This window comes from Chelonia mydas, chromosome 1, assembly GCF_015237465.2.
Source record: "Chelonia mydas isolate rCheMyd1 chromosome 1, rCheMyd1.pri.v2, whole genome shotgun sequence".
Classification (NCBI taxonomy): domain Eukaryota; kingdom Metazoa; phylum Chordata; order Testudines; family Cheloniidae; genus Chelonia; species Chelonia mydas.
This window is the reverse complement of record NC_057849.1, coordinates 119,326,274-120,160,131: the sequence shown is the minus strand read 5'-3', so window position 1 is coordinate 120,160,131 and position 833,858 is coordinate 119,326,274. Positions and strand designations below refer to the sequence as shown.

Genomic DNA, 833,858 nt, shown 5'->3' with positions numbered 1-833,858 from the left:
CAAGTACTCCTTTTCTTTTTGCGAATACAGACTAACACGGCTGCTAATCTGAAACCAATCCTCATCTTCTAAGCCTTTCCTGGGACTGGCCCAAATTACCCAAAGGTCTGTCTCATCCTGTGTAACACTAGAACTGACATGCTGAAGACATGCAAATTACCCAAAGGTCTGTCTCATCCTGTGTAACACTAGAACTGACATGCTGAAGAGTGAAACTCATGCTGAAGAATAGGGGTGAATTTCAGTGAGCGAATGCAGAAGAACAAATGATGTCATTTGCCCCTGTTTCTCGTAAAGTGATCTGGCAAGTGAGAAAGGAAACCAGTAATAGTATCTTTCCCCCGGAGGACTTAATATTAATAATAAAACATATAGCTTGATCCACCCAAGTAGCTGGAGTAGCTGATCATTTGCAGGTTGCATTCCTTGACTAAATGCCTTTGACTTAAAAATCTAATTTAATAAGCATAATTCAAATTAGCTGCAATGTTCCTTCAAAGAATGATTATCCCTCCTCCATGTTGCCTCATCCCAATAATGAGTGCAAACCCCAGAACCCCTTTTCAATATGTTGTTTTATAAATACACAGAACAAATAAACCCAGCCTGAAACACATACTTATGGGACTGAACTGGGCCTAACTCCCATTCAAATCCATAGGAAAACTGCAAAGTTTTTCTTTGGAGGAGTGCTTTACTCTGTAATGAATGAAATTCTGTTAGCATTCTAGAAACGTGTGCACTAATTTGTGTTGATCCATAGTTTTAAAAAATCATGGTAGTTTCAATTGCCCTCCACATTTCTCATGTCATGCTTATGATAGTGAGGTTGAGGGGTTGCCCTTTACATGCTGAATAAAGCAAGCGAGACAGTTGATTCAAAACCCCTTAAATGCATTTTTTGTTACATATTGCCTTTTACTCACCAGTGTATATAATATGTTTCTTTTTCTTAGCTATAAGAATCAGTCTTACCTTTTGAGGGCCAAGCCTTCTACATAACTTTAAAAAAAAATTGTAAGAAAAATAAACCCGTGTTTGAGTTCCTGCAACACAAAACATAGTCAAGCCAATAATGTGATTGCACGACCACACATGAAAATACCTGGCCCCATTTGAAACTTCCTGGAAAGGGATGGTGGGGCATTGGGTCACATTACCACCTACCCATCACATCTACTCATCCAAAATACTGGTGTGAGTAGGAGGTCTCATTGGTTTCTATCTAGGAAGCTCTGCCAGCAGGACTGTTTTGAAATTTTCTTTGTCCTAAACTACTTGATCTGCCAGTGGTGGGTGTATAGTACACAGGGAATAAAATATTATGTTTAAACAGTTATCCCATATTCTGAGGCAACCAAAAGTTTTGGAATAAATTCAGTCTATTTCTAGAAGAAGTTTGCTATGCTGTAATATTTTTCTGATAATTTCCTTGAAATAAAACTGATTTATTACCTGAAGCATCCTTGCTGCTTCATTTGTATTGTGAGACCAGGCTTACTGAGAGCACAGAGGACAAAACAAATGAGGAACATAAGATAATGTTGTTTGTTTGCACAGGGTTTTATGCGATTGTAATCGAGTGCTCAGTAACCAAAGGAAGAATGGTGATACATCAACACGTTTTTCTGCCATATTACTCTTGTTTCTCACTTCAGCAGACAATGTGCTTAAATGAGAATTACACACGTACTTCCGAGCATTTCAAGATAATGCAATAATTTTCATTGACGTCCTTCATAATTATCAGAGTAATCTGCACAGCAGAATGGCTACGTGCTCAACATAACTAGTGCACAGGATTGGTTGGAATACTATTTAGAATGAAAATGAATTTAAAAGTTTGAAAAACAGAGAAGTTTAGTAATACATTATATAATTAGATCATCTCTTGTATGCTTGGGGCTGGTATCTGTGAGGCTGATTCTCATTTTCACGAAGGCCCCTTTACATTACTCTGGCAATGAAATCGGTTTTAGAGTGAATGTAAATTTATGCCTAGTTTGAGGCCCTTTTACCAGAATGGTGTAATGAAAAACTAGACCTTGTATGTACAATTTCCACCCCTTTGGCCTGACGGGAAGTATGCAGTAACCTAAGATTTAAGAGGCATGGATTAAATTCCTGGCTTTGGGGAAGTCACTTGGCCTCTCTCTGTCTCAATTCCCCATCTGTAAAATGGAGATGATAGCACTTCCCTACGTCACAGTTTGTGAGAGGCTCCGATAGTATAGCAATGGGGATTACATTAGTACCGTAGATAGATTCACTGCTACATTACTCTATTGAAACCAGCGTGGACACAGAAAATTTTTAGAACCTACATTGCAAGAGAATTCAGAAATAACTAGCCACCAAAGAGAGGATATCTTACTGTTTGTCCAGAAGACCTGCCTACTTATCTAATTCATTATTATTAATCAAATAATATTTTAATATGTTTATCACCATGGTAACCAAGTGTCTTTGAATGCATCGCTTCAGTTCAACCAAAATAATGTTTAAAATCTATCATAGTTTTTTCAGAGAAGATTCCAGTGTTCTTCCTGAAAGGACAAGTACTATATAATTTACTTTGACTTTTTATGACAAACAGAAAGTATTAAAGCATGGGAGGTTTCAACAGAAGTATCACTCCTCTTGACCTGTAAATTCCTCTAGAATTGTAAACATCAAGGATAATATTATGTAAATTTAAAGAAAGATTATCTTTTGTGAATTTGTTTTTCATTTTTCACCCATTTCAATAGCTTTGTACGTAATTGAAATGTAACAGTAGATCAGGACTTTTTTTTCCTTTCTGCTCATTGTGGGCAATTTTAACATTTAAAAGCAGAAATGCATTTAACTCTTGATTGTAAGCATCTCTCATGAAATCCTAGCCCACTGGGGAATTTTGCCACTAATTTCAATAAAGCAAGGATTTCACCCTTGATTCACAATGACTATAAGAATGAAATGTACTGCAGTATGATATTTGTGATACTAACTTCAGACAATGGAAATCCAGCAGAAGTGAAGCCAATAGAAAGGAATATAAACTATGGCAAGTATTGTGTAAGAAGGAAGGTTAAGATGGAATTTGAAGACCAAATAGTCAAAGAGATAAAAACAAATAACTATATCAAAACTAGGAAGACCAAGGGTGCATTGGACTGCCACTGGATAAGGGGAACAATTAAAGATAGGGGACCATACAAAATAATGAATGGTATAGAACAGGTAGAGTTGGCACGTTTATTGAGCCTTTCTCAAAATACAATACAAGGGGACAGTCAATGAAAATATTAGGCAGAGATTTTCAAATTGATTAAAGGAAATATTTTTCACGTCATGCACAATTTGGAACTCACTGCAATAGGATATCACTAAGGCAAAATTAAACAGAAGTAATTGTCATTGACATGTGAGCATCCAGAGTTACAATAATAAGGATTAGTAAACCTCAGAGGATTTTGAAAGAGATATAATACCTCATGCTTCAGGACATAAGTCAAATTCTAACTCATACATAGGAAGAAAGTTTCCTTGTTGGGTAGGTTATTTCTAGAGCTGGTCAGGAATTCTCCAACAAAAACTGGGTTTTCTTTGGAAAAATGCTGAGTTTGTGTAAAATTTCAAGGTTTTGGAATTTTTCATTCCATCTTGAAACAAAACGGAGACCTTTCCATTTTTTTCATGGAGACAGAGACCCACTGCAGAATACCCCATACCATGGTAGTTAGAGCACTTGTGTGGGATGTGAAAGACCCAGTTTCAGGTCCCTGTTGTGCCTGATTCCATTTCAATCTATATATTGGGGGTAATGACATCTACTTTTGTAAACACTTAGAAATCTTCACACGCTATATAGCTACTAAGTACTTATTTTTATAAATAACATAGGATTAGGATTAGCTGCAAACACCATCTATTATTTTAAAGACCCAGGTGTGGAAAAAATGTGGAAGCGCCCTAGTTGATTCGCTCAGTCTCTTCTCTGCCCGCCTTAGCAGCTCTATCAGTCCATCCAGTGACTGCAGTTACTTCAAACTCCCTTCTGGCCACAAATCAGTTCTCTGTCTCCCCTCCAGCAACTCAATCCTCGGCCTCACCACAGCCTCACTAGCAAAATTCAACCATTAGCTTCCCAGACCTGCACCTTGCGCCTCTGCTTTCTAGCAAAATGAATTCTCTGCCTTCCATCAGATGATGAGATAGGGTGTGAATTGGACAAGGGCCACTCTGCTCACAAATTCCCTGATCCTATATTCCACCCAACCTCCTTCAAATCCAATTTTTTTCACTATAGTTTCTCCATTACAGACACGAGACACCCTATTAAAACATAAATCGTCTAAAAAAGGAGCCACACATTCTGTGCAATTCATGCAAGCCCATAACCTTATTTATATGATCCTCTTGCCCTTGCTACATGTCATCTGGCATTCACGCTGAGGCCTGAAATTAGAAAAAGAATATAGAGAAGCAGGGGGATTGTTGGTTCACGGGATTAATAATAGGCTATTGAGCCTTTCACCTCAAGGGCACTGCTCAAACCTAACTAAGGTAAGTATTCACTGTAAATCATTTCTATTTGATGTTTGGTCTGTATCTTCTGCGAAATGAGTTTGGTGGTCTTGCCCAGGGAACAAGTGCCACATAACACATAGCGCTCACAGATAGCCTGAGAAAAAGGACCAAAGAGCTGACATGGCATCATGGCTGGAGCAATAGACCTGCTACCAGGGCTGGCTCCAGGCCCCTGTGTTCCAAGCAGGTGCTTGGGGCGGCAGAGTTTCCGCTGCGGTGGCAATTCGGAGGCAGCTCCTCTGTCCCTGGCAACTCGGTGGCAGCTTCTCCCTTTTGTTGTCCTCGGCGGCAGTTTTTTTCACTGCTTGGGGCGGCAAAAACTGTAGAGCTGGCCTTGCCTGCTATTAATTCTTCAAGAAAATGGATTTATATTTGTTGATTAGGAGCGTGCAGACCTGGACCAAACTAGGTGAAAAAAAAAGAGGGAAGGGGACTGTGCAGTTCTGTAGGGAGGCAAGGGAACTGTTAGTGGGGATGTCTGGGTGTCTTCAGCCTCCTCATTCAATCCATCTCCCAAGTCAATGGAAATGTTCCCATTAACTTCCCTGGGAATTGGCTCAGGCCCTGTGTGTGGTGCTTCCCTGTCAAGATAGAGAGACATTACTGACGAAGTGTGGAGAAGGTTGAAATGTTGCTGCTTATGTTCTACGTCCTTTGTGACCACATACAGACTTCCAGTCGTCCGGGCTGTTAATCCAGCAACTGTTCAAAACTCTAATAAATCAATACATGGAAATAAAGGAAATTTATTCCTAAATTTGCCAATGCCAGAGGTATGTGTTCAGTTAATCGTTGATCTAGCTAGCCATCTACCATCTCACATATTTAATAGTGTGGTGGGATAGCAAAATGCTCCAGCCATTGAGTTGAAGGTTTAAACCCTCAGCAAGTCGGAGACTGCTTTGGCTTGTGAGGTAAATTGAAAACGAAAGTTTTTTCCAGAATTGACTCAGGAGTGCTTAAGGCTCAGAGTGCTTTTTTTGTTTGTTTTGTTTTCCTCCTCACTGTCCCTCTTGCATTTACTGTTGAGCTCAAAGAGCTAACAGCTACAGCCACCAAAATTGAATTTTTAGCCCCTCAAACAAGCCTGAGAGTGGGAGATCCGCAAACTGAAATTTTTCTTTCTTTGTTTTATATATAAAAAAAACAAGTTATTTGATTTCTTCCTGTGAGGTGGAAGTATTTAAAGCTTTGGGTTGCTGGTTATTTTCTCTGGAACAAGAAGTTTATTAGTAGATGGATGCTGGGAATGAGGCAATGCATTTCAAGTTTGCCTTGAAGGTTCATGCACTTTCATTGAGTCTGGTCAGTACATGTCTAAGCACTGTAACATAAGTGGTAAAAATGACAAACCTGAATGGTATTCCTTCACCTCTCGACCTCATGAGAGTGAGGAAAAAAATTACCCTCTAAGACTACAGAAGTCAGGGGTTTCTGACCCTAAAACTTGAGGTAAGAAAGGAATGGAAAAGTAGTAGATCCAGCTGAGAAAACACCTCTGATAAACCACAATAAATCTTGTACTGTGTTCACATGCGTAATAGATAGCAGTTGCCATTAAAATCTTGACAATTATTGTTTGAAAGTAATGAATATTACTACATACTTGGCAGTATAGGCAACACCACCTATAGCTAAGTTTCCTGGTACTTCCTATTACAAGACTCCTGGGTCCAAAGCCAGTTGCTTATAACTTTGACAAACTTTAACAGTTTGGGTTAAAAATTTCACTGCTGAGTGTTTTCCTCATGCTAAATTTTTGGCAAAACTTGCAGCAAAAATGGTTCAGCTGTTTCCAAGAACAAGATTAGGGGGAAATACATTTTTAAGCCCATACTTAAAAAAATAATCATGCTACCTTTTTAATTGAGATGATTTAGTGCCCCCCAGGCTTTGAAGCAGGGACTTGAAAACTGGCAGGAAGCCACCATGGTGTCAGGGATATGTTTTTTTTCTGGCCCATGAAAAACTGCACAAATTTGGCCATGTTAAAACACTTCGAAAAATCTCAGTTCACACCTGCTCAGTAGACACTGCTTAGACTTTGACAGCTAAATTCTCAGCAGATTCTGCCTGCCTTGAGCATGCTTTATCCTAGGATTGCATGGGATGAACAGAACTTTCCCTGCAATCTCTGGTCCAAGCTGCTGTGGCTCTGGACCCAGGAACTGAGAACAGGCAGACTCTCTCGTGCTTTCAGTGCTGCCCTTGCTATTGACCAGGCAGTGTGGGGGAGGAACAACCTAACTGAAATACAGAGGGGACAGGAGCAACCTTAATGTTGGCATTTCCTAACTTCTACGTGTTTCACTTTGCAACCTTAATGCTCTTTTAATATTTTTTGCATGTAATAAGTGTGTCTATAGTAAGTGTATGGAAATGAATTAAGCTAAAATCAAAAGGAGGCCACTTTAATGCTGAATGAGATTCTTCACACAGGGGTTTAATGCTGTTTAACTAAGCCACTTTAAATTCACATTTTTAGTTCATTCTGATTCAATTTTCCTGAATGTCCCCATGTAGACAAGCCCTTTACGTCTCCCCTGCCCTAAAAATAGGGAAGATGGGTATTGTGTTGGAGGGAGAGCTTTTGACTGTCTGAGAAAGACTGACTGTCTCAAAGCGAGAGAGACCTGCTGAGGATAACAGGTTTTTTGAAACAGACAGTGCCCTTGTTACGTTAATAGGTTTTCTGCTAAAACAAAAGTTCTGCACTAAAGTGTTGGATTTTGTAAACAAGTCGTCAACATCCTTTTTAAATGTATTTACATTACAGTTTTGGCTTATTATTCCTAGTAAAACTGATGCCAACTTGTATTACATTTGATTGTGGAATGATACAGGCATCACAGTGATAAAACATAAAGGAACTCACACATTTCTTCCCACTAACACTGAGCAAAACTCTTGTGTAGCTTAAACACATTTGCCTTGTCAGTGTGCTTAAGAGGAAAACAACTTACCTTGCAGTAGGTGAGCAGCAGTGAATGTAGCCTGTTCTTAAACAGTCTCCAGGAGACATTCTTTTTCAGAAGGGGGGGAGGGGGGCAGTGTGATGGATCTGAAGTCAGGGATTACAATTCCCATCAGCCCACTCCCCCTTCCTCCTGACTAAAGGGGAAAGGCCCTGAGCCGGGAAGTGACTGGGTTTTATTTGGGATATGCAGCCACGTGGCAATGAGGAACTGCGGGGAAGATGAAGCAGGAGCGACATGGTGAATAGGGAGCTGGAGAGAAGACCCAGAAACTGTCTGCAGAGCGGCATGTAGAATAGAATGTGACTGCTGGGCATCACAGCTGGGTGCAGGGCTGGGTGAGGCTTCTGGGGGAGCAGCAGCAGATGGTCAGGAAGCCAATGCATAGGGACCCCAATGGGAGGCATTATCTGAGCCTGGCTTGGAAAACTGTAAGCTCCTATTTGCTTGAATAGAGACTGGACTGGAGAGAAGAGCCCTGATTCATGACTGGACTGCCCTAGGGGCCCAAACAGGGAACAGTGAGGGTTGCCAATTTTGTTTGGATATATTCCTGGAGGTTTCATCAAATGGTATAACCTTTAATATTAAAGATTAATCTTTAATTCCTGGAGACTTCAGGACAATCCTGGAGAGTTGGCAACCTAAAGAACTGCTACTTTCACCTGTAAAGGTTTAGCCTCTGTACATATGGTATCTTCAATCATTCCCTTTCCTGACAGCGCTGGTAAAGCACTCTTTCCTTTAGTCAGGTGTCTGAATGGTTATTGGGACCCACCAGGGCTAGCGTACACCAGGCCTAGAGGCTGTAGCATCTACTGTGGCTGCCTCTGAGCTGCAGTACAGCTGACGTGCAGCGGTCTGGTGAACTGTAGAGCCTCAATAATTACAGGACCCTGGAGAAGAATGGTAAAAAGGGATGATGCTGGTGATAGGAACATGTTTTCAATTTGCAGGTTCAACGCTGTTTAACAGGATGCGTAGCGTTATGTTGGCTTTCTCCTGGCCACCCTTCCAGTCTCTAGTTAGGTGACGCGTAATGGCTATCAAATTCAGTCACAGCAGTTTCAAACAGCGTGATAGTGATACTGATTTGTTACCTGACAATAGCTACATCGCTAAACCGGCAGTGCTAGATCACGCATGAGCTCCCACTTATGTGTTGGCTGTCCTCTTGGCCGACACCCTGGGGATTGAACTGGGGACCTCCAGAGCTAAACGGCAAAATAACTGCAGCTGAGGGGCTGTACAACTTATGCCCTCTGCAGACTGGCACACTCACCCATGGATTACATTGGGACTCTGCAGCAGCAGTGATGTTGTGGAGCAGAAATATCTCACAGCATGACTTCCCTCACTGCTGCAATAGAGACTAAGGGGAGAAGGAAACTGTTAGGGGCTTATTCCTTCAGCCGCTCACTTCCCTGGTCCTTCTTGCATGAACAGAAAGCAACGATACCTGAAGTCCAAAGGTGCAAACAATTCAATGTTTATTGGGGTGAACTTCCAGCAAGGAATAATTCCAATTTCCTTCCTTAGTGTCCCCCTTCCCAGCTCTGACACCACAGAGCCTTACCTGTGTCCCTGTTCCCATTCCCCACCTTAGCAAAACATGATTCCAATTTCCTCTCCCTCATTCCCCATTCCCATTCCCTGCCCCCATTCTTCCTGACTGACTGCAGACTATATAGTAAAACTTGAGTTCTGCTTAGCTATACCTTAACCAATCATTTTACTGAAATTGAACTAACCAATCCTAACATATTGTAACGTGATTATTTAACCAATTATATCCCACCATCTTAATTGGTTTACACCCAACAAAATTAATTATACAGCAGACAGGAACAATCACAGAACCAGACAGAGATTATACAGACAAACAATGGGAAAATGGGGACTACAGTGATAGAACAACAAAGAAATGAGGATTTCACATCCCAGCTATTGAGAAGTGAGTTCTTGCCAGACAGGATGCTAGCAAACTAAGTTTCCTTTTACATCTTCTAGGCTCTTCCCTTTCTCTGGCGGTGATAGGCACTATCAGGACAGGATTGTATTCCTAACAGCCCAATAGCACCTTATTTCAATGTGATCTGTTTGGAATGTGAGGATGTGACTGTTCACTTCCTAGCTTATGGCTGCCTCTGCTGCTTAGCCAGAGGCCTTAGCCTAAGAACAGGGCCTCAGACTGTCACAGTGAGAGAAGGCCTTATACAGGCAGACAGCGATTTTGATTCTCTCTTTCTTTTATACCTCTATAACTAGCTAAATGATAAACATGTACCTACACTCCTAAAGTATAGGCCTTTGCAGACAGGCCTGAATATCTATATCCTAACAGAAACATCTGGTCCGATTGTCCCCAGACCACCATCACAATTGTCTAGCCACTTATACTTTGCAAAATCAGAGTAAAACACTATCCAATCAGGAGGGTAGTTTTCTTACACTGGTTTTTGTACCAGTGTAAATGATTACACAAGGAGTAAAGCAGTAGAGAATCAGACCCATTGTTGCTGGCACTGCTGTAGTGCACAGTTGGCTCCAGTCCCTCTTTGAAACATGGAAGACTCTAGAGAAGGGCCATCCCTGTGTTTGAAACAAAGCCCTAGGGAACTTTGCAGGACAGGAAGATTTTTCCCTTAGCGTGTTTGTTGACTTGTATAGAGATGGCTCAGTGACCTGTGCCTCAAGTTTAGAAACAATTCGATTCCCTGTAGCCCCTAGTTATAATCTCCTGAATGACAGACCTTGATGAATCCAAGCTTAAACAGAGTTCTGCTTGTACGGGGGTGACACAGAGGGCATATACATAGTTCAACAGCTTCTCCTTCATGGACCCTACTCATTTTCTCGTCGGAGAGAAAGGGTTACTCTTTTACAGGACCTTTTTCCCAGCAGGCCCTCTGGGGCTGACCCTTTAAATTGGGCAGATCCAAGCAGCTGAAGATTTTAAGTGGCCATTTTGGAAGCAGTTGTTACTTTTTGCATCTTTCTCTCCTCTAGCTGGTAAGTAGTCCTGTTACGATTCCCTCTGATCATTCTCAAAGTGGGTCTTTCAGAAGAGATGCAAGTATCACAAGTAAATAGAAACACCTGGTACTTTTCCTCAGAGACTGTGTTTGTTGCAGCATTCTTGGAAACAATTTGCTTGCAGTGTTGTACAAAATACTGTGTATTACATTGCTCACAGCCAGCACACCTGAAGGAGTTACATTTCAGTAATACTTGTGCACTATATACAGTTTTCAAAGAGTTGAAAGGGTGGCATAGTAATTATTATTAATAACCATACTTTAATGAAAATTATGAAAAAGAACCTGAAACATGTCAGGAATCTTTTGTATCACCAGAGAACACCACATGGAACATCGTACCTGATGAAAAGAAGGGGATCATTTAAGAGATGGTTGACTTTAATTCAGTGAGGAAAATAACAAAGAAATAAGGTCTATATTGGTATTTTAATTTCCCCATATCCTCCTCCTCCTTCCACTTTATACCAAATAGTTATAAAACTGTGGGTACAGAGAAGCATATATTACAGGCAAACACACAATATTATATTGCTGACTTGTAGTGAGTTGAAAATATGACTTGAGGTCTGTGAAGACGACTACAAGCACAGGTGGATATCTCTTTGAAGTCTTGCATCCTAATGATTTCATCTTCTGACCTGGGAACTTAAGTAAGAATTAGGTTTGTGCTAGTACCAAATAAAATGAGGGTTATGAAGTCAACGCATCCATCTGAACTGGAGCTTTGGTTTGTAGTGTAGTATAACCACAGTGTTTTTAATAAGAGGTTTATGTCACTTAGGCAAACACAAACATAAAAAATTGACAGCACATATTTAGACTCATAGACTTGAAAGTCAGAAGGGACCATCATGGTCATCTAGTCTGACCTCTTACACATTGCAGGCCACAGAACCTCACCCATCCGCTCCTGTAATACATCCTTAACCTCTGGCTGAATGATTTAAACACTTCAAGTTAGAGATAATACACAGTTTCCACTAGTTTAAACCTGCATTTGACCCCTGCCCCATGCTGCAGAAGAAGGTGAACCCTCCCCCCGGGTCTCTGCCAATCTGACCCAGGGGAAAATTCCTTCCCAACCCCAACTATGGTGATCAGTTAGACCCTGAGCATGTGGGCAAGACCCACCAGGCAGACATCTGGGAAAGAATTTTCTGTCATAACTCAGAACCCTCTCCATCCAGTGTCCTGTCTCCAGCTGTTGGGGAGTTTTGCTACTGGCAGTTGCCAATGGGCTACACACCATCATAGGCAGTCCTGTCATACCATACTCTTCATAAACTTATTAAGCTCAGTCTTGAAGCCAGTTAGGATTTTTGCCCCAACTGCTCCCCTTGGAAGGCTGTTCCAGAACTTCACTCCTCTGATGGTTAGAAACCTTTGCTTAATTTTGAGCCTAAACTTGTTGATGGACAGTTTATATCCATTTGTTCTTATGTCTACATTGGCGTTTAACTTAAATAACTCCACTCCCTCCATGGTATTTATCCTATTAATGTATTTATAGAGGGCAAGCATATCTCCCCTCAGTCTTCTTTTGGTTAGGCTAAACAAGCCAAGTTCTTTGAGTTTCCTCTCATAAGATAGGGTTTCCATTCCTTGGATCATCTTAGTAGCCCTTCTCTGCACATGGTCCAGTTTGAATTCATATTTCTTAAACATGGGACACCAGAATTGCACACAATATTCCAGATGAGATCTCACCAGTGCCTTGTATAATGGTACTAACACTTTCCTGTCTCTACTGGAAATACCTCGCCAGATACATTCTAGGACTACACTACCATTTTTCATGGCTGCATCACATTGGCGGCTCATAGTGATCAACTAATATGCCCAGGTCTTTCTCCTCCTCTGTCACTTCCAACTGACACATTCCCAGCTTATAGCAAAAGTTCTTCTTGTTACTCCCTAAGTGCATGACCTTACACTTTTCACTATTAAATTTCATCCCATTTCTATCATTCCAGTTTACAAGGTCATCCTTCTTGTATGATATTGTGGTCCTCCTCCATATTGGCAATACCTCCCAACTTCGTGTCATCTACATATTTTATTAGCACACTCACTTTTTGTCAGTAATAAAAATGTTAAATAAGATTGATCCCAAGACCAATCCCTGAAAAACTCCACTAGTAACCTCCCTCCAACCTCACAGTTCACCTTTCAGTATCAACCATTGTACTCTCCCTTTTAACCAGTTCCTCATCCACCTTTCAGTTTTCATCTTAATCAACATCTTCTGCAAGGTAATTAATAATTTCCCATGTGGAACTGTATAAAACGCCTTACTGAAATCCAGGTAGATTTAGTTCTACTATATTTCCTTTGTCTAAAACATCAGTTATCTCCTCAAAGAAGGATATCGGGTTGGTCTGGCATGATCTACCTTTTGTAAAACCATGTTGTATTTTATCCCAATTACCGTTCACCTGTATGTCCTTAACTATTTTCTATTTCAAAATTTGTTCCAAGACCTTGCATGCAATTAAGATCAAACTAATAGGCATGTAGTTTCCCAGATCACTTTTTCCCCCTTTCTTAAAAATGGGAACTATATTAGCAATTCTCCAGCCACAGGGTACAACCCCCAAGTTTACAGATTCATTAAAAATCCTTGCGATTGGATTTACAATTTCATGTGCCAGTTCCTTTAATATTCTTGGATGGAGATTATTCAGGCCTCCTGATTTAGTCCCATTAAGCTGTTTGAGTTTGACTTCCACCACAGATGTGGTAATTTCTACCTCCGTATCTTCATTGTCATTAGCCACCCTGCCACTACCCCTCATCTCTTCATTAGCCTCATTAAAACCTGAGGCAAAGTATTTATTTAGGTGTTGGGCCATGCCTAGATTATCTTTAACCTCCAACTCATCCACACTGTTTAGTGATCACACATCTTCTTTTCTTGTTTTCTTTTATTTATATGGCTATAGAACCTCTTCTTCTTGGTTTTAATTCCCTTTGCACAGTGCAACTCTGCTTGGCTTTTGGCAGTTTTCACTTTAACCCTACACTTTCTGACTTCCAAGAGGTAGCGTTCCTTGCTTATCCCTCCCATTTTCCATTCCTTGTAGGCTTTCTGCTTTCTCTTAATCACCTGTTTGAGATGCTTGCTCATCCAGCTTAGTCTGCAACCCATTCCTACGCATTTTTTCCCCTTGCTTTGGATGCAGGCTTCAGATAGTTTCTGCAACTTTGACTTAAAGTAATTCCTAGCTTCCTCCACATACAGATCCCTGAGTTCTTCAGTCCAGTCCCCTTCCCTAACTAATTCCCTTATTTTTTTAAAGTTTGCCCTTTTGAAATCAAGGATCCTAGTTGCAGATCTGTTTTTGTTTATCCTTCCATTTAGTTTAAACTGAATTAACTGCTGATCACTTGAACCAAGGTCATTTTCTACAATCAGTTCTTATATGAGGTCTTCACTACTCACCAATACCAAATCTAAAATGGCATCACCTCTTGTTGGTTCAGTGACTATTTGGTGAATAAATCTGTCAGCTATCCCATCCAGAAAAATCTGGGACCTACTATTATTAGTAGCACTTGTCCTCCAATCTATATCTGGGAAGTGAGTCTCCCATAATCACACAAGTCCCAGTAGTATTTATTTAGTTAAAACATTAAAGAGATATCTCTTGATATCCAAATCAGATCCAGGGTCTCTGTAGCACACCCAAAGCACTAGCCTGGGGAACCTCTAGTACCTTTCTTTCCCAAAGTTATTTTCACCCAAAGAGACTCTGTCTTATCCATTCCATCACTTCTAATTTCTTTATAGACTACCTCATCATTAATATTCGGGTGACCATACATCCCATTTTGGCTGGGACAAGTCCCTTTTTAAAGCCCTGTCTCAGCTTTCCTGACTTTTTTCAAAAGGAGGCACTTGTCCTGTCTGCTCTTGTTTACTTGATCAGTTGGCAAGAGCAAGCAGGACAAATGCCCACTGTTGTCAAAAAATGGGGTGCAGTGAGGAGGAATGTGCAGGGGGGCAAGTAGAGATGCCAGCCTCCAGCAGTAGGGAGGCAGGGCTGGGAGGGGAGGCTGCGTTTCAGCATGTGCGGGGGCCAGCGGTGTTCCAGCGATGGGCAACAGCCTCGTGCGCAGGTTGGGTGCGGGGCCGGGCTCAGGCGAGCAGGCTGAGGGTGTCCTGTTTTCTCTTTGGGAAATATGTTCACCCTAATTAATAAAAAATACTACTCCACCCCTTTTTTCCTGAACAGAACATACCCTTCAGTGCCTTTATCCAGTCATGACTACAACTCCACCATGTTTCTGTTATTCCTATAATATCTGGTTACATTTCCTGCACTAATAGGTCCAGTTCTTTTTGTTACCCAGGCTCCTTGCATTGTGGTACAAACACCTTAACCGTTGCTGCTTGGCTTTGCCCACATTCCTCCCCTGATTGGGTACAGTCATTCTACTGCCAGTATAACCTACCTGACTGTTAGCTTCATTGGCATTGGCACTGTCTTTCTTCTTAATGTCCATTCTCCTACCCATGGCTGTTCCTTTCTCCATTGCTGTATCCTTCCTTACTTGATTTCCCTCCCTCTCAATGGTAAAATCAAATAAAGTCACACCTTGCTTACATGAGATCTGAATTTGGTCAATTGTATCCATTTGATATTAAATGAATTATTTCTGTGGAGGCTTATGGAAACTAAGAAAACTGACACACAAAGGTCTGCTGAGAGGCAATTTACTGAAGCTGGTAATGACTGCACTCTTTTCTGACTCAAAAGAGAGAAGGCACAGCCAATCCTTTTTACCAAGAGAAGCCCTGGTTGGCAAATCTATGTATGGTCACATGCATCATACAGGAGGTCAGACTAGATGATTACAGTGGTCCCTTCTGGCTTTGGAATCTAGGAATCGTTTCAAAGTCAGTTGTAAGCCATGTGGTTTGAAATCCAGCATCATCACTGTGAAACCCAGGAGAAAAGCGAATTAGTTTGTAAAGCCACCTTGCTCAGTCAGGCTCTCTTACCTGATAAATATCTGCATTTGAAAATCTGTTCATGGTCTACAAATATTGGGCTAGATTCTCAGCTGGTGTAAATTGGTGTAGTGCAGTGTTTCCCAAACTTTTTCTGCCGCTTGTTCAGGGAAAGCCCCTGGTGGGCCGGGCCGGTTTGTTTACCTGCTGCATCCGCAGGTTCAGCTGATCGCAGCTCCCACTGCCCGCGGTTCTCCGCTCCAGGCCAATGGGGGCTACGGGAAGCGGTGGCCGATACGTCCGTCGGCGTCCCAAATTTGGGAAACACTGGTGTAGTGTTATCAACTTCAATGGAGCTATGTATATTTACACCAACTCAGGATCTGGCCCATATTGCTGTTTTGACTGATGCTCTGAATAAATGACGGAAAAGCAGAAGGGGACAGAGAGCAAATCACATATAACATATACTCTATGCATGCTCTCATTCCATCTATGAAACATACTGGCATGGGACTAGCAAGGATCTTGAGGGGTTCTGACTCTTCTTTTGAAGGATGGACTTGTGTGTGTTATACCATTGGAAGTGGAACCTTGATGCAGGAAATATAAGTGGTGCCTTTTAAAATACAACTCATTTATTATTTCTAAATAGAATGAACACTTCTCTAGCCCATTCACGAGCCTGGCCTTCACTTATTATCTGTATTGCCATCTCTCAAATTCTCTCTCTTAGACCTGGTCTACACACAGTTTTTGTACTGATATAACTACTTTGTATAGGGGTGAGATTTTTTTATTGATATAATTATACAGGCACATGTCTTAGTGTGGATGCAGATATAAAGTTACGTTATAGCTTGTACCCCTTCCCACACAAGAGTAAGAAATACTTTTATAAGCAAATTATTCCAACATAATTTGCCAGAAGCTGGGAATGGGCAACAGGGGATGGATCACTTGATGATTACCTGTTCCGTTCATTCTCTTTGGGGCACCCGGCATTGGACACTGTCGGAAGACAGGATACTGAGCTAGATGGACCTTTGGTCTGACCCAGTATGGCCGTTCTTATGTTCTTATAATTGTGTCTACATTAGATGGTAGTTCTGCTGTAGCTATAGCAATATATATGAAGCAGTACAACTTTTATGTGTGAACAAGCCCTTATTCTTTCCTGTACCTGTTTTGCTTCAGACTCACCATTTATTCACACTTGTAGAGCTGTGCAAATAACAACTGATTTTTTGGTTGGCTGGCAGTTTGGGAAATATTTAGTTATATTATTCTCATAGCAAAATGTCTGACCAAGTATTAGTATTTTATCAATCACAGCTGGTTAATAACATAGTAAAAGCATCCTGATTGGCTAATAACTTTGATTGGTTAATAATTAGATCACACCGTGTTTTAATATCATGTGCTGCAAAGAGCTGCAGGAGATGCATTAAAAAGCCACTTGCGGCTTGCGAACCTCAGTCTGAGTATCACTGGTTTGAGTGATGTGTGAAGGGGGGTTCTGGTGGTGTGTGCATGTGGGTGAGGAGTCAGCAGCAGTGAGTGGTGTGTTTTGAGGAGGTTACCCAGCGAGAATGGTGTGTTTGTGGGGATCTCACAAGTGATGAGCAGCATGTGTTAGTGCTCAGGTTAGGTTGGGAGGGGCAAAAATGGAAGGTGTGAGTGATGGAAAGGTGTGCTGGGCAGGTCTGAAGCAATGGGTGACAGGTTTGAGATCAAGGAGGCTCATGGTTGAGGAAAAGGGTTAATTACACTTGATAAGATTGTATATGTGGGGAATTGGTAACTCCACCCCTTTGGCGATCCTTGTACTTTCTCTGGAAATGATTAGGTCTAGCTCTTAATGCCAGCACGGGAGTATTTAAGAGGTTTATGCATCTCTTCTAAGTACAAAACCTTTTCTTTGTTGAGAAATAAAACAATGTGTAAGGTTTAATTTTTCTTGACTTTTCACTCTATTAATCAGGGGATTCATTAGATAATTCTGTCCAAAGCAGGACTCATGAAATTAGAGAGTCAGATTCAAGTGTAAAATGCATATCTGCAGTACCATATTTGTAAACAGATATTCAGCAATATGATGAAATAAAGTTAATTCCCGGCTAAGTCTATTTTACATATTCATCTTCCTCCATTGTGTTCAAAGTGGAAATCTAGAACAATTTGAAAAGTAAGGTTAGATTAACTAGTAATTTATGAATATTCTCTTTATTAAGAGTTTTTGAGAGAACTGTATTTCTGCTGGAGCAGTACCATGTCAGTGCTATCCATCTGACAATCTGTGCTTTATGGTGATATTTGTCACTCAAGTGTCTGACTTATTGCAGCTGGGGATTTAAATTTACATTTCATTCTGTCTTGAGAGCATTTGTCTTGCTTTCTTGTCTCACTGGTTTCAGATAAGTATTAATAAAAATTTTGCTTTCAGATTTTTGCCACCTTGAAAATCTCTCCTGCAGGGATAGGTCTTCATTTTATGACCTCTCATAGGCACTAGAGCTGGGAGGGACACTGTTTTCCTGTTCTGCATCATGATGAAATTGACACCTTCAAATTTTTTCAGAAAAAAAACAGAGAGAGAGACTCCAGGACAGCCAATAGGCTAGTGATTAGGGCACTCACTTTACATGTGGAAAAGTGGCTGTCCACCATCTTAAGTGAGTACCTTAACCAACAGGCTATTGGCCATTGTGAAGAAAGACTCTCTTTCTTCAGTTGTGACTAGATTTTCCAAATGGATGCTAGAAAGCTTTCCTGACAAACGTTTCATCAAATCTGGTATGTCCTTGTGAAAAGTTTTGGTTTCAATGACTTGGCATTTTCTGATGAACAATCGTTTAGTCAAAAAATTCCTGAATAGCCACCTGGCTACTCAGTTGAGATCAGATTCTTCATCAATTCTTTTATCTATAAGAGAAAACCCACAATGCATGCTGCTGCCATGACACTATAATCAGTCCTCTATTCCCTCTAAAAGAAGAGCTTTTGGCTGTTTCTGGAACTCTGCTATAAAAGTAATAGTTTTCTTTTGATTTCTCTTTAAAAATGTTTTCATGTCATTTTGTGCACAGGGAGTCATATTCACCAGTATATTCCAGCTAGGGTGACCAGATGTCTCAATTTTATAGGGACAGTCCTGATTTTTGGGTCTTTCTTATATAGGCTCCTATTACCCCCCACCCCCGTACTGATTTTTCACACGTGCTGTCTGGTCACCCTAGTTCCAGCTGCTTTGTATTGCTTCTGTCATGCAAAGGAGTCATAAAACCAGTTTAACCAGTCACTTAAATCCAGTTGATGGTAGCTTTGTGTCACAGAAGTGGCTCAAAGGAGCTGAAACATACGGTGAATGTTCTTAAAGGGGAAATAATGTGATGTACTCTGTAAATTTGACTGGTGTTTTTTTATTGGCTATAGCGAGGTCAAGACTCACCAGTGCAGTGCCTTCTGCTGGTTGTCTCAAGAATTAGCTCTCCAGCCTACAGAGTGCCTCCTCCTGGCCAGTGTCCCTCCTGGTACCCCTTTACCTTGGGGTGCTGCACCCTGACAGTGCCCCCACAGTCTGGGTCTCCCGTCCCAGGGGAATCCCCAACCCTCTATCCCCACCTTACCTCAGTGGCTACTGCAGTCAGCATCTAGCCCCTGCTCACTGGGGCGGACTGCAGTCTGTAAACCACTCATCAGCAAGGGGGGTTTGAACCTGCTACCTTTGCCTATTCCCAGGCTGTAACCCCAGTACCTTTCCTGGCCTTTAGCAAGGCCTGCAGCCTGGGGGTTCTCCAGGCTGGAGCTCCCCAGCTCCTCTGGCCTTTCCCCAGCCCTGCTCCACTCCAGGTACCCTTTTCTCCCAGGCAGCCAAGTCCTTCTCTCTCAAGAGCTAGAGAGAGAGTGCCTGAGCTCCTGGCTCACAGCCCTTTTATAGGGCCAGCTGTGGCTCTTTCCCCAATCAGCTTAGCCTTTTCTCTCAGCCTCGACCTTCTCCAAGGGCTGGCTTTTAACCCCTTCTGAGCTGGAGCAGGGTGACCACCCCTCTACACTGGCTTCTTGACTTTTTTGTTTGTTTGTTTGTTTTTTCTTTGGGCAGGGGTAGCTCAGCTAGTTGGATTGGATATTGTCAGACTCTGTCTTTATAGAATGTAGTTGCAAGTACCAATTAGTGGAAGGATGGATAGACTCTCAGAGGCAAATTCAGTAGCAGCAACGGCAAATTCTTGAAACTAATGTATGTTCTAGTTAAGGAGGAACTGGAGAGGGAGCATATAGGTTTAGTGTATCCCCATGGCTGTGCATCCCTCTCTAACATGCTGGGCTACTCAGTCAGTGGGAAGTACTTAAAACTTTGTGCTTTTTAAGGACAGTGAAATCTGGCCTGATTGAAGTCAATGGGAGTTTTGCTATTGGGTTTTTGACAAAACAAAATATATTGTTTCAAAACTGACATATTTTGATTTGACTGTCCAGCTGCGGTGGCTCATGGAAATTGTCATTCAGGTGCCTTAGTTTTTGAGGAAAAGGATTTGGTTATTGATATTTTTTGTGAAAAGTTGAAATTTGTCGAGGAAAATTTTAACAAAAATCATTTTTGTTTCGTCATCTTCCACGGGAAACCCTTCTCTCCCCCACTGCCCATTTTTCAACTAGTTCTACCTACTGTTCAGCCACTATGAGCATAGAACTCTATCATTGCTTGTATGGTACAGTTCATTCTTATTACTTAGCTACTTTGTGTATAATATGCCTCTATTGTGATAAGTGTGTGTGTGTGTTGGGGGATGCAGGGGTAAGATGGGCATTCCCAGTAGATTATTGTCATTTGTGCACATGCACCCTGCGCAAGAAAGACCTGCAGTGTGTGCTTCACAGTCACATTGACTCCTATTAGCACATAGAAATATCCTGACTTCCCAAACAGTCTTTGTATTGAAGCAATTTTAAAAACAGTTAATACCTTACCCTGAGACATCCGGAATACTTTAAAGCCTACCGTAATTTACATCAAGACAAAAAAATGTTGAAGTCAAGCTTTATCATTTCAAGCTGTGCACAGTTGATCATTTGGAGTGGAATGTAATAAGAAGAGCTTTACAACTTACAGAAACTCTTGGGAACGAGAGCTCGATGCTTTGCTTTGAATAAAAGAACAGCTTTTGTCATTAGAAAGAAATAAAACGAAATCAGTGTTTGGAGCTGTGTATCTTCTCTGCTTGCTCAGTGGTATTAATTATTTTCCTGTAATCACTTTTTAAACTCCGAGTAACAATGTCATAAGGACACTGAAATACCTCTCGCCAGCTTCCCTTGAATGACACCTCTCTGCTCAACTGAACTCGTGTATTTTGAGGCATACCAAATAGGATCAATAGATTAAAATGGCTTGAAAACAGCTGTGTGTGCACTTTATTTATGCTTACTGAGCATTTTAAGGAGGCTATGCTACATATCTATTTACTTCAGTCACATTGTTCCAACCTTCCTTTCGGCTTCCTGTTACAAAATCAATCTATTGTAATAGTGAAAAAGTGAGCCATTGTAAGGGGTTACACACTGGGAACTAACCTGTAATACTTGTATGAGGTAATCCTAGGTGCTCTCTAGAGGGCAGAGGAGTAATCCTGGAGGCTTCTCACTCTTCTAAGTGTTTGTGTCCTCTCAGGAAACTCTGTGATTATGCAGTCGCTGCAGTTTTGCAAGACGGAAGCTAGATACTACAATATGGAACATTGCTTAGGTCGATGGATTATGATGCGTGGGGCAGTTACGTGGTTGTAAACCTGGGGAAGGGGAAGAAGAACAATAGAAAGATAGTAAAGGAAGTGATTTTGGTTCTTTGAACTTTAAAGGCTATCCTTGTGTACTGTTTGCAATCTGATTATTCAGCCTGACTTTTCAAACGTTTGCTCTATTTGTTCAGGGTTTTCCTCTCTTTTTTGATTACTGTCACTAGCCACCGTTGACATTGCCATTCTCCAATGTTCTCCTTCCTGTTCAGTTTTCTTCCTCATGTCAAATAATACGCTACCTTTTCTTTTTCTCTTTGTTTTTGCAGCACAAGAAACGTCATAGGAGAAATGTGGATATTAGCAGGTCAGCAAGGCTACCAGTATAGGATTGTGACCTCCTATATATTTTCTAGAGGCAATCGGTACATGGAAATTAGTCTTACCTCTTTTCTTCCAAAGGAAATCCCTCCTCCTTCTTTTGCAGCTCCCTTGAACAAAGCTCCCATGAGGTGGATCCATTCTTCTTTGCCTCTCTCTTTCCCACCTGTTACAAAACACTTTTCACCCAAAAAGGAAGTACAATCCATTTCTTCATATTCTACAGCCAAAAGTTCCCATAGTACCTATGCATAATTAAAAAGTAAAGTCTGCTGGAAAAGCAAAGTCTATTTTTTCCCTAAATAATGCGGAAAAATATTTTTAAAAGCAAACAAATATTTGGAATGAAGTGGAACGTATAAACCTTTCCTTGGAAAGGAGGTATGATTCATAATTGTCTGCAAATTGTCAGAAATATTCTTCTGCACGTTCTTGCTGCAGGTCCTATAATTCATACTCGTTAATGACTTAGGGAGCAAGCTGGAGCTTTTTAAATAATAGTTTGCAAAAATGATAATTGCAGGCCTGTCAGATGGTACATAAAGCTATGGAGACACCCTGTGCATGTGAGAGGCCTACATTATAAGAGGAAAATCATGATTGCCTGATAAAGACAGTTGAATTATACTTAACTATTACGTTAAGTCTCAAAGGAACATGTGGAGGTCAAAATCAGTGGTAGTTAAACTACTTTAAAGGTGAACTGCAAAAAATATTTCTTATTCCTTTACTTCTCCTTTATGGACTTTTGCAGCCTCTGAGCTCTGTCCAATCATGCCTAGGGGTCAAAGGGCCTCCAGCAGTCATCTTATTTGTAGTCTTTTTCTTGACATTGTCTCTGGGTGAGAGAGAAAGCTAGGAGGTTGCATAAGATCAAAACAGTCATTTTCCAATGTAATCAACAGATCAAGAGTAGGCTGCTTCCTTTCTTCATTGTGCCACATTCTAGACTGCACTGACCACAAAACCCCAAAAGGCCAGTGAAATGTTTCAGTTTGCCAAAGAGTATTGCATACGTTTTTTAATTCTGAAATCCTGTGCCATTCCTAGTAAGTAAGCAGTAACTGAGTGAAGCACAAAAACAAAGTGTATGTTTTCAAGAGGCTAAAATGAAATAACTTACACACAGCTGGTTTTAAAAAAGGAGAAACTACACATGCTTCAACTTCTGCAGATGGTAATAATGAGCTATGTACACCATCACCTGCAACGGTAACCAAATGCCAGTTGCCTGATACGGCTAGCATTTCTGAGATCCCTCAAGGACCAGCATTTTAAGTCTTTCCCCGCACGTAACTTTGGCAAATAAGGCCATTATTTCTGTTCATCCTGGTTTGCTGATTTTCAATGGCTCCATTATTCTGAAGCTAATGACAGCATACTTTATTTTTACTGTTGTACTGCTTTTAGGTGCAATCTACTTTTGTCTAAGTTCTCAGCTGAAGCTTTCACACACTCTAACTGGAGAAAGATTTCAGACAGATTTGAGAGGCACCAAGCTTCTTCGTATTATCATGAAGTAGTTGATATTTTTCAAAAGTCCACAAAGAATGTTGGCAACATTCTATCTTTTCAGTACTCTCCAGAAGAGAAAAGAAAACAAGAAGATCCTAGTGAAAATACTAAGTAGGATACTATCTTGCCACACAGACTTCCAATACTGAACAAGCTGAAAATATACCCTAAACTGGAGATGTTGACTGCAGCTTTATTCATCTGCTTTGTCTGCAGGCAGAATATGATCATGATATGTTACAGTAGTTGAAAAAGAATCAAGATAAATTCACTAGTCCAATTATTCAGAATGAGATAATAGAAATCATGGATCTTAAAATCATGAGGGATATTTCTGCAAAAATATCTGGAAACTGGTATACAATTATGGTAGAAGAAACAACAGAGTTCTCTAAAAAATAGCAGAGAATTTGGCACGTGAGAATATTATTAAAAATAAAGAGATCCAAAGAGATACTGCTGAAACTATTTACAAAATCACAAGATTGATATAAAAATCTCCCAAGTGAGACGCTGTATTTCTAGACATAAAATATGAAACATTAAGTATAGAACCAGGCATCTGTGTGCCCCCCAAGATGGGGTTCCTGTACAGAAGCATTGGCTTTAATGTCTGAAAATTACCTTGTAATGTGTAAAATTACCTGCACCTCTACCAATGTGATATATGCCATTATGTGCCAGCAATGCCCCTCTGCCATGTACATTGGCCAAACCGGACAGTCTCTATGCAAAAGAATAAATGGACACAAATCTGACATCAGGAATCATAACATTCAAAAACCAGTAGGAGAACACTTCAACCTCTCCGGCCACTCAGTAAGATTTAAGGGTGGCAATTTTGCAACAGAAAAGCTTCAAAAACAGACTCCAATGAGAAACTGCTGAGCTTGAATTAATATGCAAACTAGATACCATTAGCTTGGGTTTGAATAGAGACTGGGAGCGGCTGGGTCATTACACATATTGAATCTATTTCCCCATGTTAAGTATCCTCACACCTTCTTGTCAACTGTCTAAATGGGCCATCTTGATTATCACTACAAAAGTTTTTTTCTCCTGCTGATAATAGCTCATCTTAATTAATTAGCCTCTTACAGTTTGTATGGCAACTTCCACCTTCTCTGTATGTATATATATCTTCTTACTGTATGTTCCATTCTATACATCCGATGAAGTGGGCTGTAGCCCGTGAAAGCTTATGTTCTAATAAATTTGTTAGTCTGTAAAGTGCCACAAGTACTCCTGTTCTTTTTGTAATATGTGTAGCTTGGAAAGTTGTGAAAGATACAATGAAAAATCTTGAAATGAGACCTTGAATTGGCGGCGTAGCAGCTGAGTTGGAAAAGTTCAACTTGTTGTTTGGTACTGAATTAAGTTAAAAACTCCTAAACATGGTAAAAAGAAAAGGAGTACTTGTGGCACCTTAGAGACTAACCAATTTATTTGAGCATGAGCTTTCGTGAGCTCCAGCTCACGTATGCATCCGATGAAGTGAGCTGGAGCTCATGAAAGCTCATGCTCAAATAAATTGGTTAGTCTCTAAGGTGCCACAAGTACTCCTTTTCTTTTTGCGAATACAGACTAACACGGCTGTTACTCTGAAAACTAAACGTGGTAGGCAGTCTGCCCAAAATTCTGCAAGGGCTGGACATTTCAGCAACAGAAGGCCAATTTCTTATGGGAAAAAAAAACTTCTTAATTCACTTCAGTCCTGGTCAGTGACTGGGATGTGGCAATTGTGCCTAAAGGCTAGAGCAGGAGTCAGTAGTCAGGAATTCTTTGGATTCTTTGACCATGAGATGGTGTTCCAAGAAGGAGGAGTGCTCGGCAGAGATGGGCTCCACCTAACGAAGAGAGGGAAGAACATCTTCACAAGCAGGCTGGCTAACCTAGTAAGAAGGGCTTTAAACTAGGTTCACTGGGAGAAGGAGACCAAAGCCCTGAGGTAAGTGGGGAAGTGGGATCCCAGGAGGAAGCACAAGCAGGAGAGGATGAGTGGGGAGGACTCCTGCCTCATACTGAAAAAGCGGGACGATCAGCGAGTTATCTTAAGTGCCTATACACAAATGCAAGAAGCCTGGGAAACAAGCAGGGAGAACTGGAAGTCCTGGCACACTCAAGGAATTATTACGTGATTGGAATAACAGACTTGGTGGGATAACTCACATGACTGGAGTACTGTCATGGATGGATATAAACTGTTCAGGAAGGACTGGCAGGGCAGAAAAGGTGGGAGTTATACTGTATGTAAGAGAGCAGTATGACTGCTCAGAGCTCTGGTATGAAACTGCAGAAAAACCTGAGAGTCTCTGAATTAAGTTTAGAAGTGTGAGCAACAAGGGTGATGTCATGCTGGGAGTCTGCTATAGACCACCAGACCAGAGGGATGAGGTGGACAAGGCTTTCTTCCAGCAACTACCAGAAGTTACTAGGTCACAGGCCCTGGTTCTCATGGGAGACTTCAATCACCCTGATATCTGCTGGGAGAGCAATAGAACGGTGCACAGACAATCCAGGTTTCAGAGCAGCAGCCGTGTTAAGAATAACAAGAAGGGTTTCTTCAGGTATGTCAGCAACAAGAAGAAAGTAAAGGAAAGTGTGGGCCCCTTACTGAATGAGGGAGGCAACCTAATGACAGATGATGTGGAAAAAGTTAATGTACTCAATGCTTTTTTTGCTTCTGTCTTCATGAACAAGGTCAGCTCCCAAACTGCTACACTGGGCAGTACAGCATGGGGAGGAGGTGACCAGCCTCTGTGGACAAAGAAGTGGTTCAGGACTATTTAGAAAAGCTGGACAAGCACAAGTCCATGGGGCCGGATGCGCTGCATCCAAGGGTGCCAAAGGATTTGGCAGATGTGATTGCAGAGCCATTGGCCATTATTTTTGAAACGATTGGGGGAGGTCCCAGATGACTGGAAAAAGGCTAATGTAGTGCCCATCTTTAAAAAAGGGGAGAAGGAGGATCCGGGGAACTACAGGCCAGTCAGCCTCACCCCAGTTCCTGGAAAAATCATGGAGCATGTCCTCAAGGAATCAATTCTCAAGTGCTTAGAGGAGAGGAAAGTGATCAGGAACAGTCAGCATGGATTCACCAAGGGCAAGTCATGCCTGACTAATCTAATTGCCTTCTATGACAAGATAACTGGCTCTGTGGATGAGGGGAAAGCAGTGGACATGTTGGTCCTTGACTTTAGCAAAGCTTTTGACACAGTCTCCCACAGTATTCTTGCCAGCAAGTTAAAGAAGTATGGGCTGGATGAATGGACTATAAGGTGTATAGAAAATTGACTAGATTGTCGGGTTCAATGGGTGGTGATCAATGGCTCCATGTCTAGTTGGCAGCTGGTACCAAGTGGAGTGCCCCAAGGGTCAGTTCTGGGGCTGGTTTTGTGCAATATCTTCATTAATGATCTGGAGGATGGCGTAGACTGCACTGTCAGCAAGTTTGCAGATGACACTAAACTGGGAGGAGTGGTAGATATGCTGGAGGGTAGGGATAGGATACAGAGGGCCCTAGACAAATTAGAGGATTGGGCCAAAAGACATCTGATGAGGTTCAACAAGGACAAGTGCAGAGTCCTGTACTTAGGACAGAAGAATACCATGCATTGCTACAGACTAGGGACTGAATGGCTAGGCAGCAATTCTGCATAAAAGGACCTAGGGGTTACAGTGGACGAGACGCTGGATATGAATCAACAGTGTGCCCTTGTTGCCAAGAAGGTTAACGGCATTTTGGGCTGTATAAGTAGGGGCATTGCCAGCAGATTGAGGGACATGATCGTTCTCCTCTATTTGATATTGGTGAGGCCTCATCTGGAGTACTGTGTCCAGTTTTGGGCCCCACACTATAAGAAGGATGTGGAAAAATTGGAAAGAGTCCAGCGGAGGGCAACAAAAATGATTAGGGGACGGGAGCATGTGACTTATGAGGAGAGGCTGAGGGAACTGGGATTGTTTAGTCTGCAGAAGAGAAGAATGAAGGGGGGAGGGATTTGATAGCTGCTTTCAACTACCTGAAAGGGGGTTCCAAAGAGGATGGATCTAGACTGTTCTCAGTGGTAGCAGATGACAGAACAAGGAGTAATGGTCTCAAGTTGCAGTGGCGGAGGTTTAGGTTGGATGTTAGGTAAAACTTTTTCACTAGGAGGGTGGTGAAGCACTGGAATGGGTTACCTAGGGAGGTGGTGGAATCTCCTTCCTTAGAGGTTTTTAAGGTCAGGCTTGACAAAACTCTGTCTGGGATGATTTAGTTGGAGATTGGTCCTGCTTTGAGCAGGGGGGTGGACTAGATGACCCCCTGAGATCCCTTTCAACCCTGATATTCTAGGGTTCTATGAGTCTAATTGGATCTCAGTAAAGCCAGAGCTGGAGTCAGAAGCCAGGATCCAGAGCAAAGAGTCAGAGTTGAAGTCAACAATTGGAATTGAGGGTTAGGATTGGGCTACCTGGAGTGAGGCAAGGTCGGGTGCAGAGCAGGAGCATGGCTAGGAACAAACAGGCACAGGAACTATCACTGCTGTGGGTGAATGCTTTGAGTAGATACTGAACTGCTGCTTCTGGGCTTAAGAGCTGGTCTGCTGACTCTTCCACCTAATCAGGTAGTATAGCCAATCAGGCAGCCTAATACAGGCCAGCTGCCCTCATTAGGTTCCCCGGAGACTGGCTCTCTGCAGGCTTTGATTCCTGAGAATCCTGATTCCTACCTCCTTGAGGGCTCTTCACAGGGGCCTCGAGGCCTGGTTTCTCAAGGTCCTTCCAATGGAATTCTTGCAATTAGTCTGGGACATGTATGTTCTCTACCAGTTCCCAAGACTGCTCTTCTGGACTGTAGCCTTCCCAGTCCACCATGTCCTGTAGCCTTCCCAAAACTTGCTAAGACTCAAGGATTTTGTGGACTAAGTACTCCTCTTGTCCATAGACTATGAGTGGCTGGTGGGAACAGTCTGGATATGGGTTCTCAGTGCAGGGCTTTCAAAGTATGATGTGAAAGACAGGGAGGATCTTCAATGACTTGGGTAGCTGTAACCAGAAAGGTGCTGGATTTACCCATTAAAGCACCCCAGGTATTGGTCACCTAGTTGGCGGATGGGTGGCTCAATTTAAAATTCTGGGAAGAGAGCCACACCTTGTCCTTATGGCCAGGCTGGGGCCGTCCCGATGGTTTTGGTTCACATGGTGTTTATAGGCTTCTTGCAAGTGTTCCTTGGGCTCCCGGTGCAGGTGGGGGGCTATATCCATGGCAGTCCGTACTGGGGAACTGACAGGTAAGAACGGGGATTCAAACCTGGGTCTCCCATATACTGGGTGACTATTTTAACCAATGGGCTAAGGTTATAAATGGGGGCACTACCTTTTTCTCCTCCAAAAAAGCACTACACTGTCTTAAGTACCCAACTCCTGGAGAAGATTCACAGCTGTGAATTCCAAGTGGAGTCATGCACCTCCCTCCAGCTGGGATTTAGGTACCTAATTCCATTTGAGGGGCTTAAGTTTTACCCCTTTGCTCAGCATTTACTATTGGCTAGCCTATGTGGCTCCCTGCTTTGCATGCTGGCTTTTATGAATCCCATTCCTATGTGCCAAACTCTCCCCATGCCTTGTATAGGGAGCTTGAGCGCCTGACTCAGGGTGTTGAGCAGTGAATCCTTTTAAGCTGATGCTGTCATTTTAAAATGGAAATTCTTTTCCAGATCAGCTGGCTCAGCTCACTAGATAACCAGTGCTCTGCATATCTTTCATTTCAAGGATGGACGTTCCAGAGGAGAAATGAGTTTGGTTTGATTTACACCCACTGCATCATTGACTGTGTAAGACAGAAAATAACAACCATGATCTGAGCGAGAACTCTGACTGAATTTAAATATGACATGTATTGACTGTGCATAGTGTGAACAGTGGTTGTGGATAGAAAGGTTTTTTGCATTCTTCTTGAAACTCAAGATCTTTCCTAAGTTGCACAAGGGAACATGTCGTTTGCCAGAATCATACAGAAATGCCATTTGATTATCATTATTAAAAGATCTTGGATTTTAAATTCTCAGAAGTGAAATGATTATATTTAGAAGGTTAATTTAATTATGCATTAAATTGGGACTTTTATTCTTTCCCTGCTGTCTTTTCCATACCTTGGCATATAGCCTAGTGTATATTACCAGCATGTTGCATGATATCTCTTCACAAAATGATCCCATGTTAATTAAAAGTATTCTTCAAAGGCACTGTGGTGAAACCCCTTCATTATTAAGTGTGTTAATTTCCATTCAGAAGTATCAAAATACACAAACTACTGCTGAAGATTTAAAATACTGAAACCAAAAATGTAACCAATAAATCTATTTTCAGTCTGAATTAAATAATTAAAAATAACACTGTGCATAGTAAACAAGTCCTAGACTTTGTGCAATTAATTATGATTATTAATAGGTGTAGATTTTGCTTTAATTTTTATTTCTTTCCATGGTGTTGTCCCTTTGAATGGTAGAAGTTTGCAGTAGGAAAAAAAATTGATCTCAAAGACTCAGGGTATTTTACGTTTATTCACAAAATGCACACAAGCCATGTTTACCTTGCACAGAGATGGCAAAAGCAACAAAACTGTACACAGGGTATCCCAGTTCCAGATACACCAGCAGAGCCAGCACTGTGTTCCACTCTGTAAAAAGAAACTCCCGCTATGATCCTTGTTCTCTGTTCTGCACTTAGCATGCTGCCTCTGTTGTGGCTGCCTTTCCTATACCCTCACATGGAAACCCCACTCAGCTCAAAGTCATACAGCTGTCATCATTTTTGTCAAAAACAACGAGGAGTCTGGTGGCACCTTAAAGACTAACAGATTTATTTGTGCATAAGCTTTTGTGGGTAAAAAACCCACTTCTTCAGATGTATTTTTGTCACGTGTCTCAGTTAATTATGACTCACGATTGTCTAATAATAGGCTCATTTGGAATGATTTAATCAAAGATTATCAATCAGAGATCTGTACAGCATTACACAGAAAGAATAGATACATTACCACCCTTTGCTGTCAGCCGAAGAGCTGGATCCGTGTGTCTCCTCCACCGTAGCTGGAGGGACGTGACAGGTTTCATTCCGCAACTAAGTTCCCAGACCAGTGCCATTATAGAGGGTTTCCAAACAACGAAAACCTCTTTTGACAAAACAAACATGTTTTGATGTCATTTCTGTACATTCTCAGTTTGCCTGATTTCATGGAATCATAGAATATTAGCGTTGGAAGAGACCTCAGGAGATCATCCAGTCCAATCCCCTACTAAGAGCAGGACCAATACCAACTAAATCATCCCAGCCAGGGCTTTGTCAGGCCAGGCCTTAAAAACCTCTAAGGATGGAAAGTCCACCACCTCCTTAGGTAACCCATTCCAGTGCTTCACCACCCTCCCAGTGAAATAGTATTTCCTAATATCCAACCTAAACCTCCCCCACTGCAACTTGAGACCATTGCTTCTTGTTCCGTCATCTGCCACCACAGAGAACAGCCTAGCTCCATCTTCTTTGGAACCGCCCTTCAGGTAATTGAAGGCTGCTATCAAATCCCCCCCTCACTCTTCTCTTCTTCTGACTAAATAACCCCAGTTCCCCATTTATATGTGAAGGCATGATTATTTACAGCAAAGAGGACTAACAAGATAATATATTTCAGTGGGTCCTTCCCCCATAAATATTCTTTCTTATCTGCTGTGACAGTTATCCTGTATCTGCTCCCCAGGTTTACATATGCTTATGTAAACAATATATATATCTGGAGTTTTATGGACACAGAGTCCCCAAGATTGTTAAATACAGTCCAACACATAGAATTCCTGAACAGGGTTACTTATCGGTGAAGGACCACTGTTCTGGGCCTTAGAATTCAACATACTCTGTTAATATTCTAAAGAACAGTAAATGTATAAATGAAATGTACAGGAAGTAAAGGACTAAAAGGAATAATATTTACTAACAGGTACTAACATTCTCTGTACTGAACTTAGGCTAGTCCAGATGGGCCTGGCTGTTAACCTACCTTTGGTCAAGATGGTATGCAACAAAAGGAATGCCTCAGACAGATTCAGCTGTAACCATCATCCACTGGAACTAGTTGCTCTGCAAAGCTCCATTCAAACAAATGAGGGTTTAACTCATACAGTTCATTTATGGCTATATGTTCAAAAAAGCTCAGCAGTCAACAGTTCACATGTAGATACCTAAATAGGTGACTGGTCACCCACCAGTTCCCATGATTTCCAGTGGCAGCTACTGGGTGCACAGACCATCTGGAAATCTGCCACTTCATTTTGGTGGCTGAGGGTAATCACAGGAAGGATTGCAGCTCAGGTCGGCATACTGTGGTTTAACTTATATGACTTTCACAGCGATAGAAGCTAAACCAAAAAAGGCACTCTTCCTCCAGAATAAGAGCACCAACATAGGGAGTTATACCAGTATAACTATAGTGGTGCAATGTAGTTATTGTGACAATACCCAGGGTTATGAAGCACCTCACCAACACCTGCGCTTAGTGTGAGGAAGTCTTTTCTGTGTCTCCTCTGGATCAGCTCCCTGAAACCACCAGCCTCTGGCAGTGCAAGCCCTATCTTCCAGGTCATCAATATCCCCCCCTCCCAGACATCACTGTCTCTGTGCAGGTAACAACAGGCACACACCAACCCCCAAATCCTTTGGGGTGTTCCCTGCAGTGTCCAGCTCCTGACCCACTGAACATGCACAGAATTACCAGGCCTGCTGTTCCCAAAGGAACAGTACACACCAGCTTTTAAGATTCAACTCAGGATCATCACTTTGCTTAACACCACAGCACTTACATATATTTATAGTGAAAACAAGAATAAATTTATCATCCAAGAATAGAGATTCAAGTAACAATGAGTAAGAACACTGGAAACAAACGGTTGCATATAAATCAAAATCATAACGTGCTTTCTAGAGACTAAGCTTAACCTCAGCCAAAATTCTCTCTAGCATTTTCAGCCAAGCATGATTGAGATTCCACTTTCATGAAGCAAATTCACTGTCCATTTACTTCCTGGGTGAGTGAAGCCTGCGTGTCTCCTGTAATCCTTATGCATCCCTTTCATGCCCCTTTCCAGTTGGCACTAAGAGATTCCTTGAATCACAGCTATGCTTGTAAATCTTCTCATGGAGACAATCCTGAAGTCGCTCCTCTGCTGCAATACTTTCTCATATACTGCCCTGGCTGCAGATTGGTCAACAATGGTGTTACATCGCGGAGTGGATTATTCTTTCCTTGGGAGAAAGATGAGTGGAGATAAACTCAGGCTAATCTTTCCTAATCGGTGTTCACTAACAATATCTGCATAAACATAGTTCTTTAATCAAGGATGGATGAAACAGGCAAAGCAGCAGCAAAACTGACACAAAAGCAATAGCTGCAGAAGGAGCTTTGTCTGCAAGTTCTAACCAGACTTCTCCAGTACACAAACCTGTCTCCGCTTTCTGTGCGAAACCCGTGTGTCTGAAATTCACTGACAGAGCACTGAAGTGACAACCCCCTTTTATGAAAATATGCTTGGTTGTCGCTTGGACGGTGTGTCTCTCAAAAACACTACGGCCTTGGACTCACTATGTGTGTAGCCCTAGTGTAAACATACAGATATGCTGTAAAAAGGAGAAATAATATCTACCCCAGAGGGCTGTTGAGGCTAAATATATTAATGTCTTGTAAAGCTCTTTGAGAGCCTCAGAAGGAAGTTGCTGTTTAGAGGGACTCCTTAACTGTTCTAATGATAGTAGGTCCTCAGTGGAACTTTTTAAGTGCACATACTGAAACAGCGAAGTATTTTCTAGAAAGTTGTAAGACCAAATGTAGTATTCGCTTTAATGCATGTATGTTGTGAGATCATGTAATGAAAGAGCCTAGAGTAGTCTATAGTCACACTAGGTTTGTGTTAAGATTGTGCAGTTAATGTCTCAGTGTTGAATTTGCAGCAATGTAGTTTTGTATGTGATATAATACAGTTTCCCACTGCAGTAGTGACCACATTTAAATGTAAAGTCAAAGTTTTACCCTGTGTTGAGTTAAGTCAGCACTTTAGAGATATACACTGTACAAGGACAAATGCAGAGCTCCCATCAGTCTTAGCTTATACATTTAGAAATGTATATTTGTTCCCCTCATCAGGCATTGGGCAGCATATGATCATAAAATGTATCATTGACACAAATTCAAAATATAGGCCTTTCAGTCTAAAGCCCCAATAACAGAACTCCCAAAACAAGAACGATTGTTCCCTGTAACAGATTCGGCTGCCAACCGAGTGCCTCAAGGCCAGAGGTCACTCTGTGGCACCCTGCCTCTGTTTTCCCTACTTCCGGGGTTTCTTAAACAAACTTCATACCCCAGTCCAAAGGTAATTTTAAACACTCCCCTTCTGAAGGGCCATTTTATTCAGTCCTCTGAGTAGACACTGGCCCTCCAGGCCCCAAACCCAGTTCAGTGTCTCTATCTTCCTTAAGTAAGGAGTGGCCAGCACTCCTTCCTTGAGCTAGTCACAGTTGCATCTTGGATCTCTTCTTGCATTCATTTATGCTACCAGCTGGCTAATATACTCACACCAGCTAGAGTATTGGTGCATTCTACTAGAGCATAGGCCACTTTGGTGGCTTTCTTGGCACAAGTACCTATTGCAGACATTAGTAAAGTGGCAACTTGGTCATCGGTCCACACTTTTGCCTCTAATGTCATTCCCCATCAGTACAGAGACAATGTCAGTTTCAGATGGGATGTCTTACAATCACTTTTCAGGTAGACTCCTGGCCCACCTCCATGTGTGTTTTTGAGTCATGTACAGTGGAATGGACATGTGCAAGAAGATGAAATAACCTACCTTTCTGTAGCTATTCTTTGAGATGTGATGCACATGTCCATTCCATGACCCTCCCACCTTCCCCTCTCTTTCAAAGTCTATCTGGTGTGAAGGAACTGAAGCGGGTGAAGGATGGCCCCATCCTCTTATACCAACATGCAGCAGTGCATGGAGACATTGGGCACGCAAGTTACCCTGATGGGTACCACTGCAGAAAAGTATCTCTGACAACTATGCATGGGCATGCACATACCTAAAGTGCAGTGGACATGTGCAACACATCTCAAAGAACAACAGTTACAGAAAGGTAGGTAACAGTTTTTCCCCACCTCCAGACCCAACCTCTTGAAGCTAAGCCTTAAGGAGAAATCCATTGCCTGGCTGATTGCCTATTCACAGTCTGCAAATCAAAGATCCAGATTTTATACAAGAGTAGCTCACAGATTCATGGGGATTCATTTTCTAAGCAAAAGATGTTATAAACTTCTGTGTGGGATTTGAAGGACTGTTCACCTGCCAGGGCCCTTGTTGGAGTTGTGGTGAGCTCAGGTAAATTTATTAGCATGCATTTACGCTCTTTTGTTGTTTTTAATATCCTCTCTCTGTAATGCGTTTATCTTAAGAATAAGTGTGCTTGCTTAGAAAAAGCGGTGTGGTAACCTATACCTATAGGCAATTACACGGTTTATAGCCTCACAAGTGAAGGCAACACGGGCCTGCTTAGACTGTCTGACAGGCAGGGGAATTCACAATGTAGGGAGGGAACTCTGCAGCCGGGAAAACCCCCAGTCAGGAGTGAGAGAGATGAGGGTTTCCACTCAGGAGAAGTGACTGCTGTGGAGCCAGAAGCCTGGGAGCGAGTGCCCTTGCTGGACCATGGAGGAATGTAGGTACAGAGGGGAATGCAGGTGCAGGTGCCCTGATCTGTGACTCAGGATATTTTATTTTATGGGTCCTGTTGCTCTGTGTGACACAGTGAACCTTCAGGAACCTCATTTAGCCTTTACTGACATGGTAAATCCTAATAACTCGCCAGTCACAATGGAAAGTATATAATTTAGACACTTTCTGTCTGCAAAGGAACTGTGTTTGCAGCCTACTAAATCTGTGTTTTATAGCAAGTGTCTTTGATGCATAGATTGTTTGCTCCTGACCTTTTCTTTTTGCTTTTATTCTGAAAAATTAACAAAGCAGTACACTAACATTAAATACAATACATGGTCTGTGAGCATAGCATTAAGTATACCTGATAGGATAAGTACAGTATGTATAGCAGAGCTGGTAGAGAATTTTTCAATGCACTGTTTTTTCATCAGAAAATGCCAGTTCAACATCAAAACTCTTTGCAGGAAAGGGTTGGTTTTGACAAATTTCCCATTTCAAATTTTTTTCTGAAAAAAAAAAAAAAACCTGAAGCTGTCAAAATGGCATGTTTTGACATTTTTTTAAATGTAAAAGTTCTGCTTTTTGGGTCAAAATGACTGTTTAGAAATGTAAGTAAATTTATGGTAAAAGTAAAAATAAAAATGGTTGAAACTGAAACAAAATTTTCTGAAATTATCCAAATAAAACATATTGATTGACCTGCTCCATTTTTTCTCCAGAGTTTTGGTTTGGGAAAAAATTGAGGTTTCAGTTTTACATCCCAATTCAGACTGGAACATTTTTCAGAGTCTCAAAAATTCTCATGGGATAGAAAAACCATTTCCCACCCAATTCTGATGGCAAGGCTAAACTTTTTTTTCTCTAACGGTGTTGTAAGAAGCATTGAGGTGAAGAGATGCAGAGCTGTACTGTAGATGTCTAATGTACTATGCCTAAAAGTCTGTCTCCTAGCAACATAAATGTTGCTCTTTTGGCAATTTAATATTAGCTTTGCACTTGACTGAAAACATTCAGTGACAAGCTGAGCTGTAGAATAGGTACCTTGAAGAGAAGGAACAATGGCAACATAGGTGGATGTTGAGTACTGTATTCTGACATCCCAAAGGCATGCAAAAAATTATGGACCTAGTTCTGAGGCTCCACCATGCATCTGGGCTGAGATTTTATTTAAATAGCCTATGGGATTTGGATACACAGTTCCCATTAATTCTGATGGGAATTGGGCATCCAAATCCCTCCGGTAGTTTTGAAAATCCCAGCTGTTAGGTAGTGCTTACTCATGGGAGAACTCAATGGGACTACTCAAATGAATAAGAACTATTCAGCATGCATGGAAGTGGACAAAATCAGGCCCATAATATAGTAGCTCTAACACAGTAGATGAAAGACATGCAGCTGAACAAGCAGGAGTTTCCTTTAAGCTTTCCTCATGTGCAAAGTATTACAGAGGGAACCATATCACAAATTTATTGATTACCATTTGCTTGCAAACAATGGACAGATTATCCTACATGCACTCACATGCAGAATGGAATATATTTCAGAATGGCAATGTGATACACCCTTTTGTGTTTGTGCTAGGTTACTGTCTCTTTAAAAATCCAGGACTCACAGCCTGGGTTCCATTGGCTTCTGCTCACCATCTTTTGACCAAAACCTTCCACCTCCTTGCTCCCTTTGATTCCTTCTCCCATGCTCATCTGCACGCTTTCTTCCCTTCTGCCACCTATTCCTGCAACTCCCTCCTCTCCTTGGGGCCTGAGCTTGAGCGTTTCTGCATTCCCACAACTGCTGTTGACTTGAATGGGGGTTTTCAGTGCTTGGCTACTCTCAGTTTCAGGCCTTTCCTGAGTTAGGTGGCTACTTACTCTCTATTCAAGTTTCACCTTAAAAACTCACTTCATTCCTGGAGTTTGCCAGTATTAACCCACGAGAATCAAAAATGCTGTCACATGCCACATTGTAGGTCACAGAGCTGTCCTCTGCCTTTTGTACTGCGATTTTCTACCAGCCCCAAATGACGCACAGACCTTGCAGGATGAAAAGGGCAGAGCCTCACCATTCCAGAGGGAGCTCTGGGAGGAGTAATAATAATGAATTGTTATTTATTATTTGTGTCACAGCAGCGCCTAGATATTCCTACTCTGACTGGGGCCCCATTGAGTACATCTACACAGCAACACCCTCCGCCCCCCTGGCAGCAGTGAATTTCAGAGCCAGGGTCAACTGCTGGGCTCAAGTAGAAATGTGGGTTTGGGCTGGAGCCCGGGCTCTGAGACCATCCCCCTCACAGGGTCTCAGAGCCCGGGCTCCAGCCTGAGCCCAAACATCTATTTTTAGCCTTTCAGTGCAAGGCCCGCAAGCCTGATTTAGTTAATCCAAGCTCTGAGACTCACGGTTCTGAATCTTTTTATTGCTGTGTAGACATAACCATTGTGGTGAGTGCTGTACACAGACATAATAAGAATCAGTCCTTGCCCTGAAGAGCTTGCAACCTAAATAGACTGGGAAGAGAAAGGAGTTGTGGGTTTGGAGGCACAGAGAGATTAAATAATTTACTCAAGGTCACAGGAATGGTCAAATCCTGGCCCCATTTAAGTAAATGGGAATTTTGTCATCGACTTCAATTGGGGCCATTATTTCACCCAAGGCCTGTGACAGAGCTGGGATTTGATCCCATATCTCCTGGTTCCAGTGCGGTGTTGCAAGAGCAACCTACCTTCTTTTCATTAAGAATTATTATTATATTTTGTATTACTGCCTAAATTTAATTCATTAAAATCAGTGATGCCAGAAAAATACACTGTCAGAAGAAATGTATATTCATTGTATTGTTATAGGATGGGAGATGAAATTACAACAGTTCATTTGCAGATAAAGACCAAGAAATATTGGCATTAACATCTTAGCTGTTGTGACTAATAATATTTTGATTCAATGGCTATAGATTTATTTGGAGAATGTAACATGGGAAGTCAATGGTGGTCTGATGATTTGGACCATCTGAGGATCTTGCCGATGGAGGGGACTGGGCCTGGGGAACAGGAATGTGACTATTTTAAGATGACACTGAAGTTGTGAGCCTGGGAGTTTGGAAAGATAGTTGGGTGGGCAACTATCGCAAGAGAGGAACCAGTGAAAATGTGTTAAGAGAAAGATGACAAGCACTGCTTGTTATTTTTGCAAGCCAACTAACTAAGGATTTAAGAAATGTAAAAGTTCTTCAGTTGAAGCTTAATAACACTTGTTTATGTTCTCCCACTTTAAAATACTTATTTTTTTCCTTTAAAGAACCAGGGAGATTAGCTGCAAAAAACTCCAGTGCTAATACAATTGTAGGTTTAAGAAATCAAGCACTCAAAAATTAAGGTAATACTAAATCATTCATGTTGCACACACATATAATATTTTCTATTTCGGTTTACCTTGTTAACTGGCAATCTTGATGTGTTATTGTTACTTATTAACATACACCACAGAATATAAAAGATGTTGAATGTGGCTGAAATAAAATGGCAATATTACCATTGATTTTAATGGGAACAACATCAGGTTTTTAGAATGTCCTGATTTTGAGCAGCTGATTTCATTCATGCTATTTCCCATCACCCCCAGTAAATAATGTAAATGAATATTCTATGTATGGCAAAATAATCTGGCTTTTGAATTTGGCCTCTGAGAAGTGGTGTTGCTACTATCTAATGTCCAGTGTTCTGTATTTTCTAGCATTGTTGCTCTTCAATGGGGGCAGTGAAGACAGTTCTTGTCCAATTCTCAAGCTTTCTCTATAATTTTTCATTCTTGAGGAACAGAGAAGGAAACAGAATAGTGTTCTTAGTAGTATCACCATTGCATCATGTCTCTCATTCAAAGAATATTGTTTATTCCAGCTCTCAGGAAATTAACAAGGCACCAGGTTGTTTCTATGGCATGCATTATATGCTGTAGAAATAGAAATGAATGAATACCAAGCCTTATCTTTATAAGGCTACAAAAATCAAACAGTGTGTGCTTGAGATCGGTGTTTGAGGTGCTGCTAAAAAATAAGAGATTGGTGTAAAGGTGATGTTCTTTGGAAATAACAAGGAGTCCAGTGGCACCTTAAAGACTAACAGATTTATTTGAGCATAAGCTTTCGTGGGTAAAAACCTGACTTCTTCAGATCACAAAGGCACTGAATTGCTTTCATCTGTGCTGACAAGCCACTTCCTTTGAGAAACCACATATGTTCAAACAAAAACATAGGCCAAATTAGTTTTGTGACAGCCTGTCCCCGACACAAGTAGATCAACTTCAAATATGCATTGGAGAAGAGGGTTTAAATTTTTGTTTGTCTCCTAATCCTCTCAGGATAACATCAGAATTATCCAAACACTGTCACTGCCTGTAGGTTAAGTAACAGCTTCCAAATATGAATACATCTGTCAGTGGCAGATTTCAGCTAATACTTCATAATTGGTACCATAGAGTAGAGAGATTGATTAGAAACAACTAATAATTTCTGCTGCTTAGCCCCATGCTTTTGTTTTTGATTGATTAATTTATGTATGCTTTAAAATTAGTCCTCATAACAAAGATTACTGTAAATTTCCCATTTTAATGGAAATTAGCTGCAAACAGGATAAACACTTTCGAAGCACTTTCTGCAGGTGCTCACCATAATTTGCTTTATCAGTATAATAAGATTACATACAACTCCTTTCCATTCTGCAAATAAAAACAAACTCCCTACAATATTTCTCTTCTTTAGTTGGTATGAGAAGCTTCATAGTACACTTTTTGTTTATAGGACACATTTCTCAATCTCTTGAATTTCTGAGGATAATTACTATCACTGGGTGAAAACCATTTCTGAAGTTTTTTTTGCTTATTTGGCTTTGTCTACACTGCCAATTGAACGACAAAACTTTTGTCGTTCACAGGTGCTTAAACCCTCCCTCCCCCCAACGAAAGACAAAAGTTTTGTCGTGGCAAGAGGCAGTGTAAACGGCTCATTGTCAGCAGGAGCACTCTCTTGTCGACAATGCAAACCCCGCTCATGGGGGGTGGAAGTATTTTGTTGGCAAAAGTGCCGACAAATAGCGTTTACATTGCCCAACTTTTATGGAAATGGCCATGAGCCCTGAAGCTCATGAAGCAGTTGGAGTAGGCGGGATGCAGAAGGGAAAATAAGTTATGCAAAGCTAAGGGTCCTCCCAGAGAGGGGGAAGAAACAACTGGGAACAACTACCATATGTAGCATTGCGACAGAGTTCAGGGAATTAACAGGTGAACCTGCACTCTGAGCACTCTGGCAGTAATTGGCTGCCCCAGAGAGATCTGATAGGGGCATGAAATGGAATGAGCTAATCACGATAGCAGGCTGGGTGAGCTAAAGGATTAATCAGCCCATCAGCTCAAGACTGATAAGAAGAGCACAGGAAGGGAGCGAGGGGGAGAAGAGCTGGACTAGATGAGCCCAGAGTTAGAGCACTCTTCAGGAAGGGAGACCTTGTCTTCTCTTGGGCCCTGGGAAAAGAAGCCCTGAGGCTACAAGAGATGCTGTAAATAGCATTGCTGCGTACAACTGTAAAGGTAGTGGTGGAGAGAACATAAATAAACAGCACAGTGTGGGTATCTAACCAGAGGAGTCTGAGCAGGTTTCTGTAGTTCAAGAAGGCAGGAGTGGACCATGCTCTGCTACAGGCCTTTCAAGCCCATTGCGATTTACTGGGGCTGTTTCAGTTTGGGCAGTAATAGCCCCGGTGGGAATGTTAGTGTAGGCAATATTCCATGGGGATGTTTGTGTTCTAAATACCATGGGCTAAGTCCTTTGCTACTCAGCCTCTGCATGGTGCAGCAGAAGTAGAGGAGAATGATTGTGGTGGTGGCCAGGGGATATTTTTGCCTCTAGCACAGTTTAGAGCAACTTCAGTGCTGCTCCACATCATGTGCAAGCTGTGACTAGGGCTCAACAGGTATACAGAATGGTATGGTCTTGGTTGAGACTCTCAAGCTGAGTATAATACTGTAGTATATATGAAAAATGTGTTAGCCACTGTATTTGGTTCAACAAAATACAATCAGTATTTTATATACTGGACATTTGAATCATAGAATCATTGTAGATTACTGGGTCAGAAATGTTTTCTTCCGCAGGATTGTTCCTCACATATCTATCTTAGGTACTTATATGGGAGGAAGTGATCATGATCTGATAGAATTCAAGATCCTATGGAACAGAGGACATGAGAACAGCAAAACAAGGACACTGGACCTCGGAAAGGTGGAATTCAACCAACTCAGAGAAATAGTAGGCAAGGTTCTGTGAAAAGACCAATTAGGAAGAAAAGGCGTTGAAGGGGGCTTGCAGTTCCTATAAGATGTAAAACTAGAGGCTCAACATCAAGCTATTCCGACGCAGAGGAAAGAGGAGGCCAATGTGCTGCACAAGGAGCTTTTTAGCTATTTAAAAACAAAAAGGGATACATACAGAAAATGGGAGGAGGGGCATGTCACCAAGGAAGTATACAGGGAATAGCACGAGCATGTAGGAATGAAATCAGGAAAGCCACAGCTGGCAAGGAATGTTAGAGACAACAAGAAGAGGTTCTTCAAACATTAGACAAAAAAGGAAGATCAAGGACAGTGTAGGTCATCTGCTCAATGGAGAAGGTGAGCTGGTAACGGAAGATGATAGGCGGGCAGAGCTGCTCAAAGCCTACTTTGCTTCAGTCTTCTCACAAAAATAACATGTTACCAGATGACTACCAAAGTTACCATAGACAATAAAGGGGAAGGGATGCAGAGCGGGATAATTAAAGAACATGTCAGAGATCATCTGATCAATTTGAATGAATTCAGATAAGCAGGGTGGATGCTCGTCACCTGAGGGTACTGAAGGAATTAGCTGAAGAAATCTTGGAGCCATTGGAAATAATATTTGAAAATTCATGGATAAACAGGAGAGGGCCTGAGAGACTGGAGAAGGGCTAACCTAGTGCCCACCTTTAAAAAGGGGGGGAAAAGGAGGAGCCAGGGGACTACAGATCTGTCAGTCTGATTTCGATGCCTGGGAAGCTACTGGAGCAATGCATAAAACATTCAATTGCAAATACCTGCAGGATGAAGGGGTGATCACTCGCAGCCAGCATGGATTTACCAAGAACAAATCATGCCAAACCAGCTTGATTTCCTTCTTTGAGAGGGTAACTGGTTTGGTGGATAGGGGGAATGTGGTGGACATAATATACCTGGACTTCAGCAAGGCTTTTGACACAGTCCCACATGACATTCTGATAAGTAAGCTGGAGAAATGCAGGCTTGGCGGAACTACCATTAAGTGGATACATAATTGGTTAAACAACCACAAACAAAGAGTAACTATTTATGGAATGATGTCAGGTTGGAGGGAGGTCTCAAGTGGGGTTTCACAGGGATCTCTTCTGGGTCCAGTAGTGTTTAACATCTTGATTAATGACCTGGATGTAGGAACAGAGAGCATAGTGATCACATTTGCAGATGACATGAAGCTCGGAGGGGTTGCCAACACTTTTGGAGGATAGAGCTAAGAGTTAGAGGGATCTTGATAAACTGGAGAACTGGGCTATAGACAACAAAATGAAATTCAACAAAGACAAATATAAGGCACCACATGTAGGGAAGGAAAACCAAATGCATGTACAGAATGGGGGATAACTGGTTTGGCAGCAGCACTGCTGAGAAGGATCTGGGAGTTGTGGTGGATCACAACCTCGACATGAGTAAGCAATGCGATGCAGTTTTAGGTTGCATTAACAGAGGGATAGTATGGTCACAGGAGGTGATAGTACTGCTCTACTCGGTGCTCGTTAGGCCTCAGCTGGAGTACTGTGTTCAGTTTTGGTCACCAATGTATAGAAAGGATGTGGAGAAACTGGAAAGGCTCAAAAGGTGAGCGACAAAGATGATCAAAGGGATGGAACACAAGGCATGCAAGCAAAGGCTGAAGGAACTGGGTATGTTTTGTTTGGAAAAGAGGAGATTGAGGGGGGACATGTAAGAGGTCTTCAAATACTTTAAAAGGTTGCCATAAAAAAGATGGAGAAAAATTGTTCTTTCTTGCCACAGAGGGTAGGACAAGAGGCAATGGGTTCAAACTACAGCATAGCAGATTTTGATTAAATCTCAGGAAAAAAATTCCTAATTGTAAGAACAGTAGGACAACGGAACAGACTGCCTAGACAAGTTATGGAAGCTTCTTCATTGGAGGTTTTCAAAAGGAGGCTGGATGGCCATCTGTCTTGGATGGTTTAAACACAACAAATCCCGCATCTTGGCAGAGGTTTAGACTAGATGACCCTTGTTGTCCCTTCTAACCCTTTGGCTCTATGATTCTATACTCACTCATAATATAATAGCACAATTTTTACTGTATTTATCTTCATAATAAGCATTTGAGGTAGGTAAGTGCTAGTATCTCCATTTGACAGGTGGGGCACAAAGAAATGCAGTGACTTGCCCTAGGTCTTACAGAAAGTCTGTGGGAGAGAAGGGAATGGAACTCAGGTTTAAGGAGTCTGAAGCTAGCCCCCTAATTGCTGGCTCACTTGCCTAAACTCCATAGCTTGTGCTAGTTAAAACATTATTACAGACCCTTACTGGCAGTGGATACACTAAGACCACCAGTGCCAAAAAAATTTAAATTCTCATTCAGAAAAGGAGGCTGACAAGACAGAAGGGTTTGTTGACTCCCCTTCTGCTGCAGAGTGCTAAAAACTGGGTAAATATTTAGGCATCAGAAAAATGATTTCCTTCTTTAAACATTTCACAGAAGCTATCTCACAAAGTTTTGCTGGGGGAGGTGGACACTTCTCCTGCAGCTAGGTGCTCTATAATTGGTGGATACATGCTCTTACTGTGTGAGAGGCTTCTTCATAACCATCTGTCTTCTCTTTGTACGAGACACGATAATGCAAAGAGGTTGATACTATGTACTAGCTCATATGATCCAGAAGACTAAATTACAGGAGAATTGCAAAGGTAGAAGCATTGTCTAGATTGCCAGAGTCAGTTGAGGTAAAGAGCAAAAAGGATTCAAGGTACAAACATTTCATTCATATGTTTTTTGTTGGGAAAACACACAGATAGATAGCTTGCTGTCATCCTTCTTTAATTGGCACAGGTGCTCAGCCCTTATGAAACTATAAGCTGCTGGAAAACATTAGCAGGTTGTGTTAGATGGCAAGTTCCACATTTAACTGGAAAAGATATTACTTTGGCAACGAAAAGTGATCCCATCCTATCAAAGGTTTTTCACTGTATACTGTATGGAGCTTTTCTAAACACGCATCTCGTGTTGACATAAAGCCATATTGCAAAAGGTGGCTGGATTTTGTCTGCCAAGATGGATTATGTGCTGTATGGGTTTCACATAATAAACCCTCAGATTTTCCAACTCAGCCTGTTGTCTGAGCCGCAGCATGTGCTCGAACATCTTGGGTCGGGCCAACGTGAGTAGGACGCTACTTTTCAACTTCAGTTAGACAAAGATCTTGTGGACTGTCAACAACTTTACAGATTACCTGCTAAATGAACATCCGAGGGGCTTGAGTCACATTTACATCAAGGCCCATTTACACCACAGTTTACACCCACATTAAGGTCCCTTTACAATTCTGGAGTGGAGTCAAGTGACCTTAGACTGTGTCTATACTATAAGCTAAGAGTATGAGTCCCAACTGGCATACAAATACTTGTACTAGCTCAGCGACAGCTAGTGCAAGTATAAATAGCAGCTTAGCTGTACCAAGTACGTACCCATAATGTTTGGGAGGATTTGTACTTAGCATGGCTAAGCTGTTCTCTTGCTGCTTATGCTCCTGCGGCTACTTGTGCTATTTATACTTGCGCTAACTCTCATCAGGTTAGCGAGAGCAAGTGTAGGAGCTGGGAATCACACCCCACAGCTCATGGTGTAGACGTAACCTTAAGAAATATCTACACTGCAAAGAAAAACCTACTTCTGGCCTGTGCCAGCCGACTCAGGCAGCTCGGGCTGCTGGGCTCCTCCATTACTGAATAGACTTCTGGGCTTGGGCTGGAGCCAAGGCTCTAGGACCCTCCCACCTTGCAAGGTTCTAGGCCCTGGGCTCCAGCCCGATCCTGGAAGTCTACACAGCAATGAAACAGCCCCACAGACTGGACCCTGTTAGTCTGAGTTGGCTGGCACAGGTCAGCCATGGGTGTCCAGTTGCTGTGTAGACATACTATCAGCTTAATTTGTAATGAAAGAGGTGCCAGGGCTCAAGCAATTTTTTTACATTCATAACTGATGCAGCAAGCCCAGAGGTTCTGGGGCTATGAACGGCCGAGCCTAGAGGTTCCAGGGCTCAGCCCTGGGAAGCCCTGGCTCCAATTAAGCACTTCCCTCAGTGGAAATAGTCCGACCTTTTTTCGTTAGTGCCTCAATAAGCAGGGGTTTGCTGTTTCACACCAAAGGTGATGGCATCCATTTGTGCACACAAATGCTGTAAGCCAAATAGCAAGCACTGTCACCTTTATGTGAACACAGCTCATAGATTTGAACATCTCTGCTAATTGACATTCATAACTGTGTGCACAGAATAGATGTTAGTGCTCTAAGGTGCATAGGTACACACAACTTTGCATGAACATCAGTGGAAGCTGAGTTAAGGCCCTTTGAACATCTATGTGTCAGTTATATTTGGAGAGTATAATTCTGTAAAGCATTTGAGTTGATCTATAAATCAATAGGTAATAAAATATTAAGTACTGGCAGAGAATTCACATGCAGCAGGAAGACATGTATTTTCTTGTGGCAGATGCATATTCTTGGTGGCCAGAGGCATATGTGCCAGCATATGAAAGCTGCTATTAATAGAGATATTTAGAGGATTTTAAAGCCCACTGAAATCCTTCACCTAGATGAACTTCTTGGAGGATAATTTTGGGTTATGTCCTTCCTAGGTAGTAGAGAGAATTGACATGTCTTGTTATGGAGTCGTAACCTTTCATAATTATAGCAGAAACCCATTAAATTGGGGTTTCCTTACCAACCTGAATAATCCCCTCTCCAGGTTTCCAGAAGGTCATTGCTGTTATTTTTTATTAGAGTATTAGAAGGCGATATGGGGCTCCTTGTGCTGAGCACTGTCCATTTATATATCAGGAGGCAGATCCTGCTCCAAAGAATTTACAATGCAAATGCATGGAAGATGTATAAAGGGGAGGGGGAGAGAAAGAAAGTATTATTATCTCTATTTTACAGATGGGGAACTGAGTGACAGAGATTCCTTGACTTTGCCAAGGTCACACAGCGAGGCTGTGGCAGTCAGGCACTCAACCCAGATCTTTAAGAGGCAATCCTTAATCACAAGACCATCCTTCGCTAAAAAGAAAGCTCACTGAGGTTTGCAAACCTTTCAGTAAGCTTAACTCCACATTTTAGATTCAGGTTATCCCTTTCAGCCCTTGGGCTCCTCTTTTCCTCCAAAGGGCCTGGTATCATCTTCTTGGGTAGGAAGAATGTGTAAGGGAGGGCAGTGGCCTGTAATCTTTTCCCCTCCACTAACTTTTAGGTAGACTTTCCAGAGGCAGTAAATTGGCTTAGTCCCCGCCTCTTCCATCTTTAATGGAGAAAGGAGTCTTTTCCCTCCTAGCTAGAAGAGATTTTCAGGGAATCAGGCCACGGGTGCTGCAGCAATTTGTATAGTGGGGTGCTGAGAGCCATTGAACCAAATTGTAAACCCTGTATATGATGGAAACCACTTCAAGCCAGGGCGTGCAGTAGTACATCCATTACCCTTAGTTCCAGCACCTATGAATCAGGCTGCCTGACAGGCTCCCCATTCAGCAGCCACAGCAGGACCCCAAGCTCCAATAGATGCCACAGCAACTCCTGCAAAGCCTGCTTACACTAGAGGACTGCTCTAACTTATGCTAAATTACAAACAGCCTCAGTGGGTTGAACACATTAAAGAGGACTGGAAAGATGCCGGGTGTTCAAGCCATACCTCCTGTCCTCCATCCATGCCTCCTTTCCCTGTTATGCTAGCAGCACAAAATCAAGACACATAAAAGCCCTTATGTAGGCTCTATACCACCAAAGGATTATCTTTACAGAGGATGATACTCCTTGGGCCAGCTAAGAGGACTCGAGGACCTGATTATGTCAGCAGTATGATGAAAAGTGGCTACATCAGCCCAGAGAATCTGGACCATTTTGCCCAGGTGTGCATAATTACACATGGTGCAAGGCAACAGGGAATAAAGCCTCTAAAGGTTTTTTTTTTTTAATAGGCTGATGAGAGAGAGTTTCAAAGAGTAGGGATTTATCATTTTTTGACCTAGGCTGATCTTTGCAATGACAAATGACAGGCTGGCTTCCTTTTTTGAAAAGAAATGATTTGGCATCACGAACACTGGTGTACTTGGTCTGAAAAAAAAAGCCTATTTATATTTTTAACTTCTACTTTTTTAATTTTGGGGGCTTTGTTCTCTAGCCCATTAGCAACAGCTTCAAGTCACTTAAAATACTGCTAGCCCGGTCTATCTAATGAAGCGAGCATTTTATAATGAAAAGAAGTGATTTACAGTTAACCTGGTTTCCCTTTCTGCCTCCAGGTCTCTCTCTCTTTCTGTTGTGATGGAATGCGCTCCTTTTTTATTTTTGTAAGTAGTTCTGAAAGCTGAAATATTAAAGCTTTTCCTCCAGAGATGTGTGAATGAGAGCGATTTCCAGCTCTGAAATGCTTGGCATGGCACTTTCAGATTTGGCCAGCAGGAGGCTTCCCTTCAGTGCAGTCGGTTAGAGCTGCTGTGATAACTGTGCTCTGATCACGGGTTGCAGTGCTGTGTTGACCCACACCCACGGTATTTACTTGGATACATGGCTTTTGAACATTATTTAAAGGACCACAGGCAACCATCTTTGATCCTACATTTGACCTATCATAAATTATCTGTCGAGGAAGTGTCCTCAGGGTACCAAAGAGATTATACAAGAACAAATGCAATTCTCTGTTTCCAAATAATAATAGCCGTAGTTTAGATAAGGCCTAGACAATTTATGTATGTGTTCTTCTGCCAGTGCGTAGAAAGAGCATATGTTAACTACAAACCCCTTTTCCCAAATTTGTGCTGATACCCTTAAAGAGGCTGCTATGTGAACAATCAAATAAAAGAAACAGAGCCAAGTTGGCTTGTGATCCACTGGAAACATTAGGAGTGTGGGAGGGGTGTCATTGTTTCCCAAACAGAAAAAGACAAGATCAGTAGGGAAAGAAACTGAATGTTCAGTTATTTATGAGGCGATGGCGTAGCTAGCACAGGACATTTGGGTGGGCCCTGACTTCGGGTGGGCAGGCAACAACTGGAGGGGCAGGCACAAGGGGGCAGGAGGGATCGGGGACTTGCCTCTGCCCACCCCCTCCAGTCCAGCCAGCCTTGGGGTGGGGGGGCGATGGATGCTCTGGCCGGAGTCCCCCCCGAGGCCCTGTGCGTGCGCCCAACTCCGGGAGGAGAGGCCAATCTCCAGCGCACACAGCTCCCACAACCTGTCCCCGTCACACCGTCCCACACTGGGCCTGGCTCCCTGAGGCAGCTGGCCTACTTTTTTATGATGGCTGCTGCTGGGTGGGCCGGCCGGCTGCCCTCCTCCTCCTGGGGCATGCGTGTGCGGCATGCTCATCAGGCGCTCCACTGCTATGCTGCTGCTGTCCCTTGTCCTCTGGTTGGGATGTGTGTGTGCACCCGGTGTGCGGCACCCTCCAGGTCTGGACGGGGCTAGGCCTGGGGCTGGAGCAGAGCCGTGGCTGTGGGGGATGGGCCTGGATGGTAAGAGAGTGGGCCACAGCCCACCCAGGCCCACCCATAGCTACGCCCCTATTAATAGGATTTCATAGACTCCCTGAAGCTAGTTCTCTGTCTCCTCAGTGCTACCAGATCAAGAGTGAAATTCTGGCTCCATTGAAGCCAATGGCAGAACTCCATATAATTTCAATAGAGCCAGGATTTCCTTCAGTAGAGCCAGATTTCACCCCAAGTGTTTAGGCTTAAAGTTAGATACTCTACGTGGGATAGATTCTACCTTAGAATACTTTGTATGGACACAGGTGGGAAAATACTAGGGCTATGACACCTACCAAAGCTGGCATTGATATGTGTGGAAATCTAGCGTCTGTGGTCCTGTTCAGAAACACTATGGTAATACTGAGATTTTCAGTGATTCCTGAATCTAGGATGATCACCTGACTATCATCTGTTGACAAGCAAAGCAATCTGCGTCTGCTAGCTTTGTGCCCCAAAGGGTCAGTCAATGTTTAAAAGTAACCAATTTCAGCCAATTTAAGGCCTCCATTTTGAATCTCTGGGGCAGAGGGAGGAAGAAAGGAAACACTGCTGTGAGAGTTTCTCAGTGAGTCAGACTAACCCTATTTAACCTGACTGAGTTTTGCAAAGTGGAGATGTCTCAAAGGAACGCTATGTCTAGTTGCTTTACATCAACAGTGCAAAAGCTTACTTACATGCAATTTAAAGGGTTAACAAAGAACATTGTGTTTACAGTGTTGGTCCATTAAGAAACAGGGAATTATGGAGGAATTGGAGCCCAGGGGAAGCTAAGGAGAGTGGATTCTCTGGAGGCTGATGTTGCCCTCACAGCTACATGGATTATGAGGGCAACTGATAATCAGTCAATTTCTATTGGGTAAAATTTCATCTTTGCATGACTAATGTGACAGGTGAGACCTTGGTACCGTTTCCCCTCCTGAGAGTATTTTCAAATGCTGGGATCCCTGATACTGTATACAGGGTCTGGGCAAATATGCCTAAAACTGATAATGTTAGAGACAGAAATCAGCTACTCATGTACAAGAGTCATGTGCCTCCAGCATAAAACCACCCCTCTTCCTCTTGGTTTTATGGTTCGCTGCTTACAGTTGAAAAAAAAAGTAGTTCAGTGGCTCTGCCTTATGAGCCCCAGGATCGGATGCTTTCTGGGAATATCTGTTAACTGCCAAATTCCCAGACATAGTAGCCATGTGGTCCCTTTAACAATACCACAACCATGTTGACAGCCCTCAGTTGCTGCAATGTAAACATTCCACAGGGCTTTGCCCACAACCTTCATGGTTTTGTATTAATAAAAGCCGGTCAACAAAATCGAGATGAAAGTTTTTCCCATATGAAAATACGATTTCAATTAAAAAGAAAATGCTATCTTTAAAAGTGAAAAGCTTGGGGTTCCTCCCACTTTCATTTTCCCTTTAGAAAAAGTTAGGGATCAGTAAGAATGTGTGGAGGTGTGATGGGGTGTCAATCCAGACAATCACTGAGTGGGTTAATGTGGGCCAGAAGGGACCAATTAACCTTATACGGTGCGCCTGAAGGGAAGCCAGGGTTTATAAGCATTAATTGCAGATGAAGCCCAACTGGGGGGCAAGGCTGGGCCTGGCCTGAAACAGATGCTGGCTGGCTGTGTAGTCTGAGATAGAGGCTGAGAGTGGGGCTTGGAACTCTTGGGCAGCTAGGGCTGGTAGCTGGCTGACCGGAGCTGTAAATACAGGCTAAGAGGGAAAGGCTGGAAGATATGTTGGAAAATGAGGGAGAAGAAGCAAGGAATGAGGAATGGCTTCAGATTAGGAAGAAGAAAAAAAGAATAGAAGTGTCTGGAACTGAAGAAAAGGGAGCAGACAGGGATGGAAAAAAGCATGAGGAAAAGGATTGACATCTTATAATTATCAAATCACTAACTGAAGATGTAAAGATAAGAGATGTTAATCCCTTGAAAACAGTTGATTTCAACAATTAGATGAAGTATTGGAGATGTATTAAGAACTAAAAGAAGGCAGGCTGGAGATTTGTTAGTAGAATGTACACATAAGGAACAGTCTGAGAAACTTCTTAAAACTACAATTTTAGTGAAAATAAAAATAATTTGCCAGCTACTTACATTTATGACTGGAACAAGAGGGGTAATGAATAAGGTATCACTAGGCATGACTGAGGATGAAATTAAAAGGGGTATAGGTTAGGACCAACTGCTGTTTGTTAAGCGACTGATTAGCGGGAGATGGGGAGAACACAAGTCATCCACTGCCACCCGAGTAACATTTAAAAATGCAACGTTGCCTGATAGGATTCATAGGATATCAACTCTTCTGGGTTAAGCCATATATCCCGGTTCCTTTGGGACATTATACATATCAAAGTTTTGTGCATGTGGCAGCTGTCTGAAGGGGAAATGAGGTGTGGTAAAAGTGAAGAAAAACACCTCTTTGAGAACTGTATGGAAAGAACAGAATTAAAATGCAGCAATTGTAGGGATAAGCAGAGTGCAGCAGATTGAGCTAGAGAGATATAGAAAATTGAAACTATCTGTTAATTTTCCAATGCAGAAACTACCAAAAGATATTCACAGCTGAATGTAGGAAAGGAAGAAAATGCCAGTGAGGGGAAAGAGTGACTGGTACGACAACATGCACGGTGTGACACTGAGCCAGGGAGGATAAAGCAACTATCAGGCTAAATGACCCAAATTCAACCTTTAAAGACATATTGGAAAAGTATATAAATAGTAATTAGGGTCATTCCCTATAAATAGCTAACAAAACCATGTGAAATAGACTAGAGCAGAGGTTCTCAAACTGTGGCCTGTGGACCACCAGTGGTCCATGAGCTCCATTCCGGTGGCCTGCGGATAATTCCCTCTATTGTGCGCACCTAGGCGTCTGCACATGAGAGAATGAAGGGCCACTCACCTAATTAGTGGAGCCATGCAAGCATGGCTCCACTAATTAGGTGCCTGGCCCCTGAGAAGATGCACGTGTAAGGTCAGGTGGTGGCCTTGGGGGAATAGGAGGTGGGTGGGAGGGGCAGTGGGGTGAGAAGAGATTGTGGGGGGAATTTGGGACATTCAGGGCTGCAATGACCAGAGAAAGATGTGACTTTCCCCACCTCCAAGGCTGCGCCTGGCAGGGAGAGACCCTCCTCCTTCCCAGCCCCAGCTCGGGAGCTGCTGTGCCAGAGGAGAGAGGGAGAGACCCACCTCCTTCCGAGCCCCAGCTTGGGGGGTTGCCGCAGTAGGGGAGAGAGGGCACATCCATCACATTAGAAAGGTAAAACTACTGATATTAAAATATGAGTTGTCTGCTTTTATTTGTAGAACAAAAAAAAAAAAACATTAATTATTAAGGGTTTTTTTTATATAGTGCTTTTATCCAAAGCGCTTTACAATAGTTAGCTAATGGTACAAACAACATTTGGAAAGATCATTAAGTGGTCCGCCGAGACCCTCAGCAATTTTCAAGTGGTCTGCAGAAAAAAAGTTTGAGAACCACTGGACTAGAGCTTTCAAATGTAAATTTGTATCGTTAGAGAATTGGAAGAAGATACAGATTGTATTTCTCTATGTTTACCTATATCTTGTTAGATGTTAACCAGATTAGCTTGGAGATGCTAAACTTTTGTTCCTGTCTGTTACTATATTCTATTGATTCAGAGATCAAAAGGGAATATTAACATTTACATGAAATATGTGGCGTAATAATATCATTGTATTCATTTTTCTTTGAAGTTTGTAGTAAACTACCTATGGACTGCTCAAATGAATAATTGTGTTGTGCTAAGCAATGCAACTGATTACCTGCATATACACAGAAAATAGAATTGACTTTAAAGCCACAATATATATATTGCCTAGTCTTCATCCAATGAATGCCTGCTGTGCTGATTACTATAAAGAGGCTAACACAGCCTGCCAGAGATCTATAAAAGAACTCTAGGGCCCCAATCCTGTTATCTCAGATCTGCTTAAAATTGGTCAGGGGAAGCTTGAGTCGCAAGACTGAGGTCTCCAGCGGCAGTCTGGATTACCCTGTTATTTCTCATGGAAGAATTTATACAGACCCTGCACATGGATGGCCTATTAGATTATAATCTCTGGAATTGATTCTGAAAGAACTTTTTGGAACTCAGCAACTCACCATCTCTACTATGAAACTGACCTAAAAACTTCATCTCTTTATGGATAATGAGCTTTTAACCAATTTTCTCTCTCCTTTTTAAAATAAATCCTAGTTTAGCTCATAAGAATTGGCTGTAAAGGTGTATTTGGGTAAGATCTGAAATATTAATTGACCTGTTGGGTAATGTGTCCAAATTCTTGGGACTTGGTAGAACTTTATATATGGTGAATAAGATGTTATATAAGCCTCACCATATTTGACTTGGCTATCTGGGTGGGAGCCAAAGGCTGGAGTGCTTTAAGGGAGCTGTGTTTTTGGCTTGTGGTATCGTAGAAACTATTTTGTTGCTGGCTTGGTGAATCTAATTATTAGAATAACCACCAGTTTGGGTAGGGTGACCAGATGTCCTGTTTTTAAAGGGACAGTCCTGTTTTTTTGGGACTTTTTTCTTACATAGGCACCTATTACCCCCCACCTCCTGTCCCGTTTTTTCACAGTTGCTATCTGGTCACCTTAAATCTGGGGGATCATCTGCCCCATTCTTTGCAGTTAGTCCTGATTGAACAATCTCAGTGTGGCCCCTCCAGCAAACATGGTCACAAAGGAGAACAGAGTGTGGCTTGTAAGCAAAGATAAATGTATAGCATTTATGATAGACATGATCATGTTCACTTTAGAGACAAGAAAGAAGACTGAAAGAATAAAAATTATAATAAAGATGGCAGAAAAATATTTGCATATAAGCAATCTCTTGATAGACCACAGTCATGCAATTTTAAACGAAGAGATATAGTTTAAACAACATGGTTCTAATGATATTTTTGCTGGAATGCACATAGTTTAATAAGACCTAGTCAGGAATTAAAGAACACTGGTTTTGAAATGGAAAAGAAACCTGACATGTATACAAGAAATGTGCTTAGTAAGAGAACTTATGTTTAGACCTCCAGGATGTGGTATAATCAGAGATGACATAAAAAGTAGTGAGGGGGAGTGGTCTATATATTTATAAAGGAAGGTCAAAGTTACATTGACATAGATGTACAGAACTTAAGGTTTGAATCATAGAATCATAGAATATCAGGGTTGGAAGGGACCCCAGAAGGTCATCTAGTCCAACCCCCTGCTCGAAGCAGGACCAATTCCCAGTTAAATCATCCCAGCCAGGGCTTTGTCAAGCCTGACCTTAAAAACCTCTAAGGAAGGAGATTCTACCACCTCCCTAGGTAATGCATTCCAGTGTTTCACCACCCTCTTAGTGAAAAAGTTTTTCCTAATATCCAATCTAAACCTCCCCCATTGCAACTTGAGACCATTACTCCTCGTTCTGTCATCTGCTACCATTGAGAACAGTCTAGAGCCATCCTCTTTGGAACCCCCTTTCAGGTAGTTGAAAGCAGCTATCAAATCCCCCCTCATTCTTCTCTTCTGCAGACTAAACAATCCCAGCTCCCTCAGCCTCTCCTCATAAGTCATGTGCTCTAGACCCCTAATCATTTTTGTTGCCCTTCGCTGGACTCTCTCCAATTTATCCACATCCTTCTTGTAGTGTGGAGTCTTGAGTAAAATACTGTTGAGATTCATCTGCAGAATAATATCTTTATACGAATCTATAATGTTTACAACTTATGTAAAAAAAAATAATCAGAAATTGGAAGAGTTAGTTAAGGGTGTCAAAGGCTCATATATAATTTTGGAGACCTTAATCGCCATAATGAATTAGAGGGAAGCAGGAAAACTGATTATAATGGCAAATGCATGGAACAGTTCACTAATATGCACAAGCTGGTATTGCTCAATACTGGAATACCAACTAGGTTTAATTTGATGGATGGAACCTTTTCATGTTTAGATCTGGGAATTGCAACAACCAATATAGCAAGTACATGCAGCTGGGAAATCTATAAAGAAGATGGAATGGGAAGTTATCACTTCCTTATGCTAAATATATATCAAAGCCAAGGTAATGCTGAAAACACTGAAGGAATTCCTACCTGGAGCCTTGGAAAAGCAAACTGAGGATTTTTTAATAAGTGTAGAGTTTCTAAGTACCAACTGTATAAGTCATAATCTAGAGGAATTTCATGATAATATTATAAAGGGAGTTGTAGCAGTAGCCAGTCTAGCTATATGTAAGACATTGAATTGCGACAAACTCAAAAATCCAATGCCCTGGTGGAATGAAGATTGTAAAGCAGCAAGTAAAGAAAGAAATAAGGCATTCAAACAAGCAAAAAGTATAATCAATAGCAAGGACTTAATGAACTATAAAAGATGTAAAGCAGTGGTACAAAGAATTATTAAAAAAGCAGAGAAAGAGTTGAAGAAAGTATTGAGGGAAAATGAACAAAGATCCCAAGGTTTCAGAGATATATAAACAAGTGAAAATAATGAATCGGATATGGGGTAAAAACAAATTTATACTTGGTCTTATAGTAAATGACAAAGTTAAAAGTTTTACTTAGGAAAAGCAGATATTTTAGCAAAAGAATTCCAAAAAGTTAGCAGGTTTCAGAGTAGCAGCTGTGTTAGTCTGTATCCGCAAAAAGAACAGGATTACTTGTGGCACCTTAGAGACTAACAAATTTATTTGAGCATAAGCTCAAAAGTTAAAAAAAGCATTAAAAAAAGCATAAAAGATAGCAGTGATAGAAATCAAAGTAAAGAGTTTTGTGAACAAAAAAGAATGTTTGCTGAAAAAAATTGAGCTCTTACATGGCTGGTAGAATACAAAGATGATGTACTGAATCAAAATTTCAGCAGACAGGAACTCAATAAAGCTATAGACAAAAATAAAAATACAGCCCCAGGTAAAGATAGCATCTGCAAAGCAATGCTTAAGCACCTGCCGGAAGGGAGTTTGAGAGTTTTATTGAAATTAAATAATTCTATTTGGGGGGAAAGGAATACTGCTGGCAGAACGGAAGAAAGTGGTGGTTATACTGATAGGGAAAACGTGGCAAGTTGCACACAAGACCTGATGCATATAGACCTATTGCCCTCCCATTGTGTGAGGGCAAAATTATGGAAAGAATGATAAGAGATTAGTAACATATCTGGAAAAATGAAATTATAAACTGTGCACAAATTGGTTCCAGGAAGGAAAATGCACAGTTGATCATATTGTAAGATAAAGAGAAACCAACATACAAAAAACCCATGAGAAACAGAGAGGTTTTGATGTCTGTATTTTTGGACAGGGAGAAAGCATATGACATGCTGTGAAAAAAAGACTTGCTCTATCAACTAGCCACAACTGGAATAAGAGGAAGAATGTTCTGGTGGATAAGAGATTTAAGTGATAGAACCATACAAATCAGTGTGGGGGTGGCTTTGTTGAATATTTACAGTAAAGGTTCTTGTATCCAGCACTTCACTAACAGACAAGTTGTATAAACCAGCATTTCTGAGTTGCGCTGAAAGTCCAGTGTAACGTGCGGTTGGTGAGGGCCGACAGAGGGCTGGGGCGTGGGAGGGGTGCGGGGCGTGCTCTGGGAGGAAGTTTGGGTCCAGGAGTGGGCTTGGGGCAGAGGATTGGGGGGTGGGAGGGGCTCGGGGTGTTGGACGTGGTGGTGGGGGGGAGGGCGCTCACCTCCGGCGACTCCCTGCAAGTAGGTCCCTGTCCCTGCAGCTGCTGGCTGAGACGCGCCCAGGCGGCTCTCTGCAGGCACGCTGCCTCGCTGCCCCCTCCCCAAGTACTGACTCCGTGGCTCCCAGCCCATTGGCTGGGAACTGTAACCAATGAGAGCTGTGGGGGGCAGTGCCTGCAGATGGAGGCAGCGTGCCTGGTTGCAGAGCTGCCTGGCTGTGCCTCTGCCAGCAGCAGGAGGGAGGGGGAGATGCTTGCTGGGAGCCACGGGAGATAAGCACCTCTGCATCCCACACCCCAAGCCTCCTCCCATGCCCCTGCCCCAAGCCCCCTCCCAGACCCAAACTCCCTCCCAGGGCCCGTGCCGTGCACCCCCCCCCCCGCACTCCAAACCCCTCCCTCTGAGTTAACTGGCATTTTTAATTTATGGGCACCCCCCATAGCTCCAGCATGCTGGTTAAAAAAGCTTTTACTGTATAAACTTACTAATAAGAAAAGGAGTACTAGTGGCACCTTAGAGACTAACCAATTTATTGGTTAGTCTCTAAGGTGCCACAAGTACTCCTTTTCTTTTTGCAAATACAGACTAACACAGCTGCTACTCTGAAACTTACTAATGGCACTCCAGAGGGTAGTGGCATCAGACCAACCCTGTTTAACATGATTAATGATATTCTGTATGGCAGATGGGCAGGGATAGGTAATTAGTCCATTTGCAGATGACTGTGCTGTATGGGCCAAACACAGAAGACTTAAGATAGCTGTGGAGAGAACCAATGAGGCACTCACGGGTATTTCAGAATGGGGAGATACTTGGGGTTTTAGGTTCTCGCTTGCTAAAACAAAGGGAATGATCTTCACAAAAAGGGATATTGGGGAAGAATGGACCATATCTCTCTATACAGAAAAAAATCAGGTAGTTCAAAATTTTACATTTTTAGGAGTTATGTTTGAGAACAAACTAATTTGAAAAGGTCATATAGATAATATCAAGACTAAATGTAGAGATAGGATGAATGTGCTTTAAAGTATTGTGGGAACAATTGGGGGGCAGATAAGAACACATTGATGCTGTATACAACATTAATAAGACCGGTTATAGATTATGGAAGCCTTTAATTCACCTTTGAAATCAACACTAAAAAATTAAAGCCAATCCAAGCCAAAACTCTGCGAATTTCATGTGATGTGGGTATTACAACTCCATTGTATGTGCTGCAAGTAGCAACCAGAGAAATGCCTATAAATTTAAGGATAAAATTGTTAGATTTAACCTTTTGGGCTAAGGCTAATGGAAATAGTGAAGATAAGAGTATTAAATGAATACATAGGTACTGCTGGGAATTAAGTAGACAAGAAGTAACTTGGCGCCACAAACTCCCACATGCTAAAAAGGTCGGTAAAAGACCTGTGTGAAAAGGAAAGTCTGAAGAAATTAAAATCTTTAGTCATGTGAAAGCAAACCATAGCTGGACGGTTCTCTCTCCCCTTGTGGTTTTGGAATTATATAATAAAACAAAGGGAAGAGCAGGACTACCAAGATGATGACTAAGATTTATGAATTTATTCATGGCAAATGGGGACAGCATTACCAAATCTATACTGATGGCTCTAGAGGTGACAACACAGATAAAGTGAGAACGACCTTTTGTATCCCTGAAGGTGGACTTAAGAGATCTCTGAGACTATCCCATTTGGTGGCCATAGTGACAGCTGAATTGATGGGCATACTGTTGGCAGTGACCTGGATAAGGGATGTACTCTTGACTATGACTGCTATCCTATCTGACTCTTTATCTAGTATAATGACAATTAGAAAGGGAGCTTTGGAAAACAGGAATAACTTAATCAATGAAATATTGTTCTTAACCATGGAAACACACTACTATATCTATACCTAATTGTACTGTCGGGATACCGGGCAATGAAATGGCAGGTAAAGCAGTGAAAAATGCCTTTAAATTAGGAGGTTTATATAAAGATCCCTCTGAGTAAACATGACTTCAAAAGTTTGGTTAAGAAGGTGTAATACCAACAGACACCCCGGTTGTTGGGCAGGATTGAACCTGGGACCTCAATGCATGAGCAGCTGCTGCATGAACTAACAGCCACAGGGCCCTTAGCTAAGGCTGTAGCAGACTCACTAATCTCTAAGTGGTCTCTGTGCCACTAGAGGGGACAGAAAACCAGACCCAGAAGGTGTGTGGGTTACAAAGGCACTTAACAAGGAACGGCAATTACTATGGCCCAAAGATAAAAAGGGATGAAGGTTCTATGAAATATGTCCTAAACTTGAGGAGGATGGTATACTTAATAGCTATGACAGAAGAAGTGAAGTAAGTATATTTAGAGTACTAACAGCTCACTGTGACCTGAATGGTAATTTATCTTCACTAAACAAGTACAGGCTGTGTGACACGTACAAAGTCCAAGAAATAGTTGAGCATCTGCTAAGGCAGTGGTTTTCAAACTTGGGTATGCGTCCCCCTAGGGGTACATGAGCTCTTGTCAGGAGGTACGTGAGAAAAATCCTGTAATGGTGGAAGCAGACCTCCCCCGCCCCCTCTGTTTTCATAGGTATATTATGACCCTATCTCAGATGGGGGTGCACAGTAGATTACATTATTTGGAAAGGGATGGACTTAGCCCAAAAAGTCTGAAAACCCACTGTATTATGGCAATGCAGGAATAATTACATAGAAAGATTTTTTTATAAAGACCTGAGATGCCTCAAGGTGAAAGAATATAGTCTGAAAGGATTAAAGGGAGTACCATGAAAGTGTGGTAGCAATAAAAAAGCATTACTTAGCTTTATTTAAGGATACAGAACTGGGTGAGAGGATGTAGATTTTTGCCTATGTGAAAACTGCGGTAGGTAGCAGTCATAGCCTCACATGCTGAAGCTGCTGGTCATAAAATGGCAGAAAAAGAAAGAAAAGAAAGCCAGTAGTGGGAGAAATGGGATTGGAGTATAAAAGCCAGGAAGTGAGAGCAGGAAGGGGCCTACAGTCGCTCTCTAGAGGGAAAGAAAGTTGGGTAGGGACAAGGAAGAAGTCCAGGGAGAGGGTAGGCCCTGGGATCCTGTCCTGAACTAGGTGGTTCGGCAAGAAGCCAAGAAGGGTGAAGTAGCTGGGGGGAGCAGAGGAATATCCAGTGGCAAATCAGAGATAGGAAAGGAGATAGAGAGCTGAGGTAGGAAGGAGTCCAGGGAAACAGCAACAGGGTGTGAGACTGAGCAGACCTGGCTTGCTTGACACAGGGTCCCTGGGCTGGAGCCCAGAATAGGAGAGGGCCTGTGTTTCCCTACCAGCCACTGGGAAAGTGTCACTGGACCTAGAGTTGGAACAGAATACTGCCTGAGATGGCATATGGACAGCTTGCCTGGTGGGACTGTTACTTCAGAAGGGAGGGACTACATAATGACCTGAGGCTGAGTCATGAAGAGGGAGCACCCTGAGTTGTGGAGAGAGAGAGAGGAGGGGGGCACAGAGTGAGCAACTGACAGAAGGGGGCACCAGACAGGGCAAGAGCTAATTCCCAGACCCTACCACAAAGAGGTGCACCTGTGATGAATGGAAGCCCCTTTATGGGGGAAAATACTTTCCTACATTTTCACGTTTGCGGGAAAAGCAGAATTTTCCCTGTAGATTTTTCACACAGAGATTTTTGTGTGAGAAATACCATTTTTCTGGCAAGCTCTAATATTAATGATTTTTTAAAATAATTATTTATTTATATTACTGTTCCAACTACTAGCCCTAAACCAAACCTCTGTATGAGAGATGGCTGCAGCTAGCCAGAAACTGGGCAGCCACTTTCAAGCGTTCTGCTTCTGTTTCTCATTGAAATGGAACTCTCTGTGAACCAGATGATACAGGATAGCTGAACAAGGTAGGACTACACATGTATGCTGATATCTCTTTTGGAGAACAAATGGCCTTAAACAGTTTTCTGCTTGGTAGAAGTGAAAGACATTGAGGCATTAACTGTGGGGTCTGTGATCCAAGTTCTTATGTCCTTCTGTGGAGTTAATCCACAGAATAAACTCTGGTGATAATTGCTTTGGAGAGGATTTTATGGTGCTAAGGCTGTATGCTTCAATGTCCTTTTGACAAAATATTCAATGATCTACTTACTCATAGACTTTAAGGTCAGAAGGGACCATTATGATCATCTAGTCTGACCTCCTGCACAATGCAGGCCACAGAATCTCACCCACCCACTCCTGTAATAAACCCCTAACCTATGTCTGAGCTATTGAAGTCCTCAAATCATAGTTTAAAGACGTCAAGGTGCAGAGAATCCTCCAGCAAGTGACCCGTGCCCCATGCTGCAGAGGAAGGCGAAAACCCCCCAGGGCCTCTGCCAATCTGCCCTGGGGGAAAATTCCTTCCCGACCCCAAATACGGCAATCAGCTAAACCCTGAGCATGTGGGCAAGATTCACCAGCCAGACACCCAGGAAAGAATTCTCTGTAGTAACTCCGATCCCACCCCATCTAACATCCCATCATAGGCCTTTGGTCATTTTTACCGCTAATAGTTGAAGATCAATTAATTGCCAAAATTAGGCTATCCCATCATACCATCCCCTCTATAAACTTATCAAGCTTAGTCTTTTGCCCCTCTTTAAACACTAAGTAGTTTTTCCATTGGGATCTTATAAACTATCTAGTATTTATCTCAGCAATTCTATGTAATGATGTAGCAACCAAATGTAAGTTAGAGTTACAATTTATCAGGAAAAATCCTATTATGTACAAATTAGGTAATGTGTCTCAATTTACAGTCTTGCTTGAGGAGATGGGCAATAATCATAGCTACATATTTAGGGCTCGTTTCTGCCACCCTGACTGGACCGATATCAGTGGGATTACTTATGGGTAAGGCACTACTCAGCATGAGAAAGGGGTGGAAGAATCAGGCTTGTAGCATCCATCAATTATTTTAAACAGTGTATTAACATTATCCCTGGATCAGGTATTGGGCCAGGTCCCTAGATGGTGTAAATCAGCATAGATCTATTGACTTCTATTGAGCTATGCCAGTTGGGTGACACGCTGGCATCTTGACTTCAATGGGGCCAGGATTTAATCTAGTATTCCTACACTCAACTAGATAAAGACAAACTCCAGCTGAATGAATGGGTGTGGGGAGGCTGGGGCATTTGTTACTTTACATTTCATTTAACATGTTAGAACAAAAAAAGCTTCAAAAGTAGCAAAAAACCACAAGGTCTTTACAGTACAATGGCTTAGTTTATGCTTCATATTAAGGTTGGCTGGTAATTTGTTTAAAAGCTCTACAGACAGGAGTATTTATGTTCTGACAGAAAGTTTATCACACATGTTTGTGCCCTGAAGGTGTCTCCTTTGCATGGGTAATGAAGTTACAGGTTGATTTTAAACTAGATTCACATTAGACTTTAGCAGAGGGAGCTTCCGTGAAGTAAAGTAGGCCCACATCATCCAGACTCCCAGTATCTTAAAGGGAGATTTTTTTACCTCAATGCTTAATTTGTGTCCTTGTGTCAACTAGAACCTAATTCTGCAATTAACAGTTTTCGTCCCTGCCTCCAGTATGTTCAGAACCAAGCTCCTTGTTTTTAGTAGAACATTTGACACAAGGGGGCAAATGTTCAGATCAGTGAATGGGGATTCATCCATGTGCCTCTATTAGCATTAATGGGAATGCCTCAGCTAAATCCCCTGCAGCACCCTGAATATCTCCTCCCATATGTCACTGGGAGCCACATAACTCTTTCTTTCCAGGATGTGTCCTCAGGGGGTTATTTCCATTTTCTATGCCTGCATATTAATATGAAATATGGGGAGATATTTTTGACATCCCCAGCTGGGGCAATTTGTTTTCATGACCCTTTTGAGCTTTAGGATGAGTAATATGTTGCAGTTTCACTTACCACAGAAAATTATTAAAACCTGGAACGTTTTCATGCAGTTTACCAAATGCTGTTTTAACCAAAACAGACACATTGCTCTTCCTCTTTGGTTCCATTGCATCTGTATTGAATCTGACTCTCCCATTGGGGGAAATACTGCTCGTGCCAGGCTGGAAGGCTGTATTATATACTGACCTGTCTTCCCAGCTGGAGGCAGTTATGGAGAATGAGGGGATAAGCTACTGAGTTGCTGAGACAGAGGAAGGAAGGTCAGTGCCATTCCAGTCTAGAGAATGATCGTGGTAACCAAAAGGCAAGAGAAGCGTCTGAAAAGACTGTGCAAACACGAAGAGCTAGATCAGAGGTAAACTTTTCAAAAGTGTCTAAGTGATTTACTAATTAATCCCTTTTCAAAAGTGATGTAAGCACTTAACTTACAATGAGATTTAGGCTGCTAACAGAACTTGGGGCTTGTCTACACTTGAAACGCTACAGCAGCACAGCGCTGCAGCGGCACCACTGTGGTGCTTCAGTGTAGATGCCTTCTGCAAGTGATGGGAGGTGCAATCAATCCACTTCCTTGAGAAGCAGTGGCTAGGCTGATGGAAGAATTCTTCCATCGACCTAGCGCCTTCTACACTGGGGGTTAGATCTAGCCTTTGGGGGCTTTTGAAAATTTTACCCCATGCCCTTAAGGCTTAGCCCACGGCAAGGAGCAATGTCCAGAGGGAGCATGAAGGAGGCATTCTGCATCAGGGAAGAATGTCTCTGAGGGCAGCTTCGTGAGTGTGGGGAGCACACATGCTAGTAAATCTGTTTATGAGATGCAGTTTATTCCTCCACATACAGTGTGCTGATTTTGTTCTGCCTTCTCCCTACCATCTTTGGAATGTAGAATGCCCCAGATCCTGATGTGAATCAAGCATACTCCCACTCTGTCCGTTCGTGTAAAGGCCAGGAAGAATCTGGCTATCTGTGTAATGTATCTGTACTTTATGTAATGTGAGTACTAACTGTATAATGTTCTCTGCTAGTCACACACAAGTTCAAGTCAGGAGGTAAAGAATACTATAGGCAGTTAAAATCCCACCGGGAAATTTAAATAGGCAGAATGGAATTATGTGTAGAAGACAATGAGGTTAACACTCCAACTCTTACAGAAAGTTACAGTGGGTCTCTGATAACCACAAGTGGTCAGAGATCTCAGCTACAGTAATTCTGCCTTTACCTTGCATCTGAAATGCCCCTGGCAACATGCTAGCATATGAGTCAGAAGGAAGAGTCCTGTCACCATCAGAAGCTACATTTTAAATATAAATATCTTGGCTAGTTTGTTTTTTCAAAGCACTCTCCTGTGAATTAATCTCTCTGCAAACTTCCATTTTTAAAATAAATAGAGGTATTGTTTAATGGTGTAAAGATGTGTTCAAAACCCATAAATACCTATCTTTCTTCCAGTTAAAATGTGTCTGAGACATATTTTAAAACAAAAATAAACAAAACTTTGCTTACAAGTGGAGACCACGTAAGTGCAATTTTAGGGCCTGATCCAAAGTCAAAAGAAGACGATCAGGCTCTTAGTTAGGTGGGAATATTTAAGTGCAAGTATAAATCCCCTAAAAAAATAATCAGACTATCTAATGGAAATATGTAGACATAAAGGCCATTCTAGACAAGCATGTAAAGTTGTGGCAATAGTCTTACTGCTGAAATTAACATCGCATATCACTTTTTTCTATTATGATCCAAAATAAAATAGGACCTAGTTAATCTCTATAATTATATTATAGTGTCTGAAGATTGTTGTCTTCTAGTATTTGAGAGCAGAAATGTTATTTACTGCATGCTTCAAAGAATTTGGTATTCAGTTTTTTTGAACCAGTGAGTGAGCTGGCCTTTAGCATGTCAAATGCTGATTAAGAAATGAGTTGTCCTCTCTGGAAATGCTGTGAGCTCCTGTTAGTGATCTGTGTAACCACAGACCAACTGGCTACCTTTTATTCTTTTCATTCAGATTGCTCTTCCTTTTGGGTGTGGTACTCTAATAAATCACATTTTTCAGCTTATTGCAAGTGACTGTTTTAACCCTCAGGTTTCTGTAGGCTACTAGTGACATCATTCTGCTACATTCCTCAAAGCTGACAGCTTGACAGCTTAAAGGTTAACTGTAAATATCATTAAGGAGAGTGATTTGACTAATGATAGCACATTGATAGATCTGAGCTACCAAATATTTCTTCTTTCAAAAGTTGTCGCCTTTGTCCCTGGTAGAATTCTGACTAATGTTGACATGTTGCATATGTTGATATATTGGCCCTTGATTTTGATAGATTAAGGTCAAGAGTTTCAAATGACTGCTGATTTTGAATATCCATTTTAAAGGGGCTTGATTTTTCAGAAAGTGCCAACCATCCATCCTCTGAAAATCAGGTCTTTAATAGCATATTTATAAAGGTGGGTGTTTGTGTTGCAAAGTCTCTATTAAAAGAAGCAGAAATGTTAGGTCACAAACTGCAGCTCATCTTCAACCCGTGCTGCTTCCACATCCTATATCCATGCCGTGGTCAAATTTTTCAGCTTTTTCCTCAGTTCAGTTCAAAAGTCCTTACCTTTTGTTCCATCCAGATGGCCAGTTCAGTCACCGGAAATCTAATCTCATCCTTTCTTGACTACTGTAATTTCCTCCTTTCTTGTCTTTTTATTACTAATATCTCTCCGCTCTAGTCCATCCAAAATGCTGCTGCCAGATTAATCTTTCTCACCCAATACCACGTTTTTATCACAGCACTCCCTTCTTTGACTTCTGACTCCCCACTTTGCACACATCAAGTTTCAACTTTTTGTTCTTGCTTTCAAGGCCCTGCATCACTCAGCTTCTGGCTACATCTCTGATCTTCTTTTCTGTCTTCCCCTTGCCTCCTCCACTCTACTGCTACTTTCAACATCCTCTTCACATTTTCCTCTCACTAGTGCCACTGGGCTTTCTTCCATGCTGTCGCTTATGTTTGGAAAGTCTTTTCAAAATCTCTTGGTTCATCCAGTTCACTCCTAAACCATCACTCCGGCATCATAAATAAACAAGTGCATTTACACTTAAAAACAGAAACCGCAACAGAAACATTTGAAATTAGAGGTGTGGCTAAGTCTAGTAACCATGGAAGTTGATTGCTAGACCCTGTGTCTTTCATCATTCGTCTTCTTGCTGATGTGTGTTTTATCTTTAGCTGTCTGCCAAGCCTATCATTTAGAATACACCTATTCTCTCTGTGTTTCCTGTGAAGTGCCTTGTACGCTTTTGAATGCTGTAAAATAAATAATAAAATAGACTTTGATTGGCTGGCTGTGAAACTTTTGTATTACCCCTTCTTAGATTTTTTTGGGAGGGTTTTTTTGTTTTTGTTTTTTACTTTTTGTGTGGACAAAAAGGAGACGCTTATTTTCTCAGGCTGTCAAACAATTTTTATGAGCATGAAGTGGTATTTTAAGGAACTAACATATTTGAGCTATATCAAGACAGAGGACAATAGAGTACTGTACATAAGACTACTTCCTTTCAGGTTTATAACAGCAAAATGGTTTTGCACAGGAGGTCAGACTTGTGGGAAAAAAGGTTGGATGCTCTTCCAAACTCCACCCACAAAATAAGGTCCGCCCATGTGATTGCCAAAAGCAGATGCTGCTCACAGTAGGTTGTACAGATGTAAAAAATATGAGTGTGCAGCTCGTGGGGCTTCTTGGGCCTTGGCAGGGCTTGAACATGCCCATGGGCTCTGCTAGGCTTCTTTGGCTTGGCGCCTTCCTTAGTGGGGGAAAATAAATGGTGGCATCTCCCACAGAGCACCCACTGGTGACACCAAAAATGAGATGTCACGCTCAGTAAACTGTGCAGCTCCATGACCCTCCCGCTCCTTTCTTGTATAAGGAATGAAACAGTAATCAATATTGACATTCAGATTATCATTGGGCATCTGATAATGGATGAGGCAGTTTGCATCACACATCGCTATGGTTCCAGGCTCTTTGGAAGACTTTCACACACACATAAGTTATGCTTGGTTCACATTTCTGAGTTTTTCTTCACAAACACAATAGCTAGAAATTGACTTTCGGGAAAAAAATGAAAGCTGCAGATCAAGACTGTAGGCTCAGAGAAGTATCAATACAGTGTCTAGGTGTTTACTGGCTGTTTCTGAACCCTGGCTTTGCATGCTCTAGAAAGCACATCTTGTTGCTTCAGTTTTCCTGTCACTGCTGAGATATGTTTTTCAGTTTTCTCCCTGTTGGGGAAAGAAGACAGAAGAGAAAGAGAGGAATCTAATAATCTTTACCAGAGATATTGCAGCTGAACACAGAAAATGTCTGAAACCAGTTCATGTGAAATGCTGAACAATTAAATATTGCTAAATATGTTTAAGCCTAGTAGCATAGCACTTAGACCATCTATCTATTTGTATGACCGTCATCATCATAGTGTATGAGCAGTTCCCAGGTATTAAAAGTGGGAACAAAACCAATGTGGCCTTGGTTCTGGTGGAGTGTGTAAACCTGGTTTAAGCTCATGGAGTCTAGCCTTTGGAAAGCCTTAGGCCATGTCTACACCACAAACTTTCATCGACTTAAATTAGTTCAGAATACAGCTGCCGCAGTTAGAGCATTGGTTGTGCATGTGTATACTTAGCTCCTTGTCACAGCAGTGCATGTACTCACCAGGAGTGCTTGTATTGATGCAGAGTGCAGTACACTATAGGTATCCTATGTGGAACTCGCCAAGGTCCAGCACACTGTCTTTTGGGTGGCAAAGCATGATGGGGCCAAAACAAGGAGTGACTGGGAGCATGGGGTCAACTTCCCAGTCTGCAATGTTTTCTGTTTCCAATAATATCACACCCTTTTTTCAAAATCTCTCCTTGCTGTCCGCCATCTTTGAGAGAATCATGGAGCCTACGCAGCTCTGCGCTATTGTCATGAGCATTGCAAGCACAGAACACACAATCCTGGAGTTCCTGCAGAGCCACAAGTAGAACCAAATGAGTAGGGAACATGACAATTTGAGTACAAGTTGCTGTGGGACACAGCAGGAACCAGTTCAAGGTTGTTGGTAGTAGTCAGAGAAGATAGTGGAGCACCACTTCTGGGCTTAAGAACCAAGCGCTGACCCGTGAGATCACATCGTAATGCAGGTTTGAGCTGATGAGCAGTGGCTGCAGAACTTTCGGATGCTCAAGGCCACATTCCTAGATCTGTGCGCTGAGCTTGCCCAAGCCCTCCAGCACAGGGACACTAAAATGGGAGCTGCACTGACAGTGGAAAAAGTGAGTTGTAATTGCACTATGGAAACTTGCAATGCTGGTAAGTCGGGAATCAATTTGGAGTCAGGAAATCCACCACAGGGGCCATTGTGATGCAAGTGTGCAGGGCCATTAATCACCTCCTGCTACACAGGACTGTGACTCTTGGCAACATGCAGGACATACTCGATGGATTTGCAGCTATGGGGTTCTGGAACTGCGGTGGAGCAATAGACAGCACGCATATCCCTATTTTGGTACCAGAGTACATTGCCACTGAGTACATCACAGACTTCATAGAATCATAGACTTTAAGGTCAGGAGGGACCATTATGATCATCTAGTCTGACCTCCATCAACACAAAGGGCTACTTTTCTATGGTCTCACAAGCATTGGTGGATCACTGGGGATGCTTCACTGACATCAGTGTGGGCTGGTCAGGGAAGGTGCATCGTGCTTGCATCTTAAAGAACAGGAATCTTCAGAAAGCTGCAAGCAGGGACTTTCTTTCCTGACTCACAGGTTACCATTGGGAATATTGAAATGCCAGTAGTGATCCTGGGTGACCCAGCCTACCCCTAGCTCCCTTGGCCCATGAAGCTGTACACCAGCCACCTTGACAGCACCAAGGAAAGATTTAACTACTAGTTCAGCAGGTGCAGAATGATAATTGAATGTGCTTTGGTCATTTGAAGGGATGTTGGTGTTTGTTTACTCACAAGATTGGACCTCAGTGTGAAAAATATCCCAATTGTTATAGCTTCCTGGTGTGTCCTGCATAATATATGTGAAACAAAGTGGCAGCGTGTGTTGTGAACTAATAAAGATGAATTATGTTCAAAATAATATTTTATTCTGTAACAAAATCAGTGCAAAAAAACCCTTTTAAAAAAGACATTAAGAACTTAATAAAACTTAATAGATTAAGAAAAAAGAACTCATGAAGTGGAAAGAAACTTTCCTGTCCATTTCACCTACACATACACCAACTGTGGCTTTCATAGGTCAGTGTATGTGTATGTGAAGCAATGATTGTCTTCAGTGTCCCTGGGTTAGAGTGGTAGGGGTAGTGCAGTAACCTTTGATATCACATGGAATGTTGGGGGCATCCCAATATGGAGGTCTCAATGGGCTGGCGAGGGAGGTGATCCTGGGATTGTTGAACCTTCAGGTTCACCAGAGTCTGCAGCATCTATATTTGCTACTGGAAAACCACCACTGTGTCCTGGTGCATCTCCCTTTCCTTTTCCTGCTGGGACTCCTGGGCCTTTCTCCTCTCCAATCTTTTCTTCTCCAGGCTGTCTGCAGTGTTGATCCTCCAGACCCTGTGCTCACAGTCTGATACAGCACTGGCTTGCAGGGTCTCATTGAATATGTCATCCCAAATCATCTTCTTTCTCCTCCTCATCTGGTTCAGGCATTCCATGGGTGTGGAGGGAAGACCTTGAAGTCTGCAATGGCGGCAGCTGAAGATAAAACACAGAGGTACCATTGTCAGCATATTCACTATAGAAAGTGAAATTTAGTATGCAGAACTTGCTCCCCTAAAGTTTTAAGGACTATTTTGTCACTTCTGCTTAGGATTGCCTGTACATGTTGCCACCCACAGCACCAACCATGGTGAATATGGCCTGCTGAGGATTGGGAAAACGAGGAGCGAATAGGATGGGTCAGTGTCACTGAATACTGGCACTGTTTTCCACAGGCAGTGGTGATTTTAGCTGATATCTCCCTCCAGAGGGTAACACAGCCAGAGAGAGCACAGCTGCTGCTGCCATCCCAAAGCTTCCTGGGCCTGTATGCTGTTAATCTGTGTACTGCAATGATTCCTGCTGAGTGTCATGGGAAATGTTCTACCATGGAGGAAGAAATAAGGCAGCCTTTCTTAGAAACCTTCAGCAGAGGATTGCAGAGAAAGGAAAGTTTCATCAAGATCTCTCAGGAGGATTCAAGGGACATTCCTAAGTAGAGAAACAAATGGCTCTGCATGCCCCCACTTCTTAACTCTAGAGGGGAATGAAAAGTAGATAACAACTCTACCTCTCTTGGTTGTACCGCTAATTCTTCAAGCCAGAGCAATTAATAAAAAGTCAAAGATGTGTCCTATTTTGGGGGCGGAGGGGAGGGAAATCACTGTAATTGAAAATGTATCTACACGCTTATCCGAGGTTCTTTCCCCTGCATCTGCTTTGCCCATGCTCAATTGATGGGACTGGCTGGACTGCGGTGGAGTCTAAAACGGGTCTTGGCTCGCTGCACATTTGGATACCCCGGTCACCTTTCCCCCATACTCTTGCTCCTCCTCCACCACCTCCTCCTCACTGTTTATGGCAGGGGCCTGTGACTCGGGATCCTCTCAGGTATCCACAGTGCTGTGTGGCAGAGGGCAGGTGGTCTCTGCCAAGTATGGCATGTAGCCCTTTGTAAAAGAAGCAGATGTGCAGCTCTGCACTGGATTGATTGTGGGCGTCTCTGGCTTACTGGTATGCCTGCAGCAGCTCCTTGGCTTTCAAGTGGCACTGTTGCTGGTCCCTGTTGTACCCCTTCTCCTGCAGCCTCAGCAATCTGCTCATAGATATCTATGTTTCTATGGCTGGTTTGGAGCTGTTCCTTCACAGCTGCTTCTCCCCACAGGCCCAGAAGATCCAACATCTCTTGTCTACTCCAGGCAGGAGTGGATCTGAAACATGTAGCCGGCATGGTCAGCTGGGCAGTTGCACTCAACAATAGAGAGCTGCTAGGTGTGCATACCAAGCCGGGTATTCAGGAAAAGGAATTTCAAAAATTCACAGGGCTTTAAAGCGGAGGGGAAGCTTCTGGTCTCCTTTACTTCTGGGCAGTGGAGTTCACCATGGTGACTAGAAAAGTCAGTGTGGGGCATTGTGGGACAGCTGCTGGAGGATTGTTAGAGTTGACATAAGTATAGCAGTATCTACACTCACACTGCGTTGTCCTAAGTACATCGACCGTAGCTCTACGCCCTTCAGGGAGGTCTTCTTACTATGTTGTTGTAATGGGGCGCTTACGTCGATAGGAGATAGATTTAAGTATAGAGACATGCACAACTAGGTTGATGTTAGCTGCCTTGCCTTTCCCTGCCCAAACTTTGCAGTGTAGGCCAGGCCATAGAGTGCCTATAGAGTGGGGTGGGATGCAGTGATGTTTCTGGAAGGTGGGGAGTTCAGGTGCTGCTAGGGACTGTTAAATGAACTCTTGGCTCAGGCATGAGGACAATTTCTAGTACTTAAACAAAGCAAGGCAAGGGTTAATGCTTGTTCAGCCTGTTTCTTTTCGGAGTAGGAAGAAAGGAAGCATAGGGCATTGCTACATAATGCATTGCAAATCCTGATTTCTCACTGCTTTTTGTAGTGGTTTACACGTGTGCGAAGTGAGTGAAAAATGCTACCCAATCAGAATGCAGTGTTTTGAGTTGATTTTGTACAGATGTAAATGACTACACAAGATGCCAGGCAGTGGAGAATCAGGCCCGTGATATTTTGGGCGTTAGAGATGAACAAGTTTCAGAGTAACAGCCGTGTTAGTCTGTATTCGTAAAAAGAAAAGGAGTACTTGTGGCACCTTAGAGACTAACCAGTTTATTTGAGCATGAGCTTTCGTGAGCTACAGCTCACTTCATCGGATGCATAGCATATCGTGGAAACTGCAGAAGACATTATATACACACAGAGACCATGAAACAAAACTTCCTCCCACCTCACTCCCCCGCTGGCAACAGCTTATCTAAAGTGATCCTCAAGTAGAGCCATTTCCAGCACAAATCCAGGTTTTCTCACCCTTTCCCCCTCCCCCCCCCCCCACACACACATACAAATTCACTCTCCTGCTGGCAACAGCCCATCCCCCTTTGAAACCCCTCTTTATAATGCGCATGATAATCAAGGTGGGTCACCTCCAGCAGTAATCCAGGTTTTCTCACCCCCCACCCCCCACACCCTCCCCTTTTTCCAAAAACCACACACACAAACTCATTCTCCTGCTGGCAACAGCTCATCTTACAATGTGCACAGCAATAATCCAAGTTTAACCAGAGCGTCAATCCCATCGTTTAGAGAAGACAGCTGTATGTGAAGAATTCACAAGGGGAACCGTAAACTACAGTTGAGCAAAGTCATGCTTTATCCATACAACAAGGTTATTTTTGCTTGATACTAGATCATTTCAGAGGATGATGTGGGGGATAGAAGGGGCATTATTGGGTTGATAGTTCTATTTGTCTCATGCAGTTGTGGAAGCCACAATGCATCATCTTGACATATTTTCATTGTGTTGTTATTCCATAGGAATGACAGAAAATGTATGTGGAGGGGAGTTCTGTGATGCATCAAGATTTTCTAAACATCTGTGGAGACTGGCTGTAGTCATGGAATCTTGTTCTTATGAATTGAACAATTAGAAGAGAGCCTGCAGGATTTCCCTAGTTTATCTTGTGCAAAAGGATGTCACAGAAACCATTAATAATTGTGATATGATGTTTAGTTTGTCGCAGACATTTGCAGAGGGCACCCTGATATGTGCTTCTCTCTTTCGGGCCTACTGAATATTTAATTATTTATCTGAAGGGGAACAGCTCCAGCTGGAGATGGAGAGCACAGGCAGGAGAGATTCTATAGCTCAGTTGTTAGAGTACTCACTTGGGATGCAGAAAACCTAAGCTAATTTAAGTCCCTGCTCTGGATCAGGTTGGGACATGGGAGGCTAGTATAGACTCATCCTTCCTTCACTACTAATTTGGTCATCTAGTTAGTTTATGGGGGGACACTAGTTGGGAGAAGGCTCTAAGCTCCATTTTGAAAAAGGGGTTGAAAAGCCAGAAAGTTTGTGTTTTTTAAAAAGTATTTTTAAAGTTTTATTTTATGGGTTTTTTTTTCCTTTTTCATTTTTATTGGTGGTGGTGGTGGTAGTGGTATTTGTTTTGTTTTAGAAATTCTGGTCTTGTCTACATTGGAAGACTCACTGGTGATTTAAGAACTAGTAGGATTATGACATCACAAGTAACAAGGAAGTGAAACTAGAATAAATGAGAAGCAAAGTGTTTTTTTATTTAGACTGCTTAAATCTTTGCTTTTGTTAATGCAGTAATTTACATGATCAAGAAACATTTGGGAGAAAAGATGTCTTAAAGATTCAATATACCTGGCCCTTCGATTAAGGTCTAAGAAATTCACAGTCCATGTTGCTGAGACCTCCAATAAGTCTCCCAGCAAAGATCAGACTTGATGCTCCTGATAATGGAAGCTGAAGCTAGACGAATTCAGACTGGAAATAAGGTGCATATTTTTAACAGTGAGGGTAATTCATCATTTGAACAATTTACCAAGGATTGTGGTGGATTCTCCATCATTGGCAATTTTAAAATAAAGACTGGCTTTTTAAAAAATATGCTCAAGTTCAAAAGGAATTATTTTGGGGAAGTTCTATGCCCCATGTTATACAGTAGGTCAGCGCAGATGATCACAATGGTCCCTTCTGCCGTTGGAATCTATGAATTGATGTATTTCTAAGATAAAAACAAGCAGAAAAAGAAGGCTTGGAACCACTGCTTTGTCTGGTAGGAATTTCAGGCATCTTTCTTGATGAGCTCTAGCTACTTAAAGGTGACCTCCAAAGGGGCTGGGGGTGGGGGCGCAAGAAAGAAATTGCATCATTTTTGCTTCTTTGGGGTAAAGAAGTTTTTTTTTAAAAGCTATTCAGCAAATATACCAGTTTACCAGAATCAGTGCTGCCCATCTCCCTCCCAGCTGTGCACAGTATAATGACTTTGAAGCTTACCCAGCAGTGCAAACTTTATGTTGGATTTTAGTGTACATGGTTTGATGGAAAGTGGGCAATGATAGTGCCCCTGGTTTCCAGCTGAGTGGCTTGTCACGAAGATAGGGAGTGCACTGAAAGAGCTTTTAATGAGAGCTGGCTGGAAGCCAGAATTTCTGTTCCCCAGGAAATTCTGAAATTTCAAAAATATAACTAAGATAAAAAAATAGATAAAAATCATTCCAAATTGGAAAAGCTGAAAAATTCCCTGAGAACAATTTTTTTTATTTGAAATCCTCAAAACTTTTCATGTTGATAATGTTTGAATATTTCATTCCGGCTTTTAATTTATATAAAAATTTTATATTTTATATTACAGCCATGTTATTAAATATATTACATTTATAATTAATATTTAGTATTTTACAAATGCTAAAGAAATCAAAACAGAAAATTGCATGTTTCTTAAATGTTTCCATTCTGCATCAGAACAAAAACTCAGAAATGAAAAATTTCCCACAGAATGGATTTTCAAACAATAGTTCTGAGAGAACAGAAATAGAATCTTCAAAAATGTCTGGACAGGAAGCTGGACACCTGGTGGGTGATTGTGCTCCCTGGGTTGCCTGGCTACCCAGCAGCCTGCCTGTTTGAATTGCCAGGCTCTTTGGGCTACATAGCTCCCGGGAATCCCCAGCAGTTTCCCAGGTTGCCCAGATCTCTGGCTAGCTGGCCCTCTGACTGCCTGGCTCTGTTCCATCAAAACATTTCAGTCAGCTCTACTTTCAACACTTTCAAATGATATTTTATGTGGATTGTATTTGAAGATTTCTGGTGCCTGGGCCCATAGATCCAATAACAGTATGTAAAACTTTCACCAGGAGTCTGTTTCTGCGTAGTCATGTAGTAGTTTTGGCAAGAAAAATATTTTCCCCTTGCTATTTATCGAGTGAGGTTTGCTTTGGGAGCCAGTGGAGACTGTTGGGCTGGTGGTAATCAGATAAATCACAGTATGAACATGCTGCATTTTGGGGTGAGAATACTGGTGCTGTCAACCTTGGAACTAACATGCTGGTCAAATCGTGGAGTATCACATTCATATCACAAATATCACAATCTTTAGTATGTTCTAATCCCTGGTAGGATTAAATGTACTATGACAGCTTGCTTGGGGGAGCAGGGAATGTTCAGTCGTTCTTTGGATGCTGTTTTTGATGATGCACTGTTTTGGATGTCATAAAGTGAAAATTACACGTTGACACAGTGCAAGAAGTTCATAATGAAGCTCAGTCATGCTAATTCAGCTGGTGGCAGTGATGGCAGTTTGCATCCACAGGATCTTTCAAGAAAGTTAGAGCTAAAAAAACAGTTAGAAACTCAGGAAATACAGATCTAATCACGCACTTCTCAAATAAAATTTCTCCTTCTCCCAAGCTACCTTAACTCTGTCCCATATAGATGCCTGAAGAAAATCTGAAACTTTTCCATCATTGCACATAGTTTGTTTTTTTTTATCCGTAACCACAAACCCCAGTGTTTTAATCTCAATCACACAATGACTGTGCTGCTTTATGGCCTTCAGCATGATAATATATTTCATACATTCCTCACTAGAGAAATAGCATTTTAAGACAGTCATCTTCCTACTCCTTATTGATGGTTTAGACCTGCTGGGTACTGAGGACACTCATCTCCTCATATGAGATGCTGAGTACTTTACAGGGTTGAGTACTATAATTCCATGTGGTAGAGAATTATCCAAGTGGTAGATGTAGGTCTCCACTTACAAACTTAATGGACTAGATTCACTAGTTTGCTCTTGCTTCTTTGTGTGCCTCTGATGATGCAAAATAGGAACAAACCTGGCTTACCTGTGTTTATAGCTGTTCTGTGTTGCCAGAGCAGCACAAAGGAAGATGGTAGAGTGGCTTCTTTATGGGGCAGAGTTAAGGTACTCTAGGGCCTTGTTTGAAGAGTGCAACCTTAACTGCACTCCCTGGATTTCTTTCTAACTTGTTTTGTTTTACATCTGTTGTTCTTGAAAGGTAACATGCACTCAAACCACTGGTATGTGACTGCATCTTGACTTCACCTAAATGAAATTTTCTTTATGGGAATAGACTGGAGCAGGGATGCTTCACAATCCTGACCAATAACACAGCTTTTTTTTTCTGAACCCATAGATGGCAGCTAAAGTAACTATTTTTTTTTAAGTTGCTAAGTCAGCAACTTCAACATGGAGTCTCTGTGAAACAGAGAACCCCTTGATGCCATTTTTACAGTCACTTTCCAGAGTAGAATGGCACTATAAAAATCACAAAAGAAATATTTCAACTCCTCCACTGCTCAAATCAGTCTGTAGGGAGGCAGAAGAAGATGAAACCTACAAAACAGAAGACTGTTAATAATTATTAATGAAGCTTACTGAAATAACTTTCTTCACCGTGAGGTACCAAACTACCTGGGGGTGAGATTCATCGCAGCACAGAGTCCACCACGAGGCCCATGTACCATTTAAGTCAAACTTCAGACCTATTTTGGAGGATCTTAAGTGATGCAAGGGCCTTGTGCTGGCTTTCTTCATGGGATGTTTTGCCATGGGAGAATGTCACTTTGTCTAAGGACTAAAGATGAAAGTTTACTGTTGTCTGTTCATGTTGCTTGTCCAGTGACTTTGTGAATGACCAAAGAAGTTTAGTTCCTTTGATTACAGAATTTGAGTGGAAGTCTGAGGTTCAGAGGTAAGAATAATAATGGTGGCTAAGACTGAATGCATATTTTAATTTACCCTTTCAGTGCAATATATTATGCCTACTTAAATTTTTAATCTCTTTCTCTGTAGTATTCTCCTAAGAAAGGACCTTATTTCTTCCTGACACCTCTCAGGAAAATATGCATTCCTTTTGGGTGTTCAGGAAGAGTTTCCTTCAGATGAATCAGACCTCTCCCATTTGCACTGGCTAAGGAGAGTCGTTCATTCGTCATCAAGAAGAGACAGATTAAACTCATCCGGGCATATAAAATATAATACAGTGAACTAAGGATGAATAGTTCAGATTTGTTTAGACTCTACAAGGATTTAAAAGTAGGTTATACCCAAAGTACCGTATCCAAATGAGAGATGTACCCAGAGTTGATTTAAATGAAATATATAATGTACAGGATTAGCTAGAGACCCACGGATAATACAAGGTCGTCATTTATCTAATGACACAAACCATGAAATCAGTATTTTGAAAGGTTTTTGAAAGCACCAGGCCCCTGGAAGCAGAATCAGTGACAACCATCTACAGTATTAACTATTAGGACATTCAATTTTTAGTACATATTTCATCTTTTTACATTTATCATTTTTAAAAAGCCTTTCAAAGTTATACTGAAGATAACTTTTTCATTCTTAATGCCTGAATTTACCCTCCAACTGAGGTGGGCTAAACAGCAGTAGCACTTCTAGAGATGTTAGTATATTCAACAGCACTATTTTCCCATTCCCAGTGATGTCCGTGAAAAGACGCTTCTGATTTACCATCTTTCTTTTCTTCTTTTCTTTTCTTCCCTGATGCAATGCTGAGCTTGAAGTCCTGTTTTCTTCTTTGATCACTGAAGACCAGCTGTCTCAATTTACCCCTTCATACAGAAACTCAGCATGAGGCCTTTGAACCACTTCAGTCCACCAAATTGATCTTAAGTGAGAGTTAAGTGGTACATAAGCCTTGTGTGTCCCCTCTGCACAGGGATGTCACCCCTAGATAGTTAGGTACTTTATCAGGGAATGTGGCTTCAGAATCAACATCAGAATATGAACAGTGCTGCCTGCACAAGAGAGAGGTTCATAAAAGATGAGGAAGTGAAAGTGCCCTAAAAGTTTCTATTTATTTTTTATTGACTAATCAGGAGGGGATAGACAGTGAAGGAGACATATGATTTGAAAATGATCTTGGCATCTATGCCTCTAGAGGAGAAGTATTAATCTATAATAGAACAAATAATTCTAATAGTTTCCAAAAAGTTACACTTTGAAGAATAAGTGGCAGGGATAGCGGGGGACAGAAGGGGAAGGAAGAAAATAGAATGCAGTGAAAATGGTATAATGGTAATTTGTTAATTTTGATTACTTGTACTAGCTAATTGACCCTATGTATGTTTCCATGCATTAATCACAATGTATTGTGTCTTATAATGCTAAGAAGACCAGAAATCCCTTTGATTGCTAATTTTCGTAGGTTTTGCTGCATAGCTATTTATCTCTGTGCTAACTAGTAGGAAATCTTGCTTTATAGAGGATTTTTGTCCCAATTTTTTCCCCCAAAGGAATGGTCATAGTACAGTTCCTTCATTCAAGGAAAGTAATATTGCTAATAGTCCTAGTCTCTCTGACTCGTGGTGTTACAGCTGACACTAAGAGTATTTAAAAGACGGTTGTGCAAGTATGACATTCAAATCGATGTCTTTACAATGTTACTGTGAATTACTCATAGTTCAGGGAATGCAAGAATAGTTTTCAGGCATATGCAGTAAAAAGGGGATATGTAAATTAATTTAAAAGTACTCTAAATATTCAGTAAAGAATGATCGAGGTCCAATGAAAATCATGTCTCTTGAAAACTGTGAATCTGTTATATAAAACTTTAAATTGGGAACTATCAATTTTTCTTTCTCTCTCCTTTTTGTTTTGTCTTAAGTGAATAGTTTTAGCAAAGCTTTATTGAGAAGAAAGAGGAGATGACATGATTTAAAGTTATCCTAGACCCAGGCCATCCTGTCCTGTTGGATAAGCCAAGGGACTGAACTGGGGAGAAGGTCCCTTATAGAGCCTCCACTGCATTAGTCTGTAAGGGTTGGGTATGCTCTTTTCTCCCTGAACAAGGACGAAGCAGGGGTTTAGGCCAATAAAGCCTTCATGTTTTCTGAGATCCATGCAGAGGATCCCATGTTCAGGCTCTGTGCTGACTGCTGGTCCTCTTAGGGTTGCCAACTTTCTGTTTGCAGAAAACTGAACACCCTTGCCCTGACCCTTCTCAGAGGCCCCGTCCCTCATTCACTCCGTTTCCCCCTCCCTCTGTCACCTGTTCTTCCCCACCCTCACTCACTTGCTCATTTTCACCGGGCTGGGGCAAGGAATGGAGGTGTCAGAGGCGGTGAGGACTCCGGCTGGAGCTGCGGGCTCTGGGTGGGGCTGGAGATGAGGAGTTTGGGGTGTAGGAGAGGGCTGCAGGCTGGGGCAGGGGTTTGGGGTGTGGGAGGAGGTAAGGGCTCTGGGTGTGAGCTCTGGGGTGGGGCATGGGGTGCAGGAGAGGGCTCCTGGCTGGGGCAGGGGGTTGGGGTGCAGGAGGGAGTGAGGGCTGCAGCTGGGGATGTGACTCTGGAGTGGGGCCAGAGATGAGGGGTTTGAGGTATAGGAGGGGACTCTGGGCTGGGGCAAGGGGTTGGAGTGTGAGAAGGGTTGCGGGCTCCAGCTGGGGGTCAGGCTCTGGAGTAAGGCTGGAGATAAGAGGTTTGGCGTGCAGGAATGGGCTCCAGGCTGGGGTAGGGGGTTGGGGTGTGGGATGGGACTCTAGGTTGAGGCAGGGTGTTGGGGTGTGGGAGGGGGGTGAGGGCTCTGGGCTGGTACAGGCTCAGGGGTAGGGCCAATAATGAGGTGTGCAGGGTGCAGGAGGGGGATCCGGGCTGGGGTTGGGGTGTGTGTGTGGGGGAGGAGGGCTCTGTCTGGGGATATGGGCTCTCGGGTGGGGGTGGGGTTTGGGGTGCAGGAGGTGGCTTAGGGCTGGGGTATGGGGTTGGAGCATGGGAGGGGGTGCTGGCTCTGGGGAGCACTTACCACAGGAGGCTCCCGGGAAGCAGCGACATCTCTCTTCAGCTCCTAGGTGCAGGCGTGACTATGTGGCTCTTCACACTGCCCGTGCCTGCAGGCACCGCCCCCCCTCAGCTCCCATTGGCCACAGTTCCTGGCCAATGGAAGCTGCTGAGCTGGCACTGGAGGCGGGAGGAGAACGCAGAACCCCCATGGCCATCCCTCCGCCAAGGATCCAGAGGGAGATGTCGGCAGCTTCCTGGGAGTCACATGGAGCCAGTTAGGGAACCTGCCTGTGCCATCAACTGGACTTTTAATGGCCCGGTCATTGGTGCTGACCGGAGCTGCCAGGGTCCCTTTTCGACCGGGAGTTCCGGTCAAAAACCGACACCTGGCAACCCTACATCCTCTGAGACTCTCTCCAGCTTTCAGTCAATGTTGCTCTGATAGAGACAGATAGACATGGCATCCCCTGCAGACAGCAGAAGGTCTTAGCAGTGGGGGACAGCATGTGTGGGGCGGCATGCGGGGTCACATGCTCTCCCCCCCACATTGCTCAGTCACATGGTGTGGGTGGGCCCCCTGCCTGCAGGACAGCTGAGCCGGTGAGCTGCCCCGAGCAGAGAGTGGCAGAGACAGGAGGGATAGCCAGGAGCTGCAGGCGGGGCCACTGTTTTCTAGGAGGGGACGGCTGCCTGGGGGTGTGTGACTTGAGATATTCCAGGGTTGTGACCTCGCACTATCAGCAGGCACTGGGTATTAGCTTAATAATTAATTCAGAGGTGCATATGTCCCAGCTCCACCTTCATCCTTCTCTATACTCCATACTTTCCTTGCCTTCCTAAAGCCTGGATGCTATAGCATTTGAAATTGCTTTCCAAGTGACTTGTCCAAAGTCACACAGGGTATTGGTGGCAGAACTGAGGATAGGATCCAGGGCTTCAAGACTGATCCTTAAGCCTCAAGAGCAACCTTCCTTTAGTGTCACTTTCAACATGAGTCATTTTGCAATTAGTCAATTCTACTAATTAAGACATCTCCACCTCACAACATAACTAGAATTCATATGCACTTATGGCAATGCCTTAAAGTGGAAGGGGAAAAGGTACTGAATTGACATTTGAAACCATAAATATCAGAAAGATATTTCCAACAAGTTGAGCAAGAGTCAGCGAGTGGGTCTTATTGTTATCAGCTGATAGAAGACTCAGGGCTTGTCTAAAAGGACACTTAGTTTGCAGCAAGCTGTGGTACGAAATCTATGCCGCACTAGACTGCTGCTCACTAAGTGTCTGTATGGACCCTGATGTCATGCAGTAAAAATTGCCTAGTGAACTATCAGTCTTGTGCCAGTTTTTAGCCTTAGAAGGAGTTTACCACCATTCTTCCCTGGTTTCTAAGTGGGGCAAATCAAAGCTCATTGGGCAACTTTCACTGAGCAGCAGCAGAGTCCACACAGCCACTTAGTGCGCAGCAGGCTAGTGCATGGTGGATCTACACTCCATCTTGCCACACACTGAGTGTGTGTATAGACAAGCCCTTAGAGAATCCTCCATTCTTTATGGAAATTATAGCATTAGTGGTGGAGCTGAAAGATAAATTATAGCAATAATAGAAATCGGGCACAAGTGGTTCTCAATTGAGGGTGTTTCATATGCTTTTATCTTTCTGCTAATAGGAATGCTTTGCGGTGTTTAGGACCTTTTTCCTCTGTGTTACATAAGGAAGCCCCACTGCCTAAAATTAAACAGATCTCTTTTAATTGTGTTTCTTTTAAAAGAACACTTATAAAATTAAATGGCTAGGGAGAAAATCTGAATAGCACTCCACAATAATGAAAGGATATTTTTATACAAAGTGCCTCTGAAGAGGCATGCTCTAGGCCAAACAGCTACCAACTCATAACTGGTGTTGCCAAGCAACACTACCTCACATACTTAAAATGAAAATGAAAATTAGCAGTCACTGAGGAACACGACACCATTAAAAGTTGTGGAGAAAGTATAGCCTAGTTAGTGCAAGAAAGAGCTGGGGAACCAAGAGACTTTGCTGAGTCAGTCATTCTCTGTGTGATTGAACACGTCACTGATATTCCTGTTCTGTAGCTTGCAGCTTCTTGTCCATCATTGTGGTGTCTGAGCATCTACTATACTAGATGTGAGTGGTGGATTGCTCTGCCTGGATACAATCATATCAAACTACAAATTCCCATTTTGTTTTGTGAACACCATCTTGATTGCAAACTCCTCTGTGGCTTCACTGATGCTTTTTTACTTCCATCTTGGACTGGGATTCTAAAGGTACCTGTGCACTGCAGCTGGGAGCATGCTTCCCAGTGTGAGTAGACAGAAAAGCACTAGCTTTGCTCAAGCTAGCATGTTAAAATTAACAGTGTAGCTGGGGGTAGCACAGGTAGTGGCTTGGGCTAGCTGCTCAAGCACATAGTGAGGGGGTCTGGATGGGTTTGTACTCAGGCAGATAGCCTGAGTTGCTGGCCAGACTACCCTGGCTACACTGCTATTCATAGTGTGCTAGCTCGAGCAGAGCTAGTTTGTGTCTGTCTACTCATACTGGGAAGCATGTTCCCATCAGCAGTATAGATGTCCCCCAAGAGGTGCTACCGGGGGCTAGGAATGCAGAGCAATCAAGAGTTGTTAACCTGCAGAGTCTCCTGGTCAAATGGAACACCCTAGGACAATGAGCTGGCTGTAGTCCTGAGGCGACAGCTCTCTCAGGTGGGCTTGTGACCAATCAGTGAATCATAGAATCACAGAAATGTAGGGTTGGAAGGGACCTTGAGAAGTCATCAAGTCCAGCCACTTGCACTATTGCAGGGCCAAGTAAACCTAGACCATCCCTGACAGGTGTTTGTCCAGCTTGTTTTTAAAAGCTTCTAATGGTGGAGACTCCATAACCTTCTTTGGAAGCCTGTGCCAGAGCTTAACTACCTTTATAGTTAGAAAGATTTTCCTAATATCTAACTGAAATTTCCCTTGCTGCAGGATAACTTCTTGTCCTACCTTCAGTGGAGATGAAGAACAAATGATCACCTTCCTCTTTATAACAACCCTTAACATATTGGAAGACCGCTATCGGATCCACCCTCAGTCGTCTTTTCTCAAGACTAAGTTTTTTGGAGCATGGGAGGGGGTGCTGGCTCCGGGCAGCGCTTACCACAGGAGGCTCCCGCGAAGCAGCGACATCTCTCTCCAGCTCCTAGGTGGAAGCATGACTATGTGGCTCTTCACACTGCCCGTGCCTGCAGGTACTGCCCCCTCAGCTCCCATTGGCCACAGTTCCTGGCCAATGGAAGCTGCTGAGCTGGCACTGGAGGCGGGAGGAGAGCACAGAATCCCCACAACCATCTCTCCACCTAGGATCCAGAGGGAGATGTTGGCAGCTTCCCAGGAGTCACGTGGAGCCAGTCAGGGAACCTGCCTGTGCCGTCAACTGGAGTTTTAATGGCCCGGTCATTGGTGCTGACCGGAGCTGCTAGGGTCCCTTTTCGACTGGGCGTTCCAGTCAAAAACCAACACCTGGCATCCCTAGGTCCTCTGAGGCGCTCTCCAGCTTTCTGTCAAAGTTGCTCTGATAGAGACAGATAGACATGGCATCCCCTGCAGACAGCAGAAGGTCTTAGCAGAGCGGGACAGCATGTGTGGGGCGGCATGTGGGGTCACATGCTCTCCCCCCCACATTGCTCAGTCACATGGTGTGGGTGGGCCTCCTGCCTGTGGGATAGCTGAGCTGATGATCTGCACCGGGCAGTTTTTTTAATCTTTCCTTATAGGTCAAGTTTTCTAAAACTTTTATCATTTTTTGGCTTTCCTCTGCTCTCTTTCCAATTTGTCCACATCTTTCCTAAATTGTGGTGCCCAGTACTCCAGCTGGGATCTCACAAGTGCTGAGTAGAGTGGGACAATTACCTCTTGTGTCTTACATACAATATGCCTGTTAACAACTCTAGGATCATATTAGCCTTTTTTTTTTTTTGCAGCTGCATCACATTGATGACTCATGTTCAGTCTGTGGTCCACTATAATCCCTGGATCCCTTTCAGAAGTACTATTGCCTAACCAATTATTCCCCTTATCACCTGATAGGGGGCTTGAAACCACTCAAGAATGTCACCTGACAGATTGGACTGGCACATTATAAAATAAAGGTTTCCTCACTGGCCATTTAAGAGGAGACCAAAACCAGGAGGAGAGTAGGGTCCTGGGAACCTGAAAAGACTGAAAAAAATGCAGAGGGGACTTGGAGTGGGCAGGCCACTGTGGAGGGGCTGTGGGAGGTTGCATGCATTTTTTAATTTTTCCATAGACCTATATAGCTCTTGTGCTTTGTTGGTTAGTAAAATGGATTTGGTTTAGAAATTCCTTTGCGAAGTCTGTTTGTGTCCCATAGTCCTGAAAGAGGAAACAGTAACTCAGAGGTTCCCCAGCACTGGTGGAACTCTGAGAATGTGCAATAACTATTGGGGAGGCTTGGGAGAGATGGCACTAGTTTTGGGGTGTAGGCAGTTGGACTGCAAAGTCCCCATCTCTCAGGAAGGTGTGCTGGGACCTGAGGGTATGCCTAAAGGCCCAGCATCAGAGACAGGGCCTAGACTCTATTGAGTCCCTGCCAATCTAATAGCACGTGGGATTCAGTGGTTGAATCCAAGTATAAGAAGCTGGTGAGTGGCCACCAGGATGAGCTCATGCAGGTTTAAAATGTTACGCTTATAAGAAGCACACTGAATCTTTTTCAAGGGGCTAAGGCAATACACCGCATTTATTGAGGGTACAATTTAAGCATTAAAATCAGCATATGCTTCCATTTTCTCTCTCTCACCCCACAAAAGGTTCTGCAGCTGGATCTTATAGTTTCCATTCCTTAGTGTTGCTTGGTCAGTTCCAGTGCCCAGCTGAAACTGCACACGAGGGGCGGAGAGGAGAGGAGCTAAAGCTGGGTCTCTGTTGGATGTGTCCAAAGCTCCCATGTTGATGCAGAATGAAACCAAAATCCATTGCAATACACCCTTCTTTTATAGTAATAAGTTCCCATACACGTCTGTGGACCTTGCTGTGTCACACTGGAGCTGTTAATCACGAGGTAGTCAAGGTTGCTCCCAATCAGCATTATTTTGGGTTGTTACTGGGAGTATCCACAGCTGTTTCTTATTTCGTCCCTCCGGCTCCACTCTTTATCTTGTCTTTGGGGCATATGTCTTTGCTTTAGGGTAACTCTGAAATGTTCATAACTTTGAACAAAATGTTATGGTTGTTCTTTCACAAATTTACAACTGAACATTGACTGAATACAGCTTTGAAACTTGACTATGCAGAAGAAAATGCTGCTTTTAACCCTGTTAATTTAAGTGAAACAAGCACAGAAACAGTTTCCTTACCTTTTCAAATCTTTTTTTAAACTTCCCCTATATTTTTTTAGTGGTTTACATTTAACACAGTACCGTGCTGTATTTGGGGGGTGTGTGTGTGTGTGTCTGTGCTGCTGCCTAATGGCATACTTCCAGTTCCGAAGGAGGTGTGTGGTTGACTGGTCAGTCCATAACTCTGAGGTTCTACTGTAAGTCATTAATGTATATGCACTTTCTTAAAATGAGTACAGAACTTGATGATGATGATGGGAAAAATTCTGCCCTCATTTACACTCATGTAAGGTATGGCCCAAATCACTATGTAGTTGTTTAAAATAAAAAAAAAAGAAGCAAAGAATTGGATCAGTTTACTTTAATAAACAGAATAACAAATATTTAAAAGATAACACTTTAAGCGTCACCTATCATTTTCATGTCCAAAGAAAAGTAATCTTGTATTGACCTATACCCCACACTCAAAGAGGCATACAAAGTGAGCTGATAAATCCTTATAACCAAAAAGAGTGTCATTTCTTATGCTGACAGTACATATCGTCTTTTGATCCTTGACCCACAGTATTGTGTGCACTCTTGATAAAGGTGAAAATTATTACTGACCTCATTAATCTAAAATCATTCCCAGTGCTGGAGTCTAAATATGCTGCATTTCTTTACAGGACCTTACTAATGAGGTGTAAATTACTGAAAGTGTCATGCATTTACTTAACAGATGTCAAGTATATTGATAACTGAGTATGATACTCCCATGCTCCACCTTCACATTGCCTGAGTTGGAGCATTATACTTTACTTCACACATTTCCTACCTCAAAATAATTATCATGTCACTGTAAACTGGGGGAGGGGAGAGTGTCACTTAGCTGAATAACATCCAGCAATGCTCATTAGCATTCTTCAGTAGCAACAAATCTTTATGAGCATAAATCAAAACAAGTCACTATAAATAAAACAATGACAAAAAGATTCCCCAGCCGGGGGATACCCAGACCTGAACACATGGGTATGGAACCTTACCTTTCTATAGATAGTCTTCCCCTTTGCCTGGCCAACAGACATTCCTTAAGCAAAGGGAAGGGCATCCAGAGCTACTGCCTCTCAACCTTGTCATAGTCATTTAAAACATTTCGAAATATGTTAGATCAGGGGTTCTTGTGAACCACACGGACTGTGAACAGGAGTCTAAGGATCATAGTTACTCTGTCTCCCCGTATTGCTAAGGGAGAGGGGATCCCAGTTACAAGGAGAGGCCTGACATGCAAAAGTTAATGGGAGAGGAGTCTTGGTATGGAAAATGTTGAGAACGACTGTAAATAATAATATTGTAATGATTAATTCTACGAAATAATAAAAGAAAAATCTCTTTAGAGGACTTCTGGGTAACCAGAGAAGATCTTTAACCATTACTCTTGACTGATTTCTAATGCAAAAATCTGTTCCCGAGGCAGAACCGTTCTTAGGTTTTTGCATTAGGAATCCTATTTTCAGCAAATAAAGATGTAAAATAGGGTGAAAATCAGTAGCACCACCTTTGTAATGTCTTTTGAATTTGGCTCCCAGAAAGTCAAAGTGAATCTTTAAGAATGGGAGTCTTCAGACTTGTCTGCACAGCAAGTTACTGTGCAGCAAGCCAGGGTGGGAGTCTACAGCGCACAAGGTTGCCACTTCCAAGCAGTACTACACAAAGCCACACACTGGGACTTTCTCTGTGCTGCAGCAGTGTTCACATGGCAAATTACTGTGCGGCAAACTTGCAATAACAACAGAAAACAAGTGATTAGTCAAATTAAAAATACCTCCATGAATAGTAAGAAATTTGAACCCAACTAGTTGCGTGGCTGGCAATCTGGCCAATACTGACACGTGAGCAGCAGAACAATATATATACTTAATACTACAGTTTTACCCAAGGGCTTTACTTTTGCTTCTTTTCCTATTTCCTTCCTCTGCCATTTTTTGCAGGTCAGTGGAAGAGTGAGTGGGGTTTGCTTTTACCCTACCTTTATTTGCTGATTTACCTTTGCATTTACATTAGGCATAGCTTTGTTTAAAGAGATGCTGAACTTTATAAATTAGGGTTTGTGGGCTCAATTTTTTAAATTTATGAAGCCAAATTTAGCTTAAAAGCAGTTTGTTTCCCTTTTCTACAGAGACAGACAGAATTGCCAGGGAAGTCACTTCTCTTGTTTCATAGAAAGGCTCTTCCCTTTTGTCTACAGAAACATGCTGGCTGCTGCCCCAAGAGTTTTAAGAAACATTTCACTGTTCTCAGCCAGCTCACAGGAATTACAAATTAAAGGCACAGCAACAATTAATATAATTAATTTTAAACTTCCTTGATAAATGACTTACATAATACTTTTGCAATTATTTAACTTTTAATTATTAAAGATAAACAGATTTATAGTGGAATATTTTAGAAGCCATGTAATTTATGTTTTACACAAACCTTTCTGCCTCCATTACAGCTGGCAGCCCTCTCCCATGGATTACAAAATTTATGGCTACAAAGCCCCTAAGACTTTATCTTTTGATAAATAGAGCTTCCTCCTTTTATATAATTAATATTTAGCATTGTGCTTAATGGTTAATATTCATAGAATCATAGAATATGAGGGTTGGAAGGGACCTCAGGAGGTCATCTAGTCCAACCCCCTGCTCAAAGCAGGACCAATCCTCAATTTTTGCCCCAGATCCCTAAATGGCCCCCTCAAGGATTGAACTCACAACCCTGGGTTTAGCAGGCCAATGCTCAAACCACTGAGCTATCCCTCCCCCCAAAGTATATTTAATATACTTAATAATCGTTATTATTGAGATGTATAATAAATAATATATATGATTACTATCCAACTCAAAGAATCCTACCTTATTACCACCCCAACTCAAATTTCATATAGCCTTTGAATTGTGTGCAGAGCCTTTGAGAGCTTTAAATTTTGTTACTCAAAATAGTTAGTAGGAGGTGTCCCTCCTTAATTCATACAACATATGAATACACCAATCTCTTTATATCCAGGTCTTTGGTCATTCATGATAGGAATTCTATAAGAAACATATCGGAGAGTCTGAAATGATTGGTTTCAGAGTAGCAGCCGTGTTAGTCTGTATCCGCAAAAAGAAAAGGAGTACTTGTGGCACCTTAGAGACTAACAAATTTATTAGAGCATAAGCTTTCGTGAGCTACAGTTCATTTCATCGGATGCACACAGTGGAAAATATAGTGGGGGCATTGGTCAGAAAGGGGAGAGTGTTCAAAATGATTGTTACCTTTCGCATGTGAGTATCCCTACTGACTGTTACTTCTCACCTCTTCACCTTAGCGAGGCTAATAAATAAATAAATAAAGATAAAAAGTAAGTGGCAGTCTTTCCACCAGGCAAGATAAGAGAAGTAACCACAGTGCAAAGAGACTGCCTCGTACACAGTCAGGAAAACAGAGAAATAGCTTCTATGTTTGGAAAGCCTAAAAAACTCATCCCTTTTGACTTTTGAAACCACAGGGTCTCTGTGATGGGCTATACCAATCCTGTCTGTGATGACACTTGCAGCCTGGAATTCATCGAGGGTGCACAGTGCACCCATCAGAAATAATAGGTTCTTTTTCAGATGGCTACTTGGGGTGAATTAAGAAGATGAAATGGGTGAAGCTTTATGAGCTTTAGTTAATGCAAAGAAATATAATTGAAATATAGGAAAAATCAATATGCATAAGTATAAGGCTAAGTATAGTAAAGTGGTTTCTTGCATTATTCATAATTACAGTCTTACGTTGTACATACTCACAATCTTATGGAGACCATTAGAAACAAAGATGGAAGAAAAAGTAAGTGGAGATCACCCCAAGAGGGAGATGCTGTGCCAGGCTTCCTACCTGGTTGTCCCATGTTGTCAACAGACTGGATAACTATATATTTTATATACCATTTTCCATTCTACTTACACATGTCCAGCACATATCTGATAAAGATTTGGTCCTTGCCCATGTGTGGTAGTCCAGCTAACCATGTACTATATTCTGGCTAACCACAGTTAAACTTCTGACTATTAATGCCTCACTTACGTCAGTTGATATCCTAATAGTTTTGATACGTCAATTCAGTTAGTTCCATGGTTACCTTGTTTCAAAAATACCCTAAGATGCTATTATATGTTTGTGGTTTACCTATATCACAGGCACCAACTTCCTGTCTACCCAGAGGGTGCTCGACCCCACTCTCCACCCCAGGCCCGGCCCCCACTCCACCCCTTCCTCCAACCCCCGCCCCACCTCTTCCTGCTCCCACTCTGCCCCAGGCCCTGCTCCACTCCATCCCTTCCCCCAAGTCCCCACCTCACCCTGCCTCTTCCTGCCCTGCTCCTCCCCTGCCCCCACTTCACCTTTCCCCCCCCAGGCCCCACTCCACCCTGCCTCCTTCCACCCCTCTCCCCCAAATGTGCACCATCCCCGCTCCTTCCCCTCCCTCCCAGTGCCTCCTGCAGGCCGTGGAAGAGCTGATCGCGGAGGGCTGGAGGCCCCTGGAAGGGAGAAGAAGTTGATCAGCAGGACGGCCAGCAGGCAAGAGGCACTGCGGGGAAGGGGAAAGGAGGAAAGCTTGGGTGCTAAGCACCCGCAAATTTTTTCCATGGATGCTCCAGCCCTTTTACTTGCCGCTACAGCTTCAATAACATCCATTCTTATTTCTGAAGGCATACTTAGTAAACAGATTATATTTTACCCCGAACTATGTATCCTCTGAGATCAGGTCAGAGGCCAATGGTCAACTGTGCTGCAGCAGTATCCACATAGTGAGTTATTGGTGCACTGTAGATTCACATCCTGCCTTGCTGTGCAGTAATTCACTGTGTAGACAAGCCCTTAGTAAATTTAAGAGTCCAAAGTCTAAATTGGTATAACATACACATTACAGGAAAGGGGGATAGAAGAAAGCATAAGATATACCCACATAGACTCCCTTAAGACTTCTTTAGACTCACCTCTGAATCTGGTCTGTGTGATGCACAACTTCAATACATTAGTGCTATGGATAATAATGGGACCCTCAGTCTTAATTAATGCTTTTCTTTCAAACGTCCTGGAGAGGATAGACCCTGTTGGTGTTTTATTTATCTGCAGTCTCTCTCTGGACTTGTTTTCATGGCTGAACCCAGCATTCAGGTGCTCATATGCATTACAAATGCTGACATTTGCAAATGTCAGTTTAATAACAAATTCTGGAAACCCTTTGTATTGTCATCTGCTTGATGAAGCATCTGAATAATGAAAAACAACAGGCTCTTGCTAGTGAATGAAGTTGTAATTTATGAACACAGGTACAGTACATTATTGATTGTCAACAAACACATTGTCTTCACAGTGAGTACCTAGATATTCTCCATAATTTGTGGTGATTAATCTCACAGAAGAACACACAATAAAGTTCATTTGTCTTCTGTTGTTGCTTCCAAGTTCTCTAGGCTGTTCTGACTGTAGTCCCTAACTCTTCATCTTACACTCAGGGATTTTTTTCTGGTTTGCAGTTGTTTTTATTTAGGCTGTGTCTACTCTACAAAATACTTTGGTATAAATTATGTAGCTCAGGGCTGTGGAGCAACGTAAATTACACCGACATACCCACCGGTGCGGACAGTGCTGTGTGGCAGGAGAAGCTCTCGCAGAGGCAGGAGTTATTAAGCCCGGGGGGGAACTCTCTCCTGTCAGCTAGTGCATTTTCACCAGGCATGCTATAGCGGTGCAGCTGTGACACTGTAGCTGCTGTAGTGTAGACATTAACCTTGGAAAAAACCTCGCAGCATTTTTAAAGGCTTTTTCTTCTCATTTGGTGTTATATGTGTAACCCTGTAGCAAAATTAGGCTCCCTGGCGAGCCAGCAGCTCCCTGGCTAGAGCTGCAGAGGTAAGCAGTATAGCAGATTTTGCAATCTGTTAGTCAAGGCTCTGCATGCTGAGAGCAGAGAGATCCCATCTAGTGTGCTGTAAAGGTGTCTTGTTTGTGAAATGCTAAGAAGTGGGAAGCCAAACAAAGGTGCTGAAGGAGCTGATCAAACTAAAGAATGAGTGGTAATATATTTAGAAAATTATATTTCAAGTGACAGATAAATATACAGAGGGGAAGTCACTGACTATTTAAAGTCAGGGAATAGATATTTTAGGAGAAGGAAGGAATTTCCCAGGCTTCCCTCCTATGAATAAATCACAGCATCACAATCAGCATGACTTGCTGGAATAAGCTTGGGAGGGGAAACAGAGCTTGTATTGAGGAAGTTACCAGCTACTAAAGATAAGAGTCAATGTGAGTGAAAGAGGTATAGAGCGGAAGTGATGAGGAAAAATGTGGGAACCTGGCATTTGGAAAAAAGGAAGATGAAAGAAAGGAAAAAAATAAAGATGAGACAAGAAATGTAGGAAATAAAGAAAAGAAATTAAGGGAAGTGGAAAGCATAACCAAAACTCAATTGATAATAATGCCTAGTATTATTGAAGTTCATGCTATTTAAAAACATCTAATTAGGCCTCATAGACCCCTCTGAAGTACATAGGGTTGCCAGGCTTCTGGTCGAAAAGGGACTCTGGCGGCTCTGGTCAGTGGCGCAGTGGGGGCCTGGGGCTAAGGCAGGCTCCCTGCCTGCCCTAGCTCCACGCGGCTCCCAGAAGCAGTCGCCAGGTCCTTGCAGCCCCTAGGTGCATGGGTGGCCAGGGAGGCTTCACGTACTGCCCCCACCCCTAGTGCCGGCTCCGCAGCTTCAATTGGCCGGGAACCGCAACCAGTGGGAGCTGTGGGGGTGGCACCTGCAGGCACAAGGGCAGCACACGGAGCCTCCCTGGCCGCCAATGTGTCTAGGGGCTGTAGGGACCTGGCAGCCACTTCCTGGGAACTGCAGCAAACGCCACTGAGAATCCAGAACTCCTGCACCCTAACCCCCTGCTCCAGCCTGGACTCCCCTCCCACACCCAAACTCCCTCCTGGAGCCCACATCCCCCGCAACAACCTAGCCCCCGCCCCAGCCCCCTCCTGCACCTCAAACCCCTCATTCCCACCCCACAGCCCTCTCCCACACCCTGCACCCCTTATCCCCAGCCCCACCCCAGAGCCTGCATCCCCAGCTGGAACCCTTACCCCCTTCTGCACCCCAACCCCCTTCCCCAGCCCGGTGAAAGTGAGTGAGGGTGGAGGAGAGCAAGTGTTTGGAGGGAGGGAGGAAAGAACAAGCGGGGGTGGGGCCTTGGGGAAGGGTGGGGTGGGGCGGGGCGGGGCAGGGCAGGGGTGTTTTGGTTTTGTGCGATTAAAAGTTGGCAATCCTAAAAGTACAATAGGTAAGTAGTATTATCCCTACTTCACCCACAGAGAATAGAGGCAGAAGTGATGCAGCAAAGCTCACAAAGAGCATCAACAGCAGAGCCCAGATTAGAATTTAGAAGTTAGGGGGTCCCAACTGAAAGATCACACTTTCTTCTGTCCAAGGGGAGGAAGAGAATAGAGAATGATTTAAAGAGACAAGCGGAGAAAATGATGAGAGATGTGGAGACAGAACTTGAAGAAACCTGTACCGGAATTAGGAATTGGAGAGGGAACTAAAGTAAAATAAGAGAGAAACACCTTGGATGGTTTAGTGAAAGAAGGGTGAACATGGAGAAGGCTGAAATAACTCTGGAACGCTGGAGTCTGTTAATGGGAACTCATGAGTAACTGGTGGTGGTTCTATTCTGAGGTGTTTGCAAAAGCCCTGTCCCTGACATGTGCTGATTACAGAAGCTCTGCCCTTGAGGGCCTTCTTTCATAAGCTTCAAGGACTGAGAAGCAGAACATTTCAAACAGGGTTAAATAACATTTTGAGTCAGTGTACAATTTTAGAGCTTATTGCAAAAATCCCTTGAACAAAGGATTTGTTCTTTCTATCCATGTGTTTTGTCTTTGGCTTTTTTGTCCAGGTGATACTCATATCCTCTGTCCAGACACTTTCACTTGAAACCTAGTCACTGAGTGATACTGGAAATAATTTTATATGGTCAGATTAAGCAAACTCTGAAATAGTGAAAGAAAGTGTTTGGGGGAGCTGATTCTGATTCCATTACTCATGTTGCTTAGCACCATATTCCAGGAACCATTCCATTAACTTCAGTAGGACTATTTGTGGAGTAAGGTACAGATGCCAAGTTTGCTATTGGCAGAGATGGTAGCATCCCTGTTATTAAGGTTGGCTGGCATGTGCCATTATAAGACCCTATTTTCAATTGTTTATAACTTTGCAGACTAACTGTTGGGGCTGAAATTTTCCATGCTGGGTGTTTGACTTAGTCTGACTTTTTTTGGGAAAAATTTCAACCAAAGGTGTTCCTGAGAAATAGGCTAGTGAAAAAGGCATTTTTTTTTGGTCCATGTTAAAAAATTCTGGTGACCCTTTCCTTTGAAATCCGTTGGAGCAGAGATTCAAAAATTGGCGGGGGGGGGGGGGGGGGGGCGCGGCATTTGTGTCCGAGACGTACCTTTTGCCATCTCCAGGAAAATCCACCCAAATTTGCCCAAGTTATAACCTTTTATAAAATGTCACAGTTCACACATGCTCAGTAGAGACTTCGATTTTTTAGCAGCTACATACCATGAAAATTCCACCCACACTAAGCATGTTCCAGCTCTCAGTTGAGCAGGACGCTCCCTGAAATTGCAGCTCTGCAGACAATCTTAATTCTGATATTTCCTAACTTTTGAGTGCCTGACTTTGCAATGTAAATGTTCTTTCAATATAGTTGTTGTATGCAATTGAATTTAATTTAAACTGGGTGCCGGCTTAAGGGTATGCTAAGGATAAGATGAAGCAGGAAGAGTAGCCAGGCAAGAGGAGGATGTAGATGTGCTTTCAGCGCTTTGTGTGTAGTGTTCTGATTTGTGTATGCAGAGCAATGATGAATAGTCTCAGGCTCACTTGTGTATGGGCCAGATTTATTCATGGCATAAGAGGTTGCACACCATTGACATCAAAGGAGTTGCAGTTGCTTATGCAAGAGCTGAATTTGGCTCTACATCTTCAGGTACCCGAGTGTCTATCAGTCACTATTTTTTTAATAGTGTATCACTCACTTGGAACATGGTAGTACAAATGTTTTGTGAATGATTAGTATCAAATGGGTACTGAAAGCTGATGGGAAAATCTCTCAACCAGAATTCCTAGAAACCTTGCAGCACTGAGTACATTGACAGTGGAGGATATAGAACATACCTTGGTTTTGATGAAGCCTACTTAGTATTCTTTGGACTTAGCAAATTACAGTCTGCGCTACACATGGATTATTTTTTTCACCAAATGAACTGTAATTATGAAGTGTTTTTTGCTGATCATTGTTCATACTTCATTTATCCACAAAGAATTGAAAATAATGTTATGTTTATGTGCAACTAGAAATTTTATGGTCATCTGTTGGGAAAAAAGCACTGTGCTAAATGGAGATGAGCCCAAGCTGTGAACCCAAAGCTTGGGTTCTGGGCCCCAAGTTTCCCCAAATTTGAATCTGTTTGGATTTGGAGGTCTGGTTCCAGGTCATTTCCAGAGCTGAATGTTAAATCATTTTATTGAAATGTAAAGTCCGTTTTAGAATTGTTATGCACCACCAATGAAAATCATCTGCAAGGTGAGTTCCAATTGCAATTAGAGAGAACTTATGGAATAGTTTAAAGGGACTTGTGACTTTACCAGTGGGATGCTTGTGGGAACCATGAAATTCACACAATTTCCCATAAGTTTCTGCTACTTCATGACGACTCCCAGTGGCTACTTTTAGATAGAGATATGTGGTCATATTTTCTGCAGGAGCAACTCCATTGAAGTAATTGCAGTTATGGCAGCAGAGACTTTGGCCCATAAAATGTTGCCATATCAGATCAGACAACTTGCTCATCAGGTCTAGTGTGCAGTATGTGGGAATGCCCACTACCTGATGCTTCAAAGGAACATGACTCTTCCCCTAAATTCCAATTGTTTAATGCTGTAGCTGGTAGAATACTTCTTTTGAACTGGGCTCCTGATCACTTTCAATCTTGACTCATGATCTAGTATGAAATATAGCTTGAATATTTATAGATATTAATTCAGACTGACAATCCCTTTTTAAAAATACAGCCACTGGTTGACTCAAGGGTCTCCCCTTGCAGTGAGTTCCACAGGTTAACAATGCATTTGGTGAGATAACATATCTTTGTGTTCTAGAGTTTGCAGTCGTTAATCTCAAGTGACACCTTGATCTTCTGTAATGGGATAAAGTGAAAAAGTAGAATCAGTTCAGTTTACACTGTCACAGAGGCTTTCCACTGGCAGCGTGTGCATCAAACTTTCTAGGAGTATATGCCATACCTGGTCCATGGGGTCATGACACAGAGGTGGCTGGGCCAAATTTGAGTGAGTGGCATTGCAACTTGGTGCTTGGACCCCTCCAACTTCTTCAGTCCTTCTGGGACTGGTCCTGATTCGACCATCTAAACAAGTAAGGGGTGTCTTTATAGTAGTGTTTGATATCTTCTGGCTATTGTGTGTTTTTTGGTGGGGAGGGGCTGCCCAAGTAAATACTAATATGGGTCACAATTCTAAAAAGGTGGAGAACCGCTGCACTATACGATTCAAAGTTTAGTATCTGATCTACTTCAAATGCTTGTAAAAAAGGACAGTTTAGCTCAAGAGAAGTAAGAATTTCAGTGTTAACTTTTCAAAATGTTAATGGAAATTAGGTGCCCAACTCCTATTCAAAGTCCCACTACCACATGCATTTCATGACTGCTCTATATTCATAGGATGAGATGCTCAGCTAGTTTAAGTCAGTTAACAGAATTACCCCAATCTTCTACAGCTGAGGGTCTGGTTCACAGTGTCTGTTGAAAATGGAAGTTTCACACCTGTGACATACCCAGGAGGCCATCCAGACTAATGAGTAGCTGTGTCACCCCTGCCCTCTAATCTTGGGTGTCCTTTACACTGCTGTGCTGCCCACAAAGCCTCCAGCATGTAAATCACTCCCAGCTCTATCTATGTGTGAGCTGCAGCCAGCCAGCCAGCCAGCCACACCTTGACTCTTACCAGCCATAAATATTTCCACAGAGAGAAACCCAATACACTCCCAATCCTCATATTTCCCCCCAGAAATGTATGTCTTGTACTGCCCAGCTCTCTTCTGACAGCACAAATATATTGTCTGTTATTCCTTTAAGGGAACAATATGCACACAACTTGTTACCCAGACACTTCAACTTGAACACACTGGATTAGATAAAACAACAAAACAAGTTTATTCACTACAGAGAGGTAGGTTTTAAGTGGGTACAAGTAATGAGGCATACAAGTTAGAAAGGGTTACAAGAAAAATAAAGATAAAATGCTTCCTAGTATCTACTTAAGAAACTATCTTTGTTACAAAGCAAACTTTCTCATCACTTGTTCCAGCAGATTACTGACCAAATGTTCAGGTCAGGACCTCTGCTCCAGAGTCCAACCACTGCTTCCTTTGTCTCTTCAGGTGCAGTGAATGTGATGGGCAGGGAGAGAGAGAAGGGAGTCGTTGCAGTGTTTGTCCCTCCTTTTTAGAGTTTCAGTCCCCCACTTGCAAAACATTTCTAGATGAGAACCAGGACCAAAAAGTCTATGTGGAAGGATATACCCTGCTGGTTTTTTTTTTCATGTTTGAACGTCCTTTGTCTTCCCTTTCTGCTTGATGACTCTATTTATTGCTTAAATGCAAATTAAGCAGAGCACACATTCCTTTCTCTAGGCCAGATCTGTTTGCCAACTTCTGTTTGACAGGGCTGTGGGGTTTGGAACATGTGTTAATAACACCATACAGGGGAATCTAAGAAGTTCACATACAATGTTGCCACACATATTCAGGACAATACTGACCAGCAAATTATGAGTTTTCAAATGATACCTTACAAGACATACCTCACACAAACATTATTGCAATAGTGTGTAGGTTATGAACATGGAAATATACTGTTACCTACTCCCCTCAAAAAACCCCATTCATTGGAATTATAAAGCAGCCAAACAAGAAAAAAAAAACAATAAGCAAAATATGTGCAATTTTGATGTTTCCAACATGCCCATCTAATCTCACTGAGCATCTAATCTCACTTGTATTTTTCATCATGTCTTGATTCTCTGGCAAATGTGGAAAAGTGCTGGGCCAAAATCTGACTTGGTGTAAGCAGGTGCAACTCAATCAACAGTCTGTGGTCCCAAGCTTATAACTCCCTGTCTACTAGTGTAAGTTACACTATATTACCGCTTGTGCCTGTTGTCTACCCAGTTACATCCCATATGTAACTTACACTGATGTTGAAGTCACAGTTGAATTGGCTCTGTATGCGCAGCTCAACTTATTTTTGTAAAGTGTTTTGATTTCAGATAAATAATCCCTCCACTGCATGTGTGTGGGTGAGCCAGTTGTGGCTGGTTATGATAGTTACTGGTATATTCCCTGTGGATATTGTATATCCTACACTGTTCTGCATTGGAATCAATTAGAAGATATCCATTATGCTTGATATAAAAAGAAAAATTCAGTCAGTTGATTGGATTTTTGCCAGCATATGACAAATTTTGGTTAATAGATAGTGATACATTACATGACATTGTGATAGCAGATTTCAGGGCCTTGCAGCTGTGTTTTCCATTTGAGAAGAAATCAGTGACATGGAGTTTGGATGTTTTCTTAGTTCAGCTTGTTTATTTGACACTATATACTCCAGTTGTGAAATAGAGATGAAGAACAGCATGCAGGCAATCCTCTCGTTCAGCGATCTCAGCCAGCATATCAATGCCTAGTTCCAGGGGATCAATTTTGCCCCCCAAAATGACTCTAGTGAGATAAATTAAGGCAGAGAGAAAACTTCTTTGCTTCATGCCACTGCTCCCTATTACTCAGGGACTGTATGGTGTATAGTGGGTACATAGAAGTTTACAGGGATCCCCTGGGTCAGATATATGCATAATAGTTCACCAAAGGGTGGCATGTGAGATCTCTACCAACAGCCAGTAGCCCATTGGTTGTCATAATCATTGTGGAATATATGTGTGGATAATAATATTTAAGGAGTCATGTATCTATACTGAAATATTATGTTCTTAAGGGCTTAGAGTTAAGGCAGGTCACCAGGAGGTGACATAACTCCGATATGTTCCTGTTAGGCAAGAGGTAACGGACACCTATCTCCCTGTCTAGTCATTTGGGTATTGTGTATTGGAGGCCTATTTGCATAACAAGCAAACTGTGAAATGAAAGACTGCAAAATCTACAAGAAACGAAATCTACAGGATGAAACAAACAGCAGGGGGTGTCTTGTTTATGAATAGAGACAAATAATGGGACTGGTATATAGGGTTGCCAACGCTTCAGGATTGCCTGGAGTCTCCAGGAATTAAATATTAATCTTTAATTAAAGATTATGTCATGTGATGAAACCTCTAGGAATATGTCAAACCAAAATTGGCAACCCTACTTGTATATCTTGGGGGGTAAAGAAAACACTGAATCCTTTGCCTGGGTGGCAATCTGATTGTGTACTTGTCTCCTGAGAAGAGGGTTACAGCCAACTTGGCTGCAAAATGCTGCAAGAATTTTGGGTGAGCAATATTCTACGAGACATGAGAGTATCTTGTTAGTTAAGGCGAGGCTCTAGAATGAATGTTCTGATTTTGTTTTAAATGTAACCATTTGTTTCTAATACTTCTACTTGCCACTACTTTAATCTCAGTGGCTTGTTAAAATAAACATATATTTGATTTCATTATAAACATATATAAGTGCTGCTTGTGAAGCAGCGTAGTGATCTGAGGTGGAACTGGTAAGCTGAGATGTACTATTAAGCTGTGAATCTGTGAATAGTGAAAATGCCCAGTGGACCAGTGGACACTCCAGGGAGATGTCTTCAGAGCTGGGGCATGCCTATCACAAACCTGTGGAGTAACAGGGGGGCTGCGATGTCTGTAGGGGAGTGCTTGTGTTGCCCATGGTGGGGTGGGGTTCAGGAGCTGACCCATGGCAGGCAGAGGCAAGGCTTCCTCACATTAAGGGCAGGTTGTAGCGAGGTGCCTCACAATCCTGAGTACCCCCAGGAAGTGTCACACTGCCCTTAAAAGAAATATCACAAAACTAACCAACAATGCAGATATTTTTTTCAAAGACTGAACAGTGCTTGCATACTAACAGAAAGACCATGTAAAATTGCCACCTGGTGACTCCCCCATAACAATTTTTAGCATCAGCACTAAGCTTCCACTTAAAATCAATTCCAATTGCCTCTCTCAGATTTGTTTTCCTGCTGTATTTTTTTTTAAAATATGATCTAACTAAGTTGCGATAGTGTCTAGTCACTGTAGTATGTAGGCACCTGATGCAATAATTACAAAGAATTACTTCTGGGTTGTGCACAAAGAGACCAATAACTCCACTCGTGGAACGAGTGGAAGAGAATCTTACGTAATGCAGAAGCTATTGATTTTTTTGGGGGGGGGGGGGGGGGAGAGGGAATGAGTAGCCTGTGTGCTTATTGGGTTGGACTTTTCGAAGATGTGCAACATGCATTGTGAGATGTGGACACAACAACCTTCCCTCTCATGGTAGGAACACCAGAGGGCCTTCTATTGAAAATACTCTCCCCGCATCTCCTGAGAGGATGACCCATAGCCAACCTACTATTTTTTAGCTTCCTCTGGGCTCCCTCCCTTCTCCATAGAAGCGCTCAGTCTTCCTGCCTTCGTATTCTTGCTCAATCCATTTGCTCCCCTACATCTCAGCTCACTCCCAGCTTCCCATTTATCCTCTCTTCTCTGTCCCACCGCTGCTGGAGGTGAATGAAATAATGCAGAGATGATTCAATCATGATTTTAGGGTATCAGGCTTAGGTGAGGCCTTAACTAGTGATCTCCTGATATTTCTAGCTTTGTGTTGGAAGTCTAAGTTGTATTGCGAACCTCAGCCATTCAAAAATCATGAGCCAGGCCCCAAGCCAGAATCTTTAGCCAGGTTCTTTGAATATTGTTTGTCTGAGCGATTGTCTGAACAAGAAGTAGAACTGAGTGGACTTGTAGTATCTAAAGCTTTACACTGTTTTATTTTTGAATGCAGGGGTTTTTTTGTACATAATTCTATATTTGTAAGTTCAACTTTCATGATAAAGAGATTGCACTACAGTACTTGTATTAAGTGAATTGAAAAATACTATTTCTTTGGTTTTTTACAGTGCAAATATTTGTAATAAATATAAAGTGAGTACTGTACACTTTGAATTCCGTGTTTTAATTGAAATCAATATATTTGAAAATGTAGTAAACATCCCAAAATATTTAAATACATGGTCTTCTATTATTTAACAGCTCGATTAATTGCGTGATTCATCACAATTACTTTTTTTATTCGGATGATTGATCATATTTCATTTTTTAATCACTTGACAGTCCTAGGTTGTTTTTTTAATTATGAAATTGAGATTTAATAATAATAATTAATAAGTTTTACTTCCTTTTTATTTGTCTTCTGGGTTCGAATTTTTTTTCTCTAGCTATGACGGCAAGAAACATTTTTTTTTTAAAAAAAAGATGAGACCTCATGTAATCACAGAACTCTAGGAACTGGAGCTTTAAGAAAAAAAATACAGTGAGATTTGCCATGCAATTGTGAGTGCTGGCAATGTTGTATAAGCACTTGAATAACTGTAACTGCTCGTTAGCAGACATGTTTGGTTGGAGGAAAATACAGCATTTCAGAAATTTACAATTAAAACTACTTTTACCACTGTGAAATGTACCTAATCCCTGAGTGCACTGTGAACATCCTGAAAATACCTCCTGAACATGTAGTGACCACTTCTCATGCTGCCTTGTCAATCGGACATAGAAGTAATTATTTCCTTTTGACACGGCAACACTTTTGTAGTTGCCGCATAGAAGATTAAGAATGATCTTTTCTCTGTGAAAGGGACTTTGATGTTGAGCTCTATTTTTGGAATTATTCATCAGCCTCTCTTCACACTGATTACAATTTTTAGTTCATATACAAGAACATTGTTCCTATGGAAGTACTAATTAAAGCTATCTTTATGAACAAATAGGCAAATAGAAAAGCATTTCTGCTACAGATAAATTTAGATTTTAACCATTTCATACACAATTGGGAGGCCATTCGTAAACTCTACACCAGAGACTAATAATCATTCTTAGCACTTCTTTACTGCTTTATTCACTAATTAGATTTTCCAATACCCCTGTGACATAGGTAAGTAAGAATTATTATGCCAGTTTTGCAGTAGAAGAAATGGATATAGAGAGGTCATATAAATTGCCTAAGTCCATAGAACAAATCAATGGGAGCGCTGAGATAAAAGCTCAAGAATCTTCAATTCTAGAATCATTCTCTGTCACTAGACCATGCAGAATGAATGTGCGTACCACCTAATCATGCCTCCATCACAGAAGAATACATTTGTTTATATCAAACCCCCAAATGTCCAAACTCAGGAGCAAGTTCCTACTGCAGTTATAGAACCAGATCCCTAAATCAGCTCAGTTTCATTTACTTCAATGGAGTTCAGTTGAGGCTTTGGATCACTGCTTTTTCTGCTCCAAAACTAGGAGGTTGGCTTGGATCTACCTAGAGGGAAATACTGAATTTCATAGCACAACTTTATTTTTTATAACTTTTTCAAAAAGGAAAAGAAAAACACATTACTGCCCAAGTGAGACCAACACCACTTCTTCACTCAAAAAGAAAGCAAAAGGATAGATATAAATGAACACAGTTAATAGGGCTGCTACAGAGGACATCAAAGTCATGCTGGGTTGTCAAATTACTGTTATACCTAATCAATAGAAAATGCAGAGCGATAAGAAAAATATGCAGCATTTAAGATATTTAGAGGCACATGTGAAAGGCTGGTCTAGTGGAGAAGGCTCTGGACTAGGACTCATAAGAACTTAAGAATGGCCATACTGAGTCAGACCAAAGGTCCATCCAGCCCAGTATCCTGACTACCAACAGTGGCCAATGGCAGGTGCCCCAGAGGGAATGAAACTAACAGGTAATGATCAAGTGATCTCTCTCCTGCCATCCATCTCCACCCTCTGGCAGAGGCTAGGGACACCATTCCTTACCCATCCTGGCTAATAGCCGTTAATGGACTTAACCTCCATGAATGTATCCAGTTCTCTTTTAAACCCTGTTATAGTCCTAGCCTTCACAATCTCTTCAGGCAAGGCGTTCAACAGGTTGACTGTGCGCTGAGTGAAGAAGAACTTCCTTTTATTTGTTTTAAACCTGCTGCCCATTAATTTCATTTGGTGGCCCCTAGTTCTTACATTATGGGAACAAGTAAATAACTTTTCCTTGTTCACTTTCTCCACACCACTGATGATTTTATATACCTCTATCATATCCCCCCTTAGTCCTCTCTTTTCCAAGCTGAAAAGTCCTAGCCTCTTTAATCTCTCCTCATATGGGACCCGTTCCAAACCCCTAATCATTTTAGTTGCCCTTTTCTGAACCTTTTCTAATGCCAGCATATCTCTTTTGAGATGAGGCTACCACATCTGTACGCAGTATTCAAGATGTGGGCATACCATGTGCCATAAATATAAAGGGAAGGGTAAACACCTTTAAAATCCCTCCTGGCCAGAGGAAAAACCCTTTCTCCTGTAAAGGGTTAAGAAGCTAGGATAACCTCGCTGGCACCTGACCAAAATGACCAATGAGGAGACAAGATACTTTCAAAAGCTGGACGGGGGGAGAAACAAAGTTTCTCTCTGTCTGTGTGATGCTTTTTCCGGGAACAGAACAGAAATGGAGTCTTAGAACTTAGTAAGTAATCTAGCTAGATATGTGTTAGATTCTGTTTGTTTAAATGGCTGATAAAATAGCTGTGCTGAATGGAATGTATATTTCTGTTTTTGTGTCTTTTTGTAACTTAAGGTTTTGCCTAGAGGAATTCTCTATGTTTTGAATCTAATTACTCTGTAAAGTATTTACCATCCTGATTTTACAGAAGTGATTCTTTTACTTCTATTAAAATTCTTCTTTTAAGAACCTGATTGCTTTTTCATTGTTCTTAAGATCCAAGGGTTTGGGTCTGTGTTCACCTATGTAAATTGGTGAGGATTTTTATCAAGCCTTCCCCAGGAAAGGGGGTGTAGGGTTTGGTGAGGATTTAGGGGGGGAAGACATTTCCAAGCGGGCTCTTTCCCGGTTATATATCTGTTAGACGCTTGGTGGTGGCAGCAATAAAGTCCAAGGGAAAAAGGAAAATAGTTTGTACCTTGGGGAAGTTTTAACCTAAGCTGGTAAAAATAAGCTTAGGAGGTTTTCATGCAGGTCCCCACATCTGTACCCTAGAGTTCAGAGTGGGGAAGGAACCATGACACCATGGATTTATATAAGGGCAATACGATATTCTCCATCTTATTCTCTATCTCTTTTTTAACGATTCCTAACATCCCGTTTGCTTTTTTGACTGCCGCTGCACACTGCGTGGACGTCTTCAGAGAAGTATCCACAATGACTCCAAGATCTTTCTCCTGATTAGGCTCCAGTGACTTGGGTTTAATTCTTAGTGACAAACTTGTGTTACCTTGGGAAAGTCATTTAATCTTCACTGTTCCTCAGTTCCTTTCCTATAAAATGAGGATAACACTTCACTACCTCACTTGGGTGTTTTAAGGATAAAGCTAATGATGGTGAGGCTGTCAGATACTTTGGTATTGAGGGCCATATAAATATATAGATAATTAGATACTGTTATCCCCATTTTGCAGATTAAGAGTGAAATGCTGGCCCCAGGAAAGTCAATGGGAGTTTTGCTATTGACTTCAATGGGGCCAGGATTTCATCCTAAGAGATGGAGGCTAAGAAAAGGTAAGTGGCTTGTCTGAGAGACACTTCAGATCTAATGGATTGGGCACAGTTCTCGAAAACAGGGATCTGGGTTTAAAATCGTGGTTCATAATGGTAATGAATTTAACATGGGTATATCACTTCAGTTATCAGATCCCCAGTTTACTCATCTGAAAAATGATAAAATAATGAAATTTGTCCATGTCATGAGGCCTAAGTGATGTGTGTAAAGTGCAGAGTGTTACGAAGGCCAATCAGAGGCGAGAATAGATCCCAGGAATTTCTGGTTTCTGGCCCTGTGATTAATTCACTTCAGGCCATGGGAGTTTTTAAGGCTGCTGCTGGTTTCTCCATTTTGAAATTCACAAGTCATCCCTTTTAACAAACCAACTCTACACAGGAAAGGTTTTCTGATTTCATAGAATCCCAGGGTTGGAAGGGACCTCAGGAGGTCATCTAGTCCAACCCCCTGCTCAAAGCAGGACCAATCCCCAATTTTTGCCCCAGATCCCTAAATGGCCCCCTCAAGGATTGAACTCACAACCTTGGGTTTAGCAGGCTAATGCTCAAACCACTGAGCTATCCCCTTAATTTTGTGGGACTGCTCCAAAGTCATGAACAAAATGTTCAGACTAAAGAACCAGGTTTCAGGTTTCTCCCCAGCATGAATAGTTTACTCAGCTCTAATGGAAACCTTCCGCCCAGACTCACTCATTGTTCCACTCAGAGACCTGCCCCAAAAAAAAAAAAAAAAAGGGCGTCACACAGTGTAAGCTTGTTGCCCTAACTAAATGAAAAAAGAGACCAGTTTTCCCCCATTATTGGTATTTATCTCACAGAGATCAAAATTAAACCATTGCTGCTGTTCTGAATTAGTATTGCTATTACCATAGGAGCTAGGATCCCTAGTCATGGACTAGGACCCCATTGTGCTAGGCACTGTACAAACACAGAACAAAAAGACCCGGATTTTGTCTGGTCTCCTTATCTGTTTCTATTACTCAATTTTTAAACAGTCTAAAAGAACCCTAATTCATTTTCTTCAGTGCTGCTGAGAATGAATCTTTTAACCTCTAATCAGCTCCTAAATAAAATGAACGTCCGCCGCTGCCACCATGTCGAAGTTCCTTCCCCACTCTGAACTCTAGGGTACAGATGTGGGGACCTGCATGAAAGATCCCCTAAGCTTATTCTTACCAGCTTAGGTTAAAAACTTCCTCAAGGTACAAACTTTGCCTTTGCCTTGTCCTTGAACTCTATGCTGCCACCACCAAGCATCTAACAGATATATAACCGGGAAAGAGCCCGCTTGGAAACATCTTTCCCCCCCAAATCCTCCCCAAACCCTACACCCCCTTTCCTGGGGAAGGCTTGATTAAAAATCCTCACCAATTTACATAGGTGAACGCAGACCCAAACCCTTGGATCTTAAGAACAATGAAAAAGCAATCAGGTTCTTAAAAGAAGACTTTTAATTAAAGAAAAGGTAAAAGAATCACCTCTGTAAAATCAGGATGGTAAATACCTTACAGGGTAATCAGATTCAAAACATAGAGAATCCCTCTAGGCAAAACCTTAAGTTACAAAAAGACACAAAAACATTCCATTCAGCACAGCTATTTTACCAGCCATTAAACAAAAGAAATCGAACTCATTTCTAGTTAGATTACTTACTAACTTTTTACAGGAGTTCTGAGCTGCATTTCTGATCTGTTCCCAGCAAAAGCATCACACAGACAGACAGACCGACCCTTTGTTTCCCTCCCCCCTCCAGCTTTGAAAGTATCTTCTCTCCTCATTGGTCATTTTGGTCAGATGCCAGCAAGGTTATCTTAGCTTCTTAACCCTTTACAGGTGAAAGGGTTTTGCCTCTGGCCAGGAAGGATTTTATAGCACTGTGGACAGAAAGGTGGTTACCCTTCCCTTTATATTTATGACAAATGTCATGACTTCTCTTACCTATAGCCTCTGTTTCTACTTCATTATATTATCCCTCTGCTGCGGGTTAACTATATGAATATAAATAAGACTCATTTACCATTGTTGGCATCACTTGCAATACTTTGTTCCTTTAGCCAATAACTCTCCCCTTTCCATGAAGTAGATTTGAGCCACTCTTAGCAAAAATTCAGCCGTAATCAGTATTTGCCAAGTAGCAATATATTTTTATTATTATTATTATCCTGAAAATATAATGGCAAATATGAGTGATAGATATATCTGATTTTGGCTGTAGGCGAAGATCCAATTTTTCAGATATACAGAATTATGCAAAAATTTTCGTGCATCAATGTGTTCTGAGTTAAATTCTTCCCTAATTCACCCAGGGTCTTTTGTACTACTTAAGTCCCACTTAACCCTTTAAAACCCTTTAAAATAGGGGTTAAGTGGAATGTAAATTATTCCTGGACTTTGTGCTGGCCCTCTGAACTGGATGAAGTTCTGTCTAAGTGGTGGGAGCCAAGCATCTATGGATCTCCACTTGAATGTGCTATATTGCTAATCCTGAGCATTTCAAAATCACAAACCATCCCGCCCCCCACGCCCGAACCAAAATCATGAGATTGATTTAAAAATCACACAGTGTTAAATGATAAATATTGGGTGCTTTTTATTTGCCTTCTGGTTTTAACCCTTTAGGGTGCACTTGCATCATGTTTTCAACCTTTACCCTTGTCAAGGTTCCTCCCCCACTCTGAACTCTAGGGTACAGATGTGGGGACCTGCATGAAAAACCTCCTAAGCTTATCTTTACCAGCTTAGGTCAAAACTTCCCCAAGGTACAAAATATTCCACCCTTTTGTCCTTGGATTGGCCGCTACCACCACCAAACAAATACTGGTTACTGGGGAAGAGCTGTTTGGACACGTCTTTCCCCCCAAAATACTTCCCACAACCTTGCACCCCACTTCCTGGACAAGGTTTGGTAAAAAGCCTCACCAATTTGCCTAGGTGACTACAGACCCAGACCCTTGGATCTTAAGAACAATGAACAATCCTCCCAACACTTGCACCCCCCCCTTTCCAGGGAAATGTTGGATAAAAAGCCTCACCAATTTGCATAGGTGACCACAGACCCAAACCCTTGGATCTGAGAACAATGAAAAAGCATTCAGTTTTCTTACAAAAAGACTTTTAATAGAAATAGAAGTAAATAGAAATAAAAAAAAAAGATCCCCCCTGTAAAGTCAGGATGGTAGATACCTTACAGGGTAATTAGATTCAAAACATAGAGAATCCCTCTAGGCAAAAAAAACCTTAAGTTACAAAAAAGATACACAGACAGAAATAGTTATTCTATTCAGCACAATTCTTTTCTCAGCCATTTAAAGAAATCATAATCTAACGCATACCTAGCTAGATTACTTACTAAAAGTTCTAAGGCTTCATTCCTGGTCTATCTCCGGCAAAGACAGAATATAGACAGACACACATACCCCCTTTGTTTCTCTCCCTCCTCCCAGCTTTTGAAAGTATCTTGTCTCCCCATTGGTCATTTTGGTCAGGTGCCAGCGAGGTTACCTTTAGCTTCTTAACCCTTTGCAGGTGAGAGGAGATTTCCTCTGGCCAGGAGGGATTTTAAAGGGGTTTACCCTTCCCTTTATATTTATGACAACCCTGCAACCATGAGGGTAGTGACAGATGAACTTTTAAAATAAATGACAGTTGAGAGGTTTCAAGAAAAAAAAATCAAATACTGCCATGTGCATGATAAAATCATGACAGTTGGCAACGCCAAGAGTGGCAGAAATCTCTGCTTTCTTCTTCTGCTCCACCTTCCTCATGTATACAGACCTAAGCCCTTAAGGACTTGGGTGGTGGTGACAGGGTCCCTGGGGTGCAACCTGAACTGTGAGGCTGCTGAGCCCTCTGTCCCACCAACATGTGTTATCCCTCACACTGTGATGCTGATGTCAAGCTGCGAACCTCTGACCGGCACTGCACTTACATAGACATCCACAGACAGGGACACACCCAGTTGAGTTACATGAATGATTTCCAAGTCACTCATGAATCAGAAATAGAGAGACTCCAGCCAATTCCCCCCAGTCTTGCACCCCAGAACTATATTGTCCTCTATTGGTCAGAAGCCTGACCAGTGTAAGTTCATTACCTAGTTTGCCACTCCAACAAAAGGGTAGTGGCCGTGCAACAGCCCTTGTTAACCTCAGCTGAGATTTCCCAAGCACTTCAGCCAAAGTACACTATTTTAGGTAAAATATAAAACAAATGTATTAACTACAGAGAGCTAGAGTTTAAGTGATTATAAGTGGTAGGTATAAAGGTCAGAAATAGTTACCTTAAGAAAACAAAAAGTAAAGACAGGTTTCAGAGTAACAGCCGTGTTAGTCTATTCTAAATCTTAAACCTTTCTCTAAGCAAGAATTGAATCATAGAGATTTTCTCACCCTGACAGATGTTATTAATAGGTTATCATTCCTCAGTACATGGGCTGGACCATCCTTTCCCAGTCCAAATCCAGTCCAAAGTGTTTGTCTTCCAGACATTCTTCCAGGTGTTGAGTTGGTAGGGGGTAGAGGGGGAGGGCGTGCAGGGGGAAGAGTGGCCAAGTGATGATGCCACTGTCTCTCTTCTATACTTTCTTCCAGCTTACTGGAAAGATCTTTGCTGTGACGTGGGTTAATCCATCCCCAAGGCATAGGTGCCTCCTCTGAGAAGTCTCTAGCCTAGTGGATTGCGTGTTGATGAGCCATTAATGCCTTCTGGCTATTGATGGCTACTCCTTTGTTTTAACTGAAAGGCTGGTTGTGGGTGTTCCCTATTTCAGTAACACATACAGTAATACTTCATAACTTCCCATACAATGATAAGCACATACAATCCAACAGGTTATTATTATTCAACAGATCAAGACTTACAAAATGATATCTCTCAAGGCATACTTTGTGTAAAACATTTCATCATAATATCACAGTGGTGAATAGGGGGTGCCTGGGTGCTACTTGGAGGTACAGAGTGTCACAGTGGAGTGATGCTGAGCATCGCAATACCTAACTAGAAAATACCCCTAGAAAATCACAGGAATAACACTGAAACTCACCAATCCAGAGTTAGGTGCTTAGGCTTCCTATAAAGTGAATGAGGAGAGAGAGGTGACTTAGAATGAGATCCACAAAGCCAGCATGCTAGTCAGTGCAATGTCTAAGATAACCAATGGTAGACGCCAACAAGAGATGTGTGTTCAAAGCCTGGCTCTTCTCAAGGAGCTAGGCACTTTCTTGCAGCCTGGATTTAGGAGAATATATCTGCTAATGGTCTACGAACTGAGGGAAGATATGTGTTCCTCCTCTAAGGCCTCTTCTACACTACACAATTAGATTGATGCAAGGCAGCTTATGTCAACCTAGTTGTGCATATGTTTACACTTAAATTGGTCTCTCACCATTGTAAGTGCCCCATTACTCCAACATGGTAAGACCACCTCCCCAAGTGGTGTAGAGCCGCAGTTGATATATTTAGGTCAACACAATGCATGTGTAGACACTGCGTTACTTCTGTTGACCCAAACTGTCCTCCAGCTGCTGTTCCATGATGCCCCACACTGACTGCTGTGGTCACCATTGTGAACTCCACTGCCCAAGGGTTACAGAGAATGGAAGCACCTGGCTTTAAAGCCCAGTGAGTTTTTTTTAATTCCTTTTCCTGATCGCCTGGTTTGGTGAGCACACCTAGCACCTCTCCATTGTTGAGTGCAACTTCCCTGACGTCCACGCTCCAGACACGCTCCTTTCTGGAGTAGAAAGGATATATATTGTGTCTCCTGGGCCTGTGGGGAGAAAAGGCTGTGCAGGCACAGCAGTAGAAACGTTGATATCTATGAGCAGGTTGTTCAGGGGCTGCAGGAGAAGGTGTAGGAGTGGGACCAGCAGCAGTTCCATGTGAAGGCCAGGGAGCTGTGGCAGGCTTACCACAAGCCCAGGAATGCCAACAATCGATCCAGTGCCGAGATACTGACTGGCTGCTTTTACAAAGATCTGTATGCCATATTCAGCAGAGACCCCACCTCCATCGCCCATGAATATGTCCAAGGAACCCAAGTCACAGGCCCCAGCCATGAACAGGGAGGAGGAAGAGGTGGTGGATGAGGAAGAGAAGGAGAAGTATGGGAAATAGGAGACTGTGGGAATCAGCTGCACAATGAACCAAGATCTGTTTTTGACTCTACAGCAGTCCAGCCAGTTGACTGGAGCCTGATGTGGGGGAAGGAACTGGAGCCTGATGTGGGGCAAGTGTGTAGATAAATTTTCAATTACAGGGATTTCCCTCCTCCCCTCCAAATAGCAAGACACATCTTTTGACTTTTCATTAATTTACTCAGGCTAGAAGAGATGGTGGCACAACCAAGAGAGATAGAGTTGTATCTGCTTTTCATTCCCCTCTAGAGTTAGGTGGAGGGGAGGAGGAGATGCGGAGCAGTTTGTTTTTACACACAGGGATGTTCCTTGAATCCTTCTGAGAGATCTTGATGAAACTTTCCTGGAGGTTCTCTGCAATCCTTTGCTGAAGGTTTCTGGGGAGGGCTGCCTTATTTCTTCCGCTGCAGTAGGACACTTTCCCACACCACTCAGTGATAATTTCAGCAGGCACCATTGCAGTCCGCAGGCTGGCAGCATATGGGGGGCCTGGGCTGCTTCAGGATGCCATTGCTGCAAACCCATCGACTATGTCCTGCACATTGCCAATTGTCACAGTCCTGCATAGCAGGAGGTCATTAATGGCCCTGCACACTAGCATCACATTGGCCTGGGGGTGGATTTCCTGACCTCAAAGTGATTCCTGAGTGACCAGCAGCAATCTGACATTGCAAGTTTCCACAGTGCAATCACCACTCACTTCTCTGCTATCAGTGCCGCTCCCATTTTAGTGTCCCTGCGCTGGAGGGCTTGGGCGAGCTCAGCGCACAGATTCAGGAATGTGGCCTTGCGCATCCGAAAGTTCTGCAGCCGCTGCTCGTCATCCCAAACCTGCATTATGATGTGATCCCACTGGTCACCGCTTGTTTCTTGGGCCCAGAAGCATCTGCTCTGTGAATGCTACCACCAACCTTGAACTGGTTCTTGCTATGTCCCACAGCAACCTGTCTTCCAAGGAATTGTCATGTTCCCCATTCACTGGTTTCTTTTTTGTGGCTCTGCAAATACTCCAGGATCATGTGCTCTGTGCTTGCAATGCTCATGACAATAGTGCACAGCTGTACAGGCTCCATGCTTCTGTCAGAGATGGTGGACAGCAAGGAGGGCTGTGCAGGTTTGTGGAATTTTGAAAAAAGGATGAGAAAGTATGGGATACAGATAACATTATGGGATGGAAACAGTTGCATTTTGGGAAGTTGACTCTGTGCTCCCAGTCATCCCCGTGCAACTTGTTTTGGCCCCAACATGCATTGCCAAATCTTCCCAGAAGACAGTGGTGAATTGTACATGGGTGTACCACATTTTGCATCGATACAAGCACTCCTGGTGAGTATGTGCTGTGCTGACACAAGGAGCCAAGTATTCACGTGCACAAGCAATGTACTAATCGCAGCGGCTGTATGCTGATGTAACTTGAGTTGACATAACTTTGTAGTATAGACAGGGCCTAACTTGTACATGGGGGCTGATCTGAGAGGCCATCTCACTCTGTACAGAAGAGGAGGCGTTGTTCTGTTATAACCTTTAGTCTATTGTTTAGCATGCTCATCTGGGATTTGGGAGATCATTGGCTCAAGACTTGCTTCTGCCTGAAAGGAAGAAAGAACTTGAATAAACATCAGACACTTCTCAGGTGAATCCCCTAGCCCCTGGGCTATAGAGTCGTTTTGTGACCTAGTTGATGTTTAATTATTTAAAGTGTAATAACTTCAATTGGAGAGGTAGAGGCAGCCACACATCAGAATATCCCATAGCTCAGTGGTACAAAGATAGCTGCTAAGGGCATTTTTACAGCAAAAACTTATGCACTGAGAAAGTTATGGTCTTACAGGGTTAGGTGACTGCTGAACAGGAATTTTGTGAATCTCATCTAATATTGGGACTTATGTACCCTAGGGATTAGTTGCCTAAGTATCTTTTTTGGATTTGAGCCCAAGTGCTTTTTGAGGCTGAGGGGTCATTGGGAAAACATGGATTTGCTTGAAAATCCTTCATTTGGACAAGTGATGGAAATCTGGAATCAGACTACTCCCATGCATAAAGTTAAGCACACGCTTAAGTGCTTTGCTAAATCAGGATGTCTTTGGATTTAATTAATTAATACTCCATGGGTGATATTGTCTAAAAATGTAGCCTTCCTGTAGTTTGATTGGATTGATATAATGTTAGCATGGAAAATTCTCTAGTCAGAATTATGTGATAACACACACACAAGAGTTCCTTAAAATGGAAAGGACATTTAATGACAATCATTTACTGAAATGAGTGTGGATTTTTGTGTGTACTTGGGCTTAAATGTATGCCTCATTTACTCTAATGATTCTATCATTCAAAAGAAGTTGTTACTGGTATTTTTTCAATGCCCTCTTTGTATTCCTTTTTCTACAAGGTTTTCCTCATTAACCTATACTTCGTGGGTTTTTAAAAAAAATCATGCTAACATTATACTCATGTTAAAACATCACCTCAGCAAGGTTTCTGCTATTCCATTGCGAATTCTCTTTGTTAATGAAGAAGATCACAAACGTGATGCTCTTTCTAATTTGCTATAGGCCTTTTTCCATATGGCTGGAAGATCATATAGGTTGAATTGATGCCAATGTATTTGACCTATCAGGTGGCTGTATTTGTTAAAATCAATCATTTAGTCCCTTTTTGATTCATAGATGGCCGGAAGGTAAAACAGCATGCTAGGTATGAGGTTAAAGAGAATATGATGAACCAATTATCTAAAAGAACCAATTATCTCATGTTTTTCCTATAATGTAACTCTCATGTTCAACTGAGATGTTAAAATGACTTATAATTAAAGGAAGAAAATAATTTTTGTTGCTGGAAACATTAGTCTAATTTTGTGCCATTTTTCTGCCAGGTGATTTATTCTCTGAAGAACAACTAATGTTCCCTTTTAATGTGGATTTGCACATCTTTTCATTAGGGTTGGTGAAAGGAGTATGGCAGTTTGTGTTCTGAAAATTCTACCCTTGTCTTTCCTTGAATTGTCAAGCATTGTACAGTCAGCTCAGAGAAATGAGCTCATAGATACTAATCCTGTTATTAATAAACCTGATTTGATAATGCACTTCCTGTCATGCAAATATATCCGAAAGCTACAATAGAAGCATGTATGTTAGTACTGAGCTAAATATATGATTCTCAAAGAAGTCATAAAGCACTAAAGCACACACCATTGTAAATTTAATTCTAGGATTAGATTTAATATTTAATGTAGAATATATGATCCGATTAGGTGAGACACATGCCTTTACTAAAATATAGCCTGAGCAGTTAGGACTTTAATGTATTCATTTTTTAAACTGATTCCAAAGAGGTAAAGGCACCAGTCTTTAATTCAATATATTTTATTGAGGCTACAATCAGTTTCCAACTGTACTGCATCAGTGTTCTTTTCCCTGCTTAGGTTGCATGCAAGTACCTATTGAATTCTTTTAAAAAGATTATTATATTATTGATATTATTGGGCATATAAAAATAAAATGGCTCTTGGCCTATGTGCAACATTTAAGGAAGATTACGTGCTTTTTCTGTAAGTAAGTATTCCAGTTCCTGTAAAGATCTGCTAGGAGACTTAGGGTGACTATATGTCCTAATATTATCGGGCCCATCTCAATATTAGGGGGTTTGTCTTATATAGGAACCTATTGCCCTCCTCCCCCATTCCAATTTTTCACACTTGCTATCTGGTCACCCTAATGAGAATGAAAGCTGAGTAGTTTATCCCTACAAGGGAAGGATGATTATTGCTGAGGAAATGGAGGGCACTCTAGCTATTCTCTCTGCTCTGGGACTGATCCAACTTCTAATGAAGTCAGTGGAAAGACTCCCATTGACTTCAATGGGGGCTGAATCAGGTGTTATAAGAGGAGTGAATCTGGGAAATGGAATACATCTCCACTTTTTCTCGTGTTGCTTTTGAGCCTGACTACTCCACAAGTGCTGAGTTCTGCTGTCAGTCCCAGTGATCTGCAGCTCAGAAATGTCACCAAAGTAGTAATCATTCTAGCTCCTCCGAGCTGAACACATCCAGTGAAATTGGTGCAAAGCGTGACAGGCCAAATGGGAGAACTAAGAATAGGGTCAGATTTATTGTGTTTCTTAAAATGAGTCATGATCAGGGATCAAGAACTGGAGGCAGGAGGGACAGTGACCTGCAGGAGGGTAAGGGAAAAACTTAGTCTGCGGAATTAAAAGAGAGAGGTGGTGTGGGAATACTAGAAAGGGTGGTCAAAGCTTACTGTTAGAAATTAAGGCTCCAATTCCTCAGAGCATTTAGGCACAAGCTCAACTTTAAGCAGAAGAACCCTCCAATTGAGACTAGTCAGATATTTTAAATTAAGCATGTGCTTAAATGTGTAAGGCTGAATAGGAATCAGAGTCAATGGAACTATTCATTTGCTTAAAGTTAATGTGTTTAAAGAATATGGAAATCTGATAATTATAAGAATAATTAAAATATGAAAGGAGATGAATAAATTGTGGTGATGCTTTTTAATAATGAGACTCTAAAAAACAACCGAAACACCAGCCTGGATCATCAAGTTGGCTTCCTCACATGAAGGGGGCCTCCCATATGTGGCTCTCTCCTGCCTTCATTAAAAAGGGAGAAGTGCTGCTTTCACAGCATTCTCCCCCTGCCTGAATTCCTCGGGGTACCACTCTGTGTGGAATTGGTGAGGTTGGGGAGGGAGAAGACTGCCTGTTCCCCATTGCATCATTCCCTGATAACCAGTGATGAGCTGCCAAATCTTAACAACGGGTTCCCTTCTCACCCCACGAGGGGGTTGTTGCCCACTCCCGCCCTCTGGGACTCCTGCCCCATCCAATCCCCCCACGTTCCTTGATGCCCCTCCCCCAGCCCCATCCACCGTCCTCCCTTATCCCCTGACTGCCCCCAGAACTGGACAGGAGGGTCTTGTGGGCCACCGTAGTGGGTTCCCACCCCACCCCTAAGAGCCAGAGGCACCTGCCAGGAGGCGAGGTGGGGAGTCCCGGAGGTGCTTACCTAGGGCAGCTCCCAGGAAGCATCCGGCAGGTCCCTCTGGCTCCTAGGGGCGGGGGAGCATAGCTGGGGGGGGAGCAGGGGAAGCGGCCGCTCCCCCACTGATCACATCAAAAGTGGCGCCTTAGGCGCTGACTCCCCGGGTGCTCCAGGACTGGAGCACCCATAGGGAGAATTTGGTGGGTGCAGAGCACCCACCAGCAGCTCCCGGCCCCAGCTCACCTCACCTCACCTCCGCTCCGCCTCCTCCCCTGAACGCACCGCCCTGCTCTGCTTCTCCGCCTCCTCCCCCGGCTTCCCACAAATCAGCTGTTCGGCGGGAAGCCAGGGAGGGCAGAGAAGCAGGCGGCAGCTTCCCGCTCAGGCCAAGGGTGACGGAGGTGAGCTGGGGCAGGGAGCGGTTCCCCTGCGTGCGCCCCCCCCCCTCACCCGGGTTACCTGCTGCGGCGCGGGCAGCCCTCCTTGCGCACCCCCCACCCCAGCTCACCTCTGCCTCCCTGGGCCTGAGCAGGAAGCCGCGGCCTGCTTCTCAGCCTGCCCCAGCTTCCTGCATGAACAGCTGATTCGCGGGAAGCCGGGGGCGGGGAGGGGCGGAGAAGGAGAGCGGGGCGGCGCGTTCAGGGGAGGAGGCGGAGTGGAGGTGAGCTGGGGCTGGGGGTGGGGCGGGGAGCTGCCAGTGGGTGCTCTGCACCCACCAAATTTTTCCCTTGGGTGCTCCAGCCCTGAAGCACCCATGGAGTCGGTGCCTAAGGCGCCACTTTTGGCCGGTTAAATTTAGATGCCCTTTTAGAACTGGTTGTCCCTCATGGAACAACCGGTTCTAAAAGGGCTTCTAAATTTAAAAACCGGTTCTAGCGAACCAGTGGGAACCGGCTCCAGCTCACCACCGCTGATAACCCTACAAATAAGAGGCTGTTTAAAGAAGAATATAATACCACAGGGTCAGCTTCATGGCCAATACTGAACTGCCCAGTTCCCGAGGTTCAGGTCCTCTGCTACAGAGCCATGCAGCCTAAGGAGAGCTGCTAGCAGAGTAGAACAGCATGGATGGCTCTGCCTCCAAGGATCTGGGGGTCTGTCCTGTATGATCAAGCGAGGCAGAATCAATTTCTAGTTTCGTATCATTTCAATGGAGAATATCAATGTTTATTTTAAAGCACTTTTTGTTTGTATTGATTTAAATTTTCACAGTTGTGGTTGGCCAATGGGTGTGCGTGTTCAGACAATAATTATTTAGTGACAGTAGATGTTGAGATTCAAAAACTTAAAGCTTTATAATTATTAAAGCACAAATTGTCAACATCACATGTCAAAATATACAAAGAAAATAGCCTTAAATCAAACTCTAATTTGATCTCAAGCAGCATTTGTCTTACTTCGCCTACTGTAAATTTTGATTATCATCCACCGAATTTTTTTTCTTCAATTTTTGTGTGTATGGTGAAATTGATGTTTACCAATATTTATCAATAACGATGTAATCCTTTAAAATCTATCTATAATTCAAAGTGCTGGGAGAGTTTTCCCTCTGTAACTCTACAGTGGTTCAGTCCCACTAGAATGATACTTGGCAGGAAACAATGCAAGGGGAAACTCATGGAAATGCCCTGCTCTTCTAGCCCCTTGCTGCTGGTGATCTGGCTCATTGAATAAATGTCTGACTCTTGGATGACTTAATCCAATTGTATTTTACTTTAATAAAGCAAATGCAAATACTTTTCCTGAGCTCCTTTGAATGAAATAATATACATCTGTGCAGTTCAGGGATCACTCCTTGCTTATAATGCTTCCACGAGACCTTTCTATTCTGTATCTAGTTCCAACTGTCTGTACATAACAAGAGCTTCACAGCACCTCATCCAGACTCTTTGTCTGGGAAGTTCAGCCCTTAAAGGGACAGATCCCCAGTACCACAAACACCACCGTCAGGCTGATTAGCTTTGGTGTCCTGTCTCAGAAAATATTTCTCTCTTTCTAGTATGTTACCCTGCTTCTCTCTCATATTGTTGATCTCATTTAAAGTATCAGACTAATATACTGATAACTGCCCAAGTGAGAGATACACAGACACATCCCTGGTCGAGACAAAAAAAATGCTTTATGCACTGTGGTACTGGAAAAATTGCTAGTATTTTCTTTTGGTGACTGGGGAGAACTGCTTGTCAGAGGCAGGATCTCCACATCTGCTTGATTCAGTCTCTATTTCAGGTGCACACAGAAATCCAGAAAACTAGGACTAGCAAGTGAGTTAACCGATGAAGGGAATCCTCTTTTGTAATGTATGGTTTTCTCTTGTGAAAGGAGCAGCCTAGATTTTTATGCCCACTTGAAATGGATTATAGTTATGCTGCTGAGCCCACAGTTAACTCTACTTTGAGATCGAAGACATCCTGCATGGCTGTTTTAGGGTTGTGTGAATGAGAAACCTTGAACTGGGAATTTGTACAATGACTCTACAGTTCAGGACGCAGTTTAAACGTGGATATTTTCTAAGGTTGTAATTAACTGTGCATATACAGGACAGGTTCAATAAGAATGGCCCTATGGGATAGTAATAAAGTCACTTCCTGCAGAGCACATGTTTTCCCTCATAGTTGCACTAGATTTGGCACTGTTAGGAATATTTTAGATGATCGAAATTCACTCATCTTCAAAAGTTTCTGTTCCACATACTTCACAAAGGAGGTCAGTATCATTATCCCCATTTTATGGACATGAAAACTGAGGCACAGAGAAGTGCCTTACCTAAGGTCACTGGCCAAGCTAGGACAGCTCTTTTGAGTCCCAGCCCAAGGTGCTATTTACTAGGCCCCATCGCCTGTCTTGAAGGCATCTGCTCATTTCCAAAATCCAGTTACGTTAATGGGAATCTTTCCATTAACTTCAATGGGCTTTGGATCAGACCACTGGCTTGTAAAGGGTTCTTCTCAAGGGTTTTGTCAAGTGCCCAAGGGTTAGGATTTAATGCACAGTGGAATGGAGTTAACTGGGAGTGAGGTTGTGGGTGAATTGCTGGCAGGAGGAGGGATGGTAGGGTAAGAACTAGATAGCAACAAGAGCCCTTGGGACTAGAAAAGAATAGAAGGGTATCACAACGGGGTAAATACTGTTTTCTGTCTCCTAGCTTTTTGCTGTAAGTGTCCTGACATTTAATTCTGAAAGGGGGAAGGGATAGGTGGAGGACAAAAGCAGCAGTGTAATATGATCTCAGCAACCACTGATTGCAGTTTGTCAGTGGATTGCCACCTTGAATTTAGTAGTGTTATAAAGCAGAATAAAATTTGTTCTTGGGGCCCAATTTTGTATCTCTTATTCATTCAAGTAGTCCCATTTGTTCCAATAGGACAACTCTCTGAAAAAGTAAGTACTCCTCAGCATCAGGAAGGATTGAAGAATTAGTCCTTGTCTTGTGTTAAAAACTCTTTTTATTTATAGTCATAAGATGGTCAAATAAGCAACCAAGTTTTGAACTGGTAAAAGGAAATAGCAGTCTAGTTTGGCTTTCCAACCGTTAAACAGAGACCGCTCCTTAATGTAGCATAACTTCATTCCAAAAGAATGGCTGCTACAGTACTTCAAAGTAACAAAATTTAAGGAACAGTGATAATTAAAGACAATTAAACTTGTTAACTCTTTATTCTTTTAGATTTTTCAGTCTAAAAATGAAAACACTAAAATCTCCTTTGAGACAGTATAATTCATGTGTATTGGCAAGCAGTGCATGAAGCATCAAAATAAATGTTATTTCCGTATATTTTTTCTTTACTTTTATGCATTTCAATTATTTGTCCTTTTTACTAATGCTATAAGATTAATGTGTGAAGTTATGAGACATTGGCGTAGATGTGCCAAAGAACAAATAATTGAAAATCAGCAAAAGAATTTCAACTGTATCCATTTAAATTGGAAAAACTCTTACAATAGAAACTATTATGAATAACTCCTATTAGTGACAATATGTGCAAAATCCTTCATTAGGATTGTATATTCTAACGTTCATGTTTTGTAACTATTAAAACTAATAAACCGAAAGTTAGGAAAGAGAATGAAACCCCATGAATCATTATGCCTGTTTTCTGATTTGTGCATTCATTTGATGCACTTTTTCAGTCCATAAATTGGAAACAATCCAAGAAAATGAATAAATAGATTGCTTTGATTGCAGTTTCAATTTTTAAAAAATGCATAGTGTAGTCAATCAAGAAATGTTATGGTAATTACTGTAAAGATAACAGCTGCACATATTCTTTAGATTATTAACACCTTCTAAACTCCAGCAGGGGAGTAACTTGGACATTGCTAGACTTCCATGTGAAAACAACTGCTGTTCTTTCACTCAGAAAGGGGTAATACATTCCTCTCTGAGGGCAGGTCTACACTACCGCTTATATCGATATAACTTACGGCACTCAGGGGTGTGAAAAAACCACACACCCCCGTGTGACCCAAGTTACACTGACCTAAGTGGTGGTGTGGACAGTGCTATGTCAGGGGGAGACGCTATTCCCCCGACACAGCTACCGCCTCTTGCAGAGGTGAAGTAATTATGCCGACGGGAGAGCTCTCTCCCATCAGCATAGAGCGTCTTCATCAGATGTGCTGCAGCGCACAGCTGCATTGATGTAACTCCACCAATGTAGGACTTCTAGTGTAGACTAGCCCTGAGAGAACAATCGAGCATCAACTGCAGGCAGAACAGAAGTTTTGTGACCTTAAGGGTTTTTTAATGTCTTTAGTGCCACAAACTGTACAATATATATGTTACCAATAGTGAACAAACACAAATATCCTGTCCAGTCCTTTATATATAACAGATAACGGATTATGCCAGTGTTGGCATTTTTGTTTCTCATTTTTTTCCCTCTGTTTCATATTCTAGTGCGGAGATACAGAACATTATTTCTGAACTGCCGCTGTAAAAATGTCTATTTTTGACCTTGTAAATCAAATCTGTGGTAAATCAATATGATGCTCATTCCTTTTTCTGGGTGATTGAAGGAAACTTTCAGCATTATTACAAAGTTGAATGTTCTGTTCACAGGTAAAAGTGTGTTACATGATAGAAAATATGCCATAAACTAGACGCTCTCTTTTATATTAAAAAGAACCCTTGATGAAAATAATATCGGGCATGACACAGAAAAAAGTGGAACAATATTGCTTCTTAGCAGCTATTTTCAATGTCTAAATAGTTGTGTCCACAGCAAGTTTGACTTAAGACAGCCATATGCACTAAAATGTCACCTTTTTTTCTTCTAAAGCACTGTAACATAAGGATTATGAAATAATGTAATAAGCTTTGTGATAACTCGGGAAAACCCACTTGACAAACTGTTTTTTTCCTTCAAAGGGCTCTTTAAGCTCTTAGGCCTAAAGAGAGCTTAATTGAAGTTAATTGAGAAATTAAAAGTGGGAAAAATATTACAGGGAATAAAAAAAACCTTCCAGCAAATTAGATAATTGTACAATTGAACTGTCCTCCTGTGACTCCTCCTTACATTCTTTTTCTAAACGAACTCACCTGAAAATGTGGGATTCACTTATTGGGGAGGGAGGGAAGTATTCACAAAATCATGAGTTTGCCAGATGTCTTCAATAGTTTGTACAACCGACAAAACCTTACATTGTCTGAGTTCACTCATCCCTACTAGTCAGTCTTCAGTTGAAGGGACTGCTAGCAGGGTGAATCATTCAGAGTTAATCAGACTCTGCACCTCCCAAGAATGTTCAGGTGCATTGCATCTTGTGATGTCTATATTTGTGTATAGCAGAACTCCAGGAAACTCTCCAGCCATCTTCTCTCCAATCTGTCCTTCATCTCCTTCATGTCAGAGTGGCTTCTAGGTGCAGAAAACAACCTGTGTATGAATAGTGAGCTGTTCAACATACATTTCTGAGAATAATTATGTGTAGGGGAGTGAGGCGAATGAATGATAGGATCACAAGATCCAATTAATATTTAAGAACTAGAGCTGGTGGAAAAAATGAAAAATAAATCATGATTTTTTTTTAAAAATTGACCATGTGTTCATTTGGAACACAGATTTTGAAAATGTGAATTTTTTTTACACGTCTTTTTTTTCCCATTTTGTGACTGGAATAAAGGGAGATGAAAGGGGGAGAAAGAGATGAAAGAAGGGGAAAAGAAACTGAAAATCTAAGAAACAACCTCCCTACCAAATTTTTCAATTTTCATCAGGGAAAAAAACCAGAAAATTGAAAAAAAAATCTTTTGCAAAACTATCATCTTTTCATCTTTTGTTAGTGATGGAAAAAAATCAAACATTTCAACTAGCTCTAATAAGAATAATATATTTTTCTGCTTTTCTTCCAAATAAGTGCCTGATCCCAGGTTCCACTAAGCAAATGGAAAAACTCCTATTGACTTCAAAGGGCTTAGATTAGACCTCCAATGATCATTTCCTTATTGTGTGTGTCTGTTTTTTTTTTCCTGTTTCTGTCAGTGTTTTGCTAGGCTGTGTGAAGCTGTCTGACTGTCTTGGGGAGCCTGGGATGGATTCCAGCTGTTGTTTAGAGTTAGGAGCATCTCAGATGGTGATGGCTTTGGGTATTAGTAGAATAGAAGAAAATACAGTTAAAGCTTTGTTATCTGGCATGTTCGGGGAATGGGGGGTGCTGGTTAGTCAAAAATTCCAGTTAACGCAGAGTTATACTTACCAATGGCATACCAATATTCAAAGAATTAGAATACAATAAAATGAATAAAGTATAAATATCTAATGAGACTACATATCACTATGGGCAACACATGTCATACACCCAGATCACTAAAAATACACTTAACGCTAAAACTATACTGACCATAATTTAATCTTTCTTTGATGATTCAGAAGGCACTTCAGGATCTTGCAGCGCTTCAGGGTCATCATTATCAACATCAATTATCACTGTAGATGTAGAAGGTGTAGGAGATTGGGCTGAATCTGTAATGACCCTATGGCACACCCTGGAAGCTGCTTTTTTGAATAAATCCCTGATAACAGCTTGCTTACTTGTCTTCTGCCTCTTTTGCATAAAAGTAGAGTTCAGAATGTGCAATTGCATAACCTTTTGGACAGTACACTAGTCCCAGTTACTAGACTGAAGATTTGTATTGGGAGATATCGGAAATGCTGGTTAATAGAGCTTTCCGGTTGATAAAGTGCCAGATAACACAGCTTTTACTATATTTATTTTTTGTTCTTGTTTCATCAAACAATTTCAGTTAAGTTTTTCGTTCTGCTGTTTCACTTTCTAGTTTTCCCCTTTCTCAAGTCCATTGCTCCCTTCCCCCATTCTTTTCTGCTTCACATGGCAGTTGCGCTGCTTGGTGATGGAATCTGCCAAAGATGGTCACTCCTTATCTATCCAAGGCCAGCAAGCCTGCTGGCCAGGCTAACCCCAGGCCCACTGAATTCCAGAGGAGTCTTTCCACTGACTTCAATAGGCTTTGGATTGGCCTTGGGATGTACTGATGCCCTAGGTGCAGATGGAGTTTGGTTCCCCACCATGGTTACTAACAACTCTAGCTGCATTGGTGATTCAAAAAGAGGCGCTGTGGCAGCCAGAGGAAATGATTCCAGTAATCTTCCACAGTCCTTGTTTGATTAGGACACTCAAGTGAATGAAGCCACAGGCCCATGAATGGATTATAAGTATCAGGCACAACTCTATGAACTTTAATATTAAAGGGAGCAGGGGAGCGGGGGCTAACCTCCCCTCAAGAAAACTACCAGGAACTAATTAGGTCCAAAGTGAAGTGGAAGGCTTCACATAATGCAAACCAGCTGTGAGGGCTGGCTCTGTTACCAACCCTCAGCTACCCACTTCTTGATTCAGCCAAATGCTGAATTGTACCACTGTTTCCTGACGAGAGAGAATGAAGGTACCGGTGAAGGAGAGTTCAATCTGTGAAAGCTAAAAACCTCTGCTTCTCCCACAGGTGAATAGAGTTCACCACTCCCACTTGGGTCTGGTGCTTGGGTTCATCCTGGGAGCTGCAGCGCCCCTTGAGCCCTCTGAGCTGCTCTGGCTGCAAGTTGTGACAATATTTATTGATAGTTTATTACTTCCCCTCCCTTTTTTTTAAAAAAGTTATTCTCTCTCTTATCATTATCCCACCTGCAAGACTTCCTGGATGTTGTGAAGAAGATGAACACCACTGAACACCTTGCCAGTCTTGCCCAGAGGGAAAAACTTTTTGCTCACTCCAAAAGGATTAGATCTCCCCACAAGGCAGGAAACTCATACCTGACAGCTACCCCACATGGAGAGCGGAATGGGCAGGGCAGCTTTCAGCAGCAAGAACGCTGAACCCCCTGGAGAGGGCGGATGTTCTGGAGCCAGTCTGCTCTCTCCCTCCTCCCCTCTGATTGACCAGCTCTGCTCCACTCTTCCCAAGCTCAGTCCCCACATGAACCCCACATCTCTTTTGGGGAGAGCAAAGGAAAACGGCCCTGGAGCCAGAGCAACTGCTCTCTCCTCTCAATCCAAACAGGACCCCAAGGGGTGTCCATTCCGTATCAGTCCAATTAAACACTCGCCCCACAATGGGAAGGAGCAATCTACATCTCTGCTTCCATGTTGCCCCTTCCTTTATCTTCATTTTTGCACCTTGTATTTTCCAGGCTGCAGTCCTTCCATGTCCCTTCAAAGGGAAAATGACTTGGCCTGGGCTTAGTGTGTCTCTTCTGCACCTGCAATGTATTATGGTTTCTTCCCTCACAGCAGAAGGAAAGTGACTAGGATTGCTCAGTTTCCTTCTCCATCAGTCTCTCCACACAGATGTCTGGGCAGCAAAGAGAAATTTACTAGTATTTAAATTAGTTTCCCTTTTCGGGTGGTGTGTGTGTAAAGTGCTTTGGGGGGAAACTCAGAAGTGGCCTAAGCGACTGCTTATGGCTCAGACTGGTCTGTTCGTTTCTGAATAATCTTAAGTGGCTGAGAGGGTTTCAGACACATTTCGATCTAGCTATTCCAAATCACATAATTTTTTTTTAATATAATAGCATGAGCCAGGCAGAGAGATTCATCTCCCTTTCCTCCATTTTATATTCATATTTATATTTATATTTATATTATATTTATATATTTATATACACCTTTTTCAAGGTCTGGTGTTGCTGAATAAAAGACATATCAGGAAACTGTATTGAAATTGTGCACCTTAATCCTCCCTATTGCGTGGTAATCCAAAATCCCTGCTTTTGCTCACAGGAGGATCAGCAACCGTTAGCTGCGCCATCTTCACATTTGTATTTATTCATTTTGAAAACAGTTTCTCCAACTTCTTTAGTAGAAGTTGTAAAGGAATTAAGTTTCAGAGAAAGTGACAATAGTTACAAAGTGCCAAGAGGAGGGGAAAAAAACTGCAAACAAACAAACCGGAAGCCTGCTGTCAGAATGAGCTTTTAAATCTCTTATGTGTGGAGACGAACACAGGGCTGCAGGAGACCTAGTACACAGAAAATTAATCATGCTATCTCCAACTGACAGCTCAAGTGATTAGTGTGCAGAAACCTTCCATATCTCAAACTACCAGCATATAAATTTGATCAACTTTAGGTAGCTGACATCAGTTATGTAGAGCCATATTGCAGCAGAAGCCTCAGCTTTAAAATGCTAGGACTTTGTTAATTTACTGCCAAAGTAACAGTGGCTTAGGAAAAAAACCTCATTTTCTACTTTGCTGGAAAACATATAAGTTCCATTTCTACATAAAAGAACCTCATGTCCACAGCCAACTCATAAACCCGAGCTAATAGTCTATGTACTCCTTCTGGTCCCAATCCTGCTGCCAGTAAGCCAATGGCAAAATCAGCATTTTTGCCCATTATGCTCATGCAGTATCAGCACGTAGGTGATGACTTTCTTGAATTTACAATAATGTTCTAAATATTTTGTTAGGTCAGTGACTGTGAGCAGTTCCCTGCAAGTATTCAAAACTTAATGTTTGAAATCTGAGCTACAGTGGTCAGTTGTGCCTAGTCACATGATCTCACTTCTTCCTGATTGAGTGAGTGTACTGTAGCTATTATGATTGGCAGATGGGAGAAGAGTTGCTTTAAGAAGCCATTGGGGTAAGGATAGAATCTGTCCGGGAGATGTGGCAGTTTAGGAATTTGGGGAATTGAAAGCTTTCCGGGCCTCATCTAAGGTACCACATCGACAAAAAATAGGCTAATGTGGATTTATTGGTTTAAATTTAATTTTTTCTTGTGACCTTTGCTCAAATCAATTGTGCGTGCACATAATAAAAATGGGGGGAGGGGGGTGATGTCCTGGGAAGCCGATGTTTGCCATTGATTACAATGAAGGCAGGATTTCACCCAAGGGCTCAAAGTGTGCCACATACAACTTCCCAAGTGCAATCAGCTGTGTGTACAAGCAATGGATTTGATAGTTATGAATTCCATTAGTTGTGTTTGCAAATGATAGAGGCTGGATTGAGGTCTCTTTGAAATTCTGACCCATTAAATCAAAATTCTGGCACCTGATCAGAGCTGGACTTGACAGTTCCTATGAGAGAGACAGACTTCCATGAATTTGTGGAACATGGTGAAAGGGAATGATAAAAGCAATAGAATTATAATTTCTTTTAGGATCTGTCTGAAAGCAAGACATGTAAAATATTGTCAGTGTGTTGTGCTTCTCTTTCCATCCATGGAGTGAATTACAAAATATCAGAATAAAGTATTGTCTTTGTGATTACACTGGCTTATCTGAGAGATACATACAGTGATTCCATTTAGACTGAAAATATACTGTCCAGCTGCTTCAGAAATTAAATTCAAGAACTGAAAAACACAGACATAAATGAGGTGGTTTAAAAGTGTGAAGGAAGGAAAAGGGTGAGATTGTCCAGTTTTAGAGGATGTAAATACATCAACACAGACTAAATAGACCTATTTCTACATTATTCTGATTGGGTACTTATAAACCACACTCATTAAGTGCTGTAATTCACATCTGTCAAATGTGGTTCTTTCTCCTTTTCTTTTCCCAGAGGAAAAAATGCATATGGATTTTTTTAACCTCTTGTGTCCTATGTGGACATTCAAATCATGTCCAAAGTAGGATCACTTATACGGATTGCTCTATGGATTGGCTCATGTTCCACAGAATTTTCCCATACTGAAAAATTCTCATGGGCCCTGAGGATACATGGTTTTATGTCTCAGGTTACTCAGACTTCCTTAATTCAAAGCACTAAAGCTGAAAAGTGAGATATTTAACTATGAACTTTATTGATCATGTCTGCGCTCTAACAAACAGTTACAAAATATTAGAAACGTCTATCTGATACAAAAGGTTACAGACATTCTTTCTCATGGTGTGTTTTCAGTATTATTCAACTATGGATGTATTGTAGATACTAAACTTGGAAATGTATGATTGACAAGATTGTTTCACTTATTTTATATCACTATAAAATATATGTACTGGAATGACTGTACTCATATGCTTTGGAAGTAGAGAGACCTTTGACAGTTCATGGCTACAATCTTTGTGACCTTTTTATGGTCTAAAAGAAGAATGAGACTTTTCTCATGATCTGGAGACTAGTGTGAAAGGCTCTTCTAGGAGAAACTGAAATACAAAAGAGGCAGCTTTATTAATCAATTTCTGTAAAACACAACTGCAAAATAGATGAATTCTTGAGAAACGGGATTAAGGAATTATTATTCTTGATGGAAAATAAATCTCTGGAATTTCTCGTACTGATAAACGTTGCGTTGATCTTGCAGTAGGCACAATCATAACTATAATTTCAGAAGAAAGATTGTAAGCTGCAGCTCCGAAGGTATAGTTGTTGTTCCGGCTTTTTTGGCCAGTTACTCAAAGACAAATGGCGACAGGGAAGGGCTGTTGATCCCCCTTTGAATTACCTGGTGCTCGTGGGGGAAGACTGAGGGGAGGGGTATTAGCAAATCCAGTCCTGAATACGGAAGAAATGGCTCTAAGTGTGGTGAACCCAGCTTTGTAAAGACCCAGCAGGAAGGAACAATTAACAGGCGGCCCTGTTCACATGTTTAAATTTGTGAGTACTTTTTATACTATAGTTTTTCAGTGAAGGCTTTGAGTTTCCTACTCCTCATCCTCCTTTTTAAGTGGTTCCCCAATATTTTCTCTCTGACTTGGGAGGAATGCTGTGTCCATCTTTGAGTAAGATGGCTATAGCCTAATTTCTCATACCCGCTCTGATCGATCTCAGAGGAATGATTCAGCCTTGTAGCTAAGGACACACTGTGTCAAGTACTTCATGAGTATGAAAGGGTGGTGGGAATTAGAGGACACAAGAAAATTTCCTCACTCCCGGCACTCCCATGCAGAGGTGAAGCACGGTTAAAGTTCTTGCATTGAGTGAAGGCTGTCACAGTGGAGTAGGAAGATTGCTTCCCTCCTCAATTCTGAACCAACAAATGGAACTGACTGGGTGCTGGGGAAGCGAAGCCCAGGCTGCATCCTGTTATGGATTGATGCAATGACTATACTCTTCTTATGCTCCCTGGAGCTACAGAAGATGTGTCTCTGCACCACCCCAATTCAAGGGTTTGCCTTACAGGCACAAACATGTCTTAAGCGTGAAGAGCACTTAACAGGTAGCATTTTCCCATGGTTATTCTTTGTGGAAGTAATTCTAACATCCTTGATTCTGCCAAAATCTGCAGCAATGTCTGGAGGAGTAGAGAAAGGATTAGATATATATGTACAGCTGAGAGGTGGGGTAAATGGTAATTAATAAATGTTATTCATATTCCTTTTTTTCTAGTGATAATTATATTATTGTTTTAACAGAAAATAGGTATTTAATAAAGGTAATATGTGGTGTGATCATGTCTATGCTCTACTATATGTGCACAGAGAAATTTGGTAATTCTAAGAACTATTCACTTTAAGTGGAAACGAGATTTATAAGACTAGGTAACCCATTGGTTTGTTATTTTTAAAAAAAATCTCTCCATTGTCTTTTGACCAGTTTATCCCATAATGCTCAAGACCTTTCTTAGCAATAGAGAAAAGAGCAGTGGTACTGAAGGTCTGAGTGACACCATCCATCTCTGGGATTTGGCAGTGGGGGTTTTGAGCTCATCCTTCCAAGACTGTCATGTTTGTGATCTAAGTTACAAAGCCTGTTCCACATGAGTGAATGATGGGTGTTCTAGCAGTGTCAACCCCACCACAAGGGGCATCCTCATTGTGCAGCGTAACTGGAAGTTGTGGACACTTTCAAACACTGCTGCACATGCTGACTGGTACCTGTGCTGATGGGTAAGAGGGATCAAAATTGCCTTTAGACAAATCCCCATATCACAGAAGCTGGAAAGTAAAGAGCCTTAATTACTGTGGTGCACTTAAATGACCCATTGTTCTACCTGAAAAAAAGTCTCCTAGGACACAGTCTCCCTGGTAACCATGGTACTCAGAACTCAAGAGCTTCTTCAGAAAGCTAGTCCCAGAGTGCACTCATGTTTTTCCTGGTCTTTTATCACTAATTCCACAAGCATTCAAAAAGCAGGTTTGACATTCTTCTTAAAAAATAAAATTGCTACACTAAAATTAACTACTGAAGCTGCCTTTGCTCTTCTGCAAAGCAAAGCTGAGGTGAAATTCCGAGAGGGAGCAAGAAAAGATAGAGCTAAGATGCCTTTGATCTTCTTTCTGCATTCACACCAATTGTATGTGGATTTAAGAACATCACAACAAGAGGCAATGATATCATTCCATTAGGATACAGCAGCATGCCAGGATCCTTTATGGGGGCTGAGTCTTTACAAGGTTCTGTAGTAACAGTCTGCAAGCAGTGTCCTGTATTTTGTCTTGTATGTTCTGCTTGGTGTTGCTAGTAAATCGGAACTGTATACCAGAACCTTCTACAATGGTCACCATTAAAAATTCAGTATTTACCATACAGAGGTATCTGATGTACCATAGTTTTCCTGCTGTATGGAAATGACTGTGATAGCTTTGTAAATATCTGTGGAAAAATGGTGACTTTTTAAAGGGTAACTAATACCATGAAACCTCCTGCTCACTAGCCCTGGATTACTCTGATCCCTGCTATCTCCCTACACCACAGCTGTCACCTCCAGCTAACTTTTTTTGTTCATCTATACTTTTTACTTTTCCCCTAAAATCCCTAATTCTCTTTGTTTCAGGCCACATCAAGCTTGTTGCTGTGATCTTAATATATAAATGTGTACATATATATATATATATATATATATATATATATATATATAGGTTTTTTTTCAAAAAATGTTGGTTTTAGAATTTTTTCATCCTTTTTTATTTATGGTTTATTCATTTCCAAAATAAAAAATATGAAATATTTGAAAAATACTTTAAAAATCTTACCAAGTGACTAGACTGACCAAAATATTCATTTTAAGGTATTTTTTTATTTTGCACACAAAAAATGAAGACTTTTTTTTAAAAATGAAAAATTTCACAAGCCAGTTTGAAAGACATTTTTTTAAAAAAATGTGTAATGGACTGCACACCTGTGTTCACACCCTACACACTATTGTAATAATCTTTGTACACAGTATGTCTTCTGAGGTATCATTTGAAAACTCACAACTTGCTGATCAGTAATATAGTAAAGTGCCTGTAGCAACATTATGTGTAAAGTTATGAGCATAAGCTGAAATCATGACATGAGTGAGGAAAAAAAAAAAAGACTCACCTAACCCTTGTGAAGAAGAGGTAGGGATATGGGCAGCTGGTGAACCAGCTGTTGGGGGAGACTAGCTCCCGGCCCCTCCCCTTCTACCCAAGGCCCCTCTCTTTCCCCTCACCTTCTGCCCCCCCTCCTCCCGCAGGATCCCAGAGTACCCCGCCGCGGCCCCTGGCCCTAGCACTGGGCAGCCAGGTGGCACAGCCGCAGTGGCCCCGGTGTGCCTGGCGGCTTGGCTGCAGCTCCTCTGGCCCCAGTGTGATGCATAAGGGAGCAACCACAAAGTAATTTACAACGGGGAAGACTTTATACCTTGACTAAGGGATGCGGAGAATGGAAAAAAGATTGAAGGAAAGTCTGTTGGGATGCACTGCTTAATGGAGAGAGATCAAGAGAAGCCTCTTTGGAAGAAGCCGAAAGTATATTTGTGCCTGATATAGGAAGTGAAGGGATTATGGTTGAATAAGAGGAAGAAGCATTAAGAAATCTGATTTTTGTGTGTGAGGAGATAACTTACCTTAGGAGGACTGTAGGATATCTCCAGATTTGAATGCTCCATAAAGTGCACTATCCTCCATTTTCCTCTTAAATGCAATCTGAGTTGTTAGTTTTAAACTATAAATCTTTTTAGTGCCCTGTGAATCTAGAATACTGCCTCTGCCTGTGTTATACTACCACCACTGAGAGCAGATGAGGCATATAGGATGACAGTCCATTTCTGTTTGTATGTCTGGGAGTTGACAGCAGGGTATTTGTTGTAGGTGGATAAACCGAGTTCTCTGGAATTTACTTCCTCTTTCAGTTCAACAGCCCAAATTAACTGACCTTTGGGATAAGTTGCAACACCTGTCTCTTCACTAGGCTTTCAAGGCTTAATCCTGTGCCAGTCACGTCAATGGGAGTCTCGTATCTCAATTAATCAGGCAGAAAATTGTGTTTGAGAGGGTAGAAATCGAGACTTTTTGATTTGGGGATTTTTTAAATTAAAGATAAATCTAAGATGATGCAATTTTAAGAATTTTTAAAATATTTTTATGAGCCTGGAAGTATTTTATTTATTAGGCACATTACACAATGAAGAAGAATTACGTAAAATAATGGAGATTTGTGACTCTTTGATTTTTTTCAAGATTTTAATTTTTAGGGTATGTGCATTAGGGTTTGTAATCATCAAGAGATAACACTATTTCATAGCTTCCCTCAAACCTTGTTTTTGCCTAAGAAATTAGGGCTACATCTGTGCTTGGAGGGAGGGGTGTGATTCACAGTTCGCATGGACATACTCACACTAGCTCTCATCAAGAGAGTACACTAAAAATAGTAGTGTAGCCACAGTAGCATGGGCAGTGGGGAGCAGAAGCATGGGATAGCCACCTGAGTACGTACCCCCGGGGTCCAGGAAGGTTTGTTCTCAGAGAGGTGAGCACATGCTGCCTCACTGCTGCCTGGGCTATCCTGGCTACACTGATATTTTTAGCACATTAGCTCGATGAAAGCTAGCTTGAGTATGTCTATGCAAACTGGGGCTCACTCCCTTAGCTCCAAGTGTAGATTTAGCCGAAGAGCAGAGACAGCCCTATCAATATTTCAGTTCAGTTCCATTTGTTTTATAAATAATGCATTTCCTGCAAGCTAACTCCATCTTCCTAGTTTATGTCTTAGCAACTAAAACTAATATGGTTAAAAATCAAAGTGGAAAGATAACAGAAACCAGAACAAACCCTAGGTCCCTTAGCTTTCAACATGGTGAAAAACAAATTAGAACTCTTGTCCTTTCAATCTACTGGTTTGTTAACAAATGAAGGATGATAAAACTGTGAAACAAAGTGTGGAGCAAAGGGTACCCACTCTGAAGAGGATGACACACTTCTTGCCATGTGCATCTTTAAAGTAACTAAACTGATACAACTTTATAGACACAAAAACCAACCAAAGAAAAACCCATATCTGAAAAGAACATTAGGGTTGCAGGGTAAGTACTCATAAGTGTGGATGTGCTGAAATTAAATTTGCATGTGGAAGCTTAACTTGTCCCCTTGTACATTTGCATTAATATGTAATGTTTAATTGCCTCTAACATAGTATTTCTTAAAGGGACATCATCAATTTAAAAATCATGCTGCTTTCTGATTTTTTTAACCTATTATAGTAACAAGTAACACCAGGTTTACTATAATTGAAAGAGATCAGAACATATATTTTTATATTTTTTTCTGAATTTGGTAACATTTAGTATAAGTTTTCCTTTTGTGTTTGCAAGAATGGGACCTTAATAAATTTCTCTGTGTTGACTATGTTTTCCACATAGCAAAAAGGAACACAAGAACACTTTTAAAATAGGCATATGTGATTACGACACCACAACAGTTGCAGAGAGCATATTACTTTTTACACATTTTTTAAAAAGATCAACTTTTCATGTTGCATGAGCATTTAAATACAGCATAATAACTTTTATTCTCTAGTCCTATATACATGCACCATCTTGTTGTATTGTGTCTATGAGACAATAAGAGTACGCTACATGACGTACAATGACAATAGCCCTGCTTAATTCATGGTATGTAATACAAAATGAGCAAATGATTGAGTCAAGGGCTCATTTGGAAAAATGCACGTTTGTGAAGGATATGGGATGCTTGTAATAATTTATGAATACTGTATGTGCCATGGTTATTGGGATAGTTACTGTATGACTAAATTGGGTTAAATATTGTGAGGTTTACCATATCCTTATACTGGATTAGATCAACAAGGCTGTTTGGGAAACACACAGGAAGGCAGAACAGTAACTCAAGATTAGGTACTTCCTGGGGTGGTTAACAGACAATGCCTGTGCTAGTAACTATGAAGAGCTTACCTTTCAGACTCCAGCCACGTTACACAGCTTGTTTTGTCAATGCCAGGTGTGACACTACACCCCATATTCTTCACAGTGATATTACCATGATATGATTATGGCATAATTATGATGCATTTTGTATAAGATAAGTCATGTGAGCTGTCATAGGAAAAGTTGTGATTTGCTGAATATGATTATCCTATTTGTATGCATGTATCATTTTTGTATCTGAAGTTATGAGTATTGACTATGTATCTGTATTTCAAATATAGTTACACCTAGGTAACATACAATAGACAAGATGCTTTCAGTCTAGATAGCTGGCTGGGAAGGGCCTATTCAGATCAATGAGCCAATAGGGAAAACAATAGGCCTTAGAAGAAGCTTATACCCCACCTGGTGAGCCTTCTTGAGAACACTCCAGAGAGCCTGTGAGTGATGGCTACTATGACTCTACAAGGACATGTGACCAGGTCACATGATACTGGACTCCATCTTGGGATGTCAGTATTTTTCCACAGACTGGTCTGGGAGCCAAGCTTTGGAACAAAGTGTTCCCACCATATGCTAAAGCTATATAAGACGGGGAGTGACATCATCTGGGGCTCTTCACTCCCCACACAAGAAGACTCCTAAAAGCACCTGAGGAATGAAGACTGAACTGAGGGAAGTGCTGGATCCAGGCTAAAGGGATTTCTAGACTGTGTATGAAACACTTGGGGATTCCAAACTATAAAGCAAGTGCAGCTTGCCCCTTAAGAAACTGCAGCCTGCTTGTATCATCTCTTAGGGTGAGAATCTGCTAATTCATGGCCAATCTATCTAGTATAATAAGTTTAGTTTGTCTTTTTTGTTTATTTGCTAGATAAGCTGCTTTGATCTGTTTGCCATCACTTATAATCACTTAAAATCTATCTTTGGTAGTTAATAAACGTGGTTTTGTTTTAATCTAAATCAGTGAGCTTTGACTGGAGTGTTGTGGAAAATCTCTGTTTGACTACCACAAATGTACATGGTCCTCTTCACATTCAGGGAGAGGCGGACCAAGTGTTAAACCCATATACTGGCCAGATCTGACCAGGGCAGGATGGTACTGCTCTGGGGTCCTAGGCTGGGAGGCTGGTGGTTAGAAAGCCTGCATGTAACTGTGTGACTGCTGGTGAAAGTGCAAGCTTGGGGGACTTTGCAGCTTGTCACAGCAGCACAGTGTGAGAGGGAGCCCAGGCTGGTGGGTCAGAAGGCTCAGTGCTACCCCAGTTCCAGGTGGCACCCCCGGAGGGGAGGGAACCTGTCACACCAGGAACCAACAGATTAAAAAGACTATTTTTGTTATAGTTAGTTAATTGTTATAATGACTCTAAGAGAACACTTTCTGTTCAGAGGGGGTACTTTATTGGAAATGTATTAAACGGAGGCCTTCTTAGGGTACTGCCAAGACTTTAGGTAAGGTAGAACTACATATAGACTGTTTATTGCTGTAAAGCCAAGTCCTAAATCTCTTATACTATGCTTTGGTTCTTCTGTTAAGATTAATCAGTACTTTGGTTTAAGAAGGCTGTCTGGTCACTGTATTTACTACTGGTTGCAGGTTCCTGAAGGGAAGAAGCACGTGTGCCAAACCCAGTTGGATCTGCTGGGTAAGCACAGTTAATAAACAGAGTACTGTAACCCAGCGACCAGTCTCAGAGTAAGAGAACTGTGGGATTCCACCCTAGGAGAGGTAAAGGCACACCACCTAATACCTGAGGGGCTGTACTCAGAGAGACCAGTAAGGGGACTGAGTGTAGCTAGTCCCATAACCATGACAATCATAACATATTGGATTATTTGAAAAGCAGAATTTGGAACAACGGGGTTACTCATATGAGGAAAGTTACTCATGGACATAAGTCTTCACAGAATCAGGTGCTTTGTCCATACATTTGCCACAGACATGAGGCCCATGACAAAATATTTACTTTGAGGATTTTTTTTCCATACAATGTTATGATATTTGCCACCAGTCTAGCGAGCATCTGAGCAGGGCTTCATTAGTTTTTATAAATTTGGCTCTGCATATGCCCTGTGTAGTGAAGTATGGGAGAGTGACCTGGATTTTTAAATAGTTTTCAAACCATATAGTTTAGGAATGTATGATATATATCTATCAAACCAAGCTATACTAGGTAGTGTCTTATAACCTTTGGCTGAGATTTACAAAGGTACTTCAGTGTGCAAACCCCAAACTTAAATGCCTAAATCTGGGTGTTAAATTTGTAAATCAAAGTTTTAGGCTTCACTGCAATCCACAAAACTCCCACCAGTGCTGTAAGTACCCAAGGTCACTCAGCATCTAACTGTTGAAGTAAAAGTTCCATAGCACCTAAGTTTCTGTCTCTGGGCATACACACTGCTGCCTCCATCTAGGCACCCAGACCTCTATCTCCTGCCTAAGTCCCAGAGTGATCAATGAACTGGGGGAAGGTAGAGGTTCCTAACTCATGGGTGGGGCCCAATCCATTAAGTGTGCTCAGAAGCCCATTCAAAATCGGAACAGAAGTGGAGGTGGTGGCGGTGCTGCCGACCCCACAGCTTTTAGTGATTCAAGCACTCATCTGCACAAGTAGCTTTCAAAATCAACCTGAAATCATGAGTAGGTGTCCTGGGACTTTGCATGAATGTTGGCAGCACTAGCGTGAGGACTTCACTCTAAAGATTAAAAAAAAGTAAAAGCAGGAGAACAAACTAAATATAACACAATTTATAATTGTTAGTTTATAAAAAGCTCATGATTTTTGTGCTTGCAGTCTTTGCAACACTGCATATTAGAAGTTTCTCTCGAAGAATTTTAGATCTCACCAAGCTATCAGTCAATTTGATGTGATTTTATTTTATTTTTAATTGAACAGTAAGTCAGTTGTGATTAGTTTTCTGAACAGAGATTCTTAAAACCTAGAGATGGAAAATGTCTGTTCTGTTATCTATTTCATCTCACTGCTAGGGCAACACTGTTCTCTGCGCACATCTACTAGTGATTTTTCCAGGCTAGTATTCAATGTATCAAGTATCAGGGCTTCCACCACTTCTCTTGGGATATTTGTTTCATGGCCTTCTATGATAGATGTTGCTGGATAAACATGGGTATTCTCTCATTGCATCGAACATTGGAAGTATTGATCATATATTTTCAGTTTAGATGCCAAGAAAAAGCTTGTAGAAGAAAGGATCAGGTTCAAAAAGACGAAGAAAGGGAATGGAAAAATTCACATAATACTGGTGAAAGTGCACAAGTTCACGTTGTTGATATGTTCTTAGGATTACCCATTTTTTATGAGAAGATCATTTATGAAGCTTGATGTTCTGCATATCCATGTAAGAATATTGTGGTACGACAAGGGTGTTTACACCAATGTTCCGGGGATATTTCAGATCAGACACCCAATCTTACCTCACTGAAGTCAACTAGAATTTTTCCATCACTTGCACTGGTAGCAGATACAAGCCCCAAATAGTTACAATCTGCCTACCAACTTCAAACTGAAACCGATTTCTTCCTTTCCTGTTCTGCTGCATTTCAGTGGAAGTGAAGATGAACCCTATATGCCCTTACCTTCCTCTCATGGATGTTGAATGTTAATTTGTTAATATTGGAAGTGCTTTGAGATCCTCAGATGAAAAGCACTACAAAAAGTGCACAGAGAATTTTCATGCTAACATATTTCTCTGACCAACACGTCTGTGATGAGAGATGAATAAAAAAAGATGACATGAAAATCTTGAGATGCTCATGGAGCCCTGCCAAATTGATAATTTTTAGATGCTCATGGGAGACACCTATGTAATTATTCATAATTTGGATTCCTTTCCTCATTTTATAACTTCCATTTAAAAGCCAGTGATGTTTGAAATTGCATACACGTTTCATGACAACATCATCAAAACTTGGTCACAGGTGTGGTTTGCAGAGTATGGCTTGACAAATGTTGTGGCAGCGCAGTTAAAACCATTCATTTCCCATTACCCCAGTAGGTTAAAGCAACCCCAGGGGCTATTCTAATTTATATTAGCTGGCTATTGTGATAAGTGACCATCCATACAGCGGTAGCCAGAGTGGAGCACGCTCCAGCCAGAACCATGCTCTCAAAATACTCCCTTCACCGGAAGCATCAGAGAAGGCAATGTAGGAACAGGTGATGGCTCTATGCCCACTGGAAATTCCTCCATGACAAGGGAAATCCCAGCTGGAAATATCTTACTTGGACCCTGGATTCCACTAGGTCAACACAAAGAAGATTGAGTAAGTCTAAGAATCTGCCCCAATGTGTCCACTAGTTTCAAACTACAATTTTAATGTTGGCAGTGGACATTTCACTCTCCAAGAAACTTCTATAAAAAACTCTACTTGGGAAATAGACTATAAGACAGAATTCTGTTTGTCTTTGCTTTTTTACCTCTTTCTTCACTCTCTAACCAGCTGCTATTTTGTTGCTATTTATTTGACAAACTTTTGTTTCCACCTTACTTTGGAGTACCCCCTACTCATCCATCTTTTCATTAGTTTTGTTTTTCTGCTGTCTAGGATGGGAAAGTTTCATGTATACACGCAGCACAAGGTTACACTTTAATCCTGTGGAACTCTCTAGAACTGATTTACTCTGATAGCATCTTCTTTGCACTTCAGATAGGATTCATTATCACACTTCATTAATTACTTTGCAACAAAGACAAATGTTCTTTGTAAAATGCTCAGTGTCACACATTTATAAACAGCTAACAGCCAATGGTGGATGGACCACAAATACAGGGGAAACTCAAGTAATGACTACAATAAAGTTTCCTGCCAATAGCGGCAGTGAAAAATACAACTTCCCAAGATTAATAAAAAGCTCACTACACAAAAGGCAACTTGTGTATTTGTAGTTTAAATCCTTGTCCTTCATCGAACAGAGAGATGTATAATCAATTTCTTTCACAATAACAGAAGTTGACTTTGTTAAAACTTTTGCTTCCGACAGGCCTTGTGGTCTTGCAGTTTTCTTCAGATTTCCCACTGTTGTACTACCAGAAGGGCAGCTTCAGGAATTATAGCAATGATGTTAGCACCAGTATATACCAGCTACCAACGTTTTAGCCCTTGTGCCATCTAGATGATCTCTGAGATAACATAGATATTAAAAAAACAGTGGCTGGTGCTTCTACTGGTGCTATTTATAAAACTGGTAGTGAAACAATGGGGAATTTGAAGATAAAGCTAGTGTAGACACAGCCAAATGACAAAGTACATAATCCCTCATGGCTATTTCATGATTTGCTCAAATTTCCCCCCACATAGACCATTCTGTCTCCTCTGGTGGAACTCCCTATAGTAGGTAGATAGAAGGTTCCAGGAAACTCCACAAGAGTCACATCACTGAGTCTAGTTCTAGTGCTTTCTTTGGGAGTTCAGGGGAGAGCTGACAGAGGCATGGATCATAGAAATCTATATCTGTGGAGTGTGGGGAATTGTGCTTCTAACTCTGTGGCTTCTGGCGTTTCCACAACAAGGGTTCCTAACCCCATGGAAGTATGGCTCTGTCAAAATATGCTAGGTCTCCTGGCACTGCCAGCCTATAGAAAGAGGAACTGGACTCTAGCCTTCACTAGCATGCCTGGCTGGCCTTGTATTTTAGGCAGCGGGGAGGCCTAAAGCAGGCTCTGATGGTGCCCCCTGGAGGAAGGGGAGGATTTGGACTGTCAGGGTGAGAGAGAACCCTGGAAATGGTGGACTAAATTGTGACCTGGCCAGGGGGCTTAGTTACAGGAAGAGAGATCATTGCATCAATAGACCAAGCGTCAACAGGGGGCACCATACAGGGACACAGTCATTATGCCTTGCCTGGCCACAAGGAGGTGCTCCTGCAGCGAATGAATCCCTTCACATGGTCCCATTGTTGTTAATGTACTAGTTTCTACAAAAATAAATCCTATTGTATCTAGTTCATTGAATGAGAACTGCACTTCAGAATTCAATGGGATTAGTCCCACTGTGAATATTAAGCATGTGCATAGATCTTTTCAGGATTAGGGTTTATATATATGTATTGCAAATACTCCTGGGACATTTTGTGGCAGATGCTGTACAAAAAATGTATCTTGTAAAGCTGTCAAGTTTAGAAGAACATTTTTTAAATGAATAAAACAAATTTTAAGACCGTACATTAGGCCCTGATCCCGCAGAGCTCAGAACTCCCTCCACCCCAGCAAGCCTATCCATCCTATCAGTGGTTCTTTCCTGGCTCTCATCACCACAGGGCTGATCCCACCTAAACAAATTCGAAAATCTGACCCTTGGAATTAATATGCTACATTGAGCCAATGGCTTGCTGCTTTTCCACAACTCTCCCTTGTATGACTGGGCAGCCTACGCTCCCAGGTAAAAAACGTCATAGTTAATTATCAATATTTCTGCTGTAATTCTTTCTGTGGGATGATTCACTCTCTAATTGACAGGCATTTTCAAATCAAATACTCAGGAAAATTATGCTTGAACTTTACTTGAATATGGCTAGTTTGAATTATATGGCTCTGTGCAAGTCAAGTGCACAGGCATGAGTTCTGAAAGTGCCAGATGAGTCACTACCCTCTATACTATGGCATATTCCACAGTAACAGTACTACTATATTAGAGAGGGAAAAGTTGTGCTTAAAACTAAACATGTGTATAAGTGTTTGCAGGATGAGAACCTCATGCCTTTCCTTGGACTCCAGAATTTACTCTTCTCTTCATGGAAATAAATATTTTTTTCAGGTGTCTGACTTGAGCTATCTTAAAGGGACTCAGTTTGACAGAGTGTAGGAATGAAGCACGTTCTAAAAATCAGGCCCCTTTAAGGTGTCTCAAGGTGGGCAACCAAAATCACAAGTCACTTTTGAAAATTGTACACTTATACTTTTATTTTTGAAAGAAAAGTTTACCTAAACTAAGAGAATGAAAAAAACAAGTTAGTTTATAATAAGCTTTTTGTTTTAGATCTCCTTCTCGTCATCATTTTCTTCCACTGAATCAAAAAATGTTTCTCACTCAGTCCAAAATCCCCATGGGTTCCTTTTCAGATACCATAAAAAGAAAATTATCCTTTTAAAAAGAACTCCCTTTTCTTCAGGTTTAAGTAAAGGGTAACAGCCAAACAGCATGCTAAACAAGTTCTCCTACAAAGCCATCAGTACATAAAGAAAGAAACTTTATCCAAGCCATTAAACAAATGGCTCTATTGTGTGCTACAGTCTTTCTAATCAAGGAGAAGGATTTTTGAAGTCAAATAGATTTCCTTTCCTCACACAAATATAGTTTCAGCTGTAGTCTCCACTGTCTCAGTTTGATTTGAATTGAGGTCTAGGTCATCTCTGGCACATGCTTGAGCAGCTGAGACAGTCATGTGGCCTACGGAACACATTTTGGGACGAGAATTAGCTGATGGGATGTTTGAACACAGAGATTTTCGGGAGTTCAGTAAGTTACATGCTTTGCTGTTTAATAACCACCCCTACCCAAAGCAGTAATGAGAATTGTAGATGAAATTCACTGCAGTACAGAGGGCCAACACAGGATCCTATGCACCCCTGGGAGCTGACAATGCTCACAGAACCTTGCAGGATCATTCACAATATCACTGGTGTACAGCAGAGCTCACTGATTGTGTGTGTGTGTGTGGGGAGGGGGGTGTATTTCCCTATTTCCTTGTATTAAGAAGGTGATTTAAAGACCATCCTGAGAAATTAATCTTATACCATGCCCAAAAGATCACTAAACTCTGGCTGGTGCGAGCCTGTCATATGTGAGTGTAGGTATGTGTGTGATGACTGTATGACAACCGTGTAGAATCTGTGTGTGTGCAGGTGTCAGTGGGTCAGAATGCACTGAGGAGCTTTTTAGCAGGTGCCTTTTCACAGATGTGCACAGCTGTGCTGGTGTGAGCATTACTGGGGTAGGGCAGAGGGAGAATGGCTATTGTGGTCGTGGTGCTGTCAAAACAAGCACTAGAGAGAAGATAAATTGTGGAGTTGGAAAGTTGGAAGACCCATTTCAAGTTGTTGCTTGGAGTTCATCTGCAAACTGTTGTTCCACTCTGTAATCAGCTGTGGATATATCTGTGTCCATCACCAGATAACTGCAGATAAAAAAAAACCCTGTTTGTGTGCCAATCCCATGCCTAAAACAAGACTGGTGGGGAGGATGTCTGTGAGATCAAGATGTGCATGAAGCTGCTTCAATCCAATATTAATTATATAATGAAGAGTTTGAAAATGATATGCTGTAATCCATTTTTTTCCAGTTATTTTCAGTCTGATTGTGTTTGTACAAAATAATTAAATAGCTGTATGAGGCTACAGAATTGTGTTTTTATGCACAAACGAACAAATGGAAGCAACAATTGTTTAATTTGGCAACTATTACGTGGCAATAATGAATCTGAAAACAAAGATACAAGAAGAGGCATCATAATGGGAGCTCTCAGTCCGTCTGTTTGCCCGTTTGTTTAAGGGAAGTTGCTACATGGGCATAGGAAACCACAAAAGTTTAGCTGGAATATCTTGAGAAGGAGCAATATAATTTTTATTAGATCATGTGAGGAAGGAGACTTAAGCCTAAACCCTGCAGGTGAATCCATGAAGTAAATCATGTTGTATTAGAATGTAAAAGGGCACATCAGGGATCAGCAACCTTTGGCCCGCAGCCTGCCAGGGTAAGCTCCCTGGTTTGTTTACCTGTCGCATCCACAGGTTCGGCCGATCGCAGCTCCCCCTGGCCACGGTTCGCCGGTCCAGGCCAATGGGGGCTGCGGGAAGCGGCGCGGGCTGAGGGATGTGCTGGCCGCCACTTCCCACAGTCTCCATTGACCTGGAGCGGCGAACCGCAGCCAGTGGGAGCTGCGATCAGCCGAATCTGTGGATGCGGCAGGTAAACAAACCTGCTGTGCCTGCCAGGGAGCTTAACCTGGCAGGCCGCGTGCCAAAGGTTGCCGATCCCTGCGGCACATTTTATTAGTGCGCTCCCCATCAAAATGCCATATTAGCAGATTTCAATCAGCTGTGATGACACGTGTATTGTCTAATTGTTTCCTCATTTCCCCTCTGTCTGTTTGTTGCATCCATCTCTTGTCTTAAAATCTAAGTTTTTCAGTGCAGGGACCATCTATTTGTTACGTGCATGTACAGAGCTTAAGAGAATAGAGGCCCCAGTCAGGGATCAGGAGCCTACGCCCTGCCACAATATAACGAATAATGAAGTGTTACAGTTCAGTACATACAAAGAAAGCATATTAGAGAAGCATTGCTGTTTATAGTTCAGGCTAACTTGTCACATTATTATGGCTGATATGACTCTAAAAGCAGGACTTTTAGGAAAAGTAACCTGCCGTGCACATCATTTTGTAAAGCTGTCAGGAAAAACTGTATCAAATGGGTAAGCCATCATTCATTCCTTCATTTGATCTCGGCTAGACATGAGCAGAACCAATGAAAAATACCTTAATCAGATTTTTAGAATGGCCTCAATTATTTTGCATTTTTTAAAATTTTAAGTTGTCACAAGTACACGGCAGGTATAGCACTAGTAATGGTCTGGGTGTAACGACAGCTATCATGTATGGTCCATTTTTAAAGAGAACCTTTTGGCTTTACTATAGGGTGCACATGGGCAGCATGAAGTTTAGTTAGGAACCTGCCCAAATAGAACTGAGTTCCACTCACAATTTGCTGCTGAAACTTTATTAACAATATGAAGCTGTGTTAGCAACATTGGAGGAACAGAGGCCTCCAGTCCTGGAAACAGATCACCAAGGGTAGACCCTGACATAAGCTTAGAGTCTTCTTGAAGTCAATGGGGCTTTATATGGGTTCAAAGGCCCACCCATATGGATCCAATTGCAGGATTGGGACTTTAATGTCCACTCTCTTTGTATTGTTACTGATGGTATTGTATCTGCATCTCCTCGTCTCACTAGGGATTTGTGTGTGGGAGAAGTCAATGGATATTTTCCACTATGTGCTCTCTGTTTCTTGGTCTATACATTCAATAACTTCTGAGCCAGAGAAAATATATCCTCCCCGATACATTTTTTTCTGTGTCTTGTGCTAACATTAGGAAAATATATTATGTGGTACCTTTTTGGTTCTTTTCTTCCCCATAGTTTATAGCTTCAAAGCCCTTATGTGGTTTCTTTCCTGTTTATTTTTTAATATGGAATTTCTAACATAGGGGCCTCCAAAGTTTCACACCATTCTGAAGTAACGGGTGGGTAGTTTTGTGTGATAGACTAAGTAGCATCCCAGATGAATCATATTTGTTAACCTATAATTATATGGAAATGTACTAGGAATGAAGTTATGACTAATAAAGGAGTGACATCCTGTCGAGCAATCCAGACAAACACAAATCAGGATCGCGTGAGGAAAATGCTAAAATAGTGTGAAAGAAGCTGACACTTCAATGTGGGAAAATACAACCTAAAAGTTTGTTGAACTGTATTTTTGGTGGGGCTGGTGCGGGGGGAGAATACATGTGTGAAAAGGGTTCGATTCTGAAAGGTGCTTGCCCCTATGAAGTGCTGAGCACCCTCAGCTCCCATTGAAGTCAGTGGGAGTTGAAGGCATTCAGCACCAGACCCGGGCAACATTTTTCCTCCAAAATTTTTTTGCTGAAAAATCTGGCTTTGAGTCGACTTAAACACTTCTCGAATTTGTGTCACATTCACCCAATTACTTTGGTCAAAACCAAACAAATTCTGAAGCTGAAACAAAACACAATGTTTTTTTTTTAATTTGTAATGACTTTTTCTTTGTAAGCTTACTTCAGTTTCATTTAAAAAAAAGCTGTTTCAGCACTGCATTTCAGGCTGAAGGCCACGTTTCAGTTGACCCGGAATTACTTTTTTTTTTCAGAATGGAAACTGAATACAAAAATCGGTTATTTGCACAGCTCTGTTCTGCACCTCACAGGACTGAGCCCACATAGCCCACATTTGTCTATAGATCTCAAAGTATTTTAGAATGGAAGACAAGTATCACTGTCTCCAGATGGGGATTCTGTTGCACAGACAGGTGAAGTGACTTTCTCAAAGTCTTCCAGCAGGTCACTGGCAGAGGTAGGGACAAGTTACATCTCTGGTCAGTCCAATGCTATGTCCCCAACTGCACTGTCTCCGAGAATGAATAGTTGCTTTTGTCAAATGTGTGTTCCCAGAAACCCTAAAATAATTATAATGAAATATTAATAGCAATAGCAACTTTTTCCCCTTTAAATGTTTTGTACATAAAAAAACCCAGGAACATAAGAAGGCCATGCTGGGTCAGACCAAAGGTCCATCTAGCCCAGTATCCTGTCTTCCGACAGTGGCCAATGCCAGGTGCCCCAGAGGGAATGAACAGAACAGGTAATCATCAAGTGATCCATCCCATTGCCCAAACCGAGCTTCTGGCAAACAGAAGCTGGAGACACCATCCCTGCCCATCCTGGCGAATAGCCATATCCTCCATGAACTTATCTAGTTCCTTTTTGAACCCTGATAGAGTCTTGGCCTTTACAACAGCCTCTGGCAAGGAATTCCACAGGTTGACTGAGCGTTGTGTGAAAAAATACTTCCTTTTGTTTGTTTTAAACCTGCTGCCTATTAATTTCATTTGGTGACCCCTAGTTCTTGTGTTGTGAAAAGGAGTAAATGACACTTCCTTATTTACTTTTTCCACACCAGTCATGATTTTATAGACCTCTATTATATCCCCCCTTAGCCGTCTCTTTTCCAAGCTGAAAAGTCCAAGTCTTATTAATCACTCCTCATACGGAAGCTGTTCCATACCCTTAATCATTTTTGTTGCCCTTTTCTGAACCTTTTCCAAGTCCAATATATCTTTTTTGAGATGGGGTGACCACATCTGCATGCAGTATTCAAGATGTGGGTGTACCATGGATTTATATAGAGGCAATATCATATTTTCTGTCTTATTATCTATCCCTTTCTTAATGATTCCCAACATTCCGTTCACATTTTTGACTGCTGCTGCACATTGAGTGGGTGTTTTCAGAGAACTATCCACGATGACTCCAAGATCTCTTTCTTGAATGGTAACAGCTAATTTAGATGCCATCATTTATATGGATAGTTGGGATTATGTTTTCCAATGTACATTACTTTGCATTTATCAACATTGAATGCCATCTGCCATTTTGTTGCCCAGTCACCCAGTTTTGTGAGATCCTTCTGTAGTTCTTAGCAGTCTGCTTGGGACTTAACTATCTTGAGGAGTTTTGTATCATCTGCAAATTTTGCCACCTCACTGTTTACCCCTTTTCCCAGATCATTTATGAATATGTTGAATAGGACTGGGCCTAGTACAGACCCCTGGGGGACACCACACTCCATTCTGAAAACTGACCATTTATTCGTACCCTTTGTTTCTTATCTTTTACCAGTTTCTTGTCTTTTACCAGTTACCAATCCATGAGAGGACCTTCTCTCTTATCGCATGACAGCTTAAGAGCCTTTGGTGAGGAACCTTGTCAAAGGCTTTCTGAAAATCTAAGTACTCTATATCCACTGGGTCCCCCTTATCCACATATTTGTTGAGCTCTACAAATAATTCTAGTAGATTGGTGAAACATGATTTCCCTTTACAAAAACCATGTTGACTCTTCTCCAACAAATTATGTTAATCTATGTGTCTGGCTGAAACTATAGTAAAGAACAAAATTGTCAGTTTGCTCGGTACTGAAGTTAAGCATACAAAAAACAAAAATCCCTTCTGTCTTTTGTGATTTCTTCTAATAAAATACTGAAAATAGTAGTGGCAGTGCGACCATGAAAGGCTTCAGCGTTCAGTTAGCAGCCAGCCACCTATTTGCACCTCAGAATTGCTCAGAGTTTAATACTTACATCAGAATTGAGATACAAGTTATTAGCCTGATGGTGAAATTTGATAATTATTGCCATATCTCAAGTACTGCAGTTTTGCTGAGAAACTTCAATTCTCTCCTTTTTCAGGGGACAGCGTGAAGTCTCTTCAGCCAGTGATGAACTTCTTTACTTTCTAAAAATCAGTGTTCATGGTAGCATCAAAGGGGCACATTTTCACAAGGGAAAGCAATAGGATATTTTAAGTTATGCAGATGGTGTTGCAGAACTTCTGAATTGTATAACTTGCACAGTACATTGAATAGCGACACTTTACTATTAGGTTTCACATTAAACTAACCTCAGTATTGACATTTTGTGGTAAGTATAAGCATCTTCAGCTCAAATGATGTAAGTGAAGATGGATCATGTCTTTTTGTCTCTTGTTTATTCTTTTCAAATGCGTGCAGCTTTGGGGACAAGGGACCAGATTTTCAGAGATACTTAGGCACCAAACAATGCAAATAGGTACTTAGTCGGATTTGCAAAAGCACCTAAGTAGATTAGGAACCTAACTCCCAACTAACTTTACATGACAAATTCATACTGATGACTTTTAAAAAAATTATTATCCTCCATTAGTCTGATCAGAAGAGCTGTGAACTCACATTGATTTTAGGGGGAACTGAGGAGACTCAGTATCTCATGGCAGGCACCTGGGCCCACATCCACAAAGGGTCTTAGGGGCCTAGGTCCCAGTTTCAGCTCCAATGTGATCCACCAATCTCCCGCTGAACCAATCATTAAACTTTCTAAGAGGTCTGCATTCATATAGGCTATTTTTCTCACACCTTTTGGTATATGCTGTATCCCTTCCTCTTGCATTTAGCAGAACGGGGCCCAATGATGATTGAGGATTCTGAGTGCTACTGCTACAGTGCCACATCTTCTCTGGGCTTATCTACAATAGTTTCCCTGAAAATACACTGCAAGCTCAATATAGCCACGGTGCAGTGACTGGGTTGCAGTGAAGGCTCATCAAAGCTACCACACTATTGAGTCCAGAAGGCAAGAGAGACAATTACTTTTGATTTGTTTCCTTCTGTGATCGTAGATTGTAGGCTAAAAGTAATTTCAAAACTAAACCAGAATCAAAAGGTAATTTTTTCTACCAGTGGTAATTGAATGACATTTTCCCCCAATACAGATTCCATCTGACATTGTCAGGTCATACATTACACAGTGGAAATTACCTAAATCAAGAGTGAATGATTAGGATTAGCTTGTTTGTTCATTTTATGATGATGACTGACCAATGTTTTCAATCCAAAATAATGATGGTGCTGTGTCACCGGGCTCCACTCCATTCACACTTATATGGATAAACAGGAACAACTGACTCCTGTCATATCAACCAAGGTTGCTGTCTGGAGTTTAAATTGCATTGTCCAGATATTCATTTAAATGCATTTCTTTGTGTGTGTTTGAATCTTGAAAAAAATATCAGAAATTACAGCACAAAGGAAATCACATGCATCACTTATAGAAAAAGTTGAGGCGACTTGATCATAGTCTACAAGTACCTACATGAGGAAGAGATTTCTGATAGTAGATGACTTTTCAGCCTAGCTGGAAAAAAAACATAATGAGAGCCAATGGTTGGAAGCTGAAGTTTGATAAATTCATATTGGAAATCAGATGCAAGTTTTTAATACTGAAGGTAATTAACCATGAGAACAATTTACATAGGAACATAGTATATTCTCTATCACTTGAAGTCTTAAAATCAAGACTGGATGTTTTTCTAAAATATATTCTGTCACTCAAACAGAAGTTATTGGCTTAATGCGGAAATTAGTGGGTGAGGTTGTGTGGCTCTTGCTATGCAGGAGGTCAGAATAGATTGTTGTAATGGCCCCTTCTGGCCTTAAAAATGTATTAATCAAGTTAGACTTTTATTTCAGGCTTTATTTTTATAATTTCCATCCCCACTACAATGACTACCATACCACTAGCAACCCATTAAACAATGCCAGAGAGTTACAGTACTTGAAGCACAATCAAGAGTTGAGAGCAGAATCTGGCCCTTGGTTTGTTTGCTGAAATGCTGCTATGCTTGTTTCCAGCACAAACCCAAGTTGTAGCTGCTGCTACCACTCATTCAGATTCTAGCTAGATCAGGGGTCGGCAACCTTCAGCACGCGGCCCATCAGGTTAATCCGCTGATGGGCCGCGAGACATTTTGTTTACATTGACCGTCCATAGGCACAGCCCTCCGCAGCTTCCAGTGGCTGGGAACGGTGAACCGCTGCCACTGGGAGCTGCGGGGGGTGGGGAGAGGCATGCCTGCGGAAGGTCAATGCAAACAAAATGTCTTACAGCCCGTCAGCAGATGAACCTGATGGGCCATGTGCCAAAGGTTGCCGACCCCTGAGCTAGACTAATGGAGAAAGCATTGCTGGTCTCTTTCAACTTGTTCAGAATTTTGTGGTCTGTCAATAAAGCAAAGTATTAGCCCACAGAATTACCACTATCCACTTATCAGATCCCACCAAATGAAGCTTATAACCAGTTCCTGTTCAATATTCTTAGATCTTTTGGGGCCTGGGCCACAACGAGAAGTGCGCTCTAGCTGCTTTGTTGTTCTGGTAATATGAAACTCTGGTAAACCCAATTTATGGTGGCTTTTGATGACTGGAGTGATGGAAAGGAACCGGAGTTCAGTCCTGATGTAACTTCCTACTCTTCTGGCTTGTGGAATAGAGAAGTTAATTAGTGATTCAGCTACAAGAGAAACAAGTACATGTTGTTGTATACCTGTAGATTCAATATCTGAACTCTTATTATTGTGTTAAACACCATAAGTTGCCCTAGTGTCCTGTATACCAAAGCATCTTATGTTTGCCAGATGTTATTTTGTGGACGGTGCTAGCTATTAGCAGTGGCAATAACTCCAGAAATAATCTGACCACGGAGGAGAAATTATGAATAATTTTATAGAAATGTTCAATGAACAGATTTGGCATAGGATCTAAAATGTTATTAATTAAGGAACTCAATTAGTAGCAATATATACTAATTGCCTGGTTATTATGACTGACGCCTGTAAACAGTATAATCGCTAAGAGTCATGTGCTGTGCCATACTGAGTCATAATATTTAGAAGTATAAATAAAACTAAATACAGGAGCAACATTATTACTGGAAGGGGCCTGGTTAGCTGTAAAGAAGAGGAACCATAATTATTAAGCAGCAGGAACAACAAAAAGGGCTGCAGTTGAGATGGTTGCAAAAGTGTTTCTGCAACAAGACAAGATGTTATCATTCAAATTAATTGACAGCCCCTGCAAGCTAATAACAGGACTTTATTCAAAATTCTAATGCCCTATAGTCAATTTCCTACAGAATGGTTCAGTGGAGGGAAGTTCATTGAATATTGCCCAGTCTTTTTAACCCAGTGACCTTTTAAAGACAGTAGTCCTCTCTGTTATATTGGTGTAACTAACATAATATGGACCTTAATTGGTCTTCATGCAAGTGTCTTTTAGTGATAGGCAAAAGCTATGCTGCAAATTCCTGAATTGGTGCTGGAGCACTAGACAAATGACAATTGTATTGGCAGTTACCTTTGTATTATAGGGTGTAGTATTTAAAACCTCGGGTCAGATCCTGAGTTGATATGTGTCAGTTTAGCTCTGTTGAAGCCAAGAACAGGAAGTGGAGGCTGAAAGTAGCCAACAGAGCTACACTGATTTGCATTATCTGAGGATCTGGGCCTAAATATTCATTGCTTCATGTAGCTGCAGTAATCCATGGTACCTTGCAATACTTAGAATTAGAGGTATCACAATTACTATGGGGAGGCAAAGATGGAGTTTTTAATGGTGCCCACTTTATTTCACTGATGTCAGTGCTACAGATCTAACTTTCCAAGACAAACTAACACGGCAAGATGCGGGAAATTTGTGGGCATTTCTGGGGTTTTGTGTTTATTACAAAAATTATGGAATTTACCATGTTGTGAGACCCCATTACAACCAGGTAGTTCACTTGACAGTCATATTAGGTTTATTACATTTCTAAAACTATTGTCACTATATTTCTATATTTTAACAGTATCCTCTACGTGGTTAATTTGACAGACCTTAGTAGATGTGACTGAGGAGTACTAAATCCAAATGGGTGACCACAGTCCATGCTACTATAACCAGACAATGTCAAAGTTGAAAAACGTTATATTGTTTCATCAAATCTTGATGTGTTTGCATTTTGTTGAACCTTTAATTTGATTCAATAGCAAGTTCAACATACCTGGTTGGGTTCCATGTCACCTGATTGTTCTATAACGCGGATCAATAACCTTCGACACGGGGCCCACCAGCGGTTCGCCACTGGGAGCTGTGCGGGGCCCATGCCTGTGGATGGCCAACGTAAACAAAATGTCTCGCAGCCCGCCAGCGGAATACCCTGATGGGCCACGTGTGGAAGGCTGCCGATCCCTGAATCAGAGTGAATGTTCCATTGATTCCTTCCGTTCCTCCGGTTGCTATGTCCTTGTGGCAGAGCCATGGTGTAAAAGCCTTAGCACACTTTTTTCCTGGCTGCCTGGCCTAGGCTAACACTCATCTCTGCAAAAATAATCTTTTCCCAGCATTCTCTTCTGGGCCTGGCCCTTTACATTTGTCAGAGTCAAGCAACTGCAACCCCACAGTGGCCATTTTGAAGCTGTCTTCTGCCTGGGGTAGCTGCCTATCTTCCAACAGATAAGCACCTGATTTGTTCCCCCAACTTTCCCTTTCTTATTGCTGAAGAGATGGTACATTCCTGTGTCCTCCATTCCTCTACCTCTTTGAACCATCTGCAAATAGCGGTGCATGTTTATTATACACACCCTCTCCCTTGTTCACCTATCATCTTTTTGGCCAAGCAATATTTAGCTTTTAAAAACCTTTCTTCCTAAATCTGTGCTTTCTCTGGGAATCAACAAATATAACTAACCTTAAAACGGAATGACAGTTGAACAAGCAGGAAAGTAAGTATAAGACATCACATTTAGTAGAACTCTGTTGGCCTACTAATCAGCACCTTAGTCTTTTAAAAGATGTAAAAAGGTTGCTTGTGAGGACTGAGGACGCTGAATGACCGATGTTTAACCACTTTATCTAGACTTTGAAGGCATGTCAGCTGCAGTGTGAAATGAACAATATGGGTGTGGTCTCCCCAAATGCAAACTTAATAGAGGAATCTGAGCTTTTTTATTCAGTCTTTGGTTGTGTGGAAATGTTCACATTCGAACCTTTTAGATGTACCTCCAGTCAATGCGATTCTCTTGCTCAAAACTGTGAACACGGGATCATTAATCATATAGAAAAAAGGGTAGCTATCTCATCTGACCTCTGTGGTGCTACTGGAGATGAAATGTGAAGGTAGTAATTCCAGATGCAGCAAGGCAGCTGATTTCATAGCCTTCATGCCTCATATTCATTTTAAGATATGCCATTTATTTTGTTGTTCCTGATAAGTCCTCTGGTACCTGGCTTTTTTTTCCACTTCTGCCTGGCCAGGTCTTTTACTGTTCCAGAGATTCCAGTACATTATAACAAGATTTGAGATCTACAAGTGCATACAAACTCCCTAATACCTAATGGTTTAGAAGATAGCAGGTGACTTTTGCCAACCAAACTTCATGGACATTTGAATCACAGGACAGATTGTGCTTGAATTTAGCCCAGTTTAGTCAAGCAGCAATAATAAAGTGGGAGTGAATAGTTTGCTAATGACTGTTTTATTGATCTCTTGTGTTCCAGCGATTTAGTTATTCACTGTATTTGAAGCTAATTATTTTCCCGTTGCACTTAAAATGTTAATGAAATATGAACAGTTTGCAAGTAAATTGATTGCATGTATCTTGGTGACAGCACAAGACAAAGCACCAATCTGTTTAGCCATCAGTTCCACAGTGCTCTGGCCTGAATTTTGTAAAAACTAATTTGAATGCCTTTTCCCCTGGCTCTATTCACATAAATCATTTTATTCCAATACAATATGCTTGAAGTGTGATGGATATGCCAGGAGGGATACACAGTCATGCAGACTACTGGTGATTTTCAAGTTAACACTGATTTTGATTTTTGCCTTTCTTTTAGTATCCTTGAAGCAGCCAATGAGAAAATGTTTCTTGGAGGTTTACAGAGGTAGTACTATTAAATGAAAAACGTTAATCTTGTGTATGCCTGAAACTCAGCGGTATTACTGCTGTCATTTTGACACAGAATTATACCGATATAATGATGTATGCTGTTACTGTTATCTATTAGATTGCCTTTCAGATTCATTGCCAGCTGTCTTGGACTCTAACCCTTTCTGTGCTTCTAATGATATTTAGCTCAAATGGCTGAAAACCTTCTACATCTTGGAAAGTTTTGGGAAATTAGATGTGTAGCACTAAGGTCAGCACAATTTAAAAACTCAGTCTTTGCCTCTTCATAGTGATTGCGGTACTACTGTTGTAAATATAGAAAGATCCCACTGGTAATTGTACGTATGTGAAGCTGTGAATATTCAGGGCTGGATCCTCAGTTTAAATCAACATAGCTCTAGTAGCTATCTTATATTTTCAAAGGGCTTTACAAGCATTAATGAATTGATTTTAACATAGACAAGCAAGCCTAAATTTCAGAAATGAGCAGTGATTTTAAGTGCTGAACTCTGAGACCTTAAGGGGTCTGATTTTTATAAAGTGCTGAGCACTATGCCTCTGAAAATCAGGCCCCTTTAAGGTGTCTCAAGTTGGACATCCCAAAATCCACCAGTTACTTTTGAAAGTTTAGGTGGCAGTGCATCTTCATGCAACGGGTATTTGTATTTATTTTGCTGAGTCCCAGACAGAAGAAACTGTATTTGTGCATAGCCTTGCCAGTTATTTCGGGTCTGGTGTGGCATGAAAAGTGTTAATAGTACAAGCAAACCCTAAGGCTAAAGTAACTGAACTGAGAAGAGCATTAACTGTACAATGACAAACATCATTTGGAGCCTGTGGTGTTGAGAAGTGGCACTTAGTCATTTATCCAGGAGAACATAGGGAGGGCAGATTGAAAAAGTGTTCAAAATGTATAAAGTTATCACTGTCTATGCTATTTATAAAAAGAAAAGGAGTACTTGTGGCACCTTAGAGACTAACAAATTTATTTGAGCATAAGCTTTCGTGAGCTACAGCTCACTTCATCGGGTACATTCAGCTGTAGCTCACGAAAGCTTATGCTCAAATAAATCTGTTTGTCCTTAAGGTGCCACAAGTACTCCTTTTCTTTTTGCGAATACAGACTAACACGGCTGCTACTCTGAAACCTATGTTATTTTTGATAATCTTGTCCCTTCTAAGATACTGTCAGTGACACTTCATGTATCTTTGTGTCTTAAGTAAGCCAGGCTGGACAATATTGAGCAGTCTTAAAAATGTTTCTTTCTTCCCTTGCTAAAAGCAATCGCAAAAATCCCTGTGAATTCTGTTGTTGAACAAAAAACAAAAAACAAAAAAGTGGGGGAAGAGAAATTCTTACACGAGTGACATCCACTCAAATGCTTTTACTAGCTTCAAGTGATATGCTGTCAAAATAGGAAAATCATATTACTCTAATATAAGAGTTATTTACCTTCAGAGGCTTCCTGAAAATAATATCAATCCTGGCTATGCTATTTTTAACTTCTCTGCCTGGGGTTTTCCTCATCCCGTTCCTCCTCATTCCCGGGAGAGCCCTGGATCTTTGAATTAGTCTCCTCTTAGTGTCCATAAGTGTTTACTAATGCAGGGGCTATGTTACTGTGACTCCAGTAGCAATGCTACTCACATCACAACCTTCGTGAAGAAAGATAATCCTGTAGAGAAGAGTCCTACGTCTATTGAATGTCACTTTCCACATTTGGGGATTTAATAAGCCAAGTGAATCAGCTGGATAAACTCTTCTGCCTCTCTTCATGAATGTTGATGCTGGTGACTTGACTCAATCTGTAATTGGTTGTTAAATGTTAGTGTTTGTTAAAGATTATTCATGCCGGGGGGGAGGGGGGAAAGGAAGGAAATGTGTACTGTTTCTTTAAAACTGTAGTTGGATGCTAGGCAATGAGGAAATGGGAAGGCTCTAGGCAGAGGCTGTAAAGTGAAGCAGACAGAGTGTAAGGGGTAGGTTTAGGGATGATGATTTTCCTTATTCTAATAATTTTCATTGCTCAGTATTAGAAGAAAGTGACTTTCTGTGACTGTTTATGATTATTATTATTCCCCATTAAAAACAATGTGCTAAAGAAACTAGATCCTCTTCTCCTTTGTTTCACCTTGAATCCCAGCGGCTGCTCACATACGGTTGGGATGGGGTGTAATATGAACTTAAATGGAAGAGAAGAAAACTTGCCAATGCTGGAACCTTAGTGAATCTCTTAGTTCTTCGCTGCCAAGGTATTATTTCCAGCTATGAAAAAAAAGTTTTTTGCCCCTCTTATACAAGATCCATCTCTGGAATAACCCAGCCATCTTTCATTGCCCCCCATTCATCTTGCAAAACCTTCTCTGAGAGCAAGTTCACATGGAGTTTACCATCTCCAAGAACATGAAAAAGTCAAAGAAAAACATATCCCTTCACAGGCCCTCCCACTACATAATTATAAATAATTAAGAGAAGGACTGTACCTAGGCCTCAGGGTCTATTTTAACTGCAGAAGCATATAGCATTGTAACCAACATTGCAGCTTGCAGGCTTTTCCCAAGAAACTTTGCAACTTGAATTCCTGTCCTGAGTGTACTAGAACACTAATATTGTTGCAAGTCCCTCACTGAACTGGCATCTCAACTCTTGTTAGGTGGAATCCCAAGTCACTATTGTTATGCCTGAACGTATCAAGTTCTTGATTTCATGTTGAATTCTTTTGGTGGTACGTACCCACAATGGAATAGTTGTACATTGTAGCATGCACTGTAGCAATTATTAATTTATCATCTCTGGCTACTGTGGCATTGTTTATTACCTCTTTTTTTGGAAGACCTGGCTTCATCCCCTTTCTGGAACAAAATAATAAATAAATTGTCCATAGAATTCAAGCACTGCTGTGCAGAATGCAGGTTTGGCTGGATTCAGTGTTAAATTATCACCTGCCAGACAAAGGCTGCTGTGAAACCTTGATTGTGCTCTGTAAGAGTTTGGGCAAAGACTAGAGTGTTATCACTGAAGATGACTGTGTTGCAAATGTGCTGAATTGCTCTTCTGATTATGGAAAATTTTAGAAGCTGAGCATATGGCATTCATTAATCTTTTGCACCATCTCAGGGTTACATATGTTAGCAAGTAGCATGGTTCTGATGTATGTTCTAGCTAAGGGAAGCATATATTATAAAGCCAACTTGGAAAGGGGGCTTTTTTGGTGAATACTGAAAACTGTTTACAATAAAAATCTCTATCTTTCTCTCCACCACTGAATAGGGAAGCTGAATTTTCAATGCATTGTAACCTCTTTCAACACTTCCATTTTAGGAATTAGCAGCTAGATAGTGGGGATGTACCAATATGCAACAGCTTTAAATGACACAGTTGCTACACCACTGCTCATTTGTTATGACAGAGACTGGGTAAATAAAAGACAGGCAACAATCTTGTATGTTCAAAGTTGGAATTACCCAAATCTACAGTTTCTTTCAAAGCCACCACAAAAAAACCTTCATCTCATAATTATACTCATTGCAGAACAAAACACTTGTTAATTTCTGTGGATGCTAAAACAGCAGGCTGTTAATCATACTGCTGTTGGCAAAGGATCATTTGTGTTACTGAATTGTTGTGATGTATTTGATGAAATGCCATTACAGGATGGCTTATATCTTGCCTAAACAGCTGAAGATTAGAATTATGGAGCACAAGAGGTGTATTAGGAGAAATGATAGGAACTCACTTTGGGCTACGCTGAAGTTTTTATAAGATGTATGTGATGTATATTGAACACAAATCCTGTTTTTGCTTTCATGTGCATTGGCGTAAATCAGAAGTAACTCCAATGACTGAATTTAATCAGTGTTTATTGTAACAGAGCAGAGATTGGTCCATGGGCCTTAACTGTATGTAAGACCAAAAATCCTGGGGAAATGTGACAACAAATATTTCTCATTTCCTTCTTTATGAATGTCTTTCCCTCTAATTTGGAGTTTTCTATTGTTTTGTGTTCTCTTGCATTCCCATATTGAAGTTGATTAGGACTGTGTTGGATTTCTCTTTTTTCACATGTTAAAGATTCCATTCTGAGTCAAACCGGTTGCTTTCCACAAACAAACAGGCATTACTTTGCATTGTTATTCTTGACTTTGGTCAGTCCCATTGCTCTAAGCAACATTTTCTTTCAAAAACTGCCAAGAAATCTGTGTCGGAACATTTTCTCCTGTATGTGGAAGAGGAGGAATAAGAGGAGGAAGTGGGTGATATTCTTTATAGTTTAAAAGACCCTTGGGTCACTGATAGGAATTATGGTCCTAAACTGGCTAGAACTCTGATTCATAGATTTTTAAAGCCAGGGGGACCATAACATCATCTAGTCTGATCTGCTGTAGAACACAGACCCTTAAATTTCACTCAGCTACCCCTGTTTTGAGCCTGATAACTGGTGCTTAACTAAAGCCTATCTCCCAGAAAGGCATCTACTCTTGATTTAAAGACATCAGTAGCTGGAGAATACACCACTTCCTTTTGTTTGTGCTAATGGTTAATCACCTTCACTGTTAAAAATACATGACTTATTTCTAATCTAAAACAGTGCATGCTTGTGCAATTTCCTGCCCATTTCACCGAGCTCCTGGATTCTGACCTCTCCCTCTTCTCATTGTGCCGTGGGCTACAACTAGCCCTTGGGGATCCACCTGCATGAGGGAGGCTGGGATGGAGTGGAGACTGGCCAAGTACCTGGGAATTCACTGTGGACTCCAAACCAGGGTTTCTGGGTAGGGGCTTGGGAAGGCTCCTTTATTTAATCTTTTGAATATTATGTAGTGACTGAAAATACAGAGGGATCAGAAGGCTTTGGGGCAGGAGCTGAAAGTGGGGACTGCTTGGAACCTACAGCTTTCAGTCAGTACGGGAGATGTCAACAACTGCTTCCTTTCCTGTTGACACTCCTCCTCCCCCAGTGTTTGCTGGTTAAAGAGGCAGAGCTATAGACCCTGCCTCTTGGAATGGGGCTGAGTGTCTGTGAAGCAGCCTTGCAGCCACAGACCACATAGCCCAGGCTTTGATTAATGCTTAGGGGCTATGGAACATGGCACAGCTCAGTAAGATTGTCCCAAGTCATTGCAAATTTAAGCAATTCTGAAATTGTTCAATTACTATTTTGCTAACTGGTGCAGACCAAAATGTCACCAGCAAAGGTTTGCAACGAAAGTTTGCCCACGTCCAGAGAAGGGGAAAAGAGGTAGGTTTTTCATCTTAGAAAATCTGATTCCATGGCAACCCCCCTTCCTTGCATTTTGTTCAAAAACCTTATATTTGTCCAATAAAATAAATAAATGCACTTTAATAAATAAATAAAACCAAAGTCTGAGATGAAAGCATATACAAAACCAAAAAGCTTTGCTTTTTTTGAAACCATCTGGATTTACCTTAAAAACAAAAACAGCTTTGTTTCCCAATGAACAATCTCAAACGGACAGTTGGCAGAGTTAAACTTTACATAGTAACTTCAATTCATGTGCAACATACTGTCCTAGCATTCATCAATTGGAATATAAATTCACGGAGTCAGAAATTCTTCTTTCCTCCGTGTTGATACGAGTGGTTAGGAGCTCAGTCAGTATTTTCAAGGGCACCCAAAGATATTATCAGTCACACAGTATGTCATCAAGTAGACTGTTTTGATTAGCGTGCAAAATGGATGGTCATATACTACAGCAGGGGATGATCATATAGTACAGCAGTCATATAAGTTAATCATAGTACACTATTAGATGGAGATAATGCATATTACTGCTAACCCAGTTAACATCTATTTCTTTGGAGGATTTTCGGGAACATCCAAAAGCTTTTAATAAATGAGGGAGTCTGTCACTTTATGGATAGCGGTGCCTAAAGGTCGGCCCACCCCATCACATGTTGTGGCCCTTTAAGTTTTTTCCGCAATCTGGTATATAAACAATGGCACAGGAAATATTGGCAGAGAGGAAATGTTCCCAGGAATAGGTAGCATTTGGGAGGAAATCCCAACATTACTGTTTCTTTAAGCACTTGGAACCGGGGCCCAGATCCACAAAAGGGACTTAGATCCCATGATTTTGAGGTACCTAGAAACTCACAGGAACAACCCTGTGATCCTCAAAGCCTGAGTTAGGCACCCAGGCTCCCTATGCAATGCATGGGGAGAGACAGGCACCTTAGAGTGCGCTCCACAAAGATAGCATGCTTGGCATGGAGCTGCCTAAGCAAGTCAATGAGAGATTGTGACCCAAGGACCTCTTCATGCCAAATGGCAGAAGGCTCAGGGTGCATAAGGGATACAGAGATCCCCGGGAGTGGTCGTTACACTCTAGTACACCAAAGGGTGTCATAACATTTCTACTAAAAACCCACTTCACACCATACATTATAATCATTGCAAAATGTATGTGCAGATAAACTATGAGTCAAATACTAATGAAGAGAGAGTGTAGGAACTTCAGACGGAAAAATTAACAGGCAGAGGAAAACGGGGGATGCAGCGTTCTGTTTTACTAGTGAAGAACAAAGGGCTGGTCTAATATATGTAGGGGTGCAGCGACACCAGAGCATCCTGCATCTGAGAACATAAATTGCTAGTAGGTTTGACCTCATGAAAGGAGGGTTGCAATCATCCTGGCTGGAAAAATATTGAGAGAAGGACTTTGAAGTAAGCACGACCTTATTAGACAAGAGGGCATCTTGTTAGATGAGTTTAGTTTCCAGAAGTCATGTTATGATTTTATTTGATATGTAAACCTTTGTTTCCAGTATTTCTGCTGGCCATCATTTGAATCTCTGTTCTTTGTTAAATAAACTTACATTTGCTTTTTCTATAAATAAATCTAGGTGCTGTGTGTTACACAGAAATTGGGTCAAAGGTGTAACTAGTAAGCTGGGGTGTACTGTTCCTTTCGGAACAGGGCCTGGTACGTCCATGGGTGTCCAGTGGCTCTGGGACTGGATGCTGCAGGGGGTTGCTCGAAGGACTTGGGAGTTGGAGTATGCCTATCTGTAGCCTGCATGAGGCACAGTGGAGCCCACATGGGCTGAGAGGGGAGTGTTTTGTCTTGCCTGTTGCTGGGAAAGTCAGGGAGTCAACCCCTGACAGGTACACACAAGGCTTCTTCATGCTAAGGGCAGGTGTTATTGAGGTGCCTCACACCCCTGGTAGCCCTGGGAAGTGAAGGGACAAAATATGGATACCGTGTAGAATCAAGCACGTGGGTTATGCACAGCACTGGCAGAGTGTCACCTTGCTTATTAGGCTCAGAGACACTGCCAAACAATTGATTACAATGGATTATATGGATTTTCCATGGGCGGAGGGAAATGACAGGGTAGGCAGTCCCAAACTCCTGGATAGGTCTAGCAGCAAGACAAGATAAGCACAGTAGCCAATGGTCAAAAGGTTACATAATGTCTCCGCCCATGGTTTCAGGTTAACACATGACACTTAATTAGTACACAGGTGTTTTTCTTTAAACAATATATAGAGTGTGTTAGTATAAAATATATATGTTGAATTCTGATTTGGGATCCATAGGAATGAAGTAGCTCCCCTGATTGTCCGACAGGTCCACACCTAAGAGTTAAAGCAAAAGGACAAATGAAAAATATATAGCAATAAAGATTGTCTTTTAGTTGTTCATTTGTGTTTCTCAGGCAACCACTGGCAATGGCTTGGAGGAGAGGTGCGCATCTGTGAGAGGGAGGATATCGTATCTCATACTGACATGTTTGAAACTCAAGGCTGGTATGTAGGAAGGCACCTCTTCTACAGAAGAAACAGGGCCCCTTTCATTCCTTAGGTCTGTTTGCAACTTTGAGATAAAGCCCCCAATTATAATTTCCACCCGGCTTCTTGCTGAGCAAGCTTATCTTAGCAAAAAGCAAGATTGTCCTTTGTTTGTTCTGCTTCTTAGCTAATATTGTTCACTATTTGCTAGGCCTCTGTCTTCTTGACCAAACTCTGGATTTTGGGCCTGTAAAAGAGGTGACACAGTCTATATATCAGGTTGTAACATAAACAGCATATGGATTTTAGCCCTTCAGAAGCATCACAGAGATACCGACCAGGGGCATATGTCTCAAGTCCCACCCTGCTCTCAGAGTTTGACACCTACCTCTTTTGTGATTCATGAATCAGGGGCAGTTAGGTGTTCGGCTGCTTAAGTCACATGCTGGGCCCAATCCGCTAGGGGTGTTAAGAGGCCACCTACTGAATCAGACCCCTGAGGTGAGTTCACCCAAAGCAGTTGAGGTGGGAAAAGGAGGTGGTGCTCCCTCATAACCTTTAGCCCAGTGGTTAGGGTCCTCACCCAGGATGTGTGAGATCCCTAGTTCAAGTTCTGCTCTCTGCCTGATGAAGAGAAAGGATCCAAACAGGGATCTGCCATCTAGCAAGTGAGTACCCTAAGCATGGGGATATAGAGCCTCTCTAACACTTTCACTGGCCCAATTAATATTTAATTATTCAATTAAAGTGTTAGAACTTCAATAGGAGAGATTAAGGAAGACCCGCATTCCATAGCCTAGTGGTTAGGACACACACCAGAGAGGTAGCAGATCCCTCCTCAAATCACTTCGCATCAGGCACGGGAGAACTAGAAGATAAACTTGAACCAGGGCTCTCTCACATCTTGGGTGAGTACCATAACCACTAGGTTAAAGGCAGCCCTTCCCATTCCTCCAGCTGGTTGTGTGTCTCGCCGGAGCAGCCCGATCTGGTAGGTGGCATCTGATCGTGCTTATGAGATTGAGCTCCACGTGTGACTTAGGTGGCCAAATGTCTGTCTTCCCTGGTTTGCAAATTGGTCTGGGGCTTAGATGGGAGATCAGCACCCAGCCATCTAGAGTGAGGCAGCAGTGTGCATGCTCAGAGGCAAAAACATAGGTACCTAGGGAAGTTTTACTGAAAAACATAGGTGCCTTGTGACTTTAGCCACCTACAGGGTTAGGCAGCAACTGAGTGGGATTTTTGTGGATCACAGTGGGGCATGACAATGGGACTTAGGTGCCTAAATACCTTTGTGGCTCCCACTCCAAGAGCCTTGTCGAGTGTGCAGGACAGGGGTCCCCTCACCCGGCCAAATGTGATGAGCTTTAGGAAGCAGACCAACCTATATGCTCTCTTCTTCCTCATGGAAAGGGAGACACCAACAGTAAAAGGCCTGCTTGCTGAACCCACTAAATTTGAGGACTAATTGGGGAAAAAGGGACCAGCTGAAGGAGAAACTGGCTAAGGCCCTGAAGCCGGGAAAGGTAGAGGCAGTTCAGGGAAATGGTGTGGAATTGCAGGAACAGTCTTTAGCGTCCTAACCTAGAGTTCCTGGGCTGGAACCCAGAGGAGAGGGTGGGCCTGGGTTCCCTTACATCTCCCTGAGCAAGAGACAGATTACAGGTTTCAAAGGTCAAGAGTGATGAGTCACATATAGGAACTGAGGGCCTGGCATAGAGGCCACTAGACTTAGAGTTTTCCTATTTTGGACTTTTCTGATGACCCCAGAAGGGGACTGGACTGAGAAGTGACCTGGCCAGAGGGCTAGGCCATGGAAGCAGCAGACTGTTCTGGAACCAGGAGGATGGACAGGGATCCACGGGAGTGGAAGAACCCTTCAAGCACTGTGTCCTGGCACGAGGGGGTGCTCTAGTGGTGAGTGAGCTAGGAAGTAAGGAATGTTGCAGTTTTAAGTAGGTTTTGGAATAATTGGGTTAACATAAGATATCATTTTAAAAATTAAGTGCGTGCAAAAATGAGTAGGTAATTATACCGTGCATACAAATGGTCATTTAGAGTATAACTGTATGTTATGCATACAGTTCCCCAGTTTGTGTGCACAGTCATGGAGGAACACAGCCCTGTGTTGCCTGTGAGCATTTGAGACCTCAGAATAATAATGGTATATTCCCGCATCATATAAGATAGACAGAATAATGCAAGGGGGCCATAGTCTACTATTGGTTACACCAATGTAAACTGGAAGCAACTCCACTGATTTATGGCATGAACATTGATGTCCCTGCCAGCTGTAAAAAATTAGGTGTATTCTCCATTTCATATCTAATATCATTTTGTGGATTTAATAATCTCACTTCTGTAATTTACATAATAAAGCTAATTTAATTTAACCTGTTTCTCCATTTATCAAATATGTGTTTGCAAAGATCTTGCTATAATCTGTAGTAAAATACTCCCCACCACGCTACCCCTTGTAAAAGTCTCCAGTTTGGTCTTAAAAGCTGTAAGAGAATCATAGTTACTTATAACAAGTAGCAGTGATTTTCTCAAGCAAAAGCTCTGTTCCCCCAGAAGAATAATTTTTTTCCTTTAGTGTGGACTAGCAAGAAGTGTAGCTGCTCTTTTATAAATAAACTGTAATCCACAGAGTGAGTTAGTAGGAAATCCAATAAACAGGGAGTTATAATAATGAAACGTAAATGTTATGAACATGTGAATCAGAAGCACCAAATGATACTTACATAGAAGAGGATGCAGTTTAACAACATCCCTGAGATGGTAAATGGAACATGTAGAGAGATCCTTAGTAAATTCCTGCATACTTAGCCCATAGTGTAATAATGTATTTAAATTCCTAGCTTGGGGATAGGCATAATATTGCCATAGTCATCAAAAGTTAGGGTAAGAAGGTACAAAATGTGATAATAGTATAGGCTCCAGGAGATTTATTCCATTCAACTTTGAAGTGTTCTTCATAATGACAATCAAAAGACACCGCATCACATTCTCCCTCATTGCAGGTGTACTACAGAGAAAAGAAAATGTAGATTTCACTGGGCTACATCACAGTGACATGATAAACCTTAGGGGGCAAAGATCAACATAAACAAGCATGTGCATTCTAATTGCCCTGGAAGAACATCTTGCTGGTTCCTGTTCTGTCAGACATCTTGTCTCCAAAAGATATAAATTGAATAGGGCCATAATAGCAAGATTTAAACAACTAAAAGAGCAGTTCGGCTTCTCACTGTAATGTGATTCCCACGTACTGTAATATTCCATTCAACAATCTCAGAAGTCTAAGGACTGGATTCAACTCCCAATAAAGCCATTGTAAAAGCTTCCTCTTATAGCAGTGAATGATGGATTGGCTTTTTAAAAAAAACAGCATGACAGATGGCAGCCATTGGCACTGAAAAGACCCCTGCAGGCTCTGATCAAAGCCACTTCCATAGTGGGTTCTAAACCTGGTTTTATCAGCACACATTCTTTCTAAGCTAGAACTGAAATGTACATTTGACAAAAAGGGTAAATTAGAGGGAGGTCTGGAGCTAGCAATGTAATGGGGGACAAAGGGGTTTTGTTTTGGTTTTAAATAAAGGCATTAAAATTATGCAACTCTCCCTTTAAACTGAGTGCATAAATTAACAAGTTCATTTTCTGTACTTGTGCTGCAAAATGCTAAACATGAGGTAACTTGTTGCAAAGCCTTCTCCATATTCATAAAATAACCTTGCAACATACTCCTGGCTTTGGATTACAACTGGAGGCAGTAATGCCTGAGAGTATTCTTCAAGATCATAAATTTACCAGGTTTTTGACAGATGCTTGTGTTAAAGTTCTCAGCACTACAGTCCTCATTAAGAGTCCTCTGAGACAGTTCTCGGGGTGCCCCGGACTGTGAGTAACCTTGTTACCCCCTTGCCTCCAGCATGAGAGTGTCTTGCTTGTGCTTCGCTGGGGATCAGCTCCCTGACACCACCAGCCTATTAGCCACCCCAGCACTTGTCACTGGGCTATGCCAGTCCTTACTTTGCCTTGCAGATTAACAATAGGTGCACCTCAGTCCTGGAGTCCCTTTGTAGCATTCCCGTGTTGTGCTCAGCCCCATATCCACTAAACTCTCACAGAAATGCCAGGACTGCCCCACAAGGGAACAATGTTCACATTAGCTTGTATGATTCAACTCAGGATCAGCATTTGGCTTAATAGCACGTCTCTTACATAGATGTAAGCAGAGTCAGGATGAGCTCCACCCTGACATCTGGTGGTGAGGTGTGGCAAGTTGTGGAAAGAACTTCAGGGGCTGATATCATTTGCATAGGCACACCCACCCCGCCTAGAATGAGGCCATAGCTGCCCAAATGGTCACTTTGGCTGCTGTGGGATCCCCAGTGTCTCTGTTATTGGGGCAGGAAGAATAAATTGTTATTACCCTGATTATGAGAACTGTGCTTGGAACTGTACTGGACCTTTTGTTATGATGGAGGGACTCGCCATCAACTAAGTAGCACTCGCTAGGCAAGGGACATGGGTTCCAAAACTCTGTCAATTGAGAGAGGCTGGGGACAGGTATTAATACTTGGTGGTATGGGCCCCCTGGTGAGGGCCGTACATGCTAATTGCGCTTCCTCCTCTCTCCACTGTGGAATATCAGAGCTAACATTGATTCTATTAGGAGTCTAGTTACAGGCTGCTGAGCTGAATTCACTTTGGGCTAATGGTGCACCAGCGCTAAGGCTCACCTACTACAAGCTGAAATCACAAAAGAGCTAAAAACTGATTAAGAGCTGAAATCACTGAGTGTTGTGTTAAGTAGTGGGGGAGCCTGAAGATATATTGTGGAGCAGTTTGCGGGATGGCTGGAGCGGCTTGTGGACTGGCTGGTGGAGCAGTTCATGGGACAGCGGGAGCTGCCTGTGGGACGCGGAGCTGAGCGGAGCAGTTTGTGGACCGGCTGGTGGAGCGGAGCAGAGCGAAGCCCTGTGGAGCTGTGGGGCAGTCAGCTTCAGATCATGTAGGGTGCCCCTTACCTCTTCTCCCCCACCCATCTCCACCCAGGTTGGGAGGTAAAACTCTGCAGATAAACTTTCAAACTCTGGGGCTGCCCTGACCAGGGACAGAGACTTTTGGGCCATTGGACTTTTGGGACTTTGCGTGCTTTCGGGTTGCTGGACTCAAGAACTTAAGGGAAAGGACACACCCCAATTTGCTTGGGGTGGGTTTTTGCTCATGGGTTGTGTTATGAATCCTGTTCGTGGTGTTTCCCCAACATAATGCCACATTGTTTCTCTCTGTTACTAAAAGGCTTTTTGCTACTGTCAGACTATGTGCTTGCGAGAGGGGAAGTATTGCCTCTTGGAGGCGCCCAGCGGGGGTGGTATATATTTGTCCCAGGTCACTGGGTGGGGGCTCGAGCCGGTTTTGCACTGTGTTATTGGAATGGAACCCCTAGATACTGAACCCGGCCCTTGTTGCTGCCAACTCTGATGGGCAGAAGGGTTACATACATTAAAAGTGAAAACAATAATACCTTTATCAGAGAGTCAAGTGATCGTAAGAATATTAGAAATAAATGGTTACATGTAAAACAAAATCATAATATGCTTTCTAGAGACTAAGCTTACAGGTTAAGCGCCTGTCTAAAGAAGTTTCTCTCCCTCCCCCCGGGCCAAGTTCTTTGTGGCATTTTCAATCAAAGTTAGCTGAGATCCCATTTACTTCGTAGACACAGGAAAAAGGGATGTTCTTCTTTCCCTTGTACTGAGATAGTCCCCAAAGTTCATTGTCTGCACTCAGAGACAGTATAACCACCCGTGGCTTGTTTTTCCTGTGTGCTGCTTCCCTGCTGACTTCACATCTCTTTGTCGACTTGGTATGTAAATGGGTATCCATTGCACTAGCTAACGGTGCTTAATTTACATCTGACAGAGAGAAAAGTGAATAAACAACTTTCTGACAGAAAACCTGTTCTTTTCACCTCTGCTGCTGGCTCATACCTGAATCCAGATGCTAACATATGTTCATTGTATACACATAACTCCTAATATGGTACTGTATCTGTACATACATTTCACACTGATATTCATGATGAGTGTGACCCCAGCTTTCACTGAAGACTTTATATGAGATTCTTTGATGAACCATACTGACGATTCTTTGGTACATATCAGAATCAGGACTTTCTTGTAACCCCATTGCCAGTTGGCACTAAGGGGTTTTTTAGGTGACAGACTCTCCGCAGCAAAGACCAGCAACTGGTAGTTATGCAACTAAATACAAACAGTGATGTACAGCAAGCCAGAAATGATGAACTGTAGGCTGCTGTGAGAGACGGTCTTCTTCTTAGCTGGTTTTTAGATGGTCTGTTGCCAGAAACACAAGGTATTTTAATGAAAGATGATGAGGTCATGTCCAAACCGCTGCAGCAGAGAGGGTCACTGATTTCAATTACTGAAGCAAAGCCAGATAATGGGAGAGCAGAAAAAAATAGCCAGATGCACTGTCCATAATGAGTTTGGAAGTGTAAATATTAAAAGTGGATGCTGACCAATTTGATGATGTACAGATGTAGCCAGGAAAGCAGTGTGGCAAGTGGGTTGAAGGGGCTGCAAACAGCAATGTGTCCCCTAATCCACAGATATTTGCAGGGCGTATGATACAACAGGGGCACTGAAGATTGGAGAATGACAATCTGGAAAAGTTAGGCAGGGCTAGTCTCAGCTGCCAGCCATCATCACATTGGTCCCGCAGAATAAATGAGGTAAGTTTAATTATAGTTAAGGAATATGTAAATAACCAAAAAGTATAAAGAAAAGGAGTACTTGTGGCACCTTAGAGACTAACCAATTTATTTGAGCATAAGCTTTCGTGCATCCGATGAAGTGAGCTGTAGCTCACGAAAGCTTATGCTCAAATAAATTGGTTAGTCTCTAAGGTGCCACAAGTACTCCTTTTCTTTTTGCGAATACAGACTAACACGGCTGTTACTCTGAAACCTGTAAAAAGGTATAAGTGCTTCTTAATTCAGGATCTGAACTTTGTCCCACCCAACTGTCCATCCTGTGGTGGAGGGAATCAAATTGCAAATAACTAAGCTGTGATTCAGACTTCAACTGGAAACCTACTGGTATAAAAGTGTGAGGAGGAATGTAGTTGATTCTGTGACTTGGAGGGCTGAATACAGCATACACTTTTGGCTCTGCCAGAGGCTTCTGCACAAATTATTTCAGAAATAGACTCTGCTTGCACACCACACCAAAGCACAGAGAGACAGAAACAATCACCGTGCTCTAGCTGTGCTAAGTTAATACAGCTAGTTCCCAGAAATAGAGGAGAGGGGAAAGAAGGAATATTATGGCCATACGGACAACTGCGATTATCTAGTCTGATCTCCTGCATTACACAGGCAGTAGGCCTTCCCTGAATTCATTCCTATTTGAACTAGAAAATTTCATTTAGGAACATACCTAATCTTCACTTAAAAGATTTCATGGATGGAGAAACTACCACAAACCTTGGTAGATACTTACAAATGAGCTAAACCCAGGGGTGCTTAGACCCATATTGGTCGGTTCCAATGTGGTCAAGCAGGTAATACCAATGAAACCTTTACGAGGTGACTTTTTACACCCTTTAGCAAACAAGTGATGTTATTGCCAGTTACTGATTTCAGCTACAGATCTGTTTGAAACTGTTCACCCTTTTTTCCAGTCGTAATCCAGATAAGATTTACAACCTCCTTTCTTCTCAAGCCCTTCCCTCCTTGTCTCTTCCCCTCCTTCCTACTGACCAAGAGCTTTTTTGTTGCACCTGGATTCGCATCGGAGATAACGCTAGTCTGTGGGATGGGAAGGTCCATGTTGGCTCCTTTTAAGAGAGATTATTTTTGTCTTATTGAAAACCATCTGCCGTCACTCCTAGCAGTCAGAGGCCTTCTTAGAAACTGCCCCTTCCATTAGGTATTCTTCGCAGCAGACATCCTCCCTACTGTGTTCCTTTTGGCCTTATAACTCATTATTTTCAAGGCCTTCCCTCTTGACTTGCTAGTCAAGGCCTGTCTTTGTAACACATATATATTTCCTTACCCAATACGCTAATTTTAATTCTTTACTTATCCTGCAGTAAGCCGAACAAATTGAACTCCTCGAGTCTATTTTTATAAGGCATGATTTTCCAATTCTTTAATCATTCCTGTGGCTCTTCTCTGAACCCTGTCCAGTTTATCAACATCCATCTTGAACTGTGGACACCTGAACTGGACACAGTATTCCAGTAAAGGTCACTCCAGTGACAAATACAAAGGCAGTATATTACCACCTACTCCTAATTGATATTCCCCTGGTCATACATCCAAAGATTGTATTATCCCTTTTGGCCACAGCATTGCACTGGAGCTCATGTTCAGGTGACTATTCTCCATGATCCCCAAGTCCTTTTCAGAGTCACTTATTCCCAGACTAGAAGCCCCCCTTCCTGAAATTGCGGTCTATATTTTTTGCCCTTAGACTTTCCATTTGGTAGTTTTTAATACCAAAACACATATTGTCTGTTTGTGCTCAGCTCTGTATCAGTCAGAGGTGACGAGTGGGGAGGAGGGGCAATGCAAGGTCAAGTCCTGCCCCAGCAGCCGGCCTGGGTGGGGAGCACAAGGGGTGGGACCAGAGCCTCTTCTTACTCCGGCCTCTGGGACGCTGCTCAGTGGAGCTGCTGCAGTGCAGCAGCTGCCTGCAAGACAGCCTAGCTGTGGTGGGCTGCCCCCCACCCAGGCTCAGCTTCTGGGGACAGAAGCCGAACGAACCAAAGTCCTTCCTCCCTCCTGGCATGCTCAGCCCCTGTCCTTGGAAGCCGAGCCCGGGCAGGGAGCAGGCTGTCACCACCCCTCCCCAGCCAGGCTCTCTCACAGGCAGCTGCTATGCTGCACAGAGTGGTGACCAAGAGCAACTCCCCCGCACCTGGGCCTGGCTGCCAGGGAGAGCAGCCGAATGTGCTGGGGAGAGCTGACATAGTGGGAGAAGGACAGAGCCCCACCTCCCTGCAGGCAACCTGAGATGAGGAGGAGGCGGGGAGAGTGCAGCAGCCCTGGGCTGGGAGCAGGGGAGGGGAGGAGACATGTAGGGTGGTCAGATGTCCTCCTCTTTAGATTATGCCCCCCCACTGTATGGGGAGACACTAGTCACCTATGGTATCCACTCCCCCAATCTTTGTGTCATCTGCAGACTTAATCAGTTTTGTGTGTTTTCTTCCAGATCATTGATTAAAATGTTAAATAGTGTGGAGCTGATAACCAGTCTCTGGAAGACCCCAGTAGAAATATACCCACTTGACAAAATGAGAGCTAAGGGGCTGATAGATAGTACTCAACATGCTACGGGGCAAGGATCCAAACCTTCCACTACAAGAGACTGGCAGAGATTTGGACAGCTTGTGGTGTTGTTCATTTACAGATAATCTGTCTGCCAAGAGATTGCAGTCTGGAATCTCTTTAGGAGGTGAGATAAAATGTTCAAGCTTTCCAGGCCTCTCTGAAGCAGCAAATGGACCACAAATATTACAGCAAATTAAACATTAGTGTCAACAGTGTTGATCCGGCACAGAGGCACATCAGAAATATTTGGAATTGATTTATCTGAAATAATAATTCCAGGGCTAGATAGAAGAACTTTGTTCAAATGTAGAGGGGTTTTTTCAGTAAAAGACATTGGAAGGAATTCTGAAGTTCAGACTCACAACAGATTGACGTTTGAGCCTGTTGTTTAAGGTAAGCCATTTAATGCATACCCATCACCTATACATTTACACCTATACACCTCTGTATAGCAGAGAACCAAAGTATTGAAAAGGTGCACTTGTGGAGGAATCTACTTCATCTTGGGCCATATCCTGGGTCATAGTAAGGAACCTAGAAGGTGACATACTGTCAGATCAAAAATGCTCACGAGGTTTGTTTTGCTTTTAGGGTATCATCAGCTCAACCCCCTGGTCTGGCAACAAGCTCCAGAGCCTATGCAGAGCCCCACTGGAGTCAGTTGGGCTCCGTCTGGCAGCCAGGGTCTCTGCCTTCATGGAACTCATTGTGGGGCCAGGGCCCGAGGTCGCACAGACAAAAGTTTACAGAACAGTGATTGATCCTATGGCGATGATGGTGATGATTTAACATACGCATTGTGGTGATGGCTAGAGAACAACCAGAAGAAACTGGAAATGATGAGGTTTTTATTTGTTTGACCAGAAAAACGACAAATCAGAAAAAGATTTGGTCTGGTTCTGAAAATGTTCGAAATTGGTTAGCAAATCGAAGAGGTGCGTTGCATTCCAGTCAGCTTCAGAAAATGTGTGCTGGGTCTCTTGTTATAACTTTTGCCCCATGGCGAGGGCACTTTCCTGGGAGAAAGGAGCAAGAGCTTGAACTCAGATTTTTCTGCCCTCCTCAGTGACCAGCCAAACCAGCATGCTATAGGCTTTTCTGGGGTGGGTGGCTGTCAATCTAGCCTACCCAAGCTGTTCTTTTCTCTGCCTGATTCACAGGCAGAGTTTGAGTCTACATCTGCTACCTCCCAGGTGAGTGCCCTAATCACCAGGCTAGAGAATCATAGGATTGGAAGGGGTCTCGAGAGGTCATCTAGTCCAGTCCCTGCACTCATGGCAGGACTAAGTATTATCTTCTAGACTATTCCTGACAGGTGTTTATCTAACCTGCTCTTAAAAAGCTTCAATGATGGAGATTCCACAACCTCCTTAGGCAATTTATTCCAGTGCTTCACCACCCTGACAGTTATGAAGTTTTTTCCTAATGTCCAACCTAAAGCTCCCTTGCTGCAATTTAAGCCCATTGCTTCTTGTCCCATCCTCAGAGATTAAGAACAACAATTTTTCTCCCTCCTCCTTGTAACAACCTTTTATGTACTTGCAAACTTTTATGATGTCCCCTCTGAGTCTTCTCTTTTCCAGAGTAAACAAACCCAATTTTTTCAATCTTCCCTCATAGGTCATATTTTCTAGACCTTTAATCATTTTTGTTGCTCTTCTGTGGACTTTCTCCAATTTGTCCACATCTTTCCTGCCATGTTGTGCCCTGAACTGGACACAATACTCCAGTTGAGGCCTAATTAGTGCGGAGAAGAGCAGAAGAATTACTTCTCGTGTCTTGCTTACAACACTCCTGCTAATACATCCCAGAATGATGTTCCCTTTTTTTGTAACAATGTTACACTGTTGACTCATATTTAGCTTGTGGTCCACTATGACCCCCAGATCCCTTTCCACAGTACTCCTTCCTAGGCAGTCATTGCCCATTTGTATGTGTGCAACTGATTGTTCCTTCCTAAATGGAGTACTTTGCATTTGTCCTTATTGAATTTCATCCTATTTACTTCAGACCATTTCAAATTTTAATCCTGTTCTCCAAAGCAATTGCAACCCCTCCCAGCTTGGTATCATCCACAAACTTTATAAGTGTACTCTCTATACCATTATCTAAATAAATGATGAAGATATTGAACAGAACTGGACCTAGAACTGATCCCTGCGGGACCCCACTCATTATGTCCTTCCAGCATGACTCTGAGCCACTGATAACTACTCTATGGGAATAGATGAGAATTTGGAAGAAGGAAATTAAATTCCAGAAATACTGAAAATACTGACAAAATTACAATGTCTAACTGTAGTTGGTGCTCCAAAGATATATCAAGCCTGATTATCAGAAGATGTAATTTTGCATGAGCACAAAATGAAACACCTTCTGAAACATGTTGTGACACTGTACCCCCATATTCTTCATAGTGATATTATTATGATATGATTATAGCATAATTATGATGCATTTTAGGCAAGACAGGTCATGTAAGGTGTCATTGGAAAAGTTATGATTTGCTGGATATTATTATCCTATTTGTATGCATGTATCATTTTTGTATCTGAAGTTATAAATACTGACTATTGTACTTCAAATGTAGTTACATCTGGGTAACGCCCACTAGACAAGATGCTTTCAGTCTAGATAGCTGGTTGAAAAGGGCCTATTCAGGGCAATGAACAATTAGGGAAAACAATAGGCCTTAGGAGAAGCTTATCTCCACCTCCTCCGCCCCCTCCCCAACCCCCTCTCCCCCGGTGAGCCTTCCTGAGAGAACTCCAGACAGCCTGTGAGTGATGGCTGCTATGACTCTACAAGGACATGTGACCAGGTCACATTATTCTGGACTCCATCTTGGGATGTTAATATGTTTCTACAAATCAGTCTGTGAACCAAGTTTTGAAAAAAAGGATTCCTGCCCTATGCTAAAGCTATATAAGGAAGGGAGTGACAACATCTGTTGTTCTTCACTCCGCACTCAAGAAGACTCTTGGAAACACTGGAGGAACAAACACTGAACTGGGGGAAGTGCTGGACCCAGGCTAAAGGGATTTCTAGCCTGTGTATGAAGGACCTGGGGATTCCAAGCTGTAAAGCAAGTGCAGCTTGTCCCTTAAGAATCTTCAGCCTGCTTCTACCGTCAGCCGGGGTGAGAATTTGCTAATTCATATCCTATCTTGCTAGTATCTTCGACTCAGTTTGCATTTTTGTTTGTTTACTAGATAATCTGCTTTGATCTGTTTGCCATCACTTATCTATGTTTTATAATTAATAAACTTGTTTTTGCTTTACCTAAACCAGTGAGTTGGAGTGAAGTGCTTGGGACTCTTAGTTCAGAGAAGTTGTTGCATTTCCTCTCCACATTGCGGGGGAGGGGGACTCTATGACCTTACACTGTACAGTTCCCTGTGCAGCGCAAGATGGTATAATTTTGGGTTTATGCTCCAGAAGGGGTGCGTATCTGAGGAGTTGAGAGTTACCTTGGCTTTAGCCTTTCTACTGTTGGTTGGTTCATGCCTGCATGTAAGCCTGCAGCTGGGTGAGTCCCTACCTGTGTGTATGCTGGTGGAAGTGTAAAACCGGGAGCGTCTCTGCAGCTTGTCACAGCAGCACAGTATGAAAGGGAGCCCAGGCTGGTGGATCGGAGGGTTCAGTGTACCTCAGTTCCAGGCAGCACCCCGGGGAGAACCTGTCACACACGTGCCATACATTTTTGAGCACTAATAATTATATGTGCAGTGGAAAGATTTTAATGCCTGTGCAAGTAGGTGATATAATTTAGATAACCCAGAACTGCCTATGTGCACAGGCCTTAGAATCTGCAAACACACACAAATAATTTGACCTAATAGACTTTATACGTGCAAAATCTGTCACTTGAAAAGTGTGGCTGCAGGAAAAGGGGAACAAGCTTGAGTACCTTTTGAAAAATCAGGCTCTTTTAAAAAGAATGAAGCTGGTGCATACTGTCCCAGGTAAAATATAAAATCCATGTGGAAACGTAAGACATTACAGTTTATGAATATTATTGCTAGTCACCAGGTGGTGTTATTTTAAACCATTTTCAAGTTAGGTTGAACTAAATGTATAAGCAGTTAGACCTTGGAGAATTCTTGATTGTGCTGCAGTCTTTTACAAGCTGTGGCATTCACACGTATAGCTTGTTTCCTGACTGGATCGCTGGCTGGATACATTTTTAGATACTGAGCTGCAGTTTACAGATTATAGCCACGCACACAACAAACAAGAATGTTACCTGGTGTCAAAAACAACACAGAAGTCACAAAGAAAGAAAAGGCAAATAAAATATTTTCCCCCAATCTTTAAAGGGATGTTTTCAAACCAGATGGGTCTGAACAAGATTTCTGAGGTTAAGTAGTAGAGAATCTTATTATTCATTTGTATTATCATAGCCTCTATCCATGACCAGAACTCCACTATCTTAGAATATCAGAGTTGGAAGGGACCTCAGAAGGTCATCTAGTCCAACCCCCTGCTCAAAGCAGGGCCAATCCCCAATTTTTGCCTTAGATCCCTAAACGGCCCCCTCAAGAATTGAACTCACAACCCTGGGTTTAGCAGGCCAATGCTCAAACCACTGGGCTATCCTTCCCCCCAATACTTGGTACTGTGCAAACACAGAAGAAAAAAATGGTCCTGCTGCAAAGTAATAATCTTATGTATAATATTTCTCTATTTGTGACTGAAAAGAAGGTTGAAATTCAATGCAATAGTTTGGGGAATCTTTCCAAAAATATTGCTTTCTATAAGAATTTAAGATTTTATCCGTAACCCTGAATGAAGCAGCTGGCCTCTCCCTCTCATGAGAAATTAACAGAGAATAAGGAGCTGTTGCCAAAGATAAACATTTCTTTGTATAACTCAAAGTGGGTTTTAAACTATCATGCCAGACATGGTCCCAATGCCCTGCACTCATGTTTCAGAATTTGACTACTGGCTTTCAAATCCCCAAGTACTGAGGATAAACCAAGGAGCAAACCAGGATTTAATAGTTTTCAGTTGTTATAGGTAGCTTTCCCATCAACAACAAACCTAAGGGGAGTATTAAAAACAATACAGGTTCCTCCATAGATATGGGCACAGGGACCATTAGCTTGAAGTTCACGATCCTAGCACCAGTGGTTTTAACAGATGACAGGGGTGAAAAATTTAATCTAACAAAGGAACTGAAACAAAACTATGTGACGTGGTGACTAGCTTCAAAGCTCAAATGCCAACATCAGGTATTTCTATGAATGCTGCTTAGGTTATTAATTATTTGTTTGGAAATACATCAAATATTTTAGAACACTGGTTGGCAAATGGCTTTGTGAAGCGAAAAAGACTACTATCCACCACATGCAGCATTTGCCAAATACATCTGTAACGTCTACCTCTGGGAGATGAAGAACACACTGTTATACTTTCACCAGTCCCTTCATCTTCCTTCATTTTATTATATCTGTAGACTGTGTCATTTTAATTGCTTTATTTTATATACCTTTTCAGTGCCAGTTAGACAAAGGAGAAGTCCCAATGAGAGCGTATTTTAAGTGGAGGTGAGGGTGGGTGTCTTATCAAGGCTGTAAAAGGCAGAATTAATATGATCCCTTTTGGTCTTTCCAGAGATCCTTTGGTTAATAGACACCCCAGAATTACTGCTGGGCAGATCGATTTTCAGTTCACTGGCAATTTTGAAAATTGTTTCAGGTCAGATTGAAAACAATTTTTTAAAAATATTTTTGGCAAATCAAAAAGTTGAAAAAAATTACATTTTGGGGTTCACAAAACATTTCATTTAGATCCTGCGCATTTTTAAGCATTATCACCTTTTTCAATGGTTGTGACATTTTAAAAATAAAATGAAAGGAAATTGCAAAACAAAAAGTTGTTTAAAAAATCAAAATGTATAATTTAGAAAATTTTGAAATGAAATGTTTCAATTTTATGGATTTTTTTTAAATGGACAATTTGGCAAAATACATGAATTTGTCAAATGTTTTAGTGTTGCTATAACTGCATTTTCACTGAAAAGGCTGCAGTCAAAATGTTTTTCTCAGCTCTACCTAGGATGGCATTTATCTGTATTGCTTCATTGTGAGTTCTTCTCCAGTATACTATCCAGTATAACTCCAGATTTTGTTTTCTGCATTATTGCTTTCTAATAATCTCCAGTTTTGAATCTCTGCCCGTTATTTTTTCTCCCTAGGTACGTTGCTTTACATGTATCTGTTTTAAATCTCATTTATTGTTTATTCATCTCTCTTAGTTTGCTAGACTGCTGTGATGATCTATCCTCTCTGGCATTTCCTAGCAGCTCACATCCCTCACCTTCAGACAAACTCCTTGCTCCAGTTGCCTGTGTCCTTTCTTCACCTGCTCATCCCTGTTCATCCCTCATCCCTGTGCAAATAACACAGTCACTATGTGATGGAGTTTACTCCACCCCCCGTTAGATAAGGGGTTAAGAGCCAGTTGGTGCATCTATGATTGATTGATTGTCTCCTGGCTTGGAGGGGCAGAGTTAGGTAAATATCAGTAGGTACCTGGGCCTTATAAGGAAGCTGAGGGACATAGGGGAAGGAAATTTAAAGAGAATAGCTCAAACTGAGAGGAGTCAGTTCAGCAGCGAAAAAAGAAGCTGGGAGGACCTAAGAAATTAGAGGCCTGCGAACCAAAAGATGGTTGTGTTAAGCACAAGTGGTAGGGAAGCATCACAAGGGGGCTTGGAGGGAGTAAGCGGGCCAGGGAAATAGCAGTATGTCTGAAGAAGCAGTCATATCTCCTTAATGCAGAATCCCTATAAAATAAGGCATAACCTAAGAGGTGGGTAGAAGGCTCTTTGGTGTTGGGATATTTTGTGGACTTTCTAAATGGATTGTTTTGTTATTCCAGAAGGAGATTAAATTTGGTGTGACTTGGCCTGAGGGCTGAGCCATGTCAGACCTGGGGAGAGGCAGATAGCCTACAGGAATTGCTGGAGATAAGAGCCCCTTTGCAGCATTGCACCCTAAGGGGGTGTCACAGGTTGTGAGAACACTACTGTACACACTGTCACTTGATTTGATATTGCCTAGTCTTCACTGCAGAGATTGACATTGACCAGCATTGTATCTTGCTTGAATGTACTTGATTTCATGTAGAAGGGACTTGAGATGCAAAATTTGGATTCAGATCTTAAGCCTCGCAAACTGTAAAAGTGATGATCAGAACTGGGGTTTTGCTTTGCACATCTTTTCTTACTACAAGTAGATTTGGTGAACTGATTGAAATAAAATAAAGACTGGCCTAAGTCTTCACCCATAACTTTGGTGAATTTGTTTGAGGCTCAGAATAAACCAGAAGTTTCCCCCTTTATTTTTCATTTTCTTGGGCATCTTCACTTCATGATTCTGGATGGGATTGGAAGTATCTGGAAAAAGGCTGTTTCATGGGGTATCTTTGGACTGAGAAGAAGCAGGAATTATCAGAGATCTCATGAATTCTTCTTATAGCCAATTTGCAAGATACAGGCTAGCTGAGATAAGTGTTCATAGCTCAGGTTGCAGAATGAATCAACACTGGGCTACACTTCACTTCAGTGTTGAATGCAGGGTAATGAAATGTTGTTATGCTTATTGTATGTGTAAAGGGCAAAAGAACTGAACTTCGTCTGCCCTAAACTGAACCTCACTTGCTAAGTGTAACCCACACACCACCTGGGTGTGGTGCTCTGTCCCATCTTGTGGCACTGAGACCACTTAGAGGGAGATTCATGAGTCTGCTCTACAGCCTTTTAGCTCATGCATTTAGCTCCACAGGTCCAAGGTTCGATCCCGCCCACCGACAACTGGGGTCTGTTGGTGCTACATAAGTATGGGGGAGGGATGCCAAATCTCAGTGCAAAGGAGAGGTGGTTGAAACAGGTGTTCTTACCTGATGGTGTGAACTCTGCCTAAAAAGTCCTAGACACCATTTCACCTTCCGCTCTCCAGAGTTTAAAAACAGAGCTGTTTGTACTCAGTTGAGAGTCCTTGTTTCTGTTCAGTGGTTATTAGAACTGAAATCACTCATGAGCAGGTCTAGGGCTAAGCCTTAGATCTGGTGTGGAGACAGTATTGCAGTGAAAGATGACAAAGGCAGCAACTAAGAGGTGGCCCACAACCCAGTGATGGACCCTCCGAATGCAGCATTGCAGAAGTGGCAGTGAGCGGAAAGCAGCAGCAAAGCTGAATAGCAGCAGAGACAACAGTGGCAGCAAGTGGCCAGAGACGGCCGAGATCACAGTGAGCCAGTCACAGAGGCAGAAGCGGGGGTGGGAGGTGAAACCACATGAATGCACTTCTGAACTCTGGGTCCTCACTGACCTAAGACTACCAACTGTGAGTGGAGTGCAACAGAGGGACAGAGGAGTGGTGTGTTAAAGGTACGTTCGTTCGTTGGACTTTCACACCGCAAGGTGGGAAACTGAGGCAAAGGAAACTTCCCAATGTATTATGGGGTTGGTGTTTGCTTATGGTTATATGCTTTCGAATTTTGATTGTGGTGTTTTCCCAAATTAACGCTAGCTTCGGTTTCCCTTTTTGATAAGTTTATTTTCTTTCTTTTGTTATATACAGACTCAGTACTTGTGAGGGGGGGAAGTATTGCCTCAGAGAGGCAGCCAGGGTGGTGGTCAGTTTTCCCCAATTACTGGGTGGAGGCTCAAATTGATTCTGTTTCTTAAGAGGAACCCCTGGATATTGAACTCAGCCCTCGTGGGGTTGGCAACAACCTGACAGAACTGTTACACACCTATAACTAAATACAATTATTTTATGGGCACATTTATCTTCTTCTGACTGTTTTCACTATTCATTATATTAAACTATCTGCATCTGAAATGTCAAATCATTAAACTGCAGTTATAGAAAAAATTATAAATGCTGAAGAACTGAATAATTTCAAACTTACACCTCTGTTTTGACCTGTGTGCCTTGTTCTGGATCTTTGGACTGTAATCTAAAAGCCAGTGTGACCTACTTGGTTATTAGCATGTTGAGACTGAGCAGTGAAGAGAAATGAGAAATAAATGTAATGAAATTAAAATTAGCAAAACAGCTCTTATCCAGTGCCTCTGAGCTCTGTTTGCTTGTTCACAAGATCCCCAGGGTAAAACCATCTTCTTCGTCATAAGTGACTGCCTCTGCAAACAACCGAAAGTGGTGCTACTTGGTAAACAAACACACTGACTCTCCAAATAATTTACTGTGGGCTTGCGGGTGTGTTTGTGTATTGTTGCCCCAGGGGGCGATTAAGTGTCAATATTTCTGCACTAAATAAGTGCTGGTTGGTCCTGACCAGGTCTGAAATTCCAGACTATTTGCTTGGTTGCATGGAGCAGGAGGGTTCACAAAAATCCTTCCTTTCCTCTTGTGTGGCTGTGCAAGGGCCTCGTGTGAAGTGTTCCTTGCCCCACCACTGCCACGGGGGAAAAAGATGCTGAAAAGGGGTAGGAGTTGTGTCCTTCCCTCCCTCTATTCTAACCTGCAGAGCTGGACGGGCCCCCAGGAATGACTGTGTCTGCCCAAGGCACACTCTCCATAATGCTACCATACCTGCAGTGGGGTAGCTTTGTGTCACCGCCTGAGCAGGGCTATGGACAGATGTAGCCAGATCGGTTTCACCATGGCAATCTGCTGAGGAGCCCAAAGGGAATACATACACTGTGCTGCGAGGGAGTCCTGACCCTCACTGAAAATTCTACCTTAGCTTGAGTAGAAAAAGCCTAGGGTATAGAATGGGAGAATATACCATGCGCTGGATAATAACATGAGAGACTGCTTGCCTGTAAAACTTAAACTAGCTCTTTGTTTGGAGAACTAGTTACAGAAGTGATGCAGCTAGCTTTCAGAATGGCACGGGGCATCATGAATATTGTCCGGCCACTCCTCAGCTCTGTTGTATTTGGTGGGTAAGTTAATACAGGCTGGATCAGTATTAACGTATCCTTCTTCCTCTCCATGGTGCGGGACAATCCAGTAAAAAGGATCTAGGTCCCGTGGCCAGTGGGGCAGCCCCATTTAGCTTGGATCCTGACAGAGGGGCAGAGCATTGCTTAGAGCCATTGCAGAGGCATGGGACTTCCTCATAGGTGGCCAGAGCCCCTGAGGTCTGTTGTGTTGCCAGCTGTCATAATTTCATTGCAAGTCTCATGATATTTGACACTCTTGTTAAAGTCTCAGCTTCTGGAGTCATGAGGATTACATGAGAATCTCAGCATTGTGTCCTTTTTTAAAAGAAGTTTTTAGCTGTCATGTTTGTGGAGGAAAACCCCAAAGGCTCAAAACCCAGACAGCGTATAAAAAAATCCTAAAGTTTATTTTAAAAAAAAAAACCTCATGATCTGCTGGGAGGAGAGGGAGGATAACATGATTTTTTAACACTTGGGCTTGGCAATATTAGATTTGCATAGAGTTTGTGGGGTCCACTAATTTTGTGGACCAAATCACCCATGAAAGAACATGTAGAAAATTCTACAAGAGGAATGTTGTGGGGTTTCCTGTCCCTCTGTATGGACACAGTCACAATAATTCCTATCTGTCATTCCTACATGATGAATAGCTATTCACCAAATACACTCTACCTTTTTATGTTGTTTATAAACCTATACTATGTCCCGTATTATGCAGGAGGTCAGACTAGAGGATCATAGTAGCCATAAATTCTATCACAACTTTGGGTAAACCAACCACTTACAAGAAAACTTTTCCTAACCAGGAACTTTTCACCCCATATACATTTATTTTGTGACACACTGAGAATTAGCTACCCGTTCAAACTGAATAGGAGATCTATATATCGGCCAATAAGTAAATGGGAATTGGGGTAATTTTCTTGGCAGCAGGACTTTGTCTAGGCACTGGTTTCCTTTGAACCTCAATCATGTTAAGTGTAACAAAGAAGACTACACGCTTTTAACCAGCAAGATAACATATGGAGTAGTTAGTTGTGATTTATAGAAAATGAATTTCATTCTCATGAACCTGAATGCTGTAATTACGTACCTCCTCCTTTCATACATGTAGCTTCTGCATCTGTCTTTAATCATCTGACTCAGTTTTCCTTTTCTCTGCCTCCCTCTCAGACTTGGTTTATTCTCTCTCTAGACCTCTGGGCATGTGTCGACAGTACTTTTAAAATGGTCACAATCTGAGAGGAGCTATTCTGAAAAGCCATTCAGCTGATTGTTAATAGTAGTCATCAGAATACTTTGTAATTATTCCTGTAAGAATACTTGTATAGATTACATGATAGGATGATTACAGAGGAAAATAATGGCTGCCTTGAGTGCCCATTATTTATCTGGAAGGCATTTTTTAATAAAGAAAAAGTGACTGCCATACATTATGTAAATGTTGCACTGTTTTTTGTTTTTAAGTTCTTGCTCTTAGCTTCTCTCCTACCTAATTTTCTCAAATACTTGCTTTTCCCTATAGCTCCAGGATATAATGCTGCCTGCTTCTTCTTTACAATGTCACCTGAAAGTGAGAACATGCTTTCTCCTGACACTGTTGTAGCCGGTGTTGCAAGATATTTACATGCCAGATGTGCTAAAGATTCATGTTACTTGATGCCTCAACCACCATTCCAGAGGACATGCGTCCATGCTGATGATGGGTTCTGATCGATAACAGTCCAAAGCAGTGTGGACCGATGCATGTTTGTTTTCATCATCTGAGTCAGATGCCACCAGAAGAAGGCTGATTTTTTTTTTTGGTGGTTTTGGTTCTGTAGTTTCTGCATCAGAGTGTTGCTCTTTTAAGACTTCTGAAAGCATGCTCCATCCCTCTCAGATTTCGGAAGGCACTTCAGATTCTTAAACCTTGGGTCAAGTGCTGTAGATATCTTTAGAAATCTCACATTGGTACCTTCTTTGTATTTTCTCAAATCTGCAGTCAAAGTGTTCTTAAAACAAACAACATGTGCTGGGTCATCATCCAAGACTGCTATAATGTGAACTGTATGGCAGAATGCAGGTAAAACAGAGCCGGAGACATACAATTCTCCTCCAGGGAGTTCAGTCAAAAAATTAATTAACACTTTTTTTTTAATGAGCATCATCATCATGGGCGTATGTCCTCTAGAAAGATGGCTGAAGCATGAAGAGGCATATGAATCTTTAGCACATCTGGCATGTAAATATCTTGCAACACTGGCTACAACAGTGCCATGCGAACGTCTGGTCTCGCTTTCAGGTGACATTGTAAATAAGAAGTGGGCAGCATTATCACCCGTAAATGTAAACAAACTTGATTCTCTTAGTGATTGGCTGAACAAGAAATAGGACTGAGTGGACCTGTAGATGCTAAAGTTTTACATTGTTTTGTTTTTGAGTGCAGTTATGTAACAAAAATATCTACATTTGTAAGTTGCACTTTCATGATAGAGATTGCACTGCAGTACTTGTATGAGGTGAATTGAAAAAATACTATTTCTTTTGTTTATCATTTTTACAGTGCAAATATATGTAATAAAAATAATATAAAGTGAGCACTTTACACTTCATATTCTGTGTTGTAATTGAAATTAATATATTTGAAAATGTAGAAAAACATCCAAAAATATTTAATACATTTCAATTGATACTCTATTGTTTAACAGTGCGATTAATCACGATTAATTTTTTTTAGTTAATCTTGTGAGTTAACTGTGATTAAATGACAGCCCTAGTTTTCACATTTGAAGAGCTTATTCAAACCGATGTTCAAAAATGAAAATACACTTTGACCTCATCCTCCTTCCATTTACATAGTTCTTATGAACTCACCAGACAATATCCAGTCTCTGCTTAAGAAGAGCTCAGGACTGGATCAGTGGAAAACTGCTAATGAATATCCTGCATCACTCCATACCTTCCTCTTTATTGGATGTAGGGCAAGTTTCTGTACTGAGGGGCAACGCAGAAAGCACTATACCTGAAGTGGGACTGGTGTGTAGGTGGGAGAATGGCTTTAACCCACCTGTGGTGTAAGTTATTTCATAGAGATCTGTGCTCTGGAGCTGCTCTAACTTCTGGCAGTCTGACCTGCTCTCTGTGTGCCTTGTGGCCCAGAATTGCTGGAGTGGAAAGTGATCTGGCCACAGCTGTTCTGTTACATGCTCCTGCACTGGAGGAATTCCCCAGGGATCTCCTTGACTCCCCGTTGGCCAATGTATGTCACTGGAATGGCATAAACAGGTTGTTGAAAAGGCTGGAATCTCATGCTGTTTCTTATTACATCACCTCACCTGACCCCACCTACATCCACCCATTAAGTCAGCTTGACAACCCAGCTCTGTGGCCAAGATTTATAATGGTGACTAGTGAACATGGTTATCTCAGTTTTTGGGTGCCCATCGTAAAGGGGATTATCTAGAAAGTGCCAAACACCCTCCCTCTGACAAGCAGCCTCTGTAAATGTGTCTCAAGCTGGGCACCCAAAACTTGAGACCTCCACAGTCATGAGTAATTTTTAGCACTTACATAAGACCATCCTCATCATCACTACCATTTTTCTACTTACCTAAGCTACAGTTACAGGGAGTATATTGCTTCTGGATGTTTATGTTTCTCTACCCTGATCCGTCTCCTTTTTTCCCCTCCTTTCTGTGGGGAGAGAGTGTCAGGGTGACCTGGCCTGAACTGTGAAAGGTCAAAAGCAAAAAACCCATCAAATGAACAATCATTTTAGCTATTTTGACTTCTCAGCTTACTTGACATAGAGTCATTTAGTTTCATGTCATAAGTGCTTGTTGTGACGTGAGCGTGCCATAGTAGATATTACACCTGTCCAATCACCTTCCTGATATTTCACCAAAGGGGAGTATTTGTGGTTATGTGTACAGGAAACAATTTTAGAGTTATGTAATATGTGAAATATTGGTCCCCAAAACTGGTAGAGGCAAAACTTGTCACCTGAGGTGGGTCACAAAGCGGACTCAACACTAAGACCAGTCAACATCTGTCAGCCTGACGCAGTGCTGTATTTACAGTCTGGGGAACATACAAGCTTGAGCACTGACAAAGACAAGGGTCTCACACTGTATATGAGAAAGAAAGAAGTTCAAATGTTATCCATTACAGAGGTGACATTCTTCCATCAGCAGTGTCTCATGAAAAGTGGGCCCCAGCTCTCTGGATGTACAACGCTGTAAAGACTGACCATGAGAGGAGAAATGCCTTATTAGACAAGAAAGTAACTTGTTAATAAATGTAAGCTATAGATTGTGGGGTTTTTTTTACCTGTAAGATTATGTTTTCAAATTCTTTTACTTGTTCTGAGTTGAATCGCTAACTCAAACTTTGTTACATAAACTGCAGTTTGGTTTTACTATAGACATGTCTACATGCTTTGCTCTGAGGAGACTGTTGAACTGAGGTAAAGCTAGTAAAATGAGGCACATTGCTTTCAGGGAGGCAGTGGATCAGTGACCACTGCAGGTGTCCAGAAGACACGGGACTGGGCACTCAGGTGTAACAAAGTGAGTGTATAAATTGCTAGCCTTCAGAGAGGGGGAAAAATAGGGCTTGGGAAGCCCAGAGTGGAGTCCTTGTGCTATCAGGGGCCAGAAGAGTTGAGAAGATTTTCCCCAGTGGACCCAACCAAGGGTCTCTCATGCTGTAAGCAGGTGGTAGCGATTCACCTTAGGTAACCTCCAAAAGTGTCGTGCCTCTATAAAGGTCTCAGCAATAGTTCTCCATCATTCTTCCATTATAGATTTCTGTGGCTAAAGAAAGTTGATCAATCCTCTACTATTCCGAGGAAGAAAGAAAACAAATGTCTTTTCATTAAAATTTCATCAGCACCTCCTTTCCCACCTGGTCGGATTTTATGTACGTGACTCTGCTAGTGTTTTCTTAGCACATAGTTAAAGATTGAAAAGTTTAATAAGGGAATAATTTGATCTGTAATAACCCTGAAATGAAAAGAATTGGGTCACTCCCCAATCTATTTCCCCCTGCCTCAGATGAACGCTGACATTTTAATCAACATATTATTCCTGGGTAAAATAAAATCACATCAGTCATCAAAGACCTCAGAGAGCATTCCTTGAGTTCAGTGCTCAAAGAGAGCAGTTATAGTTTATTGCAAACCTTCTTCACACTGCTCTTTGGTTTAGCTTTATTACACAACTGTGCCCCAGTTACAGGGGAAACACCTTTAGTTTTATATTACTCCTGATCTTACTATAAATTGAATGATGGTTGGGTCTCAGCGAAAGAACTCTGCTTAGTGAATTCAGTGTAATTCCTCCAAATACTGGAAGAATCGAGCAAAGCAATAAGCCCCAACTCTTGGATAATGGGTTCTCTAGCAAAGTGTCAGAGTGCATTACGGCATTATAGGCTTTATTAATAACTGACATTTATATGTAACCATGGTTAATTTCAACCTGTCTCTTTGGGGCTTTTTAAGTCAGCTCAAGGGGATTCCTTGAGTTAAACTAATACATTCAGGAAGGAAAAGGCTGACATGTTTTATAAGTCATTTCATGCCATATAAAAAGTATAGGTAAAAAATGACAGGCTCTCTGTTTTCCTACAACAGATAGCCTATGCCATATGTAGCATCAATGGTCTTATTATTGGAAGTGCAGGTAGCGATGCCTGCAGGTAAGGTTACCTGACACTTTCAGCCACCCTCCTGGTGCTCCGTGACTGGTTTTCAGCACCCTTATGATAAAAATTGATCCAGCACCCCTCTGTGTGACCACTAGCGAACACTCCTCTCAGAACATGCAATAGGACGCAGTATTCCTCAGTCTCCACACTCTTCTGCTGTCAACAAAAAGCCGCAAAGCCCACTAGCAAAATGTGTTCCTCATCTCCCTCTAGTGGCTAGGCCACATAGAGTATAACAACCTACTACTGCTGTCATTAGCTCAGGTGGCTGAGGTCTGTACTATGGATTGTAAGATTCTAACCATACTGACGAACCTTGTGGGAATCCATATGAGTCCACATGATGGAATTTCAGCCCCTCCTCCCCCAGTTTGGTATTTTTAAAAAGCTAGCAAATTATATAAAAATTACATTAGAAGAACTCAGAAGTCAAGCACTCAAAAATTAGGAAAGACCAGAATTAAGGTTGTCTGTGCAATGTTAATTTGGACCCCTTGTATGCGTACACTGGGATACAGTCTTTAATTTGATCACATGCAACTCAATCCCTGCCTCATACAGTGAATAGGATGAATCAGGTTGCAGGGTGAATGAGGCTGTTGGATGTAGGAACCCTGGTTTATTTATTGCAGAAGTTGGAAGATGTCCAGTGAAAGACTCAGGGGACTGCAGGAAAAGAAAGGCTGCTCTGATGGTTTCGGGAGTTGCCATAGCAACCTTATTTCTGGCATTTCTTAACTTTTGAGGGCTTGACTTTGCAACCGTAACTTTCTTTGAGTCTATTTTTATTTAATTATTATTACAGAAGCACCTAGAGACCTAAATGAGATCCAGCTTCAATTGTGCTAGGCACAGTATATGCACAGAGTAAAGCGTTTGCTATCTAATGAGACAAGACAGGAAAGGGCAGTATCTTTATCTTCATTTTACTGAGTGAGAATTGAGCTGCAGAGAAGTGTAATGTCTCGCCCCAGGTCACACAGGAAGTCTGTGGCCGAGCCAGGAATTGAGTCCAGCTGTCCCAAGTCCCACTTGGGTGTCCTGCTCACAAAACCATTCTTCTCTGATTAAAGATGGCTTCCTCAGAGAATTTGTGCTGATGAAGAATGCACTTAACAAATGTCAACAGAATAAGATCCCTTAGAAAGCAAGCAGTTTGTTATGTTCCACCATTGTGCCTGTAATTAAAAACCAGTTAACCGAATACAGCTTTTCCAGCTCACTGGATCTCTTTTGTTTTTTGCTGCAGTTCTAAATGACTGTAGTGTTAGAAAAGACAGCTGACAATTTATTATTTTAATATTTTGAAAGCTTTTTGAAATTTCAAAAGGTGGCTTTTTCTGTGTATCAGAAAAGTAAATATTTTTACTGAAAGTCTGTTCAGAAAACCACAGGGCACTGTTCAGTGTTGTGGATAAGTTTCGTAAGTACTCAGTGCACCTTTATGCAGAATGCCAGCACTAGTTCTTGCCACCATTTAAGTTCGAACTGTGGGGGAATTTTCAAAAAGTGCGTAAGGGCTAGATTTTTAAAGGTATTTAGGTGCCTAAATATGTAAATGGGCACCTAGTAGGATTTTCAAATATTCCTTGGTGCCTAAGTCACTTAGATGCTTTAGAAAATGCTACCCTAGAATCTTAGTTGTATTTCACACAGACCACTGAGCAAACTTAGTATCTGAGGCAAAAAGTGAATAATCCACTCTTTATTTGGCTTTCATTGTGATGGGCATGTGCTGGTCAGAGGAAAGGAAGCCTTTGGAAAAATTCCCAAGCTCGCTGAAATTTGGGATTTCTGATTCCTGCAAAATTTTGATATTTCAAATACTGTTGTGCACAAGAAATCCCTCAAATATTTTGTTTCAGACACACTGACACATGGTATTTCCAGAATGAAATATGCTCCCAGGACTGGCAGCTGCTGATTGAAACTGGCATTCTTGTTACTTTCATCCCTGCTAATAGCAGCAGTGAAAAGGGACAAGAATGTCAATTTCATTCAGCAGTTACTCAGGTGGGGCTCCCAAGGTCTGTGGTTCTGGGGCAGCCCCCTGGTGTGGACTTCCCCAGGGCAGGGACCCCAGGCCTTCCTGACTCCTTGGCCAGCTGACTTCCAGGGCTGCTGGCTCAGGAATCTGCATGGTAGGGGCTGCCCTGGCATCCAAGGCTCAGGGCAGTTTTCATAGTGAGGTACCAGAAAGCTGTGGACCCTGGAAAACAAGGTTTCCCAACCCCAGAACAAATTGCCCTGGAGCTGCAGACCCTGGAAGCCCAGGCTGGCAGGGGGAACCAGACAGATTTCTGATGGAACCTTTTCTGTGATCTGATGACAATTCATCAAAATCAGACTGTTTTGCCAAACACTTTGGGTTGAACAAACTGGTATTTTCTCACAAAAAGTTTTTCTGCTTGCTCTACTGAAGAGAAATATACATTAATCACCCTTTGCCTTCTGCAGGATCAACTGCTTCACACTTCACTGTTCCCCAAAGGTGTTCTAACTAGGGGCTGACTCCCAAGAATAAGAGCCTGTTAAAATGAATAAACTATAGCTATGTTAAAGCAATCTGATGTTTCAGTAATGAGGGTGACAAGGTTAAGGTCACTCAGGAGCAGGTCTAAACTGGGCTCTGAGCTTTCAGTAAGGATTTTTTGTTTTCTAATAATGTACTGATTATCTAGTCCAACCCCCTTTGAGCAGCTTGGCTTAACAGTGAAATCCTTGCTGATTTTAAACACAAAAAAAAAAAATTACAAGAAGTGGACGATTGGACAAATGACCAGGGAAGAGTATAAAAATATTGCTCAGGCATGCAGGAGTGAAATCAGGAAGGCCAAATCACACCTGGAGTTGCTGCTAGGAAGAGATGTTAAGAGTAACAAGAAGGGTTTCTTCCGGTATGTTAGCAACAAGAAGAAAGTCAAGGGAAGTGTGGGCCCCTTACTGAATGAGGGAGGCAACCTAGTGACAGAGGATGTGGAAAAAGCTAATGTACTCAATGCTTTTTGAGTGAAAATGAAAATGACAATGAAAGAAGTGGTTCAGGACTATTTAGAAAAGCTGGACGAGCACAAGTCCATGGGGCCGGATGCACTGCATCTGAGAGTACTAAAGGAGTTGGCGGATGTGATTACAGAGCCATTGGCCATTATCTTTGAAAACTCATGGTGATCGGGGGAAGTCCTAGACGACTGGAAAAAGGCTAATGTAGTGCCCATCTTTAAAAAAGGGAAGAAGGAGGATCCTGGGAACTACAGGCCAGTCAGCCTCACCTCAGTCCCTGGAAAAATCATGGAGCAGGTCCTCAAGGAATCAATTCTGAAGCACTTAGAGGAGAGGAAAGTGATCAGGAACAGTCAGCATGGATTCACCAAGGGCAAGTCATGCCTGACTAATCTAATTGCCTTCTATGACAAGATAACTGGCTCTGTGGATGAGGGGAAAGCAGTGGACATGTTGGTCCTTGACTTTAGCAAAGCTTTTGACACAGTCTCCCACAGTATTCTTGCCAGCAAGTTAAAGAAGTATGGGCTGGATGAATGGACTATAAGGCGGATAGAAAGTTGGCTAGATTGTCGGGCTCAATGGGTAGTGATCAATGGCTCCATGTCCAGTTGGCAGCTGGTATCAAGTGGAGTGCCCCAAGGGTTGGTCCTCAGGCCGGTTTTGTTCAATATCTTCATAAATGATCTGGAGGATGGTGTGGATTGCACCCTCAGCAAGTTTGCAGATGACACTAAACTGGGAGGAGAGGTAGATACACTGGAGGGTAGGGATGGGATACAGAGCGACCCAGACAAATTAGAGGATTGGGCCAAAAGAAATCTGATGAGGTTCAACAAGGACAAGTACAGAGTCCTGCACTTAGGACGGAAGAATCCAATGCACTGCTACAGACTAGGGACTGAATGGCTAGGCAGCAGTTCTGCAGAAAAGGACCTAGGGGTTACAGTGGACGAGAAGCTGGATAGGAGTCAACAGTGTGCCCTTGTTGCCAAGAAGGCCAATGGCATTTTGGGATGTATAAGAAGGGGCATTGCCAGCAGATTGAGGGACGTGATCGTTCCCCTCTATTCGATATTGGTGAAGCCTCATCTGGAGTACTGTATCCAGTTCTGGGCCCCACACTACAAGGGGGATGTGGAAAAATTGGGAAGAGTCCAGTGGAGGGCAACAAAAATGATTAGGGGACTGGAATACATGACTTATGAGGAGAGGCTGAGGGAACTGGGATTGTTTAGTCTGCGGAAGAGAAGAATGAGGGGGGATTTGATAGCTGCTTTCAACTATCTGAAAAGGGGGTTCCAAAGAGGATGGATCTAGACTGTTCTCAGTGGTAGCAGATGACAGAACGAGGAGTAATGGTCTCAAGTTGCAGTGGGGGAGGTTTAGGTTAGATATTAGGAAAAACTTTTTCACTAGGAGGGTGGTGAAACACTGGAATGCGTTACCTAGGAAGGTGGTGGAATCTCCTTCCTTAGAAGTTTTTAAGGTCAGACTTGACAAAGCCCTGTCTGGGATGATTTAGCTGGGGATTGGTCCTGCTTTGAGCAGGGGGTTGGACTAGATGACCTCCTGAGGTCCCTTCCAACCCTGATATTCTATGATTCTATGATTCTATGCACCCCAGGACCACATTAGCCTTTTCACAGCCACATCACACTGATGGCTTATAGTCATCCTGTGACCAGCCAATAACCCCAGCTCTTGCTCCTCAACTCTCACTTCCAACTGATAAATCCCCAGTTTAGAGCAAAAATTCTTGTTGTTAGTGCCTAAATGCATGACCTTGAATTTGTACTATTAAATATCATCTCATTTCTATTACTCCAGTTTACAAGCTCATCCAGATCTTCTTGTATGGTATTCCAGTCCTCCGCCGTATTGGTAATACCTCCCAACTTTGTGTCATCTGCAAATTTTATTAGCACACTCTCACTTTTTGTGCCACAGTCAGTAAAATAAAAATGTTAAATAAAGTTGGTCCCAAGACTGATCCCTGAGGAATTCCACTAGTAACCTCCCTCTAGCCTGAGAGTTCACCTTTCAGTATGACCTGTTGTTGTCTCTCCTTTAACCAGTTCCTTATCCACATAAGAACATAAGAATGGCCATACTCGGTCAGACCAAAGGTCCATCCAGCCCAGTATCCTGTCTGCCGACAGTGGCCAATGCCAGGTGCCCCAGAGGGAGTGAACCTAACAGGTAATGATCAAGTGATCTCTCTTCTGCCATCCATCTCCACCCTCTCACAAACAGTGGCTAGGGACACCATTCCTTACTCATCCTGGCTAATAGCCATTAATGGACTTAACCTCCATGAATTTATCCAGTTCTCTTTTAAACCCTGTTATAGTCCTAGCCTTCACACCCTCCTGAGGCAAGGAGTTCCACAGGTTGACTGTGTGCTGTGTGAAGAAGAACTTCCTTTTATTTGTTTTAAACCTGCTGCCCATTAATTTCATTTGGAGGCTCCTAGTTCTTATATTATGGGAACAAGTAAATAACTTTTCCTTGTTCACTTTCTCCACACCACTGATGATTTTATATACCTCTATCATATCCCCCCTTAGTCCTCTCTTTTCCAAGCTGAAAAGTCCTAGCCTCTTTAATCTCTCCTCATATGGGACCCGTTCCAAACCCCTAATCATTTTAGTTGCCCTTTTTTGAACTTTTTCTAATGCCAGTATATCTTTTTTGAGATGAGGGAACCACATCTGTATGCAGTATTCAAGATGTGGGCGTACCATGGATTTATATAAGGGCAATACAATATTCTCCCTCTTATTTTCTATCCCTTTTTTAATGATTCCTAACATCCCATTTGCTTTTTTGACTGCCGCTGCACACTGTGTGGACGTCTTTAGAGAACTATCCATGATGACTCCAAGATCTTTCTGCTGATTAGTTGTAGCAAATAGCCCCCATCATATTGTATGTATAGTTGGGATTATTTTTTCCAATGTGCATTACTTTACATTTATCCACATTAAATTTCATTTGCCATTTTGTTGCCCAATCACTGAGATCTTTTTGAAGTTCTTCACAGTCTGCTTTGGTCTTAACTATCTTGAACAGTTTAGTATCATCTACAAACTTTGCCACCTCACTGTTTACCCCTTTCTCCAGATCATTTATGAATAAGTTGAATAGGATTGGTCCCAGGACTGGCCCCAGTAAACACTAGTTACCCCTCTCCATTTTGAAAAATTTACCATTTATTCCTACCCTTTGTTCCCTGTCTTTTAACCAGTTCTCAATCCATGAAAGGATCTTCCCTCTTATCCCATGACAACTTAATTTACGTAAGAGCCTTTGGTGAGGGACCTTGACAAAGGCTTTCTGGAAATCTAAGTACACTATGTCCACTGGATCCCCCTTGTCCACATGTTTGTTGACCCCCTCAAAGAACTCTAATAGATTAGTAAGACATGATCTCCCTTTACAGAAACCACATTGACTTTTGCGCAACAATTTATGTTCTTCTATGTGTCTGACAATTTTATTCTGTTTCAACTTATTTGCCCGGTACTGACATTAGACTTACTGGTCTGTAATTGCCAGGATCACCTCTAGAGCCCTTCTTAAATATTGGCGTTACGTTAGCTATTTTCCAGTCATTGGGTACAGAAGCTGGTTTAAAGGACAGGTTACAAACCATAGTTAATAGTGCTGCAATTTCACATTTGAGTTCTTTCAGAACTCTTGGGTGAATGCCATCTGGTCCCGGTGACTTGTTACTGTTAAGTTTCTCAATTAATTCCAAAACCTTCTCTAGTGATACTTCAATCTGTGACAATTCCTCAGATTTGTCACCTTACAGAAGACGGCTCAGGTTTGGGAATCTCCCTAACATCCTCAGCCATGAAGACTGAAGCAAACAATTCATTTAGTTTCCCTGCAATGACTTCATCATCTTTAAGTGCTCCTTTTGTATCTCGATCATCCAGGGTCCCCACTGTTTGTTTAGCAGGCTTCCTGCTTCTGATGTACTTAAAATTTTTTTATTACCTTTTGAGTTTTTGGCTAGCTGTTCTTCAAACTCCTTTTTGGCTTTTCTTATTACATTTTTACATTTAATTTGGCAGTGTTTATGCTCCTTTCTATTTACCTCACTAGGATTTGACTTCCACTTTTTCAAAGATGCTTTTTTATCTCTCACTGCTTCTTTTACATGGTTGTTAAGCTACGGTGGCTCTTTTTTAGTTCTTTTACTGTGTTTTTAAATTTGGGGTATACATTTAAGTTGAGCCTCTATTATGGTGTCTTTGAAAAGTGTCCATGCAGCTTGCAGGGATTTCACTCTAGTCACTGTACCTTTTAATTTCTGTTAACTAACCTCCTCATGTTTGCTTAGTTCTCCTTTCTGAAATTAAATGCCACAGTGTTGGGCTGTTGAGGTTCTTCCCACCACAGGAATGTTAAACGTTAATATATTATGGTCATTATTTCAAGCGGTTCTGTTATAGTTACCTCTTGGACCAGATCCTGTGCTCCGCTCAGGACTAGATCGAGAGTTGCCTCTCCCCTTGTGGGTTCCTGTACCAGCTGCTCCAAGAAGCAGTCATTTAAAGTATCGAGAAATTTTGTCTCTGCATTTCATCCTGAGGTGACATGTACCCAGTCAATATTGTGATAATTGAAATCCCCCACTATTGTTGAGTTTTTTATTTTGATAGCCTCTCTAATCTCCCTTAGCATTTCATCGTCACTATCACTGTCGTGGTCAGGTGGTCGATAACAGATCCCCACCATTCAGGCTCATATTAATCCCCATCTTCTCCAAGTTAACTAATAATTTCCCATGTGGAACTGTATTAAATGCCTTACTGACATCCAGGTAGATTAGATCGTCTGCATTTCCTTTGTCTAAAACATCATTTATCTTCTCAAAGAAAGATATTAGTAACTTTGTTATCACTCCTTGAATACAACAATTGAAATAATTGTAGCAAAATCTACAATTACTTTCTATCATTTAGGCTACTTAATTTTGCAGGTCACCAAGCTTGGAACAGATCATTTAACTTTAGGAAATATCCTAACAACAGCCCCTTCTTACTTAATCACTCTGTTTATAAACAAAATTCTGACTCCCTGCCTCAGGGGCGCAAACTGGGAGCAGCAAGTCTCCTGTCTCCTCTGCAGAACTCATTGCATTGCACACTCCGGCTGCCTGCCCTTGAGGCTTGCAGGTTGTTTATTTTTTTTGGGTGGGGGGGATGCCTTCTCTTGCGCCACCCCTACCCCCCCCCCCCGCAACTCTGCCTATGCTTGTACCCAATCACAAATAAATCCCCAGGGCTGGGCTTGAAGATCTGTGTAAGTTGCACTACCTTTACTTGTGCTGTACCTCTTCTGTAGATAACTCGATGACTTCAGTCCCCTGTCAGCTGGGGACCTTGAACCAGCACTCACTACAATTTGAAAAACCATATAAAAAAGAGGACACACAAACTATTATAGGCTCATTAATTCACAGCTTTTAGACTAGGGCTGACATTTTTTTGCTTAACCACTCACCATTTTCTCCAAATGTGCATCATAAGGAGGGTTAAGGGGTCATCTTGTTTAAGAAACTGGACTGATTTTGTTATTGGTATTTCTGTGTCATTAATGTCCATGGTATCTAAGCACTTCAGAGGCGGAATTGTTTGTGCTGTAGCATCATTTGGCGTGTGGCCCAAGCTACTTACAGTGCATTTATTCCTTTCCACACTATTCAGCACAGAATATGTTGTCTTTAAATTAATGATGGAGCAGAGTTGCACAGTTTCAATCTGAGCATCATTTGCCTTCAAATAACTTTCTACCATTTCTCGGTGCAAAGAGATTTTGTAAATTAAACCATATTAAATGTAAAGATATTATAAAGCTGCTGAGAAGAGCCCTTGCTTGGAAACCATGCCATATCATTTCTTATTTAAGGTGCCCTGGATCTTTTGTGCAATCAGTGATTGATATGATGACACAAATGCACTGTCATTGTGTACAGACCTTTCAGGACTCAAGAAGGGTAAAACCTAACACCGTCTATGGTACTTATATGATCCCTATTACCATGGTACCTGAGTGCCTCACAGTCTTAATGTATTTATCTTCACAAAACCCCTGTGAGGGGGGAAGTGCTACAGATGTGGAACAGAAGCAGAGAAACCCAACCGACTTCCCCAAGCTTATCCAGGAAGTCTATGTCAGAACAGGGAATTGAACCAAACCCCAAGCTAGTGCTCCAATCACTGGAGAAACCTTCCCCTCACCAGGCTTCCTTTCATGAGTCATTTGCCTTGTAATCATTGCAGTGATGTTTTCAGGGTACCAGGGAAAGCAAGGAAATCAATTATTGCTTCCAGGGATCCAGGTGGAAAGGGTGTAACTGCCAGTGCAGCTCTAACTGTGTCTTTTGGGTTTCTGAGAGGAATTACTGCCTAAGTACTTTACAAGTGTTCCATTCTCCTCAGTGTGGCTCATGGATAGCAGCAGGGCTTCTGGTTTAGTTAATCAGGACAAGAAGACTTTATCAGCCTATGAATTGACACATCAGGGTATGTGAATAGCTGGTCTCATCACAGAAAGGAGAAGAGAGTGGGAAAAGAGAACCTAGAGGGAGAAGTGACTGGGGTGGCAACCTTTGTCCTACAATGTCCATTTTACTGGTAAGGGGCCTCTAACTGCATAAAGAGGGAACATGGTTGCTTTGTTTTAGAGCACTAAAATAAACATAGGAAGGAGAAATGTTTATATCGAACCAATAAAGACTGAGATGCACATCCCAGCAGCAGTGCTGCCCTATGTCTGCTGCATGATTATTTTCAATTGGTTTCAGTACATAGAGAAAACTGCCTCTTTGAACGACAGTCTCTACAGAAAAGTGAGCATATGGTTTTGGAACTGCCAAAGTCCACAGCCCATTGACTAAAAGGATAGCATCGTATTTCCTATCTTTCTTAGATCATCCAATAAATCTGAGAATAAGGAAGAAGAGACATAGCATGAACATAGCAATGTGACTTGAGCCTTCATCAATTCCATGTTGTCTGAATTTCAACAACAATATAGCAAGGTAATGATGACACTAAGGAAATTGCATTCTGAACCTTTGTGAGGGTTTTCAAGACCTTTGTACCTACCTTGGTGTACTCTCTCACTTTCTTATAATAGTCAATGTAATGTGCTGACAGAATGTTATTAACTTGCTGCTAATATGACACCTTATAGGAAAAAAGCATGGATACAGAGAAATATTTCTTGGTGTAACCCTTCTGCCCATCAGAGTTGGCAGCAACAAGGGCCGGGTTCAGTATCTAGGGGTTCCATTCCAATAATACAATGCAAAACCGGCTCGAGCCCCCACCCAGTGACCTGGGACAAATATATACCAGCCCCGCTGGGCGCCTCCAAGAGGCAATACTTCCCCTCTCGCAAGCACGGAGTCTGAGTGTAGCAAAAAGCCTTTTAGTAACAGAGAGAAACAATGTGGCATTATGTTGTGGAAACACCACCAACAGGATTCATAACACAACCCATGAGCAAAAAACCCACCCCAAGCAAATTGGGGCATGTCCTTTCCCTTTGATTCTTGAGTCCAGCAACCCAAAATCACCCAAAGTCCCAAAAGTCCAACGACCCAAAAGTCTCTGTCCCTGATCAGGGCAGCCCCAGAGTTCGAAAGTTTATCTGCAGAGTTTTACCTCCCAACCTGGGTGGAGATGGGGGGGAGTTTAAGGGGCACCTTACATGGTCCAAAGCTGATAGCTCCACCTCTCCATGGGGCTCCACTCTGCCAGCCGCCCCATGAGCTGCTCTAGGCATCCAACAAACTGCTCTGCTCCACCAGCCACTCGGCTCGCCGTCCTGCAAACTGGTCTGCTCCACCAGCCACTCGGCTCGCTGTCCCGCAAACTGCTCCACCATATATCTTCAGGCTCCTCCACTACTTAACACAACACTCAGTGATTTCAGCTCTTAGTACGTTTAGCTCTTTTGTGATTTCAGCTTGTAGTAGGGGAGCCTCAGTGTTGGTGCACCATTAGCCCAAAGTGAATTCAGCTCAGCAGCCTGTAACTAGACTCCTAATAGAATCAAAATTACCTCTGATATTCCACAGTGGAGAGAGGAGGAAGTGCAACTAGCATGTAAGGCCCTCACCCAGGGGCCCATACCACCAAGTATTAATACCTGTCCCCAGCCTCTCTCAATTGACAGAGTTTTGGAACCCATGTCCCTTGCCTAGCGAGTGCTACTTAGTTGATGGCGAGTCCCTCCATCATAACAAAAGGCCCAGTACAGTTCCAAGCACAGTTCCCATAATCAGGGTAATAACAATTTATTCTTCCTGCCCCATAACAGAGACACTGGGGATCCCACAGCAGCCAAAGTGACCATTTGGGCAGCTATGGCCTCATTCTAGGCGGGGTGGGTGTGCCTATGCAAATGATATAAGCCCCTGAAGTTCTTTCCACAACTTGCCACACCTCACCACCAGATGTCAGGGTGGAGCTCATCCTGACTCTGCTTACATCGGTAAAACCTCATAATACAGTGCCCTCTCATTTAATGTGGAAGAATAAAATACTTTGAAATATACACATAGTTTTGTTTTATCTTTTCCATATCACATTGGCCTCAAAGGACATTGGATTATACCTTGAGTTTAAGCGAGGTGTGCATAATGCAACCTAAATATACAGTAGACTGAGACACATTTCGTATGATAAGTGAGTTTGAGTTTTGGATCAAAAACTGGAATGTATCAAAATGCTGAAATGAGCTAACATCTGGATCATATGATTGACATTTTCCTAATTTATGTTCCTTGTAACATGCAATTATTTTTCTGAGAATTTTTCTGAGCCCTTCTGAGAATGAGATTCCATTTGTCTGTCCATTCTACCTCTTCAGAAAGCATGGGTGAGGTTGGGAGCATCAGCCGTGCCCTAAGTAAGGATGGGCTTTTCAAAAGAGCTCAACTGAAATCAATGGGAATTTTAGCAGTGGCTTCAATGGGAGCTGAGTTAGGCCAACAACGAGCATATCTGAATATCCCATTCTTATACTCCATTCTGCAAGTGCTTCCTGTGAGAAAGATTTTAAATCTTGTCACATACGCATGTTTATAAATCAGGTTCTGTTGTAAGAATCGTCAAAAATTTCTAACACGTACAAAGCCTGTTTGGTCCATAGCAGCGAATTGTTTGCCCAGTATTCATTTATATAAAACAAGCACAATTGGAGTCTGAATTACTCATAAAATAGTGTTTATTTACTCTAAATACATTAAATTAGAATGATTATAAAATACACGAATAAAACTATAATTATGTACATGGCACAAAGAAACAACTTTAAAAGCTACCAATGTACAAAATACTTCAATCATTCTAAAAACTTGAATTGTTAAAGGCAGGGTTCAGCGTAACCTCTCTATTCTTAATGCACTGATTTAAAAGCCCCTTATTATCAAGAACAAAGTGCTACACTGAGAGTGAGATACGTGTTTCAACACAACACTTTACAAACAAATTAGTTATAACATTTCACATTGTGCAATAAAACTAGAGATGGACTGGAGCAGTGGGAAGCCATTAGACACATGGGAAAGGTGATCACTGATGGAGCAGTTCAATTTGCTTTCTGAACTTAACATTGAGGAAAATCCACACATGAAAATGTGTGTCTGTGGCACAAAGAGGCTTTCCACCTTTTAAGAAGACTTCAAGCCTTGCAAATCTTGAAACTTTTACAGTATTTGTGATGAGCATTCTTTTCTATGCTGGTTTCCACCTGCATTTTTGGGGACTTCTTTTAAAATGAATTTTTAGAGATCATGAAAAGAGCTGTAGTGACAGGAAATCTGAGGTCTTCTACTTACCTACAGAGCAGGTGCAGAATACACAATTACAATGGAATTGCCCCACATTGCCCCATCCAAGTGCCTCACCCTTGTCTTGGGGAGCTCACTCCTAAGTGATGATTAAATCTTCGGTGTCTCTACTGAAATTGCTAATAAGGATGCCTGTAGTGACTGTTTTGTTTTTTGAGTGATGAAAACTGGTCTCCTACCTATCAGCTAGCTGGAAAAAGTCCCCACCTCCTGGTCTGTCTGACTGCATATAGGTGGCAGCACCTGAAATGGGGAACAGATGGGCTTCCATTAAGTGCAGAGATATGCAGGCAAAGTGTCTGGGTAAGGCCTGCAGGAGTTGAAAAATGCATTGATATTGGTACTGCTTTCCAACAAAGAGTGAAGTAACTGCGCTTGCACAAAAGGGCTCTGAACCCACTCATCCAGATCCTGTGTGCTGACAAGCACTTTGGTGTCAGCACATGATGAAAAGTGAGAAGTCCCGAAGTGCAAATTAGGCGTAACAAAGACCGAAGGTCAGGGTTCCGGCACATGCCAAAGCCACAAGCTGGAATACCAGGCACAGCATGGTCACGTAGGAGGGTAGGGGATAAAAGAGCAGCCAGACAGCGATTAGCCGGACTAAACCAATGCCCTAGAAGCAAGGGCCATTGCCTGTGGTGTGTAACAGAGCAGCACGTGGATAGAAGGTACATAGAGAGCTTTCCATAGAGAACGGCAGGCGCCATTCCCATGAGGCTGCTGTTAGCCCTGAACTCCAGAGGCGAGCTGCAGACGGAGCACAATCTCTGACCAAAGGCCTTTGGATGACATGTGAGCAAACTGTGGGAAACCAGGTGGACACAGGCCAGCTGGTGTCCACATCCATCTGAATCTGTTGAATGACATTTAGCTCCTCTCTGAGGCCGAGCGCTTGTGAGGGTGAAAGAGGCCTTTCCAAACCCAGTACAGTCGCCGCCATGAGTAGCACCAGGCTGTGCAGCTTGTCTCACCAGGGCACAACTGGACCAGGGGCAACATCCTGTGAGTCGCCTAGCCAGGCAGCATCACCCGATCTTCCCCTGGTGACAATGCCCGTGAGAACTGTCCAGGCATAGCTGGAGGGGTAGTCGTGACACCTGATGACTATGTGGCAGAGAGCCAGCCATACATGTCTGAGACGGTCAGGCTGCACGCTGGTTCTGTTAATTTCTGTGTCACATTAATGTGCTCTTTCAGCAGTTTCCCTCAGTCCAAAGCAAATTGTAAAATCCCCTTTCTCTTCTCCCTCCCTCCCCCCCCAATGTTAATACAGGACCTTCTTGCAGTGCCGTTTTGTTCTGGACTCCTGAATGTAGCAGAGTCAGCCTCTTCTTTTGCTCTGTGGATGATACTGGTGCGTATAGTAGCTTTCCCTGCTGATATTGTTTAATACCTACTGTGGTGATTTCAGCTGGCCAGGCCCTTGGGTGAAGGTTGCAACACACACTCTAGTTTTCCTGGTCCTACAGCTATGCCTTCTTGCACGGGGCCCACTGGTGGGGAGATCAGGGGGGTAATTTCTTCCCATATGCACCTTCCACTTTGCACCATGAGGGGCATATCAGGGGCTCAACCCAGAGGCAGTGGCTTTACTTCTGTCAGTACAGCTCCTTATGGGGCAAATGCTGCCCAGGGATGTGTGTGTGCGTGTAATGAGTAGCAGTGCCTGCAGCTGCTCACAGCACAGTAATGATCAGCAGGTTGTTAGCTGGGTTTGCTCACTTGTCTACGACATTTTACCCATTGCAGGATCTGCAGGTGCAACCACCTCGCCTGCCCTTGAGTCACTGTCCTCCCTTGCCTGCCACATGTTGGTGCTAGGAGAATACCACTCAGTGCTCCCTGCAGTTTATGTGGCACTATAACACTATGATATCCTACAGGATGACTTTTGCCAGTGAACATTGATAGCAGCTCATGCAGTGCCTCCAGGGCTCCTGCTTGCCCTGCTGTGGAGAAGCAGTTCACGCTCTTCTTGGCCCTTGCAGTCGGCTGTTCACCCTTCAGTACATTTGGGGGAGGTAGCTGCATGTTTACAGTGCATAAGGTCTGCTCTCTGGCTCTTAGTTAGTCTCACACCTGTCAGTATTTGCCTCCATATTTGATATAGCTACCTGTGCTGTTACATCTTAGCACACACTATTCATCCAGCTTTCCTAGAGTCGGGGTTATTTCAGAGCTTGTTTGGCTAGATGCCATCCTTTGCAGGATCACTTTTGATTGGTCTTCTTAGTGTCATGTCCTAGGGGAATTGGCCATGCTCACCAGCAAGGTCACCTCACTCTGATATCCCAAATTCCTCCTCCTCCAAGATGAGCTACAGGCTGCATAAATGAGCCTCTTGGTAGTGAATGTTTAGTACGCCTTACACTTCACTGCACATAGCAGAGCTACTCCTTTCTCACCACCGGAGAATTGAATTGACCCCTGTATTGCCATCAGCTTCCTTCTGTGTTTTTTTCCTTATACAGGTTCAGGTGTTCATTTACTAATGTACCAGTAAAACTTATAGTAAAATAAATAAGTACTTACACATATAACAGATAGAGCTGTGAATCTTGGGGCAAATGTATTAGATAGAAACACTGTCACCAAACCCCTGACAATCATGTTTTGACTCTTCACCTGCTTATTGTAGTGACCAACTGTGAATTGTTGGCATTATACATGGCTACAGGTGAGAGAAACATACATTCAAAAAGAGTTCTGTAGCTTTGTCCCCTGTAGTAGGAATCTGCTCACTCCACACCATTTGGAAAACATACAATTTTAGGGGTTACCTATATTTGAGATATCTGTGAGAAATTTTATTATCCACAGTGATTTATAAATGATATTACAGTGAATGGACGGGCCTCATCCTTGCCCTCTGATGGTTGGCATTTCTATTTTGGAAGTACCTAAGTTTTCCCAGGTGTAGCCAAAATATCTTTCTCTATGCACATGTAAACACACCATAGCTCTTTTGTAGCTAAGCAGCTATTAAAATATCCACCACCGATCTCATTTTGGGGGGCTTAATACTTTGCCATTTCAGACAGCATCTGTCTGGAAACTTGGCATATAAGTTACCAACTGAACACACATTTAGGTGTTTTATTTTGTTCATACAATAAAATGCATGAATTTAGTAACATATCAGCTAGTGAACAGTAAATAACAAAACTGTCAGAGAACCAGAGATTTTTTTTTAAAGTAGGCTTATGAATAAATATTTTATTTGGAACAATTTATTTGTTCATTAAACAAAATGTTATTGAAATAAATTAGACATTAGAACTGGGACTTTTGGTAAGTCATAAAAGTTTACATCCCTTAATTCAGTGCTGAAAGGTCCTGCTTAGTCTGATTAATGCTATGCCCTATCTCATGTTTAGTAAAGGCTACTATCCTGGGAACGATTTGAACAGTAGTGTCAAGCAATACATTTTGTATATTGTGTATGATTATTATTTTACTAATGAATTTAATGAACACATGGAAGGAATAATTGGTGTTAAACAGTGACGGTACTAGCCCACTGGGGGCCTTAAGCAGGAATATCTCCCGCCCCCCCACATATACTAATAATTAATAGGGGGCCCCCTTGAGCTGCTTGGGGCCCTAAGCAACTGCTTAATCTGCTTAAGCCTAGTGCCAGCTCTGGTGTTAAAAAACTTTTGTTTAGTGTTTTTATTACTTACCTTCTCTTGAATTTCAGCTATGCAAAGCTAGGTCATGGAAGAAGGGAATGCCATGAGCTACAGGATGGGGGTTTCCTGCAAATTCTCCTCTGAAGTGGGTTCTGAACTGGAACTAAACTTTCCCAAAGTAGATGAGGATGATTAGTGACAAACAGCATGTTTGGCTATAAAGATGGAGAGGGTTCAGAGCCAGTGTTGTAAATTCAGGTTAATCTCTATCGTAGTATCAAAAGAATACTTAGCAATCCTTTCAAGATTTTGGCCCAGAGCCCCAGCACAATGTATGGGGAAAACATTGCACCACTCGTGTCATTCAGACTTTCATTAGTAAGAATACTATGGTCCCATTGAAAACAACAGGTATTTTGCAATTGATTTTGTTTGTTTATTATTTTGGTTGGAAAGTCCTGTCTAAGCATTTTGGACAAAATTCTATTTAACTTCAACTGTAGCAAGTGCCGCTAGTAGAAAATCCAGGCATCTCCTTTATGCAGCTCTATGTCTTAGCCAGACACGCTTGAAGCTAGTCCCGAGATCCAAACACCTTCAAAACTTTGGGAAAGTTTGGCTTTGAACCCAGTCTGCTCTTTGTGGCTTTGGTCCATTCTTTCTATCAAGTCTAGGTTTTGTAGTGATCTGATAACTACTCAGAAAATAAAAGTCAGGTTTTTTTAAAAAACAAACCAACTTAAATTGGTTTGTGGATTAAATCATTTGGGCATGACAGACTGTAGCAAGAGAGCATGGGGCAGCTCTTGGGAGGGTAAATTGAGGATTTACTGAGGGTTAATTGCATACGTAGGTAAATTAATGCTTCCTAGTTCAAAAGCTCTATTAGCAATTGCCATACTGTTACCTCAGTCTTTGCATCTGTCTCTTTCTACCCGTGGCTATCTTGCTGAGATTCATGGCAGCTGGTGCTGAACAGTTGCCAATGAACCCATAGGACTCTGGAAAGTTCCATCTCATTTCCCTTTCCATGCAATGTGTATCCAGGACAGCTTGAAGGGCTAGCAGGGAGGTATGGGCTATGGGGCCTTCACTATTCTGAAGATACCTAGCTATATACCTTTGTTTTTTCTGACCCACCCAGTACTGTTGAATGTCAGCATCTTATTGAGAGCCAGACGGTTAAAGATCAATCTGAATAAGACTGAAGTAGTGCTGTTAAACTGGGGTGAGTAACACACATTTTTGTGTGGATGGTACCTTGAGCATGTATGTGGATCTTTTCTAACCAGGGTTCACCTTGGAGATATTATTGCATCCTTAGCTGCTACTAGATCATCATATAGCAACAGTGTCCAGGAAATGATTTTCATCTTTGGCAAAGCAAATGCAATAGTTTGTTTCAGATGCTACCATAATCCATGTCTTCGTCGCCTCAAGGTTAGATTAGTGTATTGTACATTGCATAAAGGTACACCTGCAATCAACCTGGAAACTGCAGCAGGTGGAGAATTTGGTTTCCTCTTTATTAAGTGGTGTATATCTTCATAAGCACAGGACACTGGCACTGTTGTGATCTGCACTGTCTGCTTAATGGTTTCATGGTGGAGTTCACTGTGATGGTTTTGACCAATTAGGGTGACCAGATGTCCCGATTTTACAGGGTCAGTCCTGATATTCAGGGCTTTGTCTTATAAAGGTGCCTATTACCTTCCAACTCCTGTCCCGTTTTTTCTCACTTGCTATCTGGTCACCCTATGACCAATCAAACTCTAAGTGGCGTGAGTCCTATTTACTTGAGATGTTTCTGTCACTGAGCCATAGTGCCACAACTCTGGAGGCATCATCAGCTGGGGCCTCTTCATTAAAAAGACAGGGATCTGCTGGCATGGGTTTCTCCCTGTGGGACTTGTGAATTTGGGAATTACTCTGCGCCTTGGTCAAAAGTATCCTGAATCGGTTGACCTTCAGGCCATGCTGCAAGGTCTATGCATTTGCCCAGGCTTTGAGGAGACAGTTGAGATTATGGAGTGAGGCAGAGCATTATCAATATTTGAATTTATTTCTGGTTGATTCAGTTTTGGTTTTAGAGGAAGAGGAAGCTGCTGGCTTATATGACTAGGGTTGCCAACTTTGTAATATTTATAAACCGGACACTCTAGCTGGAGTGCCGGAATCCCCCCCTTCCCTGTCCCTTCCCTCTGAGGACTGCCCCTGCCCTGCCCCTTCCCCTTCCAGATTTCTGATAAAAAACTGGGCACCTGGCCATCCTATATGTGGCTGCATTTTTAAGTTCTGTTAAAGATGCCTGTGAGAGGCTCTTAAAATACTTATTAGAAATGGGAATAAAAATTAAAATAAAAACACGCAGGAAACTTCAGCCAATGTAGGAGGAGAAAGACGCAGAGGTAGAGGTGTATGCCAATTTCTAATATATCTTTTTAACTATGAAGTATTAATTTACTTAAGTATGGTTATTAACCCTCGCTAATTTTTATTTTAATATCTGTCAGTGGCAGTGAGTTTGTGTGTGTGTGTGTTTTAATACCTTCTGAATATTCTCCTTGCTTGCAGCATTATCCACTTTCCATTTCAGAGTGATTTTACTTTAATTGCATATTCGTTTGTCACTGTGTATTGGGAATTCAGTCACAAATAAGAATTGGAGTGATGAGGAAGGGCAAAAGAGAAAGGAAAATCGCATGGGCCTGATTCTCCAACACCTTGTGCAGTGGTTTACACCTACGCAAAGTGGGCAAAGAATGCTAGCATATCAGAAGGAGAATTACATCCCTACTTTTAAATGGTGGGAAGGAGTGTCTTAATCAGTCAGCAGGGTTTCAGTCCTCCAGAATGTCGACAGGAGTAGAAGGAGCATTCCAGTTTACATTCTGGAAGCTAGAGAGAATAGCCACTGTATTGTTTACTCTATGATGAGACAGACAAACAACCCATTTATACAGGACAAATGACTTAGCAGTGCTTAACCATAGATCCGGCCGAACTGGGGTATGACAACATTTTCTGGCCACTGTATAGGGTCCAATTGTGTTATAAGTTGAGTCAGCCACAATCACTGTAAACATGCAGGTTGAGCACAACTGTTTATTCTGAGTAGACAGGTCAACAGATGTCCCACCTGAAGTAAAAAACAAACTGCATTTGAAATTGAAAATGTGAAAGCAGAGCAGTTTTTGAAGGGGAGACGGACAGCATTGCATGAACTAGTGATGAAAGACTAAACCGGAGCTGGAAGTTAAAAAAGAAGAAGAGGAAAATCTCTTCTAAAATAATGGGATTAAAGGCAGGAGAATAAAGGAAAAAGCAATAAATAATTTGACAAGCCACAAAAGAGAATGTCTTTCTCATACTAAGGGACCAAGAGCAATTCTGGAGGCTTTCTCCACTTGCTCCTGACCAGTTGTAAGCCCAAAGCATTACTGTTGAAATGAAGCTTGAAATGAAGCAGGGATTTTAGAGCAGCAATTGGTTGATATCTGTGGATTCTGCGGCTGTCGATGGAGTCTGGAATTAAGTTTTAGATACCAGAACAGGATCTAATTTTTCCCAGGAAATTTAGTAACCCTATTTAGAGCTTTAGGGAAATTTACTAGTACAATTATACCAGTATAGTTGGACAATCTGGACTAAGAGTGTCTGAATGGAGACTTGTACCAGTATAACTGTACCAGCATAACAATATGTAACTACTGATATATTTATGCTGGTAAATTTCCCCATGTACACAAAGCCCAACGAGTTAGATTAAATTAAGAAAACAAATGCTTTGGAGTTTTGGATTTGGACGTCTCTATAAAAGCCTCACTATATACCATTTTTTAAAAATTATTGTACCATTATATTCAATTCTGTTTATACATCAAAGAGATTGCTTCATATCTGGTGCCACATTACCCTGCTGCTGTTTGTAAAGGATGTAACAGCAGCAGGATCCACGCTGGATCCATGACAAACCGATCTCCATTTCTTTTCAGCCTACAAATCCAGGGGTTGTTAAATCTTAATGTTGGAAATAAGGAAGAAAAGTTTGGAATCTCCGTAAATTCCTCATAAAACATCCTATCACAACGACACAGCTGTCATGGTACCTCCATCATCATCTGTGCTTCAGACAGTATTTCAGGGTTTGTTTTTAAAAGTTGTTTACTTTGAGAAGAAAGTACAGTCACCAATATATCCACTCAACCCTTGGCATTTTCTGGCAATATGTGCATTTATTTGTATTCGGAAATACAAATGTTGCAATCAAAATACAAATATAAATATTGGTCTAGACGCACAGCCCTACGCCTTAACACAAAGTACAGTGGAACGTGTGTGCCTTTAGGGGACAGTTGTTTGAGAACTTGAGGGTACGAAGCACAGAGACGTCTGGCTTTTCTGGATGGTTCGGCCTGTGGGGTTTCCTAGGGTGGCTATCTAGACTAGAATGACATACTTGTACTAGTGCTACCTGTATTATCCAAGGCACATTGGGCACAGAAGTTTACTTTCATTTCACTATGACATCACAAGCTGCACTGCTAGCAAAGAAATCACACGTCCATAAGAAAAACCTAGGAAGTAAGGACAGTAAGAAATTAGGTTTGTTCTTAGGTAGGAAAGGTCTATTTTGGCACCGTTTGTGTGGATTTGACTTACCTCCCAAACTGCATTGAATAAACTAAAAAAAAAAAAAAAGATAGGTATTTGCTTTTGTTGGACTACTTTTTTTTAAGTTACCTATGACCATTACATGTTGGATAGTAATGTCTGGCTAGTATCACATGGTCCACTGAATGACAAGGAAGCCGCATATCTCCCTAACACAACTAAATAAGAAAATGAGGGATTGATCCTGCAAGCTCTCTACCCCTAAAGTCAATAGGAGTGTTGTATGCTTGAGCCTATGGTGAAATTTGATTTTTCCTGCAGAAAGTTCCCACCAGACATGTTATGTACGTTCTTCATTTGCACCACAGTAACCAACGCTCCCTGAACTCAGTGGCATTTAATATTTAAATCCTGCAATAGGGTCCCATGAATTCTATAGCATGCTCAGTTTGAGATGCTTTATCATTAGTAGGTCCCAAATGTGCTTTTATCAGGACACTGTGTGGAGGGCATCTTCATCTGTTATTTTCTTTTAATATATCATTAAGATATCTTTCATGCTCTTCTTTGTGTTTTTTATGGGACAAATTCAAAACGTTAAGGTTTTCAAACACTGCAGCCAATTCAAATAAAAAGAGAGGAGCAGATTTTTCTCTCTGGTAGCATGGATGATTTTACCTTATTCTTTTGCCATTGTGTTTGATGTTTTACATATATTTTTAGATAATTATATTGAAAGAAAGAGAGACTTTATGGTCAAGATTCCAATGGTTTTAACTCAGTCACAGAGACCTAAAAGACTTCTCCTCAGAACTTTTAACCGTAGCACAGGCTCAGTAACAAGTCAGCAGACTAGTGTGCTTTCAGGGTTAATGGTTCCTTCTTGGTGTTCAATAGTGTATACGTCAGGGAAGATCCTTTCTCCAGACCATTGCCATAGGCTAGTAGTTTGTATGAAGGCCCACTGGCACAAATGTTAAACATAATGAAAGAAAAGGAGTAATCACAAAAGAGAGATGGTCCCTGTCCCGCCCATAGGTTCCCCTGTAATAGGCTCTGCACGTTAGTTTGGTCCTTCAGCTAATCCTGAGTTATTGTGACATGCTATCATTAGAGCTGGGTGAAAACTGCAGATTTGGCATGACCAAACAATTTCGTGAATTTGTGTTGATTTTGCCAGATTGCTTTACTTAAAAAAAAAGAAAAGAAAGAAAGAAAGAGAACTTTTAAAAATTCAGAACAAAACATTTGATTTGGGCATTTTTCCAAATTAAACATTGTGATGTTTCTATTTAAAATTACTTTTTGTTTTGAAATTTCCTTCAACTTTATTTAAATTTTAACAAAACATTTAAAAAAGCTTAATGAAACTTTTTGTTTCTGATAGACGAAAACATTTTGTTCAACCCAAAATGATTTTTTTCTTAAATTTTTTGGCACTGTCAATGAACCAAAAAACCCTCCAGTTATTCACCTCATTTGTTGCTGTTGCTCCTCTGTCAAATGTCTCTGGTTATTACCCAGACAAAAGAATACCTCACAAACAATTGACTATATCAGTGGCTGGGTCTAAACCTCAGAGAGCCCACAAGTCAAACTAATGACCAACACAAATGCCATCGGCTCTCCATTTTCTTTCGTCCTCTGTAGCTAAGGAAATTATTAGAAGACCAAGATGCACTGTTTAGGTATCATTAAAGAATTCCTGGGTGTCAAATACTGAGGCACTTAACATTATGATGAATGTCCATGTCTAATAACAGATATCCTTTGTGTACAAAAACACACCACCAACTGAGGCTCACAGTGAAAGTTGAAAAAGAAAATAAAGTTAGTAGCAGAAGGGAAGACATAACTTCAGATCTGGGATATCTATGCTGAGAAATGTCAGGAGTTAGTAGCCAGATGCTGAAAGGCAAATAATACTAGGGAGTAGTCATGTTCTAAAGTAATTAAAAACACAGTTAGAAAAGTTAAATCTAAATTATTTTCAGATGATATAACTATACTGGTAGCCAACCCCTGGGCACAATGCCAAAGATGGGGGTGGACTAGTATGCTTTTTCCCACCAAACATACTGTGTAGGGGAGGGAGTTGCTTCACTTGTCACATTAGTGTAGCTCAAGAGAGGGTATGTAATCTCAGTGTTAAAACACCTCTGTGAGAGAGGAAACACTTCAGACGCCAAGAGTAAAAAAACCCAAGAAGCTAGAGTGTCTAAGAAATGAAGGCAATAGTTAAAAAAGAGAAGGGGTCACTTCTGTGGGAACAGGCACAAGGGCTATGCTGATTGAGTCCTGAAGGATGATCTCCATTTTTTCCCCAAAGAAGTACTGGTACGCTTAAAAGAGAAAAATGTTTTAAATCTATAGCAGCCTGTATGCAAGTGGATATAGGCCCAGGCTAGTGATACTTTGTCTGTAATAAGCAAGTGTAAGTCAAAATGTCCACCTGAATAGGTGTGAACTAAGAATATAGCAGATGTCAGATACTGTTCTTGGACTGACGTTGCTATTTAACATGGTTTCCAGCAAGCCATTAAAAAAATTAATGACAGCTGCTCAATTACCATGTTCTTTCTCTTGTGTTCTTTATTTCTTAAGAATAAAAACTGGCAGAATTGTAATGTGTGAGCTGAAGCAAGCCATGGGAGGTTGCTCCAGAGTTCTGACAGAGTTTTTGGCCTAGTGGATAGGGGGAAACAGTGGATATGATATATCTTGATTTTAGGAAGGCTTTTGACACAGTCCCACATGACATTCTCATAAGCAAATTAGGGAAATGTTGTCTAGATGAAATTACTGTAAGGTGGGGGCAAAACAAGTTAAAAGACCACAGTCAAAGGGTAGTTATCAACGGTTCACCATCGAACTGGTGGGATGTATCTAGTGGGGGTCACACAGAGGTCTGTCTTGGGTCTGGTACTATTCAGTATTTCCATTAATGACTTGAATACTAGAGTGGAGAGTATGCTTATAAAATTTATGGATGACACCAAGCTGGGAAGTGTTGTTAGCACTTTGGAGGCCAGGATTAGCATTCAAAACAACCTTGACAAACTGGAGAATTGGTCTGACATCAACAAGAGGAAATTCAATAAAGACAAGTGCAAAGTACTACACTCAGGAAGGAAAAATCAAATGCCATAAGTACAAAATTGGGAATAAGTGGTGAGTTTGTAGTACTGCTGAAAAGGATCTGGGGTTTATAGTGGATTACAGATTGACTATGACTCATCAATATGATGCAGTTTTGAAAAAGTCTAATATCAATCCGGGGTGTATTAATAGGAGTATCATCTCTAAAAGACAGGAGGTAATTGTCTCACTGTACTTGGCACTGGTGTGGCCTCAGCTTGAGTACTATGTCCAGTTCTGGGTGTCACACGTTCAGAAAGATGTGGACAAACTGAGGAGAGTCCAGAGGAAATCAACAAAAACAATAAAAGGTTTAGAAAACTGAGCTATAAGGACAGGTTTAAAAGAACTGGGCATGTTCAATCTTGAGGTGGGACTTGATAAGTCTTCAGATATGTTAAGGGGTGGTATAAAGACGATGGGGATCAATTGTTTGCCATGTCCACCAAGAAGTAGTCTGGAGCTAGGGAGGTTTAGGTTAGATATTAGGAAAATTTTCCAACTATAAGGATAGTTAGGCACTGGAGAAAGCACCTAGGAGAGGCTGTGGAATCTCTGTCACTGGAGGTTTTTAAGAAGTGGCTAGACAAACATATGTCAGGTATGGTCTAGGTATACTTCGTCCTGCCTCCGTGCAGGGAGCTGGATTCGATTACCTTTCAAGGTCCCTTCCAGACCTACTTTGCCACGATTCCACACCCATGACAGCTAATTCACAATAACCTTTGTGCAGCCTCAATTGGCAGAGTGCCTTTGCAGCCCAGACTGTGATTTACAGTTGTCCCTCTCTGCCAGAACACCCAAGGGAGAGTTTTGTGGAATAACGGGAAAACTTTTGTTTCCTCAGTTGCAGGAAACAAACAAAACCATAAAGGGAAGAGATCCCTTCCTCATTTGGGAATCAGAGTAGCAGCCGTGTTAGTCTGTATTCGCAAAAAGAAAAGGAGTACTTGTGGCACCTTAGAGACTAACCAATTTATTTGAGCATGAGCTTTCGTGAGCTACAGCTCACTTCATCGGATCCGATCTAAGGTGCCACAAGTACTCCTTTTCATTCGGGAATGTATTTCTAAATTATTGTTCATCCTCTGCCCATTTGAACTGGCCATTTGGGAAGTCAGCAGTGCTGAGATAAACATGAGTTCTGCGGTGGTATAGCTCTTATCTCATAACTGCACCTTCTAGAGAAGGAAAGAATGCTAAATGAATCTGAAATGATGAAGAAAGGAGGCTGTTTGATTGGTTGAAACACTTCTGAAGTTTCTACACTGTTTACAGATTCAGGAATCTGTGTAATGCTTGAAAACGAAAGATGATGAGTTAGCAAAACTGCTTGAGACACAAGTCAAAGCAAGTTAAAATACACAACATATACTACAATGCTCAGGGAATATTTCTCACGGCTGGAGTGCTGAAGGCCATGTTATTGTCATTCTTCCCAGCTGCAAGGATATCCATATATCCTGAAATACCAAGAAACGCAAAAGGCACTATAACAGGCATGTAGACTTTGCCATAAGCAATTAATTAAATGAAAAATAACTGATTTTGTGCTTGCACCGTTTCTGAAAGTAATATAACGTTACGAATACTGCAGCCTTTTCTTACTAAGACAGGATTGTCCAGGCAAACTCCAGAATTCTACTTTGTTGGCAGAAGAAAAATATTTCTGTAATGCTAGTGGTTGGGGGAACCCTTTGATGTAGGCCATATTTATATTGATGCATTAGTGTAGTTTTGTAATCAAAGGCATTAGCTGCACATTACTGCTCCTAGGGTAAAATAAACTTGTCTGGAAGAATGTATAGAACTTATCTCTTTTTTTAAAGAGGAAACCAAAACCAAGGAGCTTGCTGTACATTAGGATTCAAGGTCGGAATAACTGAGAATTGATAGCTTCTGTATTAAGCTGAGTGTTTTTATAAAATTCCAAGTGCACTAGAAGCGCTCTCCTTAATGCAATAAAACACTTCTCAGCTCCCAATTGAAGTAAATCTACAGTAAATGAAAGGTTTTATTTTTGCACATTCTTCTTCTTGGTGTGTTAAATGTATTATCTCACTGAGTAATGAAGCAAAAGGACAAGGGACCTTGGCTGTTATTTCAAACAGCTATGTCAAGTTAAAACAATAAAGGTTGTCTATTGATTTTTCCATAGAAATGTATCTGCATTGCTTTTACTGGCCAGTCATATTTAAAACCTTTTTATTCATTACGGTACTATAAATGTTATCACTAAGACTGAAACTGGGTAAGTGTGAATCAACATCATTAACTCTCTTGCTTTTCAGATTTTTGCACAACCAAGACGTGGATAAGTCTTTTTGTCTTAATGCCTGCAACAAAGCTTATTAGGGATGGAATGTTCTCAAGTATTAAAAAGTAGATTGATAAATTTGGGTTGTGACACCCCAGAAAAGCGTTGAGCTACCTTTTTGCTCATAAAGGAGCCAAACAAACCATGGGTGATATATGATTTTCATATCACTTAACATGGGTATGGAAATTCCTTAGTACAACAAAAGGGTTTAGCACACAGATTTCATATGCAGTACCATTTTCTCTGGGGATATAGGTAGGACAAAGAGATGATGCAAATAATTGTATTTTGAATTATGCCGAGCCCAGTAGACTGACCTTGCCTCAGTCCAACAGTGGCTTAACTGCCACCAGAATATTAAGCACTGAAGCAGACAGAGTAAGCCATGGAAGCTAGCAACAATTCCAGGGGCAATGACTATAAAAACACACTCCAGAACCTAGTGTCTCACAGCTGCCTACCTTATCTACAGTTTACTGCACTGAAGCTCAAATGACCAAAATTAGAGACAGCAGCATAGCCCAGTTAAAGAGGAACATATTTCACACAGCCATCAATAGATAAGAGCAGTAGCAAGTGAAGGTTGCACCTGCAAGCTTCTGTTCAGTGTATATTGAAATTATGACTCGCCTCAGTATATCAGTACTGGAGTTGTTGCTGTGAAATTGCAGTTCTATAAGGCTAAGGAAGATGAACATAAAATTGTGGCAGGGGTTATTTTGCCACAGTCACACTGAACTGGGACAGAGACGGGTGTGTGGGTACATACATGGGGTGGGGTTTGCACTTATCCAAGAACAACCACCGAAGTGCACCTTTAGTTATACAGAGGCTGAGTTTTGGTTTGGTGCTTTGCTGTTGCACAGGATGGGGAAGAGCAAAGTTTTTAATGTTCTCAACGTCTGTTTGTGTCAATACTCATAAAACAGAGGCAATATAATCAGACTTCTAGTAGAATTCATCTTCCAAGGAAGAACCTGAGGATACTGTGTGCTTTTTTGCTGAGTTGCGGAGCAATTATAGAAGCATGGGACAGGAAGGGACCTCGAGAGGTCTTCTAGTTCAGTCCCCTTCACTCAAGGCAGGACTAAGTATTATTGAGATAATGAGTAGAAGCTCAACCACAGTATGTGCACATAGTCTAAAAATGGAATATTCCATTTCCACAGACACTCTAAGGGAGCTCATCTACAAATATAATTACTTAATAAACAACACTTTATCAATCAAAGGACTAATGATGCAAGCAGCCCTCTTTGTCTAGAACACTCCCACTGAAGTCAATTGGTGTTCTGTGTGCAGAGGGTTTCCAGGATCAGCGCCCAAGAAGATAAATGGATCTGTTCTCTTATTTAGGTTTATAATGGGTGGCTCTTATCAGAGCATCGACTCACTTGTTTTTAGTCCTGAATATTTAGCTTTACCTCGCTTCGTAAGTCTACCACCCATATTGCTTAGATGACAGCTCTGACCCAATGCAGGGAACTCACAATTAAACATAAACACGCAGAAGGTTTACATTGTAATAGTGAGCTACAAAGGAAATGTGGTATCATTACAAATATGTGTTGATCTTTTGGGTCAGATGAGTATTTGTTTTAGTTTATTGCAGAAGATGGGTAGGATAGACTTCAGTAAAATGAGGTCCTGATCTGGCTAAAAACATTTTGTTTTCTCTCCAAAGGAGAGGAATTCTTGTTCAGTACTTCTGTTTCACAGGAGCCAAACATGCAAGAGTTCTTCTATATCCAGCTTCCTTTTTCTGTTATCATTTGACTTGGCCGTATTTTTATGATACCAGAAATAATATTTTGAAAAGCTACTTTTAGGTTTCTTGTGAGCTATTTGTTTAATTAAAAACACTCTGAAAACAGAGAGAAGCAGCACTGAGATTCATTGGTGTTTCCAAGAACATGACTAAATTACTGTTCCTTGTAGTTACCATGGTATTACCATGTATGTTTGTGGGATTTTACCTTTGTTTCCATTTGAGGACAGGAATTATATCTACTGTACATTATTTTCAAATACACATGGGCGAGACTCACATTTTAATCTAAGAGTCTAATACACTCATTACTTTATGTGGCTATTTTTCAACCAAAGAGCACTGAAAACTCATTGCTATTTGGTTTTGGTAGAGAATGTGAGTTCTGTTGGCTTAGTAATATTTACCGAGGGTTTGCTGAAAAAGTAAGAGTTTCTTAACACTGTAGAAATATTTAAAATGTTGCAAAATGGACAATTCTCAATAATTTAATTTGTGAAACATGTTCCAAAAATACAAAATGCTTTTCCAAGTTAAAATCTATTTGATTGTTAAAAAAAAAATCCCCTAGTCTTTTCTGTGTCCAATATCTGTTTTGATTTAAATCCAGTGTTGACGTACGCAAACTCTTATACTGAACTATATAGGTCAAAATTTTTCAGTCCTTAACTCAGACAAGACTCCCATTGACTTCAGTGGGAATCTTCTGTAATTAAGTACTTCAAGATTTAGCTCTATAGCAACAGAATACATTTATTTTTTCTCCACTCTATGAAAACACTTAAAGGGGGAAGGGAGGGGAAGAAAAATGCATGGGTGAACTTTGCATTAAATTGTAATCTGCAGAAAATCACATACCTCTAGTGCTATTAAGTAGTAAATCTTACATATGTCCTATCAGCTATAGTCTGCTACAATATCACAAACAAGCAGAAGTCTTGTCCAGTTGCAAGTAAACTATCCCAGAAATCACGTACCATCCTGCTATGTTTGATCAGTTATTTTTTTAAAAAAAGCTCTGAAATGCTCTACAAGTAATACTTGCAGCTACTTCAGATATAGGCAGATATCTTTGACGTTATCAAACTCTGAGCATTCCTGTAAATCAGACTTTTCACCTCAAATTAAAATTAACGTGTGCAGAAAGGGGGCTAAGCCTATGAATCCCATAGCTTTGCAGCAGAAGAGACCTTACATGGTTTGATGGGATCGGAGAAACTGTCTTTATTTTATAGTGATTTCTCCCATGCAAAGAGACAACTAAGACAAGATCTCCCAGCAACAGGTCTCAATAAAAGCAGGTGGCTTGGGTTGGTCTGGACTTAGACATCTCTAGTTGCATCATGGCTAACCAGCACCAGTGGGTGTTGCGTTGAGCCCCAGGGAATGGGGGAGACTTTGAAAGGGACATAAGAATGAAGAACCCATATCAAATGTTTGACCTCTGTTTCTTGCTTGAATGCTGTCTAGCTTTCAATGCCACGGGAGAACAGTAAAGGTTCCATTATATTAGAATTATTAATAAACATTGCTTACACTATAAATTTAGTTGAATTTAGTAAGAATCTTGTATTTAAAATGAATAGCAGTCAGGAGAATTCTTCAAGGTTTTTCTTTTTCAGGCAACTACATATTAAAATCCTTCACTGATTACTGTGATGATAAAAGGTAACATGGCCTCTATAATTTGAGATGAAACTGACCATGTCCTCCTTCACTTTTTCATGTTCACTATCCCAAGAAGTGTGAAAACACAGTAGTCTTCATCACAACCGGCAACACTTAAAGATAGAGGTATCCAACCCAGTAGACCAGGTTAAACAGCAGGAACGATGTTGGAAAAAAGACTCTGGAATAGGAGTCCAGTTCTAAGATGTCTATGTGAATCCGTCCTCTCCTCCATGAGCCAGATTTACATTCTTCATAACAGCAGAAAAAGCTCTGGCAGTCTTTTCCGTCCAGACACTCATAGACACAAGTGTCTTCAAATTCTTGCCAGTACATGGCATTGTTCAATGTGATGACTGTAGGCGGTGGTCTTATATCAAGTACAGAATAGTTCTGGGGAGAAGAGGGGGGGGGGAAAGAGAAAACATTTGAAAAGCTGCCTTGGATTGTGGACATAGCAATCTGTAAACAGCTGAGGAACAAGCCCATAGATTCTAGAGATTTGTTGAGCATGTGCAACTGACACTTTTGGATTTAGGATCAATGTCACTGCCTTTGCAAATAGGTTTCCATAGAGTAATTTTGATATACAGTCATCAGTTAAATTAATTCTGGGTGTGTATTCTCCACAGATGTTTCAAGGCATATTATCCATTAGGTACCCAATTTTCATATTTAAAGTGTGTGTTTACACTACCAGTATATCACAACATGATCATCAAAATCACCTCTTTCTAAAGTTCCAATTAAGAATGGTGTCAAAACTATAATTAGAGCAGACATATGGGCACATCAGTTATTTTATGGAGCAATCTCATCCCTATAGCAAATAAAGCTGCATTAATGCCACCTAAGCTTAGCATGAGTGAGAATAATCACAAAAAATGAAAAAAAGTCAGCTGAGAGTGACAAGAAAAGAAAGCACAGACTTTCAAATTAACATCACAGGACGCAAACATATTTTAACTCTCTTTATAATAATACTCAGAAATCTTCAAGGCTCTGTCTTTCTACCTCTGCCTATATGGTAGGGCTCATCTTTCTTCTATCCATTCTCTCCTTAACACTTTGATTTCTACACGGTCACACCATTTTCTTTTCATGCAGCCCTCTCCTATAATAACCTCCTTTTTCTGAAGCATCAAATCTCTGCCAGACTCAACTCTTCTACTAAAATCAGTGGAAACACTCTCATTGACCTCTTTGATCTTTGGATCAGGCCCCAAAAGCACATGCCAAAATTCCCAAGGTATACATGAAATAAGTAAATTGTACAGTTTCTCCTTCTTTTCTTTCATGCCCCTTATTTCCCTCCTCATAACCTCTTTGGATTTATTAATTTTTAATATTAACCCATCTAATTAAGAATGCAAGTTCCTTGGCATAGGACCTTGTTGTTTCCAGATCACCATGCATATCAGTGTCTATAACAATAATAATATGATACAGGATGGTATCATAGAAAATCCATTTTAGCTCTGCATTAAATACTGTGCTACTAAAACACTGTCATAACATTTGACTGCAGCTTTATCAGCTTGCAAACTACCACTTTGGCCTGGATCCACAAAGGAACTTACACATTACAACACCCAGTATCACAATGCCTAGCTTGTAGGTGCCTGGAAAATCACAAGAACAAACTGTGATCCACAAAGACTGAGTTAAGTGCTCAGGCTCCATAGACAATGAAAAAGGAGAGCTATGCACCTAACAATGTGATCCACAAATGCCAGCACATGAAGTGGCGAGCTCCTGGAGCGAGCCAATGAGAGATGTGGATGAAAGGGGTGTGTTCTAAACTCCACCTCTCTCATGGTGATAGATGCTTAAGTCCAGGCCGTAGGGAGGCACCTATTTCTGCTAGGGATCCATGAGCAGCAACCCCTCTCCTGGAGTCAGGCAGCTTAGGCACTTAAGTCATTTCTTGTGAGAATGAGGTAGGTGTTTACCTCATTCTACACAAAACAAGGCAAAGGAAGGATGAGAGGTGATGCCCACCTTATAACTCTTCTCTTAGCCCAGTGACTAAACCACACATCTGGAGACTCACATTCAATTCCCTCCTCTGCCAGAGGGGGAACAGATTTGAACCTGCTTCTCAGGAATATGCCAAATCACTGAACTATGAGATATGCTGATGGGGGGGGGGGGGTGCCACAAATTCTCCTGCTGACGCTGTTCTACTGTGGATAAATACTTAGCATCGTTGGACCAAACAGAGAGAGCGAGAGCATGCACAATAGCGAGAATGACTCTATTCCAGTGAGAGACCCAGGGTCCGGTCTCCTGCTCCAAGCACTCCTTAATTATTCAAACTCAATAATTCAAAAATGGCTGAAGAAAATAATTTCTGACATGGGATGTACAAAGTTCTCTAGGAGGAAGAATAACTTTCCAAAAAAGAACAAAAACAAAAACAAAAAACGAGGGGAAAATTTGAATGCAAACTCTATTTAACAGTTTGATAGTTATTAGGATATGTCCCATGATAGTTCTATGAAAACTGTAAATTCTTCATTTTTGTTAGTTTAACTTCATGATATAATTTGTATTCACAGTTTCCATATATTACTTTATAAAGCAGACATGCAAAGTTGCATGGGTAAGAATAGGGCAGCAGGAGATGGCAGTTTTGGCTATCCTAGATTGTTTAGAAAGAGCTTATAGCCAGAGGCATTTATGTTCCTCTCCCAAAGCCAGAAAATAAACTGACCTTTTACCAAAAAAGAAGAAGAGCATTCACAGTCAGGCTCAAGCCTGACATGACATCAGTTTGAAATTATTCATGAAATATGCTGTAATGTAAACAATATGTGCATGCATCCATTTGTTGCTATTGAATAAAATAGTGTACTCACCATCATGTGACCAAAACTGACATCAGGTAGCTCAAATAAAGATAAGAGAATCATTCAGAAGAAAACAAATCTTTACTGCTTTATATTCATCTAGTTTTAATAACGTTTCTTAAAATATCCCTTAACAAAGGCATGAAACTCCCACAGAACCTTTAATCCACCCAGAATTCTTCTTCACCCATTGACTTCATTTATTTAGTAAATAATATCAAAGCCAGCCTTCATTCTCATGTCACTTAGCAAACTGCCAGATTTTCAGTCAAGACACCTCCCTAGTGTTAGCATTATTTCCTCATCTTGACATATACCCCTTAAACGTGTCCTTCTAATAACTGCCATATTTTCTGCATTCAGCCTTTCCACACTATTATCTTTTCCATTTTCTCAAAGCCAGCTCACTTCTAGCATGCTATAGAATTCCTTTCAGTAGCACCCTTCTCATGTTGCCTTTCATATACCACATACATGTATAAGGACTGTTTTAGAAGTTTAATGGAATTTTCACTGAATTGGCTCTTGGCTATCTATTATTCTAGCTTGTACTCATCTTTCCCCCATTAGTCCTTTATTTTACTCTTTCCACTTCATGACTTATTTCCTGAATCCTATCTTCTCCTTCCTTCTTCCTCTTTTCCCTTGAGCTCTCTTTAATCCCCTTCTTCTCAACCTCTCTTCTCTCATGTTTCACCTCTTTGATTTCAAATGAACGTTTCCTTCCTCCAGCCTGAAAAAACAAAACTTCCGTCAACCTCTCTGACTCCTTTTTTCCATTAAACATTTTGAGTGAGTGAGCTACTTCTACTCTCTCAGTTTCCTCGTCACTAGTTTTATCTTTGATCGCTTGCTTTCTGAATTTGCACTTCACTCCACCGTAATGTCTCATAAAGTGAACAGCAACATTCTCCTGGGAAAATATTTAAGAACAGTTTGTTTTAGAGTTTTTGGAGGGGACTACTTGTATGTGCCTCTGGCAGGTGCCTTTGCTGCCATGAGTCCAGTTGTACTGGGCTCAGAGGGAAACCAACACTCTAAAAATGACCTAAAGCTGTTTTCTGAACCTAAAAATGACCGTTTTAAAGTTTACTATCTCATTTGCTTATAGAGCTAGGAACAAGTGTTGGTTCCCACTGGAGTGGTAGAGACCTGGGAATCAACGCTTCTGAGTAGTATAAAACTCGTGTTTCTAGAGATGAAGAGCCATCAGATAACAAACTTAATAGCTGGTGTGTTTATGTATATGGAAAAGCTATTAAAGATGCAGGACTGAACTTTGTCTGACCTGGGCCATGTACGGGTATAATTTCTTGGTGGGAATTTCAGACTGGGGAGAGAGAAGAGGAAGAAGGAATCATTTCGGTGGCAGGTTGGGGTTAAATAAATCCTGGGGAGATAATTTCTTTTGAGGGGCAGGTGATGCAATGAAAAGTGCATGATAAATGTGTTTGTTAATAGATTTGGCAATTCATACACAGGATATCACTTCTGCCTCCACTCATGTTAACTTCAGCACCATCTCCATGCAGCACTGATGCTCACACTCTTCACACCCACCACTTACTCTCTCTGTCACACCCCCAACCAGGTACACATCCACCTTTCACTCTCTCCACCCTCTGTACATTCATACACACTTCCTATTCATTTTCTGAAGCCCCACTCTTCACTTTCTGCACTCCCATACATATAAACTCACCCACCCTTCATCCTTACTGCAATTTGTCTCTGCTCTTCCTGTGATGTGCCCCAACCCCCCCCCATTTACCCCTCACATTCTGTTGTATACACCTCTGCTGCACCCCCTCAATTCCTCATTCCCTCAGCTCAGGGGCCTGTCTCCCTCTTCCCCCACTTTCACTCCTTAAGGCCTTATTCAAAAATCCTTGCAACTGGGGCTGGGCAAGGAATCTGTGCTACTTAAGTATCTCTAGATTTTTTTTCAGTGCGGGAGCCACTTTCCTTTCCACTCACCTGCACAGCTGAAAGGCAGGGAAAGGAATAGAAAGAAGGACTGCTGTTGTGGAAGGTATAGCATTTGGCAGCAGCATGCTTGATGCCTACAGGAACTACTTTCCCACCTGCTTGCTGGAATTGATCAAGAATTGGGGAGGGTCTGGGCAAGGGGGAGTGGGGTGTTACTTTGCAAAAGCATATGGATGGACCATTGCCATGACTGGCTGTGTGAAAGTTTCCCTCTTTGTATTATGCTCTGTGCCCTTCATTAGTAATCTTAGGTGACCACATCTTACCGACTTTTTCTTCTTAGTACAGTTTGGCTTCCTGCAGCTTGAGTAGTAGTTGAGGGTTGCGTACTCCATCAGAGCAGCAAAGACAAATAAAAAGCATACAGTCACAAACAGATCCATGGCAGTGACGTAGGAGACACGGGGTAAAGACTTTCTTGCAATGGTACTCAATGTTGTCATGGTCAATACAGTGGTAATACCTGCACACAGAAATTGCATTTAAATGTATACATATCATTTCTTAATAGCAAAGCGGAAACTTTGGAAACACACACAAGATAGGTTTCAGAGTAACAGCCGTGTTAGTCTGTATTCGCAAAAAGAAAAGGAGTACTTGTGGCACCTTAGAGACTAACCAATTTATTTGAGCATGAGCTTTCGTGAGCTACAGCATCTGATGAAGTGAGCTGTAGCTCACGAAAGCTCATGCTCAAATAAATTGGTTAGTCTCTAAGGTGCCACAAGTACTCCTTTTCTTTTTACATACAAGATAGGGGATTAACATCCAACCAAGCAGTTACAGGAAACTGATCATCCCCATATGATATCAATGGATCACTGAATAGTGGTTAACATAAAACATTGAGTGAAAAATTAAATCCTCAGTAGAGCAGGTAAATATTTTGCACAAAATATTTCAAAACCAATGAAACATTTGCCTTTGGTATTTTTAATACCCCTCTCCTGAAATTCCTACATTTTTCTTTTTTCAGTGCCCCTCCCTATTCCTGCCTTTCCCTCCCTATTCCCCTTTTCTTTCTCCTGTTTCAGTGGCAGGTGCGGGGTGAAGGGAGACAGAAAAGTGGGGAAATACCTAAACCTGGAAAAATTGGGGTTCGGGTTTTTCAATTAAAAGTGAAAAATGTTGATGAAAACAAAATTTCGCACACAAAGTCAAAAAGCCATTGTTCGTCAAAGGAAATTTTGATTTTTTTATTATTTTTTTTTGACCAGCTGTAATTGTCAATAAGGATTTAGGCCCTAGTCCTGCAATTGGCAGCTTGCTGGCCGACTGTTGCTTCCATGCACAGCCTCACTAGCTGAGGTCAATATCAATCAACAGCAGCAGCAGTCTGTCCAGATGTTATCAATTTACAGGATTGAGGCCTTACACATTAAAATTCTCTCTCTGACCCCATGTATGTAGCCTGGATGAAAATTGTGGCTTATATGAACTGCTACTGTAATTTGAAGAAAGTGGCCAGTTTAGTTCAGAATCCATTCTTTCAAATATAGTATCTTGGATGGACAGACTAATATTTAATCTAATATGAATTATCTTGATGTAAAATATGCTGAAACCACACAATCTGGTTTGTACTGGAAGTGAAAGCTGTTTGTGTGCATTGTTCAAATCTGGAAGTCGCTCTGCCTGAGAAATAAAGACAATGTTTCCATTTTTGGACTAGTATTGACAATACTTTTTTGGGGGAATCACAAGGCTTTTACAGAAAAATTAAAAATAAGAACTCCGGGATGGCTTGGAAGCATGTAAAGCACTCTTTGAAATACACTCCAAAAGACATAATTTAAAACAGTATAGATATAAACAATGTTAACAACAAAAAGAAGAAGAATGTTTTGCAGCAGCATGCAGCGTTTGAAATATCAGTGGGGTGACAAAACCTATGCTTCACAGTAAAATTACTGCCCACATATAGCATTCTTTTTGATACCGATATAGCAATGTCTATGGATTACGTTTACCTAACTTTACTCTTTTCTTCATAAAAAACTGTCGGCACTTGATTTGTAGTGTTTGTTATGGACTAAAGTGATTCACAAGGATCCAGTCCTCTCCCATATCGTATTTAATAGCTATAAAACCACGGGGAGAGCTAGAAGCTGAAGTACTAGCAGAATGTTTACACCATGCAGCTCTACATCTCCTTTATGTCAAAGGGTAAATAATGCTATCTGTCAGGGGTCTAAAATGTGCCTCTGACATCAGCATCAGGATAAAGAGCAGTTTGCTGAAGCTGAACCAGACAAGCCTGAGGTGATGCTGATGGAAAGAAGGGAGTGCTCTGAATAATTTTTCTCTTCCATAAGAGCCACTGAACTCAGTGGCTCTCAGGGCTTGGAGATACCTAGATACCCAAATAATAATGGAGGCAAAAAACTTCCACTTCTAAAATGTCATGCCTGAACCTATCAGAGACAAATGTGGCCCCAGTAATCCATGCACCCGTAACTCCATGCTCAACTACTATGATTCTCTGTATCAAGGTAGGAAGTCCAATATCCTGAAAAAGCTTCTGCTCCTTCAGAACACAACCACATCCCTGCTCAGCAACACATCATAGCAGAGCTTTGCACTGATTCCCCCATGAACCCACAGCCAGTTCATAGTCTCTGTCTTGATTCACAGAGTTGTTCTTCGCTAACAGGGAGACTCTCTCTCTCTCTCTCACCATGGCCTCCAGTGATCAGTATGTTCTACAGGCACAATGAAATTACAGACAAAAGGGACAATTTGGGACCATGGGAGCTTCACCCAGACATTGGAACTCCTCATCTAAATGAACGGAAAGTGACTAAGAACCTGGCCACAATCACAGCCTCCATGCAAAATGCATCTCTTTGACTGAGCGTTCTGGCAACAACACTTTTACACTCCCATTGCTCTTTTATTTTATATTAAAAAACCAACCCCCTAAACTACACTTCCTGAAAAAGAAGACAGAGATTTTTGTTCTTAGTCTTGGAGGGTACTTTGTCATAGTTTCAGGATAACTGCACCTGTATTCCCTATCCATGGTCCCTCAAGGGCTCCCAGACATTACCTCTCCAGGGCGGAGACTTGTTTCTCACTCCCTCCTGACACCATGTTTTAAGGCTGCACTGCTCCCTGAACTACAGTGCAATATCCCTAGCAAGCAAGTCTGCCTTTGCTTTCTCTCCACGGGCTATGACTAGTGTATTGCCAGCAGATACAAGTTACCACAACTTCTTCTAAGTGAGCACATTTATTCTTAAGGTAAAAGCATTACAGAGAAAACATAAAAACAATAAACTTTTCTATATGCATCATGAAAGCTTACCAGAGGGCACCCATCAGTCTTATGGGACCCTAGTAGGCCAAGTCCTTCCACCACTTCTGCAAGGAATGCCCCACCCACCCTTGGACAGGAGTTCCTGTCCATTTGCTGGATCAGAAAGAAGTCCCCGAGTCAGTTTAAACTCAGGATATTTATCCAAAAGTCCTTCCTTTGACTGTTGTTCTCTGGAGAATCCAGTTTGAACCAGTATATGTGAGCCCTCACCCTTCCTCCCCCCAGAAGGGGGACTTCTCTGGGAGGGAGGTTTATAAGCTGGCTGATTTGCCTTACTTACTGCCCACTGTTTTTAGTTTCTGGAGGAGTCATGGTACCCCTCCCCCATGGAGTCGAACACAATCATACATAAACCATTCATTTAAAACTATGGACCCCAAAGATAGATATTGCAGCTCCATGCGGTATGACACTTGGATACCATACTGATGGGTGCTAGGATCAGAACCTAGTTAGATAGAAGACCACAGTAGGAATAGGCAGGAGCTGGGTCAGAGTTGCAGATGCAGTGGCACTTGAAAGGGCAGCCACAGAGGAAAGTGTGTAGCATCTTTTCACCCTGGCTTGGGGCTGGATTTCATCTCCACCTTCACAGAGTTCAAATATTCAGACTTTATGCAAATAAGATGCCATTGCTTAGGGTATGTCTGCACTGGAGCTAGCAGGTGTAAATTCCAGTTTTCGGAGACATACCTGAGTGAGCTCTGATTGAGCTATCACACTAAAAATAGAGTGTAACCAGAGTGATGTGAAAGGTGGGAAGGGCCTGAGAACAAATACAATAAACAAGCACTGAGAGCTATTTTTGAAGTAATACAAATTTAGTCCAGTCTTTAATTGTGTATAAGCAATAGAAACGCTGTTTTTAAACATGAAAATCTGTTTTATAGTATCACATAGGGAGCAGGAATGGAAAAAAAAAGGCATAAAACACTATATATCAACAGCGTATATCTAGATGCCATATACATCAGTAAGAACAAACACTTATTTTTTCCCCAAAATAGTATCTAGATTCTTTACCCTGGCCTCACTGCTGTTCTGTGTGAGATCATTTTGGGGGATGATGTCCAGGAGGCCCTATGATAGATCTCTTATCCTTCCTTCCACCTCGTTCTAAAATTTGCAATGCTCCAAAACTGTCTGTCATATTTCAGCAGACTTTTAAAACCTACCAAAGATCTGAATTTACTGCCAGAGTCATCCTGATCTCATTTCAACAGCTTCATGTCACAGCTGGCATTAATGCCCTCAGAGAAGTGTATGTGTTAAAATGTATTTGCTGTCAATGACATCAATACTAAATTTACTATTTGATAAATGAAATAAAACTTTCCAGCAAACTAAGATAGCTCAGGGGATTCACAATGGGTGAAAAATGTTTTACCTTTAGGTCATTGGTATGATTGAATCATGATCAATACTTACATTAATATTCTACCATCTGATAGCTGCTTACAGGACTTCACTATGCAAAGAAAATTAGTGGTCTGAATCTGGCAGTCTTAGAGGACGCCTGGATTACGTGGTTAGAGAGGCTTAATTACCCTCTTACATCTAAGGGTACCTTCCGCCAGGCAGGAGTAATGGCACGTTGAGGGGGCAGCATGAGGACATACTACTGATGCACAAACTGTAGCTAGTTTGTAGATACGGATTTCATTTTCTCCGTCTTCCAATCTCAGCACCTTTCATGAGCACTAAATTCATTTTCAAAATGTAAGTGACTGAAGGATGGAATTGAAAGGAAAGTGATGTGAGTTTTTATTAAGTGCCATCGTCGGGCTTGACGACTGCTGTCTTTTTGACACTTGCAATTTCAGATGCTATATGGTAACATAATCATAATGGTATCAGATAATGGTATGTGCTAACACACCATATATATATATATACATCTTTTATATATATAAAAAGAAGGCAGTTTGCTGAAAGCTTCAGTTAAATTAAACCCTCTGAATTTCAAGAAAAACACCCCCATAGTTTACCCAGTATAATTTTTCTTCTCTTCAAATGCCTGCCAACATATCTAGATTGGTAGGTTTGGAAGAAGGTAATTTTCATAGTTAATGAGAAGTAGAAATACCAGAAAGCAATTCCAGCTCTGTAAATGGAGGCATTTACACAAGGAGGGAGCATAGTCGAGTGGTTAGAACACATAACTGGAAGTCAGGACTCGTGCATTATCTGCCCATCTCTGACACTGACTCAGTGTGATCTGAGGGTAACTTCATCTCTCTGTTCCTCATCCGTTGGTTTGTAAAGCAGGGAAAATGATACCCATCTTCCTAAAAAAAACCCCAACACTCTGAGATCTTCATATTCAGGTGCTAGTGTTTGTGTATGTGCCATAATAGGGATTATTACTACAGTTCTATTGTCCTCTCAGAACCAAATATCCCTTATTTCATTATTTTAGTATATAAGTAGCTTATTACTGATAACTGTGCAGAAGGGGGGTAAAGCCTTTATTTTATACAACCCAGAGCAGTTGCCAATAGCTCAGCACATTACTCGTTAATTTCAGGGAGTGAAATTTTTTCCCTGATGTAATGCCATTTATGTCAATGAAGTTACATTAGGGGCAAATTTGCCCCCTTCCCCGAGTCTATAAATCATTTTGACTGATTAGCACTAATGATCTAGAAAACCCAGGATTATTTCAGCGAGTAGCCGTTAGCTGTGTTACACACAAATGCACACAACTATTTTTAGAAGCGGGTACAATGTATGCTACTTTTCAATTCAGACAGATTTCTTGTTCAAATTATGTAAGTGCACTAAAGCAAATAAAGAGCACTAATGTGGCTATTCTGAAGATTTACAGTAAACTGACCATTGGGAGACATTTGGGCTCTGAAGGTGCACAAAGACATATGTCCCACCTATGCACTACTTTCTAGTCGCTTTATGTAGTTTATATTTTTAAAAAAAGAAAAGGAGTACTTGTGGCACCTTAGAGACTAACAAATTTATTTGAGCATAAGCTTTTGTGAGCTACAGCTGAATGCATTCACTGAATGCATCCGATGAAGTGAGCTGTAGCTCACGAAAGCTTATGCTCAAATAAAATTGTTAGTCTCTAAGGTGCCACAAGTCCTCCTTTTCTTTTTGCGAATATAGACTAACGCGGCTGCTACTCTGAAACCTTTATATTTTTAGACCAGTAACTAAAGGTTTAATTATTTCTCAGAGTGTATCTAAATGGATTTCTCTGGAGTCTATCTAACCAAAAGGAGTTGGGAACCTAATACATCTAGACTGCTTGGAAAACTTTAGCTTAGTTTCTAATTTGACACCCACCCATTGCTATCAGAATGTCTTGTTCCTATTGGATAGTGGTTTTCAGGAACATTCAAAGACAATACATTGGTGTGGCTAAAATTCTAACCTTCACTCTTGTCTAATTAGTTTGGAAATGGCCCTGTGCAGTATAAGTACAGGAAGCTTTCTGAGAGATAGCGCAAATCAAGCTGTTTCTAGTAAGAGAAAGCACTTGACGCTTTTTGTCTCCTGGTTTGTTGTTTTTAATGAAAATCAGGCATTGTGAAACATTATCCAGATGGGTGATTTGTGATTCTTCAGTACACAATATTGTCTCACACGTTTATTGACACACTGTGGTTAATCTTTCCTTGTCTCTATTAATACACTAATTTAAGAGAATTGCATTAGTACTGTAAGGCCTGATTCTCATTTACACTAAGGCATCCTTATACCCCATTGGCAGCTGAAAATCGTCTTTAAAATCTACACCCATTTTAAGCCCCTTTCTACTGCTAGAGTAACAATGTAGAGGCACAATACTGTAAATAAGAATCAGGCCTCCAGTCTTTTGTTTCTGGAAAATGGAGTTCAAATGATGCATATCTGGAATTCTGAAGGACATTTATAGCATATAGCTGTTCAATTCAAAGCTTACCAATGCAACACTCAGCAGGATTCGGAGCGTTACACGCAAGCAGAAAATCAGAGCACATTTGTCAAAAGGTTTGCTAAGGTTTGTGAATTTCTGGAGTGGAGTTGGGACATTTATGATTTTGTGTTGAGGTCATGGGAAGTGATTTTTTAGTGTTGCGTTATTTGTTTTTAATTAACTAATGTATGCTCTCAGCAGTCTTATTGCAAGTTCTCCCAAGTCTCTTCCTGTTACTGCTCCTGTTGCATATCTCCATCATAATGAACCATCTATGAGTTGAAGAGATGTTCCCTGTCATTCACTAAGAATAAAGGCTCATTTAACCCTGTAGCAAGATGGGCTGTGTACTAACAGCAGGAACAGCTGACATTTGGATTCATTGCTGAAACAAAGTGGTAGCTAGTGGAAAGCCTATACTTAAAACATATTTTTAGTAACATATTTCTGCTGTCATTCATCGTGATGAGCTGGACCATCATTTTAAGATGTCAGTTTTGCTTATTTATGTGATGCAGAATGGTTCAAGCCAGGTGCTGACAAACCTTAATAAATGGCTGCACAGCAACATAGGCATACATCCCATGCCTCATTGAGTTATGGACTTTGCTAAAATTTTCAAACATGCTTAAGGGATTTAGTAGCCCAATACCTTCTGGTGAGATTTAAGCTCCTAAATCCCTTAAGCACATTTGAAATTTTCATCTTTATGCCCACAGAGCCCTGTGTTCTGAGCTGGAAGCTACATTGCTCAGGAGGTGGGTGGCTGCCCTGGTTCACTCGTGTGCTGGAAGAAATGATAATGCTGGAGTGAGGCATTCTGAACAGCCAATAAATGTTGCAGTCTTGAACTAAATGGCTTCCTGTTGTGACTCTGGGAGAGAACAAACTGGTGGGTATGAGGAATTCCTCAGAGAGTCTAGCTCCCCAGTGTGACCTTAGTAAGACAGCTTGCAGAAACAGGTTTAGATAAGGACTCATGATCATTTTCGGTTCAAGAAGTCATTTTTAAATAATTTTTCCTATATAGAAAAGGAGCAGATGGTGATAACCCATGCATAGCTGCTAGGAGGGTCAGAAAGCTTTGTGAAAAAGGCCTCCCCCTGTTATAGGAGTCCCCCCGCCCCCGCAACAGAAGTCCCTGTTCATTCCTAGGGAACTACTCAGCCAAAAGGGGGTAATGAGACCACAGCCCTGATCCCCCTCCATCTGCCATCCCCCACCTTCGGTATTTTCTCTAAAGGGAGAGGCTATTTGTGTCAGCATAAGAGTTGTGCAAAGTGAGTGCCCCATTGGGTGCAGAGCAGCTCTTGGAAAGATTATGCTTCCTTGAGGCAAAATCTCCCATGTGCTATTCCTGGGACGGGCACACTGACCAAGGCTCTGGCATACCAGCCACAATGGAGCCCCAAGTGTCTTTCCTTCTGTTTTAATGTGTACGTAGTTAATCTCCTGTTACAACCCCACCCCTGCGTTCCTGATACTTGCACAGCCTGCAGTGTTTGTGTTAGACTTTGAAAATTCTGCCCAATTATTTTTAACAGAGCCTAAAGTTAAGCACCTAAATCCACACTTTGGCACTTATATAAGTGACCTGATTTTCAGAGGTGCTAGAGAGCTGCCAGCACCTCTGAAAAACAGGATTCTTATTTATGTACCGAGCTCTAGGAACTCAAGCATCATCATTTTGGACAATTTTCTTCTTATTCCACCAACATTTGTCTGTCTATAACTATAACATAAGGAACAGTAGCTTAAGGACGGAAGGAAGGAAGCAGTCTACTGTGCCGATCATTCAAAAATCCGACTAGAGAAACCACAGAAGGATTAGGGAGGAAATCATTTATTCTGAGCTATTATGCAAACAAAACAAGTGGCAGAGTCATTCATTTTTAATTGTCCCTTTAAAACTCAAATACCAAATTCCCTTGTCACAACTGGCTTTTGGGCCTGTAGGAGCTGGCTGTGACGATGTACAGTATATATCTAGTGCCCAGAGACATTGGTTTTCTAATTGGAAAGGAGATGAAATTTTCAAATGGTAAAGCAGGATATTTGTTAATATTCAACACAGACATAGAACAGAAAGAATTAAGACCTTACCTAGTGCTGTTCTTGCTGGTGTGGCATCTTTTTTAATCCAGAACGATACCCAGGATAACACAACTGTTAAGATGCAGGGTATGTATGTTTGAATAGTGAAGTATCCCATTCTTCTACTTAAATCGAAGTATATCGTCATGACTATGTAATCACCTGCAACAACAGGAAAGAAGCCAAAAAGGATATTGTGATGAACTTCCGTTACTCATTCGCCTCACTGGTAATCTTTAGAGCAAGTATTGTTTCAAATATGCAGTGTATGAAATATTTCCTTGTGTTCTGAGACCATCTGTGCAAAAAAGCCCAGGCACAATGCAGCTGAATTAAAGCTTTCTTACTCAGAACTTCCTGTGTTTTATCCCTTTGGTAGAAATTTCAATGTTTCTGGACAGCTGGTGTGAGGCGGGGAGTGGAGACAAGGTTCTTCCTCTCACCTGATCTTGACTAATGGGTTTTCCCAAGGCCTCTGTGCTTCCTGAGGCTGGAACTTCAGAATGATTCCATGGCAAGTATCACTAGGCTACCAACTTCCGACAAACTTGCAGTGGCCATTTCACCTTCCCTCTGCCTTCCCTCCTATGGATGCACCTTCCCTTCCAAACACCTGATTCTGGATTTGATCGGCTTCACTGTTTCCCCCTAGGACCATAATGCTGCTCTACACCAGCTGCTAGGGGTTCTTATGCAAGATGAAGCACACAAACTTTCTCCATAAACTGAGAACTTGTTCACAGACATTGAAAGCTCAATGTGGGAAAGCCTTAATTAGCCTCAAATCAGGTTTTCTACCACACAGTAACAAGACAAAGTATAGCATCCTCTCTCGAGGCCTCTTAACAATATTTTCTATGTTCTTTGTGATTGGTAACGTTTCAGTATTCTTTACTACCAAATGTATTATTGAATAATTGGCATAAAATGTTCCCTTGTGTCAGTAAAGTACATAACACCACCATTTGTAAATTTCGTTTTCTGTCTGTCTAGGGTTTTATGTTGTACCCCTCAGCTCAGTAGTGTCCAAATTATATCAGAAATACAGCTCTGTAAGCAAGAATTAAAAAAAACAAAAATTAGCATACCATAGTATTTTGCAGAGTGCTGTGCCTACAGTGCAGTGCGTAGGTATGTGTCCTGTCTTTGAGAAGGTATAAAACTGTGTGGGTTTTCTGATTTATGTATGTAAACCACCCTAGCCTGTGGAGAGCTCTTCTGCTCCCAACCTATAGAAGATACAATTCTCTGTGATTATCAGGCCCTAAGGAGTTCTATGTGAAAGCAATAATGATTGTGTGATCTTATTTGTTATTGAACTGGGGATCTGTGAGGTCTGAGAACAGAATATGATGTAAGCACACGACTGAGTTTATTGATATATGTGCATAACTCTCAATAATTGACACTGGGAAGAGTATAACCCTATGTCTATGTTTACTGGTTTAGTATACAGCACCTCAGCTTTTATTTCTGTGTTCTCTAAGTAGCCTTAAAAGTCCTTTTGTGATTATTATTGCTACGGATGCGGTTTGATGAGGTCATGATGTAACACTGACAGACCCTGATCGTTGGCAGGTGGTATAGAACCTGGGACTTCTGGAACTAAATGCATGAGCCTCAAGCCATATGGCTCTTAGCTAATGCTGTAGAGCAGACTCATTGATCTCTCTCTCTAGGTCGTCTTGGTGCCACTAGATGGGACAGAACCCCACACCCAGCAGGTGTGTGGGTTACAATGACAGACAGGGCATAAACTTGCTTGGACCCCTTCTCCAATCACCTGGCAGACAATATGGACAGTAATCAGCACCCTGCTTTTCCAGCAGAAAGAACTGTATTTCTACTTTAGGGTTAGAAGAATCTCCAAGCATCTAAACGGCTGCCATTTTTAAGGGCTCCCCCAAAATTGCTCACAAAATCCCTGTCACACACAGAAAAAAGTACACTGAAAGCTGCAGTTCCTCTTTAAAATGGATCATTATTGGTTGGGTGCCATCAGCGTTTTTAGTGCTGCACAGAACCATGCAGGGGAGAAAATCTTTGCTCCCAAAGGGCTTATAGTCAACAATGGTTGCCATTAAGTAGTTACCCCTTGCCAATTAATTCCATAGAGTGATCGTACAATTATGTCTTCTAGATACCGAGGAAAAAAAACTATAGTGATTTCAGATACTGCTACATAGTAACATAGTAACCCTGATATTCTACGATTTTCTTAGCTCTCATATACCCATTTGAATTCATAGATCTCTTCTAAAGGATGGTAAGTATCGTAATTGCATTTTGCAGAACAGCAGCCAGATGTTTAAAGGTATTTAAAGGTGCCTAAAGACCTAAAGAATATTTGAGTGTCGCCCAGTATGAAATTCATGAATGGCTGGGAGAGCATTCATGTAACATAGCTGGGAGTGATTTTACATACTAATGGCTGTATGTGGGCAGGCCAGGTATGGCTGCTTTGGCAGCAAAGCCATGTAAAAGGCAACCCAGGTTAGAGAGTTCAGGGGACACCGCTGTTCAACAGTCCAGATTGTACGCTGGAGAATGTCAGAATATGATGCTATAGACAAAGTAAAAGAAAACCCAAATCTAGGTACCAGATTTATTACCACAACATTAGCAGTGTGTCAACTTTCATATCTTCCTCATACCACACAACATTTCTCATAGTGAGGAATGGTGATCAAGCCATGCAGGCAATTGCAGTCGGGACGCTCTGGAGCCTTCATTGTATGTAAATTTGTGTCCAGGACACATTCTCCCCCATTTGTTTAATTACACAAACATTTGACTAACAAGTGGTGCACCAAGGATCTCCCCTCTGAATCTCCCCTCACACAAGTGAGAATCAGGAGTACCTTAGCTTCGTCAAAGTCCGTGGAGTTACACAAGTGTGAAACTCATGTGAGAAGAGACCTAGCCCCTGAGATTCTAAAGTAAGGCTAGGCAGTGCACTGTTTGGACACTATTAAAGCCGCTGGCATGGGGAGGAAATCATCTCTGCATTAAAAAAGCTGGAAGCACTTATGTCCCTCATGTTGGCACTATCGTGGTAAGTAAAAGCTGTGTGCTGGCCCAAGGCTTTTAAAAACTACTGTAGATTGCAGTACGCATCTAAATTGCATTTTAGATTTTCCTTTAACCTTGGTCAGACCAACTCCTTTTGAGTGACCTCAATTTGTCACTCAGCCTGCTGAATAGCTGCATCAGTCCCTAGTTATCTAAAATTTCTTGCTGGTGGTTTTTGTGAGGGTGTACAGCAGTAGCATGCAATGCCGCGTTGCACACAGTACAGTTTTACAGCTACTTATTTAAAGTACATGGACCATCAATAATCAAAATCACGCAGCTTCTATTCTAAAGGATTACAGAAATGTCAAAGGAAGAGGTATGAGTCTTACAGGCATTAACAATCCAAAATATAAAATTATTCTCTTCATTCTGCATTGTGGGACATAGTTGTATATGGTACATTAGTTCTGTAGAAATCCCACTGACATCAATGCAATTTCCAGATGAGGAACAAATACAGAACATGCAACACAGATCTACAAAGCAGATTTCAGAGGAAAACCCTGCTTTAAGGTAAAAATAACAGATATAATGGACTTAAAAAACATAAGTAATCTAATTGCAAAAATGGAGGCCACACGGAAACCAAAGAAATCTCCAATTTGGAACTAAGAAAATAGTTTTAGTTATCAACAACTTAAATCATTTCTCAGGAAACTTACTTAAAATTTTAACTAAACAATGAGCCAAGTTCATTGAAATAATGAAAATTGCCTGGAGACAAAATAATCCACCACAGGTTTTATGTAACAAGAAAAAATGTATCTTAAGGCAACAAATCTTTTAAAGTAATCAAAATAGAGAGGCAACATTTCTCATGAAACCCGGATGACTGTTGTCTGTGACCTGAAATACCCTTATTAATTTTAGTTTATAATTTGAAAATAGGATCCTGGGTGGAAAAATAATGATTTTCTATGGATTCAGAACCTGGGGTTTTAATGAATGGTGCTAAGCAGCAGCATATTGTCATTTTCTGCTAAAGACTGAGGAAGGCTTGAGTGAACTGCCAAAAGTTTTCCTATACCACATTAAAACTCAACTTCCTTAAAGCTGAAATCTTTGAGTAGCACAGAACTGGAAGTTGTATTTTTAAATAGATCTTTTTACAGTATAACCACACTAATGTGCATTGCATAGTAATTAATCTTCAAATTAGACCATATGTTCACTCTGCTACATTTGTTTCACCATCTTACCCCCATCGCCAATAATTCTGCTGTTATACTCTACAGCTAAAATGGATGGTGAGCCCATTAGTCTTACTAAAAGTTAAATGAAGACTGATTTTAGTGATGTGTAATATGAAACTACCATGTACCAACTTGACAATATTCTGGTTTACTGTATTTTTAGTATGTGAAAGAAGACAAGACTCTTGTTCTTCTCCACCTGAAATGGAGAATAATAAAGAGTGTCAGAGTTCACCTGTGACATTAGTGAGTGTGATTGTGAGAATAAAATATAAAGATGACTAGCAGCATGCTAGGAATATATTACTATAGACCTGTGGGACTCAAAGAGAGCTCATAGGGGTAACTCATTTAACATGTTTGTTTTTTATAATATTTCACAAAATCTACTTAATACCGGATGGGTAAATTTCCCCATCCTCCAAGTTTCAATCTCTTTTCCATGTCTGAACCCAACATCTTCCTCTCCCCACCCCACTCCTCTTTTTTCCCTTCCACCCAACCTTGTCTGACACCTTTTGCTCCCAAAGCCCTCCCCTGTCATTCCTTTATGTATCTCTGACCAAGTCTGCTGTGCTGTCCTAGTAAGTTGAACAACTCTTACTGGGCTGGGTACTCTCTACGTTCCAAAGTCTGGAGCACCCCTGAGTCAGAAGCACCTCAGATTGCGATGCACATCTCTGATCTGAAAACAACCCAGCCCCGTTCACAGGACACTAACCAAGTTAGGATTTCTTTAAGTATCGTTTGCCTGTTATTGATGCCACTTCCGCAGTTGACTTGTCTATCCAATTGCTATGATGTGCTGAAATGATTTTGCCAGATGCTGCCCTCTTACTCCATCAGGGAGAGGAAGACCTACCTTTGGAATATCCAACAATTGAGCACAATTGTGGATGAGACAGCCTGGCAGCAATGACTCTAGAAAGAGGTTCTCTTATTTAAAATAAAAATAGTGATAAAAATAGGACATTGTAAATGCTTCTTGGAGATGCAGAGAAGATGAAAGGTAGGGGAATAAATGTCCCTGTCTCCCTTAAAATCTTGATAACCAAAGAAAATGTACTAGGGCTTATGCGATCTTTTATTCTGACCCTTCCAGCACATGTTTTTCCATGTGTATTACTAGTGCTCATCGCCATGGAACAATCTTTGATCTCAAGCACTCTAGGATGAATGCTCCCAAGGCCTAGAAAAAAATAAAAAGACTGAGGTCACCCTGCTACTTAGGTTTTTTTCTCAGATGGCTACACATTGCTCTGATGACAAGGTTTCTCCAGTGTGAGTAACGATGTGCATGTTTCCGTGGGTGCACACTCACAAGAGCAGACAGGCACATTTGCACACACTCCAACATGTAAATGTACTAATTCTGAAGTGTTATATTACAGGTAACTTGGGTGCATGATATGTTAAATAACCGTCTCTATGGGTCTCCAGGGGTGGCTTTTAGTATCATTTGTATTATCATAGTATTGTAGCCTAAGAGCCTCAATCTTGGACTAGGATTCCATTGTGGCAGGCGTTATGCAAACACAACAAAAAGATGGTGCCAGCCCTTAGGAACATACAATCTAGATTAATAATTGCTCTAGGCATGGACAATGTATGTATGTGTGTATGTATTGTGCACAGGCCAGAGGCTGCTGTCTTAAGTAATATTGAGTATGCATTTTTCCTTATGAAATACAGTGAGCCCATTAATTGCAAATGGCTAGCAGTAGTAGTGATTGTGTTGTTATTACATAAGTTATAGGTCTTTTTTTTATTACACAGAGCCATATATAATATGGGGGTGGGGGAGACAAGCAAATTCCAAAAGCATCAGTTTTCACAATAGGAACGTTGAGGGTTGTTTTAAAGAATATAATAAAAAAAGACACATGCGTAAATAAAAGGGATTAATGTAAGGGGATTAATATCAAGGACCAACTCCTGGTCTCATTGATGCCAATGGAAGATTTGTCTTTGACTCAAGTAGGACCAGGATTTGGCCCTAAATTATAACTCATAACTGAACTGTCTCTTATTTAAATGTTTGCCATTGTAAAGATATTATTTTCTTTGTGTAACAACATTAAGAAGTATAACATTTGGGAACATATTTTCACTGAAGCTATCTGTTGTTTATTTACTGGGTCAGCATCAGGTAATTTACTTTTGACGTTATTTGTTCTTCCGTAGCCAATAACCTTTCAGTTTCTTTGATGGAACTAGCATTTTCAAGAGCCCAATAAAATGTCAAGTTTTGTTGAATGACATTTTGTCTGTTTTGAAAATCTGATAACTAGTATGTATTTACATTTATTTCATCCTATGATTTTGAATGGTAGTGTTAAGCTTGGAAACATTTATGAAATGTGTTAGAGGTCTAAATTATTCATACTGGCCAATTTTTAGAATTATTGACATACGTGTATGAAATAAAATGTTTAAAAATGAACCTTTTTCAATAGTTTAAATAACTGTGTGAAACCGAAAAGCCGATAATTATCATGTCCGAAAGAACTCATTATGTACTGAACCCCCTACATTTTAAAGTAGTTGATTTGAAATGTGGTTGCACATATTCTACAGTCTTCAGTTACACTACACAACTTATGTTAAGTCCCATTTAGCTCTTTGAGAGTACAGGGGAGATAGACCAACATCTGTGTATATAGCTGCGTACAAGAAGGCAACCCCAAAGATATAAACTCCCAAACAATAAAGCCTGAGTTATTAAGGTGATTTGTTTGAGCGATTAAAAAGAGTTTGATCGTTATAATGATAGCTTTATTCTGAAAACCTAAGTGCTCTTTGTTTGCAGCACTACTATAGAGCATAATGCTTCCCCTCAAAATAGGCCATGTGAAGTTACAGCATCCTACTCATCCAAGCACTGCTGCCAACATCAGAATTGCTTTTAGATCACGTCTAGCCATAATGACATTTTCATTTCAGAGCAGAAAATAGCATTCTGTATGCTCTTTCAAATATGGAATTAATGAAAATGATTGATTTTTCATTTTATTATTGCAAGATACAAATAATATTGAGCAGTCCTCACAAAAAATGCAGGTCCATCAAGCCAAGCAATACAAATGAAAACATATAATACCACAAGCAGAAATTCAGTCCATGATTACAAGTCTAGTTCAATTTCTGACTGAACAATAGAAAAGCTACACATATAACCTCTATCACCTAGAATGCATTCAGCGCATCAAGCAGAAGGTAAATCAATGTCCAAATATTGTAGATCATGAATGATCTATTACTCTTTATTCATAGAGAAAATATCACTAAGTATCACAATTAGTCTCCTCTTTTGTTCCTAAGAAAAGATTAATAATATCCAATGTAGTCTGAATAATAATAAATTACCATATGTCACTGCTGTGTCTGTGAAGATGGGACTAGAAGACCCTAAAATATGAATTATTTTATAGGGTTATATAGCATTGCAAGGGTTATTGGCTGGGAGCACAGTAATGCTTTTAGTACAAAACATTCTCCATACTCTGTGAAGTATAGAATGCAGCAGGAGTAATGAGCAGACACTAAGGTAATGCTTCTCAAACTCATTTTGCTGTTAATAATTGTCCAAACATGCCTGGAGAGCCACAGTTTAATGTCACCTGTTAGGCAGTGCTGCTCACATCCTACTTATATATAGTACTAAGACTTTTAATGACACGATCCATTGACAATATTGCTTGGGGTAGGGGGCCTGGCCTCTTTGTTTTTAATAATGTTTGGCATAAAGTCTCACATGCTTTAATGTCCACACTTTCATTATTCAGAATTTCATTTAGACTGATACAATTAAAACTGGAAATGGAATCTAAATTACTTTGAATTTTAGAGCAGTTCAGGTTTCAATAATTGGACCTAAACCTGCCTTGCTAGTGTTGGGTCTGACTCAAAGCCAAGAAACTATTTTCTAGAACTGTTTCAGAAATTGAATTTTTTTTTACAAAATACCAAGTCATTGAAAATGTAATTTTTCATAGGAAAGGTTCACTTTCAACAAATTTCCCATTTAGAAAAAAATTGAAAAAAGTTTCAAAATTGTCAGAACATGCTATTTTGACATTTTCTATATGAAATGTTATGTTTTCCCAGTTCAAAATGACTTTTCATTTCAAAATTTAAGTTAATAAAAAAAGAGGTCAAAATCTAAATGAAATGTTTTAATTGATCTGAATCATTCCCGCCACCGCTCCCCCTGCCTCCCCAGATTTTCAGTTAGCAAAATGTTTTGAGATTTGGATTTTTTGTCCTGATCTGGGCAGGAAAACTTTTTGAAATCTTGAAAACTTTCATGGGACAGGAAAACAGTTTCCCAACTGGCTCTACTATTTCGAGGTTCAGCTGTAGATGAAATCTCTGTTGTTTGTGCAAAACTTCTTCCCCCAAATGGCAGAAACTTCATGAGAATAGCTGTTCTTGTGAGATTACTGTGCATTTTACAAATATCAGTTGATCTCACAATCCTTCTACCATCTGTAGCAGAATCTCACGAGAACATATTACAAGGTTCTGGTCAAATCTGAATCCCAACCTCAAGCAGCTTTCATTGATTTTAAGACCAGACGGGACCATTGTGATAATTGAGTCTGATCAGCATAACACAGGCCTTAGGACTTCCCTGAATTAATCACTGCTTCAAGTAAAATAGATGTGGTTGAACTAGAGCATATCTTTTAGCAAAACATCAAATCTTGACTTAAAGAATTTCAATTGTAGAGAATCCACCACAATCCTTGGTAAATTATTCCAGTGGTTAATTACCTTCACTGTTAAAAAAAAATGCACCTTATTTCACATCTGAATTTGTCTAGCTTCAATTTCCAGCAATTGGATCTTGTTCTACCTTTGTCTATTAAATCAAAGGGCCCTCTTATAGTCTGGTGGACATGATCACCAGTTTGGGAAAAACAATTGGCCAAGTTTGTAACTTTTATCTCAGAGCCCTGTTTATTCACCACAACACACATATGAAATGTGGAACACCACCACTAAGTAACAGCCCTGTTCCCAGCCTAGTTTTGGGGGGTCTCTGTACTCCTGCAGCTTAATCTTTTCCAGTCTAACGGAGTCTACAAGTCCTACTTGCCTTCTCATAGCCAACTTCTGCAGCCACAGGAGAATGTGCTCCCAGCCCTCTCCTGGTCCCAGGCACTCTCAGGAACTTGGGGTCTTTACTTACATCCCTTAGCTGGGAATCATCCAAACCAGTCACTTGATGCTGTCCAGCTGGGTTTGATGATTCCCAGCACCTACCTGCTGGGCTTCTCTCTAAAACAAGGCTGGTGGCTCCCTCCTCCCCCACCACCTGAGCCCTTAAAAAGGCAGACGGCCCTATTTCACCTCTATTATCAAATGTCTGTTCCCCAGATAGGTTCTTGCAGTTGGTGATCAAGACACCTCTTCACCTCCTGTTTGTTAGAATAAACAGATTGCGCTCCTTGAATCTGCCACTATAAGACATGTTTTTTAATCCTTTACACATGCTCCCAGCTCTCCTCTGAGCCCTCTCCAATTTATCAACATCTTTATTGGATTGTGGCCGCCAGAACTGGACACAGTATTCCATCAGCAGTTGTACGAGTGCCAAATACAGTGGTAAAGTTACCTACTCCTACTCAGTATTCCCCTGTTTATACATCCAAGGATCACATTAGCCCTTTCAGTCACAGCGTTGTACTGGGAACTGTTGTTTTACTTTAGAGGGAATACATGGGCCAAAGGTGTTAACATAATTCAGTCACTGACCAACAATAAACAGTGTTAAACGAGGTCTGTGCTTTGGTATACAAAGACCTCAGCCTGCTTAGGACCATGGCAAATACACCATTAGAAATCCCTTTAACCTTTTATTAAAGACACAGAAAAGAAGGGGAAAAAACAGCTGAAGTGTTTAAAATGCGAAGTATTAAACAAGATTTTAATTTTAACAATATCCCCTGTTTCCTTTAGCTGTAGACAGTTTTTAGGAGGAAAAACTCCCTGTTCTTTGACAGTCTTTTAGAGGGTACCTAAGAGGGCAACAACTTGTATTTGTCAAGTTGTATTTGTCCTTTTGTGGGGAAAGAGAAGTTAGTTGAGGTGGGCTGGAGATGTCCTCGCTGCTGCTGTTGTTGTTTGTCAGGGTTCCTTCCCCACTCTGAACTCTAGGGTACAGATGTGGGGACCTGCATGAAAGACCCCCTAAGCTTATTCTTACCAGCTTAGGTTAATAACTTCCCCAAGGTACAAACTTTGCCTTGTCCTCGAACAGTATGCTGCTACCACCAAGTGATTTAAACAAAGAACAGGGAAAGAGACCACTTGGAGACGTCTTCCCCCAAAATATCCCCACAAGCCCTACACCCCCTTTTCTAAGGAAGGCTTAATAATAATATCTTCACCAATTGGTACAGGTGAACACAGACCCAAACCCTTGGATCTTAAGAACAATGAAAAATCAATGAGGTTCTTAAAAGAAGAATTTTAATTAAAGAAAAGGTAAAAGAATCACCTCTGTAAAATCAATTTACAGGGTAATCAGATTCAAAACATAGAGAATCTCTCTAGGCAAAACCTTAATTTACAAAAAGACACAAAACAGGAATACACATTCCTTCCAGCACAGCGAATTTTACAAGCCAAAAAACAAAAGAAAATCTAATGCATTTTCTAGCTAGATTACTTACTAACTTTACAGGAGTTGGAATGCTTGCATCCTTGATCTGTTCCTGGCAAAGGTATCACACAGTCAGACAAAAACCTTCCCCCCCTCCAGCTTTGAAAGTATCTTGTCCCCTCATTGGTCATTTTGGGTCAGGTGCCAGCGAGGTTACCTTAGCTTCTTAACCCTTTACAGATGAAAGTATTTTGCCTCTGGCCAGGAGGGATTTTATAGCACTGTATACAGAAAGGTGGTTACCCTTCCCTTTATATTTATGACATTGTTCAAGCCCAATCCTGGAAGGAAAAGCCCCCTTGTTTGACAGTCTCATAGATGGTATCCAAGATGGCAATAACTGCCATTGCAGGTCATGTTTGGGATTCACCTGGAGCTGGTAGTGGTGATGTTTATTACCCAGGCTCCTAGCATTGGTGTACAGGCCATAAAAACATTTCTTCTCTTCATGTCCCTTGGTACCTTGATTAATTTTGCTCTCAACAGCATAATTCTGTGCTAAATGAGTGCTCAGTTGTCCCCACTTTTCACCCTCCCTTTTTGTGGTCAGTTCAATGCCCTCCTCACTAGTCTAAACAGTCTGTGCCCTAGAAGATTGATTCCCCTTCTATTGAGCCTTGAACTTATCCTTCGCCCCTGCCTAAACCTGGTCCGAATCCAAATACTGCCTGTTCTGCTCTTCTCTTCTCTAAAGTTGTATTTGTACTTCTGAATTTTCAGACCACACACCTTTCTTAACATTTTTTTTAATCAGAAGTATACATATTATCTTATCTGGTTCACAGTAACAATTCACTCTTCTTTGACCTGTGATTGCTTTAGTCACGTACAATATCTGCGTAAATGCCCTGAATTCACATGCATAACTCCTCACTATCCTTAAAATAGTTTCCTTTACTCGGCCAAAGAATCATCCTCAAATCCTTTGTCAACATACAATTCTGAGAAGTCTTTCAACAATAATACACCAATTATTCAAACACCAACAAACTCTCCTCCCCTTCAGATAATTGACTTTTCAGTCCCTGACCATTCGGTATAGCCAGATGATTTGTATTGTCTGTACAGTTTAGACTGTAGACTCCATTGACTTTGTCTGCAGAACAGTAATGTTGGCCTAAAACTGTTAAAGAAACAAAGTAACAAATTTAGGTTGAATTTGTCAATATCTGTCTCCTCATTGTCTCCAGGGCTTTCCTTTGTTTACTAATAGATTCTCTAAGTCTTATGACATGTAGCATTATAAACTATCTAAAACACAAAAAAGAAACATGCATTGTATTTCCATTAAATTTCTCAGCTCAATTGTCATGTCACTGCAAGAAAAAAAATACAGGCATCTTTCCCAAACATCTCTCAACCACACCATCCAAACGTCCACTCTTCTCTTCTTCTCTGTGGTCCCTCAAAGTTATTCACCTTCTCCCCATGTTGGAAGAGGGACCATTATAGACTATACAGAAGAAGAGGATGAGGAATCCCTATCAGAGTTTGTGGGGAAAAACAAGGGAGAATGCTCCAATAGAATATGAACATTCATACCAAATTCACAGCTGATTATTAAAAGGTGTAACACGAGTGAAGTCGACAGATTTGCATCCACTTACACCAGAGGAATTTGATGTTTCACAAACAAAAATGCAAGCTGCTAGTACTCAACCAGAATGAAAATATGCCGACCTGCCTTAACTAATGTGCACACTGTGCACTTGCACAGGGACAGCACCTCAGGAACCTCCCCCCACCCGCAATGACTAGGGAAAAAAACAAAACCAAAATGACTCCCAAAAAAACTGAAAGGTGCTGTGACCCTGTGTACCAAATTGGAAAGCCACTTGCTCAAATTTGATCCGCTTACACAAATTTGGCCTGGCCACTCCTCTGTCATGTTTACAGACGGTGGGAAGGGAGAGGTCCCAATTTCTGTAATTTGCAGAGCCCCCATATTCTTTAATCCAGATCTGAAAAATATGATACATTTTGTATATTGTATCCTTCTCAAGAGCATGTGGTGGTATTATTTTTGGTAATTACTTTGAACATTTCAGTTTTCCTCATTTAATTGGTAAAGTATAAATATCTATGTAATTACCAAAATTAGGTCTTATTTTGGAACAAGTTTGTAAATCTTAACCTTATATTCTTTATTGCTGTAATCCACAGTTCTGATCTATTCCAGCGGGACTCTGTGAAAACTTTGAGGAAGGATGGGGGTCAGAAAAGGGGTCTGAATTCTCAATGGCAAAACCACAATATTTTTACTAATTCAGTACATTTTGGGCTTAGCATTCAGGGTTGAGGAATCAGAATATGCCACCAAAATAGGCTGACTGGCAATAGTATATGATTATGTTTAGTATGATTTTTATTTAAATGAGTGTGTTGCTATTATGTTGCCATGATAACTGAATCTCCAATGGAACAAAAAACCAGTATAGAATGGAGTGTGATTTAAATGGATTTAAAGTTATTTCTAACTGAAGGTTTGTGGAACATTAACTGCAAACATATCTTTCTTTTACTGAAGCAGCAACTGCCATGCCTGTTTCATTCATGTGGAAGGGCTCAGTTAAGAAGAAAAATGCTGCTCCTGATGGAATAAAATAGCTAAGGAAAGGATTGCAGCGACTATTCCAGTATAGCAGCAGCTTTAACACCAGACATGGTTTTCAGCAAGAACAGCTATCCTAATTGACCATTACTGCCTGATATCAGTTACCGTTACTGTGTCCTATTCACAGTGAAGAACTGGGCGTGAAATTCTGGACCTACTGAAGTCAATGGAGGTTTTACCATTGACTTCAAACAGACCAGGATGTCATCCTTAAATATAAAGGGTAAAATTTTCAAAAACACTTAAGTCCCATTAAAAGACAACAGGACATAGATTGCTAAATCATTTATCCCAAATATCTCTATTTTATGAACTATAAGACTTAATCTGTGGGTAGCTGTAGCCTAGGGGAAGGAGTGCAGGTCTGGGTTTCTAAATACCTGGTCTGGCCCTCAAAAATATTTGCTATGTATCCTTACTTTATGCTTCAGTTATCTCATCTGTAAACTGAGGATAATAATGCTTACACCCATTTGCAAAGGGTTTGGAGATAAAACATATAATATGAGTGCCAAAACTGAAATCAGAGTTTCATTGTAAACCCTATTTTGATCCTCTAATTATTTTTATAGATGCATAGGGCTTGCCCTGAATTTTCCTTTGCCCTGAACCACACTTCCACCAGATGGGTGTAAAAAGCTAGACCATTAGAATGATTAGAGCTGATTACGAAATGTGTTTTGCTCCGAGGGAAAAATAAATATGACAATGTAAAAGTTACAAACTCATGTTATTAAGGTTCAGTTTAAAAGCAATCTGGACATTTACAACCTAAATACGAAGTGAAGGACTAAAATCCATATGCTGTTTATGTTACAACCTGATATATAGACTGTGTCAGCTCTTTTTACAGGCCCAAAATCCAGAGTTTGGTCAAGAAGACAGAGGCCTATCAAATAGTGAACAATATTAGCTAAGAAGCAGAACAAACAAAGGACAATCTTGCTTTTTGCTAAGATAAGCTTGCTCAGCAAGACGCTGGGTGGAAATTATAATTGGGGCTTTATCTCAAAGTTGCAAACAGACCTAAGGAATGAAAGGGGCCCTGTTTCTTCTGTAGAAGAGGTGTCTTCCTACATACCAGCCTTGAGTTTATGGAAGAGATTCAAACATGTCAGTATGAGATATGATATCCTCCCTCTCACAGATGTGCACCTCTCCTCCAAGCCATTGCCAGTGGTTGCCTTAGAAACACAAATGAACAACTAAAAGACAATCTTTATTGCTATATACTTTTCATTTGTCCTTTTGCTTTAACTCCTAGGGGTGGACCTGTCGGACAATCAGGGGAGCTACTTCATTCCTATGGATCCCAAATCAGAATTCAACATATATATTTTATACTAACACACTCTATATATTGTTTAAAGAAAAACACCTGTGTACTTATTAAGTGTCATGTGTTAACCTGAAACCATGGGCAGAAACATTATGTAATCTTTGACCATTGGCTACTGTGCTTATCTTGTCTTGCTGTTGGACCTATCCAGGGGTCTGGGACTGCCTACCCCGTCATTTCCCTCCGCCCATGGAAAATCCATATAATCTATTGTAATCAATTGTTTGGCAGTGTCTCTGAGTCTAATAAGCAAGGTGACACTCCGCCAGCGCTGTGTGTAATAAACCCACGTGCTTGATTCTACATGGTGTCCATATTTTGTTCCTTCACTAAGTACAGCCAATTTGTCCATTCAAGAGCTCTCTGAATAACCATCAATTCTGGGAAAGGAATGCAAATACATTTTTCATAATCTCCTCCCCAATAAAATCTACCAGACTGGAGAATGAAGTACCTTATTTAGCAAATGAACAGGTAAGTCACAGGACTCAGCAATGCAATTTTCCCTATACTGCCTTATGATGTGCCACAACCTGATCTGAGAGTGCAGTTCAGTCCCCATGTCCAATCGTTTTCTTCTCTGTTGAGATTGGTAAAAAGACATAGTCAAGTGTGATGGCTGGTTTGGCGATGTCTACCGTGTACCAAACTCAGACTACTTGATCATTTTTTTTAAATTTATGAGTGAATTTAGTCTTTCTGAATGTTAAGTTCTAATAGCCAGGGACTGAGCCAGGCATAGTATAGGCACGTGCTTCTATCAACAAGAATCCAGGTCCCCAGAGCATGTCTGTTCTAGTAAAAAATATCCTTTAAAAGGTACAGAAGGGACCAAAGCACCACCTCCCCTTTCTTCTTTTTCCTTTTGTGATTGTTCTTGATAATGAAAGTATATTCTCTTTGTGGATAGAGTTCTTTTTTATTACCACATGTGTTCTGTGGAACAAAGTTATTCTTGATATCTTACTCTCATGTATTTATTCATGGGCTTGGCTACCTCAAAAGCATCCATATTATGCTTAACACTTTCTTAAATAACGAGTTAAGCATTTGGGGATTCAATTGTTTTTTCCTGCACATGCTCCCACCCTTTGACAATGCACCTTATTCCTGACTAGCACTCCTGGACCTTCATGGAGCAGAGACTTCCATTGGTACCATATTGCGCAGTAGTTTTGTGATGTGGTTAAGTGGGAATAAACACACTTGTGGCTTAATGAAACATATTGACTCCAGGTTAAAGGCTCTTGAGCTAATCCACTGCACCACTTAGCCCTGGAACTAGGTTTCTAAGCCCTGGTCTACACAACAAGTTTAGGTCAAATTTAGCAGCATTAGATTGATTTAACCCTGCACGCGCCCACACAATGAAGCCATTTTTGTCAATTTAATGGGCTCTTAAAATCGATTTCTGTACTCCTCTCCGACGAGGGGATTAGCACTGAAGTCGACATTGCCGGGTTGAATTTGGGGTAGTGTGGTCGCAATTTGATGGTGTTGGCCTCCGGGAGCTATCCCAGAGTGCTCCATTGTGACCGCTCTGGACAACACTCTCAACTCGGATGCACTGGCCAGGTAGGTAGGAAAAGCCCCACAAACTTTTGAATTTCATTTCCTGTTTGGCCACGGTGGCAAGCTGATCAGCACAGGTGACCGTGCAGATCTCATCAGCAGAGGTGACCATGGAGTCCCAGAATCGCAAAAGAGCTCCAGCATGGACCAAACGTGAGGTACTGGATCTGATCGCTGTATGGGGAGATGAAACTGTGCTATCAGAACTCCATTCCAAAAGACGAAATGCCAAAATATTTGAAAAAAATGTCCAAGGGCATGAAGGACAGAGGCTATCACAGGGACCCGCAGCAGTGCCATGTGAAACTTAAGGAGCTCAGGCAAGCCTACCAAAAAACCACAGAGGCAAATGCCTGCTCAGGGTCAGCGCCCCAGATATACCGCTTCTATGATGAACTGCATGCAATTCTAGGGGGTGCCCCTACAACTACCCCACACCTGTACGTGGACTCCTGCAAGGGAGTCTCACGCAACAGGGATGAGGATTTTGGGGATGAGGAAGAAGAGGAGGAGGGGGAGGTTGAAGATAGAGCACACCAGGCAAGCGGAGAAACCATTCTCCCCGACAGCCAGGAACTGTTTATCACTCTGGAGCCAATACCCTCCCAACCCGGGCTCCCGGACCTTGAAGGCGGAGAAGGCACCTCTGGTGAGTGTACCTTTGTAAATATAATACACGGTTTAAAAGCAAGCGTGTTTAATGATTAATTTGCCCTGAAGACTTGGGATGCATTCACGGCCAGTACAACTACTGGAAAAGTCTGTTAACGTGTCTGGGGATGAAGCGGAAATCCTCCAGGGACATCTCAATGAAGCTCTCCTGGAGGTACTCCCAAAGCCTTTGCAAAAGGTTTCTGGAGGGCAGCCTTATTGCGTCCTCCATGGTAGGACACTTTACCACACCAGGCCAGTAGCACGTAGTCTGGAATGACAGCATAAGAAAGCATGGCAGCTGTGGTCCCGGTGTTTGCTGGCATTCAAGCAACATCCGTTCTTTATCTCTCCGTGTTATCCTCAGGAGAGTGATATCATTCATGGTCACCTGGTTGAAATAGGGGAATTTTATTAAGGGGAAGTTCAGAGGTGGCTGTTCCTGGTAGGCTGTTTGCCTGTGGCTGAAAAGAAATCATCCCCGCTGTTAGCCACACGGTGGGGGGAAGAGTGAAGTGATTATCCCAGAGAATTGGGTGTGGGAGGGATTTAGTTGGGTTTGTGCTGCATGTTAACCCGAAAACATCAGCCCCTCCTTTTAAATGGGCAATGTGTCTTTTTCAATTTTACTCTCCCTTTTTTTCCTCCCGCAGCTGCAAATGTTTCAACGCTGCCACTAGCATCTCCATCCCAGAGGCAAGCGCAGACAAGAAGGTGAAAAAAACGCACTTCCGATGAAATGTTCTCTGAGCTCATGCAGTCCTCCTGCACTGAAAGAGCCCAGCAGAATGCGTGGAGGCAGACAATGTCAGAGTCCAGGAAAGCACAAAATGAACACGAGGACAGGAGGGACGCGCGAGAGGATAGATGGCTGGAGCAACAGGAGAGGTGGGAGGACAGTGTTGAGAGGAGGCAGGATGCAATGCTGAGGCTACTGGAGGATCAAACTGATATGCTCCGGCGTATGGTTGAGGTGCAGGAAAGGCACAGACCACCACTGCAGCCCCGGTGTAATCAACCGCCCTCCTCCCCAAATCCATAGCCTCCTCACCCAGACGCCCAAGAATGCAGGGGGGTGGGGGGGCCCCTCTGGGCACCCAACCACTCCACCCCAGAGGACTCCACCCCAAGCAACAGAAGGCTGGCATTCAATAAGTTTTGAAATGCGGTGTGGCCTTCTCGTTCCCTCCTCCCCTCCTCCTCCACCCCACCTGGTGCTTCCCTCCTCCCCCACCCCTCCTGGGCTACCTTGGCAGTTATCCCCCTATTTGTGTGACAAATTAATAAAGAATGCATGAATTTGACTTTATTGCATGACTTTAATGCATGACTTTATTGCCTCTCTGATATGCAGCGCGCCCTCCTGTATTCTTCTAACTGCCCTGGTGTCTGGCTGTGCGTAATCAGCAGCAAGGCGATTTGCCTCAACTTCCCACCCCTCCATAAACATATCCCCCTTACTCTCACAGATATTGTGGAGCACACAGCAAGCAGTAATAACAATGGGAATATTGGTTTCGCTGAGGTCTAACTGAGACAGTAAACTGCGCCAGCGCGCTTTTAAATGTCCAAATGCACATTCTATCACCATCTTGCACTTGCTCAGCCTATAGTTGAACAGCTCCTGACTACTGTCCAGGATGCCTGTGTATGGCTTCATGAGCCAGGGCATTAAGGGGTAGGCTGGGTCCCCAAGGATAACTATAGCCATTTAAACATCACCAACCATTATTTTCTGGTCTGGGAATAAAGTCCCTTCCTGCAGCTTTTGAAACAGACCAGAGTTCCTGAAGATGCGAGCGTCATGTACCTTTCCCAGCCATACCACGTTGATGTTGGTGAAACGTCCCTTGTGATCCACCAGTGCTTGCAGCACCACTGAAAAGTACCCCTTGCGGTTTATGTATTGGCTGCCTTGGTGCTCCGGTCCAAAGATAGGGATATGCGTTCCATCTATCGCCCCATCACAGTTAGGGAATCCCATTGCAGCAAAGCCACCCACTATAACCTGCACATTTCCCAGAGTCACTACCCTTGATAGCATCAGCTCAGTGATTGTGTTGGCTACTTGGATCACAGCAGCCTCCACAGTAGATTGATTCCCAACTGATCGGTAGCTGTCTGGCGCTGCAAGCTTCCAGAGGGCTATCGCCACTCACTTGTGAACTGTGAGGGCTGCTCTCATCTTGGTATTCTTGTGCCTCAGGGCAGGGGAAAGCAAGTCACAAAGTTCCATGAAAGTGCCCTTATGCATGCAAAAGTTTCGCAGCCACTGGGAATCATCCCAGACCTGCAACACTAAATGGTCCCACCAGTCTGTGCTAGTTTCCCGGGCCCAGAATCAGCGTTCCATGGCATGAGCCTGCCCCATTGCCACCAGTATGGCCAAATTGCCGGGGCCCATGCTTTGAGAGAAGTCTGTGTCCATGTCCTCATCACTCTTGTCACTATGCTGCTGTCGCCTCCTCGCCTGCTTTTACAGGTTCTGGTTCTGCATATACTGCATGATAATGCGCGAGCTGTTTACAATGCTCATAACAGCCGCAATGATCTGAGCAGGCTCCATGCTTGCCATGGTATGGCATCTGCAGGAGAGCAGAGTTGCAGGGGAAGCAGTGGTTGGCTGACCAGTTTTGCAGACCTACTCCACCATCTGCTGCCAAGACACAATAGCTGAGTGGGCTGCACGCTTGCCATGGTATGGCGAGACAAGAGCAGCCGAGCAGAGTTGCAGTGGAAGCGGTGGATGACGACAGTCATATAGAGGACCTGCGAGGTGGATTCATAGCACTCAATGACAACGGTTTACAGCCCTACTGCGCCATCTGCTGAAAGCAGTATGGCGCCCGCACGGAAAGAAGGCGAGAAATGATTGTCTGCCGTTGCTTTCATGGAGGGAGAGGCGACTGATAACACGTACCCAAAACCACCCGTGACAATGTTTTTGTCTCATCAGGCATTGTGAGCTCAACCCAGAATTCCAATGGGCAGCAGAGACTGCAGGAACTGTGGGATAGCTACCCACAGCGCAACGCTCCAAAAGTCGATGCTAGCCATGGTACTGTGGACTCACTCCACCGACTTAATGCGCTTAGTGGGGACACACCCAACTGACTGTATAAAATCGCTTCCTAAAAATCGACTTCTATAAATTCGACCTAATTTTGTAGCGTAGACATACCCACACTTGGCCCTGCATTGTATACATTCATGAAGTCTAATGTTAGAGCCAAACCCTTAAACCTAATAGGAAATGAATAGGAGCTGCTTGGGAGAGCCAGACTCAGAGCATGAAGAATCATTTGTGATGCAAATGGGTTTCTTTCCCATCAATATTTAAGCATATTTTTAAGACATGGACAACAATATTGATGCATTCCAAATGCAAAGTGACAGCTTTCATATAAACACTGCCTCATTTTTTTTTATTTGTAACCGTGCTTATTATTTATATATATATTTTATAGTGCCTCTAAAGTTCAGGTTATGTCAGCATTTCTATATTTTTCAAGAGTGTACCAGTCAGCTGTGTAAATTCATTCTGAGCTGAAATTTGCCAAACAAGCCTTGGAGATTTTTCCTATGAACTTTCAGAAAAAATTGTCCTCACCATTTCTGATTTACAAGTGCTAAGGAAATAGTTTAATTCGTGTAAGAGGCTATTTTTAGTGCAGCTTAAAAAGGGCTTTGATTTAAATATTACATTGAGCATGTACAATAATTAATCAGTGACATGATCTAATTGCTTTGGTATTTTGGAAATACAAATAGATTCGCTTTATTAGCAACCCCTCTGAAAACATCCGCTCAATGTGCAGCGACAGTCAAAAAAGCGAACATTCTGTTAGGAGTCATTAGAAAAGGAATAGAGAATAAGGCAGAAAATATCATAATGCCTCTATTTAAATCCATGGTACGCCCACATTTTGAATGCCGAGTGCAAATCTGGTCACCCCATCTGAAAAAAAGATATATTGGAATTGGAAAAGGTACAGAGAAGGGCAAAAAAGACTGATTAGGGGTATGGAACAGCTTCCATATGAGGAGAGTTTAAAATGACTGGGACTTTTCAGCTTGGAAAAGAAATGAGTAACAGGGAATATGATAGAGGTCTATAAAACCATGACTGAAATGGAGAAAGTGAATAAGAAAGTGTTATATACCCCATCACATAACACAAGAATTAGGAGTCCCCCAATGAAATTAATAGGGAACAGGTTTAAAACAAACAAGAGGAAGTATTTCTTCACACAATGCACAGTCAACCTGTGGAATTCTTTGCCAGGGAATGTTGTGCAGGCCAAAACTGTAACTGCGTTAAAAAAAGAACTAGATAGGTTCCTGGAGCATAGGTCCATCAATGACTATTAGCCAAGATGGGCAGGGATGCAACCCCATGCTCTGAGTGTCCCTAGCCTCCATTTACCAGAAGCTGGGAGAGGGAATGGATCACTTGATGATTACCCGTTCTGTTCATTCCTTCTGACGCACCTGGCATTGGCCACTGCTGGAAGACAGCCCCGGATACTGGGCTAGATACCATTGGTCTGACCCAGTATGGCCATTCTTATGCTATGTTCTCAGTTGCCAGCAAAAGGTTGCTATCATCCGGCAGTTGCTAATGAGCAGAAGGTAGGTTTGCAAGGCAGCAGCCTGGGAAGGAAACTCTGGGACATGCCTTTCCTGCAAACCTGGCTGCAAGCAGGGCCACAACAGAGCAGGGCTGCAGTGTGGATGCCAGGGCTTTCTTTTGGGAGCAGAGGCAGTGATATTCTAGGGGGCTGCATCTTACCTCTCCCTGTGCTCTCCAGGGTTTGGTGCTCAGCATGTACCAGCACTTCTTCCTTGTGTGCCCTGACAAGGCACAGCCTGGAGAGTGCAGGGAGAGGTACTATGCAGCTCCAGCATCCAGGCTGCAGCCACCATACTGCTCTGTCCACAGCCTCTTATCCCAGCCCACAGCCCCTTACGTCATGTGTGGCTCCTGTATTCAGTCAAGTTTGCTGGGCTGCAGCCCCAGAAGGACGGGCTCAGCTCAGTACCTCAGGCAGGTTTGTGGGGCTGCAGCCAGGAAGTCCCAGAACTTCTTTCCCTGGCTGCAGCCTTGGAAATCTGCCTTCTGCTGGGGCCTTTCTTTAAAAAAACAAGTTGCTAATAAGTGGCATTCCATTGCCAATATCCAAATCCCAATAACACTCATGCTAATGGGATGGGATTGGTTCCTGGCAAAACGTTGTCATTAATCTGGAAGTTGCTAATGTCAAGATTTCTATTAAGCAGAATCTACTATGACACATTTAAGTGGCCAAGCTATTTATCCTCAAAAAATGTCTATGTCTGCAGTAGCTGCTTTTCTAGAGTTTGGGATCAGTATGACTAAGAAATTTCCCTAACCACTCTGATTCCCTTTCCACTCACTGCTCCCAAATTCCTGCTGCATTCCCCACCTGGCTAGCCTCATCTGAAGCTAACCGGGCCCAAGTAACTCCCTCTTCTATTCTCTACTCCCTACCCCTATGCAAATACCTTGAAAGAGATATGCGAGAGCTAGCTACATCTGAGCTGGACACAAGAGTTTCTACACTAGTTATTTGTATAGCAGAACTGGGTACACCCCATCATTCATTAGGAATCATCACTTGAACTGTTTATTCTGTATTGATTTTTGGATTTTAATTGATTAAAATAATATTTAAAAAAACTCATTAGCCCTTTGATGAATGCAACTGAATATATGAATAATGTAATGAATAATAAATTCAAATGACCTACAGGAAAATCTGCACTCATTCAAGCAAACATATGAGTCTCCCATTGATAATGAGTGGAAGTTTAGTTAATACACAGATATTTGTCCCTACTGTTTTTCATGGGTGGCACTATAACATCTTACAAGAGAGTGGATGAGTTAATCGAAGTCTGGAGGAGTCTACACAGAAAATATGGTAGTTATACAAAAACATTCCTAATGGATTTCATACAGATAGTTGTGTAAAAAAACTGAACATAAGAGATTACTCTTAGGGGTAAGGTGACATTTGAGATTGGTAGTTCAAGACACAATGAATTCTGCTAAACTCCATTTTATGGTTCTCTCGTCCTCTCAAACCCACCGACCCAGTTAGTTTTGTCCATCTGCTAAGTCCTGTCTGTCATGGAGATTGTGAGCTCTCCAAGGCAGTAACTAGTTTCTTTATTACATGTATTTATGATGCTTAGCACAATGGGACCTGGATAATTGATTGGGGTCAACAGGCACTAGCATAATACAAATAATCAATCATTATAATGAATATTAATAAATAATAAGATGTTTCAAAAATATGATGTAAGGGCTATTTCCGCTGGATGTATTCCTCCACAAGGGCAGTGTAACAGGGTGGCTTGCCGTTCAAGGGCTGCAAGACCTGGGACTAGCCAATCCTGATTACTAAAGAGGCACACCTGGGTTGGATCAGGGAATTCCCTATAAAGGCAGCATAGCTGCAATGAAGAGGGAAGCTCAGTAAACTGTAGGACACTAGAAAAGCTTCACCAGGGGAAACCTTGATACCAGGGGTTTTGGAAACCAGAACCAGAACCCTGAGGCTCTAGCTGTAGCCAGATCTATAGGTTATATATATATCGATTACTTTAAAAATCATCTCCTGCAAGTTCAAGGCATCATGCATTGGGGTGCTGTAACTCCAACTGAACCAGAATAACACCCTCAAGGTTATTCAGATCTATGCTTCCATAAGCACAAGTGAAGATGATGATGTGGAAGAATTCTATTAAGAGCTTGAGGAAACCTTTGCTCAAAAATCCACATATATGATTGTGATGGGAGATTTCAACACCAAGGTCAGAAGAGGGAAAGAAGGTGAAAAGTTCATTGTAAGGTATGGCATCAGTGAACGGAATTCATGAGGAGAGTGACTGGTAACTCTGGCAGAGACAAAAGAAATGTTCATTGATAACACCTGGTTTAAGAAAAAGGCCAAGAGAAGGTAGACATGGATCTTGCCCAATGTGAAGAACAAGAATGAGATCGACTACATGCTGATCGGTAAGCAGCACATCATACAATACATCTCAATAGTGCCATCATTCAACACTGGTAGTGACCATCACTTGCTCAGAGTGAGGCTTAATGTCAACATAAAGGTGGAGAAGAAAGCACTACAGATGGCAAATCAGAGACAGTGGCCAAAAATATTTGACCAGCAATCCTGAAATCAAACATTTCCAAGTAAGACTGGAGTCTCATGGATAACTGTGACGAGGACTATAAAAACTTTGCAGATAAGTTGAGACAATGCGTGAAATTAGCCAAGAAAGAAAGACTGAAAAGAGTGAAGGGAAGAATCTCAGAGGAAATGAGGAATTTGCTAGAGAAGTGGAGGAATATGAAGCAAAATGATGGTGACAAACTTGAGTACTCCCTCCTCTGCAAGCTGATAAGAAGACTAAAGAAGGACTTTGAGCAGTACCGAAATGAAAGGCTCTTAAAGATGGCTGAAGATCGCAGAAGCCTCAAAAATGCAAATGGGAATTGACACTGTACAGGTCAAATAATGGTACTGAAGGACAAGGATGGAAAAGCAGTGATTGACAGAACAGGGATGGAAGTGGCCTGCCAAGATTTCTACACTGAACTGTTCACGTCTCAAATAAATGTCCCACTACCTACACCTCAACAGACCAGTGAGCGCGTATTCCTGGTCCTCATCACCAACACCTCATCAGTTCAACATGCAATTTACCAAATGAAGGAAGGAAAAGACAGACTGATAACCGAAATAATAAGAGCTAGAGGCCATGACCTCTGGAAAACCCTTGCTCAGTGGTTTAGCTCTTACTTGGAAATCCAGAAGATACCATCTAGCTGGAAGGAGTCCAACACCATTTTGCTGTGCAAGAAAGATGATCATGAAGATCTAAAGAACTATCGTCCAATATGCCTGCTCTCTCATGTCTACAAGCTATTTACCAAAATAATAACAAACTGACTCTCACAGAATCTGGAAGGGCAGCAGCCGAGAGAGCAGGCAGGTATCGAACGAATTTCAGTACTTTGGACCGTAGCTTCACTAGAAACCAGCTATTGAAGCACACAAGAGAATACATATTTCCTTTATGCATTGCCTTCATCGAATATGAAAAAGTGTTCAACAGTGTAGAGATCGTTGCAGTGCTGAAAGATCTTGCAGAGCAGGGCATAGACACAAACTAAAGGAAGCAAACTCTGACTGCACTACAGCTAGAACTCTGTTCAATACTCCCCTTTGCATCCCAGTCAAAAAGGGTATGAAGCAAAGAGAGACATGGTTTCCCCGCAAACTCTTCACAGCCTGCCTTGAAATGGTAATGAGGCAGATGAACTGGAAGGGTGGAACCAGCGTCAATGGAGAGCAGTTAAATCACCTCAGGTTCGCGGACAATATCGTGTTAATTGCCAAAACTACAGAAAATGCTGTGAGAACTCGACACAAAAAGCAGCCAAGTTGGACTGAAATTGAACCACTCTAAAACAAAATGTATGAGGTGTGATGCCTTGCCAAAAGCCCAAATAATAGTCAAGGGAGAACAAATAGAAAAAGTTGAATAATACATCTATTTGGGCCAAGAAATTTACTTGCGCCATGATCAGGAAGATGAACTCTTGCGAAGAAAGAAAGCTGGTTGGCACACAATGATTTCTATCAAGGATGTCCTCCCAGAAAAAATCAACAAGGAAACATGCGCCAACCTCTTCAAATCAACAGTACTGCCAGCAATGTTGTATGGCAGCAAAACATGGGCGCTGACGAAGATAAAGAAGCAACAACTGTCAATCATGAAGAGGGCAATGGAAAGAAGAATTCTGGGGATTTCAATCCATGACTAAGTCCCCAGTGAAATGATCAGACAACAGAGTGGAGTGCAAGACGTTGTTGAAAGCAGGTACAGTAAAATGTGATGGGCCAGGCATATAGCTAGGCTCATTGACAACTAATGGCCTACAGTTGTCGCTGAGTGGTATCCACAGGAACTGAAGCAACCACTCGGCCGACCTCCAAACAGATGGGAAGATTTTATTGTGAAAAGGCACGGCTGCACATGGAGAAGGAAGGGCAGGATCAGAGAAGAATGGAAGATGTGTTGTGATTGGCGCAATCTATATGAGGGCTGAAGGACCGATTGATCAAGGTGACGTAAGAACCTCCAGTTATCACATTGAGAGTTGACAGGTTCTCATCCCAAGATCAGCCCCAGTATTATTTAAATTATTATACAGTTGGGAACCTGATGTGCACAGCTGCAACATTCACACTAAAGGAACTCTTTTACATTTACAAATAGTTTATTAATGCATTTTACACAGTCACAAACACCTCAACTCAGTAAGGTAGATAAAGATATTACAGAATGTACATCTGAACATTCATATACTCTCACCATCCCTTGTAGAACAACCTGAAGTGTTAGCCATCATCTTTTTCATCACCATCACCTTCTTGCTCATCACCAGTGGCCATCATTCGGGCACCTCCCAAAGACTACATCTCCTTCTCCCACTTCCCCTAGGCTGGGATGCAACTTTTATAATATGTTACGCTGATGCCACAATATTTGATACATGTTCAGTAGAGGATTTGCCCCTTTTCCTTATTTGTATTTCCTCACCTTACTACTGTTAGAGTGTCTTTCTATATAGGTTAGTATATCAATGATATCAACTTATTATCATATATGTCCATTCGTTACTATGGCCTTTTGTGGTTAGGTATCTGCAGATGTAGCTCATACACCTGTTATATACGTCAATTAATTGCCATGGTACTTTTGTGGTTGGATCATGTACCTGTGGTCAGAACTTCCCTTTAAACACTCTATTTTCAGCTCCCCAATACTTAGGGTTTCTGTTGCCTGTTTATCTGTTCAAAGTATATCTGTTCAAATGTCATAGGCCTCAAACCTTATGTTAACTTGCTGAAGCTCATGTCTTATGGGATACAGGCCTGTGGGTTCCTTGCATTACTGCTGAATATACTGCAAAACAGTGAATATACTAAAGGCAAGCTAGCCCACTGGGCTACACAGCCAGGTAGGGCATAGGAGGGTATGTCTATATTTGCAAATAAAAACCTGTGGCTGACCCATGCTAGCTGACTTGGGCTCCTGAGGCTGGGCTGTGGGGCTATTGCATTGCCGTGTAGAAGTCCAGGCTTGGGCTATGGCCTGAGCTTTGGGACCCTCCCAGCTCGCAGCGTCCTAGAGCCCAGGCTCCAGTCTACACTGCAATTAAATAGCCCCTTAGCTTGAGCCCCACGAGCCTGAATCAGCTGGCACAGGCCAGCTGTAGGTGTCTAATTGCTGTGTTGACATACCCGGAGTGGCCTGTCAAAGCAGGAAAAGCTCCAGGCAGGAAGGCCTAGGGTGAATTGGAGACTGATAGCAGTAAGCAGGCCCCAGCAGAAACACCTGGGACATGGGGCTTCCCTATTGAGTCTGCAGGCAGGAAAACCTTGGGAGTGACCTGACAAGAGAGTAAAATCAATAGAATTTGTTTGGGGACTTTGAGCTTTCTTAATGTGAAGAAACTTGCGCCCCTGATAAAGCGTGGTTGATGCAGAAGAAAAGCCTCTGTGGAGTTTATGAAGACATTTGAGGGGGAACTATGTAATGACAGGATTCAGACTAACTCCCTCTTGAGTGTTTATCATTTTTTAAGTTCTTAAAAAACACTCTCTACCCCCTGCACACATATGCTGTTTCATTTTGCCAGTTGTGTAACATTTTCTCTCCTGCAGTCTTTCCCTCCTTAGCCTTTCTCTTACTGTAGACTGACCAGCTAAATGAGGTTCCTCAAATTCTCCCCACAAGGGATTGTATTTTTTTTTAAAGAACTCCTTTCTCTCAAACCCACTGGGGTACAGTGCTGATTTCTCAGATGCTTCCTTTCGTTCTTTAATATTCTGTGCATTTTGCGAAGTCGTCTTCTGCATGGAACAACATATAGTTAAATCAAGGAAATCTGTATTTCCCTCCTGGAGCCTATCAAGTTTCACAAAAGTTTGAAGCCCTCCCTGCAGGGAATATCAGCTTTATTGCAATTGCCCCCAGATAGTAATGATTGACAAAAGTAAAGGTGGCTGAAAAATTTCTGACAGCACAGGCTGCCTGTCTGATTTCTCTTTCAACTGAATCAACATCTTCCCATGGAATGTTTTGATTTCCGCAAATCAGCATGTTCTGAGAGAACTGTTCTGTTTGAAAATTTTTGACCAGCTCTATCACCAGGATATCAAGTCAGGCACCCAGAAATGAGGAACACGCAAGTAGTGACCACCTGTGAAAAGTTTGGTTTGAGTGACTTCCCCAGCATCACATAAGAACTCTGTAGCAGAGGCAGGAATATAATCCTTGAGGTACCATAATAGGACTGGTGCTGTTTAACACATTTATTAATGATCTGGGAAAAGAGATTTAGAGTGGTGGCAAAATTGCCAGATGAGACAAAAATATTTAGGTTCTTCAATATTAAAAACGATTATGAGGAACTTTAGAGGGACCTAAGACAGCTAGGTGATTGGATAAAACAATGGAGTTGAAATTTAGCCACTACTTTAAAAAAAATACTGATTTACATTTGTACATGTTTTATGCTGTTAATTCAGCGTCTTCTAGTTTCCTTTATGGAGTGAAATCTTTTTCTGCCGTATATTTTTCATGTACTACCTCCTTTGGAAAAATGGCCGTTTAGCTATACAAGTGGACAGACATAAGTGTGAGCTATGCCCTCAAAAATGCTAGTGTGTAGCATGTTATGTCTTATCTAATTGGCTGCTATGTTTCTGGGGGAGCAGGAATCTTCTTTGTAAATCTCACTTATCAATAAATCACAAATGATTGCTTTTTCCAGCAACTTACCCAAGCACTAGTATCTTTAACAAAACTGTAATAGCTTTTACTGTGGTTTGGATGGTTGAAAGTGTTTGATTTATAAAACTGCTGCTATTCGTTATTAGTACTAAGGATGTGAACCTACTAAAAATGTTGAGATGGCAAATCAAAGCTGGAAATCAACAAAGACCCAGGAAATACTATGCTTGAGGCTGCATTCACACTGAGGTGCTCAGGGAGTGTATTGTGATCTCCTTCATTAATGGTATTGATGCACATCGAACTCCCCAGGTACTGTTATAAAAATGTATTCCTTGTTTCAGGGTTTATTTCCCTGGAGTCAGAGGCTGATCTAAACAATGAGGAGTCCGGTTGCACCTTAAAGACGAATAGATTTATTTGGGCATAAGCTTTTGTGGGTAAAAAACCCAAAGAAGTAGGTTTTTTTAGCCACAAAAGCTTATGCCCAAATAAATCTGTTAGTCTTTAAGGTGCCACTGGACTCGTTGTTTTTGTGAATACAGACTAACACAGCTACCCCACTGATAGATGCTGATCTAAAGATTTATAAATTGTAGCCCAAACAATAAACCCTCTTTTTCCTTTTTTTTCCTTCTAAGATTCCTACCCTTGCTGTTCTCTTCTGTAAAACACAACACACTCAGTTCCAGTGGTGATGAGCACAGTATAAATACATATGTGATTGCAGATGATTAGATAGATATATTGAATCAGACAGAACCAGCCAAAACACTGAGACTGAACTTCGACTGCCTTACATCTTTCTGAGGTCATTTAAACCTGGGCAAATTGGATTCAAAGAGCTACCATTCTGATCTGACAGAGTTTTAAACCCATTTTGCACTGGCATAAATGACTACACAAGATGCAAGGCAGTGAAGAATCAGACACATTGTCTTCTATGTTTGTCTTTATCTCCCTAATTCAGTGGTCTGCCTCTAATACATAGCCATTGTGAAGTTCTCGTAAGTCCCTTGAAGGCAGGCTAAAGAGACAAACATAAAAGATAATCCATGTCCAATGCACTTTATTGTATACAGTCACACTGAGTAACATTCTGTCAGTACAAAAAATGGTGCTAACGGGAAAAGAATGAGACTCTAAAAAAATTAATGCAAACTCCTCAAAAACTGCTTTCCACTGCACTCTGGGATGAAAAGTGATTTAAATAATCAAACACTGAGATCTGGAAGTGTTAAATAAAATGAAGAGAGAACCTACTAGCAGGGTTTACCCTGAGAAAGGCCAATCAGGTCAATATATTTTGTTCTTAAATTGGTGTATTACTTGAATCCAGTCTGATTCAAGAGAGAAATACTTTTTGGGAACTCCATAATTAGAACTGTACAGCTAGCTGATGAAGAGAATTGGGGTTGGGGCAGGGGAGCAAAAGCCATCAGAGATGGTCTTATGGTTACCAGATTGGGGCATACCTTTTCATTATGTGTGTGTACAGTGCCTAGCATCATGTGGCCCTGATCCCTGATTGGGATCGCTAGGTGCTACCACAATACAAATTAATAACAATAATAGTAAGTGTCTAAAGAACATGGCTGGGGCTTAGATCTGGGATCTGTCCCTGATTCTACCACAGACATCTATATGAATTTGGGCAAGTCACTTCATCTCTGTGCCTTGGTTCCATAATTGTTATGAATTATTTGGGTTATTGGGTTATTGATATTTACTTTCTCCTGCCTTTAATCTGTCTTGTCTATTTAGATTATAAACTCTTTGGGACAGACAGTGTGTTTTACGTGTACAGTAATGGGACTCCAATTGTTCTCTGTCGGTGACTCTAAGGCACTATCATAATATAAATAATAGTTGAGAAACTCCAAACCAGGCCAGATTCTGCTCTCTATTCACTTCAGCAGATCTAAACTCTGATATTTTGTTTTCCCTGGAAGGCTCATATTGGGAGTGTGGCTTTAAGAGCAGACTCTTCCCCAAAAGTAGGAGGAACAAGTGCCGCTTAACCACAAGCGTATTCAGGCACATTAGGCCTTTTAATGCATACAGAATCTTGTAATTCAGCATTGCCTCTACAGTAAAGCTCACCTAGCTGTTTGTTTAGAATAGTATTCAGTATAAATTAAGGGTGGAATTTTCAAAAGCTACTAAGTAGAGTGGGGTCAAGAACGTTTCAACAGTTGTATTTTTAAAATACCAATGCCTCCATCATGATTAAATTTCTGGTCAAAATATGAGACAGGCACTTGCAGAATAGCCAATAACCTGGTGGTTCCGGCATGCTCCTGGGATGTGGGAGACCCAGGTTCATGTCCCTGGGCTGGGTCAGGCAGACTAAGGACTTGGATGTGAATCTCCTGCGTTCTAGGTGAGTACCTTAAGCACTGGGATAATGGTTCTGCTTTCTTCACAAAAAATTCAAAAGGGCTTGGTTTTATTCCACAGTAGAACAGAAACAAAAACCTTAAAATGTTTTGCAAAACTGATTTCTTGTGTTCTGGCCAGTGGCCAGCCCTATTCCTAAATCACTTAGATTTGGATGGGAATACTTCCAGGGTTAAAATTAAGCATGCTTAAGTGCTGTGAGGGATAAAGGTATTGGCCACTTTTTCGTTAAGTGAATCATACACAAATTCATCCTGAATGCTGCCAATGAATTTGTTATTTGTAAGGTTAGCATTTGCTGAATAGCTTCAATTAATATTTTTCAACCTCTGTGAAGTTTTTGAACTGGTCATTGAAATATATGGTTTCATTATTTGCATTGTACAATTGGTTATCTAATTCACATGGTGCTGTTTCTGCTCCTTGATTGGATGAGAGGCCTTTAAGCAGAAGAATAATGAATGACCAGTGAACATCCAGCAAAAATTTCTGGACAAATAAATACTGATATTAAAATTAATGAACTTTGATGATCCCATGAACCGGAGCAAAGTTAACATAGTGCTTTTGTTGCTAAACATATTCATAAGTCTTGGGGTTTTTTTTTAACTTGGACCAGTTCCTCTCTGGATGGCCTATCATTTTTTATACAGATAGAAATTCAAATGAAATTATATATGACCTCTCAAGGTCCCTTCTTGTCCTACGATTCTATGATCAACGCATTTCTGAAATTCTTATGCCACAGTCACCTGCCTGCCACTTTTGAGTATAACTACAGCTTCTGGAGCAGATACTGAAAGCAATAGCAACATTCTAACATGCATATAAAGGGGTCAACTTCAAACCAGTTGATTGTCTAGAAAGAAGCCACAAATACATAAATAAATACCAGAAAAACCAAATTAATCTGGCTCACTTTGTTTCTGAGCTACCATCCCTACTAGGAAACATGTTATGCAAACCTCCTACTGAACTCTTTTTGGAGTTCTCCTGACGGAATAAAGGTAGAAGATGGTATTATAAACATTACTTTCTCAGCATTTGTAGAAATATAAGCACCTATTAGGTTTGGTTGAACTATAGTTTTAAATTGAGTGGGGGCTATTAGAATGAGCAATAGCCCCAAAGCTTTTGACCAAAACAGAATAAAATCACGAGAAGAGTTTCAGAGTAGCAGCTGTGTTAGTCTGTATCCGCAAAAAGAAAAGGAGGACTTGTGGCACCTTAGAGACTAACACGTTTATTTGAGCATAAGCTTTCCTGAGCTACAGCTTACTTCATCGGATGCATTCAGTGAAAAATTCAGTGGGGAGCTCCCCACTGTATTTTCCACTGAATGCATCCGATGAAGTGAGCTGTAGCTCACGAACGAGAAGAGTTGTTGTTTTAAACTTGTAGTGACCCTTCGAAATATCGGTGTTACATTATTTAAGGTTTGGGCTGAATAACAGAAATAAAACACAGTTAATTGGGTACCAGCTGCAGTAAATAATTGGCTATATAAGAAACTGCTTCATCTGGCGTCAGCTAAGGTCCAATAATTGGCAATGACATCACTTGTTTCTTAAAGGGCATACAAAATTAAGCTCTGAAAGGATTCATTGCTAATACCTGCCTGATCACACTGGAGCCGACTAACATGGGTCTAAGCACCCCTGAGTTTAGCCCATTTGTAAATATCTTGATCAAATGCTTATAAATGTTTTGTTACTGTTTGGAGGTAGTAAGTTGCTTATTATTGAGTTGTTATTTTCATTGTTATTTAGGCATGTTTAGAGCAATTGCATAAATCCCACTCAGCCTTTGGGTTTAATAAAGGAATTTATGGTTAAATTGCTGTCGTGGTAAAACCCTGCATAAATAATAATAGTTCCAAAAGCATTGGAAACATTTTGGTTTCTAGACTGTCCTTAACTATGCAATCTCATAATACTGTATTCATCTAGAAGTTTATTCCTCTTAAGCAACAGTATCTGAATCCCAACAAGTTTTTTATTAATCAGTCATATACTTGGGTAAGCACTAGGGGGTACTACGCATTTAGCCATGAATATGGGGATCAGCAATCAGCTACTATATAACATGGATACCAGTGCTCAGCTGTCAGCTTTTCTTCAGCCACAGCTGTACTTACAAGACATCTTTAAAAGGGCATTATTAGCATGCCTGGAAGTGTGTGGATCTGCTGTCCCATTCAAGCTGTTAGACTAAAATGATGAGAGATAATTTTTTATTTCTTTGATGGACTGAGCGCTGAATGCAGTGACTACCAATGCTCACCTTTTAGAAGCATTAAGGAATGGGGGGAGAGGGATTATATATGTGGCCTATTATTAAAGATGATCAAAAACAGTGAGAAATGATTGTAAAAACATTGATGTGGTGGGTTTGGGGTGGGGAGGTGGTTTGCATGCCCCCAATGCCCCAAAAGTCTGCTTTTCCACAAAATTGGCTATTTTTTGCATGGAGGGATTCAAACATTTAAAAAGCCAGCACTGTTTAAGCTTGCAACATCTCTTATTCTGATTTTCTTTAAGGAATTCCTGCACAATTACATTGAACGAAGTGTGCAGAGCAGAGGCTGTGGAGAAGCCTGTGTCATCGTGCACTGTACACTTTTCACAGTTGCCCTATTTTCAGAAGCTATGATCCTTAAGGAGAGATTAGATAGTCAATCACTTACCTACTGATCCCCGCAGCTTGTACACAAAAGTACATGCAGTATATGATTTTTTTAACTGCCGCGTGGCATCCTGCTGATTGCTGCTGTAATATTATTCAACTATCCACCCCCAAAAGTGATCTAATTCCATATATGGCACCTGGCCTACACTAGGCAGCTGGTGAGTTGACATCTTCTCCTTATTGTATAAAACGGCTCACTTTGCCCTCCCCCACTCCTCCCTATCCCCCTCCTGCTCCTCCTGTTTCTTTGTCTTACCCACCTCTTGTGTCTTGTCCTAGATTTTGAGCTCTTAGGAATTTGGAATGTATGTTAAATATCTGTGCAGTGCCTAGGACAACAGGGCCCTGTTCCTTGATTGGTGCTGCTCGACACTACTGCAATACAGCTACTTGATCCACTAATTTATTGCGAGGTGATCTGCTGTGTTTCCTAGACACCCTCAAGGCAGAGGGGATGCCAGTGAATTGAGTGCCAACAGTTCTGTCAGTCTGGCATTAGATAAATTAGGGAGAGAGGCTGGGTTAGGCAGACTCTGCATCATTTTAGAACAAACACTAGCAGCAGTAGAATCAAAAGAGCAGAAAGCGTATGTGCATAGAAAAGGGACAACTTTAGAATATCAACTAGCAACAGTAGGCCAAGAAGTCATTTTAAAACTATCTACAGTGGAGTAGCATTTTACGCGGGGGTTAGGTTCTAAAGTCAGCGCGTAAGGCGAAAATCGCGTACAGTCAAAATTACCCTTGAAAATCCCTTAAATCGCCCATAAAGTACAGTATACTGTACATGGTTTTATGTATACAACCCTGTACAGTAATATATATAAATGTATAATGTATACAGTAATGTATAGTGCATAATAAAGAGTACATATGCAAAATATAATTTTACAGTACTGTATTTTTAATTATCAGTTCCTCTAACTCTTCGTTAGTCAATGTTTCTCTATGGCCCTCAATTAATTCTTCAATTTCTTCCTCAAGGATGTCGACAAAGCCATCACCACCCACTTGCCTGGCCACCTGAACAATTCATTTCACTTTCTTGTCAATGGTTGGGAAACCCTTAAAATCATTCACACATTCTTTCCATAGGTTTCGCCAATATGCATTGACTGTTTCAGGCTTGATTGCATCCATTGCCTGTTTAATATAAGTGATGCAATCGGCAATGTAGAAGGACTTCCAACACTCCATCACATTAAGATTGGGATCAGCATCCATAGCACTACGTGTCTATGAGAACGTAAGCCTCGTGTACGTGGCCTTGAAACAGCGAATCATGCCTTGGTCGAGAGGCTGGAGGATGGAGGTGGTATTGGGGGGGAGAAAGACGATTTCAACATTGTTATGCGCAAACTGGAGTGCCGCAGGGTGGCCAGGAGCATTGTCTACCATCAGCAACACTTAAAAGTCAAGTCCTTTCTCTTCGAGGTACTGCTTGGCCGCCGGAATGAAACACTTGTGGAACCAATCCAGAAATAATGCTACCGTCACCCAAGCCTTTTCCTTTGATTGCCAGAACACAGGCAGGAGATTTTTGTTCTTGCCTGTTAGGGCACGGGAATTTGCAGCCCTGGAGAGCAAGCCCGGCTTTATTAAATGCCCAGCTGTATTGCCACAAAACAACACAGTCACACGGTCTTTAGCTGCTTTGAAGCCAGGGGCTTGTCTTTCTGATTTCAAAGTGTAAGTGTGGTTGGGCATTTTTTTCCAGAAGAGCCCAGTCTCGTCAGCATTAAAAACTTGTTCCGGAAGATAGCCCTTTTCTTCTATGATTTTCTTTAATTGTTCGGGGTAGGCTTTTGCTGCCTCTTCATTGGCAGATGCAGCTTCACCAGTAGTCTGCACGTTTTTGAGGTTGAAGTGGTTCTTAAAACTGTTAAGCCAACCTTGGCTGGCTTTGAATTCCTTCTCATCAGAAGGCTGTCCCTCTTTGGCGGGAGGTTTGAACAGCGCATAGAGGCTAAGAGCCTTTTCTCACAACGTGTTGCCATCGATAGGCACATGTTTATGGTTCATGTCTTCCAGCCATAAGTATAATGCCTTTTCAGTCTTCACTAAAGGCTTATCACTCACCTGGGTCATCACCTTAGCAGTCATTGGAGCACCTGATGCCATGGCTTGACGAATTTCTCTCTCTCGAATCTTGATGGCACAGATGCTAGATTCGTTGCGGCCATATTTATGCGCCACGTTGGAGACCGAAATACCTTCTCTCAATAAGTCCAACGCAGCCAGTTTTTCCTCCAGCGTTGGAACAGATCGCTGTTTCTTTGGTTGAGCACCAGATGAAGTAGTTGGCTTGTGTTTATGGGCCAGGTTGTATGAAAAATACGTACAGTATCTTTAAACTGTACGTATTTAAACACTAGAATCACACTTAGCGCGGTGAGATGCTCACAGTATGAGAGGCACGCGGGAACTGAGTCGGACTGAGGGAACAACAGATTCACGTCTCCCATCTCACGCTCACTCCGGGGCATACGCTCATTGAGTGGAATGGTGGGCAGAATCGCCCACACTATTTACAGGTATCTTGTTATTTTTCTTTTTTTTTTTTTGCCGAACACGTATAGTTGAATTCGCGTAAGTTAAATGCGCGTATGATGCGACTCACCTTGTACGTCTAACTAGAGGAGTGTGGCTTTTCTGATGCGGAGATGGCTATCATCATCATCCATGCCTTTGTCACCTTAAGACTACTCTCTTGCAATGCATTCTGCGTGGGGCTGTACAATGGGGCTATTCAGAAACCTTGGCTACCGCAGAATGTGGAGGTCCACGTGTTTAGGGCTAGTTTCCAAGCTGGAGTACAAACCTCTGCAGGGAGTACATGGTATAGGAGAGGTGGGGAAATGGCTCTACCTGCTCAGCTGACATGGAGGATATCATTGCTGGTGGCATAGCACTGAAGCAAGTTACTACCCTACCACTGAGCAAAGGGAAGCAAGGAGAGATGTGCCCCAGAGCACACAATGAAACACAAAGCACAATGACTCTTCAGGGGTGGTGCTGCTTACACACCAGCCCTTGGTCAGAACAAATGGCACAAACTACCCCTTAGGAGAGTTCTCTTCATGTAAATGAGTGGGAGCTACTCGCAAAGTTTTCTCAACTTTGGAATTCACTTCCCTCCGTGGTCTGCCAGATGTTAACCTGGCAGGCATGCTACAAATGACCATCTTTTCTAGGACGCATTTAGGAAAGTTGGATGGTCTATGTATAAGGTGGACAGAATTTGATTATTATTAATTATTATTATTATTTGTCATTTGGACAAATAATATGAATGTTTAAGCATTTTTTTCAGTTTCTTTTGATTGAAATTTTCACAGATGTGTTAAATTATGGTGGGGTCAGGCAACAAAGGGGGTCAGACAATAATTATTTATTTAATGACAGATGTTGGGATTCAAAAAGTTAACACTTTATAACTCTTAAAACACACGTTGTCAGCCTGACATGTCAAAATATCAAAAGTCAATATCCTCCAATCTAACTCTAATAAGGTCTCAAGAAGCATTTTTCTTACTTTGCCTATCTGAAAATTTCAGTTATTATAGCTGGCAATATTTCTTCCTCAGTTTGTGTGTGTGCAGTCAAATTGACTTTTATTGACGTTTACCTCTAAAATTCCAATCCTTCCAAGCTTATCTGTGTGTGGAGAGTCTGGAGAATAACGAACGCTGTGAGTATTTGTTGGAAAGTCTTTGGTTTTTCTTTTATGAGAATCTATAAAGAGGTATTTGTGAAGCTGGAAATTTGAATCAACCTGTTGTGTTAATATATTTTAAAAAATTGTCAATGATGTGTTTATTTCCTGGGAGGTGGCTAGACCTGTGGAAAGATGTTAGCTACATTGAAAAAAAATAAATTAAACTCAAAATGTAGCTGCTCTATAATTAGACTCAAGCCGTTAGCCACAAGTTGGGGTTCAGGTTCATCTATGGTTTTACACTATCTTGACAAATGTGCATGCCTACAGCAAGAAGACGTATAGCAGTTTCAAAAGATATTTGTAAACCCTTTATGCTCCTCATACTATTTCCTTATATAGAGAACTCTGGGTGGCATCTATAAGCTTTTTTTTTCCTGTTCAGGCTCTAGGCCATGCATTAATTTCTGTATTTCATTACTCTTAGCCAAATTCTACCCTCAACCAATAGTATTACTAGAATCTAACAACGGCAGAATATGGCCCACTGCTCAGAAAGATATGCCTAAAGTTATATGGTCTGTAAAACAGAAAAATAAACTCCAAGGGTTCTTACCAAGGGAATTCTGCAATTATCTTATCATGAATTTAAATGTGGAGTGATGTTTTGGCAGTTATTATAAGAAAATATTTAATCTATATTTTATTTTACTCAATAGATGCCATTCTGCTTATGTACAAATGTAGGTTTTTTTTTTCAGGAATCACGTCCAGGACAGATTTGCAGTATTTAACTTAAAACATTTGTAGGTGATTTTACTACAGCTGCAGACTCATAGACAACCATAACACAGAGCTATTTGTGGATTATTTTTGTTGAATGACCATTCTGCTGGAGAAAAATAAGAGAGATGATGGGATAGCACCTCTTTGTTTCAGAGAGGGTCTTTGCACTATGGGGGGACTCAGCCACTGACCAAGCAGACAGTATTTCTGCTGCTGCCCACATTCAGGGATTATGTTAGGGGATGGCAGTTTTAATTTCCTTCTGCACAGAGACCAAATGTCAAAAGATATCATTCCAATGGTGGTGTTCTGCAATAGGTATAAAGCCTCTGAAAGAGAGGGGTTAGCAAAATGGCCAGCTTGTCCATAACTAGCTTCTAACTCAAAGCCATGCTATATACATAGATGTGGTGTACTGAAAACTGCATTAAAAATACAAGTGATCAGCCTTATAAAGGGTTTCCTGGCCCTGCTTGCAGGCTAGAGTGTGCTCAGGGAAGCTGTGTGATATGGGACATCTTGGATAGTTTGAAAAGAGCCAGCCTGCAGCAAGGTAGGTTGAGTTGTACTTCTCTGCCTTTGGTAGCAGCCTGCTTTGTGTGTGTCTGCTTTTGTTGCTGTTGTGTGTTAGGGTTCTGGATTTTAAAAAACAAACAAAGAAAGGAGTGTTATGGTGCAGAAAGAATATTTACATTTTTCATTTACTTCTCTGTGTGTATGCCATGCACATGAGAGTACACCTGGGAATGTATTATATATTATTATTTATAGCTTACTTGTACTAGAGTTTGACTAATATCTGGGCTTAATCTTACACAGCCCAAGCAAAGATATTGCTCACCCTCCTGCAAGCAGGAGGGTGGGATTTTCAAAAGCACCTAAGTGACTGAGGAACACAAGTCCCACTGAATAGTAATAGAGCTAGTACGCCTAGGTCACTTGAACGTTTTTGAAAAAAAATTGCTCTTAGTGCTTCTGATGTTATAAATTTTCCTTTTCTGAAGCAACGGAAATCCAGTGCATGCCTAACTGTGCCCTGAGTATGCCTCAATTTTACCACAGAGTACTTTTCCCTCATAGGATCCCATGTCACGGCATACTTCCTTCCACCTCATGAAGTTTATATGGGGCTCTCTTTTGAGGAGGAGTCAGAAACTTACTACATGCTTGCTTACTGCTTACAGAGGTTCCCCTGCCTCTGATATCATAGCCCATCACAACACTCGAGGCCTGATACAAAGCCCAATGAAGTCAATGGAAAGACTCCTACTTATTTCAATTTGGCTTTGGATCAAGCCCTTAATCATGCAAGTAGTATCACTCAATTCAGATATTAGTACCACTGTAACCAGAAAGCAAGAGGATTGAGTGCAGTGGGATTATTTATGAATAAAAGCTACATATTGTCAATAAAGACTGCAGAAATGGGCCCTCCATCAGCAAAGCAACACTGTCTCTGCAGCTCTTCAAGCTCTCTCCAGATCAAAGGCTGAATCTGAGGACAACAGGAAACACTAAGTTTTATATCCATAAAGGGATTTAGGTGGCTAAAGTGGCAGTTAGTCACCTAAATCCAAAATGTGGATCCTCAAAACCCCTGCTCAGCTGCTGTCTCACCCAGGAGTTACCTAAATTCAACAGGTGCCTAAGTCTCTGATAATAAAGTCCCCTAAAATTTTGCCATGCACGTTGCCACCTAAATCCTGATGCCTGGAACCTAGCTCAGGGGTAAGTCCCAGCAGAATTCACAAACGAGGCACTTCCCACCACTATCTCCTATTGGCCCTGATCTGTTAGGCATGTTCAGAAGCTACCTTAGAGCACACCTACTGGACCAGACCCTGCACAAAACCCAGGAGGAGGAGATATCCCTTGTTTGCCCCGTATTCCAGGAATTAGAAAGCTCACGCAAAGACACAGAAGCCCTGGGTTCAAATCCTCACTCTGCCCAAGACAAGCAGGAACTTGAACCTAGATATTCTACGTCATTGGTGAATGCCCTAACCCCTGGGCTACAGGGTACTCTTGGGTGGGATTTTCTCAGTTTATCCTGCTGAAGCTGTTCCCCTTTGTATAAAATACTTGAATAGTCACTGAGCCAAAGAGAATGAGAATGACTCTATAGTCAATGGTTAAGGCACTCACCTGGAGTGTGAGGTTCAGGTCCCTGTTCCAATGAATATTGAATCATTTATACAAGGTGGACCCACACCAGAATACCTTATAGCCCTGTGGCTAGGGCAATCACTTGTGAGATCCAGTTTCAAGTCCTTACTCCCTACAGACAGGAGTGGAGGAACTTCATCACTGCCCTAGGTACCAGAGGTGTAATGGGAACATGATGATGCTGATGATGACAATGACAATGACTCCTCTCAGGCAAAGTTGGTATTTGTACCTGCATCTCCCATATCTGATGTGAATGCTCAAACCACTAGGCTATTGGGTTCAAGAAGATTGGGGCTGCCTCCTTCTACCTTTTGTTGTTGTTGTTGTTGAGAGAAAGGGCTGACCTGACTTAGGTGCCTAACTCAAGGAGTGGCTTCCCAGCTGTGTAGTGTAGTTAGGTGCCTAGCTCCCCTCTCCTCAGAATTCTTATTGGTTAGCTTAGGTGGCTCCCTGCTCATCATGCTGGCTTTTGGGTATCCTGTTCTTAGGTGCCTAACTCTCCCCATGTGTAGGGAACTTGGGCACCTAATTAGGGGCTTCAGATTCCACAAGGCAGCAAGGTGCCTGAACACTAGGCATTGCAACACTGAGCCTAAGTGCCCTTTGTGGATTTGGCCCTAAATTTAGAATAACCTTGGCCACCCATACTTTCCTTTAACCTGCATTTTTCTTATTCATGTTATTGCAAATTAACTACAAGGTATTCAAGACCATTCTGCCACATATGAATAATCACCCAGGTTTGAATCTTTAAAGTCTCGTTAAGATTGTAGATTCACTACTGAATGAAAATATAAAGCATCCTTTGAAATAGTTTCAGCTCTAAATTTAGCATAATTACTGCTACTGAAAGGGCTGCAGATGACATTATAACAACCTTGGGTCAAGGCCAAGCCTACAGAGCTTTATTTATTAATATAACAAAGACTTTTGATAGAGCTGACCATAAATTATCGGTAGAATGGGCTGGATGACACAGGATTTAGTACAAAATCATAAACAGATTGGGCAGCAACCGAATAGAAAATAGCTCCCAACTGATTCAATTAAAGCAGTTCCACAAGCTTTTGTGCTGGCTTACAATCTCAGTTCCTGGTTACAGCGGTATTAATAGCAGGACCACGAATAGTATTGTCAATCCATATTTTAACATATACAAAAAAACCTCTAGATGACTGATGAAAGGGTTCATATCTCTTGGGTACCCTCTTAGAAATGAATACAACTAATGGGCCCCATTCTGCTCACATCTTGTGCAGTCATTTACAGCTGTGCAATGTGAGTGCAACACAGGTGTAAAACTCTACCATTCTGACTGCAGTTATGGCTCTCCCTTTTATGGGAAAAAGTTTCATCTTACCCCTGGGCTCCTGCATCAAGGCCAGGCACATTCTGACCTTTATAACTATAGTCAATATTTAAAAAGAAAAATAGGAGCCTAATGTGGAAGTGGAAAAAGGGATAAAGGGAATTTGAATGCAGACATCTTGGTTTTCTTAGAAATAGAGCAAGAGTCAGGCTAACTCTAACTCTAATAATGCGAGACTTTAAGGCAGGGCCTGGGTGAGTGAGAAGCGAGTGGGAAAACTGTAAGAGATGCTGTTTTGACCTTGTGTTAGATAAGAACGGAACACAGACTGTAGCAGGAACTGCTGAGAAAAGTAAGATATCAAGAAGGAATATGTATAAACAAGACGCGGCTGCTGATCATTATTGTATGCAATAAAAGGTATAAATGTTTGCCCTAATTGTTTATCTGGAGGAGAGCTGCCTAGGAAGGGGGAATCTCTGTCCATGCGCACTCTCCCCCTTGCAATTGCTTGAGAATAAACTGTCTCTGACTTGTTGCAAACAACCTAAGAGTGAAGACTGCGTTTTCTTCCACACTAATGTTAAGCTCTTAAACCCATGTTCGGGGTCCTAAACAAGTGGCCACATTTTCAAGAGTATTGAGCATCCAGCAGCTCCCACTGTAAACAATGGCAGTAGCCGGGTGCTCACCACTTCTCCAAGTCATGCCATTAGTTTAGGATCCTAAATATGGAATTAGGAGTCTAACTTTGGACTCCTGTTTTTAAAAATCTTTGCAAAGTTCACTATTAAAGGGCCTGGTTTTCCATCTTTACTCCATCATGCTCATTTCAGCACGATGACTTGCAGAGTAAAGTATTATTTGACAGGGTGGCAGAATTGAACTCCAAGAACTACAAAGTCCCTGTGGGCATAGGGCTGAGCAAGGTGTGTAAACTCCATGATCCCAGGAGATGCCCAGAGAGGCATTATGCCTCAGAGGTACCCCTCTGAGATACAATTCCTTTCTGGATCCCGTTTTGTTCAAGGTGGGCAGGAAGGGGAGAATAAGTTACTTCAGCCTTTGAAACAATGCAGCTTACTTCCCACCTTTCTGCTTGGCCACTTAGGGTATGTCCAGGGTTACTAGAACCCCAATTAGCAGACCCCGGGTTTGTTAAGGTAGGGCTTGAGCATCTACACTCAGTTGCAATCCTGTGTTAGGAATTGTTGAACCCTGGGTCCCAATCCAGGGCTCCAGTGTCTACATTGCATTATGTGGGCTCAAGTCCAACCACACATATCCCAGACTTCCGAGTGCTCTTGGTTTGGGGTGCAGTGTGGGAAAACTTGCCTGTTCATCAAACTTGACTAGCCAGAAGACAAAAAAAATCAGACCGTGGGACTGTGGGATACTTTTGCAGAGTCCTAGAGCATGAGTCCAATGGGACTGTCTACACTGCAAAGCAATAGGGCTTGAACCCAGGATGCCTATTTGTCTCAGGCTTGGACCCCCCTCCCATGCATGGGATCCTGGAATCCTGGGTCTGAGCCCTGGGTTAGTGTGATGTGTGGTTAGACAGAAGGGAGGTTAGGCTCAAGCCTTGGACTGCAGTGTAGAGGGAACAGGGGATAGACTGGAGAATAGCACATTCACCAGGAAAAGGCAGGTCTACGTGATCGGGGACTCTTTACTGAGAAGGATAGACAGGCCTGTAACCAGAGCTGATCCAGAGAATAGAACGGTGTGCTGTCTTCCAGGTGCTAAGATACGGGATGTAGACCTGAGGGTGAAAAGGATCCTAAAGGGAATGGGAAAGAATCCACTAATTATCCTTCATGGGGGAACAAATGATACAGATAGATTCTTGCTGAAATGTATCAAGGAAGACTATGCTAGGCTGGGGAAGACGCTTAAGGAAATCAAGGCTCAGGTGATCTTTAGTTGGATTCTGCCTGTTCCTAGAGAAAGGCAACAAAGGTGTGACAAGATTATGACTATCAACAGATGGCTTAGGCAGTGGTGCTATAAAGGAGGGCTTTGGGATGTGTGGCCACTGGGAGGCATTCATGGACAGAGGACAGTTCTCTCAGGATGGACTTCATCTGAGTAGGGAAGGAAATAGACTTCTAGGATGGAGGCTGGCACAACTGATTAAGAGAGCTTTAAACTAGGAATTTGGGGGAGATGTCCAGGTAACCTCCACACTGGATTTTAGCATTGAGAGGGAAGAAAACAAAGTAAGAAAGGATATAGCTGTGGGTAGAAGAATGGATATAAGGAGGAAGGGCAGTGTGGATACCCGTCTAATAGGTCATACTGGCTGTAGAATGACTGTGCCTAATCGGGTACAGATTATGAGCGAGCCAAACAGCAAAAATTAAGATGTTTGTACACCAATGCGAGGAGCCTACGTAACAAAATGGAGGAACTAGAGCTACTGGTGCAGGAAGTGAAACCAGATATTATAGGGATAACAGAAACATGGTGGAATAGTAGTCATGACTGAATTACAGGTATTGACGGGTATGTGCTGTTTAGGAAAGACCAAAATAAAGGTAAAGGTGGTGGAGTAGCATCGTATATCAATGATGAGGTAGAATGTAAAGAAATAAGCGATGGAATGGATAAGACAGAGTCTGTCTGGGCAAAAATCACATTGGGGAAGAAAACTACTAGAGTCTCCCCTGTGATAGTGCTTGGGGTGTGCTATAGATAGCCAGGATCTAATTTGGATATGGATAGAGCCCTCTTTAATGTTTTTAATTAAGTAAATACTAATGGAAACTGCATGATCATGGGAGACTTTAACTTCCCAGATATAGACTGGAGGATGAGTGCTAGTAATACTAATAGGGCTCAGATTTTCCTAGATGCGATAGCTGATGGATTCCTTCATCAAGTAGTTGCTGAACCGATAAGAGGGGATGCCATTTTAGATTTGGTTTTGGTGAGTAGTGAGGACCTCATAGAAGAAATGGTTGTAGGGGATAATCTTGGTTCAAGTGATCATGAGCCAATTCAGTTCAAACTGAACAGAAGGATAATCAAAAATAAATCTGCGACTAGGGTTTTTGATTTCAAAAGGACTGACTTTCAAAAATTAAGGAAATTAGTTAGGGAAGTGGATTGGACTGAAGAATTTATGGATCTAAAGGCAGAGGAGGCCTGGGATTACTTTAAATCAAAGCTGCAGAAGCTATCGGAAGCCTGCATCCCAAGAAAGGGGAAAAAATTCATAGGCAGGAGTTGTAGACCAAGCTGGATGAGCAAGCATCTCAGAGAGGTGATTAAGAAAAAGCAGAAAGCATACAGGGAGTGCAAGATGGGAGGGATCAGCAAGGAAAGCTACCTTACTGAGGTCAGAACATGTAGGGATAAAGTGAGACAGGCTAAAAGTCAAGTAGAGTTGGACCTTGCAAAGGGAATTAAAATCAATAGTAAAAGGTTCTATAGCCATATAAATAAGAAGAAAACAAAGAAACAAGAAGTGGGACTGCTAAACACTGAGGATAGAGTGGAGGTTAAGGATAATTTAGGCGTGGCCCAATATCTAAACAAATACTTTGCCTCAGTCTTTAATAAAGCTAATGAGGATCTTAGGGGTAATGGTAGCATGACGAATGAGGATATGGAGGTAGATATTACCATATCTGAGGTAGAAGCAAAACTTGAACAGCTTAATGGGACTAAATCGGGGGGCCCAGATAATCTTCATCCAAGAATATTAAAGAAATTGGCACATGAAATTGCAAGCCCATCAGCAAGAATTTTTAATGAATCTGTAAACTCAGGGGTTGTACCATATGATTGGAGAATTCCTATTTTTAAGAAAGGAAAAAAAAGTGATCCGGATAACTATAGGCCTGTTAGTTTGACATCTGTAGTATGCAAGGTCTTGGAAAAAAATTTGAAGGAGAAAGTAGTTAAGGACATTGAGGTCAATGGTAAATGGGACAAAATACAACATGGTTTTACAAAAGGTAGATCGTGCCAAACCAACCTGATCTCCTTCTTTGAGAAAGTAATAGATTTTTTAGACAAAGGAAATGCAGTGGATCTATTTTACCTAGATTTCAGTAAGCCGTTTGATACCGTGCCACATGGGGAATTATTAGTTAAATTGGAAAAGATGGGGATCAATATGAAAATTGAAAGGTGGATAAGGAACTGGTTAACAGGGAGACTACAGCGGGTCATACTGAAAGGTGAACTGTCAGGCTGGAGGGAGTTACCAGTGGAGTTCCTCAGGGATCAGTTTTGGGACCAATCTTATTTAATATTTTATTACTGACCTTGGCACAAAAAGTGGGAGTGTGCTAATAAAGTTTGCGGATGATACAAAGCTGGGAGGCATTGCCAATTTAGAGAGAGACCGGGATATCATACAGGAAGATCTGGATGACCTTGTAAACTGGAGTAATAGTAATAGGATGAAATTTAATAGTGAGAAGTGTGAGGTCATGTATTTAGGGATTAATAACGAGAATTTTAGTTATAAGCTGGAGACGCATCAATTAGAAGTAACAGAGGAGGAGAAGGACCTTGGAGTATTGGTTGATCACAGGATGACTATGAGCCGCCAATGTGATGTGGCCGTGAAAAAAGCTAATGCGGTCTTGGGGTGCATCAGGTGAGGTATTTCCAGTAAAGATAAGGAGGTTTTAGTACCTTTATACAATACAGTGTGCAGTTCTGGTCTCCCACATTTAAGAAGAATGAATTCAAACTGGAACAGGTACAGAGAAGGGCTACTAGGATGATCCGAGGAATGGAAAACTTGTCTTATGAAAGGAGACTCAAGGAGGTTGGCTTGTTTAGCCTAACCAAAAGAAGGTTGAGGGGAGATATGATTGCTCTCTATAAATATATCAGAGGGATAAATACCAGAGAGGAAGAGGAATTATTTAAGCTTAGTACCAATGTGTACACAAGAACAAATGGATATAAACTGGTCATCGGGAAGTTTAGACTTGAAATTAGATGAAGGTTTCTAAATATCAGAAGAGTGAAGTTTTGGAATAGCCTTCCAAGGGAAGCAGTGGGGGCAAAAGATCTATCTGGCTTTAAGATTAAACTCAATAAGTTTATGGAGGAGATGGTATGATGGGATAACATGATTTTGGTAATTAAATATTCATGGTAAATAGGCCTAATGGCCTGTGATAGGATGTTAGATGGGGTGGGATCTGAGTTATTACAGAGATTTCTTTCCTGGGTATCTGGCTGGTGAATCTTGCCCACATGCTCAGGGTTTAGCTGATCGCCATATTTGGGGTCGGGAAGGAATTTTCCTCCAAGGCAGATTGGAAGAGGCCCTGGAGGTTTTTCGCCTTCCTCTGTAGCACGGGGCACGAGTCACTTGCTGGAGGATTCTCTGCTCCTTGAAGTCTTTAAACCATGATTTGAGGACTTTAATAGCTCAGACACAGGTGAGAGGTTTATCGCAGGAGTGGGTGGGTGAGATTCTGTGGTCTGCGTTGTGCAGGAGGTCAGACTAGATGATCATAATGGTCCCTTCTGACCTTAATATCTATGAATCTATGAATGTGTCCTTACACTGCCCATTGAGCACTGGGGCACTGCTAGGTGGAGTATCCAGAGAGCACGGGTTCTTGTGCAACACACTAGATGCAAAACTGGATGGGTCTTACACGCCTGCTCACCTAATTAAGACTAGGGCATCACTGAGCCTTAAATACGTAACTGTATCCTAGCCGCTTAGAGAACCGTTAGTGCATGGCAGCAGGGTCCACACAGACACTTAGCAAGTGGCAGGCTAATACGAAAAAGTTAGAACTTCAAAAGTAACCTCAAGATTCTTCTTCAGTTAAACAAACAGAATCACATGAATTAGGGAGAAATTTTGTTTGGCTACTTAATTGTTCACCCAACTGAAAGTTTTAGAACATGAAGTTTTGTACATATGCAAGAAGAAGCTGGCCTACCCCTTGTTCAAATGTTTGGCTTAAGTCAGGCAGCCTGCAATAAAATGTAAATAAATTACAATACTGTGACGAATGTCTCCAAAATGCTAAAGTCAATGCTACAATATTTATACCAGAGTAATAACTTCACTGAAGAACTGACTTTAAGTAGCTTAGACAGTATTCCCACACAAATAGTGAATATTTATTAATTTGGAAGGACATTGAATCAAGATTTGCAAACCACATTGTACATTCATCAAGCAAGGTACACTTTTCATGTAGAAACAGCTATTTTTCTAAGCAGAGCTGTTTCATACTTTTCAATGATCAGACTTCAACAGTGATGTTGCCCCTATGAATGAATCTATACAACAGTCTATTTTAAATGAACAAAGCACTGGAGGGCCAATACAAAGAGAAGCAACAATAGTTACCTGAATTCTAACTGGTGCAGTGAATTAATAAATGAATTAATGACCTTAATTAAGCTAGATACATACGTGTCTTTCAAAGCATGGACGTGCCAAACTCTTTTCTTAAGATGGTTGTTCATGGAGAATCTCTTCCAGTTATAGCAATCTTCTGTGTTATTTGCAAGAACAGAAGGTAAAACATTTTCAGACAGAAGTGTGATTTAAATTTGATGGCACCCTCTTAAGATGAACTATTTTTCCTAGTTGCCATCTACTGGACAATTATTTATTTGATAATTTAAGTAACCAATTGTAGGGTGTTGCAGTATTCTAGGACTAACCACCTGATCCAAAGCCCAGGTCTTTGGAAAGCTTCCATTAGCTGCAACTGGCTTTTTATCAGGTCTTAAGTTGCTGTATTTAGAAGTTAGCCTTCTATGACCTTTGCTTATCTTTTTATAGTGAGACAAATAACTTTTCCTGAAGTATATTTGCTGAGCAATATAAAATCTACACAGTAGAATACAATCATGTGCAGTTGGCGTTGTATCAAATGTTGGCCTATCAACTGGTTATTGTTTTCTTTACAAAATCGTTGAGTCAAGCTATAAAAGCCATTCTGAACATAGTGAAATAATGAGATTTAAGTTTTCCCTGGTTTTCATCAAAAGGTACAAAGTGGCCACTATTCATCAATGGCATTCTTCTGTATTTCACTCTCAGCAACAGGCCATTTTCACTTAATTTAGTTCAGCAAAACATTTTAACACACATTTTCAAACTAGGCCACTTAAACCAAGTGCCATGTCCTTCTCTGGATACTCACTCAACTACTTGGGTACTGCAACTGTTTAAGGTATCTAGGTTCCTTATTTGGGTGTGCAAATAGGAACTTTGTGCCTAAGTCTTGGCATGCAACTTTTAATAGAGCTGTCCGGGTCATAGTGAAAAAGAGGAGAGGAGAGAATTTCAACAAGTTTCATTAACAAGCGGTCATATGCAAGTATAGCTTTGACACATATTGCACTATAATATGTGTGCTTTCAGAAGGCTCATAGCTCATCCACTTGATTCTCTGTTTTAGAGGAGACAAATATAGTATATGTGCACCCTCAAGGATGAGTGCTACACTCGTTCCTCCTAGTGCCTACTTCAGTGGTTCCCAAACTTGTTCCGCCGCTTGTGCAGGGAAAGCCCCTGGCGGGCCGGGCCAGTTTATTTACCTGCCGCGTCTGCAGGTTGGGCCGATCGCAGCTCCCAGTGGCCACGGTTTGCTGCTCCAGACCAATGGGAGCTGCTGGAAGCGGTGGCCAGTACGTCCCTCGGCCCACACCGCGAAAATAGAGAGAAGATATGATCCATAATTTCCGGTTTAATCAAAATGTAAATTCACAAGTCAAATGAATAAGGAGCAGAAATCTCAAAATCTTGCATGAGAAGGTCACAAGAGGATCACAAATTTGGAGGTTGTTAAAAGAGAAATCGATGTTCCCCCAGGAGAGTCATGACTTATTGCAGATATTACACCAGACTGATTATCAATTGATATGAGGATTTCTTTTAAAAGGAGATACAGACACTGATTTATTGATTATGACTGTTAAATATGGTCTTGATTTATTGCAAATATTGTACTGTAGAGTAATATTCTGAAAGCAAAAGATTATTGTCAGACCTCATAAACACCAGGCTATTTCTCCACTGATAGGATAAATTACTGTTTACCACCAAGAAAGAAAGCTCAGAATATCCCCTTACTCCAGAGATGATTATTAGAGAGTTATATTTGTTGATTACAAGGGAAAGGATTTGCAGTCAATTGTTCATGGGCCTTATTCTGTTCACACTGCAGTCAGTGGGGCAATGTGTATAGTGGGGGTGCTGAGAGCCATTGAACCAAACTGTAAATCTTGTATATAATGGAAACCACTTCAAGCCAGGGGGTGCGGCAATGCCCCCAGCACCCCTAGTTCCAGCACCTATACGGGGGGGAAAGTCCCACAGTAGGAACACATTCATGGGGGCAGGATTGAGCCCTATATATGAACCTCACAAAAACTAATTTTGAAGCTAAGCAAAGATTCTGGGTAGAGTGACTCAAATGTTACAGGTTTCACACTTCACTTGAGATTATGATAAATGGAGCAGAGAAGTGGGCCCAGTGAAAAACAATGAGAGGATAACGTTTACCCTTATGCAGTGGGCCAGCAGAAGGCCTATGTCCTACTTAGGTACTATTTAAGTCCTATTTTAAGGTGTTAAATGGTACTTGAAGTGATGCAAAGTTCTTATGCTGGACCTGCATGCAAGGGTGAATTTCATAAATAGAAAAACTGATAAAAGTAGCAGAGAGGATGGAGAAATTTATTGAAAAAGTAAAATATATAAATATCATCTAGGTACCAATTTATGCCAGCTTAACTTGTGTATTTGTGTGAGGAGATGAAGACATCTTATTTAACAGGAGCAGTGGCACAGGTGCAGCTAACAGATCTGTAAACAGGGGAGTTTTAGTGGGAGTTCTGTTGGAGAAGTTTGGGGTGGGGATGTAGTGTTGTGATTTTGTTTTAGTGTTTGAGTCTTTTTTTCCCCTTAACAGGACTTTAGCTGGGAAGACTATGACAAGTACAGAGGCAGCAGTGGTAGTGACCGAAGCCATGGAAGAAACAATGAAGATGACCAGATGTGGAAGCTGTGGGATGTACATGATCCTGGAGTGGGTACCTGAAAAGAGCTTCGTATGTATGAAGTGCCGCTTGATAGAGCTGATGGAAGAGAAGATCGGAGGCTTGGAGATGCAGGTGGAAACTATGGCTGAGTTTCGAAGGGGGTTCAAGCAGGTGATGGAGCAAAGGCAAGAAGAGGCTGAAAGGAAAAGTCAAGATTTGCAGATGCAAGCTGAACTGAAGAACTCAGAGGAGATACTGCTGTGTGAGGAAAGTGGTCAGTGGAAGCATGTAACTACAAGAACCAGGCAGAGGAGAAGACCAGCTAGTGAAGGAGAAACAGAGCTCAGGAACAGGTTTGCCGAGTTGGAGAGTGAAGAAGTGGCACAGCAGGCAGTAACTGAAGGAGGTGGGGCAAGGAAAAAGAGAAGAGTGACTACTCCTGTAAGAAGAAGAGAAGAGCCAATGGAGATACCCAAAGTTCAGAGCCCCAGCAGGATACAGGGTGACTTTCAGAAGTTTGCAAGGGGGAATAAAAGACAAGAGGACTCACAGATAGAAAGAACAGAAGGAAGGCTGGAGAACCACACCATCACCAGGAAAAGGCAGGTCTATGTGATTGGGGACTCCCTACTAAGAAGAACAGACAGGCCTGTCACCAGAGCTAATCCGGAGAACAGAAGGGTGTGCTGTCTGCAGGGAGCTAAGATATGGGATGTGAACCTGAGGCTGAAGAGGACCCTTCATATGGGAACAAATGACACAGCTAGATTCTTGCTGGAACATATCAGGTGAGATTATGCCAGGCGGGGGAAGACGCTTAAGGAAATGGAGGCTCAGGTGATCTTCAGTGGGGTTCTGCCTATCTCTAGAGGAGGAGAACAAAAGCGAGACAAGATTATGATGATCAACAGATGGCTCTGGCAGTGGTGCTATAAGGAGGGCTTTGGGATGTTTGACCACTGGGAGGCATTCACGGACAGAGGACAGTTCTCATGGGATGGACTACATGTGAGTAGGGAGGGAAATAGAATTCTGGGATGGAGGTTGGCACAACTCATTAAAATAGCTTTAAACTAGGAACCTCAGGGAAACTGTTGGGAGATGCTCATGTAATCTCCATGCCTGATTTTAACATTGAGAGGGAGGAAAATCAAGTAAGGAAGGATACAGCAATGGAGAAAGGAACAGCAGTGGGTAGGAGAATGGACATTAAGAGGAAGGACATTGCTGATAACAGTCAGATAGGTGAGACTGGCAGTAGAATGACTGCAACCAATCAAGAGAGGAATGTGAGCAAAGCCAAGCAGCAACAGTTAAGATGCTTGTACACCAATGCAAGGACCCTGGGTGACAAAATGGAGGAACTAGAACTACTGATGCAGGAAGTGAAACCAGATATTATAGGGATAACAGAAATATGGTGGAATAGTACTCATAACTGGAGAACAGGTATTGAAAGGTATGTGCTGCTCAGGAAAGACAGAAACCAAGGCAAATGTGGTGGAGTAGCATTTTATATTAATGATGAAGTAGACTATAAGGGAATTAGAAGTGATAGAATTGATAAGACAAAGTCTGTTGGGGCCAATCAAATTGGCGACGAAAGGTACTAGAGGTTCCTCTGTTATAGTGCTTGGGGTGTGTTACAGACCACCAGAATCTAGTTTGAATATGGATAGAGACCCCTTTTATGTTCTTAATTAAATAAATACTACTGTAAATGTGTGATTACGGGAGACTTTAACTTCCCAGATATAGATTGGAGGACAAGTGCTACTAATAGTAGTAGAACCCAGATTTTCCTGGATGGGATAGCTGACAGATTTATTCACCAAATTGTCACTGGACCAACAAGAGGTGATGCCATTTTAGATTTGGTATTGGTGAGTAGTGAGGAACTCACAGAGAACTGATTGTGGAGAATAACCTTGGTTCAAGTGATCATGAGTTAATTCAGTTTAAACTAAATGGAATGATAAACACAAACAGATCTGCAACTAGGATCCTTGATTTCAAAAGAGCTAACTTTAAGAAATTAAGGGAATTAGTTAGGGAAGTGGACTGGACCACAGAACACAAAGATCTGAATGTGGAAGAGATTTGGAATTACTTTAAATCAGACTAGCAGAAGCTATCTGAAGCCTGCATCCCAAGCAAGGGGGGTGGGGGGGGGGGAAATCATACAGAAGGGTTGAAGACTAAGATGGATGAGCAAGCATCTCAAATAGGTGATTAAGAGAAAGCAGAAAGCCTACAAGGAATGGAAAATGGGAGGGACAAACAAGGAACGCTACCTCTTGGAGGTCAGAAAGTGTAGGGATAAAGTGAGAACTGCGAAAAGCCTAGCAGAGTTGAACCTTGCAAAGGGAATTAAAACCAAAAGGAAAAGGTCCTATAGCCATAGAAATAAGAGGAAAACAAGGCAAGAAGATGTGTGATCACTAAGCAGAGGATGGTGTGGAGGTTAAAGATAATCTAGGTATGGCCCAACACCTAACAAGTACTTTGCCTCAGGTTTTAATGAGGCTAATGAAGATCTTAGAGGTAGTGGCAGAGTGACCATGGGAATGAGGATATGGAGATAGAGCTTAATGGGACTAAATCGGAAGGGCTTGGGTAATCCCCATCCAAGAATATTAAATGAACTCTCATATGAAATTGAAAGCCCAATAGCAAGGATTTTAATGAATCTGTAAACTCTGGGGGTCATACCCTGTGACTGGAGAATTGCTAATATAGTTCCTATTTTTAAGAAAGGGAAAAAAGTGATCCAGGAAACTGCAGGCCCGTTAGTTTGACTTCAATTGTATGTGAGGTCTTGGAAAAAAATTTGAAAAGAAAGTAGTTGAGGACATACCGGTGAACAGTAATTGGGATAAAATACAACATGGTTTTACAAAAGGTAGATCATGCCAGACCAACTTGATCTCCTTCTTTGACAAGATAACTGATTTTCTAGACAAAGGAAATGCAGTAGATCTAATCTACCCGGATTTCAGTCAGGCATTCGATACAGTTCGAAATTGGCATTTATTAGTTAAATTGGAGAAGTTGGGGATTAATATGAGAATTGAAAGGCGGATAAGAAACTGGTTAAAGGGGTGACTACAAAGGGTCTTACTGAAAAGTGGACTGTGAGGCTGGAGGGAGGTTACTAGTGGAGTTCCTCAGGGATCTGTCTTGGGACCAATCTTATTTAACATTTTTATTACTGACATTGGCACAAAAAGTGGGAGTGTGCTAATAAAATCTGTGGATCACACAAAATTGGGAGGTATTGCCAATACAGAGTAGTATCAGAATTTCATACAAGAAGATCTGGATGACCTTGTAAACTGGAGTAATAGTAATGAGATAAAATTCAATAGTGCAAAGTGCAAGGTCATGCATTTAGGGACTAACAACAAGAATTTTTGCTATAAACTGGGAACTTATCAGTTGGAAGAGACAGAGGAGGAAAAAGACCTGGGTATATTCGTTGATTTCAGGATGACAATGAGCCATCAATGTGATATGGCTGTGAAAAAGGCTAAGGCAATCCTAGGATGCATCAGATGAGATATTTCCAGTACAGACGGGGAAGTGTTAGTACCATTATACAAGGCACTGGTAAACCCTCATAATGTGTGCAATTCTGGTCTTCTGTGTTTAACTAAGATGAATTCAAACTGAAACAGGTGCAGAGAAGGGCTACTAGGAGGATCCAAGGAATGGAAAACTTACCTTATGAGAGGAGACTCAAAGAGCTTGGCTTGTTTAACCTAACCTAAAGAAGGCTGAGGGGAGATATGATTGCTCTCTATAAATACATCAGAGGGATAACTACCAGGGAAGGTGAAGAATTATTTAAGTTAAGCGCCAATGTGGAGGAGTGAAGTTCTGGAACAGCCTTCCAAGGGGAGCAGTGAGGGCAAAAAACCTAACTGACTTCAAGTCTGAGGTTGATAAGTTCATGGAGGGGATGGTATGACAGGACTGTCTACAATGGCATGTGGCCCATCTGCAACTGCCAGTAGCAAAAATCCCCAACTGCTAGAGATGGGACACTAGATGGGGAGGTCTCTGAGGTACTACAGAGAATTCTTTCCCAGGTATCTGCCTGGTGGGTCTTGCCCACAGGCTCAGAATCTAACTGATGACCATATTTGGGGTCAGGAAGGAACATTCCCCCATGATAGATTGGCAGAAACCCTGAGGGGTTTTCGCCTTCCTCTGCAGCACATGCATGGGTCACTTGCAGATTTAAACTAGTGTAAATGAGGAATTCTCTGTAACTTGAAGTTTTTAAATTATGATTTGAGGACTTCAGTAATGCAGTCAGAGGTTAGGGGTCTATTTCAGGAGTGGGTGAAGTTCTGTGGCCTGCAATATGCAGGAGGTCAGACTAGATGATCCCGTTGATCCCGTCTGACCTTAAAGTCTAAGAGTCTAGAGGGCCAATTCTGGTCTAAAATTGAATTTCTCTTGGGAGGAAAACAAAACAAAGCTATGATTTTCAATGACCGGAATAGAAGTGTGTAAATTTAAATGGATCACATTAATCCTGCAAACCTAAAAAACAGTTTATAGGTTTGCCAAGCCTAAAATTCAATCCCTAATTCCAATAACCCAAAAGCAGACCTCTGCTTCCGAATGTTATCTTCGGCCTCACAGCTCTGAGAATTCGTTGAATCTGAAGGAAGGGCATAAAAGGGGGAGGGGAGCTGCGCTGCCGCAGAGGTGAGCAGCTGGAAACTTTTTGCCTCAGAGAGTTGACCCTGTGATATCCCTTTGCGGGATGTGTGACACTTAGTCCTCCTGTGTTCAGGCCAGCATGTGAGGAGGTGCAGCCATGGTTCCCACAGACATCAGGAGGGAACAGTCTCTCTGTTGGGGATTTAATTTTGCCCAGGCCTTACATAAGTCATGGAAGGGGAAGCTCTTTGTCCCTTTCAACCCCACTGTGACCCCAAGTTAGGGGTTGGGCAGAATCTGGTCCTATATGAGGAGAGGAGAAAATACATAATAAATAAGCATCTCCCTTACATTTATGGAGACTTACATAGCATATTTTCCCACCTAAACCAATATACAAACTCAGTAAAGAAACACTGTCAGGATTAAAATCATAGCGACCCGCTTAGAGTGAAATAAGTAAAGTTTCTCTATAATCAAAATCACTCTTAGTGGGTTTAATAGGAGGGAGAGATTCTCCTGGTGCACCCCACCCTATTAGCATGTGCTAGACACCAGAGGACGCTGAAGGTCAATTACTCTAGACTCACTGGGGGAGATACAGCTCATTGGATGCCACACTTGGATATAAGGAAGCCCATATAATGCTGTTGTACCCTTCAACTCTCACTGACTGCCCTTCCCCTCCGATGGATCCCTGAGCAATTGGAGGGCCCTCTGCAGAGTCCAGATATTGAGGTGTACGAGGTCACAGAATACCTTCCATGTAGAAACATGAGATCTTTGAGGGGAAGACACACTCTGTGTATGCAGTCCCATGGACCAGAATCTGGCTCTGATGTCCTGAAATCCAAGTTTCCCCAGCAATTTCACTTTAATGCTAAAGGGCTTGGGGTTTCAATATGCCCTGGCTGAAACAGACTGGGCTCCCGCAGAGTGTAAAGTTGTTAGAAACAAGTGCTGTTTTTGGATGATATGAAACATTTTTGAGACCCCATTTTTCTGCCTCAAATGATCACCTCATTAGAGGTTAACCCCATGGAATGTCTTGCTGATGTATCCCTGTGCTGGATCTTTTCAAGTCAGGCATTTAAAAGAGAGAACACGCCCCACAGTGCTTGTCCTGTAAAGAGCACTCATGTGACAAGCACCCTTTGATGTGCCATCAGGACACAGTTGGGAACCACCAGTGCTTTGAAAATGTCACTGACATTTAATAAACAATTGAGCTTCATGAATAGTCATTAAATAAATGTCTTTAGAGCTGGCACCTAGCTTTGGAGTGGGCGTGGCAAAAAAGACAATTAAAAATGGCTATACTATAGTGACAAACTGTAGGATCTTGGACCATGTTTTTCTTTCACTAATAATACAAGCTCTTTTCTTCAATGCAAGACTTTGTAGTTGTGGATGGGAAGTGCCTAGCATACAGGCTGCCACACATATATCTGAAAATCCTGGGACCAACACTGCTACAATACTGCATGCAAACCTGAACACAGTCATGCCTTACACATGTGATTTAACTGGCTCTAAAATGCCTTCAGTTCTGTGGAGTAAGCTCGCTACAAATTCCACACTATCACAATGGCCCACTCCCCCAGGTCTGGGCTGGCAATCTGTTTGCAGACAACATCTAGGGCTATGTTGTTTCCAAATCCCAAGCAGACATTAATCTTCTTAACACAAAAATTTCCCTTCACTGGTGTTCTAAAGAGACAGCACTCCCTGTAGTGCAGCTTGAATAAGGCAGCTAAGAGAATGTAGAAATTTAACAGAATAGTTTTACTTATTGAATTTCCATGCTTGTATAATTTAAGCTATTTTAATATTTATATTGCCAGCCAATTTCTCCGCCATTCAAGTATTTGAATACAAGAGTCATAAATAAGCACCAATGCATTTCAGGACTTTTTCAGGAAATGTGCCTTTTCACAGTTATTAATATCTTTGTTTCCTAAAACAAAACATTTTACTGACAGTGATTAGCACAGAACTAGAAAAAGTGTCTTTGTGTATGTGTGTGTCTATATTCCCAAATAAAAATCATTAGTTAACAGCTAAGGTTACGAGTTGCTCCCCCAAATACATACAAATACCACACATTATTTTAAAAGACATGAATTTGTGTACTTATAACCTTAGCTGGTGATTGCCATGTTTTGTAATGTTTGGGGATTTTTTATAATGTGTGCAAAAGTACATGTTGCTTTGAGCAGCAACTCTTCGTTTTAATGATTAGTTAACAAAGCTTTTGTTCTGAGCATTACTATGCTATTTGTATTGTTAGTTAATGAGCCTAGTTCTCATTTACACTAAGGGTATGTCTACCCTACGAAATTAGGTCAAATTTATAGAAGTCGGTTTTGTAGAAAGCATTTTTATACAGTCAATTGTGTGTGTTCCCACACAAATGCTCTAAGTGCATGTAGTCGGCGGAGTGTGTCCACAGTACCGAGGCAACCGTCGACTTCCGGAGCATTGCACTGTGGGTAGCTATCCCACAGTTCCTGCAGTCTCTGCCACCTATTTGACTTCTGGGTAGAAATCCCAGTGCCTGATGGGGCTAAAACATTGTCGTGGGTGGTTCTGGGTACATATTGTAAGGCCCCCCTTTCCTCCTTCCTTCTGTGAAAGCAAGGGCAGACAATCGTTTTGTGCCTTTTTTCTTGAGTTACCTGTGCAGACGCCAAACCACGGCAAGCATGGAGCCTGCTCAGCTAACCGACACCATATGTCTCCTGGGTGCTGGCGGACGTGGTACTGCATTGCTACACAGCAGCAGTTTATTGCCTTTTGGCAGCAGACAGTGCAGTATGACTGGTAGCCGTCGTCGACGTAGTCCTGGGTGCTCTTTTAACCGACCTCGATGAGGTCGGGGTGCCTGGGCAAACATGGGAGTGACTCAGCCAGGTCATTTCCCTTTTAAGTTTCATCTCATGGCGATTGAGGCCGACCGTCAGTGCACTGTCTTTTAATCAGCAGCCAGCAAAAGATGATGGCCAGCAATCATACTGCACCGTCTTCTGCCGACCACCCAGGAGATGACGATGGCTAACGGTCGTACTGCACAGTCTGCTGCCAGCAAGATGTATAAAGATAGATGAAGTGGCTCAAAACAAGAAATAGACTAGATTTGTTTTGTATTCATTTTCTCCTCCCTCCCTCCGTGAAATCAACGGCCTGCTAAACCCAGTTTTGAGTTCTATCCTTGAGGGGGCCATTCGGTTTCTCGCAAAGCCAACCCCTTTGTTGATTTTAATTCCCTGTAAGCCAACCCTGTAAGCCATGTCATCAGTCGCCCCTCCCTCCGTCAGGGCAACGGCAGACAATCGTTCCAAGCCTTTTTTCTGTGCAGACGCCATACCATGGCAAGCATGGAGCCCGCTCAGATCACTTTGGCAATTAGGAGCACATTAAACACCACACGCACTATCCAGCAGTATATGCAGCACCAGAAACTGGCAAAGCGAAACTGGGCGAGTAGGTGACGTCAGCGCGGTATCGAGAGTGCTGAGGACATGGACACAGACTTCTCTCAAAGCACGGGCCCTGGCAATGTGGGCATCATGGTGCTAACGGGGCAGGCTCATGCGGTGGAACACCGATTCTGGGCTCAGGAAACAAGCACAGACTGGTGGGACTGCATAGTGTTGCAGGTTTGGGACGATTCCCAGTGGCTGTGAAACTTTCGCATGCGTAAGGGCACTTTCATGGAACTTTGTGACTTACTTTCCCCTGCCCTGAGGTGCAAGAATACCAAGATGACAGCAGCCCTCACAGTTGAGAAGCGAGTGGCAATAGCCCTGTGGAAGCTTGCAACGTCAGACAGCTACCAGTCAGTCAGGAATCAATTTGGAGTGGGCAAATCTACTGTGGGGGCTGCTGTGATGCAAGTAGCCCACGCAATCAAAGATCTGCTGATATCAAGGGTAGTGACCCTGGGAAATGTGCAGGTCATAGTGGATGGCTTTGCTGCAATGGGATTCCCTAACTGTGGTGGGGCCATAGATGGAACCCATATCCCTATCTTGGCACCGGAGCACCAAGCCGCCGAGTACATAAACCGCAAGGGGTACTTTTCAATAGTGCTGCAAGCACTGGTGGATCACAAGGGAAGTTTCACCAACATCAACGTGGGATGGACGGGAAAGGTACATGACGCTCACATCTTCAGGAACTCTGGTCTGTTTCAAAAGCTGCAGAAAGGGACTTTATTCCCAGACCAGAAAATAACCCTTGGGGATGTTGAAATGCCTATAGTTATCCTTGGGGACCCAGCCTACCCCTTAATGCCATGGCTCATGAAGCCGTACACAGGGAGCCTGGACAGTAGTCAGGAGCTGTTCAACTACAGGCTGAGCAAGTGCAGAATGGTGGTAGAATGTGCATTTGGATGTTTAAAAGCACGCTGGCGCAGTTTATTGACTCGGTCAGACCTCAGCGAAACCAATATTCGCACTGTTATTACTGCTTGCTGTGTGCTCCACAATATCTGTGAGAGTAAGAGGGAGACATTTATGGCAGGGTGGGAGGTTGAGGCAAATCGCCTGACTGCTGGTTATGCACAGCCAGACACCAGAGCGGTTAGAAGAGCAGAGGAGGGGGCGGTGCGCATCAGAGAAGCTTTGAAAACCAGTTTCATGACTGGCCAGGCTACGGTGTGAAAGTTCTTTTTGTTTCTCCTTGATGAAACCCCCCGCCCCTTGGTTCACTCTACTTCCCTGTAAGCTAACCACCCTCCCCTCCTCTCTTTGATCACCGCTTGCCGAGGCAATAAAGTCATTGTTGCTTCACATTCATGCATTCTTTATTAATTCATCACACAAATAGTGGGATAACTACCAAGGTAGCCCAGGAGAGGTGGTGGAGGAGAGAAGCACCAGGAGGGGTGGTGGAGGAGGGAAGGACAAGGCCACACAGCACTTTAAAAGTTTAAAACTTTAAAACTTATTGAATGCCAGTCTTCTGTTGCTTGGGCAATCCTCTGGGGTGGAGTGGCTGGGTGGCCGGAGGCCCCCCCACCGCGTTCTTGGGTGTCTGGGTGAGGAGGCTATGGAACTTGGGGAGGAGGGCGGTTGGTTACACAGGGGCTGTAGCAGTGGTCTGTGCTCCTGCTGCCTTTCCTGCAGCTCAACCATACGCTGGAGCATATTAGTTTTATCCTCCAGCAGCCTCAGCATTGAGTCCTGCCTCCTCTCATCATGCTGCCACCACCTTTCAGCTTCAGCCCTCTCTTCAGCTCACCACTTACTCTCTTCAGCCTGCCACCTCTCCTCCCGGTCATTTTGTGCTTTCCTGCACTCTGACATTGTCTGCCTCCACGGATTCGTCTGTGCTCTGTCAGTGTGGGAGGACAGCATGAGCTCAGAGAACATTTCATCGCGAGTGCATTTTTTTTCGCCTTCTGATCTTAGCTAGTCTCTGGGAAGGAGAACATCCTGTGATCCTTGAAACACATGCAGCTGGTGGAGAAAAAAAAGGGACAGTGGTATTTAAAAAGACACATTTTATAGAAGAATGGGTACATTCTTTCACGGTAAACCTAGCTGTTAACATTACATACATAGCACATGTGCTTTCGTTCCAAGGTCGCATTTTGCCTCCCCCCAGCACGTGGCTAGTCCCTCCCCCTCCCCATGGCTAATAGCGGGGAACATTTCTGTTCAGCCACAGGCAAACAGCCCAGCAGGAACAGGCACCTCTGAATGTCCCCTTAAGAAAAGCACCCTATTTCAACCAGGTGACCATGAATGATATCACTCTCCTGAGGATAACAGAGAGAGATAAAGAACGGATGTTGTTTGAATGCCAGCAAACATACACTGCAATGCTTTGTTCTACAATGATTCCCGAGTACATGCTACTGGCCTGGTGTGGTAAAGTGTCCTACCATGGTGGATGGAATAAGGCTGCCCTCCCCAGAAACCTTTTGCAAAGGCTTTGGGAGTACATCCAGGAGAGCCGCGAATGCCAGGGCAAATTAATCATTAAACATGCTTGCTTTTAAACCATGTATAGTATTTTAAAAAGGTACACTCACCAGAGGTCCCTTCTCCGCCTGGCAGGTCCGGGAGGCAGCCTTGGGTGGGTTTGGGGAGTACTGGCTCCAGGTCCAGGATGAGAAACAGTTCCTGGCTGTCGGGAAAACCGGTTTCTCCACTTGCTTGCTGTGAGCTATCTACAACTTCATCATCATCATCACCATCATCTTCCTCGTCCCCAAAACCTGCTTCCATGTTGCCTCCATCTCCATTGAAGGAGTCAAACAACACGGCTGGGGTAGTGGTGGCTGAACCCCCTAAAATGGCATGCAGCTTATCATAGAAGTGGCATGTTTTGGGCTCTGAACCGGAGCGGCCGTTCGCCTCTCTGGTAGGCTTGCCTCAGCTCCTTAAGTTTCAGGCGACACTGCTTCGGGTCCCTGTTATGGCCTCTGTCCTTCATGCCCTGGGAGATTTTGAGAAATGTTTTGGCATTTCGGAAACTGGAATGTAGTTCTGATAGCACGGATTCCTCTCCCCATACAGTGGTCAGATCCCGTACCTCCCGTTTGGTCCATGCTGGAGCTCTTTTGCGATTCTGGGACTCCATCATGGTCACCTCTGCTGATGAGCTCTGCATGGTCACCTGCAGCTTGCCACGCTGGCCAAACAGGAAATTGAAATTCAAAAGTTCGCAGGCCTTTTCCTGTCTACCTGGCCAGTGCATCTGAGTTGAGAGTGCTGTCCAGAGCGGTCACAATGGAGCACTCTGGGATAGCTCACGGAGGCCAATACCGTCTAACTGTGTCCACAGTACCCCAAATTCGACCCAGCAAGGCCGATTTCAGTGCTAATACCCTTGTTGGGGGTGGAGTAAGGAAATTGATTTTAAGAGCCCTTTAAGTCGAAAAAAAGGGCTTCGTCGTGTGGACGGGTGCAGGGTTAAATTGATTTAACGCTGGTAAATTTGACCTCAACTCCTAGTGTAGACCAAGGCTAAGGCCCCATCATACTGCACAAGTTTGGCAGATTAAAAGGGCCTTAAGTGAGTGCAAATATGAGTTATGTGATGTCAAGAAGCCAATCTCTCTCTGTATTTGGGTTGATTTAATGTTATAAAACCCTGAGTGGGGAAAAAGGAAGTAGACGCTTGAAGGGGAGGAGAGGAGACTAGAGAGCAATGAAGAGCAATACTATAGTGGCACCCATGATCCCTCAGCAACTGCTCCGCCACAGCTTCCTCTTCCCCTTCAGACCCCTGCTTTCCTTTTGCCCATTGTGTTTTTAAATGATGATGCTCTAAAAGCTAACACTTAAGTGATTCACAGCCAGCACACTGAGCCTGGGTTTAAGGATTACAAAAACTGCACGGCAACAGGGTTACCCTGATATGAAAGAACAGAAGATTTTTTTTTCTCATGTGTAGTCTCCCTTTCCCACAGCCCAGTCCTAGAAGGCTAAATAGTATTTGTGCTGTTTTCAACTAGCCTAATATTTCTCCCGATAGCCTTATACTCAGGGCCGGTTCTCTAGGGGTGGCTGGGCAGAGTGGTTGCCCTACATGCCAACTTCCAGAGAGCACTGTACTTTTCATGGTTTGGGGGTTGGTTATTTTTTTTTGCTCCCTTCTGATTGGCTGCCCTTTTTTTGCTCTGCTGATTGTCCAGGGTTCAGATTTGTTTTTTTCTCAGCTGGTGCAGGGGTCGGATGGAGTGGAAGGTACTGAAAATGTTTTTCACTTGGCAGACAAAAAGCCTAGGACCACCTCTATTTATAGAGATACAAATCTTCTTTGGCCGGCAAAAGTCATTAAACCCCAGATTACTCTTCCCCCTGAGTGCACATCACCTTGGCTGTGCTTTAAGCCTCTCATGATTTTGGACATTGATTTTTTTTTTGTTATCTTGTTTAGATTCCAGTAATTGTGAAGTCCTCATAGCAACCATCTTGTTACTTGTAAAACCCTGACCATGTCTTCAATTACACAAAATGCATGTACATCTCTAAAAGAGAAAGGTTTAATGGAATGTTGTCTCTGGTCTTTGCTAAGCTCATGAAGTGGTCACTTGATGGGCTAAATTATATTACAGGGAATGGGTTATACACAGACTGGCCATAATGGCAGTATGTTCCTGTACAGACTATCAGCACTCATGCTGCAAAGTTGCTGAAGAGAATATAGAGAGAGACAGACTGGTATACTGGTGATACTGACAAAGGTCTCACATTACACTCACAATTCTGGAAGGAAGTAACTATGTCATAAAAATGTCAGAAACATATACATTAGAAGTGAAAAAGACATTAGGCTAGTGAGTCCATCTCTTGGGAATGCAAGACTGTTTCCTACAGTATATATTTGGGCCTCCACAGAGAGAGTTCCCCTCATGCAAGTTCAGAGATTTGGTTTTCACATCCTTCATATATCTGTAGACTGCCAGCACCTCCCACACTCATCTGTGAGCCAAAATAAATGAGTGAGATCTTCAGCTTGTCTCTCCGCCTAATGACACCAGCTGAATCACTGGCCTATATACATTTCATTTTGTTACTTGTAAATTAATTTCTATATCCCCCTTGCAATTTTTGGTGCTCCTTTAAAAAAAAAAACAGTACCTCCAGTTTGGCAATAGTTTCTGCTATCATGATGGCCCAAAGTCATTATTATTGTTTATGTATATTTACTATAGCACCTAGAAGCCCAAGTCATGGGCCAGTGCTAGGTACTATACAAACACAGAACAAAAAGATGGTCCCTGCCCCAAAGAGCTTACAGTTGAGGAACTATCATCTCCCTCTTCCCTGATATGATTGCCCAAAATCTCTAGCATATTGTAACTTTTCTGTATCTTAATTTAATAATTTGCTTTATATTTTATTATTTAGTTGGTAGTTATGTTTATTTCCTTTGGGCCCATCTACAGCCTAAACAGTTATTTGTTTAATTTTGATGACAATGATATCTTGCAGAACATTAGGGCCTTTGGGAATCTGTAGGAAATTTTGACTAATTTGTGGAATACATCATACTGAAAGATTGCATCATCTAGTGATACAAATAACCCAATAACCCAAATAACTCATTGCTAAGGGATGCTGTGAAGGCCAAAACTATAAATGTGTTCAGAAAAGAATTAGGTAAGTTCATGGAGGATAGGTCCATCAATGGCTATTAGCCAAGATGGTCAGGGATGCAACCCCATGGTCTGGGTGTCCCTAGTCCCTGACTGCCAGATGCTGGGACTGGACAATGGGGGATGGATCACTTGATAATTGCCCTGTTCTGTTCATTCTGATTGAAGCACCTGGCATTGGCCACTATTGGAAGGCAGGATACTGAATTAGATGGACCATAGCTCTGACTCCGTATGGCCATTCTTATATTCTTATGTTCAAATACTGAAAAGCCAGTAATACCGATCCACTCAATAAATATCTGGATAGAGAAAACCTCTCTTTGAGGCACCCCTCACTGTTTTATAAGGAACTCCCTCTACTTCAGATTGGCATTTTAAAAATTTCACATAAACACCAGGTTTTCAGCTATCATGCTGACAAAGGCTGTATAAGAATCTGGACAGACAGGTTTGATCAGCACAATTTTCAAACATTGGTACCTCACCATGGTATGCAAATCCCACATTTGGAAGCTCAAATCAGTATTTAGTGCATCAGTGCTCATTTTAAGTGCCCATCTGAACATCAAAATGTTAGACCAGTGTATCCCATGACAGTGCTGGTGCATGAAAATTTGGTGTACAGTTCATATCTAATGGCAGAAAAGAAATGGACTCCAGAAGACATGCTATGTGGTTGGTTTTTGCTCAGAAGCATGACTGAGAAGTGGCAAGGGTAATGGGGATAAAAAAGGTAATGCCAGCTCTCCTGCTTCTTTAAATTATAACTTGGAGTCTATGAAGAAGAGTATAAAAAGGAATTTGCCCTGTTACCTCATTTATTATTTGTGATCTTAAATGACTATGTGAAGCTGGCTTCTGACTTGTTTAAATGGAGCAGATACACGTATTTATTAGGATACCGCCAGCAGCTTCATAGTTCAGATGGGACCGTTCTGCGCATTTAACAAGATTTCTTGATGAAAACTGTCAGGCTGGCATGACTCCTGGTGAGCACAGAATAGAAGCGGCAGGTCACTCACACTATCTCTAGCTTTCTCACCATCTCTCCTAATTAGTTTCATGCCTCCTGTCACAGATATTGGAACCATAACATATCCTGGGCTTGACCTTGATCTACCAACACCCAGATCACAGTTAACTTGCCTGAAGAACTTACACATCCATATTCATTATTCAGATAGCAGAACAAACTTTTACATTTGCTTCATTTGTTAACACTCTCCTTAGCCAGGCCATATACCCAAAAGATTTACTAATACATTAATTGCATTTCAATGACAAAACTGTCTGTCAGCCATGAGAATGCATTACTGGTGCAAGAGGATGAGCAATATATTTTCCACGTTAAGCCCATAGATCAGTGTGTTTTACTCTTTATCCACAGTGTTCCGCAATAAATAATATAGATGCACCTAAATTCTGCTTTTTAAAAATTCATAATTGGTTAATATTAAAGCAGCAGACTGCTACTAATACCACTCGCCACATTTACTGATGTGTAGCTTATACTTCAGTGTCATTTATAACCTTTAGATGGTGGTTGACTTCTATGAGTTTTTTAATCTACCATCTATTGTTTATATTGCGTTACGTTTAACTTTACAATTTTAGCAATCTATGCCATTTAATGCATAGTTCATTTATTATTAATTATTATTATTATTAGACAGAAAAAGGTTCCAGTGGAAATAAAATGGCCATTGAGTTTTAATTAAAATCAATTGATAAGGTCAATGGAAAAAGACATTCATCAGCTGGAGGTGTACCATGCCTTTGAAACATTAAGAAAAATACTTAAACAGTAGATGAAAGATTAACTAGTCATGAAAATGTTTAATTTTATTAGCTCGACCGCTATGCTCTGGGGTAAGATAATAATCAGTCAATGTTCTTGATGCTTGCTATTTAAAAAAAAATCAATGATCAGAACATATGTCTCAATGCACGGATAATTTAATAACACCTAATTGCAGAATGAGCATATTGTGGCAACTTAAAATGTAGTGTAAACAGCAGCTGCAAGTTAATATTATTCCTAGGTTGGTAATACTATGAAGAGAGGAGAGGAAGAGAGAAGGGTTTTGTTAGAAATCCAAACATAGTCAATTATACTGAAGTCTGGATTTTGGCACTTTTCAAATGAACACTTGTAAAGACTGTAATTCCCTGAATTCAAAGTGTACTTAAATGAAAACAAACTTTCAACAATGCCCAGTCCATTCCACACTGCACATAGTACCCTGTATATTTTTCATCATTTTATTCTGAGTTCATAAATATCAATTGTGATTGAAAATCAATATTTTTTAGCAGTTTAAGGGCACCATTTTCAAAGTTGGGTCCCTAAAGTTAGACACCTACAGAGTTAGAGTCCTGAATATCTGAAGTTCCCACTGAAATTAATATTTTGGAAAGCACTAGCCCTTAGTTTGCCATGAGAATAACCTGACTGTTTAAAACATAAACACAATTAAAGTCAAACATGTACAATAAATTGCAGTGTAGTAGATGAACTGCTGAAACCTGTCAGATTCAAGGCACAGATGAGATCATGTCATACACAGAGTGTAGAAAACTATATATTGAACTTCTTAACCTTGAGAAGTGAGCATTCATTCAATTCCTACCTGCAGAGGTTTTCACAATTTCTGAAGTATTTCTGAGACCCATGAAGTCAAACTGATAGAGTCTCCAAGATTTCTGGTCTGCAGCTTCTACTGAGTTTTTCCTCCATCTGTAAACCATTTCTTCTTTAGGATAGCCATCTGCAAATTTTTAAAAAAAGTGTTACCTTTCTTAAAGAGATGTTGGAAAAATCTATTTATGATTTTTGAGAACGTTAAAATTCTTGGAGGGTCTGTTCCAGTTACTTTATTGATACGATTCAGCAGAGGAGAGTTTTATGGCATAGACAAGAAGAGCCAATAGCCCTAAAAGATTACTTTATTAATTCATTCACGTACCCAGTTATATATTTCTACAGAGATAAAAGTTCAGAGGAAGTTGTGGGGAAAGGACAAATTAGGGCCGGTCAAAAATTTTCTGCTGACATTTTTTAAATGAAAATTGGGTTTTCTAATAAATATTTTTGTGTAATGGTATCTGCTTTCCTAGATTTTTTTTTTATGATTTTTAATTGAAAAACACCAAGACTGAAATTTTTTGCCTGAAAACTAAGAAATGGTATTATTTGGCCAAACATTTTTCAGGTTTCTGGCCAAAAAATGTTTGAGTTATGACATTAGTTTAGTGTGGAAGAGTCTCTGTAGCGGTTTATTTTACAAATAATCTTTCAGAATGCGAGAAGTTTCACAACAAAAAGGAAAATAAATCATTGAACAAGACAGATTTTTTAAAAATTAACAGTGTATACCATGATATTTCACAAATCAATTAAGCACAATAATTAAGCAAAGCTTTTGTCAGAATGTGGTTTCAATCAGATTAATTTTAAAGGCCAGAAAAAGTAGTAATCATCACATGATCCATACAACTGAAAGGGCTTAAGCCTTCTTTTACCACTACAATAATAATTATTAATTCAGCGGCCCAATATTTACATTTCTTTCTTTATTTACAGAATATTTAATTCTATATCTGAATGAGCAGAGACCTTCCAGAAATTTATTTGTAAAAACCATAACAATAAGAATGTCTAGAAAAGAACAATATGCCCTCACTAGTTAAGTCTATAGGCCTGGGTACACAAAAGGGGTTAGGCACCTAAATTCCTATTTTAGGCATCAAACTTTCAGTTTTGGGATCACTGCCCTGTAGGAAGCTAAACTCACTTGGCCTCTATGTTCATATAAAAGAAGTAAAGTAAAACAAAACAGTTTGGAGTGGGGGAGGACTTCATAACTTTCAGACCATGGGTTAGGGTACTCAAATGGGATGTGGGAAGACCCCCACTTCAAGTCCCACCTCCGCTTGAGGGGAAAGAGGAGATTTGAATTAGGATCTGTCACTTCTCAGGTGAGTGTCCTCACCATAGGGCTCTGAGATATTCTGGTATGGGGTCCTTTGTAATCTCTCCGGTTGAAGTTGTTGCACTCTGGATAACTACTTGAAGCATCATTTGGACTGGAGAATGAGCGAGTGAGAGAGAGAGCTCAAGCATGAAAATTACTCTTATAGGTTGGTAGTTAGGGAACCCACCTGGGATTTTGGAGACCAGGGCTCAGTCTACCTGCTCCAGTTGCTCTTTAATTATTTATCCAGAGTGTAACAGCTTCAACAGGAGAGACTGAAGGAGCCTTCATATCAGAATACCCAAAGCCCAGCGGTTAGGGCACTAAGCTGAGCAACGGCAGAGCCAAGTTCAAATCCTTTGTCCCCTTCAAGTGAAGGGTGGAGTTGAACTGGCAGTCCCCCATATCCCAGGTGAGTACCCTAACCACTGAGCTAAAATTATGAGGGAGCTTGCCATCTTCCTCTCAGCTTGCTGATGAAACAGCATAGGCACCTAACCAAGAGGGGGTTAAGCACACACACCAGCTGCCTGCCTAGCATACTGGTTTTTGTGAATTGCAGGCTAAGGTCCTTATCTCTCCCCATTCATTGTAGGTGCCTAACCTGGACTTTGTGGATCCCAGTGATTTTCTAGTGTCTAACTCCTATTGTGATTATCAAAATGGTCTGTTCTGGCCTTGAAATCCAGGATATTGTGCTTTCTAATATATATATACTAATATATATATGCTAATATACTAATAAACCATTAGTCATCTGGTAATTATTAAAGTAGATGTACATCAAAAGATAAAGTTTTACAATGGGAAAAATGAAAAGTAAAACCCACCTATTTAAATACAATCCACTTGTTTTTTCCAATATATTTTTCCTTTTCTGTGCTGAACATTGTTACATCCTGATATTTGTGCTGAAAAGAACATGCTCCCGCATAATCCCTCTCTTGATCTTCCTTAAAAGTTTAATCCATTATTATAAAGACTCCCTTATTTATTCCCCATCGCAATACAGCAAAGAAAAATACCAAAAGTCCTTCACTTCTGATCTTTCCTAAATGACTACGTTAATTTAAAATGCAATGTTCGTATATTCTCTATCAATGTTTGCACAACTGAGGTCCCCATTCAACTTTAGCAGAAGAATTCTAATGCAAAAAAGATAATTCATACTGCAATGATTTGTGGGGGATTTAGAGGGTAATTTTTTGCCAGGCAGATTATGGCATTGGATCCATGTTACATATTTGAGCAGTAGAGATCCTGTGAAGCTTTAAATACCTCCTCCTTAACAACTGAGTGCATGTTTGGAATTTGCTCTGTGTATGCTTCTAATTGAAATAAACTTGTTCCCCTTTTTACCTTAAATAGCTTCTCAGACTGACATTATTTGGGGGGACTCTTCCTCATGTCCTCACAATCCATAAAGGAAGTATCAAATAGCATACTAGATACTCTAAGGGATGATGTGCTCTCTCACTGATTTGCAATGATAGGATCACTGCTTTACTTGAAAGTAAGAGGAATACCTTACTGAAATCTGCCACCCCTTCTTGGTCCTGATATTGCCCTTTAGGAGTGGAGATGTGGGGGAAATGAGAATATCACTCACCCCATCAGAATCCTTGCTACATCCATAGTTCAGCACCAGTCAGCACAACTACTGAGGGCAAAGTGCTACCCCAAAACAAGCTTCACATAAAATACTCAGATTCTGTAATCTGAAAATAGGTCAAGTATGATTTCTGAGAAGTCTATGGGAGAATTCTTCATTATTCCTTCAGCCATATTCAAAAAATGACTAGTTAAAACATGATCCACATCATCGTTATTTGTCAGTGTCTTGAGCAGTATATGGTCAGTCAGAAGTTTAAGAGGATCTAGTCCTCCAGTATTTTGTGAATTTCCAGATGCTTTTACTGCAGTGAAAGAAAGTCAATCTGAACATAACAAGCCTCAGCATCAGTCATTTTCCTGGAACCATATGCACCAGACTTCAGTTGACCATCATGCCCTTGCAATAATACTTACCTTAATCCAGAGTTGCAGGCATCTGGTCTTAGAATGGTTGGCTTATTTACATCAAAGACGATAAACACTTATGACTTAGACAGAAGTTGTTTCACTCTATTAAATTATTGCTTTTGTGTTCTGCACCAATGCTAGGTGCTTTCACTTTTCACTTCTTTCAGAGGGTATTATTTTCTGACAGGTTGACCACACATCTACCTAGACAGTGAATCATACTTAGGATTTCTTTCAATTTCAGAATGGATTCAGGAGGTTGCAAATACTTAATGGTTTCTTACTTTCTCAGCATCTGAGACTTTACATTATTCATTATATGAGGTACCAAAAATTCCTAGGTGTTTCCAGCCCAACAAGCTCTTTCATTTTGTACAGCATCAGACTTGTAGACTTTTATGTTTTCAAAAGACACTACACAGGTTTTTTTAATCATGTTCCTCTTCAGTACAGCGATGTACACAAAGTATTAGTTTATCTGTATAAATATCTAGCCTTTCCAGGTGCTTCATTAGCTCTGCCATCTTCCTGTGAAAAATCTCAGATGCACTAGTAATGCCAGAAAGAGGTCTGTGGTGAGACTACTGTATAAAAGGAGTTAAAATTGTGGTTAACTTGACACTTTTTGGCTGTAGTGGAATTTGCCCCAAAACACCTGTGGCATCTAAAAGAGTAAATACTTGGGGGCACCTACTTTGGAAGATGTCATCCAGTGTGGGATAGAACAAATTTCTCTCTCTAGCCTGATCTTTCATTGAGATTCAGGTCACCAAATAGGCAAAATTTTCCAATTTGATTAAGCATTGGAATCAAAAGTACACACCACTAATTGGATTCTGTAATTTCAATAGCACGCCATCTAATGATTTGGCCTATATGCTCTTTCACTTAATGGAGCACTGGAATTGAAATTCCACCTGTTCTTTGGCTGCGGCACCACCCATGACTTCCTAGAATTATCTGGGCAAAGGATATAAGAAAGATCAGTCTCATTGTCTTGTGACCTCGCAACTCCTTCCACTTCTCTAGTGAAACAGATGGCAATGAATTAGCCTATCTTCTTGCCTTTGTGGCATTCAGCCATCCATGCTGAGCAATCAGTGGCATGTGTATTTGGAATCTCGCTTTTTTATTTGGGATGGTTTACTATTCTGTGATAAATCCTTGCCCCAGAAGGAATGAGATTTAAATGCCTTAAGGTCATTTTATGACATCTTGATTGCCAGGTTTCATATAAGTTCAGAATTATGTGCAGTTGATAAAGTTTTCTTCGAAGTCTGGTCATGTTCTAATGGCAAGTTCAGATATTTATTTAAGAGCCCAATGACACGTTTGTCCCTGATGCCTTCATGATTACTTTTTCCAAACACACAACTGTCTGCTACTCTAATTCATACAAATGCCTTGTAAATGCTTTATTTTGTGTATGTGATTCCAAAAATATTTTAGAGAGTGTACAGTCATCTTTAATTCTAATAGAAAAGTAAACATTACTAAGTATTGAATACACCTTTGCCAGATTTGGAGATGAACCAACTGAAAGGAGGAGAGTTTTCCAAAGGAAGATACAAGGGTTTGTTTTTTTTTTAACTGTACTTCTCTTTTATTATTGTAAAATTTAAGGTCATATTCGCACCCTATCTTCCTAAATTGCTTCCACTGTATTTTTAATCAATGTATTTAGAATGTTTTATAGTTATTCTTTGCATTTACACTGCAATGCTTTCTATGGAAACCAGATCATTTGTGCAGAAGCAGAGGTCTAGCTTTGAAAATAACTATGAGAAACAGTAGTTGACTTGCTTCACCTGCCTTGATTTTGCACTACAGAAAACAGAAAAATCAGCAAAACAATGGGTGAAAAGTTCCGTGATTATTACAAATGTCTCCAAACAGAGATTAATCTTTCCTTTTTCCTGTCTGGATTCCCTGGTGAAGATTAATACCGATTAAAAGGCCTAGATTCCTGTGTATTCTCCACTTCAAGCCAAATACTGCCACTGATCTGAAGTCAATAGGAATTGTGTGAAAAGTGTGAGGAAGGAATATGGCCTTTAATGTGTTGGGCACAATGTTTTGCAACATGTGAATGCCTCACTTTGCAGTAGTTTTACCCTTCTGTAAAGCTATCAGGGGGGAAAGTAATATATATTTATTATAAATCCAGTACATTTTACCTTTGATAGTGAAGGGCTAGACGCACTGTCATGCTGGAAAGTATGAAGAATGGACATCATGCAGGGGTGATTAAATTCAGATTAGATACTCATTTCACAGCACAGGTTTACACACTTCCTCATGCATGTTCAGATTTATTAGTGCACAATTTGCTCATCACTTTCATGGGCACAACTCCGTTAACTTCATCAGGACAGATAGACAGGCAGCAATCATTTCTGGAACACCCCAGGAGAAATCTAGAATGTTTATCGCGTAGAGTTTGGCTGACTGTGGCACTGACATGCTGCTTGTCTTTCAGAACATTCCTTCTGCTGCCATGATCACCATATAACTGTTGGGAGAATTGGGCTCCAAGTTTGCATCAAATTTCCTACCTGCTCCCACCTTGATTTCCCCAAACTATTACTATTCGTCTCAGCCTCTCAAGTCAACGCTCTTCATTTTCCTATCCCTCTCTGCTGCGCATATGGGCCTGTTGCATGAAGTGATTAGAGATGAAAGGAAGATAATAAATGTGACAAGGGTCATGCTAAAGGACACAGTCAACCTGAAAATCTTATTACAAGCTGAATATTTTGCTCGAAAAATTGTTGTAACACCAAAAAAATCGTAACTGAAAGAGTGGGGGAGAATCCCTTTTTTGGGAATTTTTTAACTTTGTGATTCTGACAGAATTGTTTGTGTAATCAGTTTCTTTTATTTCTTTACTACTGATGGCCAGTTATACTTTACGCTCTTGTATAAGACAGGATAACATCACGCACATGTACTGCAACAGGGAAGCTCACAAGCCATTCTTCTTCAGCCGGCCTCTGGGGAGAACTCACTTGCACGTTCTCCAACCCATGAAAAAGGGTTGTCAAGGTTCCTCCCCCACTCTGAACTCTAGGGTACAGATGTGAGGACCTGCATGAAAACCTCCTAAGCTTACTTTCACCAGCTTAGGTTAAAACTTCCTCAAGGTACAAATTAATTTTATCCTTTGTCCGTGGATCTCCACTGCCACCACCAAACTCTAACTGGGTTTACTGGGAAATGTAGTTTGGACACGTCTTTCCCCCCCAAAATCCTCCCAACCCTTGCACCCCACTTCCTGGGGAAGGTTTGGTAAAAATCCTCACCAATTTGCATAGATGACCACAGACCCAAACCCTTGGATCTGAGAACAATGAAAAAGCATTCAGTTTTCTTACAAGAAGACTTTTAATAGAAGTAAAGAAATCACCTCTGTAAAATCAGGATGGTAGATACCTTACAGGGTAATTAGATTCAAAACATAGAGAATCCCTCTAGGCAAAACCTTAAGTTACAAAAAGGACACACAGACAGGAATAGTCATTCTGCTCAGCACAGTTCTTTTCTCAGCCATTTAAAGAAATCATAATCTAACACATATCTAGCTAGATTACTTACTAAAGTTCTAAGACTCCATTCCTGGTCTATCCCCGGCAAAGACAGAATATAGACAGACACAGACCCTTTGTTTCTCTCCCTCCTCCCAGCTTTTGAAAGTATCTTGTCTCCTCATTGGTCATTTTGGTCAGGTGCCAGCGAGGTTACCTTTAACTTCTTAACCCTTTACAGGTGAGAGGATTTTTCCTCTGGCCAGGAGGGATTTTAAAGGGGTTTACCCTTCCCTTTATATTTATGACAAGGGTGTTTCTTAGTAACAGCAGCAGCAAAGTTGAAACTGTTCACATGCCTGTCTGCTGCCTCTCCAGAGAGGAAAGGGAAGAAGACTCAGCCCAGGTATGTTTGGTGATGTCATGCTCAGGTCTGCCTTAAAGACCTTCCTAAATATAAGTAGGAGAGCTAAAGCCTGTGATAGTGGTAACTGTGTAGGAGACAGGGTGGGGTCAGGGGAATTCTGTCATTGAGTGACAGGAGAGCCAAGTTAAATGTCAGCAAAAGAAATGTTCCAAAAGACAAGCAGCATGTCAGTGTCACAATCAGTCAAACTTTACATGGTAAATATTCTAGATTTGTTCTGGGGTGTTCCAGAAATGCTTGCTGCTGGTGTGTGTGTTTTGCTCAGGGAGGATACTGCTGTCATGCAAGCAGAAGCTTACTTTTCAGAGGAGTAATGAACAAGCCTTACTCATTGCTGACTAATTGTGGCAGTAACATGCTGTTTGTCTTTCAAAACGCTCTTTCTTCTGGCATTCAACTTGGCTCTGATGTCACTCGGTGACAAAAAACCCCCACCTCCGAGCCCAGACAGTGGCTATGTCTGTCACCACTGTCACAGGCATTAGATAGAGAGGCTGATGAAATCCAGAAATAGACTACTCTGATATGGCCATGCTACTGGCAATCAAGCAGGTTGTTGGCCTAGTCTTTTTTTCTTGTTAGGGGGAGGAGATGGGTGATTTATAAATGCTTTCCTTGCCTGCAACAGCAGCTGCAAAACAAACATTTCTTTATCCAAATTACTAAACATCTTGCAGGGAGGAGCATCCACTTCCAAAACTTTTTAGGGTCTGTTCTTAGAAAAGTTGCATGTTTTAGGTATGCAGGACATGGCAGTTTCTAGTTAGCATGCTCAAAATTATGGTATCTTTGATACCATGTTCATAAGCTCTTTGAGAAAAATCAGTTAGATGACAGATGATTAGATCCCCTTTCAATTGTTTGAAATAAAAATTTCAGGTGATGTTGCAATTCTACCGACAGATGCATGACCAGAAAGATTTGAATACAAGTAATTCACTAAAAGAAACCATCAGAATAGTCCAGTTCTGAGTGATGAAAAAATGGTGTCACTGTGTTTTAGTGAATTACTAGAAACCTAGGCAGAAAACTGAATTAAATCACAAATAAATTAGATTGGTGGTATCCATATCTACAAATAAAGAGGATGGTTAGTCCCTATTCACCCATTCACTATTTTTAAAATGTTTAACTGTGAGGCATTTTATAAGGCAGCTACAATTAAATACACAGATATAGAAAATGTAAGGACATTTTTAAAAACTTGAAATGATTTCTGTAAGCAGTTGGAGACAACTGTACTTAAACAATAACTACAGCAATGATGCCAGTTGCTCCTTCTAGTTTTCAGTGGCAATTGATAGTTAATTAAACAGCACATTAGCAACACTGAAAAGCATGGAGAAACAAAACAAAACAAACTCAGTGTAATGGGGAGAGGATCAAGTACAGCCCTAAGATAAGTAGGAGCACCTCCCACTAAAGTTGATAGTATTATTATAAAATTATTATAATGATGCCCAAAATATGCTAGTCACATCACAATTATATTATAAATACAGTGCCTTGCCCCAGAGAGTTGTCAATCCATTCTAAAGGAGATAAGGAACAGGGAAAGGAAAAGAACACATTTTCCTATCCTTCCTCTTTTTCCACTTTGTTTAGCCACCTTAGCTAGTTTTTGTTCACCCAAGCTCATATTTGAAGTATATACATGTAAGACCTGGCCATTTGTTCCCTTTCCTGTCATTCCCCAGTAGAAGTTCTTATCACCTCTCTCTCTGCAATTTGCCACCCGCATAGCTTCAGTTTTCTTACCAGATACGACTCACCACAACCCTCCAAAGAGCTCTCAGTCCCATTAACAGCTCACTGAAGGGGATTCTGCTGAGGATAGAGGGCTTTGAGCAATCACTGAGACACGGGTCCTCAAAGGTATTTAGGGACCTAACTCCCATTGAAATCGACTCCTTTGAGAATCTGGGCTTGAGGCTTTGAGATTGTGCTCTGCACTGATGCTCTGTCTTTCCTATCTATCCAGCTGTTTAATTAGGTTCTTCTTCTAATGGAGCCCATCGCTATAGTAAATTCCCCCTCCCCCAAACAAGTGAGAGTGTGAAGTTTCCACCCTTCTTCCCTCAAGGAAGTTGCAAATATTTAATTAATTATTTCCTCTTTCTCCTCCCCCTACTCCTATTATTTCTTTTCTACACTCACACTATTTTCTCTTCTTGTTTTCATCTTGTTTTCCTCCTCCTTTTTCTGCTGTCTTCAGGGCATGATTTGGCTGCTGTGATAGCTCAGGAAGAAGAGGAGATGGTTCTTTTGGACTATCATGGCTGTGCTATAGGATAATGAAATCTTTCTGTTGGAGTTTATTTATCTCCAACCGTGTTCTCTACCAGCTACATACACTTTGTGTTCCTTCCTTCCTGCTTTGCCTGAAGAGATAAGAGAACTATGGAAATTAGCAATGGTAAAGAGATGAAGGGTGCATTTAAACAATCAGGCTGAAGGTGGTAGCCAAATTGCCCAGTCTTTAGTAAGCCTTTAGTAAGTTTTCCATTAGGGATGCTCTGGAATTTGGCTCATTTGTGCCCACTTCATGAAATAAGTTGAGTTTTCAGTTTGACATCAGGCAGTCACTACTCTTATTGTAGATGCTTGCACTGATCATTACACATAGCCCCATATCTATTTTGTAAAGTTACTATTTCCAATATCATAAACCAATCTTTTTGTGGAACCATGTACTATAAATTTCATAAGAGACCCAACAGAGAACTGTTCCTGCTTCATCATCACAGCTTTGTCCTCTAGCTTTATGTTCACAAAACTATTTTGCTTTTGAATTACTTTAGTGTCACAAGTGACACATTTTTGCCAAATGTTTGCTTTTTCCAAACTTGGAATTATACCTATTATGTTAGACACTTTTGTGTTGGTTTGTAAATGTTTCCACATATTAGAAACAAATCTAGTCTCATTTATTTATCCTGCATTCTGCCTTTGATTTGGTATACATTTTTAATTAAAGTGGTTTTGATTCATGGGTTTGTTTGTTTTGTTTTGCTTTTTTTACATAGCTCTTAACAGTTTTGTTTGGGAAGCAATTTTTAGTAGCCCTGTATATACCAACTGTTTTTGCCCATAACCTTGCAGGTTACCAGAAATACCATAAATAATTCTCTCTCCTTTAGTTCATCTGTTAGCTGCCCAAAGTCCTATGACTTAGATTTCTTCCTTAGGTCTTTAACATAATGATATATGGTATCACCTTGCAGCTGGCTTTTTGTAAATCAAATGTGCTTTTCCCAAATGGCAATCTTGTTTGGATCACAGTACTTATGACATTTGAATGTCTGAATGACATATCTAGCAGATGTTAGTCCCCTTCATGCTCTCACTGGCATGTATTGTAGATTAAAGCCTCTGGTTCTGCCACACACATGTAGCAGCGAGAAGCTTTTACCCTGTCCAGTTTCTGTGAAATATCACTTCAGAAAAATATGTGGAAGTGTTGCAACTACTTCTTCCAGTTCAGGTTTATTTCCAGACTGGTGCATTCAGGCATTTCCCCCCTCCATTTTATCACATATTTACTTTTTTCCTTTCATCGGCAAGGTAAGAGGCTGAATTTTATTCCCTGGCCCAAATCATGTTTACTTGTTATAATAAACATAATTATTTCATAGTTATCTTGTGCTCCGCCATCTTTGTTCGGTGCAACTAAAATACAAATATAACAATTCACCTCGTTTCATAACAAAGGTCAGGATCCTCTAACCCCAAAAATTACTGTTAAAGCATTTTTCTGCTGTGTGGGAATAGCATGGCTACTCAACCTTATTTCTGCACATTCTGGGAGGTGTGGCATACAGAGTAGCCTAATAGGATGAGTAGGCCAGCAGTGATTTTATAGGGCATGTCTACACTGCATCTGGGAGTAAACCCTCCCAGCCTGGGCCAACAGAATCATGCTAGCTCTCTAAAAATAGTTGTGTTGATGTTGTGACTTGGGCTGGAGCTTTGGCTATCAATCCCCCTTGCTTCAGAGCCCAAGCTCCAGCTGGAACACAGCTGTTTTTAGAATGCTAGTATGAGGCTTGCTAGCACAAGTCTATGGACCCAGACTGGGAGGCTCACACCTACATGCAATATAGACATGCCCATAGAGTTATCTTCCCATGTTTCAATCACACAGGCCAAGGTGGGGGTCTCATTGGCTATGAGGCTGTGGACGGAAGTGTTGTGGAAGGAGGACATGTGGTATGAAGCAGGACTTTGGGGGCCTGCTGGCACATGCTCTCCTTGCTGCTCTGTCCTTCTGCCCAGTGGGGAGTAGAGGTCTTAAGGACCACCCCTGGCTGGTGATCAGTGAGGTTCTAGCCCTGTGTCACTGGAGGCATGGGGAAGACTCAGTTGAGGGCGTGCTGCCCCATACTCCAAAGTGCAGTGTGGGCACTCAGCTGGCTAACTAACTAGATCTGAATGATTTTCTTTCCTCACATAATGCCACTTCGGGTCAACCAAAACATTTCACAACTTTGTGTAGATTTTGGTGCCTTGTTTCAGTCTTACAAAAACAAAACAAATCAAACATTTGGAAATGTTGAAATGGTTTATTTTCATGTACCCAAAACACTTCAATTTTCCAGGCTAGAATAAGACACCATTCACAAAACCACTGGACACGGTTCCCCCCCCCCCCCTTATACCCAATAACCCATCTCTTAGGCACACATCTGGAATGTGGGACACCCAGGTCTGAATCCCCATGCTAGAGCAGTGACTTGATACAAGGTCGCTCTTGTCCCAGGTGACTGTCTGAGCCATCAGGCTATTGATTATTCTGTGGGGTGAGGGAACACTTTCATTCTTTCCTGGTGAAACTGTTCCATTTTGTATAAAATACCTGAATAGTTATTGCACCAGAGAGTGACCAGTAACTCTATAGCCTGATGGTGAAGTTACTCATCTGCATGGGAGGAGACCTGGGCTCAAGTCCTTGCTCCAGAGTGTTGATATAAACCAGGGTCTCTCCCATCCCAGATGAGTGATCCAACCACTGGGCTAGTGAGTAACAGGGGAGACACTTCTGGTTTTATGAATGTAGCCCTTCATTTCCTTTCCTTTTTATAAAAGTGACTTAAATGAAATGTCATTTTCTGACTTATCCAATTGCAATTCTTTAAAATTAATTTTGGTTTGATTCAAGGCATTTCCCCCCTTAGAACTGCCAATGAACTGGGAAAAAAATCAATTGTTTGCCCAGCTCCACAGCTAACATTCTCCTCCCTGTTTCCTGCAGTGGGATAAAAACTTATTCTGGAGCAGATTTACGCCTGGTCTATCTAACATGGCTCATGCTGAAAACTGAAGCAATACAGGTCAGAAAAAAAGTCTAAGTATTTGATTGTTAAAATATAAATTCAATGCTTCTTTAAATAGAAAAGTATGTCTTTTTAGCAAATTAAAGTATGAGTTATCAGTGTCATTAACTAAAATTGAAAGAGAAAATAGACTATATCTTCAGTTTGCTGTTGGTTATCAGAGCACATTGTTGTAAATTATGGATTCTCCCATGTTTGTTTGTTTTAAGAGATGAATTCTGTATCAGCTTTGCTTTCCACAGGGTTCCAGGGTGGATCTTTAGCCACATCACAAGATTTTACCTGAGATCTACAGTCTCTGAGCAGCTGCATAACTGAGCATCCCAGGCAGATGTAGCTGATGCCAATCTTTGAACAGTTTCTGCATAAATGATGGATCTTAAATCAATTCTGCGAGAGAGACTGGAAGCTAACATAATACAGTAAAAGCTTTATCATCTGGCACTTTACCAACCAGAAAGCTCTATAAACCAACATTTCTGATCTTCATTGAAAGTCCGGTTTAGAGTCCGGTTGGTGCAGGGCCAGCAGGCTCCTTACCTGGCTCAGCGTGGCTCCCCAGAAGCGGGGACATGTCCCTGCAGCTCTTAGGTGGAAGAACGGCCACAAGGGGCTGTGGGATTGGGGCACAGGAGGGAACCATGTCCAATGAGAGCTGCGCGCAGAGCTGCCTAACCGTGCCTCCACCTAGAAGCAGCAGGGACATGTCGCTGCTTCTGGGGAGCCGCCGAAGGTGAGCACCTCCTGGATCCGGCACCCTGAACCCCCTCCAGTGCTCCAACCCTGAGCCCCCAGCCCCCTCCCGCACCCAAACTCCCTCCCTCTTAGTTAACTGGAATTTTTCACTTACCGCACCCCCCCATTCACCCAATGTGCTGGAGAAAAAAGCTTTTACTGTAAAACCAGAGACAAGGTAGGTGAGAGAATATCTTTTATTGGACCAACTTCTGTTGGAGGAAAGTACACAGAGCTCATCTTCAGGCCTATGGAAGGAAATCAAAATGTCTGAGGGCTGGCTGACACCTAAAACTTATTTCAACCTAGCTATAGCACTTAGGGTTGTGAAAAATTTATACCCCCCCCAAGAAATGTAGTTAAGCCAACCTAAACCTGAGTGTAGAGAGCGCTGAGTCAGCAGAAGACTATTTCCATCATCTTAGCTACTGACTCTCAAAGAGGCAGAATTACTACAGTGATGGAAGATCGCCTTCCCCTGTAAGTACATGTTTAGGATATTCCTGACGCTGTAGTCAGGGTATGTCTACATTAGCTGCGCCACTGATATTTCTAATGTAGACATACTCTGAGCTAAATATAAGTTGGGACAGATTGTTAAGCATAAGGGGTAATAAATGTTGTATGAGGCCACTTGAAACGGAATGGGCAATAAAGGTTACATTGTTATGCAAGTGGAGTTTGAAATGGGCAATTAATGGTTAGCAGGAAAGTGCGTGTTACATGAAACTAGTGTCCCTGTTCAGTCCATGAATTTAAGTCCTCAGGCTCGCCTTTTGAAGGTGTTGTGGAGGTTTCCTTTGAGGAGGAGTACTGAAAGATCAAATAAGGAGTGATCACTTTGTAAAAAGTGTTTCCCCGGGGTGATATGGTGTTTTTGTCTTTTATCATTTTTCTGGGTGAGTTCATTCAAGAGCTCATTCAGGGCTCATTATAACAATTTGTAACACACACCTGCCCTCTCAGCCTTGGTAGCCCCCGTATGTATAACAATCTAACCCTTATTGTCCATTCCACATCAAGTGGCCTCCTAAAACTTGCATTACCCCTTATGTTTAACAATATGTCCCAACTTGTGTTTAGCTCAGACACTCTGATTTCCTTCCCCAGACCTGAAGAAGAGCTCTGAGTAGCTTGAAAGATTGGACTTTCTACTAATAGAAGTTGGTCCAATAAAAGATATTGCCTCACCTACCTTGTCTCTCTCATGTCCTGGGACCGACACCAGTACAGCAACACTGCAAATATAAGAAAACCAGAACAGACGAAATGAAATCTTGGATGAATTAGAGCATAACTGGTGTTTAGACAAAGTAGTTTTAGGTAAACTAGAAAACAAAGCTATAAAAAAAGTCAAAGCAGGACACAAAAACCAGAACCTATTATAGGAACAAATTTCAGACTTACAGTTCTTTGGCTTGGTCATATTCTGTACATATTAATAAAAAATCCCTAACACTTAACATGTTTTCATATGCAATGGAAATATTTTTTTGCTAAGAAAATTCTATTTATAGCCACTTTAATGGCAAGAACTTAACTGTATCTTCAATCTATGTCCCTCAGACAAAATCCCAAAGAGACAAACAGACAGGCACAGACAACACTGCTCAAATCGATCCATTACTCAGTTATACATAAGGCAGAGGAAATGTGCTCTTGCTTGCCTGAAGTCACACAATCAATAGGAAAAATTTTGGTAGAAACTAAGAGCTCCAGAAACATAAGCAACTAAAAAGGAAATAGTTTGGGAAGGGAGGCAAATCTTCCTGGGAAGTCCCTTTACTCCATGCTGGCAAATGGATAGTACATCTGTAAAGGAGGTAGTTCATCCTCCCCATATGAATGATCTTAGTTCCAGGGATTTTTAAATACTTATTTTGTGGCCAGTACATAAAGAAAGACAACAGAAACTGAAGTTTATACTCTACCTCTAATTAATTTACAATATAAATGCACTGTAATCATTCTAAAACTATATATATGTATTAAATAAGCAAGACTAAAGGGGGAATAAAACTTTAAGCATTAAATTACTCTTGTGGTTATATGAATTAGTCGTAATTACAGATATAAAAAAATAGGACAATACTGCAATCATAATGTAAATACACAGTAACTTCCGTATCCGTGTTATGAAGTGTATCCAAAAATATCAGTGATGAGTCTAAACACAAACAAATGGATTCCATATTCTCATACAAAATTTTGATTAAGGCACAATTCAATATCATATTATACTGTAAAGAACAAATATTAACAGGTTTGAAAGAAAATCTTAAAAAAAAATAGGAAATTCGCAGTGAACCTTTTAACTTTCATCTTAATATTGCCCCTATATCCCTGCCTACTCTCCACCTATAGGCCAGATGTCCTCTTAAAACCTGCCCATCTTTCCCCTTCTACAATAGTTTTCTAATACTGGGTTATAGTGGATATTGTATCTAAAGTGGTGTCCCAATTTCAAACGAAGTTACACTTTCAACTGACATAGCCCACAGAACTCATAACGAGCATGACCCCTACTTTTCAGGCCCAGCAGAAAGTAGAAATCTATAACATATCTTCAAATCATTGTGAAATACATTTCAAACTCCACAGAAGCTCCTTCAGTGTAGCCTGACGGGCTCACAGAATCCCTTCTAAAATGTGCCATACTCAGCTGACATTGTACTAATGGAGGATATAGCAACTTTCATAAGTTCAGCTGAAGATACATAAGATCAGTAGGCAAACCATTTTTGATGTACAGTACAAGTGGATAACTAATGACAAAGTTTGTACAAAACTGATTATAACTGCACCTTTTTTCCAAATTCCAGTTTTCAGTCCCATTTCTGGAGTCAATATGCCCCAGGTTTGCTTCCCACCCATCCGACCACTTACTATACCTTTTTCTTGGTGATGCCCTTAGCACACCCTTTTCTGGTGGTGCTATTTCCTCCAGCATGCCTTCCAGCATACCTTTCACTTACATAGGCTATCCTCACACCAACTCAGTTGGCAGGGGTTGTATTTTATAGTGCCATGAGGTATGTCTACACTAGAGACGGAAGATGTACATTTCAGCTTGAGGATTAGATGTCTGCACTAGATCTGATTGAGCTAGTGTGCTAAAAATAGAAGTGTAGCTATGGTGGTATGAGAGGTGGGAGGGGTACAAAAGAACAGCACAAACATGTAGGGACAAAATCAGAAACGCCAATGCATAAAAGGCAATAAGGAGGTTCTTTACATTAGGAGCAAGAGAAAGATGAAGGAAAGTATAGGTCCTCTACTTAGTGGGGAAGAAGAGCTAATACTTGATAACATCAAGAAGGCTGAGGTGTTGAATGACCATTTTGCTTCAGTCTTCACTAAAAAGGTTAATGGTGATCGGGTACTCAACACAATATTAACAACAAGGGAGGAACACAAGCCAAAATACGGAAAGAACAGGTTAAAGAATATTTAAATAAGTTAAATGTATTCAAGTTGGGATGGCCTGATGAAATTCATCCTAGGATACTTAAGGAACTATCTGACACACTCTTGGAACTGTTAGCTATTATCTTTGAGAACTCAGAGCAGGGATTAGCAACCTTTGGCATGCGGCCCGCCAGGGTAAGCCCCCGGAGGGCCAGGCCAGTTTGTTTACCTGCCGTGTCTGCAGGTTCAGCCAATCGCAGCTCCCACTGGCCGCGGTTCGCCGTTCCAGGCCAATGGGGGCTATGGGAAGCGGCGGCCAGCACATCTCTCGCTGCTTCCCGCAGCCCCCATTGGCCTGGAGTGGAGAACCGCGGACAGTGGGAGCTGTGATCGGCCGAACCTGCAGACGCGGCAGGTAAACAAATCGGCCCGGTCCGGCCCTCCAGGGGGCTTACGCTGGCGGGCCATGGGCCAAAGGTTGCCGATCCCTACATAGAGGATAGTCTAGGTTCCAGAGGACTGGAGAAGGACAAAGATAGTACCTTATCTTTAAAGTACCTATCTGCATAAGTATAGACAAGTCAGCCTAACTTCGATAAATGAAAAGATAACGGAACAAATTATTAAACAATTAATTTGTAAGCACCTAGAAGATAATTAGGGATGTAAATAGGGTTTAAATAAAGTAACTGTGTAACCCAGTAGTGGGCAACCTGCGGCCCGTGGGCCGCATGCAGCCCGTCAGGGTAATCCGCTGGCGGGCCATGAGACAGTGTTTACATTGACCGTCCACAGGCAGATTTTCCTTTTGTGAGCAGCTGCTATGAGGTTTATGAGCAAAATGGATACAAACTTGTGAAGTAACTCTCCCATGACATTTCCCCCATCTTGAATTATGGCTAGTTTGGATTTGAGGTTGTGATTCAGGCTCATTTCTAGTAATTGATGGGTTTTTTTCTGGGGGAGGCCAGCAATTTCACCAGCACTTCACCCTTGAGACTTCTCAAATACCCTCATAAAAGTCCATTGCAGAAGAGTCTATTTTGGTCACAGTTGAATAAGTACATGCAGGGAGTAAGTCTACTGGCTTGTCTGTCTCATATAAAGAAACTCCTAAAGTAAATGAATAATAGTAAATATAACATTCTAGTCAGTAGCATAAACACTGAAACAAATCACTTTGTTTTCAGGTTGAACACCCTGTCACTCAAAATAATCATGAAAAAAGCTAAAAGTAATTCCTTGGACATGCGTGTATTGCATAAGGAGTGAAAACAAGTCCAAGTCTAAGCTTTTTTTCCTGGTCAGGCCAGGCAAACATTTAGTGGCTTCTAGGACAACTGGCATCTCAGACTCATTTGTCACCATTTTTTTGCAGCAATATATAACTTATATTGACTATCCCTGAAGTTCGGTAATGCACACAACTGGCTGAAAGGAGACAGAGACGTAATTTAACGTAGAGGGCGAGGTGGATAGCTTCTGTTGCTCAGTGGTAAGTGAGGTTGGATATTCACAATAATTTTTTCCTTCAGGGAAAACATATTGGACATCACAGCAATCAGGGTTTTTGTTTGTTTGAAGTGCAGGGCAGCAGCCTATCGACACACACTTCACTTGTCCAGACTGGGATATTTGCTTGTCATAGACTACCAATTAATAGGATTTTTCCTAGTCAGATATTCACTAATCCAAGTGCGGTTTCTCATCTCACTCCCTTTGCCTCCTCTTTTCTCTAACTGAGATATTTTAGTGTGTGTTTATAGATAAAGTTTACTATAATGCACACATCTGGAGGGTCAGAAGTCTGGTTCAGCCTTCAGAAGAGCTATGGAAAATGGCATGTCCCAAATCTCAGGGTTATCATCACATTTAATTAAATGATTTTGATGTACAGTTGTGCTTTCCCCCTTATTTCATGCATTTTTGTAGTTTAGACATTTCTGATTGTGACTATATCTGAACAGGCAACCCCTCAATCTGAATGTCAGGACTCCTGCACCTCTTAAATTCTGAACTGATTGGATACTGCAGCGGAGAGATAGAGCCAAATTTGACCTCAGTTACACCAGTGTAAGTCTGGAGTAACTCCAGCAAAGTCACATTAGAACTCAGTAACTATGATGGTGGCCATTTGATTAGCTAGTTTAGCACTAAAAGAAACACCACAAGATTATGAACTGAGACCAAAATAGGACTTTAAAAAAAAATTTGTTTTACCCCTTCCAAAATATTGGAAGAACAGAGACTTGAGTTTGACACAAAATAGCATTTTAAACCTTTTAAAAACAGGACACTTGCTCACAAAACTGAAACAGAAGAAAAGAGTATGGAATACATGGAGAGTATGGCTTGTGCCTGAAACTGCCTTTAATAGTGATGCTTTCAGAACCTGACCCATTTAAGTTAATTGAAAGGCTCCCAGTGAGGTCAATAAGGGCCTGCAAAACATCCCACTGATTGCAGGTGCACCACTTTGTGGCTGGGTCTGGGAATTAGCTCTTGCTCCATGTGCCCTGTTTTGTTGGTTGCCCTCTCTCTCCCTGTATGTGCCTCAGGGTGCTCCCTCTTCATGACTCAGCCCTCTGGCCAGGTCACTACATAGTGTCCCTCCTTCTGGGGTAACAAAGTGCCACCAGACAAGCTGTCTCGACATAGTCTCTAACAGTCTTTTGTTACAAGTTTAGGTCCCTCTTTCCCAGTGGCTGACAGGGGAAATGGGCCTGCCTACTACTCCAGGTTCCATGCCAGGGACCCTATGAGCCAGCAGTCTAGGTCTACTGAGTTCCAGACCGTTATTGTTTCCCTGAGCTCCTTCCCACCCCACCTCTCTATCTCCTTGCCTATCTCTGGGTTTACAACCCAAGAGTCCATTGCTCTTTCGCTACTTCACCCTTCTTGGCCTCTTGCCAGACACCCTAGTCCAGGACAGAATCCCAGGGCTACCCTCTCCTTGGACGTCCTGCTTGTCCCTGCCCAACTCTCTTTCTTTCTAGAGAGTGACTGCAGGCCCCTTTCCTGCAGCTTCTTCCTGCTCTCACATCCTGTTTTATAATCTTGTTTCAGATCCCCCTCCCCCGCAACCTGGGCTTCGTCTGCAGTTAGGGCCTATCAATCCCTGTCTTTCCTCCAGGTGCAGCATATAAGGTTAATTGGCCCTTTCTGGCCAACATTAATCTGCTCAGGGCTTGTGTGGAGGTGAACACCCCATTACAGGGCCAGATCCAGAGCTCATTTTATCTCATGCTACGTTAGCTTTGCCCTCTAGGAGTAGTACATGTCATCCGAAAAAGTGGCAATAAATCCTTTAGGGCATATCAGCATGTCTGTCTCTTGTTTGTACAGCATGTGCTCATTAATCTGGAAGAAAAGTTCTGACATTTTTTTAAAATAATTATACATTGAAGCCAAACTTGTCAGCAAAGGGGATGCTGTGAGAAAATGGAGAACTGATTAACCAGTGCTTTCAACTTTAAGCTATTTTAAGATTGTAGACTTGGCAGTGCCCTTTCTCCCTGGGCAACTGTCCTTGTTTAAAACACAGGCAGAAACGAAATTGTTGGTATGCACTAGTCCTTTACTGAGCATTTAGCCACAACATAAAAATACCTTACATTTTGGCACAATTGCCAGTGAGAAAGGGCTGTGGTAAAAAGGACTAAAATAAGAGGTGGAGGGACAAAGTGATACAGTCAGAATGACTTAACTGCTCATTTGCTTTGGTTTCATAGTGTGTCTCTCCCACTCATCCACCAATATTTTTGGCATTGTTAGATCAGTGGTTCTCAATTTTTTCCACGCTGTAACCCCATTTTTTAACAAAAACATAAAAGACCCTCCTCCCATCTAGCCACCAACAATGGAAGGGTGGGGTTAATTGACATGAACCTGGTCACAGCTTCTCCAGGGGTTATGACCTCCAGGTTGAGAATTCCTGAATTAGAGTGTAAGATCTTTAGGGGAAGGGACTCCTTTCACATATCTGTAAAATACCAAGAATCATTTTGATACTCTAACAATAATTAAGATATACCTCAGCGAAAGCCCCTGAGAGAAATGTAAATGTGTGCCCAGAAAAACCTCTTAGGCATAGGGCCATCCACTATTGTTACGTAGACATTAATATTCACTCTAGATGTTTATCTCTCTAGCTGAGCACCTGCTTTGGTTTATTTGCTGATTTTGTCCTTAATTTGTTCAGCATACAAAACCTCAGTTCCTTTGTTTCCTGTTATCTTACAACACTGACATTCCATTGTATTTATATTTTGGGGCAGTTTAGAGGGATTTCACCTCTTATAAAGCTCCTGGCTACTTGTGAATGCAACTTTAGCAATATTACTTTTCTAGTGGTGGACAAGCTGTACCTTAATTAGCATGCCAGTCAGTTTCACCTCAGGAAATCATTTCAGCATTTAACAGAGGACACCAAATTAAAATTCCTCTATAGAACTACATCACGTAAAAGTTAACACTGACAAATTAGCTATTCTTTTCATAGCGGCCCAGAACTTTTTTGCTGTCCCTTGAGACGAGATTTCTTTTTTGTTGCACTTCCTTTAGAAAACGTCTTCAAAATGATCTTCTGGGAATGATTTTGGGTGTACATTTCTCCTTCCTTATTTGCTCACAAGACTAATAAATGGACTAGAGATATTTTTTAAAAGTATTGATGGTTATGGGTGCTTCAAAGACACCACATCACAATATTTTGTGATGTTTCTAATGGCAGAGCTAAGAGAGTCTGGCAGTGATGAAGCAACCACTTCCCTGTCAGATTTCTAAGGGTACAGTTGTGGCTAGAGCAGAGTGAATCGTAAGTGTTTCAATTTGGTGGCGAAGCTGAAAAATGAGGAAAACATCATTTGGGGTCAGTCCAAAATGGAAACGTTTTGGTTTTCTCACTGCTACGAAAAACCAAACACTCCATTTCAGGTCAAAGGAAATATTTTGACCAGAAACGTGAAATGTTTTGCAGTATTTTGTACCCCTTTAAAAATTAAATCTAGCTAAACTTCTAAACAAAACACTGTTTTGAAACAAAAAGTTGAAAGGTTGTTTTGAAAAGGTGGAAACAAGACATCTTTTTTTTTTAATTTTCTCCCAACTTTTTTGGCTAACTATTTGCAAGATTCAATCCAAATTAAGAACAAGTTTCAGTAGATCAAAAACTGCATTTTTCCTGAATAAACCATTAGTCCAAAAAAAATTCACTCAGTTCTAACTGTGGCTTTAGAACAAGGGGAAATGCAGAGTTGTGTTATTCCAGAGTTGTGTTACACTCTGGTTCTTAGTTCCAGCCCTGGCTTCGGGGGGCTATTGGTGTTGGGGAGTAATCTATACCAGCCAGATACCTGTCATAGATTACTCCCCGTGGAATGCTGGCTCAACTATGCTGCTGGCATGTTGGGAGGCGGAGGGAAGACTTAATCCGATCCCCACCCACATGCACAGAACCAAACAGTGACCCCACAGTTGCTCTCCTCCACAGGCAGATACCTGCAATACAGGCAGTTCACACAGGGCAGTAAGGGGCCACAGAACACGAACTTTTGTAAAAATTCAGGTTTGGGACCTTAGAATGTGCCCAGTAAAGATAATCATGCAAATCGTATGCTCAACCCTTGTTTTCAGAAGCTCTAACAGGACTCACACTAAAACTCCCTGTCAATGCTTGGAGAATCTCTCACACCATTAAACAAAAACACTACACCGTGATTATTAGACCCCAAACTGTAAATTAGAGAGATCCCTCTGATCACCTAAATACAAGAAAGTTTGAATAAGGTTAAATTCAGCAAAGACTTTCTCAGGTGAAAAGGTCTGTCCTTGTATGGAGCACACACTGCATTCTGATTGAGTCTTATTCAACTCCAGTCTACTTGTAAATGCCATAAAGGCTTGTATGCTTAAAACCCTTCCCCAAAGAATGTTTCCTTGTTCTCTGTTTAGCTGTTCTGCCATAGAGAATTACGTGGATGGTTTACTCTTTTGCCTCTGATAGCTTTAGAGGTGCAATAGAAAGGGAAGACATTTGAAATTTGTCATCAAGCATCCTGATTTTATTTTCCATTTCACATCAAACCTCATAGTCAAAGGTGATAGTCGATTAAATGTCTTATTTCCCATCAGCTTATTTGACATCTGTGATCCTCTGCCATATTTGCTGAGAGATTCCTTTCCCATCTTCAATGCTGACCAATATAATGTAATGGATATTGGATAGAACAATTTGCACTACTCATAAACTACTCATACAGTTTATCAGGTTCTAAGTTAACCTTTACACCATCAGAAAAAGATCTGGTGAAAGCTGTGGACAGCTCAGATCTCTGTTCAATGTGCAGCAGCAGTCAAAAAATCAAACAAAATGTTTAAAAGAATGAGAATTGCACTGAAAATCTTATAACGCTATTATATAAATCAATGGTAAACCTTTAGCTGGAATACTATATTCATATCTGATCATCCTACCAAAACAATTAGAAATAGGAGTCCATAGAGATGAGTGACAAGGATGATTGGATGCACAGAAATCCTCTATATGAAGAGAAATTGAAAGTTTTGGGAGTGTTTACTTTAGAGTGGAGATGAATAAAATGGACCTGATAAAGGCACATGAAATAATAAATGACATAAAGAAGGTAGAGTGGGTACTTATATTCACCCTCTCTCTAAATATAAAAATCAGGGGTCATCTGATGACAATCAAAAGCAGCAAATTTTAAAATGATAAAAAATATTTTTTGTGCAACACACAGTCTGTGGAACTCATTGCCATAATTATGAAAGCCAAAAGCATAGTGGGATTCAAAAGAGGATTTGACATGTATATGTGTAACAGGGACATCCAGAGGTACATAGGAATTAAACAAAAGTTATGGAAGAGGGAGAAACCATCATGCTTCAATGTATAGACTGAGCTCTCATTGATGGCATTTAGGGAGAAAATTTCCCTATGGGTTGGTTACTCCTTCATTGTCTATTGTAGATTTCCTTGCATGTTCCTCTGAAGCATCTGATAATGCCTGCTGCTGGAGATGGGATACTGGAGTAGATGAATCATCTGGTCTGGTCTGGCTATTACCATGTTCTTTTCCTGCATAGAATTTGTTTTATTTGAGTCCTATACTTTGTCCTATCATTAGGAATGAGCCAGACTAATTTCCTTCCTTAATTTAATAAGTAGAGTTAGAGGGCTGAGTGAACTCAATGGAGTTAGCACTTGAAATAGAAGCGAGCAGCTGAGCTCCTTTTGAGCATTCAGCCCTATGTCCTTTTCCAAAATAGCTTGGAGACAGCATTCTTCAAACTTTGCTGGCAACACATTTCTTGTTTTTGTCTGGAGAAACAAACATATCTTCTTTTTCCATCAGGATGTCATCCTGCTATATTTCCGTTGAGCTCCCCATCTTTCATGATACCCAGACTGCTACATTGTAAATTTATCAACTGCATAATAGCTTTATCAGATTGGACCAGATGATGATTCATCTAGTCCTGTAACCCATCTCCTTAAATTTGCAAGGTCAATTGCTATTGAAAACAATGATTATTGCAAAACTCCTATACAGGAAGTGGCTGACAACAACAGAATCCTTGTGTGCTGAGTTTACGTTGTGGGTACTATTCCATTATCTGCACCAGAGAAAAGTCTACCTAAGTAGAGTAATAGGCACTTCCCACTACGTAGTATGGTCGATAACAGGAAAAGGTTGAGAACTGTCCAACAAGGTCAATTATATTAATATTAAATGAAAAAAGTTTAGCATGAACTCCTTAATTAAACTCTGGAAACATTCACTAGCTTATGGCTGATCCTGAGTTGTAATTTTGACTCTTCTCAGGTCATTTAAACCAGTATCCTCTTAATACACATTTTCTTACTAGTTCTCTAGTTGGAGCTGAGTTCTTAATTCTTCAACTTTAACTGTTAGGGATGAATGGCCTTCACAAAGTGAAATCAAGAGGATTTAAAAAGTTTGCACAGTCTCAGTGATCATATCCTGCCCAAAGCACTGGCTTCAACTATTCGTATAATTGTTGTTACTGTACTGTACAGCATATAGCTCCAGGACATAGCGGTGCAATAAATGCAATTACAGTTCCTCACATTTTGGATGGGAAGCCACCCTGGAATCTATCCTGGATTAGAGTTACTCATAACTCATGTCACTGGGAACATGCATCATGTAAGAAAACATGTTAACTGGTACACTTTTAACTCTATGATGATAAAAATAATTTTGCCCTTAGTGTGGGCAAGGAGAGTCATGTTTAAAAATGTATTAGCTGATCATGATTCACTCTATAGAGGAGGCTAAAGGTAGAATACTAATAATATGAAAGTAGCACATGGGGGCCTCAGCTGAGGTCAGAGCCCCACTGTGATAAGCCCTGTTCATACACATAGTAAGAGGCAGCTCCTGCTCTGAAATGCTTACAAATCTAAATAGACAAAACAGACAAAGGCTGGGAGGTAAAACAAGCACAGAGAAGAAGAGACATGCTCAAGGTCATATAGCAGCTCAGTAACAAAGCAAGGAGAAGAACCCAGGGCTTTGAAGTCCTAGTCCAGAGTCTGAACAACTAGTCTATTAGAACTGGGAGAATTTTTGTGTGTGACTAGTTTTCACCGAAAAATGCAGATTTTGGCGACTCAAACTTAGTGAATTTGGATCAACTTTGGCTAATGTTTCAGTTAAAAACACACACAAAAAAACCCAACGAAACAACTCTATTCCCCCCCCAACACACACACCAATTTGGGAATGTCAAAACTGTTTATTTCTGCATTTCTGAAACCAAACATTTTGATTTCAAGTTTAGGACAGATGTTTCCTTTAGGTACTTCCCTAAATTTTACTTTATTTTTTTATTATTAAAATTTATTATAATTGTTATTTTTTTTAAACCACCAAAACCAAAACATTTCACTTTGAACAAAATGTTTCATTTGACTCAAAACAAAAACAATTTTTTCATTTTGCCAAGAAATGTGAAAGTGTATGTTTCATTTTTTGGTTCGGCCACCAAACTGAAAATCAGTTCTTCACCCAGCTCTACGCATTACTCTGTCTCTCCAATCAGTTAATTCATTTTTAAACATAAATTGCCCACGTACACTCGATACTAAGTGGTGCTTGGCATGTTAAAATGTCTTCTTAACATATTTTCCTTGGGTAAACATGACATAGGGGTCTATAAAAATGCCCATTCTAAGTGACCATTCAAACTCACAGATGTCAAAACTTTGGCTTTGGGGTACCAGGTTATTATTACCTGACAATTTTCTTTGTCCATGCCCTGTGAGCCAACTCACTGGACACAAGCTTAAATTATCACCTTAATCTCCTATTGAACTCTCACTATCATATAACAGATGCAGAAGAGAGATTTACAAAGGGCAGTTAAGTGCTCATCTCATGAAAGTCAATGGAAGATGGCTGCTGAATCCAACATGTGCCTTTGAAAATCTTGCTGGTAGAAAACTCCAGAATCCCAGTATTCCTTGGAATGGAAGCTATTAAATGGTTATGACAATGCTTAAATAATAAAAAAATCAAAACCTGTAAAAGTGAGGATAACCAAGAATTGAGTTGTAATGAGAGGAAAAAAATATCAGACTCATCAAACCTGGGCTGAAGTGGCATTTCAAACACAGTAAATCCTATTACATGCATAGTGGTTTCTGGAAATGCAGATGGAGCATGGCTAGGGAGTGGGTTGGGAAAAGGTGGTGATGGAGAAGGACAAAGTTTATGGCATCCACTGATATTCTCAAGTTCTAAAACTCTGCTTGCATAAACTTGACCCTTTGCTTATTACATAACAGTTTGTAATATCCAGGTTGCAATTGTTACTGCAGGATTAATAAATTCTGGCCTTGGAATCTATGAAGGTATCTACTGGATAGCTTTTCTCTTCTGTTGTTGACAGAACAGCACTTTGGGTGCCTAGGATGTCTCCAGATATAATGGGTATTTCAATTGGGGAAATTCACCTACAGTATTTGACTTCCATCGTGAGTATTAATTTTGAGCTATTTCTATGGTGGTAACATAGTTAATTAAATTTCACTCATAAAAAATGAAAAGTTAAGCGCATCACATACTCTGTACAAAGTAATAAAAATTTAAGTGATGTTATTATCCATCTCTTCTCACAAAACATAGCAAATCTAATATTTCTGTTTGAGCTGAATGCATAGGTTAACATCTTCCATAACTCTTCATTTCCTGATCCCGTATCTTTTCTGCCTTAAGGTAAAACATTATTAAAACAATATGAGCTAATTTTTCATCATGTTTTATAAATACTTCACCAAGGGAGTAATCTTGACATTTTTGCTCGCTCTGGGCTCTAACCTGCTGGGCGCTGAGCAATCTGCACGTGAGTAGCCCCACTGAATTGAATGGGATTACTCTTGTACTGAAAGATAAGCTTTAAGCGCTTTGATGGATCAGGGTCAGAGTGCTTGGAACCTTGCAGGATGAAGCCCCTCTGTGTTCAGGAAAAACTCCCAAAGAGGTCAGTGGAAGTTTTGTATAAGCATAGAGGATCTGTTTGTGAGTTCAGGTGTACAGCAGCAGAGGGGCACACAAGAAACCTCCTCCCTACCCTTGGCAGATGCTCAAGAACAGCACGAAATACCCTCTGAAGAGCACAGGGATTGCTCCCTCCTGTTCCTCATCCCCCAACCCTATGGGAATCAGGGCAGCCAAAAAAAGGGTGGGGTCATGCTCCCTTTCCCCATACCAGACCAAAGTGTGGGGCTGTTGCATAAAGGAGAGCATTCTCCATAATTACTGGTGCAAAATATACATGCCTCATGTCCCGGCAACAGTGCCAGGGTGATTGAGACTTAGGCAGCCAAAATCTCCCCCAGTGCTCCTTCTGGGGTGAGGCAATTATGCACCACTCCCTATATCAGGATTGTGGCTAAATGCCACAGTCTGGCCCAGAATGACTAAAGACTTCAGGGCAGAGCCCATTATAAAAGATGAAGTTCTTATGGATTTCAAATACTGCAGCCTGGTATGATTATGTAGCATGTTGGCAAATGTTGATAGTGTGCTTTGACTTGCTATGGTGATAGAGACTTCAATTATCATTACTTTCTTTATGGAATACACCTTATAGTTTCCACTCTGAGAATAGACATCCTGCAGCTTTCTTAAAAAGAAAAGGAGTACTTGTGGCACCTTGTACTTTTGCCACAAGTCCTCCTTTTCTTTTTGCGAATACAGACTAACACGGCTGCTACTCTGAAACCTGCAGCATTCTTGCTATACTGAAAAAACTCTGCACCTGCTTTACACATTTTAACTCCCCCATTTTTTAAAAAAATCTAACCACAGAAGATATGAAGCTGCCATAGGATGTTGCAACAGCTATCACCCCTGAGCCTTTTGAAAATGTAGGACAACAATAAAAAGGATGATGTGCCACTTCCATCAAATGCTGCTCCCTATCATAACTTCTGGGCAAATGGATACTCTAAAAATGTAGGAGAGTACTAATAGTGTTCAGTATGTAATAAATTCAGAATTTACCGAACACAGCGGGGACTCTGGAGTGGAATTGTTTACTTGCTTGAGAAACATGGACGTTACAAATATATTAAATTATTTTCAATAAAATCTTTCATAAATAGAAAAAGCAGCAGCTGGGAAGCAATATTTGATTCCACTACTTCTTTAGAACTCTAGCGGCAGATCCTAGTGATAAATGTGCACTTTCAGGCTCCAGCTGATAAATACAAAGACAAGCCTGCGAGCAGTCTCTTGTCCCCTCCCCACTCTCTCGGTGCAAGATAGTTGAGTAGGATTTAGAAAGGCCATACTGGGCAGACTGTGCAGCATTTTTTGGGGGGGGGAGGAGGGGAAGGTGGTTGACACTCCAGGACTGAATAATGGTATACAGAGCCTTTCACATCTAGGACATTATTTCAAGGTCAGATTGTGACTGAATGTTGTTACCATCTGATGGCCGTCTGGCGCTCTGCGAAATGAGCGAAATCACCCATTAGTACCTCGTCAGGTGTCCACATCACAAGGCCATCGTTACACTTGGCACTAACCAGTACCCTTCTACTGCAAATCACTTTTGTGCTAATGCTGGCACTCAAGAGAAAGGACAAGAACTAAATGGGGATGGAAATGGGACACCTTGTGACTGTTAATGGTTACACTCCGGAACAGGTCTGAGGTAGATGGCTGAGGCAGCAGAAGGAAGCCTGCACTGCTGATGCCTGTGCTGCAATTGTTATATGGTTAACAGAGGACTTCTTCTTCAGGACTGTCAGGCCTGCAGCTTTCATGAGAACTAACTGTCACGGAGTCCCCGGGCAATGCTCTGGAGCTACTCCCTACAAAGCCAGTCAGGACTCTGGGGGAGCCTCCTCTCTGTGAGCAGACTGTCTGCAGGACAAGCAGTTCACACAGCTTCCACCTTACTGGGTCTGACCTCGGAGCATTCAGCATCCTCTTCCACACTGTGGGCTTCCCACAGCGAGTCCGCCCAGGAGGGCTCCTGGGGAAGCCAGAGGGTCCTGCACTCCAATTCCACAGTCGGACGTGACTCTCAGCCAGCCAGTAAAACAGAAGGTTTATTAGATGACAGGAACATGGTCTAAAATAGAGCTTGTAGGTACAGAGAACAAGACCCCTCAGCCGTGTCCATTTTGGGGGGCAGTGAGCCAGACAACCATGTCTGCACTTCACTCCTCGTCCCCAGGCAACCAGCCCAAACTGACTCACCCTCCAGCCCCTCCTCCTCTGGGCTTTGTCCCTTTCCAAGACCAGGAGGTCACCTGATTCCTTTGCTCTCCAACACCTTTAGCTATCACCTTGCAGGGGGGAAGGGCCCAGGCCATCAGTTGCCAGGAGACAGAGTGTCCGCCATTTATGTACACTGGCCCTTTGCTCTGCAACAATTACATCCCCTTATCCCACCACCCAGAGACTTAAGAAATGCATAGGGGAAACTGAGGCACCCCTACAGTATTCAGAGGAAACATTAAGAACATTCCCACTTCATCACACTAACATTTAACTTAAAAAAACCAAAAACCCAAACAACCTCCCCCAAAACCAAGCAATGTTTTATAGTCACAACAAAACATAGTCGCTCCCTTTTGAGTAACGATGAGTCCCTCCAGTAAAGAGCTGGATACTTATTATCTCTCTAATGGTCAACATTGACGAGATGTGCAATGTTTGGCATGAGGAAGGGAAAAATAAGTCTATTCTTTGTACAGGGCATTGAAAAATAAAAAAGGTACTTGGTACTGCTGATATATATGGGGTGTGATGGAAAATGAGGAGACACTGAATACCTACACTAGCCAGAATTTGAATTAAGCCTTCTGACAGCTCTTCTTCAGAAGCTATTAATCCACATGCTCCTCCTGACAGCTCTTCTCCAGAAGCTATTAATCCACCTGCTCTTCCTGCTAACGTGCATGCTGAAGAAGCTTTGCTCAGAACAGAATCACTACTTCAGGTTCATGCAGTGCTTCCTCTTAGTGACTGACAGAGGGGGGTGATATGTTCAGCAGAGCTGTGTGGATGCATTGGTTGAACAGCAATGCAGGCTAATAACTGCAGAAAGGAAGTAATTATACACATTACATTTTCTAAAGCAGGAAAAAAGCCTGCTTCACTGATGGCCTCACAGAAGAGGCATGTTTGCGTATAGAGACAGGAACTTCAGAATGGGAATATGATATTTAAAAGATACAACAAATCTATTATTCCTTATCTGTTTCTTCCAGGACTCTTGGTTTGTTTTCTTGGAAAACTCCTTATGTAATGGAACAGAACAACAAAGGCCAAAATAGATATAGGAGAGAGGATCCCTGGGCAAGATGAATTATCATTAAGAGGAAAGCAACAATATGATTAAAACCTTTGAATAGTCAACATATGTATCTTATAAATGTGACAGATTGAGATTGCCTAATGATGGGAAAGGCAGAAAGAAACAAAGTGGAAGAAGATATTAAGCTTCCTCTTTTCACCCAGTCTTCCATGCCATCAGGCTCAATACAGGGGTAACTCGGTGCAATTTAATGGCATGTGATATAACAGAGATCAAACTAGACGATCTAGCAGTCCTTTTGGCTTTAAAACTCTATTAATTGCAATCTGAATATGCTATTGTACAGTGCCTGCCACCTGTGGGTTTGTCCCACTGGATTTGCATGAATAAAACACATGAAACCACCTTGGTGTGGGATACCTTCCCCATCTTACATATTCCCTCTGATACTTCTGAGATAACTGGGCCCTATTTTTCCTGTGGCATTGCAACAGAACAAAATGAAATTGAAATTAGACCAGTATGACCTAGTTCCCTGTTGTCAATAATACTAATTAAATCAGTGCTTTGCAGGAGGCTTCCCTTACCCCCATACCAACATCTTCAATCTGCTTGTGCCGCTCCCTTTATCAAATTCATCAAGTACATTAAGACAGTATTAGAATCAGATCTACATCATCACAAGGAATCCAGAAGGAAGCAAGATTATACTGTGTTAAGTTTTCTGCTGGACACAAGTATAAAACTTCCACTCTGCTCAATGCAAAAATTTCAGAAGGAAGGTTAGGGAAGTTGCAGGTGTTTCCTTCCTCACAATATCAAGCCTTCTTTGGTATGGGAAAAATGTATTGTAATAATTCTTAACAGCTGTCAGTAACATCATATTAATTAGGTGACCAGGTGCCTGGGTCAGTTCAGGAAAAAGATCTCAATCAATGGTGAATGTATGGATTCCAGCTGGAGCTGGTAGAAAAATGCCTTTTTTCATAGATTTCTTTTTAAAAGAATAGATTATATCAATATTTCCTGTGCAAAACTTTTAGTGTTTTCAATGAAAAACAAAAATTGAAAAAAAAAACTGTATAAAAGGTTTAGTTTTCCCTTGAAAAATGGAAAATTTAACTGAAAATTAACAAAAATTGCTTTAGATAAAAAGCCATTTGTAATCAAAGCTACTTTTCAACTTAACAATTTTGACCAGCTCTAATTGTAACTCTATATCCCAGACTGTATTTTTTTAATAAAGCCCCAGTCCTGTACATAGTTATATACACACGCTTAACTTTGAATAGTACCATTGAGATTAAAAGTTAAATATATGCATCACTTTTTGCAGGTCCATGGAATAGTCTCTGGCTAAACTGATGTCAAAGATTTTGGGATACATTGGCTTGAGTCACAATGGAAAATCCAAAGTGGAGAGAGCTCACCACATTCAGCAAGTGAAGCAGGATCCTTTCTTTAAAAATGTAAAGATAAGTTTGGAAGGGACTTGATTCTTCCTTTCCACCACACACAATGCAATGGCTGTATTACTACTGGTATGGTTATTGGAAAACATGATCAATCTAGCAAATTTTCCTTCATATAATCAGTTGTAAAAAGACATACATTAATTAATGAAGAATAAGTCAATTTACAGATCTACTTAAGATACATGCTAATGCTTCTCACTTATTGATTTATGTGAAGAATAATCCATTTAATCACAGTAAGTCAACCAAATTTAAGCACAATATCTATGATCAGCTACATTCAATGCACATTTAAAAAAAAAACAAAAAAAACAGTTTATCGTAACAAAAGGCCTCAATTTTTGGAACTGCATTGAATAATGCCAAAAATATTTGCCTCAATGAATTTGCTTTAGTGGTATTCCAAACCAAGTTCTTATCTGCGTCCATAAATATTAATCTGAGTGATTTCCAGTTAAAAGAATGTTCATGGGAAACAAAAGTCTAGTGCAGGAAGGGTTTGTTCAGCTAACCTGAAACTTCCAGTTTCCCTCCTTTTTATAAAAAGTTTCAGTTATCCAACTGGGAATGCAGAAGCAATGCCAAATAACTTAGGTGACTGTGGATAGTTGACAATATGCAAAGTCAGTAGTTCCTGAATAATTAATAGGCTAAAGAGTTCACACTATTTCATACAACACATTTATGAAAATAAAAATATATTCATGAATCATTTGTGACTGGAGAAAAGGCCTAAATGTACTGAATAAATTATACATGAGTCATAGTTTGACCACATCTCTACATGTTATATGACAGTAATACATTATAAAACACAAACTATCCTCTTACAGAGTTCAAGGGACCAAAAATATGGATTTAGACCCATGTTCTTGACTTTCCATTTTCTGACAAATACTTGAAATGAATTTGGTTAGGCAACATTATCAACTAATAGTGCTTGAAGATGGGTGGCTTTCTTCATGTATGCTTCCTACAATATACATGAGTATCAACAGTTGCTCTATCATAGCGAGATCTGTTACATTGGCATGAATCCAGAGTAACTGACATAAACAGAGTTATATGATTTACACTGTCATAATTGGGATCTGAACATGACCCATCCCTAATGATAGGAAAAAGACTGATTAACAATCTATTGTCTTTTTATGGGATAAGATCACATTCTGGGGGCCAAATACATTCAATATACTTAGATGTCCAAATTCTATCCTGATCTAGACCTTACGCAATTCTATTTCCATTCTTGAATCAATGGAGTTCCATGGGATGTAGGTGAAGGTAATTTTTGGCCTTAAACTTGTGAGAACACTAATACTTCAAAACACAGTGCCAGATTCTCTCACCCAACTCATGTTGAGTAGTACTTCACCTTGCAAATACTTCTACTGGTTTCAACCAATGAGTGAGGGTGACAAGCTCTGACCTATAATGTTCCACCTGATTCACAAGTGGGATTTGTTTGACAGATCATTTGTGATAAAGGAAATAAATGTTTCACTCTTTTCTTACAATGGAGGAGCTCATCACCATTACAAATTAGCTTATTAAATACACTGTACAATGCCAATATTTATTTTCCTTTACCTTCCAATAACTATTACCCTACCAGGGATAAATAGAAGTTGATTTTCTGTTGTTGTTTTTTTTTAACCTGTATTCCTGTATATGACTAATCATTTTGTTCTGTTGGACTTGATGAAAGCAATATCCTGAGTACTAAATAAAATTAATGAAATCAGTATAGTATTGAATATGCATGTTCATCTTCAAAAGCACCAGTACTCATGAGCATACATATGCTTGCTGATTGCATGATCTTTTGAAAAGAAAAGAAAAGACCTTACTAAAGCTAAAATCAATCTACTGTTTTCTTGTAAAAGAGACTTTGGTTTTATGGACAAATATCAGGCTCTCCACATTGCATCAGAAAATTATTTAAAAATAAAAATAATAGAACTTCAGCGTTTCTTGCAGGGACTTGTAGCTAATAAAAACACGTCTCCTTACCGCTATCCTTTCCCTGTTCCCTATTTTCCTTGTACTGTATCTCAGAAGACATGCTTTTTTCCCCAACATTAGGGGCTGGTTGAGAAAGCAGCAACATATCTTCCAAAGCAGCAGCCTATTTACAAAGGTAGGCAGGTATCTCCGATATCGCTTCATATGTCAAGTGGCCTTTAACAACCTAAGTGTGCTTAGAACACAGTTAAATTTATAATTTCCATGAAATTCTTGGCATTCTCTGTTTTTGTTGTAACTGTGCTATTTATTAGATAAACCTTGTGATACAGCATGGCCAGAGGGCAGCAGGAGAGTACTAGAAGGGAGCCTTATTCCCTGTAGAGGGAAGAAAGTTTGCTATAGACTAAAGCACCTGAACCTAGTCACATGATAAACCCCCCCTGCTTCAATCAGACCAGGAGCAGTTGGAGCAGAGAGCAGTTTGGAGAAGTGCCGTGGTTGGCTAGAAGACCAAGACACCCAGCTGGTGGAGGGAGAGAGGCCCCACAAGCTGAAGAGCAAGAGAGGAAAGTAGCCCAGGGGAAGGAAGCACTAGTTCAAGTGGTTTACCACTATCCCTAGGGTCCCTGGGCTGGGACCCAGAGTAGAGGGTGAGCCCGGGTCCCTCCCTCTCCACTACCCTTCTCTGGGTTACTAGTGGGACAGTAGATACCCTAGTTCTGGGGCTGGAAACTGTGCCCTGAACCGCTCTCCAAGAAGAGGAAGCATGGGACCCATCATAATCATACCGGCAATTTGCCACACGTGATTTTAGAAGCGGGATCTATGCGCTGGGGACTTAAGCCAGGGTTAGCCAAAACCCTCCTGTCCCTAAGATGGATGACGTGGTCAAGTCTCTAATACAAGACACCGCCGCCCAGCAGGATGCTACCCAGGTCCAAGCAACTGCCAGTCAGTGCCTACAGAAAATGACACAGGAGGATGATGTGGAGGCATACCTCCGGGCTTTTGAAAGATCAGCCCTGTGGGAGGCCTGGCCCCAAGATCAGTGGTCTGGTATCCTCGCCCCATTCCTGTGTGGAGAGGCCCAGAAGGTCTACTAGGATATGGCCATGGAGACTGCGGCAGATTACCCCCAGCTGAAGGCAGAGATCCTGGCCAGATCCGGAGTAACCATGGCGTTGCGAGCCCAGAGGTTCCATGAGCGGCAGTATACAGACAAGACACCCCGATCACAATTGTTTGACCTGATCCACCTGACCCGGAAATGGCTGCGCCCTGCGGCCCTCAGCTCTGAGAAGATCATGGCGCTCCTGGTACTGGACCGGTATATGAGGGGGCTACCACCAGGCATCCGGGCTTGTGTTGGCCAGAATAACCCCTCCACCTATGATGAGTTGGTCGCCCTCGTGGAAAGACAGCTGGCAGCCCGTGAACTGTTCCAGACTTGAGGGGGTGAGACACAGCAAAATAGGAAGCCAGTCCCAAACCCAGGGCTCCAGACTGTCGAGAACTCCAGAAGAACCATAACTGGGAGGAAAGACACTGAGGAATGGCCCGAGGCCAATAAGGGACCTGGGGGTTTGGGAAGAGAGGGCGGGGGCAAATATCCCCAGACAGAGGGCGGCAACTGGAATAAGGGGGCGGTGTTATGAGTGTGCGGAATTGGGGCATATAGCAGCCCAAATACCCCAACAGAAAAGAGCCTATGCAATGTAATCTGGGGGATCACAGGGAGCAATGTGGCCTAATTGGCCTGGTAGGGGTCCCACAGCATTAGTAGATTCCAGGAGTGCTGTCACGCTGGTCTTGGGGAAGTTGGTGGGGCAAGACCAGCTAACCTGGGCCAAAAACACAGGGATAACGTGAGTTCATGGCACTGTAAATTTCTACCCCACAATCCCGGTACAGATTGAGATCCAGGGGAATACTATCAAAGTGACTGCACGGGTGGTCCTCAGGCTCCCCTACCCTGTCTTAATTGGAAGGGACTTCCCCGGGTTTGAGAGCTTACTCCCCCCAGTGGAGCCAGGGGAGGGTAGCAACCCCTGGGCTGAGACGGAGGCACCTTCAGATAGCCTCACCCCAATGTTTGCCAAATTTGCCCCAGAGTTATTCTCACCCCCAGAAAACCCCAAAAGTCTAGGTGGAAAAGGAAGACAGATAAAAGATTAGGAACCAGGATTCTAGCAGAAAACCAGAAAGCCTCCCTTGTTGGTAGATGAACCCGTTCAGGAGGCCAGGAGATAATTCAGGCCAGTGAGGACTCTGAGGCAGTTCCTAGCCCAAGTAGCGGCAACCCAGGGGGCGGAGTAGAAACAGGCCCCCTGGAATTAGGCCAGATTGATACTGCACGTGAGAATTTCGGGCAGGACCAAGCCAATGACTCCGCTATATGCGAATGTGACGGAGGAGGTAGTGGAAGTAAATGGCATATCCATGGAAAGAAAGAGCGAAGGCCCAAGGCCACATTATGTGCTCAAACACGATCTGTTGTACAGGATAGAGCAAATACGAGGGGAAGAAATAGAGCAACTCTTAGTCCCACGGAAACACACAAGGGCAGTACTAGAGTTAGCTCACAGTCATCTATTTGGGGGACATCTAGGAGTAGACAAGACACTGGATATAGAGTCCTAAGAAGGTTTTATTGGCCAGAAATACGTGCAGAGGTCCAGCGCTATTGTACTTCTTGCCCTGAATGCCAGTTGCATAGCCCCCAACCTCATTTGCAGGCCCCATTAGTACCTTTGGGTATTATTGAAGTCCCTTTCGAGAGAATAGCCATGGACATAGTGGGCCCACTGGAAATATCGGCACGGGGCCACCGAAAAGTACTAGTCATCCTTGACTATGCCATGTGGTATCCAGAAGTCATTCCTTTAAGAAACCCCACATCCAAGGCAATACCAAAAGAACTACTCCAGGTTTTTCCAGAGTGGGCATCCCGAAGGAGATCCTGACAGACCAAGGAACCCCTTTCATGTCAAAATTAAAGACAGACTTATGTACCCTACTCCGCATGCAGGCCATACGGACCTCAGTCTACCATCCACAAACAGATGGATGGGTCGAGCGGTTTAACCATACCCTTAAAAGTATGATCTGGAAGGTGGTAGCACAGGGCAGAAAAGACTTGGATACCCTTCTACTGTATCTAATGTTTCCTATATGGAAAGTCCCCCAGGCGTCCACTGGTTTCTCTCCCTTTGAACTAATATATTGACGCGACCCATGCGGAATATTAAATATCGCCAAGGAAGATTGGGAAGAACAACCCAACCCAGGAAAGAATGTTGTTGGACATGTGACACAGATGAGAGAGTGAATAACTCGAGTAACCCATATAGCATGAGAACATTTGGAAAAAGCACAAGAGGCCCAGCGGACATATTACAACTGTCGGGTAAAAGTACAGAGATTTCAGCTGGGGGAATGGGTGATGGTGCTAGTGCCGACAGCAGAAAGCAAACTCCTAGCCAGCTGGCATGGACCATATGAGAGAGTGGAAGCTACTGGGGAGGTGGACTATAAGGTCAGACAACCAGACCGCCGAAGGCCAGAGCAAATCTACCACATCAACTTACTGAAGCCCTGGCATGACCGAGAGACGTGCCTGGCCATTTGGGGAGTTCCACCCCAGACAGACGACCCACGGGGCAGGTGAAGATATCTCCTGAGTTAACTCCAGAATAATGAACAGAGGTCGTTGATATGATCCACCGGAACCATGACGTGTTCTGTACACAGCTGGCCGTACGATGCTGGTGCAACATCATATTGTCACCAGTCCCGGAGTAAGGGCGATAAGACCGTACCGAATACCGGAAGCTAAAAGGGAAGAAATTAGGACAGAAGTAAAGATGATGCTGGAACTTGGGGTTACTGAAGAATCCCACAGCTTTGATCCAGCCCTATCATCCTAGTCCCCAAGCCTGACAGCACCCTGAGGTTTTGCAACGACTTCCGGAAGTTGAATGAAGTATCCCAATTCGATGCCTATCTGATACCACGCATTGACGAGCTAGCTGATCAGTTAGGCAAGGTCCGATACCTAACCACTCTGGACCTGACCAAAGGATATTGACAAATTCCCCTGGCCGAGAATGCCAAGGAAAAGACTGCCTTCTCTACACCCGATGGCCTGTTCCAATACACTGTCCTTCCTTTCAGACTCCATGGGGCCCCTGCAACATTCCAATGACTTATGGACAAATTGCTGTGACCCCATGCCAAGTATGCTGCAGTCTATCTAGACGACAGTCATCCATAGCCCTGACTGGGAAATGCACCTAGAAAAAGTAGAAGCAGTGCTAGACACTATGCGGAAGGCCGGCTTCACTGCCAACCCTCTCAAATGCGTGGTAGGACTAGCTGAGGCCAGATACCTCGGGTATGTAGTAGGGAGAGGTTTGGTGAAACCCCAATAGAACAAAGTGGAGGCAATACAAGGTTGGCCTCGACCAGTCCGCAAAAAGCAGGTCAGAGCATTTTTAGAGATAGTAGGATACTATAGGAGATTCATCCCTCATTTCGCCACAAGAACAGGGCTATTGACTGATTTGATAAAGGCTTGGGGCCCCGAGATACTAAAGTGGACTGATGCGGCAGAAGGAGCATTTGCAGATTTAAGGACAGCCCTTTGCTGCCATCCAGTTCTCATAGCCCCAGACTTCGAGAAGGAATTCATCCTACAAATAGAGGCCTCGGAGGTAGGGCTAGGAGCCATCCTTTCTCAGATGGTAAGGGAGGAGGAACACCCGATCTTGTACCTCAGCCAGAAACTCCTCCCCAGGGAACAAAAGTATGCCGTCGTTGAAAAGGAATGTCTGGTGGAAAAAATGGGCTATGGAGAGTCTCCGCTACTACCTGCTGGGGTGGCGGTTTACCCTCGTGACAGACCACGCCCCACCCCAGTGGATGCACAGAAACAAGGAGAAGAATGCAAGAGTGACTAGGTGGTTCCTATCCCTGCAGCCCTTCCATTTCTGGGTACAGCATAGGGCCGGAAGGCAACACAGCAACACTGATGGCCTATCACGACAGCACTGCCTCTCGTCCCAAGTAGCTCAACCCTATGGTGTTGAGCAGGGAGGGGGGATATGTGATACAGCATGGACAAAGGGCAGCAGGAGAGTACTAGAAGGGAGCCTTATTCCCTGTAGAGGGAAGAAAGTTTGCTATAGACTAATTAAAGCACCTGAAGCCAATTAAAGCATCTGAACCTAGTCACATGATAAAAAACCCTGCTTCAATCAGACAAGGAGCAGTTGGAGCAGAGAGCAGTTTGAAGGAGTTGACGCAGAGGAGAGTTTGGAGAAGTGCCGTGGCTGGCTAGAAGACCAAGACCCTAGGTAAAGAGACACCCGGCTTGTGCAGAGAGAGAGAGAGGGCAGGAAGCCCCACAAGCTGAAGAGCAGGAGAGGAAAGTAGCACAGGGGAAGGAAGCACTAGTTCAAGTGGTTTACCATTATCCCTAGGGCCCCTGGGCTGGGACCCGGAGTAGAGGGCGGGCCCGGGTCCCGCCCTCTCCACTACCCTTCTCTGGGTTACTAGTGGGACAGTAGATACCCTAGTTCTGGGACAGGAAACTGCGCCCTGAAACCCCCCACAAGAAGAGGAAGCGCGGGACCCATCATGATTGAACCAGCAATTTGCCACAACCTATAAATAGACATCTCCCAGTCCACGAGAACATTAATTATACATACAGCTTTTCACAGATCTATGTACTGGGTGTTTATGGAACTTATTTGTGTATGTAGGACACAGTCTGTAAAACACAAAGCTAGTCATTACCTCAAATAGATTGAAAATATTAGAAGATGTGCCAGAAAGGCACAATCAATTAGAGCTCCCTTCTGTGAAATGAATGATTTCAGTGCGAGTTGAGTGCTCAGCTGTCTGTTTCCCTCCTCTCTCCACCACCCCACTAACTATTCCCCAGACTGATGTCCTTATATTGTATATTAAGGCCTCAGTTCTGGGAAACACTTATGTGCATGAATAAATGTATGCATGTGAATTATTCCATTAAATCAAAATTATAGATATACAGTGTATTAGTACTATCATTTGTAATTCACCTTATACTACAATTAGCTGGCAGCTCAAATGTCCAGCTTCTTTCCAGAGTTGGGCCACAAAAGGTTTGCATGTCAGCACAGATGCTCAGTGCCGCAGCTGACAGGAAACAAACTCATTCAGATAAAATGAGGAACCTCCCTAAATCTCACCCACAAGTTGCACTCAACTTAAATCTTTGAGGATCTAGAAACTGTCATTAACTTTCTCATAATTTTTCATTTTTGCTCCCCACAACGCTTTTGGATTCCAACTGGGGCCAGAAGCAGAAGTATTAAAATACAATGAAAAAGGCGATCCTAGTGCCATTTCTGACTGATCAGCTGCAGAAGTAACAACACTCACCAGCAAGCCTGTGCCTGTGAAATTTCTGGTACTGTTTTGCCAGTCAAGATAATACAGATGATGAGCTTCTAAAAATATACAAATTGAGTTGATCTATCACTACTATCAGAAATTCCATATATTAAGGCCAGAAGGAACAGTGATCATAATTTAGCTGGGCCTTCAGCTGAACACCAGCCATATCACCCAGTGGAAAGAATTATTCTCAACTATTATGTAAGGAAACACTAATGAGTCCAATGACTTGTGATAGAACTGTGCCCTAACTTTTAGGCTGAACATCTTTCTCGACTTAAAGATTCCAAGTGATGAAGACAGACTCCAGGTGATAATACCAAGCTTTCCTTCCTCATTCTTTCGCCAATTCCACACACACTTGACTTACAGACTTGCATTCCAGTGCCAATTACCTCAAAACACTGATGAAGTAAGGTATGTGATTTGCAGTGCTGGAAATCCTTGAATTCCCCCCATGCTAGTCATGTTGCAGGACGTTTCATAGGCAGTGACACTAGGAAGTTCGGGGAGCTGTAGTGTTCCAATACAGGTATATACTTGCAGAGCTCTGTTTGAAAGACTACAACTCCCAGAATATTCCACTCTTTCACATACTGCTGCAGAGACTTTTTACAGATGATACCTGTTACAGGAGAAAATTTGGGCAATCGTGAATTATTAGGGAAAAACTAGAAAACGTTTCTGTACAATTTACAAATTTACGTTCTGGAGTCCATATTGGGTTAATTTTAGGCAGCATGGGAAAATGAAATACAGAGAATTTTCACACAGGAAAAACAAAACAATATGGATTGTACATCACAAAAACATTTTTTCAGTGCTCCTTTTAGCACTGAAAAGAGTGCAACACTATTAGATGATTTTCCATGAAAACAGGGGCCAATTTTTGACTGGCATAACTAGAAAGTGGGATGCTACTATATCAGATTCAATAATTTATTCCTTCAAGCTTTACATGACTTGGATAACAATGGCCTAGGAAGTAGATTTGAAGGTTACAGTCTATTTACAGCCCTTCCAACCACTCTACCTCCTTTTGTACTGGAGAGAGTATGATCTAATTTATGTTTGAAATCCTCTCTGCTATCTTGACTAGAAGAGATCATGTGTACAAGACATTTTTGTTCATGTGCTTGACATGAACTGGCCATAGTCAGTAGACTCAGATGTTGGAGAATGACTGCCAACCAAACAACAAATACAGAGCTTATTGATGGATATTGTTTTCCCTCTCCCCTCAAAAGTACTAATGGGTGAACAGTGAACATGAAAGAGAAGTTCTGAGAACAATTAATAGAGTCAAGTTTAATGCTGGCAGGATTTATGTAAACTTCTAGTACACTGATCTGAAGATACCTCAGTCTCTATCCCCAGTATTCCTGCAAGATTATTTTTGTGACTGCCAACTGTTCAGTGGTTTTGATTGTCCATAGGGACTAGGCTGGAGCCCAGTGAAAGTCTGTTTTCACTGATCTGTTTTCACTTCTGCCCTAAATTGGGTTGGAACCTAAACCACATCAAAGGGGAAAATCTAGTGCATCATCCACTGTACCACTCGTCTTTATTTTGTAGCATAACTATTGTAAAGCTTATAAAATATTTTACAGTACCAAACAGTTGTGAGGAAGTGTTCCATTAATCTCTCTGATGCACAAGAACATTCCAAAGAGCTTAATGAAAACAGAACTCCAAAAGAAAACAGAAGTAGTCTCACTGCACATTGTCAGACCAAAGGGTCAGGTGTACAAAATGAAACACCTCAAATTCCTTCATGTATCATCTCCTTTGCACAGCACTTTATACCAGGGTTGGTGGCAGTTGCTCAATATTTATGCCATGCCCATGCACACCTTTTTTTTTTTTTTTAACATACTTTCTAGAATGACCAACTGTTTAGATCTGTCACAGAGTTTGTGGATAACAATGGTTCTACTGGAGGTCATGTTCCCTTCTTTTCTACCAACATAGCATACAACTTTTCTTTTTCAGTGTAATTAATGCAGTCAACATTATAGTGTTTCCTGGAAAGTGCAGAGATTGTGTCTTGATGAGCTAAAACCATCTCTCTCTCTCTCCTAAAGTATTTTAATTCACAGGGTTTGGTCATTATTGACTTCGAAGCTGCAAAGCCAGCACAATATTTTTCTTGACTGATTTCTCAATCAGTTATCTGAGGTTTCCAAGTACACTTAGTATGATCCTCATCTTTTAGGTCTCACAGTGTGGACACACATTCTGTCAACCAGCAGTGACTTTTATAATGGCCATAGCCAATCTGAAAACGGTCCATTTACTTGACCTCAGCTGATCCTTGACCTTGGGAGACTGACGCAATGTTAGATGCCAAGATCTTCTCGATAATTGGCATTTGGATAAAAAGACTGTGTATTTTATTTTTACTAGCAGTTTGGAGGAACAGTTACAAAGTCAGAGCAAATGTTCTCTTTGTCATGAAATGGAGTAACATGCTCCATATGGAGATGTTTAAAGTCTGTAAAACTGAAAGGCCAAATCCTGAGGGTCTTAACCACAGTTTTCACTCAGCGCCCAAATATGCTTTAAACACAGAAGCTGTAGTAAGGGTCTATGTAGAGACTCCCAAAGCTCTTGGAGGTATAGAGCCTATACGCTTGCTGCCCCCTATCAACAAGTATATGGGTTGCAGCTTACTACCTACTCTGTGCCGCTGTGTGCTCTGTGTCTAGCTTTGCTGACCATTTGGGAGTGGGGAGTGAAGCAGCCATGGTTCTATCGACTTTCTACCCCCTTTGGAGTTCTACAAACCCTAGGAAAATAAGAATGTGGCAGACCACATTTCCCACTGAAGAGCAAGGACTTGAATCCCACATAATAGCCAGGTATTGCTCAACTGGGGGCTTTTTGCACCTACATAAAGGCAAGGCAGAATGTGGCCTTCTGTTTCTCTCATGTCCATAATCAGGCCAACTCCAACAGGTTCCAACTGGAGTTGACGTGAGTGAAAACTGAATAAGAATCTCAACGTTTGACCCTTATAGTATATTATCTTTTAACCCAGGGACAGATGGAAAAATGGAGGAGTCTTGGGACTTCACAGTGGGAGCACAAGGTACTAGTCACATTCTAATCCTCTTCTAACACTAAAGTGTTGACTTTTAAGTCAAGAAAAAATGGAGAGCAGCAGTGGGGAGGAAGTGATTTATAACAAATTCCTAGACTACTGCAAGATTTCCTGTCTGACCATAAAAACCAAGGAGAACACATTACCCCCTTAGAGAATTGAGTGCTGCCAGCTAGAAGGATTCACAGAAGAGAATTTTCTTTGTGGAATAGACAGGTAGACATTGTAGTTGTTATTCTAGTTTGGCTTAGACATCTGAAGATATCAGGCAACATGGTACATTTTAGGACACACAAACTAAGAAATAGCATAAGATCATAAGAGGATAAAAAGAGTATGTCTGTCTATGTATAGGCATCAAGAAGATTCTGTGAAATTCTTTAAAGTATTTAAAGACACTAATAGTCTTAGGTAGGGTGACCTAAGATAGGAAATGTGAAAAATCAGGACGAGGGTCAGGGGTAACAGGCGACTATATAAGAAAAAGCCCTGAATATCGGGACTGTCCCTATAAAATTGGGACATCTGGTCACCCTAGTCTTAGGGTATGTCTACACTTTGAGCTGGAGGTTTCAATTCCACCTCAAGGAGACATATCTGCATTAGCTCTGATCAAGCTATCGAGATAAAATAAGTGGGTAACTGCAGTGGCATGAGGAACTAGCCACCCTGAGTATTAACCCATCCAAGATGATAGGTACGTATTTGGGGCAGCAAGCCCCTTACGTCACTGCAGCTACAGACGCTTTTTAGTGTGCTAGCTCAATCAGAGCTAGCATAGGCATGTCTCTTCAAGCTAGAAATTATACCTTCTAGTTCAAATTGTAGACATACCCTGAGTTACTAACTATACGCCATTTGTCTTACTCCAATAGCTTTTGTTTAAAGGTTTAGGAGTATATTAATGGCTCCTTAAGATACTTGTTTTCAATATATGTGTACTATGCAATTGTGTGCCATCCTCTCCTTGAAGGTGACTGGGAGCTATTAATAAGATTTAAAATTCAGCCATGGATTTAGCTCTGTGTAATGCTTTCTGAAGAGACTGAAGATGACAAAATGCTAGCCTGGGCTTCAGCAAAGAGTTAAGGCAAAATGCAGGAAGAGGAATGTGAAACAATTTGCCCTGATATCACAGTTATGGATAGTTCTGGCAGAATGATGTTTAACCCCTGTTTTAGATCACAGTTGTATCTTGCTTAGGCCCTGTCTACATGCAAAATAACCAAGTTTAACAATATTAGCTAGGCTCTGTTACAGCTCTGTAAGTTACCATGCATATGAATAGGACCACGGAGATAATATATAACACCACTCTTTGGTTCTGTTCATACACGTTGCAGCGGTTGGCCAAAATTTGGTAACAAAGGAGTTATGTGAGTTCTTCCTGCCACCACCAGAGCCAGTCTTAGTACTGTTGGGTGAGCCTCTGATTTTTTTTAACCTTTATCTTACCCTTTCTACTGCAATCATATCACTATGCACAAAAATGGCGTGAGGATTTTGAGGGAGATCAATGAGATGATTCTTCAAGGTCTTCCTGGACAACTAAACAGACAGACTTAGCTTTAAAATGGGGGAGACTCTGTGTCCTCGGCTTCCTGCAGTAGAAATTGAGGCCAGCTATATGTGCTTGAGTCTGTGCCTTGCTGCACGTTTCAAAAAATATCTTTCAATCCACAATTTTTTTTTTTAATACGTACGTACAAAATGCAGCATGTGCAGAGTGTTTTACGAACATTAGGTATTTAATCATCACAACCAATGCTTACCAACACTGCAGGAATATTTCATCTCCATTTCAGTGATTGGGAAACTAAAGCGTTTACACTGCAATAAGAAACCCGCAGCATCGAGTCTCAGAGCCCAGGTCAGCTGACTTTGGCTCATGGGGCCTGGGCTGTTGGGCTATAAAATTGAAGTGTAGACATTAGGTCTCAGACTACAATGCAATTGTGTAGCTCAGAGGTAGGCAACCTTTCAGAAGTGGTGTGCTGAGTCTTCATTTATTCACTCTAATTTAAGGTTCTGCGTGCCAGTAATACATTAACGTCTTTAGAAGGTCTCTTTTTAAAAGTCTATAATATATAACTAAACTACTGTTGTATGTAAAATAAATAAGGTTTTTAAAATGTTTAAGAAGCTTCATTTAAAATTGAATTAAAATGCAGAACCCCCGGGACTGGTGGCCAGGACCCAGGCAGTGTGAGTGCCACTGAAAACCAGCTTGCGTGCTGCCTTTGGCATGTGTGCCATAAGTTGCCTACCCCTGGTGTAGCCCCACATCTCGAGGCCCGCAAGCCCAAGTCAGCAGACTCAGAGGTGCCGTGCTGAGGGTTTTACACCACAGTGTAGATCAGTGGTCCCAAAACTTTTGAGGGCCTCACCCCCCAGCTCTCCCAGAGCTATGGCCAGGAACAGGGCCATGGCTCTGCGTGGGGGGGGCATGGACAGGGTAAGGGGGCCTAGGCTGGGGCTGCAGCAGTGTGTGGGGCAGAGGCTGGGAGTGGGGCCAGGGCCTCATGACCTTGATAGGTCATGTTTTCTAGACCTTTAATCATTTTTGTTGTTCTCTGGACTCTCCAATTTGTACACATCTTTCCTGAAATGTGCCACTCAGAACTGGACACAATACTTCAGTTGAGGCCTAATCAGCGCAGAGTAGAGTGGAAGAATTACTTCGTGTCTTGTTTACAATACACCTGCTAATACACCCCAGAATTATGTTTGCTTTTTTTGTAACAGTGTTACACTGTTGACTCATATTTAGCTTGTGATCCACAATGACCCGCAGACCGCTTTCTGCAGTACTCCTTCCTTGGCAGTCATTTCCCATTTTGTACATGTGCAACTGATTGTTCCTTCCTAATTGGAGTACTTTGCATTTGTCCTTACTGAATTTCATCCTATTTACTTCAGACCGTTTCTCCAGATCATTTTGAATTGTAATCCTATCCTCCAAAACAGTTGCAAGCTCTCCCAGTTTGGTATCATCCTGAAACTTTATAAGTGTACTCTATGCCATTATCTAAATCACTGATGAAGATATTGAGGAGAACCGGACTGTAAACTGATCCCTGTGGGACCCCACTCATTATGCCCTTCCAGCATGACTGAACCACTGATAACTACTCTCTGGGAATGATTTTCCAACCAGTTATTCACCTACCTTACAGGAGCTCCATCTAGGTTGTATTTCCCAAGTTTGTTTATGAGAAATTCATGTGAGACAGTATCAAAAGCCTTACTAAAGTCAAGATATACTACATGTACTGCTTCCCTCCTACCCACAAGACTTGTTACCCTGTCAAAGAAAGCTATCAGGTTGGTTTGACACTATTTGTTTTTGACAAATCTATGCTGACTGTTACTTATCACCTTATTATTTTCTAGATGTTTGCAAATTGATTGCTTAATGATTTGCTTCATAATCTTTCTGGGTAGTGAAGTTAGCTGACTGGTCTGTAATTCCCCGAGTTGTGCTTATTTCCCTTTTTATAGATTGAAACTATATTTGCCTTTTTCCAGTCTTCTGGAATGTCTCCTGTCTCCCATGACTTTTCGAAGATAATTGCTAATGGCTCACATATCTCTTCAGTCAGCTCCTTGAGTATTCTAGGATGCATTTCATCAGGTCCTGGTGATTTGAAGACATCTAACTTGTCTAAGTAATTTTTGACTTGTTCTTTCCCTATTTTAGACTTTGATCCTACCTCATTTTCACTGGCATTCACTATGTTGGACATCCAATCGCCACCAACCTTCTTGGTGAAAACCAAAACGAAGAAGTCATTAACAGAAAATGTGGAAATGGCAGAGGTGCTTATTGTCTTTCTCCCATCATTAATGGGTCCTTACTGAGATTACAGGAACAAACCATCCTGATGTGTAGAAAGAATAGTAAATGGCAGGTGACCAGCTTGGCTTAACAGTGAAATCCTTGCTGATCTTAAACACAAAAAAGAAGCTTACAAGAAGTTGAAGATTGGACAAATGACCAGGAAGGAGTATAAAATATTGCTCAGGCATGCAGGAGTGAAATCAGGAAGGCCAAATCACACCTGGAGTTGCAGCTAGCGAGAGATGTTAACAGTAACAAGAAGGGTTTCTTCAGGTATGTTAGCAACAAGAAGAAAGCAAAGGAAAGTGTGGGCCCCCTTTCTGAATGAGGGAGGCAACCTAGTGACAGAGGATGTAGAAAAAGCTGATGTACTCAATGCTTTTTTTGCCTCTGTCTTCACGAACAAGGTCAGCTCCCAGACTACTGCACTGGGCAGCACAGCATGGGGAGGAGGTAACCAACCCTCTGTGGAGAAAGAAGTGGTTCAGGACTATTTAGAAAAGCTGGACGTGCACAAGTCCATGGGGCCGGATGCGTTGCATCCGAGAGTGCTAAAGGAGTTGGCAGATGTGATTGCAGAGCCATTGGCCATTATCTTTGAAAACTCATGGCGAACAGGGGAAGTCCCGGAAGACTGGAAAAAGGCTAATGTAGTGCCCATCTTTAAAAAAAGGGAAGAAGGAGGATACTGGGAACTACAGGCCAGTCAGCCTCACCTCAGTCCCTGGAAAAATCATGGTCAAGGAATCAATTCTGAAGCACTTAGAGAGGAAAGTGATGAGGCACAGTCAGCATGGATTCACCAAGGGAAAGTCATGCCTGACTAATCTAATTGCCTTCTATGATGACATAACTGGTTCTGTGGATGAAGGGAAAGCAGTGGACGTGTTGTTCCTTGACTTTAGCAAAGCTTTTGACATGGTCTCCCACAGTATTCTTGTCAGCAAGTTAAAGAAGTATGGGTTGGATGGATGCACTACAAGGTGGGTAGAAAGTTGGCTAGACTGTCGGGCTCAACGGGTAGTGATCAATGGCTCCATGTCTAGTTGGCAGCCGGTATCTAGCGGAGTGCCCCAAGGGTTGGTCCTGGGGCCGGTTTTGTTCAATATCTTCATAAATGATCTGGAGGATGGTGTGGATTGCACCCTCAGCAAGTTTGTGGATGACACTAAACTGGGAGGAGTGGTAGGTACGCTGGAGGGTTGGGATAGGATACAGAGGGACCTAGACAAATTGGAGGATTGGGCCAAAAGAAATCTGAGGTTCAACAAGGACAAGTGCAGAGTCCTGCGCTTAGGACGGACGACTCCAATGCACCGCTACAGATGAGGGATCGAATGGCTAGGCAGCAGTTCTGCGGAAAAGGACCTAGGGGTGACAGTGGACGAGAAGCTAGATATGAGTCGACAGTGTGCCCTTGTTGCCAAGAAGGCCAATGGCATTTTGGGATGTATAAGTAGGGGCATTGCCAGCAGATCGAGGGATGTGATCGTTCCCCTCTATTCGACACTGGTGAGGCCTCATCTGGAGTACTGTGTCCAGTTTTGGGCCCCACACTACAAGAAGGATGTGGAAAAATTGGAGAGTCCAGCGAAGGGCAACAAAAATGATTAGGGGACTGGAACACAGGAGTTATGAAGAGAGGCTGAGGGAACTGGGATTGTTTAGTCTACAGAAGAGAAGAATGAGGGGGGATTTGATAGCTGCTTTTAACTACCTGAAAGGTGGATCCAAAGAGGATGGATCTAGACTATTCTCAGTGATAGCAGATGACAGGACAAGGAGTAATGGTCTCAAGTTGCAGTGGGGGAGATTTAGGTTGGATATTAGGAAAAACTTTCACTAGGAGGGTGGTGAAACACTGGAATGCGTTACCTAGGGAGGTGGTGGAATCCCCTTCCTTAGAAGTTTTTAAGGTCAGGCTTGACAAAGCCCTGGCTGGGATGATTTAGTTGGGATTGGTCCTGCTCTGGGCAGGGGGTTGGACTAGATGGCCTCCAGAGGTCCCTTCCAACTCTGTTATTCTATGATTCTATGATTCTCCCTGCTTGTTTCCCAGGCTTTGTGCATTTGTATATAGGCACTTGAGATAACCCGCTGATTGCCCCGCATTCTCAGTATGAGGCAGGAGCCCTCCCCTCTCACACGCTCCTGTCCGTGCTTCCTCCCGGTGTCCCGCTTCCCCAGCTACCTTTGGGCTTTGGTCTCCTTCCCCCGGTGAACCTAGTTTAAAGCCCTTCTCACTAGGTTAGCCAGCCTGCTCGCGAAGATGCTCTTCCCTCTCTTCGTTAAGTGGAGCCCGTCTCTCCCTAGCACTCCTCCTTCTTGGAACACCATCCCATGGTCAAAGAATCCAAAGCCTTCTCTCCAACACCACCTGCATAGCCATTCATTGACTTCTACGATTCGACGATCCCTACCCCGGCCTTTTCCTTTCACGGGGAGGATGGATAAGAACATCACTTGCACCTCATACTCCTTTATCCTCCTTCCCAGAGCCACGTAGTCTGCAGTGATCTGCTCAAGGTCATTCTTGGCAGTATCATTTGTGCCCACGTGGAAAAGCAGGAAGGGGTAGCGGTCCGAGGGCTTGATGAGTCTCGGCAGTCTCTCCGTCACATCGCGAATCTTAGCCCCTGGCAAGCAGCAGACTTCTGTTTTCCCGATCAGGGCGGCAGATAGATGACTCAGTCCCCCTGAGGAGAGAGTCCCCGACCACCACCACCCGCCTCCTTCTCTTGGGAGTGGTGGTCGTGGAACCCCCAACCTTAGGACAGTGCATCTCATGCCTTTCAACTGGTGGAGTCTCCTCCTTCTCCCTTCCCCCAGATGTATCATCTGGGCCACTCCCCACAATGGTACCTGTGGAGAGAACATGAAAACGGTTACTTACCTGTATCTGCGTTGCTGGTACATGGACGTTCCCCCTTCTTCTGGAGGTCATATGTTGCCAAATTTCTTCACTGGTCTCCTGTCCCTGCTGTGCAGCCTGCTCTGAATCTTCAGAACCTTGTGCCCGTAGAAGCATATCCTGACTTATGTCCAGGAAATCTTCAGATTCTCTTATGCAACGCAGGATCGATCCCTGTTGCTCCAGACCTTCAACCTTCTCTTCCAATATGGAAACCAGTTTGCATTCTGTACACACAAAGTCGCTTCTGTCCTCCTTTGGGCCCAGTTCACTGAGAATATGAGTCTGTTACAAATCCTGGAAGATAGACTTGTGTTCTTTAGCTCAAACTGAAGTAGCTCATTCTTTTAGCTTTGGAGGTCCCCGGTTCAATTCACAGTGTGTTACACAAAATGGTACCCTTCATAGTAACCTGTTAGAACAAGAATTTCTTTTTTTGTAATTTTGTGTAGAAATTATGTAAAGTGATCAACTTTTTATAAGACTCCCAAATTTAACTCTAAAATTAAAACAAAAAAAATTACTCGGGGAAACACCAAATGGTTGTACTATTTCACCGAAGTTGTAGAAAAAAATAAATCCCTGGAAAATTGCTTCCCTACTTATAGTACATATAATATTATAAAACCAATGGGCACATAAATTTTGCAGTTGATAACCCTTCCCTATAAACTCAGCTTTACAGTAACATGCCCAATTGACCTAGGTAGGTACTAAAGTTGCACAAAACATAATGCAAATCAACCACAGATCACTTTGACTTTCTTCATTTCACATTCATTACCCATGTACACATTAGAAATACGACACAGCAAGACTAATATTCATCCACATATCTGCTTTCAGAAGGTGCTCTGGTGAAAGGAACCAACACATGTTCAACCAAACTTTTCTGCCGTTGAGAAAAAGTATCAGGCTAGAAAAGAATGGCATCTAGAATCTCCCAATATAATATTGCTCTAAATAGCCAATTTCTAATTCCACTGTTGCTCTCTAGCAGTGGGGATTAAATCTTTCAAATATAATTCATATGAAGCTCCTGTACGTTTCCCACAAGCCTTAGAAGTAGACCCAGGCCTTTAATTTTGAACATTTAATCCAGTATTGTCAACCGTAAACATTCAATAATCATGATGGCTTAAAAATCATGAGATTTTAAAAATAATAAATGTTGGGGTGGTTCTAATTTGCTTTCTATTTTTTAGCCTCTACATTTCACATGTTCCAGCTTTTCTCAATAACTGTGAGGGCTAGAATATAATATCAGAAATTCAAAACACCCTCCAAGAACAGCCCAAGTGATGACTTCTAGTTCAGTTTGCTAACACTTCATATATAAATCCTACAAATATGAACTGCTGACTACAATACAGCACTGAAAATAGTATGGGAATAGGAATCTCAAATTTCTAGACCTCAAACAATTTCGAAGAATACTCCCAAAACTGTAAAAGACTTATGGCCAAAAGATACATGAAATTCAAGACTCTTCACAGATTGTACTGACACAGCTCCATAGGATTTGTTACTTAAACTCAGATCTTTAGCTTGTTCAGTCATAACACACATGCCCAGGTGCATCCTGTAGCAACCCTATTCTTCAGCAAGGTCCTTGAGTGAATGAATTTTGCCATTCTAGTCACTTGTATTTCCATGTGCATCTCGGATTACACTGTATACCTGTTCTAGCTTTGAATGGAAATGATTTTTAAGAGCAATGTTGACATAAAAATGTTCATTGTAACAAAATTATAAAACAAAGCCAACACCCAGTTGGGACCAATGAATCAATTCCCTTTGCGGGACAGCAAGGCTTTAGTGAATAACCTTTGCAAGCATGAACCAGCTTAGTGCTTGCAACCTGATATGGGAATTGTTGTTAGAATTACACTTATTAAGGAGTGTCGGGGTTGGGACTCACCATCGCAGCGCCTCCTGCTGACTTGTCAGGGAATTAGCTCAGTCCAGTATGGAGCGCCCTCCACTGGTGGTGTCCTGTCCGTCTCTCGCCCTCTCTTGGCACCTGGACCCATGTTGCTCCCTTCTTGCGGCATCCTCTTCAAGACACTGCCCTCCAGCAGTGCCCCCTAGTCCTGGTTCACCCCATTGTGGCGGGGAGGGGTTTATCAGCAGTCTTTCACTTCACCCAGCCACAGCAGCCAACCACACCCCCAAAGTCTAACCCCTTTTGCCAGGGGTCTGGTGCAGTCTACTATCACCACATCCAACGGCTGGGTGTATGTACAAGGAGGAAGGGGGGAGGACCCAGGCCCACCCTCTACTCTGGGTTCCAACCCAGGGACCCTTTGGCGGCAGCCTTCCTGCCCTCCTTCTCTCCCTTGCCCACTTCTCTCCCTGGGTCGCTTCCCCTTCGTCCCCTTTGCACCAGCCCGGCCCTTCCCTCGGGGCCTGCAGCATGACAGATAGCAGGCCTGGAGGTGAGGTGAGGTGAGGTGAGGTGAGGTGAGGTGAGGTGAGGTGAGGTGAGGTGCCCTCACACAGGAGACAGACCTTCACCCTCTGAAGGCCTGGAAGAGACTGCCTGCTCGTTGCCTGGGCCGCCTTTATATAGGGCTGAGCCTGGCCCTGATTGGCTCTCTCTTACTCAGCCTCTGATTGGCTCCCTAGCAGGCCTTCTCTGATTGGCCGCCCACCCCACAGCCCCTCTGGCCTGCTGGAGCCCCCTCTAGTACAGGAGTGGGGCAGCCACCCCACTACAAGGAGACACAAGCTAAATTTCCCATTGTCTTACTTAACCTTTCACTTCAAACCAATCTTATTTTATGGATTTAACAAAGCTTTTGTGCTCCAGTTGCATATCTGTGGGTAAATAATGTTCCCTATTGACCGTACCTTTGAATTTTACACAGATACCACTGCTTCAGGCTCTCTTTGTTTTGCTTCTTTTCTTCTTATTGCTGTTTATCCCATCACGTCTTTCAGAAGGTTTGCTGTAGTATTAATACAAGCTTTATTGAATATCTAGCCGCTGATACCTCCTCTACTCATGCACCTATTACCAGAGTCTAGAACTGGATGGGAAACTTGTCCTGTCCAACCAAACTTTGGATTACAAAATGTTTCCTGTTCCACTTCAGGAGGAAACTGAGCCCCGTGAAGTTTTTCCATGTAAAAACAAAGAGAGCATCCTGAATAGCCAATAGTGCAGTGCTAAGGGCACTCACATGGGATGTGGGAGACCTAGACTCAAGTCCCTACTGTGCCTAGTTCAGAGTTGGGACTTAAACCTGGGTTTCCCACATCAGGGCCCTGCCCACCAGGCTATATGCCCACCTAACCATTCCATCGGCATAGCTAAATATATGAGAATACACTGTGTAGAGTGACTACATTTCTTTAGTCTTCACACATACTTGTGCAAAATAAAAAAACCTTTTCAGACAAACACAAAATCATTAGATCAATGATCTACAATACCCAAGCTATGCGGGATCAACAATATCAATTCAAAGGATTCAACAACAGCCAAACAAAGCACTTTTGAGCTTTGCACATCGACTGGGATTTAACGGCTCTCTGCACCCCTTCTGTGATACCAGGATGCCTCGACTAAATGCAATTTAGGGATTTCTTATATAATCTGATCCTTCTTATGACAGTAAATTCAGAAAAGAGGATGTTTCGTCACCTGCCAAAAAGCACTAGTTCCTTATTTCTAAATCTGTAAAATAATGCATGTGCTCTGACAAGTTGTAGCTTGTTTTGAGAGGAGTTTTCAGGTGAAATCCTTCTGAGGCAGAGGGCACCAAATGCAGTGGAGCTGCCACTGTAACTGCTGCACAAAGAGAGCCAGGCCATAGAGAGGTCACGGCCACCTGTACCCCACGGAGCCATGCCCTGCAGTAGAGCACATGATGGGAGTGGCTTTGTGGAAGGGCAAGGATAAAAGTGAGGCTTTGGTCAGTGAGTCCACAAACAGCATGGACTCCCTATGCTCAATTGCTTTTTGACTGGGGGAAGGCTGGGACAATTTCATCCTTCCAATTCCAATGTTTGTCCACAGCGCAAAACCCCTTTGTTCAGGTGCTGCATGGGGCCAGGATTTCACCTTCAGTGGCAATCTCCAAATTTCCTTTATGCCAGCAACAGCTGTGCTTGGAGGTGTCGAACCCCTTCAGAAGACACTGTGGAGTTCAGTGTCACTATGAATTCCTTGCTGTGTAGTGGTGGTGCAAGCTTCGCTGTAAGTACATCCTGCAGCTTAAACCATGCCGCCTGACTGAGTGTGTTCAATGAAGAAACAACGTTTGTTCCACACTGATGCTGTGTCTAATGTCTTTTCACTAATGTGCTGCATCTCATGTGCTGTGCAGGGCTTTCAAAGGTTTCTGAAATGTAAAGGAGGAAACAAAGTAAATTTCACAGTGACCTTTCCTGATAATAAAAACATTAATTGTGATCTCTAGATGGCTGCTCGGACTATGCTATTCACTGAGTACCCATTGCATTCCAATCCATGTGCAGACCAGCATCAGATTGGACTGAGTAACAATGCATTATATGGCTCTCGCAGCTGGGTTTGAAGTGTTACTATGGTAACAGAAAAAAGGTGATGTTGAGATTTTTAGACACATAAAGAAAAGCTATTAAAATAATTAGGTAATGCTTTCCCTTTCTTATCTTCTGTTTCCAGGGACACTTTGCAATCCCCATTTTTGAAGTGCTTCAGATCCTATGAACTTGTTGACAATTTTCAGGTTCAGTTTTTCTTGGCTCTCTGGCTAAGTAACAATGTCACTGGTCAGAATCGCTGTTATACTGATGTGACTGGTGCACCACTTGCAGGGGAAGTTTATATAATACGCCACTCTCCATATGTCGATACTACAAAAAAGACATGCCCCCTTCCCCGGCAGCAAGTCTCAGAGCCCGGGTCAACTGACTTGGGCTCCTGGGGCTCACACTAGGAGCTAAAAACAGCAGTGTAGATGTTTGGGGTTGGGATGGAGCCTAGGCTCTGAAACCTGGCAATGGGGGTGGGTCTTAGATCCCAGCCTCCAAACCAAGCCTGAACATTTACACTGTTATTTTTACCCCTGTAGCGTGATCCCAAGTCACCCAGGCTCGGCGATTTGCTGCTGGAGTCTTTTCTTGTGGTGTATATGTAGCCTCAAAAATCTCACCTACTGCTCCCACAGTAGGCAGATTAAGGGCCTGTTTCACCATTGTGTTACTCCAGTTTTATAGCCGTTTAGCTCTGTTGGTTTTAATGGAGTCACACCCGCATAAAAGCCAGAATAAATGCAAAAGTAACTCAGTCCCTAACACAGAATCCCTGGATCTGAGACTCAGGCTGGACAGAGCCTGTGGATGCACAAAATTTGGATCCAAGAATCAATGAGAGGAGTGGGGGAGGGAGACACTGCCAGAAAAGGTTGGGATGTACCACCGGAGGAGGGAAGACTGGCAGAACACCAAGTCGGGAGTGCCAAGAACACTCTGATTTATGGTCATTCGGCTTTAGGTTCTGAGAAGGCTTTGATCAGATGGCATTTCCCCACTACTTCAAATGAAATGTACATATGCTGTTATATGACAAAACCCACCTCCTTTCGGGGGTCTGGCTTTACTGGGAACTCAAATAATAACAGAACAGAAACTTCAACCTAAAATTTCACCTCAAGCCTTGCTGTTCTTAGGGAGTCCTGAAATATCTACCTGTCTTTGCCTTTAGTTTCATAAGAAGGTCACACACCTTTACCTTATATCCTAACAACCCATACCTATCATAAAGAGCCAACAGAATTTACTCAGCAGCTTTAGGCGGCATTCTAATGCCAGCCAACAGGGTGGGTTAGCAGAAAATCTTTCTCTTTCCCTTTCTAGGTGGTATCATAGATTCTACCATCTTATTACAGATGTGCTGTGGTAGGGGGCTTGGATCTAAGTGCTATTTCAACTTAGCTTGCTGCTGTTCATGCGTAAACTAGGTATTTGAAAAGTATTTGTGGGATTTAGGTGTTTCAGTTTCTCCTACTTCCCATCAGCCCCTCTTTTACAGTTGTGGTTCTTTATTTTCTAGAATCCAAGTTTAGAGTACAACAATATTGTTCAGATGAAAAGATCTTTATTACAATGTCTATATTTAAAGGTTATTTAATGTGATTCCTGGTAAATCATTTTTTCTGATAGTGATCATCAGACTGAAAAGGCCAGTCCAAAGACAAGGTGAAAAATATACCAAATGACTTGCTTGTAGTGGTAATGTGGAAGAATTTGACTGTTATTAACAAAGATTATTAATCTGTAATAGTCTGAGTGCTAACAAGATACTGAAGCCCTATTCTAAACAATCAGAACTATCACAAAGAGGTTATGGAAAGCCATTTTACTAAACAATTGTTAGCTTTGCTTAAATTGGACTCAAACAAGCTTCTATAGCTAACACCAAAACACTGCTTGATGAAATATGTTACAAAATATTTTTTTTTATTGCTGAAAAAATGTAGTTTTTCTGAGATATTGTGTTTTTATTTACTTACACTTTCTCTAAGGCAAGTAGAACTGTTGACAATACAGGTTATTTTACTCAATAAGTATTATGGAAAAGGTGACAAATATAAAAATATAATAAAACAGAGTTGCCGTCAGTATACCTATTATCATAAAAGTGATATCAATGAATTATTTTTATTTAATTCATCATGTTTGTCCATCTTTCCTCAGTAGTTAAGTTGTTAATGTAATATAGGAAGGAAGTCATTCCATTTCTCTTTTTTTTTATTCTTGTCAACCACATTTTTATAGCTCCTAATTGGTTTTGCATGCATGAGGTCCACTCCAAAGCCCTTTAAAATAAATGGATATATATTCACTGATGTTGAAGAGTTTTGGATCTGACACATCATGCTGAATGCACCCTGGTGCACTCAAAGACTCTGAACAGCTACACATCTTTGTTTAAATTCAGAAAAGCTGGATGCTTTTGTAATAGCACAATAATACAAATCGGGAGGGCACACCTCTGAAATAACGCTTGAATCAATTTTCTGACATCAGACCAGAAGTCTTTCAATTTGGACAAACCCAAAAGATAAGAAGAAGAATCCTTACAGAATCCCCTCCAATATATTGTCATGTATGTTGCATCTATTTTATTTTGCAAGACTAATGAGAATATCTATTCATAGTTTTCTTCTAGTATTATATCAGTGAGGGGGAACTTACTGGCCATTATGAGCAGTACATTTTATCTTTCCAGTCCCCTGGAGAGATCTGTTGGTTCATTTCCTTTTCCCAACACAGCTGCAAGCCTCCTCCAAAATGCTAAACATCTCAACTCACATTGTCAATATTGCCCTGTAGTTCTATAATAAAGTGCATACAACACACATTTTTGTTTTGTTTTGTTTTTTATCAGATCTGATTATCTTGTAAGCCCCCTACTGGGGATCTAGTTTAAGCTATCTATAATTCCTGGATTTTGTAAATAATATCTTAACTGTACGAAAATCCAAAATTTGTATCAGTCTAACTTAACATTGCTCTTGTGACTGTGTAGCTCAATTTTCTACAAATTAAATGTAGACTAAGGTCTGGATGTACAAAAGGAATTAGGCATTGTGAAGCTGAGCATCACTTCACTTGATTTTTAGGTGTCTGGAAAATCACTTAGTTAGGTGCCAAAGATCCTATATGATGAATGGGGAAACAGAGGCACCTTAGACTGTGATTCACAAAGGCCAGTATGTTAGGCAGGGAGCAGCCTAAGCCAGTTAATGGGAGATGCTGAAGAGATAGGTGTGTGTTAAGCCCCACCCCTCTCAAGGAAAGAGGTGCCTAAATCCATTCTTCGTGGAAGCACCTATCTTTGTTAGCCATCCACAACAACTGAGGACCGTCTTTGGAGTTAGGCACCTGATGTGTTTTTTGCACAGTGAGGAGAAGGAATATGACACCTCCCTCATGACTTTTAGCCAGTGGTTAGGGTACTCAGATGGGATGTGGGAGATCCCCAATTCAAGTCCACCCTCCACCTGAGGAGGAGAAGTGATTTGAACAGCAATCTGCCACCTCTCAGGTGAGTGCGGAAGTCATTGGACTATGGGATATTCTGACGTGGGGCTCCTTCAATCTTTCCTGTTGAAACTGTTGCACTCCAGATATATAGGGTCATTAGAGCGGGGGGCTGGATTGTGGGACTCTCACATCTTGGGTGAGTGCTCTAACCACCGGGCTAGAGTCAGCTTCAGGCTTGTGCACTTGCTCTGTCTCTCTCAAAGAGTCTCTCCCGCCCCACCCCCACACCTCAAATTTAGAGGCTGCCTACTGGACTGGGCCCCACAGCCAACTCTTGGGTGTCCAAAGGATTATCTTCCCCTGGTTTGTGAGTCACTCTGGCTGAGTGAAGGAGAGTGAGGTAGCCATGCACATGTTCAGAGGCAGAAACATAGCCATTTAGGAATCTTTTATGGCCAAAAGTCAGGTGCTGAGCGACTTTAGGTACCCAGGGCATTCAGCGGGTGTTCTGTGCCTCACAGTAGAGCCTAGGACTTAGGTGGCTAAAACAGGGAGTTAGGTGCCTAACTCCTTTTGTGCATACAGGCCTAAGTTACTTTTGAAAATGGGCATTTGGGCAAAAATTTCAAAAGCATATTTGTTTTTACCCATTTACATTAGAATATATTAGGATCAGACTATCCTTACAGATAATAACTTAAGGAATGGGTATGTGGTTTATAGGATCACAATATATTACTGGCATTTTTGCTGTGCTAAGAAATAAGAGACTCCTTTTCCCTTGTACTTAAATGGCTTTATCTTAAGAGGCAGCACTGAGAGTCTCCCACAAAGTGCTCAGCTCTGTCCTGTCTCATCATCCTCTCAGGATCGGGCTCAGGCATTTTTCAGAAATGATTATCCTTAACTTCATAGTGAAACAGTAAATCCTGTGCTACTGTGTCTAATAGATAACGAATAACTTTACTTCATTTGTTGTAGGTAATTTGAAGTATTTCCATGAAAAAACTTTCAAGCTCTTCATATAACCCTCCTTCCCTGAGAGCACAATCACCTTTAGCCCTTTTCAGCATCCAAGAAGGTGAACTAAAGGATGACAGAACAAAAAGAACACAGTACTTTTCAGCTAGTTTAATCAAGAGCCAGATGGTGCTGTTGGGAGGATTGGGGGAAGGTATCTTTCACAGCTTGGACTATGGAATAAACTTGGAAGTAGAACCTTGAGGGTTCCATTATAAATCATATGCTTCAAATACAGGATCTAATTTAAGCCTTATAACTAGGGCTGTCGACTAATCGCAGTTAACTCACGTGATTAACTCAAAAAATTAATCACAATTCATCATAGTTTTAATCGCACCGTTAAACAATAGACTACAATCAACATTTATTAAATATTTTGGATGTTTTTCTACATTTTCATATATACTGTATTCTTTGTTTTAATTGAAATCAATGTGTATATTATTTTTTATTACAAATATTTGCATTGTAAAAAGGATAAATAAAAGAAATGGTATTTTTCAATTCACCTCATACAAGTATTGTAGTGCAATCTCTTTGTCGTGAAAGTGCAACTTACAAATGTAGGGTTTTTTGTTGCATAAACTGCACTCAAAAACAAAACAATGTAAAACTTCAGAGCATACAAGTCCACTCCGTCCTACTCCTTGTTCAGCCAATCACTAAGACAAACAAGTTTGTTTACTTTTACAAAAGATAATGCTGCCCACTTCTTATTTACAATGTCACCAGAAAGTGAGAACAGGCATTTGCATGGGACTCTTGTAGCCTGCATTGCAAGGTATTTACATGCCAGATATGCTAAACATTTGTATGTCCCTTCATGCTTCGGCCACCATTCCAGAGGACATGCTTCCATGCTGATGACGCTTGTTAAAAAAATAATATGTTAATTAAATTTGTGCCTGAACTCCTTGGGGAGAATTGTATGTCCCTTACTCTGTTTTACAGGCACTCTGCCATATATTTCATGTGATAGCAGTCTTGGATGATGACCCAGCAAATGTTGTTCATTTTAAGAACACTTTCACTCCAGATTTGACAAAGAAATGTGAGATTTCTAAAGATAGGTACAGCACTCAACCCAAGGTTTAAGAATCTGAAGTGCCTTCCAAAATCTGAGAGAGATGATGTGGGGAGCACGCTTTCAGAAGTCTTAAAACACTCCAATGTGGAAACTATAGAACCCGATCCACCAAAAAAGAAAATCAGCCTTCTGATGATGGCATCTGACTCAGATAATGAAAATGAACATGCATCAGTGTGCACTCCTTTGGATCATTATCAAGCAGAACTTGTCATCAGCATGAATGTACGTCCTTTGGAATGGTAGTTGAAGCATGAAGGGACATATGAAACTTTAGCGCATCTGGCATGTAAATATCTTGTGACACTGGCTACAACAGTGCCATGAGAATGCCTGTTTTCACTTAGAGGTGACACTGTAAACAAGAAGTGGGCTGCATTATCTCTTGCAAATGTAAACAAACTTGTTTGTCTAAGCAATTGGCTGAACAAGAAGTAGGACTGAGTGGACTTGCAGGCTCTAAAATTTTACATTGTTTTATTTTTGAATGCAGGATTTTTTGCACATAATTCTACATTTGTAAGTTCAACTTTCATGATAAAGAGATTGCACTACAATACTTGTATTAGGTGAATTGAAAAAATACTATTTCTTTTGTTTTTATACAGTGCAAATACTTGTAATCAAAAATAAATATAAAGTGAGCACCGTACACGTTGCATTCTGTGTTTCAAATCAATATATTTGAAAATGTAGAAAACATCCAAAAATATTTAAATAAATGGTATTCTATTATTGTTTAACAGTGCAATTAATCGCACGATTAATCACAATAAATTTTTAATCACGCGATTAATTTTTTAATCTCTTGACAGCCCTACTTATAACACAATTATTGTATATTAAATGAGATCCATCTCAGCATTAAGAATGCACTTGTTGAGGTTCAACAACTATGTAATATCTGTCTAAGAGCCAGATGCTCAGCCAGTGTAAATCAGGGAAACTCCACTGAAGTTAATTGAATTTTGATTGAAGTCAATGGAGTTACACTGACTTATCCGAACTGAGAATCTGTCCCTAGTCTGTCTATAGCAGGGGTGGCCAACCTGAGCCTGAGAAGGAGCCAGAATTTACCAGTGAACATTGCCAAAGAGCCAAAGTAATACGTCAGCAGCCCCCCATCCGCTACCCGGCTCCAGCCTCCAGCGCCTCCTGCCTACAGGCAGCCCTGCCAATCAGTGCCTTCCCCTCCTTCACCCCACCTCCCACCTGCCACAGTCAGTTGTTTTGCAGTGCACAGGAGGCTCTGGTGGGGAGCGGGGAGGAGCGAGGGCATGGCAGGCTCAGGGGACGGGGCAGGGGCCTTGGTGGAAGGGGTGGAGTGGTGGCACGACCTGGGGCAGAGCAAGGGGTTGAGCAGTGAGCACCTCATAGCACACTGGAAAGTTAGCATCTGTAGCTTCAGCATCGGAGTCAGCGCCTATACAAGGAACCGCATATTAACTTCTGAAGAGCCGCATGCGGCTCCAGAGTCACAGGTTGGCCATCTCTGCTCTATAAAGATGTCAGTAACAGAGTTATTGTTGTCTAATTAAATACTAATTAATTATTGAATGGGCAAATAATTTCTTTTCTTCATTTTCAGATATTGCACTTTCCAATGTGTTTGTATCGACCAAGAGCTGCAGTCAGATGGAGGCTGCTTCAGCGCCAAATGGAAATTAGAGATTTCTCAGGGCTGCTCTAAATTACACAGCTGGGAAAGTCCCCGTAGGTACAGCTGAGGATTGCTAAAGTACAGTAGTGCCCTCTCTGCAACCACACACAACACACTCTCTATGCCAGTGACCTTCCCAAGGTTTTGGCCCTAGATGCATTTAACAAATGGTTTAATAGGCCATCACAGGTTAGCAAGATTATTTCTCACCTCACATGTTCAAGGCACAAATTTATATTATGTAATTTAAATGAGTCCTACCCTTGTAAATAGTTTCTTGGTTGTAAGGGAAAATACAGTCTCTCTTGGGATGTTTTCCATATTTGGGCTCGGGAAGGAATTTTCCTCCAGGGCAGATTGGAAGAGGTCCTGGAGGTTTTTCACCTTCCTCTGTAGCATGGGGCACGGGTCACTTGCTGGAGGATTCTCTGCTCCTTGAAGTCTTTAAACCACAATTTGAGGACTTCAATAGCTCAGACATAGGTGAAAGGTTTTTCGCAGGAGTGGGTGGGTGAGATTCTGTGGCCTGCGTTGTGCAGGAGGTCAGATTAGATGATCATAATGGTCCCTTCTGACCTTAAAATCTATGAATCTATAAATAGAGTCCTATCAGAGATCATTTTAATCAGTTTCCCTTGATCAAGAAAACAATTTTAAATTCTTTCCTACTGTTTGCATTTGCACTGTTACATCACGTATGATTCTTAGCATGAATGAACTGCAGTTTTCCATGAGTAATTTTCAGGTTTCAAGTTCATTTGACACTTTAAGTCATACAAGCAGCCGACAGTTTGTATTTTTGTCTGAGGGTTTGTTTTCTAGGCAACATGCTCTCATCTTACAATACACCATGTTGATAACTATCATTGACTGACTTTATTAAACAGAGGTTTATAAGGTATGGAATACCCAATGGGTCATGCATCCTATGTAGTTATATAAAATAAACATTGTTTTAAACACTTTTTACAGTGTTCGTGTGTATGATTAGGGCGACTTTTAGTGTGACAGCAAGTTGACAGCAAGTTTCAGACTAGACACCATGGTCCCGAAAACCTAGAGAGACTGAGCTTAAAGTTGTCTGTTGATCAGCCCAAATGATATAGCATGAAGAGCAACAGTGCAGTCTTGCCTCACAGCTTTCTGTCAGTGCATCTCAGCTCTGACTAGGGTTGCCAACTTTATACTCACACAAAATTGAACACCCTTGCTCCGACCCCTGCCCTGCCCCTCCTCCAAGGCTCCACCCCTTATCCGAGGCCCCACCCCGCTTACTCCATTCCCCCCCCCCCCGTTGCTCACTCTTCCCACCCTCACTCGCTCATTTTCATGGGGCTGACTCAGGAGGCTGGGGCTTGGGAGGGGGTGAGGGCTCCGGCTGGGAAGGTGTGGGCTCCAAGATGAGGGGTTTGGAATGTGGAAGGGTGCTCCATGCTAGGGCAGGGGGTTGGGATGCAGGGGGGTGAGGGTTCCATTTGGGGGTGTGGGCTGTGGGGTAGGGCTGGGACCAAGGGGTTTGGAGGGTGGAAGAAGGATCAGGGCTGGGGCAGGGAGTTGGGGTATGGGGGGTGAGAGCTCCAGCTTGGGGTGTGGGCTCTGGGGTGGGGCTGGGGATGAGGGGTTTGGGGTGCAGGAGGGTGCTCCGGGCTCGGATCTAGGGGTTTGGAGGGTGGGAGGGAGATCAGAGCTGTGGCAGGGGGTTGGGGCATGGGAGGGGGTTCAAGCTCCAGGCGGCACTTACCTCAGGGAGCTCCTGGAAGCAGCGGCATGTCCTCCCTCCTGTTCCTACACTGAGGCGCGGCCACGTGGCTCTGCATGCTGCCCCATCTGCAGATGCCGCCCCTGCAGCTCCCAGCCAATGGGAGCTGCAGAGCTGGTGCTTGGGGTGAGGGCAGCGCGCAGAGCCCCCTGGCCATACCTTGGTGTAGGAGCCGGAGGGAGGACCTGCTGCTGGTTCCAGGAGCTGCACAGAGCCAAGGCAGGTAGGGAGCCTGCCTTAGCCCCGCTGCGCACCTGACTAGACTTTTAATGGCCTGGTCAGCAGTGCTGACTAGAGCCACCCATTGTTTCATGTTCTCTGTGTATATAAAATCTCCCCTCTGTATTTTCCACTGCATGCATCCGATGAAGTGAGCTGTAGCTCATGAAAGCTTATGATCAAATACATTTGTTAGTCTCTAAGGTGCCACAAGTACTCCTTTTTTTTTTTTTAGATTCTTGGGTTTTTTTTTCTGTCATAGAGTTTAAAAGGTGCTGTATAAGAGGCTGTTTGTGTGTTATTACTAATAGCAAGACATCTACGTACAGTTCTATTTACATATATCTTGCCTATGGGTTGTTTTTCTTTAACCAAACAAGATAACTATAAAAATGCCCACTAGTTTGTCGGTAGGGTTTTGGGGGGAGAGGGGATTCTTGGTGATTTATAGTAAAGGATTAGCTGTTCTTTGATAAAGTAACTTCAACTTTCTTCATAGACTTATACTTTTCTTAACAAGAGATGTATATGGGCTACTACTATGAAGTCCTAAACCTGGAAGAAATAGGTGACAATATTGTTGCTAGAATTGAAAAAGAATAATGTAGCCTAGAGATACCTAAACTATGGTCCATGATCACTTGTGTTCCCCACAGTACTTGCTGATGGTGTATGGGCTAGTAACATGGTGCTGGCTCTCCCTTTTTTCCAGCTACTGACCCATTTTGAAGACAGCAGAAAATGCATGACTATTTTGTTATTACTTCTCCATGTAAGCAATTGCTGTAGTTGCTACATGTGATCACAAATGGTAAGAGAAGTAATCTACCTGATCGCAAATTGGGAAATTAGTGGATGCAAGAGACTCCGCAATATGTAAAATGATTTGAACATACATCCCTGCTTCAAGATTTGTCAATAGCACATGCCTATCCAACCTGTCTGTAAAAACATCTTCCTTTCTTAGCACTCTCACCATAACATTCTTCCTTGAAATACCTCCCGTGCCTTCCTCTCAGCTCTCTAGTCTACACCAACCCTCTGGTCCTACAAAGTACATAGTCCTTCAAAGTCCCCTTTGCCTACTCTTGTGTCCATATCTCTTTTCTCCATCCTGCCCACTTTCTCTTCCTTTGCAACACTCACTATCTCTAAATTTCTTCTTGAAACACCAACAATAACCAGCTCACTTCCTTTCACCTATTGCGCCATCGCTTATCAACTATGTCTATTGGTGTCCACTCTCACACTTCATCCTCTAATTCTTTGTTTGGTATTGTTCCAGTTTAGGCTGCAAATTCTATGAAATAGGACCTTTCTAGGCTTTTTAAAAAGTAACATACACACTGATGGTGCTGGATAAATAATATACCTGAAACTTGTTTATTTTTAAGATTCAGAATACTAATGCAAATGTATGTTACTAAAAAAAAAGTGAAGAGGGTTTAAGGAGCTCAGTAAGTACCTTGAGTCCTTAAACAGGCAAACATGCTAGAGGAAAACCGTGTTTTCTTTGAAAGGAATTATACACCCAGTGAAAGGTGAATGATAGAAGTAAAGCTTTTGAAGACTCACTATAATGTTTAACAATGGAACCTTATAATATTATGCTTATGGGAAAACTAGCTGGAGTGACTGCATTGATTTGTAGCTAGCTAGTGTATATAAAATATTAAAGGTAATGTGTTTTTCAACTTTTTACTGCTTGAGGTTGGTTTTGAACAGGCAGATATACAAAAATGAAAAGATTCATCTTTGAATAGCATTTACAAAAAATAGAGAGTTTACTTTCTAGTAAGTGATGTTCTTTGAGAAATGCCTCTGCAAGTTCACATTTGTGGGATATGGCACCCCTGGCAGCAAAGTGTGGAGCGGCCTTGAAAAAGCAAGTGTCTGATGTGATGAGGGAGTTGTAAATGAGATCCTGTATAGTAGTGACATCATCACCTTGCTCTGCGTAGAAATCAGTGCACCACCAACTGCCTCAGCATTTTTTCCCAAACCAATAAACCTGATGTTATACAGAACTCTGAAGCATAGGGGAAGGTGAGTGGGAAGTGTGAATGCAGCAAGGATACTCTTAAAGAACAACAGTAGCTAGTAAGTAACCTTTCTTGTTGGGGGCCTCTATGCATTCCCCCTCATGGGAGATTAGAAAGCAGTGCTACACAAGGAGAATGTTGGGAGGGCAATTCTTAACTAAATATGGAGTATAGCATGGCTTTCCCAAGAAGTAGAGTTTGGTGACAGTGTGCACTGACCTTCAAGTTGCTATGTTGCATATTTCCACCAGGGGAACCTGCCTAAGGCATGCCACTGATGAAGTGGTAGAGTGGGCCTTTAGATTAGGGCTACTGGTTTAACATCCCGTCTGTTCTCTTGGATACAAGTGGGGAAGACAATGGAGTCAGACAAGATATCTTTGGCTGGGCTAAGAAAGTTGGAACTACTAGGCAGAGTCTGAATCCATAAAATGTCAATGAGGGGATTGGATATCTCCAGTACCATAAACCCTGTTTGCAGCTGGAAAGTATTCGCACTTTTCCCCCAGTAGCCCCTGAAACTGAGATTTAATTCATTTCCCCGCCTGATGAATAGAGACAATCTGATCTGATGAGGTGCTATCTACATGCCCCTGCAGACGGAAATTGTGTGGTTCCTCCCAAGGAGTCTCAGATTTGAGGGGTCTGGTTGTAGTGTCAGTGCTGGAAAGGAAAGTTACTTCTCCTTTGGTGAGGAATGGTTGCTTGTGAAGGAATTGTTGCTGAGGGACGGCACAAAGCAGAAGGGGCTGATGCTAAGGTCTATGCTAAGGTCTCTCTGCCTCCAACAGGGCTTTTGTAGAGTCCTGCATGTAGGGCCACATGAGGAACTCAAGAATGTTCTGCATGAGATCTTTCCACATTGTCTGGTTCTGAGGAAAGGGAAGAAGGCGATAGAAGATAATAAAGGTGATAAGTAACAGTCAGCATGGATTTGTCAAGAACAAATTGTGTCAACACATCTTAATAGTTTTCTTTGACAGAGTAACAAGCCTTGTGGATGGGGGGAAGCAGTAGATGTGGTATATCTTGACTTTAGCAAGGCTTTTGATACTGTCACATGACCTTATCATAAGTAAACTAGGGAAATACAGTCTAGCTGGAGCTACTATAAGGTGGGTGCACAACTGATTGGAAAACCATTCCCACAAAGTAGTTATCAGTGGTTCATTGGAAGGGCATATTGAATGAGGTCCTGCAGGGATCTGTCCTGGGTCTGGTTATGTTCAATATCTTCACCAATGATTTAGATAATGGCATAGAGAGTACACTTATAAAGTTTGTGCATGATACCATGCTGGGATGGATTGCAAGTGCTTTGGAGGATAGGATTAAAATTCAAAATGATCTGGACAAACTGGAGAAATGGTCTGAAGTAAATAGGATGAATTTCAATAAGGACAAATGCAAAGTACTCCTCTAAGGAAGGAACAATTAGTTGCACACATACAAAATGGGAAAGACCGCCTAAGGCTATGGAAAGAGATCTGGAGGTCATAGTGGACCACAAGCTAAATATGAGTCACGAGTGTATCACGGTTGCAAAAAAAAGCAAACATAATTCTGGGATGTATTAGCGGGAGTGTTGTAAGCAAGACACAAGAAGTAATTATTCCGCTCTACTCCACACTGATTAGGTCAGAACTGGAGTATTGTGTCCAGTACTGGGTGCCACATTTCAGGAACAATGTGGACAAATTGGAAAAATTCCAGAGAAGAGCACAAAAATGATTAAAGGTCTAGAAACCATGTCCTATGAAGGAAGATTGAAATAATTGGGTTTGTTTAGTCTGGAGAAGAGAAGATTGAGAGGGGACATGATAACAGTTTTCACGTACATAAAAGGTTGTTACAAGAAGAAGGGAGAAAAATTGTTCTCCTTAGCCTCTGAGGATAGGACAAGAAGAAGTGGGTTTAAATTGCAGCATAGGCAGTTTAGGTTGGACACCAGGAAAAATGTCCTAACTGTCAGGGTGGTTAAGCACTGGAATAAATTGCCTAGGTTACTCTACATTAACTAGCTACAAGAAAATATTCACAAGACTAAGGGAAGATCTAGCCTGAGGACACAAACATGAGTTCCTTTATCTTTCTGTGGCAGTGGAAAAGGAACAAAGGCAGATGGCAGTTGCACTCCCTCATACAGAGCAGGGTGATGATGCCACCCTTGCATGAGATCTCTCATGCACCCCCACAACAATATGACTTTTCAGGGCAGTTCTGGCACCTCGATGTCAGAAGCACCATAATATCAGAAGTGGCTACAAAGAAGAAGAACTCTCTAAGGCTACGTCTACACTTGGAGTTAGGGGTGTGATTCCCAGCTGGCACGGCCGTACTAGTGCTAGCTCACATGGATCTAGAATACTAAAAATAGTAGTGTAGTCATGGTAACATGGGCAGCACCGAACAGTGGCATGGACTAGCCACTCCATGTATGTACCCATGGGTCCAGGCAGGTTTGTACTTGGGGGTGCCTAGTCCGTGCCACCACTGCGGCTACACTACTTTTTTTACCATGCAAGATTGATGGAAGCTAGCACTAGTATGTCTATGCAAGCTGGGAATCACAGCCCTAGCTCCAAGTACAGATGTAGTCTGAATTATACAGAATATTGAGTCTGAGACCATGCATTTGGTCTTTCCTAACAAAAGGCAAAAGTGATACTTCTGTAAAGGAAGAAATTGTAATGCACTCTGAAACCAAATAGCACCATTAGAGCAACACAAATGTATAGAATGTTTATTGCACACACTCCTTTAGAATATACTGTTTGCAGTTCACCTATCTCTGAAAGATCTGAAACTCTTGTTAAAATAAAATGTAAGTATAGCTCTTTAAGAGGTAAAACAGAGTATTACTTCACTAATTCATAATAAAAATAGTTTTGAAAAGCACTTACGCACGAATGATCTTGTTCTAAAAGTCACTAGGTTTAGTGAGATTTCCCATTAAGTGGACATGAGAGCTGGATGAATAATTAAGAACAAATGTTTTTTATGAATTTCACCTTTTCATTCTATTCACAAATTCTTTGAGCAGATCACCATTTTCTAAAACTAATTTGCTGATAAAAAAATGATTCTCCAATTTTTTCCTGGATTCATAGAATCATAAAAGATTAGGGTCGGAAGAGACCTCAGGACTCCAACCCCGTGCTCAAAGGAGGACCAACACCAACTAAATCATCCCAGCCAGGGCTTTGTCAAGCCGGGCCATGAAAACCTCTAAGGAAGGAGATTCCACCACCTCCCTAGGTAACCCATTCCAGTGCTTCACCGTCCTCCTAGTGAAATAGTGTGTCGTAATATCCAACCTAGACCTCCCCCACTGCAACTTAATCTCAAGCCTTACTCTCAGGCATAAATAGTAAACGTCAGCCTTCCCTCTAGGCATTTAAAGCCTCCACCACTCCAACACCACAATGTAAGTTGCTCTTCCCTCTTTGGGCCCTCTGTGTTCCTTGTTCTATCATCTGCCACCATGGAGAACAGCCTAGCTCCATCCTCTTTGGAACCCCCTCTCAGGTAGTTGAAGGCTGCTATCAAATCCCCCCTCACTATTCTCTTCTGCAGACTAAATAAGACCACTTCCCTCAGCCTCGCCTCATAAGCCAAGTGCCCCAGCCCCCTAATCATTTTCATTGCCCTTTGCTGGACTCTCTCCAATTTGTCCACATCCTTTCTGTAGTGGGAGGCCCAAAACTGAATGAAATATTCCCGATGTGGCCTCACAGTGCTGAATAGAGGGGAATAATCACTTCCCTCGATCTGCTGGCAATGTTCCTACTAATGCCGCCCAATATGCCATTAGCCCTTCTTGGCAACAAGGGCACACCGCTGACTCATATCCAACTTCTCATCCACTGTAATCCTTTTCTGAGGTCCTTTTCTGTGGAACTGCCACTTAGCCAGTCGGTCCGCAGCATGTAGCAGTGCAAGGGATTCTTCCATCCTCAGAGCAGGACTTTGCACTTGTCCTTGTTGAACATCATCAAATTTCTTTTCGCCCAATCCTCCAATTTGTCTAGTTCACTCCGGACCCTACCCTACCCTCCAGCGTATCTACCTCTCCCCCCAGCTTAGTGTCATCTGCAAACCTGCTGAGGATGCAATCCATCCTATCATCCAGATCATTAATGAAGATGCTGAACAAAACTGGCCCCAGGACAGACCCCTGGGGCACTCTGCTTGATACCGTCTGCCAACTAGACACTGAGCCTTGATCACTACCCATTGAGCCTGATGATCTAGCCAGCTTTCTATCCACCTTATCGTCCATTCATCCAATCCATACCTTTTTAACTTGCTGGCAAGAATACTGTGGGAGACCGTATAAAACCTTGCTAAAATCAAGATATATCACATCCACTGCTTTCCCCATATCCACAGAGCCAGTTATATCATCACAGAGGGCAATCAGGTTGGTCAGGCAGGACTTGCCCTTGGTGAATCCATGTTGACTGTTCCTGATCACCTTCCTCTCCTTCAAATGCTTCAAAATGGATCCCTTGAGGACCTGCTCCATGATTTTTCCAGGGACTGAGGTGAGGCTGAAAGGCTTGTAGTTCCCCGGATCCCCCTCCTTCCCTTTTTTAAAGTTGGGCAATACATTAGCCGTTTTCCAGTCATCTGGGACCTCCCCCGATTGCCTTGAGTTTTCAGAGATAATGGCCAATGGCTCTGCATTCATATCCACCAACTCCTTTAGCACCCTCGGATGCAGTGCATCCGGCCCCATGGACTTGTGCTCATCCAGCTTTTCTAAATAGTGCTTAACCTGTTCTTTCACCACTGACGGCTGCTCACCTGCTCCACATATTGTGCTGCCCAGTGCATCAGTCTGGGAGCTGACCTTGTCTGTGAAGGCATTGAGTACTTCAGCTTTTTCCACATCATCTGTCACTAGGTTGCCTCCCCCATTCATAAAGGGTCCCACACTTTCCTTGACTTTCTTCTTGTTGCTAACATACCTGAAGAAACCTTTCTTGTTACTCTTAACATCTCTTGTTAGCTGCAACTCCAATTGTGCTTTTGCCTTCCTGATGACACCCCTGCATGCTCGAGGAATATTTTTATACTCCTCCCTAGTCATCGGTCCAAGTTTCCACTTCTGGTAAGCTTCCTTTTTGTGTTTATGCTCACCAAAGATTTCTCTGTTACGCCAAGCTGGTCGCCTGCCATATTTGCTATTCTTTCTGTACACCATGATGGTTTGTTCCTGCACCCTCAATAAGGCTTCTTTAAAATACTGCCAGCTCTCCTGGACTCCTTTCCCCCTCATATTAGCCAGGGGATCCTGCCCATCAGTTCTCTGAGGGAGTCAAAATCTGCTTTCATCCTTTTAAAATTCAGCCTCAATAGTATTTGACTTGACATTCTCCTATAAATATGAATACCATACACTGACTGTGTGTGAACTAGAATTTCCTTCATTTCTTCTAAATGTACAGGCCCTTGCTTTCATTAAATGATCCATCGTTCTCTTAGTATAAGACAGTGAATAAAGGAAGGTCACTACTTACTCCACTAATTCCAGTGAAGCCCCGTCTAACTTCTCTTTTCCAGATTATGTAATCATGGTCTTTTATTATGTCCCTTCCTCTGTAAATACCAGCTTCCTCTAACATTCTTTATTGCCCTTCTGTTCTCTGGCAGCATATCACAGCTACAGCTTATATTTCTTAAAGGTGATGACCAAAACTGATCCGAGTATAGCTGATAAGACTCACCATTTTTGTTGTATTGCCATTATAATATTTAGTTCCGATTTGCTTTTTATATTGCTGCAGGCAGCTTTCTAACATGGCTTTAGTTTTTCTTCCAGAGAAGAGCCCAAAAGTTCAAAGCATATTGGAGTACAAATATAGACATGTTTTGCCAGTGCTCATTACCTCACACTTGAAATTTCATGTGCCATTGTGTTGATGAGCATCTCAGACCATTTAAGTTAATTTTAAGTTATTTATCTGCAAACTACATCAGTTCACTGCCAACTCCTCCCCCTCCAAACAATCATATATTAAACACTGGCCTCACTACTGATCTTTGGTTCCGTTAGCCTTTACTAATCTCTCTCCACTCGGTCCGGCTATTCATCAGGACACTTTGATTCCCATCACTTAACCTGTTTTTAATCCACAGCGAAACATTGTCCCTTACCCTATTGTTATTTTCCTTAATAAACTTTTTTTCAGCCTTAGCAAAAGCGTTTTGAAAATCAAAATAACTATGTGCCCACCAAATTACCTTATTTTGTACATCAATAAATAAGGACATATTACTCTTTCATTAGGTAATCATCTGGTTATGAGACACAATTTATCACCTACAGTTTTTTACAATAAAAAGTTCTTCTCTATTTACATGGTATTGTGGTTTCCATCATTCTCAAAGTCTGAAGCTGCATATCTCGTTCCCACTAAAACTGTTAAGGGCCTTAGTTTTTAGTGTATAGGAGTAATAAAATCCTTTCTAACCTCTTCTCTCAATTTAAACGTTCTGACATTTACTGCAGATGCCATGTCTTTGACCTCACACATTCATTAGCCCAAGAGAGAATCCATAACAAGTGTGTCAAGGGAATTTAGAAAAGCTACTGCATTTTATAGCAATTCTACAAACCTGACTTTCTAATAGCTATTATCCATTATATGATCTAGAGAAATCTACAGGATACAAGAAAATCCACAATTGGTTGGGAACCCCAGAGAATGTAAGAAAGAAAGCCTAGTTATTTTGGAACCCCAGACATTCCTTGATTTATGCACTAAATAGAAATCTAAGGGGGGAAATGAGTAATGTGACTTGTCAGAGACCCCATTAAGAATAACAAAGTATTATCTTTTGCTAATTATTTTCCTCAAATTATATTTACAATAAATTTTTTATTTATTACTTTCAATTAGGAATTACTTTCAATTTTCCCCTTTTGGAGGGTATTTATTTTGTTAGCCCAGATCAAAGTTGTCATTTACTGGATGGCAAACCCATTTAATGTGATTTCAAACTTTCCACCTATTAACCCCTCACTTCATGTTGTCTTCTAACCAGATTTTCCCACTGTAAGCCAGTAAAAACAGAGCTCTTGCAAGTCCCTTGAGCACTGAGTGATCCTTGAGCACCATATGGTACCAGGAATAAAACGGGAACATTTTTTCACTGTCTACAAGGGGAGACATTTTGGGAGATATGAATGATGCCAAATATTTTTCTACCTTTGATTCATCAGGATGATTCTGGCAAGTGTCCTTATAAAAACAGAGCACGGTGTTTTGTGCACATTCAACTGCCACTTTGGGAGACACTGCTTCCATAGATTGTCACTTGGGTTGTGTTTTGTTCCTGAGGTGTTTCACCAGAAAGTTCATGACATTTTTGAGGGCACAGAGGGTACTATGGCTCACATGGGTGACATGTTGATCTTGGGAAAGATAGATGAAGAGCATAATCAGAGGCTCCAAGAAGCTCTGTAAAGAACTGAAGTTGTGCTGGGCTAAAGCTAAATAAAAAAAAAATAAATTAAGTGACTATCAGAAGATTTTATATATATATATATATATATATATATATATATATATATATATATTATATATATAAAATTAAGTGACTATCAAAGATCTTTTTTTGTTAATTAAAAAAAAGTTAGGCAACTGTCAAAGATTTTTCACTTTGATTTATTTATATAAATAAATCAAAGTGAAAGATCTTTGACAATTGCCTAACTTTTTTAAATTTATATATAAAGTTCTCCCTACCACCACCATTAAAAGCAACTCTAAATCCTTAACGTCCTAGGAAGGATGACATATTCGTTTCCCATGGCAAATTCCTTGCTGAGTCAGCAAGAAGCATCTTAAACTAATAAACAATGCAAGGACAGTAAAAGTAACCTTGAGCTGAAAAATGAATACCCAAACCAAAATGTAAATCCATGTAATGGAAATAACATATGTGGGAGAAAAGTTAACATAGCGAGGTCTACAGGTAGATGACAGTAAGGTTGATGTCATCATCAGCATGCCTACCCCAAGACACAAGGAAAGGGGTACGAATATTCCTTGAAATGGTGAACTATGCAGGAAAATTTGTGCCTAATTTAGCTGCCCAAACCAGCAGTCTGAGAGCACTACCATGCAAAAGATGTGCATGGACATGGGATGCAAATCTTAGGTGACACCTACACTACACACCAGTGATGGCTACACACCACAATGACAAACAAGGTGCGGTCCATACTGCGGCACGTAACTCACGTGGTCAGCAAAAGACTCTGGCAGCGATGATAGCTTCAACAGCTTCCCAGCGACAGAGCCTGTCACTATGGGGAGGAAAGATTCTGACAGCAAGGAGGCCACAGGGAAGCCAGCCCTGGCTGCCAGAGCCTTTCCCATTGAGGAGTCTCTCCCTACACCAAGAAAGGCTCCAGCAGTGGGGAGGCTCTAGTTGGGTAAGTAGAGAACCATATTTCCTGATAGTCTGGTTTTTTCTTCCTTTTTTAAAGCAACAACAAGATAGGCCATCTCCTAGTTCCAATTGGGAATGACAGATATCATAGAATGTTAAAGAAAAATGTCAGGTTTGGGGTAATTATATGCTGAATTCTCTGGCTGCCTGGCTAGTTGGGGCAGTCAGCAGAAAGTGCTTACTTGAAGTTCACATTTAAGGGTGTTCTCAAAGAGTATGTCTGTACTTCAGTGTAAGCCCAGGGTTCAAACTGAGGATCAAGCCTAAGCCCCTTCCATCTACAAACAAATCGTGCTAACCCAGGGCTGTCCTGATACTCTAAGTCAGGCCCTGTTCATTATGACAGATGTATTCTGACTTGGGGAGCCCAGCCCAAACAGGAGAATGGAGACACGAGGCAACTAAACTACAACTCCCATGTGGTACTGAGGCTTCATTTCCATATAGAAAATATTTCAGTTTTGACCAAAATATTCCGGTTTTGGGGAGTTATTTTTTCCAATGAGAAACTAAAATTTTTCACGGAAAGCAGATTCTTTTCTAGGAAAAAAATGATTGGCTAAAACCCCAATTTTCTATTGAAAACCAGTTTTGATGGAAAATTTCTGACCAGCTCTAGTGCTCATATATTGCAGTATCAGATGTGGCGTAAGAATGTAGACTAGATTAGATAAAATAAAGTAGGTACAGAGGGCTGAAAGACAGGAGTCACACAACTGAAATAAGTACCTGAAAACCTTAAGTTGCTTACTCAAACCAAATCCAAATCATGAGTATAGGACTGAATTCCATTCATAGTGCTTTTGGAGGGAAATAGTGGAGGACTGTGGTGTGGTTCTCATCAGTTTGCATCTATGAGGCAGAGCATTGCTCTAAGGTTTGAATAAAGAGCTGTCTGAGAACAATAAAAATAGTGCTGTGGAAAGACAAGGAATCCCCAACATACCTTCATATATAGTGAAAAAACACACTGTTTACATTTTAAACTTATCCGAGCATTCCTGCAAGCGTTTGTTAGCTTGCGGAGAACTGGGAAACTTCTGATTTTTTTTAAAATGAAATAATGTATATAAGCCAGTTTCCTCCTCATCTTCTATTGTTACTCACCAGGCATGAAGGTGTTAATCTCTTTCTTAGAACAGGACAAGCAATACAGTGGCTGTAGGGAAAAGGCACCAAAAGCATGAATGAACTAAGAGGAACTAAAATCACTGGAAGGTAATTAATGCCAATCTCTAGGCACTTAAACAAGTCTGCAGAAGTACCATCTCCTAGGGGAGGGGGAAACTGCATGTATTGGTTTTGACTGGGTGGAAGAGGACCAGCAAACAAAGAACTAAGGGTTGTATTCAGTGACCAGTCAGATATAGAGCAGGGGTCACTCGCACTCAGTCCAAGAACTGATATGGTACTGTGACCAAGCCAGACACATCCCGCAGAAAGGGTTTGAAGTACTATGAAACCTATCAGGGTTTCCATGTTGAAGATGGGTGATAACAGATAAGATAGGCATACAATTAAGCTGCTTGCTGTTTTCAAGATATATTTTTTCTGTATTTCTTTTGCTCTACATAAATATTTTGCTTTATAAAGACTGGCAGGTCAATGGTTATCTCTATTATTACCCCTGAAAGGCAAGAGGTTGGCAGGTACTGAACTAAACACAAAATAAGTCCCCAGTCTGGAGGAAGAGGAACAAGAGTTGTCACCCTGAGAAAGGTGACAGCTAGAGGCCTGAAACCTGTGTGATATGCCCTCACAGAGACCATGAAGAGGTCAGAGGTTCAGTTATCTCAGCCCTGTGATACAGCTACACGAATTACTTTGCTGTGTGACAATATAATATACTTCAGGTCTAGAAAAAACTCCTTGTAAAACACGTAAAAATGTCAATAGCTATTACATTGTAAATAAAATAGCATTATATTCCTTAGGCTACATAATACAATAATTTATTAACACATGATCAGTAACCTATATACTGGACTGACATTTTTAATTACAACCAGAAGAAATAATTACTTATTTGTTAGTCTTCCCACGTAAAATAAATACCTCTGTATGGCTCAAAAGAAGGGAATACTAACAGCTAAAATGTTTGTTGGGAGATCCATGGAGATAATTTCAGGTAACACCTACATCAAGAAAGATAAGATGACACTTTATCCCTCCAATTTTAGAATCAGAACTGCAAACCCTATTCCAGTAGTCTTCCTACCTAGATTCTCTCCTTAAGAGATGTTGCTTTCTTTTACAGGTGACTTCCAGTGATCCTTGAATCTTGATTTAAACTGTGGGGAAAAACTCTCTCCCTTCTCTCCCACTGTGAAAAGCAACTCCAAATCCTTCATGTCCTAGGAAGGATGGAGTATTATTTTTCCACGGCAAACTCCTTACCAAGTTAGCAAAAAGAAAAGGAGTACTTGTGGCACCTTAGAGACTAACCAATTTATTTGAGCATAAGCTTTCGTGAGCTACAGCTCACTTCATCGGATGCATACTGTGGAAAGTGTAGAAGATCTTTTTATACACACAATAGCAGGAAAAAATATCTCCCCCCACCCACTCTCCTGCTGGTAATAGCTTATTTAAAGTGATCACTCTCCTTACATGTGTATGATAATCAAGGTGGGCCATTTCCAGCACAAATCCAGGGTTAACAAAAAAGCAGCATCACGTGCCCCATAACCTCAGTCGTGCGAACACATGCCATCCACAGCCTCAGAAACACTCTGACATCATAATCAAAAAGGCTGACAAAGGAGGGTGCTCTTGTCATCATGAATAGGTCGGAATATGACAAGAGGCTGCTCGGCAGCTCTCCAACACCACTTTCTACAAGCCATTACCCTCTGATCCACTGAGAGTTACCAAAAGAAACTACAGCATTTGCTCAAGAACACTCCCTGAAAAGCACAAGATCAAATCTGCACAGACACACCCCTGGAACCCTGACCTGGGATATTCTATCTACTACCCAAGATCCATAAACCTGGAAATCCTGGGCGCCCTATCATCTCAGGCATTGGCACCCTGACAGCAGGATTGTCTGGCTATGTTAGACTCCCTCTTCAGGCCCTACGCTACAGCACTCCCAGCTACCTTCGAGACACCACTGACTTCCTGAGGAAACTACAATCCATCGGTGATCTTCCTGATAACACCATCCTGGCCACTATGGATGTAGAAGCCCTCTACACCAACAATTCCACACAAAGATGGACTACAAGCCGTCAAGAACACTATCCCCGATAATGTCACGGCTAACCTGGCTGAACTTTGTGACTTTGTCCTTACCCATAACTATTTTACATTTGGGGACAATGTATACCTTCAAATCAGCGGCACTGCTATGGGTACCCGCATGGCCCCACATTATGCAACATTTTTATGGCTGACTTAGAACACACTTCCTCAGCTCTCGTCCCCTAACACCCCCTACTCTACTTGCACTATATTGATGACATCTTCATCATCTGGACCCATGGAAAAGAAGCCCTTGAGGAATTCCACCATGACTTCAATAATTTCCATCCCACCATCAACCTCAGCCTGGTCCAGTCACACAAGAGATCCACTTCCTGGACACTACAGGGCTAATAAGCGATGGTCACCATAAAGCACCACCCTATACCGAAACCTACTGACCGCTATTCCTACCTACATGCCTCCAGCTTTCACCCTGACCACACCACACGGGTCCATCGTCTACAGCCAAGACTCTGCGATACAACCGCATTTGCTCCAAGCCCCTCAGACAAAGACAAACACCTACAAGATCTCTATCAAGCATTCTTACAACTACAATACCCACCTGCGGAAGTGAAGAACAGATTGATAGAGCCAGAAGAGTACCCAGAAGTCACCTACTACAGGACAGGCCTAACAAAGAAAATAACAGAACGCCACTAGCCGTCACCTTCAGCCCCCAACTAAAACCCTCACGCATTATTAAGGATCTACAACCTATCCTGAAGGATGACCCACACTCTCACAAATCTTGGAGACAGGCCAGTCCTTGCCTACAGACAGCCCCCCAACCTGAAGTAAATACTCACCAGCAACCACATACCACACAACAGAACCACTACCCAGGAACCTATCCTTGCAACAAAGCCCGTTGCCAACTGTGCCCACATATCTCTTCAGGGACACCATCACAGGGCCTAATAACATCAGCCACACCATCAGAGGCTTGTTCACCTGCACATCCACCAATGTGATATATGCATCATGTGCCAGCAATGACCCTCTGCCATGTACATTGGCAAACTGGACAGTCTCTACGTAAAAGAATAAATGGACACAAATCAGATGTCAAGAATTATAACATTCATAAACCAGTCGGAGAACACTTCAATCTCTCTGGTCACCGCGATTACAGACATGAAAGTTGCGATATTACACAAAAAAACTTCAAATCCAGACTCCAGCGAGAAACTGTTGAATTGGAATTCATTTTGCAAATTGGATACAATTAACTTAGGCTTGAATAGAGGACTGGGAGTGGCTAATCATTATGCAAGGTAACCTATTTCCCCTTGTTTTTTCCTACCCCCCACCCTCCTCAGACGATCTTGTTAAACCCTGGATTTGCGCTGGAAATGGCCCACCTTGATTATCATACACATTGTAAGGAGAGTGACCACTTTAGATAAGCTATTACCAGTAGGAGAGTGGGCTGGGGGGAGGTATTTTTTCATGCTTTGTGTGTATAAAAAGATCTTCTACACTTTCCACAGTATGTATCCGATCAAGTGAGCTACAGCTCACGAAAGCTTATGCTCAAAGAATTAGTTAGTCTCTAAGGTGCCACAAGTACTCCTTTTCTGGGGGCGAATACAGACTAACACGGCTGTTACTCTGAACAAGTCAGCAAAACCATCTGTAGCTAATACATGCTGCAGGGACAGTAAGAAGCATCTCCAGATGAAAACTAATATCCAAAGAGAACAGTCTTTCAGTAGGCAAGAGAAAACAAATGAAACCAGAACATTTCTGTTACAGCAAAATTAAACTATTATTCTTAATTGGCGTAAAAGTGACAGAGAACAGGCTGTGAAAAACAACGAGCGCGCAATTGAGGGAATTCTCAGTCTGATATAGTAGGGTGAACACAATGGAGTCAAATTGCAGTAGCAAACTATACTCATTTTTTCTTTTCATTTAAGTAACTGTGCTGGCCAGTAACAAATCTTCTTCACATGAACACTACAGAGCAGACTCCATTGATGTTGTCAGGTGGGATTTTCAAATGGGCCTAAGGAAGTGTCATAGATGGCTGGCCCTTATAAGGGGAGTTGGGTCTCTCAGGTGGCCTGCAGAATGTAATCCAGCAGGGAGCAAGAACGCTTGCCTTGACTGCCCGACTGATGGGCTGTGGAGTGTAACTATTGTAACATGTTTGTAGAGATTATAATTTAGAGATGCTCCCTCAATAAGGGCCAGTGTAATGAACATAAGAATTTGGATATGTGCCCTGAAGGCAGGGTGGGGAACACTGCATGGTAGTGTGCAGCAGTTCACCAGAGAGACACTCTCCAGCTTGTTTTATTAAAGTTTTATTCTTTCTCATTCACTGGTTTGCTATTTAATGAACCCCAAGATCATTACAACCCATGTAGGGAGCAGCTCTGGGGAGATCAGGGGAAAGGATATGATTGATATGTTAAACTTCTGTTCCCCAGTCCTATTTCTTCAAAACAAAACTGAGTCCCTGAAGAAAAGAGACTGAAAGTCTGTGCCTCGAGCGTGAGCTCTAGTGCATGAGCTAGTGAGTTAGCTCACTGGCTTACAGGGAGCTACTTGACTTCCAGCAGCAAAACTCTCCTTGACTTCACTGTTGGGACAATTGAACTTTAGCTTTTGTCCTAACTCTCAGTTATAAAGGATCTCTCTTTTTTTAAAAAGTGTAGTAAAAAAAATTAGTTAACTGTGAAAAGAAGGTGCATCTCTGAGTCCTAAGGACGGTGGAAGGTAAAAATACAGAGAAAATTCACCCCTGTGCAGAGGGCACCATACAATCTGTGGCACCACTTTAGCCTTAAAAATAGTTTCTTATCCCTTTCTTTTGGAGTTGACTGTTAAGTGTTTGTACTACTCAGTGGGTAACCAGAGCTCCTTGCTGAAAACCTGAAGTTAGTTCCAGAAAGGGCAGAAGCTACGTGAGTGGTTCTAGCCCAAAACAGATCCTTTTTCAGACCCAGTTAAAAATCCTAAAAATGCTATTTGTGTATCTGTACTGACAGTGGTTTAGGACTGATTGCATCCAGGGAACTGGATTCAGAAGCAAATCAGGATGGGCATGCCATTTCCTCCCCAACAGCTGATGACTGTGCTACGGAAGCCTTAGAATGACCCCTCTCTAATCAGAAGAGTAAATAACTGTGATTATGTCTCTGATACTGTGGTGGGATACGTGATGGTAGCAGTCGACTTTTAAACATAATGGAATGCAAAGGATGAGTCACACCAAAATTAGTGTTTGCGCAACTTTTTATGTTTATTAGATTCCTGGGTGGTGTGCTTTTTTTCTTCAGTAAAAATGTGAGCAGGTGAACATTGATCTTGTGTTTTAACTACACTCTTCTCTACCAACAGGGTATCCATTTAAAGGTTTTTTGAATGCGGTGTTAGATTGACTGTTAAAACACAGAGAATAAATTGCCAATGCTGGTTATTGTCAGGGCAATACTCCAAACTCTCCATCAAGTCAGGGTGCATATAATAATATTCTTGTTCTAATTTGGCTCACGTTATATGTTCTTCACATCCATTTGCATCCATGCAAACTGCTTTCAGGGAGATGTCTTTGCTTTCGTTTGGGAAGCAGAGCAGCACACAGAAGCTAAGAGATATTATACCACCACCAGAATTGTTCATTTTATTTCCTTGAGCAAACAGTATGGAAAGTACTTTTAAACAGACGCTTTTATTCTCAGAAATAAATACTGTAAATGATAATGATACTATAAAGTGAAATGATGACTGTAGACTTGCAAGTGAAAAGTGTGTGTAATTATAATAACAAATAAGTTACAGGCTAATTTTAGGAGCACAGAACAAATGACCCAGAGTCTTTTTTTTAGCATTATTTACATCCTGTCTAGTCAAAGCATCCAATTTCCCAGGGAGATTTTGAGAGGCCTGGTATTCAAATTTTAATCATTCAGTTTCTCCACATTACTTCTAATGTTTGGGTCTATCTTGAACTTTGTGGTCAAATGATTGACTAACATAACGTATGGAGGACAAAGCACTAAAGAACATAATCGAGTAACAACTGCTGTCTTCAGACCCTCAACTAATCTTTCATTCAGCAGTTAGCTACCTGTCAAACTTCTCCCAAAGAACCTCTCTTTTAGTTTTTGTGAAATACCAGATAATACTTTATACCAATACCTGCAGACAGTTATTTAAAAACACTTATGTTAGTGCTCCCCATTCAACACAACCTTTGTTTTCAGTCACAGAGAGCTGATATTTGCTTCTTACAGTCCATTAGCCAAAGCATTCATGGTTCACATGTGGATTTATACTTGAAATTGGCAAGAAAAATTCAGATGTATTCATTTTAAAACTTGCAAAAATGTGTTTATTCACAATTGTCCTTCAGTGCATACGTAGCATTTAAAGAATATATCACCATATTCCTTGTCATCATTTTGATGACTTTCAGGATACGTTACAAGAGTAGTTCTCCCCCGGCACCCGCCTCAATCATCTGAAAGTGGGAGACAATTGTTGTAATTGTAAAGGTGGTGAACTAATTGAGCGGGAAGGGGATTTGAGTTTTTAAGTTGCTTTCTGGATTATCTTAAATTGTGTTTCTGAGGATGTATTTTTAATTTATGCCAAGGGTACCTAAATTATATGAATAGGCACTCTTTAATATTTGTATAAATCGGAACAACAGTGGCTACGTTCAATGTAAGAAGACAAAGATTCCTTGAAATAATCTAAACTACATAGTCCTCATAAGCAAAAGCTAGCATAAAAAGATGGGTTGTAAAGCATGTTGTAAATCAAAGGCTATGTCAAACAAGTGAGAGAAGCAAGCTTAAAAATTAAGGTTCCTGCAAGGAGAATGTGTCCAGACCTTGAAGGTTAGGGACTGTTAGTAGGGATGCTGCTCTGACCGGTGATGAAATTATAATTCAAGAGATCATCTCTCAGGTAGGTAAACAGGACAGAAACCATGTAGGGCTTTAAACATCTCCTGAGTGCATAGACTCCAATTCTGCCCCGCTCTTCAGCTGGCTATACAAGGGATAGAGAATTAAAAGCTCCTTATGACACATGCCTTCACTGTACATATAGGTCATATGGTGGGCAACCTGTGGTCTGCGGTCCGCACACAGCCCGTCAGGGTAATCTGGGTGCGGGCTGCGAGACAGTTTGTTTACATTTGCACGACCGCCCACAGCTCCCAGTGGCCACGGTTTGCTGTTCCTGGCCAATGGGAGCTGCGGGAAGTGGCAGCCAGCACATCCCTGCTGCCCGCGCCGCTTCCCGCAGCTCCCATTGGCCGGGAACAGCAAACTGTGGCCGCTATGGGGTGCGGGCAGCCGTGCAAATGTAAACAAACTGTCTCGCATCCTGCCAGCAGATTACCCTGACGGGCCGTGTGCAGCCCACAGGCCACAGATTGCCCACCACTCTTGTAGAAAAATGTGTAATTAGATCACTTAAGGTATAGTCTCTGATAATGTAACTGAAACTACATTGAAATGCGTATGCCCAAATGCGCAGAATTTGGAAGGGAACCGCATTCGACTTTGAGTGTTTAATCTCATAAACCTAACATTCTCTAACTACAATTTTTAGGATGGATTTTATTTAAAGGAAAAGTTGGAAGAAAAAAGTTTAAAAGTAGTTTCATTTTTTAGTACTCTGATACAATGATGTCCTGCAAAAAATTGGCCAGGGGATGTAAATGCAACAATCTGGATATATTTCGATAGACACCCTAAGAATACCAGGTCTCTAGTCCATAGAACCCCTGTGTCATATATGCTAAAAGAGCTGCAGAAAACAGTTCTTCCATGAAACCTACAGGTAGGAAACATGCTCTGTAATTTGATATTATAGTGTTTTAAAACACCATAAGTAAATGTTGCCCATGGATAGTGATTTTTTTCTCCAAGACACTATCTCTTTTCTCCACTGCACAGCCCTCCCTCTTCATGATTTCCCTAGGGAAAAAATCAACATGTGTAGGCACTGCTAGTAATATGGAGAATATTCTGTTAAAACTACATACAAAAACATAGCCAACAGAAATGGTAAAAAGTTGGAATTTTTGTTTTGCAAGATATTTCTAAAATTCTTTTTTCCCCTTATTGGAATGATTTTTTTTTTCTTTTCAGAATTACACATTAAATGGCCTTGTGTTATCCTGGAATTATTTTTCTATCATGTTGAAAACACTTACTACTCTAGTTCTTACCTCCTTTTCTTGTGGAAAATGTCAGAGTGACAAACTGTTTCATTCCAATACAAACAAGAGACACTTTCAACAGTAAAAAAAAAAGTGAAGAATTTTCAATCAGTAGTAATCAGCAGCTGCCCTTAATGATTTTAAACAAAAATAAAATAAAATAAAATAGAATATTTTGACTATTATAGTAATACTGTCATATGATATGACATATCATTATGCATGTCAACATGACATATTATACACTTCTAGTGACATGTAATGAAATACTGTAAAATAAGTAATATAAAATGAAAAAAATGAAAAATTTCATTATGAAATCAAAGTTGCAAGATTTTTGAAAACAATGTTTTCTAAAACAATTGTTTTAATTTCCAAAAAAAAGCATTCGCCGGAAGTGTTATCAAAATCAATACAATTTTGTGGAAAAATTCAGTTTTGGCTAAGCAACTTTTCACAATTGAAAACTTTCAACAAAACTTTTCCAGGTAAGTGTAATAGCCAGCTACCTCTAATGGTGCCTCATTTAACTGGACTATTTAAATAACTCTTTTCCATTTTTTCCCCTCTTCTGAACACATCAAATCACTGTATGGCTGAATTGTTCTTCTTGCAATTTGACATTTTTGTAGATGTGAACTGCTTTTGATCAAGTATATCATGTTAGATAAGAATGAGTTACACTGGAATTTACCGGTTTTTCTACCTGGTCCACATCTTTATTTTGCCACCTCCTGTATCACTGTTTATTTGATTATATTTCCTGGAGCTTTACACTGTCCACTGTCACAATATAACAGGTCAAGCACAAAACTGCCTCAGAGCCAGCTGCTCTCCTTCAAGACAGATAAAGCAGAGACAGGTAAGCAATTATTGGAATTTAATAGAATTACAGCTCAAGTGATGGCTTGGATTTTAGTCTCTACAGCATCATGTCTTATGGTTCATCCTTGTTACAGCTGGTTCCATTAAATTGAATTACCCTGATATTGACTATTAGTTACAAGGCTTTGAGAAAATGAACTGAGTGCACTACAGTGTTAGACAAACATTACCTTCCAGTGGTCTTGGTGTCTCTCTTCAGATACATATATATACACACACTGGGTTATCATCTAGTGGCCATGGAAAGACTCCCATTCAATCAGCTTTAGATCAGGTCCTATGTGCCTCTCTTCTGCATCAATACATGGTATTACCATGACTTGTCCTTCCCATTTACTTCATAGTATTACTAACTAAGAGTACATCTAAGCATGGTGGTAGCTACTCGTGTCCAGTACACCATGTCTGTCACTGGTGTAGAGCTATTAGTGTAATGGCAGCAATGTGTCAGCATAGTGGTATGCTGCACCATCAAAACTAAAATAATATCCTGCTCCACAAAGTTGAATCGCTGAGGTTTATATTGTTAGAGTAGCAGAAGGAACTTAGGGCTTCTAATTCCCTTTGTTGTGTCTTGCAGAGTGAAGGAAAACCACAGAGAATGATAGTGAGGTTACCCAGCAGAGCAAAAGCTGTTATGTGGGATGCTATTCCCTTTCAAATGCAGTCATCTTTTCTCTCTCCACACAACAGCTGTCTGACAGAGAGGCCAAAAAAGTGGAAGAGTTTGGATCACTAGGCAGTGGCTGGGGAGGAGACACACTAAAAAAAACACTCTGGCATGCCCCAGAGCAGTTGAACCCCCTCCCCCCCCCCCCCCCCCCCCCCGCCAAAAAAACAACAACCCACAACCACGCAGAAAATTAATGCTGTTTTAAAACAGCTTTACCCTCCATTTCATGCCCTATAATTCCCCCATAAAAGAGGTCAAAAAGCACAGCAGGGACCTGGCAGTCAATGGTAGCATGGTTAGTGGCTCAACTTTGCTGCTAGAGATAATGAGGAAAGGAAGGACTGGAAAGTAGCCAAAGAGAGAGGTCTTCCTTACAGCTAGAAAATACAGAACTGGGGTTCTATATATTTTGTTCCATATGTAAGGTGGGAGACTAAAATCCCAGCCTGTTCTGATCACTAACTATAGAACAATTTGCCAACACCCTGTCAGTATCATGAATTTGGTTTTTGTTTTTTTGGTCAGTTTGTTCCTCACCACATGCTTTTGTTCAGAAAAGGAATATATCAGCCATAGCGAATAGCAAATCCCATACTTTCAATGTTAATAAATGCAAAGTAATGCATATTGGTATATATAATCCCAACTATACATCAAAATGATGGGATCTAAATTAGGTGTTACCATTCAAGAATGAGATCTTGGAGTCATCGTGCATAGTTCTCAGAAACATCTGTTCCATGTGCAGCAGCAGTCAAAAATAAAAAAAAGCTAACAATGTTAGGAACCATTAGGAAAGGGACAGCTAATGCAACAGAAAATATGATAATGTAACAATATAAATCCCTGGTACACCCACAGCTTGAGTACTGCATGCCATTCTGGTCTCCCCATCTCAGAAAAGATATATTAGAATTGGAAAAGAAACAGAGAAGGGCAACAAAATGATTAAGGGTATAGAACAGATTGCGTATGAGGAGCGATTACTAAAACTGAAACAGTAAAAAGACTAGGATTGTTCAGCTTGGAAAAGAGATGACCGAAGGGGGTATGACAAAGGTCTATAAAATCATCCTTTAAAAAGTGGAAGTTAAATTCTAGTGAGGAAAATAGAAAGGAGCATAAACTCTGGCAAATGAAGTGTAAAAATATAACTAGGAAGGCCAAAAAAGAATTTGAAGAACAGCTAGCCAAAGACTCAAAAAGTAATAGCAAAAATGTGTTTATGTACATCAGAAGCAGGAAGCCTGCTAAAAAGCCAGTGGGGCCACTGGATGATTGAGATGCTAAAGGAGCACTCCAGGATGATAAGGCCATTGCGGAGATACTAATTGAATTCTTTGCATCAGTCTTCACGGCTGAGGATGTGAGGGAGATTCCCAAACCTGAGCCATTCTTTTTGGGTGACAGATCTGAGGAACTGTCCCAAATTGAGATGTCATTAGAGGAGGTTTTGGAACAAATAGATAAACTGAACAGTAATAAGTCTCCAGGACCAGATGATATTCACCCGAGAGTTCTGAAGGAACTCAAATGTGAAATTGCAGAACTACTAACTGTAGTTAGTTCTATCATTTAAATCAGCTTCTGTACCAAATGACTAGAGGATAGCTAATGTGACACCAATTTTAAAAAGGACTCCAGAGGTGACACAGCAATTACAGGCCGGTAAACCTGATTTCAGTACCAGGCAAACTGGTTGAAACTATAATAAAGAACAAAATTGTCAGACACATAGATGAACATAATTTGTTGGGGAAGAGTTAACATGGTTTTTATAAAGGGAAATCATGCCTCACCAATCTACCAGGATTCTTTGAGGGGGTCAACAAGCATGTGGACAAGGGGGATACAGTGTACTTAGATTTTCAGAAAGCCTTTGACAAGGTCCCTCACCAAATTCTCTTAAGCAAGGTAAGCTGTCATGGGGTAACAGGGAAGGTCCTCTTACGGACTGGTAACTGGTTAAAAGATAGGAAACAAAGGGTAGGAATCAATGGTCAGTTTTCAGAATAGAGAGAGGTAAATAGTGGTGTTCCCCAGGGGTCTGTACTGGGCCCAGTACTATTCAACATATTCATAAACAATCTTGAAAAAGGGGTAAACAGTGAGGTGGCAAAATTTGCAGATGATACAAAAGTACTCAAGATAGTTAAGTCCCAGGCAGACTGTGAAGAGCTACAAAAGGATCTCTCAAAACTGGGTGACTGGGTAACAAAATGGCAGATAGAAAAGGAGTACTAGTAGCACCTTAGAGACTAACCAATTTATAGCAGATGAAATTGAATGCTGATAAATGCAAAGTAATGCACATTGGAAAATATAATCCCAAGTATACATATAAAATGATGGGCTCTAAATTGGCTGTTACCACTCAAGAACAAGATCCTGGAGTCATTGTGGATAGTTCTCTGAAAACATCCACTCAATGTGCAGCGGCAGTCAAAAAAGCAAACAGAATGTTGGGAATCATTAAGAAAGGGATAGATAACAAGACAGAAAATATCATATTGCCGCTATGTAAATCCATGGTATGCCCACATCTTGAATACTGCGTGCAGATGTGGTCGCCCCATGTCCAAAAAGATATATTGGACTTGGAAAAGGTTCAGAAATGGGCAACAAAAATGATTAGGGGTATGAAATGTCTTCCATATGAGGAGATATTAATAAGACTTGGACTTTTCAGCTTGGAAAAGAGACGACTAAGGGGGGATATGATAGAGGTCTATCAAATCATGACTGGTGTAGAAAGTAAAGAAGGAAGTGTTATTTACTCCTTCTCATAACACAAGAACTAGGGGTCACCAAATGAAATTAATAGGCAGCAGGTTTAAAACAAACAAAAGGAAGTATTTTTTCACACAATGCACAGTCAACCTGTAGAACTCTTTGCCAGAGGATTTTGTGAAGGCCAAGACTCTATCAGGGTTCAAAAAGGAACTAGATAAGTTCAAGGAGGATAGGTCCATCAATGGCTATTAGCCAGGATGGGCAAGGATGGTGTCCCCAGCCTCTGTTTGCCAGAAGCTGGGAATGAGCAATGGGATGGATCACTCGATGATTACCTGTTCTGTTCATTCCCTCTGGGGCACCTGGCATTGGCCACTGTCAGAAGACAGGATACTGCGTAGATGGACCTTTGGTCTGACCCAGCATGGCCTTCTTATGTTCTTGTTTATTTATGTACAAAACATTTAAACGGGAAAAAGTTGCTATTGCTATTAATATTTCTTTTGCAATTCCTAAAATTCCAAACTATCAAATTCAGACCTGTTCTGTATTTCATAATTTGGAACCTGGTAGCCTTCTGCAAGGGACATGGGGAATAGGGGGCAGAGAACCACACACAGAGTGGATTAGATCTCAGGTTTCCCTCTGAGAGTTTATTACATAATAACCCCAGAAGAAACAGGTGCTTTAACTACACATCTACAAATTTCAGTGTTTTGACCACAGGGACATATACCCTGAGAAATGTATGTCTCAGCATGAGCTTTAGAGGCTTTTCATGAACTTTCTAGTCTCCACTGGACTCTCTCAAATTCCCCCATTTATATGTTTCCCAGAATCCCCTTAGATTTGGATGGGAGAATCTCTCCACAAAAGTTAATATTATTAACTTAGCTGTAAATGCCCTGTGGTGGTGGATCATCTTTTCCTGATAAACATTGTTTTATGGTTCTCCTGCTTCTCCTAATCCACTGCCTTGCTGTTGTGCTTTGTCCACTTGTTGTCTCCTGTCTGTCACATAGATTGTGAGCTCTCTAGAGCAAAGAGTGTCTTTTTTGTTACACATCCACACAGTGCCTATCACAAGAGGGCCCTGATCCTTGTCATTATTGCAATAAAAATAATACTAATGATGAGCCCCTGCCCTCACACTGCTCTGGATTCAAGCCTTCAGGCTGGTGCTTCATAGGATTTGCACTCACTCTGGCTTGTGGGGCAGAGGGGATGACTTGCCCCTTGAATTCTTAGGGCTCAGTTCTGCCATTAGATGAACACATGGCTCAGCCTTACAAGAATCTGAGGGTAGAATTTGTCCCTTAAGACTTTACATTCCTGGGAAAAAGGAGATCAGAAATGGTATCACAAACCCTAAACAAACCAGAAAAATACTACACAGCTTAGTGCAACAGCTCTAAAACAGCACAATGTTTAAAAGCACAGGACCAAAATATTCAGGTCCCTGCGGGTAACTACTGTAATTTTGGGGTATATTTTTAACAAATTCAGTCTTGTATTTTTCAGTAGCTGACAGTTTGGTTTGAGGTTTAATTCAATCTTTTTGTAACTTTTCCTCTGAGAATGTTTTCTGTCCTTACCAAACAATTTCCTCTCCATTTATCAAGCATTATAAGAATGTTTCACTCTACAGATTATTGCGGGGGCAGATGTAATCACAAGAGCATTACCAGTTAAACATCTTACCTGCCTTGCCATCTAAATGAATGAAGCAGGAGAAAATCTAGAGCCACATGTGTGGTGGCTAGAGGGTTAAGGTGAAAGTCATTCTTATGCATCTTACTTATCTTCAGTGGATTAGGAGCCCCTTCTCCTGAGATGCCACCTTTCACTCTTCCTTAACTAGTAGGAAGGTGTTTTGACAGCTGAATCCAGAAACTTTTCATTTAATGTAATCTCCAAAATGCATTATATGCAATCCCATCCTAAGGTCTCGTGTTCGCCCATGAATGGTTAGCAGCTGTGGTTGAATTAAAATTAATCAAAAACTGACAGACACAATGGAGTTATTCCATAATATTTGCTTCTCCGATTGCTATGTTTTTCTTACACGCACACAATATTCTTTTGCTAGTTCTTTGTTTCCCCTCCTCCCCCCAGAGCTCCTTCTGAGTTTTGTTCAGTTTGGCATGTACAATATTTTGGTCCTGTATGTAATGAGTACGTTCATGTAAACAGTCAACAAATCTTGGTCTTATACATCAAATAAAAAAAACAAGGGAATTCTGGGTTATAGTTACTCAATCGTTATTTAATTGGATTATATTTGAACATTTAAAAACAGATAGTAAATGTAATGACCAGTATTCTAAGACACCCTGGTAATGTACCACACACTACTGCTATAGGGCTTAGACACAACAGGGACTAAGTTGTTAAAGATTCCAGGGATTGCCCTGTGCCTAGATACACCTGTAACGTTACACCCCATATTCTTCATAGAAATATTGTTATGATATGAATATGGCATAACTAAGATATGTTTTATGCAAGATGGGTCATGTGAGATATCTTCGGAAAGGTTATGATTTGCTGAATGTGTTTATCCTATTTGTATGCACGTCTAAGTTCTGTAGCTGGAGTTAGGAATATTAACTCTGTAACAATTACAACTGTGTTTTCACCTGGGAAACGCCCACCAGTCAGTAGGCAAAGAGCCTGGATGAATCATTAAAGAGAACAATAGAACTTTGAAAATGCTAATCTCACTCCTTCCTGAGAAGTTTACTGGGATGCTGCATTGACATAGCAGGGTCAGGTGACTGTGTCATCAGGTACCGGATAATGTCTTAACTTGCTGGTACTTTTCCACTGTAGGGAGATGGGGATCAAGCAAAGGATTCCCACCTTATGTAAATCCTTTTTAAAGCTGGGGAGAGGGTTAATCTTGACTCTCCTCCATTGCCTGCCCAGGAAGGAAGACTGATAAAAACACCTGGAGGGAAAGGCAGGGTTGAGTTGAGGCTGAGACAGGGGTCCAGTCTGTAAAGAGAACTAACTGGAATTCTAAGCTACAGAAACTCTGCAACTTGCCTAAAACAACATTGAGGGTGAGAAATTACATTTTGTAGCCTGTTTCTTGAGTGTATTAAGCCTAGTTTATGTGTTTTGTTTTATTTGCTCAGTAATTTGCTTTGTTCTGTTTGCTATCCCATATAAATACTTAAAATTTACCTTTTGTAGTTAATATATTTATATCTTGCTTATAACATAACCCAGCTTGTGCAATTCATATCTGGGCGGGGCTGGGGGGGGGAGGGAAAGAAGCTCTGCACATCTCTCTCCACATTGACAGGGAGAGAGATTTTTATGAGCTTACACTGTACAGATTTTTCTACATCGTGCAAGACAATATTATTTTGGATTTACTCCCAGAGGGGGTGTGCACCTGAGTGCTGAATAAATCCCTGAGCCGATTCTTCCCACACTGAGCTGATTTCAGTCTGTGTCTGCAGCTGGGTGTGGCCTTATCTCTGTGTGTTGAGTGCTAGAGAAGGCTTGAGGGCCTGGCACAACACAGACAGGGTAAGGAAGCCCAAACTGGTGGACCAGACAGAACCAGAGGGACCCCAGCAAATCAGGTGGCATCCCAAACAAGGGTGTCCAACCCGCCACAACACCAATGCATAAAAAAAGTACATACTGAAATAATTATTTCCATCCATGAATTTCTTCCCCATCTGTAACATGGGAAATATTAAAGTTTTATGATAGATGATAAAGCCAGGCAGCAGAAGAGAGAGAAAAAAAAACTTGCTACAGATCCCTGCCATCTCTATGTAATAAAGTACAGGTTCACTACTGGTCAATTAGTGCACAAATCAGGTTGCTGGTATGAGTTCAACCAGAACTCTTTAACTGAGATTTACTTTCTGGAAGCTCCTGATTTTGCAAATTTTGATCTTTGCCAAATAATAGGGATCAAATTTCAGTTGTACCAGTTTATCCTTCTGCATAGGAACTGAAGTTAGTTGTTCTATCTTTCTACATATTTGTTATGTTAAGCTTAATGACTACATTGGCAAATAGTTTTGGATTGCTCAGTTGGCTACTATAAGTGCTATGGTACATTTTTCTCCATCAAGCTGTATGTTTGGTGTCTATGACAGAACTTTAAATGTTATCTGTAATGCAAAACTATTAGAATCCCTCCTCCCTGAAGTACTTTCAAAAACCCAGAGTATGGTTAACTTTATACATCTACGAGAAGAACCCTGTCTGACTTTCACGATAAAATACTGAAGAATGCTTGGAATGCATAAGCATTATATTCACAAGGAAAATCAAATGGTGTCATTATTAGAGACTCTTCTCCAAAATACCTTTAATTACATAAACCAGAAACAAAGATAGATTTGGGAGATAAATTTCCAAGTCATATAGAACTGAAAGGCTTCCTTATTTCAATTATAAATATATTTATTCCAAATAAGCACAAAATAGGTTATCATCTGGCATCTATTTGCGGCATAGCTAAAACTATGCAAGAAAATCCCATCATAGAAGGAGGCTTTAATTTTAAGACAGATGTACCTAATTGCACTCATTCCTCTTCTTCTAATCTCATTAAAAATGAAAGGTGAACTAGGCTGAAGTGATATTAGGAGAACAAAACTCTAAAGCATGGTATGCTTGGCTATATACGGTATTGTACTCCACACCTAAAGATACACATCACACAATTCCTTTTTTCTGCTTTCCAAGAATACATATGCTCAAACGAGTCCCACTGCATGGTCCAATCATGTCCTCATCAGCATTACAATCTCAGCCTGTCACTTTCCTGTTGAGAGCAATGATGGTGCTATTATTCCAGAACCCGGGCTAGATTTAGGGGCAGGCAACCCAGGCAACTGTCTGGGGTGCTGGGCTTGGGGGGCACCGGGCTCAGGGTACTGCTTTTGTTGTTAGTGACAAAAGGGAAAGTGGAATGTTTGAAGTGAAATATTTCAGGCATTCCATATGTGGATTCATTTTTCATTAACCTCCTCGAATGTTCTGGACCTTTGTAGATTCTTGTGGAACCTTCCAGACTTTTTGAGGACTACATTTTCCTTGCACTTCCCAGAAGGTTGTCAGTCATGCCCTCACGGGTATATAGGGTGAGAGGCGTCGCCAGTCAGTCAGCGAGATATAAGAATGAAATGAGAGCCCAGCTCCGATATTGTGAATCTTGTTTTATTGTGCAATTGTGAAAGTGTACTTGTGTTTTAAGACTTGAAGAGTGTAAGTAGAGATTAATAAAGGACATATTTAACGAGACACCAGAGATATCTATCAAACCCCGAGATATCTATCAAACCCCTATCTATGCAACAACATAAAAGAAATACTGTTACTTCTTTTGCCATGCTTAACACGTAATGTTTGATGACTTTTTAAGACTGTGGAACATACACTTTTCCTCTCCCTAATACTGTGTGTTTCCTCCCATAGAAAGAAGCCTTGAGAAGCTCAGTGTAGGAAGCAAAAAGCTCAATTGCAATCTAGTTTGCTGCAAAATATCTGAAACAGAACAACATAGTAAGTAAGTTGTGATTATCCCAGTGCAGAAAAAATTGAGGAGTGAAGCGTAAATGATGGAAGTTCTATTACTAAGGAATTAGCAGATTTACCTGAAGATAAGTAATGGAAATGTGAGGAAAGTGATGGAGAATCATCCAGTTTTCCTGGTGGCATAAAGGAGAGTGATGACAAAGAAAAATCTGTTTTACATGAAAAGTAGAGAAATGATAAAGAAGAATCAGCCTCTCATGATAGAAACAGCAGTGAGAAAAATTGCACACCACAAATCGATACATCAGATTCTGCTTTACGGCTAGCGATCCTAAACTCTGCCGACATTGATCGTACAATTTGCAATGGGCTAGGCAAAATCAAGGATATGACGTTAACAGTAAATAAGCACAAGTGATACTTCTCAAAGTCACAGTGCGAAAGAGTGCTTGAGAATGGTGAGAAACCAAATCAGCATTGGCTAGATTACCTGAAATCAACTGACAAAGTGTTCTGTTTTTGTTGGAAAATATTTGACAAGAATGCCAAATAGTTCCTTGTGCTTTCTAGGTACAGTTACTGGCATACCTTAGCTGATGCTCTGAAGCAACATGAAAAAGCCACCCAGCAATTTTACCCAGCCTACTCCAAATGGATGGAGGTTGAGTCCAGGCTCAAGCCAAATAAATGCATAGACCCAGAAAACCAGTGCATTATTAATGTAGAAACCCACCATTGGAGGAACTTGCTTGAGCATCTGATCTCAATTATCCTCTTCCTTGCAAGGAATTATTTGGTTTTCCAGGGCTTGTCAGTCTTTGGCCAGTCTTTGGATCTCTCTTCAGTTAGTGAGGGCAAAGGCAAGAAAGCAACCTTTTGAACTAAAGGACTAGGGTTAACATTCTAAGTCTGTCACCTACTGTAACACTATTTAATACTGGTCTATCCAATGTTGGTGCACAGTTCAATTTCTTGATGTTAGTACATTTCTGTTATTCTTAAAATGAAAAAGTTTCTATAAGTTCAAAGAAAACAATTTTTTATTTGCTTATATATGGCACGAATAAATACAGATTTATAGATCCTAGCATATAAATTTATCATCTTATGTGATAGGGATAAATCACGCATGCAAATTGTGCATCAAAGACATGAAATGGGTTACAAATGCAATAAAAATAAGGTATTCAAAAGTTTAACAAATTGGGGGAGAAGGGTGTGCCAAAGATGTTCCTCATCTGGGGCGCCATTTGGTCTAGGGCCAGCCCTGTCCAGAACAACAACAACAACAGATGTTTTGGGTTTACAAAAGAAAAATGCCATTAAGAGTTACCTAAAAATAATTTGACCGAAACCTATACTTTTGAAACCACTGCTTGCAAAGATGCAAATAAAGCAATGACCTTCCATTGAAACCACTACCTGCAAAAAGGATTAATAATGCAGTGACCTTCCATTGTAACTTTAAAATTGTACCATAAAGGTGAATTAGATAATTTTTCTGAGTTGGTTGAAATCATTTTTGAATTTTTATCCAAGTGTCTCATTTGTATTTCATACCAGGATTAGGACCATGTTTTTGCCAATTCCTTTTTAAGGAGCATCCAAGATGGTTAACAAAGGTAACAGATTTTACATAAGTCTAATACACACACAGACACACACACATATATACAGCTCCAATTTATGTAAAATGTAGTCTTCCATATACTGTACTTGTGGAACTTGTAAGCCAATTAGTTTTATTCTTTGTTGTTCAGTATCCTGCAGGACAGATCATAGGCCTTCCTTTATACTTTACAATGTTCTTTTAGGAGTTAGCATATGTTTCACTAAAATACATATCTAACAATCATTGGAAAACTCCTATTTGAACTATGAAAACCTATTTCCAGAAAGATACTTTTATTTTCTCACTAATAGCCAGATTTTCTGTAAATTGTTTCAAAATGGATGCCAGGTCTTCATCATAGATTATAAAACATAATTAAAAATACTGTATTTTATGTATGCAACTAACCACACAAAAATCTCATCAATGTATACGAATAGGCAAACTGTCTGATTCCAAGATGCAGAAAAATCTGGAGAGACACAGAAACTGAAAAAAATGTTTGTCACACATCGCAAAAATTACTTCATATGATACTCATTTCATTGAAGAAAGAACTGAAGATAATAATGGGAATTGTCTTCCTTATTCCTATTATCTGCTCAGACTGATAAATGCGTGTGAGCTTGTAATGCCATTTGAGTTGTACATCCTGAATATTATTTGATACAGCCCAATAGAATTTTTAATCCTCTGAAATCTGTTTTGTGAGTAGACTTCTTATATTTAACTTTATGATTTACTGTATAAAGATTATTAGCTAATATTCTTTCTTTCAGCATTGTTTTCTAAAGATTTCATACCCAATCTTAAGACAAAAATGCATACAGAAAATTCTGATTCAAATGTCAAATTAAGAGTAATTATGTTATTACAATCATATACTTTACAAGAGAACCTCTTCACATGATTCTATGCTTAATGTTAAAATTATTTTTATGTTTGTGTGTGACAACAGTGTAATTTCCAAATTTCATTAAGAATAAAGAAAGAAACCAACAGAACTCCACCGGCCATCACATATAGTCCTCAACTAAAACCTCTCCAATGCAACATCAGTGATCTACAACCCATCCTGTACAATGATCCCTCACTTTCACAGGCCTTGGGAGGCAGGCCACTCCTCGCCCACAGACAACTCACCAACCTGAAGCATATTCTCACCAGCAACTACACACCGCACCATAGTAACTCTAACTCAGGAACCAATCCATGCAACAAACCTCAATGCCAACTCTGCCCACATATCTACCCCAGCGACACCATCACAGGACCTAACAGATCAGCCACACCATCACCGGTTCATTTATCTGCACGTCCACCAATGTAATATACGCCATCATGTGCCAGCAATGCCCCTCTGCTATGTACATCGGCCAAACTGGACAGTCCCTACATAAAAAAGGATAAATGGACACAAATCACATATTAGGAATGGCAATATACAAAAACCTGTAGGAGAACACTTCAACCTCCCTGGACACACAATAGCAGTAGCCATCCTGCAGCAAAAAAAACCTTCAGGACCAGTCTTCAAAGAGAAACTGCTGAGCTTCAGTTCACTTGCAAATTTGACACCATCAGCTCAGGATTAAACAAAGACTGTGAATGGCTAGCCAACTACAAAAGCAGTTTCTCCTCCCTGGGTGTTCACACCTCAAATGCTAGAAGAGGGCCTCATCCCCCCTGACTGAACTAACCTCATTATCCCTAGCCTGATTCTTGCTTGCATATTCTTGCTTGCATATTCCTGCTTCTGGAAATTTCCACTACATGCATCCAATGAAGTGGGTATTAACCCACGAAAGCTTATGCTCCAATAGGTAAAAAAAAGGGTGTATCTGTCAAGGAATATAAACAACATTTAAATCTCTTCCTACTCCAGAAGGATACAATAACATAAAATAAAAATCTGGAATATAATGAAAAGACAGGAAAATAAATAAATATGTTACAAATAAGCACCATTGACTTCACTGGCACCAATATTATCTAGGGTAATACAAAGAGTATTTACCCCTGGTTTTCACTTTTAATTTTATTGAGAGAAAACTCACTTGTTCTTATGATGCCAAGAGTTAAGTACCAAGTAACACAGCATTAAATCAAACTAAAATATGAGATTTCCATATAATTTCTGTCAGAATTCATCAGAAAGTACAGCACTGTTGATTTATGATTGTCATAAATATAAAGGGAAGGGTAAACCCCTTTAAAATCCCTCCTGGCCAGAGGAAAAATCCTCTCACCTGTAAAGGGTTAAGAAGCTAAAGGTAACCTCGCTGGCACCTGACCAAAATGACCAATGAGGAGACAAGATACTTTCAAAAGCTGGGAGGAGGGAGAGAAACAAAGGCTCTGTGTCTCTCTGTCGGTATGCTGCTTTGCAGGGGACAGAACAGGAATGGAGTCTTAGAACTTTTAGTAAGTAATCTAGCTAGGTATGCGTTAGATTATGATTTCTTTAAATGTCTGAGAAAAGAATTGTGCTGAATAGAATGACTATTTCTGTCTGTGTGTGTTTTTTGTAACTTAAGGTTTTGCCTAGAGGGATTCTCTATGTTTTGAATCTAATTACCCTGTAAGGTACCTACCATCCTGATTTTACAGAAGTGACTCCTTTACTCCTATTTACTTCTATTTCTATTAAAAGTCTTCTTGTAAGAAAACTGAATGCTTTTTCATTGTTCTCAGATGCAAGGGTTTGGGTCTGTGGTCACCTATGCAAATTGGTGAGGATTTTTACCAAACCTTTCCCAGGAAGTGGGGTGCAAGGGTTGGGAGGATTTTGGGGGGAAAGAAGTGTCCAAACTACGTTTCCCAGTAAACCCAGTTAGAGTTTGGTGGTGGCAGTGGATATTCCAAGGACAAAAGATAAAATTAATTTGTACCTTGGGGAAGTTTTAACCTAAGCTGGTAAAAGTAAGCTTAGGAGGTTTTCATGCAGGTCCCCACATCTGTACCCTAGAGTTCAGAGTGGGGGAGGAACCTTGACAATGATGCAGAAAAAAATTAGCTTCTGAGGAAAATATGTTAAATTACTTGGAAAACAAAGAAAGAAAAAGGATATAGAAAAAAACAATTAGTGGGGAACACATTAGAGGTACTAGCAGAGCAATGTACTTAAAGTTAGAATTATCTCATTCTTCAGATATAGTTGTACTATTTTTGATTGTGCCAAAAGAAACTTCTTAGTGGAAATGGTAAGTTTAAATGAATTGAATCAGGTATGGTATTTTCCTTACCCGTTTAGATTACTGACTTATGTTTGGGAGTTTGCTAATGCATATCTATATTATACAATTCCAGGAATATCACTCTGATGCTTAAAATGTTTGAGTCAGTGTCAAGCGATGGAAACAACTACAAGCATAGTCGAGAGCTCTTTTTATTCATAAATGTCACCAGATTGAATTATCCCTGGGTTTTGTGGTCTGTTACCATCCAATTTTTACATTCTCAGCCATTTTGACTTTACAAACTGCACTTGTGTGGTGTAGAGCTACAGTAAGGCATGTATCTATGCCATGCCAAGAATCTTAGACCATTGTGATCTCAGAGGTAACTCAACCAATCACCACTCTAACTCTACAGTTAGTTTGCATGCAACTGCTCATTGGTTGTATGGCCCTGATGCCACACCCTTCCAATAGCACATACAATAACCCTAAACTACAGTCCCGCACAGCAGCACACAACCCTCTTTCGCCACCTGTGCAAATCCACTCAACTGTCCCAGCACAACACTACCCACAAACAAATCAGTGCAACCAGCACATACAGTAACTCCGAACATAACTTTTAAGCCTAGAGTGCGTTACGTGATTGTGAAGGGATGGAAACTGCTACAAGCATCTTTGGATCATCACCAGACTTAAGAATCTGTGGTCTGTTACCATCCAGGTTTTAAAGTTCTGAGCCATTTTAGGCTATTTTACACATATGACTGTCTGAATGATACCCATATGAGATCATGGGCTTTCAGCTACCAGTATTAACTATATAATATCATTATCCCATCAACTTCCTGTTGATGATAAAGTGTAAATAAACATGGATTAATTGCACTTTATAATAATTCTTTTAGGTCTTTATAAAAATGTAAATCAAAAAGGGCTGGTCTTACATTAAAATAATATTTTAACTGAAAATATCAATTTTTCATAACATTATTAGATGGGAAAAGAAATATTTAAACTACCCAGTAGCATAAATTTTAAAGGGTTGTTGGAATTACTTTTTCATTTCTTGAGTATTAAAAGGGAGCACTTTTATGTATTATTTATAATATACACACACATCCATATCCTTTCTTTACTAGATAATGCTGTGCAGTAGCTTTCATTCATTTACCATATAATCTTATTGATCTTGCCTCTCTCTGTCTCCTAGCTGTCTATCAACCCCTCATTGCCTCATCTCGGAAATTAGTTTGTAAACTCCTCAAGGCAGCAACTTTGCCTTCTAATCCTCAGTGTGAGTCAAGTACTTTTGAGTGCTGTAAAAAGTAATATATAATTTTTATAGAGTGTAATTGTAGTAAGGTTTATAATAATAGGTTGTTCTAACTTAAGCCCAGCTGGCCTGGTAGCTGGAGATTGCTGGGGTTTAGGGATACCTTGGCCATGCCCCTTGCTTCAGAAGCAACCCCTGAACCAGGAGCCTAAAATGCAGGTGGAGTCATATGCTGGTGCTACAAAACCTTGTTACTCCCTATGAGAGTGCGAATAACACAGAACATCTCATCTATCAGCTTTATGGCTACTCTGCACTACTGAACCCATGCAAAGCAGCCATAAAGGGTCTGGGAATAGGGCCCAGAGAGTTGTGTGGTAAAACTGAGAGCCTTGTAGTAAATTAGAATGAGGGGGTTTTTCTGATTCTCCACTATGCTACTCCACATTTACACCGGTGTTACTCCTCTGAAATGTATTTTGCTTTTGTGCTACAGTAGAATTCTTTGTGCCCTTGTTCATGTAATGTTGGCAATGTGATAGTGACAGAAACCAAGATACCGAATGATTCATTAGATCTCATGTCCAGATACAAATGGATTGTCTCACAAGCACCTCACAATTTGACTGATTTAGCACTGTAAATTCCAGTAATCACTAGTGAGATTGTTCATATAAGATCAGATGTTGTGACATGCAGAGCATCACTTGAGAGAGGCTGAGCACCTCATCTTTCATTCAAGTCAATGAAAGTTGAGGGTTTTCAGTACGTTTTCGGAGGCACTGAGGCATAGACTGTGTAACTCCTGGTGCTTATTTACTCACAAGTAATCTCATTAGCACTTCTCATGTGAATAAGTGCCGACCAACACGAGTAAGCATTGAACAATCTAGCCCTAAGTATCTTGCAACATCAGAACCATAATTTGTGTATCAGCCTACCAAAGGCATGATAAGGACTTCTTAATATTTTTCCATCTTGTGTTTTGACATGTGACTATTTTACACTTTCACAGCGACAAGGATTCTGAGACAGAGACATTCCTTACTATTTACAGTATTTTATATCATTGCATTTGTAATACTATAGCTAAAGAGCTGTCAGAGTTTGTTATAAACCCTTACTTTCAAAGAAATGGTATCTCAAAGAAAAATACTTTCCAGCTACAATAGGACATGCAAGTTTGTCAGTTACCAAGCAATCTTTCACCTACATTTGATTTTCTTTTCATTCCAAGATTTAAAAATGCAGGACAGCACCACTGACTTTTGAAATTACAAATTATGCATGAACAGTACTTGTCAAGAGCGTGGCTTCACTTTGTTATTTTGAAAATAATATGACATAAGTATTGAAAAGTGGCTATTACAAATTTGCAATAAATATTTTTCAAAATTTTGCAGCATATCAGGAGTAAAGTTCCACTGAAATTCCTGTACATGAAAAGGATTCTATTTACGCTATAGTTTGAAAGAAACTCATAATGTCACATAATGAAGTGTGTCATTCTTGAGATCACATGCAATATACTCCACTGAGATTTCTCAATGGAAGAATTGTAGCATGTCCAAAATTCTCATACTGTTACACTAAAATCTGTAACAACGTAATGGAGTGTCTCACACACTTCTATTACGCTATGGAACAGGGCTGCAGAAATAGATTGTCAAACCATGTAGTGACTATCCAAACAGTCAGAGAAACAGTGGCTTCAGATTTTCCAGTCTAGACTGAAATAAAAACAAAAAATGCTGAGAATCCAAACTTTGACTTCAGGCTTTTGTTCAAACAAGCCAAATATATATGGCCATCTGGATAGTATTTGAGTCTCTAGAATTATATTATATGTGTTGTGCCATCTGTCCCCCCACTCTCCCTGCAACTAATCCCATGCCTGTCTTAGTAAAATACTGCCCCATGGAACACAATACTTACATTATATGCTCCATGGCATTATTTTACAGATGGAACCATTCTATTGTCCATGATACACTATAGGATTTACTTTTCATAATTTTTCATTATAAGTCTATTTAACAAATAAACACATGCATCTGAATAGATCTGTCAATATTTATTGAATGCCATGAATAGCATTCCCATCTCATAGCACAGTGACATGTAGGGTAGCTACCGTCATAATCACAAGGAATTCTTCGTTCAATTCTCGTCTTCATTCAGCTCAAACTGCTATTCAAGCCAGTAAGATTTTTTGTATGAGTAAGTGCAGCTTAAAGCACTGATCCAAAAAAGGCACTGTGAAAAGTTAAGTACGTACTATAAATCTGTGCAGGATTGGGCCTTTAGTAAATAAGGATTTGGCTGATGTAGCATTAGTGTCATATATGCTCCTACTTAGAGGTTAAATCCTGGCCCCAGTGAAGTTGATAGGATTTTTTGTATTAATTCAGTCAACCAGGCTTTCATTCTGAGACTGTATATATTCTATTGTCATGTCAATAGGAAAGCCTTAGTACAGCAATGTTAATTCTCAATTTCAAGGGGACTTTTTTCTGTTTTTTATCTCGGGACACACACTATATTAGATTTTTTTACTGATAAACGTCAATAAACTTCGATTTCACCATACACACCCAAAGCGATAAAAAAAATGTCCATCAATAATGAGCAAAATATACAGATAGGCAGGGAAAGAAAAATGCTTCCTAAGAACTTAGAGTTTGATTTAAGAATATTTACTTTGAGTATTTTGAAATGTGACATTGACAGTTTGTGTTTTAAAGGTAATAAAGCTAACTCTTTGAACTTCAGTGTCTACTGTCATTAAATAATTACTGTTTGTCCTCCCCGCCATTGTCTGATCCTCCCAGAATTTCCTGTAAACATGTAAACATTTAATTTATGAAAATCAAACAAAATGCTTAAACCCCAAAATTATATTTTTAAAAATTGAATTTTGCCAGGCCTATATTATACTAAATTGTGTATATTACATATCTATATATCTATAACTAGAGCTTGTCAGAAATTTATCTTCAAAAGTTTATTTGAAAAAAAAATAATTGAAATATCTCAAAATATATGTTAATTTAAACAAAAATTCTTGTGAAAAAAGATATACAAGATATTCCAAAATTTAAAAAGAATGTTCTAAAAACCTTCAGAATTTCATTTTGGTATTTCAAAATTTAATTTAGAATACTATTTTTATATATTTTGTATTGTTTTTACATTACGTTACAACATGTCAATAATAGTATAAACTATTACTGATATATGGCAATATAATAGTTGAAATATTGTATTTTCATTTTATTTTAACAGACATTAAATACAACTGCTACTTAGGTCTGGTAAAACCATCTTACCATTTCTGGATTGAAATGCCTCCTGTCTGTGTTGTAATGAAAACAACATCTCTGATATGATATCTGCCTGGCCTCGAATAGAATAATGCTTAGACACAGAGTGGAACCATTGGTTTAAAGCTGAGCCAAAACAAGCCAAGATACTGCTTATAAGGTATAGTCTGGTATCCCTGATGGTTTCAGATTGCATCTTATGAGCCAGCACAAAATCAGGGTGTCTAGGAGAGGGATCTGCAGCACCCACTTGTGACAGATATGGCAATTTTCTGCAATATCCTTGAAAAACCTTACTGGCTTATGTTTAAGTTCATGTATTATTGTGGGCTGGAACTGTATGTGACCCTGGGGGGAGATGTGATGGAAGGCTTGGGTGAGCAAAGGACTGTACTGAACAATACACCACATATGAATGGACTTTTGAGACAGTATGTGTGAAGTGGATTTTCTGGGAAATATCTAGGAGGAGGTGAATACAAACTCACCCCCCAAACCCCAGTTTTGCACAGTTCTCAAATTAGCAACAAAGAGGTGCCAGGCCTCAAGCAATAACAATGGCATCTTCCATACAACATTACATTGCACACACAATACGTGAGAGGTCACACTGCATGGAGGATGCCATTTTGTTCTACAAAATGGTATCCTCTGCACAGTATGAATTTTCACACACCATATGTGAGACGTTATGCCTTGCACAGCACTGACAAAAGAGGCACTGTGGCTGAGCCCTGACAAGCCCCTGCATAAATTAAGCCCTTGTTATGCAAAAATCCAACCTTTTCAAGCTACGCCCTGAGGAGTGGGCCTTTGTCAGCTGATCCCCTGTTACATGAGGACAAGATCAAAGGCCAAAGCAGTATAAAGGAAAGACTGAATTATTCATTGGTTGTTCTGGTTCTGAATCAGAGACAGTTATGAACTTGTAATCATGGGGAAAACCCAGTTGTGGGTTCTGAAGAACTGACACCTATCAGAGCCTGAGGCTGGTAAGTGTTTTAGCATGTGTTTAGGTTCTTTTATTGTTTTGAATGTTTTTTTCTGTAAAGCTTTCACCTTAAGAATAAATGTGCTTGCTTATCAAGAGCTGTGTGGCATCTCATAACTGCTGACTATTACATTGTTCATAGTCTTTGAAGAGAAAGCAAAGTGCAGATGCAGGCCTATTTAGGCAGCCTGGCTTGCTGGGACTATCACAATGTAGGCAGGGAATGGTGCAGCCTAGAAAACCTCTACTCACGAGGGAGAGAGATATGGGTCTCTGCCCAAAAGAGGTGACAGCTGAGGAGCAGGGAGCCTGGAGTGGGTGCCCTTGGTGAACGACGCAGGGGGAATACAGGTGCAGTTGCCCTGAAATGTGACACCACTATCTTAAAAAAATAAATGGAAGTTAGAAGAAAGTTTTTGTAAAATTTTTCCATATTTGGAGGGAGGGGAGAGAAATGGCATCACTGATAACTCCTAAGAAAATTACAGATAATAGGCCAAAGCCTGCTCACTTTGCTCAGGCAAGTAGTTCCTCTCACTGAGAGTCAGGAGGGTGGGATTTGTTTCAAAATAGTGGTACTGGAGAGAGGTATCTACAAGCAGTTCTTATCATCAAGGAAAAGGGTTTTATACTACAAATCTGAAAACTAAATTGTCTGTGTCCTCAATTTTTTCTTTAGCAAGTATCATTTCAGCTGTTCCTTCCACCCTCATCAGGAACTGCCAAAGGCGCCCATCTAAGAAAGCCTGAATAAGGCTTCCTGATTATCGGGTAGCTCCCTCATCTCATTTGAATGCATATATTTTCTCTCTTTCAGTTTTTAACATTTCAAAAAGCTTTATTCTTTACAAACCTAGAAACCAAAACCTAACGTTTAGATTGCTACGTTAAATGAAAGCACCTCCAGTTGTGGCTGACAAGTAGCATCTCAAACACTTTGGAAATACGTAATGGCTTCATTTTACTGCTAGAACACAAGTCAGTGATGTAAAATGCACACTGTCGTATCTTCACATATTTGACAGAAACCCTTTGAATGCAAGTGTTCAAATGAAACAGCAATTCAAAAAACCATCATCCAACAGCACCACTGTGAAAATAGCCAGGAAGGAAGAAAGATTCATAGTTCTGTGTTGTATGTAAGGCAGTTCCAGTTGTCAGTTCTTGCTGTGTAACTAATCATTAGACATTTCCTATTTTGCAGAATAATCTCTTGCATTTTTTTAAATTTATTTAAATAAAGATAGGCCTACTTTAGTGAACTTCAGAATCCACTTCACACACATTGTCTCAAAAGTCGATTCATATGTGGTGTATTGTACAGGATACTCATTTATCCAAAGTTGTGATCAATGATTTCCTAACGTATGCTGTATAAAACTGCCTGGGAAGATTGTTGGAGGAAATTCACATACACCTTGGACCTGCTTTTGGCTAGGATCAGGCACAAAAAGGGAGAATCAATGCTTGGATAGGAAGCTTCCACACGCAAGCATTTTTAGTAATTTTACAACATCCCAAATTGTGCTTATTTCCAACTCAACACACCAAGGTGCCTGGTTTTTACCTTCCGGAGCTTGCAATCTAATTTCAAACATTACAGAGAATGTGGTAACAACACAGTGAGGAGGGGATAGAGGAAAGATGGGGTAACATCAGTAAGATTATTCGGTTACTTAAAGGCTGGAGTGTGACATGGTGATGCATGTAGTGGGGCAGCTCCCCCACTCCTGGAGAAGAGAGGTTAAAAGCAGCCAAGCTAGGCTGATTGGGGAAGCAGCCATAGCTGTGGCCAGTTCAATTAGAGCCCAGCGGACCCTAATAAGAGGGCTGTGGGCCAAAAGCTGGAGGAGTCTCTCTCTCTCTCTCTCTGGAGAGAGAAGGACCTATCTGCTTGAAAGAACACAGGGTACCTGAACTGGAGCAGTATTGGGCAATAGGGCAAGGGAGCTGGGGAGCTCCAGCCTGGTAAAACCCCAGGATGCAGGCCTTGTTGAAGGCTTACAGAGGTACTGGGGCTGCAGAGATACAGTCTGGGTTAGGCAGAAGCAGCTGGTCCAACCCCCTTGACGATGATGAGTGGTTTATAGACTGCAGTCTGCCCCAGTGAGATGCAGCTAGATGACAACTGGCAATAGCCACTGAGGCAAGGTGGATTAGAGGGTTGGGGGTTCCCCCTGGGAGGGGAGACCCAGAGAGTGGGGGATACTGCTGGGGTAGAACCCAGAGGTAAAGGGGCACCGGGGTCCGGGAGGGACACAGGGCCTGAGGCGGGTGAGACACCGGCCTGCAGAGGGCGCTCCGTATGCTGGAAAAGAGCTAATTCCCAGATGACCAGCAGGATACGCTGTGTCGGTGAGTCTTTGCTTCACTGCAGGCAGATGTGTGTAGGTTTAAGAAATGACCGCGTTGACTTAGGTTAAAGTGAAGTTTTTCTTTATCTCTAAAGATAATCTCTGTATGTAGTAAATACCTGTGAGGGACCGGCTCCTATACTGCATGAATTTGAATTCAGGAGAAGATTGCACAACAGTAAAACTATCTCCTTAATGACATATAAAGAAATACTATTTTATCTTTTCAAAATTATTTGAGAACTGTCAGTGTACTTGAAATACCTTTTCTGAATACAACATGCACACGGATACGCTATATTTTTACAGTCACTCCCAATCAAGTCAAGACTAAAGAAAAAATGCTTGTTCTATATCCAAATCAGTTGTATACATTTCCATAACAAGGACTCCAGGGTGATATTCTGGCCCCATTAGAGTCATTGGGAGTTCTGCCAATAACTTCTAAGGAGTCAAGGTGTCCCCCCAAGTGTTTATAGGATAGAGACTCATGCTATCTACTTTTTTGTTTTCTAGGAGACTTGTCCTCCATTCAAAGCATGCATTCAAAGCACATCTTCATTGCTGCTTGCTGGCTTTTTCAGCCAGTGTGACATGCCTCTCCTTTCGGAATCTAGAAAACTGACCCCATTATATATCTGCTCTTCTAACCTAGAGGATGAGGTTGTCCAGGAAACCAAACAAGTTGACTAAATATGTTCACAATTAATTTATTTTTGCTCTCATTTTCTGCCAACAGAATCACAATCTCTTGCCACAAGCACCCACACAGCTACGAAATACAAGCTGAGCATGTATGCTAGATATGAACAGGGTTTTGATTCATTTGAATAGTGCATGAGAATGATTAGACACCAGATAAACTAGGAGGAGAGGCTAGTAGAAAGCATCTATCTCCTCTTTGTTCAATAGCATTTGGTAACTGCTATTTTTATTGTTTGTATAGCTACATAATTGTGCTAGGTGTTTTACAGGAAACTTTACAGTCTAAGGACTAATACATGTCTCCTCCTGCATGGGGTAGAAAGAGGGTGCAGGGATACCTACTGCTTAGTGCACTTATGGAAGGAACTCATTATGGCAACAGGTAGGTAATCAAAAGCACAAGAGAGGAGTCACGCTAAAGCTGCTGGCAGCACCAGTGGTCCCAGGTGACCACGTCTGGGCAAAAGAGAGCAGAGCTGCAGTGGTGGGGAAGCATCAGTTACAGCAAGGTGCACTTTCCAGCATGGTACACACAGGAGGTATTACCCCTGCTATTACCACGTAGCCAGTACACCTGCTGCCCAGGTTTATAGTACACATGATTAATCCCTGAATGTAGACATAAAATAACTGGTAACAATGAACATATTGGTGGGTATTGTGGATGAATGAGAGAATATGGGTCGCAAAAATAAGTTCATGTAGTAGTTGCTTAGACAGAGATGCATATTTACTAGTGATTCAGTGGAGGGATGGTTGCTGGGGTGGTGGCAGAACACTTTTTGTTGGTGATTTAATACTGTTGATGTACTTGCTAATGAGATTATGCTCAGTGCACTATTGAACTTAGCTGATTGTTCCTCAGGTACAAACAGCCCTTCCATTACCAATAGCATACCTAATTTTGGCGATACTAAAAGGCTGTAATGTGTACTCAGTTGGGATTTTCTTCATTCTTCAACAAATGGAATCGATCCATATGTTTCCCCAAAATTACATAATTAACAATAAATTGCAACCAGTTGTATTCTGTATTGATTTATGTTTTACTAGAAACATAAAAAGCCAAGTTCTCTACTGATTTATTTAATCCTGCACCATTTAAAAAAAATCACAGCAAAGTTTGCTGCAACTTTGATTTAACACTAGTTGGGTTACTCTGAAAACATCAATATGTCATGTTAGTTATGCACAGAAAAAAATATAATTAGCTATGAAATTAAAATACATAGAAATACCCCAGCAACACCCTCCAAGTACAGATAATATTAAAATATTCAGTGTAGCACCAAAGCATAGGGAGGATAAATATAATTTGGTTATGGGACCATTATAGAGAATTTTTATAATCAGAAAATTGTCTCCTCAAACCTGTATTCTGAAACAATTAGGCCATCAGCAGACAAACTGTGGATAGACTATCTAAAAAGAGTTATTAATAAGATACACATATTATTATAGCCAATTTTAAAATGAATATAAAGGTAATTGTAAGAGTGATCATCATGCAGGACTGCAGCATTACTTACTAAGTCTTAAAAGACAGGACCCAAATTAAAATTACTCTAAAAATAGCACTTTTTTCCCCCCAGTCCTGAATGGAAAAATATCAGTAATTGCTTCTTGTAATGATTAAAAGCTTAGTTTCTCACCAACAAATTAAGGGCACTAGGTATTGAATGCTCTCTCTAGGTGACACTGGCCAGGCTTCGTGCTGGGATGCAAGCAGGAATTAGGGAAATGAATATACAAACCAAATTAGGGGCTGACCACGAAGGTGCAGTATAGCCACTACTCTAGCTTCTCTCTTCAGAAATATAAATCCAGTAGCCCTTCTCCCAACCCATCCTCAAATTTCTCTCCATGCCAGGCTAGCGTGAGCTGTTCTAAAGTTTATTTTTAAGGACACAGAGGACCTCCCTGCCTTGCTTCATCAATGTGGTATTTACAGGATTCTTGCAACATGGATGGCCTTGAGTGAGTCCTCTGCCAATGGTGGAATGTTACCCTGTGATAGCAGGATTCTCAAATATTTGAATATCCTGCTTGGTCACAAGCACAGACCAGACACAACTGAAATATGCATGTGTATGCTCACATTGCATGTGTATAAATATGAACCTGTCAATCCAAACCCAATATATCCAACTTTAGAATGAGAGTCTTCTGTCTGCCTCCCTGCATAATTAGGTTTAAAAATATTAAGATAACTACTTCTTAATTTTTTTGACAACAGAGCTTTCCTAGATTTTAGTGGGTGAAACTAATGTGAAACTGACAAATGTTGGCAGTCTGTTTTTAGAAATAACATAAAAACCATCACCACCCAGGTTGGTCACAGAAGACCAGAAAAACAAAAGAAAGTCAACCATATTTAATAAAAATGATCACCTAAGGTTCAACTTTTGAGAAAGAGGATTGAGAAGCACTTGCAAAAATGTGTAAAGTTCTTGAAGTGCCCATTTGTGCATGTGAAGGACAATTTGCGCAATAACATATGCAAAAGCTCACATATTTCATCTCACAGACTTTGGTTCTCAGCTTTGGAAAATTTGGCCCCAGATTAGCAAAATATTGGTAAATGTAGGTTATCCTTTGAAATTTCATACTTTAAGGATTATTGCAATCGTTGTGAAATGCTTTCTTCACCAACCAATCTGGTAAAGTTAAAATCCAGCTGTATATCATTTATATTACTTTCTAATGCAGAAATCCCTCATGGAAGTACATTTTCAGAATTTTCACCATAAGGAATTAAGTTTAATTGAGTATTGTGCCTGGAGTTATGGCCAGTCGAGGTTCCTTAAATGAGAACAATACAAAGAAAATACAATTTAATTATCTGTCTGCCCTCACTGAGCACCAGCTTCTGACTGCATAATGAATTAACACCATTAAATCCTGCAAAGAGGTATGTCATTTAACACAAGTTCACTCTCAGGTGACCTGACCAATTCTTAATACTGAATTGTGACCTAGTTGTATCAATGATTTGAAAACAGCTTCAGTAGATAGGCTTGATAAGATCCAATATTTGTAGCAATATATGGTGGCACTTTACAGCTTTCTAATTGGCAGATAATTTGGCAGAGTTCAACACAGTATACAGGGTGGTGCTGGAAGAGATATTGAATTGTTTCTTTACTACATAACCTACTCACAGTATTACTATCTATTTGTATCTGACCTAGAGTTCCAGATCTTTATCTAATAATATAAGAATTATAACTAAGCAAAATGGAGTGAGTTAATGATGCAGTGTCATTGTAAAGTTTATATCTTAACTCATAACATTTAAATCAGATGCATACAACCGTCTTGATTAATTTTTTAATAAAGTGAAGTAAAAAGATGGTCAGCTATGGGAGACGAACTATTTAAATGATTTGGTCAGATGTATACTACAAGAAAAAAAAAGTAACTTAAAGACAGAAATTGCTGGCTAACACAACACTTTGGAATGTTTTCCCCATGCCTGCTTTCAACTTTTATTTTATAATAAATTCTAAAACTGAATAGTAAAATACTTTTTCCAGTGAAGAAGTTAAAAATGCTCTAATCATGACAGTATGAAAAACGAAAGCAGCAGTTAGAGAAAAGAATTGCAGGTTTCAAATCATAAAGTGTTGACTCATGTGGCTTTCAATAGAGTTTCACTTGCTACTGGATCCCCCTTAATCTTGGGCTTTTTACTCTAAAATCCTAAATCAGGATAGATTTCATCTTCAAGTTTAACTGCTTTATTTAAGAAAGAGCAAGTTAACAGTGAACCATCCACAGATAATGTCCTATTGAAAGCTATTGGCAGACAAACACTAGTAAAAAGTTGATTGGGAACTTCTCCCTAGTACAAAGTAGGTTATTTATCAACTTCATGAAAAACTTGTACAGATACAGACAGACATCATCTTCCTTTCCAAATGCAAACAGATGGACATCATACCAAAAGGACTGAAGGTAAAAAATCCATTACAATCTACATACCACACAGACTATGCTGACAGCTTGTGTCACACGCTCTCAAAGAAACTGCGGAACCACCTGATCAACATCCTCTACAGCAAACAGCGAAAGATAAAGAATGAGCTCTCAAAACTGGATACTCTCATAAAAAAACCAACCTTCGACACAAACTTCCTCGTGGCTGGACTTCACTAAAACTAGACAAGCCATTTACAACACACACTTTGCTTCTCTACAAAAGAAAAAGAACACTAAATTATCTAAACTACTACATGCCACAAGGGGCCACAGCAATGGTTCCCTTAACCCACCCGGCAATGTTATTAATCTATCCAACTATACTCTTAACCCAGCAGAAAAATCTGTCCTATCTTGGGGCCTCTCCTTCTGCCCCTCCACCCCCATGAACATGATACAGTTCTGTGGTGACCTAGAATCCTATTTTCGACGTCTCCGACTCAAGGAATATTTCCAACACACCTCTGAAAAACATACTAATCCACAGAGACCTTCCTACCAACACTACAAAAAGAAGGATTCTAGGTAGACTCCTCCTGAAGGTCGAAACAGCAGACTGGACTTCTACATAGAGTGCTTCCGCCAACGTGCACGGGCTGAAATTGTGGAAAAGCAGTATCACTTGCCCCATAACCCCAGCCGTGCAGAACACAATGCCATCCACAGCCTCAGAAACAACTCTGACATCATAATCAAAAAGGCTGACAAAGGAGGTGCTGTTGTCATCATGAATAGGTCGGAATATGAACAAGAGGCTGCTCGGCAGCTCTCCAACACCACTTTCTACAAGTCATTACCCTCTGATCCCACTGAGGGTTACCAAAAGAAACTACAGCATTTGCTCAAGAAACTCCCTGAGAAAGCACAAGAACAAATCTGCACAGACACACCCCTGGAATCCCGACCTGGGGTATTCTATCTGCTACCCAAGATCCATAAACCTGGAAATCCTGGGCGCCCCATCATCTCAGGCATTGGCACCCTGACAGCAGGATTGTCTGGCTATGTAGACTCCCTCCTCAGGCCCTATGCTACCAGCACTTCCAGCTATCTTCGAGACACCACTGACTTCCTGAGGAAACTACAGTCCATTGGTGATCTTCCTGAAAATACCATCCTGGCCACTATGGATGTAGAAGCCCTCTACACCAACATTCCACACAAAGATGGACTACAAGCCATCAGGAACACTATCCCCGATAATGTCACGGCAAACCTGGTGGCTGAACTTTGTGACTTTGTCCTCACCCATAACTATTTCACATTTAAGGACAATATATACCTTCAGATCAGCGGCACTGCTATGGGTACCCGCATGGCCCCACAGTATGCCAACATTTTTATGGCTGACTTAGAACAACACTTCCTCAGCTCTCGTCCCCTAATGCCCCTACTCTACTTGCGCTATATTGATGACATCTTCATCATCTGGACCCATGGAAAAGAAGCCCTTGAGGAATTCCACCATGATTTCAACAATTTCCATCCCACCATCAACCTCAGCCTGGACCAGTCCACGCAAGAGATCCACTTCCTGGACACTACAGTGCTAATAAGCGATGGTCACATAAACACCACCTTATACCGGAAACCTACTGACCGCTATTCCTACCTACATGCCTCCAGCTTTCACCCAGACCAAACCACACGGTCCATTGTCTACAGCCAAGCTCTACGATACAACCGCATTTGCTCCAACCCCTCAGACAGAGACAAACACCTACAAGATCTCTATCAAGCATTCTTACAATTACAATACCCACCTGCTGAAGTGAAGAAACAGATTGACCGAGCCAGAAGAGTACCCAGAAGTCACCTACTACAGGACAGGCCCAACAAAGAAAATAACAGAACGCCACTAGCCGTCACCTTCAGCCCCCAGCTAAAACCTCTCCAACTCATTATCAAGGATCTACAACCTATCCTGAAGGACGACCCATCACTCTCACAAATCTTTGGAGACAGGCCAATCTTTGCCTACAGACAGCCCCCCAACCTGAAGCAAATACTCAACAGCAACCACATACCACACAACAGAACCACTAACCCAGGAACCTATCCTTGCAACAAAGCCCGTTGCCAACTGTGCCCACATACCTATTCAGGGGACACCATCATAGGGCCTAATCACATCAGCCACACTATCAGAGGCTCGTTCACCTGCACATCTACCAATGTGATATATGCCATCATGTGCCAGCAATGCCCCTCTGCCACGTACATTGGGCAAACTGGACAGTCTCTACGTAAAAGAATAAATGGACACAAATCAGATGTCAAGAATTATAACATTCATAAACCAGTCAGAGAACACTTCAATCTCTGGTCACTCGATTTCTGATCTCAAAGTGAGTATCCTTCAACAAAAAAACTTTGAAAACAGACTCCAAGGAGAGACTGCTGAACTGGAATTAATTTGCTTATTAGATACAATTAACTTAGGCTTGAATAGAGACTGGGAGTGGTTGAGTCATTATACTAAGTGAAACTACTTCTCCTTGTTTATTCCTCCCCCCTCCCCCTCCCCAACTGTTCCTCAGACGTTCTTGTTAACTCCTGGAAATGTGCTGGAAATGGCCCACCTTGATTATCACTTCAAAAGGTTTTCTCTCCCCCCACCCCACTCTCCTGCTGGTAATAGCTCATCTTAAGTGATCACTCTCCTTACAATATATATTTTTTCAATGTCTGTGTGTATATATAAAATCTCCTCACTGTACTTTCCACTTTATGCATCCGATGAAGTGAGCTGTAGCTCACGAAAGCTTATGCTCAAATAAATTGGTTAGTCTCTAAGGTGCCACAAGTACTCCTTTTTTTAAAAAAAAACCTAAATAAGCACAAAGATGTATTGACATAGACTTTTAAAGGAAAATAATGGACACTAAGTGGTCTGAAGTGTTTTGACCTTATTCACAGTAGTCTTACTAGCCTGACACAAAATCCCAGATGGCAGAGAGATGTGAAAGACAGAACATAGCTTCAAACCCTTTTGAATTCATTTATCTCAAGAATCTACATGCATTTTAAACCTGAACAAAGTAACAAACACATGCTAGGTCATTTAAGACTTAGCTAAAAGTTTAAATTTGTGTAGAACTCTAAAGCAAGAAGTGAAGTGTCTGTTTTGGAACACCCACCTGCAGGCACTGATGAAAAGAAGGAAAACAAATACAAATAAAATTCAGCGGTCAAACAACCAGAAAGGGAGTTTAACAGACCTGCTCTCTCTTCTGGACTTCCTGACTCTTGCTCAAGAATGTCTTCCCTTCTTCCATGCTCCCTGTGAATAAGGGTTATAGAAGTCTGCGGCCTGGATGATGGGAAGGTAAGAGTTTGCAGCCAGAGACCAAAAGAAAGTTTAGGGTTATTTTTAACCTATCATTTAATCACTAAATTTTATAAAGCGTTAAGAGTTTAAAAATGTGGCGTTAACAGGATAAAATGTTGGTGACTACATTAGTTTTTTATATTTCCATACTGTGGATGATATTTCATACCAGAAAGCTATTGTCAATAAATTTAATAATTTTGGTGTAGTTTAAATTCATAAGAATTACTTTTTAAATTAAGAAATCCATTTTTCAACCCTAAAATGCCCTAACGTATATGTCATTGCAGATAAGTCACACAGGTTGTAATAAACATGGTCTTGATCATTAAAGTCATTCTTCTTGTCTGAAATCCAGACTAATTTCATTTAAAAAAAACATAAAAGTCTACAGACAGATTTGCAGCTCTTTTTTTTTTTATCTTGAAGTTCCAACAGGTCTCAATGGAGAGAACACTTTGGCTTTTGGAAATTCCTCTTCGTACCAGAACATATAGCAAGTATATCCTTCCTCAGTAGAATCTGTTTTAATGAATACGATACGCTTATACTTCAGTCCTGAGGTAATCACTCTATAAATCCAGCTGCAACAATAGAATTTAAGTCTTTGAGTACCTAATTATTAATAGTGATAGTAGAGTCATTGTCAAGGTTTTCAAAAGTATGAATCTGATTAAAAACAACAAACCTGCCTGAAGACTTATAATGTAATTTAATTTACATTCAGCCTGCTGGTAGAATACTTCCAACGAATCCTAAATGGAAGGAAAAATGTAAAAGATATATAGGGGACAGTAAATTTAACCAAAAAATTCTATACAGACTGAGATTCAGGTTTCCTGTCATTCACATGGTTTGATCAAAAACTGCTCTACTTTAGTTTCTAAATCCACTTCAAACTCATTTTTGTAACACATAGGTTGTCCAGGTACATACCTGTCACAGCGGAGGCCAGCATACAGCTACAGGCAGCCTACAACTGCTACTACTGTTTTCTACTCCTACTCATACCTCCCCAAAGAATTACAGCTTCTCCCTTTATGCCTCCCTCTGGGGGAAAAAAAGCCACTTCTGATAGCAACACATCTGTTCTCTTCCTTCGCATTGAAACAGAACACAGTATTCCTAAAGGCTAAACTAATCCATGGCATATGGTAGACACCAAACAATCAATATGCATAAAGAATTATTTGAGCGCTGAAATATTCTATCCAACAACATTTAGCAAAAAACCAGCCATATCCTATGTTGAAAAGGAAACTGTCAGGTCAATTTATGTCCAAAGTGTGGGTTATATAAAAATCAAGATTTTACTAGAACTTAAGATCAAAATCAGTGAGCCAGGATCTTTTAAAAATCCCAGTGAAAACACACACACACACAACACACACACACACACTTTATTGTCTGGATCTAGACATCCCCTACAGTGTTTGTCAAATGTAGCAGCATTGTGACAGTGCACAACAGATGAAAAGAGAAACAGATTATAAACAAAAGTGAAAAACAACTTGGCTATTTTCTTTGTCCAAAGGGATGGAAATACAAAAAATAGACATTAACGGTGAAGACTACATTAAATTTGCCAACTTTAGTCACCTTAGGGACTTTTATTAAGACTGATAAGAATAGTACAAGTCAGCAGGACTATTTTTATGCCATTTGTATTGGACAGACCAGTGGTTTTCAACCTTTTTTCATTTGTGGATCCCTAAAAATTTTGAATGGAGAAGAAAAGACCCCTTTGGAAATCTTAGACATAGTCTAAGGACCCGAGGCTGAAAACCACTGGGACAGAAAATGCCATTACCTTATTGAGAAAAGGAGAGTACGTATTAGGGACTCCTGGTTTATAATTATTGGAAACGTACAGATTGAAAACATTGAAGCAAACTCAGAAGTTCATATGACAATAGAAAAATCATGAGAGGAACTCTGTTTTCTAAAACATATCTGGGGCCAGATTTGGTCCGTGTTATAGTGGAGAGGGCATAGTTCTACAGCCAATGGCCCCTAGGAAAGCAATCTAATCAGCACAATTTAGAGCAACCCTGAATTATGCCATTGGCCCACTGTGGGCTCAGTCAGGCTGAGGAACAGAAGAGAGATTATAACGTTTAGTCAGATAGTGATTCTTTACAATATTCTGAGTAATCTGTGAAAGAGGCTAAATAATAGCATAGGTGCAAAAAACCCAAACACACGGGAAGGGGAATATGGAACTGTAATGAGGAGGTGTCAGTTGTTCTTATAGGCCAAATTCTGCAGATCAGGTAAAACGGGTGGGAGGCTGTGAATGTAGTGGAATAAGTGTGCTATGTGTATGATACCTGGAGCCCAAGTAGGTATCTCATTCCCCTATGCAATGTGGAATACAGATCCTTTGGGGCTCCCGGCAGCTCAACACAGAGCGATATTTTAAAAGCAGGGCAAGAGTGATTTGGAGGAGGAATGTGGTGGGTGGATCTGTGACTGTGGCTCCTATGGTCAAACTTCTCCCCTGGATGGAAGAGAGTGGGGATTCAGGCTGAGGTAATGCCTGCTAAGTGATCCTTCTGCCAGTCTGTGGCCTGGGGACAGGGAAGGATCCCCTCTCTCTAAACTTCCATACACATCTGCAAAGCACACCCTGTTTCTTCTGTGGGTTGGAGAGAGGATTTTGGCCCTATTACGTGTTCAGAAGCTAGATGCTATGATGATGATGAATATTATAGACATACCTGTAAATAAATCCCAATAGTAAATACCATATTGCATTACAAAGTTTTGGGATAGATTCAGCACATCAAGCTGAGTACCTGCCACCAGTTCTGCCTCTGTCCCCAAGTAAAAGATGAGCCACAAATAAATACAAAAAACATGTATTGCACCGTTAGACATGGGGGAATCCGAGGATGAGTATGATACCACATGTGCACATCTGGCAATATGGTGCCTGACTATTCTGTACTGCCTGCCCAGCTCCTTCTTGGTGTGTAGACCATTGATTTAGATTGTGCTCTTTCTTTTACACTCTCTGATTTTTGCAGGTCCTAACAAAGGTAACACTGATGGGATCACAAACACCAAGTAAGGACTCATCAAATTCTCTGTTTAAAACTCAACAATTGTCAGTGAAAAAACAAAGATCCAGGCAGTCTCAGCTGTCTCTTGATCCCTACACATCTTGTAATTAGACCCTTAACAAGCAAGTTAGCATCAGCTGTTCCTCACAGCGCTCTTATATTAACAATAGTTCAGATACATGGGATGTTGAAAACGAGGGAGCAGCTGTCCCAGAAGGAAAGAAGAAAGTAGAATGGAAAATGATAATAGCCCAAGGCAATAACCTCTGTTAGGCACTCAGGTATTTCACTGAACATGCAACAACTAGCAGCTGCAATGCACAATAAGGCTGTACACACACATACAGCCATAGCTTTTTGGATCACTCTCTGGCATGCACAGAAGAACCTGACCATATATAGAAAGGAAGGCAGAAGGTGCTTCTCTCAGTGGTAATAGGTGGTAAATTACTATTGGGAGTAACAGTCCAGCCCTTCCAACTATCCTTGCTGTACTGCGTTTGATTTCCTGGGCAGAGTGGTTCACGCATGACAGGCATAGAGTCCAAAGGGAGAAGAGAGCAGAGGTGGCACAGCCAGATACATCCAGCAGCAATCTTAAGGGACTGAATGATTTCAGCATGGCCACGAGGGCGCATCAGAAAAAGAAAGGGAAGAGGGATCAGAGGAAGGACAAATAATCAGTAGGGAGCAATGGAGGTAGTTGAGGCAAACATGGAATAGCGCAATCTCAGAATGACAAGGTTGCTGCTGTGCTCCAGAAGGAGGCAGTCAGGTTGAACCCGGAAGGTGCTATGTGACACTCCTGTGCCCCACTGGGGACGCACTATGCCATTGTGCAGTTTAGGAGCTCTGCATGGCAGCAGCCTTCCCCCTCCTGGGCAGGTCCTGAACTGTGCTGAAGCAGGGGGTCCCCTCCTGAAAACTAGTTTAGGAACAAAAGGTGGCTGTCATGCAGAGTTCCAGAGCCCCATAAGAGAGAAGATGTGGCTTATGAGCTTCACACAAGGAAGAGCTAGCTGCCCTGAGGAGCTCCTGAGCTGCACAGGAGCATTTGCTTCTGCACAATTTAGAATATGTGTCATCTTTATAACAGGGTAACTTGTGATCATTTGTGTGTCCTTATAATCACCATGTGCATACGTGCCACCCTTATTATAACATGGTACTTCTACTTTTTTGTGGCAAAAATCCTGGCTGCAGGGGCAACCAATTGATGAAGTGCAAAGAAAGATCAGACAGGTCTCCCGCTGAAAAAGAAGTCAACTCAAAGGAAGCCAAATTAGGATATTCTGATATGTTGAAATAGTGCCAACGACAAACGACATATGGAAAACAAGGCAGCAGTTTTTACTGAGTGACCTCCCCTCTTCGTTCTACATGTTTTAGGTAGATCATCAGACAGAAATTTTGGAATACACCACAGTTGAATGAGACAGAATAAAAATAATGATATAATCCTTCATGATTCAGGGCATAAACTAAACCACTAATTGAGTGGGTTAAGAGGAAATCTCCCATATGAAGAGGTTATTCCATAACTGATAATTACAGGTTTCTTATCTCTTCCTCCAAAATCCCTATTGGAGATAGGATACTGCTCTAGAAAGACTACTGGTCTGATTCAGTATGGTAATTCCTATGTTTCTAGTTCAAATTCTATTTTGCTATATTCAAGATCTTACCCTGTGGCCATCCATCACTGTGGCAACAAAGGATAAAGTCAACACTGTAAATTCCTTCAGAAATCTGATGTTTTGAAAAAGGTAGCAAAACAATGTCTAATGAATAGGAATTTCAACTGCAATAAAGCAACTTAATTTTTCCTTTCAGTATAACCATGAATTTCTGCAAGCAATAATATTACACAAATAAAATGTGTAAAATGGTTTCTCATTCCTGAAGCTTCTATCATCTTTCTTTTTCAACAGTTATCTGGATTGTATCTGGAATATTCTGCCCACCACCACCACACCAGAAATGAGAAAGTATTTTATCAGGTCAAATCACTTCTAACTTGAAACAAGGACTTTTGCGAATCTTGATGTTCTCTCTTTGATTTGCCCCCTATTAAGTATTTCTTTCAGTACCATCTTCAATAGCATCATTATTGAAGTTGTGGGAATTGAACGTTTTGGGGGTTTTGTTGCTTTTAAAAATGAATTTTAAAGACTTTCTTTCCTGATTCTTTGACTTTCTTGCTTGATTAATGAGGCGGAGGATGACACTACTGATGGAGCTAAAACAGCTGAATGAATCTGCAGAACAGTTATGGGGAATCTAATCTCAATACAGTCCATAAAAAAATACTTGATGTAAAATTGAGATGCGTTATTCAAGCTAGCAGGGAAGAAAATAAAAAGCTATTTTCAATTTTCAAACCCTCTGTTGAACACAATGTGGCTGCATGGAGAGTATTTTATTTGCAAATGAAGGTACAGCTATACACCAGATTTCCCCCCACACACTTTATTTTTGCTATTTTTCTAATAGCATTCCATTGCCCATCCTCTATCTTATCATGATCACTCACAAAATGCTTCATTCACATGTTAACAGTCAGGTTATTGTGTTTGATTTTATAGTGTCAATAAATGTTTTAATTTTTTTTTTAACTCTCGGAACAATAAATTCATCAGCTGGTATTAGCAGTGCTGCATTTCAAAAAAGTATTTTAGTCCTCATGATTCCACTTATGTGGGAGTTACAAAGGATTGCGCGTCAGCAGGAAGTTTGACATTGCTGTGCATCCTACAGGACACTATATATAAATTAACCAATTTGATCTTGACCCTCACACAAAGAGACAGGAACCATTTGCAAACACCGAGATGGCAAATTGAGCCAGGCTAGATTCTAGCAGCACTGGTTCTACGTTTATGCCTTTAGTTATTTTTGTTGGTATTTATTTAAGATAGCCTATATAAATTAAATGATCCCCAAACCTTTATTATTGATCTACCACATGCGGTATGGACAAGAGCAAAATTGGTGGGAACAGTGTAGAGGGGAAAAGATGGTTATGTGAGATACTACTTCTCCATGTAACCATCAGACATCCCCTGTTAATGACCAATATAGCTGATACACCCAACACAAGAAAAGGTAGCTTGGCCAGGGGACGACTAAGTACTATGCTTTTCCTTGACCACCGGCCCACTCCCACAAGCACAGCTATGCACTGTCACCAACCCTTATCACATTTGTCTATTTTACTTAAAGATCCGACTCATGGAGACAAGTGATCACGTGAGAATCTCAGCTTTCATATTTTTTAGACTGAGTTTCTAGCCCTTATGGTTGCAGAGAAAAGTTTGAAAATGTGTCTCGGATGCATCCTCAAGGCTCGAAAACCAGAAGGCAAATGAATGGAATCCAAAATATATAACAAAAATACTCATAACTTTTTTAAGACAATCTGATGATTTGCGCAGGGGGAGAGCTGACTTATGTTTTTTGAAAGTTTGGTGCTGGCAATTTTGCAACAACTTGGTCAGCCATTACATGCAACAGCAAGAGGCATGGAACCAGGTGTTGACTGTAATATCCAAATAACCTCCAAGTGACCTGCCAAGATCCTAGATCAGCAAGCATGATCCCAGATCAGTCAGCTAAGATGTCCATAGCTCCAGGCTTATTTAGAGCAGCATCTAGGCAGCCCTGCCACATTACCCTGGGATGTCTGCAGCATGTCCAAACAAAGTCTACAATACATTTCCTCCAAAGGAAGCCACGATCTGTGTGTTCTCTTGACTCAAATGGTTAGTATCACATCAATACTGCCTACATGCCCAAACCAATACACACATCAATTTAGAAACACGGCCAAGGTGTCACAGACATTCTCAGAAACTGCATTCAAAATCTTAAGGAAATTTCTGCGCAAAAAAAATTGCTTAAACAAGAGCTACAGCTGAATACATCTAAACTCATCACTGTGCTACTGTTTTCATGGGGAAAAGCCCAGGAAAATGTTGCCATTTTCTCAAAAAAAACCAAACACTTTTAGAAAAATATAGAAATACATAGATGAGATCACTCAAACAATCTTAATTCTTTCAAATGTGCATGTCAGGAATGAGACTGCACCTGCCTAGTGACCGGGTGAACTGAGCACAGTTGAGCCACAGCAGGCCTACCCGACTGTCCAAGGAAGTCAGCAAATCACTCTGAAGCTCAACAGCAGCAACTAATCTATGGCTGCTCAAGACTTATGTCCGCAGCTTCCTGCCTGTCGTGTTCCCAGCCTCACTCCCTATTGGCTGCCTGACTCTGACTCTGACACCTGGCTTTGGTTCCTGACTCCTGCTCTGACCCCCAGGTGTGGCTCCCACTCCAACCACTAGGCCTGATTGCCCACACCCAGCTTCATGGCAGGGGAATAGCTTATGCACATGCTTAAACATGTGCTTATGTACTTTGTTGGATCAAGACCTTGATTCATTTGAGTGGGCCTAGGAGTGCTGTTAATTTATACTCTCACACAGCACCAGTGACATGAAAACAAAAGAACAGAGGTAAAATGAAAGGGAAGTAGTGCAGACGCTAGTCTCCAACAACTACATTGTTGACCCGTGATGAACTTGTAGAAGGTTGTTATGCAAGATTAAACTATATATCACATGCTAATGCATGCTAAAATGCTTTAGAAAGTGATAATCTAAGTAATTATTATGGCATATTGGGCTGTATTAGTAGGAGCATTGCCAGCAGATTGAGGGAAGTGATTATTCTCCTCTATTTGGCACTGGTGAGGCCAGACCTGGAGCATTGCATCCAGTTTTGATCCCCCCACTACAGAAGGGATGTGGACAAATTGGAGAGAGTCCAGCAGAGGGCAATGAAAATGATTAGGGGGCTGGGGCACATGACTTACGAGGAGAGGCTGAGGGAACTGGAGTTATTTAGTCTGCAGAAGAGAAGAGTGGGGGGGAATTTGATAGCAGCCTTCAACTACCTGAAGGGGGATTCCAAAGAGGATGGAGCTCGGCTGTTCTCAGTGGTGACAGATGACAGAACAAGGAACAATGGTCTCAAGTTGCAGTGGGGGAGGTCTAGGTTGGATATTAGGAAACACTATTTCACTAGGAGGGTGGTGAAACCTTGGAATGGGTTACCTAGGGAGGTGGTAGAATCTCTATCCTTAGAGGTTTTTAAGGCCCGGCTTGACAAAGCCTTGGCTGGGATGATTTAGTTGGTGTTGGTCCTGCTTTGAGCAGGGGGTTGGACTAGATGACCTCCTGAGGTCTCTTCCAATCCTAATATTCTATGATTCTATAATTAAAGCTGTAATGATGCAAGTAGGGGAAATAAAGATAACAAAACAGGTTTTGAAATAAATATGGGAACTAAACAGTTACCACAAGGTCTGATTAGTTAGCACAATGCCTATATGATAAGCCTAATGTGCCTGACTTAGGTTTGTAAGATTTACCAATATGCATCTTGTGATAAAAAAGTGAGCCACAAAAGGGCACTTTAAGCTTGAAATAACAGATTCCAGGAGAATTTCAGTATAAGTAACCAGGAAGTGAAACCGCATTTACATATTGAAACCATTGTGAAATTTAACAGTCAGAACCTTTAGTTATGGTCCTTGGAGTGACAAACATGGGCAGGGGGCTGAGACCTAAACCAACTATGGTCCCAAATGTGTGGGGAATGTAAGGAAAATGGGTATAAAATGATGGTCAGACCATCTCCTGGTTGGGACACCAGGAATGACTGAATGGCAGAAGTCTGAGTATGAACAACCCCTCTTACTTTTTCTTCTCTCATTCCTGCCAGTTTCCATAAGGTTGTAAATCAACCTGGGGAAATGCTTTATTTTGTACCAGCTTCAGATTGTAAGTACGCACAATCTAGGGGGTGCTTTGTTATATGTATCTGTTTTGGTATAATTATGCTTGTGCTTGGATTTTAAATAAAGTCCTCATGTCTCTATTTGCACCACTCTCACTTCATATAACAAATTTAATATAGCTGATGATTAAAGAACCTGTTATTGGTGACAGTACATTCTGCACTTCTAAATTAATAAAAGGCTACAAGATAAATTAACTTAGGCCAGAATTTAGGTTTGGCTAGACCTTGTTTTTTTGGAAGGGGTAATAACTATCTGAATGAAGGTGTCCAAAAGGTTCACAATTGATTTTATGTAATAAAATCTGATCTATTTGAATGGGGTTTAATTTTTCTTTTGAAGATACATGTTAGTCTTGACTTATTTCCGTTTTAGGTAATTTTTAGAGATCCCTGGTCAAATCCCTTTTCCACATTAGCCAAAGGAGGGAATTGAACTGAGCTCTCCCATATCCCAGGGGAGTAGCTCATACACAAAGCTAAAGGCTACAAGAGAGGCTGTCACCTTCTCGCTTCCTCTGGCTTGTGGTTTGTACTGGGGCTTAGGCAGCTGGTGGCCTGCCCGTGGCAGCAGCAGTGCACATACTCAGAGACAGAAACTGAGGGTCCAAAGGAACTTCTATAGTGAAAATTTATGGAGTAAGATTAGGTGCCTGCAGGGATAGGCTGCAGCTAAGCACCGGTTTTGTGGAGCGTGTGGAGGTTTTGTGATGCCTAAAATTGTGGTTAAGGTACCTAAATCCCTCTGTGGATCTGTCCCAGTGAGGACATGGAAGACACAGAAGGAGGAGGAAGGTACTGGGGAGGAGAGGAACAATAGGATGTGAAAGGCTGTAGGGGCAGGGAGTGGGAATTCTGGGAGAAAGAAAAGGAGCCAAGGAAGACTGGAACACCACAGGAGAGATGAGAGGAAAGGAGCAGAGGGTAAGAGAAGGCTCTGCAGGGATTAAAGAGGGGGAGAAGAGGAAGGTAGGAGGACAGGTCTGTGGCAGGAAGAGAAGCTCACAGCCAGTGGACGGAAGTGAAAGGTCTGCTAGAGTCAGAAGTAGTGTTGGGCTTTAGGGGATAGGAAGATGAGCTCTCATGCCAATACATGTGTAATCAGAAAGTCAATCTTGGGGACAGATCTGGTCAAGAATTTTTCAACAAAATGATTATGTTGGAAAATAGTGATTTGTCAAACCAGAAACTTTTGACAAAAACATATCCATTTTAATGAAAATTATGTGGGAAAAGTTTCTTGGGTCTAGGATGTAATTTCTGATCAAAATGAGTGAGAGAGAAAGAGAGAGAGAGAAAGAACGAGACTGAGGTTTGAGTCCCTGTTCTGCCTCCCTGAGTGTCCTGACCACCAAGCTATTGGATATTGTGGGATTTCCATCTCTCTCCTTTTGCCAACAAATTCAAAAGGTGTTCAGTTTGTCCTGTAAACCATGGGGAAAGCTTTGAAATCTCGAACAATGTAATGAGACAGGAAAACTGTTTCCTGCCAGCTCTCTACTTAGGGAGCACACAGAGTAAGACATTTCAAGTGCAGAGAAGCTCTGTGGACCTGAGGATGAGAAGTTCTGGCTACTTCTTGATTCTTAATATGTTCAGGGTTCACATTACTGTCTTCAGGAGAACTCCCCCTTTCAGTCAAATGAGGGTTTGCCTTGTTTGCATAGTGGAGTAAGGATCCACTGAATGAACCATTAATTTATGTAAAAACCACCACTGTAACTGAATGTTACTGAGGTGATATGAACACTATTTTGAATAGGATATGAACAGAGCTAGTAAAAAAAAAAGACAAAAGAAATTGAAAAAAATGTAGATTTTTTTATAATTTGTTTCAAAGTTTTTGAAAACTCATATTTAACTTTTTCCACAAAAAAACTTTGTTTTAATTTTTAAAAGATATTCATTTTTGAAGAAAAACAGACATTTTGAACAGAAATAATTTGATCAAAATTTTTCAACAAGCTTTATATAAGAACCATTTTGTCTACCAGAGAGACTACAATTTGAGACCTTAAAGACTATTGCGGGACAGAGCATTAACATGTTTTATTGTTATATGAATAAATCAGAACAAAGTAACTATACGCATTTTTCATGTTATAAATGAGGCTCTTATATATGCCGCCACCACCACTTTGTGGTCACTGCAGTATTATTCTTTTTCTTGGAGGTCTCCCATACAAGTACCAATTAAGCCTTATGTTGTTTATCTTTATTGCTGATAAGTGCAATAACCAGCGTCATCTGGCAACAAATTCTTTTAAGCCTTGGCAGAAAATATTGCTGTATTTTCTATATAAATCAATAAAAACCTAAAGTACCAATCCCCAAACTAAATCTGTTCACAAGCTGTTGGGAAGAACCTTATATCTTCTCAGGCATCTCTTTTAGGTCAGACAAGAAAAGCTGTAGAGAATTTGAGTAAAGCCTCGATTTGGAGGGAAAAAATGGGATTACCTTGGACAAAGCATCTATTATTAAAGTTCTGAACAGCTGTGTTTCTCTTACTTTCAGTAAATATCTCTGGCGATGTATTATAATGTGTCTGCTTTCTGTCTACTAGAGGCAAGCGATGTTGTCTCATCAAAATGCTGATTTTTGAACACCCATTGTGAACAAATACATCTTTATAATTTTAAAGTTCTTTTTGTTTGAAAATCATTACTGATACTAGTAAACTTGTCTAGACTTATCACATCAGTGTAGCTCATTTGATGATAATGAACAAAAGAACACACACCATAAATTACAGGTTGTACCTTTCTCTGCCTTTTTTATTGAAAAGGGGCAAGAGACCTTCCAGAATTAGAATATAGGCTACTAACTAGCTTCACTGACTATTTGTTCTAAGTGGTTATCATTTTTATCCTTCATATGAGATAGTATTTTTTTGACTCTCTCCAAAAAAGTTACAAAGTAAATGCTGCTTTTTGGACAAGTTTATAGGAAATGCTCTAAACTTTGTTTAGCATGCTAAACTCAGCAGGGGCAGGCTATCCGAATAAGTAACCAGGCTTCTGGGCAGTCCTGTACAGCTGGCACTGAAGCGGGCCCTGCTGCAGCTTCACTGCTATCAGTATTAAAGCTAGCTCAGATAAGTCTACACATGCTGCAATCTCACACCTTGATTGCAGTGTAAACATTCCCTCCCTGAGAACTAGCTTTGAAACAATCAGGCTTTGTCTACACTTGCAAGTTAGAGCACATTAAATCAGCCCCGGGTGCCCTAGCTCCTGAGGTGTCCACACTGGCAAGGCACTTAGAGCGCCTGGACTCTGCAGCTGGAGCGCTCCTGGTACTTCACCTCCACGAGAAGCATAGAGCTTGCTGCGCCCTGGCTGAAACACCCGGGTGTCAGTGTGGATGACGTGTTGCATTACTGCACTGTGATTGGCCTCTGGAAATGTCCCATAATCCCCTGAAGTCAAGTGGGCACTCTGGTCATTGTTTTGAATTTGACTGCAGGCATGTGGCTATCCCCTTTCAAAGCTCTATTTCTGACAACCGGCATGCTTATCTGCTCTGGGACAAAGCAAACCATTACTGGGGCGGCGGGGAAGAGAGAGAGAGAGTGTGAGTGAGTGAGTGTGTGTTGCGCATGCGGGGCACGGGGACTGATGTCTGGTTTCCCCCTTCTCCCTGCTGCTGTCTGAACTTACAAGATAGCATGCTGACACATTCTGCCCCCGAAAACACACCGTCTCTCCCTCCACATACACACAACATACTCCCTGTCACACTCCCTGCCCCCTCAATTGAAAAGCAGTTGGCAATCTAGTAGGATGCCCATGGAACAATGGGATTGGGAAACCTGCATCATGTGATGCTGTGCCTGCCCCATTAGGCATTGCAAACCCTTTTCAAAGCACGTGGCAGCCACTTGCACACTGGGATAGGTACCACAATGCACTGCTCTCTGTGGCGTTGCAAGAGCTCTGAATGTGGACATGCTCCACAGTCACAAGGAGCACAGTGTGAACACACAGCAGCACTTTTCCTGCTGCTGTCTCCGAGGGCTGGTTTAAGTCCCGGTGATCTACATCTGCAAGTGTAGACGTAGCCTCAGTCTCCACTTACCCAAAGTAGCACGATCCAAGCATACTTTACCAGTGCACCAAGTCAACCCACTTCTAACTGTACATTTTTAAAATGCAGCATTGGGGAATTTGCTTCTAAAAATCAAATACTTTACTGTGGATAAAGGGACGACCCACAACTATAGCAGCATCAAGGTGTTTCAGACCAGAACTGAGTACTTTTTATATGGGGAATTTAAAACAAAAAGTCAAAACAAACAAAAAACCTGGGCAAATACAAGGACAGAGGGGTTGGATATCTCAGGGGATTTGGAAATTAGAATTAGAAATTTAGGAAGAAAAACTAATTGGTACTGTGCATCAAACTGAAACATGCATTTTGCTCCATACATGGAAATAATCTCTGCAGTCAAATATTTAAAGAATACTCTCTTGTTTCTTACAAGGAGGTGTTATGCAATTCCACATCATATGGAGGAATATGGAACTATAACTTTTTTATATAAAAGCTAAAACTGAATTTGATACCCACATTGGGCAGGTTATTTGATAATAAAAGACAAAAGTACAGTATTTTCTGATTTGGCAGAGATATGGTGCCTAACATAAAAAGGAGAAGGAGATAAGATTTATTAACTGCCATACAGTATGCCATTTCTTCCAAATTAATTATCTTGTAAGGAGGCAAAACTGCCTTTCATATGCTGGGATACAGGCAGCATGCTCAAGAAGCCCAGACCTTGATAGCACTGCCTTAATAGCAAGGGATACAGATGAAACTTCTCTGATATTGTTTTAGCTTTGTTAATGGTACAGCTGGCAGAAGTGCTGCTTATTGCATTTTCTCCCTATTTCCATGTTTGTCCTTAGCATCTTTTACACTTCTGTGGGGAAATTCTATATTATTTGACTGACTTGGTCAATGTTTACCTCTCCCCGTTCCTTCCCTCTCTACACCCCAAAATTCTTTTTCTTTATTTGTTCTGCTTCTGACCCTCTACATTTCATCTAACACTGAATAAAATGCACAAATGGCTTCTTTCTCCTGCTTGACAGTCCAGCAAGCATGACAGTTTCCACAAAATGCTTGAGAATTAAACTGCATAGTTTCCATTAAGTGGAGCTGCATCATTTGAATGCTAGGTATTCCACTGAAGTATACGAATAAAAGGAGTATTTATTTTTTTAAAATCCACCATTAACATTGTTATAGCCCCTAGAGAATAATGTTTTGTTGCTATGAAAACATTTTACATTTTCTATATAATATGTGCTATACATTTGCTCCCTGCACGATCCAAAATAACCTGAACCTTCCTGGTACGCTACAAAGCTCATCAATTTTCCACAGGCATTTGAAAATGAGATCAGGGGAAGGGAATTCTTGAAGGAGAAGGTGATTTGAGCTTTAAATTGCCTGGCTTTTTGATGGTGCATTATATACTGAATTGTATTGCTGTAATTTTAGGGTATTGTGTGTGATGTACCTTCAAGTTATATCAATGGTGCCTAGAGGGTATGAAGAGATGCATTTTTTTAGCATATGTAAAAATCTAAAGAACTATAAGAAGCAAAATACAATTAAGCTGGGGATATACCTTTTTGCACATTAGATAGCCCAGGGAGGAGTTTCTTGTGGTGGTTTCAAGAACAACTTATTCACAAAACAACTAAAGCAGCACAGAACCCAAACTGGAGTAAATCATAGTAAATACTGGATGATGGTTTAGGCAGACATGGTTATTGACATGGACACCTGTGGCACAGTGAGTCACATTCCGAAAGCACAGACATTTAATTTTAATTTTCATTTCATTTTAATCATAATTGATCCTTTATACATGATAGAGTTGCTTGCCTGGACTCCATAGCTAAGGCAATGATTTCCATAGCTAAGGCTAATAGATTTCTATTCTAAAACTTATTTTCAGTCCTCCTGCCCTGCAACTTTTGCTTGGAGTAACTCTCTTCTTTCTAAAATAGTATTTGAGAAGAACGGCTTTTCTGAGAAGTGTGAAAGTTCAGGATCAAAAGTGTTTATATGCTACTTAATCCAAAAACACATTCCAGAAATGTTGCCAGTGTTTTTCTCTGACATACTTATCACTATGCATGAATGAATGACTCCATCCTGTAATATAAGCATGACACACAGAAGTAGTAGTTCTGTGTTTCATGTTTATATTACAGGATGGAGTAATTGCAGGAGGTAGTGATCAATGGCTCCATGTCTAGTTAGCAGACGGTATCAAGTGGAGTGCCCCAAGGGTCGGTCCTTGGGCTGGTTTTGTTCAATATCTTCATTAATGATCTGGAGGATGGTGTGGACGGCACCCTCAGCAAGTTTGCAGATGACACTAAACTGGGAGGAGAGGTAGATACGCTGTAGGGTTGGGATAGGATACAGAGGGACCTAGACAAATTAGAGGATTGGGCCAAAAGAAATCTGATGAGGTTCAGCAAGGACAAGTGCAGAGTCCTGCACTTAGGACGGAAGAATCCCATGCACCGCTACAGACTAGGGACCGAATGGCTCGGCAGCAGTTCTGCAGAAAAGGACCTAGGGGTGACAGTGGATGAGAAGCTGGATATGAGTCAACAGTGTGCCCTTGTTGCCAAGAAGGCCAATGGCATTTTGGGATGTATAAGTAGGGGCACTGCCCGCACATCGAGGGACGTGATCATTCCCCTCTATTCGACATTGGTGAGGTCTCATCTGGAGTACTATGTCCAGTTTTGGACCCCACACTATCAGAAGGTTGTGGAAAAATTGGAAAGAGTCCAGCAGAGGGCAACAAAAATGATTAGGGGACTGGAACACATGACTTATGAGGAGAGGCTGAGCGAACTGGGATTGTTTAGTCTGCGGAAGAGAAGAATGAGGGGGGATATGATAGCTGCTTTCAACTACCTGAAAGGGGGTTCCAAAGAGGATGGATCTAGACTGTTCTCAGTGGTAGCAGATGACAGAACAAGGAGTAATGGTTTCAAGCTGCAGTGGGGGAGGTTTAGGTTGGATATTAGGAAAAACTTTTTCACTAGGAGGGTGGTGAAGCATTGGAATGGGTTACCTGGGGAGGTGGTGGAATCTCTCCTTCCTTAGAAGTTTTTAAGGTCAGGCTTGACAAAGCCCTAGCTGGGATGATTTAGTTGGGGATTGGTCCTGCTTTGAGCAGGGGGTTGGACTAGATGACCTCCTGAGGTCCCTTCCAACCCTGATATTGTATGATTTTAAGTGCTAGGAAGAAGCCACTCTTATTCCTCCCTCCCCGCCCCAGTGACACAACTCAGTGTTGCCAATCCCAACCATCTAGAAGTCATGAGTCAGGCTCTCCCAAATCACCCCACTGACTAAAAAACTGATATTTAAAATAAGTGAATTTGCAAAGAAAGAGGAGGGGGTGAGTGTTTGTCTTCTGATTTTATGCCTTTGGGGTGCACTTGGGCCATATCTGCAGGCTTTTCTCTGTAACTGTGTATCTTAGAAACATACTTTTTAAAAAAAGCTGAAATTCTTGTGATCACGTCCCTGAAGGAACATGGGCTTTTAGTAAAAAACACCAAATATTGCGAGACTCATGATAAAAATCACAGGAGTTGGCAATAACCCTGTCACATGGCAGGGATCAATACCTAATGCATGCCATTACATACATCGGTCTAGCTTACCTAGAGTCAGGATTTTTATTCCCACTCCCTCCTCCTTGCACCATGCAAGCAAACTGTCCTAGGTCCTTTCTTGCTTTGCTGGAAGGAAAGCTGTTTGAAATTTTTCAGATTTCAAGTTCTTGATTAATGTTTTCATCAAAAATTCAATTTTTGACAACAAATAATAAGATCACACTAAATTTTGGGGAAGGTTTGACCAGTTTTAGTTGGAAGTAGCTACAGCTGCTGAAGCACTTTCCATGTTATTCAGAAACTTGAGGTCATCACACTGAAGGCACAGAAATATTTGGAGTCTCACATAACAAATACCTTAAAAATCTCCTGGTGGAACAGAAATCCTGGAAAGGACAAAGGGGGAGAGGGAAGGAAGGGGATACTTAAACTAGCCTATGTTAATCAGCTCTCAAGCCCTTCCAAATGTTCAAATTTGGGCCCAAACAGCAGGCTAATTACATTGTCCATCGCTAAACAGAAATTGTGTGTGCTCATATGGATCTGGCTTAGACTTTTTATGTCTATCCCTCTTTTACTGTATTCAATCACATTATATTTAGGGCCCTAACAAATTCACAACCATGAAAAACATGTCACAGACCGTGAAATCTGGTCTTCCCCAATGAAATCGGTCTTTTGTGTGCTTTTACCCTAAACTGTAAGGATTTCATGGGGGAGACCAGTGTTTCTCAAATGGGGGGGTGGGCGGGCTGACCCAAAAGGAGTTGCAGGGAGGTTGCAAGATTATTTTAAGGGGGTCACGATATTGCCATCCTTACTTCTGCACTGCCTTCAGAGCTGGGCGACCAGAGGGTAATGACTGTTGGCTGGGCGCCGAGCTCTGAAGGCAGCGCCCCTCCAGCAGCAGTGCAGAAGGGTGGCAATACCACACCATGACACCCTTACTTCTGCACTGCTGCCCTCAAAGCTGGGCGACCAGAGTGTGGTGGCTGCTGACTGAGGGCCTACCTCTGCAGGCAGCAGTGCAGAAGTCAGGGTAGTAATAGCATACCATGTCATCCTTACTTCTGCACTGCTGCTGGCAGCAGTTCTGCCTTCAGAGCTGGGCTCCCAGCCAGCAGCCGCCGCTGTCCACCTGCCCAGCTCTGAAGGCAGGGCCGCGACCAGCAGCAGTGCAGAAGTAAGGGTAGCAGTACTTCAATCCGCCCTACCATAACCTTGCGACCATTCCATAACTCCTTTTTGGGTCAGGCAGGGCCATTCCTAGGGTACAGAGAATCAGGGTGACTGCCCTGGGCCCTGCGCTTTGGGGAGCCCCACAGGTGGGGAGGTGAGGCTGGAGGCGGGTCAGACAAGCGGGGCGAGGAGGCAAATGGGGAGGTGAGCAGCACGTGGGGGGGCTGAGGAGGAGCCCCCCTACCAGAACCTCCCCCTCCCACCTGTGCCTCCTGCCTGCTGGCGGGCCCCACCAATCAGTGCTTCCCCCTCCCTCCCAGCGTCTACCACCTGCCATGGATCAGATCAGTTTCACGGCGTCAGCCGGCACTGGGGGGGAGAAGCAAGGGTGCAGCATGCTCAAGGGAGGGGCGGAACTGGGCGGGGAAGAGGTGGGGCAGGGGTGGGGCTTTGGGGGAAGGGGTGGAGTGGGGGCGGGGCCTGGGCAGAACCAGGGGTAACACCCCCCAGCAGATAGGGGCTGAGTTTCTAATGTCCTGGGCCTCCCACCCTCTAGGGATGGCCCTGGCATCAGGACCCGTTCAATTACAACACCGGAAAATTCAGATTTAAATAGCTGAAATCATTGAATTTACAATTTTAAAAATCCTATGACCATTAAATTGACCAAAATGGACTGTGGATTTGGTAGGGCCCTAATTATATTGTATAAGAATCTCACAATCAGTGTACAGAGCTACACAGTAATAAATGTTGAGAGACGCAGCTGTCTCTATTTTCACATACAGTAACTTCCTCCAGAGGAATAGGGGTAAGTTAGTATCAATATGATATTTACAACTGCATACAACACTCTGACAGGAATTTCCCATAAATTATAATAATTCTCTATTACCATTACAATTAGATTTAAAAATAAAGGTACAAATCCATTCACACTCTTATTTGACTGGGGTGAATTTGTGTACACCAGACCGGGGATAAATTTGGCCAATTTATAGCTATAGTATATGCTGTTGGAGTCTTTGGACAAAGTTAGAAGAAACTTTTGGATGCAAAGATTCTGAATGCATCTGCAGAATTTTATGAGCCTTGGCTATAAAAGTGAAGGAGCATAAAAATTTTAGAGACACTTAATGTAGCCATGTATTGAGTCATATTAAAGAGGATGGATAAACCAGAAAGCAAACAGAATAAATGTTTGGCTAAACAGACTTCCTGAGAAATAAATTATCAAGGTTAGTCAAGAACAGAAAGAATTGTGGGGAACTTCAGAAAGACCTAAATAAGGTTGGCATCTGGGCAACATGATGGCATATGAAATGTATTGTTGACAAGTGCAAGGTAATGCCCATTTAAAGGACCAATTTAAACTACTCACACATGTTAATATTTTCTAAATTTACTATATTTATTCAGGGACAGATCTAGGTCTCACTGGGGACACCTCAGGAAAACAGCTTCTTAGTGCACATTCAAAAAACAAGGAAGATTAGCTACATTAAGAAAGGATAATAATGAAAATATAATACCACAAATTAGTGATTAAGCCATCACCATGAATATTGTATTGAGTGTTGGTCGACCTGTTTGAAAAAGTGTATGGAAGAAATATAAAAGTCCAGAGAAGGGCAATAAAAATAATGAGGTATAGAAACTTACATATGCAAAAGATTAGAGGAGACTCATTTAATTTTGAGAGAAAACAAAGAGGTTTAGAATCTGATGGATAATATAATGGCTCCACTATTTATGCTTTTCTACATAGAAGAAAAAATACAACTGTACTTTAAAAACAACAAATTTAAAACTGGTAAAAGGAAAAAACTTTTACACAAAATACAAAATTAATCCATGGAACTCATTGCCATGAGATATTGAGGCCAAAAGCTTAGTCAAATAATAAAAACAGATTTAACATTAATATGACTAAGATCATCATCTTCAGTTACATCAGACAGTATATAAAAATGTAAACCATCATGGTTCAATTCATAAGCCATTTGCTAACTACTGGGAGATATGAAGAAACTTCTCTAATGCAAAGGGATTTTGCATTTTTCAATTAATTTTTTTTCCATTTTTCTCCTCTTTCTGAAGCATCCCATACTGGCTGCTCTCAGATATAGGAAACCAGTCTTGAAAATGATTAGGGGGATGGGCACGTGATTTATGAGGGGAGGCTGAGGGAACTGGTATTATTTAGTCTGCAGAAAAGAAGAGTGAGGGGGGATTTGATAGCAGCTTCAATTACCTGAAATGGGGTTCCAAAGAGGATGGAGCTAGGCTATTCTCAGTGGCGGCAGATGACAGAACAAGGAGCAATGGTCTCAAGTTGCAGTGTGGGAGGTCTAGGTTGGATATTAGGAAAAACTATTTCACTAGGAAGGTGATGAAGCACTGGAATGGGTTACCTAGGGAGGAGGTGGATTCTCCATCCTTAGAGGTTTTTAAGGCCCAGCTTGACAAACCCTTGGCTGGGATGATTTAGTTGAAGTTGGTCCTGCTTTGAGCAGGGGGTTGGACTAGATGACCTCATGAGGTCTCTTCCAACCCTAATCTTCTATGATTCTATGACATGTCATCTATGACCCTCAGTATAGTAATTCCTATCTTCCTGTAAGAAGAAAGAGATGAAATAGCTAGGCCCCCAGTCACAAAGACTGAATCAAGAAATTCAGCTGTGTGGTATCCAGAATAAGCAATATGGTTCAACTCATTGAAGAGAGCTTCTCAGCTAAAAAGTTCAGATTAAGATCCAGATTCTTCCTGTATGCGCATCTGTGGCATTCAGTTTACAAGAAGTCTGCTCTCGCCTACCAAAACGTCAATAATGAAAACTCAGCATGGGATATAAAATCAAGCTGGGTTCTTTCTGGCTTGTGCCTCACCAGTAATAAGATTATGCAATTAGAACTTCATTAATAATTCTGCTGATGATACATGAGACAGAAAAGAATACAACTCTATCTGCCAGACCAGAATTTGTTTTTTTCCCAGGCTAATGGGAGGAAAAATAAAATAAAATAAAATAGTTGAAATCATTATTTTTGTCAGAAAACTAAATTGATAAGTCTTAATACCAAATAGCTAAACTATATATTCATAGAAGGAGTTTCTCTATTCCAAGGAATATATTTGGTGAAATGGAATTTTTATGTAGAAAGAGAGGATCTGTTCTTCCTACACACTAGTACAATAATAGATTTGGATGAAATTGGTGAAAACTTTTTCACATTTCTTGCAGTTTTTTAACCATTCTGTGTTTCATGATTTTGCATACCAATTTTTTAAAAATTGTTCTTGAAATTTCAGGAGACTGGTAGTTTTTCACATTGAAGCATGCCTAAAATTGAGTAAATTAAGCCACTTTTGGTTGAAACTTCATATTCGCATATGGTTAACCTGACATGAAAGCACTCTAGTTTGCTCATGCATATATGTGTGTGGCCTGTTGGCTGTACATTTACTGTGACTGAACTGAGCAAAGGACTGAGATCCAACATCTGAGTTCCATTCTCATCTCACCTAAGGATTGGCTGAATCGCACGACAGTAGTTTGACACTTTGAACTTTGTTCTGTTAAAAGTACACTTCTAATTCTCTAAATTGATTTGGAGTTTGATAAACCACATGTAATTCATCTAAATATCTTGGCGGTGTATTTTTACCTTAAAACAACAGGAGCTGCTAAATATATCAACCAAAATTAGTAAATGAAGTGTAAACTGACTTTGGAGATTAGGTGCTACCATTGGGAAAAAACAGCAAAATCCTAGTAAAATACAAATATATCGAGTGAGTGACCTGTATTTTTAGAGTTAAATCTTTGTAAATCAACAGTAAAAGGTTAATTTAAAGAAAAAATCTAATTGTTCTGCTGAGACCTCACTGGACAGGTCAGCAGGATGGCAAACACCATATTGAATTCTTCCCTGTGCAGTGATTGGATAAGGGTCTGGGAGAGGGAGGAGCTGCACAACTCACATCTGGAGTCTTGAGTAGTTGGAGACACCCACAGCAGGAAAGCCCATCCCTTACTTCCTGCTGACAGTCCTCCTCATACTGGATGATGGGAATGCTACTTTAAGCAGAGGGTAGCAAGAGAAAAGCCCACACCTGCTCACCTGCAGAAAGGTCGATAACTGGCAACAGGCAATTTGGTTGGTTTTTTTGTTCCACAAAATCCAATATTCCTTTTTAAATTAACTTCCTTGGTTTTAAGTGGATCAAAAATAACAGGAAACAATAAATTAACACACAAAGTAATCAGATCAGCCCAGTGAGATAGCTCTTTATTTGTATCATCTCGCATTATTCTTGGCTCAGTCTCCAGCTCAGATATCTCTAAAAGGGGTTAATCTTCAAACTCTGCCACACACATTGTTCCAGACATTAACGACGCAGTAAATGCACAGTCCTGCAGATCCTGACACTCTGTACACCACAGTTGGTTCTTGAACACTCAGCTGCCATATGGTACGGCTGCTGGCCATCATGTGCTTCTGCCTGACAGGGTGGAGCAAGTGCAAGCTCATGCTGAGCACATGGATGAGAGGTAGGCTCAAGAAGCCTCCTTGATACATGGCCCGAGGTAGGTCCTGAGGAACAGGGAGTAGCCAGAGATGATGCTTGGACTGCTCCCTATAATAACCTATGCCATTTTTCTTTTGGCTACTATTGTGTTTGTTACTGTTTAAAAAAGTGCAAGAGGCTGAATGCTCCTTCTGCTTACACCAGCTGAGAAGAGCAAAAGCTCAGACTTTGGCAAGTGGAGGATGGAAGAGGAGAGGAGATATATGGCTCCAGTACATGTTTCTAATTTCTCCACAGCCTGTGGAATGCATCACAGGCATCTTATTCAGGTAGGGCAGGAAGATGTTGATGGGTTAAAGGTTGTTCCTCTTCTAACCAGGTAGATTTCGAAAAGGAAATCCACACAGAAGTTAATGCTTTTCCAAACAGTTTTAACTCCCCTTCAATACCATTAGCCCCATCCCAGGAAGTAGAGATGCATATAGGGTTTTGTGTGTGTGTGCCTCTTGCTTTTTAGACGCACACACGAAACCTTATTATGAAAGAGCCTCACAGGCACACTGGGATCCAAATAACCATATTTACTAATTACATACAACATGCAAGGCCTGGCTACATACATACATTGGCTTCTCAGGCAAGGTTTTGGTGGCTTCTGAAACACAGAAGACAGTGAGGGTCACTAGAGGGTCACAAGAAGAACAAGGAGTACTTGTGGCACCTTAGAGACTAACAAATATATTTGGGCATAAACTTTCGTGGGCTAAAACCCATTTCATCAGATGCATGGAGTGGAAAATACAGTAGGAAGATGTGTGTGTGTGTATATATACACACACACGTACATACATACACACACACACACAGAGAACATGAAAAGATGGGGTTGCCATACCAACTCTAACGAGACAAATCAATTAAGTTATTATCAGCAGGAGAAAAAAAACTTTTGTAGTGATAATCGGGATGGCCCATTTCAAACAATTGACAAGAAGGTGTGAGTAACAGTAGGGAGAAAATTAGCATGGGGAAATAGTTTTTGGTTTGTGTAATGACTCATCCACTCCCAAAGGAATACTGCCCAATTCCTATACATTAACGGAAGGCAGCATGATTCCCAGGGACAAGGAGTTGCCTTGGAAATGCCACAGGCTTGTACCCAGGGAATTGGCTCCCTGAACTACCCTCCTTCCAGCTCACGGGGCTATAGCCCGCTTTCCTGCAGTGCTCTAGGTTTTGCTGCATCACTAACCACAAATGAGTTCAGAAACCACTTCAGAGGTGAGAGAGAAGGGAATACCATGAAGTGAACTATGCAGCATTTCTAGCTAATATTTTCTCCTCCCATGGGTTTTCCAACAATAGGTGATGATCAGGAGCTAGTAATCAAAATAAGTTAAATTAGCACAGTAAAATGGCTCCATTCAGCCCACTGTATTCATAAGACTCTTCCTGGCAACCAGACCATTTGACTCCAACTCACAAAGTGCAAAGAGAAAGGATAGGAGTCAGGAGGTCTCGCAAGGACCTAGCTCAGTTTAAAATTAATTTGGTAAAAGTTAAAGGAAATTTCTAGGAAAGGTGCTAAGTTTTAGATATTAACATAGTTAATGTTCAAGTGTCTGTGCAGCAGGATAGGTTATAGTATATGAAGTTTGAGTGGTTTTTTTGTGGTTGCCCACAATTTAACTTTCAACTGTGTGTGCGCACATAGGCATTCTGCTGTAGATTCTACAACCATTTAGGTGTTTGTTTTATTCACAAGACAACACATTGTGGAATCTAAATTTGTAATAAGCTCCTCCCCTTGGAAATTTGGCATAGCTGACAGTAATAAATCATTCAGATGTTCACCTCACAAGTCCTGTGGAGCATCATGTATCTTCAAATTGCAGTGTGTGTACAATACACTGAAAATATAATGAAGCTAGAACACAAACAAATCACTGAGGAGATGTTCTACATGAAAATTTACAAAAGCAGCACTAAGATAATGCTAAAGGTAGCACTAAAATAGCCTTCAAGGAAAGGAATGTCACTTGATAACTTAAAAATAACCTCAAGTGAACGGCAGTAGTAGAGCAGGTGAGAAGGTTACAGAATCATTGTGTTATAGTTTTTCATGTGTTATTTTCATACATCAAGAAAACTGTAAAACTGAGATGAATGGAACTCGATTATGCTCATATAACTCCCATTTCCTCAGATGGTGTTGCATGCATGCACCCAAAGGTAGAAAGATTTTTTTGCCTAAAATATTTAAATGATGATAAAACAAGTCAGGCCAAGATCAAGTTTGAAATTTAGCTATGGACCTGAACCTTCTGAGGTTCAAATCCTATTCAGTGCAAAGTGAAGAGTTGTTCCTCTAAATAAGATAATGGCACAGAACACAGCTTAATCGCTTTCTGGAGCTTCCCCAACAGTTATTATGCCTCCAAATTGAAGAAAGGACTGGGATGATTTCTCTGCCTGTCAAGAGTTGGCCATCTTCTCTGTATATTGATAAAGCTGGGGTGTCAAACTCATTTTGGAAGAGAGAACCAAACTCCATTTTTGATTAGGCAGGGGTATATATTTAAAACTACACACTACCTTCAGTCTACAGCAAGATAGCAATGGGAGGTTTCCACAAAGATCCAGAGTAGAATATGGACTATTATTGTTTGTTGAGTAATTTATTGTCACATTCAATTTCACTGGGAAAATCTGCTCCCTTGTAGAACTGCTACAATTTTGTCCACTATTTCTCTTTCTTTCCCATCCTATTTTTCTGTTTCTCTCCCTATTTCCACCTCTCTGTGGGCTTGACTCTCACCTCTTCTCCCATTCCATTCACTAAAATGATCATCAATAAAGCAGTTCATGTTGACAATATAGCATTATCATTGGACTTTAAAGTTGACACTCCAGTGAGATTAATATAGACAGAAGAGTTAAATCTAAGTAATTGTTTCAGGCTGTCTACAGACTCAAAGATATTTCAGCACTAGTTACATTTGGGAGGTTACTTTTTATTTTTAATAACAAGTTAGATTCTACACAGTCTGAATACATCAAATGGGCTGGATCTGGCTCACAAGCTGTATGTCCTAAAGCATTTTTGCCCATATCCATGGAGCTCATACAAATACTCCAAAGTTCATTTGCCTTGTGCGAGGAAAATACCTCCATGCCCACCATACTGGGTTCCAAATCCTGTTTCAAACTGGAGAAGATGAATACTCTTCTACACTATCAATATACTTCCCAGGAAGAAAAAGTAGTGTGTATCACATAAATGTGTTTGCCAAATGGTGTTACCTCTCTACTTATTTTATAGATACAATAGGAAAATGATATTATTTAAAAGGAAAAAGAAAATGATAGCTTTCCCAGTCCTTCACTCCTATTTACAGAGTACATTCTCTGAGACACAGGATTTATCAAAGTATCACTTTTTGATAGAGCCCTTTTAAAACAATAGTGGCAGCACATCACTGCTGATGAATGATCTGTTTCAGGAAGAGGGAGTACTCTGTGCAAAATACATTTTGAATGCCTTTTCCACCCAATCATCCTAAAAAGTATCTTTTCCCTAATATTTTTCATGATATGAATGGGGGTAAATGAATAGGAGAGAATAAACACACTCCTTACTACCGAGGACATTTTTTTTAAAAAGACAGAAATTAAGTAACTCTGTGAGCCTGGCCAGAAGACAATTGTCCTTTTGGAAGGGAACACCAGTTATAGTAGAACTGAAATTGGATTCATTAGTAAGCACCTATGATTCACGCAGTCAGAATGTTCAATGTGCTGAACATTCCCTTCCTTTAGAAGGCAAATCCCACCTCAGGGGATAAACAACTGGGTTTTGTTTTTTTTTTTTGTTATTCAACTTCTATTTTTAGGTACAGAGGCAATCAGGAATGTGCCTTTAGCAAATTTTAAAAACAATTTAGAAAGTCATAAACCATGTTTGTAGGGATCTGTGGTATTTGCAGTGTTTACATACACACACAATACCTACATGATGATATTATGGGTTAGCTTTCACATTCCTGACTTTCTTTTCTAAAAAGTCTCACTAAAACTTGACTTTTGCCATATTAAGGAGAAAAGCCTGTGATGAGAGTCAGATACAGTAAACTAAATGCCATGCTTGTCCTTTTAAACATCACTTACCACATTTGGATCATGTTTGTAATTACATTTCTGCAGCAACATAATGTTAATTGAGATGTGCCATCTCCCATCTCTGGGGTGTTCATGTTAACAGGATTCCTGCCAACCTCCCACAATGATGACAGCATTTATAGACAAAATTATACACAATACAATCCAGTTGGACCTACCATGCAGCTGAATAATACAAGAAAAAAATAGCCTTAGCCTAATGATGCAGTCTATTTCTGAATTATGAGGCAAAGTTGCTACCATGCTATTTCTCATAAAGTCAGATATCAGAAATGATCGGGCCTATATCTGAACTGCACATTTCATAATATAGTTAGTTCTCTTCTCAAATATATGTTACATTATTATATCTCATCATAGCACAGACTGATGTGAATATCTGCTCCTTGTTAAACTGTAATTATGACTGCAGACCGTGATGCTGGTGCTTGCAGCTCTAGCAGTATAACTCTACATGGGGCATTTCATGACAAAAACTTCTGCTCTGAATGCTGAAGAGAAAACACATATATGATCACATCAAAAGCAAACCTCAGCTTCCAGTACCTGTTCAGTAAAGCCTGAAAAACCTGACAGAAATTAGAGACAAACTGGTGTCTCGCCACATGGTTCAAGTATAATAGTTATGCACTGAAGCAGTACTTACAACTAGAGAATATCAACGGGCAAGAATGTTCATCCATTGGGAAATTATGTAGCTGCAGCTGGCATTCTGCATTGATGGTGAGTCTGTGGAAAAACCAGGAAATTGTCACTATATATCAGCACAATGAAAAGTTAAAGGAACGTGGTAGGGTAATTGTTGGTAATTGTCCAAGACACAATTGAGAAATTTGGAAGCGTGGCCACAGAATTAAATGCTAGGAAATGGGTGAGATGACTGTGTGTGATCAAACATGGAAACAGAGCTTTATGCAGTGTTGTATGGGTTTTGCTTGGTATTACACTGTAAACTTAATAGCCTGATCTGTGATATTCTTTCTCCCATGTTAGGCGACCATTTTTAAACTAGTTACTATCTACAGTTCTTATCAAAGAACTTTTAAAATGCATTTAACAAAGATATGCTCAATTAACATAGGTCAGCACAAATGTTTGCAAAAAATCTCGACCACATTTTAAAGCGATGTTCAAAATGGTTTGCTAACACAGGGCACACTACAAATAAGGTCAGTTCTTCAATTACCATTAAGACAGGGGATTCCATCCATGAAACTACAAAGTCAGGCTATATATTTGACTAGATCATATCATATATTAGTTTTATTTGAAAGCTATTTTCAAGTAATGGACACTATGTTAACTTCACTGATGAGTTTGCCCAGCAAATGACAAATTTTAGGAAAACTAATTAAAAGGTAAACAAACTAGATTTGAGAAGGTCTAGATGCCTTAAATTTGGGCTGACAGCCGGAGAAATGTCTATCTTGTTTAAGCTCAGCTGTAGGTAAATTAGTTCTCTCTGCCCAGGAGTTTTAATTGTACAACAGGACAGGATTCCAAGGTTGCATGCACAAAAGTGGCCAGAGAAGAGGAGGAAGAGACAATGGACCTGGCACAAACTTGTACACTGTTTCTTGAATTTAGAAATTTAGTCAACTCAAGGCTGTTCTTTCTGAGGCATCCACAGTGAAGAAATTGGAGATACTACAGCTGTCTCTTACCTACAGTTCTGTAGAGTCAATAGTCTGTGACAATAAAGACTGCGTACTTGTTGCTGAGTTTTATGTCCTAGCTGGTGAACATTAGGGTTTATAGAGTTCCTCCTACACAGAGGAAAGGTTGAGTGGTAAAACTGGAATCAGAACTCTTTGCATACATTTAAAATGCTCAGTTAAGCAAAGGAGGGCTGTAACAGGGTCAGCTGGATCCTGAGCACCCCGTGGCTTGCGGTGGCTCTACAGCATCCTCCCATCAGTCTTCCCTCTCTTCAGGGCTCCCCAGTTAAACTCCATGCAGATCTGTCTCACAGGCCATTCTGGTAGGGATTTATTTATTTTCCAAAAACAGTGAATCAAAATTATAATAAAATTAGGGAATTACCCTGCTAGCCTTCGTCTCTGCTCTCAGGGGTATCTTCTCCTGTCTCTGGCAATCCCTGAAGTTCCTTCCTTCTCTGCAGTTCCTGCTACTCTGTCATCTCCCGCAGCTGGAGCTCAGCCTTCTGGCTCTGGCTTCTAGGCCCTAAACCCATCTCTCAGTGAGGTTCTCCTACAGGATACTTCTGTTTACTGCAGCTCTTCTCTGCCATAGATTCCTCTTCCTGTCCTCTGCTCTCCTCTGTCTCTTTATAGACAGCTGCCCTCTATCAGTCCTCATTGAAAGGCAGTTAATGAGACTCAGGTGGACTGGACCAGTTCCCTCTTAAAGAGCCCAGTCCACCCTTTGACAAGGGCCAAACGTTTTTCTCATGAATAGCATACGATAAGATATTTTTGCAGTCCATGGGGCAGATTCTGTTCTCAGTGACACCTATAAAACTCAATTACATCAGTGAGGTTTCACAGGTGTAAGTAACAGTGCACAATTTGGTACAACATATCGCACAAAAAATTGGTAGATAAAAGGGGGGTGCATACAAAAACTAACCAAATGAGCATCTTTTCACATTCATCAAGGTCCTGTTTGAAAGCCCACTGAAGTGACAGAGACTTTCCATGTACTTCAGTGGGCTTTGGATAAAGCTTCAAAAGAGAAGGATACTGAAAGAACATGTAGGCTACATCTACCCAGCAATTAAACACCTGAAGTTGGCCTGGGTCAGCTGGCTCAAACTTGTGGAGCTCAAGCTGTAAAATTGCCGTGTAGACATTCAGGCTTGGGCTGGAGCCTGACGTCTGGGATACCATGAGGGGGGAGGGTCCCAGAGCCTGGGGTCTAGACGGAGCCCAAATGTCTAAATAGCAATTTTTAGCTCCGCAGCCAGATCCCAAGTCAGCGGATCCAGGCCAGCCACAGCAGTACCACAGATCTTTTATTCCAGTGTAGACATACCCTCAGCGGCAATTTCCAGCTGTTGTATTCTGTTCTTGTTTGACCATCTGTAAATAGGGACACTTGTCATTGAAGCTCAGCTTCCATATGCAAGTATCATCAGTGTGACAATGCACTGAGGAGGTTGAATACAATCAGCGCAGCAACTGTGTAGCATGGAAGATATATTTTACAGATAGATTGCTAGCTGTACAGGGAACCTTGTTTATTGTGGAATTCCACTTTTGAACAGTCTACTCCTCCACTGAATAAAAGCAATTTTTCTTTATTTGAATGCACCCTTTTAATGCAAATGTATACTTTATGGTATTGTCTTGCTTAGAAAAATTCAAACATATTTCTTCCAGTAGTTCCCTTTTTGACAAAACACGATGTGCTATCTTCCAGTGTGACTTGTATATAGAAACTGTCATTGATGCTAGTATGCACCTAAACATGAGCATACTAGCAGAGGAAGAATCTCTAAATATATATTTTGCATCATTTTTCCTCTGCAGAACTCAAAGCATTTTCATAGATTGGTAGAATGAGGCACAGAGTAATTAATTGACTTTCCCAAGGTCACATAGTAAGAAAATGGCAGAGAGAGGAATAAAATCCAGGTCTCCGATGTCCAGTTCAGTACTCTAAACAATGGATCAAGCTGTCCCCAGAGGCTCTGTTTGGTTCAAATATGCACCCAGGTGTACACCTGAATCTAATCTGAGCTAATCTGCCCTCCAAAGTAGAACTGGTTGGGAAATGTTTTTTTCCCTTCCCTCTGAAAAATTTCAACAACATTGTTTTTTTTTCTTCTTATTTGCAGAAGTTCTTCTTTCTTTGCTTTTTTTTTTTATGCTGTAGTGAATGTAAAAATCTAAAACTGAAAATGTTTGTTTTACTTGGAACAGCAAGCCAAAAGATGTGTGTGTGTTTTTATGAAAAGACAAAAAATGGACAAAAAAATGATGTTTCATGCAAACTTCTGTTTTGTCAAAAAGCCATTTTTCATCAAAAATATTTTGATTTTTTCCCCCCAGCTCTACAGTAAGCCAAGTCAGGAAGTTTTATAGGAACTACTTCTCTTGTAAGATTTCTGGGACTACATGCTTCTGACTGGATTACAAACACTGAGAGAGGAACCTTTCTTGTAGAATTTTGGCACTTCTCCTTTCAGTTCCTGAATATGGAAGTGAAGAAAGGCACAAAATAAAGTTTTAAAAAGAATAACCAAGCTTTTTTAACCTAAAAAAAAATGGTTTAGCCTGGGACTAAGTTTGAATTTTGGACAAATATTCATGTCATTTCTTTTACACTGCATCAATTTGCCTGTTCCTAAAACATATTCAAATATAAGTTAGGAAACAGTTAAAAAACAAAACATCTAAAAATACTCTACAGAAAAAGAGACCAAATACTTTCAGCCACACACTCCTACTTCCTACCTTAAAGTATACAAGATTTTCCCATCATTCCATATTCTCAGAAGCTGATTGGGTGTAGTGATCCAATGAGCTTCTGCTGTTTTAGAATTTCGGAAGATAGTGTCTGGTATCCATATCAATCCAACCATATTGCTGTTTAGAGTCAGTATTTTCACGGTGCTGTTGAATCGAAGGCGGCTGTCTGTCCACGTCTGAGCAAAAAATATATCAATTTGGTATTCCTGTAATAAAAGCACAACATAAAAACTGAAGTTGGTTCCATGTATTCCATTTATATTTGGTCTTTGATAGGCTATAGTTAAAGGGCTGTAGCCTCAGTCAGTGTAACTCAACATAGCTCTTGTCAAGATTCCTTCCCCACTCTGAACTCTAGGGTACAGATGTGGGGACCTGCATGAAAAACCCCCTAAGCTTATTTTTACCAGCTTAAGTTAAAACTTCCCCAAGGTACAAACTATTTTACCTTTTGCCCTTGGACTTTATTGCTGCCACCACCAAGCGTCTAACAAATATATAATAGGGAAAGAGCCCGCCTGGAAACATCTTTCCCTCCCCCAAAATCCTCCCAAACCCTACACCCCCTTTCCTGGGGAAGGCTTGATAAAAATCCTCACCAATTTGTATAGGTGAACACAGACCCAAATCCTTCGATCTTAAGAAGAATGAAAAAGCAATCAGGTTCTTAAAAGAAGAATTTTAATTGAAGAAAAAGTAAAAGAATCACCTCTGTAAAATCAGGATGGTAAATACCTTACAGGGTAATCAGATTCAAAACATAGAGAATTCCTCTAGGCAAAAGCTTAAGTTACAAAGAGACACAAAAACAGGAATATACATTCCATTCAGCACAACTTATTTTATCAGCCATTTAAACAAAACAGAATCTAACGCATATCTAACTAGATTGCTTATTAGCCCTTTACAGGAGTTCTAACCTGCATTCCTGCTCTGGTCTCGGCAAAAAAACCATACAGACTGAGAGAACCCTTTGTCTCCCCCCCCCCCAGCTTTGAAAGTATCTTGTCTCCTCATTGGTCATTTTGGTCATGTGCCAGCAAGGTTATCTTTAGCTTCTTAACCCTTTACAGGTGAAAGGGTTTTTTCCTCTGGCCAGGAGGGATTTAAAAGTGGTTAGCCTTCCCTTTATATTTATGACAGCTCTATTAAAATCAATGGATCTATGTTGATTTACACCAGCTAAGGATCTGGTCTTATAAAGTTTTTTTTGTTTGTTTTCATTCTCAGAATTAGTTTACTTTAGGGGAAAAAAACAGAACAACATGATCTCCTGCATTGACCTTTTGGCTTAGCATGCTCTGCCCCACCACACAGTCCTGACCATCCTTATCTGTGTGAAGTCGGGGAAGTTACAACTGCACAATATATCTGCAGCGGCTTCCCTGCCTCTGTGTGAAAACAGAGACTTTAAGGAGCTGCTGTATGATGAAACAGGTGTTTGAGATTCCAGTAGCATTAGATAAATATGGCTAGTGATTAAATAAGCCATCTGAAGAATGACAAATTGTGTGGAACATGGCAGCCATACACACACATATTAATTGTTCGTTTCTAAACTGTTACGTGTATAGCCTACAGCAGAAAGATACCAGGATCATAGATACTCTTTTTTTCCCCACAGATACCTCATGTATTGCAAATGCCAAGCACCAGAACTCTCTTAAACTGACATTAATATGCTAATCCAGATGCTACAATCTTGTCTTTTCTATAGTAACATTTTATTGCCATGTTTCTGTTACTAAGTAGTCATGATAAGGGTGATAAAATAGAAGTTAAACACGCGCGCACACACACACGTGTGAGCATGTGTATATATTATTACATACAAAAATCTTTAACAGATAGATATTTAAGTTTCAAAATCCAGTACTTAAAATAACAGTTCTACATCTGCCTGTGCAATCTTCATTCTGCATCCTGGTGCATCCAACCTATGCACTGAATGATGGGAGGATCTTGTGGGAAAAATGTGATTATATAATTAAAGACTTTATCAGAATGCATAAGCATAAAGGGGCAGAATTAAGGGTTCCTGGTCAATATGGCAATTCCTTGCTTGGGACTTTGTACATTAATTAATTTTCATTTAATGTAGCTTTTTTGCATGAAGGTTCCTTGGTGAATTTTTTTTAAAGGAAAAAGATACAAACAAATTCTATTATGCACCACTGTAACAACTTATCATGTATTATTAGCAGAATTTGTGCCATGAATTTATCCTAGTATTCTAACTGTGTTCTGAGAGCCATCTGGTTACTCTGCATTATTCCTGTAATTACCATCTTTTGCAGGCCATCCTTCCAGAATTGATGTTATAACACCAGAAAACCTTATTCATTGACACTATTAGCTGAGAAATACACTCGGGAACTCTCACCTTTCCATGATGAATGATCGATGGATATGTAAGAATTCTTAGCATGTATAGGAATAGCAGGTAATATATCACCTTATGACTTGCAGCATAACTACTAACAGTCCCTAGAACCTTTCCCTTTAGCCTTTCTAGCTGTGATTTTTCTTTTTGATTAGCTTTATTTTCAGGGGTAGGACAAGAGATTTGATGCTGAAGGGGACTTATTTTCATCTTGGTGGGCAGGGAATTGTGCATCTCTGCACATTGAGACAAGGAAGTATATCAAAGTATCTAGCTCACACTGATTGTTATTTCTATTTTTAAATACATGGGAAGTGCTCAGAAATTACAGGGATGAGGGAAATAGTCATAAAATGACCTACCTCTATATTTATAAATGTTCAAAAATTATTGTTTCCTCACTTTGCCATTATTGCAGAGAATGGATTATTCAGATTATGTTCTACTATTTGCCCCATCTCTGCCAGCTCCTCAGTGCAATAACCTGGAGAAGAGAGGCTTGATACAGATATGGAATATGCTAGACATGGCCAAATGTATAGCAGTTTTCTCTAACTGCTGAGCTAGTGGAACTGTTCCTTTAGCTTGCAAGCAGAGACCAGTATTTATGGAGCCAAAGGCTATGATGCCACATATATACAGCTGGCTAATGAGCGTGATGTATTTATATACAACAATGGATTGATGCAAGATGTTCATATCTGAAGTTATTTTATATGAAAAGAATGCTTATTTTGATTGCCAAATTATTTCTAAATTTAGGAGAAGCTGTAATTCTCTTTTGGGATATTATACACACTTAGGATTTTGCTTATTCAAAAGGAAAGACAGCCCTGAACTGTTTAATTAATGTCCACCATACTTTTCTTCCACAACACACACATTCCTTCTTTTTAAGTAGTCTAGGAGGTAAGGTAGTCCAGTTGGCGTTTCCTGTTAAGTACTACATTTAGAACTGCCCTTAAAGGTTATTCAAAATACGACTGGTAAAGTGCAGGCCTGGGGTGGGCAGATTCAACTCCATTTACTTGAATGGGTTGTTTAAACCAGGGCTGAATTTAAGCCTGTGTGCATATATAACTGCATTGCATCCTCTAATAATAAAACATGGCCTATTGTTTTAAATGTGTCTCTCTGTCTTATGCTCAGCTTGAAATGATTTATTTAAGCAGTATCACACAACAACTCACTAAACAGCATTTTCCTCCCAAACATCTTTCGTAACAATTTAGTTCTGTTTAAAAGTAACTCATTACAGATGCAATGTACTATATTCGATAATAAGGGGTAAACAGATATTTACATTTGATATCTGAACTGTAATCTTCACCTTTTTCTTCATCCATTAATCCCTTTAAAAAAGGATACTAGATCAGTACAGCCTTTACATTAATCATTGTAATTACCTCAGCCTTCATCCAAATGGTGAATGGGGTTTGCTATTTAGGTATTCCATTTTTGAGCAAGAGACAGAGAGGTCAATTTTGAAAGCTGGGTGTATAAAATTAGGCTCCTTTGCCCAGATCCTCAAAAGGTATTTACTTGCCTAATTCTCATCGATTTCAATGGGAGTCAGGCACCTAAGTACCTTTGACAATCTGGCCCTAAATTTTAATTTATAGGCACTTGCACATAAATGGTTTGATTTTCATAGATGCTGAGTTTGTCTCTCCCAGCAGTCAATAGACAACGTGTGTTGCAGCGTGGAGGAAGGGTGCAATGGCCTCTGAACCATTTAAACCCCACATAAGGACTGTGCATGGAATCTGCTGAGCATGCACTCACAGGTGATACTTGCGTATCCATTCCATGCTTCAGGAAAGAGCTCCATGCTAGACCCATGTAGGAGTAAGTATTTGGGCCATAATGTATGAAAAGACAAGGATCAATTTCAATTCACGGGTTTTACCTTTCAGAGGAATGCATAGGTCAATTGTTTTATAGAAGGTAATACTGGCATTTTGGGTATTTCGGCAAGAAATAATCTTTATCTTAAGTTCTGTGTAAAATCTTCTGCCTAGAAAATCTTAATGGGAACAGGTTTCTTTGCTAACACCAAGGAATACTTGATGAATAAAGAATTAGAAAGCAATCAATCTCACCAATTACGGTTGGAGACACATCAATTTTCCAAGCACATTTCTGAGATGTTACCTATGCAAAAAAAAAAAAAAACCCACAAAAAACCTTCTTGCCTATTCACAGATATAAATAAACTTAGAAATTTTGTACAGTAGGCCTGCTCCTGATTACTTATTTATGAATTACAGAAGTAGTTTGTACCCCTGGGTGTGAGAGGCCCGTAGGGTTAGAGAATGGGAGGAAGGTCTTGAATTCTTCTCTCTGGTGCTGGTAGGGTAGAGAAGCAGGCCCAGATCCTCAATGTTATTTATGCTTCTAACTTACATTGAAATCAAGGGAAGTTAGAAGCCTAAATATCTTTGAGAATCATCATAGATATCATTGTAGTGGATTGATTAATGTGCCTTTCCACCTAGTCGCAATAAGAGCATGATTATAAAGGGAGGGGAGATATGGTGGTTGTAGAAGGAGTAGATATATGTCTGGGGGAGGGAGGGGGATTGACACTTTAGTGTATTAGATGCTCTAATGTGTGAGGCAGGGAATTATTGAAAAGTATTCTGTGGGTAGGTGGATTGGAAAAAGGAACTTCATATTTACAAATCAGACCAAACGTCTGTTTGTTTTCTCATTCTCAAAGGCGACATAGAGAGGAACTCTTAAAAATACTGCACATTATTGAATGCCCTTGGTCCTCACTTGGGAAAATCTAAGACCACCAATCTTCCATTTGCAATGCTTGGTTTCACTCATAAATTGCATGGAAACATCTAGAAAGACAATATGAGATCTATCTTGCCAAACACATAGAAAAAAAAGCGTAACCATTTTTGGCAAAATACTAAAAATGTCCAACAAGACAGCTGTTACAGCTAGTCATTCCTGAGGGTACCTTTTTGAGTATCCAGTGCAACAGCTGTCTGTCTGAGGTACTTATATGGCCCCCATCATTGTAGTATCTGAGCACTTCACAAGCTTTAGTGTATTACACTAACTGTACTGTGAGGTTGGGAAGTGCTATGTGAATGGGCCTGAAGGGGTTAATGAGAGCTAGTGGGCTCAATCAGCATTGCACCGCTACACATGCACTAGGCTTCAAACATGGTGGGAGGAGTTAAAACGACTGAACATGGCAATCCAGGCCTGACTAGGAAGGAGAGCAGATCTCTGGCACTCACTCAGTGAGAGGAGCCTGGCGGGAGTCAGGGAGCGGAGTGGGCTATTGGCAAGTAGTCTCTCCCTGAAGGAAGGTAGGTCTACAACAGGGAGCCCAAAGCAGTTGGAAAGGAGCAGCAAGAAGTGAGTTTAACCAGGACTCTGTGAGGAGGGGCCTGCAGGGAGCACGGAATCGCCTGTTCAGTCAGGATCTGCCCTGCAAGGGGAGTGGAGAAAACTCTCTCCAGGCGGAACCAACTGGCTAACAGGAACTGCAGCTATGCAGTGAGCCAGTGGAAGAGGCTGAGAAAGAATGGGGCTGATACACTAGGAGTGCAGGAAGAGGCTGAGGCAAAAACCCAAGAAAGGCAAGATAGGAAGTGGTCCAGGGAGGCAGCCAGAGGTCTGTGAAGTCAGGCCTTGATTACCTGTTTAAGAACTGGAACCCATTAGAGAGAGAGCCTAGGATGCCCCACCATCCCACCAAGAAAGGTGGAGTGGAACGCCCCTCCTGCAACAAATGGTAAGGACTACTGAACCCCCGATACAACGATAAGTGCCGAGGGTCCTATATGAAGTTGATGGACTCTTATTTGTTGGACTATTGGTACCCCAGAAGTGGTGGGAGTCTGTGTGACTCGGCCAGAAGGCCGAGTTGCAAAAAGTAGCTGACTACCACAGGGCTAGAACCGCGGTCAGCAGGAAGCTCTAAAGGAGGAGAGCCTGCTGTGCTATGCCCAGCCACCTTGGGGTGCACTTGCTTGTGAATCATATGCTTACATCCCCCTTTTACAAACTGGAACTGACACACAGAGAAGTTAAGTGATTTTCCCAAGGTCACACAGGAAATCTACAGTAAAGCAAGGAATTTAATCCAGGTCTCCTAGTTCCTAGTGTAGTACCTTTTAACTACAGGACAATCGTGCATCTGCAGACCTTCAGGGGCCACTTTCAAGTAAACAAAATTACTGAATGTCCAAAAACATTTAGATATCCCCTACAAGAAGCAAAGATACAGTCTCTGCTCAAAGGGCATGCAATCTAAATGTAATATGACACAAATCAGACCCATAAACAAACATGCGGGTAAGGGGGTTAGGAAAAGCAAATTCATAGGTGAAAATAATACAGTTACTTGTGAGGTCTACACTTATCAAAGTTTTTCCTGTGATTTAAAATACACCCCCCACCATGGGTCTTGATTTTGTTTTTAACCAAGTTAGGCTTGTGACTGTAAGGCAATATACATTATTCAGACAACTTCCTGGAAAAATTGCTAAAATTGGTCAACTGTAAGTGCACTTTCTAGACTTGTGTTTGAGGGAATTGCATATGTTTAACTTGTTTAAAAATCAGACCAAACATCTGTTTGTTTTCTCATTCTCCAAGGAGACATGGAGAGGAACTCTTAAAAATACTGCACGTTATTGAATGCCCTTGCTCCTCACTTGGGCAAATTCAAGACCACCAAGCTTCCATTTGCAATGCTTGGTTTCACCCATAAATTGCATGAAAGCATCTAGAAAGACAATATGAGATCTATCTTGCCAAACACATAGCAAAAGAGTGTCACAGTTTTAGGCAAAACATTAAAAATGTCCAACAAACCAAAATACCCCAATATCATAACTGAAAATACGCTGTTAACCATATCAATTACTACAATGCTGTATTTCTAACAGAGAAAATATTAAGTTTTGATACATTCCAAATAAGCCACTTCATTCACGGTAACAGAAAAGTATATTTACAATTGCTTCCCTTTCAGATATGTACATTTTGCCTTAGATAAACTCTTAACTCGGCATTTGTAGTATTTTCTATATTTACTGTAGGGTATACTTATGAAAGACTGAGGAGATATTAGCTATCTTAGACACGTTTTTAAGGATCCCTGCTGTTTTGAGTGAGACAGACAAAAGGCCAATTTTCCAAAAAGTTTTTCGTCTGCCCTTCAACTGTGCATATGCACAAACTTTGCTTCGGCAAGATTGTAATCTTGTGCATTCACCTGTTAGAATCTATACATGCAAACCACTTTTATGCACAAATGTATACATTCAAGGAGGATTTGTGTACAGAATTTCTGTCATCTGACTGCACATACGGATGGTGTGAAACTAACTTCCCATGCACACCCACAAATAAAGGCCACATTTTGAAGATATAGCTCAGTGTCAGGGGTTCAACCAAAGCCTCTTTCTCAAGACCTCTGTTTCCTTTAGACAATTTTCAGAAAGTCATTATACACACACATGTATAGCAATTAAATACCCAAAACACAATTCTTAAGTTACAGTCCAAAACTATCATGTTATTTAAAACCAAAAGAAATGTAATTCCTGTACAATACAGAGATAATAAAACATGAATTTTACAATAATGAATGTGGAACATCTGATCTCAACTGTAATTCAAAGATAGTGATATTTAGATAAAATTATTCACTCTCCATTTCAGCTTCAGAAGTATCTACTCTAGTATTACATGATTCCACAGGTACAATGCTATGAGCTAAATTTTGGGGCGCATATGCCAAAGAACAAAAAGAAGTTCTGCAATTACTCCTGTGAACTGATTACATTGATATAAATACAAAATCAGAGGAAGGGATTAAAACAAATGCAGCTTCTGTGTGGAGGGAGGGGAACCCTGCAACTTTAATGCAATTTTCCTTTATTACTAGAAATGTAATAGGTAATATATGTAGGTGATTACACAGGTACTCCTGATACACCTATATACCCTACTAATTACCTGCCTCACATTAGAAGTAATTGTTGCAGGGATTTTTTTCAATTTACTCAGAACAGGGAAGCTCTGTTTGTTGCTATGGAAACACTCCCACCTCTATATTGAAGCAATAGTTCCCCTCCCAGTTGCCATAGTAACAGATTGCAACAGGTTCCTCTTCACACCACAGCTGCTGTTCCTCTCTGCATTGCAGCTTTGGTCCTCACAGCTGTTAATTGCCATTATTATGCTGGAATCCAGCAGAGTTGTCTAACTAGATGTAAGCAGGGGAATAGACCCGCTATTGTGGGGAACTTTCCTGGTTTCTGCACTACCCCAGTGAAGTGGGCTAGCGAAAGGATCTGAGTCCTCGCTCCCACTTCCTTTACCCAGTGGCCTCCCTGCCCTTGAGGACTCCCCTTCCACTCTCCTGTCTGGCAGAGTCCTCGTAACCCCAATAAGGCTGGGTCCAGTATTCCTGGGGGGCTCGACCCCCAACCCTGCTGTGGTCACCTGGGACAGGGGCTAGGGTATCCCCACTCCGGGGTACTCTCTCTGCACTAGGCACTTCTTTGACCCACTGACCATTACATACAAGTTAAAGCAAATGTAAGTTATTTAATCAACAATTTATTTTAAAAAGAATAAGGAAAATGGGAACGGTTAAAGGAAACACATCACCCCGCTCTGTGGCAGGGAACATCACAAACAGTGTCTCTGGAACATCAGGGCAGTTCACAGTCTGCTCCTTGTAAGTCCCAGGCCTTCTTCTCAGGCCCTGGCTGTGCTGCAGGGATGCTATGGGTTGGACACTCGCTCTGGTGGTGGCCACAGGCTAGAGGTGGCAGGGCCCTTCTTCCCAGCGTTGCCCCCGCCCTGTCAGGGTAACCAATCACCCTCCGAGTCTGGCCTGCAGAGCCTCCTGGCTGAGGCGTCTCCCTGTGCTGGGCCCACTGCCCAGGGTCCCCCCTCGCTCTCCCCAGATGCTCACGACACCCGGCTCCGGGCTGCTCCTGCTCCAGCTCCACTCTGCCTCAGCACGGCTGCTGCTCTGCCTCCAGCTCCCTGGGCTGCTTCTCTGGCCTCTCTGGCTCTGGTTGCTGCAGCTCTGCTCCCAGGACAGGTCTGCTCTCTCTGGGCTGTGCCTCTGGTTTTCGTTGCTGCAGCTCTGCTCCCAAGACAGGGTCTGCTCTCTCTGGATCTGGCACAGCTCTGCTCCCCAGCTCAGCTTGCGCTCCTGCTTTCTCCTTAGCTCGGCCCCACTCTGTCTGATCCAGTCAAGTCCAGCTCACACGGAGGACGGGACCTCCCTGGCCTCCTGACTCCCTGATTAGCCTGCCCGCCCTGTCATTCAGGCTGACCTGGAGCATTGGCCTCTCCCCATTGTTCCTGGGGACTGTCAGTCTCAGGGTCCTGGTTTCCCATGGACCCTTCCCCCTTTTTAGTACTGGGAGCTAGCAACTAAAACACCCCCACGGAATGTTAGTAAGGGGCAACAGTCCCCTTACATAGAACCTACTACCCAGGTTCTTGGGATGTTCTCAGCAACATGTATCTCAGTACTGCTGAAAACAGCTCAGGCAGGGAAGCCAAGAGCACCCATTATATGTGACACGGGGAAGGATACAGAGATACTATTTTTTAATTATGACATATTTATATGGGGAATAAACTACAGGTGAAATTCACCCGTAAGCAGAGGGCCAAAATAACGCATATGCACAACTTAAACCCCATTTCATGATATCAGTGATGCATAGGCCTATGCTGGCCTTTCCACCCAGTGTTGAATGCTAAATGCTCTCCACTGCAAAGTATATAAAGTCTACAGGGTCCCAACCCCAGTCTCTTTTAAAAAGGGCTGTTTTCAACATGGCTAGCCTTGATGGAGCCATCTTCAACTGACTTAAGCTGCTTAAACTAGAGACATCATGGTTAATCTGATTAATTGCTGACCTCTGTAAGCATAAGTGAAGACAAATTGAAATCTAAGTACCAAATTTTGCACAGTCACTCCATTTTCCTCACTGGCGCAACCCTGGATTTATGCCAGCTGGATAGAAATAAAGTTTGGCCCTATTTTTGTTGCTCTAGTCCATATTTCAATACAATAACAGGAGATCTTTGTTATATAATAATGTTTTATCTCACCAATGTCCCTAAAATATATTTCATAACACACCATGGGTGAATGTTTGTTTCAAAAGTGGGGCATGAACCAGTTCATAACATACAATTCAGCTGTCAACAAGAGCAGAAAAAATACCATCACAGTTTCGTTATCAATTAGCTTATTGTGAATGACACATACTTTTCCTCACAATCACCTCTGTCACCGTTTCAGTGTGACTGCACCTGTGTCCCCCCATTGTGGTGCCTCAAGGGAACCCACTTAAGGTTTCAGGCTTTATAGGCATCACCCCTCTCAGGTGGAGACCCACATTTCTCTCCCTCCAGATCGGCTGCTTAACCTTGCAGTCCCTGTGCACCTCATTGTGCTTTCCCCAGCAAGCCAGTCTGCCTAACGGCCAGCAATCATATAATGCTTTCTCTACAAGGACAAAGACAAGTGGTTTTACCAGTGACTGCTTTCTTCCAAAGCAAAGGACATTAAGGCAAAAGCATCCCAGAGAAAACATATACAAAGCAATAAAAGGATTTAAATGCTCACTAAACATACCAGGAATAGCCCATCTTCCATATGGGGAGTCTTGTAGCTCAAAAGCCTTTCCACAAGGGTGGGGGCTGCCCTAGGACCAAATGTCCCATCCATTTGCTGAATCGAAAGAAAGGCCCTAAGTCTGTTTAAACTCAACCTTTTATATGTAAAGTCTTGGTTTGTACCCCTCCTGTTCCCCAGGAGTTCAAGCTTCTAAGGGTGGGGATCTACACAGCCAGCTTTGGGATTTTTTCCTTAATCTGCCCGAGTGATTCCAGATTGTGCCCCTCACCTACCATGCATACCTAGGAACAGACAAATACACATCACGTGTATTGATTCAAAGGGCTATGAAGACATTACAACTTGTCCTGTCTGGCCCATATCAATATATTTGCTCTTATATTTATCAATATAAATGTTTTCATGTTTTAAACATAAAATACAATGTGATCCATAAGGATACTGTATATGGTTGCAATATCTGTCACCCCCACCCCCAAAATGCTAGAAATCCAAGAAAATGATGGTTGAAGCTGGGCTTGTGAGTTGCTCTTAAACTTTTTGGACTTGGTGATCTTTCTCTGAAAAATGAGGCTAGGTTTGCAGTAGTATCTGACATAGGCCACTGAACAACTGAGGTTTTAATTATCTGTCTTGGCAAGAGAAGCTCTTCCCTACCTGATAAATAAATATAAGCCAGTTGCAATTAGAATGAGGAAGGTCAGCTGCTTGAATAGTTGTTTTAATAAAGTTCCTCTCTGTGTCTTCACAGAAGGAGAACAGTCTTCAGAGGTGACTTTCATAATGAAAAGTTACATTACCAGACTGTGGAAAAACCAATGAAAAGACACTAAAGCAAGAGAATGTCTTACACTTAACTAATTAGCCTCTCACAGTTTGTATGGTAACCTCCAACTTACCTGTATGTGTGTGTGTATATATCTATATATCTATCTATAGATAATCTTACTATATGTTCCATTCTATGCATCCGATGAAGTGAGCTGTAGCTCACGAAAGCTTATGCTCTAATAAATTTGTTAGACTCTAAGACGCCACAAGTACTCCTGTTCTTTTTGCGGCTACAGACTAACACGGCTGCTACTCTGAAACTTAATTTTTTGTTTGAGCTTCATTTCCCCTTGTTCCTCTGACAACATACAGCTTCAGAGTACTTCAGAGGGGCATTGGACTGATGAATCATTTGGGAGAAGATATTGACAAAGATGGAGACTTTTAAAGCTGGGTTTTTGTGATTTTGTAGCCTTTGACAGTACTCCAACGTTAATTATTCTTACTCACTGAAAGAGATTTCATGTGCTTCAAAAGGCTTCTAGGAGATAGAATTTGGATAGGAGTGAGTGGAATACTGCTGAATACATCTAAAACTGAAGATAGTTTGCTGAGTGGTTGTATTTTAACAAATGAACACGAAACATACAACTGCAGTAGCATGACAGCTGAAGTAGGTAAGGGCAGGTTTTTCCACATTGAGAACTTTTGTTTCAACAAGTCAACAAAAGGAATTTAAAATAAGTCAGAAAGTTTAGTAAAAAGAGGGCAGGTCTCACAATGGTTGATGGATCACTGAATCACCTTAGTAATTTTTTCCTAGCCTAGCATTAACAAAATCTTAAATCAATTACCTAGAATAACAAAGGCAAGAACAAAAAGACATTCAGAACAAATTAGTAAAACCTGAAATTTAATACAGTTAAATCTGGAACTAATCCTGATATACACAAGTAATGAAACTGAAAACAGGATAACAAGCTGAGGAACTGAAATATATGTATGTGTTTAAAAACTACTAAGTAGATCAAAAGATCACTTAGATAAACGGCAAACAGACTGAAATGATCCAGATGAATAACACACAAAATGGAAGCCAATGATCAAAATGTAACACCTGCTGTCACAAATGATATATATGCTGGAAATATGTTAATGTCCTGGAACAGCAACTCCACTCCTACCAGGGATGTGAATATTAAAGCAGCTAATCACAAACAAGCTCCCCTTCCTGCCAGTAGCCTTTTAACAAATATGTACAGGTGTTTGTAATCTGCGCGCCAGCTGAGAAGGAAGGCTAAAAGAGAACAATCAGAATCTCATAAAAACAGAGGGTAGTGTGTGACTAAACTCTATTCCTAGAATTGTGAAATTAACAAAGCCTACAAACCCTGGATAAACAAGATCCAAATTCAGTTTAGATCAATTTATTAAAAATATAGACGATTAAAACAGTTCTGCCTCAGAATCCTCAACTTTTAATTATAGGCTAGGCTGGTAGCACTACCTATTCAGAATGCTCAATGCTTCCCATTATAAAACTCTGTTTTCAGTTGGATTATCTTTGCCAAACTTTAACCACTTGCATTGAAATTTTCTGTCTGAGATCTGCGTCAGTCTGAATTATTTTTGAAAATTTCAAGCATAATGGTTCAGCCATTTCTGAGAATGAGGCTAGGGAAAATAAATTGTTTTGCCCATATTAAAATATTCTGGTGATTTTTTTAAAGATGTTCTACTGCCCCCATGCTTGAAAAGAGCCCTAAAAAAAAGGGGGAAACTAGGTCAGATTACAAAGGATGAATATAATCAAATATCACAAGTATGTAGGGAAAAAATTAGAAAGGCCAAGGCACAAAGCAAGATTAAGCTAGCTAGAAACAAAGGATGACAAGAAAACATTCTACAAATACATCAGAAGCAAGAGGAAGACCAAGGACAGGGTAGGCCCGTTACTCAATGGGGTTGGGGGAGGGAACAATAATAGAAAATGTGGCAATGGCAAAAGTGCTAAATGACTTTTTTGCTTTGGTTTTCACCAAAAAGGTTAGCAGCAATTGGGCATCTAACGTGGTGAATGCCAGTGAAAATGAGGTAGGATCAGAGGCAAAAACAGGGAAAGAACAAGTTAAAAATGACTAAGAAAAGTTGGATGTCTTCAAGTCACCAGGGCCTGATGAAATAGGTCCTAGAATACTCAAGGAGCTGACTGAGGAGATATGTGAGCCATTAGCGATTATCTTTGAGAAGTCATGGAAGACGGGAGACATTTCAGAAGACTGGAAAAGGGCAAATATAGTGCCAATCTATAAAAAGGGGAATAAGGACAACATGGGGAATTACAGACCAGTCATCTTAATTTCAGTACCCAGAAAGATAATGGGGCAAATAATTAAGCAATCAACTTGCAAAGCCCTAGAAGATAATAAAGTGATAACTAACAAACAGCATGGATTTGTCAAGAACAAATCGTGTCAATCAAACCTAATAGTTTTCTTTGACAGGGTAATAAGCCTTGTGAATAGGGGGAAGGAGTGGATGTGGTATATTTTGAAGTTAGTAAGGATTATGATACTGTCTCACATGACCTTCTCATAAACAAATTAGGGAAATACAACCTAGCTGGAGCTACTATAAGGCTAAGATTTAGTCATGGGTATTTTTAGTAAAAGTCATGGACAGGTCATGGACAATAAACCAAAATTCATGGCCCATGACCTGTCCATGAATTTTACGATAAGTACCTATGACATCTTAGTTAGTCCCGGGGCCTCAGGATGCAGCTGATCTGGGGAGCCCCAGGGTGCTGCTTTTGCTCTGGGGGGTCAGCACGGGGCACCTCTGCTGCTCTATGGGAGGCAACCTGAAGTACCACTGCTCGGGGCGGGAGGATGGCCCAGAGCACTGCTGCAGCTCCGGGGGGGGTGGCCCAGGGTGCCACTGCTGCTCGGGGTGGGGACAGCCAAGGGCACTGTTGCTGCTCAGGGGTGGGGGGGGAAGGGGCCAGGGCAGTGCTGGTGCTTTGGAGGGGGGGTAGCCTGCAGTGCCGCTACTGCTTTGGAAGCCCCTGGGGCCAGCCGCACCGGCCGCTGTTTGGGTGGCCACAGGGCCAGCTGCCTGGGGCCACTCCAGCATTGGCCAGTGAGGCTGGCCCTGGGGCTACCGCAGCAGCTGCCAGTGCAGTTTGCCCCAGACCGCCCAAGCAGCTCGTGGTGTCGCTGACCCAGACTTCCAAAGCAGCTCCAGCACCTGCTAGTGCAGCTGGCCCTAGGGCTGCCCCAGCTGCTCAGGTGGCTCTGGGTCAGCTGCACCAGCCACTGCCGAAGTGGAATTCACAGAGGTCCCGGAAGGTCACGGAATCCGTGACTTCCATGACCTCCATAACAGACTCACAGTCTTAACTATAAGGTGGGTGCATAACTGGTTGGAAAACCGTTCCCAGAGAGTAGTTACCAGTGGTTCACAGTCAAGCTGGAAGGGCATATCAAGTGGGGTCCCGCAGGGATCAGTTCTGGATCAAGTTCTGTTCAATGTCTTCATCAATGCTTTAGATAATGGCATAGAGAGTTTGCAGACGATACCAAGCTGGGAGGGGTTGCAAGTGCTTTGGAGGATAGGATTAAAATGAAAAATGTTCTGGACCAACTGGAGAAATGGTCTGAAGTAAATAGGATGAAATTCAATAAGGACAAATGCAAAGTATTCCACAGAGGAAAGAAAAATCAGTTGCACACACACACAAAATGGGCAATGGCTGCCTCGGAAGAACTGCAAAAAGGGATCTGGGGGCCATAGTGGATCACAAGCTAAATATGAGTCAACAGTGTAACACTGTTGCAAAAAAAGCAAACATCATTCTGGGATGTATTAGCAGGAGTGTTGTAAGCAAGACACAAGAAGTAATTCTTCCGCTCTATTCTGCGCCGATTAGGCCTCAACTGGAGTATTGTGTCCAGTTCTGGGCGCCACATATCAGGAAAGATGTGGACAAATTGGAGGAAGTCCAGAGAAGAGCAACAAAAATCATTAAAGGTATAGAAAACATGACTTATGAGGTAAGATTGGGGGAAAAAATGGATTTGTTTAGTCTGAAGAAAAGACTGAGAGGGGACATGATAACAGTTTTGAAGTACTTAAAAGGTTGTTACAAGAGGAGGGAGAAAAATGTTCTCCTTTATCTCTGAGGGTTTAGGTTGGACATTAGGAAAAACTTGCTAACTTTCTGTGTGGTTAAGGACTGGAATAAATTGTCTAGGGAGGCTGTGGAATCTCCATCATTGGAGCTTTTTAAGATCAGGTTAGATAAACACCTATCAGGGATGGTCTAGATAATACTTAGTCCTGCCTTGAGTTCAGGGGACTGGACTAGATGACCTCTTGAGGTCCCTTCCAGTCCTACTATTTTATGATTCTGTGCTTTTGAGCAAGGACTTGCAGTTTGGCATATGGATGGCCTTTTTGTCAGGGATGTGCCTTTTGCTGACCCTGTGAACATCTGTCTATATTTGGCCACATGACTGAATTTCTGTTTTATCATGCTCTTGTAAATACCTCAGAAATTATACACAATAAATCTACATGAAAAGAGCATTATTAAGATAGCAATGCTGAGCACTCCAAAGATTAGGCTAAATTCACAGAACACCTGGGGGTGAATAGGAGGACTCCATTATAACCTTCAGCCCAGTGATTAGGGATGTGGGAGACTCCAGTTCAAGTCCCTGTCCCTAATACGAAGAAGGGATTTGCACTTGGGTTTCCTACATTACAGGAGACTGCCCTAACTACTGAGCTTATGAGCTATTCTGTTATGTGCCTGTCTCAGTCTGTCCTCTTGAAGCTACCCACTCTTTATAAATGATTAGTCATTGGAGCAGGGATTTGTACTTGGTCTCTAATATTCTAGGTGTATATTCACACTGCCAGGCTACAGAATCATTCTAATTTTCTTTCCTTGGCCCAATGATTCATAACAACAATGTATAGTCATTGGGCCAGATCATCCCTGGTGTTTTGTGAATCTAGTCCTCCTTTGCTTTTGTCAAAATCCTGTAACTGAAAAATTCAAGTCAGGTCAAAATGTAACTATTCATTTTGACCCAACTTGAAAATTTTTAGATTTTGTGATTTGCTGAAAATTGTGTTTTTGGTTAGACTTGAAATGAAACTTTTTTTGATATTTTGGAATTGCCAGCAAACTGAAAAATCCACTATTCACCCACCTCTAAGTTACAATGATTTCCTTTTAGAATGGTTTGTTTCATCCATATAGTATTTTTTTCCATCTGTCTTCTGTTAACTCTTATTTGATACAGGTGTTCTTATTTATTCTATCTCACATATTTCATCTGCAGCGTTTTATATTCTAACCCCAATTATGCAAGTAGCTTGGGTAGCGGTGACAGGATGGGGCAGAGTTAGGGGAAAGAGAGCACTCCCCAATCTCTAATACATATTGAGCCCATATTCTTCTTTCACTTACCCTTTGACAGAGTCAGGTTTCATGTTTGTAGTGCCGGTACTAGCCCACTGGAGGCCTTAAGTAGGAATATTTTTGCCCCCTCCACAACATATACTAATAATTAATAGGGGGTCCCTTGAGCTGTTTGGGCCCCTAAGCAATTGCTTAGTCTGCTTATGCCTAACACCGGCTCTGCGTGTTTGTAACTGAGGGCGGGATTTTGTCTTTTACTGGTAAAATCCAGTTAAAAGAAAAGTTTTGTACAAGAGCATTCAGGAGGCAAAAATTATTCTGCTAGAGTCACCAGGATTTGAGAAAAAAGAGATCCAAGTTCCTAGAAAAGAAGTAGGAGTAAAGTAGACTGGTAGATCTTTCTAGGGAAATAAATCTGGCCACTCTCAGCTGACGGAAGTGAGATTCCAGTTTAACTTTCTTACCTGCATAAAACAGAGAATGAGATAGAGAACTAGAATAAAAAAACTTCCTTTAATGTGCAAAACTAACAGAATGGCTAAGATACTAACATTTTTCATTGGGAAAAAATGAAGTTCACATAGTATATTTACACAGATTTACATTAAAACTCATGTTTTACCCACAGTGGGATATGAGATACAACTTTCAGAGTAGCAGCCGTGTTGGTCTGTATTCACAAAAAGAAAAGGAGTACTTGTGGCACCTTAGAGACTAACCAATTTATTTGAGCATAAGCTTTCGTGAGCTACAGCTTATGCTCAAATAAATTGGTTAGTCTCTAAGGTGCCACAGGTACTCCTTTTCTTTTTGAGATACAACTGTTATTTCCTATTCTGTGTATACAGAAATATATGTGATACCTCAAATACTACAATGTAGTAACTGGTAAATTTTGACTTATAATGGCAATAACTTTGTAAAGTGTGGTTTTTGGGGTTCTTTAGTTTTTAAATATAGTGTATATTAATACACTTGATAAATGTGTGTTTGACGGGTTAAAGTCCTACAATTGCAGGAATTATGGGGTGGGGGAAATCCTGAAACAGGAGGTGCTTTCTGAAAAAAGCAGAAGTAATTTTAGTTTTGTGTTTTTTAAAACTAAACTAAAATCATTTCCTGCAGAATCAGTGAGATTAAACTGTTCAAGATGTCAACAGTAGTTCAGGATACTTGAACATTGCCTTTTCTCTACAGGGACCTTTGGAAGTCCTCACACTTGCCGAAGGATGAGCTGGCTGAGTAGTATCATTATCCATAATAGCAGGACTAGTACAGCCTTTTTATTTAACATGGCTGCAGAGTGTAGTCTGTTTTCCTCGTTTTTGCAAGTAGATACTTTCTTTCAAAAGCTATATTGACTTCACATCTTCTGACCTGTTTTCATGTTAAGTGCAAACTTTGGCAGAAATGCTTTTCAATGGATCCCAAACCTCTTCAACTAATGTGAATCAATTTCTTTCCCCTTTCTTTGTAGGCTGAATATCTAAAAGCCTCAGATATAGTATTTTTCACTATCCTCACACAGCTAGTCATTACAGACCTTTTCCCAACCTGATGGTCTGTCTCCAGATACAATCCCATTATTCCTTTCTGCTTGGAGAGAGACAAGTATTTGTCACTTCCCTAGCTGGTGTTCACACGCAGTAATTTGCATTCCTTAAGATAGCTATTTAGCTTTTTAAATACACTCAAAGTTTCAGCTTGTATTGCTCCCTTTGTTGACCATATCACACAATCTTCATTCAGTACATAAAGAAACATCTCAGATTCTGTACAAGTGTGACTCAGTGGCCAATGTCTCCCCTTTTTGTTAGGCATGGCAGGCACTCCTTCTTTTGTGCCTCTTTCTGAAACACTTCAATGTTGATAAGCTTCATGATGAAGTAATCACTAATAGTTATGCAATAGCGATTTCCAACAACTATTCTGGATTGTCTACCGTGAAGGAGGAGTGGACTTTAGTTTGGGATTCTGTCACAGAGATTGCTGGAAAGCAACTGGGACTAATCAATGTTAAATTACAGATGATACCATCAAATTACGGGAAAGAAAAAAAAAGAGAGGTGCAGTGAAGAAGGGATGCACTGAAAGGTCACTCAAGTCATCAAAGAGAGGATTGTAATCAATGGTGGAATAGTATGGCGCGGTGCATTGAGAAGCCTCCGAAACCTATGACCAGAAATGTGTATTTGACACTTTGAAGTCCCCAAATGGGCATCCATTCTTACAGCTTCTGCCAGATAAGGATAAAAATGGAGAGTACTACCAGGATATTGATGCACAACATAAGCATTGGCATGAGCATTTTTTTGAATTAGTGATTCCCTCCAAGATGTAAATTACAACTTAATCCAAAAATGAACCCATCAGAAAACCGGCCAGTGACATTAGAGGAAGTGATGCTTGTGGTCAAACAGTTACGAAATGATAAAGCACCTGGTCTTGACATCATAACTGCTAAAGTGTGGAGGCCCCAATTAGTTCACTGGCTTCATAGAGTCGTCTCAAAAGTTTGGGAAATGGGTCACATTCCAGAAGATTGGAAAAGGAGCAGCGCCGTCCCTTTTTTCCAAAAAGGAGAGCAATCAACTTGCTAAAGTTATAGGGGAATAACACCACAGTCAGTCCCAGAGAATCACACTACAATCACACTACAGCCCAAAAAGGTGTGGTTTCCACTTAGGTCAATTTACAATCCATGCTATATACGCTCTGCAGGATGTTCTTGAAAAGACTAGAATGACAAAAGGAAGTTAACATCATGTTTATAGACTTTGCAGACTTTTTTGACTCAGTGCATCGATCAGCCTTGTGGATACCTCTAGGCCAGCATGCGGTGCCTGAGGACTCAGTGTGCCTAGTGGAGGAACTGTACCACGGAACATTTAGCTGTGTAAGAGTCAATGTTTGCATTACAGAATTGGTATTCAGTAGAATCAGGAGTACTCCACGGATCCAATCTCTCACCTATATTATTTAATGTTCTAATAAACTATGTGATGACAAAGCTGATTGAGGCCAGTGTAGGAGGTGTGAAATTTAAAGATTCATCTTTAGAGGATCTCAGGAATGAGGATGATATTGACTTACTTGGAGAGACTACTGACCAACTATAATAATGGTAATAAAGCTGCAAAAAACTGCAGAATCTATGGGACTTAACATCAATGGTGACAAAATCAAAGATATGCAAGCCTGCTATAAAATAAAAATGAACAGCCTGCCAATGCTGTATGCAGATTGCAATGACATTGAATGGGTGAATAGTTGCATTTGTCTGGGTAGTCAGTTGATAGCCAGAGGTTCTAGACTCAAAGAAGTCATGCATCAGATTGGTCTTGCGGCAGTGGCATTCTGGCATCTTTAAAAGCCCCTGTTTAGATGGTGAGATGTCTGTGCGACAACTAAGATACAAGTGTTCAATGCAGGAGCGATGACAACTTTTTTAGATGGAGCCTAAACATGTCTGTTAAATACAGCTGAGAAGAGGAAACTAAACAGTTTTCGGTGTCAAAAATTACAGTGTATTTCTAAAATCTATTGGTTTGATTTTGTCACAAATGAAAAGGTAGTTAGATAACCCCGGTCACGCACCAGTTGAGAATAAGATGACTGCAATGAAAGGGTCATTTCCAACATACAAATGAAGGTATGCTTTTACAGAAGGCTTATAGAGCTGAGGTTGAAGGAAACAGAGCACAAGGCCAACCACAAATGAGGCTGGAAGATGTCATTTTGAAGCATTTAAGCAATCTAAATCCTCCCATACTGACTCTTGCTTAAGAAGACTTGCAAGGGACTGTTAAAGATGGAAATCCATTCTACACACCACCACAGTTACATCATAGCCAAGTGAATCTGCCGCTGCTGCTATTGACTGGTCAACCTTCTTATGACTTGGTCCTCCAGCCATGTCACACACAGTCCACCCCTTTCAGGGTAACCCAGTAGTCCAAATAGTCCATGAATCTCCCGTTGGGCTTTCAGTCTGACTCCAGACTCACTAGTTCTTATCTCTGGTGTCCAGGGAGTTCAGTAGTCCTCCTTATCCACTGTGTCCAGAGGTTTCCACACCACCTTCCTTGGTGAGCTAGAAGGAGAACCCTGACCCTCCCTTTCCTCTGGGTTCCATTCCGGGGACACTCTAATGAACAGTCAAGGCCTGTATATCTAGATCCTTTGCTGCCTCTCTGGGTGGCTGCCAGCTGCAATCCATCTTGGGCTTTTCCCACAGCCTCTTCCCAGGCTGACTGTATTAGCATCACTCTCTCTAGATCTCTTCTCCATCCTTACTGCAGAGCTTCTTAGCACTTTCAGACATCCAGCTGCTTTTTCTTCAGGAGAGTTTTGTCCGCTTCCCTCTGACCCTGCAAAAATCTTCCTGCAGGCCTCTCTGCCCATGCAGAGAACCCTGTGTGGACTCCTCTTCCCCAGCTTACCTTCACCACTTCCCTGGACTCCCTGCTGCAGGTGTAGGAGGAGGTTTTTATATTTGTAGTAGAGGTTATAATTATTTACGGTTATAATAATGTAGTATATATTAATGTATGATTTGATCATCCTGCCAGCCACCCTTTTTGAATAGTAGAAAGGAATGACCCTCAGGAACATTGGTAGAAATGCATCTGACTGCCAGTGTCTGTACCGATATTAAGGCGGGGACAGACAAAAACAATCCTTATGACTGATTATGGTCACCCTTTTGTTTTAGGATAAGTTATAATGGTTACTATGGTTTCCTATATGTATTATAAATTAGGCACTCTAGTTAAATATACATTTCTTTGTTTTAAGGTTTAGTAAGTAAGAGACAGGATCTTGTATTGTGTCTATGTTAATGAAATTAGAGGAATGTTGAAGGCCCGGGCCACAATGTGAACTGTTTTGATTACAAGATTTAGTAAGGTTTAATTTACAATGCCTTTCTTGCTCAACATAAAAACTGCTGTATACTGTTGAAGGTCTCTGTAAAAGACTGTTTATGTGAATGAGGAATGCATGCATCAGGAAAAGATAAGGTGTGAAGGCCATTGTTGTAGCCAGATGATCAAGGAAGAAGGAGTGAAGAGACTTAAGGACATCAGAGAACCATCAACACGCATCCGTAATGAAGGAAGGGCAGATTGACAACCTTAAGGTGGAGGCTGGCACCCCTAAAGACAATTGATTAAATACTTCAATTAAGAAAAAAGACTGTAAGAACAGGGTGCTTTGCCATGGGACTTTGGGTTCGTCTTGCCACACTCCAGGAGCATCATATCGCGACCGACAGAGCCCATCTCCTCACTCATGCTCAGTCTAACTGGACATTAAATTGACTCGAGCTACAATAGACTGGTAACTATAAACATCAACTGGCAGGACTCCGTGTGTGTGTGTGATTGAAAAGCATATGCTGACTGCTGTATTCTCAATAAATGAGGCTTTTTGCCTTCTCCACTATAAAAGATCTTGTGTGTTTCTTGTAAGTATAACACAGGCCTATCTTCCATCAGGGAAGCTCAGTCTGTTAGAAGTCCAAGTCAGCTCTCTGGCTCCAGCCAATTTTCTCTCAGTGTGTGAGAGTCAGTAATCTGCTGCCCTTCCTGCTAACCTCCAAGCTGAGTTGGGTTCAGCCCTTTTAACCATTCCCTCTAGGCTCAGTACCTAGTGCAGGTGTAGCAAGGCAGGGCTGATTGAGCCCACAAGCTCTCATTAACCCCGTCTAGCCAGTGTGGGGTTGGTACTCTTCTTCACTGATCCTCTTATATTTTTATTCTTGTGTGCTTATTTTTTTTCAGCTTTTTCATTGCACTCACCTATTGTTTGCCCTCAGAACTATACACAAGTTTGCCATAAAGAAAAGGAGTACTTTTGGCACCTTAGAGACTAACCAATTTATTTGAGCATAAGCATGCATCCGATGAAGTGAGCTGTAGCTCACGAAAGCTTATGCTCAAATAAATTGGTTAGTCTCTAAGGTGCCACAAGTACTCCTTTTCTTTTTGCGAATACAGACTAACACGGCTGTTACTCTGAAACAAGTTTGCCATGTAACATTCTCATTTTCTTTTTCTCATATAATCCTAGTGATTTTCTTAAGCCCTCATAGCATGAATCTCCAAACCCCTTTATTTATATTTCTTATTGGCTTCTGGATAATGAGCCGACCTGCTCTCTCTCTCTCCCAACCTGCTGGGAAATACAGTCCACACATTATGTAGAGTCCAAACTCACCATGTTCCCAACAGTTTAGTTTTAAATACAGATAACAATAATAAAATTACAAAGTTTAACTCAAACCTTCACCTCAGGCTTGTTGCTCCTAGAGTTCCTCCTTCTAAGCTTCTCAGCCCACATCCTAGATCCTCTTTCCCACAGAGAATCACTCCCACTTCCTTTATACCTATATGTGGCAACGAGTGGAGCCCCATGAATTTTTTTTAATTTGTTATATTTTTCCATTTTATTTTTTCAGGAATTTTATTTTGTTTGATTGTGGGAAATCCTGAGGTATTGGGGGACTCTGGGAGGGTTGGGTACTGTCCCCAGTGGGGTTACAGAGCAAGCCCACCATGCACTCACCCCAAGTGACAGTTCTTGTCCTATGGGACTGGGCTCGACTCCAGGCTCCTGTGACAATGCCACTCAGGTATGGCCCCTCCAGCCCTCTTTCATGATGGGAGGGCAGACAGGCCAAATTTAAGTGAGTTGCATTGCAACCTGGTGCACAGGGTCACAATGCCACTCATTCCAAAATGCTTGATGGAGGGGTGGATGGACCAAACCTCAGTGGTGATGTGACCCTATGTGCCAGGTCATAATGCCTGAAGATGAGAGCTGGGCCCAACCCCAGGGGGAAAAAAGCTGCACAAGCCATCTCTGAAGGTAAGGGGTTTTTTTGTTTGTTTTATTTCACTTTATAGGTTGTTTTCTGTTTTATTTTGCATTTGAATAAAACAATGAACTTTAGTAATTAGCCACCTGCATCAGTGAGTCAGCATAAACCATATTATATTGTCCAGTGGGCTCCACCCACACTCAGAGGTGGGGGTGTTTCAGGCAGCCACAGTCTGTCTGTTGCTTATACCTTCTCTAACGTCCCCATGCAATGGCAATCAATTCTGTGATAAGGATTGATAGGGAAAAAGATTTATTTATCTCTTTCCTACTGCAGATGTGAACTTGATTTTAGAAACATGTGGGCCATAAAAAAACCTGCTAAACTATTTACACTCTTAGGTGATGACAAAGTACTATTATGCTAGGCAGTATTGTTGTCCTTCATGACTGAAGATGATGCTGACAATGGGATTATATCTTGTGAGTACAATTATGGGTTAAAAGGCCGATGTGCGAGTGGCAGTCCTTTCCACATCGAGTGCATATGTAGCTCGATATCAAGGAAGGAATTACATTCTGTGCCCTCTGAATCTGCCACTATTTATGACTCAGCCTCTGTGCCTCAAGATCCATACAGCGATCAGTTTCAAACTAAGTAACCCCATTGTTGACTGCTGCTTGCCAGCACTATCTATCTGTTGCTGACGACTCCCAGTTGTTGGCATCAATGTCTGCACTGCTTCAAATTATGCTTCAGTGTGTCCTCAAAGCATTTCTTCTGGCTGCTACGTGTGTGGTTATCCACTTGCAATTCGCCATATGGCAACTGCTTTGGCATTCTGGTGTCATCCATCCCCAACACATGACCAACCCAGTGTAACAATGATACAGTAAGCATGGCTTCAATCCCTGTGGAATGGCTGTGTTCCAGAACCTCATTACTGGTAACTTTACCCTGACATCTGATGTGGATTATGGCACACAGATGTCATAAATGGTACTTTTCTAGGAGCTTGATTTGGTGCCTGTAGCAGGGTCAGGTCTTGCACCCATACAACAAATTGGACAGCACAACCGCTTTATAAACTTTTAGCTTGGTTGATGCTTAATACCATGTTACTGCTAGACTCTGCCTGGTAGTCTGCCAAACGATGAACTGGCTTTGTTGATGTGACTTGTCATCTCCTTGTCTACAGTAGCATCATTCAACAATGTGCTGCCAGGATAGCAGAAGTCTGAACAGCATTCAGCTGTGTGTTGCTGATGGTGACTTTTGATTTTGTGTATGGTCTCCCTTGCTCAGGTTGATATATGACTTCTGTCTTTTTCAGATTGATTGTGAGCCCATATATTTTTGTAGACTCTGTGAAACTGTCCAAAACCAATTGTATCTCTTGTTGAGCATATGCCCCTAGAACACAGTCAGCAGCAGCAGCAGCTTGTGAATAATCGCCTCAAAGACCTTTATGGAAAATCACACCCTGTTTGGATTGAATAATTTTCCAGAGGACTGGAAACATATCCTGATACTGGCATTTAGATCTCTTGTAGCATCATCAAGTATTGCCGCATAGAAGAGATTGAACAGGATTGAACCAATTATGTAGCTATGCTTAATACCATGCGTGATAGGAAATGGGTGAGACAGAACACCATCTGTGAAGACTCATCCAAGCATTCCATCATGAAATAGCCTCAGAATGTTGGTGAATTTTTCTGGGTAACCAGCATTTCATAATAGCTGCCCAAGTCCAGGTCTACTTATGGTGTTAAGTGCTTTAGTCGGGTTGATGAAGCCAATGTATATCCTGTTGCTGTTCTCTGCATTTCTCCTGCATGTGACTAGCTATAAATGTCTGCCATTCCTTGTGTGAGCCTGAAATTGCATTGTGAGTCTGATAGCATGTGTTGAATGCAGATGTTGAATAGCAGACAATAAAAGAGTACTCTGGCTAGAACCTTTCCAGAAATGGACAGTAATGAGAGATGGTATAGCTGTCACAGTATGACTTTTCACTTTTCATTTTGTATTTGGTGACAATGGTGAGATCTTTGAAGTCTTGCAGTATAGCTTCAGTACTCCATATATGGAGAAAGAGAGTCCATGCCGTTGCTTCAGCAAGGTCTTGCCTCCATAGTGAAATATTTCTGCAGAATGCCATCAGATCCAGGGGCTCTGCAGTTCTTCACAGCACTAATTGCAGTGCTGACTTTGTTGTTTGCTTGGTTAGTGCCATGGCACAGGCTTGTGCTAGGCAGTGTACAGACATAGAACAAGAGACAGTGTCTGCCCCAAAGAGTTTACAGTCTAAGTAGATATGAGAGACAAATGGAAGGGGATGGGAATAGTTTATACAAGACGAGAACAATTCAATGATGACAAATGTCATGTTAGTTCTGCAGTCTTTTGTTTTTGTTTTGTTAAATTCATTTCAGTAGGGCTATGTTCGAAGTGGATTAGCCAGACGGAAAGACAAAGCAAGGGAGATATTGAAACAAGCCCCCAGTCAGTACATGGATAGAAAGTTCAGAATGAGAACTGAATAAAACAGTCTGACATCCGTGTCCTTTGGTCTCTGCTTGAACTGCTTTCTGCAGCTCTTGTGTCAGCTTCTGTCTGGCTTCTTCTGCAGTTTCTTTACCAAAGCCCACACAGATTGTGGGAGGGGCGTCACTGGGCTTCAGGCTTCTAGTTCCCTCGGGTGGGTGTCTCTCCCCTGTACAGTTCTGGGTACATGGGGCACCCAGGGGAGAGAGAACCCCAGTTTAGTTAAGCACAAAAAGATGGTTATGTAGTTCAACACAAAGTGGGAGTTTATAGAGTTGGTAGTGCTTAGGAGATGAGTCAGTTTAATAGGGTAATGCACTGGCCTCTGTCTTCCGGAGGCCGAGGAAGAAATTCTGAATCAAATGAGAATACATTTAACATTTTGAGGCCTGATCTTGTAAAATGTGTTTTCTCCCACAAATACCATTTAATTCCAAGGGATTGGAGGAGTTCAGCACTTCTCATAAGTCACCGAGGTCTGTGGAAAAATCAGACCCTTGATGCTATTACAAAACCAAGACAGTGTGATTAGCAATCCCTGCAAAAGAGATCCACAAGTGGAAGGGCAGAGATAACCAGCTCAGGAATGAGGAACAGGCAGGGCTGTTAAAGGTTCTTTAGATATATAATTAAAAAGAGAACAGAAAAGAAATGGGGCTGCTATGCAGAGAGGATGGCGTAGAGATTAAGGATAATCTATGTGTGGCTCCAAAACAAATAATTTGCCTCAGTTTTCAATAAAGATGATCGTTTAGAACTTGGTGGCAAAGGCAGGATGGCTAATGGAAATGAGTACATGTAAATGAAGGGTTATTTAATGGTAACCAGGATTTTTCAAGATGGACTCTGCATAATCACACTCTTGGGATGTGCTGACCAATGCAGCTGGGATGGTAGAACCTTCTGACAGCTGTGCCTGCCCAGGGCACTCATACACCCCTCCCATCCTTGCCCCCAGGGTTCGAGCACGATCTGAGGGTGTGGCTACAGAAAGTGTTCATTGCTGCCTCAGTTCTATCCCCTGCTAACACAGAATACAAAGTAATACACTGTACTGAAATTACGACTCCGCAGGAGCAGGGAAGGTGGGGCGGCGGGGGAGTGTGAATATGCAGAGTCCATGTCAAAGAACTCACATTACAAGTAAGTAATCTTCATTTCTTGGAGTGTCCTCTGCATATTCCCAATTTGGGGATAGTTTGGCAAGCAGTACAATAAAATGGAGGGAGGGAGGAGGAGTCCTAATTAAACAATGACTGGAGCACCACTCTGCCAAACTGTGCATGAGACCAGGTTGCCAGATCCAATGCATACTGTTTTGTAAAAGTGTGAATCAAACTGCACATAACAGCTTTGCATTTTGCAGTAAGGGGAATATGTTTAACTCATGCTATACATGTGGCAACCTCTCTAGTAGACCGGGCTCTAAGAGGAACAGGAGGAGAGAGTGAAGCTCCTCTGCAATACTCTTCAATATACAGTTTAGCCCATCTAGACAGGGACTGAAATGGCCTGATCTTTAGAGTTACCCACACAGAAGATGAATAACTTAGGCGAGTACCTGAAGTTTTTAATTCTGTCCAGGTAATTTTGAGAGTGAACTCTTCTCAACTAAGGAATGTAACCTAGATTCCCCTGGACATGAATGAGGTTTTTGAAAGAATCCTGCTAAATTACTAGCTTAATTTACATGACACTCCAAAATCACTTTAGGAAGGAATTTAGGGTGTGGCTAAAAAGTAATAAAAGAGGGATTTCCCCAATCAAGGCATGTAGCTCACTCACTCTTCTAGCAGAAATGATTGCTATTATAAAAGCTGTCTTCAAAGAAAGATTAAATAAAGTATAGCTCATTAGAGGTTCAAAGGGCAGAAGACATAAGTTGCGTTAAAACTAAACTAAAATTCTATGGCGAGGCAGGGTCCCATACTGGAGGATACAGACTCAATACGCATTTACGAAGTTTCTCACCAATGTATGCAGGAAAAAAAATGGATTTTCCATTAACATGAGTATGAAATGCTGCTATTGCTGCTAAATGGACCTGAATGAAGGAGGGAGAAAAACCCATTGCTTTTAGTTGTAACAAATTTTCTAAAGTAAGTTGCATAGGAGCTGAAACTGGGTCAACATTCTTATTGGTCACCATATAACAAATCTTTTCCATTTAAAATGGTAACTTTTCCTAGTCGATAGTTTCCTAACATTAATTAGAAGTTGCTGCACCTCAACAGAGCATTGATTTCTCTAAATCTGTCAAAGGCCTTTGCCCTAGCTGTCAGATATAATGATTGGAGGTCTAGGTGGAAGACCTGCTGGGATAGTAAGTCTGTTGACATCTTGTGTTTGCAGTTGGACAAGTGGAGTAACCTCAGTCCAGGTAACTCATGTCACCTTGGTCATGCTGGAGCAACTAGAATTACCCTGGCTGAATCATATCTTGTTTTCTTTAGGACTTTGAGCATCAGAGAGAAGGGGGAAAATGCTTACAGAAGCCCTTTTCCCCGGTCGAGGAGGAACGCACCTGTCAGTGACTGACTGAGCCCACCCTTGAGTAAAAATAGGGACATTTCATATTGAATCTGGTGGCAAGTAGATCTGTCCAGAAACTCCCAAAGGTTAAAAATGGTCTGAATCAGAGTCCTTTAGAGACCACTCGTGCCAATGCAAGGAATCTCTGATCAGACAATCTGCAGTCATGTTTGTTTTCCCATTACATATAAGGCAGTTGGGTAAATGTTGTGTAGGATACATCAGTCCCAAAGTTTTATCACCTCATTGCACAGCTGAGATGATCCAGCTCCTACTGGTTTGTTAAATAATACATTGCAGACATGTTGTCTGTGGGCACTTGAATTACTGCATTGTGCCCCTGGGGAAGAAATGCTTTGAGAGCCAGATCATCCTCAATTCTAACACATTTATGTATAGCAGAGATTCCGTGTAGTTCCAAAAACTTTGAATGGAAAGGTTGTGGAGTTGTGCTCCCCATCCTCTCTTGGATGTATCTGTGATTACTGTTAATATAGGAAGAGCTGGGTTGAACAAAACTCCTTTAAGGACATTCTGTGGTTTCATCCGCCACATCAGAGTTTGTTTGGTTTTTTTTTTCCCCTCGAACAGTGAGTATTTTTTAGCATACTGACTATACTGGGTTTGAAGTTCTTTAATAGCCAGCTTTGAAATGGCTTCATTCTTAGCCTGGCATAAGGAGTCACCTATGTTGTGGATGCTATAAGGCCTAATAAAATCAAAAAATATATATTACCCTCTGAGAGGATTGTTGCAGCAGTCTTTGTATGGTGGTGCTTAGTTTCAAAAACTTTCCTCTGTGGAGTAGAGGGTTGCCCAGTGAAGAAAATCCTCTGTGATGGAGACAGAAGGGACTTCCCTTTGTTTATATAAGACATTAGGTTCTGACTAGAGAATAAGTGACCTGAATGGCTTTCCCTTATTCTTTTTTGAGTAGTATATTTAGGAGCCAATCATCTAAGTAAGTTAAGACAAAAATCCCTTGTCTCCTCAGATACACTCCTTCTGGAGCTAGGCATTTGGTCAAAGCTCTGGGCATGATGGAGAGGCCAAAGGGAAGAATTATGTACTGGAAATTATCTGAGCCAAGGGTAAAACAGATATTTGTGATATGAGGGTCTTATAGAAATATGGAAGTATGCATCTTTGAGACTGAGAACAGCTAACAAAACCAGAGTAGACAGGGAGGGAATAATCAGAGTAGAGTTAGCATTCCAATCTGAAAGTTCCTGATGTATCTGTTTAAAGCTCTAAGACCAGCATTCATTTTTAGGATTAGAAAGGATTGGGAGTAGAACCCTTTTGTTTCTAGAAGTTTACAGTGCTTCTTCTATAGCTCCTGCTTGCAATAGAGCTTGGACTTCTGTCCTTAATGTCTTCATGAGGGAAGGATCCCTGAAAAAGGAGGGATGGATGCATGGAGGAAGAAATTTGAACTGGATAGTTTAACCTTCCTTTACTGTGTCTAAAACCAATCTGTCAGAGGCAACAGTTATCCATGCATCATAGAAATGGGACTGATGGCCTACAAAAATGTGGGTGGTATTTTCTACAGTTGGTTTGAAGCTCTCAGTCTTCATGTCAAACCTAAAGCCTGACATTAGGCAGAGACGTTGTGGGCTGAGCCTCAGAAGTTTTGTCCCGATCCAGGTATTGTAGGATTTCTTCCTTTCCTGTGGTTGAGAGGACATTTGTTGTTGGTGTTGCTAGTGCGGATTTGTCTTTTGAGTCAACAGACACTTAACTTTTTTCTCAGACATGAAGAAAAGCTCTGTGTAGCTTGAAAGTTTGTATCTACCACCAACAGAAGTTGGTCCAATGGAAAATATTGCCTCACCTGCCTTGCCTCTCTCATCCTGGGACCAACAACACTGCAAACAACCTTTTGAGTATAATAAGTTGAAGAGGAAGAAGGTGAAAAGTATCACCTGTGATACCTGAACATAGACATAGGTGCTTTCCTTCAATAGAGGCAGTAGCCCCGGAGATCTTGAAGGGGGAGAGTGTCTCCTTCATCTTTTCCAATACTTCATCAGTTTTTGTACTAAATAGTCCATCCCTTTCAGAGGATAGATTCTCTATTTTAGATTTTGTTTCCATTGGAAGAGAAGATACTCATAGCCATGCATGCCTACAGATACTGTTTCAGATGCCACAGATTCTGAGGTGGCATTGGAGACATCAAATGATGCCCTGAGGCATGCTTACTCTTGTTTTGGCCCTCTTTGATGAGACCTGTTAACTTTCGCTGATCCTCTGAAAGATTCTTGATGAAGACTGATATCTTCTCCCACAAGTGAAAATGATACCTAGCTATGATCACTTGATAATTGGCCACATGCATATTTAAGGAATCCAAAGAAATAATTTCCTCCCTAGAGAGTCCATCTTTTTCCCTTTTGTCATTGAATGTTAGGGCAAAATGTTGAAGACCTGATCCTGATCTTTGAAATGTTGCTGCCACAACAAGGGGGTTAGGCTAAGGGTGTACATCCTGCACATGGGATCTGATACAACTTGTCAGCCTTTTTAAAAATAATAGGTTACATGACAAAGCACTGGACAGAGATTTTGCTGATTGCCAGAAGCTTTCTAACATAAGTCTTTACTCTTTGCAGTAGAACCCACAATGTGAAGAAATGGATGTATGGCTTCTTCCAAAACTATTGATGCTAATTTTAAAGTTGATGGCAACCTATCCACTAGCTGATGAAACTGAATCACGTCCGAAGAAGATGCTGCAGCTACACCCACATTCTCATCTGGAGATGAGCCAAATTCTAATTCCATGACTTACTGTTGGAAGTCATCCAGAGGAGATCTTTCCTGATACTCTTCATCAGAGTGTGTGTCTTGCACTAAGGCAGGGAAATGTTCCTTGGCTATCTGATCCAGATGCCTCAGATCCAGATGTCTTGGATCCATAGGTTCCTGTGGGAGATGTTTCAGCACTCAGGAGTCAGGCTTTATTGAGTGATATTGCTAAGTATGGGTTGGCCAGTATGGCCAGGGCATCCATGGCCATATTGGACCAGTCTTTCCAGTTACTCCAATCTGGCATCATATTACATGTTTGATACATAGGATGTCTAGGAGTGCTCATTCGAGGAGGAAGACTCCGTTTAGAAAATGGTTGGGTCTTAGATATAAACGTTGCAATTGGTTCAACATCTGATTGTGGATCCAATTCTGGATCAGATACTGAAGCCATAGGAAAGATAACCGAAGTAGGAATCTGAAACATGGAGAGAGATGATTTGGCCTTTCTTAGTGAGCTAGTTGGAGTCTGAGGTGGTATGGATATGGACTCTGGAGATCTTTCCCATTCAATCTCCCATCTCTTATGAGCGCAAAGGGATGTGGCTAAATCTGATATGAGATGTGGGTCTGAATAAACCTGTGCTGGAACCATTATAATATGCAGATGACCTGTCATGCTTGGATCCAATGGCCTTTTCCTCAGGTCCATACCTTGGAATGATCCAGAGGTCTTATGTCTTTAGGTCTTGCATCCGCATGGTGCAAATGGTTTGAAAAAAACTGCCTCAGGTATATTTTAATTTAGCCTTTCTTTTGTTTTGAATCAACGTACTTAGTTCCGTAAGTTGTCTGGATCCTCAGGGTCTCTCTCCAGTATTGGTTATAATAGAGACTAACAGTTTTGAAGCTGGATCACTCGAAAATCAGTTGATTTGGAACTGGAGGGTGGTGCTGAGGCAGAAGATTTCATTATTCATGCTTTCTTGAATTGGGATATGCTCAGAGCCAATTTAGGTTTCCTACCCTTGCTTTTAGATCCCTTAGAATGATCGGATCCGAATGTCTTGACTGACAGGGCCCCTTGTTCTGGAAGGGCTTGAAGTCTGTTCTGTCTCTTCCTCTGGGCTTGAAGAGCAAACAGGCTACAGATAGCCCAGTGTGCTGAGGGTGATTCTCACCTATGCATTACAGACACCAAACGTGTGCATCAGACACTGGGAAGACAGCTGGGCATGATGTGCACCTCTTAAACCCAGACTTCTTAGCACTGGGATACACCATGCTGGAACTGATGAGTGTTCTTCTTAAAGGTAAAGTCCTAATCTAAATGATCCTAAAACTAACTATAAAAACTAAAAGGTAAAACGGCACTTATCTAGCTATGGATCTGAGAGATCCAGAGAGGTTCATGTCCTTTCACTGCTGTGGTTGGAAGGAATTGAAGTGGCAATGGGCATCACACTCCCTTCTATAGCCATGCCCTAAAAACATGCTCAAATGCTGGGGGGGCAGGGAGGGGGGGATGGATGGATGAGTGAGCACCCTAACGGTCATTGCAACCAGAAGTTTCCACCATCCCAGCAGCATTAGTTTATGAATCCCAGGAGTGGAAATATGTAGAGGACACTCAAAGAAGAATGGAAATTACCACATCTGAGGTAGAAGCAAAACTCAGAGTTTAATGTTAAGGGGATTGGATAATTTCCATCCCAGAACAGTGAAAGAACTGGCACATGAAATTGCAAGTGTGCTAGCCAGGATTTATAATAAATTTATCAAATCAGGGGTAAAACCATATGACTGGAAAACAACAAACATAGTACAGTACCTATATTTAAGAAAGGGGGGAGAAGTGATCTGGACAACTACAAACTACTTAGTTTGACCTCAGTAGTATGGAAATTTTGAAGGAAATAATAACTGAAAACAGGAGGCTAATGTAAAATGGGATAAAACTCAACAGATTTATCAAAGGTATCTTATGCCAGACTAACGTGATACCTTTTGTTGCTAAAATAACCAATATTTTAGAAAAAGAGAAATGTGGTAGATCTTTTATATCTGGAGTTCAGTAAAGCATTTGACATCATCGCATATAGGAAATTATCTGTTGAACAGAAGAATATGGGGATTAGTACAATAATTGTAAAATGGGTAGGGTTGGCTTCAGGGGAATCTACAATGAGTTGTGCATAAAAGAATTGTTGGGCTGGAGGGTGGTTACTAATGGAGTTCTGCAAGGATTGGTTTTGGGACTGATCATATTTTTTCATTAAGGGACCTTGGCACAAAAGTAGGAGTGTGCTGATGACACAAAGCTGGGAGGCATCATCAACAGAGTCAAGTTTACAAAGTGCAAGGTCATGCACTAAACTAATAAGAATTTCTGCTACAAAGTGGGGCTTATCAGTTGGAAACAGAGGAGGATGATGACCTGGGTGTATTAGCTGATCACAAGATGACTATGAGCCACCAATATGATACAGCCACGAAAAAAGCTAATGCAGTCCTAGGGAATATCAGGCAAAGTATTTCCTGTAGCGATAGGGAAGCATTGATGCCATTGGCAAGGCCTCATCTGGACTACTCTGTGTAATTCTGGTCACCCATGTTTAAGAAACTTGAATTCAAACTGGAACATGTGCAGACTAGGACTATTAGGATGATCAGGGCAATGGAGGGCCTATCTTAGGAGAGGAGACTAAAGGAGCTTCACTTGTTTAAGCTCACAAAACAAAGGCTGAGAGCAGATATGACTGTGTAAACCACACACCTCCTGGGTGTGGTGTTCTGTCCCATCTAGTGGCACCAAGACTACTTAGAAGGAGATGAACAAGTCTGCTCTACAACCTTAGCTAACAGCAATATGGCTTTTAGCTCATGCAGTAGAGGCTAATGCACTAAGCTCGAGAGGCCCCAGGTTTGATCCGGCCTGCTGACATCCCGGGTCTGTTGGTGTTACAGTTGCTCTCTATAAATACATCCAGAGGTAAACCCCGGAGAGGGAGAAGTTATTTAAGACAAAAGACAACATTGACACAAAAACAAATGTGTATATATTGGCCATGAACAAATTAGAAGGTTTCTACAACTAGACGAGTGATGTTCTAGATCAGCCTTCCATAGAAGTTGTGGGGCAGGAGAGACGACCTAACTAGTTTTAAGATGGAGCTTGATAAATGTATTTATGGAATTTATATGACAGGGTTGCCTGTAATTACAGGGGACTGGAACCTGATGACCCAGGAGGTTCCTTCCAGTCCCATGTCCTTTATAATGCAAAAGGAGAAGAAGTTACACAGTATCTGCCTGTACCATGCCTGTCTCTCACTAGTGTCAATGCTTCAATTTCGTGAGCTCTATGTTCAGTTACTCTTAAGAGAAAACATTAAAAATTCCATGTAGCAAACATGACATGTGGTAGTGCTTCATATCGATATACAATGTCACACAGGATCGGACCTAAAATGTGGTGTTTGCCTTAGGCTTGGTGATAAGTTTTCTGGTGTTTGTTTAAAGCTGAAAAGCACTCATAGCGTGTAAGAAGACAGTGTAGTCAGTTACTCTCTGTTCACTGCTTCCCAATTCACAGTTACACTTCTATACTTATCCCTTCATTTGACTTTCTGGTCATGTGTTTTCCATCACTGTTGACTCCCATGGTTAATCAGTTAACATGAGTGTTTAGAGCCACAACATGGATTTCGTTATCACTCACATCTTTCATTTATTAGTGTCTTAGACCCCTGAGGATCACAGAGCACATCACAACTGGTATTTCTCCCACACACTGAATGTGAGGACTGAAAGGACAATTTCATTTCAATTTCTCTAGTCAATTAATGACATCTTGAGTTATATTGTCTCTGTATCTGTCTAACTCTGATTCTGTCTCCACACTGATACATAGTAGGGATTTTTCAATCCCTGAAAATGGTTTCATTTCTTTAAATCAGCAACCAAGTATTCAGTGAGCAACTACTGATTTATATTTAGCAGATCAGGGTAAGAGACTGGAAAGTTAAGAGATCCTATGAAATATATTTAAACAGTCACTTAATTGATTGGTAGATGGAATTCTGCAGGAAATCCTAAACACTTCAGACTTCATCTAGACTTGGAGCTCTACGTGAGCATTAACCTCATCCTGTGTTTACTTTGCCACTGATGGGTAACATGGCCATTCCAGTCTGGTGCAACCCTTTATATCACTGCTCATGTCATGTATAAAAACAGATTCAAAATAATGGGCCCCAATCATGAAGTGTTTACTTGAGCAAAACCTCATTGAGACACCAGCACAGGGCCCAGAGTAGTAAAGGTGTGTTTTTTTTTAACTTGGCAATATGCACATATTTTTTAAACAACTAGTTTTTCCTTTATGAATGTTAAAACAGTTGGTGATGTCGAAGTGTCTCTGAAATTAAATCTCAATTACATATTGATGTATTTGAGTCATTTGGTCACTATGGATGGCATAGGTAGCCATTAAGCAGTCTCTTAGAACACACAGTAGCTCCAAAAAGAAGTCAACTTCTTCTTTGATCCTGAGCTCAGATTTGATCAACAGATTCATTCATTCAATAAACAATTCCATATATACTTGTAATGGTGCCTGTCTCTGGAATTGAAAAGGCATTGACTGTTACCACTCAATTACTTTTTCATGTTTCGGGTTTGTTTTCTCTTGATTATTGCTACCTGATATTTGATGGGTTTTCTCAGAAAAATCATCTTAACAAAGAGTTATAATCAGTTCAGCTCCAAAAGTGCCAATGCAGACAAAATTGTCTGATCATATCACTTTCTCTGCCTGGGTTGTTATTGTTCTTTACAAAGTGACTACACTATCTCACTGCAAAAAAAGAATTTCTGAAAGATCCTGATAAGATAAGTGATAAGTTGATAAGATAGTGATCAGATTCATCAGTTAATTATACAAAAGGCTTTCTCACTCATGTGAGTACTTGAAAAGGAAAAACTATTGATGCTACAATGATTTGCATTAAAGGGTGAGTAGACCTTTTGATAACAGACTTCACTGAAAAAAGAAGAGGAGTACTTGTGGCACCTTAGAGACTAACAAATTTATTTGAGCATAAGCTTTCATGGGCTACAGCCCACTTCATCAGATGAATGGAATGCAACATATAGTAAGAAGATATACATACAGAGAACATGAAAAGGTGGAAGTAGCCATACCAACTCTAAGAGGCTAATTTATTAAGGTGAGCTATTATCAGCAGGAGAAAAAAACTTTTGTAGTGATAATCAAGATGGCCCATTTAGACAGTTGACAAGAAGGTGTGAGGATACTTAACATGGGAAAATAGATTCAATATGTGTAATGACCCAGCCACTCCCAGTCTCTATTCAAACCCAAGTTAATAGTATCTAGTTTGCATATTAATTCAAGCTCAGCAGTTTCTCATTGGAGTCTGTTTTTGAAGCTTTTCTGTTGCAAAATTGCCACCTTTAAGTCTGTTACTGAGTGACCAGAGAGGTTGAAGTGATGACCAGTTAATACAGTACATTAGCATTCTATCAAGCAACAATTCAGGCAACTCTGATGTATTTGAGAGATCTGGTGAAAATTAGTTCTCTTTTCCCTAAATTATAAGCTGTTGAAAATTACTCTGCAGACACAGAGGAAATTTTAAACAGTAGCCCTAAGCTTATAAGATTTGTAGCTAAGAAAAGCTGCATTATTCAGGAGTACCTGAATATTTTAGTTGTCCACTTCATGAGGTACACTTATGCTGAGAACAGAGCTCTGTTCACGATGTATCTTAGAATACCTGATCATGGAATTTCATTGTTGGTTTTTTTTTTAAATAAACATAAAAACCACAATCTTGAAAACCAAATCTTAACTCTTCCCCTTTGTTCACATGCATTTCAATACAGTCTTTAATTAAATGATCACATACTAGGCATGTTTACATTGCAATCAAAGGTGTGATTGCAGCTCAGATAGCTAATCTAATCTAGCTATTGTGGTTAAAAATAGCAGTGAAGATATAGTGGCATAGGCAGATTAAGACCTCCTAGGGGGGCTGGCTACATACTCACATTGCGAGTCTGTGCTCAAGCATGTGCCGCTGCATCTTCGTTGCCTTGTTAGTTATGCTATCTAGATGAAGGGTAATGCTGCAATTATACCTGCATAAACTGTGAGCATGCCTTTGATTGCGCTTGGATTTCAGTATAGACACAGTCAAGATTTCTCAGACATTCAGAGTTTTGTTCTGTTTTGTTTTTATGATCTTAGATATAGTTGTAGCATTTTATGCTTCTGCTCTGGGTAGATCAGTCAGAATCCATGAAGCCACACTTATTCAAAATATACTATAGATTAACAGTAACAACAAAGCAATAATGAAAATTTACAGGCCTAAATTGGCCACCTAACTTTGCAGCTAATGTACTGAAGCTTTGAATAACCTGCACCCTTCACTAAATTCTGTAAAAGACACTTTGCACGCATAAGCAGCTAAATTAGATTCATGCTTTATTGTCTCATCCCCCACATTCCACCTAAAGAAGTCTGAACTGAATGGAAAAAGAATTTTATAATAGGTATCTGCTGAGTAACTTATTAACATTTCTTAGAAAAGAGACGTTATCCTATACAAATATAGAGAGCTATATGATGGCATGGTAAGTATGCCGGAATGGAAACATTACTCCATAGTTAGGCACTAAAATAAGTAGGCTGATTTTCAGAGGCATGGGGCATCCACAACTCGCATTGGAGTCAGTGAGACCTCAGAGGTGCTCATCGTTCTTGAAAATCAGGAAACTTATTTAGATGTCTAAATGGGCCAAACTTCATGCACTCAAGTTTGTACATTTTGTCCTGTGTGTCATAAAATTCTGAATCCCTTACATTCCTTTTATTTCACTTTATACAAGGGAGTATTTCTTGTATAATTTTCCTTCAAATTGATTACTACCTTTGGATTATGGACATGAAGAATATATGACATGAAGAAAAAAATTAACAAAAAAATGAAAAACAAACAAAATTCATTATTTGTATTACCGACCCTATTGAGTCTATAGAAACATACCATGTAGATCTTAATAGTATAGATAATATAACATTGCATGAAAAGTTTTAGATGCTAAACTGGTGATGTTTGCCAGTCACACAAATAGTAGAAAACAACAACAGAGCAACACAGAAAAAGGGAGAGGGTCCCTCCAGTGCTGTGGCAGTTCAAAAGGAGAAATTCTGCTTGCTGTGATAAACGTTTGTGAATCTTACCCCCGTGGTCATTAACATTTAGTTTCTCGGGGGGAGATTTTATTGATGGAGGAGGCTACTGCATTGTTCAGTCACAAGAGACCAGCATAGATAAAAATACTGAAAAAATGTCATGCTTTTTGCACCTAAGTTGGTATGTGCAGCTGTATGGTTGCACTCCCCATTGTGGGGGGAAGGAAGGGAAACTGAGAGCAATGGTGAATTTCAGTTAGAGAGAAATAAAATGACTTTCTCTATTCTATGGATACCACCACAATTGATTTAAAGGAATTAATTTAGTTAAGTGCAACCACCCACCAATATAAACCCTTAAAAGCAAATAAATAAATACATAAAAATAAGAAAGCCAAATTATGGGATAACTATTAACCTTTCACTAATGCCTGTGCAACATATTTCCACATCCTCACCAGGACCTTCCTTCTGGAAGCATACTACATACAACAGATTAATCACCCTCCTTGTATAACATCAAACTTTAATTACAGCCTCAACAACTGTAGCAAATATTCAACAATGACATTTGTACAGGTTAAGCATGTGGAGGAATTATGAGGTGGTAAGTTTGCATGTCATGCAGTGAAAACCTTTCAGAGACTTCTCTTTTCAGTTCCCTGGCAACAGGAGCTCCTCTTCCAGTCTTTGCCGCCTCATTACAGTTCTCCTGCGTCAGTAAAGGATGCAACTCTAATTTAATCCACCCGAGAACCTTTGTATTAGAGGATTGCCCTATGGTTCTCCCGCCGAGACCTCAGTCACAGGAATACAAACTGCCTAGTTTTAGTGGAAAATGGCAGACCTAAGCCTCATCCACATTGCTTTTTACACTTAATGTGCCAGATCCATGGGTTTGTATAGGCTGGCTGCAACCACTAACCACTAGACCACACTCCCCACCTAGATCCTGGAAGATATCCCAGAAATTCTGATGCCCAGCATTTTAGTGCTGTTCAATAATTAGTTTTTTCATAAGAATATAAGAATGGACATACTGGGTCAAACTAATGGTCAATCTAGTATAGTATACTGTCTGACGGTGGCCAGTACCAGATGCCTGAGAGGGAATGAACAGAACAGAGCATCTCCTATTGGTTAGTCCCAGCTTGTGGCAGACAGAGGTTTCGGGAGTCCCTTTAAACTCCCGCCACCCCCCACTGACCTGGAGCATAGGGATGCATCTCTGACCATCTTGGCTATTGCCAATGACGGACCTATCCTCCATGAACTTATCTAATTCTTTAATGAACGAAGTTATACTTTTGGCCTTCACAACATCCCTGGGCAATAGATTCCATAGGTTGCATTGTGTGAAGGAGTAATTCCTTATGTTTGTTTTAAACCTGCTGCCTATTAATTTCTTCAGGTGACCTCTAGTTCTTGTATAATATGAAGAGGTAAATAGCACTTCCCTATTCACTTTCTCTAAACCATTCATGATTTATAGACCTCTATCATATCCTCCCTTAGTAGCCTCTTTCTAATATGTTTCTCATCCCTCTTGGATCCACATGAGGATAAGTTACTTCTTTTGCTAGGATGGTAGAGGTTTGTGGTGTGGTACTGAAAAGCCAGGGTTCAAAAGCTGCTTATGACAACCCATATGAGGAGTCCTTATGGTCGAACAGAATAGAATTTCTGTTTTTCCAGTTTTCTTTTAAGAAATCTGGTTTAATTAATTCTCACATTGAGAAAACATCCTTTAAGACAGGTTTTACAAACAATAGGTACATCATAATATCTTGAATAATATTGATACATATATAGCAATTAGCTACCATTTCTATTATTTTAAACTCATTTGCAGTTCATGGTGGCTACAATGTATGTATTACCATGGACACTATACATAGTATGTTCTCAGCATGAGTTCCACAGTAGAATCAACACCATGTTTATAAAAAGTATCAACTGGAAACGGGATGTTTGGTTTGTCAGGAGTCTAGATTTTGTGGGCGCTGTGCTTGGCAATGATCTGACATGCCGTTTCAGCTAGAAAGTCATTTTAATGAGGAACTAATAGATAAAAATAACTTCACACATTTTTGATGTAGCAAAATATGATGCAGTAATTCAGCATACCAGATCTGAAGCATTAGGACAGTGGTGCACAAACTTTTCCTGTCTCTGTCTCTCACACACACACCCCTCCTTACCATTAATGGAATCTGTCCACACCTTCCCTGATTACTGCACAGTCAAGTCTTCCTCTGCAGTGGAGCTTGGGTTGAAGGCAAAGCTGGGAGCAGAACTGGGGATGAGGGAGGAGCTGATCTGGGAGCAGAGGAGGAATGAGGGCAGAGCTGGGCTGGAGACAGACTCGACCTATGGCTGGCGGTGGAGCAGGGTTGGGGATGGAGAGAGAATGAGAGCAGAGCTGGGCTGCAGGTGGAGCAGGATTGGGGGCTGAGCAGGTCTGGGAGTGAAGCGGGGCTGAAAACGTGGTGCTCCCTCCCCACTCCCATGGAGGCTGGCCCAAGCCCTGTCATGTGCCTCTGAACATTCCTACATGCCCCCCATGGGAGTGTACCCCACAGCTTGGAGACCACTGCACTAGGAGTTAGATTCCAGGTACTGTGGGAAAAGTGAATTTATCTCGCCCCTTGAATGGGCTCTACTTATAAAATTCTGGTCTGGTAGCATTTTTCACCCACTTTGCACTGCTGCAGAGGTGCAAGCCAATCGGGAAATCAGGCTTTTTATTTCTCCTGTTAACATGAACATAGTCCATAAAGGGTCAATGGGTGGGGCTGGTATCTACCAGAAGGCAGGTGTACATTAATGCTTATTTTGCATAGTGTGTGTGTGACACAATGAAGCAATTTAACATACCATAGCTCCAGGGGTATAATATACAAATATCTATCTGTTTTAGGATTTTATATTGACACCCATCACCATAATATCAGAGCACCTTCCACATAAAATCAATAGCAGTTGTGAAGTCCCAAGTGGACTGCATGGAGTCACTTTTTCCTTTTTTGGGTGAAAACTGCTGGGGTAGAATGTTTGTTCCTTTTTTGGGTGGTTTGCAAGGGCTATGGGGGATGGTAGGGGTTTTGAAATAGAAGTGAGTGTTTGTATTGTGAGCTTCACTTCTGGTGGAAAGGCTTTCTCAAGGAGGAAGGTTTTGCTACATTTCCTAAAGATAGTCAGACTCTGGATTCACCTGATCACCTCTGAAGGATAGTTATGTAGATGCCAGGAACAGAGAAAGTTTTGTACCCAGCTCTCAAATACTTCACTCTTGGCTTTGTGATCTGCATTGTCCCAGAAGAGCACAGCTGACACAGCTGTTCATAGATTGTCATTCAGTCCTTGTTGTAGCTGAGGCTTTATCCATTAATTAGGATCAAAGCCTTAAACTATACACCTGTAATATCTATATATTCCAGAGATATAAATATCATTCATTTGGGGGTTAAGGTAAAGCCTTTTCCCACAATACCCAGAATTTAACTCCCCAGGCTCTAAAACATGCTAAATTGCTGCATTACATCATACACATTGTAAAACCAACATTAACCATTTCACCTATTTTTGGCAGATACCATCCTCACACAGTGACTGCTATGCATGCTGTTTGTGCCAAGTGGTCTGATATTCCACAGCTGTGCATCTTATGTACTCATTTAGAGATCAGAATGATAGTGCTTCACACTCCCATGGCAGATGTGTAGCAAGGCAAGCAATTGAAGATTCAAACTCTCAGATCCAAGCTTCCATTTACACCAAGACCCCTGTACACTTCTCTAGTAGTGTAAAGGAGCCTTACACTGGCTGTAAATTATATTGAAAACCAATTCAAAGCTCTCTACACTGCTAGTGCCTTGCAAAAGGGCCTTAATATGTATGAATGAGATTCAGGCCCTCTCTCTTTTGATAGAGTAAGAGTTTGTGCATCGATATCTAGACTCTACCCACCTACCCCATGATCATATATGGTTATCCTCTTTCAAAGGCTCCTCAGGGTCATGGACTATTTAACATGCCATAATTACAAACTAAATCTTAATTACAAAAACACAGTTCATTATACATTTATTTTTTAATTTTAACAATAAAATTCCTATACCTAGGCTTTTGCTGACTGTTCAGTTATTCAAAATTACAAAATCAAAATGCACCTCCAAATTCTATAGAACACAATACTGACATACCAGGTATAAAAAGCAGGAACACATGGCTGCGTTTAGATGATCTAGTTAGTGACACTATAGAAAAGTTAATATAACTGTACTGAACACCCACATATCTGAGCTATGACTTTATAAACCAATTTGAGTGGTCTGGGCCTATTATCAAATTAGGATAATTTGCAATTTGAGCAAACATGTTAGATTGCATGGATCATAAAAAGCCAAATCTTCTTGATTAATTTCAACAGCAAGGTAATCACAGACTAATCCTATATGCATCTTTTAGCCATATATATTCATCTAGGCACGATAATAAGAGTTTTAACTCTACAGTCAATTCTGGCCCTACAAATAATCAAACAGAGGAATAAAACCTATTATGTTAAAGGAAAAGCTGTTGAGCCATGTGACAGAGTGTGAGTAGCCTAAGGCTGACTCGCCACTCTGCACTGGGCAAGTGTCTCCATGAGGGACAAATTGTGGAGAAAACTGTTTAAGGACTGGAAGGTTAACCAATTAACAAGAAAAAACAAAGAGGAATCCTTGTGGCATCTTAGAGACTAACAAATTTATTCAGTTTGTCAGCAGAGAACTGTTAAAAAGAGAGACAGAGGAGAGAGGGGAAGACAAGAAGAAAGGGCCAGAGAAGTCCAGGATCTCAGGGAGGTGAGAACTTTCCCAGTGGATGTGAGGCAAAGATAAAAGCCTTATGTTGTGGGGGCCCAAGCACTTTTATAGTAAATTGTAAATAAAGCACTTAGTGTTGAACTTGCTACCAGTATGCATGAGGACTGTTTGCAGAGAGGAATCCAGAGTGGGGAATACTGCCCTGTGACAGGTCAAATGAACTCCACAGATAACCCACAGCTGTAATAAACTTCAGGATACCATACTGAAAAGTACACGATAATGGAGCAAAGCAAGGAAAAAAAGTCTGGCTTATTTTTATCCAATTTTTCAACCTTTCAGTTTATAATATGCTACTATCACACCATGTAGAGCCAGTTATATGTTTTCAAGTTCAACATGTTTCAAACATAATTACATTGTCCAAAAGTAACAGGAAACTCTTTGAGCCACAAGAGAAACTCAGACTGCCCCAGTACCACTCCTGGCAAAATCTTGAATTAAGAGATAACAAATGTAGCAGAGGAGCAAATGGATGTCACAGATTTTATAACGTGTGGAGTTTGAATCTAAACAGCCAAACTTCATGACAATTTGGGGGTTACGGCAAGTGAACTTATGAGAGCATTTGACCCTGTCATGAGAATTTTTTAAGTTGCCTTCCACATGACACTGACCCCACACAACTCCGTAGGCATCATGAGCCAGCTGACAATGGGGTGACTAGGCTTACAGTTTGTGGATGGCTGACCTAAGGCTGTATTGGATTTCAGTAGATAGGTAGGACAGGTCTCAGAAGACCAGCACTTGGCAAGCTCTGTGGAACAGGTGAAATAAAATTAAGCAAGAGGCACTGTTTTCGTAAATAAAACAGAAGGCTGCCCAATGACTTCATTTAAAAAAAATAATTCAAAATAGAAGTGTGGTACCAGGACATGTGTCAATTCTATTTTTACCAAGGACCAAAGACTGCGGCCCCTTTTATAGTGGGAAAGGACTTTCAAGGTGAAGTTATCTCACGCACAGTACAGCCAACACAAAGTTGTCTCACGCACAGTACAGCCAACACCACCCATATACAATACCCTGCAGTTGCGTGGGAAGGGAATTATGAATGCAGAAAGGGGTGTGTGTGCATCCCGGGGGGGTTATTTGTTTGTTTTTGATTTAAAACAGGATTGTAGATCCCTAGCGCTGCTCTGCTGCCTCTGAGTTAACATCTTTTCTCAATGTTTAGTAATCACATTCTCTTTCATACACAATAGCTAATGCACTCACATGTGAGGATGAATAAGAAATCATGCCTTAGGGTAGTATTACTATTTATTATTTGTATTATAGTAGCCAGAGCCTCCAACCAAACTCAGGGCCCGATTGTATTAGGCACTCTACATACAAATATGAATAGACAATCTTTGCCTTTAAGAACTTATTCTTTAAATAAATAGGTGGTAAGGGAAACTGAGGCGTGAAGTGCCTTGCTCAGTGTCACAGAGTGGGTTGTAGCAGAGCCCAGAATAGAACTGAATAAGCTTGGTCCAATGCTTATGCACTATATCACGCCGCGTGCTTTCCTATCTACCACCAGCCTGGAAGCTCTGCTGATTGGCCTCATTACCTCCTTCATCTCATCTGTGGGGATCCATAGAATCCATTGGGGCACTATAAAAGTGCAGTTCTTGTGCGCCAAGCCTCACCAGGGACTGTAATTTTCACTAATCCTTTTGCAGGGGCGGCAAATGTGGAGAGCTTGTTGTATGCACAGTTTACACACTTATGCATGGGGCAGTCATAAATGAATTCATAGATGGCCTGGCTGAAATCTCTTTGAAATCAATGGTGAGACTCCCATTCACTTAAATGAGCTTTTGATCATGTGTAGACAGAGAAAAATAGTTTTGAACAGATCTGCTCAGTGGATCGGAGGGGAAAAATAGCCCATAGGCTATGCTTTAAGTACTGTTATGGTAACAGATTGATGGCCACATTAAAGTTTATTTTTACAATGTTTCTTTGCGTATATTTTAAAATCAACTGAACAGTATGGTGGGTCACTGTGGGAATGCAAGACCAAAGGCAGCAGACAGCTAACTTTTAGTAACAGACTCTGCAGATTAAATCTGAATAGTAATCAGGTGTATTCAGAACTGTGTGAATTTGACCATAAGACAATAATGCAAACTATCATTCTTCCAGGTTTGCTAGGCATTCTTGGTAAAATGCTCAACAAGGAGAAATTATGTCGTGGCTGATCTGTGCTCACCTGGCCCAGATTGGAACGTGTAAGAGAATTTACGGTTCTAATATGACTGGTTTGATTAATATTGGGGCAAAACATGAAGCATGCTGGATTTTATTTTAAGAGCGACATCCAGACACCCAGAGACGTGTTGCATTAATCTTCCTCAGGAGACTTTTGTGAGAGACTAGAGGCTGATTGAAAGTGAGTTCAATTTCAATAATTCAAGCTACCTTGACTTTTCATAATCAACACACACTCCTCTTTGACTACTCTTAAATGCTGCAAGAGTAAGAAATCCAACAAATATAGTGCCTTGTGCATTATTTGCTATCCAAGACAATAAGATAGGGTTGATGAGCAACAAGAAAAGTGCTCACCTCCTTCCAACAGGCTGTTGCTGGGGTATTAACAAGATAGTTCAGACTCATCTTAGTTAGGGCCACAGACTGATTTAATCAGATTGACTCATTCCTAAAATACTCAGGTCCATAAAATTAGACCAATATCCGTCCATCAGTTCCCTAAAGTTCCCTGTATTGCAGCCTTGTAGAGACACTTTTAATAGTTTGCAAAAAGAAAGGGAGTACTTGTGGCACCTTAGAGACTAAACAATTTATTTGAGCATAAGCTTTCATGAGCTACAGCTCACTTCATCGGATGCATACTGTGGAAAGTTTAGAAGATCTTATTATATACACACAAAGCATGAAAAAATACCTCCTCCCACCCCACTCTCCTGCTGGTAATAGCTTATCTAAAGTGATCACTCTCCTTACAATGTGTATGATAATCAAGTTGGGCCATTTCCAACACAAATCCAGGGTTTAACAAGAACGTCTGGGGGGAGGGGGGGGTTAGGAAAAAACAAGGGGAAATAGGTTACCTTGCATAGTGACCCACCTTGATTATCATACACAATGTAAGGAGAGTGGTCACTTTGGATAAGCTATTACCAGCAGGAGAGTGAGTTTGTGTGTGGGGGGAGGGGTGAGAAAACCTGGATTTGTGCTGGAAATGGCCCAACTTGATTATCATACACATTGTAAGGAGAGTGATCACTTTAGATAAGCTATTACCAGCAGGAGAGTGGGGTGGGAGGAGGTATTTTTTCATGCTTTGTGTGTATATAATAAGATCTTCTAAACTTTCCACAGTATGCATCCAATGAAATGAGCTGTAGCTCACGAAAGCTTATGCTCCAATAAATTGGTTAGTCTCTAAGGTGCCACAAGTACTCCTTTTCTTTTTGCGAATACAGACTAACATGGCTGTTACTCTGAAACCTTTTAATAGTTTGCTATAGGTCCATGTCAGCTGTATGGGACATTACCACCAGCTTTGAGCTGCATTCCCAAGCAACTTGACTCCAAGGAGACCCAGTCTCTGCATGCCAGGGGCCGCTACCGGCCTCACACCATCCACGGGCCTGCGTGGACCCCACCCACTTACCTCTTAACGGCTTCACGCCCTCTTGAACTCTCTCTTCAAAGTTCTTTTCATCTTTCCCTTAAGGTACTTGTTGACTATTGGTCTCGTGCCAGTATTTAGCCTTAGATGGAGTTTACCACCAGCTTTGGGCTGCATTCCCAAGCAACCTGACTCCAAGAAGACTTGGTCCTGGCGTGCCGGGGGCCACTACCGGCCTCACACCGTCCACAGGTCTGCTTGGACCCCACCCGTTTACCTCTTAACGGTTTCATGCCCTCTTGAACTGTATGGGACAGTTAATCATTCAAACATTATCAGTTAAAAACTAGTCTTCTGGAAAGCTTGTCTCTCATCTCCAGGATTTAAAATACCTAAAGGCATTGCCTTTTGTGATTTTTATGCTACTTTAACACTTCCATCTCCTTTTCCTATAGGACCAACTAATTGGCTACACAAGACAATGTCATATGCTGCCCTCCCCAGAATCAAGTTTGCCTTATTTGGGTGTTCCTATGCTGTACCAGGTATTAAAGGACTTGCTGAAACTCATGCCTACCTTTTCTGCTGCATGGTATCTCCATTGCCATAGTACTGCATTGAAAAAAAAACATGTTTGGGACTCTGAGAAAGCTTGCATGAGAATTACAGACACAGCTATGTTAGCAATTGCTAAGTTATGTTAGTAACTGCTTCCCGGATCTATAAATATTCTTTTGAGTTAGGAATGAACAGGAGAAAATCAGTGGATCCATTGATAACATCTCCTCCTCCCACAAAAGAAAAGGTTTGTGTGGAGAGGGTGAGGGATGAAAAGTGGTACTATCTGCAACAAGAATTGCAGGAGGACAAGGTTCCACAGGACATGGAATTGGGTTTGTAGTGGGGTTTCTTCTCTTTCCTTTTCAGTGGGAATTATGCTTAGTACTAAATTAGGTCCCAAATATAAATGTTAAAAGTGCAGTGGGGCAGGTTACCCTTCAAAAACCTGGGACTTAAGGCTTGTCCATTTTTACTGAAAAGGTTTTAAAAAGCTATGCTTTTTTAATTTCTATTTTGATTTTCCCCTCCAAAAAAATAAGCGGAGGAAAAAAACCCCAAAGAACAAAACTGTAAATGAATTGAAAGGGAGAGAAAGAAAAGGAAACTAAAGAAGGGTAATAAAATTAATGCTGTCAATGTGGGTTTATGGAAAATAGATCCTACCAAACTGACTTGGTATATTTTTTATGAGATTATGAGCTTTGCTGTTAATGGTGTTGATGTAATATGCTTACACCTTAGTATAGCATAACATTTTGATTTAAAAAAACTAGAATATAAAACTGACATGGCACATATTAAATGGATTAAAAACTGGTTAACAGTCACAAAATATCATTTTAAATGGGGAATCATCATCGATTGATTATATTTTTAGTGGAATCCCACTGGGGTCGGTTCTTGACCCTGGCCTGGACTATTTAACATTTTTATCAAGGACATGGAAGAAAACGTAAGATCATCACTGATAAAGTTTGCAGATGACTCAAAAATTGGAGGAGTGATATATAATGAAGAGGACAGGTCGCTGATACAGAGTGGTCTGGATCACTTGGTAAGCTTGTTGCTACCAAACAGTATGTATTTTAGTATGGCTAATGTAAATGTATACATTTATGATCAAATAATATAGGTCATACTTACAGGATGGGGGGGCCCCTATCCTTGGAAGCAGTGACTCTGAAAAAGATTTGGGGGTTGTGATGGGTAATCAGCTGAAGAAGGAATTCCAAGGCGACACTGTGGTCAAAAGGGCTAATGTGATCCTGGGATGAATAAACAGAGAAATCTTGAGTGGGAGTAGGGGTTATTTTATCTCTGTATTTGGCACAGCTGTGACAACCGTTGGAATATTGTGTCCAGTTCTGGTGTCAACAGTTCAAGAGGGAGGTTGATAAATTCAAGAGGGTTCAGAGAAGAGCCACAAGAACAATTAAAGGATTAGAAAACATGCCTTGTAGAGATAGATTCAAGGAGCTCAATCTATTTAATTTAGCAAAGAGAAGGTTGATTATAGTCTGTAAGTACCTACATGGGAAACAAATATTTAATAATATGGTTTTCAATCTAGCAGAAAAAGGTATAACACCATTCAATGGTTCGAATCTGAAGCTAGACAAATTCAGCCTGGAAATACAAAGTAAAAATGTTTAACAGGGAAAGTAGTTAACCATTCAAACACTTTACCAAGGGTCATGGTGGATTCTCCATCACTGACCATTTTAAAATCAAGATTGGATGTTTTTCTAAAAGATGTGCTCTAGGAATTATTTTGGGAAAATTCTATGCCTATTTTTCTGGAGGTCAAACTAAATGTTCACAAGGTCCCTTCTGGCCTTGGAATCTGTAAATCTATGAAAGGGAGTGTGGCGGGGTCATTTCCCCCCCGTCATGCCTTGAAGGGCTTAAAAGAGCCCTGGGAGAGGGCTCAGAGGGAAAACAGCCACAGCTGTAGCCTGTGTAATTAGGGCCCAGCTGGCCCTTATTAGAGAGCAGTGGGCCAGAAGGAGAGAGACTCTCTCTAGCTACATGAAGAGAGGAGAACCTGGCTGCCTGGGAAGCTGAGGAGGGTACTTAGGGCAGAGCAGCCCTGGGGAAGGGCAGAGGGAGCTGGGGAGCTCCAGCCTAGCAGAGCCCCAGGCTACAGGCCAAGAGCAGTGCTGGGGAAGGGCAGAGCGAGCTGGGGAGCTCCAGCCTAGCGGAGCTGCAGGCTGAGGTAAAGGCCCACGAAAAGGTACTAAGACTGCAGAGGAGCAGCCCAGACCTAGACAGAGGCAGCTTGTCCAACCCCCCCTTGCCAATGATGAGTGGTACAGACTGCAGTTTGCCCCCCGGAGCGTGGGCTAGATGATTGACAGTAGCCACTGAGGCAAGGGAGGGATAGGGGGTTGGAAGTTCCCCTGGGAGAGGGGACCCAGACTGAGGGGGTACTGCCAGCAGGCAGAACCCTAATATAGAAGGGCACCGGGGTCTGGGGCAGGCATGGGGCCAGCATCAGGTGAGACACCGACCGGCAGAGGGCGCTCCTGGCTGAAAAGAGCTAATTCCCTGCACAACCAGCAGGAGGCACCGCAGCGGTGAATCGTCACCCCGTCACAGGGAAGAAAGAGAGAGAGACATCTCAGCTTCTGTCTGCTAGGAATTTCTAAAAAGTTTTCTAAAATAATCAGACCAAATCTTTTCATATTTGTCTGAGGTCTGACAGTGTGTTTAATACATATAATTTTTCTCTTAGTGTACCCACTTGAAGGGGTAACTCATAGAATTGCTTCAAGTTTTCCTATTGTAGTATCTGGAGAAAAAGACAATTATGTATTATATATGATCATTATTTTACGTGACCCTTTATGAATATCAGAATGGTAGAATTCATTTACAATAAGCAAGAATCCATACATATACCATATGAACAAGTTATACAGTAATTAAAAGCTTTATTTTAATGGACACATCTGGTAGCAACTCCATAGTTATGTTTCCACTCTACCACGGAAACTCAGCTATGCACTAGGACTTCAATTCTTTTCCCTAGCAACACCAGCATTCCATCTATTTAACTGCCCTTCTGCAAACTTGCCTCTACCAAATGACCCTGTACCGACACAGCCAGTTACTACACCAAACATCCACAGCTACTAGTATAGGGAGAAAATAACCCGGTAAAGAGGAGTATGGGGAAGGGACAGTTGAAAGAGACAGAGTTAAGGTGGAGGTGTGTTGTCTGGGTGTATTGTAGAGGTTGTATTGGGAAGGTGTGTGTCGGTGAGTGGTGAAGAGGATGGGTATTGGATTAATTGACTTTTCATTTCCTTGCTTTTACAGGCCCGTGTCAGGTATGTTCTATGTACAGCAAATTTAAATGCTTCACAATGAAGATTTTTGTGTATTAGTGGGTAGTTAAATAATCTACTGCTGCTCTATTTATTACTCATTGTAGTAAGGCATCTGTTAAAGAGATCTTAAACTATAGTGTTGAAATTATTTCAGAACAATGGTAAAATCTCAGCACCTTCTTGTCAATGCCTCTCCCACTGAAGTTAAGGCAAATGTCCCATTGAGCTCAGTTCACAGACGTCCTGCACATTGTGCAGTTATTTACACCTGTGCAAAATGAGTGCAGAGTGGGCAGTCAGTGCTAGCATTTTGATTTGCACTGATGTAAATGGCTCTGCAAGATGGAGGGCAATGAATACAGGCAAACTATACCCATAGTCTTTGTTTACAGCTGGCTGGGATTCAAACTTTTGTTGTAGTGATTAAGAATAAAACCTACTTACATTTTTAGAATGCTGAACATTGTGCGTGTTAACTTTCCCTCCCTGAAAGCTATATTTACTATCAACAGGAAATGTGAATAATGGAAAAAGTGTTTGTGCAACATGGTAATAAGGAGCATTAATACTTTGATGAAATCTACATACCTAAAGTAAACTTATAGCCACCTGGGAGCCCTTGACTTCATGAATCAAAAAGCCTGCACAGGTCATTTGTTACTACACAAGTGGATATGTTAACTATCATCAAACATGCATCAAGAATAAATTATACTTTATAACGATTAACAGTGATCTACATCCAAAATAATTGCTAAAATAATCAATGCTGAGCTTTTAAACAAAAGCCAAGCAATTCAACTGGAAAATTATTTGAGACAATTTTTTCCATTTTTTAATCAGTGCTATTTCCAGTGACCTCTTTGTAGCATCCTTTTGAAAGCTGTTTCAAGGGAGACCAAAGTAGCAATTTAAAAGCTATAATACAAAATCTAAATAGAATTGCAAAAATACCAAGGAGTTCACCAAAAGTGGGCTTTTCACAGGGAAAGCTGCACTTATGCCTTTGGCAAGCAGGACATCAATAGGTTGAGTTCTCTGAAGGAAGACAATAGTATTGTCAGGAAGTGGGCTCTCCACCTCAAAGAGGACACTGAATTCACCTGCAAGAGGAATGCTAGTGACATATCTGGAAACCCACTTCCATTGTAATCCAGGATTGTAACTACCAAAGCAAACTGTGGTGCAGCAGTATGAGGGCAGCATTAGAGTGATCCTAAACCATCTAGAAAGGAAAATGATGTGCAGTTTACTGCCAGAGATTACACAGAGATAACAATGGCTATTAAATTAAGATCTGAAAAGCAGAGTCATTTCTAAGAAGTAAGGACCCAATCCTGAGAGGTCATGAGTGCCAGTAAGATCTTCTATTGTCTCAGGATTTGGCTTGTAAACTTCAGCAAGAGCTGCAATTGCACAAAACCTGTCTGGATCAGGCCTGAGATGATGAAAACTAATATTTAAAACTAACATTTGAGTTCACTCATCATTTTGATAAAATGTAAACAACCTTAAAATAATTTGCAATTCAGGATTGTTTCCTGTTAGCAAACTTTCTTTTATTCTAAACACTGAAGATTTTTAGGTACATTTACAATACAGATGTTCAGGATTTTTAAAAATTATTATAATTAACAATAAGGTATTTTAACTTCGACATCCTTTTGCAGCAAAACATATGTAACTGAACGGTATCAACTTATTAGCTTTCTTTCCAAAACATATGCCCTTGTGATGGGTTCGAGTCCCATCCAGGTTTGGTTTCCCTGGGAAGAGCCACTGAGTGTGGCTGGGCAGGTCATGGATAGACCTGGTTCCATGTGCCAGTGTGAAAGCGAAGGTCGATAGACCGGTGTGAATTGAGTCGGGTCCAAGGGGATCTCCGCCTCTCCAGGCCCTGACCTCGGCAGTTTCCCTCTGCATGGCATGACCGGCGAGGGGCCTGTCTGGGTCTAGGAGTGTGTGATCCCATCCTTTCCGTCCTCAGACGGTCTGTTTCCATACACTCTTTCCTCCCCGTCTCTGGTTCCCGCCTGAAGGCAGTTTGACAAGCCACTGACTGGTCCGATCACCTAGCCTGAAGCGACAATATGCGATGCCAGCTGATGCTCTTTGCTGAACAGGGCTGTAAGACAGTCGTGGAGGCCCTAAACAAAAACCTTCCCTGTGTGAGTGTGATGAGTAAAAGATCTATAGGGATTCTGGGACCCAGGGGGTCCAAAAGGGATTCCCGCACTTGCCAGGAAAAGATGGGGGCCGGTGAGTCAAGAAGGATCACAGTCCCACCAAAAGGCACATACTAGTTCACTTGCAAGTTTCTGGAAAAATTGGAATTGGTATACCAGGGACAGGGATAATTAAAAGTTATGGTTTCCCTCAGAGGGAAAGTTTTGACCTTGAGAAGACTGTGCACCTCAGAAGTGCGCTTCTGGCCAATGTCAGTGTGAGGCATATTTCTATTGGCATGAAGGAACAGAAGAAAGAAGAAGAAAAAAAAAAAGGTGCCGTGAATTTCAAATGAGGAGCCTCAAGGACTCCCAAAAGAAACTTACAACACAATTAAAAAAGATAAAAAGAAAAACTGGCAAAGAATTTAAATCCAACCAAGCCAGCAAGAAATGTTAAGCAACAGAAGCCCCTTACATTCACCCCTCAGACAGTGTCTCTCTGTACTGAGGAAATGTTCCCCTTGCACCAATTCCTGGGCATTGGTGCTTCGGGTCATAAGACCTCAGTGTCTGCATATGGACCTTGGTCTCCTACAAAATTGTATAATTTACTTAAAAATTTTCCAAAAATAAGAGAGGATCCTGTTAAATTCAAAAAGAAATTGCAAATTATTATAAACTGTTATAACCCTACACGGGCAGATTTAAACCAGCTTCTATGAGGGGTCATGCCTAGGGAAATACTGAGTCGCCTTTGTAAAGAAGTTCAGTGGCCCAAGCAAAATCCAGGCCATAACCAGAAAAAGTTAAATAAAACTCTCAGAGCCTACCCAAAGAAAGCTGACTTAAGCAAAAATTAGCACCTGTAAACAAAGTAAAAATAAAAATTTAAATAAAACCCAAATACTCTCACCGCCACATTAAAACTATGTTAATGACCTTCCAGCTCCAGAACATAGAGGGACCCCGTAATAGCCGCCCATTGCAGGGCGAGAAGGGGAAGGCCAAACCAAGGTCCCCACCGTCCACCTCCCCTAGGGACCCAGTGATGGCACGTGTTACTATTCTAAGCAAATGGGCCATTGAATACAGTAAGTGTCCCTACCACCCTGGTCGATCCACAAGCGGTAGGGGTGGTCAACGTTCTTGTGCCCCACCCCATCTCTTCACCTCTGCCCATTTCTGTTGGTCCTCTGTCTAACTATCATGTTTTCCTCCTCAGACCTTGTTCACCGACTAACCTTTTGGGAAAAGACTTGCTATGTAAATTAAATTGTATAATCTACTGTACCCCAAATGGTGTGTATCTGGACATGCCTGATCCCACTCACAATGAAGTCCTGGCAGTTTAACAGGAGAAAACTGACCCCAGCCCTTCCTAGCTGCAACAGGAACTGCTGGCTAAGGTCTCTCCCTCCTTGTAAGCCGATCATGCCGACCAGGTTGGGTGCATTGGGTCTGCCCAACCCGTTAAGATTCGCCTAAACCCAGCAAGACCCCTTCCCGAGGTGCAGCAGTACCCTCTATCAAAACAGGCCAAGAAAAAAATCCAACCTGTTCTTACCTCCTGCATTCAGCAAGGAGTCATTATTCCTGCGGTCAGTAAGTGTAACTCCCCCACTTTACCGTGCTGTTAATGTGGCTGTACTCCCTACTTTTCCCGTTGTTCCTAGCCCTGCTACTATCCTTTCCTACAAAGCACCGGTGCTGAGGGGTTGTTACCGCCTCAAATAAGGAAAAGGTTGTATTATATCCAAACATAAAAGAATTAAGGTTATTGTTAAATAAGATGCATCTAGGTATGAGGAATAAATGTGTGTGTATGTAAATAGGTGTGTATAAATAAATAAAAGGGGGGTTAGTCAAAAAGCCCACCCTCCTTGCTAAATTGGTAGTAAAACAATGCCTGTGCCCATGAGAAAAAATAATGCAACAACAACAAAAAAAAGGGATCAGGCCCAGACAAGCCGGCAACCGCAGTTTGAAAAAGTTAAAAGAAAAGAAAGTGAGAGGTTAACGCTGTAGTTACCGAAGGAAATTAAGCAGTGAAACTTTGTACGAATGTTTTAAAAAAAAAAGTGTTATGAAAAGAAAATTCTTGGTTTCTTTGCAGCCATTCCTTTGGAGAAAGGGTGCATTTCTCTGGAATAATTTCTGTAAATATTCCAGGCAAAAGGTTATTTAAGTAAAATCATTGAACTATAAACAAGTTAGGCAAATTAGCTAAAAAACACTCCTGGTGTGTGCAATCTTTGTTCTATAAGTTTAAAATAAATTGGTTTTGTTTTAAAATTGTAAAACCAAAAAAATACTTTTGCCAGACAAAAGAAACTAGTGTTGTTTTAACTTTGGTATTAGCATTTAATCCTTAAAGTGACTTAATGCTTTACAAAATTTAAAATAGTTTTTAAATAAAGACCAAAGTTGTGGCTGCAGCAGGGCAGTCAAAGCCAGAAAAATGGGAAAAGTTTTTAAATCTGTTTTGGTAACAAATAGCGATAAAGGCTGTAGTCACACTAAGTCTTAAGGTGGCTCTGTGTAATCAGCAGTCACTTTGCCAAAGGGAAGCAAAAATGGGTTGTGTTTTCCTTTTCAAATCAATGTGTGTTTAAAAGCAAAAGTTAAAAGTTAGAAGTTAATTGTATCCTTTTGAGACAAAGTCTCTAAGCTGCTGATAACACTGAATCCAAAAGCAAGCCAAGAATGTCTGTTAATGCAAATCACCTAAATAATAAAGATAGAAGCCATTAAAACCTGACCTGCCTATAAAATAAATACAGCAAAATATGGGGAGTAATTCCTCAGTTTTGCCTGCAATCAGCTAGGGTATTTGGTTTAAATGTATATATTTTAAGCAATACTGCCAACAGTGTGTGATCTGCCAGCAACATAGTGTTGGTGAAGCTAGGCAGCACATCCCCCTTCCTGGGGACCTTTTGTAAATATTCAAATTAATTTTATTTAAATGTCTAAATGTTGTAATTATAAGTGTGTTAGTTTTAGTTGATGTATTTTCCAACTGGGTTAAGGCCTTTCCCTGTAAAAAGGCAGATGCCAAAACTGTTGTAAAACTTTAAGGATTTTGTACCACAATTTTTGGCATACCTGTGAGTAGCAACAGTAATAGTGGACCTAAAGTTATTGGACAAATTATAACAAGTGTGACAAAGCTCTGTCCTTGCCTCCGTGGGTCCTGCGTTTCCTGGCGGATTTCGCTAGCCTCAGAGGCTCACTGTGACCCTCCACGTAACCCTTCTTTCTCTAGAGACAAGGGTCACAGTCTACTGAGCCATTTTCATCATAAGCCAGCGAGTGAGGTGAGGAGAAGTTATCCTTCCTTGCACAGTCTCTGTTGTCTCCCAGCGTCAGTGCTTAATCAAGGGGCAAAGGTGTGGGCGGGGGGGAGCCTGAGCCCACCCTCTACTCCGGGCTCCAGCCCAGGGACCCTAATAGTATCAGCTATGGTCGCTGACCTTTTAGAAACATGACATATACAATCCCCTGGGCTACTTCCCCCACAGCAGCCCTCACTTCCTCAAGCTCCACTTTACCCTTACCTCAGGGCCTCCTTCCTTGTGCCTGATATAGTGTGTACTACTCAGCCTCTCCAACAGCACAATTTCCTCCCACAGCTCCTGACATGCACACCCACCTAACTGGGAGGCTTTTAACTAGTTTCAGCCAGCCCCTGATTGGCTTCAGGTGTCTCAATCAACCTAGCTTTCTCCCTGCCTTCTGGAAAGTTCTTAATTGGCCCCAGGTGTCTTAATTGACCTGGAGCAGCTGCCATTTCACTTATCCTGGTACCAGGGATTTGTTAGCCTGGAGCTAATATATCTATCTCCCACTACTTTTCTATAGCCATCTGGCCTTGCCCCGTCACACAAGTTATGTGAGCTTTACAGATCCAACACAATCTCCACTGCCCCCACCACCCACAGTCTGCCAGGACAGTAAAACATCAAAATGGGATTTTGAAAAATAAAACTGGCCAAGATCTGTGCTAAAACAAATTTAAAGTGGCCAAATGCCCTCCCATTAGCATTAATGAATATGAGGGCCACTCCCAATCGAAAGACTGCACGCAGTCCTCATGAAATTCTAACAGGGTGCCCAATGCGACTTCCGGCTGCATCCCACTGGCCCTGGCTCAAATGGACAGTCATTTAATGGATGACACAATGCTTAATTATGGTCAGGCACTAACAAAGTGTGTTAGGTCTTTTTATATACAGCAGCCCTGCCACTTGCTGAAACCAGAAGACTGGATCGACATAAAGGTCCATCAGTGAGAAACCGCCCTGGCCCCATGCTGAAAGACCCTTATCAAGTCTTGTTAATTATCAGCACTGCTGTGAAGTGCTGAGAATTGTCTACCTGCCCATGTTTCTCACTGTAATGGCTCTCCGGCTGATGATCGGTCTATTTTTCCTTCTGGCGTTGTTGCTCCTTCTGGACAGCAGGAGTTGTCATAAATATAAAGGAAAGGGTAACCACCTTTCTGCATACAGTGCTATAAAATCTCTCCTGGCCAGAGGCAAAGTCATAGAATATCAGGGTTGGAAGGGACCTCAGGAGGTCATCTAGTCCAACCCCCTGCTCAAAGCAGGACCAATCCCCAACTAAATCATCCCAGCCAGGGCTTTGTCAAGCCTGACCTTAAAAACCTCTAAGGAAGGAGATTCCACCACCTCCCTAGATAACACATTCCAGTGTTTCACCACCCTCCTAGTGAAAAAGTTTTTCCTAATATCCAACCTAAACCTCCCCCACTGCAACTTGAGACCATTACTCCTTGTTCTGTCATCAGCTACCACTGAGAACAGTCTAGATCCATCCTCTTTGGAACCCCCTTTCAGATAGTTGAAAGCAGCTATCAAATGCCCCCCTCATTCTTCTCTTCCGCAGACTAAACAATCCCAGTTCCCTCAGCCTCTCCTCATAAGTCATGTGTTCCAGTCCCCTAATCATTTTTGTTGCCCTCTGCTGAACTCTTTTCAATTTTTCCACATCCTTCTTGTAGTGTGGGGCCCAAAACTGGACACAGTACTCCAGATGAGGCCTCACCAATGTCGAATAGAGGGGAACGATCACGTCCATCGATCTGCTGGCAATGCTCCTACTTATACATCCCAAAATGCCAATGGCCTTCTTGGCAACAAGGGCACACTGTTGACTCATATCCAGCTTCTCGTCCACTGTAACCCCTAGGTTCTTTTCTGTAGAACTGCTGCCTGGCCATTCGGTCCCTAGTCCGTAGCAGTGCATGGTATTCTTCTGTCCTAAGTGAAGGACTCTGCACTTGTCCTTGTTGAACCTCATCAGATTTCTTTTGGCCCAATCCTCCAATTTGTCTAGGTCCCTCTGTATCCTATCTCTACCCTCCAGCGTATCTACCTCTCCTCCCAGTTTAGTGTCATCTGCAAACTTGCTGAGGGTGCAATCCACACCATCCTCCAGATCATTTATGAAGATATTGAACAAAAATGGCCCGAGGACCGACCCCTGGGACACTCCACTTGATACCGGCTGCTAACTAGACATGAAGCCATTGATCACTACCCGTTGAGCCCGACAATCTAGCCAACTTTCTATCCACCTTATAGTCCATTTATCCAGCCCATACTTCTTTAACTTGCTAGCAAGAATACTGTCCTTTCACCTGTAACGGGTTAAGAAGCTAAGATAACCTTGCTGGCACCTGACCAAAATGACCAATGAGGAGACAAGATACTTTAAAAGCTGGAGGAGGGAGGGAAACAAAGGGTCCTCTCTCTGTCTGTGTGATGCTTTTGCCGGAACCAGTGAAGGAATGCAGGTCAGAACTCCTGTAAAGAGTTAGTAAGCAATCTAGTTAGATATGTGTTAGATTCTGTTTTGTTTAAATGGCTGATAAAATAAGTTGTGCTGAATGGGATGTAGATTCCTGTTTTTGTGTGTTTTTGTAACTTAAGGTTTTGCCTAGAGGGATTCTCTATGTTTTGAATCTGATTATCCTGTAAGGTATTTCCCTTCCTGATTTTACAGAGGTTTTTCTCTCTTTAATTAAAATTCTCTTTTAAGAACCTGATTGCCTTTTCATTGTTCTTAAGATCCACGGGTTTGGGTCTGTGTTCACCTATGCAAATTGGTGAGGATTTTTATCAAGCCTTCCCCAAGAAAGGGGGTGTAGGACTTGGGGGATATTTTGCGGGGAAAGATGTCTCCAAGTGGGCTCTTTCCCTATTCTTTGTTTAACACGCTTGGTGGTGGCACCATGAGGTCCAAGGACAAAAGGTAAAAGTTTGTACCTTGGGGAAGTTTTAACCTAAGCTGGTAAAAATAAGCTTAGATGGTTTTCATGCAGGTTCCCACATCTGTACCCTAGAGTTCAGAGTGGGGAAGGAACCTTGACAGGAGTGAATGACAAGATAAAGAGCTGGTAACCTCTCTTTTGTCCGCTGACAGACCCACCATGCTTTTAAAGGCATAACCTCTCCACCTGAAGAAAACAACGTCTCCACCTGAGGACATAATAAAGCCTCCAACCAAGCAAGGTGATTGTGCTAGTAACCTCTCCCTTGCTGCCTCGTTGCTGGACACCTAAGTGAATTAAGACTACAAAATCTTAAAAAAGAGCTTGCAAAAGCTAGCCAAAACTACGTGAAGATAAAACTTTTCATATTCCTCAGCCTCTCCTTCTTAACAAACTTAGGGTGCGGATGGAAAAGTAATATTTTTCTAGATCTTGACCAATCAGTAGTCTCACTAGTAAATAATCAAATGTATACCCAAAAAGTTTGTTCTGCCACCGGAAATTTTGCCTGTACTGAAATTATCCCAGTAACTGATGATTTAACCTGTCCCATATTGTAATATGCCCCTTCCTATGCCATTGATGCTGATGCCTCTCAGCCATTTTGTGAAGGTGTTTAGCCATCAAATGTGGTATAATACTTCATCAAGAAGAGATGGGTTAAAGTTTCAATGGACTGTAATTAATGCTACACTAGAGACTGTAAAATTTACACTACCCGTATCTAGTTTTTAAATTACCTCTACATATCCAAATTGCTCTAAAGGGTCTGCCATCAGGTTAGCACAGCAAAGGGCCTAAGTTTCCCCTAGAAAGAAAAGGGACTTGGCTGGACACCTATGGAATGGTGTAAATAGCGTAGTGGCAATCTGGGATATCCATAAGAGTCAAGAACATAAGAAAAAAAATTGGGACACCGAGAAAAAGCCACAGGCCTTATTACTGGAGCACAATTGACCCAGACACAAGCGGGAGTAGATAAATTATGTATTCTTTCCACCCTTAGTGCAATAACCCAGATGCTTGTAACAGATATGGTGCTTAGTATCGCTGGGGCTGGAAAGGCATTGCAGTGGGATCAGGCTTATTCAAAGGTTCAGAATTTTCTGAATGACCAGCTCATGGCCATTCAGAGAGATCTTGAACATCAGGCGTGGCCCTCTGCCCTTACAGCCACCTCGGGAGTACCATCTGATCTGTGGCCAGGAAGACATACTTAAAGATTGTCTGGGTAAAAATGCAGACGTTCGCAGTGTTCCTTCCAAATAATACGGGCCGGTCGGAGGGATGTGGGCTTCCATATACCGAATCCTGCTGGGTCCGTGGAAAGGATGCATGTGAAATTGGGAAATTCACCAAGACATTTGGGAAATTAAATCACCTGGTATGCCCAACCAATTTATAGTCCATGCTCCTGAAATAACACCCGATATCCGAATAGGAAATCAATGGACACTCTGGCTGCTAGAACCCCACAGCTTCAGTGTGTACATAAACTGAAGCCAGAAAAAGTTGTCACAGTTCAAGACGGCGCTTGTTGGAAGGGTATGGAACATGGGACTACCCTGACAGAACATCTACTTTTCCAAGCTAATAATAGCTATGTGCATGTTAAATCCACTTCCTTAAATGATGTTCATTTTAATTTCACCACAGCCGCAGGCAATCATATCATTTATTGGCCTGCAGATAAAAATCTACAATTAGCCCTTAGGTTCCAAATACCTTTTAAATGAACTACCTTAGTGCCTAACCGATTCCGAAATTTGCTCTCAATCCTACCAAAGGTTCAAAAAATTTCCGAATTGCAGGGACAAATTCACATGCTCCAAAATGTATATCAAGCCAAAAAAAAAAAATCCCTTTTATACTGCCTATAAAATGTCTACTTTGTGTACCCAGACTAATGTTTTGTAACTAAAGCTATACAACAATCCCAACCACATCACATTATCACCATGGAAATGTTCTTGCTTTTACTGCTGTTTAGTATAGGGTTATGTTATTGTTGCTGTAATGCATGTATTTATCATTGCCTATCCAGCCCTAGACCTGCCAACCTCAGCGCAAGGAAGCAGGTGGCACTAATGATTGTAAATAAAATGTGTAACACAGTTTGGGCAGAAGAACAAAAACAAAAATAATTAACGAGCTCATGGCTATGAAAGTTTAGGCCCAATCCAAAAAAAAAAAAGGGTGGGGGGATGTGGAGGAAAAATTCAGTGGACCCAGGTAGGCCTAAACTTCCCAAGTAGGCCTAAAACTTTGGTCAAGCAAACTGTGTATATAAAGCATAAAAAACAAAAAGTGAGGAAAATTCCATTATAAGGCAATTGCAGCAGCACAGCTTAAAAAACGTTAACCCAAAAGAACAACCTGTCAACAACAGAAAAAGCTTGTTTTACTATATTCTAAATAAGGTAATTAAGAAGAAAGTATGTGTAATGTGTCTGTGGTTTTAAGCTTTAAAAAGCTGTGTGTGCTTTGCATCGGTGGGGGGGGGCTACTTAGAGCTGTTACCCCCCCTGCGCTTGTAATCAATAAAGAAGCCTCAGGCTTGGTTCTGATCCAAAAACAATGCGTGGTTATTTTTCCACCACACCCAGTTCTGCCACGTCTGCTTGTCCATGCTTTTATCATCTGAAGATTAGCCCACTACAATGCACTCTACTGGGGCTTCAATTTCAAACCATTTGGAAGACAAGGTGCAGTCTGCTTATTAAATGGAGCTTAGATCTGGAACACTTAACAACTGTACTCCAAAAGCTGCACATGGCTAGTGAGCTTCCAGGCGGAATGAAAGCTATGACCATGTGATGGAATGGTAGTTCTTTAGTGAGGCAGACACACATACCTGTTGTTTCTATCCTTTTTCTCTAGTGTTGTGTGCCTACGTTTAAATAAATATACCTGTCTGAATATTCCCACAGGCAGCCCTATTATTGACAGCAATCATTAGTCATTTTTGTCCCCATAGGGAGGGATTGCAGGTGTCTGAACCCCAGCTAGACCTGCAGGATGCTAAGTGATTGGCACACAAGGGATAGTGTACCCAATCTCATGAAACCATGAGATTTCATTCAGAGACAGGAAGGGCAAGAGTCCTCACACCTGGCGGGAGTGCACTTAGAAGTCAGAGATGCAACTATATATATGTGTGTGTGTGTGTGTGTTTCTAATGTAACAGAAATTCTTATTGCAGGCCTGTCTGATTGATACAATTAATCTCCATGCTGTCTTCGAGATAGAATCTTGAATTTTGTGTCTTCTCCCCCCACCCCACCATTCTTTACAGAATATACAGTTCTAACTTTGATCTTTGCAAGAGAGGTCACCAAAATGTCAGTCTTAAATCTGCTGTAGAAACTTTTCAATTGAGTATGGTGCTGGCTTATGGCAATGTTTGCATTTAGGAACCTTAGATGGGCACCCAGATAGGATAGAACACTCATATGCTGAAGGTCCCTTTCAAGTTACAGGGTCTTGCTGCCTGATCTTATCCACTTAGATTCATAGACACTAAGGTCAGAAGGGACCATTATGATTGTCTAGTCTGACCTCCTGCACAACGCAGGCCACAGAATCTTACCCACCAAATCCTGTAAGAAACCTCTAACCTATGTCTGAGTTATTGAAGTCCTCAAATCGTGGTTTAAAGACTTCAAGGAGCAGAGAATCCCCCAGCAAGTGACCCATGCCCCATGCTACAGAGGAAGGCGAAAAACCTCCAGGGCCTCTTCCAATCTGCCTTGGAGGAAAATTCCTTCCCGACCCCAAATATGGCGATCAACTAAACCCCTGAGCATATGGGCAAGATTCACCTGCCAGAAACCACAGAAAATTCTTTCCTGGGTAACTCAGATCCCACCCCATCTAACATCCCATCACAGGCCATTAGGCCTATTTACCATGAATATTTAATTACCAAAATCATGTTATCCCATCACACCATCTCCTTCATAAACTTATCGAGTTTAATTTTAAAGCCAGATAGATCTTTTGCCCCCACTGCTTCCCTTGGAAGGCTATTCCAAAACTTCACTCCTCTGATGGTTAGAAACCTTCATCTAATTTCAAGTCTAAACTTCCTGGTGTCCAGTTTATATCCATGTGTTCTTGTGTCCACATTGGTACTGAGCTTAAATAATTCCTCTCCCTCTCCGGTATTTATCCCTCTGATATATTTATAGAGAGCAATCATATCTCCCTTCAACCTTCTTTTAGTTAGGATAAACAAGCCAAGCTCCTTGAGTCTCCTTTCATAAAACAAGTTTTCCATTCCTTGGATCATCCTAGTAGCCCTTCTCTGTACCTGTTCCAGTTTGAATTCATCCTTCTTAAACATAGGAGACCAGAACTGCACACAGTATTCCAGGTGAGGTCTCACCAGTCCCTTGTATAACGGTACCAACACCTCCTGATCTCTACTGGAAATACCTCGCCTGATGCATCCCTAGACCGCATTAGCTTTTTTCACAGCCATATCACATTGGCGGCTCATAGTCATCCTGTGATCAACCAATACTCCAAGGTCCTTCTCCTTCTCCTAAGGTCAGGCTTGACAAAGCCCTGGCTGGGATGATTTGATTGGGGATTGGTCCTGCTTTGAGCAGGGGGTTGGACTAGATGACCTCCTGAGGTCCCTTCCAACCCTGATATTCTATGATTCTATGATTCTCTGTTACTTCTTATTGATGCGTCCCCAGCTTATAACTAAAATTCTTGTTATTAATCCCTAAATGCATAACCTTACACTTCTCACTATTAAATTTCATCCTATTACTATTACTCCAGTTTACAAGGTCATCCAGATCCTCCTGTATGATATCCCTGTCCTTCTCTAAATTGGCAATACCTCCCAGCTTTGTATCATCCGCAAACTTTATTAGCACATTCCCACTTTTTGTGCTAAGGTCAGTAATAAAAAGATTAAATAAGATTGATCCCAAAACTGATCCTTGAGGAACTCCACTGGTAACCTCCCTCCAACCTGACAATTCACCTTTCAGTAGGACCCGTTGTAGTCTCCCCTTTAACCAATTCCTTATCCACCTTTCAATTTTCATATTGATCCCTATCTTTTCCAATTTAACTAATAATTCCCCATGTGGCACGGTATCAAACACCTTACTGAAATCTAGGTAAATTAGATCCACTGCGTTTCCTTTGTCTAAAAAATCTGTTACTTTCTCAAAGAAGGAGATCAGGTTGGTTTGGCACGATCTACCTTTTGTAAAACCATGTTGTATTTTGTCCCATTTACCATTGATTTCAATGTCCTTAACTACTTTCTCCTTCAAAATTTTTTCCAAGACCTTGCACACTACAGATGTCAGACTAACAGGCCTGTAGTTACCCAGATCACTTTTTTTCCCTTTCTTAAAAATAGGAACTATGTTAGCAATTCTCCAATCATATGGTACAACCCCTGAGTTTACAGATTCATTAAAAATTCTTGCTAATGGGCTTTCAATTTCATGTGCCAATTCCTTTAATATTCTTGGATGAAGATTATCTGGGTCCCCCGATTTAGTCCCAGTAAGCTGTTTGAGTTTCGCTTCTACCTCAGATATGGTAATATCTACCTCCATATCCTCATTCCCATTTGTCATGCTACCATTATCCCTAAGATCCTCTTTAGCCTTATTAAAGACTGAGGCAAAGTATTTGTTTAGATATTGGGCCATGCCTAGATTATCCTTGACCTCCACTCCATCCTCAGTGGTTAGCGGTCCCACTTCTTTGTTTTCTTCTTATTTATATGGCTATAGAACCTTTTACTATTGGTTTTAATTCCCTTCGCAAGGTCCAACTCTACTTGACTTTTAGCCTGTCTCACTTTATCCCTACATGTTCTGACCTCAGTAAGGTAGCTTTCCTTGCTGATCCCTCCCATCTTCCACTCCCTGTATGCTTTCTGTTTTTTCTTAATCACCTCTCTGAGATGCTTGCTCATCCAGCTTGGTCTACAACTCCTGCCTATGATTTTTTTCCCCTTTCTTGGGATGCAGGCTTCCGATAGCTTCTGCAGCTTTGATTTAAAGTAATCCCAGGCCTCCTCTGCCTTTAGATCCATAAGTTCTTCAGTCCAATCCACTTTCCCTAACTAATTTTTGAAAGTCAGCCCTTTTGAAATCAAAAACCCTAGTTGCAGATTTATTTTTGTTAATCCTTCCGTTCAGTTTGAACTGAATTAGCTCATGATCACTTGAACCAAGATTATCCCTTACAACCATTTCTTCTATGAGGTCCTCACTACTCACCAAAACCAAATCTAAAATGGCATCCCCTCTAGTCAGTTCAGCAACTACTTGATGAAGGAATCCATCAGCTATCGCATCTAGGAAAATCTGAGCCCTATTATTATTACTAGTACTCATTCTCCAGTCTATATCTGGGAAGTTAAAGTCTCCCATGATTACACAGTTTCCATTAGTATTTACTTTATTAAAAACATTAAAAAGGGCTCTATCCATATCCAAATTAGATCCCGGTGGTCTATAGCACACCCCAAGCACTATCCCAGGGGAGGCTCTAATAGTTTTCTTCCCCAGTGTGATTTTTGCCCAGATGGGCTCTGTCTTATCCATTCCATCGCTTCTTATTTCTTTACATTCTACCTCATCATTGATATACAATGCTACTCCACCACCTTTCCCTTTATTTCGGTCTTTCCTAAACAGCACATACCCTTCAATACCTGTAGTCCAGTCATGACTACTATTCCACCATGTTTCTGTTATCCCTATAATATCTGGTTTCACTTCCTGCACCAGTAGCTCTAGTTCCTCCATTTTGTTACCTAGGCTCCTCGCATTGGTGTACAAACATCTTAATTTTTGCTGTTTGGCCTCACTCACATTCTGTACCCTATTAGGCACGGTCATTCTACAGCCAGTATAACCTATTAGACTGGTATCCACACTGCCCTTCCTCCTTATATACATTCTCCTAACCATGGCTGTATCCTTTCTCACTTCGTTTTCTTCCCTCTCAATGCTAAAATCCGGCGTGGAGATTACCTGGACATCTCCCAACCATCTCCCCCAAATGCCTAGTTTAAAGCTCTCTAAATCAGTTGTGCCAGCCTCCATCCTAGAAGTCTATTTCCTTCCCTACTCAGATGAAGTCCATCCCGAGAGAACTGTCCTCTGTCCATGAATGCCTCCCAGTGGTCATATATCCCAAAGCCCTCCTTATAGCACCACTGCCTAAGCCATCTGTTGATAGTCATAATCTTGTCACACCTTTGTTGCCCTTCTCTAGGAAGAGGTAGAATCCCACTAAAGATTACCTGAGCCTCGATTTCCTTAAGCGTCTTCCCCAGCCTAGCATAGTCTCCCTTAATACTTTCCAGCGAGAATCTAGCCGTATCATTTGTTCCCACATGAAGGATAATTAAGGGATTCTTTCCTGCTCCCTTTAGGATCCTTTTCACCCTCAGGTCTACATCCCATATCTTAGCACCTGGAAGACAGCACACCCTTCTATTCTCTGGATCAGCTCTGGTTACAGGCTTGTCTATTCTTCTCAGTAAAGAGTCCCTGATCACACATACCTGCCTTTTCCTGATGACGGTGCTATTCTCCAGTCTATCCCCTGTTCCCTCTGGATGCAAGTTCTTTCCATTCCTATTCTCCTTTGTAATCCTCTTCAACCCATCCTGTATCCTCCTGGGGCTCATATTTGGTGTAGTCTCCATTAACTCTTCCCCTTTTCCTATCGGACTAGCCACTCTTCTCTTCTTCCTTGCCCTTCCACCTTCTGTGACTACCTGCTGAGCCCCTTCTTCATTTTCCAACTCTGCAAACCTGTTCTTGAGCTCTATTTCTCCTTCACTAACCTGTCTTTTCCTCTGCCTGGTTCTTTTAGTCACATGCTTCCACTGACCACTTTCCTCACCCAGTCTCCCCTCAGAATTCCTCAGCCCTGCTTCCATCTGCAAGTCTGAGCTTTTCCCTTCAGATACCTCATGTCTTTGCTCCATAATCTGCTCAAACCCCTTCCTAAACTCAACCAGACTTTCCACCTGCATCTCCAAACCTCGGATCTTTTCCTCCATCAGCTCTATCAGACGGCATTTCATGCAGACAAAACTCTTACTGGGTACCCTCTCCAGGATCATGTACATACTGCAAGATTCCTGCTTTGAGTATTTTTTGTTGATACAAATGACTACTACCGTATCATCCATCTGGATGAGGACATGGGCAGTGGAACTTTGGCTTTTGAAATTGAAACGTGCCCTCCAGACTCCCCTGAACTCCAGGATATTGATATGTCATGTCCTGCCCCGCTTGGTCTAAGTCCAAACACGTATGTTGACAACCCAGTGTCTCTGGCTGACCTTTATGGCAATTATTTTCTCCTGTGGGTCCAAGAGTGGAAAATCTTGGCGAACCAGTGTAGGGCTCTGCCACCATTTTACGGACAGATGGATCCTGTCCAATAGGGAAGTCTCCAATCTGAGATCCTTTTTTTTTTTAGATCCCTTTAGGTCTCTTTTTACTAGCAGTGCCTCAGGTCCAGAAGCAATAATGTTCACGTGAAAATAGCTATTTCAAGGAAGACGTGTTCTCAAGTATCTAACGAACTTGCCAACCTGATGGGCAAACCACATTTCTGAGGTAACTTGGACACTGTGTAACTAAAGAGCTCACTCAAACTGTGTATCAAATATTCCACCCAGACTACTGAACAGAAATCAGTATTCTCCTCTCTTTGTTCAAAAGTAAGCTCTGGACAATATAGCAGAAGTATGGTTCTTTCTACTGACTGGCAGTGGCGGATTAATGATTTTGCCACCCCTAGGCCCAGAAATAATTGCTGCACCCCCCCAGCTCGCCTCCACTCTGCCTCCTCCCCTGAGCGCGCCGCCGGGTCCTGCTTCTCCCTGCTCCTTGCCAATGCTTGTGCGCGAAACAGGTTCGTGAAGGATAGGGGAAGGGGTGGGGGACGCGGCACGCTCAGGAGAGGAGGCAGGGCTGGGGCGGGGGATTTGGGGAAGGGGACCAATAGGGGCAGGGAGGGGGTGGAATTGGGGCGGGGCAGAGGGCACAAACCGGTACCGGGGGAAGCAGCCTCTGGCTGCTATTATAAATTTGCTGCCCCTGCAAATTTGCCGGCCTAGGCCTAGGCCTTGTCGGCCTAGGAGTTAATACGCCACTGCTGACTGGATTTTACCAACTACTAGCTGCAGTAAGGACTGATATGGCTTGAATCAGGATAGTTGTCACCTTTGAAAAGTCCTTGGCGCAGTGACACAGTGACAAAAGCCTGAATGCAAACAAAAGGTATTAATAATGATTTAGAGCAAGACCAAATATAAGATATTTATAAAGCATTTCCATAACAGGAATGTAGAATTGTGTCCTTTAAACAAATTGACTTAAAACAAAAGAAGTTACCAGGTTCTATCATGGTAAGGAAGCTTCTGAAGCTACTTGTAATTATTTATTATGAGTGAAGCGAAGCAAAGCAAGTTATCACAATCTAAACACACTTGCAGTTTTATTTAACCTGGTCTCTAAACAGATTAAATCTTGTATCCTTTGCACAGTATTTTTTCAATTAGAATTGATTTTTCCCTGTTGAGTGACTATGTCTACTTGCAATAGGGAAAGACTTAAAAGCAACCAAAATTGCTGCTTCTTATCAATAAATCAGATGCAGTATGAGCTGTCTCAGACTCCCACGCTGATTTTTCAATGACATCATCCAGATTACTGCATCCCAAGTGTAACAACACCTGGAATATTGCATTCAGTTCTGATCAGAAAGATCAGATTATCAGAAATAAACAGTGGTTGAAGGGAGATCAGAGAACAGCAGTAAAATCATCAGGTAGTTTATGGGGAAAAATTAGAAGTTAGTTTTGTGCTTTTTGATGAGCAACAGCTTGGTTAAACAATAACAGCCTCCAAATTGTGATTATGGATTTAACATTTATATTGTAGCTGTGCCCAGAAGCCAAAATCAAAAGCAAGGGGCCTGTGTGCGAGGCACTTTACAAACATATAAGAAAGTAGGTCTCTGGCACAAAGAGTTTATCGGCCAGACAGACAAGGGGTGGGGGAGTGATATGCAACATACAAGCAAAGTAATCGGGCAGATATGTAGCAGGAGGTTCTGATAGCATGCTTCTGCCACCACCTAGCTCCTGCTTGGGAGACAGCCTCTGCTCCTAGGGCTGGTTCCATCCTCCCCTAGGTCATGTCTACACTGCAATAAAACATGCACAGCTGGCTTGTGTTAGCTGCCTAGGGGCTTGTGGAGCTCAAGCTGTGGAGTTATAAAGTTGCAGTGCAGATGTTTGGGGCTTGGGCTGGAGTATGGGCTCTGAGACCCTACAAGAGTTTCATTGCAGTGTAGACATACCCATAATGCCTGCTGCCCTGGATGGGAGACAGTCCCCTGAGAATGAGGCCCTGCCTGCTGGTTTCAATGAGGGGGTCCTAGCTATGTTTAATGTAAAGCAATTACTTAAGGTGAAACTGCGGTATAAACTAATATTAATGGGAATACAATAAAGAAAAGGAAGATTTAGACTGGTTAGCAGACAAATACCTGATATATAGATGAAAGAATATAGTGAGTTAGCAGCTTGGAAAAGACTGGCACAAGAACCAAGTTGCCCATAACTGAAGGACAAGTGGATTGTGTCTCTCAATAAAATTAAAGGTGTACTATCCTGGCCAAAAATTATTGATATAGCTGACAAGCAATTATCTCTGCTAAATGGAGGTTAGTTTGGAATACATATCCCATCCCTAGTCTTTTTTTAGGAATCAGGAACAAAGAGCAGGAGGGGACAGGATCTGGCTTATAAAACTGACCTCGTTTCAGTATCATCATGACTTAGTTCATCAAATCATTTTATATCCCTAGCCCATAATGAAGCAATGTAACAAGACACAGTGCCTACAATATGCAGGATCACACACAATGTAATGTGCAATGTAATATCCAAGGCAATTACCCACTTTTGTGCAATGTAATGTCCAAGGCAATTACCCACTTTTGGTAGTTAAAATGCCCTCAAAAGAAGGCTAGTTTCAGTCATGCGAGGATAACTCACCACCACAGATAATTGGCCAGATGCTTTGTTTGGGCTACATTGTTGGCATTGTTACAAAGGGACAGCAATTGATGTGTTCAGTGGTGGCACTGCATTAAAAAATGCAGACAAACAACAACATAAAAAAAGGCAATGGGAAAAATACTGTGAGAAAGAAGAGAGCTTGCACAGAAGCAAGGCTCCACAGACGAATGGTAGCTTGTGTATAGTTGTATAGGGTTTGTATTCTCACTTTTTAAAATGAAAGTTGTCATTCTACGTTCATGAAAGCATATCTCAACTAGTCTCTCTAAAAATACAATTGGCAACAAGGGGAAGAGTAAGGAAAAAGGAATTGCCCTGCATACTGTTTGACCATCTAATTTCAAGACTGGTGTATCTGTGTACATAAAACAAGTTACACTTTGAATATGTGCAGACACAGCATCACTGACTCCTCCACTGAAAAGCCAATGTGCAAAGGCCTGGATATATCTGTTACCACTCCGCAGAGCAGGCAACACCAGTGGAACACCGGCGTAGGAAGAAATGTCAACAATATCTTTAGCATCTAATTAACTCACCCCTCTCTCATCAAAGTGCACACTCTCTTTCAAACCTCTCATTTAGAAAAACAAGAGTTGATCAACAACACTGGATCTAACTACACTGACCTGAAGGTCAATAACAATATCCCCCCCCAAAATCACCCAACAACAACTTTTACCCCCTCTTTCTACCATGTAACGAAGACATATCATTCCTCTCCAGATGCACAGTTTCACCTTTCTCCAATATGGCCTTTGCTTTATTTGGCTGATGTCTTCAATAAATGATATACACTAGTAAAATAAATCCCCAGAAATTTCTATTAATGCAGTTATGGCTCTGTGATTCAGAAAACATCCTTCTTAAAAAAATATAACTCCTTTTCATCTGTCTTATACTTCTGGTATTTGTTTTGAAGCTTCGCTCTCTTTGCTTCAATTTCTCAGCGTTCTTCACTAACAATTATTTTGCACTTCTAGATGGTTTTTCTAGTACAAAATCCTATTACTGGCAATAATACACAAAAACAGCTGGTCCCAGGCAGCTAACCAGTAACATTACAGTACTCTGGGTTCCAAATATTCCCCATTAATGTCTTTTCTTCCCTGAACATTAGTTACTTAACAGAAAATGACAAGATAATTTCCCTAATTAGCTGCCAGGCAATCCATTTGCTCCAATGCAAGTGAGATTCAGTCAATTACTCTTATATCACCAGGCTTTCTCCTCCCTGCCAAAATATCCCAGGTGACTAAAAACAAGAAACATTGCACCAGTTTCCCAATTATTTACTAACCCATTCTGGTCTTCAAGACTGTATTTCTGAAAGCATTACTTTTAGCAGCTACTTGTTTCATCCCAGAGAACATGATTTTACTAATTACTACCAGGGTACTTTCACAGGACAGCTGCCAATAAGGCACTTCATTGAACCTTTTATAATACTTCTCTAACATTGTTTTCATTTTCCTGAGGTGGGTTTTGTATTTAGATGGAATACATGGGCCCAAAATCTCAAAAGTTTGGGTATGGTATACAGAGACTTCAGTCTGCTTAGTACCCTGGCAAACATATGAGTCAAAATCCATTTCTTTCTTCTTTTCTGTATCTTAAATAAAAGGTTAAAACAGTTAGAACATTTGAAATGTAACTAAGGCTTTCATTTTAACCATAAGTCTTGTTCTCTTTCCCTTTAGCTGGAGAGAATTTTTAAGAAGGAACCCCCCTTGCCAGCAGGACCGGATTATGACATTCTGAGGCCCTAAACTATGTCAAGTATAAAAGGCCCCATACCATAAAAAAAAAGAATTTATTATTTTCACAGAAAGGACATTGAATATATAAACACAAAAGTTGTATATTTGCATATATACAGTGCTTCAAGAATTCATTTTTTACCGGAACACTGCACTCATGGGAGGGACATACAGAGGGGACATCAGCTAAAGGAGGGGCATGTGACCTCCCCCCATGACTCCTCCCTGCCCCGCCCCCAGCCGGGGCCCCCACACTTTCCCCGTCCGCTCCCCATGATACATCCCACGTTACCTGGGGGGTGGGCTCTGTCCTCCTCCTGCTGTGCCAGAGACTTCTGAACCGCAGGGTTCTCTGGGACCGCAGCAGCAAAAGGGGCAGAACGTGGGGCCGCTAGCCTCCTCCAGCAAGGCTGTACAGCCTCCACCCCCCGCCCCCAGCCCTGTCCCAGGCTAGGCTGCGGTACACACCCCGGATAGGAGACGCAACTGAATGGAAGTGCTGAAGGTGGGGCTGTGGGCAGTACAGCTGAGCCGGAGGAGCTGCCAGCATGGGGCTTCCCCACGACCCCACGTTCTGCTCCTCCCGTGTCTTTCCAGTACACTGTACCGGCTATAAATATCTTACTGGTACGGTGGACCAGACAGCCGTACTTGCATCACTGCATATAAACAAAGATGAAGTTGTAAAAAACAGAATAATAACCTTAATGTTCAGCAGAGGCAATAGGGGATATAGGATGTGGGTAACCCACAAGCTTAAAGCTCAACTATTAGTTATATTGATATGAATTACACCCAGATAATAAGCAGACCATAAGAAAATTTTATGTTGGTTGTATTTTTTTGATTTGTTTTGTTTTTATAGAAGGTTATGCTGAATTACCTAATATTGATACTAAAAATAGTAGCAGAAAGTTTTTATTGAAACCAGTAAAAATTAATTTTATATTATAAATATTGAGATTTATATATGTATACAACAACAAATAATATTTGTATTAATATATACATGCTGAAAACCTGTGTTATTTTACCAGGATATTTCTGTGAAAGTTAGTGCTATTTTGTCTATGTTCTCACAGGAAAAGAAGAGGATATATAATTTTTTTTACACAATAAATAAGGAAAATTCTCCTCCTTTTCTTATGAATAAATGAAAAAAAATGATTAATATTGTTAGGGAAATACAAGGTTTATCCAGACTATATAAAAATATATTTACAAATGTTTATTCTGATTTAATTTTCTCTACAAAACAATGAATTGTTTGGATTTTTCTTTTGCCATAATATAAAAATACAATGCACTATACATATGATATGTGAGTTATAAGTCTATATAAGAATTTTTATAGCATACTGCCTATAATTAAATGTTATCTTGCGCGCTCCAAACCTGCTGAGCAGAAAATCCCAGTCTTTTTTCTAGGCAGACATCTCTCTTCACGTTCACTTCTCTATCCTCTGTCTCCCCCTGGACCACTTAAAGGCTAAGCCAGGCTATTATTAAACCAAAGGTAAAAGGAGAGATATAGGAAAGCAAAGGAATAAGATACGGAAAGAAAAAGACACGGTGATAGACTCACATCCCAGCTGATGTTTAGGTTTTAGCTGACACAGGTGTCATCTGGCTCCCTCTTTCTGACTGATCTGGTCAGGACATCTCTCAGGATTAAGATGAAGAAGCTCTGGTCTCCCAGGAGACAGTAGGGTACATGGTGGAGTTTGTTCCTTCCTCTGCTCTGGTTTTTCAGTCAGCTGGTGTTATGGTAGCAAGCTTTTCCCCCTAAAGACTCTTTCTAAGGACCCCAAAAGGGAGTGATGGGTGCTATAGCTTATACCCTCATTATTTCGTCCACCAGTTAGGCATAATTTCTAACATACCAACTTTGGTTCACTGATTTTCAGTCCCACACTTCTCTTGTGTACCAAATGTGATCTTTACACTGTCATTGAATTATACCAGTAGGCCTCTGTTTGGATTAATTCAGATTTTGATTCTCTTTTGCACTGTTCCCCACATCGACATTTATTGATAGAGGTTCTCATGCCATTTTATTAGCTTTCACTCACAATTAGGGTAAATTTGAAGGCGCAGTTATCGCAACAGTGTATATCTCCATTCTCTGAATTAATCTCTAACTCCATAATGCTGGAATCTTCATCCTACTTAGCAACAATTATGTGGTAGGACAAACCCTTTCCACCTTATTACTCCAGCATAGGCAATCTGGAACATTCAGAGAATTTCACTGAGGTGGGAAGGGTGCAGGATTATTAGGGAAGGAAACATGTAGGGAACATTAATGAAAGAGCAGGAAATCAGGGCTGCAGGGACATCCCTTGTAGGAGGAGGACAGCAATGGTTACCGGACAGTAATCTTACTAAATGTGCACATCACCTGAAGGATAGCTGTTCTGGTGTCAGTTTCCTACAGTAACCTCCATGGATATTAAAAATGTACTTAATCAATCCTGTAAAAAAGAAAGAGGTTTATGAACATGTCCTTGCAGTCTCCCAGTCACTGCCACTGTTTCTTTAACTGAATGCTAACTCTTCACTGGTACATTGCCTTTTCCCATGAATTTCCTCCTCATCAGTTAATCCTTCTAAGTCTGCAATTGGCTACATACAGTATTTTCAATTAACCTCTCCTGTTTACTAATTTCTTCCTTTTCTTGCACTCCAGTTTCTTGACAGCACAGTCTCTCTTATTTATTTTGCTCCATTTTATTAAAATATGTACGAACTCATAATAAAAATTTCCAAATACTTTGATTATGTCAAAGTGGCTGCAGAAATTCTGACTGACTGACCTGTTTGGTTTTCTTTAAAGAGCCTACACCTTCAAGTGTTCTATTTGCCCTCTTCGCAAGTGTTTTAAACAGCTTCCCATGGATTGTGGGGGATAACTTTCTTGTCAGTGGTTATTTTATTGTTGTTCTCACATTTGAACAAGGGTGGCATATTTAATCTCCCTATGCTGTGTTCTCATGCAAAGCTTTTCAGATATAAATATAATCAGCTGCTTAGCTTCTGGTGAATAGTTCTTTTCCTTGCTCCCTCTTTTTTATCAGAATGAAAAATGTGCTCTTTTTTGGTCCACTCTCTTACAAAGCCCCCATGGCAAACAAATCATCAGTCCCCTGCAACCTCTATCCTGCAGCTTTCTATCTTACCAGCCATCAGGAATTTGACAGACAATTGACAGAATAAAAACTCACAGCTGGTGAGAGAAGCATTGAGATGTAGTTTGGGCCTTTGACCATTTTCATTTCTATTTCTATGCTACCCCTTTTGTAATTATTACAGATCACAGAACCCTAAAGACCATTTATGGATGCCTAAGAACAAGATAAACCCTAATTGAGTATCGGAATGTGAGGTTAAAAAGATAAGAGTTTAACCTCCTCATTGATAAATAGTATAACAGGTGAATCTAGGATGTTTATTGATTACACTGGTCTATCCACACAAAATTAGTACATCTGACATCAACTTAACCGTGGCTATTAACTGTGGATGTAAGTCAGACATATTCCAACAGTAGTGAAGGTTTTAAAATTAGGGATGGTTGAGCTTGACTGAGCAAAGGGAGAACAAAGTTGTTGCAAGTCAAACTATTTAAGAAATTCTTTATTTAAAAGAAAATGTTCAGGGGTTTAGTTTTTTTTTTTTTAATTATTCCTTTGCCTGTAAATCCAGGTATCCTTAGATATCAGGAATCCAACTTCACAGATCTCAGATGGAGCCATAAAAGCATCTAAAATGTTCTAAAATATCCTTTCCAAACTCTGGAATGGACTATCAAATCCATACTTTACGGTCTATGGAACAAGGAGTGAGAGCAGTGCATCCCATTGTGAAACTAGGACATTCCTTCTTCTGAGGTAAAGTTTCCATTCTAGCCCTCTAGAACCATAAGACAAACTTTAAAATCATGACAGTTTTATCTGTGTTAAAGCTGTCACTGATGTAGGGCTGAACCTTGCCCATCCTAAGCCTAGGTGAGTGGCAATTTGCTGGTGGGTGGAAGGACAGGGAATTCCAAACTGCAGGAGAGAGGAGGAAACCTCTGAAACAAAACGGTGCTGTTTGAAGAAGTTCAGGAGTTTGGAATGAGTCCCAGAGAAGATAGATTAGTAGATTCTCATACACAGATATGTAGAGAGAAAGACAGACCTTTATACAGTCTTTGTAATTAAAGTATACATGAGAAACATACATAATAGGACATAAGAACATAAGAAAGGTTATACAGGGTCAGATCAAAGGTCCATCTAGCCCAGTCTTCCGACAGTGGCCAGTGCCAGGTGCCCAGAGGGAATGAACAGAACAGGTAATCATCAAGTGATCCATCCCCTGTTGCCCATTCCCAGCTTCTGGCAAACAGAGGGTAGGGACATCATCCCTGTCCATCTTGGCTAATAGCCATTGATGGACCTATCCTCCATGAACTTATCTAGTTCTTTCTTGAACCCTGTTATAGTCTTGGCCTTCACAACATCCTCTTGCAAGGAGTTCCACAGTTTGACTGTGTGCTGTGTGAAAAAATACTGCTTTTTGTTTGTTTTAAACCTGCTGCCTATTAATTTCATTTGGTCACCCCTAGTACTTGTGTTATGAGGAGTGGAACACTTCCTTATTTTCTCCACACTGGTCATGATTTTACAGACCTCTATCATATCCCTCCCCTAGTTGTATCTTTTCCAAGCTGAAAAGTCCCAGTCTTATTAATCTCTCCTCATATGGCAGCCGTTCCATACCCCTAATAATTTTTGTTGCCCTTTTCTATACCTTTTCCAATTCCAATATATCTTTTTTGAGATGGGGCAACCATCTCTGCAAGGAGTTTCAAGATGTGGGTGTACCCTGGATTTATAAAGAGGCAATGACATATTTTCTGTCTTATTATCTATCCCTTTCTTAATGATTCCCAACATTCTGTTTGCTTTTTTGACTGCTGCTGCACATTGAGTGGATGTTTTCAGAGAACTATCCATGATGACTCCAAGATCTCTTTCCTGAGTGGTAACAGCTAATTGAGACCCCATCATTTTATATATATAATTAGGATTATGTTTTTCAATGTGCATTACTTTGCATTTGTCAACATTGAATTTAATCTGCCATTTTGTTGCCCAGTCACCCAGCTTTGAGAGATCCTTTTGTAGCTCTTCGCAATCTGCCTGGGACTTAACTATCTTGAGCAATTTTGTCATGTCAGCTGCAAATATGTCATCTGCAAATTTGTCATATCATCTCCAAATTTTGCCACCTCACTGTTTGCCCCTTTTCCCAGATCATTTATGAATATATTGAAAAGGCCCAGGCCCAGTACAGACTGCTGGGGGACACCCCTATTTATCTCTCTCCATTCTGAAAACTGACCCTTTATTCCTACTCTTTGTTTCCTATCTTTTAACCACAAAAAGAAAAGGAGTACTTGTGGCATCTTAGAGACAAACACATTTCTTTGACCATAAGCTTTTGTGCTTTTGTGAGCTAAAGCTCACTTCATCGGATGCATTCAGTGGAAAATACAGTGGGGAGATTTTATATACACAGAGAACATGAAACAATGGGTGTTACCATACACACTGTAAGGAGAGTGAGCTATTACCAGCAGGAGAGAAAAAAAAACCCTTTTGTAGTGATAATCAAGGTGGGCCATTTCCAGCAGTTGACAAGAACATGTGAGGAACAGTGGGGGGGGGGAATAAACATGGGGGAATAGTGTCTTTATTATTCCCAGTCTTTATTCAAGCCTAATGTAATGGTGTCCAGTTTGCAAATTAATTCCAATTCAGCAGTCTCTCATTGGAGTCTGTTTTTGAAGTTTTTTTGTTGAAGAATTGCAACTTTTAGGTCTGTAATTGAGTGACCAGAGAGATTGAAGTGTTCTCCAACTGGTTTTTGAATGTTATAATTCCTGACGTCTGATTTGTGTCCATTTATTCTTTTACGTAGAGACTGTCCGGTTTGGCCAATGTACATGCAGAAGGGCATTGCTGGCACATGATGGCGTATATCACATTGGTAGATGTGCAGGGGAATGAGCTTCTGATAGTGTGGCTGATGTGATTAGGCTCTATGATGGTGTCCCCTGAATAGATATGTGGACACAGTTGGCAACGGGCTTTGTTGCAAGGCTAGGTTCCTGGGTTAGTGTTTTTGTTGTGTGGTGTGTGGTTGCTGGTGAGTATTTGCTTCAGGTTGGCGGGCTGTCTGTAAACAAGGACTGGCCTGTTTCCCAAGATCTGTGAGAGTGATGGGTCATCCTTCAGGATAAGTTGTAGATCCTTGATGATGCGCTGGAGAGGTTTTAGTTGGGGGCTGAAGGTGATGGTTAGTGGTGTTCTGTTATTTTCTTTGTTGGACCTGTCCTGTAGTAGGTAACTTCTGGGTACTCTTACACCAACATTCCACACAAAGATGGACTACAAGCCGTCAGGAACAGTATCCCGGATAATGTCATGGCAAACCTGGTGGCTGAACTTTGTGACTTTGTCCTCACCCATAACTATTTCACATTTGGGGACAATGTATACCTTCAAATCAGCAGCACTGCTATGGGTACCAGCATGGTCCCACAGTATGCCAACATTTTTATGGGTGACTTAGAACAACGCTTCCTCAGCTCTTGTCCCCTAATGCCCCTACTCGACTTACGCTACATTGATGACATCTTCATCATCTGGACTCATGGAAAAGAAGCCCTTGAGGAATTCCACCATGATTTCAACAATTTCCAATGTTGGTGGAAGAGTACCCAGAAGTTACCTACTACAGGACAGGTCCAACAAAGAAAATAACAGAACGCCACTAGCCATCACCTTCAGCCCCCAACTAAAATCTCTCCAGCGCATATCTAACAGAATGGACATACAAACTGAAATACTCTCCTATGGCTGGAGGAGCTCTCTCCAAAACTGAGTTGAGACACTTTAGTAAGGCAATTGTATCTGCTCCGTAGTAGACTTTGGTTTCCAGGGCTGTCAGACTAGCACCTTCCAGAAACTACTTCTTTTTTGAAAAAAGTAAAAAATCTACTTTACAAGCCTGTCATGTGGAGAGTTATTTATGCAGGTGGCTAGTAGAGTTAAGCAACTCAAATTAGTCAAAGAGGTAAAATGGACTATTCAGGTTCAATTTAAGGATAATGTATTCTGCATATAACTTGGTTTTTAAAGCCTGACCCTGTGCTGACTTTCTCAGTCCCAAATAATGACCCAAATCTAAAGAGCAGAACAGAGTCCAAAACTCTCTTTCAAAACACAAGACAGGTGACAGGTCTGTAGTCTCTGTCATTTGCCCCTGATGAACAGGTACATTTTGCTTCAGCAGCAGCAGCAGCCCCTTTCTAATTAGCTTTTCACCAGAGACTTAGTTGAAACGTTGCTGCTTCACTGAAAACAGGATACAAACAAATAAACAAAAGCCAGCCAACTGTGATATATGGGACTCGTTGGGGGGTTTATTATTTGTTGTTTAAGAAAAGACAGAGACCTAGAGATTTGCTGCTTACAACTCAACCTGCTTTGTTTTCTCCGTTTTCCAAGACAGCCATTCCCTATTTCCAGTTACGGAGCGTAATCCAATACCCTATACAATTAAATGATAATGTGAATAAACAATACACCAATAGGAGGGAAGGGATACTGACTCAGGGCTTGTCTATACTGTGCAAATGCATTTTGATACCTAACACTATTTAACTAACAGATTATTGAACACCATTTTTCCCTTAATGTGGCAAGGACCTTTGGGTTTAGACATGTTAGACAGTCTCACTAAACCTGGATCTCCCAGCTAGGTTTAACCATGACCAGCTAACAAACTTTTTAAACAGAACTGCCCTTGTCCGCACCAAGGGGAAAATCATGGTTCTCAAATGTCTATTTGAAATTACATGTTATTTTGAAAACAACAATCAAAATGTTTCATTCACCCAAAATTATTTTTTTTTCATTTCTTGGTGTGTTTTGGTAAGAAAATAAAAATCCATTTTAGTTTGAAATGAACCCTTTTTTTTAAAATTTGGTTCAGCCACAGAATCGAAAAGTCAATTATTAGCTCAGCTCTGCTCGCTTCCCTTTTCAAAAGATAGCCATAAATTGAAACACACAGCCTGATTCTGCCGCTGATTCCTGTGCAGAGTACAAGTACTTTCACTCCACAGCTAGGGAAAGTGCCACCAGCTCAATGAGTTGTAGTAGGAATGTGCTCCTGAATCCATACTTGCATTATTTTTAAAAAATTAAGTGTCTGATTTTTATGGTTATAAAGAAAAATCGTCCAAGTGTGCACTGAATCCAATCAGCTGATAAAATGCTGTCTGCCTGAGCCTGCAGGCAGCCTAAAACAAATTCAATGTTGTGAACTGCCCAGTTCAACACACTAGGTGTTAACAATTTTCATCATTCAGTTTCAAAGTTAACTATTTAACCAATCATCACTTAAGCAAGAAAACTCAGCTAATATGCTTCTCACACAATCCCAAACTGACTCCCAGTTTTCCCCCCAAGGTTCAAAAGACCCAAATAGTCCAAGGCAGTGGGGAGGAAGCATTAAAATAAAAAAGCTAAAATAAAAGTATCAGGGGGAGATGACTTGCTATGGCTGATATTCAATCTCTCCCTAGCTTATCTGGTTGCTCCAGTAGACACCTGGTGCACAGCAATGGTACTAAGTAGGCCTGTTGGACATATGACTTTTTTTACTGAAGATCTGTTGTACATTGTGATTATTATTACTACTATAATAATCATCCAAGAAATTCAAAACTCTTAGAATATTAGTTAAAACAACATTACTTTCCCTGTTACCGGATAAGTAAACTGAGGCACAAAGAGAATAAGTAACTGGTCCAAATCCCAGAGAGTCTGTAGCAGAGCCAAAATTAAAAGCCAGAAGTCCAGACTTTTAGTCCTGGATCACATAGGTAACCTGGACTGGAGAAACTGCCTTTTTTTCCTGGTTATCATTATTTGTCTCTTCAAAGCTGCTGAAGTTTTAAGCTTTTCAAAGCCTCTTTGTTTTACCGCTGTAGGCATCATTATGTTTATACTAACTTTGCCTTTTGGTAAGTGCCTTTGTATGCTTTTATCTAGAGATTAAAATGAACCACAAAACAATGCAGAGAGCACTGCTTTTATCACCACACAGAAGTAGTCAAGGAGAAATAAGAAAAAAAAAACATTGTAAGACAAATATAAATGTACCACAGGAGAAGGTGGGGGCAAAATATTTTTTTTCATGCTTTGTGTGTATAAAAAGATCTTCTACACTTTCCACAGTATGCATCCGATGAAGTGAGCTGTAGCTCACGAAAGCTTATGCTCAAATAAATTGGTTAGTCTCTAAGGTGCCACAAGTACTCCTTTTCTTTTTGCGAATACAGACTAACACGGCTGTTACTCTGAAACCCATCACAGGGAGACAGTCTCGTGCTAGCTCCACTTGATCTAGCATGCTAAAAATAGCATTGTGGGCATTGGGGCACGGGCAGCTACTTGGGCTAGACACCCAAATCCAAGCCCACATGACCCCTGGGTCCAAACACAGGTAGTTAACCTGAATCCCCACCCATGCTGCAACACCCACTGCTATTTTTAGTGCACTAGCTGGAACAGAGCTAGCGTGAGTCTGTCTGCTTGCATTGGGAATCACACCTCCAAATGGCAGTGTAGATATAGCCCTGTATATCACAAGCCAGAAAGCTCCCATGAATTAATTCCTACGTGAACTAGAACAGATCTCTTAGCAAAACAGCCGATCTTGATTTAACAATTGCCAGTGATGGAAAATCCAGCACAACCCTTGGTAACTTTTTCCAGTGGCTAATTACTCTAACTTTTTAAACAGTTGTGTCTTATTTCTAGTGTGAATTTGGTTAAACTTCAACTTTTAGCCATTGGATCGTGTTCTACCTTTGTCTGTTACATTGAATATTGGTTCCCCAGGTAGATACTTATAGATTGCAATCAAGTCACCTCTATCTCTTCTCTTTGTTAAACTAAACAGATTGAGCTTCTGGAGTCTTTCACTATATGGCATGTTTTCCAATACTTTAATCATTCTTATGGCTTTTCTCTGTACCTTCCCCAATTTATTAACATCTGTCTTGAACTGTGGACAGCAGAACTGGAGCCAGTATTCCAGCAGTGGCCGCACCTGTGCCAAATTCAGAAGTAATATAACCTTCCTACTCCTAATCAATATTCCCCTGTTTATATATCCCAGGATCACATTAGCCCTTTTGGCAACAGCAGCACACTGGGAACTCATGTTCAGCTGATTATACACCATGCTCCCCAAGTACTTTTCAGAGTCACTGTTTCCCAGGATAGAATCTCCCCCTGACCGTTTGTAAGTATAGCCTGCACTACTTGTTCCTAGACATATATGTTATATTTGGCCATATTAAAATATTTACTGTTTGAAAGGGTTCACCATATGAAGTGATCCTGATTGCTCTGCATGCCTGTCCTGGCCTTTAACATTATTTAAAATGCCTTCAATTTTTGTATCATCCACAAACTTTGTCAGTGATGGTTTTCTGTTTTCTTCCACAGCATTGATGCAAATGTTAAATAGCACCTTTCCATGAACTAATCCTTCTGGACCCCTCTCCCCCAATAGAAATGTCCCTGTTTGATGAAGAATCCCAGTTTATAATTACACTGAGATTTGTCATTTAGCCAGTTTTAATCCATGTAACGTGTACCATGTTGATTTTTTATTATTCTGGTTCCAAAATGTCTTGTGATACTAAGTCAAACGCCTTACAGAAGTCAAAGTATATTATATCAATACTATTACATTGATCAACAAAACCTGTAATCTTATCAAAAAGATATCAAGTTAGTTTGACAGGTTTCAGAGTAACAGCCGTGTTAGTCTGTATTCGCAAAAAGAAAAGGAGTACTTGTGGCACCTTAGAGACTAACCAATTTATTTGAGCATAAGCTTTCGTGAGCTACAGCTCACTTCATCGGATGCATACTGTGGAAAGTTTAGAAGATCTTATTATATACACACAAAGCATGAAAAAATACCTCCTCCCACCCCACTCTCCTGCTGGTAATAGCTTATCTAAAGCGATCACTCTCCTTACAATGTGTATGATAATCAAGTTGGGCCATTTCCAGCACAAATCCAGGTTTTCTCACCCTCCGCGCCCCCCCCCCCCCAAACTCACTCTCCTGCTGGTAATAGCCCATCCAAAGTGACCACTCTCTTTACAATGTGTATGATAATCAAGTTGGGCTATTTCCAGCACAAATCCAGGTTTTCTCACCCCCCGCCCCCCTTTTCCAAAAACCACACACACAAACTCACTCTCCTGCTGGTAATAGCTTATCCAAAGTGACCACTCTCCTTACAATGTGTATGAAAATCAAGGTGGGCCATTTCCAGCACAAATCCAGGTTTTCTCACCCCCTCCCCCCAAACTCACTCTCCTGCTGGTAATAGCTCATCCAAACTGACCACTCTCCTTACAATGTGTATGATAATCAAGGTGGGCCATTTCCAGCATAAATCCAAGTTTAACCAGAACGTCTGGGGGGCGGGGTAGGAAAAAACAAGGGGAAATAGGCTACCTTGCATAATGACTTAGCCACTCCCAGTCTCTATTTAAGCCTAAATTAATAGTATCCAATTTGCAAATGAATTCCAATTCAGCAGTTTCTCGCTGGAGTCTGGATTTGAAGTTTTTTTGTTGTAAGATAGCGACCTTCATGTCTGTAATTGCGTGACCAGAGACATTAAAGTGTTCTCCGACTGGTTTATGAATGTTATAATTCTTGACATCTGATTTGTGTCCATTTATTCTTGTACATAGAGACTGTCCAGTTTGACCAATGTACATGGCAGAGGGGCATTGCTGGCACATATCACATTGGTGGATGTGCAGGTGAACGAGCCTCTGATAGTGTGGCTGATGTGATTAGGCCCTGTGATGGTGTCCCCTGAATAGATATGTGGGCATAGTTGGCAACAGGCTTTGTTGCAAGGATAGGTTCCTGGGTTAGTGGTTCTGTTGTGTGGTATGTGGTTGTTGGTGAGTATTTGCTTCAGGTTGGTGGGCTGTCTGTTGGCAAGGACTGGCCTGTCTCCCAAGATTTGTGAGAGTGTTGGGTCATCCTTCAGGATAGGTTGTAGATCCTTAATAATGCGTTGGAGGGGTTTTAGTTGGGGGCTGAAGGTGACGGCTACTGGCGTTCTGTTATTTTCTTTGTTAGGCCTGTCCTGTAGTAGGTGACTTCTGGGAACTCTTCTGGCTCGGTCAATCTGTTTCTTCACTTCCACAGGTGGGTATTGTAGTTGTAAGAATGCTTGATAGAGATCTTGTAGGTGTTTGTCTCTGTCTGAGGGGTTGGAGCAAATGCGGTTGTATCGCAGAGCTTGGCTGTAGACGATGGATCGTGTGGTGTGGTCAGGGTGAAAGCTGGAGGCATGTAGGTAGGAATAGCGGTCAGTAGGTTTCCGGTATAGGGTGGTGTTTATGTGACCATTGTTTATTAGCACTGTAGTGTCCCGGAAGTGGATCTCTTGTGTGGACTGGACCAGGCTGAGGTTGATGGTGGGATGGAAATTGTTGAAATCATGGTGGAATTCCTCAAGGGCTTCTTTTCCATGGGTCCAGATGATGAAGATGTCATCAATATAGCGCAAGTAGAGTAGGGGCGTTAGGGGACGAGAGCTGAGGAAGCGTTGTTCTAAATCAGCCATAAAAATGTTGGCATACTGTAGGGCCATGCGGGTACCCATAGCAGTGCCGCTGATCTGAAGGTATACATTGTCCCCAAATGTAAAATAGTTATGGGTGAGGACAAAGTCACAAAGTTCAGCCACCAGGTTAGCCGTGACATTATCGGGGATAGTGTTCTTGATGGCTTGTAGTCCATCTTTGTGTGGAATGTTGGTGTAGAGGGCTTCTACATCCATAGTGGCCAGGATGGTGTTATCAGGAAGATCACCGATGGATTGTAGTTTCCTCAGGAAGTCAGTGGTGTCTCGAAGGTAGCTGGGAGTGCTGGTAGCGTAGGGCCTGAGGAGGGAGTCTACATAGCCAGACAATCCTGCTGTCAGGTTGCCAATGCCTGAGATGATGGGGCGCCCAGGATTTCCAGGTTTATGGATCTTGGGTAGTAGATAGAATATCCCAGGTCGGGGTTCCAGGGGTGTGTCTGTGCAGATTTGATCTTTTGCTTTTTCAGGAAGTTTCTTGAGCAAATGCTGTAGTTGCTTTTGGTAACTCTCAGTGGGATCATAGGGTAATGGCTTGTAGAAAGTGGTGTTGGAGAGCTGCCGAGCAGCCTCTTGTTCATATTCCGACCTATTCATGATGACAACAGCACCTCCTTTGTCAGCCTTTTTGATTATGATGTCAGAGTTGTTTCTGAGGCTGTGGATGGCATTGTGTTCTGCACGGCTGAGGTTATGGGGCAAGTGATGCTGCTTTTCCACAATTTCACCCCGTGCACGTCGGCAGAAGCACTCTATGTAGAAGTCCAGTCTGCTGTTTCGACCTTCAGGAGGAGTCCACCTAGAATCCTTCTTTTTGTAATGTTGGTAGGGAGGCCTCTGTGGATTAGTATGTTGTTCAGAGGTATTTTGGAAATATTCCTTGAGTCGGAGACGTTGAAAATAGGATTCTAGGTCACCACAGAACTGTATCATGTTCGTGGGGGTGGAGGGGCAGAAGGAGAGGCCCCGAGATAGGACAGCTGCTTCTGCTGGGCTGAGAGTATAGTTGGATAGGTTAACAATATTGCTGGGTGGGTTGAGGGAACCATTGCTGTGGCCCCTTGTAGCATGTAGTAGTTTAGAAAGTTTAGTGTCCTTTTTCTTTTGTAGAGAAGCAAAGTGTGCGTTGTAAATGGCTTGTCTAGTTTTAGTAAATTCCAGCCACGAGGAAGTTTGTGTGGAAGGTTGGTTTTTTATGAAAGTATCCATTTTTGAGAGCTCATTCTTAATCTTTCCCTGTTTGCTGTAGAGGATGTTGATCAGGTGATTCCGCAGTTTCTTTGAGAGCGTGTGGCACAAGCTGTCAGTATAGTCTGTGTGGTATGTAGATTGTAATGGATTTTTTACCTTCAGTCCTTTTGGTACGATGTCCATCTGTTTGCATTTGGAAAGGAAGATGATGTCTGTCTGTATCTGTACAAGTTTTTTCATGCAGTTGATAGATTTCCACTCCATACGGCTAAATGCAGTGCCTCACATAATGACAGGTTTCAGAGTAACAGCCGTGTTAGTCTGTATTCGCAAAAAGAAAGGAGTACTTGTGGCACCTTAGAGACTAACCAATTTATTTGTTAGTTTATTTGTTAGACTAACCAATTTATTAAGTTAGTTTGACAGGATCTATTTTTCATAAAGCCCTCTAGATTGGTATTAATTATATTACTTTCCCTTAATTCTTTATTAATCAAGTTGTGTTCAGCTGTTAACCTTTTCAAATATTGGTACATTAGTTTTCATCCAGTCTTCTTCCAGGATTTCCAGAGTTATTGAAAATCAGCATTAAGTATCCAAAGAGCGCCTTTTAAAACTCCTGGATGCAAGTTATCTAGACTTGCTGATTTAAAACTGTCTAACTCTAGTTGCTGCTGCTTAATATTCTCCTTAGTTACTGTTGAAATAAAAAAGTCATCAGTCATCATCATCTGACCTGTTCCCAGATTATTGAACACTTTAGCCTTTTCTGCATTATTATGGATAATTCTACCATTGCCATCAAGTAATAGACTAGTACCATTAAGATTCTTTTTGTTCCTCATATACTTAAACTCCTTATTGTCTTTAACTCTGATGGCCATAGATTTCACATTGAGTCTTTTTGCTTCCCTTGTCAGTTTTCTACAATTCCCAATTTCTGATTTATATCCATTGCTCCCAGCTTCCCCTTTTGTCCATTTACTTTTTATATGTAGATCTAAATCTAGATATTTATAGCGGCTTTCATTTCCTGTCTAAGCCAGGCTGGTTTTTAAGCAAAGCGGCCTTCTTTTCCAATTGTAGCTTTTTGGGCATCTAGTAAAATGATCTTAAACAATTCCCAATGATCATTCACACTTGGCTCTTTAATTTTTTCTCCCAGCAGATTTGGCCCATAATTGTTTTCAGTTTTTTGAAATTGGCCCTTTTTAAGCATAAGTGTGTATACATATATACAGAACAAAGTACAAACCAGCATAAAGTACAAACCAGTATAAAAAGTGAGAGTGATTAGCTACTGCAAAAAGTTACCAAGGCTTGTGCTGGATTTTATATAATATATATACTGGTTAGTACTTTATTCTGATTGGACATAATAAATATGATCAAGTCATGGTAACTTGTACCTAAGATACCACAAATTTTTAGTTCAATGATCATTTCCTGTTTATGTGTCAAGATGAGAGCTAATATAGAATTCCCCCATGTTGGATGCAGCACTTTTGGCATTAGGAAATTGTCATGTATAATATTTAGAAACTCTGAAGATGTTTTAAGTACTGGCATCTTGAAGAACCACAGTTACAGCAAATAACCATTTCTTTTTGCCTTATAGTTTTGTGAGCCGGAATGATCTCAGAATTATAACAGTTGCCAAAATTCAGTTTTACTTACAGCAAATTTAAATAATTCAAGAGAGAGAAATAGACAAAGGACTTGTCATATAGTCTGCTTATCTTAGCTGATTTTTGAAGCAAGCATACATTTTGTTTTAAAGGTTTCTACTTTTATGAACAGGCAATTATGTGTTAACAGTGAAGAATATTTCAGTCTACTAGCTGTAACTGGATATATTTGCAAAGTGATTCAAATTGGTTCAGATAGTGAGAGGATGATTTCATATCTGAAGGAGAGACAAAGTTCATATGCAGCTGAGATGATGAGCCTTATTAACACATGGGTTTTTATGGTCTTCAAGAAGAGGATATTGGTTGATATAGATAATTCACCTGAAGCAAAAGTTGATTTTACTAAATATATTTCCCTTGTCTACTTCAGTAACACTGCCTGTAAATTATAATACAGTATCAGTAGAATTTGCATATTATGGTGATGGGTACTATAGAAAAAGCTAATATGACAGATGAAGATGTAGTAAAAGAAGATGACCAGAAGGTTACTTCAATCTACTGAAGCCATATGGGAACACAGAGAGAATTATGAAAAAAAAAATGATGTAATTATTATGGACTGATATTGTAACTCCTCTTCTCCCTCCCCCGCCCCGCCCCATACCTGAGTTAACAACCCAGGTTTTAGGGATTTCAGGGGTGATAAGGGAGAATGAATCTTCCCTAGAAGTGGGGGAAATAATAATAAATAAGTATCCTTAATCATTCCTTTACATAAAAACCTCTGATTCACTTCAATGTGATCTGCAACCACTTTTACTTGTTGCCTGTGAACATTCAGATGAGCAAAGAATGTCTTGGAAAGAGTAAGTGTTGTGAATATTTGTGCAAAATTCAGAAGTATATGTCCTGCCAACTTACAAACTCTTGGTGGATTTGGGAGTCATCCAGTTAGGAAACACAAAATATTACCATCTGACTTAGCTGAACAATCACACAGCATGAATAATCCCATAGCATGAATAATGAATTAGAAATAGTCACAGCAAATAGTTTGCGAGTCATCTGGAGGCTGAAATATGTTTACATAAACCTCTTTATTGAATAATTTCAAATAACCAACAGGTCAGAAAAAAGCAGACAATTCACAAACAGAATACATTCATTCAATAATTGGTTTATTGTGAATAGTCTGACCTCCCTCACTATCTGGTTTGGTGTAGAACAGCTGCACAGCTGCTCCGTGTAGTGCAGCCAATACACTGCAGTAACAACTGAGAGATTTGCATGCCCCCTTTCCCAAAGGATAGAGGTGTTAAGGTCAGTGGATTTTTGCAGTGGTTTAACCTCAATCACACCTCACAAACTTTTAGGGTTCACCCATCACTACCCATGCTCAGACTACCCAGACACTGCTCATCTTGACCCACTTAAGGATTTAGAGATGGCTGCATTTTCACAAGCTTTTTGACCAATCCATAAAGTTAACATTCATTAAATCTAGCATAATATTCAGAACAAACAAGAGGAAAAAAATCAGATTTAAAACAGAGAGCACTGCACAATGCATAAGTATCCTAATGGCCAATCTAATAAAACTTTAAAAAGAAAATGAGCCATTGTAGTATCACTGGGGAAGCCCTCGACTACAATACAGCGGGAATTAATGTTTTCTCCATAGTTTTTAATTATCTGATACAATCATGTTTAATTATCTCTTACAATTAGCTAATTTTCATTTATATCAATTTGCTATGCAGCACAATGAAAATCTGTTTCTTGGTTTAGTGTGTGTGTTTGTGTGTATTATATATATATATATTATTTATTTATTCATAGCTACTAACCGTATGTTTCTATCCATGAACATCAGTAAAAATGCCAAGAGTCAGTAGGTTTTTAAGCTTAGAGAAATATTTTCTTTTATCAAGATAGAGAGTGGGTGTGGACAATAATTTCCCTTCCCTTTTTCTGCCTGATCCCTTAACTCGAGGTGGAAGCTTCTTATGAAGTACAGTAGTCGAGATGGATTTTGGTCACCAGTGGGCTCTTGTAAATCCCTGTGCCTTACTCATTACTTTTGCAGCAACCTGAGGAGCTCTAAGTGCTTCGGATAAATAAATAAAAAGAGACAATACCTCCTGGGAAGAGCTTGGAATCCAAAATCAGAATTACACAACAAATGTAAGCCACAAACCAAACAAAAAGGTGTTTGAGCTGAAGAGGCACTTACTCTATAAGCCACATACACAGCTAGTTAGATTTTAGATATACATTAAAGGATCCTGAAGAGCAATGGGAATTAATAAGATCTTGCAAAGAAAAAGAGCGTCTCTTTTCTATGCATTTATCTTAGGCAATTTTTTAAATGGCTTATGATATTTGGGCCTGTGTTTTCCAACAGAGACTACCAAGGAGACTGGATTGAATTTGAGATATAATGAAATCCATTACCCACATTCTTGGGTCCAGTTCAGTTGGACCCAAGTGCAGGACCTCAGGGGAATGGTGGGATGCAAAAGTGGCTTAAAGCCACTTTTACACTGCCCCAATCTTGGAAATAGCTGGATGCTCTTCCAACCTATGCCAGTGGGTAACAAACTTCTAGGGCCTAATACACAGCTGGGCATCGCTGAAGTGATGCAGCTGTTATGCTGATTATGAATAGTTAAGACAAAAAGCTCTCTCAGAATCACCATATGTAAACTATTAGAATCCTTTTTTCAGAGTAGGAGCCGTGTTAGTCTGTATTCGCAAAAAGAAAAGGAGTACTTGTGGCACCTTAGAGACTAACAAATTTATCTGAGCATAAGCTTTCGTGAGCTACAGCTCACTTCATCGGATACATTCAGTGGAATCCTGCAACTCTTAAGACTGGACATTTGCAAGAGGCTGGTTTGAACACAGAACTACAACGCAGGAATTCTGTTCTCAGCCTGGCTCTAATTGGCCCGGAGTCTCCTGGAATCGGCATTGACCTCCTGGTGACTATTGAAAGCAATCCAGGAGATTTTAATAGGATATTTTAAGAAAATGATGTTACATCATGTTGAGAAAAAAAACAACTCCCGGAATAGCTTCAGGCAGAATCGGCAACCCTTCTCCGACACTGATTGCCTCTGGAGCAGGAGTCAATCACTTACATTTTTTGCCAGAATTTCCCCACAAATAAAATAGGGCTACCTTATGTACGATGTGGGGAATTCAATCATATTTATGTAGTGTTTTGAAGGTAAAAAGCTAAATACAGTCTTATTAAAAATAATCATGTAATTGCCCTGCTGTTTAGAAAAGTTGAAATTAAATTTAGCAAAGGTTCATCCAAATGTCAAAACATTAATACAAATGTAAGTCAATGTAAATATGTATGTAAAATGTGTTATTACCCTCCATTTTATTTGTGTAATGCTCCAATGGAAAGGAAATAGAACCAGTGTTGTTGTTCAGGGAACAATTAGTGGTGGCTGAGAATTTTTGGCAACTTGTAGTGTCAAATCATTAATATTTATAAGTGAATAGTGTGTATTTTGAGTGAGCAGTCTCTCATGTTATCTGAGTGCTTTTAGTACTGCAAATGACTCGGAATGGTTTCTAGCAACTAGCTGTTCTGAAAACGAATGTACAGTATATACAGATTGAGATGTAGTAAGATGATGCAGTGACAGTACCCTGGGCACTTATATTTTATGCATTTTTTCATGTTCTGGTTTAATAATCTATGAACTTCTACTCTTCTTACCAAATCCCACTCACTCTTTGGAGATTCAACTGTGCCTTTCCATACCAACAATATTCAAGGTGGGTTGGCCTGAGAATCTAGTAATGGAAGGATGATCTGTGCTTTGAGTCCCTTATTTATGCAGTCTCATACAAACTGAAACTAACAGGCTTGACACAAACCTGTCTCTAATGTCCTGAATTAGGGTGTTGAAATAGAAAGTAAGTGTGTGTGTGTGCGCACACGCACATGCTAACTGGCCTGTGTTATACAGGAGGTCAGACTGGATTATCTAAAGGCCCTTTTGGCCTTAAGATCTGTGCGTGCAACATTAACTATCAGAATGAAAATGTCCAAATATGGCACAAAAGTAATACTTAAAATGATTATCTAAACCAGAAGTAGGGGCACTAGGATGATGGGGGAAGGGGGTGGGGGCTAAGAGTTAAAATAAACTAGAAATGGTTATAAATAGGCAAGAGTATAAATATTAGTATTGAAAAATGAAAATAAGCAAGGACTAAAAACAAAACAAAAGCATATAATGAAAACAAGCAGTAAATAGAAAATAGACCAGGGTTAGACAAAATACAATATTCATGGAACCTTTTAAAAAGTTTACTACTTAGCCATTATGCAGCACTTTTGACTCATCAATCTTAAAGCACTTCACAAAGGAAAATCAGTATCATCATCTGCCTTGTACAGGTGGAAAAACTGAGGCACAGAAAGGTGAAGTAACTCGCATAAGGTCACACAAGAGCGCTTATGTCTTTGAACATGTTCCCTCTAACATTAAACTTCATTAACTATTATGACTTGGTTGATAGCTCTAATTTATTAAAACTTGTGATGTAACAGAGTTTCAAAACATTAGCACTGGGTGATTTGCATTTAACAGTTACTGTACAACCAAATCACTATTATTATATTAAAGACATGGTAATTTATCACAACACAATTAGCTGAAAAGTCATGCATATAAATTAGTCCCACTTTCAGATGCTAAGAAAGCCTGAATTCCTGCTGAGTTTTTTTTTTTCAGCATTGTAAATTTTTTTGTAACTTCAATTCACAAGTAACATCTGCTGACTACCTAACTCTTTGTTTGGAAGACAATGTGGACAAGAGAAATGTGTGAAGCTCCTAATCCAACATTCCTTGTGTACCCAAATCTCCCATTAAAGTTAAAGGGAGCTCTGAGTGTGCAAGAAATACATAATCGGGCCATAAAAGGACAACAATTTTCAGTACCCCGTATAAGAGAATACATTTCAACAGCTGCCAATTCAATCCTTACCTGTAAAGATTTTCATTAAATTGTATTCCATACAATGAATTTTATGGTGAATATGAAATATCTGAGACCTGAATATTGTAGTTATACATACAAATAAAGGCATGTCTGGCATATTCAATGTTATCTAGATTCCAGCAGATCTTTAAACTTGTGAGTCTATTTAAAGTATAAAAACAGAGTTTCAGTTCTTAAGGTGAAGACCTTTTTGCTGAGGAGATTAGACCAAATTTCAAGTGTTTTAAAATAGCAAAGTAACCCATTTTTTGATCTTTTCTTGATGTAAGTTGTTATTCATAGGACTATCAAAATGCACAATCTCTCTCAATGTATTTTCATATTCTATACTTTATATAAAATGTATACAAATCATTCAGTGTTATTCTATAATCCACAGACACTAAAGACTAGAGGTGGTTGGAAAAATTCTGACAAAACAATTTTTCATTAGAATGTGCTGATTGATCAAAATCAAACCATTGCTATGGAACTTTTCAATCTGGATGAACCCCAGACAGTTAACTTGACAACAAGAGTCTGGTCATTTTCCCTGCTGCTATTGAGTGGTTGGCAGCCTGGAAACTGACAAAAATTGTCGGTTTCAGTCAGCAGCTTCCTGGGCTTCCATCATCCCTGGCACCATTACAGCTCTGATGGGAGATCTGGGAGAGCATATTTCATTTAGGACACACAGCATTTGGTGGTTCTGAAACAAATATTGTAGGATTTTGTTTCCATGAAATGTTTCAAAACGTTTGCCTTTTTGGCCTGATTCAGGACAGCAGAAATGTTTGAAATCCCAAAATGTTTCCCTGGAAAGGAAACATATTTCCCACCCACCTCAACTAAAGACAACCAATCCCCAATGCTACCTATGACCTTTTGTTTTGCATGCCAAAAGTAAATACAGATTTTAATAAGGCAGAAGTGGTGCAAACTTCCCCACTGTTGCTCACTCTTTTTCTGGAGGTAGCAGTGTTCTTGGTGAAAGGGTAATGAAACTGGCTGCTCTATTCAAACATGGCTTCTCTACTGAATCTGCCAATTGTATGGGTTCTTTTTGTGATGTGGACTCCCAGAACTGAACTGAGACCCCGCTTTCTTCCACAGGCCACTGTTGGATGGATGTGAGTCCTGGTCACTTCTGAACTACAACAGAATAGGACTAGAGACTTAGGAAGAAAGCCTGCTGACAGGCCTTTAAGAGGGAGCTGGGCCAATGTACCTGTGCTACATCAGCTGACCCAGATTAGGCTATTTTTAAAAAGTGGGCATCTGGGCCAGGGAGAGGAAAGAAAAGACAATTAAAAATCCTGTGAGAGATTTAGTGACTCAGTTAGGAAGCAGGAGCAGCAGAATTTCCCAGGTCCACTGGGAAGAGAGACAGAGAAAGCCTGAAATTTTAAGCTTGGAGTTTGTAGCCCAGGGTGAGCTGAGAAGCTATTTTTGTTTGTTTTAAGTTTAGAAAATAATGCTTCCTAAAGGAGATGGTGGATGTGGCAAGCCGGGGAGAAGCCCTGCCTTGTTAGAGCCCCCTATTCCATTATCTGTCAAATTCACTATTTGTGTGAAGGTTTTCATTAAAATCTATGTAATAGTGTATAAAACACACATCAAGCTGAAATCTGTGTAATAGTGTATAAAACACACATCAAGCTGATTTTGTTTCAGATCTTTGAAAAATGTCACACAGCTGCTAGCCTCTGTGTGTGTGTATGTAAATAAAGTGTACACACACACACACGGTTTATCTACAGCAATAATTTGTTCAGAGCAAGCTGGGGTATAACTCTACCCCACACTAGCCTCCTGTGGAGTAACTATCCATGTAGACCCTGCTGACATGCATTAACAGTTCCTTAATGCGCTTTGCTTAGTCACCTTTCAAAGAGGACTAATAAGGCGCATTAATGAACAGTGCATGTCAGTAGAGTCCACATGGACAGTTAGTCATGCAAAAAGTTCTTATTTTTATTAGGCCCGACTGAAAAGGAGACTGAAGAGATTGTGGTGAATCACAAATATGTACATATTGTTTGTTCAGAAGCAGAAGGTTTTAGTCATCCCAAACAAAGAGACCAATTTTCATATGTGGGTGCCTTAATTGCTTTAGCCACCTACACTGTAAATGCCAAATTGAGCATCCAAATGTGATATTTGGATATCTGATGAAGGAGATAATTCAGTGAGTGGGCCTGTATGTCACAGTTCACAGCAACTGTGCCTGTATTCCCCAATCGTGGTCCCTCGAGGGCACCCCTTCTCAACTCCCAGCACCCCAGACATCACCTCCCTTGGGTAGCGACCCAGATCTCTATGCCTCCTGGGGTTTTTCCAAGCTGCACAGTTCCCTGCCTGCACTATTATATTCCCAGCAAGCCAGACTGACTAAACAGGCCAGCGTCTGCACTTTGCTCACTCTCTGAAAGCTTATAAACAAAGTAGTTGCCAGCAGTTATATGTTACCACACAGCTGTTTATAAACACACACCGTTATTCCTAAGGTAAAAGGGGAAATCATTACTGAGGAAACACATTAAAAACAATGAAAGAACCTACACACATACTAATAACCTAACCAGACATCACACCCCTCCCAACACCAATAAGGGCTCTGATAGAAGTCAGTCCTTTAAACCCCACAAAGGGGCTTTCCTGTAGTTAAAAATTCATAATAGCCTTAGCTCAGAATCAGAACAACCAATGACTAGTTCAGTCTTTCCTTTGGCCCTTTGATCTTGACTTTGTGTAACAGGGGATCAGCAGACAAAGACCAGTTCCCAAGGCACAGCTCCAAAAGGCTGTTTTTTTGTATAACCAGAGGTGAGGAATTTGCATTCACCCTCCCCTAGATATTTAACACCTATTGTTCCAAAAAACCACTCTTGTCTGACACATTTTTCTGTATTGTCCTTAGGCCAGGATAATATGTAACTTAGCATTTAACACAATGGACTCCAAATATACCTAAGCTACATTCAAAAAAAGGTTTTTTAGGGATATTGCAGGAAATTGTACTATCACACTATAGTACATAGTGTTTGTTATAATTGCAGAAAAGAATGATTTCTAATTTAAAAACACTTTCTTCCTTAACAGTTTTAGGTGATGGTTTAAAAACTACCATGACAATTGTTGGCTTCCCCATTAAAATCTGTATGTAAGAGTGCTGACTAAATGCATCCTATTTTATTAAACTGCAAAGAGTTCTTACATCTCAGGAAGTTCCATTACAGATCTTCTTTGAGTATGCGAAAAAATGCAAGAATGACTTCTTAAGGGTATTGTTAGTAATAAATGAGGACATGCTGTTGACTTTTGAACATTTTGATTGAAAAAAAGTATTAGAAAATTCAATCATGTAGGGCCTCTGTCAGCTTTCATCCATAGGTTTGGTGATAAAAGAAAAAACTCTGGCTGTACAAAATGGCAAGTTTTACAGTTTTATACTGATTCTTCAATATGCTTCCTCATATCTGACCACCAACTATGCTGTCTAGCTAAGGCTTTCACATAAACCATACTTGGATGGTTTTCATAAAAATCCAATACAAGATGAGGATACTTTTTGGGAACAATAGTTAATCCTCTCAACAAGAGACATCCTCTCTCTACTGAAATGTTCTCTTTCCTGTGAAAGTAAATATATAAACTACTAAGTAATTTCATATTCAGTCATCCACATAATATAAAGTATAGAACTTTAGACAACTTTTCTGTTCATGTGACCTGAACAGATCAAATCTGCTAAAAATAATCGGAAACACACATCCTCAATTGTTGAAAGAAACATGGAGGTGACGTAGAGCAACATTTGCCATATGGCGCCATCATGATTTTGAGCTACAGATACAAAAACAGCCTGCAGAGGAGATGGATGCCACTGGCATAAGAAAACTCACCCATTGAAAAGTCATGAAAATTAAATCCCTACGACCTAGTAGGTCTTGGGATACACAGACATACAAAAACAGCATATCACAAGACAAGGAGATAATAGTCCTCTCTTTACAGGTCTGGTGCACTCACAAGTGGAATGATGTTCTGGATACCATAGTATGAGAAAGACATGGACACATTGGTGGAAGTACAGAAAGGATCAAGGGTGTCTGTGATAACTGAAGACAGACACAATAATCTTCAACTATTTTAAAAGATATGAAGACCAAGGAGGGAGAGGAATTATTTATTATGTGCAACAAGGAATATTGGGATGAAATCAGGAAACGGAACACCTGAGACTGAATATCAGGAAAAGTTCTTTACAGTGAGATGTATTTGGAAAAATCTCCAAACAGAAGTGACAGAAGCCCCATCCCTTGGGTCTTTTAGAGCATGGATGGACAAAAAACACACAGACAGGTATGTCTGGTAACCATTCTGCACTGGCAGGGAGATTAGTTGGATGACCCAAAAACTCCTTGCCATTTCTACCACCTATGACTAATGCAGCTAATTGGTTGATTTGGATACTATCCAGAAGAATGATATGTGTGGGTGACACCTCATACACCATACTCCGGGGTGCCTCTTCAAGGTCTTTGTGCATTCCAAAGGCAACCTGTAATTCCCCTCAGCACAGCATTATGAGGTGAAGCAGCATACTTGATGCCATACTGATGGGCAATCTAGTTGTGTCCTATCTCTCCAGAGATGTGATTCAATAAAAGGATCATTTCTGTCTTTTCAATTCTAAAAATTGAAGTCAGGGTTTTGTGATTGGTGATTATTGCACATTTTTGGCCTCACAGATAGCTGAGAAATTATTTCACTCTGGAAATGACAGCTAAAAGCTTCAATCACTGGATAAGCATGCTCACTAGGGTTAAGTATCTCTGTGAATAAGCAATGGAATATTTCCCAAATTGGCCAGGAGAGAGAGAGATCCCAGCGCAGAAAGGAAAGCCTTAGCCACAAGAATTAGTGGTTTATCAGGATCATGGCATTCTATTACATTCCCATGTATTAAAACCTGTTTTTAGTGATTTGAAATCTGCTTTGCATGCCGAACCCCGCTCCCAGATAACATTAGCTGATAATTGCCTAATTCAGTTGTTTTAGCTATCAGGGTATATTTCAGGAAAACATACAGGGCCAAAGAACAGTTATAGCAGTTTTACCTTTTGGGTGAAGGGGCCTGTAAAAAAAACCCTTCCATAGATGATAGTGTTGAATAGATCCCTTCGTAATTTACAGAGGCAGGGCTGAGATGTACCTGCCTCCTTATCTGTTTGCCTTCTGCCCTCCAGTTCCTGCAGTAGCCACTGGGGTAGTGAGCCATAAGAACAATACTTCAGGAAGTAGCCACTTGTCTACCCTGGGCAGTAGAAGGCTGCCGATGTGATCTTTTTTTCCCCTAGCCCCCAGAAGATGAGTTCTGTGGCTAGAAATATGTGAGGAAGGTAGGGAGGGGAAGGAAAAGGACAGAGAAACCAGGGTTAGTGAAAATAATGAGAGAAGACATTTCAAAGAGTTGGAGAGGTGAGGAGAGGGATAGATTGACAGATTTAGGGAAGAGAGAAGAGTAAGAAGAGAGCAGCATGTTTCAGGATAGATATTTTTAAGTGGGTGGCAAGTTAACAGGGCATCATTAGGAGGCACTACAGTGTTATACAGAGGGATCCACTTTGAATTTGTGTTTCGAGTCTATCCAAATATTGTTACACCCCTGCCCTCTGCAGCTGTGGGGTGAGTGCAGGAGGTGTTCCCACTCCAGGCCAATCCCCAGGGCCTTTTTTTTTTTTTGGCCTGGGGCCAGGATTAGGGCTGCAATGCTGGGGCGGAGGGAAGTTTAGCATAGAATACCCTTTGAATCGGGAGGTAAATCCGCCCTGTTAAACGATCTAGACTTTCCAGTCTTCTCAGCTCTTTTGCAATTTTATCCTTCAGGGAATGTAGCTGTCAAGGTTCCTCCCCCACTCTGAGCTCTAGGGTACAGATGTGGGGACCTGCATGAAAAACCTCCTGAGCTTATCTTTACCAGCTTAGGTCAAAACTTCCCCAAGATACAAAATATTCCACCCTTTGTCCTTGGATTGGCTGCTACCACCACCAAACTAATACTGGTTACTGGGGAAGAGTTGTTTGGACACGTCTTTCCCCCCAAAATACTTCCCAAAACCTTGCACCCCACTTCCTGGACAAGGTTTGGTAAAAAGCCTCACCAGTTTGCCTAGGTGACTACAGACCCAGACCCTTGGATCTTAAGAACAATGAACAATCCTCCCAACACTTGCACCCCCCCCCCCTTTCCTGGGAAATGTTGGATAAAAAGCCTCACCAATTTGCATAGGTGACCACAGACCCAAACCCTTGCATCTGAGAACAATGAAAAAGCATTCAGTTTTCTTACAAGAAGACTTTTAATAAAAATAGAAGTAAATAAGAGATAAAGAAATCCCCCCTGTAAAATCAGGATGGTAGATACCTTACAGGGTAATTAGATTCAAAACATAGAGAACCCCTCTAGGCAAAACCTTAAGTTACAAAAAAGATACACAGACAGAAATAGTTATTCTATTCAGCACAGTTCTTTTCTCAGCCATTTAAAGAAATCATAATCTAACACGTACTTAGCTAGATTACTTACTAAAAGTTCTAAGACTCCATTCCTGGTCTATCGCCGGCAAAGACAGAATATAGACAGACACACAGACCCTTTGTTTCTCTCCCTCCTCCCAGCTTTTGAAAGTATCTTGTCCTCATTGGTCATTTTGGTCAGGTGCCAGCGAGGTTACCTTTAGCTTCTTAACCCTTTACAGGTGAGAGGAGATTTCCTCTGGCCAGGAGGGATTTTAAAGGGGTTTACCCTTCCCTTTATATTTATGACAGTAGCAGAAAATGTAAGCAATAGCTTTTTCCTCCACTTTCAAGGCACTCTCCATGCTAACTGCAGTAGCCAATTGATGGTCAAATACTTGATATATGGACAGTAGCTTTAGAGGACATTCTGTATATACACACACAGTTTTAATCTTCTGCCAGTTTAACAAGTGGAAAGAGAGCCAACTTCTGCCAACAATACCAGTCCTGTCCCCTGCATTACGTACAATGGTAAATGTGACCCTCTGAGTTCCTCATTTTACTGTTACCCCTAGGATGAATTAGTGTCCCATTGAAATCAGTGGTAGTTTTGCAACTGAATTCAGTGGTGCAGACTCCATCCCTGGGATGTGACAAAGAAAGCCATTCAATTCAAGTAGCTGAGAGGTGCAAAATTATGCAGATGTCAGGAGACAAGACACATTATCTGGACATACAAACAACCTCCCTCCCCGAAAATTAAAAAAAAACAAACCCACCCTATTGCATAGGAAATAAAGGCATATCATTTGGCAGGAAAGAGAGATGTGTCCAAAATACCCACTCTTCTGAGGATAGTGATTTTGAACAAAGCAGAGTAAATAAGTGTCCATTAGCATCATAAAACCTAAACATTCAGAAATGATGGCTGAAACTGAAATGGAGAACCATTCCACATGTATGGAATTCCACAGCTTGTTTCAGCTAACTCTCTTCCTGTAAAATTTATCAGCTATAATTCTTCACTTTAAGAAAGACCTATCAAGCTAAAAAGATATCACATGTTGCAAGGTGCCGGTCATTAAAAAAGGAGGGGTGAAGTCTTCACTCTATTGATGTCAGTGACACAACTACCATTGACTTTAATGGGGCCAGGATTTCATCCCAAAAACTCTGAGTGTTTCTGGGCAGCATGCCTTGTAACTAGTTGCCTGCTTGTCTGCAGTTCTCTGTACTGTAATGTTATCCATTTTTTATGGCAAGGTCTGTTTGTACAAATAGCTGCTTTTGTGTTTCGTAACCCACACACTGATGTGTTCCATAAAGCCTTCTCAGAAAGTTTTATCAGTGGGCAATATGCTGACATATTTCTTAACTCCACTGAAATTTGTACCAGAGATTCGCTTTTCTGTTTCCTCTGAAGAAGCCTACACTTTTCAGCAGCTCAAAGTCATATTGGTCCCACATGCTCCCGATGAACAAATTGCTTCATAATTTTTGGAACATTTTGCTATATCATCTCCTAATCAAATTAGGTGTTTTCCTTTCAAAGGAATGGCTCATTTTTTATACTAGATACTGTATAATTTTCTCTAGAAAGCTGGTGTAACCTTTCCACATCTCCAGTCTTGTCCTTCTGGATAAGCTTTGATTTTCTAATATGTTGTCATTTTCACATGCAATAGAGTACTAAACACAATATTTAAAGGGATACCATGAAATTTAAAAATCACACTTCAGTCTGAAAATTGTGCAATTACTATTGTTACAAACAATACTTACATTTACTAAAACAAGTTAGTGGGGGAAAGGTATTCTTTTTTTCAGTGAGTTTACTTAGCACATTTGACAGTGCTTGGTGTACATTTCATTTCACTGTTTCCCCTGTATAGTCAGTCTTGATACAGCAAGTTGCTAAACATCCTCAACATCCTTTGAAGGTAAAAGTCAATAATTTGGTCTTGCCCGTATTTGAGGAAGAAGAGTCATCCTACGGTAACTGGTCAGAGAGAGCCATAATATCACACATTATTTTGGCTCATTTCAGACGGAGCAGTATGTAAGACTTGGAAAGAATGTAGATGACAATAGACGTAGACAGGTGAGATAGCTGGGAGGCTGGGCATGCCCCAGAAGAGGCAAGGCACAACCATGTCTACGTTCTTCTATATTCCCAACATGGAAGGCCAAGAAGTTCCATTGAGAGAGGCAGGTTAAGGGGATGGAACACCAGGAGTGGGGTCACTTGTATCCCCAAACAGAACAAAATTCCAAGAGTGGAGGTACTCCTGCGGTAAAGTGTGTTAAAACTTGAGCTGGTGTTAAATCTACAAGCACTTCCGGGAGAGCAACATAGCAGAAGATAAACAGACAGAGGACATTTTTAATATTTTCCTGTCTTCTTTCGCACAAGGAGCACTGTATTTGACTACATACATGACTTCTGAATATCCAAATGCTATGGGCCGGGATGTGTGTGTGTGTGGATGTGTGTGGGTGTGCATGTGTGCCTGTGCTCGCATGTGTGAGAGAGAGGCAAGGGCACTTCCACTGGAAGCAAAGGGGAGATGACATAGTGGTTGAATGCATGGAACAGGGCCCTGATCCAAGTGCTAGGCAGCAGCACTCTGCTTGGAGAGAAGGACAGCAGGATGAAGGCGTCAGTTCAGGGAGGGAGTGGTCCCTAGAGGATAGGCTAGTGGATATTGGGCTTGACATCCCCAGATACAGAAGGAGTTCCTGAAACTAGGGCCACCCAGATGTTCATAGATATCTGCAGGATTCCATTGGTGTGAATGGGGATCTGTGAGTGACCTTCTTTTAAAGTAGCTGTCCTTTAAGCATCAACTCAGAGTGGCTTTTAGTATGGCGGATACAATAACCACCGGGCCAGTTTTTCCCTTTCCATGTTAAAAGCCTCAGGACCGAGGTAGGTGCAGTTTGTTGGTATTTGTTTGTTTGTTAAACAAGGAAATCACCAGAGAGATTCCCCTGTGGAGACTATCCCATGTCATTCCATCAGAGGATTGCCCCCTACAGAAAAGCTACCTATAAGCCAGGCAGATCACAGCAGGATCTGCTCGGGTGGGGTGGTTGGGGGTGGGGGAGATTCAGATCCATCTGCATGCAGACCCTGTGCTCCTGCTCTTTCTGTGCCCCATGATGCTTCCCCCCAGTTCCCTTATAGCAGAGCTTGATTTAAGCCATTCGATCAGAAATCCCTTCAGTAGCCCTGGCTTTTGAGGATACTCAAGGATGCTTTACAGAAAAGTTAATGGAGCTGGACTGAATTAATCTTTCTGGGCAAACTGGATGGGGATGAAAAAGGAATGATTTGTTCCCTGTTCCCCTCATCCCACAGACCTACTTCCATCCTACCTCCTCCTCTATCCCTCACCACACATGGAGAGACAATCCCAAAACCTGACCCTCCTCACCCACCTTGTACACAGTAGAGGGTTCCTCCACATGCATATATGGCTAACCGTGACAGGCTTTCGTGCCTGCCAACAGACAAGACTGAGAGGCTAGTCGTCATTAACGTTAAAAGTCTGTGTCTCTCTGAAAATGTCTGTCACCTAGATGCATCTCTCAACAGTAGAGGCGGAAGGGATTGCCTTGACAGGGTGCGGGGGAGGAGATTTTTCCTGGGATTGCTGGTGGTGACTGTTGCAGGTGGCAGGGAGGCATTCTGACAGACCCTGGTGAGAGGTAATTTTCACTTTCCTCATCCAATGATCAAGTCCATCTCTCTCCCTAGAAGTTTCCTCGACCAGAAACTCCTGTTCTAGAGGCCTCTTGCTCTCCTCAAAGCACTCCTTCACCAGCTTGTGGACAGAGGAGTGGTCTTGGAAGCCCCCAGGAAAGGAGGGCCGCTGATTATGTTTTATACACTAGACCTTGAGGGTGGAACACTGCTGACTGCTCTCCCTCATGCAGCAGCTCCTCCTACAGTGGAGGCTGCTTTCTCTACCAGAGCTTGGATCTGGAACCTGTGGTCGGATTAAAAATAAGCCCGCAGTGCTGAGTACATACCCTAACGCCATCGACACCTCTGCTCAGCTCTGATAGATGTTGCAGGTGGCAGGTGTCTTGTTTACAATGGCCTGTGGAGTGGGTACCCCATAGCCCTGTCTCCTCCCTTCCTTCTCCTATCCTACGTTTCCCTCTTCCTCTGTTTCATCTCCCCTGCGTCTGTCTGTCTTTCCTTCTCCATTCTCTCTCTCTTGCCTACTAAGCCCCCTTCTCCACTCAAAAACCCTACAGAACATTCTTAAGATGGCCACCATTGCTGTTTTAGGTTCATATTCATTTACTGTTGACAGGAAACAAATCTTGGTTATGGGCCAAAATACCATTTTCTATTGATGTGTATGGAAAAAAAAAAAACATTGCTCATATGAATGTGTGAAGAAAAGTGAAATAAAAGGTATATGAATATATCAAACTGAAGGGCAATTTAAAATTCATGAAGTATTTGCAACAAATAATTATCACGAGTAGCCAAGCTCTAGTACATATAATTAAGTGTTATAACACAATACAGTTGTTTTAAAGCAGTTTAGCTCTTGATAAGAAGTGGCAGTAACAGTGAAAATACTGGCTTACTATCTAAGAATGCTCCGATAGTGTAGAAATCACAAAATCGCTATAAACAGAAGTTTACAACAGGATTGATCTGAATGACATACCATTAAAACCTGAGCATCAGAAACCCATCCATTATCATAGTGTAGAGATCAGCATAATGCTGAGACGTTCAGGATGCTTTCATTGCGGATAATTAGGTTGAGATGGTAATGTAGCATTTCAGCAATGTGCTTGATGAAATTTTCAAAGGAAAGGTTGGGGGGTTAGGTGAACCCCGGAGATTGTAATTTGGCTAGTAAGGTAAAAAATTACATAACAACTAAATGGCATAGTCAGAAGAGTCCCTGAAGGAAGAGAAGCCACCTAAATTGATCAGAGTTAACTTTTTTTTAATTAAATAGACAATCTGCACAGTAACTCGGACTATAAGACATTTACTGTGTGGTAACAGAAGTACCTGATTGCTATTGTAAGGGGATTATTGCCCCCTTACTAACATTCAGTGGGGGTGTTTTAGTTGCTAGCTCCCAGTACTAAAAGGGGGAAGGGTCCATGGGAAACCAGGACCCTGAGACTGACAGTCCCCAGGAACAATGGGGAGAGGCCAATGCTCCAGGTCAGCCTGAATGACAGGGCGGGCAGGCTAATCAGGGAGTCAGGAGGCCAGGGAGGTCCCGTCCTCCGTGTGAGCTGGACTTGCCTGGGTCAGACGGAGTGGGACCGAGCTAAGGAGAAAGCAGGAGCGCAAGCTGAGCTGGGGAGCAGAGCTGTGCCAGATCCAGAGAGAGCAGACCCTGTCCTGGGAGCAGAGCTGCAGCAACCAAAACCAGAGGCACAGCCCAGAGAGAGCAGACTTGCCCTGGGAGCAGAGCTGCAGCAACCAGAGGCAGAGTGGCCAGAGAAGCAGCCCAGGGAGCTGGAGGCAGAGCAGCAGCTGTGCTTAGGCAGAGTGGAGCTGGAGCAGTCCGGAGCTGGGTGTCGTGAGCATCTGGGGAGAGCGAGGGGGGACCCTGGGCAGCGGGCCCAGCACAGGGAGACGCCTCAGCCCAGAGGCTCTGCAGGCCAGGCTTGGATTATAACCCCGACAGGGCGGGGGTGACACTGGGAAGAAGGGCCTGTGGAGCCTGTGGCCACCACCAGAGCAAGTGTCCAACCCACAGCATCCCTGCAGCATAGCCAGGGCCTGAGAAGGAGGCCTGGGCCTTACAAGGAACAGACTGTGAACTGCCCTGATGTTCCAGAGACACTGTTTGTGATGTTCCCTGCCACAGAGCAGGGTGATGTGTTTCCTTTAACCGTTCCCATTTTTCCTTATTCTTTTTAAAATTAATTGTTGATTAAATAACATGTATTTGCTTTAACTTGTATGTAATGGTCAGTGGGTCAGAGAAGTGCTCAGTGCATAGAGAGTACTCCAGACTGGGGACACCCTAGCCCCTGTCCTAGGTGACCACAGCAGGGTTGGGGGTCGAGCCCCCCAGGAATCCTGGGCCCAGCCTTGTTGGGTTACTAGGACTCTGCCAGACAGGAGAGTGGAAGGGGAGTCCTCAAGGGCAGGGAGGCCACTGGGTAGAGGAAGTGGGAGCGAGGACTCAGATCCTTTCGCTAGCCCACTTCACCAGGGTAGTGCAGAAGCCAGGAAAGTTCCCCACAATAGAGGGACTATTCCCCCGCTTACACTATCAACACAGCACTCTTAAGTAAATTCAGTTGCTGAAAGATGATACAAGTGTTGACTCAGAAAGCTATGGACCCAGTGCTGCAAGAATCACAATACAACACCCATGTACCCAGAAGAAAAAGTGTTATTCTCTCAGTTGGAAATTACCATCCAAACTGCACCCGTTGAATTGAAGGAACATATGAACATTAGCCAATGACTAACTGGTTTCAAATACACTTGGAAATTTACTTCTCTTGAACAGAACACTGACATGTGCACTCCATACAATATACACTGGAATGGTGAGGGAATCATCTGCTATAACCTTTATAGCTTTCAATCAAACAAGCTCCTCTGAGAAACAACTTGTGACACAGTCAAGCTGATTGGGGTGGATAATGAGTTGCTGGTACAAAGCGTTGAGCTGTTCATACAGGCTCTTTGTTCATTTATGCTTTATCTGAAAGACAAATGTCAGACTGATGGTTGTTATGAGCTACAACACATACATTATATCATATCTTCTTTGTAGTCCATAATTCCTGAGTCAGAAAGTTTGCTGATATCACTATAATCGCTCAGCACAGTACGCAAAGAAATGTACGTAGCGACGTGCAACCAGAAGGACAGCCCTGCATGAGAATGTTTGTTTTTGCTTTGAAAAAGTAGTTTTTCCGATAACAGGGAACTACGTAATCCCAGTTGAGACACGTGTTCTCTGCACGATTTCCTTTCCCTTATATTTACATCATTGGAAGCACGCCCCATTGAGTTAAGTTTTCAACATGTTACATCTGACCTCCTCACATTCCCTCTCAAATCTTTCCCCCTGTTACCAGTGACAACTCCACTATTCTCTCTGTCCCCATAAAGTCATCACTTCTGTGTCATCTTTCACTCCTCTCACTTCTCTGCACACACTGGTTCTGTTGCTAACAGTCCTGACAATTTTTCCTCTACAATATCTCCACAATAAGTCCACCATTATCTGCTTTGGCCGCAAGCACAACATCCTCTTTTCTAGCCCCCCCTTTCTGGTATTCTTAGGGTGTCCCCATCCCCATAACATCTAGTATCTGACCTTTGTACACAGTTTTGAATTGCACTCACACTACTTTATCAGTCCAAAAAAGTACCCCAGCTATAAGATAATCGATTGCATGTGTTGTATGTACAGCGGTTGTATTAAAAAAAAGGTTTCAGAGTAACAGCCGTGTTAGTCTATATTCGCAAAAAGAAAAGGAGGACTTGGTTGGTCTCTAAGGTGCCACAAGTCCTCCTTTTCTTTTTATTAAAAAAAAGTTCCTTCCAGCCATGAAAACCCTCTGTATGCTCCGTTTTAAGGAAAGGGAATATCTCCAAATGCTGTAATCTCTATAAATCCGGAATTAACTTTTAGTGAGCCCACTGTATATGCATGGTTTGAAACTCCATGAACATAAGAACGGCCATAATGGGTCAGACCAAAGGTCATCTAGCCCAGAACCATCTTCAGACAGTGGCCAAGGCCAGGTGCTTCAGAGGGAATGAACAGAACAGGTAATAAGTGATCCATCCCCATGAAATAAAAGGTCAAAAGTTGTTTTTCTACCACACAATATTACAGGCCATAATCCTTGATTTTGCAGCAAAGTACTGTAAATTACAGCATTAAAACACCGGTTTAGTGTATTTTGTGTAGTTTCCTGATCATGTAATCCTGTAAACAAAAACGTATTTATCATTAATGACATAGTAACACAGATCGACAAATTTCTTGTTTGCATTTCTCAATCACAGGATTTCTAGGATTGAAAGACAGTTGCAGCTTTATGGCAGCTTGCACTAATTTTTTTTTCTTTTTAAATTTGGTTGTCCTCTCGTTTTTCAAAGCAGTACCACCAGAAGCTGAGCTAACTTCTCTAATCTATGAAAGTGGGGATGGTCCACTTCGTTATGGACACTTGGAACAGCAGGCAAACCACTGCATGTACATTAGTGTCTGATTACTTCTTACGTGCCTTTTCAGAAGCTGGTTGCCTACTCTGTGCCATTTCAAAATGCACCCAAGCCCTGCAGCAGTGTGCTCTGCCTCTCTCTCTCTTCCATCAGTAACTCTATCCTCCTCCTTTTAACCTTCTTCTTTTTCCTGCACCTCCTTTCGTCTTCCATCATAACACCTTTCTTTTCACATACAGTGTCAGCTTTTCAAAGCTGCACAAGTACAAGCCAGATATTTGTCTATGCAAATGGCCAGTTCAGGGTCTGATCCAAACCTCTTTGAAATCAACAGCAATATTTCCATTGACTTCAAAGGGCTTTGGTTCAGGCCTAAATGCCTATTTGGCCATTTGCACATACAAATGTATCTAATTTACAATTTTTGATGTGTCCATAAAAATGCCCAACTAATCAGGTGATTGTGTGTACAAATAAAATGTGCAATGAAATTAGCTTAGGTGCATAACTCAATGGCAATGATGTGTTTCTGAAATATAATCCATATTTCTCTTTCACACTTACCACCACCACCACCACATCTTATTCCACATTTCTAGAGGCTCACTTCACCACTTCTTCTTTCAGTAGGTGAAGGTATCCTCATAGTCATAATTATATAGAAAACTGAAATTTCGCCAGAATAAAATGAAATGTTTTTCTTTTCACACAGCGCTAACCATCAATGCTATCACATTCAGCACAAAACTTCTGCAATTTTTCTGAAGTCATTAATGTTGCTATCTTATATTCATGGTTTTAGAAAAAAGGTTTTCTGTTCAGCTTAACAAAAGGCTGGTTACTGCAGTGGCTAAAATAGATTTATCAATGACAATCTGTTAACCCTCTCGGACCTATATAGTAATCATTCTCTCTTTTTTCAACTATTGTATGTGTAACATTTAAAGTTTCCTGAGAGAGAGCTGTTCAAGGTGAATGATATTTATAATGCAGTGCTGTTTGTATGCATTTCACTGCTTTGGCTTAAAAGTAAGACACTTCTAATATTGTGGTGTTATACATTATTTTTAAGCAGGCATTTCTAGATACCACTGTTGATATCCTCAAACTGCCTACCATGTTTACTGATCTCACAGCCATTTCTTCTTCTAGAGAGAGAACCAGAATCTACAGCACAAGACAATTAGGATTCGTTGAAAGATCAGTTCATCTTTCTATCCTACTTTCTTTGCAGCTAGCTTCCCTTCAGAAGTGAAGACAAAGGATAAGAGTATATCTTGTCTCCAGTGAGGCTCAATTATATGCTTAAGACTATTGAAAATAGACACTAAAAAAAAATTGTAAATACTAGTCATTTAGAAAATCATTCAGTTCTCTTTGTGACAAGAGGGGATTTGTACGACTCAGTATAAAGGAAAGAGGATTACTGACTTGGTAAATTAATGACAGATCAATTTTTATAAGAAAAACTGGGGATTTAGTACATAAACTTTTCTTGTTTTTCCCCACCTTTTGGGCAGTTTTTAGTATTTAACCCCCTCTCTGTCGTGGTTAATTGCAAGCTCTAACTGGCTATGCTGCAAAAATGTGGTAAATTTTGCAACTACGTCATTCACGCCTCTCTGTACCTCAGGCCTCTTTGAGGTAGCCTAAGAAACTGATATAAATGTCATATACAGGTCCTTAGGATATTATCCATATTATATTATTAGAGAAGTGCCACTGTTTCCTGGCTGAATGGGGGAGAAAAAAAAAAGCAATGCAGTAGTCAGCAGGAGGGGAAGATAACTCAGTGGTTTGAGCATTGACCTGCTAAACCCAGGGTTGTGAGTTCAATCATTGAGGGGGCCATTTAGGGATCTGGGGCAAAAAATTGGGGATTGGTCCTACTTTGAGCAGGGGGTTGGACTAGATGACCTCCTGAGGTCCCTTCCAACCCTGATATTCAGTATTCTATGACTACACGCTTTTCAAATATATCTCTCAGAGAGTTTGTGTCCCTAAACATTAATCTACCTGTGTATTTGCAATGCATATATACCATGGAAGCTTGAAGAGCCTTAAAAACTGAAAAAATAAATCAGTGTCCGAGTAGAGTCACAGGAGTTCCCAGGCTGTAGGATTATTGTTTTAAATATAAAAACTGGAAACTAGCACAGACATGTGTGTATTCTGGACTAGCTCACACATCACCCCCTTACTCACAGAAACACTCGAAATGATTTCCACAGACGCAGAAGAGCACAGGTAGATGGCTTAGCAAAGGAAAGAAACAGACCCTCTACCATGTAACTTCAACCACATGCCAAACCAACCAAGGTGAAGAGCCTTTGTCTAGGCCCACAGAGGAAAGAAAATCCTTGGCCCCTTTAAGGATTACATCCCTGTCCCCACTGGATTTGAGGAGGTGGGGCACTGTGGATGACTGGTTGGACAGAAAGGTACAATATAAGTCTATTGTCTTTCATGCACCCAAAGGGAGGCCTTACAAACTGCCTCCAAACCTTTTGGGTTTAGGGAAAGATGAGGTTTACAGGCTTTGTGGTGGGCATCATGCTAACTACTTTTTGGGGGTGGGGAAGAAATTTTTCACTTGCTACCAGATTGGCCTGGACTGGGTGGAGTTTTCCACCTTCCGTTCAGCACCAGGGAACAGTGGGTTAGGTTAGTTGTAAAATTCATTTCTGTCACAACTTGGCAGGTGTCCAGTGCAGGAACTCATTCGGTATGGGTTTATGGAAAATAGATCCTGTCACACTAACTTGATATATTTTTCGATAAGATTATGTGTTTGGTTAATAAAGGTAATAGTGACGCTAAGAAACAAACTTCTGTAAGACATTTGACTTGGCACTGCATGGCATTTTGATTTAAAAACTAGAACGATATACAATTAACATGGCACATACTAAATGGATTAAAAATTGTCTGTTAGGTTTCAAAATTAGGTCTGCCAAGGATTAAAAAAATTGTGATTAATCGTGAGATTAAAAAATAATCACAATTAATTGCAGTTATAATCACACTGTTAAACAATAATAGAATACCCTATATTTAAATATTTTTGGATGTTTTCTACATTTTCAAATATATTGATTTCAATGACAACACAGAAAACAAAGTGAACAGTGCTCACTATATATTTTTGATTACAAATATTTTCACTGTAAAAAAGATAAAGAAAAGAAATAGTATTTGTCAATTCACCTTATACAATTACTGTAGTGAAATCTCTTTACTGTGAAAGTGCAATTTGCAAATGTAGAATTATTTTAACATAACTGCACTCAAAACCATAACAATGTAAAACTTTAGAGCCTACAAGTCCACTCAGTCCTACTTCTTGTTCAGCTAATCGCTAAGACAAACAAGTTTGTTTACACTTACGGGCTATAATGCTGCCCTCTTCTTATTTACAATGTCACCTGAAAGTGAGAATAGGCATTTGCATAGCACTGATGAAGCTGGCATTGCAAGGTATTACATGCCAGATATGCTAAATATTAGTATGCCCCTTCATCCTTCGACCACCATTCCAGAGGACATGCGTCCATGCTGATGACGGGTTCTGTTTGATAATGACCCAAAGCAGTGCAGACCAACGCACATTCATTTTCACCATCTGAGTCAGATGCCATCAACAGAAGATTGATTTTCTTTTCTGATGGTTCGGGTTCTGTAGTTTCCGCATCACATTGTTCTTTTAAGACTTCTGACAGCATTTTCCACACCTTGTCCCCCTCAGATTTTGCAAGGCACTTCAGACTCTTAAACCTTGGGTCGAATGCTGTAGCTATCTTAGAAATTTCACATTGGTACCTTCTTTGCGTTTGGTCGAATCTGCAGTGAAAGTGTTCTTAACATGAACAACATGTGGGTCATCATCCGAGACTGCCATAACATGAAATATATGGCAAAATGCAGGTAAAACCATGGAGCAGGAGACATACAATTTTCCCCCAACTGGTTCAGTCACAAATGTAATTAACACATTTTTTTTAACAAGCATCTTCACCATGGAAGTATCTAATTATCTAATTCTGGTTTTGAACCCAGTTATATTTTTGGCCTTTATAACATCCCCTGGCAAAGAGTTCCACAGATTGACTGAGCATTGTGTGAAGAAGTGCTTCCTTATGTTAGTTTTAAACTTGCTGCCTATTAATTTTTATTGGGTAACCCCTAGTTCTTGTGCTATATGAAGGGATAAATAACACTTCCCTATTCACTTTCTCCACACCATTCATGATTGTATCGACCTCTGTCATAATGCCCCGTTAGTTGTCACTTTCCTAAGATGAACAGTCTCAGTCTTTTTAATCTCTCCTCATATGGAAGCTGTTCCATACCCCTAATCATTCTGTACTTTTTCCAATTCCAATATATCTTTTTTGAGATTGGGCTACCAGAACTGCAGGCAGTATTCAAGGTAAAGGTGTACCATGGATTTATATACTGGCATTATGATAGTTTCTGTCTTATTACCTATCCCTTTCCCAGTGGTTCCTAACATGGTTAGCTTTTTTAACTGCTGCTGCACATTGAGGGGATGTTTTCAGAGAACTATCCACAATGACTCCAAGATCTCTTTCTTGAGTGGTAACAGCTAATTTAGACCCCGTCATGTTGCATGTGTAGTTGGAATGATTTATTCCAATATGCATTACTTTGCACTTATCAACAATGTCATTATCTGCACTTATCTACATTTTCATCTGCCATTTTCTTCCCCAGTTACCCAGTTTTCTGAGATCCCTTTGCAACTTTTGCAGTGAGCTTTGAACGTAACTTTGAGTAATTGTGTGGTCTGCAAACTTTGCCACCTCACTCTTTACCCCTTTTTCCAGATCATTTATGACTATGCTGAATAGCACTGGTACCAGTACAGATCCTTGGGGGATCCTGCTATTTACCCCCTCAAAGAATTCTAATAGCATGATTTCCCTTTACAAAAGCCATGTTGACTCTCTCCCCAACATATTGTGCTCAGCTCTGTGTCTGATAATTCTGTACTTCACTATAGTTTCAACTAGTTTGCCTGGTACTGAAGTTAGACTTACTGGCCTGTAATTGTCAGGATCGCCTCTGGAGCCTTTTTTAAAAATTGGCATTACATTAGCTATCCACCAGTCATCTATTACATAAGCTGATTTAAGTGATAGGTTACATATCACAGTTAGTAGCTCTGCAATTTCATATCTGAGTTCTTTCAGAACTCTTGGGTTAATACCATCTGGGCCTGGTGACTTATTGCTGTTTGATTTATCAATTTGTTCCAAAACCTCCTCTCTTGGAATCTATGAACTGGGGTCCAGTTCCTTGATCAAGCAGAACTGGAAGTGGATTAGGAGAAAGCATCTCATAAAGAAGGTGAAAAATCCAATTGGGGCTCCTAATTTCTGGTATAGTGATGAAAGAAACCTCTTTGTCCCCACCCCCTTCACCTTCCTATGAGGGAAGCCAGTGGGTTTCCACCATGGTGTTGGGACCAGATAGAATGGAGGGGTGGGGACCTGATGGCAACCCTCTAGCAGGTGGTATGGATTACAAAGGAATGGTGACTTGCACTGGACAAGTTACCACTGGATAGTTCCCAGCTGTGCTACTTAATAAATTTGTGGTCTATTTAAACCATATTTTGTTGTCTTGTTTTAATTCCTGCAGTGTTTGGGATAAGTGGAGCTCTACATGAATACAAGGGTTCATCTGTGCTAATCCAGTTGAAGAATTGGAGCACCAGTTGCATTGTAAACTCATACATATACTGATAGTGAGGGAAATCATGTGCCCAATTCCAAATAATGTTTCCCAGACAGGAGAGTTTTGAAGGCAACATTTCAATTTCATGAATACCATGCAAATTCAGTTAGGGTCAAATTTCAGAAATTTAATTTTCAAATCAACTATGTTGCAGAGTGCTTTGGGGACATTGAGACCAAAGCCATACCAAAGACAATTCCAAATATTCTGATCTAAGGGTCTTACCATTCCAATTTTAGGGACTGATCATGTACTTATCCTCCTACATGCGATTAATACCCTGGAAGTCACTGGGACTGATCATGCAATTATTGTAAGCACATACGTGTCAGCAGAATCCGGGCCTCTAGTATCTTATCCTGAAATTCTGACTCAGACAAACTCCCATTGACTTCAATGGGACCATATGCAGTGCACAAGAAGACCATTGAAACTCTTGTTTTACATAGAATTAAAAGCATATTACTGGTTTGTTCCAAGCCATCCAGTAAATAGCTATTAAGGCATCTGTTTTAATACTTTTTACATTCTCCAAATTGTATTACGGTTAATCGATTCTGGTAATTAACTTTTTATGCTTATTGATTCCCTTTAGTGGCCTTGCTTATTTTAAGTTTTAATTTCGAAGACTGTAAGTGGCCCTTAATATATTAGATAGGTCAAATTACTTTGTTCATAATCACAGTCACTATAAAACTGAATTATCAGCATTCAGATATCTATTGAATCTAATCAGTAATACCCTTTTACTGGCCCCCGCAGCCTTCCCATTACAATGTGGCTTTTGACTTTTTCTAATAATTTTTACACTTTATGCAGAAAATCTGTTCTGATAGGTCCCAATTTTTATTTATTTTACAAAAAATTATGCATAATATGAAAGAATTTACTGAGCATTCCAGTTTATTGGTTAATTGAATTAAAATGTCATATCATTTAGGACATTTGAATACAACTTGAGCCTCATCCTACACCAGAATTCATATTTTATCCTAAATATCTTGGTGTGCAAGTGGATAAAATGAGAGAGTTTGCATTATATGATCAGCCTCTTCTTGATAACCCTATTAGAAATTAGCTAATTGAATCACATCATCTTCATTAATTGAAAGGGCATATGCTATTAAACTTCTAGTACTAATATAATTTTGTGTTTATTTTGGCATACTCCGAGATGGCTACTTTAAAAAACCAAACCAAACCTCCAAATGCTGACATTATATTTCTTTTCAGACTAGTGTGAGTTTTACAATTATGCCTTGATCCTGCAAAGACTTATGTCATGTTTAACTTTATGCACTGTTAGATGCTTCACTGAGTTCAACGGGAGCATTTACATGTGTAAAGTACATATATCTCTTTAGATATGGGACAAAATCTCTAGACAATTCCAGTGGAATTTCCACTGGGTTCATTGGCTCTCCCCAGGTTTTAGTATTATGTGTGGGCTCAATAAGTGTTATTTTAGAGAATCCCGTGTGACAATGCACATATGTTATAAATGAACATTTTTATACTACCCTGCTTTATTTTTGTGAGATGTGATGGCGGGGCGGGGGGGGGGAGGGGGTAATATGTTTATTTAGCATTTTGGCTACATCAGATTTTTTTAGGAACTCTTTAAATGTGAGGCTGAATGGATGTTTGTTACATAATCATGTTGCATTTTAATAAAAACACATTTCTAAACATTAACTAGGTAAATCTGCATTTGATTTTTCCACATCTATATTTTATCAGTATTTACATTTAATCTAACATAGCCTCTGGTAAATTAAAGGTTTAGATTACATGGAACCTTTACTGAAGGGTATTTTGTGATTCTGCGTCCAATGCTCCTCTCACTTGCATCAATGTAAATCAGGTAAAACTCCACTGAAAGCAGTGGAATTGTACCAACATACATCTTAAGTGAAAGGACAAAAAGCCCCAATTTAAAAGATAAAGGTATACATAAATTATGTACTAAGATTTTAGCTAGTAAAGATAAAAGATTTATTACATTTCTCGAACAATGGTCCCATAATTTATATTTTTGATGCTGGACCAAATCTTGCCATTCAAACTGTACTCATTAAGGCCAAAATCCTATCCCAAGCCTCTAGCCCAATTTGTCAGGCTGTGCGTTGGACAGATACAGGCTCTCAGGCTGCAGAGCCGCATTGCAGAGATTTTTTAGCCCGATGGCCTACTTAGCCTAGGTTTCTTGTAACAGTTTTCCAGATACACCCAGAACTTATTGTACATCCGCAGCATCAGATGAACGGAACAGCCTTATACAAAAGTCATGACAAGTAAACCTATAAGCAGTTTTTACATGGATTACCCACAGAATTGGGACCCAGACCACTGTAGATCTCCCATTTCTGTTCCCTGCCTGCCTAAGCCCGGCTCCCTCCTGACTTTCACAATTCTGGGCAAGGAGGCACTCACAGAGCAAGAGATTCACAACTCCCAGGTAACCCCCTTATATCTCAATATATAAAGCCCTGGGACTAGATCCTCACTGTAAGTCATAGCTCCAGTGAAATCAAAGGAGCTAGGACAATTTAAGCAGCCGAGGATCTGTTCCATGAGGTTTATCCATGTCTCATAAAACTCCTCATTCATCCTCAATATATTCATTCACCAGATCACAGATCTTTGTGCTGTCATCTAGTGGAGAATGATGGCAAAAGACAGAGGCCAAGTTCACTCTTCGCATAAGTATTGAAATCAATGGAGTTTGTGCCATCACTGAACGTGGCCCAGAGACTTTCTAAAATACCTCCCTGCCTTTAGCAGTGTGTTAAGTAACAGTTAGTCAAAATGTACTGGGTTTAGGAACACTTGAACAGAATGTTAACGTTCCATGGACTTCGGCTGCCTCCTGGCTTGCAGAGAGAATGGCTTTTGAAGACTGCTATTAATGACTCATTGGGACATTGTGGTAAACTAAGGCCTATAATTCGTAGAGTTTATTTTTAAGGATGGTTTTTGGAGAACTGCAGCTTTGATGGCTATGAAAAAAAAAGGAAAGGAAAAAATTAAATAAGAACCATAAAGGATAAAAGCCAAGTTTTCTGGAGGACATTCTTCAGAACAAGAGTTGGTTATTTATTTTCCTCTGCTACTTAAAGGGACAAAGGAGGAGCGTAAACCTGGTTGGTCATTAGAGGACTGCCCAAAAACTTTTAAATACCACAGAGAATGCAGAGCGCATTAGATGTAAAATGCCTGTGCATGATTTCAGATTCATAAATCTAGTGCTAGCAAAAAACAGGGCTTAATTAACATTACCCCCTCACCCCTATTTTTTAAATTAAACCAGAGTGTTAGCTGGAGAACAACAAAAGATAATTGCCGACAAGATATTTCAATCAGCTCTCCTTACTCAATAACCTTTATAGAATCCCACCATACAGACAGATAGTCCAGTCAAATTTAACTGAGGATGGGGTAATTACAGGCAGCAAATATTCTTTTTTGGTTTAATTTAATTAGCACTTTTAGCAACTGAAGAGCTGAGTTTTTTTAATCAAAATTGGTTTTTAATCTTTTCTCCACACAACCAAAGCAGTCAGGCACTTGTTATTGAGCCAGTTTCTTTTCAGAGTTGACAATTCCGCATTCCAACCACAGCTTCTTTTGACAAGCACTCAGGAATTTATCTACACTTGTTTTTAACCAAGTACTTTTTGTTACCCCTTTTTTCTTTAACGATCAAATGTATTGCATATGATGCTGTACCTTAAAAATCATTTGACTTTACCAACTACTCTATCTTTTATTCAAAACTATGGTGTTTACTAGTGTTATTCTATAGTATGTTTCTTCTTAAAAAAAAAAAAACGAGGAGTACTTGTGGCACCTTAGAGACTAACAGATGTATTTGGGCATAAGCTTTTGTGGGCTAAAACCCACTTCATCAGATGCATGCAGTGGAAAATACAGTAGGAAGATATATATATATACACAGAGAACATGAAAAAATGGGTGTTGCCATACACACTGTAACTAGACCAGTTAATTAAGGTGGGCTATTATCAGGAGAAAAAAAACAAAAAACTTTTGTGATAATCAGGATGGCCCATTTCAAACAGTTGACAAGAAGGTGTTAGTAGCAGTAGGGAGGAAAACATTAGCAAGGGGAAATAGTTTTACTTTGTGTAATGACCCATCCACTCCCAGTCTCCATTCAAGCCTAATTTAATGGTGTCCAGTTTGCAAATTAATTCCAATTCTGCAGTTTCTCGTTGGAGTCTGTTTTTGAAGGGTTTTTTTGTTGGAGAATTGCGACTTTTAGGTCTGAAATTGAGTGACCAGGGAGGTCGAAGTGTTCTCCGACTGGTTTTCAAATGTTATAATTCTTGATGTCTGATTTGTGTCCATTTATTCTTCTGTATAGAGATTGTCCGGTTTGGCCAATGTACATGGCAGAGGGGCATTGCTGGCACATGATGGCATATCACATTGGTAGATGTGCAGGCAGAGGTGAAAGTAAGCCAGTACGCCCTGGTACGGCGTACCGATAAGAGCCGGTGCGCCGTACCGGGACCGGCTTTCCCAGAGGGCAATTTAAAGCCCTGGGGTAGCAGAGGCGGGGCTGCGGTGGGGATTAAAGGACCCCAGAGCTCCAGCCGCTGCAACTGCCCCAGCCCTTTCAATCTCCACCTGAGCCCTGCTGCCAAAGCCCTGGGGTAGGGGTGGGGTGGCTCTGGCGGGGATTTAAAGGGCCCCGGAGCTCCAGCCACCACCACCGCCCCAAGGCCCTTTAAATCTGCGCCTGAGCTCTGCTGCCCAAGCCCTGGGATGGGGTGGGGCGGCTATGGCGGGGATTTAAAGGGCCCCGGAGATCCAGCCACTGCTACTGCCCCGGGCCTTTAAATCCCCTCTGGAGCCCTGCTGTTGAAGCCCTGGGGTGTTGGTGGCAGGGCTCCAGAATGGATTTAAAGGGCCTTGGCGGTAGCGGCGGCTGGAGCCTCGGGGCCTTTTAAATTCCCGACTGAGCCCAGCTGCTGCTACCCCAGGTCTCGGGCAGCAGGGCTCAGGGCTCCGGCAGCCGCTACCACAGCGGAGCTCCAGGCCCTTTAAAGCTCTGCCAGAGCCCAGAGCCCCGGGGTAGCGATGGCAGCCGGGAGCCCCCAGGGCTCCTCAGTAATTTAAAGGGCCCAGGGCTCCACTGCGTTAGTGGCAGCTGGAGCCCTGGGCCCTTTAAATCGCCCCCGAGTCCCAGGGTTCCCAGCTGCCTCTGCACTGGTTGCTCAGGGGTGATTTAAAGGGCCCTGGGCTCCCAGCCACCACTACCGCAGCTGGAGCCCTGGCCCTTTAAATCAAGATTTAAAGCGCCTGGGGATTTAAGGCCCCGCCTCTTCTGGTTAAGGCCCCGCCTCTTCTGGTTGAGGCCACGCCCCCTGCTGAGGACTCCGGCGTACCGGTAACTCCTCGAACTTACTTTCACCCCGTGTGCAGGTGAACAAGCCTCTTATGGTGTTCACCTGCACATCTACCAACGTGATATATGCCATCAAATGCAAAATATTCCACTTAGGAAGGAACAATCATACAAAATGGGAGATGACTGCCTAGGAAGGAATACTGTGGAAAGGGATCTGGGGGTCAAGCTAAATAGGAGTCAACAGTGTAACACTTTGGGAAAAAAAAAAAGCAGCAAACATCATTCTGGGGTTTTTTAGCAGGAGTGTTGTAAGCAAGGCCCAAGAAGTAATTCTTCCTCTCTACTCCGCAGTGATTACTCAACAGGAGTATTGTGTCCAGCTCTGGATACCACATTTCAGGAAAAATGTGGACAAATTGGAGAAAGTCCAGTGAAGAGCAACAAAAATCATTAAAGGTCTAGAAAACATGACCTATGAGGGAAGATTGAAAAAATTGGTTTGTTTAGTCTGGAGAAGAGAAGACTGAGGGGGGACATGATAACCGTTTTCAAGTATGTAAGAAGTTGTTACAAGGAGGAGGGAGGTAAATTGTTCTCCTTAACTTCTGAGGATAGAACAAGAAGCAATGAGCTTAAATTGCAGCAAGGGTGGTTTAGGTTGGACATTAAGAAAAAATTTCTGTCAGGGTAGTTAGGCACCGGAATAAATTGCCGAGGGAGGTTGTGGAATCTCTGGTTTCAGAGTAGCAGCCATGTTAGTCTGTATTCGCAAAAAGAAAAGGAGTACTTGTGGCACCTTAGAGACTAACCATTTTATTTGGTTAAGCTTATGCTCAAATAAATTTGTTAGTCTCTAAGGTGCCACAAGTACTCCTTTTCTTTTTGTGGAATCTCTGTCATTGGAGATTTTTAAGAGCAAGTTAGACTAACACCTGTCTAGATAATACGTGTAGTCCTGCCTGGAGTACAGGGGACTGGACTAGATGACCTCTCGAGATCCCTTCCAGTCCTACAATTCTGATAGAGATGAATGATCTCCCTTAATGCCTATGTTACAGTGCCTATTTTAGAAGCATGACATTGGGAAACAAGTTATAGGGCCTGATTCATCAAAGCACATAAGCACATGCTTAACTTTAAACTGAAGTCAAAGAACTACTCATGTAGTTAAATTAAGCATGTGCATAGTCAATCCATGGAGGATCAGGTCTCAAGTCATCCTCATCTGCTGTTTTTTTAGTGGTTTATATTGCATTAATTAAGTAGGTCATATATTTCTTTCCCCCCTGCCCATGCTCTTTTAGAAGATCTTAAGGATACCTTTGAACATAAGTAGACATCTGGAGTAAATATTTCGTAGTAAAAATATCAGAAAACTTGGCAGCTTTGTTTCATTAAATTACAGCCTACTTCTAAAAACAATTTCAGAGAATTTCACATCATTACGATTCATGGATTTCTAGAATAAGTATGATAAAAGTGAAAAGCTCTATCGAGACTGATTTATTTATTTCACACTGTACCTACTATAAAAGTACCTTCCTTTCTAAAATCTTTGTAAAGATAGTTTCTTAACTGATGTGAAGTGATAGTAATTTCTATGGCTGGGAGCATTTGGTTCAACTAATTTTCTTCCTATTTAGTATAAAATGATTTGTGATTTTTATGATGAAAGCTGGACTTTCTTAAAGCGATTTAACATTTCTTTCCCTGTGTGCCAGTTTCCTCTATGTCTGCTGCTCAGAATAAAGAAAGAAATAGCAGCATATAATTGTTGAGGGGGTCAGAAATTGCTAACAAAATATTTTATAATGGGTGGTGTTCTTTGTCACAGTTACATGAGACTTCTTTCCTCTTTAAAAATAAAGGTATGATGTTTTATTATTTTACACCATACTGTTAATTTTCCCCAATTTTGATTTGTGTTGATGACTAAAATAAAATAGTTATTGACTAAGACAAATAACGTAGGCTCTGAGCCCGCAACCACCTCTGAGTGTGAAGATCCTTTCACCTACATAGAGGCATGTTGACATCTTTAGGGCTCCCTGAAGGTATAGGTGTCAGCCTATACAGGTCGAATTGCATGTTCAAGGCTTGATTTGGGACTCTAACTTTAAACTGATTGTTTTTACTTCAAACTTTTTCCCAGTGATTAAATTTCAAGTCTAAGGCATAGCATTTCTTGAGAACATTTTCATTTATTACTAAACATATGTGCCCTCGCAGAAAACCCTAAACTGAGAGGAAAAAAATGGGTTAAAAAAATTGGTGGCGGGAGATTACAGTAAAGTTTACAGCTGGGTTATTCTTCTCACAAGCTTGTTCATGGCATCTCTCTTCCCCAATTGTCATTGACTCACTCTGCAGCCTCTATGCTACTGCACATTTCAAAAGGAATACAATGTATTACTCCTGGGTTAAAATGCCTGCTCTAGGGTGTAAAGCATAGGTCTGGCCGACTTATTTATGACTCCCTAACTTGCTGAGCTAAATGGCAAAACACATTATTTATTCCCCCGTGCTATCATCATTCCCTTTCTTTCCCTCCTGTATCACTGATCTATTTATAAAGACCTTTATGTGCAAATGGTGTTCATCCATCATTAAATTTTCATTCCAACGGAGTACCATTTTCAGGGATAACTCTTTAAATTCACTTCTTCCTTCTTCCCTCACATTTCTCTGATAATTCTTTTTTTAATAAGTAATGGATTTCTGTGATTTTATAAAATACACCCAGCCCCTCTCCCCCAGGCACACCTTGCCTGCCAGTGTAACTCTGAGGTAGAGAGAATAAAAAGGGTTCTGAATGAATTTCTATTAACATCCAGGAAGCACCATGTAGAACAATGATAAAGTAAGGGTTTATTGGTTGTTTAAATCAATGTAAATTCTGCCATGGTATATGCACATAGTAATTTCTATCTGTCTTTTCATTGTTGAATGAATATATATATATATATATATATATAGCTTCATATGTTGTTTATGTTTACTGAATGACTAACAGATAAACGTAAAATTGCATTAACGTTATTGTAGGAATCTTAATTTTTGCATTTCCTGGAAAATTGCATACCCTTAATATGGGTAATTTGGGATTTTATGTGTGCGCTCAAACGCATGTGAAAGACAAGAGTGGGGTAATTGGGATGGAATTATTGAGGTAGTGTAGACCCTTACAGCATTCTACAAGTAGCGCTATTGACTTCAGCAGGACTACCCAGAGGCTAGGTCTACACTGGGAGCTAGGGTTGTACTTCCCAACTCTCTGGTGCTCCATTGTGCTCACCACTGCCTATGTTACCCCAGCTACACTACCGTCTTAGCATGTTAGCTCGATGAGCACTAGCATTAGTATGTCTGCATGAGTGTGGACACCCTTAAAGAGAACATCCAACATGTTGGTCTGCTTTCTCCAAGTGAATGTTTGGATACTTCCAATGCATACAGATTCGATGGCAAGACTTGGACTGACATAGGGAAGGTTTACACAGAAATGTAACCCTAGGGATAGTGGGATTTGAGTTAGCAACCCGTGTCAGGGAACACTGGGCTTGAGCATCTACACTGCATTTTGACCCTAGCTTAAAGATAAGGAGCACCCGAGTACATAAACTGCACAATTAGCTCCTTTGGTGGCTGTCTCAGTAGAATGGCTGCAGTTTGAGAAGGCTTTATACTGATCTGTCATCTAATCTGAGAATTGACTCTCCACCTCTAGGTTGAGTCATGCTGGCAGGGAAATGCTCATGTGCCCCTGTTCTGAGGATAATTAGGACGTCAGGCTCCACGGCTGTCAAACTATTAACATGAAACTTTGTGATTCTTAATTTTTAAACTGGGCTGTTCAATGAAGGGGTTTTTGTTTGGTTGTTTTTTTATTTATTATTGTCTGCTTTGAAGTATGACTTAAAATGAAGGTTTCAGAGGAAAAACATCCCCGCTCCCCGGCTTCTGCTGGGCAGTGAAGTGCATTCCCAGGGCTTGGGGTGCAGTGTGCTCCAGCAGCCCCCAGGGACCCCTTATCTCTGCTTCCATTGCACCTTGGAAGGCAGGACTAAGGGATTGCCAGGAAGCTGTGGGGAAGTTTTGGGGCTGGCTCCCACCCACCTCCCTCACAGTTCACGCCTGGGTGCCTCTGCACACGCAGCCCCAGGGAGCATAGGGAGACCAGAGAGTGGAGCAGGGACCAAGCGGCTGCCATGCACAGAAAAGAGCGGCTAGGGTGTTGGGGATCATCCTCCCCATGGTGCGCTGAGCTGGGAGTTCTGCCACTTCCCCTTCCTGGAGGGCAGCCACTTACTCTCTGCTATCTGCTCTCTGGCCCTTGCTCCCAGCCCTCCTATGAGCCTGATTTTGGCTTTTTTGGGACCCCAGACACACAACTTCCATTTAGTTTGACATATCCAGTAGTTGGTCTGATGGCAGATGAGTTTGTTTCATTTGCTTGAGGTTTTGTTTTTGTTTTTTAAGAAAGGTTGAAGTAAATCAAAGCATTATTCAGTTGTAGGACTTGGGGGAAAACTGGGTTGTTGTTTTTTTGTTTTCACTACTCAAACTTCCCTTGCCATTTTGTCCATTGCTAATTCAAAAACAATGATCTATATATTTCAGATTAGTCTCAATTAGATAGGTTTTGATGAAAACCACATGCAGTTATTAATATTGCATTAAAACCGTTATTCAGTGTAAAATTCCTAAGTGATAGGAGCACTGAGAGGTCTCCCATGGCAATTTTATCCATGAGACAGTGACCTTTACAAGCTTCATCTAATCTACATTTGCAGTTAAGTCATTAGGTCTTTCCTTCCTGAAGAAAGGCCTAATGGCATGGTATGTTTTGCAGGTTAACTAGGGTTGCTTTTCTGTAACATTCAGTGTATTTTTACATACAATGTTGGGAGTTTCATACTGTTTTCTAGACACTACGCTCTGTGACAATCAGCTAAGAATCGTAGAAAACCCTGTGGAAAGGAGGTTATTAACATACTGAGACACTGCTTCCACAGAGCATGTTTGTTCAAATCACAAACATGATGGGTGAAGAACCTCTGAAAGTTGTCACAGTAATAACAGGTAAATATTACAGACTCTTTACATAGGTTTTTATGTGCAAGGTCTAGGTATTCAAATTCAAAAGCTCGCCCTTTATACAGGTTCAAAAGTGTCCTTTGAAAAGGGGGAAATATTCTTTGAAGTAGGCATATATGTAACCAGGCAAACGAAGGAGGAAATGAAACAGGTTTTGTATTTGGAGAAAAAGGCATAATTAATGTAACTAGATAGGTTGAAACTTTGAAATACAGTTGCAGCTGAGTAGTGTATTGATGTCTGCAATAAAGGGGGAGATAATGTACACAAAGCAAATAAGGACAGGACACCTGGACACGTAGGGTATGTCTACACTATGATAAAAATAGTCATGGCACTGAGTCTCAGAGCCCAGGTCAAATTATTCAGGCCGTGGGGCTAAAAAATAGCAGGCTCAGGCTGGAGGCTGGGCTCTGAGACCCACCCGCCTAGTGGGGTTTCACAATCTGGGCTCCAACCCCAGCCTGAACCTCTAAAACTGCAATTTTTATCCCTGTAAACCCAAGCCCAGCTGACCTGAGCCAGCCATGACCATGCCATGGGTCTTTTATTACAATGGAGGTGTACCCTGTACAGAGACCATAAGGACTATAAAAGAAGGAGATTTCTAGTTACCAAAGGGAGATTACTTAAGACAAGACATTTTGCTGGGATCTGACATTTCCCTGGAGATATATAGTGTTCCAATTACTGGTGTGAACTCTGCATAATCTTGGGAGAGGATAAGATGGAGCCAAATTCTGCCCTCTAGTCCCTGTTGAATCCCACTGAAGCAAATAGCATTGCACTGAGGTTATGAAGTTGAATTTAGTACAAAGACAAAGTTGTAGGGTTTGTCTTCTTACTTAACCAATATTTTGTAACTTTGGGACAATTTCAGGGCTGGCTTAAATATTCATGAAAATCCATTGAACTTCATTCCCATTAAACCAGCTCTATAATATTGATATTTCAACTCAGTGAGGAATTTGACCATAGCAGGGTTTGGAACTTGGCTAATTATGATTTCAGTTGACCTCACCCTTACACAGACAGGTAACTACAGTGGGCCCAATTCTCTACTCTCTTGCATCTTGTGTAGTCATCTATACTTGTGCAAAGAGGTGTAAAATACTACCACTCTGATTTGGTCAAAAATTACATGCATTTTGTGCAGGTGTAGATGTTTACACAGAGTACAAGGGGGTAGACAACCTGACATACTACTTCAATTTTGATTCTTTCTGATATGGGCCTACGATCCCACCTTTCAGATACAATCCAGAGATTGTGCACAACTCCTCCCTTGAGCGGATCACTGCGGACTACGTGGCTCTGGGAAGAAGGATAAAGGAGTTGGAGGCGCAAGTGGTGTTCTCGTCCATCCTCCCCGTGGAAGGAAAAGGCCTGGGTAGGGACCGTCGAATCGTGGAAGTCAACGAATGGCTACGCAGGTGGTGTCGGAGAGAAGGCTTTGGATTCTTTGACCATGGGATGGTGTTCCATGAAGGAGGAGTGCTGGGCAGAGACGGGCTCCATCTTACGAAGAGAGGGAAGAGCATCTTTGCCAGCAGGCTGGCTAACCTAGTGAGGAGGGCTTTAAACTAGGTTCACCGGGGGAAGGAGACCAAAGCCCTGAGGTAAGTGGGAAAGCGGGATACCGGGAGGAAGCACAGGCAGGAATGTCTGTGAGGGGAGGGCTCCTGCCTCATACTGGGAATGAGGGGCGATCAACAGGTTATCTCAAGTGCTTATATACAAATGCACAAAGCCTTGGAAACAAGCAGGGAGAACTGGAGGTCCTGGTGATGTCAAGGAACTATGACGTGATTGGAATAACAGAGACTTGGTGGGATAACTCACATGACTGGAGTACAGTCATGGATGGTTATAAACTGTTCAGGAAGGACAGGCAGGGCAGAAAAGGTGGGGGAGTAGCACTGTATGTAAGGGAGCAGTATGACTGCTCAGAGCTCCGGTACGAAACTGTGGAAAAACCTGAGTGTCTCTGGATTAAGTTTAGAAGTGTGTGCAACAAGAGTGATGTAGTGGTGGGAGTCTGCTATAGACCACCGGACCAGGGGGATGAGGTGGATGAGGCTTTCTTCCGGCAACTCAAGGAAGCTACTAGATCGCATGCCCTGATTCTCATGGGTGACTTTAATTTCCCTGATATCTGCTGGGAGAGCAATACAGCGGTGCATAGACAATCCAGGAAGTTTTTGGAAAGCGTAGGGGACAATTTCCTGGTGCAAGTACTAGGGGAGCCAACTAGGGGGGGCGCTTTTCTTGACCTGCTGCTCACAAACCGGGTAGAATTAGTGGGGGAAGCAAAAGTGGATGGGAATCTGGGAGGCAGTGACCATGAGTTGGTTGAGTTCAGGATCCTGACGCAGGGAAGAAAGGTAAGCAGCAGGATACGGACCCTGGACTTCAGGAAAGCAGACTTCGACTCCCTCAGGGAACAGATGGCCAGGATCCCCTGGGGGACTAACATGAAGGGGAAGGGAGTCCAGGAGAGCTGGCTGTATTTCAAGGAATCCCTGTTGAGGTTACAGGGACAAACCATCCCGATGAGTCAAAAGAATAGTAAATATGGCAGGCGACCAGCTTGGCTTAATGGTGAAATCCTAGCGGATCTTAAACATAAAAAAGAAGCTTACAAGAAGTGGAAGGTTGGACATATGACCAGGGAAGAGTATAAAAATATTGCTCGGGCATGTAGGAAAGATATCAGGAGGGCCAAATCGCACCTGGAGCTGCAGCTAGCAAGAGATGTCAAGAGTAACAAGAAGGGTTTCTTCAGGTATGTTGGCAACAAGAAGAAAGCCAAGGAAAGTGTGGGCCCCTTACTGAATGAGGGAGGCAACCTAGTGACAGAGGATGTGGAAAAAGCTAATGTACTCAATGCTTTTTTTGCCTCTGTTTTCACTAACAAGGTCAGCTCCCAGACTGCTGCGCTGGGCATCACAAAATGGGGAAGAGATGGCCAGCCCTCTGTGGAGATAGAGGTGGTTAGGGACTATTTAGAAAAGCTGGACGTGCACAAGTCCATGGGGCCGGACGAGTTGCATCCGAGAGTGCTGAAGGAATTGGCTGCTGTGATTGCAGAGCCCTTGGCCATTATCTTTGAAAACTCGTGGCGAACGGGGGAAGTCCCGGATGACTGGAGAAAGGCTAATGTAGTGCCAATCTTTAAAAAAGGGAAGAAGGAGGATCCTGGGAACTACAGGCCAGTCAGCCTCACCTCAGTCCCTGGAAAAATCATGGAGCAGGTCCTCAAAGAATCAATCCTGAAGCACTTACATGAGAGGAAAGTGATCAGGAACAGTCAGCATGGATTCACCAAGGGAAGGTCATGCCTGACTAATCTAATCGCCTTTTATGATGAGATTACTGGTTCTGTGGATGAAGGGAAAGCAGTGGATGTATTGTTTCTTGACTTTAGCAAAGCTTTTGACACGGTCTCCCACAGTATTCTTGTCAGCAAGTTAAGGAAGTATGGGCTGGATGAATGCACTATAAGGTGGGTAGAAAGCTGGCTAGATTGTCAGGCTCAATGGGTAGTGATCAATGGCTCCATGTCTAGTTGGCAGCCGGTGTCAAGTGGAGTGCCCCAGGGGTCGGTCCTGGGGCCGGTTTTGTTCAATATCTTCATAAATGATCTGCAGGATGGTGTGGATTGCACTCTCAGCAAATTTGCGGATGATACTAAACTGGGAGGAGTGGTAGATACGCTGGAGGGGAGGGATAGGATACAGAAGGACCTAGACAAATTGGAGGTTTGGGCCAAAAGAAATCTGATGAGGTTCAATAAGGATAAGTGCAGGGTCCTGCACTTAGGATGGAAGAATCCAATGCACCGCTACAGACTAGGGACCGAATGGCTAGGCAGCAGTTCTGCGGAAAAGGACCTAGGGGTGACAGTGGACGAGAAGCTGGATATGAGTCAGCAGTGTGCCCTTGTTGCCAAGAAGGCCAATGGCATTTTGGGATGTATAAGTAGGGGCATAGCGAGCAGATCGAGGGACGTGATCGTTCCCCTCTATTCGACACTGGTGAGGCCTCATCTGGAGTACTGTGTCCAGTTTTGGGCCCCACACTACAAGAAGGATGTGGATAAATTGGAGAGAGTCCAGCGAAGGGCAACAAAAATGATTAGGGGTCTAGAGCACATGACTTATGAGGAGAGGCTGAGGGAGCTGGGATTGTTTAGTCTGCAGAAGAGAAGAATGAGGGGGGATTTGATAGCTGCTTTCAACTACCTGAAAGGGGGTTCCAAAGAGGATGGCTCTAGACTGTTCTCAATGGTAGCAGATGACAGAACGAGGAGTAATGGTCTCAAGTTGCAATGGGGGAGGTTTAGATTGGATATTAGGAAAAACTTTTTCACTAAGAGGGTGGTGAAACACTGGAATGCGTTACCTAGGGAGGTGGTAGAATCTCCTTCCTTAGAGGTTTTTAAGGTCAGGCTTGACAAAGCCCTGGCTGGGATGATTTAACTGGGACTTGGTCCTGCTTCGAGCAGGGGGTTGGACTAGATGACCTTCTGGGGTCCCTTCCAACCCTGATATTCTATGATTCTATGATTCTATGATTCCCTGTCCACTTTATACACACTGGCCTCTGACACCAGAGTATATCAAACCACCAAATGGAGTTTATATTTCTGCCCTTTTCCTCATAGATTGGACAGGTGAGCTGCTGTGTGTGTCCTGTTGGCCCTGCTTGTCTATTTCCTTTCACCTCAGGCAGCACAGGGTGGCCAGATACTACACGCCACCCTCTTTTCCACACAGTCACTAAGCAATGTGATATTTATGGAGGAGCAGGAGTGCCAGGAATCAGGGCCTGAAGCAGCAGAGCCAATCTATGGGAAAACTAATGAGCGCAGCGGGCCTGTAGGAAGCTGCCTGATTGCCTATTCCACCCAATTGGTGGGAAAATTCTGCACACCAGCTATTAAGTCCAGCAGCAGCAGTCTGATGGCTCCTCAAAGCATTTCTCCATGGCTGTGATAGCTGCCGTGCCTACTTGTTCCCAGCGCTGTGCTTGGATTGCTCCAGGTAACCTGGTTTGCACCTCTGCTCTGATCCTTGGCTCTATCATCTGGTCTATGACTATGGGCTCCTATTCGTGGCTACTGACTCCTGCTCTAACCACTAGACATGACAACCCATGTCCCAGACTCTGACAAGGAGTGAGTTCCATAGTTAAACTTAAGCAGAAGTTTCTGTCTAGAAGCCAGTAATCTCAAGGAGTGGGAACACGACCATGGCAAACAGCCAAGCTGAACAAAAGCATCTCCTTTCCAGCACTCCTGATGTGTATTGACAATGGACTGCCTGCTGACAAATGTAGGGGTCCAGATCCCAAAGAGACAAGAACTTGTACTTAGTTTACCCTGACACGCTTCCACTAAAGTCAAAGACCCAATAAAGACAAGTGCAACGTACTACACTTGGGAAGGAAAAATCAAATGCACAAATACAAAATGGGGAATAACTGCCTAGGCAGCAATATTGCAGAAAAGGATCTGGGGAGCATAGTGGATTACAAATTGAATATGAGCCAACAGGGTGCTATTGGTGTGGTGAAAAAGGTAAATGTTATTCTGGGCTGTATTAACAGGTGTGTTGTATGTAAGACACGAGTTAATTTTTTTGCTCTACTTGGCACTGGTGATGCCTCAATTGGAATAGTGTGTCCAGTTTTGGGCGCCACACTTTACAATGTGAACAAACTGGAGAGTCCAAAGGAGAACAAAAGTGATAGAGGTTTAGAAAACATGACCCATGAGGAAAGGTTGAAAGAATTGGGCATGTTTAATTGAAAGAAGAGAAGTCTGGGGGGAGGGCATGATACTCTTCAAACATGTAAAAGGTTGTTACGAAGATTGGGATCGATAGTTTTCCATGTCCACCAAGGGTAGCATAAAAAGTAAACAGCTTAATCTGCAGCATGGAAGATTTAGGTTAGATAAAAGGAAAATTTTCTAAATGTAAGGATAGTTAGATATTGGAACAGACTTCCAAGGAAGGTTTGGGGCTCCCCATCATTTTAAGTTTTAAAGAACAATTTAGACAAACAGCTGTCAGGGTTGGTTTAGGTGTATTTAGTCCTGCCTCATGGCAGGGGGATGAACTAGATGACCTCTTAAGGTCCCTTCCGACAGTATATTTCTATGTTTGTGTCACCATGCCTGTAGGTTGAGAGTGGGTGAAGGTATGAGGGAAGGAGTAAGGTCGGTACTGGAACTGAAAATGAGAGTTTCAACATTTAACACTTACGACTGAGAATATATAGTCCTTAAATATCTGTGATACATTATTCTTAGACAAAAACATAATATAATTAGAACAGTCTATATTTATTTCTAATTGACATATGTTCAAGCACTGTTTGCTCAGAGAGAGACTGACCATTGAAGTAAATGAAAAAGCTCTTATTGACCTCAGTGGGTTTTGGATTGGGTCTTTACTTTGCACAGTTTTAGTTCAAAAGCATTCCTCACTCTTTTCTGCCATCCCCACCACCAGCAGTGTAGCAGTGAAGACAACCAGTATGAACATCAAACTCAGGTACTGCTGAAAACTGACTCTGAACTTGACCTAACCTCCCTTTCCCTTTCTTTTGTTAAGAATTTTATTTATAGATGAAGGGTAGTTTTTTTTTTTTTTTTTTTGCATTTACTGGGTAGTTCCCAGAGACCGTCAAGTGAGACTGAGCTTTTCATGAGACCAGAAGTCATGGTTAAGTATGTGTTTAAAATTCTCTTAATTTCTCAGAGAACTGAACTCAGCAAACACAATGGATCACTACATGCACTGAGGTGTGCGAGTGCCTGTCACTGATGCAGTCAATGTTGCTGATCAACGGGCAGGTTACTCATCAAATAAATGGTGGGATTTTAGCAGTCTCTATATCACTTTCCCACTATGGGAGTTACGGAACCTGTCCTTGGAGCAGAGGACCAAGAGCTGCCTTTCAATTTCAGTTCAGTGTGACTTTGGCAACACTTGTACAGCTCATCATGCCAACAAAGTGTAAGAAAGAGACAGAGGCCTCAGGTCTCCTCTAGAGGAGGAAAAGACCCTTGGGGGATCAGGTTACACCAGACATTTGGGGTTTGATCCCCTGTATCCATCTGTCATTACGCTCGGTTCCTGAGCCTGTTGCAGGTTGCGATACAGTGTGATGCCATATCTCTCTCCTTTCACTCAGGGTTAAGCATAGCTATTCCACATCTCTTTTGGATGAGAAGCATTTTATGATTCCTGATAGTCTGAGGAAATATTTTGTGCACTTTCTCAGATTTTTGACTTTTCAGTAGAAAGTGCTTCTGTGTCTTTCAATCTGTCCTCTTTCACTTTGGTGGCATAATCACTCCTATGGGTTCCAGCTATGCTTTGTGCCTCCCAGTTCCTACCTCTAGTTCATGGTCACTGATTCTGTATTTGGTGAGAGTCTGCTTGACCTTTGTACATTTCACTGTGGTGAGATGATTTGTTAATGTGACAGCTCTGTGCAAGGATTGGTAGTCTACTGTGTTGCTTTTTTCATTTGTTCTTCACCAGGAATATCTTGTAATATTTTCGGGGCTCAAACCACACCAGTAAGGAGATGTGTCACTGTCTGCCCTCTACCCCTTGGGTGCCTTAAATGCTCTGCTCCTGTGGCTCACAGCCCAGCCACCAAACAGCCAGCCGAAAAGCATGCAGTTCTCTGTATGTCTGTGTGCTGTGCAGCACTGGTTCAGTGCTCTGACCCTAGCTGCCTGCCACAATATAACAGCCCCATAGACCCCAACACACTTCCAGTCCTGAATTTCCCCAAAGCCGTCTGCCCTGATGTGTCCAACCCTTTCCTGGACCACTGAGCAGTCACAAGGTTCATTGCTTCTTTAGAAAGAGATAAAAAAGCACAGCTTATTACTTTAACTGGAATTAACAATCACTTAAATTCAAACACAGCACTGGCTTGGTTTAGATTAAAGGCCAAACACATTTATTTAATCAAAAAGAGATGTTTTAAGTGAATCCAAGTAAGAGAGAAAAATAGAGATGGTTACAAGCAAACAAGAATGGAAAACACATCTAAAAGTCTAAAATGTAATCTAATAAAATACAGCGTTTATTCGAGGTGGATTTCTTCTAAATCTTTCTCCTTTCCAGACATGTCTGACTTTCCTCACAGTCAGGACCTTCCGCAAAAGTACAAGATGCTGGATTACCTAACCGCGTGTTACACACCTATCGTGTTCCATGTGCTGGTCCAGCATCTTAAGCATCTTTGGATTTCTATGGTTTCCTCCAAAGGTCAGGTAGAGTTGTTCAGCTTGGGGGTTGTTGATATACTGCAGTGACTGGATTTAATTTTTGATTCTCTTGTACTTTGTGGTGGAGGCAGTGTTTGTTGCTTTCGCTGAGGGCTCACCAGGAGTTGAATATTCTTTTTATGTATGTTGCTTTAGGGTGGAAGCATGTAAGGGGTTAATTTTGATTACAGAATACATAATTTTATTTACCGTTAGTTAGAAATGGTAATAAAGTTACCATTTAAATAAATAGTTGTTTTAAATAGCTGAGAGGTAATTTAAACACTGAAATTGAACGAAAGGGCTACATTTCACAAGGCCAAGAAAACCTCTGAGTGAACTTTTAGAGGTACAAAATTAGTATGTTACTCCATTTCTGCTGATTAATTTACAGATTCATACTTTATTTTTGAAAGACAATTGCATTAAAAGAGGACAGAAAACTAGCCTTCTCTCATCCTTAAAGACTTCTCACCCTCAAGGTATGTGAGGGAAGAGACTGACCTTGTATTTCACCCCTCCTCCCTGTTTTGTAGAGTCTATCAATTTAGGTATCAGTTAGTGCTGAAATGAAAACAGGTCCTTGGGATTTTGAAGCAATTTGAAACTCCAGACAAGATTAACCTCTCATTATCACCTAGGTACTGTAAGCTTTCATTAAAAAAAAGACACCCTCTAGGAAGTAAATCAATATAATGGGTTTTTGGTGAAGTTCTCAAGGTTTTGAGTTAGGTATCACCAGCCTATGTGCCCCTTTTCTCAAAACAAAAAAAACAATAGACCAAAGACATACGATGGGGGTTCAGACAAATCAAATTAAGACATTTCTTTTGTATGATAGCTAACGTTCTGAGTATAGTTGTGAGTTCAAGTTAGAAAAAAATTAGAAATGTACTTTAACAATGAAATTGAGCTAATGATTTAATATTAATTTTCATAACGTCGTTTATTGTACTAATTTTAGTTAATGTAAAAGTATTTAAAGTCAAAATGGTAAAGAAGTATTTTGGTATTTGGAACTATAATGTTAATTTGATAATGAATTTTGGAAGTTGCTTATGTAGAACAAAATTGGAGATAAAGTTTCCTGTGCTTGAGGTTGAAATAGATAAACTCACCTTGAATTAAAGTTACCTGTAAATCATAAAATATCAGGGTTGGAAGGGAGCTCAGGAGGTCATCTAGTCCAACCCCCTGCTCAAAGCAGGATCAATCCCCAACTAAATTATCCCAGTCAGGGCTTCGTCAAGCCTGACCTTAAAAACCTCTAAGGAAGAAGATTCCACCACCTCCCTAGGTAACCCATTCCAGTGCTTCACCACCCTCCTAGTGAAAAAGTTTTTCCTAATATCCAACCTAAACCTCCTGCACTGAAACTAGAGACCATTACTCCTTGTTCTGTCATCTGCTACCATTGAGAACAGTCTAGAGCCATCCTCTTTGGAACCCCCTTTCAGGTAGTTGAAAGCAGCTATCAAATTCCCCCTCATTCTCTTCTGCAGACTAAACAATCCCAGTTCACTCAGCTTCTCCTCATAAGTAAAGTGCTCCAGCCCCCTAATCATTTTTGTTGCCCTCCGCTGGACTCTTTTCAATTTTTCCACATCCTTCTTGTAGTGTGGGACCCAAAACTGGACACAGTACTCCAGATGAGGCCTCACCAATGCCGAATAGAGGGGAATGATCACTTCCCTCAATCTGCTGGCAATGCTCCTACTTATACACCCCAAAATGCTGTTAGCCTTCTTGGCAACAAGGGCACACTATTGACTCATATCCAGCTTCTTGTCCACTGTAACCCCTAGGTCCTTTTCTGCAGAACTGCTGCCTAGCCATTCGGTCCCTAGTCTGTAGCAGTACATGGGAGTCTTTCATTCTAAGTGCAGAACTCTGCACTTGTCCTTGTTGAATCTCATCAGATTTCTTTTGGCCCAATCCTCTAATTTGTCTAGGTCCCTCTGTATCCTATTCCTACCCTCCAGCGTATCTACCACTCCTCCCAGGTTAGTGTCATCTACAAACTTGCTGAGGGTGCAATTCATGCCATCTTCTAGATCGTTAATGAAGATATTGAACAAAACTGGCCCCAGGACCGACCCTTGGGGCACTCCGCTTGATACTGGCTGCCAACTAGACATGGAGCCATTGATTGCTACCTATTGAGCCCGATGATCTAGCCAGCTTTCTATCCACCTTATAGTCCATTCATCCAGCCCATACTTCTTTAACTTGCTGGCAAGAATACTGCGGGAGACCATATCAAAAGCTTTGCTAATGTCAAGGAATAACATGTCCACTGTTTCCCCTCATCCACAGAGCCAGTTAGCTCATCATAGAAGGCAATTAGGTTAGTCAGGCATGACTTGCCCTTGGTGAATCCATGCTGACTGTTCCTGATCACTTTCCTCTCCACTAAGTGCTTTAAAATTGATTCCTTGAGGACCTGCTCCATGATTTTTCCAGGGACTAAGGATGAACTTTAATGAATGAACTTTAAGCTTCAAGCTTAAAGGAAATTTTAAGAGTACTGTACATGTACAACAGAATACAAAGAGACTTATGGCTGTTATTGAAAGTTACAGGAAGAATTAACAGCAGAACTGAAAGGTCTTGGAATAAAGCTGTTGGCATTATGTTTTTAATTAACACAGAGTTATAAGACTCTAGAAAGAACTAAGAATGAATGTACTGAAAGACAAACCTTTGAGAGCTTTGGATGACACATACTGGATGGGTGGAATGAACTCCATGAATCTGACTCGCCTAAGTGATAGACTTAAGACCTGTAGCTTGGAGAAAGAATCCCAAAATCTGAGTTGTCCCAAAAGTAAAAAGTTGTGCATACACTAAGAAGGGGATGGTCCAAATCCAACAATGTGACTGAATGGAAAATCTGTGGATAAGATGACTCACTGCCACAGGATAGTAGAGTAGCAGCCTCACATGAAGATGAAAAGATCCTAAGTGAAGAATCATCTTGATCCTGAGTCAGAAAGCACCTTCCCTCTTTCTGTAAAAGTAATCCTGAAAACAGATCTTCATCTCCCCAAGAGTGAAGAATTTCTTTAACTGAGTCCTTCATGGACAAAACCTTTGGAAGATTTGAGTACTGGACCCAAATCCTAACCAAAGTTTCTGTGGGAATGAGAAACTTTCCTGGAGAGTGAGGAAACTAAGAAAATCACAAACCTCTATGCAAGAAACTCCAGAAAACTGCAACGCTGAGGGTGATGTTGTCTTATCTTGTTTAAATGTAGAGAGGTTGAGCAAAGCCATATTTGTCACTCCTGTTTCATAGGTAAGCCCTATGTAATCTAAAGGGAGGGCAGGATTTTGACCCGAGAGAGAGCAAAGTACTACTTTCCTAAATAATCAGGACAACTGGAGTTAGAATCTTTGTTCCCTAAAACTAGACACTTGCTCTGGTAAGATCTAAATTCTAGAAAAACAGACGTAATAAGCTAAACAACTTCCATAGATACTGCCAGAATATTCTGTTCTAAATAACACGATGGACGCTATACAAAAGCAACATACTTTTAAGTTGTGACTTGAGGTGTTATATTTTGGTAAGAGCCAGCTTTGTTGTTCAGTGATATTGGCTTTTGGTATTTTCTTAATTTAGATCAGTTTGAAACTGCAGTGAGAGTGTTATCACTGACTGCTACTGCTCTATCTGCTATTCAGCCTGTTCACCTCTCTCTCTCTCAACCCCTGACCAGCAGTTTGATTGCATGGCTGTATGAAAGACAGAAATACTTTCATCTTTTCTCTACTCCCTCACCTCCAACCTCCTGTGCAGTGAGCTGTTTGACGAGATTGAAACTCCTTTTAATCTCAAACCTTCTTACAATCTTGATGGTGTGTAAATAGGTTACCAACACTGACACAATATTTCTTAACTTGGCATGTGTAAATATCTTTTACAAGTTTTCAGAGATTTTCATTCTTGCTTATATGTGTTAAGATATTTCTGATTCACCTAACAATTGTTTAATGTGATCTTGAGAGATATAGTGTTGCTGTTCTATTTCCTTTTGCAAATTCAATTCTTAGAGTTTACACCATGTTGTTTTACATTAATCTTCCACAGTTGCCAACTTTCACGCAGTAAATAAGGATGTCGACTTTCACAATAAACCCAAAATCAAGCTAATCCCTCCTGTGCCCCTGCTTGCTTGCTGGGAGCTGCTAAAAAAAAAAAAAAAAAAAAGAAGCAACAAGTTACAAGCCACAAAACTAGCCAACAAGTAACTCACAAGCAAATTAAGCCAAAAACAACCCCAATTTCTGCATTTTTTCACAGGTTTGCCATGTCTGGAATCTTCACCAATACAGTAGAACATCAGAGTTATGAAAACCTCAGGAATGGAGGTTGTTCTTAACTCTGAACAAAACATTATGGTTGTTCTTTGAAAAGTTTACAACTGAACATTGACTTAATACAGCTTTGAAACTTTACTATGCAGAAGAAAAATGCTGCTTTTAACCATCTTAATTTGAATGAAACAAGCACAGAAATAGTTTCATTATCTTGTCAAATCTTTGTTTTAAAAACATTCCCTTTATTTTTAGTAGTTTACATTTAACACTGTACTGTATTTGTTTTTTTTTTTATTATTATTATTATTTTCTCTGGTGCTGCCTGATTGCGTACTTCCAGTTCAAAATGAGGTATGTGGTTGACTGGTCAGTTTGTAACTTTGATGTTCATAACACTGAGGTTCTGCTGGAGTTTATTCATGGAAACACTTTCCTTTTTTATGTGAATTTACTTGCACTGTATAATTTCACCTAGGTATTTCTGTTAAGTTTTTAGGCCAAGCCCTTTGCCAGGTGTCAAATTTTACTATACTTATATAGTTGAATATTAATATGTTTACCCTTTAAAATGTATCCTATTAATACAATATATCCTAAAAGTTATTGGTATCCATTTTGTTTTGTAACCAAATTTGATAGTATTGGGTTTGTAATTGTTTTTAATTAGGCATGTGTATACTGAATATTAGCATTGAACTATGATTGTAACAGGATTTAAAGTTGTTTCTTTTGAATACTTGTTCAGCTTAAAAACACTTTTAAATATTATTGAAAGAATTGTTAGTTATTATACTGAAACCTTTTTATAATTTAATAATTTGTGGTATTAAGTCTGTTTTGCTCATTTTACCAGTCAACTTAACTTCCGTACCTGGAAAGATAATGGAGCAAATAATTAAGCAATCAATTTGCAAACATCTAGAAGATAATAAGATAAGTAACAGTCAGCACGGATTTGTTAAAAACAAATCATGTCAAACCAATGTGATAGCTTTTTTGACAGGGTAACAAGCCTTGTGGATAGGGGGGAAGTGGTAGATGTGGTATATCTTGACTTTAGTAAAGCTTTTGATACTGTCTCACATGATCTTCTCATAAACAAACTAGGAAAATGCAACCTAGATGGAACTACTATAAGGTGGGTGCATAACTGGTTGGAAAACCAATCCCAGAGAGTAATTATCAGTGGTTCATAGTCATGCTGGAAGGACATGAGTGGGGTCCCGCAGGGTCCGGTTCTGTTTAATATCTTCATCAATGATTTAGATAATGGCGTACAGAGTACACATATAAAGTTTGCGGCCAATACCAAGCTGGGAGGGGTTGCAGGTGCTTTAGAGGATAGGATGAAAATTCAAAATGATCTGGACAAACTCAAAAAATGGTCTGAAATAGGATGAAATTCAAGAAGGACAAATGCAAAGTACTCAATTTCGGAAGGAACAATCAGTTGCACACATACAAAATGGGAAATGACTGCCAAGAAAGGAGTACTGCGGAAAGGGATCTGGGGGTCATAGTGGACCACAAGCTAAATATGAGTCAACCGTGTAATGCTATTGCAAAAAAAGTGAACATCATTCTGTGATGTTTTAGCAGGAGTGTTGTAAGCAAGACACGAGAAGTAATTCTTCTGCTCTACTCCACACTGATTAGGCCTCAACTGGAGTACTGTGGCCGGTTTAGGGTGACATATTTCAGGAAGGATGTGGACAAATTGGAGAGAGTCCAGAGAAGAGCAACAAAAGTCATTAAAGGGCTAGAAAACATGACCTATGAGGGAAGATTGAAAAAATTGGGTTTGTTTAGTCTGGAAAAGAGAAGACAGAGAGGACATGATAACTGTTTTCAAGTATGTAAAAGATTGTTACAAGGAGGAGGAAGAAAATTGTTTTTTTTTTAAACCTCTGAGAATAGGAAAAGAAGCAACGGGCTTAAATTGCAGCAAGGGAGATTTAGGTTGGACATTAGGAAAAACTTCAGGGTGGTTAAGCACTGGAATAAATTGCCTAGGGAGGTAGTGGAATCTCCATCATTGGAGATTTTTAAGAGCAGGTTAGACAAATACCTGTCAGGAATGTTTTAGATAATTAGTTCTGCCATGAGTGCAGGGGACGGGACTAGATGACCTCTCGAGGTCCCTTCCAGTTCTATGATTCTATTAGGGTTTAGTTTTAAGTACTCCTTACTTGAATTTGTATTCCTTTATGTGGTATTGATTTTTAATCCTGGTTGTTGAATATTGTTAGTGATACTTGACTATCAGTTGTTTAACTGAAGGTCGTAATCTTTTTTCCTTACACATAATTACTTTGTATCATTCATTCGAACTTTCTACCATAAGGCTAAAGTTAGTTTGTTCTAGAGATAGAGCTTTCTTGGAGACTAGCACAAGTCAATGGAATGAATTCCCGCAAAAACTAAGGACCATCACGAACGTCACCACCCGCCACTCCAAGACAAAGGCACATTACCTTGACCTTGCCTCCTCTAACATAAGTATGCTGCAACAAGTGTACATAAATACATACATTATTTAATAAATTCCAAAACAAAACAATCTACTGCACATAATTCTTCCCCTTGGGAAAGAAAGAGAACACGTACATAATGGATGCAAGTTATATTGCTTGATGCACTATGGGAAAATGCTCAAACACTATGGTGATTAGTATGGTATAAGAACCTATACAAAATAGAATTACTTACCTTATATATTGTGTAACCACTTTGCATAGCCTTTGTTTCTTAGTTGATTTTAGATTTTTTTTTTAAACAAACAAGTTTTATTTCAAAGTTTAATTTCTTTGCTTAGTTGGCATGCCCATGGGGAAAGAACTCATGGGAACATAATGGGAAATCACATTCCTGGCAGTCTCAAACCACAACAATTATCAGTAACTCTGCTAATTTTAATTTTCCTTGAAATAGTCATATGAGTAACTAATAGCTTTATCTTCTAAATTATTATTTCTCCCAGTTGTCAAATTTGACCATTTTTGGTGATTTAAATTTTAATAATTAACTGGCACCCAATGCTTTGAGAAAAGCCCACCCTTTTCATCCCCACATGGGAATCGGCCCAGTTCTATTCTGCAGCCACTGATGTTGGAGATTCTGTGCACATGGAGTTGTTCTGGGGTGGGGGGAGAGGTGGTTGTTTTGGAACTGCAGATGTAGGGTTATTTTGTGGGGGGTTATCCTATTACCCTGGCTGGATTATTAAACTGGACCCCAGATTTCACTGACATGCAGAAGAATGGGTTAGATTATACTGATTTTCAGCTTTAAGAAATATATTTTGACAGTGGTTGATATGAGACTTTTGGAAGGCAAAATTCAACTGAGATCCGGAACGGTCCTTCTTACAGCTATTTAGAAAACTTATTTTCCTCCTGTTGGGTGTGTAATATTTCTTCTATTAACTCCTGATTAAGTACCCATCAGACTAACAGCTTCCTTGGAGCACAGGGAAAAACAGCTAGTCCGTCTCTTAAAAGCAGAGTGAACTGAATATATAATTTAAAAACTTCGCAGAGCTATTAAAATAAATGTACTAGAAGATGCAGTTTGAGTTCCCAACTGATGCAATCAAGAACATCAAAGAGCTCATTTTTAAGTGTCACCATAAAATGCTAGAAAAGTGTAATCCAATTGGTTTTCTAAGCAATGTGGCTTTTACATTATACAACAGTCTAGACTGAGGTGTGTTTCCTTAGTCAAAGAAAAAAGGTAGTAAGACGTGCAATTCTAAATACAAACAAAAAAGCTTTTTCAGTCTATTTTGTAAAACTATGTAATTTTGTTTTCATTTCATTTTAATTGAAAAAAAACCAAAGGTTGTGGAACCTGCTTCACTGGAGTTTTTCAAAAAGGCTGGATGGTCATCGGTCTTGGATAATTTAGGCACAACAAATTCTGCATCTTGGCAGGGGGTTAGACTAGATGATCCTCGCGGTCCCTTTGAGCCCTATGGTTCTATGATTCTAAGATTTTAACCCCTATGCAATATGATAATAAAACAAATCAGCATAACACATTATCTACTTTAAACTCAGCTACACTGACTCTGTGCCGAGCTTTCAAGTTACCATGGCTCATGGTTCAGCTGATTTTTACAGACTAGTCAGCATTTCAGAAATGTTTGTTTATATCAGAGCAATATCTTAAAGCCTTTAAAATTGGCTCTTTTGTTTCAACATGAAGCATGTTTGAAATGCCAAGCTTTCTTTAAAGCAATTTTTAAAGGGATTTAACCACAGAGAAAAATAATAAATCTTCAGAAAATAATCTGACAAATTACCACCATCTAGACTCAATGGGAAAAAAAAGTAAATTTGTCTTCTACTTCATGCCTTGAAAGACCATATAAAAACTAAAACCCATCAGTCTGTGGTCTTGTGTAAATGTGTGGCATTAAAAGATCTAGAAATGGTTTACAGAACTGATGATGCTGAAGAGAAAACAAAGCATTTAGGGGATAATTTGGGGCTCAAAAGCCTATTAAAAAAAAACAAGAAGTCACATTTTCTATTAATAGGCCTAACCACTGGCAACCAAGTTTAAAACTTTTGACCTAATCACACAGGACAAGGAAGCTGAAGTATTCTGACAACCTAAATTCTCAGTGCATTCAGGGTATCTAACATTGCCCACCTTCCGGTTCCTTGACAGATCTATTATGTGCTATTTCTTCTCTCTCTCTCTCTCAGTCCTTGCCCCAAGTAATATGTGTTTTTATGTTGTATGTATTATGTCCACATATACATTTGTCAGAGGGCTAAATCTGGGACCCATTGAAGTCCGTTGGAGTTTTTCTATTGACTTCACTGGCATACACATCTGGCTCTGAGGAGGGAATAAGTTATGGAAATATTATCATCATACTAGAATACAAGCTGAAATATAGAATGCATATTGGTCTTTATGTCCAATATTTTCAATAATGGGTGTCTAAAGTTAGACCCTTAAATTCATTTTTAGACAGTTAAATGTTTTGTTTCTTTTAAAGAAGTGTTGATCCCAGTGGTAAAAAAACCTCCCAGGACTTTCCAAAGGATGGGATTCTCCAGAGCTCATAGAGCCCCTTCTGTCATTTTTGCCATAACCAAATTGAGAAGAGAGCTGGAACGATGTCTCTGTTCGAGAATTCTCTCCCTTCCTGGACACAGTTAAAACACCCCTTTCATCATTCCATCTTGACCACTCAGCATATCACAAGATCACCTACAATTATATTCTATAAAGCTGTAAGTTGTGGGGATTCATTTATAATGGATTTTTATTGACATTCTAGCTTTCAACCTACCCCTCAGAATGGTTTGGAATGTTTGTTCTAATTTCTGGTTCCATGGACAGAGAAATCATTAAGGTTTGGAGTAAAAACCCTTTTAATAGAATTGACCTTTCCCCATAATGGAAGAAGTAATAGCTGCCATCTTTCAAAATCACTTTGTAAAGGTTTTATTAGCAGAGAATCAGTTCTCAATCATGCCACTGATACTTTATGTGATCCAAATACCAAGGTGTTTCCCACTGTCCAGACAACATGAAAAATCCTCGAGAACTGGGGAACCACGTGGAGAGAGGGGGATTTTTTTTTAAACAAAAAGACTCCACCTTCTCTATTATAGTCAACTTTATTTAAAGTGTCCTCTTTAAAAGAACTTGGATGCACCAGTGGTTCAGTAGCTGCTCATTCAAAAGCTAACAACAAAAGAAAAGAAAATTAAAAAGAAAGTTAAAGTATCCTAAGTGCCAATGTAACTTATACAGAAACCACTCCCATCTGAAGCCTATAATGACTATGTAGGTTGTAAAATAAGCTATAGACCCATGGTTTAGAAAGGCTTTATTAAAGTACCTTTTGGCAGTATTTTATGTTCATCTTATATACTTGAAAACTCACCTTACAAGGGCTGCTTTTAAAAGGTAAGAAATCACTCCATGCAAAGGTCCAGCACAAGGCATTTGTTTCACTTATGTCTCTTTTTTGAACATAACGTAGTACTGTAAGATTTGTTCTTCCTTTTATATGCATGAAACACGTTTCATTACTTTGCTTTAACAGTGAGTCAATGAATGTATAGAATATTCAGGCCAATATATTTGGTTTGAATTTCCTCTCCCTCCCCCCATCTACATAATTACATTACCTTTGCACCTCTAAATTTGTGACTCCTACTATACATTATCTATAGTGGCACTTAATACCTTTCCAAACCTATCCCTAAGAGAGAGGCAAGTCACTATGTTCTTGTGCCATCTTGTTTTACATGAGACATAGAACATCTACAATAACCTTGAAGGAACAGAAGATGCCACATGCTCCTGGATATTGTGAGTTTTCAGTGCTTGCTGATCCTCTCTGGATCAGGCTCTCAATAGCATCCTCGTGCTTATCTAGATGGAAAGTGAGAGTGCAGCAAGCTGGGGTGTAAATCTACAGCACACTAGCATGGTCTGCATTAACTGGCTGTGTTGGGCCTGTGATCGCACACTAAAAGTTCCCTAGTATGCTTTGACCCACTCCTATTTCAGGCAGCAGTAGGTCAGAGCACATTAGTGCATCATAGCAGGGTCCACATGACCAGTTAGTGGGTGTCAGGCTAGCATGCAGTAGCTCTGCACCCCAGCTTGCCATGCATTAACTCTGTATCTAGACAAACCTTTGTGCACGAGTTTCAAGAAACATTTGGGTTTCCCAAGTCATGGGACCCCTTTCTCCATATTTGTGCAAAGCAATGCAACTTTACTGACAGGTCACCTTAAGGGATATATATTTTTAAAAGGCTAACAACTGTTTCTTGCATTTAGGCCAAAACCCTATTCTCTATATTAGAGTCCTCAGTATTTTTTATGAGCAACACATCAAGACCTCAGTGACTTATTCCTAATGGTATAGGAATGCCTATTCCACAATGCTTCACAAAGGGTTTGATTTTTCAGCTTATCTTTCAATCAGAAGATGAAACAAATATGCAAATCATTATCAGTGTACATTGTGGGACCAATGGGACCACGAGTTTGATGAATTTATTTGGTGAATTTTGCCACGGTTTGGCATGGGATTGTAGACAAATAGATCAGAAGTTTCTCTAATCTATACATTATCAGAAACTGTCGCACCAAAAAAAATGCTAGGTCTCCTTGGGCTGTAGTTTGTTCATAAGCAGTTCATTGCAAGCATTCAACATTCAAAATCTAAGCTGTTTTGATTCAACAGATAGAAACATACCAAGAGGCCTATTCCCTGCTTACATAAGCGTAACACTTACAATCGGGTTTCCGGTGCAAATGCTCATGATTACAATGTTTAAAATGGTTTTCAATGCATATGCTGCCCTCTTCAATTTCAATGAACATTACTGACATTAAATTCATTGACCAGAGAGTGTGATCCAAAGGCCATTGAAACCAGTGGAAAGATTTCTATCGATCTCAATGGGCTTCGGATAGGGGCCTAATTCAGAAAGTGGACATAAAAAGAGAACAGTCACTACTTAAGTGGATTCATTTAAAATATTTTAATGATTATTTCTGGGCCGCGGGGGGGGGGGGGGGGGGGGGAAATGTTGCTGCACTTGCTTATCTGTAGTATAGGATATAGTATCTCAGATCAAGGACACTTGCACAGTTCTGATCTATGGCTCAGACACCTAACAAATTGATCAGAATGTCACTTTATTTGCTAGTCTGCCTCCAAACAACCCTTGTAATATTAAGTGAGCCCATAAGGCTGCAGCACAGGTATTCAACTGTGAACATTTCATTTCTGTTTGGGTGCAACAGCATCTCTTTCTTGGGCTCTCTTCTGTTTTTATAGTTGATTATATAGAACAGTAAGATCTCCACCTTTTACATTTAGGATGGGATTTTCAAAGGATCCTAAGTCCATGGGAGTTGGGTGCTAAACTCCCATATGTATTGTGGGACTAGCTATGAACGTTTAGAACTGTTATTTAGGGTGGCCATTAGGAAGAAGGGGTCTGAACACACAGAAAATAAGGACAGTCTTGCATTCACCCAGGTGACAGCGTCCTGGGTCTCTAATCTCTACATGTTGTCAGAGCAGGATCAAACAAAGACCCAAGAGATAACAGAACATCCTTGCAAAAATGGAAAAGGAAAGCACACAAGCAAGCCCTCCAGCCCAGCTAGCAAAACCTAAAAGCCACACGCAGAAGCAGATGAATTGAGCCAAGGAGGACTGGACAGAACAGATAATCAGAAACTTCTATGAAACCATATATTGGGAGGTTTCTGGGAATCTTACTGATCTGCTGTTGAAGTGCTCCAGACTGACTCTCCCTACATCAGTGCAACAGGAAATCCTTGACAGACTGCATGAGATACCAAGGTATTACAAAACACAGGGAGAGAGCTGAACAGTCTTGTTCGTGGCCTGAGCTGAGCAAGCAACTACAAGAGGCAGCGAGAAATGTGATATTTATCCTCTCATAAAAGCCAACCCACCAGAACCATTACTGCCATTTGCTGTACCAGGACAGGTCGTGGCAGAAAGTCAGGTTGTATAGAAAAGATCAGCTCTATCTTTTGACTGATTATTTCTCAGGATTCATTGAAGTTGCCAGTTTGTTCAACTGCCAGTTTGCTCACATCAAGTGCAGTTGTAGAGAGGGATTTCAAAGCAAGTCATTTCTGAGAATGGCCCTCACAACCTTCGAGAGGTTTGTAGATACTGACAATTTCACTCATGTCACATCCAGGCCTCTGACTCCCCAGAACAGTGGTAAAGCAGAACATGTAATAAAGACAATGAAATAACTTCTTTCTAAAGCTGCAGCGCCTCGTCTTTTCCTGTTGCCATACTCATAAACACACCTCCAGCAAATGGATTCAGCCCTGCAGAACTTCTTGATAGGAAAGACATTGAGGTCCACTGTCCCAGCCACCCTTTCCTAACTAGACGCCTGTTGGCATGACTTCTCAAGACTGAAGGAATATCAGTATAAACCCCATCAGAAGAGGAACTTTGACAGGCACCATAAAATCAAATCCTTCAGGCTAATGCATGCAGGAGATTTTGTTCGGATGAAAGATTCTCAAGAAAAGGGGGCAGTGCAGGGATTGCCAGAACCCCTGACTTCTACTTTTAGAGTGCCAGTGGGAAACTTCTGTCAGAACTGGGGACATCTGGATGCATCACCAGGTGGGCCTGCAACACACCCTGATCACTAACCTGAGAGGGAACCTGTGAATACCCCACCTGCCCACACAGAACCACCAGTGTATCCTCCAGATCTTCCAGCCAGGAGATATCCTGCATTCTGCATTCCTGAAGGACTACAAAAGATCTTGAGAATTCAAGAAAGTCAGAGGGCTAGTAGTCAAATATCTTTAAAGGGCGGAATAAATCCCTGACGCAAGTCTGAAGGTTTGGGCAGTCTACCTGGTCCTTCACAGGGCTGCTTATTCTTGTTTTGCATTGATATTTCATTCCTGTGACAAGTTTTTAATGAAAAATTTGAATAAAGATTTTATCACCCTTCCCTTTTCAGAAAGGAGGTTATGGTGTTAGTTGTGAACATTTAGAGCCATTGAAGGTAGCCACTTCTGGGCATATATCAAAGAGGTAAGGGTTTGTGTAAATAGGTAATAAATACAGTCTTGCATTTACCCTAGCCATGCTGTTCTGGCTGTCTTATCTCTACACATAGTTTTGAAAGTCCCAGTCTTAATTATTCTATTAATGAAGAATGGTTGTTTTCACATGTGTCTCACATGCCACGTGCTGGGTAATAACATGCGGGCCCAGGGTTTCAAAACTAAACTGGCTCTTTTTTGAGAGAACTATTTGCAGATGTGCTGCAGCTAGCATTCATTTCATGTACAGACTGCCTGCCTGCCCAGTGCCTTCTCCAAACTCTTCCCTCTTGCAACCTCTGCCCCTCCCTACAAGTTCAATGCAGGTTGCTACAATATTTACTGAGTGGTGTATGCACTTCCTCCTTTGTGGAAGGGAAGTACTAATTATTGGTGTCCAAGGGAAAGGTCTCCCGTTGTCACCTGAAGTCTTATTTCAGCTAGCTATATTGATATCAATTCATAATTTGTAGTTGCTATATGAAGTTGTGCTAATTTCCAGTATTTGGAGATAATGTACAGGTCTAAAATTATTCACAGAAGGACACAAGATGGTGCAGTATTTAACAAAGGCTTTTTAATCAAGAGTACGTAGTGAGCCCAAACAGCCTAAGGATGTCAATGGTCTGAACTGCCATTGAATTTTTAACAGCCCACTGACAGCATTAAGAGGGATTTATACATTCATAACTTTTAAGGCCAGAAGGAAGCACTATGATCATCTAGTCAGACTGCCTGCGTAACACAGGCCATAAAACATCACCCAGTAATTTCTGTGTCAAGACCACAACATCTGTATCAGGGCGAGTATCTTTCCGAAAAATAACCAGTCTTGATTTAAAGACTTCAGGTGATGAGAATCTGCCACATACCTAGGTACATTGTTCTAATGGAGGAGCTCATTATGCCCTTGTGTGCTAGATTAAAGAGCCATCTATTATCAGAAGTCTTCTCCCTGTGCAGGTACTTATAGATCATGATCAAGTTACCTCTTAACATTCTTAGATAAAAAGCTAAATCTATTTAGTTTATGTCTTTCACTATAAGCTATGTTTTCCAAGCCATGAATTATTCTAGCTCTTTTCTGAACCCTCTCCATTTTGTCAACATCTGTTTTTGAAACAGGCACCACAACTAGGCACAATATTCCAGTAACGGTCTTAGTAATGGCATATATAGAGGTAGTACCATCTCTCTACTCCTATTTATGATTATGCATCCAAAAATCACATTGCTCTATTTAGCTACAGGATCACATGGGGAGCTCATGTTCAGTTGGTTGTCTACCATTACCGTTAAGCCTTCTTCAGTGTCCATGCATCCCATAATTCTGTCTCTCTTCTAGGTATGATATACATTTGTTGATCGTAGACATATGACCTTGCATTGGGTTGTAGTAAAATGCATACACCTAGTGTGTAGGGCACAGTGTACTAAAGGAGTACAAAGGACAAGGGCCCTGCCCACAAAGGATTTATAATCTAGATCAACAACTGTAACAGGGCACCCCCTCCACTCTGGTCTTCCTCTGCACTCATAGACTGCTTGCAGACTCTCTGAGCATAAACACTATGTGTAGTTTATTTACAGTGTCCCCCCCCCCCCAATCACCTTTACAACACTGTGCAGGACCATCGCTACAACATATAATTCCTCAGCCCTTTGACCAAGGGCAGGAGATCTCTGCTCCTGAGATTTCTCTTGGCTATGGCTCTCAAAGTCTGCCTCAGCCTTGCCCATCTGCCACGTCCACATGCACATGCACGCCCATGGCTCCTTTCCTCCACCTCACCCGTCCTCTTCATCCCTATAGAATTTTCTAACCCTGAGCTAATGGGCTAATTTGTACTTCACTCTCTCCAGCCCATTCTTATTTGTCAATTAGGCACAGCTTTGCCCCTCGGGTTTACTCAGAGTGATTTAATTGGTGACCCAGTGATCAGAGTCCTGGTTCAGCTGTTGCCCAGCACTCTGAAATACACCTCCCCCACTTACGTGACAAATGATTATTCTTACCCTGTTCTCTCCCTCCCGGTGCTTCCTTGTAAGATTCTCCCTATGTCTCTAGGCTGATCATCCAGGTCCCCCCATTCTCTACCTGCTGAAATCACACTCAGTGGGTGGATGTTACGCCCACAATTGTATCGGACCACAGGTCCTCACAACATGGGCACCCTAGGGGGTCCACTTTTCCCTACTCTCACACCTTCTGTCTAGTGGTGGGGCTGGTGGTTTCCCCCATACTTCTGGTTACTCAGGGTTCCTGATTCTCCTAACCCTCTGAACTGCACCTGAGCTTTCTCCCTTTGGCATACTGGTGTGTAGTGTGGAGAGGAGATTTCCAAGGACCACCCAAGCTCCATTAACAAGCTTGGGTTATCTTATTTTCCTTCATCTACTCCTCAGTCTCTTGGGGAACTCTTTTCTTCTCTTTCGTCTTGGCTTTCATCTTCCTGTCGAGAGACATCTAGCTCTGAGTTCTCCCTTCCTTCCTTTCCCCATGGGTATCAATGCCTTCTAATGAGGTTTTATTTTTTCCTTACTTGGTACCCTTAACATCTACTTGTCTTCCCAATGGGAAGAGCCTCCAGTTGGTGCCCAACATAAAAGGACTGGGTAAACCATCCACTACCCCTCCTGTTTCCAAGTAAACCTCCCCCCTGAGCTCTAGGGGTACTTCTGCCATAGCACAGTGCTTTTTATCCCTAGGGACACACTCTAATTTCACAGGTTTCCGAGTAGCAGCCATGTTAGTCTGTATTTGCAAAAAGAAAAGGAGTACTTGTGGCACCTTAGAGACTAACAAATTTATTTGAGCATAAGCTTTTGTGAGCTACAGCTCACTTAATTTCACACTTACTTTGGGAATCATCCAGTGGGATTTTAACAACTCCTGCCAGACCAGAGAGCAAGCAGAGTCTGCCTAACAAGCCCCTTCTTCTCCATGCCCTTCCTGGTGGAGGGTTCCCTGGAATTCTTCCTTGACCTGATCCCCCCCAGATTGTCAGTCCTCTTTCCTGGGGAGTTCTGCCTCCACAAATTCCTGCATCAGTTTAACTCTTGCATCTATGGTACCTGGCTGATGCTCCCTGACCCATACCCATATGTTCTCAGGGAGGCTCTGGAGGAACTGTTCCAAAAACAGAGCATCCAAAATCTCCCCCACAGTTTTGGCGTCCAGTCTCAGCCAATGGGTGGCCCAATCCATTAACTGTTGGGTGAATGCCCAGGCCACAGACCCAAGTCCATTTTGCAGCTTGGAAATTGTCAGTACTTTTCAGTGGACAGGCCCATCCAATCTAGGATGGACACCTTAACCACCTCAGAGTCTTGGGCATGCTTGTCTTTTAGAACCATGTCAACTGCATGGGTTTCCCCAGTCAAATAGAGGCCAGCTGCAGAGACCAGGTTCCCCTGTCCCAGTCTGCACCCTTAGCCACCCTCTCAAAGTTGCCCAGACATGTACTGGGGTCACCTGTGGGGGCTGTCTTACAGAGGCCCAGTCTCCAGTTCCCACCACAAGACTGCCATCTTTTGTAGGTATTGCTACTGAACATTCACTTGCTCTCATCTAAAGTCCTGCAGACTCTTTTGCTGCTCCGCCTCCCAGACAAGGAAAATCCACCTCTGCAGCTTGTGACACTGCTGGAAGCTTTACAGAGTCCTCTACATTTCCTTTTGCTGTTTCACCAGCCACTTCAAGGTCTCCTCCATCATTCAAGCTGCCAAACCTTCACAGCGGCAACCCCAAGAGGTTCTTCATCTGGATAGATGCTGGGCAAGCCCCCATGTGTAACAGGGCCCCCCTCCACTCCTTTCTTCCTCTGCGCACACAGACCACTTGGAGAGTCTCTGCTTGTAAACGCCATGTGTGGTTTACTTACCATGTTCTTCCATCACCTTTACAGCACTGTTCAGTGCCTTAGCTACAACACACAAGTCCTCAGCCTCTTCAACCAAAATTAGGAGAGGGAGGAGATCTCTCCTGCCTCTAGCTCTCAAAGCTTGCCTCTCCCTCCTTGTCTGTCTCTCCTCCCTTTTCACTTCCTACCTGTGTCATTTTCTACTCCCTGAGCTAGTGGACTAATTAATGCTTTAACTCTCCCCAGCCCCATTCTAATCTGTCACTTAGGCACAATTTTGCCCCTCAGGTTCACTCCAGAGTGATTTAATTGGTAATCCAGTGCTCAGAGTCCTGCTGTTGTTGCCCAGCACTCTGTCACAACAACGTAGAGAACAAAGGACATGGGAAGGGAGCCAAAAGGAAAAAAAATGCAGCTTATTTGAATAAATTAGGTTAATTTTTTTTAAATGTGTTGTCTGCTCTTTACAAAACAATATGAAGGAATCACAGAGGTACAACGGAATCTAAATAACGGGATGTCTATTAACCACATGCAACATGCAAGGCCAGTTTATATATATATTACTGCACTGGAAGATTTCCAAACATAGAAGGGGTATGAGGGCTTACACTAGAGGGCTCACAAATTATGTAAAGGGATAGTACCCAATTCCTATACACTACCATAGGACTATTTTTTTTAAACATACACCTTTTTCCAATAATTTAAGTTACCTTTCTGATAGGTAGGAGTTAGTTTGCATTTACTGGTGAGTTTGGAGCAACGCATTCTAAAGAGGGTCTGAAGGCTTTAGAAAGCGGGTCAAGGAGAAGAATATCAGCACATTTAGGGGTATGATAGAAAAAGCAGTTAGGCAAGAAGGTTAGGTGGAGGGTATGTAACAAGGACAGTGGAAATAGAAGAGAGCTGATGGATAGGCAGGAAACAAAAACCTGTTTTAAGGCCCACAAAAGATCTGAAACTATTCCACACAGCTCTGAGACTACCATTCCCGCTGAGTGCGACATGGTGTTATGGAACATGGTGCTTCTGAATCTATGCTATTTCATGAGAGACCTAAACCAGAGATCCCAAATAGTAGCAGTCTTTAAAAACCTCAAGGTATTTTTTACAAGATCACCTCAGGTGCTCTGGTGTCCTGGCCAAATTCTAATTTGGGTAGCTGAAATCTGTCCATATTAAAGTTTCCTCTATAGTTTTCATTAGAGATGTCAGCAGGCTGAATGACCTCAGAGAAACCAGGTGAAGTCAGCGAAGTCTTTTCTTCAAGATTTAGTGTTTAGATCAGTTTAGCTAACTTATTTTTCTCACTTGGTATCAGAAAGCCCACATGAACTTCTCCTGCTTGTGGTTTCCCCTAGTCCAGTGAGACCCACTTTCCCAAAGGCAGTCTCCTCCCTCAACATCCCAAGAAGCCACACTTATAGGCCTTTCCTTAAACACCTGTGTAGGATAAGGACAAGCCAACCTGTAGCTAACTTCTTGTTTACCAAGGTCCAGATAGTGCTCCTTTCACCCTACAAAAATATTCTTCAATTTCCGTTCTCAACTGTTGAGAATTATTCACAATGGGCAAATTCCATCCAAAAGGTGGTTGCACTTCAGTGATGGATGAAGCAATTCCTATATAATCTGTAAATCAGTTTGTAAAGCACTTTGGGATCCCTATGGATGAAAGATATTATAAATGGAAGTTATTATCTGTAAGTCATTAGTGACAAACTCATTATCATTTGATGGCCAAGTGGTATCTTATGTGAAATAAGTTGCTGTTCATGTCAATCTCCTTAATTTGCAATAGCCTAAACTGAAGAGATGACTCTGCAGAACTAAATGAAAATGGAAAGACAGTAGTGGCTATGAGACAGTAGAACATCAGAGATGCAGCTTAAGTGCTTTCGTTCCTTTATTGTTTGGGAACTCTGAGGAATATGTTGGTGAAATAAGACTAACTTGGTGCAAAAAGTTCATGAAGATGATCTATCATTCTGTCTCTGAAACAGTAATGATGAGCAAAGTAAAGTATTGTACTTCCCCCAGGCACAATTAGACTAGGAATCAAATTAATCTTAGCATTGAAATCTGTCTTGGAAATATTGATTTAATTGTACTAAAGAGGCAAATTCAGTTTAAAATTAAAGAAAATGCATGACCTAAAGGAGCAAACAGCTAATTTAATAGCTGTCACTGTAAACGTATAGAATGAAATGGAAATACAATTGATTATGTTATTCATTTATTTGCAATGACTTTTACCACTAGAAAACAAAAATATTTCTTTTGAGAGGCTGTACATGACATATTTTATGTAAATGGAGCACACTGAGTGTGAACTTCATTGTGGCTGAAAATGGCGTTATATATGTTAGGATATAGATATTCAGGCCTATCTGTAAAGGCCTATACTGTAAAGTCAGGATTGTATACAATTCTTGAAGATGCTCTTTAGGTAAACAAGTTATTGGGCTCAGCAGGGGTAATTGGGTGAAATTCTATGATACACACAGTTGGCAAAAATATAGAATTTCTGGCTCATTACTTCAAAATTTTTCTTGAACCAGACATTCTGTTAAAAAAAAAATCTGCTAGCACCTGTGCATTACTATTAGCAGTGGCAAAACTGACAAGAATATCACTGGCACTCAGAAGTTGCCAGGGTTCCCGGGATTTGCAGCACAAGGGCAGCCTTGCCATGTGGACTGCCCTGGACTAGGGAACCCAGGATTCCAGATCCCCAGGCCAGTTGGGCTGCCTGACCAGCACTAGTGATATATAGGAAGTCAGACTACATGATCCAATGGTCCCTTCTGGCCTTATATGACAGATATCCTGCAGTATTCAATTTCATAGTTTTATTTTGGTTCACCTCATTACTGCAAGGATTACTTGTTATGGATGTGGCTAGCAATTGATCCCAAATCCATTCAAGTCAATGGGAGTCTTTTCATTGACTTTGGATCAGACCCATTCTCGTGTGTGTGTGAGAGATCAAATAACATAATTAAGATAATCCTGAACTAACCCCCTCCCCCATTCTGAATGTCTCAACATTTAAGGATGTTGACTATCCAGATGTAAGTGTACAGTGGGAGGCTTTTGCCCTCCTCTAATTCAGAACCAAAAATAATTTAAAAAAATAAAAAAAGAGGGAGGAAGAGTGGGGACAAAAGCATCCGAGTATTCCACATTAAACGTTCCATATCAAAGTTACTATGAAACTGCAAATATACCCTGAACTAGCCACCTGTGAATGTCCGGTATAGAAAGCATTAGACCAGAAATGATCTTTTGAATGTATATTTCTCAAAATAAGAAAATTCTCTGTAATTACAGCAGGTATACTTTCCATATCTTAGGTATATTTATTGAAGCCCATGATCCAAAGTGACTGTTTGAACATCACTCTGTCACATTCTAGGACATAATCAATTTTCTGCCTTTCCAGATCAATGCATTTTATGTTGTCTGAACAGAAGTCCAGTCCTCCCTAAAAATTCTGAGATACCAGTATACTTAAGTGGCAAATATACTCTGTTAATATTCTCCTGATTCTCCCCCTCACCCACTTTTGAAACTTCTTCTGAATTCATGGATATTATTTGTCTGCTCCAGATAAGTCAAACTAGACCTGGTACCTCCAGTTCAAGAAACAGTCTCATCATTGAGTATAAGACAAGTTATTTTGTCTAGCAACCCAGCTCCAAGCAAGGATGCACCAATGTTTTTCACATATTCAGTCTTGGAGACATTTTTGACATTAGCAATTCTAGTATTGTCTAGAGCTGTCAAATCCTGGATTTTGTTATTATTTAGAGTTCACTGAAAAGGAAAATATTTTGAAAAAAATGTGAAAGAAATGAAACTTTTGTTTTATTAGTACAGCTGTTGATTAATCACAGTTAACTCACGCGATTAACTAAAAAAATGAATTGTGATTAATTGCAGTTTTAAATGCATTATTAAACAATAGAATACCAATTGAAAATTATTTAATATTTTTGGATGTTTTTCTACATTTTCAAATATATTGATTTCAATTACAACACAGAATACAAAATTTACAATGCTCACAATATTTTTGATTACAAATATTTGCACTGTAAAAATGATAAAACAATATTTTTCAGTTCACCTCAGAAAAGTACTGGAGTGCAATCTCTTTATCGTGAAAGTATAAGTTACAAATGTAGATTTTTTTATTACATAACTTCACTCAAAAACAAAACAATGCAAAAAACTTTAGAGCCTACATGTCCACTCAGTCCCACTTCTCATTCAACCAATCACTAAGACAAACAGGTTTGTTTACATGTACAGGAGATAATGCTGCCAACTTCTTATTTACAGTGTCACCGGAAAGTGAGAACAGGTGTTTGCATGGGACTTTTGTAGCCGGCATTGCAAGGTATTTATGTTCCAGATGCGCTAAACATTCATATGCCTCTTCATGCTTCGGCCACCATTCCAGAGGACATGCTTCCATGCTGATGACACTCGTTAAAAAAATAATGCGTTAATTAAATTTGTGACTGAACTCTGTGGGGGAAAATTGTATGTCTCAGGCTCTATTTTAACCCACGGCGCATTCTGCCATAGATTTCAGTCTCTGATGATGACTCAGCACAGATTGTTCATTTTAAGAACACTTTCACGGCAGATTTGACAAAACACAAAGAATGTACCAATGTGAGATTTCTAAAGATATCTACAGCACTCGACCCAAGGTTTAAGAATCTGAAGTGCCTTACAAAATCTGATTGGGACGAGTGTGGAACATGCTTTCAGAAGTCTTAAAGGAGCAACACTCTTATGCAGAAACTACAGAACTCGAACCACCAAAAAAGAAAATCAACCTACTGCTGGTGGCATCTGACTCAGATGATGAAAATGAACATGCGTTGGTCCACGCTGCTTTGGATTATTATTGAGCAGAACCCATCATCAGCATGGATGCATGTTCTCTGGAATGTGGTTGAAGCATGAAGGGTCATATGAATTGTTAGTGCAGCTGGCATGCAAATATCTTGTGACACTGGCTACAACAGTGCCATGAGAATGCCTGTTCTCACTGTCTGGTGACACTGTAAACAAGTGGGCAGCATTACCTCCTGCAAATGTAAACAAACTTGTTTGTCTGAGTGATTGGCTGAACAAGAAGTAGGACTGAATGGACTTGTAGGCTCTAAAGTTTTACATTGTTTTACTTTTGAATGCATTTTTGTACATAATTCTACATTTGTAAGTTCAATTTTCATTATAAAGAGATTGCACTACAGTACTTGTATTAGGTGAATTGAAAAATAATACTTTTGTTTTTATAGTGCAAATATTTGTAATCAAAATAAATATAAAGTGAGCACTGTACATTTTGTATTCTGTGTTGTAATTGAAATAAATATATTTGGAAATTTAGACAACAGCCAAAAATATTTACATCAATGGTATTCTATTATTAATTGCGCAATTAATCTCTTTTTAATCGTGCAATTAATTGTGATTAATTTTTTCACTTGACAGCCCTATTTATTAGAAAATGTTCACAATAATTCTTGGTGAAATCCTTGCCCCACTGACAACAGTGGAAGTTTTACCATTGATTTCAATAAAGCCAGGACTACACCCTTTGTTTTGACAAAAACAAATGAAAAAAGTGTTATACCAAAATTCTTTTTCAAGTTTTTATCAAAAGCCTGTAATTTTTTACAAAAATACTTTTAGGAAACATTTAGATTTCATCAATGCCACTTTTCAATGATTTTTTTTAAGTAATTTTTTTTAACTAGCTGCATTGTTTATGAAATCCTGCCATGACATATACTGGGCTGTACTGTTAAGCTGCTGAACTTGTGACTGGCCTATGCTATGTTGTGTCAGAGGCAGTAATCCTGGAACTAAGACCGTGTCTACACTACGAAAGTACTCTGATTTTACAGAAGTCGATTTTTGGGAACAGATCATATAAAGTCGAGTGCATGCGTCCACACTGAGCACATTAATTCGGCGGTGTGCGTCCACAGTACCGTGGCAAGCGTCGACATTCCGAGCGGTGCACTGTGGGTACCTATCCCACAGTTCCCACTGCCCACTGGAATTCTGGGCTGAGCTCCCAATGCCTGATGGGGCCAAAAATTTGTCACGGGTGGTTATGGGTAAATGTCATCAGTGAACCCTCCCTCCCTCCGTGAAATCAATGGCAGACAATCATTTCGCGCCCTTTTCCCTGGATTGCCTGAGCAGACACCACAGCATGGCAAGCATGGAGCCCGTTCAGCTCACCGCAGCAGTTATGACCATTGAAAACACCTCACGCTTTATTGTGCAGTTTATGCAGAACCAGCACCTGAAAAACTAGGCGAGGATGCAACGGCAGCACGGTGATGAGGACATGAACACAGATTTCTCTAAAACTGCAGTCCCTGGCAATTTGGAGATCGTGGTGTTACTGGGGCAGGCTCATGCCATGGAACGCTGATTCTGGGCCCGGGAAACAAGCACAGAGTGGTGGGACCACACAGTGTTGCAGGTTTGGAATGATTCGCAGTGGCTCCGAAACTTTCGCATGAGTAAGGGCACTTTCATAGAACTTTGTGACTTGCTTTCCTCTGTCCTGAAGTGCAAGAATAGCAAGATGAGAGCAGCCGTCACAGTTTACAAGCAAGTGGCAATAGCCCTGTAGAAGCCTGCAATGCCAGACAGCTACCGGTCAGTCGGGAATCAATTTGGAGTGGGCAAATCTACTGTGGGGGTTGCTGTGATGCAAGTAGTCAACGCAATCATTGAGCTGCTGCTATCTGGGAAATTTGCAGGTCATACTAGATGGCTTTGCTGCAATGGGATTCCCTAACTGTGGTGGGGCGATAGATGGAACGCATATCCCTATCTTGGGACCGGACCACCAGGGCAGCCAGTACATAAACCGCAAGGGGTACTTTTCCATGGTGCTGCAAGCACGGGTGGATCATAAGGGACGTTTCACCGACATCAATGTGGGATGGCCGGGAAAGATCCATGACGCTCGCGTGTTCAGGAACTCTGGTCTGTTTAAATGACTGCAGGAAGGGATTTACTTCCCAGACCACAAAATAACTCTTGGGGATGTTGAAATGCCTATAGTTATCCTTGGGGACCCAGCCTACCCCTTAATGCCCTGACTCATGAAGCCGTACACAGGCACCCTGGACAGTAGTCAGGAGCTGTTGACTATAGGCTGAGCAAGTGCAGAATGGTGCTAGAGTGTGCATTTGGATGTTTAAAGGGTCGCTGGCACAGTTTATGACTCACTCAGACCTCAGCAAAACCAATATTCCCATTGTTATTGCTGCTTGCTGTGTGCTTCACAATCTCTGTGAGAGTAAGGGGGAGACATTTATGGCGGGGTGGGAGATTGATGCAAATCACCTGGCCACTGAATACGCGCAGCCAGACACCAGGGCAGTTAGAAGAAGAAGAAGAAGCAGCTTTGAAAACCACTTTCATGACTGGCCAGGGTACTGTGTGACACTTCTGTTTGTTTCTCCTTGATGAAAACCCGCCCCCTTGGTTGCCTCTAAATTCCCTGTAAGCCACCCGCCCTCCCCCCTTCGATCACAGCTTGCTTACAAAGGAAATAAAGTCACTATCATTTAAAAAGCATGTATTCTTTATTAATTGATTATAAAAATAGGGAGATAACTCACAAGGTAGCCCGGGTGGGGTGTGGGAGGAGGGTAGGAGGGAAGGAAGAGGCCACTTTAAAACTTCTTGAATGCCAGCCTTCTGTTGCTTGGGCTGTCCACTGGGGTGGAGTGGTTGGGTGCCCGGAGCCTCCCCACCCAGTGTTCTTGGGCATCTGGGTGAGGAGGCTACAGAACTTGGGGGGGGAGGAAGGAGGGTGGTTAAACAGGGGCTGCAGCAGCAGTCTGTGATCCTGCTGCCATTCAGGAACCTCCACCAGACGCTAGAGCATGTCCGTTTGATCCCGCAGTAGCCCCAGTGTTGTCTCATGCCTCCTCTGATCTTCCTGCTGCCACCTCTCCTCACGTTCATCAGCCACTTTCCTGTACTCTGCTATTGTGTCCATCCACACAGCTCTGTCCGTGCCAGACGACTGCATGAGCTCAGAGAACATTTCATCGTGCATGCGTTTTTTTCGCAACCTTATCTGAGATAGCCCTTGGGACGGAGGAGGGAAGCTTGAAACATTTGCAGCTGCTGGAGGAAAAAAAAAGGGAGTGAAGTATTTAAAAAGATACATTTTACAGAACAATGGCTATACTCTTCCACGGTGAACACACTATTCACATTACATAGCATATATGATTTTGGTACAAGGTCGCATTTTGCATCTCATATTGAGTGCCTGCAGCTTTGGTGTTAGAGATCACACACGCAGTGCCGGGCAACAGAATTCGGCTTGCAGGCGGCCATGGTAAGCCATAATCTTTTGGTGCCCTCCTCTCCCATACCAAGCAAAGCACGCTGAGTTGGCCATTTAGTGCTGCAGTTTTCCTGTTAACGTGCAGCAGCAAAAACCAAAGTAACCCCCCCCCCAATCCAATTCTCTGGGATGACTGCTTTACCCCTCACCCTACCGCGTGGCTGGTATCAGGGAGGAACCCTGCTAGCCAAATGCAAACAGCTCAGAGCCAATGTCCCCCTCTCCCCCACTGCGTGGCTAACTGTGGAGAGGATTTCTTTTCAGCCACAGGCAAACAGCCCAATAGGAACAGCCACCTCTGAATGTCCCCTTAATTAAACTCCCCTATTTCAACCAGGTTACCATGAATGATACCACTCTCCTGAGGATAACACAGATAAAGAACTGATGTTGCTTGAATGCCAGCAAACACCGGGACCATACGCTGCCAGGCTTTGTCATGCAACGATACCAGATTACTTGCTACTAACATGGCGTGGTAAAGTGTCCTACCATAGAGAATGGAATAAGGCTGCTCTCCCCAGAAACCTTCTGCAAAGGCTTTTAGAATACCTCCAGGAGAGCTTCATGGAGATGTCCCTGGAGGATTTCCACTCCATCCCCAGAGACGTTAACAGACTTTTCCAGTAGCTGTACTGGCCATGAATGCATCCCAAGTCCTCAGGGCTACTTAATCATTAAAAAATGCTTGCTTTTATAAACATGTATTATATTTAAAAAGATACACTCACCAGAGGTCCCTTCTCTGGCTTTGTTGGGTTGGGAGGGTATTTCAGTCAGGGTGAGAAAAAGATCCTGGCTGTTGGGGAGAACAGTGTGCTGTGTGCTCTCCTCAAACTCATCCTCCTCATCTTTCCCATCCGCAAAATCCTCAGGCATGGCAGAGAGTACCCCATCATCGGAGTCCACGGACGGGGTAGGGTAGTGGGGGCGGCCCCCCCCACCCAGAATTGCACGCAGCTTAGTGTAGAAGTGGCATGTCTTGGGCTCTGTCCCGGAGCGTCCATTTGATTCTTTGGTTTTCTGGTATGCTTGTCTGAGCTCCTTAAGTTTCACACGGCACTGTGTTGAGTCCTTGCTGTAGCCTCTGTCCCTCATGGCCTCTGAGATTTTTTTAAATGTTTTGGCATTTCGTCTTTTGGAACGTAGTTCTGATAGCACAGACTCCTCTCCCCATACAGCGATCAGATCCAGTACCTCCCGTTCGGTCCATGCTGGGGCTCTTTTTCGATTCTGGGACTGCATGGTCACCTGTGCTGATGAGCGCTGCATGGTCAAACAGGAAATGAGATTCAAAAGTTCCTGGGGCTTTTCCTGTAGACCTGGCCAGTGCATCCAAATTCAGAGTGCTGTCCAGAGCGGTCACAACGGTGCACTGTGGGATAGGTCCCAGAGGCCAATACCTTCGAATTGCATCCACACTAACCCTAGTTCGAAACGGCGATGTCGATTTCAGCGCTAATCCCCTCATTGGGGAGGAGTACAGAAATCAGTTTTAAGAGCCCTTTATGTTGAAAAAAAATGGCTTCGTTGTGTGGACGGGTGCAGGGTTAATTCGATTTAACGCTGCAAAATCCGACAAACTTGTATTGTAGACCAGGCCTAAGGGTGCTGCTGCACTCCCTGGCTTGAAGTAACAAGCACCAAATACATAGTTTCCATCATCAGCACAACCTCCCTCCAATACAGAAATTGTTCCAGGACCCCAGGTCAGAGGAGGTACTTTAGGTGTAGAGGGTTGTGGCCTGTGTTGCCAAAATAACTTGATTCTAGCAGTTTAGAAAGGTCACACTTTCTCCATTACTGTATAAAAGAACACTACCCATCCTTTCCCTCGTCATTCGAGTTTCTTGAGATCAGCCCTGATGAGATCTAAACGGTTAAACATCCGAGTAATGAAAATAAGCACTTCTATAGTGCTTTACATCCTCAAATCACTGTACAAATATTTAAGTGTAGCAGTTCTGTCATTATCAAACATAAAAAGTGTACTTGGAGAGTAAAATAAATTCAATGGCAAATGGTCTACTCCATCTCTTGTGAAATCAATGGAATAGTATCCGATTAGAACATTCAAGGGAACTTTACATTTATCCAGATTCTTGCCTTCAAGATACTGAAAGGAAAATGTATTTGGTAACAGCTGAACAAAACAACCTTTGCTGCTGCTTTGTGCCCTTTCCTGTTTCTGCAGTGCCAGATAAACACACACTATTATAATTTCCCAGAACTGTGCACGTACATGTTGACATCATCAGTTACACAGATGCAAACAAAAAGGTAATAACTGACATTAAGAGTTTGTGTTCCAATTGAAACTAAAAAAAGACCTCTGTCTGCCAGACATCTCTTCTCCCCCTCCCCATCTTTACCTCCCTCCCCCCCAAAACCCACACACAAACAAAAACCCCTCCACCCAGAGACTCAAGAAATGTACTAGTAAAATGACCATATTTTCAAAATAAAAATCCAGAAGGTCTGTGGCAACATTTTTCAGGATTATGAAATACTCAAATGTTCTAAATCCTGGTTTCTTTCTTTGATGTGCTCCACCTGCATTGGAAAATTTCTGTCTCGAGCAGATGGCGGAAAGTCTGCACTCTGCCTCTTTTCCTTGCTTTCCTCTGGCAACACACAGAAAGAAGGGAAGAAAAGGACAGAAGGGCCACCACCCCAGTCTCTTCCCCAGGCTGAGATCGAGACTTCGCATTCACACAGCTGTCACTGAGTGTGACTGCAGCTTATGTAGACATACATAGGCTAGCTTTTATCTAGCTAGCTTGGATCTCACAGTGAAGCTGTGGTAGCTTGTTCAGCCTGTGCTGAAGTCTATGCTGCTGCGGCTTCAGTGCTCTGGTACCCACTACCTGAGTTCGCTGGATTAAATCTAGCTCAGATGTGCCTACACGAATTGCAATCACACCTTGACTGCAGTACTGATATTCCCATTGACTCTCATTGGGCTTGTATTGCAAGACCAGGTTTGGCCTTGAACAATGGTTAGAGTGATGAACACTCTCAGTAGGTGAGTAGCATCAATGCAGGTGTACTTAACATTTACGCACTTACACAATGCAGCTAAACAAACAAATGGTGGCAATAAAACCCTTCACATTTTTTGGCTGATGAAATGAAAAACTGGGACTTTTCATGTGTCCCAAATGATAGTCTCAGGATGCTAGGATGTCCTGTGAAAAACACTGTCCTAGTAAAACTGGAGCAGATTGTCTGATTAGCTAGAGAACAAAAGCTAATTTAAAAACTAAAAAGTACTTGACAACCTCCTTTGGGGTAATTTTAATAATTTGCCTTAGATATGAAAAAGATAAATATTTTGAATTGTTTATGACCTTTTCTAAAGTGCATCTTTTCTTGCACAGTCCGGTTCTTTGACTCCAGTGCCATTCTTCCTATGAAATTTAATCGTATTCCTCGATTTCAAGTGTCTTTGTATAGAATGAGAGGACTCCTAGATTCACCTTCCTCTGCAGCATGTTGGTACAAGTCACTTGCCAGAATTATGTGGCTCTCAATTATTTCCCTGCCATTGTGGGGGCCTCATACACTGGTGCGTCTTGGTCCCACCTATTCTCTGTGTGTGGCACATAATAGTCTAGTCTCCTGTGGGCTGTACTACTTTGGTCTAATTTCAGTGAGTTGGGTTTAGTGTGAGAGTGGTGTGGGTGATGTGTAATATACAAGAGGTCACGCTAGATGGCCTTAAAACTCTATGACTATTTATGTATCCTTTCCAGACAGACTCCATTAGTAATTACCAAATTTATGTCGGATTAGAAAACTACCTTTCCCCTACTGCATTAGCTATGTACAATTGTAATGTCGCCAATTAATTTAGCTCTTTTCTTTGTGAATGTTCTGAGGACAGATTTTGATTTATACAGATTTGTTCATTGCTTAAAATTATTTGACAGGCACTTTGTGCAAACATCTTTCAGCATATGTGGTTCATAAAATATTTACTTTAGGCATGGCTCTGCTCCCATATAGGTCAATGGGAGTTTTATCACTTAGTTTTAATGGGAGCAGGATCATACCCTTTGGCTATTTGCAGGGCATAATAAGCTAAGTCACATAGTATTATTTTTGCTCCCTAATTGGACAGATGAACTTTTATAAAAAAGGAGGAAAACCAAAAAGGTTTATGGAGCAGGTTGTACAAACACTTCCAGAGTTAGCCTTTACATGAACAGATTAACATATTCATGAGAATTTCACTTTCAATAAACATTCTTACAAACAAATATCATTCCTATTCACAAAAGGATTGTGAATAGCATCAATGCAAAGTCAGGGGTTTTATTTAAAGGAATGTTCCCAACAGGGTCAGATTTAGGGACAGGTGGCCCGGGCCTGGGGTGTCGGGCTTGGGGTGCTGTTTTTGTTGTTAGCAACAAATGAGAAAATAGAATGTTTGAAGTAAAATGTTTCAGGTATTCCATATGTGGATTCATTTTTCACTAATATCCCAGAATCTTCAGGACCTTTGTAGAATCTCATAGAGCCTTCCAAACTTTGAGAACTACATTTTCCTTGAACGTCCTAGAATATTGTCAGCCAGGCCCTCGCGGATATATAAGGAGCAGGGTGTCACCAATCAGTCACTGTGATATATGAAGTGAAGTGAGAGCCCAGCTGTGATACTGTGAACCTTATTTTATTGTTTAATTGTGAAAGTGTACTTATGTTTTAAGACTTGAAGAGTTTAAGTAGTGACTAATAAACAACATTTTTAATGAGACACTGGAGACATCTATTGAACCCCTATCTACACAGCAATATAAAAGAAATACTGTTACTTTTTTGCCATTTCTACCACAATGTTTCTAAGACTGAAGAACATAGACTTTTGTTCTCCCCAATACTGTCTATTTACCTTGTAGAAAATAAAAGATGGCCCCAAAGAAGCCTTCAGAAGCTCAGCATAGGAAGCAAAAAGTGAAAAGCTCACTTGCAAACTAGTTTGCAGCAAGAGGCAAATTTGATGGGAAAATATCTGAACCAGAACAACATAGACCAGGGCTTTAGGCAGTAGTGACCATTCCAGTGCAGAAGAAATTGAGGAGCGAAGCATAAATGATGGAATCCTATTACTAAGGAATTAGCAGATTTACCTGAAGATAAGGAATGGAAATGTGAGGAAAGTGATGGAAAAGTCGTCTAGTTTTCCTGGTGGCGAAAAGGATAGTGATGATAAAGAAAAATGTGGCTCACATGAAAAGGAGAGAAATTATAAAGAAGAATCAGCCTCGCATGATGACAGAAACAGCAGTGAAAAATTGCACACCACAATTTGATACATCAGATCTTGCTTTATGGCCAGCGATCCTAAACTGCCGATATTGATTGTACGGTTTTGAATGGGCCTGGTAGAACTTGAGGATATCACGTTTCCAGTAAATGAGCAGAAGAGACTTTTCAAAGTCACCACTGTGAAAGAGTGCTCGAGAATGGTGAGAAACTGAATCGGTGTTGGTTAGTTTACTTGAAATCAACTGAAAGTGTTCTGGTTTTGTTGGAAAATATTTGACAAGAATGCCAAATCATTGCTTGCACTTTCTGGGTACAGTTACTGGCATAACTTAGCAGATGCTCTGAAGCAACATGAAAAAGTCACCCAGCCAATTTATGGCCTACTCCAAATGGATGGAGGTCAAGTCCAGGCTCAAGCTGAATAAATGCATAGACCCAGAAAACCAGCCCATTACTAATGTAGAAACCCAGCATTGGAGAAACATGCTTGACCATCTGATCTCAATTACCCTCTTCCTTGCAAAGAATAATTTGGCTTTCAGGGGCTTGTCGGATAAATTGTTCCATGAACATAACTGTAATGTCCTCGGTTTGGTAGAGCTCCTTGGGAAATACGATATCGTGCATAAGCACTTACGTTGAGTAGTTCGTAAAGAAGCTATGGCCCATTACTGCAGCAAAACCAATTCAAAATGAATTGACTGACCTTATGGGAAGAAAGGTGCTTGATAATATATTAATGTGGTTTGGCAAAGTGAAGTGCTATGCCGTAATAATGGACTACATTCCTGATATTAGTCACTGAAAAGATGTTATTTGCAGTAAGATTTGTTGATGACGAGGATGGCTGTATCCAAGTAAAAGAACACTTTATCTGTGTCTGGTCTGTGGATGACTCTACTTGAAAAGGCCTAACAGAACAGTTTATGAACACTTTGAATGAGAATAAAATAAAGCTTCAGGACTGCTGTGGCCAAGGCTATAACAATGGCGCAAACATGAAGGGAAGAAACAGTGGAGTCCAGGTAAGGACCTTGCGCTGAATCCAAGAGCTTTCTTCATTCTTTATGGCTGCCATTCCCTCAACCTGGTTGTGTCACATCCAGCATCATCTTTAGATTCAATCTCTCTTCTGCAAAGGATATACATCCTGTTTTCAGCATCAGCTATCAGGTGGAACATCCTAGCAGACAAGATTACAAATCTGACCATGAAGTCGCTAAGTGACACTCGCTGGGAGAGCTGCATTGACAGCATAAGCCCAGTGAGGTACCATGTGACTGAGGTTTATGACACCATGATGGACTTGGTGCAGTCAAGTAAAGCTGAGGCTTGAATCTGACATGAGATGCAAAGCCTGGCAAACCAGATCACTCACTTCAAATTTCTGATCTCAATTGTGATTTGGCACAATATTCTGTTCCACATAAATGTTGTAAGCAAGGCATTACAAACTCAGTCGATGGACATTGTGACTGCTGCTACTTTGATGAGAAGCTGCCTTGATTTCCTTGTGGCCCACAGAAACAACGGATTTGAAGATGCTGCCAAAGAAATTGTGGAAAACTTAGGAGTTTAGACTGTCTTCAAGGAGACTTGTATTCATAGGAAGAAGAGACAGTTTGGTTATGAGGGCAGAAACTATTTTTTCTTCTGCGCTTCCCATTACCTCAAGAGGGAGGGTCCCTCCCTCCCCTCGCTCATTGACACTTTGAGTGTCCGTCAAAGAAAAGTTTGGACAAATGAATCACCACAAAAAGACTTGGGTGTTTTTCTATGATCTTACTAAGCTGCCAGCAGACAGGAAAACACTTTTGAACAATTGTATGGACCTTCATCAGATTCTGACACATAGGGAATGTTCAAATGTCAAATGATAAAGACCTCTATGTCGAATTGGACAACATCCATCACATTTTGCAACACAGGAAGCACTCTCCATTCCAAGTTCTCCAATTCATTCATGATGCAGAGCTGAAGGACACTTCCTAATGTGTGGATAGCTTTGAGGATTCTGCTCACGCTGCCGTTCATAGTCACAAATGGCAGGTGCAGCTTTTAGAAGCTCAGGCTCATTAAAACTTATCTTCGCTCGACGGTGGCTGATGAGAGACTGACATTACTTGCTATTTTATTGCTTGAAAATGCCATTGTCCAGTTTTTGGATCTCTCACGCAGTGCTTCAGTTCACAAGGGCAAAGGCGAGAAAAGCGACCTTTTGAACTAAAGGACTAGACTTAACATTCTAAGGCTGTCACCTATTGTAACACTATTTAATACTGGTCCACCCAAGGTTGGTGCACAGTTCAATTTCTTCATGTTAGTACATTTCAGTTATTCTTAAAATTAAAGTTTCTATAAGCTTAGAAGAAATGATTTTTTTTATTTGGTTATATATGGCATGAATAAGTATAGATTTACAGATGCTAGTGTGCAAATTTATCATCTTATATGACAGGGATAAATCATGCATGCAAATTGTGCATGAAAGTCATAAAATGGGCTAGAAATGCAATGAAAATAAGGTATTCAAAAGTTTAACAAATGGGAGGTGGGGGACGCCAAAGACGTTCTTCACCTGGGGCACCATTTTGTCCAGGGCCAAACCTGGTTCCCAAATTCTTCTTTATGGTATTTGAAAGTAGTCCCTCAGCCCTGTCTTGTATGCTACAACACATACTTGGAAAGGTTTACTTTCAAGCATATTTGTTAACCTACTGTTCTACATCTGAAATAGAGCAATGTCTTTTAAACTAATTATTTGATTCCTTGGGCCAAATTCTCCTGTGTAGCTGCATTTCAATGAAAGGAACTAATCTAACTGAAGGAAGAATTTGTCTCCATATCACAAGGCCACATAAAAATGGACCACTTAAAAGCACAATTTTCAAAATTGTAATGGAGAAAGCTACAAATACCCTCTGTACAGCAAAAATGTTGATTATATGGGGATAGAGGCTGCAACTCCATTCCATGCTCTCCTTAGTTTATTGATTGCCTCTAAATAAAGGCCTTATTAAATCCTTGTGCTGGCATGGTAACAGCAGTTCTCTAAATCCACAAAACCAAAGGGAGATTAATTCCCAGTAAAACTGTCCGTGATTTTAATTATCACTTCTATTACGTTTAAAAACACAGAATTAAAACTTAGGTTACACGAAACCCCATTTGCAGAGCTTAGTGTTGTTGTATTTTGAAGAATTATTCATCTTCATTAGAATTTTATACCTGAAGAAATATGCTTCTTTCTGAAGTTCTCAGTAAATGTTTGCAGAGACAGGAGCACTAGTGGCTAGTGGGAATGTCAATGCATGGACCTGTGCAAAGAGGTTCACACCAGCAACTCTGGTGGTGGGAACCAATCAGGTGTCCTTACGGTTCATAAAAAGGTGAAAGATTGATTGTTTTTATGTCAAAGTACTTGATGTGGTGGAAAGCAGATTCTACACTTTGTTTTTTAACTGCAAACTGGAAACACTGTAAGTCAAGGCCTGGGGCATTGCCAGACCCTCACAAACATTCTGGTTCCTAACAAATAAATTCTGGGATACCGATTAGAGGGGGCGCGCATATATTTCCAAAGGTATACAAGATGTGTGATTTGCATAGTTGGTTCTGCCTGTGGTGCTCGTTACATTGAACTGCTCGCTGGGCAAGATATGTAAACAACCCTTCCATGATGATTTGTGAGTAATTTTGGCCTGAGCATCTATTTCCCTGATAGTTAGATCAATAGGAGAGCTCTTCTAATTACACACACTGCAAATCAATCTGGTTTTTGCTATGGAGGGCAATCACCATGTATTCTGCTTTATTAGACAGTCTGAGTATTTTCTATACTAAAAGATCATCCTACTCTTACTGAAAATCGGAGTAAGGGCAGAAGCAGCACCACTGAGCATCTGAAATGCATGCTGGAGGCAGTAATCAAAGTCAGCATGTGTTTCAAGTCTGATCAGGCAAAGGAATACTGAAAATGTCAAAGAGTTTACAAACAAAAGTCTCCCTTTGCATACATTCACAACTGTGAACACAGGCTTCCCATCGCCCACTGGCTTTCTTTGAAATGTAATAAAAGTTAGAATAACCAACGATGACTGGAGGGAATGGTCTACCACTGCAATTTCATTCAGCAGACTCTGTGAATGTTCAAATGGGCTGACAATACTGCTTCCTATAAGGCTGCAACTGATATCCGCTGTTAAAATTCATAGCTGAAGCCTAGGGTTAGCTCTATGAGATGTTGGATGCTAACTTCTTGTTGAGAAGGAAAATGGATGTGCCTTTGTGTATAATCAAGATGCCCCAAGTCTCCCAGATGGGTTGATCTCACCTTCACTAGGTTATGGCTCGAAAACCTGTTAGATTTGAAACAAGAAGCACTGTTGGGTAATAACTTTGATATAGTTGACATTATCTACTTATTGCAGGTGATGGCCCCTGCAATAAATCCATAAGCCGTGGCTTTACCTTCACTGTCTGGAGCTGTGTGCCACACTACAGACCCAGGTTAACACATAGCTGTGACAGACTGGTGATATCCTGCAATATCCAGGACAAACCTTCTGGAATTATGATAAGTTTTAATGAATTAAGTTAAACCTTATTGAATTAGGTTTCAGAGTAGCAGCCATGTTAGTCTGCATCTGCAAAAAGAAAAGGAGTACTTGTGGCACCTTAGAGACTAACAAATTTATTTGAGCATAAGCTTTTGAGAGCTACAGCTCACTTCATCGGATTAGGTTTAATAACTTTGGTGTTTGTTGTAATAAACCAGCTGTATATGTGTTATTGTGGAATTGTATGTAATTCCCCTAGGGGAGGGGGATGCTAATATAATTCCTCCAGTTATCAACCCCTTTGAAGCCATCCCCTGGAGAGGTTCACATATACCAGTTCAAACTGGATTCTCCAGGGACCAGACAGACAAAAAGGATTTTTGGATAAATAGCCTGGTTTTAAAACAGGCTCAGGGCCTTCTTCCTGATCCAGCAAATGGACAGGACCTCCAGTCCTTGGAGGGCCCAATCTTTAAGGAAGGGTTAAACGGACTTGCCTAGTGAGGCCGCATAAGACTGGTTTCTTGTTCTGGGTTCTTGAAGCGGTGATGAACTTGAAACCACAAAGAAACTCCTCTGAAGAGAAAGCAAGCAGGCCTGCTTGGGCAGCCTGTCTCTGCAGGAACCAACGTAGTGAAGGGAAGGAACTGTTCAGCCTGGAAGCATCCTGGTCAGGAGGGAGAGATGTGGGTCATCACCCAAGACAGGCAACAGAGAGCTGGAAGTCTGAGAGCAGGTGCTCTTGCTGGACCACTGAGGGGAAATTCAGTTTTCCTGGTTTTGGTGTATTTGCATTGCAGTTATTTAAATGCAATAGAGTGTTGTGAATGAATCATTGCCCTCACCAATCCCAGCATCAGGTTTCTTTTTGCAAGAGAGCAGAGTAGAAGGAAACACTTACAATAAATTCAAAGCAAACAGCAAGGTGAAACCTGTAAAGGAGAAAAGTGGTGTGGGAGAGGAGGTTTGGCAATGTGGGTCCTACTCCAATCATCTACTTCTCCAAACTCAAGCTAGAGTAGAGTACACCCTAACAAACTAATACTTTCATAGACCTAAAAGCCAGAAGGGGCTATTCTGATCATCTAGTCTGAAACATACATGGTTTTGGAATAATGTGTGGATACCACACATCAGATAATTTCTGCTTTAATGTAACATATTGAGTGTGAGTTGCAATACAAATACAGGAACCTTTATAATATTTGCCTATTATATTGAATCATGTTTAGAGTAATTCAACATATTGCAAACATAGATCCATTTTGTGCTTACCTTCCTTTGCTAACTGGTGGTATATGCTGCTCCAATATTTTGTCATTGCACGATTGGCTTTGATGCCTTGGTTAACTGTTAATTGTTAACATGAAAAGTAACCACAAGATTTATGCTTTTATGGCAAATTGCTTGATTTACAATTGATTGGCTTGAATATTTTCCAAACTATGACATAATTTAGGAATCAGATGATAAAACCCATCAGGATATAATAATCCCTTTCCCAACACAACAGGCCAAAATTACTAACAGCATCAAATTTTCATACTTCAGTGAACTCTGCAAACAGCCACCTCCCATACACAGCTGCAAGCCTGCCTTGTGAGCCTTATTCCATCTCCTCCTGCGTGCATGACTAGTACACTAGATGATCTGCATATATGCCTCTGCATATTCAGTAGTGCTGCATACAATAGACATATGGAATATATACGTCCCCACAACAGCTTCCCCTCCCCTTCCTGGATCTCACCACTGTCAAAGTATGAGCAATTTCTTATCTGGAACTGAACTCCCCATCTTTGCCCCATCTGAACTATGGATGAGTGACAATGCCAACACTAACCAGGTAGTACCTGCTTAGTTCAAGATGAATTTAGCTCAGCAACATTTCTAGATTAACCTAGTCAGAGAAGTGCTATACATTTCTAATCAGCACAAATTCTGCAGTGATGAGTGCATTATAAATACATACCGTAATTTACATCAGCTCTTTAAAAAACGCTTTCTGTGGCTTTCACTCTCCAAGATAATGGGGCAGATACTCATATAGAGCTGCCTGGAAGGCATTTAAAAAAAGGAATGAAATTATTTAAGACAGGCATGTTTACTTGCACAGTGGACTAGTTTCTTTAGGGCTCAATTCAACGGGGTACTTAACCCTAACTTAAGTACACAGTAAAGCCACTAAAGAAAGTTGAAAGTCTAAAAGTTGGTGTAGAATGCTCAGTCATGTTTTGCCAGCTTTAATCCTCTTTAACAGGCTGATTCAGAATTTACTGAAGTCAATTGAAGTTTTTCCATTGACTTCAGGCCCTATTGAAAATTTTGGAAAAATGTTTATTTATCTAGATCTTATTGAGAGAAATTTTAGTGAACACACATTCTGATCATCAATATAATAAGCTTTGTTTAAAACGAAAAAAAAAAATAGCCCTAATCCCACTGGGCTGGTTATCTTTCACCAGATTACTTTGGTGCAGAAACTATTAGAAATCTTCATAAGCAAATCCTGACTCTCAGTGCCATAAAGAAACATAGATCCTCCTAGATACTTAAGTCTTCAACTCACACCTCCCTGAAACTATATATGGGTGTTAACACACAAACTGCATTTTACAGCCAGATGCAGGGAAAGTAAGTCTGATTTTTACCCTGACCTTTGGTGTTTGCTTATATCTCCAAAAGAATGTATTTAACACCACAGGATAGCAACATGCAAAAAAAGTCATTACTCAAGAAAGTTCAAAATACTGCTTTTCTTCTAATTTTCCTGCTGACTAAGGCACATGGAAGTCCAGTGATTTGCCTATGCCAGCACCAAACCAGTGAGTCACAGTCTTGGTTAGAACCTGTTAATGGAGAGACTCTGCAAATTTGAGTCCCATTTGATTTAAACACATGAAGCTTTGTTGTTTATCCAATTGCTTATCAAAAATCATCATTTTGGTTTGGAAATTGCACTAGAAATCTCACACTTTGTTATGAAGTCTCCACTACTTTCTGGTTTTGTGGTGTTTGTTACAGTATTTCTGTATTGGGATGAAACCAAGAAACACAGGAGAGCTCTTATCTCTCTCTACTCCCCCCCCCCCCCCCCCCCCCCCCGCCAGTTAAAGCTATGGCAAAACTCTTTAGGACCTAAAAATGGTTTGATTTTGATTTGAATTTGCGGGGGGGCGGGGTGTGAATATTTGAGTCATTTCTTATTTCAGCCAAATATGATTGCTCATCTTTAATTAAAAAACTAGGATCCTTTTGGATCCTAAAGTTGTTTTGTCACATGGGCCACACAGTTATTACAAACTAAAGCCTAGATGGCCTTAGAAAAGGTTTGCCGGTGTAGCTACGCCAGCAAAACCCACTAATGGAGATGCAGCTTACACCAGCAAAAGTGATTTTGCTGCTGTAGCTTATACCAGTTCCCCACAACGAAATGAACTATACAGGTGGAAGCATTATTTCTTGCCAGTATAACTGTATCTTTTCACCAGTATACAAATCACATCCTACCTGCCATTATTATACCAGCAAAAGATCTAGGGTGAACTGGCCTTGGGTTCGGGGGTGCACCTCGATCAGTGATGTTGCTCTTTAGTCCTGACACACTGCCTCTTGATTTTGCTCTTCCCCCTGGTGGAGATGTGACCCTACATCTGTAGTTGGTGCAAACACGAAATTGTTTTTGCTTTGTACTGGACTCACTTATTTGTTCTCATGAAAACAGTGGCATATGGAAGCCAGTGATTGCCCATTCAACTGCTACACACAGTAGAAAACACTACTTTGCAAAGGGGCATTTCAAAAGGGGACCACTCACTACCAATGCTGCCTATAGGTCAGGCAGGGGGGCAGCAGCTAGTCACCCCTTTTCGGCTAATAGTCCTGTCCTTCAGCTTTCCCCAGGGCATCAGGGCTTCACTTCAGCATGGGGACTTTGCAAGTCTGGGCCCTTAAACAACCAGGGTTTTCCCCAGCTGAACTCTTTACCAAGGTAAAGGCTTCTGTTGATGTCCTATCTGTTGGGAGTGGGTAGGGGAGCCAAGGGCCATCCGCTCCACCAGTCTCCAATCCTGAGCCTGATGGTGGGCAGCTATGTTCTGTACCCTGGGACACTACACAGCGGCACCCCAGACCACTTCCTACCCAAGTTTCCCTTCTCCCCATAGAGTAAAATACATAATCACAAATAAAGTCTCTGATCTTCCCTTTGTAGATCCTATCAGTTCTGTGTTTCCTAGTCTCAGGCCACGACAGCTCCTGAGCAGTACTTCCCCAGAGCAAAGGTCTGCTCCCTTCCACTGCCTTCCCTCTTCTGAGCAGCTCTGCTTCCCCCTTTAAACCCACCTCCAGCTTGTGCAGGCTTTGCAGACGGGACTGCTTGGGCCCAGAACTGCTGCTTAATGCCTTGGTCTCTATCATGGAGTATATACACCATATCACAAGCATGTATGAATATTTCCACTGGAAGGAAAAGAGAAAAAACTGAGTTTCTAAAAGACTATGACAGCAATTTTTATGCTAAGATGTAGTCCAAAATGTTCCTTTAAGAGTAACTGTAATACTTAGCTGGAGCTTATCCTGTGTCATAGATGTGGGGCCAGTTGCTTATGCTGCCATGAGCTATTTCTTAAAACTGCTCTGATATTCTCTCCCACTTCCATTTCACCAACAGACTCATCAGAGAATGCCTCACTTGCTCTTGTTGACATGGCAGTGTTCTGATTACTAATCTTTACAGGGACAAAAAGTGTCATTAAAACGCAAAAGGGATATTTTCAAAATCATCAACCAAAAGTGCAAGATTTTCTTTTTAAAAAGTCTGTGAGAAGATCAAAGTATCACTCATTTCTGCTAGGTTTGGATTTATCTTAACATTATCAGCATTTACAAACACACAAACCATAGCAGCAGCCATTTCTGGAAGCACATACATGTATCCTAGGTTTGTTAAAAACCAATGTCCACCCAGAGAATACAACTTTTTTAAACTCAAAATCTGATAGCTGAAAGAATAATCCAATGGGGTTGAGTTTTGCAACTTGAAGGTCCAAGTGAATATGAAGGAGTCAGTTTGCACCAATTCTTTATGAACCAAGCTGCCTCATTCTGTTTGCAAGCACCATTGCACAGATTTAGTCCAAGGACTAATGGGGAGCCTCAGTCTGTACAACAGTAGAAGCCACAAGCAGTGTACTGAGGCGCCGTGTTTACCACTTTTTGCAGTCCCCTAATATGGGATTAAAAGTAAACCTGGTGGAATATCGATTACAAAGAACTGTTGACAAAATTTAACCATTCTCAGCCTTACAAAGAACTTTGATTTTTGTACATTTGCAGAAATAGAGAGTGAATATGTATCCATCCTTCACAGGCAAAATGGGCGAGTGAACTGAAGACTGGTCTGGGAGCCAGAAACTCTTAACTCTTTTTTCTACCACTTCCTGTACTATGAATTTATATTATATCAGAACATACATATCACCCATATTCTAGAATGGAAAACAGGCTTGCAGCGGTTAAATCACTTGCTCAGCATACTATGTCAGAGCCTGGATTAGAATGCAAAAGAGTAGACCATAGTGGCCTCCATAAAGCAAGTCCTGTAACATCGGTCTCAAAAATATTTTACTTTTACAGAACAGGTGAATCTCATTCCCACTGGAATTGACAGCAATTGTCAAGCAACATAATCAAGACATCTTCTGCAGAGATGGATTCTTGAAGCTTTTCTCTAGGAGCACTTCCATTTCCTAAAGGAGGTAGTTTTTAAAAAAGATTTCTGAGGTGCAGCATTCTAGCAAATTTTCATATCATTCTTCCTGACATTCTCCACAGGTTCATGTTGTATGAGGTAACTGTCCCTTGGTTTTTCAGTTGCTTTTGTCTCAGTCTGGTCACTATCCAGAGCCCTTGTGAGTCCTTTGTACTTCCCACAGGTTTATATTCCTACTCCAGGAATGCAGCCCATTTCTAGTATACATGTACTTCCAAGTTTTAATTGTTACTTTAACTCAGCCTGGAATTTGTCATAGCTTAGTTTCTTCTTATGCGGTAAACTACTGTACATCTCTTGCCTGGCTTTTCAGTAATAAAATTAGGCAGCTCGTTCTGTCTCCATCATTATATCGATTTATTTGGCCAGTTAATTCAAATTGTTCTGCCTACAGAAGTCATACCTCTGAACAACTCTGTCAGAAAAACAGGATACTCAGCCCTCCCACCCAGAGCCCCAGAAGCTGGAACAGCCTCAGCAGCCATTTCAGTGCTTCAAATCTTTTAACTGCTTTTATTACGGTTATAGAGACCCTACTTGTTGCCACTAATTTGCGACCCATTTCTTCCAGCATTCACATTTAACTCCGGTTAGTCAGCATGGATTCTTTGTGACCTAGCAGCAAGCGTTCACACACCGCAGAGGCAGCACTTTAAGCTGGAACCGTAACAGCTGAGTGCAAGAATAATCAGCTACAGGTAAGAGTTGGCAGCATTTGTACATCTTTTGCCTCAGACTGCAATAGCTTTGTTCAGCTACGATCCCTTTCCCTAGTTAGAAAAAGACTGTGATGGCTTCCTCTGGATGCCCAAAGTTCCAAAGCCAGATTTTGAGTTTTAAAGAAAGGATCCACTGTCAACACCTTGACTCTGCATTACATTACTGGAGAGCAGTGTACCTGGATTATTACTTACTTGTACCGTAGACTGGTCCAAAGGGCCAAGTCAGCATCATTGTTCAAACAGAGGGAGACATGGTCCCTGCCACAGACAATCTAATTGCAGACAAGATGCAACAAGTGAATATAACAAACAGTAGGAGGGGAGGACTAGGTATGTGCACAGCTTGACTGTTCCAGCTCACTGTAAAGGTTTTATTTTATGAATATAATGCAAGTTATCCCCAGCTACCTTTAACCCAGCTACAGATATTAATCTCCTACTGCCCAAATAAAAGGGCTTATTCTGACCCCCAACCCCTATACACCGATCCAGTTGTCTTTAGGGTTTATAGGGGCTCTGCAACTGACCAGTGGAGAATTCCCTTGACACAGAAGCAGCCCAAGGGCAATTTGGGTAAGTTTGTTGTAAATTAAAGTGACTGTGTGGATACTTATTTTGGTTTAGGAATGGCTTCAATTCATTAGGAGTTTTGGGATAAACCAAAATAATCCATTTGTCTACTGAAACAAAAGTGTCCACACAGCCAGTTGCCCTGGTTTAACTATACCTGATTCAAAACCGATTCACATTCTACCTATGCGATTTTCTCAGGTAGACAGGCCCTCAGTGACAGTTTACATTGCAGCCATTAGGCAAAATCATAGGAATTAGAGCATTCCATCCGTTTTCTACTAGTTTAGAGTCTCAGGGAGCTAAAAAGACTATTAGGTTTCTCTCTCTACTATACTAATTAATAGGGCTGCAAACTGGAGAACTTTTAAGAAGTGTTTTCCATTGACTCTCATAATAAATTGGGCAATTTAAAAGCTTGAGAAACAAAACAGTTGTATTTTCTTCTTATAATTACAGGGCCAAAAGCAGTTGCATGCCTATAAAGGCATTTATAAAGACAAAAACAGGAAGGAAACAGTCAAACTTGAGATTTTGCACACAACTAGAGATATACTGATTAAGAAAAAAAAGAAAGACTGTAAAACCAAATAGCAGGTAGCATGAAAGAAATTCTAAATGGTCTCTGCAATGGGTGGAGGTGATTTTCTGCATTTTGTTTCTCTTATGGGACTAGTGCACATTTCAGTTGATGACTGATCTACGCTGCTGCTTAAGTCAATGCAAGTTATGTTGCTCAGGGCAGTGAAAATATCACCCCACTGAGCGACATAGCTTACATCTCCGTAACGCGGTGTCTACACCAAACTATGTTGATGGCAGACGCTCGCTCGCTGACTTACTTTCCGCCTCTCAGCGAGGTGGAGTATTGAAGTTGACAGGAGACGCTCTCCCATGCACCCATAGGGTCTTCACCTGACCCGCTAAATCGCCGCCGCTGCATCAATCAATCGCAGCTGCGCCAATTTAGTGCACAGTATAGGGCGTGTCTACACTACCGGCCTGATTGACAGAGCAGCAATGATCCAGCAGGGGTCAATTTATCATGCCTAGTATAGCCATGATAAATCAATCACCGATCGTTGTAGTGTTGACTCCGGTACTCCACCTGAATGAGAAGCGCAAGGGGAATCGACGGGGAGCATTGATGAAGACACCGCGGTAAGTAGATCTTCCCCTGGTAGCGTAGACCAGCCCTGATTGTAATGGAAGAGACAATTTGTTAATCATTGGCTATCACTCCAAATTGTCATATTAGAAAGCCCAGCACCTCATGCTGTACTAATGAACAGGAAAGCGTATTCACTTAGCCTTAGAATTCCAACAGCACAGGTCATGGACAGTGTTCCAGGATATTCTAGCAATAAATTTAATTACAAAATATTTATTAATAACCAACAAATCTTGCATATACTGCATATAGTTTCACTTCCGGACTATGGTGAAAACAACAACAATTCCTACTCCTCAGTCTCCTGCGTCCTTCAGGGACTTCACACTTTTACAGAACCTTCCATCCAAAAATCCTAGACTTGTTCATGAACAGTGATGAATCACACTTCACACCTACTGTAAGGAACCTATTATTCCATTATATAAGTGGGAAAAGGGAGCCAAGAGGGAGTTACATAACTTGACTAAAGCTATATAGGAAATCTGTGGCAGAGCAAAGGCTCAAAGTGTCAGAAACCAACATGTCGGTGGGCATGCTTAGTGGCTGGAGCAGTAGCTATCAGTCTGGGAAGCCAGAAATCAGAGCTGGAATCAGAAGTCAAAAGTGGGCTTGCATCAAGGCAAGCATAGGGCTGCTGGGAGCTGGGCTGGAGCCCGAGCCTGTCACCACATGGAGTGTTCCAAGCCATTATATGTTTCAGAGTGGTAGCTGTGTTAGTCTGTATCAGCAAAAACAACGAGGAGTCCACGTGGAACTTTAGAGACTAACAAATTTACGTGGGCATAAGCTTTCGTGGGCTAAAACCCACTTCATCAGACGCATGGAGTGAAAACTACATGCGTCTGATGAAGTGGGTTTTAGCCCACGAAAGCTTATGCCCATGTAAATTTGTTAGTCTCCAAGGTGCCACATGGACTCCTCGTTGTCATTATTGCTTGTGGCTTAATCAGGCTCTACTTCAGGAATGACTCATCACTTCACAAGAACTCCCAGTCTTGTGTTTTCCTCGCTAGTTTACACCTACCTTTTAAAAAGCATTTGTGTCTGCTGAGAATTTCAAACTTGTTATTGCTAGTTTACAGTTTACTGCATCTCCCAGCAAATGGCAGGGCACAAAAGTGAGCATGGGTAAAAACTGCTGACAAAAGCATCAGACAGAAATATTTGTTCTACCTCTATTTGCTAGATTTGGCTTAATTGGTTTATCAGGCAGTGCTATTAAAATGTAGATTGTCTCTTGTGAACTGTTAATGGGACACAAATCACATGCATGACTTCACTGCATCAGTACACAGCAGCCCACAGTGAAAATTTTGCATAAATAGGTCATTAAAAATGCAACAAAAGAAATATGTTGACAGATCAACGGAACAGCTTGCATAACTGCAGAAGACAGATGTAGTACAGCTAAAAGAAATTTCAGTCTTGGAAGTTAAGGGCTACCCTTCTGAAGCGAGTGCTGCTGCACCTCAGATCATGGGTTGCCACTGAGAATGGATAGATAAAGGCAGACTAGGGCCTGGTCCATGTAGGCAACTGCTCAGAAATTTTGCATTATTTCACTACCTCTAGAAGAGCTGGCATTATTAGTGTAGGTGTTTGTTCATCTCTAGTAACTGATCCAAGCAGCAGCTACTGCTATATTTCAGGCCCTTCAGCAGCTTCTGTGGGGATATCATGACATCAGGCTTGCCACCGGCTGCGGATTTATTATACCGACGTTATTGTACATAAGTGAAACGTGGGTCCTAAGGAACAACGCTGGACTGACATTTTTTATTTTTGTCATCTTTGCCAACTGCTCATTATTCAGGGACAGGACAAGATCAGAAATGAGGATAGTTGAAGCCAAACTCAGCAACCACCTCCATCAGTAGTGGTTCAGTTTTTGCTGCTTTTTTGGTGTGGACATATTATTAGAATGGAAGACCTACAGCTTCCAAACCCTGTTTTCCAAGGAACACCACCACATGGCCACAGGCATCAGAAGCGTCAGTGGCATGATAAGATTGCCAGTGATGGACATAAACTGAATGTCAAGCCAGATCACCTTAAGGACCTAGCCAGTGATCAATCCAGGTGACACTCAATCTTCAAGGAATACCTTTAGGATTTGCCATGAGGAGTGGCTGGGCCATTTGGTTGCTGCTTCCAACTAGCAAATTTAGTCCCTTAGGTCAAGCAGTGGAAACTCCTGCTATTAGCGCTGAAGGTTCCGGATTCAAATTCTGATGAGGGTCTAAGGAAGGCAGTAACGTAAAGTAGGGGCTGACATTTTTCTGCTCATTTGTCTAGACTTACTCTGAAAAGAGTTAGAGGATCGGATGATTAAATGGCTGGTTCATGGCACTAATACAAACAGTACTTCCACGGAGCACATCATACACAATTTTTTTTAATCCAGATACAAACTTCTCCTTGGGAAAAGAAAAAAAGAGTGAGATTGAGAGAGAGAGAGAGAGAGAGAGAGAAAATGAACAACACATGATAGACCCTCTTTATGTTATTTAATGTGTTGCTGGAAGGTTCTCAAATAACATGGTGATGGGTGTTGTATAACAATGTGAATAGATTAGAAATACACCAAGTTAGTGTGCAAGTGGCATTAATGTGTCGTGCCTTTCTTTATGATTAGCAGGCATTCCCTATGGAAGTGAATTTTTTGTTTGTTTGCTTGCTTGTTTTTGGTATAACTTTCCTGTGTGCTTGGTTTTCTAATGAAGTGGAAATTTATTTTATTTATTTATTTGGGTCTGAGCTTCCTGTGTGGTTGGTTTTCTTTTTGGAGAAAGGGAAAGTGTGATCAAGGACAGTGTCCTACAGTGGGGAAAGATAAAGAATGAGAGGGTGGCTGTAATGGACAGGCACATCTCTGTATAACTGTCTGCTGGTTTCTCTTAAGGCCTTCTTTAACATAAGCCTCCATGCTGCATGGGCATATGTTGATGTGGTGGCTTGTTAAGCCACTTGACTAAGGGGCCCTTCCTGGGCAATACAGATGTGGGAGCACTTATGAGGAGATCCATGGTCCCTAGCAGAGATCTTTCTTGGCTTCACACACCCTTCTCCCTTGCCCCCTACACCCCCACATTGTCCAGGCATATCCATGAAGACCAGCCCCACTGAATGCTTCCAGATCAGTATTCTCCCTACCCTATATATGCCTTTTGGGCTTCAAAGAAGGATATTCTCCTTTTCTGTCAGATTTCTTGCATCCACACTGATGAAGTGAAATATCTAGAGACAGAAGCTGCCTCTGGAACAGATCTCTCACCTTTGCACCTGGGACAGCGTTAGAACAAAACCAATTTACACAAAGACTGTGCTTTGCTAGATTAAGTTTTAGACTTTTAGATGTGTGTTTTCACTTGTATTTGATTGTAACCCTCTGGGTTTTTTTTCTTTGTACTCTGGCATCACTGAAACTATGTGCTGTTATTTTTGTGACACTTGCCTTAACCTGCAAATAACTATTTCTTTTTCCTAGTTAATAAACCTTTAGATAGTTTATTCCAGGACTAGCTATAGGCGTTGTCTTTGGTGTAGGATCTAGGGTACCCATCTTGGGTAAGTGACTGGTCTCTTGGGACTGGAAGCAAGCTGAATGTAGTGTGATTTTTGCTGTAAGTGACCATTTATCACTAAGTCCAGTTTGTCTGGGTGGCAAGAGAAACTGGATGGTCTAAGGCAGTGGTTCGCAAACTAGATCACCGCTTGTTCAGGGAAAGCCCCTGGCAGGCCGGGCCGGTTTGTTTACCTGCTGCGTCTGCAGGTTCGGCCAATCACAGCTCCCACTGGCAGTGGTTTGCCGATCCAGGCCAATGGGGGCTGCGGGAAGGGTGGCCAGCACATCCTTTGGCTCCGTGTCGCTTTCTGCAGCCCCCAATGGGAACGGTGAACCGCGGCCAGTGGGAGCAGCGATCGGCCAAACCTGCGGACGCAGCAGGTAAACAAGCTGGCCCGGCCCGCCAGGGGCTTTCCCTGAACAAGCAGCACCCCTAGTTTGAGAACCACTGGTCTAAAGGGACTGCCTGTGACTCCATAGTACGACTGGTATAGTGGTCCAGGAGTTCACATTTGTTACTGGCTTGGTAAAATCTCATTATAGAACACACCACTAGTTTGGGGTGTTTGCCCTGTTTTTGACGGTCTGCCCTGAGGTAGGCACTCATGGTCATGAGCCACTCTAGGCAGCATGACAATTTTAATCTAAACCAACCCAGTGCTGTGTTTGAACTGAAGTAATTGTTAACTCCAGTTAATGTGGCAAGCTGCTGGGTACTGTCTCTTTAAAGGAGCAAACGAACCTTTTTATTTCTCTGAGTGGTCCAGGAGAGGGCTGGACACTTCAGAAAGAGACAGTTCTGGGGAAATTCAGGATGGGAAGTATGTTGGGGTCCTCTTGTCAGGTGTAACCAAAGGTGGTGGAAACCAGAGTGGGGTTGATGTTGTGGCAGCCTGCTGGGATCAGAAGCGCTGAACCAGGGCTGCATAACACAGAGATATTCAGGATACTGCACACCTGTCTGCTGGCTTTTGGTGTCGAGGCAGTAAGCCACAACAGCAGAACATATAAGGCACCTAGAGTTACTGGGCAGGTGGTGAGACAACTCCTTACTGGTCTGGATTACACCACAAAATGTGACAGCAAGTATTATCTCCATTGTACATATTGGAAAACTGAGGAAGTGACTTGCCCAAGGACAGGGAGCCAGTATCAGAGCTAGGAATAGAGGTCAAGAACTCCAATTCCAAATCTAAGCCTAAATCACTGGACAACACCCTCTTAGCTTCAACTGTTTATTGCACTAATATATTATTTCTCCATTTTCATGTGCATTCAAATATATCTATATTTGAGGACTTCAAAGCAATCAGATGATTTTTAAATAAATAAAATGGTAAAAGCTATGCATTATTACCTCTCAATCCTAAACTTTAAGTGCTTAAGTGGCCATTACTCTGCGTAAAGGAGCATAAGTAGGAACAGTCAGGATAAATACTGTTTTAAAGAACACTTTCAGTTATCTGTCAAGAACAATAGAGAAAATATACAGTATTTCAAAACAATTCTACACATATAATATGCCCTGCATTTCTCAAGAGTTTTGCTCTCTCTTGTTTAGAATTAAGAGGATTTCATAAAAGCAGATGTGTTACTGAGCAGCTCATCTTCCTGTTGCTTATTCCTCACCTGAAATAATAATCCTTTTTGTGATATCACAATAATCCATTAACTGTGATAGAACAAACGAAGGATTAGAAAATGGATAAAGAATAAAAAAACAGATGACCTATGTGATAGCTAGTGTTTGAATTCAAATATAATTAGAAATAAAAAGTGAAAGAGACTGCGTGTGTATCATAATGTCTAAGAATTGATTTTCTAAGTTATCACACTAAGTTCTCTACCATGTTTCTCCCAGCAGTGAAAACATTTGAAGGAAACTCATTGCTGACTACAGTTGTATTTCTTCTCCCCTGTTCATTTCCAATTAATGAGAAAACTAATAGAGCCTTATGGACTTCTAAACTCATGGCAGGCAGGTTTGCTCCAAGATTGATTGGAATTCTTTTCTAATATACATTATGAAATGGGGTGATCATTGTCTCAGTTGACTGTACAAACAAATTAAAACTATGTTTGTGAGTTTATACAAAGCACATTACCACATCAGCTGCTTTGGATGGCTTCAGCCGATACTGTTATTAAATGTCATAATAATTTATTTCAGAGAGTCTTCTATCAATGGCACCTTCCCTCATACTCTCCCCCTTTCAAAAAAAATGTTCAGACATAATCAGAGCTGGAAAACTATGCACAGCAAACAGTTGAATGAATTTTACACCTTTTCCTGTTCTGAATTATCTATGCACAGACTGATTTTTGTAAATACATTTGCTAATTGTTAATAGAACTTCAATGAACACTTTATGCAAATACATTTCAGCCTGTGGTTTCTTGGATTGCCTTACCTGTCTTTCAATATTCATAGGGGTGGGAACATACCACTTACGTCACATGGTATTGTTTCTTTTTCATGACTGGATGAGAGACTTTATTATCAACATGAGCATGAACAGTGAATACTTATGTTTGCATGTTAGTATGGTAATTCACATAAAGAAGAGTCATTTCCCAGAATTCATGCAACAAATGCTCATTTACACAAAGCTAATAAAAAAGGGGTGGGAACAGGTCAGTTCAAGGAACAATTAGCCAAGCACAATAATGTTACTGAATGGGGGGTGGGGATTGTTTTGTTTAGGTTTTTTTTTTTTTGCTATTTGCTAAAATTCTAATCATAATAATGCTGGCCCTATTAATCCCCCATTTTAATCCTACAGAAGTGACTTGGAATTTTGCTATTGTCTTCAGTGGGAACAGGATCACTACTACAATTCACTTAAGTAGTATAGAACGGAATTTCTCTCTGTCCCCCTGTTGTAAGAGCCTATGTCAGTATTAGTCATTTGCACTTACAGCACATTTCATCTGAGGATCCCAACAAGATGTTTTACAACTGTTAGGGCCTGCTCCTATTGCAGTCTGTGGCATATGGGCAGTGACCTCAAATTGCTACCCTTATGAGATGGATAAGTATTATTTACAGAGCAGTAAACAGACATGTAAATTGGTAAAAGTCCTTTGCTCAAACCTACAGAGAAGAAACAGCTCACTTAGCAAAGCCAAGGAACTCTATTCTGAGATGTAGCCCAGAGAACTAGCTTAGCATTTTATTTCACTGAGCAGTAACGCAAGGAACCTACAAGCCTTTATCCTGTAAGATATTAGCTTAATCAGTTAGCGTATGACATAAGTAAGTTAGCATAAGGCTTCGAGTCCTATGACCTTTAGTATAGATAAATGGCCCAAAAGTTACCCAGAGTTTTGGGGAATTGAAAACACTTGCTTAAGAGGGGAGGTTTTACATAACAATACCAGGCAACTACAAGAATACTGAACTGAAACTAAGCTTGGATATTTTATGATAAACCATTGGGAGATGCTTAACCACAAACTTGTCTTGGCAATGAATCAAAGTATACGTCAATAGGTTAAATTCATTAATATATTAACCTATAGGATAAAAGGCAGTCCAATATTATTAGGGCGAGGAAGTTAGATATGGACATGATAGGCTTGGCATTTGAATGAATATTCATGACAACCCATAGGCCCTCTAATATGTCAGACCACCATGACATGGGTTGCCATGATGGGTTGCCATCAGCTGAACTGGATCTGGACCATCAGACTCATTTGGCACGCCAGGGAAAGAGCTGGACCTTTGTCTGTTAATACCAGATCCCCTAGAAAGGGGTTGAGTACTTGACCATATGTGTGAGGAATGATATAAGATATCAGCCTAACTCTATTTTTGCTATCTGTTTATATGGTTTGGAGCCTTTCTGTCTTGACTAATTGTGCAAATAAAAGTGGTTAAAGCTTTGCTTTGCCTTCAGTGAGAGTATCTCCATTGTGGACACCAGGATTCCAAGCTAGATATTGAAGTTCATAACCTTGATTCTGTTGTGCCTGATTCTGGGACTAGAATCCTACAATCCTCCAGCTATTTAAATCAGATGTAATTGGAAGTCAATATCCATCAGTCATCACTAAAGACCCAGGCTTCAGAGATTTGCTGGAGGCAATAACAGGTGAAAAAATGTTTGACAGTGAATAATTCCATAAAACTAAGTACACTACAGGCTCGCTCTCTTGTACTTATTATTTATGACCTGATATTAAAAAAAAAGGTTAGTAATTGTGTAGTTACTCTGTATGTGACTTAGGTTCCTTAATCACTGAGGTGCTTTCGAAACATTTAAGCAGTCTGTTTTACTAAAACTTTACAGAGTTAAAACAAATGTGTATAATAAGTAAAACCAGTCATGTACCTGAGCTACATCGATGATATTTTCATCTCTGGACTGATGACCTAAACTCCCTCATAGATTTCCCCCACAACTTCAATAACCACCACCCATCCATTAACCTCTCTCTAGAACACTCCCACACCAGCATTAACTTCTTGAACACCATGATCAGTTTCAGCAATGGAACCCTCAGACAGCTATATACAAGAAACCCATGGATCGCCATATTTACCTTCACAGATACAGTAACCACCCCAAACACACCAAGGAATCCGTTATCTACAGCCAGGCACTTAGATACCACAGAATATGCTCAGAGGAGAAACTCTGGGATATACGTCTTAAAACACTTAAAACCGCCTTCACCAAACAAGGATACTCCACCAGAGAAGTAGATTGCATCATGGTAGGGGTCACCCAAACACCCCAAGATAACCTGCTTTGATACAGAAATAAAAACCGCTTCCAACTACACACCACTAGTGATCACCTAGCACCCCTCACTGGAACCCATATGGGGTACCACCAAATAATTACAACTCATATTCAATGGGGACCACACCCTGAAATAAATTGTTCCTGAACCCCCTCTTCTGGATCTTCAAACAACCCCCTAACCTCCCCAAGTTCTATATCAGAAGAACGTTCCCCACAGACCAGGACACACCAACTCAAAGTGGCACCAGACCCTGCCAGAACAGCAGATGGAAAACCTGTAGGCATGTTTCCACTGCTAAATGATCAACAACCCCCACAACACACCTTTCAAGATCCAGGGATCCTACAGACGCATATCACAGCATGTGGTGTTCCTCATCCAATGCACTAAATGCTCCAACATCAACCATGTGAGTGAAACAAGACAATCACTACACTCTCAGATGAACTCACACAGAAAATGATAAATGACAAAAATACCATATTACCCGTCTCTGAACACTTTTCACAAAAAGAAAAGGAGTACTTGTGGCACCTTAGAGACTAACCAATTTATTTGAGCATAAGCTTTCGTGAGCTACAGCTCACTTCATCAGATGCATACTGTGCTACTGTATAGCCTTGCCTACAGACAGCCCCCCAACCTGAAGCGAATAGTCACCAGCAACCACATACCACACAACAGAACCACTAACCCAGGAACCTATCCTTGCAACAAAGCCCGTTGCCAACTGTGCCCACATATCTATTCAGGGGACACCACCACAGGGCCTAATAACATGAGCCACACTATCAGAGGCTCGTTCACCTGCACATCTACCAATGTGATATATGCCATCATGTGCCAGCAATGCCCCTCTGCCATGTACATTGGGCAAACTGGACAGTCTCTACGTAAAAGAATAAATGGACACAAATCAGATGTCAAGAATTATAACATTCATAAACCAGTCAAAGAACACTTCAATCTCTCCGGTCACTCGATTTCTGATCTCAAAGTGACTATCCTTCAACAAAAAAACTTCGAAAACAGACTCCAATGAGAGACTGCTGAATTGGAATTAATTTGCAAATTGGATACAATTAACTTAGGCTTGAATAGAGACTGGGAATGGTTGATTCATTATAAAAAGTAACCTATTTCCCCTTGTTTATTCCTTCCCCCTCCCCCCCCCCCCCCCCCCCGACGTTCTTGTTAAACCCTGGATTTGTGCTGGAAATGGCCCACCTTGATTATCATACACATTGTAAGGAGAGTGATCACTTTAGATAAGCTATTGCCAGCAGGAGAGTGGGGTGGGGGGAGAGAAAACCTTTTGTAGTGATAAACACCCATTTTTTTCATCGTCTGTGTGTACAAAAACATCTTCTATATTTTCCACAGTATGCATCCGATGAAGTGAGCTGTAGCTCACGAAAGCTTATGCTCAAATAAATTGGTTAGTCTCTAAGGTGCCACAAGTACTCCTTTTCTTTTTGCGAATACAGACTAACACGGCTGTTACTCTGAAACTTTTCACAAAGTGATCACTCTATACCTGACCTCTCAGTCCTCATTCTCAAACAAAATCTGCCCAACGCCTTCAAAAGGTGAACATGGGACCTTAAATTCATAACTTTGCTAGATTCTAAAAATCATGGACTGAATGGAGACACTGGATTTATGGTTTATTACAAAAATCTATAAACCACTACATCCATCCCCAGAATCCCCCACCCTCTTTTCCCCACTATGACTGGAGAGGTGTTAACAGGCCACATCACCTAGAATGATCCCTTGAAATAGGTGATAACTACTTATTCTAAACAATTTGTTCCGCCTTGTATTTAGCTGTGACATTGAGTACATTTCCCAGACCTGAAGGAAGAGCTCAAAAACTTCTCACCAGCAGAAGTTGGTCCAATAAAAGATATTACCTCGTACACCTTGTCTCTCTAATATTATGGGACCAACATGGCTACAACTACACTGCATATAAGTAAAATAGTGACTCATGATATTAATATGTTGCATTTATATAGTACATTTTTATGATGATCTCAAAATCTTTACAATTAGGTCTCACAGCTTCCTTCTATTCTAGTAGTGATGACTAAAATAAGGCAGAGTGACTTGTCAAAAGTCAAACAGCTGATTAGTGAAAGAGTTGAAAATAAAATCCAGCTGTCCTGTTTTCAAGTTACCTGCTCTCATCACTACTATTCATACTGTAGTAAAACCCAAATTGTCCAAGAAATAGTTCTGTACTAACACAGAGAAGACACAGTCCTGCTCCAAAGAGCTTAGAAGAAAGACAACAACAGACACTGCAAAAGGTTTGAGGTGATATAAGGAGATGTAGCCTTGTTCTGAGTGTTAGTAAAATAAATAATCAATCTGACTATTGTACTCATGTTAATTTATTATCCCACATTTCCCATTAAAGTGAATGGACTTGTCACAAGGTCTTTCAATTTCTCAGCGAGTTGTAGTCATGAAACGCACCAACAGAGACTAGCAGGATATTGCCTGTGTACATCAAGATGTTATTGCATGAATGATGAACCATAAAAATAATTTACAGAAGTCTGAATTTAATTGACCATGCTGTCAGCCTCTCTTACAAGTGATTGTAGGCAAACCTTAATGATTGAAATTAAAAGCCCCTGATTGTAACAATATTGCAATCACTCTTTGTTGTAATACACTCTTGATTTTGTCTGAATGATTAGAATGGTAAGAATTCATACCTGAGGATGTTGTACACACATCTACCACTTACAAAAGAAAAGCAGAACTTTCACTATGGATCTCTGAAGAATTTGCTAGGGCAAGATAAAAGATTTATGAACAAAATAAAAGTCTTATCAGAACAGTATAAAAACAGAAAAAATACCGAATTCCTTGTAATAACATTTTTCCATATCTATTGTATTTAAAGATGCAGTGTTCTAGGATGTATTTTTATTTGTGTCCCTCATGTGCAATCCCAATTTTTACTTTATCTGTAACAATTTCGTAAATTTTCCTTATTTCTTTAACGACAGATTTTATTACTTCCTTACCGTGTTACTGTCACTTTGTCCTCTACTATTTGTATTGTTGAAAATGGCAATAAAAAATAATGAACATGAAGATGATGAGACTTTCAGTTCGTAAAGAGGCACAAGACTTTATTTGGCTCTCTGTATTGGCAAATCAACAATAACATAATACAGCTCACAACTAAACTGGTAGAGCATTTGAGAGAGCAGAGCAAATTGGAAAATTCCAGTTCTCCTATAAATCTTTTACTGCTCCTTGAAATGTGATCTGAATATCTTGTTGACAGTCACTGCAACTGACATCAGTAGGAATTCATCGGCTAGATGCATTCTGAACATTTGTGGGTTTCAGGTGAAGAAAAGGAGAGTCCTCCACTTGTATTTTTCATCTCTCAGCTCCCACTGAAAATCACAGCAGTTCCTTATGTATCATACTGTGCATTCTGAGGCCTTTCTGCACATTGCACACTGGAAGACTTGCTCTTGGGTCATGTAGGGCAATTGCCCATATCATCTTAGCAGCAGCACTACCTAAAGCGTGATTCACAGTATGAGCAACACAACCATCCCTCATTCCTCCTCTCCAGCAATTTGCAGACCACAGAACTTGACTTGAGGCATGCAGCCTCTCCAAAAATGTTGCATTGGTCTTAGCAGCTATGGTAGTTTGCTAGCCAACTACCACTTCCCCACTGCTGCTAAATTAAACTTAGAAAAATAATCGAGGAATGCAGAGTGAAAATTGTTCAAATTTTCTAGACTTTTCATAGATCCTAATACATATCAGTGAACCTATAAAGGACATACTGAGACTCAAGTATATTTGTGCGATGGTGCTGCTATACTTCTGCAGGTGCACTGCATACAGGTCTAATTACTCAAACATACCAACTCTCACAAATTTGTCATGAGAGATAGAACTCTCAAATCTCAGGATTTTCTTCTACTGGCGTGATTCTCATGAAGCTTCTCATTTTGCCCAAGTACTGCAGCCCTGCCAGGGTGTGCTCGATCTCCTCCTTCCAGAACAGCGCCGGGAACCAGTACAGCAGCTTGGTGAACAGCACCAGCATCCTGCCCGCCACAGCCACTTGGCTGTGGGTGAGTCTGTGCCTCCTCCCTTGGCCCGGCCTAGGGAGCAGACTCCAGGCCCCAACACCAACACTGCCCCTGCTGGGCAAGAGGCTCTGCTGTGCTTAGTCAGCCATGTCCCCCTGGCTCCTGTGCAGGCTGGGCCTGCCTCTGACCACACCCCAGACTGGGCCTGGCCCCACCCACCCCGTCCTGAGCCCTAGCTCCTACCCCCTAACTCAGACCAAGCCTGCCTCCTATGGCCCCCCTCCCCAGGGCTTATCTCCTCCACCTCAATCGTACCCACCCCATGCTGGGGCCTATCCTCCCCAGGGCCAGGCCTACCCCTCCACACACATACTTAGGGGCCTAACCCCACTCCCTACCCAAGGGCCTAACCCCCTCTCCTCCAGCCCCCGCACACACACTACGAAACCAAGGTTTGCTTACACAACATTTCACTATATTGCCTTTAGTTAAGGTGCCCCTGCCATCCAGAGCTTGAGCTCTGACAAATTAAAATGTAGCACCATTGCTAAAAGAAAATCTGCCATTGTAAGCTTAAAATGAGATGCATAGCAATGCGGTGAGAACAGGTACGGTTTTAAACATACCACATACCACACAACAGAACCACTAACCCAGGAACCTATCCTTGCAACAAAGCCCGTTGCCAACTGTGCCCACATATCTATTCAGGGGACACCATCACAGGGCCTAATCACATCAGCCACACTATCAGAGGCTCGTTCACCTGCACATCCACCAATGTGATATATGCCATCATGTGCCAGCAATGCCCCTCTGCCATGTACATTGGGCAAACTGGACAGTCTCTACATAAAAGAATAAATGGACACAAATCAGATGTCAAGAATTATAACATTCATAAACCAGTCGGAGAACACTTCAATCTCTCTGGTCACGCAATTACAGACATGAAAGTTGCTACATTACAACAAAAAAACTTCAAATCCAGACTCCAGCGAGAAACTGTTGAATTGGAATTAATTTGCAAATTGGATACAATTAACTTACGCTTGAATAGAGACTGGGAGTGGCTAAGTCATTATGCAAGATAACCTATTTCCCCTTGTTTTTCCTACCCCCTCCCCCAGACGTTCTTGTTAAACCCTGGATTTGTGCTGGAAATGGCCCACCTTGATTATCATATACATTGTAAGGAGAGTGATCACTTTAGATAAGCTATTACCAGCAGGAGAGTGGGGTGCGAGGAGGTATTTTTTCATGCTTTGTGTGTATATAAAAAGATCATCTACACTTTCCACAGTATGCATCTGATGAAGTGAGCTGTAGCTCACGAAAGCTTATGCTCAAATAAATTGGTTAGTCTCTAAGGTGCCACAAGTACTCCTTTTCTTTTTGCGAATACAGACTAACACGGCTGTTACTCTGAAACTGGTTTTTAAAAAGTTTTTGTGAAGCATTTTCAGATGTAGTAATATTTTTATAAAGAGCTCTGGCCTATTAGAAATTATATACACCACTAATGAAGTTTATAAACCAACCGTCAATATATCTAGATTGGTCTATAGTTGAAAAAAAATAGCAACTCACCATTTATATACCAAATCTCTTGATTTTTAGAGTTTGTCTCTTGATTTATGAGAGAGTGGGGTTGGCAACACTGAATTACTTGAAAGTTAAAATCTCATGACTGCACTGAAGGATGCAGACACTTTTAAATAGATAGAACATACTTTTGCCAGTGCTTTGTCCATTAGAATTGAGCCTTGCATATCTTCGCATTATATACACACACACAGATCAGAGATGGGCTGCACCAGCCACGCCTTGGATTTGGTAAACTGTTGTAGCGTTTAGCCATTCCAATGACAGAACCAAAACAACTAAATGAGACCCACCCCACTCCTTTCGCTCTCTCCCCCACCCCCTTCCATTCCTCAGTTAGGCATCTGAGCACCCCTCAAATACATCCACTTGGTGACACACCCACATGTGCAACCTCCTGTTCCTGAAGTCTTGTACCTTCTGGTAAGGGGAGGAAGAAAAGTAGCCACTGATCCGAGAAGGGGGGCAGGCAGATGAAGGAGGAGCTAAGAGATGGGATGAAAGAGGAGAAACATATGGGTAAAGGATGGATGGAAAATGTGAGGCCTACCCTCAAAATGGAGGAGTTATTCTTATGCGCACGCACGCACACACACGCACACACACACACAGTAAACCCTAGAGGACACACCCCAAAGTAAAGGACATGGAATTCTCATTTCAGAGGAAATTTCCAAATTTCAGATAACCAGGGTTCAGCTAATCGGTATACTCCTATATAATTCATATATGCCAATAGCAAACACTAAATAATTTTGAAACATCGTGTTTTCACAAGTTCATAGCTTTCCGAAAAATTCCTTTTGGGCTGAACCATTTCAGATCTAATCTCCACCCAAAAGGTAATTCGCCCGCCTGCCCTGACTGCTAGCTTCAACTACAGCCTATAAAAACTCCCACAGTCCCCTTTTGTCTCCTAAATGAGAAATGGATTAGACTCTGGGCCCTCACTACTGCTGCACTCCCCAGCAAGGATCACAAGGCAGGACTGGGAAAGAGTTTCCCGCCTATTGTGAACCTCCCTAACCCCACCCTACGGGACATGCACATTTGGGGGGCAATCAGCAACCTTTTCTAAACATGGAATTAGAAACGGGCCTTAACCGAAATCCTGATACAAACATAACAAAATTGTAGCGGGGAGACGTGTTCCAAAACTGAACTGGGATCCAGAGCTGACTACTGGAGTTGGCTTTTCTCTATAATAAGCTGAGCAAAAACTGCAAATCTGATGTGTTTGAATTCTACATCTGAATTTTGTGCCACAGACCCATCTCTAATTCTCAAATCTCATATCTTCCTGCTTGTTATAAGTTCACATCTGGCAGTGCGATTGTTGCTGCTCCTGGCATTTGTCATGGAGAGCTTTGGCTTAATCTTTTGATGAAGCAACAGGACGCAGTGCAGGCAGCTTTGAAGCAGCACTGGAAGACTAACCTTCAAAGATTTATATGAGATATATTTCTGAGAAGAGGGGAAAAAAGCAGGAGTCTGGGTGCAGCCCTTTACAGTAGGTGAAGAACAGAAACACACTCACTTTCTTTGCATTCCCTTTTTCTGTAGTGCATGATGAAAATATGCATAGGTGGCGAGTTATATGGGCCCGTGCTCCACCAATATTCAGGATCATGGGTTCGGCTCCACCAATGTTTGGGCTTATATTTTCAGAGCTGTCCCATCCATAGGATGGACTGGGGCAACCTCCCCAGGCCCTGCGCTTTGGGGGACCCCACACTTCAGCGGGGACCGGGGTCCAAGGTGGCTAGCAGGGGGCCTGGCACTGGTAGCAGCGAACAACCTGGCCCAAGCCCACCCTGCCTCTTCCCCCCCAAACCCCTGCCTCTTCCCTTCCCTGCTCTGCCCCCAACTCTATCCTCTCCCCCAAATCCCTCCCCACCTCTTCCTGCCCCTGCTCCACCCCCTCCCTGCCCCCATTCCACCCCTTCCCCCAAGTCCCCGCCCTGCCTCTTTCCAGCTTCTGCCCCTCCCCCAAGTGATGCCAGGAGTCAGTGGGGTGAGGTGGAGCCGAGCGGGGTGGGCTGGGGCTGGATCACTCAGTGCTGCTGGCGCCAGACCCCCTGCTAACCTCCCAGACTGCCCTGGACCCTGCATCCCCCTGAAATGCTGGGCCCACCAAAGTGTGTGGCCCGGGGCAGTTGCCCTGGTCTGGGACGGCTCTTCCTGGACCCGTTCTGGGCACCACCAAAAATTATACAAACCTGAAAATATGGTCTGGAGATAAAGGCAAAGAACTTTACTTTTGTTTTAGTTAGACACATTTACCAGAAATCCTAGGCAGATTCCTCAGCTGGAAAGGAAATGACAGAGATCCTATGTAGAGGAACACCTTCCTGATTCCCCATATCTCATTCCTCCTGAGGGGATCTGCCGTGGCAAAGGTACCTCTGAACAATGCAGACAACACCATCCAGCAGCTGGTGAAGAAGTGGATGTTTCTTCCCCAGAGGGCCAGCAATGAAGTGGTGTATGTCTTGCACAGGCAGGGCAGTGCCAACATCCCTCGAATAGGTGATCTGTGCGACGTTGCCGTGATAACTCACAGCTTCTGCCTTCTGACATGCCCAGATGCCACAGTAAGGAACATCACAGAGGGTGCTCCGCAGGATGCCGTCAAGAAACAAATCACCAAGATGTCGCCACCTACCTGAGTGGCTCACTGGAAGGTGAATTTGGAAGAGACAGGGGAGACTTTGCTTCGCTCTGGACTTGTGCCCGCAATGCTATGCGACAACTGGAAAAGGTTATCGGCTGCCACTGGACGTGATGCGAGGAACGCCAGGAGCTGGGAGTCCTGGTGCCACAGGTGAAGAATACAGATCACACTACCATCACTCCAAGAGTTAGAACCATGCTGGAGAGGACCCTGAAGGATGCCATCTGCTGCCAATACATGGAAAACCTGAAACGGAAGCCGGACCAGGGCAAGGTGTTCGAGGTGATGTGCAAGTGGGACACCAGCAACCACTTCCTCCCTGGGGGCAGCTTCACCCAATTTGCTGACTGGATGTTCATCCACAGGGCCTGGCTCAACTGCATCCCACTGAACAGAGCTGTGCGCCACAGGAATCAGGACAAGTGATGCAGGAAGTGCGGCTACGACAATGAGACACTCCCCCACGTCCTCTAGCTGCAAGCCCCATTCAAGACCTTGGCAGCTGCAACAAAACGCCATCCAAGATCGCCTGGCCAGATCCATCCCGCCACCCATGGGGAAGGTTGCTGTAAACTCTGCCATCCCCAGAACAGACAGCAACTGTGACCAGACATAGTCATCACCAACGAGGACCAGAAAAAGATCATCATGGTGGATGTCACAGTGCCGTTTCAGAACAGGACCCCGGTCTTCCACGATGCCCGAGCTCGAAAGGTAGAGAAATATGCCCCTCTGGCCAAAACCTTGAGAGCTAAGGGTTACCAGGTCCAGACACATGCACTGATCGTCAGAACCTTATGTACATGGGGCCCCAGCAATGAGCGAGTGCTGAGAGAATGCAGAATCAATCGATGCTATGCTTGGCTGATGTGGCAACTCATGGTGTCGGACACCATCAGGTGGTTGAGGGACATCTCCATAGAACACATCATTGGACATCGGCAATACCAGGAGGGATGAGCTGGAGTGCCGATGAGAAGCGCAGTCAGGAAAGTAACAAATACTTTCCTCATGGATTGTATTTTCTAAATGGACAACCAACCTAATTCTCAATTACTGAGGGACAATCTCCACTCATTGATATATTTTGCTTTCCACAACCAAATCTCCTTATAACTTTTCATGAGTGATATACCTGAGTATTTGGATTCTAATATCTAAACTGTATTGTTAAATCTATTCACCTAAATTTGGATTATTGCTGATTATGTACTTTATGTATCATATAACTTTTAAAAACTAACTTTGTATTTGCAGATAATCTAAGCACTATACCCAGATGTACAGACACTTTTCCCAACCTATGCATTATTTAATTTTTTAACATTAGCTTTAATAACATTTTTAAATCTGTTTTTATCTGTTAAAAATTAGGGTGAAATTCTATTGTTAGATAGGTAACTGGACAATAGTATTTGTAAACAGAGGGGCATGTTGATTTGGTGATTAGGGTGCAGCACCAGGAAATTATTCCTTGCTAAGCCGTAGAGTTTCTGTGTGATCCTGAGTAAAGTAACTTACAGAGCTGGATGGAAATTTGTTTATATAATTTTCAAAGTTTTCCTTAGAATTTTGTTCGGGGTTTGGCAACTGAAATGTAAGTAAGTGTTTGAGGTTTAAATCTCTAGTAGGTTGAGCAAAATATTGGCAAGAAACAAAGTTTTCAGGTTCTGCTTTTCAGTTGATAAAAAAAAAAATCCCCCCCCCCCGCAAATCATTTAAGCAAATAGCCATTTCCCATTGAAAAAGCATGTTGACAGAAATTTTTGATCATCTGTAGTCATTTAGCAGAATCTGTTTCCCTATCTGTATAACAACGTGGATAACAGTACTTGCTATGGCTCCTGGTGAGGCAGGGCTAACTGTATTAATGTTTGTAAAGCATGGAGATTGTCAGGTAGAAAATACTAAAGAAGGGCAAAATATTTTATTATTGTTAATTTAAAAACTGTCAACACTGAGATAGGTTCATAAATATTTTAAAGCAGAAGTAACTTTAAGCTCTACAGGTTTAAGAGCTTTCCCAGGTCTGTATAGTTCAACTCGAATAGTTGGCAGTATTACTGTACATGTGTCTTAACAGCCTTCAGTTTAGCATTACCTGAATAAATCTTGTGGCACTTTAGAGACTAACCAATTTATTTGAGCATCAGCTTTCATGAGCTACAGCTCAGTGCATCTGATGAAGTGAGCTGTAGCTCACGAAAGCTTATGCTCAAATAAATTGGTCAGTCTCTAAGGTGCCACAAGTACTCCTTTTCTTTTTGCGAATACAGACTAACATGGCTGCTACTCTGAAACCTGAATAAATCTAGTTTCCAATGCACTGGGACATGCTATCCATTGAAAAAACCACATGGATTACATTTTCCAATGTAACAAAAACCTTTTCATCTGTAACTACAGCCCTGTTTCAGATTTTTTTTTTTTTTGGTCGTGCTTGAGTAATATTTAACAATATACCCAACCTCCCTGCCCAAATTATTGGTAACATTCAGCAATACCCCATGACAGAAACAAGGAATACAAAATGTCAGTCACATGGGCCTTAAGCCAAACTGATAGAATATTTGTATTGCTAAGGCTTCAGTCCTGCAAATGCTTATAAATGCATGAAGCCATTAGGCCCACTCATTTGCTTAAAGTCAAATATGTGCATGATTGTTTGCAGGACTGTTGCCTAAGTCTGACTTTTCTCCAATGTCTCCCTTCTCCCCAATTGCAGAGGCCAATTTATATTTATATATTAATTAGACTGGGTGATCAGCAAGGGATTTTTTTTAAATGGGCTTGTGTTTGTTTTTGTTTCTCTGTGAGGTATAATTAAGGTTTGTTGTTTTCTTTTTAATTAAATTCTACTTGCTTCCTCTGTTACCTTTATCAGTAATGTTAAGCTTGGTTTCCCTAAGTTTGGTGGAAAAAATGTGAGGGCTTCCACGCACATTTACTCCAAAACCTTAACTGAAGGGGCACGGCTGCTTGAATCTTTAGCAAAAATGTCCTTCACCCATAATGTTCGCTAGCTGTTAACATTAAGTAAGTGTGAACAGAACAAAACAAAAACAATGGCCCAGCTCCTCAGCAGGTATAAATCAATGTAGCATCACTCACCATCTTCCACGGACATATGCCAGTTTAAACCAGCTGAAGATCTGATCCAGAGAATTTTGAATAGTTGACTAGAAATCCCATCCTCACTCATTTACTTAACTTTCAAACTCCTGGTTCTTTTGATGTAAATTTTTCCCATTAGTTTTTCAGTTACCATAGAGTCTTTCAGGGCAGATAAAACCTGAATTTCTAATGTGAAAAACAGAACAACCCCACACCAGGCCTTCTTTATAAATCATAAAGAAAAAAAAATAAAAAGACACTGGCCCCATATTTATTTTTGACTTTGCAGGTCGTCTTTAACATTGCTGGATGGTTTCCTAAGTGGGATATTATTCTGTTACTCCTAACTTACTATAGAGGTTATTCATTTCAATGACCCATAATTATTGCAGGATGAAATGATAAAAGATTCCAGAAAGTGCCTTTAGTTTTCTTCAAGAAGGCTCCAGGATTCAGTTATTACTATGGTAACATGCATTGATTCCCTAGCATTTCCTTTCTCCTTTTATCTCTTACTCACAGCATCAGAAGGTGAAATTTTATAGCAACCTCTTCACAAGTTCAGGCTTTGGATTCGAAAGTCTTAGCCTAATGCTGGATTACCATCATGCAGCTGTACAAATTATCAGGCATGAAATAGCAATTCATTCTCAAACTGGTGTTCAAAAAAAAAAAACCCCAGAAATATTTCTGGAGAACAGCCTACTAGATTGTACACAGAAATTTTAGGACATTGCAAATACATTGAGCCTACTGGGACATTATTCAAGTACTTTGGTTGCATTGGGCAGATACAGATATGCAAAAACATCACTTTCTACTCTAGACATTATGAGAGGATGAGGATAAACTTCTAGGCATACTTGAAAGTCTAACCATAACAAGTGTCCAAGTACAAAGGGTGGTGGGCTGGGGGGGGTGGGGGGATGAGGGGGGAGTAAGGCTCATGAACTGAGGGTTTTCTGAAGCAGCACTTTGGAGTTTTCATCATGCAACTGCCATTAAAATGAATAGGATGTATTTGATTAGACCAACACACTCTATTGCAAAATATAGAACTAAAGTGGCATAGGCAACAGAGTGCCAACCTTTCCCATAGATGATGCTTGTCAAATTATCTAATTATTGAAGCAATGTTTTCCAAGGCTTTTACACAAGCCTTAATGCTGATATATACACTTCTCAAAGTCTGCGTGAACTGAAGGGACTTGGTGAACCAATGCGTATCAGTAATCAAACATGACTGCCGCCATTTCTGTTCTGGTACCCATGAGTGGCCTTCTTGGGAGGTGAAAGTCAGACTTAGCCTGAGAATGGACAGTGTCCCCCACACCATCTGCTAACGCACAAATTCTCCCCCCACCCCCCGCACATATGCCACAGGGAAGACAGGCAAGATGGGTAAGTTGTTGCATGTCTGAATTTAATAACAATTCAAGATTGTCAAATAACATGTTCAAATGGAATTATTTAATCAGAGATGATCAGGTTTAACACAACACTATACAGAATACAGAAAGAACAGATACATTACCACCCCTGCAGTAAGGAATAGAGCTGGCCTCTGTCTCTCTCTCCTCTGTAAATAGTGGGATGCTGTCAGTCTGCACTCCCCAACTAGGGTTGCCAGGCGTCCAGTTTTCAACCGGGCCATTAAAAGTCTGGTTGGCAGCGCAGCAGGGGTCTGGGGCTAAGGCAGGCTCCATGCCTGCCCTGGCTCCGTGCGGCTCCTGGAAGCGGCCTCCAGGTCGTTATGGCCCCTAGGCGCATGGGCGGCCAGGGAGGCTCTGTGTGCTGCCCCCGCCCTGAGTACCAGCTCTGCAGCTTCCATTGGCTGGGGAGCATGACCAATGGGAACTGCGGGGGCGGGGAGTGTGCCTGTGGATGCAAGGGTAGCACACAGAGCCTCCCTGGCCACCTATGAATCTAGGGGCTGCAGGGACCTGGTGACCGCAGTAAGCACTGGCTGGACCCTGCACCCCCTCCCACACACCAACCCCTTGCCCCAGCTTGGAGTCCCCTCCTGCACCCAAACTCCATCCTGGAGCCCACACCTCCCCAACACCCTGCCCCAAGCTCCCTCCTGCACCCCAAACCCCTCATTTCTAGCCCCACCCAGAACATACCCCCAGCCCAGAGCCCATACCCCCGCCCTGCACCCCAACCTCCTTCCCCAGACCAGAGGCCTCTCCCGCACTCCAAACCCTTCATCTCCCGCCCCACCCCAGAGCCCGCATCCCCTTCTGGAGCCCTCATTCCCCCTTCTGCACCCCAGCCCGGTAAAAGTGAGTGATGGAGAGAGCGGAGATGGAGCTTGCAGGGACAGGGCCACAGGGAAGGGGCAGGGCCTCGGGGAAGAGGCGGGGCAGGGGGAGAAGCATGGGTGTTTGATTTTGTGCGATAAGAAAGTTGGAAACCCTGTCCCCAAACTAACTGTCTAGCCCTCTGTCTTTCCCAGGGTGTGAGACAAATAAACTCCTTTAAGGGAAATTTGCTTTCCCATGATTAATTTCACTGTGTTCTATTTTTGACATTTTCATTTTACCTAATTAATATGGAATTTATTTTATGGTATCTTTAGATTACCTGGTCAATAAGGTAAAGGGAATTCTAATCCAGTCATTATCATAGACAGATGTGAAACTGGCAGTTCTTAATTAGTTAAGTCATTTTTTCAATGGATCCTTATTTCATCCATTACAGATAACATCTGCAATAACAAATTCCTCATATCAATCACAGAACATAATTAGATCTGAGGCACCTCTTATCAATCACCCACTCTTGTTTATACCATATTTCTGTAGACACTTTTTATTAGTTTTCCCTAGACATCTATATTGCCACAAACATGGAGGCACCAGCAATAATGATGTATTATTATACACAATAGCAATAGTTGATCACATGAAGTTCCTGAGTAGAGATCAAGAATCAACACTTTAGGCCTTAAAATTCAAACACACTCTTTGCTAATATCACAAAGATTCTGGGAGAACAGTTAATCTGCAAATGAATTTAACATACAAGGAGAAGAGGACAAAAAAAGGTGAATATTTACTAACAAAGTCAATGCCAGGGGAGTGTGCCAGGCATGGCAAAGACAAGCCAAATGCGTGGGGGTTAAGAGGAGAGGAGACACTATACATGCCTTGTGCCTCCTGGAAGGGGGCAGGCCAGACTCAAACAAAGTCTGTGCTAGTGGATGTTTATTAGAATTATATCTATTATGGCAATGCCTAAAAATGTCATTCAAGGATCAGGAGCCCATTGTGCTAGGCACTATACAGAGAAGAGGAGGCAATCCCTGACACAGGGATTTTACAATCTAGGTGTCAGGCAGGGTGTATTGGATGGGCAAAATACAGAGGAGGACTTGGAAGGGCAAGGTAGCAAAACGGAGAGTGTCGCCCAAAAACTCATGCTGGGGCCATTGGATCCAGTGACCTTCACACTCCCATCATGAGTGTAAAGCAGAGCTCAGGATTTATCTGGGATAGGAGCTGGTGAGACAGCTACAGTGCAGCTGCACAGACGTCCCACAAGCAGCCTGCAGATTGGGAATAAAATCTGCCCTCCCCAAATCTATTTCATGCCCTGCCCCAACCCTCGTTACTTTGTGCAAACAGGATAATCTTTCCTTTGTAAGTGGCTTCTACAAAGGATATTACCTGGTGACAGACTGTTTGTCCTCCCATGCTATGTCTGTATTTGCTATTTACCAGCCAATACATGTGGCCATAAACCATCTTAGGCAGTATTGGGTCCATAGAAAGGATGAGGATAATCAATTTTTAAGTCTGAATTAACCCCCTCTAAAATAATGTTTTTTTTATAGCTAGCAAGCCTTTAACTCAGGGGTTCTCAAACTGGGGGTCGGGAGGTTATTACTTAGGGGGTCGCGAGCTGTCAGCCTCCACCCCAAACCCTGCTTTGCCTCCAGCATTTATAATGGTGTTAAATATATAAAAAAGTGTTTTTAATTTATTAGGGGGGTGGCACTCAGAGGCTTGCTGTGTGAAAGGGGTCACCAGTACAATAGTTTGAGAACCACTGCTTTAACTGTATCCTGGTACCTATGAGAAACTGTTCATTCTTTGGTGGTTTTTCGCTATGAAAAAAAAAAACACATTCTATATAGTTATTTCTAATGAATATAGACATTTGCCAAAATTGGGTTCACTTTCAAATGTGTTCTTTTTCTGATGGACAGTAATGCGACACTGAGATCAGCTTTAGAGGGGGAAAAGCAAATCAAACCTTCCTAGATTCCCAAGGGCAAATTGTAAAATCTCTGAATGTGAATTTTAAGCAATATTTCCTTGTTCCTAATTTCACCTCCATATCTGAGTCTGCATTTCCCCCATTGTTATATTTTTACACTGTGTAGTTTTGTTTGTTTGCTAATGTAGATATAAACTGTAGGCAGCAGCTACCCCCAAAGAAATAAAACAGACAGGGAGACACTCATGTACAGTAGCTTTTTTTGGTGCTGATATACTTGGCTTCCAGAAAGAAGTTCATCACAGATGCCTACATACAGTTTTCAAGGCATAAGACAGAAACAGAGCTAGAAAAAAACCCCACCAATGCCTGTCTCTCACTCACACACACAAACCACACACACAAATAGGTTGAATGAACATTGTTTACAAGACACTGCATGAATATGCCCTTCTATTGTCTAACTGTAGTATTTTTTTTTTTGCTTTTGATAGTTTTACTTCTGCTCTGGCTACTGATAGGCATGCAGCTTGGAGGAGCCAGGAAGATAATGTAGGGACATAAGGTTGGGCTCTCTCTCTTACTTCCTTATGTGGGTGCCTAATCTTAGGTGAAGATGGCCCTTGATAATTCAGCATGAAAGGCTGGAGTTAATGCACAGCTTATATGTTGAAGTATCAAGCACAAAGCTAATGGAATTCCAAAAAAATCAAACTTGCTCCCATGACATTCATTTAGCTACATTACAAACCTTTTACATTTGCTGGAATAGCGTTTTTTAAATAACCCTACTAGAGCCTGTCCAAAAGGGTGAAAAAAAAATCATTGATAAACAATCAAATTTAGGAATTGCCATAAATTTTAATCACAGTAACCTTTTTTCATGGAAAAAAGTTAAAATTTTGAAAATTCTCAGTCAGCTCTACATATTACATTTAACAAGAAAAAACGTTACACATATGCAATACATCCAATTTAACATTTCTGGTGCAACCTTTTGGAATATCCTGATTTAGGCCGCTAGGTAGTTCAATATAAACAGTGTATGAATATTCGTTTATTGACAATAAATCAGTGGCAAGGAGGGGGCACTGAAAGGAAAGAAATCAAGAGCTACTAGCCTTAGAGTGCTTCTAAACGCCTCTGGCTCTACCAGTGGAGTTTAAATTCTTTGATCTTGAGCCTATATACTATAGGCTCCACAGCCACACTGAGTCTCTGGTATTTTTCAGCAAGAGAACCCTTCTGAAGTTAAAGTATAATCATGAATGCTGTCCAATACCTAATTTTAAGTGAAAGCAATTAATGAACTCATTGCTGACATCCTACGAAATTTTTTTTTTTAATTGAGAGACAGAATATTTACATTTATATTACATCTTGCTAGGAAAGGTGTATAGGTCAAACAATAATTCTTTCCCTGATCTTCCAAGGTGTTGAGTATCCTCCACTCTCACCAACTTCTGCCAAAGTTGAGGGGGTCCAGCAGCTAACAGAATTAGGCCTCCTGTGCGTAAAATGAATTTAAACCCTGCAGACAATTGACAAAGTGTTTACTATGCAGCACAAGGAGCCTATCAGTCTTCCAAAAACACTTGTGCCAACCACTTTTTCTGCTGCCATTTTCTGCAAGGCCTCATTGTCCCAGCAGATTAGGAAGAGGTAGAATGACTACTTGGAATGATAAGTAATCAGATAATGATAAGAGTGACTGACACCTACATATGTTTCTGGGAGTTAAAAAAAACTAAATTATATAATTTAAGACATGAGTGATCAACAGGTGAAAGTAAAACTTCAGGAGTGCTTCATTAGTGCCTTCTAGTGAGAAGATTTAAAAAGTGAATAAATTAAAGCTGGAGAAAACAGAAAGTGGGAATAATGAAGATTAAATAGAAATTAATGAAAAATGAAAAATACTTTTGTCAAAACAAGAGCAGAACAATCTAATTTACCCTGGAAATCAATAGAAAAACCTTTGGGTTGTAATTTTAGGTGATTTTCTGGATAGAGTGCTATCAGTGAAAGAAGAGCGTCAAACAAATAGGGTCTCCAGTCCTAATGGCCCTGTGTTTAACAAGGTTTATCCTGTCTGGAAGGAAAACTAAGGATGCAATTTAATGTGAACACTGTGAGTGTGGTAGCTCAGGTAATTAAAGAACAAAAGAAAGCAACATATTCTTGATATCAAACCTAAACTAGGCTTAATTGATTTTCACTGTAATTGACATTTCTTATTACAGTGCCTAGAGAGAAGGCATGTAACATTGACTTGATATACCATGTAAATACATTGCATTGTTGTTGTTCAGCATTCAGTGTGGACCCGATTCCAAGCCTAGTGAAGTCAGTGGAATTATTTCCAAAGGATTTTGGATTAGCCCCTATATCTGTTCTGTTAGAGATTAATATCCTCATACTATCAATAATAATAAACAGAGCCCACAGTTTGGAAAGTGCATACATATTGTGTACATACACATTCATATCTCTGACCTGCTCACAACATATATTGCACGTCCCAAACAAGGCATACAAACATGCATTCCCTCTCTCACTTCAGAACATATGGTCTAAAACTCCCCATGCACTGAGAGGACAGAAGACCTACTATCAACTTTAGCTATGTATTACTAGGGCCCTACCAAATTCACAGCCATGAAAAACAGGTCATGGACCATGAAATCTGGTCTTGTGTGTGCTTTTACCCTATACTGTGCAGATTTCATGGGGGAGACAAGTGTTTCTCAAATTGTGAGTCTTGAGCCAAAAAGGAGTTGCAGGGGGGGTTGCAAGGTTATTTTAAGGGGGTTGTGGTATTGCCACGCTTACTTCTGCACTGCCTTCAGAGCTGGGCAGCCAGAGAGCGGTGGCTGCTGACTGAGGGCCCAGCTCTGCAGGCAACAGCACAGAAATAAGGGTGGCAACATCATACCGTGACATCCTTACTTCTGCACTGCTGGTGAAAGGGCAGTCCCACAGTTACTACTGTGGAAGTTGGCAGCCATGTATATCAAATCACAACCATTGCACTGGCACAAGGCAGGAAGCCAAGGAACTCATGAGCTCCTGGACGATCACTCACTCATTTTGTGGCCTACTAAGCGATTTAATTAGTCTGTCTTCAGCTTCCCCATCTGTTTAATTATTAGAATACTAGCTAATGCCTCACTGGGGTGATGTACAACTAGGGTTGCCAGGTGTCTGGTTTTCGACCAGAATGCCCAGTCGAAAAGGGACCCTGGTGGCTCCGGTCAGCACAGCTGACCAGACCGTTAAAAGTCTGGTCAGTAGCGCAGCGGGGCTAAGGCAGGTTCCACGCAGCTCCTGGAAGTGGCTGATATGTCCCTGCAGCCCCTAGATGCAGGTGCAATCAGGGAAACACCCCGCCCCAAGCGCCGTCTCCACAGCTCCCATTGGCCATGGCCCCAGCATGGGCAGCGTGCTCTTCACAGAGCCACCGGGTCACACCTCCACCTATGGGCCAGACATGGTGGTCACATCCAGGAGCAGTGTGGAGCCAGGGCAGGCAGGGAGCCTGCCTTAGCCCTGCTACACTGCTGACCAGGAGCTGCCTGAGGTGAGTGCCACCTGGCTGGAGCCTGCACACCAAAGCCCCTGCCCCAGGTGGAAACCACCTCCCACACCCTAACTCCCTTCCAGACCCTGCATTCGCACCCCAACCCCCTGCCCCAGGTCAGAACCCCCTCCTGCAACCAAGCACCATCCCAGATCCCACACACCCTCCCCCAGCCTGGAGGGGCCCCCTCCTGGACCCCGAACCCCAAACCCCTCATTTCTGGCCCACCCCAGAGCCTGCACCCCCAGCTAGAGCCCTCACCCCCTCCTGCATCCCAACCCCCAGCCCCAGCCCAGTGAAAGTGAGTGAGGGTGCGGGAGAGCGAGTGATGAAGGGAGCGGGCTGGAATGAGTGGGGGTGGGCCCTCAGAGATGGGGCAGGGGTATTGGGTTTTGTGCAATTAGAAAGTTGGCAACCCTATGTACAACCTTAATTCTCACAACGTTTTGACGATACAGTGCAATATAATATTATTGCTTCTCATTTGTACCTATATCGTTATACTGGATGGGTCAAAATTCCAGTAGTTTCAAGTGGCCATAATATAGCAGCATTTATTTATCTGCAGCTGGCTTTGAACCTTGGGTTTTGGTGATTCATTAATAAAATGTTAAATTATAAAACCAAAGGAACAAGGGCTTGTATTAGAAACATTTATATGATGCCATCTTTTGATGTTTAAATGCATTAATTCTACCATTCTTGCTCTGTCAAAGCAGCAGAGGGACAAAGCATGCATGGGAGAAACAAAATGATTTCGGAAGTCATGCTGCAAAAATCTTCCTCCTAAGCTAATAATCAGCACTTTATCACATGATTCAACTGAAAAAGCATTGGCCCAAAACAGCGCAGTAAGAGTACAATTCAGCAGAATTAATAGCACTAAGTGGGCATTTTCAATGAAACTCATTCTGTTACAAAGCTCTTAGACATGATTTCCACACATGGCACAACAACCATTTTCAAGTTCAATATCAAATTCATTACCACCACCCCCTAAAGAAATCTGCATAATGAATCAATGAATTCCAGATCAATCTTCCAGATGTTACTTAGTAGCTCTTAAAAAGGATAACATTTTACATTTTAAAAAACCTCGATTCCTATTATTCTGTTATTGATGATTTTTTATTAGAATAGTACCTGTAGTTGTAGTAAAATAGGAAAAAAATTGAGGGTGTTCAGTTTTCCTGGTTCGTAGCATAATCTGATCCTCATCTGGGATCCAGAAAAAATTCTCTGTCCCCACCCCAGCCACCACTCCTTCCATGATAGCACGTCATGATTGGAGGTATGACAGAAGTATGGTGATTCTTATGCTTTTATTTTTCTATAATTATAGACTCAGTTCCAAACCCCAAATAACACTTCCCCCTTCCCCCCCGAAATCACTTGGTTCCCATTCCCTTTATTGCGTGTCTAGGGTTATGTACAGACATCCAACTGATTTTTTTTTTTAAATTAGACTGGTGTACTGATACCAGAAAATGGGTCCGATCATCCTCTCTCATGTTATAAGTAGGGGCTGCTGGGGATGAAATCTATGCAAGGAATCCATTGCAGAGAATTACCACACATCATTCTATTACTGGGGAATGCCAGCTTTGTCTGGCATTAGGGAAGGGAAGGGAAGGGAAGATCTCCAAACCTTCTGGATCCTGGAGAACTTTTGTGGAAGACCAGAGGCATCCAGGAGAGGACCTGTGTCTCCACACTGGCTCTGGCCCTGGTCCTTGTCCTTAGTAAGGCCTCTCCCAAAGTTTCCTGGCAGGACCATCAGTGGATGACATGGAAAAAAGTAACAGCCTGGAGATCCATTGCATTTCCGCAGTATGTTCTGCAGGGTCTCAGGTTGGAGACAGTGAATGTCCCCTTGACTCTATCCTCTTCCTCCATAACCTTTCCCATCTGGTCCACCCAGTTTTTTGCCCTGATGCAAAACAGACCCTGGATGCTCAGAGTAGGCTCTGCCAGGTCCAGGGTAGAGCGATTGTGTTTGGAAGCTGCTGAGCCCCCTTCCATAAGGAAAGCAGCATATCCACTTGTTGAGTAGAACACATGGTGGGAGGGGAGGGATGATTTAGGCCAGAGATTTTTATCACTTAGTTTTGACTTAGGTTGAAAAAATGCAGGGCCTAGGGCTTGTCCTCATAGAGGATACAGTTCTCACAAGCTCATCTACTGGGAGTGTAACAGCTGCAACAGGCTTTTTATTAAAAACAAGCCATAGCTGCCATAATGTCCTCCAGCTTGCATGTTCAACCTTCCTACAGCTTTATTCCACTGATTACCTCCAACTGGCTGGTCCTATGTCATTTCATTTAAAAAGCCTCAAAGGTGGCAGCTAGATTGCTCCATGTGCCCCCTTGCTGAGCCTGGAACAACTGATCACATCTGGAGCCCAGTTCCTCATTTCCCAGCACCTTATGAAGGCACATAGAAACATAGAATATCAGGGTTGGAAGGGACCTTAGGAGGTCATCTAGTCCAACCCCTTGCTCAAAGCAGGGCCAATCCCCAACTACATACACCAGGGCAAAGTGTATACCAAAGGCTACCTTTCTAATCTGGTAATGTTCTGCACCCTCCTTGCACAAGTGTCTGTGACTACATAGGGGACAAAGGAAAAAAGTGTATTGGGCCCCTACTGTATGCACCTTTTAAACCGCCTCCCTCCTGCCCTAACACAAACATGCACTTTTAAAAATGGAATTAAGTGTCTCGTGTTGGGATTCCTCTGAGACGTTTTCTACTTGGCTTATCCAGAATACCTTGTCCAGTTTTGAGAGAATATTGCATTCAGTTCTCAGGGATCCAGAAATTCAGTTAGACTTCAGCTCATCACTCAGGTTACTTTGCTAGGCATGTAACAGCGCTGTGCCCACACTGGCCAGGCCCAGGTGCAGGGTGAAACAATACCAAATGATTTTGCACACTACATGGTTTATATACATTATTCCTAGCTGCTAACACCTATATTTCTTGAATCTAATTGGTCTAGACATTGTATGGATCATGTAAGAGCCAATCATTTTGCAAACTGTGTAAGGACCAATCCTTCATGTCCTCACTTTATCTACATTTCAAGCTTATCAGTTCAGGGTGTTCCCACTTGTCAACCAGCCCAAGGACCCATCTCCAGCATACAGCCTGTCACTCCCTTCTATACAGTTTAACCTGGCACTCAAATCAGGCTATACGCAAGTTTACTCATGCCCAGCAAGATCTATGCCCACATCACATATTTCATAGAATTGCTGATGATCAAATCCTTTATTCAGTCCTTATTTAACAAAATGCCCTGTGATGGGGTACACTACCTATCTGGAGTTTTGAACTGTGTGGAAGGAGTCTTAACGCAGAATTCTGGGGTTCAGCTGGGGCACATTGGATGGTAACACAGTAACATGGACCCAAGGTTTGGGTTTGGTGCAAGGACCGGTAACATAAAAGTTTTTTTGTTTTGTTTTGTTTTTTAAGGTAGTGTAATTTTGGCTTGTGGTACCCCTGAAGGAAATGAGTGGCCCTTCTAAAGGAGAAATTAGATATACACAAGTATCCTGATAAAAACAATGGAAAAGACCAATGTGAAAAAAGTACTTGACAGTTTAGTTGACATTTGAGAAAGAACAGTATTATATATAACATCCCCTTAAAGTGATGGGCAGCACTGGAATTATGTTGGAGCCTATTAGAGCTGAGTCCCATAAATTCAAGTACCATATGGTGGGAGATCAGAGTAAATGGAAATGGGACCCTTAGTTTTTACCTGTGGCGAGGGAAAACTGGACACTTAAACTGCGGGGTCTTAATACCCATCAATCCGTTACGATAACTTTACCATTGGGTATGTCTACACAGTGATGAAAGATTAACAGCACCGTGGGTTTTTCATCACAGGGCAGACACACACAGAGAGACCCAGACAGCTGTGTATTTATACACAGTCCATATTTACATTCCTCTGAATATAAACAGTATTAGGTAATTTTACAAAATTAAGTCCTTAAATATAGGTTTCAATAGGAGGCTGCTGTATTACAACACATTCTTGTATGCTTATTTGAAAGAAAACAATGCAGACACTTTAGTCTGCAAAGCGGTATTTATTATTCATAATGTTCTGTTGTCTGGGTTCCCAGGTAACAAGTGCAGAAAATACATCAGGAGCATCACAGTGAAAAGAAACTCTGCGGCAACACAGGCTGGAAATACATCCCTCTCAAACTCTTGGTAGCCTTTCTAAAGGTCGTAAAAGAAATGATACACCTGGGTGCCAAGCCACAAGCATTTCTTAATTTGAAAGCGTCACATTAAGCTTTTATTCCTAGGATATTTTATGAAAAGTAGTAGCATTGCTCTGGCTTTCCATGACGGGAGATGGTGATCTTTGCAAAGTCAGGAATTCCATGATGTTTTAAATGGAAAGATCCTATATGTGTAACTGACATTTGTCTTTTGAACTGTGATGTAGTTATCCTTCAATTTTAGGAATATGTCTTGCGATGGGTAAGCCCCTTTAACATTTGTAGTTTTCCGGTATTATGCCTCTGTTGGTGGATATTTTAGATTCCTCTCAGATAGGCAGAAAATAGCTATATGAATTGTTTCTTGATACGCCTTTTCATTGTACCTCAGAATGGTTGTGATCAAACTAAACAATTTTATTGTCCCATAATTACACTTTAATTCTAACTTCACTACATTATTGCTCAAGTCAAATTCTAGCACAATTGCTTCTAACCCATACCAGCAAATCTACATGACTTAAAGCTTTTTTAAAATACTCAGCAGCCAAGGGTTTTTAGAGGTGGACATTTATTTCATATCAAGCGACTATAAAGCATCTTTCAGCTCAAAGAGATACCAAAGCAGTTAATGTTTTACACTTTAAAGCACTTGGGAAATCTCTTCAGGATCAAAGAGGTGCTTTATACATGTAAGGTGGTAAGTGGCAGCTTGGTGCTACAACCCTCATCTACATGAGCACTCCTTACTCTAGTAGCCCCTCTAACACTCAGGTTTGCAGAAGGGGAGTACACAGTGGAGGGCTATTTCCAGTGCTAAAGATCACAGGAGGTGAATATTTCAAGGAAACTGATTCACATGGACCCAGACATGAACTAACAGTCATCTTAGAATTAATTGCATTTCCACTGAACAATAATTAAAGTTTCAATTCAAATGTGATTATGGCACAATAAAGTATTTTAGAGTTTAGCCACAACCATCCTGAGCTACAGTCAAAGAGCAGGAAGCAACTGCTCCTGGCATCCCAACACTGTCTCAAAATTTGAATATAATAAGATTCTATTTCTTTAAAGCTGCTTAAAAAAGTAAAAGGAGGCTTTTATAAATCACAAGTTTATCTCCCAGATTTTCTACCTGTCCTACTCTCTCATTGTCATCCCACCGTAATATTCTAGTAAATTGGGGCAGGAAGGGACTTGTCTCTTTTGTTTGCAAGTAAAGTATCTTGCAGCCCATGGCACTGAAAACAATAATTAAGAATACACATAGCAGGCAGAAGTGACAACTTTTAGCTTGTCTGCAGTTGAGTCCTTGATGTCCAAAACACTGAAGAACAAACTGTCTTTGCACGACATTGCGAGGAAATTAGCCTGTTCTCTCTCATCTCATGTGGCAGAATAGATGTTAATTAATAATGGCACATGTCTAGCGGATGCCTAACCCATTACCTTTATCTTGGAATTAGCTGGCCCTGTATGCACTGTACACTTACCTTCTAAACCTTACTAGCCTTATTATCCCATAGATCAACAGTCTGATACAGCTGTTGGTCTAAGAAGCTTGTGAAATGCTAGCTGTTAAAATCCTACATTAGAGAGATGCCAAAATATACAACCAGGAGCAGTAGCAGTGCCAACTATCAAGGAGTTGCACTCAGTCTTTTAGACTCATTACTCCTTCAAGTTGGTGGGTACAAAGCTAGGTTGTTATCTTAACCCCAGGTGTCTTAAAATTATTCCTGGAAGCATGTTTGATCTGCAGCATAGGCTGCTGCAACAGACTTTCTACTGTTGGATGTAGGTCTCCAGAGCAGTAGCCTTTGGTATATTGATGCTATTACTGTGATAACAAGAGGAAGGTCCTGAACAGTAAGGGGCTTTCTGACTGTGTGGGGTTTTTAAATTGTCTGTTAGAACAGCATTGCCACTAAACAAAAAGTGCTGTCAAATTACTAGCTAAGGGAACAACCACACAGACACAGTAGATAGGAATCTGTCAGTAGTAAGAGAGGAAGGGCTTTAGGTGGAGTTCTAGAGTGATCTACTGCTCCTTCAGATAGTAATTACATATACAGCCAGATAAGGAATTCTTCAGCAACTCAAGTGAAATTCACTAGGATAAACTACAGTATACAGATGGCTCTGTAGCTAAGGGACCAGTGAGATGGGTGATAGCTTATTTAGAAAAAAAGAAGGCCAGGCTAAAGGCTAATGTCTCTGAAAAGGGTAGATTTAGTCAAGAAAATAATTATGTGAGGAAAAAAGAGGAAGCAGAGAATTATATTAAAGATCAATGCTTGGCTATTTTGTACTGCTTCACATCACCAGCAAATCAGATGCATGGTACCAGTTGCTTTTAAAATAAATTTGGTTAGCAGTGAACCCACAAGTGATTACAGCTGACTTGGAACCAATACAGATTTACTCCCTTCCTTTGCCATCTAGGGTGACCAGACAGCAAATGTGAAAAATCAGGATGGGGGTAGGGGGCAATAGGAGCCTATATAAGAAAAAGACCCAAAAATCAGGACATCTGGTCACCCTGTTGCCATCTCTTGCTTCCATTCATTACTCAGTTAAAAGGATCTGAGTGGTTAGCCCTTAGAGCCAGATTTAAAGATGTTACTGACTTCTTAACTGTCGCTGAGCATTCCAGAGGCCAGCAAATCATAACTACCTCCATTCTGGATCTCAAAGCACTTTGCAAAGGAGTATTAGTACCAGGCTTCCTGGTTAATAGATAGGGAGGCAGGAGCATACAGACATTAAGTGACTCACTCCAAGATCACAAAGCAGGTCAGCTCCAGTGCTGGGAATAGAGCACTGTGCTCTATCCATTGGGCAGCAGTGCCTCCCTACTTGTAGATATGATGCATCTACTGCAATGATAAGCATACCAAGTACAGTTTGTCCTGACGCCCCATTGACTAACAGAATCCCACAAAATTACTAACCTTTGAAAACATAGAAGATATTTGAAGTGATCATGTCAACCCAATCTATGTGTCTTTATGAAAGAGAGATGCATTCCAAATGTCATTTTTAAAAATATATGTACTAGGTTTGTCCACTTGAGGCAGATACATGCATACAGCATCTTTTTCCCTCCCAAAGCATTGCTCCCTGGTGACCAAAGATTATTTTAGTCAAAAAGCTAGAATAGTTTTATTTCATTATTCCTTTAATTATGTTATTTATGACTCTGTATTCGGAAACTACCTCAGACTATTTTGTGGCCATCCCCTCTTATTATCCAAATCTTGACATCTCTAGTCAGTTATTAAGGGAAGCCACTCATTTAGCTCAATGGAACTTTTTACGGAGTTAAGCAAAGTTTTTCTGATGACTTATCAATTCTGTGGGATTTGGCCAGCATCAGTAACATATATGATCCTTAGGGACAGTGAGGTTTATTGTAAAAATTGTTTGTGTGACAGACATTGTAATCACATGCAGTATCTTTAGGGACCATACTGTATTAAATTTATGAATGGTTTATCTATGATTGTTCTCTACTCCATAAGCAAGGTTTACCACAGCTCCTACAGGAACTAAAAACACTGGTATGGTGATTAAGGAGAGACTCAGACTAAACAACTCTAGAGACTAAACCCTTGAGTGGTTTGAATAAACCAATTCAACCTGGGGTTTTCCATAAACCAATTCAACCTGGGGTTTTCCAGGGACTAGGAGACAAAGAAACGGCTTGAACTGACACAATGCCCTCTTTCTAATCCAACAAACAGACGGGACCTTCTTTCCAATGAGGGGGCCCCAGTCCTTGTAGAAAGTCTGGAAAGACTTTGGCCTACTAGGGCCCCCTAAGACTGATCATAGATTCATAGAAGATTAGGGCTGGAAGAGACCGCAGGAGGCCATCTAGTCCAACCCCCTGCCCAGAGCAGGACCAATCCCAACTAAATCATCACAGCCAGGGCTTTGTCAAGCCAGGCCTTAAAAACTTCTAAGGATGGAGATTCCACTACCTCCATAGATAACCCATTCCAGTACTTCACCACCCTCCAAGTGAAACAGTTTTCCTAATGTCCAACCTAGACCACCCACACTGCAACTTGAGACCATTGGTCCTTGTTCTGTCATCTGTCACCACTGAGAACAGCCAAGCTCCATCCTTTTTGAAACCCCTCTTCAGTAGAAGGCTACTATCAAATCCTCCCCTCACTCTTCTCTTCTGCAAACTAAATAAGTTCAGTTCCCTCTGCCTCTCCTCGTAAGTTATGTGCCCCAGCCCTGTAATCATTTTTGTTGCCCTCCACTGGACTTGCTCCAATTTGTCCACATCCTTTCTGTAGTGGGGGGCCCAAAACTGGACACAATACTCCAGATGTGGCCTCACCAGTACCAAATAGAGGGGAATAATCACTTCCCTCAATCTGCTGGCAATGCTCCTACTAATGCAGCCTAATATGCTGTTAGCTTTCTTGGCAACAAGGGCACACCATTGACTCATATCCAGCTTCTCATCCACTGTAACCACTAGGTCCTTTTCTGCAGAACTGCTGCTTAGACAGTCAGTCCCCAACCTGTAGCAGTGAATGGGATTCTTCCATCCTAAGTGAAGGACTCTGCACTTGTCCTTGTTGAACCTCATCAGATATTTTTTGGCCCAATTCTCCAATTTGTCTAGGTCACTCTGGATCCTATCCCTACCCTCCAGCATATCTACCTCTCCCCACAGCTTAGGGTCATCCGCAAACTTGCTGAGGGTGCAATCCATCCCTTCATCCAGATCATGAATAAAGATGAACAAAACCGGCCCTGGGACCAACCCCTGGGGCACTCTGCTTGATACCGGCTGCCAACTAGATATCGAACTGTTGATCACTACCCGTTGAGTCCAATGATCTAGCCAACTTTCTATCCACCTTATAGTCCATTCATCCAATCCATACTTCTTTAACTTGCTGGCAAGAATACTGTGGGAGACCTTATCAAAAGCTTTGCTAAAGTCAAGGTATATCATGTCCACCACTTTCCCCATATCCACAGAGACAGTTATCTCCTCATAGAAGGCAATCAGGTTGATCAGACATGACTTGCCCTTGGTGAATCCATGTTGACTGTTCCTGATCACCTTCCTCTCTGCCAAGTGCTTCAAAATGGATTCCTTGAGGACCTGCTCCATGATTTTGCTGGGGACTGATGTGAGGCTGACCAGTCTGTGGTTCCCCAGATTCTCCTTCTTCCCCCCCCCCCTTTTTTTTTTAAAAGATGGGCACTGTATGTGCCTTTTTCCAATAGTCTGGGACCTCCCCAGATGGTCACAAGTTTTCAAAGGTAATGGCCAATGGCTCTGCAATCACATCAGCCAACTCCCTCAGCACCCTTGGATGCATTGCATCTGGCCCCATAGTCTTGTGCATGTCCAGCTTTTCTAAATAGTCCTTAACCTATTTTTATCACCGAGGGCTGCTTACCTCCTCCCCATACTGCGCTGTCCAGTGCAGCAGTGTGGGAGCTGTCTGTGAAGACCAAGGCAAAAAAAAGCATTGAGTACTTCAGCTTTTTCCACATCTGTCACTAGGTTGCCTCCCCCATTCAGTAAGGGTCCCACACTTTCCCTGACCTTCTACTTGTTGCTAACATACCTGTAGAAACCCTTCTTGTTACCCTTCACATCGCTTGCTAGTTGCAACTCCAATTGCGCTTTTGCTTTCCTGATTACACCTCTGCACGGTCAAGCAATTTTTTATACTCCTCCCTAGTCATCTGTCCAAGTTTCCACTTCTTGTAAGCTTCCTTTTTGTGTTTAAGATCACCAAAGATTTCTCTGTTAAGCCAAGCTGATCGGTGGCCATATTGGCTATTCTTTCTGCACATCGGGATGGTTTGTTCCTGCACCATCAATAAGGCTTCTCTAAAATACAGCCGGCTCTCCTGGACTCCTTTCCCCCTCAAATTAGCCTCCCAAGGGATCCTGCCCATCAGTTCCCTGATGAAGTCAAAGTCTGCTTTTCTGAAGTCCAGGGTCCATATTCTGCTGCTCTCCTTTCTTCAGGATCTTGACCTTGACCATCTCATGGTCACTTCTGCCCAGGTTGCTGCCCACTTCTATGGTCATTTCTGGTATGTTTAGTGTCTGTGTAAATCTGTTTAATGTTTTTATATGTTCTCTGTAATGCTTTTACCTTAAGAATAAATGTGCTTGCTTAGAAAGAGCTGTGTGGTATCTTATAACTTCTCGCAACACACTGTTCACAGCCCTCAGAGAGGTGCTGGTCCTTTGGCAGACTGGCTTACTGGGAATATCACAGTGTAAGGCATGGAGCTGTGCATCCTTAAAAGCCTCAGTCAGAAGGGAATGGAACAACAGGGCTTGCCCAAAGACAGGTGATGGATGGAGATTTGAGATCAGACTGGGAGCTCCTGGAATAGAGTTCAAACTGACTGTGATTGCTGTAGATAAGAACTCAAATTGTACTGTAGTCTAAAGTATTTCAGTGTATGTAATGTGCTAAAAGACAGAAAATGAGAGCAGTAAATTACATTGAAAAGAAATATCCAGTTTATCAGACCTTTTACCCAATGTAAAGTACTCTGACAGTGGCCAGTACCAGATGCTCCAGAGAAAGGTAAGTTACCCCAAACTGGACAATCATAGAATATCTTGCCCAGAGTTGAAGTTTTCTTCCTAACCCCCAAAAGCCGGCTGTTGGCTGACACGCTGAGTCATGATGACTGAGGCAGCAGGCATGTATCTGAATTCTGCACCCTTTAGCATAACTAGCAGAATTCTAGTTACCGTAATAGAAAATAACTTCCAAACATCTATGTTTCTGCAAATTGGCCAAACAATCTGGATTCCATGGCTTGTAAAATGACCCTCTTTCCTGGAGTGATCAGTAAAATCAGCTAGCATCTGCGGGCAGTGACCGCGGTATGTAGCCAGGTGTTCAGACAAAAGAATTTAGAAGTGTTTGGTTTAGGTAAATCTCTTTCAGAAGGGGAGGTGATGAAAATTCAAATTCTTGAATAAAGAGGGTAGCTTACTTGATGTCAACTCAGTGGCACAGGCAACAATCCCATGGTGAACAATAATGAGAAATTATTCTCCAGTTGATATACACCTTGGATCCCCTTTGTCAATATGTACAAAAGGGAATGATAGAGAAAAAGAGGTTTTTTCCCCCCACAGAGAAATAAAGTAAAAATAGAGAGAGACCAAGATGATGTTAACCACCAAAAGAGAAACCTTTTAATCTAAGACATTTTATTCTCAGCCATTCAGATCTCTAACATCAATCTGTTGGGATAAGATGTCTCCAATAGCTTTTCTTACAACCAAATCTTTGACTGTTGAACAAATGGAAGCCTTGGGAATGTAGGCCTTGGTTTTCCAACGCAATTAGTTATTTTAGGTACTAATGTGAGACACCTGAAATGGCACTGGTTTTCAGAGTGCTGAACACCCACCATCTGAAATACCCAGCCCTTTTAAAAGGGTGTCTCAAGTTGGGCATCAAAACTGAGGCACCCCTCCTCCCCCCCCAAAAAAACCCCCCCCCCAAAACAATCACTAATCACTTTTGAAATCTTGGCCGTAATATTATTTAGAACAAAAGGTCCAGATTGGAACTTGACCCCTAAGTCTACAGGAGAATGTGCACTGCTACTTGAGCCAAACACGACATTGCACCAACTCAAACCCTTCTTTGTAACATTCACCCATTCTTCCTGACTCAGAGGAGCCCCTCCTCACAGCAGCCCTGTCCCAGTTTTGATGACAAAATTTGATTCCATACAGGGTCCAGTTTTGATTACAATTTTGACTGAATATAGAAACTACCTTGATGAAACATTTGATTCAATGCAGAATTCCTTAGCAAAGATGCAACAAAGTAAATCAGAAAGAAATGAAATTACTGGAGCCAATGTGCTGAGACAGAGTAAATCACTAGAGGTGGTTCCGAAGAAGCCTCGATACTGAGAATCGTCTTACTGCTCAGCTTTCCCCTAGCCATTACATTTCATTAGGTCTTGTTTATTCTCTACACAGTTGCAAATGGAAATGGAGGTTCCCTTTCCTGTGACCTCAGTACAGCATGCTATTTGTCTTCAATGGAAAAATAAATAAAGCCAACATTGGGTTTTCTACAATGGCTTCAGTTAAACTCTTACAGAATCACAAGAAATAGAATCTAACCTAAAATTTAACTCCAGTGGCAGAACTAAGCCTATCACCATTAGCTTTAATTGAGTAGGAGGACTCGTACCCTGCTGCTGTACTCATATACAACTAAGAAAATGGCACATTGGCCATGTTCTGAGGTTGAAACCCCTGCTATTCCTTGAGTCCTACAAACTGTGATTCAATGTGCCCCCTATCCAGCCTGAATTGGGATATTGGTCCCACTATGCCCTCCCATGCCAGATAAATCAACCCATTTCCCAGGTGCTGCAGCCTTTCCACAGTAGGACGCTTAGGCAGATATTGCAAAACTATCACACTTTATACAGATTAAAAAAAAATCTAAGCTTCATGCTGGCATGGAAGAAATATCTTTGCTGTATATATTTTTTTAAACGTGTGGGAGGCACTTATATACTGTGGTAATGGGTGTTTATATAGGAACCTAGATAGAAAGAAATCTACCCTACCTCCCAGTTACTTCTGACCTCTCATTATCCATAGCACATAAACCCACCCCACCCTGCATATCCACCATGATCTGACCTGGGTCACCATGTCTCCCAGAAATTGCACTCATCCCACAGGCCACTCTCCCTATGACACATGCCTTATTCGTACTTGCACTTTCAGGGAGATGAGTGAGTTTAAGATAGAAGATAGCTTGAGACCAAACATGTAATTTGGGATGGCCTTAAAATACTTTATGATGAAAAGCTTGGCAGGGTCATGGCACAAGAATCAACACTGCTAGGTATTAGAAGTAGTAGTAGTAATAATAATAATAATAAATACATAGCATTTATTTAGCACTTTTCAATCAGTAGATCTCAAAGAGCTTTCCAACCAAGGTCAGTATCATTACCCCATTTCACAGATGGGCAAACTGAGGCACAGAAAGGGGAAGCGTCTCACAAGGCAGAGCCAGAAATGGAACCCATGTCATCAGTGTCAGTCCACTGCTCTATAAATAAGTCACAGTGTCTGCTGCGTGAAATGACTTACTCAAAAAGGTACACTGAAGAAGCAGACCAAAGAGCTCCAGTTCATCCAATAGTGTGAAAACTGGACTCCAGTTCTTATCCCAAGCTCCTTTCTGAATATAGCCCGAGACTGAGAGCTGTGTGGAAAAAAATCCCCGTCATTAAAACAAGCATATTTCTATTCCAACCCCTATTTTTCTAATTCAATATCTTGATATTATTTTCAACAGTCAGGCTGAATTGCATATTAGCATATAATGTAGGCTGCCATTCAGATGCATGTTTTAAAAAAAGTATTACTTGCTCAGACTACTTCTATTTATATAACAAAGTAAATGCTTTTAAGTAGCTTTTGATGCTTTTGTCATCAGAAAAAGACTTTCAATGATATTTTGCAGGTCCACACACTGTAGGCAGTTAGTTTTTAAAATAAGCTATCCCTTTGGGTATTTGGGGAGAAGGATTTAGAAACAGATTAGATGTTTATGTCTGAAAAAAGCTATTGAGCAGGGAGGTTACTACTTTTCATTGATTTTTTTTAAAAAATATTAACGTTCTGCTCTGTCAGTGGTAATATTGTAAACAATGGGGATTTCCAGGTCTATGAATACTATTATTCTTGTCATAGTATAACTTTAAACAGAATACTACATAAGAGTGTGACAGGATAGGATTTTAACTATAATACATCATTCTTATGTGTAGCCTGCAAATTTCAGCACGGAGAAAATATATCCCTAGCAAACAGTATTCTCTTCCAATCTTACTTGTATTAGCAAAGGTAATAAAGAATCCTACTCACTAAAATCTGAATAAACTCCACTGGGAGTGTACTTGTAACATGTTTCCTTACAGCTGGTTTTGAACTAGATCTGCTGGCTAACCAGGGGCTCCAATTTGGGCTCTAAAAAGACGTTATGAAATCCATAATGCAGCCTGCAGACAGTTGTATAATTAGAGTAATTCCTAACTGTTCTACTAAGACCATATTATGCTACAAGTGGAACCGAGTGGCATGAAACTTAAAAAAATAATTGTCAATCTTAAGCACTGGGTGACGCATGATAAGTTGTTCTACTCTTTCCTTTCTAAAGAGATTAAAACGGAATGCAATTTCCTCTGTTTGGTCTTCAGTTGGTGACTCAGATTTGTCACCTACAGAATGTAATATGGGATTTTCTAAGTTCGGACTCCTAGAACTGGCTCTTGCCTAGAGGCTCTTAATTTGGGGGTCAGGAACGTCAGGGCTGGGGTCTGTGTAGCTTATGGCCACAGGCTCCTATCTATCACTTCACAGCTGGGAGGGTAGTGCCACCCAAGCTTTTACTGGTCGTAATTCCCTCGCAGCAGGCTCCTGCAGCTAAGCCAATTTCTTTTCTGAACAGTTAATACAATCCTTGGCCACAAAGAGGCAGCTCATTAATATAAGAGACAGCAAGGGCCAGTGGCTTAAGAAAAAAAAATCAGTTCAGTAATATGGTCTGTGTCATACAGGAGGTCAGACCAATGATCACAGTGGGCCCTTCTGGCTAGGGAATCTAGGAAGTACCGAACAGAGAACAAGGGACTCTCGTGTCAGGGACTGAAACAGAGATTCCTCCTTAGGCTTTGGTCTAATCACCTGACCTTTTTGCTTTAGATTCTCTGTGCCCAATTGTCTATTGCCTTGCTCCTTGTAAAATCATTTACACCTGTGCGAAGAGTGTACACAGTACTAGCATTCTGAGTTGGTAGGGTTTTACACCAGTTCGCACAGTTGTAAATGATCGCAGGCGGTGTAAAACAGTGGAGCATCAAGACATTTTCCATGATATTCAGCCAGCTTCTGTCACGTGATGGACTTCAGTGAGAGCAGAAAGAGCCAATACTGAGTGCTTTTGAAAAATCCCGCCTAACAGTCAGGTTGTATCTGTATATACAAATCCTCTTTCATTGTGCCGAGGAAACTTTCCACTTCAAGAATATCATTGTAGCGCTGCTACATGTCGCACTTTTTTCCCCTTGAGGAACTCAATGAGATGGATAATCCAGCACCATCATAATTCATTGTGTTTTATGTAGTCTTCTCAAAAGGTCGGAGTGCAACAAAATGCAGATAATAACCCATTACCACAATAGATGCAAACGAGCACTACCACTACTGCCATACTAGAGGCTTTAAATAGACAATAGTGATGTTGTGTGGTTCAAACCTACAGTCGGACACAATACTCCTATTCTAATTGATGCAGGGTGAGGGTACAATGCCCAAAATATGCAATATTATAAAGAGAACACTGTAGTGATTACAGTCTTAGCTCATCATGGCCTGCATGTTTTTAACATTCTGAGTTTCCACAGGAAGTCATTTCATCATTCAGAAGAGAGCAGATAAAGAATTACCAGACTTTGAGGCCACTCATTACTTTTCCCTCATTAAGGGCTAAATAACTCAAGTTCTAAAAAGATAGACAAGAGCACAGATCTTTGTAGCAAAGTTGCTCATGTTCTTTGTGTTATAGCAGATAACTTGGCCTTTTCTTATTGCGGAAGATTTCATAACCCAAAATGTAAAATGAACAAATGAAATCTTAATGATACTAGAGCAGGAGGGTAAAATTGTTGATTGTGTTACAGAAAAGGCAGAAGTATTCAGTAAATATTCAAATATTTGCAGGATGATTTATTCATCTTATAGTGAAAAGGGGAATCCTTTCTATTCCATCCATAACTGGAGGCAGGGGGATGTTAAACCGTAACTATTAAAGTTACACATTTTTAGATCAGGACTAAATAACGTGCACCAAAGAGTGTTACAGGAAATGGCCGAGGAACTCTGTGAACCATTAATGTTGATTTTTAATAATTCTAGGAACTCCAGGGAAAATCCAGATGACTAGAAATAAAGCTAACGTTGGGCCAGTATGTAGTAAGTGCAAATAAGAGGACTTAGAAACTGAGCACACAATTTTAGCAGTGAGGGTAATTAGCCATTACAAAAAAACCACTTGCCTTGGGATGTGGTGTATTCTCTATCACTTGAACTCTTTAAATCAAGATTGGAAATCTTTCTAGGAGATATGAGATAGCTCAAACAGATGTTATGGACTCGATGCAGAAGTTACTGGGTGAGGCTGTCTGCCCTGTATTATGCAGGTGGTCACTAAATAATCACCAGGGTCCCTTCTGGCCTTAAAATCTAGGAAAATTTATGAAAATCCATTGGTCTGGAGTTCAACCTTGGAGCAACTGTGGTTATCATAGTAGTAGATATTAGTAGCCATCTTTTAGTTGATGCACTTGGTTTAGCATTGGTGAATTTCTGGGTACTCCCTCCTGTGCTGATATTTTGGTCGTGTAGATAGCTTAGCCCCAGACAAAATCCGTGTACCCAGACCCAAACTGTATGATATGTGGTGCTGTTAAACAATGCTCCATGACAAACTGGAGGTATGGAATCCCCCTGTATTGACTCTATATAACCAGTCACTCCTTTACCCCTGTGGTACATCCTACCCCACTGCAACAAGACCCTAAAAGTAGTGGATGTGCCCCAGATTAGTATATCTGTATGCATGTACTAGTTCTCATTAGTAATAAGCTTTTATTTAAAACTAAAAAAGAAATTCAAAATTCTGATCACGGAGTAACTGTCATTTGAGGTCAAAAGGAGCTACTTGCTGCTGAGCACTGAAAAATCTGTCACAGAAGTTTGAAAATAAAGCCTGGATTTACATATGTTTGCATTTTATTTTGACACTAAATTGTAATATATTCATTTTAAAATCCCTATAACATAAAATTGAAATCCTGATCTGGTCAAAACCCAGAATTAAGTATTAAAGGAGTAGCCTTGGGTATAAAGGAGTATCAGGAGTTAAAGCCTTTTATTGAAAGTCTATGTGTACTATTATAATGATTTGTCAAGTATCTAATAAGGATTAGGTTTTCCTGGAAATAGATTATAGTGAAGTCACTTCCATGGACAGATGAATGCAGGTCCACTTCAGTAAACTAATTAAAGCAGGCTCAGTGTCTATGAATGAATGTCACACTGATCCAGCAACTAACTGAAGTGGAAGTCAAAAGGTATTTTTGCATCCTTCACAACATGACTATTGTGCTGTAAATCTGAAAGTCTATGGAGCTGCATAGGAAAGGTTTGGAGCACAGAACAGGGTTTGAATTAATTACTGCAAGCATTGCAGAACCCCCCCCCCCCCCCCCCACTTATTTTACGTTTCTATGATTAAAAATAGTCAGTCTGTATTCTGGCATCATATGTGAGAGCCTTTTTTTAAGAGCCTCCCTGAAGGCCAGTTCAGTAGTCTAGTAGGTTGCTTAATGAAGGACTCTACCTAGCTCCCCCCATTCCTCTGACTGATGGGAGCTGAATACATTTCAAAGGTGGTATTCCTTTGTATTGGAGAGTAGGTAGAGTTCTGCCACTCTGCAGTACAACCTTCTGGCTGATGCAGGAGTGATGTGGACAGGTTCTGAAGAGAGAGATCATGGTTAAGGATAAGATTTGGTCATGGAGGTTAAATTCTGTGACTTTAGCAGATCTCTGTGACTTCTTTGACTCCAGCCATCAACCCCCCCTGCCCACCCCAGACTTCGGCTTCAGCCCCTGATTTTGTACATTTCCCCTGCATGACCATACCCTGATTTTATAAATTTTGACCATGACTATTTTGTGAATTTTGCTTAATTTTACCGTGACAAAATCTTATCCCTAATAGAGGTATAAAGATGTGAGGATTGGGAGAGAAGCAGGGTCGTATCTGGGGTTCAGAGAATGGAAGTAGCATTGGGCAAATATCCCCAAATTGTCCTCTGCCAATATGCCTGAGGTTATGTTCTGGAGAGACTACCTCTATTGGTGAAAGGGTATAGGACTCCTTTGTGAGGTGAAACTACCAACGTGAGTGCCAAGTAATGCCAATTTTGATGTGGATTCCTGTCAGTCCAGTAGGGACTGGACTGACATCCCAACTTATTTCACGTAGACAACTGGACAATTAGATACTGTAAATACTGACTGATCTGAACCAGCAATCTAAAGGAGAAAGGCTTTGAAGTCAATTAATCCCTCTAGCTGCCAAATTATATCGTTCATATAGCATTAAAAGTGACTAGGTCCTATTACAGTGGCATGCAGCACTGAGTTCTAATACTCCATTTTCTAAATCAATAACTCCTCTGGATCTGTTAGACACACATAAGGCAAGAAACACCATCGTAGCCTGCAGTCTTCTCTCTAGACAGGGATAGTATCGTGCCAGTCACGTTGTTAGTGCTTAAATGCTACAGAGCTTTCCAAAGAGGTAATAGCTAAGGTATTTGGGGAAGGGTGGGGAGGTGGATAAGGTAGAATTTACCAACCTTACACTCTCCTTAGGCCCCATGTCAGGCCAACTTGCCCTTCCAGTCATGGAGGGCTGGATACGTCCTCTGGAGTCTGTCATCAAGTACTCAAAATGAGGTATTTTCTCCCCAACTTGTGGGAAAGCAATACCACCTGAAATTCAGCAGCAGAGTTCCCATGAAAAATTTGACTGAGAAACATGAACATGCTTGAAACTTCTCTTCTAATCATTCTGTTTTGGCAAAATTACTGCAAGTTCTTTGGGAAAGCAACAGAAAAACCTGCAGATCACACAGACAAGGAGGATATCAACTGGCCAAGACTACATGCAATTAGGTAATTCAGGGTAGTTATGAGAGATGAATGATAATGTGAATATTTTAAGATCCTTATGGGGTTAGGCCAAGATTTTTATTTCAAATTGGTTAAGCAGCAAAAACTGACACCAATATAAAAGGGTTAAAGAGAGTCTATGGACCCAGATAACCAGTCCCACTGTACCTGCCGTGAATGCCAGGCCTGGAGGGGGAAGGAAAAGAACCTGTCTCAGTTCAGGGCTGAGTGGTGAAGATGCATGAGGTAGCACTGCCTCTCTAAATGAGGGGAGAATGGCTACACACCTGACAGCTGGGACAGCTGCTGACTGAGACAGACAGTGAGGAGATTGGGAAGCACCCAGCAGTGAGTGAATGGTACTAATTTGATTATAAAGACGTGAGGAGCTAGGCCCCTCCAATTTTACGTCCACCCTGACCAAAGGGACTGAGGATGTAGCAGGATACCACAAAAAGTCCACAAAGGGGAGTTACTCCAGATGAGCCACTATGGACTGTTTGCACTATAGGGGACCAAGACCCAAACTGAAGAGACCGAGGTAGGAAGTATCACAGGGCAGTGGACTTAGACTCTTTGCTGGGAGGACCCGGCTGACATTGCTTCACATAGGGCCTTGGCTTTGGACATGGTGAAAGAGGAGTACCCTGGCTCCCTTACCACACCCCTTTAAAAGTTGAGGTCCAGAGGCCAGAGGGTACCCAGCCTAAGGTGAGGAACCAGGCACCTCTATCAGGGAAGCAAAGGGCTGAAAGTCAGGCGTGCTAGCCCCTACACCACCCCAAACTGAGCTCCTAAATCCATGGGACTAGATTTGCAAGACTGCTGCCTAATCAGCAATTTTGAAATTCTGACCATTTATTTGGGAGCCAACGTTTTAGGCATGCATTTCTGAAAAATCCTAGCTTTTGTTATCTTGTAGCCTAGGTACAGTTGTACAAAGGAAATACACCAAATGAGTGTAGCCAGAGTACCAAACAGAATACTTGCATTTCCCACAAGTTTTGTACAGGTGTAAGTGACCATATATGATGCAGGGCAGAGGATCATCAAGCCCAATATATTCTTAGGAGTACATCAAGAATTCAAAATATACTAATATATACACAAAATATATTGCAGTATTTTTCCTATACTGTAGTGTTTCTCATCATTTACTAAGATAAGTCTATCTCTGCAGATGGATTTTGGCTGTTTCCACAAGAAGGGTAGGAGAATGGCCATTAGGAGGAAGGATAGTGCTGATACCAGTCAGACAGGCGATACTGGCAGTAGAATGACTTCCCCGATTGGGTAAGGAATGTGAGCAAAGCCAAGCTGCAACAGTTAAGATGTTTGTACACCAATGCAAGGAGCCCGGGTAACAAAATGGAGGAACTAGAACTACTGGTACAGGAAATGTAATCAGATGTTATAGGGATAACAGAGACATGGTGGAATTGTAGTCATGACTGGAGTACAGGTATTGAAGGGTATGTACTGTTCAGGAAAGACAGAAATAAAGGCACAGGTGGTGGACTAGCAGTGTATATTAATAGTGAAGTAAACTGTAAAGAAATTAGAAGTGATGGAATGGATAAGACAGTCTGTTTGGGCCAAAATCACTTTGGGGAAGAAAGCTACTAGAGGTTCTCCTGGTATAGTGCTTGGGATGTGTTACAGACTGCCAGGATCTGATTTGGATATGGATAGAGACATCTTTAATGTTTTTAAAGAAATAAATACTACTGGTAATTGTGTGATTATGGGAGACTCACTTCCCAGATATAGATTAGAGGACAAGTGCTACTAATAATAGTAGGGCCCAGATTTTCCTGGATATGATATGACAGATTTAATCACCAAATAGCTACTGAACCAACAAGAGGTGATGCCATTTTAGATTTGATATTGGTGAGTAGTGAGGACCTCAGAACAGCTGATTGCAGAGGACAACCTTGGTTTCAGTGATCATGAGCTAATTCATTTTAAACTAAATGGAAGGATAAACAAAAATAGATCCGCAAAAGGGTTCTTGATTTCAAAAGAGCTAAGAAATTAAGAGAATTAGTTAGGGAAGTGGACTAGACCAAAGAAGAAGGATCTGAATGTGGAGGAGGCTTGGAATTACTTTAAGTCAAAGTTGCAGAAGCTACCTGAAGCCTGCATCCCAAGCAAGGGGGGGGGGGGGGGGGGGGTGGAGAATTTATAGGGAAGGGCTGAAGATCAAGCTGGATGAGCAAACATCAAACAGGTGATTACGAGAAAGCAGAAAGCCTACAATGAATGGAAGATGGGAGGGATCAGCAAGGAAAGCTACCTGTTGGAGGTGAGAAAGTGTAAGGATAAATTGAGAACTGCCAAAAGCCAAGCAGAGTTGGACCTTGAAAAGGGAATTAAAACTAATAGTAAAAGGTTCTATAGCCACATCAATAAGAAGAAAACAAGGCAAGAAGAAGTGGGACTGCTAAGCACTGAGAATGGAGTGGAGATTAAAAATTATCTAGGCATGGCCCAACACCTAAACAAATACTTTGCCTCATTTTTAATGAGGCTAATGAAGAGCTTAGGGGTAGTGGCAGAGTGGCTAATGACAATTAAGATATGGAAGTAGAAATTACCACATCTGAGGTGAAAATCAAACTCAAGCATCTTAATGGGACTAAATCAGGAGGCCTGGATAATCTCCATCCAAAAATATTAAAGGAACTGGCACATGCAATTGCAAGCCCAATAGCAAGGATTTTTAGTGAATCTGTAAACTCAGGGGGTCATACCATATGAATGGAAAATTACTAATATAGTTTCTATTTTTAAGGAAGGGGAAAAGTGATCGGGGAAACTACAGGCCTGTTAGTTTGACCGTGTGCAAGGTCTTGGAACAAATTTTGAAAGAAAAAGTAATTAAGGACATAAGGTAAATGGTAATTGGGATAAAATACAACGTGGTTTTATAAAAGGTAGCCTGTGCCAGACTAACCTGATCTCCTTTGAGAAGATGTCTTAAAATCGGTTAAAAGAAATTCAGGAGATCTAATCTACCTGGATTTCAGTAAGGCATTTGATACAGTTTGACATGGAAATTTAGTTAAATTGGAAAAGACGGGGATTAAGATGAGAATTGAAAGGTGGTTGAGGAACGGGTTAAAGGGGAGACTAAAATGGATGATACTGAGATGTGAACTGTGAGGAGGTTACTAGTAGAGTTCCTCAGGGATTGGATTTGGGACCAGTCTTATTCAACATTTTTACAACTGACCTTGGCACACAAAGTGGGAATGCGCTAATAAAATCTGAAGATGACACAAAGGTGGGAGGTATTGCCAATATGGAGGAGGACCAGAATATTATACAAGAAGATCTGGGTGACCTTGTAAACTGGAGTAATAGAAATGGAATGAAATGTAATAGTGCAAAGTGCAAGGGCATGCATGTAGAGACTAACAACAAGATTTTATCCCATAAGCTGGGGACTTATGAGTTGGAAGAGAGAGGAGGAGAAAGACCTGGTTGATAACAGGATGACTGAGCCTTCAATGTGATGCAGCCATGAAAAAGGAGAATGCAGTCCTAGGATGCATCAGGCAAGGTATTTCCAGTAGAGATAGGAAAATACAAGGCACTGGTGAGATCTCATCTGGAATACTGTGTGCAATTCTTGTCGTCCATGTTTAAGAAAGATGAATTCAAACTGGAACAGGTGCAGAGAAGGGCTACTATGATGATCTGAGGAATGGAAAACCTACCTTATGAGAGTAGACTCAAAGAGCTTTGGTTAGGCTAAACAAGCTAAAGAAGGCTGAGAGGAGATAAGATTGCTCTCTACAAATACATCAGAGAGATAAATACCAGGGAGGGAGATAAGTTATTTAAGTTAAGTGCCAATGTGGACACACAAACAAATGGATATAAACTGTTCATCAACAAGTTTAGACTCGAAATTAGACAAAGGTTTCTAACCATCAGTGGAGTGAAGTTCTGGAACCGCCATCCACAGGAAGCAGTGGAGGCAAAAAACACCCCACTAACTGACTTCAAGACTGAGCTTGATACATTTATGGAGATGATGGTTTGATGGACTGCCTATGATGGCATGTGGCCCATTGGTGACTGCCAGTAGCAAAAATCTCTGTGGCTGGAGACTGGATACTAGATGGGGAGGACTGAGTTACTACAGAGAATTCTTTCCCAGGTATCTGCCTGGTGGGTCTTGCCCACATGCTCAGAGTCTGACTGCCATATGTGGTGTCAGGAAGGAATTTTCCCCCAGGTCAGATTGACAGAGACCCTGTGGGGGTTTCACCTTCCTCTGTAGCATGGGGCATGGATCACTTGCAAGTTTAAACTTGGTAGATTCTCTGTAAAAAGGTAGATTCTCTGTAACTTGAAGTCTTAAACTATGATTTAAGGACTTCAGTAACTCAGCTAGAGGTTAGGGCGCTATTACAGGAGTGGGTGGGTGAGGTTCTGTGGTCTGCAATGTGCAGGAGGGCAGACCAGATGATCACAGTGGTCCCTTCTGATCTTAAAGTATATGAGTCAGATCCTTAGATGATGTAAATAGGTACATGTCCGTTGACTTCAATATGCACATTTATACTACTTGAGGATCCGATTCAGAGATCTCAGAGGAAACAGCTTTTTTAAAGCCATTTTCAATGTTTAAATTTAGTCCTACCCACTAAATTAATTTACACTGCTCTACTGAATAGGAAAAAATCCTACTGGGAGAGACTCTTTCATGGTGCATTATTTACAATACATATTCAACAGCATTAGTCTGTACAAATAAAACCATATGAATAAAAACATTGGTAACATTGAGCAACTACCAAGAAATGAGCTTTGCACTATGGATCCGGTATAGCTTGAAGACTATTTTTCAGCCTTCCAGACAGGTATTCTTAATGTAATTATCACCTGTGTCTGAGAGTAAACTAATGTGACGAGAAAAGAACAGCTACTTATAAACACAAATAAAAATCACCAAGTAAACAGAAATTGGGGGACAATCGAGTGTTCTAAGTTTCCTTGGGAGCCAGAATATCACTGGGACTGGAGTTTTAAAATGGTAAAAATCAACTGACTGAGAAATAGTAAACAGAGAGCCTAGAAGAATAGAAGTAGAAGAGCTACTGTGTTGCTGTGTGACCCTGGGTGAGTCTTAATTATAATTATATTGACAGTGTTAGTGGACAAGCAACTCCATGTGAGCTCCCAGTGGGATGCTATGGAAAAGTGCCAGTGCAACCCTTGGATGCATAAATAGGTAAAATCACCTCCTACTACACACAACTTCCCTATCTGTGTGGGAGTGGTGAGACTGATACTGGAATACTGCATGCAGTTAATTGCCCACTTTTTGAAAAGGAGGTTGAAAAATGGGGGCGTTTGTGGCTCATTTCTGCACACATGATCTGAGGGCTGAAAAAATGTTTGACAGTGAGACTGACGGTGCACCCCATAAGGCTTTATGGAAATATGTTTATGTATATATGACATAACTGGAATGTGTTTTATGCTACATATGCCATGTAACATATCTCTGTGAAGGTTATGATCTACTGAATCTATTCATCCTATTTGTATGCATGTATCATTTTTGTATTTAAAGTTATGAATATCGGCTGCTTGATTTTTAAGTAGCCTTAGTAAAGCATTTGGTCAGCTTCTTGAGAAAGCAATGTGCAAATTAAGTGCCCAGTCAAGAAACATTTAATGAACAATGGATGTTGGAAGACTCCAATCCACATAAGAAGTCTTCCTGGACACATGCAAGATACCATGTGGGCAATGGCTGCTGCCTGCAAAAACTGAGTCATGCATGGACATGTGACTTGCCCATGTGATCCAAAACTCCATCTTGGAGCTGGACTTTGCACAGGAGAGAGGAGGAGGTCTCCACCCACAAGAGAAAGTCTATTTAAGCCCATGGGAGACCCCACCATTTTGTCTTTAGCTGGCTCAAGAGATATCCTTTGGGGGTGGAGAAGCTACCTGAAAGAAACTGGAACAAAGGACAGTAACTATGGGGGGGGGGGGGTGAGTGATTGCTGGACCCAAACTAGAAGGAGACTACTCTTTAAGAGGAAGCTTATAGGAACACCTCTGAGAGTTAGGTTTTTTCTGTATTCAGTTTTCTTACTGTATTAGGCATAGACTTGCAGGTTTTATTTATTTATTTTTTTAACTTGGTAATTCACTTTGTTCTGTCTGTTACTACTTGGAACCACTTAAATCCTACTTGCTGTATTTAATAAGATCACTTTTCACTTATTAATTAACCCAGATTATGTATTAATACCTGGGGGGGCGGGGCAAACAGCTGCGCATACCTCTCTATCAGTGTTATAGAGGGCGAACAATTTATGAGTTTACCCTGTATAAGCTTTATGCAGGGTAAAACGGATTTATTTGGGGGTTGGACCCCATTGGAAGTTGGGCATCTGAGTGTTAAAGACAGGAACACTTCTTAAGCTGCTTTCAATTAAGCTTACAGCTGTTAGGGGACATGGATCAGACCTGGATCTGGGTTTGCAGCAGGCTAGCGGGTCTGGCTTAAACCAGGCAGGGCACAGAAGTCCCAAGCTGCCAGGGCAGGAAAGCAGGGGCAGAAGTAGTCTTGGCACATAAGTTGGCAGCCCCAAGGGGGTTTCTGTGATCCAACCCATCACAGAGATTAGGAACTCAATCTGTCTATTTTATAAAAAAGATAGAGGAGTTGATATCAGCATATCAGTTCCTTCATGGGAAGAATATAACAAGCACTAAAGGTCTCCTGTACCTAGCAGAGAATGGCATAACAGGAACCAATGGCTGGAAGCCAGGCAAATTAGAAATGAGGCACAAATGTAAGAGTGAGGGAGATCAGCCACAGGAACAAACTACCAAGGGAGGCTATAGATTCTTTATCTCTTGATGGCTTCAGATTGAGATTGGCTAAAGCATATCTTCCTGAGAGGTGTCCAAACAAATTATTGGGCTCAGTAAAGGGTAAGTGGGTGAAATGTAGTGAGCTATGATATACATGAGGTCAGATTAGATGATGTAATAGGCTTAAAGTTTATGAAACTGTGTCATGCAATGCTATCATTATATCTTGTATTTAATGCATCACCCTAATCCTTCAATCAATGTATCAGATTGACAGATTACGATTACAAAATAGGACTTCAGAAGAGCTGTAACCCACTCTAGAATTAAGGGGCTCTGACTTGTAGTGGCTGGCCCACAAATAATGGTTGGAGTCTGCTCCTGCTTTTGAACTGGCACTAAAGGCTTCTGCTTTTAGATCCAGAGGACCCAAATTCAATCCCCACCGAAGGGGGGGAATTAGAACTCCTATGGATGTATGAAAATTGGGTTAAGCATCCTCAGGAAAAGGAAGCATGCAACCCATGCTAAAACAGTGTGTCTGTTACATTATAATGGCTACCCCATTGAAACATGTGTTAGAGTCTGCTACTGCTTTTTTGAGCTAGGAAACTGGCCCTTTAGTTCAAGTAGGAGAGGTTTATGTTTTTAGGTACAGATGCCCTGGCTTCCATCGGTGCAGACAGCCAAATAAGGGGCATTGTTATAAGTAGCCGCCCATAGTCAACTTGTAACTACTACTTCTGGGAAAAGGATCCCTGGCCAAGGTGTGTGTGTGAAACCCACTAACAGTGGGACCTCAGCAATGTTAAAGCAGAATAATTTTCCAGATAAATGGACCATGTGACAGTCAGATGTGTCAATCTGTTGATACAGGACAGTGACCTCAAGGTTTTATGCAATAGAATGACTTAAATGAAGTTAGGGTAGATATTGCTTTCTGGTATGTGTAGGGAATAGATGTGAAAGCGTTTTAGCATGTTATCAGCTGCCTTAAATGCAATGTGAATATGGCAAGGAATGCTGGAGACTTTCCCCTTGACTTACAGTTTGCATTTGTTCAACATGGGGGATGGTCCTGATATAACTTGCACTGTTGCTAACCATATATTTTTTAATTTCTCTATGCTTCTGTTTACAGAGCTGTAAAATGAAAGTAATTGGTACCTGGCAGGGGTATTATGAGCCTTAATTCATCAATAGCTTTGAAATCCTTTGGTAAAATGCAAAATATATTGTCACCACTCTGTTCCCACCTTTGCACAACTGATTTCTTGTGAGGCAGTATTCGGACCAGCCTACCTCTTTGCCTGAGTCTATTGGCTCATCACTTAGCGATGTGAGATTTTACATCTCCTATTAAAGCAGCCACAGACAATATGTTTTTAATGAGTTTGCCCTGGAATTCCCATAATGCGTAGTGTCTTAGTTTATTATATGAAATCAGCCTCTGGGATACTGGGCTGACAACTCATCTTGATGTTTGTCCAACTGCAGATGGCATCAGGAATGAAAAATTGAATTGCCTCATTAGGAAAAACATGCATACATGTTATTAGTTTCCTCAATTAGAATGACAAAGAGGTGGCCTTGTGAAAGCTTCAACAACTGTATGATTAATATGTGTAATCATACAGCAAGAAAAACTCAGCTTATGGGGGGGGGGGGAAATCTGTTTTAAAGGAAATGTGAAAAGGACATGAAAGAACAGCTCTCCCTTTATGTTTAAATGTTATGCAGTGCTATTAAACATCCAGCAGCTGTTGCCAGCTTTAGTCCCACAGGGACAAACTGAGGATATCCATATTGCTATACATTTCTGGGGATAAACTGGCAGACCCCCAGAGATATGGTGCAGTTGGGCTCCCACATGCATGGGTTCTGAGACTTAGGATATCCTCAGCTTCAGATGGTTGCTAGGACACACAGGGACCCAGACATTTAAAAATAGAGCAAAGGCTGCATGCCGGATTTGAGGCAGCATCTTCCAAATTAGCTAAATGAAGGTAAATCAAAATATGAGGGCTGGGTAGAAGCTCCTTCATAGCTCTGGGCTGCTGACAAATTGAATCGATCAGAATAAGGCAAGCTTGCATCTGTGAGAAGCTACGGTATTTCTCCAACAGGCAAGTGATGTCACATCACTGTTCTAACAATGAAGCTGTCTCCCCATTAATTTTACTTTTCTAAAGCCACATAACGTGAAAATCCATGATGCACCCTTTACCAAAATTAATTGTTGAATGATCACTTCTGGGTCAGTGGTCAGCCCTGCAGTACAGTGCCTCAACAGCTGCCACTGAGGCTATAGATTGAGATAGTGATGCATTTTTTCGTTCCCCCTATACACCTGCAACCAGCCATTGATGCCAACAAATTGCATAGTGGTAAAGACATCTCCACATGTCCCAGAGTGAGCCTGCGTAAGTAGTACACATAGGGTTAGTGACAAGTTGCTAATCTCATTCTATGCTGTGGAATCTATTTAAAGGCCGGTCTGATCCCCAAAGATACCGAGCATCCACAGTTTCCACTGAAGTCAGGATCAGGCCATTATGGACATACTGTCCCTTCTACAATATGCATTTAATCCATTTTGTTTTAAAGTTTGCATTTTCCAAAAAGTTTCAACATAGAGTCTCATTTGAACATGCAGTAGAATTACATTCTTTCCATCAAACAGCTGTTTTGTGCATGCTAAGGTTGAGGGGTTTAAAAAAACAAACAAACCCACCACCACCACCATTTCACTGAGCTTTCACAAATGAATTCTGCTTTTAGTAGGATTCCCTGGAATGCAGGAAGGGAGAGCTTAACACATGACTGTCTGATTCTCATGCTTGAGTGTAAAGAGACTAACAAAACTGATCAGTTAGTTTGCATTGTCCAAGCGGAGTGAAAAAACAAACAAAAAAAGATAACCAAGAGTAAATAAGGCCTTGATCCTAAAACTGGACCAACATGAGGGAAACCCTGTGTTGAGGAGCCTTTGGATTCATATGGGGTGCCACACAGGTGCCAGACTCTACCCACATGGATCTGATTGCAGTAAGAAGGTCTTAAATTAGAATTATATCAGTATTAAGATCTAAACTATTATTAGTAACGGAGCTAAGGGCATTGATTTTAAATATGGTCTTTAGACTGGAATTGTCCCTTTAAAATATCCTGTGGACTAAATAATGAAAAATACAAAGTGAAAGGAACCCTCACGGCTGTTGTAATCACAGTCTAAAGGCATCTATTTTAGCAAGGAAATTGAGTAACTTTGTAAGTTATTAGCTCAAATCACCCTCCTTCCCATTCACAAGCCTTTTTCACAAGAAGTGAAAGGCTGCTTCATAAATAGGACTTGGGAGTCTTTTTTGCTAGTAAAATTGTGACAATTAGGGGTGGAGAAACTAGTTCAGATAAAGTAAGCCTGAGTAGAACCTTCAACCACATACTCAAACCAATGCTTAGAGGGCAAAAAGGTTTTGTTGGGCTTTTGTTTTGTTTTTTAAATTAGCTTTGAATGCTTGTCTGTTTTGCTTTAGCATGACCCTACTAGATTTCCAGTCTACTTGTGCAGAGAAAAATGTTAGTTTAGGAAAGCTTTGCGTAAGCATCTACATTTTTGGATCCATAACCTAACAATTTGGAAAACTAAGCTTTATAAAAACTGATGGATAAATGAGTTTCTCCCATGCGAACAAAAAACTTTATGTATATACTGTCATTTGCCACCTTAAATGTTAGGCCCTTATGAGCTAACATTTATAAGAGTATCATTGACTTATGTCAAAATTCCTTCCCCACTCTGAACTCTAGGGTAAAGATGAGGGGACCTGCATGAAAACCTCCTAAGCTTACATTTACCAGCTTAGGTTAAAACTTCCCCAAGGTACAAAATTATTTTACCCTTGGATTTCCACTGCCACCACCAAACTTTATCTGGGTTTACTGGGAAACATGGTTTGGACACGTCTTTCCCCCCCAAATCCTCCCAACGCTTGCACCCCACTTCCTGGGAAAGGTTTGGTAAAAATCCTCACCAATTTGCATAGGTGACCACAGACCCAAACCCTTGGATCTTAGAACAATGAAAAAGCATTCAGTTTTCTTACAAGAAGACTTTTAATAGAAGTAAAGGAATCACCTCTGTAAAATCAGGATGGTAGATACCTTACAGGGTAATTAGATTCAAAACAGAGAATCCCTCTAGGCAAAACCTTAAGTTACAAAAGAGACACACAGACAGGAATAGTCATTCTATTCAGCACAGTTCTTTTCTCAGACATTTAAAGAAATCATAATCTAACACATACCTAGCTAGATTACTTACTAAAGTTCTAAGACTCCATTCCTGTTCTGTCCCCGTCAAAAGCAGCATACAGACAGACACAAACCCTTTGTTTTTCCTCCCTCCTCCCAGCTTTTGAAAGTATCTTGTCTCCTCATTGGTCATTTTGGTCAGGTGCCAGCGAAGTTACCTTTAGCTTCTTAACCCTTTACAGGTGAGAGGATTTTTCCTCTGGCCAGGAGGGATTTTAAAGGGGTTTACCCTTCCCTTTATATTTAATGACAACTTATTTTTTACTTTCAAACACAGGTTACACATTGAGCCAAAATGTTTAGATGTCTTCTTTTAGAACAGACTAACAGCAAATTGAAGATAAAACATGTATTTCACACCATTTCATAATTATATGCTCCCCAACACGGTAGTATTTGAGCAACAAGCTTGTGCCCTAACCAATTGACCATCTTTCTTCCCTAGCAGTTGCATGCTGTTGTGAACCTGGGACACAGATCAGCAAAACAGAAGCATATGCTTAAGTGTTTTGCTGAATAAGGATGGTCTTACACAGATGTCTAATTGTCTTAATGCATCAGGTCCTTAAGCTATTAAATTTGGCATTACATATACACATAGAAAAATGTTGTATGCTCCTCTTGACTAATCTTAGCAACGTAAACAAGTACAACAATGAGGGTGGATACCAAATCAATTAACATCATGAAGCTACTCCATTAAACATTACTAAATAAAATAAAACTATTTCATGTAACTCTGACTTCCTGGCAGGAGAATCTTTCCATTCGGAGCAAGGGATTTACTGGATCACAATGCTTATGTTAGATGATGTATCAAAATGTATCCTTGTCAACCACTTGAATCAAACAGACAGAACATGCAACTTGATACATTTAATTAAAACTATATCATCTTAAGACACCTTAGGAGTTTCCCTGTTGAGTATGTACTAGTTTGGTCACTTTTATATCTCAGTTTTTCTGACTAGATTAGTGAATTATATTACCATGACCATAAGCCTCTTTGTAACTGAAGGATGAATGTCAATTACTATTGCATTTGTTAGCTTGAAAAATTATGATGGAGCCTTTGACTCTAAAGGGAGACCTAATTGTTGATGACAGCAGCTGCATTTGTTGCTGAATAGATTGTGTTATTAAAATCTGTCAATTTCCTGCTTCTTCCACTATCCATTACAGAAAGCAAGAGATTGCTTGTCAAAAATGTTGCAACTCCTGGTGATTTCTGTTTCAAACCAGAGTGTCACACTTTTTTTGTTTTGTTTTTGTTAGAGCTGGGATTTATAAATACTGTCCCCTTCTGCCTAGCCTCAGTACATGACATATATAAGTTAAATAAAATGTAACACCTTGCTGCCAACAGCTGGCTGCAATAAGAACAGTCCTGAATTTTCAACTATCCCCCTATTGTAATAAACATTTGGGTAATATAACAACCCATTATCTGAGCAATCCTAAAAACCAAAGCCAGTTATAGCTAATTCGCTTCAGACAAGAGCCTCAATGATCAGTTAGGTTTTGCTCGCTAGCCTGACCATTAAAATTAGACTTTGTTGGACCTACAGGAGAAGTGAGTTCTAATTTGAGACCCCTTCACCAAGAAAATTCTGCCTCTAGATCCAAAGATACAGATCTAGGGACTGCAAACAAGAGCATTCAATTAATCTGACCTGCTATAGCTAGGCATGAGCAAAGAGGTGGACTTTGTTAGCTAGGACCTAAGCTGCATAAGGCTTTAAATATGTAACTCAAGATGTTGACTTACCTGGAGTCAAGTACTTCCTGGGACACTTCCTGGAGGCATGCAGAGTTCTGAGGCACCTCACTACCATCTACTCTTAGTGTGAGGAAGCCTTGTCTGTACCAACATGGGTCAGCTCCTGAACTCCAGCAGCCCCAAGCAACAGAAGCACTCTCCTCAAGGTCTCCCAGGCTCTGTCATCACTCTGCCCCATGCCTTCTGAGCATCTCCCTGGAGTGGTCCACTAGACACTCAGTGTTTACGGATTTGCTGCTTTCAAAGAAACGGTACCTCCCAGCTTAACAGTTACACCTCAGATCACTGCTCCACTTAACTCACAGGACTTAAACTGTTTATTGTGAAATCAAGCTGATTTAAAAGCACAGATACAAGTACTGGAAACAGTTACACACAAAATAAAATCATAACATGAATTAAGATATTTTCCCATCTAATAAAGTCTTGTTTATCCCAAATCCTTGCAGCACTTTATGGCTAGCCTGGCAGTGATCCTTCTTTCATGAGACAAGCATGTGTCAGTTTGCCTCAGATCAGTGGGTCTCTGCACTTCACAATATCCCAGAACAACCCTTTGTCTTTATCCCTTAACAGGGCACCACTCTGTTTCACCCTGTAAATTTCCTCATCTCTCGTTTTGTGCCTGGCTCAGTATGCAGATTGTAAGCCTACAGCATGAGGCATACAATACAGAAATGGCCGGACACGGAAATAGGTGTCTTCCCTTAGAAGTGTTCCTTTCAGGCAGCAGATGTATTGGATCCAAACAAGAAATCAATGTCCTTGCTATTGAAGATGTAGGGCCTGTTTACCCTGTCACAATGTAAAAAGTCAATGGGGCCATGAAAAAGCTATCAGGTTTCCGTGGTGTATGACAGTAATGCAATCTGGAGATCAAAGTTATGGACAAATATAGCAAAATGTGAATTTGAGAGAAAAGTTTGTAATCCTCACACCAAGTACAGATGAAAAATTGACTTCTAGACCCTTAAATGCTCTTTAAGTCTCAGGTGACTGTGGTGACCAGAAGTACCCTGAATGGCAAATCCCATTAAACACTTCAACATAATGGGGACAAACACTATCCTTGCTACCCTGTGGAACTTATTCCCTCAAACAAGAATTACCTCCACTTTACCTGGATTAGGCATCAGACAGTTCAGAACCCAAGTTCCTAGCTCAACCAGGCACCAAGAATCAAGGACATGTCCCCATCTGGATCAGATATACAAGGACGTGAACATAAGAACAGCCATACCGGGTCAGACCAAAGGTCCATCTAGCCCAGTATCCTGTCTTCCAACAGTGGCCAATGCTAGGTGTCCCAAAGGGAATGAACAGAAAAGGTAGTTGCCTGTTCCCAGCTTCTGGCAAACAGGCTAGTGACACCATCCCTGCCCATCCTAGCTAATAGCCATTGATGGACCTATCCTCCATGAGCTTATCTAGCTCATTTTTGAGCCCTGATAGAGTCTTGGCCTTCACAACATCCTCTGGCAAGGAGTTCCACAAGTTGACTGCATTGTGTGAAAACACTTCCTTTTGTTTGTTTTAAACCTGCTGCCTATTAATTTCATTTGGTGACCCCTAGTTCTTATGTTATGAGAAGGAGTAAATAGCACTTCCTTATTTACTTTCTCTGCACCAATCATGATTTTATAGACCTCTATCATATCCCTCGCTCCCCCCCTTAGTTGTCTCTTTCCAAGCTGAAAAGTCCCAGTCTTACTAACCTCTCCTCGTACGGAAGCCGTTCCATACTCCTAATTATTTTTGTTGCCCTTTTCTGAAACTTTTCCAATATATCTTTTTTGAGATGGGGTAACCACATCTGCATGTGGTATTCAAGTTGTGGGCATACCATGGATTTATAGAAAGGCAATATGATATTGTCTGTCTTATTATCTATCCCTTTTTTAATGATTCCCAACATTCTGTTCGCTTTGACTGCTGCTGCACAAACTGACCATGTATTCCTACCCTTTGTTACCAATCCTTCCCTCTTATCCTATGACAGCTTACTTTGCTTAAGAGCCTTTGGTGAGATACCTTGTCAAAGGCTTTCTGAAAATCTAAGTACACTAGATCCGCTGGATCCCCTTGTCCACATGCTTGTTGACCCCCCTCAAAGAACTCTAGTAGATTGGTGAGGCATGATTTCCCTTTACAAAAAACCATGTTGACTCTTCCACAACAAAGTATGCTCATCTGTGCATCTGATCATTTTGTTCTTTGCTATAGTTTCAACCAGCTTGCCCAGTACTGAAATCAGGCTTACCAGCCTGTAATTGCCAGGGTCACCTCTGGAGCCCTTTTTAAAAATAGGCATCACATTACCCAATGACTGGAGGATAGCTACAGTACCTGATTTAAATGATAAATTGCAGAACTACTAACTGTAGTTTGTAACCTCACATTTTAGTGCCTTCAAAACTCTTTGGTGAACATCATCTGGTGCTCATGACTTATTACTGTTAAATTTATCAATTTGTTCCAAAACCTCCTCTAATGACATCTGAGGAACTGTCCCAGATTGAGATTTGTCACCTAAAAAGAATGGCTCAGGTTTGGAAATCTCCCTCACATCCTCAGCTGTGAAGACCCATGCAAAGAATTCATTTAGTTTCTCCCCAATGGCCTTATCATCCTTGAGTGATCCTTTAGTACTTCGATCATCCGGTGGCCCCACTGGCTGTTTAGCAGGCTTCCTGCTTCTGATGTAATTAATTTTTTTTTTTGCTATTACTTTGAGTCTTTGGCTAGCTGTTCTTCAAATTCTTTTTTGGCCTTCCTGATTATATTTTTCAACTCTGATACATGAAGTATATGCTCCTTTCCATTTTCCTAACTAGGATTTAACTTCCACTTTTTAAAGGATGTTTCTCACTGCTTCTACTTTGTTGTTTGCCCTGTGGCACTAATTTGAGTTATACATTTAAGAGAACCAAAGAAAAAAAACATAGCAAGTTGAGCCTCTATTATGGTGCCTTTAAAAAGTTTCCATGTAGCTTGCAGGGATTTCACTTTTGGCCCTGTACCTTTTAATTTTGGTTTAATTAACTTCTTCATTTTTGTTTTGTTCCCCTTTCTGAAATTAAATGCTAGTGTTGGGCTGCTGTGGTGTTTTCCCCGCCACAGGGATGTTAAATTTATTTATACTATAGTCACTATTAGCAAGTGGTCCAGCTATAGTCACCTCTTGGACTAGATCCTGTGCTCCACTTAGGATCAAATCAAGAATTGTCTCTCCTCTTGTGCGTTCCAGGACTAGCTGCTCCAAGAAGCAGTCATTTAAGGTGTCACGAAATTTTATCTGCATCCTGTCCTGAGATGGCATGTACCCAGTCAATATGGGGATAATTGAAATCCCCCTTTGGTATTGATATTTTTATTTTTATAGCCTGTCTAATCTCCCTGAGCATTTCACAGTCACTATCACCATCCTGGTCAGGTGGTCAGTATTATATCCCTACTGCTATATTCTTATTAGAGCATGGAATTACTATCCATAGAGATTCTACTGTACAGTTTGGTTCATTTAAGATTTTTACTTCATTTGATTCTACGCTTTCTTTCACATAGTGCCACTCCCACACCAGCACAACCTGTTCTGTCCTTTGGATAGGTTTTGTACCCTGGTATTACTGTGTCCCATAAAACGACATCATCAAAATGCCTGTTAGCAGTGCAGCCCAAGCTGTCTCACTGTATTCTCATTTCCATGCTATGCAGGAGGGCTGACAAAAATCTTGTGAAACCGGTTGTGTTTTAATTCAATAACGATTCAAGATTGTCAAATAGTAGGCTCAAATGGAATTATTTAATCCAAGATTAGTACAGCACTATAAAGAACACAGAAAGACTAGACACATTACCACCCTTGGGGTAAGGTATTGAGTTGGTCTAACTGATGGGATGCCAGCAGTTTGCATTGCCCACCTAATTCCCCAAACCTCAGTCTTTTTTTTTTTTTTTTTTTTTTTTTTTTTTTTATAGAGTAGGAGACAAAGAATCCCCTTTTTGGAAGGAAAAACACTTTCCCACAATTAATTTCACTGTGTCCTCTTTTGACATTTTCTCTATTCATTTATGGAGTTTCTTTTATGGCATCTTTAACTTACATGATCAATAAGCTAAAGGGAATTCTAATCAGTCACTGTTAGTGTTTCATCCCTTACAGAACCCATCTGTACTACGATAAACCCTTATTCACCACATAGTCCATTACAGAAAACATCAGCCACAACCAGCATTCCTTATCACTATGACTGAATGCACCCCTTACACACTACTCTAATAATCTTTAGAGAAAGTATGGCTTGAGGTATCTTTTAAAACTAATAGTTCACTGGTCAGTAATATGGCAAAACATGTGTAGCAATAATTATATGTAAAGTTATGAACATAAGCTGAAATTGTGACTGAAATGTGTTTACCAGATAAGTCTTGGGAGTTTTCTAAAATACAAGAATATAGGCTGATTGACACCTGGCTAGAGCTATCACCTTTTATGCTTTGGCAATGAATGGGGGCAGGAACTGATCGATCTGCATTTTAGCAAACATGGACCCTCTTTCACCATGAGACTCCATCCTCACAGCAGGAAGTTACTTTATCTAGGGGTAATCTTCAGGAAAATGCATTCCAAAGGGTGACTGACTATAAGAGGGAGGGGCAAAAACCCAGGATCTCTCTTTCCCTCCTTCTCTTTCACCTAAGAGAAAGGAACCAGCCTTTGGACTTTGAGGGAGGTTCTGATCTGAGAATTTGATCAGCCTCATTGCTGGGAACAGGTGGTAAGTCCTTGAACCAGTTTTTGTTACTAGAAAGCATTTTATCTTTATTTCTCTTATAACTATTTCTGACTTTAATGCCTTATACTTTTACTCACTTACTCTATTTGTAGTTAAATAAACTTGTTTTCTTTAATTAAAAGTAATCCAGTGCTGGGTTTAAACTGAATTGTTTAGTAACTCCAATAAAGTAGCAAACTATTGGATATTGACTGCTTACAGGGGCAACAGACCTCGAATAGCTGAACTGTCCAGGAGAGGGCTGGAGGATGCAGAACAACCTTGGGGCAAATTTGGGACTGGGTGTGTGTTGGGGTGTCCCTGCAAGTAGTAACCGAGGCTGCTGGAAGCCGGAGCCTGCTTGGTGTGTTGCTGACAGGCTGCTGGGGTCAGAGTTGCTGGACGAGGGCTGCAGCTAAACACAGACAGACACTCAGGGTGTGACCTGCGTGTGGTTTGGCTGTTTGTGAGTGGGTCAGGTTGGAAGCTACATCAGCAAAGCATTGTGAGGCACCCAAGTTTTCAGGGCAGGTGGTGACAACCCCTCACTGTCTGCATCACACCCCAGAATGTGGGAATTGTCCAGTTTTATTTATACTTCTGGAGACACTTAATTTGAAGGGGGGGAGTGGTGGGATCTCATCCCTGAACACCTGGACTATAATAGTAAAGTCAGAGTAAGAATTAGGGTTAAGAGACTACACACATTTCATTACTGAGTTCATTTGCCCTTTACCCATGAGGTTCAACAGAAGATCAAAGAACTTTTTAGCTTAAATATATACACAAAATAAAAAGGCATATAATAGAATTGAGATTTTAACATACAAAAGTCACAAAAGTTAATATTTACTAATAAACTAGATGACATATTATCCCTTCATAATCAGCTACTCAAGAATGTCCTTGGATACAGAAAGGGAAAAACTTAAGTCACTCAGAAGTGACCTAGTTAATCCTTGTTAGGATCTACAGGCAAGTCAACAAAAACAATATTAGAGGCTGTTAGATTAACAGATTTAGCATGGATCCGTTACCTTTAATCCATTACAAACAAACTCACTGACACAAATGCAATCTACCCAGGCCAGAAAATACATTGAAGGGGATTAAGGCGGCTTGTGAACACCAGAAACTGTCTCAACTCTGAAGAAAGAGCAAAACTGTAGGTTTTCCTGAAAGATCAGCAGTCTTCCCTTGCTGCTTTCAATAATTAGTCTTGAGTGCCATGTTTAACCTACCATGCAGAGAACTTTGGACACCTGAAGGAGTTGAACTCTTCTCTCAAGGAGTAGAATATGAATGTTTTCAACATGAAAACTGGTCTTTCCTAGTATAGAGAGCAAACTTTAAAGTTTTCCTCCTTGTTTCAAACTCCACCCCTGGACAGCAAGATAGGTTCATCCATCATATTAAATTGTAAGTATGGCTAAAATGTAGTACAGTTGGCTTTTTTTCTCTACATATATGTATATAAAACAAACTTTTACAATTTTTTTAATATACCTCGTATGTTTAGAGTTACCAAATATCAGAAGATAGTTTGGGTTAGAGGTTTTTAGGTAAGGTAGTCATTGATAAATTTGGGAAATTTTCTGAGAGTTCAGTACTCTCATCCTAATAATTCATCTGTTCCACAAGTTCCTCGTTTGAAGCCATTTTTCTTCCAAACCAACAAGTAACAAAAGCTGTCAGTGGAAACATTTGTCTACGTTCACATGTAACTAATTGCACGCACTCAGAAGTGTAACCCAGAGAGGAAGAGGGAAATGCTCACCAATGCCCACACTCAGAAAATCACTTTACATGTAGTAACACATGATTGAGAAGACATGCAAAGTAATGCACATGGGAAAACAATCCCAACTATCTATCTACACACACACACAGATAGGATTTAAATTAGCTGTTACGATTCAAGGAAGATCTTGGAGTCATAGTGAATAGTTCTCTGAAAATATCTGCTAAATATGCAGCAGCAGTCCAAAAAAAAAAAAAGCTAACAATGTTAGGAACCATTAGGAAAGGGCTAAACAAACAAATCAGTAAATATAACAGTGCCATTATATGAATCCATGGCATGCCCACACTTGGTTATTCTGTGCAGTTCTGGTCACCCCTATTCAAAAAAGATATATTAGAACTGGAAAATATACAGAGAAGGGTAACAAATTATTAGGGAATGGAACCACTTCTGTATGAGAAGAGATTAAAAAGACTGGGACTGTTCAGCTTGGAAAAGAGGCAACTAAGGGGTGATGATAGGTCTATAAAATCATGAATGGGGTGGAAAAAGTGAATAAGGAAGTATTATTCACACTTTCATATAACACAAGAACCAGGGGTCACCCAATGAAATTAGTAGGCAGCAGGTTTAAAACAAACAAAGGGAAGTCAACCTGTGGAACTTGTTTCCAGGGGATATTGGAAAGGCCAAAAGTATAACTAGGTTCAAGAATGAATTAGGTAAGTTCATGGAGGATAGGTCCATCAATGATTATAGGTCCACCCATGATCTGGACATCCTTAAGCCTGCGACTGGACAACAGGATGGATCACTCAATAATTGCCCTGTTCTGTTCATTCCCTCTGAAGCAGCTGGCATTGGCCACTGTTGGAAGACAGGATACTGGACTAGCTGGGCCACTTGATAAGAATAACCATCATGGGTCAGACTATGTTCTTATAAACTCACTATGAAACCAAAACACCCATTAACCAAAGATTGCACTGCCACCACAGACTTGCCCTCAGAAATACCAACACAACCTTTCAAACAAAATCAAAGATGACCTAAAAGCACAACTTCTTTTGGAGAGAAAAAAAATTAGGGAGGGGGAAAAAAAAAAAGAATAGAACACACCTGCTGGAATTCAGCCTGAGCCATCAGCCCTTTGTCACAACTACAAATAAGATGCACCCTACCTCCAAGCTGAAGGAGGCCTGTCATTTATGGTTAACCCATGCAAAGCCTTCAGAGAAAGCAGCCTCTGGCAGATGCAGGGTGTAACAGGTTGGATCACAGAAACCCCCTTGGGAAATGCCACCTGATGTGCCAAGACTACCTCTGAGCCAGTTTTCCCTGGCAGCCTGGGACTTCAGAACCCTGCCTGGTTGTGCCAGACACGCTAGCCTGCTACAAACACAGACCCAGGTCTGAACAACGTCTCCCAATAACTTCAGGCTTAACTGAAGACAGCTTAAGAAGTGTTCCTGTCTCTAACACTCAGATGCCCAGCTCCCAATGGGGTCCAACCCCCAAATAAATCAGTTTTATCCTGTATAAAGCTTATACAGGATGAACTTGTAAATTGTTCACCCTCTAACACGGATAGAGATATGCACAGCTGTTTCCTCCCCCCAGTATTAATATATACTCTGGGTTAATTAATAAGTAAAATGATTTTATTAAATATAAAAAGTAGGATTTAAGTGGTTCCAAGTGATAACAGACAGAACAAAGTGAATTACCAAGCAAAATAAAACATGCAAGTCTAAGCCTAATACAGTAAGAAAATGATTACAGATGTTCCAGTAAGCTTCTTTTACAGACTAGTCTCCTTCTAGTCTGGGTCCAGAAATCACTCACCCCTGTGGTTACTGTCCTTTGTTCCAGGTTCTTTCAGGTATCTTTTGGGAGTGGAAAGGCTCTCTCTTGAGCCAGCCGAAGACAAAATGGAGGGGTCTCCCAAGGCTTTATATAGTTTCTCCTTGTGGGTCTAAAACCCCCTCCCTCCCCCTGTGTAGAATCCCCTCTACAAGATGGAGTTTTGGAGTCACATGGGCAAGTCACATGTCCATGCATGACTTAGTTCTATACAGGAATGTTCAGGTATGGATTTGTGTCTATCAAGGTCCATTGTTTGCCAAGTACTTTCATTTACTTGAATAACCCCCTCACATTATGTTGATCAAGTTTGCCTTAGGTGCTTTCTACAGCAAACACACACTTTAAATACAAGCATGTACCATTTTTATATAAAGTTGGCTCCAAGAACATAACCTTTGCAAAGATATGTTACATGGCATATCTAGCATAAAACATATTCCAGTTATGTCATAGTTACATTCATAAGCATATTTCTATAACGCATTATGGGGTGCAACGTCACAGAGGGTTTTGGTTTTTAACTTGTAGCTTTTGTGTTTTAGCACGCAATCAACCATTGCAGGATGGTGTTAGGATATAGATATTCAGGCCTGTCTGCAAAGGCCTGTACTTTAAGAATTTAGGTGTATTCTTATCACTTGGCTAGTTAGAGGTATAAAAGAAAGAATCAAAATCACTGTCTGCCAGTGTAAGGTCCTTCTCTTACTCTCTTACTGTGATAGTCTGAGGCCCTGTTCTTAGGCTAAGGCCTTTAGCTAAGCGACAGAGGCAGCCATAAGCTGGGAAGCGACCGGTCACATCCTCACATTCCAAAGTAGTCACATTGAAAGAAGGTGCTATTGGGCAGTTAGGAATACAATCCTGTCCTGATAGTGCCTATCACCTCCAGAGAAAGGGAAGTGCCTAGAAGATGTAAAAGGAAATTGAGGTTGATAGTTTTCTGTCTCGTAAGAACTCACTTATCAATAGACACAGCTGGGAAACTCTTATGTCTTTATAGATGTAGTTGTGAAACCCTCACTTCTGTATTGTTTTGTCATTATAGTTCCCACTTTGCTATTGTTTATTGGCATGGTCTCTGTCTGGTTCTGTGATTGTTTCTGTCTGCTGTATAATTAATTTTGCTGGGTGTAAACTAATTAAGGTGGTGGGATATAATTGGTTAGCTAATCATGTTACAATATGTTAGGATTGGTTAGTTAAATTTCAGTAGAATGATTGGTTAAGGTATAGCTAAGAATATTACTATATAAATTAGGGGCAAACAGGAAGTAAGTTGGGATTTGAAAATAAGGAAAAAGGAACTTGTACTTAAGCTTGCTGGAAATTCACCCCAATAAACATCGAATTGTTTGCACCTTCGGACTTCGGGTATTGTTGCTCTCTGTTCATGCGAGAAGGACCAGGGAAGTGGTAGAGTGAAGGAATAAGCTCTCTAACAGATGGCTGCCATTGGAATAAGATAAGTTAAACTGCCTCTTGAGATTGACAGATTTTGATTAGTCACAGAAGTGACATGAAAAATTGTAGATTAACAATATAATGAGCAGGTTTGAGCTGGCAAGGGTGCAGGTTGATACATTTGCTGACACTAAAACCTTTGCCCAGAAGCAGTAAGAGCTTGGCTCTAGTCATTGTTTTCTGTGAAATTAATACAAAGTTTGCCATCTCTGAAGACTATTTCCTGCTTTTAGAATAAACTGAATTTGTACACTTATAGCCACCTACATCAAGAAAATGTTCTGTTCTCCATGATCTGCCAACAAACCAGAAAAAAAAAAAATCAGCAAGAAGACTTGTTAGAGATCCACTAACTCTGCACTAACGAAGTGTGACCTAGTTTAGGGCCCCAGACCTCCTGCTGGTGGAGATGGATACTGAGATTTTATTTGGAGGTGTAAATTGCAATAAGAGGTCTGACTCAGGCTTGTGGGCTTGGGCTGCTGGGCTAAAAATTGCAATGTAGACATTAGGTCTTACGCTGGGGTCTTGGGCCCAGCCTCCCCTACCAACCACCCTCTTATGGTGAGCACAAAAGCCCTCCTCCAGACTACCCTGTGGGGAAACCTGGAGATGGTAAAGAACCTGCAAGCTCCACAGCTGGCACTGAACGTCCACAGGAGTCAAACACACTGATGGTCCTCCTCTTGCCCCCCCAACCCCCCTTTGGGACTCTATTACCCCAGAGAGGAATGCAGCTAATTGATAACATGACCAGAGGGTCAGGCTGACACCCACAAAAAGTCTCATCCTGTGGTGCTCTGCCAATGGCCAGTGAGAGATGTTTGGGTGAGTAGAGACCTACTAGGTCTCTCTCTCACTAGCAGTGTTCTCTAGTGGTTAATCAGTCATTTAGACTCCCCAAAGAAGAAACAACATCACAAAACGAAGATGAACACAAGCATTTCTGAAAGACTGAACACTGCTTACATGTGAAGAAAGAGACCCTGTAAGGCTATGTGTCACAGTGCCACCTGGTGACTCCCACCATCACAGCAACAATGTGCACTAAAAGGTCATTTTTTTCTTTGAAAGACATTCATGTAAATCAACACTTCATTGGCCAGCCTGGGGATGAATAATTGCATTATTGAAAGCAGAGGATTTCATCTCAGCAAAGACAGGATTCTAACCCTTATCTAAATTGAGCTTCATGGAGGACGAGCTTAATCTTTTCAGCTGTGGGAGGTGGAAGGTGCTGAAATGGGGGCAGACAGTAGTCTTCAGTTGTATGGGTTTGCAAGCGTATGCTGTGCCAACTGGAAGCCTCTATTTTCTATCCCTGGAGAGCACAATGAGAGTTGCTCACTAATGCCAATTTGCTTGTAAGAAGATGGGCACATAAAGATACAGTAAAAAGGAAAATGAGGAAAAGCCCAGAATGTCATGAATATAAACAACTAAAGGGCTTTTCCAACCAATTATTTTTCAAACCATGCAAAAGGACTAACAGAATCATCTAGCTATTTGTTTGCCTGTGACAGGCAGTTTCATGAAAATCTAATCACGCTAAACTACATTTTTACAGGGGTTAGGAAATTATTTGAAAGTGATTTTTTCAAAGTTTTCCTTTAGATATATGGTGTTTTCCCCTGACAGGGGAACTCCCTCCACACTGTAAATGCCGACACCTTTAAAGTAACCAAGATTTTCTGCCTGAAAACAAAAGTCCAAATTGTTTTGTAGTTGTCAAGAAAAAATATCCCTCTGAGGATTCTAAGCAGTAGAAAGAGCTGACATGATGTCCAATGTGGGTTTTTGGGGGAGGAGGCTACTGTGATGCTCCCCCCGGGGTACCCAGGGTTGTGAGGCAACTCACCGCCACCTGCCCTTAGTGTGAAGCAGTCTTGCCTGTGTCTTTTGTAGCTCAGCTCCCTGAAACCAACAGCCTCCAGCATCACAAGCTCGTCAAGCCTCCACGGACCTCGCTTTCTCTGTGCACGTTAGTGATAGGCACACACCATCCCTCAAGGCCTCAGAGTGCTCCCTGAAGTGCCCAGCTCTTAACCACTACACACCGAAATTACCAGGTTTGCTGGCCAAGGGACCACTATGCACAGCTTGAATGCTACAGCTCAAGTTCAGGTCCTGGATACCATATCACTAAGATACAGTTAGAATGAAACCAAGCACAAGGTTCTTACCGAAAGTAAGTTTTAAGAGATAGTAAGGACAATGATGGAAACAGAAATGGGGACATAAAAAGTGTAACATGCTTCCTAAAATCTAAGCTACTTTAACGACCTAAAGCCTTCTCTAAAGTAGTTTCTCACCTAAAGTAATCGCCCAGCATCTCCAGCCAACCTGGCTAGGATCCCTCTTTCATGAATGCAAAAACCACTGTCCTTTTTTACTCCTTGGTGAATGATAAAGGTGTTCTTTAACCTCCTCCTTATATCCCTTGGTAATGGGGGTACTCACCTCCTGAGCATCTACTATGGGCTGGATGTGGTACTGTAGTCTTTTTCCTTACACCCTGGCATCCTTTGCAGGCTGCCAGCTGACCCTGGTGGGTCTTCCATGACTTGGTCCTCTGGCCAAGTCAAACTCTAAATGAACAGGGCAGTAACAAGTCCAATAAGTCAACTGTCCCATTGGTCTTGCTAGGGTCTTCAGCATCACCTCTAGGCCCTTAAATTCAGCCCTTTGTTCAGGCTTTCAAATAAGCCATCCCCTTCTTGGGGTTTATGCCACAGTGGCTGGTGGGGGAACCTGGCCACCCACTACTCTGGTCCAACCCAAAGATCCTATAAACAGCAGCTACACGCTTCTCAATTTCAGTTCATTGTTGCTGCTTCCCTGCACCCCTTCCTAATGGACCCCTTTTAGTTCCACCCTTACCTCAGGGTTAAGTTTCTTAGGCTCTCTCTCTCCCCCCTCTCTCTCTCTCCCCTCCCCCCCAACCTAGCATAACCAAATGCAGCCAGGACCAAACTCTGGCTGTGCCTCAACCACCTGTGGCCAGAGAGGAGCTCCCTGCCTTTCCCCTCTGGTTCCAGCCAGGAACTGATCTGCTAAGCCTCCACAGCTCCTTTTATCTGAGCCTGCTGGGCTTTGACAGGCCTCATGGAAGAAATCACTCCCACCTGCACTGCTTCTCTCCTGTCACTTCACTGGTTCCTGGGGGCACAGTATAGTGGGGCTGCAGAGCCTCCTGCAGGAACCCACAAAGTCAAAGTACACCCCATCACAACCCACACTGCCAAAATCCACTTTGTCCCCAGAGTCAGGATATTCCCTGGTGTGCTGACTTCATGTTGCCTTCACAAGCTCATATTAACTTTTCCTACAAATAAAGCTTCCTTTGTGCTAACTTACATTTACATGTGAACTGAGGCAGACAGGGGAATATACCTTCTTTGTCTGGCAGAAACCCTGTCTGTCAACCCTGCTTTGATTCAGGACTTTAAAACATATTTCCCAATATATAAAAAAACCTCCTTACATAGGGTCAGTACATACATTTCGCAATGCTATTAATGATCTGGCTTTCATTTAAGATGTCATCTGACACTCTCTGTAGATAAGGAATATGAAAGCAGTGTGCTAGGTGTGGTGAGTTTGTCAATCCTCAGAGGAGTTGCTGTTATAGAACATTGAACCCTTTGCCAGTTGGCACTGAGGGGTTCTTAGGTATAAGAGAGGGGAGGTTTATATAGTTTTTCCACAAAAAGGGACATATAAAGTATAGTATTCTAATCAGGATGCATTGTAATAGTCAAAACTGATGGGAGGGAATTCCCCAGTTAATTTTTGAATATCAGCTGTGAGACAAATGTAGTTTTTTGGGTTTTTTTTTTAAAGTTTGTTTTTAATTCGTATCTTGCTTGTTTGGGTATAAAGGGATCTGTGTATTTTGAGACAAGTAGTATTATTGCATTTTTTCCAATACAGTAAACAAACATGTTATGCAATGGATAGATTCTGTAGACATTTCATGTGATCTCATGACTGAGAAGTGCTGGAAAGAAGTTGGGCTACATTTGAGTAGTTGAGAGCACCATTAAATGCGGATGGTCGGAACACCTACTAAAGCTAACCTAACTCTTTCTTATGGCTTGAATTGGTGCAGAAATGCAGTCGCCTTCACCACAGTCAAGATCTGTCAGTTCACCAAAGACCTCTCTAATAGACTTCATTGAGAGGTCTTGGGTGAGCATGGGTTTCAGCATCAGGCCCATTAGTAGAATGCAGATCATGTTATTAGGAGTGCAGGGCCAGATCCTCAGCTGGTGTAAAATGAGCATAGCTCCACTGTCTTCTTTCAGAACTCGTATGTCAGAATACCAGAACAAGTGACATTTGAACAGGAATAGACTAGAACCCATTGTGTAACCCTTTACTATTATTACTCATTATGTGTTACACAGGGAGTATGCTCAGCACTCTATATATTACATAGTACATTTTTAATGTGTAGCTCTTAATCCACCTTACAAATGTGGTTAACTAAGTATTACTCTCCCTTTACAGACGAGGTAGCTGATGCACAGAGAAGTTAAGTGCTTTGCTAAAGGCCATGCAGTAGTCTGATGTGGATTCACTGCAATAACTCCCTAGCTTGCTTCTTATCCAGAAAACTCAATGTTTCCTTCAGTGCTTTGCTCTTAAATTTTGTTAAGATCTAGGTATGTATAGATGAACATTACAAAAAAAGAGGTTTTATTAATAGCCATGATGTATCATAGCTAATGGATGAAAAAAGGCATAGTATGCTCGTCTGGCAAAAGAAAAGCTACTGTATAAATAATATTGTTTTACATCCTTCTCTAGGAATTTATAATCCAGGAACATTTCCATTAAATCAAATGTTTATTAGGTAATGCTTTGTATCATCAAATCCATCCGATGAAGTGAGCTGTAGCTCACGAAAGCTTATGCTCAAATAAATTGGTTAGTCTCTAAGGTGCCACAAGTACTCCTTTTCTTTTTATTATTTACTGTCATCCTGACCTTATCTTTTAGGAGGGGTCAGTGTGTTCCTGTTATCCATGGGGAAGGTTTTTGTACCATCCATCCTTAATATCAAAATATTTTGGTACTGCTTGATATCTGGATGTGTTTGCCTGAGTACTCTGTGCCTAGCCCTTCTTAGGAATGTGTATTTCTGCAATGTTAGCTCTGTTCTAGCCAGATTCTATAAGCAGGTCCTCACAGCTTGTCTTTGCTTTATATCTGTAAAGCTTTAACTACTACTTTAGCCCAGACCTCAGGCCTCATACCAGGCTGCTAATAGAAGGGCTTAAGTCTCAGGCTCTCTTCCTACTACATCGCTAATACTGTTTCCTTGAGGCCAGGTCTACACTTTTAAAGTTTTGATGTTATATTTATACTGGCACGGTGCTCCTAGCATGGACTCAGTTTATTCCAGCAAAACTGTACTTTGGAGTGGTATAGCTTATTCCAGGGACCCTGAGCAAAATAAGCTAAACCTGCAAAAAGTAGAGTTTTGCCAGTATAGCCTCTGTATTAGGGCTTTTGCAAAAATAATAAAACACCAAGCACTGCGTAACTAATGTAGACCTGGCCTAAACTGAAGAACAATCTCCTTAATTTGACTATTTATCCAGTGCATGATAGTCCTGTTTAATCACAAAATAGATTGATTTCTAAAAAGTCTAAGAAAAAAAACAGATCATGTGAGCAGTGAAAATTCTGAAGATTATTTTCCTGAAATGTTTCATTACCTCACCAGTTTACCTGTTTAGTCTTGCTACAGCTGTCAAATGCTTATTGTTTAACTTTTCTGTTTTGGTTCGGCTGCTCCCAAGCTGTGTCTAGTTTCTTTAGTGAGACCTCAGAGTTTCTACATTTGTTTTGGCTTTCCCTCTCTTCTTATTGTTCTGACAGAACTGTCCTGATGGCAAAGAAATAATCAGCCATATTTACATAAATACAGTGTCATATACCAGAGGATTAGGGAACATATTGCAGAGAAAATAATGAAGATAGACTTAGCAACTTTCAGGTTTGCTCAACCAGAAAGTTCTTATCTATTCCTTTACTCTGTATAGAGGTCGGCCAAAAAAGTCATTAACATTGTATGAAAGAGAAGACAAAAGTGATGATACTTCAATTTAGGAACAATTACAAAGGAGCATTTAGGACAAATCTTTAGGAAAGAGCCAGATTCTCAGCTGGTGTAAATCAGCATGGTTCCATAGAAGTCAACAGAGCTATGTCAATTTTCACCTGCTAAACATCTGGGTCCAAAGTTTACCTTCACAGTGGAATGAACAGTAATATGAGTACAGTCGATACTGTAAGTATCTCAGACAGTGGTCAGACTCATTGTTGCCCTGTACCTCGCGCAGTCATTTACACCAGCGTGAATGCTGATCATTCCTTTCCAGTTTAGTAGCATTTTATATCTCCTCCCCTCTCCTGGCAGTGGTATAAATGAACACACAAGGTGCAGACAATGGAGAATATGACTAGAGTGACCAGATGTCCCGATTTTATAGGGACAGCCTTGATTTTTGGGTCGTTCCTATATAAGCTCCTATTACTCCCTACCCCCGTTCCAATTTTTCACATTTGGTCACCCTAAATATGACTGGTTTTTGTTTTTGTTTTTAATTGCTTATCTTTCAGTATGGAATGTTTTAGGAAAATGTCTCAAAATGTATCCATGGCATAATTCTATTAACTTCCTTGGAAATTCATGTGGCCTTTTATGGATAATACTCTTTTTTAAACATTGCATTAGGTATATGCATAAGTTCTGAGCAAAGCCAAAATCACCTACTGTACCCTACTTGGGTACTGCACCCTAGCTGAGTCACAAATAAAAAATGATTGAGTGGACTGAATTTATTCTACATTGTTGGGCCTGATTTTAAACTAACACTGAAAGGAAAGACATAAGCTACAGTATTCTGACCAAACAATATAGCTTGATGGCTCATCTCAGTTTCTAATGAACTAATGTTTGCATAATGCATGAAGCCCAATTTAGGGAAATTGAAACTACTTTGCCTTAAAGATGGCCAGATGTTTAGCAAGCATGTGATCAAATGGCAATTTCATCCAGAGAAATGAAGACCAAGACTGAAGCCAATTAGTAATGCAGGAGGAAAACTTTCATTTCCATTTGCAGTTCAGAAGACCTGCTGATAGCTCAGTGCTCTCTGTTCCAGGCGTCAAAAGCAATAAAATTAAATGACTGACATTGTTAGACAGAGAGATGTTTGATTACCCTCTGAGTTTGCTGGATAAGAAGCAAGCTAGAGAATTTATTGGCCTCAGTCACCCTCCATAGACTGGGATTGCAAAAGATTAATACTTTATTACATGACAGAGGTCAGTATCCATTGACTCTACTAGCTACTGTTACAGAAACGATGGATTAATTTAAGAGTGAAATTCTGATGTAACCATCAGAGCCAGTGAAGTCTGGAACCCTGGAAGTTCCTCCTTTGTTTGTAGTCTCAGTTACTCACTACCTAAGTAAAGGGGGGAAAGTCACTTACTCGTCTTGTGCCTCAATCCATCTGTAGAAGAGCTACCCCGGAAACCACAGTTGGAGACAAAGTTTTCTAGGTAAAAAGAGCTACTCTAAGGGAGTTGGCTGCCTAGTCCTTTCAACGCTAGTGAAAAATCCCACCCTCTGCAAAATTTGCAGAGTGACTCCGAAGATGCAACCTCACGGCATTGGTCTGAGGGAGACTTCCCTGGCTAAACGGGGTTCTTTCAGAAAATGAGGGCCTTAGTCTGAGGTCTGAGTTTAAGAACATGAAAACGAGGAAGGTCTCACAGGCATAATGTGAATCCTGCCACTAGTTGATTACATGAGTGAGGGTATGGCCACTATTTGGAGACCAACATCCAGTAGCAAATGTTTAACAGCTACACAATGGGAAAGGTAAACCCTGAGTGTCTGTGAAATAGCCCAGGTGGATTGTAAGTGGTGATCACATCTAAGATTCACTAGATCACAGTTACTGACAGAGATTGAAGGTAGAGACAGCAGGTTTTTAAATACTTCATATTTAAGACCTTGCCCAGCCCAGCATGTCAGCTGTGTGAATAGCCAAATAGAAATGTGAGAATGATTAACAGCAGTATGACTTTGCATCATTATAAGTGTCTAATGATTTTAACTTATAAAAATAGGATTAGAAGGTTACAAAGATCCTTGCTCTTCTCTAAAGAGAGAGTGAAGTAAAGCTCTGAAAACTAAACAGCCACCCCAGTTGAATTTTAAGAGCATTTCATGATAAGGGAAGGGACGAGGAGGTATAGCTCAAAGGCATGTAACTTTTCTCCTGCCTATATAACTGCTATAAATAGGCTCAGTACTTAGCAACAATTGAGTCAAGTCCTCCCCCTTTTCAGATCTAGAGTCAAAGGTGAATAGCAGTCTCAATGTTGGGAAGCACCTGAACGGAAGTATCTCAGAATGACTGTACATTTAGCTTAGCATATTAGAAGCATGCTGTGTCACAGGGAGCAAGGGGGGAAAAAAAACAAAACACCAATCAAGGCTGCTTTTTCAGGCTGCCATGGGAGTAGTCTCCTCCCCATCAGAGGCAGGGCAGGTCACTAAGATTTCCAGCAGGTTGTCCATCAGACAGTTCATATCAGGAGCCCTCTTTACATCTGTTAGATTTTGCTTTTTCAGAGATGTGAACATTTCACCATAGATGCTTATAGTTTGCAAGAGATTATTTTATTGGTGGAGGAAGCCTCTACATTCTGCTCCATTATAATGCGAGGGTGGTTTATCCAAAATCATTTAGATTCATGCCAAACCTCCTGGGTGAAATTGCCCATTCCCACAGAAATACCATGGAAATCTAATGGAAACTCCACAAAGGTCTACCCTCACCAGCTACCCTCTAGTCTCAAGTCAGGTAGAAAGGGTTTGAAATGTTATAACAAGCCAAGGAGACAGAGGGATCCAGCAGAGACCTAGGTTTTGTGGGGAGGCCAGGGGATCCAGGATATACTAGTATTATATGCAGCAGAACTGCTTCTGCCTTCAAAGTCTAGTCAGAAGAAAGAAGCCACTCAAATAGATGGGGACAGGCAGGTCTAGCAATTCCAGAATTGGCAGCAGCAAGAGGAAAATGGCCCTTTGAAAACATACAATTTCCAGGTTCTTTATCAGCAACTTTCATAGTCTGGAAGGCTCCTCTCCAAATCTGAGGAAGTAATAAATAACTGTAATGCTCATTTATAATGATACACGTCTGACTTTTAGCGAAAGCATAGTGGAGTCTGTATATGTCAATGCCTTTGCAGAAATGGAAATCCCTGATATTCTGTAGATTTTTAAGCTTGCAGGGACAAAGCATTCGTTATATTCCTTAATTCAATAGAATCACCTAGGAGAACTGGTTGATTTGTACCAGAATAACACTGACTGAGCACTTGTGACTCAAGGGACACTGTGTTAACTAAAAGTTTGAAATATGAATGAAATAGTTCTTCCAGTTTTGATATGGAGCTATGAGAGACTAAATGAAAAGTTGCCTGATTAGGTGGGTGACATTCTGTCATACAGAAAGTATGAAGGGCACCCAGATCCTCAGGGTTTGATTTCATTTGAGGTCGATAAGAAAAATGAAGAGTATTGTTCTGATATTTTTAAGTAGCTGGTAAATGGAACCGACTCCCCTAGCAACAGAACATACTATAAAAAACAGAATATTCTGTTATTCATTTGAAGGTCTGGGACCATATTCTACTCAAGTGTTCCATCAATTGCACTGTTGTAAACCCAGAGGGACTCTATTGACTCCATTAGAGTTACTTTAGATTTAAGTTGGTGTGACCAACACTAGACAATGGTGTTAATAGTTTAATTGCCAAATATTGTTAAGGAGGATTACCACCAAACTACTAGCCTCCATTGTAATGTAACGGAAGTCCACTACTGAATGGTCCTATACCCAAAAAGCTTGAATATGAACACCTAAAATGTGCAGTGCATCCAATAATCGAGGTTCTTTTTTTGAACACACTGGGAAAGCTTGATGCAAGATGTAAAACAAATTTGAGGAGTTTGTGGACAGCCAGGAATCAAAGTGATCTAGGCAAGGAGACTCAGAATTTACCCAATAGAAAAAGCATAGTAGCATAATACACCATGCAGCAATTTTTATCATATAGTTTTCTCAATTAAGGAAATGATCCACAAGCTGTAGGTGAGAGGAGAGAGTGGATTTAATTGGCATTCACTAGAAGGACACACCCTTTCTTGTTCTTACACAGGCATTGCTTAAGTATGAAGAAACTAACATTTGATCCTGATTCTACCTCAGCTATTTCTGTAGTGCCCATGTCTGTTGAGATTGTGCAGTCTGCAGGTTCTTTTAATTGTGTGTCATTAAAAGTTATTTATGAAAAACTAAGCAATTGAATACACATTTGACTTTTTTCAAAAACAGGAGTATTTGTGGCACCTTAGAGTCTAACAAATTTATTAGAGCATAAGCTTTCATGAGCTACAGCTCACTTCATCGGATGTCTAGAATGGAACATATAGTAAGAAGATTACACACACACACACACAGAGAGAGAAAGGTGGAAGTTGCCATACAAACTGTAAGAGGCTAATTTATTAAGGTGAGCTATTATCAGCAGGCAGAAAAAACACATTTGTAGTGATAATCAAGATGGCCCATTTAGACAGTTGACAAGAAGGTGTGAGGATACCTAACATGAGGAAACAGATTCAAAATGTGTAATGACGCAGCCACTCCCTGTCTCTATTCAAACCCAAGTTAATGGTATCTAGTTCGCATATTAATTCAAGCTCAGCTGTTTCTCGTTGGAGTCTGTTTTTTGAAGCTTTTCTGTTGCAAAATTGCCACCTTTAAGTCTGTTACTGAGGAACCAGAGAGGTTGAAGTGTTCTCCTACTGGTTTTTGAATGTTATGATTCCTGATGTCAGACTTGTGTCCATTTATTCTTTTGCATAGAGATTGTCCATTTTGGCCAATGTACATGGCAGAGGCATTGTTGGGACATGATGGCATATATCACATTGGTAAATGTGCAGGTAAATGAGCCCCTGATGGCATGGCTGTGATTAGGTCCTATGATGGTGTCACTTGAATAAATATATGGACAGAGTTGGCATTGGGCTTTGTTGCAAGGATAGGTTCCTGGGTTAGTGGTTTTTGTGTGTGGTTGCTGGAGAGTATTTGCTTCAGGCTGGGGGGCCATCTGTAAGCGGGGACTGGTCTGTCTCCCAAGATCTGTGAGAGTGAAGGATCATTTTTCAGGATAGGTTGTAAATCTTTGATAATGCGTTGGAGAGGTTTTAGCTGGGGGCTGAAAGTGATGGCTAGTGGTGTTCTGTTTTCTTTGTTGGGCCTGTCCTGTAGTAGGTGACTTCTGGGTACTCTGTTTTTCACTTCAGCAGGGGGGTAGTGTAGTTGTAAGAAGGCTTGATAGTGTTGTAGTAGCCAGGCAAGGTACTAACAAACTTCAACTTATTTTTTAAAGTTCAAGTGGAAACCTCTTTTCCAAGCTGCTGCTGCACCCTCAGTAGCTCTCCCTCAGCCTCTTCAACTCCTCCTTCCTGTCCTGTCAGACTCCCAACAGCCAGTGCTTCCAATTCTAATTATTACAAGCAACATCTAAACACCACAGATAGATATTTGACTTTCTGCATTTAACAAAAGAATCAGATAAAGAAGGTTTGACAGCTAGGAGATGGGTCCAGTCCATGAGCTCAGGATCAAACCCTAGAACATGTGGGCTAGCCCAGGACCCAGCAAAATGCTTAGGTATATACCAAGCATCTTCATCCCATTAAACTCAGTAGGACTACTCATTTAAAATTAAACAGACTTACAATGTTTTGCTGGACTGAGGTCCAGAACAGAAGCTTGAAAATTTGATGAACTATACATCAAGTTTAAGAACAAGCCCTCCAGCATTTTTCATGATCTGAATTCATTAAGCAAAAACCAACCAACCAGTCCCCCCCCTCCCCTGCCCCCATAGTTATTGTGCGGGAAGGAAACTGAGGGAAACATCTGCAGAGGAAATGACACTCCAAGCTGCAGGATAATGACTGACAGCGCAGTTCTGCTGTAGAAGTTGTATCTAAAAGAAGCTGTGAGACAGATTGCTGTAACATCCTGAATCAACCTTATGGAATTAAAATGAATTTTAGTGAATTAAGGTTAATACCTTTGGGGTACATTGCATTAAAAAACACAATTATGCTTGTGGCATTGTATGCACTCTCTAGGAGGAGGGGAATGCTTATGTACTTTGAAGCCAATCCCCTGCTGAGGTTTGCATGTACTATTTCAAAGTGGATTCTCCAGGGACCAAGAGACAAAGGATTTTTGGATAAATAGCCTGGTTTTAAACTGGATCAGTACCTTCTTCCTGATCCAGCAAATGGACAGTACCTGTAGTCCCTGGAGGGCCCCATTTCTTAGAGCAGTTTTGGAAAAAACTGGCCCTGCCAGAATCCATGTTAGGGTTGAGGTGAATTCTGTTAAGCTTATTAACATGTTTAGGTTTCAGAGTAGCAGCCGTGTTAGTCTGTATCTGCTAAAAGAACAGGAGTACTTGTGGCACCTTAGAGACTAACAAATTTATTAGAGCATAAGCTTTCATGAGCTACACCCCACTTCATCAGATGCATAGAATGGAACATATAGTGAGCTATATAGGTTTAGGTTCTTTTAATATGTTTTCTCTGATTTAGACCTGTTAATCATTTCTGAAGAGAAAGCAAGCAGGTGTCCACGGGTAACCTGTCTGCAGTTGCTCTGCACTATGATAGATAAAGAAATTGTGTAATATATTTAAAAAAACCTCAGAGGTGTGGGGTGGAATACAGCTGTAATTGCAATTTTATTTGACAAGAGGTTTTCCTTAGTACATTACATTGGGCAGATGTTTCCATAGTTGCAAATGCTTCAATGGTATATTTACTTTGAGTAAACAGGTGTAGAAACTAAACATGCAATTAGAAGTTCAGACTTCATTACAAGCCACGATAGTATTTGAGAGGCAAGTGCATTTTCAGACATCTTTAAAAAAATACCTAGGGGGTCTGGAGAAGAAAAGTGAGCATGTGGGGACTTTGAAATTGCAGTTCAAAGAAAGAAAAGGAGTACTTCTATCAATACATTAAAGGGCATACGTGTGTAAAGGATTGGCTTTTTTCTATAAGACTGAACTGTGAACAAAGAGGAAATAGAGCATACATAAAAATATGAGGAAGCAGACTAGACAGTGGACAAAGAAGGTGGTGATAAAAAGTCCAAAAGAATACTATACATTTTCAAATTGTACGAGAATAAATGTATGAGCATTTATCCAACGGATAAGCAATCACTATGAATAGATAAGTACAGGTTCATCACATTCTCAAACACCCTTTTTTACATGCAGCTGCACTGAAATAAGATTTTGGGCACTATGGCCACAGAGAGGTAGAGCTACAGTCTTTTCTCATCTCAGGCTGTGACTTCATCCAATCTCAGATGCTAACCAAAATTAGGCATGTCCACTCTGTGTATACAGACCTGATTTTTTTTTTTTTTTTTTTTTTAATATAGGGATTGAGTTGCCTATAGGGTAGTATTGTTTCTTTCTGCCTTACTGAGCTTCTTGAAGAGGAAGATGTTGGGGAACAACAAATACATTCAAGTATGTTTCCTGAATTATGTCTCAACGTCAATTTTCTCCGTTTCTAAATCAGGCACAAGTCTAGGTCAATGCATTTTCTGCAGATGTGTGGTGCCACGTTAAGCTTTAACATGTATAAAGCAGCTTATGACCCTATGCTAGGGGTAGACTATTGTGTCACGGTCCAAATTTCTTGCTCAAGCTACAGTCAAGGTCTAGACTCCAAAGACTATAAAAATATGTAAATAAAAAGATTTCAGGGTCCACTCAAAAGCATCTGGCAGTCTGGATTTTGCCCTATGGTCTGCCTATTGACTATACCTGCCCTATGCGGTTACTGAAAAGAATGGGACTTGATGCTCAGGAAATCCATGCATCTGCATAATTTTTAAAATGTAGCACTAAAACTGACCAAATATTTTAAGGTATTAAAATTGTGATCTGGAATTTGAAAACTATACTTTGAAACATCGAAGAAAAAAATTAATAGGAATGGTCCAACTCCTGAATGTTAATGAAAGTTAGTTTGCTTCACTAGGAGGGGGGGGGGGGTCTTCTAAACTTTTTTTTTTATTAAGACATAGCAATGCTCTTAAACAGTAAAAGTTGAATAAGTTCCTGTGAAACATCAATACCACATCTCTAATGACATTTCATTGTGAAGTGGCCAGTGATAGGTTTCTGTAACTTCTGTATAAAAAGATAGGATAAAGTTAAGGGATATAATAATCATCACTTGGAAAGTTCTAATGTGGTGTTACATTAAATGCCTTGTGGCAGTTCCTTAGGCAGCCAGCTGATACATATTTTAAATGATCACAGTTCATGTTCCATTTTTTCCCAGCATAACATTTATAAAATTGACTTTTTTTAAAAAAATGCTGCCCTAAAGATTTTAGATGGGTGTGGAGATTCTACATTTCAAAGTGCTTTTGTGTAGCACTGGTTACTTCTGTCACTTTACATAACCCTTCTACTGCTGGAAAAGTTCTCTTTTGAAGCCACCTGGACAAACTTCCTGCATCACTCCATCTTCAACTCCTTTCTGTTTTGACTGTGCTCAGTAATTCTTCTGCTATTTAATATTAGCTCTGTCCAGATTGCACCTCAAGGATCCCTCTTGCTGAGGGCCCCTGGACACAGATCCCACTGCCTTCATAGAATGGGGGAAGTCACCTCTATGGCACTGACTCAGGTCTGATAGGACCCTCTGTAGGGCCAATGATCTGCAAGTGGAAAGATGGTCATGATCCCCTCCATGAGGGCTCCACTCACTACAGCTTGACATTGTAGTAACCCCTGAGTGGAACCTCTTCCTTTGTAGTTTTAAGAGCAGGAGACAGAGGTCCAAGACCAGGTGTTAACAGAGGCACTCTTTTTACATGGTCCATGTTTTATATATTACACAGACATCTGTATCTATAAAATAGAAGCCATGTTGACGGACCCATGGGAGAATAGCTGGGGATTAGTAGACAAACAGAAGGACTTGGCCTGTAGATGACCCACAAAAACTTTAGAGAAGATACTGCTGCTCTTGGCACTAGTCTGGAGCAACCTTACAGTCAGGAGAGTACAAGGAGTGTAGTAGTGTGCTATACTGATTTCCTCCTGTGCAAGGGCACAAAGGGAAGGCTACCTTCCCAACACTGCACTCTCAGACAAGGCTAATCACTATCTGGCTCCTAACTATGCCTGTTTTCAGCCACAATACATCAATCTTGCTTACTATTTAAATGACTGTCATGGGAGCTGCTTTTTGGCTGTATTGCATGCAGATGCAATAAATACAGTAGACTACTCAAACTGCAGCCCAAAATGGAAGGTTAGCTACTGGCCCAGTTTAATACCATACCAGTTAGACTTAGGGTGACCAGAGGGCAAGTGTGAAAAATTGGGACTGGGGTGGGGAGGGTTAATAGGTGCCTATATAAGAAAAAGGCCCCCATAATCAGGACTGTCCCTATAAAATTGAGACATCTGGTCACCCTAGTTAGACTTCCTGCAGAAGAAAGTCCTTGAACATTTTCAGGACTGGATAGGATTGAGATAGGTTACTCAAGTTCCACTAGAGAGAAACTACTACCAGGAGTTTGGGGGCACCCATCAGACCACTAATTACATAGTTAACCCCTACCCATTCCAAGCCTACCTAGATGGTTTATAACTCACATCAGAGGGGTAATATATAAAAATGGATCTTGCTGGTTGGTTTTTCATGCTTACACTGAGAAAGTAGTGCCAAAAATGCAGGATTGCAGTCAGAAATATTCTAAAGCTTCAATTTTATTAGTTCATGTTATGGGCAGGAAATTTAGATAGAACACTTTTGTTTAGTTCCCAAACTCTAATCCATGCTCTGTGGGGAGAGAAGGACTAGCCCCATTTTAATGGCAGTCAAGCCAGAGGGATGATCACCTCTCATGAAGATTTAAGAAAGGAGCACAGCCTGGAGCTGTCTTACCTTTTCACCATGACCCCTTCCATTGTGGGTATTCTCAGATACTTTAATGGAGATCCTGGGGCCAGCTGGGGAAGCACTGGTAGTGCAGTGAATGAAGGGTTGGGCTGCTGGGGGCACAAAGCCTCCATGCATATTGCTCTGACCTCCTGACACATCCAGGTATGTCTCTGGGTGTCTTCCAGAGTCGGAGGACAAACTCTCCCCCCAGGAAAGATTCCTTAATGGGATCCCTGGTGAGATTTCCTCCCTTTCAAATATTTAAGAGGACTCCAGCCCTGGGTTGAATAGATTCACTTTCCTATCATGGATGCAGGTATCCAAGTTCAATTCATTTCATATTGTCTGTAGTAGTCATCTTTCATCAGTGGTTTCCCCATTATTTCTCCATGTGAGGGAAAAACGAATTAGCATTTATATTTGTCAAGGTTCCTTCCCCACTTTGAACTCTAGGGTACAAGTGTGGGGACCTGCATGAAAACCTCCTAAGCTTACTTTTACCAGCTTAGGTTAAAACTTCCAAGGTACAAACTATGTTACCCTTTGCCCTTGGTGTTCTACTGCCACCACCAAATGTTTCTCTGGGTTCCTGAGAAAGCGTTGTTTGGAAACATCTTTCCCCCAAAAAATCCTCCCAACCCTTGCACCCTACTTCTTGGGGAAGGTTTGGTAAAAATCCTCACCAATTTGCATAGGTGACCACAGACCCAAGCCCTTGGATCTTAGAACAATGAAAAAAGCATTCAGTTCTTGAAAAGAAACATTTTAATAGAAGAAACAGTAAAAAGAAAAAAAAAAAAAAAGGATCACCTCTGTAAGATCAGGATGGTAAATACCTTACAGGGTAATTAGATTCAAAACAGAATTCCCTCTAGGCAAAACCTTAGGTTACAAAAAGACAGGAATATTCATTCTATTCAGCACAACTTATTTTCTCAGCCATTTAAAGAAATCCTAATGTAATGCATATCTAGCTAGCTTACTTACTAAGTTCTAAGACTCCGTTCCTGTTCTGTCCCTGGCAAAAGCCTCACCCAGACAGACAGACCCTTTGATGTTCTCCCTCTTCCCAGCTTTTGAAAGTATCTTGTCTCCTCATTGGTCATTTTGGTCAGGTGCCAGTGAGGTTATCCTAGTTTCTTAACCCTTTACAGGTGAAAGGGTTTTTCCCTCTGGCCAGGAGGGATTTAAAGGTGGTTAGCCTTCCCTTTATATTTATGGCAATATTAATGTTTGATCATAAGCAGGACAAAGGTATGTACTTCTAACAAAACTTGATCTACAGAATTTGCTCAAATAGTCAATTGAACAGCTATTGCTCAGATTGCTTTCTAATTTAAGGAAGAGGGTTTTACCCCCTAGATTTTATCTACAGGATTAAATCACAGCTGAAACTTGATATACATGAGTGGTGTTTGAGCTCTAAGATAGCAATATACAATTTAACCTCAGAGTGGTGCAGGTTAAATAAAAAGCAACTAAGAAAAACCCAGTTAACTCCTTTTCACCACCTGTTGGTGAGCTCATGCTTGAGATACTGAAGCAGATGGACCATTGGTATGACCCAGGGTAGAATATAAAAACATAAGAATGGCTAAGTGCCTACCTGTGGCTTTAGAACACTAACTTTTGGCACCCAAGTTTTATATTTTTGGCTTTCATCTCTCACTCACTGACCACAGTAACATTTTCTATTGATAACTGAGAAATTGACTTAAAAGTACTGCTGGCTCACTTGAAGTGGGTTTTCTCATCCCCTTAGCTTGGACAGTTCCTATAAAATGTAATTAATCCATCTGCATCTTCAGCAGCTCAGAACAGGATTTACAAGCCAGTTCAAGGAACAAGGAAGAAGAACTAGATAAACCTTCCTAACCTAATAGGTCAGTAGTTACCTTCTCTCATTCCTCTTGTGCAGGGCACACACACAAGATATACTGTAGTAATATGAGCCAGAGGAGTGCATGCAGAAGAGATCCTCCTGTAGATACCCTCCAACTACAATTCAGAGGGATGTAAGATAATTACCAATTTAAGAACAACACAGATGCCTCTATTGTTTCACATTCTGTGCTTCAACTGAAGAAATATAACTAAATGTTTCACACTCACAGAATGTGACACTGAGATGTTCCCAGTACTGATTATTTGTTCCATCTTTACTTGCCAAAATCTCCCATTTGCACTGAGTGTCCCGTGTTAATGTATATTTTAAAAATCCAAACAAGTCATTGAAAAAAGGCATTGGCATTCAAACTCAGAACAATGGTTTCAAAACTCAACCCTCCCCCCCCCCCACAAGTAAGCTAGAAGAAGAATTACACTTATTATTTAATGTTTATATTACAGTTGCGCCCCCCAGAGTGCTCATTGGCTAGGTTTTGAGCACACGATGGCATTCCAAGTGTCTGCCCTGAAGACAGTAGGAGATTAGACTTGAGCAGATCAAAATATTAGCAAATCCCCCCCCCATTCCTGCCCCCCATTTCTGAACCACATTAGGACAAATGTCATCCTTCCGCACAATGGAGACAGTGTTTGGAATCCATGAATTGAAGCTGAAAGCTGTGCACGCAAAAGCAATCCAAGCCTACATAACTATGTCAACATCAAGATAAACAATTTATAGCATGTATTTGTCACTGCAAAAACTGAGCCCTTTCCTGTATATTAAGCCATCTGTTAACAGTGAGCTAGAAGAGAGTTTTATTTCTATGATTAGGTCCAGCATAAACCAGTGGTATCAGACACATCAGTGCCTCACATGCCTTCTGACAGTTCTGCATCCCTTGGCTCATGCCCACAGTACAACTAAAGATGACCTTTTCCCGCTAAAGCTCAAGGGGAAAACTGAAGGACACTATTCTCATTGATTTATAGTACAACACTGGAGATCTGATAAACTCATGTAAACGCACTGATATAGTTAATACTGATTTTGATCCAGAGTTAACCCAACACTTATAAAGCCAAATCTTACATATCTATTTCTATACAGGGACATATTGTCAATACCTGGCTTATTTTTAAGATGAACATAGAAATTTTTCTACATAAAAATCAATTTTAATTTCCTGTATTCCTAAGTGATATTTAAGCGCCACTTGCAACATTTCCCTGAAAATGGCTTGTTCCATATGTGTCTTTCTGAACATCATAACTTTATCATTCAATATATAACAGCATTTTATGACAGGCAGCACTCCGCATGATACTGCTGAGTTGGTTTATTTCTCCCAGGAATGACAAAAGAATTGTCTGAAAAGTAGAACTATATCTGCTGATATATTTCTCACTGCTCTCAATCAAAACATCTTAACCTAGTGACATTTCTCTTTCCCCCCTGCCCCTTCAAAACCAAGTATTGATGCCAAGACAAGCAGTCTAGATAAAATCATTGTTAACAAGACACTTACCATATTTATTGATGACACTGGGCCAATGCTGTTAACATAAATGTCAACATCAATAACTGTTGGTTTTACTGTGGAAGAAAACAAAAGGCAGCATTTAATACTACCCTGTGGAGGACACAGCTCATCATGTTAAACTTTTTCATAATTACAGATACCAGTCTTTGGTTAAAACCAAAAAACGACAAACAGCTGATACATTTTGAAGAGCTGGCAAGATTCCTTTCTATTATGCTTGGTGCATATGTACTCCCTGCTGTAAATTATAGCCTCCATCACTTTCTCTTTATGATCTCTGTTTATCTCAGTACCAGCATGGAAAACAGACTTTGTGGTTACATAGTGGCCCAGATTCAGAAACTAGGCTACAAGCCATCCAAACCGATTCAACTTACAATTTCTCCCAGTCCCCTCCTCACATAAACTACACCACCTTCCCCCATGTGCTTGGCTACCCCAAGAAACTCCTTCTAGACTTGTCTTTTCTACACAAGAAAGTTGCACTAGTTTAACTTAAAAAATAGCTAAGCACTTTTAAAGCCTCATTTATTGTTTGCATTCTACATGCAAGGTAATACTACATATTATCTACATTCTAGACAATACTTAATCCTGCCTTGAGTGCAGGGGACTGGACTAGATGACCTCTTGAGGTCCCTTCCAGTCCTATACTTTATGATTTTATGCCTACAATGGGCTAAATTCAGAAATGTGGTCTAAGGTAGGATCCCTTAGAGACAGTAATTATCCTACAACTGGTGTCTGAATTGGTGTAACTTGCATGCTGAGGAGATAGAAGGTGTAAGTTAAAGTAGGATGGGAACAACCCACTTAAAGTAGCCCTTCCTTCCTTAAAGCTTAGCTTCTAGCCATGTAGCCTATATCAGCACTGATGCTCTTAGTCATCAGCAGAGTGAGGTAAGTAATAGCTTTAAGGTGGCCTGCTAATGAACCAAATCACATCTCAGTTTAGCCCCCTGAGTCTGAGGGAGCCTAAGACCTTGTTTACATGAGAGCTGCACCAGCCTACCTAAATGTGATTTTAAACCAGTGTAAAAGGCTATGTGGACAATCTTATTTGGGTTTAAATCAGGCTTATTTTGAGTCAGTCAATTATGAATCAGTCAAATCTAAACAAAAAAGGGGGCAGGATTGCTCTGGCTGAACAAAAATCAGTTTAAATTGATTTCTTTTAAGTTGTGCTTATTTCAGTACTTAAGCAACAGCCAATTCCTGTTTGGTCAATCACAAATACAATAAACTTGTAAAAACAGAAGTTTCTATGAAAATACAAAAGTAACATTAAAATGATCAGAAATAGAAACCCAAAGACAATAATCCCTTCTAAAATCCATAAAGTGGTTATATACTGTTAGAAAAGTGTGGTATGAGGCAGTTTGGGTTATTTAAGGTCATGAATTTTATCACTGTAAGTCAATTCTTTAGGCAAAATTTAAATCCTGCCTACGGCAATCAAAAGGAAATCTGAACTCAGTTGAATGCACACAACTGATGTAACATAACTAATTGTACCTAGCTGATAACTACTCCTAGCAAGGAGGCTGGCTTCAAACTGCAATAATAGGTAGAACTGTAGAAAGCTACAATTGACATAATTTAGGTAAGGATTGGAAGTAGCAGGGAAGCACAAGCAGTTTTATTTAGATATTACATGTGGGCAACAAGACCCTGACACTGCAAAGACGTATGTACACACAACAACATTACACACCGAGTAGTTCCACTGAAGTCTGTGGAACTAGCCAAAGTGCATGCAAGTCTCTGTAGGATTGGGGACTAAATGATCATGCATTGTTTTGAATCCACTTTTAGTTACACTGTATAAATATGCTATAATTCACTGAATTAACTGAGTCAAAATCTGCTGGTATAAAAGGCCCATTTAAACCAGTGGAGAATGTGGCCTTCTACGTTTCATGAATGCTCCAGATGGTTTATAAACAGAAGAGAATTAAGACGACTGCTGATGTCATATCAGTGACAGTCAGGGTCCAGACTCAGATTTCCCCATAAAACCCCCTAATTCCAAATTAAAAAGGAGCCTGCTAAACTATTACATCTCCTAGTTTAGGAGAAGATAGGATGCTTCTGGGAACGAGATTGTATCTTCTGCCACTACCAAGCAAAACAAGTGCCACATGTTTCTACAAATGTTAGGAGAAATGCAATTGGTTCTGCTGTTAAAAAGCATGGCTTCTGTAGAGCCTGGATGCCTCATGGTTAGAAATGTTCATAAAAAACCCCACAGGTGCAGATTTTTAGATTTGTTACGGTAAGAGTTTAACTCTGGGATACCCAACGCCTTCTGAAATGGAAGTTTCTAGGATTATTGCACTAAAAAAAAGCGTATGCTGTTAGGAAAAAGCCAGCTGGGTCTCAACTGTTTGTACATATAATGCCTACAAGAATTCTCCCAAGACTCATTTTCAAAACTAAACTGAGTTTAATGGAGAGGAGAGAGTTACATTAGCAATTATTTCAGTAAACTTATTCCCTTCTGGCTGCACCATGTGTTCACAGATGCACATCTTAATGGATTGATTTTGTCTTGTCTAGAGCTGTTGAGCTGCTGATGGAGCCTTCTTTCTTGTCTTAAAAGATAATCAGACCTCACAGACCTTGAGCAAGCAACCAACATTTTCATACCACACTAAAAACAGACAGTAAGATTACAGATGGGTACCCCACCTCTTCAGAACAGTTGTCGGAGGAATCAGACCGAAATAGTTCTAAAGAGCTTTCAAAAAACCTAGGGAAATTCCTGACAGAACCACAAGTATATCATATGCAGACGTGTGATTAAAAGTTGTCAAGAGATATATCAGTGTTCTCAAATGAAGGTTTTGACACATTGTTTATTCTAGCAGTTACTTTTGCTAAGACAACACAAATGAGTCCAAATTACAGCAGTGTAATACTGACAAAGTACTGCCATACTATAGTATTTAGGGTTATTTAATGGCTTAACATATGTATTTTTTACTTTTCAAACATCCTGGCGTTAAAGGGAATTTATAAAGCTGATCAAAATATCTGCAAAATTAAGGTTATGTCAGGAAAGTACCAAAATGTATATATCATACAATTCCCTTCAAATATCACTGCAGATAAATTCTGCTCTCATTCATGCCAGTGAAAGTCATACATCCACTGGTTGCAGTGAAGTTGTACTTCAGAATTACACTGGTATAAACCCAGCAGAATTTGACATATCTATACTGTGTGGACCTGATTGCCTTTCCATTGACTTCAATGGGCTTCCTACTCACTTCACTGGGCTCCGGATCAGTCCCTGGGTATGTTTACACTGCAGTGTAAGACCAGGGTTTGAACTCAGGCTCAAGACTAACCCCACCTTCTCTTTACACACAAATCATGCTAACCCAGGGTTAGGACATAGGGTCCCAGGACCCCACAGGGGTGGAGGACCCAAGCCAGGACCCAGGGTTCAAGCCATAGTCCTTTGCAGTGTAGATGCAGCTGCACTGGACTTGTGCTCTGGAAGTCTGCCTAGAAGTATTCCCCCAATCCCATGGACCAATGTTTTGTCCTCCAGAGTGTAAGGTTTAGTGGACAGTCAAGTTTTCCCCACACTGCAACATGAACACAAAGTCTGGGTTATGGGTGGTTGGACTGGGGCCCACCTAATGGAGGGTAGATGCTGGAGCCCTAGGCTGGGACCCAGGGTTCAACAATTCCTAGTCTTGGGTTACAAATTTGTAGGTGCGCAAACCCAGGGTCTGCTAACTCAAGTTCTACTAACCTGGGCTTATGTTGTACTGTTGTCAGAAGCCCTATGTCATGATGGCTAATTAGATGGCAAATTCAAATTTCTATTTGACAGCTGGTTCTTTTCTGTAAGTATCTTCACACTTCACAGGAAAACTGCAGGGTATGAGATTCTGATCACTTATTTTTCTAAGTTAGTATTTTAAAGGAGGTTGCTACTTAAGATCAAGACTCTACTGTAGCTGCCACGCAGCCATTGTGCCCATGTCAGCAATTCCATGAATATGAGACCATAGCTGGGTATTTTCTACAGAAAGTTCACAAAAATCTCTATATTTGAAACCTATGGAGACAAAATGTATGTTGCTGCACAGGGCTCATGAATATGTAAACTTCCAGTGAGGGAGATTAACATGAATAGAACTAGGTGAAATATTTCAAAACTTTATTTTTCATGGGAATTTTAATGTTATAAAATTTCCACCTTTTCTTTTTTGGTATTAGTCAAACAGTCCAAATCTCAAATTATCCTACACTTTCTTCAGAACTTTGATGCACATATTATGTATCAGTAATTAAATCATTTTATTTTAAAATAAAACGCTATGTTTTTATTCCTAAAAGTGCATATAGTCATGTAACCAATGTATAAAAATTATATAATCCCAGCTCCAAAAAATACCAATCTGGATTCCAAGGTGTCAGACTTCCACCAGGAGTTCTGCATGCAAAATGCTAGCAGGATTAGACCCACAGTAATTAGATGCTCTTGGAAATCATTCTGTAATATTCCAAATTATCTGATCATTCAAAGAGTAACTAATTACCACATACATTGCTACTTTTAGACTGTGATAAGGTTGTAGTTTAATTACCCTATGATTGAGTAATGATTAGAGCTAGAAGACTGACTTTTGGTTCACTGGCAATTCTCAAAACAATTCAATCTGAATTCATTTTTTATTTTTGGCAAATCACCTACCCCATCCTCACACACCATTCACAAACCAGGAGGAAAGTCCTTTTGTGACTCTAGCCTGAAAATATTTTCTTCCACAATTATTCAGCAGATTTGAGTCAAATCAATGGATTGTTTCAGTCAATCCAAAACTGCAGGTTTTGGCAAATAAATTATTGATCTGAAAATGTTGTCTGGCTCTAGTGGTACTGTATTCTCATATATTTACATGTTTGTCCCTTTAAAATAAGTTGCTACCCCCTACCAAAATGTCTTTATAAGAATGCCTAGTAAGTATAACTAATTTTTAAATGGTGTTGGGCAATGTGGGATACCTATTCACTCATACAGCTCAAGACTTCACCTCTATATTTTTGGAACAACTTATCCCATTCCGGCAAACACATCTGTGATGCTGGCAGACCTGGTGCCAGCTCATGCCAAGGTCCCTAGGCCTCACTGAACGTGGACAAATGTAAAGCTGGAAACTAGTTTGGCTTGCCTGAGCGTTAGTATTGTTAAAATAGATATTAGGCTTATAAAAGTGTGGTTAGTATTTAGACTTTATGAAATGCTTCTAAATTGCTGCATGCATTAATCTTACTTATAATATCTATGTCACATGTATTAATGCAGTGGTTCTCCAACTAGGGTTGCCGCTTGTTCAGGGAAAGCCCCTGGCGGGCCGGGCCAGTTTGTTTACCTGCCGCATCTGCAAGTTCGGCTGATCGCGGCTCCCACTAGCTGCGGTTCGCTGCTCCAGGCCAATGGAGGCTGCAGGGAGCAGGGTGGGCTGAGGTATGTGCTGGCCGCCCTTCCTGCAGCCCCCATTGGCCTGGAGCAGCAAACTGCGGTCAGTGGAAGCCATGATCTGCTGAACCTGCAGACGCAGCAGGTAAACAAACCGGCCCGGCCTGCCAGGGACTTTCCCTGAACAAGCAGCAGACCTAGTCTGAGAACCACTGTTCTAAGGTAATATTAAAATGTTTGTTCTGTAGCTATAAAAATGATCAAACTCAACCCTTAGAGTCAGGCGAGAAACATTACACCAAGTGTGAAATACTAGTTTACCACAAGAGGGGTCATCTCCTGCCCAACAGAAAGAAGCCCATAAACACCAGACTAACTGCTGTAAAACATCAGTGGACAAAAGACTTGGCTGATTGCTTCCCCCCCAAAGAAGAAAGACACAAATACTTGTTGCATCACAGCTTGAACTCTGGGGGAAAAGGAATAAAAATCCTTGTCAAGAAGAAATTAGGCCTATGGTCCTTGGACTTCAGGGAGAGGGTCAGACTTCTAAGCGTAAGCAAGACATCCCCAGCTTTGTAGCTTGGGTTAGCCCTAATGGATATATTAAGTGTGCATATTACAGCAGCTTCTATCATCTTTGAAACCTAAGACTGACTCATTTGTGTGTGTATGCTCACCTGCCTTAACCTTGTAAATAACATTTCTTTTCTGAGTTAATAAATCTGTAGTTTATTACAGGACTAACTACAAGTCCTGTCTTTGGGGAGATATCTAGGATGCAATTGCCTGGTCCCTTGGGACTGGGAGTAACTGGACTATTCTTATGATTTTTGATGTAAGAAACCGTCTTGGTGGCAAGATAGATTGGACTGTCTGTGACTCCATGTTAAGGCTGTAGTCATGCCTGAGGAGATCGCACTTGTTACTTGGTTGAAAAAATGTAAGTACAGAACTCTCAGCCAGTTTGGAGTCTGTGCCCCGATTTTTAACAGTCTCACCTGAAATTGGCACTCATTGCTGTGAGCCATTCTAGACAGCTTGACGATATCAGTGGGGAATGCTAATGAGAAAAACTGATTTTAACTCAGAATTCTTGACTTGCTTTTCTTTTGTAGGAGGAGTTAGTGTTTTCGGACAAGGAGCAGGGGACATAGCCTTTCATTGCCTAGAGTGCAAGGATGGAGCCTCTGTCTTCATGGATTGAAGACCTCAATCTGAAGGACTCTGAAACATTGTTGTGTAGTGGTAGCCCCCTTCCAGGTCACTCCTAAATTACTGCATGCTGGAGATATGTTGCTGCAGTTTTTATCACAGTAAAATCCACAGCAATGATGCAGGGAGACCTGGCGGGTTCTGAGTGGAACAGTTAATGCCCATGAGAAAAGGGAGCAGTAATGAAAAATAAAGAGAAATAGAAAAATGGATTCAGATTGGCAGAGAAAAATTAGCCAGGGTCGTCATTTAGAGGAGAACTAGCTGAATGCAGATCATTCTGCATGAGTGTATTTAATAGCAAACTCAGGTGCTAATAGTTCTTGCAAAGTCATCATGCCGACTGAATGATGCCTTACAGCACAGCTCCCATGATCTGTAGAGACAATCCTTCTTGTCTCATGGTGCTTGTGATTTTTCTCAGTTATCAACATGAAAGTAATTTACTTTTTCCACTCAGTAATTGAAGTGTTGCAGTCTTTTTGATAAGAGAGGACTGGAGGGGGGGGGGGGCGCGGGGGGAGGGAGGAGAAGAGAGAAATGGTCATTAACATTACAGCTGTAGGCCCACACCCAGGAAAAAGACTAAGGCGTTGCAACAGTGTGTCCGAGACTAGCCTTTAGGAACCTAGAAAGGTCACAGATGTAACACTGCAATCCACATAGGCTGACTTAGGCACCTACGGTCCCTATGCAATGGATGAGGAGAAATAGGCATCTTAGTTGAGCTGCCTAAACTAGCCCATAGGAGATACTCAACCCTGGTGGCGGCGGGAGGGGGGGGGGGTGGAGGAAGAGGTGGAATGTGTGCTCATCCCTCCCCACCTCTCCCTCAGAGGTCAGCACTTAAGTCCCAGCTGCAGGGAGGTACCTATCTCTACTGAGCAAGCAACAAGTGGGAACCTGTCTCCTAGAATCAAGCACCTTAGGCACCTAGGTAGTTTCCTCACAGGAATGAGTTAGGTGCCCAGGTCACTTCACACAAAACAGTTAGTGGAGGAGGTAGTACCACCCACCTTATAACTTTTAACCCAATGTTAGAGCATGCACCTACATTCTCTCTCTGTTCACTCCCCAGCCTGCTGCCAACTCACCTCTCACAGGCTCTCTTCTCCAGCCTTCTTGCTTCAGTGTACACCCCTCCCTCAGGGCCAGGCTCTAAGGGTCATACTCTTTTCCTGTGTTCCTACCTTCCCTCTCTAATGCACAGAGAAAGGGGCTACATACATACTCACTATAACTCTTTCTAGTGGCAGCTTCCTGGCTTTATCCTAGCCCAGCCCATTCCTGCTCAGGTGAGCTTCATCCTAATCCTCTCATGTGGGACTTATCATACTAATTGGTCCTCTCTGCACTTCATTAATCTTTTCAGGATTGGTGTGGAGTGAACACCCTCTCACAGAGACTCTCTGCTCAAATCCTTTCTCCCTCTCTGGTAAAGATGGGGGGATTCAACCGGTGTCTCCCACATCCCAGGTAAATGCTTTAATTACTGAGCTAAAAGTTATAAGATGGGCAGCAGCAGCAGCAGCTCCCCCTTCAGCTATATTTTGAATGGCACCTGATCTGATCAGCAGCCTCTGAGCAAGCCTAACAGATTGGGCCTCAAATGCATTCATTCCCCAGTTCACAGATTGCTCTGGGGCTTTGGAAGGATATAGGCATCCAGACACCAGAGCATGAACTTATTGAGTTCCTGGGGGTGGTCAGGCACAGGAGCAGAAACTTATCTACATGGTGCATGAGAGGGATGTGAATTCTAATGCACACCAATGTGTTGACATTAACACAATCTAGGGAACTTTTAGTATACACCAGCAGGGTCTACTCAGGCTTGATAGTGCTTTTCACATTGGTGCATGTTATAATTTACATCCTTCTAGTCCACATTGCTGCACCATGCAGACAAGAGCTTAGGTGGTGAGGGAACTTTTACCCTGAAAATATAGGCACCTATAGGTGGATTATGGGTTTGTGGGGCCCTGGGCCAGAGCAAGTGGGGGGCCCCTCCCCACACCTTCCGCCTGCAATCCCCACCTGACACTCCTGCTGGGGAGCGGAGTTGTGGTGAGGGGGCTTCCTCCACCTGCCCAGCGCTCCTGCAGGGGAGCAAGGTCAGGGTGACCATTTTTCCAGGGCCTCCCAATTGGCCAGGGCCCCTGGGCACAGGCCCCATTAGCCCAGTGGCTAATCCACCACTGTAGGCACGAAGTGAGTATAGGTGTCTGCCAGAATCTGCAGGAGTTTCATGGATTACAATGAAGCCTAAACTAGGATTTAGGTGCCTAAATCTGGGTTTAGGCATCTAAGTACCTTTGTGGATGAGGGCCATAGATATTACATACTTTATGTGGTCATTATTATCCTAGCCTAGCAAACATAGCTAGATAAATGGGGGTTACTGCAGCACTTAATGTTCCAGTAATGTTCTTGCAGTGAATACCCTATGTGTGCAGTTTTGTAACACTGACAAAGGATGCTTGGCCCAACAAAGTAATTTGTTACTTTGACCATTACTTGCATTTTTTTAATTGTAGTGTGCAAAATGGGCTGTGCAATATAAATCAAGTGAGATAATGGTGAATGATTAAATGGGAATGAAGAACTAGGTGGGTTGAGTTTCTTCTAGACTTCCTAACCTTTGAGATTTTTAGAGTTGAAGAATTTTTTGTACAGAAAGTGTTTGTTTGTTTTTCAGGAAAAAAACAGGAATCCATTGAAATCCACTTTCAGCCTTAACAATATTTTTAATGAATTATTTGTGGGTGGGCTTGAGATTTACCTGTATTGAGGAATATATATCCATAAGAATGGCTCTGAGTTCATATGAGGTCCAACAAGATTGGGATTCCCTCCTGCAGACTTTAGCAAGTCCACAGGAGGCCGTGTGATGTGGGAGGAGTTATACCTGGTGGAATATGAGGACAACACACAGTGGGCAGGAATGAAAGTGGGGGAAAGGAAGTCAACCAATAGAAACATTTTCAAGCTTTTAAATTATTATACCTAGGTAATTCTCACTGTTTAATATAAAGTGTTCCACCTTTCTCTGGCCAAAATGCTAGTGTAGGGCTGCATCTTTGCACTAGGAAGAATTAGCAGGGACCAGGCAGTCACAAAGGAAAATCCTTTTGGGGAAAAAGCTTACTTCCATGTGGTGCATGCCACCACCATACCACCCATTGTCTGATATTAACCAAACTTCCCATGAAACACTCTACACTGAGATTAAGATACAGCATGTAAGCTTTTAGGGGGTTGATTTCTTTTCAGGAAGCAATGGAAGGGCAGTAAAAATCAGGTATATAATGGGAAGCTATTACGTTCAGCCTTAACCACAGAATAGCTACAACTACTGAGTCTATGAGTTTGGCTGACGTTAAGTGCCCGCCATACTTATATAGCCAGAATGGTACTTAAGAAAATAAGGATAATGAATATTTAAACTTTGAACTTATACAGCACTTTTCCCAAGATAGTCATCATCTAGCAGAGAGCGCGGAGTAACCCAATCTGATGTAGGAGTAAGTATTATTTACATTCATGTTCACATAGCAAGACCTTCTCTGATTTTTCTTTTGTTTGTTTTTGTTTTAAGAAGCTCTGGTAGTAGGAATCACCTCTGATTAGGAGCACAGGTCACCGAGCTCCTCCGTACCTTACAAACTAATAAAACCGCATCAACCAGGTGAATTACATATGAACCCAACATTCTTAGTCATTCTATTGTACAGCAAGCACCTCATGCCTGGTAAACATATCATTCCTTCACCAAACAGCTGCATTCTAGCATGTTGTCCTAACTGGTAACACACCATGCCCCAGGCACACTCTTAAAAGGGAAGGGCTGGCACATGTTGTAATATGCTGTACCATTGAGAACCAGGTCCTCCTCTGGTGTAAATGGGCATAGCTCTACCAACTGCATGAGTTTTACCTTTCACATACCCAGCATTTCTACTAAAGGACTAAAGCTTTTTGTTTATTTTGCGGACTCTAATGAAGCTACACTGATTTACACCAGATTAAGATTTTACACAATGTGTTTTGTGTTAATCTAGTTTTGTCAGGTCATACACATTTATACAAAACGATGATGTCAGCACATTTTCCTGATTCACAGGAGCCTTTTCCACGTCTCAGTAACTTCTCTGAACAATACCGGGATCCATCGGCAGTTATTGATGCAGTGCTCAGTTTGTTGGGCTCAGTGTATTGTCTTTAGATTTACAAAATTAGACTTTCCCACATCCAGTTGGTTTTGAAGCAACATATTCATGAATCCATTGTAGCAGAGATGGACCAAGAATAGATTATCCTGATTTTACCAACATAATTGGAGTGAGTGAGGTAACATGAGGAACACGCGGGTGCTTTGCCCAGGTAATTGTTTATTTCCCAGTTCAGCCCTTTCACAGACCTTCCATAGCAAAATATAGCAGCTGCTGCTGTTACGCATGTTGGGAGTGTTTTTACCATTGTTGGTTAGGGATCCCAGGCAGCAAAGCTTCTGCACAGGGTGGCTGGGAAATCCATCTTTCTTCCCTCCAAGATTCTCACGTTGTTCCTATTTAAATCTGGTTCTATCCCACACTCTAGCCATCTTTCCAGGAGTGCCCGGGAATGTGAATTATCCAGGGAGCACAAATGGCACTTGTGTTCTTTCCATTCACTCCCTCCTGCACCCTAAATGGCTGCCACATGCTATGTTTACAACTCCTTGCAGGAGAGAAGACAGATTTTATTCCTTTCCCTTCCCCCACCCTGTTCAAAGGGTTAGTCTTCCAAGAGGTAATTATGCCTGTTTTAGGCATAGTCCTCTCTTTCTCCACTACTTTGCATAGACTGCGAGCTCTTTGGGAAAGAAACCATCTTGTTCTGTGTTTGTGCAGTGCCTAACACAATGGGGCTAGGGGTCCTAAGTGCTACTGTAATAGTTATATTAAAAAACCCATCTTAAATCCCTCTCTTCTTCCCACATGAAGATTCCTCTTGATATCTGTGATGCTGGCAGACCAGGTGCCAGCTCATGCCAAGGCCCCAGGCCTCACTGACAGATGCACAGCTGGAAAACAGTCTGGCTTACCTGTGTTAAAATAGATGTTAAGTTGATAAGAATGTGTTTAGTGTTTAGACCTTATGAATGGCTTGTAGGATGCTTCATGCATTAGTCTCACTTATCTGTATACCATGTTATAGAGCGATAGCAAACGTTTGCATTGTAAACCTCTAATTGTGTAACTCACCAAACAGGAAAAAAGCATTAATTAAAGTACTCGTCCTGCACAAAAAAAGGCCCATTGAAAACAAAGGAGCCATTGTGTAGCATCAAAGGACAGAGACCTTGTTGATTGCATTCCTCACCCACTCTAAGAAGGGGAGGTCTGCATATGAACTCATTCCATCAGTTTGGGCTCTGAGGTGAAGGGAATAAAAATCCTGGACAAGGAGAAACTCGGTTCTCTTTGCTGCTTGGACTGTAAAGGAGCAAGAATTGCCAAGCATAAGCAAAAGACCCCTCGGCTGTTTTGACTGGGTTAGCCCCAAAGGACATATAGAGTCTATTTATGACAGAAGTTTCTATTATCTGTTGAAAGTTAGGAGTGATACTTGTGTGTGTGTGTGTGTTACTTTCTTTAATCTTGTAAATAACATTTCTTTTCTTAGTTAATAAAATCTTTAATTTATTACAGGACTAGCTACAGGCGTTGTGTTTGGTTTGAGATCTCAGATACAATTGATCAGGGGTAAGTGACTGGTCCTTTGGGACTGGGAGTAACCTGAATATTGTTGTGATTTTTGGTGTAAGGGATCATATCACATAGCCAAGCTTGCCTGTGTGGCAAGATAGACAGGAGTGCCCAAGGGGACTGTCTGTGGCTCCATGGTAAGACTGTTATAGTGCTTTGGGAGTTCACACTTATGACTGGGTTGGTGAACTCTAATTAAAGAACACACCACCAGTTTAAGGTTGTTGCCCTGCTTCTTAACAGTCTGCCCTGGGGTTGGCACTCTTGCTCCTGAGTCACTCCAGATAGCGTGACAATAGCATCTCTAGTACTTACACACTTGCTTGCTCTAGAAGCGTAACTAGAAGGAATTGCAAAAAGAAAAGGAGGACTTGTGGCACCTTAGAGACTAACAAATTTATTTGAGCATAAGCTTTCATGAGCTACAGCTCACTTCATCGGATGACTGGATGGAATTGGGAGAACGGAGGAATTGGGAGAACTGGGGTGTATATGTGATCCTGGATTGACAACTCACGTCTCCTTGCTTCTTGGTAGGGGGCGCCTCAGTGTCGTCTGTCTTTGTCATAGGAGGCCCCAAGAGAAGCCTAGCACTGATTAGTAATAATTTTATCTGCTCCGACAGAGATATGACAAAGCTGTCTCTCCAATATGATCTAGAAAATATTTTGATCTGTGATGCAGTCAGCAGCTCCCTACCATTATGTCTGGGATGGCATAGCTGGAGCTGATTTAAAGAATCAGGTCTGGCAATCAGCAGCTGACAGAAATCGAGGCAAACCAAACAGAAGCAGTAGTCTGTAGTGCACTTCAGGGTGCATTTTTGTTTGGCACTCCAGGAAGGCTGAACAGGCTGAGGAAAGACTCCAATATAGTTTGAGCAGTAAAGATTATAATTTGTATAGTGCTTAAAATGCAGTTCTAGTCTAAAGACTGACTTAGTAAAAGTGCTGTCTTCTCCTTTAACAGATCTGCTCTCTGTGTGTCTTCAGAAACTGCTTACTTTAGTTACAATCAGATGTATTTAAATTCTTTTTTTCCCTGTAAATCCTTGTGAAGTCAGCACAGCAAAGAGTGACAGAGATGGATCTGATTCCTCCTTGCACATCATCAACAGAATATCTTACCAATTCCATTAGCTACACTTGTGCAAACCCACTAAAGGCAAATGGGAGTTGCACAGCTGGCTAAGGGGCTATTTCTGCCTGCAGAACCTTTCCTACTAGTCATGAAAAGGCAAAGGGGGAGGAAAGAACCCAAGTGGACGATTAATCCAGGTTGAGTTTGTGGGGCCAACATTTTTACTTTTAAATGGAGCACATTGGTTTGGACTCATGGGTACCCAAGGGATGGTTACCAGAAACTGTGAAGGCTCAAATATACAAAGGGAATGGAGGAGGCAGCCAGGGGGCTAGTGCCTGTGCAAAGGAGATGGGAACCCAGACATTGGTGGAATGAGGTAGTAAGTCTTTTAAAAAAAAACAACAAAAAACCCCACAAACATAAGGCCTTGAGCACTCGAGAGCCTGCCCTTGTAGGACTGTCTACCTAGCTCCACCAATACCAATGCTAGCATAAGTGGGACGAGACTCAAATTTGCTAGTTAAAGATAGCATTGTCCCCATGTTTGAAACAGCCCTCATGAACTATATTTGTAAAATCAGTATAATCCATTCTTGTTTTTTCTCAGCTAAAATGGATTCATGAATGAATTTCCTTGAAGTCAATTCCTTGCCCACTTGTAATTTTTTAATTACAACAGCAGACAACTTACAAAACCAGCTCTTGTGAAGAAAAGCGATAATAAAACAAGGTGATAAACTATCTCAGCTACACAAGGCCAGCTTTGCATGTGGCAAGAACTGATCCCTTTTAAATCTTTGGCCAAGTGCTAGAAAACATGAAACCCCCACGCCCATGCATGGTCGCTGTGAGCCATGGGAACCTCTAACTAGTAGCTTTAGGGGCAGTCCACAAAGGAACTTAAGTCCCATTTTTAGACATCACTGAGATTCACAAAACTCCTGCTTGGCTGCCACCTAACCCTTTTGGCACCTAAAGTCAGTCAGCACCTAAGTTTTTGCTTCTGGACACGTTCACACATCCCTATCTCCCACCTGAGCATGCACACTGCAGCCTCGCTCTAGGCACTCAGATGCCTGTCTCCTGCCTAAGCCACAGAACTATTCACAAACTGGGGGAAGATTGCATGCTGGAGCCTGATCTGGTAGGCATGCCTAGGGGGAATTACCACTAGACTACAAATATTCCGATATGGGTCTCTCTCCATTTTTCTTGTTGAGGGTGTTCCATTTTTAATTAAATGTTCATTTAAATATTAAGTGGGCTAGAGTTAGAATGACTCTGTAGTCCAGAGTTGGTTGATTCATCCCTGTTCAAATCCCTTCTCCCCCACAGGAGGAGTGGGGAATTGAGCTAGACATCTCCTACATCCTAGGTGAGTACCCTATCCACAAGGCCAGGGGTTCTCAAATTGTACATTGGGACCCCAAAGTGGGTCGCAATGCCGTTTTAATGGAGTCGCCAGGGCTGGAGATAGACTTGCTGTGGCCTGGGGCCAAAGTCTGAGCCCCACCTCCCGGGCCGAAGCCTAAGCCACACCACCCAAGGCTGAAGCCAAAGCCCCCTGCCTGCAGCTGAATCCCTTGGGCTTTCGCTTTTCCCTCCCATCCACCCAGGGCTGTGCAGCTCAGACGGGCTCAGGCTTCGGTCTCCCCTCTTGGGGTTGTGTAGTAATTTTTGTTGTCACAAGGGGGTCACGGTGCAATGACATTTGAGGACCCCTGCACTCGGCAACAGGTTATAAGGGGGAGTCTTCTCTCAGCCGTATTGTTTTGGGCCGCAAACATGATTTAGGGAAGGGAACCAAATACTTATGTTCCCCCCAATTCATGACTTGCTAGCAGAAATAGGTGCCTCTTTGCAGCCTGGACTTAGGTGCTGAACTCAGAGAGGGGCAGGGCTTAGCACACACCTCTCTGGTCAGCATTTCCCATTGGCTATCTTACGGACTCTTATTATTTATCCGCAATGGAATGGTTTCAACAGGAGAGATGGAGGGAGCCCCTTGCCCCATTCTATATCCCAATGGTTAGGGCACTCAAGTGAGAGATCTTAGATCCATGTTCAAATCTCTTCTCTTCCTGAGGTGGAGGGGGGAGTTGAACTGGGGATCTCTCACATCCCCAGTGAGTACCCTAAGCACTAGGCTAAAAGTTATGTGGGAGGGCTAACAACAACAAGCATAGGCCAAGAGAGTGTTTGCAGCTGAGACTCCCAAGAAGAGGGAGGTGCCTCCCTCCAGCCTGGACTTAGGTGCCAAACAATCTTAGCTTAGGGCACCCTGCTTGCCTTGGCATCTCCTATTGGATACTTAAGGTGAAGAGCCACCTCATGTGCTGGCTTTTGTGAATCCCATTCTTAGGTCCCTCTCCCTCCCCATTCATTGTATAGGGAATGTAGGCACATGTTACAGACTTTGTGAATTCCACCGATTTTTGAGGTGCCTAAACATTCGGCATAGTGATGCTGAGTGTTGCATATCTAAGTTCCTTTGTGAATCGAGGCCATGGTGTTCTGCAAACTGTAGTTCCCTAGGTGGGCTGGGGTAAGTCATTTTGTTGCTGGAATACTAGTATGTGACTGAGAAAATTGATGAATGTGGTTTTAAGAAATATTCTTTGTATTAAAATATGGTGAGAGTTGTTAGAGTTGGTCAGGAAATGGTTTTTGTTCCCACAACAAAAAATGACGACAATAAGATTTCATTTACAAAAACCTGATTTTTTCCTTAAACTATAAATATTTCCCATAGAAATTTCCATTTTGATGAAAAAGCCATTCTGCCATTTTGCCAAAAAGAGGTTTGCATGAAAAATGTGAACACTTTTAGTTCTTGCATCACATGTAGCTTGCTTCTAAATGAATGAATGAAGAAGAAGGCTTTACTACACTTGGGTGGGTGATGGATAATGGGTTGTCTATAAAGAAGGCTGATTTGAAAAAACAAGGATGTCTTGTCTTGCATAGGCGTGCTGGGAGCTACATGAGTAGTGAGAAGCCTGGGTCTAGTAGTAAACATCAGGCTGCTATTTATCCTGATTATCTGTTAGGTAATTCCTTCAACAGGATAATCATAATCTCTTATTTTGTATAAGTCTCCTGTCAGCTTTAGAGTTTTAAACAAAGAAACTTTAAGAAGATGAATAGAAGTTAAGCATGTGGATAAATGTCTACCAAGTCCTGCATGTGAATCCACACATACAGACCCTAGAGCTCACAGAGTATCCTATTGGCCACAGGGCTTATACCTGACTGCAGGATCAGGGCTTTCCTCCCTGCTAGTGTCTCCTTTACAGAAGAAGGAAGGCCCCATAAAAAATATTGTAATTTAAAACAACAACAACTGTTTAATACATGCCAGAAAACAACTCCCATCTTGCAAGCCCTTCTTTTCTGCTCAGATCTGTTTTTCCTCTGGTGAAAGTGCTAGGCTCATAGAGAAGTGCCTAGCCATTGTCACCAATCAGAGAGACTCTTACAGGCAGTCTGTGTCTGTTAGGTCTTCTATTTCCTCCCATTTGGGCAGATCTGATTCCTGTTATGTATAGCAGTAATTGTCATTTGGTAGTTTGTAAAACATGTAATTCATTTTCCTTGCATTACATTTTTTTTTAAAGAGAGGGAAACATTTAGGGGAAAAATCCATTCAGTGTCTTCATTCATACTTCAACATAACAGGAAAAATTACATGCCCAGTTTACAGCCCAGACTGAGTGCAGAATGGGCAATCTTGCTCACTAATGTAATGAGGAAATATGTTCTAATCTCCATTTCAGAGTGGAGGGATTCGAGCCCCTTAGTTCTTCTAAGAAAGGTTTATCTCTGGACAGGAGCCATGAATAAGGCTCCAGTCCTGCAAATGCGTACATAAGAGCTAGGTCTTATTATTTGTGTATTTATTTTGCATGTGGTTACCTTTACTCACGTGGGCAGCTCAACTGACTTGAGGAAAGTTATGCATGAGCACAAGTGTTTGCTGGCTTAGGACATAAGACTCCCATCCTGCAATTGACGGCATGTGCACAGAATTGTGCCTGCACAGTGGCCCATTGAAGTCCATTGGGTTTTATGAAGGTTGTCTGCTAATAGTTATAGGGGTGTATGCTAATAGTTATATAAGCTTCTTAAATTTGTAAGAAGCTTTGTTGACAGAAATCATTGGCCCATATGTAGAATAAATTGAGTGTATGAGCATTAAAGAACCAATAATGCTGTTGAAGATTTTTTTCTGACCTGAGACAAAAGGCGAAACAAGAGTTCAGGGAGCTTGTGTGGTGTCATAGAAACCCAGAATGGTGTTATAGATTTGCTCTTCACAGGTGTAAATGCTTGGGTTTTTTTATCCTGGATCTCCTCTCCCTCCATTCTTACTGACCATTCTCCCCATCTCTCTTCAAGCTGTTTCCCAGACAGGGTTGCCCTCTGCCCCAAAGAAGATTCAAGCAGACCACAGAACATTTGGACATTCTCATAATTTGTGGGTGCCATATCATCAGTCCTCTGTGGTTTCTGTTCCATCTACGAATTCAAAGATTTTTGCTGCACACAGTAGCAGCACACTTAACACTCCTGCTGATGTTATTGCTGTCCAAGGAGATTTCACTCAAGTCCCAGAAGCTGGTGGATGTAACAGCAACCCTTCATCCATGCCAAATATACAAAACCATTAAGCTCATTTATGGAATGAGAGAACTGAAACAAGAAGAGCTACCTCCCAAACTACAGGCCACATCTGAGCTATGTGTTGAGAGGGGTTTCACTGTGGGCAGAATGTGTTTTGTTTTTGGTGGAGCTTTGTGTGAGAAGAGATGCACCAGAGAAGCTGACAGAGAAGCAGCAGAAAGCCAAGGTGACATCAGGACAACCACTGGGAGTGTAGGCCTGAGAAAAACCCTAGCGAGGGAGACCTTTTGGGGTAGAGTGCTGGTCTGAAAGAGGCTTGGAATTATAAGCAAAGAGACTGTCTTCTGATGTTTGATTTCTGCTTTGTTCAATGTACATTCTTTGTAAATAACAGGGTTGTATCAAAGAAATACCTGACTCCAGCATCAACTTCTCCTCCTAAGAGAAACAACCTGTAGGACCCCATATATTGGTTAACTGCTCAAGTCAAGAGAGGTAATATTATTTGTCAGGCTATAGAAACACCGGGTACTCGAGATGACATCAAAGTAATCATGAGAAACCTGTGGTCTCATCAGCAGTGAAGAAGTAGACGTGAAGAGAATCACATACAACTCTTATAAATGTACAGTGGCCTCAGGTGAGGGGGAAGAATGGAAGGTGCATAGGCCCTCATGAGGGTCCAGCTACATAGCCCTGGCAGGTAGCACTAGATAGTCATTACTGCAGTGTTAGAAATGGATGGGAGGCTAAGGGCTCTGGAGAGAGGAAAGAGATCTCATAGCAAGAGGCTCAATTTGCTTTTTTAAGCCACAAGTCTGGGTGCATCGGGGACCTTTCTGTGGGCCAATGTTAAAAACATACACAGTTTGAGGGAATGTTACTGTCAAATGTTATGGAACACCTCTTTGTTGTAAATTTGGAGAGGTGATGAGATGCTCCTCCCCCTACCCTCCTTTCTCACTTGGAGGTGCTCTCTCTACTATCTTCTCTTCTGCCTGCCCCTGTTCCCCTCACACCATTCTCAATCTCCTCTCTTTCTTGCAACATCCACAGTTTTTTTTTTGTCCTTACCTTTTCTCTTTTGTCCTCTCACATCCCTTTCCTCTTATCTCTTATTTTCATCCTTCCTTTGCCTCTCACTCTCTCCTCCTGCCCACACAGACTTCCTGTGGTTGGGGAGGAGCACTACATGCCCCACTGCATACTGAGCAAGTCCTATTATGTGAAGTTTCTCCCTTGTATGACTTTCACCAACCATAAAAGAAACAGACAGCATGTTATCTTCTAGATATAAAATTACTTCAGAGAACACAATGACTCTCCCTGTAAGGTGTAACAAATTGTACTTCTGAAGCAATGAAGCCTTCTCTGATCTCTGCATGTGTGTCCAAGATGAACTTTTTACATGTAAAAATGAGATCTAAACAATATAATAAAACTAGCTTCATTTTTCCAGGTTGCAGAGTAGCACCCGTATTAGTCTGTATTCGCAAAAAGAAAAGGAGGACTTGTGGCACCTTAGAGATGCATCCGATGAAGTGAGCTCACGAAAGCTTATGCTCAAATAAATTTGTTAGTTTCTAAGGTGCCACAAGTACTCCTTTTCTTTCATTTTTCCAGACACTTCTAAAAATTGAAAACAAGTCATGGACTAAACTGGACATAAGATGGTTGGGAAATAAAGTGACATTAAAATAAACTAATTTCAAAGGGCATATATTTTGTCATGTGCTACTGAGTTTCTTTGGTGTTTAAAAATATTAGCTATATTAGTAGGCAAGTTAGTATTGTTTGATTAAAAACCCCTATGGGAATGACAAAATGTGACCAATTAATGGGGGATAAGTGAGGTTTAGGCTGTCTGGATTTCAGGCTGCATTATTGTAAATCTCACTTAGTGGCCTATTGCTTTGTCAGTTATTTCACTTGTCGTTAGATAAACAAATATGAAGTTAGCTCATATTAGGGCCAATATTTATACTCAAACTAAATGTCAGAGCTTAATCCTGTGTGTTGGGGAAAATCCTGTTCCTCTGGTAAGGTCTGACCTTACTCCATAACCAGATATGCACTTGGGCTAGAGCCTCAAAGGGGATTTAAGTGTTGCAGTGCTCAGTGTGGCAATGCCTAACTCCTATGCATGGAATTGACAGCCCTGAGTTAGACATCTAGGCTCCCTATGCATTGTCTGGGGAGAGTTAGATGCTAAGAAAGGGATGTCAGAATGCTGAGCAGGGAGCCACCTAAGGTAGCCAGGAATGAAATGCTAAGGAAGGGGTGGTGCTTACGGCCCAGATTCCCCAAGGGATTTAGGGAACTAACCAACAGGCCAGAAGGAGGTACCAGTCTCTGATCAGGATTCACAGATGTGAACCCTCTCCTGGAGTTAGGCACCTGAGCCAAATCAGCCCTTTCTTGTTTAGAGAGCCACCACCCATTATAACCAATAGTGCCGAGGTGAGGGCACTGGGACGGGGGTGAGTCAGAGTCAAGTCCCTGCATTAATGAACAGTGAGAGTGGAACAGCTTCAAGAGGAGGGACGGGGAGCCCCCCGAACTATATCATAGCCTGGTGGTTAGGGCACCTGCCTGGGAGATGGAGGGTCCACATGAACAGTTTAGGGCTTTGCACGATCTCCCACATCCCAGGTAAGTGCCCTGACTATTGGGTATAATGGTGGGACACACATGCCAGCCAGCCCCCAAACTTCTCATCCCCTATCATCCTTTGTGAGGATTAGGTATGCTCAGAGTCTGCCTACTGACTCAAGCCCTGCAAGCAAGGTAGATGGGGAAATGCCTAGTTTGACAATCCTACCAGGGCTTAGGCATGAACTGGGGTGCCAAGCAACTCAGCAGCCTCAGGATTTAGTTTGTGCATGCCTAATGGCAGAAATTAGCTTGCTGGCTTCAGTGAATTCCATTTCTAGAGGCCCAGCTCTCCCCACACAATGCCTGGGGAACCTGGCTACCCAGCTTGGGACTGGGAATTCCACTAGGCAGCAGGACACCGAGGGGTGAAGCATTGTAGTGCCTAAGTCCCTTTGTGACTCTAGCCATTAGGGCTTGATGCAAAGCCCACTGCAGTAAATGGGAGGTTTTCCTTTGATTTCAGTGGGATTTGGAGCAGGCCCTTGAGCATCCGGCTGTGGGAGAGGCTTCAGAGCATGGTGGAGGCACTTTCCAGGTAAGAGCCAAGGCATCCTGCTCCTTAAGCTTGGTACTGTTTACACCAATAACTTGCCCCAGAGCAGGTATTGTTAGTCCCATGACTGTGGCTAGGAATAAGTGTGTGGCCCAGGGACTAGACATTTTTATCAGTCCTCTGCTATAAACTGTTAATTTAGGATGTGTTCTTTTTTTCTATTCAGAAAATAATTATTGCTCTGACATAATGGGAAAACTGCCAGATACAACAGTTAAAACCCAAACCTTTGGAAGCTGTGATGCTTAGGGGAGGGAAAACCTCTCCCAAGTGTGCAGCAATAGGAGACTAGGGTCAGATGTACCACTAGTACAGTATTGCTTTTATTATAAAGTCCCAAGAGGTACCTTTGATTTAGATACCTCCTGTAAAAGCATCAGAGAGGTGATGCCCTGTAGCACCTCTGCCTAATGCCTGGGTCAGACACTTCCCCTCACCTAGATCCAGTGCCTGCAGACATGTTGTCCTGTCTCACAGCTCTGAGGGTGGGTTTGGAAAGATAGTGACTTTGCCATATTTTCCAGCAGTGCTAGCCTCCTGTGCATTTAGATCCCCTGCAGGTCACTTAATAAGGGTGTTATTCCTGGCTGGGATGCAATGTGACTGTTTGAGTATTAAAACACTTGAAATATGTCATGTGGGAACTCAGAGCCCATGGGCAGAGTATAAGACCATAGATCATTTCACTGCATGAGCTTTATGCTGTGCCAATCACACACACATAACCCTTCTTCCACTCACAATCCTCTTCTCCCTCTGCTTTTGGAAGGAGAATTTCAAATATGGGGGCCCAAGTTTAGGTGCCAAAGTCCACCTAAATAGGTCCCTAAAGACATGGTCTGAATTTCAAAAGTGCCAGACAACCAGCAGCTCCCATTAACTTCCCTGGGAGCTACTGGGTGCTTAGCACTTTTGACAATCAGGCCACCTATTAAAGAGCCTAATTTTAGGGCTCTATTATCAAAAATCTTGGCCTCAGTGTAAAGAACTGGAATAACCAAGTAGAGAGCAAAGTTGCATAGAATGGTGAGTAGCCACTGCTCCATTAAACATAGGAAATGTTGAACAAATGAAAAGGTCCTGATGAGTAGTCTGTTGTACCCCAGTACAGATTTAACTCTGTGTCTATCATCAGTTTAACTTCCGCTTGGATACTGAACATTGTATTCGACCCAGTGGTATATTCAGTATCTTATGTAACTCCAATTTTTTCTTAATATTCCAAACTCTGTGCTTTTCTCTTTTATGCCCCATGATGTCTAATGCATTTTACCCCCTGGTGCCTTTATGAGACAGATACCACAGTTAAGGTAGGAGGATTAATATACTACATTTATCTATCTCAAGCAAAATGTTTATCTTTGGAAGCTCTTAAGAGAAAATTTAGCTTAGCTCTTTTCCTTAGTTCACATGCTTTGACATTAGGAGCTTTGTATGTTCTGGCTTAGTAAAGCCACCCATGACTGTGCTCTGTGGGAGAGGAAGGGGTGATATTGCAGTACTGGCCTGGGATGCAGAGGCTTGGGTTCAATATCTGATCCTCCCTCAGGCTTCTTGTTTGACCTTGGGCAAGTGCCTCATCTGTAAAATAGCAATATTACTTCCCTTCATCACAGGGCTGGTGGGAGGGTAAGTTAATTAATGGTCGGGGAGTACTTCGTTGCAGGACTGAAATTATGAGAACCCAATACATAAACTCAATTGACAGAATCCAGAACTGTAAATGCTTTATCCCATGCTGTGTAACGCAACTACTTTATCGAAAACAAGATTTGTGACTGTTTAGGGGGACAGATAATGGGAATTATTTAGGCAATAAATGACCTTTTCAATGTTGGAGAAAATATATGACCACTACTAATCTTATGGAGGCTCACTCCCCGATTCTGAATTATTATCTCACCCCCCAGAAGCATACCATCATTTATCCTGTTCATTCGGGTCTGTGCTGGAGAGATGATTTATCTCCAAAGTTAGTGATCTGAGGACAGGTTGTAGAGAGCAAACTGAACTATCAGTCCCAACATTTCTTGATGTTACTGATGGCTGGGAAACTTGTTCCTGCTGCAGCTTGGAAGAACATGATTCCATCGGGTATTAAAGATTTGCTGAAACCAGTCTAGCAAATTAGGGAGATGGAAAGATTAACTGTTGCTGTACAGTAAAAGCACAAACTTCTATCAGTTATGCTCTTTTCCAACATGATGGAAATATCACTGTAATTACTAATTAAAGAACCCTATGTAGAGATAGTTCTAGTAGTATGGGATAGATTTTATTAGAATTGTACTAGTGCCTAACTGGTTGGCACTTGTTATTACAATAAGAACTGAGCACAGGGAGCTCCTACTCATCTCTAAACTGACCAAAACAGAGAACTTCTAGAGGGTACATTAAATACACTTGCTGTCACTGCATTTCTGTTCGTACTCAGGGGTAGGGATTATCTCCCTGATTTCTCTGTAAAAATCTATCAATAGTAGAGCATTCACAGTTGGGCATTTTAGGTTAATTCCCTCACCGTTTTTTGTTCCTCTACCTATACATGAGGGGAGGGAAATTAAAAAGATAAATTGACTCTTTATCTCTCAAAGTGTGCATAACCATAAGGGATGGTAAAATGGGAGCTAGAACTATATATATATAGTTATGGAAGAAAAAAGTCTTGCTGTATACAGGCAAATGAGTCAAAAGAATTGATTATAGAAAGATATCTGTTGATTCTTATCTAATCCAATTCCCATCACATATCCATATTGCCACTAGACTCCCACATTCCATCTGATCACCCGGGAGACATTTCCCCTGGTTTCTGATTGGAAGATTTAGGAAACCCCCCACAAGTTGCCCTTTCCTCTTCTCGGAGGCAAATCCAGCCCCCTCCTTCTGAGCTGCAGGAGGCCCCTTGGCAAGGGAACTGATGTAGTTATACAGCACTGTTGGAAGGGGCTGGATATGAGTCCGCTGGGCTTCTGTTGCTGTTTTTGTTGGTTTTGCGGACTGCTGTTTTAATCATTTGTCAGGATACACAGAGAGCTTTTTTGTCTTGTGTACTCAAATGAAAATAAATATATTCCTGACTCTGCCAATGACCAGTCATATAATCCTGGACAAGCCATTTAATATTTCTGTCCACCAAACTTCCCCTCTGTAAAACAGCTCTAATCATGTTAAGCTTCCTCCTAAGGGTGCTGTGTGAATTAGTATTTGTAAATTGCTATAAAATGCTAGGGTTGAATACCTACATTAGAACTGAGCCTGAACCAAAAGCCTGGACCTAAACATTCCTGAACTTCGTCAAAGTTTGGATCCAGATCTTATCTTTGCAAATCAAGCCCATCATTAATAGAAACACAAAATATTTCAATCTAGATATTGGTGTATCTTTTCTACAGAAAGAAACAGAGGACTCACTTCCAATGTCTGGCCGTAGCTTTTTGTCATATTCCCTCAGCAACTTGTTTAATATGAGAGTCGCATCTGTGTCTTGAGTTTTTGGAGCTAATACCCATTTCTGGTTGCCTGTTACATCTTCATATTCATCCTCTTCAACCTTTCTGGAACTGCAATACAAAAATAAAATGTTATGTTACATAAATAAAATCTGAATTTACGTTAACTAAATCTCACCAGGCACTCAAGAAGTTTGGGTTCTTTATTCTGTTTCAGCTATCTAATTTTAGAAGTATTTTGTTAAAGGAGGCATTTATTGCCAGAAGTGAAAGAGACTGTGTAAGGGGCACGAACTGAAAATAATTATATAATCCATCTCACACCACTGATTTCTCACAGGAACTTCAATCTGTGGATTAATGCAGGGAGCAGACTAGGTCACTTTTTTTTTTTGAAAAATCAGCAGAATAACTGATAGGTAACTGGTAACTCCCTGGTGACTGGGTAACTGGTAACAGAATTCTAAGGTGGGTAAACATCCTGTAGTATTATACTGACTCCTTCAACCCAGCTGATTCATCTCTTGCACAGCAGGCTAATAAGAATATTAAAAATTCAGCTCTTTTAATACTTCCTGATCATTTCATTCTATTAATAAATTATTACGCTATCAATGTTTTTTTTGAATTTCAGAACTTAATGCATTACAAGGGTTAGAATTAAGAACATACTTCTTGAATGTAATATGACTTATCACAAGTACATAAATATGTTGCATAAGTCTCTTTGAATCTCAGAGTCCAAGCCATTCTGGTTTTATAGTTCTGTACTTTGGGCATTTCAGGAGCTAAGATTCCTCTTTCTACAAGAGGTAGATTATCTTTGTTATGTGACTAAAGCATTAAAATAAGTTGACAACTAATAATTGTCCAGAAACTTTAGCTAGTGCCAGTGGTGCTGGAACTAAGAGTGCGGGAGGTGCAGCTGCCCCCCCTGGCTTGAAGTGGTTTCCATTATATACAGAAAGAAAAGGAGTACTTGTGGCACCTTAGAGACTAACCAATTTATTTGAGCATAAGCTTTCATGAGCTACAGCTCACTTCATCAGATGCATACTGTGGAAAGTGTAGAAGATCTTTTTATATACACACAAAGCATGAAAAAATACCTCCCCCCACCCCACTCTCCTGCTGGTAATAGCTTATCTAAAGTGATCACTCTCCTTACAATGTGTATGATAATCAAGTTGGGCCATTTCCAGCACAAATCCAGGGTTTAACAAGAATATCTGAGGGGGGGGGGGGGTAGGAAAAAACAAGGGGAAATAGGTTACCTTGCATAATGACTTAGCCACTCCATTTCCCCTTGTTTTTTCCTACCCCTCCCCCCTCCTCAGACGTTCTTGTTAAACCCTGGAATTGTGCTGGAAATGGCCCACCTTGATTATCATACACATTGTAAGGAGAGTGATCATTTTCGATAAGCTATTACCAGCAGGAGAGTGGGGTGGGAGGAGGTATTTTTTCATGCTTTGTGTGTATATAAAAAGATCTTCTACACTTTCCACAGTATGCATCCGATGAAGTGAGCTGTAGCTCACGAAAGCTTATGCTCAAATAAATTGGTTAGTCTCTAAGGTGCCACAAGTACTCCTTTTCTTTTTGCGAATACAGACTAACACGGCTGTTACTCTGAAAGACTGTCATGAGATTTTCATATATGCAGCTGGAATAAGGATGATCTCAGTGGTGAAACTTTGGGCCTGATTCTCCATTGCCTTCTACATTGCATATGCCATTCTGATGTGGTGTAATTTTACTCCCATTTTGCAAAGTGTGAAGGACTACGCAAGGTGCAAAGCAGTAGAGAATCAGATGCATAGGCCATATGTACATTAGAGATTTGCCCAGATTAGAGCTATCTGTAAAGCTGCATCAGTGCAAGCCCCAAATATAGACAAGGCTATAGACTCTTTAAACTTGCTTTCTCCCATTCCTTCAGTACCAATTTCTTGATCTTCTGGGGCACACTGCAAGTCTAAACTCTTTGCTCAGGCTTTTTATGAAAGGATGAGTTGAATTAGGTCTAGAATTTATTTGTATTTCTTCTTTGGTGGGTTCAGGAGTACTTTGGGAGGGGTGTGGATTATTATTTTTATAATGCTTTTAAATGTCTAGATTGTCTGTGATGGGCACCATGTATAAATAGAAAAACATCCACAATTATCATAGTGAATAAAGATTTTATTCAGGGTACCATTCTCCAAATCCTTCAAAGAATATACCATATATAAAGGGGGGGTTTGGGGGTGGGGGGGGAGCAGTTTTTTCCCTGTTCACGTGAAGCCTATATAGAATTATTTCTGAATGGAGCTACTGGGAGTTCTATGTGTGGAAGACTTGTAGGATGACGCCTGAAAGATATAGAACTAAATGTGGGAGAGGGAAGCATTTTAAATAATGAAACTTTATTTCCTGGGGCACAAGCTATAACTTTCAGCTCCTCTTGCTCATTGAGGTCACTCAATCTAAGGTTGTTTTTTTTTTTCTTTGAGACTCCTGATAAGCCAAATATTTGTAATGCAACATTTTCAGAATGATTCTCAAACGTGCACTATTTTTCGATACACATTTCTTGGGTCCAGCAATTAATGATCTGCATTGTTGGGTGAATTATGAATGAAAACCATCCTTTTGGCAAATTCTGTCCTGAGCTGTTCCCATTAAAGGAATCAGGTTGCACGGGTGTAAATGAGGGCCATGTTCATTCTAGCACATTGATTTTGTATAGTGGTTCACATTTTAGATATTAGCTTCTTTAAAACTCATAATCAACAATAATCTAACACTTGCCAGATATTTTAAATCTTCTTCCTCCACTAAATAGTTTCCCGGAAAGCTATATCCAGGAGGTTTGTGTTTTCTTCTCGATGCTTGATTGCAACTGGGGGTTGGAAGAGGTACCTAAATTTTCAGAGTAATTCATGCTAACTACAGTGATGTGCATTATGTATATCTTTACAGGCACTTTTATTACCTTTATGTATGTGCTCCTAAACCAATAGGCTCCTACTAAGCATTTAGGATGCACTGTCATAGCTAAACTGCTTAGTCCCCACTCCCAAGAGAGACAACCATATTCCAAGACTTTCCAACAGCCACAGGAAAAGAGGGGCTGTTTTCTTCCTATGTTGAGAAATGGAAAGCAGAGCTGTCACCCCTCCAAGTTCTTATTATGTAACAGGTTTCAGAGTAACAGCCGTGTTAGTCTGTATTAGCAAAAAGAAAAGGAGTACTTGTGGCACCTTAGAGACTAACCAATTTATTTGAGCATAAGCTTTCATGAGCTACAGCTCACTTCATCGGATGCATACTGTGGAAAGTGTAGAAGATCTTTTTATATACACACAAAGCATGAAAAAAACCTCCTCCCACCCCACTCTCCTGCTGGTAATAGCTTATCTAAAGTAACCACCTCCTTACAATGTGTATGATAATCAAGGTGGGCCATTTCCAGCACAAATCCAGGGTATAAGAAGAATGTCTGAGGAGGGGGGGGAGTAGGAAAAAACAAGGGGAAATAGGTTACCTTGCATAATGACTTAGCCACTCCCAGTCTCTGGGATGTTGTTATTAGGCCCTGTGATGGTGTCCCCTGAATAGATATGTGGGCACAGTTGGCAACGGGCTTTGTTGCAAGGATAGGTTCCTGGGTTAGTGGTTCTGTTGTGTGGTATGTGGTTGCTGGTGACTATTCGCTTCAGGTTAGGGGGCTGTCTGTAGGCAAGGACTGGCCTGTCTCCCAAGATTTGTGAGAGTGTTGGGTCATCCTTCAGGATAGGTTGTAGATCCTTAATAATGCGTTGGAGGGGTTTTAGTTGGGGGCTGAAGGTGATGGCTAGTGGCGTTCTGTTATTTTCTTTGTTAGGCCTGTCCTGTAGTAAGTGACTTCTGGGAACTCTTCTGGCTCTATCAATCTGTTTCTTCACTTCCACAGGTGGGTATTGTAGTTGTAAGAATGCTTGATAGAGATCTTGTAGGTGTTTGTCTCTGTCTGAGGGGTTGGAGCAAATGCATTGATCTACAAGATCTCTATCAAGCATATCTATTCAGGGGACACCATCATAGGGCCTAATAACATCAGCCACACTATCAGAGGCTCGTTCACCTGCACATCCACCAATGTGATATATGCCATCATGTGCCAGCAATGCCCCTCTGCCATGTACATTGGTCAAACTGGACAGTCTCTACGTAAAAGAATAAATGGACACAAATCAGATGTCAAGAATTATAACATTCATAAACCAGTCGGAGAACACTTCAATCTCTCTGGTCACACGATTACAGACATGAAAGTTGCTATATTACAACAAAAAAACTTCAAATCCAGACTCCAGTGAGAAACTGTTGAATTGGAATTCATTTGCAAATTGGATACAATTAACTTAGGTTACCTTTCATAATGACTTAGCCACTCCCAGTCTCTATTCAAGCCTATTTCCCCTTGTTTTTTCCTGCCCCCCTCCCCTCCTCAGACGTTCTTGTTAAACCCTGGATTTGTGCTGGAAATGGCCCACCTTGATTATCATACACATTGTAAGGAGAGTGATCACTTTAGATAAGCTATTACCAGCAGGAGAGTGGGGTGGGAGGAGGTATTTTTTCATGCTTTGTGTGTATAAAAAGATCTTCTACACTTTCCACAGTATGCATCCAATGAAGTGAGCTGTAGCTCACCAAAGCTTATGCTCAAATAAATTGGTTAGTCTCTAAGGTGCCACAAGTACTCCTTTTCTTATTATGTAACACTCGCTTTTTTTTTTATTTTACTGTGAGAGGAGCAAACCAAACCACACCGTGGTGCACTCCCCAAAAAAACCACAACAGAGAAGGAAGCTTGAAATGCTATAGGAAGGCGTTTTCTTTAACGGGTAAAAGTTGCCTGGAGCCTCAGTTTCTAGATCTTGCCATCTGCTCTGAAGAGCTGACAGTAATAAACAATGAGGTAACCATGGGCTGGGGTGGGGGAGGTTGGAGGAAAAATTGTGTCTGCGGGGAATGAGTGAGGTGAGCTGACAAGGGGTTTGAGAAGCATTCTCTCCCCAGGGTTTGGTTTACAGAGAAAAAGCCTGAATGTCCACGTAATCAGGAATTCAGCATTTCAGGTTGAAAATGACTATGAACGAGATTGAGTGTGTGCGTGCGTGGGAGAGAAAGCGAGCAAGTTAACTCTCAGTGTGTCTGCGCCTTTTCACTTCAGTGTGCTGTGTTCAGGGGAGATGCTGGCAGCATTCCCAGCAGCCGGTCCATGGGAGACATAAGGGTCTGCCAGAAAGTTCGCCAGCGAGAAATGCTGGGCTGGACGCTGGAGTTTAAACTGAGAGTATGCGCGATGCAGATTGCACACCAGCCCTGCCGTGTCAATGACAGGGTATTTACCCCAGCTCTCCTCATCAGAGTTTTCTGAAGAGTTCTTCGTGTCCGTTTTTCTCCTCTTAGGGCTCAACCTTTGGTCTCTGTTGTAAGAACTGGCCAATCACCTACGTTTTCAAGTGTTGCACTAAATATTATAGATTAATAATAATCTACCAAGAGGGAGTTTCTGTCACTAAGGGCTTGATCCTGGGAGTGGCTAAGTGCCCTGAACTTTCCTTGGAGAGCCCGATTCTGCAACACTTGCTCACCTGAGTAACTCTTACTCCTGCAGTTCTCCAATTCATGTGAACGGAACTCAGGTGAACAAGGGGTGTTCCTGTGAGGAAGGGTCTGCTGGAGATCAGCTCCCAGCAGACTAAGGGGGGGCAGACTTACAAAGTGCACAATCTCCGGAGGGCCAGGATGACATTTCCATAGTGACGTTTCCACAGTGGATGGTTGTGTGATTATTAAGGTATTATCATAACCCCTTCATACTATTATCAACAGAAAACCTCCCCGTGGATAACCTCAGAGGAGAAATTTAGGCACTAAAAACCGCTTTGATCTTGCCGAAAAAATCACCATCGCAAGAAATTCAGAGGACCTGTTTGCATCCGTTGCAGGGCCAGAACTAGCGAAGCTTGCACTAGCCTTTTGGTGACTTGGTCGTTGGCTTGTCTGAGTTACCTTTTCCTAGGCAGACCTCACCTGCCTCCAGCCAGAGCCTCCCGTCCTTCCCTCTCCTGCTTTCCTTGGCTTTCTTGAATCCTTGAGGCAGGTACTTTGAAGACTAAACCCCCGATTGAATGGTACTCTTGACCAAGCCACACGCTGCACAGTACATAAAAGAACCGCGCCATGTCTATTAAGTGGGTACAGCTGCAGAGAGAATCCAGTTGGCAACCCTCGGGGCTCGGCTAATTCCAGAACAAGCGAAGTAATGGGGAAACTTTTCGCAGACCCAGGTGAAGCGGAGAGATTTTATCCAACTCCCTGGCAGAAGCCTAAGGATCTCCGTTTCTCGAGCCTTATATTACAATCCTGAGTACAAAAACCTGTCCGAGGTGACGGCTAATGACAGTGAATGGAGGGATGGTGGGGGCTGACAGCAACTAGCTAGTTTAGCTACACTACAGAGCAGGCAGAATACAAATAGTGCAGAGGAAAACGGGGGCAAAAGAGGGGGGGGGGAATAGCCTCCTGTGTCTCTCGGACTAAGTATTTTCCCAACTGTGTGTATGATATTTCGGCATGAGCAACAAACATTACATGGAAGCATCTGGGAGGAAACACGGGAAGGGGCTGCACAGCGCAGACTTACCAGGCTTGAAACACTGCCAGGAGGAAGAAAAGCACCAGAAGCTTTGCTGACATGATCCGAGCAGGTACCAGGTGCAGCAGGACGGAATAAATGTTGCCGGACGTTCACACGCAAAATAATGAGGCGATGGGATGGGATACCGCTCGGATTCTCTCGCTCTCCTGTTGTATTCCCAGCTCTAGCCCGGGGGAGGGAGTGTGTGTGCGTGTGTGTGTGTGTGGGGGGGGGTGAATATCCCCTTTGCACTGCTCCAAAAACCCAAAGCCACACACCCAAGGAGACTCTCCCAGCTCCCAGGGCAAAGCCAGCTCCACGGGCGGGCAGGTGCTGGGGAGCTCCAGCACTTCCCCTCGCTGGCAGTCACTGGGCTGGAATAAGGTAGCGGCCCCTCCTGCTTGTCAGAGGTGTATTAGCCAGGCACCTTCCGTGGGGAGCGGCGAGCGAGACCAGGCACCACCAGGACAGCAGGCGGGGGGCGGGGGCGGGGGGCAGTAGCGCCCCAGTGGAGACCCCCCCTCAGCCCGGGCCCTGCCCCGCAGCCAGGCGCGCTCCAGCCCGGACGCAGCGGGGCTGCGAGAGGTGGCTCAGCCCCCAGCCCCTGGGTCCCCGGCCCGGACCCACAGGTACCCCCGGCGTGGCCCGAAAGCAGCAGAGTCTGCCGGGGAGCCCTTCCCCCACCCGCGGCTCCCGCACCGATAGGCAGGGGGGAGAAGGGAGAGGGAACTCCCTCCCTGGGGCAGTTAAATGACCGCCAGCCGCAGGCTTGGGCTCTGCCCCGGCGCGGCTGCTGGTGCTGGGCTGGCCGCGTCCCCGGCGGCGAGTCTGGACAGGAAGGACCCAAGCCCAGCCTGGCGAGCCGTTGCTGTGGGTTTCCTGGCACACGCGGGGAGGTCTCTGACAGTTGCAATAATTATAAGGCTGGAAACCAGCGTGGGGCGGGGAGGTTCAGATCCCCCCCAGGCACAACTTGACGTGGAGCGGGTGTGTGCGCTCGTGTGTGTGTGTGTGTGTGCGCGGTGCAGCCGGAATCTGCCCTCCTCTGGGAGACAATTCCGGGGTACGGGCCAACACGGGAACCCTTTGCTTTGCTTAGTAGTGCAGACACGCGTACCCGCCCCCAGCCCAACCCGCACTTGGTAACTGTGGCCCCGGGTGGGCTGGGTTACTATTTAGAACTGTGAACTGAGATCATTGATGTAGGTGGTGGTGGTGCATGTTACAACAGACGTACAATAAATACCCCAAGTCTCTGATATGTTTGCCATGGGTACGTCTAAATAATGTATTCTCCACCATAGGGAATAAGTGTTCAGAAGCAAGTTTGACCCAAAGTGTTTTCAAGCCAACACACATAATAGCTTGGACCTGAACAGCATGTGAACCTGAACCTGAAACTTGGATCTGAACACACTGCGATTAAAAAATATCGTGGACATGATTTTTTGTTTACTACTTCAGGTCTGTGCACCTCTCAGGTATCAGACGAATAATACCCACCTTGCCTTGAAAACAGAACAAAAGCAGTCAAAAGATTTGATTTACATTACACAAATATAGAAACAAGAAATCCTGATAAAAATACATTATATATTCATTTTGTTGTGAAAGTAAATCAGGCATAATTTCTTCCTTTCCCCCTCGAGGGCTTCTAAGTGATCATAAATGAAAATGAAATGAAAAAAAAATTAAATCAAATAAAAAAAGAAGTTATATATTAAATTGTAATCTTGTGCTCAGAATAACTTGTAATGTGAAGTCTAAAAATAGCTGCAGAGATAACTAGAAGGATTTTGTTCCCGAAGTTATTTATTATTGGAATGATACAGCTTAAAGGGAATTCACCGTGATCTGGGCACTTAACTTTCAATGGTGCACATTTCCGGAACCTATAGTTTCATTTGTCCTATTATACATTAGTTCTTATGTGTTGACTTTATCTAATTACATTGAATGCAAATTATTATGAATCACCTGTTATCAAATCTGTATCTCCCTCATATCGCCAGCAGGGGAATCCAGGCTAACTATGGAACCTCCTGTTCTTTGAAACAAGAGGGATCAGAAGTTCAAAGGGAAGCTTTATTTTCATTTTCAGTGCTCTAAAATTCCCCATACTGCTTATGTCATAGTGTAGGGCTTTGAAATGTTAATTTTATATTAAGAGCCCTCTTTTGCGATGCTTTGATATGTTCATTTGAAAGGTTATCTGCAATTATCAACATTTTTTTTAGGATAAATGACCATATTTCAGGTGTTTAAAACAGACTAAGGTAGATTTATAAAGGCATGTTACTGAAGGAATGTATTTAGTACCTTTGCATAACTCATTGTTCATAAACGGAACTATTGCTATCTTAGGTCTCAGTGAAAGTTGGCTTTTCCTTCAACAATGTAGTATATAATATACATTGTATTTGTCTTCCCTATTGGGAAGTATATTATCTAAAGTTAAAGTTCATCTTAAACTCCCACCTTAACGTTCCTGGCGATTTGGGAAGAGAGGCAAGCGTTATATAAACAACGGTTTTACAAATACCAGCCACACTTTCGCCAGCTTTAAGGACATAAGGAAATTGCACGGAAGCAGATTGTCCGAGGACGCCTGCTAAAGCGGACACACTGCTCAGAAGAACCTGCACCGGAGCTGGACACAACATTGTGTGCAATTATTCACGGCGGTGAAATCGGGAAAAGCTGGCGCGAGCCCTTGCTAAGCTGGTGTCCCAGCTGCAATAGGACAGGCGGATGTTATCTCATATGGGGCTGTCTCTCCGGGGATTTCCATTTGTGTCGGGGCGTTTCGCAAGTGTTGTTGTTGTTGGGTTTTTTTTTTTTTTTTGTATGCGCATGAGCAGTCTCTGCTCGCTGTTGTCGAGTCCCAGCGCCTACCCCCCGATTCAGCACCCGAGGCGTGGACAGCTCCCGGGGCGGCTAGCGGGCGCGGCGTTTCCTGGGCTGCCTTCCTGCAGGTTTGGCCCAGTCTGCGAGCGGGCCCGGACGGCTAACTGTGCAGCTGCAAAAATGCCAGGAACAATAGGAGACGATCGCTGCTTGCAAGTCGCACGGATCCCACTTCCCAGGGTCCCACTTCCAGCGCGGGCTGAGGAGTTTGTCTTTGGGAGCAGCTAGTACTGAAACCCCGACTGATTTCACTCTGCCGCGGGGGCGAGGGAAATGTGTCCGAGAGCCGAATGGCTCGCTCGGGTTCACAGGCAGGAGTGTACCATCCCGAGGCTTCTCCTTCTGCTGGTGACAAGGAAGAGCTGCTACTTGCAGGGTTCTTCGAGGCTGCAGGAGCCTCTTGCGGCTGCTCTGAGAAATACCTCTGGAGGGGGGCTTCGTTTTCCTTTTCCAGCTGAGCTCAGCGGTAGCTTTGGCTAGGGGCAAGCCACGTGAAGCACTGGTTAGAGGCGATTTGCAAGTGATCCCAGGGTAACGCCGGATCCTCCAGCAGCTGTCTGGAAGGCTGCGGTTTAATAGCAGGAGGCAAGTGCCCACCAGGGAAAAAGTGGGTGGAGATAGTTTTTAAAATGATGGGGAGTTTTGGTAAGGAATCCCGCCCTGCCACCCGCCACAGACTGAAAGAGGCCTAGCTCTTAAAGCTGAGGTACGGATCGTCTAGTCCTCACGGGGTCCCCTCTAGAAAAACCTGTAATCAGACAAAAGGTGGTTGCTTGGTCCATAGTGCACAAGTATGTCAATGGCCCACTTCACCTTGAGTGGCCCCTTCCTTTAGTGGAAGTCGTTCGCACATCTTCTATTTGTTCCGCTTTGTATTTCACTGTGACCCTTTCCCAGACCTGGAGAAGAGCTCCTTGTAGCTGGGAAGCTTCTCTCTTTCACCAGCAGAAGTTGGTCCAATAAAAGATATTATCTCAGGCACCTTGTCTCTCTAATATCCCAAGGGCATTTAATTAGCTAGGCATCACCGCCAAACAATGGTGAAACCAGCTCCTCTGTTTTCTGTCCAGTATAGCAGAGGCAGCAACTTTAATCTTATACAGCAGCACCTCTGGTGTAATATACCACCTATAGAAAAGGCTCCAGTGTCTGTTTCTGGGTGAAGCTTGTTCCTGTAACTAATTCAGGGCCTGATTCACCACTGACTTGCTTCACTCCCATAACTCCCTCAAAACCAGTCCATGTACTGTCACCTAAAACGAGTTAAGCAGTGTTGAATTAGTCCCTTACTCCCCCCTTACCCTTTACACAGTACAAGCCAGCTAGCCTTGTCCACCCTCCCCATTCCCATCCCATTGTCTCTTCCATCCACGTCTCATGTTGTCCCAAATGAGATTCTAAACTCTTTGATGCAGAGACCCTGTCTTCAGCCAAAAGTACCCTTAAAAGTTTTCTGGACATAGCTATGGTGGTTATGGGTGTCATTTTTATCAACATAGCTATGCCAGACAAAGCCCTACTGTAAAAGCATAAAGGCACTTTTGCCTGTGTAACTTGTTTTGTTCCCTGAACTAGGATAAGCTATATGGGCAAACACACTTTTATGTGAGTATAGTATGTCTACTCCAGGAGTGTTTTACTGGTATATACCCGCAAAGCCCTTCTAGTGCAGACAAGGCCTTCACCATACAGCACAATGGAACCCAGGTCCTGACTGCAGCCTCTGGGCATTGTTACTGTAATACAAATAATTACAGTGCTGCAAATCCTAGCACATTTCTTCTGTTGCATTGAAATACACACACATGTGGATCATTTACTGTTCCATTGCAGCAGCCTCAATGGATGCTATCAAAGGAAGCAGACACCCTTCTAGCACACCTGTCCAAGTGTACAGTGGGGGTCTATATTGAAGAAAAATCCCTTCCTGGTATTCACAAATGATTACCTTGCACCCTGAAGCAAGATAACTGATTGCTGTTGTTAGGAGAGCATATAGTGCTACAAGTGTCATAAATTATCATCAAATCAGCCAGCCCTTACAAAACTCCTCTTGTGGTGTTTAACTGAATGGCCTCCCGTGGTAATGAATTCCAGAACTCAGTTATAACTTCATAATGCTGTATTACCCATCCTTGGTTCTAAATTTATTGTAAGCAAGAGTCCCCTTCTTTCTGTAATAGAGAAAAAATAGACCTGATCCAGCTGTGATCCTGAACCCCATATTCTTCTCAGTGATATTAGTATGATGTGATTATGGCATAATTATGATGCATTTTATGCAAGATATGTCAAGTGAAATAACATTGAAAAGGTAGTGATTTGCTGAATATGATGATCCTATTTGTAGGCATGTATCATTTTTGTATCTGAACTTATGAATATTGACTGTCTCTGCATTTCCAATGTAGATACACTAGGGGAACACCCACTCGACAAGATGCTTTTATTCTAGACAGTGGTTAGGAAACTGGCCCTTTAGGAAAACAATAGGCCTTAGGAGAAGCTTATCTCCCACCTGGGGAACCTTGCTGAGAATGCTACAGACAGCCTCTGTGTAATGGCTACTATGATTCTACAAAGACATGATGTGACCACATTTCTCTAGACTCCATCTTGGGATGTCAGTGTTTTTTCACAGACCTGGTCTGCGGACCAAGCTCTGAAACAAAGGGTTCCCACCATATGCAGAGGTGGCAGATTTGACTAATTTAAGGTGGTGCCCAGAACAGTTCCAAGTCCCCCACCCCCCAACACACACACACCTGCCTAAGGCTCTGGGAGGAAGTTTGGGTGCCAGAGGGGTGAGGGGCTGGGCTCTGGGAAGGAGTTTGGGTGCGAGCTCTGGGCTGGGGCAGGAGGTTGGGGTGTAGGAGGGAGTGCAGGGGGCAGGCTCTGGGAGGGAGTATGGGTATGGGGTCTGGGGTCTGGGGTGGGGCAGGGGGTTGGGGTGCTGCGCTTACCTTGGACAGCTCCTGAAAGCGACCTGCACCCCCCTCTGGCAGCAGCTCCTAGGTGGGGGGCCAGAGGGGTCTCCGCACACTGCTGCCCACAGGCACTGCCCTGCAGCTCCCATTGGCTGCAGTTGGCAGAGTCGATGCTCGGTGTGGGGGCAGCGTGTGGAGACACACACACACACGGGGCTGCAGGAATGTGATGGCCGCTTTCAGAAGTGAAGAGGGCAGGCAGGAAGCTGCCTTAGCCCCATTGCGCTACCGCTGGTGGCAGCGGGGGCCCCAGGCCCTTTCAAATTGCCCAGGGGTGGCAGGCGGGGCTTGGGGGGACACGCCAGGGGAGGTGTGCAGGGGCAGCAGGTGGGGCCGGGGGAGAGACCCAGCCCCAACTTTGGTGGAGCAGCCGGACCCCTGTGCTCTCATATTGGTGGAGCACAGGCACCACAGGCCCAAACAACTCGCCGCCCCTGGCCGTATGCAAAAGCTACATAAGGTGGAGAGTGACATCATCCGGTTGTTGCCTTAGCTGTCGCCTTCCTATGCAGCAGCTGGTCAAAATGCCTGAATGTAACTGCAGCTGGATGTGTCCCTACCAATATGTATGCTGGTGAAAGGGTAGGCTAGAGAGGGCTTTGCACTTGTCACAGCAGTACAGTGTAAAAGGGAGCCCAGGCTAGTGGGCAAGGGGGGCTCAGTGGTACCCCAGTTCCAGGTGGCACCCCTGGGGGGAACCCGTCACACCAACACCAACCAAAGTTTAAGGGAGTCTCTCTGTTGCTGTCAGTGGACTTTGGATCAGGACCAAAAGAAGGAAATGAGCATTTTACTCTACCATTTATAACATTAACTCTCTCAGTCTAGTTCATGCTCACTTTTGTTCTTCCATACTGATTTCCTCTTCCTCGTGCATTTAACTACACCATTTGCCTTCTCTGGACCTATTCCAGATTTGCTATCTTAAAGTGAAGTGACCGTTATTAAAAACAACACCCCAACGAAAGGACATACTATTGTTTTATTTAATGACATAGTATTTATACGTTCTTGTGATAAATGAAGGGGGGGGGGTAGCTTCCTTTTATGGACACCCAGACAGCCAGTAGCTATAAAATTCCTCTTAGTAGCTGTTCTCTAATTGCTCTACCTGCAAAGATTTAAAAAGTCTCACTGTGATGCATAGGTAAAAGGAAGTGAGTGGACACCTGGCCAAAAGAGCCAATGGGAAGGCTAGAACTTTTTTAAATTGAAAAAAGACTCCCCTTTTGTCTGTCTGTGGTTGTTCTCCTGGGGAGAGGTGAAGAGGACAGCAGCTATGCTGTAAGAGCTTGGGCCAGTTATGAAAAAAACATCAGTATCATACCTAGAAACTACTCATTTAAAACCCCAGATATGTAAGTAGATCAGGAAATGTCAAGGATGATGCGATTAGGTTTATTCCTTTTATTTTGTTATGGCTTGTGGATTCCTCTGTGCTAACCCCAGGTGCTTTTGTTTTGCTTGTAACCTTTAAGCTGGTCCTCAAGAAAGCTATTCTTAGTGCTTAATCCTTGTAGTTGCTCTTTTAAAATCTAGCAATAGCCTGAGTTCCCAGATGTATTTTCTTTCTTTTTTTTATTAATAAAATTTACCTTTTTTAAGAACAGAATTGGATTTTTGTGTCTTAAGAGGTTTGTGCACATGTTGTTTAATTACCTGGTGGCAACAGCTGATTTTCTTTTTTTTTCTTTCTCAGCTCTTCCCCGGAGGGGGCGGGGGTGAAAGGGCTTGAGGGTACCCCACAGGAAGGAATTCCCAAGTGCACCTTCCTGGGCTCTCAAAAGCGTTCTGCACTTGGGTGGTGGCAGCATCTACCAATCCAAGGTCAGAGAAAAGCTGTAACCTTGGGAGTGTACTACAAGCCTGGAGTGGCAGTATTAATTTTTAGAATCCTTGCGGGCCCCCAGCTTCTGCACTCAAAGGGCCAGAGTGGGGAATAATCTTGACAGTTCTATATAATAAATTATATCTATTTTGTAATTTATCTTTAACTGCTGTTTCACACAGTGCAGACATCTTTTACTGAGCTACCAATAAAGATGCCAAATCTTTTATCCCGGCTAATGAGGCCGAGTCTAACTCTGATACATTCCCACCCCAAAAGCCTGTTGCCGAAGCATCTCAGCACCTCACAGATGTCTTTTAATGTCTTTAGTCTCAGAACACCCCTGCAAGGGAATGACATGGTGTTATCCCCATTTCACAGGCGGGAACCTGAGATTCAAAGAGACTTATCCAGAGATCATAGAGCAGTGGTCCCCAAACTTTTCAGGGTCACTTCCCTCCTTACCCCTGTTCCCCCACTGGAGCCAGGGCTGGGGCTCCCAGGGGTGGAAGTGGACAGGGGTAAGGGGAAGAGGCTGGGGCTGCAGCTGGGGGCAGGTCTGGAGCCAGGGGCTGGGAATGGAGCCAAGACCAGGGGCTGAGGCTGGGCTGGGGATGAGTCTGAGGACAAATCTGGGAATGGAGCCAAAGCAAGGGGGTGCGGCTGGGCTTGGGGTGGGGCTAGGGCTGGGACGAGGGCCAGGCTGGAGGTGGAGCTGCAGCCAGGCTGTGGTCAGGGGCCATAACTGGAGTGGGGCCAAAGCAGAGCTGGGGGAGGAGTGAGGCTGGGTGGTCCTCCCTCCCCACCCCCAGAGGGGGTGGCCCAGGGCCTGCCATGCCCCCCTCAAACATTCCTAATGTCTCTCCTAGGGGGGTGCACCCCTCATTTTGAGGATCTCTGTCACAGAGGAAGTCTGGGGAAGATGAAGTAACAGAACCTTGCTCTCTTGAGCCCCAGGCTAGTGTTCTAACCTTACACCACAGCCCATCAGCCTATATGAAAAGTTTGAGCTTTTTTCCAAGGTGTATTATTCTAAAGTTTCCTAAGTGTAAATTTCATCTGTCCATTTGGAGGTTCTTGCAATTCTTCAAACTCTCAATGACTTAGCACCATCCATAAACTTTCCTAATTTTCTTTCAGTCACTAATAGATTAAACACCACTGTAGGCAGTCCCTGTTAATTTCTCTCTCCCCTATGGTGTGGTTATTAATTGTTTTTGTCCTTGTACATATTCTCTTTTTAATGCACAAGACTTTGTCCTCAGACCCCAAGATATTTCCTCCCTCACTCCCACCAGTATTCTAATATTAAACACTTCTTACCTTTCTCTAGAGGTAAATCCTCTCTAAAGCATAGAGGGGGTAGGAGAATGCAGTTCATATCCATCCACCCATATATTTTAAACATCAACCAAACTCCTAGAAACTTTATACTAAAAAGAAACCAGTCAAAGGGCTCAGTCCTGCAAACACTTGATCACTTGATCAACTTTACGCATGTGACTAGTTCCATCTAAGTAAAGGCAACTATTCATCTAAGGAAATGTACTCAGAGAGGTAGGTATTTGCACTGAGTTTAGGCATGAGAACCAAAAAGTGTAAGTGATCATTCAATGTAATTGTGAGAAGCCCAAGAAAGGATAATAATAATCATCTTTCACCAAAGTATCAAACTGAGCCTCTTTTTATAACATAAGAATTAACACACCAAAACAAAAAGACCTCTTTGGACCCCACTCACTCCTGCACAGGAATAACCCACATAAGGGAGAGGAAACATTGGAGTTGCCACTCACTGAATATCCTACTCGTTCTTCCATTCCCTTTGATCCCAGATGTAGTAGAGCAACCTGGTAATCAAAATATTGGGCACCAGGAGAGAGGATGCACAAAACCACATGGTAAGGAACACAGAAAAGTAAGAATTGAGGGCACATGTCACTTTCATTCCACCTTCCTCCTCCCCAGTGGTTGCAGCTATATGCTGAAAGAAACAGGGTACTCCTTATGTCTAGGACCCCTTAAATGCATGATGTTTGCAGGAGCCAAGGGCCAGCCACTAAAACCACCCTATCTTTGCAGTTAAAACACTGCAGAGTACACAGCAGAGCAGGATATTGAATCCTGGTCACCTGCGTTTCAGGCTACCACCCTAACCACTGGACCATCTTCCTCTCCACTGTTTTTCTGATAGCTTCCACTCTGCTCTTTGGCTCTGTTGGCTCTTGCTGGTTCTGAGAGAGCACAGTTCCTGTAGTTCACCCTGGAACCTCCCTAAAGATGTGATCCTACAACACGGATGGTAGAGCAGCCAAAATTACTACCCCTTTTGTTTATAATCTGCTGTTTACCTTCAGGAGTTTTAGGGTGGTGAAATGGGGGAGAGACGAGGAAGAAGCCAGAGAACTCCAGACACTTCTCCAACCCCTGGCCTGTCCATTACCTCTCTATGGAGTAGAATCCTTAAAAAGGATTTGCCAAAAATTGGTAGGGAAAGGAGAAGCCTGCAGTACGGGTTGGGCAGAGCCTCCCCAACACACACATTCAGAATGGACTCAGGGCCTGATTCTGCAAACATTGCCACGTCATGAATAACTGTATTTACATATTCAGTAGCTCTACTGGCATCAGTGAGAGGACTCGTATCCACAACATTATTTGTGTGTGTTTGCTTGATTAGGTCCTTAGTTGACTTAAAGCTAAAAATTCAGTATGACAAAGTTTTCCCAAAACAATAAGCCAGAAATGGAGGACATTTTGCAACCAAATATTGAATGCATTTTTTTTATTTAAACATTAAGATTAAATTACAAAAGCTACTGGAGCAATGGAGTAGTCATGCCAGACTTCTAAAAAAAAAGTTGAAAACTCAAATTACACTTTCTTATTCATGGTTGAAGCAAAACACAAGGGCAGCAGCAAGGAGGTTATTGAAAAGTTTCAGGCAAAGACCAAAATGCCCATATTGTCTCTGGAAGACCTGGCTGTCATGAAGAGTAGTTTTCTTTCTCTGGCAACCTTTTTTGTGTTGGGTGATTGTTTTCTTGTTTTGGGGAATAAGAAATAATCATTATTTCAGAGGCATCTTTGTTCATACAACATCATCTTCTTCAATGGAAGATGTTGGCCAAACTCTGGTTATGTTACCCTAATGAAAGTATATGTTAAGGACATTAATGTTTTATCTGCACAGTATGTTCTTAGTCTATTTTTAAAGATACTTTTGTGCAATGCATGCCTAAGTTTTGCAATAAACAATGAGAATTACCAGAGAAAAATGTAGTTGGAGTGTGAAAAAACTGACTCTCCCCCCCCACAATCATAAGATTCTACCACCTTTATTTACATTGAGTAGCACCTTGCTCCTCAAGCAGTCCCACAAAAATCTATGACCCAGATTCTCAGGTGGTGTAAATTAGCATAATTCCATTCAGCACTAGGTAGTATGTCAATTTCTACTGGCTGAGAATCTGGATTGATGGGGTTAGTTGTGGAATAAGGTGCTACTTGGAGAGAGTAAGGGTGGTGGAATGTGACTCTACATGAGAATTATTACATTTACAACCTGCATTATTCACTGTACCCTATCAGATGACAATAATGGAGCATTTCTGTAAAATATAGGTTACGCCTAAGTATGTATGATGTACATCGGACATATAAAAACTTCAGATATGTAATACACTTGAACAGTTAAAAATATAACTTACTTTATTTATAAACTATCAATGTAAGATACTGTGCAGCATAGAAGCCATGTTCTATGTCTTCACTTCTGTTCTTCTAAAAAGATCGGTGGCTGTAATTATTAATGTCACTGTCTCTGAAACATCTGATGTTACATGTAGAAACAATCAAGGCAATATTATTTGTACATATTATTAAACATGCAAAAACTTCCTGAAGAATATTGCTCAAGTATAGAAAGTTTTCTGGACTTCATATTCTCCGTGGTAGTGTTTGCTTTATTAGTATGGCTCACGTGTGGTTTTGGAGTCCTTCAGTTTATTTTGGAGAAGTAGCATCTTTAATAACGGGTTCCCTATTCAAATACGTGGCCCAATAGACTAAATTAAAAGTTCCAAACAATACTGGAAAAACTATTCGGGACATTTTGTCAATCTTACTGATGCTGTTATAAGTCTTTTTGCTTTCAGCAGGCTTTTCTTCTGCAGATTTCACTGCAACAGTTGCAGCGCTTGAGATGACTGACGGGGCTGAGTCCTTTGGTATGTTTGGTATGGGGGCTGTCCTTCCAGCACTGTAAGCATTAATTGATTTGTTTCCTAGTAATTGACGCTCTTTTCTCTGTAATATAAATAAGGAAATGCCATTTAGTGTAGAAGGCAGGTGAAAACATGTTCTCAGGGATTAAACAAAAATGTCAGTTTAGTCGTCAATCACATAAACTGTTCACTAGCTGTTCTCATTTCAAATCCCAACAAACTGTTTATGTCCTGATCTTGCTGCCCTTACTCAGACAAAACTTCCACTGATATCAGTGAACGCTGAACAAGGCCTGCAGGACTGAGTCTCAGATTAGCATGTCAATGAGCAGAATCCTTTATCAATGTGATCCTCGCCCTGGGTCAGTGCTTAAATTGTGCCACGCTTGCCAGGGCTGAGCCCCAGCACCTCTGTGCTTGCTGCATTAGGTCTGAAAGTGGAAAAAAACTGGTTGAGCCCCGGCACGCAATTGCTTGAACCCAGGCACCTTTTTCATTACAAATTAAACACTACCCTGGGTTTGCACAAGTAAATTTAAAAACCATGAAAGAGAAAAGTTTAGCTACTGGTGATGTCCCAGGGTTCCAGGATGGCTGCCAAGTCACTAACATCACATCACTGACAAAAGGAAACAACATGTGGAGAGGCCTGGGGTCCTTTGTAGCTTTTGGCTTGGTATTTAGTTATTTCACAGGGGGTTGATGTAAGGTATATTGCCTGCAAATAGGATTTTTCTTTATGGGATCATTTGAAAAAATTCATTAGAATAGCCCTTATTCCTGACAATAGTCACCGAAGTTCCCAGTAAAGTCCTGATGCTGAAAATACTTATACATGTAACTTTCACATGGGAGTAGTCTCAATGAAGTTGACAGGATTACTCCTGTGAATAAAGTTATGCTTGTAAGCATTAAATAGTCTCAGTATTTGCACACAGGGCCTACATTTGTAATAACTCTGGCTATATTGCAGTTGAAAAGTTCATGGTTTCATACTGTTTTTTTGTTTGTGTTGCATTTATGATGATTATTATGGGATCCAGATTCACTGAACTCAATGAGAGTTTTCCCACTGATTCAATAACAGCAGGAATGGACTGTCTATATTAATTTTATGCTACCTTTGTTTAAATTCTTAATTTCACTGAACAAAATCCATAGTAATTAGAGCTATTAAAGCTGTAACTGATTTTTCGTATTGGCGTCGGGACTGTAGGAAAAAAATGATTTCAGGTTGATGCAAAAAATAAAACATAGATGCTATCAGTGAAATGAAAAAAGTTTGGGGTTCTTTTTAACCTTTTTTAAAAAAACTAAGCATATTTTGAAAGGGAACATGGTTCTGAAATGAAAACATGCTTGTTTTGAAGACAATGAAACAAAGTGTTTTGATTTTTTTTTTCAGCTGAAACTATTTGCCGAATTCAGAATGAATTTGTGAACAGTTTTGGTCAACTTGAAATTGCATTTTCAGTGAATAAAATATTTGCCCCAAAAGTTTTACCCAGCTCTAGTTGTAACATACATTTAACTCCCTCGCAGTCATACTTCCAAACACAGATCAGTTCATATGCACGGTAGAGATGAATGTTTCCTATTCTACCCAACAGCATATGCATTAAAAAAAACCCAGCATGCGCTGCAAGTTATCATCTGAAGAGCAGTGACAGTGTGACATGAATGAATTAAATCCATTTTTATGGAGCAGTGGCAAATTGTACAGTCAGTTATTTGTGCTGTGCAAGGTAACTGATTCTTATTCTAGTCATTCAAAAAGTATAAATTGAGAACCTTGATTTTTGCAGCTTCCAAAGCTTTTTTGCCATCCCACGCCCAGCTTCTCTTTGTAAAATAGTTGACTGTTGCAAATTCAATCAGCGCAGAGAATACAAAGGCGTAACACACAGCTATAAACCAGTCCATTGCAGTCGCATAGGCCACTTTTGGCAAGGAGTTGCGGGCACTGATACTTAAGGTGGTCATGGTAAGGACTGTAGTTACTCCTTTAAAAAGAAAAAAAAAGTTAAGTTTAGGGTTCTGCACGAGACTTGGAATGTTTTGTGACTTAGGCCCTGATGCCTAAGCAGTCGTAAGGAAATAACTGTTTGTATAACATTTTAGAAGTGCATGGTACTTGGTGATCAATAGAAAAACAAGGTCCCTGCCCTGAGGACCTTATTTCTGACTTCGGGGGCACCCAGCTCATCTTCAATTTCTACATATTGAAAGAACATTTTAAAAATTGTATGCATAAAGATTAGTGGTGTTAATCAGAATCTTACTTATTTTATTCATTCATGTTGATATGTGGTACGTTTATAGCAGCCCTCATTTATAAAGAAGTACACTACAAAATCTGCTATCCGTGTACTGAGGAATTATTGTAATCTTTGGACTTTCTAATACTTGCAGGGATATGTTTGTGGAAAGATCCATGTAAATCCTATAATCTTTTTCCTTCTGGATTTCAGCCAATATAGAGCATGAACTTTGTAGAACAACCTAACAATTATCACAGGTAATAAAGAGAAACTTGGAAGTCACTTTCCTAGGATTGTAATAACTAAACTAATTAGCAGTAACTGCAGTAATAAGGCAAGATTTCAATATTCAGAGATAAAAAAACCAGCATAAATTATTTTCAATAATTAATTTCCAACCACTGCTGCCACTGATATTAATAACAAAATTGTTACTGATTCCACTCAGAAAAGTCTTGGCCTTTCAGTTTGTACTCAAAGGAGTAAATTCTACTGTCAGTTACACCTCTGTAAATCCCAAATTTCCACTGATATCACGGGATTTTAAAAGGTGTAACAGAATGGAAGTAGGTCCCCAATCCTTTGGCATCATGGTAGGTAGTCTCTGTGTTGTCCTGGCCCATCTCATACTACTGATTTTAAAGCAAAATTCCTGACTGATGTCAGTGGAGAGTTCTGTATAAAAATCAATAGCAAGATTTGGCTCCCTGTTACTAGTGGGAAAACTGTTTTTTGGACAAAACTGATTTTTGCACTCCTCCCTTTCCCAGCCACTGCGTTTTCGTAGTGCATCAGTCTTGGGTGTTTACTTCCTGCTTACAAGCAATCTTCTTGTGATAATTCAAGTTGTTTAGCGATCCCAAAAGGATTTGACCTATTAAACATTCTGTAATATGGATACAGTTTGTAAATGAGTAATTATATTAATTTGTATTGATGATAATAATACCCCTATTATCATCAGTACAAATTAATTGGCACTAATTAACCTCTTTTATGATTCATCTAGATCAGCACCTTGAAACACAGACACACTAAAACTTTTGAAGTGAAATCAGCGTTTTCATTGCTGTGTCTAGAGATCTATTAACCCCTCCCCCATTAAAATAAAAACACACAGATTTTATTTCTTCTTCCCTCTTCCCTCACCAACCCACACTTAATTCTTGTGTAATTTTCGTCAGTGCTGAATCAAAGGACTTGGAAACATGGTAGGAAGAGAGCCTATGGTTTGAATTGGTTCAGAAGTAGGGGGAACTGAAATCACCAGGAATAGAAATAGATCATAGTAAACTATTATTTCCTTACACAGTCACCCCTTTGAGTAAGACAATCCTTTCATAACCACCACAAAGAAGTGAAATACTCACCGAAGACAGTTCTAGCAGGAACAGACTCTCTATTTAGCCAAAAGGACACTTGCGATAAGATCACGGTCATAACGCATGGAAGGTACGTCTGGATGACAAAATAACCAATCTTTCTTTTCAGGTGAAAATGTGCAGTCATAATAGTGTATTCACCTAGAAGGAGAAAAATGCAGTGGTGGGAAAAAGTCAGACCATGCCTGAAACTGATGGATCCTGCTGATTTCTGTGCCCAAGTCCTCAAATTCCATCACCGAATGAGAGAACACGCTCAGCCATTTCCACTGCACCAAAAATGTCTGGTCTTCCATGCAGCCTAGCTCTGCAATGCTGGAAAAACCAGGATCCGGAACATACATCCTGCTGATGTTTGTACACATGCCTCCAGAATGACACTGCATAATTAAACAACACAATGAAGTGCTCCTACTGTATTAAAAAGTTTCAGAATCTGGCATGTTCCAGTGCCACAAGGCTGCAGAAATTTGGATAGGTGACAGGAATTCTGTTAGATCTGGCCAATTTTTGAGTCCTGGGCCCCAAATTCCACCACCAAAATAAAGAGTAAATCCAATCGGTTTTAGTGCATCAAATAGGTCCAGAACCAACACATTCCAGCAGTACAATGCTGCAAAAAACAAGATCTGCTACTAGGATCCAACCTGATCCTGACAATTTTTGCTCCAGATTTCTACTAAGGAAACATGACCAGACACTCCTACTACATTGAACATGTCTAAACTATGGCATGTTCCAGTGATGCAGCACTGCAAAAACCTGGATCTAGAATTTGGATCCCACTGACATTCCACCCCACTATCACGGAACACTTCCCACCACTCCTAGAGCACCACACAATTTGGCATGCTCTAGCACCAGAGCACTGCAAAATCCTAGATCTCAGACATGGATTGTGATGGAAAGTTTGAGCTGCTTTGTCAGTAGGCAGCGGGTATGAAGACTACTGCAGCCTATCTTTAGCTAGCACTGGAGACAGTCTACATTCTTTTTTACCATAAAGTTGTAGCTGTTGCTAGCATCCATTTTGCCTCTATCTCTGGCTGACTAATCGGGCATGGTTTCTGAACAAAAACAATAGAAACAACAGAATTTTGTCAAGGTGCCTAAGTTTCATGCTCCAGAGAGCTTCAGCTTTGATGGAGCAGACTGACCTGACTGCAAGGATCGATTTACACGTTTTGCATTGCAACTAAACTCCAGAAGGAGAAGGGTCTGGTACAGTTATGTTCCTTAGTCTATGCTATGGGCAGGGAAGTGGAACCCATCTTTAAATCGTTCGCCTTTGAAGAGGAGAGCCACACTGTGGTGCTGGCTGCGCTTGATGACCTCCATGTAATGTGGCTGATGAGTGAGCCCGTTTCTACCAGCATGTCCAAAAACCTGGGGAGTCTGTGGAATTGTTTATAAGAGGCTTGTATGACATGGTAGAAAACTGATATTGAAGACAAAATGGAAGAACACATGAGAGACAGAGTACTGACTGGCATTTTAGACAAGGGACTGACAGAGAAACTGCAAATGAGGGAAGATTTAACCCTTCACACAGTAGTAGAAATAGCAAGATAATTGGAGACTATTAAAAATCCAAATAGAGGCCAGTGGCCACCAGAAAGAAACCTAGAGGAAGTAACTTACAAACAGAATCACAATAGGAGATAGAGAACGACTGCAAAAAGCAATTGTAATCAATCCTCAAAGGCAATGTGCGGTGAGCCCTAGGCAAAATATAACCACTTTTCAGACTAGCTGCACAAAATGTGGGAAAGATCACAATACAAGAGGTGATTGTTTAAATAAAGGAGGCAAATGCTGTAAATGCACAAAAATTGGCAATTTCATTTAGCCAGAGAGAAAGAGCTAAACTGACTCCATTCATTACACCATTTGAGACATTTTGCTTTCAAAGATTGCATTTCAGGATTACTAGTGTTCCTGAAAATTTCCCAAGAAAGATGGCAAAGCTATTAGAGAACATAAATGGGGTCGTCCTTTTTAGGGACAACACATCAATGGAAGAACATAAAATCTTCAGTGAAGTCCTGACCTAAACCACTGAGTCCTGACTCAAGCTAAATAAAGAAAAGTGTGTTTTCCAAAGTTAATTTTTGGGCCAGTTAATAAACAAAGATGGAATTAGTCCTATCCCCGAGAAAGTAAAAGTAATTAGAGAACTGAATGCACCAACAAATGTACCAGAACTGAGACACGTACTGGAGATGGTAAACTATCATGGTTGATAGCTGCAAGACTTTTCTACAGTGACAAAACCACTGAATGAACAACTAAGGTTCAATACTTCCTGACTCTGGGGCCCAAATCAGGAGACTGCCTTCCAAAGGGCAAAGAAATTATCTTTAGAACTGAGGTAGTTAAATTCTACAATGGTCAGTGCAGATATCAGTAGCTATGGCCTCGGTGGTGCGTTATTGCATCTACATGGATCTGAATGGAAGCCAATTGCATTCTGCCCTCATACACTTACAGAAGAAAAATTATATGCATAGAATGAAAAGGAGTGCCTGGCAAGTGAATGTGCATGTGAGAACTTTTTACAGATACATGTGTGCGAAGAGACTCGAATAACAACACCTGTACCAGACAGACCCTGGAAAAGGCTAACACCAGATTTGTGCGAATTTAGAGGACATCATTAGTTGTAGTGGATTATTTTTCTAGATATATTGAAATAATATATTTGAAAGATACAACAAATTGTAGTGTTATCAAGAAATAACAAGCACATTCGCCAATTTTGGTATATCAGAACAACTAGTGACAGACAACACACCACAATTCACCACAACTGAACTTCAGTCATTCCAAACCAAATGTGGTTTTGAACTGATCGCTAGCAGCCCACATTACCCACAAGCAAATGGAGAGTCTGAGAGGGCTGTACAGATATCCAATAAAATACTGAAGCAGGAAGATCCATTCCTTGCTCTACTGAGCAACAAGTCACTTCTGTTAGTAGCTACTGGCTATAGCCCTACCCAGCTCCTGATGGGAAGGCAACTCAGGACTGTTCCAACCCTGGAAAACAATCTAGCCCCAGAGTGGCCAGACCTGAAAAAAGTAGCCAAATCAGATCAACAAGCAGAAAAAGCTTATGAACACTTTTATAACTGATGACAGGTTTCAGAGTAGCAGCCGTGTTAGTCTGTATCCGCAAAAAGGACAGGAGGACTTGTGGCACCTTAGAGACTAACAAATTTATTTGAGCATAAGCTTTCGTGAGCTACAGCTCACTTCATCGGATGCACTCAGAGAATTGCCTGTTTGTGTCAAAGTGGATAGAGTAGAAGGATGGAGAACTCCAGCTGTTGTAAAGGAAAAGAATACCTCGCCCTGATTATACAGTATTGAGACAGACCATGGAGAGTTCAACAGAAACCGTCAACATCCTCAGTTTGTTCTAGAGGCTGAACAATCCACTGAATAAACTCTACAAAGTGCAGGTGTGGAATTAGGAGAAAAAGATTCACCTATTCCAAACTTGCAAGAGACAACCCTTGATAGAAGTCAGCCTAGCCACCAAGTGTTACTCATTCTGGCCATATAGTTGAAAAAAAACAGTATGATTTAGAGATGAGAACAGACAGATGTATGTTGAGAAAAGTAAGTTTGAAAAAAAAAAGTTTTAGAAATTGTTAAAATGCAGAAAAGAAAAAATAAAGAGGCAGAGCTGATGGAAAGTTTAAACTGTATTACAATGTTTAGTCACTAGGTGGCACTGTGTGAAGACTCTAGCTGCATGTCTTTACTAAATGTTGGCGCCAGTCTTCTTTTAAAATTAATTAATTATTTTTTTAATTTATTTTATTTTATTTTTAAGTTGTTACTGGTGTCTATTTTGCCTCTGTGTGACAATCCTGACATAGATCAAGCTGGATCCTTCTCATTTTGGCACACAAGACTCCAAATTCCACCATCTACACAGAGAATACATACAGCTGCTCTGACTGCACCAATACATTCTAGATCTCTTTGCATCCATCCCTGTGCCATCCCTGGGACCTATCAGATCCTGCTGATATTTGGACTCAAGACCCCACAATGCACTGCCAAAACAGACAGTCCATAGCTCCTCTCCTAATATGCCAGACAAATCTAGAACCTGACCAGTCCTGGCACAAGACTGCTGCAAAAACCTGTATATGGCACCTGGATCCAGGCAATTTTTGGCCTCCCAAAGTACAAATCCCTCTACCCAAATATAGACTATTGTTGACCTCCTACTCCATCAGAAAAACCAAGATCCTGACACACTCTGGTGCGCAATTTCAACAACCACATCCTACAATTCGATCCAGCTAATATTTGCTCCACACTTACAACTTTACCCTCCAAATAGAGGACAAGTAGAGCCACTCTTATTCTAGTATAGATTGGTTTAATCATGTGATAAAACTGCTGAATTCTGCCAGATCCTGGCATTTTTGGCCATGCCCCCAAAATGTATTTTCTTCAGAGACAAGTGCAGCATAGACCTTTACCACTTGAGCTAAAGGACTAACTACAAATATTATATTTGGTAGCATGCAATGATTGTTATCCTCTGCAGACCAGGTCTAAAGGAGGATGCATAACACAGTGAAGCTATCTTACATGTGCATGTATGGCCATATTTTACAGACAGCACAGCTGAGTAGTTAGAATAGGCAGATTATTTGTGAGACACGGTGTGGTTAATTGTCTATGGTTTTGCTAATATAGCTATACTGGTATGTTATGCTGCCAAAATGGTCTTACTGTGGGTACAGTTTATATCAGCAAAACTGTGCTTTGCACCAGTATAATTCATTCCAGCCCCTCTGTGCAAAATAAGCTGTACCAGCAAAAGGACAGTTTTGCTGGTGCAACTGTATCTACCAAAGGGACTTCTACCAGCACACTTATGTCAGTCAGGGCTCACACCTCTTCACACACCTGACCAACAGAACTATGCGGCAAAACTGTGTTGTGTAGACCAAGCCTGAGATGTGGACCTGCCATATCAGAGATCTGGCATCTAACCCCAATTTGTGTAAGCTCGCAGTGGGGTATGAGGCTGTGGGGGTACAATAGTTCCGGCTACCTGTGACTGCTGATACTATTCTGAGGTGTAAAGGCTGCCTCTGTCTCTAATGGTCCCCGTGCGGAAGTGGTTATAGTAGCTGGGAGAGGCCAGCAGAGTCTGGAGGAAGAGCAGTGGGGAAACTGCCACACTGCTGCCCGCAGTGTAGAAAGACTCTTCACCTTGTTGGGGCAGGAGAAGAGCGGTGCAATTTAAGAAGCCTGCCTGGCTCCTCCTCATGCAGCTGCCCATCTAGTGCTGTTTTCTGCTCCTATAAACACTCTCTAAGACTACTGTGATGTACTCTACACGTGGCAACCCTTTAAAGCCACCCAGTGATTGAAACTGATGCTGAATGTGGTGACTTGCCTGGTAAGCAGAGTAGCTCTCTTTGAGCACATACAATAGGTGCTCCCTGATCTGCACTGGCTGCTTATGGCTTTCCAGATAAATTTAAGCTCTTCACTTTGACCTATAAACCCCTAAAAAGCTCAGGACCCATCTACCTGAAAGAGTGTCTCAATCCTTGTGCCCAGGGAAGGGCTCTCTTCTGGCTTCTCACTTTCTTGTGAAAAGGATCCTGGAAGAGAGCTGGGGAGAGGGGCTGGGAGAAGGTCTGCTGTAAAATGAGGTAGCATATCCCTATAACTGGATAATTTCCTATACACATTGATTTGTGATAATCCCACACCTGGTATGCAGGATTTTTTGGTGCTCTACACCGGGCTGCATTTTTTTTTAAATTACAGATTACAAAACCCAAAGTACTTGTTTTCATTTGAAAGGCCAGTCATGGCTGATTCACACCCTACCTGTCATTTCTTACATAGTACTGAGACACTGGTCCCCCCATGTCCACTCCACCAAAGATGCCAGTTTTGCCCATTGTTCAGTTTTCCAATAAGTACCTCTGCACTTTCTCCCATGCTGCCTGTAAAGGTGTGGGTTATCCCCACATGCCCCTTGTGGTCCAGTTTGGCACTGCAAGTATGCCCCACCTTCATTTCTCGAGACGGGGGTAGCAGTCGGTTCCCTTTCCCAGCTTGAGGGGACTGGGGTGGGGGGCAGCTGTTGGCTTCGTACTGTCCTTTAAAGGGACAGTACACTCTTTTGCACTGCTCTTACACATGGAGGAAGCTTCCTATGAAATTTGCATTTTCTCAGCAGCCACAATGCCTGCAAAAAACTCAACTGGGGATGGGGGGAAGCTGATGCTCTGTGACCACTACTTATTATGCTGACTGGTATTGTCTCATTGTTACCTTGTGCTCATCCCAGCCATTTATTGTATCCACCTGTTGGCTCTAGCATTATACTTAGAGTGAAATTCTGGCCACACTGAAGTCAATGGCAAAACTCCCGTTGACTTCAGTAGGGCCAGGATTTCCCTCTAAGACTTAAGCTCTTTGGGACAGGAACTATTTTTTGTTACATGGTTGTACAGAGCCTATAACAGTGGGATGCCATTCTCAACATCAATAATCATAAGAAATAATTAATAATAAAGAATAAATGGAGCTGCTGCATTTTTTCTGTACTTAGCTGGTAGAATTTTTGGTCTTAGAGCTGATATAGCTGGATCCAAGTGCTGGCTATGTAATTTTGTGCTGCAACTGTGCCACGTTGCAGAGGGTCTACATCAGTGGTTCCCAAACATTTTAGTAAGGCAACCAAACAACTGCATTTTGTATTTTTTTACGACCCATCCAGGATCCAAATTTAATGGGGGAGGGCAAAATCATAGGCCAGTGTCCTCCTCCACCGCCACCTCCTCACCCTGCTGAGAGGCTTCTGACCATCCGCAGCAGCATCCTCTACCCTGGCACCACAACCCTACTCCCAGAGAGGTGCAGAGGGAATGCCCCAAGGTGTGGGGGGTCTGGTATTTGAAGAGTTTGCTCTGCACTCATCCCACAGTGATGACTCCTTTCTTGCAGTGCTGGGCCTAACTCCCTGCTCTGGGAGTTGCAACCTGGTACACAAGGTCACAGCATCACTCTGTCCTGATGGAGGGGTGGCTGGGACATATTTGAGTGAGTGGCATTGCGACCTGCCCATTTGGTGTCAGTGCCACTCAGGTTTGACCTATGCCATCCCTTGCAGTACCACTCAGGTATGGCCTGACCACTCCTCTGTCATGGGAGAGGAGCAGCCAGGTCAAACTTGAGTGGCACTGTGACCCTGTGTACCAGGTCACAACACCCAAAGGGGGGTTGCTGGGCCCAGTCCCATGAGACAGAAGCTACTTGTGCAGCGTAAGTGCTGGGCAGGCTAACTCTCCAACTCCCCTGCCCCGGGCCTCTCCTCCACACCCATCCCATGACCCATTTACATCCTTCCCACGATGCAGCCCATCCTTTAGGAGACATTGGCTAAGATTTTTTGATGGATTAGAAGTTGCTACATTTAAAAAAAATCATTTAGATAATAGAATTTTGAAGAAAGAATATGGCTAAAAATTGGCAGGCTCCAGTGGGATCCAGACCAATGTTCCCTCTAATTTTTGACAGGCCGTGTGCATAAAAAATTTCTTCTGTGCAAATTTTTGTGCTTCTGTGCAAATGTTTGTGCTCACGGTGTTTAGCCATGTGCGTGGGGTTTAGGCTCTGTGTGCACGTGCACACGCGCACAGCTTAGAGGGAACAGTGATCCAGACACCAGATACATGTTTTTCATATGCCACTAGTCTGGATACATCAAGGGCCCTTTTACTAGTGGTAGAATGGTGGCTACACTTGTAGGCTGAGGCCTGGGGTGAAAAGAAAATGGCAGGTTCTGGCAGAATCCAGGTATGTCAGATCTGTGTTATTATGTCGTTGTTGCACCAGACCACACTTGCCTCAGGATACACCAGGGTCTGTAATTTTTTGGTACAGGTAGAGCAGCTGGCTGTGTTCTGTATTTAGATATTGGAATTTGGGGCAGGAGTGCAAAAATTGGCAAAATCCAGTACAATCTATGTTTTGGGTCTGGGTTTTTGTAGTGCTGTGGTGCTGCAATGTGCAAAAATCCAAGATCTTTGGTGCAACAGAAGTGGCTGGACTTGTTCTCTCTTTATTTGTTTATTTGCAGGGATATTTCGATACATACAAGTGGCTGGATGTGTTCTTTATGTAGGAAGTGGAAGTACTGGGGCTTTGTTCTGGTTTTTTGCAACACTGTTACATGGAGAATTTTTTTGTGGCAGCCCTATTCTCTATGTAGCCAGTAGAATTTGGGGGCTTAAGTGCCAAGATTAGGAGGATCAGGGTTTTTGCAGCATGCCAGTGCTAAAATGTGCCAGATTCCAAGATTTTTTTGGTGCAATCTAACTAGCAGAGTATCTTTTTCTTCAGGCAGAACTTGGGGAGCTGAGTGCAAAAATCAGTAGGATCCAGTAAGACTGGTGCAGGTCCAGATTTTACCTCTTTCTAAAAGGCATCCGCTTGAAGCGATAGCATAAAGGGTGTGTAAAATTCTTATATGCCCAAACATTTCCCCCCATGCAATTGGAGGGGTTGTGCAGTTTGACATGTGGTCCAAAATATATCCAAAGGATCCAAACTGTTGGATTTGTGCAATATTCTTCTGTCTTCCGCTCCCTCCCCACACCCCCGCCCCCCACATTCAACAGTTCTGTACAAAGAAGAAATGTCTTAAACATCCGATCACAAGTAACCCTGATTACCAGCCAACTGTGAGCTTGATGAAGTACAGAAAAGCCATCACTGACTGATGCTTTCCCTGTGTAAAATCGGATTTTTGTATTTTGCTAATCCCTGGTTACAATCTGTGTCCTGCTCTTTGCGATCCACCCTGCAATCAGAATCCAGCCTGCCCAGATGCAACCTGGGACATTAAAAAAATTCTTGACGTTGGAAAACCGTAATTTATTAGCCTAAATCTTAGGGAGGGGAGGGGATTTCTGGGCACAAACTTTTTGATCCCTCCGAGGATTCTGCTGTTTCCTTAGGTTGAGGAGTCCAAGGTGCCTTCCACGGTAAAGCGGAGACGTGAAAGTGGCCCAGAGCTGATACCCTGGAGTGTCCACTGCCTGCTTTGGATTTTTTATTTCTCCCGGGATCAGGGCGAGTTTCTAGGAGATGCCCCCATACATCCTCTGGATCTTTTTCTTGGTAGTTTTGAAGGCAAGAGGGGAGCTGCCATTCATTGCAGAAAACAATGCAGCTATGATGGTGAACTGGTAAGGAAACATGTCTTTGTTCTTTAATGAGAGGCAGCTTGCTTTCCCCAGGGGGCTCTTTGCTTTAGGGGAACGACTGTGATTATTTCTACATGCACATCCTGGCTGCTGATTCTCTTGGCTTATTTAGCAACTGTTTTATGGATATTGGAGGGGTTGGGAATGATTGGAGCATAATTTTGGAGGAAAGCGGAGCTAAACTTTGCTTTGTGGTTGCCTTGTACTATGCAAGGTTGCCCTAGCTTTAGGATTGTTTGGAGAGTAAACAGCAAGCCCAGTTGGGCTCAGAGTGGGTCCCACCTTCCACAGAGCTGTTTGTTTGTTTGTTTGTTTGTTTAATTTTGAATAGAGAGCTTAAGCACCTTCATTCCTTAATGCTACCAACCTTTGTGATTGTGTGTGTGTGGGTCGGTGAGAGAGGTTGGGGATAAGGGGGTTGTGTGCATGGTAAAGTGCCCTAAATATCCCTTCCAAGGATAGCACAGGTTACCAATCTGGTTTACACCTTCTCCTCAGGGTCTCAAATTAGACCTCAGAGCCTGTCATTTATAGCCAGTGATAGGAGGTGCCAGGTCCTCACAATAAATATGTCTCAGTGCTTTACTAGTGTTAATTTCTGCCAGAGCATTGTTCAAATCTGCATTCTAAAAGTCCCCTGTGAATGAAGCCACGGGGGGAGGGGATGGCTTTGTTTAAAGACAGGATATTTTTGGTTCCAATCATAGGAGCCCTTAGACTCTACTCCATTAATTCTCTCAAGACAAGTATATTATATAACCTGTTAAAGCCTCTGTGCTGTGGAACCCATGTAACTGTCAGGGCTGGTCTGGCTTCACCCTCCCAGGTATCCCCCACCCCCATCTAAGCACAGGGCTGCCCTGACATGGAAGCCTTAAGCAGGAGGCGAGGGAGGGAAGGGGGGGCCTCACGTGGGTGGCTGGGCTGGGATTAAAGCTTCTTTGCCTCTCTAATGCTGCCACATCTGGTGCCTCCACTTCCAGTTATGGAGGAAATGGGAATCCTTGGGGTTAGCACCTCCTCTCTGGCCACGTGGTACCCAGGACACGCAGCAAAGCTCAGCAACAGCTGCCACCTTCCCTCTTCCCCCTCCCCCAAACGGTTTCATCAAGCAAATCACTATAAACCTAGAATTGGTACAGATCTAATGGGTGGGCAGTGTTTGCCTCCTGGCGCTTTCCTCCAGCAGGGAAATAAGCCAGAAATAGTGCTGCGATTTCAGCAAATACAGCAGGACCTCGGAGTGACGAACACCTCGGGAACTGAGGTTGTTCATAGCTCTGAAATATGCGCTGTTTGTAACTCTGAACAAAACATTATAGTTGTTCTTTCAAAAGTTTACAAAAGTTTTCAGCTGAACACTGACTTAATACAGCTTTGAAACTTTACTATGCAGAAGAAAAATGTTGCTTTCCTTTATATTTTGAGTAGTTTATGTTTAACACAGCACTGTACTGAATTTTTTGTTGTTGTTGTTGTTGTTTTGGCCTCTCCTATTGCCTAATGGTGTACTTCTGGTTCCAAATGAGGTGTGTGGTTGACTGTTCAGTTTGTAGCTCTGGTGTTGGTAACTCTGAGGTGCTACTGTACAGTTGCCAAGACTTGATATGCATCTCCCTAGTGCCCACACCAAAGACCCAAGAGCCTGTATGCATCACCCATTTCCTGTTAGCAACTGGTGGTGGAAAGATGCATTCTACCACACCTGTACTGGTACTGATGTTTTCAGTTCCTACAGTCTGTCCCATCAGATGATATTGGTTAAGTCGTGAACCATCTTCTGCAACCACCACAGATGTAGCGGTGCTATTAGTCCAGACGTAGACCACTTCAGAATTGGGGTAAGCATCTGTTAATGGAAATAAAGATGACAGGTTAAAACAGAGATTAATTTCCTAGTGGACTCTCAAATTATACAAAGAAAAGGAGTACTTGTGGCACCTTAGAGACTAACACATTTATTTGAGCGTAAGCTTTCGTGAGCTTCAGGTCACTTCATCGGATGCATTCAGTGGAAAGATGAAGTGAGCTGTAGCTCACGAAAACTTATGCTCAAATAAATTTGTTAGTCTCTAAGTCTAAGGCACAAGTATTCCTGTTCTTTTTGCGGATACAGATTAACACAGCTGCTACTCTGAAACCTTAAATTATATAGTTTTGGGAAGGGGAAGACGAAGAAGAGAGGAGTGACAGAGGTTAAGAGAAACAAATAGAGATGATATAACTATGTTCCCATATGTCCGGCTCACAAAGTATTAGGTTGAAGCCTTCTGACATAACAGATGTGTGGGATGGTTTGTAAAAGGCTGGAACATTGGAGTTACAAATATAATCCTTTCAGCCCATTTGATTTCAGGGAGATTTTGACTGGAAGAGTGAAATGTGCATGGAGTGGTGTGGGGGTGTGCTGGCTGGTGTATATGCCTGGCTGGGGTTGGTGAGAGTGTGTGCACATGTGGGAGGGGGAGGCTGATGTGTCTGCATGTGTGGAGAGGGTTGAATTGTGCGCGTGCAAGTGTGTGTTTGATGTGAGTTCTCGCTGCCTACTATTTTTTAGCTGGAGGCCCTAGGAATCAAAGGCAGTGGCAGAGTTGCCAACTCACATGAACTTATTGTGAGTCTCACAATATTTACTATTTTTCTTCAAGCCCCAGTGCCTGGATCATGTTACTCTACGAGAACCTCAGCTTTCACATTTAAAAAAAAGTTTCAAGCCCCTGTGGTTGCAAAGGAAAGCTTGAAAACAACAGCCCTATAGTCTTAAAAAGCAGGAGGCAAATTTTTAAGAAAGCTGTGTTTTTTTAAGAAAATCTCTTTATTTTGGGGGTGCCAGTCTTATGATTTTTGAATGTTTAGCGGTGGCAATGAGGTTGCAAGGAGCCAGAGACTGTTTTACCAAATCCTCTGGAAAAACTAATGACCAGGACATCAATTTCCTTGCAAAGAGAGCGCAAAATGCAGGTGTGGCAGACATGGCAATGCTTTGTAATAATGTAAGAATAGGGTCTGTGCAGGGTTGCAGCACAATAGCTTCTCAGATTTAAGAACATCCAAGCACACAGTTGAAAGATAACAGGGAAAACAGGTGGTGTTAGCTTCAAGGATCCTGTATCCCATCTTCAACAAGTTTCAAGCCTTGTTTTTCTAAAGCTGGTAGCCTGTCTTGGAAAGCAGGGACTCAGAGAAGGACTTAGGGATCATTGTTCACAATCACCTGAGCATGAGCTCTCGGTGCAATAGTGTGGCAAAAAGGGGAATATCATATAGAAGTAGGGAAGGGATCTTGACTCATACACAGCATTGGTGAGACTGCTACTGGAATACTATATCCCGTTCTGGGGTCCACACTTCAAGAATATGGGCTAGCAGCTTGCTCCATCCACTCCACACATCAGCCTGGTATGGCAGTGCCTCCGGGAACGGTGCACCCTACTCTTGTTTAGAGGGAGGCAGTGTAGCCTAGTAGACAGAGCACTGGACTGGGACTGAGGAGATCTGGGTTCTATTTCCAGATCTCTCACTGGCCTGTGGGGTGACCTTATGCAAGTCACTTTACCTCGCTCAGTTTCCCCATCAGTAAAATGGGGATAATGATAATGACCTCCTTTGTGAAGTGCCTGGAGATCTAGTGATGGAAAAAGTGCTATATAAGAGCTAGGTGGTATTATTGTTATTATTATTATTATTATGGTTGTGGAAGTACTACAGAGAGTTCAAAGAAGGGCTGTAAGAATGGTCCAGGGCCTAGAAAACAAGGCTTCTAATGTGAGGCTTAAGGAGCTGAACTCATTGAAGAGAAGGTTGAAAAGTGTTTTGATCACTGTGCACAGGTACTCACACATGGACAATGATCTGAGAGTGGGGGATTTTCAGCTTTGCTGAGAAGGGCCTAACAAGATTTTGTCTGGAAGTTAAAGTTAGACAAATTCAACCTTGAAATAACGCATGATTTCCTAGTGGTGAGGGTAATTAAATATTGAAACAGCTTACCAGGGGCGGGGCTGGACTCACCATCACTTGGAGTCTTTAAGACATGACCTATTCCGTAACACATACTTTCATCTGGCTTCTGGGCGAAGTTCTGCAGCCTCTGTCAGCGGGAGGCAGAGGGGAGATCAGGCTGGGTGGTCACGGTGGTCCCTTGTGGCCTTGGAAGCTCTGGTTCTATGCATTCCCCCTTCCTTCATGGAACATGGGGAGAATAGGAGTGCCTCTATTGCCCTCAACATGCTCAGAACACTTTCAGCTTTGCACTAAGACAATGAATATAACCAAATCTCATGTTTCAGGTTTTCAAGGGTCAGGAAGGATTATGTTCCCCCAGTGCACAATTGGCCAGATGAGTTCTGGGTTTGTTTGGGTTTTATTTTCCACCTTCCTCTGAAGCATCAGAGATTGGCCACAGCTGGAGATGGGAAACCAGACAGGGCAGATGAGTGCTCTGAGGTGGTACAGAGAATCCTCCTTCTTAGATGCCTGGCTCACCCGACTTGCTCACATGCTCAGGATCAAGCTCATCAGATTTGGGTCAGAAAGAAATTTTCCCACAGGTCAGATTGGCAAAGACCTTGGGGCGTTTTGACTTCCTCTGCAGCATGGACCATGGTTCACCTGCTGCGATAATCTAGACGAGTGGTTCCCAAAGTTGTTCCACCGCTTGTGCAGGGAAAGCCCCTGGTGGGCTGGGCCGGTTTGTTTACCTGCTGAGTCTGCAGGTTTGGCTGATCATGGTTCCCAGTGGCTGCGGTTCGCTGCTCCAGGCCAATGGGAGCTGCTGGAAGCAGTGGCCAGTATATCCCTAAGCCCATGCCACTTCCAGCAGCTCCCATTGGTCTGGAGCAGCGAACCGCGGCGACTGGGAGCTGCAATCGGCTGAACCTGTGGATGTGGCAGGTAAACAAACCGGCCCAGCCCAACAGGGGCTTTCCCTGCACAAGCGGTGGAACAAGTCTGGGAACCACTGATCTAGACATTTCTCACCTAATCAATTCCCTGCCATTGCTGGGGCCTTGGGCATTGGTTACATCCTGTTCTCTGCATCTGGCATACAACAGTTTAGTCTAACTAAATTCTGAACTTAATATAGAGTATCTGGGTGAAATGGAATGGCTTGTGATATAAAACAAGTCATACTTAGTGATCTAGTGGTGGCCTTAAACTCTATGAAACTATGAAATCAAAAAGGACACTGAAGAGTTAAAAAAACATTCTCAGGAGAAGAAAGGGGGTCAGCTGTTAAAAGCTTCTCAACTGACTCAGATTAGGGTGACCAGGTATCCAGTTTTCAACCCGAACACTCAGTCGAAAAGGGACCCTGGCAGCTCCAGTCAGCACCGCTGACCGGGCCATTAAAAGTCCAGTTGGCAGTGCTTCAGGGCTAAGGCAAGCTAGTGCCTACCTGTCCTGGCTCTGTGCTGTGCCCTGGAAGTGGCCATCAGGTCCAGCTCCTAGGTCGGGAACCACGGCCAATGAGAGCTGCGGGGGTGGTGCCTGCAGGCGAGAGTAGCGATGCATGCAGAACTGTCTGCCGTACCTCTGCCTAGGAGCTGGACCAACTGCTGCCACTTCTGGGCCACAGCGTGGGTCACGGTGCCAGGACAGGCAGGAAGCCTGCCTTAGCCCTCCTGCTGTGCTGCTGACCAAACCCTGAGCCCCAACCCCCTTCCCCAGTCTTAAGTCCCCACAAACCCAGAGCCCCCTCCTACATCCCAAACCCACCCCCAGAGCCTGCACCTCCAGATGGAGCCCTCACCCCCCCTGCACCCCAACCCCCTGCCTCAATCTGCAGCCCCTCCCATGCCCTGAACCCCTCTGCCCCACTCCCCATCCTGGAGCTCCGATCTGCACCCCAAACCCCTCATTCCTGGCCTAACCCCAGAGCCTGGACCCCCAGAATGAGCCCTCATCCCCCCTGCACCCCAGCCCCCTGCCTCAAACTGCACCCCCTCCCACACCCTGAACCCCTCATCCCCAGCCCCACCCTAGAGCCCGCACCCCCAGCTGGAGCCCGTACCCATGCCCCAGCCCAGAGCCCCTTCCCGCACCCTGAACCCCTCATTTCTGGCCCCACCCCAGCGCCTGCACCTCCAGTTAGAACCCCCTCCTGCACCCCTTATATAGCACCCCTCCCCTGCCCCAGCCCAGTGAAAGTTGGTGAGGGTGGGAGAGAGCGAGCCACCAAGGAAAGGGGAATGTAGTGAGCAGGGGGGTAGGGCCTTGGGGAAGGGGTGGGGCAGGGGGGTGGCCTCAGGGTAGGGGCAGGGCTATGGTATTCGGTTTTGTAGGATTAGAAAGTTGGCAATCCTAACTCAGATAGCGCCTCCGTGGAAGGAGTTTGAAGGAGCTGGCAACTCTTGGGGAAAGGCAGGCCTGCTACGGACTCCTTTAGTATTATTTTAAAATCTATTTTCTCTTAAATGCTTTTTGTTTCAATAAATAATACTTTGCTTTAAGATGGCAGTCTGGTCACTGGTTACCACTGTCATTGCTCCTGGAAGGAACAGAATTGTCAGGCCTGCTGAGGTAAAGACAGTGGATGTACATCAGACTGCAGCTTGGGCCAGCTCTGAGAGTGGAGGAATCATATGCCTCCATCCTGACAGAGGTGATATCTCCAGGCCTAGGACCTGAGTGGGGCAGGGGTAAGGTTGCCAAGCCTCCAGGATTGTCCTGGAGTCTCCAGGAAATAAAGATTGCTTTTTAATTAAAGATTGTGTCATTTGATGAAACCTCTAGCAATACAGGGTCCACTTGATGAGCCCAGAGGTGCTGTTAGTCAGGGAACTATGATAGCAGATCAGCAGAAATTGTATGCAAAAGTCTTGTGTTCTTAAATACAGATGGCTGCTCTTCGGTGCAAAGCAGCAAAGAGGAAGCTGCAGTATGCTGGAGGCTTTCCAAGCTCTTAACAGCTTTGTTAAGATATTGCCACCAAACTAAATAAAGGTTTGGGTGATTTCCTGACCTCCAGAGAAATCACTCCCTCTATAAATACTGCTAAATCATCCCAATTATGGATGATTTCACCTGGGGGCTCACAAAAAATATACGAAGGTCAAACTTTTCTTTTCTTTTTCACCTTTGCAATGCCCCAAACTACTCAAAGTGTCAGGGCTTGCTTTTTTTTTTAGTAAAAAGGCCTAGGGTAATTTATCTCACTACCTCTTCCCTACAAAATTTTTATTCCCTTCCTCCACTTCAGTTTACCCACTCTGTTCTATGCTATCAACACACTCAGTATCAGTTTTCAGGAAAAACAAAATACAAACCAAAAGTGAAATCCCTGCAAGCTGCATGGAAACTTTTTAAAGACGCCATAATAGAGGCTCAACGTAAATGGATAGCCTTAATTTAAAAAAACAGAGAGAACCAAAAAAGTGCCACCATGGCTAAACAACAAAGTAAAAGAAGCAGTGAGAGACAAAAAGGCATCATTTAAAAAGTGCAAGTTAAATCTTAGTGAGGAAAATAGAAAGGAGCATAAGCTCTGGCAAGGAAGTGTAAAAATATATTTAGAAAGGCCAAAAAAGAATTTGAAGAACAGCTAGCCGAAGACTCAAAAAGTAACAGCAAAAAATTTTTTTTAGTACATCAGAAGCAGGAAGCCTTGTAAACAACCAGTGGGGCTACTGGACAATTGAGATGCTAAAGGAGCAGTCAAGGACAATAAGGCTATTGCAGAGAAACTAAATGAATTCTTTGCATCGGTCTTCACAGCTGAGGATGTGAGGGAGATTCCCAAACCTGAGCCATTCTTTTTAGGTAACAAATCTGAGGAACTGTCTCAGATTGAGGTATCATTAGAGGAGATTCTGGAACAAATTGATAAATTAAACAGTAATAAGTCACCAGGACCAGATGGTATTCACCCAAGAGTTCTGAAGGAACTCAAATGTGAAATTGCAGAACTACTAACTGGTTTGTAACCTATCATTTAAATCAGCTTCTGTACCAAATGACTGGAGGACAGCTAATGCGATGCCAATTTTTAAAAAGGGTTAGTGGTGATCCCAGCAATTACAGGCCTCTAAGCCTGACTTCAGTACTGGGCAAACTGGTTGAAACTATAGTAAAGAACAGAATTGTCAGACATACATATTAGCATAATTTGTTGTGGAAGAGTCAACATGTTTTTTGTAAAGGGAAATCACGACTCACAAATCTACTAGAATTTTTTGAGAGGTCAACAAGCCTGTGGACAAGGGTGATCCAGTGGATATAGTGTACTTAGATTTTCAGAAGGCCTTTGACAAGGTTCCTCACCAAAGGCTCTTAAGCAAAGTAAGTTCTCATGGGATAAGAGGGAAGGTCCTCTCCTGGATCGGGAACTAGTTAAAAGTTAGGAAACAAAGGGTAGGAATAAATGGTCAGTTTTCAGAATGGAGAGAGGTAAATAGTGCTGTCCCCCAGGGGTCTGTACTGGGACCAGTACTATTCAACATATTCATTAACAATCTGGAAAAAGGGGTAAATGGTGAGGTGGTAAAATTTGCAGATGATACAAAACCACTCAAGATAGTTAAGTCCAAAGCAGACTATGAAGAGCTACAGAGGGATCTCACAAAACTGGGTGACTGGGCAACAAAATGGCAGATGAAATTCAATGTTGATAAATGCAAAGTAATGGACACTAGAAAACATAACCCCAACTATCCATATAAAATGATGGGGTCTAAATTAGCTGTTACAACTCAAGAGAGATCTTGGAGTCATTGTGGATAGTTCTCTGAAAACATCCACTCAATGTGCAGTGGCCATCAAAAAAGCAAACACAATGTTGGGAATCTTTAAGAAAGGGATAGATTATAAAACAGAAAATATCATATTGCCTCTGTATAAATCCATGGTTCCCCACATCTTGAATATGGTATGCAGATGTGGTTGCTCCATCTCAAAAAAGATATACTGGAATTGGAAAAGATATAGAAAAGGGCAACAAAAATGATTAGGCGTACAGAACAACTTCCTTATGAGAAGAGATTAATAAAATTGGGATTTTTCATCATGGAAAAGAGATGACTAAGGGGCGATATGGTAGAGGTCTATAAAATCATGACTGGTGTGGAGAAAGTAAATAAGGAAGTGTTATCTACTCCTCATAACACAAGAACTAGGTGTCTCCAAAAGAAATTAATAGGCAGCAGGTTTAAAACAAACAAAAGGAAATACTTCTTCACACAATGCACAGTCAACCTGTGGAACTCTTTGCCAGAGAATATTATGAAGGCCAAGACTATAACGGGGTTCAAAACGGAGCTAGATAGATTCATGGAGGGTTGGTCCATCAATGGCTATTAGCTAGGATGGGCAGGGATGGTGTCCCTAGCCTTTGTTTGCCAGAACCTTTGGTCTGACCCAGTATGTCGTTCTTTTGTTCTTATGTAGATGCAGTGACTGCTTGAATCTGTGAGCAGTCTATAAGAAATAGCTCTGAGAGGTGTGAAATACCTCATGCATCCCAATGAGGCATCAACACTGTTGATGATATCACTTCTGGTCATTTTAGCAGACACATCCAGTTAATATGTGCTTGTCCCACAATCATAGATTGCCTCCCACTCTTTCGTAGGTGCCAGAAACTCCAATTACCCCCACCCAACTGGCATAACCTCTGACCTCCTCCTTGACAATGTATGTAATGCAATTATGCAGTGTCAGATTGAAAAGTGGTGGTGTGGGGTAGCCTAGAATAAAATCAATGGAATATCAAGATAAGGCAGGTGATAACATACTGATTAGCATAATGAATTCCACAACAATCTGTTTTTCTATTTAAAGTAAGGTTCCATAAGGTTTCCAATCTGCTCTGCCAGAGTGCCACAGAACTTAAACCCATCTTGTGTGTGGTTATGAGAAAGCCTTTCTATTTGAGAGATAAATGATTGATCTTGGTCCAGCCTCTTCCATGCTTCCTCCTCCGCCCCAGGAAAATGGGGCAGAGTAGAATAAGGTGGACAATTTTTGTTAACACTCTGTCAGGATATCACTGATGGTGAAGTGAAGTGAAAGAGAGGCTGGGAAACTTGAGGGAGGTGCATGTGTATCTGCAGACAAAATGTGGCACATATGATGGCCCAAAATGTGTCTCGTTTCATTCAAAGCAGATTCAGATACAAGGCCAATAAACCACTTGGGAATATGCAACATTTATCTCGATTTAGGAAATTTTCTTTCTCTCAGAACTCAGATGATTAATTTGCTATTCTTTAGCAGAATATTTCTGATTTCCTAAAGTAGGAAACCCTGTTTGAATCTTCCCTGCTCCTCATCTAAGCACACACTACCAACAAAAAAGAGAGAAGGTAGAGTTTGGGACAATAACATAAAAACAGAGAAGTGTTTGAAACTATTGAAAGCTTAAAAAATGAGTGAGTGCTAACTGATGGATGCTTCCAATGAGCATTTTATAAAAGGCTAGAGAATATTCTGGCTTATCATCTACCAAACAATGAAGTGAAATAATTTCTACTGGTAACTCCTGGCCAATGAGCCATGCCTTAGTTTTTCAAAACTAATAAACACTCCAAGAAATTCAAAAACAATGGAGTTCTCCTCTCTCTTTTTTTGTCTCTTAATGTGGATGGCAAGAGTCTTATAAAAGGCCAAACACACTCATTCATTTCCAAGAGTAAAGGGGAGCATCCACAGCCTTGTGAAGGTAGGACAGTGTTTCTAACTCTCATGGGTTTTTGTGTGTGCAACAGGATGTTGGCTGGGGCTAGAGCCTATCTGGCAATGACACAAGAAGCTCTAGCCCTCTTGTGAATTTCAGCACCTCCCCCCCCACCCTTTGATGGGCTGCCTGCCCCACTTGCCTGCTTCCTGGGGTAGAGCAGCCAATCAGGGCTGCTGCAGGAAGTAGGCAGAGCTCTCTCCCCATCCCCTCAGGAGCCCCACACCATTTTCACAGGAGGTGATGGAGGAGGAGGGAGCTAAAAAGCCCAGCAGTTTAGGGTGACTCCACTCCTCCCCTGCAATACTTGGCCTGGACTTGGGCACGGGGAGTGGGAGTGGGAGTGGGAGTGGGAGTGAAGAGCACTGAGAGCTGCCCCCCCCTCCAGCCTCAAAGAGGGAGAGAGGACCCTCCTGGAGCACTCCCCCCATCCTGGGATTGAGGGGGGGTTTGAAGAGCGCAGGAAGAGCAGAGGTGAGACAGGAGCAGAACTGATGTGGGGGCAGAATTGATCGGGGACTGGGCAGATGTAGGTGTGGGAGGATGGGCAGAACTGATGCAGGGTTTGGGGGACAGGATTGATTTGGAGGTGTGGGGGAGGGAGAATTATTTGCTGGGCAAGGGGTGGACAGATGTGGAGACAGAAGCGCCTTCAGTGTGGACCAAAATCACCTTTCCTAGTGCATTTGGGTGTGATGGCAACACTCATTGTCACAAACACACACACTGGGGAGGGGCAGGGGGAGTTCAAAAATCAAACAGACCCAAAACCCCACTATAATATTTTTTAAAAGTCTTATGATTGGGGGCAGGGGGAATCTCATTATTTTGGGGGTCTGACTCATGATATTTGAACCTCGGGGGGTTATGAATAATGCTATAAGAAAGTATGAGAAAGTGTCTGTAACAAGGCAAAGCACTAGCCTGAAAAGGCTAAAAGAATCCCTGCCTATCACATAAGGAATATGTATATAAGGAAGTGGAAGCTCAGCCCTAAAGCTTGAGTGTGTCCTGTTTTTCCTGGCTGGTACAGGCCAAGGAAAAGCCTTTGGCACAGTAGCCAGTATTAGTTAGTGGAGATGCTTTATTTTATTTATGTTTTTCATGGTCAAACAAATAAATTGTGACCTGAGGCCAGGCTTAAAAGGACACGGGTGTGGCATTTGCTTCCCCTCCCACGCTGGTGAAACAGCCCACCAGTTTACAACGCCAGCTCCCCAGCATGTTCCTTGGAGCCACTTTCTATGTGCTCTGAGGATTGGGATCTGCTGGTGGGGTTGTCTGCTTGCCACAGTATTGTCCCTCCTACTCAGCTGTTAATGAGTGAGCGATATTCTAATCTAGTCAGCGTTATCTACCCACTCTCCCTACCCCCTACTCCGAACCTCATCTGATAGATGGGAAATTGCTGGAAAGGAAGTCCATGGGAGCATGACTCCTGCTAGAGCCATGGTGTTATAGAAGGTGGGAAAGGGAAAACAGGAAGCAGTGCAGAGACGCAGGGTATCCCTGGGCTACAGTGGCTCTGCTAAGATCAATGGGCTGAACCACGCCTGTGTGTTGGCTGTGGATAGGTATTCTCAACAGTACAGTCACTTGGGAAATACAGGTTTCAGAGTGGTAGCCGTGTTAGTCTGTATCAGCAAAAAGAACGAGGAGTACTTGTGGCACCTTAGAGACTAACAAATTTATTTGCGCATAAGCTTTTATGGGCTAAAACCCACTTCATCAGATGCATGCAGTGGAAAATACAGTAGGAAGATATATATACTCACACCTTGTCAACTGTTGGAAATGGGCCATCCTGATTATCACTACAAAAGGTTTTTTTCTCCTGCTGATAATAACTCACCTTAATTAATCACTCTCGTTATAGTGTGTATGGCAACACCCATTTTTCATGTTCTCTGTGTATATATATCTTCCTACTGTATTTTCCACTGCATCCGATGAAGTGGGTTTTAGCCCATGAAAGCTTATGCTCAAATAAATGTGTTAGTCTCTAAGGTGCCACAAGTACTCCTGTTCTTTTTTGGAAAATACAGACTCAAGTCCAAACTTTTAGCGTTTCATGGCCCCTGCACTTAAAATACCCAGATGAGGATGATTTAGGCCAAACCTGCAAGTCAGTGGGAGTTTTGTGTATGTGGATCATTTGCAGGATCTGACCTTAAATCAACACCCAATTAAAAATAATAATTACCTGTACAGCTCACCCATGACAGTTATGTTTTATACCCAGGTGATAAGATATAAAATAATTTAAGAAGAATTTTGCATAATTTATGGAAAGCTAAAGATCTATTGGATCCAGTAGCTGCTGCATTGCTAGATGCTACCAAATTCTAAAGTGTGGTGTAAAATATCCCACAAATCTGGACTAAATTTGGCCTTAAATTTAGTAAAAAAATTACTCTCAAACCACTAATAACTGGTTGAAGAAATAAAGAAAGATGTTCCAAAGAAAGCTACCTTCACTCTTCTATTTTGTTTGTTTTGTCTGTCTAGCTACATTCTCATACTGTGTTTAGCACTATGGTATATAGATTACACCATGGTACCATTAGAGTGCTTAATCTTGGAACTGCTGCTAATCCCTATCCCTACTGTAGAGATCCCAGGCCCATTAATTAGTAAAGATGATCATAAATTATCAGATTACACAGATGGGATTATTTTAATTATAAAGGATTTTATCTGTCATGCAATCCAAAATATTTGAATTTTGATGTCTTTTTTTTGGTAAGATTTGGGGATATAATTTTAAAGGTTGAAATATTTGCCTTATGGAATTGGGCTTCACTTGTTTTTGGAATATGGAATTTGAACTGTACAGACCAAAAATAAATTTCACTTAGACATAAGTTAAACATGGTGTTAAGGAATTTTGTTAAGGCCAATCTGGGTTCTGTTAATCAGAGAGCCAAGAGATAGACATAACAGAGCATCTGAACCTTACTCTTCTTTGTCAATTTGTGCTTTAAAAAGGGTAATGACACCCCAGTTAATTGATCTGTTTTTTGTGTTGCTTATGCATGTCTCCTGACTTACTTAGAAGAGATTGTTAAAATAGAATTGCTGAGTTCCAGGTTTATTGTCTTTTGAAAACTTCTGTACCAAATATATTTGTTTGCATCTAAAAAGATGCTGTTACTAACTGATGAAAACTCAGCCTAGGGTCCAGGAATCAAACTGTGCTCTTCCTGGTTTGTGCATCAACACTGGTTATAAATAAGGAATCTGTACTTGGTAGTGCCTGTGCAACCGAGAGCAAAATTTAGCTCTGCAATTGAAACTTTTACTTAAAATTTTTGTTGCTCATATGTGAGCCAGAATACAATCCAGCTCACACTTCACTAAGTGCTAAAAGGAGAAAGAAAAGTAGTAACAACGCAGTTTTGTATAAAAACTAAGCAGATGTGGTACTGAATACAGACAGAGCAGGTCTGTTGGGGAGAAGCTGCATTGTTTCATACAGTCAGTTTTCAAAATAGAACTGTAATTTAACTAGTGTGAAAAAAAATTATATCCACATAGCTATGGAATGATAGCCTAAAATGAATATTTTTAAACAGTATGCTGATTTACAAAACAGGATCTTCACATTGACTCTAGTGGGAATTGTGGATTCACAAGGGGTTTGAAATTATTTAAATTCAGATTGATCATTTGGCCTTTAAACTAACATAGGGTCTGGATAAATAATTTAAATTGAGCATGGTGATTTGAATAGCTAAGTGACGTGCAGGGGAGAGGCTAGGGACTAAAAAGTGGAAAAAGCCCATCATGAGACTTTTCTGGATGGTGTGATGTAAGCTGTACAGGATGCTGAAACTAATCTTGCGAGCAAATTCTTAGCCATGTGTTTGTCCATGAGAAACAAGAATGGGGGCAGCACATGATTACAAAATGGGCATTTTCTAATTTCAAGCCTACTAAAAGGATCGTAATTTTTGTCCTTCCCAAAATTAAAAGAAAAATATGGCTCTATACTAAAGGCAATATTTTCTAGCTAAAAAGAATTTTCTTAGATTCTAGCCTTCTCTTTCCACAGGAGACAGAACAGGACATTTTAAAATGTGTCAGACAGACCTCATGAGGCTTCATTACTAAGCAACAGTAAGATACTACAGTGATTGGAACTATAAAAAAACCTTAAAATAGACAGCTAGAAATGGCTATATATCAGATTGTGATGTGCAAGCCATCATAGTCAAGGTTGGAATGGGAATATGAAGTAATTTTTTCTTACTCTGAAAAGAAATGGAGCTATTTACTGTCCTCAGATTATAAGATATTTAGATATGCGAGATTGATGTTGATTCTGTGTTGCCAACACATGATTTTTTGGTGCGTCTTGCTAGATTTGGTGTTTTTCTTGAAGCTTCTTCAGCTTCTGGAGGGAAACGGTTCGGAGAGAATCTCAGTTTTCATGTAAAAAAAAAAAAGGAAACTAGCTCTCATGGTCGTGAAGAAAAGCTTGAAAATGTGATCTGAGTGTATCCTAAGGGCTCAGAAACCAGAAGGCAAATAATATATATTGGGTGCTTTTTATTTTTTAAAATGTCATGATTTTGGAGGCCTAACATGCTTTTTGAATGCTTAGTTGACTATACCGTTGACTACTTAAAAACAATCAATTGGCTATATTGGAATCTGGAGCTAGTATGTAACTAAAATATACAAGTTCCAGTTGGTACTGCTAATGTAGAGATACTAATGTACACGTGTACTCATAAGTCACTCAGGAACATCTGCTGTCACAGAAAGGGACTGGGCCATTTAGGTACAGTTCTGCATTGAAAGCTGTGCAAAACCAGGCTGCATGCCTCCTGAAGGACCCCAGTATGTAAGTGTGATGAAGTATACACCGTACAGTGGTTTGGAAACAGAGGGAGAGCTCAACCAAGGCACCTGGTTGCATACGGAAACTTAGATGGGACCCAATTAAAAAATGAGTTCCAGATGGCGGAGGAGCTGGGTGGTTTCTATAAAGAGAGGAAGCTCAAAGTAGAAGAGGGTGTAGGAAGAGAAGTCTGCAGTCCTTCTCTTGGTAATAGCAAGATGGGCAGGGTTGAAGAGGAAGCTAAAGGGCAGAATTTGCCCTGGGATTGTCTCCTGAATAAAGAACTCTGGCAAAAAGAGCAGGAGAAAGATTGGGAAGCTACTGGGGTGCAACAAGCCCTGGCAATGAGCCTTGACAAAAGGGCAGGAACCAGAGCTCCAGGGAGTCATTCCAGTGAGGAACAGAACAGAGGGATGAAAGTTTGAGCCTGTGCATGGCAGAAGTGGTTTAAACTTATATTTTTAATTTGGGATTTGTTGGAGGACTCTGGGGGAACCCTGTGAGCCTCTGCCCTGAAATAAGGGTGAATCCTGAGTGGTGTGGTACCCTGAAGCAAGGGGGTAAGGACCACTGGTCCCAGAGTCAGGGGCCAGAGACCTGATGCAAGGTCTTGATGTTGTCTGTTGGACTCTGTTGGTCTGGGGGGTAGGGTGGAACTACAAGCGTATATCTGCACAGCAAAGAAAAACCCGCAGCTGGCCCATGCCAGCTGACTCAGGCTCGTGGGGCTTGGGCTGCAGGATTGTTTCATTGCTCTGCAGACTTCTGGGCTCAGGCTGGGCCTGAGCTCTGGGATACTCCCACCTCACAGGGTCCAAGATCCTGGGCTCCAGTCCAACCCCAGATGTCTACAGAGCAATGAAATAGCCCCATGTGCCTGAGTTGGCTGGCATGGGCCAGCCACAGGTGTCTAGTTTCTGTGTAGACATCCCCCAAGTGACCTGGCTGGAGGGCTGAGTCACAAGAAGAAGCAGAGCAGTGCAGTGTCTGTCAGCAGGGGGCATTAGATGAGGAGACCCTGCTATGTCATGCCCAGCCGTGAGGGGGGCTGTCACTAATGAGTTTGTCTACAGCAAGGTAGTGTGGACATGGAGACACCCTTCTGAGGTGCAGCATACTAACCACCATACAACTGGTCACCTCTACTGGCTAGCTCTAGGTAATGAGGGGGAGGGAATGTGGAACCATAATGACTCCACCTACTCTCTGCCTCTCTTGCAGTACTGAGTCCATGGGGGAGTAATTAGACAGTAGTCCCTCTCTAGCATAGGGCTGCTATGCTGTCTGGCCCTTGTGGAACCGTACAAGGGAAGGGGGCTCCTTACTCCCCACCTTCAGCTCCCCGATATAAGGGCTAACCTGAGTCTCAGTCGTGGTCTTGACCTGTAGTGAAACCTACACCATCAGGAACAATGTGCTAAGAAAAACAAGTGGCATACTGAGCCATATTGTTGAGTTGTGTATTGCGGGATCAAACTACAGTTAAAGGGAGAAATAAAATGGGGAAAAGAAACTTCTTGCTAGCCAATCACATTATTCTCTGGTCCAGGGAATATCACTCCCTCCTGTATGAAGGGAAAGCCTTGCAGTTTTTACAGAAGCAGCCATGTAGGAGAGAGTGTCATCAGGACACAAGATGAAATGGATCAATCTCATGGCCCCTGGAAGTCTTTCTTGAACTACGTGAAGTCTGAGCATCTCTGCTGCGCCTCCAGGAAATGCAGCAGAAGGTGCAACCCATGGAAGAGGTGCAAAGGTGGCTTTAAGCCAGCTTGTGCTCTTCTGATTATGTGCTGTTCTGGAGCCAGTGTGGTCCCTTCAAGAGCTGCTGTTGGGCTGCTGCACATAATCTCGTTACCGCTCAGTGCTAACCTGACATGGTTCCTCCTAAGCCTTGGCCAACTCTTCCAGCAGGGGGCAGCACAGTGTCGCTTATGGCAGCCCAACATAATGCCTATGCTGGGGGAATTCTGCCCCAGGGAACTGCAGGTCATTCATGGCTCCTGTATGTCACTACAGTGGTGTATTAGGGGAGAATCGCTCCCAAAGCCTTCAGACATGCTGATGCTGTGTAATGTGTGCTACCCTGAGCAGCGACATCTTAACACCTTCCTCCCTTCCTTCACCTCTTCTTTCCTGTGTCTCCTCTTTTTTTGCTCACTGCAGTTAGTATTTATAGCATAACTTTTATTTTTGGGTGTAGTGTTGGCTGATTTGATGTGGAATGAATTTGAGAACTGATTTTACACCATGCTTGATGGTGACCATTTTTTCAATTGTCTCTCATGGGGAAGGGACCAGAATCTATTACTTCAGCTTCTGTGGTTCAGCTATACCTGTCATGCTAATGCCGATATAAGCGTTGTTGGTAAAAAGACTGGACAGTAGGGCTATTTTGAGATGACATTTTAAAAATGTAAAATATCTTGGGAGTTTCCAGGTAGATTAGTATCTGTGAAAGCAAGATGCACAGTAATTTCAGTAAGGTGCTGACTCAAAGGCTGCCGTGAGTGTTGTAGTCAAGCTGCGAATTTGAAATCACCGTATTGGGCTGCTATGTTAACTGCATTGTTAGTGCTAGCTGAGTACAGTATGTACATGCAGAAAATGTCACGTTTCATTTATTTTCTATAAAATAGTAAAACTCATCTAAAATACAAATACTGAGCACTTATTTCCTCTGGGCTTGATTCTGCTGTCTTTATTCACAGTGAATAGTATCTTACTTTACGAGTAGTCATTGATTTCAATAGATCTACTCATGTAGTAAGTTACCACTGAATGTCAGCAAGGCTGGCAGAATCTGGCCCTAAGTGAGTATTAATAAGTTCTTAGGAAATTACAGCAAATATTAAGTTTATCCTGGTTGTGTGGGGTTCTGCTGCAAACATGTTGTTGTTCAGCCACTTACGATACAATGGGGTGAAATCCACACACTATTGCTCTGCTTTGCCATATCTACCACTCGGAGACCCACAGGGTAGAACATTGGTTTATAAAACGTTTGTTATTCTGTTTCAGTGGCCTGGCTGTTTTCCAATCATGATTCAGTACATGGCAACATCTTGGCACATCCTGCATGATGTGATCAGATGTAACAGCGTCATGCCTTATTGACAGTGACTCCACATTTGGGAAGATTCTCACAGTTAAGCTAAAGGATAGAGCAAGCAGAGTTTTAAGGTTAAAGCACGGGAGTGTGAGGCAGGAGATCTGAGTTATTTTCCTAGTTCTACCACTCATTGCTCTTGCACAAGTCACTCAGGCCTTACTGTTCAGCAATGTTCACTAGTTTGGATTGCCTTCCTATTTTGGGTGCTAATTGGTGTTTCAAGTTAGTCTGCAGAGGAAGTATAGCCCAGGAGGCAAGAGATCTGGTTTCTAATCCTGTCTCTGCTACTAACATGCCATGTGACCCTTAGGAAGTCTCTTTGCCTCCGTTTTCCTCCCCACCTACTCTCTGTGTAGAAAATTATTGGAGCAGGGACAGTCTCATGTTTTTGGACATAAGTGTGTAGACCAATCTCACCAGGCAAATGTTCAGGTTGCCTAGTGTAGCTTGGTGGAGGAAGTTAATTGGTATGGGAGTGCAATTGCGTGCACAACTATGGAGATAGTACAAACAGAAAACTGGTTTAACCAGATAATCACACAACATTAACTGGATTCCCATCACTCCATAATGCAGCATTTCATACTGTCAAATCACTGGCCAACATTAACTCACAAACATTAACTACTTCATCTTCAGGGCAATCCTGTGACCAAAATTAAAAGGATATAATTAACACCATGATTAACACCATGAGATTGTAGCAGTTAAATCAGTTGTCTGGGCAGGGGGTCCTGTGGTCTGTGGATTAGACATCTGTCTATCTGACCAAAGCAGTGGGTTCTAATCTGCATTCTGACACTCGTTTGCTGTGTGACCTTGAAGAAAGTCAATTAACTTCTCTCTGCCTCAGCTATCCTAGGTATTTACCTGTCTCCATATGGGTGTTGGGAGCCCTAACTGAGCTCTTCTTGCAAAGTACTACCAAGGCCAATCAGTGAACAAGGTGCAAATACAGTTTCTAGCTTTGGGGCCTTGCTTGATTTACCTACATTACATTTTTTTTTTTTACTCTGGGTTAAGATCAGGCCTGTGAAACTTCAGTGTGGATCAGTTTTGCTTTGGCAAATTTAGGGAGTGAGGGGTCAGCACCAGGCATATAATAGAAGGCGTACTTTTAACTCGCCCATGGAAGAGATTAGCTCTTTCCCGTAATATAACAGTTTTAATATAAGAGTGCACAGATAGGGCCAAATTCCTTGCTAGTATCAACTGGTGTGGTTCCACTGATTTAAATGGAGGTGAGTCTGTTTACAACAGCACAGGACTTGGTCTCTAGAGTCTGCATTCCCAGGTTTATCCTCAGCCTCCTTTAAAAAAAAAAAGAGAGATTGCTACCATGTGGTTCATAAATCCTTACTTTTAATATGGAGATGTGGCCCAAGGAGGCTACGAGTATTCACATACAGAATGCTATTACTTGTACTTTGGTATTTTTGACTCTCTTGCAGTTAACTAAGTTGGTGAGCCCTCATCCACGAAGGGGCTTAAGCACTGTGATGCTGAGCATTGCAGCACCCAATTTAAAAGTACCTAGAAAATTACAGGAACAATGCCCTGGTCCAGAGAGCCTGATTTAGGCACCCTGACTCCCTGTACAATGAATGGAGATAGATAGATGCCTTAGAAGGTGATCTACAAAAGCCAGCATGCTAGTTGGATAGCATACTAAGCAAGCAATGAGAGAGGCCAATGAGATGGGGAATATGCTAAGCCCTGCCCCTCTCACAGAGATAGGCACATTCCTGCAGCTTGGGGTTAGGTGGCTATCTCTGCATGCCATTTGCAAACTAGGGGAAGATAGTGGTTCTGTGGTCTAAGTTGTGGGGGGGCTGAAATAAAACCTGTGGGGAAGAGAAGCAGGGCCTTCCTTATAACCTAGTGGACAGGGTACTTGCTCAAGATGTGGGAGATCCTTGGTTCAAATCTCTTCTCTGCCTGAGAGGGGAACAGTGATCAGCCCCCTCCTAGGTGAGTATCCTAATCACTAGGCTATAGAATCATTCTAACTCTTTTACTGGCCCAAATAATTAAAGTGGAACAACTTTGGTATTAAATATAAAGTGGGGCAATGGGAGTGACTCTGCAGCCCACTGGTTAGGGCACTCACCTAAGAGGTGGCTGATCCCTGTTGAAATCCCTTTTTCCCCTCAGGCAGGTGGGGAATGGAAGTGGGAGTTTTCCACAGCCCAGGTGAATGCTCTAACCACTGGGCTAATGCTTACAAGGAGGGTCTCCTTCCCAGGCCATTTTGTGTGAACTCACCTGAGGAGCTTGGTCCAGTAGCCAGACTGAGAATGCCTACTGGGTCAGGCCCTACAAGTATACACACACACACATTATCTGGGCACCTACAGTGAGGCTGCAGTATACTTGCTCAGAGGCAAAAACTTAGATGCCGAATGAGTTTAGGTGCCTACAGGGATTGGTAAAAAGAAAAGGAGGACTTCTGGCACCTTAGAGACTAACAAATTTATTTGAGCATAAGCTTTCGTGAGCTACAGTTCATTTCATCCGATGACGTGAGCTATAGCTCACGAAAGCTATTCCCCAATAAATTTGTTAGTCTCTAAGGTGCCACAAGTCATCCTTTTCTTTTCGCGGATACAGACTAACTCGGCTGCTACTTTGAAACAGGGATTGGTGGCAGCTGAGCAGGAATTTTTTGGGTTGCAGCAGTGCCTAAAAATGGGACTTATCCACGAAGATACTAGGTTCCTAACATTTGTGGTGTTCATTATGTAACATTATACACCTTTTCCCCCATACTCTATAGCCATCCCTTACTTTGAATTACTCTTGCAAAATTACTCTGTAGCAACAAGAGTAATCTTGTTGCTACAGAGCGAACTTCCATCTACTTAGAGTACTTATATAGCCCCATAACTGTAGCCTCTGAGAGCCTAACAATCTATAGTTGTCCTCACAATACACCTCTCAGGGAGGGAAGTACATTCATCCCTGTTCTACAGATGGGGACTCAGGCATAGAAAGGCTAAGTGACTTGCCCACAGTCCCACAGGAAGTCTGTAGCAGAGCAGGGACTTGACCCGAGGTGACAGACTAACTACTGCACTATCCTTCCTCTTTAGCTTCTGATCCTAGGGTCTTGTAGAATCTAACTTTAGCCATCTGTCTTGGCTAAACAAATCCTGCATGTGAGGGGTTTAGACTAGATGGACCTTGTGGTCCCTTCTAACCCTATGGTTCTATCATTCTGTGATTCAAACCTAACTATAAACCAGCCACATGGAAAATAAAACAGCAAGATTTCTCTTTGTCAGTAACAGAGGGTTTTTAAATATTGAAGGCAATGTCATGCCACATTTCATACTTTTTCTTGCAGAATTTCAACAGTACAATGTGCATACATGCAACCAGAAAAGCAATAACCTCCTGCTCACCCTGATTACCTATGGATTGCTTCTCAGAATCGACTCTCCTGCTCATCTGTCCACATGCTCACTCTTTCATTTTGCTTTCCTGCTACTCTGTCTGCCCACTGACTAGTAAGCATTCTTCCTTTCCCCAGCTCCTCAACCTACTCTGCTGTTCAGGTGTTTAAAATTTACTTCCATTATACTCCCAACTGTTCTTCTCCTGGAGGGCTGTTAAAAAATGTCTTTAGGGAAAAGATGGAGAAGAAAGCAGACTGGGTGTATATTGCTTATAGCAGGCTCAGGAAGAAATCCTTGTGGACCCTGTGGAAGGGTAAAGCATTCTTGAAGAGGATAACTTAATACAAGCCTGTCTTATTGTCACTGGTAACAATATTTTGTTTCTTGAAAACACAACTAGACTAACCCAGTAAAGCCTGATCTGTTGGCTGCCCCTTCTCCAAGCACTTGCATATTAAATCACAATACAGCTCTCACAAGCTCCTGGGTGGTGTTTCATCTACAATAAAGATATTCAGAATGCTAAAAGACTTCCCATAACTTGCCCCTATACATCTAGGAATTGCAGGGGTGTCCAAACAGTGAGCTGTGTCATACACCAAATGGTTCAATGCCTAGACACAGTGGGACATGCTGAAGATGACTTGCAGAACAAATTAAAGGGTTATGTACTAAATGTGTCAAGTGGTAAGAGTTAGAGGGGCTTTGGCACAAAAGTAATAAATAATGCCACCTTTAGTTTTCTTTGCAAGCTTAAAATTATTTATGTGCCAAAAGCCCTCTCCCCTCTGCGCTGCTTGGCACATCTGACATATAACTTCACATTTAGATAAGTGCAACCTCCAAGTGCATTTTTTAAAACTTATTTCTAAATGTTTTGTGGGCTTTACTCAAATCACTGGCATAACTTTTTGTCCTGCCTTCTTATGGGTTTCTTGACATTTTTGAACCTCTTTCGGGGCCGGGGAGAGGGGAAATAAATTGAATCATACTGGACCTGCTTTGGCGAAGCACTTAAGAACATGCTTATCTTTAAGTATATGCTTAAATGCTTTGCTGAATTGGAGCCTCTGCTAAACTAAATACTTATTACAGTAAATAAAGGTACTTCTCTCACTCTGCAACGTGCACATAGGGATTCTTTACTGTAAATTCAGTAAGGCCCTTAAATCTACCCAATGGCATACTTCTACATTATGAACTAATAGCTAACCAGGTTTCACTTTAAAAGCCATAGCTATCACTATATCAAAGAACATTACCAAACATCTGAAACCTTCAGTGGAAGAGGAAGAATGGTCCAGTGGTTAGGGTACTAGTTTGAGAGTTGAAAAGTGTAGGTTCAATTCCCTGCTTCATCACAAACTTCCTCCGTTATCTTGGGTAAGTCACTTTAACATTCTATGCCTCAGTTCCCCATCTGTACAATGGGGATAATAACACTTTCCTACATGAAAGATTGTGGGGTGCTCAGATACCATGATATTGGGGATAATTTAGAGGGTGGAATTTTTTCCAAATTTGTATTGCAGCATGTAATCAGCTTCTCTCACACAAATCATATTTTCATGTGAATTCACATATCACATTTTATGAGTTTGGAATGAAATCTATAGTCTCTCTTAAACCTTTAAGTTAGGATCTTGTCATTCAAGTGAGTGACAGAACTTCAAATTATATTGTCATAGGTTAACATCATTGCACGCAACTGATGCATTTGAACCTATAGTGACCCTGTAAGAAACATTTGGGTCTACAAGTGAGCTGTAGCTCACGAAAGCTTAAGCTCAAATAAATTGGTTAGTCTCTAAGGTGCCACAAGTACTCCTTTTCTTTTTGCGAATACAGACTAACACGGCTGTTACTCTGAAACAGATGAAACTGAGTCTTTTTTGCACTTCAGGAGAAGGGAAATCAAGTGACTGAGTTTGGTAATCATTACTGTATATAGTGCTTTTACTGTTATCAACATTATCACAAGAAGACAATGTATAACCAATATTAAACCAGCACACATATAGCAGATAAAAGCAAGATTAATCTTGGTAGGATTAGAGAATCTACATTGATACGATGTTTTAAAAAAAAAAGATAAGGGGGGGAAGTGTGGTGTGGGGGCATTAACTTGTTCCAGGGACTTGTTAAAAACCTTGACTGGTAACTTCAAAAGCCTTGGGAGACTTCTGTTGCACCTGGAATCTGCGTTTCGATTACTGAAATAAAAGATGTCTATTCTAGTAGCCTAGTCTGTACTTTAATTAAGGGCTTTGTATTTAAATATAGCCATACAATCCCCTAAGGTTATTTTTAAAGTAAGCTGCTGGCAGGACAGCATTATGGTGGATTACAGATTCAGGGTATCAAGAAAAATCAGCACTTCAACATACAATTTAGAGGATAATGCTTGTGTTTGTATATACAAACAGTAGCGTGCGTGTATATATAATGTGTGTCTGTGTATGTACGCAGTTTAATGCAACAAGATATAGGACTAAATTTATCAAAAACAAGATGGGCAGATTTTCCTCTTTTGCTAACCTCTAGATATCTGTACTATATATTTGTAGTCAATAGAACATGACAAAATAGTACATATGTAAACCCTGTAAGAGCACAGTTGACACTAGGGAAAGTTCTACTTTTCCATACATGTAAAAACCTCAATTATTAAAAAAGTTACTTGGTTGCATCTAGTATTGAATAGGTGTTGTTAAAATATTCCCACTACCTGTCATCCTTGTGACACACAGGTTACCAAGAGGGATACATGATCTAGAAAGTAGCGGTGCTACACAGAGTTTGCCATCTATTGGAGATTTAGAGCTTGGGGGGCAGATTGGGTAGGATCAGATCAGTCATATCTAGTGAAAGATGTACACAAACTGTCCTGGCTGAAAATGACAAGCCAAATCAAAACTATATTCATAGTTCTTAACTGTGACCAGAACTTACAGCTTCCAAATTTTAGCGGGCAAGCATGTGCGTCCATGGGGAAGTCTTCAAGCTGCATTGGGCATTCAGCAGAAATGGTCAATCTGTGAGAAGAAAAAAGAAACAAAATCTTCATTCTACTCAGCACTATGCAGGCCCTTCACTGTGGTATCTGCGTGCTGACATAACATACTCTACATGGGGACTTCCATTGATGGGCCTATCTTCCATGAATTTATCTAGTTCTTTTTTAACCCTGTTATAGTTTTAGCCTTCACAACATCCCCTGTCAGTCATACACATGGCCTTTTGTTCAGCCCTTTTTGTTCACCCCTTCAATACAATACACTAGTGCATTACCAGGGTGGTCCATGTATCTGACTGTCTGACAATAGTTTTTGGGGAAACAATCACACTACCAGCCCATGTACCACTGCCTGGAAGTTCTAGAGATGTAGTTCCTGCAACAGCTTTTTGCAGGTGGAGAGGTCAAGGCGGTTAGGGTAAAAGAAGTTTAACACTTTCTGATCCATCCATTGCATTGGTACTGTGAGGGGACTGAGACAGTGTAGAATGAGGAGAATGGCAATGTGGGGGAGAAGAGGAACAAGTGTGCAAGGGGAAGAAAAGAAGATGGAAAACAGAGGGGACTCATAATTAGGGCCCTACCAAATTCATGGTCATGAAAAACATGTCACAGACCATGAAATCTGGTCTCCCTCCGTGAAATCTGGTCTTTTGTGTGCTTTTACCCTATACTATACAGATTTCACAGGGGAGACCAGAGTTTCTCAAATTGGGGGTCCTGACCCAAATGGAAGTTGCAGGGGCTCACAAGGTTATTTTAGGGGCGTTGTGGTATTGCCACCCTTACTCCTGCGCTGCCTTCAGATCAGGGCAGCTGGAGAGCACCAGCTGTTAGCAGGGCACCCAGCTCTGATGGCAGCACCCTGCCAGCAGCAGCGCAGATGTAAGGGTGGCAATACAACACCATGCCACCCTGACTTCTGTGCTGCTGCCTGCAGAGCTAGGGGGCCAAAGAGCGGTGGCTGCTGACTGAGGGCCCAGCTCTGCAGGCAGCAGTGCAGAAGTCAGGGTGGCAATACCCTACCATGCCGTCCTTACTTCTGCGCTGCTGCTGGCAGCGACGCTGCCTTCAGAGCTGGGCTCTCAGCCAGCCGTCACTGCTCTCCAGCTGCTCTGAAGGCAGCGCCACCACCAGAATCACCACAGAAGTAAGGGTAGCAGTACCACAACCCTCCCTACAACGACCTTGTGACCCCCCCACAACTCCTTTTTGGCTCAGGACCCCTACAATTACAACACTGTGAAATTTCAGATTTAAATAGCGGAAATCATGAAATTTATTATTTTTAAAATCCTATGCCCATGAAATTGACCAAAATGGACCATAAATTTGGTAGGGCCCTACACAGAATAGAGATGGAAAGGTAACAACAGCAGTAAAGCAAGAGAGAATATCCAGCTTGATAGAAATGATACACCATTTCCCAATCACAGACAGGAAATGCTGCTTCTAAGATGTGGTAAGAGCAATAGGTGAGGTTCGAGTCACCTGCCCTGAGGCAAGGAAGTTTAAAAAAACCCTCAAAACCCAGAAAATAAAATAGAGGGGAAGGGAAACAGGCTTCGAGAGTATGTCTACAGCTATCAACCCAATCCAGCAAAATGTTTAAGCACATTTTGAACATTAAGCATGTATGTACTTTGTGGGAGTGGGGCCTGTATAAGAAGGACCCCAGCTTTCCCATACTGAGAAGTTTCGGACTCAGACCTCCAACAAATTGACTTTTTTCTCTTGGTAACTCTCCTTCCTCTTTCTCTTTCATCTCTTCACAGTTAGATCCCAGATAGCTTCTATGCCAGACTCCAGAAGCCCTAAAAGCTCTGCAGGCTCTGGGTCAAGCTAGATGTTGTACTGAGTGAGTTTCAACAAAAGCATTTCCTCCCCACCTGTTCTGCAATTGTAATTCTATAACCATCACATGTAGAACCATTATTATCTCCAAGGAGAATCATGCACCCGCAGCAACAGAACATACCACATCCCCATAGGCAATAAAATGGGTTCTCCTGATAATTGGTCAGACCCATCTATTCGCTCTGTTTTTAATAAACCTCTCTGTCTGGGTCTGTAATTATAACTGTAATATCTACAGAGAGTGAACTGTAGTCAGTCCTGTGTTTTGGCAAATTCCATACGTTTAACCCAAACGTGTTGGTCCCAGTGACCTAAAGTCTACGATGCAGAAGGAGCTGTAGTGGGAAAGTTGCCTGCCACTCTCCCAACGTAAAAGGGACCCAGAGCCGTCTGGCACAGTCCAGGCTTGCTGACTCACCTAACCTTTGTCTTGCCTCTCCTTCCAAGCAGCCTAGAACTAGATCTCTCCTGAGCCCAGTGGCTACTTCAGAGAAGGACAGAGATGCAAACACTGCCCGCCTTTCTCCAAGGGCAAATCCTCCTGGGTTACAACTTCAATCTGCTGCACCAGCAGGAGCGGATCTAGCCAAATAGCTATTCTAGAGGAGAAATTAATGCATGCCGAGGTTGGCTGCTAGGAAATCAGTCTTGGCAGTAGCTGTATCCAGGCTCCAGTCCAGTACTTCTCTCTCTCGCTTCCTTTTTAAAAGTCATTCAAAATAACAGGGAGGGATAACAATCAAAGTGGCCACGCTTCCACATGTTTTGTTCTCTATGTCAAGCAAATACTTCCACAAATGAAATTTCTTTGATGTGTTCACTGGACAGCACCTTACTCCAAATGTTGTAATATACCTGATCTACTTATTTCAGTTCCCCATCTGTCTTTTTATTTAGAACACTTTTCATCTATAGAGCTCAAAGGATGGTAGGTATCATTATTTCCATTTTAGAGCTAGGTAGGCTTGGAAGGATTAGGTTTTTATCAGTAGATATTAATTCCCTGTACACACACAAACTGACAAATATTCCCATTGAAATTTACATATAGTAAGAAAAATACTGCTTGAGAACTTATTAGAGGTTGATTTAAGGATATTTACTTTGTACATTTTGATATGATGTTGACAATTTGTGTTTTTAACAGTTATCAAACTTTAACTTTTTGAATCGCAACAGCTACGGTCATTAATTATTTTCTTCCCTCCACCTGCCCACACATGTTTTGTGACACTCCACCCATAATTTCTCACAACTGTGAAATTTCAAATCAATTAAAAATTGGAAAATAAATGCTTCAAAATAAACTGACCGCCGTCAAACTTATTTAAAAAAATCAAATTCTGCCAAGTCTACAGATAGGGAAATTGAGGCACAGGGTGCCAATGACTCACCCATTATCAAACAAGAGGGATCAGCGGCAGAGCTGGGACTGGACCTCAGCTCCCTGCACTTCAAGCACAATGCCATATCCAGTGGCACATGCTACCTCTCCTCTAAAGTAACAGTTACATAAAATAAAAAAAGAGACGACAAGACCCCTACATGTCTATATTTTTAAGGAAAGACATATTGGACTCTGATCCATGTATGGTATTAGAACTTGGGCACCACTTAGTGACACTGCAAGAGAATTTCATATTAGAAACTGACTTCTTGTGCTGGCCTTAAAATAACCACTTGAGGCCTGGATCCTATAAGGTGCTGAGCATGCTCTCCCTGAGCCCGCAAAGCACTATTAGGGCCACAGCGCTCAGCAGCTTGCAGGATAGAGCCCTGAATGCCCGGTGCATAGAACTTCTCCAGTTCCTCCTACTAATGGTTTCTGTGTCAAATCAGTGCTGCTTGATGTGTACTTTCCTTCAGTTTCAGAGGAAAAAACCAGTCACTCAATGAAGTTGACTGGAATTAAAATCCTCCAAGTCTCTTTAAATGAAAAGTTGACATTTATATGTAATTTAATTTTGAAGGATATGATTGTGCCTTTAGGGCACAGGCTTACATTGGGGCTATGTGGAGCTGCACGGCCCCAGGGCCAGGCATAATCATAGAATATCAGGGTTGGAAGGGACTTTAGGAGGTTATAATCCCTCACCAAGCTTCCTTATCCTAGCAGGCAGTGCACAAACTGCTCTGTCTTTTAGGGTAGTGCATGGTGCAGTCTGCTATCCCTAATGTTTGAGTGGTGGAAGGCACCATTGTCTCATCTCTTCCCTTGGGGGCTCTGTGGACCTCTAAGGGTTCAAGGAAGGAAGAAGCCCCAGTACACAGGGACTGTAACCATCCCTGACCCTCACATGCAGTGTTAGGTGCTGTGCACCTTCTCCTGTGCATTTGTATAAAAGTTCTATGCCTAAACAATAAACTGAAATATCCCAATAATTTATTCTCAGATGTGTTATTCATAACATTGCATAGCTAGTACATTTTAAATTTTAAAATGCTTACTGGATGATGTCATAATAACCTGTTACAAAATCCTTATCATTTACTGGGTACTTTATGCCGTTAATTACAACATATAATTGGTGCATAATAGGGCTGGGCAATATGGATGAGCAATGGCTTTGAAATATCACTCATTTTCACCACATTGTTTTGCATTGTTCTGGTGCCCTCAAATATTAATTCTTCACTAAAGTATGAGGGTCCAAAAAAGATGGGCTCAAAAAATGCACTTGTAACTCAGAACAATGTGTTTCTACAGAAAGCAGCATGGCAGCCATCTTTGTCAATTCTATAGAGAAGTTGGTGGGGATACACACACACACACATACTTGCTTCTGGAAATGCGTTGCAAATAGGGCAGAGACAGAAGATGACAGGAATGTGCAGAATGCACCAATGTTCCACACCCAGATGTGGTCAACAAATTTATACTTGGTCTTCAACTTCAGACATCACCTGGAAGAAGCAGGACGCATCTGAAGTCCTGTCTCCTTCCAGACACACACCTTCAGCAAGCAAAAATTCCACTCAGCTCACATACGCATTGCATGCATGCACAGTCCTAGTAGAACACTGGTTGGTCATTATTAAAGAACTCTTATCTTTAGTAAAAAGTTAGGGCTTGAATATCCTTTTACACACACCAGTTTTACACAGTTCACTACAATGGAGTGACTCCTGGTTTACAGTGGCATAAGGGAGAGGAAAAATAGGCCTTTTATGTGCATGAATGGAACAGGGTTTTGTTAAACCTTTAGAACAAAGTCCATTCAATTGGATTTTAATGGGACCAACAAAACACATCTGACCTAGGGACTGTCCCCAACTCAAACGTCTCCCTGGTTGTGCTGAGGCACAGGAATTATTAAAAATAAAGTTTGAAAAAATATTATGAGAGCAAGCGTGTGGAGGGTTGTTTTGTTTTACTGCCTTTGTACTCAAAAGCCCACTGAATTATTTTTAGTCAAACTTTTGATAAATAAGAATAACTCTTGGGCATTGACCGGACATGGAATATTTCTGTCCAAAAAGTGAGAGTTTGACAAAACTGAAAGCAACTGAAAAAACCCCAAACCCTTTAGAATGGAAGGATGACATCAATGGAACAAAGATTTCATGCAGTGTGTGTAAGAAACTTCAGCAATAGCTGCTGTTGTGTTACCGCCTGTAATCCTTAGTGGTTTTATAGTGTTTTACTTGTTCAAAGTGCTGCACAAATGTTAAGTAACTAAACAGAAGGTGTAACCCATCTTAGTTTCTGGGGGGAGGGGGGGAGTAATATTTATTAACCATTTATTATTAATAAATCTATAAATAGTACCTGGCAGTTTTGCCAAACTGTATTATGTACTTCATTAAAATTTTCATAATGTTTCTATTGATGTTAAATTCCAGCAAAACATATTCTACAGCAACAAAAATACAAACATGGCAATTCAAACTGCAAGATTTCACAAAGTCAGGAAAAGTCTTGAGAGAAAAATCCACATTTGGAGCATTGAGAATTAAGCATTAGTCCTTTGTTAAAATTTGGCAGATTCTTTTGTGTAGCTGTACAGTTTTCACTGGACTGAGAGCAAACTATTTTCAAGTCACAGATGCAGTGAGTGATTAGTGATCTTTGAGACCTATAGATTAACATTCTACATTCAGCGTGGGCTCCAGAAGGGATGAATCCCACCCCAGCAGTCCCACAGGTGCTTGGGACCCAGGAGTTCAGGAAGTCCTGAGAGAGCCATCACTGCCATAGGGAGCAGTCAGGGTACAAGAGATTCCCAACTTTCTATCTCTGGTTGACTGAGCAGGGAGAGGAGGAGCCACAGGGTATGCCCGAGAGGAAAGAACACAAGCAGAAGTTGAGGAATGCTGTCAAATAGCTACCGTCTCTGCAGGGAGCTAATGCTGCTGCTAAGGAGTGGGAAAAGCAATTGAAGGTTCCTTGGAAAGTGTGTGCCTGCTGCCTTGCCCTTCCAAAAACACCTTCCAGAATGGCACCTGCTGTTGCCAGCCATGAGAGATGCAAGTATGGGAAGGCAGCCACCTGCACCAAGATGGTGTTGATGGTGGCAGGAACCTCTTATACCAGCCAGCAGCCTCCAAACTGGAAAGTATCAGGCACAAGGTTTCAAAACTGCCTCCCCACTCTGTAAGGCCAGTTGCTATTCTTTGTTAAACTAGGCTGGTGGTGTTTGCTTGAAACTCATCTCACCCCATTTTTGCAGCTATTGATCCTGCTTGGAAAAGGTCAAGTGGACTTTGCTGGCTCACTCATTACACCCATAGGTTAAAAAGTCATGGGTGAGGCTCTCTGAGGGGACAGGTTTTAGGCATTGGTAGAACAGTCTGCGAAAGGGACTTTAGGAGGAAAGTCGGGGAAAAGGTTTGAACTAAACTTTTTTAATTAACCTTAGAACTGATTTCCTCATCTCCCCCCAGCCAGTGAAGCCAAACCCTGGGAAAGTTGTGAGTTTGGACTCTGTAGCATGTGGACTGGGTTTCATTTTGTTTTTAAGGGACAGCCGGGAAAATTGTTTCCTCACAACCACAGGGAGGAAAAATCCCTCTAGGGATATGATAATGAAAAATAAGTGAAACAATGTTAAGCAAATCCAATTTTCCCATAAGAATTAATGTAAATTGGGGGGGGGTGTTAGATTCCAGGGACATTTTTTTCGCCAAACAAAAGACTATATATACACACACACACACACATATATACACAGTGTACGTTTTAAACAAATAATTTAATACTGTACACAGCAATGATGATTGTAAAGCTTGGCTGAGGTGATGAAGTGAGAGGGTGGAAGGGGGTGGGATATTTCCCAGGGAATGCCTTACTGCTAAATGATGAACTAGCATTTGGCTGAGTCCTCAAGGGTTAACACATTGTTGTTAATGTAGCCTCACACTCTACAAGGCAGCAGGAATGGATGGGGGGGAGTCAGCATGGCAGAGAGAGACAGAGACACACATCGTGTATGTGTGTGTGTGTGTTTGTGAGAGAGGGAGAGAGAGAGAGAGAGACAGAGACACACTGTGTGTGTGTGTGAGAGAGAGAGAGACGCACATTGCTCCTTTAAGTATGCTGACCCCACTCTAAGTACACTGCCTTTTAAAGTAGATCAGCAAGTTGCGACAGCAGCTGCTGCCAGCAAGCTCCCTCTGTCCTGAGCCCTGTTGTGTCCCAACCCCCCGCCCGCCACTCTGTGGAGGTGGGGTAAAGGAGTGGGGGGAGGGGGACATCCTGACATTAGCACACACACATCCCGCGCACAGCAAGCGGGAGGCTTGGGGAGCAGCTCCAAGGCAGAGGGCAGGAGCAGCAGAGGGCAGTGGCGGGAGGGACAGCTGAATTGCCTGGCAAATTGATAGCCTGCTGGCTGGCTGCCATACAGGGGACTTAGGGTAGAGAGGAGCTGATGTGAGGCTGCCGGTCCACCCTGGTTCCAAGCCCGCACCAGCTAGCTCCAAAGGGCTGCTCTTCCTGCAAGCAGTGGACAAAGCAGGCAGCTGCCAAACAATATTATAAGGGAGCATTGCGCAACTTTAAATGAGCATGTTCCCTAATTGATCAGCAACGTAACAACGTTAACCAGGATGATGTTAAGTGAGGAGTTACTGTACTCTGTGCACAGAGGGGATGGTGCGTGATTTAACACTGTAAAGCTGTCTTAAGGCATGGATAAACACTTAGTCACTATACAGATGGCTGAAAGAGTTATGCTAAGGTGATGAAGTCCAGAAACTTGCCTCTGACTGGCTGAGTGAGTTGTCTGCAATGTGGATCATGGAGGGGGAGAGGAAATGTAAACATTACTGGTAGTTCTGATGCTGCATCACTCAGGATGCCCCAGCTATTCAGCCTGAATCACACTGGGTGGCATTCACCTCTGTCTTGGGTGTGTGACGAAAGCGCAAAGGCAAGGTCTAGCCTTACGGGCTTAAGTGGCGCATAGTCTTTGTTCTGGCCTTGTGTTCACAGGGAATTTCGCCCATTGTGTTTCTTATCTGCATTCATTTTATGTGTTGGTCTCCCACTGGAAGTGAGCATAGTCTAGTGGTTAAAATCTCTGCCCCTGACTTCTGGTTCATTTCTGGCACTTAACTATTCTGTGCAGAATACTCCTGCGGTCCTACCTCACAGCAGTGTTGAGGCTCTAATTCATTAATGGTTGTATGGCTACATAGAGTGCTTTGAAAACCTCAGATGGAAAGAGCGATACAAGTGCAAAGTATTCTAATTACTGATATTATTGTGAGTTTCATTCTGCACAGTAGGCAATTCAGACCTGTAGTATAGATTAAAGGAAATTTTTATCATAACTGAGCCAAATCCTTAACCCAGTTTATGCTGAAGTTATGGATACATACTCCCTTTAGACTTCCTAAACCATGCACAACACTGACTTGAGTTGGCCTGGTGTGGAAAGGATGGGGAAAGGAAACCATATCCATGCTTTGGCAATAGCTACCCAGTAGTGGGGACCTCAAGCAAGTAATCTCCCCAACCATGGAATGCTTTTGTATATCCTGAACACCACTCTCCTCCTGCTGGTCTGGAGAGAGTTACTGGGACTCTAGGACAGGAGTAAAGTTTGTGAGAAACCAGAAGGAAGGAAGGGGCAAGTGATAGGTCCCTTCAATGTTCTTAAAAACCAAACAAATGATCTTGAGCTTTTGTGGGCATCTCTCTTCCATTGCCCAGCTGCTGGGGTGGTGGTGGGATACTTTATCTGGCGGGGCCCCATTTCAGTTTCCTAGTCAAGGCTGAGAGCGCCGTTTTCAGCTGACTCCCTTCATTCTGCAACCTTTATTACATTACTTTTCTCTATACATAATAGCAATTGAAGACTGTTTAGTTTATGTCCATTTAGTCTTTACATGGAAAGTGTCTAATACAATCTGTAAGCATTGAATAAAATAATAGCTGATCTGTTTATGAGCTTCTCATACAAACATCTCAGTGCTTTTTCTCTTTGCTGCCCTCTCCCGCCCCGAAGGCCATTAAACTCTCCCATCCTTCAGATCTCTTCTCTGCCAGGACTTCTTTAAGAAAATAGCCAATTAATTATGGCTGGGTTGAGGAGCAGTTGGGAAAGGTGATGTGAATAAATAAATCTCCAAATATGTACAAAAACATACATATATATGACTTCATCAACCCGTCATCTCCCCAAACCTTCATGTGTCACCAGACTTAGACTGTAATCTCCAGGGCAGCAAATGTCTTCAAATATCATTGAACACAATGAGATCCATTGGTGGCATGCTAATATAAATGTTAAAAAGAATAATTATCAGTAAGGAAATTATAGTAACCTTACACTCTTGCATAAGATTGTCCTGTGGGTTCTTCTATGCCTCTTCGAAAAGCATATAACTGTAAGCAGTGTCAGGGTGAGCTCCACCCTGACATCTGGTGGTGAGGTGTGGCAAGTTGTGGAAAAGAACTTCAGGGGCCAATCTCATTTGCATAGGCACACCCACCCCGCCTAGAATGAGGCCATAGCTGCCCAAATGGTCACTTTGGCTGCTGTGGGATCCCCAGTGTCTCTGTTATTGGGGCAGGAAGAATAAATTGTTATTACCCTGATTATGGGAACTGTGCTTGGAACTGTACTTGGCCTTTTGTTATGATGGAGGGACTCACCATCAACTAAGTAGCACTCGCTAGGCAAGGGTCATGGGTTCCAAAACTCTGTGAATTGAGAGAGGTTGGGGATGAGTATTAATACTTGGTGGTATGGACCCCTTGGTGAGGGCCTTACATGCTAATTGCACTTCCTCCTCTCTCCATTGTGGAATATCAGAGCTAATTTTGATTTCATTAGGAGTCTAGTTACATGCTGCTGAGCTCACTTTGGGCTAATGGTGCACCAGCACTGAGGCTCCTCTACTACAAGCTGAATTCACCAAAGAGCTGAACTGACTAAGAGCTGAAATCACTGAGTGTTGTGTTAAGTAGTGGGGGAACCTGAAGATATATTGTGGAGAAGTTTGCAGGACGGCTGGAGTGCCTTGTGGACAGGCTGGTGGAGCAGTTCATGGGACGGCAGGAGCTGCTGGTGGGACACAGAGCGGAGCAGTTAGTGGACCGGCTGCTGGAGCAGTTCGTGTGACGGCGGGAGCTGCTTGTGGGCCGCAGAGCGGAGCGGAGCGAAGCAGTTCGTGGGGTGGCTGGTGGAGCGGAGCGGAGTGAAGGCCTATGGAGCTGTGGGGCGGTCAGCTTCAGATCATGAAAGGTGCCTTTTACCCCCGCCCCCATCTCCACCCAGGTTGGGAGGTAAAGCTCTGCAGATAAACTTTTGAACTCTGGGGCTGCCCTGACCAGGGACAGAGACTTTTGGGTCACTGGACTTTTGGGACTTTGGGTGATTTGGGGTTGCTGGACTCAAGAATCAAAGGGAAAGGGCATGCCCCAATTTGCTTGGGGTGGGTTTTTTTGCTCATGGGTTGTGTTATGAATCTTGTTGGTGGTGTTTCCCCAACATAATGCCACATTGTTTCTCTCTGTTATTAAAAGGCTTTTTGCGACACTCAGACTATGTGCTTGCGAGAGGGGAAGTATTGCCTCTGGGAGGCGCCCAGCGGGGGTGGTATATATTTGTCCCAGGTCACTGGGTGGGGGCTCGAGCCGGTTTGCATTGTGTTATTGGAATGGATCCCCTAGATATTGAACCCGGCCCCTGTTGCTGCCAACTCTGATGGGCAGAAGGGTTACATAACAATTATTGATAAAATCAGGTTAGCTGGTTTCCAACAGATGCAGCCTTGAATTTGTTTCTACTAACTATTCTAGAACATAAACTATGACAGTTTAGCTTCCTTACACCAACAACTATTTACACCAAACTTTTCTTATCTATCTCACACTTATGTTCCCACCTCCTTGGCTACCAATTATCAAATCCACCACTCTTCTGAATGTCTTTGATGTTCCTGAAGCTTTTTGGATGCCAGGAAGGAATTGAACTGAGTAACTATTTCGGGGCAGGGGTAGGGGGAATTTGAAACATACTCTCATTTGGAAAGATATTTGTTTACCTACTGATATTTTAAAGACTTGTGATCAACTTCTTGAAGCAGGGGCATTTTTTTGTGGATGCTTGTTTTTTAGTTTCTGAAACCACAGGAAGCTTCTGACCAGCACAACTCTGGGAGTGATACTTGAAGTGCCACAGTGGGTGGGGTTTGCTGTTGCAGTGAAATAGCTCTCAGATCGTTACTTGCAGAATGAACAGTCATTAAACAATTTGCTGCATCATTTTACCTCCTATTCCTAGTATAGTCAGAGCTTCCAAGGTGGCAGAAGCATGCACAGCTAAATGCATCCCTGGCAGAACTCCTGCTAACTTCTGATGACTTCAGCGCTGAAATTCGGACAATCAGTTTATATGACATATAACATGATTATACATATATATATATATATATATATATATATATATGAACATATATATGCCATTAACATGATTTAAGAAGGATGTCAGGGTCAAATAATGACTTCATTTAAAGTGTATTAATTTGTATATTAAGTTAATTATTCAAATCCAGACTCTACCTTCCTATTAGTTCTGTAGACCTCTAGAATTTGGTTTTATTTAAGCAGGTTGATGACAGCCTTCACACTTAATGAAAGATCTACTGATATGCTCCTGCTTTTTTAAGAGTGAAGTTCCAGATTCAAATGTCTTCTATGTTTCCAATGTCAGAGCACCCTAAGAAGTGGTGTTTGAACAAAAGCAAGTAAAATTAGAGAGAAATAAATTTATTTATGTTATATCTGAAATAGGTGGAGGCAGAGAGATTATTCTGGGTTTAAATTAATGCTGACCTCAGCAGGAACAAATGATGATTTTTAAGATGTATAGCTAATGGAAAGTTTGGGATGGAGAAGAGAAGGAGGTCACACATAATTTCCCACATCTTCTTGCTAAATCATAGACCCAAAATCTAACACCTGGAAATATGATGAGAAAGGGTGACTAGAGTATATAAAACAATGAACAGATTATATGGAGAAATAAGACAAAGTATAAACTTTGGCTGAACAATTTAACATTAATATCCATAAACCATCACCGCTTAAATCAGCCTCTACCACATGACTAATGGATAGCTAATGTAATGGTGATTTTTTTTTTAAAAAAAAGGCTCTGGAGATGAACAGGGCAATTACAGGTTGGTAAACCTAATGTCAGTACCAGGCAAACTGGATGAAACTATAGTAAAGAATAGAATTATCAGACCCGTCAATTAACACGATTTGTTGGGGAAGAGTCAACACAACTTTTGTAAAGGCAAATCTTGCCTCACCAATCTATTCTTTTTGAGGGAGTCAACAAGCATGTAGACAAGAGTGATCCAATGGATATAGTGTACTTGGACTTTCAGAAAGCCTTTAACAAGGTCCCTCACCAAAGGCTCTCAAACAAACTAAGCAGTCATGGAATAAGAGGGGAAGTCCTCTCATGGACCAATAACTGGTTAAAAGATAGGAAACAAAGGGTAGGAAGAAATAGTGAGTTTTCACAATGGAGAGATAAATAACAGGATTCCCCAAGGATCTGTACTGGGACCTGTACAGTTCAACACATTAATACATGATTTGGAAAACAGGGTGAACAGTGAGAATGGCAAAATTTGCAGATGATACAAAATTACTCAAGATAGTTAAGTCCAAAGCAGAAAAGAGTTACAAAGGGGTCCCACTAAAGTGGGTGACTGAGCAAGAAAATGGCACATGAAATTAATTGTTAATAAGTGCAAATTGGAATGCACATTGGAAAAAATAATCCCAATTCTACATACAAAATGATGGGGGTCTAAATTAGCAGTTACCACACAAGAAGAGATCTCAGAGTCATGGTTGGTATTTCTCTGAAAACATCTGCTCCAAGTGCAGTGGCAGTCAAAAAGGCTAATGGTATGTTAGGAACCATTAGGAAAGGGATAGATAATAAGAAAGAAAAATATCATAATGTCACTGTATAAATCCATGGTAAGCCCACACCTAGAATATCTGTACTGTTCTGGTCACCCGATCTCAAAAAAGATATATTAGAATTGGAAAAGGTACAGAGAAGGGCAACAAAAATGATTATGGGTATGGAACTGCTTCCATATAAAGAGAGATTAAAAAGACAATAGAGGCGTGTAAAGTCATGAATGGCATGAAGAAAGTGAATAGGGAGTGCTATTTACCCGTTCACATAGCACAAGAACCAAGGGTCACCCGATAAAATTAATAGGCAACAGGTTTAAAACAAACATAAGGAAGTACTTCTTCACACAATGCACATTTCACCTGTGGAACTCATTGTCAGTGGATTTTGTGAAGGCCAGAAGTATAACTGGCTTCAAAAAAAGAATTAGATAAGTTCATGGCGGATAGGTCCATCAATGAGTATTAGTCAAGATGGTCAAAGATGAAAAGCCTATGCTCTGGGTGTTCCTAAATCTCTGACTACTTGAAGCTGGGGCTGGACAACAGGGGATGGATTGCTCCTTAATTGCCATGTTCTGTTCATTCTCTCTGAAGCATCTGGCACTGGCCACTGTTGGAAGACAGGATACTAGACTAGGTGGACCACTGGTCTCACTCAGTATGGCCATTCATATGTTCTTATATTCCCAGGGGCATCCACTCCAGATTCCTGACCTGAATAACCAAGGAAGAGAGCACCCCCAGGAAATTCTCCCTAGGTTTTACATTGAGCCTAGTGACTATGTGAGAGTTTAATGAGTGCAATGCAATAGAACTCATAGTTGTATATCTGTCTAACAAATCTTAGTACTATTATTTAAGAAGCACAGAATAAGTAGGGATACTAGACATTTTTGAAGTATAAACATCTAAGAGAGATGTGAATTATTTTGTTTGGTTGTTGGGAGTATAGTTTTTAAGTAATGGGATGAAATTAAGAAAAGGAAAGTTGGGCTGAATATTAAGAAAAAAAAATTCCTTAAAGTGAGATCTCCAAGGAAAATGTTTTGAGACCCATCACTTGAAACTTTGCTAGAGTAGAGTAGACAAGTTACTAGAAACCAGACTGAAGGAAACAGCTGGTCACAGGAAAAGGCTATAAATTAGACAATTCATGTAGACTTTTCCATCTCTAATTATTATATTGGGTGCTAGCAAGAGACTCTGCTATAGCAACTTCTTAGATAATTCACTGGGAGTCTGTTTTTCAGCACAAACATAAATGTCCTTTGGATAAAGTTATTGGCAGTTAGGAAGATGGTTATAATTTCAGGTAATGAAAAGGCTAGGGAGCCCATTCTAGTGATTGAGCTCCCCAGTCAAAAGACAAAGATTAGGCAGCCATGCAGAAGGGTGATGGAAACCAGCACTCATCACACGTGGTCAAAGTCAGAACTGTCGGGGAGGGAAAGACACTGGGGGGACTACTCTTTCCCAAAAAGAACGCCTTTAAGCCAACAAGGACTCCCCTGTGAACCAACAAAGCTTCCGCCATGGAGAGTAGCATTATTTTTAAAGACTTCATACCTTGTACAAAAAGCATCCTTCCCCATCAGTTTGAGATCTTGAACTCCTCACCTACAGAGAATCACTCCCTTCAGTTCCAGAAACTAGTTCCCCCATCATACTAGAAAGCAAATCTTCACCTAAGCACACTTGAAATTTTAAAAGGTAATCGTTTGGATATGAATTAACTGAGATATCAGAATTAGTTTAGCATCATCTTTGAAATTTCAGATTTCCAGGATAAGCAAAATGGATACAATTTTCAGCTAAGTTTTGTAGAGTATCACGTGCGAACAGAATGAAATTGCTTGTGCAATTTGACATTGGAATGCAACATTTTGGGGCATGTCAGTGAAGTGCAAGGCATGTTGCATACCTGCCTTTCATCTGTAACATGCCAATACAGTCTATATGTCATAACAGCAGCTAGAGGCCAGAGGTGGGCAAACTACGGCCTGTGGGCTGTATCCGGCCCATGGGATTGCCAGCCCCTCGCCACTCCCAGAAGTGGCCAGCACCACGTCCTTGCGACCCCTGGGGGAGGAGGGGACAGAGAGCTCCACGTGCTGTCCTCGCCTGCAGGCATTGCCCCCCCCCCCCCGCAGCTCCCATTGGCCAGGAATGGAGAACTGTGGCCAATGGGAGCTTCAGGGGAGGTACCTGCAGGTGAGGGCAGCGCGCAGAGCCCTCTGCCCCCCCCCCACCCCAGGGCCGCAGGGACGTGGTGCCGGATGCAAGAAGACAAGCGTGTAACATGCCTCATTTCAGACTTGTAATATGCTTCAAAATTCTCTAAACCTTATAGCTTAATGCTGTAGGATATCTTGATCAGATATCCTACTTTCTTGGTCTATATTTATGTCACTGCTTTAAAATATTCTGATAATCTGTCATGAGAAGAATTTAAAGGACATTGCGGTGCTGTCCTTTGGGACAAAATCTGTGCAAGTCTTTCACAGAATACATCTCCAAAACAAGACGCTGCCCCAATTTCCCGGAGCTTAAGGCAGACTTCCCATTATATGTTGTTGGACTAGATAAATATGTGAGATTTATAGCATATACTCTTTTGGATAATCCACCCTAAAACAACCTTTCAGGTAATTCACTGATCTTTCAACACAACAAAAGATGTGCTTCAGATAATGTTACTGCCAGTTAGGAACACGATTACAATTTCAGGTAATGCAATGACTCGGGAGCCCTTTGTCATGATTGGTCTCCTCTCAGCAGTGGAGAAAACCAAGTAGCCATGCAGATTCTTTTAGATCTGTCAGCTGCCTCTAGTACCCTTGCCCATGAGAAGCTGTTCCCTTGCCTGTGGACCCTGGCAGGATGATGTAATCCCCTACAATGGTTCTATTTCTTTCTTTCAGATTGCAGAAGGTAGTACTGGGCAACTGCTCATCTACCTGCGGGCTGTTTCTCGTGGGTTTTTGTTCTACCATCCCATCTCTTCAATCTGTATATGGGAAATTAGGTTGTGATGTCTTTATTAGCCACATCACATCACTCCTTTTTGTCTCCGTCTCACCTGACCTGTCCAGTGTGGCTTGCCCAGTGTCTAATGGATTGGGTATAGTTTCAATTGTCACCAAAATATTTAGTCACAATTGGACATCTAACTTAATAAATGCCAGTGAGAATGAATCAGAGGCAAATATAGGGAAAGAACAAATTAAAAATTACTCAGAGAAGTTAGATGTCTTCACGTCACCAGGGCCTGATGAAATACATCCTAGAATACTCAAGGGGATGACTGAGGAGATATCTGAGCCATTAGTGATTATCTTTGAAAAGTCATGGAAGACGGAGAGATTCCAGAAGACTGGAAAAGAGCAAATATAGTGCCACGCTATAAAAAGGGAAATAAGGACAACCCAGGGAATTACAGACTGGTCAGTTTAACTTTTGTACCCAGAAAGATAATGGAGCAAATAATTAAGCAATTAATTTGAAAATATATAGATGATAATAAGGTGATAAGTAATAGTCAGCATGGATTTGTCAAGAACAAATCATGCCAAACCAACCTAATAGCTTTCTTTGACAGGGTAAAAAGCCTTGGGGATGGGGAGAAGCAGAATGTGTGATATATCTTGACTTTACTAAGGCTTTTGATACTGTCTCGCATGACCTTCTCATAAACAAACTAGGGAAATACAGCCTAGGTTGTGCTACTATGTGGGTTGGAAATGGGTTGGAAAACCATTCCCAGAAAGTAGTTATCAGTAATTCACAGTCAAGCTGGAAGGGCATATCAAGTGGGGTTCTGCAGGGATTAGTTCTGGGTTCAGTTCTGTTCAATATCTTCATCAATGATTTAGATAATGGCATAGAGCAGACGTGGGCAAGCTACGGCCCGCAGGCCACATCCGGCCCCCGGGACCCTCCTGCTCGGCCCCTGAGCTCCTGGCCTGGGAGGCTAGTCCCCAGCCCCTCTCCTGCTGTTCCCCCTCCCCTGCAGTCTCAGCGTGCTGCGCCACCGGAGCAATGCTCTGGGCAGCCAGGTAGCGCAGCTACAGAGCTGCAGCCTAACCCGGTGCTCTGGGCGGCGTGGCTGTAGCACCGCCAGCCACCAGTGCTCCAGGCAGCGCGGTAAGGAGGCAGGGAGAAGGGGGCATTGGATAGAAGACAGGGAAGTTGAGGGGGTGGTCAGGGGGTGGGGGTTTGGATAGGGGTCAGGGTGGTCAGAGGGCGGGGAACAGGGGGGGTTGGATGGGGCAGCAGTCCTGGGGGGCAAGTCATGAATGAGAGGGGGGGTTGGATGGGGCGGCAGGGGGCAGTCGGGGTGGGGGGTGGCCTGGGGACAGGGAGCAGGGGGTGGTGGATGGGGCAGGAGTCCCAGGGGGTCCATCAGGGGATGTGGGGTTTGGATGGGGCAGGAGTCCCGGAGGGTCCATCAGGGGATGTGGGGTTTGGATGGGGCAGGAGTCCCGGGGGAGCCATCAGGGGGTGAAAAGTGTCGGGGGGAGTCGGATAGGAGGCGGGGGCTGGGCCACGCCTGGCTGTTTGGGGAGACACAGCCTCCCCTAACCAGCCTTCCATACAATTTTGGAAACCTGATGTGGCCCTCAGTCCAAAAAGTTTTCCTGCCCCTGGCATAGAGAGTACATTTATAAAGTTTGCAGACGATACCATGCTGGGAGGGGTTGCAAGTGCTTTGAAGGATAGGATTAAAATTCAAAATGATCTGGACAAACTGGAGAAATGGTCTGAAGTAAATAGGATGAAATTCAATGAGGACAAATGCAAAGTACTCCACTTAGGAAGGAATAATCAGTTGCACACATACAAAATGGGAAATGACTACCTCGGAAGGAGTACTGCAGAAAGGGCTCACAAGCTAAATATGAGTCAACAATGTAATACTTGCAAAAAAAGCAAACCATTCTGGGATGTATTAGCACTGTGGTTCTCAAACTTTTGATTCACAACCCCTTTCACACAGCAAGCCTCTTAGTGCACACTTCCTTATAAATTAAAAACACTTTTTAAAAACATTTAGCACTATTATAAATGCTGGAGGTGAAGCGGGGTCTGGGATGGAGGCTGTCAGCTCGCGACCCTCCCATGACCCCCAGTTTGAGAACCCCTGTGGGAGTGTTGTAACCAAGACATGAGAAGTAATTCTTCTGCTCTACTCTGTGCTGATTAGGCCTCAAGTACAGTATTGTGTCCAGTTCTGGGCACCACATTTCAGGAAAGATGTGGACAAACTGGAGAAAATCCAGAGAAGAGCAACAAAAATCATTAAAAGTCTAGAAAACATGACCTATGAGGAACAATTGAAAATATTGGGTTTGTTTAGTCTCGAGAAGAAAAGGCTGATGGGGGACATGATAACAGTTTTCAGGTACATAAAAGGTTGTTACAAGAAGGAGGGAGGTAAATTGTTCTCTTTAACCTCTGAGGATAGGACAAGAAGCAATGGGCTTAAATTGAAGCAAGGGCAATTTAGGTTTGACATTAGGAAAGGTTAAGCATTGGAATAAATAGCCTAGGGAGGATGTGGAATCTCTGTCATTGGGGATTTTTCAGAATAGGTTAGACAAACACCTGTTAGGGATGGTCTAGATCAGTGGTTCCCAAACTTGTTCCACCGCTTGTGCAGGGAAAGCCCCTGGCGGGCCGGAGTGGTTTGTTTTCCTGCTGCGTCCGCAGGTTCAGCTGATCGCGGCTCCCAGTGGCCGTGGTTCGCTGCTCCAGGCCAATGGGAGCTGCTGGAAGAGGCGCGGGCAGAGGGACTTACCGGCCGCCACTTCCAGCAGCTCCCATTGGCCTGGAGCAGCGAACTGCAGGCACTGGGAGCCGCGATCGGCTGAACCTGCAGATGCGGCAGGAAAACAAACCAGCCCGGCCTGCCAGGGGCTTACCCTGCACAAGCGGTGGAACAAGTTTGGGAACCACTGGTCTAGATAATACTTAGACCTGCCTTGAGTGCAGGGGACTTGACTAGAAGACCTCTCGAGGTCCCTTCCACCCTACAATTCTATGATTTGATGGATAAATGCTAACTGGTAAACACTGAATCCAGATAAGACTTACAGGATCGGGGAAACAACCAGATGGAATGATAGATTATATCAATCGCCCTTCATAAAGGTATATGCTTGCTATTTTCTACATAGACTGGCAACCTGATGCTATTGTTGGTTCTCCTGAATGTCCAGGAAATGCTTTTTTATCACTTTCCTCAGCCAGAAGGTTGCTGTGAAAGACCCTTTCTTTATGATGCAGATCTCCACACAGTCTTCCACGCTTTTACTATCTACAGGATAGGCTGTACTCTATTTTGAGCTACATCTAAAAACCACCTAGAAATTGCAGCTCGTACAGAATGCAACTGCCTGATTATTAGGTGATATGTCTTGTAGTAAAAACTTTATATACCACACTTCGCTCTGATTTTCCTTCCAAGTGTAAGACAAGCTGTTTGTTTTTGACTAATGGATCCTTGTTCACAGCCTTGTTCCAGAACTGTGATGGTGTCACATGAGGAGAGCGCGCAACTGAGGTGCTTGAGCTGATAGCACCCTGCTTTAAACAGGAGTACCCTAGTGACAGAGGGCTCTTGACTCTGGTTCCCCTTTGGTCTCCCAGACCCTGAATTGGATCCGTGGAAGCTGAGAGTGCTTAGCATCTCAGGAGTTTTTCAGCCCTCTGCAGGATTGGGTCCCTGAGAAAATCAGTTTTGTCCTGCGGTCAGGAAGCAGTTGACTGAACCTTGAGAGTGAATGAAAGGGAAGCAATGGGGGTGAGAGGGAGAGGGGAAATTCGTGTGATTAAATTATTTTGAGACTTACTGAATTTTTTTTGGTTTTGTTCTGTTCGCTTATTTATTTGTTTTAATATCTGTACAGCTTTCAAAGCACTGGCCAGGCATTCTTATACATATAAACACATATGTAAATATAGTCTCTTGTACTGAAATGAGAACAAACTACACTGATTAAACAAAAGGGATTCATTCTAGCCAGCTATTGACTGAACACTGGCCCCGTCTTTCTAAAGTACAGGTCTGCTAATTACTCCCACAGTCAGGTCCATTTAATGAAATCCACAGCTGTGAATTGACAATATCTGGCATAGGTCCTGCTGTGATGACTATGTGAAGAAAAACAACCAAGATTTTTGGCTGAAAGAGCTCTCTTTTTTTCCAAAGGGAAGGTTGGCCTTTACTGAGGGAGTCTTGAAAAGAACCCCATAACTCCCCATTAATTAATTGTAATAGCTAAACAATATACAAATGCTTTCTTTGGATTAAAATATTTCATGAAAGGGTAGATTATAAACTAAAATGCACCTGGGCATTATACAAATGCAACCAATATATTTGATCTTAATGTTACATACAATGTTTTCGCAAAAAGAAAAGGAGTACTTGTGGCACCTTAGAGACTAACCAATTTATTGCCTCTAAGTTAGTCTCTAAGGTGCCACAAGTACTCCTTTTCTTTTTGCGAATACAGACTAAGACGGCTGTTACTCTGAAACCTGATAAAATGTTTTGAGCATTGATAACTGTAGCCATTCTGTAAAGGTAACAAAAATGTGGTTATGCTGCCATCAAGTGGATATTTAAGTTATCCATGTTCCACATTACTGACTTTTATGTGGCCTCCATGAAAAATACTGATATTTGAATATTTTCATATTTGTACAAGGGTTGATATGCAGGTTTTGAAATTATTATAATTTCCTAAGAAGTGCTGGTCAGAAATTAAATTGTGGTTAAAAACACAGTTTTGGTACACACATTACTTTTACACACATTTTAGCTAAAAATGCAGACTCATGCTCCCACAATTTCACTACAGAGGTTTAAGACTGAAAGTTTACCAAAGCTCCTCTTCCTTTATACTCCATTCCCATTGCAAAAAAAACAAACCAACCAACCAAACAAAACAGTTCACTTAGATGTTTTGATTCTCTTTAGCAGGAACAAAGATTTCTTATCTGCTGTCCTCATTTTTTAAAAGCTTTATGTAACAAGGGAGCTTCACAAATATATTTTCACATAACTGCCTTGTGCTTTTATTTCTGGTGTAATGAGATGTACTGGATTTTTTAAAATTCCCAGTAAAAAAAAGTGAACTTTTTTCCTGCCTTCACAAAGTTACGAAATCACTATGTAGACCAACAGAAAAAGCGATTCCTTTGTTAGCATATGTAAGTCCGTTGCTGCTCGTATTAAAAATAGATTTCAGAGAATAGACACTTCAGAAATGCAGATAAAGACAATACTCCCCCCTAGGGGTAGAAATAGAATTTGCAACATTAATTACATGACCTGGGTTTGTACAGTATAAACCTTATTAGCAAAAAAAAGCAAATAAGACTAACCAAATGAAAATCAACTTTCTGGTTTTTACTGCATAGAACACTGCTGTAGTAATTGTTCTGTGAAATCAGTCTATGTGGTATATTTTGGTTTTATCGTGATCTAGAGGGACTTTGATAACATGCATACATAGAAGCATATTTTTAATACTTCACTGGCAAAAAGCCTTAAAATAGTTCCTTTATTTCTGTCCTAGACAATATAAAATGCAATATAAAATGCAAAATTCAAAAAATGTATTTTCATCATAATGAAAATATATTTCTTCAAATATTCTAAAGCAGGAATTTTGAAACTAAAATTATCATAAAACTGCTTTCCATTTAAATGGAAGCGACTGGGTGAGTACTATTTTGCATGTTATCCTATTACTGTGTATAGGCTATTAAAATAAAGCATCATATCAAAGCATAAGTGGCACAACTTCAGGTTATAATCTAGTAGAGTTTTTTCTCCTCGTATTTTGATTCACATTCTAAAGTTCTCACACTTTCAGTGTTTACCTGTTTCGCTCACATTTATGATATTCCTTGTTGTGTTCTGATTAGGATTTTTTTACAAGCTAGTCCATAACGTGTGTGGATCTCTTTTTCTCAACAGGTAGGTCTTTATCAGTTACTTTGTTCCATCTTTCAAATAACTATTTTATGAAAATCCTAGCCAATAAGACTTTTCCATAGTCTCTTGCTAACCTGATTAAATACTGTACATTTGGAATTCAAAAGAGATTGTGGGGCACCACTCACACTGCTCTCTTCCCCCTCCTCTTGGGTAATCATTCAGACAGCCCAAGTGGAAGGCTATGAAAGTAGTTCAGATATCTCCAGCCATGACACAGGTACCGATTCTCTCCATATACAGATTATTGCTGCATGCAGGCTGGGAAACCCCATACATTTCTTCCCAATTCTTCCTCGGAGATGGATGGGAAAAGCCCCCCACATTAGCAGGGGGTTGGCCCAAAAATTTACAAACCACAAAGAACCAAGAACCAAGAAGATCTGGTGGAGGCCACAAGAAGCAAGGCTTATTCTCATGCTGAGGCCCTGTGCCTCCACACTGCTGATAGGCCCCGATTGGCCACTGTGACACCCCTAGATCATGAGAGCAGTAGGGAGAGGGATTTACACAGTGTCTAGGAGGAAACCTATGCTAGTTAATGCTGACTCACCATTTATCTTGTGCTGGTATTCACAAAAGGTTCTGCAGTGGTTACAGCAAACTATAAAACAGGAAGGGAGTCCTCACCAGGCCAGCTGGAGGCAAGGGATGGATGCTTAGCCAAGCCAGGGTAGGGAGGGGGAGCTTCCCTCTGCTTTTAGTAGTGAGAAAGGAGCTGTGTCCTTCCCCTCCACCACTCTGACTCTATTTTACTTTCCCACCTGAGGTTTGGGGGGGGGGAGGGGGATGTAGCCATCACTTCAGCTTTGCATCTCTCCCTTCTTTCTGGATTCCCAGACCCAGGACCCTGAAGAGAAGCTATAGAGCAAGAACTCACTCCTTAGCCTGGATCCACAGATTCAGGTTCCCTCCACTATAGAAGCAGAGGGGTGCATCTGGCTTCAGGTTTCTTTTTGCTGATCCCTTTAGAATGGACTCCAGGTCTTTCATGAGGTTATGCCACTAAGAAGCAGGGGCGGCTCTACCAATTTTGCCACCCCAAGTAGTCACCACCGAATTGCTGCTGCAACAGTGGCAGAGCTGCCGCCGAATTGCCGCCATGCCCGGAAGAGCGGTGGAGCTGTAGCCCGAAAGCCGCCACGGCGGGAAGAGCAATGGAGCTGCCGCCAAATTGCCGCCACGGGACACGGACTGCCGCCACATTCTGAATGCCGCCCCAAGCACCTGCTCGGAAAGCTGGTGCCTGGAGCCAACCCTGGTAAGAAGCTTTCCAGGTTACACTTTGGTTCTGAACTTTATGGGCTAAATCTAGCTCTGATGTAATGGCGGTGGAGTTACACTGGGGTGCAATTTGTCCTCAGTTTGTTTTAACTGACTGTAGCTGTGTCGACACAGCAAAGAAAAACCCGCGGCTGGCCCATGCCAGCTGACTCCGGCTTGTGGGGCTTGGGCTGCGGAGCTTCCTTCATTGCTGTGTAGACATCTTGGCTCAGGCTGGAGCCCGGGCTCTGGGACCCTGTTATGTGGGAGGGTCCCAGAGCCCAAGCTCGAGCTCGAATCCACAAGTCTACATAGCAATGAAACAATTCTGAAGCCGGAGCCCCATGAGCTCGAGTCAGCTGGCAGAGGCCAGCTGCAGGTGTCTAGTTGCTGTGTTGACCTAGCCATAGAGACAAGGTGGGTGAGGTAATATTTTTTATTGGACCAACTTCTGTTGGTGGAAGGTCCAAGCTTTTGAGCTACAGAGAACTCTTCTTCAGGTCTGGGGAAGGAAATCAGAGTGTCTGAGCTATGGACAGGTTGTTAAGCATATGCCATGGAGTAACACATGTGGTAGGTGGTCACTTGAAAGGAAGTGGGCAATTGAGGATTAGATTGTTATGCATAAGGTGTTTGAAGTAGGTAATTAGGAGTTGCAGGCAGTATGGTGTGTTACAGACTGTTATAATGAACCAAAAATCAGTGTCCCTGTTGAGTCCATAGTTTTTGGTGTCTAGCAGAGTTATGAATTTAAGTTCGCAGGGTCACCTTTTGTAGATGTTCTGCAGGTGTCCTTTGAGGATGAAGACTGAGAGGTCAGCTATAGAGTGATCACTTTGTGAAAAGTGTTCACCCACATTTAATAGGGTGTTTTTGTCATTTATCATTTTTCTGTGTGAGTTCTTTCGAGAGTGAAGTGACTGTCTTGTTTCGCCCACATAATTGTTATTGGGGTATTTAATGCACTAGATGAGGTACACCATCTGTTATGATAGGCATGTATATGACCCATGAATCTTGAAAGGTATGTTGTGGAGGTACTGATCCTTGTAGAAGTGGAGATACGTCTGCAGGGTCTGCATCTATTATTCTGGCAGGGTCTGGTGCCGCTTTGAGTTGGTGTGTCTTGGTCTGTAGGGAGCTTGCTTTTGATAATGAACTTGATGATACTAGGGGGGTTGTTTGAAGGCCAGAAGCGGGGGTTCAGGAAAGATTTCTTTCAGCATGTGATCCCCATCAAATGTGGCTTTTAATGACTTGATGATACCTCATATGGGTTCCAGTGTAGGGTAGAAAGTGACAACTAGGAGTGTGCAGGCAGTGGGTTTTTTTTTTCCTCCTGTACTGAAGCAGGTTCTCCCAGGGTATTTGGGTGGCCCTTTCCATGATATCATGGAAATGATTGCATCTTTAGCACTTTGTCAATAAGTTCTGGGCAAATTTCCCATGAGACGTTTAGACCCTTTGTTGTTTAAAAATGGAAGTTTTTCTACTCCACCTGAAGGCAGAGTTCTCTGCCAATTGCCCAAAATGAGTTAAGAGCTCTGGGATGGGTGTAACTTTACCTATTGACATGCCTTGTGCTTTCTCCTTGTCACACTTTTGAAATTTGACATTTTACAGCTATTAGTCATTTCTTTAGGGATTAGCTACTACATATTATTTCTACCACTGAAATCTACCTCAGAAATGGCCAATTGCGAAAGAGCTGACACTCTTAATGTAGCACAGCGTCTTAGAGACATCTTGATCTGATTATGATTATCTCCTGGCCTAGGATTCAGTAGGATGACACATACAACAGGATGACCCAACTGTTTTATCTGAAATTTTAAAATTGTCATAAAGTTGAAAGTAGGCTGTTTAAAAAGAGATGGATTTCATTCCCTATTATGATATATATGATAAAATTATTTCTGCTCCTTCCTTTCCTCTTCCCCCATAACATCAGAAATTATTTTACATTGTTGAGCTACATGGACTTTGTGGGCTTTTCTATAGCCTGGAAGAAAACCATGTGACTGACAATCCAGGTAGCCTTAACTTGCTGTCTGAACTGAAGCCATCAGAAAGAGTTAACTCAATGTCCTAAATGTTGTAAAACAAATGCTCTCTCAAGTACCACATGCTAGCTGTAAACTTGTGATTTTCTGCTACGCAACAGAAGGTACCTGGCTTGGCTCCATGTAGACTGCAGGTTTGACTCTGACTTTATATACACCAATGTCTACTGCGAGCAAGTGCATGGCCGTCAGTTGAGCTCCACCAGGGTAACCTCAGTGTCAGTGAGACCAGAATTACAGCCTGCCCCTTTAATACAGTTTGGGAACTTGGGTTTCTTTTGCAACTATTGTAAACACACATACACACACTGTTTGTTGTTTTTAATGTCTCCCCAGTTTGTTTCAGGACTTCCCACTGAGATCATTACAATGACCATCCATGTGAAAAAGAACAGCAATGAGGAACAGAGAAAGTTAGGGAAGTTACCGAACCACAGTGTCTCTATGGCAGTGGTTCCCAAACTTGTTCTGCCGCTTGTGCAGGGAAAGTCCCTGCTGGGCCGGGCCGGTTTGTTTATTCTGCTGCGTCCGCAGGTTCAGCCAATCGCAGCTCCCAGTGGCTGCGGTTCGCTGCTCCAGGCCAGTGGGAGCTGCTGGAAGCGGCAGGTAAACAAACCAGCCCAGCCCGGCAGGGGCTTTCCCTACACAAGCGGCGGAACAAGTTTGGGAACCACTGCTCTATGGGACTGGTTATTTAGTTGTGCTCTTTTGTTTAAAATACCTTTATTTCAGTACAAAGTCTTTTTTCTTTTCCTTTTTACATTCCTAGTCATTCCTAGATCTTTCCGTTCTTTTCAAAGAAGAGTTATGAGGCAGGGATTTAGGCCACGCTTAGATTTGGCAGATACTCAAATGTCATAAGCTTAGGGTAAACACTTTCTTCTTTATTTTTTAAAATCTCTTTTTAAGTGCTGTCCATATGACTACACTCTCAATGAAAGCCCTGCTACAGATACAAAGCAGTCTTAATTACTGCAGATGAATTACTTATAACGAACAAAGCAGGCTCCAGTAATGTAGGAGTTGTTCTTGGAGAATTTGAAATAAAGTAGGTCATGCTTTAACATCACTGATATAATATCTAGGTTAAGAATTGATGAGGCTTCATAATATCATCAGATCAGATAAGAAGCAGGGCCTTGAAAAGTTCAGACATAGATCTGATTCTCAAAGACTAAAAAATGTACCAGCTTTGTCTTGAAAGTGCACTTGTTAAATAGCTTTGTAATGCCCTATCTACTGCCTGCAAGGCTTTATTCCAGTGATGGCTTGTCCTTCAGCTAAATTAGAACTAGAAACAAACAGAAGCTTTAAGAGTTCAAGATGTACTATACCAGAGACAGATTTAACTTTCTGGTAGTTAAAACAGCTCTCTCACATCACATCAGCAGAGCGGTTGAAATCAAAAGTAATAGGAGAGTACAGACCTACATAAAACAGTAGGACTGAATCATCTGCTCCACAGAGAATATGCATTCCATTTCACCAAAGAAAATATTTCAGCATTAGCATTGTTCAGAAGCTGCAAATTAATTAGTAATTATAGGCAGCGATTATGCTTTCCATTTTCTCTTGATATTCTCATAAAAATGTGCAAAAAGTCTACTTTATTAATTCTATTCTGAGAAAAATCTGACATTCCAAACAAGTAACTGTAGAGCTACTAGGGAGTAAGAATAAAAAGAAATCGGAAAAATCCTTACCTCATGGTATAGAGTAGGGTGCCATCATCTTCAAGGCGTAGAAGTTTGTTCGGTGTTGTCATGTTGTGAGCTATAGATTTTTTACCATTATGGAAGAAAGTATCTGGAGTCCAGATCTTGCTGGCAAGCAGATTGTTAAGAGGGAGGCGTTGCATCGGTCCTTTGAATCGAAGTCTTTCATCTTTCCAGCTTTGTCGGAAAAAAACGTCAATGGTGTATTCCTGACATAAAGAACCAATCATGTTAATAATGTGTCTCAAAAGAAATAATAATTTTACAGGTATTTTAACAACAGAAATAATACTGATTTAGGATTCATATGCTATAACCTACCATTTCTGTGTCTGACACTGGACCAAAACTGGTAACGTAGATGTCTGTTTTCACCTGAGTTATTCTCTCTGTAGCAAAGAGACACAGACCGTGAATCAGTAATTGCTATAACAAACAAATATACACTCTGGATGTATTTCTTTTTCTATTAATAACTACATTTTTTAGGCCCGGATTTTCTAAGAAGCCAAAAACATTGAAATTCAATGGGCTTTGGGTGCCTAAGTCTTTGGCTCCTTTGACAATCCCAGACTTAATGTTTTTTTAAGCATGGGATTTTCAGAAGATTTTAAGTGAGCTCGGAGCCCAAGTCCCATTTTTTTCAATGGTGTCATAGTGGTGAGAGTAGGCTTAGAAAGTCTTCTAAAATACAAACTATATGAACATTAATAAATATTAATTGACTGTAACTCTGCCCTACAGACATGTATGAAAGACCTGGTTCCTGAAAGGCATTGCTATACCCCTTTGGAAGTCAATTACACCAATGCAAAATCAGAATGGTAGCCTTGTACATACACATCATACTTACATCACACTGACGTAACTGACTAAACCGGGAACAGGACAATAGTGAATCAGGCCCTAAGTACTTATCCCAAAGAGTGTAAAATCTACATAGACAACTCACTGCACAAACAAGGGAAGAGACAGTGGAAACACTGAGCGGTGTGTAAGAATGGTGAAATACATGACGCAGTCTGTTAGTTCCATAAGTTTCATATGGATTTATCTTTTTTAACTTGTTTTGTGGTTATCACGTTTAGCCATGGGATTATTAATACTTCTCTGCGGAGAGGATTATGGTTCAAAGACATTTTGGAAGTATTGCTTTTTAAGAAGGGACTTGGACAGTTGGTGGACCAAGTCCAGGAGAGGGGATTCCAGGAACAGGAGCGGTGTGGATGAGTGTCTGCAAGAGCAAGAGGAAAGCAGTTAGTAGAACACCTTGATCAGAGTGACTGGGAGCAAAAGGCTAGAAGAGCAGAGAAGTGAGTGGAAGCCAGGCTGTAAAAGGTCTTGGAAAGCAGAACAGGAAGATTAAACCTGTGCAGAAGGTGAGGAGAAGCCAGAGGAGAAATGTATACAGGGCCTGGACAAGGTCGGAGTAGCAGGGATAATGGATGTAATTTTAAATACTGGCATTTTCAAATAGCAGATATAGGTGCTACACAGCAGGTGTACAAATACAATTTCATCACATCTAGCTGATCATAGAAAAGGGTATTTTTTATTTTTACCTTTTCTAGAGATTTTTGTCACTCACACTATAAAATAAGTTTGATTTATTCTGCACGACTTGTACATGTTATTTCCCAATTGTGGAACTTAAAATATTTGGGAAGGTGAAGTCAGGCATCACATTAGAAGAAAATATTATCGAAAGGAAAAACAAAAACCTATTCAACTACAGAAACCCTTAGAGGTGATTAGAAGAATATGTGTCATGGGCCTGCCTGATCCAAACCCGATTTGAATCCAATGAGAGTGACCGGAAAGACTTCAATGGGTTTTAGAGAGGCCCTCTGTTCAGGGAGACTGGATTGCCTTAGGCCACACACAGCTAACTAAATATAATTTGTTTGTTTTTTTAAGGACTAGGGCATCAGATAAGATCCACAGTGTTACTGGTGCAGGGGCTTTCCCATTTTACTAGAAGTAATGTGATGGTCTCACAGTGGAGCTGCCCATGCAGCCCTTATTCAGGTGAGACTCTCATTGACTTGAAAGAGAGATTTGCCTGAGTGAGGATCAGGCCCATTATGTCAAGATTGGGTCCCAACTGAAGATTTCTAAATACCGATACAATCGGCAATGAACTGCCTTATTGCTGCAAAATATAATTCTTTCAACAGAGTTATTTTAAATTAGTATTAAAAATAATCTATTGTGTAAGGAGGCTCTGCTGTGCGATAGATATAATTTTGTACAGTATACATATTGACATATTGACATATTTTTGACATATTTTTGACACTTGACATATTTTTTCAATGAGTCTACCAGAGACAAATAACCATTTTACTGCACTGGAAATGTTATCAGTGTGGCAGACCACTCCAAGCAACAGAGGATTCTGCTCACCAATACTTTACGTGAAACACTTCTGTGGTTTGCTTTATTGTAATGTATAACAATACATGTGAAGTATACCATACCGCTTTAAGAGCCAAATGCAAATGTCAAGGTTCCTTCCCCACTCTGAACTCTAGGGTACAGATGTGGGGACCTGCATGAAAGACCCCCTACGCTTATTCTTACCAGCTTAGGTTAAAAAGTTCCCCAAGATACAAACTTTGCCTTGTCATTGAACAGTATGCTGCCACCACCAAGCGTTTTAAACAAAGAACAGGGAAAGAGACCACTTGGAGACGTCTTCCCCCAAAATATCCCCACAAGCCCTACACCCCCTTTCCTGGGGAAGGCTTGATAAGAATCCTCACCAGTTTGTACAGGTGAACACAGACCCAAACCCTTGGATCTTAAGAACAATGAAAAATCAATCAGGTTCTTAAAAGAAGAATTTTAATTAAAGAAAAGATAAAAGAATCACCTCTGTAAAATCAGGATGGTAAATACCTTACAGGTAATCAGATTTAAAACTTAGAGAATCCCTCTAGGCAAAACCTTAAGTTACAAAAAGACACAAAAACAGGAATATACATTCCATCCAGCACAGTTTATTTTACCAGCAATTAAACAAAAGAAAATCTAACACATTTTCTAGCTAGATTACTTATAGATTACTTACTAACTTTACAGGCTGCATTCCTGATCTGTTTCCGGCAAAAGCATCACACAGACAGACCAAAACCTTTGTTCCCCCCCATCCAGATTTGAAAGAATCTTGTCCCCTCAGTGGCCATTTTGGGTCAGGTGCCAGCAGGGTTACCTTAGCTTCTTAACCCTTTACAGGTGAAAGGGTTTTTCCTCTGGCCAGGAGGGATTTTATAGCACTGTATACAGAAAGGTGGTTACCCTTCCCTTTGTATTTATGACAGCAAATAACTGAGCAAGGCTGCCCGCACTCAAAGCACGATATAAAGCACAGTCTTTGTGGCTTGCTTCAACTAAGGCCAATGCAAAGGTATGAAGTCTCAATAGCTCACTTCAGCAATGTTCCAGAGGAAAAGGACCCCCTGTTTCTCCTCCCAAATGTAGCCTTCTAGAAACTGATTGACCCATCCATCCATCACTCTTTGGCTGAGAGCACATCCCTCTTATATAGACTGTTAAGTGGGGATTAATTAATTGCCCACAGTTTGCTCAGTCTACGATGCTGTGAATCCCTACAGTCAAGGCAAGCAGCCGGGATCTTTCTAGCAAGAAGGAGAATCCTCTCATCAACTTCTGGATGGTATCTTATTCCCCATCACAATTAGCCATTTGTTTACGAAGGCTTTGTTCTGTTTCCATTTGGTTAGGTAGACAGAGCAAGTACATTTAACAGGTTTTTTCCACTGACAAATATTCATTTTATGTAGGCTTCACTGTAGTAATTACACAAGAGTGACACTAAATGATGCAATAGAAATTCTACTATACCTCCCAGTCCTGGGCGCAATCTATTGTCATAGCCATCCAGTAGGCCATCCAAGATCCTGGTGAATATGGTAATATTATTGTTGGTGTCATCTTTCCCTGAAGCTGTTGGCATTAGTGAGAAGCTGTTTAAAATAAATAAATAAATAAATAAACAAATAAATAAAGGGAACAGATTAAAAGCTGTGCCAGTCTCAGAGGGATCCATGGGGATTAGATCTCATACCCCGCTTCCCTCCAATTTTCCACCCTCTCCCACAGTCTGAAGTATTCAGATGAAATTCTGCAATGTGAACTGCATGGTTTTCCTCTATTCCTCATGCCCCTCCTCTGCTTCTGCTTTTTGCTTTGCTGCTGGGAGAGGTAGTGACATATCTTTCTGTATGAGAAATCTCAGAACATCAAAGATGAACAAGTGGCTGATGGCAAAACTCCCATTTACTTCAATGGAGCCAGGATTTCACTTCAAATCTTCTTGGTTTCTCAAAAGCAGAGGACAGAATAAATAATTCTTCTACTCCCCTCCTTGTTTTCATCCCTTGCATTGAGCAAACAACTGTTATACATTGTGGACCTGATTCTACAGCCATTACGTTGAATCATGCATTCCTTGTTCAATATAAAGTCTCATAGACTTCAGTAGACATGTCTAAATATGTCAGGCATGGTGGCCCTTTAAGCAAGCAAAATATCCTATTCCCCCCTTTCTTGAACTGTCTGCTCAAGTACTGTGGGATCAGGCCCAGGGTGCTCTATGTGAGTTTACAGACAAAGCAAACCTAACCTTGTGTCCGGGGCATAAGGAAGGAACCTATGTTAACTTCTTTCCAGTATTTTTAGAATGAAGAATATGTTACTAAAGACAATGAAACTATGGGGTCACGAGGAGAAATGGCTGGAATATTTTCACTGAAAGACCTTTTTGTTTTGGTGAAAAAAATATTGTTCACCAAAATGTTTTGCTTAAAAATTTTAATTTCTGGTCAAATATTTGTGTTTTTTAATCAAAAAACCAGAACTCAAAAATGTTTCAGTAAGAATTTTTACCCAAAACTCTTTTTGAAAACTGAAAAGATATTCTTTTTAATGGCCTAGTTGGGTAAAAAGGGCTCTGTCAGACGATTCCCCAGTGCAGGCACTTGATGAACCTTCTTGCAAGCCATAATATAGGGGAGCATTCGAGGGGGAGGGAGGAGGGCACTTCAGTGTGGGGACCATAGCAGGCAGTGCTATGGAGATTCCCAGAAATTCTAGAGCCCACAGGGCAGCCCTGGGAGGCTGCTGTAACTTCGGCCCTGAGGGCTAAGTTATGCTAGAGGCAGCCCCTTGAGCAGCCCAGGATCAGGAGAGTGCAAAGCCTTGAAGCCCCTTTTACAGCCTTCCCCCTAGGTTCTTAGAGGCACTGCACTGAATCTCACCCCTTGCCGAAGCCACAAGACCATCCAACCACTCTATGCTCTCCAGGTTAATTTAACTCCCAGTTCTGTCTCTTATGACTACATCTGCTCCATTGGCCAGTGCCTCACTGAGGTGGATAGTGCAGTGCAAATGATCAACTAAAATAATATGGCAGCTGCACCTTCAGTTTAGTTGAAAACAACATCCTAGTGAATGGAGGTAGGTAACAGAAGTGACAGAGGTCCTAAGTATTCAGCTGGCATTGCAGATACAGAAGGAAAATCCCAGAAGCCTGTTTAAAAAATTTAATCAGCTTCTTTTCCCCAACAACAGCAAAAGGACATATTCAATTATTCCTCCTGATAGATGGAAAGATGAAATTGCCCTTTTTAAAAAGGAGGTCCTAAGATCATTAAGGGTTCATTATTTTCCAGCTCACTCGTATCCCCAGCCCTTACCTTGGTCTCAGGTGAAGGAATTAAATTACACATTAAACAGTTTAATATATTATCAGAATTGTTAGATTGTAAAGCTATCTCAAAAAAGGGAAGTCAAGATACTAGTTCAGAAAAGTAAACTTTCTTTTGGTACCAGGCCAACTGAATTTCTCCAGGAGAGTGCCAATTAGGGTGACCAGATATCCCAATTTTATAGGGACAATCCCGATTTGGGGGTCTTTTTCTTATATAGGCTCCTATTACTCCCCACCCCCGTCCTGAATTTTCTCATTTTGCTGTCTGGTCACCCTAGTGCCAATAAACGCCCCTCTATTTATTACACAAACTATTAATTTGTCTCTGCATTCTGGTGTAATTCCCGTCCTACTGGAAACCCTATTCTTAAAAAAGAACGCAAGAAAGAAAAGCAGCTTTGAAATCTAAAATATTTTTCAGTGTCTAATTTGCCCTTTCTTGTGAAAGTTCTTGAAAGAATTGTTGTCAAGTAACTACCAGTATATCATCGCCTTATCACAAGCAATCTGTCAGTGTTAACTGTCAGGCTTTGGACCAAATTGCAACAGAGACAGTGAAGCTTAAAACTGTGAATGGTTTACCTTTCAATGTGGATGACTGAGCATCTTTAGGGAGTTATAAGGTTTTGCATTGCTAGACGTTTCTGCTGGTTTTGATGGCCTTGATTATGCTGAACTGATTGCAATATTAAATTGTTTTGACAAGAAGTATACTTGCTTGATTTTGGTCATGTTTATTTGATCTTAAGCAGTTTGTCTCTTTTGCTTTTAATTCTTTTACTATCTCTTAGGGGTCTTTCCTGAGTCCACTGTCATTCCAAAACCAAAAATCTTTCTTTACCAACAATTAAAGTTGCTCAGTGACAATAACATACTTACCTATTACATCATTTATAAAACTTGAGCATTTAAAAGTATGGAAATGAAGGCTGAAGATAGTACTAAATAACATAGCAGTTTTTATAGTACCCATAAAGAAACACATTCTCATAAAATATAAAGAATTGCATATTTCATTGTAAAATTACAACCTTAACTCTGACCCAAAGTAAATGACTTTTTCATTAGCAATCTCAAAATCTAAACTGCACGCTAGACCCTTCTGCAAAATATAAAACTGTTTGCATGTCTATGTTTGTAGTGTTTTTGTAGCTATGTTGGTCCCAGGGTCTCACAGAGAAGGGGGTGGGGTAATCTTTTATTTGTCTCTTCACCAACAGAAGATGGCCCAATAAAAAATATAACCTCACCCACCTTGTCTCTCTACCTGTATATGTGGCAGATAGTACAACCCCATATAGTATCTTTGGAGAGCATTGTATTAAATTTAGGAATGGTTTATGTATGAGTGTCCCCGACTCTATAGAGATGGGGGTAGGGGCCACCACAGCTCCACCAAGAACTAAAAACAGTGGGGTTTGGTTAAGGCAAGTCGCTGAGACCATAAACAGCTCCAGTGAGGTATCACCACTATGAGATAGCTTGCATACACTGGTTCCAACTGCGTTTTCCAGAGACAAAGAGACAAAGAAAGAACTTGAGATATATAAAGACTGAGTTTAAACAGATTCAGGATCTTCCTTTTGCTTTAGCAAATGGACAGGACCTTTGGTCCAAAGGGGACCTCAGCCCTTGCTGAAGGGGTAGAAGGAATGCTGGCCTATCGGACTCCCCATGCGGAAGATGGGTAGTTTTCTGGTATGTTAGTAAGTATGTGGGGACTTTTTTAGATATTTTCTCTGTGATGCTTTTATCCAAAGAATAAATGTACTTTGCAGAGCAAGAGTTGTGTGGTAACTTGTAACTGCTGGCACGCACTGGTCATATCCCCATAGAGCAAGCTAAGCACAGGCACTGGTTTGCTGGGGATATCACAGTACAGTATATGCCAAGGGAATGTGTAGCCTTAAAACCTTTGGTCAGGAGGGGAAAAAAACCTGGGTCTCCCCACCAAAGAGAGGTAATGACTCGGAGCCTGAAACCTTAAGTGGATGGCCAGAAGGGACTACAGAGGAGAAATACAGGTGCAGCTAACTCTGAAACTGCGACAATATACCTCAGTGACAAATTTTGATCAATATCAAATGCGTATTACGACAGTCTTCCTGTAATTTAGTCTTCCATGCCTCCTTTGGATGAAGTGATCCCAAAAACATGGATTAGATTCTTGCTGCACAGAAGAACCACATATTTTTATGAAGATGAGTTAAGCTTCGTCCCTTTCACCAAAAGACTTTTGCCCAAGCCCCCAGTCCCTATTGCATTCATTCCACAGCACAACATTTTTACTGGTAGTTCTATGGGTATGTAAGCTTTGCATTTTTTTTTCAGATGGTCTTTCAAGGTAAAGGGGTAAAAAAGGAAGGAAGGAATAGGCTGTGAGTGTACACAGCTGGAAATTAGGGTCCCAATGAATTAGTATTCCTCGTGACTGAATAGGCATCTGTGTACCATGCTATTATATAGAGACAAACTGGAAGGAATTAGGAAAAGAGAAACCAAAAGAATGAAATGCCTGATTCAGAGGAAGAATGAAAAGAGCTATGTGTCCACGGAAGCCCATGGGAGTCTCTTCAATGGGCTTTGGATCAGGCCCTACGAGAACATGAGGGAGAACTGATAACTGCCTATAAGTGCTAGAAGCGTGATGACCCCAGGGAAGAAATTTTGTTTAGGGTTGTAGAGCATAACCAGGAATAATGTGAAGGGGAGGTAAAATAAGACTGAATTTCATGAAAATCATCTGAATGATGAGAGCTACTAGATTGTGGAGTAGTATCTCATGGAGAACAAAGGAAGCCCCTTTGACTAAGATATGTAAAAGTAGACCAGACAAAACACTCAAAAAATATATTGTAGAGAAAAAATTCTTGCATTGCTCGGAGGCTAGAGTTAGTAGAGCTCATATATTTCTCACTCACTCTGATTAAAACTGTTAGTTGATAGTGAATAACACCAACGTAAACATGCATCCTCATAAGATTTCCTCTCAGCTGCATTTCAGAAAACCAAAGATATCCCCTTTGCTCAAGTGGAGGGGCATTCTGATTGACTTGAGGCCTTATGTGTGAAGAGCAAGTTTCTGCAGTGATGAAGTCAGCCTTCTACTACTTGAGAGATTTTCAGAATTCTTCCCTTTTCTCTTCTGAGGTAGAGACTGTGCCTTTCTGCCTCTGGGATAAATCACTGTCAAGTTTTAGGGCTGAAGATAGCTGGTGGAGAATTACTCCTTTTGTGTAGGGAAATGCCCTTCACTGGTGGAAACCTGGCAGCAGCAACTCTGCTACATCCTCTGCTGTACCCCAGAGCAAGGGAAGAGAAGGGGTGTATCAGGAGGAGTGTGATCAGGAGGGGGCATCCTACTATGACTTATCCTCTACTGACACAAGGTTAGAATAGGCCCTCTGCTGGCTCTAACTTTTATGCCGGCTGAGGATCAGGGAGCTGCAATGCATCCATCACTCTCTACTGCCTGAATTTATTGGAAAAGCAGGGCCTTACTTACTGGCATTCCAAATTGCTTGAGTAATAGTAGAACTGTTCAAAAATGCAAAAAACAATACTGACTTTTTGATGAAAATGTTCGACCAGCTCCAATTAACAGTTTAGTTTTCTAAATGCAGAAAGAGTCAACAGCAAGCTGGACTGACTGCGATTAAGATCCACCTCACTTCTCCTCTTGCACCAATAGTACTGGTTCCCAGTCAGGTTTCTCATTAGCGAAAAGATATTTTTGGTCACTCATAAAGTGAGTCTTTACCAAATAACAGCTAAATTAATCTTTTGAGGGCGTGATACTGCAAGATGCTCAACTGCACCCAAGAAGCAACACATACTTCACAGGGTAAGACACTGAATAAGTGACTCCTTGTTCTATGGGATGCCAGCTATGGTCCACTGATTCTCTGGAGAATCTGTCCGCTGTCTTCGACCCCCCAGTGACATCAGAAACATGCCCACCTTTTGTTTGTTCTGTGACAAATGGATACTATATTTCTTGCACACTCAAAACATTTATTGAGTTCAGTGGAAGTTTTGGGTGCACAAGGAATGAAAAATCAGACCCTTTGTCTAATCTTTAGCTGTTTGCTTTTACTGTAATTGATTTTATACTGTTCACTAACATCATAGTACAGATTAATTTTTAGTTTCAGCAAAATTGTAAAGCATCTTAAGATACCTCAGTAGAGTAAGGTATTATAAAACTTAAGGTCTAATTCTAGCAAGCTTGAAGTCTGCTTGACTCACATTAGACTGTTTATGCAGAACAAGGGTCATAAATCGCTATTATATGAACAATGCTGGGTTGGGGTTTTTTGTATTCTGGTCTTATTTGATCTATACCTCTGAATTTTAATTTTGTCACTTTTTTTAATAACACCATGTAACTATGTTTACAGTTCTACACCTCTCTTTCCCCCCATGGCTTAATGTTGTATGTAATTCTCAGCAGTCATGCCATATTTATGATAGCCCAGAATTACAGCTGAGATTTTGCTTTTGCTGAGATTTTAAAAACCGTCTGTGGGATTTAGATACATAATTCCCATTTATTTCATTGGGTATTACATGTCTTAGTCTCCTAGGAAGATTCGAAAATCACAGCCTTCATCTACAACTTCTTTTGGTGTTTTGTTTTTTAATCTTTGTCCATTGGTCCAAAATGACAGCAACTTTTCCTTAATGTTTTATAATAAAACACACTAAAATGTAGCACTGCATACCAAACCTAAATGATCCTAAATCATTACAGTACAGTCTATTCGCAATAATAAGTGTTAACTGTGGCAATCAAAGGGCTACTACTGTTTCTATACCACCCTAATATTTTATCTGAATATAGTACCTTTTTATCCTGAAGCATCCCAAAGCACTTAAACTATACACTGACATTGCCGCTGCTTCTAAGGCAGAACTACTTAGATACACTGCACCACCTTTTGCCCCGAGGCTGCTGCATGAGCACAGTGACAATTTGACCTTACCGCAGTACTTGAATTCTGTAGCACCAACAGTAGAGTGGATTAGAGCTGTTTACCTCTACAGGCCTAGGGTAAATTATTGGATCACAAAGGGAAAAAATGGTATTGTAGAGTAGCATTTTAGTACTTAATAGCTATTTGATTAACTCATGGAATCAAATGGCCCAATTTGGCAGGACTGTCTCTCTCTGTTTATATGGTACAGGCTTTACAACTCAGGTGAGTTGCAGGTCACAATTGAAGTGCACTGGCAAAACTTTGCAATGAATCCTGCCTGAGGCTTATTTCTATCCATTATTTTTTTCCTATTTTTAGCCACTTTGAAGACCCTGTCTTCAAAGACCAACAAATCCACACTTCTATGTTAAAGGGAATACCACACAGAAGTTAAAGGACTGAATATTATCCAAGAAAACATGGCTAATGCTAACTTATTGCATGCTTTCCTGCTTACTATACCAGTGAAGTGAAAGGGCAGAGACCTCAAGGTTGCAATCCTAGCATGTTTCTCAAAATGGTAAAATTTTAACAAATTACCACCATCTTTGTAGAGCCATACTATCACTGTCTAATTCCTTTTCATTTCTATAATAAACTAAGGTACGTATTCTCAAAAGGATGTAGGCACCTAACTATCACTTTAGGCACTTAAATCCCAGAACAAGGCCCCTCTGAGATTCACAAACACTCTGCTCAGCTACCTCTGAACCCCATAGGTGCCTAGCTCATTCAGCACCTCAATTTTTGCAGTAAAAGTTCCCTTGGCACCAATGTTTCTGCTGCTGAGCACGTGCACTGTCCCTTATGCTTGATAGCCAGACACCTAAGGCTCAGATCAATGCAGAAACCAGGGGAAGCTAGGCATTGCTCGCTTGCAGGGCCTGATCCAGTTAGCCTTGCAGGGCCTGATCCAGCTCAGACCTTGCCAGTGGATCAGGCCCTATAGAGAAGCTTACACAGAATGCTGGGGATAAAGGGGGAGAAGAAGTGTACACCACCTCCCCAGGGGGAACCTCCCTCCTAATGTTTAGCCCAGTGGGTAGGAAAGTCACTTGGGATATGGGTGACCCACAGTTCTCCCCACTTTGTCTGAGGCGGAACAGGGATTTGAACAGGGACTCTGTCATTTCTTAGGTGAGTGCTCTCACTCCTGAGTTATGGTACATTCTGATGTGAAGTTCCCCCAGTTGGAGCAGGAGGAGTGGACTAAAAGTTATGAGAGAGGTTGTTGTCCTTGTCCTCCTTCCCACCTTTGGTAAAATACAAGGTAGTCATTCTCCTCCTGCCTAACACCAGGAGAGGGTTAGCAGCTGAGAATCCCAAGTAGAGGTAGGTGCCCCCAGGCAGTCTGAGTTTAGGCATCTATCTTTGAGAGATGGGCGCTGGTTAGGACACACCCATCAACGTAGCATCTCCCACTGGCTAGCTTAGAGGAGGAGGAAGCTAGGGTGCTGGGTTTTGTGAATCGCTCATTCTAAGGCACCTCTCTCTCCCCATTCATTGCATAGGGAGTCCACACACCAAACTCAGGCCTAAGAGTTAGGCATGGTGGCTCTGAGCATCACTACGCCTCGGTATTTTTGTGAATCTAGACCTAAGAGCCTGATTCTGCTCCCAATAAGATCCAATGGGAGTTTTGCCATAGGCTGCATGATAGCAGGAGCCGGTGTACCATAGACTAGTGTTTGAATTTTTCAGCTGTTCAGCTTCCTTGTAGTATGCACGTTTAGAACTGTCTGCTTTTTCTCAAATGACTGGAAACAGAGTTCTGAGTGTCTTAATAGGCTTATATTGGAGATGGGTCTGAGCCATCAAGTTCAGATCCAAAGGTTTGTGGGAGTTCACACCCAGGTGTTAGTTTTGTGCATTTTAAAGAGTCACCAGTCACAAAGTTTGGCTCCAGTGCTAGTTCCAAACTCTTCAAAAATGTAATGTTGTTGAGATGGGGAGTTTATTTGAATCTATCTTTATTATGTATTTTTCAAAGTGGGGAGCTGTTAATGTATGTCCCAGGATGGGATTCAATTAGGAAAATTTATTTTTCAACAAAATTGTATACATACCTTTTTACCAAAATGTAGTCACTTTAGATGTCTATAAACCTTGCTAAATGCTTTGTTTAAAATCACTTTCATAGGCTGTTTCTGGTACGTTAGTGAAAACACCTATGTTTGGGGTTTTTTGAGAGGTGAAATATAGCAGTGATATTTGCTATAGTTAACATTCAGAAAACAATGATTCAGGTAGGCACCTAAAAAAGTTTAATTAAATAGAATTGTTTGTAACATATTCTGTTGAAATATTTTCTCAACTTTCAAACCTGTATTTTCATTTTGAGTAGGAGCAAGCTCACTTTTAAATAATTAATTTTAATAACTGGGAGCTCATACTGAATTCTCTCTGCCCTATTACAACCTGAAATGGCTTGCTTCACCAACTGTACCCTGTGTACTATGATCCAGAAGAAGAAAGGTGTCAGCAATTCTTATTTCAGAACTCACTAGGGGCTCAATCCCTGCAATGTGTTGAGCACTCTGGCCTTGTTCAAGCAAAACACTAAAGCATGTACTTAACTTTAAGCATTTAAAGTTAAGCACTTTTTCCCACTGAAGTCATGGGAACTTCATCTACTTAAAGTTTAAAATATAATTTAGTGCCTTGCTACTGGGGTCAGCACATTCAGCACCTGGCAGGCTTGACCTCTATGGTTGTGATCCTGAATTTCTTGTACACACAAAACTCCCTTTGACTTCAGTATTCACCACAGTCAGCAGCAGTGCAAGGGATATAGGACTGGTCCATAAATTGGTGGGGAACAGAACATTTCATTGGGAAAAAATAATTGCTCCCTTTCCCCCTGACATCAGTAGTGGATCAAATGCAAGTCTATTTTTCTTCCTGCCACACAGTGGGAGGAAACAGAGCTTTAGATGTTCTTTAAGTCATATCTGTGAACATACTGTCTTCAGTTTAAAAAAGTCAAACATGTGACAACTTACCCAAAGTGATTGGCTAAACTTATGGAAATGCAGAGAAGGAAGAAGTTTTTGATCATGATAAAAGTAGGGAACATTCCATTGTCCATTCCAAATGAGTTTAATAATATAAGCAGTTGATTTGGGAAAGGTATTCCTTTCCCTCCTTTGTTCTTAAGCTGTAAGAGACAAAAAATAAATATATCAATAAAAAAACAGATACAGAGATGATAGGATAACAACATTCAGACAACAAAAAAGTGTCTGTTTTTAATTATTTGCGTATATTTACCTATACACATCTCATATTGTACATTATAAAAATGAATTTATTCAGGCCCTCTTTAGCTTGTGCTAATAGCAAATTACAAAACAAAAGAATTTTTTGTTGATTTGCTCATTAAGCAAATAATGTAGAATTATAGAGATGCTTACTAGTTTCCAAATACTGGTTTTAACTCTTACCTACTTTAAATAACAGCTATATGCTGCATAATCAAGTGTTGTTTGTGTGTGCTTTTCTTAGTTACGTTCTTTTCTTCTTCCCAATTCAATTACAAATTTGTCTTTCCCAAATCTCCTGTTAGAAACCCTCTTCTACTTGGAATTCAGGTTGCCAATACGTTGTGCATTAAAAGAAGACAAAAACATGATCTTTATTTTAAATGCACATAAACCTCATGCTAGGGAAATGATTTACAATAATATAATACCTGCCTGGGGGATTGATTGTCACTTTTTGCATGCCTGCCTCAATGATTAAGTAACCTAATAATTACAGTATTTGGGAGAGCTGTCTCTCACTGCTCAACTCTGTGTCCTAATTAAAGTGTTACACACATACACACACACACACACACACACACACACCCCTTTCAAGCCAGCACTTCTTGCTCTTTCTTGATTTTGGATCTGCTCAGGTAAATGAACAGAGCCTACTCACTTTCTCTTTCACAGTCCAAAAAAACCAAAATGGTTTAACCATTACAATCTACGACGTCGACTCCCCCACACAACTCCTAGAAATATTCAGTTGACAAAACTAGGGACCATTCAGTGGGGCTATGGAGCTCTTCTTTGATCAGTGGGAAATGTGGGTTAAACTTGTCTATAAAGAGACAGGGAGACATTTCTCCCGGTGTCTTACTGACAGGTAATAGCTTCCCTTGAGCCTTCCCCAGTGGCCCAGCACTTGGCTAGAGCAGGAATCGGTCAGTGGGCTGGTTCCCTCTCTCTCTCTCCCCTTGCAGCCAGGGCATTGCAGAGACCCACAAAGCCTTCATCCCCTCCAACTCACTGCCTTGCAAACACAGCCTCAGCCCTGTCACCGACCCTGCAATCACTGTAGCCTCTCCCTCATTTACTTGTTCACCCATGTCTTGATGCTCCATGGAGTCTCCCCAGAAGCACAGTACCAGCCCACAGTGGAACACAGTCCCAGAGCCTCTACCTCTGCCCACTACTGCCTCCGGTGCTCTTTGGGGTGCTATGCCCGGCTGCCCCCGAGCTGCCCAACTCTGCCAACTTCACAGGAAAGGCCAAAAGTGGCATGCCTGGCCTCCAAGAAAGCCCCATGACACTACCATGGGCAGCAAGACCACAGTGTACATGTCCAGTCCCGGTCCCACCATGAGCACCCATCGTGCCAGGTAAAGTTTGCACAGGCACATACAGGGCACTGCAGGGCCCAGTCACTCACAGAACATCAGGTGCGCTGGCTGCAAAGGTGCCCCACGGGGACCCTCCCCTTCCCTCCCTGTGGGACCTCAGCCCCCTCACCCCCAGGATTCCGGTATCCGTCATTGCTTTGAAAAGCAGGAATAATTCCTCTTTCCACTCCCCCCTCCCTCCTTACCAGCTGCCCTGGATCAGGAAGGGGCTGCTTGGGGCATCTTTCCTCTTGGGGCTGCTGCAGCCCAAGGCCAGGTGATGATCCCCAGATGCTGAAAGTTTCCCAGAGGCACCCAGGGATGGTACTGGGGCTGGGTGAGAGACCCAGACAGCTCCCTCCTGACGGGCTGCATTTGCTTTCCTTGCCTGCAGAACTCGGTTTCCTGCTTTCTCACCTGCCTCACCAGGATTGCCAGATTTCTACTGCATTAATAACCCAAAGTCACTTAAAAATTAGCCCCAAACTAAGTAGCCCAATCTATTTATTGAAACCAAATTGATGTGTTTTTTTAAAATTAACACATTGTTCTATACATAAATAACACAAGAAAGATTTTGGTAGATACCTAGTACAGATTTGATTAAATAAATTTTTAAAAAGCTACAAGTCCCAGCAGGAGTTCTCCACATTAGCAACAAAGCGATTAGATGACAATCAAATTCAAAATCCAAACCCCAAGGGGAATTTTGACAGGAGGTCACTCCACTAGCCACCCCCTACCTCAACCATATTAAAGTCCCCTTTTCAGACAGACATTCACACACCCAGCCCAGATGAGACCCCCCCAAAAAAACCCTGACAGCCAATGACCCCCACTAAAAATCCTTCCACCCAAAGTCCCCTACACCCTAGAAAAACCCAGAGCCCCAATATAAGCTGTCACCCAGATTTCCCCTGCTTCTCCCCCAAATAAACATCCTGCAACCCAGAGCCCCCTGACCCCAGTCACCTCAATAAACATCCTTCCATCCAGAGCCCACTGCCCCCCAGTAATCACCCCGTCACTCCAATAAACACCCTGCCATCCAGAGAGCCCTCTCCCCGAGTAATGACCCCATAACCCCATCACCCTAATATACACTCTGCCATCCAGAGTCCCCTGCCCTCCATTAATCACCCTATCACCCCAACAAACAGCCAGAGGTCCAGAGCCCCCTGCCCTCCAGTAATCAACCTGCCAGCCCAACAGACACCCTGCCATCCAGAGCCCCTTGCCGCCAGTAATCACCCTGTCACCCCAACAAACACCCTGCCATCCAGAATCACTGGCCCCCAGTAATCACCCTGTCACCCCAACAAACACCCTGCCATCCAGAATCACTGGCCCCCAGTAATCACCCTGTCACCCCAACAAACACCCAGCGGTCGAGAGCCCCCTGCCCCCCTGTAATCAACCTGTCACCCCAACAAACACCCTTCCGCCCAGAGCCCCCTCCCCCCGCCCTTCCATGTGCAGCCTCCCCCTGCCCACTGCCTTAGGTCCAGCCTGGCTGCCGCTCCCTCTCAGGCCGGAGGTCTCCTCCTCGCCCAGCCCCAGAGCCTGCAGGAGGCTGCCGGGCTCCAGCGCTTCAGCCCGGGCTCTGCAGCAGGCGCTCCCGCCGGGCAGGCTGCCGCCGTGTGAGCGGGGAGGCGGGCGGCGGGGGAGGCTGCGGAGGCAGAGCCTAGCCCGGGTCAGGTCGGGTCGGGGGGCAGGCAGGGGGCCAGCCCTGCCCCGCTTACCTTAGCTGCGGCTCGCGGCACGGCACGGCACTGCCCTGGGGGGGGGGGGGGGTGGCTCCAGCGTCCCGGCTCCCCCTGGAGCCCCGAGCGGGGTGGGGCAGCATCTTCCCAGTGCTGCTGCAAAGTGCACCCGGGGGGGGGGGGGAACCTGGCAGGGGGGAAGTGCCGGGGAGAGCAGCCCCCCCCCCCCCCCCCCAGACCCGGAGCCTTGTCCCGATCCCAACCTGCCCCGGACACAGGCGGCTCAGCGGGGCAGGGGCGCGCTCCGCCCGCCGGGCACACGATGGGCGCGGGCCGGGGGGACACGCGGACATCGGCTCGCGCCCGGCTCTGTCCCGGGCCGGGCTCTCACCTGCGCAGCAGAACAGGAGGCTGCGGAGCAGCGCGGCCAGGGGACGCTCCATGGCGGGGCAGGGGCAGAGGAGCGAGCAGCGCAGGTGAATGGCCTGTGGCGCCTGTCACTTCCAGCTGGCCACAGCCCCCCGGCCTCCCCACCCCCAGGGACACACACAGCACAGGCGCTGCCCCCCTCTCCTACCCCCCCCCCCGCCCCCAGGGAGACACCCATCCACCCACCACAGGTGTTGTCCCCTCCTCTCCCCCCAGGACACATACACACAGCACAGGCACTGCCCCCCACCCCCGACAGACACCCAGCATGGGCACTGCCCCCCACCCCTGGCATTGGCACTACTGCCCCCTTCTTGAGTCCCCCACGCAGGATACAGGTGCTGCCCCCTCCCCCAGGGAAACACACAGCACAGGCACTGCCCCCTCCCCTTTGCTCCCCCCCAGCCCAAAATGTAGCAGACTATCAGCAAACTAGCCCAAAATATCGCAACCCATGACTCCTCATAAAGAAACCCAAACAAACAAACAAACAAACAAAAACCCCTGCAACTGGCATTTTAAAATTGCCCAATTCCACAGGAAAATGGCAAAGCACCGCCACATGTCCTCCAAGCAGAAAGGCCGGCAGCTCAGGAGGCAGCTGGGCACCAGCAGAGACAGCCGCACATGGCAGAAATAGGCTGGCAGGCAAGTAGTCACCATCATGTCCCTTCCCAAGGCAATCAGCAGAATGGGACTGGGATGTGCATGCCTCCGGAGTGTGAGCCCCGACACGGGGAGGTTGCAGAAGAATTCACACTGGGCAGTGGATTTGCTTGCTGTTTGAAATGTTTGAGCCTTTCCAAAGTTTGGGGCTTGCATGCTG

At 41.7% G+C, this 833,858-nt stretch overlaps 2 protein-coding genes and 2 long non-coding RNA genes across 13 annotated transcripts; 1 reads left to right on the top strand and 3 right to left on the bottom strand.

The window, feature by feature from the left end:
* Nucleotides 1-9,791: 9,791 nt before the first annotated feature.
* LOC122464000 lies at nt 9,792-22,010 on the bottom strand. Its single transcript, XR_006287810.1, has 3 exons — nt 21,724-22,010; nt 21,117-21,331; nt 9,792-11,233 (listed from the first exon to the last, which is right to left on the bottom strand). It is a non-coding gene; the product is annotated as an uncharacterized LOC122464000 (long non-coding RNA).
* A 187,184-nt stretch (nt 22,011-209,194) lies between these two features.
* GABRG3 (gamma-aminobutyric acid type A receptor subunit gamma3) lies at nt 209,195-738,874 on the bottom strand. 7 transcript variants are annotated; one of them, XM_043537677.1, is made up of 10 exons: nt 738,366-738,874; nt 731,646-731,794; nt 706,898-706,965; nt 440,982-441,202; nt 437,210-437,292; nt 295,494-295,631; nt 228,113-228,265; nt 219,041-219,237; nt 216,795-216,824; nt 209,195-214,326 (listed from the first exon to the last, which is right to left on the bottom strand). In XM_043537677.1, exons 1-10 carry the CDS (start codon nt 738,416-738,418, stop codon nt 214,048-214,050), a joined length of 1,371 nt encoding a protein of 456 aa, XP_043393612.1. In that variant the 5' UTR covers nt 738,419-738,874; the 3' UTR covers nt 209,195-214,047. The 7 variants fall into 7 exon arrangements, 4 of the variants coding, with proteins under 4 accessions (XP_043393612.1, XP_043393620.1, XP_043393625.1 ...); XM_043537685.1 differs by lacking the exon at nt 738,366-738,874 and adding an exon at nt 730,150-730,350 and having other exon boundaries at nt 731,646-731,759; XM_043537690.1 differs by lacking the exons at nt 731,646-731,794; nt 738,366-738,874 and adding an exon at nt 714,662-714,817.
* LOC122463999 lies at nt 714,939-726,600 on the top strand. 3 transcript variants are annotated; one of them, XR_006287809.1, is made up of 4 exons: nt 714,939-715,043; nt 717,030-717,091; nt 719,261-719,314; nt 724,799-726,600. It is a non-coding gene; the product is annotated as an uncharacterized LOC122463999 (long non-coding RNA). The 3 variants fall into 3 exon arrangements; XR_006287808.1 differs by lacking the exon at nt 724,799-726,600 and adding an exon at nt 721,008-721,161; XR_006287807.1 differs by lacking the exon at nt 719,261-719,314 and having other exon boundaries at nt 724,799-726,599.
* A 9,979-nt stretch (nt 738,875-748,853) lies between the features above and the next one.
* On the bottom strand, nt 748,854-832,562 carry GABRA5 (gamma-aminobutyric acid type A receptor subunit alpha5). 2 transcript variants are annotated; one of them, XM_037898751.2, is made up of 11 exons: nt 832,395-832,562; nt 829,717-829,848; nt 829,276-829,430; nt 819,428-819,549; nt 815,882-815,949; nt 815,549-815,769; nt 788,194-788,276; nt 764,919-765,062; nt 753,939-754,091; nt 752,099-752,310; nt 748,854-750,389 (listed from the first exon to the last, which is right to left on the bottom strand). In XM_037898751.2, the coding sequence occupies exons 3-11, from the start codon at nt 829,359-829,361 to the stop codon at nt 750,087-750,089; spliced, it is 1,392 nt and encodes a 463-aa protein (XP_037754679.1). In that variant the 5' UTR covers nt 829,362-829,430; nt 829,717-829,848; nt 832,395-832,562; the 3' UTR covers nt 748,854-750,086. The 2 variants fall into 2 exon arrangements, with proteins under 2 accessions (XP_037754679.1, XP_037754683.1); XM_037898755.2 differs by having other exon boundaries at nt 748,907-750,389; nt 829,721-829,848.
* Nucleotides 832,563-833,858: the final 1,296 nt, after the last annotated feature.

Coding starts and splice junctions, on each gene's coding strand:
- GABRG3 (XM_043537677.1), bottom strand. CDS start 738,418: ATGTCAGCAAAGCTTCTGGTGCTTTTCTTCCTCCTGGCAGTGTTTCAA. Junction 731,795..738,365: donor CTGGCAGTGTTTCAAGCCTG/GTAAGTCTGCGC, acceptor TTTGTATTGCAG/TTCCAGAAAGGTTGAAGAGG. Junction 441,203..706,897: donor CAGTGTCATCAATAAATATG/GTAAGTGTCTTG, acceptor CTTTTATTACAG/GAATACCAAATTGATATATT.
- GABRA5 (XM_037898751.2), bottom strand. CDS start 829,361: ATGGACAATGGAATGTTCCCTACTTTTATCATGATCAAAAACTTCTTC. Junction 754,092..764,918: donor AAACATCAGTACCAGTACAG/GTGTGGTAGAAT, acceptor TTCTCCTTCTAG/GTGAATACACTATTATGACT. Junction 752,311..753,938: donor TCCTGCTAGAACTGTCTTCG/GTGAGTATTTCA, acceptor TTCTTTTTAAAG/GAGTAACTACAGTCCTTACC.